At 42.4% G+C, this 1,134,929-nt stretch overlaps 1 protein-coding gene across 12 annotated transcripts; it reads left to right on the top strand.

Annotated features, from left to right (window-relative positions):
* Window positions 1-191,526: 191,526 nt before the first annotated feature.
* Window positions 191,527-1,071,105, top strand: rims1a (regulating synaptic membrane exocytosis 1a). 12 transcript variants are annotated; one of them, XM_072557828.1, is made up of 33 exons: window positions 191,527-191,980; window positions 463,792-463,869; window positions 491,734-491,817; window positions 551,824-552,037; window positions 624,744-625,072; window positions 666,543-667,384; window positions 718,463-718,530; window positions 720,168-720,278; window positions 722,033-722,132; window positions 724,946-725,069; window positions 752,385-752,431; window positions 754,905-755,017; window positions 760,508-760,638; window positions 778,360-778,531; window positions 784,477-784,630; window positions 797,531-797,602; window positions 801,347-801,500; window positions 801,769-801,894; window positions 817,665-817,727; window positions 830,439-830,528; window positions 854,329-854,391; window positions 862,151-862,210; window positions 863,112-863,215; window positions 869,712-869,824; window positions 889,868-890,040; window positions 890,493-890,657; window positions 915,255-915,496; window positions 944,795-944,893; window positions 991,279-991,417; window positions 1,020,880-1,020,989; window positions 1,026,468-1,026,569; window positions 1,055,041-1,055,180; window positions 1,068,819-1,071,105. In XM_072557828.1, exons 1-33 carry the CDS (start codon window positions 191,826-191,828, stop codon window positions 1,069,035-1,069,037), a joined length of 4,956 nt encoding a protein of 1,651 aa, XP_072413929.1. In that variant the 5' UTR covers window positions 191,527-191,825; the 3' UTR covers window positions 1,069,038-1,071,105. The 12 variants fall into 12 exon arrangements, with proteins under 12 accessions (XP_072413929.1, XP_072414004.1, XP_072413938.1 ...); XM_072557837.1 differs by lacking the exon at window positions 463,792-463,869 and having other exon boundaries at window positions 191,528-191,980; XM_072557845.1 differs by lacking the exon at window positions 491,734-491,817 and having other exon boundaries at window positions 191,528-191,980.
* The last annotated feature ends 63,824 nt before the right edge of the window (window positions 1,071,106-1,134,929 follow it).

The raw sequence follows: 1,134,929 nt of genomic DNA, 5'->3' as shown, positions 1-1,134,929 counted from the left end.
GTGCTGTCTTCTGTGTAACTCCTAAAAGAAAAAGAAAAGGCTCTAATTATTACCTCAGGTTTTTCCAGAAGCAATGTTTCATAGATTCAGGTTTAACTCGGGGAGAGTTTGGACCAGCGCTGTAGTGTTGGCTACTCTGGATTTAGTCGAAAGTGAGATCAGAGTCAAGATTAGAGTAGTGCTTGAAAAGCACAGCAGGTCAGGCAGCAACCGAGGAGCAGGAAAATCGACACCATAAGGTCAGCAGATGAAACATCAATATTTTTATTATGTCACAGAACACACAATGACACAACGATTACTGACACAGCTCACGCTCTGATCAAATTTAATAAATATTTGGTAGTATAGAACTTGAGTACTGTTGAGAACTGACACATTCTATTGAAGCTTCGTCTTGAAGATAAAGAACACCAATTCAAGAGGAAATCCAACATTGATGAGTATGAGCAAAGAATGCTGAATGGTTAAAAAGTGGACTTCGATTGACAGAGGCTTTGCCACTTATAATGCACCCGTGAATGACGTTTGACAGGTAATTGCCTGTTTTTTTAAATTTCAAACCAGGCAGGTTGAATCTGATTGGTCAGCAAATGAACCAGTCAATGGCTGTCACCTACTTTGTCACAACAGAATATGTTAAGGAACAGATTTGAAAATCCTAATTCAAAAAATTCAAACTCTGAAATTATTGGCCTCTTTCTGTGCTGAGCTCCATTATATTGTAGTTATAATTAAAGCTGTATTGTGCTATTCACACTGGCCTAAGGCTCCACCAGAAAATAAATCTTTTGAAATACCAAGTCAATTTACAACCTATTTAGATGTTAAGATAAACCAATTATATTACACAAATTGCAAGAGTAATAAAAATTTGTGGCAATTTGTACAAATTAAAATTATCCAACCAATGGTCTTTAGCCATGTGTTGAGTGATTTTGTGGGGACAACGCAGGGATGGACAGGACTGACAGATAATTGTTGCGGGATACAAATGCTAGAGGAAGAATAGAAATGGGGGCAAGGGAAGAGAGGGAGTGACGTTTTTGATAAGGGATAACATTACTGCTGTACTTAGGGAAGATATTCCTGGGAATACATCCAGAGGAGTTATTTGAGTGGAACTGAGAAATAAGAAAGGGATGATTACCTTATTGGGATTGTATTATAGACCTCTGAATAATCAGCAGGAAATTGAGAAACAAATTTAGAAGGAGATCTCCGCTATCTGTAAGAATAATAGGCTGGTTATGGTCGGGGATTTTTACTTTCCAAACATGGATTGTGACTGCCATAGTGTTAAGGGTTGAGACAGAGAGAAATTTGTGTACAAGAAACTTTCTGTGGATGTTCCTACTAGAGAATGTGCAAAACATGACCTACACTTGGGAAGTAAGGCAGGGCAAGTGACTGAGGTGTCAGTGGGGGAGCACTTTGAGGCCAGCACCCATAATTCTACTAGTTTTAAAACAGTGATGGAAAAAGATAGATCAGATCTAAAAGGTGAAGTTCTAAATTGGAGGAAGGCTAATTTTGACGGTATTAGGCAAGAACTTTCAAAAGCTGATTGGGGGCACTTATTTGCTGGTAAAGGGACAGCTGGAAAATGGGAAGCCTTCAGAAATGAGATAATGAGAGTCTAGAGACAGTATACACCTGTTAGGGTGAAAGGAAAGGCTGGTATGTGTAGGGAATGCTGGATGATGAAAGAAATTGAGGTCTTGGTTAAGAAAAAGAAAGAAGCAAATGTCAGGCATAGACAGGAGAGATTGCGTGAATCCTCAGAAGAGTATAAAGGCAGTAGGAGTATATTTAAAAGGGAAATCAGGAGAGCCAAAAGCACTCAAGATAGCTTTGGCAAATAGCGTTAAGGAGAATCCAAGGGGTTTTTATAAATATGTTAAGAACAAAAGGGTAGCTAGGAAGAGAATAGGACCCCTCGAAGATCAGCAAGGCAGCCTATGTGTGAAGCCACAGGAGATGGGGGAGATACTAAATGAGTATTTTGCATCAGTATTTACTGTGGAGAAGGACATGGAAGATATAAATTATGAGGAAATAGATGGCAACATCTTGAAAAACGTCCATACTACAGAGGTGGTGATGCAGGATGTCTTGAAATGCATAAAAGTGGATAAACCCCCAGGACCTGATCAGGTGTACCCTAGAATTCTGAGAGAAGCTAGGGAAGTGATTGCTGGGCCCCTTGCTGAGGTATTTGTATTATCGATAGTCACAGGTGAGGTGCTGGAAGACTGGAGGTTGGCTAACATGGGCCCACTGTTTAAGAAAGGTGGTAAGAACAAGCCAGGGAACCACAAACTGGTGAGCCTGACATTGGTTGTGGCGAAGTTGTGGGAAGGAGTCCTGAGAGACAGGATTTACATGTAAAGGCAAGGACTGATTAGGGATAGTCAGTTTGGCATTGTGTGTGGGATATATGTCTCATTAACTTGACTGAGATTTTTGAAGAAGTAACAAAGAGGATTGGTGAGGGCAGAGCAGTGGATGTGATCTATATAGTCTTCAGTAAGGCATTCGACAAGGTTCCCAATGGGAGACTGGTTTGCAAGGTTAGATTTCATGGAATACAGGGAGAACTAGCCACTTAGATACTGAACTGGCTCAAAAGTAGAATCAGAGGGTGCTGCTGCAGGGTTGCTTTTCAGATTGGAGGCCTGTGGCTAGTGGAGTGCCACAAGGATTGGGTGCTGGGTCCTCTACTTTTTGGATGTGAACGTAGGAGATATAGTTAGTAAGTTTGCAGATGACACCAAAATTGAAGGTGTAGTGGGCAGGTTCTTCAGAGTACAACAGGATCTTGATCAGATGGGCCAATGAGCTAACGAGTGGCAGATGGAGTTTAATTTAGATATATGCGAGGTGCTGCATTTTGGAAAAGCAAATCTTAGCAGGACTCGTACACTTAATGGTAAGGTCCTAGGGAGGGTTGCTGAACAAAGAGACCTTGGAGTGCAGGTTCATAGTTCCTTGAAGGTGGAGTCGCAGGTAGATGAAGGCGTTTAGTATACTTTCCTTTATTAGTCAGAGCATTGAGTATAGGAGTTGGGAGTCATATTGTGGCTGTACAGGACATTGGTTAGGCCACTTTTGGAATATTGCAGGCAATTCTGGTCTCCTTCCATTGGAAGGATGTTGTGAAACTTTAGAAAAAATTTACAAAGATGTTACTAGGGTTGGAGAATTTGAGCTATAGGAAAAGCCTGAATAGGCTGGGGTTGTTTTCTGCGGAGCATCAGAGACTGAGGGGTAACCTTTATACAGGTTTTAAAAATTATGAGGGGCATGGATAGGATAAATAGACAAAATCTTTTGCCTGGGGGTGGGGGAAGTCCAGAACTAGAGGGCATAGATTTAGGGTGAGAGGGGAAAAATATAAAAGGGACCTAAGGGGCAACCTTTTCACGCGGATGGTGGTGTGTATGGATTGAGTTGCCAGAAGAAGTGGTGGAGGCTGGTACAATTGCAGTATTTAAAGGCATCTGGATTGGTATATGAATAGGAAGAGTTTAGAAGGATATGGGCCAAGTGCTGGCAAATGAGACTAGATTAGGTTAAGATACCTAGTCAGCATGGACAAGTTGGACTGAAGGGTCTGTTTCCATGCTGCATTTCTTTATGACTCTAATGTTGATTGAATGTGATCGTTTGTAAATCCAACTTAATAAATGACTTGATTACACAGTGTTAGCTTTCAGTTTAATTGTTTTATTATGAGGAATATGAATGGTAGAATTTGAATGCGGCCTTAGATTTAGGGTGAACAGCTGACTTTCTTTGGTGAGAAGCATAATTTTCTATTGCATCACCTCTGTCCTTCAGAAAGAAAGACTTGCAATTATATAGGAATTTTTGGGCATACCTAAGGGCTTTGCAGTTAATGAATTATTTTTGAAGTGTGTCCTTTGTACACAGCAGGCTCCCATAAGCAGCAATGGTATAATGACTAAGTTATTATTTTAATGGTTTTGTTTGAAGGGTAAACATTACGAAAAACACCAGGGACTACTTTGGGGAAATACTCAGCTGGTCTGAGAGCATCTGTGCAGAGAGAAACAGTTAATATTTCAGGTTGATGACCAGAATAATTAAGAAGGGTCACTGACCTGAAATATTCACACACATTCCCTCTCTCTCACATTCACAGACACACACAAACACACACAGACTCCCCACAGAGGCTTCCAGTCCAACATCTTAAACTTGATTAATTTTCACATTGAATTTGAGGTGCATGTTTTTGTTTGATGCTAAGACTGTCCCATGTGTGTACTGACTGGAATACAGCCTCTACATTTGTAAAGTTCAAGCAATTTATAGATGTGATCCACTACCTCTGTGGCATGTGAGTTCAAAATTTGTCATATCACATTGCTTACTTTATTAATAAAATATTGCTCAATTAAAAGCACTGTGTCTGTCAATAATGTGTTATCTTGTGCTGAAGAGTAGCAAGTACACTAGAGATTAACTGAGTCCCAAAAAGTGTCCACCATTTACAAGGCACAAGTGATGGAATACTCTCCACTTTTCTGGATGTGCGCAACTCCAAAAACACTTGAGAAGCTTGACACCATCCAGCAGAAAGCAACCTGTTTAATTGGCATCATATCCACAAACATCCAGTTCCTCCACCTCCTCAGTAGTAGCAGTGTGTATTATCCACAAAGTTCACCAGAGATCCTTAGACATCACATTCCAAACCCACAACCACTGCCATCTATAAGGAAAAGGACAGTAGATACCGTCTGCAGGTTCCCCTCCAAGTCACGCACCATCCTGACTTGGAGATATATTGCATTCCTTCAGTGTTTTTGAGTCAAAATTCTGGGACTACCTCATCACATTGTGGTCTACCTAAACCCAAATGGACTGCAGCAACGAACTAGGGTAGTTGATGATCACCTTTGCAAGGGCAACGCGGCATGAGCAATAAATGCTGGCCCAGACAGTCCCACATGTGAAAGATAAAAAAGCTACGAAATCAAATGAACCTGCAATAAAATAATATTAAAGCCTTTCTTTTTAAAAAAAAAGTCAAATGTGTTAAAAAAAGAATTAACAGTTTCCCAGCCGCTAAAACTGTGAGAGAGCTAGTCTGAGTCTGGTGAGATATAGCACCAGAGTTGTCATCTGTTGTCTCAAACTTTCATTTTGATCACTCACATGATATTACTCATGGCTATGCTGAAAATAAATCGAGTATCTGCTGCACAAGGTATTTTAGAGTGAAACTTTCAGTGTTAGTCATAATGGAGAAGGCTCTGAGGATGGCAAAGCCTCTGCTTGGACCTTTCCCATTGTGAACTTCCTTTATGTAATGTTTGTTGGGAGAAGTAGTTAGAAAGATCTAGACTAAGCAAAACAATGGAATCAGAAGCTCCTAAGCATTGAAGACTGACTCACACTATCAGATTTGTATATTAGTAATATCGTTCTTTACACTATGCCTAATATTATATGGTTTGTCCCCAAGACTAATTTCTACTCCTTAAGCTTTGCTCCTACTACTCAAATTTGTCAAATGCACAACTCCATTCCGGCAAGGTTTAATTAAGTGCCTGGCTAGTGGATCATTAAGATTCTAAAAACTGAGCCAGTCCTGAGGTTTCTTCGTGGACTATGTGAACTTGCTACTTCAGTTAGTATTTAAATACTTCATGTGCATTTGGAAGGAAGGCTTTAGAGTAGTATTGTAAATGTTAATTATTTCCCAGAAATGATAACATAACACAGGCTGTTCTCACTGCATAATTTTGTAGGATGCTGACAGAAAAAACTATTACAATGACTTACAGATGCTATTTCAATCATGCTTAGCAAACAATTAATGATACTATTACAGTGATGCAATGACTATTTCAATAGCACTGACTATTACTGTAACACCACTGACACTGCAATGGTAATCCATAACTAACAGTCTCAACAATTGCATTAATATTGAGATGACAGCACTTACAAGATTAGTAGTCTCCCAGAAAATGTAGACAATTAACAGCCTACTCTAATCACTAGATAAGTACTAAACTTAGACCTTAACTCAGCATTAACAATTACCAGCACCATCTCTCTCTCTCACACACACACACACACACACAACAGTGACCATCCCAATGAAGTTATAAGACATAGGAGCAGAAGTCAGCCTTTTAATCATTGAATCTGCTCCACCATTCAATGAGCTCATGGTTGGTCTGATAATCCTCAATGCCATTTTCCTACCGCTTCCACATAACCATTAATTTCCTTACTGATTAGAAATCTGTCTGTCTTAGCCTTGAATATACTTAATGATCCAGCCTCAAAGCTCTTTGTGGTGAAGAATTCCAAAATTTATGACCTTCTGAGAAGAAGTTCCTTCTCATCTTTGCCCTAAATGCAAAACTCCCAAGCCTGAGATTGTGCTCTCTGGTCCTAGACACTCCCGTAAGGGGAAACAACCCTTTAATATCTACCCCATTAGGTCCTCTAAGGATCTTGTGTTTCAGTAAGATCACTTCTCATTCTTCTAAACTGCAACGAGGACAGGCATAATCTACTCAATCTATCCTTATACAACTGTGCCTTCATATGTAATATCAGACTAGTGAACCTGCTCTGAACTCAAGAACTCTGAACTCAACATTAACTCTTTTGGTGAACCACTCACTTCTGCAACATGTAGATTTAAGACATCTATATGCAGGGCTACCAGTGACAGCAAAGGGGAATTTACCAGAGTTGAAGGATTGTAACATTCTGGGCTTTGAAGGCTGTGAGGTGGCTTGTGAGAATAGATTCAGTTACAGAGGAGGGAAGGGGTGAGCCAAGATGTTTTTTTCCACTTGGAAGCATTGAAGATGCAGGGGAAAATATCGGTTAGTGGTAAACTTGATAAGAGTGTAGTCCACACACACATAGCTGGGTTCAAATGAAAGAATTGCTTCTTGTCTCAATGATCAATTTTTTCATTCAAATCCCAACTGTACCATGGGCCGTAGCAAAGTAATTGAGAGATAAAGAATGAGAAGTTGAATCTCTGGAGCATTAGCTATAATTGCTGCTGCCATTATTGTTTTTGAGATTATTTTCCAGTCTTATACAAAGACTGAAAATGGAAAATGTTGAAAATCCATTCTGACTGAAGCCTGTTTAGTTTAGATTCTGGTACAGTTTTACATATTTCCTCTTTTCACTTCCTTTTCATTTTCACAGTTTAAAAATAAAAATGTAATAGAAATGCATCTCAATAAGGACAGTGTGAAATTGATAGTAATCCACTGAGTTTTTCTCAGTGTTAGCTGGCTAACAATTCCACTTAAAATAACAACAAACATGATTCCATTATCAGTTTCTTAACAATCTATATTAAGACTCAATAGATTCATAGAACGTTCATCTTGACAAGCTGATGATGTATTTAGTTTTAAATGTGATTAATTTCTAGTCTTTAGTCTCCACAGATTTCCATTGCCCTGCAAAAGAAGGGCCAATTCACACTTTTTAATCTTGCTTGTTCATTAGATGTGGGTGCTACAACAAAATAATAGTACTGCTGGCAGAACTGGAGATGGACGATGTGAATGATTGAGCACTGTTTTTATTGCCATGGTATTGTTCTCACATTGATGTTGTTTAAATGATACATAAAACATTAGAAAAGTGACCAATCTAGTTGAGTGACACGAACAATAAATTGTTATTTCACCCAACATTTGGTGAACAGTGAACTGCACATGTACTGGCCAGATATACATGGCAGATCAGGGAGATTGAGGCTGGAGAGCCAGTGTCTGAAAGTAGAACCTCAGAGATTTAGTTACAATGGGAACAGTGAATGGGAAACAAAGTCAGCTTTTCCATGCTGTGATTGACAGGTTTCCATAGCCCTGGACTTCCTCAAAGCTGTCAAAAAAGGTATGTTTCTCTTCCTCTTGTAGCTATTTCTTCTGCAAAGGTGTAACTTCTACTAAGATTTCTGTTGTCCTGGAGAGCAGAGAGAGCAGGCCAGAAAGTGCAAACCTGGTAAATACTCAAATGCCCAGCAGGACATTATCCTGAAGAAAACTGGCATCACTGGGATGTGCAGGGTGACATTGCTCATTTACAATGGGAAACCCACATGCAGGCTGAGAATCAAGAATGCGATTGGGTAAGGAGAGCTGATTGAGACACAATAAATGTTACAAGTAACCTAGATTTTTTTTTCTTTTGTTGATATAACATAGATTTAGCTTTGTCCAGCCACGCACATCTCCAATAATCTGTATGTCCCATTTCCCAACTTTCAGAGCTACGAGCAAGATACAGCTGAATGTCTACAATCAACAAATACTTCTGTGACCTTTGAGCAATTGTTGTCCTTCAGTGTCTAGGAGCAGCTATGTCCACTCTTCCTGAGAGTTAGGCATATCATGCAGAAGGGACACTGGGAAGGAGCCTTAATCCACCCCGCCCCAGTAAAGGCTGATAATGGTGAAAATATTTACCAGTAAGCAGCCCTACAAATGCACTTAACCATGTATATATGAAAGAAAAGATTATTGCACTCACGTAGTGCCTTTTATGACATTGGAAAGTGCTTTGGATTTTCCCAGTCAGTGGTGTTCTTTTGATGTACAATCATTGTTGTAACATTTTATGCTAGATCTCTACTTGAAAACCACAAAAAAATTTCTTTTTAAACTCGTCTCATCGTTTAATCACATATTAATCACTTTTATTTAATACTCCATTAATTATGTCATCCCCTCAAAAATCACAATTTTGTTCATGTTTTTATTTCTTTGTACAATGCAGTAATCTAGAGTATTGCTTTATAAATGCAGAAACTGCCTCCACTGAACCTTTTCACCTCTCTAACTCACTTTCCTCCTGAAAGTCACTGCAAAATATTAATGTTTTTGACTAAGATTTTGATCATTTTTCCTAAAACCACTTCATATGGCCTAGAGTTAAATCTTCTTTCCTGCCATTTCTTTTGCCACAGCAAGATGTTTCATACATCAACAGCATTATATAATTGTGATTTTATTCAGTCGTGTGATGAAGGTGTCACTGGCTGGGCCAACATTTATGGCCATTCTTAGTTGCCCTGATGGTGCAGTGATGTGTCTTCTTGAACTATTGCAGTGCATGATGGGGAGGTAGACCCACAATGCCATTAGGGAGGGAATTCAGGATATTGATCCAGCAATGGTGAAGGAACAGCAATATATTTCCAAGTAAGCATGGCGAGTGGCTTTCAGGAGCGGTATTCTCATGTATCTGCTGTCCTTGTCCTTCTACATGGGTTTGGAAGGTGCTATCTAAGGAGCTTTGACTAGTTTTTGCAGTGCATCTTGTAGACACTGCTACTACTGAGTGTTGGTGTTGGAAGGAGTAGATGTTTGTGAATGTGATACAAATGAACTGGGCTGCTTTGTCCTGCATAGCATCAGGTTTCTTCAATGTTGTTGGAGCTATACACTTCCAGGCAAGTGGGTAGTACTCTGTACTTTTGTCTTGGTGGGCAGGCTTTGAGAAGACTGGAGATGAGTTTGATGTAGACTTGCTGTTTTAGCTACTTATTTATATAACCTGAGCAGTTAATTATATGGCCAATATTAACTCTTTGGGCGTTGATGCAGCTTCTTGTTGGAATGTGAACTGTGAAGGCTTCTAGTTTTACAATGGAGAGAGCTCAGTACCTTCCTTCTTTGCCTTTTTCTTCACCTTTTATGCTGCCTTTTTGTATTGTGTGTTCACAGTGTTGCCTTTTATCCTCACATTCTACAATCAAGGATAGTAGTGGGAAGTTGTGTGTGGAGTCAGAGGAGATAAGGGAATTAATATTTTTTAACAGTATTCACTCTAGAAAATAACAATGTTGCCGAGGAGATTACTGAGATACAGCCTACTAGACTAGGTGTGATTGAGGTTCACAAGGAGGAGGTATTAGAAATCCTGCAGTGTGAGAAAATAGATAAGTCCTCTGGGCCGGATGGGATTTATCTTAGGATCCTCTGGGAAGCCAGGGAGGAGATTGCTGAGCCTTTGGCATTGATCTTTAAATCGCCATTGTCTATAGGAATAGTGCCAGAAGACTGGAGGATAGCAAATGTGGTTCCCCTGTTCAAGAAGGGGAGTAGAGACAATCCTGGAAATTGTAGACCAGTGAGCCTTACTTCAGTTGCTGGTAAAGTTTTGGAAAAGGTTATAATCATCCAGAAAAGAATAATTTGATTAGGGATAGTCAGCACGGTTTTGTGAAGGGTAGGTCATGCCTCACAAACCTTATTGAGTTCTTTGAGAAGGTGACCAAACAGGTAGATGAGAGTAAACCGGGTGATGTGGTGTAGATGGATTTCAGCAAGGCGTTCGCCAAGGTCCCCCACAGTAGGCTATTGTACAAAATGCGGAGGAATGGGATTGTGGGAGATATAGCAGTTTGGATCAGTAATTGGCTTGCTGAAAGACACAGGGTGGTGGTTGATGGGAAATGTTCATTCTGGAGTCCAGTTACCAATGGTGTACCGCAAGGGTCGGTGTTGGGTCCACTGCTGTTCGTCATTTTTATAAACGACCTAGATGAGGGTGTAGAAGAGTGGGTTAGTAAATTTGCAGAAGACACTAAGGTCGGTGGAGTTGTGGATAGTGACGAAGGGACGTTGTAGGTTACAGAGAGACATAGATAAGCTGTAGAGCTGGGCTGAGAGGTGGCAAATGGAGTTTAATGCGGACAAGTGTGAGGTGATTCACTTTGGTCGGAGTAACCGGAATGCAAAGTACTGGGCTAATGGTAAGATTCTTGGTAATGTAAATGAGCAGAGAGATCTCGGTGTCCAGGTATACAAATCCTTGAAAGTTGCCACCCAGGTTGACAGGGTTGTTAAGAAGACATACAGTGTTTTAGCTTTTATTAATCGAGGGATCGAGTTCCGGAACCATGAGGATATGCTAAAGCTGTACAAAACACTAGTGCGGCCGCACTTGGAGTATTGTGTACAGTTGTGGTCACCGCATTATAAGAAGGGTGGCACGGTGGCACAGTGGTTAGCACTGCTGCCTCACAGCGCCAGAGACCTGGGTTCAATTCCTGCCTCAGGCGACTGACTGTGTGGAGTTTGCACGTTCTCCCCGTGTCTGCGTGGGTTTCCTCCAGGTGCTCCGGTTTCCTCGCACAGTCCAAAGATGTGCAGGTCAGGTGAATTGGCCAGGTTAAATTGCCTGTAGTGTTAGGTAAGGGGTAGATGTAGGGGTATGGGTGGGTTGCGCTTCGGCGGGTCGGTGTGGACTTGTTGGGCCGAAGGGCCTGTTTCCACACTGTAAGTAATCTAATAATCCAATAATATGGGGATGCCAAATTGCTGTATGAGAGATGTGGAAGCTTTGGAAAGGGTGCAGAGGAGAGTTACTAGGATGTTGCCTGGTATGGAGGGAAGATCTTACAAGGAAAGGCTGAGGGACTTGAGGCTCTTTTCGTTAGAGAGAAGAAGGTTGAGAGGTGACTTAATGGAGGCATATAAGATAATCAGAGGGTTAGATTGGGTGGACAGGGAGAGCCTTTTCCCAAGAATGGTGATGGCGAGCACGAGGGGACATAGCTTTAAATTAAGGGGTGATAGATATAGGACAGATGTCAGAGATAGTTTCTTTACTCAGAAAGTAGTAAGGGTATGGAATGCTTTGCCTGCAATGGTAGTAGATTCGCCAACTTTAAGTACATTTAAGTCATCGTTGGACAAGCATATGGACGTACATGGAATACTGTAGGTTAGATGGGCTTCAGATTGGTATGACAGGTCGGCACAACATCGAGGGCCGAAGGGCCTGTACTGCGCTGTAATGTTCTATGTTCTCCCCTTCTTTGTTTTGTTCAAGTTTATTAAACATTTGACATTATCAGCAGCTTCCAGTTCAGACAATGTGCCAGTACACATGCTGTCAGCCTTTCCTTCTCTTACAGATTTTAGCTGATCGGCCTAATTATTTTGGTTTCCTGCTGCATCGTTATTTGTGATCTAGCAGCACTTGTAAAATAATTTGGGCTGCATTGGATTCCAAAGCTCCTCACCAGATAACATTTTGGTTCAGCTATTTCACAAGAGCCATTGTCCAAATGCAGCACACCCTGACCTTTTGACAACAGAGTGAGTAAATCCATTGAGATCAGGGCTGGTGCTATGCTGAGGCAAACTGAGCAGTCCCCTTGAGTGGCAAGATTTGTGAGTCAGTCGGGTGTGGGTTGAGGTGGTCTGTTCCTTGCTAGACATGAATAAAGAATTACACTCTAGTAGTGGGATTGAAAGAACTGGGTCTACTGATTATAGAAACATGTATAAATTGACTGACATAGAATTCCACATTTTTACATTCCAGTCTTTCCCAAAATTTCATACAATGTGTCTCACATTGTTTATGCAATAGAACATAGAATATAGAACATATTCAGCCCATAATGTTGTGCCGAACATTTATCCTAATCCAAGATCAACTAACTTGCACATCTCTCAATTTACTGCTGTCCACATGCTTGTCCAGCAGTTGCTTAAATGTCCCTAATGTCTCTGATTCTACTACCACCGCTGTCAGTGCATTCCATGCATTCACCACTCTCTGTGTAAAGAACCTACCACTGACATCTCCCCTATACCTTCCTCCAATCACTTTAAAATTATGACCCCTCATGACAGTCATTTCTGCCCTGGGAAAAAAGTCTCTGGCTATCTATGTCTCTCATTTCTTTGTACACCTCTCTCTCTTCCTTCTTCTCTCCAGTGCAAAAAGCCCTAGCTCACTCAACCTCTCTTGATAAAACATGCTCTCCAATCCAGGCAGCATCCTGGTAAATCTCCTCTGCACTCTCTCTCTAAACGCACCAGAGACCCGGATTCAATTCCCACCTCAGGCGACTGACTGTGTGGAGTTTGCACATTCTCCCCGTGTCTCCATGGGTTTCCTCCGGGTGCTCCGGTTTCCTCCCACAGTCCAAAACTGTGCAGGTCAGGTGAATTGGCCATGCTAAATTGCCTGTAGTGTTAGGTGAAGGGGTAAATGTAAGGGAATAGGTGTGGCTGTGTTGCACTTCGGCAGGTCACTGTGGACTTGTTGGGCTGGAAGGGTCTGTTTCCACACTAAGTAATCTAATCTAAAGCATCTACATTCTTTCTATAATGAGGCGACCAGAACAGGACACATATTCCAAGTGTAGTCTAATCAGGGTTCTATAGAGCTGCAGAAAAACCTTGCAGCTCTTAAACTCAATCCTCTGTTAATGAAAGCCAAATCACCGTACCTTCTTAACAACTCTATCAACTTGAGTGGCAACTTTAAGGGATCTATGTACATGGACCCCAAGATCCCTCTGTTCCTCCACACTGTCAAGAATCCTGTCTCTAACCCTGTATTCAGCATTCAAATTTAACATTCCAAAATGAATCATTTGCATTTATCCAGATTGAACTTTGTCTGCCATTTGTCAGCCCAGCTCTGTATCTTGTCAATGTCTTGTTGTAGCCTGCAACAGCCTTTGAAACTATCTACAACACCACTGACCTTTGTGTCATCAACAAACTTACTAACCCACCCTTCCACTTCTTCATCTAACTTATTTATAAAAACTACAAAGAGCAGAAGCCCAAGAACAGATCCCTGCGGGACACCACTTATCACCAATCTCCAGGCGAAATACTTTCCATCCACTACCACTCGCTGTCTTTTTTCAAAGAGCCAATTCAGTATCCAGACAGCCAAATTTCCCTGTATCCCATACCTCCTAACTTTCTGAATGAGCCTACTATAGGGAATCATATCAAATGCCTTACTGAAATCCATAATCACCACATCCACTGGTCTACCTTCATCAACTTGTCTCGTCACATCCTCAAAGAACTCTAAGGGTTGTAAGGCATGACTTGCCCCTCACAAAGCCATGCTGGCTATCTTTAATCAAATAGTCAAAAATTCTATCTCTCAGAATCCTTTCCAGTACCTTGCTTACCACCAACTGACTGGTCTGTAATTCCCTGGGATTTCCTTATTCCCTTTCTTGAACAGAGGAACAACGTTTGCTTCCCTCCAATCATCCAGTACTACTACTGCACCTTTGTGCACCTCCTATTCCAACAGCAAAGCAGTAAATAGTATCAAATCATGCAATGTAATGGAACCACTACCAGTCATAGTTTTTGATTGTGTAAATTGTGTAAAGATCATCCAGTAACTGCTGCAGGAATGAAGAATTACATAATGTGAGCCATGGTTCAATTTAGCACTATAGTGTGCATTTCTTCCAATATACACCCTGTGAAAAGTGTAGAATATTGAAAAGATAGAAACAGCATCATATTGTCATTGTTTGATGTCAATACATTGAATTTTAAATGCAGAATTCTTATTTTCACCAATGAACAATATTAATTTTCAAAATGTTAATGAGGCAAAAAAACATTGAGTTATGCTGTGCAGTTATGATCATAGGGAGAAGAACGCAGGACAGTGCTGCAATTTCCCTTTTTTAAAAATTCATTCACATGTATGTGGGCATCACTGATTAGCACTTATTGCTCATCCCTAATTGCCCACAGGGCAGTTAACAGTCAACCACATTTCAGTCCTGAGTCATCTATCCTGTATCCTTAGACTGGGATCGCTGGTTCTGGACTCCCCAGTCATTGGGAACACCCTCCTTGTATCTACCCTGTCTAATCCTGTTAGAATGTTATGGGTTTTAATGGGATTTTCCCTCATTCTTCTCAGCTCAAGAAGATTAGAAGACCGCAGCTCCACTCCCGGCTTCTCAAGTACAATGGGGGTTTGGCAATAAATGTTGGCCAGCCAGTAGTCCCAACAAATCTATGATTTGGAGATGCCAGTGTTGAATTGGGGTGTATAAAGTTAAAAATCACGACACCAGGTTATAGTCCCCCAGGTTTAATTGGAAGCACTAGCTTTCAGAGTGCTGATACTTCATCAGCACTCTTTCTTCAGACTTCATTCCTGCCATCCCTGGTGTCAATGCGTTAAACCTCACTTGGAACATGACCACTGGTACTACAAACAAGTTTAGCAGCATAACCAGCATAACTGGTGCCATAACCAGTATTATTAGTAACATGACCAGCAGAAACTGTCCCACACCTAGTATTATTTAAAGCTTAACATAACTGATGAATATTGAAGAGGGCCTATGGGTGTTTTGTGGTAATTACTCCCATCTTCTCCATCAGGCTATTTTGAGAATAAAGGAATCAGGCTGTACACTGAAGAGACAGATTTACTTATTGATTGCCAGTGTGCCCTAAACACGGTTAGCACTGCTGCTTCACAGCACCAGGGACCTGGGTTCAAGTCCAGGCTCGGGCAACTGTCTGTGTGCAGTTTGCACATTCTCCCCATGTCTGCATGGGTTTCCTCTGGGTGCTCTAGTTTCCTCCCACAATCCGAAGATGTGCAGGTTAGGTGAATTGGTGATGCTAACTTGCCCATTATGTATAGGGATGTGTAGGTTAGGTGCATTAGTGAGGGGTAAATGTAGAGTAATGGGCTTGGGAAATGGTTCTGGGTGGGTTACTCTTTGGAGGGTCAATGTGGACTTGTTGGGCCTAATGGCCTATTTCCACACTGTAGAATTCTATGCTTTACCTGTAGACAGGAGAAAGTGAGGACTGCAGATGCTGGAGATCAGAGCTGAAAATGTGTTGCTGGAAAAACACAGCAGGTCAGGCAGCATCCAAGGAGCAGGAGAATTGACGTTTCGGGCATGAGCCCTTCTTCAGGAAAGAAGGGCTCATGCCTGAAATGTCGATTCTCCTGCTCCTTGGATGCTGCCTGACCTGCTGCGCTTTACCTGTAGACAACCTCATCATCTATTTTCCTACTCTGAGCTGGAACAACAGTAATTTTCACTTGCAGGTGGAAACGTTTCCATTTTCATGAGATGAAATTGGCAGCAAGTTGAAATAAAACAGGACAAGCATAAAGTCATCCTTCTCTCAGTACAGGGTTAATCCTGAGCCACTGCAATTTCTTTTCTATTTGATTTCTGCCAATTTGATCCCTGTATTTTTCTCAGACCACATTCTCCCAGCTCTCCTAGTTCCAAATGTTGACTCACCCTGTCGATCATTCACATTTCTTTTATTATGTGACTGCCTCTGACTGGACTAGCATTTAAACCCATCCCTCATTGCCCTGGAGAAGGCAACAGTAAGCTGTAGATTGATAGAACAAATTTTTAGGACGTTTGGCTCATAGCTTCCATGAGATAGTCATTGCCAGTGTGTAGACAAGAGTTGTGCATGAGGATTGTGTGGAATCCTGATGTACTAACTCTGATGGAATTACTCATCAAGTGGAAATTTCTGACCTACAATCGGAAGGCCTCTGAAAATGTAGCCAACTCTGATTCAGAATTAGAACTTCAGAAGATTCAAGCCACCTGAGTTGTTAGCTAAGAAAAAGAATCAAAACATGCACTAACTCCTGGACTCCAGGACTTAACACTGACCCCACACAGTTATACCTCTCCACTGACACCAGATTCCCACTCCACAACCCAATAATTCCTGACACCACCACTGGTCTCCAAAGACCTGGTATTCCCCCAGACTCTGACTCTGCCCCATTGTCCCATAGATATCAGAAACTTCTCCGAACTCCATTTCTTCCTCCAAAATCCCCCAGGGTGACAACCTCCAAAACCTAAAACATGGGTCCAACAACATCCCCAAAATGTCCAAATCTCTCCGATCCAACACAGAAATCCAGATCATGACTCCCACCCCAGCCTAAACCTGATTGGAGCAGCACTAATAGCCAAATCTTGACTTAGTCTACCCCTTCACCCACAATCTCACCAACCTGTCACCCAATCCCCTCATTGATTGGCTGCCCTAGCCCTCACCCTTGCTTTGCACACTTGCCTTCCCTCAGTAGCTTTTAAAGAGGCTACAAGAAGCTATTCCTATATATAAAGAGGTGTGGTATCAGAGACAATCTTTTCCATATCTGGTCTCATGGATTCTTAGTCTAGAGGTTTGCCTGGGAAACTCCTCCAAATTGAATAGGGCATTTTTTTTTGTCTGACTGGGATAAGAAGTAGATCTTAAACCCCATTTCCTCAACTTTTCACAATTTATCTAAATGATTTGGATCAATGGTACAGTCAGGAATGAAGGGCTTATGCCTGAAACGTTGACTCTCCAGCTCCTCAGGTACTGCCTGACCTGCTGTGCTTTTTTAGTGCTATACTTTTTGATTCTGACTCTCCAGTATTGCAGTCCTCACTTTCTCCTAAAGAAATGGTTATGACTTATCGGCAAAAATATGAGAACTATGTTGCCCTGCACAGGAACAGGTATAACAGGTATGCTTACGAAAGGCACACAAGTAAGAGAATCTTGACAGATATAAAATCATTAACAAATATTCTTGGTAGGATAATATCTGGAATTGGGGCCAGTAGCGTACACTGAGTTCATATCATTTCAGTTTGTTGTAACTCTGTTAAAACATGTTAAGTTTAAAACTGTGAAGCATAATGCATGATTATTACTCTATTTTTGTTTTATGCATTTTTATTTCTTGTGATTTATGTACTGACCATTATTTTGCAATTTAATTATTGAATATTGGTTTGCCTGTATCTGTATTGCATAGTGAAATGGTACATTTTTAAATTGTGCATGGTGTAGCAACTCAGCTTGGATATGAACCAATATGTTGGAATAAAGCTATTGAACATAGAGGAGGGAACTGTGATATTGAAGACTTCAGAATTTTAGTAACTATTCACAGATTGATCAAATCAAGAAAGATAAATTGTTACTTTCAGAAAGAATCAGTAATAACTCTGTCTGGAATAAGCTATTGAAGGACATAGACAAACTTATACAGGAATTGAAAGCAATTAACCATGTCTGGAAAAGGAGGGAGTTGAAATTACATAGATAAAACTGCTTTGACACTTGCCTGATAAACTGAATGCTTCATTACCACAATGGACAACGATAGCCTTTAAGGAGTTAACTACAGGAAAACTATGTCTTTGAATAGAAAGTTAAGGCGAAATGTAACAAGGGATAGAGAAGCTGTGTCTGATAAGAAGGCAAGCTGCAGACTTGTAGTAATTTGGCTGAAAGAATTTTTTTTTAAAAAGCATTAATAATAACCTGAAGGACAATAATCTGTGTAAAAATTAAACACCAGAACTCCACACTGAGTAGAACTTCAAAGAACAACACTGTATAAGGATCAAACCTTGGAAACTTCGAGACACAAACCACCAGTACTTGAAATCCTAACCAGATCCCACCATTAATTTGATAATAGCCAAGTTAGATTGTGAAGCTTAACTTATTTACTTGAGAGGTCACATCTTGTTAGCTGCATGCAATAAAGTTTAAATCATTGGGGATTTAGTACTTGATTGCCTAAGACAGTTAAGTAACCGAATTAAAAGGTGATGTGGTTATTTACTCACAACACGCAATAAATGTTGGCCAGTGAGTGAATAAGAAACTATTTCTGTGACTCTGAGGGTAAGAGAGGAATAGGGGTCCACTTTGTCATGCTTCTGAATCTCCACCTTTGCTTTTCCCACAACTATGGACCAATAAAGGGTTTACCTAAAGCTAAATTGAATGCATATTAAAATCTTCATAAAAAACAGAAAGAGGTTAATCACCTCCTCAAGCCTGTTCAACTGGATCATGGCTGGTCTGAATCTTCATAGCATGAACCTGCCTTTTCTCTATTACCATCCAACCAAAAAATGATTTGTCAAACTCAGCTTTGAAGTTTCCAACTGGTCCACAGATTCAATCGATTTACAGAGTAATACGTTCCAAGTTTCAATTCTTTTGGTTTGCCAAAGTGCATTGCATCGGCTTACACTGTAGCAGATACGTGTAACATCCCAGAAATAGTAAGTTGTGAAAAGGAAGGTAAACACAGAACTCAAGAAAATTGCAATCACCAGGGAAGTTTTCCAGAGTAAGTTAAGATGTGGTTGATAAGCCCCTGAATCCTGACAGACTTCATGTTAAGATAACTGCCAAGTGATGTAGTTGGTGCATTATTTTTTTCAATTTTCCAAAATTTCTGCAATTTGTGTAATTTTGTGTAATAGATTGGAAGAAAGCAAATGTAACTTTTTTTTTTAAATGAGAGAAAGCCTGTAGTTTCCTGCTTTCTGCCTAAACTGTCATTTAGAAAGACCTGGACTCGTCAGAAATAGTCAACATGGCTTTTCTCAGGGAAGGACATGCCTTACAAATTTAATTGAATTCTTTGAGAAATTGATAATGGAGGGTTGCCTAAAGTGGATGTTGACGACAGAAATTTTAATAAGGCATTTGACAAGATGACAGCATTTTGACAGCAGACCGGTCAAAAAAGTAAAAGCCCATGGGATATAGGGTAATGTGTCAAACTGGATTCAGAGTTGGCTTAGTAATGAGAAACAAAGGTTAATGGTTGATGACTATCCTTGCAAATGGAAAACTTTTTAAAGTGGTACTCTGCAGAGCTCAGTTTTGGGACCCCTGCTGTTTGTTTTGTACATTAACAATTTGGACTTGAACATTGGGGCACTTTTGGGTAATTTACAGGCAACATAAAATTGGCAGTGTCGTGGATTGTGTATAGAATAGCTGTAAGCTCCAAAATTATATAGAGATGGGTTGGTGGAGTGGGCAGGAAAGTGGCAGATGCAGTTTAACTCTGATAGAACATAGAACATAGAACATAGAACATAGAAGAATACAGCGCAGTACAGGCCCTTCGGCCCTCGATGTTGCGCCGATCAAAGCCCACCTAACCTACACTAACCCACTATCCTCCATATACCTATCCAATACCCGCTTAAATACCCATAAAGAGGGAGAGTCCACTACTGCTACTGGCAGGGCATTCCATGAATTTACGACTCGCTGAGTGAAGAACCTACCCTAACATCAGTCCTATATCTACCCCCCCTTAATTTAAAGCTATGCCCTCTTGTAATAGCTGACTCCATACGTGGAAAAAGGTTCTCACTGTCAACCCTATCTAACCCCCTAATCATCTTGTACACCTCTATCAAATCACCCCTAAACCTTCTTTTCTCCAATGAAAACAACCCCAAGTGCCTCAGCCTTTCCTCATAGGATCTTCCTACCATACCAGGCAACATCCTGGTAAACTTCCTCTGCACCCGTTCCAGTGCCTCCACATCCTTCCTATAGTATGGCGACCAAAACTGCACACAATATTCCAGATGCGGCCGCACCAGAGTCTTATACAACTGCAGCATGACCTCAGGACTCCGGAACTCAATTCCTCTACCAATAAAAGCCAGTACGCCATATGCCTTCTTCACTGCACTATTTACCTGGGTGGCAACTTTCAGAGATCTGTGTACATGGACACCAAGATCCCTCTGCTCTTCCACACTACCAAGTAGTCTACCATTAGCCCAGTAATCCATCTTTTTATTACTCTTACCAAAGTGAATCACTTCACACTTAGCTACATTGAACTCCATTTGCCACCTTTCTGCCCAGCTCTGCAGCTTCTCTATATCCCGCTGCAACCTGCCACATCCTTCCTCACTGTCTACAACTCCTCCGACTTTCGTATCATCCGCAAACTTGCTCACCCAACCTTCTAACCCTTCCTCCAGGTCATTTATAAAAATGACAAACAGCAATGGTCCCAAAACAGATCCTTGCGGAACACCGCTAGTGACGGCACTCCAAGATGAACCTTTGCCATCAACTACTACCCTCTGTCTTCTTCCAGAGAGCCAATTCCTAATCCAAACCTCCAACTCACCCTCAATGCCATATCTCTGTATTTTCTGCAGTAGCCTACCATGGGGGACCTTATCAAACGCCTTACTAAAATCCATATATACCACATCTACCACTTTCCCCTCATCTACCTCCTTCGTCACCTTCTCAAAGAATTCAATAAGGTTTGTGAGGCACGACCTGCCCTTCACAAAACCATGCTGACTATCCTTGATCACATCATTCTTATCCAGATGTGCATAAATCCTATCCCTTACAATTCTCTCTAAGACTTTGCCCACAACAGAAGTGAGACTCACTGGCCTATAGTTACTAGGATTATCCCTACTCCCCTTCTTGAACAAGGGAACCACGTTTGCTAGCCTCCAGTCCTCTGGCACTACTGATAAGTGTGATAAATGCATGTAGGGAGGTAAAAGAGTAAAAGAAAATACACAATAAATGGGAATACACAGAGAGGCTTAACGTAGTGATAGATCTTGGCGTGCAAGTACACAGATCCTAAAGGTAGATAAGGTTTTAAAGGAAGGCATATAGAATGCTCTCCTTTTTTACCAAAGGTGTAGAAGACAAAAGTAAGGATATAATGATGAAACTGTATAAAATATTGGTGAGGGCACAACTGGAATATTGTGTGTAGTTCTGGTCACCATATTATAGAAAGGACGTAATTGCTCTGGACATAGACACATTTAAATATACACACAATAACATGAACAAGGACACACACACACACAAATATATAGGAACACAGAGACACACACATACATGAAAACACTTACGTATGTTAACAAACATAAGGAGATACATATACACTCCCACTCACATACATACAACCAGTGACTGTGATTATTTTGGCACGAATATTTTGGTGAACTACAAGTGCACTCTCCTTGGCCTGTACCAGCTGGAAGTGATATGGCAGAGGGCAGGTGAAGTTGGAAGGCACCCAAAACACTCAGGTCAAACACCTTGCACCCAACCTAAACCTTCCTATACACCATAGAGGTCAGGCTCGATGTCCTCTTCTCTGCCATTGGGCAAATGTACCCGTCCTGACTGCTTCTAGACAAAAGGCATCTGGAATGCATTCAAGAGGCCTTATTCCACTCATACCTTCCCATTGATTGACCATATCACATAGGCAGCATCCTCAGTAAACACAAATTGGCAAGGGAAGATGTTAAATTGTTCCCTCCCACTTCCATTGTATGCCAGACCAATAACACAATCACCAATCATTCCAATGCCTTTAACAGCCAATGAAGTACTTGTCAAGTTTAGTCACTAATGTGTTGTAAGAAATGCAGCAGCCAACCTGTGCACAGCAAGATCCCACAAATAGCAATGAGAGTATAACCACATCATCTGATTTCAAGGTAGCCGTTGAAGTATAAATATTGGCCAGAAGACTGGGCATGAGTGGCCTGGGATCATTCACATTTACCTCAGAGCAGATGGAACTTTTACTTGATATATTTTCTAAAGACAGCACACCCAACATTGCAGCAATCCCTCAGGGTTGCAGCAGAGAGGCGGTTGGATTTGTGAGAGCAGGCAGCCCAAATCCTTTTTCGCACAGGCTGCGAATTATGAAATTTTAAAAATAACGGAGAAGTGATTGAAGATGTAGGACCTAGATCGATAAATAAAATGTACAGGACGTGTGTAAGGTTACAGGCTTTTAAAAAGTTTACTCACAGAATTTCAAGATGTAAGAGAAAAAAACTAATCAGGCTAAGGATTAGAAGTTTCTCTTCCTTGAACCAACAGCGAAGTAGAACAAAGTCTTGTTTAAAGCTGCTAATTCTACTTCGATTCAGTCTTTTCAAAAAGGAAATGATTAAGGACAAGATATATTGTAATGAGCATAATGCTATAGGTGAGTAATGTTAAGCAACTAAATAACTAGGGTTAGAAATTTGGATTAAGATCCTGTAACTTTGTTGTTTACTTATTCAGAAAAATTGAACAATCTGTATTTAGAATAGAATAGCCTTTATTATTGCGTAAACTCAATGAATATAGTGAGAAGTTTCTGTTGCCAATTACAGTGCCAACTTAGACACAAAAGTACAAAGGCAAGGACTGATTAGGGATAGTCAACTTTTGTTACAAGATTTCTTACAATAATAAAATATCCAGCATTGCAGAAAGGTGTTCAGTACAGCAGACCATGCATCACTTAGCTTCCAGTCAGCACTGGACCCTGGCTCCACAGATTAGCGTCAACACGCTACACTAGGAGGCTGGTGCAGGAGGTTGGAAGGACACCATACCATGCTAGGAAGCCACTGTCTGATGTCGCCACGCCAGAAGGCCACCACATCACGGTGGGAGGCCCTTACAGGAGGAGACCACAGCAGGAGCCTGGAAGGTTGCCATGACATGCCAGGAGGTCCCCATGGGAGGAGGCTGCTGTGCCAGGCCGGAAGGCCACCATACATTGACAGCAGGCCACTTTGGGAGAATGATACTGCAGGAGTCCGGAAGCTCACCATGCTACTGCAGGAGGCCACGAGGATGCCTGGCTAGATGAGAGGCCACTGCACCAGTTGGGAGGTCGCCATGCCAATGCAAGGAAGGCTGCTGTATCAGGCTGAGAGGCTGCTACAGGAGGCTTCTGCACCAAGGCAGGAGTTATCGCTGGCGGCCAGGAATCATTGCTCTCCAAAAACCGGGAATCATCGCTCACCAGAGGCCGCCGGGCACCAGGTCTCAGCATTGAAGGCCAGGAGGCAGAGGAAAGAACAGGAAGAAGAAGAAAAAAGAAACACTACTAGGAATAAAAATAAAGATCAAGAAAAGAAGAGTGGGCAGAATGGATAAGCTCCGCTGCCATCTTGTAACATCTTGCATACTTACCTCTCTCCAATGCTGCAAATAGCTGTTTTGCTATGGATTCAACACAAGTGATACATTTTGGTTGAATTGACTTGCCAAATGCTATTGCCATCATTCCATTTCTTAGCTTTTAGCTCTGATCAAAGCAGCAAATGTAGCTCCCTCTGGAAAATTTAAACTTTTATCAATAAATTTAAAATTTTTAAAAGTCATTTCCCAGAGCTACAGAGTCAGTAAGACCAAATAGCAGAGAGCCACCTCTCCAGAATTTATTATTGCAACTATCACCAATCATTTAATAGGCACCGACTTTGGAACAGGTCAGAAATTGCATACGTGTAAACTGCACACCTTATGTACCAAGTGATTGAGCAATTTACCAGGGAACAAATAGTCTTGCACACTTCAAACATAATAGATCTTCTCAGATAAAAGCTTTTTTACTATTGTAGGATGATTGGAAAATGAGGGAGAAAGACAGTTAATACATGAGTACTACGTAATCATTTTGTTTTTGTGATATAATTTGTCCCCACTGCAATATAATCATGGAGATGATAATCTGAGCTTTCATTTAAATAGCTAAATTTATTATTGCAAAATACTAAACCACAAAATACACCAATGAATAGTTAGTTTCTGAGTAGAAGAGAAATTAGGAGAAGGAGTATCTTTTTTTACAGAAAAGAGCGGCAGGAGCTGGGTGGAAGTGAGGTCAGAGCTGGGAGGCTGTTGGGAAGGCAAGTGATTGCTATTGAAGAATTTACCTATCACTCTGCTCCTCTAATGTAAATAAGAGTCCACAGATTCGCAGCAGGAAGAGCAGGAACATCGACAGAACCCTCCATTTCTGTTCCAGCAGCAGGAAGAGTGGGAGCTCTGACCAAGAAGAATTCTCGTGTGTTGATAAGGTAAGGCTTTGCAGTTTACATTTCTGTGTATCGTGTGGTTGATTAAAAGTTTAATTGGTTGTTTGAATAAGACCATAGCAGAGAAGTACTAGATATGATTTAATGAATAAATTAGGTCACAAAATCATGGAGAGGTACAGCATGGAAACAAACCCTTCGGTCCAACTCGTCCATGCTGACCAGATGTCCCATCCCAATCTAATCCCACCTTCCAGCACCTGGCCTATATCCGTCCAAAACTTCCTATTCATATACCCATCCAGATGCCTTTTAAATGTTGCAATTGTACCACCCTCCACCACTTCCTATGGCAGCTGATTCCATACACGTACTACGCTCTGCGTGAAAAGGTTGCCCCTTAGATCTCTTTGATATCTTTCCCCTCTCACACAAAACCTATGCCCTCTACTTCTGGACTCCCCCACCCCAGGGTAAAGACTATATTTATCAAATCCATGCCCCTCATGATTTCATAAACCTCTATATGGTCACCCCTCAGCCTTCGATACTCCAAGGAAAACAGCCCTAGCCTATTCAACCTCTCCCTATAACTCAAATCCAATTGGCATAGGGATAAGAAAGTTAGGGAAGTAAACACGTGGCAAAAGGGATTCCATTTCACATGGCATTGGCATCAGTTTTGGAACTGGGGAGGGAGGGATCTGTACCATTGGGACAGTCTCCACCTGAACCGACCTGAAACCAGTGTTCTAGCGAAAAGGATAAATAGGGTGGGTCAGTAGGACTTTAAACTTCTAAGTCAGGGAGAAGGGAGAGTGAAAGCCACAGGGAGTATGGAGTTAAATGGAAAGATAAGCAGCAGAATAGCATGTGTGCAGGTGGGTTTAAATTCGAGGCAGACCAGGAATGCAGCAAAAAGGAAGGATATATTAGGACATCTTATGATTCCCAATATCTCCAATAATGATAAGAAAATTAGCATTAAGGCACTTTACCTGAATGCTTGTAGTATTCGTAACAAAGTAGATGAATTAACGGCACAAATCATCGTGAATGATTGCAATGTGGTAGACATCACAGATACATGGTTGCAGGGGTTTCAGGACTGACAGTTAAATATCTAAAGATTTACAACATATAGAAAAGACAGGGAAGTGGGCAGAGGAGGCAGGGTTGCCTTACTAGTTAAGATTGAAATTAAATCTATGGCACTGAATGACATAAGGTCAGATGATGTGGAGTCTGTGTGGATGGAGTTGAGGAACCACAAAGGCAAAAAAACCATAATGGGAGTTATGTACAGGCCTCCTCATGCTTCTCAGGACCAGGGGGCAAGATGTACCAGGAAATAGATAGGGCATGTCAGAAAGGGAAGGTCATGGTGATCATGGGGGATTTCAATATGTTGTCAGTGGATCTAAAGAAACGGAATTCATGGAATGCTTACAAGATGGCTTTTTGGAACAGCTTGTGATGGACCCCATAATGGAGCAGGCTATTCTGGACTTAGTGTTATGTAATGAGCCAGACTTTATAGAAGATCTTAAAATAAGGAAACACTTAGGAGACAGTGATCATAATGTAGTAGAGTTCAGTCTGCAGTTTGAAAAAGAGAAGGCAAAATTGGATTTAACGGTGTTACAGTTAAATAAAAGGTAATTACACGGACATGAGAGAGGAACTGACAAAAATTGACTAGAAGCAGAGCCTAGTGGGGAAGACAGTAGACCAACAATGGCAGGAGTTTCTGGGTATAATTGAGGACACAGTACAGAGGTCCATTCCAAAGAAAAGAAAGATTATCCGGGGGAGTTAGATAGCCATGGCTAATAAAGCAAGTCAGGAAATGTATGAAAGAAAAAGACAGACCCTATAAAGTGGCCAAGAGCACTGGGAAATTAGAAGCTTGGAAAAGCTACAAAAACAAAGAGGATAACAAAGAGAGAAATAAGGAAGGAGAGGATCAAATATAAAGGTAGGCTAGCCAATAATATTAGAAATTATAGTAATAATTTCTTTAAATACATTAGAAACAAATGAGAGACAAAAGTAGACATTGGGCCACTCCAAATTGATGCTGGAAAGCTAGTTATGGAAGATAAGGAAATAGCTGAAGAACTTAATAAGTACTTTGCGTCAATCTTCACAGCAGAAGACATGAGTAATATCCCAATAATTAAGACGAGTCAGGGGGCAGAGTTGAATATGGTAGCCATTACAAAAGAGAAAGTGCTAAAAAAAGCCAAAAAAGGTCTAAAAATTGATAAATGTCCTGGTCCCGATGGGCTACATCATAGAGTTCTGAGGGAGGTGGCTAAGGAAATAGTAGAGGCATTGGTTGTGATCTTTCAAAAGTCACTGGAGTCAGGAAAAGTCCCAGATGATTGGAAAATCACTGTTATAACCCCTTTGTTCAAGAAAGGATCAAGACAAAAAACAGAAAATTATAGGCTTAACCTCAGTTGGTAAAATTGTAGAATCCATCGTTAAGGATGAGATTTCTAAATTCTTGGAAATGCAGGTTCGGATTAGAACAAGACAACATGGATTTAGTAAGGGGAGGTCGTGCCTGACAAACCTGTTAGAATTCTTTAAAGAAGTCACAAGTAGGTTAGCTCAGGGAAACCCAATGGATGTTATCTACCTAGACTTCCAAAAGGCCTTTGATTAAGGTGCTTCATGGGAGGCTGCTGAATAAGGTGAGGGGCCATAGCGTTCGAGGTGAGCTACTGGCATGGATTGAGGATTGGATGTCTGACAGAAGACAGAGTTGGGATAAAAAGGTTCTTTTTCAGAATGGCAGCTGGTGATAAGTGGTGTCCCGCAGGATTCAGTGTTGGCGCCTCAGCTGTTCATTTTATAAATAAATTATCTCGATGAAGAGACTGGGGGCATTCTGGTGAAGTTCGCCGATGATATGAAGTTAGGTGGACATGCAGGAGTTCTGAGGAGGTGGGGAGGCTGCAGAAAGATTTGGACAGTTTAGGAGAGTGTTCCAGGAAATGGCTGTTGAAATTCAATGTGAGCAAATGCAAGGTTTTGCACTTTGGAAAAAATAATACAGGCATAGACTATTTTCTAAATGGTGAGAAAATTCATAAAGCTAAAGTACAAAATGATCTGGGAGTGCTGGTCCAGAATTCTCTAAAGGTTAACTTGCGGGTTGAGTCCATGATTGAAGAAAGGTAATATAATGATGTCATTTATCTCAGTAGGGTTGAAATATAAAAGCAGCAATTGCTTCTGAGACATTATAAAGCTCTGGTTTGGCCCATTGTGAATACCATGTCCAATTTTGAGCCCCACACCTCAGGAAAGACAACTGACACTGGAGTGTTTCCAGCGGAGAGTCAGATGGATAATCCCTGGAATGGTAGGCCCAACATACAATGGATGGCTAAGGATCCTAGGGTTGTATTCATTAGAGTTTAGAAGGTAGAGGGGAGATCTAATACAAATTGACAGGTTAATGCAGGACTTAGAAAGAGTGGACGCTGGGAAGTTGTTTCTATTGGGCAGGGAGACTAGGACCCGTGGGCACAGCGTTATAATTAGAGGGCGTCAATTTAGAATGGAAATGAAGAGACATTTCTTCAGCCAGAGAGTGGTGGGCCTGTGGAATTCATTGCCAAGGTGCGCAGTGGAGGCCGAGACGTTAAATATCTTCAAGGCAAAGATGGATAATTTCTTGATCTCGCAAGGAATTAAGGGCTACAGGGAGAGTGTGGGTAAGTGGAATTGAAACGCCCATCAGTCGTGATTAAGTGGCAGAGTGGACTCGATGGGCCAAATGGTCTTACTTCCACTCCTATGTCTTATGGTCTTAGGGTTTGTTTTCTTCCCCGACACGTTGATGCTTAAAATATAAACATTTATCAATCTCTTTCTTAAACATACTCTATGACCCAATCTCCTCAGTCTTCCATGATCAATAGTATCACCACTCATTCTTCTAAATTTCAATCAGTCCAACTTACTCAACTTTTCCTCATAAGATACTCCCCTCATTCAGAAATAAACCAAACTTTTTTTTCTGATTGCCTGCAATGTCAGTGTATTCTTTCTTAACTAAGAAGACCAAAAGTGCACATTACTCCTGGTGCAATCTCACCCATTTCTTGTTTAGTTATGACACAATTTCCCTACGTGCATAATCTATTCCCTTTGCATAACTCTGTACACCTCCATACTAGTCCAGTACTGCAGTACTGTATATCTCAATACTGGCCCACTATCATAATCACTGCAATACCAAATTCCTTCATGAGTCACACAAATCCTCATCTCTTAAAACAAAATGGCAACATTTAGGTCTAAATCTTTAAAATCCAGGAAGATGTTAACTTTGAAGCTGGATTGTAATCTGGATCTGTCTTAGCTGCACACACACAAAATCAGCCAATGCTGGAGGATTTGTGGCATGACCTTCCCCACAAGCCAGTGCTTCACCCCAGAGAGAAACGACTTCATATAAACCAACACAGGAGATAATGCATTACACAAGAACATTGATGTGTAAGTTATTTAAAATTAAACACCACTAAAAAGCCCCAAAATATTTAGCCCCCTCAGATGTTTCTCCTTAAAGATTAAAATGGGAATTAATAGCATGGAAAGATACTGCTTGTGGCATAAACCATTTCTCAGCTTCATTACAATTCTGACTTGACTGAAAACATCAAGATTTGAAATCTGGTTCTCATGGTTAATTGTTCGAATGTTATCTTCAGGCAGCCACTCATATGGATGGGGTATTTCTCTCCACACACTCATTTTGGATGTGGTATTCATTAATTAATTGAATAGTCAGTACCATAGTACCAAGAAACTGCAGTGATCACCTCGCAATTTATGACACTCATCAATTTGTTATCTTGGAATTGTTCTGATGTTCCATAGAATGCTATTAGAAACAAACAAACAGATATTGAATTTTGGTACTACAAACAAGGGTAGGGCTTACCCAATTAATGGTAGGGCCTTGCTTAGTGTTGTAGAACAAAGGGACCTAGGGGTACATGTACACAATTCTTTGAAGTTTGTGTCAAATATAAACAGTTAAAAAGGCATCTGGCACACTTGCCTTCATTACTCAGTCCTTTGAGTATAGGAGTTGGGAAGTAATGTTGAGGTTGTGTAGGACATTGACAGGGCCTCTTTTTGAGTACAGTGTCCAGTTCTGGTTATCCAGTTATAGGAAGGATATTATCAAGCTGGAGTGTTCAAACAGATTTACCAGGATGTTGCCAGATATGGAAGGTTTTTGGATGTGGATGAATTATAAAGAAAGGCTAGGATGTTTTTCACTGGAGCATAGGAGGTTGAGAGGTCACCCAAAGAGTCATAGAGTTAATGGTAGAGTTAATGTCTTTTCCCTAGGATGGGGAATTTCAAGATTAGAGGGCACATTTTTAGGGTGAGAGGAGAGAGATTTAATAAAGACATGAGAGGCAATTCTTTTTTAACGCAGAGAGTGATTCAAGTATGGAATGAACTTCCTGAGGAAGTGGTGGATGTGTATACAATTACAGTGTTTAAAAGACAATTGAATTGAAAAGGATTGAGGAATATGGGCCAGGTGCAGGCAGGTGGGACTAGTCTAGTTTAGGATTATGTTCAGCATGGACTGGTTAGACCAAAGTGTCTATTTCCATGCTGTATGACTCTATATATCTATGATTCTATAGTTTAAAAAAATGGAGATTTTTAATGTCTTATTTTAATATAAAGCACATGTCAGCCTGCTCTTGAGCTAAGAATCTCCTACAGTGTCTTAAACTAAAACATCATTTGACTGCACATTGGAGTTTGCTAAAGTAATGATTATTCCCTCCCCATTAGCCCTTTTAATCCTCCACTGAAGCTAAGATTGAGCCAAAATGAAGTTAAATGTAAGAGGTAAACTAGTCTCTGCAGCAATAGGAATATACAGGTTGGAGCCTTTAATATGGGTGCAAGCTGGGAAACGGACAGTAGCTGTTGAATTTTCAAAGAAATTACACTGTATTCAGCCATGGAAGAGGAGTAGGGTACAGGACCCAGCAATCTACCATAATTAATGAATTTTAAAATATATAACAACAGTATAGAATAGGAACAGGCACTTTGGTCCAATATATCTTTACTGAATGTAATGTTATTTTAAACTAATCCCATCTGTCTGCATGTGGTCTGTATCCCTCTATTCTCTGCCTGTTCATGTGTCTATGTAAATGCATCTTGAACGTTGCCATCATATCTGCTTCTACCACCTCCTCTGGTAAAACTCTGTTACACAATCTCCAAAGTCTTCAAGTCCTTCTTCTGATGACCAGAACTGCACACAATGCTCCAAATATAGCCTGTCCAAAATCTTATACAGTTGCAACTTGACTTGCCAATTTTTATATTCAATGCCTTCTTTACCATCTTATCCATCTTTGTTGCCATTTTGAGAGCGTTATGGACTTGAATCCAAGATCCCTCTGTACATCAATACTCCTAAGGGCCTGGCTCTTTACATTATACAGCTGACCTCCCAAAATAAATTACCTCACATTTGTCCAGACTAAACTCCATCTGCCATTTCTCTGTGCAGCTTTGCATCCTACTATATCCTTCAAATGCACTTCATTATCCACAACTCCACCTTTTGTATCACTTGCAAGCTTACTAATCAGTTCAAAACTCCATCACCTTCGTGAGAAAGACCTCCCCAGCATAAAGCAATGCTGACTATGCCTAATAAGTCCATTCTTCTCCAAATGCCAGTAAATCCTGTCGCTAAGAATCTTGTCCAATAATTTCCCTACTACCGATGAAAGGCCCATCCACCCATAATTTTATGGATTATGCTCTTGTTGAATAAAGGAACAACACTGCTATTTTCTAGTCTTCTGGGACCTCGCCTGTGGCTAAAGTGGATTTAAAGATCTCTGTCAGGGCCTCAGCAATCTACTCCCTTGTCGTTTTCAGTATCGGGGATAGATCCCATCAGGCCCAGGGACTTAGCTTAAATTTTTCCAAGATACCTATCACCTCTTCTTCTTAAGGTCAACATGCATTAGAGTATCAACTTATCACCTCTAAACTTACCATCTTCCATGTCTTTCTCTTTGGTGAATAACAATGCAAAGTACTCATTAAAGACCTCACCCACTTCCTTGGGCTCCACATATAAAAATTCCCACCTTTGTCCTTGGACTTAATTTTATCTAGTTTCCTAATGTATGTTAAAAATGCCTTGTGATTCTCCTTGATTCTACTCGCCTCGTGCATTTTAGAATCCCATCTAGACCTCCTAATTTCATTTGGAGTTATTTTATGCTTCCTATATATATCTCAAGAACCTTGTTTGATTTCTGTTTTGCAAACCTGACATATGCTCCTCTTTTCTTGTTTACTAAATTTGCAACATCTCTTGTCACCCATGGTTCTCAAATTTTGTTATTCTTGTCTTTTATCTTCACAGGAAGTTGCTGGTCCTGAACTGTGGTCAACTGGCTTTTGAAAGACTCCTAAATATCAGTTGTAGATTTGCCTTCAAACACCTGCCACAAATTTAATCTTTCCAGTTCCTGTCTAATAATGTTGCAATTAGTCTTTCCTCAATTTAGCACTTTCACCTGAAGACCAGTCTTTATCCTTTTCTATAACTATCTTAAAACTTACAGAATTATGACCACTGTTCCCAAAATGCACCCCACTGAAACATCACCTGGCCAGCCTCATTCCCCAATAAAAGGTCTAATATAGCTCCTTCCTTGGTTGTAGTATCTACATATGTTTCAAGAATGCCCTCTAGATGTACCAAACAAATTCTGCCCCATCTAAACTCTATGCACTACAGGATCCCCACTGAATAGTGGATGATTTAAATTTTCCCAATATCACATCACTGTTCTTTTTTCACATATTTTCAAGATCTGCCTACATATATGCCCCTCTAATTCCTGCAGGCTACTACAGAATAACCCCATCATAATGATTGCACCTTTGTTCTTAAGTGCTGCACATACTGCCTCACTGGATGAGCCCTCCAAAATGTACAGCTGTGACATTCTCCCTTATGGGTAATGCAACTTTGTCACCTCTTTTCCATCCCTCTCTATCAGGCCTGGAATATTGAATTTCCAATTCTATCCTTTCAATCAAGTTTCTGCAATGCCTACCATATTACAGTCCCATTTACTAATCTAGGCTCAAAGCTCATCTGCTTCATCTGTAATACTCCTTGTGTGAAAATAAATACACTTCAGACTTCTGTTTCCAGCATGTTCATTAACTTAATCCTGTCTGTTCTTAGAATAGAATAGCCTTTATTGTCAGGTGCACTCAAATGAGTTTTTAATTTCGCCACTTGGCACCACCTTAGATACAGGATATCTAAGCGTTGTTAAAGAATTGAAATAGTGAAAGAAGAGAATGAAAGAAGCATGGGAATACAGAGTGTTTAAAAGTCCAGAATGATAAAGTATCTTTAAATTATTACATTTATCCCAAATAAGTAATTTAACTTGTGTGTTCACAATCATCAGTTCTTCCTACCAGACATATTTGATTTAGCTCCTCTCTTCTCTTCAACACTGCATATGCCAATCTACTCCTCTGATTCTCACCTCCGTGCCATACTTTTTAAAACCCCTTTTAAGCAGCACTAACAAACCTCTCTGCAAAGATATTGGTGCCCTTCCAGTTTAGATACAATCTATCCTTCTTGTATAGGTCTCACATGTCCTGGAAGAGATATCTGAATCTTGCCACCACACGCCCCTCCCACCCCCCCCCCCCCCACCCCCACTCCCACTCCATTGAATTGTACCCCTATTTCTGGCCTTACTTTTGCTTCAAAATTTGAAATGAAAGAAGCTTTGTTTGCAACTCGAAGGAACTCACTATCAGTTGGTGTGTACACAAAAACAACAGGCTTTCTCTAATATTTTAGGCATGATCCAGGTTTTATCTGGTCTCAGTCGTGATGCAGAATGTAGATGAAGAGACACCAATGTATTGACATCTAGAGGAAACTGGATGGGTTGGCAAAGGACATGCCAGCAACCGTTTGAATGAATGGCAGTGGCTAGTTACAAGGGACAGTCACAAAAGTGAGAAACTAGACAGAAACCAATACATCAGATAGAATACATAGAATCCATACAATGTGGGACAGGCCCTTCAGCCCAAGCAAGCCCACACCGATCCTCTGAAGAGTCTCCCATCAGGACCCATTCCCCATTACTCCACATTTAACCTTCACATCCCTGAACATTATGGGCAATTTAGCATGGCCAACTCACCTAACATGGACATCTTTGGATTGTGGGATGACATCAGAGCACCCAGAGAAAACCCACGTAGACACAGGGAGAATGTGCAAACTCGACATAGACAATCGCCTGAGGCTGGAATCGTTCTGGTGCTGTGAGGCAGCAGTGCTAACCACTGAGTCACCATGCCGCCATTTAACACAAATGTGGAGTCAGGGGCCAAATGGCAAGATTTAAAGAAACTGGCAGGAGTAGAAAAAATGTTAAGTGATGTAGGTTGAAGAAAATGTTTTTTCACATAACATGTTGTTAGGGTCTAGAAACATGGAAACATAGAAAATAAGTGCAGAAGTATGCCATTCGGCCCTTGAAGTCTGCACCACCATTCAGTATGATCATGGCTGATCAGGCAAGAAATTACTGGAATTCTATGAAAACATTATGAGCGCAGTGAACAATGGGGACCCAGTAGATGTGGTGTATCTATATTTCCAAAAGGCATTTGACAGGGGGCCGCACAAAAGACTGCTGCATAAGATAAAAGTGCTGCATAAGACTGCTGCATAAGATTGGGGCAATGTATTAGCAGGACTAGAGGATTGGTTAACTAAATAGGAAGTAAAGAGTGGGATAAATGAGTGGTTTTCTGATTGGCGATCAGTGACTAGTTATGTGCCTTAGGGATCAGTGTTGGGACGCAATTGTTTACAATTTACATATATGATTTGGAGTTGGGGACCACGTATTGGATGTCAAAGTTTGCAGATGACTCTAAGATGAGTGGTAGAGCAAAGTGTGCAGAGGACTCTGAAGGTTTGCAGAGGGATATGCAGATAGTTTAAATGAGTGGGCAAAAGTCTGGCAGATAGAGTACAATGTTGATAAAAGTGAAGTCACACACTTTTGTAGGAATAACAGTGAAAAGGACTATTATTTGAATGGTAAAAAATTACAGTATGCTGCTCTGCAGAGGGAGCTGGGTATCCTTCTGCATGAATCACAGAAGGTTGGTTTGCAGGTGCAATAGGTAATTAAGAAGGCAAATGAAACATTGCCTTTCATTGCTAGAGGGGTTGAGTTTAAAAACAGGGAGGTTATGTTGCAGCTGTATAAGGTGTTCGCGAGGCCACACTTGGAGTACTGCATGCAGTTTTGGTTTCCTTCCTTGAGAAAGGATGTACAGGCACTGGAGGGGGTACAAAGGAGATTCACTGTGTTGATTCTGGAGTTGAGAGGGTTAGCTTGTGAAGAGAGACTGAGTGGACTGGGATTACACTCATTGGAATTTAGAAGAATGATGGGGAACCTCATAGAAACATATAAAATTATGAAGGAAATAAACAAGATTAAAGCAGGGAGGATGTTTCCACTGGTGGGTGGAATTACAACAAGAGGGCCTCGCCTCAAAATTCGGGTTAGCAGATTTAGGACTGAATTGAGGAAGAGCTTCTTCACCCAAAGGGTTATGAATTTGTGGAATTCCCTGCCCAGTGAAGTAGTTGAGGCTTCTGCATTGAATGCTTTTAAAGCTAAGATAGATAATGTTTTCAATAGTAAAGGAATTAAGGGTTATGGTGAGAAGGTGGATAAGTTGAGCTGAGGCCATGAAAAGATCAGTCATGATTTTACAAATAATGGACCGAGCTCAAACGGCTATATGGTCTACACCTGCTCCTGGTTCTTGTGTTGCAATGACAAGGCATTGAAACCATTGGCACCTATTGCTGCACACCGATCACCATGGCATCAAATGCTTCACACTAATCACCAATGCATGGAAGTCTTGGGACTGTTTGACACACTGATCACTGTTAAATGGATTAGCTTGGCTCCATTTGCCTCACGCTAATCCCCAAGGAATCCATTGCTGCACCCTGATCATGATGGTAATGAACGCCTTGGTACCAGTTGCGAAACACTGATCATCAATGCACTGGTTGCTTCACATTGATCACCAAAGCATGAATGGCTTCCAGAAAAGGATTAGATTAGATTAGATTACTTACAGTGTGGAAACAGGCCCTTTGGCCCAACAAGTCCACACCGACACGCAACCCACGCATTCCCCTACATTTACCCCTTTACCTAACACTACGGGCAATTTAGGGTGGCCAATTCACCTAACCTGCACATCTTTAGACTGTGGGAGGAAATCAGAGCACCCGGAGGAAACCTACGCAGACAGTGGGAGAATGTGCAAAATCCACACAGCCTGAGTCGGGAATTGAACCTGGGTCTCGGGCGCTGTGAGACAACAGTGCTAACCACTGTGCTACCGTGCTGCCCATCATGCTGATTACAGTGGCACTGATCATTATGACATGTAAAATGTTTCACACTGATTTACAAAGCACTGATCACTGTAGCAATGGCCATTATAGCACTGAAAATATTGAACCAATTGTTTCACACTGATCATGAATGGCACCAATCAACTTAGCACCAATTGTTTCACATTGATCATTGTGGCACTGATCACTATGGCAAAAATTACTTCACGCTGATCACCATGACATTGATAACAGTGGCACTAACTGTTTCACACTGATCATCATGGTAACAATTGCTACTAACAGATCACCGCTGCACTGATGACCATGGCACCAATTGTTTCACACTGATCTCCATATCATTCATTCACCTTGGCACAAAATGCTGCACTGATCACCATGGTAGCAATGATTTTGTACTCATCACAGTAGCACTGATAATTATAATACTGAAAAGAATGACACCAATTGCTTCACACTAATCACCAAAACACTGATCACTGTGGTACTGAAAATCTTCTGAGCAATTGCTTCACATTGATCACTAAGGCACTGATTACTTTGGCACAAAACGCTTCGCACTGATCACCATGGCACCAATGATTTCACACTAACCACCATGCCATCGATCACCTTAGCAACCATTGCCTCACACTCATTACCATGACAATGATCATCATGGCATCAATTACTTCACACTGATCACCAAAGATTTGAAAATCTTGACACCAATTGCTTCACACCGATCACCAAGGCATCAATGGCTTCATACTGATCCCAGTGGCACTCATCATTATGACACTGAAAACATTGGCACTAATTGCTTCACACTGATCGTCAAAGCACTGATCAACATGGCACTAATTATTTCACATTGATCACTGTGACACTATTCACTATGGCAAACATTACTTCATGCTGATTACCATGGCACTGATAACACTGGCACCAATTGCTTCACACCTATTAATAGCAATTGTTGTCATGATCAATCACGGTTGTACTGATCACCATGGCACCAATTTCTTCACACTAATCACCAAAGCACTGACCACTATGGTACTAAAAATGCTTCGTACTGATTACCATGGCACAATGGCTTCACACTGACCACCAGAGTACTGATTATCTTGGCACAAAACTCTTTGTACTGATCACCATGGTACCAATGATTTCATATTGATGGTACTACAATACTGAAAACAATGGCACCGATTGCTTCACACTTATCACCAAAAGCACTGAACACCATGGCATGGAAAACATTGGCACCCCAACTACTTCACACCAATCCCCATGGCACCAATTGCTGCACACTGATCACTTTGGCAGAGAAGGCCTTTGTATCAATGGTTTAACACTGATTGTCAGGGCACTAGTTCTTCACATTAATCACCTGGGCACCAATTGCTTCACACTGATCACAGTAGCACTGATCATTATGACACTGAAAAAAATTGGCATCAATTGGTCACACTGGTCACCATCACACCAGTCAACATGGATTCAATTGTCTCACACCAATCTCATGCCATCAATTGATCACTAACAGCACTGAAATCTTTGGTACCAATACTTCACATTGATCACAATGGCACTGATGGGTTCACATTAATCACCTAGGCACCAATTGCTTCACACTAATGATAATAGCATCAATTGATCCCTATGGCACTGAAAGCCTTGGTACCACTGCTTCACACTGATCATCACAGCACTGATCACAATGTCACCAATGGTTTATACTGATCTCAGTGGCACTGATCATTATGACACTGAATACCTCGACACCAATTGCTTCACATTGATTTCAATGACATCAATTACCTGAGTAGCAATTGCTTCACACTCATTACCATGGCAATGAACAACATGGCACCAAATGTCTCACACGGATTACTGTGGCAACAATTCTTCACACTGATGGCCAAGGCACTGATCATTATTTCAATGAAAACCTGGCACCAATTGTTTCACAGCGAACACATTGGCAACTATTTCTTCACACTGATCATCAAAGTACTGAACATCACAGTGCTGAGAATCTTGGCACCAATTGGTCACACTGAGAAAACTAAGGTTCACTACAGTACTGAAATTCATGGCATCAACTGCTTCACATTGATCACCAGGGCACCAATTGCTTTACACTGATTACCAAGGCACTGATCAGCTTGGCACCAATTGGTTCTCACTGATGTCTATGACACTAATCTGGAATTGAAAGTTTAACGGTGACCATGAAACCTTGCCAATCGTCAGAAAAACCCATCTGGTTCACGAATGTCCTTTAGAGAAGGAAATGGCCTTATCTGGCCTACATGTGACCCTAGACCCATAGCGAGGTGATTGTCCTCTGGGCAATTATGGATAGGCAATAAATGCTGGCCTTGCCAGCAAAGCTTACATCCCTTGTGTGAATTTTAAAAATGTAAGTTAAAAAAATTACCTGAGCACCAAGACACTGAACACTGTGGTAGTAATTGCTTCACATTGATCACCATAGCACTAAATATCATGGCACTAAAAATGTTGGCACCAACTGATTCACACTGATCTCTGACACCAAACACCATGGTACCAACTGTTTCACACCAAACAACATGGCACCAATAATTTCATGCTGATAACCAGAGTACCAATTGCTTCACACTGATTACTAAGGCTCTGGGCACTTTGGCATCAATTAGTTCACACTGATCTCTATGACATCAATCACCTGAGCAGCAATTGCTTCACACTCATTACCAAGGTATTGATCACAATGTCATGGAAAACATTGGTGCCAAATGGTCAAACTGATTGTTGTCACCCTTGTGTTGTGAAGTTAAAGGTGTGTCCTGTAGCCTTAAGAGAGAATGAACACTGTTCTGAACTGAAAGATTTCAAGCACCTGTGTATATGACTAAATAGCAGTGCCAGACTGTACTGGAAAATTGAAAATATGTAACATTTAGCTGTGAAATGGCTACCTGAGTTTTGGTTGTTGTTTTGACAACAGTTCAAATTTACCCAGTTTAAATCATGCCCCAGGATACTAAAACCCAATCGAGTTTGAATTTTCGGTTTTGCCAACATCAAACCAAAGAGTCAATACGATGCTGAGAGTTTAAAAATGCAGACGTTTTGAAAATGGCAGAGAAAGCAACTACCATCATGAGAGAGACCCAAGAAATTAGGAAACACTCTCTATCAAAAAGATACCTTTTCATATGAAATGTATTGACAGTAAAAAGAACAAAAACGACCCAGGGAGATCTTCAACCGGAAGAAGACAGACACCAAAGATGACAGTAGCATTGTGGTTTTGAAATTAATTTGATGTCATTTTAATAAGTGTCTTAATGGAACAGCATTTTGTTATAGAGTTCTAGGTAGATAATAAACAGTTAAGAGAAAGGGAGCTTAGAGTTGTGAATAGTTGTTTAATGTTCACTTTAAAGTGTTAAAAAATAAACTGATATTATTTTCTTTAAATAGTGGAACTTGCCTCAAACCATGACATCAATTGCATTACCTGATCATCACGGCACTGAAAGCTTTAGTACCAATTGTTTCACATTCATCACCAAAGCACAGATCACAATGGTACTGAAAAGCCAGCACCAATTGCTTTACAATGATCACCACTGCAATGATCATCAAGCACCAATTATTTCACACTGATCATTGTGACACTGATCACCAAAGCACTGATCACCACGGCAGTGAAGCCTATGGCATCAAATGATTCACACTGCTAAACATAGAATGTATTACTATGGCACCAATTGATTCGCACTCATCACCATGGCATAAATTGCTTCATTCTGATCAGCCAGGCACTGATCACAGCTGAACTGAAAGGCTTGATGCCAAGTAATTCACACTGATCACCATGGCACAAATTGGCCAAAATGATCATCATAACACTGCTCAGACTGGCAAATGATTTGTACTGATCACCATTCCACCAAATGCTACAGTCACACTGATCGCATTCACACCAATTAGCATAACACCCATTGGCTCATAGCAATCCCTATGGCAACAATTGCATCACACTGATCACTATGGCACTGCAAGTCTTGGTACCAGTGCTTCACAGTGAACATCATGACACAGATTGCTTCACACTCATCACTTGGGCAGCAATTGCTTCACACTGATCACAAAGGCAATGAAGACTTGGCACAAATTGCCTCACACCAACCACCATGACATCAACTGCATCACACTGATCACAATGGCAATGAATTGTTTCATTCTGATGACTGTGGCACTCATCACCATGACAACAAATGCTTCACATTGATCATTGTGGTTCTAATTGGCATGACACCAATTACTTCACATTATCACCATGGCACCATTGGCATCCTGCTGATCACAGAGTCACTAATCACTATGAAACTGAAAACTTTATCACCAACTGTTTCACACTGATCAACATGACATTTATCAGCGGAGCACCAATGAGTCCACACTGATCAACATGGCGCTATTTCTTTCACACTCATTACCATGGCACTGAATATCAGGCATCAACTGTTTCACACTGACCAAAACAGCACTAATTGCTCCACGCTAATCACTGTGATACTGACCACTATGGCAACAATTGCTGCTTCATACTGATAAACAAGATGCTGAAACCATTTCACCTATTGCTGCACACTGATCAACATTGCACCAAATGCTTCATACTGATCATCAAGGTACTGATCACATTAGCACCAATCTCTTCACACTGGTCATACTGGCATGAATTGCTTTACATTGATCACCTGGGCATCAATTGCTACTTGCTGATCACTTTGGCAATGCTTCATACTAGTCACCACGCACTGATCACTTTAGATCCAAATGCTTCACAGTGATCATTGTGGCACTGATCAACAAGGCATGAAATGTTTTACACTGATCACCGTGGCACCAATGGCATCACACTGATCAGCAATGTATCAATTTCTTCAAACAGATTTCCATGGCACCAACTGATCAACACTGACAACCAAGGCACCAAGTGCTTCACATTATCACCATGGCAACAACTGTCTCACATTATCACCATGGCAACAACTGTCTCACATTGTCACCATAGAGTTGATATTAGCAACAATTGAGTCACACTGGTAAAAGCATTGATCACATTAGCATCAATCACATCACCCTGACCACCATTGCACCAATTGCTTCACATTGATCATCTGGGAACCAATTATTTCACACTGATTTCCAACATACTGATCACCTTGCCATCAATTAGTTCACATTGATCCCTATGGTATCAATCACCAGAGCAGCAATTGCTTCACACTGATCACTAAGGCACTGGCCATAATGGCACTGAAAACCTTGGCATAGGTTACTTCACACTGATCACCAAGGCTTAGGACACAAATGGCTCTGTAAACCTTGGTACCAAATCGTCATACTGACCAACATGGATGGCACTGAAAACACTGGCACCAGTTGTTTCAATTTGATCACCATGGCACTTATTACATTGGCACCAAATACTTCACACTGATCACCAAGATGCTGAAAACCGTGGCACCAATTAGTCACACTGACTAATATAGCACTGAAAACATTGGCACCAATTGCTGCACACTGATCACTGTGCCACTGATCACCATGGCACTAAAAACTTAGCACTAATTAGTCACACTGATCACATCAATCAGTTTGGCTCACACTAATCACCATAGCCAAAGTCTGTGGTGCTGGAAAAGCACAGTCGGTCAGGCAGCGTCCGAGGAGCAGGAGAATTGTCGTTTTGAGCATAAGCTGTTCATCAGGAATGAGGCTTGTGACCCAAGGGGGTGGAGAGATACGTGGGAGGGAGTGGGGGGGAGAGATAGCTGGGAATACGATAGGCAGATGAATGTGTGGGTGAAGATGATAGGTCAGAGAAGAGCGTGGAGCAGATAGGTGAGAAGGAAGATGGACAAGTAGGACAGTGCTGAGTTGGATGGTTGGATCTAGGATCTAGGATAAGGTGGGAGGAGGGGAAATGAGGAAACTGTGTGGTTGGAGAATTTAAAGGCAAAAGATGAGGTTTTCTTCCTCCAGGCACTGAGTGATTGGGATTTGGCGGTGGAACAGGCCCAGGACTTGCTTGTCCTTGGCAGAGGGGAAGGGGGGAGTTAAAGTGTTCAGCCATAGAGTGGTGGGGTTGTTTAGTGCATGTATCCCAGATATGTTTTCTGAAACGTTCCACAAGTTGGCATCCTATCTCCTCAATGTAGAAGAGACCACATCGAGAGCAACGGACGTGTGGAAGTACAGGTAAATCTCTGTTGCATGTGGAAGGTTCCTTTGGGGTGTTGGGTGAAGGTGAGTGGGCACAGGCTTTACATGTGTTGTGGTGGCACAGCAAGGTGCATGTACCTAACGACAGAGTCATGGGGGGAATGGTCTCTGCGGAATGCTGATAACAGTTGTTGGGTGGGTGGGTGGGGGCCAGAATATAACTCTGGTGGTGAGGTCTGACTGTAGGTGGCACAAATGATGGAGGATGATCACAAAGGCACTGAAGACTTGGCACTAAATGGTCACACTGATCACAAAAGGTACTGATCAGCTTGGCACCAACTGCATCACACCAATCATGGCATCACTGCCACATGCTGATTACTGTGGCACTGAAAGCCTTGATGCCAATGCTTCATAGTGTCACAAAGCACTGATCACCTTGGCATCAAATACTTCACAGTGATCATTGTGGCACCGATCCTGAAGCGACAAATTGCTTTTGTACTGATCACCATGGCACCAATGGCTTCATAATGATAAGCAATGCATCAGTTACTACAATTCTTCACGTAATCACTACGACATTGATCACAATGGCAAAAATTGCTTTGTATTGATAACCATTGCCCTGAACAACATGGTAAAAAATGCTTCACACTTATCACCTTGGCAAAAACAGATTCATATCGTCGCCATGGCACCAAACACTATGGTACTGAACCCCTTAGCAGCAATTGCTTCACACTGACAATGAAGGACTGATCACAGTGGCACTGAAAACCTTGGCACCAATTGCTTCACACTGTTGTGTGGTATTGCATTTTGGTGAAACAAACAAGGGCAGGACTTATACAATTAAAAGTAGGGCCTTGAGTAGTGTTATACATCAGTAACACCTAGGGGTCCAGGTATATTACTTCTTGAAGTTTGTGTAACATATAGATGGGGTGTTTAGAAGAGTTTAGCACACTTGCATTCATGACACAGACCTCTGAGTAACAGGATTGGGACATTATATTAAGGTTGTACAGGAGGCTTCTTCTGGACTACTGTGTCCAGTTCTGGTTGTTCTGTTATAGAAAGGATATTAAGAGAAGTTTCAGAAGAGACTTACCAGGATGTTGCTGGGAATGGAGGGTTTGAGTTATAAGGAGAGGCTGAATAGGCTTGAACTTTTATTTTCACTGAGAGTGTAGGAGGTTGAGAGGTGACCTTCTAGAAGTTTTAAAATCATGAGGGGTATGGGAGGTGATTTTTCCCGAGGGTGGGGGAAATTTCAAAACTAGGGGACGTATGTTTAAGGTGAAAGAAGAAAGATTCAAAAAGGATACGAAGGACTTTTTTTTAAAACAGAGTGTGGTTCATGTGTGGAATGAACCTCCAGCAAAAATGGTGGATACAGTTACAATGTTTAAAAGACATTTAGATGAGTACATGAATAACAAATGTTCAGAGGGATATGGGCGCCAAGTGCAGGCAAGTAGAACTGGTTTAGTTTGGGATTATGATCAGCTTGGACTAGGGTCTAGTTCCATGCTGTATAACTCTTAAGACTCTTATGACTTATGATCACTGATCACCATGGCACTGAAAAATCTTGGCACTAATTATCTCACTTAGTTGATGATTAAGTTTCTGATCATGAGAGCACTGAAAATCATCTGACATATTGCTTCATGCTGATCACCAAAATATTAATCATTTTGTCACTAACTGCTTCACAATGATTGTTGTGGAAGTTAAAACCTTGGCACCACTTGTTTCACACTGTTCACCAAGGCACTGATCACGATGACACTGTAAATCTTGGCATCAATTGCTTCACACTGATCACCATGATGCTGAAAAACCTTGGCATCAGTTGCTTCATGTTGATGACCAAGATTCTGATCACTAGGGCATTGAAAACCATCTGACATATTGCTTCACACTGATCGCCAAAGCATTGATAAATTTGGCACCGACTGCTTCACAGTGATCACTACTGCACTGAAAATCTTGGGCACCAATTGCTTCATAATCCTCACCAAGATACTGATCACAGTGGCATAGAAACCATTGCACTATTTGTTTCGAACTGATCACAAAGGCATTGAACACTGTGCAAATGAAAACCTTGGCACCAATTGCTTCACAATCCTCACCAAGGTATTGGTCACAATAGCACTGAAAACTTTGGTACTAATTGCTTCACACTGATCACCAAGGCTGATCACAATGACATTAAATCTCATGGCACTGATCACTGTCACTGTGACACCAATTATTTCACACTGATTAAGCAGAGTAAAATCCTTGGTACCAGTGATAACCAGGGAATTGAAAACATTGACACCAACTGGTGCACTGATCACTGTTGCAATGATCACCCTGGTACCAAATGCTTCACACTGATCACCAAGGCATTGAAATCTTTAACATCAATTTATCACACAGATCACTGCCACATTGATCAGTTTGATTCTTATTGATCACCATGGCATCACATGTAACATGCTAATCACTGAAAGCCTTGGTACTAATGCTTCACACTGGTCACCAATCACTGATCCCCTTAGCACCAAATGGTTCACAGTCATTATTGTGACACTGATCACCAAAGCACAAATGGTTCACACTGATCACCCTAAAGCACCAATTGCTTCATACCAATCAGCAATGCACCAATCACTGCAAACTAATCACCATAGCACTGACTTCTGTATACTTATCACCTTGACACCAAAGTTTTGACATCATCACCACGCCATCAATTGATTCAACCTGTCAATAAGGCACCATTGGTTTTATGCTGATCATAATGGCTCTTATCAGTATGACAATGAAAACCTTACTACCAATTGCTTCAAATTGATCGCCAACGCACTGATCACATTAGGACCGATCCCTTCATGCTGATCACCATGACACCAATTGATAGAATCATAGAATCCCGACAGTGTGGAAACAGGCCATTTAGCCCAAAAGTCCATACCAATCCACGAAAGAGTATCGCACCTAGACCCAGTTGGGCAACAGAAGGAAGAGAATACTGGTGGAAGGGACATTCTCAAAATGGAGGTCTATGACCAGTGGTATTCCACAGGGATCTGTGCTGGGACCACTGTTGTTTGTGATATACATATGATTTGGAGGAAGGTGTAGGTTGCCTCTTTAGCAATTTTGCAGACGACACTAAGATTGGTGGAGTAGCAGATAGTGAACGGGACAGTCAGAGAATACAGCAGAATATAGAAAGGTTGGAGAGATAGGCAGAGAACTGGCAGATGGAGTTCAATCCATCTGCCAGTTGAACAAATGTGAGATGATAGAGTCATAGTGATGTACAGCACGGAAACAGACCCTTCAGTCCAATCTGTCCATACCGACCAGATACCCATCCCACTTGCCAGCACCCGGCCCATATCCCTCCAAACCCTTCCTATTCACATACCCATACAAATGCCTCTTAAATGTTGCAATTATACCAGCCTCCACCACTTCCTCTGGCAGCTCATTCCATACACGTACTACCCTCTGTGTGAAAAAGTTGCCCCCATAGATCTCTTTTATATCTTTCCCCTCTCACCCTAAACCTATGCCCTCTTGTTCTAGACTCCCTGACCCCAGGGAAAAGGCTTTGCCTATTTACCCTATCCATGCCCCTCAATTTTGTAAACCTCTATAAAGGTCACCCCTCAGCCTCTGACACACCAGGGAAAACAGCCCCAGCCGATTCAGCCTCTCCCTATCGATCAAATCCTCCAACCCTGGCAACATCCATGTAAATTTTTCCTGAACCCTTTCAAGCTTATTAATATCTTTCCGATAGGAAGGAGACCAGAATTGCATGCAATATTCCAACAGTGGCCTAACCAATGTCCTGTACAGCCACAACAGGACCTCCCAACTCCTGTACTCAATACTCTGACCAATAAAGGAAAGTATACCAAACGCCTTCTTCACTATCCTATCTACCTGCGACTCCACTTTCAAGGAGCTATGAACCTGCACTCCAAGGTCTCTTTGTTCAACAACACTCCCTAGGACCTTACCATTAAGTGTATAAGTCAGATCCAATTCAAGAGTAAGTCCTGGGGAAAATTGATGTACAGAGAGATCTGGATGTTCAGGTCCATTGTTCCCTGAAGGTGGCAACGCAAGTCAGTAGAGTGGTCAAGAAGGCATACAGAATGCTTTCCTTTATCAGATGGGGTATTGGAGTACAAAACTTGGCAGTATAAGACATGGGTTTGGCCACATTTGGAATACTACATACAGTTCCAGTCGCTTCATTACCAAAAGAATGTGGATGCTTTGGAGAGGGTGCAAAAGAGGTTCACCAGGTTGTTGCATGGAATGGATAGCTGTGAGCAGAGTTTAAGTACATTAGGATTACTTTCAACGGAAAGGAGTTTGAGGAGGGACCTGATTGAGGCCTACAAAATCATGAGTGGTGTGCACAGGGTGAATAGCAAGAAGCTCTTTCCCAGAGTGGAGGACTCAATTACTAGGGTTCATGAGTTCAAGATGAAAGGGTGAAAGTTTAGGGGAGATATGCACAGTTCTTTATGCAGAGGGTGGTGGGTGCCTGGAACACATTGCCAGCAGAGATGGTAGGTGCACAAACGATAGTGTCATTTAGGATGTATCTAGACAAATACATGAATGTGCAGGGAACAAAGGGATACAGATCATTTGAAAATATGCAGCAGGTTTGCCTCACCTAATCTGCACATCTTGGATTGAGGGGGGAAACTGGAGCACCTAGTTCACATTGATCACCTGGACACCATTGCTTCACACTAATTACCAATGCACTTTGCACGGTAGCACCGATTGGGTCACACTGATCTCTATGGCATCAATCACCTGAGCAACAATTGCTTAACACTCATTAGCATGGCAATGATCACCATGGCATTCAAAACCTTGATACCAATTGCTTTACACTGATCAGCATGCATGGAACTGACTACCATGGAACAAATTGCTTCACACTTATCACTGAAGAACTGATCAACATGGAATTAATTACGTCATACTGAACATCATAGCACCAATTGTTTCGCATGAACAACATGGCACTAATTGTTTCACACTACCACCATGGCACTGATCAACAGGGCACCAATTCATTACACTAAATACTGTAATACTGATCACTATGCGTTGTATTGATTACTGTGTCACTATGGCATTAGTTGCATCACACTGATCATTAAGGAACTGGAAACCTTGGCACCAAGTAATAACACAATGATCAGCCTGGCACCACTTGCTTCACACTGATTACTATGGCACTGAAAGTTTTGGTCACCAAAGCACTGATTACAATGGCACTGAAATGCTTGGCATCAACTGCTTCATGTTGATCATCATGGTGCCAATTTTTTCACACAGATCACTAAGGCACAGTCACCCTGGCAACAATTCCTTCACACTAATCGGCAATGCACTGATCGTCAGGGCACTGAAAACCACAGCATCAATTGTTTCACAATGATGACCGTGGCACTGATCACCATGGCATCAACTGTTTCACACTGATCACCAAAGCACTGGAAAGCTTGTCACCAATTGGTTACACTGATCACTGTTACACCGATTGACTTGATACTAATTGCCTCACAGTGATCACCATGATATTAAGTGCATCACACTGATCACGATAGCACTGAAAAGCGTCATACTAATCACCATGGCACTGAAAGCATTTGCATCAACTGCTGGTAACTGATCACTATGGCAACAAATGCTTCACACTGATCACCATGACACTAACACACTTGGCACCAAACTGATCATCATCAATCTGCTTGGCAACAATTGCCTCACATCAATCATCAGGGCATACATGCTGCATGGTGATCACTATGGCACTGAAAGCCTTGCTACCAATGCTTCACACTGGTCACCAAGCACTGATCACCTTGACACCAAATATTTCACAGTGATCATTGTGGCACTAATCCCCAAGGCATAATTTTTTTCACACTGATCACTCCAAGGCAGCAATGACTTCATACTGATTGGCAATGCACCAATTACCACAAGCCAATCACCATGGCACCAGTTGTTCACATTGATCACTGTGACCTTGATCACCATGACAACAATTACTGAACGTTAATCACCACAGCACTGATCAACATGGCACCAATTGCTTCATATTTATCACCATGGCATCAAATAGTTCACATTTATGACCAAAACACTGAAACCTTTGCCACCAACTGGTCACTCTGATCAGTGTCACACCGAGAAGCTTGGCACAAATTGCCTCATACTGATCACTAGGGCACTGAAAGCCTTGGGGCCAGACCTTCACACCGATTACCATGGCACTGAAAATATTAGCACCAATTGTTTCATACTGATCACTGAAAGTCTTGGGACCAAAGCTTCACATGATCACCAAGCACTGATCACCCTGGAACCAGATGCTTCACAATGATCTTGTGACACTGATGATCAAGGCACTAATGGCTTCATACCAATCAGCAATGTTAACAATTTCTACAAACCGATCACCATACCACCAGTTGTTTAGACTGATTGCTGTGGCACTGATCACCAAGGCAACAATTGCTTCACACTATCAATATGGCACCCACTGATTTGCATTGCGACCATGGCACAAGCCGATACATGCCGATCCTCATGACACTGATCACTATGACAATGAAAAATCCAAGTAAGAATCTGTAAATCTGTTTTTTAGATTAGAATCAGTCTGACCATTGTGGCACAGACAGCCTCACACAGGGAGAATCACACTTTCAATACATTATCTGGGCCGACATGACACCAATTGTTAAAGTTCACTTGAGAATGTAACTTTTTAAAAAGATTTTGCGATTTATGTATGAAAGAACTGAAACCAAAATGGTAATTCATAAAGATGAGAGAATTAACAAACAATCCAGGTCTTTTTCAATATATAATTTCAGTTACATCACACTATAAACCTTTGCTATAAATTCTATGTCTTACAATCTTATTCTCCACAACCATCTGATGAAGGAGCTGTGCGCCAAAAGCTAGTGCTTCCAAATAAATCTGTTGGACTATAACCTGGTGTTGTGATTTTTAATTTTGTACACCCCAGTCCAACCAAATCACAATCTTAGTATCAACTGCTTCAAACTGGTCACCAAAGCACTGATTGCATTAACACCAATTATTTCACACTGATCACTGTGGCATCAATTTCTTCACATTGATCACCTAGGCACCATTGCTTCACACTGATGTCTATGGCATCAATCAAATGAGTAGCAATTGCTTCACAATTGATCACAATTGCACTGAAAACTTTGGCACCAACTGCTTCACACTGATTAACATAGCACTGATCACCATGTCAGTGATAACCCTTGCCACCAATTACATCACTTTGATGACCAGATTTCTGATCACTAAAAGTGCTAAAAACCAAACGAGAAAATGCTGAAAAATCTCAGTAGGTCTGGCAGCATCTGTGAGGAGAGAAAAGAGCTGACGTTTCGAGTCTAACTGACCCTTTGCCCTTTGAGCTTTGACAAAGGGTCAGTTAGACTCGAAACGTCAGCTCTTTACTCACCTTACAGATGCTGCCAGACCTGCTGAGATTTGCAGCATTTTCTCTTTTGGTTTCAGATTCCAGTATCCGCAATAATTTGCTTTTATAAAGTGGCTAAAAACCATTGGGCAAATTGCTTCATATCAATCACCAAAGAATTGAACACTTTGTCACTAACTGCTTTACACTGATCATTGCGGCACTAGTCACCATACCACCAATTGCTTCTTTTTGATCATCATGGCGTTGAACACCTTGGCACCAATTGCTTAATACTGATCACCAAGGCACCAATGGCTTCATCCTGGTTAGTAATGCACAAATTACTACAAGCTAATCACCATGGTACCAATTGTTCACACTGATCACTGTGGCATGGATCACTATTGCTTAACTAATACCTCCATAGCACTAATCAACATGACACTAATTGATTCACACTTATCACCTTGGCTCCATATGGTTCACATTGATGACCAAGGCACTGCAAAGATTGGTACTAATTGGTCACACTGATCACCATCACACCAGTCAACTTGGCACAAATTGCCACACTGGGAGAAAGTGAGGACTGATTAGATTAGATTAGATTACTTACAGTGTGGAAACAGGCCCTTTGGCCCAACAAGTCCACACCGCCCTGCCAAAGCGCAACCAACCAAACCCCTACATCTACCCCTTACCTAACACTACGGGCAATTTTAGCATGGCCAATTCACCTGACCTGCACATCTTTGGACTGTGGGAGGAAACCGGAGCACCCGGAAGAAACCCATGCAGACACGGGGAGAACGTGCAAACTCCACACAGTCAGTTGCCTGAGGCGAGAATTGAACCCGGGTCTCTGGTGCTGTGAGGCAGCAGTGCTAACCACTGTGCCACCGTGCCGTGGAGATGCTGGAGACCAGAGTTGAAAAGTGTGGCGCTGAAAAAGCGCAGCAGGCCAGGCAGCATCCGAGGATCAGGAGAATCAACGTTTCGGGCATGATTCTCTTGCTCCTCGGATGCTGCCTGGCCTGCTGCACTTTTCCAGCACCACACCTTTCAACAAATTGCCACACGCCAATCACCATGACATTAATTGCACACTATGACATTTAAAGCTTTGGTACTAGTGCTTCACACTGATCACGGAACACCAATTGTTCACACTGATTACTGTGGCACTGATGGCAGGGCACCAACTGCTGTGACCAGTGGAACACCACAAGGATCAGTGCTGGGTCCACTACTTTTCACGATTTATATAAATGATTTGGATGTGAGCATAAGTGGTATAGTTTGTAAATTTGCTGATGACACCAAAATTGGAGGTGTAGTGGACAGCAAAGAAGGTGATCTCAGATTACAGCGGGAACTTGATCAGATGGGGAATTGGGCTGAGAAGTGGCAGATAAATGTGAGGTGCTGCATTTCAGGAAAGCAAATCTTAGCAGGATTTATACACTTAATGATAAGGTCCTAGAGAGAGTTGCTGAACAAAGAGACCTTGGAGCACAGATTCCTGACTCCTTGAAAGTGGAGTCACAGGTAGATAGGATAGTGAAGAAGGCATTCGGTATGCTTTTCTTCATAGGTCAGAGTATTGAGTACAGGAGTTGGGAGGTCATGTTGTGGTTGTACAGGACATGGATTAGGCCACTGTTGGAATATTGCATGCAATTCTGATCTCGGAAAGATGTTGTGAAACTTGAAAGGGTTCAGAAAAGATTTACAAGGATGTTACCAGGGTTGGAGGATTTGAGCTATAGGGAGAGGTTGAAGAGGCTAGGGCAGTTTTCCCTGGAGCATAGGAGGCTGAGGGGTGACCTTACAGAGGTTTATAAAATCATCAGAGGATAAATAGATAAAGTCCTTTTCCCTGGGGTCGGGGAATCCAGAACTAGAGGGCATAGGTTTAGGGTGAGAGGGGAAAGATATAAAAGAGATATAAGGGGCAACTTTTTCACGCTGGAGGGTCGTGCATGAATGAGCTGCCAGAGGAAGTGGTGGAGGCTAGTACAATTGCAACTTTTAAAAGGCATCTGGATGGGTATATGAATAGGAAGGGTTTGGAGGGATATGGGCTAGATGCTGGCAGTTGGGACTAGATTAGGTTGGGATATCTGGTTGGCATGGACGAGTTGGACCGAAGGGTCTGTTTCCATGCTGTACATTTCAATGACTCTATTAATCACAATAGCATTGATTAACAAGGCACAAATTTGCTTCACACATCACCTTGGCACCAATTAATCCATTAATCCACATTGTCACCATGGCACCATTGTTACAAACTAATCACAATGGCACGAATTGCTTTACAATGGTCACAGTCATATTGGTCTCAATTGCCTCACATCAATCATCATGGCAGCAAGTGTAACATGCTGATCACTACAGTACTGAAAGCCTTTGTACCAATGCTTTGCATTGGTCACCAAGCGCTGATCACTGATCGTTACTCAGAGTAGTAAGGGTATGGAATGCTTTGCCTGCAATGGTAGTAGATTTGCCAACTTTAAGTACATTTAAGTCGTCATTGGACGAGCATACGGACGTACATGGAATAGTATGGGTTAGATGGGCTTCGGATTGGTATGACAGGTCGGTGCAACATCGAAGGCCGAAGGGCCTGTACTGCGCTGTAATGTTCTATCACATGGCACCAAATTTTCACAGTGATCATTATGGGACTGATCAAGGCACAAACTGCTTCACACTGATCCCCATGAGACCATTGGCTTCATGCTGATCATAATGGTACTGGATAAGTATAACATTGAAAACTACAGAACAATGTCTTGACACTGATCACCAAAGCACTGATCACCTTAGCAGCAATTTCTTCACGCTAATCACTACAGCACCAAGTGCTTCACATTGATCACCTGGGAAATACTGGTTACACTGATTTCCAAGGTACTGGTCACCTTGCCCCCTATTGTTTCCTACTGATCATTTTGGCATCAATCACCTGAGCAGCAATTGTTTCACACTGATCACCCAGGCACTGTAAACTACAGCACTGAAAATCTTGACACCAATTGCTTCACTCTTACCACTAAAGGCACTGATCACATGGAACGTAAAAGCTGGATTCCAATTGCTTCATACCGATCACCGCAGCACTGATCACGAAGGCACTGAACATCCTTGGCATATTGGTGACCACTTTTATGATCACTTGTGGCACTGTAAACCATCTGATCACCAACATATTGATCACTTTATCACCAATTGCTTCACAGTGATCATTGTGGCACTGGCCAACATGACACCAAATTGTTCACATTGATCACCCACGGCAACAACTGCTTAACATTTGATTATAACACATGCTCCACACTTTACACCTTAGCACCATTTGGCTTCATGCTGATCATAATGGCACTGCTCAGTAAGACACTGAAAGCCTTGGCAACAATCCCTTCACACTAATCATCATATCATGAATTGCTTTACATTGCCAGCTGGCAATCTCAGCACTGATAGCATCACCTTGATCACCATGGCAAAATTCCTCAAGGAAAAAACTCCTTTTCATTGATTGCAAAGGCACTGATCATCTTAGCACCAAGGCACTGAAAATCTTTGCACCAATTACTTCACATTGGTCATGTGGGCATGATTGTTTCACACAATTTATCAAGGCACTGATCACATTGGCAACAATTGGTTCACACTGATCTCTATGGCATCAATCACCTGAGCAGCAATTGCTTCACACTCATCGCCAAGGCACTGAATACCTTGGCATAATTGCTTCACACTGATCACTATGCATTGATCCCAATAGAATGGAAACCCTTGGCACCAATTGCTTTGCACTGATCACCGTGGTACTGATCATAATGACACTGAAAACCATACACCAATTGCTTCACACTGGTCTGCATGGTATCCAACACATCAGCACTGAAAAGCTTCACCCCGATCTCATGTCAATGATCTCCATAGAAAGAATTGCTTCCGTGGTCAGCTTGGCACCAATTGCTTCACACTGAACTCCATGGCATCAAACACCTGAGCAGCAATTGCTTCACACCCATCACCATGGCAATGATCACCACGACCCTGAGAAGCTGGCACCAATTACTTCACATTGATCACCAATTGCTTCACACTGAAACCAAGGCACTGATCCTAATAGTAATGAATACCTTGGCACAAATTGCTTCACAATGATTACAATTGTACCAAGCACAACAACATTGAAAAACATGCACCAATTGCTTCATGGCATCCATCACCTCAGCACTGATCACTTCATACTGATCACCTGCGAAGCAATAATGCTCAGGCGATCAATCTGAAGTTAAATGATGCCAAGCTTTTCAGTGCCATGGTGATGGCTTTGAAGCAACTGCTGCTCAGATGTTCAGATGTTTGATGCCATGGGAGATCAGTGCAAAGCAATTAGTGTTAAGGTGATCAGTGCCTTAGCTATCAGTATGAAACAATTTTTTCCATGGAGATCATTGCCAGGGTGATCAGTGTGGAGCTATCAGTGCGGAGCTATCAGTGCTGGCATGATGGATGCCACTGCAGATCACTATGAATTGCTTCACATTGAACGCTGAAACACTGCTCATTATGACAACAATTACTTCACACTTGTTCACAATGACACAGACAACATTGGCACGCATTTGCTCCACACTGATCACCGAGGCACTAAGCCTTGGTACCAATTATTTAAACTGATCCCCCATCACATTGATCAGCTTGACACCCATTGCATCACACTGATCACCATGTTGTTAATTGCTGCATGCTAAGCACTATGGCACTGAAGGTTTTGATACCATTGGTTGACATTGGGTATCAAGCACTGATCATGTTGGCACTAAATGCTTCACAGTAATCATTATAGAACTATGGCGTAAATAGCTTCACACTGATCACCAGGGCTTCATACTAATCAGCAATGCACCATTTAGGTCACTCTTCGCAGAGTCGGTGTGGACTTGTTGGGCAAAAGGGCCTGTTTCCAAACTATTGGGATTCTATGATTCCCTGAGTCATTCCTTGAGACTTGAAATGTCCCATCGTAGAGAAAAGACAACTACTATTAACTCTACCTATACTTCTCATTATTTTATAAACTTCTTTAAGGTCACTTCTCAACCTCCCATGCTCCAGTGAAAAAAAATTGCCAGCCTATCCAGCCTTTCTTTATAACTCAGCTACATCCTGGTAAATCGCTTCTGAACCCTCTCCACCTTAATAATATCCTTCCTATAACTGGGCAACCAGAACTGGAGATAGTATTCCAGAAGACGCCTCACCAATGTCTTGTACAACCTCAACCTCCTATATTGTACTCAAATAACTGAGCAATGATTGCAAGCATGCCAAACACCTTTCTAATCACCCTGACTACATGTGACGCAAACTTCAAAGAATTATGTACCAGAACCCCTATATCCCTCTGTTCTACAACTCTACCCAAGGTCCTATCATTAATTGTATAAGCACTACTCCTGTATATTGTACCAAAATGCAATATCTCATATCTATCCAGATTGAACTTCATCTACCATTTCTCAGCCCATTAACCCATTGAATCAAGATCAATTTTCAATCTTCTTCACTGTCCACTATGTCACCAATTTTGGTTTTGTCTGCAAACTTATTAACCATGCCTTCTATATTTTCATTCAAATCATTAATATAAATAACAAAAGAGGACCCAGAATGAATCCTTGTGGAACATCCCTGGTGACAGGCTTCCACCACTACGGTTTCGAAGCTACTTGGATGCTGCCTGAACTGCTGTGCTGTTCCAGCACCACTAATCCAGAATCTGGTTTCCAGCATCTGCAGTCATTGTTTTTACCTTGTTGATTTCCACCACTACTGTCTGTCTGTTGCTGTTAAATCAATTATGTATCCAATTGGCAAGCTCACTCTGAATCCCATGTGACCTAACTTTACTAATTAGGCTACCATGCCAAAACTTTGCAAGAACAAATCCATTGACTGGTTTTGTGGAAATCAGTCTGCTTGGCAAAAATGCAAAGGGAGACCTGTGTATTAATGAGCAACATTCCCCAGTAGTCACCAAGGCATCCACTGTCAGTCGCAGCATCTCCAAGCCAATGAGAGTAAACAGCCTTCTCCCAGTTTTTCCAATTGTCATAACTGAGAGTGTAGGATGTTTACACCATCTGCAACTCAGATTTCTGACTGTGTTAGTGGATGAATAACTGAGAATTCAGGAGTACAGTCCTATCAATTCTATCAGAAAGTGATATTTCAAAGAAAATTACTTCAATATCCAATTTATGGTTTTGCTGCACATCTCATTAACAAGTGCTAACCATTCTATTGTTCATCCAGGCCACAACAGTTTACTAGGAGAAAGTGAGGACTGCAGATGCTGGGGATCAGAGTTTAAAAATGTGTTGCTGGAAAAGTGCAGCAGGTCAGGCAGCATCAAAGGAGAAGGAGAATCGACGTTTTGGGCATAAGCCCTTCTTCAGGAATGAGGAGGGACCTTTGCAAGCCTCCCTTTGCATTATTGCCAAGCAGACTGATTTCCACAAAACCAGTCAATGGATTTGTTCTTGCAAAGTTTTGGCATGGTAGCCTAATTAGTAAAGTTAGGTCACATGGGATTCAGAGTGAGCTTGCCAATTGGATACATAATTGATTTAACAGCAAGAGACAGACAGTAGCGGTGGAAGCCTGTCACCAGGGATGTTCCACAAGGATTCATTCTGGGTCCTCAGAAGGGCTTATGCCTGAAACGTCGATTCTCCTTTGCCTTTGATGTTGCCTGACCTGCTGCGCTTTTCCAGCAACACATTTTTAAGCACAACAGTTTACTGCTTGAAGACCCAAATGCACCTCAACGCCCTGACTCTAAGGTCACCTTTCCCTGTCTCTGCTTCGTACTGGCAATGAATCAATGCTGAATTTGGATGCTAGCCTTTAGTGATTCATGGATGAGACATCCCAAATCCTGTTCTCTACCTTTCTGCAGTCTTTCTCCATTCTTCCTATCAAAGTTCACAGCTCACATCCTCCCCTATTACAAAATCTTGGCAGATGGAAGGTAATTAATTTAACCTGTCTATATCCCTCAGCAGATCCTGTGTGCCATTCTCACCATTTGTCTTCCCATTTTTTTTTGTACTATAGCCAAGTTTGCAGGTGACATGTACTTTCCTCATCCATGTCATTAATATTGTAAGAAACTGTGGCCCAGCATTCATCCCTTTGGCACTCCACTGGCTGCCATTCTAAAAATGCCTCCTTTATCCCATTTCACAGATGATGATAATTTCATGTCGACTAACTTTCAAGTCCAGGTTTATTAATGAATTTAAATTCATTAATTTACAGCTGCTGTGGTGGGATTTGAACCCATGTTCACAGTGCATTAGCCTGGGCCTCTGGATTATTAGCCCAGTAGTATTATCATTACGCCACCAACTTCCATTGCCCATTTGTCACTGCATAAACTTCATGAATAGTTATTTTAAATGACAGCATCAGAGTTGTAGGAATTGCTCTTTGGCACTCACCTCCTGACTCCCAAAAGCCTGTCCTCTGTCTACAAGGCACAAGTCAGGAATATGATGGAATACTCCCCAATTACCTGGATGAGCACAACTCAAACAACACTCAAGGAGTTTGACACCATCCAGCAGAAAGCAGTCCACTTGTATGGCATAACATAACATTTGTCTCCCTTCACCAGTGGTGCTCAGTAAATGGCCATGTGTACAGTCTATGCATTGCACTGCAGAAACTCTTTGAGGCTCATAAGATAGTATCTTCCATATTGACACCCATTTCTATATTGAAGGACAAGGGCAGCAGATATATTGGAACACTACCACCTGTAAGAGTCCCCCACACCAGGTGCAATTCTATCTTGGAAATAAATCATTATTCCTTCAGTGTCGCCAGGTCAAAATCCTGGAACCTCCTCGTAATAACATTGTTCGTCTACCTATAGCCCCTGGACTGCCGTAGTTCAAGAAGGCTGCTCACCACCACCTTGTCAAGGTAGGATGGACAATAAATGCTGGCGAAGCCAACAACTCCCAAATCCCATGAATGCATAAAATAATCCTGTCCTTGGTCTCATGCAAAATTCACAAATACTCAGTATCTGGTAGATCAGATCCAATTTCCAGACAGCCCATTTGCATGGATAGCTATGAGCAAAATGGTCATTTAATCTATTGCAGTAATATTCTCTAAAGGATATAGATTGACCAGGACACCAAGGAAATTTCCCATGCTCTTCTCCAAAACAGCGCATTTTGATCTTTAATCTGAAGGGCCAGACTGGGTTTTATTTGACAGTGATGAGGTTGGTACCTGTAACTTTCTGACCCAATTGCAAGAGCTCCAAACTGAGTTAAACGGGTAATTTCCTGACTTTTCAGCTGGACACCTCAATGGGTGCTAACTTTGCCCCAAAGGAGTAGGAAGCCAGGGTTGAACAGCAGTTTATCATTCTTTCCAGAGCCAAGCACTTTTGAGACAGGGAACCCAGCCTGCTTATAGCTAGAGGGGAGATGTGTTGGTGATGATGGGTGTGGGGGCATAATTAAACCTCATAACAAGTAACTTACGTCCCTTGGTAGGTACAACAACTATTTTATACTCTGTACATGATTAATCACACATGTCTACTACCCCATGCCCTACACTAAACATTCTACTCAACTCCAGGTCAAGCTTCTAAGACTTTAAGTTAGAGCTTTGAACTATTCTGTGGGGACACAAACACAAGCTGTAACCATCCCTGTGAAGTGCATGGCCACTTTGTACTGTTCTTATGCTTTGTTTTTCTGACCATCTAGAATTCCATTAAATAAAGCTACATTGTTTTAACCTGAATGAAGAAAAGGTTTAGAATGCAGAACTTGTTTTTTTGTTTCTATCTTGAGACTACAGAGAAAGGGAATCAGAGGAGAGTAACACAACATGAAAATATTAAATAGATTTCCCTTGTGGGATCTCCATTGACTGCAATGTCATTTAAATCAGAAGCAATGACAAAGGTTTCATTGTAAAGACCATAATTTTTATCAAGTTGGCCACTGTAAAGCCTTGCTTATATGTTGTATGGATAAGGTTAGACTTTCAAAACAAAATCTTGACACAAAGTGTAAAGATACCCCGAAGCTATCGCCCACTGACCACCCTCACCATTTTACTGTTGTGATCACCTGCTCTGCAGGATCCTGCTCTTTTTGAATGAATTGTAATAAACTGATATAAAGTAACTTCAATAGACCATTACCCTATTGGAAGGAAATACCCTGCATAATTGCTTGAGCAAACAGAAATTTGGAGAAGATACACATTTTGTGTTTACATAGCAGTCACATTGCTCATGCAATAGTCTTACCTGCTTCTAATACAATGAAAAAATATCTAAGGAGATAGCCCGAATTAAAGGGCAGCACAGTGGCTCAGTGGTTAGCACTGCTGCCTCACAGTGCCAGGGATTTGGATTTGATTCCAGCCTTGGGTGACTGTCTGTGGAGTTTGCACATTCTCCCGGTGTCTGAGTGAGTTTCCTCTGGGTGCTCCGGTTTTCTCCCACATTCCAAAAGATGTGCAGGTTAAGTGAATTGGCCATGCTAAATTGCCCATAGTGTTAAGTGCATTAGTCAGGGTTAACTGTAGTGAAATGAGTTTTGGTGGGTTACTCTTCAGAGGGCCGGTGTGGACTTGCTGGGCTGAAGAGCCTGTTTCCACACTGTAGGGAATCTAATCTAATCTAATGGAGGCATAATTCCCAGCTAATCTCTTGTCAAGCACTTCTTACAGTACAGTTTAATATCAGAGAGTTCTAATATACTAACTAGCTTGTAAAAAGCATTAATACTCGGCATCAAACTAATTTTTTGCAACATTAATTTGAGCTTATTTTGAAAGACAGAACACCATTTTTAAAAATGTACCTGCGATTATTAAATTTGTAGGGCTCCACAGCAGCTGACAACAAGGAAGCTTCTTTCAAGTACAACCTAAGAAATGTGGAAAAAATAAAATGGTAGGAGAATGGCACTGATTCCTAATGCTCATTTGGAGAGCCAGAGCAGATACAATGGGCCAAATGGCCTCCTTATGCACTGTAACAATGCTGTGAATACATGGCTTGTTGGGGAACTTGCAGGTGATGCGGTTTCCATGCATCTGCTATCCTTGCCATTCTAGATGATAGCGATCATGGTTTTGGAAAGTATTGCCTAAGAAACACTGATGAGTTGTTCAGTGCAACTTGTATACCAGTGTTGGGGGGGTTCAGAGTTAGTCAAGATGATGAATGGGATGTCACCAAGCAGGCTGCATTTTTTCTAGATGTCATTGATTTTCTCAAGTTTTGTTGGAGCCACACACATCTAGTAAGTGAAGAGCACTGCATCAACTCAAGTCGAAATAGAATGAGCAAGGTGCTCAATTTCCAGAGGCTTTTTGCAGTCTAACTCTCACCCAACCAACTTACTCTACCACACTCCTAGCCAATTGTCAGAGACTCCAATTTCTTATATTGTCCCAGAAAAACGTGTAGGAGAAACTAAGGACTGCAGATGCTGGAGATCAAAGTCGAAAAGTGTGGCATTGGAAAAGCACAGCAGGTCAAGTAACATCCAAGGAGGAGAGTCAACTTTTCGCACATAAACCCTTCATCAGGAATGTTGGGGGGGGATTGAAAGGAAACTGAACCCTTTTAATGATTGGAAGAAAACATCAAGTTTCATTAAAATCACAATGAGGCAAATTTGGATAACCTGAAACTCCGGATGGGGTGAGGTTGTTAGCCAAAACCCCCTAGCAGAGCAGGAAATCCAACAGAATGACTCCTGTGATAAGCCAAACTTACAACTCAAAATGCAGGTTAGCCCACTTCATGGATCTTGTCATGCAATTATGCCAATCAACCACACTGGAGCACAGAAACACAGTCAAGCCATCCTTTGACAATTGAGATCTCCCTCTCTAACTGGATGTTCTACTCCACAATTCCTGAGGAGGCTGAAAAGTCCTACCAGATGTAGAAATGGCCTTAATAACTCTGTAATTTTGTACTGCAGATTGGAAGCAAGAAAAACCGGTTAAACAATGCTGATGAGATGACAGACTCACCTGAAGACTGCATGAGGAGGTATCTCACACAAACCTATAAAATTCAAACAAGTCTAGACAAAGTAAATGCAGGAAGGATATTCCCAATGGTTAGAACCAGGGGTCACAGTCTAAGGATACAGCATTGGCCATTTAGGTGACATGAGAAGGAATTTCTTCATCCAGAAAGTGGTGAGCCTAAAGAATTCTGTGGAGGTGTCTGTGTTGGATTTGGGTGGACAAAGTTAAAAAAATCATACAAAACAGGTTATAGTCCCCATTTTAAATGATTAAAGACTTAACAGCAATCTAGATTTGTACAAAACATTGCATTAGTTGTATGAACCTTTAACCTTGAACAATAAATTCTGTGTCCTGTGATCCTGCCCCACTAGCTACCTGATAAAGGAGCAATGCTCTGAAAGCTTGTACTTCCAAATAAACCTGTTAGACATAAGAAGTGGTTGAGGCCAAAATATTGATCATGTAGAATGGTAGAACAGGCACAAAGGGCTGAATGGGCTGCTCCTGATCCTATTTGACAAGTTTCTATGAGAAGCAGAAAAAGGTTACAGAGTTGCACCAGATTCTCTGAAAATATTTTTCAATGCTTTTCATTTTACACAATCAGGCTAATATAGGGTGAGAACAGATTGATTTTTAAAAAAAAGACATTTTCACATGCTTACTCCATCATTGTGTTTTCATTTAGAATCATAGAGATGTACAGCACAGAAACAGACCCTTCGGTCCAACTCAGCCATGCCGACCAGATTTCCTAACCTAATCGAGTCCCATTTTTATCATCACTTGGCCCATATCCCTCCAAACCCTTTCTATTCATGTACCCATCCAGATGCCTTTTAAGTGATGCAATTGTACCAGCCTCCACCACTTCCCCTGGCAGTTCATTCCATACACGCACCACCCTCTGCGTGAAAAAGTTGGCCCCTTCGGACCTTTTTTTATACCTTTCCCTTCTCACCCTAAACCTATGTCTTCTATGACTATCACCTGATGAAGGAGCAGCACTCCGAAAGCTAGTGTGCCTCCAATTAAACCTGTTGGTGTGTGATTTTTAACTTTGTACACCCCAGTCCAACACCAGCATCTCCAAATCATGTCTTCTAGTTCTGGACCTCCCCACCCCAGGGAAAAGATTTTGTCTATTTGTCCTATCCATGCCCCTCATGACTTTATAAAACCTCTATAAGGTCACCCCTCATCCTCCATTGCTCCAGGGAAAATAGCCCCATCCTGTTCAGCCTCTCCCTATAGCTCAAATCCTCCAACCCCGGCATCATCCTTGTAAATCTTTTCTGAACCCTTTCAAGTTTCACAACATCTTTCCAATAGGAAGGAGACCAGAATTGCACACAATATTCCAAAAGTGGCCTAATCAATGTCCTATACAGCCGCAACATAACCTCCCAACTCCTGTACTCCTTACTCTGACCAATAAATGAAAGCATACCAAACATCATCTTCACTATCCTATCTACCTGCGACTCCACTTTCAAAGGAACTATGAACCTGCACTCCAAGGTCTCTTTGTTCAGCAGTACTCCCCTGGACCTCAAATTAAGTATATAAGTCCTACTCTGGTTTGCCTTTCCAAAAGACAGCACCTCACATTTATCTAAATTAAATTCCATCTGCCACTCCTCAACCCATTGGCTCATCTGATTAAGATCCCATTGTACTCTGAGGTACCCTCCTTTGCTATCCACTACACTGCCAATTTTGGTGTCATCTGCAAACTTACTAATTATACCTCCCATGTTCACATCCAAGTCATTTATATAAATGACAAAATGTAGTGGACCCTGCACTGATCCTTGTAGCACACCACTGGTCACAGGCCTCCAGTCTGACAGGCAACCCTCCACCACCCCTGCTGTCTCCTATCTTTGAGCCAGTTCTGTTTCCAAATGGCCAATTCTCCCTGTAATCCATAAGATCTAGCCTTCCTAACCAATCTACAATGAGGAACCTGTCGAATGCCTTACTGAAATCACGTCCACCACTCTGCCTTATCAATACTTTTTGTTACGTTTTCAAAAAACTCAATCAAGTTTGAGCAACATGATTTCCCACACACAAAGCCATGTTGACTATCATTAATCAGTTCTGGCCTTTCAAAATACCCGTAAATCCTGTTCCTTAGGATTCCCTCCAACAACTTGCCCACCACCGATGTCTATAGTTCCCTGGCTTTTCTTGCCATCTTTCTTAAACTGGCACCATAGTAGCCAACCTCCAGTCTTCGAGCACCTCACCTGTGACTATCAAGGATTCAAATATCTCAGTAAGGGGCCCAGCAATCACTTCTCCAGCTACCTACAGAGTTCTAGGGTACACCTGATCAGGTCCTGGGGATTTATCCCCCTTTATACATTTTAAGATATCCAGCACCTCCTCCTTTATAATATGGACATTTTTCATGATGTCACCATCTATTTCCCCACATTCTGCATCTTCCTTGTCCTTCTCCATAGTAAACATTGATGCAAAATACTCATTTAGTATCTCCCTCATGTCCTGCGGTCCCACACATTGGCTGCCTTGCTGATCTTTGAGGGGCCTTACTCTCTCCTTAGTCAAGCTTCACTTAGAATACGTTTGTACGTGGCTCCCCTGTAATTTGATGTCTGTCAATTTCACTGCAATTTGAAACACTCACATCATTATGCTTATATTATTTCAAGTGGCTTTAGTCAGCATTTGAACTTCTGATACAGCTGCATTTGAGCTACATAAATGGTTATATGAAATGTGTGAAAATAATTTGAAAATTGTGAATGTGTCTTGTATTGTTATTTAATACTGTATTAATTTGATTAAAGTTAATTTTGAAATTGAACAGAGTACAAATCCCTGCTTTCAAGTGTTTCAGCCTTGGGTCAATCTGCTAGAGAACATCTAAAAACTCATCTAATAACTGTAATGTTTTCAGACTATGCTTTTCTTTTGAAACTGTTTCTCTCTTTTTAACATCACTATATTTAATTCTTCCAAATTTTTGTCTGTGTCTTCTGTGTCCTTTAAATTAATATGACTGATCTTTTTAACCTTAGTATATTATGACAGCAAGGTTGTATCTTTTTTCATACTTTTCAGCATAACATGCTGGGTATTCCACTGGATACGTGATACCATAACTAATAATATTGCTCCAGCCTCCCTTCTTCAGTCAGCAATATCTGCTTCATACTAATCCAACTTTCCTTTAAAATTGTCTCAGTTACAAGTGTGGCAATAACATTCTATGTGCCAAAAGAAGCTCCAGAGAAATATGTTTGACCTAATCTCACTCTCTAACGATTTAACCATAATGGGAAAGTGCAGAATATTTCAACAGTCTTAGACTTGCAAGATGATATAAATGGGCCGAACAGTGGCAAATGGAATTTAATCCTGAAAGGTGTGAGATGATACTTTTTAGGAGGACTAACAAAACAAGGGAGTACTTGTTGAATGGTAGGACCCTCAGAAGTACAGAGGATCAGAGGGTCTTGTGGTGCGTGTCCATAGATCGTTGAAGGCAGCAAGACAGGCAGATAAAGTGATTAAGAAGGTGTATAGGATACTTGCCATAACAGTAAAGGCATTGAATACAAGAGCAAGGAGATTATAATGGAGCTATATACAACATTACCTAGCTCACAGATGGAGTACTGTGTGCAATTCAGGTTGCAACATGATTGAAAAACTGTGATTGTGATGCAGAAGGTGTCAAAGAGATTCACCAGAATGTTGCCTACACTGGAGCAATTCAGCTATGAAGACAGCTTAGAGAGATTGCAGCTGTTTTCCTCAGAGAAGGATGAGAGGAACATGACTGAGTACAAAATTATGAAGGACAGGCAAGGCAGATCAGGAAAATAATATCCCCTTAGTGGAGGGGTCAATAACCAGGGGGCAAAATTTTAAGGTAAAGGGTGGAAAGTTTGGAGGGGATTTGAGTGGGAATGAAGCAGGCACCTTCTTAACATTCAACAACTATTTAGTTTAGCATTTGAAATGCCAAAGGATACAAAGCTACAGACCAAGTGCTGGGAAATGAGCCTACAGTTAATAGGAGCTTGATGACCAGCAGGGCTGCCACAGGCCAAAGGGCCTCTTTCTGTGCTGTAAAACTCAATAAATCTACAGTTCAGTCAGCTCACTGATCCATTAATTGTTTCAACAGCAATATTTGATTTCGATAGCACCTTTCACAATATCTGCAAACCCCAATGAGCTTTACAAGACATAATTCCTGAACTGTACTCGCTGTTGTAATACAGGAAACTAAGGCATATAGTATACAGGAAACAATTAAGGCATATAGTAAGTTCCCACAATTGGCATTAAGATATTGGCAAGATAATCTGTTTTTAAATACTTGATTGAGGAATGAATATTGGCCAGGACGCCTGGGAGGCACCTGCAACACTAACAACAAAATAGGACTGGAACATCAACCTGGATCATATACTTTAAGATGGGTCAGGAACACACAACTTCCTGACACATAGAGGAGAATAAGCTGTTGGATATTGGCAGGGATCTTTTGTTGCAACAGAGGTCACTATTTTCATGGTAAATGCACAAAGAATAGACTAATTTTTAAAAAGTGACCACAGTTAGAAAAACAAACAACACAACACAGGAACAGGCCCTTTGGCCCTCCAAGCCTGCAACCACACATTTTGTCCTTTCATACTAAAACTTTCCACTTACAGGATGCATATCCTTCTATACCCTTTCTATTCATGCATTCATCCAGGTGCTTTTCGAATGTAGATAATGTTAATGATTGCCTGTGTCACAGCCATTTCTCCCTCTGCGAATCTAACTGTGAATGAATTATGATCAGAAACAGCAGCCTGTATATTGTCATCCAGGGTAGATATAGCCTGAGAGTTTATGGGTGTTTGCAGCTGTCTGTGGCTATGTTAACCTCATTGTATTCACCTGTTCACTTCAAATATTGACTCGGAGTGAAAATCAGTATGGGACATCAACAGGCAAAGCAAATATCAGGGTGGTACTTAGATAGGCAGTAGTGAAAATTGGTACATTACCTGGACATGCCGTTGTGAAAAGGAGTGTGCTTTAAACCTGGGATTCGGTGTCGATCTTTCATAAAGAATGGTCCTGTTCATTCAAAATGTCTGGTTAGGAACCATTGGGGTTAATTTTGAAGGCCATTGAACACTTTAATTTTACTGTGTTGTGAATACAGGGATAGGGAGTCTGATTTGATTTGGCTATCCATCTCCATATGGTAACAGAATGCTGAAAATAAAGCTGCCATCTGGTGAGAAGAGTTATATCATCATCATGACCATCTGTGCAGGACAGGTCATGAATAGTGGAAGCAAGCTGGAAGGCTTCAGTTCGGGAGAAGACATCATTACCCTCAACCAGCATTCCCCTAAAGCCACAATGTTGATACCTCCATTCACAACAATATAATGGAGAGCAAGAATTGACAAATGAATGGAGACTCAGGAAGGATATGTGAAGAGGAGTCATTAAGAGCTGAACCACTGGCAGTCTCCACAACAGTCAGCAATGGCAGCACTAAGTTGGACAGGAAGGAAATTTGGAGGGGGATCCCTTAATTGGAATGCTAGAATGGAAGATCAGTCAGTGAGCTTATTCTTGAATCCTCTCCATAACAACTACCTCATGTGGGAACGAGTTCCATGTTCTCACCACTCTCTAGGCAAAGAGAGTTTTGCATTGAAAAACTGTTCTTCAGAGTGAGCTAAAACCATCAAGAAAATTCCTGCTCTTCCTACTGCCAGTCTTGAAAGAGCTATGGACCACTCATGAGTAGAATGCCTGGTCGTCTTCAGCATCAACTTGCAGGTATTCCAGTAGCCTAGCTTGCGGTCTTATCCAGGAATGGTGATCTTGGTCCATCTTCTATGGTGGTCTTCTTTGGCAAAGCCTTGCAACTCAGTATTCCAACAGCCTGGCATGGCAGTCTGGTCCCAACAAGACATTCTCATCTGGAATGATGGTCTCATCCAAGCTGCATCTTCCAAGTATTCCATCATTGCTGAATCAGCTTTCCCCGAACCCAGGAGCTGTGACTGAACTGATGAACTTTGTCTTAATTTTCCTTTTTTTTCCATTATTTATGACTTCTGTCATTAATATAGGCACCACGGTAAGGTGACTTATAAAACTTTTCACAGTATTTTCATGTAACCGTACACATGACAATAAATTTCTATTTCTATTGTCTATTTCTGGCTCTGAAAATGATACACAACCCTGGAGCCATGAGGCAACTCTAACATAGTTTCTTTTATATAATTATACATTTCATTTATAGCTGCAAATCTATTTATTGCTGGCATTACCATTCCTAAAGTGTGGTGGAAACTCTGCCAAGCTTCCAGTTTGGGAGCAGCTCCAGTGATAGTGGTCCAGGATTAATATATGGACTTAAGTGGGAGATTTCAGTCTGCCAGAGATCCTAATGCAACAACCAATTCTCTAAAGCCAAGTTTGCACATTTCAATGCTTAAGGCCAATTCATTTAACATAGAACATAACAGCGCAGTACAGGCCCTTTGGCCCTTAATGTTGCACCGACCTGTGGAAACAATCTGAAGACCATTTATCCTATACTATTCCATTTTCATCCATGTATGCAAAAGTGAGGACTGCAGATGCTGGAAGCCAGAGTTTAGATCAGAATGGTGCTGGAAAAGCACAAGTCAGATAGCATCCAAGGAGCAGGAAAATCAACATTTCAGCCAAAAGCCCTTCATCAGAAATAGAGGTAGGGAGCCTCCAGGGTGGAGAGATAAATTGGGGGGTGGGCGGGGTGGAAGAGAAGGTAGCAAAGAGTACAATAGGTGAGTGAGGGTAGGGATGGAGGTGATAGGTCAGAGGGGAGGGTGGAGCGGATAGGTGGGAAGGAAGATTGGCAGGTAGGACAGGTAATGAGGACAGTGCTGAGCTGGAAGGTTGGAACTGGGGAAAAGTGGGGGGGGGGAGGGGAAATGAGGAATCTGGTGAAGTCCACATTGAAGCCCTGGGGTTGAAGTGTTCAGAGGCAGAAGATGAGGTGTTCTTCCTCCAGGCGTCAGTTGGTGAGGCAGCTGTGGAGGCGGCGGAGGCCCTGGACATGCATGTCCTCAGCAGAGTAGGACGGGGAGTTGAAATGTTGGGCCACGTGGCGGTGGGGTTGATTGGTGCGGGTGTCCCCGAGATGTTCCCTGAGGTGCTCTGCGAGGAGGCGTCCAGTCTCCCCAATGTAGAGGAGACCGCATCAGGAGCAACGGACACAATAAATGACATTGGTGGATGTGCAGGTGAAACTTTGATGGATGTGGACCATATGGGATCAGTTGGTTAAGGAGGCAAGCACTAAGAAAGCAAATGTGGCTGTGGTAGCGAGTCTGTTTCAGTACATGGTTGAAGAGCTTCAAGGCAGAGGAGAGGACCTGGGGGTTGCAATGAGAGAGACAGACTCACTGAGAATCTTGTGGAGAGGGGAGGAGAACTTCTTCAAGGTAGGCATCCTTGCAAGAGGATTTTCAGTAAGGTTAAAATCAACTAGGCAAAAGTGTGGACTGCAGATGCTGGAAATCAGAGTTTAGATCAGAGTGGTGCTGGAAAAGCACAGCAGGTCAGGCAGCATCCAAGGAACAAGAAAATTAACGTTTCGGGCAAAAGCCCTTCATGAGGTATAGAGGCAGGAAGCCTCCAAGGTGGAGAGATAAATGGGGGGTGTGGGGCTGGGAAGAAGGTAGCAAAGAGTACAATAGGTGAATGGGGGTGGGGATGGAGGTGATAGGTCAGAGGGGAGGGCGGAGCGGATGGTGGGAAGGGAGATTGGCAGGTAGGACAGGTCATGAGGACAGTGCTGAGCTGGAAGGTTGGCATTTATCTCTCCACCCTGGAGGCTTCCTGCCTCTATTCCTGATGAAGGACGTTTGCCTGAAACGTCAATTTTCCTGCATTTTCATCCATGTGTCTATCCAATGACCATTTAAATGTCCTGAAAGTTGGTGAGTCTATTACTGTTGCAGGCAGTGTATTCCTTAGCTCTACTACTCTCTGAAAAAAAGAAACTACCTCTGACATCTGTCCAATATTTATCACCCCTCAATGTAAAGCTACGTCCCCTCGTGCTCACCATCACCATCCGAGGAAAAAGGCTCTCACTGTCCACCCGATCTAATCCTCTGATTATCTTATATGTCTCTATTAAGTCACCTCTCAATCTTCTTCTCTCCAACGAAAACAGCCTCAAGTCCCTCAGCCTTTCCTCATAAGACCTTCCCTCCATACCAGGCAACCTCCTAGCAAATCTCCTCTGAACCCTCTCCAAAGATTCAATACGATCATATCTGATTAAAACTTCAAAGCTTTTCACTTACCCCATCCATCACCTGCATACTACTGGTAATCAGAAATTTATCAATCTCTACCTTAAACATACTCAGAAACTATGCTTCTGTAGCATCGGTAGTAGAGATTTCCAAAAGTTCACAACTTCCTGAGTAAAAACATTTGCCCTCATTCCAGCTCTAAGTGGCACCCCCTTATTTTTAAATTGTGCCCCCTGTGCTCTAGATTTCCCAACCAAGGAAAAACATCTTACTTGCATCTATCTTGTCTATCTCTTTAAGTGGTTTGCAAATTTCAATGAGATCACCTTACATTCTTCAAAGCTCAAAAGAATAAAGGTCCAGTTTGCCCAATCTCTTAGGATGGTCCCATTAGACCAAGAACAAGTCTGGTAAATCTCAGTTCCTGAGATAAGGAAATCAAAAATGTACATGGTGTTCAAAGTTCAACAAAGTCCAACATTCCTTTAGCCTTCTGCACCTGCCTTCTGTGGCGATTGACAAGAACGCCTAAGTCCCTTTAAACCTCAACACTTTTCAACCTCTTACCATCAGAACTACTCTGCACATCTGTTCTTCCTGCCAGATTCCTTACATCCTCAACTTTTCCACATTATATTCCGTCTGCCATCTAACTTGCCCATTCACCTGTCCTTTTTCGGACAACACAGCTGACCAGCTCAATTTAAACAAAAAAAAAACAAACTGAACAAAATCGGATATTCTCTATCAGAAAAACAAATTCAATGCTATACTTTCACACGTATTTCAATGTGTTCCTTGCCTGACTGATGAAGAGAGCAGAGAAGAAGATAAGGCAAGGACTGATTAGGGATAGTCAACATGGCTTTGTGCATGGGAAATCATGTCTCACAAATTTGATTGAGTTTTTCGAAGAAATAACTAAGAAGATTGATGAGGGCAGAGCAGTTGATGTGATCTATATGGACTTTAGTAAGGCGTTTGACAAGGTTCCCCATGGGAGACTGATTAGCAAGGTTAGATCTCATGGAATAAAGGGAGAACAAGCCATTTGGATACAGAACTGGCTCAAAGGTAGAAGACAGAGGGTGGTGGTGGAGGGTTGTTTTTCAGGCTGGAGGCCTGTGATCAGTGGAGTGTCACAAGGATCGGTGCTGGACCCTCTAGTTTTTGTCATTTACATAAATGATTTGGATGCGAGCATAAGAGGTACAGTTAGTAAGTTTGCAGATGGCACCAAAATTGGAGGTGTAGTGGACAGCAAAGAGGGTTACCTCAGATTACAACAGGATCTGGATCAGATGGGGCAATGGGCTGAGAAGCAGCAGATGGAGTTTAATTCATATAAATGCAAGGTGCTGCATTTTTGGAAAGCAAATCTTAGCAGGACTTACACACTTAATGGTAAGGTTCTAGGGAGTGCTGCTGAACAGAGACCTTGGAGTGCAGGTTCATAGCTCCTTGAAAGTGGAGTCGCACGTAGATAGGATAGTGAAGAAGGCGTTTGGTATGCTTTCCTTTATTGGTCAAAGTATTGAGTACAGGAGTTGGGAGGTCATGTTGTGGCTGTACAGGACATTGGTTAGGCCACTGTTGGAATATTGCATGCAATTCTGGTCTCCTTCCTATCAGAAAGATGTTAATAAACTTGAAAGGGTTAAGAAAAAATTTACAAGGATGTTGCCAGGGTTGGAGGATTTGAGCTACAGGGAGAGGTTAAACAGGCTGGGGCCTTTTTCCCTGGAGCGTTGGAGGCTGAGGGGTGACCTTATAGAGGTTTACAAAATTATGAGGGACATTGATAGGATAAATAGACAAAGTCTTTTCCATGTGGTTGGGGAGTCCAGAACTAGAAGGCATAGGTTTAGGGTGAGAGGGGAAAGATATAAAAGAGACCTAAGGGGCAACTTCTTCACACAGAGGGTGGGACATGTATGGAATGAGCTGCCAGAGGATGTGGTGGAGGCTGGTACAATTGCAACATTTAAGATGCATTTGGATGTGTATATGAATAGGAAGGGATATGGGCCAGGTGCTGGCAGGTGAGGCTAGATTGGGTTGGGATATCCACTCGGCATGTTAAGGTTGGACCGAAGGGTCTGTTTCCATGCTGTACATTTCTATGACTCTATAAAGGAAAACATGTTTTGTTATTCAGAAATACAACATTAGAAATACAACATTGGAAATGCAGCTACATCGTATACATCAAAAACAACATTAGTTAGAAACCTCACAGTCATAGAATTGCGGAAATGGTGCAAAAGGAGGCCATTTGGGCAGCACAGTGGCTCAGTAGTTAGCACTGTTGCCTCACAGCACCAGGAACCCGGGTTCAATTCCTGCCTTGGGCAACTGTGTGTGGAGTTTGCACATTCTCCCTGTGTCTGCGTGGGTTTCCTATGGGTACTCCGGTTTCCTCCCACAGTCCAAAGATGTGCAGGTCAGGTGAATTGGTCATGCTAAATTGCCCATAGTGTTAGGTGCATTAGTCAGAGGGAAATGGGTCCTAGTGGGTTACATTTCTGAGGGTCGGTGTGGACTTGTTGGGCCGAAGGGCCTGTTTCCACACTGTAGGGAATCTAATCAAAATGCACCAGTTCTACTCCATAATGCCAATCTCCGGCTTTTCCCTTGCGTACCATTTCTATCCAAAAAAACTTATCCAACACCTAGGATGAACCTGCCTCCATTACATTTCCAGAAAGTGCATTCCATACATTAATTGTCCTCTGCATTGAAAAGATTTTCTTCACGGCACACTTGCTTCAAACACATATCCTTTAAATCTACGTTCTCTTATTGTTGTTCCTTTTACGAGCAAGAACAGCTGTTCCCTATTACTCTATCCAGTCGGCTTATGATTTTGTAAACTTCTATCACATGCCCTCTCAGTCACCTTCTTTCCAAGGAAACAGTTCCAACTTCTTCAATCTATCCTCATAGATAAATTTTGGCATTCCTGGAACTATATTTGCAAATTGCTTCTGCACTACCTCCAATGCATTCACATCTTTCGCATAATATGGTGTCCACAATTGTGCACATTACTCCAGCCTTGGTCTAACAAATGTTAAAAATCACCTTTTGTACACTGGTCTTGTACTCCATGCCCCTCATAATGAAGAACATTGTACCTTTTATTAACTGCTCTCTCCACCTGTCCTGCCATCTTTAATACTCTGTTCACATATATACCGGGGTGTGTGTGTGTGTGTATGTATATATGCTCCTGCAGCCCATTTCGACATCTGAGAATGTGATAAACAAACTCATCATAAAATATTGTTATCTGTTCTGAATAAACAACACTGATGGGTAAGCCACAGTACAATGTCAAGTTCTACCAGTTGCTAATTGTTGACTTTAAATTTAAGATGAATTATTTTTGTTAAGCAAAAGCATAAGGGATATGGGTCAAAGGCAGGCATATTCAGTTAGGTCATGGATCAGTCATTGAATTGAATTGAATTGAACTTATTGTCACATGTACCAAGACACAGTGAAAAGCTTTGTCTTGCGAGCAAAACAGGCAGATCATGTATATAAATAAATAATAGGCAAACAGCAGCAAAAACAAAAACACAAGTGCAGGTGAATCAAAGAGTTTGAGAGTCCATTCAGTATTCGAACAACAGTAGGGTAGAAACTGTTACGAAACTAGCTGGTGCATGTTCAGGCTTCTGTACTTCCTCCCTGATGGTAGAGGTTACAGGAAAATATTGCCAGATGGGATGGATCTTTGAGAATGCTGGCGGCCTTTCCTTGACAGTGGGCCTGGTAGACGGATTCTATAGGTGGGAGGTTGGCCTTTGTGATTGTCCAGACTGAGTCCACCACTCTCAGTAACTGTCTCCGATCTTGAATGGTACAATTGCCATACCTGGTAGTAATACATCCAGACAGAATGCTCTCGATGGAGCACCTATAAAAGTTGGCAAGCTGTCATGACAAATTTCCTCAGCTGCCAGAGGAAGAACAGACACTGTTGGGCCTTTGTAACCAGTGCGTGCACATTAAGAGTCTGTGAAAGCTTGTTGTGGATGATCACTCCCACACTCTCCACACGTTCCACCTCTGTGTTGTTAATGTGTAGGGGGCATGAGTAACATCCCACCAACAGTTAATAAGATGTTCCTTGGTTTTGTCGACACTGAGAGCTAGGTTGTTCTCAGTGCACCATTTCACAGGTCTTCCATCTCCTGTCTGTCGCCTGTTTCGTCACCATCTGAGATTTGACTGACTATGGTGGCGTTATCAGTGAACTTTTAAAATGGCATTAGTTGGCAATGCAGTCATGGATATACAATGAGCACAGTAGGGGGCTGAGTACGCACTTCTAGAAGGCTCCAGTGTGGAGTGTTCATGAGGATAAAATATTGTCCCCAATCTTCACTGATCGTAGACTGTGGATCAGGAAACTGAGGATCCAGTTGCAGAGAATGGGGCTTAGTCCGAGATCACTAAGTCATGTCCTACTGAATGGTGGAACAGGCACGCGGGACTGATCAGACTCCATATGTTCCTACGTAACATAAACTTTCTGGGTCAAGATCCAGAAAGTCCCTCCCAAATGACAGAGCAGGTCTATTTAGACCACTAGATATCAGTAGTTCAGAAGGCAATTCACCACCACCTTCTCAAGAGCATCTCTGACAGGCAATAAAGGCTGAACCAACCAGCATTCAGGAGTAAATAAAATCCCAAAGACTGTGCAGGGATAATGGACCTCATTAGAGGTAGATGTGAGTCAATCTTTGAAGGTTCTGAGAAATATTGACAGAACTCAAAATAGAGGAGCCTGAACCAACCAATTCCCATTCCTAGACGTGATGGTACAGAGAACACCGAATGGAGAATTCACCACAAAGGCATACAGGAAAGCCACACACACAGACCAAGTCCTGAACTACAAAAGCAACCACCTCAACACAAACAAAAGAAGTTGCATCAAGACACTGTTCAAAAGGGCCACAACACACTTCAGCACTCCAGAACTGCAAAACGAGGAATAAGAACACCTCTACAATGTATTCACCAAAAACGGATACCCCCACAATTTCATCAACAGATGCCTAAGGGAAAGACAACAGAATGAGGACATGCCACAACCCAAAGGACTAGCCACGTTACCATACATCAAGAACATTTCTGAACTGACAGCCAGACTACTACGACCACTAGGACTCATAAAAGCACACAAACCAACAGCTACTCTCAGACAACATCTCACCAGGACAAAGGACCCCATACCTAGCATGAGCAAAACCAACGTAGTGTACCAAATCCCATGCAAGGACTGCACAAAACACTACATAGGAAAAACAGGAAGACAGCTAACGATCCGTATCCATGAACACTAACTAGCCACGAAACGACATGACCAGCTATCCGTAGTAGCCACACACGCGGAAGACAAGCAACATGAGTTCAACTGGGACAACACTACTATTATAGGACAAGCCAAACAGAGAACAGCCAGGGAATTCCTAGAGGCATGGCACTCATCCACAGATTCTATCAACAAACACATCGACCTGGACCCAATATACCGGCCATGTCAGGGTTCATGAGAGGATGCAGAGATGAATCCAGCGTGAAGTGATATTGGCTACAAGGTCAGGTGGAAGAAGGTCTGAAGAAGAGTTAAATCACCAACAGACCTGCTGTGCTTCTCCGGCACTATCTATTTTTATTTCAGATATCCAGCAGGGGCAGTATATAGCTTCTATTATCCTCCTTGGAGTGAAGCAAGTTAAGGGAAGGTTGGACAGAGGTGTATCAGATTATGGCAGGTTTAGCTATAGTAAACAAAAAAAATTGTACCTGTTAGCAGATGGTGCAGAGCTGAGGAACACAAATTACAGGTTTTGGACAAGAAATGCAGAGGGAATGTGAGGAAGAACTTTTTTTATACAAAGAACGGCAATGATCCAGAACTCTCTGCCCACAAAAGTGCTGAAATCAAAGAAAGTGAATGATTTTAAAAGGAAAGTGGATGGATGCTTGAGAAATGTGAACTTCTGGCAATAGAACAGAGGAAGTGGACTGATTTTGATGATTTTGGTGACCTTGAAAGCATAGGAAATACAGGAGTAGAGGTAGGCCATTTAGCCCCTTAAGCCTGATCATCATCTGCCACAACCTCAATGCTGTATTCCCATATTATTCCCATATTCTTTAAAGTCATTCACATCTAAAAATCTATCGTTCTCTGTGTTGAATGAATTCAATGATTGTGCTCCATAGCTTCTGGGGTAGAGAGTTCTCAAAATTCACCAACCAAAGAAACTCCTCTTCATTTCAACCCTAAATAACTTTCCCCATATTCTGTGGCTACAGCCCCTGGTTCAAGACTCTCATCTAGGGAGACACATCCTTTCTTCATCCACACTGTCTGTCAGGCCCATTAAGAAATATATAAGGTTCTCTGTGATTACCTCTCATTCTTCAAACTCTTCAGTCTTCAAAAGAACACATACCCAGTCTCCTCAATCTCTCTTCAGAAGACAGTATCTCCATTACAATCTGGTGAACCTCCACTGTACTCACGTATATTAGTTTTACAAAAGAAAACCACAATCATAAATAATACACGAACAGCAGGCTTTTGCCAAGGCTCCAAAAACTGGAAACATCTTCATTCCTGCACTCAAATCTTTTTCTAATAGTGACCAACATACCATTCACCTGTTAAGAGGACAAATAGCCTCTTTATGTGCAGTACTGAGATGATAGTTATAACTCAATTCTTACCAGAAATCATTAGGTTTAGTCATAATTGACTGGTTGTGTCTAAACTGTAAATTATTCCATCATCTCCTCTCATGACTGAAGAACCCATTGTGGGATCAGTATGGCATTCATAGAGCTCATGTTTTTGTTCACGCATAGGATGAGCTCCTGCAGCTGTGATTCCTCTGGCCTTCTTCAGAACACAACCCACAATGTACACGGCAGGTACTCATGCGACTCAACCACCTTGTCCATCCGATATGCTGCAGGCAAGAATGCCCCGAGACATGGTACATTGGTGAGACCAAACAGACGCTATGACAACAGATGAATGGACACTGTGCAACGATCACCATACAGAGATGTTCCTTCCCAGTCAAGGAACATTTCAGCAGTCAGGGACATTCAGTCACCAGATCTTCAGGTGATTGTCCTCCAATGCGGACTTCAGGACACACAACAATGCAGATTGGCCGAACAGTGGCTGACAGCCAAGTTCGGTATCCATGAGAATGGCCTCAACCAGGACCTTGGGTTCATGTCAGTGCTGGAAAAGCAGGAGCCATCCTGCTCCTTGGTTGCTGCCTGACCGGCTGTGCTTTTCCAATACCACAGATCTTTGAAAATTGCAGATGTAACACAATTGTTGTTATGAGTGACTTCAACTTCCCCAATATTGATTGGAATCTCCTTAGTACACATAATCTGGATGGAGCCGATTTTGTCAGGTATGCCCAGGAAGGATTCACGACTCAATATGTAGATAGGCCAACTAGAGGGGGAGGCCATACTGGGTTTGGTGCTAGGCAACGAGCCAGACCACGTGTCAGATCTCTCGGTGGAAGAGCATTTCAGTCACAGTGATCTTTGCACATCTTTGGACTGTGGGAGGAAACCGGAGCACCCGGAGAAAACCCACACAGACACGGGGAGAACGTGCAAACTCCACACAGTCAGTCGCCTGAGGCGGGAATTGAACCCGGGTCTCTGGTGCTGTGAGGCAGCAGTGCTAACCACTGTGCCACCGTGCCGCCCAAGAAGGAAGAGAGGTGACTTGATAGAGGTGCACAAGGTAATGAGAGTAGGGCAAAAATGGCTGTCACAAGGGGTCATAATGTTAAGTTGATTGGAGGAAGGTAGAGGGGAGATGTCAGAGATAGGCCCTTTATGCAGAGGGTGGTGAGTGCGTGGAATGCACTGCCAGCAGTAGTAGTAGAGTCAGAGACATTAAGGACATCAAGCACATGGATGGCAGTAAATTGAGGGGTGTGTAGGTTTTGTTGATCTTAGATTAGGCTAAATGCTTGGCACAACGTTGTGGGCCAAAGGGCCTGTACTATGCTATACTGTTCTATGATCTAATTTCTTTTATAATTCATTTGAAATTTTATAAATACCTACTTTGGAAATAGAACCAGTCTAACTCAAGATTGGAATACAGACAGATTCTAACCTCTTACCTTTAATGCACTGAGCTGAGATGTCACTTTGTTTTATAAAACCTTAAGTTATCTCGAGAATATGACTTGAAAGAAGTTCTGGGACTGACATATTAATGAATTGAAACGTGCAACCCATTTTAAAAGGTGAATGACTTAACAGCTCTCTAGGTTTGTTCAATATATTGCATCAGTTGTATGACACTATGATCCTTTGCCATAAAGTATGTATCCTATGATCCTGTTCCACTAGCTGCCTGACGAAGGAACAGCACTCCCGAATAAACCTATTGCACTATGATCTGGTTTATGTGATTGTTTTTTTCCCTTTGTCCATTCCAGTCCAACACCGGCAACTCCACCCCAAAGAAACAGGAATATAACTTAGTCACAATGCTCATTTGGAGAGTAAGGACATGCATGATGGGCTGAATTGCTTTCTGCTGCACTACAGGTGTATAACAATTCCACAAACCAACTCCCTGAATCTGGACAGAAGGTAGAGGCAGACTGTTCACTAACACTATCTTAGGGAGGGAGTCATATAGAAACATAGAATCCCTATAGTGTGGAAGCAGGCCATTCTGCCCATCGAATTTATGCCAACCCTCTGAAGGGCATCCCACTCTTTCCCTGTAACCCAGTTTTTCCCATGGTTAATCCACCTAGCCTGTCCATCCCTGGACTCTTTGGCAACGCGGCATGACCGATCCAACTAACCTGTATATCTTGGGATTGTGGGAGGAAACCCATACAGACACAGGGAGAACTTTCCACTGACAGTCACCAGAGGGTGAAATCGAACTTGGATCCCTGGCACTGTGAGGTAGCAGTGTAACCACTGAACCTCCATGCTATGTTCCTTGCACTGGTCATTAAACCACAATGTGATCAATGAAAGAACATTCCACGTTGAAGAATTAATGGGAAGACAATCATGGGGAAATATGAAAAAGGGATAAAATTGTGTAAAGTACTCAGCAGGTTGACAACATCCAGGTCAGAAGGTCAGAGATCCCTTGGAAGACTTGAGAACTAGGACACAAGGTAGAAAGAAATTGTCAAAAATCTTGTCCAAGAGAAGTTCTAATGAAAAATCATGAATTCAAAACAGTCGCTGTTCCTCTCTCTCTCCACATGCTGCCTGACCTGCTGAGAATTCCCAGCATTTCTTGATTGTATTCCAAATTCCAACAATAACAGTATTTTACTTTTACTGGATCAGTGACTAATCTGAAATGTACAATTGTACAGTGGGGACAACTGTATATACATTCAGAGTCTAAATCCATCTTTTTACTATTTAACAGTTTAGTTTAGTGAGATAATTTTGAGTCAGAAAATATAATCTTGTGCCAAGTATTAGGGCTCAACCGAGTGTAAAAACATAGCAGTTAAAACTTTAAACACCTATTTCAAATCCCTAATTCTGGAATTAAGACTATTGGTGGAAGCCTTTATAGAAAGACTGAAATGTCTATCTTTTTAACTTTATTTCTTACTTGCCCAGCTTGCATCAATTAAATCTGTAGTGAGGTATAACATTTGTTTTCTTCATTTTGTCTAGTTTTGCATCTAAGATTGATACCTTGGTACTTTTACCTAAGATGGCACTGTGTGGTGGTGGAACTGTACATCTGTTCTTTTGTAACTTGAGTAGACATGACAATAAACCTAATTCTAATTCTACACAATGGTACAAAACACAATTAGAACATGAACTTTCACTCCTGGTGGATCAACCAATTTCATAAATGGACAACTCATCAAGTGCTTTACAGCCAGAAAATTGTTAACATTCCACACAAATGAGAAGAGGTAAAACTGCTGTGAGCTCATATTCAAAACATGTTCATTAGAATCATAAGATAGCACTTCAGATTAAAATAAACATCAAATTAGGGAGTGAAAATAGCAACAGCCAGAATTAACAGCTTAGTCAGTGTTTGAACAGTTGTTTTTGGTGGAGATTTTCATTAAAAGATAACAGAAGCAAAAGCCTGTCGTTACAGATACTGACTGGCTGACTGTTGCATGTCTATCACTTGCTGCTTCATGACAATTTGGCAAGATTTTCCACTCAAGGTTTGTGCGTCCAGTCCTGTTGCAATGCTGCTCTGGTACTGGAGGTATGACAGAGGTTGCCTGCCAGCTTTAGACTATTCAGAACACTTGCTTTATTCTCATATGTGACAGATGGTGTTCAACCCCTTTGGAGCACTGTTAGCGGATCTAGACCTTGCGAAGGATATACATATCTTGGAGGGAGTACAACGTAGGTTTATAGGGATAATACCTGGACTTTAGCGGTTCGGTTATGAGGAGAGATTGCACAACTTAGTCTCGTTTCTGCCAAAATTTAGAAGGTTTGGGGGTTATCGGATCAAAATCTTCAAAATATCAACATGAAAACATAGGGTAAGTAAGGATAACTTACTTCCACTGGTTGGAGATTCTAGAAGCAGGGAGCATAGATTAAGAATTAGGACCAGGCAGTTCAGGACAAATGCTAACACTTGCACACACAAATGATGATAAATGTTCAAAATGTTTGCACAGACAGCAGTGGATGCTAGATCAGTTGTTAATTTTAGATCAGAGGTAGACATGTTTTATGAAGCAAAGGGATATGGGCCAAAGGCAGATACATGGAGTTGGTCACAGATCTGTCATGACTTTGTTGACTAGTGAAACAGACTTCAGGAGCTGAATGGCCAATGTTCTTATCCAGGCGAAAGTGAGGATTGCAGATGCTGGAAATCAGAGTCAAGGTTAGAGTGGTGCTGGAAAAGCACAGCAGGTCAGGCAGCATCCGAGGAGGAGGAAAATCAACGTTTCGGGCAAAAGCCCTTCATCAGGAATGTTCTTATCCCCACCTCTGTCCTAGTCCAAAGCTCAGGGTGAGTGATTCACATGGGAAGACAGAAACACAGAGCATGGAATGGTTAATTCCAAAAAATGGAACTAAACTGAACAGATAGTTCACATTCTTAAACTTCATCTAAATTGCACATTTTGATAACTTCACTTTGGAATGTTCATGTAGCATGCCATAATCTTCCTCCAGAAATTAGTCCATAACACCATAATTGGAAAACCAATCATGGGGTGATAGAGTAGAGTAATTGGTTGTAGAAAACAATAGCACTAATAAAACAAAATTGGCAGACAATTTATTTGTCACTACTGGCCCTCTCATTAATGAAACTCCTTTGAGAATGATAATCACTAATGATAAAGTCTTGACAGGATCAATGTTTCCTCTTGTGGAGAATCTAGAACTAGAGGTCACTGTTTCAGAATCAGAAGACACCCAATTGATTCAGAGACAAGGGAGGAAAAAAGAAATCTGCGAGGGTCATTTTTGGAATTGCCTATGGAAAAAAATGTTTGTGGGAGTCAAGATTTTGAATATTTCTCAAACAGAAGTTGACAGATACTCAAAAAACAAGGTGGGGGGTGTGAAAGATTATGGAGGTAAGTGGGATTGTGAAGAAGTCTAAGCAGCTATGATCTTTTGAGTCTTCGAGCAGGCTTGAAGGACCAAGTGGCCTGCTCCTGATCCTTGCAAGGATCCTCTATCGCCAGACCCTGACCACACGATGCCTGGAGGAAGAGTGCCTCATCTTCCGCCTAGGAACCCTCTAACCACACAGGATGAATATAGATTTCTCCAGCTTCCTCATTTCCCCTCCCCCCACCTTATCTCAGTCCCAACCCCCGGATTCAGCACCGCCCTCTTGACCTGCAATCTTCTTCCCGACCTCTCCGCCCCCACCCCTCTCCAGCCTATCACCCTCATCCTCACCTCCTTCCACCTATCGTATTCCCAGCGCCTCTCCCCCAAATTCCGTCCTCCCTACCTTTTATCTCAGCCTGCTTGGCACACCCAGCCTCATTCCTGAAGAAGGGCTTACGCCGGAAACGTCGATTCTCCTGCTCCTCGGATGCTGCCTGGCCTGCTGTGTTTTTCCAGCACCACATTTTCAACTCGGCTCCTGATCCTACCAGGAAACTGAGCATGGAGCTAAAATTTGCAACACTATCAGAAAATCCATGTCTAACTGAAAATGTGCAACTGTCACCATTTTATTTTTAAACTGACAATCTATTCCTAGCTTTGCAATCTCTCAATTTAACAAAATTAAAAAAGGTGAAAATGTTGTAATGGTCATATAAGTTACATATTGAGGTGCCTTTTAAACACATTGAGGGCTTTTACCTTCACCATCAAAAGGGATAAATGCATGGCATAGTCATACAATCATAACATTATACAATACAGAAGAGTCCCTTTGGCCCATCAAGTCTGTAGTGTTTAAAATATACATTCCTACCCATACTAGACCCATAGCCTTAAATGTCATGACATCTCAAGTGTTCATACAATTAATTTTTAAATGTAGTGAGGTTTCCCAACTCAACTACCCCCTCGGAGTGCATTCCATATCCCACCACCTTCTGGGTGAAAAAAAGCTTTTCATCAACTCCCCTCTTCACCTATTGCCTTCTACTTTAAAATTATCACCCATTGTTATTGACCCTTCAACCAAGGGGAACAGTTGTATTCAGTTTACTCTGCCTAAGCCCTTCATAATCTTGTACATGTCTGTCAAGACCCCCATCAACCTACTCTGCTCTAAAGAAAACAGTCTGAACCTCCCAATTCCTATATTAAATTCTCTGACCAATAAAGGAAAGCATACCGAAGACCTTCTTCACTATCCAATCTCTCTGTGACTCGACTCTTTGGAGCTATGAACCGGCACTCCAAGGTCTCTTTGTTCAGCACTACTCCCTAGGACTTTACCATTAAGTGCATAAGTCCTGCTAAGATTTGCTTTCCCAAAATGCAACACCTCACATTTATCTAAATTAACCTCCCATCTGCCACTCCTCAGCCCATTGGCCCATCTGTGTAAAATAAATACTTGTAACATGAGACTCTAATGAAATAATCTGATGTTCTTGTCCATAAGTCTTTCCAGAAATGTCAAAGGACACACAATCGGTATACACAATCTGATGCAGTGTTTACAAAGTAAACAGTAAAATGTTGTAAGGGCAGTACCAAACTCAGTAACTCTTTTGCAACGGTTGAATTTCTTTTTCTGGTCGATATTGAAGTTCTTTTTGAAAAATAACCAATTGGTCTTTCAATTCCACAATCATCCTCCTGTAACAACACAGCTCCAACACCTACATCGCTTGCATTGATGGCGACTTTGAAGGGTTTCAAAAAAATTTGGTGTGACTAAAACTTGGGCAGTGGTTAACACTGCTTTTAAATTCTCAAATACCTCCTGGCACTGTTCTGTTCACTGAAATTTTGTGTTCTTTTTTAACAAATCTGTCAATGGTGCCACTACACTATTAAAATTTGGTACAAATTTCCTGTAGAATCCACTCAATCATAAAAATCGTAGCACTGCCTACCTTGAGGGTGAATTTGGGAATTGCTCCATGGCCTTTATCTTCACGTTCCTCAGTGTCCTATGTCCATATCTGATGTTATGCCCTAAGCATGTCACTTCCACCTTTGCAAAATATGTTTTTGCCAAGTTTATGATCAATTTTGTCTTTTGTAGTCTTTCAAAGCGCTCTGCCAGATGTTCCATGTGATCTTTCCATGAATGGCTAAAGATCAGTAAGTCATCTATGTCGACAGCACAATTAGTCAATCCTGCACTAACTCGGATTAGATTATTTACAGTGTGGAAACAGGCCCTTCGGCCCAATAAGTCCACACCGCCCCACCGAAGCGCAACCCACCCATACCCCTACATCTACCCCTTACCTAACGCTACAGACAATTTACCATGGCCAATTCATCTGCCCTGCACATCTTTGGACTGTGGGAGGAAACCGGAGCACCCGGAGGAAACCCACGCAGACACGGGGAGAATGTGCGAACTCCACACAGTCAGTCACCTGAGGCGGGAATTGAACCCGGGTCTCTGGCGCTGTGAGGCAGCAGTGCCACTGTGCCGCCCGAATCATAAGCCTTTCAAAAGTGGAATATATGTTTTGCATTCCAAAGGGCATTACTTTAAATTAATATAGCCCATTTGGGGTTAGAAAAGTAGAAACGTCCTTTGCTCCCTCTGACAAAGGTATTTGCCAGTGATCACGAAGTCTAAATTTGTGATGGAAGTAGCTTGTCATACATTTTCCACACAATCCTCCAGCCTTGGAATTGGGGATGAGTCAGATTTCATTACAGCATTGACCTTCTGATAATCTATGTGAACTAGCAAGATTCACTCGCTTTGCCTCATCTGTACGACGCCTTTTCGAACATCGCTTCCCTTCTTTCTAAGTTAGCGCTGCTTTGAGAAGATGAAGCTTGTAAGAGTGTTGTTTTATTGGAACAGCATTCCCTACGTCAACTTCATGTACTCTGGCAGTAGTCCTTCCCATTCTATTTCTACACAGGTCATCATAATACTGTAACAAGTTTTTCAATTCAATTCTCTGTTCTGGGACAGATAGCTCACTACCCTTTCCTATTCCATAAGGACTTCCTCATTATTCAATTAATTCTGAGGCGCATCAAAATCCAAATCATCTGGATTTGATTCCTCACTGAGTTGCAGTAACTAGTGCCTGTTTCTCAGGTTCTGGATTAGAGTGGTGCTGGAAAAGCTGGAAAAGCAGTTCAGGCAGCATCCGAGGAGCAGGAAAATCAACTTTTCAGGCAAAAGCCCTTCATCAGGAATACTGTATGCTGCCTGACCTGCTGTGCTTTTCCAGCACCACTCTCATACAGAATCTGATTTCCAGCATCTGCAGGCATTGTTTTTAACCTGTTTCTCAGGTTCCCTTTCTCTGTCATAATAGAGTTTCAGCATGTTCACATGACATACCCAATTTTTTTCCTATCTAGCATTTTTACCAAATAATTCACCTGACTTAACTTCTTCTCATTCTGATAGGGACCACTAAACCTTGTTTTGAAGGGCTCTTGGGCAAACGTACAAACTTTAGATTTCCTATCTGCTTCTTGCTTCATTAAGCACTTTACAGCCTTCAAATGTTATCTAGCCAATTCACCTATGCTGTTTAATCTTTATCTCACCTCAGGTACATAATCCAACTGTGAGATCTCTGATTTTGGAACTTAATTAATTTTAAAAGGCCTTCTTACTTCACATCTGTATATCAATTCAAATGGAATAAACTGCATTGATTCATTTGGAGCATCTCTAAAAGCAAATAATATAAATGGGAATGCCTTTATCCCAATCTTTGGGTAATCCTGGAAAGAAGCCCTCAATATTGCCTTTAGGGTCTGATGCAACTTTTCCAAAGCTCCCTGGGATTCAGGATAGTACATACTTGATTTAAAGTGTGTGATGCTTAAACTATCCATGACCCCCTCAAACAACTTGGCAGTAAAGCTGGACTCTTGGTCTAATTGAATCTCCTTGGGTGATCCATAATGGGTAAATTAAGCAAGTAATTCTTCCACAACCTTTCTTGCCTTAACATTTCATAATGGAATTGCCTCCAGGAACCTGGTAGACATATCCATTACAGTTAGCAATTGCTGGTTCCTGATTTTGGTTTTAGGTAGGGGTCCTACACAATCAATTATAATCCATGTAAAAGGTATGCAGGAATTGGCATCATAGGAAATCCACAGTAGTGATAAAACCTACCATCTGACATGTATGACAGGTATGGCAAAATTCAACCACATCTTTATGCATTCCAGGCCAATAGAGATGCTTCTGTTTCTTAGCCTAAGTCTTCCTCAATCCTAGATGACCTTGTCCAGATAATTTGTGTGCTACCCGCAATACTTCCTGTCTGTATTCTATCAGCAACACAATCTGGTGAACTTCCATCCATTTCTTATCCGCACTAACCTGCCAATATCTCCATTTCCACCTTAAGATTTTATCTTTAAGGTAATGGCATTCTGAAATCCACTCAGATTCATTTTCCAAGTAGGCTTTATGGTATAAATCCTTTATTGCCTCTTCTTTTTGTTTTAACTCTATTAATCATTCATCTTTCAAAACTATACACCTCTGCTTAATGAGATGGTAAAGGAAAAATGATGGAGGTGAAGGATTGGGCAGAGTGTCAGCTAACTGGATCTCAACTCCTTAATTTTTCTCTTTTGTTTTCCCTTCTTGTTTTAACTTACGGTTGTGGGATCTTGTCACCATACAGTCCATAAAAAATTCCAGGGTATCTTTCTTTTAACTCCTGAGTTCGCTGGTTTTCTTTTGGCTTTTCCACTACAATAGCCATCCCTTCCACCTGTGATCCACTATATTGTTTCCAAAAATAAATTGTATTTCTGAAATAGTCAAGTTTTCCATCACTCCCACTATCACTTCCCCAGACTTGATTGGACTTTCTAGCCTTATCTTACTCAGGGAACACTCCTCTACTCTCCATTTCTCCAACAGATTATCACTCTCTCAGGCAATATTTTAGAAGTGGTGCAAATATTTTCATCTCTTACTATTAGAGACAATCTAGCTCCCATATTGCTCAATATGTTAACCTCTTTACCTACTCTCCCTGTTCTACCTGAGTAAATCTTGCCTACACAGGTGAAGGTTTTGAAAAGATCAGGTATTATATTACTTTCCAGCACATGACTAGGTTGTGTACTGTCCTGCAACTCCTAGACTTCTCTTGGGATTTCCTTCACTGCCTTAATTAATCCTACTGGTTTACCCTCTTTTACCACATTGTTTTTCCCAGTGCCTTTCTTAAACCACCAGCACTGTGACTTTGTACGTCCTATCTCATTGCAGTGAAAACACTTGACATCTTTCACCTTTTTCCATCAGCACTGTGACCCCGTATTATTGCACTGAAAACAGTTGAGGTTTTTCACCTCTTTTCCACCCTCATGGGTTTCTTTTTTCACATGTGGCAGACTGTTCCCAGTTTGATCTACTTTTTGTATTTTTTTTCACATGGATGAAATTGCGTCCATTTCAATTTATGCACTAATGCGTACTCATTCATCATCTCTGCCACTCATCTCGCCGTTTTAACTTTCTGTTCCTTATTACTCTGGACGTGAGTTTTTAAACTCCTCCAGCAGAATAATATCTCTAAGGGCCTCATGTCTTTTCTATCTTTAATGCTGTCATCCATCTATTGAAGTTACTCTAATTCTTTCAAACTTGATACAAGTCTGATCTGGTACCTTTCTGACATTTCTGAACTATCGTCTAGTCTATGTAACAATTCACGGACACTCAAAATAACCTTTTTTTACTTCATGTTCTCCTGACACCTCTTCTGACAGTGTTGCAAACACCTCACTAGCCCTGCCTACCAACTTGGTCTGAATTAACATAACGCAATCTCTGGCCAGCTCTTCTATTAAGCCATTTTCTCAAAGGCAATGAAAAAGACTTCTACATTTTTTTCAATTTTTTTTTATCCGAAATCCTGAAATCCGAAAAACTCCAAAGGTTTCTTCATGAAGTTTTTTTTGGCATGCAAACAATTATCTCAGCTCCAGAGCCACTTCATGCATGTCACTCAGATTGGACGAGGGTTGGCATGGCTGACCACCAGCAGGCCTCAATACGGTCTCAGGGCCCATAGTACTGACAGTGAGTCTGCTGTTCCGTACGAGTTTTTAAAAATTTCACTGTCAAACTATCACTTATTTCAAATTCCGCAAACCAGCTGGTCCCAAGTGTTTCGGATAAAGGATTGTGTCCCTGTATTTGGACATATTTGTATATATGGAGAAAAGTGAGGACTGCAGATGCTGGAGACCAGAGTTGAAAAATGTGGTGCTGGAAAAACACATCTGAGGAGCAGGAGAATCGACATTTCGAGCATAAGCCTGAAGAAGGGCTTATGCCCGAAACGTCGATTCTCCTGCTCCTCGGATGCTGCCTGGCCTGCTGTGTTTTTCCAGCAACACATTTTTCAACATATTTGTATATATCCCTACCAGGCTTGGCTACAATGAGTTTGCTCATCATCACTTCCACTGTCATTTAAAGTCATTTTGCGTAAAGTTCCAACCTTATTCTTTCCCTTTCTTTATCTTTTCCTCTGCTTTTACTTATAAAGCAGTTTAAGCAAACTGTTTCATTCCTTTCTTCTCTTCCTTTCCCTTTTAAATTCACTTTCTAACTCCAACCGTCTCATTTGCAATTTAATTTTTTTCTCCACTGCACTGGACTCTTTCTCTGGTATACCTAAATGCATGGCTAACTCCATTACAATTTCAGCTTCCTTAAAGTTAAACCCAATTTTAGCCTGTTTGCTAATTCTGCAAGTGTCACCTTTTTCTGTTTTTGTAAACTTTCTTGGCAAATTTGGGCGGCATCTTCAACACCCAGAATCTCTTTAGCAATGTTAAGAGCCATTTCCCCACTTTTGACTTAACCAACAACAAACAATTGAAATTAAACAGATTTTCTGTTTCTCACTTAAGTTTTATTTAAAGACTGAGGACACTAGCTCCCAAGTCTGTTTGGATCTGCTGGGATCTTTCTTACCTCAAACCTATTCAAACTGATCCAAAACTTGGCAAGAGCCCCCAATCTGTTATAAAGTGGAGGTTGACCCCATTCTGAGAACTAAAACCAACACACCAAAAGAGAAGCATTTCACTCTATAATTTGTAAATGAGTGTGGAAAGTAGTATAACCTGCTTTTCAGCAACTTCTATCGGTTAAAGGAAATACATCCCTGACATTCATTTTAAAATCAACAAGTAGCAATTTATTTATCTAACTCTAACAGTTAAGAAATTAACTAAACTCTTAACGAACTGAATAAATCCCTTCTAGCTACTAACTATCCCTGAATGAAACAAGTTTCTGATGGTAGCTGTTCCAATAAATACGAACCCCATGCATATAACAAATAATAAAATATAGTCTCTTGAAATTATAGCCAGGTTACATGTCTTCTGGAATGTCCTGTGCCTTCTCCATTGACCCTTCTGTCAGGAAAGCCTTCGCTGTTGATTCTTCTGTCAGGAGTATTCACTAATTGTGCAGTTGTGCTGTTGTTATTTAGCTGGTGAGGATATGGGAACCAGCAATTCTCTCATGAGAACTGAGGGCCATTAGCTCGAGTAGATTGCAGATATCTCTGGGGTCATTGTCCAACTGCCCCTTTCTTTTATACCCATGATGATGTATCAATATTTCTTACACTAGGATTGGTCCTATGTTGTCGAAATCATCAGATTTAAATTTAATAGGTTTTTGGTGTTAAGTACCAGGTTGAAATTGGTTGGCTAAGTTCAAAAGCCTGCTGTTTTAGTTAAACTGCTGTTTGGCATGCTAACTATATAGGGCTGAAAATGTGCTGCTGGAAAAGCGCAGCAGGTCAGGCAGCATCCAAGGAACAGGAGAATCGACATTTCGGGCATCAGCCCTTCTTCAGGAATGAGGAAAGTGTGTCCTGCTGGCTAAGATAAAAGGTAGGGAGGAGGGACTTGGGAGAGGGGCGTTGGGAATGCGATAGGTGGAGGGAGGTCAAGGTGAGGGTGATAGGCTGGAGTGGGGTGGGGGCGGAGAGGTCAGGAAGAAGATTGCAGGTTAGGAAGGCGGTGCTGAGTTCGAGGGATTTGACTGAGATAAGGTGGGGGGAGGGGAAATTAGGAAACTGGAGAAATCTGAGTTCATCCCTTGTGGTTGGAGGGTTCCCAGGCGGAAGATGAGGCACTCTTCCTCTAACCATCATGTTGCCATGGTCTGGCGATGGAGGAGTCCAAGGACCTGCATGTCCGTGGTGGAGTGGGAGGGGGAGTTGAAGTATTGGGCTACGGGGTGGTTGGGTTGGTTGGTCCGGGTGTCCCAGAGGTGTTCTCTGAAACATTCCGCAAGTAGGCGGCCTGTCTCCCCAATATAGTGGAGGCCACATCGGGTGCAGCGGATGCAATAGATGATGTGTGTGGAGGTGCAGGTGAATTTGTGACAGATATGGAAGTGTCCCTTGGGGCCTTGGAGGGAAGTAAGGGGGGAGATGTGGGCACAACTATATGGCCTTTTGATACAAATGTTTCAGTTAGGGTACTCTCTGTGCACCTGCAAACTTGATATCCATTTTAAATCTTCAAGTACTGGAAAAATACCACATTTTAAAGAGACCACATAATGCTTTCCCCATTTCACAATTTTACAAATATCAAATTCTAACTTCCTACCTCCCAATCTACAACGAATCTATCCAACTTCACAACAGTTCTTAACAACTCCATCCACCTATGCAGTCACTTTCAAGGATTTGTGGAGAAGCACTTCAAGACCCTCGGTCCCTCAGAGCTTCCTAGTATTTGGCATTGAGTACTTCTTTGACTTGTTTCTTCTTCCAAGTCACATTATCTCATGTTTATCAGGGATTCTAATGCAGGATGTGAGTTGGTCCTCGAGCCCTGAGCCGTGAAGTGGACCAAGTGCATGTTGTCTTAAGTTCTCTTTCTTTTGAATTTTAGGTTTTATTTTATTATATTATGGTGGAAAGACTGTCATTCTGGGCTTTTTGTGTTTTATAACTTTATTTTTCTACTTAATACTATGATTTTGTACTTTTGAAGCTCTGTTATGCTGGTATTCATATTCCCTTATTTTTCTAATCTTTTTCCTTCTGACTTTGTACTCAAGAATCTGTACCTATGTGCCATTGTACCCAAGAAGGCATCATAAGAGGTGATTTATAAACTTTTCATTGTACTCATGTGAATACATGTGACAATATAGCTAATTCAATTCAATAAATTCCATCTGCCATTGATCTGATTATCTGACAAATCCATTTATATCCCCCATAACTTAACACCTTCCACTTCACTGTGACTACCTGGCCAATCTTTGTGTCAACCACTAACTTACGGAATCATTGAATTATAGAATTCCCACAGTGCAGGAAGAGGCCATTCAGCCCATTGAAGGGTTGGTGCTACTCAAAGAGCATATCGCCTAGACCTAATCATCTCACATCCCTCCAACTTAAGTAATAGAACATCTTGGATTTGGCACCGTTAACAGGCTTTTACATCTCATGAGACAGTTAAAGGTTCCTTTTTCAGTCTATACACAATCACTGACCCAATTCCAATAGTACACTTCTCGAAGAACTTCTATTAAAATCACTTCACCTGATGAAGGAGCAGCACTCCAAAAGCTTGCGATTTCAAATAAATCCTTTGGCCCATAACCCAGTGTTGTGTGACATTTCTGTAAGTACTTTCTTCAGAAAGGAGAAATTTTAATTTAAAAATTAAATCTGTAAAGAATGTCTCCCGACATCAGTCAAGAAAAAAGATTGGAAATCCGCTCCCACCCAAAATTATCATCTCAGCCTTCCCAACAACTCTGCTGTAGACGTTCACCTCAAAATTCACTCTGACCTTTGCCCAGTTATCTCCTCCAGCCTCTCATATGATGGGCTGGTCAATCCCCTCCATAGTCTTTGCCAATTCAAGCCTGCCTCTCTCCTTTGGTCTTTCTGGCCAGGTCCCTCATTGGCCCGGCTTGGTCCTGCTCTATACGTTTGCTTTCTTCCATCCAGGTTGAACCTTTGCTCTGTAGTCTCACACTTGCAGCTCCTTCCAGTTATCTTGAGGAACTATCCAAATTGATTATTCCTTACTCCTTTCCCTCTATGGCTAGACAGAGCAGCATTTTGTGTTACAGTGTCAGTCCTGCCTGATGACAGGATAGAGGCAACATGTACCAAATCCTAATTCTTTTCTCATACTGTGAAAGGTGCATAATATAGAACTGTCCAAAATAAGCCGATGATTCATGATAGAGCAAATTTCAGCCAGAACTTTGCTCTTCAGCCACAGCTGAAGTTGATATCATCTAGTCAACCTAATGAGTCAGTTCTTTATCAGAGATCAACAAACCTGACTTCACTGCACAACTACTCACACAGGAATAGGAGTAGGCTATTCAGTCCACCAAGCCAACCCTACCATTCAATAGCTGCATGTATTTCCCCATTTTGTATCTTTTTGTCTTCCAATATAATGCGATGAAAAGTGCTTATATCTGATTATCATTTTTGGACAGTGGATTTACAAATGGAGAGAGAGAAATTTAGTCAGTTCTATGAAATTTTCTTGAGTTAAAAAAATTAGAAAGTTAATCTTGAACAGTGACTAGAATACATAACTGTAACTTTCAGGGAGCTATTGACTTGAACCCCAAGGTCCCTCTGTACAGCAATGCAGTTCAGGGTCCAGCTATTAACTGTATACTTTTCCTTAACATTTGATCTCCCAAAGTACCGGATTAAACTCCACCTGCCATTTTCCCGCCCATATTTGCGACTGATCTATATTCTGCTGTATCCTTTGAAAATTTGTACCCACAGTGAGATTAAAGATCTTGGTCCAGGCCCCAGCTATCTCCTCTCTTGCTTTGTTCGACAACTTGGGGTAGATATAATCGGGCCCGGGGGACTTATTACACACCTTACAGTTCTTCAAGAGACCCAACACAACTTAGAACTTAGAACATAGAACTGTACAATGCAGAAAGTTGTGTCAAATGTGATGCCAAATTAAACTAATCCCATGTGCCAGCTCTTGCTCTATTTCCCCTCATTCCTTGCATAATCATATGCTAATCTAAAAGTCCCTTATTGTATCTGCGTCCACCACCATACCTAACAGTGCGTTCCAGACTCCTGGATTCTCGGTGTCAAAAATCTGCCCGTCACATCTCCTTTGAACTTGCACACCTCACCTTAAATGTATGCCCCCTCATATTAGACATTTCAACTCTGAGAAAAAGATTCTGAACATCAATCCTAGTGACCAGAATTGAACTCAATTGTCTAAGTGTGGCATAACCAAAGAATTATAAAGCTGCAACATAAACTGATAACACAATCAATAAAAACAAGCATGCTATATGCCTTCTTTACCACCCTATCTATTGAATGGCCATTTTCAGAGAGTGATGGACATGGGTGGCATGGTGGCTCAGTGGTTAGCACTGCTGCCTCAAAGCACCAGGGTCCCAGGTTCAATTCTCAGCCTTGGGCGACTGTCTGTGTGGAGTTTGCACATTCTCCCCATGTTTGCGTGAGTTTCCTCCAGGTGCTCCAGTTTCCTTCCACAGTCCAAAGATGTGTAGGTCAAGTGAATTGGCCATGCTAAATTGCCCATAGTGCTGGGTGCATTAGTCAGAGGGAAATGGGTCTGGGTAGGTTACTCTTCGGAGGGTCAGTGTGGACCTGTTGGGCCGAGGGGCCTGTTTCCGCACTGTAAGGAACTTAATCTAAAAAAAATCCCACAATCCTTCTGTATATCTAGGGTGTTCAGGATCCTGCAATTAACTGCATACTTTTCCTTCATATTTGATCTCCCAAAGCTCAGTACCTCACACTTACCTGGAATAAACTCCATCTGCCATTTCTCTACCTGCATCCACTGTTCTATCCTTATCAATCATCTTTGTCATCTTTCAGAAGAATTCAATCAAATTTGCAAGACATGACCTACACTACATAAAGCCACACTGATTGCCCCTAATTACATCACATTTTTCTAAACACCCAAAGAACAGTACAGCACAGGAACAGGTGCTTCAGTCTATTAGTCCATGGACTCAGTCGGACAGGTCATGAGGTCTCCGCGGAGCAGCGGAGTCTGTCGGGATATGAGAGTATACGGTTTAAATTTCTTTTAGTTTCAGTTTTTCTTCAGTTCCTGGATGCAGTCGGAGAGGTCACGAGGTCACATATTTGGGCAGTTGCTTTACCTGAAACACGACTTGGATAGTGTCCCCCACCCATTCTCCTCCTTGAACCAAAAACAATGTTCTGTGTGTCGGTTGGGAAGATGACAAGCATTTTCTTTCGCCTTTCATTGGTTTTTTTCTGTCAGTCTGCTTGGGAATTTAGATTAGTGGGAATGGAGGTTAGGGCAGTTGAATGTTCTTCCTGCAGCATTTGGGAAGTAAGGGTCCCTGCTGACTTTATTTGTGGGAAGTGCACCTAACTCCAGCTCCTCAAGAAGAGTGTTAGGGAACTGGAGCTGGATGAATTTTGGATCATTCAGAAGGTGGAGCAGGTTATTGAGAGGAGTTACAGGGAGATGGTTATTACACAGCTGAGATAATGTTTGAGAACTCATTCGCTGAGGTAGTTTGGGCGGAGGTTAGAAACAGGAAATGAGAGTTCACTCTGTTGGGAGTATTCTATAGGCCTCCAAATTATTCCAGGGATGTAAATGGAAGGATAGCAAAGATGATTCATGATAGGAGCGAGAGTAACAGGATAGTTGGAGGACGTTAACTTCCCCAATATTGACTGGGAATACTATCCTTCAAGTAGTTTAGAGGGGTCAGTTTTTGTTCAATGTATGATGCGAGGGTTTTCTGACATGGTGTGTAGACAGGCCAACAAGGGGCAATGCTATATATTGGATTTAGAACTGGGTAGTGAACCCAGCCAGATGTTAGATTTGGAGTTCGGTGAGCACTTTGGCGACAGTGACCATAGTTCAGTTACGTTCATAATAGCAATGGGCAGGGATAGGTATATACCACAGGGAAAGAGGTAAAACTGGGGGAAAAGGCAACAATGATGCGATTAGGCAAGATTTAGGATGCATAGATTGGGAAGGAAACTGCAGGGGATGGACACTCTTGAAACGTGGAGCTTATTCAAGGAACAGCTACTGCAGGTCCTTGATAAGTATATACCTATCAGGCAGGGAATTGTCAAGAGAGGGAGCCATGATTTACTAAAGAAGTTGAAGCTCTTCTCAAGAGGAAGAGGGAGGCTTATGTGAGAATGAGGCATGAAAGCTCAGTTAGGGGGCTTGAGAATTGTAAGTTAGCCAGAAAAGATGTAAAGAGAGGGCTAAGCAGAGCCAGGAGGGGACATGAGAAGTTGTTGGCAGATAGGATCAAGGAAAACCCTAAGGCCTTCTATAGGTATATCAGGAGTAAAGGAGTGACTAGAGTAAGATTAGGGCCAATCAAAGATAGTAGTGAAAGGTTACGTGTGGAATCTGAGGACATGGGGAGGTGCTTAATGAATATGTTTTGTAAGTATTCACATTGGAAAAGGGCAATGTTATTGAGAATATGGAGATACAGGCTACTAGATTAGATGGGATTGAGGTTGACAAAGAGGAGGTTTTAACAATTTTGGAAAATATGAAAATAGATAAGACCCCAGGATCAGATGGGTTTAATCCTCAGATTCTCTGGGAAGCCAGGTCGGAGAATGCAGAGCTTTTGCATTTGAACTTTATGTCATCATTGTCGACAGGAGTGGTGCCAGAATAGCAAATTTATTCCCTTGTTTAAGAAGGGGAGTCGGGACAACTTTGGTAATTATAGGCCAGTGAGCCTTACTTCAGTTTTGGATAAGGTGTTGGAAAAGGTTATAAGAGATAGGACTTATAATCATCTGGAAAGAAATAATTTGATAAGGGATAGTGAACACTGTTTTGAGAAGGGTAGGGCGTGCCTCACTAACCTTACAGAGTTAATCGAGAAGGTGACAAAGCAGGTGGATAAAGGTAAGGCGGTTGATGTGGACTTCAGTAAGGCAGTTGAAGGCTATTGCACAAAATAAAGAGTTTCAAGATTGAAAGTGATTTAGTGATTTGGATTAGAAATTGGCTAGCTGAAAGAAGACAGAGGGTGGTGGTTGATGGCAAATATTCATCATGGAGCTGAGGAAAAGCTGAGGGACTTGAGGCTGTTTCCATTGGACAGAAGGTTGACAGATGACATAATTGAGATGTATAAGATAATCAGAAGGTTAGATAGGGTGGAGAGTGAGAACCTTTTTCCTCGGATGGTGAAGGCTAACACGAGGGGGCATAGCTTGAGGACAGATATCAAGGGTAGTTTCTTTACTCAGAGTGGTATGGGCACAGAACAGCCTGGCTCCACTAGTAGTAGTAGTAGAAGACTTGCTGATGTTAAGAACGTTTAAGTGGGCATTGGACATACATATGGATAATTTTGGAATGGTGTAGGCTAGATGGGCATCAGATTAATGTTGCAGGTCAGTGCAACGTCGAGGGCAGAAGAGCCTGTACTATGCTGTAATGTTCTATGTTCTATCTTCTACAATGTCTGTAAGAATGTGAGGACTGAAGATGCTGGAGATTAGAGTCGAAAGTTATGGCGTTGGGAAAGCGTAGCAGGTCAGGCAGCATCCAAGGAGCAAGAGAGCTGAGGTTGCGAGTATCAGCCATTCATCAGGAATTTCTACCATTTCTGCCACCTACAGTCAGACCACACCACCTGTGATATATTTCCCTCTCCAGTACTATCAGCATTCTGCAGAGACCATTCCCTCCACGACTCCCTCGTTAGGTCCACACCCCTCACCAATCCACCCTCCACCTTCCCTTGCCATAGCAAGAGGTGTAAAACCTGCACCCACATCTCCCCCTTCACCTTCAACCAAGGCCCCAAAGGATCCTTCCACACACACCAGAGATTTTCCTGCACATCCAAACACCTCATCTACTGTGTCCATTACAATCAATGTGGTCTCCTCTACACTGGGGAGATAGGACTCCAACTTGTGAAATGGTTCAGGGAACATCTATGGGACACACACACTCCACAACCCCATTGCCCTTGTGGCCAACAACTTCAACTCCCCCAAGGACATGCAAGTCCTGGGCCTCCTCCACTGCCAAATTCTAGCCATCTGACACCTGGAGGAAAAACCCATCTTTCAACTTTGGATACTCCAATCACATGGCATCAATGTTGATTTCATCAGTTTCCTCTTCTCCCTCCCCACCTCATCCCTGATCCAACCCTCCAACTCAGCACCACCCTCATGAATTGTCCTAACTGTCCATCTTCCTTCCCACCTCTCTGCTCCACCCTCTGCTCTGATCCACAATCACACCCCCACTTGTAGTCTTCTAAGCTACCTTCCTCCCAGCCTTACCACCTTCATATTTATCTCTCAGCCTCCTTCACCTGCCATAATGTCTGTGCCAACCATGATGCCACTCTAAACGAATCCTATGTGCTTGCACAATATCAGCATCCCTCTTTTCCCTGCCTGTTCATGTGTCTATCTAAGCACATCTTAAACTTTGATATCATCTGTGATTCTACCACCTCCATTGGCAGTGCATTCCAGGCACCTACCCTCTGTAAAATAACTTTCCTCACACATCATCATCTTTTTTACCTCTCAGCTTAAACCTATGCCCCCTAGTACTTCACATTTCTGCCCTGGGAAAAAATAACTACAATTATCCACTCTCCATGCCTCTCTTAATTATATATATTTCTACTAAGTCACTCTTGAGCCTCCAATGCTCTAGCAAAAATGACCGCTTTTCAATTCAGGCAACATCCTGGTAAAATTCTTTTGCACCCTAACAAAAGTTTTCATATCCTCCTGTAGTGTGGTAACCAGAATTGCACACAACACTCCAAATGTGGCATATTTAAAGTTGTATGCAGCTGCAACATGACTTGCCAACTTTTTTACTCAGTGAATCAATCAATAAATTTAAGCATGCAATACGCGATTTGAGACCATCTGAGACAAATCAACACTCAACACCATGAAAGTGAAGAACTTCAGGAGGCAGATTTCCTGGACACTTGAGTTCATTGTCCAGTAGTTCATTATAGATGAGCAAGTCAAAACAGAAATGGATTACTGATTGCCCAGTGTTTCGCAAAAACCCAATCAAAAGAAGTGAACCTCGATGCAGTTCTCCAGCAGCTTGACTTGCTTGGTTTCTCACCATTTCTGTAACTTTTCATGATTCAAGCTGATTGCCAATGTTTACCTTCCCACCAGCTGCCTCACGGTATACATTAATGACCTGGCTGAAGGGACTGGGGGCATTCTGGTTCATCTCTAACCTTGGGAATTCTTCTATGATCCTTTGTCGGACCTCTCAGTCAGCTTTGACAAAGCTTTGGGACATTTAGTGCAAGTGGAGAAGGTCTACTCAGTTAAGGGTGCTACATAAATGTACTGCTTGTTGCTGTTGTTTCTGTTTGTAAGAAACCAACCAACATTCACAAGATCACTTAGCCAACCTTTGGCCATTCAGCAGCTTGCTAACAGGACAAAGGTGTGTTTTCCTTTCCCAAGGCCATAAGGCATAGGAGTGGAAGTAAGGCCCAACGAGTCCACTTTGCCATTCAATCATGACTGATGGGCATGTTAACACCACTAACCCGCACTCTCCCCGTATCCCTTAATTCCTTGCAAATTAAGACTTCATCAATGCCTTGAAGACATTTAACGTCCCGGCCTCTACTGTGCTCAGTGGCAGTGAATTCCACAGGCCCACCATTCAAAAAATATCTCAGCATTTCTGTTCTAAATTGACCCGCTCTAATTCTAAGGCTGTTCCACAGATCCTAGAATGCCCACCTGATGGAAACAAATTCCCAGTGTCCACGTTTTCTAAGCCATGTATTATCTTGTAAGTTTCTATTAGCTCTCCCCTCAACCTTCTAAACTCTAATGAATACAATATCAGGATCCTCAGCTGTTCAAGCTTATTCCTGATGAAGGGCTTTTGCCCGAAACGTCGATTTCGCTGCTCGTTGGATGCTGCCTGAACTGCTGTGCTCTTCCAGCACCACTAATCCAGTATTTGCTTTCCAGCATCTGCAGTCATTGTTTTTACCTCATCATATGTTAGGCCTACCGTTCCAGGAATCATCATGTGAATCTCCGCTGGACACGCTCCAGTGCCAGTAAGTCTTTCCAGAGGTGTGGGGCCCAAAACTGGACACAGTATCCCAAATGGGACCTACCCAGAGCTTTATAAAGTCTCAGTAGCACATCGCTGCTTTTACATATCAACCCTCGAGGTAAATGACATTGCATTTGCTTTCTTAACCATGGACACAACCTGCAAGTCAACCTTTAGAGAATTCTGGACTAGCGCTCCCAGATCCCTTTGTACTTTGGCTTTAGGAATTTTCTCACCCTTTAGAAAATAGTCTGTCCCTGTATTCTTTTTTCGGAAGTGCAAGACCTCGCATTGAATTTCATCAGCCATTTTTTTGGACCACTCTCCTCAACTGTCCAAATAATTCTGCAACCATCCTCCGCCGCTGACCTCCTCCTCCTTCTCAGAACTACCTGCCTGTCCGTCTAACTTTGTATCATCGGCAAACTTCACCAGAATGCCCCCAGTCCCTTCAGCCAGGTCATTAATGTATACCGTGAACAGACGCAACTCCAACATTGAACCCTGCAGGACCCCACAGGTGGGTGCCATTCCCAACTCTCTTGTCTTCTGTCTGACAGCCAATCCTCAATCCATGCCATCGTGGTACTTAGCGGTGGGCAGCTGCAAACATCTGACTGAAAGCTCAAACCGAGTGCCTCACAACTTTCAGTCGAGGATGTTTACAGTAGCACACGCTGTTTCGGGAATCCTATGGACAGTACCATCTCAAAATCCGCTAGCGAGAGCAAAACCGATAATTTGATAAAAGAAATTAAAAATTTGAGTTATCGATTGTATAGAGACTGCGAAAGACTAGGTTTATCAAATAAACAAATGAATTCGCAGCAGATTGAGCAAGGTCACCCAACGCGTGACTCACCAGGGTGCACGATGGGGGGGAAAAAACTCACATCGATGCCTTATTTAGCCGGAATGGGTAAGTCAGCTGTCAAAGGTGGAAAAAACATTCACTTACCACTTCGAATGAAGCCAACAATTGCATACAAACACCCAACTGATAACTCACACCTCCAAAAATAAAATCCAGCTAAGAATGCCTTATGTTCACTCAAAGTCGATTTCCTAGCTTCTCCGAGCTGACGAAATAGAGTTGTGGAAAATCCCCAAAGTGCTCAAGCAATTTATTAAGCAGACCTTGTCCAGGCCGTGGGTTCGAGCGACCACAGACAGTCCAACGGAAGAACAAGTCCAGACCAAGGACAGCTCGCTTATCAGTCACTTTTTGTACATAATCACATAGGATTCAAATGACACAGCTAGGATGCACTGATAACTTCACCTTATAGGTAACGTTCGTGAAATAAATCTTTTGGTCTTTTGTTTTTAAAAGACTTTAGGTGACTTTATTGAATTCAAAAGTAAACTGGGAGAGATTTTCCTTTGTGCTTCTTAAATCTCAAACTGTTCTCTAAAACAAAATGCCCCCAGCCTCAGGAGACCCTACTTTTTTTCGTTGGCACTTTGTAAGACAAGCTGTTGTAAAAGCCCGATATTTGACGAATAAACTTCTGAGTCCTCAAATTAAAAAGAAGATTGAACATCAGCTCCAGCCCCGAGAAAATTAAACTCCCAGACTTTAGCGAGAAAACGTCTACATCTTGCTTGAGTACTGGAGTAAGTCGGTCATTTCCTAGTCAGCAGGTGAAGCCGATGTGGAGTTCTAAAGCAATCAGCTTCATTGCCATTGACTTTGCGCGACTTCAACTTCCTGGCAACCCGCATATTCTCACTGCGTCCAGTTAGTAGCAGAACAAAGCAGAGCTTTATCACAGCAGAGCAATCCAGCATTCCAGGAATTCTTAACATTTGGCACATTAATTCAAGGTTGGGGGGGGAGGGGAAATATACTTCCTCAGATACACACCCATTAAGCTAACAGTCCAGCACCAACATGCTTCTATTCCATGAAGTATACAGCACCAGGTTATAGTAGAACAGATTTATTTGGAAGCATAGCTTTCCGAGCGCTGCTCCTTCATCAGGTAGCTGTGCTCCAAAAGCTGTGCTTTCAAATAAACCTGTTGGACTATAACCTGGTGTTGTGTGATTTTTAACTTTGTCCACCCCAGTCCAACACCGGCTCCTCTCCTCCATAAAGTATGTCTGCTAACTGTGTGGCCGATTAGGGAAAAAAATGATCGATTAACATTTGATTCCCTTAGCAGTCAATGAGATGTAAAAGACTCAAATTCATCAAAAGCTGAAATATCACATAATCTTTTACTTTCACTTCTCAGTCTCCAGTTCATTTTGAAGAACATATCAAACAGATCATGTGTTTCTAAAGTCAAATCAAGGCCATCTCTGATCAGAAAGACAACAGCGTATTATTACTAGAGTCATCAAGTCATACAGCATGGAAACAGTCCTTTTGGCCCAAACTGGTCCATGCTGATCATGGTGCCCACTCAGCTAGTTCCAATTGCCTGCATTTGGTCAATATCCCTCTAAACCCTTCCCATCCATGTACCGATCCAAATGTTTTGTAAAATGTTGCTATCATACCTGTCTCAACCACTTTTTCTGGCAGTCCATCCCATGTACACACCATACTCTGCGTGAAGAAGTTGCCCCTTAGGTCTTCAATCTTTCCCCTCTCACCTTGAACCTATGCGCTCTAGTTTTCAAATCCCCATCCCTGGGAAAAAGACTATATGCATTTACCCTATCTATGCCTCTCATAATTTTATACACCTCAATAAGGTTACCCCTCATTCTCCTATGTTGCAAGGAATAAAGTCCTACCCTGGCCAACCTCTCCCTATAACTCAGGTCTACTAGTCCTAGCAATATTCTCATAAACCTTCTTTGCACTCTTTCCAGTTTAACTATGTATTTCCTATAACAGGGTGGCCAAAACTGTGCACAATGCTCCAAGTGCAGCGTCACCAAACAACTTATGCAACTGTAATGTAACATCCTGAGCTCAATGCCTCAACTGATGAAGGGCAGAATGCTAAATGCCTTCTCCACCACCCTGTCTACCTGGGGGTCTATAATACAGTCCCAGCAAAGTAACCATCCTCTTCTTGTTTCTAAGTTTTAACCATATGGTCTCATTTGATTTTCCTAAAACAGCAACTCCCCTTCTTGCTTATTTGTACTTCTAATGTTTTATATCTAATGTTTTAACTAACAGCAACCCAGAGGAGAGTTAAATGACATCCAGTTCATAAACTCCATCCTTTTTGAAAAAAGAAAGAAGTCATTCAACATTGCCAGCTGAGGCAATTCTACCATTTCACCTCATCATCTCAGAATAAGGGGTCATACAATAAGGAGAAATTTCTTCTCTCTGACAGTGTGTCTATGCAATTCTTCACTGGATTATCAAATATTCTCAAGGCTGAGGTAGACAGATTTTTAATCAGTAAGGGTATCATGGGGAAAAGGCAAGAAAGTGGAGTTGAAAATGGTTCGATCAGCCAGGCTTATCTCACAACATGAAGCTGCTGGTGTTGGATTGGAGTGGATAAGATCAGAAGTCACACAATAAGCTCACAGGCACAAAATTATAGGCAGAATCTTATTGAAGTTGGTGAAGCCAAACTACTGCAACAAACAGTGAAAAATACAGGTCCCAGCTCCCTGCAATAGCTACGTTTTAGTAGGGGTTCTCATAGCAACTCTTTAAACAATCAGCACCTAAATCTATCAAACTTCCTGTCCGAAAGCATTGTGACCACGTGGAGGCATATTGCCTCTGTGACCACATTAACCCAGTTTGGTTTCATAAAACAAAGAGTGGATAATGAAGATCTGAAACAGAACTTGTTGGAGAATCTCAGTGGGGTTGGCAGCAGGTGTGGAAGAGGCCCTTTTGTGTCCAGAGGCCCTTCTGCAGAACTGACAGCAGCTAGGAAAAGGTGATGTAAGTGCTGAAGGCCAAATGTGGGAGGTGTTATTAGGGGGGTTGGGGTCTTGGGTTTGGTGGTGGAAGGGGTCTGTATTGCAGAGATGGAGACCAGAGAGAGAATGGCAATTGGGCAGACAAAGGAATGGATGACATAATGACAGCGAGAAAGAAAGCTGTTAATGGGGACCATAAGTCAGTAAAAATGGATGGACTGCTCATAAAGCCCCACAGCCTCCAACTCACAGCCCCCCAAATCCCCATACTATGTCATTACAGGACCTGCACTGTTGGGGGGTGGATAAAGGACATAGAGTCACACTGTCAGAGAAATGTACAGCATGGAAACAGACCCTTCAGTCGAACTCATCCATGCTGACCAGGTATCCTAAATTTGCCAGAACCTGGCCCATATCCCTCTGAACATTTCCTATCTATGTACCCATCCAGATGCCTATTAAATGTTGTAATTGTATCAGCCTCCACCACTTCCTCTGGCAGATCATTCCATACACGCACCACCGTTTGCATGAAGAAGTTGCCCCTTTTAAATCTTTCCCCTCTCACTCAGCTCTAGACTCCCCAACCCAGGGAAAAGACCTTGAGAGAAAGTAAGGACTGCAGATGCTGTAGAGTCAGAGTCAAAAAGTGTGGCATTGGAAAAGCACAGCAGGTCAGGCAGCATCCAATGAGCAGGAGAGTCGACACTTTGGGCATAAGCCCTTCAGCAGGAATAGAAAAGACCTTGTTATTTACCCTATTCATGCCCTGCAGGATTTTATACATCTCTATAAAGTCACCCCTCAGCCTCTGATGCTCCAGTGAAAACAGCCCTAGCCCATCCAGCCTATTCAGCCTCAGCCTCTCAAGAACGGCTGAGAATCCTGGGATTGTATTCATTGGAGTTTAGAAGATTAAGGGGAGATCTAATAGAAACTTACAAGATAATACATGGCTTGGAAAGGGTGGACGCTAGGAAATTGTTTCTGTTAGGCGAGGAGACTAGGACCCATGGACACAGCCTTAGAATTAGAGGGGGTAAATTCAGAACAGAAATGCAGAGACATTTCTTCAGCCAAAGAGTGGTGGGCCTGTGGAATTCATTGCCGCAGAGTGCAGTGGAGGCTGGGATGCTAAATGTCTTCTAGGCAGAGATTGATAAAGTCTTGATGTCACAAGGAAATAAGGGATACGGGGAGAATGCGGGTAAGTGGAGTTGAAATGCCCATCAGCCATGATTGAATGGCGGAGTGGACTCGATGGGCCAAATGGCTTTAATTCCACTCCTATGTCTTATGGTCTTATGGTCCTTAAAGCTCAAATCCTCCAACCCTACCAACACCATTGTAAAGGTTTAGAAGGGAAGTGTTCCCGCTGTAAAATTATTCAACTTGATATTGAGTGTTGAAGACTGAAGGGAGAGGACGCTTGTTCTAAGAAATTACTCTATTCCCTTTGCCGCTGTGCCTATTTCTTTAGACAAGTTGGTTCCTCGCCGAACCAACAGATTCCTTCACCTGCCTCCAACACTCTCTCTCCACCTGGACACCTCTGTCTAGCCTTTTACCTATATTTAACTGTTCGTAGAGAACTTTTGCCATGACATTATGTGCCTTAATTTCTCTGTCCCTCTCACGCATTCTAAGCTAATACAGTACCCTCTGAATTGAATGCACTTTATGCTCTCTGCACTAACCCCGCTTTATAATCAAGCCTGTTGACAAGACTGGTGTTGTTTTAGGGCATACTGACCTCTACTTTACTGAAGCTGAATGCTAGCTTTCAGACACCTCCTCCTATCTTCCCCTGGTCTATGACCTCTCCTTCGAACATCAGGCTATTGTGTCGATGCTGGTCACTAATCTCATTTCATCTGGGAATCTCTCCCCACAGCTTCCAACACACAGTCCCCCAACTGCCACACCTGAGGCCCAGTTATGACGTGGGCGACTTCAAGCACAGCCAACCCATTCTCACCTATTTATTTTCCCCATTATCAACTTTCATTACTCCCTGGCATTCTATGATCCATACCTTTGTCTGCTTAGCTTTCTCTCTCTCTCTCATTGCTATGTGCTCACTCCATCCAATCCTGCACACCGCTTATACATAGTATAATTTTTTCCAACTTGCTATTAGTTCTGTAAAAGGGTGACTGGACTCAAAATGTTAACTCTGTTTTCTCTCCAGAGATGCTGCCAGATCTTTTGAGTTTCTTCAGCAATTTTGAGTTTGTTTCAATGTTGCGTCTGTTCTTCTAGTGACTAGATTAGATTCCCTACAGTGTGGAAACAGGCCCTTCCGCCCAATTAGTCCACACCGACCCTTCGAAGAGTAACCCACCCAGACCCATTCCCCCTAACTAATGCACCTAACTCTATGGGCAATTTAGCATGACCAATTCACCCAACCTGCACATCTTTGGACTGTGGGAGGAAACCGGAGCACCTGGAGGAAACCCATGCAGACACACGAGAATGTGCAAACTTCACACAGACAGTCCCTGGTGCTGTGAGGCAACATTGCTAACCACTGAGCCACCGTGCCATCCCAACATTCTAAGAATGCAATCTTCATGTCATAGGACAATCAAGTTCACCTCATTGATCAATCTGGATATGTAGTGGTTGCATGACACTAAGCGTTTTGATGTTTTAACCTTCTAGATGATGCAATGCTTCCATGCACCAACACACCAATCACAATGTAATAAAATGAATGCTTGCATATCAATAGTAACTCTTTAATACTCACGCTTCCTCCTACCTTTCCAATCAAAATCCTGGATTATCTCATTCCCATATGACTGCCTAATAATCCCTTAAATCATCAATACTGTCCACTTCAAGCATTCAAGAGATATCAAGTTTCATATTCTCTCTGGGCAAAGTTGTTTGCTTTGGACTCCCTCAAACCATTGCAAGGAACTAGCACAGACTCAAACTTTGCTAGTCGTTTTAAGCAGGTAGACAGCGGATATTCCAGGAGTGATGCAGCTTAGTTTTAAACAAAACAGAATTTATTTGCAAGATGACTAAAGAAATTGAGGGTTTGGTTAAGAAAAAGAAGGAAGCATATGTAAGGTATAGACAGGATAGATCGAGCGAATCCTTAGAAGAGTATAAAGGAAGTAGGAGTATACTTAAGAGGGAAATCAGGAGGGCAGAAAGGGGACATGAGATAGCTTTGGCAAATAGAGTTAAGGAGAGTTCAAAGAGTTTTTACAAATACATTAAGATCACAAGGGGACTCTAGGAAGAGAATAGAGCCCCTGAAAGATCAACAAGGCGGCCTTTGTGTGGAGCCACAGAAAATGGGGGAGATATTAAATGAGTATTTTGCATCAGTATTTACTGTGGAAAAGGGTATGGAAGATATGAACTATAGGGAAATAGATGGTGACATCTTGCAAAATGTCCATATTACAGAGGAGGAGGTACTTTCTTTGAAATGGGTAAAGGTGGATAAATCCCCAGGACCTGATCAGGTGTACCCTAGAACTCTGTGGGAAGCTAGAGAAGTGAGTGCTGGGCCTCTTGCTGAGATATTTGTATCATTGCTAGTCACAGGTGAGGTGCCGGAAGACTGGAAGCTGGCTAATGTGGTGCCACTGTTTAAGAAGGGTGATAAGGACAAGCCAGGGAACTATAGACCAGAGAGCCTGACGTCGGTGGTGGGCAAGTTGTTGGAGGGAATCCTGAGGGACAGGATGTTACATGTATTTGGAAAGGCAAGGACTGATTAGGGAGACTGATTAGCAAGGTTAGCTCTCACGGAATACAGGGAGAACTAGCCATTTGGATACAGAACTGGCTCAAAGGTCGAAGACAGAGGGTGGTGGTGGATGGGTTTTTTTCAGACTGGAGGCCTGTGGCCAGTGGAGTGCCACAAGGATCGGTGCTGGGTGCTCTACTTTTTGTCATTTACATAAATGATTTGGATGTGAACATAAAAGGTACAGTTAGTAAGTTTGCAGATGACACCAAAATTGGAGGTGTAGTGGACAGTGAAGAGGGTTACCTCAGATTACAACAGAATCTTGAACAGATGAGAAATGGGCTGAGAAGTGGCAGATGGAGGTTAATTCAGATAAATGCGAGGTGCTGCATTTTGGGAAAGCAAATCTTAGCAGGACCTATACACTTAATGGTAAGGTCCTGAACAAAGAGACCTGGAGTGCAGGTTCATAGCTCCTTGAAAGTGGAGTTGCAGGTAGATAGGATAGTGAAGAAGGCATTTGGTATGCTTTCCTTTACTGGTCAGAGTATTGAGTACAGGAGTTGGGAGGTCATGTTGCGGCTGTACAGGACATTGATTAGGCCACTGTTGGAATATTGCATGCAATTCTGGTCTCCTTCCTATCAGAAAGATGTTGTGAAACCTGAAAGGATTCAGAAAAGATTTACAAGGATGTTGCCAGGGTTGGAGGATTTGAGCTATAGGGAGAGGCTGAACAGGCTGGGGCTGTTTTCCCTGGAGTGTCAGAGGCTGAGAGGTGACCTTATAGAGGTTTACAAAATTAAGAGGGGCATGGGTAGGGTAAATAGCAAAGTCTTTTCCCTGGGGTCAGGGAGTCCAGAACTAGAGGGCATATGTTTATGGTGAGAGGGGAAAAAAATAAAAGTGACCTACGGGGCAACATTTTTCACATAGAAGGTGGTACGTGAATGGAATGAGCTGCCAGAGGAAGTGGTGGAGGCTGGTACAATTGCAACATTTAAGATGCATTTGTATCAGTACATGAATAGGAAGGTTTGGAGGGATATGGGCCGGGTGCTGGCAGGTGGGACTAGATTGGGTTGGGATATCATGTCGGCATGGACAGGTTGGACCGAAGGGTCTGTTTCTATGCTGTACATCTCTATGACACTATTAACAATGGAAACACAAACAAAGGAGAGCAGCATATAGAATAGCTTAACCTATCCAAAATCCCAACAGATTATCCCAACTTAATGTTGCTGTTCCAAATACTTTCATCAATCCCCATAAACACCCCTTGGCACGAAAGGTAAAAACAAATACAGGGTCTTACAAGACAAAGAGAGATTCAGCATGGAACTGTTTCTTGGACTGGCAGCCTCAAAAATGACAGTTTTCAGTGAACAGCCAGATGGCTAGAACCAAACCAATCTAGAAAAAGGCTGAGCTGGGACAACTGGCCACTCCCCTTTCATTGTACAAGTGTTTTTTTAAAACTTGAAAGCCTTTTGCCTGAGGCAGTATCTGTTTTCTATAACCAAATTGGCCTTAAAACCCATCCAAGCCTCGTCTTTCGGAATTGCTGCTTTTACAACCCTGAAAAAAAAAGCCAAGGGCAGCATAACCTTGTTAAAGGAGCAGCATCGTCACACCTCTCCTGCTTAAAAAAAGGAACGATCAACATCCAAACATGGTTTCATTTTAAAACCCCTTACAACACACATACTCAGGACAACCTCGATTATCCGAAGGCAACGGACAGGGAGTATTTTGTTCGGATAATAGAATGTTTGGATGACTGGTCTGATGGTCGCAGAGAGTGGGTGTGAGACGAGGTTGCAGTTCCCCCTGTGGTTGGTGGTATTGCACATTCCTCTTCCTACAGGTATGCCATGGCCTTGGATCTAGCTCATTCCACTTGGTATGTTCTCTTATTTAAGCTTTTATTTAATACGTATCTATTCTGTTACAACAGAGGATCTTTTTTTCAAATAGATTATCATACTTCAAGTGATACAATGTAAGGTGGAACAGGAGATTTTTACACCCTTAGGTCTAAGGTTTTGACATCGCCACAGTTTATCCAAGCAACGGAACCTTGAAATCTTGTTTGGATAATCCAAAATTTGGATAATCAATGTTCAGATAACTGAGGTTGTGTTGTATATTAGGTTGACAATAATGATGCAAAAAACACGACTACATTCTGTTTCAGTCTTACTCCTGCCACTGAACAACACTGTTTCTCATTCAAGTCTCCACAATGCATCGGCAATCACACTTTCTCATCCTGCCACATGCATAATTTTCAAATTGAATGGCTGTAACCACAAGTGCCATCTAAACAGTCTGGAATTTTGTCCTTAAATTTCTCCACAAATTTCAATGGGTTATGATCAGTGCATATAATGTCACAGATATGTTTCTGTAAAACAATCATTGAAATGTTGCAATGCCAACACCAATCTCAAAGTCTCCTTCTCATTTATCAAATATGTCTGTTGATGAATGTTTAATTTCCTGGAGAAATACCTGATAGGTCTTTCGATCTTCTTGTTGTCTTCCTGCAAGAGCACAGCACCGACACCCACATCACTTGCTTCAATAGTCACCTTGATTGGATTTGCATAATTAGGTCTGGCTTACACTGGGTCAGTAGTTAATACAACCTCTGGGCTGTCAAATGCCTTCTGGCAGTCTGCTGTTCACAGAAACCTCTTGCCTTTCCTTTGCAATTCAGTGAGTGGAGCAGCCACACTGCAAATTTTGATACAAACTTTTGATAAAATCCACTCAATCTCAGGAATCGTAGTACTTCTTTTTTTGTCAATGGTATGGGAAACTCTCCAATTACGTTTGTTTTTACATCCTGTGGGGCCTTTGTCTGTGTCCAATAATATGGCCCAGGAAGGTGACTTGGGCTTTGGTAAATTCACTTTTAGCCAGGTCTGTCTCCTGAAGGAAATTGAAAATTCTAGTAATTTTTGAAAATATTCCTTCTATATGTGACTAAAAATCACCAGATCATCTATATACAAGACACAATTGGGTAATTTGGTTAGTCTCTGAAATGTGCCTGGCACATTTTTCACACCAAATGGCATGACTTTAAATTGATATAATCTATTTGGCATTACAAAAGCTAAAATTGTCTTCACTCTTTCGGACAAAGTACCTGCCAGTATCCTCTGAGCATGTCCAAGTGAAAAAATAAGTTGCTTGTCCTATCTTTTGAACACAGTCTTCTAAACGCGGAATTGGATACGCATCAGTTATTGCAACTGCATTGATTTTGCGATAGTCCACACATAACCATTGGGTACTATCTGATTTTGGCACCATTTCTATGCGTGAGCTCCAGTCACTGTAACTCACTTCAATTATGTTGTCTTGGAGCATGCGTTCAATCTCCTTTTGAACCTTTGGAGGGTTAATCTTTTAAGGATATTGCATCATGCATAATTAGGTTAATACTTCCCAGCTTATTTCCACATATTTGGGGCCAGCAACCATAATTCGATTAGTTTAAAAATAATGATAGAAAAGTATAGTCCAGATCTAAAAGTTGAAGTTCTAAATGGGAGAAAGGCCAATTTTGATGGTATTGGCCATCAAACTTTCAAAAGCTGATTGGAGTCAGGTGTTCACAGGTAAAGGGACGGCTGGAAAATAGGAAGCCTTCAGAAATGAGATGATGAGAGTCCACAGAAAGGGTGAAAGGAAAGGCTGGTAGGGGTAGGGAATGCTGGATGACTAAAGAAATTAAAGAAATTAAGAAAAAGAAGGAAGCAGATGTCAGGTATAGACAGGATAGATTGAGTGAATCCTTAGAAGTCTATAAAGGCAGTAAGAGTACACTTAAGAGAGAAATCAGGAGGGCAAAAAGGGGACATGAGATAGCTTTGGCAAATAGAGTTAAGGAGAATCCAAAGGGATTTTATAAATACATTAAGGACAAAAGGATGACTAGGGAGAGAATAGGGCCCTTCAAAGATCAGCAAGGCGGCCTTTGCGTGGAGCCACAGGAGATGGGGGAGATACAGAATGAGTATTTTGCATCGGTATTTACTGTGGAAAAGGACATGGAAGATATAGAATGTAGGGAAATAGATGGTGACATCTAGAAAAATGTCCATATTACAGAGGAGGAAGTGCTGGATGTCTTGAAATGCATAAAAGCGGATAAATCTGCAGGACGTGATCAGGTGCACCCTAGGACTCTGTGGGAAGCTAGGGAAGTGATTGCTGGGCCTCTTTCTGAGATATTTGTATCATTGATAGTCACAGGTGAGGCACTCGAAGACAGGAGATTGGCTAACATGGTGCCACAGTTTAAGAAGGGTGGTAGAACAAGCCAGGGAACTATAGACCAGTGAACCTGACGTGGGCAAGTTGTTGGATGAATTCTGAGGGATAGGATGTACATGTATTTGGAAAGGCAAGTACTGATTATGGATAGTCAACATGGCTTTGTGCATGGGAAATCATGTCTCACAAACTTGATTGAGTTTTTTGAAGAAGTAACAAAGAGGATTGATGAGGGCAGAGTGGTAGATGCGATCTATATGGACTTCAGTAGGGTATTTGACAATGTTCCCCATGGGAGACTGGTTAGCAAGGTTGGATCTCATGGAATACTGGGAGAACTAGCCATTTTGATAAAGAACTGGCTCAAAGATAGAAGACAGGGGGTGGTGGTGGAGGATTGTTTTTCAGACTGGAGGCCTGTGACCAGTGGAGTGGCACAAGGAATGGTACTGGGTCCTCTACTTTTTGTCATTTATATAAATGATTTGGATGCGAGCATAAGAGGTACAGTTAGTAAGTTTGCTGATGACACCAAAATTGGAGGTGTAGTGGACAGCAAAGAAGGTTACCTCAGATTACAACAGGATCTTGATCAAATGGGCCAATGGGCTGAGGAGTGGCAGATGGCATTTAATTTGGATAAACATGTGGTGCTGCATTTTGGGAAAGCAAATCTTAGCAGGACTTATACACTTAATGGTAAGGTCCTTGGGAGTGTTGCTGAACAAAGAGACCTTGGAGTGCAGGTTCATAGCTTCTTGAAAGTGGAGTCGCAGGTAGATAGGATAGTGAAGGAGGCGTTTGGTATGCTTTCCTCTTTTGGTCAAAGTATTGAGTACAGGAGTTGGGAGGTCATGTTGCGGCTGTACAGGACATTGGTTAGGCCACAGTTGGAATATTGTAAGCAATACTGGTCTCCTTCCTATTGAAATGACGTTTTGAAACTTGAAAGGGTTCAGTAAAGATTTGCAAGGATGTTGCCAAGGTTGTAGCCTAGGGCGACTGAAGGATTACTTTATAGATGTTTATAAAATCATAAGGGGCATAGATAGGATAAATAGACAAAGTATTTTCCCTGGGGTGGGGGAGTCCAGAACTAGAGGGCATAAGTTTAGGGTGAGAGGGGAAAGATATAAGAGATCTAAGGGGCAACATTTTCATGCAAAGGGTGGCCAGAGGAAGCGGGGGAGGCTGGTACAATTGCAACATTTAAAGGGCATCTGGATGGGTATATGAATATGAATTGGAGGGATATGGGTCAAGTGCTGGCAGGTGGGACTAGATTGAGTTGGGATATCTGGTCGGCATAGACAGGTTGGACGGAAGGGTCTTTTCCCCTGCTGTACATCTCTATGACTCTATGATGTACGATACCAATAACTCTTTCAGGTCATTTCGATTTTCCTCTGGAAGGTAACTCAATCATTTATCCCAATTTTTAACAATTTGCTCATTGTACAATTTAACTTGAGGAATGTCCAATTCAGAATCCTCTGAACTTGGTTCTTCATTCTGTGTTGCTTTCCTTCCCTGTCAAAATACCTTTTGAGCTAAAAATGTGTTGCTGGTAAAGCGCAGCAGGTCAGGCAGCATCCAAGGATCAGGAGAATCGACTTATGCCCGAAATGTCGATTCTCCTGTTCCTTGGATGCTGCCTGACCTGCTGCGCTTTTCCAGCAACACATTTTTAGCTCTGATCTCCAGCATCTGCAGTCCTCACTTTCTCCTCGAAGAAAATACCTCTTGAGCATATTCACATGATACAATCTGTGAGATTTCTTTCTGTCTGGAGGCCTTATCAAATAGTTCAGCTCATCAATTTCCTTTCGACTTGATAAGGTCCACCTTGCTTTTAAAGGTTCACACATTACTGAAAGTAACACTAACACCTTGTCCCTGACAGCAGAATTGTGAGTTTGTGATTTCTTGTCCGCTTCAATACACACTGTGATATTTTTAAGTGCTATCTAGCCAATTCCCCTGCACTATTTAATCTTTCCTTAAAACTTGATACATACCCCAAATATAGGGTTTCTGAATTCTGACTTAACAATTTCTCCTTTATCAACTTTAATGGGCCTCTCACTTCATGCCCAAATGTTAGTTCAAATGGACTGAATTTGGTCAATTCATTTGATGCATCTCACAAACAGTACAAACGGAACTCGCAAATCCCAATCATCTGGATTGGTCTTGAATATAAGTCCTCAGCATGGTCTTTAATGTCTGATACCACCTTTCTAGCACTCCCTGTGATTCTGGATGGTACACAGTAGATTTGAATTGTTTTATTTCTAAGCTGTCCATAACTTCCATGAATAATTTTGATGTGAAGTTTGACTCTTGATCTGATTAAATCTCTGTGTAGTCTGTATCTAGTGAAAAATTTGAGTAGTTCCTCTACAATCCTATTAGCTGTGATATTGCATAACGGAATGGCCTCTGCGAATCTAGTGGACACATCCATTATTGTTAACAAATATTGATTCATACTGTTTGTTTTAGGTAGAGGCTCCATACAATTAACAAAGACTCTTGTGAAAGGTTCCTCAATTGCAGGAACAGAAATTAAAAATCCATGTTTTATTACCACCTGTAGTTTTCCAATTACCTGACATGTATGACATGTCTGCAAAAACTCAACTTCATCCCTGTGCAGTGCAGAACAGTAAAATGTTCTTATATTTTAGCTTGGGTTTTCTCATTCTTAATTGACCCCCTAGTGGTAGCTCCTGCAACATCTCCTTTCTGTAACCCACTGACAATATGACTTGATGAACTTCTGACCATTTCTCATCTGAATATATGATGGCCTCCAATTCGTTATTTGGACATCATTTTTAAGTTAGTAACATTCAGGGATACATTTGGATTTCCTTTTCTGTGTATGCCTATTGATACACCTATTTTAGGTTTTCATCTTTCTGCTGTAACTCAAGTTAATTTATCTGAGCTAAATATATCTGCTTTGTCATCTATCTACTCCTGGTTTGTCTCAACCAGGGTCAAACAAGGTCTCTGCTAATTCCACTTCAACTTTCTTATCTGATCAAAGTATCTCTCCCGTTTCAACAGGTGACTTTGTGACCTCGTTACCACACAGTCTGAAAAAATCCTCGGATATGCATCCTATCGTTGTTCAGTTGCCTGAGTTTCCACTGCCTTTTAAACCACAGTAGGCACCATTCCTACCTGTGAACCAGCTGTATCGTTAGCAAGGACAAATTGTATTCCTGGAGCTGAGATTTTGTATTCCTACCATGACTTCTCCACTCTTCACTGGACACTCTAAACTCATTCTAAATAATCGAGTGCTTCTTGTCTCACATGAATTTCCATTACTAGTACCTTTTCTGGGAATAATCTTTCAGAAGTTCGTATCTCCTTATCTTTAAACATCATAGATTGAAAGGATCCTATATCTCTTAATATTGTATCCTGCTGCTCCTGACCTATGTAAGTAAACTCTACCTTTGCAAGTATATGGTTTAAGAAGAACTGGTACTTCCTCCTTAACCGACCTGTGACCAGCTTGTACATTCTGGTGCAGCTTTCTAGCTTCCTCTGTGCTTTCCATTGCCAATCCAACAAAATTCACTGGCTTATCCTGTTTTACTACATTTGGTTTTGCAGTGCTTTTCCTCACCCACCAACAGTGTGATTTTATGTGGCCTACTTTATTACAGTGGGAACACTGGAGCTTTTTAACTTCTCTTTCCCCTCAAAGGATTTCCTTTTTATGCTGTTGTGGGATGCGGGAGAAATACTGTTACTTCTGTAAATCCATTTTACAAAATAAATGAACTCACACCAGTGTGTAATTGTTTTAGCCAAGAGCTGAGTCAACAAGAATGGAAACGATGTGGAGGAAATATATAATTGTTTTTGTATTAGCTAAAATTTTATGCCAGAATGAAACGTGACTGCAAAACAATGGTAGACATTACGGGCAAATAGATAAGATGTTGTGAGGGGATGAAGTTAAGCTAGATACGCCTGAACAAACAGTAGGTATCAAAATCTGTTTCCTACTTTTACAGAAACACAGGAACAAACCCCAATTAAAAGGGTCATAAGGATCAGAACAGCCTCGGGAAAGGCACAGATGAAGGGGGTAGATAATGATGAAGAAAGAATATGCCTAACAATGACCTACAGCGGATGAGGTCAAACAGCCTTGTGAGGCCAGAAATAAGCATTTTGTCACAGACAAGGCTGGATAAGGCAAGAGATAAACAGGGGTCTTGGGGGCCGGTCTTAGGGAAGTGGAAGATGTAAGCAGGGGAGGAGCAATGTAAAACAAAAGAAACCAAATTATATAAATATTGTGTATGAATTGAATTTGGTGTGTGTATGTCCTCTGCCTTATAGGCACTGGACATCTCACCCTCTTACAAGTGTAAAAATAAAGGACACTGCTGATTCAGATTTTGTCTCGGACTGCAATTATTGAAGTGTGTGAGCTTTGTTTCTCACAATTAGGGGCTCGTTCGGGATTTTCTTCCATCGCCAGGGGGAGTGGCTGGCCTTGAACACTGGGAAGACGCGTCCCGTTCCCCGTTGAGGAGCAGTCTCGTGTCCTGGTTTGGTCTGCTCCCTTGGGCGACTGCTACGAATACCACAAGAGAGACATCTGAATCAGACAGGGATAGACGTTCGATAGAATATATGGCGAAAAGGGGCCAGGCAACTCTGTGCATAGACCAAGGTAAGAAACCTGACTTTTAAGTATTGCCTTGGTGGCCGGGACAAGGGGTATTTACTCGCTGAGGGACTAGCAAGGGCCCCGGGAAATGGGGGGTAGGCAGAGTAGCTGTCACGGAACACAGGAAGAAGAAAAAGTCCCTGGTAACATTCCTCCTGAAAGTCCGTACAAGTAATACTTGTACAAGGGCAAAAGATAAAAAGAAAATGATTAAATCTTGTTGTTTAGTATGGACCAAAGACCCGATCCTTCATCTGGCTGTCTTCTGGCCAAAGTATGGTTCGGACGAGGATTGGGTCTGTCAGTATTTAGGTTTGTATGTGAATAAAAAAACAACCTTTTAGTCAAGAGGAGGCGGACTATGCGTCCTGTTGGAAGGGCAGTTTGGGAATGATGGTAGTAAAGACAAAGGATTCCCCCTCTGCCCCACCTAGTCCCTGGGATCCTCTTGGCTGTTTGCCCCCCCTGTACCATAAAATCAGGTTAGGTGAACATGGGGGAGGAGGAGACAGACAGGGACAGGAAACAGATGATTCACAAGAGGAGGATGAAGGGGCGGTGGACGTGGATGTTGTTGTTCCTGACCCTCAATCCTCAGTAAAAGAAAGGAAAGCTACAGTAGATGTAGAGGAGGCCTCCGTAGGATCTAAATCAAAGCCTAAGGGGGGGAAAACAAAAAAAAAGGAAGAACGTAACGACTTATCCCCTTCGGGAGGTACCAATAGGGGACAAAGAGATTGGGTTTGTAAGTGCCCCCCTCAGCAGTGGGGAGGTCAGACATTTAAAAAAGAAATGAAGGTCCTGGTTGAGGATCCGGTGGGGTTGTCTGAACAAATTGATCAATATTTGGGGCCCAGTCTGTATACCTGGGCTGAGTTAATGTCTATTTTGAATATACTATTTACTGGGGAAGAAAGGGGACTTATACGAGGGGCAGCCATTAAAATATGGGACAGGGAACACCCCATTGGAGATGGGGATGCTGGACAGGGAGAGGTGAAGTTTCCCCTCAGAGACCTCAGTGGGAAAATCAAAACCCGGAGCATAGAGAAGAAATGAGGGAATTGAAAGACCTGATTCTAAAACGTATAAGAGAGGCAGTTCCGAAGTCACAGAATTTGACTAAAGCCTTTGAAGTTAGACAGGAGACTCCCCCAGCTTTCTTGCAAAGATTAAGAGACTCAATGCGGAAATATTCTGGAATGAACCCTGAGGACCCAGTGGCACAGGGTCTTTTGAAAGCACATTTTGTGACAAAGGCATGGCCAGACATACAGAGAAAGATACAGAAGATAGAAGGGTGGAGTGAAAAGCCATTAGATGAATTGTTAAGAGAGGCACAGAAAGTGTTTGTAAAGAGAGAGGATGAGAGACAAAAACAGAAGGTGAAAATGATGGTAGCTACGGTTGATGAGGTAGTTAAGAAAAGAATGGAACCAATAGTGAGCAACCAGAGCGGCGGGTGGCAGCATGTCCGACAGAAAGGACAAGGGGGAGCGTTTGATAGAGGGTTCGAGCGACAGGGGCAGAGCTGGAGGTCTCCACAGGCTGGATACTATTATTGTGGAAAGATAGCGCACTTTAAGCGGGAGTGTCCTGCTCTGAAAAGGGAAGAGAGGGCAATTCCGCTTATGAATTTTGATGAAGAATAGGGGTGTCAGGGGTTCCTGCCCTCGGGGGCCCACCAGGAACCCTTGATAAACCTGAAGGTGGGACCCTATAGGGAAGAGGTAGTCTTCCTAGTAGATACAGGGGCAGCACGGTCATCGCTGAATTTTAAACCAAAGAAAGTAGAAATGTTGACACGGTCAATTACTGTTTCGGGGGTAAAAGGGGAAGGATTTACTGTTCCAGTATTTGAACCTATGATGATAGAAGGTCCTAAGGATAGAGTCACAGGGGAACTGCTGTATATCCTTGATATAGGAAGTAACTTACTAGGGAGAGACTTAATTATCCTCTTAGGACCGGAGATTGGAATTCAGGAAAAAGAATTAGTTGTCCAAATGGCAATGTTGACAGAGGATGTGGAGAGAGAGATAGACCCTATTATATGGGCTAGAGAAGGGACTCGTGGAAAACTACAGATCCCTCCCCTTGAAATAAGTTTAAAAAGGAAAGGGGACGTTGTCTGTGAGCGACATATCCCATTTCCATAGAAGGTAAACAAGGACTGCAGCCAGTAATTGAAGGACTGATTAGAGATGGACTGTTGGAGCCATGTATGTCTCCTTATAATACCCCAATACTACCAGTGCGGAAATCCGATGGAACTTATCGATTGGTGCAGGATTTGAGAGCATTAAATCGAATAGTACAGATCAGGCACCCAGTGGTGCCAAACCCCTATATGTTATTAAGTAAGATCCCTCATGACCACAAATGCTTTAGTGTGATAGATTTAAAGGATGCCTTTTGGGCTTGTCCCTTGGTGGAGGAAAGTAGGAATTTGTTCACCTTTGAATGGGAAGACCCTAAGACAGGACGGAAACAGCAATACCGGTGGACTGTGCTCCCCCAGGGGTTTACGGAATCCCCGAATTTATTTGGACAGATGTTAGAACAAATATTGGAGAAATTTAGCAGCCCTAAGGGGACCAGCCTGTTGCAGTATGTAGACGACCTCTTAGTAACAGGAAAAAGAAGAGAAAGAGTAGTAGAAGCCACTAACAAATTATTGAATTTCCTGGGCCAGCAAGGACTGCGGGTATCTAAAAATAAACCACAATATGTGGAGCAAGAAGTGAAATACTTGGGACATTTAGTTAGGGAGGGAAAGCGAAAGATAAGCCCGGAACGGATAGAGGGAATAGTGGGGATGCCGCTGCCCAGCACTAAACGGGAGTTATGTAAAATTTTGGGTCTAACGGGTTATTGCAGATTATGGATTGATTCCTATGCACAGAAGACTAAAATATTATATCTCAAACTATTAGAGGGGGAACCAAAATGTCTAAGTTGGGATGATGAGGAAAAAGAACTAGTTGAGAAACTCAAAAGAGATCTGATCCATGCCCCCGTGTTAGCCTTACCTTCTCTAGATAAACCTTTCCACCTCTTTGCTACCGTGGATAAGGGAGCGGCTTTGGGAGTATTGACCCAGAGGTGGGGAGGAATGAGACAGCCAGTAGCATATCTTTCGAAGCTATTGGATTCAGTATCCCGAGGGTGGCCTGAGTGTGTGCAGGCTGTGGCTGACACTGTTGGTGGAGGAAAGCAGAAAGCTTACATTTGGGGGAGCCCTAATAGTAAGCACTCCATACCAAGTGAGAACGATCCTAAATCAAAAAGCTGGGCGATGGTTGACAGACTCGCGGATTCTGAAGTATGAGGCAATATTAATAGAAAAGGATGATCTAGTGTTGGTCACTGACAATTGTTTAAATCCAGCTGCCTTTCTTTGGAAAGGGGAAGGAGACTCTCCTCAGAATCCAGGGCATGACTGCCTTGACATTATAGAATACCAAACTAAGGTCCGCATGGACCTGAGAGATGTTCCACTTCATGCAGGGGCTAGACTTTTTATAGACGGATCATCCCGGGTGACTGAAGGGAAAAGACATAATGGGTATGCAGTCGTAGACGGGACAAACGGTAGTGTGGTGGAGGCAGGAAGGTTGCCAAATGGGTGGTCAGCTCAGACTTGTGAACTCTATGCATTGGAAAGAGCCCTTAGGGCATTAGAGAATAAAGAGGGAACAGTATACACTGACTCTAAATATGCATTTGGCAAGGTATGGCAGGAACGAGGGCTGATCAATAGCCGGGGGAAGGAATTAGTACATGAAGAATTGATTAAACGGGTCTTGGAATCCCTATTACTCCCCCGAGAAATAGCAGTAGTGCATGTAAATGTTCATCAGAAAGGAAATGAACCAGAGGTTAGGGGAAATAGATTAGCCGATGAAGTGGCTAGGGAAGCCGCCCTGAACCCACAAGAAGTGGTGATTCATTCCCTAATACCTACTGTCCCAGGTCCTAGGGAAGCTCCTATATTTACTGAAAGCAAAGAAAATGAATTGAGAGATTTAGGGGCTGTAAAAACAGCAGACGGGCATTGGATGTTACCTGATGGAAGGAGAATGTTAAACAAAATGATGATGCGAGAGATTATGGCTGTCCTACACCAAGGCAGCCATTGGGGAGTACAAGCAATGTGTGATTTAGTTCTTAGGGAATATGGATGTAAAGGAATATATACAATTGCTAAACAAATATGTGAGGAATGTATCATATGCAGAAAGGTAAATAAGAAAGTCTTGAGAAAACAGACGCCGGGAGGAAGAGACCCAGGATTGAGACCTTTCCAGAGTATACAAGTAGATTAAACTGAACTCCCCAGGGTAGGAAGACTAAAATATATGTTGGTCATAGTAGATCATTTATCTGGTTGGGTTGAGGCATACCCCCTAGCTACTGCCACTGTGAGTGGAGTGTCTAAAACAATATTGGAGCACATAATTCCCTGATATGGGCTCGTGAACCATATTGATTCCAACCAAGGAACTCACTTTACCTCTAAAGTGTTACGGGGGGGTAATGAAAGGGTTGGGAATTTCCTGGGAGTTCCATACTCCATGGCACCCGCCATCATCGGGAAGGGTTGAGAGAATGAACCAAACACTCAAACGACAGCTCTCTAAATTGATAATAGGAACCAGACTCCCTTGGACCAAATGTTTACCTATAGCTCTCTTGCGAGTATGAACAGCCCCAAGGAAAGACTTGGGACTATGCCCCTATGAAACCTTATTTGGGTTACCTTACTTGGGAACAAATGGAGAATTGCCAATTCCTGAAACTAAAGATTTGTTTTAAAGAAGTACATACTTGTCCTCCTCTTTGTCTTTCCTCAGGAAACAGGGTTTATTGGCACAGATTCCACCCCTTGAATTCACCGTTCATTCCATCCGGCCGGGAGATTGAAACTTAGTAAAATCATGGACAGAGACTAAATTGCAGCCGGACTGGGAAGGGCCGTACCAGGCTCTTTTGACTACCGAAACGGCAATAAGGACGGCAGAGAAAGGCTGGACTCATTACACTCGGATCAAAGGACCAGTGGACCCTCCCATGGAGGAAGAAGTCTGGACAGCCGAATCAACGCAAGATCCGCTGAAACTCAGACTAAAGAGACTTTGAGTAACTAATTATACAGTGGTGATGCGAGCGCAGGATTATTTCTGTAAGATTGTATATTAAGTCTTTTTGTGCTTCAGCATGATGTTTAGAATACTGGGAATGCTTACAGTTATGATGCTAGCCCTCTTAGTATTGGGATTTTGTCAAATATCATTTTCATATGTATTATTAACGGTTCCTGAATCTGATAATCCACAAGTAATAGACGCTGATGTGTGCAGCTTAGTAAATTGTGGGGATGTAGATAATCAGAGACAGGACCGCAGCTCTGAGATACATCTTAAGTGCTATGGGGATGGCCTTGGGGACGGTACTTGGCATAATGGTCTTGTCACAGTACACCAGGCCCCCTTCTGACCAGCTCGCGATTGTCCTGATAAAAAGTGTGACACAATATACCTAACAATAAGGAAAACCATATGGCATGAAACAATCCTGGGGGGGGGGCACCTATGAGATACAATTAAATGAAACATTTGGGATAGAAATGAAAGCAAATGGGAAGGATTTCTTGGGCTGTTGTTTCCGAATTAGTGTAGGACGGGGAAAACGGGTAGAACTACTGGGTAATAAGATACAATCTTTCACCCCTCCCAATGAGTAAAATTTAAATTAGTAAAATTTATAGAGGTAAAGGACTTGAAACAGACCATTGAAATAGAAACTGGGTACAGGGATGCAAATGCCTGGGTTGAATGGTAAAGTATACTGTAAAAAGTCTGAACAAAAGCAATTGCTATGCATGTGCCTCCGGTCGGCCAGTGGCCCAGGTGGTTCCCTTTCCGCTCGGGTGGAAGCGAGACAGGAAGGGCATGAAATGTATGATAGCCCTGTATCAGGATGAGACTGCATGGAATGATAGGAATTGTACCTCCCTATCTCTGATGTTCCCTCCCTTGGAGAAGAAAGATGCACACGTTCCCCCCACATTTTCCGCCGCAGTTGGAAATCACACATCGTGTGTGCGTAGACAAGGTACAAGTCGGTCGAAAGATTTGGGGGAGCTGAAATTATGTACAGAGATTAAGAATGTAACCGAAACGGAGAAGGGAGGGAACGACTCAGCACTAAAGGTTCCCCGAGCGGATCTGTGGTGGTACTGTGGAGGCAAAATATTGAGACCCACGCTACCTCCGGATTGGAGAGGGATATGTGCAATTGTACAATTGGCAATTCCATTTACCCTGGCATTTGAGAAGGAAAAGATAGGAGGGAAAAAGGGAAGGGGTAAGAGATTACTGTTAGACACTTCTTTCAATGACAGGATTTATCTCGATTCTGTAGGAGTCCCCAGGGGGAGTACCTGATGAATTCAAGGCTGGTTTTTTTTGGAGTGGGAGCAGCGGCCTGGGAGACTACAGCTAAGGTAAGACAGTTTGTTTCAAAATTACTTACCTTTAGCGGGCAGCGGAAGTGAGGTTGGAGTGCACAGCTGGGCGGGAAGGTAAGTGATTAGTATTTGAGTGGGTGTGTTCTAGACCCCAGGTCCTACTTTCGTAGGGCCTCCTCTAACCTAACTTTAAAGTCCACAGGTTATTGATTCAGTGTTCTTGTTTTTGGAGACAAAGTGTACAGTCATGGCAGCGCAGGCGGTGGAATGTTCCTCCTGCAGGATGTTTGAGGTAGGGGTGACCACCGATACTCCTGCCAACTTCGTCTGCAGGAAATGCAGTCAGATCCTGATCCTCATCGAACGAGTTAGGGAACTGGAACTGGAGCTGGATGAGCTGAGGATTATTCGAGAGGCTGAGACGGTGATCGATAGAAGCTACAGGGACATAGTTACGCCGGAGAACAGAGGTAGCTGGGTAACAGTTAGAGGTGGGAAGGGGAAGAAGCAGGCAGTGCAGGGTTCCCCTGTGGTCGTTCCCCTAAAAAATAAGTATACAGCTTTGGAAACTGTTGGGGGGGACAGCCTTGCAGGTGTAAGCTGCAGTGAAGGGGTCTGTGGCTCTGAGACTCAGAAGGGAAAGGGGGAGAAGAGGAGAGCGCTAGTTATTGGGGACTCTCTAGTTAGAGGGACGGACAGGCGGTTCTGTGGACATGGGCGAGACTCTCGGATGGTTTGTTGCCTCCCGGGTGCTAGGGTCCGAGACGTCTCAGACCGTGTCTTCAGAATCCTTAAGGGGGAGGGTGTGCAGCCAGAAGTCGTGGTACACATTGGCACCAATGACATAGGTAGGAAGAGGGGTGGGGAGGTCATTCAAGAGCTCAAGGAGTTAGGCTGGAAGCTAAAAGCTAGGACAGACGGAGTCGTCATCTCTGGGTTGTTGCCGGTGCCACGTGACAGAGAGGCAAAGAATAGGGAGAGAGTGCAGTTGAACACGTGGCTGCAAGGATGGTGTAGGAGGGAGGGCTTCCAATATTTGGACAATTGGACTGCATTCTGGGGAAGGTGGGACCTGTATAAACAGGACGGGTTGCACCTGAACCAGAAGGGCACCAATATCCTGGGGGGTAGGTTTGCTAGCACTCTTCGGGGGGGTTTAAACTAATTTGGCAGGGGGATGGGATCCGGACTTGTAGTCCAGCAAGTAAGCTAGCTGTGTGTCAGGATGCCCAAGACTGTAGGGAGGCTGTGGAGAAGGTAGCACTGACAGGGACTACTTGCGGACACAGAGATGGGCTCAAGTGCGTATACTTCAACGCAAGGAGTATCAGAAATAAGGTGGGTGAACTTAAGGCGTGGATCGGTACCTGGGACTACGATGTTGTGGCCATCACGGAAACATGGATAGATGAGGGACAGGAATGGCTACTGGAGGTTCCTGGTTACAGATGTTTCAGTAAGATTAGGGAGGGTGGTAAAAAAGGAGGGGGGGTGGCATTGCTAATTAGAAATGGTATAACGGCTGCAGAAAGGAAGTTTGAGGGGGATCTGCCTCTGGAGGTAGTATGGGCTGAAGTCAGAAATAGGAAAGGTGCAGTCACCTTGTTGGGTGTTTATTATAGGCACCCCAATAGCAGCAGAGATGTGGAGAAACAGATTGGGAAACAGATTTTGGAAAGGTGCAGAAGCCACAGGGTCGTAGTCATGGGCGACTTCAACTTCCCAAATATTGATTGGAAGCTCTTTAGATCAAGTAGATTGGATGGGGCGGTGTTTGTGCAGTGTGTCCAGGAAGCTTTTCTAACGCAGTATGTAGAGTGTCCAACCAGAGGGGAGGCCATATTGGATTTGGTACTCGGTAATGAACCGGGACAAGTGGTGGGCTTGTTAGTGGGTGAACATTTTGGTGATGGTGACCACAATTCTGTGACTTTCACCTTGGTTATGGAGAGAGATAGGTGCGCACAACAAGGAAGATTTTACAATTGGGGGAAGGGAAATTACGATGCTGTAAGACAGGATTTGAGGAGCATACGTTGGGAGCATAGGCTGTCAGGGAAGGATGTGGTGGAAATGTGGAACTTTTTCAAGGAGCAGATACGACGTGTCCTTGATATGTATGTACTGATCAGGCAGGAAAGAAATGGTCGTGTGAGGGAGCCTTGGTTGACGAGGGAGGTTGAATGTCTAGTAAAGAGGAAGAAGGAGGCTTACATAAGGTTGAGGAAACAGGGTTCAGACAGAGCAGTGGAGGGATACAGGATAGCCAGAAGGGACCTGAAGAAAGGGATTAGGAGAGCTAAGAGAGGGCATGAAAAATCCTTGGCGGATAGGATCAAGGATAACCCCAAGGCATTCTATGCGTATGTGAGAAACCTGAGAATGACGAGAACGAGGGTAGGTCCGATCAAGGACAGTAGTGGGAGACTGTGTATTGAGTCGGAAGAGATAGGAGAGGTCTTGAACAAGTACTTCTCTTCAGTATTTACGAATGAGAGGGACCGTATTGTTGAAGAGGAGAGTGTGAAACGGACTGATAAGCTAGAAGAGATACCTGTTAGGAAGGAAGATGTGTTGGACATTTTGAACAACTTGAGGATAGACAAGTCCCCCGGGCCTGACGGGATATATCCTAGGATTATGTGGGAAGCAAGAGAGGAAATTGCAGTACCGTTGGCAATGATTTTCTCGTCTTCACTGGCAACGGGGGTGGTACCAGGGGACTGGAGAGTAGCGAATGTTGTGCCCCTGTTCAAAAAAGGGAATAGGGATAACCCCGGGAATTACAGGCCAGTTAGTCTTACTTCTGTGGTAGGCAAAGTAATGGAAAGGGTACTGAGGGCTAGGATTTACGAGTATCTGGAAAGACACTGCTTGATTAGGGACAGCCAGCACGGATTTGTGAAGGGTAGGTCTTGCCTTACAAGTCTTATTGAATTCTTCGAGGAGGTGACCAAGCATGTGGATGAGGGTAGAGCAGTGGATGTAGTGTACATGGATTTTAGTAAGGCATTTGATAAGGTTCCCCATGGTAGGCTTATGCAGAAAGTCAGGAGGCATGGGATAGAGGGAAATTTGGCCAATTGGATAGAAAACTGGCTAACCGGTCGAAGTCAGAGAGTGGTGGTAGATGGTAAATATTCAGCCTGGAGCCCAGTTACAAGTGGAGTTCCGCAGGGATCAGTTCTGGGTCCTCTGCTGTTTGTAATTTTTATTAATGACTTAGATGAGGGAGTCGAAGGGTGGGTCAGTAAATTTGCAGATGATACGAAGATAGGTGGAGTTGTGGACAGTGAGGAGGGCTGTTGTCGGCTGCAGAGGGACTTAGATATGATGCAGAGCTGGGCTGAGGAGTGGCAGATGGAGTTCAACCCTGCCAAGTGTGAGGTTGTCCATTTTGGAAGAACAAATAAGAATGCGGAATACAGGGTTAATGGTAGGGTTCTTAGTCAGGTGGAGGAACAGAGGGATCTTGGGGTCTATGTACATAGATCTTTGAAGGTTGCCACTCAGGTGGATCGAGTTTGTAAGAAGGCCTATGGAGTATTATCGTTCATTAGCAGAGGGATTGAATTCAAGAGTCGTGAAGTGATGTTGCAGCTGTACAGGACTTTGGTTAGGCCACAGTTGGAGTACTGTGTGCAGTTCTGGTCGCCTCACTTTAGGAAAGATGTGGAAGCTTTGGAGAGGGTGCAGAGAAGATTTACCAGGATGTTGCCTGGAATGGAGAGTAGGTCGTACGAGGATAGGTTGAGAGTTCTCGGCCTTTTCTCGTTGGAACGGCAAAGGATGAGGGGTGACTTGATAGAGGTTTATAAGATGATCAGAGGAATAGATAGAGTAGACAGTCAGAAACTTTTTCCCCGGGTACAACAGAGTGTTACAAGGGGACATAAATTTAAGGTGAAGGGTGGAAGGTATAGGGGAGATGTCAGGGGTGGGTTCTTTACCCAGAGAGTGGTGGGGGCATGGAATGCGCTGCCCGTGGGAGTGGTAGAGTCAGAATCATTGGCGACCTTTAAGCGGCATTTGGATAGGTACATGGATGGGTGCTTAATCTAGGTTAGAAGTTCGGCACAACATCGTGGGCCGAAGGGCCTGTTCTGTGCTGTATTGTTCTATGTTCTATGTTCTATGTAACCAGATTGCAGCAGGCTTTGAGTCAGCTCTCTTTTGGTGGGTAACAATAAATAAAAATGTAGATTGGATAAATTACATTTTCTATTATCAACAGTGATTTATAAATTATACAAGAGATGTGGTTAAAGGAATATCAGACCAGCTTGATGCGACAAGTAGGATGGCATGGGAAAACAGAATAGCCCTTGATAGGATTTTAGCAGAAAAAGGGTGTGTGTGTGTGTGTGTGTGTGATGTTAGGAGGAAGCTGTTGTACCTTTATTCCTAATAACACTGCACCTGATGGTTCAATTACTCGGGCCTTAAGGGGATTGACTACCTTAGCAGAGGAACTGGCTGAGAATTCAGGTAGTAGATACATCTCTCACGGGATGGCTTGAATCATGGTTTGGAAAATGGAAGGGGGTGGTGGTTTCTATCTTTACTTCCCTGAGAGTAGTAGTCGGGGTATTGGTGGCCATTGGCTGTTGTATCATACCCTGTATACGAGGGCTCACCCAAAGACTGATTGAAACAGCCTTGATGAAACAGGTGCCCCTAAAAGGGAATCAGGCAGAAGAACTTTATAGACTAAATAATGAGGGGATGAGTGAGACCAAGCTGGATGAAATCTCCGGAATGATGCTTGCGAATTTTGGGGGCGATGCTTAAAAAAAATTGCAGAAGATAACAAATGGTAATTAAAGAAAGAGGGGAAATTGTGGGATGTGGGAGAAATAATGTTACTTCTGCAATTCCATTTTACAAAGTAAATGAATTCACACCGGTGTATAATTGTTTTAGCCAAGAGCTGAGTCAACAAGAATGGAAACGATGTGGAGGAAATATATAATTGTTTTTGTATTAGCTAAAATTGTATGCCAGAATGAAACGTGACTGCAAAACAATGGTAGACATTACGGGCAAATAGATAAGATGTTGTGAGGGGATGAAGTTAAGTTAGATACGCCTGTACAAACAGTAGGTATAAACATCTGTTTCCCACTTTTACAGAAACACAGGAACAAACCCCAATTAAAAGGGTCATAAGGATCAGAACAGCCTCGGGAAAGGCACAGATGAAGGGGTAGATAATGATGAAGAAAGAATATGCCTAACAATGACCTACAGCGGATGAGGTCAAACAGCCTTGTGAGGCCAGAAATAAGCATTTTGTCACAGACAAGGCCGGATAAGGCAAGAGATAAACAGGGGTCTTGGGGCCCGGTCTTAGGGAAGTGGAAGATGTAAGCAGGGGAGGAGCAATGTAAAACAAAAGAAACCAAATTATATAAATATTGTGTATGAATTGAATTTGGTGTGTGTATGTCCTCTGCCTTATAGGCACTGGACATCTCACCCTCTTGCAAGTGTAAAAATAAAGGACACTGCTGATTCAGATTTTGTCCTGGACTGCAATTATTGAAGTGTGTGAGCTTTGTTTCTCACACTGTGCTAAGTTATCTGTATGATCTTTACTGAGATCTATCTTTCCCTTTCCACATGAGAATTTCTCTTTTCCCCAATTTCTGTCCCTCACAAATTGAAATTGATTTTGGAAGCCAAACTTTGATTTATGATCTAACTCATAATCCTCAGCCATTTCAGCTGCTAATCTTGCCGTTTTAACTCTCTGCTCTTCCACATAAGTTTTCATTACTTCAGGAAATGAATTTTTGAACTCCTCCAAAATAATCCTCTCTCCAAGAGAGTTATATGTTTGCTCTATTTTCAATGCCTTTATCCATCTATCAAAATTACTTTTATTGATCCTTTCAAATTCAATGTAAGTTTGACCAGGGTCCCTTCTTAGATTCCTGAAATGTTGTCCGTTCACTGTCTAAACAAAAGAGAACAATGACTTAACCTATCCAAAACCCCAATTTAATGTTGCTGTTCCAAATACTTGCAACAATCCCCATAAACACAAAAGGTAAAATCAAACACAGGGTCTTACAGGAGAGACATGGCAGAGAGATTTTGCATGGAACATCTTCTTCCATGGAAAAGCTTCTTGGACCCACAGTCTCAAAACTGTCTGACTGCTAAACCAAACTAGAGAAAAGCTGAGCTGGGACAACTGGCTACTCCCCTTTCATTGAGCTAGTGCGTTTTTTACTTGAAAGCCATTTGCCTGATCAAATTAGCCTGAAAACCCATCCAAGCCTAAGCCTTTTGGAATCACTGCTTTTACAAAGAACAAAGAAAATTTATAGCCCCGGAACAGGCCCTTCAGCCCTCCAAGCCTGAGCCGATCCAAATGTACTGTCTAACCCTGTCGGTCAATTCCTAAGCATCTGTATCCCTCTACTCTCCATTACTCATGCATTTATCAAGCGCATCTTAAATGAATCTACCATGCCTGCCTCTACCACCCCTGCTGGCAACGCATTCCAAATGCCCACCACCCTCTGTGTGAAGTACTTGCTGCATGTATCCCCCTTAAACTTTCCACCTCTCACCTTGAAAGCATGACCTCTTGTTATTGAATCCTTCACCCTGGGGAAAAAGCTTGTCTCTATCCACCCTGTCTATACCCTTCATGATTTTATAAATCTCAATCAGGTCCCCCCCAATCTCCTTTTTTCTTATGAAAATAAACCTAACCTACTCAACCTCTCTTCATAGCTTGTACCTTCCATACCAGGCAACATCCTCATACACCTTCTCTGCACCCTCTCCAAAGTGTCCATATCCTTTTGGTAATGTGGTGACCAGAACTGTACACAGTATTCTAGGTCCAGCCGAACCAATGTCTTGTACAATTTAACATGACTTGCCAGCTCTTATACTCAATACCCTGTCCAATGAAGGCAAGCATACGATATATGCCTTCTTGACCACTCTATCCACCTGTGCAGCAACCTTCAGGGTACAATGGACCTGTACTCCCATATCTCTCTGCCCATCAACTTTTCCCAAGGCTCTTCCGTTCATTGTATAATTCGCTCCAGAATTAGTCTTGCCTAAACGCATCACCTCACATTTGTCTCGATTGAAATCCATCTGCTACTTTTCTGCCTAACTCTCCAATCTATCTATATCCTCCCATATTCTCTGACAGTCCCTTATGCTTTCTGCTACTCCACCAATCTTTATGTCATCTGCAAACCTGCTGATCATACCAACAGTGCCCTCTTCCAGATCATTTATGTATATTAGAAACAACAATGGCCCCAACACTGACCCCTGTGGAACACCACTGGTCATCTTTCTCCATTTCGAGAAACTCCCTTCAACTACTACTCTCTGTCTCCTGTTGCTCAACCAGTTCTTCATCCACCTAGCTAGAACACCCTGCACACCATATGACTTCACTTTCTCCATTAGTCTACCATGGGGAACCTTATCCAAATGCCTTACTAAAGTCCATGTATATGACATCAACAGTCCTTCCTTAATCTAACAACTTGGTCACTTCCTCAAAGAACTCTATTAAGTTGGTAAGGCACAATCTCCCCTGCATAAAACCATATTGCCTATCACTTATAAGCCCATTCTTTTCAAAATATAAATAAATCCTATCCCTCAGTACCTTCTCCAGCAACTTTCCCACCACCGACATCAGACTCACTGGTTTGTAGTTACCCAGAATATCCCTACTACCCTTCTTGTACAGGGGGACAACATGAGCAATGCTCCAGTCCTCTAGTACCTCACCTGTATCTAAGGATGCCACAAAGATATCTGTCAGGGCCCCAGCTATTTCCTCTTTCACCTCCCTCAGCAACCTGGGATAGATCCCATCCGGTCCTGGATATTTGTCCACCTCAATCCTACCCAACACATGTTCCCTACTTATCTCAACGTGAACCAGACTAATCAAACTTCTATCTCTAATCTCAACATTCATCATGTTCCTCTTCTTAGTGAACACTGATGCAAAGTAATCATTCAGAATCTCACCAATTCTCTCAGGTTTGAAACACAGCCTTCCTTCATCATCCGTTAGTGGACCAATCCTTTCTCTAGTTACCTGCTTGCTTCTTATATAAGAATAAAATGCTTTGGGATTCTCCTTAATTCTGCTCGCTAAAGCTATTTCATGACCCCTTTTAGCCCACAAGATTCCTCGTTTAAGACTTGTCCTACTCTTCCGATATTCTTCCAGGGCCCGTTCTGATCTTAGCTGACTAGACCTTATGTATGCTTCCCATTTCCTCTTGGCTAGTCGTACAACTCTTTGAAAAAAAAAGCCAAGGACAGTGTAATTTTGTTAAAGAAGCAGCATTGTCACATATTTATTCAGAGTTTTCTATTGGGCTATTGGTGACTCTCTTGTATTGATGGCTTCTGATTAAGCTCTTCCCTACAAGAGGAACCAACCTTCTGTTCACAAGAGAAGAGACACAGGACTGTCAATCCTTTCCTGATATCTTCTCTCCAGTATTCTACAGTGATTGAAATATATTTGAACTGTAGCCATGGCTTTAAATTATAGAAGAAAGCCAATATGTACAAAAGTAGCCATATGAGAATGATCAAACCATCTATCTGAGGCCAGGATAGAACTGGGATCCAGCTGGATATGCCTTTGATTGTGAGGTTCAGTGGTGCACATAATAACAAATTATTTCTCTTAGTAAACTTATTAGCCACTTTTGTTCCAGGAGTTGAACAAATTCATTAGACAGGAAGTGTATCAATAATTAACAGTAACAAGCATGCATGCTTTAAACCAGATTTAATTGTGCCAGGAAAATGTGTTAATTGTTTAACATTGATTTCTGTTCCTTCTTGTGACCAGATTTCCATGTGTTTGCAATTGTTGAGAGATATAACAGTGACAGAGTGAGGAGAGAGAGTGAAAGACAAAGAGAGAGATGTTTGGGGGTGGGGAGGTGGAGAAGTGCATAGGCAATAGAGGGAAGAACAAGTGGCAAGAGAGTGTGGTGATGGGAGATGGAGTAAAAGAGACAGGCACATATGGCAGAAAAAAAGTATCCTGATCAGATCTCATCGTCAAGTGGTGGAGTAATTACATTTCCATTTCAGTTTAGAGGCTGGACAGATCCAGATACCTGGTTTAGTGTTGATATTTGTGAAGTTAGCTCAATGTTGCATCTCAATAGCACTGCAGCTGGAATGTCCCTTTACCAGTGAAGTGACAAAGTAGTCAGCCTTAAACTAAAAACAAATAAAAAAGTGACCAGTTAAAACAAGAGTGATTTGCTTGGAGAAAGCAGGGAGATTTAATTCTAACAAATCTTATAAGCCTTCTTAACAACAGTTTCAACTTACCTGACCACCTTCAGAGAATCATGCAAATGAAACGACGAGGTCCCTCTGCTACTGTACTCCCCTCAAAGTTGTACCACTGAGCCTCCATGTTCCTTCTACTTCTCTACATTAAAATTCATCTGCCAGGTGTCTATCCAGTTGGTAAATTTGTCAACATCACTTGAAGTCACTCAGTATTATCCTCACAATTCACTTTTCTCCCTTGCTTAGTATCATCCGCAAATTTAGAGATTTTACCCTCAAAGCCTATCTCTAAATTGTTTATTTAAATCAAAGAAAGCAACCGATCCCTGGGAAACACCACTTTCAACTCATCTCTAATCTGAGAAATGTCCATCAACCTGCTGTTTCCAGCCAATAGTTTCAAGCTGTTTCCAATCAATGCTGCTAAGGAAGCATCAATACCAAACTTTTCTATTTTGCTAATCAACTTGCCACATGGCACCATATCAAATGCTTTCTCAAAGTCAACATATCCAACATTTATGGCAATGTATCATCTCATCAAATAACTCAATTAAATTTGTCAGACAAGACTGCTCTTGACAAAACCATGTTGACTGTGCACTATCAACTTATTTTTCTCTGTATACATTTACCTTAACCCGTATTATGGCCTCCATCATTTATAACATTATAGATGTCAAGCTAACAAGTCTTTATTTCTTGTGTTATCCTTAGTCCCTGTCTTAAATATCGGTGTCATATTTGCCCTACCCCAGTCCCCAGTTCTGTTCACTATACTCATTGCGCTTACATATATGTAATTTAATCCAGCCTTTATCTCTTTCTTGCCAATGGAAATCAATCATTCCGGACTGATATATGTACTGTCTGACCACTTGCATCAGGTTTTAAAAAGTTTGATTAAATCAGATGCTTTGCTATTCAAATGTGCTTATCTCACTGAGATATGCACTTTTGCATGATCCTCATTGGATTTTAAGATGTTTAATTGAAAGGGATGTAATTGGTACTAGACTCCATATCTCATTGAGATAGCAATGTTAGTATGATTTGCATTAGGATTTAAGAAGTTTGATTGAATTGGATGCTTTGCTGTTTAAAGCTGTTAATCTCACTGAGATATGGAGTCTAGTACCAATTACATCAGTTTATGATGGTTGATTGAATTTCACTGAGAAATGCACTTTTGTATGAACGTCATTAAATTTTAAGAAGTTTCATTGAAATGCATGGTTTGCTACTCAAGGTTGCTAATCTCATTGATATAAGCATCACACATTATGAGAAGTTTGATTGATTTTGATATTTTACTGTTCAGATTTGCTCATCTCACTAAGATATGCACTTTTCTATGATCTTTTCAGAAGGTTAGTAGACTTGGAGATTTTAATGAGCCAATTATGCACTTGGGTACCATTACCAACAAGATTAAAGAGGTTTGGTGTAAATAGAGATTTGGATGTACCAAGGTACTTAGCACACTGAGTTATGCACTGTAAGAGCATCTGCAACAGATTTGATAAAGTTTGATTGAATTGAATGTTTTGCTACTCAACGTTGCTTACCTCACTAAGATATGCACGTTAGTATGATCCTCATTGGATTTTATGTCATTTGATTTGAGGTTTTGCTGTTCAAAGTTGCTCATCTCACAGAGATATGCACAATAATATGATTCCCAAAGTGTTTAATCAGCATGGATGTTTTGCTGTTCAAAGTTTCTTCTCGCTGAGAAATACACTTATGTATGATCTAGATCAGCAATTATGAGGTTTGACTGAATTCAATGTTTTGCTGTTGAAAGTTGCTTATTTCACTGAAATATGCCCTTTTGGTATGATCCTGATTAGATTTTAAAGTTTAAGTGTATTGGACATTTTGCAGCTCAAAATTGCTTATCTCACTGAGATATTTACTTCAGTATGATCTACATCAGGCGTTTAGAAGCTTGATAGAATTCAAAATTTTGCTGGTCAGTTTTGCTTATCTCACTGAGATAGAACTCTGATCTACACCTGGCTTAAAGAACTTTGGTGGAAATGGAGATTTTGATGTGCCAAGGTGCTTACCGTACTGAGGTGTGTACTGTAGGAGCATCACAACAGATTTTAACAAGTTTGATTGATTTGGAAATTTTGCTGTTCAAAGTGGTTGATCTCACTGAGACATGCACTTTTGAATAATGTTCAGTAGATTTTAAGTAGTTTGATTGAATTGGATGTTTTGTTGCTCAAAGTTGCTCATCTCACTGAGTTATACAGTTTATTATGATGTATATCAGGTGTTAAGTACTTTGATAGGATTCAATATTTTGCCATTTGAAGTTGCTTATCTCACTGACATATGCACTTTGGAATGATCTACATTAGGTTTTGAGATGTTTGGCAGACTGAGAGTTTTTGATGTGCCAGTGTGCTTATCTCACTGAGGTATGCACAATTAATCATAATGGATATAGAGATTTAGATGTGCTATGTTGATAACTCTACTGAGATATGCATTATATGAGCAACAGATTTTAAGAGGTTTCTGTCAAATTGGATGTTTTGCTGTTCAAAGTTGCTTCTCTCGCTGAGAAATGCACTTTACATCAGATTTTTAGAAATCTGATGGACTGAGAGATTATGCTTTGCCAATGTGTTTATCTCACTGATGGATGCATTTTAGTAACATCAGAATGAAGTTAAAGGAAGTTGGGTGGAAATGGAGATTTTGCTGTGCCAAGATGCTTACCCTACTGAGATATGCCATGTAGGAGCATCTGCATCAGATATTAAAAGGTTTTCATTGAATTTAATGTTTGACAATCAATGCTGAATTGAATCTTTTCCTGTTCAAAGTTGTTTATCTCACTGTGATATGTACTTTAGTATGATACTCATTAGATTTTAAGTAGTTTCATTAGTTTGCATATTTTGCAGCTGACAGTTGCTTATCTTACTGCAATATGCACTTTAGTATGATCTACATCAGATTTTAAGAAGTTTGGCCCACTTAGTGGTTTTAATATGCCACTGTGCTTATCTCACTGAGATATGCACTGCAGTACAATCGCAATCAGGTATAGTGAAATTGGAGATTTTGATATGCCACTGAGATATGCATTATACGAGCATCCGCATCAGATATTAAAGTTCAACATTGATGTTTTGCTGTGCCTGCACATGGACATCACTGTTTTCTGCTCAATCCACTGTCAGTGCACAGAGTCATGTGCATCTGTGACTAATTTGAACGGGCCTGAGGGGCCAAGATAAATCAAGGCAAGCGTGAGGCCATGCTCTTTGGAAATTGGGCTGACGGATCCTCTATTCCCTTCACTTTCAGGACAGACCACCTGATTTGGTTTGGAGGGGCTGCGGCATGTTTCGAGATATGGGAGGAGCATGTCACCAAAGCGAAACCAAAACTGGGCAGATGGGAGCAACGGTCACTCTTCATCACAGGTGAAAACCTGGTATTCCTAGTATTGCTGTATGTGACACAGGTATGGCCTATTCCCAAAATCTGCACTGTTGCAGTTACCCAGGCCATCTTCCACTTCATGTGAATATCCAAGATGGACCATGTCCGAAGAGGCACCAAATATGAAGATCTGGAGAAATGAGGAAAAAACACACCCAACCCTACCCTCACCCTGGTGGGCACTTTTGTGTGTGGCTGCATCAAGCTGTGTCTGGATCCCCAGTATGCAAACACCAAGTGTCTCTACGTACTGAGGTTCTACCTGTCCCTGGTGTTGCGAAGGATGAGCCTGGCCTCGCTGATGCAGAATGCTCCAAGTAGTCAGACTGTTCCATATCACCTGTCCTTTGTGGAGAAATTTGTGAAAAAAAACCTTTGACCACAAGTCCACCAGGAAGTGGTCAGCACGTAGTGTCCTTGAAACCTTTCAGGAAAAGAGAAGGCGGATCCTGTCGAGCGGTTCCCTGAGCAGACTGTCAAAATCATTTGGCAGAATGCCTCATGGCCAGAACTTTCAAACAAGCACCAAGACATGCCTTGGCTGGTGGTGAGAAGGGCTCTCTGCCTGTGAGATCCTTTATGCATGCCTGGACTCTCTGCACCACCTCACGCTACCCTCAAAATGGCTGTGGAGGGGGCGAGACTGTCACACAACTCCTTTTGGAATGTGCCTGTGCAAAGTAAGTCTGGAGAGGAATGCAGTGGTGTTTCTCGAGGTTTGTCCTGAGCAGCTCCATGATGTGGGACACCGTGCTCTACAATCTGTTTCCTGGGACACATGCTGAAATGAACATCAACTCTGCCTGGAGGGTCATCAACTCAGTAAAATACGCTCTTTGGTCTGCCTGAAACTTGCTGGTCTTCCAGTTGAAGGAGTTAACCCCGACTGACTGTTGCAGACTGGCACATTCCAAGGTCGAGGAGTACACACTGAGGGACACGCCAAAGCTCGGGGCAGCTGCCGCCAAGGCACAGTGGAAAAACTGCTGTGTAAGATCCCTCCGCCGAAGAATAAGCAGGGCCCATTCAGCAATTGGGTCCCACTGTCGCCTCAGCTATAGGCCAAGAGGCTGTCTGTAAATATAGAGTATGGTGGACATCAAAGACTTAACTTGTTGTCTGTAAGTAAAAAGAATATAGATCTGATCGAGTTCATTAACTGTCCATGAACCAAAGATTTATTTTCTATGAATAAAGTATATTTTTGAAATAAAAAAAAGTTTTGCTCACTGAGAAATGTACTTTAATATGATCTGCATCAGCTGTTAAAAGGTTTGATTGAATTGGGTGTTTTGCTGTCAAAAGTTGCTTATCTCACTGGGATATGTACTTTAGAACGATACTCAGTAGATTTTAAGCAGTTAGATTAAATTGTACATTTTGCAGTTGGAAGTTGCTTATCTCACTGAAATACATACTTTAGTATGATCTATGTCATATTTTATGAAGTTTGGCGCACTTAGAAGTTTTGATATGCCACTGTGCTTATCTCACTGAGAAATGTACTTGAGTACAATCACAATTAGGTATAGTGGAATTGGGGATTTTAAAGTACCATGTTGATTATTCCACTGAGATATGCATTGTATGAGCATCTGCATCAGATTTTAAAGCATTTGATTGACATGGATGTTTTGCTTTTCAAAGTTGCTTTTCTCTCTGAGAAATGCATTTTAGTACGATCTACATCAGCTACTTAGAGATTTGATTGAATTGGATGTTTTGCTGTTGAAAGTTGCTTATCTCATTGAGAAGTGCACTTTATTATAATTGGCATTAGATTCTAAGAATTTGATTGATTTGGATGTTAAGCTATTCAAGGTTGCTTATCTCACTGAGATGAACACTTTAGCATGATTTACATGAGGCATTAAGAAGTTTGATTGAATTGGATGTTTTGGTATTGAAAGTTGCTTATCCCATGGAGAGAGGCATCATAATCTGATTTACATCAGATTTTAAGAAGTTTGGTGGACTTAGAGATTTTGCTTTGCTAATATGCTTATATCTACTTTAGTATGAGCCACCTTAGATTTTAAGTTGTTGGATTCAATTGATGTCTTCCTGTTCAAAGTTGCTTATCTCACTCTGATATGCACTTTAGTACGATACTCATCAGATTTTAAGCAGTTTGATTAAATTGTATACATTGCAGCTGAAAGTTGCTTATCTCACTGAGATATGCACTTCAGTACAATCACAATCAGGAATTGTGGAAATGGACACTTTGAATAGCAAAACATACATGTTGATCAAGCACTTTAAAATCGGATGCAGATACTCATATAATGCATATCTCAGTGGAGTAATCAACATGGCATATCAAAGTTACTTTTCTCACTGAGAAATGCATTTTAGTATTATCTACTTCAGCTATTAAGAGGTTTGATTGAATTGGATGTTTTAGTGTTGAAAGCTGTTTGTGTCATTGAGTTTAGTTTGATCCTCATAGGACTTCAAGTAGTTTGATTGAGTTGAATGTTTTGCTGTTCATAGTTGTTTATCTCACTGAGAAATGCACTTTAGTATGATCAGCATTAGATTTTAAGAAGTTCGATTGAATTGGATGTTATGCTATTCAAGGTTACTTATTGCGATATGCACTTTAGCATGATCTACATCAGGCATGAGGAAGTTTGATTGAATTGGATGGTTTAGTGTTGAAATTTGCTTATCTCACGGAGAGATGCATTTTCGTATGATTTCTGTCAGATGTTAAAAAGTTTGATGGACTTAGAGATTTTACTTTGCCAATGTGCTTATCTCATTAATAAATACATTAGGAAGCTGGGTGGAAGTAGAGATTTTGCTGTGCTCACCCCGCTGAGATGCACCATGTAGGAGCATTGGCATCAGATTTCAAAAGATTTGATTGAATTTTAGGTTTTGCTATTCAAAGTTGCTCATTTCACTGACATACACACTTTAGTATGATTGACAATAGATTTTCAGATGCTTGAACGAATTGGATGTTTTGCTGTTGAGATATGCATTTTAGTACAAGCCACATTAGATTTGAAGTCGTTGGATTGAATTGAATGTTTTCCTGTTCAAAGTTGCTTATCTCACTGTGAGATGTACTTTAGTGCGATACTCATTAGATTCTAAGCAGTTTGATTAAGTTGCATATTTTGCAATTGAAAGTTGCTTATCTCACTGGGATATGCACTCTAATATGATCTACATCAGATTTTAAGAAGTTTGGCGGACTTAGAAGTTTTAATATGCCACTGTGTCTCACTGAGATATGCACTCTAATGCAATCACAATCAGGTATACTGGGATTGGAGATTTTGATGTGCCATGTTGATTCCTCCTTTGAGATATGCATTGCACAAGCATCAGATTTTAAAGTGTTTGATTGGCATGTATGTTTTGCTAGGCAAAAGTGAGGACTGTAGATGCTGGAAACCAGAGTTTAGATCAGAGTGGTGCTGGAAAAGTACAGCAGGTCAGGCAGCATCTGAGGAGCAGGAAAATCGACGTTTTGGGCAAAAGCCCTTCATTCCATTCCTGATGAAGGGCTCTTGCCCAAAACATTGATTTTCCTGCTCCTCAGATGCTGCCTGACTTGCTGTGCTTTTTCAGCACCACTCTGATCAAAACTAATGTATGTTTTGCTGTTCAAAGTTGCATATCTCACTGACGTATGCACTTTAGTATGATCTACATCTGCTTTTACAGCCGATGGAATTTGGATTAGATTCCCTACAGTGTGGAAACAGGCCCATTTCCCTCTGACAAATGCACCGAACAATGTGGGCAATTTTAGCATGGCCAGTTCACCTGACCTGCACACCTTTGGATTGTGGGAGGAAACCAGAACACCTGGAGGAAATCCACGCAGACAAAGGGAGAATGTGCAAACTCCACACAGACAGGTGCCCGAGCCTCGGTTTGAACCTGGGTCCCTGCCGCTGTGAGGCAGCAGTGCTAACCACTGAGCCACTGCAAGTTAATAACAGAACTTGGAATGGGCACCTCTTCACACCAAGTGTTCCAGGTACTGTATCGTGTCCGCCTTCAAGAGGGTCACCCCATGCCCATGCAATCTGTTGGGAGGCATAACTGACAGCATTTGTTAGATCCTGACAACACTTTAACAGTGAGTCATTCAGTAAATGGCAATCAGCTGTATGGAAATCTATCATACCAGGCAGGGACATAGGTTGCCCAGTTATAACTTCAAAAGGGCTTGGACCAAATGTTTGATTAGGTGTCAGCTGAATACTACACAGGACTAAAGGGAGAGCTTGGGGCCAAGACACTTCTTCCTGCTGGTAATTGGCCAAGCATTGTTTTATCATCGAGTTTATACCCTCAACCTGTCCTGGTAACTGTGGGTGACGTGGACAATGCAAGTCCCATTTAGTGTTCAACAGCCTGCACACCTCTTGACATACCACTCCAGTAAAATGAGTTCCTTAGTCTGAATTAATGCTAGATGGGACCCCTCTTCAGGGAACTTTAGCAGTATCATTGGCTGTAGTCTGGCAGGTGTCTTTTCTGATTCTTGGCACTTGGGAAGAGAGATGTAATCCACTTGCATATGTTAGAAGAATCCAGCAGGTGCCGGAGGTCCAAGTTGTGGCACTACTGTGGTAGGTCCAGGATTGTTCTTCTGGCAGGTTACATAGTGATCCACCCCAAGTTGCACACGTCTCTTAAATCCTCTTCCCCACCAGCTCTTGGAATCAGGCCATCACGTGCCCCCAGCAATGTACTTGCTGCACTAGGAAGGGCATTAACACCAATGGTGCATTGGCTTGTTGAATTTGAGTTTGATTGTCCCATTATCTCCAAATACCATCTTCACAAAATTTTATTCCAGCCTCAATCCATGTCCACTTTGCCTCCTTAGAACACTGATCTTGCATAGTTCTAAGATCTTGTAATTTGCTTGTGAAGATCTGTATCTCAATTTTTTCTGATTCCTTTAGTTGACTTCCCTGTGAGGCTGCTCTTTTTGCCTCATGATCCGCCTTGTGCCTCCGTCGTGTTCTATCGCATATGTGCCTTGCATTTCAGAAATGCAGCTTCTTGTTGGCAATTGAATGGCTTCTAGAGAATTTTGGACCTCAACTCCATTCCTGCCACAGTAAGACCTGGAACCTCCACAGTAGTGCCACAACTCTTATCTTTGGCATCTGCTGGACCCTTCCAACATTTGCAGGTGAATTACATCTCTCTCTCCAAGTGCTACAAAAGCCCAAAAGAGTGAGCCACCCCCAAAGCATATGAGAATCAGTGCAGATGTTAGCTATTTTCCTGTTGGCTTCTGTGAGTGCTTTTAGTACTGCCTGTTGGACTGAAGAGCCTGCTGGCAAAATCCCTCGAGCTATTACTTCAAGCAATAGCTGGTGACAGCCCATCCTGTTTCTTGAACATTGTCTTTGACAAAGGAGGACCCATCCATATAGAGGACAAGGTCAGGGTTTTATAGATGCTCTTCCGCCACCTGAGTCGCTTCATCCAAGTGCTGCAAACTTTCCATGCAGTTATGTACTTCACCACTATCACTGTCCTCTCCTCACTCCCCCCTTTTGATCCCACACAATAAGTAGCAATGTCACATAATTAACTGAGCTTGCATGGACCAGGTGGAGGTTGGGGCTTCTAAAAGGGCTGTCCAGTGGGTCCATTGAGCCGCAGTTATCTGCAAAATATGGTTCATACATAACATAACAGGAACCGTGTGTGGGCATTGGACAATCAGCTTTTGATCTAGCACAATAGGGGCAGTGGCCATGACAGCATGAGATATGCTTTCCATTGCCCTCTAACAACTACTTCAGCTCAGTGCCACAGAAACTATAATTATAACTGAAAGCCATCCTTCCACATGACACCATGCTCCAGTCTGAGGGTGGCTATCATGAAGCCATCTTTCTCACGTATGTAAAGAGTAAATAGCTTACTACTGTCAGGGATTCGCAGGGCTAGAGGGGAACATAAGGCAATTTGTAATTTCAGGAAGACATTGCTGTTCAGGAGTCTTCCTTTAAGTTTTCCTTTAAAGAGATCATTCAATGGCTTGGCTAATAGTGTGAAACTACCAATCCAGTTACAGTTAAAATTGCAAAGCCCCAAAAAGGATCTCAGTTTCCAGATCATAGTGGGTTCTTTAGCAGCCCAACTGGCTGCTGCCCTACTTTGTGTCATCTCTCATTTGCCTGCCAAGGTTGTCTGTCCCAAATACATCATTTCCTCTTGGGCAATCTGTGCTTTCTTAAGATTGTCTTTATGATCACAAGAGGGTGTGGAAATTTTCCCTACGCTGTTTCTCAGTCCACAATGCTATCGTCCATGTACTAAATGACTGTGAGCGCCATTACAGGTAATTCCTGCAATGATTCTGCAGGACTGTATGGAATACTGTAAGGCTACTGTGAAAATCTTGGGGAAGCATGTCCAAGTGTACTGCTTTTGGTGGACCAGGATAGCAAATCATGGTTGCACTGCTGGGGCTAGAGGGACAGATCAGAATCCATCAGCCATGTCTATGATCGAAAAATATCCATGTTCTGGGGAGAGAGAATTAAAAATGGTGGATGGGTCAGCTATCAGAGGCACCTTTTGGTCAATGCACTGATTGGCCTTCCAGTAGTTGATGGTCAAATGCTGGGTACTATCTGGTTTCTTAACTGGCCAGATAGGATTGTTGGACTTGCTGTATACCTTGACCAGTACGCCCTGTTGTTCCAATGTAAACATGTAGAATACTAGCAATGGAGGCAGAGCTAATGGGATATTGCTGAGTACATGGTGGGCAGTTCTGGTGAAAGTGACTGGAACCATTTTGAGCAAATCACAGTCAGTTTTGTCCTTTACCCAAACTGGATGGTTCTACCACTCCTGTTCCTTGAGGTGTTGTATTGAGCAAGTAATGCAACCATCCTCAAAGTGTAAGGATGAATTTATTTGAGTCAAAACATCCATCCCCAAGAGGGCTTGTTGTCCTGGCCCTACCTAAATGGATGCTAGAATCTAGTGTGGCTCCGGCTGTGTGTTCCTAAACCACAATCCTTTCCCCCACTCCCACTGCAGCCCTAAGCTCCTTGTCCATTGGTAGATCCCTTTCTGCAATTCCTCAGCTCCAGTATCCAAAAAACAGTCAATTTCCTTATCACCCATCCCCATTAACACATAACAGCCATTGAGTCATTTTTGTAAAGTGACTAAGAAAGGGGGTAAGAGATAAGATCAAAAAAGACATAGGAGCCGAAATTAGGCCATTCAGCCCATCAAGTCTGCCTTGCCATCCAATCATGGCTAAGTTTCTCAACCCCATTCTTCCGCTTTCCTCCTGTAACCCTTGATCTCCATGATAATCAAGAATATATCTATCTTAGTCTTAAATATACTCAATGACCTGGCCTCCACAGCCTCTGTGGCAGTGAATTCCATGGATTCCCCCCTCCCTTGTCGAAGAAGTTTCTCTTTATCTCCGTTCTAAAAAGTGTTCCCTTTACTCTAAGGCTGTCCTCGGGTCCTGTCTCCTCTACCAATGGAAATACCTTCCCAACATCCACTCTGTCCAGGCCATTCAGTATTCTGTAAGTTTCAATTAGATACCCCCTCATCCTTCTAAACTCCATTGAGTGTAGACTCAGAGTGCTCAAACGTTTCTTATATATATTAAGCTTTTCATTCCTGGGACCATTCTCATGAACCTCCTCTGAACCTGCTCCAGGGCCAATACATCCTTCCTGAGATATGGGTCCCATAACTGCACACATTACTGCAAATGTGGCCTGACCAGAGCATTATAGAGCCTCAGAAGTACGTTCCTGCTTTTATATTCAAGTCTTCTCAAAATAAATGCCAATATTGCATCTGCCTTCCTAACTACTGATTCAACCTGCATGTTTACCTTGAGAGACTCCTGGACCAGAACTCCCAAGTCTCTTTGCAATTCAGACTTCTGAATTTTCTGCCCATATAGAAAATAGTTCATGCTTTTATTCTTCTTAGCAAAATGCATGAACTCACACTTTGCCACATTGCACTCTATCTGCCACTTCTTTGCCCACTCTCCTAACATGTCCAAATCCTTCTGCAGCCTCCCCACCTGCTCAATGCCACCTGTCCCTCTACCTACCTTTGTATCATCTGTAAACAAAATGCCCATCTAGATCATTAACATATAAGGCGAAACGTTGTGGTTCCAACACTAATGCTTGTGGAAACCACTTGTCACCAGCTGCCATTCTGAGAAAGACCCTTTTATCCCCACTCTCCGCTTTCTGCCAGACAGCCAAATTTCTATGCATGCTAGTACCTTGCCTCTAATACCATGGACCCTTATCTTACTCAGCAGTCTCCTGTGTGGCACCTTATCAAAGGCCTTTTTGAAGATGGGGGGTGGGCAGTTCTAGTTTTTTATATCAACTTTAGAAGGCCCCCATGCTTTTCAAGAGATAGGTTTTTAATGCATTCCTCTGCTCTGTTGTTGGGCGATTCAAAGGGGTTAAGTCCTGCCGAGGTGCAGATTTGTCAGAAGTTGACTTCGTCTTAAAGTGGCATGTTTTTGCCCAATGTCCCTCTTGGCCACAGTTGCAGCATCTTCTGGGGCATCTATGAGTGGACCACCAGATGCAGCCATTACCATGTGTATCGTTCTTGAGTTAAAGTCCATGTTTCACTCAAGTTGATTTGCCTTCTATACTATCTCTCCGAACGATTCATGACTCATTTCTCAATCTGGATGTGTGATCTTGAGTATTTTAACTAATTCAATCCTGCAACAAAGGCAGATTTGAAGTGAGTTAAAGTACTTTGGTCTAATTTGTCTTCGTTATTGATGTTATCAGCCAATCCCAAATGTTTAATCCATATACTTCAAAGTGTTTTGCATAGTGCCTCAATTCTTCATTACCTCTCTGCTGACAGGTGGATATTTTACTCCAGTCAGTTTTTGGTGGACTGTGGTCTTTCAACCAATTTTAGGTCACTTTCCATCCCTTGTCCAAATTCTGTTCATCTTCCCCTAATTCTTTAGTCACCTTTCTAGAAAATTTCTAGCCAGCATTACCTCCCACCATAATGGACATTTATACTCCATCCATGGGGTGGAGACTATATATATTTTAGAGTTTTTCCAACTCAGTCCAAGTCTTTACACCACCCTTTTTGGGATCAGGGAGCTCATTAAACCACATTTCTATCGATTTTGGATTGGCCAGTTTGTATCCTACCCATTGGGCATATTCATATTTGACCTTCCCTTCTTCATCAGTTGTTTTTCCTTGTTTTGACTTCAAGTTTGTACAATTGTTTGTTTAGGGATTTTGTGGTTTTTTATCTTCATGGTGCGAATCACTATCCTCACTTTCAGTCTCAAATAACGGCCGAACCTTAGGGGCCAGTTGATCCAAAGATTGTGTAGTCAGAGGGGCACTTGGATATGGAGGGGGTGACTCTGCGTAGGAATGAATTTCCCACTCTTTGTGAAGTTCCAGCTTTGTGGTTTTCAACTTAGCACAGACAGCTTTCAGTTGGCTTTTTAAATTAATAATTTTGTGGTCATGATTAGTTTTTTCAATAATTTGATGTCATTGTCTGATTTTGTTGCATGACACATGAGTACGTTCTGTATTTTTGAGCCAGGTACTTTTGCTCCAAACAGGATTTATATCATCCAGAGACCATTGTCACCTAAGGTTCTATATTTTTGCTGAATTTTAAATTAAAGTGGTGGGTAGATCAAACTGGTATTCAATGTACCCCTTTACATTTTGGAGTAGTTCATCTTCATTGACAGTGGGCAGGGCCTCTCTTCCTCTAACATTGTAGGTTTCGATGGGTCAGAGATGGTTTTTGCTTCAGGATTAGTTTGTACCGATATGAACTCTTCCTAGGAAGCCCGAGAGAGGATTAAGCCTGTTGCTACTGACATCGGTATTCTAACGACAGTAAAAAGTTCAAAGTAGGACCATATTCGGTATAGAATTGTGTCACACAAGAGGATTTTGGGCCATCATTTTCATCCAGGGACTTTGATAAGAGAGGAGTCCTTACCTCTGATCACCGATTCAGGGAGCAGTGATTAGCCGAGTTTTGTATTATTTCCTCTTCAGTCCAGTTGCAATGCTGCTATGCCAAAATTGTTGGGTTCGAGAATTGTTGGGTTCGATGTTTTCACAATGAAGCACACAAGGACCACTGGGAATGGTTAGTTTCAAATTTTAGTTACAGAAGCAGTCCAACTGCCTGAACTTGCCGGAACTGCTCACCTGGGGCTTGCATTGTCACAATTTTGTACTCACTCACATTCCCTCCGTTTGCTTCAATCGATTCACTCACGCACGAGGGTGCTTGCCACTTCAGTGATCAGCCCCTCCTCTTTATTGAAACTTCTGTCTGTTGGTTTTCTATACGTGCTCCCTCATGTCTTCGCCTCCGACACTCGATAGAGACACACACATACACGCCCTCCATTTTCCAAAAAAGTAACATATTTAGTCTCCATTCAGCCGCAGACAATTTGTTTTAAACCTACTTGTTTAAACGTAACCAAGCTTTCTCCCATAGCACTTTAATATGATGTACATCAGATTTTAAGAAGTTTGATGGACTTAGAGATTTTGATGTACCAGTGTTCTTTTATCACTGGGATATGCAATTTAGTACAATCAGAATGAGATTTAAAGATGTTTGGTGGAAATGGAGATTTTGATGTGCCATGTTGCTTACTCTACCCAGATAGGGGCAGTGCTGGGCTCAGTGATTAGCACTGCTGCCTGATAGTGCTAGGAACCCATGGCAACTGCCTGTGTGGAATTTATACATTCTCCCAGTGTCTGTGGGGGTTTCCTCTGTGTGCTCAGGTTTCCTCCCACAATCCAAAGATGTGCAGGTTAGGTGAATTGGCCATGGTAAATTGCCCATAATGTCCAGGGGCATGTAGATTAGGTGCATTAGTTAGGGGTAAGTGTTGAGTAATAGGGTAGGGGAATAGGTCTGGGAGGGTTACTCTTGGGTGGGTTAGTGTGGACTTGTTGGTCCAAATGGCCTGTTTCTGCACTTAGTGATTCTTCTAAGTAATTATGCTAAAGTGCATATCTCAGTCAGAGAAGCAGCTTCGAGCAGCAATATATCCAATTCAATCAACTTTGTAAAATCTGATGCAGATGTTCATATAGTGCACATGGCACCTCACAATCTCCATTGGCACTAAATTTCATTACATCTCATTCTGATGCTGATAATCACATTGGCATATCAAAATCTCTATGTCCACCAAACTTCTTAAAGTCTGATGTAGATCATGCTGGAATGTATATCGCAGTGAGATATGCAACTTTGAACAATAGAATTTCTAGTTCAATCAAACTACTTAAAACCTAATGACAATCATAATGAAGTGCATATCTCAGTGAGAAAAGTGATTTTGAACACCAAAAGGTTTAGCTCAGTGAAAATCTAATGAGGATCAGACTAAAGTGCACATCTCAGTGACATAAGCAGATCGACAATTCAAAATCTCCAAGACCATCAAACACCTTAAAATCTGACAAAGATCATATGAAATTGCATATCTCAGTGAGAAGCAACTTTGAACAGCAGAACATCCAAGTCAATCAAACTTTTTAAAATCTGATGCACATTTTCCTATAGTCCTTATCTTAATAGAGTAAGCACCTAATAGTATCAAATCTCAATTTTCAAGAAACGTCTTTTAACTTGATGTAGATCACATGAAAGTGCATATCTCAGTTAGAAAAGTAACATTGAACAGCAAAACATCCAATTCGATCAAAGTTCTTAAAATTAGTGGCACTCATACTAAAGTGATGATCACATTGGCACATCAAAATCTCTAAGTCCATCAAAATTCTAAAAATCTTGTGTATGTCATGGTCAAGTACATATCTTAGTGGGTGAAGCAAATTTGAACAGGAAAATACCCAATTCTATCATATAAATCATATTAAAATGCATATCTCAATGATCTAAGCAACTTTGAATAGGAAAACATTGTTATGACACAGCAGTAAACTGTTAATTAAACCAAACATCCAGAAAAGCTCATCTCACCTAGTAATCTGTTAAAATATGAGTGACAGAGAACACCCAATATCATCAATTTATTTTTTAACTCTAAATGTGAACATTGGACAACAACTATTCACAACTCTAAGCCCCCCTTTCTCATAACTGTTTATTATCTGCCTCCAACCATGTAACAATATGCTGTTCCAATAAGACACTTAATAAAATTACATCAAATTACTTTCAAAACCACACAGTGGCTGTTGTCTTTGGTGTCTGTCTTCTTCTGGCTGAAGATGTCCCTGAGTCACCTTCTTTCTTTTTACTGCGGGTATGTTTCACATGAAAAGGTACCTTTGATAGAGAATGTTTCCTCAGGTCTTGGGTCTCTCTTGATGGCAGTTGCTCTATTTCCAGTTTTTAAATGCCTGCAATTTTATATCCCCAACATTGGATTGTCTCATTGGTTCAATGTTGGCAAAACAATAAATTCAAATGTGATTGAGTTTTAGTATACTGGGGCATAATTGGTTATATTCGAAATGTTGTCAAAACAGCAACCAACTCAGCTATCCATTTAACAGCCAAATATTACATATTTTCAATTTTCTAGTAGACTCTGGGACTGCCATCTAGTCATATCACAGGTGCTTGTAAGCTCTGAGTTCAGAACAACATTCATTCTCTCTTAAGGTACAGTATATGCCTTCAACTTCATAACATTCCCCCTTAGAAAAAATGAACCATCATAATGAAAAGATGGTTTTGTTTTTTTTCTAATTCTTAATTCCATTACAAAGAAATACATAGGTGATTAACATAAGTTCATATTAATTTCTGCATGCACACACACACACACGTTTTATATATATATATACACACAACATTGGAATTTGTCTAATCTTATCTTCACTTTTTCCTTTAAGTTCGCAATAATGCATCTGCTATCACATTTTTATGATCTGCAACATGTACAATTTGTGAATTAAAAATCTGTAATGTAAGTCTCCAAAGAAATAGACTCATATTTTTGTCTTTATATCTTTCCAAGAATGCAAGAGGATTGTGGTCAGTGTACACAACCGTCTCTGACACATTGTTTGTACCAACCTCAATACTTCTTTTTCAATAGTAGACTATTTTCTCTGGTGGGTGTTGAGTTTCTTTGAAAAGTAGGAAATTGGCCATTCAATTCCATCATTATCCTCTTGTAGCAGTGCAGCTCCAACTCCTGTATCGCTAGCATTGACTGCAACTTTGAAGGGTTTCAAAAAAGGTGGGGTAGCTAAAACTGGTGTGGTGGATAATACTGTATTAAATTCTCAAATGCCTTCTGGCATTGTTCTGTCCTCCAAAATTTTGTGTTCTCCTTTAGTAAATTTTGTATTCTTCTTTAGGGCAGCATGGTGCCTCACAGCACCAGTGTCCCAGGTTCAATTCCAGCCTCAGGCGACTGTCCGTGCGGAGTTTGCACATTCTCCCCGGATCTATGTGGGTTTCCTCTGGGTGCTCCAGTTTCCCCCCACAATCCAAAGATGTGCAGGTCAGATGAATGGTCCATGCTAAATTGCCCATAGGGTTAGTTGCATTAGTCAGAGGGAAGTGGGTCTGGGTGGGTTGCTCTTCGGAGGGTTGGTTGGGCCGAAGGGCCTGTTTCCACACTGTAGGTAATCTAATCTAAATCTGTTAGAGGTGCCATCACACTGCTGAAGTTTGGAACAATCTTTGGGTAGAATTCGCTTAGTCCCAAAAATCGAAGCACCTCTTTCTTTGAGGATGGTCGTGGAAATTCCTCAATAGCCTACATCTTGGCATTCCATGATGAATATTATGTCCCAAGAATGTCACCTCTGCCTTTGCAAATTCTGTTTTCATTAAGTTTATTGCTAGTTTTGAAATTGAATTAGAATCAGAATCCCTACAGTGTGGAAACAGCCCCTCAGCCCAACAAGTCCATGTCGACCCTCCAAAGAGTAACCCACCCAGACCTATTCCCCTACCCTATATTTACCCCTGACTAATACACCTAGCCTACACATCCCTGAAAACTATGGGCAATTTAGCATCGCATCCACTTCCTCTGCTCCAGTGTGGCTTTGAGTGGATTAAGTCTATAGGGGTATTGTTTTATCTGAACATCATTCCCTACGTTCACCTCATGCACAATAGTATTCGTCTTATTCCTGTGTATTTCCTCATAATGCTGCAACAAACCTTTCAGCTCAATTCTTTGCTCCTGAGACTGATAGTTCACTAACCTATCGCACTCCTCAAGAATGTCCTCATTATTTAACATATTTTTAGGCACATCAAACTCCACAACATCTGGATTTGATTGCTCACTCTGCAAGTCAGTAACTAATACCTGTTTCTCCAGTTCCCTGTATTATAGCAAGGTTTCAACATACTCATGTGACATACCCGATATAGTTTTTCTCCATCTTTACCAGATAGTTCACCTGACTCAGCTTTTCTTAATTTGATACGGACCACTAAACCTGACTTTGAAGGGATCTCCTACTACTGGTTACAACAATAATACACCATCCCCATGGGAAAATGTCCAAATTTTAGAAGTTTTATCTGCCACCTGCTTTATTCTATGCTGTACTCTCTTCAGGTGCTGTTTAGCTAACTCACCTACCCAATTTAATCTCTCCTTCACCCAGATACATAATCCAACTGTGAGATCTCCAACTTCGGTCCTGTCAATTTTACATTAATTAATTTCAATGGCCCTCTCACTTTATGTCCAAATATTAACTCAGAGGGAGTAAACTGAGTCGATTCATTTGGAGCATCTCTAATGACAAACAATATGAATGAGATACCTTTATCCGAAACATTCGGGTCATCCTGGCAATACACACTTAACATGGTCTTCAGGATCTGATGCCACCTTTCCAAAGCTCCCTGAGATTCAGGATGATAAGCAATTGATTTAAAGTGCTGTATGCCTAAGCTATCCATGATTTCCTTAAACAGCCCAGAAGTAAAAGGTCTGACTGAATCTCTCTGGGTAGTCCATATTGCGTAAAGAAAGTGACTAACTCCTCCATTGCCATTTTTTGCTTTAATACTCCGTAATGGAGTTGCGTCTGGAAATCTGGTACATACATCCATAATGGCTAGCAAATATTGGTTCCCACTTTTAGATTTAGGGAGGGAACCTACACAATCAATCATAACCCACGTGTAAGGTTCTTTGAATGTGGGAATTGACGACAAATGTGCTGGTTTTATTACTGTCTGTAGCTTACTTACCATTTGGCACTGTTGACATGTGTGGCAAAATTAAATCATATCCTTGTGCAGTCCAGGCCAATAGATGTGCTTTTGTACCTTAGCCTGACTCTTCCATAGATGACCTCCTACTAGTAATTCATGTGCATTAGTCTGGAGAAATGTAAAGCAACAAAATACAGGAATGTGTCTGGGTGCATACCCTTTATAGGGTCGGTGTGGAGTTGCTGTCCAGTTGGTCTATTTCCACGCTGTAGGGATTCTGTGATTCTATGAAATTACCATGCTATCGTGTAACATGTCAGGAAGAGTGGAAATACATTGATCTCTTGCTATTAGAGACTGATTAGACCCTCTGTCTCCCAAAATTATAACTTATTTCCCTTCTCTCCCTTCCCTTGTCTTCATGAGTAAACTTTACCCATAGAGGCAAAGTCTTTGTAGAGATCAGGCACTAACTCAATACCCAACCCCTGCATAGACTGTGCACTCTCCTGCAACTCTTTGGCCTTTCTTGGGGTTTCCTTTACTACTTTCACTAATCCTACCTGCTTAGCCCCTCTTACCACATGTCTTCTCACAATGCCTTTCTTCAACAACCAGCACTGTGACTTTATGTATCCCAGCTTACCACAATGGAAACATCTGAGGCATTTCACCTTCTTTTCACCCTCTTGGCCTTCTTTTTTCATATGTGGTAAACTATTACCAGAGTGCTCTAATGTTTGTTTTTTAGTGAAGGATCTCCCCTTCTCCCAATTTGTACCCCTCACAGGATGAAATTCTTGCCAGAAGCTAAATTTTACCTTATGCACCAGTGCATATTCATCTGCCATCTCTGTCACTCTGAAAGTGAGTTTTTGAACTCCTGCAACAGAATAATCTCTCTTCGAGCCTAATAGGTCTTATTCATTTTTAAGGCCTGCACCCATCTATCAAAATTACTACGTTCACTTCTTTCAAACTCAACATAAGTCTGACCTGGTTCCTCCTTTATGTTTCTGAACCGCTGTCTATATGCTTCTGGTTCTGGTACCATTCATAAGCACTCAAAACAGACTGTTTGACATCCCAACTCAGGCGACTGACTGTGTGGAGTTTGCACATTCTCCCCGTGTTTGTGTGGGTTTCCTCTGGGTGCTCCGGTTTCCTCCCACAGTCCAAGGATGTGCAGGTCAGGTGAATTGGCCATGTTAAATTGCCCATAGTGTTAGGTAATAGGGGTATGGGTGGGTTGCGCTTCGGCGAGTTGGTGTGGACTTGTTGGGCCGAAGGGCCTGTTTCCACACTGTAGGTAATCTAATCTGTAGGTAATCTAATCTAATCTAATCTAATCTAATCTATATCATCTCTTGACCCCTCATCTGACAGCGCTGCTAATGCCTCACTAGCTCAGCATACCAGCTTAGTCTGAACTCATATTACCCACAAGTTCTCTGGCCACTCCATCTGCCCAGCCAATTTTTTAAATGAAATAAAGAAGGCTTCAACATTATTCTCATCAAAATGAGGCAATATTTTAACATATTTATATACATCACTTCCTTCTCTCTTCATTGACATCGTGTTAACTTCACTTTCCTGACCAATTCGCAACTTCTGAAGTTCAAATTCTCTTTCCCTTTCTATTTCTTTTTCTTCTCTCTCTTTCTCTCTCTTTTTCTTATTCTGTTTTTGCTCAGCTAAGAACTTTTTCTCTCATTCTTTTTCCAAACTCTCTCTTTTTCCTCTCTTTCCTTTTCCTCTAACAATGCTCTTCTTTCCTTTTCTGTACCTTCTAACTCCATTTGCCTCAATTGCAATTTTAATTTTTCTATCTCTACTGCACTTGTCTGTTTCTCTGATACACTTGTAGGGGAATGGGTCTGGGTGGGTTATGCTTCGGTGGGTCAGTGTGGACTTGTTGGGCCGAAGGGCCTGTTTCCACACTGTAATCTCATCTAGAAATCTAATCTAAAAAATCTAATTTAAACCCAATTCTAATTTATTTGCTGATTCTAAAAGTATGTCCTTCCTCTGTCTTTCTAAACCTTCTTGGAAAATTTGGGAAGCACCTTCAAACCCGAGAACCTCTTTTGCAATCATAAAAGACATTTCTCTCACTTCTAATTTAACTAATGACAAGTAACCGAAATTAAACAAACATTTTTTTCACCTAGCTTTATTTAAAGATCTAGGACACTAATCGGCAAGTATTTAAATCTGCTGGGATCTTTTGTATCCCAAATGTGTTCAAATCTGTTCTAATCTCAGACCCAAGCCCCCAAACTATGATGACACAGCGATGAAACCCTCTTTTAATTAAACCAAACACCTAGAAAAGCTCACCTCACATCGTAATCTGTTAAAATATGAGTAAAAGAGAACTCCCAAATTCCACTACTTAAAAAAAGCATCAATTTATTTTTAATTCTAAAACTGAACATTAAACTACAACTATTCAAAACTGTAAGCCCCCCTTTCTCTGAACTGTTTATTATCTACCTCGAACTGTATAAGAATATGCTGTTCCAATAAGACACTTACTAAAATTACATCAACTTAATTTCAAAAACACGTAATGACTGTTATGTTCAGTGTCTTTCTTCTTCTGGCTCAAGATCTCCCTGGGTCATCTTCTTGGATAGCTCTCAATGGCAGTTGGTCTGCCTTCCAATTTTCAAAATGCCTGCGTTTTTTATATCCCCACCATTGGATCATCTCATTGGTTCAGTGTTAGAAAACAATAAATTCAAACTCAACTGGGTTTTAGAATCTTGGGGAATAATTTGAACTGTTTGGTTAAATTCGAGTTGTTGTCAAAACAGCAACTAACCCAGGTATCCATTTCACAGCCAAATATTTTCAATTTTCCATTATCCTCTGAGACTGCCATCTCATCATATCACAGTGCTTGGAAGCGATCAGTTCAGAACAGCATTCATTCTCTCTTAAAGGTATAGTATACACCTTCAACTTCATAACAACATGCAATGAAACCAATCTTCTTAAAATCTAATCAGGATCATAGTGAAGTGTTTATCTCAGTGAGGAAAGCAACTTTGAACAGAAAAATATTCAACTCAATCAAACTACTTAAAATCTAATGAGGATAATCAAAAGAGGTATATCTAAGGGTGATAAGCAACTTTGAGCAGCCAAACATCCAATTCATTCAAATTACTTAAAATCTAATGTCAATCATAGTAAAGTGCTGATTTGGAGATGCCGGTGTTGGACTGGGGTGTACAAAGTTAAAAATCACACAACACCAGGTTATAGTCCAACAGGTTTAATTGGAAGCACACTAGCTTTCGGAGCAACGCTCCTTCATCAGGTGATTGCGGAGGGCTCGATCGTGAGACAGAATTTATAGCAAAAATTTGCAGTGTGATGTAACTGAAATTATACATTGAAAAATTGATTGTCTGTTAAGCCTTTCATCTGTTAGAATACAGTGAGAGTTTCACTTCTTTCATGTGTAAATCACAAAACCCTTTTTTTTAAAGTTGCATTCTCGGGTTAGCTGTTAACAATGGTGATAGCTAGACAATATGTTGAAGGTGTTAGCCCCCTGTGTTCTCTGTCTATGACCTGATGTTTAGATTGATTCTAATCTAAAAAGTGAGATAACAGAGTTTTACTTAAATTCATGCAGTTTTTGAGCTCAGAGTTCTACATGAATGTATGCAGTTTTTGAGCAAAGTGCAATGTAACTGCAAGTCCAAATTCACCCCACAAAATATATGTGTGCATGTGGGTCTTTGTCTGTCTGTCTGTCTGGGGTGGGGGTTGTGAGTGTGGGAAAGTGTGTGTGTGTGTGTGTAATGAGTGCAGAGAGTCTTAAGTCTATGAGGGGGTGCATGTGTGAGTGTGGGAGTGTGTGTGTCTATAAGGGTGTGTGTGGGTGTCTGTGTGCGCGTCTGTGTGTACCTGTGTCCATGTGTATGTGAGAGTGTGTGTGTGTAGGAATATCTGTGTGTGTGTGTGTGTGTAATGGTGATCACCTGTAATGTGACATGAACCCAAGGTCCTGGTTGAGGCCCTCCCTATGGGTACCGAACTTAGCTATCAGCCTCTGCACGGCCACTTTCCTCTGCTGTCTGTCCCGAAGTCCACCTTGGAGGATGGTCACCCGAAGGTCCGGAAGGACTTCGGGACAGGAAGCAGAGGAAAGTGGCCGAGCAGAGGCTGATAGCTAAATTCGGTACCCATAGGGAGGGCCTCAACCGGGACCTTGGGTTCATGTCACATTACAGGTGATCACCATTGTACTACAATGGAAACATTGTCTGTAGGTTTCTGGCACAAGCTCATATGCAGTTAAGATGGTTTTCTTCACCTCCTCATATTCAAGAATGGGAAAAGGAGAGAGAAGAAAGGGAAAATGGGAGAGAGGGAAGGAATAAGGAGAGATTTTGAACTTCAGAAGTTGGCACTTTGGAAAATTGATATAAAAGGATGGAGGTGAAGGTAGAAGGTAAACTTTGTGAGAAAAATAGTGATGATGAACAAACCCATCATATCCAAAAGCTTGGTGAGGATCTCTTTAAATATATCCAAATATTGCCTAAATTTGATGAGAAGAATGTAGAAGCCTTTTTCATCTCATTTGAGAAAATGGTTAGACAAATACCAGTGACCATGTGAATTTTATTGATCCAAACAAAGCTGGTAGGTAGAACTAGTGAGGTATTAGCATCACTGTCAGAGGAGTTATCTGAAGAATATGAGGAGGTGAAGAAAATCATCTTAACTGCATATGAGCTTGTGCCAGAAACCTACAGACAATGTTTCCAGAATCAAAAGAGGAACTCTGATCAGACATATATTGGGTTCGATAGGATCAAACAAAGTCATTGTGATCAATGGCTAATGGGATTAAAAATAGATCAAACATAGTGCACTCTTTGAGAGATGATTGTTTTGGAGGAGTTTAAACATTCACTTCCCGAGGTAGTGAGAGCTTATGTGGAAGAGCAGAGAGTTAAAATGGCAAGACTACCAGCTGAAATGGATGATGATTATGAGTTGGTTCATAAATCAAAGTTTGGCTTTGGACATTAATTTCAATTCTTGAGTGATAGAAATTGGGGAAAAGAGAAATCCTTAGGTAGTAAAGGAAAAGAAGACCAGAATTGCACGCAATATTCTAACAGTGGCCTAACCAATGTCCTGTACAGCTGCAACATGACCTCCCAACTCCTGTACTCAATACTCTGACCAATAAAAGAAAGCATATCAAACGCCTTTTTCGCTATCCTATCTACCTGTGACTCTACTTTCAAGGAGCTATGAACCTGCCACTCCAAGGTCTCTTTGTTCAGCAACACTCCCTATGACCTTACCACTAAGTGTATAAGTCCTGATGAGATTTGCTTTTCCAAAGTGCAGCACCTTGCATTTATCTAAATTAAACTCCATCTGCCACTCTTCAGCCCATTGGCCCATCTGATCAAGATCCCGTTGTAATCTGAGGTAACCTTCTTCATCATCCACTACTCCTCCAATTTTAGTGTCATCAGCAAACTTACTAACTATACCTCTAAAGTCCTATAGTCAAGACAATCCAGATGACTGCAATGAAGGAATTCTGTTCATGCCTTTTGCCATTAGGGATGCACCAAATGAATGAACCAAATTCAGTTCAATGGAATTAATTTTGGGGCATGAAGTGAGAGGACCACTGAAATTACTTAAGGACAAATTGGTGAGCCTGAATTCAGAGACCACATATTTGGACTATATGTCAAATACAGAGGAACCTCGATTATCCGAATAAGATGGGCGGGCACTGTTTCATTTGGATAATCGATTATTCAGTTAATCGATGTAATGCCTTTCCTATGGGGTTCTGAGTTTTCTGTGAAGTCCAGTCCTGTTCAGGAGACTAGGGAGCAGCACACCGTGTGTGAGCCCCCGTCCACACCCCAACACCATCCAACAGCTCGCCCCGCCCGCCCCCAAACATGTCCTACACCACCAACCCCCCCACTCCTTGCCCCTCACCCGCCCCTAAAGCTGCCCTCCGCCTGCCCCCACCCCTGAGCAACACTACCTCCATCCAACACCGTCCCCCTGCCCACCCCAACCTTGTCCAGCACCATTCCCCCACTCGCTCCCAACCCCGTCCAACACCACCACCTACCTGCCCCCAATCCTTTCCAACACTGCCCCCCACACACCTGCCCCCATACCCACCCAACACCACCCCCTTCCCCCTGCCTTAACCCACCTAGCATGCCCCCCTCCACCCTACCCCCCCAAACCTGTCCACCACACCCACCTTCCACCCCACCTCCGCCCACCCCCCAACCACATCCAACACTACTCCTCACGTTTGACCCCGGCCCCTCTCTGTGACAGCTGGACTGGATGCCAGCAACAAGAGTGCTGCTGCTGCTGCTCCTTTGCGGGTGGGGGGGTGGGGAGGGGGTGGGGGTGGGGAGGTGGTGGGTGGGTGGGATGAGTCTCTAAATACCACTCACACACACACACAAAATCTTTTACTGCAACTTTTTGACAGGTTCCACCTTTGACCTGTACAGGACAATGTTGGAGAGATTATCTGGGGAAGGGGGTTTTTGGGTACACCCTGTATAGAACTCCAGGACAAATGTGTGGGGAGGGGGAGAGGGCAGGAGGTCAGTCATTTGAAGACGGGGCCTGAGCTCCCATCGATGTCCAGGACTGTTCTCTGCAGCATTTCAATAAGCCGGGTTCATTTTTAATCATTGTAAACAAAAGATGCGAACAGTGTCGAAACACCTCTTTGATGTAATGTTTCTATCGGGACCTTGAGATCTTTGGATAATCTGAAATTCGGTCAATTGATATTCGAATAATCGAGGTTCCTCTGTAGTTGTTATTTTAAATTCTGATTTCTTTTGTTTGTGTTTCACCTGTAGCATTTAAATACATTCTGTTTTACTTAAAGCTGAGTTGCATTACATCTGGAACACCCACTCGACATCTGCATTTAAAATAAGAAAAAGTTAAGATCAAGACTACCTTCTTAGAATGTTTTGAGGGAGTCTCGTCTGCTCAGTAACAATACTAAAGTGCATATCTCAGAGGATAAGCAACTTTGAACAATAAAGTATCAAATTCAATCAAATTACTTAAAATTAATGAAGATCAAATGAAGGCCATGTCTCAATGACATAAGCAACGTTGAACAGGAAAACATTTAATTCAATCAAACAACATAAAAACTATGCCCTTCATACTAATGTGCATATCTCAGTTAGGAAAGCATAGTTGGCACATCTAAATGTCAAAGTCCACCAAACTTCTTAAAATCTGATTTAGATCATATAAAAGTGAACATTTCAGTGAGATAAGCAACTTTGTGTAGTAAAACATCCAATACAATCAAACTTCTTAAATTATAATGTAGATCATACAAAAGTGACAGAAGCAAGATTGAACAGCAAAACATCCAATTCAATCAATCTTAAAATGCGATGCAGATGCTCGTACAGTACATATTTCAATGGGATAAGCAAACCATCAAAATCTCAATTTCTCCTCTTTATGTCTGATTCTGATTGCACTAAATTTGACATCTTGGGAGATAAGCACATCGGCACATCAAAATCTCTAAGTTCATTAAATTTCTTAAAATCTGATGTAGATCACACAAAAGTACATATCTCAGTGAGAGAAGAAACATTGAAAAGCAAGACATCCAATTCAATAAAATTGCTTAATATGCAATGAGGATTACACTAAAGCATGCATTTCAGTGAGATAAGCAACTTTGAAGTGCAAATTTTCCAATTCAATCAAACTACTTGAAATCTAACAAGGATCATACTGAAGTGCATATTTCAGTGAGATAAGCAACTTTGAACAGGGCAACATTCAATTCAATCAAGCTCCTTAAAATTTGATGAGGATGATACTAAAAAGATTATGTCAGTGTCATAAGAACACTAGTATCTCAAAGTCTTTTTAAAGTCTGATGTACATCATACTAAATTGTATATATTGGTTAGATAAGCAACTTTGAAAAACAAAACATCCAATTCAATCAAACATCTTCAAATCCAATTTCGATCATAATAAAGTGTGTGTCTCAGAGAGATAAGCAACTTGGCACAGCAAAACATTCATTTCAATCAAAGTTCTTAAATTCTGATGCAATTGTTTCAGCAATGCATAGCTGGGTTGGGTAAGCAACATGGTATATCAAAGTCTTCATTTCCACCCAACTTGTTTATACCTGATTCTAATTGCACCAATGTGCATATTCCAGTGATGTAAGAACATTGGCATATAAAAATCTCTAAGTCCATCAAGCTTCTTAAAATTTGATGTAGGTCATACAAAAGTGCATTTCTCAGTGAGACAAGCAATCTCTAACAGCAAATTCAATCAAACTACTTAAAATCCAATGATTTACATAATAAATTGCATATCTCAGTGAGATAAGAAAACTTGAACAGCAAAATATCCAATTCAATTAAGCTGTTTAAAATCTAATGAGGATTATACTTAAGTTCAAAGTCAGTGAGGCCAGCAATGTTGAATGACAAAATATCCAATTCACTTAAACATTTTAAAATCAAGCGAGAATAATACTGACATGCATATCTCAGTTAGATAAACAACTTTGAATATTTTGCTTTGCTGTTCAAAGTTGCTAATATCACTGAGGTACACACTTTACTATGATCCTGCTTACATTTACGTATTTTGGTTGAATTCAATATTTTGCTCTTCAAAGTTGCTTATCTCACTTATATGATCTTATATGCTTATCTCTCTAGTATGATGTAAATCACATTTTAAGAAGTTTGATTGAATTGGATGTTTTGCTGTTCAAAGTTGCTTATCTCACTGAGGTATGTACTTTGGTATAGTCCTCAGTAGATTTTAGATAGTTTGATTAAATTAGATATTTTGCTGTTCAAAGTTACTTATCTCACTGAAATATGCACTTTCATATGATCTACATCAGGTTAAAAAAGTTTCTTGGAAATGGAGATTTGATGTGATTTGGTGCCCACTGCACTGAGATATGCACCGTAGGAGCATCTGCATCAGACTTTGAAAAGTTTGATTAACTTGGACGTTTTGCTGCCCAAAGTTGCTTATCTCACCGAGACATGCACTTTAGTATGATACACATTAGATTTTAAGAACTTTGAATGAGTTGAGTGTTTTGCTGTTCAGAATTGCTTTTCTCACTGATATATGCACTTTCACATGATCCTCATTTGATTTGAAGTAGTTTATTGAATTGGATGTTTTGCTGTCCAGAATTGCTTTGGTATAATCCTCATTAGATTTTATAGATAGTTTGATTGAATTGAATATTTTGCTGTTTGAGTTTACTTATCTCACTTATATATGCTCTCTCGTAAGATCTAAATCACATTTTAAAATGTTTGATTGGTTGTTTTGCTGTTCAAAGTTGCTTTTCTCACTGAGATATGCACTACAGCAGGGTTAGCATTAGATTTTAAGGATCAATTGAATTGCATGTTTTGCTGTTCAAAGTTGCTTCTACCATGGAGGTATGCACTTATATCAGGTGTTATGAAGTTTGGTAGGACTGGATGTTTTTCTGTTAAAAGCTGCTTAGCCCACTAAGATGTGTACATTTAGCACGATGTAAATGAAAGTTTAAGAAGTTTTATAGACTTAGAGATGTTGATGTGCCAATGTGAATATCTCACTGAGACTTTGACTTTTGTATGAGAATGTTTTGCTGTTCAATGTTGCTTTTCTGACTGAGATATGCGCTTTCACATGATCTACATCAGGTTAAAAGAAGTTTCTTGGAAATGGAGATTTGATGTGATTCGGTGCATACTGCACTGACATATGCACTATAGGAGCTTCTGCATCAGATTTAAAGAAGTTTGATAGACTTTGACGTTATGCTGTTCAAAGTTGCATGTCTCAGATGGATATGCACTTTAGTGTGATTCTCTGTGCATCTGGTGAGACTGCACCTGGAGTATTGTGTGCAGTTCTGGTCTCCAAATTTGAGGAAAGACATTCTGGCTATTGAGGGATAGGTTCACGAGGTCAATTCCTGGAATGGCGGGACTACCTTATGATGAAAGACTGGAGCGACTGGGCTTGTATACCCTTGAGTTTAGAAGACTGAGAGGGGATCTGATTGAGGCATATAAGACTATTAAAAGATTGGACACTCTGGAGGCAGAAAACATGTTTCCCCTGCTGGGTGAGTGCCGAACCAGAGGACACAGCTTGAAAATACGGGGTAGACCATTTAGGACAGAGATCAGGAGAAACTTCTTCACCCAGAGAGCAGTGGCTGTGTGGAGTGCTCTTCCTCAGAGGGCAGTGGAGGCCCAGTCTCCTGATTCATTTAAGAAAGAGTTGGATCGAGCTCTCAAGGATAGTGGAATCAAGGGTTATGGAGATAAGGCAGGAACAGGATACTGATTAAGGATGATCAGCCATGATCATATTGAATGGTGGTGCAGGCTCGAAGGGCAGAATGGCCTACTCCTGCGCCTATTGCCTATTGTCTATTGTCTACCATAAGTGGTTTGATTGAATCTCACTAAAATTTGCACTTTGGTATGATTGACATCAGATTTTAGAAGAGTTGATGGACTTGGAGATTTTCTTGTACCAATGTGCTTATCCCACTGAGATATGCATCTCAGGACCATAAAAAACAGGAATAAAGAGGTTTGGTGTTGAGGTTGCTATTCAAAGTTTCCTTTATCACTGAGATATGCAGTATGTGTATGATCTACATTATATTTGAAAAGTTTGATTGCATTGGCTGTATTGCTTTTCAAGGTTGTTGTCCAATTGAGATGTGCATTTTAGTATAATCCTCGTTGAACTATAAGTAGTTTGATTGAATTGGATGTTTTGCTGTTCAGAGTTGCTTATCCCACTGAGATATGCACTTTAATATGATGCACATCTGATTCAAAAAGTTGATGGACTTAGAAATTTCAAAGTGCCAATTTGCTTACCTCATTGAGATTTGCACTTTAGTATGATCCTCATTGCATTTTAAATAGTTTGGTTGAATCGGTTGCTTTCCTCTTCAAAGTTACTTATCCCACTCAGATATGCATTTTAGCATGATCTACATGTGGTTTTAAGATGTTTCATGGTCTTATAAATTTTGATATGTCAATATGCATGCCTCACTGAGATATGCATCAGCATCAGGTTAAAAGTGGTTTGATAGAATTGGAGATTGTGATGTGCCATGGTCCACACCCCACTGAGATCTGCCACATAAGAACATTTGCTGCAGATGTTAAAAGGTCTGATTGAATTGGAGGTTTGCTGTTTGAATTTGCTTATTGACTGACATACGCACTTTAGTATGATTGGCATTAGATTTTAAATAATTTGAACAAATTGAATGCTTTGCTGTTCAAAGTTGGTTATCATGCCGAGATATGCCTCTTTGGATGATTCTCATTAGATTTCAAGTGGTTTGATTGAATTGAATGATTTCCTGTTCAAAGTTGCTTATCTCACTGAGCTATGCACTTTATTATGATAGACATTAGATTTTAAGTAGCTTGATTGAATGGGATATTTTGCTCTTCAAAGTTGCTTATCTCACTGAGATATGCACTATACTATGATCTTGATTAGATTTTAAGTAGTTTGATTGAACTGGATATTTTACTGTTCAAGTGTTGCTTTTGTCACTCATACATGCTCTCCAGTATGATCTCAATCATATTTTAAGAATTGAATGTTTTCCTGTTCAAAGGTGCTTTTCTCACCGAGATATGTATCAGCATCAGATTAAAAGTGGTTTGTTGGAATTGGAGATTGTGATGTGCCATGGTCCACACCCCACTGAGAACATCTGCTGCAGATGTTAAAAGATTTGATTCAATTGAAGGTTTGCTGTTTGAATTTGCTTATTGACTGACATATGCACTTTAGTATGATTGGCATTATATTTTAAGTAATTTGAACGAATTGAATGCTTTGCTGTTCAAAGTATAATTTATATCAGTCACAATGAAGTTTGATAGAATTGGATATTTCCCTGATCAAATTTGCTTTGCCCGCTAAGGTATGTACTTTAGCATGATGTCCATGAGATTTTAAGATGTCTGATCACAGAATTCCTACAGTTTGGAAACAGGTCCTTCAGCCTCACAAGTCCACACTGACCCTTCGAAGAGCAACCCACCCTGGCCCATTCCCCTACCTTATCATCCTATATTTACCCCTGACTAATGCACCTAACGTACACATCCCTGAACACTGTGGGCAATTTAGCATGACCAGTTCACCTAATCTGCACATCTTTCGATTATGGGCGGAAACCAGAGCTCTCAGAGGAAACCCATGCAGACACGGGGAGCATGTGCAAATTCCACACTGCCTGAGGTTGGAATCAAACCCAGGCCCCTGGTGCTGTAAAGAACCACTGAGCCACCATACCGTTTTGATGGACTAAGAGATTTTGATGTGCCAATGTGATTATCTCAATGACAGATCCACTTCAGAATGAGTGTCAATAAATTTTAAGAAAATTAATTGAATTGGGTGTTTTGCTGTTCAGTGTGGCTTTTGCAGTTGAGATAACACCTTAGTATGATCTACATCAGTAAAAAGAAGTTTCTTGGAAATGGAGATTTGATGTGATTCGATGCCCACTCTACTGAGACATGCGCTGTAAGAACAACTGTGTCAGATTTTAAAACATTTTATTGATTTGGATGTTTTGCTGTTCAGTGTTGCTTTTCTCATTGAGATATTCACTTTAGAATGATCCACACTATATTTTAAGCAGTTTGATTGAATTGGATATTTTGCTGCCCAAAGTTCCTTATCTCACTGAGATACGCAGTTTAGGTGATCTATATCAGATTTTATGATGTTTGATGGTCTTGGGACATGCACTTTAGTCTGATTTTTGCATTGAATCTTTTTCTTTTCAAAGTCACTTTTATCACTAAGATATGTACTTCAGTATGATCCTGATTAGGTTTTAAATAGTTTGATAGAATTACTGCTGTTCAAAGTTGCTTATCTCACTGAGGTATGCACTCTAGCATGACCTACACCAGCAAGTATGAAGTTTTGTGGACTTAAAGGTTTTAATGTGCCAATATGCTTACCTCAGTGAGATAAGCACTTTAGTACAATCAGAATGAGATGTAATGAGATTTAGTGCCAATGGGGATTTTAAATTGCCATGCCATATGCACTGTGTAAACATCAGCATCAGATTTTGCAAAGTTGATTGAATAGGATGTTTTGCTGCTCAAAGCTGCTTTTCTGTCTGAAATATGCACTTTAGTATGATCTACATCAAATTTAAAAAGTTTGATAGAATTGGATATTTTGCTGTTCAAATGCTTCTTACCCCACTCTGAAATGCACTTTAGCAGGACCAGCATCAGAATTTAAGGGGTTTGGTAGACTTAGAGATTTTGATGTGCCATTGTGATTATTTCACTAAGATCAGGTAAATTGGCTATGCTAAATTGGACGGTCAGTGTGGACTTGTTGGGCCGAAGGGCCTGTTTCCATTCTGGAGGGAATCAGATCTGCACTTCAGGAAATGCACCATTAAATGATAAGAACCTTGAATGAATTGGATGTTTTGCTGTTCAAAGTTGCTTGTCTCGTTGAGATATGCACTTTTGTATGTTCCCCCTGTGTGGGTGTAAAGTAGCTTAACTGTTTTGCTGTCAACAGTTACTTACCTCATGCAGATATGTAATCTGGTATGATTTACATCAGATTTCAAGAAGTTTGATGGACTTAGAGATTTTTATGTTCAAAATTGCCTATCTCACTGAGATATTCACTTTACTATGATCCGTATAGGTTTGAGCACTCTGCTTCACAGAAACTTGGCTCAACCCATCCATTCCCGACTGCACACTTCAGGCTGATGGTTTTTCTATCTATCGTATGGACCGTACAGCATCCTCAGACAAGATAAAGGGTGGAGGAGTTTGCTTTTTAAGCAACAACCTGAGGTGCATGGACATTGCAACCCTGGGTAGCCATTGCTCCCAAACCTTGAATTCCTCATCATCAAATACTGCCCCTTCGATCCACCTTGGGAATTTACCACTGCTATATAACTGCTGTGCAGACACTGCCACAAGCAAAGGTTGAGGAAGCTATGGAAGTGCTGTACTCCACTACTAACACCCTAGAGATGGAACATCCTGAGGCCTTGTTTATTGTAACTGGTGACTTCAATCAAGTCAATCTAAGGAAGATGTTGCCCAGGTACCACCAGAATATTACATGCCCAACAGGGGCCCAAACGTTTTAGACCAATGCTACATCACTGTGAGAGATGCCTACCTCTCCATCCCCAGTTCTCATTTTGGGAACTCTGACCACAATGCCATGTTTCTTCTCCTGGCAAAAGCTCAAGCAGGACACCCCCTCGCAGACACAGGTCCAGTGCTCTTTGGAGGAGGCAGAGGATCAACTCCGGTGCTGTCTGGAATCAGCTGATTGGGCCATGTTCAAACCGTCAGCATATGAGTGGAAGACTGCATACCGAGGAAGTCAATCCGGGTCTTCCCCAACAGGAAACCCTGGATGAATCAGGACATACAGAACCTGCTAAAAACCAGGTGTGAGGCCTTCAGATCAGGAGACCCACTCAAATATAAGGAAGCCAAGTATGACCTTCGCAAAACCATTAGGACAGCCAAGGACCAATACCGATCCAAACTAGAGATCCAAACAGACACCTAGCAACTATGACAAGGACTGAATGGCATTGCAGGTTCTAAAAAGAGACAGTGCAAGATAGCAGACGATGACATATCCCTCGCAGATCGTTTCAACGCCTTCTATGCACACTTTGAGCAGAATTTTGGCGGAAAAGTAACACTTATTCCGACAAGTCCTAACGAACCTATCCCAATACTCACTGCATCAGAGGTCAGATCAGTTTTCCTTCGTATGAATCCAAGGAAAGCAATGGGACCGGACGGAGTATCAGGCCGTGCACTCAGATCATGTGCAGATCAACTGGCAGAGGTCTTCTTGGACATCTTCAACCTCTCCCTGCAGCAGACCACTGTCTCTGCCTGTTTCATGAGGGCCAACACCATCCCTGTGCCTAAGAAGGTTGATGCAGCATGTCTCAATGACTACTGCCCCGTGACCCTAACTATTGTGGTCATGGAGTACTTTGAAATGCTGGTCATGACATTAATCAACTCCAGCCTCCTTACTACTCTTGACCCACTCCAATTTGCCTATTGGACCAAGAGATTCACATCAGATACCATATCACTTGTCCTTCCCTCCTCCCCAGAACTTCTTGACACCAAGAATAGCTGCGTAAGAATCCTACTCATTGAGTACAGTTCAGCCTTCAACACTATTAACCCCTCCAGACTGATTACTAAACTTAGTGATCTCGGACTAAGCCCCACTCTTTGCAACTGGATCCTCAGTTTCCTGACCCACAGGCCACATTTAGTGAAGATGGGGACAATATTTCATCCTCACTAACACCCAACACTAGACCTCCCCAGGGGTGTGTACTGAGCCCCCTACTGTACTCACTGTATACCCATGACTGCATCGCCAAATACCAGACTAATGCCATTTATACGTTCGCTGATGACACCACCATAGTCAGTTGATTCTCAGATGGCAACAAAACAGTCTACAAACGGGACGTGGAAGAAAACAACTTAGTTCTCAGTGTCATCAAAACAGGAAACTCATTATTGACTTTCAGCGGATGTTACCCATGCCCCCCTACAAATTAACAACAGAGAGGTGGAAAGAGTAGAGAGTGCCAAACTCCTGGGAGTGGTCATCCACAATAAGCTTTCATGGACTCTTCATGTGGACGCACTGGTTACAAAAGCCCAACAACCTCTCTTCTTCCTCAGGCAGCTGAGAAAATTTGGCATGATGGCGAATACCCTTGTTAACCTTTATAGGTTGCCATCGAGAGCATGCTGTCTGGATGTATCACTACCTGGCATGGCAACTGTACCATTCAAGATCGGAGATGGTTACAGAGAGTGGTGAACTCGGTCCGGAGAATTGCAAAGGCCAACCTCCCCTCTATAGAATCCATCTACCAGGCTTGCTGTCAAGGAAAGGCCGCGGGCATTCTCAAAGATCTCTCCCACCCTGGCAATGTTTTTCTACAACCTCTACCATCGGGAGAAGTTACAGAAGCCTGAACACATGCACCAGCTAGTTTTGTAACATCTTCTATCCTACTGTTGTTAGAATACTGAATGGTCTCACAAACTCTTCACATTTGCCTGCACCTGTGTTTTTGTTTTTGCCGCTGTTTACCTATTATTTACTTATCTATGCTACTTAACTACGTGATCTGCCTGTATTGCTTGCAAGACAAAGCTCTTCACTATGCCTCAGTACTTGCGATAATAAATTCAATTCAATTAATTCAATTCAATATAACTTCAGTGTAATTGACGTTAGATTTTAAGAAGCTCTATTGAATGTTTTGCTGTTCAATGTTGCTTTTCTCACTGAGATATGCATTTTGTATGGTCTACATCAGGTTACAAGAAGTTCCTTGGAAATGGAGATTTGATGTGAATCAGTGCCTTCTGTACTGAGATATGCACTGTAGCAGCATCTGCATTAGATTTTAAAAAGTTTGATTGACTTGAATGTTTTGCTGTTCAAGTTTGCTTTTCTCACTGACATACATATGTTAAGTAGTTTGATTGAATGTGATGCTTTGCTATTTAAAGCTGCTTATCCAACTGAGATATGTACTTTAGTATGATCGACATTAAATTTTAAGGAGATTAATTGTATAGGATGTTTTGCTGGTTAATGTTTCTTATCACACTGAGATTTGCAATTTAGTATGATCTGAAACTGATTTTAAAGGCTTTGATGGACTGAAAGATATTTATGTGCCAATGAGCTTATCTCACTGAGATATACAAACTTAAAAATCACACAACACAAGGTTATAGTCCAATAGGTTTATTGGAACTATAACCTGGTGTTGTGTGATTTTTAACTTTGTACACCTCAACACTGGCACCTCCAAATCAACACTGAGATATATATTTTAGTATAATCAACTTTAGATTTTAAAAAGTTTGAATGACCTGATATGCTGCTGTTCTAAGCTGTTTATCCCACTGAGATATGCACTTTAGTATGATCCTCATTTGCCCACATTGAGACAGAAATTGATATCATTTCACTATGACTCCTAGCCCTCTTTATCCTTCCTGTATTCTGACTCATTTTTGTTTGGTGTCTGTCCTACCACAATGGTGTCGTCAGCAAACTTGTAGGTGGCATTCATTCAGAGTTTGGCAACACCATCGTGGGTGCAGAGAGAGTGCAGTAGGAGGCTGAGAAGCAAACCTTAGGTGGGGGTCCAATGTTGATGGTTACCATGGAGGAGGTGCAGTTGTTTATCTTCACTGATTGCAGTCTGTGGGTCGGGAGGCTGAGGATCAAGGATCTGGATTAGAGTGGTGCTGGAAAAGCACAGCAGTTCAGGCAGCATCCGAAGAGCAGAAAAATCGATGTTTTGGGTAGGATCAAGTTGAACAGGGTGGAGCAGAGACCTCAGTCTTGGAGTTTTCAGATCAGTCTGGAGGGGATTGTGATGTTGATGGTGGAGCTGTAGTTGCTGAGTAGGAGTTGCAGGTGGATAGAATAGTGAAGAAGGCGTTTGATATGCTTTCCTTTATTGGTCAGAGTATTGAGTACAGAGCTGGGAGGTCATGTTGCGGCTGTACAGGACATTGGTTAGGCCACTGTTGGAATATTGCATGCAATTCTGGTCTCCTTCCAGAATTGATGGAAAGATGTTGTGAAACTTGAAAGGGTTCAGAAAAGATTTACAAGGATATTGCCAGGGTTGGAGGATCTGAGCTACAGGGAGAGGCTGAACAGGCTGAGACTATTTTCCCCGGAGCGTCGGAGGCTGAGGGGTGACCTTATCGAGGTTTACAAAATTATGAGGGGCATAGATAGAATAAATAGGCAAAGTCTTTTCCCTGGGGTCGGGGAGTCCAGAACTAGAGGGCATAGGTTTAGGGTGAGAGGGGAAAGATATAAAAGAGACCTAAGGGGCAACTTTTTCATGCAGAAGGTGGTACGTGTATGGAATGAGCTGCCAGAGGATGTGGTGGAGGCTGGTACAATTGCAACATTTCAGAGGCATTTGAACAGGAAGGGTTTGGAGGGATATGGGCCGGGTGCTGGCAGGTGGGACTAGATTGGGTTGGGATATCTGGTCGGCATGGATTGGTTGGACCGAAGGGTCTGTTTCCATGCTGTACATCTCTATGACTCTACCGTAGGTGTCCTTGTTGTCCAGCTGTTCCAGGTGTGAGACCAGGGTAGGGAGATGCTCTTCGTTGTGGACCTGTTACGTCAGTTGGTAAATTGCTGGGGATCGAGACAGACTGAGAGGCTTGCGTCGATGTGAACCTTGACAAGCCTTTTGCAGCACATCATGATTATGGAGTTCTGAGCCACTCACTGGTAGTCATCCCAGTAAGTTTCATGTGTTTTCTTCAGTACTGTGATGATGGTGGTCTTCTTGAAGCAGGTAAGGAATTCGGCTTGTAAGAAGGAGAGGTTCAAGATATCAGTGAATACCTCTGCCAACTGGTTTGTGCAGGATATAAGTACATGGACGGTACTCCATCTAGGCCTCTCACATTCCTTGGGTTGACTGTCAGGAAGATGGATTTAATGTCTGCAGTGGTGATGATGGAAACAGATGCATCTGGGGCTGTTGAGGCATGTGATGCCGCGCCACTGGCATCCTCCTCAAACTGAGCATAAAAAGCATTGAGCGTATCAGGGAGGGGTGTGTTTTTGTCTGCTATCTTGCTCTACTTCATTATGTATCCTGTTATGTTTTTTAGGCCTTGCCACAGGCAGCCGGTATCTGTATGTTTGGTTTGAGCCTCTAAATTAGTTGGGTACTGCCTGTTAGCATCTCTGATGGCTTTGCAGAGATCATATCTGGACGCTCTGTACAGGTCTGGGTCATCTGACTTGAATGCTGCATGCCTGGCCTTCAGTAGACAGTGAATTTCCCAGTTCATTCAAGATTTCCAGTTGGGGAACATCCAGATCGACTTCTTTGGCACACAGTCCTCCAAGCATTTGCTAATGAAGTCCCTGATGGTGGTGGCAAATTCATCTACGTTTTCTGCTGAGTACTTGAATACAGTCCAGTCCACCCATTCCAAGCAGTTCTGGAGACGCTCTTAGACAATAGACAATAGGTGCAGGAGTAGGCCATTCAGCCCTTCGAGCCTGCACCTCCATTCAATATGATCATGGCTGATCATTCCTAATCAGTATCCTCTTCCTGCCTTATCTCCATAACCCTTGATTCCACTATCTTTGAGAGCTCTATCCAACTCTTTCTTAAATGAATCCAGAGACTGGGCCTCCACTGCCCTCTGGGGCAGAGCATTGCACACAGCCACCACTCTCTGGGTGAAGAAGTTTCTCCTCATTTCTGTCCTAAATGATCTACCCAGTATTTTTAAGCTGTGTCCTCTGGTTCGGCACTCACCTATCAGCGGAAACATGTTTCCTGCTGCCAGAGTGTCCAATCCTTTCATAATCTTATATGTCTCAATCAGATCCCCTCTCAGTCTTCTAAACTCAAAGCTATACAAGCCCAGTCGCTTCAGTCTTTCAGTGTAAGGTAATCCCGCCATTCCAGGAATTGACCTCAAATTTGGAGACCAGAACTGCACACAGTACTCCAGGTGTGGTCTCACCAGGGCCCTGTACAGGTGCAAAAGCACCTCTTTGCTTCTATACTCAATCCCTCTTGTTATGAAGGCCAGCATGCTATTAGCCTTCTTCACTACCTGCTGTACCTGCATGCTTGCCTTCATTGACTGGTGTACAAGGACACCCAGATCTCTCTGTACTGCCCCTTTACCTAAATTGATTCCATTTAGGTAGTAATCTGCCTTCCTGTTCTTGCCACCAAAGTGGATAACCATACTTTTGTCCACATTAAACTGCATCTGCCATGCATCTGCCCACTCACCTAACTTGTCCAGGTCACCCTGTAATCTCCTAACATGCTCATCACATTTCACCCTGCCACCCAGCTTTGTATCATCAGCAAATTTGCTAATGTTATTGCTGATACCATCTTCTATATCATTAACATATATCGTAAAAAGCTGTGGTCCCAGCACAGATCCCTGTGGTACCCCACTGGTCACTGCCTGCCATTCCAAAATGGAGCCGTTTATCACTACTCTTTGTTTCCTATCAGCCAACCAATTTTCAATCCAATCTAGTACTTTGCCCCCAATTCCATGCGCCCTAATTTTACTCACTAACCTCCTGTGTGGGACTTTATCAAAAGCTTTCTGAAAGTCCAGGTATACTACATCTACTGGATCTCCCTCGTCCATCTTCAGAGTTACATCCTCAAAAAATTCAAGAAGATTAGTCAAGCATGATTTCCCCCTCATAAATCCATGCTGACTCTGTCCTATCCTGTTACTACTATCCAGATGTGCCATAATTTCATCCTTTATAATAGACTCCAGCATCTTTCCCACCACTGAGGTCAGACTAACTGGTCTATAATTTCCTGCTTTCTCTCTCCCACCTTTCTTAAAAAGTGGTACAACATTAGCCACCCTCCAATCCTCAGGAACCAACCCCGAATCTATCGAACTCTGGAAAATAATCACCAACGCATCCACAATTTCCCGAGCCACCTCCTTCAGTACCCTGGGATGTAGACCATCAGGTCCCGGAGACTTATCAACCTTCAGACCTAACAGTCTCTCCAACACCAAATCCAGGCAAATATAAATTCCCTTAAGTTCAGGTCCTTCAGCCACTGTTACCTGCTTGTGTCTTCCCCAGTGAACACAGATCTGAAGTACCCATTTAAGTCTTCTGCCACTTCTTTGTTCCCCGTAATATATTCCCCTGTTTCTGTCTTCAAGGGCCCAATTTTAGTCCTAACCATTTTTTTGCCTTGCACATACCTAAAAAAGCTTTTACTATCCTCCTTTATATTATTAGCCAGTTAACCTTCATACCTCATTTTTCCTCTGTGTATTTCCTTCTTAGTAATCCTCTGTTGCTCTTTAAAAGCTTCCCAGTCCTCAGTTTTCCCACTTATCTTTGCTATGTTATACTTTTTCTCTTTTAACTTTACATGTTTCTTAACTTCCCTCGTCAGCCACGGCCGCCCATGCCTTCTCCTGGGATCTTTCTTCCTTTTAGGAATGAACTGATCCTGCAACTTCTGCATTATACACAGAAATATCCGCCATTGTTCCTCCACAGTCATCCCTGCTAAGGTATTGCACCATTGAACTTTAGCCAGCTCCTCCCTCATAGCTCCATAGTTCCCTTTATTCAACAGAAGTACTGTCACTTCCAACTGTACCCTCTCCCTCTCAAATTGCAGATTGAAGCTTAATGTATTATGGTCACTACTTCCCAATGGCTCCTCCACTTCGAGGTCTCTGACCAATTCTGGTTCGTTACACAATACCAGATCCAGAATTGCCTTCTCCCTGGTCGGCTCCAGCACCAGCTGCTCTAAGAATCCATCTCTCCACAAGCACTCCACAAAGTCTCTTTCTTGAGGTCCAATACCATCCTGATTCTCCCAGTCTACTTGCATGTCTGAGGCACCTGCACGCCTCGAACCAGTTTATAATACTTTCTGTGAAGGATTCTCTCATTTCAGCTTTTGTTTTTCGGCTGGATTGAGGAACTCAGTGCTGTGACCTAATTTTCTGAAGAATGGAGCAGTGAGTGTCTTTGATGGTTGTGTGGCAGTGGTCCAGAATGTTCGGTTCCCTTAGCTAAGGGGTCTTAAAATAGCTTTGGCAAATAAGGTTAAGGAGAATCCAAATGGTTTCTACAAATACATTAAGGACAAAAGAATAATGAGGGAGAGAACAGGGCCCCTTAAGATCAGCAAGGCCACCTATACGTGAAACTGCAGGAGAAGGGGGAGATACTAAATGAGTACTTTACATCAGTGCTGACTGTGGAGAAGGATATGGAGGCAGGATATGGAGGCTGGAGAACTAGGGGAAATAAATAGCAACATCTTGAAAAATGTCAATATTATAAAGAAGAAGGTACTAGATGTCTTAAAATGTATAAAGGTGGATATATTCTGGGACTGGATCAGGTATAGCCTAGAACAATGAGGGAAATCATGGAAGTGATAGCTGGGCCCCTTGCTGAGATGGTTGTATTTTCAATAGCCACAGGTGAGGTGCTGGAAGGCTGGCGGTTGGCTAATGTGGTGCCACTATTTAAGAAAGTTGGAGAGGAAAAGCCAGGGAACTACAGACCAGTGAGCTTCATATCAATTTTGGGCAAGTTGTTGAAGGGAATTCTGAGAGACAGGATTCACATATATTTGGAAAGGCAAAGACTGATTAGGAGTAGTCAATGTGGATTTGCATGTGGGACATTATGTCTCACAAATTTATTTGAGTGTTTTGAAGAAGTTGGTGGTGGGGGAGGATCGCAGATGCAGTTGCGTGGATGGGTTGGGTCTGGGGGAGGGGGGAAGAGGTGAGCGGCTGGTACGGGAGGCTTTTGTGGATGTACCCATTTAAGGCGGGTATGCTGTTTTGGGCTGTGTGGGGAGTCGTGGATTGTCAGGGGGGCGTGGCATGGGCGGCCAGCTTTCTGGTTTTGAGACTGGCTCTGGTGCAGCGAGGGGTGCATCGGGTTCCGGGGGACTGGTTGTGTTGGGGGATTCTCTGGTTGGAGGTGCGGGCGGACATTTCTGTGGCCAGCGGCGAGGGAGCGGGGTGGTGTGTTGCTTCCTTGGTGCTGGGATCGGGGATGTCTCAGAGAGGGTGCGGGGTATTCTCACGGAGAATATGTTTGGACAGAGGAGCCAGCAAGAGGTCATTGTCCACATTGGAACCAACGACATAGGAAGGGAAAAGGTTGAGATTCTGAAGGGAGATTACAGGGAGTTAGGCAGAAATTTTAAAAAGAGGTCCTTGAGAGTAGTAATATCTGGATTACTCCCAGTGCTACAAGCTAGTGAGGGCAGGAATAGGAGGATAGAGCAGATGAATGCATGGCTGAGGAGCTGGTGTATGGGAGAAAGATTCACATTTTTGGATCATTGGAATCTCTTTTGGGGTAGAAGTGACCTGTACAAGAAGGACGGATTGCACCTAAGTTGGAAGGGGACTCATTTGCTGGCAGGGAAATTTGCCAGAGCTGCTCAGGAGGATTTAAACTAGTAAGGTGGGGGTGGCGGAGGTGGGACCCAGGTAGATAGTGAGGAAAGAGATCAATCTGAGACTGGTACAGTTGAGAACAGAAGTGAGTCAAACAGTCAGGGCAGTCAGGGATAAGGTACAAATAATATATTAAATTGCATTTATTTCAATGCAAGGGGCCTAACAGGGAAGGCAGATGAACTCAGGGCATGGTTAGGAACATGGGACTTGGATATCATAGCAACTACAGAAACATGGTTCAGGGATGGGCGGGACTGGCAGCTTTATGTTCCAGGGTAGGATACAGGTTACAGGTAGGATAGAAAGGGAGGCAAGAGACGCCGGGGGGGGGGGGGTAGGTGCGGCATTTTTGATGAGGGATAGCATTACAGCTGTGCTGAGGGAGGATATTCCTGGAAATACATCCAGGGAAATTATTTGGGTGGAACTGAGAAATAAGAAAGGGATGATCACCTTATTGGGATTGTATTACAGACCCCCTAATCGTCAGAGGGAAATTGAGAAACAAACTAGTAGGGAGATCTCAGCTATCTGCAAGAATAATAGGGTGGTTATGGTAGGGGATTTTGACTTTCCAAACATAGACTGGCACTGCCATAGTGTTAAGGGTTTAGATGGAATGGCGTTTGTTAAGTGCGTACAAGACAATTTTCTGATTCAGTATGTGGATGTACCTACTAGAGAAGGTGCAAAGCTTGAACTACTCTCGGGAAATAAGGCAGGGCAGGTGACTGAGTGTCAGTGGGAGAGCACTTTGGGGCCAGTGACCATAATGCTATTAGATTTAAAATAATGATGGAAAAGGAGAGACTAGATCTAAAAGTTGAAGTTCTAAATTGGAGAAAGGCCAATTTTGATGGTATTAGGCAAGAATCTTTGAAAGCTGATTGAGGGCAGATGTTCACAGGTAAAGGGATGGCTGGAAAATGGGAAGCCTTCAGAAATGAGATAAAGAGAATCCAGAGAAAGTTTATTCCTGTCAGGGTGAAAGGAAAGGCTGGTAGGTATAGGGAATGCTGAATGACTAAAGAAATTGAGGGTTTGGTTAAGAAAAAGAAGGAAGCATATGTCAGGTATTACAGGATAGATCGAGTGAATCCTTAGAAGAGTATAAAGGAAGTAGGAGTATACTTAAGAGGGAAATCAGCAGGGCAAAAAGGGGACATGAGATAGCTTTGGCAAATAGAATTAAGGAGAATCCAAAGAGTTTTTACAAATACATTAAGGACAAAAGGGTAACGAGGGAGAGAATAGGGCCCCTCAAAGATCAACAAGGCGGCCTCTGTGTGGAGCCACAGGAGATGGGGGAGATACTAAATGAGTATTTTGCATCGGTATTTACTATGGAAAAGGATATGGAAATAGATGGTGACATCTTGCAAAATGCCCATGTTACAGAGGAGGAAGTGCTGGTTGTCTTGATACGGGTAAAGGTGGATAAATCCCCAGGACCTGATCTGGTGTACCCTAGAACTCTGTGGGAAGCTAGAGAAGTGATTGCTGGCTTTCTTGCTGAGGTATTTGTATCATCGATAGTCACAGGTGAGGTGGCGGAAGACTGGAGGTTGGCTAACGTGGTGCCACTGTTTAAGAAGGGTGGTAAGGACAAGCCAGGGAACTATAGACCGTTGAGCCTGACGTCGGTGATGGGCAAGTTGTTGGAGGGAATCCTGAGGGACAGGATGTACATGTATTTGGAAAGGCAAGGACTGATTGGGATAGTCAACATGGCTTTGTGCATGGGAAATCATATCTCACAAACTTGATTGAGTTTTTGAGGAAATAACAAAGAGGATTGATATGGGCAGAGTGGTAGATGTGATCTATATGGACTTCAGTAAAGCGTTCGACAAAGTTCCCCACGGGAGACTGACTAGCAAGGTTAGATCTCACGGAATAAAGGGAGAACTAGCCATTTGGATACAGAACTGGCTCAAAGGTTGAAGACAGAGGGTGGTGGTGGAGGGTTGTTTTTCAGACTGGATGCCTGTGAACAGTGGAATGCCACAAGGATCGGTGCTGGGTCCTCTACTTTTTGTCATTTACAAAAATGATTTGGATGTGAGCATAAGAGATATGGTTAATAAGTTTGCAGATGACACCGAAATTGGACAGCGAAGAGGATTACCTCAGATTACAACCGGATCTTGACCAGATGGGCCAATGAGCTGAGAAGTGGCAGATAGCATTTAATTCAGATAAATGCGAGGTGCTGCATTTTGGGAAAACAAATCTTAGCCAGATGTATACAGGTCCTAAGGAGTGTTGCTGAACAAAGAGTCCTTGGAGTGCAGGTTTATAGCTCCTTGAAAGTGGAGTTGCAGGTAGATAGGATAGTGAAGAAGGCGTTTGGTATGCTTTCCTTTATTGGTCAGAGCATTGAGTACAGGAGTTGGGAGGTCAGGTTGCACGGCTGTACAGAACATGGGTTAGGTCACTGTTGGAATATTGTGTGCAATTCTGGTCTCCTTCCTATCAGAAAGATGTTAATAAACTTGAAAGGGTTCAGAAAAGATTTGCAAGGATATTGCCAGGTTTGGAGGATTTGAGCTATAGGGAGAGGCTGAACAGGCTGGGGCTGTTTTCCTTGGAGCGTCGGAGGCTGAGGGGTGATCTAACAGAAGTTTACAAAATTATGAGGGGCATGGATAGAGTAAGTAGGCAAAGTCTTTTCAGGTTCAGGGAGTCTAGACCTGGTGGGCATAGGTTTAGGGTGAGAGGGGAAAGATATAAAAGAGACCTGAGGGGCAAGTTTATCACACAGAGGGTGATACGTGTATGGGATGAGCTGCCAGAGGAAGTGGTGGAGGCTGGTACAATTGCAACATTTAAGAGGCATTTGTATGGGTATATGAATAGGAAGGATTTGGAGGGATATGGGCTGGGTGTTGGCAGGTGGGACTAGATTGGGTTGGGATATCTGGTCGGCATGGACGGGTTGGATGCTGTACATCTCTATGACTCTAAGTAATGAAGAGGATTGATTAAGGCAGAGCAATGGAAAGATCTATATGGACTTCAGTATGGAGGGCAGTGTATTGGAAGTTTGCACTCTACTGCTGCTGTAATTGGAACTTCAAGGCTGAATTGGCAACACCTGTTGCAACTGAGAACAGCTGGAGCTGGTTACGACCAAGATCCTGAAGCCATTAGTGTTCGTTAGGGCCGATTGCCTGCCCCTCTTCAACAGTTACATTAGAGCCCGAATGTCTCTGGAAAAGGAGCATGCGGTGTCCACCAACATCCTGGAGTTGTTCAGGGAGAGGTGGTCACCGCAGGGAGTGGAGTGCATTAGTTCCCCTTCCAACTCTATTTTGATTTAATCCCTGCCCTTCCCCCACCCCCCCCCACTGTTTGATCACACAGCATTGCCCTTTGATGTGAAGGGCACTGCTTGTCACTGGCCACTTGTGTGTTCCCTTTCTTCCTGGTGGTGGAAATTTGAAGTCTTTCACTGCGCCTCTCACTTGAACACACACATGGGTGCTAGGGAAAAAATAAGCACTACTGCAGTTAGGCAGTAGTGTGGGGGTTAAAAAAAATAAAAATAAAAAAAAGAACAGAAGTGCCAGAGGTTGTATTCACTCTAGAAAAAGGAAGCCATTAGTGTTGCAGCTTGCCTATCTGGAGGCCACTTGAATCTGGGATTCTGAGTTGCTGCTGCCTTTGGAAGCCTGGTGGCCCACATTTCTCATGGGTGAGTTGAAGATTGCTGTAATAACAGTTGATATGCCAGGGAGAAGCTGTTGAGGATTGGGTCTTAGAGCCTGGGATTTGGGTGCTGCAGCTGACCTGCCTGTCTGGAAGGACTCAAGCCTGGGACCTGTTGCAGCTGCTGCCGCCCTGAGAAGCATGGTTCCTTGCACTTTTGTTTGGCTGGTGCCAAGGAGGCTCATTTCTGGAGCCTTTACTACTCCTTCAGTTGGGGATCCAGGCCTGGACATTAATTGTTTGGGGCCTGAGCGCTTGCAGTAAGTGATTATATGTTGCAGTATGAGTCCTGGAACTGTTTGGGCCTGGGCCATCTTCTTCTTATTACACAGTGATTGTGGCGTATTTGCTGCTGGTGACTATTACCTCTCGGCATTGGGGAACTATGATTTTGACCTGTGGATTGGGTGGCTGGTCAGGACACAGCTGCCAGAGGTGACGGTCTGGCAAGTGAGGACTCACAGGACTGAATCAGTTTTCTTTCCCTCCTATTTGTGTGAGGGGATAGTATTGGTCTGCATAGGGAAGAGAGATTGCACCTTAGGGAAGTCTAAGATATCACTGCTATCCCCCCTGAGAGCCCTTTACTTATTTCAACCTGAGCTATTTTGTTAAATGTTAAATCCATCCTGACGTGTCTATTGAGACATGTGCAGCAGCCTTGGTGGGGCTAGTCGTGTCCCCACCATTGTCGCTGCATGGAAGACTGTTTTCTTCCTGAACACTGAGTAGGTGGTGCATCTTGCCCTGGAGAAGGGGCTTACTCTTGAAAGGACACTCTTGCCTGTTGAACCTCTGGAAGTAGTTTCTCAGAAGGTCATTTTATCGAATATCCAGCCCTTTGATCTCCTGATCTGATCTCCTTCATTCCCACCTTGGGGATGTGAGGTCGGTCTTGATGCAGCTACTGCTCGGTCAGAAGGAGGCCTGCCTGAGATGAGTTTACTCCTTCCATCAGCAGATTTTCATCTGCTTGGCCTGGGAGGAGGTCACAGAGTGCACCTTCATGGTTGAGCATGAGAGCACTGTTCGTGATTGTTCTGGTCGGTGGAGGGTGTGCACTATCATGCTTATGAGGAGGTGGGGCACCTTTGGAGGAACTGCCCTGCCTCGAAGGCCACTGCCAACACCTGCGTGGCTGCAAGCTGGCATCATCACCCCTTCCCTCATGATGCCTCCCCCTTGGCCCCCCACAGGAGGGAGCTACCTTGCTTATGGTCACCAGTGGGGTGGGAGAAGAGCATCTGCAGAGGAGGAATACCCCACAGCAAAACTAAGAATTCAGATGCAGCCTCCTAGGAGGATTCCCCAAGTTACCCTGAGGCCTTCTGAGGGATCTGTCACAAAGGATAGCGGTCCCACACTCATTAGGAGGGAATGGAATTTGGAACCTAATCAGAGGCCTGCCGATGATAAAAACGTGAGTGAGCAGGTGGTGCCCCAGTTTCCCTTGGCAACCCCACATGCCCTGAAACCTGTCAGGGAAAAGGATAAAACAGCAAATGTTTGAGGGGGAGGGGGCCTTCAAGACAGTAGAGACATGGGGGTGTCTCTTGTTCCCCCATCCTCCCAAAAAAGATGACACTTCTTGGGGTTGGAGGGATGGGGTCTTGAGTACTATCAACACCTCCCCTGGAGATGAGGGAGTAGCATACCCCGGAAACCCCCCTCCTTTCTCAATAGGAGATGAGAACACAAACCCATCCCTGCTGTCCACCACAACTGGACCAGGCACTTTAGAGGCCAAGGTGGATATGACTGCTGAGGTCTTGCCCACATCACAAGAACTGGAAGGCAGTGAGGTGTAGGCTGGGGACAGTTACCCTGAGGGCATCTTGGATGGCAGCGATGAAAGAGCAGGCCTTTATGTTGGGCACCTCCGCTCTTACTAGAAATGTTTTTCCAGAAACGGAGAGTGATCTGGTGCCAGGAGTGTAGCAGGGTTCCAAACTGCTAGTACCTAGGGAGCCTGACATTTTAGTCAATGTTTTAGTTGAATTTGGCATAATCCGAGATTTGAAGGTCTCTGAAAAGCATTCTACTGGTGGGAGTGGGTTGAGGCAGGGGTGTGTCTGACTGGTGACCCAGAACCAGCCCCTACACTCTGTCGGGGTCAGGGGTCAGAGGTGGAGGACTGGGCTTCAGTCGTGAGCACCGCCGAATTAAACAAGGCAGAGAGGAACATGGAGTTTGTGGATGAAGACCCCCTCGCCCCATCGAAGAACTCCAGGAATTTTTGCAAGCGGTGCTTGGTTGCCGAGACAGAATCCAGTTGGCTATGGAGCAGTGAAATTCTCCACCATTTCTGGTCATGCCAGCCCAGCAACTATTTGCAGCCTCGGGAAAGGACAAGATTGTGAAGCGACAGTGCTAGGGATTTCTTTGCAGCGTCTTCAGGGAGTGGAAGGGTAAAACAGTTCCTCTGCCCACTCAGTAAATTGGATTTCATTGTTTAACTGGCGATATTGGCACATACTACAGCCATAAAGGCATCTATAGCTAGCTTCAACATCACCGGCAGCAGAAAGGACCAGCACAGATCTCATATCAGGGAATGAAAGTACACAGTGAGTGTCCTGCAAAGATCCCATACCATTTCAGGAGATGAAGCTATGTAACTTCTGGATTGGCAGGGAAGGATCTCCATGAGTAACCGTGGTTGAGGGCACAACTATGTGCGTATCCTGGGGGAGTGTCCCTCGGCCAGAGAGCTACCCCTTATTTGGGGCAGAGCAGTCATTGTGCTGCTGCCAATAAAAGGGGACTTTTGTTCTCTGAAGAACTAGTATCCATTCTCCCTCCTCAGCACGGATTATAAAATCTTTGCTGTGGTGTTGGCTTCTCACCTGGCAATTGTGCTGACCACATAATCCATCCTCACTAAGTTGTACATGGTCCCGAGCCAGACAATCTATGCCAGTATCGATCTAGTCCAGGACCTGATTAATTTTTGTCAGAGAACTGGTCTGTTGAGCACCTTCCTGTCTCTTGATCAGGAGAAGGCATTTGACAAGGATGTTCATGAGTACCCATTCAGGACTCTTAAAGAATTCAGGTTCAGAATGCAGTTGGATGCAACTTTTGTATGCTGCTGCAGAGGGTCTGGATAAGGTTAACTGGTCCCTGACAGCACCTCTTTGCTTCGGGAGAAGAGTACTTCAGGGCTCCCCTTGTCCAGTCAGCTGTATTCTTGTGTGTAGAGCCTTTTGTGTAGCTCTTGTGCAGGAGGTTGTCAAGCCTGGCTCTGCATGGCCTGGGCACTGGTGTGGTTCTTTTGGCTTATGGCAACGACGTGCTTCTGATGTTCATCGACCCGGCTGACCTGGGAGGATGTGCAAGTACCAGGTGGTGTACTCGACTGGGTCTTCTGCTAGGATCGATTGGCCTAAAGTTCTGGGCTCCTGGTCGATCCACGGCAGGTGGATTCTCTGCTGGAGGAGTTATGGGGGTTCAGCTGGAGTACCATCCATCTCCTCTATTTGGGGGTGTACCATAGCCTGGCTGAGGAATCCTGGCTGATGACTTTTCAGGAGCTGGCTGCCAAAGTCTCAACTCGCCTAGGCCGCTGGAAAGGACTGCTCTAAAAGTGCTATCTGACAGGAGTGGAGGTCTGGTCATAAACTAGCTGGTGGCCTCCATATTGTGATACTGACTCGTTCCTTTTATCCCTCCTCCTGGCTTTGAAGCTGACATCCAGAGAACGTTGATTCACTTCTTCTAGGACAAAAAAGATGCACTGGGACATGGCACAGGTTCTGAGTCTCCCTATTGAGGAGGGCGGTCAGTCATTGGTGTGCATCCATACCCAGGTGATGACTTTCTGCCTTCAGGCTACCCTTACATTGAGCCTCCTTCTAGATTGTGTGTCATGCCAACGCGTTTTTTTTCTGCTAGGTGACATGCAGCTCCTGTTTATTAACTGCAAGGGTTTGCAGGTCGCCCTCAGGATGTCGCCTATCTTTTACCAGGACCTGATCAATATCTGGGATATAGTTAACTTGAATGAGGCCCACTCTCCATCAGGCATAGCTGCTATAGTCAGAGACCTGTTGCTCAAGAATCCGCACCTCAACAATTGCAGTTTTGAGTGTATGCTGGAGGGGAGTGTTGTGGCCACAGGGGTGACCAGAGTCAGGGACGTGCTGGTGATGGTTGAACACTGCTGCAGGATTTGCCACACAGGATGGCGGTAGACATCCAGCTCACCCCTACTGCCATCCAATGTCTTAAAATGACATTGCTAAGATGTGACATCATGCACCATTTGGGGGATGCTCAGGTTTGTGGTGGAGACCTGTCTGCACGTACTCCTGCCCAGACAGAATTTCACTTTGGCCTCAGGATCTCCCCAGGTTCCCCTGGACGCCTTTTCCTCACAACCTGAGCTGCCTCTGAGATATGTGTAGTATGTCTTTTAGAAATGCAAAACAGTGGATCATGTGCAGACTGCTGCTGCACACCATTCACCTCTTCTCCTTTATCCACCACCCAGACATGCCTTGGTATGCCTATATGGGCTGTCCCTGGACTACGAACACTCGACTTACGAATGCCTGTACTTACGGACCGACCTCACTAAAACCTATTATTTAAAAGATCGAGTTACATACAATGGTCCGTACTAATGAACAGGCGGACTACTTTGCATGATGCTCAAAACATTACTGTTACTGTATTATTATATTTTACCTAAAACATCTGAAATATATACTATATGCTCAGACAAACATTTGACTATTTGACACTAGATGTGAACCATACATTACTGTTGTGTGTTGTGACTTGTATACAAATTCAACTTACGAACAGACTTAAAAATGGAACTCGTTCATAACTTGGGGACTTCCTGTATACTACTGGGTGATGGGGAATACCTGTGGAGGGTTCGCTTCACAGGGGTCCTCCCTTTTTCCTTCAGGGATTAGGTAAATTGGCCATGCTAAATTGCCCATAGTGTTAGGTGAAGGGATAAATGTAGGGGAATGGAGGTCTAGGTGGATTGCTTTTCGGAGGGTTGATATGGACTTGTTGGGCCGAAGGGCCTGTTTCCACACTGTAAGTAATCTGTTATCTGTTATGTTCTAACCTGGGCATACTTGAGAGGGAGCACACGGTGTCCACCAATACTCACAATGCCTTTAGGGAGAGGTAGGGACTGTTGGGGGGTGGAATGCTTTATTTGCCCCTTCCACTTTATTTTGGTTTGAATCCCTACCCTCTCCTCCATCCCCCCTCATCCTCCAACAGCAGATTTGTTTTTATTCTTTCCACAGTACACCAGCTATGGCCAGCTAGCTCGGAGTCAGTCTCCTCAACTAGGGAGTTTCTATTTTCTTTATAAACCTCCACATGCTATTGCTATTGTTGAATAAAATTATTTTGAACATGGTGTTTTTAGATTGCCCACTGTTGCCCAAGCAGGGGAATCTCCATTTTTTGGCGTTAAGTCTCCCTCCTCAGCACAAACTACAAATTCCTTACCAGGGCACTAACGATTTGCTTTGGCACTGTGCTGAACCACATGATCCACCAGACCAGTCCTACATCACCTTGGCCAGAGCATCCACAACCACATCCACCTGGTCCAGGATGTGATCCATTATTCCCAGAGGGCTTGCCTGACGAGCATCTTTCTCTCCCTTGATCAGGACAATGCATTCAACAGAGTGGATCATGAGTAACTGCTTGGGACTCTGTGTCCTTTTAGATTTGGGATGCACTTTGTTGCCTGGATCCAACTTTTGCATGTCGCTGTAGAATGCCGAATGAAGGCTAATGATGACATAACTGTGCTTTAGAAGAGGAGTGCTTCCATGCTGCTCCCTGTCTAGCCATCTTTATTCTGTGTGTTGAGTGATTCCTGTGACTCTTGCATAAACAGCTGTTGGGTTTAGTTCTCCGCGGGACAGATTTGGAGGTGGTTCATTCGGTATGACAATGATGTGCTCCTCATGTTCACAAACCCAGCTGACCTGTGGAGGATGCACGAATGCCAGGAGATCTACTCTGCACCCAGGTAGTGAAGTTTTGCCTTCAGACCCTGCACTGATACCTTTACATTAAGTATCCTCCAAATTGGTGTGCCTTGATGGCGTTTTCTTCCGTCAGGTACATGGCCTACTTTACAGCACTGCAGGTTCTATTCCAACCTTGGGCGGCTGTCTATGTGGAGTTTGCACGTTCTCCCCGTGTCTGCACGGCTTTTCTCTGTGTGCTCCGGTTTCCTCCCACAATCCAAAAGATGTGCAGGTTAGCTGAATTGGCTGTGCTAAATTGCCCATGGTGTTCAAGGATATGTAGGTTAGGTGCATTAGTCAGGGGTAATTATAGGATAATAAGGTAGGGAATGAGTCTGGGCGGGTTGCTCTCCGGAGAGTCAGTGTGGACTTGCTGGGCTGAAGTGTCTGTTTCCACTGTTAGTGCGGATGAAATGATCTCAGTCCGAGCCCAGAGTGCAGTTCGACAATCGGTAATTTTATTGAAGTGTTTAACGCCGGCGGAGACCAACCGAGGTCCGAATCTCGATCGCTCTCCCGTTTCCTGCGCGCTGTTACAAGTTATATACTTCATGAGTCAGGAAGTATGAGATTGGGTATGAATAAGTGTGTGAATGGTGGCAATCATGGCTGGAGTATGTGTGAACGTCAAGCTTCCTGCCGTCCTCGGAGAGTGGGCAGCATACACAAAAGGTGTGCTGTTTATCTTTATGTAAATGGGTCCGGGTGCTTTCTGCTTGTCTCTCCATGAAGGCTGGAGGCTAGCACCCTCCTTTGTTACTTCCAAAGTGTCTGTTAGGTTCATCCTGTTTGTTTGGTGTTTGTCTTTTGTGTAGGACTGTTTGCATGATCAGGTTATGGGTGTGTGTCAGTTGGAACCTTGACGAGATTATAAGGTGGGTTTCGATCTGTGAGTCATGACCATTGTCTGGAGTCATGACTAGTGTCTGGTCTGGTGTGTATTCGGATCTGTCTTTGGGCCCCCTTCTCGCGATCATGTGGTCGGGCTGGCAGCTGTTGTCTTAAAATGAATACTGTTTGCTTTAAAATGGATACTGCTGGTTCTCCCGATGTGGGCCTTGCTCCACGGTAAACACGGGGCGGTTTATCACCCCCCCTTCACCACACTGTAGGGATTCTATGATTCTCTCCACCAAGCAATGTCCTGGTGCTTGTTGGAAAATTCTGGTGAAGAGGCATTCTATCAAATGACTTTGACAGTCTGCTCAGAGAATTACCCGACAGGATCTTCCTTTTTTATCCCTCTCTTTTTCTCAGTGTCTCAGGATCACCACATCCCAACCCCTTCCTGATGCATTTGTGGATAAATGTGTTTTTCTCTCCAAGTTTCTCTACAAAGGGGTGGTACGGAACAGTCCAACTACTTGGAGCATTCCGGTGTGCAGAGGCGTGTCTCATCCTTTGCAATATCGGGGACAGGTAGAAACTCACTTAAGTAGTGACACCTGGTATTTGTGTTCCAAGGGTCTACACACAGCTTGATGCAGCCACACACAATAGTGGCCATCAGGAAGATAGCACCATTGGATATGTTCCTCCACCACCCCCAAAACCACAGCTTTGCACATGGTATCTTTTTGGTTATAGTCCATTTTAGACCTCCAGATGAAGTGAAAAATAGCTCTGCTGATTGCAACAGCACAGGTTCAATTACAAGAGAATACCTCACACCTGATGACCAGGTTTTTACTCACAATGAAGAGGGAGAGTTGCTCCAAAAGCCCAGTTTCTGCCTCACCTTGGCAATACACTCCTCTCATATTTTTATGCATATCCCAACTGTTCTGAGCAATATTACCAGCACCTTCCTGTAATCTGTCCTGATAAAGGATTGGTTGGCCTTGTTCCCAAAGAACATGGCCTCACTTTTGCCTCGATTTAGCTTAGCTCCTGAGGATAGTTTAAACTAGTCGCACAGACCGTGGATCTGAGCAGAAAATGGTGATGTCATTTATGTAAAGGGAGGCTTTGATTTGTCGGCCTCCGTTGCTTGGAATAGTCACCCCTCTTAGGCTCACATCCTTCCTGATGGATTCAGCAAAAAGCTCTGTACAACACATGAACAAGGCAGAAAAAGCCTTACCTGACTCCAGAACTGATCAAGAAGCTTTCTGTTACCCACTCATTGATTGAAGCTTCACTACTGATGCTATAAAGCAGTTGGATTCAATTGCGAATCACTTCTGAAAGTCCATTTTGGAAAGCATGTTGGTGTATGATATCCCTAAAGTCCTCGCCTTTATCCAGGCTGATAAAGCAGGCATTGACACTCCTGTGCTGAAAACGTGTTGCTGGAAAAGCACAGCAGGTCAGGCAGCATCCAGGGAACAGGAAAATCGACGTTTCGGGCATAAGCCCTTCTTCAGGCTGTGCGTGTCCAGCAACACATTTTCAGCTCTGATCTCCAGCATCTGCAGTCCTCACTTTCTCCTCATTGACACTCTTGTCCTGTATATAGGTGAGGAGCATGAGGGTCTCAGAAATTGTCCTGCCCTGTACAGCACAGGTTTGTTCAGGGTGAATCACCAAGCCAGAGCAGATCTGACATGGTTGATGATGATCTTTGAAATTATTTTATAATCCACGTTTAACAATGAAAATGCTCGCCAATTTCTATTTTCCGCCCTCTCCCCCTTCGGCTTGTAGATGAGGATGATGATACCTTTCCTCATGGATTCAGAAATGCTGATTGCTAGAAGCATGCTGTAATACACCTTCAGCAGGTTCTGGCCTTCGAATTCCCAAGAAACTGTGTAAAATGTAGCCGGTAAGTCATTGTGTCTGGGGGATTTATTCTTTTCTAAGGACTCGAGAATCTTGATCAGCTTATGCAGAGATAACGGCTGGTCCAACCTCTACCTCGCGCAGTCCTTTAAGACCTTCTTATTGGAGTACGGGTGTGACTGGAGACCATGCTGTCAATGGGTTTCATGCCATACAGTCTGGCAGAAAAGGATTTCTTGACTGAGTAGATGTTACCGGGTCATCGTCTTCTTTCAGACTGCTAATCACAGAGATTTCTGTGTGTACCTGGGACATTGCAAGGTACCCAGTGAAATCCCACCTTGGGACCAAATGGGTCCCCACAGCACCACAGCTCTGGGCAACTGGGAGCAGCAAAGCTCCAAATAAGGAGCAGAGCACAACAGCCTCTCTGTTGGACTCCAAAGCTGACCTTCCTGTCTTCAGCCTTATCCCAGTTACACTGGATCAGGGCAATGCCCCCAGGGAGGGGCAGGACAGCTGCCTCAGTGCTGAGAGTGTCCAACAGTTCAGACCAGAAAACTTTCTTGGAGGCCCCTGAGGCAAAGAGCAAAGCTTTCATGGTGTTCACCTCCTGGAGATCCATAGTTATATTGACCACCCCCACCACCCCCCACACCCCCTTTTCTGGAGTTTGGACAGTTCGGCTTGCATTCTGAAGAGCTTTGAGGATAAAGATCCTCTTGATGTATCCTATCAATCACTGGAGACGCAAAGAGGGCTTTCATGGTTTTCCAATCTGTATAATCCCTTTTCAGCTCTGCAATCTTTTCTGGGGTCAACAATTTCACAATCAGCTTCCATATTCCCTTGTTGTGCTGTTAGTCACTTTGTAGGTGACAGTTGGTCAATAGGAGGCAATGGTAAGAGAAGAACATGTAGAGCACAAGCAGGAAATCGATTCATGAGCAGGTGGACCATCTGGCCATGACTCAGTGTATCTAAGCTGTGCTCCAACTGCAGAGATGCTGAAGACATCCATTGGTGGTTTGGCAACTTCGACCATTTTCATCAGCAATCTGGATGTGGCATTTGGTTTTGCTGTCAGGCCCATCTAGATTATCCATCTGCATCAATGATGCAATTAAAGTCTCCAGCCAGAATGACTGGACTGGACGCTGTCAGCAGTCATGGGAGCAGCTGCAGGTCAGCCAGCCACTCACTCTTTACTACTGAGACATACACATTAGTTAGTCTCAGGGGAGCATTTCTGTACGTAACATCTGCTTCAAGGAGGCACCCCCCCTCCACCCTCCATAACTTCAGAGTTGGTGAAGTTGGCACCTTGCAGTAGAATACCCAGACTGGAGGAATGGCAATCATTTTTCCTCACACCAAATCAAAGGCCCGTGGGTTCACAAGCTCAACCAGTTCCTATAGCTGTTTAGGTGCAGTAATCCCACACTTACATAAACATGAGGTTGGCTTTGATTTTAGTCAGGAAAGTGTGGAGACACATTGTAGAGTAAATTTAACACTATGCATATTAATACCTTGTTTTTCATTTGAAAAAATATACTTTATTCATGAAATTATGTTTTTTTAACATCCAGTCACTGAAGCAGTTCAGTTTTATACAGTAGCGTGTGGATAAACAAATAAGCATTGGAGTTAGACTCTATCCAACAAACAGACCAAAGGCATTTCTTACTGATACAAGACTATATTTATATACATTTGAAGGACCGAAAGGTACCGATTACTGAATGGGACCCCATTTAAACTCAGCAGAAAGACTTTAGATTGTAGACTTTCCGCACTGTACCTTGGTGGCAGCTGCCTCAGGCTTTAGTGCATCCCTTAGTACATAGTTCTGGACCTTGGAATGTGCCAGTCCGCAAGACTTTGGATCAAATCCTTGTTCTGGAGGACCAACAAGTTTTGGACAGACAAAAGAGTGTCTTTCACTGTGTTGATGGTCCTCCAGGCTCAGCTGATGTTAATTTCAGTGTGTGTCCCAGGAAACAGAGCATGGAGCTGCTCAGGATGAGCCTTGACAAAATCCACTGCATCTTTCTCCAGACTTGGTTTGCAAAGGCAAATTCCAGAAGATGTGTGATAGTCTTATCCTACACTACAGCCACTTTGAGGGCAGCACCCAGTGGCGTAGACAGATTGGGCATACAAAAAGGATCTCACAGGTAGTGCCCTTCTCGCCACCAAGCAAGTGGTGTCTTAGTGCCTGTTGAAAGTTCTGGTAATGAGGTGTTCTGTCAAATGACTTGAACAGTCTGCTAAGGGACTACGCAACAAGATCCAGCCTCTCCTATTTCCTCAGGGTCATAAAGACGCTACATGTTGATCACATCCAGATGGAAAGCATACAATTTAACTCTGCACCTTACCTCAGAGAGACTCAGAAGCAGACCTTTCGGTCCAGTCCATCCATACTGATCAGATATCCTAAATTCATTTAGTCCCAATTCCCTGCATTTGTCCCATATCCATCATAATCATGTACCCACCCAGATGCCTCTTAAATGTTGTAATTGTACCAGCCTTCACTACCCCCTCTGGCAGCTCATTCCATATATGCATCATATTCTGCGTGAAAAATTTGCCCCTTAGGTGCCCTTTAAATTTTCCTCCTCTCTCACCTTAAATCTATGCCCTCTAGTTTAGGACTCCCCTATCCTGGGAAAGAGACCTTGGCCATTCACTCTATCTAAGCCATTCGTGATTTTATAAACCTCTAAGGTCATCCTTCAGCTTCCAATGCCCCAGGGAAAATAGTCCTAGTCCATATAGCCTCACCCAATAGCTCAAACCCTCCAACCCTGGCAACATGATTGTAATTTTTTCTGAACCCTTTCAATTTTCACAACAACTTTCCTCTAACAGAATTCAATGCAGTATTTCAAAAGTGGCCTAACCAATGTCCTGAACAGGCACAATATAATCACCCCAATTCCTGTACTCAATGCATTGATCAATAAAGGCAAGCTTGATTTCAAACATGACAAGTATCTAATCTCAACAATATCATTCAAAAGAAGTGTAATGAAGGGTAAGTTCTTCTTGCTAGCGCGAAACATCTTGAATCCAAGTCATTTGAGATTATTTTTCCAATTCCTTACTTTTAAGATAGAAAATCACTCAATATCCAACACCAGCAGAAATTCTGCAATACAGCTACCACTTTTTTTTCTACTTATTGAATGGTTAGAACTTAAAGGTATGGGTAAAAAGTACTGGAGTGTTCAATCAACTATTTGCACATTTAAAGGCAGGGTAGGCTCAATGGGCTGAAAGGCCTACTCCTGTTTCTATGAAATCTTCTTTGAAACATTCATTAACTTTATGTATTTTTAACATCATAAAAGTAATGTACTCAAAAACCTTTCAACAGTAAGTTGATACAACACTAAATCAGTGATTCTACTCAGTCAGGATATTAGCATTTGAACAATTCCATTGCAGAAGGGAAAATAAGAAGTTATTATTTTCTCCAGGGGTTCTATTGGAGAAATCCAACCACCTCGAAAATAACATCATTGTGCTGGCCATTTTTTGGACTCCATTATTTCACTTTCAAGTCCTTTAGAGATTAATTATTTGTTTCAGTCACTGAGCAAACCTAAGAAATGAGAACTAACAGAAATGTGACTGTAATAAAAAATGCAATTGCTCTTGAGTAAGGAAGTCATAATCAACACACAAATAGAATACCATTCAATTATATATATATATGTATAAATATTCAATATTTAATAATACAAGTTTCAGTTAGTGACAAAACATCATTGTGTGTTGACTGTACTTTATGTAACTGAACAACAAAGTTATCTGAAATCACCATGCAATGCCACTGAGTGAAAAGTATGGGAAATTCATGAAAGTTTATTAAGAAACTTCTTTGTACCCTTAGAGTACAAGACTGAGACTATCAAATTCATATTTTGATTGTACATAATCCCCTTAAAAGTTATTATATCCATTTTACATCATATCAAGGCTCTTGAGGGCCAACTTTTGTTTCGGTGTTTAATGTATGTATTTAGGTTATCAGGACTGTGCTGGATATTCAAGTTTGCTTTGAATTTTAAATAAGAAGCAATGTTTGCACTGGGGAAATGTTAAAGGAATCTGTGATCATAGAATTGGAGCACAAAACTTTGACATTAGTGATCAACTATTAATACATCAATCACAGCGCAAATTGAAATTACCTACCACCTTATCCCAGTTTCAACCTTCCAGCTCGGCACCACCCTCATGATCTGTCCTACCGGTCCACCTTCCTTCCCACTATCCGTTCCATCCTCCCCTCTGACCTGTCACCATTTCCCCCCACATCCATTCACCTAAATGGGGATGGAGCTGGTGGGGAAGGTAGCTGGGAGTATGATAGGTGAATGGATGTGGGGATAATGGTGACAGGTCGGAGGGGAGGATGGAACGGATAGTGGGAAGGAAGGTGGACAGGTAGGACTGGTCATGAGGGTGGTGCCGAGCTGGAAGGTTGAAACTGGGATAAGGTGGGGGGAGGGGAAATGAGGAAACTGGTGAAATCCACATTGATACCCTGGGGTTGGAGGGTCCCAAAGTGGAAGATGAGAAATTCTTCCTCCAGTCGCCGGGTGGTAACAGAGTGGTGATGGAGGAGGCCCAGGACCTGCATGTCCTCAGCGGAGTGGGAGGAGGAGTTGAAGTGTTCAGCCATGGGGTGGTGGGGTTGGTTGGTGTGGGTGTCCCAAAGATGTTCTCTGAAGCGCTCTGTGAGTAGGCGTTCTGTCTTCCCAATGTACAGAAGACTGCATCGAGAGCCATGGATACAGTAAATGATGTGTGGAAGTGCAGGCGAAACTTTGATGGATGTGGAAGGCTCCGTTGGGACCTTGGGCGAAGGTGAGAGGGGAAGTGTGGGCGTAGGTTTAGCAATTCTTGCGGTGGCAGGGGAGGGTGGGTTGTTGGGGGGCCCATGCCTAATGAGGCAGTTGCGGAGAGAACGGCCTGGATGGAAAGTGGATAGGGGTGTGGAGGGAAATATATCTCTGATGGTGGAGTCCGTTTGTAGGTGGTGAAAATGGCGGAGGATGATGCGAGGTATACGGAGGTTGGTGGGTGGAAGGTGAGGGTTGGAGTGGTTCTGTCCTTGTTGCAGTTGGAGGGGTAGGGTTTGAGGGCAGAAGTGCAAGAGATGTGTTGGAGGGTATCATCAACCACGTGGGAGGGGAAATTGTGGTCTTTAAAGAAGGAGGCCATCTGGTGTGTTCTGTGGTGGAACTGGTCCTTCTGGGAGCAGATGCGGCAGAGGTGGAGGAACTGAGAATAAGAGATAGCATTTTACTGGAGGCAGAGTAGGAGGAGGTGTAATACAGGTAGCTGCGGGGGTTGGTGAGTTTGTAGAAAATGTCAGTGTTGAGTCGGTCACCGTTGATGGAGATGGAGAGGTCCAGGAAGGGGAAGGATGTGTCCGAAATGGTTCAGGTGAATTTAACGGTGGAGTGGAAATTGACAAACTGTTCAACCTCCTTGTGGGAGCACAAGGTGGCACTGATGCAGTCATTAATGTAGCAGAGGAAAAGGTGAGGAGTGGTGCCAGTGTAACTGCGGAAGATAGATTGTTCCATATAGCTGACAAAGAGACAGGCATAGTTGAGGCCCATGGCTATCACTTTCATCTGGAGGAAGTGGGAGGATTCAATTACTAAGGGTGAGGACCAGTTCAGCCAAACGAATTAGATTGTCAGTGGAAGTACTGGTGGGGCTTGGAAACAGAGGGCTTGGAGGCTCTGGTCATGGTGGATAGAGGTGTACAGAGACTGGATGCCAGGGGGCCAGGGAAACAGAAGTCTTGGGTGGTGTTCCATACGTATGAGGGGGATTCCTTGACAAGGGGGCATAGGACAGTATCAAGGTACATGGAGTTGAATTCGGTGGGACAGGAGTAGGCTGAGACGACGGGTTGGCCGGGGTAGTCAGGTTTGTGTGTCTTGGATTGGAGGTAGAACAGGGCAGTGCGGGGTTCCCAATCTATGAGGTTGAAAGTTGTTGGTGGAAGATCCCCTGAGGTGATGAGGTTGTGTACTGACTGGGAGATGATGGTTTGGTGATGGTGGGGGGGGGGGTGAGGTCATGGTTGAGGGGGTGGGAGGAGGTGTCTTCAAGTTAGCACCTGGCTTCACTGATTTAGAGGTCAGAGCACCAAACTACCACTGCACAACCCCCCCCTTGCTGGTTTGATGGTGAGGTTGGGGTTGGAGCAGAGGGCTGCGTGTTATGAAGGTGAGAGGTTGGAGTGGAGGACGGGGGTGGACAGGTTGAGGCGGTCAACGTCTCTGCAGCAGTTGGAAATAAAAAGGTTGAGGGCAGGTAACAGACTGGCATGGGGTGTCCAGGTGGATAGGGTATATTGGAGGCAGACAAGGGGGTCCTCGGAAGGTGGGCAGGAGTCTTGATGGGTCCAGTAACTGACGACTTTTCCTCCCGTCGAGGCTAAGTCGATGGAACAATGTACAATCTCGGAATAACGTTGAAATACTGCTTTATTGACAATGTCCAACCGGATCCACCAGAAGACAATTCCCAGGTTGCCGAGTTGCAAATTTCCCAACGTGATAAGGTGGGAGGAAGTGTAAGTGCTGATAATTCCGAGACCCCTTCATGTGCACTCATTCTAGGTCTGAAGGGTGCTCCCAACACTGATCTCGGGCACAAACAGAGAGACTCCACCTCCACTCCCTCCATCCTCTTTCCAGCGTCAGTGGCAGGGCGGAGCAGCTGAAGGCAGCCGAGGCTGGGCTCAGCAGCAGTTAGAGAGGATGGTGGAAAAGTCAGGCTTAGGGAGGTGGTGCTGAGACTGAGGGCGCGGCTGCTCCGCAGACGATGCTGAGCGCCCAGCAACGAGCGGCGAGCTAAGTGGCGCTGCCTGGGCTGACAGCCGCTGTTCATTGACCACAAGCAGCCAGGGTCTGGCTGTACGTGTCCCTCTCCTTGCCTCTGTCCCCAGGGGACGGAGCTGGACTGGCACTCCGGTGAAGATGTCGGCGCCGTTGGGCCCTCGCGGTCCTCGGCCGCCAGGCGCACCGGCCGAGATGCCGGACCTGAGCCATCTGACGGAGGAAGAGCGGAGCATCATCATGGCCGTGCTGCAGAGGCAGCGGGAGGAGGAGCAGAAGGAAGAGGCGATGTTAAAGTAAGGAGAATGTTTACACATTTATCGCCTCCCCTCCCTCAGTGAGAACGCAGAAGATGCTTCACCGAGGCTGAGTCGCCTTCGTTTATTTGCTACTTTTATTTCGTTTTATACTTTATTTTGAAGCAGACCTTTTCTTATTCGAAACGAATTTGATGGATTGAAAAGTATCTTATTTATTCTGTTTTGTTGTGATTACTTGTCAGTCAGACCCCCCCCCCCCCCCCCGTGTGTGTGTGCGTGCATTGCTTTTCAAATGTTCTCACCGGTCTATAGGTCTATGAAAAAATGGACGATGAAAAATATGCCATTATGAGCTCTTTATTCCAGTGATGTAGCTCAGGCCTTGTCTCGCAGGAAGTCGTCTCTATGAGATAATTCTTATGTCTTTATAAAGCAGGAAGCTTATGCATGATTCTAATTAAAATCTTCGAGCTATCAAGGCTGAACGTATGAAGCTTGTTATCCATCTTCCTTTTTTCCCCAATTCGGCTGTTCCCCACCCGCGCGCGCTTACATTTCTTTCCATAATATTGTAGCTGATACAAGTACTTCATTTCCCTGAATAATCACTTGCTAGTGGTGAGCTGGGGTTGTGTCGAAGAAATGATGAAACCCAGCAGGCCAAATACATGGTTAGGTAATTTTCTTTTGTTTAAACCGTGCTTTATCGGGATTTTAATATAAGCATTCAGGTATTCAATATTAGCATTTCAAATAAACGATTTAGATACTCCATCTATATACCAACAGAGATGTAGCACCATCAAGTTTGGTTATTCGCAAAACATAATGAGCATAAATATGAGCAATTTCCTGAACAAAAATGCTGGGAAAGCAGATGCATAAATTGGCTTCTGTATTGTGACTGAAATGTAGCTATCAAAGTAAAAGATATGTTTAGTATTAAGGGCACAAACCAAATCTTGTCACAGATGTTACAGTACTTCATGATTAGTGGTATGCCTAGCATCCTAGTGCAAAATTGTTTGCTGTGCGTTCATTGTGTGCACATATGTTACATGTGTAGCATATGTATGTTACTAGGGTTCTAAGTATTATGTTAATATTTTGGAAGAATGAAAATGTTCAGTTTGTGGTAAAGTTAAGGATACTATAGTCCAAACCAATAGAAACTTGTTGAATTTCAATTTGACTTAAATTGAGCAAAACAAGCAAAAATTGGAATTGTTTTTGTTCTTATGCTTGCCCTATGAATCTTTAATTTCTGAATTTCAGTTGCTATATGAACAGCAATTAATACTTGCACATTTTGTGCATTTTATCCACACACTTCTATTTTACAGACTGTATATGGAAGGATTCTTATTAATTTAAAATGAAATATTGGTATTTGAAACTTGCTCTTTAACTCATTAACTTGAGTTATGGTATGATACTATGAAGGAACTTATTACTTTGCTTTCATATAGAATCTTTTGTTTAACATGTTTTTTTTCATATTTTATAAATTTCTCCTGCTTGGCTTAACAATGCTTTGCAAATGAAAACAACAAATGCTGGAGATCACAACTGGCCAGACAGCATCCATGGAGAGAGAGTTGATCAAGTCATCTAGACTTGAAACTTAATGTTTCATTAAGAGCTGAAGTGAAGAGTGAAGGGGACAGTGTTTATGCTATGGTTGGGGGGGGGGGGGAGGAGGTGAGTGGGGGGTACTAGTAGATATAAAATGTTGATAGTTTAGATAAAGTGATCAGAATGTGAGCATGACAGAACAATGACACGTCCACCTGCCAGATTTGAAAGAGCAATCCCAGCAGCTTCAGGAGGTGTAGAAGTCGACATTTTGGGTGTAACCTGAAAGTCCTGAAGAAGGGTTGCACCCAAAATGTCGACTTCTACACCTCCTGAAGCTGCCTGGCTTGCTGTGTTCTTCCAGTCTCCTGCCTTTTTACTTTGGATTTCAGCATCTGCAGTTTTTTTTCATCTCTATCAAGATTTGAAAGAGCAAACAGTCCCACTGGGGTGGGTGGGGGGTGGGGAGGAAGAGGAGAAGGAGAGAGTGGATATAAGAGGATGTAGCAAGTAAAGTAAAGAAAGGGAAGAAATGGGAAATGTAACAAACCTGACGCTTCATAAGTGTTGCGTGAAGAGAGAAAAACATGCAATTAACAAGTTGCAGTCTAAATAAGTTTGAAATCTGTTTATATTTATGTTCTAAGGTATTTACAGATCTAATTTACAGAATTAGATACTATAATGCTCTAAACATTCGTAAGTTGCTATTTTGAACCTTATGCTTGAATTTAATCATGAAATTTGAGTTCAGGTCTTTAGTTTTTTAGCAGCATGGTCTGGAAGTTTTAGTGCAATAATTTTTAAATTGGACGTTTTAGCAATGTGTGTACAGTAGAAATGCATATTTCAGCCTCATAACTTGCTCCATGTATAAAGCCTCATTGGTAATTTGACTTCCTCTTTCTCAGTTCTTTTGTTCGCTAGTCTTAACATATATATGTTAAGGGTTTGTCTGGTGATGAAGTGATCAAAGTAACCAGATTGGCATTGGCTGTACCAGAACTGTATATGCTTTTTTCGTTTTTACTTTTGAAAGACTTTGAAAAAAAACTGACAGCAGCTGGTAAATTAAGAACATCAAACATTTAGTTTGAACTTACAATAGGAAAGTACTTTTCTGTGATGAAGGTGAAATTTGGCAAATTAGTTATTCATATAACACAGGAATGGCCTACTATGTCTGTGCCTACCATGATGCCATACTAAACTAATCATATCTGCCTTCACGTGGTCTGTTACCCTCCATTCCAAGCCTGTTCATGTGTCTGTCTTGAGTGCCTCTTAAATATTGCTAATGCCTGTACCACCTCCCTGGCCATGCCCCGTTTATAAAAAAAACTATCTTTGTACATCTTCTTTTAACCTTCTCTCTTCTCACCTTTAACCTAATATTTGACATTTCCAGCCTGGAGAAAAGACTCTGACTGTCCACCCTATCCATGCCTCACATAATTTTATAGACTTCTGTCAGATCGCCTTCAGCCTCCAATGCTGTGGTGAAAACAATTCAAGTTTGTCCAAGCTGGAGCAAATGTCCAGTGGTGTACTACAGGATCAGTGTTGGGTCTCTTTATTGTTTAGGGGTATATGCAAATTATGTAGATGAAAGAGTGGAAGCGATGATAATGAAGTTTTAGTTGATGCGGAGATTGACTGAGTTGTTGATAGAAAGGAATGAGGTCTTAGATTACAGAAGGATGTAAACAGATCGGTTAGATGGGCAGATATTAGATTAGATTCCCTACAGTGTGGAAACGGGCCCTTCAGTCCAACAAGTCCACCCGACTTTCCGAAGAGCAACCTATCCAGACCCATTCCCCTACATCTAACACTATTGACAATTCACCTAACCTGCACATCACCCGGAGGAAACCCACACAGACACAGGGAAGAATGTACAAACTCCACTCAGACAGCTGCCCAAGGTGGGAATTGAACCCGGGTCCCTGATGCTGTGAGGCAACAGTGCTAACCACTGAGTCACTGTGCCACCCCTGTGGTAGATGGAATTTAAACCTAAGTGTGAGGTGATGCACTTTGGAAGAAGTAGCAAGACAAGGCATTACTCAATATATGGCAGGACACCAGGAATCTCAGAGGAACAGAGGGATTCCTTAGTCAATAACAAGGGGGCATAATTTTAAAATAAAAGGTAGGAGGTTGAGAGAGGATTTGAGGAAAACATTTTTCACCCAGAGAATGGTGGGTGTCTGGAGTACACTGTCTGGGAAGGTAGTTGAGGTGGATAATCTCACAAATTTTAAAATGTATTGGGATGAGCACTTGAAATGTCACAATGTGGGCCTAATGTAGATTTAGCGTGGTTTTACTGCTACAGACTTGAAAGCCACCTCTATACTGTGATTCTGAGATCCCAAAACTAGGCTAAACAGATTAATTCAGGTACTTGCAAAATGTTAATTGCTTTAAATACATTTAAAGACACTTGCTTGTTGCAACATTTGAACAATGTTTGGTTGATAACCCTCAGAGGTGTTTCTCTAATATGTAATGATGCATAATGGTTTTCTGATACATAATTGCAAAGAATGGTAAGGTAAAAGCCTGTCTCACCCACCACATTACATAGTTTAAATGAGGCAAATGATGACTGCTCTTAAATTTCATAGAGTTACAGAGCCATACAGCATGGAAACAGACCCTTTGGTCTCACTCGTCCATGTTGATGAGATATCCTAAATTAATCTAATCCTGTTTGACAGCATTTGGCCCATATCCCTCTAAACCCTTCTTATTTATGTACCCATCCAGTTTAAATTGTACCAGCCTCTACCACTTCCTCTGGCAGCTCATTCCATACACACACCACCCTCTGCATGGAAAAAGTTGTCCCTGAAGTCTCTTTAAATATTTTCCCCTCTGACCTTCAACTATGCCGCCTTGTTTTGGACTCCTGCACTCTAGGAAAAATACCTTGGATATTCACGTTATCTATGTCATTCATGATTTTACAAACTTCTGTGAGGTCACCCCTCATCCTCTGCTCCAGGGAAAGTAGCCCCAGTTTGTCCCTCTAGGTCAAACCCTCCAATCTTGGCAACATGCTTAAAAATCTTTTCTGAACCCTAACAGGTTTTGCAACATCCTTTGTAATGTAGGGTGACAATAATTAAATGCAGTACTCCAAAAGTGTCCTAACTAATGTGTTTTCACAAAGAATATAGGATGGGTCTTGGTGAGTGACAATGTACTTGTGAGAATACATACAGAGCTTGGTTTGCCCAACTAATATATGTAACACTATGGGCAATTTAGCATGGCCAATTCATCTAACCTGCACATCACCTGGAGGAAACCCACACAGACACGGGGAGAATGTGCAGATAGTTGCCCAAGGTGGGAAGTGAACCAGAGTCCCTGGCACTGTGAGGCAGCTGTGCTAACCACTGAGTAAACTATGTGAACCAGTGTACTTTGGAGCCTGGATTGAAGGTCACCAGATTTGCTTTGTTACCAACTCAAGGATGGGCCTAGACTTGGTATTGTGTGATGAGGAAGGAAGACTTGGCAGACTACCTGTATTCTGTCATATTATGGTCACTCTATCCTTGGGGAAGAGTGACCATAATATGACAGAATTCTTCTTTAAGGTGAAGAGTGACGTTGATTTTGAAACAAGTAACTAAATAAAGGAAAATATGATGGCATGTGGTGTGAGCTGGCTATGATAAATTATGGATTGTTACTTAGACTGATGATGGTGGATAGGCAATGACAAATGTTTAAAACATGCAAACTGCAACAATTGTTCATTCCAATTTGGCACATTAATAAAAGGTGGCCTGTCCATGCTAACAAGAAAAATTAAATCCAAGGAAGGGGCACAAAAAGTAGCATACCTGGGAGAAGTTTAAATTTCAGCAAAGGAGGGCAAAAGGATTGATTAAGAGGAGAGGAAAATACAGTATGAGCACAACCTTGCGGGGGACATAAAAACTGCATTTTACTATCAAGAAGCACAATTCACCCTCAATCCATCAACTTAAAAGCTCCACCCACCTGGTTTCCTGTTCCTGGGTAGAGACAAAAATACTCTAGTTACTGGAATCCAGTGTAGACAAACAAAAGCTTGAAGAACAAAGCAAGCCGGGCAGCATCAAGAGTTGGAGAAGTTGAAGTTTCAGGTATTTACCGTTTCTCAGGAGCATGGTTGAGGGAGGCAGAGAACTTCTTCAAAGTGCACATCCTTCGAGGAGTGGTACAAACTTGGTTAGAGACAAAAGAAAAACTGCAGATGCTGGAATCCAAGGTTGACAAACAGGAGTCTGGAAGAACACAGCAAGCCAGGCAGCATCAGGAGGTGGAGAAGTCAATATTTTGGGAATTAATCCTTCTTCAGGGCCCAAACTACACCTGCCTCTTTGTCAGTTATGTTGAACAGTCACTCTTCAGTATGTATACTGTTGTTTCCCAACTCTTCCACCATTACGTTGATGACTGCATTTATGCTGCATCCTGTACCCAGGCTGAACTGGAGCAGTTGTAGAGTCATAGAGATGTACAGCATGGAAACAGACCCTTCTATCCAATCTGTCCACGCCGACCAGATATCCCAACCCAATTTAGTCCCACCTGCCAGCACCCAGCCCATATCCCTCCAAACCCTTCCTATTCATATACATCCAAATGCCTCTTAAATGTTGCAATTGTACCAGCCTCCACCACATCCTCTGGCAGCTCATTCCATACACATACCACCCTCTGCGTGGAAAAGTTGCCTGTTAGGTCTCTTTTATCTCTTTCCCCTCTCACCCTAAACCTAAGCCCTCTAGTCCTGGACTCCTTGACCCCAGGGAAAAGGCTTTGCCTACTTATCCTATCCATGTCCCTCATAATTTTGTAAACCTCGATAAGGTCACCCCTCAGCCTCCGACGCTCCAGAGAAAATAGTCCCAGCCTGTTCAGCCTCTCCCTATAGCTCAAATCCTCCAACCCTGGCAACATCCTTGTAAATCTTTTCTGAACCCTTTCAAGTTTCACAACATCTTTCCGATAGGAAGGAGACCAGAATTGCACGCAATATTCTAACAGTGGCTTAACCAATGTCCTGTACAGCCGCAACATGACCTCCCAACTCCTCTACTCAATACTCTGACCAATAAAGGAAAGCATACCAAATGCCGCCTTCACTATCCTATCTACCTGCGACTCCACTTTCAAGGAGTTATGAACCTGCACTCCAAGGTCTCTTTGTTCAGCAACACTCCCTAGGACCTTACCATTAAGTGTGTAAGTCCTGCTAAGATTTGCTTTCCCAAAATGCAGCACCTTGCATTTATCTGAATTAAACTCCATCTGCCACTTCTCAGCCCATTGGCCCATCTGGTCCAGATCCTGTTGTAATCTGAGGTAACCCTCTTCGCTGTCCGCTACACCTCCAATTTTGGTGTCATCTGCAAACTTACTAACTGTACCTCTTATGCTCGCATCCAAATCATTTATGTAAATGACAAAAGTAGAGGACCCAGCACTGATCCTTGTGGCACTCCACTGATCACAGGCCTCCAGTCTGAAAAACAACCCTCCACTACCACCCTCTGTCTTCTACCTTTGAGCCAGTTCTGTATCCAAATGGCTAGTTCTTGCTAATCAGTCTCCCATGGGGAACCTTGTCGAACGCCTTACTGAAGTCCATATAGATCACATCTACTGCTCTGCCCTCATCAATCTTCTTTGTTACTTCTTCGAAAAACTCAATCAAGTTTGTGAGACATGATTTCCCACAAAGCCATGTTGACTATCCCTAATTAGTCCTTGCCTTTCCAAACACATGTACATTCTGTCCCTCAGGATTCCATCCAACAACTTGCCCACCACCGAGGTCAGGCTCACTGGTCTATAGTTCCCTGGCTTGTCTTTACCGCCCTTCTTAAACAGTGACACCACATTTGCCAGCCTCCAGTCTTCTGCCACCTCACCTGTGACTATCGATGATACAAGTATCTCAGCAAGAGGCCCAGCAATCACTTGTCTAGCTTCCCACAGAGTTCTCGGGTACAACTGATCCGGTCCTGGGGATTTATCCATCTTTAATCGTTTCAAGACATCCAGCACTTCCTCCTCTGTATTCTGGACATTTTGCAAGACGTCACCATTTATTTCCCTACATTCTATATCTTCCATATCCGTTTCCACAGTAAATATTGATGAAAAATATTAATTTAGTATCTCCCCCATTTTCTGTGGCTCCACACAAAGCCCGCCTTGCTGATCTTTGAGGGGCCCTATTCTCTCCCTAGTTACTCTTTTGTCCTTAATATATTTGTAAAAACCCTTTGGATTCTCCTTTATTTGCCAAAGCTATCTCATGTCCCCTTTTTGCCCTCCTGATTTCCCTCTTAAGTATACTCCTACTTCCTTTATACTCTTCTAAGGATTCACTCGATCTATCCTGTCTATACCTGACATATGTTTCCTTCTTTTTCTTAACCAAACCCTCAATTTCTTTACTCATCCAGCAATCTCTATACCTATCAGCCTTTCCTTTTACCCTGACAGGAATATACTTTCTCTGGATTCTTGTTATCAATTTCTGAAGGCTTCCAATTTCCAGCCGTTCCTTTACCTGCAAACATTTGCCCCCAATCAGCTTTCGAAAGTTCTTGCCTAATACCATCAAAATTGGCCTTTCTCCAATTTAGAACTTCAACTTTTAGATTTGGTCTATCCTTTTCCATCACTATTTTAAAACAAATAGAATTATGGTTGCTGGCCCCAAAATGCTCCCCCACTAACACCTCAGTCACCTGCCCTGCCTTATTTCCCAAGAGTAGGTCAAGTTTTGCACCTTCTCTAGTAGGTACATCCACATACTGAATCAGAAAATTGTCTTGTACGCACTTAAGAAATTCCTCTCCATCTAAACCTTTAACACTATGGCAGTCCCAAACGACGTTTGGAAAGTTAAAATCCCCTACCATAACCACCCTATTATTCTTACAGATGGCTGAGATCTCCTTACAAGTTTGTTTCTCAATTTCCCTCTGACAATTAGGGGGTCTGTAATACAATCCCAATAAGGTGATCATCCCTTTCTTATTTCTCAGTTCCACCCAAATAACTTCCCTGGATGTGTTTCTGGGAATATCCTCCCTCAGTACAGCTGTAATGCTATCCCTTATCAAAAATGCCACTCCCCTTCCTCTCTTGCCTTCCTGTGTCCTGGAACATTAAACTGCCAGTCCTGCCCATCCCTGAGCCATGTTTCTGTAATTGCTGTGATATCCCAGTCCCATGTTCCTAACCATGCCCTGAGTTCATCTGCCTTCCCTGTTAGGCCCCTTGCATTGAAATAAATGCAGTTTAATTTATTAGTCCTACCTTGTCCCTGCCTGCCCTGACTGTTTGATTCACCTCTGTTCTCAACTGTACCAGTCCTAGATTGATCTCTTTCCTCACTATCTACCTGGGTTTCCCCCCCACCACCTTACTAGTTTAAATCCTCCCAAGAAGTTCGAGCAAATTACCCTGCCAGTATGTTAGTCCCCTTCCAATTTAGGTGCAATCTGTTCTTCTTGTACAGGTCACTTCTACTCCAAAAGAGATTCCAATGATCCAAAAATGTGAATCCTTCTCCCATACACCAGCTCCTCAGCCATGCATTCATCTGCTCTATCCTCCTACTCCTGCCCTCACTAGCTTGTAGTACTGGGAGTAATCCAGATATTACTACCCTTGAGGACCTCCTTTTTAAATTTCTGCCTAACTCTCTGTAATCTCCCTTCAGAATCTCAACCTTTTCCCTTCCTATATCGTTGGTTCCAATGTGGACAATGATCTCTTGCTGGCCCCTCTCCCCCGTGAGATCATTCTGCAGCCTCTCTGAGACATCCTTGATCCTGGCACCAGGGAAACAACACACCATTCTGCTTTTTCTCTGCTGGCCACAGAAACATCTGTCTGTACTTTGGACTACAGAATCCCCTAACACAATTGATCTCTTGGAAGCCGACGTACCCCTCGTTGCATTAGAGCCAGTCTCAATATCAGAAGCTTGGCTGCTTGTGCTACATTCCCCTGAGAATCCATCACCCCCTACATTTTCCAAAACAGCATACCTGTTTGAAATGGGTATATCCACAAAATACTCCTGCCCTAGGTACTGACCTCTCTTACCCTTCCTGGAATTAATTCATCTATGTGACTGTATCTGAGACTTTCCCCCCGCCTATAACTGTCATCCATCACATACTGTTGCAAATTCCTCATCGCTTCTATCTGTCTCTCCAACCGATCCACTCGATCTGATAAGATTCGCATCCAACTACATTTATGGCAGATATAATCCGCAGTAACCCTTAAAGTCTCTTTAAACTCCCACATCTAACAAGAAGTACATATCACTGCAGAGGCCATTTTTGCACCTTCACAATCTACAGTCCCAGAAAATAACACCGTCTTATTTCTCTACAAAACACTGCACCAGGTTAAATTAAGAGCTTATATTTTAAATTTAATCAAGAGACTTATCTCCAAAAACACATAATCCAGAAAGAACCTACTGTACTCACCAATACAGCCTTTCTCTTGGACAGACTTAAAACAACAATTAACTTATCTGATTCTATGTTGTGAATTTCACCCAAACTGGTTCCTCCAAGATTAGTTGTGAAATTCACTGTTTGTTAATTTTCCCAGATGCACTCCAATGTCCAGCGACACATGAATTCAAAAACAGCAAAGGCAGTAACTCTGCATGTATATTCTCTTTCGTTTTTTTTCTCTCTCTCTCTGTCTCTCTGTCCTGCACTGTCCTCACCATGTGCTTCCTTTGCCTGCTCTTCTCCCTTTTAAAACTGCTGTTTTGACTTTTTTTTCCCAAAAGTTCCAAAACAATGCAACAGCATTTAAAACATTAATTGCTGCTCCTGGAATTCAAGGAAATCACCTCCAGGCACCTAAAATACCTCAAAAAAAGGAGCAGCTCTTACAGACAGAAATTTTTCCCATCCTCCATCTTGGATTACCCAGAATCCTTCATTAGTCCATAGACTTCGCTAACAACTTCTACCCTGCCCTCAAATTCACTTGGTATATGTTAGACATCTCTCTCTCTCTCTCTCTCTCTCTCTCTCTCTCTCTCTCTCTCTCTCTCTCTCTCTCTCTCTGTCTGTCTGTCCACCCCCTCTATCTCTCTCTCTCTCACTCCAACCCTCCACTCTCTGCACTCTTCCACTCGCACTCCGCAACCCTCCACTCTCTCTCTGCACCACTCATTCTCCACACACCACTGTCTCTCCCTCCCCGCCCCCTTCTCTATATCCGTGTCTCTCGCTACACCTCTCACTCGCGTTCTCCCTCTAGCCCTGTTGTCTCTTGCTCGCTCGCTATCGTTCTCTCGCCCTCTCTCCCTAACACACTCTACCCCTCTCTATCTTTAACTCTACCATGCTCACGGTATCCCCCACACTCCTCTTGCTATATCTCTTTCTATACTTCCCCTCTCCACCTCCCGCCCTATCTCCACTTCACCCCCTCCACACCCCTCCTCCCCCCTCTCTCTGCCCCCCGTCCCACTCTCTCCCCACACCCACCCCACTCTCTCTTCACACCCCTCCACTCTCTCTCCACTCTCTCCCCACAACTCCTCCCTCTCTCCCCACACCACCCCATTCTCTCTCTCCACACCTCTCCACTCTCTCTCCACTCTCTCCACTCTCTCTCCACTCTCTCCATCCCCCCCTCCACTCCCTCTCCATCCCCCCCTCCACTCCCTCTCCATCCCCCCCTCCACTCCCTCTCCATCCCCCCCTCCACTCCCTCTCCATCCCCCCCTCCACTCCCTCTCCATCCCCCCCTCCACTCCCTCTCCATCCCCCCCTCCACTCCCTCTCCATCCCCCCCTCCACTCCCTCTCCATCCCCCCCTCCACTCCCTCTCCATCCCCCCCTCCACTCCCTCTCCATCCCCCCCTCCACTCCCTCTCCATCCCCCCCCTCCACTCCCTCTCCATCCCCCCCTCCACTCCCTCTCCATCCCCCCCTCCACTCCCTCTCCATCCCCCCCTCCACTCCCTCTCCATCCCCCCCTCCACTCCCTCTCCATCCCCCCCTCCACTCCCTCTCCATCCCCCCCTCCACTCCCTCTCCATCCCCCCCTCCACTCCCTCTCCACTCTCTCCCCGCACCCCCCCCCACATTCCCCCCACTCTGTCCTCACCTCCCAACTCTCTCCCCACAGCCCCCCACTCTCTCTCTCCACATCCCTCCCCTCTCTCTCTTTACTCCCCTCTCTCTCCCCACCCTGCCACTCTCTCTCCCTCCCCACCCCCCTCCCTCTCTCTATCTGTGCCTCTCGCTTCACCTCTCCCTCCTGCTCTCCCTGTGGCCCCGCTCTCCCTCTACCCCAGTTCTCCCTCTCTCACTCGCTCTATTGTGCTCTCGCCCTCTCTCCCTAACTCTGTCTCCCCCTCTCTATCTCTAGCTCTACCATGCTCACTGCCTCCCCTGCAGCCCTCTCTCTCTCTCTCTCTCTCTCTCTCTCCATGCACCCTCTGCTCTCCCTCCCTCTTTCCCCCCCCCCCCCCGCCGCCATCACCATGCTCTCTCTGTCAGTCCCCAACCCTGCTGTCTGTCCCACCCATGGTTTCCACTCTCTCTCTCTTCCCCCAGCTCCCTGTCACTGTCCCCATGCCCAGCCAATCTTCCCATCCCTCCCCACTCTCCACAACCCCTCTCCGCCACTCTCACTTCTCTCTGTCTCTATACCTCTCTCTACCCTGCTGTCTCTCCTATGCCATGTCTCTTTCCCGCCCCCCACCTCGCTCTCTCTCCTGCCTCTTAATTATTTTAAACATCTAAAATAGATTGCCTTCTTATCTGAATATAAATCAAATTTAAAAAGTTCATCAACATGACTTTGATTTGATGGATTTGTCTCCTTATGCCTCATATTTTTAATGAATTCTCTCTGGAATCAAAATCCAACGTATATATCCTTCCTAAGTTAAGGTGAGCAAAACTGTGCCCAGAATGAACTTTCTAATGTGTGTTTCATTTCTCATTAGCATTTCTGAGCTAATGTTTCATTGTATATTTATGTAAGACAGCTACATTTCCCAGATAGCTAAAGCCCTTTGCTGGTAGGTTTGTTTCATGCTTCCTCATGCAGCCTGTATTTGAGAACAGAGTAGAATTATTCAAGGGCTACAAGGCAGAAAGACGCCTAAAAGACTTCATGTCACTACCATTTCTGTGCAAGAGCTTTTTGAGTGGTCTTGCCTCTTGGCTGCCTTTTCCTTTAAGCTCTGTAGTTTTATGTATGATCCAATTCCCTTTTGAAAGCCTTAACTACATCTGCCTCTACTATACTGTCAGGCAGTGCAATCCAAATTCTAAAAGACTGCTGTGCTGAAGAAAAACTGCATTTCCTCAATCACTTTTGCTTTTTTTGCAACTTCACCTTAAATCTGTGCCTTTGTGTTTTCCCACCAATGTTTCTGCCTTTATAATTTGTCTAGATTACTCATGACTTTGAACATATGAGCCCTTGAGCCTGCTCTGCCATTCAGCAAGATTTCCATAATAAGATTATAGCTGATCTGATTTTAACCTCAACTCCATGTTCCTGCTTACCCCGGATTATCTTTCACCCTCTTGCTAAATAAGAATCTATTTGCCTATGCTTTAAAAATATTCAAGGATTTCCATCACATTTTCAGGACAAGTGTTTAAAAAGACGATATAACAAGATTATATAACTGGTTCAGCTAAGTTAAGAGGTCCCAGCACTGATCCTTGTGGCGCACCTCTTATTACTATTTGCCTACTCTGTTTCTGTTAGCCAACCAATTTGCTACCCACATATCATGAGCTTTTATTTTCCTCATTGATGTTTGATACACTTATACAATTTTGTTTTTTAAACTCTAAGGCCAATACACCTGAAAAGGATTCCCTTTTCACCTCTATTAAATCTCTCTGAACCTTTCCTAAGGAGAGCAGCCTCAGCTTCTCCAATCTAGTGACAAAATTGAAGTCTTTCCCCGAAACAATTCTCATAAAGAGTCTCACATTTTTGCAATGAATTGTATGTGTATTTGTTACATTCATTCAGGCAGCAAGGGTCATCTGTTTGTGGACCTCACAAGGTCTAAGTGTCTTGTCTCAGAAGCTCTAGCCAAGGGCTTACAGGAAAGGGTAGGGGAGTTAGAATGGAGTGTAATTGCTACATTTATGTTGTACGTTTCCATAATTGATGATAGGTATTGGATTGGTATTGACACAAGAATTGTGTATATATGCAATCTTTAAATAATACTGTTGATATCAAGTTTACTGCATATGATTTCGTGATGCTGTTGCTTTTTTGTCACAGAACTCATTGAAGCTCACTGATCAACAGACATTTTGGTTGAAGGATCCCTTTTCAAATGCAATAGTAATCCGAGACCCCATTTAAATTATGATTATGTAAAATAGTCTTTATTATGAAAGTGCCATAAATTGAAATTGTTTTAATAATACTGTGAGGAAAGCAAGTAGTTACTCATTAACCAGGTGACTGTGCTTGCCTGTTACTGTAGATGCTCATAAATCATTTACATAAAAGATTTTTTAAATGGAAGTAGGTGGAATTGCAGATCATAGCCACAAAAATACTGTATCTTAAAAAAATTGTTGTGCTAAAAAGCACAAATTAGATAAAATGAGATACTTGGCAGATCTGCCTGTACCTTACTGTTAACTCTGTTTCCCTCTGCACAAATGCTTCTGGATCAGCTGACTATGAGTATCACTTTTGTTTTTATTTCAGATTTCGATCATTATTGGTGGTTTGCTTCCAATTTGCAAGGTTTAATAAAACATTAGCTGTGCAGAACACTGACTGAGTCGTCTGACAATCTAGTCTGTTTCATTGAATGACGTACACCGATACAAGAATGAAAGAATCCCTTTGGCCCAATATGTCCACACCAACCCTCCGAAGAGAAACCCACCCAGACCCATTCCCCTCCCTTATTGTCCTATATTTGCCCTGACTAATGCACCTAACCTGTACACTATGGGGCAATTTAGCATGGCCAATTCACCTAACCTGCATATCTTTGGATTGTGGGAGGAAACTAGAGCACCTGGAGGAAACCCACACAGATTTGGGGAGAATGCGTAAACTCTGCACAGACAGTCGCCTGAGGCTGGAATCGGGTGCTGTGAGGCAGCAGTGTTAACCACTGAGCCACCGTAATTCTGAAGAGGCTGCAGCATCTGTTAACAGAACCCTCCTGTGCAAAAAACCTCAGTGATTTGACCAGCTGTTTTCAGTGGCTATGTGATGATGTAAACTGCAAGCCATTCATGCACCCTTGGTAATGGTCCACATGGCCTTACCCAGAAAGCATTTTCTCACAGTATTTCATAGCCTCAGAAAGTCTGTAGTATCCTGCATTGAAAATCCTGTTTCTCAGTGGCATTCTTTTCATTTTATCACTCCATTCAACATGAAGATAATATTATAGGAAAGGTAAATCAAAACTTGCAGATTACATTTGAGGTGGGCTTTGTCCAGTTTTCTTTCCTGTTATCCTTTGCTTTCAGACTGCTTCCTTGATCCATCTTGTCTCCTTCTTCCCCTCCCGAGCCCCACCCCTCACTCAGCACCCTTACTTACAGCATTTCAAATTTTTGTTCACTTATTTGGTACTTGTTACCAGTCAGCTCCCAAAATAACTACCCCACTAGTCCCATTCTCCAGTGTGGCCCTCTAAATTCAACACTTTCAAATATTTATCCAGCTGTCTTTTGAAACCTTCTAGAGAATCAACCTCCAATACTGTCTCCAGTAACGTATTCCAAATCCTGACTACTCTGAGTAAAGAAGTTTTTCCTCATTTCACTCTTGAAATTGTAACACTTAGTTACTGACCTGCCAATAAGTAGAAATATCCTTCTGCACTTTATCAAAAATATTCATGACAGATAGTTCTCCTATAACAAGTGTTTCGTAAATATGATTTGGTTGTAACATGATTTGTGAATTGCGAACCTTTTATATAAAGCACGCGATTCAATCTCCTGTATTACGAGGCAGCTATGATTTATTCTGCTGGCACATCTATTGCAATGTGTGTGTGAATGTGTGTGTGTGTGTGTTGCTTCTATCTGCAACTAAAGTAGGGAAGCAAACATTGGAATATTTTGCTGGAATGCCTACTGGAATCATGCATGGAGTTGGGGTGGTGGGGGCTGAGGAGTGGGTAGAGAGCGAAAGAAGGTGGAAATGCAGCGATGTCCAGCAAGTGTTTGAGTGTAAGTGGGGCCTTTTGTCAAGCAGAAGCTCATTTGCGGGCTATCTGAAGCTTCAACACACTGTGTCCTTACAAGAGAGGGTATATGTGTATAGAAAGGGAAAGGTGTGAAACGAAGGACGGGCCACTGATGACCTTCATCTCTCCCCATCCCACCCATGCCCACATTATGGCTGATCCAAGTTCATCCAGTCTCTGTTTGAAAGGTGGAGGGAAGGATCTGAGAGTCACGCCCTTCATCCTTTCTGAAACTCGAGATCCATCAAAACCCTAGCTGTTCAGAGCACCCCAGCCTTTTAGCCAACCCTTCAAAATATAAGAGATTTTACTTGCGCCAAAAAAAACTTTCTGAAGTTTCACAAAGTTTAATGACAAAGAGCTGGGTTTTAGATAAATTCCACTCCACAAGGACATTGGGAAATTTTGCTGGTAGCAACTTGGCATTTCTGTAACTGACCACAAATGGACAGGTTCGCTAAAATAGAGTGCCTAACACCATTTTTCCCAAAGGCCCATTACTTCTATTGTGAGATTTTCTATGCGACACACAATGTCACGTGGGAACACAACTACTGCGCTGCAGGAGAACTACCTGTATTTTGGTCACCCCTTAATCTTTTCTGCAACATTCTCCCTATGTCTGCATGGGTTTCCTCCGGTTTCCTCTCACAATCCAAAGATGTGCAGGTCAGGTGAATTGGCCATGCTAAATTGTCCATAGTGTTCAGTGCATTAGTCAGAGGGAAATGTGTCTGGGTGGGTTACTCTTCGGAGGGTTGTTGTGGACTGGTTGGGCCAAAGGGCCTGTTTCCACACTGTAGGGAATCTAATCTAATCTAATCTAAATCTCTTTTGCACTCTCTCCAGGACTTTAACATTCTTCCTTAAATAGGGTGCCTAGTCTTGAAGAAAGTAGTTAAAATGTGGTCTGACCAATAATTTGTAGAGGCGTAGCATCACTTCCTTGCTTTTATACTCTATGCATCTCTTAATAAACCCAAGGATCTTCAATATTAAGGATCAATAATCCTTCTTAACAACTGTTTCCACTTGCCTCTCCACCTTCAAAAAATATACACTTGAACCCAGAGATCCCTCTGCTCTTGTACTCTCCTCAACAGTATATCAGAGCCTGTATTGGCTTTTCATGTTTTTTCTATCAAAATGCATTCCCTCCTATTTCTGTATATTGAAATTCATCTGCCAGGTGTCCATCCATTTGGCCAAATGGGCAATGTCCTGAAGAAGGGCTCATGCCCAAAACGTCGATTCTCCTGCTCCTTGGATGCTGCCTGACCTGCTGCGCTTTTCCAGCAACACATTTTCAGCAGTCTGTCTGAAGTCATTCAGCATCATTCTCACAATTTATTATTGACCCTAGCTCAGGATTATCTGCAATTTGAGAAAATTATTTATCTCCATATCATTTATATTTATCATAAAAAGCAAGGGTCCCACACTGATCCCTGGGAAACACCACTTTCAACTTGGTCTCCAGTTTGAGAAATGCATAGGGAGAAGTTGAGGACTGCTCAAGATCAGAGTCGAGAGTGTGGTGCTGTACCTACACTCAATTTCCTATTTTTTAGCAACTTCTAATCCTGGCTGCCAAGCATTGCAGTGGATGTCACTGCTGCCTCATAGCATTATGGACTCCGGTTTGATTCTATCCTTGGGTGACTGTCTGTGTGGAGTTTGCACATTCCCGCAGTATCTGTATGGATTTCCTCTGGGTCCCTTGCTATTGATATCAAGCTGATAGGGCTCTAGTTGCCTGGATTATCCTTTCTTAAATAATGGGCATCACATTTTCAATCCTCCAGTCCCCCAGGACTAATCCTGTGTTCAAGGAGGCCTGGGAAAACTGCTGTCAATGGCTCTATGATTTACTGCCTTACCTCTCTCAGAAATCAAAGATTCATCCCAGCTGGGCCTGGTGACTCCTGTGCCTGATATGCTGCCAGACTTTTAAGAACCTGATCTTTATCTATTGTATGCTGCTCAGTTGCTAAATAGACACATTTTCAATTGGGATAATGTCACCACTTTCTTCTAATTTCGTGAAGACAAAAGCATATTATCCATTTAGAACTTCTGCCATACTCTTTGCTTCAATGAACAGTTTAAAACAAAGAACATAGAACAACACAGTGCAGAACAGGCCCTCGATGTTGCACCGACCTGTGAACTATTCTCAGCTCGTCCCCCTACACTATCCCATCATCATCCATGTGCTTATCCAAGGATTGTTTAAATCTCCCTAATGTGGCTGAGTTGACTACATTGGCAGTTAGGGCATTCCACGTCCTTACCACTCTCTGAAAAAAGAACCTGCCTCTGATGTCTGTCTGTCTTAAATCTATCACCCCTCAATTTGTAGTTATGCCCCCTCATACAAGCTGGTGTAGTCATCCTCGGAAAAAGACTTTCACTGTCTACCCTATCTAATCCTGTGATCATCTTGTATGTCTCTATCAAATCCCCTCTCAGCCTTCTTCTTTCCAATGAGAACAGACCCAAGTCTCTTAGCTTTTCCTCATAAGACCTTCCCTAAAGACCAGGCAACATCCTGGTAAATCGCCTCTGCACCTTTTGCAATGCTTCCACATCCTTCTCGAAATATGGTGATCAGAACTGAATGCAATATTCCAAGTGTGGCTGCACTAGCATTTTATATAGTTGCAGCTTGATATTGCAGCTGCGGAACTCAATCCCTCTACGAATGAAACCGAACACACCGTATGGCGGCTTAACAGCACTATCCACCTGGGTGGCAACTTTCAGGGAATGTATGTACATGGACTGCAAGATCCCTCTGCACATCCACACTACCAAGAATCTTTCCATTGTCCCAGTACTCTGCCTTCCTGTTATTCTTCCCAAAGTACATCACCTCACATTTTGCTGCATTGAACTCCATTTGCCACATCTCCGCCCAATTCTGCAATTTATCTAAATCCCCCTGCAACCTGTAACATTCTTTCACACTGTCCACTACTCCACCGACTTTAGTGTCGTCTGCAAATTTAGAAATCCATCCACCTATGCTTATGTCTAAGTCATTTATGAAAATGACAAATGGTAGCAGTCCCAAAATAGATCCTTGTGGCACACTGCTAGTAACCGGACTCCAGCCTGAATATTTTCCATCAACCACCACATGCTGCCTTCTTTCAGAAAGCCAGTTTCTAATCCAAACTACTAAATCACCCTCAATTCCATGCCTCTGGAATTTACCCTGCTTGTTCCTTATGGCCCCACTCTATCCTTTGCTAGTCTTTTACTATTAATATGTTTAAAGCTCATTTTTGACATTCATTTTAACTCAGTCTGCAATCCTTGCATGCTTCCTGTTGCCTTCCTTCTTTCAGCTTTAGCCTCTCTCCTGTATTTGAGATACGCTTCCTGATTTCAAGTACTATTATTCTTCCTGTAAGCATCATATGCCTCCTTTCTCTACCTCATTTTCTCAGCAATATCCTTAGTCATTCAGAAAACTGCAGCTTTGGAAAACCTGTATTTATTTTTCATGGGTGTGCACTTAGCTTGCACCTTATTCATCTCTCCTTTGAAAGTCTCCATTTTTCATTCATTGTTTTATCGACTAATGTGCATTTTCAAACAACAGTTAAACTTATAGACTCCTAAAAGATTGCCCTTTCCCAGTCTGGGATCTCAATACTTGACTTATTTTAATCCTTTTCCAACTCAGTATTGAAGCTTATTAAATCAAGATTGCTATTTCCCAATGGTCCCCCCACCAAGTCTCTGACATTCTCTTATTGGCCTGCCTCATTTCCTCAGACCAAATCCAACACAGTTCCTTTTCTGGTAGGATTGGAGGTACATTGGTCGAGAAAATTCTCCTGCACACATTGTAGGAACTAGTCTGCCATGTCACGTACTCTACATTTTTCCCAGTGTATCCTCGCGTAATTGAAATCACCAGCAATGATAGCCCTACTTTTCCTGCAGGTTTCCATGCTGTATGTGGTTGATCAGCAGGTTACTGTGACTGATTGGCAATCATATTGTAAGAACGGATACAAATGATGAGAAACTGGGAAGAGTTAGGTGGCAGTGAATTAAACACATTTCAAGTGAGGCAGTCAGGACAGATTGTGTTAGGCTCCGCATCAGAGGCACTGGTTTGATTTCACTCTCGGGCAACTGTTTGTGTGGAGTTTGCACATTCTCCACGTGTCTGTGTGGGTTTCCTCCAGGTATTCCAGTTTCCTCATACTGTCGAAAGATGTGCAGGTCAAGTAGATTGTCAATGCTAAATTGCCCATAGTACCTAGGGAATTGCATACTAGGTGGATTCGCCATGGCAAATTCAGGGTTAGGGATATGGCGGGGAGGGGGTGGGTCTTAGTGGGATGCTCTTTGGTGGTCGGTATGGACTTGATGGGTCAAACGACTTGCTTCCATATTGTAGGGATTCAAGATTTGGAGATACCGGTGTTGGACAGGGGTGTACAAAGTTAAAAATCACACAACACCAGATTATAGTCCAACAGGTTTAATTGGAAGCACACTAGCTTTCAGAGCGACTGAAAGCTGATGAAGGAGCGTCGCTCTGAAAGCTAGTGTGCTTCCAATTAAACCTGTTGGACTATAACCTGGTGTTGTGTGATTTTTAACTTTGTAGGGATTCAATGAATTCAAGAGTGATCTCATTAACTGTGGGATGTGTTATTACCTGAATTCTGGGGAGTTGTTTTATTCTTTGGGTGAAAACATGCACTCAAACAGTATAATAAAACTAAGTTGAAATCACTTAACACCAAGGTATAGTCCAACAGGTTTATTTGCAAGCACGAGCTTTTGGAGCACTGCTCCTTCATAAGGTGGTTATGATTGTAAGACACAGAATTTATAGCAAAACGCACATTCTCCCCGAGTCTGCGTGGGTTTCCTCCGGGTGCTCCGGTTTCCTCCCACAGTCCAAAAATGTGGAGGCTAGGTGAATTGGCCATGCTAAATTGCCCGTGGTGTTAGGTGAAGGGGTAAATGTAGAGGATTAGGTCTGGGTGGTTTGTGCTTTGGCGGGTCGGTGTGGATTTGTTGGGCCGAAGGGCCTGTTTCCACACTGTAACTAATCTAATCTAAAAAACTTTACGGTGTGAGGCAACTGAAATGATACATTGAAAAATACCTGGATTGTTTGTTAAGTCATCTTTTAGAATGACCATTTTGGTTTCAGTTCTTTCATATGTAAATCCCAGAGCTTTTTAAAAGTTACATTCTCAAGTGAATTTTAACAATAGGTGCCATGTCAGCTCAGATAATGCATTGAAGATGTGAGGTTAAAGTCTGTCGGTGCTTCAATGTTCAAACTGATTGTATTTCTAAAAATGGGATTTATAGTCTTACATGGATTCATGCAGTTTTTCAGCAAAATAACATGATATTATGCAAGTACAAATTCATCCCACAAACTTATATGTGTGTATATGGGTGTGGGTGTATGTTGGGGGGTACGTATGAATGTCTGTGAGAGAGTATGTGTGTGAGTGACAAGGGGTATAAGACTGAGAGGGTGTGAATGTGGGGTGTGTGTATGTGTGAGTGTATGAGAGAGAGCTTATATGAGAGAAGGTCTGTGTGAGTGTACTATAGAAATGTTTTGATAGAAATGCAAGTTGTGAGAAGAAAACAAAGACTCCATAAATCCATGTACAGATAGGTTACCTCAGTGGAACAGAAAGTTTGCAGATAGAATACAATGTGAGAAAAGATATGGTTTGTCCACTTTGCCAGGAAGAACAGAAAATTATTTAAATGGGTAGAGCTTGTAAAACATAATGGAGTAGAGAGATATGGGAGTCTTTGTGTTAGTCTGGAGGTATAATAAGTGTTGAGGAACAAAGAGTGGCCTTTTGCAAGGGGAAATTAGTATAAACGTCTGCAACTGTACATGGCATTGGAGAAATTGTATTGTGTACATAATTCTGATCTCCTTAATTAAGGGATATACTGTACGTTAAATGGAAGCAGTTCAGAGAAGCTTGGCCAGACTTATTCCTTTGATGAAAGCTGTGTCTTATGACGAAAGGTAAGAACATATTTAAGCTGATACTTTGAGGTTTAGAAGAATGTGCATGGTCTTATTGAAACATAAATTTCTGAGATGGCATGACTTCTGAATGGACGTTTCTGCTCTTGGGAATCTAGAATGGAGAGCACAGTTTCAAAACATGGGCTCTCCCATTTAAGATTGAAACCACCAAGGTTTGTTAGACTCTCCCCTGGAGACCAATGCAGACTACGTATTGAATAACTTGAAGGCTGATTTTTGATCTACCAGAGCGGTGGGGCTTATGGGGGAACAGACGGGAAAATGTAATTGAGGTGACAAACTGATCAGTCATGATTTTATTGAATAACAGACTGGACTTGACGGTCTGCATGGCCTATACGAATTTCTTCTGATCTTATGGATGTTGTTACTGTTAATCTGTGTTGCAAACAAGAGAGTTCACTATGATGGTAAGAAAGGTTCTTCTTGTGTACAAATGTGTACTTTTCCTTCTCATTGGTTCAAAGTATGGGGCGGCATGGTGGCTCGGTGGTTAGCACTGCTGCCTCTCTGTGCCAGGGATCGGGTTCAATTCCAACCTTCAGGCGACTGTTTGTGTGGAGTCTGCATATTCTCCCAGTGTCTGCATGGGTTTCCTCTGGGTGCTCCGGTTTCCTCCCACAGAGCAAAGATGTGCAGGTCAAGTGAATTGGCCATATTAAATTGCCCATAGTGTTCAGGGATGTGTAGGTCAGGTGCATTAGGCAGGGGTAAATGTAGGGAATTGGGTCTGGGTGGGTTACTCTTTGGAGGGTCATTGTAGACTTGTTGGGCTGAAGGACCTGTTCCCACATAGTAGGGATTCTAATGCTAATTGGAAAGTAAGGAATATAAAAACGAGAAAGATCATTTCGCATCTCAGTCTGTTCTGGCATTCAGTGTGATCGTGGCTGATCTGTGATCTAGTTTCATATGTTCAACTTTACCTAGCGTCTCTTAAGGAGTTTGGAGGGAACATTTGAAATATCCAGTTATGAGTCCAATGATTGTGAGGGCCATCAGTATCATAGGTCCAACAAATGCAATCAGCTGCCTTTTTTTTTGTCTAGCTAAGAATAAGATAAAGTAGAAAAAGTGAAAAAAATGATTGTGAGCTGTCATTTCTGATTGGATGCAGTGATATGAATGATAAATGTGGGATGAACAAAATATGAGTAAGAAGGCTTAAGATTCTATAAAATTAAAAAGAAAATGACTGTACAGTTGCCAGAAATAGCAATAAATCCGAGGATTGGGAGTTTTCTGAGTAAAACTAAAGCAGTCCAAATACTGGTAAGAAAAAGGATAACAGAATATGAAAGCAATCTAGAGAAAAAAAAGCATAAAAATAGATTATAAACGCATCAACGGGAAAAGAAAATATTTGGCCAAAATGTAGATCCATTACAAGCAAACTCAGGAGTATAACAGAGAAATGGCACTGAAAATAAATGATTGCATGTCTATTTTCACTGAAGAAAATATAAGAAATCTCACATACGTAAAGATCAAGAGAAGAATTTAATATTGGTAAATATTCAGCTGATATTATACTTCCCAGAATGTTGGAGGCAGCATCTCTAGAAATAGTCAGTAATACATTGACTGTCTTCCAAAATTCTTTAGATTTTGGAAGTAGTATTGCAGATTGGAAGGTGGAAGTCATCCCACAATTTAAGAAGGGAGAGAGAGAGAGAAAACAGGCTTGTTAGCCTTATGTCAGTGGTAGACTCCAGTATTTTCCCTATCAGAAAGGATGGGATAAATAGTAACAAAAAATACTGCAGATCATTTGGAGTTAATCAAAGTATTAAATACCTGTTTTAGAAGTATGCATTTTGTCTTGGACCACATTCCAATATTTCCTAAGGAGAGTGGAAAAAATGTAGAAGTCATTGTATGCTGTGTTCACATCACTTCAGCAGGATTGGAGGTCTGGCTTCTAAATAGAAATGCATCCCAGAATGGAAGAGCGAAGCTGTCTTGTGTTGTGCGTTATGTGTAGTTCATCAAAGGCTAGAACCCACAGTCAGATGTAGCCCCACATTAGCTATTTGACTTCTCAAATTCCTAATGCTAGTATGTTCAGAACAGCAAGTTTCTTTTACTGGGTACAGCCCACAATGTTTATTCCCCTTTAAAGCTCCTCACCAGGCATCCCCTCAAACTGCAGGTGACACATTAGGCCTGGCTAACTCCAGGGCTGTCTTTTCAAAAAGCTTCTGTGTACTCAAATACTCAGAATCTTCCCTTTTCTGAACCTTTTGAGGGATTGCCTGACATTACCTTTCCTTCATGGTTCACTGGTGTACCATGATGCGGCTGGCATGGTGGCTGAAACCAACACAAGGCCTAACCAGCACGTCACTTCCGCCCCTGCAGTTTCTGCTGCTGCAACTACTTCCACCCACAGTGACATCACTCACCTAAAGACTGCCGACAACATCGCCTATATTACGCATTACGTTACTTCTGCACAGGCGGATCCCAGTTACCACTCCCTGCCCACCCCCACCCAACGCCCAGGGTGAGCGTCACTCCCGTTGATGACGTCACCCTCTATCACACTACCACGCCCACTCCACTGACCGTCTCTTATCCCTACTCCTAGCTCCATTCCTACACCAGGTCCTGGCTGCCAGCCCTGCCATGTTTTCGCCATCTCCCCTGACCTTCCCCTCACTGAAGATGAATGATCAGTTCTCAGTAAATCCCCCTACACTCCCGGATCAATGAATTTGACACATTTCGCTGCCTCCGCCTCCGGGCTCACTTTTTCAATCAGGACTCCCACCCACCCTCTGAGGACACCTTCTCATGCCTTAAACATGTCCCATCCATCTGTACACCCTGTGCTGGTCTGTTATGTGCCCTCGATCTCTTCATTTCTAACTGCAGGCAAAAGCCTCATTCCTGATGAAGGGCTTATGCATGAAATGTCGATTCTCCTGCTCCTTGGATGTTGCCTGAATGGCTTTGCTTTTCCAGCACCACACTTTTTGACTTCCCTTAGTGACCACCATGTGTAGCATCTTAACTATGAAGAGAGGCTGGATATGCTACGCTGGGGATTTTGGAGCAGAGGTTATTGAGGGAGACCTATTTGAGATGATTTGAAGAGGTATGAATGAGTTGAATTAGAAAACAGCTGTTCTTCTTAACAAGGGAAATTTTAAGGGAGGAGGCTTCTAGAGGACTTGAGTAAAATATATTTCAAGGTAAAAACAATGACAGCAGATGCTGAAAACCAAATACTGGATTAGTGGTGCTGGAAGAGCACAGCAGTTCAGGCAGCATCCAACGAGTTCACCCAGGGGTGGTAGGGATCCAGAATGCACGGCCAGGGACTGTAGTTGAGGTCAGTAACCTCTTAGCCTTCCACAAGTACTTGGATGCATTCTGGTTGAAGTGCTGGAACGTGCGACCACTGCAGGTAGTTTGGTGATATAGCCGTATTAGACTGAAAAACCTTGTCTGCTCTGTATGATCCTATTACTGACAGCTTCTTAAAACCTCTTCATAGATTCTGATGAGGTATTGCCTACCCCTAATGTCCTTTGATAAGCTGCTAATAACAGCGTAATCTCACACACCATCTTGAACTGCTACAATTCATAGCTCTATTCTCCAGACTGTTGGAGAAGTAGTTCCAACACTTTGACCCAATGACACTGATTGAATTAGAACATAGAACATAGAACAATACAGCCCAGTACAGGCCCTTTGGCCCTCGATGTTGCGCCGATCCAAGCCCACCTAACCTACACGAGCCCACTATCCTCCATATGCCTATCCAATGCCCGTTTAAATGCCCATAAAGAGGGAGACTCCGCCACTGCTACTGGCAGGGCATTCCATGAACTCACGACTCGCTGAGTAAAGAATCTACCCCTAACATCTGTCCTATACCTACCACCCCTTAATTTAAAGCTCTGCCCCCTCGTAATAGCTGACTCTATACGTGGAAAAAGGTTCTCATGGTCAACTCTATCTAAACCCCTAATCATCTTGTACACCTCTATCAAGTCACCCCTAAACCTTGTTTTCTCCAATGAAAACAGCCCCAAGTGCCTCAGCCTTTCCTCATACGATCTTCCTACCATACCAGGCAACATCCTGGTAAACCTCCTCTGCACCCATTCCAGTGCCTCCACATCCTTCCTATAGAATGGCGACGAAAACTGCACACAATACTCCAGATGCGGCCGCACCAGAGTCTTATACAACTGCAACATGACCTCAGGACTCCGGAACTCAATTCCTCTACCAATAAAAGCCAGTACGCCATATGCCTTCTTCACCGCACTATTTACCTGGGTGACAACTTTCAGAGATCTGTGTACATGGACACCAAGATCCCTCTGCTCATCCACACTACCAAGTATCCGACCATTAGCCCAGTACCCCATCTTTTTGTTACTCATACCAAAGTGAATCACCTCATACTTACCTACATGGAACTCCATTTGCCACCTTTCTGCCCAGCTCTGCAGCTTATCTATATCCCGCTGTAACCTGACACATCCTTCCTCACTGTCAACAACTCCACCGACTTTCATATCATCCACAAACTTGCTCACCCAACCTTCTAGCCCGTCCTCCAGGTCATTTATAAAAATGACAAACAGCAATGGTCCCAAAACAGATCCTTGCGGAACACCACTAGTAACTGCACTCCAAGATGAACCTTTACCATCAACTACTACCCTCTGTCTTCTTCCAGCCAGCCAATTCCTAATCCAAACCTCCAACTCACCCTCAATTTCATACCTCCGTATTTTTTGCAGTAGCCTACCATGGGGAAACTTATCAAATGCCTTACTAAAATCCATATACACCACATCTACCACTTTACCCTTGTCCACCTCCTTAGTCACCTTCTCAAAGAATTCAATAAGGTTTGTGAGGCACGACCTGCCCTCACAAAACCATGCTGATTATCCATGATCACATTATTCCTATCCAGATGTTCTTAAATCCTATCCCTTACAATTCTCTCTAAGACCTTGCCCACAACAGAAGTGAGACTCACTGGCCTATAGTTACGAGGGTTATCCCTACTCCCCTTCTTGAACAAGGGAACCACATTTGCTGTCCTCCAGTCTTCTGGCACTATTCCTGTAGACAACAAGGACATAAAAATCAAGGCCAATGGCTCTGCAATTTCCTCCCTGGCTTCCCAGAGAATCCTAGGATAAATGCCATCAGGCCCAGGGGACTTATCTATTTTCACCCTTTCCAGAATTTCCAACACCTCTTCTCTACATAGCTCAAAGCCGTCCATTCTAATTGTGACTCAGTACTCACATCGGCAACAATGTCCTGTTCCTGAGTGAATACTGACGAAAAGTATTCATTCAGTGTCTCTCCAATCTCTTCAGCCTCCACACGCAACTTCCCACTACTATCCTTGACTGGACCTATTCCTACCGTAGTCATTCTTTTATTCCTGACATACCTATAGAAAGCCTTTGGGTTTTCTCTAATCCTACTAACTAAGGACTTTTCATGTCCACTCCTTGCTGCTCTTAGCTCTCTCTTCAGATCCTTCCTGGCTACCTTATAACTCTCAATCGCCCCAATTGAACCTTCACGCCTCATCTTTACATAGGCCGCCCTCTTCCATTTAACAAGGGATTCCAATTCCTTATTAAACCGCGGCTCCCTCACACGACCCTTTCCTCCCTGCCTGACAGGTACATACTTATCAAGGACACTCAATAGTTGCTCCTTGAACAAGCTCCACATATCAATTGCACCCTTGCCTTGAAGCCTACTTTTCCAAGCCACGCATCCTAAGTCGTGCCTCACCGCATCCTAATTTCCCTGCCCCCAGCTATAACTCTTGCCATGCAGTGCACACTTATCCCTCTCCATCACTAGAGTAAAAGTCACCGAATTGTGGTCACTGTCCCCAAAGTGCTCACCTACCTCCAATTCTAACATCTGGCCTGGTTTGTTACCCAGAACCAAATCCAGTATGGCCTCACCTCTTGTTGGCCTGTCTACATATTGTGTCAGGAAACCCTCCTGCACACATTAGACAAACACCGACCCATCTAACGAACTCGAGCTCTAGCTTTCCCAGTGAATATCAGGAAAGTTAAAGTCCCCCATAACAACCATCCTTTTACTTTCACTCTTCTCCTGAATCATCCTCGCAATCCTTTCTTCATCCTTGTCATGAGTGCAGTTCTAACAACACTCCAGAAGCTCTACAACTTATCATAGCAAAGAAATCTACTTTACTGGCACGCCATTCACCACATACGGTGTGCCTAGTTGTCCTACCAGGTGATAGGTGTTGGAAGATGCTCTTGAGTGAGACTTGAACAGAGTTGCTGCTGTGTATTTGGTACATATTGCTGTCTCTGTGTCAGTGGTGGATAAAATGAATGTTTAAGGAGGTGGATAGGATGTTGATTGGGTTTTTTTTTGTTCTCCATTAATATTGCAGGAAAAGCTGACATGAGCTACTGGGAAGCTAGTTCTTGATTACAGAATGAAAAAAGAATCATAACAATGTGCATACATTTGAAGAGATGGCCTTCTCTGATATCTTTGACACTTCAACTGTGTAACGATGTTCCCAGCTCTTGCTGTGGGCTGCAGCATGTGTGCTTCACTTTTTTTAATGGCATTTACTAATAACAGTGACCTTGCCAGATCTCTTCATCCAGGAGAGTATTAAGGAATGAAAGGAAAATAAGGGCTGGTATACTGTCCTGGAAATCAGAAATAAAAACACAAAATCCTCAAAACCTTGAATGTGCCTGGCAGACTCTGTAGAGAGGGAAGTGGCATTAATGACTGGGCTTTTACACTCAGGTTGAGTGCTCATGGTGGATCCAAATGGGGTTCCCATGTCCACAAGAAGGATGGTAGATGGTACCATAACTGTGATAGGTACTTGAGGGGTCAGGTCCATGCTCGTCATGTTACCAGCCCGACTGAAAATTGTGGGGGATATCAAAGGTATGGTGACTGCCAGTAGGTAAATTACTCACGGACTATGGCTAGTGAGGCCTAAGCAGCTGCAGGTATGAATCCTCCAATTATGGACCTCATTTGAGTGGGGTTTAGATATGGCTGATGATGAGGGACATGCTTACTGGTTACGTGGTAAAATGACTGTCTCCAGACAAATGAATGTGTTTCACAAGTCCCTGTGAATGGTGGGCAATTCAACTATTGCTATTGTTGCTGCTGAGAATATTCATTTTCCAATACCTTCCAGTCCATTTCAATTGTAATTGGGGGTGTGGGTTTGGGGGGAGGGAAAATCCTGTTTAAACTTCAGATCATCAGAATAGAGGTTAGGGAAGCTGCTTTTTGAAGTGTGCCTTTTGGCATGTGGATCAGGGATTTGGCACTTAGCTCAGCAAATGAGAAGTTGTCATTACTACTTTTGAGCTGTGAACAGGGAACCAGGAAGACAGAGGAACATAAACAATTAAAAATGACGTTCCAAAAGTGATTGGTTCCATAATTAGGTTTTGCGTGGGTTTCACAGCTGTGGATTTGTTTGGAAGCTAAGGGCTAAATAAATATAACAAATATAAAATAACTAAACTGTTCTTCCACTTGACCCAAGTATATTGTAAATTATTGTAGCAGCTTAAATAGAACTCACTGACTTGGCATGATTTCATGCTGCAGTTCCTGGTACCTGAAAGATGCCAGACAGTCTGCTTCTAAATAGAGAGCAGATGTAGATTGAGGAAAATAACTGTTTCAGAGTTAGTGAGTCAATCATCAATTTCCTATTTATATCTTTAGCTACTGTTTGAATAAGAAGATTGCTGCAAGTTAGGCCTTTATGTGAAAGAAGTTCATTCAGCATAAATTAGGATATCTTTAGCCGTTTGAGCTAGGTTTCAGTGAGGCAAGACTGGGACCTCAAACAGATGTTCCAACATTTCAGGTGGGTGTACTGACCTGGTGCAATGTGGTACAGAAATAATGCTAGAGCTGCTTTGTGAATGTAGTTTTCGCAAACAAAGTGAATAATTTCAGAGATGCTGAGTAGCAGGCACATAATTCCCCAAAATAAACCTCAGAAATGAACTCCTTTGTGATCCCATCAGTCAATATAGAGCTGATTCCAGCCAGTACGGAGCTGAAAACACTGTCTATGCTGAAGGACAGGGGAATCTGATTCATTAAAGTGACACCAGATCACAGAGGCAGAGAAGAGGGGAGAGGTTATTGAGGTGAAGGCATTAATGAGGGTGGGAGAAGGTGGATTGAAGTGGGAGTTAATGAGGAGCAGAGATCCTAAGGTTAAAATATTCTGACCCATTTCAAAATAAATTGAAAGCTTCAATTTATTCTTCTCACGGGTATCAGCATTTGTCCTCTGCTTGTTAATTCAGAAACTTCGGAACAACAGGCACATTTCACGAGTGATTACAACATAAGCTGGAGATCTGATCCTTTAGTCAGAGGAAGGTAATTATTTAAGCTGTGTACTATCAAATATCACAGCCCAAGTAGGTGTGTGGTAGATGGGGGGGGGGGGGGCAGTTACATTTGGCTGAAGTTGTGAAATACCAGAGGAGCATTGTGGGAGGAGGTAGGTGGACTGAAAGATTGAAAAGGGTTTGGGAGCAGACGACAGAACTTGCAGTGCATGGGGGAAGATTGCCTAGGAGTGGGAATACTAGATGATCAGAATCGTAGGGCAATGTAGCCCCCCTCCCTTTCCCATTTGATGGGTTAATACCCACCATTCCGTTATGTAAAAAACATAGTTTTTCAAGCCTCGTTTTGTACTTTTGTTTCTTCAGAACATGAATGCTTATGAATCTATTATATCTCTCCAACAGTGTAGAATTCAATTCTGTTCATAATAATTCATGAGATGAGAGCATTGTTGCCTCAGCCAATCCTTTGTTGCCCATCCCTAATTACCCAAAGGGCAGTTAAGGATCAAGTACGTTTTTGTGTAAATCAGGTGGGGTGTTCATCCTTTATTGCCCAACCTGCATTTAGGAATCTAGTGCATTTTTGCGGTTTGGACTCAACCTGTAGGCCGAATCTGAGTTGGAAGATTTCCTTCCATAAAGGATATTAGTGAACCAGATAATTTATGACAACAGTGATCACAATTCGACTCTATTTATTCTGAATTTTTAATGGATTTGTTTTTACTTTGTCATGCTTTTACATAACGGAGTGGTGGGTATTAACCTGTCCAGTGGGAGAGGGATAGGGGACTACAATACCCTATGATTCTGACCACCTAGTACTCCCACTCCAAGGCAATCTTCTGCCATGCATTGCAAGTTCTGTCCTCCGCTTCCATATCTTTTCCAATCTTTCTGTCCACCTACCTCCTTCCACAGTGCTCCTCTGGTATTTCTCAACTTCACCCAAATTAACTGCCCCCCCACCCCTGCAACCACCACACATTTTTCTGTCATGTTATACACCACCCAGCCACATCCTTGTAAATAAAAAATAACAGACTGTACAAGGGCTGGTTATCCTACTGGCAGCAAGGTATTGATACCTTAACTGTCAGTCTGAGAAGAGCAATAGCTTATTATACACATGCAATTTTTATGCATATCTGGATAGATGCAAATCATTCTGTTTGGCAGTTGGATCAAGCGATGGGCATATGACACATTAGACCATAAAATATCAGCAGAAATTAAGACATTCAGCCCATAGAGTCTGCTTTGCCATTCAATCATGGCTGATAAGTTTCTCAATCCCATTCTCCTGCGTTCTGTCCTTAATCTCTGATACTCAAGAACCCATGTCAGTTTTGAATATGGCCCCCACAGCCTTCTCAGGAAATGAATTCCGTAGATTCACCACTCTGGCTGAAGAAGATTCTCCTTATCTCCATTCTTAAAAGGTCTTCCCTTTACTCTAAGGCTGTGACCTTGGGTCCTAGTCTTCTACCAATGGAAACATCTTCCCAACATCTACTCTATCCAGGCCATTCAGGATTCTGCAAGTTTCAGTCAAATCCCACCCCCCCCATCTTGTAAACTCTACCAGAGTCCTCAAACGTTCCTCATATATGTTAAGCTTTCCATTCCTAGGACCATTCTCATGAACCTCCTCTGAGCACGCTGCAGGGCTAATGCATCCTACCTGAGATATGGGGCCTAAAACTGCACACGTTCTCCAAATGTGGTCTGATTGGAGCCTTATAGAGCCTCAGAATGTATACCTGTTTTTATATTCAAGTCCTCTCAAAATAAATTGCATTTGCTTTCCTAGCTACTGACTCAACCTGCAAATTTACCTAGTCCAGAATTCTCTCAATTCTGTTTGCACTTCAGACTTTATGGACGATACAGTGGCTCAGTGGTTAGCACTGCTGCTTCACGGCACCCAGGGTCCCAGGTTCGATTCCCGCCTCAGGTGACTGTCTGTGTGGAGCTTGCATATTGTCTGCTTGGGTTTCCTCCGGGTGCTTTGATTTTCTCCCACAGTCCAAAGATGTGCAAGTTAGGTGAATTGGCCATGCTAAATTGCCCGTAGTGTTAGGGCCATTAGTAAGAGGGAAATAGGTCTGGGTGGGTTACTCTTCAGAGGGTTGGTTGGGCCGAAGGGCCTGTTTCCCCCCTGTAGGGAACCTAAACTTCTGAATTTTCTCCCCATTTAGAAAATAGTCCAAGTCTCTATTGTTCCTGCCAAAGTGAATGACCTCATACTTTCCCATGTTGTACTCCATCTACCACTTCTCTACCCACTTTCCTAACCTGTCCAAATCTTTCTGTAGCCTCCCCCCCCCCCCCCCTTTCAGTGCTACCTGTCTCTTAACCCACCTTTGAATCATGTGCAAACCTAGCCAGAATGCCCTCTGTTCCTTCATCCAGATCATTAATGCATAAAGTGAAAAGTTGTGGTCCAAACATTGAGCCTTGCAGAACACTACTTGCCATCTTGCTAAGGACCCATTTATCAGCACTCTCTGCTTTCCACCAGGCTGCCAAGCTTCTATCCATGCTAGCACCTTGCCTCTAACACCATGGACCCTTATCTCACTCTACTGAGCCTTCTGTGTAGCACCTTGTCAAAGGCCTTCTTGAAGTCCAGGGGGGCGGCACAGTGGCTTAGTGGTCAGCACTGCTGCCTCACAGCACCAGGGTCCCAGGTTCAATTCCAGTCTCGGGTGACTGTGTGGAGTTCGCACATTCTCCCCGTGTCTGCGTGAGTTTCCTGAGTGCTCCTGTTTCCCCCCACAGTCCAAAGATGTGCCAGTCAGGTGAATTGGCCATGCTAAATTGCCCATAGTGTTAGGTGCATCATTCAGAGGGAAATGGGTCTGGGTGGGTTACTCGTCAGAAGGTTGGTGTGGACTGGTTGGGCCGAAGGGCCTGTTTCCGCACTGGAAGGAATCTAATCTAATCATAATTTCAATTGGCAATCCTTGGTCTAACCTGCTCATTACTTCCTCAAAAGAATTCCAGTAGATTTGTTGGACATGACATCCCCTTGATGAAACCATGCTGACTTTGCCCTATTTTACCATATACTTCCAAGAATTCAGAAGTCTCATCCTTCACAATGGATTCCAGGATCTTACCCACAACCCAGGTTAGGCTAATCAGTTTGTAATTTTCTGTCTTTTGCCTTACTCCCTTCTTAAACAGAGGTGTCACATTAGTGATTTTTCCAGTCCTCCCTGATTTTAACGATTCCATCTCTTCAGCTATCTTCTTTAGAACTCTGAGGTGTAGTCCATCTGGTCCAGATTGATTTATCCACTTTCAGGCCATTCAGTTTTTCTTGTACCTGTTCCTTGGTGATGACAACCATACTCAGCTCTGCCCCATTCTCTAAAATTTTTGTGATATTACTCGTGTCTTCTACTGTGAAGATTGACGCAAAGTAATTATTCAGTTTCTCAGTCATTTTGTTGTTCCCCACTACTATCTCTCCAGCATAATTTTCCAATGGCCCAATGTCCACTCTTGTGTCTATTTTACCCTTTATATATCTAAGGAAACTCTTACAGTCTTCCTTTCTATTACTGGCTAGCTAACCCTCATACTTAATTTTCTCCCTCCTTTTTTTTGTTGCCCTCTGTTGGTCTTTGTAAGCTTCCCATTCTTTGGTTTCCCACTGCCCTTCACCACTTTACATGCATTCCCTTTTGCTTTTATGCTACCTCTGAATTCCCTAATCAGCCATGGTTACCTCAACGTCCCTGTATCATGCTTTTTCCTCTGGATGAATCTCTGCTTTGTCTCCTGAATTACTGCCAGAAGTTCCTGCCATTGCTGTTCTACTTTCATTCCTGCTAGGCTCCTCTTCTAGTCAGTTCTACCCAGCTCCTCCCTCTTGCCTTTATTCAGTTGTAATACCATTACCTCGGAATTTCTCCTTCTCCTTCGCAAATTGCAGAATAAATCCAATCATATTATGATAAATGCCTCCGAAGGGTTCATAGAGCCTAGAACATAGAAACGTACAGCTCAGAACAGGCCATTTGGCCCACGATGTTGTGCCGAGATTTAATCCTAATATAAAATATAGTAACTTAACCTACTCACCCCTCAACTCACTGCTATCCATGTGCATGTCCAGCAGTCACTTAAATGTCCCCAATTAGTTTGCTTCCACCACCACAGCTGGCAGTGCATTCCATGCATTCACAACTCTCTGCGTAAAGTACCTACCTCTGACGTCGCCTTCCCCCTAATATCGTCCAACTATGACTTCTCGTACCAGTCAATCCTGCCCTGGGGAAAAGTCTCTGGCTATCGACTCTATCTAATCCTCTCATTATTTTGTACACCTCGATCATGTCTCCTCTCTTCCTCCTTCTCTCCAGAGAGAAAAGTCCATGCTTATTCAACCTTTCTTCATAAGGCAAGCCCTCCAGTCCAGGCAGCATCCTGGTAAACCTTCTTTGCACCCTCTCCAAAGCTTCTGTATCTTTCCTATGGAAGGGTAACCAGAACTGGACACAATATTCCAAGTGTGGTCTCACCAGGGACTTGTAGAGCTGCAGCAAAACCTCATGGCTCTTAAACTCGATCCCCCTGTTAATGAAAGCCAAAACACCATATGCTTTCTTAACAACCCTATCCACTTGGGTGGCAACTTTGAGGGATCTATGTACTTGCACACCCAGATCCCTCTGTTCCTCTATACTGCCAAGAATCCTGTCTTTAATCCTATATTCAACATTTGAGTTCGACCTTCCAAAATGTATCACTGCGCATTTATCCAGGTTGAACTCAATTTGCCATTTCTCAGCCCAGCTCTGCATCCTATCTATGTCACGTTGCAGCCTGCAGTAGCCCTCTATACTATCAGCAGCACCTCCAACCTTTGTGAGATCTGCAAATTTACTAACCCGCCCCTCAACATCCTCATTCAAATCATTTATAAAATCTACAAAGAGCAGAAGCCCAAGAACAGAGCCCTGCGGGACTCCACTCAACACTGTCCTCCAGACAGAATACTTTCCATCTACAGCCACTCTCTGCCTTCTGTCAGCCAGCCAATTCTGAATCCAGATAGCCAAATCTCTCTGTATCCCATACTTCCTGACTTTATGAATGGGCCTACCATGGGGAACCCTATCAAATGCCTTGCTGAAGTCCATATATACCACATCCACTGCTTGACACCTCCTCAAAGAACTCAATAAGATCTGTGAGGCATGACCTGACCTTCACAAAGCAATGCTAACTGCCTTTAATCACACTATGCTTTGCCACATAGTCATAAATCCTATCCCTCAGAATTCTTTCCAAATCTTTGCTGACCACAGATGTAAGGCTGATTGGTCTGTAATTGCCAGGGATTTCCCTCTTTCCCTTCTTGAAAAGAGGAACAACATTCGCCTCCTTCCAATCCTCCGGTACGACTCCTGAGGAGAGTGAGGAGGCAAGTATCCTCACCAGCGGCTTAGCAACCTCCTTTCTGGCTTCCTGGAGCTGCCTAGGATAAATCTGGACTGGCCCTGGAGACTTATCAATCTTAACGTTTTCCAAAATTTCTAGCACATCAACTTCTTCAATCTTGATGTGGCCAAGATTGTATCCCAGCTCCTCTAAGTTTTCATTCAAAACAAGTTCCCTTTCGTTGGTGAAAACCGAAGCAAAAAACTCATTTAGGGCTTCCCCTATCCGCTCAGTCTCCACGCCCAAGTTCCCTCCGCTATCCCAGATCAGCCCTACCTTCTCCCTGATCATTCTCTTATTCCTTACATATGAGTAAAATGTCTTTGGGTTCTCCCTAATAGTTCTTGCCAAGCCTTTTTCGTGCCCCCTCCTAGCTCTCCTTAGTCCATTTCTGAGCTCTTTTCTAGCAAGCCTGTAATCCTTTAAAGCTGTGCTCGATCCTTGCTTCCCCCACCTTACGTAAGCTGCCTTCTTCCTTTTGATGAGAAGTTCCTCTGTTCTTGTCATCCAAGGTTTCTTAATCTTACCCCTTCTTACCTGCCTCATAGGAACAAATTTGCACTTCACTCGCAACAACTACTCATTAACTAGTCTCCACATGTCTGCTGCGCCCTTTGAGGAACAATTGCTCCCCAACTCCAACTTTCCAACTCCTGTCTGATAGCGTCATAATTTCCTTTTCCCCAATTAAATATCTTCCCTCAGTAACTGCTCCTTCCACTCTCCAAGGCTATGCTAAATGTGAGGCAGTTGTGATCACTTTCACCAAAATGCTTTCCCACCGTGAGATCTGACACCTCTCCTGGCTCATTGCGGAGCATCAAATACAAAATGGCCTCTCCCCTCGGCGGTCTGTCTACATACGGAGTAAGGAAATCCTCCTGAACACACCTGACAAAAACGGCTCCATCCAAACCATCTGCACTTAGGAGGTTCCAGTCGATATTGGGAAAGTTGAAATCACCCATAACAACAACCCTGCTACCTCTGCATTTTTCCAGAATCTGCCCGCCTATGAGATCTTCAATATCTCTACTGCTATTAGGTGGTCTGTAGAAAAACCCCAATGTTGTGGCTGTTCCCTTACTGTTCCTAACTTCCACCCATACTGACTCAGTAGACAAACCTTTCTCAACAACCTTTATTTCTGTAGCTGTGATGCATTGTCTAATTAACAATGCTACACCCCCTCCTCTTTTTCTACCCTCCCTGTTCTTTTTAAGTGTTCTAAACCCTGGAACATCAAGCAACCATACCTGCCCTGTGAAAACCATGTCTCCGTTATGGCCACAACACCGTAGCCCCAAGCGCTGATCCATGCTCTAAGTTCGTCACTCTTATTTCAGACACTCCTTGCATTAAAGCAGACACACTTTAACCGATCCCTTTGTTTCATCGTGTAAGAAACCTTTCTGATAGATTCAATATATCCTGTCACTGTCCCGGCTGGAACTGACCCCCTCTCAGACATGTGGCTCTGATTCCCATCCCCCTGCCAAACTAGTTTAAACCCTCCTGAATCACACGAGCAAATCTCCCACCCAGGACATTTGTGCGCCTCCAGTTCAGGTGCAACCCGTCATTCATGTACAGGTCCCACCTTACCCAGAAGGTATCCCAATGGTCTAGGTATCTGAAGCCCTCCCTCCTGCATCAGCCTCACAGCCATGTGTTAAGCTGCATTCACTGACTGTTCCTCATGTCTCATCTCATGGCACCGACTCCTGAAGTAAGTCTTTTAAACAGCTAGACTCACCTTCTCAGAAGTCCTTCGCTCCTCCATCGCAACTCTCGGCAAATGGAGGCCCCAACGCCTGACGTAAGTCTTTTAAATAGTGACTCATTTTCAACTCAAGTTCCCTTATGAAGTCTGCCTCAATGCACACTAAATCCAGTATTGCCTGTCCCCTCGAGGGCTCTACCACAATCTGCTCCAAAAAGCTATCTCATAGACATTCCACAAATTCCTTTTCTTGCAATCCATTACCACCCTGACTTTTCCAATTCACCAGCGTCACCAGCCAAGCTCCTGACTACTGTTTGGAGGCCTGTAAGTAATTCCAACTATGGTATTTTTTTTTCCTTTCTGGTTCCTCAATTTACCCACACAGATTCTACATCATCTGACCCTACTTTGTTAGTTACTACTGATTTAATTTCATTTCTTACTAATAAGGCAATCCCACCCCCCCCCCCGCCCATCTTTCGATAGGATGTATGTCCTTGAATATTCAGCCCCCAATTCTGACCCCTTGCAGCCATGTTTCTGTGATGCCCACCACATCATATCTGTCAATTTCAGTGAGCGCCACAAGCTTATCTACATTATTCCTTATACTGTGTGCATTTAGAAACAACACCTTCAGTCCTGTCTTAGCCGTCCCTCTTATTATCATTCGTTTGTCCAATGTGCTTGAAGTTTGATTGCTAACCCTTTCCATTCATTCTGCCCTATTTGCCTATGCTGGAGATTTTAATAACCTCTCCTGAGTTCTGCACTCTTACCTCCTCCTTTAATTCAGGTTTTCCAATCTCCGCTATCTCTCGCACACGCACACGCACATGCACATGCACACAGGTCCACAGCGATTCACTAGGACTCTGGTCCCAGCATGATTGAGACGAAGACTCTCCCATCAGAACTGGTCCCTTGTTTCCCAGTACTGATGCCAATGTCCCATGAATTCAAACACATTTCTTCCACACCAATCTTTGAGCCACTTGTTTACCTGCTTAAATCTTATCGACCCTGTGCCAATTAGCACATTGCTCAGATAGTAATCCAGAGATTTTCACCTTATTGGTTCTGCTTTTTAATTTAGCTCCGAGCTGTTCATATTCCTTAACAGAACCTCTGCTCCAGTTTTATCTATATCATTGGTGCCTATGTAGACTGTGACCACTGGATCTTTACCCTTCCACTGCAAGTTCTTCTGCAGCCCAGATGAGATATCCTGAACCCGAGCACCAGGCAGGCAATACAACCTTTGGGACTCTTGATCCTGGTCACAGAGAACAGTGTCTATGCTTCGAACTATCCTATCCCCAATTATGATAACATTTCTCTTCTCTTCCCCCCCCCACTTGAATGGCTCCCTGTGCTGTGGTCAGTCAGCTCATCCTCTCTCAGACCCCATTCCTGTCTACACAAAGAGCAAAACTCTTGAAACTGTTAGAAAAGGACAGGGTCTGAGGCTCCTGCAACACCTCCTCCTGGATCCCTGTACCTCCCTCCTGTCCATGACCACTGGCTAAATTAGAGTTAGCCAGTCTAAGGAGTGTGACTGTCTCCTGAAACACTGCATCCAACTCTCCCCCTCCCTGATGCGTCACAATGTTTGAAGCTTAGACTCCAGCTCACCTACTCTGAGCCAGAATTCTTCCAGCAACCAACATTTACTGCAGATATGGTCACTGAAAACAACAGTAGTATCCACCAGCTTCCCCCATCATGCAGAAACACCACATCACCTGATCCTACATCCTTATTTTATTTAATTAGGTTTGAAGTTGGTTTTTGAAAATTTTTTAACGTTTTGTATCTCTGTTTATGGAAATTGTAATTAATAATAAGTTGTAACCAATAAAGTTAACAAGATTCAATTTAACAGACTCAAATTTAGCAGACCCCTATTAGCCAATCAAATCACAGTCCTCCTGTGACATCATCTTTCAATTTCCCCTTCAACATCACTCTCTTACTTTTCCAGACTGCTCTCCACTTGCTCCCACTCAGCTCCGGTTCTGAACATAGTCACGAAATAGTAACAAGATGTACAGAGAACTGAACACAACCTGGACCTTCGGAGGCTGATTTGTGTTCTTACAGAGATTTATAAAAAACATGAGGGGCATGGTTAGGATAAACAGACAAGGTCTTTTCCCTGGGTTGTGGGAGTCAAGAATTAGAGGGCTTAGGTTTAGGGTGAGAGGGGAAAGATTTAAAAGGGACCTAAGGGATTTTTGTTTCATGCAGAGGGTGGTGCGTGTATGCAGTGAGCTGCCAGAGGAAGTCTGAGGAAATTCTGGCATGTCTTTGCTTAGCCTGTCACAGGATAGATGTGTTGTCCCAGTCGAAATGGTGTTTTTTTTCATCAGTGTGTAGGGCTACGAGGGAGAGAGGGTCGTGTCGGAGAATTCCTAGAGACCTGGCACTCCAACCACAACGCCATAAACAAACACATAGATCTAGATACCATCTATCAACCCCTCAGAAAACGAACAGGAAATGACATCACCACAAACCCTAGGAACCCCATCCGGGACAAATATATAAATAGAAAGCAGGAGTCAACAGCCTCGCTTCACTTGGAGGTCCCAATATGATGTTACCTAGCCAGGTAATGAAACGGCTGGATATCAAACCTACAGCTCAGCGAGCAAACCTACACCACTTAAAATTGAATAGGAAGGATTCAGTGGGGTATGGGCAAAATGTTCGCAAATGGAACTAAATTAGGTGAGGGTATCTGGTTGGCATGGACAAGTTGGACCAAAGGGTCAGTTTCCATTCTGCACATCTATGACCCTATGTGGTTACTACATCGCATTGCAAAAAAGAATAAAAACAAGAGATCAGGTAAGCTAGAACAATAGTCACTGCTGCCTTGCCTAATGAGGTTTCAATTTCAACCCATTAACCTGTTAAGGGCAGCATGTTAAGCACAGTGGTTAGCACTGTTGCCTCACAGCACCAGAGACCCTGAGTTCAATTCCCGCCTCAGGCAACTGTCTGTGTGGAGTTTGTACATTCTCCCTGTGTCTGTGTGGGTTTCCTCCGGGTGCTCTGGTTTAATTGAAGATACTTTCTTTCCTAATTTAGAGGCACATCCATTGCAACAGGCCACTCCAAATCTAATGGTTACACATTTTCTGAATATGATTCCTATCCATTTTAACATTGTTAGACATGTACCTTGAAGCCAAATACTTAACCAACAAAATGGATCCCAGCCACATCCATGACTGTCAGACACTTCTTTTTCCACATGTTTTCCATCTTGCTCAATCTGCTAAATGATGTTGTCAATTTATTTTTAAAAATCATTAATCCATGAACAACACCCCGGTCCAATAATGGCACAGGCATGAGCATGTAGCACATAGTCCAAGACTATCCAATTTTGTAAGGCCATTGTCCTTATCTCTGATTTTTCCTGGTTCACTAATCCCATTGCAAACACAGTCTTGTTTGCCATCTTGGCAATGCATTTGCAAACTCATTTATTTCATGAAGAGCTGATACCACACTAATCTGGTAGCATAGCAGCAAAGTACTGGCATCTGGCATATTCAAAATTCAGGTTATGCTTGCTCTGCTTCATATAGAGGTACCACTTCCATTCAGATGATGGAGTGGGAGCATTCCTGTAAGTCAGAAGGTAGGGGCATAATAACCAAGGCTCAGCGTCCATTAATGTCAATGGGCAACCAGGAGTAAGCTGTATGGTTATGCACCCACGGAGTCTTTTCCGTAGAGTTCAGACTGTATTTCTTATTATATTGAAACATGTGTAGCAAGGTGTTCTGCCCATGCTGCCAACCTTCGTGGGGTCTCCATCAAAAGCAGTTTTATTTCTAAACCAATCTCTGGCTGGTTCTTTATGCATGTCTTGGTCAATAATTTTGACAAAGGGTATGGATAGGGTAAGACTACCCTACCTCGGGTCCCCTTCCATTTGTCCACTCACTACACCAGTCAACAATTGGGTGTATTGTGATGGATATCCCTTTCGGTGCCTCCTGGTAGCTCATACATTCACGAAGCTTCTGAGTTCTCCCTGTACATCTAAGTTTGCGCATCAGCAGTTTCTCTCTTGTGGCTATAATAGGAAAGATACAGAGGCTTTGGAGAGGGTGCAAAGAAGGTTGACCAGGATGCTGCCTGGACTGGAGGGTTTGTCTTATGAAGGAAGGTTGAATAAGTTCGGATTTTTCTCTCTGGAAAGAAGGGGGAAGAGAGGAGGTGTGATCGAGGTATACAAGACAATGAGTGGAATAGATAGAGTCAATAGCCAGAGACTTTTCCCCAGGGCAGGATTGACTGGTATGAGGAGTCATCGTTTGAAAATATTAGGAGGAATGTATAAAGGAGACGTCAGAGGTAGGTTCTTTACGCAGAGAGTTGTGAATGCATGGAATGCGTTGTCAGCTGTGGTGGTGGAAGCAAAGTCATTAGGGACTTTTAAGTGACTGCTGGACATGTACATGGATAGCAGTGAGTTGAGTGGTGCGTAGGTTAAGCTTTAATATTTTATATTAGGATTAAACCTCGGCACAACATCATGGGCCAAGTGGCCTGTTCTGTGCTGTACTTTTCTATGTTCTATATGGATCATCTCTGTGTAAGTTTAATAGTGCACACAGTGCAGTCTAGAGTTGGAGTCCCCAGATTAGGAAAGCCAGCTCCCAATGACCTGTGGAGTGCACAGAATCTAATATTTCTCAGGTACAGATCCATTATTCTTACTCTTTACTGCTTGATGAGCCTGCTGTAACCATTCACTCTTTAGGTTAGGACTTCAATATTGTGAATTGCGTACTTTGTACCTTCCTCCTTTGGTATGAAGGGATAGTGCAATTAAACTGAAATTCTTTGTATGTGACCTGGCCTTTGAGGAGAGTCGAGGAAATAACCTTATTGGTTTGCTGGGCTGTAAATGTTCCATTTTTGCTTGGTGGGCCATTAATTCTATTAGAGTGTTGTACCAAAATATCACATGCACTATTGTTAGTTGAAGTGGTGCCAGTTAAATTACAAAGACATAATGCTTGTGCCACATTTGTATTTGTCAGGGTATTATTGGTATTCACGCAGAAGGTTGTGGCATCTCCAAGGTCACTTTGATTTAGCACATGTATGCAATAATGCAATTGCTCCTGCAGAATTAGGAGCTGGCAAATTAGTGGAGGACAGGCGGGTAGTAGGTATTGGGGCACTCAGCTGTGTCTGACCTGTATACTGTGCTATTCTCACTCCCAGCCTGAGGACTAATATCCCAATAATATAGAACAGTCTTATGTTCAAGATGGTACCTTTTTACAACAACATCAAATATATCCATTTAAGTTTTCCTTTTATTTTAACTGCATTTGGTATCATTTTGGTCCTTCCCATCTAGGCGTCAACACCTTTCGATTAAATCTTTTAACTAATATTTGATCACTTGGTTGGATGTCAGGATTTAATGATTCTGCAGTTAGTGGTACTTCCTGCACCTCTGCTATCTGTAAATTATACTTAGTAATAACATGAGTTAAATTCACCAAGTAGATCTGCAATCATTCCCTCAGTTGCATGCCAATGGCCAGGCTGCCCTTATCCCTTGGTTGTCCACTATGGCCCAAGTGGTATTGTGGCTTAGCTGCAAAGTACTTCCTTGCACCACCTTATAACATCCTTTCCTTCTAGAGGTCTCTCTCTCAGGCTGCCTGTTTCTCAGACCTCCATATGGCTGTACAAACTATGTCATCCTCTTCATCTGCAGCTGATTCAGAGAGTAATTGGTGATATATCCCTTGCATCACTTGGTTTCCTTGTTTCTGATTGCTTTCCTTTTTCTTGTTTCTGTTTGTCATGACTTTTTATGTCTATTTTTAATTCTTCTAATGTCTTAGGTAATCCATTTGGGTGACATATCACTAATGTTTTCTTAATTGCATCATCCCTGTATGAAGCAAGCAAAGACTCGGTTTTCCTATCTGTAGCTACTTCCTTCTAGTTGCACCATGCCCATATTCTTCTGGCTTAACTCCCCTTTTTCCCACATTTTTCCTTCCACACCAATACATCCTGAACCACATATAAATTTGACTAACTTCTTTTGGAAAAGATGCGAACTGTCCTTTGTTTCCTTGGCCCACTTAGAACAAAGTTTTACTGCTGGCTTTCCATGATTTTCCTCAATTGTGTCCTTTACAGTTCTTACTGCAGTTATGACTTTTCTTTTTGTGTTGAGTGTCTATCCGATACTTATTTTATCGGAAATTAATCTTTCCAAACTGGGTCAAATTACCTGGGACCTAATTGTGTGTCCATATACCTGGGATGCTGTCAACTTATACCACTCCGGAGTGAAGGAGGATAGATAATAGTCAGCAAAGGAACTAATAACTTATCTTCATGGCCACTTTAGTCCATTTGCAACTTTGTCAATCTGCTTCGTTTGCTCGCAGATGTTGTCAGCCTACTGGCAACCCACTCTTGTCACCAAGTTTATGGCAAAGTCTGTATGCCTGGATTCTTTCAGGACCACATAGCCACAGTTTTGTAAATCAACAATAACTTTTACTTGTACAAGGGCTGGTTTTCCTACTGGCAGCTAGGCGTTGATACCCTGTCAGTCTAAGAGCAAAAGGTTATAATACACGCACAGTTTTTATACATATATTTATACATATATGCATATACCTAACAAGATTTACAGAGAATTGAACAAACGAGATGGTTTGCAAATATAGTAACATCACATTGCCAAAAAGAAAAACAAGTGATCAGGTAAGTTAGAACAATGGTCACTGCTGCCTGGCCTAATGACATTACAATTTCAATCCATTAGTCCTCAGTAAATAGAGATGCTCCCACTCATGGTAGGGGTGGCACGGTGGCACAGTGGTTAGCACTGCAGCCTCACAACACCAGAGACCCGGGTTCAATTCCCGCCTCAAGTGACTGACTGTGTGGAGTTTTCACATTCTCCCCGTGTCGGCATGGGTTTTCTCCGGGTACTCCTGTTTCCTCCCACAGTCCAAAAATGTGCAGGTTCGGTGAATTGGTTATGCTTAAATTGCTCGTAGTGTTAGGTGAAGGGGTAAATGTAGGGGAATGGGTCTGGGTGGGTTGCGCTTCGGCCGTTCAGTGTGGACCTGTTGGGCCGAAGGGCCTGTTTCCACACTGTAAGTAATCTAATCTAATCCATTTGAAAAAAAGTAATCTAATCACACCCCTGTCCCAGAACATTCGCCTGGGCCTCTGGGTAACTAATCTAATGATAATGCAGTTGTAATATCATCAACTATAAATAGTGCTCCATGGAGGTTTGATGAAGAATCTATGCAAGTGCACATCATTATTATGATTTAAATGTTGAATCTGTAATCGTTTTGCAGTCTGAGGCGGTACATATTTTATGAATTGAATCCAAGTTACCCTCTGGACTTAACACAAATATCAAAGTTGATATTCCTGTACAAAATGGAGGGTGTGTTGTGAAAGGAATTCCACGAGGGCTGGTATCCTGTCACCAAGTCACTCTTTATTTCTACATGCACAGCTTATAACAGTGACCCAGCTAGCTCAGAGTTGGCTCCTAAAGTGAACAGACCCCTGACACTCCTTTTTTTTTGCAGAAAATAAAGCAGACGTGTTTTATTTGAACAATTTTGTACCATGATTGTCAGTGAACTTAGTAGGCAGGCATGATTTAAGTCTCGAAAGGAAACGAAAACTGAAATGCCTGCTCTGAAATGGAATTCACATCCTGCAGCTGGATGGCATGACTGATGCTACAGCTAAATTCTATTGCAACGTGGAAAGGTATTACAGGAAAGAATTTCAGAAGGTTAAGGAGTGACAAAATCTTTGACAGATGAAACCTCTTACGCAATAAAATTGGATCACAATTTTCAGATATCACACACTTTGAAGTTGCCATGAATCATGATATAATATCGTTTAGGTAACAAATTAAATATATACAGTATTTCAAAGGAAGGGAATAGTGTTTCTTTCATACAAGAAATTTCTTAAATGCATTCAAATGGCACTGATCTCAAAGAAGGAGTACACCCTGTTTATTTTTTTTTCCCTTTCTCTTTTTTAAGCTGGTCTGGCTTCCTCCGAGCCCACTCTCAGATTGAACAGAACTCCTGACGCTCCTGTTTGTTTTTTTTAAAATCCCAAACTACCGCCTAACTGCGATAGTGCTTATTTTTTTCCCCCAGCACCCATGGTGTGTGGGTGTGCGCACACAGGTGTGAGAGACACAAGGTGCACGAATCTTTATTCAATTTCCACCACCAGGAAGATAGGAAAACACCCAAGTGGCCAGTGACAAGCACTGCCCTTCACATCAAAGGGCAATGCTGTGTGATCAAAACAGTGAAGGGGAGGGTAGGGACTAAATCAAAATAGAGTTGGAGGGAGAAATGATGCACTCCACTCCCTACAGCGCCCACCTCTCCCTGAATGACTCCAGGGTGTTGGTGGACACCGCGTGCTCCTTCTCCAAGGACACCCAGGCTCTAACGTAACCCCGGAAGAGGGGCAGGCAGTCGGCCCTAACGACCCCCTCCACGGCCCGCTGCCTGGACCTGTTTATGGCCAGTTTGGCCAGGCCCAGACGCAGACCCATGAGGAGGTCTTCAGACCTGCCCTCCCTCCTCCGTACCGGGTGCCCAAAGATCAGGAGCGTGGGACTGAAGTGCAACCAAAAGCAGAGGAGGAGGTTAAGAAAATCAAAGAGGGAGTGCAAACGCCCACACCCAATATATACATGGTCCACGGACTCCATAGAACAAGCAGTTGGGCTGGGAGTCCGTGAACCACCGCAATCTGTGGTTGCAGGGGACTGCTACGTGCAGCACCCTCCACCCCAGATCCCTGAGAGAAAAGGGGGAGGACTCCTGCGTAGAGAGCCCTCCACTGGGGATCTCCACCGCCCGGTGGCAAATGGGCACGCCAAGGACTGTCCGGACGGTGGATGAAGGAGAAGCGGTGGACGGTGTGCAGCAGTAGTCTATACAGGTACCTCCTTTTAAACATCCTTAAAAAAAGGACAAAATGAAAATTCCAGAGGCGGCTCAGGTTGTGGGGCACAGGCTCCCATGGGAAGTACGGGACCTTGGGGCCAATGTGAAATTCCATCCGGGCTGGGGTGAGCGCAGACAGGATCCCACTGCACACGTGAGCGTCCTCCAACTGGTGTACTAAGTTGGGTCCGAGCACCGCTGTTTTAAGGCGTCAGATGGCGGTGGCCATGTACCAAATGTCTACCGCTGCCCTGCTGGCTATGTCCTGCAGCAGCGTCCAGCCCAGGCCCCCGACCCTGCTCACCCTCACTGCCACGGCCCTCCCCTCCGACAGCCACTCGAACCCGCGAGTATGGAGGTGCGGATTCCTGAGCAACTGCTCCCTGACGCCAGCCGCTACGCCTTCCGGAGGGTAGGCGCGATGCGATTCGACCATGTTCCAGACAGTGATTTGGTCCTGGTAAAAGACAGGCAGCATCTTGAGGGCGACCTCCAAACCGTCACGGTTGACGAACAGGAGCTGCGTGTCGTAGTTGAGGCTACGCACCTGCCGAAGAATATATGTTGCCAGGGCGCACCACCTAGGAGGCGGCTCGACATAAAGGTATCGCTGCAAGGTCTGAAGGCGGAATGTCACGACCTGGGTGCAGACGCACATCAGCGACTGACTGCCCTCCTCAATAGGGAGACTCAGAACCTGCGCGGCGACCCCGTGCATCTTTTTGTCCCAAAAGAAGTCGACCAACATTCTCTGGATGTCAGCGACAAAGCCAGGAGGAGGGACCAAAGTGACCTGCCGGTACTACAGCATGGTGGCCACCAGCTGGTTTATGACCAGCACTCAACTCCGGTAAGATAGCACTCGGAGCAGGCCTAGGCGAGCCGAGACTTTGGCCTCCAGCTCCTGCCGGTTGGCCGGCCAGGATTCCTCAGCGGGGCTGAGGTAGACCCCCAGGTAAAGGAGATGGGTGGTACTCCAGCTGAACCCCCGTAACTCCTCCGGCAGAGAGTCCCCCCGCCACGGACCGACCAGTCATCCAGAACATTTGCCCAGTTGATCCTGGCGGAAGACGCTGCGAGTACATGGCGTGGCACTCGCACATCCTCCCCAGGTCAGCCGGGAGGGTGAAAGTTGAGGAGCACGTAGTTGGTGTAGGCCGAGAGGACCACCCTTGTGTCCGCGCAGAACCAGCCCCGACAACCTGCTCCGCAAGGGGCGCAGGAAAGGCTCCACGCACAGGGAATACAGCTGGCCGGACAGGGGGCAGCCTTGATGCACTCCTCTCCTGAAGCGAAGGGGCGCCGTCAGGGACCCGTTAACTTTAACCAGACACTCTGCGGCAGCGTACAAAAGTCGGATCCAGGCGACGAACTGCATCTCGAACCCGAATGTCTGCAGAGTCCCGAGCAGGTACTCGTGATCGACCCTGTTGAACGCCTTCTCCTGGTCGAGAGACAGGAAGGCGCACGGCAGATCAGCCCGTCGACAGAAATGGATCAGGTCCCGGACTAGGTGGAAGTTGTCATGTAGCCTCTGGCCCAGGACGTGTAGGATTGGTCTGGGTGAATCATGTGGGCCAGCACAGAAGCCAGGCGAGAAGACAATACCCTGGCGAAGATTTTGTAGTCTGTGCGGAGGAGGGAGACTGGACGCCAGTTCTTCAAAGAATGAAGGTCCCCCTTCTTTGGCAGCAGGACGATGACCGCCTTGCGCCAAGAAAGAGGCAGCTCTCCGGCATTTAGACACTCCCAGGACGTCCCAGAACGCCCTGAAGAACTCCACAGTCAGCCCGTCCAGCCCCGGGACTTGCCCCTCGAGAGCGCCGGTCAGCGCCTCTAAAGTGACGGGAGCATTGAACCTTCCAGCATCCTCTGGGCCGAGCTGTGGCAGGTCCTCCCACAGAACTGAGCATCCTTGCTGGACGGATCCGGAGAGAACAGAGCCATGTAATAGTTTCGAACGTGGGCCCTGATACCCTCCGGATCAGAGACGAGGGACCCGTCGTCGGCCAGCAGCACAAGGAGCTGCTGACGGGTGCCACGCCTTTTTTCCAGCGAGTAGAAGAAGGGGGAGCCGCGGTCCAGGTCCTGGAGGAGCTGGATCCGTGACCTCACGTACGCGCCCCGAGCCCCGACGAGCTGCAGGTCCTGGAGCGCGGCCTTCTTCTCTTCGTACATCCCGCGCAGGGCCGGTTCCGCATTGGGCTGACCGAGGCGTGAGCCTTGCCCACGTCCCACCATAGCCTCAGGGAGGGGAAGCTTCCCCGCTTCCTTCTCCAGCCAGCCCAGAAACGACAAAACGAGTCCCGGAACCACTCGTCCTCCAGTAGCAGGTTGTTAAAGTGCCAGTACACGGAGCCGAGCCTGGCGCCGAACGGAAGGAATTCCGCCCACACCAGGTGATGGTCCGTGCACGACACCTGCATGGAGGCCTTCGGAAAACAGGAGGCGTAAGCCCGCGAAACGTACAGGCGGTCGATTCTGGATGGTCCGACCCCAGGCCGCACGAAGGTGAAGGCGATGGAGTCGGGATGGAGATTCCGCCAGATGTCCACCAGCTTGAAGGACTTGACCAAGACCAGGGGAGCGTAGACGGTCACCAAGTGAAGCACCGCACCCCCCAACCGAAGAAACCCACACCGCATACCTCCTGTCCCAAAGGGCTGAGCCCAGCTGGAATCTGCGCTGTGACTCCTTGCTGCCGTTGATGTTGAGGCTGGCTATAGTTGTCTCCATGTCAGAAGCATTGTGCAACCATCACCAGTACAGTTAAAACCCTATAAACACATTTACTGGGAGGACGAGGGATGGGCACAGAAGTCCATCGCCCTCACCAGGAGTGCCTCCAGGAAGTTCCTGACTCGCTGTCACTCGTTCACATTGAGCCCAGGCACCTGGCGCACAGTGTAGGCCAACCAGTAAACTCTTTCGAAGGAGCTCCAGCTGGGCTTTATCCCGGCGACTCAGTTTCCTCGACAAACTCCCAGAGTTCTTTGAGGGGGAGATCAGTGGGGGACACCTGGCACTCAAAAATGTCACTGCAGACAGAGTCCTTGTCGTCCCCGGTGTCCGCCACCGATCCCAAACCCTCCTCCGGGAGGTCACCCTCTGTCACCGACTCCTCCCCCATCAAGAGGATAGGGGCTGGTCCAGCACCACCAACTGGCCTCAAACCCCCAGTGACCCCACCCCCAGGGTCACCTGCGGTACCTTCCCCAGCACACCCCGTCCCAGAACACCCAGAGTTCAGGTCGTAAGGCGGCAGAGGCTCAGGGCCCCGCTCCGCTCCGCTCCCGACACCAGGACACCCAGCTCCTTGGGGAAAAGGTCCTCCCCCAGGGCCAAGGCCCCTGGAAAAACCGTCTGGGAGGGAGTAGCGAGGATAACACCTTCCTCCCCTCCACCGCTCAACAACCCAGCAGAGGGTCCTCCATTGTCACCTGCACTACAGCCTGTGTGGTTATTAAAGTCCTCCCCAGAGGCCAGAGTTGAGGCAGCAGGACGCCCTGCTGTAGCCCCTGGGGGTTTGGGTAGGTCAGGCCACAGTGCAGGACGGTCAAGAGGCACCGTAGGCTCTTCCCCTGGAGAGGGACAGTGCTACTAGAATATCTCTCTCCTCCAAGGGCCAGTGCCTCTTCCCCAGAGCGACGGGGGGAATTTATGGGCTTTCCCCTTGGTGGTCGTGGGGCCCGAGGTCCATCTCTCCCCCAGTCTTTCCCAGAATATGATTGGCTGGGGGAAGATGGGGTGTGGCCAGGGTGAAAGGGTCAGCTGTGTCACTTCCTGCCCCACCCTGGTTTATCAGGTAATGGTGTGGTGTGGTGTGGCCCGGCCCAGTTCCCTCTCTGGGGCCCAGAGACACGGTTGCTGCAGGAGGCGGGGCAGCAGTGGTTTCCCCCAGGTTAGTGCCAGGGTGTGGCTGGACTCGGGCTCAGGGGCCCCCGGGCCAGGTGTTGTAGCCCCAGGGGGTTTCTGTATCGGGGTGGGAGGGGTGGATGTGGGGTCAGTAGCAGTAGGGCCAGGATTAGGTACAGGTTTGGGGGCCAGGGTTCCCGTGCTGGGGCGATGCTGGCACGGCCGCAGGGGCATTGTCGTGCTGGGGCAGGGCAGGTCGTGGGCTAGGTGTTGGGGAAGGGGATAGGGTGGTCTCCCCATGGGTGGGCCTGACGCGTTGCGTCTTCCTGAGCACCTTCTGGCCGGTCGGATGCTCACCACCCCCCCTCGCCGGAGGCTGAGGCATTGGAAGCCTCCGGCTTAGCCCCTTGTGCCGGGGCTTGTGACGTTGTCTTTGGGGGAGCGGGTGTGGCGATGCCACTCTCAGCCATTGGTGTGGGCTGGCCAGCCTTCTGGGTGGGGCAGTTTTTTCTTATGTGCCCCACCTTGTGGCACACGTGGCACCGCACGCCATCTGCCGTCCAGAAGGCACGGTAGGCCGCGCTCTCGTGGAGGAGGGTGTAAGAGCCCTCGGTGACCGTCTCCTGGGCCAGGCAAATGAACACCTGGCGTCGGAAGGCGTATACTTGTCGGAGGGCAGGGTCCTTAACACCGAGCAGGAGCGGTTGGACACCCGACTGGATCTCCCCCCAAGGTGGTGAGGTGGGGGAAAAGGAGCTCACTGGTAATGAAGGGCGGGACATTGGAGATCACGACCCTCTGGGCCGTAACCTCCAGAGGATCGACGGACAGATGTGGGTCCCACCCACAGTGAGCCCCCTCTCCACGGCCAGGTGGACCGCTGCTCGGTCTTCAGGGAAAAGATGGCCTTCCCATACATCCTGGCTGCAGCGACGATGGCCAGTGGGCCGACCGCACTAGCCATGGCCTTACTGCAGGCCTCGATGGACAATTTCGGATGGGGATAGGCCTTGACCCCCAGGCGTTTAGTTAGGTGCCTGAAGGGGGTTGCGGTTGCGGCCGGGGTTGAGACAGCCGAGCCTAAGGCAGCGGCTACCCCGGCGTAGGTGCGGCTGGGCGCTGCGACCTTCGGGCTCGCATTACTCTGCTGCTGGATATTGGTAGGCCCCAGGTGGCAGCGGTGGAGGTGGGCCTCTGGCAGCAGCAGTGGTGGAAGTCCTGGGGAGGTGCCCAAGGTGAGTCCCAGGCAGCAACGGTGGAGACAGGCCTCAGGCAACAGCAGCGGTGGGGGCAGGCCTCGGGCGAGTCCCAGGTAGGCCCTTGGTCGCAGCGGTGGGGGCAGACCTGTTGGGGAGGGTCCCCAAGGCCAATCCCAGGCAGCCCCAAAATTGAGTCCCAGGCAGCAGCAGTGGAGGTGGGCCTCTAACAGCAGCAGCAGTGGTGGAGGTCCTGGGAGGGGCCCCAAGGCAAGTCCTAAGCAGCAGCAGTGAGGCAGGCCCCAAGCAGTAACAACTGAGGCAAGTCCAGGCAGGGTCCCAGAGACTAGCAGTGGGAGTGGGCCCCAGGTCAGCAGCAACACTCTTGACCAGGGTGAGGCCCAGGCTGCAGCTCCAAAAGTAGGCCCAGGATTCAAAGCTCTCACCTCCTTCTGCCGCCTCCTTCTTCCTTCTTCCTTCCTTCAGCTCTCTGAATGTGGGGCAGCTGGTCCAGGGACAGACCCCTTCCCCTCAGTCCCCTTCAAGGAGGAGAGTCCTTGCACGTGCACACACACTCACACTGATTCAACTCTTGAAAGGAAAACACCCGAGTGGCCAGTGACAAGCAGTGCCCTTCACATCAAAGAGACACTCCTGTTTATTTTTTCTTTTTTTTTAACCCCCACACTATCGCCTAACTGCGGTAGTGCTTATTATTTTTTTCCCAGCACCCATGTTGTGTGTGTGCAGGTGTGAGACACAAGGTGCACGAATCTTTATTCAATTTCCACCACCAGGAAGATAGGAAAACACCCGGGTGGCCAGTGACAAGCACTGCCCTTCACATCAAAGGGCTATGCTGTGTGATCAAACAGTGAAGGGGAGGGTAGGGACTAAATCAAAATAGTTGGAGGGGGAAATAATGCACTCCACTCCCTACAGCGCCCACCTCTCCCTGAACACGCCCCTGTTTATTTATTTTTTTTAAACCCCCACACTACCACCTAACTGCGGTAGTGCTTATTTTTCCCCAGCACCATGGTGTGTGTGTGTGTGCAGGTGTGAGACACAGTGAGAGACAAAAAATGCACAAATCTTTATTCAATTTCCACCAGCAGGAAGATAGGAAAACACCCGAGTGGCCAATAACAAGCAGTGCCCTTCAAATAAAAGGGCAATGCTGTGTGATCAAACAGTGAAGGGGAGGGCAGGGACTAAATCAAAATAGAGTTGGAGGGGGAAATAATGCACTCCACTCCCTGCAGCGCCCACCTCTCCCTGAACACACCCCTGTTTATATTTTTTAATTCAAAAAAAAAATTTTTTCTGCCATCTCCTGGTTATATTTTTCTTTTTTTAATTTATTTTCTTTATTTTCTCTCTTTTTTAAAATTAACCCCCACACTACCGCCTAACTGCGCTAGTGCTTATTTTTCCCCAGCACCCATGGTGTGTGTGTGCAGGTGTGAGAAACAGTGAGAGACACAATCAGGGGACTCATTTTAAGAGGTCCACCTAGCTGACTTTGATTACTACATCCCTCCCCCTCTAGGTCCTGGAATGTCGGCCAATTCTTATTCATGTAGCTACTCTTGGGGCATTTTTGCACCAGGTATGGTTCCTCTGATTCTGCCTTGGATACTCGGTGGTGTGTATCAGACCATAGCCTGTTTCTTGCCCTTGGAGCGTCTTGGCTGAAATAGGTTTTCTTCAGGCAGTAACAGCATTGAGGCTACGATATTTGCCATATCCATCTTGTTTTCAGAAGTTTCTTTGGCAATAGGTGGACAGGGAGAACCCAAGGTTGGGGGGCTGGCTCAGTTTTGCTCTTGTTTGGGAGATTGCAACTTTCATGTGGTCCATGTACTTTTTCAGGACTGCTTCTCCTAACTGAACTTTGTACCTCATGGGACCTGCCCTCCTTGGAGCCTATTGTCTGCGGCCTGTCTTACTCAGTCTGCTTTGTTTGCTTTTCTCCCCCCTCTTTGAATCCTTTCAAGGTAGCTGCAGCAGGGGGTGTGGGACCCGGCAGTGTGGTGCAGAGAGGACCCAGTGGCAGCAGGAGAGTGTGGGACCCGGCAGCATGGAGGAGAGAGAGATGATGCAAAGGCAACAGGAGAAAGCAGGACCTGGTAGCGTAGTGTGGAGACTGAGGGCACAGTGGCAGCAGGAGATAGAATGGGACCCAGCAGCATGGAGGGGAGAATGAGCTAACTATTCACACCAGCTTGGTAGGTCCGATCACTTTTGGCCAGCAAGTTCTCTTTTTCCTTCTCATATTTTCTTTTAACTTACCTTCTGGACTTCTGGAGAGAGGGGCAGCAGTGGCAGTGGCAGTGGGTCCCACTTGGTGTTGCCTGGAGGCCCGGCATGTGGAGCTGCTGTGGACCTGAGTCCAACATGCTTGAAGTGTCGGTGAGGGATTTTCCACGCAGCATTGGCAGTGTGTAGAGCAGGCCAAAGCAGAGGAGACATGGCTCCTGCAGGGATTGCACTTAAGACTGCTGAACTTTTACCTTTATTCCTCCACTTAATACTCGGAAGGACTGTAATGCTAACTTAACTTTATTTTTCTACCTGAATAAAGCACTAACGCTTTACTTCTAACTTTATTTCTTTATGTTACTACTTGTATCTAAGTTCCTTTGTACCTAAAATGGCACAGTGTGTGGTGACATTGTACAATTTTTCACTGAACACCTGTACTTCTGTACATGAGTACACATGACAATAAAACTTTAATCAAATCAAAAGTTACCCATTCTGGGCCATTGCCATAGTTGATACCAAACATTGTTCCTGAATTAAACTGCCTCTTTTGCTAAGAGGAGTCTTTTGTCTGGTATTGGCTTTCCTGATGCTGTTTTGCTTACCTCAGCACCCACCAGATCCAGTGAGATCAGGTGTAACCTGGTGCAGAGTTTTCTCCCTATTAGCAACTCTGCTGGAGCTGTTCCTGTAGTTGCATGAGAGGTGGTCCTATAATCAAACAGGAACTGGGACAGTTTAGTATTGGAGCTGTAAGCTATTTCTGTAAAGCTGCCTTCAGTTTGGACCCTTTCTGTCAGACCATTGGATAATGGATGGTATGAAATATCCTTGCATGCCAAATACTGTGAAACTTTAGGAAATACTCAAATTTCCCACTGGCAAATGATGGCATTGTCTGTGATCCACACTTCTGAGAGTCCATGTATTGCAACTTTTCAACTATTGTCCGTGTTTGATGAATGAATTCTATATATGTCCACCCACTTTGAATAGGCTTCCACAATGACTAAAAACATACAGCCTTGAAATTACTGGTGTAGTTGACCATGTAACCGAGTCCAGGGTTTATCCAGCCATTCCCACAAATGGAGGGGGCAGCTGCAGTCCTCCTTGTCTTTGTTGGCACACTGCCCACCAATGCAACTATGTCAGCATCGAGCCCTTGCCACCAGACATAAGTTCTCGCCAACATCTTCATTTTCAAAACCCCTGGATGATACTGGTGGAGTTCAGCCAGTATCTGGCAGTGACCTTTGCTTAGGGCAATCACTCTTGCTTCCTATAATAACATGCCATCTTCTTTGGTGATCTGGTCTTGCAGGATCCATAAAGGTTTCAATTTTGTTTTTTTAAAGATTAGATTCCCTACGGTGTGGAAACTGGCCCTTTGACCCAACTAGTCCACACTGATCCTCCGAAGAGTAACCCAGCCAGACCCATTCCCCCTAACTAATGCACCTAGAGTGGGGAAAGAAACTGCAGGGATGGGCACAATTGAAATGTGGAGCTTATTCAAGAAACAGCTACTGTGTGACTTTGATAAGTATGTACCTATCAGGCAGGGAGGAAATGGTCGAGCGAGGGAACTGTGGTTTACTAAAGAAGTTGAATCTCTTGACAAGAGGAAGAGGAAGGCTTATGTTAGGATGAGACGTGAAGACGTATATTGTGCCCTGCAGTTTCCTTCCTCATCCTATGCATGCTAAATCTTGCCTAATCTCATCATAATTGCCTTTCCCCTAGCAATAACTCTTGCCCTGCAATATATTCCTATCCCTTCCCATCACTGAAGTAAACTTAGTTGAATTGTGGTCACCATCACCAAAGTGCTCACCTACCTCCAAATCTAACAGCTGGCCAGTTTCATTACCCAGTACCAAATCCAATGTGGCCTGGCCCCCCTTTTGGCTTTGATCTTTGTCATCATTGTCTATAGGAATAGTACCAGAAGACTGGAAGATAATAAATGTTATCCCCCTGTTCAAAAAGGGGAGTAGAGACAACCCTGGTAATTATAGACCAGTGAGCCTTACTTCGGTTATGGGTAAAGTGTTGGAAAGGGTTGTAAGAGAGAGGATTTATAATCATCTAGAAAGAGTAAGTTGATTAAGGATAGTCAACATGGTTTTGTGAAGGATAGGTTGTCTCTCACAAACCTTATTGAGTTCTTTGAGACTGTGACCAAATAGGTGGATGAGGGTAAAGCAGTTGATGTAATGTATATGGATTTCAGTAAGGCGTTTGATAAGGTTTCACACAGTAGGCTACTGCACAAAAAACGGAAGCATGAGATTGAGGGTGATTTCACGTTTTGGATCAGAAATTGGCTAGCTGAAAGAAGAGAGGGGGTGGCGGTTGATGGGAAAGGTTTATCCTGGAGTTCAGTTCATGGTGTTGTATCACAAAGATTTGTTTTGGAAACACTGCTGTTTGTCATTTTTACAAATGACCTGGATGAGGGTGTAGAAGGATGGGTTAGTAAATTTGCGGATGACACTAAGATTGGTGGAGTTATGGATTGTCCTGTAGAATGATGCAGGTTACAGAGGGACATAGATAAGTTTCAGAGCTGGGCTGAGAGGTGGCAAATGGAGTTAAATGTGGGAAAGTGTGAGGTAATTCACTTTGGAAGGAGTAACAGGAACAAAGAGTACTGAGCTAATGGTAAGATTCTTGGTAGTGTAGATGAGCAGAGAGATCTTGGTGTCCCTGTATGTAGATCCCTGAAAGTTGCCACCTAGGTTGATAGCGTTGGTAAGAAGGCATATGGTGTGTTAGCATTTATTAGTAGAGGGCTTGAGTTTTGCAGCCACAAGGTCACATTGCAGTTGCACAAAGCTCTGGTGAAGCTGTATTTGGAGTACAGTTCTGGTCACTGAATTATTCGAAGGATGTGGAAGCTTTGGAAAGGGTTCAGAGGAGATTTACTCAGAAGTTGCCTGATATGGAGGGAAAGTCTTCTGAGGAAAGGCTGAGGAACCTGATGCTATTTTCGTTAAAGAGCAGAAGTGACTTAATTGAGACAAGTAAGATAATCAAAGGGTTACACAGGGTGTACAGTGAGAGCCTTTTTCCTCGGATGGAGATGGCGAGCACGAGGGGACATAGCTTTAAATTGAGGGGTGATAGATAAAGGACAGATGTCAGAGGTAGTTTCTTTACTGCCTGCAAAAGTAGTAGACTTGCCAACTTTAAGGGCATTTAAATGGTCATTGGATAAACATATGGATGAAAATGGAATAGTGTCAGATAGATTGGCTTCAGATTGGTTCCACAGGTCAGCACAACATTGAGGGCCACAGGGCCTGTGCTGTTCTGTAATGTTCTATGTTGTATGTAGATCTAAGCTCTGGTGAGCTCAACCAACATAACATCTCTGCTCTTAAGCTCTATGCCTTGGCTAATTAAAGGTAAATATGCCTGCTTAACCACTTTATCCTGACACCTTAAGGTACATGCACACAAAGCTCCATCCTCTGCTTGATGTTTCCCAGGGCACTAATGTTCATCATGTATTCCCTTAACTTGTTTGCTCTGCATAAGGGAATCACCTCTCATTTACTTGGATTGAATTTCATTTGTCACTGATCAGCCCATCTGACCACCCTGTCTATTTCCTCTCGTAGTCCAAGGCCTATTTGCTACTCAATTATGGAAACCACAAACATCAATAGCCCCAACACTGACTCATTGAACCCCACTGTACAAAGGCTTGCAGTTGGAAAAACACTTCTCAATCTCTGCTTCCTGCCACCTAGCTAACTTTGGATCGAATTTGCCGTATTCCCTTGGATCCCAGGGGTTCTTACTTTTGCTACCAGTGTCCCATGGGGGAGCCTTATCGAAAACCTTGCTGATTTCCAAATAGGCAACATCAAAGCATTTCCCTTGTTTACATTTCTGGTCACCTCTTCAGAATATTCGATCAAATTGATCAGACATGACCTTCCCTTAAATTCAGATTGGCTGTTCTTGATTAATCCCTACAACTCCAAATGCTGATTAATTCTATCACTTAGAATCCCTTTCAGTAGTTTCACCATCACCGAGGGTACATTAGCCAGCCTATAATTTCCTGGTTTATCCCTTGCTCCCTTCTTGAATAATGGTACCACATTGCCTGTCCTCCACCTTTCCTGTGGTCAGAGAGGAAGTGACACTTTTGCAAGTGCACCTGCTATTTTCTTTGCCAACAACCTGGTTAAACCTTCAGGGGTTAAAGGGGTTAAATTTTAAGACTGCTAGGCCACTGAGTGTCTTCTCTTTCTGCTAATTCCTCTAATTGTATTGCAGACCTTCTCCTTGATTTCTAACCCACATTGTCCCTCTTGAGTGAACACCAAAATATTCATTTAAAACCTGAACACATCCTCCGGTTCCATACACCAATTACACTATAGTCCTTAATGCTAATCTCGTCATCTAGAAAGACTTGTAAGATGTTCTCCATTGTCTGCTGAAAAATGGCATATGTTGATGATGCCACTGAAGGCAGTTTCATCTATTGGTACAAACCCTTACTGGGTATTAATTGCAGTATACTAGTGGGAATCATTATCTAATGGCAATTGCAGTCATGCATGGCTAATGCCCAGCTTTGTGAAGGATAGCCTTCCTGCCAGTTTTGTGTACAAATGCAAGGGATTGATTATTTATCCAGCTGTGGGAAATGGTTTACCATTTGTTTGATATCCTCACAAAAATGAACTGAGCCATTAAGCTTCACAATCAACATGACTGGTGCTGCCCATTCTGCAAATTGGACTTGTTTAATGATTTCTTTGCTTTGCAGCCTCCTGTTTCTGCCTCCACCTTTGCCCATAAGGCAAATGGCACTTGGCAGGCCTTGCAGAATCATGGAGTTGCTTCCTGGTCAACATGCAAGGTGGCCTTTGATGGTCCCTAGACTTTTCTGAAGATTTCCAGATATAATTAGGGCTTCATGTAACCATTTTCTGATTGAAAAATATTGAGCCAATCAAGTTGAACCTTTTTCAGCCAATCTCGTCTCATCAAGATTGGGCCCGAGTCTTTTACTATAGTTGGTGGTAACTGAACCAGCTGCTTCTCATAAGAGCTTTGGACCGAAGTTGTACCCTTAATAGGTAAGAGTTCCTAGGTGTGGGTTGTCAGCTTACGCAAGCCTGAGGTTCGAAGCATAGAGAGAATTTTTGGTAAAGACTGGTGCTGCAGTCACTGATCCAACACAGCAATATCAATCTTCATTTTAACTCAGTAACCATTTAACCAGATGTTTATTTTGATTGGTTCTGACTTGGATGTTGCTAAGCAAATTACCTGTTCCAAACTAGCTGTAGATGGACTTTCCAGGGTGTGCTTTTTTCCTGAATATCAGTTTGCGTTCTCTTACTCAATTCAGGCCCAATTGGACTCTCTTGCTGTCTCGAGTCCGCATACTGGCAGTAACTACAATGGTCTGCTGGCATGGATCCTCAAGAAAATTTTAACCATTTGGCCGAAGCTTAGCTTTGTTTTGGGGTTTTGCAGTGGCTAGAGTCCCTCTTTTCAGGATTTGACCACTCAGCTGGTGTCCCACAAACTCAGTTGGCCTGGTGATGGTGTCCTCTTCCATCAGCATACTGTGATTCCTATGCTCCACATGCTGCATTTTCTAACGTCAAAGCCAGTTGGATATAAAGGAAGACTGTAAGATTTTCTTTAGACATACAAGGGTGGAAGAGATGCAACGGTAGACATTGGGCCACTGGAAAGTGATGCTGAAGAGATAGTAATAAGAAACAAAGAAATGGCCAAGGAACTGAACAATGATCTCATGTCCTTCTTCATGGTGGAAAACATAAGTAATAGCCCAAACATTCAAGAGAGTGGGGGGTCAGAGCTGAGAATGGTGGTCATCTCCAAGGAGAAGGTGTTAGAAAAACTGAATGGCCTGAAGGTGGATAAATTTCTGGACCAGATGGACTACAGCCCAATGTTCTGAAGGATATAGCTGAAGAGATAGTGGAGTCATTGGTAGTGATCTTTCAAGAATTGCTAGGACCAGGGAGCCTCTCAGAGGACTGGAAAATCGCTAACATGACACCCCTGTTTAAAAAGGGAGTACAGCAAAAGATGGAAAATTACAGACAAATTAGCCTAACTCAGTCATGGGTAAGATCCAGGAATTCATTGTCAGTGATTCTGAATACTTGGAAAGTAAAATCGGGAAATGCCAGTCTAGTTTCATCAAGGGGAGGTCATGCCTGAAAAATCTGCTAGAATTCTTTGATCAGGTTCAGACCAAGGAGTGCCAATGGATGTTATCTACCCGTCTTCAAGAAAGTCTTTGACAAGGTGCCGCTCAGGAGGCTACTAAGTAAGATAAGGGCCCATGCTGTTAGAGGCAAGGTGCTAGCATGGACAGAAGCTTGGCTGTCTGGTGGAAAACAGAGTGAGGATAAAGGGGTCCTTCTCAGATAGCAGCTGGTGACAAGTGGTGTTCCACAGGGTTCAGTGGAGCTACAACATAGAACATAGAACAATACAGCACAGAACAGGCCCTTCGGCCCACGATGTTGTGCCGAACTTCTATCCTAGATTAAGCACCCATCCATGTACCTATCCAAATGCCGCTTAAAGGTCGCCAATGAATCTGACTCTAACGTTTTACTTTATGCATTAATGATCTGGGTGATGGAACTGAAGACATTCTAGCTAGGTTTGCAGACAATATGAAGATAGGTAGAAGGACAGGTAGCACTAGGGAGGCTGCAGAAACATTTGGACAGTTTAGAAGAGTGGGAAAAAAAGTCGCACATGGAGTCCAGAGTGGCAAAGTGTGAAGTCATGCATTTTTGTAGGAAGAGTAAAGGCATGGACTATTTTCTAAATGGGGAGAAAATTCAGAAGTGTGAAGTGCAAAGAGACTTAGTCCAGGATTCTCTCAAGGTAAACTTGCAGGTTGAGTCAGTAATTAAGAAGCCAATTGCAATGATGGCGTTTGTTTTGAGAGGACTTCAATATAAAAGAAGTGATGTACTTGAAAGGCTCTGGTCAGACCACATTAGGAGTATTGTGTGCAGTTTTGGGCCCCATATCTCAGGAAGAATATACTGGCCCTGGAGAGTGTTCAAAGATGTTCACGAGAATGGTTGTAGGAATGAAAAGCTTAATATATGAGGAACATTTGAGGATTCTGGGCCTATACTCGATGGAGTTTAGAAGGATGAGGGGAATCTATTTGAAATGTACAGAATACTGAATTGCCTGGACATAGTAGATGTTGGGAAGGTCTTTCCCTTGGTAGGAGAGACAAAGACTTGAGGGCACAGCATCTATGGAATTCATTGCCACAGGAACACTGTGGAAGCCAGGTCATTGAGTATATTTACAACTGAGATAGATAGGTAGGTTCTTGAGTATTAAGGGGATCAAGGGTTACAGGAAGAAAGCAGGAGAATAGGATTGAGAACCTTATCAGCCTTGAGTGATTGGAAGAGCAGACTCCATGGGCTGAATGCCCTAATTTTTGCTCCTATGCTTCATGGTCTAGTAGTGCATGATGACATCATTAATCCCACATACCAAATGGTCCGTCAGCATCTCACTTAAGGTTAAAATTATGTGCCACTGGCAGTTGTCTCAATTTTATGAAAAATTATGATATGGATTCCCCTGGTTCTCAAATTACCGAGTAAAACCAATAGCCTCTCCAAGTTAGAGCAAGCTTCAGGTCATAATATTCCTTAGCTAAATCCATCAACTCTTGAAAGGTTTTAGTGTCTGGTGCCTCACGGAAAGTTAGGCTTCTAGTTACTGAAAAAATGTGGGTACGCAAGGTATTAGGAGAATAACTCATTGCTTTCATCTATTCCAATGTCATTTGCTGGAAAAAATAATGCATTCTTTCCACATACTGGACTAAGTCTTCAACAGCAGGATCAAAAGAGGTCAAGCCTCCCAAATAGTGGTATGATGCCAGAAATTGCTTACCCAACTTAAAGATGATTATTGTGAGTGAATCTCTTCAGGGGTATGTTTTTCTCTCATTGACATGAAGGCCAGTATCCCATCACTAAGTCACCCTTTATTTACACGAACACAGTACATAATTGTGACCCAGCCAACTCAGAGCTGGCTCCGAGAGTGAACAGAGCCACTGACACTTTTTAAAAATTTTAAACAATACAGTTTACAAAACAATTAACAGTAACAGCTGTATACAGAGAACTGGCAATTTACAAAGGAGAGGAGCAGCAAAGCCAAGCCCCAAATGACACTCCTGTTTACTTTTTCTTTTTTAACATTCTTATTTATTTTTGATACTCCTATTTATTTTATTCTTCTTTTCTTTTTCTTTTTTTATCCCCCCACACTACCATCTAACTGTGGTGGTGCTTACATTTTCCCCAGCACCCATGACATGTATGTGCAGGTGTGAGACGGTGAAAGACACAACGTGTACAAATCCATATTCAATTTCCCACCACCAGGAAGAAAGGAAACACCCAAGAGGCCAGTGACAAGCAGTGCCCTTAGAGGGCAATGCTGTGTGATCAAATAGTGAAGGGGAGGGCAGGGATTAAATCAAAATGGAGTTGGAGGGGGAAATGATACACTCCACCCCCTGCAGTTCCCACCTCTCCCTGAACAGCTTAAGGGTGTTGGTGGACACTGCGTGCTCCTTCTCCACAGAAACCCAGGCTTTAACATAATCGCAGAAGAGGGGCAGGCAATCGGCCCGAAAGACCCTCTGCATGGCCTACTGCCTGGATCTCTTTATGGCCAGTTTGGCCAGGTCCAGGAGCAAACACTCCTGTTAATTTTTTTTTTCAGTATCCCATCACCAAGTCACCCTTTATTTATATGTGGAGAGTTATTGACAATGATCCAGCTCCCTCAGAACCAGCTCTCAGAGAGAACAGGATGTCTGTCTCTCCTGTTCTTTTTCTTTTTCTTTTTTTTTCTTTTCTTCACTCCATACTGAGCCGGCTCCCTCAGAGGCAGCTCTGTGAGAACAGAACCCCTGACACTCCTTTTTTTTTTCAGAACTTCTGACCTTCCTTTTTTTTTTCTTTAAATCCCCCACACTACCGCCTCACTGAGATAGTGCTTATAGTTTCCCAGCACCCATGTTGTGTGCATGCAGGTATGAGACACAGTGAAAGATACAAGGTGTACAAATCTTTATTCAATTTCCACCACCAGGAAGAAAGGAAACATCCAAGTGGCCAGTGACAAGCAGTGCCCTTCACATCAAAGGGCACTGCTGTATAATCAAACAGTGAAGGGGAGGGTAGGTATTAAATCAAAGTAGAGTTGGAGGTGGAAATAATACACTCCACTCCCTGCGGTGCCCCCTCTCCCTGAACAGCTCAACGGTGTTGGCGGACACTGCATGCTCCATCTCCAGAGACACCTGGGCTCTAACATAACCACAGAAGAGGGGCAGACAATCGGCCCTAACGATCCCCTCCACAGCCTGTTGCCTGGACTTGTTTATGGCCAGTTTGGCCAGGCCCAGGGGCAAACACTCCTGTTTACAGAGGAACCTCGATTATCCAAATATCAATTATCCGACAATTGGATTATCCAAAGGAGATTAGATGAGATTAAATTAGATTAGATTCCCTACAGCGTAGAAACAGGCCCTTCGGCCCAACAAGTCCACACTGACCCTCCGAAGAGTAACCCACCCAGATCCATTTCCCTCTGACTAATGCACCTAACACTACGGGACAATTTAGCATGGCTAATTCACCTGATGCACTTCTTTGGACTATGGGAGGAAACCGGAGCACCCGGAGGAAATTCACGCAGCCACTGGGAGAGTGCGCAAACTCCACACAGTCACCCAAGGCTGGAATCAAACCTGGGACCTTGGTGCTATGAGGCAGCAGTGCTAACCACTGAGCCACCATGCTGCCCCTCGAGAGATCTCAAGGTCCCGATGGAAACATTACATCAAAGACGTGTTTCCAACAGTGATCGCGTCCTTTGTTTACAGTGATTAAACAGGCACTGTCTCCAACTGACATCCCACCCTCCATCTCTCTCCCCACACTTTCCCTGGAGTTCTACACAGTGGTGTACCCTAAACCCCCTTTCCCCAGATGATCTGACCAACATTGTCTTGTCCTGGGCAGAAGTAGAACCTGTCGAAAAGTTGCAGTAAAAAGTTGTTTGTATGTGTGTGCGAGTGCGCGTGCTATTTGGAGACTTTCCCCACAAAGGCAGCTGCAGCAACAGTCTTGTTGATGTAGAGTCAGGCTGCCCTGGAGAAGGGGCGGGTGTGTACAGGGATTGGGGGCACGAGCGGGGGGACGATTTTGGATGGAGTTGGGGGCGGGGGGCGGTGTTGGACAGGGTTGGGGGCATGTGGAGTGGTGGTGCACGGGATTCAGGGTGGGGGGGGCAGGGGTGGTGTTGGACGGGTTAGTGGGGGTGGGGGAGATGTTGCATGGGGTTGGAAGGCGGGGGGAGCTGTTGCACAGGATTCGGGGGGGGCGTTGTCAGATGGGTTAGTGGGGTGGGGAGGTGTTGTACGGGGTTGAGGGGGTGCTGTTGGATGGGGTTCAGGGTGGGGGGGTGGTGTTGAACGGGGTTGGGGGCAGTGGGAGGTGTTGCACGGGGTTGAGGTCGGAGGTGTGGTTTCGGACAAGGTTGGGGGGACGGTGGCCGGTGTTGGGGGTGGGGCCTCGTGTGCAGTGTGCTGCTGCAGTCTCCTGAATGAGGAGCAGACTTTAAAAACCCTGAGCCCCAGAGGAAAGGCATTTAATCGATTAACCGAATAATCAATTATCTGAACGAAATAGTGCCTGCCCACCACGTTCAGATAATAGAGGTTCCCCTGTATGTGTGTCAGCCAGGACACTGATTGGACCACCTTAATAGTCCCAATTGGGGAGCTCCTATGAGATCCACTTGGCTGTCCTCATGACAATCACAGAAAGCCAGGCAGCATCAAGAATTCGAATTTCCAAACTAACCACATCGCAAATTGGAGGGAACAACACCTCATCCTCCACCTGGGCAGCGTACAGTCCAGAGGACTCAACATTGAGTTCTCCAATTTCAAATAACCTCCCTTCCCAGCCCCTCCCCATCTCTTCCATTCCTTCCTGCCACCAACCAGATTCATTCCTCCCATTGACCAACCAGGTCATACCCTCTACCTATCTTCACCTATCCCTTCCTCACCACCCTGCCCTTGCCACCCTCTTTATCTGCAGCTCCCCACACCCACCCCCGGTCCTGAAGAAGGGTTACACCTGAAACATCGACTTCTCCACCCCCGATGTTGGCTGGCTTGCTGTGTATTTCCAGCCTTCTGTGTGTCTATTTTGGATTCCAACATCTACAGTTTTTTAAATCTCATTCCAATCATGACATGTTGCACTGTCAGAAGAGCCTTTTTCTGGATAAGAGGTTAAAAAAAATCCCACCTATCCCATAGATAGATATAAAAGATCCCATGGCACTATTTTGATCTAGAACAGGTGAGACTTTTGTAGACAATTCCCTAAGATCTAATTGCCTTTCCCTAAGGGTCTTAAACGAAGTGGCAGCAGCGATCATGGACTCATTGGTTGCAATATTCTAAAGTTCATTTCATGTTCGAAAGGTTCTCGTGGTTGGGAAACGTGCGAATATAACACTGTTCCTTTCAAAAAGGAAGAGAGGCAGAAAGTAGGAAACTTACAGACCAGTTAATGAAATTTGTCATTGGGGAATTGTTAGAATTCACTATTGAGGAAGTAAAAATAGACATAGAGTCATAGAGATGGAAACAGACCTTCGGTCCAACCTGTCCATGCTGACCAGATATCCCAACCTAATCTAGTCCTACCTGCCAGCACCCGGCCCATATCCCTCCAAACCCTTCCTATTCATGTACCCATCCAAATGCCTCTTAAATGTTGCAATTGTACCAGCCTCCACCACATCCTCTGGCAGCTTATTCCATACACGTACCACCCTCTGCGTGAATAAGTTACCCCTTAGGTCTCTTTTATATCTTTCCCCTCTCACCCTAAACCTATGCCCTCTAGTTCTAGACTCCCTGACCCCAGGGAAAAGACTTTGTCTATTTATCCTATCCATGCCCCTCATAATTTTGTAAACATCTGGAAAGTTAAAATGCAATTCATCAGAATCAGCATGGTTTTATGAAGGGTAGATCATAATTGACTAATTTGAGTTTTTTGAAGTTTTGACATACATTATACCTATATGCTATGCATCTGGATTTCCAAGAGGCTTTTGATAAAATGCCACACAAAAGATTAATACACATAAGGTAAAGTCAGATAGCTTATCAGTTTAGACAGAGGATTGACTAACCGATGGGAAGCAGTGAGTCCATGTGTATGGATTGGCAAGATGTAATTAGTTGGGTGCTGTAGAGTCCTGTCTTTGGTCCCCAACTATTCACAATCTATATTAAAGTATTAGATGCAGGAATAGAAGGTACAATACCCAAGTTTGAAGATGACACTAAAATAGGTGGCAAAGTAGGTTGCAATGAAAAAATAAGTTTACAAATGGATATAAACAGAGAGTTTACAGTGGATTTGGATGAGGTTATCCATTTTGGCCCTAGGAATAAGAAGAGTATTTATTCCCTAGAAGGAGAGAAACATCAGGGTGTCACAGAAAAGTGGAATGCAGTTACAGCAGGTAATATGGAAGGTAAGTGGAATTTGGCATTTATTGCTACAGGGGTAGAGTATAAAAATAGGGAAGTGTTGCTGTAACTGTACAAGGCATTAAATGAACCCAGCATATTGTGTTTGGTTTTGGTCTCCTTACTTGAGGAATGTAGTTGCATGAGATTTAGTTCAGAAGAGGCTCAGTAGATTGATTCCAGAATTTGAGGGGCCTGTTTTATAAAGAGAGATTGTGCGGTTTAGGCCCATGATTCTGGTGTTCAGAAGAGATCTAATTGAGGTACATAAGATGCTAAAGGGGATTAACAAAGTAGATGAAGGGAGGATATTTTCTTGTATAGAATTGTAGTTTTAGGAAATTGGATAGCATATTTTAAAGAGTGATGAAGAGAAATTGTTTCTCTCAAAGGGTCATGAGTCTATGGAATTCACTATCCTAGAGTGAGATGGATGCCAGGGCAGTGAGTAAATTTAAAGAGAAGATAGATTTTCATTTAGTAATGGATTGAAAGATTACGGAGAGTGGACAGGAAAGTGGAGTTGAGGCCATGATGAGATCAGTTATAGAAATGTACAGCATGGAAACCGACCGTTCAGTCCAACTCTTCTATGCTGACTAAACTAATCTAGTCCCATTTGCGAGCACTTGGCCCACATTCCTCTGAACCCTTCCGATTCATGTACTATTCTAATGCTTTTTAAGTGGAGGCTGGTACAATTACAACACCACTTCCTCTGACAGCTCATTCCATATATACACCACCTTCTGTGTGAAAAATTTGTAACTTTCAAATGTTTCCCCTGTCACAATAAACCTATGCCGTCTAGTTCTAGACTCCCCCACCCCAGGAAAACTACTTGTCTATTTACCCTATCCATGCCTCTCGTGATCTTATAAACCTCTATAAGGTCACCCCTCAGTCTCCAATGCTCCAGGGACAACAGCCCCAACCTTTTCAGCCTCCCTATAGCTCAAACCCTCCAACCCTGGCAACATTCTTGTAAATCTTTTCTGAACTCTTTCAAGTTTCACAACATCCTTCCAATAGGAGTGAGACCAGAATTGCGCACACAGGTCCAAAAGTGCCTAACCAATGTCCCGTGCTGCTGCAATATGGTCTCCCAATTCTTATACTCGATACTCTGACCAATAAAGGAAAACATGCTAAACGCCTTCTTTACTAACCTATCTACCTGCAACTCCACTTTCAATGAGTTATGAACCTGCACCCCAATGTCTGTTTGTTCAGCAACACTCCCCAGGACCTGACCAGTGGTATAAGTCCTGCCCTGATTTGCCTTTCCAAAATGCTACACCTCACATTTGTCTAAATTAAACTTCATCTCCCAGTCCTCTTATGATGATTTTGAATGGCGGAGCAGGCTTGAAGTGCTGAATTGCCTACTGTTCTGAGATCTTGTGTGCTTAAACACCCCAGGTATATGTCTCGTTAACAATACTGCCTATTAGGACTTTTCTTTACACATGTTGACTCTCCTATTTCGTATATTAGAGTAGTGATTAAAGTTTAAATGTACTTCATTGGCTGTGAATTACTTGGGGATTACTAGTAGACATGTGAAGCACAATACAAATGCAAAAATCCAATGTCTTGGCATACAAATACTTTTTGAAGCACCCAGTGTTGTCTATGGGCAAAGCTAAAATGGATAAAATTCCTTTTGTTTATTGGATGGTGTCACTGGATGATGATGCCTCTGAGATCAGTGTTGGGACCACAATTATTTACAATTTATACAGATTATTTGGAGTTGTGGACCACATATATCGGGTCAAAGTTTGCAGATGACACTAAGATGAGTGGCAGAGTAAAGAATGCGGTGGACTGTGAAACTTTGCAGAGAAACATAGGTACATTGAGTGAATGGGCAAATGTCGGGCAGATGGATAACAGTGTTAATAAATGTGAAGTCATCCATTTTGTTAGGAGTAACAGTAAAAAAAAGCTTATTACTTGAATGGTAAAAAGTTGCAGCATGCTGTTATGCACAGGGACCTGGGTATCCTTGTGCGTGAATCACAGAAGGTTGATCTGCAGGTACAACAACTACAGTAATTAGGAAGGCAACTGGAACTTTGCCCTACATTGCTAAAGGGGTTGAGTTTAAAAGCAGAGAGGTAATATTACAGCTGTACAAGATGCTGGTGAAGTGACACCAGTATTGTGTGCAGTTTTTGTCTCCTCACTTGAGAATGGATGTACTGGCACTGGAGGGTTGCAGAGAAGGTCCACTAGGTTAATTCTGGAGTTGAGGGGGTTGCCTTAAGAGAGACTGAGTAGATTGGGATTATATTCATTGGAATTCAGAAGAACGAGCGGGGATCTTATAGAAACATATAAAGTTATGAAGGGAATCGATAAAATAGAAATAGATAGGATGTTTCTGCTGGCAGGTGAAGTTAGGACAAGAGAGAATAGCCTCAAGATTAGTGGGAGCAGATTTAGGACTGAATTGAGAAGGAACTTCTTCACGCAGAGGGTTATTAATTTATGGAATTCCTTGCACAGGGAAGTAGCTGATGCGACTTAAAGCTAAGGTAGGTTTTTTTGGAAAATTAAAGAAATTAAGGATATGGTGAGAGCGTGAATAAATGGAGCTGAGTCCAAGAAAAGATTTGCCATGATCTTATTGAGTGGCAGAGCAGGCATGAAGTGAAAGATGGCCTATTCCTGCTCCTAGTTCTTATGTTAGAACATAGAACATAGAACATAGAACAATACAGCACAGAACAGGCCCTTCGGCCCACGATGTTGTGCCGAACTTCTATCCTAGATTAAGCACCCATCCATGTACCTATCCAAATGCCGCTTAAAGGTCGCCAATGAATCTGACTCTACCACTCCCACGGGCAGCGCATTCCATGCCCCCACCACTCTCTGGGTGAAGAACCCACCCCTGACATCTCCCCTATACCTTCCACCCTTCACCTTAAATTTATGTCCCCTTGTAACACTCTGTTGTACCCGTGGAAAAAGTTTCTGACTGTCTACTCTATCTATTCCTCTGATCATCTTATAAACCTCTATCAAGTCACCCCTCATCCTTCGCCGTTCCAACGAGAAAAGGCCGAGAACTCTCAACCTATCCTCGTATGACCTACTCTCCATTCCAGGCAACATCCTGGTAAATCTTCTCTGCACCCTCTCCAAAGCTTCCACATCTTTCCTAAAGTGAGGCGACCAGAACTGCACACAGTACTCCAAATGTGGCCTAACCAAAGTCCTGTACAGCTGCAACATCACCTCACGACTCTTGAATTCAATCCCTCTGCTAATGAACGATAATACTCCATAGGCCTTCTTACAAACTCTATCCACCTGAGTGGCAACCTTCAAAGATCTATGTACATAGACCCCAAGATCCCTCTGTTCCTCCACCTGACCAAGAACCCTACCATTAACCCTGTATTCCGCATTCTTATTTGTTCTTCCAAAATGGACAACTTCACACTTGGCAGGGTTGAACTCCATCTGCCACTCCTCAGCCCAGCTCTGCATCATATCTAAGTCCCTCTGCAGCCGACAACAGCCCTCCTCACTGTCCACAACTCCACCTATCTTTGTATCATCTGCAAATTTACTGACCCACCCTTCGACTCCCTCATCTAAGTCATTAATAAAAATTACAAACAGCAGAGGGCCCAGAACTGATCCCTGCGGAACTCCACTTGTAACTGGACTCCATGCTGAATATTTACCATCTACCACCACTCTCTGACTTCGACCGGTTAGCCAGTTTTCTATCCAATTGGCCAAATTTCCCTCTATCCCATGCCTCCTGACTTTCCGCATAAGCCTACCATGGGGAACCTTATCAAATGCCTTACTAAAATCCATGTACACTACATCCACTGCTCTACCCTCATCCACATGCTTGGTCACCTCCTCGAAGAATTCAATAAGACTTGTAAGGCAAGACCTACCCTTCACAAATCCGTGCTGGCTGTCCCTAATCAAGCAGTGCCGTTCCAGATACTCGTAAATCCTATCCCTCAGTACCCTTTCCATTACTTTGCCTACCACAGAAGTAAGACTAACTGGCCTGTAATTCCCGGGGTTATCCCTATTCCCTTTTTTGAACAGGGGCACAACATTCGCTACTCTCCAGTCCCCTGGTACCACCCCCGTTGCCAGTGAAGACGAGAAGATCATTGCCAACGGTACTGCAATTTCCTCTCTTGCTTCCCACATAATCCTAGGATATATCCCGTCAGGCCCGGGGGACTTGTCTATCCTCAAGTTGTTCAAAATGTCCAACACATCTTCCTTCCTAACAGATATCTCTTCTAGCTTATCAGTCCGTTTCACACTCTCCTCTTCAACAATACAGTCCCTCTCGTTCGTAAATACTGAAGAGAAGTACTTGTTCAAGACCTCTCCTATCTCTTCCGACTCAATACACAGTCTCCCACCACTGTCCTTGATCGGACCTACCCTCGTTCTCGTCATTCTCAGATCGGACCTACCCTCGTTCTCGTCATTCTCTTATGCCATCCATCAACATTGGAAAGAATGTTTCCAAAAGCTCCTCAACCATGAATCCAAAGAGACAATGGATATTCTGCAGGCTATTCCCTTGTAATCTTTGTTAGAATAATTGATATTACTCTCCCAGACAAACCTATGTGGTCCTGATGATATTCCTGCTGTTATGTTGCACTTATCCTGTGTATTTGGAAGGAGAAACCCTGAAATATGTTCAGTACTTTATACAACTTGAAAGTCACCATCGATGAGATCAACTGCTCCAGTCCAACCTTCTACAAATTACAGCGAAGACCTCCAAGTCAATAGAGATCCTAGCATACAGCGCAGTTATCATCACCATTTTCCTGCACCATAGTGACATCTGAAATATGCCTCATCATATAAGAATGCCAAAGAAATTCCACCAACAATGCCTCCATCACTACACTGAGATCTGTTGGGAGGACAATAAAATGAGCACTATTGTCTTTGATGAAGCCAGTTCCACAACCCAGCAGGCAAAACCCCTTCAATACCAACTACTGTTGGATGCCCTGAACGCATCTTCCCCAAAACTCAAATGGCTGATGTTCCAGAGGAGAACAAGGGCGATGCTGCAAGTACATTCTAAAAATCTCCTTGAAACATGACAGCATTGATGTTAATCAACTGGGAGGATTTCTCGAATACACATTCAAAGCTTATCCAACAAGCTTTTCACACCGAGACTAAACATCTTATGTTGGGCAAAGCAGCCCCAGAGAATGAAAGAAATGGAAGAATATTCTATATTTGGGTCCCACTATATTGTGGAGAAGGTACAGGATGTTGCCAATTATATAAAGAGATTGGATAAACTGGTAAAATTTTACATAGAATATAGGAGATTGAGAAACGTAATTGAGATCTATAAAATTGAGGGACATACAATAGTGGTAGTCAGGAAAAAAATATTTCCCCCGGTGATGGGTCAATGACAAGAGGTCATAGATTTAAGCTAAGGGGCAGAAAGGTTTAGAGGGGATGTGAGGAAAAACTTTGTCAACCATAGAGTGTTGGGAATCTGGAATTCACTGACTGGAAGGATGGTGGAGCCAGAGACCTTTAGAATGTTGAGGTAGTATTTAATTGTACATGTACAATGTCAAGGTGTACAAGGCTATGGACAAATTGCTAAAAATGGATTAGCACAATGAGATGGTTATTCTTGACAAGTGCGGCACAATGGACTAAAGCACCTTTCTCTGTGCTGTGGATCTCTGTGAATAATGAATTAGTTTGAGTTCATAAAGTACAATTTTATTTTTATTATACCTTTAGTATTTTAGGAATCAAGGTGATCAACTGAAGCCAGATGCGTTCTTCAATACTGGATATAATTGTCTTGGAGTCAACAGAGTTGTGCTGAAAAAGCACAGCAGGTCAGGCAGCATCAGAGAAGCAGGAAAATCGATGTTTCGGGTCAGAGGCTTTTGCTCGAAACATCGATGTTCCTGCTTCTCTGATGCTACCTGACCTGCTGTGCTTTTCCAGCACCACACTGTTGTCTCTGATAGCTCCAGCATCTGTAGTTTTCTCTTTTGCATAATTGTCTTGGATTCAACATGTTATTAAGCTGCATCTCTTTTTGAGTCTGTGAGTTCTGCCTCTCACTCCATGAGCTCTTGAGCTAGCCTTTCATTCAAGTAGATATGATTGAAATATTTCAAGGGTTTTGAGTGTGTTGTGCTGTAAAGTACATAAAATACCTTCATACTGGGGGCCTTAGCTATCTGAACGTTGACTTGGACAGTGATAGCATTAAGGATGGAGAGGGACAAGCATTCAGAGATTGTGTTCAAGAGAATTTAGAACTGTGGTACATGATTGGTCCAGCAAGAAAAGATACCTTGTTAAACTTGGCTCTTGAAATGAGGTGGGCCAATTGGATCAAATATCAGTGGATGATCATTTTGGAGATGGTGATCGTTATATCGTAAGGTTTAGAATGATATTAGAAAAGGACAGTTGGTAATCCATTGTGAGAATAATTAACTGAAAGAAAGCCATCTTCAGTGGGGGAAAGAACTGGCTGGGCCAGATAAACTGAAATAGAAATGGAAAAACTGTAGCTGAACCTTTAGACAAAATCATGGTATGTTCTCTCAGGGAAAAGGAGAGTAAACCAATGCAGGGATTCCTGGGTGACAAACGAGCTAGAAATTATGTTCAAGAAAAGGTACGGTTATGACAGGTGCCTGGTAGGAAACACAAATGAGAGCCAAGAGGAATACAGAAAGCATGAAGTTGAAGACGTGTACTGTACCTTTAAGAGTGAATGCAGGCACCTGTCATGTGACTGACCATTTCAGTCTGTACTGGAAAATTGAAAATATGTAACATTTGGCTGCTATGTTCACAACATTTTGAATTTGACCAATCAATTTAAATTATGCTCCAAGATACTAAAACTGAATTTTGATAACATCGGACCAATGAGACTATCCAATGTTAGGGGTTTAAATGTTGACAGTTAGCCAGATAGAGCACCATCTGCCATTTGAATGACTACTATTCACCGCATTCTCCTGCTTCTCGGATGCTGCCTGACATGCTATGCTTTTCCAGCTCCACTCTAATTTAGATTCACCACACTTTGTCAATGGTACCTTTTTCATATGAAACATCTTTGCAGCACAAGACTGAAGATGATCCAAGGAGATCTACAAACAGAGGAGGATGACAGCAACTGCCTGATTTTGAAAATTGATTTGCTGTAAATTTAGTAAGGATTTTATCAGATCAGTTTATTGTTAGAGTGGGTGGTAGATAACAAATCTTGAACTGAATTGAATTTATTGTCATGTGTACCAAGGCCCAGTGAAAAACTTTGTCTTGCGAGCAATACAGACAGATCGCAGAGTTAAGTAGCATAGTTAAGTAAATAATAGGTGACCAGCAGCAAAAACAAAAACACAAGTACAGGCCGAGATCCGACCGAATGTGGTGGTGTCATCAGCGAACTTGTAAATGGCATTAATCTGGTATTTGCCGACGCAGTCATGGGTATACAGTGATTTGGAGATGCCGGTGTTGGATTGGGGTGTACAAAGTTAAAATCACAGTGAGTACTGTAGGGGGCTGAGTACACCTCTCCCCCACCCCGGGGAGCTCTAGTGTTGAGTGTTGGTGAGTGTGAAATATTGTCCCCAATCTTCACTGATTGTGGCCTGTGGGACAGGAAACTGAGGATCCAGTTGCAGAGTGGGGCTTAGTCCAAGATCACTAAGTTTAGTAATCAGTCTCGAGGGGATAATACTGTTGAAGGCTGAACTGTAGTCAATGAGTAGGATTCTTACGTAGCTGTTCTTGGTGTTAAGATGTTCTCGGGAGGAGTGAAGGGCAAGTGAGATGGTATCTGCCTATTGGACTAACAGATCCACGTCAAATTGGAATAGGTCAAGAATAGATTAGATTAGATTCCTTACAGTGTGGAAACAGGCCCTTCGGCCCAACGCATCCACACCTACCCTCAAGAATAACCCACCCACACCTATTTTCCATTCACTAACGCACGTAATACTATGGGCAATTTTCCATGACCAATTCACCTAACCTGCACATCTTTGGACTGTGGGAGGAAACTGGAGCACCCGGAGGAAATCCACGCAGACACGGGGAGAATGTGCAAACTCCACACACAGTCGCCGAAGGCTGGAATCGAACCTGGGTCCTTGTGCTGTGAGCCACCATGCCACCCATAGTGGGGAGGCTGGAGTTGATTAATGCCATGACGAGCCTTTCAAAGCACTTCATGACCACTATAGTTAGGGCCACTGGGCGGTAGTCATTGAGACATGCTGCATCAGCCGCCTTAGGCACAGGGATGGTGTTGGCCTTCTTGTTACAGACAGGGACAGTGGTCTGCTGCAGGGAGAAGTTGAAGATGTCCGACCTCTGCCAGTTGACCTGCACATGATCTGAGTGCACAGCTTGATACTCTGCCTGATCCCACTGCTTTCCTCGAAGGAAAACTGATCTGACCTCTGATGCAGTGAGTGTTGGGATAGGTTCGTCAGGACTTGGCAGAATAGGTGCTACCTCTTCGCCGAAAGTCTGCTCAAGGCATGCACCGAAGGCATTCAGATGATCTGGAAGGGATGTGTCATCGTCTGCTATCTCGCACTGTCTCTTTTTAAAACCTGTGATGTCTTTCAATCCTTGCCATAGATGCCGGATGTCTGTCTGGGCCTCTAGTTTGGATCGGTATTGGTCTTTGGCTGTCTTAATGGCTCTGCGAAGATCATACTTGGATTTGTTATATTTGAGTGGGTCTCCTGATCTGAAGGCCTTACGCCTGGTGTTTAGCAGGTTCTACACACCCTGATTCATCCAGGATTTCCTGTTGGGAACACCTGGATTGACTTCCTTGGTATGCAGTCCTCCACACACTTGCTGATAAAGTGTGTGACGGTCGTGGTGTACTCGTCCAAGGTACTGTGGACTGTTTGAACGTGGTCTAATCAGCCGATTCCAGACAGCACCGGAGTTGATCCTCTGCGTCCTGTGACCAGCATTGGACCTGTATCCACGAAGGGGTCTCCTGCTTGAGCTTTTGCCTGTAAGCCAGGAGAAGAAACACTGCATTGTGGTTGGAGTTCCCGAAATGAGGACGGGGAATGGAACGGTAGGCATTTTCACAGTGGTATAGCAGTGGTCTAAAATGTTCAGGCCCTTGGTGGGGCAGGTAATGTTCTGGTGGTATTTGGGCAATACCTTCCTTAGATTGGCTTGATTGAAGTCACCAGTTACAATAAACAGGACCTCGGGGTGTCCCGTCTCCAGGGTGTTAGTGGTGGAGTACAGCATTTCCAGAGCTTCCTCAATCTTGGCTTGTGACAGTATATACACAGCAGTTTTTAAGACAAAGGAGGCTTAGAGTTCTAAAGAGTTGTTGTTTAATATGCATTTCAGAGATATAGAATGAAATGTATTTTCTTTCTTTATAGTGGAATTTGGGTAGTTCTGTATCAGTCAAACTTTAACAGATTATGAGACGAGGTGAGCTTTTCTGTGTTTGGTTTAATTAGATTTAGATTAGATTAGATTCCCTACAGTGTGGAAACAGGCCTTTCGGCCCAACAAGTCTACACCGATTCTCCAAAGAGTAACCCACCCAGACCCATTTCCGTCTGACTAATGCACCTAACACTATGGGCAATTTAGCATGATCAATTCATCTAATCTGCACATCTTTGGACTGTGGGAGGAAACCAGAGCACCCAGAGGAAACCCACGCAGACACGGGGAGAATGTGCAAACTCCACACAGTCACCCGAGGCTGGCATTGTGAGGCAGCAGTACTAACCACTGAAGCACCGTGCCACCCCAGAAGTATTAACTGCCGTGTCGTAACATTTTAGTGAAAGAAAGTGCTTTTGATTAATGACTGGACATATAGCAGAATCTCAAAGTCTTTGGAAAGTAGGTTTTGAAAGACTGATCAAGGGATGGGTTCAGTTAATTATAGGCCAAGTGGGAATTGACACCTGGAGGTTGGGGCATAGTAGTGCTAAATAAATATTTTGCACCCTGGCCATAGTGACACAGGAGGGAATTCTCAGGAGTTCAAAATAGAGAAGGAGCAATTGTTGGATTTAATCTGAAGATTGGAAGCTACTTCTTTTAGTATTCTTAGATGCAAGAGTGGACGTTGCTATAATCTTTCAGTCTTGCCAAAATTCAGAGAAGTTTAATTCAGGGAATTGGCGAATTGCAAATATTATTTCATTGTTCAGAAAATATTCTGAGGATAAGCACAGCAATTACGGAGGAGTCAGTTTAATTTCAGTGGTGGGGAATCTTCTAGAGACAATAATTCAGCAAAGTTTGCTGAATTTGCTGGTTTGCATAGGAGGACACCATTCAGAATTCTGAGGGAGAATCATGTTTAACAAACTTGTTGGATTTTTTTGAAGCAGTAACAGCTATTTACAACTCCTTTCTCTTTAACCTGGCTTTTATCTTTTCTTCCATCTTTGGCTGCACAACTTTTCTTTGGCAAGTTGCAGATTTTCATTTTGCAGATGCTGGAGATTAGAGTGTAGTGCTGAACAAACACAGCCGATCAGGCAGCATCAAAGGAGCAGGAAAATCGATGTTTCGGGCATAAGCCCTTTGTCAGGAGAGTGGGGGATAACTTTTCTTATGGATTGATACCTTTAAGAGAGCTATTTGGCTAGCAGTCTGTACTTGGTGCTCTTTATATTTCTGTGCCTAACGTTTCAAAATGTCCGGTTTTATACCGCAAAACATTAGATCACTTCATTTGGTTTGATGTCATCTCAAACAGTAAAATTCAAATTTGATTGGATTTTGGTATCTGGGGCATAATTTAATCTGGCTGAATTTGAATTCGTTTTTGTTCCATGCAACTCCAGCTATTTGTTGCAACCAATTTTTATATTTTAAAATTGTTCAGCACACTTTATGCTTTCGGTCAGTCTTTGCCAGCATATTGATACATATTGAATCAAATGAATCAGAACAGATTTACAAGAATGGTGCTAGGGAGAGAAATTCTAGTTATGAAGATTATGTGGAAAGTTGGCCCTGTATTCCTGAAGAGTAAATGGCTAGGAACCGATCTGGTAGAAGTTTTCATTATCATCAGGTGCTTGGATACAATCGATAGGAGGAAAAGCTGTAACAAGTTATAAAATGATCGAGGAATCAGGGTTAGGATTTGGAATCACCGCCTGCGAGAGTGGTGAAGGTAGATTCAATTTGAGACTTCAGAACAGAACTGAATATATATTTGGAACTGATTAATTCAAAAGGCTATGGCAATGGAACTACTTACTCTTTCGGGGGTGAGTACCAACACAATGGGTCAAATGGCCTCTTTGTACTGGAAAATTGTATAATTCAAAAATGAGTGTGTAGTTTTGAAGTCATTTGTAAATGTAACGTGAATAACGGTTTCTGTCAGAACATTTGGTCAGGTCTGAAATGTACTTCTTGGAGTGTGCTGGAGGCAAAGTCAATTGAGGCAGTCAGAAGATGGCTAAGATGATTCTTTCTATTTAAGTAATAGAGTCATAGAGTCCTACAGCACAGAAACAGGCCCTTTGGCCCAAACTAGTTAATGCTGGCCAAAATGTCCATCTACGCTAACCCCATTTCTTTGCAGTTGGCCCTTATCCTTCTAAACCTTTGGCCCTTATCCTTCTAAACCTTTTCCTATCCATTTATTTGTCGAAATGCCTTTTAAACGTTTTTAATGTACCGACCTCAACAACGTCTGCTGGCAGCTCAATCCATATGCATACCACCCTCTGTGTAAAACGTTGCCCCTCAGGTTCCCTTTTATTCTTTCCCCTCTAACCTTAAACTGATGCACCCAGTCTTTGATTTCCCCAGCCTTGGGAAAAAGACTGAGTGCATTCAGCCTGTCCATGTCTGTCATGATCTTATATACTTCTATAAGATCCCCCCTCAGTCTCCTATACTCTAAATAAAAAAGTCGTAGCATGTCCAACCTCTCCCTATAATTCAGACCCTTGAGTCCTGGCAACATCCTTGTAAATTTCTTCTGCACTTTTTCAAGTTTAATAACATTTTTCCTATAGCAAGTTGACCAAAACTAAGCACAATATTCCAAGTGCAGCCTCAATGTCATGTACAACTGCATCATAATTTCCCAACTTCTGTACTCCATACTCTGACTGATAAAGGTCAATGTGCCAAAAGCCTCCTTCATTGCTCTATCTCCCTGTTAACAAATATGTTAAGGACAAAAGGGTAACTAGGGAGAAAATAGCGCCCCTCAAAGATCAGCAAGGCAGCCTTTGTGTGGAGCTGCAGAAAATGGGGGAGATACTAAACTAGTATTTTGCATCAGTATTTACTGTGGAAAAGGATATGGAAGATATAGATTGTCGGGAAATAGCTGGTGACACCTTGCAAAATGTCCACATTACAGAGGAGGAAGTGCTGGATGTCTTGAAACGCGTAAAGGTGGATAAATTCCCAGGACATGATCAAGTGTATCCTAGAACTCTGTGGGAAGCTAGAGAAGTGATTGCTAGGCCTCTTGCTGAGATATTTGTATCATCGATGGTCACAGGTGAGGTGCCGGAAGACTGGAGGTTGGCAAACGTGGTGCCACTGTTTAAGAAGGGTGGTAAGGACAAGCCAGGGAACTATAGACCAGTGAGCCTGATGTTGGTGGTGGGCAAGTTGTTGGAGGGAATCCTGAGGGACAGGATGTACATGTATTTGGAAAGGCAAGGACTGATTCGGGATAGTCAACATGGCTTTGTGCGTGGAAAATCATGTCTCACAAACTTGATTGAAATGACAAAGAGAATTGATGAGTGCAGAGCAGTAGATGTGATCTAAATGAATTTCAGTAAGGTGTTCGACAAGGTTCCCTATGGGGGATTGATTAGCAAGGTTAGATCTCACGGAATACAGGGAGAGTTAGCTATTTGGATACAGAACTGGCTCAAAGTTAGAAGACAGAGGGTGGTGGTGGAGGGTAGTTTTTCAGACTGGAGGCCTGTGACCAGTGGAGTGCCACAAGGATCGATGCTGGGTCCTCTACATTTTGTTATTTACATAAATGATTTGGATGCGAGCATAAGAGGTACAGTTAGTAAGTTTGCCACTATTGGAATATTGCGTGCAATTCTGGTCTCCTTCCTATCGGAAGGATGTTGTGAAACTTGAAAGGGTTCAGAAAAGATTTACATGGATGTTGTCAGGGTTGGAGGATTTGAGCTATAGAGAGAGGCTGAACAGGCTTGGGGCTGTTTTCCCTGGAGCGTCCCAGGCTGAGGGGTGACCTTATAGAGGTTTACAAAATTGTGAGGGGCATGGATAGGATAAACAGGCAAAGTCTTTTCCCTGTGGTCGGGGAGTGCAGAACTAAAGGGCATAGGTTTAGGGTGAGAGGGGAAAGATATAAAAGAGACCTAAGGGGTAACTTCTTCATGCAGAGGGTGGTACGTGTATGGAATGAGCTGCCAGAGGAAGTGGTGGAGGCTTGGTACAATTGCAACATTTAAGAGGCATTTGGATAGGTATGTGAATGGGAGGGGTTTGGAGGGATATGGGCCGGGTGCTGGCAGGTGGGACTAGATTGGGTTGGGATATCTGGTCGGCATGGACGGATTGGACTGAAGGGTCTGTTTCCATGCTGCACATCTCAATGACTCCATTTTCAGAGAACTGTGCAGCAGAACTCCAAGGTCTTGGCAGAACTCCTTAATGTCTTGCCATTCACTATGAAATTCCTACCTTGATTTCACTTTCTAAAATGTAAAACTTCACACTTATCTATGTTGTACTCCCATTTGCCATTTCTCAGCCCATTTCACCGGCTGATCAAGGCATTGCTGCAATTTCTGATAACCGTCCATAATAACACCTATTTTAGTGTCATCTGCAACCTTAGTAATCATGCCTTGTACATTCTCCTCCAAATCATTCATATTACCAAACAACAATGGGCCCAGCAGTAATCCCAGAGGTACTCCACTAGTCACAGGCCTCTAGTCTGACGACCATTCTTCCACTATTATCCTCTGCTTCGTACCTTCAGGTCAATTGTATATCCAATTTGCCAGCTTCCCCTGGATTGCATGTGATCTAACCTTTCAGAATAGCTTGCCATGTGGAACCTTATCACAGGCCTTGCTGGAATTCATATAAACAACAACTACCGCCCTGCTCTTGTCAACCTTCTCTTCTTCAAAGAGCTGTAACAAATTTGTGAGACATGACTTCCCACACACAAAGCTGTGCTGATTACTCCTAATCAAATATGTCTTTCCCCAATGCATTTATGTCTTATATCTCAGAATATTCTCAGGTAACTTACCAATCACAGAAGTTAGGCTTACTGGTCTATAGTCCCCAGGTTTTCTTTTGCAACCCTCCAGGACTCACCCTTGGCTAACGATGCAAAAATATTAGCCAGGGTCCCCACAATTTCTTCTGTAGCCTGTTGAGGTGTTCTTGGATATATCTGGTCAGGACCAGGAGACTTATCCATCTTCATACATTCTAAGACGTTCAACACCGCCTCTACTGTGATTTGGACTGTCCCCAAGATATGACCATAAATGTCCCCCAAGTTCCCATGTCTTCATGTCTTTATCCATGGCAAACACAGAGGAAAGAAATAATCATTGAGGACCTCCCTCATCTCCTGCAGTTCTACACGTCCATGTCCACTTTGGTCCTTGAGGGGTCCTGTTCTCTCTAGTTTCCTTTAATATGCTTAAAGAACCTCTTTTGATTCACCCTAATCTTCTCATGCAAGCTATCTTGTGCTCCCCTTTAGTCCTCCTGATTTCCTTCAGTAAATTCCTGTATCCCTTATATATCTCCAGCTGCCTGTATCTGAGCCATGCCTCCTTTTTTTTTCTGTACAAAGCCTCAATATCTCTTGTCATCCAGGGTTTCCTATTCCTACCAACTATGGCCTTCACCCTCACAGGAACATATAGACCTTGAACTCTAGCTGTCTCACTTTTAAAGGCTCCCTGCTTGCCGGAGGTCCCTTTTTCCTGTAACCAAACTACTCCAATCAACCCCTGCAAGCTCCTCGCTAATTCCATCAAAATTTGCTTTGCCCCAATTTAGAACCTGAACCTGTGGACTAGTTTTGTCCCTGTCTTAAAATTAATAGAACTATGGTCATTGGTCCCAAAGTACTCCCCCAATGTCACCTCCATAACCTGCCCTGCCCTATTTCCCAAGAGTAGGTCGAATATTGCCCCTTCCCAAATAGGGCCCTCTCTATACTGCTTGAGGAAACCTTCCTGAATACCCTTAACAAATTCCACTCCATCAAAGCCCTTAATGCTATGGCAATCCCAGTCTATGTTAGGAGACTTAAAATCCCCTACAATGACAACCATATTGCTCTTGTAAGTCTCCCTGCACATTTGTTCATGTAATTCCTGTTGACTATTTGGGGGCCAATAGTACAACCCTAACAATGTCATCCACCCTTCTTATTTCCTAGCTTCACCCACTGGATATCCTTCAGTTACTTCATCATTGATTACTGCTGTGATACTCATCTGAGTCAAAAATGCAACTCCCCCCTCCCCTCTTTCAACCACCTCTGTCCCACTTAAAGTACCTGTAACCTGACACATTAAGCTGCCAGTCCTGTCCTCCTTTCGTCATGTTTCTGTAATGGCTATAAAATTCCAGTCCCACATACCTATCCACGCCCTGAGTTCGTCAGCCTTACCTGCCCAGCCCTTTTGCATTGAAATAGATGCAATTTAATACAAAAGGCATTCCTTGTTCCCTGTCATCAGTGCAATGTAGTCCCATAACAAGACTGTATTTCTGTATTCACAGCACAATAACAGTTCAATGTTCAGTGTCTGTGCATTACATTAGCCTTCTTTAGCTTCTTCATCTGATCCTCATAGTCTGTTCTCCCACACGCTTAGCCAGCTTACCATTAGTTAAATCTCTCTCTGCTGTTCATCTTAGCAGTTGCTTGTGGTTGTAAGTTCCATATTGGACCGACTTTGAGTAAAATGCTACTTTCCCAATGTATTTTATTTTGTTATGTATTCATGAGATATGGGTGTACTGTCGTTGAATAAGATTAGTATTCATTGGCCATTCCTAATCAGTAATGAGAAGGTAATCACTTAGAGTCAAAGTTGTACAGCATGGAATCATACCCTTCAGTCCAACTTGTCCATGCCAAACTTCTTGAATCACTGCAGTTCGAGGTTTAAGGATACTCTGTGCTGTTTGGGAGGGAGTTCCAGAATTTTATCTCTCATGATAATGAAGGGCAGCAGATATGAAATAAGCCGTTATAGTCCTTGGGGAGGCAGTGCCAAAGTAGTAACCCTGGTGAAGGGCTTTTGCCCGAAACGTTGATATTCCTGCTCCTTGGATGCTACCTGAACTGCTGTGCTTTTCCAGCACTACTCTAATCTAGAATCTGGTTTCCAGCATCTGCAGTCCTTGTTTTTACCTAGTAACTGTGGGCCAACATCCTGGGGGCAAGGTTCAAGTCTCAGCATGACAGATGGTGAAATCTGAATTCATTAAAATCTGAAATAGGCAAGCTGGTCAGTTTTTTGTAAAAAAAATTATCTAGTTTCCTAATGTCCGATAGGGATATAGGGAATTAAATCTGGCCTGGCCTATATGTATCTCAATCTACACCAATGTGATTGACTCTTCACTGCCTTCTGGGTAATTAGGGATGGATTATAAATGTTGACTTAGCCAGTGACATCCTTATTCTATGGGCAAATAAAAAAAGTACAAGAATGTCAAATTTCAAATGATCGCAGTGGAATCGCAGAAGAGCAGGAGTAGGCTATTCAACTCCTTGAGACACTTCTCCATTCACAATTATTATTGATCATCAAACCCGATATTCTAATCCTGCCCTCCCTCCATATCCCTTGATCCCTTTAGCCACAAGATACAAATCTGCGTCTTTCTTGAAAACGTGCAATGTTCTGGCCTCACTCACTTTGTCTGTGGTAGTGAATTCCACAGGCTTACCACATTCTGGATGAAGAAATTTCTCCTCATTTAAGCCCTAAAAGGTTAATCCCTTATCTTTAAACTATAACCCCTGGTTCTGAACTCCCCACCATCGGGTACATCCTTCCTGCATCTAACCTCTCTAGTCCTGTTAGAATTTTATAATTTTCTGAGATCACTTCTCAGTCTTCTGCTTTTCATAGCATACAATCCTAACCTATTCAATCTCTGCTTGTATGCCAGTCCTGCTATCCCAGGAGTCAATTTCATAAACATTCAATGCACTCCCAATTACAGCAAGAACATCCCTCCACATATAAAGAGGCCAAAACTGTGTACAATATTTCCAAGTGTGGCCTCACTAGTGCTTTCTGCTGCAGCAAGACATCCTTATTCCTGTACTCAAATCCTCTTGCTATGAAGGCTAACATACATTTATTGCATGCTGCACCTGCATGCTTACTGTCAGCGACTGGTACATGAAGACACCTATATCTTGTTAAAGATTCCTCTGTCTTTCTTAATTTACAGCCATTCAAATGCCTTTGTATTTTTGGGAGCAAAGTGGATGAGCTCACATATTATATTGCATCTGCTGTGCATTTGCAACTCACTCAGCCTGCCTGAATCGCATTGCATATAACTCTGCACCCTCCTCACAGCTCACCCTTCCTCCCAGCTTTCTGTCATCTTTCAGTTGAGATATTACATTTAGTTCCCTCATCTAAATCATGAACATATATTGTGAGTAACGGGGATCCTACACTGTGGTACCCCACTAGTCACTGCCTGCCATTCAGAAGGCAAATAATTTATTCCTCCTCCTTATTTGCAGTTTGCTTACCAGTTTTCTATCCATGTAAATATACTACCTTCAATCCTATACGCTCTAATTTTACACATTAATCTCTTATGTGAGACTTTAAACAAAGTCTCTGATGTGTCCAAATAAACCACACCCATTGGGTCCTCCTGATTAACTCTACTTGTTAATTATTCAAAGAATTCCAGTAGATTTGTCAACCACGACACTGCCTGATTCTACCAATGTTTTTCAAAGTGCTCTGCTATAAAATCCTTGATAATGGGCTCTCCCAACATCAGACTCACTGACTTATAATTCTGTTTTCTCTCTACCTCATTTTACCTGTCATGCTTTAGGGATTCATCAGCTTTCGATCCCATCAATTTCTCAGCACAGTTTCTCTACAAATGCAGATTTGCTTCAATTCCTCTCTCTCACATAAGCTGTGTACTCCATTATTTCTGGTATGTTATTTGCGTCCTCATTTGTGAAGACAGAAGCAGAATATGTGAAGCTTGAACATTAAACTATAAGATATAGGAGCAGAATTAGACCATTCAGCCCATCGAGTCTGCTCCTCCATTTGAACATGGCTGCTATGTTTCTCATCTTTGTTCTCCAGCCTTCTCACTGTAACCCTTGATCCCTTATCAAAGAAGTACCTATCTATCTCTGTCTTACATATACTCAACAAAGGAGGCAAGGTGCTGAGAAACTTCCTGGTTGCTCCCAGTCCTCCTCTAACCCAAGGTATGTGTTCCTTTTGAGAAGCTCTAACCTCTTGTAACATTGCCACAGACTAAGCCTGCTGCCTTAGTCTTGGTACAACAAAGGTGGGGCCACTGTGCCTATACATATCATCTCTACCTACCTCGACACTGCCCTATCCCCCCTAGTCCAGGAACTCCCCACATACGTTCGAGACAGCACCCACGCCCTCCACCTCCTCCAAGACTTCCTTTTCCCTGGCCCCCAACGCCTCATCTTCACCATGGATATCCAATCCCTCTACACCTCCATCCGCCATGACCAGGGCCTCCAAGCCCTCCGTTTTTTTCCTCTCCAGACGTCCCCAACAGTATCCTTCCACCGACACTCTCATTCGTTTGGCCGAACTGGTCCTCACCCTTAACAATTTCTCCTTTGAATCCTCCCACTTCCTCCAGACCAAAGGGGTAGCCATGGGCACACGTATGGGCCCCAGCTATGCCTGTTTATTTGTTGGCTACGTAGAGCAGTTGATCTTCCGTAATTACACCGGCACCACTCCCCACCTCTTCCTCCGCTACATTGATGACTGCATTGGCGCCACCTCGTGCTCCCGCGAGGAGGTTGAGCAATTCATCAACTTCACCAACACATTCCATCCTGACCTTAAATTTACCTGGACCATCTCTGACACCTCCCTCCCCTTCCTGGACCTCTCCATCTCCATTAATGACGACCGACTTGACACTGACATTTTTTACAAACCTACCGACTCCCACAGCTACCTGGATTACACCTCTTCCCACCCTACCTCTTGCAAAAATGCCATCCCGTATTCCCAATTCCTCCGCCTCCGCCGTATCTGCTCCCAGGAGGACCAGTTCCACCACAGAACACACCAGATGGCCTCCTCCTTTAGAGACCGCAATTTTCCTTCCCACGTGGTTAAAGATGCCCTCCAACGTATCTCGTCCACATCCCGCACCTCCGCCCTCAGACCCCACCCCTCCATCCGTAACAAGGACAGAACGCCCCTGGTGCTCACCTTCCACCCTACCAACCTTCGCATAAGCCAAATCATCTGCCGACATTTCTGCCACCTCCAAACAGACCCCACTACCAGGGATATATTGCCCTCCCCACCCCTTTCCGCCTTCCGCAAAGACTGTTCCCTCCGCGATTACCTGGTCAGGTCCACGCCCCCAAACAACCCACCCTCCAATCCTAGCACTTTCCCCTGCCACCGCAGGAACTGTAAAACTTGCGCCCACACCTCCTCCCTCACCTCTATCCAAGGCCCTAAAGGAGCCTTCCACATCCATCAAAGTTTTACCTACACATCCACTAATATCATTTATTGTATCCGGTGCTCCCGATGCGGTCTCCTCTACATTGGAGAGACTGGGCGCCTCCTAGCAGAGCGCTTTAGGGAACATCTCCGGGATACCCGCACCAATCAACCACACTGCCCCGTGGCCCAACATTTCAACTCCCCCTCCCACTCTGCAGAGGACATGGAGGTCCTGGGCCTCCTTCACCGCCACTCCCTCACCATCAGATGCCTGGAGGAAGAACGCCTCATCTTCCGCCTCAGAACACTTCAACCCCAGGGCATCAATGTGGACTTCAACAGTTTCCTCATTTCCCCTTCCCCCACCTCACCCTAGTTCTAAACTTCCAGCTCAGTAACTGTCCCCATAACTTGTCTGGACTTGTCCTACCTGCCTATCTTCTTTTCCACCTATCCACTCCACCCTCTCCTCCCTGACCTATCACCTTCATCCCCTCCCCCACTCACCCATTGTACTCTATGCTACTTTCTCCCCACCCCCACCCTCCTCTAGCTTATCTCTCCACGCTTCAGGCTCACTGCCTTTATTCCTGATGAAGGGCTTTTGCCCGAAATGTCGATTTCGAAGCTACTTGGATGCTGCCTGAACTGCTGTGCTCTTCCAGCACCACTAATCCAGAATCTGGTTTCCAGCATCTGCAGTCATTGTTTTTACCTCTGTACATAACAAACCCTATCATTGGTACGTCACATGGTGAAACACCATATTGCGCTGTAGTATTGATGTGCCAAGCCAGTGATGTGTCACACAAATGGGCGACACATCTGGTGACTGTGTACTCCATGTAACTGAAACAAGAAGCAGCAGAGGTGAATTGGGATGTGCCAGCTCCACGCTTTACTAACCATGGCCCAGACACCCTTATCTAGATAGTTAGAGGGATATACACTTCCCAGTAGGTCATAAGACATTCTTCACCTTCACAAAAAGGGGTTGGATCTACGTCACTCAGGTTGTCAGTGCTTCAGGCTGACGATGAAAGTCGAGACAGTACCACTAATCCTTCGTTGATCTGCTGCTTTTGGAAAGGTGAAGGTGAAATTTACTGTCCAGTGCTTGACCTTGAATCCTATAATATGTCTGCTGGACACAAGTCACATGATACTCCTTAACTTAGGAGGACTAGACCAAATACCTCACTGATGCAGTGACAACTGACAAGGCTGCTAACAATGTGATGCTATTTCAAATCAGATGGAAGAGATTTCGATTTCCATGAAGGAAGGAACCCCTTCAATCTGAGTCAAATGTTTAAGAGCAAGGGGCACACTTTTTAAAGTGTAAGGCAGGAGGTTTTGATGAAAATATTTTCACCCAGAGGGTGGTGGGTGTGTGAAATGCTGTGCCTAGAAGGGTAGTCAAAGTGGGAATCACGTCAATCTGTAAACAATACTTGGATGAGTACATGAAGTGTCATAATATTCAAGCTATGGGCCTAGTGTGGGAAAGTGGGACTAATGTATTTATTAATGACTTAGATGAGGGAGTCGAAGGGTGGGTCAGTAAATTTGCAGATGATACAAAGATAGGTGGAGTTGTGGACAGTGAGGAGGGCTGTTGTCGGCTGCAGAGGGACTTAGATATGATGCAGAGCTGGGCTGAGGAGTGGCAGATGGAGTTCAACCCTGCCAAGTGTGAAGTTGTCCATTTTGGAAGAACAAATAAGAATGCGGAATACAGGGTTAATGGTAGGGTTCTTGGTCAGGTGGAGGAACAGAGGGATCTTGGGGTCTATGTACATAGATCTTTGAAGGTTGCCACTCAGGTGGATAGAGTTTGTAAGAAGGCCTATGGAGTATTATCGTTCATTAGCAGAGGGATTGAATTCAAGAGTCGTGAGGTGATGTTGCAGCTGTACAGGACTTTGGTTAGGCCACATTTGGAGTACTGTGTGCAGTTCTGGTCGCCTCACTTTAGGAAAGATGTGGAAGCTTTGGAGAGGGTGCAGAGAAGATTTACCAGGATGTTGCCTGGAATGGAGAGTAGGTCATACGAGGATAGGTTGAGAGTTCTCGGCCTTTTCTCGTTGGAACGGCGAAGGATGAGGGGTGACTTGATAGAGGTTTATAAGATGATCAGAGGAATAGATAGAGTAGACAGTCAGAAACTTTTTCCCCGGGTGCAACAGAGTGTTACAAGGGGACATAAATTTAAGGTGAAGGGTGGAAGGTATAGGGGAGATGTCAGGGGTGGGTTCTTCACCCAGAGAGTGGTGGGGGCATGGAATGCGCTGCCCGTGGGAGTGGTAGAGTCAGATTCATTGGCGACCTTTAAGCGGCATTTGGATAGGTACATGGATGGGTGCTTAATCTAGGATAGAAGTTCGGCACAACATCGTGGGCCGAAGGGCCTGTTCTGTGCTGTATTGTTCTATGTTCTATGTTCTATGTAGGTAGTAGTACATGGTACAGACTTGATGAGCCGAAAGATACTAAGGTCACTATGCACTGTAGAGATAAGGGGCTTTGGTTGCCACCAGAGCCCTATCCAAGCAATTTGGGAGGAACAGTAAATACCCCATTCTAGATACATATGCCAGTGCAGGTATAATTCTTGGGAAATCTGTGGTGATGATTTTCATGGGTCTTGGGGAATAGTAAGCAGTGGTTTTTGATGGTGATGACATTCTGTCTATAAGGAAAATGGAGTCTGTGTGCAGAGATAGCAATGAGGACCTCCAGGTCTTCCTCTGCTAAGCATCTCTTCTTTCTTTTACAACTCTGACATTAAATGTTAAATTGAAAACCTATTTCTGATCTTTGCTACCTGATGAACTACCCTCCCCGGTTCAATTCTTAATAAGATCACCATTTTAATAAGATCACCTATTATTCTTCTAAAATGTGATGCATACAAGCTGCATTTGTTCAATCTTTCTTTGTAAGATATGTCTGCACCCCAAGAATGAGTTCAAGTGAATCTTCTCTATACTGTGTTTTTAGTACAGTTGTATCTTTTTCAGACAAGGATCTCACCAAACCCAAGTATAGCTGCAGTAAAACTTACAATTTTTATACTCCATTTCCCATGTAAGAAACACCAGATCATTGATTCTTCAATAGTGTTCTTTTACCAGTGGAGATGTTTTCCTGTATTGGTCAGAGCATTGAGTATGGGAGTTGGGAGGTCATGTTGCAGCTAAACAGGATGTTGGTAAGGCCACTTTTGGAATATTGTGTGCAATTCTGGTCTCCTTCTTATTGGAAGGATGTTGTAAAACTTGAAAGGGTTCAGAAAAGATTTACAATGATGTTGTCAGGGTTGGAGGATTTGAGATACTGGGAGAGGCTGAATAGGCTGAGGCTGTTTTCCCTGGAGTGTCGGAGGCTGGAAGGTGACCTTATAGAGGTTTACAAATTTATGAGGGGCATGGATAGAGTAAATAGGCAAAGTCATTACTCTGCGGTGGGGGTGTCCAGAACTAGAGGACATAGGTTTACGGTGAGGGGGAAAGATATAAAACAGACCTAAGAGGCAACTTTTTCTCACAGAGGGTGGTGCGTAAATGGAATGATCTGCCAAAGGAAATGGTGGAGGCTGGTACAATTGCAACATTTAAAAAGCAGCTGGATGGGTAAATGTAGGGGAAAGGGTAGGTTGCTCTTCGAAAGGTCGGTGTGGACTTGTTGGGCTGAAGGGCCAGTTTCCACACTGTAGGGAATCTAATCAAATCTGTATGAATAAGAAGGGTTTAGAGGGATATGGGCCAAGTGCTGGCAAATGGGACTGGATTAGGTTGGAATATCTGGTCGGCATGGACGTGTTGGATCGAAGGGTCTGTTTCTGTGCTGTATATCTGTATGATTCTATGTAAAGTTAAAATGCATGGGATTAGGAGCAGTGTGCTGATTTAGGTACAAAAATGTGAAGTGATTCATTTTGGAAGGTTGAATTTGAACGCAGATTACAAGGTTAAAGGCAGGATTCTTGGCAATGTGGAAGAACAGAGAGATCTTGGGGTCCACTCCATAGATCCCTCAAAGTTGCCACCCAAGCTGATAGGGTTGTTAAGAAGGTGGATGATGTGTTGGCTTTCATTGTCAGGGGGATTGAGAGCTGTGAAGTTATGCTGAAGATCTATAAAGCCCTGGTTAAACCACAGTTGGAACATTGTGTTCACTTCTGGTTGCCTCATTATAGGAAGATGTGGAAGCTTTAGAGAAGGTGCAGAGGAGATTTACAGGATGCTGCCTGGACTGGAGGGCATGTCTTATGAAGAAAGATTGGGGGTGCTAGGGCTTTTCTCACAGGGGTGAAGAAGGATGAGAGGTGACTTGGTAGAGATGTGCAGGATGATGAGAGTCATAGATAGTGTGGATAGCCAGAGACTTATTCCTAGGGTGGACATGGCTATCATGAGGAAGCATAATTTTAAGGTGATTGGAGGAAGGTTTAGGGGAGACATCAGAGGGAGGTTCTTTACACAGAGTGGTGGGTGCATGGAATGCATTGCCAGCAGTGGTAGTAGAGTCAGATGTGTTAGGACATTTAAGCGACGCTTGACTAGGCACATGGATGATAGTAAAATGTGAGGTATGTGGATCTTGGAACAGGATAAAAGATTGGCACAACATCGAGGGCCGAAGGGCCTGTACTGTGCTGTACTGTTTTTTGTTCTATGTAGTAATCGGTGGAGTAAAGAACCTACCTCTGATGTCTCCCCTAAACCTCCCTCCAATCACCTTAAAATTATGCTTGCACCAGTGGAGTACCACAGGGATCAGTGCACGAACCCTCGCTTTTCACAATCTGTGTTTATGATTTAGATGAGCAAACTAGGTATAATATATCCAAGTTTGCAGACAACACAAAGGTGGGTTTGAGGATGAACTGTGAGGAGAACACAGATGTTTCAGTGAGATTTGAAGAAGTTGAAAAGTGAGCAAATGCATGGTGGATTAAGTACAATGTGGATAAATATGAGACTGTCCATTTTGGTTGCACAGACATGAACATATATTATTATCTGAAGCACGGCAGATTGGGAAAGGAGGAGGTACAATAATACTTGCATGTCCTTTTATACCAGTCGCTGATATCAAGCAGGTGGTGAAGATGGCAAATGCTATTTTGGCTTTATAGTGAAGGAATTGGGTACAGGAGTAGAGATATCTTGTTGCGGTTTTGCAGGCCATTTGTGAAACACCCTGGAGTGTTGGGTATAGTTTTCATCTCTTTACCTGAGGAAGGATATTCTGGATGTGGAGGAAATGCACTGAAGATTTACCAGACTGAATTCCGGGATGGCAAGACTGGTGTGAAGAGAGAGACAAGATGAGTTAGGACGGTATTCCCTGAAGTTTAGAAGAATGAGTTCATAGAAGCCTATAAAATTCTAACTGGACTAGACAGCGTAAATGCTGAAAGGGTATTTCTGATGATCTGGGGAGTCTGAACCACAGGTCACAGTCTTAAGGATTTAGGTCATTTAGGTCTGAGATGAAAATAAATTTCTACATCCAGAGAATGGTGAGCTTGTGTTATTCTATGCTATAGAAAGTCGTTGAGGCCAAAACATTGACCGTTTAAAGGAGGAGTTAGACATACCTGTCTAATTTGAGGGTATAGGGAGAGAACCCAAGAACGTGGTGCTGAGTTTGATGATCAGCTCATTTATGAGAAATGTGGGGTGAGCTCATGTAGGACTTTTAAGTGGCTTGAAAGGTAAATGCTGAGAGGATACTTTGCCTCATGGGAGAATCTAGGACTAGCGGGCATAGTTTCAGAATTAAGGGGTGCCGATTTAAGACTGAGATGAAGAGGAATTTCTTCTCTCAGGTGGTTGTGAGTCTTTTGAACTCCTTGCCACAGAGAGCTTTGGAGGCAGAGTCCTTTTATATATTTAAGGCCCAGATTCTTGATCAGTCCGGGAATCCAGGGTGATGAGGAAAATGCAAGAAAATGGATGTGAGAAGAGTCAGATCAGCCATGATCCTATTAATTGGTGGAGCAGGCTTAAGAGGCCAAACAGTCTACTCCTGTTCCTATTTCTTATGGTTTTATGATATTATCTGAAAAGGGAAACAAGTGTAGTGTTGTGGCACTTGATGAATTAATCATTCAGAAGGTCAGTACAGGTATAACAAATTGAATGGCCACCTTCTTGCACTTGTAACCATTCTGTGATTCACAATGAAGAGTTCTATACGCTAAGGCCAACAACCATGGCTGTCATTGTCACAGAGCCAAAACCATGGGCAAACTGCATCTACCTCCTACCAGGTAACAGGAGGTGTTGTGTGAGAAAGTAAACATTCAGAGGGCATTGTATCCTGTGGAATGCTGAGTGTGTCACTATGCTTCAGTGTTTCAATATGTACGTGACAAACCATTTGTAATGCTGCAGTGAAGCAGCTGGTTTTGTCAATAGTTTGCATGTTGTTTACATAATGAATAAACACTTAGAAGCAGGAGTAGGTCTTTTGTTTGATTTGAGCCTGCTCTGCTATTTGATAATTTTATCTGATTGTGACCTTCACATAATTCTACTTGCATCACTAGTTACTTAGTGTATACACAGGAATTATGTCAGTGGAGACTGTGGCTAGTAGACAGAGTCGACAATCTTTACACGTTGAATATATTAGGAAGGATGTTGACTTGGTTGCCATCCATATGAGAGCCTTGGCCTCAAAGAGTGCCAGGCGAGCGTTCTCTGTGCCATTGGCTGATTCACTGTTGGTTCAGGAGGGCCTGAATAATATTAACGTCCTGCATGACCTCTGCACCACATATTGGTGCTCCTTCATGCCATTTTTCTATGGTGCACCCTGTAACTCTTTGTCCTCTGAGTCCCCAGGCCTTCCGCTCTTCCTTTGAGAATAATGGACGTTCCTTGCTCTTTGCCTCCTCAAATGCCACATCCCTGTTATGCAATATGCAGCATATGATGACCTTTTAGCAGTTTGTGGTTTTTCACTCACTCGTGAAACTTGGGCATTTGCTGGCTGGCCAACATTTAATTGCTCATCTGTCGTTGCCCTTGAGAAGGTGGCGGTGAGCTGCCCTCTTGAACTACTATAGTCCATATGCTCTAGTTGAACTAAAATGCCCTTCGAGAGAGAATTCCAAGGCTTTGACCTAGTGACAGTGATATGACAGGATAGTGAGTGGCTTGGAGGGAACACAGCCAGAAACCCTAACCACCTTACCGTACATCAAAGAAGTTTCAGAAATGACAGCAAGACTACTAAGACCCCTCTGAATCCTAGTAGCACACAAACCCACCAACACTCTCAAACAAAAACTAACAAACTGAAAAGACCCAGTACAACCCATGGACAAAACCAACGTCATCTCCAAAATTCCATGCAAGGACTGCCACAAACACTATGTAGGACAAACAGGAAGAAAGTTAGCCACCAGGATACATGAACACCAGCTAGCCACAAAAGGGCACGACCTTCTGTCCATCGTAGCCCTACACACGGATGAAATAAAACACCATTTTGACTGGGACAATACATGTATCCTGGGACAGGCTAAGCAAAGACATGCCAGAGAATTCCTAGAGGCCTGGCACTCCAACCACAACGCCATAAACAAACACACAGATCTAGATACCATCTATCAACCCCTCAGAAATCGAACAGGAAATGACATCACCACAAACCCCAGGAACCCCATCCAGGACAAACATATAAATAGAAAGCAGGAGACAACAGCTTCGCTTCACATGGAGGTCACCACTGATGATGTTACCTAGCCAGGTAATGAAATGTCTGGATATCAAACCTACAGCTCAGCGAGCAAACCTACATTCTAAACCCATAAACAATAGAGCTGAATTTTGGAGACAATGGATTTTGACTCAAGTCTTTAAAAAAGAATGAAATTGATCTGAAGCTTTGATTGTTTGACTCTTGCGAGAAACCCTGAGAGTCAAGAGGGTAAATTATGCATTGTGTTGAGCAGAACTCTGAGGAAGTACTGGGGAATTGTATGTATACAGGCTGTGGGTGGAAAATCATCAGCAACCTATGAGTACCTTGGGGACAATGAGAATCCTGAATGAAACCCAACTTCCCCAATGAATAATTGATATGTACCATTGACTTACAGCAAACAGCAAATAATGGTATCTCAACTAATTTCTCTTAGGGCAGAAGGTTATAAGGATAATAACACTCCATGAGGATAATATCGCTGTGAATTAGTGCAGTGTTGCAATTTGTCAGATAAAAAGTAGGTTGCAAGTATGCATGAATATTTTGAGGTTGAGTTGATTGAACTATTGTCACATGTACCAAAGTGCAGAGAAGGCATTATTTATGAGCAGTACAGCAGTAAGCAAGGAAGTACGGATCAAAAATACTTAGAGGCATGCAGCTTACATTGCATAAGGTGAGATCAACGTGAGCAAGATCGGCATTATTTGAGGCTAGAGAGTCCATTTGTCAGTGTAATAATGGCTGGGAAGAAGCTGTTCCTGAACCAGCTGGTGCGTGTGTTTAGGCTTTTGTATCTTCTGCCTGACTGAAGAGGTTGTAGGAGATCATGTTACTGGGGTATGATGGGTCTTTGATGATGTTGGCAATCCTTCTGCAGCAGTGAATTGTGTAAGTGGTGTCTATATATAGAAGCTGAAAATGTGTTGCTGGAAAAGTGCAGCAGGTCAGGCAGCATCCAAGGAACAGGAGAATCAACGTTTCTTCAGGCTGATGCCGAAATGTCGATTCTCCTGTTCCTTGGATGCTGCCTGACCTGCTGCGCTTTTCCAGCAACACATTTTCAGCTCTGATCTCCAGCATCTGCAGTCCTCACTTTCTCCTCTATATATAGAAGGTTGGCTTCCATAATAATCTGGGCTTTGCACACCATCTTCTGTAGTTTCTTATGCACCTGGACAGTACACTTTCAGTGATGCAGCTGTAGAAATTGGTGAGGGTCCTATGGGCGTGCCAAATTTCTGGAGCTGCCTGAGGAAGAAGTTGTGCCTTCATGACTATCACATCTATGTGGAAAGTCCAGGACAGGTTGTTGGTTATTGTCACTCTGAGGAACTTGACGCTTTGCACCATCTCAACTTCGGTTCTGTTGATGTAGATGGGGGCATGTTCTCCTCCTTTCTTCCTGGAGTCAATGATCAGTTCTTTAGTTTTGCTGTGTTGAGAGAGAGAGGTTGTTCTCATTGCACCAGGTCAGCAAGCCCTCTATCTCCCTTCTGTATTTTGACTTGTTAGGTGTTCGTCCTACTACCATGGTGTCGTCAGTGAAGTTATAGAAGGTGTTCGTTTGGATGAGGACTACAGTGTTGAGTGTTATGGAGGAGGTACAGTTACCTGTGTTCACTGATTGTGTTTTATGGGTCAGAAAGTTGAGGATCCAATGGCAGAGGGTGGAGCTGAGACCAAGGTCACCGAGAGGGGATGATAGTGTTGAAGGCAGAGCTGTAGTCGATGAGCAAGAGTCTGACATATGTCTTTTTTTGTTCAGATTTTCCAGGGATGACTGTAGAGTAGAGAGTGGTGGTGTGGGAGACATGTTACTCCATCTTGATCTTGTTACTTTCCAAATTGCTTTTCTTTAATTTACACTCAGTTAAATCTCTGAGATCTAACCCATCAAATTACCACCCTATCACCATACCCTACATTATCAGTAATGATATGATGTATTGATTGGCCTCCTTCTGTATTGTAAATTCTAAGATCCTGTGATGGAGTAGGTCATTGACAACACTATCAATTGACACCTGCTCAGCAATAATCTGCTCACTGACACTTAGCTTAGACTCTGCCAGGGCCACTCAGCTCTTAAAAACTTTATAGCTGATGTCCAATGCCAGACAGTAATGTTGAACAGTAGACAATAGGTGCAGGAGAAGACCATATGGCCCTTTGAACGAGCACCACCATTCATTATGATCATCTGCAATCAGTATCCTGTTCCTGCCATATCCCCATAACCCTTGATTCCACTACCTTTAAGTGCTCTATCCATCTCTTTCTTGAAAGTATCCAGAGACTTGGCCTCCCCTGCCTTCTGGGGCAGAGCATTCCACATTCTGGGCCTCTTGCTGAGATATATGTATCATCGATAGTCACAGGTGAGGTGCTGGTAGACTGGAGGTTGGCTAATGTGGTGCCACTGTTTAAGAAGGGTGGTAAGGACAAGCCAGGGAGCTATAGACCAGTGAGCCTGATGTTGGTGGTGGGCAAGTTGTTGGAGGGAATCCTGAGGGACAGGATGTATATGTATTTGGAAAGGCAAGGACTGATTCGGGATAGTCAACATGGCTTTGTGTGTGGGAAACCATATCTCACAAACTTGATTGAGTTTTTTGAAGAAGTAACAAAGAGGATTGATGAGGGCAGAGTGGTAGATGTGATCTAAATGGACTTCAGTAAGGCATTTGACAAGGTTCCACATGGGAGACTGATTAGCAAGGTTAGATCTCATGCAATACAGGGAGACCTAGCCATTTGGATACAGAACAGAGGGTGGTGGTGGAGGGCTGTTTTTCAGACTGGAGGCCTGTCACCAGTGGAGAGGCGTAAGGATCAGTGCTGGGCCCTCTACTTTTTGTCATTCACATAAATGATTTGGATGCGAACATAAGAGGTACAGTTAGTAAGTTTGCAGATGACACCAAAATTGGATGTGTAGTGGACAGCGAAGAGGGTTACCTCAGATTACAACAGGATCTCGACCAGATGGGCCAATGGGCTGAGAAGTGGCAGATGGAGTTTAATTCAGATAAATGCAAGGTGCTGCATTTTGGGAAAACAAATCTAGCAGGACTTATACACTTAATGGTAAGGTCCTAGGGAGTGTTGCTGAACAAAGAGACCTTGGAGTGCAGGTTGAAAGTGGAGTCGCAGGTAGATAGGATAGTGAAGAAGGCGTTTAGTATGCTTTCCATTATTGGTCAGAGCATTGAGTACAGGAGTTGGGAGTTCATGTTGGGGTTGTACAGGACTTTGGTTAGGCCACTGTTGGAATATTGTGTGCAATTCTGGTCTCCTTCCTATCGGAAAGATGTTGTGAAACTTGAAAGGGTTCAGAAAAGATTTACAAGGATGTTGCCAGGGTTGGAGGCACAGGGAGAGGCTGAACAGGCTGGGGCTGTTTTCTCTGGAGCGTCGGAAGCTGAGGGGTGACCTTATAGAGGTTTACAAAATTATGAGGGGCATGGATAGGATAAATAGGCAAAGTCTTTTCCCTGGGCTCAGGGAGTCCAGGACTAGAGGGCATAGGTTTAGGGTGAGAGAGAAAAGATATAACAGAGACCTACGGGGCAACCTTTTCACACAGAGGGTGGTACGTGTATGGAATGAGCTGTCAGAGGAAGTGATGGAGGCTGGTACAACTGCAATATTTAAGAGGCATTTGAATGGGTGTGTGAACAGGAAGGGTTTGGAGGGATATCGGTTGGGTGCTGGCAGGTGGGACTAGATTGAGTTGGAATATCTGGTCGGCATGGACGGGTTGAACCGAAGGGTCTGTTTCCATGCTCTACATCTTTATGACTCTGACTATGTGATAGTCCCGCCATTCTGGGGATTGATCTCGTGAACCTACGCTGCACTCCCTCAATAGCCACAATTTCCTTCCTCAAATTTGGATACCAAAACTGCACACAATACTCCACGTGCGATCTCACCAGAGCCCTGTACAGCCGCAGAAGGACCTCTTTGCTCCTATACTCAATTCCTCTTGTTATGAAGGCTAGAATGCCATTACATGTCTTCACTTCCTGCTTGCTTTAGTATTCCTGAAGAAGGGCTCTTGTCCAAAACATTGACTCTCCTGCTCCTTGGATGCTGCCAGGACTGCTGTGCTTTTCCAGCACCATTCTAATCTAGAATCTGGTTTCCAGCATCTGCAGTCCTTGTTTTTTCCTGATGTACAAGAACACCCAGATCTTGTTCTACTTCCCCTTTACCTAACTTGCCTCCATTTAGATAGGAATCTGCCTTTATGTTCTTGCCACCAAAGTGGATAACCACACATTTATCCACATTAAACTGCATCTGCCATGCATCTGTCCGCTCACCTAGCCTGTCCAAGTCACCCTGTAATCTCCTAACATCCTTCTCACATTTCACCCTGCCACCCAGCTTTGTGTCATCAGCAAATTTGCTAATATTACTTTTAATGCCTTCATCTATATCGTTAATATATATTGTAAACAGCTGTGGTCCTAGCACCAAATGTTATGGTACCCCACTAGTTACCGCCTGCCATTCTGAAAGTGACCTGTTTATCACTATTCTTTGCTTCCTGTTTGTCAGCCAATTTTCATCCAAGTCAGTATTTTGCCCCCAATACCATGTGCCCTAATTTTGCTCACTGATCTCCTATGTGGGACTTTATCCAAGGCTTTCTGAAAGTCCAGGTACACTACATCTACTGGCTCTCCCTTGTACATCTTCACAGTTACATCCTCAAAAAATTCCAGAAAATTAGTCAAGCACAATTCCCCTTTGTAAATCCATGCTGACTCTGACCTATCCTGTTACTGCTATCCAAATGAGTTGTGATTTAATCTTTTATAATTGACGCCAGCATTGTTCCCACCATTGATGTCAGGCTAACTGGTCGAAAATTCCCAGTTTTCTCTCTCCCTCCCCTCTTGAAAAGTGGGACAACATTAGCCACCCTCCAATTCACACGAACTGATCCTGAATGGATAGAACATGGTACAATGATTACTAATGCATCCACCTCCTTAAGTACCCTGGGATGGAGACTGTCAGGTCCCGGGGAGTTATCAGCCTTCAGACTTAACAGTCTATCCAACACCATTTCCTCCCTGATATAAATTCCCTTCAGTTCATTCATTACCCTTGGACCTTCAGCCACTATTATATCTGGGAGTTTGCTGGTGTCTTCCCCAGTGAAGACCGATCCAAACTACCTATTCAACTCTTCTGCCATTTCCTGTTCTCCATAATAAATTCACCCGTTTCTGTCTTCAAGGGCCCAATTTTAGTCTTAACCTTTTTTTTTCTTTTCACATACCTAAAAAAGCTCTTACTATCCTCCTTTATGTTTTTTGGTTAAGTAGTAATGGCTTCAAGGCTCATTTGACCAAGTATAGTATCAAAGAATAAGGAGGAATAAGAGTGAAGTCATACCTACCATAAAGGAAGATAGTTGTAGTAGTTGGAATTTAATCATCTCTGCTCCAGATCATCTTTCAGGGGTTCCTTGTGGTTATGACTGAGGCCAAACCACCTTCAGCCTTTCAAATGTACAATCTTGGCCACCTGGTAGGGTGGGGACACCACAAAGTAAGTTCACCTTCAAGTCGTACACTATCCTGACTTGGAACGTATTACCATTCCTTCTCTTTGCTGGGTAAAAATGCTGATTTCCTTCTCTGACAGCACTATGTATATAAATACACGGCATGGATTGCATGATTTACCATCTCATTGTCAGTTAAGGAATGAGCAATAAATGCTGCCTATGCAGGAATACTCAGATATGTACAAATTTAAAAATAAAAAATCATTCCTCCAGTAGAAAGTCCAAATTTCTATCTTCACTAATTCAGAGTTTTGACTACAGTATGTCTCTCCACATTTGCTTGGAACTGCACTTTCTAAATGCCACTGTGCGTTGTGCAACATTCACACAACCACAAATTCACCATTGCTGTTTTGTCCTAGCAAAATGTTTGTGTTCTCCTATCCCAGATTGTATGTCTGTCTGGTACAGCACTCCTCTTCAGTCTTTTAAGCCTAAAGGGCACACACTTCAGTGAATGTGGCGCACAACTACCTTAGTTATACGTGGTTTGATTTGACTGGATCTTGCCAAGCAAATTGAGCCACGTTGTCCTCTGACAAGCCAGGCACATCCGAATGAGAACATCTTGGATAACTGGGACAGCGCCTGGTATTTTCTCTCCTTACTAATCTTTATGTTCTGCCATCTTCAGCCTCATCCTTAACAAGCATGAGAATCTCATGAACTACTTTACTACTAAGAATGAAACTGTTGGATGTACCTGTTGTGCTAACCTTTGCTAAAACCCATTTTATCCTCTCCTGCCTAAGTACCTAATAGCACATATTTTGCTTTTGTGTTTGTTCATGTCTATCATAAATGCAACACGTTTTTTCTTTTTTCCATCTGAGTTCACCTTGTCCATGAAAGCCTGGTGTTCTCTCATGACACCCAGCCCCACCCAATTGCTTGTCATCATGTCCCCTTCCCTGTTCTTGGTTGGTTGGCTTTGTAAATAATGTTCGAGGAGAAAGTGAGGACTGCAGATGCTGGAGATCAGAGCTGAAACTGTGTTGCTGGAAAAGCGCAGCAGGTCAGGCAGCATCCAAGGAGCAGGAGAATCGACGTTTCGGGCATGAGCCCTTCTTCAGTAATGAGGAAAGTGTGTCCAGCAGGCTAAGATAAAAGGTAGGGAGAAGGGACTTGGGGGAGGGGCGTTGGAAATGCAATAGGTGGAAGGAGGTCAAGGTGAGGGTGATAGGCCGGAATGGGGGTGGGGGCGGAGAGGTCAGGGAGAAGATTACAGGTTAGGAAGGCGGTGCTGAGTTCGAGGGATTTGACTGAGACAAGGTGGGGGGAGGGGAAATTAGGAAACTGGAGAAATCCATGTTCATCCCTTGTGGTTGGAGGGTTCCTAGGCGGACGATGAGGCACTCTTCCTCCAGCCGTCGCGTTGCTATGGTCTGGTGATGGTGGAGTCCAAGGACCTGCATGTCCTTGGTGGAGTGGGAGGGGGAGTTGAAGTGTTGAGCCATGGAGTGGTTGGGTTGGTTGGTCCGGGTGTCCCAGAGGTGTTCTCTGGAATGTCCCGCAAGTAGGTGGCCTGTCTCCCCAACATAGAGGAGGCCACATCAGGTGCAGCGGATGCAGTAAATGATGTGTGTGGAGGTGCAGGTGAATTCGAGGCGGATATGGAAGGATCCCTTGGGGCCTTCGAGGGAAGTAAGGGGGGGAGGCGTGGGCGCAAGTTTTGCATTTCGTGCTTTTGCAGGGGAAGTGGAGGTTGGGTTGGTGGGGGAGGTGTGGACCTGACGAGGGAGACACGGAGGGAGTGGTCTTTTCGTAACGCTGATGGGGAGGGGAGAGAAATATATCCTGGTGGTGGGGTCCGTTTGGAGGTGGCGGAAATGACAATGGATGATACGATGTACATGGAGGTTGGTGGGGTGGTAGGTGAGGACCAGTGGGGTTCTGTCCTGGTGGCGATTGGAGGGGCGGGGCTCAAGGGTGGAGGAGCAGGAAGTGGAGAAGGGGGGAAATTGCCGTCTTTGAAGAAGGCCATCTGGGTTGTACGGTTTTGGAACTGGTCCTCCTGGGAGCAGATGCGGCGGAGACTAAGGAATTGAGAATATGGGATGGCGTTTTTACAGGGGGCAGGGTGGGGGGAGGTGTAGTCTAGGTAAGTGTGGGAGTCGGTTGGTTGAAGTAATGTCCGTGTTGATTCGGTCGCCCGAGATAGAAATAGAAAGGTCTAGGAAGGGGAGGGAGGAGTCTGAGACGGTCCAGGTAAATTTGAGGTCGGGGTGGAAGGTGTTGGTAAAGTAGATGAACTGTTCAACCTCCTCGTGGGAGCACGAGGCAGCACCGATACAGTCATCGATGTGGTGGGGGGTGGTGCCAGTGTAGCTGCGGAAGATGGACTGTTCCACATATCCTACGAAGAGGCAGGCATAGCTGGCGCCCATGCGGGTGCCCATGGCTACTCCTTTGGTTTGGAGGAAGTGGGAGGATTGGAAAGAGAAGTTGTTCAGGGTGAGGACCAGTTCAGTCAGTCGAAGGAGGGTGTCAGTGGAAGGGTACTGGTTGGTACGGCGGGAAAGGAAGAAGCGGAGGACTTTGAGTGATAGGGGATGGAGGTGTACAGGGACTGGATGTCCATGGTGAAGATAAGGCATTGGGAACCGGGGAAGTGAAAATCATGGAGGAGGTGGAGGGTGTGGGTGGTGTCCCGAACGTAGGTGGGGTGAGTTCTTGGACTAAGGGGGACAGGACCATGTCGAGGTATGCAGAGATGAGTTCGGTGAGGCAGAAGCAGTCTGAGACAATGTGCCGGCCGGGGCAGTCAGGTTTGTGGATTTTGGGCAGGAGGTAGAAACGGGCGGTGCGGGGTTGTGGGACTATGAGGTTGGAGGCGGTGGATGGGAGATCCCCTGAGGTGATGAGGTTATGGATGGTTTGGGAGATGATGATTTGGTGGTGGGAGGTGGGGTCATGGTCAAGGGGGCAGTAGGAGGAGATGTCCGCGAGCTGGCATTTAGCCTCAGCGGTGTAAAGGTCGGTGCGCCAAATTACTACCGCGCCTCCCTTGTCTGCCGGTTTGATAGTGAGGTTGGGGTTGGAACGGAGGGAGTGGAGGGCTGCACGTTCCGAGGGTGAAAGGTTGGAGTGGGTGAGAGGGGTGGAGAGGTTGAGGCGGTCAATGTCACGGCGGCAGTTGGCTATGAAGAGATCGAGGGCAGGTAAGAGGCCAGCACGAGGTGTACAAGTGGATGGGGTGTGTTGGAGGTGGAAGAAGGGGTCGTCAGAATATGTGGAACAGTCCATCTTCCGCAGCTACACTGGCACCACCCCCTACCTTTTTCCTCTACTACATCGATGACTGTATCGGCGCTGCCTCATGCACCCACGAGGAGGTTGAACAGTTCATCCACTTTACCAACACCTTCCACCCCGACCTCAAATTTACCTGGACCGTCTCAGACTCCTCCCTCCCCTTCCTAGACCTTTCCATTTCTATCTCGGGCGAGCAAATCAAGACGGACATTTACTATAAACCGACCGACTCCCACACTTACCTAGACTACACCTCTTCCCACCCTGCCCCCTGTAAAAACGCCATCCCATATTCTCAATTCCTTAGTCTCCGCCGCATCTGCTCCCAGGAGGACCAGTTCCAATGCCATACAACCCAGATGGCCTCCTTCAAAGACCACAATTTCCCCCCAGACGTGATCAACGATGCCCTCCACCACATCTCCTCCACTTCCCGTTCCTCCGCCCTTGAGCCCCGCCCATCCATTCGCCACCAGGAGAGAACCCCACTGGTCTTCACTTACCACCCCACCAACCTCCATATACATCATATCATCCGTCGTCATTTCAGCCACCTCCAAACGGACCCCACCACCAGGGATATATTTCTCTCCCCTCCCCTATCAGCATTCCGAAATGACCACTCCCTCCATGACTCCCTCATCAGGTCCACACCCTCCACCAACCCAACCTCCACTCCCGGCACCTTCCCCTGCAACCGCAAGAAATGCAAAACTTGCGCCCACACTTCTCCCCCTTACTTCCCTCCAAGGCCCCAAGGGATCCTTCCATATCCGCCACAAATTCATCTGCACCTCCACACACATCATGTACTGCATCCACTGCACCTGATGTGGCCTCCTCTATATTGGGGAGACAGGCCGCCTACTTGCGGAACGTTTCAGAGAACACCTCTGGGACACCCGGACCAACCAACCCAACCACCCCGTGGCTCAACACTTCAACTCCCCCTCCCACTCCACCAGGGACATGCAGGTCCTTGGAATCCTCCATCGCCAAAACCATAGCAACGCGACTGCTGGAGGAAGAGCGCCTCATCTTCCGCCTAGGAACTCTCCAACCACAAGGGATGAACATGGATTTCTCCAGTTTCCTAATTTCCCCTCCCCCCACCTTGTCTCAGTCAAATCCCTCGAACTCAGCACCACCTTCGCATTTCCAACGCCCCTCCTCCCTACCTTTTATCTTAGCCTGCTGGACACACTTTCCTCATTCCTGAAGAAGGGCTCATGCCCGAAATGTTGATTCTCCTGCTCCTTGGATGCTGCCTGACCTGCTGCGCTTTTCCAGCAACACAGTTTCCGCTTTGTAAATAATGTCCATTGTTCAGGTACTTCCCTTTCAATTTTTTAATTGCTGTCAGCAATGCCTCTCCAGTCCTCCACAAATTAAAAAACCTTGAACACAGTTGACTGCAAACATCCATCTAATGCTCTGTTCTGCTCAGTGAACTGGTCTTCCTTGAATGCACATTTAACAAATCATCTAAATCTGAAGATCCACCTGTAATGTCTTTTCCTGGCTTTTCATTGTTAGCTCTGTGAACTCTCCAACCATCTCTCATTGAACTTTACAGTGCAGGGCAGGATCTTCGGCCCTCAAGGTTGCGCCAACCTGTGAAACCAATCTGAAGCCTATCTAACCTACACTATTCCATTTTCACCCATATGTTAATCCATGCCCATTTAAATGCCCTTATAGTTTGCGAGTCAACTATTGTTGTAGGCAGTCTGTTCCACGCTCCTCCAACTACTCTGAGTAAAGAAACTACCTCTGATAACTGTCCTATATCTTTTACCCCTCAAATTTAAATTTGTCCCCTCGTGCTAGCCATCACCATCTGAGGAAAAAGGTTCTCACTGTCCACCCTATCCAACCCTATGATTATCTTATTTGTCTCAATTAAGTCACTTCTCAATCATCTTCTTTCTAATGAAAACAGTGTCAAGTCCGTCAGCCTTTCCTCAGAAGACTTTCCCTCCATACCAGACAACATCCTAGAAAACGTCCTCTGAACCCTTTCCAAAGCTTCCACATCCTTCCTATAATGCGGTGACCAGAACTGTACACAATACACCAAGTGCAGCTTTGTCATGCTGCAGCTGTACAAAACTCTGGCAATGTGGCTCTGAAACTCAATCCCTTTCCAATAAAAGCTAACACACCAAATGCCTTCTTACCAACCTGGGTGGCAACTTTCAGGGATGTATGTACATGGACACTGAGATCTCTCTGCTCATCTGCAGTACCAAGAGTCTTACTATTAGCCCAGTTTCTTTGTTCCTGTTGCTCCTTCCAAAGTGAATCACCTCACATTTTTCTGCATTAAACTCCATTTGCTACCTCTTGGCCCAACTCTGAAGGTTATCTATGTCCCTCTGTAACCTGTAGCATCCTTCGGCACTGTTCACAACTCCACCAACCTTAATGTCATCTGCAAATTTACTAACCCATCCTTCTACACCTTTATCCAGGTCATTTATAAAAAGTGACAAATGGCAGTGGTCCCAAAACAGATCCTTATGGTACACCACTAGTAACTGAACTCCAAGATGAACATTTCCCATCAACCACCACACTCTGTCTTCTTTCAGCCACTTTCTGATCCAAACCACTAAATCACCCCTAGTCCCATGCCTCTGTATTTTGTGCAATAGCCTACCATGGGGAATCTTATCAAATGTTTTACTGAAATCCATATGTATCAACTGCTTTACCCTCATCCATCTGTTTGGTCACCTTCTCAAAGACCTCAATAAGGTTTGTTAGGCATGACTTACCCTTCACAAAACAGTGTTGCCTATCCCTAATCAACTTATTCCTCTCTGATGATTACAACTCCTGTCTCCTATAACTTTTTCCAACACTTTACCCACAACGGAAGTAAGGCTTTCTGGTCTATAATTACCAGGGTTTTCTCTACTCCCCTTCTTGAACAAGGAATCCTTCGGTCTTCTGGCACTTTTCCTGTAGGCAATGACGATGTAAAGATCAAAGCCAAAGGCTCTGCAATCTCCTCTCTGGCTTCCCAGAGAATCCGAGGATAAATCCCGTCCAGCCCAGGTGACTTATTTATTTTCACACATTCCAGAATTGTTGACACCACCTCCCTGTGAACCTCAATGATGTTTCATCTAGTACCCTGTATCTCAGTATTCTCCTTGGCAACATTCTTTTTCCTGTGTGAATATTGATGAAAAATATTTATTTAGTGCTTCCCCATCTCCTCAGATTCCACACACAACTTCGAATTACTATCCTTGATTGGCCTTAATCTTTCTCTAGTCATTCTTTTGCTCCTGATATACCTATAGAAAGCTTAAGGGTTTTCCTTGATCCTATCTGCCAACGACTTTTCATGTCCTCTCCTGGCTCTTCTCAGCTGTCTGTTTAGGTCTTTCCTGGCAAACTCTCAAGCACACTAACTGAGCCTTGATGTCTCATCCTCACATAAGCCACCTTCTTCCTTTTTTAACGAGAGATTCAACTCCTTAGCAAACCATGGCTCCCTTGCTTGACCACTTCCTCCCTACCTAAGAGGTATACGCTTACTAAGGACACGCAGTAGCTGTTCATTGAATAAGGTCCACATTTTAATTGTGTCCGTCCCCTGCAGTTTCCTTCCCCATCCTGTGTATCCTAAATCTAGCCTAAGCACATCATAAGTTTTGACCTATCACTTTCCATCGCTGAAGTAAACAAAACCAAATTGTGGTCACTATCATGAAAGTGCTCACCTACTGCCGAATCTAACACCCGGCCAAGTTCATTACCCAGTACCAAATCCAGTGTGGCCTTGGCCCTCTTTGGCTTGTCTATATACTGTGTTAGAAAACCCCCCTGCACACACTGGACAAAAACTAACCCATCTGAAGTACGCGAACTAAGTATTTTCAGTCCATATTTGGACAGTTAAAGCCCCTATAACAACTAGCCTGTTACTCTCGTTCCTATCCAGAATTATTATTGTTATCCTTTCCTATACGTCTCTGGAACTATTCTGAGGCCTATAGAAAACTCCTGCAGAGTGACCTCTCCTTCCCTGTTTCTAACCTCAGCTCATACTACCTCAGTAGACGAGTCCTCAAGCATCCTTTCTGCCACCGTAATACTGTGTTTGACTGACAATGCCGCGCCTCCCCCTCTCCTCAGTCCTTATCTGTGTACTATCCTTTCATCATATTAACATGAATTAAGCTTCCACATTATGAACTAATGATATTTGGGCTTATCTATGGAGTATCTCTCTTGAGCAATCCACTGCATCTCTATTGCCAGGTATATATTCCTTGAAAGAAGCAACATACTCAAATGCAACACTTGAGTTTATCTAAATTAAACTCCATCTGTTATTCCTTGGCCCACTGGCACAGTTGAGCAAGATCCCATTGTACTTTTAGATAATCTTCTTCACTGTCCACAACGCTATCAAGTTTGGTGGCATTCATAAACTTTATTGTGCCTTTTATATTTTCATCCAAATGGCTTATATAAATGATGAACAGTTGTGGACCCAGCACCAATGCTTGTGGCAGATAGTTTGTCACCAGCTTTCAGCCTCATCTGCAATATGGACTCTCTTCAGAACATCACTATTTATTTCCCCATGTTCCCTCGCATCCAAGCAGTTCTCGAAGGTAAATACTGATGAGAAATATTCATTTAGGATCTCACCCAAGTCTTGTGGCTCTGCACATAGCCGACCTTGGTTATCATTAAGAGGCTCTATTCTCTGCCTAGTTACTCTTTACCCCTCAAATACGTGTAGAATTTCTTTGGATTTTCCTTAACCTTACCTTCCAAAGCTATGTCATGTTCTCTTTATGTCCTCCTCATTTCCCTCTTGAGTGAACTGCTATACTCCTAAAGGGATTCACTTGATCCCAACTTGACATATGCCTTTTTTCTCTTGACCAGAACCTCGATATTTCTAGTAATCCAGTGTCTGTACTCCTGTCAGCCTTGCCTTTCATACTATATACTGTTCCTGAACTCTCATCTTGTTTTTGAAAGCCTCCCATTTGGCAGACATCCCCTTGTCTGTGAACAGCGTCCCCCAATCAATATTTGAAACTTCCTGTCTAAAACCATCAAAATTGGCCCTTCCCTAATTTAGAACTTTAACTTGTGGACCATCCCTAGAATATTTTAATAACTATTCTTAAAATAATAGAAATATGGTCCCTGGTCCAAAATGCTCCCCCACTAACACCTCAGTAACTTACCCTGTCTTATTTCCAAAGAAGAGATTGGGTTTTGCCCCTTCCCCAGTAGGGCCATCCACATATTGATTGCAAAAGTTTTATTGAACACACTTAACAAATTTCTCCCCACTCAAGTTGTGGCAGTCCCAGTCCACGTTTGGAGAGTTAAAATCCCCCACTATAAGAACTCTCATTATTCTTACAGCTATCTGTGATGTCCCAACATATTTGCTCCTAATGTTCCCTCTGACCCGGGGGGGAACAGGGAGCCTATAATGCACTACCTTCTTGATCACTCCCTTCTTGTTTCTTAGTTTTACCCATATAGCTTCACTAGATAATCCCCCAGGAATGTCCTCTCTAAGTACAATTGTAATGTTTCCCCTAATTAAAAACCCCACTCCCCCCATCTCTCTTCCCTCCTTCCTATAGTCCTGTGCCTCCCTTAGCCTTGTTTCTATGATACCCCAGTGGACTGAAGGCCCGAGTAGTCTGGACGGTTGTTGGATTGGGGAGAGGTGTAGATGGTCAGCGGTTGTGAGCCCAGGCAGATCATGCTGTGGAAGCCCTCTCTGGAAAGACTGTAATGCTCATCATTTTAAACTTATTCTCACTTTTCTAACGTGTACTATGAGCATTTGTAAGCAATGTATTTCCGTATTTGAATGCACATGGTACCAAAGGATATTTCAATTTTAATTCTATCCCAATCCAATGTTCTCATCCATGACCTAAGTTCATCTGCCTTACCTATCAAGTCTCTTGCATTGAAATAAAATCATTTTAATTGATCAGGGGTAACATTGAGTCTGTCTTGTCTCACCTTGTTTCTTCTACTAATGGGCATTACCTTAATATTTTTTTGATTTGAATTTCATCTGCAAGAAGTCTGTCCATTTGGTCAACTTGTCAACATCATCCTCACAAATCACTATCTTCTGAGCTTAATATCATTTACAATATTTAGAGATTTTGTCCTCAACACTTATCTCGAAGTCATTAATATAAATCAGGAAAAGGCCAAGGTTCCAGCACTGGTCTCTGGGGAACACCACCTTCAGCTTGTCAACCTTTAATTTCTGTTTCCCATCTTTTAGCCAGCTTCTAAACCATGCTGCCAAGGATCTATCAACTTGTTTCAATTTGTTAAGTAACCTACCAGGTCACACTGTATCAAATCCTTTCTGAAGGTCTAAATATACAACCTCCACAGCACCAATCCCATCCACAACCTCTGTCACCTTGTGAAGAGCTCAGTTAAATTTGTCAGACTTGGCTTAATCTCAATAAATCTATGTTGACTGTCTAGAATCATAGAATCCCTACAGTGTGAAAAGAGGCCATTCAGCCCACCAAAGAACATCCCATCCAGATCCAGCCTTCAACCTTATCCCCATAACCCCAGATTTTTATCATGGCAAATCATGCGCATCTATGGACATTTTGGGTAATTTTGCAGGGCCAAACCACCTAACCTGCACATCTTTGGTCTGTGGGAGGAAACTGGAGTAAACTTACTCAGACACTGGGAGAATGTACACACTCCATGCAAATAGTCAGCTAAGGTAGAATCGAACCTGGGTTGCTGGTGCTGAGAGGCAACAGCGCTAACAACTGTACTACCATGCTTGTTGTATCTAGTATGACTGTTCTCTAATTGTATATTTATCTTTTGCTACATTGTGGCCTCCATATTTTCTCAATATTGATGTCAAGCTGACAGGTCTGTAAGTTTCCTGGGTTATCTTTGCTCCTTTCTTAAACAATGGTGTTACATTTGCAATCCTCCAGTGTCCTATATTCAGACAGACCTGGAAATCTTTTGTCACTAGCACTGCAATTTTAAATCCTTTGCTCCTCTCAGTAATCTAGGATGCAACCCAACCTAGCCTAGCAACTTCTGTACCTGGCTTGCTGCCACCCATTTTAATACCTCTTCTTTATCTATCACTATACTGGTCAGTTGCTTACTAACCACATTTTCAGTTGGGACATTGTTACCAACTTCTGATTTTGTAAAGTCAGAAACCATTTTGTACCTGTGCTATCCCCTTTTCTTCAGTGAGCAGTTTACCTTGCTTGATCCCGTAGACCTCACTCCATCGTTTCCTTAATATGTTTGAAGACCATTTTATTATTTGCTTTAGTGGAGCCAGCCATCCTTTCCTCATGCTTCCTTTTAGCTTTTCCCACTCAAGCCTTATCTTTGCTTCTGCATTTTGTTGTTGTTGTTATTCCAATAGGCCTCATATGCCTTCTTTTACTTCCTTTTTTTCTCAATATCCTTAATCATTCAGGATACTCTGGCTTTGGATACTCCATATTTATTTCTCCTCAGTATGTACCTAGCTTCCCCTGTTATACCCTTTTTTGAAAGAACTCTTTTTGTCATCCACTGTTTTGTCCACCAAAATGCATTTCCAATCAATGTGTTTCAGTTCAATGTTTAGACTCCTCTTCACTATTCAAGACTAAACTTTCATGCTTGACTAATTTTTCTCCTCCTCTAAGTTAATATTGAAGCTATGATCAATTGAAGCTATGAAGCTATATTATGTTAAAATACTTATTTCTCAAGTGCCTCCTCACTCAGATGTTCACATCCTTTCTTAAAATCAGATCTAATACAGCTCCCTTTCTGATAGGAATGGTAATGTAATGTTCTGAAAGTTCTCCGACACATACTTCTGGAAATACACCCCTTCAAAGCCTCTCACTCTCCATTTTCCCCAGTCTACCCTCGGGTAATTGGAATCACCAACTATCACAACCCTACCTATTGTGCAGATGCTGGCATCTTTTTCCTTACCATTTAGAGGTGCAGGTAGTTCTCAGACAAAATGCATTCCAGCAGTGCAATTTGCTTATAACATCGTTGAGGAATTAAGCAACTGGAGGTTCAAGAACGCTTACCTTATTTGGCAATGGCGCGATTTCAGTGGTGATCTTGTCACGTGCTTCATTTTGCGCATGGACCAATGTCTGTGCCAAAATCTCTCAGTTGGCCATTTCAGACTGGGAAAAAAAAGTTTCCTCATCTCAGTGTTGAGAGTTTTTGGAATTCTTTTCTTCAAAAAGCAGTAGTTGCAGAATTTTAAAATATTTTAAATGTAGAGGTGGATTACTGAGGGGATAAAAGATTATTGAGGAAATTCAGGAATGTAGAATTGTGGTTAAAATCCAATCAGTTTTGAAGGGGCTGGTGGCCTAATGTTGTACTTTGTTTGTTCATATGTTGATAAATATATTAATTCCTTAAGGATGTAACAGGCAGGGTGGATAAAGGGAAACTAGTTCCTGTAGTGCATTTGGATTTCTGATTGCAGTCAATAATATGTTATTGAAAGTTTATTGCATAAGTTAAAAGCTGAAGATGTTCAATGCAGTATATTAAAATGGATAGAGGGCAGGTTGCATAACAATAAACAGAAAGTTTGGATAACTACCATTATTAGCTTGGCAAGTAGATTGACCACAGAGATCAGTAGAGCCCATGCTTAGCCTGTATTTGCTTAATGATCAAGATGAGCAAGCAATCTAATTTTGAGTGTTTAAGAGGATTAAATTAGTTGATAAGGTAAGTGGATAAATGATTTCTTGTACCGTAAGAAAATAAGATCTGTGGTATTACTCAGCAATGTTGTGGTTCTGTTTGCCTAGCTGGGAATTTGTGTTGCAGACGTTTTGTCCCCTGTCGGGGTGACATCCTCAGTACTTGGGGGCCTCTTGTGAAGCACTTCTGTGATGTTTCCTCCAGCATTTATAGTGGTTTGTCTCTGCCGCTTCCGGTTGTCAGTTCCAGCTGTCCGCTGCAGCGGCCGGTATATTGGGTTCAGGTCGATGTGTTTGTTGATAGAATCTGTGGATGAGTGCCATGCCTCTAGGAATTCCCTGGCTGTTCTCTGTTTGGCTTGTCCTATAATAGTAGTGTTGTCCCAGTCGAACTCATGTTGCTTGTCATCTGCGTGTGTGGCTACCAAGGATAGCTGGTCGTGTCGTTTCGTGGCTAGTTGGTGTTCATGGATACGGATCGTTAGCTGTCTTCCTGTTTGTCCTATGTGGTGTTTTGTGCAGTCCTTGCATGGGCTTTGGTACACTACGTTGGTTTTGCTCATGCTGGGTATGGGGTCCTTTGTCCTGGTGAGATGTTGTCTGAGAGTGGCTGTTGGTTTGTGTGCTGTTATGAGTCCTAGTGGTCGTAGTAGTCTGGCTGTCAGTTCAGAAATGTTCTTGATGTATGGTAACGTGGCTAGTCCTTTGGGTTGTGGCATGTCCTCATTCCATTGTCTTTCCCTGATGCATCTGTTGATGAAATTGCAGGCGAATACATTGTATAGGTGTTCTTCCTCTTTTTGCAGTTCTGATGTGCTGCAGTGTGTTGTGGCCCTTTTGAGCAGTGTCTTGATGCAATATCTTTTGTGTGTGTTGGGATGGTTGCTTTCATAGTTCAGGACTTGGTCTGTGTGTGTGGCTTTCCTGTATACCTTTGTTCGGTGTTCTATGTTCGGTGTTCTCTGTACATTCACGTCTAGGAATGGGAGTTGGTTGTCCTTTTCTTCCTCTCTAGTGAATCTGATTCCTGTGAGTGTGGCATCGATCCGGTGTGTGTTTTCTATTTCTGTTTTTACTGATTACAAAGGTGTCATTCACATATCTGACCGAGTTTGGGTTGAATTTGAGGTAAGACTGTTTGTTCTAATCTTTGCATTACCGCTTCTGCTATGAGTCCAGAGATGGGTGAGCCCATGGGTGTGCCATTGATTTGTTCATATTTTTTGGTTGTTAGATGTCAAGTGTGTTGTGAGGCACAGGTCCAGTAGTTTGAGTATGCAGTCTTTGTTGATAGGTTCCCCGTCTTGTTGTCTGTTCTGTATGTCCAGCAGGTTAGCTATTGTTTCTCTGGCTAGGAACAGACAGTATGGGAGGGTATTTAATTGGGGGAGGGGAAATTATACTGCCGTGGGCGGTACAGTGGCACAGTGGTTAGCACTGCTGCCTCACAGCGCCAGAGACCCAGGTTCACCACCTCAGGTGACTCTCTGTGGAGTTTGCACATTCTCCCCTTGTCTGTGTGGATTTCCTCCAGGTGCTCCGGTTTCCTCCCACAATCCCCAAAAAATGTGAAGGTTAGGTGAATTGGCCATGCTAAATTGCCCGTAGTATTAGGTGAAGGGGTAAATGTAGGGGAATGTGTTTGGGTGGGTTGCGCTTCGGCAGGTCGGTGTGGACTTGTTGGGCCGAAGGGCCTGTTTCCACACTGAGTTAAGTAAGTAAGTAATCTAATCTATTAGACAGGAACTGTGGAGTATAAATTGAGAACAATTGTTCCACGGGAAATGCACAACAGAAATGTGGAGACTGTTTAAGGAGTACTTGTTGTGAGTGTTGGATAACTTTGTCCCACTCGGGTAGGCAAGGAATGGTAAGGAGAAAGAGCTTTGGATGACCAGAGAAGAGCTTCTTGTTAAGAGGAAGAAGGAAGCTTACTTAAGGGTGAGGAAGCAAGGATCTGGCACAGCTTTAGAGGATTACAGGCTAGGTAGGAAAAAACTCAAAAATGGACTGAGGAGAGGTAGGAAGGGGCATGAAAAAGCCTTGGCGAGAAGGATTAGGGAAAACCCAAAGCCATTCTACACTTATGTGAGGAATAAGAGAATGATCAGTGAGAGGGTTGGACCAATCAGGGATAGTGAGGAGAACTTGTGCCTGAAGTCTGAAGAGGTAGGGGAGGCCCGAAATGAGTTTTTTTGCTTCAGTATTTACCTTGTTGATAGTGAGAACACCGTGGACCAGGTTAGTAGGCTTGAACAAATTGATATTAAGTGGATGTGCTGGAAATTCTGGAAAGTATCAAGATAAAAAAAGTCCCCAGGGTCGGACCAGATATGTGCAAGGTAGCTGCACCTCTGGTGATGGTCTTTGCATCCTCACTCTCCATGTGAGTATTACCAGTAGATTGGAGAGAGGTGAATGTTGTTCCTCTGTTCAAGAAGGGGAATAGGGAAATCCCTGGGAATTACAGACCACTCAGTCTTCGTCTGTAGTAAGGAAGGTTCTGGAAAGGATTCTGAGAGATAGGATGTATGGCTATTTGGAAAAACCTAGTTTGATCAAAGATAGCCAGCATGGCTTTGTGAGGGGCAGGTCATGCCTCACAAGCCTTATTGAGTTCTTTAAGGATGTGATGAGACAAGTTGATGAAGGTAGAGCAGTGGATGCGCTGATTTTGGATTTCAGTAAGACAATTGTTACAGTTCGCCATGGTAGGCGCATTTGGAATGTTAGGAGGTATGGGATACAGGGAAATATGGCTGTCTGAATACAGAATTGGCTGGCTGAAAGAAGACAGCTATGATGGAAAGTATTCCACTTGGGGTATTGAATATAAGAACTGGCAAGTTATGTTAAAATTGTACAAGACATTGGTTCGGCCGCATTTAGAATACAGTTCTGGGCGTCACATTACCAAAACGATGTGGATGCTTTGGAGAGGGTGCAGAGAAGGTTTACGAGGATGTTACTTGGTATGGAAGGTATGAGCTATGGAGAGAGGTTAGGTTAGGTTTATTTTCACTAGAAAAAGGAGATTGAGGGGAGACCTGATTGAGGTTTACAAAATCATGAAGGGTATAGGCAGGGTGGATAGAGACAAGCTTTTTCCAAAGGTGAAGGATTCAATAACAAGAGGTTATGTTTTCAAGGTGAGAGGTGGAAAGTTTAATATACTTGTTATTATTAGCTAACAGAAACTTCTGTGGTAGTTGAATGGACTGACAGAGACATGTCCTACCCTTCCTTCTCTCTTCAGCAACATTTAAGTAAAATGGCTCCATCCTATGCCTCAGTTGCGTCTGCTTCCTTGGTTGATGTTCATATCAAGTCCAAACACATGACTCTTCAGTTCTTAGCTGCAAACTCAAACTGAAAATCAAGCTGAATTTTCAGGCCTTGCCCAGAAGCAGGGAGGACAAAGAGACACTGATGCCAGCCAGTGTGACAGTCTTAGGTGTTGTTTATCATGGAACTCATTTAAGGAATGTGGGTTTTGGGCCTAGAAAGGTCATTTACTTCCACTGGGGACAAGCAATTATACTCAATTAGAGACTTGTTAAAAGGGATGTCTGATACCTAGAGCAATATTGACTCGCTGGGCAGGCCTAAGGCTCTTGCATCCTGCTTAGGTGAAAATACTGCCAAAGGCTACCTGTAGAGCTCTCTTCCCCACTGTGATGTCTGGATTTTTATGTTTTCTCGTGAAGGTTTTAATAAATGTTGAAGAAAGCATCTTATTATTGAGATGTCTACCCAGTTACTTGTACCAGAGTTAACTGATCCTCAGAAGATACAAAGCCTCACTTGGTCCTCCTGCTTTAAGAACCCACCCTGTATAGAATAGAACACCCGACTCCATGCTCCAAATTAAATTCTTAATTTTAATTAGTTTCTCTCTGAAGCTTGCTTTGAGCCAAAAATCATTCTGGCTCCTATTTTCTGCCTCTGGCAGAAAGTCAACCCATGATGCCTGTTGCTTGACTGTCGATATACATATGAGAGAGAGTGCCTTACTAGAGAAATGTGACTCAGTAAGAAAGACTGCAGCTAGTTTGTGACCAGCTGTCTATGAGCATACAAGTGATCATATGTTTTATCTGAAGATCAGTAAAGGACCATGTTAGCGGGGACATGATGTACAAAATCACTCAAAGGGACAAAGCTTACCCAACATTGCTTTCATTCTGTTGACCACCATTGTCAAATTGGTGAATCAAATTGTGCACATGCCCTCCGTCGATTCAAGTTCTGAGTGTCACCACATAGAAGGGTTCCCACTGACCCTGGTCAGAAGACTAGGTCTGACCACATCACCTTAAAATACTCCATTCATTTAGACTGTACTGTACCACTTATCCATTGTGGAGAGGTTTGTGCAGAAAACACTGTCCATCAGGCAGTGCTTAGCATGCAACAGACTCGAGGCTCTGCATAAAGGAGATAGTTGATCCTATCTGCTTCCTCAGCAGACTGAAAAAAGTCACTTGGCAGAATGCCTCATTGCTAGAACTTTTAAACAAGCACCTAGACATTGCTTGGCTGGTATTGAGAAGGGCCCTCCCTTGTTAGCTCCTTTCTACACTTGCAAAGTCTCCCACCTTTGACACGCTGCCCTCAAGGTGGCTATTGGGGCAAAGAGCTCGTGTTCGCCATTCTTTTGGAATGTGCCTTTGTAAACTGTGTGCAAAATGTGACGATTTTGTTGAGGTTCATACAGAGCAACTCTGTTACACAGCTTGCTGTTCTCTGCAGGCAGTTCCCAGGGATAACCACTGAGAAGAACAATAACAACTGCTGGAGGACTATCAACTCTGTCAAAGACACTCTATGGTCTGACCAAGATATCTAGTTGTCCTTGACCATGTGTTGCAGACAGTCATATTGCAAGATCCAGAAATACGTGTTGAGGGATGTACTAAAAAGCTCAGGGCAGCAGTCACAAAGGCACAATGGTAACAGTGTGATGGCACTATGACTTTAAGAGGTGTGTTTTGTCTTTTATTTTGAAAACTGGTTTAAAGACAGAGGTACAGAATGTTTTGTTTGAATCCAATAGGATAGACAGCTTGAGACCTTGCTTTTTTAAAAGTTGGAACAATAGAAGCAGCCTGAATGGGTGGACTATCTCCCCCAGATTTTTAGTAGATTTTTAGTTTTTCAATAACAGTTGCTGGGATCTTGAATCTGGGTTTGGAAGCTGCCATAAATGTCTCCCTGCTTTTTTCTCTCTCTGTCCATCCCTGTCTTCCTTTCTATCCCTTTCTCTCCCTTGATCCCTTTCTCCCTCTTTATCTTTCTCTCCCTCCCTCTCTCCCTCTCCAATCCTTGCTCTCCCTCCATCCTTCTTGCTCTCTCCACCTCTCTCTCGCTGTCACTCTCTCACTCTTTGACTCTCAATGCAAGATAGAGAGAGACAGCGAACTGGAAAGAGAGTGAGATTTCTCACAATCATTCTCTCTTGCTCTCCCCATCTCGCTCTGTCTTGCTCTCTCTATCTTGCTCTCTCTCCACCTCTCTGGCTTGGTTTCTCCATCTCTCTCTATATATATGTCACGCTCTCTCTCTTTCTATCTTGCCAACTCCGCCCCCCCGTTTCTTTCTCTCTCCTTCTCTCGATCTCTCTTTTTTTTCTCCATCTCTAGCTCTCTCTCCGCATCTCTGTCTCTCTCCATCTCGTGCGCTCGCTCTCTTTCTACCTTGCGCACTCCCTCTCCATCTCGCATACGCTGTCTCCCCCTCTTGAGCTCTTACACACTCTTTCTCTTTCTTTCTGTCCCCCCAGCTCACATGCTATCTCTCCATCTCATGCTCTTTGTCTTCCTCACTCTCTCCATCTTTCACGCTCTCTCTCCCTCTGTCTCTCTAGTTTGCTCACTCTCTCCATCTTGCACGCTGTCTCTTCATCTCATGTGTTCTCTCACTCCCTCTTGTTCTCCCTCCCTCCATCTTGCACTCACATTCTTTCACTCCATCCCATCCTCCCTCTCTTGTCCTCTCTCTCTATCCAGTGCATGCTCTCTCTCTCGCTCTGTCTCTCTCTCTCTAGTGTAAAGGACTGTCAAAGAATACGACAGAATATATATAGATTGTGGAGGTGGGCAGAGAAATGGCAGATGGAGTTCAATCTGGACAAATGGAAGGTAGTGCATTTTGGAAGATCCAATTCAAGAGTAAACTATACAGTAAATGGAAAAGTCTTGGGGAAAATTGATGCACAGAGAGATCTGTGTATTCAGGTCCATTGTTCCCTGAAGGCAGATCGATAGAGTGGTCAAGAAGGCATATGGCATGCTTTCCTTTACTTTATCGGACAGGGTATTGAGTACAAGATTAAGCAGGTCATGTTACAGTTGTAGAAGACTTTGGTTCAGTCACATTTGGAATACTGCATACAGTTCTGGTTGCCATATTACCAAAAGGATGTGGATGCTTTGGAGAGGGTGCAGCGGAGGTTCACCAGGATGTTGCCTGGTATGGAGGGTGCTAGCTGTGAGGTTGAGTAGATTAGGATTATTTTCATTAGAAAGACAAAGGTTGTATGTCGACCTCATTGAGGTTGACAAAATCATGAGAGGTGTCGACATGGTGGATAGCAAAAAGCTTTTTCACTGAGTGGGGGAGTCACTTACTAGGGGTCACGAGTTCAAGATGAGAGGGTGAAAGTTTAAGGGATTTATGCATGAAAAGTACTTTGCAGAGAGGGTGGTGGGTGCCTGGAATGAATTCCCAGCAGTGTTTAAGAGACTGGCATGATAGTGTTATTTAAGAAGTATCTAGACAGATACATGGATGGACAGGGAGCAGAGGGATACAGACCCTTAAAAATATAGGCGAGACGTTGAAATAGAGGATCTGGATCAGCGCAGGCTTGGAGGGCCGAAGGATCTGTTCCTGTGCTGAAGATTTCTTGGTTCCTTGTATATATGTAAGCATAATAAGGTTGTAATAATGGGGCATTTTAATTTCCAAACATTGACTGGGGCTACCATAGTGTTAAACATTTGGATGATGAAGAATTTGTCAAAAGCGTTCAAGAAAATTTTCCTTATCAAAATGTAGATGCTCCTATTATGGAAGGAGCTATTCTAGACCTTATTTTGGGCAATAAGGCACGGCAGGTGACTAAAGTAAGAAGTGGGGAAAACACTTTGCATCCAGCGATCATAATTCTATTAGTTTCAAAATAGTTAATGGAAAAGGATAAGCCTTCCATAAAAGTTAAAGTTTTTAATCTGAGTAGGGCAAATATAAATGGGATAGAGTCATTTTGTTACATGAGAGAAGAACTTTGAAAAGTTGATTAGACTAGACTGTTCGCAGGTGAAAGGACATCTGACGAGTGTACTGAAGAGAGGTCAGAGGCATTATGTTCCTGTTAGAGTGAAGCTGAAGGCTAGGACTAGTAAGATTAAGGAACAATGGATGAATAAAAATATTGAGATTCTAGTCAAGAATAAAACAGAATCTTGTTTTAGATACAGTCAACTTGGTTCAGTTGAATCTCTTAATCAATGTAAAGAATGTAAGAGCATTCTTAAGAAAGAAATCAGGGAGGCAAAGAGGTGATATGAGATAGCATTGGCAGATAAGGTTAAGAATAATCCAAGAGATTCAACAAGTGCATTAAGAGCAAGAGAGTAACTACAGAGTGTGTAGGGTCTCTTGAAGATCAAGGAAATAATCTTTGTGTTGAACCCCATGAATGGACATGGAGTGATAGTAAATGAATATTTTGCATCAGTTTTTGTTGTGGAGAAAGAAATGGAGTCTAATACAATGACTTGATTTTTAAATGCACACCAAAAGATTTGATCTCATTGCAATAAATGTTGTGCAAGGTTTTGGGAAAACTTATCACTTAATACTTTTTTAAAACAAATGTGCAGGATTTAAGATTCATAATGATTCTTCTGATTGCATCTTTCTATCCTGTACATTTTCCAATTGCTTTTATAGAGTTGCAAATAGCCATGGCTTTGCCTGGAGAAAAGCCACCCCAACTGTGTCTGAAAAACTAATTAATTAAAACACTGTTGGAGATAAAACATCATATTAAAATAAAACTGCAACTCATTATTCTTTTATAAGTAATTACCATCAAATCTGTTGAATTAACAAAGTACCTTCCGGTTGATATTTTTTGCATTTTTAAACCAATTCACTAGGAAACAAATCCTTAAATATTCCCTTTTTTTTGTAATGAAACACATAGCAAAATTAACATGTTTATAAAAGTCTGCAAACTTATAAAGTATTCTGATCAGAAAGCCATCTATCAGCTGGTACCTATGTCTTGCAATCTACTGTAGTGGCCAAAATAGCAAGGAATTTGAAAAGCTGTAAGGAGGAATTGCTGGCTACTTTAGAGTCCATGACCCAAAGGGGGCATTGACAACACAGGTATGAAAACACTAGTAAAAGACATAAAACCAAGTGTGGTTACAGATTGTTTACAGATTGGAGGGAGTATAAAATGTGTTCCACAGAGATAGGCATTAGAAACACTACTATTGTGATGCTTGATGACTTGGACTTGCAGATTCTGGACAGAATTGACTCATAAAATACAATGACTAATGAAGAAGATTATATAATTTTATGTGGGAATAAACAGACTTGTGGAAAGTGTACACACTTAGCAGATGGAATTTTATACAAAGAAGCGTGAAGTGATGGTTTTTTTTGAAGGACAAATAGTAGCAACACAAGTTAGTATCAAAGAAAGAGACCAGTTGACCCATTATACCTATGCCAGGTTTTTCCAATCTCCTGTTAATTATATATTAGTGTTTAATTGTGTGGATTAACTGGTGATTTCTGTGATCTATATAAAGAGAGAATTCCAAGCTAGTGGTCTGGAGTGGTTTTGATTCCTACCAAGACAGATAATGAAATTTGAATTCAATAAAAATCTGAAATAAAAGATAATCTAATCGTGATCATGTAACCATTATTGCTTATTGTAAAAGCCCATTTGGCTCACTAATAACCTGTGTGGTAGCTTTTGTGGCACAGTGGTAGCCTCCCTGCCTCTGGGAGGGAAGACCCATCCTCAAGTCCCACCTGTTCCAGTGATGTATAATACCCGCCTCAGGCGACTGACTGTGTGGAGTTTGCACATTCTCCCCGTGTCCGCGTGGGTTTCCTCTGGGTGCTCTGGTTTCCTTCCACAGTCCAAAGATGTGCAGGTCAGGTGAATTGGCCATGCTAAATTGCCCGTAGTGTTAGGTAAGGGGTAAATGTAGGGGTAGGGTCGGTTGCGCTTCAGCGGGTCGGTGTGGACTTGTTGGGCCGAAGGGCCTGTTTCCACACTGTAATGTAATCTAAATCTAAAAATCATCACTGAACAGGTTAAGTAGAAAATATCTAAGATTGAAGTTGTTGAATGGGGAGACATATGTTTGCAATGTATAGTTCTACAAAGAAATACAGTGTGTCAAGACTGCCTACAGTTCTATTCTTTGCCAGACTTTTTGAAGGCTTTCAATTCCTTTCTTAACTGTGCACCTTATTCTTTCACTTATTTTTCCAATTCCCTTTCGAGAGTCACTAGTGAATCTGCTGCCATTGATCATTAGGACATTGCATTCTGAATTACAACTCATTATGTCAAATAGGAATTTTTATGCCACCTGTATTTCCCTAGCCTATCACCTTAAATTGAGGTTCTCTTGTTGCAGGTAATTGTCATTAAAAACTGTCATAACAACTCAGCATTGTTTTTAGAAGGGCAGTCCTGATTGATGAATCTTATTACAGTTTTATGAGAATTTAACTAATAGAATAAAGGGAACCGGTTGCTCCAGTACACCTGGATTTCCAAAATGCTTTTGATAAGATCCTTGGCTTTGATTTTCAAAAAATTAATGCACAAGATGAGGCTCATGGAATTAGTGTTGATGCAATAATATCCAATTGCTTGATAGACTGGAAGCAATAGTAAAAATAAATGGGGCTTTTTAAAATTGTCAGGCTGTGATGAGTGGAAAACCCTAAAGATCTGTGGTGGGCCTCTGTTACTTAGATTCTACATTTATTGACATGGATAAAGACACTGAGTTGAGTGGGATTGCAAGTTGTGGGAAAGGCATAAAGCGATGTGGTTAGATGGAGTGAGTGTGTGACAGGATGGAAGATGCAGTATAATGTGGATAAGTGTAAGATTATAGCCAAATTGGCAGCGGTGTAGGATGCTTCAGAGACATCTCATCGGCTGTGTCTATTTCCTTTTCTCTTTTTATCTTTTGTGTTTCTTCTTCCTTCTCTCTTCTTTCTTTACACAGCCACAGATTGCTGGTCTCAGACTCAGCGTAGACCCAGCATGGTGATCTCCTGGCCCTGTGTGGTGGACTCCCAGCCTGGTGGTTTTTTTGTGATACTTTGAAGTCTATTGGCCCTGTGTGGGCTTCTGGTTTAGAGTTGATTCCTCAAAGTGCAAACTCTCTATGGCTAAGCACTTAAGAAGGACTATAATGTTTGAACTTTCAGCTTCTGCAATGTGTAACGTTCAATTTTGTTTCATATGTTTTACACTACACTATAATTATTAGTGTTTAACTTTGACATTGTTCTTTCTTTCTACCTTGTTCTTAACATTCTGTGCCTAGGTACCTAAGATGACACCTTTTCACTGTACCCTTGTACTTTTGTACTTGAGTACATGTGACATTAAAGATCAAATCAAACTTGGTTATAAGATTAGAAAAAGAGAATATTTTTGAAATATGTGTGCATTTTAAAAGCAGGTAACACAATTAAAGACCACTCCTGCCCTAGTTATACTCCTTTCCTTCAGGTAGAAAATACAAAAGTTTGAAAACTCTTACCAACAGATTTAAGAACAGCTTCATCCCTGCTGGTCATAGAATCCCCACAGTGTGGAAACAGACCATTTGGCCTAACATATCCACACTGACCCTCTAAAGAGTAACCCACCCAGACCCATTCCCCTACCCTATAACTCTATGTTTACTCCTGACTAATACTTCTAACTTCCATATCCCTGAACATCATTGGCAATGTAGCATGGCCAGTTCAACTAACCTGTGGATTATGGGCGGAAACTGGAGCACCCGGAGGAAGCCCACGCAGATGCGGGGAGAATGTGCAAAGATAGACAGTTAACCAAGGCTGGAATCGAACCTGAGACCATGGTGCTGTGAGGCAGGAGTGCTAACCACTGAACCACCGTGCCACCCCTGTTACCAGACTTATGAACAGACCTCTCATGTGTTAGAATTGATTTTTTTCTGCATCTTCTTTCAATTCTTTTTTCTTACCCTGCTGTACTTGTGTCAGGTATGAGTTTCTGCTTAACATGCAAAATTATGTTTTTCACTGTATCTTCGTACATGTGACAGTAAATAATCAAATTAAATCAAATTTTAAAAACGTTGATTTTTGAGTCAGACTTGGGCATACTCATGAAAGTAATGCTCCAAGTGATCTTGGAAAGCATTCATGACATGCTGGCCTTGATTGCAAGATAATTGGGGTATAAGGATACCTTGATACAAATGTACAGTGGCTTTGGTGAGACCACGTTTGGAATTCTATGTGCAATTTTGTGCTTTATATTGAACAACAGATATACTTACATTGGAAACACTACAGCAAAGGTTTACTATAATTCCTTGGTTTAAGATTTATTCTATCATAAAATGCTGAATACTTTAATCTATAATTTAAAAAATTAACTCAGAGATGTGGTTATTGAAGCCTAAGAACAAAGAATGAAAAAAACCCAAAGAACCTTAGAACACAGGAGCGCAGGCCCTTCAGCCCTCCAAGCCTGCGCAGATCCAAATCCTCTATCTAAACCTGCCACCTGTTTTCTAAGGATCTGTACCCCTTCTCCCTGTCCATTCATGTGTTTGTCTAGATACACTATTGTTCCGCCCCTACCACCCCCGCTGGCAATGCATTCCAGGCACCCACCACCTTCTGCATGAAGAACTTCCCCATATATCTCCCCTGAACTTTTCCCCTCTCACTTTGACCCCCTAGTAATTGAGTCCTCTGCTCTCGGAAAAAGTTTCTTGCTATCAACCCTGATTTGTAGGCCTCAATCAGATCCCCCTCAACCTCCTCCTTTCCAATGAAAATAATCCTAATCTACTCAACCTTTCCTCATAGCTAGCACATTGCATACCAGACGACATCCTGGATGGCACAGTGACTCAGTAGTTAGTACTGCTGCCAAACAGCACCAGGGACCCGGGTTCGATTCCCTCCTCGGGTGACTGTCTGTGTGGAGGTGGCACATTCTCCCTGTGTCTGTGTGGTTTCATCCGGGTGCTCTGGTTTCCTCTCACAATCCAAAGCTGTGCAGGTAAGGTGAATTGGTCATGCTAAATTGCCCATAGTGTTAGGTGCATTAGTCAGGGGTAAATATAGGGTACGAGAATGGGCCTCTTCGGAGGGTCGGTATAGACTTGTTGGGCCAAAGAGCCTGTTTCCATACTGTAGGGAATCTAATCTAACCTCCTCTGCACCCTCCTCAAAGCATCCACATCCTTTTGGTAATGTGGCGACTAGAACTGTATGCAGTGTTCCAAATGTGGCCAAACCAAAGCCTTCTACAACTGCAACATGACCCGCTAGCTCTTGTACTCAAAACCCCGTCATATGCCTCCTTAACCACTCTTCTGACCTGTCTTGCCACCTTAGAACATAGAACATAGAACATAGAACAATACAGCACAGAACAGGCCCTTCGGCCCACGATGTTGTGCCGAACTTCTATCCTAGATTAAGCACCCATCCATGTACCTATCCAAATGCCGCTTAAAGGTCGCCAATGAATCTGACTCTACCACTCCCTCGGGCAGCGCATTCCATGCCCCCACCACTCTCTGGGTAAAGAACCCACCCCTGACATCTCCCCTATACCTTCCACCGTTCACCTTAAATTTATGTCCCCTTGTAACACTCTGTTGTACCCGGGGAAAAAGTTTCTGACTGTCTACTCTATCTATTCCTCTGATCATCTTATAAACCTCTATCAAGTCACCCCTCATCCTTCGCCGTTCCAACGAGAAAAGGCCGAGAACTCTCAACCTATCCTCGTACGACCTACTCTCCATTCCAGGCAACATCCTGGTAAATCTTCTCTGCACCCTCTCCAAAGCTTCCACATCTTTCCTAAAGTGAGGCGACCAGAACTGCACACAGTACTCCAAATGTGGCCTAACCAAAGTCCTGTACAGCTGCAACATCAAACCAAAGTCCTGTACAGCTGCAACATCAACCAAAGTCCTGTACAGCTGCAACACCTTCAGGGAACAATGGACCTGAACACCCAGATGTCTCTGTACATTAACTTTCCCCAGGATTTTTCCATTTACTGTATAGTTCACTCTTGAATTGGATCTTCCAAAATGCATCACATCCCATTTGTCCAGATTGAGCTCCATCTGCTATTTCTCTGCCCAACTCTCCAGTCTCTCTCTATTCTGCTGTATTCTCAGACAGTCCCCTTCATTATCTATGTTCCACCAATCTTAGTGTCATCTGCAAACTGGCAAATGAAACCTGCACCTTCCTACAACTCATTTATGTATATCACAAACAACAGTGGTCCCAGCACGGATCCCTGTGGGACACCACTGGTCACAGGTCTCCATTTTGAGAAGCTCCCTTCCACTATACCCTCTGTCTCCTGTTGCTCAACCAGTTCTCTCTCCATCTAGCTAGAATACCTTGAACCCCATGCGACTTGACCTTCTTCATCAGCTACAATGGGGAACTTTATCAAATGTCTTACTAAAGTCCATGTATATGACATCTACATCCCTTGCCTCATCAATAAACTGTCACCTCTTCAAAGAATTCTATTAGGTTTGTAAAACATTACCGTCCCTTCACAATACCATGCTGCCAATCAGTGATAAGGCCATTTTCTTCCAAATGGATGTAAATCCAATCCCTTTGTATCTCCTCTAGTAGCTTTCCTACCACTGTCTATGATTGCCTGGATTATCCCTGCTATCTTTCTTAATCAAGGGGACAACATTAGCAATTCTCCAGTCTTCTGGGACCTCCCCTGTGTTCAAGGATACTGCAACGATATCTGGTAAAGCCCCAGCTATTTCCCCTCTCGCTTCCCTCAATAGTTTGGGATAGATCCCATTCAGACCTGGTGACTGTTCCACCTTAATGCCTTTTAGAATACACAACACTTCTTCCCTCCTAATTAAAGAACTCCCCTTGGTGAATATCAATGCAATATACTCATTGAGAATCTCACCCATTTTTTTCTGACTCCACACATATCTTTTCTCCTCTGTCCAACCCTTTCCCTTGTTATCCTCCTACTCTTTAATTTTGGATAAAGGGCTTTGGGATTTTCCTTAACCCTGCTCGTTAAGGGTATCTCGTGACCCCATTTAGCCCTCTTAATTCCTAATTTTAGATTGGTTCTACATTCCTGATATTCTTCCAAGGCTTTGTTTGACTTTGGTCACCTAGACCTTATGTACACATCTTTTTTCCTCTTAGCTAGTCTCACAATTTTACCTGTCATCCAGGGCATTGGCTAGGGCACTGTTGGAATATTGCGTGCAATTCTGGTCTCCTTCCTATCAGAAAGATGTTGTGAAACTTGAAAGGGTTCAGAAAAGATTTACAAGGATGTTGCCAGGGTTGGAGGATCTGAGCTGGGGCAGCTTTCCCTGGAGCGTTGGAGGCTGAGGGGTGACCTTGTAGAGGTTTAGAAAATTGAGGGGCATGGATAGGATAAATAGGTAAAGTCTTTTCCCGGGGGTCGGGGAGTCCAGAACTAGAGGGCATAGGTTTAGGGTGAGAGGGGAAAGAGACCTAAGGGGCAACTTTTTCTCGCAGAGGGTGGTACGTGTATGGAATGAGCTGCCAGAGGAAATAGAACATAGAACATAGAAGAATACAGCGCAGTACAGGCCCTTCAGCCCTCGATGTTGCGCCGATCAAAGCCCACCTAACCTACACTAACCCACTATCCTCCATATACCTATCCAATGCCCGCTTAAATACCCATAAAGAGGGAGAGTCCACTACTGCTACTGGCAGGGCATTCCATGAACAAATGGTGGAGGCTGGTACAATTGCAACATTTAGCAGGCATTTGGTATATGAATAGGAAGGGTTTAGAGGGATATGGGCCGTGTGCTGGTAGGTGGGACTAGATTGGGTTCGGATATCTGGTCGGCATGGATGGGTTGGACCGAAGGGTCTGTTTCCATGCTGTACATCTCTATGACTCTATGGCTGCATAAGCGTCTGTGTGTGCCTCTGACTCGAGAGTCCCTAATCACAATCGATTACTTGGAACCAGAGGTACCCCTCATTACAGTAGAGTCATTTTCAATACCAGAAACTTGGCTGTTTGTGCTACATTCCCCTGAGAGTCCATCACGCCCTATATTTTCCAAAACAGCATACTTGTTTGAAATGGGGATAGCCACAGAACACTCCTGCACTACCTGCTTACTTCTCCTACCTTTCCTGGAGTTAACCCATCTATGTGACTGTATCTGTGGCTTTTCTCCCATCCAATAACTATCATCCATTGTACCCCCAAGCTCCTGTAAATTCTTTATTGCCTTTTACTGTTGCTGCAGCCGATACACGTGATTTGATAGTATTCGCAACCAATGATACTTCCTGCAGTCATAATCATCAGTAACATGGAAACTTTCCCTAAACTCCCATATCTGACAAGAGCAAATCACTCTATTGAAGGCTACTGCACTCTACTATATTTTAAAAATTAAATCAAGAAACTGATTTAAATAAAACATGCGATCTAGAAAGAACCGCTCCACTCACTACTGTAGACTTACAGCAAGGTTAGACATTTTAAACTATGCACTTGTCTGTTCCATGGCTCCCTGAAGGTGACCATGCAAGTAGATAGCGTGGTAAAGAAGGTGTATAGCTTGCCATTGTCAGTCAGAGAATTGAATACTAGAGCCAGTATGTTATGTTGCTGTTTTACAAGACTTTGGTAAAGCCACACTTGAGAGTATTGCATTTAATTTTGATCACTACAGAATAGGAAGGATGTGGAGGCTTTGGAGAGGGTATAGATGAGACTTACCAAGATGCTGCCTAGATTAGAGCATATGAGGCCAGAAAAACTCAGATTGTTTCCCCTGGAACAGTAAAGCTGAGGGGACACTTGATGGAAGTCTTATCAACAGCTAGAATTTTTTCCCAGAGTTTAAATGTCTAAAACTAGGGGGCATGCATGTAAGGTGAGAGGGGGAAAATTTCAAAAGAGATGTGAGGGACAAGTTTTTTTTATACAGAGAGTGGTAGGAGTCTTGAACATGCTGTCAGGGTGGCGGTGGAGGCAGATATGATCAATGCATCTAAGAGGCATTTAGATAAACACAGGAATATGGAAGGAGGAATATGGACCAAGGCCAGGCAGAAGGGATTAGTTTAATTTGGCATCATATTTGGCACAGCATCGTGGGCCGAAGTGCCCATTCTTGTGCTGTCCAGTTCTATGTTCTGTAAATGTGTCAAGCTTCTCTGTTTTTGGAGCTGTAGTCATCCAGTCAAGTGAGGAATATTTCAACAAACTCCTGATTTGTGCCTTGTGGACTGGCACTAGGGAGATAGGAGTCAAAATTAGAGTGGTGCTGGAAAATCACAGCAGGTCAGGCAACATCTGAGGAGCAGGAAAATTGACGTTTCAGGCAGGAGCCCTTCATCAGGAATCGTGATGAAGGGCTCCTGCCCAAAATGTCGATTTTCCTGCGCCTTGGATACTGCCTGACCTGCTGTGCTTTTCCAGCACCATTCTAATTTTTTTTTAGATTACTTACAGTGTGGAAACAGGCCCTTCGGCCCAACAAGTCCACACCGCCCCGCCGAAGCGCAACCCACCCATATCCCTACATTTACCCCTTACCTAACACTAGGGGCAATTTAGCATGGCCAATTCACCTAACCTGCACATCTTTGGACTGTGGGAGGAAACCGGAGCACCCGGAGGAAACCCACGCAGACACGGGGAGAATGTGCAAACTCCACACAGTTAGTCACCTGAGGCGGGAATTGAACCCGGATCTCTGGCGCTGTGAGGCAACAGTGCTAACCACTGTGCCACCGTGCCGCCCTTGACTGTAATCTCCAGCATCTTCAGTCCTCACTTTCGACTGGGGAGATAGGAACTGAGTTACACACCATGGAATTCCTAGCCTTTGACAGGACATTGCAGGACAATTTTCCACATGACTGAGTTGGTACTAGTGCTGTAGCCCTACGTGAATAGCTTGACTCGGTGTAATTCTGCAGCGTTAGCCTTCAGTATTACTGTTGGAATGTTGTCAGTGTCCGAAGCTTTTACAATATCTAGTGCCTCTAGTCATGTCTTGATAATCACTGATATCACGTGGAGTGCCACACAACATGAGGAAGGTATTCGCAATGTGAAAGCAGTCATTCGTCTCCACAAAGACTCTGTGCTGGTCATTCTTAACAAAACTGTCATGGACAGGTGTATCTGCAACAGAGAGATTGATTAAGACCAAGTCAACCATTTCTTTCCTTCTGTTAGATTTGCTCACTGCTTGCTGAAGACCCATCCAGCTGCGATGCCCTTTCTCAACTGACAGCTGGTCAGTAGAGTTGATAAGATTATTGGATGTGGTTTCTTGAACCTTAAGAAGGCTTCCCATAAGTTCACACAGCGGGGATCAGCATGTAAAATTAAAACATGATTTGGGGTAGTGTCATGGCATGTGTGGAGAACTATCCAGCAGACAGGAAACAAAACAGGATTAATAAGTCTTTTTCTGAGTGGCTGCCAGTAGCGAGTGCGGTACAGCAGGGATGACTTGCTTGGATATATGTTTTTCGCATTATGTAATAAGGATTTAGGTGGGGGAACTAAATGTTTGGCAGGTGCTGCAAAGAAGTGTGGGAGAGTGAACTGTGAGGATGAAGCAGAGATGCTTTGGAAAAGTTGAGTGAGTGGTCAAATGCATGGTGTACAATGTATTAAACAAGGTAACAGACCTTATTAAAACAGATGGGTATTTGAAATGCAGTTTGTGACTTTTAGCAAAATACTTTTTACTCTAAATAATTAAGTTGCAGGGAGATTCACACTGCTGAAGTGTATTGTGAGGTCATGTTAGATAACCTTTTACTCAGGATTGAGGGTAAAAAGCAGATTTGAACCTGTGCTGTCTGAAGGGGGTCTTCACTGAAGGTTTCATAATATTCGGGGTATTGAATCAGTTCCAACTGTATTGGTTTCCTGGGTGCAACAGATAGAGGGAAATTCGATAGATGTTTGTACCCGTTTTTGTCAGTGTAATACAGGGAAGGAGATGTAGTCAGGCTATGTAGCAAGCTTCCCTGTTTTTGATATTGTGTTGATGTTGCTGCAGTCATTGTTGATTTGAATTTTCTAATTCCTATTCTAAATTTAAAGGGTATTTTCCCCTCCTTTGGGATGGTGAGCTATAAAAATCATTTAGTGGATTGGTCCCAGAAAGGTACTTGCCATCTTCTTGCCACCTCACTAATTAAATGTAGTGTGACTTGCAACCTACCTAACTTGCCAACAATTAAGGTCCTTGCATGGTTGTTAAAGATGGATTTTAAAGAGAAGTCTTGAGTTCCATGTTCAGCAGCACAAAGCAATCTTTATTTGGAGCTCCTTACCAATACCGCATGGGAGAGGTCTCTAGGACACTCTACCTTTCCCAATTAGGTACAAGGTATTTATACACACTGTGTTACAATGGTTACATCCAATATTGACATCAGTGCTTGCCAATCCTCTCTGACCTGTAATCTTGTGAATATATAATCAATGATGGCTGATTTCATGGCCAAACCTAGATCCCCCTATCATCTCGCAATATTTGCCAGACCCCTTACCACTTATCCTCCGACTCTTACAATGCATCTTATTTATGACATTCCAATACTGTAATGTCCCTTCCCAGACATTTACAAGCCACATCATATATTTGTTTTTTACTAATGGATTTTCAAATTCTACTATGCAATTTATAATCCTTGCTAATGTCAGTTTAAAAAAAATTAGAAAGGATGTCATTGTCTACCAATTTGTTGTAAAGTTTTTGTAATATATGCTCTGATATAAAGTTACTTATAAAGTTGTACATAGTTAAACCTAACACTACAGTTCTGTGACAAAGCTGATAATTTCCCGAGAAACTTCCCTTTCACTCGACTTTGAAAGGTAAACCACGCACAATCACTCTGTCTAGCAGCTAACATTCACAGCTTTTTACAAGCAGTAGAATGATTTAAAACAGAAGTTTGATACCATGATGGACCTTCTTGTCATTACTTTAAATACCTTGCGTGCTCCTTCTTGAGTATACAGGTACATCTATTCAAGAGGTCCATACTAGGTAGCGCCTATTCAAATTAAAATGATAAGAATGATATTCAATCACTTTTATACCATTATCAAGTCATTTAAAGAAGCTTATCTGGATTCTTGAAGGTTCTATGGGGCCCTTGTCTTATAAGTTTTCTCCGTCATTATTCCCTTGTTCTTTAGGGTGTTTGTCAGGTTGTGAAGCAATGATTGTCTATTCTCTTGGGATCAAAATGACCCCTGTTTCACAATTGTTTTTGCACCCCCCCAACCTCCCCACCTTGCTATGTTATTTGTCTCTTGATACTATTATGAGGTTATCTTGTTCATAATTATTTTTATTGTTCTAATTTCTCTGCTGACAGGATGAAAGCTTCTCCCTACTACCTATAGCTATTTATTTAAAGGAAATCCAATTGAATCTCTTCATGTGTATTGGGTGCATTTATAATTTTAACAAATCCATGTAAGTTTATTTAATATGGAGTGACATTTACATAAAATTCTTAATTACTGTGGAATCAGACTTTTCTTGTAATCTGTACTAAATAACAAACTTCAAACTAGCAGTTCAAAATAAGAGGGCACAAGTTTAATGTGAGGGGAGGGAAGATTTAAAGAGGGGCAACTTTTTCATGCAGAGGCTGGTGCATGTATGGAACAAACGAAGTGGTGGAGGCTGGTACAATATAACATTTAAAGGGCATTGGGTTGCATATGAATAGGAGGGTTTAAAGTGATATGGGCCAAATGCTACAAATTGGACTAGACTAAATTAGGATATCTGGTTGGCATGGATGAGTTGGACTGAAGGACCTGTTTATATTAGAGTGGTATTGGAAAAGCACAGCTGGTCAGGCAGCATCCGAGGAGCAGGAAAATCTACTTTTTGGGCAAAAGCCCTTCATTAGGAATGAAGGCAGGGAGCCTCCATGGTGAAGAGATAAATGGGGAGGGGGTGTGGGGTGCTGGGGACAGGGTAATAAAGAGTACAAAGGGTGGATGGAGGTGGGGATGAAGGTGATAGGTCAGAGGGGAGGGTGGAACGGATAGGTGGGAAGGAAGACTGGCAGGTAGGACAGGTCATGAGGATGGTGCTAAGCTGGAAGGTTGGAACTGGGGTATGGTGGGGGGAGGGGAAATGAGGAAACTGGTGAAGTTCACATTGATGCCCTATGGTTGAAGTGTTCCGAGGCAGAAGATGAAGCGCTGTTCCTCCAGGTGTCGGGTGGTGAGGGAGTGGCGGTGGAGGAGGCCTAAGGACCTGCATGTCCTTGGCAGAGTGGGAGGGGGAGTTGAAATGTTGGGCCACGGGGTGGTGGGGTTGATTGGTAAGGGTGTCCTGGAGATATTCCCTGAAGCGCTCTGCAAGAAGGCATCCAGTCTCCCCAGTGTAGAGGAGATCGCATCGGGAGCAACGGATACAAGAAATGACATTGGTGGATGTGGAAGGCTCCTTTGGGGCCTTGGATGGAGATGACAGGGGTGGTGTGGGTGCAGGTTTTGCAATTCATGCGGTGGCACTGGAAGGTGGCAGGAGGGGAGGGTGGGTTGTTGGGAGGGCATGAACCTGACCAGGTAGTCATGGAGGGAACAGTCTTTGCAGAAAGCTGATAGGGGTGGGGAGGGAAATATATCCCTGGTGGTGGGGTCCGTTTGAAGGTGGCGGAAACATTGGCAGATGATGCGGTTTATGTGAAGGTTGGTAGGGTGAAAGGTGAAGACCAGGGGTGTTCTGTCCTTATTATGGTTGGAGGGGTGGAGTTTGAGGGTGGAGGTGCAGGATGTGGATGAGATGCGTTGGAGGGCATCTTCAACCATGTGGGAAGGGAAATTGCGCTCTTTAAAGGAGGAGGTTATCTGGTGTGTTCTGTGGTGTAACTGGTCCACCTGGGAGCAGATACGGCAGAGGAATTGGGAATACAGGATAGCATTTTTGCACAAGGTAGAGTGGGAAGAGGTGTAATCCAGGTAGCTATGGGACTCGGTGGGTTTGTCAAAAATGTCAGTGTCAAGTTGGTCGTCATTGATGGAGATGGAGAGGTCCAGGAAGGGGAGGGAGGTGTCCAGCATCACTCTAATGTAGACTCTGATTTCCAGCATCTATAGTCCTCACTTTTGCCTAATTGAAGGATCTGTTTCCATGCTGTATATCCCTATGACTCGATGGCTCCAATTGATACCAGGCTCTTATCAAGATTTTCCAAGGCTGTTTATAGAAACCAGTCTCTGCATCCACGGCTGATTACTTACAAAAGTTGAATTAAATTTCCAAATGTCTCATTAATTAAACCTACAATTATTGTACGAATATGTGTCTACTCTAATATGTAATTATAATTATTTAAAAGGCCTCATCTAAGCTTTCCCTTTCCACTTTATACTAAAATCGGAGACTTCAGATCAGACATTTTCCATATGAGTTACCTTTATCAGAAAGGAGGACTGATACTGTCTACATTCTCACCCCATCTTACGAAGATTCTGTTGTGACTCCCAGAATCATTTTGTTATCTGTCTGTGAAAGCCATGATTTGATCTATATGAAATATTGCATCAGCTACAATTTTCTTCAACCATCTTACGTCAGTCAGAGAAAACCACAGCAACTATTTTGTCACATTTAGCCACGGGCAGTGACAACAGTGGTCAATTAGCAGTGACTAAGGACTTTGTCTTGCTACTGCCATGATTATTTGCCTTCTTGACAGGCAAGAACAGTGTAAGGTAAAAACAAGGACTGCAGATGCTAGAAACCAGATTCTAGATTAGAGTGGTGCTGGAAAAGCACAGCAGTTCGGGCAGTATCCAAGGAGCAGGAAATTTGACATTTCAGGCAAAAGCCCTGATGAAGGGCTTTTGCCGAAACGTCAGTTTTCCTGCTCCTGGGATGCTGCCTGAACTGCTGTGCTGTGTTTTTCCAGCACCACTCTAATCCAGGCAAGAACACTGTTTGGTTTCCCTTCTGGGTAGCCAGACTGATCTGCATTTGGGTTCAAGCTTTTGGGGGAGGTGGCTTCCATACTGAGGAGGCAATGGAGGACAAAGGGCGTGGAGTTTCTCTATGGTGGGGGCAGCAAGTCAGGCAAAACTTTACACATTCGTCCCAACTCTTAGGCTGAGATTTTTCCTTTTTGAAACTGGAGATGCTTCCTCCTTCTACCTTTCATTCTAACTCTGGTGCACTCCAAAAGATGCATTGATTCGCCACTTTTGTTTGTAACTGCATCACTTGTATTATCTGGAATTTACAGGAACTGCAAAAGTGGAATGAAATGGAACTATAGTGAACACATATTCTGTCTTATTTTCTTGGATCCTTATGCACGGGCCCAAGCATAAGGACTCTCTACTGCCCTTGCTCTCGAATTGTGCAGCTCTTGTAATCTGAGGCGAGTCAGGGTACAAAATTGTGTCTCAGTCATAAGGCAAGTTTAATCTTCTTCCACGACCACCATGATGTACTGTGAAGAAGAGGCTGAGTACTGTGGTTGAAGCCATCAGCCATTCCCATTACTGCAGATCATTGCATTTGCAGTGTCTCTTGGTTTTTGTCCTCCACTTTCACACAAGGCCTTTGCTATTAGACCATGACATTTTGGATGCATTTGTCTGACTTATGCTCAAAGAGGAGATAGATGGTGTAACTGTGCAGCTTCTCTCTCTCTCTCTCTCTCTCCTGCACTGTCCTCACCATGTACTTCCTTTATCTGTTCTTCTCCCTTTTAAAACTGCTGTTGTTTTGACTTTTTTTTTCCCCAAAGTTCCAAAACAATGCAACAGCATATAAAACAGTAAATGCTGCTCCTAGAATTCGAGGAAATCACCTCCAGCACCTAATCTCCTGCAATTCTGGTCTCCTTCCTTTCGGAAAGATGTTATGAAACTTGAAAGGGTTCAGAAAAGATTTACAAGGATGTTGCCAGGGTTGGAGGATTTGAGCTATAGGGAGAGGCTGAATAGGCTGGGGCTATTTTCCCTGGAGCATCGGAGGCTGAGGGGTGACCTTATCGAGGTTTACTAAATTATGAGGGGCATGGAGAGGGTAAATAGGCAAAATCTTTTCCCTGGGATCAGGGAGTCCAGAACTAGAGGGCATAGGTTTAGGGTGAGAGGGGAAAGAGATAAAAGAGACCTATGGGGCAGTTTTTTCACGCAGAGGGTGGGACGTGTATGGAATGAGCTGCCAGAGGAATTGGTAGAGGCTGGTACAATTGCAACATTTAACAGGCATTTGTATGAGTATATGAATAGGAAGGGTTTGGAGGGACATGAGCCAGGTGCTGGCAGGTGGGACTAGATTGGTTTGGGATATCTGGTTGGCATGGACAGGTTGAACCAAATGGTCTGTTTCCATGCTATACATCTCTATGAATCTGTGAGCCACTGAAAGATGTATAGCACAGAAGGAGGTATTTTAACCCATTTCATCCACGCTAGTTGAAAGAATTAATGAAACTAATTGCGTTTTGTAGAGTTTTGTCCATAGTCTTGAAGGTTATTGTACTTCAAATGCATTTCCAAGTTCTTACTTAAAAAAACTAGATTGAATGTTTCTGCCTCTACCACTCTTTCAGGTTTGATTTTTAAACCAGAATATCCTTTGGGTGAATGAATTACTTCAGTTCTTCTCCAGTCCATCTACCAATTTGTTCCCATCTCTGCCCTGTTATTTAACCCATCTGACAGAAGTAGATCTTCTTCTCCACTCATAATTCACTAGGCACTTCATAATTTTGCACATCTCAATTAACTTCTTATTTGTTTTCTCTGTTTAAAGAAAGACCCAAGTAATCCAATTTTTGTTCATGACTCAAATTCTCCATTTCTTAAGTCATCCTTGTAAAGTTCCTAAACCCTTTTGAGTGTAATCATTTCCGTAAAGTAATTTGGTGACCAGAATTGCAAACTTTACACTAGCTAGTGTCTTAGTGTAGCATGATCCCTCATTTTTTCCGAAAATATATTTAACTCATAAAATTGATACAATTGATGTTGGCAAGAACTACAAAATAAAGTATTATCATCCAACATGGCCCGTTTCTCACTACGTTTTCTATGAGGGATATGCTCCAACTAAAAAGACATTTTCGTTGCAGTGTAGTTTATTAATCCTTTGTAATTAATAAAGTGTGGCACTTATCATTAGAATTTCATCATGAAGGGTTAAGACCAAAACATCGACTTTCTTGCTCCTCAGATGCTTCTAGACCTGCTGTGCTTTGTCCAGTTTGTCGACTCTGCCTTCTCCAACGTCTGCAGTCCTTACCATCTTCCAGTCTTTTGCAATACCAGGGACTTGCATACTGAGGGCCTGTGAATAATTTGATGCAATGTAACCTCCACACTCTTAAGTTCAGACCTCAGCTAATAAAGGACAGTATTGAAGATGAATTTTGAACCATTATATTGACCTGTTTTGTTGCTATTAGTGATCTGTGAAGATCTACAAAATTCTTAATTGTGACCCCTACATTTCAGTTTAATGTATTGATATGTACCACAAAAGTGAGCTATAGACTCATCAGTTAGCTCAATTAGCTGGACAGTTGGTTTGCAATACAGAGTAACACCAACAGCATTAGTTCAATTCCTGCACCATTTGAAATTAACATGAAAGTCCCTTTCTCTCAATCTCTCCTGCTATATGAGGTGTGTTGACCCTCCAGGTTGAACCATGACTAGTTTTTCTCTTTCTAATAGGGAAGCAGCCCTGTGACCTGGTAGCATGACACAACTTTACCATTTTACTACAAAAACGAGGACATAGTCATTGAGCCTTGTGGAACTGCCCTGGAATCAGCCTTCCCATCGCAAAAATATCGTTAACAACAGAAGCAAAAACAGTAATTGCAGGAAAAGCTTAGCAGGTTTGGCAAGAGAAAGCAAAGTTAACATTTCAGGTCTGGTGACCCTTCCTCAGAACAGATAGTGACTAGTGATTTGTATGCACAAGGTAGGGAGGGGGTAAGGAGTAAATGATAAGTGGGGATAGAGTTCAAAGAGAGAGAAGAACATTTGGACAGGCAAAGAAGTTGATAATGATCTGGCTAGAAGAGTGTCTGGTAGTGGCTATCAATGGGCTCTGTGTAATGATAGACTTAGTGATCACAAGGACAGGTATGTGGGTGTGGGGGCAAGGATGCAGGAGAGGTCAAGCCCTAAAGCTATTGAAACTGATACTGAGTCCAGTGGAAAATGAGGTGTTGTTCTTCCAGCTTATACTGAGCTTCACTGGAGCACTGCAGCAAGCCTGAGACTGAGGTATTGGCCTGGGAACAGGGTAGAGTGTTTAAGTGGTAGGCAACTGGAAGCTCAAGGTCATTTTTGTGGGCCATTTTGTGGGACCTTCTGGCCATTGAGCCAATTTTGAATCTAACATTCTCGTTCGATTCCATGGAATGCCATTTTAAAAAAATTAGTATGTTTTGCTAAAATCTAAGTAAAACATCTAAACAGCACTACCATCATCAATCGTCTTTCTTATCTCTTTTAAAAAAAAAATTAATCTAGTTAGCCAGACAGCATCCATATTTATTCACATGTATTTCTAAACACCCTGTATCTCAAAATTGGGTCTATAGTTTGCCGCTATCATGGTTAGACTGAGTTGCCTTTATTATTCAGTCCATCTGTAGCTCTGTTTTTAAACGAAGGTATACCTCTGCACTCCTCCAGTTCTCAGGCACTCCATCTGCATCCAGTGAGAGTTGGAAAATGACAGAATAATACAATCCCTACAGTGTGGAAACAGGCCATTTGGCTCAACAAGTCCACACTGACTCTCGGAAGAGCATCCCGTCCAGACTCATCCCCCTACTCTATCCATGTAATCCTGCAATTCCCATGGCTAATCCACCAAACCTACACATCCCTGGACTTTAGTGGCCTTTCCACATGGCAAATCCACCTAACCTGCACATCATAACACCGTGGGAAGAAACCAGAACAGACCCTCACAGACATGGAGAGAATGTTCAAACTCCACACCGAGTCACTAAAGGGTAGGATTGAATCAAGGTTGCTGGTGCTGTGATGCAGCAGCGCTAGCCACTGTGTCACTCTGAGTGTAACATGCCAATAGAGTATACACTATTTCTTCCCTGCCTTTTTGAGCAACCAGGAGTACATTTAATCTGGCCCTGGTGATTTATTTAGTTAAAAGAATGATAATTTCCTCATACTTACTGTATCATCATGTTTATGACATATAATAATTCACACAGCTGCTCCTTAACTACAATGCTTACACAGCTCCCTCTTTTGTGAAGACAAATGTAAAATATTCATGAATAACCATACCCACATCATTTGCCACTAACATAGTTTGCCTTTTCAATCTTTTCTGGGCACTATCCTTTCCTTGGGTATCCACTTACTCATAATGTATTGATAAAACATTATAATTCACCTTGATTTTAGCTGCCATAAATCTTTCATGGCCTCTCCTTGCTTTCTGAATTTGTTTTGTGATTTCACAGTCCAATTTATAGACTCTTCTTAGCTTTCTGTAGTGTTTAGTTTTCTGTGTCTGAAACAAATTTCGCTCTTATTGGCGGTTGTTACATTCTGTTTGAAGAGCTGAGTTTCTTTAAGAGCTTGATATACTGATAAGCCAAGGATCAGAATTAAGACCAAATGACCAGTTGCAATGTGCAATCACAACAAAAGCATGGTAGAAGCTAGTCACATATATTTTAACTGTAATTTAAAGTTGTAGTTAAAGATGTTAATAAACCTGTTTGCATTTTCAAGTGAACTGAGCCCATACACTGTGTTAATTATAAATAATAACAAGAGAGCATGAAACCTTTCTTGTGTTCTACATTCTGCATTTGATGTCAAATCCTTTTTCTTTGTGGGAACATGTTTACTCTGAAACCCATGAATCACCCATTTGAATGCCTCCCACTACTCTAATCCTGATTTATGTTCATGTAAATTTCAAGTTTACCTTCAAGATTCACTACTGTTTGCAACTGCTCAGATAGTAAAGCAGTCCATGCCCAAATCCAGAAAGACCTGGACAACATTTAGACTTGGGCTGCTAAGTTGCATGTAAGGATCATGTCACACAAGTACCAGACACCACCATTGCCGATAAGAGAGAATCGAACTACCATCCCTTAATATTCAATGGCATTACTATCAAAATCTATTTTCATTTACCATAGACGAGAAACTGAGCTGGACTAGTCATACAAATACTTTGGCAACAGGAGCAGGCCAGAGGCTAGAAATACTGCAGAAGTTTACTTAACTCCAGAGTTTACTTGGCTTGTCTACCATCTGCAAGGCACAGTTCAGGAATGTGATGAAATATTCCTCACTTGCTCAATTAAGTGCAGTTTCATAAAACACTGAAAGAACTCAATATCACCCAGAACAAAACAGCCCATTTGATTGGCACGACATCCTCAAAGATCCATTTCATCCACCATTGAACTTGGCATCCCTGCTGTTTAGCATCTCATTTTCTTTCACTTTGCCATTAGTCCCTCAGCTATTTTGTCCTGTTGCTCTGGCATTTTTTTAAATTTCTCTACCTCTCTCAGCTCCTCTTCTGGAAGAAGCTTTTATAATGAATTCTTTGATCAAGTTACTGGCCACCTGCCCTCCTAGCCTCTTAAATGTAAACATTGTCTGAGAATACTCCAATGAAAGGCCTTTATACATTTTACAATGTTAAATGTGCGATAAAATGCAAATTATTAATTTTATTACTTTTTCAATTACTAATTAAATTCCTGTCACTATTTGCTCCTGTACATTACATTCAGATATTGCAGTTCAGGCAAACTATTACACCTTTAATTACGGCGGCACGGTGGCACAGTGGTTAGCACTGCTGCCTCACAGCGCCAGAGACCCGGGTTCAATTCCCGCCTCAGACGACTGACTGTGTGGAGTTTGCACGTTCTCCCCGTGTCTGCGTGGGTTTCCTCCGGGTGCTCCGGTTTCCTCCCACACTCCAAAGATGTGCAGGTCAGGTGAATTGGCCATGCTAAATTGCCCGTAGTGTTAGGTAAGGGGTAGATGCAGATGTAGGGGTAAGGGTAGGTTACGCTTCGGCGGGGCGGTGTGGACTTGTTGGGCCGAAGGGCCTGTTTCCACACTGTAAGTAATCTAATCTAATCTAATCTAATCTAATCTAATCTTTAATGCATTGTCTGAGCTGAGATAATAAAACCTTATTATTGTTTAATAAAACCTTAAGTTATCTCAGAAATGTGACTTGAAGGAAGTTCTGGCATTTACGTAGTAATGAATCGAAACCTGCAACCCATTCTAAGCGATTGAAGACTTAACAGCAATCTAGGTTTGTTCAGTGCGTCGCATTAGTTGTATGACACTTTGATCTTTTACTATAAATTCTGTGTCTTATGACCCTGCCTCACTAGCTACCTGACAAAGGAGCAGTGCTCTGAAAGTTTGTACTTCCAAATCAACCTGGTGTACTCTAACCTGATGTTGTGTGATTTTTAACTTTGTCCCTCTTCTGTTTGGACTAAATGGCCCCAAAGTCCTGAGAATGAAAGAGTCGCATGCCAAACTATCACAGCACCCTGTGTCCACTCTTCATTAGGAGATAAATCATTCCTACCACTTTGCTGTGAGTAAGTAACTAATTATGCCTGTTTGCCAGAAATTCAATTTGTCTAAGTGTGATTATACGAATGGGTTTAGACTGGATAGCTTTTTCATGTCTGGTATAAACAGTGGTCCTTCTGTGCCATGAATGTTCGATTGGATTCAGAGAAGTAGAAAGCAATTGATAGTCTATAAATTAAAATACTCATAATGTATATTTGACTGTAATTAATTAAAATGTTTAAAACTTGGTCTTTCATTTTCATTTCACTGAAGAACATAAAATCAAGAGGGAATATGTACTCAAAACTAGTGTGGGTCCTGTGCTTTTCTGCTGTATTGATAAATGTAGAACATGAATAAGTTGATATTGGCAATTCGTGTTATCATTTCATGTTTGTATTATTTCATTGTCGTGGTGGTACTATTAAATTGGTGGTACTATTAAATTTATTTCAAAACAAATCTTTTTAATGCCATTTTTTCACAAGTGGATAACATGGATACAATACCAAAAAAAGTGATTTCAGCTTCTAAATCTTCAATTGCTAAGAAGATATATTTTTCTTTTCCTAGTGGTGGATTTTCTCCTTGAATTTTTATCATTTGGTTCTGAAATATTTCTCACTGTTGACTTAAATGGATAGCAGATTTGTAGCCCTGGGTACATGGCTACACTGATCTTCTCATAGTACTACACCATTATGAATGAAAAGGACAGGTGAATCGTTTATTTGGAGGATTGTATCGGAAAGTATTTACTCCATGGTTGTTAATATCAAATAAGGGTTATGATTATGTAATGGAGGGTCAGTCAGTACATTTGAAGATGTAGAGATGCTGGTGTTGGACTAGTGTGGACAATGTCAGAAATCACAGGATACCTGGTTATAGTCCAACAGGTTTCTTTGAAATCACAAGCTTTCGAAGTGTAGCCCCTTCATCAGGTGACGTAAGAGGGAAACACACAGAATTTATGGGCAGAGAGATCAAAAGATGGTCTGAGTGGAATGTCGAATAATAACTCCCTGCAGGTGACCAAGGGTGTTAGAGGCGTGAGTAAATTGTCAATAGCTGAATAGTAACCAAAATCGGACCTATAATCTGATTGAATGAGGCAGAAAGATTATTACAAAAAATTAAAAGTGCTGGAGGCAAATCAAATTATTGGAATAACATGAAATGCAAATAAGGGATTGGAAAAGTTGAGCAGGTCAGCAGCATCTGTGAAGAAAAACCAGGGTAAGGGTCACTGGACCTGAAATGTTAATTCTGATTATTCTTCACAGATGCTGCCACACCTGCTGAAACTCCCACCCAGCAACCCCTGCCCTTGCTCCTGATTTCCGGCATCCATTATTTCGGATTTTATTTGTCTGGAATAACATGATAGGTATAAGAGTCACATGCTAAGTGATAATAACAATTTATCAAGGTGATGGTGCCAAAACAGGACACTTAGGAAGATTTTGCAGATACAGAACAGTGTGCTGGGGTCACATGTAGCGTGACAAGAACCCAAGATAACGGTTGAGGGTGCCTTCATGGGTACATCCATTTCTGCTCATTGATTATGTGTTGATGTGTATCTTGAAGGCCACCTTGGAGGATGCTTACCTGAAGATTGGAAGCTGAATGTCCTTGACCGCTAAAGTGTTCCCTGACTGGGAGGGAACATTCCTGTCTGGTGGTTGTTACCTAGTGTCCATTCATCCATTGTCATAATATCTGCATGGTCTCGCCAATATACCAAGCTAAAAGTGAATTTGCCAAAGCCCAAGTCACCTTCCTGGTCCATTTTATTGGACATGAACAAATGGCCTCATGGGATGCAAAAATAAAAGTAATGTTCCTGATTGTTCAGTTGTTGCTTTGCTTTTTTGCAGTAGTCTGTTCTGTATGACAATGGTTCTCTCTCCATTGCTAGTTTGATGACAATGTTGTGATTGTTCTTGAGAGCATGGATGAGGTTGGGCTTTTCCAGTGGCTTCTGTTTGTGTTCCATATTATTTCAGTCATTTGCTTTACCTCTAGCAGCACCTTATTTATAATTTTTTGTAATTCTCTCTCTGCCTCATCTAATCAGATTAAAGGTCATACCTTCAGTTGTTGTTCAGCTATTGACACTTTACCGACACTGTTCAACACCCTGGTTCAACTGCAGAGACTTATTTATATATTCACACCATTTATATGATCTTATGATCTATCTGCCCTTGATTTGTCTGCTCATAAGTTCTGTGTTCTCTGTGCTTCCCTCTCACTTCACCTGACAGAGGGGCAATGCTCAAAAAGCTTGTGATTTCAAATTAACCTGTTGGACTATAACTTGGTGTAGTATTTTGGACCAAGCCAGACCCCTCAAAACATTTTTTAGCAAGTAGCCCAGACTGTAACTTTACTATTTGGTTTAGCTCAGTGTATAATGGATATTCCTGGAGTGAATTTAAACAAACAAAATTTATTTACAAAATTACAGAATGAAACACAAAGAACAGAAAACTGAACACTGGATAACTTATCCTATCCAAACCTGACTCAATGATACTGTTCCGAAACTACTTGCAACATTCCCAGTAGACACATCCCTTAGCACAATGAAACAAGCTCGAACTTACCGGCTTGAGGTTAGAGAGACAGGTCAGCAGCCTATTTCACACATCCCCTGTTGCAACTGAACTGAACTGATGAAAGTTCTGAACTGAATCAAAAAAGACTAATATAAATGAAGGTTAGCTTAGCAGCACTCCCCTGAGATTAAACCGTTTTTGTTGAATTGAATTGAATTGAATTTATTGTCTGTCTTGTGAGCAATACAGGCAGATCGCAGAGTTAAAGAGCATAGATAAGTAAATAATAGGTAAACAGCGGCAAAAACAAAAACACAGGTACAGGCAAATGTTAAGAGCTTGTTAGTCCATTCAGTATTCTAACAAAAGAAATTGTTTCAAAACTGGCTGGTGCATGTGTTCGGGTTTCTGTAACCTCTACCATCGGGGAGAAGGTATAGAGAAACATTGCCAGGGTGGGATGGATCTTTGAGAATGCTGATGGCCTTTCCTTTCAGTGGACCTGGTAAGATGATTCTATAGATGGGAGGTTGGCCTGTGATTGTCTGAGCCAAATTCACCACTCTCCAATCTTGAATGGTACAGTTGCCATACCAGGTAGTGACACATCCAGATGGCACACCGATGAAAGTTGACAAGGGTGTTTGGCCATGCCAAACTTCCGCAGTTGCCTGAGGAAGAAGAGACGTTGTTGGGTCTTTGTAACCAGTGAGTCCACATGAGGAGTATAAGAAAGCTTGTCGTGAATGACCACTCCCAGGAGCTTGACACTGTCCACTCATTCTACCTCTGTGCTGTTAATGCGTAGAGGGGCATGAGTAACATCCTACCAAAAAGTCAATAATGAGTTCCTTGGTTTTGCTGGCATTGAGAGCTTGGTTGTTCTCAGTGCACCATTTTTTCAGATCTTCCACCTCCCGTCTGTAGTCTGTTTCATCACCATCTGAGGTTTGACACCACTATGGTCGTGTCATCAGCGAACTTATAAATGGCATTAATCTGGTGTTTGGCGACACAGTCATGGGTATACTGTGAGTACAGTAGGGGGCTGAGTACGCATATCTGGGGGGCTCCAGTGTTGAGTGTTAGTGAGGATGAAAGACAAAAAAGCTTTTGACTTTAAGCAATATCTGGTAGGGGTAAACAAAGGGCCCCAATAAACCTTTCAAACCCAGCCTAGTTGGAGCCTGGCCATCACCCCCAGTACTTAGTACTTTAAGCACATATATACATGCACTGACTATAAACAAGCAAACATGCGCACCTGTATTCGGATTCAGTCTGTGGTTCTCCCGCCACCGAATGCCTCTGTTTCTCATTCGACTTTCAGCAATGCATCAACGATCACGTTTTCTCAGCCTACTGCAGGCACAGTGTTCAAATTGAATGGCTGTAATAACAAGCTCCATCTAAATATTCAAGCATTTTTGTCCTTAAATTTCTCCACAAACTTGAATAGGTTATGATCAGTGTAATCGATTGTCTCAGATATGTTGGTGGTAATGTAAACATTGAAATGTTGTAGTGCCAACACCAAGCTTAAAGTCTGTTTCTCAACCATCAAATATTTCTGCTGATGAACGTTCAATTTCCTGGAGAAATATCCAATATGTCTTTCTGTTTTCATGGAGTGCTCCTGCAGGAGCACAGCACTTGAACCCCCACATCACTGGCATTGATAGCCACCTTGAATGGCTTTGTGTAATCAGGTGTGGCTAATACCGGGGCAGTGGTTAAGACAATTTTCAGGCCGTCCACTGAAACTTCGTGCCTTTCTTTAACAATTCCTTGAGTGGAGCTGCCACACTGCTAAAATTCAGCACAAACCTTTGATAAAAACTACTCAATTCCAGGAGCCATAGTACCTCTCTTTTTTTTATTTCAATGGTGTGGGAAATTCTCCAATTACTTTTGTTTTCGCATCCCATGGGGCCATTTGTCCTTGTCCAATAACATGACCCAGGAAGGTGACTTGGGCTTTGGCAAATTCCATTTAGCTTGGTCTACCACCAAACCTGCCTTCCAAAGTCGATCAAACAAGTCCGATAAATGTTGCAAATGTTCCCTCCGTTAGTGATTAAAAATCACGAGGTCATCAATGTACACAACACAGTTGAGTAATTCAACAATAACCTTATTAGTTAGTCTTTGGAATGTGGCTGGAGCGTTTTTCATACTAAATGACATGACTTTAAACTGGTACAGTCCATTTAGCATTACAAAAGCTGAAATTGCCTTTGCTCTTTCTGACAAGGGTGCCTCCCAGTAGCCTCTGAGCAAGTCCAACTTAGAAATGTAAGATGCTTGTTGCACCTTTTCTACTTAGTCTTCCAACTGGGGAATTGGAAATGCATCAGTCTTTGTAAATGCATTGACTTTTTATTAGTCCACACATAACTGTTGAGTACCATCTGGCTTTGGTGTCATTATGATGGGTGAGCACCAGTCAATGTAACTCACTTCAATTAGGCCATCTTGGAGCATGTATTCTATCTCCTTTTGAACCTGTGACAACTGTAGTGGGTTATGCCTATAAGGATTTTGATTAATTGGAACAACATCTCCTATCTCTACATCATGCACAATTAGGTTAGAACTTCCTAGTTTATTTCTGCATATCTCCTCATGTGATGATAATAACTCTTTCAGGCCATTCTGATTTTCCTCAGGAAGGTAATTCAATGATTTTATCCCAATTTTGGCAACTTCCTTATTGTCCAATTTAATTTAAGGAATGTCCAATTCCGAATCCTCTGAACTTGGTTCTTCCTTCTGTGCTATAATCATTAACACTTCCTCCTCTTGCTTTTCTTCCCTGTCAAAATACCTTTTGAGCATATTCACATGACACATTCTGTGAGATTCCTTCCCATCTGGCGTCCTTATCAAATAGTTCAGCTCACTCAATTCCGTTTCGATTTGATGAGGTCCACTAAACCTTGCTTTTGAAGGTTCACCTATTATTGGAAGTCACCTTATCCCCTTCGCGAATTTTTGATTTCTTATCCGCTTCATGTTTCATTGTATGCTGCAATACTTTTAAATGCTGTCTAGCCAATTGCCCAGCTCTCTTTAAACGTTCTCTAAAATTTGACATATAATCCAACTGTGTGGTCTCTGAATTCTGACTTATTCTCCTTAATCAATTTTAATAGTCCTCTCACTTCATGCCCAAAAACTAATTCAAATGGACTGAATTTGGCCGATTCATTTGGCATATCGCAAAAAGCATAAACAGAATTCCCTTATCCTAGTCATCTGGATAATCCTGACTAAAAGCCCTCAACATGGTCTTTAGTTTTTAGTGCCACCTTTCTAGCACTCCCTGCAATCCTGGATGGTATGCAGTAGATTTGAATTGTTTAATGCTGAAGCTGTCCATAACTTCCTTGAATAGTTTGGATGTGAAACAAAGGCTAGCTACACAGCATTCCCCTGTGATTATACCAGTCTTTTTTAAAGACATGAAAGCTTTTGGCCTGAAGCAGTATCTGGTTGGGGTAAACAAAGGACCCTAATGAAACTTTCAAACCCAGCCTAGTTGGACAAAGTTAAAAATCACACAGGTTTAATTGGAAGCACACTAACTTTCGGAACAACGCTCCTTCATCGGGTGGTAGTGGAGGGCTCAATCCTAACACACAGAATTTATAGCAAAAATTTACAGTGTGTTATAACTGAAATTATACGTTGAAAAATTGATTGTCTGTTAATCCTTTCATCTGTTAGAATACAGTGGTAGTTACACTTCTTTCATGTGTAAATCACAAAAAAAAAAGTTGCATTCTTGGGTTAGCTGTTAACAATGGTGATAGCCAGATAATATGTTGAAGGTGTTGGCCCCCTGTGTTCTCTGTGTATGCCATGATGTTTAGATTGATTCTAATCTATAAAGTGAGATAACGGAGTTTTACATAAATTCATGCAGTTTTTGAGCTCAGAGTTCTACATGAATGTATGCAGTTTTTGTATAATGTAACCCTGCAAGTACAAATTCACCCCACAAAATATATCTGTGCATGTGGTCTTTGTCTGTCTGTCTGTGTGTGTGTCTCTGTCTGGGTTGGGGGTTGTGAGTGTGAGAAAGTGTATGTGTGTAGTGAGTGCAGAGTGTCTTAAGTCTGTGAGGGGGTGCATGTGAGTGTGTGTGTCTGTGTGTATAGGAGTGCCTGTGTGTATGTATGTGTGTGTGTGTATAATGCAATGGTGGTCACCTGTACTGTGACATGAACCCAAGGTCCTGGCTGAGGCCCTCCCTATGGGTACCGAACTTAGCTATCAGTCTCTGCTCAGCCACTTTTCTCTGCTGCCTGTCCCGAAGTCCACCTTGGAGGATGGTCACCCGAAGGTCCGAGGCTGAATATCCTGGACCACTGAAGTGTTCCCTAACTGGGAGGGAACCCTCCTGTCTGTTGATTGTTGTGCGGTGCCCATTCATCCGTTGTCGTAGTCTTTGCTCTGTTTCCCCATGCCTCCGGGCATCCTTGCCTGCAACACATAAGATAGACAACGTTGGCTGAGCCACATGAGTGCCTGCCACATACAAGGTGGGAAGTGTCCCCACGCGTAATGGTGGTATCTATGTCCACACTCTGACATGTCCTGCAGCGCCTACCGTGACAGGATTGTATGGAGCTGTCCTGAGAGCCGTGCAGCTTGCTACGAACAATGATCTGTTTGAGGTTTGGCGGTTGTTTAAAGGCAAGTAGTGGAGGTGTGGGGAAGGTCTTGGCGAGGTGCTCATCCTCACTGATAGGATGAGCACCTCACCAAGACCTTCCCCACACCTCCACTACTTGCCTTTAAACAACCGCCAAACCTCAAACAGATCATTGTTCGTAGCAAGCTGCACGGCTCTCAGGACAGCTCCATACAATCCTGTCACGGTAGGCGCTGCAGGACATGTCAGAGTGTGGACATAGATACCACCATTACGCGTGGGGACACTTCCCACCTTGTATGTGGCAAGTACTCATGTGATTCAGCCAACGTTGTCTATCTTATACATAGCAGGCAAGGGTGCCCGGAGGCATGGGGAAACAGAGCAAAGACTACGACAATCAACAGACAGGAGGGTTCCCTCCCAGTTAGGGAACACTTCAGTGGTCCAGGATATTCAGCCTCGGACCTTCGGGTGACCATCCTCCAAGGTGGACTTCGGGACAGGCAGCAGAGGAAAGTGGCCGAGCAGAGACTGATAGCTAAGTTCGGTACCCATCGGGAGGGCCTCAGCCAGGACCTTGGGTTCATGTCACAGTACAGGTGACCACCATTGCAAGATACGCACACACATACTCCTACACACACACACACACACACACACACACACACACACACACACACACACACACACACACACACACACACACACACACACACACACACACACACACACACACACACACACACACACACACTTTCTCACACACACACACTTTCTCACACTCACAACCCCCAACCCAGACAGACAAAGACCCACATGCACAAATATATTTTGTGGGGTGAATTTGTACTTGCAGGGTTACATTGTACTTTGCTCAAAAACTGCATGAATTTATGTAAAACTCCGTTATCTCACTTTTTAGATTAGAATCAATCTAAACATCATGGCATACACAGAGAACACAGGGGCCATATTGTTTAGCTATCACCATTGTTAACAGCTAACCCGAGAATCCAACTTTTAAAAAAAAATTATGTGATTTACACATGAAAGAATACAGTGATAGTTTCACTTCTAACAGATGAAAGGATTAACAGACAATCAATTTTTCCATGTATAATTTCAGTTACAACACACTGTAAATTTTTGCTATAAATTCTGTGTATTAGGATTGAACCCTTCACTACCACCTGATGAAGGAGTGTTGCTCCGAAAGCTAGTGTGCTTCCAATTAAACCTGTTGGACTATAACCTGGTGTTTGTGATTTTTAACTTTGTACACCCCAGTCCAACACCGGCATCTCCAAATCGAGCCTGGTTGGAGCCTGGCTACTTACCCCTCTCTGGAAAAAAAAAACTCAAGGGCATAATAACCTTGTAAAAAGAACCAGTATTATGACAGTAATACGTTCTAAGACAATATGAATGATGTGAGTAATTACCGTGTGGTGAATCATAGATGTCAAGATAAATCCAAATTTATTCCCTCCCTGAAATATTCTCTGCACTAATGCATAAAGTACATGGCTCTTACAACTGGAAGCATAACTACTGTATTCAGCAAATGTTATATTCCATTCATTGTGTTTGTTGTTAATTTGTTATTGTCTGTTTTTTGAGCAATTTAATGATTTTGACCAAAAGCAACACTTTTTTTGTGGAGCGGGGAGATTTATTTTATTTGCATACATAACACTGCGATGCACTTGTGTTGTCCCAATCCCAACTCAGTTGAAGCAAAACGCTCAGACACAGTATAGTTTTATCTCCTCCATCTTTATTCTGGGCCCTGGAGGGAAAGAGAATGATCGCCCATGTGCACAGAGGCATGAGTCCCCGGTCTTCTCTCGGATAACAGATTGTAGCTGTTCAGTTGGATCCTGCTGACTGCTGAAAATGTGTTGCTGGAAAAGCGCAGCAGGTCAGGCAGCATCCAAGGAGCAGGAGAATCGACGTTTCGGGCATGAGCCCTTCTTCAGGAATGAGGAAAGTGTGTCCAGCAGGCTAAGATAAAAGGTAGGGAGGAGGGACTTGGGGGAGGGGCGTTGGAAATGCAATAGGTGGAAGGAGGTCAAGGTGAGGGTGATAGGCCGGAGTGGGGGTGGGGGCGGAGAGGTCAGGAAGAAGATTGCAGGTTAGGAAAGCGGTGCTGAGTTCGAGGGATTTGACTGAGACAAGGTGGGGGGAGGGGAAATGAGGAAACTGGAGTAATCTGTGTTCATCCCTTGTGGTTGGAGGGTTCCTAGACGGACGATGGGGCGCTCTTCTTCCAGCCGTCGTGTTGCTCTGGTCTGGCGATGGAGGAGTCCAAGGACCTGCATGTCCTTGGTGGAGTGGGAGGGGGAGTTGAAGTGTTGAGCCACGGGATGGTTGGGTTGCTGCGCTTTTCCAGCAACACATTTTCAGCTCTGATCTCCAGCATCTGCAGTCCTCACTTTCTCCTGCTGACTGCGCCAACTTTGTCATCCCGTTCCCACCTCAGTTGAAGCAAAATGCTCAGAGACACACTATCGTTTTACCTCCTTCATCTTTATTCCGGGCCCTGGCAAGAAAGAGAATGATTGCTAATGTATACAGAGACATGAGTTCTCAGTCTTCTCTTGAACAACAGGTTCTCGAGGAATTATATAGTCACTTAGGGGCAGTAGCATCCAAATAAAGCAACATCTATATTGATTGGGTGACCATTACAATCAACGAGCATCAACAGTAAAAATTAAGCCATCTGGCATGATACAATGGATGTTCTTAGCCTTTTCATCTTTTTAACTGGCTTTTTATAATGAATGCTTTTTCACCTCATTAACTCACTATCCTTGCTCCAGCACCTCATTGTTTACTGTAAGTTCTTATTTGATCCAAGTCATGTTAGCTGAGCAACCCTAAACTGATCTCTTTCCCTACCTGCTTATACCATATACACTTTCTCACTTCCAATTGATAATCCAGTTACAAATACCATTAATACAGAATAAGATTCCTGTTTGTAGTCATGCCAAATATTTTATATATGGTATTGACTTTAGCTCTCATTACTTTGTGTCCAAGGTTCATTCACACTCTGTTCATTTTATAGTCTAAATTCATTAAATATATTTGAGGACAGAATCTGCAATTACTTCAAATCATAGCTTTTATAGAATCCAGTAGTGTTGCTCCTGCTGAGAAAGGTCTCCCAAGATGTAATAACATACATTGTTTCAGGCTACAAAACACTGCTGCTGTCTCAGTCGTTTATTTTAACTTTCAAGTTTGAGCTTTTCTTGTTGTATAGGTAACTGATAGTTTACGCAGTGCTGGAGGAAGCCATTGTGGTATATCTGGGCTTTGGAGTGCTCCCCTTGTGCGACATCTGACCTCCTGGTGCCTCATGTGATCTGTACCAGGGGTGTTTTGTATTTTGGCCTTCGCACTCCTGTTATAATTCCTCTTGGCAGAGCTGCCATAAGCCATAGCTTTGGGACTATGGGCATTTTTAAATTTTGACAAAACTTAATGATAAAGGTGTAGTAAACAGACACTGAAGGTGCAAATAAACTTCTTAATTTATGTCACCTGGTTGCTTGTGTCCACATATAAGTTTATTTTTAGGGCACCAATACAGTAAATTATTGCAGTGCTGCATCAAACTCCTACAATTTAGTTTCTTATAGTCCAAAAGTGATCAGGCTTTGTCTTCCATAGTCTTGATCTGTAACTGTCTTGACAGCTTAGCCTGGAAAGTTTGTTTTCTGTCTTCCCTTTTTAATGTGAGTCTTTTTACATGATCTACAGAATGTGTTTTGAAGTGTGGTCCCTTCTGAAACTTGTAGGCCCTGAGATCATGACCACCTTGATGATTGCATAATGATGTACCACCATAATGAAGATGATTATCCAGAAAAACACTTGACCATTGGTCAATCCTCATGGACCTGTGTGAAAAGAAACCAGGTGGTCCTGTCGGATGGTAATGTGAGAATACTGTCTGAGCGTGCCGGCTGTGGCTTTAACAGGTTCTTTTTTGTCCTGGTTTCTTTTAGTGAGAGCAGTTCAGGGGAGAGAGATTCGGGGACAGGTGCCAAGCAGTCCATGAGAAGATAAACAACTTTTGAAGCCTTGGGTATATTTTTTAAAAAGCTGAAACTATAGATACACCCTGAATGCATGTGATCAAGCTCCCATGGACAGAATAAGGGATTTGTAATTTTTAGTTTTCAGCAGGAGCTGCTGTTGGGGTCTTGAAGGAGAGAAAGCTATTTTTGTTTCTCCTCCAAAAGCTGGGGGGTTCTCTTCCTGAGCTGCTGGATTGCATGTGAGACAAATCTGTTTTCTGAATTTGCCTTTTGCCAAGAGTGTTCTTATGCGATGCTACGATATTGAAATAGTTACTGCTTAGTAGTAAAATAATATATTGTTCTGTTAAGTTTTCCAATGGAGTTAAGATGTTTGAAGTTGTTCTTCTTGTATTTTAACTATAGAACAATCTCAACTGTCTGAACAAGATGAGCGAGGAGTATTTTGTTTGGATAACGGATTGTTTGGATAACGGATAGTGTTTTAATGGGACCTTGAGATCTTGTTTGGAGAATCCAAAATTCGGATAATTGATGTTTGGATAATCGTGTTTGTTCTGTATAGTGTTTGAGTAAATTGTGTTTTGCTTAACCCAGAGTAGTTTGACCATTCAAATTGCATCTGGAATACCACCTGACATTTAGGTTTTAAAGGAAGGTAAGGTTAGGGTTTGTAATATATTTTGAGGTGGTCTGGTCTGGTCCATAGCACAAGACATAAGATCACAAGGTAGAGTACATCTGTTATCATTTATTAGATATGGCAGAGATATTGGATCACAAATGGAACAAGGAAACAGGCAATGGTTATGATAATTAAGGGATAATTGGATAAGAAGTGAATGGATGTTTTATGGTGGACCACGTGTTAATAAAATTCTAAACAGATATTTACCTGGACTCTGACCAACCTTTTAACCTAGAGTTATCAAGATGTACAACATGGAAATAGACCCTTTGATCTGACTCATCCATGCCGACCAGATATCCTAAACAAACCTAGTTCCATTTGCCAGCTCTGAACCTTTTCCATTTATGTAACCATCCTTTTAATTGTTATAATTGTACCAGGCTCCACCACTTCCTCTGGCAACTCATTCCGTATATACACCACCCTCTGCATGAAAGCATTGCTCTTTAGGACCATTTTAACTCTTTTTCCCTCTCATCTTAAACCTATGCCTTCTAGTTTTGGACTCCCCCATTCCAGGGAAAAGACCCTGTCTATTTACCCTGTCCATGCCCCCCATGATTTTATAAACTTCTGTAAGGGCATCCCTCAGCGTCTGATCCTCCAGAGAAAACACCCCTAGCTTATTCAGCCTCTCTCCAAAGCTCAAACGCTCCAATCCTGGCATCATCCTTGTAAATATTTTCTGAACCCTTTCAAGTTTCACAATACCCTTCCTATAGGAAGGAGACCAGAATTGTATGTGGGGTGGGGGTCGACTGTCTGTGTGGGGTTTGCACCTTCTTCCCGTGTCTGCGTGGGTTTCCTCCAGGTGCTCCAGTTTCCTCCCACAATCCAAAGTTGTGCAGGTCAGGTGAATTGGCCATTCTAAATTGCCCACAATGATAGGTGCATTAGTCAGGGTGAATATAAAGGCTAGGGGAATAGGTCTGGGTGGGTTACTCTTCAGAGGGTCAGTGTGGACTTGTTGGGCCGAAGAGCCTGTTTCCATACTGCAGAGAATCTAATCTAATCACCAAGGAATGCCCCTTTGCATGGAAAATTTAGAGAAAGTGGTACAAGTGATCTTAGTTGAGCATTATCCTGAAAAGCTCCACAAACAGAATTCTGTGTCTTTTACAGGCTGATCCCAGTGATGCAATACTCGAATGATTATTCAAGGAAGTTTCTCTTGCATTCGGTTTGAGGCATCATAATTTTTCCTGACTCTGTGCTCATTTCTCAGAGCAAACATTTGCATCATTTAGAGTTGCTTGATTGTTAGTCTCTGCAAAGAAGGGCATCACCAATGATGATTCTTCTTCTTGAAGACTCTTGGGATTGTGGATAATGCTGCTCCACTGGCTATGTGATGGCTGTACAGACTCTGCCACTAGCAGTGCAGGTGGTGCTTGGAGATTAGGTAACAACATATGGAACAGGAACTTTGTGCATTTGAATTATTATAATGAGCTGCCAGTGCCAAGCTCTAAAGCTTTGTATGATTAGAAAAGTTTGAGTGGTTTATGAAAACAAACATCTGTATTTAGTTCTAAATCTGATTAAATTGTTTAAAACTAAACTACTCCTCAAGCTGTATAATATCTATGTATTGTATAAGTATTTCAGCCAAATAACATACACTAGAATTAATATTGATCAATGAAACTGTGGTCATAAGTAAAAACTGAAATTTCTGGAGAAACTCAGTACGTCTGGCAGCATATGTGGAAAGAAAGCAGAATTACTGTTTTGAGTACAGTGACTTCTACTGAATTGAGAAATTGTTCAAAGTGATATCAAGCTTGGGCTGGCGTTGTACCATGGGGACAGTTCAGGCCTTATTTCCAGGAAAAAGCGGAGAGCCTGAAAACTATCCTGAGGAGAGATGGATGTGTAAAGGGATTGCATGCTTGTGGTCAAGAAGAGTCACCTAGGGCTTTGAAAATGAAAAACCTAAAACTAACATAAAGCATTAGAATAATTGTGGATTTAAGTGGGAAGGAACTAGACAAGGGAAGAAAAAATGAGTCAAGGCAAGAAGAAATTAATTCTGTGGGGCAGGAGCAAGAATTTATGGGTCCTGTATTTGGACTTTGGGAAGGAGGTCAAAGTGGGCTTTGTGGGCTTGGGGGAATATGAGTTTCAAGGCTGTCGGGTAGACCCGCAGATAAGATGAGGTAAGTGACTGTCGTGGACACATTAACCTGATGGTGAATGGAATGTTTCTGGTCCAAGGGTAGCCAGGAGGAGGTATTTGAGAGCTGGTGCTTTGCCTCCACAGTGTAGAAGTCATTACGCCAGACAACAACAGCACCACCCTTGTCAGCAGGCTTGTCAGCAGGCTTGATGACAAAAGTGAGATTATAGTGTGAAGTTAGTTCAGAAAGAGGGAGAGGTTCGAATGGGTGAAGGGAGCAGAGAAATCATGGTGACCAATGTCAAGTCTTCAGTTCTCAGTGCATAATCAAATACAGATAAAAGGCCAGAGGGAGGAATCCAGATAGCAGGAGAGTGTTAGAGCAAGTGGAAGGGGTCTGTGGAACATGAAGAGAACTCTTGCCCAAATAAATGGGCATAGAGGTGAAGGCAATGGAAGAACAGTTCAAAAATTGTGCCTGAAATTCATTGAGGTGGGGATGATAAAACGAAGATCTTTGTGTACAGAATGATCAATGTCAGAGAGCAGAAAGGATAGTAATGCCTGATGAGGTGAGGTTAGGAGAATAGATAGTGACAGAGGACAGAGGAGGAGAAAGTTGCTCGAGGACATGGTTACCTCTGCCTTGTTGCAGCTTGCATTCCTTAATGTCTGAAAGGAAGAGAAAATGTACCAGGAAATGAAGTGGAATGTGGAGGACAGGACATCTGAGGCAGTGATATAAGAGGGGGAGGTTGAGGGTGTGCATATGGCAGTACAGTATGTGGCACTCAGGATGCAGTGAGAGCAGCTGTCTGAGTAGCATTGTACATCGTGGAGATTCCTGTGCACCTGGGTGGATGTGAAACACAAAGGATAGAATTTTGCTTATAATCCGAGTGGGATGAGTCCGAGTCAGATGTGGAATGGCTGTAGAAGCATTTCTTGCCCATTTCTTTGTAAATACCTCGTCAAACACTAGAAGCAACAATGAAAGTATAGTAATTCTATTGAACAAGAAGAAAGATTAATACAGAAATTTTGTTGGAAAGAAGAGCAGAATTTCATGGTGGGCATACCTAGAAGAGATCTAGCAGTGAGTTAAACACTAAAATAAAACATAGAATTTCAGCTGCTGAAGATTTGAAAGAAAAATAGAAGTTGCTGAAGAAACTCGTAAGCCTGACAGCATCTGTGGAGAAGGTGAAAGTGAGGACTGCAGATACTGGAGATCAGAGTCAAGATTAGAGTGGTGCTGGAAAAGCACAGCAGATCAGACAGCATCGAGAGAATCCAGAGTTAAGATTTTGAGTCTCTTGACTGCCCCCTTCAGAACGGAGTTTAAAAATATTCATTTTTTGCAAGTGGGCAGCTGTGAATTCATCACTGTTTCACCTAGTGAGCCTTATACACTAGATGACTCACCAACAAACTGATTGGAAACAGGCTTATTCTTTTCAGACAGCACCCACAGCGCTCATAAATCTCCTGGAATCATGATTATTAGTGCTGTAATTCTGATATGAATGGTTGGAATTTGACTTTTTGTTTGCCCTTATTCCCATTGTTCCCGCCCTTATGTTTTCTGCAACAATGAGCCATGCTGCAAAGTAAATGCTCTTAATTTCAGCAATGAGCTCTGTGTTAAACCTTGTTATTCTACTGTCAAATGTATCCAGGTCTTTGATCTGTCTGTGTTGTTGCTGTGTGTGAGCTTGGTTAGGTTTTCTTTGTCCTGGTCTGCTGCAGTTTAATGCTGATGACTCATTCCAGTGTAGTTGTCCACTCATGGTCAGTCATATTGGTGTACAGAGTTTTTTGGCACAAACATTCTTGTTCATATTTCTAGGCTTCGTTTATCATTTCTCACAGCATTCTGCAGCCATCCTGTTCTGCTTTTCTGGCTTGTTTAGTGTTTACAGGTGGTTTGTACTCTCCACATTGTGGTAATACTTATTTCCTGAGGCATTCATGTCGGAAATACAGTTGCTGGGAGGTGGCGCCCGATTATATGGCATTGGTTTCCCATCTTCGATCTACTTTGAGTGTGTGCGCCTATATGTGTTTGAGATATTGAAGAAGATTTATAGCTCAGATTGTGGATCAGGTTGTTGGTTTTATTGCTGAGCTAGTGGCTAATTAAAACAGAAATAGGTAAGATTGTGATTGCAAGGGGATCAAAGGTTACGGAGAGAAAGCAGGAAACTGGAGTTCTATCAGATTTTACTTGACCAGTTCCCATGTGGGGCTTTGTCAAAGGCCTTGCTGAACGCCCTCTTCACTATCATATTTACCTGCGACTCCATATTCAAAGAACTCTTAACATGCTAACTATTAGTCTATTAACTACTAACCTGCACTCTAAGATCTCTTTGTTCAGCATCACTCTCCAGGATCTTACCATTAAGTCTTGCCCTGATTTGACTTTCCAAAATGCAACATCGCACATTTATCTAAATTAAACTCCATCTGCTACTCCTCAGCCCATTGGATCAAGATTAGATTACTTACAGTGTGGAAACAGGCCTTCGACCCAACAAGTCCACACTGACCTGCCGAAGTGCAACCCACCCAGACCCATTCCCCTACATCTAACACTACGTGCAATTTTAGCATCGCCAATTCACCTAACCCACACATTTTTGGACTGTGGGAGGAAACCGGAGCACCTAGAGGAAACCCACACAGACACTGGGAGAATGTGCAAACTCCACACAGTCAGTCGCCTGAGGTGGGAATTGAACCCGGGTCTTTGGCACTGTGAGGTAGCAGTGCTAACCACTGTGCCACCATGCCATCCATAAATCATAGGATCAATAAGTACTGAAATGTCTATTCTGCTCTTTATTTAAATAATGCTTGTTTTTACAAAAGATGATTAAGTTGATGTTGCTTTGCACTGTCCCTAACAATGACTTATTCTGAGGCCTCAAGATCCCGTTGTACTTTGTGTTAATATTTTTCATTGTCCACTACATTTCCACTTTTGAATTCATCTGCAAACTTACTAATCAGACCTCCTACGTTCACATCCAAATCGTTTTTGTAAATGACAAAAAGTAGTAGTCTCAGCACCAATCTTTGTGGCGTACCACTAGTCACAGGCCACCAGTCTGAAAAGCAAGCCTCCAAACACCACCCTCTGTCTCTACCTTCGAGCCAGTTCTGTATCCAAATGGCTAGTTCTCCCTGTATTTTGTGTAATCTAACCTTGCTAACCTATCTTGGAGACAGTAAGGACTGCAGATGCTGGAAGTCAGAGTCAATAAAAAGTGGAGTTGGAAAGGGATAGCAAACCAGGCAGGATTCTGTAAAGTTGGATGACAGGGGAAATTATTAGTTTAGCCAAAAAAAAGTTTTTGAAAGTTACAAGCATCATTAATAAGGGAAGGGAAGGTGTTGTCTACATGGACTGTAGTAAAGTACTTGATAAGGTACCCCAAGGTAGGCTGGTACAGAAGGTAGAATCTCATGGGATAGAGTCTCAGAGTCAGCTGACTAGATGGTTACAAAACTGGCGTGGTCGTAAAAGATAGACAGTAGCGGTGAAAGGATGCTTTTACCAAATGGAGATCAGTTACTAGTGGTGTTCCATGGGGTCAGTCCTGGACCTTTGTTTGCAATATATATAAATCATTTGGAGAGAAATGGAGGCGGTCTGATTAGTAAGTTTGCAAATGACATCAAAAGGAGGATTGTCAAAGGATACAGTGGGATATAGATAAATTGCAGATTTGAGCAGGGAATTGACCAATGAAATGTAATCTGAATAAATTCAAGGTCATTTTGGAAGATCAAATTTAGGTGCGAATTATACAACAATTCGCAGAATCCTTAGGAACATTGACATAGAGAGGGATTTAGGCATATGGGTCCACAGATCCCTGAAAGTGGCAACATGGGTGGATAAGGCGGTCAAGAAGGCTGATGACATTACTTAGGTCACATTTGGAATATTCTGAATTCTGGTCACCTCACTACCCAAAGGATATGAGTGCTTTGGAGAGGGTGCAGAGAAGGTTTACAAGATAATGCACAATCTGGAGGGTTTTAGTTATGAGGAGAGATTGATTAAATTTGTTTCACTGGAAAAATGGAGGCTGAGGGGCGACCTGATACAGGTCTATAAAATTATGAGAGGCATAGATAGGGTATGTAGTCAGAGGCTTTTTCCCAGGGTGGAAAGATGAACTACAAGAGGTCACAGGTTCAAGTTAGAGGGAGAAAGGGAAATGTTTCAGGGAGAAGTGCGGGGAAACTTTTTCACCCAAGGAGTAATGGATGTCCGGAGCATAGTGGCAGTGGAGATGTGGAAGCAAGCATGCTAGCAATGTTTAAGATCTATCTTAATTGACACATGAGTGTGAAGTGAACATTATCCTTAATAATAAGTCATCTGCATATGCATCTGTCCATAACAGTTTCAGTAAGAGCGACCACCACACAATCTTTGTGGAGATGAAGTCCCACCTTCACATCGAAAATAAACTGGAATCAATAGATATCGGGAAAAATACTCTGATGGTTCGAGTCAAACCTAACACATGGGAAAATGGGCATGGCTATTGGAAGTCAGTCATCTCAGCTCATCATGTTGTAGAACATAGAACATAGAACATAGAACAATACAGCGCAGTACAGGCCCTTCGGCCCTCGATGTTGCGCCGATCAAAGCCCACCTAACCTACACTAACCCACTATCCTCCATATACCTATCCAATGCCCGCTTAAATACCCATAAAGAGGGAGAGTCCACTACTGCTACTGGCAGGGCATTCCATGATCTTACGACTCGCTGAGTGAAGAACCTACCCCTAACATCAGTCCTATATCTACCCCCCCTTAATTTAAAGCTATGCCCCCTTGTAATAGCTGACTCCATACGCGGAAAAAGGTTCTCACTGTCAACCCTATCTAACCCCCTAATCGTCTTGTGTAAGACTGGGCATCCTTGAGGTGCTGTGGGCCATCAAAAGCAGCAGACCTTTTGGCTAAGATCAAGTGTCTGTTCTTATCAGGACAGGTGTCGAGTTGCGAGTCATCAGAGCTAGTGAAGAGATCATCGCTGGATCGTGATTGGACGTTGGAGGATCGTTTGGTTGTGCTGACCTGTTCTTGGTGGATCTTCATGCTGGCTTCGGCCTAACGCCAATTCAGGGACCAGCCAACCTCAGAGCTATGGCCTCAGCAGCCACTCGCAGCTCTGGCCAGGGCATTCAGAACACAGTCAGGGTGACTGTGAAGAAGATTGAGGATCATACACTGCTCGACCGCACCCTGTTTATTAAGATGGTACTGTTGGGATGCTGTGGGTTCACTGCAGTGGACGTGTACTGCCTGCAGGATTTCCCTGGGGCAGGCTACTTTGATGTGACCTTCAGAAGTGTGAAGCAGTGCGAACAGCTCCTGAAGGTCTTCAAGGAGAAGGAAGGGGAGCCGCTGTTTTCCATTTTGTCGGCGACCCCATTGTGTGTGCTTCCTGCACAGAGGAATCGGGTTGTTACAATCCATATGTACAACCCTTATGTTCCAGCGGCTGATGTCCTGACCTTCCTGGGAAGGTACGTCCAAGTTGAGGGAGAAGCCACTGATGTGATCGACCCCTTTGGGATCTGGACCAGTAAGCGGCAGGTCAGGGTAACTCTGAGGGCCGATGACAGTGGGAACATCCTCCACCCACCCTCGAGCTTTGCAATTGGAGGGAGCAGAGGCTACCTGACATATGCAGGGCAGCCGAAAGTGTGCTGAACCTGCGGAAAGTCGGGACACGTGGCGGCGGAACTGCAAACAGGAGGGTCACCTGACTAAGGACTGTCAGGAAGAAAAGAGCTGCAACCTGTGCGGAGAGGTGGGCCACATGTATAAGACCTGCCCAAGACGGGGGGGGGGGGGCCCACTTATGCACAGATGGCCGGAGGTGGCAATGTGAGCCGTGGATCCCCAAAGACCAGTAAGGTCCACCCAGACAGCAGGGAAACGGAGTCTAGTGGCACCCAGAAAGAAGAACATGCTGGAGTGGAGGAGGCGGCAGCCAGCAGAGAGACACAGCAGCTGATCCTAGCTCTAGCCGGGCAGATGGAAGAAATGGAGGAGGAGATAATCAAGCAGGCAGAGGAGTGGATACCTGTTAAAAACAGGAAGAGGAAATCTTGCCAGGCTCCCAAAGCCTCCCAGCAAAAGGGGAAAAGACAGCTGCACGAGGGAGGGACGGCCAGCTCTTCGGAGGGGGAAGATGGACGCAAAGAAGGCCACCACCACCAGAAGAAGAGACAGAGCGCCGTCGGTAAAGAGGAGGGCATTTCCTCCCAACCAGGAAACAACGGACCCCCCGAAGTCCACCCTCCACCCAGTGAGAACCAGGAGGTACCCACTGCCCTACAACTACAGACAACCGAGAGCTGTGATCCTCTGACAGTCCCATTGTCAGACACAGAACTGGACAGTGAGGACCCTTGCCTTGGCTCAATGACACCAGAGCAGGTAAATGACCCCAGTGAGGAGCTGGATAGCTACCTCAGCCCAGCGAAGGTCCAGCAGTTCGTGCTTACCTTGGGGATGTAGACAAGCTACCCCAGAGACAGGACAGTCAAATGGACAATGGTAACCCCATAAACTGGGGTTAAAGAAGTTCCATTTGCTTTCATATAACAGGGGACCCACTCAGTAGGTGGGTTCCGCTGAAGCCACAGCCAAATACCAAGAGACTGGATAGTTAATAAAGGTAACTGTTAATAGGATAACTGTGAATTCGATTAATTCAATTTGTGCTTTGTAATGTTAAGACATGCAATGTATATAACTATGAACAACATGGAAAAATTGTACAAGTACCAGAGATTTATTTACATGAATAAAGTATATTTTGAAATTTAAAAAAAATCAAAAGCAGCAGAATTGCAGTCCAGCACAATCTGTAACCTCATGGCCAAGGATACCCTCGACTCAACTCTTATCATCAAGCCAGGGGATCATCAAGCCAGTCTGGTTCAATGGAAAGTGCTGGAGGGCATGGCAGGAGCAGCACCAGGTATACTTGAAGATGAGGTGTCAACCTGGTGAAGCAAATAACAGGACTACTTGCATGCCAAACAAGTTAGGTAGCAAGTGATGGTCAGAGCTAAACAATCCCATAACTGACATATCAAATCTAAGCTGCCATATCCAGTTGTGAATGGTCATGGATGATTAAATAACTCATTGGAGGAGATGGCTGCACAAATATCTACATCCTCAATGATGGAAGAGCCCGGCACATCAGTGCAAAAGGTAAGACTGAAGCTTTTGCACCAATCTTCAGCCAGAAGTCCCAAGTGGATGATCCATCTCGGCCTCCTCCCGTGGCAGCATTACAGATACCAGTGTTCAGCCAATTCGATTCACTCCACGTGATATCCAGAAATGGTTGGAGGCACTGGATACTGCAAAGGCTATGAGCCTTGACAACATTTCAGCAATCGAACCAAAGACTTGTACTCTAGAACTTGCTGCTTCCCTCGCCATGCTGTTCCAGTAGAGTTACAACACTACCTGACAATGTGGAAAATAGCCCAAGTGTGTCCTATACTTTAAAAAGTAGGAAAACTCCAGCCCGACCAATTACTGTTGATCTTCAGCGGATGGAATGTATCAAAAGTGCTATTAATCAGCAGCTGTTCAACAATAACCTGCTCAGTGATGCCCAGTTTGGGTTCTGCCAGGGCCTCTCAGCTCCTGACCTCAGTACAGCCTTGGTTCAAACATAGACAAAACAGTTGAATTCCAGAGGTGAGGTTGGGAGTAACAACCCTTGACATCAAAACTGCATTCAACCGAGTGTGGCATCACGGAGCCCCAGCAAAACTGGAAAAAATTGGGTTTTGGGGGAAAACTCTGATGGTTACAGTCAAACCTAACACATAGGAAGATGATCATGGTTGTTGGAGGTCAGTCATCTCCGCTCCAGGCCACCTCTGCAGGAGTTTCTCAGTGTAGTATCCTTGGCGCAACCAACTTCAGCTGCTTGATTAATAACCTTTCCTCCATTATAAGGTCAGAAATAGGGATGTTTGCAGATGATTGCACAATGTTCAGTACCATTCGTGATTCCTTGGGCACTGAATCAGTCCTTGTCCAAATGCAACAAGATATGGACAAGGTTCAGGCTTGGGGCTGACAAGTGCCAAGTGATTTCGAGGCACACAAATGCCAGATTATGACCATCAGTAGCAAGGGACAATCTAACCTCTGTCCTTTGACATTCAATGGGTTACTATCACCAAATCCCCCACTATCAACATCCTGGAAGTTTTTATTGATCAAAAACTCAACTGTGCTCACCACATAAATGCAGTGGCTACAAGAGCAGGTCAGAGGCTAGGAATACTGCAGTGAGTAACTCACTTCTGGACTCCCCAGAGCCTGTCCACCATCTACAAGGCATAAGTCAATAGTGTGAAGTTCACTTGCCTGGATTAGTGCAGCCCCAGCAGCACTCAAGAAGTATCCACAAGTATCCGCACCCTCCACCAGTGATGCTCAGTAGCAGCAGTGTGTGCTATCTACAAGATGCATTTTAGAAATTCACTGAAGATAGTCAGACAGCACCTTCCAAACCTACAACTATTTCCATCTGGAAGGACTAGGGCAGCAGATATGTGGGAATACCACCTTCATTTTCCCCCACAAGCCACTCATTATCCTCATTTAGAAATATATTACTATTCGTTTCACAGTTGTTGGGTCAATATCCTGGATTTCCCTCCCTAAATGGCATTATGGGTCAATCCACATACTGCACTGGCTCAAAAAGGCAGCTGACCACCATCTTCTCAAGGGCAACTAGGGATGGGCAGTAACTGTTGGCTCAGTCAGTAATGCCCACATCCCAGAAAATGAATTAAAAAAGCAAACAGAGGGATAGATAATGAGAATGGGCAAATAAGTATAAATAAGGATTAAGAGTTGGTGCAGGCTTGGTGGGCTGAAGGACCAGTCCTTCTGCAGTATTATATTGCATATCTTAATGGAGGGATAAACTGAAATTTGCCCTGGGTGAGTTGGTAAATGACTTGAATCTTTTTGAGGTTGAGACTAAAACCAAATCTGCAATATGCCTCTGTGAAAGCATTCAGTGAGATTTAAAGGCTCTCTTCCAAGAGAGCAGAGATGACCCTGTCAATCATGTGTTGAAGTTCCACAATTGTTGTCAATGTTTTCTTCTTAGATTCCAACTGGTTAAGAGTGAAAAATGTCTACAAGATAGACAGAAAACGCCGACAACACTGGAAAGCTTATTCTTGACATGATGAAGAATGGAAGTGATGAAAATGGAGAAGAGTCAAAAACCTTGGTTGGAGTAATAAAACCTTTAAGAATGATTGGTGCTGTTCCTAGTTTTCTCTTGGAGTTATTGAGAAGGGAAAACCAAGTTTAGAATTCCATGGTCTGATTGGAAATCACTCTGGCTATCAAGAAGGATTTCTTTAGAGATTGGGAGAATGTATGTAGTGAGATATCGATGAAAAAGGAGTAAGAAAATTTCTTGGTAGTAGTACAATAAATGAAGGGAAACCAATTGATGTAGTTTACAAACTGTAATTTCTAGTATAGAATTTCAGTATTGCTGAAAAAAACATACTTGCCAAAGTTTTGCATCTGGTGCTGATCAGAAAATTCTTTAGAAGGATAATCAAGTAAAGCAAAAACAACATTCGTACTTTGAGAACAAAATGCTGGTTGATTAACAAATGGTCCCTGGTTGAGACATTGTTTTGGACAATGCACCAATCAATGATTTTGTAGGCAATGTTCAAGATGTGTTTACCTAAATTTCCAATGTGGTCGCACAAAAAGTTAATAGATAAGTTGATGGCTCATGTACTGGGGCTATTGTACAATGCAAGATGTGTTCATGGGTAGGAAGAGTGGGCGTACATACATGCTTTCAAATTTAGATTATGACAAGTGGCATGCCACTAGGGTCACAGTGTTTTTGTTTCATATTGATATTTTAGACAAAGAGACAGAGTAATGTATCTAAGTTTACTGACATCACAAAGCTAGGTGGAATTTAAGTTGTGAAGAGGTCATAAGTGCTGCAAAGCTATATAGATAGGTCAGGTGAATGGCTAAAAGATATCACAAAGTATGATTTAAAAATGTGATCTTATTCTGTTTGTTCATACAAATAGAAATGCAAGGTGTTTTTTGAAAGGCAAGAAAAGCAAGAAGTGTTGACTTTCAGAGAAATTCATACAAGAAATAAGGAAAATTAGCAAACAATTAGGAAGGAAAATAGCATGTTAGCCTTTATTACCAAGGGAAATGAAATGCAGGGATAAAGAAATTTCGCTGAAGTTTGGTGAGACTACAGCTACTGTCTGTATATAGTTTTGTTGTCCATATCTAAGGAGATCTACTTACATTGGAGGCAGTACAGTGAAGATTCATTACATTAGTGCCTGGAATAAGATCATTGTCCTGTGATGAAAGGATGACTAAATTGATTTGATTTGATTTGATTTATTGTAATCACATGTACCTAAGTTCAGTGAAGAGTTTTGTTTCCGAGCAGTACGGGCAGATTGCAGTGAGCAAGGACATGCAGAGAATAGGGTCCTTAGACAGAGCGAGGCATACAGGTTACACTGCAAAGGAGGAGTGCAAAGCAAGATCAACGTTAACGAGACCAACATTATTTGAAGTTGAAGAGTCCATTCAGTCTAATAATGTCAGGGAAAAAAAACTGTGCATGTGTTCAAGTTTTTGTACCTTCTGCCTGACAGAATAGTTTGTAAGAGAGGTCTTTGATGATGTTGGCAGCCTTCTTTGCAGCAGCAAGAAGTTTAAATGGAGTCCATGGATAGTAGGTTAGCTTCTGTGAAGGTCTGGGCTATTCACATAACCTTCTGTAGTTTCTTATGGCCCTGGGCAGAGCAGTTGCCATACCAAGCTGGGTAGTATGCTTTCTATGTAGTATCTGTAAAAATTTGTATGGACATGCCAAATTCCCTAAGCTTGAGGAAGAAGAAGCATTGTTGTGCCTTCTTGACTGTTGCATCTACATGGGAAGTCTAGGACAGGTGGTCTGTTATCGTCACTCCTGGGAATGTGACATTCTCAGCCCTCAACCTCTATTCTGTTGATATAGATGGAAGCGAGTTCTCCTCTTTTATTTCTGAAGTCAATTATCAGTTCTTTAGTTTTGCCGATATTGAGAGAGAGGTTGTTTTCACTGCATCATGACACCAAGCCCTCCATCTCCTCTCTGTATTCTGACTCTTCATTGTTTAATATTTGGCCTACCACGGTGGTGTTGTCAGCAAACCTGTAGATGGCATTCATTTGGAATTTGGCCACACAGGGAGTACAGTAGGAGACTGAGAACACATCCTTGTTGGGCGCCAGTGTTGTGTTATCGTGGATGAGGTGCAGTTTTGTAACTTCACTGTGGTCTATGGGTCAGAAAACTGAGCATCCAGTTGAAGAGGGCAGAGTCAAGACCTAGGTTTTGGAGTTCTCAGATCAGTCTGGAGGGGATTATGGTGTTAAATGTGGAGCAGTAGTTGATGAGTAGGAGTCTAATGTAGGTGTCCTTTTTGTTTCGCTGTTCCAGGGGTGAGTGCAGGGCTCGGGAAATGACATCCGCTGTGGACCTGTTATTTTGTAGGCAAACTGCAGGGGTTCAAGGCAGGCTGGGAGCCTCAAGTTTATGTGGGTTACGACTAGCCTTTCAAAGCACTTCATGATTATGGAGGTCAGATCCACTGGACGGTAGTCATTAAGGCTCGTTGCGTGTGCTTTCTTTGGGACTGGGATGATAGTGGTCTTCTGGAAGCAGGTAAGGACTTCGGCTTGTAGGAGGAAAAGGTTGAAGATGTCAGTGAATACTTCTGCCAACTGGACTACACAGGATATAAGTACATGGCAGACACTATCTACACTCTATCGCTTTCCTTGGGTTCACTGTCAGAATCAAAAAGTGTGGCACTGGAAAAGCATAGCAGGTCAGGCAACATCCAAGGAGCAGGAGAGTTGATATTTCAGGTATAAGCCATTCATCAGGAATGTGGCAGGGGGAAGAGGACTGAGAGATAGGAGGGAGGGTGGGGCTGGGGGAAGGTAGTTGGGAAAGCGATAGGTAGATGCAGGTGGGCAGTGATGGTGATATTTCAAAACAGAGGGTGGAGTGGATAGATGGAGTGGTAAGGGCGGTTGGATTGCACTACCTGCTAATGTAGTCAACTCAGCCGCATTAGGGAGATTTAAACATGCCTTAGATAAGCACATGGATGATTTTGGGATAGTGTAGGGGGACGAGCTGAAAATAGTTCACAGGTTGGCGCGACACGAGGGCCGAAGGGCCTGTTCTGCGCTATATTGTTCTATGTTCAATAGTGGGAAGGAGGATTGACAGGTGTCACAGTTGAAGACAGTTGGAGGGTTGGATCTGGGATGACGTGAGGGGAGGGGAGATGAGGAAACTGGTGAGATCGGCGTTGATGCTGTGTGGTTGGAGGGTCCCAAGGCAGAAGATGAAGTGTACTTTCTCCAGTCAGCGGGTGGTTAGGATTTGGTGGTGGTGGCGGCCCAGGTCTTGCATGTCCTTGGCGGAGTGGGAAGGGGAGTTGAAGTGATTGGCCACAGGGTAGTAGGGTCGTAACCAGTTACAATGTCAAAGGCCAACAACTATATTATTGACTCCTGCTTCGCTGAACAGTTGGTTGATGTGCACATTACTGGCAGAAGCCTTCGGAATACTCCTAGGGCAGATGCTGTGTCTTACTGTCCAGTGAAATACTAAAAGTCTGAAGAAATGTATTTTATTTTCCCTTGCCTATCGCGGAAAATTTTGGCTTTTAATAAGTCACTAAGATACTTTGTAATTCATGTATCAATCATCTTGCCTCCTGCAAAGTAATGAAAAGAACCTGAACAAGAAAGATTGAAGAACACACAATCCTAATAAGTAGCAAACTGTGTAGGGTGGAGCCGTTGAACTGCTTCCATAGTTCTTTTTGCCTCAACTCATAATAACATTTTCTTTTGTCTGTATGTTTCTGTTCGTATGTGTGCGGGTCCAGAGTTTTAAGTAGTAGAGTTGTATGTTGATTCCATAGTTGTTTACTTAAACAATTGTTATAAGATTAGATTAGATTCCCTACAGTGTGGAAACAGGCCCTTCAGCCCAACAAGTCCACACTGACCCTCCAAAGAGCAACCCACCCAGACCCATTCTCCTACATTTACCCTTGACTAATGCACCTAACACTACAGGCAATTTAGCATGGCCAATTCACCTTACCTGCACATCTTTGGACTGGAGGAGGAAACCAGAGCATCCGAGGAAACCTGTGCAGAACATGCAGAAATCTGGTCCATGTTTTCTGTTAGCTCAGGTCTATCTGGTAGGTAAATTGGGGTCTTTTGCGTACATTGAGAACATTTTTAACTTTTGTGATGTCTCTGGCATAGTAACTTCATTTCCAGTGTGCTACTCCAGTGAGGTGTGACAAACCAAAAACAAAGTACATGTATTTCAATAGAAATGTTGAATGCAATATCTCTGTTAACTTTTCATAAAAGTAACAAACAGTGTCAGCCATTATAGTATCCTTGTCAGAAGCTGTTTTCCATTTCAAACTTGACTTTACTTTGTGTAAATAAAGATATGGGAATTGAAAATAAATAATTTTATTCCCTTTTATAACATAATAAAAACTTCAATCAAACCGAGCTCTCCTCATTGTAATTGTTTTTAAAATTGTGAGGAGCATGAGCAGATGGTATAGCCAAGGTCTTTTTGCTTTGGTAGGAAAATCCAAAACTAGAGGGCATAGGTTTAAGGTGTGAGGGGAAAGATAATAAAAGGGACCTAAGGGGCAACTTTTTCATGGAGATGTTGATGCATACATAGTTTGAGCTGCCAGAGCAAGTGGTGAAGGTTGGTACAATGACAACATTAGGAAGGGTTGAGGGGGATATGGGCCAAATGCGGAAAATGGGACTAAATTAATTTAGCATATCTGGTGGACATGGACGAGCTGGACCAAAGGGTGTGTTTCCGTGCTATGCTTACCTATGACTCTATGGCTGTATATGCTTTTGAAATCTAAATGTATTAGTCACTTTTTGGAGTTTGGCCAAACATTTGTAATGAGGTGATCTACTTACCTTGTTTCTATTTTATATTTTTGAATAAGCTTGTTCAGAGATGTTGTTATTCACGTCTGGAATAGGTAGTATTTGAACCAGTGCCTCAATAGCCCTCAAACAATAGGCAGAGGACCTGTCTTGCTTCTATTGATACAATTGTCAATTGGCCTTGATATGACTTCCTGGCTGAGCTCTATGAAAGCACAATTTTATATATTTGCAAAAAGAATGGACTGAATTAGGTAGTTGAGGCATTACGTAGTTAAACCGAGAAGCTTAATAGATCCAAGCACAAGACCCCAATGGAGATCAAAGTCAAAGTTGGGCTGCACAACAAGGTAGCAGGCTGACCTACCTGAACCATTTTATGTGCATCCTTCAGCTGAAAACGCACTCACTGGGAATAGAGGGGTGAACGGGAAAATTCTCCACATGAGTGGCTGAGGTTGATTAACAGTTGTAAGCTGAGCTTTTTTCTTATCCAAAAGCTCTTATCCAAAAGCTCTTTCAACCTTTGCTCATTATATCAGTTCAGGATTATTTCAAAGACATGTCAGACTTGCCACTGTTCATTGGCTTTGTTGATAGGGGGAATATGACGGACATCGGTGATGTAGGAGCACAAAGGAGCCACATTTGTCTGGGGAAAGGATGTTACAGATCACTAACTGGGCAATGATATTGCTGTAAATAGATGACATGGTGACTCAGTGGATAGTACTGCTGCCTGTTAATGCCAGGGACATGGGTTTCACTCCAACCTTGGGTGACTATCTCTGGAGAGTTTGCATGTTCTCCTCATGGCTGTGCATTTCAGTTGCATGTTCCAGTTTCCTCCTACAGTCCTGTATGCTGGTTAGGTGGATTGGTCTTGATAAATTGCCTCAATGCCCAGGTTTGTGCAGGTTAAGTGATTTAGCCATGGGATAAAACCCAATGCGGGGTTACATAAATGGGGAGGGAGGGTTGTGTTCAGGTGGGATGCTCTTCGGGGGGGCAATGTGGACATGATGGGCCTAAATGGCTTCAATTTGCAACACAGGAATACTGTGATTCTAAATGTGGGTGGATCATAGAATTATAAAATCACTGCAGTGTGGAAACCGGCCTTTCAGCTCAACAAATCCACACCTGTTCTTTGAAGAACACCCCCCCCCCCCTCCACCCCCCTTCCACCCTGGTACTCTATCCATGTAACCCTGCATTTTCTCATATCTAATCTACCTACACATCTTTGGACTGTTGGAGGGAACTGGAGCACCAGAAGAAATCCATGCAGACAGGAGAAGAATGTGCAAACTCCATATCATCACAGCAGTGCTGTCCTTCCCACTCACCCTGCCTCTATTGCTGCCTCAGATCCCTTCTAAAGGTGGCAGGCTGGCTCCATTCCTTCCCTATTCTCCCAAAAACAAATATATGGGTGGTCGGCCTTTGTAAAGGAGAAGGACTTATTGAATCAAAAGGTTTCCTGATTGACCTTTTCACATTTCCAAGGAAAACAGACCCATTATCTTGGCAGGCATTGCTAATTGGATAGCACTCCCTCGATCAATAACAACAACACCAACTCTGGTTTCTGTAGCAGCGTCAATGTGGTAAACTAAACCAGAGTTCCTTATAGGCGACATTAAGAAAACTCATCAAAGACATAGGTTTTAAGGTGTGTTTTCAAGCAGGAAATTGAGTTGGTAAAATTTATCAATGGAATTACAGAGCTTAGGCTCAGGCAGCTAGTAGCATAGTACCAATGATAGAACAAATAAAATTAGGACTATGTGAAAGATTTTGTGATACAATGGGTGAAATTCCTGCCTCTAAACCAGGAGCATTGGTTTCAAATCTCACTCTCAACTTGACACCCAAAGGAGACACATTCTTAATGCAGCCAAATATGCTGTATGTCACTCTGTAAATCCTTATGACATGCCAAACCTAGGAAAGAAATTAGAGCCTGCATCATCACCTATTCTGATCCAAATTGCAATATGTATGTCAAAGTGAAGGTTACCGTAGCAACCCAGATGTCTTAGAAGGGGCAGTTGGCTTTGTTGTTGGTCTGGATTAACTTGGTTCCAATAGCATAGCGTTCAATTCTCTTTCCAACTGGTGTGGACTGCACTGTGGGTCGGTCCAATCTTTGGGCAGACAACTTGAGAACAGAAGAACACCAGAATTAGAGGATTGCAAGTATCTTAGGAGATTGTGGAACTGAAGAAGATTACCAAACTAGGGAGGGGTGAGGCTGTGGAAGGATTTGAAAAGAAGGATGTGGATTTGAAAATCAAAAGTCTTTAAACGGTAGGTATTTGAGTGCAGGATTGATGGGTGGATTAGGACACAGGCAACAGAATTTCAGATGAGCTTGTGTTTATGGAGCCTGAGAGGAAGCTGTTTAGGAATACTTGAGGATTGTCAAGTCCATAGATAAAGACTGCAGCAGCACTGAGGGAGAAAAAGTGAGTGATATTACTCAGCTGGAAATAGGAAGTCTTGGAGATGACATACGTATGTGGTCCAACATTAATAACTTCCTTGAGCAGCACAGTTAAAAGCATGGCATGCTGTGATTAAAGTGCTTCTGAAAAATCATGTGTTGATTAGCTTTTTATTTACATTATTTTAGTGACACCATCGGGGATGTCTGAGCACAGCTTCCTTTGAAATAGAAACTTTAAGCAGCAGTGTGATAGATTTTAATGCATTTTTACGACTCAATAGTTAAAAGTGTGCTGATAATTGATCCTCACTATTCCACAATCTGTCATAAATGTGTAACTACCTAATTAAATCATCAAAATGATCAGTTTGCCTGACTATTGTAAGCAAGCCTCTTCAAAATGTCAAGACATTACAAATTTACTACGCTGTGACTTAGCCCCTTTAAACCCATCCCCAACACACACACATGTTCATTTATAAGTAAAACAAAATACAATGACACAAGTCATTGTTTGTAATTTTTATTAATGACTTAGATGAGGGAGTCGAAGGGTGGGTCAGTAAATTTGCAGATGATACAAAGATAGGTGGAGTTGTGGACAGTGAGGAGGGCTGTTGTCGGCTGCAGAGGGACTTAGATATGATGCAGAGCTGGGCTGAGGAGTGGCAGATGGAGTTCAACCCTGCCAAGTGTGAGGTTGTCCATTTTGGAAGAACAAATAAGAATGCGGAATACAGGGTTAATGGTAGGGTTCTTGGTCAGGTGGAGGAACAGAGGGATCTTGGGGTCTATGTACATAGATCTTTGAAGGTTGCCACTCAGGTGGATAGAGTTTGTAAGAAGGCCTATGGAGTATTATCGTTCATTAGCAGAGGGATTGAATTCAAGAGTCGTGAGGTGATGTTGCAGCTGTACAGGACTTTGGTTAGGCCACATTTGGAGTACTGTGTGCAGTTCTGGTCGCCTCACTTTAGGAAAGATGTGGAAGCTTTGGAGAGGGTGCAGAGAAGATTTACCAGGATGTTGCCTGGAATGGAGAGTAGGTCATACGAGGATAGGTTGAGAGTTCTCGGCCTTTTCTCGTTGGAACGGCGAAGGATGAGGGGTGACTTGATAGAGGTTTATAAGATGATCAGAGGAATAGATAGAGTAGACAGTCAGAAACTTTTTCCCCGGGTACAACAGAGTGTTACAAGGGGACATAAATTTAAGGTGAAGGGTGGAAGGTATAGGGGAGATGTCAGGGGTGGGTTCTTCACCCAGAGAGTGGTGGGGGCATGGAATGCGCTGCCCGTGGGAGTGGTAGAGTCAGATTCATTGGCGACCTTTAAGCGGCATTTGGATAGGTACATGGATGGGTGCTTAATCTAGGATAGAAGTTCGGCACAACATCGTGGGCCGAAGGGCCTGTTCTGTGCTGTATTGTTCTATGTTCTATGTTCTATGTTCTATTGTGCCTGAAAAGATATAGACAAGCAAAACAACTGTAAATAAAGAGTCCAGTTCACAGGAGTGTACCTTTTGATTTTAGAAATGATGGCATAAATGTTGTCTGCAGAGTTATAGTCAAGCTTTGATTTGCTATCCCATTAGGTGGACCGAGGTCTTCTGTGTATAAAAAAAAACTTTCTTTTGAGTGTCCTTGATCTTTTTGCCTTTTTACTCACACAGAGAGAATGGGTGAGAGGTATTCCCTGTTTGTAAGCTTCTGGATGTCTCTAGCTATATTAAACCCAAAGGTCTATGAAACCAATCTAAAAACTATTGCAGGGCAGTTGTTCTATAAAGATTCATGATACCAATGTCTCATGATATATCCACTTCACTGTTCCAAAAAGTACATTATAGCCAAAATGTACACCATACAATCCCATTTGATACTCAAGCTGTCAAAAATAAAACTTCCTGATTATTATTTATTTATACACCAGTGTCTAATTTCCAGTTTATAGTCTAAAAGGAAAAATATGAACGCTTACAATTCTCACTCAAAAATGTGGTCTTGCCACCAATGTCAAATGTTAACATATTGGTAAAATTTGGTACTGTATCATTAAACTGTTACTGTTTAGGCCATTCTGTCCCAGTTAATTTTAAATAGAATTTGGGAAAACCCAAGATTTCAGTCCATTGTCTACAGAAGATTAATTCATGAAATCATACAATACAAAAGAGGTATTTTGGAACATTGACTCAGGACTCTCAAAATATGGTATTGCCTACACTACCTCCTCTTGATGATAGTTTAGAGGACGAAAGTCTGCAAAGAGATTTGAACAGGTTAAATGAGTGAGCCATAATTTGGCAAAAGGAGTTTAACATGGGTAAATGTGCATTGATGTAAATCTTGCTGTTCTGGTATATCCATTGTGAAATATTAATCTGGAGGTTCATAAGAAATAGGAGCAAGAGTAGGCCATCCTGTTTCTGCCACTCAATATGATCATGGCTGATCATCAACCTCAGTTACATGTTCTTGTTTTCTCCCCATACCCTTGTATCATTTTAGCCCTAATAATTAGATCTAATGCCTTCTTGAAATGGTCAATGTTTTGGCTTCAACCTTTCTCTGTGACAGAGAATAACACAAGCTCACTACTGTCTGGGCGAAGGCAATTCCTGGCAAAACATTGTGCCTTTCTGCTCTTCCTGCATCCAAAGGTATTTATATTGCACCTCGAATGAAGTTAGGGAACAAGAAGGCAATGCTCAGTTTCCTGACTGGTTTGTTCGCTCCCCTATTGGCTCGATGAACAAGGCTAATTGCAAGCTGTGTATTGTCATGCTCCTGCTAAAATATGAAATTCTTCGTAATGTCCAGACTTTTTATTAAGAAAACTGAGTCAACATGAAAGAGACGACTCTTCCAGGATGAGTAAATAAATAGGAGAAATGCACCTCAAGACCCTCAACAGAACCTCACCTTGTCAGCAATCTTCATCATAAATTGGAGTGTTCACCTGTTCAGAGTTAAGTATTTATCAGGCAGATGTAGGTCGATTATTGATTGCTAAGGCAATGAAAGATTATCGGGCATTTGCAGGAATGTAGAAAACAGCCAAGTTGCCTACTGTTGTTCCTTATTTGTATGTTTAGAGTTTTAATTGCACTGTTTTGGGTCATGGTCTAGTATAGTCGTAGTACAGTGATCAGATAATCTTTCTGTTTTAGGTGTCGAACGGTGCTGAAGCCAATTATTCAGTAAGACAGAGTGGACATCGAAGTTGCAAGTTCTGTGATCTGTACAGGTCAGAGTTGGACACTTCCTCAGAAATGTCCTTCTCTGTATTTTTCTTTCCATCCAGTAAATGGAAATGTAGAAATTACAAGTCCTGTCTTTTACCTGTGAACTATTAGGTAATGCTTTTCCTCATTTCATCAGGACAATCAACTTGGCTCATCTGCCTGTCCTAAATGGACCAGCTATTACTAACATTGCTGCTTAATAGCAATATTAAAATGCCACATTTACCAATTGTGATGTATTGTTCCGTTCCCCCCTCTTAGTTGAAGCAAAACGCTCAGAGACACAGTATAGTTTTACCTCCTTCATCTTTACTCTGGGCCCTGGAGGGAGAGAAAATTATTGCCTCTGTGCACAGAGACATGAGTTCACTGTCTTCTCTGGAACAGCAGTTTCTCAATTTCCTATATAATCATTTTACAGGGAGGAGCATCCAGACAAGGCAACATACATATTAATTGGGCGTCCATTACAATCAACGAGTGTCAATAGCAGAGACCAAGCCTTTTACTGTTATACAATGAATGTTCTTAACCTTGTTAACTGGATTGATATAATGGATATTTTCCCCTTGTTAGCTGACCTTGCAGACTGAATGCTTCCAATTTTGTTAAATGGCTCTACAAAATGACTGCTCTTCACCTTGTTAACTCATTACCCGTGCCTCCAGCACCCCATTGTTAATTGTAAGTTCTTACCTAATATGAGTCATGCTCAGCTGAACCTCTTGTTTCACAAAACTCAGAACTTAACTCTTTCCCTGCCTGCTTTTCCCCAATACACATTCTTAGATGGATGCACTAATTTTTTCTTCAGTTTTGCAATCTTATGAAGTTTGGTTTGCCATTTACAATTTACCTTGGTTGCTATGACTTTATTATCTTGGGGAATATTTATACTGTCACGAAGTTGGTGTGTAAACATGGTTAAAAAAATTGTAAAATGGGGGAAAGCATTGCATCGTTCCTTTAAGATAAAGCGCTTGTTATGCTTAGTGATATAAAAATGAATATCTGTGGGCAGCTGCAGGTGCTCGAGTTGACGCAAGGTATCAAAAAATCATTCAGTTAACACGCCCAAGCAGCATTTTTATCCAGACAATAGTTTTAATTCAGCCAATTAATTTAAAAAGGCAGTTGGAGATAAAGGACTGATTAAATTGAAATCAGATGATGTTGACAACCTGAAAACAATCATAAGAATTTAATATGTCAAGGGGAGGTTATATAACAAAGGGGCAATTGGACAGAGAAGGGACAACCAACTGCCATCTGAAGAAGAGAGTACAAACCATTTTAAAAAGAAATACTGGGCTCTCCCAAGAAATCTCCGCCCTCTCTAAAAAGCACTATCTATCTATAAAGGTACATGGCATGTTAAGATAATGTTCTTGATATGAGAAAATGACTGAGAAGGCATTCGGAACAGAAGGATTACAGAGAAAACATCCCCAACAGCAGAATCAGTGGAGAGTAAGAGGAGCATCCCGGAGGATCTATTCTGTGTGAACTTTGAGAGACAAAGTTTTAATTTATTGTTCTTATTAATTAGATTTATAAGTAGCAGCTGTATAATTCAAACAGTATCTTATTTTATATGGGAGTAGGTAGGAGAGGGACTGTTCTGTGTTAGGAATTTTATTAATTTGTTCACTGTTGGAGTGAGGTGAATAAATTGTTTCTTGTTAATTGTAGAGTAAATGAAAGGATTTCATTTAACTACCCCCTTTATAACAGATTGTGGGGGTGAGAAGCAGGTTATACCACTTGTCACATTTCTTTATCACATTATGAGGTGAAGTGCTCCCCTCTGGGTGTTTTGGTTTTAATTCACATAAGGATGTTGACCTCCATTTCGTAACAGTACTATAAATATAAAAAATACAAATACGCTGTTGGCTTTCAGGACAATTACTTGGGGTTCACACCAAGTGCAAATCTTCAGCATTTCGTCAATGGAGGGTTTAAACTTCATTGGCAGGGGGTTGAGATCCTCAACAGCAGAGAGGCAGGTACAGAGCTGGAAGGAGATGCAGTAATCAGAAATCGTAAGTTGAAGAGACACGTCACGCTAGAACATGACAAGCGGCAAGGGATGCCTGTTGGATTAAACTGTATCTATTTCAATGCAAGAGGACTGACAGGTAAGGCCAATGAACTCAGGGCATGGATAGGTATTATGGATAGATTTGGATATTATAGCTATTGCAGAAATGTGGTTAACAGAGGGACAGGACTGGCATGGATGCAGGTGCTTTAGGCGGGACAGAGGTGGTGGAAGGAGGTGAGGGGGAGTTACATTTTTGATTAAGGTGAGTATCACCGCAGTAATCAGAGATGAAGTAACTGAAGGATCATCCAGTCAGGCTCTGTGGGTAGAGCTAAGAAATAAAGGGATGGTGATGTTATTGGGGTTGTACTCTGGGACCCCGAATGGCTAACAGGAATTAGAGGAACAAATATGCAGCAAGATTGGGAAGACTTGTAAGAGCAATAGCATTGTCATTATAGAGGATTTTAATTTTCCTAACATAAAGTTGGACGGTCAAAGCATTAAGGGCATGGATGGGTGGAATTTGTTAAGTGCATTCAGGAAAGTTCCTCAAGCGGTATAAAGAGGGTCCTACTCGAGAAGGGGCAAAACTTGACCTCCTCTTGGGAAATAGGGCCAGGACAGGTGATGGAGGTGTCCAATGGGGGAGCACTTTGGGACCAGTGACCATAGTTTTGCTAATTGTAAGATAGCTATGGAAAAGGACAAAACTGGACCACAGGTTCAGATTCTGAATTGGGGCAAGGCAAGTTTTGATGGAATTAGACAGGAGCTTGCAGGGGTTGATTGGAGTAGTTTGGGTTACAGACGAAGGGACTTCTGGCAAGCGGGAGGCCTTTAAAAGTGAGATAGCTTGAGTTCAAGGTCTATATATTCCTGTGAGGGTGAAGGGCAATGTTGGCAGGTATAGGGAACCCTGGATGACAAGAGATAATTGAGGCATTGAACAGAAAAAAAGAGGAGTCATGCCTCAGGTAGCTGGGATCAAGGGAATCCCTAGAGGATTACAGGGGATGCAGGAGTTTATTGAAGAAGGAAATCACAAAGGTGAAAAGGAGGCATGAGATAGCCTTGGCTGAGAAGATTAGGGTGAATTGAAAGAGGTTCTTCAAGTATGTTAAAGTTGTGGTTCAGTTCCTGACTCAGGCGACTGACTGTGTGGAGTTTGCACATTCTCCCAGTGTCTGCGTGGGTTTTCTCTGGGTGCTCCGGTTTCCTCTCACAGTCCAAAGATGTGCAGGTCAGATGAATTGGCCATGCTAAAATTGCCCGTAGTGTTAGGTCAATGTAGGGGAATGGGTGGGTTGCGCTTTAGCGGGTCGGTATGGACTTGTTGGGCTAAAGGGCCTGTTTCCACACTAAGTAATCTAATCTAATCTAAAAAAAAACTAGAAAAAATAGAGTCCCTCAAGGACCAAAGTGGAAATGTATGAGTAGACCTGAAGAGATGGGCGAGGTCCTCAATGAAGATTTCTCCTCTGTGTTTACCATGGAGAAAGACATGAAGACTTAGGAACTTGGGGAATTAGCAGTGACATCTTGTGGACAGTCCCCAAAATAGAGGAGGTGTTGGATATATTATAGTGAATGAAGATGGATAAATCTCCTGGTCTTGACCAGATATATCCAAGAACACTGGAAGAGGCTAGAGAAGAAATTGCGAAGGTCCTGATATTTTTGTATCATCGTTAGCCATGGATGAGGTGCTAGAAGACTGGAAGGTAGCGAACGTCCTCTTATTCAAGGAGGGCTGCAAAGAAAAAGCTGGGAACTATAGATAAGTGTTGGGTAAGTTACCTGAGAAGATTCTGAGGGATAAAATATACATGCATTTGGAAAGACAGAATTTAATTAAGAGTAGTCAGCATGGCTTTGTGAATGAGAGATCATGCCTCCCAATTTTGTTTGACTTCTTTGAAGTAACCTGGAAGGTTGATGAGGGCTCGGTGGTAGATGTGGTGTACATGGATTTCAGTGAGGCCTTTGATGAGGTTTCACATCATAGGCTGCTCAAGAAGGAGGAGCTGGCAAATTGGATACACAATTGGCTTGATGGTAGGAAGTGGGGTTTAGATCAGAGTGGTGCTGGAAACGCACAGCAGGTCAGGCAGCATCCGAGGAGCAGGAAAATCGATGTTTCAGGCAAAAGCCCTTCATCAGGTAGAAAGCAGAGCGTAATAGTGGAAGGATGCTGGAGGCCTGTGACTTGTGGAATTCCTCAGGGGTCGGTGCTGGGCCCATTACTGTTTGTTTTCCCTACAATGATTTGACTGAGAATTCCCAGGCATGATTAGTAAGCTTGCAGATGACACTAAAATACGTGGCGTTATGGACAGTGAGGAAGTTTATCAGAAATTGTAGCAATGCCTTGATCAGCTGGGGAAGTGGGCCACGAAATGGCAAATGGAGTTCAATATAGATAAGTTTGAGGCTTTACATTTTGGAAAGTCAAATCAAGGTAGAAGTTTCATAGTGAATGGTATGGCCTTAAGGGATTGTAGTGGAACAGAAAGACCTTGCACGCTTCATCCATCAGGGCATTGAGTATAGAAGTTAGGAAATTATGTTACTGTTATTATAGGGCATTGGTGAGGCCGCACTTGGAGTATTGTGTTCAGTTTTAGTCACGTTGCTATAGAAAGGATGTTATTGAACTGGAAAGAGTGCAGAAGAAACTTACAAGGATGTTGTGAGGACTTAATGGTCTGAGTTTTAGGGACAGGTTGGAGCCTGGGCGAGATCTTACAGAGTTGGATAATATCATGAGAGGCATGGATGGAGTTAATGCACTATATCTTTCTTCCCAGGGTTAGGGAATCAAGGACTAGAGGGCATCAGTTTAAGGTTAGAAAGGAAACAATAAAAGGGAACCTGAGAGGCAACTTCTTCACACAGTGGGTAGCATGCATATGGAAAGAGATGCCAGTGGATGTGGTTGAGGTGGGTACATTAACAACATTTAAAAGGCATTTGGATAAATACATGGATAGGAAAGGATTGGAAGGATATGGTCCAAGTGCAGGGAAATGGGGTTAGTGTGGCCATACATTTTGGTTAGCATGGACCAGCTTGGACTATTTTAATAACTTATTTCTTAATTTGATTTTTAAAAGAGTTTGTACTGATCATTTAGTTTATATCTCTAAATATTTCCCCTCTTTACCTTCAAAGGGCCTGCCTCTGTGCTGTAGGACTGTATGACTCTATTTCCTCCATGCATTTTGTTACAACTGAGACTCGAGGCAAGAGCTGTTGAGTAGATTTTAAATGAGGGGTTCAGCTGATGGTTGGAGGAAGCTACTCTTGGGTTGGATGACCTGTGGTAGCCAACTTTGCAATAAGCCACATATCCTACCAGAATATGGAATTCTGCACATCTTGGACTCAAGGATAATTTTAGCATTTTAATGGATTTTGACTTGTTTACAGTAATCTTTACGCAGTCACAAAGGACATCCAGACTGAAACACACACTGAGTGAGAATATAGTTCAAGGAATAAGGAGGCAATATTAAGTTAGTACAGAGCGAAAGACATGCTTTCTGCTTGCTCTTTTTTGGCGCATATGTTTTTTTTAACAGGGTAAGTTGAAATCCAGGATCAGGACCCAGTACAAAGGGTGATATCACAACTAAACCATAAGCTAATTAGTTGCTGACAGCCAATAATTTGGAAAATTATTGCTGGTTACTTTCAAATTAAAGGTAAAGAGGGGAAATATTTAGAGATATAAACTAAATGATCAGTACAAACTCTTTTAAAAATCAAATTAAGAAATAAGTTATTAAAATAGTGATGTTGGACCAAGTCATGTTATGTAACTGCATGCTGTGGGGGCTGATGGATCCCACTGTGGTTCACGGTGAATGCATCTGTAGCAAGCTAAAAACAACAAATGGTGGAGATCATAGCAGGTCAGACAGCTTCCTTGGAAAGAGAGCAAGCTAACGTTTGGGGTCTAGATGACTCTTCATCAGAGTTGAAGTAAAGTGTCAGGGGATTGTGGGGTAGCATTTGTTCGGTAGTTTGCTAGTGTGGGTGCTGTGGGGAGCAAAGGGTCCTGTGGGGAGCAACAGTCTTTCCAGGTGAAGTAGCATTTTACCTGTACTTCCTCCAATATTGTGTAGTGTACTCACTGCACACAATGTGGTCTACTCTACACTGGAGAAACCACATACAGACTGTGTGACTTCTTTGCAGAACACCTCCAGTCTGTGCGCAAGCAGGACCTTCCCATGGTTCGTCATTTTAACACAGTGTCTTGCTCGCATACCCACGGCTGTCTTTGTCAAGGTGCAGTGTTCCAGTGAATGGGGTGACATTTAGCACTGCTGCTTCACAGCGCAGAGATCCGAGTTCGATTCCAGCCTCAGGAGACACTCTGTGTGGAATGTTGCACATTCTGCCATGTCTTGCGAGGTTTTCTTCTGGGTGCTCCAGTCTCCTCCCACAAGCCAAAGATGTGCAGTTTAGGTTGATTGGTTATGTTAAATTGCCCATAGTGTTTAGGGATGTTTGTTTAGGTGCGTTAGTGTGGGGTAAAATGTAAAGTAATACGGAAATGGGTCTGGTTAGGACACTCTTTGGACGGTTGGTGTGGACTTACTGGGCCGAAGGGCCTGTTTCCACATTGTCGGGATTCTATGTCTATACAGAGCACCCTCTTTTATCCGAACATCAATTATCCAAACTTTGGATTATTCGAACAAGATCTCAAGGTCCCGAAGTTTGAGATTGGAAACTGGACTCTGTCACTACTTGCAGAAACTATCTTTCCAAGTTAGACTGCCCACCAGTGAACTCAGCAACTTTACTCTTGCTCTGCCTCTGTCATTTATTTTCTTTCTTTCTTCTAGATTTGATTACATTAAATTTGATTAGATTTGATTAGATTAGATTCTGCTTCTCATTTTAAAATATAACACAAATGCGAGACGTTTAACAGTAGTGGATCTGGTTGTCTAGCTCCTGCAACAGGTTTCCAGAAGGGGGTGGAACTGTTATGCGAGGACCAGGAGGTAAACAGCGTTGCATTGGCTTTGTGCCTTGGGCCTTGGGCCTGGGACCGTTTGTGCAAGGCCGCAGTTTCCAGCTGGCAGCAGTGGAGGAAGCGCAGGGCTGGTGGTTCCTAAGGGGAGAGACCTGAAGGAGAAGAAGTGAAGCACAGCACAGGAGAGGAGAGGAGAAAGGGGCCTCAGAGACCGGTTGAAAAGGCTGGAGGCAGTGGCTCAGTGTACACCCGAGGGAGGTCTTCCCACTGGCTGAAGCGTCTCTGTCTGGTGCAAGTGTTTAAATATTAAATTAATTCAACTTCCTGTTCAAGTTAACTTGATTTAAGGTATTTACCCAATTATGATCAGCTTTCTGAACATTCAATTATCTGAACAAAATACTTCTTGCCCGTGTCACTTGGATAATCCGAGGTTGCCCTGTAGTTATGAATCACAGTGCAAACTGGAGTAACAACATCTTATCCTCAAACTAGGCACCTTATAGTCTTTTGGACTTAATATGGAGTTCAACATCTTTAAATTGTGAACATTTCTTCTTTTAGCTTGTTATCATGTCCTCACCTTGCCCCCATCCCACTTACTGTTCTTTCAGTTCTGTCAGGAGACACCGTCCTCACATTCCAATCACTTAATGTGAGCTATCAACATCATCCCGTACATACTGTGTAACTTACATACACCACACTGTACTTCAGCTCACTCCCCATGAATGCTGTCTGATCCACTGTGATCTCCAGCATTTGTTATTTCAGTATAGATTCCAACATTTGCAGTAATTTGTTCTTACATCTGTAGCAAGTGTTGGTTGCTTAAGGAGCTCTTGTTCAGAGTCGATGCATTGGAGTCTGAGCTTTGCCCACTGCAACACATCTAGGAGGGGAAGAGTTAGCTGGATGTTGCGTTCCAGAAGACAGTCACACTCTTTAGATAAACTACCTCAAATTCAAACAATGGTCAGGGACAGGAGTGTATAATTACAGCAAGACAAGGAGAGGTATCCAGGAGGTAGTGCTGAAGGAGCCTCAGTCTTTGGGCTTGTCTAACAGTTTTGAGATTCTTGCTCCCTATGTGGTTGAGTGTAAGTTCTATAGAGATGATGAACAAACTGTCCACAGAACCATAGGAGGCATTCAAGAGGGGGAGAGAAAAGAGAAATGTAGTTGTTATAAGGGATAGTACAGTCAGGGTAACAGGCGCAATTCTGTGTAGCCAGATTGAGACTCCCAAAGGCTGTGCTTAAGTTCAGGAAGTCTCATCTGGGGTGCAGATAGAAAGAGGAAAGAGATTCTTCTGAGAGAGTATGAGCAGTTAGGGGCTAAATTAGAAAACAGAACTAAAATGAAAATCAACTCTGGATTACTGCCTGTGAGCCATGAGCAAATTGGTGCGGAGTCAACAATACTCAAAGCTCAAAGATTGGTGTGGGAGAAAGTGGTTCGAATTCATGGGAGATTGACACCAGTACTGGGCAAAGAGGGAGCTGTTCCGATTGGACGGGTTCTAACTGAATCAGTCCTGGTGAATCACATAACTAGATCTGTGGATAGAGATTTAAACTAAATGGTGGGGGTGTAGGTTCAGCTGTATGAAAAATTATGGAAAAAGTTAGAGAGGGAGGTTAAAGTTTTGAGAACAAGTAACAGGGTGCAGATAATGGAACGGGTCAGGAATTTAACTTCAGGCACAGCAGATATGGGAAACTATGAGAAGATAGGCAGTCAGTGCAGGACTGTGCAAGCAGTAGGGATCAAGGTTCAATTCCACCCTTGAGCACTGTCTGTGCGGAATTTGCACATTCTCCCCGTATCTGTGTGGGTTTCCTCCAGATGCTCCAGTTTTCTCCTGCAGTCCAAAGACGTTCAGCTTAAGTGGAATAACCATGCTAAATTGCCTATGGTGTTGAAGGATGTGCAGGTTAGATCCATGGTTTAGCCATGGAAAATGTGGAAATAGGGATAGTGTATCGGAGTGGGTCTGAGTGAGATGCTCTTTGGAGGGTCAGTGTAGACTTAATGGGCCAAATGGCCTGCATCCACAATGTAAGGATTCTATGATTCGATATAGGAAACAAGATAAATGAGCTTGTAGTGCAGATTGAAATCAGCGGTTATGATGTTTTAGGTATCAGAGGTATGTGGCATACGAGGGAATAAGGGCTGGGAACTAAATAACTAATATCAAGAGGACAAGCAGAGGTTGGCAGAGGGGTGGGTTACCTTGTTAGTAATAAATGAAATTATATCACTAGAAAGAATGATATTGAGTCAGAAGGCATAGAATCTATGTGTGTAGAGCTGAAACGTTGCAAAGGAAAAACGACCCTGATGGGAGTTGTGTACAGGCCTCCTAGCTGTAGTCAGAATGTAGGGAAGAAAATAAATCAGGAAAGGCATTATTACAACAAATATTTGGAACCTCTGTGTGCAGGTGGACTGGGAAAGTCAGGTAGTTTGTAAATCCCACCAAAGGAATTCATGGAATACCATTATCATAGAAAATTAGAATCCATTCAGTTGTTAAGGTCCAAAAGCACAAAAGACACATGAGAAAAGGGTGAGAGAGACAGAGATCACTATACTGCATTGGGGACTGGTGGGTGGGAGATGGGGCTCACTGTGTTGCACTGGGGACTGGGGGCTGGACAGAGATAGTGTTCATTGTGCTGTGTTGGTGACTGGGACTAGGCAAATAGGGTTCACTGTGTCTCATTGGGGACTGGGGAGGAGAGACAGAGATGGTTCACAGTGCTGCATTGGGGACTGGGACTAGGTAGATAGGTTCACAGTGCTGCATTGGGGACTGGGGAGGAGAGAGAGAGAGAGAGAGAGACAGGGTTCACAGTGCTGCATTGGGGACTGAGGAGGAGAGAGAGAGAGAGACAGGGTTCACAGTGCTGCATTGGGGACTGGGGAGGAGAGACAGAGACAGGATTCACTGCTGCCTTGGGGATTGGGGCGGAGAGAGAGAGGGTTCACAGTGCTACATTGGGGACTGGGGAGGAGAGACACACAGGGTTCACAGTGCTGCATTGAGGACCGGAGAAGAGAGACAGAGACAGGATTCACAATGCTGCATTGGAGACTGGGAAGGAGAGAGGGAGAGAGAGAGACAGGGTTTACAGTGCTGCATTGGGGACCGGGGAGGAGAGAGAGAGAGAGAGAGAGACCAGGTTCACAGTGCTGCATTGGGGACTGGGGAGGGTGGAGAGAGAGAGAGAGAGAGAGAGAGATCACAGTGCTGCATTGAGGATTGGGGAGGGGAGAGAGAGAGAGACAGGGTTCGCAGTGCTGCTTTGGGGATTGAGAAGGAGAAAGAGAGGGTTCACAGTGCTCATTGGGGACTAGGGAAGGAGAGAGAGAGAGGACACAGTGCTACATTGGGGATTGGGTATGTATGTGTGTGTGAGAGAGAAAGAGAGACAGGGTTCACTGTGCTGCATTGGGAACTGGTGGTGGGGGTAGGTTGTAAGATAGGGTTCATTGCTCTGCATTAGTGACTCAGGTTGGAGAGTGGAGGGAGACTGGTTTCACTGTTCTGCAAAGGATGTCAGTGTTCTGGATGTAGGTTTGCTCACTGAGCTGGAAGGTTTGTTTTCAGATGTTTTGTCACCATACTAGGTAACATCATCGGTGAGCCTCCAAATGACGTGCTGTTGGCATGGCCCACTTTCTATTTATGTGTTTAGGTTTCCATGGGTTGGTGTTGCCATTTCCTGTGGTGATGTCATTTCTTATTATTTTCCTCAGTGGTGATAAGTAGGAACTAATGTGTTTGTTGCCGTGCTTCTAGGAATTCTCATGCGTGTCTCTGTTTGGCTTGTCCTAGGATGGATGTGTTGTCCCAGTTGAAGTGGTGTCCTTCCTCATCTGTATGTAAGGATACTAGTGAGAGTGGGTCATATCTTTGTGTGGCTAGTTGATCTTCTTGTATCCTGGTGGCTAATTTTCTGCCTGTTTGTCCAATGTAATGTTTGTTACAGTACTTACAAGGTATTTTGTAAATGACATTAGTTTTGTTTGTTGTCTGTATACAGTTTTTCAAGTTCATTAGCTGCTGTTTTAGTTTGTTGTTGGACTTGTGGACATGATGTCAAGAGGTCTGAGTAGTCTGGCAGTCATTTTCAAGATGTCTTTGATGTAGGGGGAGTGGCTAGGGTTTCTGCACATGTTTTGTTTGCTTGTTGGGGTTTGTTGCTGAGAAATCGGTTACTGTATTCATTAGGTACCTGTTCTTTTTGAATACACTGTAAAAGGTGATTTTCCTCTGTTCTGTGTAGTTCCTCTGTGCTGCAGTGTGTGTTGGCTCGTTGAAATGATATTCAACGATATTCAAATGATATATGTTGGGATGATTGCTTCTGTAGTTCAGTATCTGAGGGGGGCCCATGGATGATAGTAAAATGAAGGGTATGTAGGTAAATTGATCTTAAGAGTAGAATAAAAGGTTGGCACAACATCAAGGGCCAAAGGGCCTGTACTGTGCTGTACTGTTCTGTGTTCTATGTTCTGAGCAATATCTTGTTGAATCCAATGAAGTCACATCCTTCTGATAGTGTGGCATACGGTTCTGCATACAGTATTCCACTATAACCTAACCAATGTTTTGTAAAGAACAGAGGTTTTCCTTACTTCTATATTCTATGCCTTGGCTAATGAAAGCAAGCATCCTGTGTTCCTTCTTCACCAAGGAACAGGAGAAGGGGGAGGAAAAGAGCTTCTTCAAGGAAGGCATCCTTGTAAGAGGATTCGCAGTAGGTTAAAATCTTCGAGGAGAAAGTGAGGACTGCAGATGCTGCCTGACCTGCTGCGCTTTTCCAGCAACACATTTTCAGTTCTGATCTCCAGCATCTGCAGTCCTCACTTTTTCCTTCTTCACCATCCTACCTACCTGTACCTACACCTTCAGGGATCCATGGTCTTGTACACTGAGGTCCCTTTGTTCCTAATTATTATCATGGATCTACCATTCATCTTGTATATCCTTTTCCTCATTAAACATTTCAAAATGCATCATGTCACACTTATAGACTAAGATTGATCTGCCATTGCTCTGCCTGATTTACTAGCTGTTTAACATCAGACTGTAGTCTGTGACCATGCTTCATAATTGTAAACAACACCACTAATTTTTGTTTTATGTGTAAACTTTATAATTTTTACCTTCGCTATGTACATCCAATTTTTAATGTACAGAACACACAGCAAGAGGCACCAGCACTGATCCTATTGATATACCGCTGGTCACAGGCTTCCAGTCTCAAAAACAAGCCTCCACCACTATTCTTTGCCTCCTGTTTGCGAGCCAGTTTTAGATCCACTTTGCCAACTTGCTTGGATCCCCCGGGTTCTTCCTTTTTGATCAGCCTTCAATGTGGGACCTTGTTGAAGGCCATGCTGAAGTCTATTCAAACCATATCAATACACTACCCTCATCTATATACTTAGTCACCTTTCTTAAAAAAAAGTTGTATTAGTCAGACAAGATTTCCTTCCAACAAAACTGTGCTGATGATTCCTGATCAATCCCTGCCTTTCCTATTGTTGATTAATCCTGTCCCTTAGAATTGTAGATGATTTGCTGGTGTATGATTGAAACTTATTGTTCCAGCTTTATTTCTGGAAGATACCCTCAAATGATACACGGGACACTTGGGGATCATCAAGAGCAGAGCAAGAACCTGGTCAACTTTGGGATCTCCAAAGTCATTGGAAATCTTGCAGTCTATTGTGAAACCTGTGACTGTACTGGATTTCCAGGAAGGTATTCTGCTGCTATTAAGACTGGAGACAGTTCAGGCAATAAGAGTCAGCAAGTTTTGTTGCTATGAGCAACCTGATAGCCAATGAGTAGTATCCCCCATTTTGAACTCATTAATGTATCCTCAACTAGCTAAGTCAGAGTACAATACAGCATGGTGAAAAATAGCCTTGATATATTCAAGTCTGATATTAGATCATAAGGTGTTTTGGAAAGGACCAGTTCAAACAGAAAATTTCATTCATTCATTCATTTCTTTTCAGGAAGAATCTTTGGAAACAATGACAGAGATTATGCCAATCAATCCTCCCAAAGCAGAATTGAGGAAAGGTGCATATGGTTCCTTAAATACTGCAGTCAGAGGGTGTCTAAGTTAATGATTATGTTGAATTGTTCAACACAGATTTACCAACAGATTGAAAATGCACAGATCAAAGATGTGGTGCATGCAACTCCATGAAAGCTACCACTGAGAAGGGAAGTTCAATGCCCCGAGAACCAGAATACTACAAAGAAAGCGTTGCATTGTTCAGAGGTCCAGGATACAGTTTTGAAAAAATATTGTTGCAACTGAATGGTTGCCTATGTGAAAGAAACGCATTAGATTAAGTGTTCTGCAGTGTTGCAATATTGCCTGTTTTAGTTGGAAAGCCATCCTCCACAAAGGAAATCTAAGAGACTTAGGCAGGAGTTTAAAGAGACTTCCAGCCCTTTCACTGTTAGGAATAGATTCAAATTCAAGAGTCTTCACTCCAGAGGTGTACACATCTTCCAAATCTGAACACAGTATGTTCTGAGAGAATTGTGAAGCCCTTAGATTTCCTAAATTTGTGAAGTCAGAGTTTTGTGGTAGGGATTGGGCAAGATGGATAGTGATAAATGTAACGGTGTTCTCGTATGTATACATAGAAAAATGAAGAAAATAATCTTAGATGCAATGGATCAGAAAGGGTTAACACGAAGGAGTGCCTGAAGCATCACCTTCTCTGATCCAATTTGTTTTCATTTATCAGCCCATAGATTATACACATCTGCTGTATCTAACATAACAGTATAACTTTTATTTCATTGCAAACGTGCAATAAATTACATTGTTGCAACTAAAAGCCGCTTGTTAGACTAAGAAATTTTCCTAGAATAATCCCAGGAATTGCCAATGGATATTTCTGAGATATCGTATTATTTTCTTCATGTAACATTTAAATGCTATAATGACATTAAACTTGACAGTTTCCTCTGAGACAGTTCTAAATTGATTTTTAATTCTGTTCTGGTCAATGGTTATGTGTGACTTAAAATCTTGCTGTTACTTTGAAAACTAAAAGTGTGAATCCAAGAACAAGGTGAAACAAGGGCCCATAATGTATTTTAATATGTGGAACAGATATTCAATACTTCTGAAACTGCAAATAATTTTTCATGGGCTGTAAAGTGGGTTTAATAGAGTTCATGAAGGATGGGTTAAAAATAATCTGATAGAACATAGACCAGTACAGGCACTTCAGGCAACGATATTGTGCCGAGCATTTAACTTAATCTAAGATTAACCTAACCTACACTTGCCTCAAGTTACTGCTGTTCATATGCTTATCCAGCAGTCGCTTAAATGTCCCTAATGTCTCTGACTCTACTACCACCACTGGCAGTGCATTTCGTGCATCCGCCATTCTCTGTGTAAAGAACCTACCTCTGACATCTCCCTTATACCTTCCTCCAATCACCTTAAAATTATGATCCCTCATGACAACCATTTCTGCCCTGGGGAAAAGTGTCTGGCTATCTATCCATGCCCCTCATTACCTTGTACACCTCTATTAAGTCACATCTGTTCCTTCTTCTGTCCAGTGTGAAAACCCAAGTTCACTCAACCTCTCTTCATAAGCCAAGCCCTCCAATTCTGGGCAGCAGCCTTGTAAATCTCCTCTGCACCCTCTGTAAAGCATCTACATCCTTCCTATAATGAGGCTAACAGAACTGGACACAATATTCCAAGTGTGATCTAACCAAGGTTTTATAGAGCTGTAGCAAAACCTCATGACTCTTAAGCTGAATCCAAGTAAATGAAAACCAAAAAACCCTATCAACCTGGGTGGCAACTTTGAGGGATATGGGCCCCAAGATCCCGTTGCTCCTCCACAAGAATCTTGTCTTTAACCCTGTATTCAGCATTCAAATTCAACCTTCCAAAATGAATCACTTCACATTTATCCAGGTTGAACTTCATCTGCCATTTCTGAGCCTAGCTTTGCATCTTGTCAATGTCTTGTTGTAGCCTGCAGCAGCCATCAACACTATCTACAACACCACCGACCTTTGTGTCATCAGCAAACATACTAACCCACCCTTCTACTTATTCATCCAAGTCATTTATAAAAACTACAAAGAGCAAAGGCCCAAAAACAGATCCCTGCAGGAAACCTCTGGTCACCGACCTCCAGGCGGAATATTTTCCATCCACTACTACTCGCTGTCTTCTTTTGGCCAGCCAACTCTGTATCCAGACAACCAAATCAAATACCTTACAAACATCCATACACGTCACATCCACTGCTCGACCTTTGTCAACTTGTCTCGTCACATCCTCAAAGAACTCAATAAGGCTTGTGAGGCATGACCTGCCCTTCTCAAAGCTATGCAGACAATATTTAATCAAACTATGTTTTTCCAAATAATCATAAATCCTATCTCTCAGAATCCGTTCCAGTATTTTGCTTACCATAGACATAAGACTGGCTGGTCTGTCATTCCCAGGGATTTCCCTATTCCCTTTCTTGAACAGAGGCACAACAACAGAGGAACAACAACTCCCTCCTGTCATCCGGTACAACTCCACAGGATGCAAAGATCATCACCAGGGGTGTAGCAATCTCATTCCTCTCCTGCAGTAACCTAGGATATATCTGGTCTGGCCTTGAGGATTATTTATGTTGATATTTCCCAGAATTTGTAGGGCATCCATTCATGAAACAGCATTTTCTTGTTCAGTATGCTCATTTTCCATTATGTTATCATTTGTATTACAAATGAAATAGTTTTTAATCTAGTGTTTTATATTTCAGTGAAATAATATAATGAACAAACCAGAATTACAGAATTATTTGTTAATAAGGGCTGGGCAGTAGATAATGTTTACATGGACTTCAGCAAGTCCTTTGACAAAGTCTCCCATGGTAAGCAGATACAAAAGGTGATATCACATGGAGTATGTGTAGTGTGCTGGTAAGATGCTTGCTGCTTTTCAATATGACATTAAGTCTTTGCCCTCTCATTCTTGATTCTTTAAGAGTGGAAACATTTAAACCCTATCTGCTTGTACAGCTGCTCATGATTTTTACAAACGTCCGTCAGATTTCCTCTGGACCTTCTCTCCAGGGTGAGCAGTAATGTCTTCTTCAGTCTATCCTCATCACAGAATCATAAAAGTTATAGAAGTGTGCAGCATAGAAATAGAGCTTTCAGTCCAAGTTTTCTATGCCGACCAGATGTTCGAAACTGATCTAGTTCTATTTGCCTGCATTTGCCTCATATCCCCCTAAACCCTTCCTAGTCATATAACCTTTTAAAATGTTGCAATTATACCCACCTCCATCACTTTCTCTGGCATTTCATTCCATACATGCACCACCCATTGCGTGAAAAAGTTACCCCTTCAGTACTTTTTAAATCATTCCCCTCTCACCTTAAACCTGTGCCCTCCGGTTTTGAACTCCACTACCCTGGGCAAAAGACCGTGGCTATTCACCCGATCCATGCCCCTCATGATTTTATAATTTCTTGGCCTCTGATGGTCCAGGGAAAATGGCCCCAGTCTATCTATCCTCTCCCTATAGCGCAAACCCTCCAACACTGGCAGCATCCTTGTAAATCTTTCCTGAACCCTTTCAAGTTTCACATCATCTTTCCTATAGCAGGGAGACCAGAATTGTATACAGTATTCCAAATGACCTAACCAATATCCTGTGCAGCTGCAACATGACCTCCCAATTCCTACACTGAATGCACTAATCAATGCCACCGTCACCATCTTGTTTACCTGCCACTCCACTTTCAAGGATTAACGAACCTGCACCCAAAGTCCTATTAATTTGGCAACATTCTCAAGGACCTTGCCATTTCAGTGTCTCTGTGCTGCCCTACCAAAATGCAGCACCTCACATTTAACTAAATGAAACTCCATCTGCCATCCCTCAGCCCATTTACCTATCTGATCAAGATCCCATTGTACTCTGAAGTACCCTCCTTCGCTGTACATCTCACCACCGATTTTGGTGTCAAATGTAAACTTACTAGCCATACCTCCTAACTTTCAATCCAAATCATTTACATATGACAAAAAGTAGTGGACTTGGTACTGATCCTTGAGGCGCTCTGTTATTCATAAGTTTCCAGTATGAAAAGCAATCCTCCACCACCATCCTCTGTCTCCTATTTTCAAGCCAGTTTTTTTTATCCAAATGGCTAGCATTCCCGTGTTCCATGTGATGTTTGTCATCCATGGAACCTACTAAATTGATTCTGTATCCTTTAGTACATTTGCATTTTTCATATAATGTTACCAAAATAATGTTTCAGCCCATCTTTGCTGGAAGCAAAGTTACAGTCTTTCTGAGAGCATTTGGTGATGTTAATGTAATCTGTGGAAATAGTGAGAGTTGATGCTAAACATTTGGCTCCGATAACCCAGAAAGGAGGTTGGTTTTCCAATTAATTTTGTTGCAATCAGGTGAGGGATGGATCTACACCCCTCTTTTTAATCCTTTCAGTCAACTGTAACAAAGTGTTTTAGTTATTGCTGGTACATAGTTATGGTAAACAGCTCTGTCACACAGCAATTAAAATGTGATTTGCTAGATCAAAAGAAAGGGGCCAATTGTACAGTTTTACTGAGTGAAAGAAAGAGGAATTTTATTTTTTACTAGCTTGAGAAAGGTTATAGAATACAATATCAATCACACACAAACAGATATAAAATTTACAAAAGTACAAACAGGAAGATCAGGAATGTGCAGTTTTTAAAAAGTCATTGGAGTTCACTTACCTTGGAGTCAAAGCTTGTGAGGGAGGAGCAGACAATGGTGAGTATAGAAACATTATTTAAATTCAGAGATTCTGAACTAGGGAAAAAGATTGGAGTGATCATTAACTTTAGCTAGGAAGACTGATGAAGATTAGGAAAGTCTAAAGAAGTTTAAGGAAGTCTAAGGAAGCTTAAACGATGCCAGGCAAGGGCAGCCAAGTAGAATGTGTGTCCTGTCATATATAGGGAGTCATGGACCGTACCAACATCCGAGATGACCGTGTGTGCCGGAGGTGCAGAATTGTATAAATTGAGCTGTGGGTTTGGACCTCAAGTGGCAGCTGGAGAAACTGTGGCACATCTGTGAGGCTGAGAGATACTTGAATAGCACATTTAGGAGATGGTCATATCGTAGTTGAAGGGACTGAAGGCAAGAATGGATTGTGTGAACAATAGGCAGTTAGTGCAGGAGTCCCTTGGAGTTCTGTTCTCAAATTGATTTCTGGTCTGGAAACTGGGGAGGGCATTAGTTACTCAAGAAAGTGCAGTCAGATTCAAGCTTCTGGCACCACAAGCAGCCTGGTTCTATGGGAAGGAAGGAAGAAGCATGCAGGAACAATTTTGGTGGAGGATTCATTAGTTCAGAAATATGACTCCAGGATGGTGTGTTGCCCCAGGTGTTTAGGTCACCGATGTCACTGGCTGCAGGGCATCGTGAAAGGCAAGGGTGGTAAGACAGAGGTCATGGTGCATATTGGTAGGTGTACAATTTAGGTCAAATAGGGAATGAGGTCAAGAGTTCAGGGAACCTCCCAGTAGATTAGGCAGAACCTTAAAGGCTGTAATCTCTGGATTACTATGAGTGCAATGGATTAGCGAGCACAGAAATAAGAGATTGGAGCAGATAAATGTAAGGCTCAGGAGGGTGGATTTTAGATTCCTGGATTACTAGGACTGTTCTGGAGAAGGTGGTTCCTGTGCAAGGTGGCTCAGCCTACTCCCGAACCAGAATGGGACCAAATCCTTGCAGGGGGGGGGTTTGCAATGCTGTTGGGAGGATTTGAAACAACTTCAGCAAGGGGAAAGGGTCACAGTGCATCAGTTGAGTAGCTACACAGCACAGTTTGGAAAAAGAACCAAGGCAGACCAAGTTCAGCCATGTGTAACAAGGGAGCAAGGTGAGGTTGCCAGGAGTATCAGAGACAAAATAGATGAGTAAAGAGTATGAATAGACACATGGAACTGCAATGTTATTGCTGTCACAGAGATGTGGTTGAGGGAGGGTCAAGACTGACTACTTAACATTCCTGGGTATAGTATCCTTGGGGAGTACAGGGAGGGTAAAAAAATCAAGGTGATGTCACCTTATTATCTAGGGAACCAGTTAGTGTAGGAAGGAGGGACTTTATCTTCAAAGGATGAGCCTTTGTGTCCATACATTAGGAATAAAAAGGAGGTAGTTCACTCTTTTTGGATCATATTGGAGACAACAAACAGTCAGTGAGCAATTGAGGAGCAGATAGGTAGTTAATGCACTAAGACATGTAAAGTAATAATAGGGTAATTATATTAAGGGATTTCAACTACTCCAATATTAATTGGGGAAAAAAATCATAGTATTTAGAGGGGGAAGATTTCTTGAAATGGGGAGCTTTTCATCCCAAAGTGTCATGGGCCTAATTCTGGGGATTGAAGTTAGGTAGATGTTCGAGGTGAAAATGGTGTGGGGGGCATTTGAATGATAGTGACTTCAACACAGTATGTTTTAACTTTATTTTGATAAGGCAGAAAGATGGTCGGCAAAAAAAGGGTTTAGGATTGGGGCAAGGTAGAGTTGATTAAAATAAGGCCAAAATAGACTGGGAGGCATTCATAAAGATACTGAAGCAGTACAGCCCCAAGATGTTGCTGTTAGAGTGAAAAATAGGAGAAAAAGCCCAGAGAATGAGGGATGTCTAGAGATATTCAGCTGTCATTCTGTTATGAAAATTTGACATCTGAATTAATCTGTTATGTAACCTTTAGAACCAAATGGGTATTCAGAAATATTCTAAATACATTACAGGTCAATACATTAGTTTACAAAATCAAAGGAAGAAAATTAATTCAAAGTGAAAGAACTACATGTCACAGAAAAGTGCGATCAGAAGTGTACCTGCAGACATCGAAGAAGGGAAACAGATAATTGTGTTCTCTGTCATCAAACATGGCACCTTCTTACTTGCAGTTACTTTTGTAACAGCTTGTGCGTTGGTTTGCTTTCCAGTGAGTTGACTTGAGACAGTTTACACATTGCCTGTTTGATCTCGAGACAGATTTCATGTTTCAATAATCAAGGTGAAAATGTGACTTTGAGAGAACGTACAAGTGTAACTAGCTGATATGTTACAGTAAGAAAAGTGTTTTCTGTCAGATTGTGTTTCTTATTCATCCCCTGGTTTGTGGAAACTCTTACCAGACACTAAAAGCTGATTTGTAATCAAAAGTTACTACTTGAGGCTGTGCTGTGTATTTGCTGAAATAATAGGATGAGATGAGTGAGCAGCTGGCAGTCGTTGATCACTAGTCATTCATAAAACAAGCTGCACAGTGAAGAGCAGGAACCAGAATGAGCAACCTTTGAGGCAATTTAGAAGAGATCTCAATTTGCATAACATTAACAGATCGCAGCAGCTGCACAGCCTCCATAAAATGTGTAATGAGGAAGTATATGATAAATCAGCACATTGTTAAAAACCTGACCCTGGAGTCTGAAGCAAATTTTTTTATGGTTATGAACTAAATGTAGTAATGATATAATGACTATCCTTTCTGTTCCTTCTAATGATGTAGCACATTCAGTTTAACATAAGAAATACTTATAATTAGCAATCAGGCAAAAAAAGGAGCCATTGGTGGGGAAGTTTCTGACTTTGCTAACAGCAGGCTGTTCACAATTTCCCATCCATAGATAATTATAAGCATTTGGGCAGCCCATTCAGTGAACTACTTTAAGATATTCTAAACTGTATTTTGGCACAGTGCAAAAAGAGACTGTTCAACCTATTTAATGACCTTTGAATATCTATCCAGTCAATCCCATTCCCCTTTTCGTTTCCATTGCCTTCTATTTCTTCTCCTGCAATTATTTGTTAAAATTCTTTTAACATTTTCCTTTAACATCTGCTTCTACTAACTGGTCAGACAAGGTGTGCTAGATCAAATAGCTCACTGCATTAAAAATTCTCATGGAACATCTGATTCTTCTGTCTATGAGATTAAATCTATGCTGTCCTCTTATTGAACCTAAAGCTATTAAAAATAACTTAACTTTATTTGCGTTACTTATTAACAATTATTCCATCATGGGATGTGAGCATCACTGAACAGCTTTTGTTGCCCATCCCTAGTTGCCTTAAGAAAGAGATGGTAAGTTGTATTGTGGAATCACTGCAATCTTTTGAGTATAGGTAGGTCCAGAGTGCTATTTAGGTGGGAGGATTTTGACCTAGTCACCGGAAGAAACAGTGATACATTTCAAAGTCAGGATGGTGAGTGGCTTGGAGGGGGACCTGTAGAGAGTGGTGTACCTATGTGTCTACTGCCCTTGTCCTTCTTGATGGTAATGATCATTCGTTTGGAAGATGCTGTCTAAGAAGCCTTGATAAATTTTTGCAGTATATCTTGTTGATGGTACACAATACTGCCATGAGCATTGGTGGTAGAGACAGTAAATGTGGATGGCATGCTTGTGAAACAGGCTGCTTTGTCCTGGATAGTTTCTTGAGCATTGCTGGACCTGTACCCATCAGGCAAATGCAGAGTATTCCATAACACTCCTGTTATGTTGATGTTGGACAGGCTTTGGGGAGTAACATCAGAATTTCTAGCATCTGACCTTACAATCACTTTTTTATGGCGATTCAGTTCAGTTTCTGACCAATGCTAACTCATAGGCTTCTGATGTGAATGATTCAGCAATGCTCTTGACATTGAATGTGAAGGGATGATAGTTAAATTATCTGTTGTTAAGACAGTAATTGTTTGCAATTTATGTGGTGCAGATATTATTTACCAGTTATAATTGTGGTTTGAGGTTTTGCCACATATTAATGTGAGCATCCTCAGAATCTGAAGAGTCATGAATATCTGTTGTTTCTGAACATCTTTGTTAAACTTCCAGCCTGTGTCTCTAGTCTTTTTCATGTACTGAAGTCCTGCATCACTGGCACCATTCCAATAAATCTCTTCAGGTTTTCACAGCTGTTCCGAAGTGCCAAGAATCAAACTTAATACTCCAGCTGAGCCCAAACTAGTGATTTATAATGATTTGGTATAATTTACTTAGTTTTGCACTCTACTACTTGAGAAAGAAAAGTGAAGGTTTATCTTAGGACACCTTCTCAACTTGTTCAAACATCTTCAAACATAGCAAACAGGAACTGCACACAGGATTACATCTGTGGTCTAACCAGTTTTTTATAAAGTTGTAACACATGTCCTTGCTCCTACACCCCAGCTAATGAAGACAAAAATCTGGAAGTTTTCTTCACCATCTTATCTACCTGTGCTGACACCTTCAGAGATCTATGAATTCGTACACCAACTCCCTTTGTTCCTCAGTATTCCCTAAGGATTTCCCATTCATCGTATATGTCCTGCCCTTATTAGACTTCTGAAAGTGCATCATTTCACTCTTTCCAGCGTTAAATTCAATCTGCCATTGCTCTGCCAAATTTACCAGCTGATCAAGATAGCCTGAGACCATCTTCATCACTATTGAGAACCCCAATTTTTGCGTCTTGTGCAAATCTACTAATTAAACTTCTGCATTCACATCCAGATCATTAATATATTTAACAAATAGCAAGTGTCCCAGCACCAATCATGGTGGTACACCGCTGGTCACAGGCTTCCAATTACAAAATCAACTCTTTACCATCATGATTTGCCTCCTATTTTTAAACCAAGTTTGGATCTAGTTTGCCAACTTGCCTTGGCTCTTACCTTTAGGACCAATGTTCTGTATGGGACCTTATAAAAAGGCCTTTCTGTAAGTTCATGTAAACCAGATCAACTGCACTACCCTCATTAATATATTGTCACCTTTTCAAAAATCTCAATTCCATCATGGGGAGGCAGTGATTTGTGGTACTATTGCTAGATTGTTAATTCAGAGACCCAGAAAATGTTCTGGAGTCCCGAGTTCAAATCCCACCATGGCAGATGATGATATTTGAGCTCAGTAAAATCTGGAAGTAAGAGTCTAATGATGACTGTGATTCCATCGTTGATTTTTGGAAATACCCAACCGGTTCACTAATATTCTGTAGAGAAGGAATCTGCCATCCTTACCTGGTATGGCCTACATGTGACTCCAGACCCACAGTAATATAGTTGATTCTTAATTGCCCTCATCCCGTGAATGAATAAGAAAAATTAGCCAGACAGAATCTTCCTCTAACCAATCCATGCTGACTATCTCTGATCAGTCCTTTCCTGTCCAAATGTTGGTAAATCCTATTCTTCAGAATTTTTCCAGTTAAGTTCCATACCACTAACATCAGACTAACTGGTCTGTAATTACCTGGCCTATTACTCTGGCTTTCCTGAACAAAGGAAACACATTAGCTATTGTCCAGTGATTTGGCTTTTTGCCTGTGCCTAGAGAATTATTAAATGTATTTGCCAGGGCTCCAGAAATCTTCTCCTTTGTCTCTTGTAGCAGTCTGTGATATGCCCGCTAAAATATCTAATAAATTCTCCTTTTTAAGCTTAACATATCTAGAAACCCACCATCCCAACTTATATCCCTAGTTACAATGTCTTTCTCCTCTGTCAATATGGATGAGAAGTATTCATTTATTATTGCAAATTTTATAAAAAATACATTTTTAATCAATCTAGTCAAACATGTGTTGACTCATATCAAGAGCAGATAGAACTTGAATCCATCTGGCCTAAAGGTAGGTACACTACCACTGCGCAACAAGGCTCCCATTAAATTATTTTTAATTGGCCTGATCTGACTCATTGCCAGACAACTGGGACTTTAACTTGGATCTTTCTTAAAATTGTAGCTGTAAGAACTGCTCTCTTTTTTTGAGGGGTTTCTCATGTTGGAGCTGATATCCTCAAGTTCCAAGAGCAGTAATTACTGTTCGATAAGATGTTGCATTCTTTTGGAACTTTGGAGAAAAAAAGGTCAAAACAACGACATTTTAAAAAAGAGGAAGAGAGACAAAGGCAGAGATCACATGGTCAGTGTGAGAGAGAGAGACATAGAGATTCGCTGTCTGAACAGGTACTGCTTTTGCTGTTTGAGTACCAGTATTTCTGGTCATTCGAGTGCATCTAAGAAAAATGAAGAAACAGTGAAAATCACAGCTGACCTTGGAAGAATGTGTGGGAGAGAGCTCATAGCATGGGAGCAGATAAGTGCATGGTTTCTAAGTGTAACCCTATTGTTTTTGTTTTGTAAATCTACGTAGTGAGTAGAGTGGGTTCATTTTGATTATATATTTTATTGAGATCTGTCTCTTGATTAAAATTTAAAAATATAAAAAAAGGTGCTAAGTTAGGTTGGAGCTGTATTTGGTAGAGCAGTAAGACTGTGATATTTTCTGGGTCTGTAGATTAAGATGGCAAATATGGCTTTAGTGCTGAGATGTGCTCTTCCTGTCGGATGTGGGAGATTAGAACATAGAACATAGAAAAGGACAGCACAGAACTAGACCCTTTAGTCCACAATATTGTGCCGAGGATTATTCATAATCTAAAATAAAATAACCTAACCTACGCGCCCCTCAATTCACTGCTGTCCATGTGTATGTCCAGCAGTCACTTAAATGTCCCCAATGACTCTACTTCCACCATCACCGCTGGCAACGTATTCCATGCATTCACATCTCTCTGCATAAAGAGCCTACCTCTGACACCTCTTCTATACCTTCCTCCTAATATCTTAAAACTATGACCCCTTGTGCCATTCAATCCTGCCTTGGGGAAAAGTCTCTAGCTATTGACTCTATCCATGCCTCTCATTACCTTGTATACCTTAATCAGGTCACCTCTCTTCCTCCTTCTCTCCAGAGAGAAAAGTCTGAGCTTAGTCAACCTCTCTTCTTAAAACAAGCCCTCCAGTTCAGGCACCATCCTGGTAAACCTTCTTTGCACCCTCTCCAAAGCCTCCGTATCTTTCCTATAATAGGGCGACCAGAAGTGGACACATCATTCCAAGTGCAGTCTCACCAGGATCATGTACAGCTGCAGCAAAACCTCTCAGCTCTTAAAATCGATCTCCCTGTTAATGAAAGCTTTCTTAACAACTCTGTCCACTTGCGTGACAACTTTGAGGGATCTATGCACTTAAATGCCAAGATCCCACTGTTCCTCCACTGCCAAGAATCCTGTCTTTAATCCTATATTCAGCATTCAAGTTCGACCTTCCAAAATGCATTACTTCGCATTTATCCAGGTTGAACTCGATCTGCCATTTCTCAGCCCAGCTCTGCATCCTGTTTATGTCACACTGCAGCCTGCAATAGCCCTTGACACTATCAATGGCACCTCCAACCTTTGTGTCATCGGCAAATTTACTAACCCACCCCTCAATCTCCTCATCCAAGTCATTTATAAAAACTACAAAGAGCAGAGTCCCAAGAACAGAGTCCTGCGGGACCCCACTCAACACTGACCTCCAGGCAGAATACTTTCCATTTATAACCACTCTCTGCCTTCTGTAAGCCAACCAATTCTGAATCCAGACAGCTAAATCTCCCTGTATCCCATACCTCCTGACATTCTGAATGAGTCTACCATGGGGAACCTTGTAAAATGCCTTGTTGAAGTCCATATATACCACATCTACTGCTCGACCTTCATTGACCTGTCTCATCACCTCCTCAAAGTACTCAATAAGATTTGTCAGGCATGACCTGCCCCTCACAAAGCCATGCTGACTGCCTTTAATCACTATGCTTTTTCAAATAGTCATAAATCCTATCCCTCAGAATTATTTCCAAAACCTTGTTGACCACAGACATGAGACTGACTGGTCTGTAATTGCCTGGGATTCCCTATTCCCCTTCTTGAAAAGAGGAACAGCATTCGACTTCCTCCAATACTCCCGTACCACCTGTGGCTATTCCCATCTCAAACGGGTATACTGTTTTGGAAAGTGTAGAGGGTGATGGACTCTCAGGGGAATGTAGAATGAATAGCCAAGTTTCTGGTATGGAGGCAGGCTCTAATGTAACAAGGCATATGTCAGATTCTAGGTGATCGATTGTAATAGGGGACTGTCTAATGAGAGACACAGTCAGACATTTCTGCAGATGCCGCCAAGACATCCGAATGGTGTGTTGCATCCCTAGTGCCAGGGTCAAGGATATCTCTGAGAAAGTGCAGAATATTCTTAAAGGGGAGTGGGATCATGAGGGGCGTGGATAGGGTAAATAGACAACATTTCTTCCCTGGGTTGGAGGAACCCAGAACTAGAGGGCTCAGGTTTAGGTTTAGCAATCTTAAGTACCTCTACCTAAATGCAAAGTTGGAAAATTTACTAAAAATCACCAGAAACTACATATATTAACATAAGTTATTGGGGTTCTCGAAGTGAATATACCCTGGGGATATCATAGCAGAAAGACTTTAGACTGTGGCCTTCAACCATTGTGCCACGGCGGTGCAAGCCCCAAGTTTCAATGTATCCCCAAGCACATAATTATGGACCATGGAATGTGCCTGTCTACAACACTCAGTTGAGGACAACTCTTTGCAATGGAAGAAAAAATGTTTCTTGGCAGACTAAAGAACATCTTTCACACAGTTGGTGGTCCTCCATGTGCAGTCAATGTTTGTCTTGGTGTATGTCTCTAGAAAAGTCCATAGAGCATTGCAGAGGTGCTCAGGATGAACCTTAAAGAAAACACTGCATTTCTCTCATAACATTTGTGAAGGCACATTCCAGTAGAGATACATGACAGCAGTCCCGACTGGTGACTCCACCACAGCAGTCCCGGGGGCAACATAGAATAGCACAGCATAGTACAGGTCCTTTGGCTCTTGATGTTGTGCTGATGTTTTATCTTACTCTAAGATCAAACTCAGCTACATATTCTTCATTTTACTATCATTCAGGTGCCTTTTGAAGATTTGCTTAGATGTCCCTAATGCATCTGACTCTACTAACACCACTGGCAGTGCATTCTATGCATCCACTACTCTCTGTGTAAAGAAACAACTAATGACATCTCCTATAAACCTTTTTCCAATCACCTTAAAATTATGCCCCCTTTTGATAGCCATTTCTGCCCTGGGAAAAAGTCTCTTATCTATGCCTGTCATCGTCTTGTCGACCTCTATTAAGTCACCTCTCATCCATCTTCGCTCCAATGAGAAAAGCCCTAGCTCCGTCAGCCTTTCTTCATAAGACATGCCCGCCAGGCCAGACAGCATTCTGGTAAATCTCCTCTGCACCCTCTTAAAGCTTCCACATCCTTCCTATAATGAGGTGACCAGACCTGAATACAATATTCCAAGTGTGGTCTAACCAGGGCTGGTACTACCTATGGCGGTGGTGGCACAGAGTGTCTGGGCATGAGTGATATACCTGATGGGCAGTTTCCAACACTGCAGTGTTTTACATTCAGGTGACTTTCTGAATGGCGTTATTTACTAATGTCAATCATCCATTCAATCATTGCATTTAACAGTTGGTGTGTTGAATGCAATATCTGTTTATTTTCAGCATAATTAATGTATTTGTGGAAGGATTTGTTCGTGAGCTACACTTGGATAGATTGTGAACTCAATGCACTAGTTATTAATGAACAAAACTGATATGAAAGTTAAAAGAAAACAAAGAAGTTTGCTGAAGATTTGAAACAAAAGCAGAAATTGCTGGAGAAATTCAGTTGTTTTGGCAGCATCTGCCGAGGAAAAGCAGAATGAATGATTTGAATCTAATGTCACTGGATTCAAAACATTAACTTTATTCTATTTCCAAATATGCTGCCAGACTTCCTGAATTTCTCCAGCAAATTCTATATTTTGATATCAAAGTTATTAAGGAGTTCTTTAAGGGACTTCAAGTTTTCTTTAGAGCATAGGAAAATGAGGGGAGATCGAATAGAAGTGCATAAGATTACGAGAGGTATGGATAGGGTGCACTTTGTCCTTTTCCCAGGGTTGGGAATTGAGGACCAGATGGCTTCAGCTTAAAGTCGGAGGGGAAAGAATAAAAGGAAACCGAAGGGGCAACCTTTTTACACAACCTTTTGCACATGGAATGAGCTACCAATGGAAGTGGTTGAGGTGCGTACATCAACACCATTTGAAAGGCTCTTGGAGAGGAAAGATTTAGAAGGATATGGGCCAAGTGCAGGGAAATGGTATAGAAGGACATTTTTGTGGGCATGGACCAGTTTGGGCAGAAGGGTCTCTGTGCTGTAGGACTCTGTGACTTTATGACTAAATGTGGGTTGAAGTGATCTTGCAGCCTGAGGAAATAGATATATTAATGGAGAGACAACAGAGGAAGGAGCGGATCGAGGGAAGGAAAGCAGTAATGTTATGAAGTCAGTTTGAGAGGGACTGGACTCATGAGCGGGGAACCAAGATGTCGAGCATTTGACTCTGATGTGGAAGTGCTGGTGTTGTACTGGGGTGGACAAAGTTAAAAATCACACAACCCCAGCTACCTTACAAAGGACTGCTGGACTATGACCTGATGTTGTGTAGATTTTGAGTATGTGACTGGCAGCCTAGCTTGCAGCATATAGTAAGAGGGAGTTGAACTAGGCAAAAGTGAGGACTGCAGATGCTGGAAACTAGAGTTTTAGATTAGATTACTTTCATGTGGAAACAGGCCCTTCGGCCCAACAAGTCTACACCGACCCGCCGAAGCGTAACCCACCCAGACCCATTCCCCTACATTTAACCCTTCACCTAACACTATGGGCAATTTAGCATGGCCAATTCACCTGACCTGCACATCTTTTGGACTGTGGGAGAAAACAGGAGCACCCGGAGGAAACCCACGCAGTCACGGGGAGAATGTGCAAACTCCACACAGCATGAGGTGGGAATTAAACCCGGGTCTCTGGCGCTGTGAGGCAGCAGTGCTAACCACTGTGCCACCGTGCCGCCACCCTGCTCCTCGGATGAAAAGTATTCAACTTGGAACTTCGGTAACCAGTGCTGTTCTGCAGGGATCTGTTCTGGGATCTCTGCTCTTTGTGACTTTTATAAATTACTTGGAAAAGTAAGTGGAAGCATGGGTTAGTAAGTTTGCCGGTGATACAGAGGTTGATGGAGTGGTGGATAGTTTGGAGGGCTGTTGTTGGTTGCAGTGAGATGTTGATAGGATGTAGAACTGGGCTGAGAAGTGGCAGATGGAGTTCAACATGGAAAAGTGTGGTGTGATTAATTTTGGGAGGTCGAATTTGAACACAGAATACAGATTAGCACCACTCTAATCTAAACAAGAGGGAGTTGAAGCTGAGTCTTTCTAAAACCTTTTTATAGTGAATCCATATGCTGAGTAAACCTGTGACATTTTCAAATATATTAGATGAGTTGTTTACCAGTTCTGGTGCAAGATTGAGAAGTATTTGTTAAGCAAATATAAAGCCACAACATCACCCAAAGTAGAAAGGGAACTGTTGAAGGAGGTACCTTTTATATCTTGCTCCAAGCTTGAGTTTGTGCCCTGCCTGGCTTCCTGTCTGCTGCTGAATGTTTCCCACCATCCACATGGAAAGCTGACCTCTAGTAGTGAATTAAATGCAACTTAAGGAGTTCAGTGAAGCAAAGATAGACAGATTGACTACAACTTGCATCACCAAAAAACGCAGACAGGTGCAAGATAGGCTATGGAGAAATTCTTCTTCACCTGAAAGTCTATAAACCATAACATTGTGTCATACAAGTCTGTACAATTATGGGAAAGTTGCATCCAATTGTAATGAAAATCAAATCAATAAGCCATAGTAAAGTTGATTTAGAAGGACAGGCAAACTTGAATTTGAAATGGGCAATGATACTGACAAGCAAAGACGTAAACCTACAAGAGGAAACCTTCAAAATAATATGCCAGAGTGCAGCGACAAAGCATTTTGCTAAAAGGACAAAGATAAACTAAACTAAACTAACGTATCTCAGCATTATTACAGTGCAGAAGGAAACCATTCGGCTCAGCATGACTGCACTGGTTCTATTTCCTAGGGCTAATCTCCTCCTCTTTTGCTACGTTCCTGCACATCATTTCTACTCAAGTAATCATCCAATACTCTCTTGATTATTTCAATTGAAACTGCCTCCAGCACGTTTCCATTCCCTAAGTACTCACTGTATGAAAACGTTTTTTCTCCCCATCATCCATGCATCATTTATAGAAGATTGGATTCCATAGATTCCATTATCCATTTCATAAACTTACATATCACTTTAAATCCATACCCTCTCATTCTTGATTCTTTTATAAGTGGGAAATGCTTCTCTCTCTGTATTTTGTCAAACCCTCTCAATTTTTATCTTAATGAATAAGGGAGCAATTCTGGTCTAGGAAGGAAATTCTTAGACGGCAGAGGAATTCAGGATAAGAGACATTGTGAAGAGATGAACAGTGAAGTCAAAAAGTTTGGAAAGCAAAGACGAATCATGAAAGTTAACTATCAAGGAATTTAAAGGCAAAAATCAAAATAGCTTACAAGCACATAAACAGTAAAGGAAGGCTTTGATAGGAACATTAAGGACAATACTGTATAGGTAGCAATCAATAGGTGACAGAAACCTGGAATAAATATTTTGCTTTTGTATTTATGAATGAAATAAAACAGGCACATTGACATTGAATAATGAGATCAGCAATGGGATACATGCATTCAAATGAATTTGGAGATATTAAATAAAGTAAATAAACCCAAAGAAGATAAAACCTCTGATCTGGGTTGATCACACCCACATAATTTTCGAAAATCCAGGAAAAAGAAAGCAGGCATTATAGCTCATATTTAATAATTAATTATAAAAGTGTACATTGCCTGAGACTAGCAGATAACCTGAGTAATTCTTATATTTAAGAAGTGGGTGGAGAATGTCCAGAAAATTAAGATTAAAACTTTTACCTTGGTATTTTTTCTGAATTTGGCTTTGGTGTTTTTTCTGTGTTTGACCCTCAACTTTTCCCTCAGCTTACCCATGCTTTGGGTTTTGAATTTCAGCAAATTTGAAATTTCAAGGTAAATCTGATTAAACTTGCTTTTTGCAATTCTCAATGATTGATATTGTATTTAGAAGTATCTATAATTATGGATGTTTTTCAAATTCTTTCCTCAAACAATTCCATAGTTTTATTTTCTATATATAAAACCAATGCTTCACACCTGGGGTGTACCACCTGTTCCACACACTATTCATCTGTTGCATGCAATCTGTGTTCTTTCAACACAGAAATGCTGGGAGTTGCGACATGGTGATTTGGCCTTTGCAAGTTGCTTCCTGCTCTGCGTTCACTTTTCTTTCATGGCAGACATCATACTCTCTATCTTTATTCACAGGTTTGCTGTTTGCTGTTTTTCTATATCAACTTGGTGTGTTTTTTATACAGAGTTGAAAAGTGTGGTGCTGGAAAAGTGCAGCAGGCCAGGCAGCATCTGATGCTGCCTGCTCCTCGGATGCTGCCTGGCCTGCTGCGCTTTTCCAGCACCACACTTTTCAACTCTGGTCTGCAGCATCTGCAGTCCTCACTTTCTCCGTGTTTTTTATACATCCCTGGCAGCTATGTACTTCTTGCAGTTTCAGTGTTCCATCTTCACATTCCTATCAGGACCCCATGTTTGGGTGGCAGAGTATGTTGGAGTGGTTATGGTCTGGGGGTGGGTGCAGAGAGCAGAGTATGTTGGGGCTGGGATGTTGAGGAGGAGGGGGGGGGGGGGGTGAGTTGGGTAGGGACATGGGCGGGCATACTGAGAAGCAGAATGTGCCAGGAGAGGTATGAACTTGAAAATTAGATGTAGGGAGAACCTAGTGTCAATGGGGAGGAAAGAGGAGCTGTTTTTTTTTAAAACTTCCCTTCAGCCCTCAGACTGGTGAGTGTTGATAGCTTTGTTGATGAGCAGGTAGGTAATTTTTTTTGGTGAGGTTAGAACTGTTGGAGATTGGAAGAACCACTGTCTTATGTTTCAACCTATCAGGAGAGAATGGCAGATTTTTCTCTGAAGTTTGTCCATGATATTCTTGACAACTGTACCTTCCCAGGTAACCAGTAACTTTAAGATGTTGAAAATGTTGTTGCAAGTATAACTTCCTTATTTAGAAAAATTGAGAGGAGGAAAAATGCGAACTAAAAGCAGATAGAAATAAATTGTCGGGAAACTACTGAAATCTACTAATGGGAATGTGTCTAAGAACAGTTAGATTAAGAGATCTTGTGGTGCAATGGTTGTGTCCTTAATCTGAGCCAAGAGAGTTGGGTTCATATCTCAACTGCTCTACAAGTATACAATAGCATCTCTGAACATGTTGGCCTACAAAATGTCTCTTAGAGCAATTGGATTAAAGGCTCTTGTCGTGCAGTGGTTGTGCTCCTATCCTTGTACCAGAGGCTTGGGTTCAAGCCCCACCAGTTCCAGAATTACATAATAACATATTTCAACATGATGATTTGAAAATACATGTTAAAGCTGTTGGGGTTCTTGTGGAAGAACATACTCTGCTCTCTGCACCCACCCCCCAGACCATAACCACTCCAACATACTCTGCCACCCAAACATGGGGTCCCGATAGGAATGTGAAGATGGAACACTGAAACTGCAAGAACCTGGGCCTTCCTCTAAGCCAGGACGCCCAGGTTAAAGTTCCACCAGCTCTCAAGGAATGGAATAACATCTCTGAACAGGCTGAATAGAAAATATCTGTTATGGCAATTGGTCAATTGTAATATGATTAGACAGCACCAATATTAATTGACAAAAAGCAAATTGTGTTCAGAGCTTTGTTTTAGGCTCCAACTAGTAAGTTGGAGAAGGAGTCACAGATGAATGTAATTATCTTGATTTTCTTTGGAATAGGTATCATTAGATTAATTGGATTGCCATTAATTGTGACATAGGTAGACAGAGTGGTAAAGAAGGCTTTTAGCACGCTTGCCTTCATTGTTGAGACTGTTGAGTTGGAATGACATGTTGCAGTTGGACAGGACATAATTGAGGCCACTTTTGGAGTACTGTGTACAGTTCTGCTTACCCTACAGTAGCAAAGATATTATTAAATCGGAAAAGGTGCAGAAAAGATTTACCAGGATGTTACTGGGACTGCAGTGTTTGAGTTATAAGGAGAGGCTGGATAGGCTGGAGAGTAGGATGTTGAGGAATGACCTTATAGAAGCTTATAAAATCATGAAGGGCATAGATACGGTGGATAGCAAAGACCTTTTCTCTCGGGTAAGAGAGTTCAAAACTGGAGGTCACAATTAAGGTGAGAGGAGAAAGATTTAAAAGGGATCTTTTCATACAGAGAATGATTTGTATGTGGAATGAACTACCAGAGGAAGTGGTAAATGCAGGTACTGTTACAACATTTAAAAGACATTTGGACAAGTACATGATAGGAAACGTTTAGAGGGATATGGGCCAAATGCAGGGAAATGGCATTAGTTTAGTTTGGGAAACCTGGCTGGCATGCACGGGTTGGATTGAAGGATTTGTTTCAGTGCTGTATGACTCAATTTCAACCTTCTACAAGGGCAGTCATTTACACTGGCTACTGCACAGAGAACAGCAATGCATTAAATTTATTACTTAATTAGTACAATTACAGACAGAAATTGAGTGCTATTTCTAAATTTGAAATCTAATTAGTAAAATGAAATGCAATAAAGATGGCAGGGCAAGTATGTGTTGCAGCTGTAGCTTGTGGGATCTGGTGATATCCCAGCTTCAAGTTGATGAGCTGCAATCCGAGCATTTGCTTGTGCACTTTATCAGGAGAGGTGTTAAACATAGAACTGTACAGCACAAGAACAGGCCCATCAGCCCACTGTGTTGGTACCTACCATGATGCTATTCCAAATTAATCCCATCTGCTTGCACATAGTGTGCATCCCAAAATACTGTACCAGTCCACATTTTGTCTGTTCTTTTGAAGTTAGGTATTTCCCACCTCAAAGTTCACAGTACTTTTATGTTTCATAACATGGGCTGCTGTGAAATTGTGGTCTGTACACAGTAGTAAGACATCATGAACTCCATGAAAAACCTTCCTCCACATAAACAAAGAGCCATGGTGGATAATTGTTCCTGTTAGCTAATTCAATATCCATGTTGCTCCTGTTTCTTTTATTCCATCATCTCTAGTTTACCTCTCACATCTGTTGTGCGGTAGTCAAAAGTTTCAAGTTCCTAGGAGTAAATTTCACTTATGATCTATCCTGATCCATCCATGTCGATGCTACAGTCAAGAAGGTAAACCAATGCCTCTACTTCCTCAGAATGCTAAGGAAATTCAGCACGTCCACAATGACATTTTTTTATGGATGCACCATAGAAACAACACCAAGCAGATGCATCACAGCTTGGTACAGCAACTGCTCTGTCCAAGATTGCAAGAAATTACAGAGTTGTGAACTCAGCTAAGCTCATCATGAAAGCCAGTCTTCCTTCCAACTACTCTGTCTACACTTCCTTCTGTCTCAGGAAAGCATCCAACACAATCAAAGACCCTTCCCATATATTCGAGTTATATTCTCTTCCATCCTCTTCCATCGGGTAGAAGATACAAAAATTTGAAAATGTACCAACAGATTTTGAAAAAACTTTTTCCCCACTGTTATCAGACTTATGAATCAACCTCTCATATATTAATGTTGATCTTTCTCTGCACCTTCTCTGTAGCTGTGACACATTCTGTTCAGTTACCCTGATGTACTTACGTAAGATACGATTTGTCTGGTTAGTACGCAAAACGATACTTTCTTTTACTGTATCTCTGTGCATGTAACAATAACAAATCAAATCAAAAGATGCTGTTACTGTTTATTCGTAGTGGGGGGAGTGCACTGCTTTGTACTGGTTCGTGTCAAGTTTTGTGGAGCTGCACTAATCTGCAAAAGTATTACATTGCCCCTCCAATTTGCATCTTGTAGACAGGCTTTGAGGTGTCAGGAGGTGAATTACTTATTCCAAGTTCCTAGCCTCTGGGCCTGCTCTTGATGCTGCAGTGCTTACATGGTCAGTCCAGTTCAGTTTCTGGTTAGTGGGTAATCAGGATGTTGTTCGTGGGGGAGTTAATGACTGTAATGCCATCGAATATCAATGGATGATGTTAGACTCTTTGGTGAAGATGACCATTGCCTGACACATTGCCTTCACTTCCCGCACCTCCACCCTTGAACACCACCCCTCTAATTGCAACTAGGATAGAATGCCCCTGGTCCTCACCTTCTACCCCAATAACCTTGGGATACAGTACATTGTCCTCTGCCATTTCCGCCACATACAGTCAGACCCCACCACCAAGGAAATATTTCCCTCCCCACCCCTTACTGCTTTCTGCAGAGACCATTCTCTCTGCGACTCCCTTGTTAGAACTATGCCCCCCCACCAACCCATCCCCCCACAATCGACACCTTCCCTTGCTGCTACAGGATGTATAAAGCCTGCACCCACACTTACCCCCTCACTTCCATCAAAGGCCCAAAAGGATCTTTTCACATCCAGCAGAGATCATCTTGTACATCCACCCATCTCATCCAGTGCGTTCACTGCTCTTGATGTGGTCTCCTCTACATCGGGGAGGCAGGATGCCAACTCGTGGAGTGTTTCAGGAAACATGTCTGGGACACATGCAAAAATAACTCAACCCCCTGTGGTCAACCACTTCAACTCCCCCTCCCACTCCCCCAAGGACATGCAAGTACTGAGCCTCCTCCACATCAAATCAAAGCCGCAGGCATACTGGAGGAGGACCACCTCATCTTCCTCCTTGGGACCGTTCAGCCACATGGCATCAACATTGGCTTCACTAGCTTCCAAATCTCCCTTCTCCCCAACCTCATCCCAGATCCTGAGTCAGCACGCCCTTTTGACCTGTCCTACCTGCCCATCTTCCTTCCCATCTATCCACTCCACTGTCCCCAACGATCTATGACAAATACCCCCCACCTGCATCCACCTATCGCCTTGCCACCTACCTTCTCTTCAGGCCCATCACCACTCCTCTATTTATCTTTCATCCCCTTCCCCCTCCACATTCCTGATGAAGCGCTTATGACCAAAATGTCGACTCCTCTGCTCCTCAGATGCTGCCTGGCCTGCTGTAGTTTTCCAGCGCCACCTTTTTTGACTCTGCCTCTCCAGCATCTGCAGTCCTCATTTTCTTCTTTGCCTGTAACTTGTGTGGCCTGAATGTTACTTGCCACTTGGCAGCTGTAGCCTAGATACTGTCCACATCTTGTTCCATTTGGACTGATTCAGTATCAATGGTGAATGATAGTGTATATTATGAGCTTCTTGGTGAATATCACTGTTTCTGAGCTTATGTGGAGGGAAGGGATGAAGCAGCTGAAGACACTGTCCTGAAGAACCTCTGCAGTGATGACTTGGAGCTCAGCTGACTGACCTCAAACAATCATAACCAGCTTTATATGAGCTAGGTATGACTCTAACCAGGAGAGAGTTTCCATCTGGAATCATAGAAACATGGGTCCGTGACAGAATAGATGAGGCCCTTTGGCCCATCGAGTTTACAGAACTTAGGCCATGTTTGTGAATGTTATAACACTTCAAGTGCTCATCTAAATATGAGGTTTCCCACCTCAGCTGCCCTCCCAGATAATACATTCCAGACATGCAGCACATTCTGGTTGCAAATTGTTTTCCTAATACCTTTCACTTTACAGCCTTCCACAAGAAAGTTATACCCCCTTGTTGACCTTTTGAAGGAAACAACTGCTTTCTATCCATGTCGCTCCTGATCTTGTATATGTCCGTCACGTCTCCCTCAACCTCTCTGCTCCAAAGAAAAACAACCTGAGCCTATCCAGCCTATCTTTATACTTAAAATGCTCCGTCCTAGGCAACATCTTAGTGAATCTCTTTTGCATCTCCACCAGTGCAATGGTGCAATCACATCCTTCCTATAGTAGGGTGACCAGAACTGCAGACAGTACTTCAATTTTTGCATGACCAATGTTTTGTACAGCTCTCAATGACCTCCTTGCCCTTATAATTTGTGCTACCATTGATAAAGGCAAGTGTCCCATGTGCTGCCTTAACTTCCCTATTAACCTGTCCTGCTGTCATCAGGGATGTGTGTGTAACCACCCCAAGATGCCTCTGAGCTTCTTACTGCCCTGCATTTCATTGAGTACTCTCTTGTCTTGTTACCTCTTTCAAAATGTAACATCTCACCAGGGTTAAATTCTATTTGTCATGGATTTGCCCATCTGATGAATCTGTTTATATCCTTCTGTAGTCTAAGACGTTCTTCCTTAGTCAATCTTCACATAATTCACAAACTTGCTTTTCACTCCTCACACCTCCCCTCCATCCCATATTCTCATTTGTATTGTTTGTGATAAAAATATAAACAAATAATAGACCCAACATTGATCAATGTGGTACGCCTGTAGACCCCAGCCTCCAATCAAAAGAGCAGCCATTTACCATTATCCTCTATCTGCTGCCATTATGTCAATTTTGAATCCAACTTGTCAGTTATTATTCAATCCCATGTGCTTTTACCTTCGTTTTCAGTCTTCCATGTTGGACTTTGTTAAACGCTGTGCTGAAATCTCTACAAATCAGATTAACTGCACTGTCTTCATCTACACACTGGGTCACCTCATCGAAATATACAATGAGATTTGTGAGGCATGATGTCCATCTGACAAAGACATGCTGACTACTCCCAATTAACTCTTGCCTGTCTAAATAGAACATAGAACATAGAACAATACAGCACAGAACAGGCCCTTCGGCCCACGATGTTGTGCCGAACTTCTATCCTAGATTAAGCACCCATCCATGTACCTATCCAAATGCCGCTTAAAGGTCGCCAATGATTCTGACTCTACCACTCCCACGGGCAGCGCATTCCATGCCCCCACCACTCTCTGGGTAAAGAACCCACCCCTGACATCTCCCCTATACCTTCCACCCTTCACCTTAAATTTATGTCCCCTTGTAACACTCTGTTGTACCCAGGGGAAAAGTTTCTGACTGTCTACTCTATCTATTCCTCTGATCATCTTATAAACCTCTATCAAGTCACCCCTCATCCTTCGCCGTTCAAATGAGAAAAGGCCGAGAACTTTCAAACTATCCTCATATGAGATAAATGGAGATAAATTTCCTGCCTCAGAATTTTCTCCGATGTTTTCCCTAACACTGACGTAAGACCCACTGTTACATGGTTCCCTCATCAATTTCTATCACTCTTCTTCAGAAGTGGAATCACATTAGCTGTCCTCCAGGATGTAACAGACCGTACTGTTTGCCTGGTTATTCTCTTCCTCTTGATTTGAGATGCAATGAAAAGTATTGCTTTGAATGTTTTCCAGACAAATCATATCTTACATGAATACATCAGGGTACATCTTACATGAGAGCATAGTGCAGAATATAGTGTTACATTTACAGAGAAAGGTCAACTCTGAGAGATATATGAGAGGTCTGTTCATAAGCCTGATAATAGTGAGGAAAAAGCTGTTCTTGAATCTGTTCGTACAAAATTTTGTACCTTCTGCTTGGTGGAGTAGTGCTTAACCAGGATGGGAAGAATCTTTGATTATGTTAGCTATGGGCAGCAGGAAGTATAGATGGAGTCCATAGAAGGAGGGCTGGTTTTCGTAATGGATTGGCTGTGTTCACAACTAACTGTAATTTTTTCTAGTCTTGAGAATTTTTTCTAGTCTGTGATGCATGGGGATGGGATACTTTCTCTGGTGCATCTAGAAAAATTGATTAAGAGTCGTTGTGGTCATGCCAAATTTCCTTCTGAGGAAGTAGAAGCATTCGTGTTTTTGACATAAGTGTAAAATATCTTGGCAGTGTCCCTAATCTAGCCACCTTGAGTCCACCCCCTGCACTTCCTATATTCCTCTCGGACCTCTGTTAATTTGCAATGATTCCCATTGACTCTAATTTGCTTGGGCCCTTTGATGCCACACTTGACCAAATGCTGCCTTGATGTCAGAGGCTGTCACTGTCATCTGAACTCTTGAATTCAGCTCTTCATGTTTGAACCAAGGGTCTAACTAGGTGAGAAACTGAGTGAATCTGGTGGTATCTAAACTGAGCATTAGTCAGCAAGTTATTGCTTGAATAGTGATGACAATTTTACTCATGATTTAAAGTCGGTCAGTTCTTGGTCAGAGTTGGATTTTTGCTGATTTATGTGTACCTGACATACATGAGCAGTTTTCCACCTATTGGGTCCATATTGTATTATAGCTCTACTAGAATGGCTTAGTTAGATTGTGGCACGTTCTGGAACCTAATTCTTCAGTACATTTAATGGAATATTGTCAGGATCCACTGGCTTTGCAGTATCCAGTGCCCTTAGCCATTATTTTATTCACATGTGAAAAGTGAATGCCAAGGGCTGCCACTCTCACTTCACCTCTGGAATCCCGCACTTTGTACTTTATTATTTTGTAATATCACAAGAGTATATAGAATTGGCTGAAGATTGGGATCTGTGAAACTAAGTGACATTAGTGCTAGCAGCTTATCTAATGCATCCTTTTCAATTTTAGATTTTTCAAGTCCCTTAAAATCCTTCTTTTTCACAATGATTTTGTTTCTATTGATTATGAATTTGGAGTATTCATTGAGCATCCCAGCCATGCCCCTGCTTGCATGATAAATCTCCTTTTGGGGACAGAGTGACACCTGACAGGCATAACAGGCTTCCTGTGTGCTTTCAATATCAGACACACATCCCCCCCCTTCAACAAGCTCTAAATGAAGGTTGTAATGGCTTAACTGGAGGACAATTTTAGTCATACCTCCTGACTTGACAAGAAATAAAGTAGACTTCTGTTAAAATGTAACCACAGCTTTACATTTCAGTACACACCTGCAGTTACTATTTATATTGAACCCAGGTCCCTGTGAGGCAGCAATGTTAACCACTGAGCTACCATCCCACCTACATAGTGATTTTAATAAAATAAAATAACACTTCATAGAAGTGCTATATACCAAAGTACGATACTAAACCGCAAAAGGGTGTGGTCAAATAACTAAAAGCTTGGTCAAAATGATAGGTTTTAAGAAGTGCCTTGAAGAAGGAAAGTGAGGTGCATGGAGGGAATCCCAGAGTTTCTCAGGCAGCTGATAATCACTCTACCATTGATGGCCATTCTCATAATTGAGAATGAACAAGAGGGCACAATTAAAGGAGTATATCTGAATCGTCAAGTCGAGAGGTAAAAGACATATGAGGCTCAAAGGTAGAAAACAGAGGGTGATGGTGCGGTGGGGGGGGGGGGGGGGGTGGTGGGGGTTGCTTTTCAGACTGGAGGCCTATGACCAGTGGTGTGCAACAAGGATTGGTGCTGGGTCCACTACTTTTTATCATTTATAAAAATGATTTGGATGTGAACATACGAGGTATAGTTAGTAAGTTCACAGATGACATCAAAATTGGAGGTGGAATGGACAGCGAAGATGTATACCTCAGATTACAATCATATAGGCCAATGGGCTGAGAAGTGGCAGATGGAGTTTAATTTAGATAAATGCAAGGTGCTGCACTTTGGAAAAGCAAATCAGGGCAGGACTCATACACTTAATGGTCCTAGGGAGTTTTGCTGAAGAAAGACATTGGAGTGCAGTTTTATAGTTCCTTGAAAGTAGAGTTGCAGGTTGATAGGATAGTGAAGAGGGTGTTTGATATGCTTTCCTTTATTGGTCAGAGCATTGAGTATAGGAGTTGGGAGGTCATGTTGCGGCTGTACAGGGCATTAATTAGGCCACTTCTGAATATTGCATGCAATTCTGGTCTCCTTCCTATCGGAAGGATGTTGTGAAACTTGAAAGGGTTTAGAAAAGATTTACAAGTATGTTGCCAGGGTCGGAGGATTTGAGCTATAGGGATGGGTTGAATAGGCTGGGGCTGTTTTCTTTGGAGTGTTGGAGGCTGAGGGGTGACCTTATTAGAGGTTTATAAAATTGTGAGGGGTGTGGATAGGATAAATAGTCAAAGACTTTTCCCTAGGATGGGGGAGGTTAGAACTAGAGGGCATAAGTTTAGGTGTGAGGTGAAAGATATCAAAGAGACCTAAGGAGCAACCTTTTCACTCAGAGGGTGGTGCATGTATGGAATAAGCTGCCAGAGGAAGTGGTGGAGACTGGTACAATTACAGTATTTAAAAGGGATTTGGATAGGTATATGAATAGGCAAGGTTTAGAGGGATATGGGCCAAGTGCTGGCAAATGGGACTAGGTTAGGTTATGATATCTGGTCATCATGGACGAGTTTGACCGAAGAGTCTGTTTCCGTGCTGTACATCTCTATGACTCTGAGTGACTAGGACCAGTGGGCTCAATACAGTAAAGGAAAGACCTTTTAGATTGGAGATAATGAGAAACTTGTTCAGCCAGAGGGTGGTGAATCTATGGAATTCATTACCACAGAAGGATGTTTAGATCATTGAGTATGTTTAATATTGAGATCAATATTTCTTGAGTAACAAGGGTATCAAAGGTTTTGGGGAGAACGGGGTTGAGAAATTTATTAACCATGATTGAATGGCAGAGTAGACTTGACAGGCTGAATAGCCTAATTTGTGCTGTTCTAACTTATGGTCTTCTGGTCTTACTACCATACATGTACATTCAGTCACTACTACAATCTATTTCAGTCCATTTACTCCTGCCATAGAACATCTCCGTTTTTCTTAGGAACGTCGCAACAACATGTCTGCAATTACATTATCTTGTCCTGCCATGTGAAAATTTTCAAATCGATTGGTTGCATTAATGAGTTCCATCTAAACAGTCTGGAATTTATGTGCTTAAATTTCTCCAAAAACTTTAAACAATTATGATCAGTATTTACAATTGTCTCAGACACATTACTGGCAATATAAATGTTGAAATGTTGTAATGCCAGCACCGAGCTGAGGATTTCCTTCCCAATCATGGAGTAGTTCTGTTGATGAGTATTCAGTTTACTGGTAAAATACCCAATCGGTTTTTATATTTTTTCATCATCCTCTTATAAGAGTGCAGCACTGACACCCACATCACTGACATCAATATCCACCTTGAATGGCTTTGCATAATTAGGTGTGGTTAGCACTGGGACAGTGGCTAACATATCTTTCAGGCTGTCACATACCTTCTGAAAGTCCATTGTGATTTTCTGCCATTCTTCAATAAGTCAGTGAGTGGAGTAACCACAGTGCAAATATTCAGTATGAACCTCTGATAACACCCATTGAACCTCAGGAATCGTAGTACTGCTGTCTTCATCAATGGTATGGGAATCTCCCATTAAAATTTCTTCTCCTATCCCAGTGGGTTCTGTATTCATGTCCAATAACTTGGCTTAGGAATGTGACATTGGCATTTGCAAATTCACTTTTGGCCAGGTTGATCGTTAAGCTTGCCTTTTCAAGTCAATTGAACAATTCCAATAGATGCAAATGTTTATTCCATGAGTGACTAAAAATCATACACCACATTTTTGGTTAATCCAGAAATGACATTATTGATTAATCTTTGAAATGTGACTGGCACATTTCACATACCAAATTGCATGACTTTAAACAGGCATGATCCATTCATGTTATGAAAGCCATAATTATCATTGCTGTTCAGATAAATGTACTTGCCAGTATTCTTTGTGTCAGTCCAACTTCGAAATATAAGTTGCTTGTCCCATCTTCTAAATGCAGTCTTCCAAATGTGGAATTGGATATGAATCAGACTTTGTTAATGCATTGACTTTGTGATATTTGGGTACCATCTCCTTTTTGTACCTCACTGCAATTATGTTGTCTTTGAACATGTGTTCAATTTGTTTTTGAACATGTGCCAACTTTAAGAGTGTTACATTTATAAGGATGTTGCTTAATTGGAATACATTTCCTATATCTACATCATGCATAACTAGATTAATACTTCCCAGCTTATTCCCACATATCTCCCCATGTGATTATAATAACTCTTTCAGGTCATTTTGATTTTCCTCTCTAAGGTAATTGTAATGATTGAGATCCAGTTGACCTCGTCAAACATGATGTCCTTTATTGGGGCCGTTAACCTGGGTCGACAAGGGTAGTGCTGGAAAACCACAGCAGGTTGGGCAGCATCCGAGGAGTAGGAGAGCCAACATTTTGGGCATAAGCATCAGGAATGTGGAGGAGGAAGGGGGATGAGAGATAAATAGGAGGATGGGGTTGGGCCTGGGGGGGGGGGTGGGGTACGTTAGGTGGAAAGGCAATGCAGCTGGGGGGGTAGTTGTCATAGGTCGGTGGGGAGGGTGGAGTGGAGAGATGGTAAAGAAGATGAACAGGTAGGACAGATCACGAGGGCAGTGCTAAGTCGAAGGATTGGATCTGGGATGAAGTGGGGGAGGGGAGATTTGGAAACTAGTGAAGTCAGGGTTAATGCCGTGTGGTTGAAGGGTCCCATGGCAGAAGATAAGGCATTGTTCTGCCAGTAGGCAGGTGGCTTTGATTTGGCAGTGAAGGAGACCCAGGACTTCCATGTCTTTGGAGAAGTGGGAGAGGGAGTTGAAGTGGTCACCCACAGGGCGGTGGCATTGTTTGGTGCATGTGTCCCAGAGATGTTCCCTGAAACGCTCCATGAGTTGGTATCCTGTCTTCCCAATGTAGAGGAGATCACATCAAGAGTAACAGGCGCAGTAGATGAGGTGGGTGGATGTGCAGGAAAATCTCTGCTGGATGTGAAAAAATCCTTTGTCAGAGGTGAAGGGGGAGGAAAGCCTTCGCTAGCCAATGTAATCAAGAGATTCCAAACTCCTTAGTTGAGAATTGACTCTGATTTGGCTGGCCACAACCAGTGCACTTGGCATTAGTGAATAAAGTGTGACTTGGTGACAGGACCCAGCTTCTATTCTGTTGATTTAGGGTTAGGGCTCCGCCTGGGCCTCTGTGTATGGGCCAGCAGCACTATGTGCAGGTTAAAAGTGCCATGTGTAAGCTAACTTGCTCTGTTTGTGTGAGCTAAAGAAGCTCCATGTATGCAAGTCAAAAATGCTCCACATGTGTAAGCCAACAGTGCCCTTTCTTATTTTAAACTCAGATGTGTCGTGGTTGTTCCAAGTGTGATGTAACTGGTCAAACCACTCAACTTTAAGCAAAACAAAAGTTGAAACACTAACAAAAGAAAATGTAGTTTAGAATAAGTTAACTATTGGAAAACTTACCTGACCCAATACAGCAACCATTACTAATTAACTGATCCAATACATTAACATCCCTAAACACAACTGTGTTTCTTGCAAAGTCAGAGTCATAGAGATGTACAGCACGGAAACAGATCCTTCAGTCCAACTTGTCCATGCTGACCTAAATTAATCTCATGCCATTTGCCAGATTCTTGCAGGCAGAAGGGAACAACTTTGAGAGAGTGATGTCAGAGGAATTCCCTACTGAAGCTTGCATCTCCACTGAACTGTCACATCTTGTGAATGCTACAGCTAAAACAAACTTGAAAAAAAACTGAACTAGGAGAACTGGCCAGTCCCCTTCCATTGGTAAACAAGACTCTTTGGTACCTGTGCCTTTGAAGCCTCTTTTTAAAAAAAACTATGGACAAAATAACCTTCTTAAAGTGACAGCATTGTCACATCTCCCTCCTAAAAAAATATACAAAGATGATTCAATTTAAACCCCATACTCCTACTTTGTTATGACAATACAATGCATAGATATTACATTGACTCTAAGCAAGCAAACGTTCATTATTACATTCTATTTCAGTCCATTTACTTCTGCCAATGAATGCCTCCAAGTCTTCATCAAGTCTCTATGATGCCTTGGCAATTATGTTTTCTCATCCTGCCTCATGTATAATTTTCAAATTAACTGGCTGCAGTAATAAGCTCCTTCTAAACAATCTGGAATTTTTCGAGTCATAGAGATGTACAGCACGGAAACAAATCCATCAGTCTAACTTATCCATGCTGACCTAAATTAATCTCATCCCATTTGCCAGCACTTGGCCCATATCCCTCTAAGCCCTTTCTATTCATGTACTCATTCCTTAAATTTCTCCAAAAACCTTAATGGATTATGATTAGTATCTATGATTGTCTCAGATACATTACTGGCAATATAAATGTTGAAATGTTGCAACGCCAACACGGAACTCAAGGTCTCTTTCTCAATTGCAGAATATATACGTTGATGAATCAGGTCATGCCAGATCTTTCAGTGGGAGAGCACTTCGGTCACAGTGATCACAACTCTGACCTTTACTATAGTCATGGAGAGGGATAGGAACAGTTGGAATGGGAAAGTATTTAATTGGGGGAGGGGGAATTACAATGCTCTTAGTCAAGAACTGTGGAGGATAAATTGGGAGCAGATATTCTTAGAGAAATGCACGATAGAAATGTGGAGGTTATTTAGGGAGCACTAGCTGAATAGGTTTGTCCCTCTGAGGCAAGGAAGGGAAGGTAGGGTGACAAGAGTTGTGGAACATTTAGTCATGAGGAAGAAGGAAGCTTACTTAGGGTTGAGGAAGCAAGGATCAGACAGGGCTCGAGAGGGTTACAAGGTAACCAGGAAGAAACTGAAGAATGGACTTATGACAGCTAGAAGGGAGCATGAAAAAGCTTTGGCAGGAAATCCCCAAGACATTCTACAGTTACATGAGGAACAAGAGGATGGCCAGAGTGAGAGTAAGGCCAGTCAGAGATAGTGGAGGGAACTTGTGCCTGGAGTTGGAGGATGTAGGAGAGAGCCTTAATTAATTCATTGCTTCAGTATTCACTCATGAGAAGGTCCTTGTCATTTGTGAGAACAGTGTGAAACAAGCTAATCGGCTCAAACAGGTTGATGTTAAGAAGAGAATGTGCTGGAAATGTTGAAAAACATGATGATAGATAAGCTCCCTGGGCCAGATAGGATATACCCGAAGTTTCTATGGGAATTGCTGAATCTTTGCATTCTCACTGTCCACTGGAGAAGTACGAGATGATTGGAGGGTGGCAAATTCCCTTGTTGAAGAAAGGGAACAGGGATAACCCTGGAAATTATAGACCAGTCAGTTTTACATTGGTGGTGGGCAAATTATTGGAGAGGATTCTGCAAGACAGGATTTGTGATTATTTGGAAAAGCATAGCTTGATTAGAAATAGTCAGCATGCCTTTGTGAGGGGCAAGTCATGCCTCACAAACCTTTTGAATTCTTTGAGGATGTGACAAAACACATTGATGAAGATAGAGCAGTGGATGTGGTGTTTATGGATTTTAGCAAGGCATTTGATAATGTTCCCCTTGGTTGGCTCATTCAGGAAGTAAAGAGGCTTGGGATACATCAAACTTTGGTCAGCTGGATACAGAGTTTGCTGGCGCATAGTAAACAGAGGGCGGTAGTAGATGGAAAGTCATCAGCCAGGAGCTCGGTGGTCAGTGGTATTCCACAGAGATCTGTTCTGTGACCTCTGCTCTTTGGGATTTTTATAAATGACTTGGATGACGAAGTGGAAGGGTGGGTTAGTAAGTTTGCTGATGACATGAAAGTTGGTGGAGTTATGGAGTGTTGGCTTTCATTAGGTAGGGGATTGAGTTTAAGAGCTGTGAGGTTATGTTGTAGCTCTATAAAGCTCTGGTTAGACCACACTTGGAATATTGTGTTCAATTGTCGTCACCTCATTATAGGAAAGACATGAAAGCTTTACAGAGGGTGCAGAGCAGATTTACCAGGATGCTGCCTGGACTGGAGGGCATGTCTTATGAAGAAAGGTTGAGGGAGTTAGGGCTTTACTCATTGGAGTGAAGAAAGATGATAGTTGATTGATAGAGGTGTACAAGATGATGAGGCGTAGATAGATTGACAGCCGAAGAGTTTTTCCCAAGGTGAAAATGGCAATCACAAAGGGACATAATTTTACGGTGTTTGGAGGAAGGTTTAGGGGGATATGCCAGAGATAGGTTCTTTACACAGAGAGTGGAGGGTGTGTGGAATGCCCAGCCAGCAGTGGTAGTAAAGTCAGATTAATTATGGACACTTAAACGACTCTTAGATAGACACATGGATGATAGTAAAATGTAGAGTATGTGGTAGGTTAGTTTGACCTTACAGTAGGATAAAAGGTCAACACAACATTGAGGGCCAAAGTCCTGTACTGTGCTGTACTGTTTTATGTTAAATGAATTATGTTCACAGTCTTGGAGAAGTATCTGATAGGTCTTTCTGTCTTCTTGTCGTCGTCTTGTAAGCGTACAGCACTTATTTCCTCATCACTCACATCAAAAGCCACCTTGAATATCTTCGCGTAATTAGATGTGACTCATTCTGGGGCAGTGATTAACCCAGCTTTCAGGTTGTCAAATATCTTCTTCTGGTCTGCTATCCATTGTAATCTTTTGTACTTCTTCCATCAGTCAGTGAGTGGAGTAACCACTCTGCTAAAATTTGGCACGAATCTTCGATAAAACCCACTCAATCCCAGGAATTGCAGTACTACTCTCTTCATCAATGATATCGGAAACTCAGCCATAACCTTTGTTTTTACATTCCGGGGTGTCATCTGTCCATGTCTGATATCATGGCCCAGGAACGTGACTTGAGTTTAGCAAATTCACCCCAGGATATCACTATGCCTACCTCCCGAAGTCAATCGAATAATTCCGATTTGAATAAAACAATGACAAATCTTCCTTTACGTAACTAAAAATCAGCAGGTCGTCAACCCATAATTGGGTAATCCAGAAATGACTTCATTGGTTAGTCTTTGAAATGTGGCTGCCGCATTTTTCATACCAAATGGCATGATGTTAAATTCGGTGTTACGAAAACTGAAATTGTAATTGTTCTTTCGGATAAAGGTACCTGCCAGTATCCTTTGAGTAAGTCAAACTTAGAAATATAAATTGCTTATCCCATCTTCTCCATACAGTCTTTCAAACGTGGAATCAGATATGAATCAGACTTTGTAACTGCATTGACTTTGCAATAGTCTTCACATAACCATTGGGTCCAACCTGGTTTTAGCACTATTACTACTGGATCTCACTTTGATTGTGTTGTATTGGAGTGTGCATTCAATCGGTTTTAAACCTGTGCCAACTTTTGAGGTTTCAGTGTATAAGGATGTTTCTTAATTGGAACAGCATGTCCTATACCTGCATCATACATAATCAGATTAATACTTCCCAGCTTATTCACACAGATCTCCCTGCATGATAATAATAACTCTTTCAGGTTATTTTGATTTTCCTCTGGAAGGTAACTCAATAATTTATCCCAATTTTTGAGAACTTTCTCATTGTCCAATTTAATTTGAAGAATGTCCAAATCAGAATCATCTGAATTTGATACTTCAGTTTGTGTGCAGCGATACATTCTTGTTTTGCTTTCCTTCCCTATCAAAATATCTTTTGAGCATATTCACATGACACACTCTGTGAGACTTGTTTCTATCTGGAAAACCAAAATTGTACCGTTATCAAAGAGTTCACATCAATCAATCTCCTTTAGATTTGATAAAATCCACTGAAAGTAAATGCACACTTTATCTCTGTTAGCAAAGTTGAGTTTTTGATTTCTTGCCTGCTTCTTGTTAGATCATATGCTGTGGTACTTTTAAATGCTGTCCAGCCAACTTGCATGCTTTGTTTAAACGTTTCCTAAAATTTGGAATATAGTCCAAGCATGTAGTTTCTTAATTCTGACTCACTAAATTCTTGTTAATTAAATTCACCTCCTGACCAAAAACTATTTCAAATGGACTAAATTTGGTCATTAATTTGGTGCATCCCTAATTGTGGGCGGCACGGTGGCGCAGTGGTTAGCACTGCTGCCTCACAGCGCCTGAGACCCGGGTTCAATTCCCGCCTCAGGCGACTGACTGTGTGGAGTTTGCACGTTCTCCCCGTGTCTGCGTGGGTTTACTCCGGGTGCTCCGGTTTCCTCCCACAGCCCAAAGATGTGCAGGCCAGGTGAATTGGCCATGCTAAATTGCCCATAGAGTTAGGTAAGGGGTAAATGTAGATGTAGATGTAGGGGTATGGGTGGGTTACGCTTCGGCGGGGCGGTGTGGACTTGTTGGGCCGAAGGGCCTGTTTCCACACTGTAAGTAATCTAATCTAATCTAATCTAATCTAATCTAATGGCAAAAAGTACGAATGGTATTCCTTTGTCCCAATCATCTGGATAGTCTTGACTGTCAGCCATTAACAAGGTCTTTAAAGTGTGATGCCACCTTTCTAACACTTTGTGCATTGAATTGTTTTATTCCAGGCTATCCATATCTTCCCTGAATAATTTTGATGTAAACTTTGATCATTGATCTGATTGTATCTCTGCAGGTAGTTCGTATCTAGTGAAAAATTTGATTAACACTTTTACAATCCTTTTAGTTGTGACATTGTGTAATGGGATGGCTTTGGAAATCTAGTGGACACATTCATTATTGTCCACAAATACTGATTTCCACTTTTTGTTTTTTCTTGGAGTCCTACACAGCCAATTAAGACCTTTGTAAAAGGTTCCTCAAATGCAGGAATGATATTAAAGGTGCGGGTTTCATTTCTGACTGAGGTTTTCCAATTACCTGACAAATATGGGATTTCTAGCAAAAGTCAACTATGTCCTTATGCAATCCAGGCCAGTTTAAACATTTTTGCATGTTAGCTTGCATTGTTCTTAACCCTAAATTACCTCCTACTCTTAATTCATATGCTACCCGCAACACCTCCTTTTTACAACCCACTGGTAATATAACTTGATGAACTTCAGCCAACTGAATATTTGATGGTCTCTATTTCCTTATCAAGACATCATTTTTAAGGTAATAAAATTCCGGAATACACTCAGATTCTATTTCTGTGTATGCTTTTTGATACAATTGCTTCAGATTTTCATCTTTCAGCTGTAACTCAGTTCATTTTTCTGAGCTAACAATATCAACTTGGTCCTTCAGCTGTTCCTATTTTGGCTCAACCATTTGATTAAACATGGCCTCTGATAATTCTACTTCAACTTCCTTATCTGCATTCTTTGACTCCTCATCCTGTTTCACCTGGTGACTTTGTGACTTGTTATTCACACAGTGAGGACAAGACCCAGGATACCCAGGATTCCCATAGTACCTTAGTGGCCTGATTTTCCACTTTTTTCAGCCACAGTAGGCAGCAGACCTATTTGTGATCCAGATACATTGTTATCAATGACAAATTGTATTCCTGGAGTCAAGAGTTTCTTCAGTACTCCAACCACCACTTTTCCACTTTTCACTAGACACTCCATTCTGATTTTACATAATGGAGTACTTCTTGCTTCACCATGAATTCCATGTACTAACATAGTCCTTCTGAGTTACATATCTCCTCAACTCTCAACATCAAAGATTGACATGATCCCATATTACTTAATATTGTAATTTCTTTACCTACCCCTTCTGCCCTGTGTGAGTAAACCTTACTTTGCAAGCTAATGGTTTAACAATGTCTGGCAGTTCCTTCTCAACCAACCTCCAACCAGATTGTACGTTCTGGTGCAGCTTTTTAGCGTCCACTGTGCTTTTCTTTACCACTTCAACAAAATTCACTAGCTTATCCTATTTTCCTACATCTGTCTTCCCAGTTTTTTTTATAACCACCAACACTGTGATTTCATGTGGCCTACTTTATTGCAGTGAAAACACCTGAGCCTCCTTGCTTCTCTTTCTCCTTCATGGGTTGCCTTTTTACCCCGTGGTAAGCTATCTTTATTATCTTCAAAGACGTCTGATTTTCCCTAACCACCTGAGGATTTCTCGTTTCCCCAGTTTCTACTCCTCATGGTTGAAATTGATGTTGAAAGTCAAACTTTGATTTATGAACCAACTAATAATCATCAGCCATTTCAGCTGGTAGTCTTGCCATTTTAACTCTCTGCTCTTCCACATGAGTTCTCACTAGTTCAGGAAGTGAATTTTGAACTCCTTCAGAATAATTGTCTATCTCAGAACATTATCTATTTGACCTATTTTTATTGCTGTTATCCACCTATCAAAATTAATTTGTTTGATTCTCTCAAACTCAATACACGTTTGACCAGGATTCCTCCTTATATTTGTGAAACATCTGTAGGCTTCTGGCACAAGCTCATCTGCACTTATGATGGTGTTCTTCACCTCCTCATATTCCCCAGATACCTCCTCTGAAGTCATCCAAATACCTGGCTAGCTCTGCCTTCCAGCTTTTTTTGGATCAACAAAACCCACATTGTTAGTGACCACTTAATTTGTTTCGCCACTTTCTCAAATGAAATGAATAAGACTTCTACATCCTTCTTATCAAATTAAAGCAATGCTTGAATATGTTTAAACAGATCCCCACCAGGCCTTTAGTTATGATTGGTTTGCCCATCACTATCTTCTTCACCAAACCTACATTCTACCTTCACCTCCATCCTATTAAGCTGACTTTCCTATTTAATTGCCAACTTATAAAGTTCAAACTCTCCCTCTTCCTCCCTATCTTCTCTCTCCTTTTCCCTTCCTTCTCTCTTATTTGCTTTCTTCTGCTAGGGCCTTTCTCTCCTTTTTATTCCCTCTGCTTTTAACTGTTAAAACTGTTTCAGTTCCTTTTCATGTTCAAGCTGCTTCATCTACAATTGAATGCTTGCTCTGATGGCATTTCCAGCAAAATTGGAATATTGCTGTAATTACTTTTCCTTTTCTCACTGACGAAGGCAACCCCAATTCCAGTTTGTCAGCCAATTCTAACAGCTTTGCTTTGTTCACCTTTTGTAAAACCCCAAAGTCACTTCTTCCATCCCCTAGAAACCCTTAGTGACTGAAAGAGCCACCAAGCACTGTTCAAACCAAACAAATTCAACATCCAGAATAAAAGACACTAACACCTGCCACTTGCTGTCTTTGAGTACAACAACCCTAAACCCAAAGTGGAATTATACAGCACCCTATTTGTTATTGACCAGAGCAGATCCCCTCAAAATATGTTTAGAAGGTAGCCTAGACCCTACCTTTTCTTATTTTAAAGGCAGATGTGAGGGGGTGTTTCAGGTGTGATGCAATTGGTTAAAGCCATTCGGCTTTAAGCAAACAGGATTTGATTAAACAATGCAGTTGAAACATGAACAAAAGCAAACAGAACTTGGAATAAATTAGCTATTGAAAAACTTAACTGATGTGATACTGTAACTATTATGAATTAACTAATCTAATACAGTAACATTCCATAAATACACTACTTGGCAAAAAGGTAAAATCAAACACGAGTTCTTGCACGGAGGGAACAATTCAAGAGAGAGGTTTCAGAAGAAAGTCAAAAATTCTCGACTGAAGCTTGCACCTCCCCTGGACTGTCACCTCTTGTGACTGCTGAGCTAAAACAAACTTGAAAAAAACCTGAACTGAGACAACTGGCCCTTTCCATTTTTAAAGTCTAATCTTTGGCACCTGTGCCATTATGGCCTCTCTTTAAAACAACAAGGACAAAATAACCTTCTGAACGTAATAGCATTGTCACAAGGGTGAAAATGCTTCACATTTGTAGGCTGACAATGCTCCGTGTGTGTAGATCAAAGTGTTCCGTGTGAGTCGACTGAAAAGGCTCTGTGTGAAGAAAAAATTAGAAGATTAGAATCTTCTCAGCCGAACTGAATAGCCCCCGCCAATGTACCGTGTGCTATAAATAAACTGCGACTTGGTATTGTGGCATTGCCTCTGTGCAGTTATTTCAATGTCAATGGGAGAAATTCAGAATCTGCCTGAACAACATTCACATGCAACTGTCATCTTGGAGTTGGGGGAAGCATTTCTGGCATCGTTCCTCTATTTGGGAAACCTGACTTATTTGACCCTGCTGTGGAGATTGGGCCCAGTCTGTCGAAAGAATGGAATTTTTTTTCTGACAAATGACATTGAGGCAGATGAAAAGCCATTGCTTCAGACTGTGTGTGGAATTGCACCATTTTTTCTGATAAGGGGCTGAACTTTTCCAGAGGCAGTAGACACTAAAATCTTCCAGGAGTTGACCGAATTGTTTAAGGAATATTATGACTCCAGTCCTTCTCTAATCAACGAACAAAGAACAAAGAAAATTACAGCACAGGAACAGGTCCATCAGCCCTCCAAGCCTGCGCTGACCCAGATCCTCTATCTAAAGCTGTCACTTATTTTCTAAGGAACTGTATCCCTCTGCTCCCTGCCCATTCAGGTATCTGTCTAGATACATCTTAAATGACGCTATCGTGACCGCCTCTACCACCTCCACTGGTGAGTTCCAATCACCCACCACCCTCTGCATAACGAACTTTGTACATACGTCTCATTTAAACTTTTCCCCTCTCACCTTGAACTCATGACCCCTAATAATTGAGTCCACCAGTCTGGAGAAAAGCTTCTTGCTATCCACCCTGTCTATTCCTCTCATGATTTTGTAAACCTCCATCAGGTCCCCTCTCAACCTGTCTTTCTAATGAAAATAATCATAAACTACTCACCCTCCTCCATACTAGGCAACATCCTGGTGACCTTCCTCTGTACTGAAAATGTGTTGCTGGAAAAGCAGGTCAGGTAGCATCCAAGGAACAGGAGAATCGACGTTTCGGGCATAAGCCCTTCTTCAGGAATGAGGAAAGTGTGTCCAGCAGGCTAAGATAAAAGGTAGGGAGAAGGGACTTGGGGGAGGGGCGTTGGGAATGCGATAGGTGGAGGGAGGTCAAGGTGTGGGTGATAGGCCGGAGTGGGGTGGGGGCGGAGAGGTCAGGAAGAAGATTGCAGGTTAGGAAGGCAGTGCTGAGTTCGAGGGATTTGACTGAGACAAGGTGGGGGGAGGGGAAATGAGGAAACTGGATAAATCTGAGTTCATCCCTTGTGGTTGGAGGGTTCCCAGGCGGAAGATGAGGTGCTCTTCCTCCAACCATCGTGTTGCCATGGTCTGGCGGTGGAGGAGTCCAAGGACCTGCATGTCCTTGGTGGAGTGGGAGGGGGAGTTGAAGTGTTGGGCTGGTTGGGTTGGTTGGTCCGGGTGTCCCAGAGGTGTTCTCTGAAACGTAAGGGGGGAGGTGTGGGCGCAAGTTTTGCATTTCTTGTGGTTGCAGGGGAAGGTGCCGGGAGTGGAGGTTGGGTTGGTAGGGGGTGTGGACCTGACGAGAGAGTCACGGAGGGAGTGGTCTTTTCGGAACGCTGATAGGGGAGGGGAGGGAATTATGTCCCTGGTGGTGGGGTCCGTTTGGAGGTGGCAGAAATGACGGCGGATGATACGCTGGACATGGTGTTTGGTGGGGTGGTAGGTGAGGACCAGTGGGGTTCTGTCCTGGTGATGGTTGGAGGGGCGGGGCTCAAGGGCGGAGGAGCGGGAAGTGGAAGAGATGCGGTGGAGGGCATCGTTGACTACGTCTGGGGGGAAATTGCGGTCCTTGAAGAAGGAGGCCATCTGGGTGGTATTTCCATGGTCTGGCGATGGAGGAGTCCAAGTTTCAGGGAAGAGCGCCTCATCTTCCACCTGGGAACCCTCCAACCACAAGGGATGAACTCAGATTTCTCCAGTTTCCTCATTTCCCCTCCCCCCACCTTGTCTCAGTCAAATCCCTTGAACTCAGCACCGCCTTCCTAACCTGCAATCTTCTTCCTGACCTCTCCGCCCCCACCCCACTCCGGCCTATCACCTTCACCATGACCTCCCTTCACCTATCGCATTCCCAACGCCCCTCCCCCAAGTCCCTCCTCCCTACCTTTTATCTTAGCCTGCTGGACACACTTTCCTCATTCCTGAAGAAGGGCTGATGCTCGAAACGTCGATTCTCCTGCTCCTTGGATGCTGCCTGACCTGCTGCGCTTTTCCAGCAACACTGATCTCCAGCATCTGCAGTCCTCACTTTCTCCTTGAGAACTTCCTCTGTACCCTCTCCAAAGCATCCACATCCTTTTGGTATTGGAATCCTTTTGGAATCGTTAATCCAGTGCAATTTGCAGAGTAGGCAGCACTGGTCAGTCTTGGAAATGGTCATGAAGCCAAGTAACAGCCTTTAGGGAAGTGAAAAAGCCACTCTCATCATCTAAGATGATGGTCCGCTATGATCTCAAGTGAGAAGTAGTGCTGACATGTGATGCCTTCCTGTAAGATATGGGGGAGTGTCGGCTTACTGGTGGCCCAATCAATATCAATGCCCGATAGCATATACTCCCCAGACTTTGGCTGAAACTGAATGCAAGTATGCCCAGATAGCGAAGGAGGTTTTGGTGGTAATCTTTGGTGTGAGGAAGTTCTACCAGTACCTTTACAAGTGGGAATTTGTCATTGTAACAGATCATAAACTTGCTAGGGCTACTGAAGGAAGACAAGGTGGTGCCACCCATAGCTTCTGGTGGAATTCAGTGTTACGTGCTTGTTCTCAGTGTACAAGTTAGAAGACTGTCCAGGAAGCCAAGTGCCTTATGCAATTGCCTCGAGCCACCTCCCACTGGCAGATACACCCCTGGTGGTGCTTCCCCTGGAAGAACATGTTTTGGTTTTAAATCCTCTGGACACCCTTCCAGTCACCCTGAACGATATCTGATTGTGGACACAAAAAGACCCTGCCCTAGCAAAACTGAAACAGCTGGTGGTAATGGGGGAAATAGAAGGTCCATCACAATCAGGATTGAAACCTTCCTGGACCTGGCAAGACCAGATACCTGTAAAGGATGGAATGTCACTGTGGGGAGCGAGGGTGATTGTCCCGAGTAAAGGTCACCACCAGATACTGGCTGAACTCCACCCAGGTCATCCAGGGGTTTCCAAGACTAAGATGCTGGCAAGAGCTATGTCTGGTGGCCAGGATTAGATGCTGACATGGTTGTATTGCTGGGGCAATCCAGAGTGCCAATGAGGACAAAAATTGCCACTAGCAGCACCCTGACATTCATGAGAATGGCTGGGTAAACCATGGACTCAGTGGTATGTCAACTTTGCTGGTCCTTTCATTGGCTCAGTGTTCCTGGTCCATTCGAAGTGTTCGGATGTGCATAAAGTTTATTCAGCAAACTCAGGGATGATGATTGAGAAGATGGTGGAAATCATTCACAATTCATGGATTCCTGGAAATATTAGTTGCTGACAATGGAATATCATTTACCAACAGCAAACTTGAATACCCCTAGTCCAGTGACATTTGGCACATAAGGACAGCTCCAAACCATCAGTCGTCCAATGGTTTAGCAGAAAGAGCAGTCCATATGTTGAAGGCAGGCTTAAAGAAGCAGCCAACAGCATCAACTGTGACCAAACTGTCCTGGTTCCTATTTAATTATAGGACTATCCCACATGCAACAAGGGTAGCTCCAATGAAGTTGCTGGTGGAAAGAAGACTCAACACCAGGTTAAACCTGATATTTCGACCTGGGGCAGAAGGTGAAATGGCAACAGGAATGCCAACGCCAGTCTCTCTTAGTGAGAGAGACAGTAATCTAGAGGATGACGTTTGGTGCCGGGACTATGGAAATGGAGCTGTATACAGTGAGATTGATGTGACGTCAGATCCCATAACTTACAAAGTTCAGGTCAGCGCTACAGTCCAGAACAAACATGTGGATCAACTGAAAAGCCGTAATTTCACAAACGGGCACTAGCAAAACATTTCTGGCCACTTAGAACAGCATGAGGGGCCCGGCAGAAACAGCAAGTACTCCCTCTCCATCTAGTGTTGAGGAATCCTTAGAGACCAAAATGGATGCAACCTCGATACTGTTGCAGCTAGAAGAAAAGGAGTCAACTCTTCCAAGATGTTCCAGATGCAAGAGATGGGTCATGGTTAGGTACATACTGCCTGTGCCTGAGTCTGAGTCAAATGAATTGGGACCTGCCAAGAGAAGCCTCAAGTGATGGACTAGGCCTATATCCCTGGACTTAAGGGAGTGAGGAATGTAGTGATTGGGATCAGGTTAATCTCATCAACTATGAAGTGCTTGATTGGGGTTGTTAACCTGTGCCAACCAGGAAAGTCTTGGATGACGAATACAACCAGGAGATGGGATTTGAGGTTTGTCCTCATTTCCCTGAAAATTGGTTGAATGGTAGGGTTTTTGGGGGGGGGGCCTGGCTTTGCCATTCTGCTCCCTTGTAAAACTGCTGTTTCTTTGTATATAACTGTTAATGTTAATTGTTTTGTAAATTGCATATTGTTTAATAAAAGAAAAAACATATGTAACCAGGAGATTTAGAGTCTCCTTAGTTTAGGGCACGGATTCTATGCTGGCTGGTGTTTCAGCTACTGTTGGCTTCTGCTTTTTTTTTGGGTGGGGTGGGAAACCTGACTACTGAACTGACAAAAGAAGAAGAATAAAAAAACCCAGGAGGTGGGATTTGAGGTTTGTCCCCATTTCCCTGAAAACTGGTTGATGATAGGGTACGGGGCCTGGCTTTGCTGTACCTCTCCCTTGTACATTACTATTTATCTGTATTCAGCTATTTTTTAAAAGAAAAACAGGAAATTAGAATCTGCTCAACTAAGCACTGTGTCTCCAAGTTGGCTGGCTACAGCCAGTGGTACTGTGAATTGGTGAACTGAAGGCTGACTTGATGATGCAACCCGGCCTTTGTGCTGGGTCCCGGACTTGACTTTGCTATATGAGCCCTGGACTGGGCCTCTGTGTGTGTGTGTGTGTGTGTGTGTGTGTGTGTGTGGGACCAGGCCTCTGTGTCTTTGTGGGTACACTGTTTTTGTGTTTGGAATGGTTTTTTTGTGTTTGGACTATCTTCGTATATGCATTATGCCTTTTGTGGGTGTACCGAGCCTTTATGGGTAGGTTGGGTCATGTGAGGGCTGTGAAGGCTGACCAATGCCTGAAAGGTGTGTAGACCGACTGATAGCTGGCCCTGTGGGAGGTATGTTTGTGTCTTATTAATATTGATAATATGATGTGTTCCTATGGAATGTTTTATGTTGTCCTACTTCTTAGTGATGTGCTCTGATGCACAGTGTCTGCTGCTGTTAACTTAGAACATAGAACATAGAACATAGAACATAGAACATAGAACAATACAGCACAGAACAGGCCCTTCGGCCCACGATGTTGTGCCGAACTTCTATCCTAGATTAAGCACCCATCCATGTACCTATCCAAATGCCGCTTAAACTTATGTGGACTTTGACTTGCTGCTCACCCGTTATTTCTATGATGTTGTATTTGCTCTTTTTGTGTAATATCTTTAGCTGTTTACAGTACTCTTGACACAAGAAAATGACCTGTGGAGCCAATTTGTCTGTTCCTATATAGTGTTTGTGTTATTGTTTACAGATTTGGAGTGTTCTCCATTGTCTCTTTTTCTGAGTTTGATGTATAGTGACTGTTGGCATGTGTTGTAACTTCATGGGGACTTTGAATTTAAAAAACAGTATACTTAGGAGAATGGAATGTCCTCAGTTGAGGATTGACTCCAAGTTGGCTGGCCCCTGCCAGCTAGGCACTAATAAATAAAGGGTGACCCAGCCTCTAGTTATTTCAATGACTCCATTTATCCCAATTTTGAGAACTTTTCAATTGTCCAGTTTTAATTTGAGAAATGCCCAATCTGGAATCCTGAAATTGGTTCTTCACTCAGTGTTGTAACCAGTGACACGTTCTTGTTTTGCTTTCCTTATTAAAATATCTTATGAGCATATTCACGTGACAGTGAAATTTCTTTCTATCTAGTGTTCTTTTCAAATAATTCACTTCACTAAATCTTCTGATTTGAAAAGGTTGACTAAACCATGTTTTTTAAAGGTTCACCTAGCACTGGAAGTTACGCTAAAACTTTAACTCCACTCGCAAAATTATGCAATACTGACGACTTGTCTGCTTTCTATTTCATCACATGCTGTGCTACTTCTAAATGCTGTCAAGCCTACTCATCCACTCTATTTAATATTTCTCTAAAATTTGACATGTGGTCTCTGAATTTGGGCTCCTCAATTTCTCCTTACATAATTTCAGTGGTCATTTCATCTCGTGCTTAATTTGGTACATCCCTAAATGCAAAGAGTATAAATGGAATTCCTGTAAGCCCTGTGGTCTTTAAGGTTTGATGCCACCATTCTAATGCTTCCTGTGATTTTATTTTTAAAACGGTTCAGAAAGGATTTGTTTTGTTTTATTCCTAAGCTATCCTTAACTTTCCTGAATAATTTCGATGTAAAACTTGATCTTGATCTGATTGTGTCTCTTTAGGTAGTCTGTTTCAAGTGAAAATCTTGTGTAACTCTTAGGCAATCCTTTTAGCTGTGATATTGTATAATGGAGGAGCCTTTGGAGATCTAGTGGATACATCATAATTATCACCAAACACAGATTCTCCCCTTTTTTGATTTAAATAGGGGTCCAACACAGTCAATTAACACCCTTGTAAAAGGTTCCTTAAATGCAGAAATGGATTTTAAATGTTTGTTTTAACAGTACGTGAGGTTTTCCAATTACCTGACACGCATGATATGTCTGGCCAAATTCAACTATGTCCTGATGCATTCTTGGTCAGTGAAAACATTTTTGCTATTTGGCTTGAATTTTCATTACTCCCAAACAATCTCCCATTGGTAATTGTGTGCTGCAGGTAACACCTTTTTATTATAACCCAATGGTAACACAACTTGAGCTTCTGTCCATTTTTCATCCATCTGATTGTGATGGTCACTATTTTCTGATCAGGATGTCATTTTTTTAAGATTCTGGGATACATTCAGGTTCTTCTGTGTATGCTATTTGACACAGCTGCTTTAGTTTTTCATCTTTGGTCTTGTAAGTCAATTTTTCTGAACTAAAATTATCTACTTTGTCCTCCATGTGTTTTTTTTCACTCAACCATCTGATCAATACATGGTATCCGATATTTGTATTTCAATTTGCTTTATTCTTTGATTATCTCCTCCTGCTTCAACCTGTGGCTTTGTTACCTTATCAGAGTCAGGAAAAATCCCAGGATATAGTACTTGTAATACCACAATTGATTTTGCCACTGGCTTTTCAATCACAGTAGGCAGCACTCCCAAGTGTGATCCAGCTGTATCATTAATAAGGATAAATTGTATTCCTGGAGCCAAGAGTTCCTCCAGTACTCCTACCATCCCCTCTGCACTTTTCAATGGATATTCCAACGTGTTCGGGACTAGGCCAGATCCCTGAAAATGTTTTACAAGCATGTAGCCCAGAATGTAATTATGCTATTTGTTTAGCTAGGTGTATAGTGGATATTCCTGGAGTAAATTAGCTGGGTCGATTGCCAAGTTTTAAACCAACAATTTATTTACAAAATTATGGAATGAAACACAAAGAACAGAATACTGGATTACTTATCCAATCCAAACCTGACTTAATGTTCCAAAAATACTCTCAGCAGTCTCAACACACACTCTTAGCACAAACAGTAAATGGCACAGGCCATTTACAGTTTAAAAATCAGAAGGGCAGGAGGTTCCCCTGTGACTCTTGATCAACTCTTTTCGGAATGACACAGAATGGAATGGATTGGCATGACACACTCTTGACTATACCAGATTTTCAAAAGACTTTTCAAGCTTTTGGCCCGAAGTACTATCTGTTGCTCAACACAAGGCCCCAGTGAACCAGTCAAACTTCAGACACGATGGAGCCTGGCCAATTACCACCTCCCTGAAAAAAATATTAAAGGACAAAAGTAACCTTCTACAAGACTAGCTTTATGACAAACCTCACTTGACATAATGGAGCACGTCTTATCTCATCATCAATTCCACATATTGCCACTTTCTGGCAATACTTCTACTGAATTACATATCTTCTCATCTCTCAACATCAGAGATTGACATGCTCCTGTTGTAATTTCTTTACCTGCTCCTCCTGGCACATGCGCAGAAACTGCCCTCAAGTAAATGATTTAATAAGATCTTCCTTCTCAATCAACTCCTGATCAAATTGTTCAGTCTGCAGCTTCCACTGTTTTCCTTTACTGCTTCAAAAAAAAGTTCACTGGCTTATTCAGTTTTCCCACGTCTGCCTTCCCATTGCTATGTCTAAACCATCAACATTGACTTCATGTGGCCTACTTTATTGCAGTGAAAACACCACCTGAGCTTTTTTTACTTTTTTTCCCTCCTCTTCTTTGTCCTGTGATAATTTATCTTTATTTTCAAAGATCCTTCCTTTCTCCTTACCACAGAAACATGGTTCATGGAGGGGCAGGACTGGCAGCTGAATGTTCCAGGATACAAATGCTACAGGAAGGATGGAGGGGGAGTGGCCTTTTTGAAAAGGGATAGCATTACAGCTGTGCTGAGGGAGGGTATTCCCAGAAATAGTTCCAGGCAAGTTGTTTGGATGCAACTGAGAAATAAGAAAGGGATGATCACCTTATTGGGATTGTATTATAAACCCCCTAATAGTCAGAGGGAAATTGAGAAACAAATTTGTAAGGAGATCTCCATTATCTGTAAAAATAATAGGGTGGTTAGGGTAGGGGGTTTTTACTTTCCAAACATCGACTGGGACTGCCATAGTGTTAAGGGTTTAGATGGAGAGGAATTTAAGTGAGTACAAGACAATTTTCTGATTCAGTATGTGGATATACCTATGAGAGAAGGTGCAAAGCTTGACCTACTCTTGGAAAATAAGGCAGGGCAGGTGACTGAGGTGTCAGTGGGGGAGCACTTTGGGGCTATAATTCCATAATTCCATCAGATTTGAAATAGTGATGGAAAGGGCTAGACCAAATCTAAAAGTTAAATTTCTAAATTGGAGAAAGGCCAATTGTGACGCTATTAGGTGAGAACTTTCAAAAGCTGATTGGGGGCAGATGTTCGCAGGTAAAGGGATGGCTGGAAAATGAGAAGCCTTCAGAAATGAGATAACGAGAATCCAGAGAACGTATGTTCCTGTTTAGGGAAGGCTCATAGGTATAGGGAGTGCTGGATGACTAAAGAACATAGAACATTACAGCGCAGTACAGGCCCTTCAGCCCTTGACCTGTCATACCAATCTGAAGCCCATCTAACCTATAGTATTCCATGTATGTCCATATGCTTGTCCGATGACTTAAATGTACTACCGTTGCAGGCAAAGTATTCCATACCCTTACTACTCTGAGTAAAGAAACTACCTCTGACACCTGTCTGATATCTATCACCCCTCAATTTAAAGCTATGCCCCCTCGTGCTCGCTGTCATGATACTTGGAAAAAGGCTCTCCCTGTCCACCCTATCTAACCCTCTGATTATTGTATATGTCTCTATTAAGTCACCTCTCAACCATCTTCTCTCTAACGAAAACAGCCTCAAGTCCCTCAGCCTCTCCTTGTAAGACCTTCCCTCCATACCAGGCGACAGCCTGGTAAATCTCCTCTGCACCCTTTCCAAAGCTTCCACATCCTCCTTATAATGCAGTGACCAGAACTGTACACCATACTCCAAGTGCGGCCGCACCACAGTTTTGTACAGCTGCAGCATAACCGCATGGTTCTGGAACTCGATCCCTCTATTAATAAAAGCTAAAACATTATGCTTTCTTAACAACCCTGTCAACCTGGGTGGCAACTTTAATGGATCTGTGTACCTGGACACCGAGATCTCTCTGCTCATCTACACTACCAAGAATCTTACCATTAGCTCAGTACTTAGCATTCCAGTTACTCCGACCAAAGTGAATCACCTCATACTTGTCTGCATTAAACTCTGTTTTCCACCTCTCAGCCCAGCTCTGCAGCTTATCTATGTCTCTCTGTAACCTACAACATCCTTCGCCACTATCCACAACTCCACTGACCTTAGTGTCATCTGCAAATTTACTAACACGCCCTTCTACGCCCTCATCCAGGTCATTTATAAAAATTGACGGACAGCAGTGGACCCAACACCGATCCTTGCAGTACACCACTAGTAACGAGACTCTAGGATGAACATTTCTCATCAACCACCTGTCGTCTTTCTTCCTTCTGTCTTCTTTCAGCAAGCCAATTACTGATCCAAACTGCTATATCTCCCACAATCCCATTCCTCCATATTTTGTATGATAGCCGACTGTGGGGAACCTTATCGAACACTTTGCTGAAATCCATATTCACCACATCAACTGGTTTACTCTCATCTACCTGTTTGGTCACCTTCTCAAAGAACTCAATAAGGTTTGTGAGGCACGACCTACCCTTCACAAAACTGTGCTGACTGTCCCTAATCAAATTATTCCTTTCTAGATGAATTTAAATCCTATTTCTTTTAACCTTTTCCAACACTTTACCAACAACTGAAGTAAGGCTCACTGGTCTATAATTACATGTGCTATCCTCCAGTCTTCTGGCGCTATTCCTATAGACAATGATGATTTAAAGATCAATGCCAAAGGCTCAGCAATCTCTTCCCTGGCTTTCTGGAGGATCCTAGGATAAATCCCATCCATCCCAGGGGACTTGTCTATTTTTACACTCTGCAGGATTTCTAATACCTCTTCCTTGTGAACCTCAATCCCACCTAGTCTAGTAGCCTGTATCTCAGTGTTCTCCTTGACAACATTGTCGTTTTCTAGACTGAATACTGTTGAAAAATATTCATTTAGTGCTTCCCCTATTTCCTCTGACTCCACACACAACTTCTCACTGCTATCCTTGATTGGCCCTAATCTTACTCTCATCATTCTTTTATTCCTTAAATACATATAGAAAGCCTTAGGGTTTACCCTGATCCTATCCGCCAACAACTTCTCATGTCTCCTCCTCCTAGATCTTCTGAGCTCTCTCTTTAGGTCTTTCCTGGCTATCTTGTAACCCTCAAGTGCCCTAACTGAGACTTCACATCTCATCCGACCATGAGCCGCCTTCTTCCTCTTGACCAGAGATTCCACTTCCTTCGTAAACCACGGCCACTGCGCTCTACAGCTTCCCACCCCCCGCCTGACCGGTACATACTTATCTAGAACACACAGTAGCTTTTCCATGAATAAGCTCCACATTTCTAATGTGCCCATCCCCTGCAGTTTCCTTCCCCATCCTATGCTTCCTAAATCTTGCCTAATCTCATCGTAATTGCCTTTCCCCAGCTGTAACTCTTGCCAGTGGTTTACACCTATCCATTTCCGTTTCTATCACCAAAGTAAACATCTTATAACAGAATGGTGATCGTTATCACCAAAGTACTCACCTACTTCCAAGCCTAACACCTGGCCGGGCTCATTACCAGTACCTAATGTGGCTTCACCCCTTGTTGGCCTGTCGACATACTGTGTCAGGAAGCCCTCCTGTACACGCTGGACAAAAACTGATCCATCTATAGTACTTGTACTAGAGTGTTCCCAGTCAATATTTGGAAAGTTGACATGTCCCCCCATGACAACTACCCTGTCTCTCTCACTCCTATCAAGAATCATCTTTGCTATCCTTGCCTCTATCTCTGGAACTATTGAGGCATTGGTTAAGAAAAAGAAGGAAACCTATCTAAGCTATAGACAGGATAGATCAAGTGAATCCTTAGAGTATAAAGGAAGTAGGAGTAAACTTCAGAGGGAAATCAGGAGGGCAAAAAGGGGACATGAGGTAGCTTTGGCAAATAGAATTAAGGAGAATCCAGAGTTTTTGCAAATACATTAAGGACAAAAGGGTAACTAGGGAGAGAATAGGATCCCTCAAAGAGTAGCAAGGCAGCCTTTGTGTGGAGCTGCAGAAAATGGGGGCGATACTAAATGAGTATTTTGCATCAATATTTACTGTGGAAAAGGATTTGGAAGATATAGATTGAAGGGAAATAGATGGTGACATCTTGCAAAATGTCCATATTACAGAGAAGGAAGTGCTGGATGTCTTGAAACACAAAGGTGGATAAATTCTCAGGACCTGATCAGGTGTACCCAAGAACTCTGGGAAGCTAGAGAAGTGATTGCTGGGCCTCTTGCTGAGATATTTGTATCATCAAAAGGCATAGGTGAGGTGCCGGAAGACTGGAGGTTAGCTAACGTGCCACTATTTAAGAAGGGTGGTAAGGACAAGCCAGTGAACTATAGTGCAGTGAGCCTGATGTCGGTTGTGGGCAACCTGTTGGAGGGAATCCTGAGGGACAGGATGTACATGTATTTGGAAAGGCAAGGATTGATTAGTGATAGTCAACATGACTTTGTGTGTGGGAAATCATGTCTTACAAACTTGATTGAGTTTTTTGAGGAAGTAACAAAGAGGATTGAGGGCAGAGTGGTAGATGTGATCAATATGGACTTCAGTAAGGCTTTTGACAAGGGTCCCCATGGGAGACTGATTAACAAGGTTAGATCTCATGGAATACAGGGAGAACTAGCCATTCGGATACAGAACTGGCTCAAAGGTAGAAGACAGAGGGTGGTGGTGGAGGGTTGTTTTTCAGACTGGAGGCCTGTGACCAATGGAGTGCCACAAGGATCGGTGCTGGGCTCTCTACGTTTTGTCATCTACATAAATGATTTGGATGTGAGCATAAGAGTTAGTAAGTTTGCAGGTGACACCAAAATTGGAGGTTTAGTGGACAGTGAAGAAGGTTACCTCAGATTACAACAGGATCTTGACCAGATAGGCCAATGGGCTGAGAAGTGGCAGATGGAGTTTAATTCAGATAAATGCAAGGTGCTGCATTTTGGGAAAGCAAATCTTAGCATAATTTATGCACTTAATGGTAAGGTCCTAGGGAGTGTTGCTGAACAAAGAGACCTTGGAGTGTAGGTTCATAGCTCCTTGAAAGTAGAGTCGTAGATAAATAGAATAGTGAAGGAGGTGTTTGGTATGCTTTTCTTTATTGGTCAGAGTATTGAATACAGGAGTTAGGAGGTCATGTTGCGGCTGTACACGGCATTGGTTAGGCTACTGTTGGAATATTGTGTGCAATTCTGGTCTCCTTCCTATCGGAAAGGTGTTGTGAAACTTGAAAGGGTCCAGAAAAGACTTACAAGGATGTTGCCAAGGTTGGAGGATTTGGGCTATAGGGAGAGGCTGAACAGGCTGGGGCTGTTTTCTCTGGAGCATCGGAAGCTGAGGGGTGACCTTATAGAGGTTTACAATATTATGAGGGGCATGGATAGGGCAAATAGGCAAAGTCTTTTCCCTGGGGTGGGGGAGTCTAAAACTAGAGGACATAGGCTTAGGGTGTGAGGGGAAAGATATATAAAAGAGACCTACCGGGCAACTTTTTCACGCAGAGGGTGGTACGTGAATGGAATGAGCTGCCAGAGGAAGTTGTGGAGGCTGGTAGAATTACAACAATGAAAAGGTATTTGGATGGGTATATGAATAGGAAGGGTTTGGAGGGATATGGGCTGGGTGCTGGCAGGTGGGACTAGATTAGGTTGGGATATCTGGTCGGATTGGACCAAAGGGTCTGTTTCCATTGCTGTACATCTCTATGACCTGAGGTTTTCTCTTTTCCCCAATTTCTAATCCTCACCAATTGAAATTGATGTTGGAAGGTAAAATTTGATTCATGAACCAACTCCTAATCATCCATTTCAGCGTTAATTTTGCACTTTTAACTTTCTGCTCTTCCATTTCAGTTCTCACTGAAATTCAGGAGCTGAATTTCTGAACTCCTCCAGAATAATTGTATCTCCAAGAAATGTAGTATGTTTGATTTATTTTCAATGTCCTTTTTTAAGTCAACTGTCCTCTCTAATTGCCAACTTCTGAAGTTCAATTTGTCTTTCTATCCTTCTTGCCTCTTCCTCTGCTTTTAATCATATTCAAACTGTTTCATTTCCTTTTCATGTTCAAATAGCCTTATTTGCAATTTTAGCCATTTACAAAGATTCTGTTGGTATTTCTGGCAATTTTTAAACGTCAAGCTATTGCTGCATTTACTTCCCATTTTTTTTCTGCACAGACAAAGGCAACCCAAACTCCAGCTTGTTTGCTAATTCTGAAAGTTTTGCTTTTACTCACTTATTGTAAAATTCTTGAAGTCACTTTGTCCACCTCCAGAAAACTCTTAGTGACCAAAAGCACCATTACTACCTGAGCACATCCTGTTGAAACCAACCAAATTCAACACCCAAAACAAAAGCCACTTCACACCAACATTTGCCATTTTTGAGTCCAGCAATCCTAAACTCAACTTGGAATTCTAGATTCAAATCCTGACCAGAGCCCCCAATTTGTTATGGACCAGAGCAGACCCCCTCTATCTACTTTGAGAAAGTAGCCTAGACTCTTGATTTATTATGTGCATGAAAGATGTGAAGTGCCATGTTCCAGATGCAATGTGGCTAGTCAAACGACTCAACGTTAAGCAAAGGCAACTTATTTCAATGCCATGTTTAAAATACAAACACAAAAGGAAAGTTAGAATAATTTAACTATTAGAAACCTTAACCAAATGATAAAGCAATTATTATTTGTTAATTATTCCAATATAGTAATATCCCCTGAACACACGTCTTGGCCAAAAGGAAAATTCAGACACCTTGCAGTTCTCCAATCCAGGTGGAAAATACATCAAGAAATTTCAGAAAGTTGAAGCTAGGAGACCCCAAAGGCTTCTGGTCAAAATTAAACCTAAAATCTATAAAAACATAGAATGTCTGGTCGACAAAAGCTGGCCATAACCAGGCTGCTTCCATTGTTCCAACTTTAAAAAGGAGCTCACAAATTGTTTACTTTCTTTAGAGACAGCTCAGACCCTGTGCCTGAGAACCTCTTAAAGTGACAGCATTGTCACGATGTTAGAGTTGGTTGTAGCTGGCTTTCAAGTGATGTGGATATGAAGTTGGAAGCTATCTCTGAATCATCTATGACACTGAGGTTGTCAATGGTCAGATTTAGCTTCAGATTGCTGCCATTTAGAAGATTAGCGTTAGAAGGGTGCTGAGGAAGGGTCACCAGACCTGAATTATTAACTGGTTTCTCATCACAGATGCTGCCAGGCCTGCTGAGTTTTTTCAGCAACTTTAGTTTTTGTTTCTGATTTACAGCATCTGCAGTACTTTGTTTTTTTTTCCAAAGTATTCCTGATTGATCTACATTTTGTCCTCCTAAATATAAGGTAGTGCAAAGCTCTGTTGCCCATGTGTTAACATGCAGCAAGAGTCACTTCACTATCACTTCTGTGCTAGCTGACCTATGTTTTCTCCCAGTTAATCAATCTTTTGATACTAGAATTCTTGTTTTTTAAATCCTTCCATGCACTTATACTTCCATGGCTCTGTAGACAGCTCCACCCTCGATGATTTGTAATCTCAGTGCTGATTGAACTTGGCCTTTTGGGCATAGCCATGGATCCAGTTGCCTTTACCCCTCGTCCTTGAATTCCTAACCTTATCCTATCTGACTTTCAATTGAATCTCATTTAGGATCTTCTTAAAATTAACCTTTTGATCAAGCTTTTGACCACATGCCCTTAAATTATTTTGTCGTTCAGGGTCCTACTTTATTTTCTGCTATCCCTGTCAACCAGCATAGGATGTTTAGCCACTGGATCACTGTCTTTGGTATGTATGTACCTTTCGGGCAGGGAAGAGGCTGTCGAGTGAGGGAGCTATGGTTTAAAGAAGTAGTAGTTGAATCTCTTGTCAAGAGGAAGAAGACTTGTGAGGATGAGACATGAGGCTCAGTTAGGGTGCTTGAGAGTTACAAGTTAGCCAGGAAAGACCTAATGAGAGCCAGGAGGGGACATGAAGTCATTGGGAGGTAGGATCAATGCAAACCCTAAAGCTTTCTAAAGACATGTCAGGAATAAAAGAATGACTAGAGAAAGATTAGGTAAAAGCAATGACTGCAGATGCTGGAAACCAGAGTCTAGATTGGAGTGGTGCTGGAAAAGCACAGCAGGTCAGGCAGCATCCGAGGAGCAGGAAAATCGGCGTTTTGGGCAAAAGCCCTTCATCAGGAATACAGATTAGAGAAAGATTAGGGCCAATCAAGGATTGTAGTGGGAAGTTGTGCGTGGAGTCCGAGAAGATAGGGGAAGCGCTAGATGAATATTTTTTCATCTGTATTCACACTGGAAAAAGACTGTTGTTTGGAGGAGAATACTGAGGTACATGCTACTAGACGAGATTGGATTGATGCCCGCAAGGAGGAGGTGTTAGCAATTCTGGGAAGTGTGAAAATATGTAAGTCCCCTGGGCCGGATGGGATAGAACATAGAACTTTGAACATGACAGCACAGTACAGGTCCTTTGGCCCTTGATGGTTCCACAGGTCAGTGCAACAATCTGAAGCCCATCTATCCTACACTATTCCATTTTCATCCATGTTTTTCCAACACTGTGCACCCTATCTAATCCTCTGATTATTTTATGTCTCAATGAGTCACCTCTCAACCTTCTGCTCTCTAATGAAAACAACCTCCATTCCCTAGACCTTTCCTCATAAGACCTTTTCCTCCATACATAGAACAGCACAGAACAGGCCCTTCGGCCCATGATGTTGTGCCGAACTTCTAACCTAGATTAAGCACCCATCCATGTACCTATCCAAATGCCGCTTAAAGGTCGCCAATGATTCTGACTCTACCACTCCCACGGGCAGCGCATTCCATGCCCCCACCACTCTCTGGGTAAAGAACCCACCCCTGACATCTCCCCTATACCTTCCACCCTTCACCTTAAATTTATGTCCCCTTGTAACACTCTGTTGTACCCGGGGAAAAAGTTTCTGACTGTCTACTCTATCTATTCCTCTGATCATCTTATAAACCTCTATCAAGTCACCCCTCATCCTTCGCCGTTCCAACGAGAAAAGGCCGAGAACTCTCAACCTATCCACGTACGACCTATTCTCCATTCCAGGCAACATCCTGGTAAATCTTCTCTGCACCCTCTCCAAAGCTTCCACATCTTTCCTAAAGTGAGGCGACCAGAACTGCACACAGTACTCCAACTGTGGCCTAACCAAAGTCCTGTACAGCTGCAACATCACTTCACGACTCTTGAATTCAATCCCTCTGCCAATGAACGATAATACTCCATAGGCCTTCTTACAAACTCTATCCACCTGAGTGGCAACCTTCAAAGATCTATGTACATAGACCCCAAGATCCCTCTGTTCCTCCACCTGACTAAGAACCCTACCATTAACCCTGTATTCCGCATTCTTATTTGTTCTTCCAAAATGGACAACCTCACACTTGGCAGGGTTGAACTCCATCTGCCACTCCTCAGCCCAGCTCTGCATCATATCTAAGTCCCTTTGCAAACGACAACAGCCCTCCTCACTGTCCACAACTCCACCTATCTTCGTATCATCTGCAAATTTACTGACCCACCCTTCGACTCCCTCATCTAAGTCATTAATAAAAATTACAAACAGCAGAGGACCCAGAACTGATCCCTGCGGAACTCCACTTGTAACTGGGCTCCAGGCTGAATATTTACCATCTACCACCACTCTCTGACTTCGACCGGTTAGCCAGTTTTCTATCCAATTGGCCAAATTTCCCTCTCTCCCATGCCTCCTGACTTTCCGCATAAGCCTACCATGGGGAACCTTATCAAAAGCCCTCCTCAAATCCATGTACACTACATCCACTGCTCTACCCTCATCCACATGCTTGGTCACCTCCTCGAAGAATTCAATAAGACTTGTAAGGCAAGACCTACCCTTCACAAATCCGTGCTGGCTGTCCCTAATCAAGCAGCGTCTTTCCAGACACTCATAAATCCTATCCCTCAGTACCCTTTCCATTACTTTGCCTACCACAGAAGTAAGACTAACTGGCCTGTAATTCCCAGGGTTATCCCTGTTCCCTTTTTTGAACAGGGGCACAACATTCGTTACTCTCCAGTCCCCTGGTACCAACCCCGTTGCCAGTGAAGACGAGAAGATCATTGCCAACGGTACTGCAATTTCCTTTCTTGCTTCCCACATAATCCTAGCCCGGGGGACTTGTCTATCCTCAAGTTGTTCAAAATGTCCAACACATCTTCCTTCCTAACAAGTATCTCTTCTAGCTTAACAGTCCGTTTCACACTCTCCTCTTCAACAATACGGTCCCTCTCGTTCGTAAATACTGAAGAGAAGTACTTGTTCAAGACCTCTCCTATCTCTTCTGACTCAATACACAGTCTCCCACTACTGTCCTTGATCGGACCTAGCCTCGTTCTCATCATTCTCAGGTTTCTCACATACGCATAAAATGCCTTGGGGTTATCCTTGATCCTATCCGCCAAGGATTTTTCATGCCCTCTCTTAGCTCTCCTAATCCCTTTCTTCAGGTCCCTTCTGGCTATCCTGTATCCCTCCACTGCTCTGTCTGAACCCTGTTTCCTCAACCTTATGTAAGCCTCCTTCTTCCTCTTTACTAGACATTCAACCTCCCTCGTCAACCAAGGCTCCCTCACACGGCCATTTCTTTCCTGCCTGATAGGTACATACATATCAAGGACACGTCGTATCTGCTCCTTGAAAAAGTTCCACATTTCCACCACATCCTTCCCTGACAGCCTATGCTCCCAACTTATGCTCCTCAAATCCTGTCTTACAACATCGTAATTTCCCTTCCCCCAATTGTAAAATCTACCTTGTTGTGTGCACCTATCTCTCTCCATAACCAAGGTGAAATTCACAGAATTGTGGTCACCATCACCAAAATGTTCACCCACTAACAAGCCCACCACTTGTTCCGTTTCATTACCGAGTACCAAATCCAATATGGCCTCCCCTCTGGTTGGACCATCTACATACTGCGTTAGAAAAGCTTCCTGGACACACTGCACAAACACCGCCCCATCCAATCTACTTGATCTAAAGAGCTTCCAATCAATATTTGGGAAGTTGAAGTCGCCCATGACTACTACCCTGTGGCTTCTGCACCTTTCCAAAATCTGTTTCCCAATCTGTTTCTCCACATCTCTGCTGCTATTGGGGGGCCTATAGTAAACACCCAACAAGGTGACTGCACCTTTCCTATTTCTGACTTCAGCCCATACTACCTCCAGAGGCAGATCCCCTTCAAACTTCCTTTCTGCAGCCGTTATACCATTTCTAATTAGCAATGCCACCCCCCCTCCTTTTTTACCACCCTCCCTAATCTTACTGAAACATCTGTAACCAGGAACCTCCAACAGCCATTCCTGTCCCTCATCTATCCACGTTTCCATGATGGCCACAACATCGTAGTCCCAGGTACCGATCCACGCCTTAAGTTCACCCACCTTATTTCTGATACTCCTTGCGTTGAAGTATACGCACTTGAGCCCATCTCTGTGTCCGCAAGTATTCCCTGTCAGTGCTACCTTCTCCACAGCCTCCCTACAGTCTTGGACATCCTGACACACCGCTAGCTTACTTGCTGGACTACAAGTCCAGATCCCATCCCCCTGCCAAATTAGTTTAAACCCCCCCGAAGAGTGCTAGCAAACCTACCCCCCAGGATATTGGTGCCCTTCTGGTTCAGGTGCAACCCGTCCTGTTTGTACAGGTCCCACCTTCCCCAGAATGCAGTCCAATTGTCCAAATATCTGAAGCCCTCCCTCCTACACCATCCTTGCAGCCACGTGTTCAACTGCACTCTCTCCCTATTCTTTGCCTCACTGTCAGGTGGCACCGGCAACAACCCAGAGATGATGACTCTGTCTGTCCTAGCTTTTAGCTTCCAGCCTAACTCCCTGAGCTCTTGAATGACCTCCCCACCCCTCTTCCTACCTATGTCGTTGGTGCCAATGTGTACCACGACTTCTGGCTGCACACCCTCCCCCTTAAGGATTCTGAAGACACGGTCTGAGACGTCTCGGACCCTAGCACCTGGGAGGCAACAAACCATCCGAGAGTCTCGCCCATGTCCACAGAACCGCCTGTCCGTCCCTCTAACTAGAGAGTCTCCTTTAACTAGCGCTCTCCTCCTCTCCCCCTTTCCCTTCTGAGTCTCAGAGCCACAGACCCCTTCACTGCAGCTTACACCTGCAAGGCTGTCTCCCCCAACAGTTTCCAAAGCTGTATACTTATTTTTTAGGGGAACGACCACAGGGGAACCCTAAACTGCCTGCTTCTTCCCCTTCCCACCTCTAACTGTTACCCAGCTTCCTCTGTTCTCTGGTGTAACTATGTCCTTGTAGCTTCTATCAATCACCCTCTCAGCCTCTCGAATAATCCTCAGTTCGTCCAACTCCAGTTCCAGTTTCCTAACTCGTTCGGTCAGGAGCAGGATCTGACTGCATTTCCTGCAGACGAAGTTGGCAGGAGTATCGGTGGTCACCCCTACCTCAAACATCCTGTAGGAGGAACATTCCACCGCCTGCACTGCCATGACTGTACACTTTGTCTCCAAAACAATAACACTGAGTCACTTACCTGTGGACTTTAAAGTTAGGTTAGAGGAGGCCCAACGAAAGTAGGACCTGGGGTCTAGAACACACCCACTCAAATACTAATCACTTACCTTCCCGCCCAGCTATGCGCTCCAACCTCACTTCCGGCCAGCTCACGCCGCTGCTCTCACTCAAATGACCGTTGGTGATTAAAGGGTGAGTATTTATACTCACTGTTCTCCTTCCTGGCTGCCCCTCTGTTTGCCGTCACTTCCTCTGCTGCTCCCGCTCTTTCTGTGAAGAGAGAGAAAAAAAACACCGCTGCCCGCTACAGGTAAGTAATTTTAGGCAGCATGCAAGTAATTCTCCTCTGAACCCTTTCCAAAGCATTCACGTCATTCTTAAATGTCGTGACCAGGACTGTGTGCAATACTTCGTGAGGCTGCACCAGAGTTTTGTATAGCTGTGGCACGGTGGTTAGCATTGCTGCCTCTCTGCGCCAGAGACCCGGGTTCAATTCCTGCCTCAGGCGACTGACTGTCTGACTGTGTGGAGTTTGCACATTCTTCCCGTGCCTGCGTGGGTTTCCTCCCACAGTCCAAAAATATGCAGGTTAGGTGAATTGGCCATGCTAAATTGCCTGTAGTGTTAGGTGAAGGGGTAAATGTAGGCGACTGGATCTGGGTGGGTTGCGCTTCGGCGGGTCGGTGTGGACTTGTTGGGCCGAAGGGCCTGTTTCCACACTAAGTAATCTAATCTAAATGATGTCATGGCTCCAAAACACAATCCATCTACTAATAAAAGTTAATACACTGTATGCCATCTTAACTTTCAGATCCATGTACTTGGACACCAAATCTTTGTTCATCTGCACTACAAGGAATCTTATCATTTGCCCAGTACTCTTTTTTTTGTTTTTCCCTATTTCTCCTTCCAAAGTGAATATTTCTCCTTCCAAAGTGACACTTTTCCACATTTAACTCAAACTCCATTTGCTACTCAGCCATTCTCCATCCCTGAAAAAGGGCTCATGCCCGAAACGTCGATTCTCCTGCTGCTTGGATGCTGCCTGACATGCTGCGCTTTTCCAGCAACACATTTTCAGCTCCATTTGCCACCCCTCAGCACAGCTCTGCAGCTTAACCTGTAACATCCTTCAGCACTATCCTCAATTCCGTCAACCTTAGTGTCATCCGCAAATTGACTAACCCATCCATCCACCCACTCATCTGGGTCACTTGTTAAAACAACAAACAGCAGTGGCCCTAAAGCAGATCCTTGCATTACACAACTACTAACTGAACTCCAGGATGAATATTTCTCATCAACCACCACTCTATTCTGCTTTTTCCCTCTTGTCAAGAGGTTCAACTTCTTTAGTAAACTACGGTTCCCTCACTTGACCACTTCCTGTGTCCCTGACAGGTACGTACTTATCAAGGACCCACAGAAGCTGATCCTTGAATAAGTTCCACGTTTCAATCTTGCCCATCCCCTGCAGTTTTCTTCCCCAGTCTATGCATCCTAAATCTTGCCTAATTGCATCATAATTGCCTTTCCCCCAGCAATAACTCTTGCCCTGTGTTATATCTATGCCTTTCCATCGCTAAAGTAAACATAATCGAATTGTGCTCACCTACCTCAAAATCTAACACTTGGCTAGGTTCATTACTTAGTACCAAATCCAATGTGGCCTTTCCCCTTGTCAATTTGTTTCCATATTGTCAGGAAATCATCCTGGATACATTGGACAAAAACTGACCCATCTAAAGTACTCAAACTATAGTATTTGCAGTCAATATTTGAAAGTTAAATTTTCCCCCATGACAACTATCCTGTTACTGTCCATCCTTTTCAGAATTATCTTTTGCTATCCTTTCCTCTACATCTCTGGAACTATTCAGAGGCTGACAGAAAACACCCAACAGTGTGACCTCTCTGGTTTCTAACCTCAGCCCATGCTACCTCAGTAGACGAGTCCTCAATGTCCTTTATGCTACTGTAATATTGTCATTGACTAACAATGCCTCACCTCCCCTTCTTTTACCATCTTCTCTATTCTTACTGAAACAACTAAATCCTGGAACCTGCAACAACCACTTTTTTACTAGGATTCTCTGGGAAGCCAGCAAGGAGATTGCAGAGCCTTTGACTTTGGTCTTTGTTATTGTTTTCAGGAATAGTACCAGAAAACTGGAGGATAGCAAATGTCCCCTTGTTAAAGAAGGGGAGTAGAGAACACTGGTAATTATAGACTAGTGAGCCTTTCTTTGGTTATGGGTAAAGTGTTGGAAAGGGTTATAAGAGATGATTTATAAATCCTATCTAGAGAGGAATAAGTTGATTTAAGGATAGTCAAAGCGGTTTTGTGAAGTGTCAGTCATGCCTCATGAACCTTATTGCTTTCTTTGGATGAGGGTAAAGCAGATTTCAGCAATGCTTTTGATATGATTTCACACAGTAAGCTATTACAAAAAAAAATGGAGGTATGGTATTAAGGGTGATTTTTAGCGGTTTGGATCAGAAATTGTCGAGCTGAAAGAAGACAGTATGATGGTTGGTGGAATGTATTCATCCTGGAGTTCAGTTACTCGTGGTCTACCACAAGGATCTGCTTTGGGGCAACTGCCTTTTTGCCATTTATAAAAATGACCTAGAGGGCGTTAAAGGATGGGTTAGTAAATTTGCGGATGACACTAAGATCGATGGAGTTGTGAATAGTGCTGAATGATTTTGCAGGTTATAGAGGGACATAGATAAGCTGCATAGCTGGGCTGAGAGGTGGCAAATGGAGTTTAATATGAAAAAGTGAGGTGATTCACTTTGGAAGGAACAACAGGAATAATGAGTACAGGGCTAATGGTAACATTCTTGGTAGTGTAGATGAGTAGAGAGATCGGTGTCTATATCCATAGATCCCTGAAAGTTGCCACCCAGGTTGATAAGGTTGTTAAGAAGGCATACATAGTGTTAGCTGTTATTGGTAGATGCATTGATCTTTGGAGCCACCAGGTCATGCTGCAGTTGTACAATACTGTGGTGCAGCCACACTTTGGAGTATTGCGTACAGTTCTGGTCACTACATTATAGGAAGGTTGTGGAGCTTTGGAAAGGGTTCAGAGGAGAGTCACTAGGATGTTGCCTATAATGGAGAGAAGGTCTTGTGAGGAAAGGCTGTGGGACTTGAGGCTATTTTCGTTAGAGCAGAAAGTTGAGAGGTGACTTAATTGAGACATGTAAGAAGTCAGAGGGTTAGAGGAATTGAGGATAGTGCTGAAGGATGTTACAGGTGGAGCTGCAGAGCTATGCTGAGAGGTGGCAAATGGAGCTGAAAATGTGTTGCTGAAAAAGCGCAGCAGGTCAGGCAGCATCCAAGGAGCAGGAGAATCGACGTTTCGGGCATGAGCCCTTTTTCAGGGATGGAGAATGGCTGAGTAGCAAATGGAGTTTGAGTTAAATGTGGAAAAGTGTCAGGATAGGGTGGACAGTGATGGCTAGCACGAGGGGACATAGCTTTATTTTGAGGGGTGATAGACATTGGACAGCTGTCACAGGAGGTAGTTTCATTACTCAGAAATAGGGGTGTGGAACTCGTCACATTTAAATGGTCATTTAGATAAACATATGGATGAAAATGGAATAGTGTAGGATAGATAGGCTTCAGATTGGTTCCACAGGTCGATGCAATATAGAGGGCCGCAGGGCCTGTTCTGTGCTGTAATGTTCTATAAGCTGAGGGAGGATGGTATGTGAAAATCAGCAGGTGGTTTCCTTGCCCATATTAAACCTGAAGCCACAAGACTTCATGGCCTTGGGAGTCAATGTTGAGGACTCTCAGGGCAATTTCCTCCTCACTGTATACCCCTGTGCTGCCACCCCTGCTGGGTCTGTCCTGAGACAGGACATATCCAGGGATGATGATGCGGTGTCTGGGATGTTATCTGAAAGATATCATTCCGGAAGTATGACTGTCAGGGTGTTGCTTAACTAGTCTGTGAGACAAGTCTCCCAATTTTAAAGTAGCTTCCAGATGTTAGTGAGGACTTTGCAGCATCAATAGGGCTGTTTCTTCCATTGTCTTTTCCTGTGCCTAGGTCGATTGATTGGTAATCTGTCTGGTTTCATTTCTGAGACTTTGTAGCGATTGGTACAACTGACTGGCTTGCTACTCATTTCAGAAGGCAGTTGAGAATCATCCATATAGCTGGGTGTCTGGAGTTGCATGTGGGCTAGACCAGGTGAGGATGACGGGTTTCCTTCCTTGAAGGACAATAGGGAGCTAGGTGGGTTTTTCTGACAATCGACAATGATTTCATGGCTATCAGTAGGTTATGAATTCCAGATTTTTCTTTTCTTTTTATTTATTGAATTAAAATTCCACCATCTGCAGTGGCAGAATTCAAACTCTGATTCTCTGAACATTAGCTGAGTTTCTGGATTTATAATACCACAAGGCTGCCACCTGTCCCACTGTGCTCAATATGGTTAATGCTCATCTTATTCCAGTATGTGCATATATCTGGCATAGAAATCAAATAAGCTCAGTAGCTGGCTGAATATCAGTGAGTGTTACTTAAGGTCTGCTATTTAAAATCCTGGTTTACCACGGCTACCTCTGTAGAAATGCAGGCAGTGCAGCAGCATCAAGATTGAAGTGAGTGGCTCTAGGGGTTAGGGATTCATTTGGGAAGATAGATCATAGAGGTTTGATCTGTTTCTCTTCAGAGCATCAGATCAAGACTGTGGAACAATAGTAGTTTGACTCTGCCTTTCAGTGTGATCGCAGCTGTTATGATTTTGGTATCAACTCCACTTTCCTGTCAATTTTATTCATCTTTGACACGCTTATAATTCAAAATTTTATCTAACTCAGCCTTGAATAAACTCAGTAACCTGCCTCATTTTGTTTTCTGGTGAAGCAACTCTAGAGACTACTAACCACTTGATCCCCCTTTTAAGGAATGGTTTCTCTCAACTGTAATCAAATTAATGTCAATGTTTGAAACCTGTTTGTTCTCTGCCCCCATTCACTCAAAAGACAAACATACAGTTGAGGAATAAATAAAATAACACTGGCCATATTACTTAAATGGCTTTCATAATGCGTTGTTTCACAGGTATAGATGTAGACTCATTGGTTGTTTTTGGTGTCATACAGCATTGAAACAGGTCCTTGGGTGCCATTTTATCAGTGAACTCTGGTATAGGTAACAATTTGTCTAACTCAGCTTTGTGCTCTTGGGTTTCTGGAAGCTGTTGTAGGAGATGAGGCAGACAGCTTTCAAATCTTCACTCTGTGTTGTCAGCAGCCAACCCCATCTCTCTAGAAAACAGCTTCAAACTCTGGTTCCACACAAATAGATTAATCATCTCTTCCCAAGGCCTACTTACCAATGAACAACTGCCATCTGCTTGAATATAGGGTCTGTTCCAGGCTTGCTGGAACCAGTTTCCAAGTACTGACCTCATTAATAGCCAACCTTTCCTATCTGTTACAGCAACACATTACAATGCTCTTTAATGGATCTGTAGACAACTTTTTAATCAAGACTCAGCTGCAAATTGGCCTCCAGGCCTGGGCTCTCAATTGAACAAAATCCCGTTTTAATCCTTTCTATTCATTTTAACACATTTTCAGTTGGTGAAAGAAGTTATTCAGAGGGTGGCTAGCTCGTAGCTGTCCAAGTTAAGAGTAACACGTCACACAAGCCTTGAGTACTGACTAGTTTTATTCATGAGCTCACTGGGAGAGACAAGGTGACCAGTTTGGTCGGATGGCCTCAAGTCACACCAACTAAATAGTTAAAAATCACACAACGCCAGGTTATAGTCCAACAGGTTTAATTGGAAGCACACTAGCTTTCGGAGCATCACTCCTTCATCAGGTGATAGTGGAGGGCTCAATCCTAACACAGAATTTATAGCAAAAATTTACAGTGTGATGTAACTGAAATTATACATTGAAAAATTGATTGTCTGTTGAGTCTTTCATCTGTTTGAATACCATGATAGTTTTACTACTTTCTTTCATGTGTAAATCACAAAACCTTTTTTTTAAAAGTTGCTTTCTCAGGTTAGCTGTTAACAATGGGTGATAGCTAGACAATATAGGCATCTCCAAATCACAACTAAATAGAGTTGCATGGTTATGTAGGTTACAATAGGCTAACAATTGGCAAACTGTAACTAGGGCAACTTGCCTGACATTAGCTCCAGTCATGTAACGTGTGGACAGTGTCGGTTAGTAGTTGATAAGCAGGTGTTAGTATACAATCAGTCTTTGGCTCCATGCAAAGAGAGGAATTTGTTTATCAGCACAGCTGTAAGGCCAACCGTCTCATGCAGGCATGGGAAAACTGGCTTTTAGCAAGGCAGGCACTGAATGTAAAACAAAATGGTTTTCAGGTTTTAATATTTGACAAAAAATGGCTGTCACAATTCTAACAATTCTCCCACATTTTCCAAAATCCAAAGAAAGTCATCTTCAGCTCAATTTCCAGGACACAGCTCCAAGGAAAATATTGAAAAATCAGTGAGGATTCTAGCAAGTAAAGTTAAAGTGCATGGGATGGGAGAAGTGTGCCAACATAGATTGAGATCTAGCTGGTAGGCAGGTAACCAAGTGGGAATAAATGGGTCTCTTTTGGAATCCTAGCCAGTGACAAGGACCAATGTTAGACACCCAGCTTTCCACAATCTATATTTATGATCTAGGTGAGGGAATGAAGTGTAATATATCCAAATTTGCAGACAACATAAAGCTGGGTTGGAGGGTGAATAATGGGGAGGAAGTAGAGATGTTTCTGTAAAATTTGGACAATGTAAGTGAGTGGACGAATAGCGATAGATTGGGAAAGGGGAAGGTGAAATGAGACCCATGTGTCCTTGTACACTAGTTGCTGAAGGAGCAAGTGATGAACAAAGCAAATGGTATGTTGGCCTGAGTAGTGAAAGTACAGGAGCAGGATATCAGGGCCTTGGTGAGACCACACTTTGGAGTATTGTCTGCCATTTTGGGTTCCTTGCTTGAGGCAAGGTATTCTGGCAGTGGACGAAGTACACCAAAGGTTTTACGAGACTAATTCCTGGGTTGGCAAGACTGGTGTATCACGAGAGACTAGATTAGTCAAGATTGTATTCGGAGGTTTAGAAGAATGAAGGGTGATATCATAGAAACCTACAAAATCCTAACTTGACTAGACTGGGTAAATGTAGAAAGGTTGTTCCCAATGACTGGGAGTGTCCAGTCCCACAGGGTACAGTCTAAGGATGCGGGATTGGAAATTTAGGACAAAGATAAAGAAATTTCTTCACCCAGCGAATGGTGAGCTTGTTTTATTCTCTGCCACAGAAGTGATTGAGGCCAAAAAATACTAATGGTTTCAATGGTCAGGAAATTGAGTATAGGTGTTTGGACGTCATGTTGCAGCTACACAGGACGTTGGTTAGGCCACTATTGGAATGCTGCATGCAGTTCTGGTCTCTCTGCTGTTAAACTTGCTGTTTAGAAAAGTGAGGGGAAATGAGCCCTGGTGCAGTGCAAGAGAAATGAGTCCTGGAACAGCACAACTTGCCTTGGTACAGCTGAGCACTGGTATGGGGCAGACTGGAGACTTGGTGTGGAGCTGAACAGTTGTTGGACTGGGTCCTAGCATGGGCGGTCAGACAACATGCGAAGCAGCTGTTATTTGAAATTGTTTACTGGACTGTAATGTCAATCCTTTTAACTATATTATAACTATCTTCTTTTGCTCATTTTTTAGACATTATAAGTAATGTGATTACTTTTCCGTTTATTCCTGTTTTGCAGCCAAGATTTGTACCTGGTTACTTGTGCCATTTGAGAGAGCCATTGTAAAAGCTTTTCACTGTACTTCTGTACTAGATTAGATTACTTACGGTGTGGAAACAGGCCTTTCGGCCCAACAAGTCCACACCGTCCCGCCGAAGCGCAACCCACCCATACCCCTACATTTTCCCCTTACCTAACACTACAGGCAATTTAGCATGGCCAATTTACCTGACCTGCACGTCTTTGGACTGTGGGAGGAAACCAGAGCACTCGGAGGAAACCCATGCCGAGACGGGGAGAACGTGCAAACTCCACACAGTCAGTCGCCTGAGGCGGGAATACTAGAATACACGTGACAAAGGATATTCTGATTTTGATTCTGAAAAGGTTTACAAGCATGTTGTCAGGGTTGTGGGGAGAGCCTGAATAGATTGGGGCTACTTTCTCTGGAGTGTCAGAGACTAAGTTGATTTTATGAAGGTTTATAAAATCATCAAGGGCAGGGATAGATAAATAAGTTATTTTCCCTGGGGTGGGGGAGTCCAAAACTAGAGGGCATAGGTTTAAGGTGAGAGGGGAAAGATTTACAAGGGATCAAAAGGGCAGCTTCTTTCAGCAGAGCATGATTTGTGCATAGATTAAGAGGAAGTGGTGGAGTCTGGAACAAAGCAACATTTAAAGGCATCTGGATGGATATATGAATAGGAAGGGTTTATAGGGATATAGGTAAAATGCTGGCACACAAGACTCGACTTATTTAGGATATTTAGTGGCATGGGTGAGTTGGACCAAAGGGTCTATTTCCATGCTGTACATTTTTATTACTCTGTGATCCTAAGAAGGAGTTAGACAGTTATTAGAGCTCAAAGAATCAAAAGGCATGGGGAGAAAACGAGAACGTGATAGTGAGTTGGATAATCAGCCATGATCATATTGAATGGTGGAGGCTGGATGGCATATTCTTGCTCCTATTTTCTATGTACCTCCAGACTAATGTTTTGCAATTCATTCTTCCCCCCCCCCCCCCACCACCACAATAGAATTGACCTTTATTTAGTTGTTTGTGTATATTGAATGTACTTATTCTAACCAATTTCCTTGGACCTGTCATTTGTATCACTGAAGCGTGCAGGAAGAACAGATGACAGATGCTCAGAAGGAAAAACATCCTATAGTGTGAGACTGGCTTTGTCAAGGATGCGTAGTTTGCCTATGTCTGAAGTTAACAATCTCAACAGCAGGTTATCGTTCAACAGGTTTACTTGGAAGTACCAGCTTTCAGAGCACTGCTCCTTCATCAGGAAACTAGTGGGGCAGGATCGCAAGACACAGAATTTATAGCAAAAGATCAGTGTCATGCAATTAAAATTACATATTGAACAAACCAAGATTGCTTTTAAATCTTTCATCTTTTAGAATGAGTTGCAGGTTTTGGTTCATTGATATGTAAATCATAGAACTTCTTTCAAATCTCATTCTTGATAATTTAATTTTTTTTAAAAAGTGACCTCTCCGCTCAGACAATGTATTAAAGGTGAGGTTAGAGTCTGCTTGTAACCCAATCTTGAGTCAGACTGGTTTTATTTCCAAAGTAGGAATTTATAAAATGTTTGACTGGTTGTGTTCTTTTTGAGCAAAAATAGAATATATCTGAAAATGTAAATTCATCCTATAGATATGTGTGTGCACGTGATGGGGGGGTAGAGTGTGTTTGCGTGTGTGTGCGCATGCACATGCACACAGAGTGCTTGCATGAGTATGACTGAGTATTAGTCTGTGAGAGGTGTGTCTCTGGGAGAGACTGTGTATGAAAAAGGGTTAGCATGAGTGTGTGAATGAGTGAGTATAGTATAATGGGGTCACCCGTAGTGTGACATGAACCAAAGGTCCTGGTTGGGGCCACCCTCATGGGTACCAAACTTGGCTATCAGCATCCGTTTGGCCACTCTGCCTTGTTGCACATCCTGAAGTCCACCTTGGAGGATGGTTACCCGAATATTCGAAGCTGAATGCCCCTGACTGCTGAAGCCTTCTCTAACTGGAAAGGAATTGCCCCTGTCTGGCAATTGTTGCACAGTGTACATTCTTTCATTGTCATAGTCTCTGCTGGGTCTCACCAATGTGCCATGCCTCAGGGCATCCTTGCCTGCAGCGTATGAAATAGACAATGTTGGGTGAGTCACATGAGTACCTGCCGTATTCATGGTGGGTGGTGTCCCTGTATGTAATGGCGATGCCCATGTCAACACTCTGACATATCTAGCAGTGATTGCTATGACCGGGTTGTACAGTATTGTAGTTGATGTCCTGAAGGCTAGGCAGTTTGCTATGAACAATGATCTGTTTGTTTGGCGGTTGTTTTTAAAGGTAAAAAGTGGAGGTGAAGAGAAGGTGTTGGTGAGGTGCTCCTCCTCATCGATAATGTGTTGTAGGCTATGAAGAACATGGCATAGTTTCTCTGCCCCGGAAGAGACCACAAAGGGTCCCCGTGCACCCTGTGTTTGTCTTCTGAGGAGGCCATTATGGTTTCTCGCTGTGGCACGTCAATGAGTTGAGCATCGTACCCTGTTCTTCTAAGCACGTCCTGCAGCACCTTAGTTGTCTATCACATTCTTCCTCATCTGAACAGATCTTGCTTGTTCATAGGGGATGGCTGTTTCAATATGTTTAGGTTGGAAGCTAGAGAAGTGCAGCATAATGAGGTTATCCATGAGTTTGCGATAGTGAGGTACTGAGATGCCTGTCCTTTAGAGATGTGTGCGTCCAAGAATGAGTAGTCCATGTTAAGTCTGGTGGGATGAGACTTGTTGATATCACTATTTGTTGAGTGATCCCTCACCATGGGTCCAGAGGAAGAACATTTTGTCAATATATCTGGCATATAGTACTGGTTCGGTGCACCAAAAAAGTCTTGTACAAAGATTCATTTTCAGTTGCCAGCAGCAGAAAGCTTGGACCGGGGGTCTGTCAGGAAAGGTGAGTCATTGATTGAAAACTTTATGCAGCAGTAACATCTAAGGGAGTAGAGGTTTCTGGGAAAGGAAGGATTTCGCACCCCCCCCCCCCCCCCCCCAACTATATAAGTGATTGTATTCTAAATCCAAGACCCTACCCTCCCATCCATCCTCCACTTCTAACCTTGTACACCAAGGACACACCAGGTAAGCTTTTTTAACCTTCTGATAAGGGGCCTAGCAGGGATGGCAGTGCAAGGAGAGGAATGTTCCTCCTGCACGATGTTTGAGGTGAGGGAAGCTATTAGTGTCCCATCCAAGTACATCTGTAGGAAGTGCACCAAAGTCTCTCTCTTCCAAGACGGCTTTAGGGAACTGGAGCAGGAGCTGGATGAACTTTGGATTGTTCAGGAGGCAGGGTCTGTGATAAGAGTTACAGTGAAGTAGTTACTCTTAGGCATGAAGAAAGCTGGTTAACTGTTAAAAAGGAGCAAAAAACCGTGCAGGGATCCCCTGTGGTCATTCCCCTGAAAAACAAGTATACCACTTTGGATATTGTTTGAGGGGTGTGGGGAGGGAGAGATGACTTACAAGGGATACAGAGTCTGCCCCTATTGCACAGAAGGGAAGAGGGGGAAAGGAGGAGAGTGTTAGCCAGTGGGGATTCAATAGTTAGAGGGTCAGATAGAAGATTTGTTGGGAACGAAAGAGACTCATGGTTGGTGTGTTGCCTCCCAGGTGCCAGGGTCTGTGATGTCTCTGATTGTATTTTTGGGGCCCTGAAGGGAGAGGATGAACAACCTTCAGTCATGGTCCGTGTAGGTACCAATGACATAGGTAGAAAGAGGAATAGGGATGTAAGGCAGGATTTCGGGGAACTAGGGTGGAAACTGAGAGCTAGAATTGTTATGTCTGAGAGTTGTTATCTCTGGATTGTTACCTGAGTCATGTGATAGCGAGACAAAGAACAGTGAGAGATAGCAGCTGAACATGTGGCTGCAGGAATAGTGCAGGAGGGAGGGTTTCAGGTTTATGGATAATTGGGGCTCATGCTGGGGAAAGTGGATCCTCTACAAACAGGACGGCCTTCATTTGAACCAGAGGGGTACTAGGATCCTGGGTGGGAAGTTTGCTCGAGCTATTTAGGTGAGTTTAAACTAGCTCAGCAGGGGGATGAGAACCTGTGTTTGTAGTTTCAGTACACAGGAGGATGAGAGTAGGGAGGACAAAGATAGGATTTTATGGTCACAGGAGTGTACTGGCAGACAGCAAGCTAGTTTGAAGTGTATCTACTTCAGTGCCAGAAGCATCTGGAATAAGGTAGGTGAGCTTGCAGCATGAATAGGTACCTGGGACATTGATGTGGTGGCCATTTCTGAGACACGGATAGAGTAAGGTCAGGGTTTAGATTTTTCTTTAAGATCGGGGAATGTGGTAAAAGTGTGGGGGGGTGGGGATAGGTGTAGCTTTGTTCATCAAGGACAGTGTAATGGTGGCTGAGGTAGTATGGGCTGAGGTTCGAAACAGGAGAGGAGAGGTCACACCGCTGGGAGTTTTTTATAGGCTTCCGCAAAGTTCCAAGGAGAGGATTGGCAAATCGATTCAGGGCAGGAGTGAAAGGAACAGGGGGTGGTCATTTATGGGGGCTTTAACTTCCCCAACTTTGATTGGAAATGCTATAACTCCAGTACGTCGGATGGATCAGTTTTTGTCCAATGTGTTCATGACACAATATATCGAAGTTTAGATTAGAGTGATGCTGGAAAAGCCCAGCAAGTCAGGCAGCATCCGAGGAGCAGGAAAATCAACATTTCGGGCAAAAGCCCTTCATTCCTGATGAAGGGCTTTTGCCCGAAATGTTGATTTTCCTGCTCCTTGGATGCTGCCTGACCTGTTGTGCGTTTCCAGCACCACACTAACTTAAACTCTGGTTTCCAGCAACTGCAGTCCTCACTTTTGCCACAGTATATCGAAAGGCAGATAAAAGGGGAGACCACACTGAATCTGATACTTCGTAATGAACCAGATCAGGTGTTTGATTTAGTGATAGGTGAGCACTTTGGAGAGTGTGACCATAATTTGATTACGTTCAGTTTAGCAATACAAAGGGATAGGTACATGCCACAGGGCAAGAAGAGTAGATCGGGAAAGGGCAATTATAACGCAATTAGGTAAGACTTAGGATGCACAGAATGGGGCAGCAAAATGGGGGTATTTGAAATGTGGTTTAAAGAACAGATAGGGACATGCCTAGCAAAGACACACCAGTCCCTGTCAGGCAGGGAGGACTTGAAAAGGTAAGGGAGCTGTGGTTTACTAAAATTGTATCTTCTGTTGAGTGGAAGAGGAAGGCTTAAGTGATCTTTAAGCAAGATGGTTCAGATGAGGTGACAGAGAGTTAGAGTAGCTAGGAAGGATTTAAAGAGCATTAAGAAGCGCAAGGAGAAGACGGGAGTAGTCTTTAGCAAGTAGAATAAAGGAGAACCCTGAAGATTTCTTTTGATATGTGAGGAATCAAAGGATGACAAGGGTAGGAATAGGGCCAGTCAAAGACAGAAGTGGGAAGTTGTGTGTGGACCCTGTGGAGATTGGACAGTTGCTAAATGAATATTTCTCATCTGTTTTTACTCAGGAAAAGGATAATATTGTAGAGGAGAAGACTGAGATACGGGCTATTGGACTTGAAAGGTTTGAGGTTAGAAAGGAGGAGGTGTTACCAGTTCTAGAAGTTGTGAATGTAACTAAGTCTCCTGGGCTGGATGCCGAATTTTCTGAGAATTCTCTAGGAAGGAGATGTCCGAGCCTTTGATCTTGATCTTTGAATTGTCATTGTGTATAGGTTTAGGACCAATGCACTGGAGGATTGAAAATGTTGTGACCTTGTTCAAGAAGGGCACTAGAGATAACTCAGGTAATTATAGACCAGTGAATCTGTTGTAGGAAAAGTTTTGGAAAGGATTATAAGAAATAGGATTTATAATCATCTAGCAAGCAACAATTTAATTGAAAGTAGTCAGCATGGACTTGTCAAGGGCAGGGTTTTGAGTATTTTTTTGGGAAAGTGACCAAGCATGTGGATGAGGGTAGGGCAGTTGATGTGGTGTACATGAACTTCAGTACAGCATTTTATAAGGTTTCTCCAGTAGCCTACCATGTGGAAATGTGGAGGCATGGGATTGAAGGTGATTTAGCAGTTTGGATTAGAAACTGGCTTTCTGTAAGAATGCAATGAGTGGTGCTTGATGGAAAATATTCAGCCTGGACTCCAGTTACTAGTGGCGTGCCACAAGGATCTGTTTTAGGACCATTGCTATTTGCCATTTTTATGAACAACTTCAACATAGGTGGATGGCTTAGTAAGTTTGCAGATGATACTAAAGTCAGTGGAGTGGTGGACAGTGTGGAAGAATGTTGCAGGGAGACTTGGATAAACTGCAGAATTGGGCTGAAAGGTGGCAAATGGAGTTCAATGCAGATAAATGTGAGGTGATTCACTTTGACCCAGTATTCTCCTTTCCTGTTATTCCTTCCAATGGAAAGATGTTTGGTAATGTGGACATGCAGAGGGATCTTGGAGTCCATGTGCATAGATCCCTGAAAGTTGCCACCTAGGTTGATAGCACCATTAAGAAGGCATACAGTGTGTTAGGTTTTATTGGTAGAGGGATTGAGTTCTGGAACCATGATGTCATGCTGCAACTGTACAAAACGTTAGTGCTGTCTCACCTGGAATATTGTGTGCAGTTCTGGTCGCGCCATTACAGGAAGGATGTGGAAGCATTGGAAAAGGTACAGAGGAAATTTACCAGGATGTTGCCTGGTCTGGAGTGAAGGTCCTAGGAGGTAAGGCTGAGGGACTTGGGTCTGTTCTCATTGGAAAGAAGAAGGCTAAGAGGCAATTTAGTAGAGACATATATGATGATCAGAGGATTAGATAGGATAGACAGTGAAAGTCTTTTTCCTAGGATGATGTCAGCTTGTATGAGGGGGCATAACTGAAAATTGAGGGGTGATTTAAGATAGATGTCAGAGGTAGGTTTTTTACTCAGACAGAGATGAGGGCATGGAATGCTCTGCCACATTAGGGGCATTTAAACAATCCTTGGATGAGCATATGGATGATGGGGTAGTGTAGGGAGATGGGCTTTGATTAGTTTACAGGTTGGCGCAGCATAGAGGGCGGAAGAGCCTGTTCTATGTTCTACATTTTGCATGAAAATGTTGGCATATTGGGGTGCACATATGGTCCCCATGACTGTTGCATGTGTCTGGATGAAGAACTGGTTGTCAAAGATAAGAACATTGCGGTCAAGGATGAAGAGGATGAGTTGCAGGATGTGCTTGGAGATTGGCAGTTGTTGGTACTGATGCTGTCAAAGGAATGCTGTCGTCATGGGGAATGCTACTGTAGAATGCCAAAAAGTCCACTGACTAATGTTCCCGGTTGGACGAGTCCTTGGGTGCTGAGTTTCTGTAGAAATTTGTAGTGTTGTGACAGAATCTGGGGGTCCCATGTATGATGTTTCAGATGCCCTCGACATAGCCAGAGGTTCTCACGCTGAGTCCCATTGCTTGACATGATAGAACGACCAGGTGTTGGCTTTGTGAATGTTTTGCAAGGCAGTGGAGCTCCCCTACAGGAGACGTATGTGGGATGAGAGTACATAGGGTACTCTGAAGGGCTGGATCAAAATTCTTGATCAATCTGTTCAGTTCACAGGTGTGTGAACTTCTCATACACGTGCACTCTCTCCCTCAGACACATGTGGGCGGCACGGTGGCACAGTGGTTAGCACTGCTGCCTCACAGCGCCAGAGACCTGGGTTCAATTCCCGCCTCAGGCGACTGACTGTGTGGAGTTTGCATGTTCTCCCCGTGTCTGCGTGGGTTTCCTCCGGGTGCTCCGGTTTCCTCCCACAGTCCAAAGATGTGCAGGTCAGGTGAATTGGCCATGCTAAATTGCCCGTAGTGTTAGGTAAGGGGTAAATGTAGGGGCATGGGTGGATTGTGCTTCGGCGGGGCGGTGTGGACTTGTTGGGCCGAAGGGCCTGTTTCCACACTGTAATGTAATCTAATCTAAACATACACATACAACCTTCACACTCACCCATGCATACACCCTCTCACAGGCTTATACTCCACCTCACACTCAGTGTCTCGCACCCATTCTTTCTCTCTCGCGCTCTCTCTCACCGCCCCCCTCCCCTTTTTCTCTCCCGCTCTTGCCCACACCCTGTCCCTACCCTTTCCCTCTCACTGCGTATTTGCAGATGCATGCTTTTTTTTGCACAAAACCCATATAACCTGCAGGCAGTAAATCCGTATAATATTTTACAAATTCCTATTTTGGAAATAGAATCAATCTGACTCCAAATTGGGATGGAGACCAGACTCTAAGCTTGCATCTTTAATATATTGTCTGAGCTGAGATGTTACTTTTTTAATATAAATCCTTAAGTTATCTCGAGGATGTGACTTAAAAAAAAAATTCTGGGATTTATGTATTAATGGACCAAAACCTGTAACCCGTTCTAAAAGATGAATGATTTAATAGCAATCTAGGTTTGTTCAATGTATTGTTTTAATTACATGACACTGATCTGTTGCTATACATTCTGTTATGATCCTGCCTAACTAGTTACCTGATGAAGCTCTGAAAGCTAGTACTTCCAAATAAACCTGTTGGACTATAACCTGGTGTGGTGTGGTTTTTTAACTTTGTCAACCCCAGTCCAACACTGGCATCTCCACATTATATTTTTGATGAACATGAGGGGATTTAGGCTATTGAACCATTTCATGATATAGGTGCCAGTTTGCATGACAGCATTGTGTTACCACAGCAACATCATCTCATTGACAATTCACAATTGCTATCATTTGATTTCCACATGGTCTTTCCAGATATCAAAAGCTGATCAGATGGGATTTATCTAAGATTGTGTTCAGGAGGGCTGACAGGGTCATTCATGAAGATGATTGCCTAACTGTTGCAAGTGGTTTTGGTTGTGTAATGTCCTAATGTAGGTAGAGGCTCACATAGTCAGTGACCATTCTTCCTCATTCCTCCTGCGTCTTAACCAAATCTTAAACTTCTTTAGAAAAATACAGCGCAGTACAGGCCCTTTGGCCCTCGATGTTGCGCCGATCCAAGCTCACCTAACCTACACTGGCCCAATATCCTCCATATGCCTATCCAATGCCTGTTTAAATGCCCATAAAGAGGGAGAGTCCACCACTGCTACTGGCAGGGCATTCCATGAACTCCCGACTCGCTGAGTAAAGAATCTACACCTAACATCTGTCCTATACCTACCACCCCTTAATTTAAAGCTATGCCCCCTCGTAATAGCTGATTCCATACATGGAAAAAGGTTCTCATGGTCAACCCTATCTAAACCCCTAATCATCTTGTACACCTCTATCAAGTCACTCCTAAACCTTCTTTTCTCCAATGAAAACAGCCCCAAGTGCCTCAGTCTTTCCTCATATGATCTTCCTACCATACCAGGTAAACATCCTGGTAAACCTCTTCTGCACCCGTTCCAGTGCCTCCACATCCTTCCTATAGTATGGTGACCAAAACTGCACACAATACTCCAGATGCGGCCGCACCAGAGTCTTATACAACTGCAACATGACCTCAGGACTCCGGAACTCAATTCCTCTACCAATAAAAGCCAGTACGCCATATGCCTTCTTCACCGCACTATTTACCTGGGTGGCAACTTTCAGAGATCTGTGTACATGGACACCAAGATCCCTCTGCTCATCCACACTACCAAGTATCCGACCATTAGCCCAATACCCCATCTTTTTGTTACTCATACCAAAGTGAATCACCTCATACTTACCTACATGGAACTCCATTTGCCACCTTTCTGCCCAGCTGTGCAGTTTATCTATATCCCACTGTAACCTGACACATCCTTCTTTCTTTAGTACTTATAAAATCAGTCAGGTGGGAAAAGGTTTCCATTGTCAACCTTAACTAAACATGTTATAATTTTGTACATCCTTGCCAAATCTCCTATTAAACTCCTTTGCAAGCTTCTCCAATACATCCATGTAACTAAAACCCATCAATCATGGAATTATTTTGGTAAATCTCCTCTGTACCCTCACATCCTTAAGTGTAGTGACCAGAACTGTGTCTAACTATTTGTGGCTTAATCAGAGCTTTATAATGTTTAGCATAACTTCACAAATTCCATACTTCGATACCTTTTATTTTTGAAGCCGAAATTTCCATATGCCACTTGCTCAGTAACTGCAAACTTGCAAATACTAATGCACATGAATTCCTCAGGTCATTCTGTTTCTACACGCTGTCACTTGTTTGTTCATTGCTGCTCTTCTGTCTATGACCCATTGGAGACAATGTTACAGAGATCTGCCATGGCCAGTTGTATCTTCTGATTCCTTTAAAAGAATTGTTGTGGTCAGTGAAATATTCAAAATGGAATATATCCGGTGGGGCGAATGATCTACTTTTGCTTCTATGTCCTGTAGTCTAAAAAAGAAAATCTTCTGGTCTACAAAGGACCAGACTGAAACCTGCTGTTACTGTTAGGAATTTGTGACTCCATCTTATCTTGTATACAGAGGAAATGTAGCTTCCATTGAAAAATGTTGTCTATGTTTGAGGGTTGGAGATAATGAGGATTGCTGTTTTTCTCTGAACTTATGAAACTGTGACATTCAGAATGTGCACTTCAGCTGCACAGGCTGAAGCTACAATGCAGGCTCTTTAGTTAAGAAAATGATGATTGTAAGATTCAAAAGATTTCATTTTGTGAATACTTTATGTGGACTTAAGCCATTGGAGATTCTGAGCTGTTAAGAACATAGTGTAATAGATAGGAGGAGGAGACCATTTCAGCCCATCAAGCATGCTTCACATTCAATTGGATCATTTCCTTGAACACCATTTTCCTGCAGTAGCTTTATATCCTTTGATTGTTTTTTTTACTATTTCATTGACTATATTTAAGATAGAGTAATAGACAATGATTGAGCCTTCACTGTCCTTTTAAGTAGAGAATCCCAAAGATTATTCATCCACCGTGTGTTACGAAATTACTCTTGGTCTCCGTTCTAAATATCTTGTCCCTTATCCCAAGACTGCCTCTGTGAAAGCTGAGGCCAAAGCACTGATCCTTTGCAGTGCTAATTTGTTACCAGTTTTTAGTCTGTTAATACTTTTTTCCCTCAGTCCAATCTGTTCACACCTTCTGTATTGAAATCCTTCTGGTGGATTAGGTTTTGTATTTCTGGGACTGAAATTTGTACCAGAGATGAATGTACATAGTAGCAATATTGGGCAGGAGAAGAATCCTTGTTCATATCGACTAGTATTCCCCAGGGCATTTCTCGTAACTTTGAATTTTGTTGTTTAGAACATAGAACATAGCCCTTCAGCCCATGATGTTGTGCTGAGCATTATCTTAATCTAAGATCAACCTAATCTACATATCCCTCAATTTACTGCCGTCCATGTGCTTGTCCAGCAATCGCTTAAATGTCCCTAATGTCTCTGACTCCACCACAACCACACATTCCACACACCCACCACTACCTCTGACATCTCCCCTCCACCTTCCTCCAAAATTACGATCACTCATCACAGTCATTTCTGCCCTGGGGAGAAGTCTCTGGCTATTTATTCTATCTATGCCTCTCATTACCTTGTATACCTCTGTCAAGTCACCTCTCTCTTCCTTCTCTCCAGTGTGAAAGGTTGAGTGAACGAGGGCCTTTCTTCATAAGACAAGCCCTCCGTTACTTCTTTGAAGTCTCCCATTACTTGATTCCCAGCTAATTTTTAATTATAATCCTTGTGGGCCAGATTCCTTTTCATCTCACTGAAATTAGGGCATGTCCTAAGGAGTTTGTTGTTTCTTGTCCTTTTCCTTCCCTACACTAAACCTAAAGTTATTATTAGTGTTTTCTTGAGATTTTCAAGTGTGGTTACAGCTGGAAAAAAAACACTTCAAAGATCTAAGTCTATACAGGTGCAGATTCAGAGTCTAAAGAAGACCATGCAACTGCTGAGCATCAGCGATGGAGGGAATGGATGCTTGTGAGTGCAGTGCAAATCAAGCGGGCTGCTTTGCCCTGGAGGTGTCAAGAGTTTTGACTGTAATTGGGACAGCACTCCTCAGGCAAGTGGGGAGTATTCTGTCACTCCTCACTTGTGCCTTTATAGATAGTGGAAGTGAGTTACTCGCTGTAGTATTCCTAGTCTCTGACCTGTTCTTGTAGCCACTGCGTTTATGTGATGAATCCAGTTGAGTTTGAGTGGGAGAATTTGGTGTTGGTTACACCATTGAATGTCTTGGGATGTGGTTAGATTGTGTTTCTTATTGGTGATGGTCATAGCTGTCATTTGTGTAGCATGAATGTTACTTGCCACTTGTCAGCGCAAGCAAAATCTTGTCCAGGTCTTGTTGCATTTGAACATGGATTGCTTCAATATCTGAGGAGTTGTGAATGGTGCTGAACATTTGTGCAATCACCGGCACACATCATCACTTCTGAACGTATGATGGAGGGAAGGTCACTGATAAAGCAGCTGAAATGGTTGGGCTTAGGACTCTACCATGGGGCGTTCCTGGAACTGAGATGACTAACTTCAAACAACTGCGACCATCATCCTTTGCATCAGGTTTGACTCAACCACTGGAGTCTTTAGATACCTACTGATTCCAATTTTGTGAGGGCTCTATGGAGGACTCAAGCAGTGAGGCTATATGGCCAGAGCTCAAATAGGAAGTGTGCAGCAACAATGTTGGGGGCAGTACTATATGTCAGCAGAGAGCATGAGATCGAGGTGCAAACATGTAAACAGATTATGGAAAGATGTAGGAACAACAGGGTGGTGGTGATAGGAGATTTTAATCTTCTTGGCATTGACTGGGATTTACTTAGTGTTAGAGGTTTAGATGGAGCAGAATTTGTAAGGAGCATCCAGAAGGATTTTATAGAGCAGTATGTAAATAGCCCAACTCAGGAAGGGGCCATACTGGACTTGGTGTTGGGGAATGAGCTAGGCCAGGTAGTTGAGGTTTCAGTGGGGGATGACTTTGAATAGGGATCACAATTGTGTCAGATAGAATAGTCATGGACAATGACAAGGAAGAGTGCTAAATTGGGGGAAGGCCAACTATAGCAAAATTTGCCAGGAGTTGGGGAATGTATGTTCGGAGCAGCTGTTTGAAGTTAAATCCACATTTGATATATGAGAGGCTTTAGTACATGTACTGAGATGGTGTCACCTACAATTCAGAATTGTGGCACAATAAGATATAAAGAGATATTAATCTGTTACTCGGATTTTTGCTTAAATTTGCATTGTGATTCAGCAAGAAACACATCAAAGGCGATGTTTCATTAAAAAAAATATGGATACATAAGGTAACGTGACTATATTTTCCTTTTTTGTTTCATGAAAGATGGTTAACAGATTTGAATAGTGGATGTGCATCATAAGCTGTGGCTGAACAATTGTCAGGTTCTGCCTTCCTCTTCCTCCTACAATGGGAGGATGCTTCTCCACGACACCCTCCACCCTCTCCCCTCTTCACCCCCCCCACTACCTCTGCCGCTGCCCTCTCCTCCCTCGTCCCTCTCCTCCCTCGTCCCTCTCCCTCCTCTCCACCCCGCCACCTCCACCATCTCTCCTCCACCCTACTTCCACCATGTTACTTCCACCTTTCTCTCCATTTCCCACTCTCTTCCCCCACTGCCTCCCCTTCCCAACACTGTTTCCCCGAACTTCCTTCTCTTCTCCCCACCCCCAACCACCTTTCACCATCACTCTCTTTTCCCTCATCTCTATTTGCTGTTGAGAAGGTGGTAATGAATTGCCTGTCATTTTTGTGCAAAAGTGTACCCACAATGCTGTTAGGGAGCGAACTTCAGGATCTTGACCCAGCAACACTGAATAGAAAGTGATAAATTTTCAAGTCAAGATGGTGTGTGGTTTGGTAGCCACACACTTCCCCCATCCCCCACCAGTCCAACTTCTCTTCTAAGAACAACATAGAGAAGCTCATTAATTCCTTGGTCGTGAGGACTGAGACTCTGATCAACTGCCTCCATAGCTTCCCTTCTCTTCCTGAACACATTAAGCTGTACCTTTCTGCATATGTTTAGGACTGTGAGCATTGCTGCATTTTAGAATGGCAAATCAGGGCAGGACATGTACAATTAATGGTAAGGTGCTGCAGAGTGTTGCTGAACAAAGAGATCTTGGAGTGCAGATTCATAAGATAATGAAGGTGGTATTTGGTGTGCTTCCCTTAATTGGCCAGTATTTTGAGTATAAGAGTTGGGAGGTCATATTGCATCTGTACAGGACATTGGTTAGGCCACTCTTGGAATATAATCAGTTCCACTACAATGCGGTAATCCTGTTCTTGTGCAACCCCGTGTTATAAGAAAATCACGTAATTGCACCATTTAAACTAATGGGGCTGGAATCTCGTTGTAAACAATGCATGCTTTAAAAGTCCATGCTTCAGATAGTGTTCCCAATTCGTCAATTGTGTTATAACAAATTTGCATTAATGAACTGCATGCAGTTCTGGCCTCCCTGCTATGGGGAGGATGTTGTGAAAGTTGAATGGGTTCAGAAAAGATTTACAAAGATGTTGCTAGGGTTTGAGCTGTATGAAGAGACTGAATAGATTGGGACTGTTTTCCTTGGAACATCAGAGGCTGAGGAGTGACCTTTATAGATGTTTATAAAAGCATGAGGCATGGATAGAGTAAATAGACAAATCTATTATGTGCATATGAAATGAGCTGCCAGAGGAAGTGATGGAGACTGGTACAATTACAACATTTAAAAGGCATCTGGATGGATATGTGAATCGGAAGGGTTTGGAGGAATATTGGCTAAATATTGGGAAATGGGACTAGATTTATTGAGGATATCTGGTTGGCATGGAGGAGTTGGACTGAAAAGTCTGTTTCCATGCTGCGTATCAGCATGACTCTAATTGTATTTTTTTAAAAAGGTTACCTCAAAAAAAAACTAATTTCTTTACATTTGATCATACATGGATTTAAATGCTTTGCTTTTTCATAGATGTTTTATGAACATTGAACATTAAACCTCTTGGCAGTTAATTGGTTAAGATATCCTTACAGCAGTTTAACAGAATGAGGGTCTCCTAATAGTCTTTGTTGCTAGGATTTCATGAATGTCAGTAGTACCAGCTGCACACCACAGCAACATTTTTTAGGTTTTCCTGTTTTTTCCATGGATTCCAAAACTCTCTTAATTCATTCAAAGGTGACAGCAACGCTTGCATTTTTAGTTGTTATTTACAGGCCTCCAAAATTAGCAGTGTTGAAGATTGCTTGTTATATTCCAACTTGAAATGGCATTTTAAATTTGATAAAATTGGATAAAGCCTGAATTATAAATTGACTCTTTTTATATATAATCACTTTTCAAAAAAACTTTCTTTTTTTTTCCTACTTTTTAGCTCTGACACTTAGTTGTTTGTGTGCAGCAGTCTGTAACTGTCTTGTCTGTATCCCTGTTTTGCTTGTTTGTCTTGTCTACTTTTTAAGATCTGTAGGACACTCCTTGGCAAGAAATGAGCCTTCACCCAGAAATGGGATATCCTGATTTAAAATAAAGTTCAAAGTTTTAGTACTCACATCAGTCCGAAGACCAACTGCAAAGTAATAAGAAACCTGAATCTAAAACACAATTTGTATTTGAATGTAGTATAAATTTTTGATTTATGTGGCATGCAATCTGTTGATGTAGAATTAGGATTCCTACAGTGTGGAAACAGGCCCTTCGGCCCAACAACTCCACATTGATACTCTGAAGAGTAACACATCCAGACCCATTCCCCTACTCCATATTACCCCCGACCAATGCATCTAGCCTCCACATCACTGACCACTATGGGCAATTTAGTGTGGCCAATTCACCTAGTCTGCACATTTTTGTGGCTGTGGAAGGAAACCAGAACATGTGGAGGAAACCCATACAGACAGTTGCCCAAGGCTGGAATCGAACCTGGGTCCCTGTCACTGAGGCATCAGTGCTACCCACTGAGCCGTCCCTAAATAAAAGTGCCAAGCATAGGGCTCGAACCCACGGCCCTGAGATTAAGGAATTTATACTCTGCCGACTAATCTAGCCAGGTGTAAGTGTAACTTTTAAGTGCATTCAGCATCTCTTAATTGTTCTTTGTTATATTTTGAAGTTCATTGGATTCACTCTCTCAAATTAGCTATTAGGTTAGATGACAAACCCATCCTTGTGTAGTGATATGTCACACATTAACTTGCCCTACAAACTACATTTTTGAATTAAAATTAGGAAGCCTAAGGGAAAACTTTCCTTTAGCCCAATGCAACAAATGCAGTTATGTCCTGTATCGATAGATAATCTGGGCTAAAATAATAATACAACGTATGACTTTTATAGCTTGCCCCAGTGGAACGCATTGCCAACAAACCCATCGAAGAAACTCAACAAGATGTATTCCTCTCCAGACCTGGACCAGTATGTTGTGTTTTATCCGTTTTTCATTTTGTAAACTTAAAAATTCATCAATTAATTGTGCAAACAATATATAAGAAATTGAAAATTAACTATTATGTTATTAACCTCGTTGCATAATCAAATTATTTATTTAATTACTTAAACTTTGATTTCTGCTATTTATATAATAGTAAGCCTTCAAAGCATTATTTTTGAGCTGTTTAGTTCTGATAATTAACTGGTGTAAACTATTAATTAATTGGTATTAAAGTTGTTTGCGATTTGTTATTCTAATTACAAGTTCATTTTGTTTTTATGAATTGTACAGTCATCCATTCACTTTCCGTTCAGCAGTACAGCATACATTAGCTACTTTAATGGGACTTGTGGGATTCTGAGAGACCAGGAGTTTTTACGTCTTTGTGCTGTTATGAATTTTAGGATTGAATAGGTTTTCTCAAAATTGTATGGAGTACGATAATGACTATTCAGAGATCTGGAACAATATCCTGCTGAATGTTTGTAAGCTTTGTTGCTGTTCCTCCAGAATTGTCTCAACATTGCTTTAAAATGTAAAAGTGTAACTGGGTTGCTGGACCGAGAGGTCCAGCTAGTTTGTAGCATCTGACTCAAGATTAGTTTGAAGATTGGTATCAGTCTTTAGCACATTGGAAACAAAACCTAGAAATATTTGATGACTCAAGAGTAGAGGCAAAACAATAAATGAATGTTTGAAGTTGGAATTCACAAAGACAAAACTCAAACTGAAATTTTGAAACATCTTATTTAAAAAAATATTTTTTTTAGTTTTATGACTTGCCTGCCATGTAGTAACTTTATAACTGTAATAGCCACAAAAATTAGCAGTTTCAAGACAAATCATTTTTTTACAGGCAGGGGTTGGAATTGTCCCTAGAAATCCGAATTGAAACCATTACCTGACACTGTGATCTCGCCACCATATGGCATGTCTGCGCGCAGTTTTGTTACACTGTAGCATTGGGATTGTCACCAACTGAAGCAGAACAGAACCAAAAATGAAAATAAGTGGCTAGTGAGACAGTCAGGACCCCTTCTGGACACTGGGATATCAGCTTCATTCAATATCTGTGACAGACCCCCAAACCTATGCCTTCTCAATCTTGCCATGCCGACTCCGCATTCTTTACACCTTCAAACACTATGCACATTACGTTTGAAGCCTACGAGGAAAATATATATTCCTAAAATTATGATATTCTGATAAACAATGCCAGCTGAGCTGAATCTGTCAATGAAAGTCTGACCCAAACAAGCAGTTATAATGGGACTGCATTGCAAGAACTAGATCAACAAAACCTTGCTCTGACCAGTCTTGCTCAGAAATATTTTTATCCCTTCATCCAGAAACTGAGGATCATTATCTGATATCAACATCTGTGGTAATCTATAAAACCTCAGCAGTTTTGGCACTTGTGGAATTGGGCATAGACTCTACATTCATCCACTTCCTGTAGCTATTGACCAAAGGAAGGTACTCTTTTCCCCTTCCAGTGCTCTGTAAAATCTTGTTTTTAGCCTTGTCAGAATAATGACTATATCATCTGAAGGAGATGGACTTGATTTAAAATTACTTTATTCCAATGTGTGAAATACTGTTGCAACTTTTCATCATTGTACTCTGTGTGGACTAGCCATTCAAGGGATGATTGAACAGTTTACTAAGCAGAATTGCAAGCTTATTGACTAATTTCTTAATAAGACACTGGATTGTCAGTTTTGTATATAATCAGTGACTAGAAATTAATCATTCTTTACCACTAATTTGGACTGCAACAGTTCACAAAGGCAGCTCACCATCACTTCTTCATGGGCAACTGAGTGGGCAATAAATGCTGGCCCTGACCATGTCACTACTCCTCTAATTATGGCCTCTGAAGCATCATCAACTTTAATCATTGCACCATTTGCGTTGATAATTCTCAAACTCTGAATTACATCCTAAACTACTTCTCTACAGAGGTTTTCTCCTTTCAAGCATACCTTAAACCTCTTTTGACTTTCTCTTAACAATTTGCTCCAATATTACCTTAACATGTCAAGTGTTGCATTCTGCTTTATAACTGTGAAGCACCTTGGGACGTTTTATCAGATTACTGGTGCCATTGAAATGCAAATTGTGATTGGTTAATTTAGTCAATGGCTGAACATTTGCAGTTAATTGCATTTTTAAAAGTCATAAATTTGATATTATTTGTTGTAAAAGTTCAAGGATGTTTACCAATATTTCAGCATGGTTTCAATATTCTAGAAATAAACATTTTGGGAGTAGTTCAGTGTAATTTAGCTGCCTTCCAGATCTGATTACTACATAGATAAAAGTACCCTTGTTCGTCCAGATTGAAAACACATTGTCCAGTAGATTTATCAAGAGGTTTTAAAATTAAATAGCTTGGCATAAGGAAAGGAATGTGTTGATACTTGAGCATGAGAGAGATTTAACATTGTCATGAGATTTGATAGCAATCTCCGTAGCAAGGTGCCATCAGGATTCTTGCATGTTCTCAAAACTTGATTTGTAAAGTAATAAGCATTTATCTTAAAGTATATACAGGGTATTTTAATGTTGGCTTTGACTAACAGCAGTTGGTAGCAGCATGTCTCAGGAATGCTTTTTTTTATAGTTCAAAAAGCCTCCTGCACTGCCTCTGAGAATGTACATTTTCCAGTATCAGAACATTGTATACTAACTAGATTAGCTAGTGACAGAAAATGGATATTAGTGTATGATACCAACATTACCAAAGGCAGAAACAAAAGTAGAATCAAAGGGTGGAGACTTTCTTTTAAATGTCTGCAAACTAACAAACTTGTGAAAAGATCTTATCCAGCTTTCTGTTGATATCAAGCAGGATGGATAGAGGGGAAGCAGACGATGTTTAGATTTTCAGAAGGCGTTTAACAAAGCAACGCACATTCGGCTACTTAGTAAGATAATAGCTCATGGTGTTGGAGGTGGTATATTAGTTTGTAAAGAGGATTGGCCAACTAGTTTCAAACCAGAGTTAGGATTAGGATAAAATTTTCAGGATGTCAACCCGTAACTAATGGAGTGCTACAGAGATCAATGCTGGACCATAATTATTTCCAGGATTTTGACCCAGCAACGTGAAAGGAATGGCAATCTATTTACAAGACAGGATGGTGAGTGGCTTGGAGAGGAACTTGCAGATGGTGGTATTCTGATATATTAGCACGTCTCAGGAATACTTTTAATAATTAATATTAATAAGGAAAGTGAATATACTAGAGCCAAGTTTGCAGATGGCACAACCGGTGAGAAGACATGTGTGCGACTAGTACAAAGAGTCTGCAAAGGTATATAGTTAGATTAAGCAAGTGGGTGAAAGCTTTGCAAGCCTGTGCCGATTATCTCACACCAACTAAAATGAAAAACAAACCTTCTGTCTTTATTTGGTCTGCATCTCTCTTTTCCCTCTCTACTCATGTAAAAACCCAATTGCCTATTAAATGTTGCCAAGATGCCTGCTTCCACCAACTGTTTTGGTAGTGCATTCCAGGATCCAACACTCTTTGCATGAAAAGGTTCCTTCGCACATCTCCCTTAAATTTTCTCCCTCTCTCCTTGAACCTGTGCCTCCTCGTAATTGAAGAAAATCACTGACAATCCACCCCATCTATGCCTCTCATAATTTTGTAGACCTCTATCAGCTCTCCACTAAGCTGCTGTCTTTTACCAGTGAAAACAATCCTAGTCTTTTTAACCTTTCCTCACAGCTAATGCCCTCAAGACCAGGCATATCCTGGTGAACCTTCTTTTCTGCATCGTCTCCAAAGCTTCCATGCCCTTCTGCTGATGTAGAGATCAAGACTGCACACAGTGCTCTAACTGTGGCCTGACATGGGTTTTATATAGATGCAACATGGTTTGCCAACTCTTGTACTCCATGCCATGGACAATGAAGGCGACTATGCCACATGCTGCCTTAATTATCTTGGCTGTCTGTGTTGCCACTTTTAGGAAACTGTGGACTGCATGTCCAGACCATCTGTATGTTAATGTTCCTAAGGGTTCTGCCATTTACTGTATAATTCAAACCTAAGTTTGATCCTCTGAAAGTCATCATCTCGCATTTGTCTGGATTAAGCTCCATCTGCCATTTCTATGCCCAAGTCACCAATCTATCTATGTCCTGTTGATTCCTTTCACAATTGTCGGCACTAACAGCAATTCCACCAGTCTTCATGTCATCTGCAAACTTACTAATCAGACCACCCACATTTTCATTCAGATCATTTCTATATCCTACAAACAACAGGACCTAAGACCTAAGAAGACATATGATTATATTAGCTAAAGCATAGAGTTTAAGGTTATGCTGGACTGTAGAATTTCAGTTATGGACAGATTGGATAGACTAAGGTAGTCTTCCTTCACGTAGAGGAGACTGAAAGGGGAGATGTTTGAAATGTAAACAAGTTGAGGGGCCAAAAACCACCTTCCCTGCTGTGTCTACCTGTGACTCCATTTTCAGAGAACCGCTCACCTGAACTCCAAGATCCCTCTGTTCCATTACATTCCTTAAGGCCTACCATGCACCATGAAACTCCCACCTTGATTTAACTTTCCAAAATGCAAGACCTCACTTCTCTATATTAAACTCTATTTGCCATTTCTCGGCCCATTTCCTTAGCTGCTCAAGGTCCTGTTGCAATTTCTGATAACCTTCCCAACTGTATCTGAAATACAGCCTATTTTAGGGTCATCGGCAAACTTAGTAATCATACCTTGGTCATTCTCATCCAAATGATTGATATGGATAACAAACCGCCTTGGGCCCAAGCACTGACCCCTGAAGCATATCACTAGTCACAGGCCTCCAGTTCAACAAGTATCCTTCAGTTATTTCTCTGTGCTCCCTACCATCAAGCTGATTTTGTATCCAATTTTTGGATTAGTGCTGCTGGAAGAGCACAGCAGTTCAGGCAGCATCTGAGGAGCAGCAAAATCGACGTTTCGGGCAAAAGCCCTTTATCAGGAATAAAGGCAGAGAGCCTGAAGCGTGGAGAGATAAGCTAGAGGAGGGTGGGGGTGGGGAGAAAGTAGCATGGAGTGCAATAAGTGAGTGGGGGAGGGGATGGAGGTGATAGGTCTGCTGCCTCACAGCACCAGAGACCTAGGTTCAATTTCTGCCTCAGGCAAATGTCTGTGTGGAGTTTGCACATTCTCGCCGTGTCTGCGTGGGTTTCCTCCGGGTGCTCCAGTTTCCTCCCACAGTCCAAAAATGTGCAGGTTAGTCGAATTGGCCATGCTAAATTGCCTGTAGTGTAGGGTGAAGGGGTAAATGTAGGGGAATGGGTCAGGGTGAGTTGCTCTTCGGAGGGTCGGTGTGGACTTGTTGGGCTGAAGGGCCTGTTTCCACACTGTAAGTAATCTAATCTAATCAAACAGCTATCAAACAGCTATCAAGTTTGTGAGGCATGATCTGTCATGCACAAAGCCATGAAGACTACTGAAGAAGAAAGCCCTGTCTTTGCAAATGCCTGTATATCTTCTCTCACTGAACTTTCTCCAGTAATATGCCTACTTCAGATGTTAAGCTTACTGGTCTATAGTTCTCATGCTTCTCTTTGCATCCCTTCTTGAATAAGGGCAGAACATTCTCTATCCTCCAGTTATCTGGGACCTCGCCCATGGTGAATGATGATGCATAAATATTAGACAAAGCCCCCGCAATTTATTCTTTAACCTCTTGCAAGGTTTTTGGATATATCTGACCAGGATAAAGAGGTTCATCCACCTCCCATACATTCTAGTACATACACACCTCCTCTACTGTGATCTGAACTGTCCCCAAGGTATCACCACTAACTTCCCAAGTTCCCAAGTCTTCATGTCTTTCACCACGATAAACCTAAAGGAAAAATATTTGTTTAGGACCTCGCCCATCTCCTGTGGTTCAAGCAGAATGCAAATGACTGGCTGGACACTGGCAGATCCACCATTGATAAGATGCTAGCGGCCTGGCTCATCAGAGACTTCATGAATTTAAATTAGCTGCCTAGTCAGTGGGTAGCTGAAAATGTGTTGCTGGAAAAGCGCAGCAGGTCAGGCAGCATCCAAGGAGCAGGAGAATCGATGTTTCAGGCATGAGCCCTTCTTCAGGGCTTATGCCTGAAACGTTGATTCTCCTGCTCCTTGGATGCTGCCTGACCTGCTGCTCTTTTCCAGCAACACATTTTCAGCTCTGATCTCCAGCACCTGCAGTCCTCACTTTCTCCTAGTCAGTGGGTAGGCAGCCTGGTCAGTCCTGTTGCTAAAATTCCCTGATGGCAGTACATGGTGCATCTGACATTGCTCCTCAATATTGCCACTGTTACCATCTCCTAGGAGCTGCTCCATTTCTGATCTCTCTCAATGGGCAGAATTTAATGCTCCAGTTTTAGTGGCTGCAGCTTCAGTTGCCTAGGCCTTAAGCTCTGGAATTCCCTTGCTACATCTCTCTGACTTTCTATGTCATTTTCCTCCAAGACATTCCTTAAAACATGTCATGTCTGATCAAGCTTTTGATCATCTGACCTGAGATCTCCTTCTTTAGCTCGGTGTCATGTTTAGTTTTATAATGCTTCTGTAAAGTACCTAGCATTTAACTATTGTAATTATATTAAAGATGGCTATGGAACTATCAGTTGTTATTGGAGCTCAATAGCATGGTGCTAGATCACGATGTGCTGATAAGGATGGTGTCAATTGGTGGCCTATTCAGCACTGGGTAAACATAAGCAACCATAACAATTCCAAATGTTCTGTTTATTGAATAATGTTAAGCAATTATCAACAGAGGAAGTTTCAACCAACAAAGTAAACCAATTTAGGATGGCACGGTGACTCAGTGGCTAGCACTACTGCCTGACAGTGCCAGGGAGCCAGGTTTGATTCCAGCCTCAGACGATTATCTGTGTGGAGTTTGCATATCCTCCCTATGTCTGTGTGGGTAAGTATGCTCCTCTGAGTGCTATCGCAGTCCAAAGATGTGCAGTTAAGTGGTTTGGCCATGCTAAGTTGCCTGTACTGTCCAGGACTGTGTTGGCTAGGTGGATTAGCTATGGGAAATACAGGGTTACCAGGATAGGGTAGAGGAGTGTGTCCATGTGGCACTTTGGAGAATTGGTGTGGATATGTTGGGCCAAACGGCCTGTTTCCACACTGTAGGAAGTCTTCTTGATTCTTATCATTTATACTTGCCCGGTAGGGGAGGTACCATGATTCCAAAAAGTGGTTCTCCCATGACGAATCTGAGCTAAGAATCTGCATTATCATCAGATATCCACATATGATCTATATGTGAAAGTATGCATAGCTTGAAGGAGGGAGTGCTCACATAATGGACACGCTCAGAAACTGGACCAGCAAGTGGCAGGTCAGGGTGACCCTAAATGTGAATGCCATTGGGAACATCCTCCATCATCCTTCAGCTTGGCAATTGGAGGGAGTATACAGGCCAGCTTAGAGTGTGCCGAACCTCTGGTAGTTCAGGATACATGGCAACAGACTGCAAAGTGACCATCTGCAGGACCTGCAAGCAGTAAGGGCACCTGACTATGGATTGCAAGGAGTCCAAGAGCTGCAAACTGTGTGGGGAAGCAGGCCATCTGCAGGCCAGAGGACAAGATTTCACTCTCCAGAAAGAAAACTGAAACACAGAGCACCCAGAACAAGGGACAGGCCATAGAGGAGGAAAAGGTAACCAGTGAGGAGACACAACAACCAACCCAACCTCCACCTTAACAGACAGAGTGAATGGAGGAGGAGATGGGGGAGTGGATATTGGAAACAACCAGAAAAGGAAAACTTGGGCCCCCACCGGCCCACAGCAGAATGGAAAGAAGCATCTGCATGACAGACACACCAGCAACTCCTTCTCTGATATGTGGAACACTGGCCTCCAGCAAAAAAGGAGGCACTGTACCATGATGGCAGAAGGAACTTAGCAGGAAAGTTGAAGCTTAACTTCTAATTGTTGGGATTGAAGGGGGACCCACTGCACCACAACTCCGAGCAACTGGGAGCAGTGATGATCTGAATAAGGAGCAAAGCATGAAAGACCCACTGGCAGATTCAGAACTGGAACTTCCTGGCTTTGTTGACACCGGATCAGGGGCATTGGGGTGACAATGTCCCCAGGGATGGCTACCTCAGTGTTGAGAATGTCCAAAGTACACCTACACCATGAAGATGCAGGGACTTCCCCTGTGACATAATCATGGGTGAACAGACCTTGGATCCATGGGTAATTGTATGAAGTCTCAAAATGGCTTTTAAACTTGCTAGTATTAATGGGAATAGCATTAAATCTATTGCATAATGTGTTTCCATGTTGGCTTAGCTGGCCAGCATCAAAGTGGATCTCCTGTTTCTGCAGGAGTACATGATACACTCAGCAGCTACAGGAAACTATAGAGCTTGTGGACCCATGGGCTTTCATGTTTAGTTGGGGGGGGAAACGATTGCCATTCTTCTGGCGAGGGTATTCTGCAGTGAGGGGGCAACTTCACCATCTCAATAGGAAGTGGTGGCTGGGTCCCTCATATCAAGCATCATATGCAGAAGGGGTTCCTTGAGACTAATTAACATGTACCCACTGATTGGAAAAGAATGAACAGCTGGCTATCTGGCAGCAGCTCTCACTGCTGCTGGCGATGTCCATGCCAGTCATTAAGGTAAACTGTCATTCACCTGCATCATCGATGTGGATGGATGATCCGGATGGACTGACAACAATCTGGACTCCATGTCCAGATTCCTCATCAAAACTGTTAAAGTTGTCAAGCTGCAATATGTCTTCAGCATCCCTGCAGATGGAGCGCAGCGTAGATACATCTGAGGTAAAAACAATGACTGCAGATGCTGGAAACCAGAATCTGGATTAGTGGTGCTGGAAGATCACAGCAGTTCAGGCAGCATCCAAGGAGCAGCGAAATCGACGTTTCAGGCAAAAGCCCTTCATCAGGCTCTCTGCCTGTATTCCTGAAGTGTGGAGAGATAAGCTAGAAGAGGGTGGGGTGGGGAGAAAGTAGCATAGAGTACAATAGGTGAGTGGGGGAGGGGATGAAGGTGATAGGTCAGGGAGGAGAGGGTGGAGTGGATAGGTGGAAAAGGAGATAGGCAGGTAGGACAAGTCATGGGTACAGTGCTGAGCTGGAAGTTTGGAACTAGGGTGAGGTGGGGGAAGGGGAAATGAGGAAACTGTTGAAGTCCACATTGATGCCCTGGGGTTGAAGAGTTCCGAGGCGGAAGATGAAGCGTTCTTCCTCCAGGCGTCTGGTGAAGGAGCGGAGGTGAAGGAGGCCCAGGACGTCCATGTCCTCAGCAGAGTGGGAGGGGGAGTTGAAATGTTGGGCCACGGGGCGGTGTGGTTGATTGGTGCGGGTGTCCCGGAGATGTTCCCTAAAACGCTCTGCTAGGAGGCGCCTAGTCTCCCCAGTGTAAAGGAGACTGCATCGGGAGCAACGGATACAATAAATGATATTAGTGGATGTGCAGGTGAAACTTTGATGGATGTGGAAGGCTCCTTTCGGGCCTTGGATGGAGGTGAGGGAGGAGGTGTAGGCGCAGGTTTTACAGTTCCTGCGGTGACAGGGGAAGGTGCCAGGATGGGAGGGTGGGTCGTAGGGGGGTGTGGACCTGACCAGGTAGTCACGGAGGGAACGGTCTTTGCGGAAGACGGAAAGGGGTGGGGAGGGAAATATATCCCTGGTGGTGGGGTCTTTTTGGAGGTGGCGGAAATGTCGGTGGATGATTTGGTTTATGCGAAGGTTGGTAGGGTGGAAGGTGAGCACCCAGGGGCGTTCTGTCCTTGTTATGGTTGGAGGGGTGGGGTCTGAGGGCGGTGGTGCGAGATGTGGACGAGATGTGAAGTGTTCCGAGGCGGAAGATGAGGCGTTCTTCCTCCAGGCGTCTGGTGGTGAAGGAGCGGAGGTGAAGGAGGCCCAGGACCTCCATGTCCTCGGCAGAGTGGGCATCTTTAACCACGTGGGAATGGAAATTGCGGTCTCTAAAGAAGGAGGCCATCTGGAGTGTTCTGTGGTGGAACTGGTCCTCCTGGGAGCAGATACGGAGGAGGCGGAGGAATTGGGAATACAGGATGGCATTTTTGCAAGAGGTAGGGTGGGAAGAGGTGTAATCCAGGTAGCTGTGAGAGTCGGTGGGTTTGTAATAAATGTCAGTGTCAAGTCGGTTGTCATTAATGGAGATGGAGAGGTCCAGGAATGGGAGGGAGGTGTCAGAGATGGTCCAGGTAAATTTAAGGTCAGGGTGGAATGTGTTGGTGAAGTTGATGAATTGCTCAACCTCCTCGCGGGAGCACGAGGTGGCGCCAATGCAGCCATCAATGTAGCGGAGGATGAGGTGGGGAGTGGTGCCGGTGTAATTATGGAAGGTGGACTGTTCTACGTAGCCAACAAAGAGACAAGCATAGCTGGGGCCCATACGTGTGCCCATGGCTACCCCTTTGGTCTGAAGGAAGTGGGAGGATTCGAAGGAGAAATTGTTAAGGCTGAGGACCAGTTCGGCCAAACGAATGAGAGTGTCGGTGGAAGGGTACTGTTGGGGACATCTGGAGAGGAAAAATCGGAGGGTTTGGAGGCCCTGGTCATGACGGATGGAGGTGTAGAGGGATTGGATCTCCATGGTGAAGATGAGGCGTTGGGGGCCGGGGAAACGGTACTCTTTGAGGAGGTGGATGGCGTGGGTGGTGTCTTGATGGTCATGGCCAGATGGATCTTTTCACTCAAGGGTAGATTTCATACTTGTGTCCTCAGGATCTCAGTCAGTTACTGCAATGTCCGGCTGGTGTGCTTCTCTGACTATACCTCCTTCTGGCTGAAAGTCACCTATGACACAAGCAGCAGGTTAGCAAGGGAACATGAAATGTGAACATAAAACTGTTGACCCCAGAAAACATTGAGGAGCTCAAAACGATTACACAGGTTGAAGAACAGATGAGGCCCCTCTTTTAGTCTCCAGCAGACTGGTGGGAAACCATCAAGGGGAACATTAGGAGTTTTTTTTATCCTTAAAGGTATTCAGAAGGCAAGAGAGAGATGGAGAAAACTAACCAAACTCCAGAAATGCATTCAGAACCTACTCCTGCTGCAGACAATGGGGGTTGATGTCACGAAGGGTATGCAGGAGGTGAGGAGCTAGCAAGCCTTGCTCTTACCTTTTGGAGGCCTCCAAGATTAACTTCCAGTCCAGGGTCAGCATCATGGAATATGTGAGAGGTGCTCTCATTTCTCCTTCCAAAAGGTGCTCAGGGAATGTTCTGTCCTCAGCAGCCTGAGGAAGAAAATGATTTGGTAACATCATCTCAGTCTTTTTTTCTGAGAATCAAGAAGACCTTTGACAAAATGCTGCACAGGAGGCTACTGAGTAAGATAAGGGCCCATAATATCAGCAGCAAGGTACTAGCATGGATAGAGGCTTGGCTGTCTCACAGAAAGCAGAGAGTGGGGATAAAAGGCTGCTTCTCAGGATAGTAGCTGCTGACAGGTGGTGTTCTGCAAGGCTCAGTTTTGGCACCACAACTTTTCATCTTTATATGTTAATGATCTATATAAAGGAACTGAGGGCATTCTGGCTTAGTTTGCAAATTATACAAAGATAGGAAGAGGGACAAGTAGCATTGAGGAGGCAGGGAGGCTGCAGAAGGATTGGATAGTTTAGGAGAGTGGGCAAAGAAGTAGCAGATGGAGCACAATGTGGGAAGTGTGAGGTCATACACTTTGAGATGAATAGAGGCGTTAACTGTTTTCTAAATAGGGAGAAAATTCAGAAGTCTGAAATACAAAGTCTTAGGAGTTCTCGCCCAGGATTCTCTCAAGGTAAACTTGCAGGTTGAGTCAGTAGTTAGGAAGGCAAATACAATGATGGCATTTATTTCGAGAGGACTTTAAAAGCAGGGATGTACTTCTAAGACTGTATAAGGCTGTGTCTCAGGAAGGATGTACGGGCCCTGGAGGTTTCAGAGAGAGGTCCCTGGAATGAAAAGCTTAACATATGAAAACATTTGAGGACTCTGGGTCTATGTTTGATGGAGTTTAGAAGGATGAGGGGGGATCTAATTGAAACATACAGAATGGCCTGGATATAGAAGATGTTGGGAAGATGTGGCCATTGGTAAGAGAGACTAGGACCCGAGGGAATAGCCTTGGATCAAAGAGAAGACCTTTTAGAATGGAGATAAGGAGAAACTTCTTCAGCCAGAGAATGGTGAATCTATGGTATTCATTGCCACACAAGGCTGTGAAGGCCAGGTCATTGAGTATATATAAGAATGAGAGAGGTTCTTGCGTATCAAGGGGACCAAGGGTTATGGGGAGAAAGCAGGAGAATGGGGTTAAGAAACTTACCAGCCATGATTGAATGGTGGAGCAAACTTGATGGGCTTAATTTCTGCTCCTAGGTCTTATGGTCTTGTGATCAGCAAATCCTCTTCTGCCAGACTTTATGATATGAAGCCCATGGATAGCCTGCCCTCCCAGTCGTTCTCTTCCTCAACAACAACATGGGAGAAGCTTGATGGACCAACCATTACCTCTGGATAAATTGAACAAGGCCATCAGTCCTTAGAAAAGTGTAAAGCTCCCAGAAGCGACAGCTTACCAGCCAAGTTGTATTCAGCTCTGAGGTGTTTGATTGGCCAGGACCTTCTGGAAGTATAGAGCAGTATGCAGTTGGCAGTTAACATGTGCGAATCCATGAGGAAAGTATCATTACCCTCAACTACAAGTGGAAGGGTGAGAGGGAAAATTAGAAATTGGCGACCAATTTTGTTGCTAAATGCAAATGACAAAATCCAGTCTGAGGGCATTGCCACCATCACGTCTACTCTGGGATCATGACTCACCCCGACCACATTTGTTCTTTACTAGGCAGAATGCTTTCTGAGAAACTTGCACTCCTCAGGTATGTGGTTCCCTACATGCAGGACAGGAAGGTGGATGCTTGCCCCTTCAACCTGAACTAGGAAAAGGCCTTTGACAGGATATTGCACACCTGCATGTGCTCTCTGAAATGGGCTCTGGCGAGGGCATCTGCAATTGGATCCAACTGCTCTACACCAACATCAGTAGTACAGTCTGAATCAACAGTTGAGAATTAGAAAGCTGCCCGATCAGATCTGAAGTTAGGCAGGGTTGCCCATTCTCGCCTGCCCTGTTTGAGAGTTGTATGGAGTATTTTTCCGGGTCCATTATGAAGGATGTGAGTCCAAGATTGGTGACTATTCCAGGCAACGGAGGCCTGCAGGTCAAAGCATTTCTGTCCATGGATGATGTCGCCACATGTTGTTCAGATCGGCTGTCAGTGCCATCTGCGACCAGTTCAAACTGTCCTTGGGAGCTAAGGTAAATTGAGCAAGAGTGAGGCCATGTTCTTTGGGAACTGGGCCGACTGATTTTTTTATTCCCCTCACCGTCAGGACTGAGAGGTGCAGAGAGTATGGTTTGGAAGGGCTGGAGTGTGTGCAAAACATTGGGAGGAGAAAATCGCCAAGGAGAGGCACTCCCTCCCTATTGCAGATAAAAATCTGATGAGGTTGAGGCATTCTCTTTGTACGTGGCACAGATGTGGCTCATTTTCAGAAACAGTGTCATAGCAGTCATCTGCGCTATCTTCCACTTTATCTGGAGTCGAAGTATGTGATACTGGAAAAGCATAGCCAGTTCAGGCAGCATTTGAGGAGCAGGAGAATAGCTGTTTCACGCATGTAAGCCCTTCATCAGGAATGACACTTGAGGCCCAAGGGGGCTGAAAGATAAATGGCAGGGGTGTGGGGCTGGGAGGAAGGTAGCCGGGAATGTGATAGGTAGATAAAGATGGGGGTGAAGGTGATAGGTCAGAGAGGACGGTGGAGCAGATGGATGGAAAGGAAGATGGACAGGTAGGACATTTCAAGAGGGCAGTGCCAAGTTGGTGCCTTCAGCCCCACCTTCATATTCCTGTTTCATTCCCAGCTATCTTCCCCCTCACCTCATCCTCCCTTCCATTTGTCTCTCAGCCCCCTTGGGCCACAAGGCTCATTCCTGATGAGGGGCTTATGCTCAACGTTGATTCTTGTGCTCCTCAGATGCTGCCTGACTGGCTGTGCTTTTCCAGAACCACACTCTTCCTCTCTGATTTCCATCATCTGCAGTACTCACTTTCTCCCACTTCATCTCAAGGATGGGCAGTATCCACATGTAGAAAGTTTTGCATAAATTTGGGGGGTGTGGGTGAAAGAACATGTCCAATGCTACCCTCATCTGATTAGTGTGGCTGCATCAAACTGTGCATAGACCATTGACACACAAATACTAAGTGTCACTAACCACTAAGACTCTACCTGTCTGTGTTCAAAGATAAGACTAGCCTTGTCACCATGTTACATTCCAAGTAGTTGAACCATTCTGTAACACTTGCCCTTCTTGGATAAATTTGCAAAGAGAAACAGCTTTGACTATATGTCCATCAGGCAGTGATCCTCGAGACTCTGCAGGAAAAGGAGACGATGGATCTTCCCTGGTTGTTTCTTGAGCAGACTGTCAAAGTCATTTGGCAGAATGCCTTATCACCAGAATGTTTCAACAAGTTCCAAGAAATCTCTGTGATATTCTCACGCACACCTGGACTCACCACACATTTACTACTGGAATGTGCATTTGCAAAAGAATTCTTTGCAGAGGAAAGATGCATTGGTTTTTCGGAGTTCATCTTGAGCAGCTCCGTGACGTATGACTCTGTGGTCTAAGGCCTGCTCCCCAGGATGTTTGAGACAAACATCTACTTGCCTGGAGGATCATCACCTTGATGAAAGGTGCACTTTGATGTTCCCAAAATTTGTTGGTCGTCTTGTGCAAGGAAGTCAGAAGTCACATGACATGAGGTTATAGTCCAACCAGTTGATTTGAAATCACAAGCTTTCGGAGTGCTGCTCCTTCGTCAGGTGAAGTTCATGTGACTTCTGACTTTGGCCACCCCAGTCCAACACCAGCGTCTCTACATCATTCCAAAGCAAGGAGTTGACCTCAATCGAGTATTTCAGACTGGCTCATTTCAAGACACAGGACACTACATTTAAGTTGTTTGTGGTTAGTTAAATTAAAAGTGAGAGAAATGGCTCTTAACATTGCTTAAGAGATTCTGGGGTTTGAAGATGCTTCCCAAATTTGCCAAGAATGTTTAGAAAGACAGGAAAAAGGAAAAACTTCCAGAATTATCAGACAGACTGCAATTTAGTTTAACGAGGGATAATAATAGGAAAGTTGAAATTGTAATTGAGTTGGTCAAGCACTTAGTGCAGTGGAGTTAAAGTGAATTAAATTGAAAATGAGTGGGTGAATTAAATTGAAAGTGGGTGTTGGAATCTCGAGAGGAGCCTGGGCAGAAGAGGGAAAGAATGGAACTGAGACAGATTGAATTATAGTTGCAAGCAGCAGAATAACAAATAAAAAGAGAAAAGAAAGGGAAAGAATGTTTTGAGTTGAAAAAGATCAAGTTGGAACTTGAAGCAAAAAGACTTCAAATGACAGAAGTAAAAGAAAAGGATGATAATGAGCAAACATATCATAACCAACAGTTCAGTAGGGATATGTACAAGTTGGTAGGCAGAGCTAGTGAGGTGGTTACAGCACATTCAGATGAGGTGTCAAGAGATTATGAAGATGTTAAACAGGCTACTTTGAGTGCCTATGAATTGGTACCAGAAACATGTAAAAAGCAGTTCAGAAACATAAAGAAGGAACCAGGTCAGATTTAAGTTGAGTTTCAAAGAATTAAACACATTGGCTTCGATAGATGGGTGACAATACTAAAGATAGAAAAGATATATGAAGCTCTTAGAGAGGTTATTCTGGTGGAGGACTTTAAAACTCACTTCCAGAAATGATAAAAACACAGGTTGAGAAACAAAGTTCAAACAGCGAGAAGAGCTGCAGAGGTGGTGGATGAATATACATTTGTGCACAAATTGAAATTTAGCTTCCAACAGCACTTTCATTCCATAAGTGTTAGAAATTGGGAAAGAGGGAGATCTTTCAATGAAACATAAAAAATAAATCTCACTGGGAATAGTTTGCCACAGGTGAAAAAAGAAAGGCCAAGAGGGTGAAAAGGAGGTGAAAGGCCTCAGGTGTTTTCATTCTAATGGAGTGGGACTCAAAGTCATAGTGCTGGTGGTTTAAGAAAGGCACTGGGGAAAAGGATGTAGAAAAAGAGATAAGCCAGTGGGATTAGTTGATGCAGCGAAGTAAATCCTAAAAAATCAAGGAGATGCAGGAGAGTGCATAGTGTACTTATGGGCTGGATAGTGAGAGAGTGCCTGATGTTTGCATAGACTTTACCTCTTTGTAAGGTTTACTCAGGAAGAACAGGGGAGAAGGCAAAGAAGTAAAAATATTGAGAGATACAGGAGCCAGTCAGTCTCTAAAAGTAAGAGATGAAAGTATTTGTCCTCCTTCTGAAATGTTACCCGAGAGTGTGATGATCTGTGGAATGAACAGAGCGAGATTTAGTGTTCCTGTTTAAGATAAGAAATGAAAGTCCAATCAAGACTGAAAGTAATAGTGGGATTGATTGTCAGATACAGTTTGCTTTTGGAAATGACCCAGCAGGATCAAAATTTGGGGTGATGCCCCTTTTTAATTGAGAAGCTGAAGGAAAACCAAGGAACTGAGGAGTTAGAAGAAAAATACCCTGGAATCCTTTTATACACTGTGGTTAGAAAATCCCACAGGCATAAGTTAACGCAAGAAGGAAAAACTAAAGAGACATGGGGGAGTTGAGATCCAGTTAGCTGACACTCTGTTTGATGAAATGGTAACGGAAGGACTTGAGCAGGTAGAGGATCAGGCAGAGGTGTTTATTTCTGAAATATTACTGGAGTTGCAACAAAAGGATGAGACAATAAAAGATTTATATCATAAACTCTACTCTGAAAGAAGAATCAGAACGTATTCCTGAGTGTTATTATCTTCAGGATAGAATCCTATGGTGAAAATTGAGACCTCGGCAGGTTAGTGCAGAAAAGAAATGGGCGGGCGTATATCAGATTGTGTTGCCGGTAGCATACAGACAGGAACTATTATGGGTAGCACATGAATTACCAGAGGGCCATCATATAGGAGTGAGGAAGACTCAGGCTAAGATACAGGAACACTTTAATTGGCCTGGATTGCAGAAGGATGTGGTTGAATTTTGCCGTGGCAAAAGTGAGGACTGCAGATGCTGGAAATCAAAATCTAGATTAGAATGGTGCTGGAAAAGCACAGCCGGTAAGGCAGCATCTGAGGAATAGGAAAATCAACGTTTCAGGACTGATGAAGGGCTTTTGCCCAAAACATCGATTTTCCTGTTCCTCAGATGCTGCCTGACCAGCTATGCTTTTCCAGCACCACTCTAATCTAGACCTAGAATTTTGCCATACCTGTTATACTTGTCAAATGGTAGGAATGTCATTGGCAGTAATATAACCAGTGCCTTTGGACAGAGGACTCGAGAAACAGGTATTCATTACTGTCCCTCAGAGTGAGGAATCCAGTCCAGATGAATTGCATTTTGATGTGCCTCAATGTAGATTGACTAATAAGAAGGTCCTGAAGGAATAGAATCCTCCCACTTTCTCCAGACCAAAGGCGTAGCCATGGGCACACGTATGGGCCCCAGCTATGCCTGTCTCTTTGTTGGCTATGTAGAACAGTTGATCTTCCGTAATTACAACGGCACCACTCCCCACCTCTTCCTCTGCTACATTGATGACTGCATTGGTGCCACCTCGTGCTCCCGCGAGGAGGTTGAGCAATTCATCAACTTCACCAACACATTCCACCCTGACCTTAAGTTTACCTGGACCATCTCTGACACCTCGCTCCCCTTCCTGGACCTCTCCATCTCCATTAGTGACGACCGACTTGACACTGACATTTTTTACAAACCCACCGACTCCCACAGCTACCTGGATTACACCTCTTCCCACCCTATCTCTTGCAAAAATGCCATCCCGTATTCCCAATTTCTCCGCCTCTGCCATATCTGCTCCCAGGAGGACCAGTTCCACCACAGAACACACCAGATGGCCTCCTTCTTTAGAGACCGCAATTTCCCTTCCCACGTGGTTAAAGATGCCCTCCAACGCATCTCGTCCACATCCCGAACCTCTGCCCTCAAACCCCACCCCTCCAACCATAACAAGGACAGAACGCCCCTGGTGCTCACCTTCCACCCTACCAACCTTCGCATAAACCAAATCATCCGCCGACATTTCTGCCGCTGACATTTCTGCCACCTCCAAAAAGACCCCACCACCAGGGATATATTTGCCTCCCCACCCCTTTCCGCCTTCCGCAAAGACCGTTCCCTCCGCGACTACCTGGTCAGGTCCACACCCCTCTACGACCCACCCTCCCATTCTGGCAATTTCCCCTGTCACCGCAGGAACTGTAAAACCTGCGCCCACACCTCCTCCCTCACCTCTATCCAAGGTCCTAAAGGAGCCTTCCACATCCATCAAAGTTTTACCTGCACATCCACTAATATCATTTATTGTATCCGTTGCTCCCGATGTGGTCTCCTCTACATTGGGGAGACTGGGCGCCTCCTAGCAGAGCGCTTTAGGGAACATCTCCGAGACACCCGCACCAATCAACCAAACCGCCCCGTGGCCCAACATTTCAACTCCCCCTCTCACTCTGCCGAGGACATGGAGGTCCTGGGCCTCCTTCACCGCTGCTCCCTCACCACCAGACGCCTGGAGGAAGAACGCCTCATCTTCCGCCTCGGAACACTTCAACCCCAGGGCATCAATGTGGACTTCAACAGCTTCCTCATTTCCCCTTCCCCCACCTCATCCTAGTTTCAAACTTCCAGCTCAGCACTGTCTCCTTGACTTGTCCGGACTTGTTGAACCTGCCTATCTCCTTTTCCACCTATCCACTCCACCCTCTCCTCCTTGACCTATCACCTTCATCTCCTCCCCCACTCACCCATTATACTCTACGCTACTCTCTCCCCACCCCCACCCTCCTCTAGCTTATCTCTCCATGCTTCAGGCTCACTGCCTTTATTCCTGATGAAGGGCTTTTGCCCGAAACGTCGATTTCACTGCTCGTTGGATGCTGCCTGAATTGCTGTGCTCTTCCAGCACCACTAATCCAGTATTATAGTAAGTAGTCTGATTAAGGACCAGAGAACTTAATTGAAAGGCATGTTGTCGCATTTTGAGGACATATGTAGGAATAGAATGGGGAGGACTAATACTATAGCGCGTGAGGTTGATGTAGGAAATTTTGTTCCGTTTTTTTGTTAAAAAAAACACCCCTCCAGACTTAATCTCCTCAAAGCAGCACAGGTACAGAAATGAATGGAAGCGACGCTCCGAGAGGACATCATCGAACTGAGTCAAAGTGAATGGAGTTCGTTGGTCATGTTGGTTCCGAAGCCAGGTGGTACTCAACGATTCTGCATTATTGAAAGGTCAACACTATCTAAATCAGACTGATACCCAATTTCATAGCTGGTGGACTGTGAAAACATTGGACAAGACACTTAAATCACAAATTTGGACTTACTGCATGGTTACTGGCAAGTATCTTTGTTGGACAGCGCAAAAGAAGTTTCTGCATTTGTAACTGCAAACGGGCTTTCTCAATTTAAAGTAATTCCCTTTAGAATGAAAGCACCAACCGTATTTCAAAGACTTATGAACAGAGATGTGGCAGGATTGACTAATTGTACCATCCATAAACATGACTTATTGATCTTTAGCCATTCATGGAAAGATCACATGGTACATTTGGCAGAATTCTTTGAAACATTATAGAAAGCAAAACTGGTTATAAATTTAGAAATAAAAATTAAATGATGTTCTTGGGACACAGCATCGGACATGGAAGAATGACCCTGAGGACCGTGAAGACAAAGGCCATTGAGGAATTTCCAAGACATCCTACAAAAAAGGGGTGCTTTGATTTTTGGGACTAACCATATTTTACCAGAACTCTGTACCAAACTTTAGATTCCCTACAGAATGGAAGGCCCTTCAGCCCAACAAGTTCACACCGACCCTCTGTAGAGTAACCCACCCAGACCCATTCCCCCAGACTAATGCATCTAACACTACAGGCAATTTTGCATAGCTAATTCACCTGACCTGCACATCTTTGGATTGTGGGAGGAAACCCGAGCACTCGGCAGAAACCCACGCAGCCACTGGGAGAATGTGCAAACTCCACACAGATAGTCACCCGAGGCTGGAATTGAACCCGGGTCCCTGGCACTGTGAGACACTAGTGCTAACCACGGAGTCACCACGCCTCCTTAAATTGAGCTTCAGTGAGCCTGACGTGATCGATATGCTAAAAACGAACATGCAATTTCAGTGGACAGAACAATGCAAGGAGGCATTTGAGAATTTAAAAGCCGTGTTAACCACTGCACCAGTTTTAGTCACACCAAATTTCTTGAAACCTCTTAAAGTTGCTATTGAAGCCAGTGATGTAGGTATTGGAGCTGTGTTGATGCAGGAGGATGATGATGGAATTCAAAGCCCAGTTAGTTATTTTTCAAAGAAACTCAATATTCACCAGAGAAAATACTCCACCATTGAAAGAGTTATTGAGTTTGTTGCTGGCCTTACATTGTTTATAACAAACGTTAAAATGTTGTATCAGAGACTGTTGTGTACATGGGCCACAACCCTCTCACCACTTTGTAAAGATTTAAAGGCAAAAATGGGATTATTTTATTGTCGCCTTATGTTATAGGCCTTTAATTTGCAAATTGTACATGCCGCAGGTCATAAAAATGTGATTCCACATGTGTTTAAAAGAAAGTGTGTAGATAAGACAGAACCAGTATGGTCCAATGTTATAGATTGGCCTACCATTCATGACAGGCCTTTCCATTCCATCTCGCCTTGTGTAACACATCCATGTTTTGTGAGGTCTTAGACTATCATGGAGAGTCGGGGTGCATCCTCCTGGATGGTGGTATCTCCATCACGTTATGTTTCTTGCTCAGTTTAGATAGGATTATGTGACTTTTTATTGACAATATTTGTTAAACTTGTGAAGAATTACTCTGCTAGGATATTCAGAGAGCATTTGAGAAAATCCTTTTCATTCATAGTGTGATAGGGATCTGGAATACACTGCATGGGAAGGTAGTGGATGCAAGAAATGTCAAAACCTTTTAGAAATATTTAGATGAGTACTTGAAATATCATAACATTCAACCTTATGGGACAAGTGCAGGAAACTGGGATGAGCACATCTTTAGTGGTAGTTATTGTCAGTGCAGAGCTGATGGACTGAAAAGCCTTTTCTGTGCATATGACTAACTCTTACGCAATAAGAACATTTGATTTCCACTACCATTCACTAAATTAATTTCAGATGAAAGGCTTTGCTTATAAGCAGAGATTGAAAGTTTTGAACTATATTCACCAAAGTTTAGAAGTGTATATGATGATGTAATTGAGGTATATATGATGTTAAAGCAGATTCATGATACGATAATTAATAAGTTGGCAGCATGGTGGCGCAGTGGTTAGCACTGCTACCTCACAGCGCCAGGGACACTGATTCTCTTCCACCCCCAGGTGACTGGATGGAGTTTGCACATTCTGCTTGTGTCTGCATGGGTTTCCTCAGAGTGCTTTAGTTTCCTCCCACAATCCAAAGGTTAGATGGATCAGCCATGCTAAATTGTCCATAGTATGCTGGGATGTGCAGGCTAGATAGGTTAGCCATGGGAGATGCAGGGTTACAGGGCAAGGTAGAGGTCGTGGGTCTAGGTGGGATGCTAGAGGAGCAGTGTGGACTTGTTGGGCTGAAAGGCCTGTTTCCACACTATAGGGTTTCTATGCTTTAAGTAGACACAGAACAGATACATCCTGTTGTGGGGGTAATCTAGAATGAGAGATCATTGTTTTAAGCTAGGGGATGCCAGATTTAAAACAGATTAGAAATTCCTTCTCTCAAAGGGTTGTGAATTAGTGGAATTCACTACCCAGAGTGCCTTTAGATGTTGGGATACCAAATGAATGTGAGGAGCTAGTTTGTTTTTGTCATAGGTTAAAGGGTTATGGCGCGTGGGCAGACAAGTGTTTTTTAGATTAGATTACTTACAGTGTGGAAACAGGCCCTTCGGCCCAACAAGTCCACACCGCCCCGCCGAAGCGTAACCCACCCATACCCCTACATCTACCCCTTACCTAACACTATGGGCAATTTAGCATGGCCAATTCACCTGGCCTGCACATCTTTGGACTGTGGGAGGAAACCGGAGCACCCGGAGGAAACCCACGCAGACAAGGGGAGAACGTGCAAACTCCACACAGTCAGTCGCCTGAGGCGGGAATTGAACCCGGGTCTCAGGCGCTGTGAGGCAGCAGTGCTAACCACTGTGCCACCGTGCCGCCCACGGTGAGGCTGAGGTGAGATCAGTCATAGTCATATGAAATGGTAGGGCACGCTTGAGCAGCTGAATTACCTGTACCTGTTCCTTACATTCTTATAATTTGTAGAAGCCTCAGAAAGCCAAGCAACTCACAAGCTCTTCCCACCAGACTGTTTTGCATGAACAGTGTTCAGTTTTGTCTTGACCACTGGTTTAAAATACAATTCAACAAAATTATCTTCAAGATAATAGAACCAAAAACCTGCTAGAACATAGGGCAGGGAAGTTTGAAAAAGGCAACAATGACAAAGAAAGGATATAGGAACTTTAAGTGACTGACAGAAAAGAGAAGCCAAAAAATCTTCTACAACCATCTATGGTTGATAAGAGTGATGGGACCAACTGGGGATAAAATAAAGGAAACTTTTTGGAGAAGGAAGAAGTATGAGATACTGAAAGAAAACCTTGCATATCTTCACAAAATAAGAGGACAAATGTAATGGCACAGGAGAGGAGGAGAGTTTAGAGATATTGACTGGAATTGAAAATAAGTTGGTATTATTCGATGATAGCAAGTTCCCTGATCCTAATGTTATGCATTCCAACTTGTTAAGAGAAACAAAATGGAGAAAGCAGAAGCTCTGGTCAAAATCATTCAATCCTCCTCGGATGTGCAAGGAGGATTACAAATATGACCAGTCTGCTTAAAATAAGGGGCGATGATACAATGTTATATTTTGGTAACTGCAGGCCAATCAGTTTATCATCTGTGTTGGTGGTATTGCCAAAGATTATTGACAAGGACAAATGCCTTCCCACTCAAAGAAGCAGGAGAACAGGTTTGTCCATACCCTTGGGCTAGCCAATCTTTGAGATTTGCCATGCTGCTTATCCAACTTCCAATTTTGAATTACACTAACACATAGGCAAGACGCAAGCCATTACATTAGGTCTCCAACACAAACTTTGTTCCTTGCCTGCAGTTTTTATTTTGGTAGCTATCTTGAGAATGCCCATCTCCACTTTCATAAAATCTCGACTCCAAACTTTCCTCAGCTCTGATTTTAATTCTTTCCAGTTTGCCATTCCAAACAGGAAAGGACACAACTGATGAGTTATTAGTAATAAGTTTGCAGATGATGAAAAAACAGATAGTAAGACAAAGTAGTGATGATGACACAAAAAATATGTAGAAGAATATAAGCAAGTTAACTGAGTGGGCACACATTTGGCAGATGGAATATAGTGTTGGAAAATGTGAGGCTGTGCACTTTGGCAGGAAGAATAGAGAAGCTGAATATTATTTACCTAGTGGAAGACTGTAGAAAGAGGAATTTGGGAATTCCATTCCATGAATAAGAAAGATCTAGAATCCATGTTCAGCAGATAATATGGGTGCAAATAAATTGTTGGTCTTTGTTTCAAAGGAAGTAGAGTATAAAAGTTACATAGGCCTTGCTAAAGCTATATAAGGCTCTACTAGAATACTGAACAGTTTTGGTTCTCCTGTCTAAGGAAAGATATGCTGACATTAGAGACAGTACAGAGAAGGTTAATCAGATAGATACTGCGTATGGAGGCACTACCTTCTGAGAGGTTGAGTGGATTGGAATAATCAACAAACTGCCATTCCGAGATGTCACAGAGTGAACGTCCACTGGGGAACTTCAAACCAGCATCTACCAGAAAACAACACATACGGACCAAATGTTGAACTACAGAAGCAATCACTCCAACATCCACAATTGAAGCTGCATCAGAACATTATTCCATGCTGCAGCACAGAAGAACCATGCAGAGCTGAGGAAAATCACCTTTACCATGTATTCAAAAAGAAAGAGTACCCAATGAACACAGTCACAGATTTCTTGGCAACAAACCCAAACAAGCAAACAAAACGTGTCCAGAAATCATAGCCACTGTCCCTACGTCAAAGACATCTCGGAAATGACTGCTGGACTACTCAGACCCCTTGGCATCATGGGGGCCCACAAACCCACCAACACACTAAAACAGCAGCTAATGAACTTGAAAGACCCTGTAAAGACAACAAGCAAAACTAGTGTCATTTTAACTATACCTTGCAAGGACTGTAACAAACACTATGTTGGACAAACAAGCAGAAAACTAGCCACCAGGATACGTGAACATCAACTAGCCACAAACCGACATGACCCTCTCTCACTAGTATCCTTACATACAGATGAGGAAGGACACCACTTCGATTGGGACAACACATCCATCCTCGGACAAGCCAAACAGAGACATGCAGGAGAATTCCTAGAAGCATGGCATTCCAACTGGAACTCTGTCATCAAACACGTTAACTTGGACCCGAATTACCACCCCTTGAGAAAAAGAACAGGAAATGACATCACCAACCCAAAGAAGCCCAAACATACAAATAGAAAGCAGGAATCATCAGCAGTGATTTGTCCAGAGGCTCACTGAAGATATTACGTAGTATGGTGATGAAACCTCTGAAAATGAATCTCCCAGCTCAGCAAGCATACCTACATCCAGAACCTCAACCTGAGCTACAAATCTTCTCAAAACTCGCTATCTTCCCAAAGTCTTTTACCAGTACTGTTTGACAGGGTTCAAGCCTGTTTGATAGAGGGATGGGAACCTGAGATTAATTCAGAAGGGGGAGAAGAAATTTTTAAGCGTAGGTAGAACATTTAGAATATTTGGAAGACAAAAGAAGCAATGTGATGTAAGACGTCTGGGGAATAAGCCAAATTAATTGAGAGCAAGTTGACATATGAGAATATGATTTTGCAGTTAGTCTGGAACATGTTGTGGTTCTGTTCGCCGAGCTGGGAATTTGTGTTGCAGACGTTTCATCCCCTGTCTAGGTGACATCCTCAGTGCTTGGGAGCCTCCTGTGAAGCACTTCTGTGATGTTTCCTCTGGCATTTATAGTGGTTTGTCTCTGCCCCTTCCGATTGTCAGTTCCAGCTATCCGCTGCAGTGGCCAGTATATTGGGTCCAGGTCGATGTGTTTGTTGATAGAATCTGTGGATGAGTGCCATGCCTCTAGGAATTCCCTGGCTGTTCTCTGTTTGGCTTGTCCTATAATAGTAGTGTTGTCCCAGTCGAACTCCTGTTGCTTGTCATCCGCGTGTGTGGCTACTACGGATAGCTGGTCGTGTCGGTTTGTGGCAAGTTGGTGTTCATGGATACGGATCATTAGCTGTCTTCCTGTTTGACCTATGTGGTGTTTTGTGCAGTCCTTGCATGGGATTTGGTACACTACGTTGGTTTTGCTCATGCTGGGTATTGGGTCCTTTGTGAGATGTTTTCTGAGAGTGGCTGTTGGTTTGTGTGCTGTTATGAGTCCTAGTGATCATAGTAGTCTGGCTGTTAGTTCAGAAATGTTCTTGATGTATGGTAATGTGGCTAGTCCTTTGGGTTGTGGCATGTCCTCATTCCGTTGACAACGACCAGCTATCCTTAGTAGCCACACATGCGGATGACAAGCAACACGAGTTCGACTGTGACAACACTACTATTATAGTAAGGGAAGGTGGTTAAGAATGCAAACAGGATACTGACCACTTTATTAGCAGAGGGATTGAATATAAGAGCAGGTAGTTATCACTGGAACTGAATATCACTTGAACTTCAATTTGATGAGACAATAGATTCCCTACAGTGTGGAAACCGGCCATTTGGCCAACAAGTCCAAATTGACCCTCCAAAGAGCAACCCACCCAGACCCATCTCCCACTGACTAATGCACTTTGGGCCGCTTGACCTGCACATCTTTGGATTGTGGGACAACGGGAGCACCTGGAAGAAACCCACGCGCGCACAGGACAAATGTGCAAATTCCACACAGTCAGCTGAGGCTGGAATTGAACCCCGGTCACTGGCGCTGTGAGGCTGCAGTGCTAACCACTGAGCCACCATGCCGCCCTAAACTGGTGTACTGTGTGTAATTTTGGTCATCGTGTTGTAGTAAAGACCTGAGTGCACTTGGGAAAATTTACTAGGATGTTGCCTAGTTTGAAGAATTTTACTTGTGAAGAAGGATTGAATAGGTAGTGGTTGTTTTCTTTGCAACAGAGGAGGCCGAAGGGAGGACTTAATTCAAGTGTATAAAATTACAATGGATTCTGGTACAGTGGATAGGAAGACTGTATTCTCTTTGGTCCTGGGCTCCATAACCTGAGGTCCAGATTTAGTTAAGAAGTTGGAAATTTGAGGGAATTCAAAGGGAAATGTTTCACCCAAAGAGTAGTTAGATCTGGAACTCACTGCCTGAAAGGGTGGCAGAAGAAGAAAGCATTAAAAAAATCTTAAATATGTGCCTGAAATGTCAGAACCTTCAAGATCTGGAACATAGGACCAGGAGTAGGTCACTCAGCCTGTTAAACCTTCACTGTCATTCAATATGATTATGATTGCCCAAAATTAATCTCTACCTTAAAAATAATCAGAGACTGAGCTTCCACAGATCTGTGTGGTGGAGTTTTCCAAACGATTCACCATCCTTTCAGTAAAGAATTCCCTTATCTCAGGTTTCACCCTTTATTTCTAAGTAGATTACCCAGCAAAGTTAATTATCTGAGCTGCATCTACCCTGTCTTTACTATGAAGTATTTTGTAAATTTGAATGATGACTTATTCTTTGAAAAACTAGAGAATACAGGCCCAGCTTGCTCAGTGTCTTATCATAGGACAATTCTGCCATCCCAGGAACAAATTTGGTGAATCTTCATTGTACACTGTCTATAACGTGAATATGTTTCTAGAGATAAGGAGACTAAAATGGGCAGAAATGGCTCAGTGGTTAGTTCTGCTGCCAGGGACCTGGGTTCAATTCCACTCTTGGGCAACTGTACAAATTCTACACAGACATTTTCCCTGTGTCTGAGTTTCCTCTGGGTGCTCCAGTTGCCTCCGACAATCCAGGGATATGTAGGCTACATGGGTTAGCCATGGTAAATGCAGGGTTACAGTTATGGGGGTGTGTCTTGGTGATTGCTGTTTTGAGGGTCGGTGTAGACTTGATGGGCTGAATGGTCCACTTCCATACTGTAGGGATTCTATGTTGAAAACTATATTGATCTCTAGATGTGATCTAACCAAGGCATCAAGGGCGAAAGTGTAGTGAGGGAAAAAGTAGAGCCCATTAGTGACCATTGTGGTCATTTGTGCATGGAGCCGAAGGATGTAGGTAGGTTTCTAAATAAAGACATTGGGTTAGTGTTGACTAGTGCGAAGGACAATATGGGTATGGAAATCTGGAAGAAGCTCTGTGATACGATTCAAGAAATTAGCATACACAGAGACGGGGTGGGGTGGGGAGGCTCTGAGTGGTTTGACAGGCTTAAAATTAGATGAGTCTCCAGAGCTGGATGAAAAGAATGCCAGGGTATTGAGTGAGGCATGGGATGAAATAGGTTGGGCACTTACAAATATTTTCAATTTCTCTGTGGCTGCAGGAAAGGTGCTGGAGGACTGGAAGACAGCCAATGTGGCACCGTTATTCAAGAAGTGAGCAAGGGAAACCAGGAAACTACAGACCGGTCAGTCAAACCTTTGTGATGGGGAAACTATTGAAAGCAATTCTGAAGGATAGAATTAATCTGCAAGGTAGTAATTAATCAAGAACAGAGAGCATTGTTTTCTTGAAGGGCGGTCATATCTGATCAACTTAATTGAATTGTTTGAAATGGTGACTGGGTGCGTAGATGCGGGACAATACTTTTGATATAGACTACTTGGAATTCAGCAATGCTTCTAATTCGATCCCATATGGGACACTTTCAAAGTAGGAGGCCATGGGATCCACAATTGACTGAATGGCAGGAAGCAGAGGGTCATGTTTGTGGGGTATTTTCCAATTGGAAATCTGTGTTTAGTGGGGTCATACGGGTTAGCATTCAGATGGTGGTACATATCAAAATGTAGGAGAATTGATCGATCAATTTGCAGATGAAACAAAAAATGGTGGGATGGTAAATAGAATTATAGAAACATGCAGAGCAGAAGAGGCACTGCAGCTTCTCCAGCACCTTCAGTGTGTACTACGAAAAATATGCTACTACCTATACTAGTCCCATTTTGTCACTCCAGGCCTTGAATGTTATGATAAGCCCGCATTTCACGACTTGTGCATGACATTTCAAGTGCTCATTCAAGTACTTTTTAAAAGTTGAGGTTTCCCACCTCGACCACCCTCCCAGGTCCTGCTTTCAAGACCCAGCCACCCTCAAGGTACATACACTTTTCCTCAAATTCCCTCTAAACATCTTACCTTTCACTTGAAAATTATGCCTTCTTGTTAAGGAGAACAGCTGCTTTCTGTTCACACTGTCCATGCCTCTCCAATCTGATACGCCTCTAAAAGGACTCCATTAAACCTTATCTGCTCCAAAGTGAACAACCTGAACTTATCCAGCCTCTCTGTAAAGCTGCAATGCTCCATCCCAGGCAACATCCTCATGAATCTTCTTCGCAATGCCCTCACCCAACAATCCAAGTGCAATCCAAATCCAAATGCCCTCTAGTGTGATGACCAGGGTATGTACTACTCCATCGGTGGCCTAACCAATGTTTTGTATAGTTGCACACTTTTACTCCTTGCTTTTGCAATCCATGTTGCAATTGATAATTAGAGTCCCATGTACCTTCTTAACTACTCTATTAACTACACTGCCACCTTCAGTGGTAGGTGGACCAACACCCCAAGATTCCTCTGTTCCTCTGACTTTACTAGTGTCTTACCTCCTTGTCTTCCTTCTTCCAAAGTGTATTATTCACATTTGTTTGAGTCAAATTTGATCTACCGTTGATCTGCGCATGTGACAGAAGCATTATATCCTTCTGAAACCTAATAACCTCCTCTCTGTCAATCACACTACTTTGTTAAGCATAAATTTGCTAAGCAGCTCATCCACATCATTTATGAATGTCACAAACAATAAGGGACCCATCACTGATCTCTGTAGCATGCTGGGCTCCAGTCATAAATGATCTTTTACCACTGTTCTCAGTCTTCTGTCATGAAGTCAATTTGTATCTAAATTCCCAAGTTACCCTTTAGCTTTTACCTTCATTATCACTTCACCAATTGCCCTATCCTCATCCAAATAATTGGTTACCTGCTTGCAAAAATGAGGGCAAAAATGGAACATGAGATATCTTTGACAGAGAACGTTGAGGATTCAAAGAAAATCTATGGGCAAAAGAGTAACTTGAGAGAAATTAGAGCCCCTCAGATATCAATAAGATTGTCTATGTGTGGAACCAGGGGAGATGTGTGTGATACTAAAGCACTATGTTGCCTCAGTATTTACTGTAGAGAAAGACATGGAAATGATGCACATTGAGGAAATAAATAATGATGTCTTAAAAAGAGGCCATATTAAATAGAAGGGAAGGTTTTCAAACACATAAAGGTGCATAAATCCCGAAGACCTGATCAGGTGTTTCCCAGAATGTTGTAAGAAGCTAGGGAAGTAATTGTGGGGTACTTTGCAGAGATATCTGCATTACTGGCAGCCATAGATGATGTGCCATAAGTCTGGAGGGTGGCTGATGTGCCATTGTTTAAGTAATGCTGCAAGAAAAATCCAAGAAATGATAAACCGGTCAGCATGATGTCAGTGATGGGGAAGTTGTTGCAGGGGATTCTGAGAGGTAGAATTTATGTGAATTTGGACAGACAAGGACCTATTTGGGATAGTCAGCATGGCAATCATGGATGAGAGATGGTGTCTCACAAATTTGACTGAGCTTTTTAAAGAGGTTGCCAAGAAGATAGATTAAGGCTAAATGGTAGTTGTTGTATACATGGGCTTTAGCGAGGCCTTCGATAAGGTCCCATGTGGCAACCTTGTTATTGAGTTTGGATCACATGCGATCCAGGAAGAGTTAGACAATTGGATACAAAATTAGCTTGATGGTAGAAGAGAGTGGGTGTTTGTGGAGGGTTGTTATTTGGAATGCAGGCCTGTAACCAGCGGTGTGCCGCAAGGTTCTGGGTCCATTGTAGTTTATCATTTATCTCAAGGTTTTGGATGAGAATATAGAAAGTATGGTTGTTAAGTTTGCAGATGACACTAAAGTTGGTGGCGTAATGGACAGTGAAGAAGATAATCTAAAGATTACAATGATGGGCCAATGAGCCGAGAAGTGGTAGGTGGAGTTTAATTTAGAAAAATTCAAGGCATTCCACTTTAGTAAGGCAAACCAAGTCTGGACTTACACAGTTAATGCTAGAGCCCTGGGAAATGTTGTTGAACAGAGGGACCTAGGGTAAGAACATAACAGATGGCATATAATGTGGAGAGCACATACGATAAGAGGAACAGATTTGCAGAGTATTTATTTTTGATTAATGTACTTTTCTAACACTTGGATCTCTAATTCTAGAAGATTTTTGTATTTTCTCAGTGAAAACACACAAAGTAACAATTCCATCTGCACATTTTAGAATTGCACTCAGATATCTAATTCTGGGAGATTTCTTGTGTGTTTTCACTGAGAAGATAACTTCTGTTATTACTGTATTGTAAGTGCCCCTCACTCTACTGTAAAAGATTCGCAATCATTTGGGTCAAATGTTTCTTTTGTCATTCCAATTGTAGTTTTTACAGTCTTTCTCCCCATTTTTTCTTTCCTTATCAGTTTCTTGGTCCTCCTTTGCTGAGTCAGCTTGAGAGACATATGGCCTGAATGGATAATGTTGTATGTTTCAATGATTCTTTATCTCCTTCGTCTGTCAAATCTTCTTCACCTTTGCTGACCATTAGCTTCTCCTTCGATAACACCTAATATAAAATTCTAAAACTTGTTTTAAAATCTCTCCCTTTCTCTGTAATCCTCTTTCTGCTCTACAATCCATCAATCGCTTAGCCCTTTTTAATTCCGGCTCTCTTACATTGCTAATTTTAATTTTAATAACACCACAGAGGCTGGTATCCCGGCACCACGTCATCGTTTATTAACATGTGGAGAAACCTTGACACTCATCCAGCTCCCTCAGAGCCTGCTGTGAATGAAAAGGATGTCCAACACACTTGTTCTGATCTGTCAGCCTGGGATTCCTGATTGGAGCAGATTAACAGCCCCCATCAGGGAACTCATATTCTGAGGTCCACCTGGCTAACCTTAACATACCTCCCTATCTGAGTCTGAAGACATAGGTTGGTTCTTCTTTTTGTAGTTTCTCCTGGAACATCTTAGCACCAGGTCAGGTTCCCTGAACTGTCCACCTCAGATTCTGAGGTATCTGCAATGCTTGATGGAGAGGGAGAGTGCACAGATGCCAGAACAGTTGAAAAGGCAGTTGAAGAGCCAGGCATGTTTTGTTCCTGCACAGTTTGCAAGTTTGCAGTTTTCATATGTTCTGTATGCTTGTTCAGGACCGTCGCGCCGACACAAACTTTATACTTCACCTGACCTGACCTTGTGTCTATCACTCATCTTACTCATGAAGGGCCATTCCTGTACTTCCTGCACTAAATTTCATCCCCTGAAGTAAACTGTCTCTCTCACTTAGCAGAGTCATGTGATTGGCATTGACATTCCTGATGTAATTTTACTCTCCTCCCAGGTCTGGAAAGATCAAATTTAACCTGGTGCAGAGTCTTCTCCCCATTAGCAACTGTGCTGGAGCTATCCCTATAATTGCATGAGTGATGGTCCTATAATCAAATAAAAACCGGGATAGTTTGGTACCAAATAAAGCTGTTGGCTGTGTTTCAGCCTGCCTGCCTTCAACATTTAGACAGCTCTTTCTGCCAAATTATTGGATGATGTGGAGCTGTCCTTGTATGTCGAATACCCTTCGGTTTTAGGAAATACTCAAATTCTCTACTGGTAAACGATGGCCACTATCTGTAACCAACACTTCTGGGAGCCAGTGTTTTGAAAAAGATACACAAGATTTTCTGTTGTGGTCAGTGTATTTGATGAGCGAACTCTATGCATATCCATCCACTTTAAATGGTCACCCATGATGACAAAGTACCCATGAAAAGACATGCATAGATGACATGTAGCCATGTCTGGCATTTACCTTGTCATTCTCATGAATGTGGGGGAGCTGCTGGTGGTAATTTTTGTCCATATTGGCACTCTGGTCACTGTCCCACCAACATGGCTATGTCAGTATCCAATCCTGGCCATCAGATAAACTTGTTGCCAACATCTTCATTTTGAAAACCCCTGGATGACTCCGATCGAGTTCAGATAGTATCTGGCAGTGACCTCTGCTTGTGAAAGTCATTCTTACTTCCCGTAATAGTATGCTATCCTCTACTGTAATCTGGCACCGCATGTCAATACAAGGTCTCACTTGAAATCACAGTGTGCCGACACCTTACAGGATGATAGCTTTTTTTTACTTCCCTACAAGCTATGGATTGGGTACACACCATTTCTAAGGTTGACCATTTTTTTAAGAGTTGATGGAAAGGTGCAGAATGGAGACCAGGTTATGTATCAACTTTCCATAATAATTCACCAACTCAAGGAAAATCCTAAGCTTTGCCAAGGAAGCTTTGCCAGGGCACCTTTGAGCACCCTCACTTTAACTTCCAATGGGTGTAACTCAGTCTTGTCAACTCTGTAGCCTAAGTAGGTTACTTAGGGTGCCTGGATATTTTTCCCTCTAAGGTTTACATCCACCTGGGAGAAACTTATAAGGACAATGTCCAAGTTTTCTAAGTGCTCCTTATTGGTCTTCCTTATTATTTACACATCATTGAAATAAATGATTATCTGGGATAGACTTTGTAAAATGCTTTCCATCATCTACTGAAAATTTGCACAGGTTGACGATACCTTAAATGGCAGTCTAGTAAATTTGGTACAAACTGTTATGGATGTTAATTGTAGCATACATCTGGGAATCCTCATCTAACTGCAGTTGCATGTAAGCATGGCTCATATCCAGCTTTGTGAAGGTCAGCCTTCCTGCCAGCTTTGGGTATAAATTCTCCTGGCAAAGGATTGATTGTTTATCTAGCTGTGAAAAGTGGTTTAGCTTTTGTTTAAAATCCCCCAAAAGGTGAACCGACCATCGGGCTTCACAATTAGTACGACTGGTGCTGACCATTCCACAAACTGGACAGGATTGATGACTCCTTTACTTTTCTGCCTTTTGATTTCTGTCTCTGATTTTGCCCAGCTCTTGGACAGGCCTTGCAGAATAGTGGAATTGTCTCATGGTCATTATGCAAGGTGGGATGGCCTTGGCACCTTTGATAGTCCCTAGACCTTTCTGAAAACTTGGGTATTTAGTTAGGACTTCACTCAGGCAGCCACATTCTAATTGAAAAATATTGATCCATTCTAGGTGAATCTTTCTCAACCAGATTTGCCGCATCAAGCTTGGGCCTGATCCTTTTACTACAATCATTGGTAACTGACCAGCTGCTTCTCATAAGAGAGCTGACCTAAAGTTGTACCCTCAATCTGTAAAGGTTCCCTTGTATAAATTCCCATGTATGTATTGCGTAGCTGAAATCTTGTTTAAACTTAAATATTGGAGTTCAGAGTGAATTTTGTTAATGACTATTTCTGTGATCACTGAAAAGGCCATGCTGGTATTGACCTCCATTAGAATTGAGTCACCATTTAATCAGATGTTTATTTTGATGGGTTCTGATTTGAATATTGCTAATCAGTTTAACTGTTCCAAACCAGATGACTGTCCAGGGTTTGCACTCTCCTGAATACTGTCCTCGAGTTCTCTTACTTAATTTAGGTCTAGTAGGACTTTTTTGCTGCCTTGCCTCTGCATAAGAGTAGCAATTGCCATGGCTTGCTGGCCTGGATCTGGAAGAAAATTTTAACTGTTTGGCTGAGACTTGGTTTTGTTTTGGGGTTTTGCCGTGGGCTGACCTAGAATCCCATTGTTCAGGATATGTCCTGAGTAAGGCTATGCTATTGTTTTCACTCAAGTGGTGTTCCCCAATCTCAGTCAGATTGTCAAGGTGTTCAGTTCCATTATAAGGTGAATATTCTGCAACTCAGATGCACCACTTGCCTCATTTTCCAAAGGTAAAGCCAGTTGTTGCTTAAAGTCTATTTAAAGTCCAGTAGGTCCTTTTGCCTGGCTACATCATTAATCCCACATCCCAAATGGTCTCACAGCAGCTCATTAAAGATTAAAGCAAACTTACATGCCTCTGCCAATCATCTTAACTGAGTGAAAGATCTTGGTATGGATTTCCCAGTTCTTGAATTGCTGAGTAAAACTGATAGGATCTCAGAATTAGAGGGGGCTTGGGGTTGTAAGATTCCTTAATTAAATCCATTAACTTTTGGAAGATTTTAGAATCTAGTGCCTCAGGGAAAGTTTGACTCCCTAATAACCAAAAAAGCTGCTGGTCCACAAGATCTCAGGAGAATTACTCATTGCTTTTCATCTGCCCTAATGGCATTTGCTCAGAAAAAAAAAATGCATTCTTTCCACACACTAGAGCCAGTGAATGAATCAAGCTTCCCAAATAATGGCATGGTGCCAGAAATGCTTACCCCAACTCAAAGGCAACTGTTGTGAGCAGATTTCTTCAGGAGCATGCTAATCTCGTGTTGCCATTAAAATAAATCCACTGTGACCAATATCCTATCGCTAATTCACCCTTTATTTACATGCGGAGAGTCCTTGATACTGACCCAGCTCCCTCAGAGCCAGCTCTCGGAGAAATGGATATTTGACACTGAGGTTTTTTTTCCTTCTTCCTTCTCTCTCACTGGCTGTGGGCCAGCTAGTCCCAGAATCAGTTCCCCCTTCTCCTGAAGCAATCAAGAGAAGAGTCCTTCTCACACACACTGGTCCAGCTCCCTCAGAACCAGCTCTCAGAGTGAACAGAACTTCTAGCATTCCTATTCTTTTTTTTTAAACCCCCATGCTACCACCTAACTGCAGTAGTGCTTATTTTTTCCCCAGCACCCATGTTGTGTGTATGTGCAGGTGTGAGACACAGTGAAAGACACAAGGTGCACGAATCTTTATTCAAATGTCCACCACCAGGAAGAAAGGAAATACCCGAGTGGCCAGTGACAAGCAGTGCCCTTCACATCAAAGGGCAATGCTGTGTGACTGATGTTCTTATCTGTCTGCCAGGGTTCCCTAATTGGACCAGAATAACAGCCCCAATCAGGGAACTCATACTCTGAGGTCCATTTGGCTGACCTCGTTGCAATCACTACACAGGCAACTCCTTCAACTTCCAGCATCCTAATCTTTGGAAATTGCTCTTTAAATCTCCATCTTTCCTCTTTTGCAATGCCCCATAAAATCTATTTCAGTGATGATCTTTTGGTCATCTGACCTGATGCCTCTTCATCTAACTCATTCTAGAGAATGGCAGGAATCGCTTTTGCATTAGAATCCTTATATAAATGTAAGCTATCGATATTCATTGTTGCAGTACTGTTTCATAGCAGTGTGAATGACCATTCAATATGAGCACTTCAGTTATTTGAGCAGACAAAGCTGAGATAATCCAGTGCTGGGATTTATTTTTTTGAGATGCGATCCAGAAATCATTGGAACAAAGCAAAGTGTAAAAAAAACTCAAATAAGAAAAGTACAAGTATTGTAAATGTTAATCAATTCAGAATACAGGGAGGTGATGGCCTAATAGCTATAGGCAAAACCCTGGTAACTATAAACTGATGAGCTTAACATCTGCTATTGGAAGAATATTGAATCAATTATTGAGAAAGGAGGAGCAAATTTGGAAAACCATAATCTAAATAAGCAGAGTCAGCGTGGCTTCAAGAAAGGGAAACTGTGTCTGACTAATTTATTCGAGTTTTTTGAGGAAGTCTCAACCTGACTGGATATTGGGGAAGCAGTGGATATGTTAAATTTTGACTTCCAGAAGATGTTTCGTAAGGTATCTTGTAAAAGGTTAAAGTTTTGGAGGTAGTATATTGGTGTGGATAGAAAATTGGCTAATGGGTAGGAGACAGCAAGTTTTGGTGTTCTTTATCAGATTGGCAACCTGTTCCAGTAGGTTTTCACCGGGACTGTATCTGTTTACAATATATATTAAGGACTTGGAGGAAGGAAGTGAATGGGACCAAATTTGTTCTGTACATTTGAGGCTCAGATTGATAGACTTTTGATCAGTAGAGGATGAAGTTTTGCAGAGAAAATGCAGAAAGTAAACATGAGGAATGGTAGAGCTCAATGACCTACTCTGGTATTTATTTCTTATGGTCTTTTGGCCTAGTAGCATTATAGAACATAGAACATAGAACATAGAACAATACAGCGCAGTACAGGCCCTTCGGCCCTCGATGTTGCGCCGATCAAAGCCCACCTAACCTACACTAAGTTATTGCCAGGCTATTAATCCAGAGACCATTAATGTGCTGTGGACCTAAAATCCTGCCATTGCATGTGATGAAAATTGAATTCAATAAAAATCTGGAATTTAATTGTCTCGTGCTGATCATGATTGGTGTCATAAAGCCCATATGGTTCACAAATGCCTTTTTGGTACATAAATTGCTGTACTTACCTGTTCTGGCCTAAATGCGACTCCAGTTTCTCAGAAATATGATTGACTCTTAACTGCCATCTGGGCAATTAGGGATGGCCAATGAATGCTGGCCTGGTCAGCGATGCCAATATCCCATGAATGAATATAAAAATAATATGTATTACATGCTAAATATATTGACTTAATGACTGATCTGCTGTAAATTCTTAACACTTAATGAGATGGTGAAATTTCAGCACTTTAACTTCTAATACATATTGACAGTTGAGAATCAACAAGAGGAACAAGGAAACCTTTTTCAATGTCCTGGTTGACATTTATTCCTCAAAAACAAATCACAAAACTAGATTATCTACTGATTTATCTCAATGCTGTTTGCCAGACCTTATGTGTAAACTAGCTTCTGCATTTCTTACATCACAACACTTCAAAAGTACTTAACTGGTTGCTAGCTCATGAAAGACATAAATGCAAGTTCTCTCCAAACTTCAATTTTCCATTTTATCATTGAGGCAATTCTTTTTCTTACTTTACCTGCTCTTATTAATACACTGTTATTAGGTAACTGTTTTTAATTGACTAGAGAGAGCTGAAGTTTGATTAGTGTGTGCAAGCCTTGGAGGGACTACAACAGACGATATAAGAATGATACAAGAGATTATAGATAGACTGGAGAGTTGGGCGGAGAAGTGGCAGATGGAATTCAATCCAGATAAATGTGAGGTGATACATTTTGGGAAGTCTAATTCTAGAGTGAACTATATTGTAAATGGAAGAGCCTTGAGGAAAGTTGATGAGCAGAGAGATCTGGGAGTTCAGGTCCATTATTCCCTGAAGGTTGCTGCACAGGTGGATAGAGTAGTCAAGAAGGCATATGGTATACCTGCTTTCATTGGACAGGGTATTGAGTATAAGAGCTGGCAGGTCATGTTAAAATTGTACACGACATTGGTTCGACTACTTTTAGAATACTGTGTACAGTTCTGGTCGCCACATTACAAAAAGGATGTGGATGCTTTGTAGAGGGTGCAGAGAAGCTTTACGAGGATATTGCCTGGTATGGAAGGTGCTAGCTATGAAGAGAGGTTGAGTAGGTTAGGTTTGTTTTCATTAGAAAAAAGGAGATTGAGGGGGGACCTGATTGAGGTTGACAAAATCATGAAGGGTATAGACAGGGTGGATAGAGACAAGCTTTTTGCCAGGGTGAAGGGTTCAATAACGAGAGGTCAAGCTTTCAAGGTGAGAGGTGAAAAATTTAAGGGCAAGTAATTTACACAGAGGGTGGTAGGTGCTGGGAACGCATTGCCAACAGAGGTAGCAGAGACAGGCATGGTAGATTCATTTAAGATGCATCTGGACAGATGCATGAGTAGGTGGGGAGCAGAGGGGTACAGATGCTTAGGAATTGGGCAATAGGTTTCAACAGTGGATTTGGATCGGCACAGGCTTGGAGGGCTGAATGGCCTGTTCCTAGGTTGTAAATTTTCTTTGTACTTTGTTCTTTGATAAGTTACGAGGAAAGATTATAAAATCAGACCTGTTTTCTCTTGAATTTAAAATGGTTAAGGGATGATCTGATCAGATGTTTTCAAGATATTAACAGGAAAAGCTGTAGATAAAGATAAACTATTTCCACCAGTTAGGGATTCATTAACTAGGGGGCATAACCTAAATTTCAGGGCCAAACCATTCAGGAATGATGTTAGGAAGTACTTCCACACACACAGGATGGTAGACATTTGGAACTTTTTTCTATAATGGAGGTTGATGCTAGATCAGTTGTTAGTTTAAATCTGAGAAGTTATTTTTGTTAAGCAAAGGTATTAAGGTGTCAAAGCCAAAAGTAGGTATATGGAGTGATGCCACATTTCAACTATTATCTTATTGAATATCTAAACAGGTTTGAGGGACTAAATGTCTTACTCCTTTTCTTAAGTTTATGTATGTGAAGCTGTGTCATCCTGCTACTATCTTTGAAGGGTGCATAAAATTACTGTTTGTTTGAGCCATGCATATAAACTGTACTCCCCCACAGTTTTGTAAGTACAAGTATAGATTTTCTTTTCAAGAAGTCAAGGTAGAAGGCCAAAGTTTATTGCTGAGATTAGAATGAGTAAAAGAGAAGAAAAGATAAACTGAGAAGTAGTGATTGCATCAAGATGCAAATGACAACATAAAGATGTGAAGAGCTTGCAAACAATTGAGTAAAAATACAAATTCTGGGAAATTGACAAAACACTGCAGCAGCAAAGAAGAATGCTCAATTGCAGGAAGCAAATTGGTTAGGGAAATAGCATGGGGAAAAGGCTATTTCAACCCTCCATCTTGTTGCACCATTCAATGTGCCCATGCACTATCTGTTGTCTAGCTCAGTACCTATCAATGCCCTTTTTTTTCACATTTTGTAATTATGAAAACCTAACCTTAAAGATTATATTTATGTTATGTCAGTTATGGTTTGCAGAAGAGAGGTCTAAGCTTTTACCAATGGTTATTAGAGGAAGTTTTCCAAGTTTCCCTCCTCAGAGATTTAGTTCTATTGTGCAGTTATTTCAATAACAAAAACAGAGGCTGATATACTGTCACTAAGTCACTCTTTATTTACATGTCCACAGTACATTGACTGTGACCAGCCAGCTTGGAGTCCGTCCCTGAAGTGAGATTTTGGCTCCCTTGTTTATATTGGTCAACCAGGGCTCACTGGACCAGGTTAACATTCCCAATCAAGGATCTAATTTTCAATAAAATACACCTGGTTCTAATTACTAAATCCCTCTCCCATCTAAGTCCAGGATATGGGCCTGGTCTTTCTCTGGTAGTCTTTCCTGGGATGTTTTCGCCCAAGGTCCAGTTCCTCTGACTTAGACTCGAGCATGGGTGGCATGTAGCCAGTCTCTTGCATCCAAGTGTCATGCAAGAGTTTCCTCCTTTTCTTCCGTCAGTAATGGCAGGGAGGCTGTATTCCTCTTGGTCTCTGAGGTTTCCCTGTGACTAGATGGAAGGGGTGAATCCAGAGATTCTCACAGGATTTCTGGCTGTTCGAGGGGCCGCATATGTTTTGCTCCTGCCCCATTTGCGAGCTTTCAGGTCATCCACATATTCGTTCAGAACTGCCTCACCAATCCAAACTTTGTATGTCTCAGAACCTGACCTCATGTCAATCTTGTTTCGTATGCATGCAGGGCCACTTCCATGGTTCCAAGACAAAACTGTGTCCCATGAAATAAACTCTCTTTCTTGCTTTGAGGAAGCATTGGCATTCCTGCTGCCATTTCATCCTCTCCCTAGGTCTGAGGATAGCAGGTTTAACTTAGTGCAGAGTCTTCTGCCCATCAGCAACTCTGCTGGAGCTAACCTTATAATTGCGTGAGGTCCTATAATCAGTATTGAGAGGCACTGTAAGCTCTTTCTTTAAGCCTGACTTGGACATTTGGACTACTCTTTCCAATAGTCAAGATTAGAGTAGTGCTGAAAAAGCACAGCAGGTCAGGTGGCATCCGAGGAGCAGGAAAATCGACGCTTCAGGCAAAAGCCCTTCATCAGGAATCAGAGCTTTTGCCTGAAACATCAATTTTCCTGCTCCTCAGATGCCGCCTGACCTACTGTGGTTTTTCCAGCACTAATCTTGACTCTAATCTCCAGCATCTGCAATGTCCACTTTTGCCTATTCTTTCCAATAGAGTATTGGACGATAGATGGTTTAGAGCTGATTTTATGTGTCAAGTGCCATTAAACTTTAAGAAATATATGAATTCCCTGCCGGTAAATGACATCCCATTGTCCATGACCAAAACTTCTAGGAGTCTGTGTGTCACAAATGATGCTCACACCTTTTCAATCATCATCCCTGAGTTTGCCAAATTAAGTCTATGCATGTCCAATCACTTTGGGCATCCACAATGACCAAAAACATTGAGCCTATGAGAAAACTGATGTAGTAGATATGTCAGTAGCTGAGCCCAGGGTTTACCCAGCCAGCCCCACAAACATGCAGGTTCAGTTGGCGGTTGTTTTTGTCCTTGATGGTACCCTGGACACTGTCCCCCAATGCAGCTATGTCAGCAGTCAATCCTAATCACCAGACATAACTTCTTGCCAACATCTTCATCTTGAAATCCCCCAGATGAACCTAGTGGAGTTCAACATGTACCTGGCTCTGGCCTTTACTTGGAACAATCACTCTTGCTCCCCAAAGTAATATGTTGTCCTCTTACAGTGATCTGGTTTCACTGGATCCAGAAAGTTTTCAATTCTGGTTGTGGTGGCCCTTCTGTTTCTCCATTCCCCAAAACTTGTTTTAGTTTTGCTAGGACACAATCTTTACGAATGCACAGTTGGATATTGTCAGTGGTGACTGGAAGGTTATCCAGAAAGTTTAAAACCAGAATGGACTTTTCCAAGGGAGGCAACACCAATGGTGTATCTCCCAGTGGGAGACAGTTCAAGGCATCTATATGAGCCACTTGGCTTCCTGGATGGTTTTCCAACTTGTATTTGTATGCTTTGAAAATAAGGCCCCATTGCTGAATTTGACCAGAGGCTATGGGCGGCAATGCCTTGTCTTCTTTCAATAGCCCTAGCAGGCTTTATCATCCGTTACCCAAAATGAGTGCCAAATCTTCCTTCTCCATGTGGGCGTATTTGCATTCAGCATAAGCCAAAGTCTGAGAAGTAAATGCTATTATGTGTTCTTTTCCATTGGGCCACAAGTAAGCTAACACTACCCCAATACTTAGGGGGACAATGTTTAAAAATCGCACAACACCAGGCTATAGTCCAGCAGATTTATTTGGAAGCACTAGCTTTCTTCTTCAGGTGGTTGATAAAGAAGGAGCACTTCAAAAACTAGTGCTTCCAAATAACCCTGTTTGGACTATAACCTGGTATTGTTTGATTTTTAACTTTGTCCATCCCAGTCCAACACTAGCTCCTCCAAATCATGGTTACCATAGAGGGAGGCGTTGCATGTCAGGACCACTTCTTGCTCCGGACCGTAGTGAACCAATACCTCAGATAATAGCAGCTTTTTCACATCCCTAAAAATTACTACTTGCAACCATTTCCAAGACTGATCTTTTTTCAATAGATGTAAGGGTGCTAAGATGGAGGCCAGGTTATATATGAATTTCCTGTAGTAATTCACCAATGCAAGGCAAGACCTAGACTCTGGTACAGATGTGGGGACTGGGGTATCTTTGATTGCCCTCACTTTTTCTTCCAACAGGTATAACCTGGTTTTGTCGACTCTGCAATCCAAGTAGGTCACTTGGGCACCTGGAACATATATTTTTCCCTTTTTAAGGTGTCCACCAGCCTGGCAGAAATGTTTAGGCGCTGTGTTCAAGTTCTCAAAGTACTTTTTATTGGTCTTCTTAGTTATTAACGCATCATCCAGATGAATGGCAACCTGAGGTAGCCCTTGCAAAATGTTTTCCATAGTCTGCTGGAAAAGGACACATGCTGATGATACTCCAAATGGCAGTCTGCTATATTGGTAGAAAGTCTGACAGGGTATTAAGTATGACATTCTTCTGGGACTCTTCATCTAGTCGCAATTATATGCATGGCTCATGTCCAACTTTGTGAAGGAAAGCCCCCTGTTCCCCGCACATTTTGTGCACAAAACCTCTGTGGAATTGAGTATTTATCTAGCTGCAATAAGTTGTTTTACTTAGAATCCCCATAAAGATGAATTGAGGCATCAAATTTAACAATCATTACAACTGGTGCTGCCCTTTCCGCAAACAGTATTTGTTTCTTCGCTTTACAGCTTCCTGATTTTTGCCTCTGCTTTTGCCCATAAGGCAAGTGGGACTGGGCAGGCCTTGCAAAGTCATGGGATTGTTTCCTGGTCAAAATGTAAAGTGGCTTTGGATCCTTTGATCTCCTCCAGCTCTTCTGGAAAATCCTGGGTATTTCATTAGGACTTCACATGAATCTTTCTGAACCAATTCTGCCTCAATTGGCTTGGGCCTGAGCATCTCACTTCAATCAGTGGTAACTGCACCAACTGCTTTTCACAGGAGCCTGGAAGTTGTACCCATAATCTGCATACAATCTGGCCAAGGTCTCGTGCAAACTTAAGGGTCGGAGTCCCAAGTGAATCTTTTTGAAGACCAGATTATACCACCATAGTTGTGCCAGTATCGACTCCATGAGAACGCAGTGGCCATTTAATCAAACACTAATTTTAATCGCTTTGGCTTTGGATGTTTCTGAGCAAAGTAAGTGTTCCACCTCAGGTATAGGTGAACTTTTCAGGGTGTGCCCTCTACTGGATACTGAGCTACGAATTTTCTTACTCCAGTCAAGCCGTGTAGCACTCCTTTGCCATTTTAAGTCTGCATACCAACAGCAAAAGCAATGGCTTGCCAGTCCAGATCCTGAAGAACTTTTTAGCCATTTGGTCAAGGCTTGACTTTGTTATGGGGTCCTGATGTGTACTGGCTTAGGGAATCTCTGCTCAGGCTATGCACATCATGAGGCTCTGCAATTGCCTACACTCAGCTGGTGTTCCCCAAGCTCGGTCAGACATAGAGGCTGCCAACTTCGATTGGTATGCCTGGTAACTCCCATGCTCCACTTGCCATATTTTGTAATGACAAAGCCAGTAGTAGTGCCTGTTTGAAGTCCAGTTGGCTGCTTTTGCATAGTTACATACAAACAATCTCTCAGCATCTCATTCAGAGTTAACCCAAAATAACTATGTGTTTGCCTGTCGTCTGAACCTTGTCAAAAATCCCGATATGGATTCCCCTGCTTCTCAAACAGCCGAGTGAAACCGATAGTATCTCGGAATTAGCGAAGGTTTGGATTCATAATATTTCTTAAACAAGTTCATCAATGCTTGGAAGGTTTTAGTGGCTGGTGCCTCTAGAAAGTTAAGCCCCTAATAACTGAAAATGCTGCAGGTCTGCAAGCAGTCAGATGATTGCTTGTTGCTTTACATCTGCCCGAATGTCATTTACCTGGAACAAATATTACATTTGTTCTACATAAAGGGCTCAGCCTTCAATAGCAGGATTAAACAAGTGAAGCTTCTGAAGTATAGGCATGATAATAGAAATGCTTACCCCAACTTAAAGATGACAGCTGCGAGTGAAATTTCTTCAGGAACATACTGTTTTCTTTCATGACCACTGAAATATCTAAACAGAAGCAGATACCAGAAGAGAGCAGACAATGAGGAAGGCAGAGAGGAGACAGGTGCAAGAGACCCTGGGGGAAGTACCTGTCAGGAACAAGTTGAATCTTTTGGAAACAGTAGAGACAGATGACACTGCCAGTCCGTGAGGTGGCCAGGTCTGTCAATCAAAAGTTGGTGTGGAGGCAGAACGGAAGAGTTGGACATCGCACAGAGCGGTGGTAATAGGGGACTCCATAGTGAGAGGAACTGACTGGAGTTTTGTGGCAGCAGGCAGGACTTGAGGATGGTGTGTTGCCTTCCTGGTGCCAGGGTTAAAGACATAACAGACAGATTGCAGGAGATCCTCAAGAACGAAGGTGAAGAGCCAGAGGTGGTGGTACATGTAGGCACAAATGATGTCGGAAGAAGAGGAGGGACATACTACAGTGGGACTTCGGAGAACTAGGAAGAAGGCTGAAAAGCAGGACGTCCAGGGTGGTTATCTCTGGTTTGCTTCCAGTTCCTCGGGCTGGTGAGGCCAGAAACAGGGAGATAATGGACTTGAACGTGTGGCTGGGGAAGGATTTAAATTCTTGGATCACTGGGGTATGTTTTGTGGTAAGCATAAATTATACAAGAGAGACGGTTTGCACCTTAATAGGTTAGGGACCAGCATTCTGGCAGGCAGGTTTGCTACTGCAACACAGCTGCGTTTAAACTAAGTAGCAGGGGTGGGGGGGTGGGGAGGGGGCAAACTGGATGTTTAAGAAAGAAATTGAAGGGAAAGTTAGAACAAGGGAAGTCAAGAAAGACAACTGTATCAATGAGGCAGAAAACTCAAAAAGGGATCATGCTGTAAGGTTGAGTGAAATAGGAGTTGATGGGAAGGGTGAGGGCAGTAACAAATTAAAAATACTATACATGAATGCACGAAGCATTAGGAATAAGATGGATGAGCTTGAGGCTCTTTTGGAAATTGGCAGATACGATATTGTGGGGATAACTGAGACGTGGCTTCAAGTGGATAGGGCCTGGGAAATGAATATTCAAGGCTACATGTGCTATCATAAGGACAGACTGACGGGCAGAGGGGGTGGGGTGGCCATGTTGGTAAAGGATGATATTCAGTCCCTTGCGCGGGGAGACCTAGAATCAGGGGATGTAGAGTCAGTGTGGATAGAGCTGAGAAATTCTAAGGATAAAAAGATCCTCTTGGGAGTTATCTACAGGCCCCCAAACAGTAGTCTGGATGTTGTATGTAAGTTGAATCAGGAGCTGAAATTGGCCTGTCACAAAGATGTTACTACAGTTGTTATGGGGAATTTCAACATGCAGGTAGACTGGGAGAATCAGGATGGTATTGGACCTCAAGAAAGAGACTTTATGGAGTGCCTCCGAGATCGATTCTTAGAACAGCTGGTGCTGGAACCTACCAGGGAGAAGGCAATTCTGGATCTGATATTGTGCCATGAACCAGAGTAGATCAGGGACCTCAAAGTGAAGGAACCATTGGGAAGTCGTGACCATAATAAAATAAGCTTCAATCTGCAATTTGAGAGGGAGAGGGTACAATCGGAAGTGACAATATTTCTGTTGAATAAAGGGAACTATGGAGCTATGAGGGAGGAGCTGGCCAAAGTTCAATGGTGCAATACCTTAGCAGGGATGACAGTGGAGGAACAATGATGAATATTTCTGTGTATAATGCAGAAGATGCAGGATCAGTTCATTCCAAAAAAGAAGAAAGATCCTAGGAGGAGGCATGGGTGGCCATGGCTGACGAGGGAAGTTAAGAAACATGTAAAGTTAAAAGAGAAAAAGTATAACATAGCAAAGATGAGTGGGAAAACGGAGGACTGGGAAGCTTTTAAAGAACAACAGAGGTGTTGTTCTAAGAAGGAAATTCCTTCTAAGAAGGAAATACGCAGAGAAAAAATAAGGTACGAAGGTAAACTGGCCAAAAATATAAAGGAGGATAGTAAAAGCTTTTTTAGGAATGTGAAAGGCAAAAAAATGGTTAAGACTAAAATTGGGCCCTTGAAGACAGAAACAGGGGAATATATTACTGGGACCAAAGAAATGGCAGAAGAATTGAATTGGTACTTCAGATCTGTGTTCACTGGGGAAGACACAAGCAATCTCCCTGAGGTAACAGTGGCTGAAGGACCTGAACTTAAGGGAATTTATATTTGCCAGGAATTGGTGTTGAAGAGACTGTTAGGTCAAAAGGTTGATAAGTCCCCGGAGCCTGATGGTCTACATCCCAGGGTACTGAAGGAGGTGGCTCAAGAAATCGTGGATGCATTGATAATTATTTTCCAGAGTTCAATAGATTCGGGATCAAATCCTGCGGATTGGAGGGTGGCTAATGTTGTACCACTTTTTAAAAAACGGTGGGAGAGAGAAAGCAGGAAATTATAGACCAGTTAGTCTGACCTCAGTGGTGGGAAAGATGCTAGAGTCTATTATAAAGGATGAAATTATGGCACATCTGGATAGTAGTAACAGGATAGGTCAGAGTCAGCATGGATTTATGAAGGGGAAATCATGCTTGACTAATCTTCTGGAATTTTCAGCGGATGTAACTCTGAAGATGGACGAGAGAGATCCAGTAGATGTAGTGTACCTGGACTTTCAGAAAGCTTTTGATAAAGTCCCACATAGGAGGTTAGTAAGAAAAATTAGGGTGCATGGTATTGGGGGCAAAGTACTAACTTGGATTGAAAGTTGGTTGGCTGATAGGAAACAGAGTAGTGATAAACAGCTCCATTTTGGAATGGCAGGCAGTGACCAGTGGGGTACTGCAGGGATCAGTGCTGGGACCGCAGCTTTTTACAATAAATGTCAATGATATAGAAGATGGTATGAGTAATAACATTAGCAAATTTGCTGATGATACTAAGCTGGGTGGCAGGGTGAAATGTGAGGAGGATGTTAGGAGATTACAGGCTGACCTGGACAGGTTCGGTGAGTGGTCAGATGCATGGCAGATGCAGTTTAATGTGGATAAATGTATCTTTGGTGGCAAAAACAAGAAAGCAGTTTACTACCTAAATGGAATCAATTTCGGTAAAGGGGCAGTACAAAGAGATCTGGTTGTTCTTGTACACCAGTCAATGAAGGTAAGCATGCAGATACAACAGGTAGTGAAGAAGGCTAATAGTATGCTGGCCTTCATAACAAGAGGGATTGAATATTGAAGCAAATATTCAAAGAGGTTCTTCTGCAGCTGTACAGGTCTCCTGGTGAGACCACACCTGGAGTACTGTGTGCAGTTCTGGTCTCCAAATTTGAGGAAAGACATTCTGGCAATTGATGGAGTGCAGCGTAGGTTCACAAGGTCAATTCCTTACGCTGAAAGACTGGAGCAACTGAGCTTGTATACCCTTGAGTTTCGAAGACTGAGAGCGGATCTGATTGAGACATATAAGATTATTAAAGGATTGGACACTCTGGAGGCAGGAAACATGTTTCCGCTGATGAGTGAGTGCCGAACCAGAGGACACAGCTTAAAAATAGGGGGTAGACCATTTAGGACAGAGATGAGGAGAAACTTCTTCACCCAGAGAGTGGTGGCTGTGTGGAATGCTCTGCCCCAGAGGGTAGTGGAGGCCCAGTCTCTGGATTCATTTAAGAAAGAGTTGGATAGAGCTCTCAAGGATAGTGGAATCAAAGGTTATGCAAATAAGGCAGGAACAGGATACTGATTTAGGATGATCAGCCATGATCATATTGAATGATGGTGCAGGCTCGAAGGCCAGAATGGCCTACTCCTGCACCTATTGTCTATTGTATCCCATCACCAAGTCACCCTTTACTTCCATGTGCACAGTACACTGGCTGTGGCCAGCCAGCTTTGAATCAGTCCCTAAGTGAGGAGACTCTGAATCTGCTGTTTACATATTTTTTCTTTTTGTAAACTATACTGGTGGCAAGCCAGCTCAGAGTCAGTCCCCTGAACTGAGGAGATTCTAAATCTCGTATATGTATATATATATATTCCCGACACTACTGCACAGTAGCAGTGGGTGAAGCTGATGACACTGGTCAGTCATGTGGCTGACTGTATGAAACCAAATAAGGCTTAGGTAGGGTCCCAGATCATGCGAGCCAATGAGAATCTGTACAGCATAGATGTGTTAATCAGATGCAGCATTGAGATGGAAGCAATCTTTGAGGACTTGTTTAAAATTTGCGAAGTGAAAAAAAGTCAACGGCCAAAAGCACAGGCTGGCTTGTGACTGTCTCACTTTGTCACCTGCTTCGGTGTATATTGGTGAAATATGCACGGGAGCATGATCTCATCTAGCCCTCCTCACCTACACTGGTCTGTAATCAGGAGACTGCACCCATTCACAACTGAACACTGACCAATGTAGGGAATCAATTGAACAACTGGAAGCTTCCGGTTGCCCTCAGAGAATTGGCCATAATTAGTCCCTTGATTGCATTATGAGATTATTCTCCATTTTATGAATAGCATTCTTCAAGACAAATGGCTACTACTAATGAGAAAATCAAAGATTTTGCTACTACATGCAGCCATGTTGTAAACAAAGCACTTTTGTTGCATGTATTGCTTGCAATAAATCACTTTCTCATTATAAAGTACTCATTTCAAATTTAAATACTTGCAATGAGTTTTCGTGCTACCTGAAACATGTTTTTTAAAAGTTGCATTTCCGGAACAATCCCTAAATGGCTTGTCTGGGTTTAGTGCTTATGGAAACTGGCATTAATTGACACCAGCTTGCAAACAGCTTTTAACAATTTCCATTGACTGTGATTGAGTCAAGAGACAAGGCACAGAGTTTGAGTCATCATTACATTTAATTGCAAGAAAGTGTTCCTCATACAGTCCTGAATATTGAGGAATCGGTAGAGTTCTGCTAATTACGCCTGAGTATAGTAGTGAGATAGATGTGGACATCATCAAGGGTACTTGTGGAAGTTGATGCTGTGGGTAATTTGCAGATGTGCAATAGAATGATGCCAAGGATATGCCCCCGGTGAGGAAGAGCAAGTGATTCTCCAGCTACAATTAAATAAGAATTTACAGTAGTTCCAGCCAGTTCGATGACAGTGGAGAGATATTGGAGAAGGACAGTGTGATCAACCATGTCGAAGCCTGCAGGCAGGTCAAAATGATGACAGGGAAATTTTACCTTGATCACAGTCATTGAAGAAATTTGTGACTTTTGTAAAAGATGCTCTGGTACAGTGGTCCAGATTTTACTCTAGGGATCTAACTTGTTCAGTATTGCCATCAGCTGAGGCTATCATTATGATGCCATTACTAACTACTTACTCATTATATTTTGAACAAATATTAAATTGAAAATATTGAAGTATCACTTTTGAATATCCTATCCTAAACTGACCAACAGCTCTTACCAGGAATTGGCCATCAGCTTTACTAAGTTGGAAATATTCTGTGCAAAGCAGGAAATTACAGACAGGAGCCAGAACCATGTGAGAACGATCTTTACACCAAAGATATCAAGGCGACTTTTGACTAAGTGTGACATGAAGGAGCCCTAGCAAAACTGGAGTCAATGAGAATTGGAAGGTGTAGTGACTGACTGCAGTTTGGAGTCCAAACCTGGCACAGAGGAAGATAATTTTTAAGATAATATAATTGTCTGAGGTCTGTGATCTTAGCTCCAGGACATCTCAGCAACAATTCTTCAGGGTAGTGCCCTTGATCCAACCGACTTCAGTTTCTCTGTCAATGACCTTTATTTTATCATAAAGTCAGAAGTGGGTGTGTTCACTGATAGTTGCAGAATGTTCAGCACCATTAGTGCCTCCTTAGAGACTGAACCAGTTCCTGTCCAAATGCAGCAAGACAGAATAAGTATCCATGTTTGGAGTTTGCTTACTTCTGGTTTAATTTAGCTTGAACTCCCAAATGTGGAGAATATAACTTGTGTTTCAGCTCAGTAAGCTCAAATGTTTGGTGTGAATTCACTTTGCAAGATATTTAGCCCTGGTGCTGTGAGGCAGCAGTGCTAACCACTGTGCCATCGTGCTGCCCCAAATCTGAATCCTTAGTGAAAATTGAGAGAGTGGACTGGTGGTGGTGGCAGTGAGGGTATTGTTGGAAGAATGGAGGCCTTTTGGAGCAAGAGTACAGATGTACTTAGTCAGAGCTCCCTGATGGAAATTGCTGAGCTCTGGGTTGATATCCCCACTCTGGGAAGCCCTGTTTTAAAGCAACAAAGCCCCAACTTTAAATGGACTGTTGAACCTTAATCCCTTAAAATTTAATTTTAGCTTCTAAAATACATAAACTATGAACTAGATAGTTGCAATACTCTGCAGATGCTGTATCCAACAGAGAGTGTATCCAACTTTATTTTTTCTTATAAACAAGGAACTTTGGATGCTGGAAATCTGAAACAAAGACACAAATTGCCAGTGAATCTCAGCAGGTCTGGCAGCAGTGGAGGGAAAATGAAGGGAATGTAGGTTAGTCTTATCTTGGAATAGAATAATAGGTCAGCACAACATCGAGGGCTGAAGGGCTTTTATTGTGCTGTTCTGTGTTCTGTATTAAAACAGTGTTAGTGTTCTGAGTCCAGTGATTCTTCCTTGGTATGGATCAATGGACTTCAAATGTTAACTCTTCTTCCTGACCGTAGATGCTGCCAGACCTGCAGAACTTCTTCAGCAATTTCTGTTTCTGTTTCGAGTTTTGCATTGATTTGTGCCTTAATTCAAGTATACAGTGCATGAACTGCAGCTATTCAGGAAGGCACTCACGGCTACCTTCTCAAGAGCAACTAAGGATAGGCAATGTTCCTTGAAACAATTAAGAAAATTTTCACGTGCAACTTCCACTTTCTGGCAATTAAATTAGAAGACAGAATTCTGAGCTAAAATCTCTTTCTTGATTACATCTCACTTCATAGAAACTACGAGGCTACTTGCAAAGTTATTGTCATGTTTGAGCTTAAGGTAAGTATCCAACCATATTTCTGAGCCATCATGAAGGCTACCTGTTTCCAGCTATTTTGGGTCTCCACCTCTACCTCAACTCATCTGCTGTTTGATATCCTCATCCATGTTATTGAATATACAAAGCTACACACAACAAATCAGTTCAAAGCAGGACTAGGCCATTTGGCCCTCTGGTTCTGCTCAGCCCCTCCTCAACTTTTCGATAAAATTATGGTTTATCTGATTCTAACCTCAAATCACATTCCTACCTATCTCTGATAACCTTTTCACTCTGTGCTTAACAAGAATCTATCCACCTCTGCTTTAAATATATTCAGGCTCTGCTTCTGCTATCTTTAAGGAAGAGTTCCAAAGACTCACGACACTGAGAAAAAAATTCTCCTCTTTGTCCCTTTATTTTTACAGTGTCCTAGATTTTCCTAAACCTCCTCCATACCTACCCTGTTGAATTCCCCAATTAATGTTTCAATCAGTTACCTATAGAATAACAAGTATTCCAGCACACACCTTGGCTTTCCTCATCTTCTGCATTCACTGTAAACTTGAGGTTATCCAAACCTCTATGCCAACTCACATGAAATGTCATTCACCCTGTGCTCACTGACATAAACTGCTTCCTGTTAAGCAATGGCATGATTTTAAAATTTCTCAACCATGTTTTTAAATCTACCATCTCTTTCCATCGTCTACAAGGCACAAACCAGTGGTTTTATGAAGTACTTCCTACTTGCCTGGATGAATGCAGTTCCAACAACAAGAAGCTTAACACAATCTAGGACAAAGCAGCCTGCTTGATTGGCACCCTATCCATCACCTTCAACACTCACTCTTCTCACCACCAATGCTCAGTAGTAGTACTGTATAATATTTGCAAGATGTACTGTAGTAAATCAGCAAGCTTCCTTCAGCAACATCTTCCAACCCACAACCTTTCACTCTGTGCTTAACAAGAACCTATCCACCTCTGCTTTAAATATATTCAGGCTCTGCTTCTGCTATCTTTAAGGAAGAGTTCATCTTGAAGGACAAGTCCACCCGGTACATGGGAACATCATCACCTGCAAGCTACCCTCCAAACCAGTCATCATCCTGATTTGAAAATATAGAAGTACAGCATGTTAGCCATGTTTACAACTGTGTAAAACTGGAGTTAGGCAACACTTGGAGTATTGTGAGCAATTCTAGTTGCCACACTATAGAAAGGATGTAAAGAATTTGGAGAAGATACAAAAGAGAAGAATGTTGCCCGGATTGGAGTGTATTGGATATGAGGACAAGTTCTGGAGTGGATGTAAGTTTGCTCGCTGAGCTACAAGGTTTGTTTTCTGACATTTCATCACCATATTAAGTAACATATTCGGTGAGCCTCTGCTGAAGCACTGGTGCAATGACCCATTTTCTATTTGTGTTTAGGTTTTTTGGCAATGTCATTTCCTGTGGTGATGTCATTTCCGGTTGTTTTCTGAGGATGGTAAATGGGGTCCAAGTCAAAGTGTTTGTTGATAGAGCTCTGAGTGGAATGCCATGCTTCTAGGAATTCTCTTACATGTCTCAGTTTGGCTTGTCTTAGGATGGATGTGTTGTCCAAAGTTTTGACTGGTACAGACTTGATGGGCTGAAGGGCTTTTTCCTGTATTGTGTCTGCAGTGTAGAAGCAGGTCATTCAGCCCATCAAGTCTACATCAACCTATCATGGGGCATCCCACCCAGACCCACCCCATCCATGTAACACTGCATTTCCCATCACTAATCCACATAGCCTTCACATCCTTGACACTATGGGTAACTAAACTGTGGGAGGAAACCAGGGCACGAGGAGGAAATCCATGCAGACATGAAGAGAACATGCAAACTCCAGACAGTTGCCTGAGGTTAAAATTGAACCCAGAACCCTAGCACAGTGAGGCAGCGGTGCAAACCATTGTGCCACCCTACTTTGTGACTCTGTGACTTTATGGCTGGAGATATTGTGGAGGAGTTTCATCAGGATATTGCCTGGGATAGTGAGCTAAGATGCTCTAAGAGGCTGGATAAGTTGGATTGATTTGAACTGGAGCAGAGAAGGTTGAGGGGAGTAAAGGTAAAATCATAGGCCCAGAAGACCTTTGATTAGAGACAGACAGCTGTTGTTGGTTTAACCCGAGGGTCACCTATGCCTCAGATGAGGGAAGAAGTAGAATCCTTCATGGTAACCTCAGCTGGTGTGGGCATTGAACTAATATTGGCATGAGGTGTACAAGATGAGGGGCATGGACAAGGTGTATAGAAAGCAGCTACTCTACTTAGTTGAAGCGTCAATAACAAGGGAGCACACTTTTAAGGGGAGGAGGTTTAGAAGGGATTTGAAAAACATTTTTTCTCTTGGGGGTGATAGGTGTCTCAGAAGCATTGAGGTGAGGGAGCACTTGAAGTGTCAATGTTCAAGGCCATGAGCCCTGTGCTAGAAAGTGGGACGAGTGTAGATTTAGTTTTTTTTTTATTCATGCACTGGACGAGAGCTTCACTGGTTAGGCCAGAATTTATTGCCCATCCCTTTTTAAGAGTCAACCACATTCCTGCGTTTCTTGAGTCACATACAGTTCAGACCAGGTGAGGATAGCAGTTTCCTTCCCTAAAGGACAAAATGAACCAGATGGATTTTTGCAACAATAAGTAATGATCATTAGATTCTTAATGCCAGATTTTTATTGAATTCAAATTCGACCATTTGGTACGGAGTGATTTTAACCTGGATCCCCAGAGCATTACCTAGATCTCTGGTTAGTCGTCTAGCGATAATACCACTTGGCCATCACCACCTCCCAAACCTCAGTTTATGTCGATAGACTGTAGAAGGTGAAGACTGTTCTCCTGAGAGAGATTTGATAGAGATGAGGAAGTAACATGGATAAGGGGAATCCAGTGAAAGTACTCTACTTAGACTTTGCAAAAAGCATTTTTCAAAGAGCCACATCAAACGTTAATACAAAACAAAAACTGTTGAGTGAGTGGGAAAATGCATGGCAAGTGCAGTACAACGTGGATAAATGTGAGGTCGTCCAGTTTCGTAGCAAAAATAGAAAGGCAGATTGTTAGCTGGTGATAGATAGGGGAAGGAGGCGGGTACAAGAAGACCTGGGTGTCCTTGGACACTGAAATAATTCTACAGAGGCTGGTAACCTGTCACTGCATCACATTTTATTTAGAAATGAACAGTCCTTAACTGTAGTTCTGCTTCATACAGAGTCAGGCACCACTGACACTCAACCTTTTATTTTCTCTAATCCCTCACACTACTGCCAAACAGCAGCAGTACTCATTTCTCCACAACATCCATGTCATGACAGTGTATGGCAAATTGAAGAAATAGAGTGCAGAAAACTTTATTTATATCCCACCATCAGGAAGAAAAAAACAAACACTCAACCTTTTTATGTCAACCAAAGCACCCTGATTGGAACAGATTAACAGCTACAATCAGTGAACTCATAAACTGAGGTTCATCTGGTTGGCCTTATTGTAATCACTGCACATATCATTTACTCCAAGTAACTGTGCAGATGCAGCAGGTGATGAACAAGGCAAGTGACATGTTTCCCTTTATTGTGAAAGGATTGGAGTACAGAAGTAGGGATGTCTTGTAGTAATTGCCCCAGGGACTTGATGAGATCCCATCTGGAGTATTGTGTGCAGTATTAGTCTTGTTATCTGAGGGAAGATACTCTAGCTATGGAGGGACTGCCACAAAAGTTTACTGGACTGATTCCAGCAGGGCCTGATGAAGGGCTTATGCCTGAAATGTCATCTCTCCTGCTTCTAAGGTGCTGCCTGCCCTGCTGTCTTTTTCCAGCACCACACTTTTTGACTGTGATTCCTGGAATGGCAGGATTGACATATGAAAATTTATTCACCCAAAAAGTGGTGAGCCTGTAAAATTATTTGCAACTGAAATTCGTTGAGGCCAACTATAATTCTTGGGATTAAAGGGAATAAGGCAGAAACAGGAATAGAGTAATTTTGTTTTTTACAGTAGATTAGATTGGATTCCCTACAATACGGAAACAGGCCCTTCGGCCCAACTAGTCTACACCAACCCTTCAAAGAGTAACCCAACCAGACCCATTCACACTATTTACCCCTGACTAATGCACCTAACTCTATGGGCAGTTTAGCATGACCAATTCACCTAACCTGCACATCTTTGGACTGTGGGAGGAAATCCACGGAGACACTGGGAGAATGTACAAACTCCACGCATACAGTCCCCTGAGGCTGGAATCGAACCCAGGTTCCTGGCACTGTGAGGCAGCAGTGCTAACCACTGAGCTACCATGCTGTCGTTGGATGATAAGCCATAAATATATTCAAAAGTGGAGCAGGGTCAAAGAGCTAAATGGCCTACCTCGATTTTTTGCAAGATTTGTGAAGGTTTATAGCTCAGGTTGAGGTTTATGGTGTAGGTTTGCTCGCTGAGCTGTAGGTTTGATATCCAGACGTTTCATTACCTGGCTAGGTAATATCAGTGGCGACCTCCAAGTGAAGCGAAGCTGTTGTATCCTGCTTTCTATTTATATGTTTGTTCTGGATGGGGCTCCTGGGATTTGTGGTGACGTCATTTCATGTTTGTTTTCTGAGGGGTTGATAGGTGGTATCTAGATCTATGTGTTACCTAGCCAGGTAATGAAACGTCTGGATATCAAACCTACAGCGCAGCAAGCAAACCTACACCCTAGGCCTACCTCAATTCCTATAGTTTATGTTTCTTGAATAAGGTGTCAGATTCATCACTGTCCAATCCCTGACATTTTCTGCATACTAAGGAAGTTTGGAAAATGATGACAAGCCCTTACACTACCTATACTTGCACTTCTTTCAGCAACCTAGAATACAAGTCGTATAGACTGACTAACTTATCTGTACAAAATGTAGCTTTTCCCATATCTGCCCCCTTTTCTAGTTTCACCCTTTACTTTGCTTCTACTATTTCTGCTTCTAATGATGCATTGTAAGATTTTTGGGAGTCGCTGAGACAGTCTTCCAGCCCTGTTTAGATTCCTGTTTCCCCTTGGACCTCCACAACAATGAGCACCGACGAGAGATGGGGATTAAAGTGGACAAAAATGACATTCTCTCTCACTCTGTACTCAATGAATGTTCCCAATACAGAATTTATTGCTGAATTTTTAGGGTATATCACAATCTTTTATCGCCCTTGATTTTTTTTTCCACTGGGTAGGCATATGGTTCCTGATGCCTCTCCTTCACCACACCCAATTAAACAATAATTGTGTGTAATAGTCCACAAAGCCACCTTTCTGTCAAGATGTAATTTGTAAATGCGATAAGCTTGCAGCTTAAGGCATAAAGTTATAGAAATCTTGCAGCTTTAGTCATAAAGTCATACAAAAAGGCCTTAGGCCCATCCAGTCTGCACTGACCCCATTTTCTAGCACTTGGCTCATAGCCTTGAATGTTACAGTTCAACTATATTTTAAAGCTTGTGAAGTTACCTGCCTGAACTACTCTCCTTGGCAGTGTATTCCAGATTCCCATCACCCTCTGGGTGAAAGTAACTCCACAAATTTTTCATTTGTCCTGCATCATCTTTAGGTTCAGATTATGATAATGTCAAAGATTCTCAGTAGCTGTAGATACTAGGTTTTCCAGCATTTTCTCAAACTGTAAATGTGTTCTTTTGAAATATCTCTTACAAATAATCAAAAGTAAAAATGTAAATGTTTGAAATATACAATATAGGTGATTTGTGAAAATATACAACTTCTCAATTGGCAATTATTATGATCCATTTAGAGACTGATGCCTGACAACTTGTGGTTAACAGCTGAAAGAGTGATTAGAGAAGATTTCACGTTTTAGATTCCCTACAGTGTGGAACCAGGCCCTTCAGCCCAACAAGTCCACACTGACCTTCGGAAAGTAACCCACCCTGACCGATTCACTCTATTTACCCCTGACTAGTGCACCTAACTCTATGGCAATTTAGCATGGCCAATTCACCTGACCTGCACATCTTTGAACGGTGGGAGGAAACAGGAGCACCCGGAGAAAACCCACACAGACACTGGGAGAATGTGCAAACTCCACACAGCCAGTCGCCTGAGGCTGGAATCGAACCTGGCACCCTGGTGCTGTGAGACAGCAGTGCTAACTGCTGAGCCACCATGCCACCCTATTTTAAGATGTTATTCTAACATATTAAAAGCTTTATTATCACAATTGGGTGGAAGGGTAAACTGTAAGGAGGATTCAGTGCTGTTTCAGTGTGATTTAAACAAATTGAGTGAATGAATACAGGGGAACCTTGATTATCCGAATAAAATGGGCGGGCACTATTTCATTCGAAGAATTGATTATTCGGTTAATTGATTCAATGCCTTTCCTCTGGGGCTCAGCGGACTGTTAAGTCCGCTCTCTGTTCAGGAGGTTAGGCAGAAGCACGCTGTGGCTGATCCTCACCACCCCCATCCGCGCCCTGTGCAACACCGCCAGGCCCCCCCCCCTCCCCGCCGCACCGTCTGACCCCAAACCCGTCCAACACCGCCCCCGTCCACTCTAGATCCCGTCCAACACCGCCTCCTGCCTCACATCTGTCCCCATCTCTGCACCCGCCGGCCTCCAACCGTGTCCAACACCATCAACTGTCCGCCCCACTCCTGCTCCCCACGCTCCCCCTGTCCACCCCCGCCCTGTCTAGGCAAGCCAGACTGGACCCCAACAACAAGACTGCTGCTGCTACCGCTGCCTTTTGTGGAGTGAGTCTCCTAATAGCACAAAACGCACACAGCCACATACACAACTTTTTACTGCAACATTTGGACAGGTTCCACCTTTGTCCTGTGCAGGACAATGTTGGAGAGATTATCTGGGGTAGGGGGGGTTTAGGGTACATGCCTGTATAGAACTCCAGGGAGAATGTGGAAGTAGAGGGAGGGCGGGAGGTCAGTCATTTGGAGACAGTGCCTGGGCTCCTATCGATGTCCAGGATTGTTCTCGGCAGCATTTCAGTAAGCTGAGCTCACTTTTAATTGTTGTAAGCAAAAGACATGATCAGTGTTGGAAACACGTCTTTGATGTAATGTTTCTATCGGGACCTCGAATCTCCTTCAGATAATCCGATATTCGGATAATTAAGTACCTCTGTAAATGCTTGGCAGTGTGATGATGCTGTCACTTTAAAAGTTCATTTTGTCCTGTTTTTAGTTGAAGAGCGGTTGTAAGGCAGAGATAGTGAGCTATCTATAAGAAAGTAAACAATTTGAGGTCTTGGGTTTTTTTCAAGTTGAACAATTGGAGCAGCCTGGGCGTGGCCAGCTCTCATAGACCAGCCTTTCAAGTTTCTGCTAGTTTTTAGGTTTAGTTTTAAACAGAAGCCTGTGAGGTTTCAAAAGTTGGAAGTTTCAGTGAATGTCTCCTGCCTACTGCATTCTGAATCTTCTCTTGATATTTTCTTTCCTCTTGTCGAGGAGAACTGCATATTAGAATCTGTGCCTGAATTTTCCCTTTTGCCAAGGGGTGTGTTTATGGGATGTCACTATATTGGAACAGTTAATTAGTAATAGTTACTGTATATTACTCAATTAAGTTCTCCAATTAAGTTATTCTACATTCCTCTTTCTATTGTTTGTATTTTAACTTCATACCAAAGGATTGGAAGGAGGCAAATGTTGTTCCTCTTTTCAAGAAAGGTAAGAGGGAAATCCCTGGTAATTACAGACCAGTCAGTCTTCTGTCTGACCAGCAAAGTTTGAGGAAGAATTCTGAGGGATAGGATCTATGACTATTTGGCAAAGCATTAAAGGCAGTCAGCATGGTTTTGAGAGGGGCAGGTCATGCCTCACGAATCCTATTGAGTTCTTTGAGGAGGTGACAAGACAGGTCAATGAAGGTCGAGCAGTGGATGTGGTGTATACGGACTTCAGCAAGGCATTTGATAAGGTTCCCCATGGTAGGCTCATTCATAAAGTCAGGAAGTATAGGGTACAGCGAGATTTGGCGATCTGGATTCAGAATTGGTTGGCTGACAGAAGGCAGAGTGTGGTTGTGGATGGAAAGTATTCTGCATGGAGGTCAGTGTTGAGTGGGGTCCCGCAGGGCTCTGTTCTTGGGACTCTGCTCTTTGTAGTTTTTATAAATGACTTGGATGAGGAGGTTCAGGGGTGGGTCAGTAAATTTGCAGATGAGACAAAGGTTGGTGGTGTGGTTGATAATTTCAAGGGCTATTGCAGGCTGCAGCGCGACATAAACAGGATGCAGAGTTGGGCTGAGAATTGGCAGATGGAGTTCAACCAAGATAAATATGAAGTGATGCATTTTGGAAGGTCGAACTTGAATGTGGAATATAGGATTAAAGACAGGATTCTTGGCAGTGTGGAGGAACAGAAGGATCTTGGTGTTCAAGTGCATAGATCCCTCAAAGTTGCCACGCAAGTGGGTAAGGTTGTTAGGAAAATGTATGGTGTTTTGGCTTTCATTAACAGGGGGATCAAGAGCCACAAGGTTTTGCTACAGCTCTAAAAGTCCCTGGTGAGACAACACTTGGAATATTGTGTCCAGTTCTGGTTGCCCTACTATAGGAAAGATACAGAGGCTTTGGAGAGAATGCAAAGAAGGTTTACTAGGATGTTGCCTGCACTGGAGGGCTTGCCTTATGAAGAGAGGTTGACTAAGCTCGGACTTTTCTCTCTGGAGAGGAGGAGGAAGAGAGGTGACCCGATCAAGGTATACAAGATAATGACAGGAATGGAGAGAATCAGTAGCCAGAGACTTCTCCCCAGGGCAGGATTGACTGGCAGGAGGGGTTATAGTTTTAAGATATTAGAGAAAGGTATAGAGGAGACATCAGAGGTAGGTTCTTTATGCAGAGAGTTGTGAATGCATGGAATGTGTTGCCAGTGGTGCTGGTGAAAGCAGAGTCATTTGGGACATTTAAGTCACTGCTGGATAGTGAATTGAGGGGTGCATTAAGGTTGTTATTTTATTTTACATTAGGATTAATGCTCGACACAACATTGTGGGCCAAAGGGCCTATTCTGTGCTGTATCTTTCTATGTTCGATGTTCTTAACTATAGTGTTTACATAAATTGTGTTTTGATTAATATTGAGTAGCTTGACCAATTGTATTGCATCTGGAACACGACACTTCACAACTGCCTTTCAATAGAAAATGTTAGGGTGTAGGCTACCTTCTTAAAATATATTGAGGGCTCTGGTCTCATCTGGTCCACAACAAATTGGGGTCTCTTGCTGGGATTGAACTATAATTCCAAATTAGGTTTAGGATTGTCGGAGTCCAAGGTGGTAGATGTCAGTGTCTTTTGTGTCAGGTGTTGAATTCATTTGGTATAAACAGACTGTGGCTTGTGTAAATTTTTCAATCAATCATTAAGTGACTTCAGGAGTTTTACTAAAAGTGAGGAAGACAAAGATTTTGGAATGTGGCAAACAAGCTGGAGTTGGGGTTGCCTGGCTCTGCAAGGAAAGGGGAAATAATTGCAGCAATAGTTCGACACTTAACATTGCTGGAAATGCCCTTAAAATTGTTGGAAATGGAAAAAATTATTTTGCAATTGAAGCAGCTTGAACATGAAAAGGAAATGAAACAAATGGCCAGTCACCATGTAAGGTTTGTTGATCCAAACAAAATTGGTAGGTAGAGTTAGTAAAGCATTTGCATCATGATCAGAGGAAGAATTTGGGAGTACTGTATGAGGTGGTGAAGAAAGCCATCTTAAGTGCAAATCAGCTAGTGCCAGAAACTGACAAACATTTCAAGAAACTAAGGAGGGACCTTGGCCAAACATACATTGAGTTTGAAAGGATCAAACTTTGGGATCGTGCTCAAATAACAACCAAAATCGATGATTGACGAAAATAACCTCACAGCTGAGGTTCAAGGTGGCAATAGAATGCTGAAATACAGTTCTTACATATATTAAGATTTCATTAGTATGGTGCTATATTCTTTTATATATAGTAAACAAAGGTTTGAAAGGTTCCTGTCCTGGGAGACAGGAGATAGTTTAAAATGTGCTAAATGCTGGCTGCTACTTCTGATGGGATTAAGAGTGTTTGTCCAGTCTACTTGCATAATTAGAAGGTGTTAGACCTTTTTGTCTTTTAAGTTAAATATAATAAGTTAGAAATTGTACCTGTGCTTAAAAAGAATAAAGAATATTGAACTGATTTACTGCAGCTGGGTTGTGAGATTTATTTACTATTTGCTGGTATGAGTTTCATGCATTTATGCAATATCATGGAAGCACTGTTTTGTCAGTTAGTTTAAAGGGATAATGACCCAGTTAAAATGTATTTGACAGGCACTTACTAATTGGGGAATCTATTCATATCCAGTTGATGGTTGGTAAGGGCTGATTATTATTATAATGTTTCATGGAGTTTTGATGGGGATGGTATTGTTCCATGTGCTACAATTATTCAGAGATAAACACTGCTTATAGCAAAAGCAAATAATGTGTGAAAATGCAGTAATGGGTTTGAAAGGATTGTTTGTTTTAAAACTTGGATAACAAAATAGAACCGCAGTTTTACGAATGAATGAATGAAACTGTTATAGTAAGTCTGTTGGTTAGTAAAGGGTTATGAATGAATGAATGAACAGGAACCCGATATTAATGAACATAGCGAGCTGTTGAGTGAGTTAATAAACATAGCCTATAAACACAATATCTCATAACACAATATCTCACAAAACCAATGTAATTTTGTTAGGTGGATAAGGGTATTAAGAATGGATCAAACAAATGATTATTTTGGAGAAGAATTCGTGTGGAAGAGCAGAGAGTTAAAACTGCAAGGTTAGCAGCTGAAATGGCCGATGACTGAGTTGGTTCATAAATCAAAGTTTGGCTTCTGACATCAATTTCAATCAGTGATGGATGGAAATTGTGGAAATGAGAAACCCTTAGGTGGTAAGGGAAAAGGAGATCTCATTGAAGATAATAACTAGAGTTTATCATAGGGTGAAAAGGAAACTCATGAGGAAGGCAAGAGAAGTAAAAAAGCTCAGGTATTTTCACTGAAATAAATTGGTCACAGGAAGTTGCAGAATTTGTGTTTTATTTTCAAAAAAGGACTAGAAAGGTGGATATGGGAAACATGATAAGCCAATGAATTTTCTTGAAGTGGTAGAGGAAAGCACAGTGATAGCTAAGAAGCTGCAGCAGAATATACAACCTGGTCAGTGTTTGGGTGAGCTATTCTTAAGCTATTTTCTTGCAAGGGTAAGGTTTCCTCACATATAGCAGGAGGAGCAGGTAAATAAATTACAATTTTAAATGATACAGGATCATGCCTATCTCTGATGTTAAGGAGTTACATAATTCGAAGGACTATTGCCAGAAAAAGTGGTATTATATGGAATTCATAGAGATGGTGAGTGCTCAAAATGAGGTTAGAATGTCTGGTGAAAAATTGTGGTGGTAGGAGTACTAGAGAAATACTCGGTTCCAGTAATACATTTTGTCCTTGATTATAGTAAAGCTGGATCACAGATGGGAGTGCTACCTATTATATTTGAAAAGCCAGTGGAAAATCAAAATATCCTGGGAGTTTTCTTGATTGTGATAATAACATCACAAAGCGACTGGTTGAAGCAGCAGGATAAATCAATGAATAAAAATAAGCAAGTTGAATTACAATTATCAGATACCATGTTTGATCAAAAAGTTGACAAAAACAAAAATGGATAGAGGGCAAAATGGATATTTTTAGTTTAGAAATTAACTGACTTAAAAGAGAAAGATGAAAAATTGAAACAATTGTACCAAAAAGCATTCACAGAAGAAAAATCTGAATGTATCCCATTTAGATACATTAAAATGACACCTTGATGAGGATTTGAAGACCACCACATTCAAGCAGATGAGAAATGGGCAGAAGCTTATCAAGTTATATTACTGATGGGTTGTAGAAAGGAGGTATATTGGTAGCACATGAACTACCAGTAAACGAAAACACAAAAACATTTTTACTGGCCAGGATGGCAGGTGGGTATATTTGAATTTTGCTGGACATAACATCTATATTAGACAATTAGAAAACCTCAGGCAGTGAAAAAGCCAGCACCATTAATACCCATTTCTGCATTTGAGGAACCTTTTACAAGGGTCTTAATTGATTACATAGGCCCCTTACGGAAACTAAAAGTGAGAATCAGTATTTAATGACAATAATGAATGTGTCCACCAGATTTCAGGAAACCATTCCATCACGTAACATTGCAGTTAAAAGGATTGCCAAAAAGAGAGCTTTAGAAGGATGGCATCAACTTTTAAAAATGTTGAGGGCTTATAGTCAGGATTATTCAGAGGATTGGGATAAAGAAATTCCATTTGTACTTTTTGCAGGTAGGGATGCACCAAATGAATCTACCAAATTCTGTCATTTGAATTAGTTTTGGGGCATGATATGAGAGGACCACTGAAATTAATAAAAGAGAAATGGGTAAATCTGAGTTCAGAGACAACATACTTGTACCATGTGTCAAATATTAGGGAAAGATTAAATAGAATGGGTGAGTTGGCAAGACAGCATTTAAAAGTATCACAGCATATGGAAAGATGGTGCTTGATTAATAATAGTCAGCAAATTGTTGTGCATGGTAGATCTTTGAAGTGACCAGGATGGTAGACACAGTCTATATGGGTTTCAGTAAAGCCTTTAATGAGGTTCCACATGATAGCTGCTCCGGAAGGTTAGATCGCATGGAATCTGGGGGAGGTGGAAAATTGGATACACAAATGGCTTGATGGTAGGAAACAGGGTAATAGTGAAAGGATGTTTGTTTGGACTGGAGGCCTGTGACTAGTGGAGTGCCTCAGGGCTCAGTACTGGACCCATTGCTGTCCGTTATCTATATCAATGATATGGATGAGAATGTCCAAGGCATGATTAGTAAGCTTGCAGATGACACTAAAATAAGCAGTATTGTGGACAGTGAGGAAGGTTATCAGAAATTGCAGCAGGACCTTGATCAGCTGGGGATGTGGGCCAGGAAATGGCCAATGGAATTTAATATAGAGAAGTGTGAGGTCTTGCATTTTGGAAAGTCAAATCAAGTAAAAGTTTCATGATGATTGGTAGGACTTTCAGGAATATAGTGGAACCTTGGGAGTTCAGGTGCATGGTTCTCTGAAAGTGGAGTCACAGTTACACAGAGCCATGAAGAAGGTTTTTGGCATTCTGGCCTTTGAAGTAATACTAACACTTTGTCAGAAGGGACATTGAGTATAGAAGTTGGGAAGTTATATTGCAGTTGTACAGAACATTGGCGAGGCTGCCACTTGGAGTATTGTGTTCCATTTGGTCGCCATGCTAAAGGAAGGATATTATTAACTAGAAGAAGTGCAGAATAAATTTACAAGGACATTGCCAGGACACATGGGTGTGAGCTATAGGGAGAGTTGGACTAGCTAGGACTTTTTCTTTTGAGCATAGGAGACTAAGGGAAGGATGTTATAGCAGTATATAAGATCATGAGAGGCATGGATAGGGTGAATGCACTCAATCTTTTTCCCATGGTTGGGAAATCAAGGACTAGAGGACATTAATTTAAGGTTGGGGGAAAGAATAAAAGAGAACCTGAGGGGCAACCTGTTTACACAGATGGTGGTATGCATATGGGATGAACTGCCAGCAGAGGTGGTTGAGGTGCATACATTAACAACATTTAAAAGGCATTTGGGCAAACACATGGAGAGAAAAGATTTAGAAGGCTATGGGACAAGTGCAGGGAAGTGGTGTTAAAGTGGATGGACATTTTACGTCAACAGCCCTGTCTCCTTGCTGTCAGTCTCTGTGACTCTATGATTATGTGATTAAGTATGAAGCAGACAAGAAATCAATATTTCTCAATTTTGCAAGAGGAGATAAAGTGTTAGTGTTACTTCCAGTGGTAAGTGAACCGTATGAAATTGAAAGGTGATTGTGTGAGGTGAATTATTTGATAACCATGCCAGATAGAAAGAAATTTATGTGTCACGTGACTATGTTCAAAATGTATTTTGATAGGAAAAGAAAGCAAAAGGAAAATGCGTTACTGGTTACAACCAGAGTGAAGAACCAAGTTCAGAGGATTCTATCCAACCTAATTTGAAGAATATCCAGTTCAATAAGGAAATTACCAAAAATTAGGATAAATTATTGCATTACATTCCAGAGGAAAATCAAAAGTACCTGAAAGAGTTATTGCAATCACATGGGAACATATGTGGGAATAAGCTCTGAAATACTAATCTAATGTAGTAAATGTGGCATGATGTAAATGTAGGAAATTGATCCAATTAAACAAATTCCCTTTCGACTTAGCCATCTAACATTGGCACAGATTCAAAATGAGATTGAACACATGCTCAAAGACAGCATAATCAAAATGGGTTGCGGAGACTGGAGTTCATACTTGGTGATAGTGGTAAAACCAAATGGTACCCAACAATTATCTGCAGACTATCACAAAGTCAATGCAATTACAAAGTCTGATTTGATATGCTGTTTCACATTTGGAAGACTGTATTGAGAAGGTGGCACAAGCAATTTATATTCCTAAGTTGGACCTACTCAGAGGATACTGGTGGTACATTTATCCAAACGAACAATAACAGTTTCAGTTTTTGTAACACCAAATGGCCTATACCAATTTAAAGTCATGCCATTTGGTGTGAAAAATGCACCAGCCATATTTCAAAGACTAACCAATGAAGTGCTTTAGAGTCATAGATATATATAACATGGAAACAGACCTTTTGGTCCAACTCGTCCATGCAGACCAGAAATCCTAAATTCATACAACATAGAACAATGCAGCGCAGAACAGGGCCTTCAGTGGACTTGTCTCAGCTCGTCCCCCTACACTATCCCAAAATCATCCATGAGTTTATCTAAGGATTGTTTAATCTAATCCCATTTGCCAGCGCTTGGCCCATATCCCTCTAAACCTTCCCAATTCATGTACCCATCCAGGTATCTTTTAAATGTTGTAATTCTACCAGCCTCCACCACTTCCTCTCGCAGCTCATTCCATACCTGCACCACCGTTTGTGTAAAAACATTGCCCCTTCGGTCCTTTTGTAAATCTTTCCACTCTTAGCCTAAACCTATGCCCTCTAGTTGTGGACTCCCCCACTCCAAGGAAGAGACCTTGTCTATTTACCCTATCCATGCCTCTCATGATTTTATAAGCCTCAGTAAAGCTACCCCTCAGCCTCCGATGCTTCAGGGAAAACAGCCCCAGCCTATTCAGCCTTTCCATATAGCTCAAACCCTCCAACTCTGGCAACAACTTTGTAAATGTTTTCTGAACCCTTTCAAGCTTGACAACATCTAGATATGCACACAATGTTCCAAAAGTGGCCCAACCAATGTCCCGTACAGCCTTAACATGAACTCCCAACTCCTATACTCCATGCACTGACCAATAAAGGAAAACATACTATCCTATCTACCTGAGACTCTACTTTCAAGGAACTGTGAATCTGCTCTCCAAGATCTCTTTGTTCAGCAACACTCCCCAGAACCTTACCATTAATTGTACAAGTCCTGCCTTGATTTGCCCTTCCAAAATGCAGCACCTCACATTTATCTAAATTAAACTCCATCTGTCACTCTTCAGCCCACTGGCCCATCCAATCAAGATCCTGTTGTACCCTGAGGTAACCTTTGCTGTCCAATACACCTCCAATTTTGATGTCATCTGCAAACTTACTAATTATACCTCCAATGTTCACATCCAAATCACTTATATAAATAACAAAAAGCAGTCAACCCAGCACCAATCCTTGTGGCACACTATTGGTCACAGACTTCCAGTCTGAAAAGCAACCCTCCACCACCACCCTCTTTTACCTTAAAGCTAGTTTTTTTTTAGATTAGATTAGATTACTTACAGTGTGGAAACAGGCCCTTCAGCCCAACAAGTCCACACCGCCCCGCCGAAGCGCAACCCACCCATACCCCTACATCTACCCCTTACCTAACACTACGGGCAATTTAGCATGGCCAGTTCACCTGACCTGCACATCTTTGGACTGTGGGAGGAAACCGGAGCACCCGGAGGAAACCCACACAGACACGGGGAGAATGTGCAAACTCCACACAGTCAGTCGCCTGAGGCAGGAATTGAACCCAGGTCTCTGGCGCTGTGAGGCAGCAGTGCTAACCACTGTGCCACCGTGCCGCGGATCTAATCTTATTAACCAGATAACCGTGAGGAATCTTACCAAACACCTTACTGAAGTTCATATAGATCATGTCCACCACTCTGCCCTCATCAACTCTTTGTTACTTCTTCAAAAACTCTATCAAGTTTGTGAAACATGGCTTCCCACACACACAGCTATGTTGACTATCCATGATCAGTCTTTGCCTTTCCAAATACATGTATATCCTGTCCCGGGGGATTCCCTCCACAACTTGCTCACCACTGATGTCAGGCTTAATGATCTATAGTTCCCGGCTTTTCCTTACCACCTTTATATAGGTGGCCCCACGTTAGCCAACCTCCAGTCTTCTGGCACCTTGCCTCTGACAATCGATGAGCCAAATATCTCACAAGGGTCCCATCAACCACTTCCCTAGCTTCCCACAGAGTTCGAGGGTACAACTGATCAGGTCCTGGTGATTTATCCACATTTATGCATTTTAGGGTATCCAGTACCACCACCTCTGCAATATGGACATTTTTCAAGATGATATCATTTATTTCCCCACATTCTGTATCTTCGTTCTCCTCAGTAAATACTGATGCAAAATACTTGTTTGATATCTCCCCCATCTCCTGTGGTGCCACACATAGGCTATCTTGCTGATCTTTGAAGGGTGCTGATCGCTCCCTAGTTACTCTTTCATCCTTAATGCATTTATAGAATCCCTTTGGATTTTCCTTAGCCCTATTTCCCATTGCCATCTCATGTCCCCTTTTTGCCCCCCTGATTTCCTCCTTAAGTATATTCCTACTGCCTCTATATTCTTCTAAGGATTCCCTTGATCTCTGCTGTCTTTCCCTTCTTTTTCTTGACCAAAACCTCAGTTTCTCCAGTCATCCAGCATTCCCTACACCTTTCACACTAACAGAAGCACATGATCTCTGGACTCTCATTATCACATTTTTAATGGCTTCCCATTTTCCAGCCTTTACCTGCAAACATCCACACCCAGTCAACATTTGAAAGTTCTTGCCTAATACAGTCAAAATTGCCTTCCTCCAATTTAGAACTTTAACTTTTAAATCCTGTCTATCCTTTTCCACCACTATTTAAAGCTAATAGAATTATGGTTGATGGCCCCAAAGTGCTCCCCCACTGACACCTCAATCACCTGCCCTGCCTTGTTTCCCAAGAGTAGTTCAAGTTTTGCACCTGCTGTAGTTGGTACATCCACATACTGAATCAGAAAATTTTCTTGTACGCACTTAACAAATTCCTCTCCATCTAAACCCTTAACATTATGACAGTCCCAGTCTATGTTTGGAAAGTTAAAATCCCCTACCATTACCATCTTATTATTCTTTCTGGATTACCCAATTGTGTGGTGTATGTTGATGAAAATTATACATCTCAGGAAGAGAAAACAATCAGATATTACCCAATGGAACACTAGTGGAGACATCAAGTCCTGCTTCCTCCTCATTTCTCCTTAACAGATCATAATTGGATGAGGAGCTGGATGGTGAAACAAAGGATCTCCTAGTTACAATTGATGACCTGAAGAAACTTGTCTGCACTGGCGATGTACATTACTGCTAGAGTTAACACAACAACCACCAGAAATAAATTTGATTTATCAGAGTACACACCCCAACTTAGTAACTGGGAGTGTGTAAGAGATGTAACTAGGATTTTGATTGGTTAAGCACTAAACTGGAAAAATCTCGGTTGACTCACCTTACTCAAACTCTTCCAGAAAAGTTTGTCGTGAAAGGGCATACTTTGCAAAGAGACCTGGTGTTCTTATACACCAGTCGCTAAAAATCAGCATGCAGGCTGTGAAGAAGGCAAAAATATGCTGGCCTTCATGGTGAGAGGATTAGAGTACAAGTGTAGACATGCCTTGCTGCAATTATACAATGCCTTGGTGAGATCACACCTGGAGGTGGAGTTTTGGTCTCGTTAGCTAAGTAAGGATGTTGTAAGGAGAGAGTGCACCAAAGGTTTATTAGACTGATTTCTGCTTTGGCAGAACTGCAGGGAGACTGGATTGGTTATGACACTCTCTGAAACTTCAAAGAATGAGTGCTGAGCTCACTGAATCATATAAATCTCTAATAGGACTTTTTGGAGCAAACTAAGAAAGAGGCAATTCTGGATTTAATGATGTGCAATATGGCAGACTTGATAAGGGAGCTTAAGGTGAAGGCATCTTAGGAGGCAGTGACCATAATATGATAGAATTCACTGTGCAATTTGGGAGGGAGAAGCTGGAATCAGATGTAACAGAATTACAGTTCAGTAAAGACAAGTACAGAGGCATGTGGGAGAGGAGCCTAGCAGGAAAGCCAGTGGAACAGTGCAACAGCAATGGCAGGAGTTTCTGGGAATAATTCAGCAGTCAGAGCAAAAATTCGTCTATAGGGGGAGAAAAAGCATACTAAAGGGAGAATGAGGCAACCATGGCTGACAGGGGCAGTCAGCAAAAGCACAAAAGCAAAAGACAAAACATTATGGGCGGCACGGTGGAACAGTGGTTAGTACTGCTGCCTTATAGCGCCAGAGACCTGGGTTCAATTCCCGCCTCAGGCGACTGTCTGTGTGGAGTTTGCACATTCTCCCCGTGTCTGCATGGGTTTCCTTCAGGTGCTCCGGTTTCCTCCCACAGTCCAAAGATGTGCAGGTCAATTAAATTGGCCATGCTAAATTGCCCATAGCGTTAGGTGCATTAGTCAGAGGGAAATGTGTCTGGGTGGGTTACTCCTCGGAAGGTCGGTGTGGACTTGTTGGGCTAAAGGGCCTGTTTCCACACTGTAGGGAATCTAGAAATCTAGAATTATGTGGCAAAAGACAGTGGGAAGCCAGGGCTTTGAAAGCCTGCAAAAACCAATGGATAGATAAAAAAGAAATAAGGAGGGAGACGATTCAAATATGAGGGTAAGCTATCCAGTAATAGAAAAGTAGATTGCAAGACTTTCTTTAGCTATATAAAGGGCAAAAGAGAGGCAAAAGTGGACATTAGGCTACTGGGAAAAATGCTGGAGAAGTAGTAATGGCGATCAAAGAAACAGCAGAGGAACTGAACAAGTACCTTGTGTCAGACTTCACAGTGGAAGACACGAATAATATCCCAAAAATTCAAGAGAGTCGGGGACAGAGGTGAATATGGTGGGCATCACCAAGGAAAAACTGTGAGAAAAACTGAAAGGTCTAAAAGTGGACAAATCACCTGGACTAGATGCATTGCACTCCAGAGTTCTGAAGGAGATAGCTGAAAAGACAGTGGAGTCATTAGTGGTGATTGTTCAGGAATTACAAGTCAGTGAGGATCCCAGACAACTGGAAAGTAGCCACTGTAACCACTACCCCCCCCCCCCCCCCACCAACCCCCACCCCCCGGCTATTTAAGAAGGGAGTAAAGCAAAAGATGGGAATTACAGGCTGATTAGCCTGACCTTGGCAGTTGGTAGGGTTTTGGAGTCCATTGTGAAGGAAGAGATTTCTGAATACTTGGAAGTGCATGGTAAAATGCAGCAAAGTAAGCATGGAGGTCATGTCTGGCAAATCTGTTAGAAACAACAAGTAGGCGAGACCAAGAAAAGCCAATGTCTGGACTTCCAGAAGGCCTTTGACAAGGAGGCTTCTAAGTAAGATTAGGGCCCATGGTGTTAGAGGCAAGATACTAGCATGGATAGAAGATTGGCTGTCTGGCAGAAAACAGAGAATGGGGATAAAGGGGTTCTGCTTAGAATGGCAGCTGATGACTAGTCATGTTCCGTAAGGGTCAGTGTTAGGGTCACAACTTTTCACTTCATACATTAGTGATCTAGATGAAAGAACTGAGGGTATTCTGACTAAGTTGGCAGATGATACAAAGTTAGGTGGAGGGACAGGTGGTATTGAGGAGGTGGAGGGGCTGCAGAAGAATTTAGATAGGTTAGGAGAGTGGGCAAAGAAGTGGTAGATGGAATGCAATGTGGGAAAGTGTTTATATACATTGATAGGAAGAATAAAGACATAGACCATTTTCTAAATGGACAGAAAATTCAGAAATCTGAAGTGCAAAGGGACTTGGGAGTACTAGTCCAGGATTCTCTTAAGGCTAACTTGCAAGTTGAGTCGGTAGTTAGGAAGGTAAATGCAATAATAGCATTTATTTTGAGAGGACTAGAATATAAAAGCAGGAATGTACTTCTGAGACTTTATAAGGCTCTGGTAAGACTTTTGGTTTCCCTGTCTCAGAAGGGATGTACTGGCCCTGGAATGGTTTCAGAGGAGGTTCCTGAGAATGATCCGAGAAATACAAGGCTTAACATATGAGGAACATTTGAGGACTCGATGGAGTTTAGAAGGATGAGGAAAGATCTATTGAAACTTACAGAATACTGAAAGGCCTGGATAGAGTGGACGTTGGGAAGATGTTTCTATTAGCAGGAGAGACTAGGACCTGAGGGCCCAGCCTTGGAGTAAAGGGAAGACCCTTTAGAATGGAGATGAGGAGAAACCTCTTCAGCCAGAGAGTAGTGAATGTATGGAATTCATTGCCACCGAAGGCTGTGGAGGCCAGATCATTGAGTATATTTAAGACAAAAATAAATAGATTGTTGCAAGGTTTGTGAAAGTTAGATAGATTCTTGATTGTTAAGGGGATCAAAGGTTAGAGGGAGAAAATGGGAAAATAAGGTTGAGAAACTTATCAGCTATGGCTGAATTTCAGAAAAATCCGATTGTCCAAATGGCCTAATTTCTGCTGCTACGTATTATGGTCTCGTGGTCATAGAATGAGACAATGTGAATGTAGAATGTTACTATTAACTAGGGATTCCAGAGCCAGACATCGGAGCCCAAGAAATAAGGGGAAGTCCATTTAGGATTGTGATGAGTAATTTCCTCACCCCGAGAGTGGTAAAACTGTGGAATTCTCTGCCACAGAAAGTGGTTGATGCCAAAACATTGACTGTGTTCAAGGAAGAATCAGTTCTTCGGACTAAAGGGATCAAAGGTTATGGGGAGAAAGCAGGAACGAAGGCATTGAGTTGGATGATCAGCCATGACATATTGAATAGGCTTGAATGACCAAACAATGTACTCTTGTTGTCTGCCTGTTTCAGTGTACTCTTTTCACTGCTTTATATTCTTTGCTCCCTTAAGCCCGAAGAACTAAGTCTGACTCCTGGAAAATTTTTAGGAAAGGTTTAGGAGACAAATACCTCAAATTAAAGGCACAGTCCCAAACCACAACAGTCTTATAAATTTCATTATTGTTACACATCCAAAAGAACACGATATGGCTGTAATCTTACATCTGATAAGTCTTGTTCTTCTAAATATCATTAAAATAAAAATGTTATCATTAGCTTTTCATTTCAAATCTGTTGCTTCTTACTGGCATTATCTCACCATTATCACTGAGCATATAAATTCTATGCCTGTGCCCTTCCTCCACTTCATCTGATGAAGAAGCAGTGCCTTGAAAGCTTGTGATTTCAAATAAACCTGGTGTCATTGGACTTTTAATTCTGTTCATCTTACTGTAGTGCTGGCTCTTCCACATCATGGCCACTATCAATACCATAAACTGCTGGCTGAAAGTGGAGAGGCTCTTCAAGAAGATCATGCATATCAACACAGACATCAAGTTTCTCCAGAGATGCAAGAAACCAGAGAAGATCCTGAAAGGACTACAGATCACGAACCCACTCAAGTTGGCCTATAACACAGATCTCACTGAGAGACTCTGCTGTCACACCCCTCGCACACTCCTCAACCATTTCATACACCAGCAAATAATTGAAATCAAGCAGAGTCCATATTCTCAGCTTCAGGACACAGTGGACCTGCTATGAGAACAAGGCCACCTATATTCACATTAGGGAAAGGAAACTTGAGAAACTTGGCATCACAACCAGCAACAATCAAGCCACAGTTGAAACTGGTATCACCACAGGGAAGTCCATCATCAACTTGTCTGACTACACCCTTCAACCAGACAAAATTGAAATTCTCAGCCTAGGGTTCAATTTCTGTCCCACTGCCAAAATGGACCTCATTGATCTTGCAGCAGACATTGAGGAATTTACCAGAAATGAGTCTCTGAGAATTTTTCCACAACCTGCAACATGTCAGCAGTGAACCAACCGCCAATGAATCGGAGCAGTCAACAGAGAGATCTACAGTGCAGCAACCAAACAAAAAATAGTCAAATTGGACTCCTCCAGTATGTTACTGCCGTACACCTACCATGCATGCTCAAGCCATCAGGAGATGTGTCAATGCCACATTCACCAGCCGTGCTCACAAGATAGCCCAGAATGTCACCAAGCATAACACAATGCCATTCATACGTTCAAGACCAACTGGAACATTGTCATCAAATGAGCTGACAAAGGAGGAGCCATCATCACACACAATAGGACGGACTACTGCAAGGAATTGTATGGACCACTGAACAACCAGGAATGCTGCAGACAATTGCCTGCCGATCCAACCAAAGGAGACATCTGTCAACTCAACAGACTAATCAAAATCTTTGATCCAGACCTTCAGAGTATCCTATGCATTCTAATCCCACATACTTCTCACATAGGAGACTTCTACTGCCTTCGAAAGATGTACAAAGCCAACACATCCAGACAACCCATCGTACCAGGTAATGGGAATGTATGTGAGAACCTCTCTGGTTATGTCGAGGACATCTTGAAACCCATTGTACAAGGATCCACCAGCTTCTGTTTCAACATCTTACAGGAACTCAGCAAAATGGACCAGTTGAACCAGGAATATTCCTCATCATATTGGATGCTTCAGTACTGTAGACCAGCATCCCATACAATGACGGCATCACTGCAGCAGCCTCAGTTTTCAACACTGACAACTGACAATTCCCAGATGCCATTCTATAACTCATCCGCTTCATCCTCAACCACAATGTCTTCATCTTTGACAACCAGTTCTTCATCCAGACACACAGAACAGCCACAGGGACCAAATTTGCACCCAAATACGCTAACATTTTCATGCATTAGTTTGAGCAAGACCTCTGCAACAGGACCTCCAACTAATATTGTACACCAGATACGTTGATATTTTCTTCCTTTGGACTTATGGTAAGGAATCACTGAAATGACTACATATATCAACAAGTTTCATCCTATCAGCAGACTTACCATGGACTACTCTTCAGAATCAGTCTCAATCTTGGACACACGCATATCCATCAAGGATGGACACCTCGGAACTTCACTCTACCACTAGCCCACAGATAACTTCATGATGCTTCATGTCTCTAGCTGCTACCCCAAACATGTTAAAGAAGGCATCCTCAACAGACAAGGATATACAAGCTTATACACAGGATCTGCTCAGATGAGGAGGAATCCGATGGACACCTGAAAGACACCCTCATAAGAACGGGATACGATGCTCAATTCATTGATCGCCAGTTCCGATGGGCCACAGCGAACAACCACAATGACATTCTCAGAAGGCAGACAGTGCACATAACTGATACAGTACCTTTGCATCCAGTACTTCCCAGAGAGGAGAAACTGCACCATATTTCTTCACAGCCTTCCACAGGTCATTGATGGCAATGAATAGCTCATGAAGGACATCCCTATGCCTCCAATTCTTGCCTTCAAACAGCTGTCTAGCCTTAAACAGACCATTGTTCACAACAAACTACCTAGCCTTCAGCAAAACAGCGACCACAACACCACACAACCCTGTCTTGGCAACCTCTGCAGGACATGTCAGATCATCAACATGGATACAACATCTTATGTGGGAACACCACCAACCATGTACACAGTACGTACTCATGTGACTTGGCCAATGTTGTCTACCTCATGCACTGCAGGAAAGGATGACCCAAGGCATGGTATATCAGTGAGACCATACTGATGCTAGGATAATGGACGAATGAACACCATTCAAAAATCACCAGGCAGGAGTATTCTGTCCTAGTCAAGGAACACATCAATAGTCAAGGACATGCATCTTCTGATCTTTGTGTAAGTGACCTCCAAGGCAGCCTTGGAGATACACAACAATGCAGAATAGCTGAGCAAAAACTGATAGCCAATTTCTGTACCCATGAGGACAGTGTCAACTGTGATCTTGAGTTCATATCACGCTACATGTATTCCCACCATGCTGTTCTATGTAAATTCTTCTTTACTGTTCTGTTTTGGCATCATCACCTTGATAGCTTGTTATTATCTCCCTATCTCAAGTAATTTGTACAATTTTGAATTAGACCTCGTCATGTGATTCTTGTACCTATCATGTTATTCCAGCCTTTGTTTGTTTATTTGTCCCTTGCACCATCCTATTTTTGAGTTTTTGTAATTGTTAATCAGCCTTCACTTGCTATTCAAGCTGTTGACACTAATTACACAGTTTTGACATTTTTTTCATCACCTACAAAGGCTGGTTATTCTTCCTGTCGCCACACCACTCTCACTATTTGTATTTATCTTTAGGCACTCTTAATTCCCTGAAATTATCTTGCCATTATCTCTCTGTATATAAATTCTGTGCCTCTGTGCTTCCCACCATTTTACCTGATGAAGGAATAGTGCTCTGAAGCCTTCTGATTTCAAATAAAACTGTTGGACTATAGCCTGTTAAAACCAACTAGGAGAAAGCGAGGACTGCAGATGTTGGACATCGGATTTGAGAGTGTGGTGCTGGAAAAGCACAGCAGGTCAGGCAGCATCTGAGGAGCAGGAGAATTGAAGTTTCAGGTAGGGGCCCTTCATCAGCAATGAGCATTCTTCATGATGAAGGGCCCTTGCCCAAAACGTCGATTCTCTTTCTTCTCGGCTGCTGCCCGACCTGCAGTGTTTTTCCAACACCACACTCTTGACTATAACCTGTGTCGTGTGACTTTTGACTTTTTCCATCCCAGTCCAACATTGCCATCTCCACATCATGGCTTCTTATTGCTCAGAGTGTTTTTCACTTGTTCAATTTCAAATCTTGTTTCTTGCCAAAGCCCTGGAACATAACTCCGTTCATGAAATACAATAGAAAAATTTTGTTTACCTTTTAAAATATATTGAAGTGTAAAATTGCAGTTGCCAATATTATTTGTTCTGCTTTTTGTTCTTGTATGATACTTAGTAAAGTAGCATTTGGTCTACATTTTGCATTTCATGGTGTTACAACATGGTGGTGAACCCCTCTTTTAAATAAACCAAACACCCAGAAAAGCTCACCTCACCTCATAATTTGTTAACATATGAGTGACAGGGGAACTCCCAAATTCTTCTATTTAGAGAAAATATCAACTTATTCTTTACCTCTAAAAGTGAACATTAAACAACAGTTATTCATAACTCTAAGCCCCCCATCTCTTAACTGCTTATTACCTGCCTCCAACTCTATAGCAATATACTGTTTCAATAGAACACATTAAAATTACATCAACTTAATTTCAAAACCATACAATGGCTGTCTTTGGTGTCTCTTCTTCCAGCTGAAGATCTTCCTGGGTCGTCTTCTTTCTTTTTACTGCAAATATGTTTCATATGAAAATGTACATTCGATAGAAAATATTTCAATGTCTTGGGTGTCTCTCTCAGTGGTAATTGCTTTGTCTGATTTTCAAAATACCTGCCTTTTTAAAATGCCCAACATCAAATCTTCTCATTGGTTTGATGTTGGCAAAATAATAAATTCAAACACAACTGGGGCATTACTTAAACTGATTAGTTAAATTTGAATTGTTGACAAAACAGCAACCAACTCAGGTATCTATTTCATAGTCAAATGTTACATATTTTCAATTTCATATTTCCAGTACACTCTGAGACTGTTCTTGCAAACTCTCAGTGCAGGACCTCTCTCATAAAGGTACAATACATGCTTTCAACTTCATAAGAATGGTACTTGATGCTAATCATGAAAAAAAGGAGCCCTTGAAGATAATGCTGGCTATAAATGTATTGTTTCCCCAATTCTGGTGAGACTTTGATTCTGGCACCATCTGTGTCCAATATTAGTCAAATTATGAAAATGGTCAACCCACTGTAGAATTTTCACAGTTGGCAAACCAGCAAGTGAGGAAAAAATATAAAATAGATGAGATTAAAGTTAGAGCTGGGATACCTTTTTAGAAAATGGGCGGCACGGTGGCACAGTGGTTAGCACTGTTGCCTCACAGCGCCAGAGATCCGGGTTCAATTCCCGCCTCAGGTGACTAACTGTGTGGAGTTTGCACGTTCTCCCCGTGTCTGCATGGGTTTCCTCCGGGTGCTCCGGTTTCCTCCCACAGTCCAAAGATGTGCAGGTCAGGTGAATTGGCCATGCTAAATTGCCCGTAGAGTGAGGTAAGGGGTAAAGGTAGGGGTATGGGTGGGTTGCGCTTCGGCGGGGCGGTGTGGACCTGTTGGGCCGAAGGGCCTGTTTCCACACTGTAAGTAATCTAATCTAATCTAATCTAAAACAAAAACCTTTACTTCCTGGAAGTTATAAATGCTGTTTTGAGGGAATAGGTTAGTAGAGTAGGCAAAGAACTGGCAGATGGACCACAGTATGGAAAACTGTCAGGTGTGCAGTTTGGGAGGAAGAATAGAGGATTTGACTCTTTTTCTTAATGGGGAAAGTCTTCAGAAGTCTGAAGCACAAAAGGTCCTAGTTCAGGATTCTGCTAAAGTTAACATGCAGTTTCATTTGACAGTTTGGAAGGCATATCAGTGTTAGTACTAATTTCAATAGGCCTTGAATACCAGAGCTGAGATCTGTTGCTGAGGCTGTATAAGACTCTGCTCAGATTGTATTTGGAATATTGTGAGCAGTTTTGGACTTGTACCTAAGGAAGGATGTGCTGGCATTAGAGGGGGTCCAAAGAAGGTTTACAAGAATGATCTCTGGAATGAAGGGCTTGTCGTATGAGGAGTGATTGCAGAATCAGGGTCTATACTCAATGGATTTTAGAAGGATAAAGGGGGGGGGGGGGAATCTGATTGAAACTTCCAGAATACAGACGGACCTGGATCGAGTGAACATGGAGATAACATTTCCACTAGTAGGAGAAATTAAGACCTGAAGGCACAATGAAGAACTGAGAAGAGGAGGAATTTCTTCAGCAAGAGTGTGGAAGTTATTGCCATAGAGGGCTGTGGACACTAAGTAATTGAGTGTAATCAAGGTAGCAATAGATATGTTCTTGAGTTGTAAGTGTTCAAGGGTTGTGGAGAAGTTTGGAGAATAGGGTTGAGAATTATATCTGCCTAATTCTGCTTGTCTATTTTATGGTCTTGAGGAAAGACATTGCACTCTTGTGAGAAAAGCATTTTTACAGTTATTGTCAGGAACACAATGTCTAGTCTCTGGAGAGTTCGAGCTCTGAATAAATTTTGAGTCAATTCCACTGGGAATTATCCAGAAGGTTTGAACTTGCAACAATAGTAAAAGCAAAATCCCAGCATCCTGGCAACCTAAGTAAACCATAGAATCCCTACAGTATAGAGAGAGGCCATTTTGCCCATTGAGTCTCCACTGACCATCCAAAGAGCATCAGTTCCTGCATAATATTCCTGCAATCGCATTCTATGCCTAAGCAAATAAAGGCAAATATCCCATGTGCCTTCCTAACCAACTTACCATCCTGCTGTTCTATCTTAAGAGATCTTTGGATATTCACAATCAGGTACCTCTGATTTTCATTACCTTCAAGGGGCCTTCCATTTATTGTGCAATCTCTTGCCCTGTTAGATATGTCTAAAATCCCCATTACCTCACATTTTCTGGGTTGAATTCCATTTGATAATGCTCAGCTCTGCTGACCAATTTGTCAATATCCTCCTGCAGTTTATAGCTGTCATCCTCACTATTTATCACCCTGCCAAGTTTTCGCATTACCAAACTGTATCAAGTGCACCATTATGATCATAACTCCTGTCTTTAAGTCCAAACCATTAGGTCCTGGCTCCGAGTCCTGTGGAAACCTATTGAGAATAGGCTTCAAGTCACAGAAACATCCCTCTACCATCTCCCTCTACTTCCTGCCTCTGAGCCAATTTTGATTCAATCTACCACTTCATCTTAGATTCTTTGGGCTCTTACTTTCTTCACCAGTCTATCTTGAGGGTGCATGTAGACCACATCAAACGTGGTCACTTTTGTCAACATGCCATCTCAAAGAGTTCGATTAAATTTGTCAAACACATGCTGACACTCTGTGATTAATCTGGGTTTTTTCAAGGCCAGATATCTTCTGTCCCTCAGAATCCTTTATGGAGTAACTTGCATACCATGATGTTAGAGTGACTGGCCTGTATTTTCCTGCTCTATTGCTTCCTCCCACTTTTAATACTGGGGCAACATTAGCAATTCTTCAGCTTTTCACCTGTGGCCAGACACAATTTGAAAATTACTGCCAGGTCCTCCAATATCTCCTCCATTTCCTCCTTTACCTACCTGAAATACATCTCATCTGGACTTCAGATTTATCCACTCTTAAAGCTATTAAAAGCACTAGTACGTTCTCTGTCTCTGTTACTTCCTTCTAATATTTCACAGTCCTCAATCCTAATATCTAAACCTACATTGTCCTTTTGCAAAATAGTAATTGAAAACTGTACCCGTATCTTTCAGGTCCACACACACACAGATTATGTCTTTGGTCTCTCAGTGTCCTGACTCTTCTAGTTATTTCCTTGTTCTTTATATTTTTTAAAAATCCTTTGGGTTTTAGCTTATTCTACCTGCCAGTTTGTTCTGCTCTCATGCACTCTCTCAAGCCTCAATAAGCCCCCTTTCTTTTATTAATCATGACCTTTATGTCCCTTGAAGTCCAGGGTTCTCTTTTCCTGAACATTTTTATGAAAACATATATGCACTGTATACTTGCAATTTTCACCTTGAATGTCTCCCACTTTAAGAGAAACAAAGGTATAGAGATCAAGTAAAGACATATTCAAAGATAAGCGATTGAGATAAGGGGAAGGAGCAGAAAAAGAGAGTGAGAATGGGCAGAGAAAAAGCACAGACGAGAACAGAGCACAAACACGTGTGAAAGAAGATAATTTGAAAGAGAATCTGACACTAACAAAAATGGAAGGAAATGAAAAAGATGGGTCAAGTCCAAACAGGAAAAGAGTAGGTAGAATGAGAGACAGTGGGAAGAGGTACAGGAAGGAAAGGGAGAGAAAGATGAAGAAGAGATAATTTTGGAAAATAAATTACACAGAAAGAGGACAAGAGTGAACTGAAAAACTGTAAGTAGCAGAGAAAAAAGAAATGCAGAATGGAACTGAAGGGAGTCTTGGCAGCACCTGTTTTTTGGCACGAGTCTCTGTGTCTTTGATGTAAGAGATGAGTATTTTGGTTCAGTCAACGTTTTGAACAATACTACTTAAATGTTTATTGTTTAAAGTGTTTAACCATGTGTCTTATTACCACTTCATGAGAGGTTACCTCCTAGAGATTGATAAAGTCTTGAGGGATGTGGATAGGGTGAATAGCCAAGGTCTTTTCCCAAGATAGGGGAAACCAAAACTAGAATGTCGAAGATGTGGATGTGCCAGTGTTGGATTTGGGTGGACAAAGACAGCGCTGAAAATGTGTTGCTGGAAAAGCGCAGCAGGTCAGGCAGCATCCAAGGAACAGCTCTGATCTCCAGCATCTGCAGTCCTCACTTTCTCCTCAAAGTCAGAAGTCACACAGCACTAGGTTATAGTCCAACAGGTTTATTTGAAATCACAAACTTTCGGAGTGTAGCTCCTTTGCCAGGTGAAAGGCTGCATTCTGAAAGTTTATGATTTCAAATAAACCTGTTCAACTAAACCTGGTGTTATGTGACTTCTGACTTGGAAGGTTTAAGTTGAGAGGAGAAAGAGTTAAAAGAAACCTGAGGGGCAAAGTTTTCGCACAGAGGGTGGTGTATGAATGGAACGAAGTGGTGGAGGAAACAGATACATTTAAAAGGCAATTGGATGGGTACATAAACAGGGATGATTTAGAGGGGTGTGGAGCAAATGCTGGCAAGTAGAACTAGATCAGTTTAGGTGGAAGGAAATGAAAAAGATAGATAAAGCCCAGGAAAAGAGAAGATAGAGTGACAGTTGCGAAGAGGTACAGAAAGGAAAGGGAGAGAAAGATGCAGAAGAGGTTTTTTTTATAATTAGATCAGTTTAGGTGGTCATATGGATGAGTTGGACTGAATGGGCTGTTTCTGTGCTGTGTGACTTATGGATAGAAAGCTGCAAACACAATCATATGCAAGCCGGCTGTAAGTATTTCCTAAGCGCACTGAAATTTCCTGTGTGATGCACAAAACATTTCATGCAGCATTACAGCAAGGTGTTGATCATACTTTCACACATACCTTGCATGCACAATTATAGCTGCCACCTTGAATCAAGCTGACATTTTCCTGTATGAAATTTATATGCCAATATAGCTTCTCAATAACAAATTCAGCTCTGCTGGTAATCATATCTCAAATTAACTTTGGCAATTTGTCAATCCCAAAGATAATCTAGCAGACCCCACTGCTCCCTAGAGTCAGCTGTCAGTTTGTCACTGAAAATGAAAAACAAATCATTGAAGTCATTGCCCATTGCAGTTGTTTGATTAGCAAAATAAAGACAGGAGTTTCATGGTGAATGGTAGGACCTTAAGGAGTGTAGTGGGGCGTTGGGAGTTCAGGTGCATGGTTTTCTGAAAATGGAGTTATATATAGGTAGACAGGACAGTGAAGGCGGCTTTTGGCACACTTGCCTTGATCAGTCAGGGAACTGAGTAGGGAAGTTATGTTGCAGTTGTACAGGATGTTGGTGAGGCTACACATTGTTCAGTTTTTTTTTTGGTTTCCCTACAGTATGAAAACAGACCCTTTGGCCCAACCAGTCCATACCGACCCTTCGAAGAGTAACCTACCCAGACCCATTCCCCCTAACTAATGCACCTAACTCTACGGGCGATTTAGCATGACCAATTCACCTAACCTACACACCTTTGGACTGTGGGAGGAAACTGAAGCACCCGGAGGAAACACACGCAGACACTGGAGAATGTGCAAACTCCACACAGACAGATTCTAGCCTGAGGCTAGAATCAAACCTGGGTCCATGGCGCTGTGAGGCAGCAGTGCTAACCACTAAGCCACTGCTTTGGTCACCTTGCTATAGAGTCATAGAGATGTTTAGCATGGAAATAGACCCTTCAGTCCAACCTGTCCATGCCGACCAGATATCCCAACCTAATCTAGTCCCACCTGCCAGCATCCGGCCCATATCCCTCCAAATCCTTCCTATTCATATATCCATCCAAATGCCTCTTAAATGTTGCGATTGTACCAGCCTCCACCACATTCTCTGGCAACTCATTCCATACACGTACCACCCTCTGTGTGAAAACGTTGCCCCATAGCTCTCTTTTATATCTTTCCCCTCTCACCCTAAACCTATGCCCTCTTGTTCTAGACTCCCTGACCCCAGGGAAAAGACTTTGTCTATTTATCCTATCCATGCCCCTCATAATTTTGTAAACCTCTATAAGGTCACCCCTCAGCCTCCGACGGTCCAGGGAAAAAGCCCCAGCCTGTTCAGCCTCTCCCTGTAGCTCAGATCCTCCAACCCAGGCAACATCCTTGTAGATCTTTCCTGAACCCTTTCACATTTCACAACATCTTTCCGATAGGAAGGAGACCAGAATTGCATGCAATATTCCAACAGTGGCCTAACCAATGTCCTGTACAGCCGCAACATGACCTCCCAAGTCCTGTACTCAATACTCTGACCAATAAAGGAAAGCATACCAAACGCCTTCTTCACTATCCTATCTATCTGCGACTCCACTTTCAAGGAGCTATGAGCCTGTACTCCAAGATCTCTTTGTTCAGCAATACTCCCAAGGACCGTACCATTAAGTGTATGAGTCCTGCTAAGGTTTGCTTTCCCAAAACGCAGCACCTCGCATTTTTCTGAATTAAGCTCCATCTGCCACTTCTCAGCCCATTGGCCTATCTGGTCAAGATCCTGTTGTAATCTGAGGTAACCCTCTTTGCTGTCCACTACACCTCCAATTTTGGTGTCATCTGCAAACTTACTAACTCTTATGCTCACATCCAAATCATTTATGTAAATGACAAAAAGTAGAGGGCCCAGCACCGATCCTTGTGGCACTCCACTGGTCGCAGGCCACCAGTCTGAAAAACAATCCTCCACCACCCTCTGTCTTTTACCTTTGAGCCAGTTCTGTATCCAAATGGCTAGTTCTCCCTGTATTCTGTGAGATCAAACCTTGCTATTCAGTCTCCCATGGGGAACCTTGTCGAATGCCTTACTGAAGTCCATATAGATCACATCTACTGCTCTGCCCTCATCAATCTTCTTTGTTACTTCAAAAAACTCAATCACGTTTGTGAGACATGATTTCCCATGCACAAAGCCATGTTGACTATCCCGAATCAATCCTTGCATTTCCAAATACATCTACATCCTGTCCCCCAGGATTCCCTCCAACAACTTGCCCACCACCGAGGTCAGGCTCACCGGTCTACAGTTCCCTGGCTTGTCTTTACTGCCCTTTTTAAACAGTGGCACCACGTTTGCCAACCTCCAGTCTTCCAGCACCTCACCTGTGACTATCAATGATATAGATATATATGTTATAGGATGGATGTGATTAAATTGGAAAGAATGTAGAAGAAATTTACAGGGATGTTACCAGAACTCAAGGTTCTGAGTTATAGGGAGAGGTTGGACAAACTAGGACTTCTTACTTTAGAGCATAGGAGACTGAGGGGGATCTTATAGGAGTGTATAAGACTGAGAGCCATGGATAGGGTGTATGTACTCAAATCTTTTTACCAGGGTTGAGGAATCGAGGACTTGAGGGCATCAGTTTAAGGTTAGAGAGGAATCATAGGCATTAGGGGGCAAATCCTCCACTGGTTAGATTCATACCTGGCACAAAGATGGCTGTGGTTGTGGAGAGTCAGTCACCTCAGCTCCAGGACAGGTCTGCAGGGGTCCCTCAGGTTAATGTCCTCGGCCCAAAAATCTTCAGCTGCTTCATCAATGACCTTCCCTTTGTCATAAGGTCAGAGTGGGGATGTTCACCGATGATTACACACTGTACAGCACCATTCGTGAATCCTCAGATACTGAAGCATTCTGTTCTCACAGGGAACAAGATCTGGACAATATCCAGGCTTGGCTGACAAGTTGCAAATAACATTCACGCCACACAAATTCCATACAATGACCATTACCAATAAGAGACACTCTAAACGCCGCCCCTTGACGTTTAGCGGTATTACCATCACTGAATCCCCCACTATCAATATCCTTGGGTTACTACTAACCAGAAACTCAATTTGACTCACCACATACACACAGTGGCTACAAGAGCAGGTCAGAGACTAGGAATATTGCAGCAACTAACCCCCCTTCTGACACCCCAAAGTCTATTCACCATCTACAAGGCACAAGTCAGGAGTGTGATGGAATGCGCCCCACCTGCCTGAATGGGTGCAGCTCCAGCAACACTCAAGAAGCTTGACAGCATCTAGGACAAAGCAATCCGATTGGTTATCATCACATCTACAAAACATTCAATCCCTCCACCACCAGCGCTCGGTGGCAGCAGTGTGTATTATCTACAAGATGCACTGCAGTAATACACCAAAGACTCTTAGACAGCACCTTGCAAATGCACGACCACTTCCATCTGACTTGGAAATATACCACCGTTTCTTCACAGTTGTTGGGTCAACTGTAGGAATTCCCTCCCTCCTGGCATTTTGGGTCAACCCACATCAATTCGACTGCAGCGAATCAAGAATTCAGCTCATCACCAGCTTCTCAAGGGCAAATAGAGATGAGTTATCAATGCTGGCCAGCCAGCAACGTCAAGTCTCACAAATGAATTTTATAAAAAGGGAGCCTGAGGAGCAACTTTTTTTAACACAGAGAGTGGTACACATCAAGGAATCCCTACAGTGTCCAAACCAGCCCTTTGGCTCAACAAGCCCACGCCAACCCTCCGAGCAGTATCCCACCCAAACCCATTCCTCTATATTTATCCCTGATTCATGCACATGAATTACACATCCCTGAAAACTATGGGCAATTTAGCATGGCCAATTTACCTACCCTGCACTTCTTTGGATTGTAGGAGGAAACTGGAGCACACCAACACTGGGAGAATGTGCAAACTCCATACAGACCGTCACCCAAGGCTGGAATTGAACCTGGGTCTCTGGCACTGTGAGCCACCGTGCTGCCCTACATATGGAATGAGCTGCCAGCAGAAGTGGTTGTGGCAGTTACATTAATGACACTTAAAGTGCAGTTGGACAGATACATGGATAGGAAATGTTTAGAAGAATATGAGCCAAGTGCAGGGAAATAGGGTTAGCATGGAGGGACATTTTGGTCAACATGGACCAGTTTGAGCTTAAGGACCCGCCTCCATGCAGCAGGACTCTGACATTTTATGACTCTTTATGACATAGTAACTGAATAACTTTGTATTTTAGAGCACATCTTCATCTGATCAACACATTCACATGTGACTACTCATCGTAACATCTTGTTGCTTGTGAGTGTGACTCATTCTTTCATACACCTTTCAATGTCACTTGAATAGTGTTCTACCTTCAGGTTAAGTATGCTACAATAAAACCAGTAATTAGACAATTAAAAGTATTAATGATAAGAGTATTATGACTATTCACACTTACAAAACAACATTCTTTGGTGAAAGAGACCCACATCTCTGATAAAGTTCACTGTCGACTGATCAATGGTGATGCTTGCTTGTTACTGAGTAAAGCAGACTGGAAAGAAACTGGCATGAGTTCTGGGATTGTAAGAAGCTGTACAGATGGAATGGATTCAGTTAATCCAGGATGGAACCTTTGTCCTAGTGTGTAGGATAAATTCAAAACCAGTAACTTAGTAGGGGAGGATCCAGAAGAATCCACAAAGCAGCCTAAATATTGAAAAGAGGACAGGTTAACATAGGAAAGAATTAAGTAAGGGATTACATATATTCGAACACACTGTTGTGGTGGACCCAGGGACACTGACTGAGTTTGAGGTAGTTAATCTAAGTGGCGTGACTGCCTCCTTTAACACAACATCCAAGTAACTGTCCTCCTCCCTGATGTATCACAGTGTTCAAAGTTCAAACTCCAGTTCCTCAAGCAACCACAATCCTTTAGCTGTTTGTCGAGAACAGTTTTTAGTGTATGAATGAATGAATTCTTTTTTTTTATTTTTGATTCTGCTCTTATACATAAGTATTCCCTTGCAGATCTTCATATTATTTTAGGTTGGCACAAATTGAAGAAAGCCTTTTTTGGAAATGATTAAGAAACACTGTACTTTGGTGGATGGGTTTGGGTGGGATGCTGTTTGGAGGATCGTTGCAGACTCAATGGGTCAAATGGCCTCTTGCTGCACTGTTGGCATTCTTTGATTCTGTTCTGACTCCTGTCACTGCTGTCCTCCCTCAACAGTGCACCCTGCTGTGAAGGTCCCAGAGGACTGCTCCAGCTGCCCTCACTCACCAGTCTTCTTGGGAATCCCAGCAAGGGTAAAAAAAATACAATTCCAGCCTTATGTTGTGCTTTAAATAAAAACAGAAAGTGCTGAAGAAATTCAGCAGGTATGACAACAAAACAGTTAACATATCAAGTTCAGTATGACTCTGGTTCAGAACTAAATTCCTGGTTATATTGGATTAAAATATTAACTCTTTTTCTCTCTACACAGATGCTGCCAAACCTGTTGAGTTTCTCCATTATCCTCAGTATTTTGCTTTTACTTTATTGTGCCTTGGTGGGCTCGAGTAAATGTAGGAAAGTTTGTCAAACTTTATTGCCCTCATTGGAACATTTTAAGCTGGAAGCAGTGACTGCTGTTGAGCTCTCTGCATTAATTTCAAAAGCCTGCGCTCAGAACCAGTTGGCAATTTCATTCAGTTTTTTTCTCTCATTATGTGTATATTCTTTTCTCTCTCTGTCTTCCTTAATTTGTATGTTAATTTGTCTCCCGAGAGAAGTTTATTCTGCTCTGTGTCCATGCCTAAGTATGGAAGAATCATGACCTTGGTTTAGGAGTTGAAGATCCTCCCTCTATCTTTCCCCTCATAGTTTTACCCCTGGATTCTTCCTGAGCGCCAACACAAAATTTTCTTCCACATTTGCCCCAGTTCACAGGTGCATAGCTAAGGATGATAATACTTCTTATTTTGGACTCCGAAAAAAAGCCCCCACTGCTAGTAAGGTGCTTAACCGTTTGGTACTTTCCATTTCCATGTAAGGAAACATGATTCCTCAATCTTTCATTTATAATAATATGAAAAACGGCAATGCCTATGATGTGTTTTTGTTTAAAGTTTATTGCTGCAATTATAAAGGAGGAAAGATGTTGGTGTGGAGCAGGAATAGTCTAATAATAACAAAAAAGACAAATGAGATGTTAAGCATAAGTCTCAAATGAATGATACGAAGAGGCAGTGTGGGTTTGTGTAGATTAATCTGAGTCTGTGCCAAAAAGTCATGAAAACCACTGGTGCCAAATTTCAGTGCAACAGAATAAATCCAGATCTGATGTGATGAAAACCAATATATGCCAATACATCTTGCTCTGGTTTCATACAGGTTTCATACTGATTCATACAGTTTTCTCCCTCTAGGCCGTGAGACTTGACTAGAAAAACTCTTTCTGGTGAGGATGCAATAGCTTGGTGATGTGACTCTGCTCCACAACACAAACATGACTATCATGCCATGTACACAAGGATCTGAAATCACAAACCTAACTTTATTTCATTCATCCTCCCTCTAGGCGGTTACATCAACAATTCGAGAGCTATAAGGAACAGATCCGAAAAATAGGCGATGAAGCACGCCGTTACCAGGGGGAGCATAAGGATGATACCCCAACCTGTGGGATCTGCCTCAAAACCAAGTTTGCTGATGGCTGCGGCCATATCTGCTCTTACTGCCAGACTAAATTCTGTGCTCGGTGTGGGGGTCGGGTTATGCTTCGCTCAAATAATGTGAGTATACAAGGGAAAACTTTTTCAGCATTTACACTGTTCATCTTATGGAACTGATGTTGCATCCTGATTTTGTAAATTTTTTTTATTAGGGAGCAAGGCACAGACCCTGTCCTTCCATTTAAAACTATCAAAACTTAATAGGATTCATTTTCCTTGTATTGAAACAAATGTGTTCTTTATACTTTCTTAAGCCACTTTCTAATATGAGCGAAGTAATTGCACTCAGACTATGTTCAGAAAGAGGTTGTATTGTCTCCTCCATGCACCAGTAGATAGAATCTATCAGGACAGTGCCAGTGTAAGACAACCTTGAGTACCATACCATGAGTTCTTAGCCTCTGACTTTATTTCCACATCTTCTCAGCCCATCTACTACTTTTGGGTGTTGACGCAAAAAATTCATTATTACACTGGGCATAAATTGAAAGAAGAGTTGATCAGAAGCCGGCCATGTGTCATTTGTGGTAAACTGGGGTTGCTAAAGGTTCTGGTAAAACCTTCCAGGTTTAACCATAACGCTGTGGCAATTTGGTTCTTAGCAAGCAATACAGAAGGATTAACATCTGCATATCCACTGTTCATGCATTAACCTGGAATTTGGGTTCAGGAGACAACAAAATACGCACCTGGCTTGTGTATGCATTTCTTCTGCAAAGAAGGGGCAGGATTAGGCCATTCAGTCCATCACATTTGCTGTGTCGTGATTGATCTGGTATTCGCCTTAACTATACTCTCCTGCCTGCCTCTTTAATCTTTGACTCCTTTGTACATTAAAATCTGTCTAATGTTGTCTCTAGTTTTCTCTGGAGTAAAGAATTCCAACGGGTAACTATCCTCAGAGGGAAGAAATTCCTCCTTATTTCTGTCTGAATTAAGAGAACCCTTTTTTTGAGATTCCACTTTCTAGTTTGAGATACTCTTTGATTGGAAGCACCCTCTCAATATTGACCCTGTCAAATCCTATCAGAACTTTTTATATTTGAACAAGATAGCTCCTTATTCTTCTAAACCCAACTGGTTATAGACTATACGGTGTAGAAGCATAAGTAGTTCATTCAGTCCAACAAGTCTGCTGTGCCTTTCAGTATGATCATGGCTGATCTGATAATCCTCCACACCACCTTCCTGCCTTTCATGCATTTGGAAATGAGCCATTCAGCCCATTGAGTGCACACTGACCTTCCAAAGAGCATCCCACTCAGACCTAAACTCTCTGAGTAAAAAGGTTTCTCCTCATCTCACTCCTAGCTCTCTTGATGACAGTCTTGAAATTGTGACTCTAGTTACTGAATTATGAACTATTCGAAACAGAATACCCTTCTGTACCCTGTCAAAATTGTTCATAAATTTAAATACCTTATTAATGTTTCTTAATCTTCTCTGCTCCAAAGAATACACCAAATTTCTCCAGTCCTTCCTTGCATCTGAAATCCATGTTTTAGTATCATTTCAGCAAACCTCTTTTGAACACTCTCCAGGGCAATAATATCCTTCCTTGAATAAGGTGCCCAGAACTGAATACAATACTGCAAATGAGTATAGCCTCACTTCCTTGCTTTTATACCCTATACCTCTGTTTATAAACTCAAGGATCCTATTAGCCTTCATAACAACTATTTCAACTTGCCTGGCCATTTTCCGAGAATTATGTATGTGAGCCCTGAGGTCCCTCTGCTTTTGTGCTCTCCTCAAAGTTGAACCATTAAATCTATATTGTCTTTATGTACTTTCTATCAAAATGCATTACCTCTCATTTCTCAGCATTGAAATTCATCAGCCAGTTGTCTGCCCAATTGGCCAACTTGTCAATGTCGCTCAGCATCACCCTCAGAATTCAGTATTCTCCTGACTTTAGACTCCTCTGCAAATTTAGAGATTACACCCTCAACACTCATCTCCAAGTCATTTATAGCAATAAGAAAAATCAAGAGTTCCAGGACTGATCCCTGGGGAACACCACTTTCAACTTGTCTCTAATCTGAGAAATGCCCATCTATACCCACCTTCTCTTTCCTATCTTTTACCCAATTTCAAATCTTTGTTTTCAAATATAGATGCAGAATACATAGAATCCCTACAGGGTGGAAACAGATCATTTGGCCCAACAAGTTCACACTATCCCTCTGAAGGGTATCCCATCTAGACGTGTTCCCCTCCCCTATTACTCCCTGACTAATGTACCTAACCTACACATCTCTGAACACTATGGAAATTTAGTAAGCGTTATGAAGCTGTGGGTGTACTGTACCTTTAAGACAGTTAAAAGCTAGCAGAGCTACCTGACACAGCACCAACAAGATATAATGTAACATTAGGTCAAACAACTTGATTCGCTGGTTGTCTGAAGGTGACAAAACAAATTTAAATTAGGCCAACCAGGATAAATTATACCCTGAAAAATACCAAACTCCAATAAAGTTTGAACTTATTATATTGACAATCTTAAAAGCCAGTGACACAATCAGATGCTTTGGGAGTATAAGACCGAGGAAAATTGAATAGTTTGGAGAGAACTGCCAAGCTACCAGCATCCACTGACTGCCCAGAGAACAGCTCGCTTAAAGGTACCTTTATTGATCAGTAACCTGTGAAACAGAAATCCCTAAGAAGAAGAAAAGAAGACCAAGGAAGATCTAAGAGAAGATTTGACATCTAGCTGGTTTTGAACATTTGAATTTTTGTTAAATCTTAATCAGGGCTTTTATCGGACTAGTATTATAGAAAGAAAGGTGAAAGATAGGTTAGAGAAAGCAGTTGTAAATAATTGTTAGTTAATTGTTCTCTGTTAATCTTTAAGAAGTAAAGTTGTTATTTTTACTTTAAATAATTCTTGGCCTCTCTGATTTTCACAGATTACTACATGGGATAAATCTTTTCTGTGCAGCTGTTTTAAATTAGGCAGGAGGGTTTACCTCGTGATAGAACTGTATGGGGACTCATTGCTGGGATTTGAATGGTTTGGGGGCTTTTGTCCATGATTTGAACAGTTTGGGGCTTGGATTTGGCATTTGAACAGATTTGGAGTATGAAAAATCCCAGCAGATTTAAACATTGCCTGTTATGGATGTAGGTTTGCTGACTGAGTTAGAAGGTTCATTTTCAAACGTTTTGTCACCGTAATAGGTAACATCTTCAGTGAGCCTCCGAATGAAGCACTGGTGGTGTAACCCACTTTCTATTTATATGTTTGGATTTCCTTGGGTTTGTGATGTCATTTCGTGTTCCTTTTCTCATGAGTGGAAAATGAGGTCCAAGTCAATGTGTTTGTTGATACAGTTCTGGCTGGAAAGCCATGCTTCTTGGAATTCTTGTGCATTTCTCTGTTTGGCTTGTCCTAGGATGGATGTGTTGACCCAGTAAAAGTGGTGTCCTTCCTCATCTGTATGTAAGGATAATAGTGAGAGAGGGTCATATCGTTCTGTGTCTAGTTGATGTTCATGTATTCTGGTGGTTAGTATTAGATTAGATTACTTACAGTGTGGAAACAGGCCCTTCGGCCCAACAAGTCCACACCGACCCACCGAAGCTCAACCCACCCAGGCCCATTCCCCTACACCTAACACAATGGGCAATTGAGCATGGCCAGTTCACCTGACCGACATATCTTTGGATTGTGGGAGGAAACTGGAGCACCCGGAGGAAACCCATACAGACACAGGGAGAATGTGCAAACTCCACACACAGAGTCACCTGAGGCGGGAACTGAACCCGGGTCTCTGGCGCTGTGAGGCAGCAGTGCTAACCACTGTGCCACCGTGCTGCCTGTTTGTTCAATGTAGTGTTTGTTACAGTTCTTACAAGGTATTTTGTACAGACAACAAGCAAAACAAATGTCATTTACAAAATCGACCGCCTTAACGTTTGTCGTATGTGTCATACTTGCCAAATGGTAGGTGAGCCACAGGCGCTTGTACACCAGCACCTTTGTTGCCAATTCCTGCATTTGAAGAATCGTTCATGCGGGTTATAATTGATTGTGTAAGTCCCCTCCCGAGAACTAAAAGTGGGAACCAGTACTTGTTTACAATAATGGATGTGTCTACAGAATTCCGGAGGCAAGTCCATCACGGAGTATTAAGGCACAAAAGGTGATAGAGGAGTTAGTAGCTTTCTTCACATGGTATGAGCTACCAAGAGAGATTCAGTTAGACCAAGGGTCAAATTTTACTGCTAGGCTGTTTAAGGAGGTTATGGATAACTTAGATCCACTTGAAGTCCAGTACATATCATCCTGAATCCCAGGGAGCTTTAGAAAGGTGGCCTCAGACCTTGAAGACCATGTTGAGAGCATACTGTCAAGACTACTCGAATGATTGGGATAAAGATATTCCATTTGTGTTGTTTGCTAGTAGAGATGCCCAAATTAATCTACTCAGTTTACTCCCTTTGAGTTAATATTGGGTCATGAAGTGAAATTTGAAATTAATTAAAGAAACATTGACCAAAGTGTGAGGTCACACGTTTAGATTATGTATTGGAGGTGAGGAAAAGACTAAACCGAGTAGGTGAGTTAGCTAAACAGCACCTAAAGAGAGCACAATGTAGAATGAAGCAGGTGGCACATAAAAGCTCTGAGACTTGGACGTTTTCCTGAGGGGATAACATGTTCATACTGTTATCAGTGATAGGAGATCCCTTCAAAGCCAAATTTGGTGGTCTGTATCAAATTGAGGAAACGTTGAGTCAGGTGAACTATCTAGTAAAGATGCCAGATAGGAAAAAAAAGTATCAGGTATATCATATGAACATGTTGAAACCGTATTATACTAGAGAGAAAGGACTAGAGAAACAGGTGTTAGTTACTGCCCCACAGATTGTGGAGTCAAATTCAGATGATGTTGATTTTTATGGCTTCAAAATAGATTTAAAAATGAAGAAGTGCTTGAGGAGTGGAATGGGTTAGTAAGCTATCTGTCTCAGGAGCATAGAAAGCAGTTGAAAGATTTGTTGCTGAAGTATAAGGACATATATGAGAGTCAGATGGGGAGGGCTAATGCTATTGTACATGAAGTAGACGTAGGGAATACTGCTCCAATAAAACAACACCCCTGTTCGATTAATCCTTTCAAAGCCAGACAAGTCCAGATAGAGGTGAAGGCCCTTCTCAATGAGGATATCATGGAACTGAGTCAGAGCGAGTGGAGTTTGTTGATCGTCTTAGTTCCCAAACTGGACGGAAGTCAATGATTGTGCGTGGATTATCAGAAGGTCAACGCCGTTCCAAAATCAGACTCATGTCTAATATCAAGATTGGAGAACTGTCCAACCGTGTTGGACTTAATGCGTGGTTACTGGCAGGTACCATTATTAGAGTCGATGAAAGAAGTTTCTGCGTTTCTAACCCCAAATGGGCTATATCAGTTTAAAGTGATGCCCTTTGGAATGAAGAAGGTACCCACCACTTCCCAAAGACTCATGAACAGAGTTGTGGCTGAGTTTAGAAACTGTGCAGTCTATGTGGATGGTGTAGTGATCTTTAGTAAGGCTTGGAAAAATCACAGGGTACAGTTGGCAGATCTCTTTGAAGCAAACTTACGAGAAGCAAAACTGGTGATAAACTGAATTTGTGAAAGCAGAGATAATGTTTTTAGATTAGATTACAGTGTGGAAACAGGCCCTTCGGCCCAACAAGTCCACACCGACCCGCCGAAGCGCAACCCACCCATACCTAACACTACGGGGCACCTTAGCATGGCCAATTCACCTGGCCTGCACATCTTTGGACTGTGGGAGGAAACTGGAGCACCCGAAGGAAACCCACGCAGACACGGGGAGAACGTGCAAACTCCACACAGTCAGTCACCTAAGGCGGGAATTGAACCCGGGTCTCAGGCACTGTGAGGCAGCAGTGCTAACCACTGTGCCACCATGCCGTTCTTGGGACATAACATCGATCATAGAAGGTTGACTCCATGGAACGCAAAGATGAAGGTCATTGAGGAATTTCCGTGACCAACCTCAAAGAAAGAGGTGTTTTGATTCTTTGAACTCAGCAGGTTCTGTCGAAGTTTGTTCCAAATTTCAGCAGTATAATGACTGAAGTGGACTGCTAACCGACTTGCTGCAGAAGAACACAAAGTTTTAGTGGACAGAACCATACCAGGAGGCATTCAACTATTTGAAAGCCATATTAACCACTAAATCAGTTTTAACTACACCAAACATTTCAAAACCTTTTAAAGTCACCATCGATGCCAGTGATATTGGAGTTGGAGCTGTACTCCTGCAGGAAGATGAGGATGGGATTGAACTGCCAGCTGGTTACTTTTCGAAGAAGATCAACATCCACCAGAAGAAATACTCCATTATCGAAAAAGAACTATTGAGTTCGATACTGGCATTACCAAAACATTTTAATGTGTATGTCACGAACAATGTGTCGGAGATGGTTGTGTACATGGATCACAATCCACTTATATACTTAGAATGTTTTAAAAACAAGAATGTGAGACTAAATAAAAGCAAAGAGCTTTGACAAAGGGTCAGTTAGACACAAAACGTCAGCTCTTTTCTCTCCTTACAGATGCTGCCAGACCTGCTGAGATTTTCCAGCATTTTCTGTTTTGGTTTAAGAATATCAGACTATTTCTTTGGAGTCTTATGTTACAGACTTTTAATGTAAAAATTGTACATGTTGCAGGTCATAAGAATGTACTTGCAATATGTATGATTTTTAACTGATAACATTTAGATGAGATTTGTCTTTATTTAATCTTTATATACTATACACAGTTATATGGGAAGTACTTAAGATAAACTTAGATTAAAGTTATCTGAATGTTAGAGTAATGTGTTTAAAGAATGGAAAAAAAAAGCCATCTTTTCTTTATTATAGTCCATTTTTTCTGAAGGGGGGAGACATTATGAAGGTAAGGGTGTACTGTATATTTAAGAGAGTTTAAAGCTAGCAGAACTACCTTGACATCTACCAAGTGTCAAGATATAATGTAACATTTATATGACACAGTACCACAACAAGGTATAATGTAACATTTGGTCAAACAACTCGATTAGCTGGTTGCCTCGAGATGACAAAACAAATTCGAATTAGGCCAATCAGTTTAAATTATAGCCCGAAAAATACTAAACTCCAATAAAATTTAAATTTAGTATATTGACAATCCTAAAAACCAATGACACAATCCGATGCTTTTGGAGTATAAGACCGAGGAAAATTGAACAGTTGGGGGAGAACTGCCAAGCCACCAGCATCTGCAGACTGCCTGGAGAATAGCTCTCTTAAAGGTACCTTTATTGATCAGTAAACTATGAAACAAAAATCCCTAAGAAGAAGAAAAGAAGACCGAGGAAGATATAAGAGAAGATTTGACATCTGGCTAGTTTTAAAAATTTGAATTTTTGTTAAATCTTAATCAGGGGTTTTATTGAACTAATATTATAGAAGAGAAGGTAAAAGATAGGTTAGAGGAAGGAGTTGTAAATAGTTGTTAGTTAATTATTCTCTGTTATACTTTAAGGAATAAAGTTGTTAATTTTTACTTTAAATAGTTCTTGGCCTCTTGAATTTTCACAGACTACTGCACAGGATAAACCTTTTCTGTGTTGCTGGTTTAAATTAAGCAGGAGGGTTTACCCTGTGATGTAACAATAGCCATCTTTGGACTGTGGGTGGAAACCGGAGCACCCGGGGAAAACCCATGCAGACACAGGGAGAATGTGCAAACTCCACACAGTCAGTTCCCCAAGGCTGGAGTTGAACCTGGGTCCCTAGCACTGTGAGCCACTGTGCCTAAATTGCTAACGAACTTGCCATGGGCCATCGTACCAAATGCTTTCTGAAAGTCCTAACATACAATATCCACAGCACTACCCTCAACTACTGCCTGTGTCACCTTGTAAAAGAACTCAGTTACATTTGTAATTGCAAGTGTACATCTAAATACTTCTTTGATGTTTTGAAGTTTTCTGCCTCTACCATTCTTACAGGCAGCGAGTTCCAGATTCCCATCACTCTAGGTAAAAATGTTTTTCCTTGTACCTTCTCTAAACCTTCTGCCCTTTATATTAAATCTGTGTCACTTGCCATTAATCTCTAAATCAAAGGCGAAACGTTCCTTCCTGTCTTAACTATCTATGCCCCCATAATTTCAATTGTGTCCCCTCTCAATCTCTCCTCTAAAGAAAACAACCCCAGTTTATGCTATTTTTGCTCTAACTGGGATTTTCCAATGGAGGCATCATCCTGGTAAACCCACAGTGCATCATCTCCAATTCTCTCTAATCGCTCCTATGATGTGGATTCCAGATCTGCACATAGTACCCTAGCTGTGGCCCAACTAACATTTTATACAGGTGAAAGTGGGTACTGCTGATGCTAGAGATTAGAGTCAAGATTACAGTAGTGCTAGAAAAGCACAGCAGGTCAGGCAGCGTCTGAGGAGCAGGAAAATTAATGTTTCGGAAGAGCTCTTTATCAGAATGTCCTTCCTGAGGTGTGGGGCCCAAAATTGGACACAGTATTCTCACATTTTATACAATTATAGCCTAACTGTTCTTAAATCTATGCCTTGTCTAATAAAGGCAAATAAACCATGTAAGACCTTAAGACCAGAAGGCATAGGAGTGGAAGTAGGGCCATTTGGCCCATCCAGTTCACCCTGCCATTTAATCATGGCTGATGGGCATTTCAACTCCACTTACTCACACTCTACCCATAGCCCTTAATTCCTTGCAAGATCAAGAATTTATCAAGCTCTGCCTTGAAGACATTTATGTCCTGGCCTCCACTGTGCTTTGTGGCAATGAATTCCACAGTCTCACCACTCTCTGGCTGAAGAAATGGCTCCTCATTTCTGTTCTAAATTGACCCCCTGTAATTCTAAGGCTGTGCCCATGGGTCCTAGTCTCCCCGCCTAACAGAAACAACTTCCCAGCGTCCACCCTTTCTAGGCCATGCATTATCTTGTAAGTTTCTATTAGATCTCCCCTAAACTCTAATTAATACAATCCTAGGATCCTCAGCCGTTCATCATATGTTAGGCCACTCATTCCAGGGATCCTCTGTGTGAATCTCTGCTGGACACGCTCCAGTGCCTGTATGTCCTTCCTGAGGTGTGGGGCCCAAAAGTGGACACAGTATTCCAAATGGGGCCTAACTAGAGCTCTATAAAGTCTTAGAAGCACATCACTGCTTTTACATTCTTGAGATAAATGACATCATTACATTAGCTTATTTAATCACAGACTCAACCCACAAGTTAACCTGTAGAGAATTCTTGACTAACACTTCCAGATCCCTTTGTATGTTGGCTTTATGAATTTTCTCACTGTTTAGAAAATAGTCCATGCCGGTATTCTTTTTACCAAAGTGCAAGATCTCGCATTTGCTCACATTAAATTTCATCAGCTATTTCCTGAACCACTCTCCTAAACTGTCTAAATCTTTCTGCAGTCTCCCCAACACCTCGGTACTACCTGCATGTCCACCTAACTTTGTGTCGTTGGCAAACTTCACGAGAATGCCTCTAGTCCCTTCATCTAGATCATTAATATATAAAGTGAACAGCTGCAGCCCCAACACTGAACCCTGCGGGACACCACTTGTTACCAGTTGCCATTCTGAAAAAGAACCTTTTTATCCCAACTCTCTGCCTTCTGTCAGACAGCCAATCCTTAATCCTTTCCAATAGATCATCTTGAACACCATGGGTCCTTACCTTACTCAGCAGCTTCCCATGAGGCACCGTATCAAAGGCCTTTTGGAAGTCTAGATAGATAACATCCACTGAGTTTCCCTGGTCTAATCTACTTGTTACCTCTTCAAAGAGTTCTAACAGGTTTGTCAGGCATGATCTCCCCTTACTGCATGGCTCAGTGGTTAGCACCAGGGACCCGGGTTCAATTCCAACCTTGGGCACCTGTCTGTGTGGAGTTTGCACATTCTCCCCATGTCTGTGTGGGTTTCCTCCAGGCGCTCTAGTCCCACAGTGCAGGTTAGGTGAATTGGCCATGCTAAATTGTCCATAGTGTTAGGTGCATTAGTCAGGGATGAATGTAGGGGAATAGGTCTGGGTGGATTGCTCTTCGGAGGGTCGTTGCAGACTTGTTTCCACACTGTGGGGAATCCAATCTAATCTAATCTAAATCCATGTTGACTTGTTCTAATCCGACTGTGCACTTCCAAGAATTTAGAAATCTCATCCTTTACGATGGATTCTAGAATTTTACCAACAACCGAAGTTAGGCTAATTGGCCTATAATTTCCCATCATTTGTCTTGATCCTTTCTTGAACAAGGGGTTACAACAATCATTTTCCAATCACTTTGGACTTTCCCTGACTCCAATGAGTTTTGAAAGATCACAACGAACACCTCCACTATTTCTCAGCCCGTTCCATCAGAACTCTATGATGTCGCCCATCGGGGTCAGGAGATTTATCAATTTTTAGATCTTTTAGCTTTTCTAGCACTTTTGTAATGGCTGCCATACTCAACTCTGCTTCCTGACTCTCCTTAATTGTTGATGCAAAGTGCTTATTAAGTTCTTCAGCTATTTCCTTATCTTCCATCATTAGTCTTGAAGCATCAATTTGGAGCGGCCCAATGTCTACTTGTGCCTCTTGTTTGTTTCTAATGTATTGAAAGAAACTTTTGCTATCATTTGTAATATTGCTGGCTAGCCTACCTTCGTATTTGATCCTCTCCTTCCTTATTTCTCTCTTTGTTATTCTCTGTTTTTGTAGCCTTCTCAATCTTCTGATTTTCCAGTGCTGTTAGCCACTTTGTAGGGTCTCACTTCTTCTTTGATAAATGTCCTGACTGTCTTTGTCAGGTATGGCTGTCTAACCTCCTCCACCACCCCCGGGATAATCTTTCTTTTCTTTGAGATGAACCTCTGTCCTCAATTACAACCAGAAACTCCTGTCATTGCTGCTCTACCGTCTTCCCCGCTAGTCTCTGCTTCCAGTCGAATTTTGTCAGATCTTCTCTCGTGCCCCTGTAATTACCTTTATTTAACTGTAACATCCAATTCTGCCTTCTCTCTTTCAAACTGCAAACTGAACTCTACATATTGTGATAGCTACCTCCTAAGTGTTCCCTTACTTTAAGATCTTTTATAAAGTCTGGCTCATTACATAGAACTACATCCAGAATAGCCTGCTCCCTTGCGGGTTCCATCACAAGCTGTTCCAAAAGAAATCCTGTAAGCATTCCTTGAATTCTCTTTCTTTGGATCCACCAGCAACATTATTCACCCAGACCACCTGCATATTGAAGTCCCCCATGATCACCGTGACATTGCCTTTCTGACATGCCCTTTCTATTTCCTGGTACATCTTACACCCTGGTCCTGACCACTTTTAGGAACATAACTCCCGTTATAGTTTTTTTTGCCTTTGTGGTTCTTCAACTCCATCCACACAGACTCCACATCATCTGACCCTATGTCATTCAGCGCCATAGATTTAGTTTCATTCTTAACTAGCAAGGCGACCCCGCCCCCTCTGCCCATCTCTCTGTCTTTTCGATAAGTAGTAAATCCTTGAATGTTTAACTGCCAGTCCTGAACCCCTACAACCACATATCTGTGATGCTTACCACATTGTAATCATTCACAATTCATCTACTTTGTTAAGAATACTACAAGCATTCAGGTAAAGTGCCTTAACGCTAACTTTCTTATCATTATTAGAGATATTGGAAATCATAAGATGTCCTAAGTTATCCTGACTTTTTGCTGCATTCCTAGTCTGCCTCAAACTTAAACCAACCTGCACACATGCTGTCCTGCTGCTTATCTATCCATTTAACTCCATACTCACTGTCGTTTTCGCTTTCACTTCTCCCCCGAGTCAGAAGTTTAAAATCCTACTGACCACCCTATTTATCCTTTTCGCTAGAACACTGGTTCCAGATCAGTTCAGGTTAAGACAGTCCCAATGGTTCAGATTCCCCGAGTTCCAAAACTGAAGCCAATGCCATATGAAATGGAATCCCTCTTTCCCACACCAGTCCCTTAGCCACGTGTTTACTTTCTTATCCCTATGCCAATTGGCAGATGGCTTGTGCAGTAATCGGAAATTATGACCCTTGAGGACTTGTACTTCAATTTCCTTCCTGGTAATCGATAATCCCCAAACACGTCCTCCCCCCTCGCTTTGCCTATGTTGTTAGTCCCAACGTCGACCACAAAAACTGGATCCTCCCCCTCCCTCTCGAATGCCCTTTCAAGCTGGTCAGAGATGTTCTGCACCATGGCACCGGGCAGGCAACACACCATACGGGACTCCCGGTCCGGCTTGTATAAGATACTATCTGTTCCCCTGATTACAGAATCCCCTATAACAACTACTTGTGTTTTTGCATCCCCCTCTTGATTATGCCTTCTTAAACCACTTTATCCACCTTTTCTGATACTTTAAGGGACTGGTGGTGTACACGTTCTGAGGTCTTTCTGCTTCTTGGGTCCTAGGGTCCAACCCCTGTTCATCATGTAATTCCTTGCCTTGTTTGTCCTGTCCAAGTGCATCACCTCTCATGAATTGATTTGCTTCTGACCAGCATATCTGACCAGCTCAAGCTTATCCTCATGTAATCTAAGCTATCCTCCTCTAGATTTACTATATGACCAATTTTTTGTATTTTGTTTGAATTTGCTCATCAACCCACCTACGTTCAAACATAAAACATGTATATTAACAATAACCGTTAAGATTTTCAATATTGACTACTGTCTGATCCCATTGGCTGCAGTCTTCCAGTCAGAAAATCGACCCTCAACCCTCTGCCACCATCACTCAGCCAATATCGGAAGGGTGTTGTGAAACTTGAAAGGGTTCAGAAAAAATTTACAAAGGTTGGAGGTTTTGAGCTGTAGGGATAGGCTCAGTAGGCTGGGGCTGTTTTCCCTGACATGTCGGAGGCTGAGGGGGTGACCTTATAGAGGTTTATAAAATCATGAGGGGCATGGTCTTTTCCCTGAATGAGCGAGTCCAGGACTAGAGGTCATAAGTTTATGGTGAGAGGGGAAAGATGTATAAGGGACCTAAGGGCCAACTTTTTCATGCAGAAGGCGGTGCATGTATGGAATCATCTGCCAGAGGAAGTGGTGGATGCTGGAACATTTATAGTATTCTGACAGATCTCTGGCACCTATCCTGTGGCCAGAGAGGAATTGAAAATTTTTACAAGCACCCCGCTATTTCATCTCTTGCTATTACTGAACAACTTGGGATGCCCATCATCCAGCCCTAGAGATTGATCTACTTTTTAGCCTGCTCTCTGTGTATGCTAATTTCTTTAGTTATAATCATACCTTTTCTCACTCTATAACCTCTTGTCCTAGATATTCCCACAAGGGAGAACATCTGCTCGATGTCCCCTTATCAATCCCCTTTGGACTACCCCAGTTAAAGTTGGGGAAGTTGAAATCCCCTATCATCACTACCCGTTTGCATATACACCTCCCTGAAATTTGTCGACATGTCGGCTCTTCTAATTCTATTGGACTGTTAGGGGGATTTTCATGCACTCCCAGCCATGTGATGGCTCCTCTTTTGATTTACAGTATTTAAAAGGCAACTGGATGGGTATATGAACAGGAAGGGTTTTTAGGGATATGAGCCAAATGCTGGCAAATAGGACTCGATTAGGTTAGGATACCTAGTCAGCATGGACAAGTTGGACTGAAGGTTCTCTATGGCTCGAATTGTGGAACCAATTTGCTAAATGTCCTTGGTTCCCATGGATCTTACCTTTGTTATCAGTCTCCCATGCAGACTGTATCAAAAGTCTTGCTGTAGTTGAAGTAGACAACATCAAAACCATTGCCCTTATTTATACACCTGGTGGCCTCATTGAAAAATTCAAATTGGTCAGTTGTGATCTCCCTTTAACAATACTGACTGCTCTTGATTAATCCCCATCTCTTCAAATAGAGTCATAGAGATGTCCTTTACAATTGCTTTTCGTTGTTTCCCCACAATTGAGATTAGACTGACTCGTCTACAGTTTCTTTTTTATTCCTTGCTCACTTCTTGAATAGAAGTTCCACATTGGCTGTTCTCTCGATCTCTGGTACCTGTCCTGTGGTCAGAGAGGAATTGAAAATTTTTACAAGCACCCCTGCTCTTTCCTCTCTTGCTATTACTCAATAACTTGGGATACCTATCAAACAGCCCTGGAGGTTGATCGACTTTTAAGCCTGCTCTTTGTGTATGCTAAGTTATTTAGTTATAATCACAGACATTCTCCCTGCTTTTGATGTCTGTTTTGTTCCTCTCATTATGAATTCTGACAAAAAGTATTCATTTAGAACCTCTTGTCCTAGATTATCCCACAAAGGAGAACATCTGCTCGATGTTCCCTTATCAATCCCCTTTGGACTACCTCAGTTAAAGTTGGGGAAGTTGAAATCCCCTATCATCACTACTCTTTTGCATATACACCTCCCTGAAATTTGCCTACATGTCTGCTCTTCTACTTATATTGGACTGTTAGGGGCTTTTCATGCACTCTCAGCCATGTGATGGCTCCTGTTTTGATTATTAAATTCACCCCAGATGGCTTTATTTATGGAGCTTTCTAAGATGTCATCCCTGCTTACTGCTGTAATTGATTCTGATCTAAATTTCAACACTGCATCCTCTTTTATGCCCTTCCCTGGCTCGCCTGAAGACCACATGTCATAGAATATAGAGCTGTCGGTCTCGCAACAGCAATGACATGTTACACATGTTTTTTTTGTGCCCTCAACTCATCTGGCTTGTTCATCAAACTCCTTGTATTAAAATAAATATTATCCACCCTTGCTAAATTGCCCCTGCTAAACATTCTCTCTGAATTCCACCCATCCCTATGGGAGAAGTCAGGCAACACCAATCCTATACAGTAATGGGTCAACATTTATAGTGTAGAATATTTAAATAATTTGGCAGCTTGACATTTCCAAAGATCATATCCATAATTCACTACTAACATGGAAAGTCACTAAAATGTTCTCATGACAAAACCCATCTGTTGAAGGGTAGGCATTTACGCATTGAGTTATTGTGGCATGAGTGTCCTTGCTTAAAAATCTTTTCAGGACAAACCAGAGGCCCTGTGAAGCTAGAGTCTATGGCTGGGATTTTAGTACAAGCCCCTGATGTGCTTGTGGACAGATGAAAAAAATGCATATGTTACTGATAAGTAATTCTCATTCAGCTCTTCATACTAAATGGCAGACTTAAACTCATAAAAATAAGAGGATGTTGCTTATCTTTGGAGATTTTCATTTGTTAAATAAAATTTTAAAATCTTATGCACATTCATGTCTGCTGCTAACAATTTCAAGGGGGCACCTCACCTGTCCCAGAGACAAACTTGAAACTCAGGTCTAAAACAACATTGAATTTTTTAAAATCTAAAACACCTCATAGATCATAGAATTCCTGCAATGTGGAAACAGGCCATTTCGCCCAACAAGTCCACACCAACACTCCAAAGAGTATCCCACCCAAGTCCATTGCCCTACCATATTACTGTACATTTCCTCTGACTAATGCCCCTAACCTACACATCTCTGAACACTGTGGGTAATTTCGCATGGCCAATTCACCTAACCCGCACATTTTTGGATTGTGGGAGGAAACCACACACCTGGGAGACATAGTAAGAATGTACGAACTCCACACAGACAGTCACCCGAGGCTGGAGTCGAACCTGGATCCCTGCATTGTGAGTTTGCAGTTCTAACCACTGAGCCACCTTGTCACCCATTATTTGTACATTGTTTGGTTTGGAAAAAAATCTTGAATAAATGACATGACTCACCCTAACAGACAGAAATATTATTAAAGGTTAAGCTGGCAGACTTTCAGAAAATTAAAACTAATCTATGATGCTTCTGTTAAATCATGAGCTCTTTCTTTTCAGTTGTGCAGAGATTAGACTGGACATACATTTATCCATTAAGTAGATCATAGGAAATTACGGTTTTAAATATCAAAACTGTTTCTCATACCAACTTAGAATTCATCACTCACAGTAACAAAATACTTTTTGATACTTCCACGATTATAGTAGATTATTCAGAGAATGGCTTATATATCAATCCCTCACTATTTAATGGTGTATGGAGGATGCCTGTTTTAACAATGCTCGTTACAACGTTTGGTTAGAATTCTTTAGTTGCAGTCTGTCCTTTAACTGAAACAGCTCTTGTCGCTCAGACATATTTTATTAATGTCAATTGACACTTGTCAGTTTAGTTTTTTTGTGCTTTGGTGTGTTTGTTAATCCTTTTGACTGTCTGATTAGGATTAAGAACTAGACTTTGAATCCTGCATGGTTCTGTTTAAATTACCAATGAAGAAAGTGTGCTTTGATAAAATTACATGGCTGTTTTCAGTCTTTTTATTAACACTTACCTACCTTTCTTATTCTCTTTTCTTGTTTTCCTTTCCTTTTGCTATGCTTCCTTGGATGCTCTCTCTGAAAGGAGGACAAAGTGGTTAGATTTCATGCTTTTTCTATTTTGGTTCTTTTTTCTATTATTAATACAGGAATGGAAAAGCTAAAGGTGTCTAACTGCAATTTGTGTAAAGGAATTTAAATAGAGCATTACTCAAGTCTAAAGTATGCCCCTGACATGAAGAAATGTTTGCTAATTTGAAATGGGAATTAATTATGCAACTACCTGCATGCTCTAATATCAGCTATAATATGAGCGTGTAGGTTTTAATGTGGGACAGTGCATCACTTTTGTAACTTAGACAACTACCAGGAATTTGTTAGTCAGAATCATTTTCACTTCAGTACAGCAATCAGATATCCACTCTCCCATGTGAAATATGCTTACTTTCATTCAGTTCATTCCAACTATCTTTGAGCTCCATCCTCAGAACTGGAACAATGTTAATACCTAGCACTTCTGGTTATTTCCTTGTGGAATGTGAATGTTGTTGGCAAAACCAATATTGATTGTTCATCTCCAGCTGCTCTTGAGAAAGTAATGGTGAGCCACCTTCTTGAATATCAGATTCTGAAAGGGCTTGACAGGTAGATGCTGAGAGGATGTTTCCCTTCTTAGAGTTGGGGGAGGGAATGTCTCATAATAGGGTTGCACTTTCAGAATAAGCTGACTCTATTTATGATGGTGATGTGGAGGAATATCTTCACCCAAAGGGCAATAAATGTTTGGAATTCTCTCCCCCAGAAAACAATGGAGGCACATTGTGAATATATTGAAGACGGTGAGTTAGACAGATTCTTGATTGAGAAAGAAACCTTAGATTGTGGAGGAGTAGGCAGGAAATTGACTTTAAGGCTACATCAAATCAACCATGATTTTATTGATTGGTCGAGCAGGCTCGATGGGATGAATGGCTCATGTCCTGTTCTTATTTCTTAGAAGAAGTGGCCCGCTCGACCATTTTAGTGCAAAGAGTCAACCACAATGGAATTAACTAGGTAATGACAGGACATTTCCTTTCCTAAAGAATGTCAGTTAAAACAAGATGGCTGTTTACTACAAACAGTGATCATTTCCTGGTTGCTGTCAGTGAGAATAGTGTTATATTCCACATGTACTTAATTAACTACCCTTAAATTCCCCAAGTACAGTGATCCTTTTTGAACTCAAATCCCCAGATCATTATTCTTGGCCTCTGAATTAATTATACAAAAACATTCTCACTATATTTCCAATCATAACACTGATTCTTACACAAATCACTACTCAGGAAACTGGGAGGCAGCCTGATAGTGCTGCATATTGGTGTACTGTGATGCTTTCATTCGTTGATGAGAAATGGATTCGTATTCTTAATTACCTAATTACCTGTTAGCAAATAGCATGGTAGACTGTCAGATGAGTGAGCAATGGTAGTATGCCAGAAGACCTGGATTATGTCTGCCTTGTCCAGAGATATGTAATGACATCTCTGAACAAGTTGACTTCAATGAACGAAATGTGTTTGTAATCCGACATGAAAAGATGAGGAATGGAATGAGCGAAGAAATGTAAAAACCATAAAAATGTGTTATGAAACAAAGGAGAGGAACCTTTTCAAAACCATAAATACTTACCACGTAAAAATGTGTATTTATCTGGTACCTTTAGAGTAACAAAGATCCCAAAAGACTTCATAAATCATTATAAAACAAAATGTGACCCTGAGGAGATGTTAGTCTGGATTTTCCAAGAAACAGCAATTCCTATTATGGATCCCATGCTGCTCTGTGTCTGTTTCCCAAGCAACTTAAAGAGGAAAGAGGCGATGATACCAAAAATTGAATAAAGAAAAAACAACACCTGAGGAATGTTAATATATTAGCTAACAGTGATCAGAAGGGCTCTTATGAAACAGGAAGCCTGGTTAAAATCTCACCTGCTTCAGAGATGAATAAAATGAGGTTAAATAAAAAAAGCAAAAAAAAAGTTGTCAGAGGGGCTCTTGTGATGCAGGCGTATTGTCCATATTGTAGGGACGCAGAGGTGGTGGTTGATGGGAAGTATTCATCCTGGAATTCATTTACTAGTGGTGTACGGCAAGGATTTGTTTTGGGTCCACTGCTATTTGTCATTTTCATAAATGACCTGGATAAGGGCATTTGCGGATGATACTAAGGTCGGCAGAATTGTGGATAGTGACGAAGGATGCTGTAGGTTACAGGGGGACATAGATAAGCTACAGAGCTCGGCTGAGAGGTAACAACTGGAGTTTAATGTGGAAAAGTGTGAGGTGTTTCAATTTGGAAGGAGTAACAGGAATTCAGAGTACTGGGCTAAAGGTAAGTTTCTTGGTAGTGTAGATGAGCAGAGAGATCTCAGTGTCCAGGTACATATATCCTTGAAAGTTGCCACCCAAGTAGATAGGGTTGTTAAGAAGGCATACAGTGTGTTAGCTTTTATTGGTAGAGGAATTGGGTTTTGGAACCATGAGGTCATACTGTAGCTGTACAAAACTCTGATACAGCCACACTTGGAGTATTGTGTACAGTTCTGGTCACTGCATTATTGAAGGATGTGGAAGCTTCAGAAAGGGTTCAGAGGAGATTTACTAGGATGTTGCCTGGTATGTAGGGAAGGTCTTACGAGGAAAGTCTGAGGAACTTGAGGCTGTTTTCATTAGAGAGAAGAAAGTTGAGAGGTGACTTATATGTCTCAGTTAAGATAATCTGAGGGTTCGATAGCGTGGACAGTGAGAGCCTTTTCCTTGGATGGTGATGGCTAGCATGAGGGGACATAACTTTAACTTGAGGGGTGTTAGATGTTGGACAGATGTTAGAGGTAGTTTCTTTACTCAGAGGGTAGTGGGGTGTGGAACGCACTGCCTGCAACAGTCATAGACTTGCCAATTTTAAGCGCATTTAAATGGTCATTGGATAGGCATATGGATGAGAATGAAATAGTGTCAGTAAGATAGGCTTCAAATTGGTTCCACAGGTCAGCACAACATCAAGGCTGAAGGGCCTGTAATGCGCTGTAATGTTCTATGTTCTGTGGTACACCAGCCTCCTGTCATCTACAGCTCTCTACCACTATCCTTTGTGTCCTGTAGCTTATCCAGTTTCTGAACTATTTCGCTAAGTTTCCCTGAATTCTATTTGCTTTAACCTTCTCTATCTGTTTGTGGTATCTTGTCAAAAGCTTTACTAAATTCCGTATGACCTACACAGTGAATTTCCCTCATCCGTGTATTTGAACATATTTTCACAACTATCAAAACTATGCTGACTACTTCTAAATAACTTGGGGAAATAAAACTAATTCCAACTAAATATTCATAAATCTGTTTCAAAAAAGCATCCTCCATTCAAAAACAACTTCAAAGAAATTAAATGATCACAAAGCTGTCAGCTTTTTTAAAGGCAAATATTAATTCACCATATATGGATTTTGCTGGCTGGGCTGGCATTTATAGTAGATCCCTAATTTCCCTGGAGAAAGGGGTACTGTGCTGCCATATTAAATGGCTGCAGTCTTTGGGGAGTATGCTATTAGGAAGAAAGTTCCAGGAATTTGACACAATGACAATGAAAGAACAGCAACATATTTCCATGTCAGGATGTAGACAGGTTTGGAGGGGAACTTTCAGGTGGTGATGTTCCCACATATCTGCTGTCCTTGTCCTTCTGGATGGTATTAGTCATGAGTTAGGAAGGTGTTGTTGAATGAGGCAGGTGAATTACTGCAGGGCATGGAGTGAATGGGATATACTGTGTTAGTGATGAAAGTGATGAATAGGGTGCTAATTAAGCAGCCTACATTGGTACCGAGCTGTTTGGAATATTGTTGGAGCTGCACTCATCCGAGCAATTAAATATTCTATCACATTCTGATTTGTACCTTCTAGCTAATGGACAGGCTTTGGGAAGACAGAAGGTAAGTTAGTCACCACAAAATTCATGACCTCTGACCAGCTCTTGAAACCACAATATTTATATCGCTGGACCACTTTAGTTTCTGGTCAGTAATAAGCCCTAAGAGCAAAGAACAATACAGCACAGGAACAGGCTCTTCAGCCCTCTAGGCCTGTGCCAATACATTTGCCCATCCACACTAAAACTGTCTTCACTTACAGGATCTGTATCCCTCTATTCTTTTCCTATTCATCCATTTGTTCAGCTGCTTCTTGACTGCTGCTATTGTGTTTGCTTCCATTACCTCCTCTGGCAATGTGTTCCAGGCTCTCACCACACTTTGTGTGAAAAACGTGCCTTGCACATATCTTTAAACTTTCCTTCTTGCACCTAGAACCTTTGTCCCTGAGTAACTGACCCCTCCACCCTGGGAAAGTAATCTCATCCTTTCCATGCTATCCATGCCATTCACAGTCTTATAAACTTCTATTAGGTCGCCCCCTTAGCTTCCTACATTTCAGTGAAAACAAACCTAGTCTATCCAACTTTTCTTTCTAGCTAAAATTCCCCATATCAGGCAACATCTCTGTAAACTTTGTCAATACCCTCTCCAAAGTATCCACATCCTTCTGATAGTGTGGTGACCAGAACTGTATGCAGTATTCCAAGTGTGGCCTAACTAAAGTTCTATAAAGCTGAAGGATAACTTTTCCATTCCTATATTCAATGCCCCTTCCAATGCCTTTGGCCTTTTGTATAACCTTTTGTCACCTGCTCTGTCACCTTCAGTGATCTCAGATCTCTCTGCATATGATGTGTCTAAAGGTTCTGCCAATCATTTCCATCCGTACTTTATCTTCCAAAATGCATCCCCTCTCATTTGTCTGGATTAAACTCCATCTGCCATTTTTCTGACCATGCCTTCAACTGATCTATATTCTGCTGAATCTTCTATTCACAACTCCACAAATCTTTCTTTTCTAATTAGTAATTAGAGCTTACTAATTAGACCAGCTACATTTTCCTCCAAATTATTCATGTAGATTATGAACAGCAGAGGTCTCAGCACTGATACCTGACACCATTAGTCACTACCTAAAAGCATCCTTCCACCGCTACCCTCTGCCTCCTGTGACTGTATTCATCTTCTGGATTAGTGGTGCTGGAAGAGCATAGCAGTTCAGGCAGCATCTAAGTAGCATTTTTGCAAGAGGTCGAGTGGGAAGAGGTGTAATCCAGGTAGCTGTGGGAGTCGGTGGGTTTGTAAAAAATGTCAGTGTCAAGTCGGTCGTCATTAATGGAGATGGAGAGGTCCGGGAAGGGGAGGGAGGTTTCAGAGATGGTCCAGGTAAATTTAAGATCAGGGTGGAATGTGTTGGTGAAGTTGATGAATTGCTCAACCTCCTCGCGGGAGCACGAGGTGGCGCCAATGCAGTCATCAATGTAGCGGAGGAAGAGGTGGGGAGTGGTGCCGGTGTAATTACGGAAGATCAACTGCTCTACGTAGCCAACAAAGAGACAGGCATAGCTGGGGCCCATACGTGTGCCCATGGCTACCCCTTTGGTCTGGAGAAAGTGGGAGGATTCAAAGGAGAAATTGTTACGGGTGAGGACCAGTTCGGCCAAACGAATGAGAGTGACGGTGGAAGGGTACTGTTGGAGACGTCTGGAGAGGAAAAAACGGAGGGCTTGGAGGCCTTCGTCATGGCGAATGGAGGTGTAGAGGGATTGGATATCCATGGTGAAGATGAGGCGTTGGGGGCCAGGGAAACGGAAGTCTTGGAGGAGGTGGAGGGCGTGGGTGGTGTCTCGAACGTATGTGAGGAGTTCCTGAACTAAGGGGGATAGGACAGTGTCGAGGTAGGTAGAGATGAGTTCAGTGGGGCAGGAGCATGCTGAGACAATGGGTCGGCCAGGGTGGTCAGGCTTATGGATCTTGGGAAGGAGGTAGAACCTCTTGCAAAAATGCCATCCTGTATTCCCAATTCCTCCGCCTCTGCCGTATCTGCTCCGAGGAGGACTAGTTCCACCACAGAACACACCAGATGGCCTCCTTCTTTAGAGACGGCAATTTCCCTTCCCACGTGGTTAAAGATGGCCTCCAATGCATCTCGTCTACATCCCGCACCTCCGCCCTCAGACCCCACCCCTCCAACCGTAACAAGGACAGAACGCCCCTGGTGCTCACCTTCCACCCTACCAACCTTCGCATAAACCAAATCATCCGTCGACATTTCCACCACCTCCAAACAGACCCCACTACCAGGGATATATTTCCCTCCCCACCCCTTTCCGCCTTCCGCAAAGACTCCATGACTTATCCAGACTTGTCCTACCTGCCTATCTTCTTTTCCACCTATCCACTCCACCCTCTCCTCCTTGACCTATCACCTTCATCCCCTCCCCCACTCACCCATTGTACTCTATGCTACTTTCTCCCCACCCCCACCGTCCTCTAGCTTATCTGTCCATGCTTCAGGCTCACTGCCTTTATTCCTGATGAAGGGCTTTTGCCCGAAACGTCGATTTCGAAGCTACTTAGATGCTTCCTGAACTACTGTGCTCTTCCAGCACCACTAATCCAGAATCCAGCATCTGCAATCATTGTTTTTACCTCTGTATTCATCTTGCCAGCTCACCCTGATACCATGTGACTTCACCTTTAGTACTAATCTGCCATGATTGACCTTGTCAAAGGCTTGACTAAAGCCCATGGAGACAACGTCAGCCACATTGTCCTCAATCAACTTCGTCATCTCCTCAAAAAACTCTATCAAGTTAATGAGGCATGATCTCCTGCGCAGAAAGCCATGCTGTCTATAGCTAATAAATCCATTTGCTTCTAATGTGTATAGATCTTGTCCCTGAGAATGTTTTCCAGTAATTTCCCTATCACTGACATGACACTCACAGGACTGTAATTTCCAGGATTATTCCTGCTGCCATTAAACAGTGGGACATAATTTGCTATTCTCCAGTCCTCTGGCATCTCACCTGTCGTCAAAGAGGATATAAAAATGTCTGTCAATGCTCCAGTCGTTTGTTCTCTTGCCTTCCTCAATGTTCTGGGTTAGATCCCATCAGGATCCAAGGGCTTAACTAAAAAATACTTTCTAAGATGCACAACACCTCTTCCCATTTAAAAGCAAATTCAACACTTCCTTCCCTGAAATCATCCTCCAAAAATTCCTACTCTTTTGTGTATGGAGACAAAGTATTCATTTCGGACCTCCCCTACCTTTTCTGGATCCACACATAGATTGGGTGGGCCAACCCTTTCCCTGTTTACCCTGTTGCTTTTTATCTATGTATAAAAACCCTTGTGATTCTCCTTAATCCTGTTTGCATATGTCTTTTCATGACCTGTTTTTGCCCTTCTAATTCCTTGTTTAAGTTATTTCCTCCTTTCCTTATGTACTTCAAGAACTTCATCAGTTCCCATTCTTCTAGATCTTATGTATGCTTCCTTTTTCTTTCTGGTCAAGATCACAACATCCCTGGTCATCCGAGGTGTACGTAACTTGCCCAAACTATCCTTCATTCTCGCAGGAACATGCCACTCCTGAATTCTCATCAACTGCTGTTTGAAATTCTCTCACATGTTCAATGTAGGTTTACCCTCAAACAGCCACCTCCAATTAAAATTCTCCAGTTCCTGTCTAATCTTCCTCCAATTTCACACCTTCACCTGAGCACTGCTGTTATTCCTATCCAAGAATTTCTTAAAACCCATGGTATTATGGTCCCCCACTGAAACTTCATTCACACAGCCAGGCTAAATTCCCAAAACCAGGTCCACAGTATAACCCTTTGCCTGGTTGGATTATTTATGTATTGTGTCAAGAATCCCTCCTGAATGGCCCTTACAAATTCTACTCCATCCAAGCCTCTAGCTGGTAGTGAGACCTAGTCAATGTAGGGGAAGTTAAAATCACCCACCACAACATCCCTGGTGTTTTTTCATCTTTTCAAAACCTGCGCACATATTCTATCCTCTATCTCCTGCTAGCTGTTGGGAAGCCTATAGTACACCCCCAGCATTGTGATTTCACCTTTTCCATTCCTGAGTTCTAACCATATTGTCTCACTGCATGAGACCGCTGATGTATCTTCCTTCAGTACACCAGTGAGATACTCCTTTACCAATAATGCAACTCTCCCACCCTATTTACCTCCCTTTCTTTCACACCTGAAACATCTAAATCCTGGAATTGCAGTTGCCATTCCTGTTCCTCTTTCAGTCAAGTCTCTGTAAAAACACTATAAATGCCGGACCAAACAACACAGAAGTGCTTCACAGGAGGCTCCCAAGCTCTGAGGATGTCACCTAGACAGGGGACGAAACGTCTGCAACACAGATTCCTAGCTCGGCGAACAGAACCACAACAATGAGCACCCGAGCTACAAATCTTCTCACAAACCTTGAAGCCTCTGTAATCGCAATGATGTCATAGTTCCAAGTACTAATCAAAGCTCTATCTTGCCTGTTATACTTCTCACGTTGTAACACATGCATTTCAGACCACCCCACCTGCTCTTTTCAGCAGCATTTCTCTGCCTGTTCTTGTTCTTACTAATGTTTGCCTTACTAATGTTTACTAACGTTTCTATCTTTCCCTCAATTTCTGCATCCATTACCCTACTCTTCTGGTTCCCACCCTCCTATACCATTCTACCAAGTATCCCCCCAAGAACATGAGTCCTGGCCCTGCCTAGGTGTAACCTATCCTGTTTGTACAAGTCCCACCTCCCCTAGAACCGGTCCCAATGCCACACAAATCTAAAATCCTCCCCTTCACACCATCTTTTCAGTCAAATGTTTAGATTAGATTAGATTCCCTACAGTGTGGAAACAGGCCCTTCGGCCCAACAAGTCCACACTGACCCTCCGAAGAGCAACCCACCTAGACCCATTCTCCTACATTTACCCATGCACCTAGCACTACGGACAATTTAACATGGTCAGTTCACCTAACCTGTACGTCTTTGGACTGTGGGAGGAAATCGGAGCACCCGGACGAAACCCACGCAGACATGGGGAAAATGTGCAAATTCCACACAGGCAGTTGCCTGAGGCCGGAATTGAATCCAGATTCCCTGGTGCTATGAGGCAGCACTGAGCCACCGTGCCGCGCCCCCCCAGCATTTATTGGATGTTCATCTTATATATCCTGTTGTTTCTACTCTGACTAGCTTGTGATGCTGGTAGTAATCCTGAAGTCTGACATTTCAACTTTTTTTCTAGTTCTCTATATTCTGCTTTTAGGAACTCATCCCTTTTTTTACCGATGCATTTGTATCAACGTGCACTACGAGCACTCTCCCTCTCTAGAATGTCCTGCAATCCCTTCAATATGTTGCACCAGGGAGGCAACATATCATTCTGGACTTTAGTTTGAAGCCACAGAAACACCTGTCTATTCCATTAACAATTGAATCCCCTACACTATAGCATTTCTATGCCTCCTGCATCCAACCATGATGCCATGAATTTGGCTGCTGCTGTTATCCCCTAAGAGGCCAACAGTATCCAAAACACCATCTGCTTTGTAGGGGATTTTCCTGCTTTGCCTAGTAGTCACCCTTTCCCTTCCTGTCTCCGGAGTCTGAATCTGCGGTGTGACCACCTGTCTATATGTGCTATCCATGACACTTTATGCCTTGCGAATGCTCCTAAGTGTCCCCAGCCACTGATCCACCTCTGAAACGCAGGTTACCAGGAGCTGCAACTGGAGACACTTCTTACACACATGCAGGTCCCAGGCACTGGACGTGTGCCCAATTTCCCACATTAACCAAGAGGAGCAGACTAAGATTTGGAGCACTCCTGCCATGTCTTAAGTTAATTAACCCTTACAACCCTTAAATACTTTGAATACTAAGTTGAAGTTTCTGATGTTGTCTGCTCTGATTACAATTTCTCAAAACTAACCTGTTACTCACCAACAACAATTTCTAGAAACAATTCTGACTCCTGCTGCCAACCCTGCTCTCACAATGTTCTGTCTCCTCTGAACCTTGCCTCTCCCTGTTTTTTTAAGCTAAAGGACAAAGGAGGAGTGAAAACAGTAAGGTGATGTAATATTTAGGGCTAACCATTCCTTAATAGCATATTCTTCCATGATACCCTTCACACCCATACGGAATACAAAGTCTACTCCTAGATTTTTTTAACAAAAATATACATTATTCATATAAATCTTTGGTACATGTACAGTTGATGATGCCATTCAGATGTATACTGTATTTATTTTCAGAGAACAAATTGAGTCATTGATATTCACAAATCTCTATTTTTACCGTCAACCTTTTGGCATTTAGCTGAGGCATCAGCAGGACCCAATTCCAGAATGGACCCCTGTTATTCTTCAGCAGAAAGACCTGACATGGTCGTCTTTCCCTATTGCACCACAAGTAGCCCTGGACCTTGGAATGTGCCAGTTTGCAACACTCAGTCGGGGTCAACTCCTTCAGCTGGAAGACCAACAAATTTCGAGCAGACCATAGAGCGCCTTTCACCGAGCTGATGATTAGATTAGACTACTTACAGTGTGGAAACAGGCCCTTCAGCCCAACAAGTCCACACCGACCCGCTGAAGCGCAACCCAGCCAGACCCATTCCCCTATATTTACCCCTTCACCTAACGCTATGGGCAATTTAGCATGGCCAATTCACCTAACCTGCACATTTTTGCTCTGTGGGAGGAAACCAGACCACCCAGAGGAAACTCACACAGACACGGGGAGAATGTGCAAACTCCACACAGACAGTCGCCTGAGGCAGCAATTGAACCCGGGTCTCTGGTGCTGTGAGGCAGCAGTGCTAACCACTGTGCCACCAATTCTGCAGGCACAGTTCATGTTTGGCTTGGTGTGCGTTCCAGGGAACAGACCATAGGGCATGGCATCCATATTATGGAGCTGCTCGCGATGAAACTCAACAAACACTGCTGCATTCCTCTCCAGACTTCCTTTGCATCGGCACATCCCAGGAGGAGGTGTGTGACAGTCTTGTCCCCTCCACAGCTGCATCGAGGGCAGCATGCAGTGGCACATAGAGTCTAGGCATGCATGAAGCATCTCACAGGCAGAACCCTTCTCACCACCAGCCAAGCCACGTCTTAGTGCTTGTTTGAAAGTTTGGGTGTTGAGGCATCCTGTCAAATGATTTTGATGGTCTGTTCAGGGAACTGCTCAACAGGATCCACCTTCTCCTTTTCCCAAAGGGTCTCAAGGACTGTAGATGCTGACCACCTTCTGATGGACATGTGGGAAAAGGTGCTTTTCCTCTCAAATTTCTCCACAAAGGACAGGTGACATGGAATGGTCAACTACTTGGACCGTTCCATGGCAGCAAGGCCAGGCCCATCCTTTGCAACACCGGGGACAGGTAGAACGTTAGTATGTAGTGACACTTGGTGTTTGCGTACTGGGGATCCACACACAGCTTGATGCAGCCACACACAAAAGTGGCCACCAGGGTGCGGGTAGCGTTAAGTGTGTTTTCTCCCCCCTTTGTCTAGATCTTTATACATTTTGTCCCTTCAGATACAGTTCTTCTTAGATCTTCACATGAAATGAAAGTTGGCCAGGTGACTGCAGCGGTCCAGGTTCGGGGAATAGGCCAGATCTGCACCACGTACAACAACAGAGAGTGCCTCACACTTGATGACTAGGTTTTTACCCGTGATGGAGAGTGACGGATGTTCCTATCTGCCTCACTTTAGTGACATGCTCCTCCAAAGACTTGGTGCATGCCCCAGCCCCACTGAATCAAATACCCAGCACTTTCAGGTGGTCAGTCCTGACGGTGAAGGGGATAGAGGATTGGTCAGCCCAGTTTCCAAAGACCATGGCCTCCCTCTTGCCTCAATTTACCTTGGCCGCCAAGGCCCATTAAAACTGTGTACTGCTAGGAATAGTCATCCCTCTCAGGCTTGCATCCTTCCTGATGGACTCAGCAAATGGCTTATACAGCACACAAACAAAGCAGGAGAGAGTGGGCCACCCTGCCTGACTCCAGATCTGATTGGAAAGCTTTCTGACTCCCATCCATTAATTGAGACTGCTCTAACAATGTTGGTGTAGAGAAGTTGGATTCAATTGCAGATTCTCTCCCCAATGCCCATTTTGGAGAGAACATCTCTCATGTATGTATGCGATATCCTGTCAAAGGCTTTCTCCTGGTCCAAGTTGATGAGGCAAGTGCCCACCCCTTGTCCTGCACATAGGCAATCATATCCCTGAGGAGCAAGAGCCTTTCAGCTTGCCCAGTACAGCACAGATTTGGTTGGGGTGAATCACTTATCCCAGAGTAGACCTGACCCGGTTGGTAATGATTTGTAATCCACATTTAACAGTGAGGGTTGCCAATTTCTAATTTCCTTCCTCTTCCCCTCCCATTTATAGATGAGGTTGATGATGCCTTTCCTCATGAATTTGATCACGGTTCCTGCCAGAAGCATACTGAGATACAATCCCAGCAAGTCCTGCCCGATCAAGTCCCAAGAGTAGAATATGACTCAACTGGTAAGCCATTGCTTCCCAGAGTTTTATTCTTTTCAAAGGACTCGAGGACCTTGGTCAGCTCATCCAGAGATCATGGCTGGTTTAGCCTTCTGAACACCTTTGAGGATGAAGAACCTCTTGATTATCCCCCACCTGTCCGCTGGAGACAGAAAGAAGGGTTTTCTCCAACCTGTGTAATCCCTTTTGAGGTCTTCAATGTTTTCTGGGGTTAACAATTTCATGTTCAGCTTCCATATTCCCTTGCCAGCCCACTACTCGTCCGAAAGGTGACAGTCACCATCAAGAGGCAGTGGTCAGAGAAGAATATTAGCTTTGACATTGGTGGATCTGACTAAAAACCTGCAGGACACAAACAGGTAATTTTTTTTATTTCAAAAATATACTTTATTCATAAAATTATTTGTATCTGTACACAATTGGTCATACCATTCTTGTGCACACATTACATTGCTTTACGTACAGACATCGAAATTTATTTTTCCTATTTACAAGTCTGTACATTTCTGCTGTGGCATCAGTGGAGCCCAAATGACTAGGTGGGCCCCCTATTCTTCTTAGGCTGGCAGATGTTACATGGTGGTCTTTCCCCACCGTGCCTTGGTGGCAGCTGCCCCAAGCTTCAGCACGCCCCTCTACACGTAGTCCTGGACCTTGGAATGTGCCAGTCTGCAACACTCAGTTGGGGTCAACTCCTTCAGCTGGAAGATTTTGGACTGCCCAGAGAGTGTCCTTCACCGAGTTGATGATCCTCCAGGCACAGTTGATGTTTGTCTCGGTGTACCTCCCGGGGAACAGACCGTAGAGCACGGAGTCCCGCGTCACGGCGCTGCTCAGGACGAACCTCGACAAACACCACTGCATTCCTGTCCAGACTTCTTCTGCATTGCACATTCCAGAAGGAGGTGTGTGACAGTCTCGTCACTCCCCCCTCCTCCCCCCCCCCCCCCCCCCCCCCCCCCCCCCTCCACCAGCCGTACCAAATACCCAGCACCTCCAGGTGGTCAGTCCTGACGGTGAAGGGGATCAAGGATTGGTCGGCCCAGTTCCTGAAGAGCATGGCCTCACTCTTGCCTTGGTTTACCTTGGCCCCCGAGGCCCGTTCAAACTGGTCACATATGCACATGAGTCTGTGCATGGACAGTGGATCTGAGCAGAAAACAGCGATGACATCCATGTTACAGGGAGGCCTTGCATCCTTCCTAATGGACTTGGCAAATGGCTCTATGCAGCACACAAACAAGGCAGGAGAGAGAGGGCAGCCCTGCCTGACTTGGGATCTGACTGATTCCCACCCATTCATTGCGACTGCGCTGACAATGTTGGTGTAGAGCAGTCTGATCCAATTGCAGATTCCCTCCCCAAAGCCCATTTTGGAGAGAACATCTCTCATATATGTGTGTGATATCCTGTCAAAGGCTTTCTCCTAGTGCAGGCTGATGAGACAGGTGTCCAACCCTCTGTCCTGCACGTGGGCGATTGTATCCCTGAGGAGTGCGAGACTCTCAGTGATCTTCCTGCCGGGTACAGCACAGGTTTGGTCAGGGTGAATCACTGACCCCAGAGCAGACCTGACCCGGTTGACGATAGCCTTTAACAAAATTTTGTAATCCGCATTCAATAGTGAGATTGGTCTCCAATTTCTGATTTCCTCCCTCACCCCCTTCCGCTTGTAGATGAGGGTGATGATGCCTTTCCTCATGGATTGACACATGGTACCTGCCAGAAGCATACTGACATACACCTCCAGCAGGACCTGGCCAATCAAGTCTCACAGAGCAGAATAGAGCTCAACCAATAAGCCATCGCTTCCGTGAGTTTTATTCTTTTCGAAGGACTCGAGGGCCTTGGTCAGCTCGTCCAGAGATAGCGGCTGGTCCAGCCTCTCCTGTGTTCTGTTGTCTAAGACCTCCGTGATAGAGGACAGGAACGACTGGGAGGCCGCGCTGTCGGTTGGCTTTGGGTTATACAGACTGGCATAGAAGGATTTGCTGATCCTCATGATGTCAGCCTGAGATGATGTCATCGAGCCATCTTCTTCCTTCAGGCTGCTGAGCACGGAGCTCTCTTTGTGCACCTTCTGGAAGAAGAAATGTGAGCACGTCTCATCTTGCTCCACGGAGTGGACCCTGGACCGGAAGATTATCTTGGAGGCCTCCGAGGCTCGCTGGCCCTTCACCTCCTTGAGGTCTTCCGTGACATCGATCCCCATTGTCTGCAGCAGGAGCAGGAGCAGGTTCTGCATACTTTCCTGGAGCTGGGACAGTTTTCCCTGCCTCTCTCTCGCCTCCTGAACACCTTTGAGGATGAAAAACCTCTTGATGTTCCCTTTTACCGTTTCCCACCAGTCTGCTGGAGACTCAAAGAGGGGCTTCACGGTTCTCCAACCTGCGTAGTCCCTCTTGAGCTCCTCAGTGTTTCGGGGGTCAACAGCTTTGTGTTCAGCTTCCATGTTCCCTTACCAGCCCGCTGCTCGTCCTGTGGGTGACAGTCAGCCAGCAGGAGGCAATGGTCAAAGAAGAACACCGGCTTGACTTCAGTGGATCTGACTGAGAGCATTCAGGACACAAACAGGTAATTTATCCTTGAGCGGATAGACCCCTCTGCCCGTGGCCAGGTGTATCTACGCTGCGCTCCATCTGCAGGGGTGCTGAAGACGTCGTGCAGCTTGGCATCTTTTACCGTTTTCATCAGGACTCTGGACGTGGCATCCAGTTTACTGTCCCCCCCACCGGATCATCCATCTGAATCAATGATACAGTTGAAGTCTCTGGCCAGAATGACCGACCTGGACGTAGCCAGCAAAAGTGGAAGCTGCTGCAGGACGGCCAACCACCAACTCACTGGGGCGTACACATTTATCAGTCTCGGGGGAGCATTCTTGTACATGACGTCGATGACGAGGAGGCGCCCACCAACCACCTCCTTAACCTCGGAGATAGCAAAGTTGCCTCCTCGCAGCAGGATACCCAGGCTGGAGGCGCGGCTATTGTTGCCCCCCGACCAAAGTGACGGCCCATGGGCCCACAAGCTCGACCATCTCCTGTAGCTGATGAGGTGCGGTATCCCACACTCCTGCAGAAACAAAACGTCGGTTTAATGTTGGCCAGGAAGGCCATCGTAGAAACACATCGCATAGCAGATTTGATGCTAAGCACATTGAGGAAGTGAGGACTGCAGATGCTGGAGATCAGAGCTGAAAAATGTGTTGCTGGAAAAGCGCAGCAGGTCAGGCAGCATCCAAGGAGCAGGAGAATCGACGTTTCGGTATAAGCCTGATTCCTGAAGAAGGGCTTATGCCCGAAACGTCGATTCTCCTGCTCCTTGGATGCTGGCTGACCTGCTGCGCTTTTCCAGCAACACATTTTTCAGCCAAGCACATTGATACTGGCAATTTTTATCCCCATTTTAACAGTTTACGAGGTTACTAGTGTCCATTTGCTGCTGGTCTTGCCTTTCTGGGGTAGCTGTGTGCATCCCCCGTGGTGACGGCAAACTGCTGGACAGTCCCAGGGCTGAGGTAGATGTCCGGCTTCACGCTGGGGCCATTTCTCCGCTCTGGTGTCTTCGGATCGGGCCCAGGGTACACACAGTCCAGTTCTCTGTCTGACAGCGGGGGTGTCACAGGACTGCTGTTCCCAGTTACCTGGAGCTGTGGGGCGGTGGGTACCTCTTGGTTCTCACCGAGTGGAGGGGTGGTCTTTACCCATCCCCTCAGAGGGATCGTCTTTTCCTGTTTGGGCGGTGCTGCCCTCCTTTTTCCCCACGACACTCTGTCTCTTCCTCTGGTGTTGACCCTCCTCGCCATTGGAAAAGCTGCCTGTATCCTCATTGTGTCGGTGTTGTTTACCCCTTTGCTTGGTGGCTTTGGGAGCCTGGCGAGGGTTCCTCTTCCTGCTTTTGACAGTAATCTAACCCTCTGCCTCCTTTGTTCTCTCCTCTTCCATTTCCTCCTTCTGTCTTGAAGGAGCTTGGAACAGCTGCTGCACCTCCTTGCTGTCTGTAGTCTGCTGCACTGCAGCCTGCCCTTCCTTCTGGGTGCCATCAGACACTATTCCCATTCTGTTTTGTAGTACCTTGCTGGTCTTATGTGGTCCACGGCTCGTGTTGCCACCTCGGGCCATCTGTATATAGGCTCCTCATCTTGGGCAGGTCTGGTAATCTATCCTCGAGTGGATCAACAACCCAGTATCCTCTGGTTGGATGTTCTTTCTGCTGCTTGTCACCGGCAACAATCCTCCACGATACCATCATACTCGCACTGACTGCAAAGTTCACTCCCAAAATGCAAACAAGCGATGACTCAGCACCTTCTGGTTGGATGTCTCTTGTTGATATTAGAGAATATGGCAATGGTGATGCTATTGAACATAAAAGGTGATAGTTAGTTTCTCTCCTGTTACAGACGTCATTGCCTGTTGCATGTGTGATGCAAAATTTATTCCTTCCCAAATGTAAGTCACTGTCAATAATTGTTTTGTCCTGCTTGTGGCTAAGGGCATATTTATGGATGGTGATGGCACAATCTGGGACACTCTCTGTAAGGTACAGTTCTGTGTGTGTCAATTCATTTGGTCATGGGACAATTCTTCTAATTTTGGCACTTGCCCCCGGTTGTTGGTAAAGAGATTTATCAAGATCAACAGGTTTGTGTTTTCCATTGTCGTTTCTGTTGTCTCAGTTGACGTCTGATTCCTCATAGTTTTAGACAGCCATTAAGAGTCTGAAGCCAGATGTAGACTAAACCAGGCGAATGTGGCAGTTTTCTTTCCCGAAAGGAATGGAGCAAATGAGATGGATGTGTGCAACAATCAACAATAGATTACTACTGTGCCAGTTTTTAATTCTAGGTTTCATTGAATTAAAATGTTGCCATCTGCCACACCGTGATTCAAAAGCATGTTCTCAGAATATTAATCAGGGACTCTGTACCACTAATCCATTAATAAGTCACATCACATCACATTGCATGTCTCTCCCTCTCTTTCTCTTGCTCTCCCTTTCTCTTTCTCTCTCACCTCTGTAAACTACCATATTGAGCTCAACCTTTAATGAGTTTGGAACTCAGTCAAATATTCAATTCATTTTAGATGCAAAGCTGTGAAAGCAGAGCATTTTATGTAGTTGTGAAGCTAGTTACCTGGTTAGTTTTTCAAAGGCTATTTAATAGTAGACTCTAAGCACATGTTTAGTTTTTTCAAAGTTAAAACACATACCTAGATTGTCGAAGTCAAGGCTAAGGTCCACATGACACACCGCAGTTTGATCTTCAATGTTAATGTGCAAGAATCCTTTTTCCACTGGAGAAAATAGTTGATCACATTTGAACACTGTTATAATTTGATGAGAATTTACCTTTTAACAATAGAACTCTATGATGAATCACTGTTAAAATGTTTTTGGGTTATTACACTACATGTAATTATGACCTTTGAATTTAGCAAGACCTGGATTAGTGGTGTTGGAAGAGCACAGCAGTTCAGGCAGCATCCGAGGAGCAGTAAAATCGACATTTTGGGCAAAAGCCCTTCATCAGCAGGGAGCCTGAACGGTGGAGAGATAAGTGAGAGGAGGGTGGGGGTGGGGAGAAAGTAGCATAGAGTACAGTTGGTGAATGGGGGTGGGGATGAAGGTGATAGGTCGGCGGGGGGGAGGGTGGAGTGGATAGGTGGAAAAGAAGATAGGCATGTAGGACAAGTCATGGGGACAGTGCTGAGCTGGAAGTTTGGAACTGGGGTGAGGTGGGACAAGGGGAAATGAGGAAACAGTTGAAGTCCACATTGATGTCCTGGGGTTGAAGTGTTCCGAGGTGGAAGATGAGATGTTCTTCCTCCAGGTGAGGGAGCAGCGGTGAAGGAGGCCCAGGACCTCCATGTCCTCAGCAGATTGGGAGGGGGAGTTGAAATGTTGGGCCATGGGGCGGTGTGGTTGATTGGTGCGGTTATCCCAGAGATGTTCCCTGACGTGCTCTGCTAGGAGGCGTCCAGTCTCCCCAATGTAGAGGAGACCGCATCGGGAGCAAAGGATACAATATATGATATTAGTGGATATGCAGGTAAAACTTTGATGGAGGTGGAAGGCTCCTTTCGGGCCTTGGATGGAGGTGAGGGAGGAGGTGTGGGCTCAGGTTTTGCAATTCCTGCGGTGGCAGGGGAAGGTGCCAGGATGGGAGGGTGGGTTGAAGGGGGGTGCGTGGACCTGACCAGGTAGTCACGGAGGGAACGGTCTTTGCGGAAGGCGGAAAGGGGTGGGGAGGGAAATATATCCCTGGTGGTGGGATCTGTTTGGAGGTGGCGGAAATGTCGTCGGATGATTTGGTTTATGCGACGGTTGGTAGGATGGAAGGTGAGCACCGGGGCGTTCTGTCCTTGTTACAGTTGAAGAGGTGGGGTCTGAGGGCGGAGGTGTGGGATGTGGACGAGATGCGTTGGAGGGCATCTTTAACCATGTGGGAATGGAAATTACGGTCTCTAAAGAAGGAGGCCATCTGGTGTGTTCTGTGGTGGAACTGGTCCTCCTGGGAGCAGATATGGCGGAGGTGGAGGAATTGGGAATATGGGATGACATTTTTGCAGGAGGTAGTGTGGGAAGAGGTGTAATCCAGGTAGCTGTGGGAGTCAGTGGGTTTGTAAAAAATGTCGGTGTCAAGTCGGTTGCCATTAATGGAGATGGAGAGGTCCAGGAATGGGAGGGAGGTGTCAGAGATGGTCCAGGTAAATTTAAGGTCAGGGTGGAATGTTTTGGAGAAGTTGATGAATTGCTCAACCTCCTCGCGGGAGCTCGAGGTGGCGCCAATGCAGTCATCAATGTAGCAGAGGAAGAGGTGGGGAGTGGTGTTGGTGTAATTACGGAAGATCAACTGGTCTATGTAGCCAACAAAGAGACAGGCATAGCTGGGGCATGGCTACGCCTTTGGTCTGGAAGAAGTGGGAGGATTCGAAGGAGAAATTGTTAAAGGTAAGGAGCAGTTCGGCCAAATGAATGTGAGTGTTGGTGGAAGGGTACTATTGGGGACGTCGGGAGAGGAAGAAACAGAGGGCTTGGAGACCCTGGTCAGGGTGGATGGAGGTGAGAGGGATTGGATATCCATGGTGAAGATGAGGCGTTGGGGGCCAGGGAAACGGAAGTCTTGGAGGAGGTGGAGGGCATGGGTGGTGTCTTGAACGTACGTGGGGGGTTCCTGGACTAGGGGAGATAGGACAGTGTCGAGGTAGGTAGAAATGAGTTCAGTGGGGCAGGAGCATGCTGAGACAATGGGTCGTCCAGGGTGGTCAGGCTTATGGATCTTGGGAAGGAGGTAGAACCGGGCAGTGCGGGCTTCCCAGACTATGATGTTGGAAGCTGTGGCTGGGAGATCTCCTGAGGTGATGAGATTCTGTATGGTCTGGGAGATGATGGTTTGGTGATGGGGGGTGGCATCATGGTCGATGGGGCGGTAGGAAGAGGTGTTCTCGAGTTGGCGTTTGGCTTCAGCGGTGTGGAGGTCAGTGCGCCAGACTACATTGCGCACCCTTTATCTACTGGCTTGATGGTGAGGTCGGGATTGGAGCAGATGGATTGGAGGACTGCGCGTTGTGAGGGTGAGAGGTTGGAGTGGAGGAGGGAGGTAAACAGGTTGAGGCAGTTAATGTCCCGGCAGCAGTTGGAAATGAAGAGGACGAGAGCGGATAATAGGCTAGCGCGGGGTGTCCAGGTTGATGCAGTGCGTTGGATGTGGGCGAAGGGGTCCTCGGAAGGTGGGCAATAGTCCTGATTGTGAAAGTAAGCTCGGAGACAGAGGCGGCGGAAGAATTGTTCGACGTCACGGCGTGTATTAAATTCATTGATGCATGGATGGAGGGGGATCAAGGTGAGCCATTTGCTGAGGACTGATCATTCGTCCTCAGTGAGGGGGAGGTCTGGAGGGATGGTGAAATCTTGACAGAGCTGGGTGCTGGGACCCGGTGTGGGTGTGGAGCTGGGAGTGGGGGCGGAGCCTGTAACAGGAGTGGGTGTGGTGGTGGGGGGAATGGGCGTGTAGTCATGAGCAGGGGTGGTGTTCCCCTCAGGGTTCTGGGGGGTGGGGATGGTGACAGTGGGATCTGTGGGGGTCATGTCAGCAGAATGCAGGTGAGTGGTGGTGGGGGTGGAAGTCGTGGCAAACAGGCAGTGGGGGGGTGGAAGTACTGAGCACGTGACATCAGCGATGATGTGAGGGGCAGAAGTGATGTCATGTGTGGTGCATGAGGAATTGTGAGGGGCGGAAGTGGCTGTGCGAGTAGCCATGATGGGGGCGGAAGTGAAATCATCAATCAGCATGGTGGTGGCAGCTGCACCAGCCGCATGGCTAATGGCGTCCGAGCAGTTCCAGAGGCTGGGGGAATCTACTGGAATGTTTGAGGAGCGCTGGTTATGGAGATGGGTAGATAAAAGTTTGTTGTACTTACAGTTTTTGATGTTTGAGGTGGAGTTTAAATACTGTTTGTTGAGAGTATGAATTCTCCTGAGGATATAGTACTGAGTGGGTCCTTTGCAATTCTGAGAGAGTGTGGCCCTCAGCTGAAGCAGGGCTGACTGTAGAGCAGTTAGGTGCCGGCGCATTGTTGCGAGCGTGGAACGGAGGATCTTGAAGGAGAACCGTTGCTGGTGTTTTTGAATCTGTAGTCTGTACTGTTTGTCCTGTTTGGGTCCGAACTCTGCTGGTTTAAAGGTGGTCCGGAGTCCGTGTGGGATGAGTTGGTTACAGAGGCAGGCACTGAGGAAGCAAATGTGGCTGTGGTAGCAAGTTTGTTTCAGGACATGGTTGAAGAGCTTCAGGGCAGAGGAAATGACTTGCAAGTTGCAGTGGGAGAGGGACTCCCTGAGATTCTTGTAGAGAGAGGAGGAAAATGTCTTCAAGGCAGGCATCCCTGCAAGAGGATTCATAGTAGGGTTAAAATCAACTAGGTAAAAACAATGATTGCAGATGCTGGAAACCAGATTCTGGATTAGTGGTGCTGGAAGACCACAGCAGTTCAGGCAGCATCTGAGCAGTAAAATCGATGTTTCGGGCAAATGCCCTTCATCAGGAATACAGGCAGAGAGCCTGAACAGTGGAGAGATAAGTGAGAGGAGGGTGGGGGTGGGGAGAAAGTAGCATAGAGTACAGTAGGTAAGTGGGGGAGGGGATGAAGGTGATAGATCAGGAAGGGGGGGCCTTAAGCTTGCCTGCCTGGAGGCTGACTCCATAATGGACTTTCCCCAAAGTTCACAACCTGACATGTTCACATAGCCTTCAGAAACCCAATCCTGTGAGAAATCAAAAATTCAGGCAGGCAATTCGAAGTTTGAAATCAATGTTATTTTGTGTCCATGTTGGTTTGCTGCCTGCCATATTTTATGTGCTACATCAAAGTATTGGCTGGCCAGAATTGTCTTTGACATTTAAGTCTGTCTACTCCCTGCCTTCTTTCTGGCTGCCTGACAAGGAGATGTTTATATCGAAGTGGGAAAATGTTGCAATTCAAAGGACAAAAACAAAGTATTGTGGAAAATTTAAAGTTGAAACACCCAGCAGATAAGGCTCCAACTGAGACAGTGAATCAGAGTTTACATTTTTTTTGCCAACCAGTGAATTGCAGCATTTTTCCACTCTATACTTTCACCTTTACTGTTCCCAGAGTGCCTACGTGTGATTGGGAACATCATGTATTTATCCTGAGAGAGAAAATTCTGGAAAATCTCAGCAGGACTGGTAGCGTCTGTAAGGAGAGAAAAGAGCTGACGTTTTGAGTCTAACTGACCCTTTGTCAAAGCTAAAAAAAAGGGAGAAATAGGGAGGTATTTATACTAGGCTGAGAGAAGGTGAGTCATGGCTCCAGAAGCAAAGGTAGCAATAAAGAGATGATAATGACAGTGCATAGAGACATTATAGGGAGATTAGGAGCTGTGAATGACCAAGGTTGAAGCCAGTGCTATGTGACAAAATATGGGGGGGATGAATGAAGCAGAGGCAAAATGCAAAACAAGGGAGAAGGTAGCAAAGGGGGAAGAAGAGAGGGAAAAGGTGATGAGAGAGTAGGGAGCAAGCGAAAGAGAGACAATAAAGAAATAAGAGGTACAGAACGGTGAAAAAAAATTAAATAAATGAAATAAAATAAAACCCTCGCCAGGACAATTTCCTGCCCTTGATCTTTTCATTGACAATTGTCAACGGGACATTGCCCGCCTTAATTTCTCTGCCCCTCTTACTCAATCCAACCTCACTCCATCTGAACTTTCTGCCCTTCACTCCCTTAAGTCCAACCCCAACTTTGTCATCAAACCTGCTGACAAAGGGGGTGCTGCTGTCATCTGGCATACTGACCTCTACCTCGCAGAGGCTGAGCGCCAACTCTCAAGATTCCTCCTCCTACCTCCCCTTGGAGCATGACCACACTTCTGAGCATCAAGCCATTGTCTCCAACACCATGACTGACCTCATTTTCTCCAGATGTCTCCCCCCCACAGCTTCCAACCTCATAGTCTCCCAACCCCAGACAGCCCGTTTCTACCTACTCCCCAAAATCCACAAGAAGGACTGTCCTGGCAGGCCCATTGTGTCAGCATGCTCCTGTCCCACTGAACGTATTTCCTTGACTCCATCCTTACTCCTCTGGTTCATGCCCTCCCCACCTACATCCTGGATTCCTTTGATGCCCTGCGACACATTGAGAGCTTTCAGTTCGCAGGCCCTAACCACCTTCTATTCACCTTGGATGTGCAATCTCTTTACACCTCCATCTCACACTAAGACGACTTCTTTCTCGAAAAGTGGCCCGAATAATCTCCATCCACCACCTGGCTGAACTTGTTCTCTCTCTCAACAACTTCTCCTTCAACTCATCCCATTTTCTTCAAATCAAAGGTGTAGCAATGTGGGTACCCGCATGGGTCCTAGCTATGCCAGCTTTTTCATGGAGTATGTGGAACATTTCTTGTTCCAGGCGTACCCGGGTCCCCTCCCACAACTGCTTTATCGGTACATCGATGACTATTTCGGTGCGGCTTCATGCTCTCGTCCTGACCTGGAAAAATTCATAAACTTCGCTTCAGTTTCCATTCCTCCATCACCTTCACCTGGTCCATCTCCGACACTTGCCTTCCTTTCCTTGATCTTTCTGTCTCCATTTCCTACAATAGTCTATCCATTAATATCCATTACAAGCCCACTGACTCCCAAGCTATCTGGACTACGGCTCTTCTCACCATACATCCTGCATGCAATCAGGTCCCGGACCTTCCCATGGCTTGCCACTTCAACACACAGTCCTGTTCCCATACCCACATGTCTGTCCTTGGCCTGCTGCAATGTTCCAATGAAGCTCAACGCAAACTGGAGGAACAGCATCTCATCTTCGACTAGGCACGTTACAGCCTGCCGGCCTCAACATTGAATTCAACAACTTCAGATGATTATCCTATCTCGACCCTCTGTTTCCATTCTGCTCCATATTATTTTTCATTTATTTTATATATTTTTAAATACTTTTTTCACTGTTCACCTCTTATTTCTTGATTGTCTCTCACTCGCTCCCCACTCTCTCATCATCTTTTCCCTCTCCTCTTCCCCCTTTGTCACCCTTCTCCCTTGTTTTCCATTTTGCCTCTGCTTCATCCATCCCCCTCATCCCCCACATATTTTGTCACAGAGCACTGGCTTCAGCCTTGGTCATTCACAGCTCCTAATCTCCCTATAATCTCTCTATGCATGTCATTATCACCTCTTTATTGCTACCTTTGATTCTGGAGCCATGACTCACCTTCTCTCAGCCTAGTATAAATACCTCCCTATTTATCCCTTTTTTTTTAGCTTTGACACAGGGTCAGTTAGACTCGAAATGTCAGCTTGTTTCTCTCCTTACAGATGCTACTAAGCCTGCTGAGATTTTCCAGCATTTTCTCTTTTGGTTTCAGATTCCAGCATCCGCAGTAATTTGCTTTTATCCTGTATTTACCCTGTTTAGTCCTATTAGATTTTTTTGTGTTTCTATGAGATGCCACCCCCTCTTCTAAACCCAAATCAATATTGTCCAACCTGATCCAGTCTCTCTTCATATGCTAGTCCTCCCAGGAATCGGTCTAGTAAACCTTTGTTGTGATCCCTTGACAGCCAGAATGTTATTTCTCAGATAAGGAGACTAAAAGTGCACAGAATACCCTAGTTGTGATCTCACCAAGGCCCTGTTCAATTGCAGCAAGGCATTCCAACTTCTGTACTCTAACCCTGTCACTGTGAATGCCAGGATTTGCTTGTTGCACCTGCATGCTTACTTACAGTGACTAATGTGCAGGGCATCCATGTCTCGTTGGCACCTCCCCCATCTCAATCCTTCACCATTCAGAAAATCTGCCTTCCTGTTTAACTACGAAGGTGGATAACTTCACATTTATCTGCATTATACTATTTGTCATACATTTGTTCAGCTGCTCAACTTGTCCAAAACACACTGAAACACCTTATGATAATCTTGAAGAAATTACGTTTAATATGGATTATGAATTATATTTGTGGATATTATGAATGGTGGCTGAAGGAGATTAGACACAGAGAATTACGCTAATATGAATAAGATTAAATTAGAGCTGAAAAATGTGTTGCTGGAAAGTGCAGCAGTCAGGCAGCATCCAAGGAGCAGGAGAAAAGATTCCTGAAGAAGGGCTTATGCCCGAAACGTCGATTCTCCTGCTCCTTGGATGCTGCCTGACCTGCTGCGCTTTTCCAGCAACACATTTTTCAGCTCTGATCTCCAGCATCTGCAGTCCTCACTTTCTCCTTTAACATTAAATTAGACTAGAATGTGCATATTTCACCGGTTCTATCTGAGTTGTTCAGGTTTTGTTGAACTTGGACTTATGTGTTCACTTCAGTAAATTAAGCTGTTGGAAGTTTTATCTAACTCTGCCCTACCAGTTTGGCATTGCTCATTTGTGCAACACATACTGTTATTATCATGGCACTTATGGCCTCTTTAGTTGCAAAATTTATGAATTAACCCAATCGCCTGCCATTACTAGTTCTCTTGCTCCTTTGTTACCTGTTCCAGGTACTTAACAGAATGCATTCATATTTACGCAGATTATGCTGATGCTAGTCCAAAGCTAACAACATTGAAGGCAGCTTCAGAAAGATCCAGTCGAGATTTAGGACAGCAAGAGGTAATTTTGGAAACTGGTTGAAGAAGAGAAATGCAGCTGACACCAAAATTGATGTTATAGTGGACCGTGAAGAAGGTTATGCAAGCTTACAGAGAGATAGTGATCAATTGAGACAATGTACAAAAGAGTGACAGATGGAGTTTTATTTGGATAAATGTAAAATATTGCATTTTGGTAAAACAGACAAGAGCAGGACTTATGCAACTAAAAGTAAGGCCTTAGGTAGTATTAGGAGAATGGATACAGTAGATGACATTGCTGGGGGTACAGGTAAATTTCTTCTTCCAATCCTCGCGCTTCCTCCAAACCAAAGGGGTAGCCATGGGCACCTGCTAGGGACCCAGCCATGCCTGCCTCTTCGTTGGGTATGTGGAATAGTCCATCTTCTGCAGCTGCACCGGCAACAGCCCCTACTTGTTCCTCTGCCACATCAACGACTGTATCAACGCTACCTCGTGCTCCCATGAGGATTTTGAACAACTTCACTATCCCCTTTTATCCCAACCTCAAATTGACCTGTACCATCTCTGACATCTCCCTCCCCTTCCTGGACCTCTCCATCTCCACCTCCAGTGGCCGATGAACCACGGACATCTACTACAAGCCCACCAACTCCCACAGCTACCTAGACTCCCACCTCCTCCCACCCTACTCTTATAAAAACACCATCTTTTATTCCCAATTCCTCTGCCTCCATTGCATGTGTTCCCAGAATGACCTATTCCACCTTGGAAAATCCCAGATGGCCTCCTTCTTCAAAGATTGCAATTGCCTTTCCCACATGGTCGACAATGCCCTCTAGCGCATCTCCTCCACTTCCCGCACCTCCGCGCTTGAACGCCAACCCTCCCAACACAATAAGAACAGAAGCCCCTGGTCCTCAACTTCATATACCTCGCATCATCCTTCGCCACTTGCGCCACCTATATATTTCCCTCCCCACCAAAATCAGCGTTCTGGAGAGACCACTCCCCTAGTGACTCTCTCCTCAGATCCACGCCATGCACCAGCCCACATTCCACTCCCGCCCACCTACCCCTGCCGCCGCAAGAAGTGCAAAACCTGTGCTGCCACCTTTCCCCTTACCTCCGTCCAAGACCACAAAGGATCCTTCCACATCCGACAGAAATTGCTCTGTACCTCCACCAATGTCATCTACAGTATCCGATGCACCCAATGTGGTCTCCTCTACATCGGGAGGCAGAGTACTAACTTGCAGATCATTTCAGACAACATCTCTGGGACACCTGCACCAACCACCCCCACTGCCCCATGGCTGACCACTTCAACTCCGCCTGCCCGTCCAACTCCACCAAGGACGTACAGGTCCTGAGCCTCCTCTATTGCCAAACCCTTACCACCCAACACCTGGAGGAAGAACGCCTCATCTTCCGCCTTGGGACCCTGCAACCACGTGGAATCAATGTGGATTTCACTAGTTTCCTCATTTCCCCTGCCCCGACATTATCCCAGTCCCAGGCTTCCAACTTGGCACCACCCTCTTGACCTGTCCATCACCTTTCCCATCTATATGCTCCACCCTCCTCTCCAACCTATCACCTTTTCCCCCACCTTCATCTACCTATTGCATTTTCAGCTACCTTCCCCCCAATCCCACCCCCCCTTTTATCTCTCAGCCCTCCGGCCCACAAGCCCCATTCCTGATGGAGGGCTTTTGCCTGAAACATTGATTCTCCTGCCCCTCAAATGCTGCCTGACCAGCTGTGCTTTTCCAACCCCAAACTCTTGACCCTTAGGTAGTATTGTAGACCAGAAAAGAATGCAGGTACATAATTTTTTGAAGTTTACAGCACACATTGATGGGGTGTTTAAGAGGGCATTTAGCACGCTTGTCTTTATTTTTCAGTACAAGTGTTGGGACATAATGTTGAGACTGTACAGGATGTTGGTGAGGCTCTTCAGGAGTTCTGTGTCCAGATCTGATCGCCTTTTTATAGGAAGGATATTATTTTCACTGGTCAGGGTAAGAAAAGATCTACCAGTATGTTGCCCAGAATGAAGGGTTTGAGTTATAAAGAGAGGCTGCATAGACCGGGACTTTTTTGCAATGGAGTGTAGGATTTCAAGGGGTAACCTTATAGAGGTTTATTAAATTGTCTGGGTATTGATAAGGTTTTTTTTCCTTAGGAAGGGGGATTTCAAGACTCAGGAGCATATTTTTAAGATGAGAGAAGAAAAATTTTAAAAAGACATGAGGGGCAATTTATTTTTACACAGGCAGTGGCTCTTGTTTGGAATGAACCTCCAGAGGAAGTGGTGAGTGCAGGTGCAGTTACAATACTTAAAAACATTTGGGTAAGTACACGTATAAGAAATGTTTGGATGGATATGGACCAAGCACAGGCAGTTGGGACCAGTTTATTTTGGGATTATGGTCGGCATGGGCTGGTTGGACAGAGGGTCTGTTTCCATGCTGTATGACTTTATGACTCTTAGCAAGGCAGATTGCACTTATTCTTGTTCTACTGTCACTGACATTTCAGAACCATGACCAAATGTAATCAAATAGTAATTAAGTCAAATGTTTATTTGGAAGATTGACAAATAGCTGGTTCAAAAAGATGGATTTTAAGGAGGATCCTAAGGTGGAGCAATTTATGGAATGAAGTCTATAGGGTATTGCCTGGGTGGCTGTAGGTGCACCTACAACTGGTGAGGCAGCATTTGCGGAGAGAGAAGCTGCGTTTGTGGTTGGTACTATTCCAACAAAACTGGAAAAAGCTGAAGATGTGAAAGTTTTATTCAAACACAGTGTCAGGAAAAGAGAGAGGTGTGGAAATGAAGAAGAGATTGAAAGAAAGATGGGTCTGGAGGAGGTATAACTGAATAATGAACACTCATTCCATCTAAATATTTGGGGAGTAGAGATTATGATCTGTAGTGAGAGAAGTTCTTTAATATGATGGGCTCAAACAAGTGAAGGCAGGATGCTTGTTAGTGACAACTGATTTTCCTTCCAATCAAGGAAGCAGTAGAAAGCCCTCATGCCTCCTGATTGGGCCTTAAGATGTTCAAGATTAGATGCCTGTGATGAGGCAGAGATGGCTAGGGCCAGGATATTGAAAACTATTAAAGTGGCAAGAGTATTGGAAGAGTCATGCGTAGGCAAGAAGAGACAGGAAAATTGTTGAACTCAAAGTTGAATCTGGAAGACAACAAAATGCCTAAAAATAAATTATGTACTGGCCCTCCAAGGTCAGCTAAAATCAACAAAACCCTTCCGTGGGCACTAGAATGACCAATTAAATAGGATGGACCCCTCGTGCTAGCCATTACCACCCAAGGAAAAAGGCTTTCATTGTCCATCCTATTTAATCCTTTGATCATCTTGTACATCTCTATTACGTCACCTCTAAACCTTCATCTCTCTAATAAAAACAGCCTCAAGTCCCTCAACCTTTCCTGATAAGACCTTCCTTTCATACCAGGCAACATCCTAATAAATTTCCTCCGTACCCTTTCTAATGCTTCCACATCCTTCCTATAATGCGGCGACCAGAGCTGTAAGCAATACTCCAAGTGTGTCTGCACCACTGTTTTGGACAGCTGCAACATGACCTAATGGCTCTGAAACTCAAAACCTCTACCAATAAAAGCTAACTTAACCACCTACTTAACCACCCTATCAACTTGGCGACTTTCAGGAATCTATGCACATGGACGTTGAGCTCTCTCTGCTCATCAACACTGTTAAGAATCTTGCCATTAGCCCAGTACTCTGCATACATGTTACTCCTTACAAAGTGAATCACCTCACACATGTCTGCATTAAACCCTATTTGCCACCTCTCAGCCCATTCTGTAGTATATCTATGTCCCTGTGGAACCTGCAACATTGTTCCGCACTGTCCAAAATTCCACCAACCTTAGTGTATTCTGCAAATTTACTGACCTATCCTTCTTTGCCCTCACCCAGATCATTTATAAAAATGACAAACAGCAGTGGCCCCAAAACAGATCCTTGCAGTATACCACTAGTAACTGAACTCCAGAATGAACATTTCCCACCAACCACCACTTTCTGTCTTCTTTTGGCTAACTGATTTCTGATCCAAACTGCTAAAATACCCTCAACCCCATGCCTCTGTATTTTCTACAATAGCCTACCATAGGCAACCTTATCAAATGCTTTACTGAAATCCATATACAGAGGAACCTCAATTATCCGGCAAGATCACAAGGTCCTGATGCTTGGCTAAACTGTGTTATGTAGCATTTGATTATCCGAACAAAATACTCCTAACTTGTGTCATTCGGATAATTGAGGTTCCTCTGTATACCACGATTTATCCTCATCCATCTGTTTGCTCACCTTCTCAAAGAACTCAATAAGGTTTGTGAGACACGACCTGTCCTTCACAAAACTGTGTTGACTATCCCTAAACAAATTATTCCTTTCTAGATGATTATAAATCCTATCTCTTATGATCCTTTCCAACACTTTACCAGAAGTAAGGCTCACTGGTCTATAATTACCAGGGTTGCCTGTGCAAGGGGATAACATTTGCTATCCTCCAGTCTTCTGGCACTATTCCTGCACACAATGATGACATAAAGACCAAAGCCAAAGGCTCTGCAATTTCCTCCTTAGCTTCCCAGAGAGTCCTAGGATAAATCCAATCCAGCCCAAGGGACGTATCTATTATTACACTTTCCAGAATTGCTGACACCTACTCCTTATGAACCTCAATCCCATCTAGTCTAATAGCCTGTATCTAGTATTCTCCTTGACAACATTGTCTTTTTCCTGTGTGAATACTGACAAAAAATATTCACTTAGTGCCTCTCCTATCTCTTCGGACTCCATGCACAATTTCCCATTCTTGTCCTTGATTGGCACTAATCATACTTTAATTGTTCTTTTATTCCTGATATACCTATAGAAAGCTTTAGGGTTTTCCTTGATCTTACCTATCAAGGACTTCTCATGTCCCCTCCCAACTCTTCTTAGCTCTCTCTTTCGGTCTTTCCTAGCGCCCTAACTGAGCTTTCACATCCCATCTTTACATAAGCTCCTTCTTCCTCTTGACAAGACATTCAACTTCTTTAGTAAACCACGGTTCCCTCACTTGACCACTTCCTCCCTGCCTGACAGTTACATACTTATCAAGGAAATGCAGTAGCTGTTCCTTGAACGAGCTCCACATTTCAATTGTGCTGATCCCCTGCTGCTTCCTTTCTCAACCTATGCAGTCTAAATCTTGCCTAATCTCATCATAATTGTCTTTCCCCCATTGAACACCTCTTGCCCTGTGGTGTATGCCATCACTGGCATAAAATAAACATAACTGAATTGCGGTCACTATCACCAAAGTGCTCACCTACATTCAAATCTAATACCTTGCCAGGTTCATTACCCTGTACCAATTTCAATGCGACCTCACCTCTTGTTGGCCAATCTACATATTGTGCCAGGAATCCCTCCTGCTCACATTCAACAAAAACTGAACCGTCTAAGGTATTCGAACTATAGTGTTTCCAGTCAATATTTGGAAAGTTAAAGTCCCCCATAACAACTACCCTGTTACTTCCGCTCCTATCCAGGATCAATCCTTTCCTCTATATCTCTTGAACTTTTCAGAAGCCTACATAAAACCCCCATACTGGATTAGTGGTGCTGGAAGAGCACAGCAGTTCAGGCAGCATCCAACGAGCAGCGAAATCGACGTTTCGCTGCTCGTTGGATGCTGCCTGAACTGCTGTGCTCTTCCAGCACCACTAATCCAGTATTTGGTTTTCAGCATCTGCAGTCATTGTTTTTACCTACATAAAACCCCCAGCAGAGTGACATCTCTCCTGTTTCTAACCTCAGCCCATACTACTTCAGTAGACGAGTCCTCATCAAACATTCTTTCTGCCACCATAATGCTGTCCTTTAGTAACACTTCCCCCTTTTTTACCACCTTCCCTGTTCTTATTGAAACATCTAAACCCCTGGAACCTGCAACAACCATTTCTGTCCCTGCTCTATCCATTTTTTCAAAATGGCCAAAACATCGAAATCCAGATATCAACCCATGCTGCAAGTTCACCCACCTTGTTCCGGATGCTCCTGGTGTTGAAGTAGACTCACTTCAAACCACTTTCCTGTCTGTCGGTAACTTCTATGACCTTGAAACCTTATTCATTACCTCATTACTCTCAACCTCCTGTACACTGGAGCTACAATTCAGATTCACATCTCCCTGCTGAATTAGTATTAACCCTCCCAAAGAGCATTCGTAAATTTCCCCTCCAGGATATTGGTACTCCTCTGGTTCAGGTGTAGAGGTCCCACCTACCCCAGATTGAGCCCCAATTACCCAGGTATCTGAATCCCTTCATCCTGCACCATCCCTGTAACCACGTGTTCAACTTCTCTCTCACCCTGCTCCTCGCATACAAGCACGTGGCTTGAGTTACAAACCTGTTTGTAACAACTCTGTTTGTTTTAGCTCTAAGCCTCCACCCTAGGTCCTTGAATTTCTGCATTACATCTCCATCCCTTTCCACACCTACTTCATTGGAGCCTATGTGGACAATGACTTGGGGCTACTCTCCCTTCTCTTTAAGGATCCTAAAAACATGAACTGAGACATCCCGGACCCTGGCACCTGGAAGACAACATATCAACCACGAGTCTGTCTTGTTCCCACAGAATTTCCTATCTGACCCCTAACTATGGACTCCCCAATGACCAATACTCTATTCCTTTCCCCCTTCCCTTCTGAGCAACTGGGACAGACTCAGTGCCAGAGGCCTGTACCCCATGTCTTACCTCTGGTAAGTTCTCCACTCCCCTGCCCCCCCCTCCCCCCCCCACAAACAGTATCCAAAACTGTAAAACTGTATACTTGTTATTGAGGGGAATGGCCACAGAGGATCCCTGCACTGTCAGCCCGTTCCCCTTCCATCCCCTGACTGTAACGTATCTATCTTTGTACCTGAAATGTGACTACCTCCCTGTGACTCCTCTCAATTACCCCTCAAACTCACTTAACTTAGAAAGTAAGTTAAGAATTGTATAAGATTTAATGAAACATCTCATAAAATGACTAGAAATAGTCACCCCTCACCTGGAAAGGTGTGTACTTGAAGTGAGCTGACAAGGTCAGAGATTATACTATGAGTAATCCGACCATAGAAAGCACTGAAGATCTGAGTGACCTTAGTTTATAAATCCACAGATCCCTGAAGGTAGCAGCATGGGCAGATAAGGTTGTTCAGAAGCCAAATTGCGTACTTGCCTTTCTTAGATGAAGCATAAAATGCTCGAGCAGAGAGGTCACACTGTATAAAACACCCTGGAGTACCTTGTGCATTTCCATTTATCACATTGTAAGAAGAATATGATTGTGCAAGAAAGGGTGCAGAGGAAATTTACAGGATGCTTCCAGGGCTGGATGATCTGAGCTGTCAAGAAAGATTGGATAGATTAGGGTTGTTTTTCTTGGAGCATGCAAGTTGAGAGGAGTTTTGCTAGAGGTGTAGAGGATTATGAGGGGCATAGATTGGTGGGTAGGAAGGTACAGCTTCCACTTGTAGAGGGGCCAATAACAGGGGGATGTAGATTTGTAGCAAGAGATATGTTCTTACCCAGTTGATGGTGGGTGTCTGAAGTCCACTTCCTGAAAGGGTAGATGAGTCAGAAACACTTGTAATACCTAAGCAGTATTTCAACAGCAACATGCATTCTATAACCTCCAGAGCTACAGGGTTAGTGTAGTCAGATTGATACAACACAGTGCACTCAGTGGCCTCCTTTTGTACTGTAAATGGCAATGAATAATAAATCTGAGGATTAGGAGGCTTTCATATTACAGTGAACTGATGAGGCACTGATGAGGAAAGGGAGAATAGAATGTCAAAGAAATCAAACAAAAATAAAGAGTTGTAGAAGTTTCTATAGTTAGGTAAAATGCAGTTTTTTGGCTTAGATATTTGTAGGTCCATTACAAGCAAAGTCAGGAGAATTTATTATGTGGAATAGAGAAATGGCAGAGAAGTTAAATTTTCACTGAAGAACATGTAAGAAATCTCCCAGAACTGAAGAACCAAGTGGCTAAGTAGAATAGGAGTTGCAGAAAATTAGTAAGAAGATATTAATAGAGAATTTAATGGGACTGAAAGTTAAGTCCCTGGGATTTGATGTGCTTCATCCCAGAGTGTTGAAGGAAATGGAAAATTGCTAGTGTTCATTATTAAGGAAGACATAGCAGGATGGGTTGAAAGGCTTAAGCAATCAAAACAGAATCAATGTAGTTTTGTGAAAAGGGTGTCGTATTTGGTAAATTTACTAGAGTTCTTTAAGGATATAATAAACAAAGTTAATAAAGAGGAGCAGATAGATATCATGTGTTTGGGTTTCCAGAAGGCATTGAGTTATGTGGCTTAGAAAAGATCATTGCGTAAGGTAAGACTTCATGGTATTGTTGAAACACAGAAGACAACATTAGAGTGTATGGACCTCATTCAATTGGAAAGACATATCTGGTGGAGTGCAACAAAGATTAGTCTTACTTATTGTCTGTATTCATGAATTTCAGGAGGGGGGTTTCAGAGTGTAATATGTCCATTTGTTGATGATACAAGTTAGGTAGGAGGGCAAGTTGTGATGAGGACACAAGGAATCTGCAAGATGATAAAAAATAGTTTGAGTGAGTAAGCAGTCATTTGGCAGATAGCATTTAATATAGGAAAGTGTTAGGTCATGTACTCTGGGGACACCAAATGCAAACTAAGGGAATGGTTAGCCAAGCATTTCAGCTGGGCCCCCAGCAACTAGTCACCGCCCATTTTAATTCTCCTTCCCACTCACTTTCCGACATGACCATCCTTGGCCATCTCAACACTCTGCAAATTGGAGGAACAACACCTCATCTTCTGCCTGAGCAGCTTACAGCCCAGAGGACTCAATATTGAGTTCTCCAATTTCAAATAACCTCCCTTCCCATCCCCCACTCCATTCCCAGCCCCTCCCCCTCCCTTCCACTCCTTCCTTCGACCAGCTGGATTCATTCCTCCCATTGACCAACCAGGTCTCCTATTTACCTATCTCCACCTTTCCCCACTTCACCACCTTTCCCCACTTCACCACCCTGCAGCTGTACCCACCCCCAGTTCTGAAGAAAGGTTACACTTGCAACATCGACTTCTTCACCTGCTGATGCTGCCTGGCTTGCTGTGTTCTTCACTGTCCTGCCTGTCTACTTAGGAAGAACCAAAAGGCAGGCTATCATTTAAATGGAGAGAGAATCCAAAAACATGCAGCAGAGAGGGATGAAGGTGTTCTTGTACATGAAACACAAAAATTTAACATTCAGTTGGAGCAAGTAATTAAAGCAAATTAAACTCTGATCTTCATTGCTAGATGGTTAGAGTTTAAAAATAAGGGAGTTTCTTTGCAACTGCATGATGTTGTGAGGCTGCATCTGGAGTACTGTGTATAATTCTCATTCTATTAAGAAGTTATGTACCAGCAGATGAAGAGAGATTCACAATGCTTATTCCTGGGATGAAAAGCCAACATCTCTGATGAAGGGCCTATGTCTGAAACATCAACTCTCCTACTCCTCAGGTGCTGCCCGACCTGCTGTGCTTTTTCCAGTGCCACATTTTTCGATTCTGACTCTCCAGCATCTGCAGTCTTCATTTTCCCCTGGAATGAAAAGATTGCATATTGTGAACAGCTAAATGCGTTACATCTTATTCATTGGAATATATAAGAATTGAGGGTGACCTTCTTGAAACATGCAAGTTTACGAGGGGCCTTGACTGAACAGTCGTTGAGAACATTTTTCCACTTTGTGGGAAAGCCTTGAATTAGAGGTCACAGTTAGAATGAGGGGACACTCACTAAAAACAGATGCAAAGAAATTTCTTCTCCAAGAGGGTAGTGAATGTTTGGAATTGTCTACCACCAGACCTGTTAAGGCTAGGTCGCAGAAAGGAATTAAAGCTAAGGTAGGTAAATTTTTGAAATATCAAGCGGTTGAGGGCCATGTGGAGTTGGCATGAAAGAGGAATTAAGGCCTGGCGCAATTCAGCCTTTATCCAGCTACAGATACACCTGTCCATATATAGTATTGATAAGAGTAACCACCGCATAGTCCTTGTGGAGACAAAGTCCTGCCTTCACATTGAGAATAACCTCCATCGTGTTGTTTGGCACTATCACTGAGCCAAATAGGACAGACTTTGAACGATCTAGCAACTCAAGACTGGCATCCATGAGGCACTGTGAGCCAGCAACAGTGAAAAATTTTACTCCAGCACAATCTGTAACCTCATGGCCTGGCATATACCCCACTCGACCATTACTATCAAGCTAGGGGATCAACCTTGGATCAATGGAGAGTGCAGGAGGGCAAGCCAGAAACAACACCATGCATACCTTTAGATGAGGTATTAACCTGGTGAAGCCACCAAACAGGAGTACTTGCATGCCAAACAATATTAGCAGCATGTGATAGACAGAGCAAAGCGATCCCACAACCAATGTATCAGTCCTGCCACATTCAGTTATGAATGGTGGTAATGATTAAACAATCACTGGCTTTACAAATATCCCTATCCTCAATGATGGAAGAGCCTGAACATTAGTGCAAAAGATAAGGCTGAAGCTTTTGCACCAGCCTCCAGCCTTCAGCCACAAGTGCCGAGTGGATGAACCATCTTGGCCTCCTCCAGTGGTCCCAAACATTACAGACACCAGTCTTCAGCCAATTTGATTCACTCCACATGGTACCAAGAAACAGTAGGAGGCATGAGATACTGCATTGGCTACGGGCCCTGACAATATTCCGGCAATTGAACTGAAGACTTGTGCACCAGAACTTGCTGCTCCCGTAGCTAATCTGTTCCAGTAGAGTTAAAACAGTGGCATCTGAAGTGGCATTGAAAAAGGCCCAAACATGTCCTGTATAACAAGCAGGACAAATCCAATCTGGCTAATTACTGCCTCATCAGTCTGCTGTTGATCATCAGTAACATGATGGAAGGTGTCATCAACAGTGCAAACAAGTAGCACCTGCTCAGCAATAACCTGCTCAGTGACACCCAGTTTGGGTTCTGCCAGACCACTCAGCTCCAGGCCTCATTACAGTCTTGGTCCAAACCTGGATAAAAGAGCTGATTGCCAGAGGTGAGGTGAGAGTGACAACCCTTGACATCAAAGCTGCATTCAACCAAGTGTGACATCATGGAGCCCAAGCAAAACTGGAATCAATGGGTATTGGGGGATAACTCTCTAGTGGTTAGAGTCATACCTGACACAAAGGATGATTGTCATGGTTGTTGGAGGTCAGTCATCTCAGCTCCAGGAAATCTCTGCAGGAGTTCCTCAGGATAGTATCTTAGGCCCAACCATCTTCAGCTGCTTTATCAATTACCTTCTCTCCATCATAAAGTCAGCACTGGGGATGTTTGCTGATGATTTTGCAAATGTTCAGTCCTATTTTCAACTCCTCAGACACTGGAGCAATCCATGTCGAAATGCAACAAGATCTGGATAATATCCAGGCTTGGGCTGAAAAGTGGCAAGTAATATTCGCAGCACACAAATGCCAGGTTATGACAATCACCAACAAGAAACAATCTAAACACTGCCCCTTGATACTATTGTACCATTGTTACTATCAATGAATCCTCCACTATCAACATCCTGGGAGATACCATTAGTCAGAAAATTGACTGGATTCACCACAGTGTGATACCAGAGCAGGTCAGAGGCTAGGACTACTGTGGCGATTAACTCACCTCCTGAATCTTCAAATCCTGTCCACCATCTACATGGCACAAGTCAGGAGTGTGATGGAATACTCCCCACTTGCCTGGATGAGTGCAGTCCCAACAATACTCAAGAAGCTTGACACCACCCAGGACAAAGCAGCCTGCTTGATTAGCATTGGAACGACACACATCCACTCCCTCCATCACTGATGCTCAGTAGCAGCAGTGTGTACTACGTACAAGATGCACTGCAGAAACTCAACAAAAATTCTCACACAGCACCTTCCAAACCCAAGACCACTTCATTTTAAAAGGACAAGGGGCGCAAAAAAACTGGTGGCCTGAAATCCATCTACTTTAATGCAAGGAGTATAGTGTGTAAGGCAGATAAAATTAGGGCTTGGATTATTGCAATCACAGAGACTTGGTTGAAGGAAGGCATGATGATTGGCAATTAAATATTCCAGGATATGGACGCTTCAGACAGGACAGGGAGGGAAGTAAAAGGAGGGGTGGAGTTGCATTGCTGGTCAAGGACAATATCACAGCTGTGCTAAAGGAGCACACTATGGAGGTCTTTGGTAGTGAGGCATTATGGGTGGAGCTGAGAAATAAGAAGGGTGCAGTTACACTGTTGGGGCTGTATTACAGGCCTCCCAACAGTGAGCGCAAGGTAGAAGAACAAATAGGTAAACAGATTATATAGAGGCAATAGGGTAGAGGTGATGGAGATTTTAATTTTCCCAACATTGACTGAGATACACTTAACGTCACAAGTCTGGATGGGGTAGAATTTGTACGAAGCGTCCAGGAGAGTTTTCTAGAGCACTATGTCAATAGTCCAACGAGGGATGGGGTCATATTGGACCTGGTACTGGGGAACGAGCCAGGACAAGTAGTAGAAGTGGCGGTGGGGGATTTTGGTGGGAACAGTGACCACAATTCTGTAAGTTTTGGAATACTCGTAGATAAAGAAGAGAGTGGTCGTAAGGGAAGAGTACTAAACTGGGCCAAGGTCAATTATATCAAAATTAGGCAGGAGTTGGGAAATGTCAATTGGACACAGCTATTTGAAGGGAAGTCCACATTTGAGATGTGGGAGGCTTTCAAATATTGGCTAAAGATAGTGCAGAATAGGCATGTCCCGTTGAAGGCAAAGAATAGGAAGGGCAAGATACATGAACCGTGGATGACAGGAGAAATTGTACGACTAGCCAAGAGGAAAAGGGAAGCATACATAAGGTCTAGTCAGCTAAGAACAGAACTGGCCCTGGAAGAATATCAGAAAAGTAGGACAAGTCTTAAATGAGGAATCAAGTGGGCTTAAAGATGTCATGAAATAGCTTTAGCGAGCAGAATTAAGGAAAATCCCGAAAGCATTTTATTCTTATATAAGAAGCAAACGGGTAACTAGAGAAAGGATTGGTCCACTGAAGGATAACAAAGGAAGGCTGTGTATCGAACCTGAGAGAATGGGTGAGATTCTGAATGATTATTTTGTATCAGTACTCACTAAGGAGAGGAACATGATGAATGTTGAGATTAGAGATAGAAGTTTGATTAGTCTGGATCACGTTGACATAAATAGGGAAGATGTGTTGGGTATGCTATAGGTTATTAAGGTGGACAAATCCCCAGGATCAGATGGGATCTATCACAGGTTGCTGAAGGAGGTGAGAGAGGAAATAGCTGGGGCTCTGACAGATATCTTTGTGGCATCCTTAAATACAGGTGAGGTGCCGGAGGACTGGAGGGTTGCTGATGTTGTCCACCTGTACAAGAGGGATATTCCGGGTAACTACAGACCAGTGAGCCTGACGCCAGTGGTGGGAAAGTTGCTGGAGAAGGTACTGAGGGAAAGGATCTATTTATATTTAGAAAAGAATGGGCTTATCAGTGATAGGCAACATGGTTTTGTTTGGGGGAGATCGTGTCTTACCAACTTAATAGAGTTTTTTGAGGAAGTGACCAAGTTGATAGATGAAGGAAGGTCTATTGATGTCATATACATGGACTTTAGTAAGGTGTTTGATAAGGTTCCCCATTGTAGATTAATGGAGAAAGTGAAGTCACAAGATGTGCAGGGTGTTTTAGCTAGGTGGACAAAGAACTGGTTGAGCAACAGGAGACAGAGAGTAGTAGTTGAAGGGAGTTTCTCAAAATGGTGAAAGGTGACCAGTGGTGTTCCACAGGGGTCAGTGTTGGGGCCACTGTTGTTTGTAATATACATAAATGATCTGGAAGAGGGCACTGTTGGTATGATCAGCAAGTTTGCAGATGACACAAAGATTGGTGGAGTAGCAGAAAGCATAAGAGACTGTCAGAGAATACAGAAGTATATAGATAGACTTGGAGAGTTGGGCAGAAAAGTGGCAGGTGGTTTTCAATCCAGAAAAATGTGAGGTGATGCATTTAGACAAGTCTAATTCTAGAGCGAATGGAAGAGCCTTGGGAAATGTTGATGGGCAGAGAGATGTGGGAGTGCAGGTCCATTGTACCCTGAAGGTTGCTGCACAGGTGGATAGAGTGGTCAAGAAGGCATATAGTATGCTTTCCTTCATTGGACGGGATATTGAGTATAAGAGCTGGCAAGTCATGTTAAAGTTAGATTAGATTCCCTACAGTGTGGAAACAGGCCCTTCAGCCCAACTAATCCACACGGACTGTCCGAAAAGGAACCCACCCAGACCCATTTCCCTCTGACTAATGCATCTAACAGTATGGGCAATTTAGCATGGCCAATTCACCTGATCTGCACCTCTTTGGACTGTGGGAGGAAACTGGAATACCTGCAGAAAACCCACACAGACACGGAGAGAATATGCGAACTCCACACAGTTGCCCAAAGTTGGCATCGAACCTGGAACCCTGGTGCTGTGAGACAGCAATGCAAACCACTGAGCCACTGTGCCATGTACGAGACATTGGTTCAGCCGCATTTAGGATTCTGTGTATATTTCTGGTCGCCACATTACCAAAAGGATGTGGAAGCTTTGGAAAGGGTGCAGAGAAGGTTTACGAGGATGTTGCCTGGTATGGAAGGTGCTAGTTAGGTTTATTTTCATTAGAAAAAAGGAGATTGAGGGGGGAACTGATTGAAGTTTACAAAATCGTGAAGAGTATAGACAGGGTGGATAGAGACAAGCTTATTCCCAGGGTGAAGGATTCAATAACGAGAGGTCGTGCTTTCAAGGTGAGAGTTGGAAAGTTTAAGGGTGATACACGTGGTAAGTAACTCACACAGAGGGTGGTGGGCATTTGGAATGTGTTGCCAGCAGAGATGGTAGAGGCAGGCACTGTGGGTTAATTTAAGATGCGTGTGGACAAATGCATGAGTAGGTGGGGAGCAGAGAGATATAGATACTTAGGAATTGACTGACAGGTTTAGACAGTACATTTGGATCAGCTCAGGCTTGGAGGGCTGAAGGGCCTGTTCTTGGGCTGTAAATTTTCTTTGTTTCTTTGGGAGCAGACATTTGGGAACACTGGTTCCCCTCCAAACCACTCACCATCCTGACTTGGAAATATATTGCCTTTCTTCACTCTCGCTGGGTCAAAATCCTGGAATTACCTCCTTAATGGCATTGTGGGCCAAGCCACATCAGTTCAAGAAGGCAGCTGACCATCACCTTCTCAAGGACAACTAAGGATGAGAAATAAATGCTGGCCAGCCAGCTACACCAACATTCCACAAATGAAAATAAAACTCTTACAGAGTGGTAGAACGGGCTTGAAGGGCTGAAGAGTTTACACCTACTATTTGTTTTATTCTTTTGTTCTTACCTGAGAAGTGATATTGCCATAGAGTGATGATGTGGGGGTGCTAGTGTTGGACTGAAGTGGACAGAGTTAAAAATCACACAACATCAGGTTATAGTGCAACACGTTTATGTGGATGATCTGAAAGTTTGTACTTCAAAGTAAACCTGTAAAACTATAACCAGGTTATAACTTTAGCCACAGAGTGAGTGCAATAAAGATTTACCAGACTTGTTCCCAGAATGTGGGACTGTGAAAAGAGATTAGGCAAATTGGACCTAAACTCTGGAGTTTTGAAGAATTAGAGATGATCTAATTGAAACCTACAAATGACTGAATAGAGAGGTAGGATAGCTGGAGCCAAGATGTTTTTGCTGTTGAGAGTTTAGAAGCACAATTTAGCACCTAGTTGAGGACAAAGACTTTTCACTTGGAGCATAGTGAATCTTTGGAGTTCTGTGTTGCAGCAGGCTGTGGAACTCAATCTTTGAGTATGGTTCAGGTAGAGATTGATAATTTTTGATTTTCAATAAAGTCAGAAGTCGCATGACACTAGTGTCACCTGATGAAGGAGCAATGCTCCGAAAGCTTGTGATTTTAAATAAGCCCGTTGGACTATAACCTGATGTTGTGTGACTTCTGAATTTTTCCACCCCAGTCCAACACAGCATCTGCACATCATGACTTCCAATAGCATACAGGATTCTGGGGAGAGTCAGGATAAAAATCACATCTTCAATTATCCATGATTTTTGGAATACACTTGATGGGCTGAATGCCATATTTCTGTTTCCGCGTTCTATTACTGATACTAGTTTTCAATTTTACAGTTATTAATAGAATTTAAATTTCATCAGCTGCCACAATGGTATTGAACCCTGGTCTCTGAGCATGAGCCGGGGCCTTTGGATTAGCAGCACAGCCAAAGTACCACTATAACAACATCTACCCTTCTCCACAGTTTCTCCACTACACTGCATCCCTCCCTTCATTTATGCTCTCCCCTCCCAACTCCCCCCACCCTGCACCCCCTGTGTCCCATGCCACTTCCCCTTTGCACATCTCTTTTCTCTGCATCTCCTTCCCCTAGTGTACGTGCCACATCTAAGAACAAAGAACAATGTCGCGTAGGAATTGGCCCTGTAGCTCTCCAAGCCTGCACCAACACATTTTGCCCTTCCATACTAAAACTGTCCTCACCAACAGGATCTGTATCTCTTCATTCCCTTCCTTATCCAATGTATTTCTCTAGGTAATTCTTCATTGCTACTATTGTGTCTGCTTCCACCACCTCCTTTGGCAGTGTGTTTCAGGCATTCAGCACCCTTTGTGTGACAAACTTGTGTCACACATCTCTTTTAAACTCCTCCTAACCTGCCCACACCATGAACCTGTGACTCCTAGTAATTGACGCCTCCACCCTAGGAAAAAGCCTCATGCTTTCCAAATAATCCATGCCATTCATAATCTTATAAACTTCTATCAGGTCGTGCTCAACCTCCTGCATTCTGCTGAAAAACAAACCCAGTCTATCCAACCTCTTTTCATACTCAAAGTTCCCCATACCAGGCAATATCCTGGTAAACCTTTTCTGTACCCTCTCCAAACCATCCACATCCTTCTGATAGTGTGGTGACCAGAACTGTATGCAATATTCCAAGTGTGGCCTTACTAAAGTTCTATAAAGCTGCAGCATCACTTGCTATCCTTATACTCAATTCCCCTTCCAAAGAAGGCAAGCATGCCATAGACCTTTTTTTTTTACTACTGTTGGGTTCATAATGGGGGGGCACGGTGGCTCAGTTGTTAGCACTGCTGCCTCTCAGCGCCAGGGACCCGGGTTTGATTCCAGCCTCAGGTGACTGTGTGCATATTCTCCCTGTGTCTGTGTGGATTTCCTCCGGGTGCTATGGTTTCCTCCCACAATCCAATCCAAAGATGTGCAGGTTAGGTGAATTGGTCATGCTAAGTTGCCCATAGTGTTAGGTGCAGTGTAGTAAGGGGTAAATATGGGGAATGGGTCTGGGTGGGTTACTCTTCAGAGGTCGGTGTGGACTAGTTGGGCCGAAAGGCCTGTTTCCGCACTGTAGGGAATCTTTTTAAATATACTTTATTTCTTTATTTCTTCTTGTATGTAGATTACATGGTTGCCAGTTGAGAACTCTACAGTAACAGCTTTTGTCATGCCTCTCATACCTTTTTTTTTATCCTCCCTGAAACTGCAAATAATGGTCAGTCAGTACCTTCTGTTAATCTATTCCACAATAACCTCCAGTTACATATTCCATTAATTTCATGCATGCTATTCTCAATACCCTAACCCCAAGATCTAGGCAACAGTTTGTTTGTCACAACTCTCATATCTGCTTCAAACCGATCTCCCTAGTCTCGACTGCATCAGCAAGCCAGCTGTTTGCAATAGCATTTGTCAATCTAACTCATGTTATGATGTAGCTTAATCTCACAATTTTCGATATACTCCACAATTCTCCCTTTTGATTCTTCCCAAACAGAATCACTTAAGCAAAGCAAGCTAATAATAATGTATAGGTTGCCTAGAGTGTTGAAGAGCAGTAAAATACTGAACTTCGGTATTTGCTGAATACAACATTCAAGTTACATAAACAAGAAGAACAGAATACGTGTAAGACGTGTAAGACAGATATAAAAAGATAGAAACGTTGAGTTCATGTTTATGATAAGTCCTCCCCTTTTGGTGCAGGGGATTGGAAAGTCACTAGTAAGCAGGAGAGGAGGGGGAGTGGTGTTTTAAAAATTGTGGGCGGCACGGTGGCACAGTGGTTAACACTGTTGCCTCACAGCGCCTTAGGCAACTGTGCACATTCTCCCCGTGTCTGCGTGGGTTTCCTCCGGGTGCTCCGGTTTCCTCCCACAGTCCAAAAATGTGCAGGTTAGGTGAATTGGCCATGCTAAATTGCCTGTAGTGTTAGGTGAAGGGGTAAATGTAGGGGAATGGGCCTGGGTGGGTGGCTCTTCGGATGGTCGGTGTGGACTTGTTGGGCCGAAGAGCCTGTTTCCACACTGTAAGTAATCTCATCAAACACTCAAAATACACAGTAATACAATCAACTTCACTGTATTGGGCAATTATAATGATTCTTATTAAGCTTCACGTTCAGTCACTGGTTGCTTGTTAACATCATACAAGAACTTGAAATTCCCCAGTTCCCTTCATTTGAATCCATCTTGAGAATACTACTTCAATATTTTTCCTTCTTTGTCAATTTTATGAATGCTCTGTCACTGAGTGGTAACTACCTTCATATGTAATAACCCCCTCTGAGCTACAATGTATATGGTATCAAATAATACAGGCTCTAACAAATTATAATGCATTCGTCAGGCTTTACTTTCAGCTTATGCTTCCCCTCCTTTTTTTCAAGGTATCTGGATGCTATCATTTCTGGACCCTTTTACTTCAGCTCACTATCACTGTTTCAGTCAGTTTTTCTCTGGATTATGTGTCAGTGTCTTATCGTGTAAACTATGCTTTTCTGCTCTTCCAAGTTACACTAATCTGTTTGTCAAGTAGGTGTACATGTCTGAGACCTATTCTTCAGTCCAACTTTTTACCAAGCATTCCCTCGAGGTAACAATAATTTTTGTACACTTATATTGGTAGTCCAAGACCATGTCAAGCATTCTTGACTCTCATATGACCTCATCAAAAGATCCATGAGATTTTACTTATCTCTTCACCTATAGTCCCAATACCTCGGGTCATCAGATGCAATTCTCTTAAAAGGCAAGACAAGGAGACAAACATCACCAAGAGAAAGCTATCAGTTTAGTACTCTCACCTAAACTTGCTTTTTGCTAAAATGCATGTTAACTTCAATTACTGTTTCAACCCATTATACTAATCTTTTTTCTTCTGCCACTTCTCTCCATCCATATTTATTTAATCTCATCCAATTTTGCAATTTAAGTATTATCTATCTAATTCCAGAGATATGGAGAGATTTGTAATGCATGGTAAATCACTTTATCATATTTTAAAACAGAAGTCAAACATTTCTGTTTGATTCAGGCAAAACATACTTTGTTCATTCTTTCTCGAAGATGACCCACATTTTTCAAGTAACCTTATAACTCCTTCTAGATATTTGATATATCTCTATGCAAATTTGTCCAAATTCAAAATTCTGTTTACTCCCTCAACCAGAGTAAATTCCTGATACCCAATGCATTTAATGTTTTTCACAATAGTTCTCCAGATGTGTTACTAATGAATTGCCTGATGGGTTGAAGATGCCTCATCCATCACTGTATTGCCTCACTCAAAGTCTGCAGACAGGTTCAATAATAAAGCCTTCAATGTCTTTCTGTCACTGAAAAACCAAACACAACACCCATCCATTCCACTTCAAATAGAATGGGTTGATTATTAGTCATTCAAGGGGTGGGGAGAAAATGTCTGGACATAATTATGTCAACTATTTCTCTTCTTCCTATACAGAAATAAGTGTGTTATAAATGACAATGGAAAAATCCACCTCCATTGTTAGATTGTACCTCCCTGTTTTAAAAAAAAATCCTTGATATCAGTTTCATCAAAATTTTGTTCAAAGTGGATTGTATTGCCAAAATTACAATTTTCGTATTATGCGAACACTTTTGCACTAAAGTGCATTTTGCAAGGAGCAAATTTTACTGTCCAGAAATAAAGAATCACTCGTGTTAAACAGTATTTAAGTTGTCTCTGGTCAGAAAATGAAATTCTAAAAATGACAGTTTCCAATTTCAAGAGGTAAATTTTTACCAAGCTTTACGACCCAATTTTTAAATCAACATTTCGTCGCAGATTTTTGCTTTACACAATTGCTTAAAAGGACATCACATTAATCACACTTTCAAACATCATAGATTCCCAAAATGCAACCTTATTTGAAAGCATTTCCAGATCCCCAACTCCAGGGAACAAAAACACAAATGTCACACAACGTTTAACAACCAGCAGACAAAGATGCATTCAAACCAGACCACAAAGAGTTAACACTTAGTTCAGGAAAAGCAGCACTGAAAGCTTGTCTCTCTCTCTTTTTCTATCTGTCTCTGTGTTTCTTTTTCCTTTGCAGCTTTTCTAGTTGCACCAGGTATTTTTAATCCTCTTGGACCATTTGTCGATCATTTTTGGTAGCGCAAGGTCATAACTGTGCCAGTTGGCCCATTTGTATGTATGTTCAATCACTTTTGCAGTTTTTGCTGGGACTGTTTTTCATTGCTTGATCTGCAAAGGGCCTAAATAGGGCTCCTTGTCATTGTTGGGGTCAGGAGTGGATTCAGCTCTGTTTTTCTTTCTTGCTTTGCTTTTCAATTGGCTTCTGCTGGCCTCCAGGATAGTAGAGTTGGGAGGAGTTCATTGAGTGATTGGATTCTTTTGTTGGGAAGTTTCCTCCCATTCTTCCTGGCACTTCTTGGTGCACTTAATTGGCTTTTCTTTTTTTTTCCTGTCATCATTTAACTTCTGTATTATCTTATTCCATTGTGAGATCTGTCTCATTGTGATGAGAGACCACCTTACTCATTCTAATTGCTTAATAACAAGCAAGACACTAACAATAGAACATAGAAAAGTACAGCACAGAACAGGCTCTTTGGCCCACGATGTTGTGCCTAGGTTTAATCCTAATGTAAAATATAATAACTTAATCTACGCACCCCTCAACTCACTGCTCTCCATGTGCCTGTCCAGTAGTTGCTTAAATGACTCTGCTTCTACCACCACTGCTGGCAACGCATTCCATGCATTCACAACTCTCTGCATAAAGAACCTACCTCTGACATCTCCTCTATACCTTTCCCTTAATATCTTAAAACTATGACCCCTCATACCGTGAATCCTGCCCTGGGCAAGAGTCTCTGGCTATTGACTCTATCTATTCCTCTCATTATCTTGTATACCTTGAGCAGGTCTTCTCTTCCTCCTTCTCTCCAGAGAGAAAAGTCCAAGCTTTTTCAACTTTTCTTCATAAGGCAAGTCCTCCAGTCCAGGCAGCATCTTGGTAAACCTTTTTTACACCCTCTCCAAAGCGCCTCTATCTTTCCTATAGTAGGGTGACCAGAACTGGGCACAATATTCTAAGTGTGGTCTCACCAGGGACTTTTAGAGCTGTAGGAAAACCTCGTGGCTGTTAAACTCGATCCCCCTGCTAATGAAACCCAAAACACCATATGCTTTCTTAACAATCCTATCCACTTGGGTGGCAACTTTGAGGGATCTATATACTTGCACACCCAGATCCTTCTGTTCCTCCACACTACCAAGAATTCTGTCTTTAATCCTATATTCAGCATTTGAGTTCAACCTTCCAAAATTCAACACTTCACATTTATCCAGGTTGAACTCCATTTGCCAATTCTCAGCCCAGCTCTGCATCCTGTCTATGTCGCGCTGCAGCCCTTTGATACTATCAACCACACCTCCAACCTTACTGTCATCTGCAAATTTACTAACCCACCCCTCAACCTCCTCATCCAAGTCATTTATATAAAAACTAAAAAGAGCAGAGTCCCAAGAACAGAGCCCTGCGGGACCCCACTCAACAATGACCTCCAGGCAGAATACTTTCCATCCACAACCACTCTCTGCGCTCTTTCAGCCAACCAATTCTGAATCCAGATCGCCAAATCTCGCTGTAACCCATACTTCCTGACTTTATGAATGAGCCTACCATGGGGAATCATGCCTTGTTGAAGTCCATATACACCGCATCCACTGCTTGACCTTTGTTGACCTGTCTTGTAACGTCCCCGAAGAATTCAATAAGATTTGTGAGGCATGACCTGCCCCTCTCAAAGCCATGCTGACTGCCTTTAATCATGGTATACTTTGCCAAATAGTCAAAGATCGTATACCTCAGAATTCTTACCAAAACTTTGCTGACCACAGACGTAAGACTGACTGGTCTGTAATTGCCAGGGATTTCTCTATTACCCCTTCTTGAAAAGAGGAACAACATTCACCTCCTTCCAATCCTCTGATATGACTCCCGTGGAGAGTGAGGAGGCAAAAATCTTCGCCAACAGCACCTGGAGCAGCCTATTATAAATTTGGTCTGGCCCTGGGGACTTATCAATCTTAATGTTTTCCAAAATTTCTAGCACATCAACTTCTTCAATCTTGATCTGGTCAAGCCTGTATCCCAGCTCATCAAAGTTCTCATTCACAACAACGTCCCTTTCCTTTGAGAAAACTGAAGCAAAATACTCATTCAAGGTTTGCCCTATCTGCTCAGACTCCACGCACAAGTTCCCTATGCTATCCCTGATCAGCCCTGCCTTCTCCCCTGATCATTCTCTTATTCCACACGTATGAGTAAAATGCCTTTGGGTTCTCCCTAATCCTATTTGGCAAGCCTTTTTCGTGCCCCCTCCAGGCTCTCCTCGGTCCATTTCTGAGCTCCTTTCTAGCAAGCCTGTAATCCTCTAAAGCTGTGCTAGATCCTTGCTTCCTCCACCTTATGTAAGCTGCCTTCTTCCTTTTGATGAGAAGGTCCTCTGTTCTTATCATCCAAGGTTCTTTAATCTTACCTGTCTCAGAAGAATAAATGCGTGCATCACTTGCAACAACTGCTCCTTAAACAGTCTCCACATGTCTGCTGTGCCCTTTCTGTGGAACAATTGCTCCCTAACTCCAACTTCCCAACTCCTGTCTGATAGCGTCATAATTTCCTTTTCCTCAATTAAATATCTTCCCTCGGTAACTGTTCCTTTCCCAGTCTAAGGCTATGTTAAATGTTAGGCAGTTGTGATCACTGTCACCAAAGTGTTCTTCCACCATGAGATCTGACACCTGTCCTGGCTCATTGCCAAATCCAAAATGGCCTCTTCCCTCGTCGGTCTGTCTACATACTGAATAAGGAAACCCTCCTGAACACACCTGGCAAAAATGGCTCCATCCAAACCATCTGCACTTAGGAGGTTCCAGTCAATATTGGGAAAGTTGAAATCACCCATAACTACAACCCTGCTACCTCTGCATTTTTCCAGAATCTGCCCGCCTATGAGATCTTCAATATCTCTACTGCTATTAGGTGGTCTGTAGAAAACCCGCAATGAGGTGACGGCTCCCTTGTTGTTCCTAACTTCCATCCATACTGACTCAGCAACTGACTTTCCTCAACAACCTTCATTTCTGTAGCTGTGATGCACTCTCTGATTAGCAATTCTTCACCCCTTCCTCATTTTCCACCCTCCCTGTTCTTTTTAAATGTTCTAAACCCTGGAACATCAAGCAACCATTCCTGCCCCTGTGAAACCCACGTCTCCGTTATGGCCACAACATCGTGGCCCCAAGTACTGATCCATGCTCTAAGTTCGTCACTCTTATTTCTGACACTCCTTGCATTGAAGCAGACACACTTTAACCAATCCCTTTATTTCATCACATGAAATAGATTCACAATAGATTCACTACATCCTGCCACTGCCCCATCTGCACTTTCTCCCTCTCAGATATGTGGCTCTGATTCCCACACCACTGCCAATCTAGTTTAAACCCTCCTGAATCACACGAGCAAATCTCCCAACCAGGACATTTGTGCCCCTCCAGTTCAGGTGCAACCCGTCCTTCATGTACAGGTCCCACCTTACCCAGAAGGTATCCCAATGGTCTAGGTATCTGAAGCCCTCCTTCCTGCACCAGCCTTGCAGCCATGTGTTAAACTCTGACTGTTCCTCACCTCACTCTCTCATGACACCAGTAGCAAACCTGAGATCACTACTCTACTCGGAGGAGAAAGTGAGGACTGCAGATGCTGAGATCAGAGCTGAAAATGTGTTGCTGGAAAAGCGCAGCAGGTCAGGCAGCATCCAAGGAACAGGAGAATTGACGTTTCGGGCATATGCGCTTTTCCAGAAACACATTTTCATCACTACTCTACTCGTCCTGCTCTTCAGCTTCCAACCTAATTCTCTGTAGCCACTTTTCAGATCCACTGGCTTTATCATTGGTGCCAATATGTACCATGATTTCTGGCTGCTCACCCTCCCCCTTCAGAATCCTGTAAACTCGATCGGTGACATCCCAGACCCTGGCACCAGGGAGGCAACATACCTTCCGGGAGTCCTGTTTGTGACCTCAAAATCTCCTGTCAATCCGTCTAACTATTGAGTCACCTACCACTAGCGCTTTTCTATTCTCCCCCCTCCCCTTCCCTTCTGAGCCACAGTGCCAGGTTCAGTGTGCCAGAGACCCGACAACTATGGCTTTCCCCTGGTAGGCTGACCCACCAGCAGTATCCAAAACGGTATACTTATTGCTGAGGGAACGGCCACAGGGGTAACCCAGCTGTCCTTATCCTGTGTCTGGGAAGCGACCACCTCCCTGTACATCCTGTCAATTTCTCCCTCAGCCTCCCGGATGATCCGAAGTTCATCCAACTCCAGCTCCAGTTCCCTAATTTGGTTTTCAAGGAGCTGGAGTTGGGTGCACTTCCCGCAAATGCAATTGGCAGAGACATGTGAAGTGTCTCTCACCTGCCACATTCTGCAGGAGGAACATGCAACTGCCTTAACATCCATATCCCGCTACTCTGAAAGCCTGCACAGAACTAAACAAAGGAAGAGAAGAAAAAAAAAACCTGAAAACTTACCAAGTTTACAGACTCTTAGTAAGGTTAGAGGAGGTGGGTGGGACGGAGGCCCTACAGTGTAGGGTCCTGGGGTTAGATTTCACCCACTTAAAAACTTCCCAGAAGTCCTTCACTACTCCCTTGCACCTCTCGGCAAATGTAGGCCCCGATGCCTGAGGTAAGTGTTTTAAACAGTCAGACTCACCTTCCCAGAAGTCCTTTGCTCCTCCCTCACACCTCTCGGCAAATGGAGAGCAGGAGTGCCTTCTGCTGTTCAGGGTAAATAACCTTAATGTGTTCCAGTAATACATGTTCAGTCACATAGTCCCCAGATGGGTAAGATTCCTGTCTCGGAGCAGGCTTAGGACCTAATCCTATGGGTCTTTGCCCAATGTCCTTCTCACCCACATTTGTGGCATTTACCAGCATTTATCTACTGAGACTCTGATGTTGTTATTATCATCTGCATAGTTATAAGTTTAGATTCCATATTCCATTCCAAGCATTTAGCCTAGCTTTAGATTTCACTGTATATTTTGCGACTGGTCCCCCAATTCGGGCATGTAACTTTGAACATTTTTACTAGTTTGGGTTTTAATGCTGTGACAAAGACAGATTTCAGGGGGGCTAGTTTATTACTGTCAATTTCTTCCACGTTTGAGCCCTCTGCCAAGCAGGAATTTTCCATCCAGATTGCCACAAGCTTTTCTGCATAGTTCAGAAATTCCTCATTGCCTTTTTGCTGACATGCCGTAATCTTGCTCTAATCTGTTTTAGTAGGACCATAGTCCTTCGGCCAATTTCTGATTGCAGCCCAACCTTCATCAATAAGTTGGCCATTATCGCCTAATTCTTTCTTAACCTTCATAGTCAGTTTCCCTCCTGCATTACCTTACACCATGACAGACAAAACGTGCACTCTATCCATAGGGTTCAGGCTGTTTCTATTTTAAGCTTTTCCAATTCATCCTATGTTCTCACACCTCCCTTTTTTAGTTGAGGTTGTTCTTTGGACCATCTTTCCACCAGTTTGGGATTGACAGGCATGTGGGCTGCCTATATGTGAATACTTTCTTCTCATCCTTTGGATTTTCCTCCTTCTGGCTCCAGGCTGTAAATTAAATGGCTGGTCCTTTCCTTCAGACCCAGTAGAGCCGGAACCATATTGTTTGTCTCGCTTTCCTGGAAGCCGCTCTGTACCTGAGTCTTGGGATATATCTTAGTTGATATATTGGGGAGCGCTCAGAGAAAGTGGGGATGGAAAAGTTTTCATTGCAGCAGCTTACATTTTCTCAGCCAATTCTTGTTTTGTTGTTTAAGTTCTTCACAAACAGCTTTCAATTGTTCCTTTAGATTACTGACTTCCCGGTTATGGTTAGTTCTTTCATTGGTCTCTTATCGCTGTCTAGTTTGTTGCATTCCACATAGAGACCAGTGAATCAATATTTTGTCTTTTAATCGGGTGGTTTTACTCCAAACACATTTAGTATCTTCCAGGGCCATCGTCCCATGGAGTTTCCGTACTTCTGACAAATTTCTGTCAAAGTTTTCGAGAAGTTAAATTGTTGCTTAATACATTTCATCCTCAAATGTTTCTGGATATTTTGTATGGACTTAGAGCTGATGGGACCTAATGAGCCATAGGCCAGAGATCACACTCTCTCTTTGCTGAGTACAGACGCCTGTAAATAACATGGGCTCAAGTCAGAGATCTCAGACAAGTTATGCATCACATTAGACAAAGTGGGTCTGAGTTTTCATTATCACCTGAGGACTTTTAGAATGGAAGAGTCCTTGCCGTGCTGATAGAGTGAAGAGAGTCTTTGGTATTCCAACATTTGTCTTTGTGATCCTGCCATTGGGTTCCAAAGAAATAAGGAATGAGTCCATGATCTTTTCAAATATCCAACTTTATTTCTTCTTGTATGTAGATTACGTGGTTGCCAGTAACAGCTTTTTCATGCCTCTTATACATTTCTTTCTATCCTCCCCGAAATTGCAAATAACGGTCAGTACCTTCTGTTAATCTATTCCATGATATCTTCCCAATACACACTCTAATAATTTAATGCAAACTATTCCCCACATCTTAATCACAAGGTTTAGGCAACAGTTCATTTGTCACTACTCTCATATCTCCTTTGAACCACTCTCCTTAGTCTCGACCGCACCCGCAATAGCATTTGTAAATCTCAACCTTGTTAGGCTGTAGCTTAATCACAAAAGTTTCAATATACTCCACAACAACCGTATCTACCGGCAATGCCAGATTCAGTGATCTATGGACCTGCACACCCAGGCCACTCTGCATTGCAGGATTCTTAAGGATTCTGCCATTCACTATATAATTTCCACCTGTGCTTGATCTTCCAAAACACATGACCTTCTGCCACTTTGCACTTCCATCTCCTGTACACATTTGCCACACTGCACTCCCCTCCACTGCCTTCTCTCTTTATCGTCACCCTCTGTCTTCTGCACTGAATTGTCAGTTATTCAAACTCCCTCATGTATGACCATGGTCTCCAGCTGGCTCACAGGTTATTGCCACTCATGAGCAGTTTCTAGTATTGTAGTTGAACTAATCACTCCAATTCCCATATACAAATTGGCATTCTGTAACAAATGCATTGCTATGTTCTAATGCTATCAATGCTTAGCCAGTCAAGTTGTAGGTATGAGCACCTTCCAAGCATGATTGATAGCAAGCTGATTTTGAATGGGGCACTTATTTAAGAATGTGGTTTCACTGAGATGTTGTCTTCATTTATTCTGGACTGTCGACAGATTAAAGTAGAAGATCAATTAGCCCCTATAGCCTCCTTCATTCAATTAAATATTTATTACATTAACATTAGGTTTCTCACGTCAACTATTGATAATCAGTTCCAACCATCCAGGGCCGAATGAGCAGAAATTTCCTCCAATTACATCTTGGGAAGACAATAAACATTGTCTTCAGTCCCGCACTGTAAACTCTGCTCCCTAGCTATCAACTCTCTCTTTCCCTGGCCATTGTTTGAGATTGAACCAGACCATTTGCAACCTTGGTTCATAGTCTGATACTGGAATCACTGTTAAACAGACAGCAAGCAGAGTGAATCAGATCAGAATCATTGAGAGGTTCATTATGATCACTGTTGAGAAGAATGGGAGCAGAGCTTAGTAGATTGGAGACTACAGTGGACCATGTGGGATGCCTTTGATACAGATCATGATTTTCCTCAGACTGTCACTGTCTAGAGTCATGAACATCTGTGACCCGGTCAAGTCGGCACCAATATCCAAAGGAAAGAATGGAAAGATCATTAAGATAGTTTAGATATGTTTTGGCATCTTTGTGAATTTCCTTGTGCACCTCTTCTCCTCACTCTTCTGCAGCCTTCAGCTGCTTATTCCTCTGGAATTCCGTTCATCTCTCCTTCATCATTTAAAATGCCACTTAAAACCTACTCCTCTGACCAAGCCTGTGGACATTCAACTTAATATTTCCTCATGCAGCTCAGTATCAAATTTTGTTTGATAACATTCATAAGAAGTGTTTTGGGAGTAGAAATGCTGTTGGTTCTTACAGAGCTAGCACAATTGCAGTCAAGTGTTTTTGTTTTCTTTCGATCATTTCTGACCCAATTTGTTTTACTGTTATCTTAAAGTGATACAGTTATGGATTCAAGTCCTACTCTGAATACAAATGTCAAGGCTGACAGTCTAATGCAGTACTGAGAAAGAGTTATACTGTCAAAGGTTCTATGTTTCAAATGTGTCATTAAACAAGGGTGCTTTGCTTCCCAAATGAGCCCTGATGCTACCTTGTCAGATATGATTTGGAGTTGCTGGTGTTGGATTGAGGTGGACAAAATCAAAATCACACAACACTTTGTTATAGTGCATCAGGTTTGTTTGAAACCGCACGCTTTTAAAGCCCTGCCCCTTCTTCATTCACTAGCTACCTGAGGAAGAAGCAGGGACCTGAAAGCTTGTGGTTTCAAATAAACCTGTTGGACTATAACCTGGTGTTGTGTGATTTTTAACTTTATATTGATAGAGAGCATGGAAGTTGCATCCAGTATCCCAGTCAGTGTTTATGACCCAGTCAACAACATGATCATCTGCTCATCATCACATTTGCAGGAACCTGCTATGTATAATTTGGTTGCTGTGTTTATTATATTCCAACAGTCTGTAAACTTCAGAAACTAATTGCTGAGCTTTAAAATATTTTGACACAATATTCATTTAAAAGTGTAAGATTTCCTACACTGAGTATATCCAATTTGCTACCACAAGACTTGGGAGACTAATTTAAATCACTGATGATTTGTTATGAGTTATGTACTGTGTAGAGTTTATTTTATGTTGTACAAGCAATACTGTGTGACATGTTACTAACTGACAGAGTGAGGTAGATAAGTGACAGGCAAACTCAACGCTAATCTTAGTGAAATCACACAGCCAAATACATTAACCATAGTACACATTGGAGGATGTTACTGAATTCTAATCAGTTGAACATTGATTATTTTCAGTTTTCAGGAAATCTGAATTAGTCAAGTCAACAGCCATATAATCATCAGAAAAATATATTTGAGAGAGGTGTTTCTTTTTGGGTAAAAGGGTCATATTGCCCAAACCTCAGAACAGAGAATGAAATCCTAAATTACTAAGTTGTTGTTCTCTGCTTAGATTCCCTACAGTGTTGAAACAGGCCCTTCGGCCCAACAAGCCCACGCTGACCCTCTGAAGAGTAACCCACCCAAACCCCCTTTTCCTCCGACTAATGCACCTAACACTATAGGCAATTTAGCATGGCCAATTCACCTAACCTGTACATCTTTGGAGTGTGGGAGGAAACTGGAGCACCCGGAGGAAACCCACGCAGACACCCCTGAGATTGGAATCAAACCTGGGACCCTGGTGCTATGAGGCAGCAGTGCTAACCACTGAGCCACTGTGCTTCATGTGGTTTATCATTTTATTGCCCTTGTTGAGAATGTTCCTTTTCTGTGTTTGTAGGTATCTGGTGTTTAACCAAGCACCAGATCCTTGTGCTTCTGCACAGGCAGTGTTCCTGAACTATACAAATGAATCGTGTATAATAGATGAACACAGTCCTGTCCTCATGTGATATTCAGATGTATGCGCTTTGTGACAAATCTTGTTTGAAAGCAATTAAACTTTGTTTCCCTGCTCCCTAGGTCAGAGTGTTGGATAAACTGCTGATCCTTAATTGATTTTGCATTGGAGCCCAACAAACAGTGCAGATGAATATGTTCAGCTATTTATTCAGATTTCACATCGAGCCAGTAGCTCTTTTGTAATCAAAAACCGAAAGAATTGTATCTGCGTTAAATCAGAAACAAAAATAGAAATAGCTGGAAAGCTCAGCAGGTCTGGCAGCATCTGTGGAGAGAAATCAGAGTTAGCATTTTGGGCCGAGTGACCCTTCATCAGAACTTCTGTAGTTTTTTAAAAAATATATCTTTAAAGTAAGAACGGCTAATGGAAACTGGAATGGACTCTAGTGTTCAGATTTAGAGTTAAGATCCGTTATGCAAATCGAACAACATGCATACTTTGATTGGCAGGATCTGAGGTCAGGTAAATTAATTATTTTTCTTGTCTTTAACCAGGTAATGTGGGTTTGCAATTTATGCCGTAAACAGCAGGAAATTCTTACAAAATCTGGAGCATGGTTCTTTGGAAGTGGAACACAACAGCCCGTCAATCAGGATGGGACCTTGAGTGACACAGCTACAGGGATAGGTTCAGGCGCACCAAAGGAAAAAAAGGCAAGACTGCAAGAACGTTCACGATCCCAGACTCCTTTAAGTGCAGCAGGAGCAACACAGGAGGTTATGCCTCCTGACAAGTCTAGGGTCTCTGAGCTTACTCGACAAGAAATGGGTTTTGAACAGAAACAGCCTTCAGCAAGATCGAGGAGTGAACCCCCAAGAGACAGGTAATCAAAATCACCCTGAAACCCAAATCTTTTTTTGTGCTGAATGACATAAATCAGTGTTAACTGATGAGCTGTTTTAAAATGGCATGTTTCTCTATATTAATTGCTTAATCCTTGAGATGTGATTTTGATTTCTACTTTCTGACCTTCCATGTGGCCTTTCATTGTTGTTAAATCTCCTGACCTTACAATTGCCAAGTTGTGCATGAGATTTGATGAGAGGGGAAAGTTACCGCAGTCTGAGAGGCTGCTCTGTTGTTAAGAATGGTGGCTTTATGATAAGAGTCATCATGCTTAAGGCAAGGTTTGAGGAACAGAAGGTGGGTCTCCCTAATTTTCTTGCCAGTACAGGATTTGAGCTCACTCTGTAGGTGGCACTCGGTGTCATTGTTCAACTGACTGAGCTATCCAACCACCCAAATCACTTGGGAATCAAAAAGACTGGGCAGTGATTAGCTTATCTTACAGACACTGTCATGGACAGATGCATCTGCTGCTGGCAGATTGTTAAGTATGTTTTTCCCACTTGTGGTTCCTTTACCACATGCTGCATAGAACATGGAACTGTACGGCACAGGGATTGGGCCCTTGGCCTACAATGTTGTACCAAACAGGATGCCAGATTTTTAAAAATTCCTTCTGCCTACTCTTGGTCCATATCCCTCCATTTGGTTGATTTGTCACATCTACCAAAGTATAGTGAAAAGTTTAGTTTTTCATGTACTACAGGCAGATCATAACATACAAGTTCATAAAGATCATAGGGTATTTAGACAGAGCAAAGCATACATGGTTACGACTGAACAAGAGGTGCTCAAAATCAAGATCAACATTAGTATTAAAATTAGAAAGGTTCATTCAGCAGTCCAGTAACAGCAGGGAATAAGCTGTTGGAACTTGTACTTAAGCTTCTGTATCTTCTGTCTGATGAAAGACGGTATTACTGGGATGGAAGGGGCCTTTCGTGATGTTAGCAGCCTTTCCACGGCAATGAGAAATGTAAGTGGAGTCCATGGATAGGAGGTTAGCTTGCATAATGGTCTGGGCTATATAGACAACTTTCTGTAGTTTTTTATGGTCCTGGGCAGAGCAGTATCAAGCTGTTTATGCACCCAGATAGAATGCTTCCTGTGGTGCATCTGTGAAAGTTGATGAGGGTTCTTATGGATATGCCAAATTTCTTAAGCTTCTCAGGATGAAGAGGCATTGTTGTGCCTTCTTGACTGTCACTTCTGTGTTGGAGATCCAGGACAGATTGATGGTTATCATCACTCCTAGGATCTTGATGCTCTCAACCCTCTCTATCTCTGCTTCATTGATGTAGATAGGGGTGCTGGATGTAGGTTTGCTCACAGAGCAGGAAGGTTCATTTTCAGACATTTTCATCACCATACTAGGTAACATCTTCAGTGACCCTCCGGACGAAGCACTGCTGATGATTCCTGCTTTCTATTTATATGTTTGGGTTTCTTTGGGTTGGTGATGCCATTTCCTGTGGTGATATCATTTTCTATGGTGATTCTTTTTCTCAGGGGTGGTAAATGGGGTCCAAGTCAATGTGTTTGTTGATAGAGTTCTGGTTGGAATGCCATGCTTCTAGGAATTCTTGTGCATGTCTATGTTTGGCTTGTCATAGGATGGGTGTGTTGTCCCAGTTGAAGTGGTGTCCTTTCTTGTCTGTATGTAAGGATACTAGTGAAAGAGGGTCATGTCGTTTTGTGGCTAGTTGATGTTCATGTATCCTGGTGGCTAATTTTCTTCCTGTTTGTCCAATGTAGTGTTTATTACAGTTCATGCACAGTATTTTGTAAATGATTTTGGATGCAGGCTTGCTCGCTGAGCTGCAAGGTTCATTTCCAGACATTTCATTACCCTACTCAGTGGGCCTCAGACGAAACAATGTTGAAAATTTATATGTTTGGGTTTCTTTGGGTTGGTGATGTTATTTCTTGTGGTGAAGTCACTTCCTGTTCCTTTTCTCAGGGGACAGTAGATGGGGTCTAACTCGATATGTTTGTTGATAGAGTTCCAGTTGGAATGCTATGCTTCTAGGAATTCTTGTACGGATGAGGAAGGACACTGCTTTGACTGGGACAACACATCCATCCTAGGACAAGCCAAACAAAGGCATACATGAGAATTCCTAAAAGCATGGCATTCCAACTGGAACTCTATCAAAAAACACCCCCCTGAGAAAAGGAACAGGAAGTTATTTCACAGGAAATAACCACCACAGGAAATGACATCACGGACCCAAAGAAGCCCAAATGTATAAATAGAAAGCAGGAATTTTTAGCATTGCCTGAGGCCCACTAATGATGTTACCTTGTGGGGTAACAAAATGTCTGGAAATGAACCTTGCAGCTCAGCGAGCAAACCTTAACCTGAGCTACAAATATTCTCAAAGCTTACTATTTTGTAAATAACTTTAGTTTTGCTTATTGTCTGTTATAGGGTCTTTCAAGTTCATTAGCTACTGTTTTAGTGTGTTGGTGTGTTTGTGGGCTACCATGATGCCAAGGGGTCTGAGTAATCTGGCAGTCATTTCCGAAGTGCCTTTGATGTAGGGGAGAGTGGTTAGGGTTTCTGGGTGGTTTTGTCTGCTTGTTTGGGTTTGTTGCTGAGAAATCAGCTGGGAAAGCAGGAATCATCAGCAGTGCTTCATCCGGAGGCTTACTGAAGATGTTACCATAATATGGTAATGAAATGTCTGAAAATGAACCTTCCAGCTCAATGAGCAGGCGTCCATCCAGAATCTCAACCTGATCTACAAATCTTCTCAAAAGGTAGAGGTGTGTCCAGATTAGATTCCCTACAGTATGGAAACAGGCCCTTCAGCCCAACAAGTCCACACCGACTCTCTGAAGAGTAACCCACCCAGACCCATTCCCCTATCCTATATTTACCCCTGACTGACACATCTAACACTATGGGCAATTTAGCATGGCCAATTCACTTGACCTGCATATCTTTATGGGAGGAAACCTAAGCATATACACAGAGAATGTGCAAATTCCACATAGATCCTCACCCGAGCCAGGAATTGAACCCGGGTCCCTGGTGCTGTGAGGCAGCAGTGCTAACCACTGAGCCACTGTGCCGCCCTTATCTAATTTCTTTTTTTTCTGAAGTCAATGATCAGTTCTTCACTTTTGCTGACATTGGGGGAGATTCTGATGTTTGCACCACAATACCAAGCATTCTTTGCATATTCATGTACTTGTATAAATGTCCCCGTCACCCCATCATATATGTCTCCTCTACCACCCTGACAACACATTATAGATTCCTACTCCTCTCTGTGTAAAACAAAACCTGCCCTTCGCATCTCTGAACTTTTCCCTTCTCACCTTAAATGCATGACCACTAGTATTAAACATTTCAATTCTGGGAAAAAGGTTCTGATTGTCAATCCTAGCTCACAATTTGATAGACTTTTATCAAGTCTCCCTTTAGCCTCCACCACTCCAGAGGAAAAAAAAACTTTTTTTATAGACTTGCCTTATAGTTCATATCCCTTAATCCTTGCAGCAGTTTGTTAAACTTCTACTGCACCCTCTCAAAAATCTCAACATCCTTCCTGTAATTTGGCCACCAGAATTAAACTCAATATATGCGTGAGTTTCCTCCGGGTGCTCCGGTTTCCTCCCACAATCCAAAGATGTGTAGGCCAGGTGAATTGGCCATGCTAAATTTCCCATAGTGTTGGGTGCATTAGTCAGGGGTAAATATAGGGAATGGGTCTGGGTGTGTTGCTCTTCAGAGGGTCGGTGTGGACTTGTTTGGCTGAAGGGTCTGTTTCCACACTGTAGGGCTAAAAAAAAATCGCTCGCTTGGACTTGGCTCAACCTTGCCATGTAGCAGTACCAATTGTAGTGACACAAGCCCGGTTGCTGTTGTATCAGTATCCAACTTATTACTTATTACTTATTAAAGAGGGGAGTAGCCACAGGAGACTGGCGCCTCTGCTGGCGATCACCCGTCTACCTGACTGAACCTGCAGTGTGACCACTCACCCATATCTCATGTCTATCGCATTCTCTGCCCCTGTATGTTCCTCAATGTGTCCACCTGGTGCTTCAACTGAACCACATGGTCTGTGAGAAGCTGCAGCCAGTCACACATAATCCTCTGCGCTGGGTATATCCTGCTTGTTAAACAGGACATATCCAGAGATAGTGATGGTGGTATCTGGGATCTTGTCTGTGAGGTGTGATTCTGTGAGTATGACATTGTTACTTGACTATTCTGTGAGACAGCCCTCCCAGTTTTGCTACAAATCCCCAGATTTAATAAGGAAGACTTTGCAAGTTCTTTTTCCAATACCGAGGTTGATGCCAACTGATCTGCCCGGTTTCATTTTTTTGAGATCTTGAATTCCAGAGTCTCTTCTTTTCATTAATTCAAATTCCGTCATCTGTCACGGGATTCAGACCGAGGTCCCCAGAAGATTAGCTGAGTTTTTGCATTAGTAGTCTAGAACATAGAACATAGAACTCTACAGTAGTGGAAGGGGCCCTTTGGCCCACAATTTTGCGCCAGACAGGATGCCAAATTAAACCAATCCCTTCTGTCTGCCTTTGGTCCATGCCCCTCCATTCCTGGAATATTCACGCGCTTATCTGAAATTGCCTTCAAAGCCGTGATCATATTGGCCTCCCCCAACCCAGGCAGCACATTCCAAACTCCTACCACTCTTTGTGTACAAAACTTGCCTCACATCTCCTTTGAACTTGCTTCCTTGCAGCTTAACGTGCATGCCCCTCTCGTTTTAGACATTTCAACTCTGGAAAAGATTCTGACTGTCAACCTTACCGATGCATCTCATAATTTTGTAGCATTCTATCAAGTCTCTCCTCAGCCTCTGCCACTCCAGAGAAAACAATCTATGTTTTTCTATCCTCTCCTTGTAGTTCATACCCTCTAATCTAGCCAGCATCCTGCTAAATCTGCTGCACCCTCTCCAAAGCCTCCACGTCATTCCTTTAATGCGGTGACCAAAATTGAATGCAAAACTCTGAGTGTGGTCAAACCAAAATCTTATAAAGCTGCAACATGGCATCCTCACTCTTGTACTCAATTCCCCAACCAATAAAAGCAAACATGCCACACACCTTCTTTACTACCCTATTTACTTGAGTGGCGACTTTCAGGGAACTATGGACTTGAACCTCAAGATCAGTCCTGTTCAGGGTCCATTGACTGTATACTTTTCCTTAAGATTTAATCTTCCAAAGTGCAGCACCTCACACTTTCCCAGGTTAAATTCCATCTGCTATTTCTCAGTCCATATCTGCAATTGATCTATCTCCCACTAGTCCTTTGACAACCTTTTACACCACCCACAACTCCACTAATCTTTGTACCATCTGCAAGCTTACTACCCACCCAACTATATTTTCATCCAAGTTATTTATATATCTCACAAACACCAGAGGTCCCAGTTTGGATCCCTGCATGGATCTAATCATGGACCTCCAAGTAGAAAAACATCCTTCCACTACTCCCCTTAGCTTTCAAATGGGCAAGCCAATTCTGAATCCATGCGGCCAAGTCACCATGGATTCCATGTTCTGGATGAGCCTACCATGAGCCTACCTTGATGAAAGCTTAAGTAAAATATAAGTACACAACATCCACTGCTTTACCCTCAACAATTGCCTTTTATCACTGCCTCAAAAAATTCAATCATATTAGCAAGGCCTGACCTGTCCTGCACAAAGTCATGTTGACTATCCCTAAGTAGGCCGTGCTTTTCCAAATGCATGTAAATCCCATCCCTCAGAATTCTCTCCAGTAGCTTCCCAACCACAGATGTGAGACTTCCCGGTCTATAGTTTCCTGGATTATCCTTATTTCCCTTCTTGAACAGAGGAACAACATTAGCCAGTCCCCTGGGACCTCTCCCATGGCTAGCAAGAGTGCAAAGACCTTGGTCAAGGCCCCAGCATTCCCCTTTCTTGCCTCTCTCAATAACCTGGGGTAGATCCCAGTGGACCCTGAGGACTTTATCCACCTTAATGCTCTTCAACAGACCCAACACCATTTCTTTCTTGATCTTGAAATGCCCTGGCATGCTCCACACAAATCTCACTATTCTCCATATCCTTCTCCTGGATGAATACTGATGCAAAATACTCAGGTTCTCACCCACATCCTTTGCCCCAAGCACAAATTCCCTTCTTTATCCTTGAATGGTCCAACCTTCTCCCTAGTTATCATCTTGTTTTAATGTCATATATAATGCCTTAGGATTTCTTTAAACCTACCTGCCAAGGACATTTCATGGCCCCTGCTTCCTATCCTAATTCCTTGTTTGAATTCTTTCCTGCTTTCTTTATATTCCTTGTGGGCCCTTCCGATTTTCGCTTCCTAAACTTTACATATTTTTCTTGTTCCCTTTTTTCTAAATTAGAAACCTCCATCATTTTCAAAGGGTTCCTAATTTTGCCATTCTTGTCGTTCCTCCTTACTGGATCATGCAGACCTGAACTGTCATCAGCAGATCTTTAAAGAATTCCCATATGTCAAATCTGGACTTGCCTGATAACATCTCCTCTCAATTAACACTCGCTAGCTCCTACCCAATGCTAACATAATTTCCCCTTCCCCAATTTAGTACCATGCCACAAAGTCTAGTCTTAACCTTATTCATAGCTATCTTAAAAGTCCACTACCACTTTTACAATCTATCTACTGTATATACTTATGTATATGTTGATCTCATGTATAAGTAAACCCCTTATTTTTGGCCAAAAAATCTTGTATTTTCCATATATTTGTGTATAAGTCAACCCTACCATATCACATTAAATTGCATCCATTCATTCAGACCGGTAATTCTACACAACACTCTTTGCTTACTATATCACATTTCTATTCATTCATTCATAACTCTACTTACCACAATTGCTTTACTGCAGCACGTTTTGATTGATTGATTCATTCATTCAGACTGGTACTGAGTCTATCGGTACTTATCGCACTTTTTTCACTATACATCCAAAAGTTAATATCATTAAAAGTTAATCATTTTAATAGTGCCATTGTATCTGAATAAAAGTGAGATATGTTAGCTACATACTGGTATATCTTTGATTCTTTGACAAATTTATTAATGTTGCTGAGGTTCATAACATATGAGAGTAAATGTGAGGGAAACTGAAGAATTTGGCAGGAAAGTTCATATGGTTACACATTCAGAATTTAATAAATGTTTCATTTTAAGTGTGCCATTATACCAGGCCATGACGATATTGAACAGAGCGATTATACAGGATTTCAATGAATCTTTGACATGTTAAATTTTCAAACTGGTCTCTTGCTTTTAACCAATAATTATTTAACCATTATTCATTGTGTTTTTCTTCTTTATTCGGGATTAGTTGTGTGATCAAATCAACTTTTTCTAAGAATATAGTATTTCAAATTGCAGCATAAATTTCAGCCCCTTAAAACTTGTACCTGTATTATTAGAAAAAGTCAACCCCCAAATTTCTGCTTTAAAAAAAACTTTAAAATTCGACCTAAACACGAGTATGTACAGTATATCTTATTTATTTTCACACAACTAAGAATGTGAAGTATATTATCCCTACTTTGAAAATACTTTTGAAATATTTTGCATGTGATTATACAGGAAAACTGGAGAAAAATTGTTATTTTTGCATTCTGGCATTTGTTTTGATTCGGACGATGTTCAGAATACATTAGGTGGGGAAGAATTATACTGTGTATGATAATCATACTCAACAATTTCTACATGCGTAAATGTATTCACTTGAACGTTCGATCACACCAAAGTATTTGTAAAATGTTTATTAGGTTTATCGAAAATAAGTCATTCTTGGGTTCTTAATGCTCAATTGGCTTTCTCTGTATTCAGTGCAAAAACAATGAGCATCAAGTTTCAAATATTATATATTTTTGCTTTATGTATTGTAAATTGAGTTAATACAGAATAGATCATGCTTTTCTTTTAATTAAGGACAGGGACAAAGTCTGCACTGTAGGATACCAGAAGACTCAAGAGTTAGAGGTGAGAGTTCAGGAAGTAATGTTGAAATGATAAAGTCTTTGAATTTCAAAGTTTCAGGTCGTAGATTGAAAATGGGATTTCAGGTGGGGTGAGAAGAGAGACAAGGAGACACTTTGAGAAGTTGCTTCAAAGCAGATGGTGTGGAGGTCAGACCACAGAGCGAGCCATGTTTTCTGTGAGCAGAAGCATGATGATTAAAAGAATGACCATAAATATTGACATTGATGAGATGGAAAGCCAGAAGGGAAGAAAATCACAGCTGAAGACTGTAATATGGGCAAACACTAGGAACATTAGGAAAAGAGAATTGAGGGCACTAAATGGGTGTGCTATCACCAGTACATCTATGATAATTGCACCCTAAACTGGGAGAATTGGCCACTCCTCTCCCATTGGTAAACTGTTTTGAAAAAACACCCAAAGGCCTCTTAAATGTAGACACTTCGGTACCTCTACCTTTACAACCTTTCTTCCAAAAAATACCCAGGGCAAAATAAAGAGATAGAATTGTCACATCTCACCCATTAAAAAACTCAAAATACAAAGATGGCTTCATTTTAAAACCCTTAGTCTTACATGATTTCTGCAACACAGTATATTACACTGATTCAAAGCATTCAAACATGCACTCCTACATCCTATTTCAGTCCATTTGGTCCTGCCACCGAATGCCTTCAACTTTCTTCACTCAAGTCGTGACAATGTATTGGAAATTATGCTTTGCTGTCTTGCCACGTATATGATTTTCAAATTGAATGGCTGCAATAATAAATTCCATCCAAACAATCTGGAACTTTTGTCCTTAAAATTTCTCCAAATATTTTAATGGGCTATGATCAGTATATGCAATTGTCTCAGGCACACGACTGGCAATGTAAATGTTGAAATGTAACACCAACACGAATCTCAAGGTCTCTTTCTCAATCATGGAATATTTCTATTGATGATTATTCAATTTTCTGGAAAAATACCAAATAGGTCTTTCTATCTTCTTGTTGTCCTCTTGTAAGATATCCACATCATTCGCATTGATAGCCAACTTGAATGGTGGCTAATTAGGTTTTGCTATTATTGGACCTTGGTTTTCAGGCTATCAAATGTCTTCTGACAGTCTGCTGTATACTGAAATTTTCAGCACTTCTTTAATAAGTCAGTCAGTGCCAAAATTTGGTACAAACTTTCGATAAAACCCATTCAATCCCAGGAATCATAGTACTGCTCTCTTTGTTGATGGTATGGGAAAATCCCCAATAACCTTTTGTTTTCACAGTCTGTGGGGCAATCTGTCCATGTCCGATAACATGGCCCAGGAATGTAACTTGGGCTTTGGTGAATTCACTTTTAGCCAGGTTTAATCACTAAACCTGCCTGCCTCAATCAAATAATTCCAATAAATGTTGCAAATATTCCTTCCATGTATGACCAAAAATCACTAGGTCATCGATGTCGACCAGACAATTGGGCAATCCAGAAATGATTTAAAAGCTTAGTCTTTGAAATGTGGCAATTTTCATATCAAATGGCCTGACATTAATTTGTTATAGTCCATTTGGTATTACAAAAGCTGAAATTGTCTTTTCTCTTTTGGATAAAGATGCCTGCCCGTATCCTCTGAGTAAGTCCAACTTAGAAATATTAGTTGCTTGCTCAAGTCTGCCAAACATGGAATAGGATATGAATCAGACTTGGTAACACCATTGACTTTGCAATATTCTACACATGATCATTGTGTACCATCTGATTTTGGCACTATTACTATGGGTGAGCTCCTGTCACTGCAACGGTGTTGTCTTTGAGCAATCGTTCAGTCTGTTCTCGAACCTGTACCAATATTAGCGGGTTAGGTCTCTCAGAATATTACTAAATTGGAACAGCCCTTCCTATATCTACATCATGCATAAATAAATTACTGTTTATCATGGGTGGAGCTGAGAAATAAGAAGGGTGCAGTTACATTTTTGGGGCTGTATTACAGACCTCTCAACAGTGAGTGTGAGGTAGAAGAACAAATACGTAAACAGATTATGAATAGATGTAGAGGCAATAGGGGGATTTTAATTTTCACAACATTGACTGGGATACACTTAACGTCAGAGGTCTGGATGGAGTAGAATTTGTACGAAGCATCCAGGAGAGTTTTCTAGAGCAGTATGTCAAAAGTCTGACGAGGGAAGGGGCCACATTGGACCTGGTACTGGGGAACGAGCCAGGACAAGTGTTAGAAGTTGCGATGGGGGATTTTGTTCGGAACATTGACCACAATTCTGTAAGTTTTTTAGAATAGATAAAGAAGTGGTCCTAAGGGAAGAGTACTAAACTGGGCCAAGGCCAATTATATCAAAATTAGGCAGGAGCTGGGAAATGTCAATTGGACACAGCTATTTGAAGGGAAATCCACATTTGAGATGTGGGAGGCTTTCGGTAGGTTAACGGTAGTGCAGGATAAGAAGGGCAGGATTTGTGAACCGTGGATGACAGGAGAAATTGTACGATCAGCCAAGAGGAAAAGGAAAGCTTACATAAGGTCTAGGCAGCTAAGAACAGAACAGGCCCTGGAGGAATATCAGAAGAGTAGGACAGGTCTTAAACAAGGAATCAAGTGGGCTAATAGGGGTCATGAAATAGCTTTAGCAAGCAGAATTAAGGAAAATTCTGAAAACATTTTATAAGAAGCAAGCGGGTAACTAGAGAAAGGATTGGTCCACTAAAAGATAATGACGGAAGGCTGTTTGCTGAATCTGAGAGAATAGGTGAGATTCTGAATGATTACTTTGCATCACTGAGGAGAGGAACGTGATGAATCTTGAGATGAGAGATAGAAGTTTGATTAGTCTGGATCATGTTGGCATAAGTAGGGAAGATGTGTTGGGTATGCTAGAGGTTATTAAGGTAGACAAATCCCCAGTACCGGATGGGATCTATCACAGGTTGCTGAGGGAGGTGAAAGAGGAAATAGCTGGGGCCCTGACAGTTATCTTAAGAACATAGAACATAACAGCGCAGTACAGGCCCTTCGGCCCTCAATGTTGCGCCGACCTGTCATACCAGTCTGAAGCTCATCTAACCTACACTATTCTATGTACGTCCATACGCTTGTTCAATGACGATTTAAATGTACTTAAAGTTGGCAAATCTACTACCGTTGCAGGCAAAGCATTCCATGCCCTTCCTACTCTCTGAGTAAAGAAGCTATCTCTGACATCTGTCCTATATCTATCACCCCTCAATTTAAAGTTATGCCCCTTGTGCTTGCCGTCACCATTCTTGGGAAAAGGCTCTCCCTGTCCACCCGATCTAACTCGCTGATTATCTTATATGTCTCTATTAAGTCACCTCTAAATCACCTTTCTAATGAAAACAGCTTCAAGTCCCTCAGCCTTTCCTCATAAGACCTTCCCTCCATACCAGGCAACATCCCAGTAAATCTCCTCTGCACCCTTTCCAAAGCTTCCACAACCTTCTTACAATGCGGTGACCAGAACTGTACACAATACCCCAAGTGCGGCCACACCAGAGTTTTGTACAGCTGTAGCATAATCTCATGGTTCTGGAACTCAATCCCTCTAATAATAAAAGCTAAAACCTTCTTAACAACCCTGTCAACCTGGGTGGCAACTTTCAAGGATCTGTGTACCTGGACACCGAGATCTCTCTGCTCATCTACAGTACCAATAATCTTACCATTAGTCCAGTACTTTGCATTCTGGTTACTCTGACCAAAGTGAATCACCTCACACTTGTCCGCATTAAACTCCATTTGCCACCTCTCAGCCCAGCTCTGCAGCTTATCTATGTCTCTCTGTAGGTAAAAACAATGACTGCAGATGCTGAAAATCAAATACTGGATTAGTGGTGCTGGAAGAGCACAGCAGTTCAGGCAGCATCCAACGAGCAGTGAAATCAACGTTTCGGGCAAAAGCCCTTCATCTCTCTGTAACCTACTCTGTAACCTTCGCCACTATCCACAACTCCACCGACCTTAGTGTCGTCTGCAAATTTACTAACACACCCTTCTATGCCCTCATCCAGGTCGTTTATAAAAATGACAAACAGCAGTGGACCCAACACCGACCCTTGCAGTACACCACTGGTAACTGGACTCCAGGATGAATATATCCCATCAACCACCACCCTGTGTCTTCTTTCAGCAAGCCAATTACTGATCCAAACTGCTATATCTCCCACAATCCCATTCCTCCGCATTTTGTACAATAGCCTACTCTGGGGAACCTTATCGAATGCCTTGCTGAAATCCATATACACCACATCAACCGGTTTACTCTCATCTACCTGTTTGGTCACCTTCTCAAAGAACTCAATAAGGTTTGTGAGGCACGACCTATCCTTCACAAAACTGTGCTGACTATCCCTAATCAAATTATTCTTTTCTAGATGATTATAAATCCAATCTCTTATAATCTTTTCCAACACTTTACCAACAACTGAATAAGGCTCACTGGTCTATAATTACCAGGATTGTCTCTACTCCCCGTCTTGAACAGGGGAACCACATTTGCTTTCCTTCAGTCTTCTGGCACTATTCCTGTAGACAATGACGATTTAAAGATCAATGCCAAAGGCTTGGCAATCTCCTCCCTGGCTTCCCAGAGGATCCTAGGATAAATCCCATACGGCCCAGGGAATCTATCTATTTTCACACTCTGCAGGATTTCTAATACTTCTTCCTTGTGAACCTCAATCACACCTAGTCTGTATCTCAGTAATCTCCTCGACAACATTGTCGTTTTCTAGAGTGAATACTGTTGAAAAATATTCATTTAGTATTTCCCCTATCTCTGCTGACTCCACACACAACTTCCCACTACTATCCTGGATTGGCCATAACCTTACTCTCATCATTCTTTTATTCCTTAAATACCTATAGAAAGCCTTAGGGTTTACCCTGATCCTATCCGCCAACAACTTCCCATGTCACCTCCTGGCTCTTCTGAGGTCTCTCTTTAGGTCTTTCATTGCTACCTTGTAACCTTCAAACCTTCACATCTCATCCTAACATAAGCCTCTTGACCAGAGATTCCACTTCCTTTGTGAGAAGATTTGTAGCTCGGGTGCTTGTTGTTGTGGTTCTGTTCGCCGAGCTGGGTATTTGTGTTGCAGACATTTCGTCCCCTGTCTAGGTGACATCCTCAGTGCTTGGGAGCCTCCTGTGAAGCGCTTCTGTGATGTTTCCTCTGGCATTTGTAGTGGTTTGTCTCTGCCGCTTCTGGTTGTCAGTTCCAGCCGTCCGCTGCAGTGGCCAGTATATTGGGTCCAGGTCGATGTGTTTGTTGATAGAATCTGTGGATGAGTGCCATGCCTCTAGGAATTCCCTGGCTGTTCTCTCTTTGGCTTGTCCTATAATAGTAGTGTTGTCCCAGTTGAACTCATGTTGCTTGTCATCCGTGTGTGTGGCTACTAAGGATAGCTGGTCGTGTCGTTTCGTGTTCATGGATACGGATCGTTAGCTGTCTTCCTGTTTGTCCTATGTAGTGTTTTGTGCAGTCCTTGTATGGGATTTTGTACACTATGTCGGTTTTCCTCATGCTGGGTATGGGGTCCTTTGTCCTGGTGAGATGTTGTCTGAGAGTGGCTGTTGGTTTGTGTGCTGTTATGAGTCCTAGTGGTCGTAGTAGTCTGGCTGTCAGTTCAGAAATGTTCTTGATGTTTGGTAACGTGGCTAGTCCTTTGGGTTGTGGCATGTCCTTTTTCCATTGTCTTACCCTTAGGCATCTGTTGGCAAATACATTGTAGAGGTGTTCTTCTTCCTCTTTTTGCAGTTCTGGTGTGCTGCATGTGTGTTGTGGCCCTTTTGAACAGTGTCTTGATGCAACTTCTTTTGTGTATGTTGGGGTGGTTGCTTTCGTAGTTCAGGACTTGATCTGTGTGTGTGGCTTTCCTGTATACCTTTGTGGTGAATTCTCCGTTCGGTGTTCTCTGTACCATCACGTCTAGGAATGGGAGTTGGTTACCCTTTTCCACTTTCTCGCGCTCTACAGTTTCCTCCCTGCCTGACAGGTCCATACTTATCTAGAACACACAGTAGCTTTTCCTTGAATAAGCTTCACATTTCTAATGTGCCTATCCCCTGCAGTTTCCTTCCCCATCCTATGCTTCCTAAATCTTGCCTAATCGCATCGTAATTGCCTTTCCCCCAGCTGTAACTCTTGCCCAGTGGTATACACCTATCCCTTTCTATCAATAAAGTAAACATAACAGAATTGTGATCGCTATCACCAATGTGCTCACCTACTTCCAAACCTAACACCTAGCCGGGCTCATTACCCAGTACCAAATCTAATGTGGCTTCGCCCCTTGTTGGCCTGTCTCCATACAGTGTCAGAAGCCCTCCTGCACACACTGGACAAAAACTGACCCATCTATAGTACTCGTAGTATTGTGTTCCCAGTCAATATTTGGAAAGTTGAAGTCCCCTATGACAACTACCCTGTCTCTCTCACTCCTATTGAGAATCATCTTTGCTATCCTTTCCTCTACATCTCTGGAACTTTTTGGAAACCTATAGAAAACTCCCAACAGGGTGAACTCTCCTTTCCCGTTTCTAACTTCAGCCCATGCTACCTCACTTGACGAGTCCCCAAACATCCTTTCTGCAACTGTAATACTGTCCTTGACCAACAATGCCACACCTCCCCCTCTTTTACCATCTTCTCTGTTCGTACTGAAACATCTAAAGCTTAAAAATGTTTTGCTGGAAACTGTGTTGCTTGAAAAACAGCATCAAAGGAACAGGAGAATCGATGGGCTTATGTTTCCTTTGATGCTGCCTGACCTGTACTTTTCCAGCAACACATTTTTAAGCTCTGATCTCCAGCATCTGCAGTCCTCCCTTTCTCCTAGCTGAAACATCTAAATCCTGGAACCTGCAACAACCATTCCTGTCCCTGCTCTAACCATGTCTCTGGAATGGCCACAACATTGAAGTCCCAGGTACAACCCAGGCTGCAAATTCACCCACCTTATTCCGGATGCTCCTGGCATTGAAGTAGACACACTTCAAACCAACTTCTTGCTTGCCGGTGCTATCTTGTGTCCCTGAACCTTGATTTTGGACCTTCCTACTCTCAACCTTTTCTATACTCGATCTACAATTTTGGTTCCTATCCCCCTGCTGGATTAGTTTAAACCCACCCCAATAGCGAATTTCCCCCCCCAGGATTTTGGTACCCCTCTCTGATGTTCTGATGACCATCCTGCTTATATAGATCCCACCTACCCCAGAAAGACCCCCAATTATCCAAGAATCCAAAACCCTCCCTCCTGCACCATCCCTGTGGCCATGTGTTCAACTCCTCTCTCTCCCTATTCCTTGCCTCACGAGCACGTGGCACGAGCAACAAACCAGAGACAACAACTCTGTTCGTCCTAGCTCTATGCTTTCATCCTAGCTCCCTGAATTTCTGCCTTAAATCCCCATCTCTATTCCTACCTATGTCATTGGTGCCTATGTGGACCACGACTTGGGGCTGCTCCCCCTCCCCCTTAAGGATCCCAACAACACGATCAGAGACATCACGAACCCTGGCACCTGGGGGGCAACACACCAACAGTGAGTCTCTCTCGTCCCCACAGAACCTCCTATCTGTCCCCCAAATATGGAGTCCCCAATGACTACTGCTCTGCACCTCTTTCCCTTTCCCTTCTGAGCAGCAGGGACAGACTCTGTGCCAGAGCCCTGTACCCCACTGCTTTCCCCTGGTAAGTTACCCCCCCCCCCCGCTCCCCGCCAACAGTATCCAAAACGGTATACTTATTGTTGAGGGGAATGACCACAGGGGATCCCTGCACTGCCTGCCGGTTTCCTTTCCGTCCTGTGACTGTAACCCATTTGCCTTTTTCTTGTACCTTCGGAGTGACTACCTCTCTGTAACTCCTCTCAATAACCCCCTCTGCCTCCGGAATGATCCAAAGTTTATCCAGCTCCAGCTCCCGTTCCCTAACGCGGTTTTTGAGGAGCTGGACTTGGGTACTCTTCCTGCAGACGTAGACAGCAGGGGCACTCGTGGTGACCCTTACCTCCCACATTCTGCAGGAGGAACATTCAACTGCCCTAACCTCCATTCCCACTATTCTAAATTCCCAAAGAGACTGTTGAAAAATAAGGAATAAAAAAAACTCGTTACCTTACCAATCTGGTGCACAGGTCCTTTTTCTTTTGATTAGAGGAGGAGGATGGTTGGGAGACACTACCTGAATAATGTTTCGGATAACGCAACAACAAAAATATGACTTTCCGTAAGTCATAGAGATGTACAGCATGGAAACAGACCCTTCGGTCCAACCCGTCCATGCCAACCAGATATCCCAACCCAATCTAGTCCCACCTGCCAGCACCCGGCCCATATCTCTCCAAGCCCTTCCTATTCATATACCCATCCAAATGCCTCTTAAATGTTGCAATTGTACCAGCCTCCACCACATCCTCTGGCAGCTCATTCCATACACGTACCACCTTCTGCATGAAAAAGTTGCCCCTTAGGTCTCTTTTATATCTTTCCCCTCTCACCATAAACCTATGCCCTCTCGTTCTGGACTCCCCGACCCCAGGGAAAAGACTTTGCCTATTTATCCTATCCAAGCCCCTCATAATTTTGTAAACCTCTATAAGGTCACCCCTTAGCCTCCGACGCTCCAGGGAAAACAACCCTATCCTGTTCAGCCTCTCCCTGTAGCTCAGATCCTTCAACCCTGGCAACATCCTTGTTAATCTTTTCTGAACCCTTTCAAGTTTCACAACATCTTTCCAATAGGAAGGATACCAGAATTGTATGCAATATTCCAACAGTGGCCTAACCAATGTCCTGTACAGCTGCAACATGACCTCCCAACTCCTGTACTCAATACTTTGACCAATAAAGGAAAGCATACCAAACGCCTTCTTCGCGATCCTATCTACCTGTGACTCCACTTTCAAGGAACTGTGAACCTGCACTCCAAGGTCTCTTTGTTCAGCAACATTCCCTAGGACTTTACCATTAAGTGTGTAAGTCCTGCTAAGATTTGCTTTCCCAAAATGCAGCACCTCGCATTTATCTGAATTAAACTCCATCTGTCACTTCTCAACTCATTGGCCCATCTGGTCAAGATCCTGTTGTAATCTGAGGTCACCCTCTTCGCTGTCCATACACCTCCAATTTTGGTGTCATCTGCAAACTTACTAACTGTACCTCTTCTGCTCGCATCCAAATCATTTATGTAAATGACAAAAAGTAGAGGGCCCAGCACTGATCCTTGTGGCACTCCACTCGTCACAGGCCTCCAGTCTGAAATACGACCCTCCACCACCACCCTCTGAGCCAGGTCTATATCCAAATGGCTGGTTCTCCCTGTATTCCATGAGATCTAACCTTGCTAATCAACCTCCCATGGGGAACTTTGTCGAACGCCTTACTGAAGTCCATATAGATTGCATCTACTGCTCTGCCCTCATCAATCTTCTTTGTTACTTCATCAAAAAACTCAATCAAGTTTGTGAGACATGATTTCCCACACACAAAGCCATGTTGACTATCCCTAATCAGTCCTTGCCTTTCCAAATACATGTAAATCCCCTCAGGATTCCCTCCAACAACTTGCCCACCACCGACGTCAGGTTCACTGGTCTATAGTTCCTTGGCTTGTCCTTACCACCCTTCTTAAACAGTGGCACCACGTTTGCCAACCTCCAGTCTTCCGGCACCTCACCTGTGACTATCAATGATAATAATATCTTAGCAAGAGGCCCAGCAATCACTTCTCTAGCTTTCCACAGAGTTCTCGGGTACACCTGATCAGGTCCTGGGGATTTATCCACCTTCAACTGTTTTAAGACATCCAGCACTTCCTCCTCTGTAATCTGGACATTTTGCAAGATGTTACCATCTATTTCCCTAAAGTCTATATCTTCTATATTCTTTTCCACAGTAAATAGTGATGCAAAATATTCATTTAGTATCTTCCCCATTTTCCGTGGCTCCACACAAAGGCCGCCTTGCTGATCTTTCAGGGGTCCTATTCTCTCCCTAGTTGCCCTTTTGTCCTTAATATATTCGTAAAACCCCTTTGGATTCTCCTTAATTCTATTTGCCAAAGCTATCTCATGTCCCCTTTTTGCCCTCCTGATTTCCCTCTTAAGTGTACTCCTACTTTCTTTATAGTCTTCTAAGGATTCACTCGATCTATTCTGTCTGTACCTGACATATGCTTCCTTATTTTTCTTAACCAAACCCTCAATTTCTTTAGTCATCCAGCATTCTCTATAGTTACCAGCCTTCCCTTTCACCCTGACAGGAATATACTTTCTCTGGATTCTTGTTATCTCATTTCTGAAGGCTTCCAATTTTCCAGCCGTCCCTTTACCTGCGAACATCTGCCTCCAATTGGCTTTTGAAAGTTCTTGCTTAATACCGTCAAAATTGGCCTTTCTCCAATTTAGAACTTCAACTTTTAGATCTGGTCTATCCTTTTCCATCACTATTTTAAAGTCCTTCGCTCCTCCCTCACACCTCTCGGCAAATGGAGGCCCGACTCCTGAAGTAAGTCCCTTTTAAAGGGGGAAAACTCACCCTTCCTGGCAGCCCTTGCTTCACCTCCTTCCCTCCTCGCCGCTTTGTGGCATCCTTAAACACAGGTGAGATACCGGAGGACTGGAAGGTTGCTCATGTTGTTCTCCTGTTCAAGAAGGGTAGTAGGGATATTCTGGGTAACGACAGACCAGTGAGCCTGATGTCGGTGGTGAGGAAGTTGCTGGAGAGGGTACTTAGAAAAGGATGAGCTTATCAGTGATAGGCATCATGGTTTTGTGCAGGAGAGATTGTGCCTTACCAACGTAATAGAATTCTCTGAGGAAGTGACCAAATTGATAGATGAAGGAAGGGCTGTTGATGTCATATACATGGACTTTAGTAAGGCGTTTGATAAGGTTCCCCATTGTAGACTAATAGAGAAAGTGAAGTCACATGGTGTGCAGGATGTTCTAGCTAGGTGGATAAAGAACTGGTTGAACAACAGGAGACAGAGAGTAGTAGTTGAAGGGAGTTTCTCGAAACGGAGAAAGATGACCAGTGGTGTTCCACAGGGGTCAGTGCTGGGCCACTGTTGTTTGTAATATACATAAATGATCTAGAAGAGGGCACTGTTGGTATGATCAGCAAATTTGCAGACGACACACAGACTGGTGGAGTAGCAGAAAGCATAAGGGACTGTCAGAGAATATGGGAGGATATAGATAGATTGGAGAGTTGGGTGGAAAAGTGGCAGATGGTTTTCATTCTAGACAAATGTGAGGTGATGCATTTAGGCAAGTCTAATTCTAGAACGAATTACAGAATGAATGGAAGAGCCTTGGGAAAAGTTGATGGGCAGAGAGATGTGGGAGTGCAGGTCCATTGTACCCTGAAGGTTGCTGCACAGGTGGATAGAGTGGTCAAGAAGGCATATAGTATGCTTGCCTTCATTGGATGGGGTATTGAGTATAAGAGCTGGCAATTCATGTTAAATTGTACAAGCCATTGGTTCGGCTGCATTTAGAATACTGTGTACATTTCTTGTTGCCACATTACCAAAAGGATGTGGACGCTTTGGAGAGGGTGCAGAGAAGGTTTACGAGGATGTTGTTTGATATGGAAGGTGCTAGCTATGAAGAGAGGTTGAGTAGGTTAGATTTATTTACACTAGAAAAAAGGAGATTGTGGGGCGACCTGATTGACGTTTACAAAATCATGAAGGGTGGATAGAGACAAGCTTTTTCCCAGGGTGAAGGATTCAATAATGAGAGGTCAAGCTTTCAAGGTGAGAGGTGGAAAGTTTAAGGGGGATACACACAGCAAGTAATTTACACAGAGGGTGATGGGCTTTTGGAACGCGTTGCCAGCAGAGGTGGTAGAGGCAGGCAAGGTAGATTCATTTAAGATGCGTCTGGACAGATGCATGAGTAGGTGGGGAGCAGAGGTATACAGATGCTCAGGAATTGACTAACAGGTTTAGACAGTACATTTGGATCAGCTCAGGCTTAGAGGTCCGAAGGGCTTGTTCCTGGGCTGTAAATTTTCTTTGTTCTTTGTATTTCTCAGCTCATTCTCGCATACCTCCCCATGCGATAGTAAAAATTCTTCCAGGTCATTTCAATTTTACCCTGGAAGGTAATTCAATAACTTATCCCAATATTTGAGAGCTTCCTCATTGTCCAATCCAATTTGAGGATTGTCCAATTCAGAATCCTCAGAACTTGGTTTTTCATTATGTGTTGTTACCAGTAACACATTCTCCTTTTGCTTTCCTTCCCTATCAAAATACCCTTTCAGCATATTCACATGACACACTCTGAGATTTATTTCTCTCTGGAATCTTTGTCAAATAATTTACTTCATTCAATCCCCTCTTGATTTGATAAGGTCCACTAAACATTGGTATTATTGGAATTAACACTAACATTTTATCTCCTTTTGCAAAATTGCAAATTTTTGATTTCTTGTCTGCTTCCTGTTTCACTATATACTGTGATACTTTTAAATGCTGTAAAGCCAATTTCCCCGCACTATTTAATCGTTCCCTAAAATTTGAAGTATAGTCCAAATATGTGGTCTCTGAACTCTGATTCACCAACTTCTCCTTAATTAATTTCAGTAGTCCTCTCACCTCATACCCAAAAACTAATTCAAATGGACTGAATTTAGTAGATTCATTTGGTGCATTCCTAATTGCAAAAAGTACAAATTTTTTTTAGATTAGATTGCTTACAGTGTGGAAACAGGCCCTTCAGCCCAACAAGTCCACACTGACCCACTGAAGCACAAACCACCCAGACCCATTCCCCTACATTTACCCTTTCGCCTAACACTACGGGCAATTTAGCCTCGCAAATTCACCTAACCTGCACATTTTTGGATTGTGGGAAGAAACTGGAGCACCCTGAGGAAACCCATGCAGACACAGGGAGAATGTGCAAACTCCACACAGAGTTGCCTGAGGCGGGAATTGAACCCAGGTCTCTGGCGCTGTGAGGCAGCAGGGCTAACCACTGTGCCACCATGCCGCCAATGGAATTCCCTTATCCCAATCATCTGGATAGTCTTGACTATAAACCTCACAATTTTCTTTAAAGTTTGATGCCACCATTCTAACTGGATGGTAAGCAATGGATTTGAATGTTTTTATTCCTAAACTATCTATAACTCCCCTAATTTTGTTGTAAATTTTGACCCTTGATCTGATTGTATGTCTGTGGGTAGTCTGACTCCAGTGAAAAGTTTGAGCATCTCTCCTACAATACTTTTAGCTGTGATTTGGACATATCCATTATTGTCAACAAATACTGATTCCCACTTTTTGTTTCAGATAGGGGTCCCATGCAAGCAATTAAGACTTGTGAAAGGTTTTTCAAATGCAGGAATGGGTGTTAGATTAGATTAGATTCCCTACATTGTGGAAACAGGCCCTTCGGCTCAACTAGTCCACACCAACCCTCCTAAGAGTAACCCACCAAGACCCATTTTTTCTCTGACTAATGCACCTAACGCTAAGGGCAATTTAATCTGGCCAATTCACCTGAACTGTACATCTTTGGACTGTGGGAGGAAACCCAAGCAGACACTGGGACAATGTGCAAACTCCAGACAGTCCCCCGAGTCTGGAATTGAACCCGGGTCCCTGGTGCTGTGAGGCAGCAGTGCTAACCACTGAGCCGCCATGCTGGTATTAAAGATGCTGGTTTTATCATTGCCTGAGGTTTTCCAATTACCTGACATGTATGATACATGTGGCAAAAGTCAACTACATTCTTAGTCCAGGCCAGTAAAATCTTTCTGTATTTTGGCTTGAGCCTTTTTTACTCCTAAATGACCTCTTAATAATCCATGTGCTACCCCAACACGTCCTTTCTCTAACCCACTGGCAATACAACTTGATGAACTCTGTATATTTCTCATCCACCTGAATGTGTGATCATCTCCATTTCCTCATCAAGACTTCGTTTTTATGATAGTAACATTCTGAATGCTTTTCATGTTTCTGTTGTAACTCAGTTAATTTCTCAGAACTAAAAATATTCACTTTGTCAACAATTCAATCAAACATGGTCTCTGATAATTCTCCTTCAACTTTGTTATCTTTACTCTTTGATTTCTCCTCCTGCTTCAACTGGTGGCTCTGTGATGTTGTTATCACACAGTCAGGAAAAATCCCAGGATATACGACCTGTGATACTTTAGTGACCTGATTTTCCACTGGCTTTTCAATCACAGTAGGCAGTATTCCTACCTTTGATCCAGCTGTATCATTACCACGGACAAATTGGCTCCAGGAATACTAGATTTTCCCCAATACTCTTATTACCACTTCTCCATTTTTCATTGGACACTCCATCCTCTCATTACATAATGGAGCAATTATTGTTTCAGCATCAGTTCCACATACCAGCACATTTTCTAGCAATAGTCCTCCTGAATTACTTATCTCTTCATCTTTCAATATCAAAGACTGACATGATCCCAGAAGGGCTGATGCCCAAAATGTCGATTCTCCTTTTCCTTGGATGCTGCCTGACCTGCTGCGCTTTTCCAGCAACACATTTTCAGCTATGATCCCATACAGGGTCATTCTGCATTAACACACATTTCATCAATGCATATTGGCTGCAATGTGACTGACAAAAAGGGGAAGTTGCTTCTAAAGCATGAACTTTTAAAAAGTGTGTTGACTACAATATGATTGCATCACCAACACTTTAAAAGCTATTTTTATTGCACAACTTTTACGTTATGCAGGGACGCACAAGAACACAACCATCACTTTAAAGAAGAACGACTTGTAGCTCTTAAAACTGTAACTTCTTTGCTTACTCCTTCTGGCCTATGCATGTAAACCTTACCTTCACAAGTAAGTGGTTTAAGATGGTCTGGTATTTCCTTCTCAACCAAACTCTGACCAGGTTGTACATTCCGGTGCAACTTTTTAGCCTCCACAGTGCTTTCCTTACCACTTCACCAAAATTCATTGGCTTATCCTGTTTTCCCACATCCATCTTTCCACTGCTTTTTCTGAACCACCAACACTGTGTGAATTCATGTGGTCTACTGTATTGCAGTGAAAACACCTGAGCTTTTTAATTTCTCTTTCCCCTTCATGTGTTTACCTTTTATCCTGTGGTAAGTTATCTTTATTATCTTCACTGAGATCTACTTTTCCCTTACCACCTGAGGATATCCCTTTTACCCAATTTCTATCCCTCACTGATTGAAATTGATGTCAGAAGACAAATTTTGATTTATGAACCAACTCATAATCATAACCATTTCAGCTGCTTATCTTGCTATTTTAAATCTCTGCTCTTCCACATGACTTCTCACTACCTCAGGAAGTGTATTTTTGAACTCTTACAAAATAATCATCTCTCTAAGCACATCATATATTTGATCTATTTTTGATGCTGTTATCCATGTATAAAATTACTATTATTGATCCTTTCAAACTCAATGTATGTTTGACAAGGAGCCCTCCATCGATTCAGTGAAACATTGTCTACAGGCCTCTGTCCCCAGCTCTTATGCACGTAAGATGTCTTTCTTCACCTCCTCATACTCCTAAGATACCTCCCCTGATAATGATGAAATAACTCACTAACAGGAGTTGGTCATGTGATGATGTTGTCACTTTAAAAAGTTTAACTTGTCTTGAGTTTTTTTTGAAGACAGGATGTAAAGGCATAGGTGCCAAAGTATCTAGGTTTAAGAGGCCTTTGGTTTTTTTTAAAGAACAGTTTGACAATATGAGGGAAGTGGCCAGTTCTCCCAGTTCGTGTGTTCTAGCAGTCAAAAGATGTTTGAATCCTAGAAGGGTTTCAAGCTTCAGTAAAGGATACCAAAGTGATTTTCTCTTAAATCTTTCTTGTTCTCTTTTGCAAACCAAATGCAAGGAGCATCATGAACACTTCCAGCAGTAGAAAACTGGTGAGTGACCCCAACTGGCCTGTTGGGCAATTATCGTAGATGCACTGGTGTTAGCACACCCATTTAGTGCCCTCAATGTTTTGTGTTGATAAACACATTGAGTCTACCACCCCCTGAGAAAAAGAACTGGAAATGACATCACCACAGGAAATTACATCACCAAATAACGTCAATTTTCCTGCTCCTTGGATGCTGCCTGACCTGCTGTGCCTTTCCAGCACCACAGTCTCGATTCTGATCTCCAGCATCTGCAGTCCTCAATTTCTCCTAGTTAATTTCAGCACCACTGTGAAGCTTCTTCCAAGGAATACCTGCCTTGAAGTCTTTTTCCTCCTCTCTCTATAAGCATCTGAGTGAGTCTCTCTCTTACTGCACCCCCTAGGTTATCTCTTCTTCCCTGAAGCTCTTCAGCCACATTCTGAAACCGATTCACTACCACAGCCACATCACCTTCCTCAGTGCCTGCCTTTGGGACTGACTGATCCTGCATTGACTCAGGACTACATTCAGACCAATCCAATTTGGACCTAAACAGGACAATCAGTATGGACTACAAATCTGAAATCTTCAGAACACTGTCTCCAAAAATGCCGTCCCTTAGTCACAATTCCTCTGTTCCATGACGATCAATTCCACTAGAGAAAATCCCAGGTGGCCTCCTTCTTCAAAGACAACAATTTCCCCTTCCAAGTGGTCAACAATGCTCTCCAGCGCATCTCCTCCATTTCTTGCACCTCCGTCCTTGAACCCCATCCCTCCCAACACAACAAGGACAGAATCCCCCCGGTCCTCACCTTCCACCCCACCAACCTCTGTATACATCACATCATCCTCCACCACTTCCATCACCTACAAATAGACCCCACCACGAGGGATAAAGTTCCCTCCCTACCCCTATCAGCATTCCCCCTGCAACTCCCTTGTCAGATCCACGCCCCCCGCCACCCGCCCACTCCCCACTTCCGGCACCTTCCCCTGCCACCACAGAGAGTGCAATACCTGCGCCCACACCTCCCTCCTCACCTCCATCCAAGGCCTTAAAGGATCCTTCCACATTCAATAGAAATTTACCTGTACCTCCACCAATGTCACCTACTGTATCCATTGCACCCGATGTGGTTTCTCTACATTGGGAAGACATGACACTAACTTGCGGATTGTTTCAGAGAACGCCCCTGGGACACCCACACCAATCAACCCCACCGCCTCGTGGCTGAACACTTAAAATCCCCTCCCACTCCACCAAGCATTTGCAGGTACTGGGCCTCATCCATCGCCAAACCCTAACCACCCAATGTCTGGATTAAGAACACCTTATCTTCCGTCTTAGGACCTGCAACCACATGGGATTAATGTGGATTTCACCAGTTTCCTCATTTCCCCTCCCTCAACCTTATCCCAGTCCCAAACCTCCAACTCAGCACTAGCCTCTTGGCCTGTCCATCATCTTTCCCATCTATCCGCTCCACCCTCCTCTCCACCCTATCACCTTCTCCACCACCTTCATTTATCAATTACATTCTCAGCTACCTTCCCCCCAGCCCTATCCTCCTCCCATTTATCTCTCAGCTCCCCCCGGCCCACAGGCCTCATTCCTGATGAAGACCTTATGCCTGAAACATCAATTATCCTGATCCTCAGATTCCGCTTGACCTGCTGTGCTTTTCCAGCACCACATTCTTGACTCTGCGCCAAACATAAGTCAGGGTGGCATGCTCTGAGAGAAAGAAGTTCCTCATCTCTGTCTTGAATGAGCTACCCCTTATTTTTTGATTATGACACCCAATTCTGGCCTCTACAACTAGAGGAAGCATTTTTTTACACCTGCACCTGGTCAGGTCCTGTCAGGATCTTATCTGCTATAATTAAGTCATCTCTGACTGTTTTAAGCTCTGCAGGATGCAGGACTAGCCTGCCTAGTCTTTCCTTTTTCGGCAATCTGCTCATTCCGATTGTTAGTCTAGTAAGGGGGCAGCTCGGTGGCTCAGTGGTTAGCACTGCTGCCTCACAACTCCAGGAACCCAAGTTCGATTCCGGCCTTGTGGAGTCTGTGTGGAGTTTGCACATTCTTCCTGTGTCTGCATGGATTTCCTTCGGGTGCTCTGGTTTCCTCCCATAGTCCAAAGATGGGCAGGTCAGGTGAATTAGCCATTCTAAATTGCCCATAGTGTTAGGTGCATTAGTCAGAGGGAAATGAGTCTGGGTGGGTTACTCTTCGGAGGGTCGGTGTGGACTTGTTGGGCCAAAGGCCTGTTCCCACATTGTAGGGAACCTAATCTAGGCTTCCAAATATTAATGCAAGTATGGTGGTCAGTACTGTACATAGCACTCGAGATATAGTCTTACAAAAATACTGTATAACTGAAGCATTACCTCCCTACTCTTACCTTCAATTCCCCTCAGAGTAAAACATAGCACTCTATTAGCCTTCCTGATTACTTGCTACACCTTCTGCGATTTGTACCTTCTGGGATTCCCAGATTTCTTTGCATGTCAGAGCTCTACAGTCTCACTATTTAGATAATATGTTTCTTTATAATTCATATGTACCAAAGTGCTGAGGAACAGCAGACTGAATTTAATTTAGATAAATGTGAGAAATTGCATTTTGGTAAGGCAAAATACGGCAGGACTTTTCCAATTCATGGTAGGGCTTTGGTGACGGTTACCGAACTAAGAAACCTATGTGCTTTTCCACCACCACACTCTCGGCTGGGGGTGCACGTGCAAGATTCCTTGAAATTGGAGTTGCAGGTATATTGGAGTGGTGAAGGTGTGTGGCCTCCTTATCGTCATTGGTCGAAATATCGAGTTTAGAAGTTGGGACAAAAGGTTGCAACTGTACAGAACATCGGTGAACCCACTTTTAGGGTACTGTGTGCACTTCTGGTCACCCTTGTATAAGGCAAATGTTGTTGAACTCAAGAAGATGCAGAAAATATTTATAAGGAGGTTGCTTCAAATGGAGGGTTTGAGTTATCGGCTGAGGCCGAATAGGTTGGGGTTATTTTCCTTGGACCATCAGAGGCTGTGAGGTGACCTTATAATGGTCTATGGAATCAGAAGTGTCATGGATAAGTTGAATAGCCAAAGTTTCTTTTTCTGAGAGTAGATGAGTTCAAAACCAGAAGACATAAGTTTAATGTGAGATGGAAAAGATGTAAAAAGGACCTGAGGTGTAACATTCTCACACAGAGGATAGTGCACGTATAGAATGAGCTGCAAGAAGAAGTGGTGGAGGCGAGTACAATTACAACATTTAAAAGGCATCTGGATGGGTATATGGATAGGGGGATAGGGGCCAAATGCTGGCAAATGAGATTAGGTCTAATTGGGACATCTGGTCTGTACGGGCAAGTTGGACCGAAGGGTCTATTTCCATGCTGTATGACTCTATTTAAATTTTAATGTGATTTTCATTTGGTTAACAAATGTACAGTATAGTTTTCCAGTTCTTGGAGGGCTCCTATAGCCTTACAGTTAGAATTTACAGCAATCTTCCTCAATTGAAAAGCACACTATTATTATGATGTTAAAGGTGTGTACTGCAAATGGCAGGAGGCTATTCAGTCCCAAACCCATATATCTCAGCACTGTCACTTTTCTTTTCACTGAGCTTGATAGTGCTTTTGGAGGTGATGCCACCAGACTTCACTTGCCTTTGTATGGTGATGTATCATAACTCCTAAATGCCTTTAATCTAATTTTAAGAATTTATCCCCTTGTTTTGAACTCTCCAAAAAGAAGTAATAGTTTCCCTTTACATACTTGGTCAATTCCATTAACCAGTTTAAACCTCTCAATCCCTTAATGGTCTACATTCAAGGGTATAAAAGTTTGGAGCGTACATATTGTCCTCTGTCATGTAGGGATCATATGTTTCTGCTGAACATTTTTCAAGGCCTATATTCTTTTACTGAGGTGTGATGCCTGGATCTAAACATGTGATTGAAAAAAGGCTTGAAGCAGAGCTCAGTACAGCTGTAACATTGTTGCCAATCCTTTCCATTCCAGTCACCATTCTATTAGCCTTCTCAATTTTTGTTTTTGCATCTATTGTAGCTCGGTACAAGATATACTTCAGCTATTTCCGACCCAGGCACTTGAATCTTCCTTTTGAATCAATTGTTCATAGTTCCTCACTATTTAGGAAATAAATTTCGAGAATGCAGGAGAGACCCCTCAACCCATCAGGTCTGTGCTGCCAAATACATACCTGCACTAGTTCCACTTCCCCACATGAGACCCATTGCTTTGAATGTAAAACTTCCTGCAACAAGTCTGAATGACACCGCCGGTGGCACTGATCTCCATAATCATGAAGTGATTTGACAGGCAGGTCATGCCCCACATGAACTCCAGCATCCCAGCCTGCCTTGATCCCCTGCAATATGTCTACTGGAGAAACAGGTCCACAGCAGATGACATTTCCCTAGCCCTACACTCATCTCTGGGACAGTTGAATAACAAAGACACCTACGTTAGCCTCCTATTCATCAACTACAGCTGCATCTTCAATACCATAATCCTTTCTAGACTAATCTCAAAACTCCGAGACCTAGGTCTCAGCTCCACCCACTTCAACTGGATCCTCATCTTCCTGACCCACGGACCGCAATGAGTGAAGGTTGAGAACAGCACCTCCTCCACAACAATCCTCAACACTGGCGGCCTGCAAGGATGCATTGTCAGGCCCCTACTGTACCTCCTGTACACCTATGACTGTGTAGCTAGATTTCAAATGAACGCCACCTAAGGATTTCCTAACAACATCCCCATAAATAGGATGGATATCAAACAATGATGAGTCAGAATACTGGAAAGAGATAGAGAGCTTGGTGTCATGGTGCAATGACAACAACCTCTCTCTCAATGCCAATCATTAACTTCAGGATAAAAGAAAGAGAACATGCCCTATCTACATCAGTGAAGCTGAGTTGGAGAGGTTCAGGATTGTCAAGTTCCTCAGAGTGACAACAACCAATAATCTGCCCTGGATCTCCCACGCAGATGTGACAGTCAAGAAAGCACAATAACAGCTTTTCTTCTTCAGGCAGCTTTGGAAATTTGGCATGTTCGTAAGAACCCTCACTAACTTCTACAAATGCACCACTGAAAGCATTCTACCAGATGCATAATGGTCTGGTATGGCAACTGCCCTGCACAGGACTGTAAAGAATTACAGAAGGTTGTGTGCACTGCCCAGACCAATACAGAAGCCAACCTCCCATTCATGGACTTTATTTACACTTCTCACTACTGCAGAAAGGCTGCCAATATCATTAAAGACCCCTGCCATCCCAGTAATGCTCTCCTACAACCTCTTTCATCAGGCAGAAGATGCAGAAGGTTGAACACACACATCAACAAGTTCAAGAACAACTTCTCTACCATTATTAGACTGCTGAATGGATGTCTGTAACCTCAAACAATGTGAATTTTGCTAATGGCGGTCTTGTTTTGTGCACCTCCTGTATATTTCTTGTATTTCTCTGTCTAAGCACCCTTTGATCTGTATGTCCTTGTTGGCTATGATCTGCCTGTTGTGTCAACAATAAATAAATAATAAACTTATAGTGCTCATCTAAGTACTTTTTAAACATTGTGAGGTTTTGCACTTTAAGTGTTCTCTTAGACAGTGCATTTCAAGCCCCATCACTCTCTAGATTCCTTCTAAACTTCCTACACTTTAAATGTGTACCCCCTTGTTCTTGATCATTCAATAAAGATTGAAGGGGTTCTATGCTGCATGAATGAAATCTCCTCCATCTGATTTGAAACAGCATCAGCTTGTTAACAGCTTTCCTGTTATCACTGTGTTGGTGACCTTAGCCCAGTCTTCCAAGGTTGAAGAGTTTCAAGTGGCTTGTGCCCAGTAGATGCATTACATGTTACAGGTTGCAAGATGAAACATCAGGAATTAGAATTCACAAATACTGTGATCTATTTTCCTGAACTTAATTAACATCATAAAAAATGTGATCATAGTTTTGCAACTTTTGTACACATCAGTTCTGCATACTATGCCATCTTAAATTATGTTGTTGGCAAACCCAGCTCCCTATTTCTGCATTGAGACCTTTACGAAGGTAAGAGCGAAGATTATGTTCAAAAAGGAGAGCAAGGCAGAGAGATGGAGATGGAGGTGAATAGGATGAGTTTTGGCCCTTGGTCACTGAAAACAGTGGAAATGAGTGTGCACTAGAGATTAGAATTAGAATATTGCAGTGATGTCAAGCAGGGGGAAGTCACGGAGGGATTCAATTCCATTGAGGTGGAAGGAAGGAGACTTCAATCTCCCTTTGATCAGTATAGTGAGGGAGTTGAATTGTTAAAATTTGGCAGCACAGCCAAACCTGTTAAGAGCATATCTAGTTCTGGGTTGGACTGATGTGAACTAGGGGAATTACCTACTGTTGGGAAGTAGTTTCCTCCCACAGTCCAAAGGTGTGCAGGTTAATTGGACTGGCCAAGCTAAATTGCCCATACTGTCCAGGGATGTGCAATCTAATTAGGGTAGCCATGGAAAATGTAGGGTTACAGAAATAGATGGGGGTTTTGGGTGGGATGCTGTTCACAGGCTCAGTGTGGACTGAATGGCCTGCTTCAGAACTGTTTGGATTCTATGATTCTTATCAGTCATGGTTCAGTCCTTGCAGAAGGGGTTTCCTTAAACTGAATTATTTGTGACTCGTGACCTACTCTTAACTACCCTTTGAAATGGCCCAGAAAAGCTCCGCTTTATCAATTTTTTTCAGTTAAATTAAAGTTTCCCACATGTATAAGGTTATGAGGAGTATGAACAGAGTGAATGGAAAGCAGTTGTTCCTCTTAATTGAAGGGTTTTACAAGGGGACATAAATATAAGGTAAAAGATAGGCGGTTTAGCAACACATTACCTGGGAGGGTAGTTGAGGTAGGAAATCTCTCCATCTTTATAGAGTACTTGGATGTGCACTTGAAATGTCGTGATACTCAAGGCTGTGGGCTTAGTACAGGAAACTGGGACTGGTGTAGTTTTGGTGGTACAGACTCTATGGGCCTGTTCTGTCCTGTATGATTCTATGGCTGCAATCACAACTAATAATTGCAAAGTATAGGCATTCTGGTGCATGATGAAGAATGGGAGACCTGAGCTAACCAAAGGAAAACATTTTAGATAGCACCTCAATTTTAAACAGGAACATTGTGACAATGCCAGGACTGTCTACTGCAATGTGAGGCCATGATCACTTAAAATTAAAGTGAGTTGTGGATAGGATATAGGAACATCTAAAAGAATATAGGCAGGATAAGTTAGTTGGCAAAGTGCGATGTGGGAAACTGAAATTGTTCCTTTTGTAAAACATGATGAAAAAAAGCATCTAAACTGTGAGCAGCTACAGAGCTATGAAATGAAGAAAGTTGAATGAATCACAGTAGGTCAGCATGATGGTATAACAAGTAATTGGGAAAGCAAATAAAATATTATGTTTTATTCTGAGAGGAATTACATGCAAGAGGAAGGAGATTATGCTTCAATTATGCAGGGCATTTGTGAAACTGCATCTGGAGTACTATGTACAGTACTGATCACAATACCTACGGAAGCATGAATATGCACTGGAAGCACTTCAGAGGTTTATGAGTAATTCCTGGAATAACAAGAAGCCAGACAGGCTAGACCTGTATCCTCTGGAGCTTAGAGGTGTCAGAGGTGATTTAACTGGAGCGTATAAGATCCGGAGGGGACTGGACCAAGTGGATGTAGACAGAATGTTTTATTTTCGGGTACAATTTAGAAATAAAGAACCATAGTTTAAAAAGAAGGAAAACAGATGATAATTTTTTTCTGAGGGTTGGATCTTTGAAATTCCCTTCTTCAAAAGATAGTGGATGCAGAAACTTTGAATATTTTTAAGGCCGTGGATGAAAGATGATTAGGATATACAGGAATGTAGACTTGAGCTTAAAAATCAGATCTGCTATGACCTTATTGAATGGTAGAACAGATTCAAAGGACTGAGTGAAGATTAGAGTGGTGCTGGAAAAGCACAGCAGGTCAGATAGTGTCCGAGGAGCAGGAAAATTGACATTTTGGGCAAAAGCTCTTCATCACGCTTTTGCCCGAAACGTCGATTTTCCTGCTCCTTGGTTGCTGCCTGACCTGCTGTGCTTTTCTAGCGCCACTCTAATCTTGATTGTAATCTCCAGCATCTGCAGTACCCACTTTTGCCTAGTCAAAGACTGAGTGGCCTACTGTTAGTCCATCATATATTCATAATTCTTTGGTCACATTTTAATTTCTATGTTCTGACTCTGAACTGAAGCCCACATTTTGCTCTCCAAAAACAATTTATTTATTTATTTGTGAGATGTGGGTATAGCTGGCTGGCCAGTGTTGATTGCCTATCCCAAGTTGCCCTTGGGAAGGTGGTGGTGAGCTGCCCTTCTTGAAGCTCTGCAGTCCATCTGATGTGAGTTGACACATAATGGGGTTAGGAAGGGAATACCAGGATTTTGACCTGTGAAGAAGATAGTGAAATTGAACAAGCAACAATTGTTACCAAGTCGGATGGTGAGTAGCTTGGAGGAGAACTTGAAGATGGTGTGTTCCCATATATCTGCTGCCCTTGTCCTTCTGGATGGAAGTGATATTGAGTTTGGAACATGCTGTCTGAGGATCTTTGGTGAATTTCTGCATACGTCTTGTAGAGACTACACACACTACTGCTACTTAGTGTTTGTGGTGGAGGGAACGGATGCTTGTGGATGGAGTGCCAAACAAATGGGCTGCTTTGACCTGGATGCTGTTAACCTTGAGTGTTGTTGGGGCACACTCATCCAGACCTGTGGGAGGATTGCATCACATTTCTATTTTGTGCCTTGTAGATGGTAGAAATGGCTTTAGCAAATTAGGATGTGAGTTACTCACCATAGTATTCCTAGCCTCTTACCTGCTCTTGTAGCTATTGTGTTTATATGATTTGATTTGATTATGTACAGTGTGGAAACAGGCCCTTCTGGCCAACCAGTCCACACCAACCCTCTTTGAAGAGTAACCCACTCAGACCCATTTCCCTCTGACTAATGCACCTAACCCTATGGGCAATTTACCATGGCCAATTCACCTGACCTGCACATCTTTGGACTGTGGGAGGAAACCAGAGCACCAAGAGGAAACCCATGCAGACACTGGGAGAACGTGCAAACTCCACACAGTCACCCAAGGCAGAAATCAAACCTGGGCCCCTGATGCTGTGAAGCAGCAGTGCTAACCACTGAGCCACCGTGCCACCCCCGTAAGTCTGTTGAGTTTCTGGTCCATGATGACCATTAGAATGTTGATAGTGGGACATTCATTGATGGTAACATAATTGAATGTCAATAGGCGGTAGTTAAAATATCTATTATTGATGATTGTCTCAGTCTGACATTTGTGTGGTGCAAATTTTACTTGCCACTTGTCAGCCCAAGCCTGGATGTTGTTCAGATCCTGCTGCATTTGGACATGGACTGCTTCAGTGTCTGAGGAATCATGAATAGTGCTGAACATTGTGCAATCATCAGTGCACAAATCCCACTTCTGACCTTATGATGGAGGGCAAGTCATTGATGAAGCAGCTGAGTATGGTTGGGCCTCAGACACGACCCTGAGGATCTCCTGCAAAGGTCTCTTGGAGCTGAGATGACTGACCTCCAACAACCACAACCATCTTCCACAGAGTCATATGTGTCACATATGACTCTAATCATTGTACAGTTCCTTAATGCCACTCTTAATCAAATGCAGCCTTGGTGTTAAGAGAGTGATGTTAAGTCACTCTCACCTTACTTCTGGAATTTATCTCTTTTGTCCATGTTTGAACCAAGGCTGTAATAAGGTCCGGAGCAGAGTTGTCCTGGCGGAACCCAAACTGGGCATCACTGAGCAGATTATTGCTGAGCAGATACTGCTTAATAGCATTATTGATGACACCTTCCATCAGTTTACTGATCATTGAGAGTAGTCTGATGGGCGGTAATTGCCTGGGTTGGATTTATCCTACTTTTTACGTCCAGGATGCACTTGGACAATTTTCCACATTGTCAGGCAGGTGCCAGTGTTGTATCTGTATGGACCAGCCTGACTAGGTGAGCACAAGTCTTTCAAATTATTGCTGGAATGTTGTCAGAGCCAGTAGCATCTACAGTATCCAGTACCTCCAGTTGTTTCTTGATTTCACATGGAATGAATCGATTTGGCTGAAGACTAGTATTTGTAATGCTGGGGACCACTGGAGGAGGCTGAGATGGATCATCCACTCGGTACTTTTGGCTGAAGGTTGCTGTGATATGCTAGACTTTGGCATCATTGAGAATGGAGATATTTGTAGAGCCTCCTCTTCCTCTAGTGAGTTGTTTAATCGTCCACCTCCATTCACGACTATATATTACATGACTGCAATGCTTAGATATGATCTGTTGGTTGTGGATCACATAGCTCTATATATCAATTGCTGCTTATGCTGTTTGGCATGCAAGTAGTCCTCTTTGGTGGCTTCACCAGACTGACAACTCATCTTCAGGTATGTCTGGTGCTTCTCCTGGCATGTCCTCCTGCACTCTCCATTCAACCCTGGCTTGATGATAATGGTTGAGTGGGGGATATGCTGGGCCATGAGGTTACAGATTGTACTGGAGTACAATTCTGCTGCTGTTGACGGCCCACAATGCCTCATTGATGCCCAGTCTTGAGTTGCTATGTCTGTTCGAAGTCTGTCCCATTTAGCAATGATGTTTCCACACAACACTATGGAGGTAATTTTCAATGTGAAGGTGGGCCTTCTTCTCCCCAAGGACTGTACAATGGTCACTCTTACTGATACTGTCATGGACAGATGCATCTGCAGCTGGTAGATTGCTAAGGATGAAGTCAAATATATTTTCCCTTCCTGTCAATTCCCTCACCATCTGCCACTGACCGAATCTACCAGCTATGTCCTTTAAGACCTGACTTGCTTGATTAGTAATATTGCTGATGATCCACTCTTGGTGGTGGACATTGAGTATATTTTATGCCCTTGCCATCCTCAGTGCTTCCTCTAAATGTTGAACATAGAGGAGTACCGATTCAGATGGAGAAAAGTCACAAAGATGTGCAGGTTAGGCGGATTGGCCATGCTAAATTGCCCGTAGTGGTAGGTGAAGGGGTAAATGTAGGGGAATGGATCTGGGTGGGTTGCTCTTCAGAGGGTCGATGTGGACTTGTTTGGCCAGGGGGCCTGCTTCCACACTGTAAGTAATCTAATCTGAAAAAAAAGTCAGCAGAAGATTCCCTTACCCGAGTTTAACATATATAGCCATGAGACTTCACGGGGTTGGAAGTCAATGATGAGGACTGTGGGACAGGACATATCCAGGGATGGTGATAGTGGTATCTGCGCCATTGTAAGGTATGATTCCATGAGCATGACTATGTCAGGCTGTTACTTGACTCGTCTGTCAAGACAGCTCTCCAAATTTTCGCATTTGCCTCCAAATATTAGTAAGGAGGACTTTGCAGGGCCGATGGGCTGTTTCTATTGTCGCCTTTTCCAGTGCCGAAGGTCATCCATTTCATGTCAGTTCTTTGAGACTTTATAGCAACTGGTATAACTTGCTAGAGGGAAATTGAGAGTCAACCACATTCTTGTGGGTGTAGTGTCACATGTCAGCCAGACCAGGTGCGAATGGCAAATTTCATTTCATTTAAGGACATTACTGAACCAGATGGGTTTTTCCGGCAATGGACAATGGTTATCATTAGATTCTTAATTCCAGGTTTTTAAAATGGATTTCAAATTCCTCTCGGCCTTGGTGGGATTTGCACCTGGGTACCCAGAGCATTACCTGGGTGTGAGGTTTAATAGTCGAGCGATAATATCTCCAGGCCATCGCCTTCTCCTTTATTCAGATTATTTATAAAAATAAATTACATGACTGTTCAAAGTTGATTTAGCATAAAGTACAGACCATTTCTTCAAATGCTGTTTCTAACTCACTACATTTGCAATTACAGTTAATATTTGTAGTGTTCATTGGATGACAAACATACAGGCCAATGGGTTTTTCTCTGTTATTAGCTTCTGGGTGTATAGTGTGTCCCTAGAAAAGCCCACAGAACACAGAACATTATACCATGGAACTGCTCAGGATGAACCTTGACAAAATCCATTGCATCCCTCTCCAGATTTCTTTCTGAGGCACAATCACAGAGCCTCAGAAACAGACTCTTTCGTCCAACCAGTCCACGCTGACATTGTTCCCAAAGCAAACTATTCGCACTTGCCTGCTTTTGGCCCATACAGAACATAGAACATTACAGCACAGTACAGGCTTTTTGACCCTCTATGTTGGACTGACCTGTGTAACCAATCTGAAGCTCATCTAACCTACACTATTCCATTCTCATCTACATGCCTATCCAATGATCGTTTAAATGCCCTTAAACTTTGGCAAGTCTACTGCAGTTGCAGGTAGTGTGTTCCATGCCCCTACGACTCTGATCTATCCTATATCTATCACCCTTCAACTATAAAGCTATGTCCCCTCGTGCTAGCCATCACCATCCGAGGAAAAAAGCTCTCACAGTCCAATCTATCGAACCCTCTGATTATCTTATGTGTCTCAATTAAGTCACCTCTCAACCTTTTTCTCTCTAACAAAAACAACCTCAGGTTTGTCAGCCTTTCCTCGTAAGACCTTCCCTCCATACCAGGCAACGTCCCAGTAAATCTCCTCTGAACCCTTCCCAAAAGCTTCCAGAGCCTTCCTATAATGCGGTGACCAGAACAGTACACAATACTCCAAATGTGGCCGCATCAGAATTTTGGACAGCTGCAACATGATCACAAGATTTCAAAATTAATCCCTCGACCAATTAAAGCTAACACACCGTATGCTTTCTTAGCGTCCGTATCTACCTGGTTGGCAACTTTCAAGGATCTCTGTACCTGGAAACCGATATCTTTCTGCTCATCTACACTACCAGGAATTTTACCATTAGCCCAGTACTCTGCATTCCGGTTACTTCTTTCAAAGTGAATTGCCTCACACTTTTTTGCATTAATCTCCATTTGCCACCTCTCAGCCCAGCTCTGCAGCTTATCTATGTCTCTCTGTAACCTACAACATCCTTCATTACTGCTCACAATTCTACTGACCTTAGTGTCATCTGCAAATATACTCACCCATCCTTCTATACCCTCATCCAGATCATTTATACAAATGACAAACAACAGTGGACCGAAAACAGATCCTTGAGGTACCCCACTAGTAACAACTTCAGGATAATTATTTCCCATCAACCACTACCTTCTGTCTTCTTTCAGCTAGCCAATTTCTGATCCAAACCGCGAAATCACCCTCAATCCCATGCCTCCATATTTTATCCCTCCAACCTTTTATTCATTCAAATGTCTTTCAAATGTTCTAACTGTACCTGCATCTACCGGTTCCACTAGCAATTCATTCTACATATGAACCACCAAAATCTCACATTTATCCCAATTAAACTCCATCTGCCATTCGTCAGGCCATTGATCCAATTGAATCTGATCTGTTTGTAATCGTAGATAGCCTTCTTCACTGTCCATGATACCACTAATTTACAAACCATGTCTCCTAAATTTTCATCCAAATCATTTATATAAATGTCAAAGAAAAGTGGACCCTTGTGGAACACTGCTGGTCACAGGTCTCCAGTCCAAATAACAACCATCCACTACCACCTTCCCATCTTTAGTGCATAAGTTGACAGTCTGTTTATCTCTGCAGCCATTTTGAAGGGAATGGGCGGAGAGGGGTGTCTCCAGTGCTGTTGAAGAAGCTGACAGGAAGGGCTGAGCTATGTGTTGGCGATTGTTGAAAAATTCTGGCAGTGAGACATTCAGCCATTTGATTTACAGTCTATCTGTGCCAGTTTCAGATATCCTGTCAGACTGTTGCCTAAGCCAATTTGCCAATCAGCATAAGGGCAAATTTGGCTAGTGTATGTTTATTTCCCATTTGTCTAGAATTTGTACATTGTTTCCCTTGGAACATAGTTCATTTGTGATCGTCAAAGAAAGCCATAACTCAAGTTTAGGGAATGGACCAGACCTACAAATACCTTGCCCAGAGAGGCATTCCTTTATGCTTGGCTTTTGTTTCATCTTAGTGCACACTATAACCCTTTTGAAACCACATCACAAGTACTTTTGGATTGTCTGACTTGATAGTTAAAGGGCAAAGGATCGGTCAGCTCAGATGTATAGGCTCCCTCTCACCACAATTATTTCGGCTTCTCAGGCCAATCTGGTCACAGATGCTCACCAACCTGTCCACTAACAGCAATTACAAGCATACATAGTCGTAGTGGGGGCTTGAGATCAGCACGCAGCAAGATTACGGTGAGCTGGTGGGAGCAAGTCTACTGGGTTTCATTGTGTACAAATCTATATGACCATTGGTCTAATCATCTGTCTTTGGGATTAATAGGAATGGAGAATTGTAGTTAGTCCTTCAAGACTGCACTATTAGATCACAACTGGATTCTGAATTAGTTCTAGCTTCCCACCAATACAACGACAGTATTTATGGAGGATTTAATGCAGGATTTTGGGGTTTGCCTGTCACCTGGAGAGTCATAGCATGGCTCACATTGCCTCTTGCATGAAGGCCCTCTGGAATCAGGCCCTTCTCATGTGATCAGTTGAGAATCAAGGATCCCATGGTGGATGTGTCTGCACACCCCCACCAAGATCAGCAACCAATCACAGCTTCATTAGAGCTTCAATCCAGTTGCATCAAAAATGCTACTTTCTAAACATGAAACTATTTACATTCACATTAATGCTATGAGGGTATCTTGAAACTTACAGACCATTGTTATAAGTTCGTCTGAAAGATTTTAGATGATGGTCTTTCCCCACTGCACCTTTGGTGGCAGCTGCCACAAGCTTTAGTGCATCCCTCAGTATATAGTCCTGCACCTTCGAATGTGACAATCTGCACTATCAGTCAAGGTCAGCTCTTTGCACAGAAAGACCAAGACGTTTTGCACAGACTTTCACAGAATTGATGGTACTCCGCGCACAGTTGATGTTTGTCTCAGTGTGCATCCCAAAGGGCAGCCTGTGGAATACAGACTCGTGCATCAAAAAGCCATTTAGTTTCAATTTGCATCTCTCTCCAGACCTTCTTTGCAAAGGCACATTCCAGAAGGAGATGTGAGAGTTGCTACACCACAAAAGCCACTTTGAGGGCAGCATGTGGTGGCAAAAAGAGTCTGCGCATACATGAGAGATCTGATGGGTAGTGTACTTCTCACCAACCGCCAAGGTATGCCTTGGTTGCTTGTTGGAAAGTTATGCCAAACAACTTTCATAGTCTACTCAGGGAACCATTGACAGGATCAACTCTCTCCTTTTCCTACATAGTCTTGACGATGTTATGTGTTGACCACTGCCTGATGAAATTGTGGTCAAAGGCGTTTTCTTTTCTAAATTGTTTCACAAGGAATAGATGATAACTGGAGCATTATGTTTCTTGGCCAGCCCATCCTCCACAATGCCAAGGTAGTCATAATGTGGAACTGTAGGTGTTGGACTGGAATGGACAGTCAGAAGTCACGCAACACCAGGATTATTTGAAATCACAAGCTTTCGGAGTGCTGCTCCTTTGTTAGGTGAAGCCTCACACATGTATACACCCAGATCTTTGTATGGGGTGACCCTGTGGACGCAGTCCATCTTTGACCTCCAGACAAAGTGGAAGATGGCTTGGATGACTCCTGCAGTGCCGTGTACTGCAACACAGAGACTGCCTCACACTTGATGACCAGGATTTTAACTTCCAATAAAGAGGGAGCAGTGCTCCCATATGCCTAGTTTCTGTCTTACGCTGATGATATGCTCTTTCCAAGCTTTGGCACACGGTCTCCTCTGAACAGTATTCCCAACACCCTCTGGTAATCTAGACTGGCCGTGAAGGAGATTGGTCATCCCAGTTCCTTGTTCTTCCCTCAATTCAACTTGACTCACAAAGCCAGATCGAACTGGTTACAGGTGCTCATGACAATGCATCAGAGTTCAAAATGGCAGTGACCTTCATGTGCAGAGAGGCTTGGATGCACAGGTCCCCTCTGCCTGAGATAGTCATCCTTTTCTGGCTGGTATCCTTCCAGATGATGGACTCAAAAGGTTCCGCACAAATTACAAACAAGGCTGGAGAGGGGGTGTAGCCCTACTTCACTCCTGATCTGATTAGGAGACCTTCTCCTTCCACCTGTTGATTGAGACTCACCTGCTCCCTACACTCACCTGTTTGTGTACAGATGTCTGGTCCACTTGCATGTTCCCTCCCCAAAGCCCAGCAAGATGGCTCAGTGGTTAGCACTGTTGCCTCACAACACCAGGGACCCAGGTTCAATTCCAGCCTTGGGCGACTTTCTGTATGGAGTTTGTACATTCTCCCCATATCTGTGCAGGTTTCCTCCAGTTTCCTCCCACAATCCAAAGAAGTGCAGGTTAGGTGAGTAGGGTAGGGCCCAACAAGTCCATACTGACCCTCCAAAGGGTGAGCCATTCCCCTACCCTGCTATTCTCCATTTACCCCTGACTAATGCACCTCACTTCACACCCCTGAAAACTGCAGGCAATTTAGCATAGCAAATTCACCCAACCTGCGCATCTTTTCACTATAGGAGGAAACCGGGGCACCCAGAGGAGACCCACACAGACACAGGGAGAATGTTCAAACTCCATACATACAGTCACCTGAGACTGGAATCGAACCTGTGTCCCTGGTTCTGTGAGGCAGCAGTGATAACCACAATGCCGTCCAAACGGGGTGACATCAGGGATAATTATAGGAGAGTGGGTTTGGGTGGGTTACTTTTCAGAGGGTCAGTGTGGACTTGTTGGGCTGAAAGGCCTGTTTCCACACTCTAGAGATTCTATTCTATAATTCTTTCCATTTTGGAGAATGCACCCCACAGAGACCCAGGTTAATACTCTGGCGACATGGGTTTGAATCTCACCATGGCAGTTGGTCGAATTTAAATTCAGTTCAAGAATCTGAAATTGAATGTTCGTCTCACTGATGGTAACCATGAAATGATAAAAGCATATCTGGTTCTCTGAAGTCCTTCACAAATATAAATCTATTATCCTTACCTGGTCGAGCCTACATATGACTACAGACCAACGACACTTAACTGCCCTCTGCAATAGCCACTAGGCAATTTGGGAAGGACAATAAATGTTGGTCTTTACTTCCATGGCTTTGTGGGAATTATTGGTTTTGCTTCAAAAAATTGAATTGATTGATATTTTAATATTAACTTGATTTCCCATAGTTTCTCACATTGGCATTATTATCAAAAGTACCCACATCACTAGCGTGTTTTGCTTGTTATTGACTTTATTTCGCCTTTTACAGTCCCAACTTTACTATAAAAGCGAACACTTGGTGCAAAATAATGACACATTGTTAATGATTTTCTTCACAGGAAGAAGAGTTCATTGGTTTCAGAACAGAATGGAAAAGGACTCAAGGGTGAACGGAAACACGGACCAAAGCCATCCTCTCAGCAAGGTGACAGGCCAGCTGATAAACGAGAGCATCATAGGGAGCAGCAAGAAAGTCGGCGCTTAGAGAAAGGTCGTTCGCAAGACTATCAGGACATGGATGTGAAAATAGAGGGGGAAACAATAGCAGATGAGGTAAAACAAAAGATTGAGGAGGAGTATCAGAATCAATATAAGAGTGACCCTAACCTGGCAAGGTGTCCTGTTAAACCTCAACTGGAGGAACAACAGATGCGTATGCATGCTAAAGTGTCAAGAGCACGGCATGAAAGAAGGCACAGCGATGTATCTGTACTTCAAACTGATGCAGAGGAAGGTCAGGGAGTGGAGGACCTCTTGCCAAGAAGGACTCAACTGGGGACTCAAGAACGGAAACACCCTATCGAGAAGGCTGCAGATGTACAAACAACGGTTTCAAGACAGCTGCATTTGTCCAGTCAGAGCCCGCCAATATCGAAGAGGAGCTCAGTTCCTGCAGAACACTTGGAGGTGAAGGATTATGATGCCCACAAGCACCTGGATCCCAGCTCTGCTGTGGTTCGAACAAAGCGAGAGAGGAATGAAACCATGCTGAGGAATGATTCACTCAGTTCAGACCAGTCAGAATCCATTCGACCACCTCCACCAAAACCACATCGAATGAAAAAGGTCGGAAAAAAAAGACAAATGTCAGTCAGTAGCTCTGAGGAAGAAGGAGCATCTACCCCAGAATACACTAGCTGTGAAGATGTGGAAATTGAAAGTGAAAGTGTTAGTGAGAAAGGTAAGGGTTGACACTTTCTATCAGCTTTAATATTACCTCTGTGAATATATATGTAGTCATGAAATCAAACCTGGATGCCAGGAAAAATCTCATTCCATCAATGGTAGCAAATATACTGTGACAAATACTGAGGTTGATAAATCAGGATAAACATTTGGAGTTAAACAGTTGGATAACTAAACTAGGTGAGATGAAGCCAAGGTAAATACTGGGACAGATAAATGGAAATCAACACTGGCACAAAAACTGGGATGAACAGTGACATAGATAAACCAACATAAATAATTGCAATGGCATAATGGTAATATAACTGGTGATCCAGAGCCACGTGCTGCTGATTAAACTTGGAATCCCACCATATCAGATGGTGAAATTTGAATTTAATAAAAAAGTGAAAGAAAATAAGAAAAATGGTAGATATATAATCACTGTCAATTGTTGTAAAAACCCATCTGGTTCACTAATGTTCTTTAGGTAAATAATCTACCATTTTTTCCCAGTCTAGTCTACACGTAATTCAGAACCACAGCAATGCATTTAACTCTCAACAATTAGGAATGGGCACTAAAGGCAATGCTCACAACCTAGGAACAAATTAAAATGTAATACTTAGGACAGAGACATCAGGATAAACACAGGGATAGATAGACAGGCATGAGTACTGGGATTAACACTGGGGAACAAACATCAGGATGATGTGGTATTATCACAAGATAATTAATCCAGATTTGTTCTGGGGAATCACAGCAGTTGGTGGAACTTGAATTCATTTTTTGTTTTAAAAATCTGGAATCCACTGATGACCACGTCGATTGTCAGAAATATCTGTATGGTTCACTCATGCCCTTCAGGGAAGGAAATCTGCCATTCTCACCTGGTCTGGCTGACACATGACACCAGACCCACAAGAATATGGTTGATGCTCAGTTGCCCTCTGAAATGGCCTAGCAAGCCATTCAGTTGTACCAATCACAACAAAGTCTCGAAGAAATGAAATAAGATGGATCACCTGACAACGATCAAGGCAGCAGAAAATATGACCGCAGAAACAACCCTGTCAACCTGCAACGTCCTCCTTACTAGCATCTGTGGGCAAGTGCCAACATTTGGAGAGCTGTCGAACAGACTAGACAAGTAATAGCCTAACATTGTCTGTCAGACATGATTCTGTGAGACACCACCATTACCATCCCTGAATATGTCCTCTCCCACCCGAAGGACAGACCCAGCAGATGTGGCCACACACTCCTATACAATCAGAAGGGAGTTGCCCTGGGAGACCTCATGGCTCCTGACCCCATGAAGTGTCATGGTTTCAGGTTAAATGTGATTAAGAAAACCCCCTGTTGGTAATGGCATACTGTTCTCTCTCAGCTGCTGAATTGGTACTCCTCCATGTTGAACAACACTTAGAGAGGATGGCAAGGACACAAAATATACTCTGGAGGGGGATTTCAGTGTCCACCACCAGAAATGGCTCATCAGCAGGACTAATGATCAAGTTGCTCAGGTCGTAAAAGACATAGCTGCTAGACTGGGTCTGCAACCCAGTGGCGACCTGGGTTTGAATCAAACCACGGTAGTTGGTGGAACTTGAATTCAATTTTTCAAACAACCTAGAACTAAGAATCTACTGGTGACCATGTCAGTTGTCAGAAAACCCATCTGGTTCTTCAGGGAAAGAAAGCTGCCATCCTCACCTGGTCTGGCCTACATGTGACTCCAGACTGACAACAATGTGGTTGACTCTCAATTGCCCTCTGAAATGGCCCAACCAGCCATTCAGTTGCACTAATTGCTACAAGGTCACAAAGAAATGAAACTGGACGGATAACCAAGCATCGATCTTGGCACAGGAAATGGTAAACATCCCTGTTGATCCTGCAAAGTCCTCCTCATTAACATCTGCAGGCTAGTACCACAATTGGGAGAGCTGTCACTCACTATTCAAGCCAACACCCTGACAGTCATACTTCTGGAATCATACCTTACAGACAATGTTACAGACACCACCATCACCCTCCCTGGATATGTCCTGTCTCACCAGCAGGACAGATGCAGTAGAGATGGTGTCGCCCTGAGAGTCGTCAACATTGACGCCCAACTCCATGACATCTCGTGGCTTCAAGTTAAACCCTGGCAAGGAAACCTCCTGTTGATTATCATGTACCATCCTCCCTCAGCTGATGAATTGGTACTCTTCCATGTTGAACAACACTTAAATGGAAGCACTGAGCATGGCAAGGGAACAAAGTGTACGCTGGATGGGGATTTCAATGTCCACCACCAAGCATGGCTCAGCAGTAGTACTATTGATCAAGCTGCTCTGGTGCTAAAGGACATAACTGCTAGACTGGGTCTGAGGCAGGTGGTGAGGGAACCAGTAAGAGGGAAAAACATGCTTAACCTCACCCTGAAGAATTTGCAGATGCATCTGTCCATGACATCATCAGTAAGAGCATCTACAGCACAGTCCTTGCGCAGATGAACTCCCACCTTCACATTGAGAATAACCTTCATCATGTTTAAACTAAATTCTCTACAATGTGGAAACTGGCCCTTTGGCCCAACCAGTCCACACTGACCCTCCGAAGAGTAGCCCACTCAGACCTATTTCCCGCTGACTAATGCGCCTAAAACTTTGGGCAGTTTAGTGTGGCCAATTCACCTGGCCTGCACATCTTTGGACTGTGGGAGGAAACCGGAGCACCCGGTGGAAACCCACGCAGACACGAGGAGAATGTGCAAACTCCACACAGTCACCCAAGGCTGGAATCGAATCTGGGACCCTGGCGCTGTGAGGCAGCAGTGCTAACCACTGAGCCACCGTGTCACACCATATTGTGGGGCATTATTACTGTGCTAAATGGAACAGACTTTGAACAGATCTAGCAACTCAAGATCGGGCATCCATGAGGTGCTGTTGGCCATCAACAGCAGCAGAATTGTACTATAACACAATGTGTAACCTCACAGACTGGCATATCCCCCACTCCGCTATTCCCATCAAGCAAGGAGATCAACCTTGATTCAATGAAGAATGCAGGAAGGCATGCAAGGAGCAGCACTAGGCATATCTGAAGATGAGGTGCCAACTTGGTGAAACAGGGCTACGTGCATATCGAAGCAGAAGCAGAAGTGACAGACAGAGGTAAGCAATGCCACAACCAAAGGATCAGATCTCAGCTCTGCAGTCCTGCCATATCCAGTCATGAATGGTGGTGGATAATTAAATAAGATACTGGAGGAGAAGGCTCCACAAACATCCCCATCCTCAATGATGAAAGAGCCCCAGTACATCAGTGCAAAATATAAGGCTGAAGCTTTTGCAGCAATCTTCAGCCAGATGTGCCAAGTGGATGAGCCATTTCGGCCTCCTCCATTGATCCCCCAGCATTACAGATGTCATTCTTCAGCCAATTTGATTCACTGTACATGATATCAAGAAATGATTGTAGGCACTGGATACTGCAAAGGCTGATGGCCCTGACAATATTCTGGCAATAGCATTGAAGACCATGCCCCTCCCCTAGCCAATTTGTTCCAGTACAGTTACAACACTGACTTCCACAAACAGTTACTTCCACAATGTGAAAAATTGCCCACGTATGTCCTGTACATAAAAGACAGAACAAATCCAACCCAGCCATTTACCTTTCCATCAGTCTACTGTTGATCATCAGTAAAGGTGATGAAAGATGTCATCAACAGGGCTATCAAGCAGCTCCTGTTCAGCAATAACCTGCTCAGTGAGGCACAGTTTGGGTTCTGCAGGACACTCAGATCTAGACATCATTACAACATTAGTTCAAACATTGACAGAAGACCTGAATTCCAGAAGTGAGGTGAGAGTGACAGCCCTTGATAGCAAGACTGCATTTGACTAAGTTTGGCATTATGGAGCTCTAGCAAAACTAAAATCAATGGGTTTCATGGAGAAAACTCGCTACTGGTTAGATTCATACCTGACACAAAAGGAAAATGGTTGTGGATGTTGGAGGTCAGTCATCTCAGCTCCAAGACATCTCTGCAAGAGTTCCTCAGGGTGGTGTCCTAGGCTCAACCATCTTCAGCTGCTTTATCAATGACCTTCCCTCAGTCATAAGGTTAGATGTAGAGATGTTTGCACAATGTTCAGCACCGTTTGCACAATGTTCAGCACCATTTGCACTCCACAGACACTGAAGCAGTCTGTGTCCAAATGCAACAACATCTGGACAATATCCAGGCTGAAAAGTGGCAAGTAACATTTGTGCCACACAAATGCAAGGCTATGACCATCTCCAACAAGAGTCAACCTAACCACTGCCCCTTCATATTCAATAGTGATTACTAAATTACCATAAGTGAATCCCCCACTATCAACATCTTGAGAGTTATCATTGATCAGAAACTCAACGGGAATCACCACATAAATGCAGTGGCTAAAAGAGCAGATCAGAGACTAGGAATACTGTGGCAAGAAACTCACCTCTTGACGCTGCAAAACCTGTGCAAAACCAGGCACAAGTTAGGTGTGATGGCTTACTCCCCACTTACTTGGATGAGTGCAGCTTTAGCAATTTTCAAGAAGCTTGACACCATCCAGGACAAAGCAGCCCACTTGATTAGCACTACAAGCACAAGCATCCACTTTTTCCACCACCAATTCTCAGTAGCAGCAGTGTACACTATCCACAAGATGCACTGCGGATATTCACCAAAGATCCTGAGACAGCACCTTCCAAACTCATGACCACTTCCAACTAGAAAGACAAGAGCAGCAGATATATGGAAACATGTCATGTTCAAGTTCCCCTACAATCTACTGACCATCCTCACTTGGAAATATATCCTCATTCTTTCACTGTCGCTGGGTCAACATCCTGGAATTACTAATAGCATTATGGAGCAATCCACAGCAGGTGGATTGCAGCAGTTCAAGAAGGCAGCTCTCCCCGGGATTTGGTAACAAAATTCCTAAGATGAAATTTTCAAACCACAAGATTGAAAGTTATTTTTCTTTCCATTTTCAATATATTACTCTTTCAGTAAAGATGAAATCTGGCAAATAGTTCTAACCCCTGCATTGTTGGTAGATCATAAGAACAGTAATAACAGAGCACCACATCTTTTGACACATGGCCAATCCATCTAATCTGCACATCTTTGTACTGTAGGAGGAAAAGGTTAACCTGGACAAAACCCACACATACACATGGAGGACTTGCAAATTCAGTTCCTGGAGCCTGATTAGAACAGATCTGCATTTTAACTCCATTTATACAGCTTGGTTTTGTAACTATTAATATCATTTCTTGACAAAAGGTTTTCAATTTCAATTTTTCGTAATTCTTTTTACGTTTGTAATGATGAGATGTTATTGTCCATGACATGGCAGTCATCCTTCAAATCAGTGGTTGATCAAGTGAACTTTGGTCTTTTGATCAATCCTTTCTTTTAAGCTTTAATGGATTTTCTGCCATTTCTGCATACAGAGAGAGAGAGAGAGAGAGAGAGAGAGAAAGAAATGGTTGCTATTGTCTGCAGGCTCTATTGCAGTTGGCACTGATAGCATTTAGGTAAAAACAATGACTGCAGATGCTGGAAACCAGATTCTGGATTAATGGTGCTGGAAAAGCACAGCTGTTCGGGAAGGGCTTTTGCCCGAAAAGTCGATCTTATTGCTCCTCGGATGCTGCCTGAACTGCTGCGCTTTTCCAGCACCACTGATAGCATTTAATACTGTGCATCTCAAATAATCAAAGGCTGTTGCCAAGCACAATTTTCTTCACTTAGTGCTCTCCAGTCTCAAATTCTCCCTTTCTCTGCCTCCAAAAAGCAATATTCTATTGTACAGCTCAACGATATGCTATACAATTTTCAAGTTGCAAAACCCTTCTGTTTTTTCATTAATCACTGTTCCAAAAAATGAAAAAAATGCGGCTTTTCATATTGCAGTTTTGAAAGAAGCAGAGTTGTATTGCAATTACTTGGGCATGTTGAATTCAAGAAACACTAATTGAGTAACTAAGTGAAACGGATTCTAGTGGCAGAAAGCCATGAGATGCTGATTAAGATGATTAGCAAAAAAAAGTTGGCAATTTGACAACTTGGGGGAAAATGCAGTGTATTTCTCTGATCTAACATGTACCATGTGAGTGTGTGTGACAGCAAGTTCAATTATAACTTTCAAAATGGGAATTTGACAAATATTTAAAGTGAAGAAATGTACAGGCCATGTGGAAAGGAATTAGATAATTATTTCACACAGTCAGCAAGGGCATAAAGAACTAAATGTTTTCCTTTTGTGCTTCCTCATTCTGTAAAAGTGCAACTAGGCTTTGAACGGTCAAGTCAGAAGTTACATGTATCAGTATTGGCTTAATTGTAGCATGTACATTGCATTATTGAGGGAGTTCTTTATTATTAAAGAAGGCCATCTTTCAGGAGATGGATTAAATGGAGGCTGTATCTACCTGTAGGAGTGGGTCTGAAAGATGCCAGGACACTATGGAATTCTTCTGTGTTGTGCTGTCTAGATTGACTTTGCGATGATATTTCAAAAGGAGCAGGGTAGTTCTGATGGGATGCTCGTCAACATTTTCCCTTGACAATACCACCTGAAACAGATCAATTTGTTGATTGTCTTATTGCTACTTTTTAGAACCTCACAACAGCAGGTTCACAGATACATTTTCCTACAGATCCAAATTAACTATACTTCAAAATCATCAATTGGCTCAGAAGGTTTTCCTTTTCACATTATTAATGTAAACATGAATTTTACCTTTTTATGAGAATCTTCTCATCATTCAAAAAATAATTAATATAATAAGCTCTATTTAAGACGTATACACTTTATGCTCTGATGATCATTTATGTTCAGTGCAAAGCTAATATGCATCTTTATATATGAGAAAACATTTTGAAGGGGTGTACATTCTTTCCAAGAAGCATTATTGCTTCTTTTTATCAATAATTGGTGATGTAACTGGTGAAATTAACCTGTGGGTTATCACTCATTCAAAGATTAGGAGTAAGGAATATGGATTAATTTTTATTTTTTTAAACTACTACAACATTCATCATTTCCAACTTTCGGTCTTCAACAACAGGTAACAAGCAAGTGGCTTCTGTGCTAGGGTAATAGCCCATATATTGGTTTTCTTGACCTGTACTCACCCAAAATACAGTCTAACACTGCTGAAATGTCTTGATATGGTCTCGTATTTTTTTGTCTCAAGGTTATCAGCTCTTATTATTGGTCTGTCTATCTCAGATTCAGGGTCGAGTGTGTGTTGCTGGAAAAGCACAGCAGGTGAGGCAGCACCCGAGGAACAGGAGAATTGACATTTCAAGTATAAGCCCTTCATCAGGAAATAACTTTCTCCTAGTTGGTCCAGCATCTGCTGTCCACACTTTCTCCGATCTCAGATCCACAAAGATATATTGTATTTACTTCAAAATAACTTGTGTTTTTTTCAGTAATAAGCTTGAAAATGCTGATGATTCTCCAAATCGAAATCATAGAATAGAATTAAAGAATCCTTACAGTGCAGATAGAGGCCATTTGATTCAAGGAGTCTGCACTGACCCTCCAAAGAGAATCCCACCTAGATTCATCCTTCCCACTCCCCAACCCCAACCCCAACCCCACAACACTGTATTTACCATGGTAAATCCACCTAGCCTACACATCCCTGGACATTAGGGTTAATACAGCATGGATAAAGTGAGGACTGCAGATGCTGGAGTTCTGATGAAGAGCTTATGCTCAAAATCTCAACTCGCCTGCTCCTTGCGTGCTTCCTGACTGGCTGTGCTCTTCCAGCACCACATCTTTTGACGCATGGCCAATCCATCTAATCTGCACATCTTTGTACTGTGGGAGGAAAAGGTTAACCTAGACAAAACCCACACATACACATGGAGGACTTGCAAATTCCACACAGACAGTCACCCAAAGGTAGAATCAAATCTGGGACCCTAGTGCAGTGAGGCAGCAGTATTCCAATGTGCCATCCTCGGTTGTGAGTGATAACAGGAGATTGTGAGCCCCAAGATCTCTCTATGAATTTTGTAATCATTGCTGTCTGTGAGTACCCAACTGGGGCATCAGTCTTGTACAGTGTATGAGACACTGGAGTTGAACAGTATATAACTCATAGTCCTTTTACTTGAAAACTTTAATTTCTTTGGAGGGATGGCTGGCTGTAAAGTAACATAAATAGGTTTGCAGCAGAGCCAATAATCAAACCAAGTCAAAAACCATTTTTATGTCTTTTTGTTTCTAACTTTGTGTCTGGAGTTATTTTTAGAATTAAAAACATGGAGCTCAGCATCTCCATTTAGATATTTTTATGGTCCAATACACAGCAACTCTTTGCAATCTTTCTACACGTTTACCCTGTCTATGCCTGTCACTTTAATGTACCACAATCACATATCTTTTCAACCTCCTCTGCTCCAAGAAAAACTAACTTAGCCTATCCAGTCCCCCATCTTCCTTCACTACATCGATGACTGTATTGGTGCTATGAGGAGTTGAACAGTTCATCAACTTCACAAGCACTTTTCATCCTGACCTCAAATTGACCTGGACCATCTCAGATACCTCCCTCCACTTCCTGGACCTCTCTTTCTCCATCACTGGTGACTGACTCAACATCTAGTTCAAACCTACCGATTCCCACAAGAACCTGGACTATACCTCTTCCCACCACCACTCCTGTAAGAATGCTATCCCTTACTCCCAATTCCTCCACCTCTGCTGTATCTGCTCCCAGGAGGAGCAATTACACTCTAGGATGTCCCAGGTGGCCTCCAATATCAAGGAGCACAATTTCCCCTCCCATGTAAGCATCAATGCCCTCCAGTGCATCTCCTTCTCTTCCTGCACTTCCACCATTGAACCCCATCTCTCTAAAAAAAACAAGGATAGAACCCCTCAATCCTCATCTTACACCCAACTAATCTCTGGATACAGTGCATTATCTTTCACCATTTCTGCCACTTACAATCAGACCCGACTACTAGAGATATATTTCACTCCCCCACCCCTGTCAGCATTCCACAGAGACCATTCCCTCGTGACTCCCTTGTTTAGGTCCACCCGCCCACCCCAGCAACCCACCCTCCACTCTCGGCACCTTTCCTTGCTGCCACAAAGGTGTAAAGCTCCCCTTTCACCTCTGTCCAAAGCTCCAAAGGATCCTTCTACATCCGGCAGAGATTTTCCTGCACATCCAAGCATCTCATCTACAATGTCTGTTGCTCTCTATGTGGTCTCCTGTATATTGGGGAGACAGGACGCCAACTCACGGAACGTTTCAGGGAACATCTCTGGGATGCATGCCCCAAACAACCCCACCGCTCTGTGGTTGACACTTCAACTCTCCCTCCCACTCCAAGGACATGCAACTCCTGGGTCTCCGACCCCACCCAATCCATTACCACCTGAAGCCTGGATGAAGAATGCATCATCTTCTGCCTTAGTGACCCTCCAACCACATTGCATCAATGTCAACTGCACCTGTTTCCTCATCTCCCCTTCCCCCATCTCATCCCAGATCCTAACCTCCAACTCAGCACCACTCTCTTGAACTGTCCGACCTGTCCATCTTTCTTCCCACCTATTTGTTCCAACCTCCTCTCTGACCGATCACTATCATTCCCCTCACCTACATCTACTTATTGCCTTCCCAGCTACCTGACCCCACCCTCTAATTTATCTCTCATCACCCCTCCCCACCCACACACACATTGCTGATGAAGGACTTATGCCCAAAACGTCAATTCTCCTGCTCTGTGGATGCTGCCTGAGCTGCTATGCTTTTCCAGTGCCACACTTTCTGACTCTGATCTCCAACATCTGCCGTCCTCACTTTCTACTATCTAGTCTCTCCTCATAACTGAGACTTTTAATCCCAGGCAACAGCCTGATGAGTCTCCTCTGGACCCTGTCCAGTGGAAACACTTCCTTCCAATAGTGTGGTGATCAGAACAATACTTAGTGTTCTATCAGTGGCCTAACCAATGTTTTATAAAGTTATAACAAGACTTCCTTACTCCAATGTTATATGCTCCACTAATGAAGGCAAGTATCCAGCATGCCTCCTCATCACACTGTTTGCCTGAGCTGACATCTTCAAGGATCTGTGGACTTGTACACTAAGGTCCCTTTGTTCCTTATTACTCCCTAGGGACCTATGTTTGTCCTCCCCTTATTAGACTTCCCAAAATGCATCAGTTCATACTTATCAGGATTAAAGTTGCATGTGCCATTGCTCTGCCTGCGTTAGCAACTGATAAATTCCAACCTCCTCACTATTAAGAAAACCACCAATTTTCATGTCATCTTCAAACTTACTAGTTGTACCTTCTACATTTGCATCAAAGTCATTAAGTATATAGCAAATAGCAAGGGGTTCAGCACCACCAGTCACAGATTTCCAATCATAAAAACATTCCTCGACCATCACCCGTTTCCTCCCATATTTAAGTCAATTTTGGATCCAGTTCATAAACTCCCCTTGGTTCCAATGCACTCATACCTTTTGGACAGACCTTCCATGTCAGATATTGCCAAAGGCCTTAGTGAAGTCCAATTCCGACTGATAATCTCTCAAGCCAAATGATCTTATGCAGGACGCACCTTAACCACAGTATTCCATGCTCTCCTCCATTTAAAAGGCATGCTGTATTAATTTCCACAAAGAGCAAGAATTCAAAAGACAAAAGAAAACCAAAGAAATATGAGTGAACTGAAGAAGGGTCATAGAGCAAAGATCAGTACATTACAGGAACGGGCCCTTTGGTCCACAGTGTTGTGCTGAACATGATTCCAAATTAAACTAATCCCTTCTGCCTGCCTTTGGTCCATATCCCTGCATTCCTTGCATATTCATGTGTTTATTATATAAAAGTCCCTTAAAAGACCCTGTCATCTACCACCACCCCTGTTCCAGACTCCTACACCTCTCTGTTGAAAAAAGCTTGGCCTTTTCACCTCCTTTGAACTTTCCTTCTCTCATCTTAAATGCATGCCCCCTAGTATTAGGCATTTCAGCTCTGGGAAAAATATTCTGATCAAGAACCCTATCAGTACATCTCATAATTTTATAGACTTCTATTGTGTCTCACCTCAGCCTCCGCAATTCCAGAGAAAATAACCCAAGTTTTTTTCTGGCCTGAGAGTGCATACCCTCTACTCCATGCAAGTTTCTGGTAAACCTCTTCTGAACCCTCTCAAAAGCCTCCACATCCTTCCTGTAATGTGGTGACCAGAGTTTGGCCTAACCAAACTCTTATGAAGCTGCAACATGACATCCTGACACTTGTACTCAATTCCCGAACAATAAAGGCAAGTATGCCATATGCCTTCTTTACGAACCTGTCTACTTATGGACCACTTTCAGGGAGCTCTGCACTTGAATCCCAAAATCCCTGTGTACATCAATGTTGTTCAGAGTCCTACTATTAACTGTACATCTTTCCTTAACATTTGATCTCCCAAAGTGGAACACCTCACATTTAGGCAGATTAAACTCCATCTGCCATTTCTCTGTCCATATCTGCACAATGATCTGTATCCCACTGTATCTTTTGACAACCTTCTAGATTATCCACAACTCCTTTGTGTCATCTGTAAGTTTAGTAATCCACCTATCTACATTTTCATCTGTGTCAATTATATATATCACAAACAACAAAGGTCTCAGTATGGAATCCTGCAGAAACCACTAGTTGCAGACCTCCAGCTAGAAAAACACTGTTCCTCCACTACCCTCTGCCTTCTATGGGCAAGCCAATTTTGCATTCAAGCAGCCAAGTCATCATGGATGCCATGCATCTTAATCTTCTGTATGAGCCTACCATGAGGGATTTTGTCAAAAGCATTACTAACGTCCATGGAGACAATGTCTACAGCTCTACCTTCATTGATTACCTTTATCACCTCCTCGAAAAATGTTAACAAATTGGGAAGAATGACTTGCCCCTCACAAAGTGATACTGACAGTTCCTAATTAGGCCATGCTTTTCAAAATGCGTGCAAATCTTATCCCTATCATTGGACCGGAGAAGTTAACTGTTTCCTCTGTTTTCTCTCCATAGATGCTGTTAGACCTGCTGGGTTTTCTAGCAATTTCCAGCAAATATGAACAACAATTTATTGAAAGCTTTTTGCTTGCCTGTCTTTTCTTGCCACCTGTTTCAACAGTAGATATTCCATGATGGTGTTTAGTGTCGTAGAACATAGAACAGCACAGCACAAGAATGGGCCCTTTGGCCCACCATGTCTGTGCCAATCATAATGCAATTCTAAATTAATCCGACCTGCCTCGTGTGTATCCCTGTATTCCCTGCCTGTTCATTTGTCTGTCTAAATGCATGTTAAACATCGTTATTATATCTGCTTCTACCACCTCCCCTGGCAGCTACCACCCTCTGTGTAAGTCGACTTTTCCCATAGACTTTCCACATAGAGCCACAGAGTCATAGAGTCTTACACAGAAACAGACCCTTTGGTCCAACCAGTCCATGTCAAACATAATCCCAAATGAATCTAGTCCTACCTTGCCTACTGCTAGCCCATATTCCTCCAAATCTTTCCCATTCATGTACTTATCCAAATGTCTTTTAAACATTGTAATTGTACCCACTTTCACAAGTTTATCAGGAAGGTCATTCTACATGTGAACCACACTGTAAAAAAAAACTCCCCCTCATGTCTTTTTTAAATCTCTCTTCTCTCACCTAAAAAATGTGCTCCCTAGACTTGAAATTCCCCATTCTAGGGAAAAGATAACTACCAATAACTTTATCGATACCCCTCATTATTTTGTAAACTTCTATAAGGTCACCTCTCAATCTCCTACGTTTCTGTGAAAAAAGTCCCAGCTTTTGATTATAACTCAAATCTTCCATAACCGGCAACATCCTGGTAAATTACTTATAAACCCTTTCTAGCTTAATAATATCCTTCCTACAACTGGCGACCAGTACTTCATCTCATAGAATCACTACAGTGTGGAAACAGGCCATTTGGCCCAAGAAGTCCAACTCCCCAAAGAGCATCCCATCCTCCCCCCCCCAAACACCCTATCACTGGAACCCTGCATTTCCCATGGCTAATTTACCTAACCTATACCTCCCTAGACTCTACAGGCAATTTAGGGTTGCCAATTCACCTAACGTGCATATATTTGGAGTGTGCAAGGAAATCCAAGCACCCAGAAACCAACGAAGACACAGAATGTGCAAACTTCACACAGTCACCCAAGGCTGGAATCAAACCCAGGTACCTAGCACTGAGGCAACAGAGCTAACCACTGAGCAACTGTGCCACTCCTTTAAACTTTTCCCCACTAGCCTTAAACCATTGACTCGTAATTGACATTTCCATCCTGGGAAAAAGACTCAACTATCCATCCTATTTATGCCTCCCATAATTTTATATACTTCTATCAGGTCAGCCCTCAACCTGGATTCAGGCCAGTCTGAAAGACAGAAACCTTTCTTTGAGAATATAGTTTACTTATTAAATTGTGTTACTTTCTTTTCTATATCTAGAAGTGCTGTAACACAGGCCATTCACAGCCTTTGAGCCTGCTGCATGATTCAGTAAAGTCATTGTTGATCTGATTGTGGTTTTAATTCCACTTTTCTTTGCCTCCTTTAATCCTTGAATTGTCTTCTTTGTACATCAACAATCTGCCTAATTCAGCCATAAACTGGTCAATGTTACTTTTACAGTAAAAATGAACACAAAATCAAGTCTGAGCAACTGGTGTTTGGATAAATAACTCAGACTATATTGAAACATATACTGAAGACAATAAATGCTGGAGATCACAGTGGGTTGGAGCTCTGATAAAGAGTCATCTAGACTCAATACATTACCTTGCTCTCCGTGGATACGTTCTGCCATGTGATCTCCTGCATTTGTCATCTTCTGTACAGATTCCAGCATCTGCATTAATTTGTTCCTACATGGTGTATTGAAACATGTGCTCAAAATGGAAGATAGTACAAAGCATAGTTGCCATGAATTTCAAAGAGGTCTTTTTGGACCAAGCGTCTTGAATACTTTGAATAAATTACCAGTAAATCCAAGAGGGAACTCGGGAGAAATTGTTTTACCCAAACAGTGGGCAGGAGATGGATTCTAAAGCAAATGGAACAGGGTAGACAAACTTAAAAGAGAGGTTGATGGGCATAAGGTCAGAGAGGAATTGAAGGCTCATGAATATTACGTAGTGTCGGCATTCCCTCAAAGTAGTATCAGCCTTCCAGTGCTGAAACAGAAGTCTGTCTTTTGTCACTAACCTCAATGATCTTCTTCTACCGGGGTCACTCGATCATGGTCAAAAATGCAGTTCAATTTCCATTCAGTACCAGCCTAGGAAGTCTGTATCCATTTAGAATGGAGCTCTCACTGTTTCAGTTCAGAGCATCATGAAGTGAAACTTAGATCTGAGATCTGCCATGTTTAATGCATGGAAGCACTGAGTTAATATAACCATATTCCTGATAGGGTCCTTTTTCCATTGAGAATGAACATCAGCAAAGTTGGACATTATTTTCAGCCAGTTAAAATGTGTGGGAAATTCTGAGGAATGTGCTTGTTGCTTTTCTAATATTAACCACAGGCAGGCCATGGTTCCTGCAGGCTAGACCCTTTAGTACAATTCAAACTTCTGTATTAAGCCATTCAGAGTTGAAAGGGCTGCTTGTATGAACTGACACTTCAAGATCTATGACTGAATCATGTTTGAATTCATTATTCATTGAACATGCAATTAGAAACTTATAACATATAAAATGAGGATATTCAATACTCTGTAAATGCCCAGCAAGTAAAGATCCCATGTAGTCAAACCTGGGAGTCTGTGCAATTAATGTGAAATCCATGAAGCATTGTCGTGTAGTATAGCAGTTAGATCCCAGTGGTGGATGCACAAATCTAACAGGGAATCATTGATTTGTTTCTGGCTTTTCATGATTCCTTGAGGTCTGAGTCAGCAAACTTTGAAGGTGAATTGGCCATGCTAAATTGCACATAGTGCTAGGTGCATTAGTCAGGGGTAAATATAAGGTAGGGGAATGGGTCTGGGTGAGTTACTGTCCGCAGGGTCGGTGTGGATTTGTTGGGCTGATGGGCCTATTTCCAAACTGTAGGGAATCTAATCTAATCTGCTCCTTTTGCTGCCAGGGTGCCTGCCCTGGGTGTGATAGCTTCAGGGAACAGGAGCCATTAGAACAGTTTCATCCCTAGTTTGCTTTCCTGTACATGCTTTGCAAGAAATCAAACAGAATGTGGATATAAAGACATAAGTAAAATTAGTTTGCGCCTTCATTGCTCATTTGGTAAGAGGTCATTGAACCTGATTGAGGAAAAGAGCAGATTCAGTGAAAGTGATATTTACTTGTTTGTATGTCAAAGTTCATAATTAACCATGTTGGTGATTGCACAAGATTGTGTGGTTTGGTTATATAATGAGATATGGATGAAATATAGCCAGGAATATTTAATATTTAATGACATTTCTGATACAAATATGCTGGAATGTTAAGAAGGAAACTTGTGGCATTGATTCACTTTGACTTAGAAAATATTCACTGGATGGTTTTAATGTGAATTTATTTGGCTTCAGTTGAGGAATAGAGAGGGAGTTGTTACATGGTAGGTAGTTTTATTAAGTTTCAAACTGTAAGTTGCAGAACAAATACAAAACAGATGTGCCTTGCTGCAGTTGTAGAGGACCTTGGTGAGACTACACTTGGTGTACTCTGTGCAGTTTTCATTTCCTTTTCGGAGGAAGTATGTTATAGGTTACGGTTGTGGAGGGAGTGTAGCAAAGGTTTATCAGACTGATTCCTGGGATGACAGGATTACATGAGGAGAATCTGGATCAGTTAGGACGATGTTCACTGAGTTTTAGAAAAATGAGGGGATTGGGGGAAATCTCACCTTATGGAAATCTATAAAATTTTAACATGGCAAGACATTGTAAATGCAGAAAGGATGTTCCCAATGATCTGGGAATCAGAACCAAGGACCACAGTTTTAGAATGTGGAGTAAGCCATTTAGGATTGAGATGAGAAGAAATTTCTTCACTCAGAGTGATGAGTGTATGGAATTTTCTGAAAAGTGTTTGAGATCAAAACATTAAATGTTTTCACGAAGGAATTAGATATGGAGATCTGATAGTTTCTCACTATCTTGTTCACAGTCCCAAGCTGGTCAACAACCATAAATACAGAAAATAAACAGACACATTCTTTAAACTCCCCATATTGAATGTAGGGAAATATTACTATTAATTACTATGTTTCTGCTTAACCCCAATATACATGTATGATATGTGCTAATAGTAAACCTTTCTCCACACATTTCTATGGAAGACTATTTGTGTTCTACATAAACAAGGACTTCTTTGTCATCTACATAACAGTATAATAATCGGTTAGTCTTCTCTAAATACTAGGATAAATCAATTAAACAGCATACTGTTATGGAAGATTATCTTCCATAAGTATAACATGACAATTTTTTTATCATTGCATAAAAGAGAACATTTTTCTCTTAGAAATTAATTAGATATCTTTTGCTAGTATATAAAAGGCTTCAGGTCAAGGGTGTGCGTGGGCCCCAGTTATACCTGACTCTTTGTGGAGTATGTTCTAGTCCATGTTCGAGACCTAATCCATTCCCCCACTCACAACTCTTGCTCTGTTATATCAATGCCATTATCTGTGCTATTTATCCCTCTCTTCCAGGATTGGAAAAGTGTGTCTAATTTGCTTTCAACTTCCACCCCTCTCTCACCTTTACCTGGTACATCTCTGGCTCCTTTCTATTCCTTGATATCTGTTTCCATTTCAGTGGATAGGCTGACCACCAATATGCACTATAAGCTCACCAACTCCCACAGTTACCTAAACTATATAGCCCTCACACCCTGCTTCCTGTAAAGACTCTTCCATTTTCCCATTTCCTCCACATCCATTGCATCTGTTCTGATGACGACAACTTCAACAAGGGGGCCTCAAAAATGTTCACCTTCTTTCTCAACTTAGTTAAAAATCACACAACACCAGGTTATAGTCCAACAGTTTTAATTAGAAGCACTACCTTTTGGAGCACTGCTCCTTCATCAGGCAAACAACCACTTGATGAAAGAGCAGCGCTCCAAAAGCTAATGCTTCCAATTAAACCTGTTGGACTATAACCTGGTGAAGTGTGATTTTTAATGCTGTACACCCCAGTCCAACACTGGCATCTCCAAATCATGACTTCGTCAACTTAAAATTTCCCAGCATCATAGTTGACAGGATTCACAGATGTGTCTGACAAATATTCCGCACTTTTGGCTCTCACACCATCTCTTCCCTCCCACAATGATAGGGCACCCCTTGTTCTTGCCTACCATCCAATATGCATCCACATCCAGAGGATCATTAGCTGCAAATTCTTCCACTTCCAGTGAGATGCAACCACCAGACACTTATCCCGTCCCCACCCTGTCAACCTTGTGCAGGGACCATTCTCTCTGGGACATCCAGGTTCACTCTTCATTAGTTCTCACTTCAACCCACAGCCCCACAATACCTTCCCCTCTAATCGCAGAAATTGTAAAACCTGCCCATTTACTTCCTCCCTCAAGCACACTTTCCAGGAGAAGCAGTGCTTTACCTGCACTTCACTCAACCTATTCTACTGTATTTGCTACTTATAAGATGGTCTCCTCTATATTGGAGAAATGAAGCACCGACTAGGTGATTACTTTGCAGAACATTTACAATTTGTCCACTAAAACGACCCTAAGCTTCCAATTGCCTGCCACTTCAACATACCAGTGTCCTGCAGTCAAAATCTCTGTCTCAGACTTGCTGCAGTGCTCCATTAAAGCTCAGAACAAGCTGAAAGAACAACAACTCATTTTCAGCTTGGAAATTCTGCAGCATTTTGGACTTAATATCGAGTTCAACAATTTTAAGGCTTGAGGCTCTTTTTCTCATGTTCTTACTGCAACCTCCCATGCCTGGTCTTGTCATCACATGGGCTGCTACCATACACAACCCATTGCCAGCAACTATTCATTCCCATGACTGACCTTTACCCACTCTTTTGTCTGTACAACTAGTTTTCATTCATTTTGGGCTCTATCTCCTCCTATCTTTTCCTCTTTCCCCTCCTCTCACCCCATCGTCTGCTCAAATACCAAAATTTCCTGGCTACCATTAGTTCTGAAGAAGGGTCACTGGACCCGAAGCATTGAGTCTGATTTCTCTCCATAGATGCTGCCTGACCTGAGATTTTCCAGCAATTTCTGTTTTTGTATATAAAAGGGTTATTTTTCATTCATCATGGGTTAAAAATGTAATGTTAAAAAAAACCCTCCTCCTTTTTGCAGAAAGGATGTATAAGATTTTTATGTGCTACATGTATACATTTATACCTTACATAAGGCAAGTAAATACAAAGTAGATACAACTCAGAAACAAGTCAATTATTCCTTTTTGATTTGAGCCTGTACAACTGGAATCTAAGAATGGATGGGTTTTACACAGTTTCCCAGGTGTGACCATATGGGATTTTTACTTTTTCTCCACATCTTTACCAGGCCCTCAGAAAATGTTGGTTATCTTCATCTTTCATATTATTATTTATTGCTAATAGCGTGTTAATGTGCATCCAGCCTCACATTACCTTTTTACTTCATCTTTGTGCCCACACCTTTGAACAGTAATTCTTTTCTCACTGCGCTGACATTTTCAACTGTCTCCAAAACTCCCTCGCCAGATGGACTCCTCCCTCTTCCTATTACCTGTTCTTGATCTTTTGTTGAGAACTGTTGACATGACATGTCTTAATTTCTCTGCTGCCCTCACCCACTCTAACTTGTCTTTTGTTTTTATTTGTTCATGGGATGATAGCTTTGCTGGCAAGAACAGCATTTAATACCCATCCCTAATTACTCAGAGGACAGTTAAGTGTCAACCACATTGCAGTGAATTTGGACTGACATGTAGGCCAGACCAGGTAAAGATTGGAGCTTCCTTCCCTAAAGGACATTAGTGAATCAGATGTCTTTTTTTCAACAATTGTTAATGGGTTCATGGCTATCATTAAGCTCTTAATTCCAGATTTTTATTTTTTTGTTTTCAAATTTACTGTAGTAGGATTCAAACCAAGGTCCCTAGAACATTACCTCAGTCTCTGGATTAATACTCCAGCAATAGTGTCACCAGGCCATCACCTCCCCTCATCTGAACTTCGTCTCCATTTCCTCAGATACTAACCTGACTTTCTTATCACAGCTGCCAACAAATTTGGTGCCTTTGTCATCTAGCATGCTGACCTCTCCCTGTTTAGAGACTGAGTGCCAACCGTGACATTTTCTTTTTTCTCCTCACTGGATCATGGCCTCACGACTGAACATCAGGCTGTAGTTTACATAGCTGTCATTAACTTCATCTTCTCTGGAGATCTCTATTCCTTAGCTTTCCATCTCATCACCTCAACTTCGATTCTACATCTAACCAGCAGACCCATTGTTTCAAACTGTTCCTGTCCTACTGAACTTATAGCTTCCTGTTGACTCTATTTTACCTCCTATTGTTCAGTCTCTTCCCACTTGCATTCATGATTCTTCTGATAGTTTATGTCAATTCCAAAATTATCAGTTTTCTGGTGCTTGCTACTTTCTGTTCACCATGGCTGTGCATATATCTATCCTGGATCTGGTGGTCTGAAGGCTCTCTGCATCTTCCTTGAAAAGAGGTCTGCGCAGCGTCCATCCACCATTACTTCCTTTGTCTGGCTGGATTATTAAGCTTCACATGATCAGGAAGCAGAGGTCACATCTAGAGTGACACATAGCCTGAGTGAGGAGATAGTTTGGAGAATTTGGAGGCAACGTGGGAAGTTGGTACAGAAGGGAAGAGATACTGTTTGCTTGTTTTTTTATGGTAAATAGTTTGTAAGGACATTTTTTAAAAATGGATAAATTGAAGACCAGGGTCAGGGACTCGGCACAAAAGAGTCACATCACAGGTAAATCATAAGTTTGTTGATTAGATGATGACTACAAATTTGACTAAGTTAGGCTTAAGATTAAAAATGACAGGAAATCTCAGACCTGTATTATACTACTCTTGCTCAATGTGGGAGTCCAGGGACATGGCTAATGTCCCTGACACCTTCATGTGCAGGAAGTGTGTCCAGCTGCAGCTCTCGTTAGATTGCATGATGGCTCTGGAGCTGCAGATGGACTCACTTTGGAGCATACATAATGCTGATGGCACGTTTAGTAAATTGGTCACACTGCAGATTAGAATTGCTGAGGGAGAACGAGAATAAGTGACCAAAAGGCGGAGAAAGCAGGAAGGCAGTTCAGATATCCCCTGCAGTCATCCCCCTCCAAACAGGTAAACTGTTATGAATACTGTTGGGGGAGACAGCGGTAACCAGGTGCAGGGCACTGTGGCTGGTTTTGCTGTACAGAACAGCGGGAAAAAGAGTGGAAGGGCTATAGTCATAAGGGATTCATTTGTAAGGGGAGTAGATAGGCAGTTCTGTGATCGAAAACAATACTTCTCAATGGTATGTTGCCTCCCAGGTGCACGGGTCAGAGCATTCTGAAGCGGGAAGGTAAACAGCCAGTTGTCGTGGTGCATATAGGCACCAGTGATATAGGTAAAAAATAGGATGAGGTCCTACAAGCAGAGTTTGGGAAGTTAGGAGCCAAGTTAAAAAATAGGACCGCAGAGGTAGTAATCTCAGCATAGCTCCCGGTGCCACGTGCTAGTCAGAGTAGAAATGAACGAATAGGCAGAATGAATGTGTGGCATGGTGCAGAAGGGAGGGGTTCAGATTTTTGGGAAATTGGGACCAGTTCTGTGGGAGGTGGGAGTATTACAAATTGGATGGTCTACACCTGAGCTGGACTGGCCCCAATGTCCTTGGGGGTGCTTTTGCTAAAGCTGTTGGTGAGGATGGCAACTAAATGAGGAATGGATTAGTGGTGCTGGAAGAGCACAGCAGTTCAAGCAGCATCAAAGGAGCTTCGAAATCGACATTTCGGGCAAAAGCCCTTCATCAGGAATAAAGGCAGTGAGCCTGAAGCGTGGAGAGATAAGTTAGAGGAGGGTGGGGGTGGGGAGAAAGGTCAGGTCCACGCCACCGTTCCCTCCGTGACTACCTGGTCAGGTCCATGCCCCCCTACAACCCACCCTCCCATCCTGGCACTTTCCCCTGCCACCGCAGAAACTATAAAACCTGCGCCCACACCACCTCCCTCACCTCTATCCAAGGCCCTAAAGGAGCCTTCCACATCCATCAAAGTTTTACTTGCTCATCCACTAATATCATTTATTATATCCGTTCCTCCCGATGCGGTCTCCTCTACATTGGAGAGACTGGGCGCCTCCTAGCAGAGCACTTTAGGGAACATCTTTGGGACACCTGCACCAATCTACCACACCGCCCCATGGCCCAACATTTCAATTCCCCCTCCCACTCTGCTGAGGACATGGAGGTCCTGGGCCTCCTTCACCGCCGCTCCCTCACCACCAGACGCCTAGAGGAAGAACGCCTCATCTTCCGCCTCAGAACTCTTCAACCCCAGGGCATCAATGTGGACTTCAACAGTTTCCTCATTTCCCCTTCCCCCACCTAACCCTAGTTCTAAACTTCCAGCTCAGTAACTGTCCCCATGACTTGTTCGGACTTGTCCTACTGCCTATCTCCTTTTCCACCTATCCACTCCACCCTCTCCTCCCTGACCTATCACCTTCATCCCCTCCCCCACTCACCCATTGTACTCTATGTTACTCTCTCCCCACCCCCACCCTCCTCTAACGTATGTCTCCATGCTTCAGGCTCACTGCCTTTATTCCTGATGAAGGGCTTTTGCCCGAAACGTCGATTTCGAAGCTCCTTGGATGTTGGCTGAACTGCTGTGCTCTTCCAGCACCACTAATCCAGAATCTGGTTTCCAGCATCTGCAGTCATTGTTTTTACCAACTAAATGAGGAAATTAGTGGACAGTAAGGAGGTAGTAACTAAAGTAAGGAACTAGCTAATGAGGTCAGTGTGACTAAGAGTAAGAGTAGATAGGGAGCAGATGATGGGAGCAAAGGGACTGGTGGTCTGAGATGCATTTGTTTTAATGCAAGAAGTGTAGTAGATAAGGCAATGAAATTAGGGCTTGGATTAGTACCTGGGAGTATGATGTTATTGTTATTACTGAGACTTGGTTGAGGGAATGGCATGACTGGCAACTAAATATCCCAAGAAATCGATGCTTCAGGCAGGATAGAGAGGGAGGTAAAAGGGTTAGAGGAGTTGCATTACTGGTCAGAGAGGGTACTACAGGCTTCCTAAAAGCAAGCGTAAGATCGAGGTACAAATATGGAAACAGATTATGGAAAGATGTAGGAGCAACAGGGTGGTGGTGATAGGAGATTTTAGTTTTCCCAACATTGACTGGGATTCACTTAGTGTTAGAGGTCTAGATAGAGCAGAATTTGTAAGGAGCATCCAGCTGGGTGTTCTAAAGCAATATGTAAATTGTCCAATTGAGAAGGGGCCATAGTGGACCTGGTGTTGGGGCATGAGCCTAGCCGGGTGGTTGAAGATTCAGTAGGGGATTATTTTGGGAATAGTTTTAGAATACTCATGGGCAAAGAAGAGAGTAGTCCTAAAGGAAAAGTGCTAAATTGGGGGAAGGCCAACTATAACAAAATTAGGCAGGAATGAGGATTGGGAGCAGCTGTTTGAAGGTAAATCCACATTTGATACATGGGAGGCTTTTAAAGAAAGCTTAATTCGAGTGCAGGAGAGACATGTTCCTATGAAAATGAGGGATAGAAATGGCAAGATTAGGGAACCATGGATGACAGGTGAAATTGTGAGACTGGCTAAGAAGAAAAAGGAAGCATACATAAGGTCTTAAGTGGCTGAAGACAGACAAAGCTTTGGAAGATTATCAGGAATGTAGGACCAATCTGAAACAAATTAAGAGGACTAAAAGGAGTCATGATATCCATTTAGTAAAGAGGGTTAAGGAAAATCCCAAAGCCTTTCATTCATATTCAAGGAGCAAGAGGGTAATTAGAAAAAGAGTTGGCCCACTCAAGGAAAGATATGTACGGTGTCAGAGAAAATGGGTGATATTCTTAACAAGTACTTTGCATCAGTATTCACTGAGGAGAGGGACATGACAGATGTTGAGGTTATGGATAGATGTTTTATTACTCTAGGTCAAGTCAGCATAAGGAGAGAGGAAATGTTGAGTATTCTAAAAAGCATTAAGGTGGACATGTCCCCAGGTCCAGATGGGATCTATCCTAGGTTACTGAGGGAAACGAGGAAGGAAATAGCTGGGACCTTAACAGATATCTTTGCAGCATCCTTGAACATGGGTAAGGTCCCAGAGGACTGGAGAATTGCTAATGTTGTCCCCTTGTTTAAGAAGGGTAGCAGATAATCCAGGTAATTATAGACCCCTGATATTGACATCAGTGGTAGGCAAGCTGCTGGAGAAGAATCTCATGGAGAGGATCTATTATCATTTGGATGAAAATGAGCTTATCAGTGATAGGCAGCATGGTTTTGTGTAGGGAAGGTCACGTCTTACCAGCTTAATAGAATTCTTTGAAGAAGTGACAAAGTTGATTAATGAAGGAAGGGCTGTCGATGTCATGTACATGGACTTCATTAAGGCATTTGATAAGGTTCCAATGGTAGACTGATAGAGAAAATGAAGTTGTGTGGGGTTCAGGGTGTTAACAGCTAGAAGGATGAAGAACTGGCTGGGCAACAGGAGACAGAGAGTAGTAATGGAAGGGAGTTTTTCAAAATGGATAACTATGACCATTGGTTCCATGACCACAAGGATCCATGTTAGGACCACTATTATTTGTGATAAACATAAATGATCTGGAGGAAGGTATAGGTGGAGGTGTAATCAAGCAAGCTTGCAGATGACACTAAGATTGGTGGAGTAGCACATAGTGAAGGGGACTGTCAGAGAATGCAGCAGAATGGAGAGTTGGGCAGAGTAATGGCAGATGGAGTCCAATCCAGGCAAATGCGAGATGATGCATTTTGGAAGATCCAATTCAAGAGCAAATTATACAGTAAATGGAGAAGGCCTGAGGAAAATTGATGTACAGGGTATTCAGGTCCATTGTACCCTGAAGGTGGCAACACAGGTCAATAAAATGGTCAAGAAGGCACATAGTATCCTTTCCTTCATCAGACAGGGTATTGAGTTCAAGAGCTGTCAGGTCATGTTACAGTTGTATAAGACTTTGGTTCGGCCACATTTGGAATATTGCATACAGTTCTGGTCACCACATTACCAAAAGGATGTGGATGTTTTGGAGAGGCTGCAGAGGAGCTCCACCAGGATATGCCTGGTATGGAGGGCACTAGCAATGAGGAGAGGTTGAGTAGGTTAGGATTATTTTCATTAGAAAGACAGAGGTTAAGGGTGGGGGGGAGCTAACCTGGTTGAGTCTACAAAATATGAGAGGGATAGACAGGGTGAATAGCAAGAAACTTTTTCCCAGAGTTGGGGGCTCAATTACTGGAGTCACGAGTTCAAAGTGAGAGGGGAAAAATTTAAGGGACGTATGTGTGGGAAGTTCTTTACATAGAGGGTGGTGGGTGCCTGGAATGTGTTGCCAGCGGAGGCGGTAGAGGCGGGCATAATGGCGTCATTTAAAATGTGTCTAGACAGATACATAAATGGGTAGGGAGCAGAGGGACGCAGATCCTTAGAAAATAGGTGACAGATTTAGATAGAAGAACTGCATCAGCACAGGCTTGGAGGGCCAAAGGGCCTGTTCCTGTTCTGTAGTTTTCTTTGTTCTATCTATTAGAGGTTATCTTCAGATTGAAGGTAAATAGGGAAAAATTTACAGGCTACAAACTAAAAGACCAGAATGAAATTATTAAAAATCAAATTAAGAATTACGTAATTAAAATAGAATTGACAGGCTAGGCTTTGCATTGTAAGTGCATGATGTGAGAGCTGATGGACCCCATTGTGTTTCATAATGACCACATCTAAAGCAAGTTTTGGATGCTTGAGAAACTCCATCTCAGAATTTTTGAGCTTGAGTCTGAACACTCCCTCACTGATGTGGTGCAGAGAGTTACCTGAACACTGTTTTTCAGGAGGCAGCTACACCCCTCGACTGCCTCGAGTTTGGTCAGTGGTCAGGGACAGGAGTGTGAGACTAACGATGAGGCAGGTAGAGGAATCCAGGAGTTCTGAGGGAGCCTCAGCCCTTGCGTTTGTTGATCAGATTTAAGATTTTTGGTCCCTTTGTGGATGAGAGCAAAACTGTAGGAATGATGAGCAAATTGAACATTGCACCATAGTTGGAATTATGTATAGGCCTCCAAACAGTAGTCAGGAGCTCGGGTGCAAGTTACACCAGGAGATACAAAAGTTGTGTAGGAAAGATAAAGTTACAGTAATCATGGGGATTTCAATATGCAGACTGAGAAAGTTAGGTTGGTAATGGACCTCAAGAAAAGGAGTTTGTGGAATGTCTATGAGGTGGCTTTTTGGAGGAGCTTGTGGTGGAACCCACTAGGGAAGAGGCAATACTGGATTAAGTGTTGTGCAATGAGGCAAATCTGATAAGGGAGTTTCAGGTGAAGGAATCCTTAGGAGATAGTAATCATAACATGATTGAATTTACTCTATAATTTGAGAGGGAGAAGATAGAAATCAGTGGTAACTGTATTACAGCTGAATAAAGGCAACTGCAGAGGCATTTTGGAGGAGCTGGGTAGATTGACTGAGAGAGAAGCCTAGCAGGAAACACTGTGGAAAAGCAACAGCCAGAATTTCTGGGAGTAATTCAGGGGACACAGCAGAGATTCATACCAGGGAAAAAGAAGCATGGTACAGGGAGGATGAATCAACCATGGATGACTAGGGAAGTCAGGGATAGCATAAAAGCCAAAGTGAAAGCATATAATGTGGTGAAGAGCAATGGGGAACCAATGGATTGGGAAACTTACAAAGACCAACAAAGGGCAACAAAAAAAAAGGAAGAAGATTAAATATGAGGGCAAGCTAGCCACTTTTATGAAGGAAGACTGTAAGAGTTTCTTTAGATATATAAAGGGCAAAAGAAAGGCAAAAGTGGACATTGGGCTATTGGAAAATGACACTGGGAAGAAGAAAATGACTGAGGAACTATATCATTACTTTGTGTTAGTCTTCACAGTGGAAGATCTGTAATTTCCCAAACATTCAAGAGAGTGAGGGGCAGAGCTAGTACGATGGCCATCACTAAGGAGAATGGGGCCTGAAGGTCACCAGAACACCCCAGAGTTCTAAGGGAGGAAACTGAAGAGATAATGGAGGCATTACTGGTGATCTTTGAGGAATAACTAGAATCAGGGAGGGTCCCAGAGGACTGGAAAGTAACTAAAATGCCACCCCCCTTTAAAAAATGATTAGGGCAAAACATGGAAAATTACAGACCAATTAGCCTGAACTCGGTTGTGGGTAAGATCCTGGAATCCATTGTGAAGAATGAGATTTCTGAATACTTGGAGATATATGTAAAATAGAATCAAGTCAGTATGGATTCATCAAGGTGAGATCATGCCTGACAAATCTACTCAAATTCTTTGAGGAAGTAATGAGCATTTTAGACCAAGGAGAGCCAATGGATGTTATCTACCTGAACTTCAAGAAGGCCTTTGACAAGGTGCCGCATAGGAGACAACTGAGTAAGATAAGGCCTATGGTGTTAGAGGCAAGATGCGAGCATGGATAGAAGCTTGGTTATCTGGCAGGAAGCAGAGAGATGAAACGGTCCTTCTCAGGATCATAGCTGGTGACAAGTGATGCTCCACAAGGCTCATTGTTGCGACCATAACTTTTCACTTTATACATTAATAATCTAGAAGAAGGAACTGAGGGCATTCTAGCTAAGCTTGCAGATGATACAAAGATAGGTAGAGGGACAGGTAGCGTTGGACAGAGAGTGGGCAAAGAAATGGTAGATGGAGTACAACGTGGGATAGTATGCGATCATGCACTTTGGTAGAAAGAGTAGAGGCATGGACTGTTTTCTTAATTGGGGAGAAAATTCAGATGTCTGAAGTGCAAAGGGACTTAGGAGTTCTAGTCCAGGTTTCTCTCAAGCTAAACTTGCAGGTTGAGCCAATAGTTAGGAAGACAAATGCAATGATGGCATTTATTTTGGAAGGAAGAACTTGGATTGGGAGGGGAAAGATCCAGTTGTTGTGGCCCATGTGGGTACCAATGATATAGATAGAAAGAGGAAGGAGGCTTGGTCAGAATTTAAGAGCTGCTACAGGCTAAGTTAAAAAGTAGAAGCAAAAAGGTAATAGCCTCTGAATCACTACCTGAGCCGCAAGCAAATTGGCATAGGGTGAACAAGATTAAAAAGAGGCAAAAGCGTGACTCAAAGATTGGTGTGGGTGACAGTGATTCAAATTCATGTGATGTTGGCACCTGTACTGGGAGAGGAGGAAGCTGTTTTGATGGAATGGCTTCATCCAAATCATTTCTCTAAATGACAAAAAGCAGTGGACCCACAACGAGACTTACGGTACACTGCTGTTTACAGGGCTCCAGGTCTTCACCACCACTCTCTGCCTCGTACCCTCAAGCTACTTTTGTATTTAGATGGATTACATGTGTCTAACCCAGCTAACCAATCTACCATGTGGAACTTGGCAAATGCCTTGCTGAATTCCATCACTCTGCCTTCATCAATCTTCTTTGTCACTCTTCAAAAGACTCAGTCAAGTTAGTGAACCACAATTCCCCACATGCAAAACCATGTTGACTATCCTTAATCAGTCCTTGCCTTTCCAAATACATGTAACTCCTTTCCGTCAGAATCCTCTCCAATAATTTACCTACCAGTGACGTCAGGCTCACGGTCTATAATTCCCTGGCTTTTCCTTGTCACTTTTCTTAAATATTAAGATCACATTAGCCACCCTCCTGTCTTCCAGTACCTCAACCATGACAAAACTATCTCAACAAGAGGCCAAGTAATCCCTTCTCTAGCTTCTCACAATGTTCTGGGATACACCTGATTCCAGGGATTTTTCCATCTTTATGCATTTTAAGACATCCAGCACCATCACCTCTGCATTATAGACATTTTTCAAGATATTCAAGTTTGTTTCTCGAAGTGTTCTAGCTTCCATATCCTTGTCCATGATAAATATTGACACAAAATACTTATTTAGTCTCTCACCAATTTCCTACGATCTTTAAGGGGACTTATTCTCTTCCTCGTTACTCTTCTGCAGTCAATGTATTTGTAGAATCTCTTTGGATTCTCTTTAACCCTAGTTGCCAAAGCTAGCTCCTGTCCTCTTTTTGCACTCCGGATTTCTTTCTTCAGTGTACGCCTACTGCTCTTATACACCTCAAGGCATTCACTCGATCCCAGCTGTCTAAGATCAGTATGGATCTCCAGTCATCCAGCGTTCCCAATACCAACTCGCCTTGCCCTTCACACAAATAGAAACATACTGCCTCTAGACTCTCGTTGTATCATTTTTGAGGGTCTCTCACTTTCAAACCTCCCCTTTACTTGCAAATAGCCTCTCCCCATCAACTTTTGAAAGTTCTTGCTAATGCTGTCAAAATTGGCCTTTGTCCAATTTAGAACTTAAACTTTTAGATTAGGTCTATCTTCTTCCATCATTACTTTAAGCTGATAGAATTATGGTTGCTGGGTCCAAAGTACTCCCCCACTGACACCTCAGTCATTTGCCTGACTTATTTTCCAAAAGAAGATCTAGTTTAGCTCCTTCTCTGGTAGGTTTAACCATATACCAAATAAGAAAATTCTCTTGTGCATACTTAACAAATACCTCTTCGTCAAAGCCCTTAGCACTATGGCAGTCCTTGTCTATGTATGGAAAGTTAAAATCACCTATCATTACAACCCTATCATTCTTACAGATATTAGATATCTCCTTTCAAATGTGTTTCTCAATTTCTCAGTAACTATTGAGGGGCCTATAGTACAATCCCAATAAAGTGTTCATCCCTTTCTTATTTTTCAGTTCCACTCAAATAACCTCACTGGATATAACCCTTGGAATATTCTCCCTAAGTACAGCCGTAATGTTATTGCTAATCAAAAATGGCCCTCCCCTCCTCTGTTGCTTCCCCCTACCTTTCTATGTTTCCTATAGCATCTATACCTTGGAACATGAAGCTGTCAGTCTTGAGCCAGTTTCTGTAATAGCTATGATATCCCAGTCCCACGTTCCCAACCATGCTCTGAGTTCAAGTGCTTTAATCAACAGGCTTCTTGCAATGAAGTAAATGCAGTTTAACTCATTAGTCTTTTCTGTCTTGCTCTTGCCTGTACCTGACTTGCTCCTCTTTTCAATTATCCCTGACTCTGAGATTTCTCTTTTCTCCCTATTTCTTCAGCTCTCAATGCCCGCCATCCCCAAGCCCGCCTCCCATTTCCCCCCCACCCCCCACCAAATGCACACACAGACACACCAGCACCACCTCAGTAGTTTGAAACCTCTCAAATAGCACTAGCAAATCTCCCCACTAGGATATTGGTCTGCTTACAATTCAGGTGCAAATCGTCCTTCTTTTACAGGTTATTGCTACACCAGAAGAAGGTCCAATGATCCAAAAATGCTAATTCCTGCTGCCTGCACCAATTCCTCAAACACACATTCATCTGCTCCATCCTCCTAGTTCTAGACTCATTAGCACTTGGCACTGGTAGTGATCCGGATATTAGTACCCTAGAAGACCTGCTTTTTAAACTCCTGACTAATTTGCTGTATTCTTTCTTCAGAACTTCATCCCTTTTTTCTACCCATGTCCTTGGTACCAACGTGTACAATGACCTCCTGCTGGTCACTCTCCCCTTTGAGAATATTCTGCACCTCCAAGACATCCTTGACACTGGCACCAGGGAGGCAACACACCATTCTGATGTTTCTATTGGGATTTTGTACACTACATTGGTTTTGAGGAAAGAGGAAGAAGAACACCTCGACAATGTATTCACCAAAAACGGATACCCCCGCAATTTCATCAACAGATGCCTAAGGGAAAGACAACAGAATGAGGACATGGCACAACCCAAAGGACTAGCCACATTACCATACCTCAAGAACATTTATGAACTGACAGCCAGACTACTACGACCACTAGGACTCATAACAGCACACAAACCAACAGCTACTCTCAGACAACATCTCACCAGGACAAAGGACCCGATACCCAGCATGAGCAAAACCAACGTAGTGTACAAAATCCCATGCAAGTACTGCACAAAATACTACATAGGACAAACAGGAAGACAGCTAACGATCCATATCCATGAACACAAACTAGCCACAAAACGACACGAACAGCTACCCTTAGTAGCCACACACGCAGATGACAAGCAACATGAGTTCGACTGGGACAACACTACTATTATAGGACAAGCCAAACAGAGAACAGCCAGGGAATTCCTAGAGGCATGGCACTCATCCACAGATTCTATCAACAAACACCTGGACCCAATATACCGGCCACTGCAGTAGACAGCTGAAACTGACAACCGGGAGCAGCAGAGACAAACCACTATAAATGCCGGAGGAAACATCACAGAAGCGCTTCACAGGAGGCCCCCAAGTACTGAGGATGTCACCTAGACAGGGGACGAAACGTCTGCAACACAAATTCCCAGCTCAGCAAATAGAACCACAACAATGATTTCCTTTTGTTGAATCCATGTTGACTAGGACAAATTCTGTCACCACTTTCCAAATGCTGAGTTATTACATCTTTAATGATTAACTCCAGCATTTTCCTCACCACCGATGTCAGGCTAAATGGCCTGTAATTCCCTGTCTTCTCTCTCCCTCCTTTTTTACAGAGTAGAGTTATATTAGTTATGCTCAAGTCCATTGGAACTTTTTCGCAGTCAAAAGAATGTTGGAAAATGGTCACTAGTGTGTCTGCTATTTCTAGGGCCACTTCCTTAAATACTCTGGGATGCACAGCATCAGGCCCTGGAGAGTTACTGAGTTTTAATCCCATCAATTTCCCCAAAACCATTTCCTGACTAATAAGGATTTCTTTTAGTTCCTTCTTCATGCTTGACCCTCTGTCCCCTACAAGAAAATGAGGACTGCAGATGCTTGGAGATCAGAGTCGAGAGTGTGGTGCTGGAAAAGCATAGCAGGTCAGGCAGCATATGAGGAGCAGGAGAATCAATGTTTTGGGCATAAGCCCTTCATCAAGAATTATGTCCCCTATCATTTCCAGAAGGCTAGTTGTGCCCTCATCAGTCCAGACAGATCCAAGGTTTTCATTCAACTGGTCTACCATCTCTTTGTTGTCCATTATGAATTCACCTGATTCTAATTGCAAGGGACCTACATTAATCTTCATCAGTCTTTTTCTCATCACATATCAAAAGAAGCTTTTGCAGTCAGTTATCATATTTTCTGCATATTTTTCTCTTCTGAATTAAACCTTTTGACCACTTCAGCTGAATTTAAAATTTCTCCCAGTCCTCAGGTTTGCTGCTTTTTCTGGCCAATTTATATGGCTCCTGTTTGGCTTAACACTACCCCGATTTCTCTTGTTACCCAAAGCCGAGCCACATATGATGTAATTGGGATCACAGAGACCTGGCTCCACAGTGACCAAGGATGGGAACTCAATGTCCAGAGTTATTTAATTTTCAGGAAAGATAGGTGGAAAGGAAAGGGAGGTGGGGTAGCTTTGCTGATTAAAGATGGAGATTAACATAATAGTTGTTTTTCAGACTGGAGGCCTGTGACCAGTGAAGTGCTACAAGCTGGGTCCACTACTTTTCGTCACTTATATAAATGATTTGAATGTAAACATGGGAGGTGTAATTAGTAATTTTGCAGCTGACACCAAAATTGGAGGTGTTGTGCATAACGAAGAAGGTTACCTCAGGTTACAATGGGATCTTGATCCGAAGGGCCAATGGAGTTTAATTTAGATAAATGTGAGGTGCTGCATTTTGGGAAAGCAAATCTTAACAGGACTCATACACTGAATGGTAAGGTCCTAGGGAATGTTGCTAAATGAAGATACCTTTGAGTGCAGGTTCATAGCTCCTTGAAAGTAGAGTCACAGGTAGATAGGATAGTGAAGAAGGCATTTGGTATGTTTTCCTGTATTGGTCAGAGTACTGAGTTGGGAGGTTATGTTGTAACTGTACAGGACGTTGGTTCAGTCACTTTTGGAATATTGTGTGTAATTTTGGTCTCCTTCCTATCAGAAGAATGTTGTGAAATGTGAAAGGGTTCAGAAGAGATTTCCAAGGATGTTGCCAGTGTTGGAGGATTTGAGCTATCGGGAGAGACTGAATAGGCTGGGTCTGTTTTCTCAGGAGAGTCGGAGGCTTATGGGGACCTTATGGAGATTTATAAAATCATGAGGGGCATGGATTCGATAAATAGACAAAGTCTTTTCCCTGGGGTGAAAGAGTCCAGAACTAGGGGGCATAGGTTTAGGGTGAGAGGGGAAGGATAGAAAAGGGAACTAAGAGTCAACTTTTTCACGCAGAAGGTGGTGCGTATATGGAATGAGCTGTCAGAGGAAGTGGTGGAGGCTGGTATGTTTGCAACATTTAAAAGGCACTTGGATTGTATATGAATAGAAAGGGTTCAGAGGCATATGGGCCAAGTGCTGGCAAATGGGACCAGATTAGGTTGGGAGATCTTCTTCTTGGACTGAAGGGCCTGTTTCCATGCTGTACATCTCTATGACTCTATAACTCCTGGTATATTAATTTGTAAGATTCTTTGTTACCTTGGGATAACTGCTTCTCAAAGCTACCATTGTGCTAACTTATGACCTCACTTTAATGCTGAATCAGGCAAGTTAATCCTGTTATTGCATCCATATTTATGCTGAGGGTGACAATATTATGCCACCTCTGACCAGGGGTTGCCCGAGCAGTCTGTCCAAAACTTATTTATCTTCCAGAGTAGAGAATTGTCCTCAACTGAGTGTTGCAGATCACTGCATTCCAAGCTGCAGGATTTTGTGCTGAGGGACATATTAAATTTGGGTCAGCAGCTACAGAAGTACAATAGGAAAATTAATTGAAAGTGGAAACTAAGTGAAGCCCCTCATAACACATGCTTGATGTGTGGTGAACATTGTAACTATTAACAGTAATTATAAATACAGTGAAATTATTAGAATAAACTGATATGTTTTTCTCATTGTGCACTATCGACATTGAATGGAATGAAATAAGTTTTTTTTTATAAGTGACTGAAACATATTTTTGGTGAAAATTTCTCCATTGTTTGATGATGTAGTGAACTTGATCCAAATTTATTTTAAGTTAATGTATGTACAATATACAAGAATTCTATTGGAGATTGAAGATTAAATTGTGATAATAAGCCATGACAATGCTGTTGTTTGGTTTGATTCTTGATGCTGTGCAGGCTATATATTATGTCTTATTGCAACAGATTCAGAACTATGAATCACCAGTCTTCTGTAGGGTGCAAAACCTTCTCTTCCTCTGGCTGTTAACAGTAGGACTCATTAAACCATTAGCAGTTTTGTGCAGTTGAGATTTTATTTCATACATGCAGAGCCAATATAGATTACTGTGATAATCAATAACTAATGTTCTGCAACATTCTAACCTGATGACAACAGCATTTCTAACCATGTCATGCGATGTCAATACTGTAGCATTCTGATGAGTGTCGCTGGTGAATACAAACAGTGTCTTTGACAAAAGAAAACTGGTGAAGAAATTTCTGTTGCCATAATTAGAATAGCAGTAGAATTAAACCCTAACCGAGCATCCATGTTGCGTAATGACCACTGTCAATGGGGCTCAGTGCTATGTGAATGGCGATGTTTGCTGATTTTTTACAGATTCTCCAAAACTCTTGAGGACAGATTAACAAAAAAGTTTGTAATGCATTTCCAACTGTTTAGATCATTTGTGCTGTTAAAGTCTCTTTTTAAACTTTTTTACTTATATATTAAATAAACAAGTTTCAGATGTAAGAAGAATTTGTAGTGACTGGCATTGTTTATGAATTTTTCAAAACATGTGTTGTTTGAGATAGAGGGGGTGGCTTCACTGTTAATCTGAGATGCAAAGTACAGTACTTTGTTTCCATTAAAAAATTGGCAAGGGGTGCTGTCTCTGGGTTACTTAGAGACTGTTTTGAAGAAGACTGTTGATGTGTCCTGTTCTCCCTGTGCAGTACTGTGGTTAGTAACTCAGAATCTATAGTGCACCTTTTTGTATATTTTCAGGTTAGAATGTTTTGAATCAGCTGACTTTCTTATCCTTCGTACAAGAATCTGGTTTCATTTCAAAGGCTGCTGCTCAGCTGTAGGTTTATTCTGACTTCATAAATATTGCTGATTTGTGCCTTATGTATTGTATTTCATTTTGATCAGAGAAACCAAACTGAAATTTTAGCTCACCACAGTGTAAATCTTCTTACAGTTAACAGTTAGCAGCACAAGTTAGACTAAAAACAAGATGGTGGTTTTTGATTTTTGATTTTTAATAAAAGTAAAGTATGCACCTGTGGTGGGAAGTGTGTTTAATCAGTTAGCATGATCAAGATAAGACAAATCCTTTTTTTGATTATTGTCTGCTTTCTATTTGTTGTTTCTGTCTGTTTGGGCCTGTCAGTCTTGTGCACACTTTTATAGCCAATTTACAGGGAAATCACTGTGACGGATTTGGCTGGCTGATAGGAGGGGAATAATTTGTGATTATTCTGATTTCGCTCTGTGGGCTGTCAGTTGCCAGCTTAAAGTCCACATTGAATCACATGGGGAAGTCCAGAATTCTGTTCATTTAGGAACAATTCCTGTTCTTTTCGAGTGCTTTCTAAATCCATCTGGAATAATGCAGCTTAAAATTAAGTCTCACTGCACCATAAGGTTTACTCTATATTTTTGCAATGTAATAGAGTCATAGAGATGTACAGCATGGAAACAGACCCTTCAGTGCAGCCTGTCCATGCCAACCAGATATCCCAACTCAATCTAGTCCCACCTGCCAGCACCTGGCCCATATCCCTCCAAACCCTTCCTATTCATGTACCCATCCAAATGCCTCTTAAATGTGGCAATTGTACCAGCCTCCACCACATCCTCTGGCAGCTCATTCCATACTCATACCACCCTCAGCATGAAAACGTTACCCCTTAGGTCTCTTATATCTTTCCCCTCTCAACCTAAGCATATGCCCTCTAGTTCTGGACTCCCCAACCCCAGGGAAAAGACTTTGTCTATTTATCCTATCCATGCCCCTCAATTTTGTAAACCTCTAAGGTCACCCCTCAGCCTCCGACATTCCAGGGAAAACAGTCCCAGCTTGTTCAGCCTCTCCCTATAGATCAAATCCTTCAACCCTGGCAACATCCTTGTTAATCTTTTCTGAACCCTTTCAAGTTTCACAACATCTTTCCAATAGAAAGGAGACCAGAATTGCATGCAATATTCCAACAGTGGCCTAACCAATGTTCTGTACAACCCCAACATGAACTCCCAACTCCTGTACTCAATACTCTGACCAATAAAGGAAAGCATACCAAACGCCTTCTTCACTATCCTATCTACCTGCGACGCCACTTTCAAGGAGCTATGAACCTGCACTCCAAGGTCTCTTTGTTCAGCAACACTCCCTAGGACCTTAACCATTAAGTGTATAAGTCCCACTAAGATTTGCTTTCCCAAAATGCAGCACCTTGCATTTATCTGAATTAAACTCCATCTGCCACTTCTCAGCCCATTGGCCCATCTGGTCCAGATCCTGTTGTAATCTGAGGTAACCCTCTTCGCTGTCCACTACACCTCCAGTTTTGGTATCATCTGCAAACTTACGAACTGTACCTCTTCTGCTCGCATCCAAATCATTTATGTAAATGACAAAAAGTAGAGGGCCCAGCACCAATCCTTGTGGCACTCCACTGTCACAGGCCTCAAATCTGAAAAATAATTGTCCACCACCACCCTCTGTCTTCTACCTTTGAGCTAGTTCTGTATACAAATGGCTAATTCTCCCTGTATCCCAGAAGATCTAACCTTGCTAATCAGTCCCCCGTGGGGAACCTTGTCAAGCCCCTTACTGAAGTCCATATAGATCACATCTACTGCTCTGCCCTCAATCTTCTTTGTTACTTCTTCAAAAAACTCAAATCAAGTTTGAGAGACATGATTTCCCACGCACAAAGCCATGTTGACTATCCCTAATCAGAACTTGCAGCGTGGGTTAGTACCTGGGACTTCGATGTTGTGGCTATTACGGAGACATGGGTAAAGCAGGGACAGGATTGGCTGTTGCAGGTTCCAGGATTTAAATGTTTTAGTAGGGTCAGAAGTGGGGGTAAAAGAGGGGGAGGTGTGGCATTGCTTGTCAAAGATAGTATTACAGCGGTGGAAAGGAAGATGGACGAAGATTTGCCATCTGAGGTAGTTTGGGTTGAGGTTAGGAATAGGAGAGGTGAGGTCACCCTGTTAGGAGTCTTTTACAGGCCTCCTAATAGTCCTAGAATCGTTGAAGAAAGGATTGTGAAGATGATTCAGGAGAAGAGTGACAGTAATAGGGTGATTGTTATGGGAGACTTTAACTTTCCTGATATTGATTGGGAAAGCTATAGCTCCAGTTCGTTAGATGGGTCAGTGTTTGTGCAATGTGTGCAGGAGAGTTTCCTGACACAATATGTAGATAAGCCAACAAGAGGTGAGGCCATACTGGATTTGGTTCTGGGTAACGAACCAGGCCAGGTATTAGAACTAGAGGTAGGTGAGCACTTTGGGGACAGTGACCACAATTCGGTGATTTTTACTCTAGTGATGGAGAGGGATAAGTGTGTACTACAGGGCAAGAGTTATAGCTGGGGCAGGGAAAGTATGATGCGTTGAGGCATGACATAGGATGTGTGGATTGGAAAAGTAGATTCCAAGGCAAGAGCGTAATTGATATGTGGAACCTGTTCAAGGAGCAACTATTGAGTGTCCTTGATAAGTACGTACCTATCAGGCAGGGAGGAAAGGGTCGTGTGAGGGAGCCGTGGTTTAATAAGGAATTGGAATCCCTTGTTAAATGGAAGAGGGCGGCCTTTGTAAAGATGAGGCGTGAAGGTTCAATAGGGGCGATTGAGAGTTATAAGGTAGCCCGGAAGGACCTGAAGAGAGAGCTAAGAGCAGCAAGGAGGGGACATGAGAGGTCCTTAGTTGGTAGGATTAGGGAAAACCCTAAGGCTTTCTATAGGTATGTTAGGAATAAAAGAATGACTAGGGTAGGAATAGGTCCAATCAAGGATAGTAATGGGAAGCTGCGTGTGGAGGCTGAAGAGATTGGGGAGGCACTGAATGAATACTTTTCGTCAGTATTCACTCAGGAACAGGACATTGTTGTCGATATGAATACTGAGGCACGAATAAGTAGAATGGATGGCTTTGAGATATGTAGAGAAGAGGTGTTGGAAATTCTGGCAAGGGTGAAAATAGATAAGTCCCCTGGGCCTGATGGCATTTATCCTAGGATTCTCTGGGAAGCAAGGGAGGAGATTGCAGAGCCATTGGCCTTGATTTTTGTGTCCTCTTTGTCTACAGGAGTAGTGCCAGAGGACTGGAGGCTAGCAAACGTGGTTCCCTTGTTCAAGAAGGGGAGTAGGGATAATCCTAGTAACTATAGGCCAGTGAGTCTCACTTCTGTTGTGGGCAAAGTCTTAGAGAGAATTGTAAGGGATAGGATTTATGCACATCTGGATAAGAATAATGTGATCAAGGATAGTCAGCATGGTTTTGTGAAGGGCAGGTCGTGCCTCACAAACCTTATTGAATTCTTTGAGAAGGTGACTAAGGAGGTAGATGAGGGGAAAGCGGTAGATGTGGTATATATGGATTTTAGTAAGGCGTTTGATAAGGTCCCCCATGGTAGGCTACTGCAGAAAATACAGAGATATGGCATTGAGGGTGAGTTGGAGGTTTGGATTAGGAATTGGCTGGCTGGAAGAAGACAGAGGGTAGTAGTTGATGGCAAAGGTTCATCTTGGAGTGCCGTCACTAGCGGTGTTCCGCAAGGATCTGTTTTGGGACCATTGCTGTTTGTCATTTTTATAAATGACCTGGAGGAAGGGTTAGAAGGTTGGGTGAGCAAGTTTGCAGATGATACGAAAATCGGAGGAGTTGTAGACAGTGAGGAAGGATGTGGCAGGTTACAGCGGGATATAGAGAAGCTGCAGAGCTGGGCAGAAAGGTGGCAAATGGAGTTCAATGTAGCTAATTGTGAGGTGATTCACTTTGGTAAGAGTAACAAAAAGATGGGGTACTGGGCTAATGGTCGGATACTTGGTAGTGTGGAAGAGCAGAGGGATCTTGGTGTCCATGTACACAGATCTCTGTAAGTTGCCACCCAGGTAAATAGTGCAGTGAAGAAGGCATATGGCGTACTGGCTTTTATTGGTAGAGGAATTGAGTTCCGGAGTCCTGAGGTCATGCTGCAGTTGTATAAGACTCTGGTGCGGCCGCATCTGGAATATTGTGTGCAGTTTTGGTCGCCATACTATAGGAAGGATGTGGAGGCACTGGAACGGGTGCAGAGGAAGTTTACCAGGATGTTGCCTGGTATGGTAGGAAGATCCTATGAGGAAAGGCTGAGGCACTTGGGGTTGTTTTCATTGGAGAAAAGAAGGTTTAGGGGTGACTTGATAGAGGTGTACAAGATGATTAGGGGGTTAGATAGGGTTGACAGTGAGAACCTTTTTCCACGTATGGAGTCAGCTATTACAAGGGGGCATAGCTTTAAATTAAGGGGGGGGTAGATATAGGACTGATGTTAGGGGTAGGTTCTTCACTCAGCGAGTTGTAAGTTCATGGAATGCCCTGCCAGTAGCAGTAGTGGACTCTCCCTCTTTATGGGTATTTAAGCGGGCATTGGATAGGTATATGGAGGATAGTGGCTTAGTGTAGGTTAGGTGTGCTTTGATCGGCGCAACATCGAGGGCCGAAGGGCCTGTACTGCGCTGTAATGTTCTATGTTCTATGTTCTATGTGACTGTATCTGAAACATCCCCCCCTTCCTATAATTGCCATCCTTCACATACTGTTGCTGTTGCAAATTCCTCATCGCTTCTATCGGTCTCTCCAACCGATCTCTCCAACCGATCCACTCGATCTGATAAGATTCGCATCCAACTGCATTTATGGCAGATATAATCCGCAGTAACCCTTAAACTCTCTTTAAACTCACACATCTGACAAGAAGTACATATTACTGCAAAGGCCATTTTTGCTCTTTCACAATCTAAAGACCCAGTCTTATTCCTCTACAAAACACTGCACCAGGTTAAATTATTAGCTATGGCTTACATTTTAAGTTTAATCAAGAGACATACTTCCAAAAACATATAATCAAGAAAGAACCCACTGTACTCACTTATACAGCCTTTCTCTTGGACAGACTTAAAACAACAATTAACATACCTGATTCTGTGTTGTGAACTTCACCCAAACTGGTTCCTCCAAGATTAGTTGTGAAATTCACTATTTGTTAACTTTCCTAGATGTCCAGCGACACATGAATTCAAAAGCAGCAAAGGCAGTAAATGTGCAGGCGCGCGCGCGTGCTCTCTCTCTCTCTGTCCTCCACTGTCCTCACCATGTGCTTCCTTTGTCTGTTCTTCTCCCTTTTAAAACTGCTGTTGTTTTAACTTTTTTTTCCAAAGTTCCAAAATAATGCAACAGCATATAAAACAGTAATTGCTACTCCTGGAATTAGAGGAAATCACCTCCTGTACGTAAAATATCTCAAAAAAGAGCAGCTCTTACAGCCAGAAATTTTTCCCATCCTCCATCTTGGATTACCCAGAATCATTTTCTATTTATATTGCCATGATGGTCAATAAAAACTACAAATCAGAGCTTGAAAATAATATATTTTGAAACTTCCAAAGAAAAAGCAGATGTGATATGCATCATCATTCCTTTGTAAGTTAGAATTTTAACTTCCATTTGTTTTTTTATACAGCTTATTAAGTCTGAGTTCTATTTCCTTAGGCAACATTCTAAGCTGCCAGTTTAGTGTGAAAGGTAGAGATGACCAGAATTTTTAATTCATTTTGCCTTATGAACAGAAACTAAAAATATTTCTGAGTTCAAACAGCTGTAGCATCGCACTGCTCTGCAAATCATTCCTCTATTTTTTATTGCCAATGATACAAGCAGTTATTTCCATTTATGTTTAAGGATTTCAATTCTATGTGAACAGCCCCCCAGAATTTCTCTAGTTTTGTTTGCAGCTAAGGCAAATGGCAGCACTGTCTGAATTGCATGTTATGTTTTCTGTGCTCTGTTGAGTTCTCTTATACGGTTTAGGGTTTGAAAGTAAACTCTAACTGAGGCAATCATTCAGCTCAAATTGTTTGAGTGGGTGAATTAGAGTTTCAGAATGATTGAGAACCTGCTTCATTTCCACAAAAGTGGAATGCTTTGAATGCAAACTATTCTGAATTGTTAATGACTTATTAAGCACATCCAATTTAATGTCTCATTAATATGAATGGCATTAATAGCTAACTAAAAGAAAGTGAGGGCTGCAGATGCTGGAGATCAGAGTCAAAAGGTGTCGTGCTGGAAAATCACAGCCAGTCAGGCAACATTGGAGGAGCAGGGAATCAGCGTTCAAAGTTTGTGAGAAGATTTGTAGCTCAGGTGCTCGTTGTTGTGGTTCTGTTCGCTGAGCTGGGAATTTGTATTGCAGACATTTTGTCCCCTGTCTAGGTGATATCCTCAGTGCTTGGGAGCCTCCTGTGAAGCGCTTCTGTGATCTTTCCTCCGGCATTTGTAGTGGTTTGAATCTGCCGCTTCTGGTTGTCAGTTCCAGCTGTCCACTGCAGTGCTCGGTATATTGGGTCCTGGTCGATGTGCTTATTGATTGAATCTGTGGATGAGTGCCATGCCTCTAGGAATTCTCTGACTGTTCTCTGTTTGGCTTGTCCTATAATAGTAATGTTGTCCCAGTCAAATTCATGTTGCTTGTCATCTGCGTGTGTGGCTACTAAGGATAGCTGGTCGTGTCGTTTCGTAGCTAGTTGGTGTTCGTGTATACGGATCGTTAGCTGTCTTCCTGTTTGTCCTATGTGGTGTTTTGTGCAGTCCTTGCATGGGATTTTGTACACTACATTGGTTTTGCTCATGCTGGGTATTGGGTCCTTCGTTCTAGTGAGTGGCTGAACACTACCAGCATGGCACTCAGGAATCGAAACTTTAATAGCTGACAGTCTAACACTGCGTTTTCCCTGAAATTGTACTTCTTTTGAATCAATAGCACAATGAGTAAATAGTGAAAATAAGAATTGCAGTTTGCTTTTGGAGATGCTATGTCATTGCTCGTGGATTCTTTAAAAATTCAATTTTAGCATGTTCTGATAGCTGAATACCGATGCTAGTTGCCTTGTTTTACAAAAAAAGGAGTAAAACCTGTGCTGACACCTCTGTCCAACGTTCCAAAGGATCTTTTCACACCAACCAGAGATTTATCTATCCACCTTACCTACTGTGTCCATTGCTCTCGATGTGGTCTCCTCTACATCAGAGAGACAGGATGTCAACTTGCTGAGCATTTCAGAGAACATCTCCGGGACACATGCACCAAACAAACCCACCACCCTGTGGCTGACCACTTCAACTCCCCCTTCCACTCCGCCAAGGACATTCAAGTGCAGGGCTGCCTCGACCACCAGATCCAAGCCACCTGAGGAAGAACGCCTCATCTTCCGTGGGACCCTTCAACCACAGGGTATCAACATCAACTTCACTAGTTTACAAATCTCCCCTCCCCCACCTCATTCAAGATCCAACCCTCCTGGACAGCACGGTGGCTCAGTGGTTAGCACTGCTGCCTCACAGCACCAGGGTTCTGGGTTCGATTCCCGCCTGTCTATGTGGTGTTTACACATTCTCCCTGTGTCTGCTCCGGGTTTTCTCCGGGTTCTCCGCTTTCCTCCCACAATCCAAAGATGTGCAGGTCAGGTGAATTGGCCATGCTAAATTGCCCACAGTGTTAGGTGTGTTAGTCAGGGGTAAATATAGGGTAGGGGAATGGGTTTGGGTGGAATTCTCTTTGGAGGGGCGGTGTGGACTTGTTGAGCTGAAGGGCCTGTTTCTACACTGTAGACAATCTAAAAAAAATTGGCACCGCCCTCTTGACCTGTCCTACCTGCCAATCTTCCTTCCCATCTATTTGCTCCATCCTTCCCACCGACCTATCACAATTACCCCCTACCTGCATCCACTTATCACCTTCCCAGCTACCTTCGCCCCAGCCCCACCCCCACCCTCACCCTCCGATTTATCTCTTAGCCCCCTTCCTCCTCTACATTCCTGATGAAGAGCTTATATCTGAAACGTCGACTCTCCTGCTGCTTTTCCAGTGCCACACTTTTTGACTCTACTTAAAACTCTAACCTCATTCTAATCCCTATGCACACCTACAAACAAACAAGAAACATTAGTTTTATAGGTGTAAGGGGAACAAATGCTGGGAACTGCTATTCAATATCTCTAGTCCATAGAATTTGCTTTTTTCAGACTTCTGAAAGTGAGACATCATCTGCCCTTCCAGCAAGCTGAAGGCTTCGCATTCTATTACTCACATAAGCTGTTCAGCTATTCAGAAACCAATCCTAGAGTTATCATCAAACTGATGACTTTTGGCATACAAGGTAAAAATTGCGCAAAACTTCAGCTACTTGTTGCTGGCCAGTATTCACTTTGCATACACCCACTAGTGCTAGGTCATGTACAAATAGCTTCCCCCACTGCTTGAAGAAAACTGCAGTGCAAGCACCACACTTCATCAAACTCTGTTTTAGAAGTACAGCAATTCCTTCCACAATCTTTGCTTTTAAAATAGAGCTATTTTGCCATGCCAGTCCACAATGAAAAATACAGAAAACCAACGATATAGTCTTTACATAGTGCTATCACTGTGTAAACACTATTTCAGTGTAAATCATCTATAGCTGGTGTTGACCTGTCAGATTCAGGTTAATAAGGGTGTTCCTGAAAGATATGCAGAGACTACAGTGCTAAGGTATACTATAAACTTCACAGTGCTTTCTAGTCAGTCAATGAGGGTTCTTGTCAGCCAAAGAGAGTTCTGGTCAGTCAAGGAAAGCTCTAGTTATTACAAAGAAGGCTCTGGGTCAGTCATGGAGAGCTCTGATCAAACAGGGATTGCTCTGTTTATTTCAAGGAAGGCAGTGGGCCTGTCAGGAAGGGCACTTGGCCAGTCAGGGAGAGTATTTCATTGGTCAAGGAGAGCTGAGTCAGTTGTGAAAATATTTAGGCCAGTGACGGAGAGGTTTAGGCGAAGGAGAGCCCTGGTTCATTCAGTAAGAGGGTTAATTCACTTAGTCAGAGCTCTCAAAAATGTCCAGAATTTCAAATGCCAGTTCAATTTTCAGTGTTGTCAATGTTATCACTGAATCACTGAAACAGTGGATCACTGAATTACAGTCGACTGCAAGTGAATCACTGAATCACCGTGTACTGCAAGGAATCAATGAATTTCTGTGAACCACAATGATTCACCGAATTACAGATTAGCAATGAATTTTGGTGAATCGCTGAACCATACTGAAATAGGACGTTGAATCATTAATGTGAGTGAAAACCTTTTAAACATTTGCAGTTATAATACAACCAATGTGAGATTGTGGACTTTAATGCTATAATATACTATAATATTGTGTTGACATATGAGGTGCAATATAAGCTCTGAAACAGAAGTTTGTAGGATCAAATTCCATTTCAAAATTTGACATATAGTCCAAATGAATAATAGTGACATACTTGTGGACATACCAAGTTGTTAGATGTAGATTGATGTCTGTCATAGCTTGTGTCATGGAATTCTAGACCAATGCATTTGATTTATGGTGCTCTAACAAAGCTAATTGTGGTGTTGCTTACTGCTGGGGTGAGTTTACTTTATGTTGTAACAGTAGAGTATTTCTGTGTAGCATCAGAATTGCATTGTACTGGAGTGAATTGTTGAATTGCTGTGAACTGCAGTGAATCATTGAATCATGGTGAATCACTGAATCACAGTGAAGTGCAGTGAATCATTGAATTGCAGTAGCTGAAAAAGTCACAACAAATTGCAGTAAATCACAGAATCATAATGGATCACTGAATCACAGTGAAAAGCAATGGATCAATGAATCAGTAGACCTACTGAATCTCTGTGAACTGTACTGGATCACAGTGAAATCAGTGAATCATTGAATTTCAGTAGCTGAAAATGTCAATTTCCATTTTTATTGCAAGACAGCATCCTGGAATGTTTCTTTGTTGGGGAAGTAACTGAACAACATCTAAATTTAGATTTCTATAACACTTTCAACAAAGTATCAGAGTCTTGTAAAACAAAAAAAGACTTAGGTGAAGTGTCCAAAAGGTATTCAATGATATAGGTTTTAAGAAGGTTCTTAATGGCAGAGAGTGAGATGGAAAGATTTTTATGGAGGGGGATGCCAGAGTTTGGATGCAGGCAGCTGAAGACACAGCCATCAATGATAAAATGATTATCATTAGAGATGCACATGAGGCCAGATTTAGAGTGTGATTGCATGGCTGGAGGAGGTCACAGAGATAGGGAGGACCAAGCCCATGGAGAGACTTGTTAACAAAAATTAGAATGATAAAGTCAAGAGGTTGACTGTGAAGATTGAATGTGAAGAATACTGCCATATGAAACAAACTGGCACACAGCATTTTTTGGCAGCATGGGCTCAGTAGTTAGCACTGCTGCCTCACAGCACCAGGGACTCGGGATTGATTCCAGCCTTGGGCGACGGTCTGTGTAGAGTTTACACATTTTCCCCGTGTCTGCATGGCTTTTCTCTGGGTGCTCTGGCTTCCTCCCACAATCCAAAAGATGTGCAGGTTAGGTGAAGTGTCCACACTAAATTGCCCATAGTTTCATGGATGTGTAGGTTAGGTGCGTTAGTGCAGGATGAATATACAGTAATAGGGTAGGGAAATAGGTTTGGGTGGGATACCCTTCAGAGATTCAGTGTGGACTTGTTGGGCCAAAGGGGCTTTTCCACACCTTAGGGATTCTATGAAGCTGAATATTCAAGGCCTGATATTCCCAGTCTCTGCTCCACCATCAGGAGTACATTGAAATGAGACATTGATCCTCCTTCAAACTGCTTGGATGAGGATATAGTCATCGGACTGTGAGATGTCTGCATGGAAATGAAAAGCCCACCTTGTTTTTCCAATGAAAGGGAACCCGACTTTTTCAGCAATCCTAAGCTATGGGTTGGCAGAGTTAAACTTATCAAGCCATTGACACTGGCGGCGTGGTGGCTCAATGGTTCGATTCCAGCCTCGGACGACTGTCTGTGCGAAGTTTGCACATTCTCCCCGTGTCTGCATGGGTTTCCTCCAGGTGCTCCAGTTTTCTCCCACAATCCAAAGATGTGCAGGTGAGGTGAATTAGTCACCTAATTCCCGTAGAGTTGGGTGCATTAATTAGGGAAAATGGGTCTGTGTGGGTTACTCTTCGGAGGGTCGGTGTGGACTAGTTGGGCCAAAGGGCCTATTTCTACACTGTAGGGAAGCTAAAATTCTGCCTCATTCCCGTCTTAAATGACACAGCACAGATGGAGATCATTTTGCCCGTCATGCTTGCTCCAGCTGCCCTATCATTGCTACCCTTCTCATTTGCCATGTTTCTGTAATGTAGTTTCTGTGCAATGTTTATCCAGTTGATATTTGAAGATATTTGAATCTGCTTCAGTAGGCCATCGTTTAGTGCATCCCCTGTCAGAGCAACATACTGAATAAGATCTCTTTTCCTCATCTACCCATTGATTCTTTGTCAATGACCTTAGATCTTTGTCCTGTAGTTAGTAACTCTTCTGCTGTTGAAGGTAGTTATGCCTTTAAACTTCTCTGCTTCTCAAATCTGTTCACATTACTGCTGTGCTTTATGAAACTAGAGGGAAGTTAGTGACATGCTTGTGGAAGATCGAGCTTTCTGCTGGTCTGTGGTGTGTTCCTATTTATTAAAAAAGCTTGCCAGTCAAACATGAAGTGCATTTAAGTATGATTCTATTTTCAAGATAGTCAGTGGCACATAAGAAAATAAGAGGCCTACCTGGCAGTATCAGTACTATCCTCTTGTGTATCTATCTCAGGGTGTTGGCTGACAGACCATATTACGTGCTTATTTATGACCTTGAACAGTTTCCTTCATAATTCAGAGCAGAGAAGTACAACTGAGCCTGTAGCCACAGCTATGTCTCAGAGTGACAAGTGACACTGGACAGCAACACAAATGTAGAGTGAAGAGTGAATACAATGTTTCTTCCTTAATGAAGGAAATATTGCTAGCCCCTTGTAACTATCAAAGTGTGCCAATCCTAGGATGTGCCAGGGCAGATAGCTCTCTGGCTAAGTTAATCTCAACAATTAAGAATGATGCTGACATGATCACATGATTAAAATGACTGACTGGATTGCTGTGCAGAGAACTAGTATTGGACACAATGAGCCAAATGGCCATCTGCTGTCCCATAGGCGAAAGAGAGGACTGCAGATGCTGGAGATCAGAGTCAAGATTAGAGTGGTGCTGGAAAAGCACAGCAGGTGTGGCAGCATCCGTTGAGCAAGAAAATCGACGTTTTGGCAGGTTCCTGATGAAGGGCTCCTGCCCGAAATGTCGATTTTCCTGCTCCTCGGATTCTGCATCTGCTGTACCACAATGATTCTATGACTTTAAAGGTCTTTACTGCTCCAGACATCTTGTAAGAGACACCCGTATCGAGTGAAAGCTCTGGTTCAAGCTTAGAACATAGAACAATACAGCACAGAACAGGCCCTTCGGCCCTCGATGTTGCACTGACCTGTGGACTATTCTCAGCTTGTCCCCTTACACTATCCCAAAATCATCCATGAGTTTATCTAAGGATTGTTTAAATCTCCCTAATGTGGCTAAGTTGACTACCTTAGCAGGTAGGGCATTCCATGCCCTAACCACTCTCTGCCTTTGGCATCAGTCTTAAATCTATCACCCCTCAATTTGTAGTTATGCCATCTCATACAAGCTGACGTCATCATCCTAGGAAAAAGACTTTCACTGTCTACCTTATCTAATCATCTTGTATGTCTCTATCAAATCCCTCCTTAGCCTTCTTCTTTCCAATAAGAAAAGACCCAAGTCTCTCAGCCTTTCGTCATAAGACCTTCCCTCCAGACCAGGCAACGTCCTGGTAAATCTCCTCTGCACCTTTTCCAATGCTTCCACATCCTTTCTGTAATGGGGCGACCAGAACTGTACACAATATTCCAAGTGTGGCCGCACCAGCGTTTCGTATAGTTGCAGCATGATATTGCAGTTCCAGAACTCAAGCCCTCTACCAATGAAACCTAACATACTGTATGTCGTCTTAACAGCACTATCCACCTGGGTGGCAACTTTCAGGGATCTATGCACATGGACTCCAAGATCCCTCTGCACATCCACACTACCAAGAATCTTTCCTTTGACCAAGTTCTCTGCCATCCTGTTTATCTTCCCAAAGTGCATCACCTCACATTTAGCTGCATTGAACTCTATTTGCCACCTCTCAGCCCAATTTTTCAATTCATCCAAATCCCCCTGCAACCTGTAACATTCTTCCAAACTGTCCACTACTCCACCGACTTTAGTGTCGTCTGCAAATTTACTAATCCATCCACCTATGCCTGCATCTAAGTCATTTATAAAAATGACAAACAGCAGTGATACCAAAACAGATCCTTGTGTCACATCACTAGTAACCAGACTCCAAGCTGAATATTTTCCATCAACCACCACTCGCTGCCTTCTTCCAGAAAGCCAGTTTCTAATCCAAACTGCTAAATCTCCCTCAATTCGATGTCTCCACATTTTCTTCATCAGCCTACCATGTGGAACCACGTCAACTGCCCTACCCTCATCTACATGCTTGGTCACCTTCTCAAAAAACTGAATAAGGTTTGTGAGACATGACCTGCCCTTGACGAAACCATGTTGACTATCTGAAATCAAATTGTTGCTTGCTAGATGATTATAAATCTTGTCACTTATAATCCTTTCCAAAACCTTTTCTACAACAGATGTAAGGCTCACTGGTCTATAGTTACCTGGGTCATCCGTGCTGCCCTTCTTGAACAAGGGCACAACATTTGCAATCCTCCAGTCCTCAGGTACTAAACCCGTAGACAATGACAACTCAAATATCTCCTTCCTAGCTTTCCAGAGAATCCTCGAATAAATCCCATCTGGCCCAGGGGACTTGTCTACTTTCATTCCTTCTAGAATTGATGGCACCTGTGTGTAACTAACCTCAATCCTTTCCAGTCATCTCGTACCTCATTTTTCTCCTCTACAATATTCTCCTTTTCCTGAGTGAACACCGATGAGAAATGTTCATTTAGCACCTCTCCAATCTCTACAGGGTCCACACCCAACTTCCCACTTCTGTCTTTGACTGGCCCTATTCCTATCCTAACCATCCTTTTATTCCTCACATACCTATAGAAAGCGTTAGGGTTCTTTTTTATTCTATTTGCTAAAGACTGCTCGTGTCCTCTCTTTGCTCTTCTTAACTCTCTCTTCAAATCCTTCCTAACTGATCTGTAGCTCTCCATTACCTCATCTGTACCATCTTGCCTCATCAACACATAAGCCTCTTTCAACTTCTTAACAAGAGTTGCAATTTCTGTTGTAAACCATGGTTCCCTTACCTTATCACTTCCTCCCTGCCTGACAGGGATGTACCTATCACGAACATGCAATATCTGTTCCTTAAACCAGCTCCACATTTTGATTGTCTGCATCCCCTGCATTTTGCTACCCCATTCTATGCATCCTAATTCTTGCCTAATTGCATTATAATTGCCCTTGCCCCATCGATAACTGTTGACCTGTGGCATGTACCGATCCCTTTCCATCGCTAAACTGAATGTAACTGAATTATGGTCACTCTCTCCAAAGTTCTCACCTACAACTCAATCAAACACCTGGCCTGGTTCATTACCAAGCATGAGATCTAGTGTGGCCTCCCCTCTTGTCAGCCCTTCGACATACTGTGTCAGGAAACCCTCCTGCACACATTGGACACAAACTGATCCATCCGACGTACTAGAGCTGTAACATTTCCAATCAATGTTGGGGAAGTTAAAGTCTCCCATAATGACCATCCTGTTCCTTTCACTCCTACCCAGGATAATGTTGCTAATCCTAATGTTGCTAAGCTAGCACAGCTTTCATTTTTACTTTCCACAGCAATCCAGGATTTAGCTCACCTAGAAATGGGTTTTAATAACAGAATAGCAGAAGATTTTAGTATCCATGTTTGAACTTATGCCTGGAAACCTGTGGGGTCCAGGATCAACATCAAGGAATTGTAGGGCCAATCTGTTCTGACTCTATATCTACATGTCACAAGCTCTAGTGAATATGCCCTGCTGGTGGGATAGGATATTCTTAAGGAGAGTGACTTGGGAGTCTGGGACATTGGCTGCAAGCTATGATCTGGTGAGATAATGTTCAATGATGTCAGTCTGTTGTGTGACACCTGAGTTTTGGCACAGCTTTGCAGTTGTTAGGGAGCACTTTGCAACATCAATTGTGCAGGATATGCCATTGTCATGCCTGTTGTTGAGGTCAATGCTGCGTGATCCGTCTCCCTTTGTTTATTACTTAGCTATTTAGTAGTGTCTGATTTGACTGAGTAGCTTACTGCACAATTTCAGAGGGCAATAACAATTTCTGGATTGGTTCTTGAGCTGTTTCCAAATTGGTGTAAGGGATAAGCAGATTATGGAGGTGGATGTGTGGTTGAAGGATTGGTATAGGAATGAGATGTTCACTGTAATATTATGGTGGGTGCCACCAGAACCAGGCAGGGACAAGTTGAAAGGATAAATAAAGTGATCATGAGAACTTTGTTCTAGTGAATGATAGAGAGATCACAAGTGGAAAAGGCAGTCAAATGAATTTATACAGAAACAGCTGAAAGTGGGCTATACCAGTGGATTGAAAGTGTACTCGACGCATTACAGGTTAAAGGAAGCTATAAGATAATTAATCCAGGAGAAAGAAATCAGCAGGGTCTGAATAAGATATGAGGGGTGAAGGGCAGGTTAGTGTATCTGGCACCAGAAGTATAAGGCAAGTTTTTCTATCATATAATGAGTGGTAAGTGCCTGACGAGGTGGTGGAGGTGGAAACAATAACAACATATCAGAGGCATCTTAAATAAGCAGGGAATAGAGGGATATATGACAGCACAGAGGCAAAAGATTTTTAAATTAGAAAGGTATTGTGTGTCGGCGCAGTCATGGTGGGCCAAAGAGTCTGTTCTTATTTTGTACTTTTCTTTATTCTTTCTAAATTTGAATAAATTGTAGATTAATATTCGACTAGGAGGGTTTAACATGTTAGCTATTGCTGAGAAAGTGTCTGTTCTTCTGAGTACGATGTGAAGTAAATCATTTATAATATTTTGCATTTTCTCCAAAGTAACACAGGACACCACTAAACAGGCATCTATCATTCGACAATTATAGGAAACTTTAAAACAAGTTGCAAGTATACAATGGCATTGTAGACTTATAGCATTCATTGCTATAAGTTGTGGCACAACTTTAGAATGTCTCAAGCAGTGAGGAAGAAGATGGCAAGAATTGTTTCCTTAGAGTTTCAGAGAATTGGAGAACAAAAAATAGTCGGAAAGGAGCAAAATTGAGTTGGGTAAAAGAGGCCTTGAAAACTGTGCTTCCAAAATAATTAAGGGTAATAAAAACAGAACATTCTGGAGAAGCCCAGCAGGTTTGGCAGCATTCGTGGAAAGAGAAACAAAGTTAACATTTCAAGTAACTCTCCTTCAGAACGGATTAGAGTATGTCGATTTATTAAAGAATTACAGACATTTTGAGATGTTTTTGTTTATTAATAAATGATAATGTTTTGACTATACCTTACAGCTGTGCTATTTCCTTTCCAAGGTGATTTAGATTACTATTGGTTGGATCCAGTTACGTGGCATAGCAGTGAGACTTTACCCATCAGCTCGGTAAGAAAAAAATAGTTTTTAATAATCACTAAAGTTGGAATGTGCTTACTGACAATGAGGGCTAACATTAAATAATACAATAATTTCAACAGAGACTAATTCTGATCAATCATTGTTATCAGAATTCTTTTATACATTCAAAAATTCAGGAATGCACAAAACACTGTCAGCAATGCAATGCAATCCGAAAATATTCAGTGTCAATACTGTCAGGAATGTACTAAGATTGTTCAGTGTTCTTGTGTGTGTATATGTGTGAGGGCCATTGGCCAGAGCTGATGAGAGTACTGAGATTGAGCAGAGTTCTTTGCGTGTGTATGAGTTTCCTTTGGTCTGGGGACGCATGGCTGCTGAGTTTATGGATATTGAGATTGAAAGATGCTTATTCGCAGAAAAGATTTGTGTTACTGGTGAAGCCAGCAATAACTGTCATGCCTTATTACGCTTGAGAAATTGATGGTGAGCTACCTTCTTGAACTGCTGTCATCTTTGGGATAAAGGGGCACATATAAAGGGAATGGAGTTCCAGGGTTTTAACCAGGCAACACTGAAGGGGATGCAAAGGAGATTCACCAGGATGTTGTCTGGGATGGAGCAGTTTAGTGATGAATGGAGTGGCTGACTAAGCTTGGGTTGTTTTCTTTGGAGGAGGGAAGGTTGAGAGGGTACTTAATTGATGTGTATAAAATTATAAATGGCATTGACAGGGTCCTTAAAGGGTCAATATAAAGGGGCCTAATTTTAAGGTGAAAAGTAGGCAGTTTAGAGAGAATTTGAAGAAGGTTTATTTTTCACCCAGAGATTGTGGGACTCTGGAATGCATACCCAGTTGGGTATTTGAGGCAGGTAATTCACAAATTTAAAAAAAGTAATTGGATGAGCACTTGAAATTTCATAGCATCAACTAATTGCTGTAAAATGCAACCTTCAAGATTGGAGCAGATTTTTGTTCATGTAGATGTGATGGGCCGAGGGCCTGTCTTTACTGTATAATTTTATGATTCTATAATTTACAAGTCAGGATAATGAGCAGGTTGGTGAGGAACTTGTGGATGGTGCTGTGTTCAATGTATATGCTGCCATTGTCCTTGAATTTGTAGAGATCGTAGATTCCAGCACAGTGCAATTTATGGACAGTTCACCACTGCTGTAACTGTGGTAAGGAGAGTGAATAATGAAAGTGACAAGTCGTGGCTCCAATCAGTGATGGTTTGTGTTGACCTTGTTAAGAGTTGTTGGAATCGCACTCGCCCAGGCAAGTGGAGACAATTCCATCACACTCCTGACTTCAGCTTTGTAAGTGTTGTGCAGAGGTTGGAGAGTCAGGGGGTGCAATACTTGCTCCAGTCTCCAACCTGTTCTTGTAGCCTCAACTGAATCAATTAAGTTTCTGGTTAGTGATGATCCTTTTGATGGTAGGGGATATTGCTGTTGGAAGTTACAAGGAATTAGCTTCACTTTGTTGGAGACGATCATTGCCTGGAATGAATGTTAGTTGCTAACCAGGACATTAACCAGGTTTTACTACATTAGGGCATGGACTGCCTCAGGATCTGGAGACAAGATGATTTGTGCCAGTGTATCTCTGTTTTTGCTTTCTGATTAATATGATTGAATCAATTTCTTTTAATTGACAGCATCCTGTTACATGGCAACCATCCAAAGAAGGTGATCGTCTAATCGGGCGTATTATTTTAAACAAGAGAACAAGTATGCCAAAAGAATCGGGAGCACTGCTTGGGTTGAAAGTGAGTTGTTTAACATGATATATGTGCACAACCCATCAGTAAAATGAATAGATTCGAAATGATGAATAGTTATTGGTGTCAATGTATATTCAAGTCTGTGCAGAGTGTTTGCTATGAACTATTGTGTCACTTGTATGCAAGAAACACTGCATTATTAATAAATTGTAGAAGACAGAATATAGACTTGATAGATGAGTAATGAACGTGGTCTGAAAAGATTTTGGTAGATTGTGCAAAATTTTAGATATTAATTACTCCTGGAAGTCTATTACTTCTAACAGACATTTAATTTGAATCATTGGATAATTCAATTCAGATTATTTTGAGAAAAATTACAGACCTGTTTTAATCATGTAAATTCAATCAAATTACTCAATAGTTTTTGTATCTTTTGAATTATTTCAGGAGTGTGAACTAGGTGTTCTCTGAGGTAACATGTGGTGGCCAGGTTGTGACTATAACAAAATTTTCAATGTTAAAAATCACACAATACTAGATTATAGTCCACCAGGTTTATTTGAAAACACTAGCTTTCAGAGCTCTGCTGCTTCTTCAGGTAGTGATTAGATTACTTACAGTGTGGAAACAGGCCCTTCGGCCCAACAAGTCCACACCGACCCCCCCCGAAGCGGAACCCACCCAGACCCATTCCCCTACGTTTAACCATTCACCTAACACTACGGGCAATTTAGCATGGTCAATTCACCTAACCTGCACATTTTTGGACTGTGGGAGGAAACCGGAGCACCTGGAGGAAGGCGGGAGCCTGAGCCTGAGCCTGAGGCAGGAATTGAACCCGGGTCTCTGGCGCTGTGAGGCAGCAGTGCTAACCACTGTGCCACCGTGCTGCCCAAAAGTAGTATAGGTCCAATACTATTACCTCGACAACGTAATCTCATTGTAATGCAGTATTTCTCCCAGCAGTAATAATAGTATTTTGAGTTGGAGAAAGTTAGCATTAGTCATCTCAAAATGGGAATGTCACTGCTCAGAGATCCAAAGTGGAAAACTTGCCCATAGAAGTGGAAGATCTGCCTCACTTCCTTTTCCTTCCAAACTTCAAAAATAGGGATTTTCAAAATCATGAGTGGGATGGACTGAGTAGATAAGGAGAAGTTCAAGCTCATGAAAAAAAACAAAATGAGAAGACATACATGTGCGATGAAGCAAGGGTGATGTGAGAAAACATTTTTCACATAGTGGGTGGTTAATGAATGGTATGTACTGCATAGAAATATCATGGAGGCAGGTTCAAATCAGGCATTCAAGAAGGCATTTGACAGTTCTTTGAATAATAATTGTTAGCAGGGATGTTGGGAAAAGGCAGAAGATTGGAACTCGGAACAAAACCGGCACAGGAATGATAGGCCAAATGGCCTCTTCCTGCATTGTAACAATCCCATGATTCGGTGTGATTTCACTTACTATGATCAATCAGCTCAATACAGATTGGGAATCCATCCTGCAGCTCCACTAATTTGGCTGTCTGAATGCCACATTGGCACTCAGACAGCCTAATAAACTAATAAATAAATCATGAACTAATAAACTAAATCATAAGGAAATCTCTTCACATTGCTGTTTTTACTTCACAGGGCAGTGATCAAAATATGATTTTGTTATTGTTTACACATGCAGCTCTCATACTGTACACAGTAACATGACGATTGTAGAACAGCTGTTGTGTGTTGTAAACCACCTTTAAGCAGTGACAGTTTCTAGCTGAGAGTTACCTTGGCATTCTTGGCATCCAGGTGGTTGGCGGCAAGATAACAGAAACTGGACAGCTCGGAGCCTTTATCACCAAAGTGAAAAAAGGCAGCTTAGCTGATGTTGTTGGCCATTTAAGAGCTGGTAAGTAAATATTCTGTATGCATATCTGCATGTCGAATGCTGTAGGATTAATTTATCCATGTATGACATGCCTTGAGCCATGACCTTAACTTTTTTTCCAGTATGTTCCTGGTTGATTGGAAGGGAGTGAATATAAAACTGCTACTCAATAAAGGAGCAAAAACTCTCAGGCCAGTTAGCCCGATATTAGGGAAATGATGGGAAAGTAGTAACTGTACACACAGAAAATTATGACATGCTTCAGTAGGGTCAGCATGGTTTTATAAAAGTGAAATTGTCTTTGACAAATCTATTAGAGTTTTTATGAGAATGTATCTAGAAATTTACACAAAGGAGGACCAATAGATGAAGCATATTTGAAATTGCAAAATCCATTTTGGAATTCCTATGTAATAATCCACAATATAAGGGCAGGTAACATTAACATAGTTTAAAAATTGGTCATCGGAGTACAAGCAAATGGGGCATTTTAGGTTTGAGTGGATTTACGTTTGCAGATGACACTAAAATTGGAGGTGTCATGGACAGCAGGATCTTGATCAGATGGGCCAATGGGCTGAGGAGTGCATATGGAGATTTAGATAAACTTTATTTAGATAAATATGAGGTGCTGCATTTTGGAAAGGCAGATCAAGGCAGAACTTATACACTTAATGGTAATGTCCTGGGACGTGTTGCTGAACAAAGACCTTAGAGTTCAGGTACATAGTTCCTTGAAAGTGGAGTAGCAGATAAATAGGCTAGTGAAGAAGGCATTTGGTATGCTTTCCGTTATTGGTCACAAAATTGAGTATAGGAGTTCGGAGGTCGTGTTGCAGCTGTACAGGACATTGGTTAGGCCACTTTTAGAGTATTGTGTGCAATTCTGGCTTCCCTGCTGTGGGAAGGATGTTGTGAAGCTTGTAAGGTTTCAGAAAGGATCTACGAGGACATTGCCAGGTTTGGATGGTTTCAGCTATAGAAAGAGGTTGAATAGGTTAGGGCTATTTTCCCTGGCGTGTCAGAGGCTGAATGGTGACCGTATAAAGTTTTATAAAATCATGAGGGGCATGGATAGGGTAAATATGCAAGGTCTTTTCCCTGGGTTGGGGAAGTTCTAAACGAGATGGCATAGGTTTAAGGTGAAAGGGAAAGATACAAAAGGGACCTAAGGGGCAACATTTTCATGCAGAGGGTGGTGCGTAAATGAAATGAGCTGCCAGAGGAAGTGGTGGAGGCTGGTATGATTACTACATTTATCAGGCATCTGAATGAGTATATGAATGGGAAGGTTTAGAGGAATATTGGCCAAATGCTGGCAAATGGGACTAGATTAATTTAGGATATCTGGCCAGCATGGACGAGTTGGACTGAAGGGTCTGTTTTCATTTTGTATATGTCAATGACTCTATGACTGCTAGAGAGGCTGAGAGATCAGAGAAGAATTTCAGTGCATGGGGTTCTGATAGCAGATGGCTGAGGAGGGGTGTGCAATAGAGCATGGGGGAATTACAGAGCTTGTGAAGGAATAAAGACAAAGAGAAGAATGAGAATTTAAATTGGTGTTAGCGGACAGGTAAGAAGCTGAGTGAAAATTGACGTGGAATAGGATGCAAATAGCTGAGGTTTAGATGAACTGAGACATATGTTGACTAGAAAATTAGAAGCTAGCCAGGAATGTAATAGAATAGTTGAGTCCAGAGGTGACAAATACATGGCTGACATTTCCATCATTAGAGCAACTAAGGTAATGGTATAGGACAAATTACTGCAGATGCTGGAATCTGAACTGAGCTCTGTTGAAGAGACATCCAGACTCAAAATGTTAGTTTGCTTTCATTCCATGGATGCTGCCTGATCCACGGTGATCTCCAACAGTTTTTGTTTTCAGTGGAGGCAGTGGTGTAGGCAGGCAATGTTACAGAATAAGAGTGGGGAAATGAATAACCCTAATTTTTAAGGGAACTAAATAAGTATTTCAGTAGGTAATAAATATGTGACAATGAAGAGAAGTGGTATCAGAAAGGATTACTCTGGCCAAATCACAATGAAAGTAAATCGATCCTTCTGGGTGGTGGATTGGAAGCGGAGAAAATCACAGAGTTAGGGAGGTCACAAAGCCATGGAGGGATTTGAAAATAAGGATTAGAATTTTACATGAGATGCTTCATGGCCAGAAGCCATTGCCAGTTAATGAGTCCTGGTGTGGTTCAGGATTTGGGTTGGTGAGTACTGGATGACTCCACATTGATAGATGGTAAAAGTGGGAGGCCACAAGGAGTGTGATGGAATAGTCAAATCCAAAATGGGTACTTTGGGTTTATTTGCCAATTCGTTCCAATGGTCATATTAGAGAGATACATCAAGAGATGGAAGTGACTCATCAGTTTTGATGTTGGACTGAATGGCTGGGATGTTTGTCAGCATGGATGAGTTGGACCAAGGGGTCTGTTTCAGTGCTGTACGACAAAAACTCTGACTTTAAGTGAGTACACTTAGCAACATTTCTATATGTTACAGCAACAAAACGACTCTACTGTGTTTTATTCTACATTGGGCTGTTCCAAGTACTGAATGTTCTGCCCTTTGAATTTAGCTTTTTTCTCAATGACAATAATTATATCAGGTTATCACACACTTCCATAGTTCTTGTACACACAGATAATAAAACTCACACATGGTGCACGCTATAAGATATCAATTGTAAAATGCATTGATTATTGTATTTCTGTGTAAAATGTGAAACATCAGAATTTGTCATTTTATCATGAAATATTTTAGTGACAAGTTAATTTTTCAGAAAAATTGTTACAAATATGAAACTTTTTTTCTAGGTGATGAGGTTCTTGAGTGGAACGGTAAACCCTTACCGGGAGCTACAAATGAAGAAGTTTACAATATAATTTTAGAGTCAAAATCAGAACCTCAGGTTGAAATAGTTGTTTCAAGGCCAATAGGGTAAGGTTTACAATCTTGTCCAATGCTATTTCTGAAGGAAGGCTGAGATTATATGGTGATTACCAGGAAAGTAAAACCAACCGCATGCATCTCCCAGTTCCAGGAGAATTCCATCTCAACATTGTGTGAACTGTAGGAAAGGAATGCAGAATGAGAAGTTTGAGACTGTCATAAGGCAATTCTATACCTTTCCCAAGAAGAGTTCAGGGAAAATGTCATGCAGCAGTATTCATTTAAGTTCTCTGATGTAGCTATCATGCCACTTACCATCCAGCAGTTATCCTCAGACAGTTATGGTAGTGCCTCCATATGCAAATGATGAATTTATACCAGTATTTGCTGGAGGATGATTAGAAGCTGCCATTTCTTAGAGTGACAGCAACCAATCTTTATGAGGTTTAACTGACTACGGCGGCTGTTATTCTAAAGGCCATTTCTTTTCTTCTTCACATTAAAATTATGCTCCTAATTAACATGTATATTGAAGTTGTGGTTCAAGAAAGCACTCAGTTTAGAGAAGAAACCTATCAATTAATGCTTATTCTTAATATATTATTGAGAAAAAAAATCACTGAAAGCAGAAAATATGTTCTGTTAGTATCTAGACCGATCTGTGACCATTCGTTATAGCCTTCCAGGAAGTTGAGGGCATCTCTGGGGACGACAGCTGCAAGCACATATTAATCACTGAGAGGCTATTTTCAAAATGGAAGACACAATAAAATATGAAAATGAAGTGTTTCTAGAATTTATAGTGAATATTATTCAAACAGGTGTTTATATAACCTCCATTTTAGTGTGTTTTCTCACTAGTACCAGGGTAAAGAATATTATTAAACAAGTACAGACCAATCTGATGAGGGTAAGGTGTGGTCCATGACTGTTGCAGACAGAGTTTCAGAAACTAGGGGGGAAGACTTACAGACAAGACCTCAAAAGTAATCACTCTGTATTGTTCTCAACCTTGAAACTTCCCAAAGTGTGGGGCTGGGACCCCAACCAGGGTCGTATGCTGAAAGTTTGGTGTTGAATGCTGTGAGGCAGCAATGGCCACTGTGAAGCTCTGACCAAATTCTGACTGCTGTCCAGCTGTGGTCCCACTCTAATAGTTCTCAATCAGGGGTCAAGTCTCAAAATGCAATCACAGGGTCAAGTCTCAAAATGAGGAATAGGCACCAATTCTGTGGCTAGGCAGGCTGGACAGATTGCACCTCAACAGTGCTGGGCCCAATGTTATCATTAACAAATTACATAGGGGATGGTTGAAAGTCAGTTGGTGGAAGAAGGGCACTAGGATGAAACATTTGAAAGGAGAAACAAGGTGCACACAGGATTATGTGAGATAAACAGCATTTGAGTGAAGACTTCTTCACAAAAAAAAATCTGATTGGCAATAGGGAAATAAAACACAACTGAGGGTTGATTTGGATTGCAAGTGTATGTCAGATGATTGAGAAGGTTGGTGGACTGCAGACAAAGATAACAACCTAGACACCTCTTGATGACTATGGATAACGAAGTTTTAAAGGAAATATTAAAAGGAAGTTGCTGATAATTGTAACACAGAATACTGCAGATATTCAAAATCTAAATTGCAGAAAATATTCAGCTGGTCTAGCAGCATCTGAGAGAATTAAGTTTCAGGTTAATGACTGTCTATCAATACTTGGTAAAGTTCGATGTGGACTACGTTTTGAGGAAGGACTGTCTGGAACAAAGATAAGAAGAAAGTCTGCGATAAGGTAGAAGACAGATTCAATGACAGGGTCAAAGAAATTGGATATGGGACTAGAAAAGTAACAAAAGCCGAGAGCAGGCACTGCTATTAGAAAACAAAAAGAAAATCTGAAACAGCCAAAGAAGAAGCGACAGAATGGGGGATAGAGTTTATCGTCTGAAATTGTTGAACTCTGTGTTGATCCAGAAAGTTGAAAAGTATCTATAATCAAAAAATGAGGTATGTTCCACAAATTTCATCTATCATTTTGTTTCTGTCCCATTGTCTGATAAATGTAAAGTATGTCTAGGTGGAAGACAAAGCTGAATACAAAAAAAACATGCAAACGTACCATTAATCAAATAACAGGTACAACAAATATAGCTACTTCTATCAAGGCGATAAGAAGAGGAGTTCATTATTAAGCCTTTCAAACTTGTTACACCATTCAATGCAATTATGCAACTGCTCTGTGATGTAACTCCAAATCGACCTTTGCCCCATTTCTGATAATAGCTTTGGTTAATAAAAATCTGTCAAACTGAAAATTTAGATAGACAATTGAGCAAGTGTCAGTTGGCATTTGCACAGAAGAGATTTCTAAACTTAGTTATGGGGATGTTTCTTAATTTCGCTCCTGAGAAGTCCAGCTCTTATATTTAGAATATGTTCCTGAGCCTTTGACTCCCAAACTAGAGGAAATAATTTATTTTTATCTGTTTCCCGTAATAGCCTGAAAGCTTTAATGAAATTGCATCTCAGCCTTTTGATTCCAGGAATTTCAAACTACGTTTACATAATTTTTCCTTGGAAGTTAACCCTTGCAATCCAGATATCATTCTGGTAAAATAATTGCTCCACTCTCCCCAAGAAAACCAATTATTTATTTATCCATAGGCCAGCATATGTTGCCTATTCCTAGCTGCCCTTGAGAAGATTGTGAGCTGCCTTTTTGAATTGCTGTAGTCTATGTATTGTGGATGCACCTGCAGAATTTGACCAACGACACTAAAGGAACAGTGATATACTTTCAGGTCAGGATGGTGAGTGGCTTGGAGGGGAACTTGAAGGTATCTGCTGCCCTTGGCCTTTTAGGTAGTAGCTGTTGCAGATTTGGAAGGTGCTGTTAAACAAGGTTTGGTTTGTTGTTATAGTGTATTTTATCGAATGTATTGCTGCAATGTTAGTGGAGGTGGTGGCAGTGAATGTTTGTGAACAGGGTGTCAAAAAGTGGACTGCTTTGTCTTGGATCATGTCAGACTTGTTGAGTATTGTTGGAGCTGTACCTATCTAGGAAATTGGCATCATTCCATCACATTCCTGACTACTGACTTGTACATGTAGGAAAGGTTTTAGGGAATCAGGAGATGAGTTACTTGCTACAGGATTCTGAGCATCATACCTGCATTGTAGCCACTGTATTTGAATGGTTAGTCCAGTTGGTCATTGGTAACTCAAATATAAAGATGGCAGGGGATTTAGTAATGATAATGCTATTAAGTGTAAAAGCATGTTGGGTTTTTTATTCATTTGTGGGATCTGGGCATCACTGGCTAGCCAGCGTTCATTACCATCCCTGGTTGCTCTTGAGAAGATGGTGGTGAGCTGATACTCTCTTTTTGAGACAGTCACTCACTTGCACTTGTGTGGCATGAATATTGCCTGCCACTTGTCAACCTAATCCTAGATGTTATCCAGATCTTACTGCATTTGGACATGGACAGCTTCAGTATCTGAGAATTTGCCAATGGCATTGAATATTCTGCAGTCATCAGCAAACTTTATGCTGAAGGAAAGGTCATTGATGAAGCAACTAAAAATTGTTGGGCCCAGGACACCATTCTGAGGAACTCCAGTAGAGATGTCCTGGAGCTCAGAAAACTGACCTTCATCAACCACAACCATCTTCCTTTGAACCAGGTATGAGTGCAACCAGCAGAAGGCTCTCTCTATGATTCCCTTTTATTCCAGTTTTGCCAGGGTTCCTTGATGCCACGTTCAGTCAAATGCAACCTTGATGTGAAGGACATCACTTTCCCCTTAACCTTGGAATTCTATTTTTTGCCGAAGTTTGAATCAAGGCTGTGATGAGATCGAGAGCTGATTAGATTTGACAGAACCCAATTGAGCCTCAGTGGAGCAGATTGTTGCTCAACAGGTGCTGTTTAAAAGCACTGTTGGTGATTCCTTTGAACACTTACTGATCATTGAGAGTAGTCTGATTGGGCAGGATTGGATTTGGACAGAACATAACCAGCAGTTTTCCACATTGTTGTGTAGGTGTCATTATTGTTGCTGGACTGCAAAGGTTTTTTGGGGGTGTGGCAAGTTCTGGAACAGAAATCTTCAGTTATTTTGCTGGAAGTTTGTCAAGGCTCATAGCTTTCCAGTGCCTCAAACTGTTTCTTAATATCATGTGCAGTGAAATAAGTTGGCTGATGACTGTCATGCAATGGGCGGGACCTCTAGAAAGGGCTGAATTGGACCTCACACTTGGCATTTCTGGTTGATGGATGTTATAAATACAGAGTCAAAAAGTGTGGTACTGGAAAAGCACAGCAGGTCAGGCAGCATCCGACGAGCAGGAGAATTGATGTTTCAGGCTTCATCAGATCGTGTTTGCTTCAGCCTAATCTTTTGCATGAATTTGCTGGGATCCTCTAGTGAATTGTTTAATTGCCCACTAGCAATTTGAAAGTCAATAAATATCAGAGCAGAGGGAGGAACTCAAGAAAGACATTAAAAATGTTCACAACTAATTCCCTTAGAGAACAACAGCAAGGGGGTGACTAAATCCAGAGATCTCGAGATGCTTAGATTTAAAGGAGCGAATAATTTGAAAAAGAAAGCTTGCATGTAACAAATACAGGGTGACCCCCATATCCGGAGGTCCATTTTCCGCAGTTTTCCGCTGCCCAAACATATTACAAGGAAAATTCCAGAACCAGCAACCAGGGGGCCGCCGGGGAAGTACGTTTCCCATTTAATGAATGGGTTCGCTCCTATCCGTGGTTTCACGCTTCCACGGTAGGTCTTAGAATGTATCCTCAACAGTTATGGGGAGACTACTGTAATACAGAAACCATTCAGCATGTTAGTTAAAGGTAATCAGGGTTTTATTTATGGGAATCCATATATAAGAAGAGGATAGCTATTGGAAAGAGTGGGATCTTTAAAAAGTACTTTCAGTGTCATAATTTTCAAGACTGTGGACCTAGTTCAAGGTTGTGCAGGTTAGATTAGATTAGATTACTTACATTAGATTAGATTACTTAGCTGTTATCCTGTTCGCAGGATAATTTAGCTGGATTAGCCATGCTAAATTGTCTCGCAGTGGCCAAGGCCGTGCAGGTTAGGTGGTTTATCCATAGTAATTGGGGGTTATGGAGTTAGGGGGTGGTATTAGTCTGGTGGGATGCTCTTCAAGAGTGTTTATGCAGTATCAATGGGCTGAATGGCCGCTTTCTATGCTGTAGGGATTCTGTGATTCTAGTGTGGAATGTGGGAACATTGGTAATGTACTTTTGGTGGTACAGACTTGATGGGCCAAAGGGCATACTCTGTATTATATGATTCTACGATCTCTGGAAGACCATGATCTTTGTATGGAAGCAGAGGCTGTGTAGAGCTTATAATGAATAATTTGTGCCTGTTTCCACAAAAAACTAGGGACAATATGGTATAGGATGATATTAACAATGAGACAAGAGGTATTGGAGAATTTAACATCTTTGAATATACCCCATTCCTGGAAGAAATGTATTTTAGGATTTTAAAGGAGGTGGAAGAAGGAACTGTGGAGGCTCCCTTTGGCTCTTCGTGAGGTGCGAGCAGAGTGGACAACAGCTGATGTACCATTGCTTTAAAAAAGAGAAGGGGGTAGGTTGAGTATTTACAGAACAGGAACCCTAACTTTGGTAGGAAATTATTGGAAAGAGTTCTGAGGAAAAGGATAAACCTTAATGCAGAAAGACAGATCAATCACAGTCAGTAAGGATTAGGAATGTTTGTAGCAGACTGAGGAAGATATTTGGATGAATTCGTGAATGGGAAAGGTTTAGAGGGATATGGGCCAAGTGTAGGCAGGTGGGACTAGTTTAGTTTGGGAACATGCCCGACATGGACTGGTTGGAGCGAAGGGTATGACTCTGAGGTAAGAAGGAGCCTTAATGGGGATGCATTTGATGCAGTATGGATTTTTAGAAAAGCTTTTAACAAGGTTCCATGTGGAAGGCTAGTCAGGAAAACAAAAACTCTCAAAATCAAGGCAAGGTGACAAACTGCATCCAAACATTGATTCAAAGGCATGAAGCACAGGGTAAGTTTTATGTAACCAGAAAAGTTCTACACGGCTCAGTACTAGATCCCTTGCTAGATTTCATGGAACGGTCATGTGGTAAACATTTATTAATGCTTCATCGACATGAGTTAAATCTTACAACAACAGCTAGGTAGGTTAAAATTAAATTAAACCATAAATATGGAAATAAAATGATAGTCTTATTCGTAATAATTCTGAAACTATTGTAAGACACATCTAGTTCACTAATGGCCTTAAGGGAAGGAAATCTGCTGCCCTTGCCTGGTCCAACCTGCATATGATTCAACACCCACAGCAATGCGGTTATCTCTTAACTAACCTCTAGAAAACTCGAACATGCCTTTGTCATCCGGAGATCCAGGCTATTGCTCTGGGGCACGTATTCAAATTCCATCAAGGCAGCTGATGGAATTTCATCAAAAATAATTTGGAATATAAAGCTAGTCTCAGTTCTTTGTATGCCCTTTAGAGAAAGAAATCTGCCAACCTTACCAGTCTCACCTACAAGTGATTTCAGATCCACAGAATGTGGTTGACTGTTCTCTTTCCTGATGAAGAGCTTTTGCCGAAACGTCGATTTCGCTGCTCCTTGGATGCTGCCTGAACTGCTGTGCTCTTCCAGCACCACTAATCCAGAATCTGGTTTCCAGCATCTGCAGTCATTGTTTTTACCTCTGTTCTCTTAACTGTTCTCCAGGGTAATTAGGGATGGGCAACAAATGTTGCAGTGACCAGCACTACCTACATCCCATGAGTGGAATCATCAAGAAGGCATATGAATATTTGTGCCAACCAGCTGAAGCATGCAATATAGGAGCTGAGTGGTTATGCTGCTACTCTACAATGACATCGAGGTGCCAGTGTTGGACTGGGGTGGACAAAGTACAAAGTCACATGACAACAGGTTATAGAACAAGAAAACAGAACAAAGAAAATTTACAGCCCAGGAACACGCCCTTTGGACCTCCTAAGCCTGAGCCGATCCAAATGTACTGTCTAAACCTGCCGGTCAGTTCCTAAACATTTGTATCCCTCTGCATCCCACCTACTCATGCATCTGTCCAGACGCATCTTAAATGAATCTCCCTGCCTGTCTCTACCACCTCTGCTAGCAACGCGTTTCAAACACCCACCACCCTCTGTGTGAAGTAGCTGCTGTGTGTATCCCCCTTAAACTTTCCACCTCTCACCTTGAAAGCATGACCTCTCGTTATTGAATCCTCTATCACCCTGTCTTTACCCTTTATGATTTTGTAAACCTCAATCAGGTCGCCCCTCAATCTCCTTTTTTCTAATGAAAATAAACCTAACCTACTCAACCTCTCTTCATAGCTATCATCTTCCATACCAGGCAACATCCTCGTAAACCTTCTCTGCACCCTCTCCAAAGCGTCCACATCCTTTTGATAACGTGTCGACCAGAACTGTACACAGTATTCTAGATGCGGCCGAACCAATGTCTTGTACAATTTAACATGACTTGCCAGCTCTTATACTAAATACCCCGTCCAATGAGGGCAAGCATACTATATGTCTTCTTGACCACTCTATCCACCTGTGCAGCAACCTTCAGGGTACAATGGACCTGCACTCCCACATCTCTCTGCCCATTAACTTTTCCCAAGGCTCTTCCACCCATTGTATAATTCGCTCTAGAATTAGACTTGTCTAAATGCATCACCTCACATTTGAGTGGATTGAAAGCTATCTGCCACTTTTCCGCCCAACTCTCCAGTCTATCTATATTCTCCTGTATTCTCTGTCAGTCCCTTATGCTTTCTGCTACTCCACCAATCTTTGTGTCATCTGCAAACTTGCTGATCATACCAACAGATCATTTATGTATATTACAAACAACAGTGGACCCTTAGCAATTTCTCCTTCGAATCCTTCCACTTCCTCCAGACCAAAGGGGTAGCCATGGGCACCTGTATGGGCCCCAGCTATGTCTGTCTCTTTGTTAGTTACGTAGATCTTCCATAGTTACACTGGCACCATTCCTCACCTCTTCCTCTGCTACATTGATGACTGCATTGGTGCCACCTCGTGCTCCCAGAAGGAGGTTGAGCAATTCATCAACTTCACCAACACATTCCACCCTGACCTTAAATTTACCTGGACCATCTCTGACACCTCCCTCCCCTTCCTGGACCTCTCCATCTCCATTAATGATGACCGACTTGACACCGACATTTTTTACAAACCCACCGACTCGCACAGCTACCTGAATTACACCTGTTCCCACCCTACCTCCTGTAAAAATGCCATCCCGTATTCCCAATTCCTCCGCCTCCTCCGTATCTGCTCCCAGGAGGACCAGTTCCACCACAGAACACATTAGATGGCCTCCTCCTTTAGAGACCGCAATTTCCCTTCCTACTTGGTCAAACATGCCCTCCAATGCATCTCGTCCATATCCCGCACCTCCGCCCTCAGACTCCGCCCCTCCAACCGTAACAAGGACAGAACCCCCCGGTGCTCACTTTCCACCCTACCAACCGTCGCATAAACCAAATCATCCGACGACATTTCCACCACCTCCAAACGGACCCCCACCACCAGGGATATATTTCCCTCCCCACCCCTTTCCACCTTCCGCAAAGACCGTTCCCTCCGTGACTACCTGGTCAGGTCCCCCCCACAACCCACCCTCCCATCCTGGCACCTTCCCCTGTCACCGCAGGAACTGTAAAACCTGCACCCACACCTCCTCCCTCACCTCCATCCAAGGCCTGAAAGGAGCCTTCCACATCCATCAAAGTTTTACCTGCTCATCCACCAATAGCATTTATTGTATCCGTTGTTCCCGATGCAATCTCCTTTACATTGTGGAGACTGGATGCCTCCTAGCAGAGCACTTTATGGAACATCTCTGGGACACCTGCACCAATCAACCACACTGCCCTGTGGCCCAACATTTCAACTCCCGCTCCCACTCAGCTGAGGACATGGAGGTTCTGGGCCTCCTTCACCGCCGCTCCCTCACCATCCGACGCCTGGAGGAAGAACACCTCATCTTCCGCCTCAGAACACTTCAACGCCAGGGCATCAATGTAGACTTCACCAGTTTCCTCATTTCCCCTTCCCCCACCTCACCCCAGTTCCAAACTTCCAGCTCAGCACTGTCCCCATAACTTGTCCTAACTTCCTTTCCATCTATCCACTCCACCCTCCTCTCTGACCTATCACCTTCATCCCCACCCCAATTCACCCATTGTACTCTTTGCTACTTTCCCACACCCTCCTCCCTGACCTATCACCTTCATCCCCACCCCCATTCACCTATTGTACTCTATGCTACTTTCTCCCCACCCCCACCCTCCTCTCCTTTATCTCCACCCTGCAGGCACTCTGCCTTTATTCCTGATGAAGGGTTTTTGCCCGAAACATCGATTCTCCTGCTCCTCGGATGCTGCCTGAACTGCTGTGATTTTCCAGCACCACTCTAATCCAATACCGGCCCCTGTGGAACACCACTGGTCACCTTTCTCCATTTCCAGAAACTCCCTTCAATTACAACTCTCTGTCTCCTGTTGCTCAACCAGTTCTTTATCCACCTAGCTCGAACACCCTGCTCACCTTGTGACTTCACTTTCTCCATTAGTCTGCAATGGGGAACCTTATCAAACACCTTACTAAAGTCCATGTATATGACATCAACAGCCCTTCCTTCATCTTTCAACATGGTCACTTCCTCGAGAAACTCTATTAAGTTGGTAAGGCACAAGCTCCCCTGCACAAAATCATGATGCCTATCACTGATAAGCTCATTCTTTTCTAAATATAAATAGATCCTATCTCTCAGTACCCTCTCCAGCAACTTCCCCCCCCCCCCCCCCCCCCCACCAACATCAGGCCTGTAGTTACCCGGAATATCCCTACTACCCTTCTTGAACAGGGGGACAACATGAGCAACCTTCCAGTCCTCCGGCACCTCACCTGTGTTTAAGGATGCTACAAAGATATCTGTCAGGGTCCCAGCTATTTCTTCTCTTGTCTCCCTCAGCAACCTGGGATAGATCCCATCCGGTCTTGGGGATTTGTCCACCTTAATAACCTCTAGCCTACCCAACACATCTTCCCTACTTATGCCAACATGATCCAGACTAATCAAACTTCTACCTCTAATCTCAAGATTCATCATGTTCCTCTCCTCAGTGAACACTAATGCAAAGTAATCATTCAGAATCTCACCCATTCTCTCAGGTTCGGCACATAGCCTTCCTTCATTATCTTTTAGTGGACCAATCCTTTCTCTAGTTATCCGCTTGCTTCTTATATAAGAATAAGATGCTTTGGGATTTTCCTTAATTCTGCTTGCTAAAGCTATTTCATGACCCCTATTAGCCCACTTGATTCCTTGTTTAAGACTTGTCCTACTCTTCCGATATTCCTCCAGGGCCCGTTCTGTTCTTAGCTGCCTCGACCTTATGTACCCTTCCCTTTTCCTCTTGGCTAGTCGTACAATTTCTCCTGTCATCCATGGTTCACGAATCTTGCTTATCCTGCACTACCGTTAACCTATCTTTGAAAGCCTCCCACATCTCAAATGTGGACTTCCCTTCAAATAGCTGTGTCCAATTGACATTTCCCAGCTCCTGCCTAATTTTGATATAATTGGCCTTGGCCTAGTTTAGTACTATTTCCTTAGGACCACTCTCTTCTTTATCTACGAGTATTTTAAAACCTACAGAATTGTGGTCACCGTTCCCAACAAAATCCCCCACCGCAACTTCGACCACTTGTCCTGGCTCGTTCCCCAGTACCAGGTCCAATATGACCCCTTCCCTCATTGGACTATTGACATACTGCTCTCGAAAACTCTCCTGGATGCTTCGTACAAATTCTACTCCATCTAAGCCTCTGACGCTAAGTGTATCCCAGTCAATGTTGGGAAATTTAAAATTTCCAATCACCACTACCCTATTGCCTCTACATCTATTCATAATCTATTTACTTATTTGTTGTTCTACCTCACACTCACTGTTGGGAGGTCTGTAATACAGCCAACAAGTTTATTTGAAATCACAAGCTTTCAGAGCATAGCTCTGAAGTCACCTGATGAAGGGGCTACACTCTAAAAGCTTGTGATTTCAACTAACCTGGACTATACCCTGGTATCAAGTGGTAACTGTATAAAATATAGGTTGGATTCCAGCTGGACCACTGAATCACACCATTTGTAAAGATGTGATTGGAGAAGATACAGAGAAGATATAGGAAGATGTGGCCCAGTCATAGAACTTTAGGCTATTAGACTGAAACAATAAACTAGGATGGAAAGGGCTGAAGAATGACCTAATTGAAGTGTGTACAATTATAAGGGGTCTAAATAGAGTGAAGAGGAAAGTCCTATTTCCTGGCATATTTTGTCTGAAGTGTCAATAACTTTCATAGATATTCATTATATTTGGGCGTGACAAAGAAAATAATGTTTGTGTTTTAACTTTCATTAATCCAGAATGGATGTTTAATTCATTTATTTTGCGATTTTGGCACTTGTCAGATGAGCTGTGAATGGAAATGCAATCCATAATTGTTCTTGTTCGCATTTTTCATATTTCATTTGCACCGTCAAAGATTTTATTTAAAGATTATTTTGTCAGTTGCACCACCAAAATTCTGTCAAATCAAATCCACAAGATTTAACAGTAGTAACACCATTTAATGTTAACCTGAATGGTTCACCTTAGACCATAAGATATAGGAGTGGATGGAAGGCCATTCAGATCATCGGGTCCACTCTGCCTTTCAATCGTGGCTAATGGGCATTACAACTCCACTTACCCACACTCTCCCCGTAGACCTTAATTCCTTGCAAGATCAAGGATTTATCAATCTCTGCCTTGAAGATATTTAATGTCCCAGCCTCCACTGCGCTCCGTGGCAATGAGTTCCACAGGCCCATCTGAGGAGAAGAACTATCTCCTCATTTCTCTTCTAAATTGACCCCCTCCAATTCTAAGTCTGTGCACACGGGTCCTAGTCTCCCGCCTGAAAGAAACAAATTCCAGCGTCCACTCTTTCTGTGCAATGCATTATATTGTAAGTTCCTATTAGATCTCCCCTCAACTTTCCAAACGCTAATGAACACAATCCCAGGATTCTCAGCTGTTCATCGTATGTTAGAAATTCCAGGGATCATTCATGTAAATCTCTGCTGGACATGCTCCAGTGCTGGTATCTCCTTTCTGAGGTATGGGGCCTAAAATTGGATACAGTATTCTAAATGGGGCCTAACCAGAGCTTTATTAAGTCTTAGTAGCACATCGCTGCTTTTACATTCCAACCCTCTTGAGATAAATGACAACATTACGTTTGCTTTCTTAACCACGAACTCAACCTGCAAGTCAACCTTTAGAGAAACGTGGACTAGCACTTCCAGATCCCTTTGTACTTGACTTTATGAATTTTCTCACCGTTTAGAAAATAGTCCATGCCTGTATGCTTTTTTCCAAAGTGCAAGATCTCGCATTTGCTCATGTTGAATTTCATCAGCCATTTCTTGGACCACTCTCCTAAACTATCTAAATCTTTCTGCAGCCTCCCCACCTCCTCAGAACTATTGCCTGTCCGCCTAACTTCGTATCATCAGCAAACTTCACCAGAATGCCCCCAGTCCCCTCATCCAGATCATTCATATATAAAGTGCAACGTGCACAGCTGCGGCCCCATCATTAGCTGTCATTTCAAAAAAGAACCTTTTATCCCAACTCTCTGCCTTCTGTCAGACAGCCAATCCCCAATCCATACTAGTAGCTCACCTCGAACACCATGGGCCCTCACCTTACACAGCAGCCTCCCTGAGGCATCTTATCAAAAGCCTTTTGCAAATTTAGGTAGATAGCATCCACTGGATTTCCCTGGTCTAACCCACTTGTTACCCCTTAAAAGAATTCTAACAGATTTGTCAGGCACAACCTCCCCTTACTAAATCCATGCTGACTCGTTTTAATCCCACCCTGCATTTCCAGATATTTAAAAATCTCATCCTTAATGGAATCTAGAATTTTACCTACAACCGAGATTAGCCTAATCAGCCTATAATTTTCCATCTTTTGTCTTGATCCTTACTTGAACAAGGGAGTTACAGCTGTCATTTTCCAATCATCTGGGACTTTCCCTGACTCCGGTTACTTTTGAAAGATTACAACCAACGTCTGTGCTATTTCTTCAGCTACCTTCCTCAGAACTCTATGATGTAGCCCTTCGGGGACAGGAGATTTATCAATTTTTTTTACCTTTTCACTTTTGTCATGGCAACATACTCCATTCTGCCCCTTGACTCTTCTTAATTGTTGGAATATTGCTCATGTCTTCCACTATGAAGACTGACACAAAATATTTATTAAGTTCTTCAGCTATTTCCTTATCTCCCATCACAAGCCTTCCTGCATCAATTTGGAATGGCCCAATTTCTACTTATGCCTCACATTTGTTTCTTTTGTATTGAAGAAACTTTTTCTATCATTTCTAATATTACTGGCTAGCTTACCTTCATATTTATCTGCTTCATTGTGTTTGCAGCTTTCTAAATATCATGAGAAATTAGAAATTTCAGGTTGCAGCTGAAAAAGCTTTGCATTTAATGCATGCAAACTTCATCATGACAAACTCTCAAATGTTTGTCATCATAATAGTGCCTTTTTCTCATCCTATGTTTCCATGCTTGGTTTGTGTCACAACCTTCCTTGCATTATTTTACCCATATAGTTGATCGTGTGTGCCTTTTCTAACCTGCTCCTGAATGCCCTTTCTTATTTGAGCAGCCTTTATCTGCTGCAGCAATCTTCTTTTCTTAATTTATTTATTCACAGGATGCTGGCATTATTGGCTAGGCCAGCATAGGTGCCCATCCCTAATTGCCCAGAGGGCAGTTATGAGTCCCAGGTACCAACCCACGCTGCAAGTTCACCTACCTTATTTCGTATACTTCCTGCATTGAAGTATACACACTTCAAGCCACTTTCCTGTTTACAGCCACCCTCCTTTGAGATTGATGCCATGTTGCCACGGAGCCTGTCCCCATTGCTCAGAAGGAAAGGGTGGAGAAGAGCAGAGCAATAGTAATTGGGGACTCGATAGTTCGGGGCACAGATAGGCGATTTTGTGGGGGCGATAGAGACTCACGTTTGGTATGTTGTCTCCCAGGTGCAAGGGTACGTGATGTCTCTGATTGTGTTTTCCGGGTCCTTAAGGGGGAGGGGGAGCAGCCCGAAGTCGTGGTCCACATTGGCACCAATGACATAGGTAGGAGGAGGGCTGAGGATGTTAGGCAGGCTTTCAGGGAGCTAGGTTGGAAGCTCAGAGTTAGAACAAACAGAGTTGTTGTCTCTGGTTTGTTACCCGTGCCACGTGATAGAGAGTTGAGGAACAGGGAGAGAGAACAGTTAAATGCGTGGCTACAGGGATGGTGCAAGAGGGAGGGATTCCAGTACTTGGATAACTGGGGTTCTTTCTGGGGAAGGTGGGACCTCTATAAACAGGGTGGTCCACACCTGAACCTGAGGGGCACCAGTATCCTTGGCGGGAGGTTTGCTGGTGCTCTTGGGGGGGGGGGGGCGGTTTAAACTAACTCTTCAGGGGCATGGGAACCTGGAGTGTAGCTTTAGGGTGCAGGACCTGGAGTGTAGGAAGGTTAGGAATATGGCATCAATCTCAAAGGAGGGTGCCTGTAAACAGGAAAGTGGCTTGAAGTGTGTATACTTCAATGCAAGAAGTATACGAAGTAAGGTAGGTGAACTTGCAGCGTGGATTGGTACCTAGGACTTCGATGTTGTGGCTATTACGGAGACATGGGTAAAGCAGGGACAGGATTGGCTGTTGCAGGTTCCAGGGTTTAAATGTTTTAGTAGAGTCAGAAGTGGGAGTAAAAGAGGGGGAGGTGTGGCATTGCTTGTCAAAGATAGTATTACAACGGTGGAAAGGACGATGGATGAAGACTCGCCATCTGAGGTAGTTTGGGCTGAGGTTAGGAATAGGAGAGGTGAGGTCACCCTGTTAGGAGTCTTTTACAGGCCTCCTAATAGTCCTAGAAACGTAGATGAAAGGATTGCGAGGATGATTCAGGAGAAGAGTGAAAGTAATAGGGTAGTTGTTATGGGGGGACTTTAACTTTCCTGATATTGATTTGGGAAAGCTATAGCTCAAGTTCGTTAGATGGGTCGGTGTTTGTCCAATGTGTGCAGGAGGTTTCCTGACACAATATGTAGATAGGCCAACAAGAGGTGAGGCCATACTGGATTTGGTTCTGGGTAACGAACCAGGCCAGGTGTTAGAATTGGAGGTAGGTGAGCACTTTGGGGACAGTGACCACAATTCGGTGACTTTTACTCTAGTGATAGAGAGGGATCAGTGTGCACTGCAGGGTAAGAGTTATAGCTGGGGGCAGGGAAATTATGATGCGGTGAGGCACGACTTAGGATGCGTGGCTTGGAAAAGTAGGCTTCAAGGCAAGGGCGTAGTTGATATGTGGAGCTTGTTCAAGGAGCAACTATTGAGTGTCCTTGATAAGTATGTACCTATCAGGCAGGGAGGAAAGGGTCGTGTGAGGGAGCCGTGGTTTAATAAGGAATTGGAATCCCTTGTTAAATGGAAGAGGGCGGCCTATGTAAAGATGAGGCGTGAAGGTTCAATTGGGGCGATTGAGAGTTATAAGGTAGCCAGGAAGGATCTGAAGAGAGAGCTAAGAGCAGCAAGGAGTGGACATGAAAGGTCCTTAGTTGGTAGGATTAGGGAAAACCCTAAGGCTTTCTATAGGTATGTCAGGAATAAAAGAATGACTAGGGTAGGAATAGGTCCAGTCAAGGATAGTAGTGGGAAGTTGCGTGCGGAGGCTGAAGAGATTGGGGAGACACTGAATGAATACTTTTCGTCAGTATTCACTCAGGAACAGGACGTTGTTGCCGATGTGAATACTGAGTTACAATTAAGTAGGCTTTGAGGTACGTAGAGAAGAGGTGTTGGAAATTCTGGAAAGGGTGAAAATAGATAAGTCCCCTGGGCCTGATGGCATTTATCCTAGGATTCTCTGGGAAGGGAGGAGATTGCAGAGCCATTGGTCTTTTATGTCCTCGTTGTCTACAGGAATAGTGCCAGAAGACTGGAGGCTTGCAAATGTGGTTCCCTTGTTCAAGAAGGGGAGTAGGGATAACCCTAGTAACTATAGGCCGGTGAGTCTCACTTCTGTTGTGGGCAAGGTCTTAGAGACAATTGTAAGGGATAGGATTTATGAACATCTGGATAGGAATAATGTGATCAAGGATAGTCAGCATGGTTTTGTGAAGGGCAGGTCGTGCCTCGCAAACCTTATTGAATTCCTTGAGAAGGTGACTAAGGAGGTGGACGAGGGGAAAGCGGTAGATGTGGTGTATATGGATTTTAGCAAGGCGTTTGATAAGGTTCCCCATGGTAGGCTACTGCAAAGAATACAGAGGTATGGCATTGAGGATGAGTTGGAAGTTTGGATTAGGAATTGGCTGGCTGGAAGAAGACAGCGGGTAGTAGTTGATGGTATAGGTTCATCTTGGAGTGCCGTTACTAGCGGTGTTCCGCAAGGATCTGTTTTGGGACCATTGCTGTTTGTCATTTTTATAAATGACCTGGAGGACGGGTTAGAAGGTTGGGTGAGCAAGTTTGCGGATGATACAAAAGTCGGAGGAGTTGTTGACAGTGAGGAAGGATGTGGCAGGTTACAGCGGGATATAGATAAGCTGCAGATCTGGGCAGAAAGGTGGCAAATGGAGTTCAATGTAGTTAAGTGTGAGGTGATTCACTTTGGTCAGAGTAACAAAAAGATGGGGTACTGGGCTAATGGTCGGATACTTGGTAGTGTGGATGAGCAGAGGGATCTTGGTGTCCATGTACACAGATCTTTGAAAGTTGCCACCCAGGTAAATAGTGCGGTGAAGAAGGCATATGGCGTACTGGCTTTTATTGGTAGAGGAATTGAGTTCCGAAGTCCTGAGGTCATGTTGCAGTTGTATAAGACTCTGGTGCGGCTGCATCTGGAGTATTGTGTGCAGTTTTGGTCGCCATACTATAGGAAGGATGTGGAGGCACTGGAACGGGTGCAGAGGAGGTTTACCAGGATGTTGCCTGGTATGGTAGGAAGATCGTATGAGGAAAGGCTGAGGCATTTGGGGTTGTTTTCATTGGAGAAAACAAGGTTTAGGGGTGACTTGATAGAGGTGTACAAGATGATTAGGGGTTTAGATAGGGTTGACCGTGAGAACCTTTTTCCACGTATGGAGTCAGCTATTATGAGGGGGCATAGCTTTAAATTAAGGGGTGGTAGGTATAGGACAGATGTTAGGGGTAGATTCTTTACTCAGCGAGTCACGAGTTCATGGAATGCCCTGCCAGTAGCAGTGGTGGACTCTCCCTCTTTACAGACATTTAAGCGGGCATTGGATAAGCATATGGAGGATAGTGGGCTTGGATCGCCGCAACATCGAGGGCCAAAGGGCCTGTACTGCGCTGTATTCTTCTATGTTCTATGTTCTATGTTCTAAATTGCTGTGTGTCTGGAATCACCTTATTTGACCTACATGTAAGGATGACAGATTTCCTTCCCTAAAGAACATTAGTGATCTAGGCAGTTTTTCCCAACAATTGACAATGGATTTATGGGCATCTTTAGATGTTATTTGCAGAATCTTATTGAATTCAAATTCCACCATCTGCCATGGTGAGATTTAAACCCATGTCTCCAGAACATTCACCAGGTTTCTAGATTGAAAGTCTAGCAATTATACAACAAGGCCTACCCCTCTACAGAGCTAATTTTTGCATTGAATTCTCATCCTGGACTAATTCAAAACTTGGATTCCCATATCCTATCCTCACCAAGATCTGGTCAACTATTACCTCATTCCAGTTTAATCATTTGATTCTTGTTTTGAAATCCATTCAGAATTAGAATCTCTACTGTGTGGTAATAGGTCCTTCGGCCCAACAAGTCCACACCGACCCTCCGAAGAGTATCCCACACAGACCCATTCCTCTACATTTACCCCTGAGGAAACCCACACAGACGTAGAGAATGTGAAAATACCACACAGACAGTTGCCTGAGGCTGGAATCGAACCCAGGTCCCTCGCGCTGTGAGGCAGCAGTGCTAACCACTGTGCCTTCATGCCACCCCTTTTTAGAAATAGAATTAGAATCCCTGCAGTATAGAAACAGATCATTTGGCCCAAAAGGTCCACACTGACACTCTGAAGAGAAACCCACCCAGACCCATTCCCCTACACTGATTATTCTATCCTACCCTTAACTAGCCTATCTATTCCCGAAAACTATGGGTAATTTAACATGGTCAATTCACCTAACTTCCACATGCTTGGATCGTGAGAGGAAACCCATGCAGACATGGGGAGAACGTGCAAACTCCACTCAGCCAGTCCCCAATGTTGGAATTGAACCCAAGTCCCTGGCGCTGTGAGGTGGTAGTGCTAACCGCTGAGCCACTGTGCAGCCCCTGAGCCACTGTGCAGCCCCTAAGCCACTGTTACGCTCCTGTCATCTCTTCACAACTCTAAATCCCTTCTAGAATTTGGCATTGCTTCAACTAGGTTTCTTGGGTATCTCCTATTTTCTTTGATTTGCATTTTCAGTAGCTATGTCTTCATTTATATTTGCCATAATCTAAGAGCAGTATTTCAGACTCACTGAACTCAAAACTTTAACTGTATATTGATGCTACTAGACCTGCTGGGTTTCTCCAGCAATTTCTTTTTTCTTTCATTTTTGTGCTCGTTGCCCAGACTCCTCATTTTATCTCCTTCTCCAAAGGTGTTTCTTTGTCTGGTGAAGTGACTTCACCTGACGAATGGGGCTACGGTCTGAAAGCTTGTGATTTGAAACAAATCTGTAGGATTATAACCTGATGTCATGTGACATATAACTTTGTTCACCCCAGTCCAACACTGGCACTTCCACATCATTATACAGTTGCAGCATAACTTCTCGGCTCCTATATTCCATGCTTCAGCTGATTGGCACAAATATTGGCAACTGCACCTGTTGCATGCAGTGTGGTCTCCTCGACATCGGGGAGACAGGACGCCTTCTTGCAAATTGTTTTAGAGAACATCTCTGGGACACCCGCCCCCACCAAACCCCACCACCTGAACACTTCAACTCCTCCTCCCACTCTACATGTAGTCCTGGGCCTCCTCCACTGCCAAACTGTTACCACCCGACACCTGGAGGAGAAAAGCCTCATATTCAGCCTTGGAACCATGCAACCACGTGGGATAAATGTGGATTTCAATAGCTTCCTCATTTCCCCTTCCTCCAAATTATTCCAGTCCCAAGCCTTTAACTCTGTACTGCCATCCGGACCTGTCCATCACTCCCCCCTCTGACTTATCACCTTCTCCCTCACCTTCATCCACCTAATGCATTCTCAGCTACCTTCCCCCAAACCCCAACCCCTCCCATTTGTCTCTCAGCCTCATTCCTGATGAAGGGCTAATGCCCAAAACATTGATTTTCCTGCTTCTCAGATGCCACCTGACCTGCTGTGCTTTTCTAGCACTACGCTCTCGACACAAATATTCAAATGCCTTCTTTATGATTCCATTCATGGCATGTAGCCAGTGCTGATTGCTGCATCATAGCTCATAACTCCAGTATGAGAGCTAGCTGATAAGTTGTCCACTGCCATTTTTAATTTTCTTCCTGTATAGGCTGGTTGTCACATATAAAAGGCTTAATTTGAGCTTAAAACATGGTTAATTACAGTTATAATTCTACACTCTGTTCCTTTTCCAACACATTGTATTGAACATGTCATCAACACATGACCAGCTGTCTAAAATATTCTGCAGTTTCAACTTTACTGAATTCCAATTTTTTTTTAGTAAATCTTTGGCTGAATTTTGCCAGAAGTCAGCTCAGTTTCAATTTGGTAAGTTTCTCTCTTTTTGAGCCTTTGTAAGTTTTCTCAGCCTTCATTCTTCAATTATGACACCCCAATCATCCTATTCTTCCACTCACCACAAGTGGCAAATTGGTTGTTGCCAGGATCTCTTTGGATTCTTGGCACCAGCACCATCTTTGAAGCCCAGTCATATGCCTGATTAAGAGTTGGCTGCACAGTTCTCAGTTGGCCCAGATATGTTAGACAGGCAACTCAGTATGGGAGATGGGAGGTATGTGTGGAAGCTGCTCATGGAACATGCCCTGGGGTGTTTCTGTCCAAAATCAAGTCACTGGAGAAGTAAACAGCAAGCTGGAGTCATTTGATTACCTCTCTGACCTTTAAGCCGGGACTTACTGATGTCTAGTTTCTTTCCGTTTGGTTGAAGAATGGAATTTGCATATCAGTGAGGCAAAGTAGTATCAGAATGAGGCTGTTAATGTATGCTAATCTTGTCTCACCATTCAACACGAACATAGTAATATCTAGATTACTCCTGGTGCCATTAACTAGTGAGGGTAGAAATAGGAAGATCGAGCAGATGAATGCATGGCTGAGGAGCTCGTGCAGGGGAGAAGGATTCAAATTTTTGGATCATTGGACTCTCTTCTAAGATAGAAGTGACCTGTATTGCATCTGAATTGGATGGGAACTAATACACTAGCAGGAAATCTGCTCAAACTGTTTGGGAGGATTTAAACTATTGGAAGGGAGTACTCTGGGAGATAGTGAGGAAAGAGATCAGTCTGAGACTAGTACAATTTGGAAAAGGAGTAAGTCAAATAGTCAGAGCAGGCAGAAACAAAACAGAGAATGAGGTAAGACTGATAAATTAAAGTGCATTTATTTCAATACAAGATGCCTAACAGGTAAGGCAGATGAACTCAGGGCATGGTCAGGAACATGGAAGTAGGATATCATAGCAATTACAGAGACGTAGCTCAGGGATGGACGAGACTGACAGGTTAATATTCTGGGATATAGATACTATAGGATGGATAGAAAGTGGGGCAAGAGAGAAGGGGAGCGGCGTTTTTGATTCGGGATAACATTACGGCTGTACTTAAGGAGGAAAGTCCTAGAACTATGTCCAGGGAAGTTATTTGAGTGGAACTGAGAAATAAGAAAAGGATGATCACCTTACTGAGATTGCACTATAGATGCTCCCCGATAGTCAGTGGAAAATTGAGAAAAATAATTGGCAAGGAGATCTCAGTTATCTGTAAGAATAATAGGATGGTTATGGTAGGGGATTTTAACTTTCCAAATGTGGTATTAAGGATTTGGTTGTAGAGAAATTTGTTAAGTGTGTACACGAAAATTTTCTTAAGCAGTATGTGGATGTACCTAGTAGAAAAGTTGTAAAATTTGACATACTCTTGAGAATTAAGGCCGAGCAGGTGACTGAGGGGCACTTTGGGGCCAGCGACCATAATTCTAGTTTTAGAGTAGTGATGGAAAATAACAGACTGATTGGAGGAAGGACAGTTTGGATGATATTCTGCAAAAACTTTGAAAAGTTGATTATTAGCAGATTTTCACACATAAATGGATGGCTGTAAGATGGCAAGACTTGAATAATGAAAGTCTAGAGACAATAGTTCCTGTTAGATTAGATTTCCTGCAGTGTGGAAACAGGCCCTTCGGGCCAACCAGTCCACACCGACCCTCCGAAGAGTAACCCACCCAGACCCATTTCACTCTGACTAATGCACCTAACACTATGGGCAGTTTACCATGGCCAATTCACCTGAACTGCACATCTTTGGACTGTGGGAGGAAACCAGAGCACCCGGAGGAAACCCACGCAGATAATGGGAAGAATGTGCAATCTCCACACAGACAGTCACCCGAGGCTGGAATCGAACCTGGGACCTGTTGCTGTGAGGCAGCAGTGCTAACCACTGAGCCACCATGCCGCCCAAGGGTGAAGTTGGAAGGCTGGTAGGTTTAGGGAATGCTGGATGATGAGAGAAATTGAGATTCTGGTTAAAATAAGAAGGAAGTTTATGTCAGGTATAGATAGGAGAAATCGAGTGAATTCTTAGAAGATTTTAAAGGTAGTAGGAGTATAATTAAGAGGGAAATCAAGAGGGCAGAAAGGATAACTTTCGCAAATAGAGTTAAGAAAACTCCAAAAGGAATTTACAAATACACTTGGACAAAAGGTAATGAGGGAGAGAATTAAAGATCGGTAAGGCCACTTATGTATGGTATCACAAGAGATGAGGGAGACACTAAATGAGCATTTTGAATGTTTACTGTGGAGAAGGATATGGAAGATAGAGAATGTGGGAAAATAAAAAGCAATATCTTGAAAAATGTCCATATTGCAGAAGAGGAGCTACTGAACATCTTAAAACACATGATGGTAGATAAATCCCTGGACCTGATCAGGTGTACCCTAGATCTCTGAGGGAAGCTAGAGAAGTGATGGCTGGGCCCCTTACTGAAATACTTTATCATTGATAGTGACAGGTAAGGTGCTGGAAGACTAGAGGTTGGCTAACATGGTGTGCCTATTTATGAAAGGTGGTAAGGAAAATCCTGGAAACTATAGACTAGCAACCCTGACATCAGTGGTGGGAAATTTGGAGCAGGATTTGCATGTATTTAGAAAGGCAAGGACTAATTATGGATAGTCAATATGGCTTTGTGCGTGATTAAATTGTGTCTCACTAACTTGATTGCATTTTCGATGGATGTAACAAAGAGGAGCAACATGATCTGTATGGACTTTAGTAAGGCATTCAATAAGGTTCTTCATGGCAAACTGGCTGACAAGATCAGTTCACATGGAATAGAGGGAGAACCAGCAGTTTGGATACAAAACTGGCTCAAAGATAGAAGACAGTGGGTGGTGGTGGAGGGATGCTTTTCAAACTGAAAGGTAGACAAGCAGGATGCTGGAAGAACACAGCAAGCTGGGCAGCATGAGAAGGTGGAGAAGTCAACGTTTCAGGTGTAACCCTTCTTCAGGACAGGGGCTGGGTGTAGGGGGAGCTACACCAGCTACACCAGAGTTGGTGAAGTGGGGATAGGTGAAAACCAGTAGAGGGTACGATCTGGTTGGTCAGTGGGAGGAATGAATCTGATAGGTGGCTGGGAGGAGTGGAAGGGAGAGGAAGGAGCTGCGGGAAAAGAAGAGAGGTTATTTGAAATCGGAGAACTCAACGTTTAGTCTTCTGGGCTTTAGATGAGGTGTTGTTCCTCCAATCTTTCAGACCGGAAGCCCATGACCAGCGATGTGCCACAAGGATCAATGCTGGGCCCACCTCTTTTCATCATTTATATAAATGATTTGGATATGAACGTAGGAGGTATAGTTAGTAAGTTTGCAGATGACGCTAAAGTTGGAGGTGTAGTGGATAGCGAAGAAGGTTAGCTCAGAGTACAATTGGATCTTGATCATATGGGCCAATGGACTGAGGATGGCAGATGGAACTTAATTTAGATAAATCTAAGGTGCTGCATTTTGGAAAGGCAAAACAGGGTAGAACCTATACAATTGATGGTATGTTACTGAACAAAGAAACTTTGGAGTACATGTTCATAATTCCTTGAAAGTGAAGTTACAGGTCAATAAGATAGTAAAGAAGACATTTGGTATGCTTGCCTTTATTGGTCAGTGCATCGAGTATAGCAGTTGAGAGGTCATGTTGCAGCAGTATAGGTTAGGCCACTGTTGAAATACTGCATTCAATTCTGGTTTCCCTGCTACAGGAAGGATCTTGTGAAACTTGAAAGGGTTCAGAAAAGATTTGCAAGGAGCGGCTGAATAGGGTAGGGCTACTTTCTCTGGACCATTGGAGATTCAGGGATTATGTTATGCAGGTTTATAAAATAATGAGGGGTATGGATAGGGTAAATAGACAATGTCTTTTCCTTGGGGTGGAAGAGTCTCGAACTTGAGGGTATAGGTTTAAGCTGAGAGGGGAAAGATTTAAAAGGAATCTGAGGGGCAACTTTTTCATGCAGAAGGTGGTGCGGGTATGGAATGAGCTGCCAGAGAGAGGGTGGAGGACGGTACGACTGCAACATTTAAAAGGCAACTGGATGGGTATATGAAGAGGAAGGTTATAGCAGCATATGGGCCAAATGTTAACAAATAGGACTAGATTTATTTGGGATATCTGATTGGCATGGACGAGTTAAACCAAAAGGTTTGTTTCTGTGCTGTATGTCTCAATAAATCCATGGCCTAGAGAATCAGGCTTTTTGCCCTCAACATCAAGATGCTCCTCACTGGCCATCTGATACCATTGTCTCACACTTCTCACCAAATTACACATTGTTCCGTGGATGAGAAAGTTCACCTTTGCCTGTGTCATACATTGATATAATCTGTCGGTTGTAGGATTGGATTCTGCAACATTAAAGTTTATTTCAACCAGTTTACGAGGAAAATTAGTGACAGGGACAGGTCACAATAGGTATCATCTAAGCCTCATAGATAACAATTAAGCAACAGTTTTGATCAGACACACTTCATTATTTTAATCAGTCTTACTTTCCTTTAGCACAAAAGAATGATTATATTGCACTTGCCCACATAAGTCTTTCTTGACTTATTCAACTCAGCTTCCAACCTGCTGTATTCTTCTAAGCATGCTGGCCAAATCTTGTTCTGGAGATTTTTGGTTAAAAACTGCCTGTGGCTGTCTGTCTCTTTCTGACACCTTTTAAGGTTTCAGACTGCCACCACAAGAGAATTTGGTATAATCTATTCTTCTAAATGCTGTTTATTTATTCTTTAATTTTTTCTTAACAAAACATTTTAACTGTAATGCACAAGTCCCCTGTAATATAGCCTAACTAACCAAAAGTAGTCTCACTTGCATTAAGTAGAGTTCAGATTAATGATGTTCTGACAGTTTAACAATTATTGAAATGACAAATTATCTTTCATGATTTTGTGACTTGGGTCAACTTTTCTGTTTGAAATATCCAATGCATCTGCCAACTTCGCTGTCCTGTATATTTAACCAATTCAGAGTTAGATATAGCCTGCTAGTTACATTTTTAACACACATTACACTGAGGTCTCAGCTTCTAAAGCTTAAAGTGTGACGACACACACAGTGGAGAGCTAGGGTTGGACTTTTGCTATCGAGGTGGAGAATGCGAGTTGAAACAGTTCCTACCTCCATAGACCAGGCTCAGTTTAAAGCAACCATTCATGCATGTTTGCTCCAGGAATCACATGTACAATAGTGTTGGACTATCCAATCTCAGCAGCAGGTCTTATTAGATTAGACTACGGGCAATTTAGCATGGCCAATTCACCTGACCTGCACATCTTTGGACTGTGGGAGGAAACCGGAGCACCCGGAGATGGGTGAGTGCAAAGCAACTGGTTAGAAGGGCAGCCTTAGTTTTCTGGAGCTGCATTCCAGTTCTAAAACAAAATTGCAGCTTGGCCCTCTAACCCTCAGCTCTGCCATCTCTTTACACCTCACCCAACATATCTTAGTAGTCTAGGTGCTGACTCAAGTCCTCCACAATGGCATGTCCAAGGCCACTCACTCAGTATCCACTAACGGTAGATATTGGAAACTATGTAAAGCTGAAATAAAACGGCCTTTTAACAATATAAGAGACGACTGTGATTGTGTAAACATTACCTCTAGGTAGCAGAAAGAACATACATGTACATAAGTAGTCAACTGATTATTGTGCATTCTTTTCATAAGACTTGAAAAATCTGACGGTGATTTTACTGCAGTTTCTCTCGTGGTTTCCTTTGGTTGTTCCGGTTTCCTCCCATACTCCAAAGATGTTCAAGTTAGGCAGATTGGCCATACTAAATGCTCTGTAGTATCCAGGAACTTGTAGGCTAGGTGGGTTATCCATGATAAATGCAGACTTATGGAGATAGGGTGACGGTTTGACTGGGATGCAGTTCAAAGGGTTGATGCAGATTTATTGGTCTAAATGGCCTCTTCCTGCAAGGTAGGGATTCTGTGCATATTTTATCAGCACCTCCTTGGGTACAAGAACAGTGAAATTTTTAATTGAGCTCTATTCCTGATTACCAGTTTGTTGATTTTTTAAACCTCACAAATCAGAGACTCAAATCTCTGAATAAATTTGATTCATTGAAGTAGCGAATTGTACAGAAAATGTATTAAGTTGTGATTCAAATTCCAATTAGTGAGCTCTCACTTAATTTTGGAAAACAAAGTCTCCCATTCATGAAGCCTATTCAAACTTTTTGAATTATAACGCATAATCTCTTACAAAAATATAGATACCCATTCTTAATTCACATAAAAAAGCACAAACATAGAGCCTCCTGCCAAGATAATTATAGGTTTTGAAACTCAGCCAAGTGAACAAATACTGCATGAGCAGCTGACTTGTCAAGGCAGTTCCAACAGAGAAACCATGTTGGTTAGTGGATCTTCTCTGTGGTTCAGGAATGTCACATTAACTTACACTGCAGGTCAAGGCCCTTGCAAAAGTAAAACTAGGGAACTGAGCACTGATTTCAAAAGATTTTGCAGAATTCGAGGTTCTTTCCTTCAGAAATTACTTTCAACTTCCCCCATTCACTTAACAATCACATTTGGAATCTGTCTGAAATGGGAGCAGGATTCCATGGAGGTTCTGTGAAAATCAAGCCCTTGGCAATAAACCTCAGCTTGAATCTGTAACTTGTGATTTCAATTCAGCAGCTGCACAGATGTTTTCAATTATAGGACAGGCTAATGAATCGCACATTGCTTGCAATGTTTTTGGCAATTCTCTAGATTCAGCTTCATTTATGTCATTTGGACAGATTCAGTGAGTAGGAGGCTTGTTGAAGAGTACAAGTAGTTGCAGTTAACAGTGGAACTGCTTCCAGAGCAAAACAAAATGAAGTGATATTTACTTTTTTTTAAATTGTAAATTTGTAAAGCAGGAATTTAGTGTCCCTCCTCTCATAGACCTGGACTGACCTACAAGCCAAATTATTCTTGCAAAGTATGAGGACAAGTTTAACAGATGTCACTGCATCATATGAAAGTGAATCTTGATGGTTCTTAAGTGCCTGAATCTATTGAAAGTCAGATAGCTACATTGAACAAGTGCTTTCTAGTAGATATTTTGAGCAATTTCTTGCAAATGTTTTAACACCATGCGGATGTGAGAACTTTGAGATATTGAATTTCCATTCCATTGACCTTCTTTCTATATCGTACTGAAATGCCAACAGAGAATATATGTCAAAATAAATATGAATCACAATAATTTGCTTTTGTTTAATAACTTTAGTATTAAATGTCTGGTGTATCTTAACTGAATAGTATTTGCTGAAAACATGACATTGCCTGCTGACACCAGATTGCAACTTTTTTTTATCCATAGTGATATACCTAGAATTCCGGAGAGTTCCCATCCTCCTTTGGAGTCTAGTAAGTACTTTCCAAAAAGATAGGATTTGGATTTATAATCCCTAAATTTCTACACTTGATTGCTCCTGTCATTTATTGTTTGCACAGTTCATTTGCCATCCAGTAACAGACAGAAATAATCCAATATAATACTATTCTGCAAAGATAAATTGCCTTCCTGCAACTTGTAGTCAAGGAATGAACAAAATAAAAAGGTCAACGTTTAGACTTTAACTGTTCTTAATAACTTACATCAGCCATACGTTCTTTGCAGGATAAGAATAATTGTTAGTAACAAAGCAAATTTATGGCTGTACAGTTTGAATAATACAAAGATCCTGCTTGATTAAGAAGAGTTCTCCCTATTGTGTACACCACACTATGAGAAGGATGTGGATGCTTTGGAGAGGGCAGAATAAAGGTTTCCCAGGATGGGGATTTTAGCTATGAAGAAAGGGTGGATAGACTGGGTTTGTTTTCACTGGAATGCAGGAGGTTCAGGAGCAATCTGATAGAAGTATACAACATTGTTAAAGGCATGGATAGGGTGGAAAGTATGAGACTTATTTCAAGGGTGGAGGTGTCAGTTACTAGGGAACACAGGTTCAAAGGGTGGTGAGTGCCTGGAGAGGGCTGCCAGAGGAGGTAGTGGAAGCAGGCACAGTAGCAACATTCAAGAAACACTTGGCTGAATGCATCAATATGAAGAAAATAGAAGGATACAGGTCCTGTAAGTAAAGATAGTTTTAGTACGGAAGTGCAAAATGTGTCAGCTCAGGCTTGGAAGGCTGAAGGGCCTTTTACTATGCTTTATTGTTGTTCTTCTTTGTTCTATTATTTAGTGATGAATATTAGTTGATGAAAAAAGCAATTAAGTTGGTGAAAATCCTCAGCTAGGAACAAAAGTTATGTCCTGAACATGGCTTCCATGAAATGGCTCATCTCTGCCCATACATCATATTCCCCTCAAAATCTACTTATTAACACTTAGATTATACATTCCTGATACTCCTTTTCACTTGAGCCTTAGAAAAGGTTTGGTAACCTAAAAATATAGGTTTGACCAACTGCATTGGTTATTAACTTAGAGATCCTTCTACTCATACATAATCAAGTCTTTGTAATTGTTATTAAATTACACAATTGCTCTACATTACAGTGTTAGACAGTAGATCAGCTACAGCAGCAATAGAGACAAACAGAAGAGACAGAATCAGAAGACAGTGGATGAAGTGCAAATGATTTGAATAGAGAGTGCAGCAAGGATGGCTGTTGATGAACAGTCCAGTGATGTCTTGTTCAGAAAACTCCAATCCATAGTTTGTGAAGCTAAAAAGGTTCTGGGATATTTTCTTCATGATTTCACAGGTGACCATCTACTTACCTGTTCCCTGTTCCACAAGCTATTCTAACCCTGCCCATTTGCACCTCCTAACCCCCTGCTCCACATCCTCACTCCACATTCGAACCCAATCCCTAACTTCTCACTGCATCCCCAACTCAACCGTGTCCCAACCATAGGCAAAAATCTTTACGACAGTCACATCCACGTTCCTACCACCTAACCACAAGCACATGCCCACCTGCAACCCCACCTCCACTCCCTGGGTTCACCAACCCCCAAACCATATGTTTGGTTTATGCCAGAGTCTGTTCTCAAAATAAAAAGAGTTCAGTCAAGGACTTCTAATGATGTAGGAGAAACAAAAATAGGGTAGATTTGGGATAATGTTTGATTTAAACACATCAGTGAGAATCTCCAATTTAAACAACTGGGAAATGAGTAAGTGAGCAAGGACCAATGCCCCAGATAATGTGACAGGGTGTGCAGGGGGATGGTAGAGCTCAGGTCTGATCTGAGAGTCAAATAAAATCTAGTATTTTGCTGATCTCTTTTTCTAAATGGACTTCTAAAATTATTTTTGCATAATATTCAATTTAGTGTTTTGTAAAAATTATCAGATTAGCAGATATTGAGAAACAATTTTCTAATTCCACTAAATCAGGTCTATCTTTTTGCTACGAACCTTGGGGATTGTATTGATGCTCCTCCAGATTAATCTTTCATTTATAGGAACCTTGCTGCAAAAGTATGAAAGAGACTTGCATGGTTTTACTTTGAGCTGAATAGAGCTCCGAATCCTAGTCATAAAAGAAATCTGCACAACAGACTGTCTCGTCAGGTTTCCAAGATTTACTTTATCTCGTTTGTACAAAGATCTGCATGTTATGTCTCACTTGTAAATGATATTTTGAGAGGTGAATTAGAACTTAGTTGTGAAATAAAAGTTTCATTTATTTTGCTTTATTTCCTGGCTTTGAGTTATTTTGAAGACTTTATTCTTGAGAAGATTCTTCTTAATAAGATTTGAAATACAGAATTCAACAAATATTATAAATGCACATTTATATGTATGTTGGTAATGCAATACTGCTTCGTATGACAAACAGCCACATGTAAAAGCAGACATAAATGATGTTTCACCTTTTACAGGTTCAAGTTCCTTTGAGTCACAGAAGATGGAACGACCGTGCATTTCAGTCATTTCTCCAACCAGTCCTGGAGCTCTGAAAGATGCCCCCCAGGTTCTACCTGGACAACTTTCAGTGAGTGAATTCATAAAGCATGCAGGAGTAGACAGATATTGAGGAAGATAGCTTGCTTTTTGTCATTTTTAAAAAATGAACTTTATGTACTTCAGTAATATGTTTTCCAAAATAAAACAAAAATGTTTGACAAGGTAGCACTTCCACTTTTGCATTTGGATATTTGATAATCATTTTCTGATCATTTGCAACTATCCAATCTTCTATGGCTGTTTATTCTTATTCACACAGTAGCTATGCACAAAGAAGAAAATCTAATCCATGATTGTTTATATATGACAAGAATAATTTATTTGATTTACTTAATATATTGTTATCTATTGGTGAACATGCATTTTCAAGTGGATGATTCAGGAATTATTGGGAGATTGTATTGTTAAGAAGAGGGAGGTCAACACTTCTCTGATAATTAAAACCAAAACACCCAGAAAGGTGTTCTCCTAATAATCTGATAAAGAAGTGTGACAAGTAGTAAGACCTACCTCTCACCCACTACTCTGTTATAAAGAAGTGGTTAAATGAACTGAAATCCTTTCACTCACTCTGCAGTTCTGGTCTTCCTTCTATAGCAAGGATTTTGTTAAACCTTAGAAGGTGTAGGAAAGATTCTCAAGGTGTTGCTGGGTCTGGAGGATTTTAATTTGGGAGAGGCTGAATAGGCTGAGACTTTTTTTGCACGAAGCGCCAGAGGCTGATATGAACATTTATAAAATCATGAGGGGCATGGATAGGGTGAGTAGCCAAGGTCTTTTTCCCAGAGTGATGTGTCCAAAATTAGGACATAGGTTTGAGACAAGAGGAGAAAGATTTCAAAAGGAAGAAGAAGGGTAACTTTTTCATGCAGAGGGTGGTGCATATATGGAATGAGTTGCCATAGAAAGTGGTTGTGGCAGGTACAATTACAACATTTAAAAGGCATCCGGTTGGGAAGGGTTTAGATGGATATGGGCCAAATGCTAGCAAGTGGGACTAGATTAGATTGGGATGTCTGGTCGATGCAGACAAATTGGACCTAAGGATCTGTTTCGATGCTGCAGGACTCTATATACATAGTGCATACTGGTTGAATATACTTGGAATAGTTATAAGTTGATATTGCGCGATGAGAATATGAAGGACCAGAGGAAGCAGCTAGAAGACCTTCAGAAATTACCTTTCATAAGGTTACTAATCTAGATAATGATTCATGACCCATCTGAAAGTCTGAGTCATGGAAAAGCTGGCCTCAGAGTATGAACATTTCAGCAGACAAGGAAATGCTTATCTCTCACCCCTCCCAAGCAAGTAGAAGTAGCCAGGTGAGGAGATGCAGTGTACACTCTCTTCGTGCACTGACTAAAGTTGTTGGTGGGGAGCAGGAATCCCAGAATTAGGACCTGTCTGGAATTTTTAAATGGCCCCAGTGTTGTCCTAACCTTATAAAAATCCAGCCTTCAGTATTAAGATTTTAGATGCTGATAAATTATAGATACAGCTAATATAAAGGAAGTATACATCATATTATAAAAAGACATTGCAATGCTGGCAAACAGAGAGGCAGTTAGATTTAATAGATAAGTATGAAGTGAAACAGTTTTGCAGGTAAAATAGAGCATGCAAACATATGGTTGGGAGCAGAAGTTTGCCATTTGGCCCCTTAAACCCATTTTACCATTCAATAAGATCACAGCTGACATGTTTACGTTTCCAGTTCCCATTTCCTTCTACTCCTGAGAATCTTTGATTCTTCTGCCTAACACAAATCTATTTACCTCAGACTGAGAGTTTCAAAGTGACACAATTAGATTAGATTACATCAGTGTTGAAACAGGCCCTTCGGCCCAACAAGTCCACACTGACCTGCCAAAGCTCAACCCACCCATACCCCTTGCCTAACACTACAGGCAATTTAGCATGGCCAATTCACCTGACCTGCACATCTTTGGACTGTGGGAGAAAACCGGAGCACCTGGAGGAAACCCACGCAGACACGGGGAGAACATGCAAACTCCATACAGTCAGTTGCCTGAGGCGGGAATTGAACCTGGGTCTCCGGCACTGTGAGGCAGCAGTGCTAACCACTGTGCCACCGTGCCACCGTGCTGCCCACAATCTTTGAAAGAAAAAAGATTCTTCTGATGTCTTTCCTTAAAGAGTGACCTCTGATTTTTAAAACAGAATCCCCTAGTTCTGGACTTACCCACAAGAGGAAACATCCTTTCCATATCGATCTTGTCAAAGCCATTCAGAATTTTTGTAACATCAGTCAAGTTACCCCTCACTCTTCTAAACTCCACAGGGAAGAGGCCCAGCCTCTCCAACCTATCCTCAAAAGATAGCCCACTCATTTCAGCCATCAATCCATAAAACATCCTTTGAACCAACTGTAATGCATTTACATCCCTTCTTTAAGGATAGCATCCCATTAACCTTCTTAATTGCTTGCTGTACCTGCAAACTAACAGTGTGTGACTCATGCTCTAAAAAACATGGGTCACTCTGCATCGCAGGATTCTGCAACTTTGAATAAAACTTTGTTTTTTATTCTTCCTGGAAACTTCTAACTATCCCTATTGATATGAAACACTGGTAAACTCTTCTGCTAATTAAACTAAACACACAGAAAAGCTTACCTCCCTTTGTAACCTGTTAAAGTGTGAGTGACAGAGAACTAAACAAATTCCACTAATTAACAAAAAAATGTTATTCTTTAATTCTAAAAGTGAACATTAAACTAGAAGTATTTACAACTGTAAGCCTCCTTTCTGTTAAAGGTTTGTTATGTACCTCCCACTCTATAGCAATATATTGATCCAATAAAGCCCCTATTAAAGTTACAGCAATGCAACTTTCAAAACCAGCCAGTAGCTGACATCTCCGGTGTCGATCTTTCTGTTTGTAGATCTCCCTGGGTTGTCTTCAGTCTTCTGCTGCAAAGATGTTTCATACTTGAAAGGTACCTTTGACAGAGAGTGTGGTAAATAGCAGTCTTTCAAATTGTAGATGGTGCTCTTTCTTGCTAACTGTCCTAAATGCCTCCTATTTATACCTCAAAAATCAGATCTTCTCATTGGTTCGATATCAAAGCAGTAAAATTCAAATTCAATTAGGTTTTAGTATCTTGGGACATAATTTAAACTGATTGGTTAAATTCAAACTGCTGTGAAAACCACCGGTATCTAGGTTACCACCAAAATGTTACATCTTTCAATTTTTCAGCACACTCTATGACATGACAGGTGCTTGTCAGCTTTCACTCTCTCTTAAAGGTACAGTACATGCTTTCAATTTCATAACACTATTTGCCTGCAACTTTATGTCCTCATCACAACTTATTTTCCTACATATCTTGGTGTCATCTGCAAATTTAGCCACCATGCCTTCCTTCCCCCATCTAAGTTAATATTGAAAATTCTAAAAAGCTAAGGCCCTAGAACTGACCGTTACATAACCATATTCATCATTTCCTGCCAAACAAACAAAAAGACCAATGTCAGCATGATCTGTATTTCCTGCCAGCAAGCTAATCTTCTGTCAATGATAATATGTTGCTGTATATACCATGAATTCCTTTGCATTAATAATCTTTTATGTGAAGCTTTGTCAAATTCCTTCTGAAAATTTCCTCCGTAATGGCATTGTGGGTCAACTCACAGCAGGTGAACGGCAGCAGATCAAGAAGATAGCTCATGACCACCTTCTCACAGTCAATTAGGTACTGGCAATAAATGTTGGCCAGCCAGCGAGACTCAGATCCGATAAAATGAATAAATAAAAATAAGTATATTAGGTTTCCCTTTATCTAGAACATATGTTACTCCTTCAAAGACTCCAACAAATAGATTGAACTCATTTCCTTTTCAACTCATTTCCAATCTGAGAAATGTCCATCTATACCTATGATCTGTTTCCTATCTTTTAGTCAGCTTCTAGTCCATGCTGTCAAGGACCCATCAATTCCAAACATTTCTAATTTGCTAACTGACCTGCCATGAGGAACCAATTCAAATACTTTCTCAAAGTCCAAAAATACAACATTCACAGCATTGCCTTCATCCATTGCTTATGTTACCTAACTGAAGAACTCAGTTAAAATTGTCTGACATGACTTGTCCTTGACAAAGCTATGTTGACTGTCTAGAATTAACTAATATTTCTCAAAGTGTATATTTATCTTAGCCTGTATTATGACCTCCATCAGTTTTCCCACTGATGTCAAGATGTAGGGTCTGTAGTTTGCCGGGTTATCCTTTGCCCCTCTCTTAAACAATGGTGTCATATTTATAATCCTCTAGCTCCCCAGATTTACTCCTGTGTTCAGAGAAGCTTGGAAAGCTACTGTCAACAGTAGTTTTGTTGTAGTGGTTTGCTATTGCCTCCTTCTTTCAGAGTTATGACCACAAGCCAAATCTCCCTTGGCTAGATTGAGAATTGAACCTACACTTACGGTATTAATCTGAACAACATAATAGCTAGCTAGCTAACTGGCCCCCATTATGCAACTTCTAGAAGCTTATAGTGCTGATTGGTTACAATGGCTTTGGCTTGTGTGTGAGAAGACTTATTGTTCAGAGTACAGCATGAATCAGTGCATGAAACAAAGGAAGAAATGCCCAGTATGTAATACATCGGGCACTGAACTAATTTTAAGTACTTTGTTTTAAAAAATATCTGCACAGCTCCCTAGCTGACTGAAAGAGTAAAGGTCCTCATCAGCTCCTAAACTATTTCAACAGAGAGGTTTCTGTCCTTGTGAATGGGAAGGCCCAGGTTTGTGTGAGTTCACTCATTATCTTTGCCTCCTCCAAAATTCTGCAGTTCTTTTGCCAGGACGTGGAGGTGAAAACTCAACTGCAACTCCTGGTTTCTAACTATGTCAGAAAGTCTTTCCATGAGGGATTCAGGTACAATCTGGATTGGGCACAAACAGAAAATATATCTGCTAAGACAGATGACCAGAGGACTGTTGCACCTTTGTAAAAGGCAACACCTCTGAAGGGAGATATTGGAAAAAGTATGATAGGTGTAAAATTATTGATGTAGGACTTCAGTGTGCAAGTTGCTGTATTTGCTATTGAAGTCTTTGACCAATTTTAAAGAACTATGTTCATATGCCAACCAAGGCAGGAAATATGAGTTGCATGCACCAAGCTCAGGAGTGTTCCTTCAGCAGCAGACTCATTTACCTGTTTTCAGATCTGCATAACAGAAGATTCTGAAATTAGTATTGACTCGCATTAGTCAAGTGAATTTAGAGAAATGGCCTCAAATAGTCTGGGAAACAAGTATTGAAGACTTCCTAAAGACCATGTTCTAGTTAGGTATCTGATCTGAATCAAGGTCTATACAGTAGTAAAAGACATTTTCCATCAGTTGAGAACTCATTAAGAACAGAGAACCTTTGCCACTGAGGTTTCTGAAGATCACCAAAGATTCGACTCTTCATTTGCTCTATGATGTTATTTAAGCACTATGATTTTCAAATTGTTTATGAGGTTCATATTTTCACAGGTGAAACTTTGGTACGATAAAGTTGGCCATCAGCTGATAGTTAATGTTTTACAAGCCACGGAGCTTCCTTCCCGAGGGGATGGTCGTCCCAGGAATCCCTATGTAAAAATGTACTTCCTTCCAGATCGAAGGTGAAGATCAAAAATCACTTTGTAACAGTTCTGTCTGATTTTGTTTTACTTTTCTTTGTTTCGCTGGGCAGTTAGGATATGAGCATCTACATACTTTTAGAGAAGTTGAAGTTCACTTCTTATTTGGTTTCAAATGCAGAATGATGCGACATTGAGGATGTATATGTTTTAAATCATGAGGCAGTTAGACCTATGCCTGGATTGTCACTCCATCGCTGAGTAACACTAATTGCGGCTAGGCCACCAAGTACTCTGTATAAAATGGTAGATCTACAATTACATGTCAGAGTCATTAATGGCACAAAAGGAGGCTGTTTAGGCTTTCGAGTGTCCTGGCTGTCTATAAATTTCTGTTACTCCTCTCTGTAAAATTTACTTCTCTCATGTACCTATCCAATTTCCTTTTGAAATCATTGGTTGTCAGCCCTTCCACCTCTGCCATGAGAAACAAGTTCCATGTCAATGCTCATTGAAAACGTTCTTCCATTTGTCCCCCAAAGCTTTTTAAATTCAGCATAAGTCCCCCATGTTTACATTTAATGCCTCTATATATGATGCCTATATGCTTTAGCTATGCAAACAAGGAATTCATTGGTAGTAATAAATTGATACTGCTTTCTCTCCTCATAAAAAGCCAAGGACTTTGGTTGTTTTACTCCTCTTAGAACCAGCATTGTAAATTAGGCACTGTCAGCGTATGAACACTATTTCCTTTAAACCCTTTCACTGAAAGGAATGTAAGCAACATTAAATCATGACCTGGATGTTACTTTCACCCATTAGATCATTAGAAATCACTATCTTGTACTAAAAATAGTAGTTTATGTTGAGAGAGGAGATTCTGTGTATTCCTTTAGCGCCCAATGTCATGCATTCTTGAGACCTGCATGCCTCCTTTATCTTCTAATACATCTCTCATACCTCCATGCATCTTCCATATCTGTTCACCCAGTTCCCACTGTGGCAAGAACTCATCAGCCCCACAACAACCTCAGGAGGAGTTAGAAATGCTTGTGAAATAAATAATCATCTACTCAAGTGACAAGACTTTTAAAACGTACCTGTCAAAAAAGGCTCTTGTTTCCACAGCAATGACCCCAGAACATGCATAAACTCTCATTTAGATACCTCAGTCTGAGGCTTCATATGCAGAGTCTTGTTCTCTGCAAACAAAGGGGCATGTTCAAATCTTATACCTTTCAAATTATTTTGGATTTTGAATTCCATGGCATTACCTCAGCTAATTAACAGCTATTTGATGCATAAGTAGATGTGATGGTATTGTTGCATTTGTCTTGATGAATGGAAGATTAAATGCTTTGATATCATATTCCTTTTCAGCAAAATTAATCACTTTTGCTAGTGTGAAACAGAATGTGTACTTGGAAGTGATCCAGTGGTCTTCCCTGTATAATGGAAACTTGCTATATATCACATAATTACTTTTCCCCAAATCAGTTCTTCCAGAACAACATTTAGTCTCTGTTAATATGCAACTGTGACATTGCAATTATCAAACATAAGTTTGATCACATGGCCTGAGAAATTTGAGTTTGGCATGCAGTGGATAATTTTATGAATCATAGAATTGTATAGCAAAGAAGGAGGCCATTTGGTCCATTAACTTGCACTTGTCATTTTGAAGATCAATCCAATTAGTTTCAGATTTTTTCTCTATATCCTTGAAAAGTATCATATTTATCCAGTTCCATTTTGCAAACTGAGTGATTATGTACACCTTGCAATCAGGCAGTACACTCAAAACTTGAACATTAAAAATTCCATCTCATGTCTCCATCGATTCTTTAGCGAATTGCCTTCAATCTTTGATTGTCCACCATCCAACCATTAAAAACCATTTCTCATTATTTATTCTATCAGAACCCTTTATTATTTTAGACATCCATATCAAATCAACTCATAGCTTCTCTTCTAATGAGAACAACCCCAATGAACATATTCTATTCCAGAATGAAGCCGTGTACTTGAATCCTTTAAAGATTTTTTTAGTTCAGCCTGTAAGATCAAGAAGATCCTTCAGTATGGGAGGGAAGAACCTTTGAGTCCAATTATGGGACCGAGATGACCCTTGAGCCTTGCTGTCGAGCTGAGAGAACCCTTGAGTCTGACTTTTGATAATCAAGACATTTTTTTCTCCACTGTTTTGCTTCATATTTCTAAATGGTGCAGACAAGAAGCTGTTGTTCCAAATGGACTGGTGTTTTGTATGTGATGGAATACTCCCCACTTAGCTGGAAGAGTGCAGCTCCAGCTACATTCAAGAAGTTCAACAGAGTCAGGACAAAGTAGTCATTTGGTAGGCACTACATCCACAAACATCTACTCAGTTGCAGCAGTGTGTACCTTCGACAAGATACATCGCAAAAATTAACCAAAGGTTCTTAGAACCTTTCAAACCGATGAACGCAACCATAAAGAAGGAAAGGCAAAGAAACACATGTGAATACCACCACTTGCAAGTTCTCTTCCAAACCACTCACCATCCTAACATGGAAATATGTTGTCATTATTCCTTCCTGAATGACATTGAGTCATAGAGTAATTCAGCATTGGAATAGACCCTTTGGTCCAATTCGTCCAGGTCAAGCAGGCATCCTATGCAGAACTAGTCTTATTTACCTGCATTTTGTCTCTATCTTCTAATCCTCTCCTATGCATTTACCTGTCTAAATGTATTTTAATTTAAGAAAAGGTCTTGTAATTGTACTCGCCCCTATCAGGTCCTCTGGCAACTCATTACATAGCCACACCAACATCTTTGTGAAACATTTGCCCCTCAGGTCCCTTTGAAGTCTTTCCCCTCTCACTTTATATCTGTGCCATCTAGATTTGGACTCCTCTGCCCTTGGAAAAAGCCCTTAGCTATTCACCTTATCTATGGCCCTCAGTTTTATAATCCTCTAGAAGGCCTACCATCAGCCTTCAATGTCCAGGGGAAAATACCCCATCCTGTCCAGCCTGTACTTATTACTGAAAACCGTCTCTCCTGGCAAGATCCTTGTAATTTTTTACTGTACTATTTCTAGTTTAACAATAACCTTCTATAGCAAAGTGACCAGAATTGTACTCAATATTCCAATATTGGCCTCACAGAAGTGTCTTGTACAGCCGTAACATGTCGTCCCAATTCCTATGCTCAATGCTGTGACCAATGAAGGCAAGCATGCCAAACAGTTCTTCACCACCCTGTACACCTGCGACTCTACTTTCAAGGAGCTATGAAACTTCACCCCTGGGCCCCTCTATTCAACAATACTGCTCAGACCCCAAAGATTAACTGTTTAAGTCCTGCCTGTTTTGCCAAACCAAAATGCAACAACTTGCATTTATACAAATTAAACTCCATTTAAAGACTAAAATCATTCATATCATTAACCAGGTAACATTTGAAAACATAACTGTATTGAGCATTGATAAGTCTGACAGACCAAATGTACTTCATACCAGAATTTCAGAGGTAGCAGTAATGGACATAATAATTGCATTGTGAATCACTCTATTTAAAAAAAAAATGGGCAGCACGGTGGCACAGTGGTTAGCACTGTTGCCTCACAGTGCCAGAGACCTGGGTTCAATTCCCACCTCAGACAATTGTCTGTGTGGAGTTTGCACATTCTCCCCATGTCTGCGTGGGTTTCCTCCAGATGCTCCAGTTTCCTCCCACAGTCCAAAAATGTGCAGGTTAGGTGAATTGACCATGCTAAATTGCCTGTACTGTTAGGTGTAGGGGAATGGGTCTGGGTGGGTTGTTCTTCGGAGGGTCGGTGTGGACTTGTTGGGCCGAAGGGCCTGTTTCCACACTGTAAGTAATCTAATCTAATCTAATATGTTACTTCTTGGTCCATTTGCTTATCTGGTAAAGGTCCTGTTATACACTGAGAAAACCTTGTTTCACTAGCACGGTGGCTCAGTGGTTAGCACTGCTGCCTCACAGCACCAGGGTCCCAGGTTCGATTCCAGCCTCGGGCGACTGTGTGTGGAGTTTGCACATTCTCCCTGTGTCTGTGTGGGTTTCTTCCCACAGTCCAAAGATGTGCAGCTCAGGTGAATTGGCCATGGTAAATTGCCCATAGTGTTAGGTGCATTAGTCAGAGAGAAATGGGTCTGGATGGGTTACTCTTTGGAGGGTCGGTGTGGACTGGTTGGACTGAAGGGCCTGTTTCCACACTGTAGGGAATCTAATCTAATCTAATATTGCCACGGTGGCATCTGCAAACGTACAAACCAGACCTCCTAAATTCTCACCAAGTGATTCAAATAGGCACCTTACAACCACCACCTCTGCAAAATTAATGTTGAGTAACAAATGCTGGCCCAGCTAGCGATGCCCACATCCTTGATCTGAATATGAAAATAATTGATTTCTTTTGAACAAACCTGGCTGCACCTGTTTACAGGATGTGGGATAATTCTGTCTTTTAATCTCAGGCAGAGAAAGACTTCAACTAGTTGCAACATTCTGTAACTTTCCCAGTTTTTGTGGATTTTAATGAAATAAAATAATGTGTTGGCTTGTCCCTGAGAGAGAGATTCGGATTCCATGCTTGTGACATGATTAAGACCTCCAGTTTCTATCTTTAGCATCACCCAGCTTCTCTCCTTCTGCTCTGTGTCTTTGTTGTCTCTGGACTAGACTAGAGATACAGATAACAAACTGGTCTTTAACATCCTATCTTCCACAAAGTTGAGGCTATCCAAAACTCTGCCTGTGTTTTAACATCTCAGTAAACTCCACTCCCCTCACACTCGTGATCTTTAAACTGCATTGGCAATGGCTTGATTTTACAATTTTCATCTTTGATTTCAAATTATTTTGTGACCTTGCCCAGCATGATCTCTGTAGTCTCCCTTAACCTCCAAGATGTCCGCACTCATCCCATTATTTCCTCTTCTGGGATTGGGATAAAAGTACCAGTATTCTCGGTAATTAAGGCACATAAAGAGACCATTCAGCCCAACCAGTCCATGATGGTGTTCGTGAAACTTTCTCCCAACTTTTCTTATCTTAATATGATACCTTCTCCCTCATATGTTTACCTAGCTTTCCTATATATTTCACTGCTATTCCCATCAACACTGCCTGCAGTACTGAGTTACACATTTTCTTTCAATAAAGGGGTTCCTCAGAAATCCCTAGTGAAGTTTTTGCAGACTATCTTATATCTGTGATCACTCGCTATGCTCTTCCACTTAAAGAGGAAGTATTCTCACTGTATCCACTATGCAAAAGCCTTTCAAAGATTTAAATTTTTATTTTTTTTTCTCAGCCTGTCAATTCTTTCCTGGTCTCTAAACCCACAAATTTATGGACTCAAACTTGTAAATATTCTCCATATTCTCTCCAGAGCCTCAGTATCCTTTTTTTTACAAGTTGGTGACCAGAATTACAGGCAGTGTTGTGAATGTGGTCTAAACCAGGTTTGATGCAAGTTTATTATAATGTCACTACTTTTCAATTCTATTCCTCCAGAAATAAAACCTGGTGCTTGGTTACCTTATTTATAAGCACGCTCATCTATGCTGCAACTTTTAATTATTGGTGTTTTTATCCAAGATCTCTTTATTCTTCTACCCCACCAAGGCTCAGACTTCCTATAATAAATGATCTTCCTGTTCCTCTTACTGAAATGGGTGAACTCATGTATATCATGTATTCATAAATATGTTGTGCTTCATTTGCTAATTCTGCAAGTTTATTGATGTCCTTCTGTAATTTGTTGTAGTAATAACTGTGCCTCTAATCTACTGTCATCAACAAGTTTGGAAAGTGTGCTTTGTATTCCATATTCTGAATCATTGATATTAATAATGACAACAGAGTTCCCAGTCATAATGCTTGAGGATCACCAGCTCCCACTTTTTGCCACTCCAGTTAATTCCCCTCTACTCCCATGTTTTGCTTTCTGTCCTGAAACCAACGAGCAATCTATTCTGTCACTTATCCCTGACCCCATGCTTCATTAGTGCCACAATTCATTTATGTAATGTGGTACACCTAATCAAAAGCTTTTTGTAAAATCTGGATGATGTATATCTACTGCATTATCATTATCCAATATCTCTGTTACTTCTTCAAAAAAATCAATATGATTGGTTTTATTTTGAAATCTATGCTGATTATTTATTGTCATCTTTCTCATTTTTTAGCTGGTGTTCTAGTCTCTACTCTAGTACAGATTCCATTATTTGTCTTACTTCTGATGCTTTATGGACTGGTACATAACATCTTGGACATGTTCTGTTCCCTCTCAAATATAGAATTGACATTGGCTGTCAATCAGTATTTAAACACAACATGTTGTTTTCCTGATGAATTATTGCATTATCTAAGTGAAAGAGTATGTCTGTTATCTCTTCCCTAGATTGTTTCCACATACTTAGTCATAGAGTCATAGAGATGTACAGCATGGAAACAGACCCTTCGGTCCAACCTGTCCATGCCGACCAGATATCCCAACCCAATCTAGTCCCACCTGCCAGCACCCAGCCCATATCCCTCCAAACCCTTCCTATTCATATACCCATCCAAATGCCTCTTAAATGTTGCAATTATACCAGCCTCCACCACATCCTCTGGCAGCTCATTCCATACACACCACCCTCTGCATGAAAACATTGCCCCTTAGGTCTCTTTTATATCTTTCCCCTCTCACCCTAAGCCTATGCCCTGTAGTTCTGGACTCCCTGACCCCAGGGAAAAGACTTTGTCTATTTATCCTATCCATGCCCCTCATAATTTTGTAAACCTTTATAAGGTCACCCCTCAGCCTCCGAAGCTCCAGGGAAAACAGCCCCAGCCTATTCAGCCTCTCCCTGTAGCTCAAATCCTCCAACCCTGGCAACATCCTTGTAAGTCTTTTCTGAACTCTTTCAAGTTCATTGCATCCATTTTTTATTTAAATGTACTTATCTCTTCGCTCATCTTGTTTACAAGATGTTTGTCTGCTGTTCTATCTTACTGATATATTCCAAGACATTTATTTTAATATTTCTGCCCCATTTCTACTATTCCATCAAGTACCAAAAGCATATTTGCCTGGTTTTGCATGTACTGGAAGCTACAAATATTAACATACATTACAGTTCTTTGCAAACAAAGAGAACATTTATATTTAGATTTTATTGTCCTGTGTACATAAGTACAGGAGTACAATAAAAAGTATATGAGGTCACCATTCTCTGGAGCAATCTTAGTTTAGAAAAGACAGGATTAAAAACAGAAACAAAAATAAAAGGAACAATCAAAAGTAAAGCAATTGTCCAAATTGCATTTTTCTCCCATCCCTCCCTTGTCATTTGTCCTTGCCACAAGAAAAGCAAAGCCACAAAGTCCATCCCATACTGTGCCCATGTAAACACTGCAAAGTAGATCATAGCATTTCATAGGATCACTTTCCCTAACCAATCCAAATCAACCTGTCAGGTTTAAATCTGAACTAAAGCCTGGCAGTTAACTGTCAATCATCATTAATTGTTATACTGTTCTAGCAAAGTCCAGTTACAAACCAATAAACATTTGCATCCAGTATAAATTTTGTTCTGTTCTTACATTGGTATTCTTGCCCTCTTTGTCTTTATTCTTCCTGATGAATATAAAACACAAAGCTCAACCAACTTTTTTTTTCAGCCATACTCAAGTTCTGTATCCTTAATGACTATTTTTACATCTCCCATCTGCTCAGGTTCATTTCCCATTACTAATCCAATAGTGAATCTTCAACTGGGTTTTTCACATACCAAATTGTAGATATTGTAGGACCTCCATTCCCTTAAACCTTTCCCTACTCCTTCTGTCCTGTTCATGTCAGTTAAAAATCCCGTGATAGTTTCCTCATATCGAGTCATAGAGATCTTGATCTTAATACTGCAGTCTGTCTTATGGTCTTATATCACACAAAAATGTCCTTTGGCCCATTGAATCTACACCAGTCAAAAACAAACACCTAACTATTGGAGAAAGGCCAATTTTGACAGTATTAGGCAAGAACTTTCAAAAGCTGTTTGGAAGCAGATGTTCGCAGGTAAAGGGACGGCTGGAAAATGGGAAGCCTTCAGAAATGAGATAGCAAGAATCCAGAGAAAGTATATTCCTGTCAGGGTGAAAGGGAAGGCTGGTAACTATAGGGAATGCTGGATGACTAAAGAAATTGAGGGTTTAGTTAAGAAAAAGAAGGAAGCATATGTCAGGTACAGACAGGATAGATCAAGTGAATCCTCAGAAGAGTATAAAGAAAGTAGGAGTATACTTAAGAGAGAAATCAGGAGGGCAAAATGGGGACATGAGATAGCTTTAGCAAATAGAATTAAGGAGAATCCAAAGGGGTTTTACAAATATATTAAGGACAAAAGGGTAATTAGGGAGAGAATGGGACCCCTGAAAGATCAGCAAGGTGGCCTTTGTGTGGAGCCACAGAAAATGGGGGAGATACTAAATGAATATTTTGCATCAGTATTTACTGTGGAAAAGAATATGGAAGATATAGACTGTAGGAAAATAGATGGTGACATCTTGCAAAATGTCCAAATTACAGAGGAGGAAATGCTAGATGTCTTGAAACGGTTAAAGGTGGATAAATCCCCAGGACCTGATCAGGTATACCCGAGAACTCTGTGGGAAGCTAGAGAAGTGATTGCTGGGCCTCTTGCTGAGACATTTGTATCATCAATAGTCACAGGTGAGGTGCCGGAAGACTGGAGGTTGGCAAAAGTGGTGCCACTGTTTAAGAAGGGTGGTAAGGACAAGCCAGGGAACTATAGACCAGTGAGCCTGACCTCGGTGGTGGGCAAGTTGTTGGAGGGAATTCTGAGGGACGGGATGTACATGTATTTGGAAAGGCAAGGACTGATTCGGGATAGTCAACATGGCTTTGTGCGTGGGAAAGATTGATGAGGGCAGAGCAGTAGATGTGATCTATGTGGGCTTCAGTAAGGCGTTTGACAAGATTCCCCATGGGAGACTGATTAGCAAGGTTAGATCTCATGGAATACAGGGAGAACTAGCCATTTGGATACAGAACTGGCTCAAAGGTAGGGGGTTGTTTTTCAGACTGGAGGCCTGTGACAAATGGCGTGCCACAAGGATTGGTGCTAGGCGCTCTACTTTTTGTCATTTACATAAATGATTTGGATGCGAGCATAAGAGGTACAGTTAGTAAGTTTGCAGATGACACTAAAATTGGAGGTGTAGTAGACAGCGAAGAGGGTTACCTTAGATTACAACAGATCTGGACCAGATGGGCTGAGAAGTGGCAGATAAATGCGAGGTGCTGCATTTTGGAAAAGCAAATCTTCGCATGACTTATACACTTAATGGTAAGGTGCTAGGGAGTGTTGCTGAACAAAGGTTCCTTGGAGTGCAGGTTCATAGCTCCTTGACAGTGGAGTCGCAGGTAGATAGGATGGGTATGCTTTCCTTTATTGGTCAGAGTATTGAGTACAGGAGTTGGGAGGTCATGTTGTGGCTGTACAGGACATTGGTTAGGCTACTGTTGGAATATTGTGTGCAATTCTGGTCTCCTTCCTATCAGAAAGATGTTGTGAAACTTGAAAGGGTTCAGAAAAGATTTACAAGGATGTTGCCAGGGTTGGAGGATTTGAGCTACAGGGAGAGGCTTAACAGGCTGGGGCTGTTTTCCCTGGAGCATCGGAGGCTGAGGGGTGACCTTATAAAGGTTTACAAAATTATGAGGGGCATGGATAGGATAAATAGGCAAAGTCTTTTCCCTGGCGTCGGGGAGTCCAGAACTACAGGGCATAGGTTTAGGGTGAGACGGGAAAGATATAAAAGGGACCTAAGGGGCAATGTTTTCACGCAGAGGGTGATAGGTGTATGAAATGAGCTGCCAGAGGATGTGGTGGAGGCTAGTACAATTGCAACATTTGAGAGGCATTTGGATGGGTATATGAATAGGAAGGGTTTGGAGGGATATGGGCTGGGTGCTGGCAGGTGGGACTAGATTGGGTTGGGATATCTGGTCGGCATGGACAAGTTGGACCGAAGGGTCTGTTTCCATGCTGTACATCTCTCTGACTCTATCTGATTTTCCAGCAGATTATTGATGGGGTTGCATGCTTTGGCATTACAAGTGCATATCTAAGTATTTCTTAAATGTTATTAGGGTTTTTGTGTCTGCCACCATTACAAGCAGTGTGCTCCAAATTGCCACCACCCTCTGGGTGATAAAACATTTCTTTACATCCCCGTAAGCCTCTGCTCCTTATCTGAATTTGACCACATATCTCTACATCCAACTCCCTTCCATTATAAGGAAGTCTGTAGTCTACTTTATCAGCGTGATGGATCCTATGTTATCTTTTTATCTGTATTCATATGGATTCTATTTTTATCTTAATGATTTTTACGTTCATTTTCATGACTGCTATTTGTTATTCTGAATAAGTACATCTACTTCACTGTCTGCTTTCTCTCTTTATCTTTTCTTATATATTTTCTTATGTGTTATATGTTGAATGTTTAATATCCAGCCTTGAATATTTTGTGCTTGTGTCGACTATTTCTCATCTCTATCACAGATGCCCACCTTCTACATTCAGTGCCTAACTCCTGATACTCTGAGTCAGAATGATTTGTGGTGGAGACATTTACTTGGAGCAGTTTCTCTTTTCACAAATTCCTATATTCTGTAGTCCAGGCTCCCAATCTGCTATGCCACTTCTTGCCCAAGCAGTATGTTAGTTAATTAATTAGTCATTTTTTTTGTAGACTAGTCTAATTTCATCACACAGTAAGTACCGCATACTGTGTCTTGCTTGCCTTTATTTCCACCTTTGAATACTAGTAGTAGTATTAGTGGACGAATAGGTGAAAATTATAAAAAACAGTTGAAATAAAGCTTTCTGTTTAAAGAGTGTATGCAGGAAATGTAATGTATGTGGACTTTAGAAGAGCCTTTGTCACGCTTGGTGTATGAATTTACTAGAGGAGGTTGAAGTGTCGAATCCAAAAAAAAAATGCCATGGAGGGAATTGAAAATTTTGCAAAGTGGTTTGGAAGTTAGGTTCAATTCTAGGCTCACTTTTGTTTCATATGTATGTCAATGGTTTGGAATAGCCAGCAATGGAAATTGTTGAAATTGGAAGTTTGTAGGAAATGTATATGATTAAAGGAAATGAAAAGAGAATAGATATAAGGAAACAAATGAAAGTGATGACAGAAAGTCCATGACACCCAGTTAGTTCTATATCATTGACTAAGAAAGACAATAAGCTGGGTGCCGTGCTATGGAACAGGAGAAAAGTTTTATACAAAGAACAAAGAAAATTTAAAGCCCAGGAACAGGCCCTTTGGCCCTCCAAGCCTGTGCCAATCCAAATCAAATGTCTAAACCTATCTCCCAATTCCTAAGAATCTGTATCCCTCTGCTCCCCACCAACTCATGCATCTGTCCAGACGCACCTTAAATGAATCTACCGTGCTTGCCTCTACTACCTCTGCTGGTAATGTGTTCCAGGCACCTACCATCGTCTGTGTAAAGTATTTTCCACACGTATCTCCCTTAAACTTTTCATCTCTCACCTTGAATCCCTTGTTATTGAATCCCTCACCCTAGGAAAAAGCTTTTGGGCAACACGATGGTTCAGTGCCTCACTGCGCCAGGTTTAATTCCCACCTCGGGCAACTGTCTTTGTGGAGTTTGCACATTCTCCCTGTGTCTGCATGAGTTTCCTCTGGGTGCTCCGGTTTCCTCCCACAATCCGAAGATGAGCAGGTCAGGTGAATTGGCCATGCTAAATTGCCAGAGTCGGGGTAAATATAGGGTTGGCGGAATGGGTCTGAGTGGGTTACTCATCAGTTGGTTGGTGTGGACTTGTTGGGCCTGTTTCTATAGGGAATCTAATCTAACCTATCCACCTGTCTATACCCTTCATGATTTTGTACACCTCAATCAGGTCCCTCCTCAATCTCTTTTTTTTAATGAAAACAATCCTAACCTACTCAACCTCTCTTCATAACCAGCACCTTCCATACCAGGCAACATCCTTGTAAACCTTCTCTGTACCCGCTCCTAAGCGCCCACATCCCTTTGGTAATGCGGCGACCAGAAATATACACAGTTAAAAATCACACACCAGGTTATAGTCCAACAGGTTTATTTGGAAGCACTAGCTTTCAGAGTGCTGCTCTTTCATCAGGTGGTTATGGAGAATAAGATTGTATGATACAGAATTTATACCAAAAGTTTACAGTGTGACGTAACTGAAATTATATATTGATTGTTAAGTCTTTCATCTTTTAGAATGACCATGTTGGTTTCAGTTCTTTCATATGTAAATCGCAAAGCTTTTTTAAAAAAGTTACATTCTCAAATGAACCCAGATTGAAGGTGTTTGCTTCCCTGCGTGAGGCTGTCTGTGCCAAAATGGTCAGACTAATTCTAATCTAAAAAATGGATTTACAGAATCTTACATGAATTTATGCAGTTTTTGAACAAAGTAAAATGTAATTCTGCAAGTACAAATTCACCCCACAAACTTGTATGTGTATGTGTGTGTGGGGTGGGGAGGGAGCATGGTGTGTGTGGGGGGGGCTTATGAGTGTCTGTGACAGTGCATGTATGTGTGAGACTGTGAGTGTAAAGGGGTATAAATCTGTGAGAGTGTATGTGTGGGAGTGTATGTGAGTAGATGAGAGAGGGTCTGCGTGAGAGTATGTGTGTTGGGGGGGAGTGTCTGTGTGCGTCCGTCTGTCTGTGTGTGCATAGTTCAATGACAAACACACACACACACACACACACTCTCTTATCCACATGCACACATTCACATAAAAGTTGTGGGGTGAATTTGTATTTGCAGAATTACATTTTGCTTTGTTCAAAAACAGCATGAATTCATGTAAGATTCTGTAAATCTGTTTTTTAGATTAGAATTAGTCTGACCATTGCAGCACAGACAGCCTCACACAGGGAAGCTAACACCTTCAATACATTATCTGAGCCGACATGACACCAATTGTTAAAATTCACTTGAGAATGTAACTTTTTTTAAAAAAGCTTTGCAATTTAAAAGAACTAAAACCAACTAAAAGATGAGAGACTTAACAAATAACCCAGGTATTTTTCAATATATAATTTCAGTTACATCACACTGTAAACATTTCCTATAAAGTTTGTCTCTTACAATCTTACTCTGCACAACCACCTGATGAAGGAGCAGCACGCCAAAAGCTAGTGCTTCCAAATAAACCTGTTGGACTATAACCTGGTCTTGTGTGATTTTTAACTTTGTACACCTCAGTCCAACACTGGCGTCTCCAAATCAGAACTGTACACAGTATTCTAAATGCAGTCGAACCAAAGCCTTGTACAATTTTAACATTATTTGCCAGCTCTTATACTCAATATCCTGTCCAATCAAGGCAAGCATACCATTTGCCTTCTTGACCCCTCTATCCATCTGCGCAGCCACCTTCAAGGTACAATGGAGCTGAACTCCCAGATCTCTTTGCTCATCAACTTTTCTCAAGGCTCTTCCATTTACAGTATAGTTCACTCTAGAATTAGACCGTCCAAAATGCATCGCCTCACATTTGTTTGGATTGAACTCCAATTGCCACTCCGCCCACCTCTCCAGTTTATCTATATTCTCCTGCATTCTTTGACAACCCCCTATGCTTTCTGCTACTCCACCAATCTTCATGTCATCTGCAAACTTACTGATCAGACCACAAATGCCCTCTTCCAGATAATTTTTGTATATCACAAACAACAGTGGCCCCAGCACTGATCCCTGTGGAACACATGGGTCACCTTTCTCCATTTAAAGAAACTTCCTTCAACTGCTACTCTCTATTTCCTGTTGCACAACCAGTTCTTTATCCACCTAACTAGAACAACCCTGCACACCATGTGACTTCACTTTCTCCATTAGTTTACCATGGGGAACCTTATAAAATGCCTTATTAAAGTTCATGTATATTACATCTATAGTCCTTCCTTCATCTATCACTTCCTCAAAGAACTTTATTTAGTTGGTATGGCATGATCCTCTCGTGCCACCTCAGCAACCTGGGATAGATCCCATCCGGTCCTGGGGATTTGTCCACTTAATATCCTCTAGCCTACCCAACACATCCTCCCTCCTTATGTCAACGTGATCCAGAGTAAACAAACTTCTATCTCTAATCTCAACATTTATCATGTCCATCTCCTCAATGAACATTGATGCAAAGTAATCATTGAGAATCTCACCCATTTTCTCAAGCTTGACACACAACCTTCTTTCCTTATCCTTTAGTCCCTTTCTCTAGTCACCCTCTTGCTTCTACTATATGAATAAACGGCTTTGAGATTCTCCTTAATTATGCTCGCTAAAGCTATTTCATGACTCCTTTTAGCCCGCTTGATTCCTCGATTAAGATTGGTCCTACTGTCCCGGTATTCTCCAAGGACCCTTCTGTTCTTAGCTGCTTGGACCTTATGTTCACTTCCATTTTCATTTTGGCTAGTAGCACGATTTCTCCTGTTATCCATGGTTCACGAATCTTGCCTTTCCTATCCCTTGTTTTCAAAGGGACACTACCTTCAACCTATCTTTGAAAGCCTCCCACATATCAAATGTGGACTTCCCTTGAAATAGTTGCCCCCCCATCCACATTTCCGAGCTCCTGCTGCATTTTGATATAATTGGCCTTAGCCCAGTTTCATATCCATAGGTTCAAGGTTATACATTTTAAAAAATAGGAAACTAAACAGTGGAAATATTGTTTTATAATAAAAGGTATATAAAATACAATTCAAAATGTTTTGATGAGGCAATATCAAATCTCAGAGACCTCAGGCAGAATGTCGTAGCCAGGACAGGGTATAATATTGATTCACCCAGATAAAGTCTGTTGTGAGGACATGTTGATATAAAGTAGGATTTGTCAGGTAAAATGTTTATTTAGAAGAGACAGGGTTATTAGGCAACACAATGAAGGAATGGAACATGTTGGATAGAAGTGCTTCAATAATGAAACAGGCCCTTCGGCCCAACAAGTCCACACCGACCCTCCGAAGAGCAACCCACTCCCTACATTTACCCCTTCACCTAACAGTACAGGCAATTTAGCATGGCCGATTCACCTAACCTGCACATTTTAGGACTGTGGGAGGAAACTCATGCAGACACAGGGAGAATGTGCAAATTCCACACAGACAGTTGCCTGAGGCGGAAATTGAACCTGGGTCTCTAGCACTGTGAGGCAGCAGTGCTAACCACTGTTCCACCGTGCCACTCACAATGGAGGACTCCAGAATGGGATCACACAACACCAGGTAACAGTCCAACAGGTTTATTTGGAAGTACTAGCTTTCAGACCACCACTCCTTCATCGGGTATCTAATGTGGCAGGATCATAAGACCCAGAATTTATAGCAAAAGATCATAGTGTCATGCAACTAATGTAATATATTGAACACACGTAGATTGCTGTTAAGTCTTTCATCTTTTAGATTGGGTTGCAGGTATTGATTCATTAATATGTAAATCCCACAGCTTTTTCAATTTGCATTGCCATGATAACTTAAGGTTTTATAAAGGAAAGGTGACATCTCAGCTCAGACAATGCATTAAAGGTATGAAGTATTCCAGTGTTGAGTGTGCATGTCTCTCAGATTTGGAGATGCCGGTGTTGGACTGGGGTGTACAAAGTTAAAAATCACACAACACCAGGTTATAGTCCATCAGGTTTATTTAGAAGCACTAGCTTTCAGAGCGCTCCGAAAACTAGTGCTTCCAAATAAACCTGGTGAACTATAACCTGGTGTTGTGTGATTTTTAACTATGTCTCTCAAACACATTTTCATCCATGTGCACACCCTCTCACAGGCTTATACTCCATTACACTCATGCACACATTCTATCAAGCAAATGCACATGCACACTCTCGCATACACATTGTCACGTATATACTCTCACGTACACACTCTCACATACACATTCACATGCACACACTGTCTCTCACAAATACATTCTCTCCCTCACATGCATGCACGTGCACATCTAAGTCTATATGGTGAAGTTGTATTTGCAGAATTGGATTTGCAGGTACATTCTATTTTGTACAAAAAAGTGCACAATCAAATTCCTCCTTTGGAAATAGAACCAGTGTGACTCAAGTTTGGAATACAGACTGACTGTAACCTATTACCTTTAATGCATTGTCTGAGCTGAGATGTCACTTTCTTAAGATAAAACTTTAAGTTATCTCAGGAATGTGAATTGAAAGAAGTTCTGGGATTTACGTATTAATGAATTGATACCTACAACCCATTCTGAAAGATGACAGACTTAATAGCAATCTACATGTGTTCAATATATCACATAAGTTGCATGATACTATGATCTTTTGCTATAAATTATGTGCCTTATGATCCTGCCCCACTAGTTAACTGTTGGAGGAGTCATGCTCGGAAAGCTAGTGCTTCCAAATAAACCTCTTTGACTATAACCTGGTGTTGTGAGATTTTTAACTTTACAGAGTTATGATGTTATAAAATTTCTTTCCAGGATTAGTCATCAAGTAATTGTTTCTTATCAGCTGTGTACATGTATGACCACCAAGAAATTCAGAAGGTATGGTGCAGGCTGCTCATAAGTTTTTCATTTCAGGGTATCTCTCAGAAAAAATCAAAGGTGTGACCTTATTGAATCATGAGGCTGCATAAGTGAATGTAATTTAAAGGTTATTGCAAATAGGACAAAAACATTTGAGGTTCCAGATTAGGCTGGATTGGTGGAACAAAACAAAAACACTGAAGGGCTGTGAAGACATAGTGAATGTGTGGTTCGTGGTTTTTGCTCATGTGAAAGGGAATGCTATGAGCTATTGATTAGCCAAACAGAGTAGAGGTCAGTTGTGATATTTTCCTATATGTGAGCCACTTTAAACCCACTTTTCTGCTCCTCATATATTGCAGACAGTTCCACATCCAGTATGTGCTTTATGCATATGATTTTTTTCCAAACTTCTGACGGTACCTGTTGTAATTGGAAATCCTTCATGTGCTGTTACAAAGTCTTACATAGCAGTAAGGCATTAAAAAGGTTCAGTGGTAAACATCTGGGGCAAAGGTATTTATAAAATCTATTGTCACATTTCTTAAATTATTGATAATTGATAAACCTTGGTACATTGGTCAGTGTTTACTCCATAATGAGGCACAGTACTGAAACAGACCTCTTTGTTAATCTCCAGTAGGCCCAAAGAAGGAAACAGAGTGAAGGAGCAAATAAAATTAATGACAGCTAGGTTACCAGTTTATGACGATGTAGAGAGACTAGGCAATTGATATGTATTAATCAACCTATTATGTTAAAATTCAGGGGCTGATGAGACTTGATCCGGCCTCCTCGCTCAGAGATAGAGGTATTACACTGGGGTTCACTCAGGCTGTGTAATTGAATGTCTTCAATGAGCAATTATGGTTTCAATCTTCTATCCCAAATACAGAAAAACATGTTATTTTTGGAAATCTTCAGGACGACTTAATTGTAGACCAGTTAAGTTGTTTTCACAACATGTTTAACACACAATTGGTTATTTACTGACTATAAAAATTAGAATTATAAAATGATCTGTAGTTTTGTCTTGTTTTGTATTTTAAATGTTGATTACTCAACTGAGATCTAAACTGAGACTGTTCTAAAAAGAAGTCATCAGAAATGTAAAGTAATTGAACTGTATATTTTAATGGTCAGTGACAAGAGTAAACGGAGGACCAAAACCGTGAAGAGAAGCTTAGAACCAAAATGGAATCAAACATTTGTCTATTCTCATGTACATCGGAGAGACTTTCGAGAACGCATGTTGGAAATCACACTATGGGATCAGCCTCGAATACAAGAGGAAGAAAGTGAATTTCTCGGAGAGGTAAAAGATGTGCTTTAATTCCTACTATGTCTTTATGCTATAAACAGTCCAGGTAATGATCAGACATTCAGAAGCTGTGTGACTGGAGAATTTTATACACGCAGCAGTATCCAGCTTCAGCTTATCTGCATGGTCTGGTCATCAATCAGGCAAAAATGCCACTTCAGAAACAGGTTATTGGATCTTACTGTTTCCCAAAGGTCTTTGTTTGATCTTGCAGCAAGAATAAATCAGTGATTCTCCATTGCATTTATAATCATAGAATCCCTACAGTGTGGAAACAGACCACTTTGGCCCAACAATTCCACACCGATTCTTTGAAAAGTAACCTACCCAGACCCATTCCCCCCACTCTTTTACTCTACATTTAATCCCTGACGAATGCATCTATTTTATGCATGCCTGAACACGACGGGTAATTTAACATGGCCAATTCACCTAACCTGCACATCTTTGGATTGCAGGAGGAAACTGGTGCACCTGGAGGTAACCCACATAGACATGGGGAATATGCGCAAACTCATACAAACTGTCACCCGATGCTGGAATTGAACTGGGGTCCCTGGGTCTGTGAGGCAGCAGTGCTAACCACTGAGCCAACATGTGCTGCCCTGTTTGTAGACAAAGAAATTTGAGGAAAAATTGGTGTTTATATTAGCACCCTGCAGGATTTCTGAGCATCATTGCAGCCAGTTTGAAATGTAACTGTTGTTATAATGCTGAAATCACAGGAGGCAATTTATGAACAGCAGTTTCCCAACAGATCTGATAATCTTTGTTTTGTAATCTTCATTGAAGGATAAATATCATTCAGAATATGGGGATAAACTCCTTGTTCTTTTTCAATTTGTTAATGCAATGTGGGTATTATTGGCTGGGCCACCCTGAATTGTCCCTCCTTCATTGCCATGGAAAAGGTACATAGAACATAGCACAGGGAAGATGTGTTGGGTAGGCTAGAGGTTATTAACACCGGACGGAATCTATCCCAGGTTGCTGAGGGAGGCAAGAGAGGAAATAGCTGGGGCCCTGACAGATATCTTTGCGGCATCCTTAAATATAGGTGAGCTGCCGGAGGACTGGAAGGTTGCTCATGTTGTCCCCCGTACAAGAAGGGTAATTGGGATATTCCGGGTAACTACAGACCAGTGAGCCTGACATCGGTGGTGGGAAAGTTGCTGGAGAGAGTACTGAGGGATAGGATCTATTTATATTTAGAAAAGAATGGGCTTATCAGTGATAGACAACATAGTTTTGTGCGGGGGAGATCATGCCTTACTAACTTAATAGAGTTCTTCGAGGAAGTGACCAAGTTGATAGATAAAGGAAGGGCTGTTATATACATGGAATTTAGTAAGGCATTTAATAAGGTTCCCCATGATAGACTAATGGAGAAAGTGAAGTCACATGGTGTGCAGGATGTTCTAGCTAGGTGGATAAAGAACTGGTTGAACAACAGGAGACAGAGAGTAGTAGTTGAAGGGAGTTTCTTGAAATGGAGAAAGGTGACCAGTTGTGTTCCACAGGGATCAGTGCTGGGACCACTGTTGTTTGTGATATACAAAAATGATCTGGAAGAGGGCGTTTGTGGTCTGAACAGTAAGTTTGCAGATGACTCGAAGATTGGTAGAGTAGCAGAAATATAAAGGACTGTCAAAGAATACAGGAGGATATAGATAGACTGGAGAGTTGGGCAGAAAAGTGGCAGATGGATTTCAATCCAGACAAATGTGAGGTGATGCATTTAGACAAGATTAATTTGAGAACGAATTATACAATGAACGGAAAAGTTGATGGGCAGAAAGATGTGGGAGTGCAGGTCCATTGTACCCTGAAGGTTGCTGCACAGGTGGATAGAGTGGTCAAGAAGGCATATAGTATGCTTGCCTTCATTGGACGGGGTATTCAGTATAAGAGCTGGCAAGTCATGTTAACATTGTACAAGACATTGGTTCAGCCGCATTTAGAATACTGTGTACAGTTCTGGTTGCCACATTACCAAAAGGATGTGGACGCTTTGGAGAGGGTGCAGAGAAGGTTTACGAGGATGTTGTCTGGTATGGAAAGTGCTAGCTATGAAGAGGGGTTGAGTAGGTTAGGTTTATTTTCATTAGAGAAAAGGAGATTGAGGGGCGACCTGATTGAGGTTTGCAAAATCGTGAAGGGTATAGACAGGGTGATAGAGACAAGCTTTTTCCCAGGGTGAAGAATTCGGTAACGAGAGGTCATGCTTTCAAGGTGAGAGGTGAAAAGTTTAAGGGGGATACATGCAGCAAGTACTTCACACAGAGGGTGGTGGGCACCTGAGATGCGTTGCCAGGAGAGGTGGTAGAGGCAGGCATGGTAGATTCATTTAAGATCTAGACAGATGCATGAGTAGGTGGGGAGCAGAGGGATACAGATGTTTAGGAATTGACCAACAGGTTTAGATAGTACATTTGGATCGGTTCAGGCTTGGAGGGCCGAAAAGCCTGTTCCTAGGCTGTAAATCTTCTTTGATCTTTGTTCTAGTTTAGGCCCTTCGGCACACGATGTTCTGCTGAGCGCTTACCTTAAGCTAAGATCAACCAAACCTATACACCCCTTAAATTACTGCTGTCCATGTACTTGTCCATGAGTCACCTAAATGTCCCTAATGTTTCTGAATCTACTACCAGTACTGGCAGTGCATTCCACGCACCCACCTATACCTTCCTCCAACCACCTTAAAATTATGACCCATGATGACAGCCATTTCTGCCCTGGGGAAAAGTCTCTGGCTATCTACTCTACGTACACCTCTTATTACATTGTACGTCTCTGTCAAGTCACCTCTTTTCATTCTTCTCTCCAGTGTGAAAAGCCCTAGCTCACTCAACCTTTCTTTATAAGACATGACCTCCAATCCAGGCAGCATCCCGGTAAATGTCCTCTGCACCCTCTCTAAAGCATCTATAATCCTTCATAGAATGAGGCGACCAGAACTGGACATAATATTCCAAGTGATTTAACCAGGGTTTTACAGAGCTGCAGCTAAACCTCACAGCTCTTAAACTCAATCCCCCGTTAATGAAAGCCAAAACATCATAGGCCTTCTTAACAACCCCATCAACATGGATAGCAACTTTGAGGGATCTATGTACATGGACACCAAGATCCCGCTGTTCCTCCACTTTATTTTATTAATGACTTGGAAGAGGGAGTCGAAGGGTGGGTCAGTTTGCAGACGATATGAAGATTAGTGGAGTTGTGGATGGTGAGGAGGGTTGTTGTCAGCTGCAAAGGGACTCAGATAATATGCAGAGCTGGGCTGAGGAATGGCAGATGGAGTTCAACCCTGTCAAGTGTGAGGTTGTCCATTTTGGAAGGACAAATAATAATGCAGAATACAGGGTTAAAGGTAGGGTTCCTAGTAAGGTGGAGGAGCAGAGGGTTCTTGGGGTCTATGTTCATAGCTCTTTGAAAGTTGCCACTCAGGTGGATAGAGCTTGTAAGAAGGCCGATGGTGTATTAGCGTTCATTAGCAGAGGGATTGAATTCAAGAGTCGTGAGGTGATGTTGCAGCTGTACAGGACCTTGGTAAGGCCATATTTAGAGTACTGTGTGCAGTTCTGGTCACCTCACTTTAGGAAAGATGTGGAAGCTTTGGAGAGGGTGCAGAGGAGATTTACCAGGATATTGCCTGGAATGGAGAATAGGTCGTATGAGGATAGGTTGAGAGTGCTAGGCCTTTTCTCATTGGAATGGCGAAGGATGAGGTTTATAAGATGATCAGAGGAATAGATAGAGTAGACAGTCAGAGACTTTTTTTCCCTGGGTACAACAGAGTGTTAAAAGGGGACATAAATTTAAGGTGAAAGGTGGAAGGTATAGGGGGGATGTCAGGGGTAGGTGAGAGAGTGGTGGGGGCATGGAATACGCTGCCTGTGGGAGTGGCAGAGTCAGAATCATTGGTGACCTTTAAGCGGCAATTGGATAGGTACATAGGTGCTTAAGCTAGGACAAATGTTCGGCACAACATCGTGGGCCGAAGGGCCTATTCTGTGCTGTATTGTTCTATGTTCTATGTTCTATGTTCCACAATGCCAAGAACCCTGTCTTTAACCCTGTACTCAGCACTCAAATTCAACCTTCCAAAATGAATCACTTCACATTTGTCCAGTTTGAACTCCATCTGTCACTTCTTAGCTCAGCTCTTCATCCTGTCAAGGTCTTGTAGCCTGCAACACCCTTGACACTATCTACGACACCACCGATTTTTGTGTCATCGGCAGACTTACTAACCCATCCTTCCACTTCTTCATCCAAGTCATTTATAAAAACTACAAAGAGCAGAGCTCAAGAACAGATCCCTGCGAGACAGCACTGGTCACCAACCTCCAAGTGGAATATTTTCCATCCGCTTCTCTCTGGTCTTCTTTCGACCAGGAGAAAGTGAGGACTGCAGATGCTGGAGATCAGAGCTGAAAATGTGTTGCTGGAAAAGCGCAGCAGGTCAGGCAGCATCCAAGGAACAGGAGAATCGACGTTTCGGGCATAAGCCCTTCTTCAGCCCATTCCTGAAGAAGGGCTTATGCCCAAAACGTCGATTCTCCTGTTCCTTGGATGCTGCCTGACCTGCTGCGCTTTTACAGCAACACATTTTCAGCTTCTTTCGACCAGCCAATTCTGTATCCAGACAGCCAACTTTCCCTGTATCCAGTACCTCCTCTGAATGAGCCTACCATGGGGAACTTTATCAAATTCCTTACTGAAGTCCACATACACCTCATCCACTGCTCGACTTTCGTCAACTTGTCTTGTCGTATCCTCAAAGAACTCAATAAAACTTGTGAGGCATGATCTGCCCTTCACAAAGCAATGCAGACTATCTTTAATCAAATTATATTTTTCCAAATAGTCATAAACCCTATCTCTCAGAATCCTTTCCAATATCTTGCTTACGACAGGCGTAAGACTGACTAGCCTGTAATTCATGGGATTTCCTTATTCCCTTTCTTGGACAGAAGAACAACATTCACCTCCCTCCAATCATCCAGTCCTACTCCCATGCAGAGTGAGGATGTAACAATTATTGCCAGAGATGCAGCATTTCCATTCCTCGCTTCCCATAGTAACCTTGGATACATCTGGTCTGGCCCTGGCGACTTATCTATTTTGATACTTCCTAGAATTTCCAACACATCCACCTTCTTAATATCAGCCTGTTCAAGCCTATTAACCTGGTCCACAGTGTTCTCACTATCAACAAAATGAATACTGAAGCAAAAAACTCATTTAGAGCCTCCCCTTCCTCTCAAGATTCCAGACGCAAGTTCTTACCACTATCCCTGATCGCCCCTGTCTTTCTGATCATTCTCTTATTCTTTACATAGTGTGTTACCTTCTTGAATTACTGCACTCTTTGGGGTGTAGGAATACACACAATGCTGTTAGGAAGGGAGTTCCAGGAATTTGACCCATTGACACTGAATAAACAGTGATATATTTCCAAGTCAAGGTGAATAGCTTGGAGGGGAGCTTGCAGTTGATGGGGTGTTGAATACATCTGCCACCCTTGTCCTTCTAGATAAAAGTGGTCAACAGTTTTGGAAGAAGAAGCATTGGTGCATTTTCCTTCAAAATACTGCCATGGCCTCTTTTACATCCACAGCGAAGACAACAGAGTCTCTGTTTAGCATCTTTTTCAACAGTAAAGGGTCAATTTTTTCAAGGGATTCTCCTTAGTGGTGTGCTGATTAGTTCAACTATTGCCCAACAATAATGTTGATAATCTACATTTAGTTTAATTAAATTGTTTTCATTGATTTGTTTTATTTCTATAAAACCCCTTCTATAAATGTATCCTCCTTATCACATAACCTTCTAATCCTACATTCTACTCTGAATTAGTTAGTTATCCACCTCTTTCATAGAGTTTGTCTGCAACATTTCAGAGTGGTGTAGACATTGTTGCATTTTTGCAGATCCTTATAGAGTTGGAGACGGCCTTGCTGGATGATGAACCGCACTGGTACAAACTTCAGACGCATGATGTATCTTCACTACCTTTGCCTCAGCCATCGCCATATATGCCACGGCGCCATGTCCATGGAGAAAGCCCTAGTAAAAGGCTACAAAGTAGGTTGTTTATAAATATAGTTTTATCAGTCTTGAGGCTATTTTCTTAAGTAAGCTCACAGCATAGAATACAGCGACTCTTCTATTGATTATGAACTACATTGACTATGACATTTGCTTGAAGTCACTCCGGTAAAATAAAATGACATTTATATTTTCCTAGGCAGGAGACTTTTTCTTTCCTAATCAAAAATGTAATTGTGTTACTGAAAAAAGACCCATTTTGAAGAAGGTTTTTAACTTTCACCAGAATTAAGACAAAAAAACTGATGAAATTTGTCTTTATCAGCAATAGTCAAGCTTTGTACTACCGAATGACTATTAATATTATTATAATTCATTTCTTACAATATTTTAAGAACTGTTAAACAAAGGGATCCAGAAGAAGATACTTGGGTAACAGCACTTAATGTTCACTTGAGATTCCTATCTTGGTTCTTTTAACAATAGATCTAAATTATTTAAATTAATTGTTTTCCAGTTCTGTGGAATTTTAGATAAACACATTGAATACACTTGTGTAATTCAGTTTTGCATTACTACTACATTATTTCAGAAAGCAATTAAATATTAGTTTCTCATTAAGTAAATAATATTGATCTAACTAATAAGTATATTTGTCAGTCTTATATGAGGCTTCTTTTAAACATTCCATGTCAGAGATTTTTTCCATTAATCATCCATGTAGAATCTAGTTAAGGTTTTCTAAAATTCCAAACATATATCAACTTCATTGCTTCAAAATTAGAAATCATGGGACACCAGGTTACACTAAACAGGCTTGTTTAATCACAAGCCTTTGGAGCACTGCTGCTTTATAAGGTGAAATGGAGGGAAGCCGAGAGGCACAGAATTTATATGGAGAGAGATTCCAGGTAACTAAGAATGTCAAATGGTAAATACAAATGCTGTGAGTGGAGTGTCGACAGGCTGAATAATAAGTATTTGCAAGTGACATTGTCAAACAGTGTGAATGAAGTGTCAACAGCTGAATAGCAAGTAAAGGAATGACTGATGATCTAATTAATAATTAGAAAAAGCAAAATGGAATGGTGTTAGAAATAAACCAAATGGCTGGAATAACATGATAGATATAAGAGTTACATGACAAGGGTCTAATCAAACTAACAAATAATTCAAAACTCTATGCAGTGTTTGGATCCAGGTGGATTTTGTTGACTATGAGATCCTTGATTGGAGTTGTTAAGCTGGTTCAATCAGGAAAGCCCTGTCTGACCAATATAACCAGGAGATTTAGAATATCCTCAGTTTAGGGGACTGACTCTGTGCTGGCTGGGCCACAGTCAGTATATTACTGTTACTGTTGGTGTTGATTTCTGCTTCTTTTTTCTGAGTCGGAAACCTGATTTCTGAACTGGCTGAATTATTTAGCCAGTTTGTTAACTGGTATTCCTTTAATGAGGACTGATTTTTAAACTGCCTAATGCACACGATGTGTTTCAGGTGTAACTTAGTTCTCATTATGGGATTGTTGTTTCACTGGCTGGTTATAGCCCGTGTGTTGCTCTTTTCCTTTTTTCACCTTTGAGAAAAGGACAATGCTGACATTGAGGCAGGCCTTGGTTTACTTTGTTTTTTGTATGTATTTTCACTGTTTTTTGGTGTTTGGACTGAGCCCTTGTGGAAAAAAATACATCTTACCAGAAGAGCTATTCCTGTGGGGAGGCCCAGCCCTGGGACTAGGCCTCTGAACATTGAACACCCGTGTGTGTGCTAGGAGGTGAGTACTTGCTGTATCCTGGAGTTTGGGAGAAGACCTTGCCTTTAGGAGTGGACCAAAGCCCTGTGAGTTAACTGCACCTGTACTATGTTCCTGTGAGTGGGCCTGGTTCTCCAGGATGGGCCAGGACACCATGGAGACTGAACAGCTGTGTGCTGTGCATTTGCTGCCTCGAAGAGTGAACTCTGGTTTTTAGCAGTGGACTCTGCAGTTTGGAGTGGAATCCATTTCTGACAATGCACCTTGTAAACTGGAGTGTACTCCGTGTTCCTGGGAATGGACTCTATTTTGAAGACTCTATATTTGGACTCTGTGTACCAGAAAGAACTGTTTTTTTTTGATAATTAACTCTATCATGTTGTTTGTTGGGTCTATCACCTGCACTGTCTTATGTATCCCTGGGTCTGGCAAGCCCTACTGTGAGCTGGGAGGCTCATGGGTCGTCCTGAAAGCTGTCACCCCGAGAGCCATCCTGTGAACCTGAAGGTTGGTAGCCTGTTCCGAAAGCCGGAGGGTAGGCAGGCCACTCTGATGTAGGCCGCCCTGAGAGCCAGAGGTGGGTGAGTGCTGTATCCCGAGAAGGGGTAATCAGGACGGGCTGTCCTAGAGGTGGTCGGAGGTTTATGTGTCAGAGCGGCCGAGAGCCAGAAGGTGCGTAAGGGTCCAGAAGGCTTGTGGGCTGCCCTGCACACTGTCATCCCAGAGGAAAGGGACGGGCTGTCCTAGAGGTGGCCAGAAGGTGTGTCAGGGCAGTCCACAGGCCAGTCGGCACATCGGGGTGGGTAAGATCCCAATGGTACATGGGGCAGACTGAGAGCCGGAAGGCAGGTAGCCGTTCTCAGCGCTGTCACCCGGGCGGGCACCGGGGCGGGCTGTCCTAGAGGTGGTTGGAAGGTGCTGCGGGTGGTTAGTGAAGCCGGAAGGTGGGTCGGCCTTCCTGACGGCTGTCACCCCGAGCGGGCTGTCCTAGAGGCGTCGAAAGGTGTGTCAGGGCAGACCAAGAACTGGAAGGGACATGGGGTGGACCCAGAGCCGGAAGGTGCATAGGGGCAGGCTGCCTTAGAGTGGCCACAAGGTGGGAGGGAACGGGGCTTGCTGGGTCTGTATTGTATGCACTGTTTTTTATGTAATTGGATTGTCTTTTTATGTACAAATGTCATTGTTCCTGTCTTGTAATGTTTGAAACTGGGATTTGAGGTTTGTTCTCATTTCCCTGTAAACTGGTTGAAATGTAGGGTTTGAGGGCCTGGCTTTGCTGCTCCTTTTCCCATGTAAAATTGCTGTTTCTTTGTATACAGCTGTTAATGTTAACTGTTTTTTTTTGTAAACTGTTTTGTAATTGTTTAGTAAAAAATTATAACCAGGGGATTTAGAATATCCTCAGTTTAGGGGACTGGTTGGGTGATATTCTGTGTGTTCCTGCTGCTGTTGGTTTCTGCTTCTTTTGGGGGAACCCGATTCCTAAACTGGCTGAATTATATAACCAGTTTGTTAACCGGTATTCCTTTTATATTGAGGACTGATTTTTTTTTCAAACTGCCTGATCTTCATAGTCAATGTGTTTCAGTGTAACTCCATTCTTATTAGGGGATTGTTCTTTCACTGGCTGTTTTACAGTCTGTATGTTACTCTTTTCTCTTTTACTTTGTTCATTTCTCAATGTTGATTTTGTGTTAGGGCTGAAGCCCTTGCATTCTGGTTTTCTTTTTTTTAATGTGTTTTCACTTTGGTGTTTAGACTCTGCCTCTGTGAGAAAATGCATCTTTCTAGATGTACTGTTCCTCTGGGTAATCCTGGCCCTTTGTTGGTGGACTAGGCCTCTGTAAAGACTGAACGTATGAGTTGTGCTGTGAGGTGAGCACTTGATGTATCCTAGAGTTTGGGAGTTGACCCTGCATTTGGGAGTGGATCAAACCCCTGTGAGTTAACTGTACTTTTAACAATGTACTGTGGGCCCGGTTCATCAAGGATGGGCCAGGACTCTATGGAGACTGAACACCTGTGTGCTGTGGAGGTGTGCATTTGCTGCCTTCAGGAGTAGACTCTGCCCTCTGTTGTGGACTCTGTTTTTAGTAGTGGACTCGATTTCTGACAACGTACTTTGTCCACTGAAGTGGACTCTGATCCTGGGAATGGAACCTACATTTTGAAGAGAACAGTTTATGGTAATGGACTCTGTACGCTGATAATTGACTCTGTCATGTTACTTGTTGGGGTTATCACCTACACTGCATTGTGTGTCTCTGGATCTAGCATGCCTCAATGTGAGCTGGGAGGCTCAAGAGGTTGTCCTGAGAGCCAGAGGGTGAGTAGGCTGTCCTGTGAACCTGAAGGTTGGTAGGCTGTCCTGAAAGCTGGAGGGTGGGTAGGCCAACCTGATGCTGGTTACCCCGAGAGCTGGAAGGTGGGTAGGCTATTCTGGGTGCTGTTGTCCTGAGAAGGGGTGATCGAGACAGGCTGTCTTAGAGTTGTTCGGAAGGTGTGTCAAAGCAGCTGAGAGCCAGAAGGTGCATAGGGGCAGGCTGAGGTTCGGAAGGTTTGTGGGCTGCCCTGTGTGCCGTCGTCCCAGGGAAAGGGACGGGCTGTCCTAGAGGTGACTGGAATGTGTGTCAGGGTAGGCCACAGGCCCGATGGTACATAGAGGCAGACTGAGAGCTGGAAGGCGAGTAGGCTGTCCTCAGCACTGTTACCCTAGGCAGCTACTAGGGCAGGCTATCCCTGAGGTGGCTGGAACATGCGAAGGGCTGTTGGGGTAACTGGAATGTAGGTACACCATGCTGACTGACGTCGTCCTGGGGTGGGGGTGGGGGTTGGGGGAGTTGGGGAAGCAGGACTGGTGTCCTATAGGTGGTGGGAAGGTATGTCAGAGTGGACCGAGAACTGGAAGGGGCATGGGGTGGACTGAGAGCTGGTAGGGGTGGGCTGCCATAGATTGGCTGGAAAGTGGTGTTGATGGGGATCTGTATTTTATGCACTTTTTAATGTAATTGGACTGTCTTGTATATACTAACTATATTTTTGTAATGGAGGAAAGTGGGATTTGAGGTGTGTCCTGATTTGCCTGAAAACTGATTGAATGGTTGGGTTTGGGGCCCCCCCCCTCGCTCACCCTGTCTTGTGCCCTTGGGTCTGGCAGGCCCTTACTGTGAGCTGGAAGGCTTGTAGGATGTCCTGAAAGCTGTCACCCTGAGAGTCAGAGGGTGGGTATGCCATCCTGTGAACCTGAAGGTTGATAGGCTGTTCTGAAAAAAGATGGTGGGTAAGCCACCCTGATGCTGACCGCCCTGAGAGCAGAAGGTGGTCAGACCATTCTCAGTGCTGCCCACCTGAGAAGGGGTGATCAGGACGGGCTGTCCTAGAGGTAGTCAGAAGGTGTCAGAGGAGCCAAGAGCTGGAAGGTGCGAAGGGACAGGCCACGATCCAGATAGTGCACCGAGCTGTCCTAGAGGTGGCTAGAAGGTGTTCATGCAATCCACAGGCTGGATGGTGCATCAGGGTGGGTGGGAGCCCAATGGTACGTAGGGGCAGACTGAGAGCTGGAAAGTGGGTAGGCTGTCCTCAGCGTTGTCACCCCGGGCAGGGACGGTGGAGAGGGGGAGTGGCTGTCCTAGTGGTGGTCGGAAGGTGCGAAGGGTAGTGAGGGAAGCCAGAAGGTGGATAGGCTGTCCCGACCGCTGTCGTCCTGGGGGGTTTGGGGAAGTAGGATAGGCTGTCCTAGAGGTCATCAGAAGAGTCTGAAGGAGCAGGATGTGGACAGAGAGCCCGGAGGGGCGTGCTGCCTTAGAGTGGCCAGAATGTGAGAGGGACAACTCATTAGGGAACTGTTGTTTCACTGGTTGGTTACAGCCTGTGTTACTCCTTTCTCTTTCTCTTTGAGAGGACAACTATGCTGATTTCAAAGCAGGGCTCAGCCCTTACACTCTGGCTTTCTTTCTTTTGAATGTGTTTTCAATTGTTTGGTGTTTGAAGAACTCTTGTGAGAAAATACATCTTTCCAGATGAGCTGGCCTCGTATGTGTAGACCTGGCCCTTTGTGGGTGACTAGTCGTCAGTAAAGACTGAATACTTGAGGTGAGCAATTGCTGCATCCTGGAGTGGACCAAACCCCTATGCATTAACTGCAGCTTCACAGTGTACTGTGAACCTGAGTGGGCCTGGTTCTCCCTGGAAGAGCCGGGCCTATATGGAGACTGAACACCTGTGTGTGCGTGCTGGGAGGTTAACATTTGCTACATCCAGGAGTTTGTGCGTGGACTCTTTGTGCTGGAAACTGTATTGAGGATTTTGAAATGTTACTGTATGTGGGTTTGTAATTGAGTGAGTGGGCTAGTCAGGATGTGGGGTGGCTGGGAGCTAGAGGGTCAATGATCACCTTGGGGGAAAGCAGGCTGGGGTGGGGGTGTGATCTGTTAGTATGCAGGGTGGCCATAGGAAAGCTGGTCAGGAGAGGGGCAAACAGTATGCATGCTGGCTGGAGTGTTGATGACAGGCCTGAAGGAAAGTGGGCTGGGAGGAGCCTGTCAGTACGCAGGGTGGGCAGGGCCAGGCAACTGATAGCATCCTCGCAGGAAAGCAGTATAGGGCTGTCTGGTCAGTACGTGGGGAAGCTGAGCCAGGTGGCTGATGGTAGTCCGTAGGAAGGCTGACTGGGGGCAGGACTGGTCAGTACGCAGGGAGGCTGGGAACCGGATAGGCGATGGCCGGTCTGTAGGAATGCTGACCAGGAGAAAGGGTCAGTCAGTATGCAGGGCTGGGTGCTGGAAGGCCAACAGCCTGACTGTAGGAAAGCAGGTTTGGTTAGTACATGGGGTGACTGGGAGCTGGTGGCTGACCACTGTTCCAGAGGAAAGTGGGCTGGGGAGGGTCAGTCAGAAACTGGAAGGCCAGCAACCAGTTCATAGGAAAGTGGCCTGGGGTAGTTTGGTCAGTACGCAGGGCGACTGGGAGCTGGGTGGTCTATGACCAGCTTGGAGGAAAGCAGGCATGGGGAAGGTCAGTCAGTACGTAGGGCAGCTGGAGATGAGAAGGCCGAATGTCCTGCAGGAAGGCTACCCAAGGACGGTCTGATCAGTATGTGGTGTAGATGAGTGTCGGGTGTCTTTTGTTTTTACAGCTATATTGTGTCTGTGTTCTATGCACTTTCTGATTTGATTGTTCTGTCTTGTCTGTGTTTGTTACTGTTATCTTTGTGATAAATGGAAGTGGGATTTGAGGTTTGTCCTCATCTCCTTGAAAACTGGTTGAATGATGGGGTTTGGGGTTAGCTTTAGCTTTGCCCCTTCCCCTATAAATGTTTTTTTGTTAACTGCTGCTTTGTTTATTAACTGTCTTGTATTTTGTATTGATTCATGAAATAAAAAAATAGGAGAAGGTGTGTCGGGGTGGGCCGGAAGGGATGGAGAGATGGCCAGAGCTGGAAGGAGCATAGGGGCAGGCTGCCTTATGGTTGGAGGTGGGAGGAGTGGGTTTGCCAGGGGTGTCTGAGTTCTATTCACTTGTTTTTGATTGGACTAACTTGTAGGAGTTTGTTACAGTTTCCTTTCTGACTGAAGGTGGGATTTGAGGTTTGTCCTCATTTCCCTGTTAACTGCACGGTGGGTTTTGGATTTGACCTTGCTGCCCCTTCCCCTGTAAGTAGCGGTCTTTTGTGAAACGATACTTATTATTAATTAACTGTTTGCATTTTGTACCCTTTCTGTAAAATAAAGTAAAAGAAAGCTATAACCAAGAGATTTGCATTCTCGTCAGTCCAGGGGACTGACTCTGAGCTGACTGGCCACAGCCAGTGTACTGCTGTTTTTTTTTGATAACTGATTCCTGAACTGGCTGATCTAAACAGCCAGTTTGTTACTGGTGTCCTTTTTTTTTATGTTTGGGACTGACTTTTGAACTGGCAGATCTTCATAGTCAGTGTTACTGGTTTTCAGTTCTCAACAGGGAACAGGTTTCCTGGCTGGTTGTAGCCTGTGTTTTGAGCAAGGACAATGCTGATTTTTGTGGCAGGGCTTATCTCTGAACTCTGGTTTTTAGCATCTTCACTTTTTTTTTGCATGTGTTTTCACTGTTTGGTGTTTGGAGGCCCTGTGAGTCAACCACATTTTCACAAATGAACTCTCACTCTGAGTAGGCCTTGACCTCTGTGGATGGACCGTAGAGACTGAGCACCTGAGTGTGTGCTGTGAGGTGAGCATTTGCTGCCTTTGGGAGTGGATTGGGCCCCTGTGTTTTACTGCACCTTTTACAATGAACTATCAGTGTGTGTGTGAGTGGGCCTGAGCCTCTTTGGATGATATCGGCCTCTGTAGAAGCTGAATGCCTGTGTGCGCAATGGGGTGTGCCTTAGGGAGTAGGCTCTGCATAGTGGAGTGGACTCTGCCTTTGGGTGTGGACTTTGTTTATGGTAATGGACTTTGTATATTGGAGTAAACTTGGTTTTGGTAATGGATTCTGCTTTTTTTGCAGGTGATAAAACCAACCAGCATTGTGTGTTGTATATCCCTGGGTCTGGCAGGCCTTACTGGAGAACCAGAAGGTCCATAGGTCATCTAGAGGGTGGGTAGGCCATCCTGTGAACCAGACAGTGAGTAGGCAGCCCTAAGAGCTGGAAGGTGGGTAGGCCATCCCAATGCTGATTGCCCCAAGAGCCAGAAGGTGGCTAAGTATTCCTGAGGACCACTATACTGAGGAGGACTGGACCAGTTGTCCTAGAGGTGGCCGTAAGATGTGTCAGGGCAGACTAAGCGCCAGAAGGCGTGTGGGTCATCCTGAGTGCCGTTGCTCTGAGAAGGTACCAGGACAGGTTGGCCTAGTGGTGGCTGGAAGGCACGTAGGGCAGACCAAGAACCTAATTTGTAGTGGTAGACCAGGAAGCTGGAAGGTGGGTAGGCTGCCCTGATCGCTGTCATCCTGGGGCAGTAACGGGACGAGCTCTCCTAGAGGTGGCTGGAAGGTGCAATTGAGCAGTTAGGATAGACTGAGCCAGAAGGGGTATAAAAGCGGGATGCCTTTTAAGTGGTCAAAAGATTGGAGGTGTGGGCTATTTGCTGTTTTACCACAGGCATGTGGGTGATATGCACTATTTTGTTGTTCGGTTGATCAGATTGTTTTGTAAGTGACTGTGTCTGTTTCCTCTTCCAAGAGTTATGCTGGGATTTGGGGTTAGTCCGCATTTATTGTGAATTCTGTACTTTGCTATCTTAACAGGGGAAAGGATGGCAAAACAGTAAATTGTTTATTGTAAACTGCTGTTTATTCACTGACGCTTTTTACTAAACATATAAAAATACGAAAATAACCAGGAGACTTGATCTCCTCAGATCACCATGTTATTTTGTACTGTTACAACAGCCATGGTAGCCATTGAGTACAAAATCATAGGCTGTCGTGTGATCTTATGAGACACAGACCATCCACTGTTTGAGTTCAGGAGGCCTTGCAGGACTTATACACTTAACAGTAAGGTCCTTGGGAGTGTTGCTGAACAAAGATGCCTTTTGAGTGCAGGTTCATAGCTCCTTGAAAGTGGAGTCGCAGGTAGATAGGATAGTAAAGAAGGCATTTGGTATACTGTTTTTTATTGGTCAGAGTATTGAGTGCAGGAGTTGGGAGCTCCTGTTGCGGCTGTACAGGATATTCGTTAGGCCACTGTTGGAATATTGTGTGCAATTCTGGTCTCCTTCCTATCGAAAAGATGTTCTGAACCCTTTCAAGTTTCACAAAAGATTTACAAGGATGTTGCCAGGGTTGGAGGATGTGAGCTGAACAGGCTGGGTTTTCCTCCCTGGAGTGTCGGAGGCTGAGAGGTGACTTTTTAGAGGTTTACAAAATTGTGAGGGGTGTGGATAGGATAAATAGGCAAAGTCTTTTCCCTGGGGTCGAGGAGTCCAGAACTAGAGGGCATAGGTTTAGGGTGAGAGGGGAAAGATATAAAAGAGACCTACAGGGCAACTTTTTCACACCAGGGTGGTAAGTGTATGGAATGAGCTGTTAGAGGAAGTGGTGGAGGCTGGTACAATTGCAACATTTAAAAAGGCATCTGGATGGGTATATGAATAGGAAGGGCTTGGAGGGATATGGGCCAGGTGCTGGACGTGGGACTAAATTTGGTTGGGATATCTGGCCGGCATGGACAGGCTGCACCGAAGGGTCTGTTTCCATGCTGTACATCTCTATGACTCTGACTTTGAATGATCTGTGCTCTCATCCTGGTAAAAACAATAACTGCAGATGCTGAAAACCAAATACTGGATTAGCGGTGCTGGAAGAGCACAGCAGTTCAGGCAGCATCCAAGGAGCAGCGAAAGCGACGTTTCGGGCAAAAGCCCTTCATCTTTATTCCTGATGAAGGGCTTTTGCCCGAAACGTCGATTTTGCTGCTCCTTGGATGCTGCCTGAACTGCTGTACTCTTCCAGCACCACTAATCCAGTATGTGCTCTCATCCTGCCTATTCCTTGCACGGGAGACTTCTGATGAAGATACATAAAGCTAACGTACCTGGCTATCTCAACATATCAGGCAGTGGGACCCTGTGTGAGAACCTCTCTGACTATGTCAAGTATCTTGAAACCCATTTGCACTTGCTGCCACTGTGACAGAATCACTGCAATAGCCTCAGTACTCAACACCAACAAAGACTTTGTTATTTAGACTGTTGACACTGCATGCTCACTAATGTGTATTTGTCTTTTTAATGCTCTTAATTACCTGGGATTATCTTGCCACTTTCTCACTTCACAAATTCTATGCCTATGCACCTCCTTCCACTTCACCTGATGAAGGAGCAGTATTCTGAAAGGTTGTGACTTCTGACTTTATACACCCCAGTCCAACACCAGCATCTCCACAACTTGATTACTGGAGTTGTCAAAGAAATGCAGCCTCTTATTTTGCCCCTTTCCTTGCCCTTGCTAATGAACCACAATGGTTCATTTTGCCTTCGCACAATTTACAATTGTGTTCCAACCTTACACTATTAACACTATTTTGATCACTTTCCATTTCTTGGGAGTCTTGCCAGTTTATTTTTTAAAATCTGTTTATTTTGATTTTTGCATTTACTTTTTTTTATCCGTAGTCCTGTTTGTTTAGTCCCTCCACTTGGTAGTTCTGAGTTGTTGACTTTGTCTCTCAAAATTGAGTTATATCATTGGCTTAAGTTAGTCTAAACTAATACTTTGAATTTAAGCTAGTTCCAGTATTCAGATCATAAATAAACATCTTTGAAAAGAAGAGAGCATGTTACAGAGCAGGCTAGATTTCTGGATGGACCACACAATTTGAACTGATTGACTGATTTACGCAAATTTAACCATATCTGGAAATCCTGAAATTTATTTGCCCAATGTTACTGAAGACCTGTATTTTTATGCTGATTGTGTGTGAGAATGCTAAGTGATCATTAAGCTGCTGCTATTATCAGCATTCAAGGTTCTGGGTTATGAATTAGTCTAATTTAATGAAATACACTGGGGAGAAGTGTCTATTTTCATCAAAAAAGTAACTATGAATACGAAGAATCCATTCACGCTTCACTTTTTTGAGAAACTCGCCAAATAATAATCAAGGAAAAAGTGCTAATAATGAGGAAATACAAACAGAAGTAGATAAACTGCACAGTGGGTCAATGACTGAGAAAAAAGCCAAATTGTCAAAGGTCACAGTGGCTCAGTGGTTAGCACTTCTGCCTCACAGTGCCAAAGACCTGGGTTCAATTCCTACCTTGGGTTTCTTCCACATGCTCCAATTTCTTCCCATAATCCAAAAGATATGTGGGTCAGATGAATTGGCCATCCTAAATTGCCCATACCTGTTTCCATACTGCAGGGAATCTAATCTAATCACTTTTTTTCTCTCTTTTGGTCACAGTTTGATTAGCTGTGTGCTTTTTGCTGTTTGTTTCCATAGCTAAAATATAGAACTATAAAAGTTGTAAGAAGTGATGATCTTAAACAAAGTCAATAGAAAATCCAACTCAACACATTGATCTGAAAACATGAATCATGTTTTCATCTGAAAAATGAAAACATGTCATCAAACTAATTCAATACTAGTATCAACCTGCTGAATTCTATCATCACCTACCATTGGTCGTTTGGAGCCAGCAGAAATCAAAGGATATTCTGAATGCTGTAGTGAATTTTGTACCCGTACTCCTTCCTCAGAGCCTGCTCCACCTATCATTTTGTTGTGTATGTCCTACATAATTTCTGGTTGTTAAATGGATGACCGATCAAGTGTGAAAGTTCACGTGCACAATTTTCCAGTATGTACTCCCAGAGGATCTGACCCCATTCACCATGATTTAGCTTTGCTATAGTTAGTCTGTCATTTTTCAATGTCCAAACTGAGAAGAAGACATCCTGATTGGTTACGGGCATGTGTCTTATTTTCGTTATGTATAACAATCTGACCTTGTGGAGAGAGAATAATAAACTGTTTTGTTAACAATATAGATTTACTCATTCCAATGGCCAGGTCATCTTTTGGAGCAGGGTAAATTGGAGCTGCATGTCGGACTGTGCAGAATCCCTGATTCTATGGAATGCTCCAAAAGTTTCTTTATTCAGAGTATTTGGAGTGTTCTGATACACTTAAATCTGAACCCGGAAGAAAATGGGAGTATTAAAAACCTACCTGACAACCTGGGAGATAATAATCAAACTGAACATCAGGTCACCACTGACCTCCCCAACTACATCCCTCAACCCTTTACGACCTTGACAGTGCCCTCCCCTATTCTGAGACAACTGCTTAAATACCCGGGCCATTAGTTCAGATTTCTTTTTTTGTTGCAAAGAGAATAAAACATGTTTTTATTAAAAATATAGATGAATTCACTATTGTTTAATTTTCCAGATTGCTTGTTTTCTGACTCACTATCTATTCTACCACTTAAAACATTTTTTTTACTTTACGACAGCTCATTGATCGTAACTTAGTTGAATAAACCCTAGAATCGTAACATTTGACTCCAATTCCAGAATTACGTTTGCTATCAAGTAGTTTACAGGATGGAAGATTTACATAAATATGTTATATTCAGCTGTTTTTTTGCTTTGTTTCTATTATCATGAATTCCAATATTAAGAATTATGGATTTTACCATGAGTGTTAATGAGCCCACATGCATAGCTGTTTTGTTTGTTCCATCATTACCCAGGATCTCATCGAATCAGTGATAGTGACATCTCAGATTATGATGTTGATGATGGTATTGGAGTGGTCTTGTCAGGTGGGTGGGTGGCAGAACATCGCCTAATATATTTGCATTTAGAAATTGCTTTTGATGTGGGGCTCTAGCAGGAGGTCAGTACCATTCCCAGGAGCAGATACAATGAATCTGCTAGCTGTCACAAATAGATTTAGCTGTCTAAAGGCACAAACTCGTTGGTTGAGGTTTAACCAATAGTTCTTAGCAGCAACACTTATTCTGCAAATTACACTTATTCAGAAATAGTTTTTTTCCTAGTTCATTCAAGATGAAATGTATGTCACTTTTAAAACAAAATGGTGCACAGCTAGTTCTGAGTATCTGGCATGAGACACACTTTGTTAGTGCAATTGCAGTTTGCATTTTCAGTTACTTTTGCATCAAAACAAAATGCAGCATAAGTCCTTCTGTCTAAGATTTTCTGATTAGCTTGGACTGCTTGGGATGGCAATGTGGCTCAATGGTTAGCATTGCTGCCCTACAGCCCCAGGGACTGTGGTTCGATTCCACCCTCAAGTGCCTGCCTTTGTGGAGTTTGCACATTCTCCACCTGTCTATATGGGTTTCTTTCCATTGCTCTGGTTTCCTCCCATAGTGCAAAGATGTGTAGGATTGACCATGCTAAATTGCCCATAGCCTACACATCACTGGGCACTATGTGAATTAGCCTTGGGTTACACCTGAAATGCTGACTTCTCCACATCCTTATACTGCCTGGCTTTCTGTATTCTTCCGGCTTCCTGTTTGTCTCCCTTGGGTTATAGCGCCTGTAGTTTTTTTTTGTCTTTAGCCTTGGAAAGTGCAGGGTTACATGAATAGGGTGGGGTGTGCCTCTGCTTGGGATGCTGTAAGGCTTAGTGTGGACTCAATGGGCTGAATGACTTGCTTTCACACTAAGGATTTTACGAAAGATTTAGATCCAATTGTTTTAGCTTGATACCATAGGGCTGAAAAAGTAATCGGCTGAAGTGTCTCAAAGATGTTCAACGAGCCTCAAGCATGAATTCACTTGTGATACACAAAAGTAATCTGTTGCTTTATGCAAATTTCAGTATGTATCTTTGATTAGGATTCATAATTTTCAGGTTATGTCATATTTTGAATTTGAAGCAGCTCTGAACAAAATCCTCAAGCCAAAATGCTTGCATCAAACATTCTGCCTGATTTGCGTTTACCAGAGACAGTATTTTGTGGAGAAATTGGAGAAAAAAAATGTTTAATCTATGTTATCTATGTCTCCATCCTCCTTTCAGTTCAAGATTAATGCAGTCATTTGTGCATGACACAGAAATTGGGATTAAGAGGGAAAGAAAAGTGGCTGCATGCCTAAAACCAAATTAAACTGTAGAAGATTCTGGTAACTTTAGGTTTATCAACTGGATCCATGTTATTTGATTAAATCCTAAAATTAGAATTATAATTTAACTCTGTTTCAAGTACTTTTTTGGGTTAAATAGCATCAAAGTTACCACTTTTCTTTACTGTCGTCTTTTTCTTTTGTTTCTTCATTAATTTCTATTGGAAGGGTTTTATTTCGTTTCACCCCACTTCAAAACCTCCTGCATAAGTAGTCATAGAAGGTTTACAGGAGCAGTCCCTGTTTTTCTATCACTTCATGGCAAACAGCTTGGATTGTAATTGATACCTCTGTATAGCAGGGATGGAGATTAATGATTAATCAGGTTAAAGCCTGCATGCTATATTGAGACACTATGACATTTAAGGATAAGAACCTGCAAGTAAGGCCCAACAAGTTTGTCTGTAAAATTGACACCAAGCTTCCAATTGCCTGTCATTTCAAAACATCACTGTCTTCCCATGCCAACACTTGTTGCAGTCATGCTGCAATGTTCCAGGAAGCTTCAGCACCTAATCTCCAAAGACCATTTAATTTTCTGCTTGGGGACCCTGAAGTCTCTAAAATGCAACATCAAGTCCAATAACTTAAGAAACTGATTTTGTCCTTCCTTGCTTTTTACCTGCCACTATACCTGTTTCCTGTCATACATGGGTTGCTTTCAACACAGCCAACTCTCCTGCTCTCAACTCTCCTTATCACTTAATTTAGCTTTTCTTCAGTCCTGGCTTACTATCTGCAATACATTCATCCCCTTTCTTTTATCTTTCCCTCTGTCTGGGCTCTGTTTCTATCTATCTGCTCATTACTTCTTGCTTCACCTCATCTTCAGCATCACTACATTTTTCCTAGCTGCTAATCAGTTCTAATTAAGCATCACTGGACTCGCTAATTTTGATTTCTCCCCACAGATACTGCCAGACCTGCTGAGTTTTACCAGCAATTTCTGATTTTGTCCTATGTCTGTGTTTGTGAGAGACAGCACCCATATTTATTTGTCATCTTACCATATCAATTGTTGTTTCAATGCCAATGTACTCAACAATCTGTTTCTGGAAAAACTTACACAGTCTGGCTCAGCAACCTTTCTTGATAACTTTTTCTGCAATTCTCTTGCACTTTGTGTAAATATTAATTCTGCTCTGCTAATTCCCAATATTATAATGCTAATGGCAGTTGATTTACTTAGGATAAACCAATTAGAAAATCTGACTATTGAGTTCAACTTCAGTTTGTACGTCACACCAAGTTGTGATTCTTGTCGTACCAGTCCTTCAGATTACTCAGCAAATTCCTTGAGTGAACTTTGTTAATTCCTTGCTGTAATTTCAATTCATTTGAAAACCTCAAAGCGTTTCATTGCAAAGGAAGCAAACTTTGAACTCATTGCTACACACTTCGTAAGACTTTTGTTTCATTTTTATTAAGTTTTCATGAAATTATAACCTGAGGACTAGGGACAATTAAGTGAAGTATTAAACATTCAGAATTGCTTAAATATCCATGACTCTAAATTTACAGTAATTTAGAATACAGGAAACAATCATGTTTTGCAGTAAGCCATGCATGTCCTCTCATTGACAGTCAGAGGGAGACTGAGAGACCGAGAGTGCTTTGATTGGACAAAGGAAGCTTTGTGTTTTCATTAACATTTCCAATTTGAGAGATCCATGATAGTCTTTTTACTTCCTAATTAAATCAATACTTGCTCCATGTAAAATAAAAAATACTTCTCGAAATAAATTTCATTGTATAACAATCTGGGACTCTAGCCAGATAGATTAGTTTGTGATGAAATCTGTGGCCATGAGTGTCAGTCTTATATTATGCAGGGTAATAATCCTATATTTGTAGCTAACTTGCAGAATACAGGATCACTTGCACAAATAAATTGCTGTGCAATAAGAGTGATTATTTATAGGCAAGATGATGACTAAATTTTAATCCACTAATTCCCTAACTGCCTTCCTGCTTGAGCTCCACAGATGAACTGCTGTAAAGCAGCATATGCCCTTTAGATATGAGATTTCTGAGTGACTGCAACTCGCATGGCTTTGCTTTACCAATGTAGATGTTTGCATGGCCTCTGGGCTTGTTCATGTTTGAAACAAAAACTGGTTGCATTAGTCATAATAGTACATATTGAACATATGTCATACCACTACAGTACTTTGTTTTGGTTACAGGCTGTTTTAATGCTTATGGTTTGCATGTATTTCAAGTAGTGTCTCATAACTTAAAAGACAAAAGTGATGACCAGAAAGGAAGGTTGAATGAATCACACTTTTAAGTCCTTGTTTCATTGCAGTTTGGCTTTATATTTGCAACAATGCTAGTGTTGACCAATGTTTTGCTAACAAACATTAATACTTCCATTTTTTTTTTGTTTTTGGCATCTTAACCAACAGATTATAGGGCTAACAGTAGAGAAAGTAGATCAAGCACATTAACCGTCCCAGATCAGCAGAGAACCCCCCACCATCGTTCACGTTCTGTCTCTCCTCACCGTGGTGATGACCAGGGCAGGACCCGGTCACGTTTACCCAGTGTCCCACTGCAGAGGTGTGTTTTTGTTCTTCACAAATGCTGGTTTAATTTGATAAAATGTTGGGCTGAAAGTGGTTAATTTTTAACCTTCACTTCTCCTGTTTGTCAGTGCAATAGTTTTGTCTGATTGAAAGCGGGAGGTAGCTTGCATGGAATTTCAGGAGCATTGGATAAAGGCAAATATTGTTTTGGGTTTTGTGCTTAAAATTGATTTCCAGGTCTTGATGGTTTTCCAGAGAAAATGTTGATGCTTGATTATTATGATAATCTTCTTCATACTTAGGAGTTTAGATGAAATCCATCAAAGTCGTCGTTCTCGTTCCCCTACACGATACCAAGATGCCTCTCGCAGTCCAGTCGAATGCAGGCCCAGGGACATGGACAGTTATTACACCTATGAAAGAGACAGGTACAATTTTCAACATAATTACTCCATTCCCTTTTTCTTTTACATGGAATTGAAATTTAAAGGTTAACATCTTGCTGGTATTTTCATTTTGATGTTTGAAAATAATCCCAGTGATCTGAACTTCCACTTCTGCGACAATATTTTTAAAAGGGATTGAGTTATAAAGTCTGTGAATCTTTGAGTAGCAGAAGGCTATTTTAAATTTGACCTTTTTTGATTTTAGTTTGTGATAAACTCCAGTACACTATTTGACTGATTTTACAGTTCTCTACTTTCCTTTGTTCTCCTCTTGTAAAATGAAGATTAAACACACTTCTGGAAAATTAATGGTGAGTGAATGCAACTGTCAATATCTGTCCAGATGCATTACATTCTGTGCCATACCATGGGTGCTGTGCTCTGCTTCTCTTCCCTGCACATGCCCCAACCGCAAATCCATGCCACAAGCATCCCAACTTGCTGTCCCCACTAAAATTTTAATGGTAGCAGGTAAGACATTAGAAAGCCAACCTCCCTCTGATCAGCCATGATGTGGAGGTGCCAGTGTTGTCCCTCTGAGTAAATTCTGGTCCTTAAATTGATGGTCACATCAGGACCTTGACCTTTTACCTGCAGTGGGAGACCCAGGACCAGCTTGGTATATACCTCACTGTGATGGCTGAGGAGGACACTGATCAGGGCAGCCTCTATGATGTGTCCCCTGGGTCCATCAGTGGCTTCCAACCCCAAGGGATGTGCCTGCTCCTCTTATGTGCTATGACAAGCAAGCTGCACCATTAGATTTTTTTCTGGCTATTCTCAGGTGATGGCTATCCCATCTTAAACCAGTTAATGGCATTAAATGGAACAGGGAAAGCTAGACTCATTCTCAACCTATTTATTGAAAAGCCATGATGTGGAGGTAATAGTGTTGGACTGGGTTGGACAAGGTCAAAAATCACATGACATTAGGTTACAGTCCAATGGGTTCAGTTGAAAACACTAGCTTTTGGAATACTGCTCCATCAAGTGCTAGTGCTGAGAAGGTATTCCCATGGCACTAGGGTGATTAAAAGCCCAGTAATGTGTAGTGATAAAGAGATATACCAAGTTTGGGATTTGGCTCAAATTGCTCGGCAAGTAACAATCTGAGATTCATTTGGACCTGTCTGGGTGCTGAATTGAATTGAATTTGTCGCTTGTACCGAGGCACAGTGAAAAGCTTTGTCTTGCAAGCAATATTGGCAGATCACATAGTTAAACAGTGGCAAAAGCCAAAGCACAGGTACAGGCAAATACTAAGTGTTTTTGAGATCATTCAGTATTCTAACAACAGTAGGGTAGAAACTGTTCAAAACTGGCTGGTGCATGTGTTCAAGCTTCTGTACCTTCTCCCCGATGGTAGAGATTATAGAATAGCATTGCCAGGATCGGATAGTTCTTTGAGAATGCTGGTGGCCTTTCCTTGATAGCGGACCTGGTAGGTGGATTCTATAGATGGGAGATTGGTCTTTGTGATTGCCTGGGCTGAGTTCACCACTCTCTGTTATCATCTCCGATTTTGAATGGTACAGTTGCCATACCAGTTAGTGACACATCCAGACAGAATTCTCTCGATGGCGGACCTATACAAGTTGGCAAGGGTATTCACCATCATGCCAAATTACCTCAGCTTCCTGAGAAAGAAGAGACATTGGGCACTGTTACCAGTATGTCCACTTGAACAGTCCAACAAAACTTGATGACACCCCTTGTTTTACTCATGGTCTCACTTTATCATCTATCCAATTGTATTCAACTCATTGTATATACTTCTCCATAATGTCTGTTTCTTTAGTCACAGATTATTCTGCAAGGGATTATGATAGATTAATTACTACATTATTCATAGATCTCTCTGTTCTGTGTGGACCTTACATTTCAAGAACAATACAGTGCAGACAGTGTCATACCTATGAACTTTAAGTATAAGTTCTTGCCAGTGTTAAACAGAAAATCATGAAAGAATCCAGCTCCACACACTGATTTGACTCACTGTCACTGCAGTAATTACTGACCCAGTTCCACACACTGATTTGATCCACTGCCACTCCTTTAAATATCCTTGTGTGTTTTTCCACATTATTGATAGTATTGTAGCAGCAGTGTATTGTGAGACACTGGCTTGTTCTGGAGCATGCTGTGCAGTTCTATTGGAATGTTGTCAGGGCCTACGACCTTTGAAACCTCCAGTGTCTCTCAATGTTGATATCATGTGGAGTAAATTCAGTTTGGATGGGGGGGGGTGGTGGTGCTGAAATTTGGCGTCTGTGTTGCTGGTGTCCTCCAGAGATTGCTACATGATTTTATATAGTCGAAGGAACATAAATGTAATAAGTGGTCTGTTATCAATAAGAATTTTGTTTATCTCAATATAGCTAAGTCTACAGTAGGCCTTTAGAATATCATTGGATTAGAGTGGTGCTGGAAAAGCACAGTAGTTCATGCAGCATCCGAGGAGCAGGAAAACCAACGTTTCGGGCAAAAGCCCTTCATCAGGAATACTGCATACTGTCCGAAATGTCGATTTTCCTGCTCCTCAGATGCTGCATGAACTGCTGTGCTTTTCCAGCACCATTCTAATCCAGAATCTGATTTCCAGCATCTGCAGTCATCGTTTTTACTTCTTTAGAACATCATTTCATAGTTCTATCTCATCTCATCTCTTCATATGTCCTGCAGACTGCCTACAGTGGATACTGGGTGAATTAACATGATAGGTGGAAGGATGGTGATTGGCACATGGGATGGCATAAGTTGGCACTGAATTTACATGTGGTATGAAAGGACTGTAGGATGGATAGATGACCATGGTATGAGTATCGGAGTGCCCTTGATAGGTGGACATAGGATTCATATACACTAAACATTTAAAATAATAGAGACACAGCAAGTAGTTTGGAAGATGAATTGTATGTTAACATTTTTTGCAAGGGGTCAGATGGCAAGAGTAGTTAACTCCAACTGAAGTTCTACAGTTCTTTTGGAATACTGTGCCTGGACTACTGTGTAACTCTTTTTTTTTCTTCAGACCCAAGGAAGCCTCTTACCTAGCTAAGGGGTTGATACAACAAAGGTTGATTCCTGAGATGATGCTCTTTTCCCCCCCCCCCCCCCCCCCCGACTACCGAGTTTAGAACTAAGGGATAGAGACCTAGGTTAAGCATTTTGGCTTGAGATGAGAAATCTCTTCACTCTGAAGGTTGAAATCATTGGAATTCCCTTCTCTCAAGAGTTGTGGATGCTGAATTGTTGAGCATATTGTTTTGAAGGTGTGAAGTAAAAGTGAATGCTGTTCTAAACTAAGAGCTGATGAGTCCCCGTGATATAACTAGATAGCGGTCTGAGTGTACTGGAAAATTGGAAATATGTACTGTTTGGTTGTGAAATGGATACTGAGTTGGTTGCGGTTTTGACGACAATTTGAATTTAACCAATTATGCCCCACGATACTAAAACCCAATCGAGTTTGGTTCGGTTCGATTGGATGCTAGCAAAACAATTAATTCAATGAGATGATCTGATGTTGGGGATATAAAAAATGCAGGCTGCCTTGAAAATTGAAGGCAGAGCATCTGCCGTCAACGCAGATCCAAGAAATTAGGAAACACTCTCTAAGGTACCTTTTTTTCATATGGAACATAATTGCAGTAAAAGAAATAAGAGGACCCAGGGAGGTCTTCAGTCAGAAGAAAAAAGACACCAAAGACGACAGCCGCTGTATGGTTTTGAAATTTATCTTGATGTCTTGCGGAACAGCATATTGTTATAGAATTGGGGAGAGGTAATAAGTTAAGAGAAAGGGGGTTTAGAATTGTAAATAGTTGTTTAATGTTCACTTTTAGAGTTAAAGAATAAATTAATGTCATTTTCTTTAAATAGTGGAATTCAGGAGTTCTCTGTCGCTCATATTTTAACAACAGATTGAGGCAGGGTGAGTTTTTCTTGGTGTTTAGTTTAATTAACAGAAGGGTTCTCTGCCGTGCCATAACAATATTTAAGATTGAGCTCAACAGATTAGTTGACTGTTACATAATCGAGGGACGTGGGCACAGACAAAAAGGTAGTAAGTAAATCAGTTATGACCATATTGGATGGTGGAGTATAGTGAAAAAAATAGAAGGCTGACTGTTTTTTTATTTTATGTTCTTTCCTGGGACATGGGCACTGCTGGTTGTGCTAGCATTTGTCTGTTCCTAATTGCCTTTGAGAAGGTGCTGGTGAGCTGCTTTCTTGAACTGCTGCCGTCATTGTGTTGTAGGTATGCCCACAATGCTATTAGGGAGGGAGTTCCAAGATTTTGACCCATCAACACTATATTTCGAAGTCAGAATGGTGAGTAGGTTAGAGGGGAACTTGCAGGTGATAGTGTTCCCATGTCCTTGTCCTTCTAGGTGGTTATGCTCATGTCTTTTGAAGGATACTTTTACACTTGTATTAGTCTGTGCACTATTATCTCTGAGGTTGGTATACCTTTCTTCATTTACAGTGTCCAAAACTGAATGTAGTGTTCTAGATAGAGTAATTACTGTTTTGGTTCAAACATGACAAAATTAAAGAAGTTAAGGTGTGAATGACTGTCCTTGATATTAAGGCAACATTTGATTAAGTGTGGTATCAAGGAGCCCTATACAAACTGGTGTCACTGGGAATTGAGGGAAACTATACATTGGTTGGAGTTGTAGTTGTTAGAGGTGTATCATCTCAGTTCCAGGTTATCACTGTCCGAATTCCTCAAGGTAGTGGTGTAGGTCTAACCACCTTCATTTGCTTCATCAATAACCTTCTTTCCAAGCGTATCAGAAATAAGAGCAAATCATTCACCACCTCCAGCCTGCCCCACCACACAATAAGATCATGGCTTAACTGCTTGACTGCTCTTTTGTGCCAGCTCCTCAGAGTTCTCCATTTTCTGATATTTCAAAAATCCATCCAAAGTCAGAAGTGAGGATATTCACTGATGTCGACATTAGCTTTCATCACCATTCATGACTCCTCAGGTATGCAGCAAGACCTGCTCATCAAACAAGCTTGGGCTGATAAGTGTGAGGTATGGCCTAGTGGTGATGTCACTGTGATCCAGAGTTCAAATTCTACAATGGCAAAATTTTGAAATATCTGGACTACAGTGACCATATAACTGCTGCCAATTGTTATAAAAACCACCTGGTTCATTAATGCCCTCTCGGGAAGGAAATCTACTATCCTTAGATTCGTAGGAATCCTATAATGCAGATAGAGGCTATTAGGCCCATAAAGTCAGCAATGACTCACCTCAACAATACAAGGAGCATTCCAACCAGACCCACCTGCCCAATCCTATTCTCTAAACTCCACATTTCCCATGGCTAATCCACATAGCCTACACATCCCTGAACACTACAGGACAATTTAACATGACAAATCCACCTACCTGCACATGTTTGGTTTGTGGGAGGAAACTAGGTCATCCAGCAAAAACCCAAACAGGTACCAGAGAATGTGCAAACTCCACACAGAATTACCTAAGGCTAGAATCAAACCTGGGTCTCTGGTGATGTGAGACAATACTGTTAACCACTGTACTGTGCTTGCTTAGTCTGGCTGACATATGACTCCACACCCACAGCAATGACTGAATCTAAACTGTATTCAAATAGGCATGGCAATAAATTCTGGCCTGGCCAGTGATGCCTTCATTCTTTGAATTTTTTTTAAAGTGACATGTAATATTTGTCCCACAGAAATGCTAGACAATGATAATTTCCAATAAGAGAGAAATCTAATAATTTTCCTTCAACATTAATGGCATTGAAACTTTTGCTACCTGTTTTACTGGAGCTTACTATTGACCAGAAACTGAACTGTGGCTACAAAGGAAGATCCGAGGCTAGGAATGTTGCAATGATAAACTCATTTCCTGCCTCCCAGCAGCTTTCCATCACCTCCGAAGCACAAGTCAGGTGTGTATTTGGGATACTCCCCACTTGCCTGGATAAATGTAGTTTCAACAACACTCAAGAAACTTGACATCATCCAGGACAAAGCAGCCTACTTAACTGGCACCACATCCACAAACATTTACTCCCTCCATCACGAATGCACACTGGCATCAGTTGCACCATCCACAAGATTCACTGCAAAATCTCACCAAACCTAATTCAGTTACATTACCATTAGGCCTTTCAAACCAATTCCTCCTCCAACAGCACCTTCCAAACAAATAACCTCTAACATCCAGAAGGAGGAGGGAAGTGGATACAAGATACATAGGCAAACAACCTTAAAGTTCCCCTCCAAGTCCGACACCAGTAAATGCAAAGTACTGTGGATGCTGGAAATTGGAAACAAACACAGAACTCGCAGTTGTTCATGTCATTGAGGTGGTTCAGTTCTGAAGAAAAGATGCATGGGACTCGAAATGCTAACTTTGTTTCTTTCTCCACAGAAGCTGGCAGACCTGCTGAGTTTCTCCAGCATGCTCTATGCTTGTTTCAAGTTACACACCAACTTGTATTGCCATTACTTCACTGTTGTTGGATCAAAGTCCTGGAATTTCCTCCTTAACAGCATTGAGTGTCCCTACAACATATATACTGCAGTGGTTCTAGAAATCTCTAACAAGTAGTGTGAAGTTTCCCTCAATTTCCAGTGACACCAATTTGTGTAGGGCTCCTTGATGCCACACACGGTCAAATGTTGCTTTATTTTCAAGGATAGTCATTCACACCTTAACTTTTCTAATTTCAATCTTTTGTCATGTTTGAACCAAAACAGTAATTACTTGATCTAGAGCACTACATTAAAGTTTTGGGCACTGTAAGTGAAGAAAGGTATACCAATCTCAGAGACAAGTCTGTAGAGCATAGTAAAAGCATCTTTCAAAAGCCATGAGCACAACCACATAGTATTTCCATATCCTTGTCCTTCTATCACCTGCAAGTTCCCCTCCAACCTACTCACCATTCTGACTTCGAAACACAGTGCTGGCCACCTTAGACCCTGTGGCCCATCATACCAATGCTGACCAACAAACACCAAACTGTGCTATACTAAACGCTACCTTCTGCAGGGCAACTAGAGAACACCCATATCCCCGAATGAATCTCTCTATTCCTCCACAGTTTCCAGCTTCGCATCCTTTTAGAAAATACACTAAAACATTCCCTTATATTGTCACCCACCCAGCATACTGTCAACAACAACTTAAGGTATGTTGAATTTTGGTTCCTTCAAGATATTTTGAAATACTTTCTGAACCAGGAGGACTGGTTCAAGTCCCATTTGCTCTCGAGGTATGGCATCTCTCAACAGATTGATTCGGAAATATTTTCTGGTGCTATTGTGGTGCAGTGATTTATTGTCTCTACCTCTGAGTGAAGAAACTTGGGTTGAAGTCGATAGAACCATAGAAGGGGGGCATTCCACCCATCTTGTCTCTGTCGACCCAGATCCCTTTCTAATTCCATCTCCCTTCGCACAGCCCATTGCCTGGCAGCTTACAGCAGTTAAAGGGCTAATGAATTTAGGGTCTCTGCCTCCCCCATCAGCTCAGGTGGCATAAAAAGAGTTTTTCCTCATGCCCCCTCTAATCCTTCTCCAACTTAGCTTGAATCTGATTTTTGAACTCTGTGCCAAGAGGAACAGGTTCTTCTTGTCTACGCTATTTCTATCCCTCACATTTTTGAAACCCTAATCATGTTACCCCTCGGCTTTCTCTCTTCCAACTAAAACAGCACCAATCTCTCCTTGTAGCTACAATTCTCCAGCCCTATCAACATTCTAGCAAATCCTCTCTGCACTTTTGACAGAGTAATTATATCCTTCTTGTGTGCAGTTCTGGTCACCATATCACAATACTCCAGATGTGGCCTTAATGGTGTGTTATATAATGTCATCATTACATCCCTACTTTTGCATTTTATATATTTCTGCCACTGAAGGAGAGGATTTATGTGCCTTCTTTACAATCTTACCTGTGCACTTCCACGCCAAGATCTTTAACTTTATCTACCCCTCTCAATATATTTCCCTTTAGTGTGTATTCCCTAAAGGCATAACCTAAAACTTACTAGGGTTGAACTTCATCTGCCACTTGCCCATGCACTCCACCAACCCATCTATATCATTTTGGAGCTCACAGCTATCCTCTATACTGATCCTGCCTGTTTTAGATGGTTGAAGACCTCTCCAAACAGATTAATTTTAAAAAATCTATTTATGATTAACCTTTAAAGGACTTGAATTTCTAAATTTGGCATTTCTGTATAGTCCAAATATTTTGCTACCTATCTGCAGACATCCTCCTCAATTGCAACTGTAAACTGCTAAATAATAGAGGTCAAATTATGTTGTAGTTCACATCACTCCCACATATGCCTAAAAAAACACATCACCAATCAAATGTTCGTAAGGCAATCCTTTTTGAATTTAAGCATTTGCTATGTTCAACAATATTGATGGCACTGCGGCTTCATAGCACCAAGGACCTGGGTTCAATTCCAGCCTCTGGCGACTGTGGAGTTTGAGCATTCTCCATGTCTGCATGGGTTTTCTTCGGGTGCTCCGGTTTCCTCCCACAATCCAAAGATGTGCAGGTTAGGTGAATTGACCGTGCAAAATTGCCCATAGTGTTCAGGCATATGTAGGTTAGGTGCATTAGTCAGAGGTAATGGGGAATGAGTTTGGGTGGGATACTCCAGAAGATTGGTATGGATTTGTTGGGCCCAAGGGCCTGTTTCCACACTGTAGGAATTTTAACTGTGCTCCCACAGCTCCAACCTTGTCAAAGTTATTATTAACAGTAAAGACCTTTTGCTGTTTAGTTTATTGGCATTTAATCCCTTGAAACAATGTTTAATCCCAAGAATGTTAAAGATAAAGTAAGAAAAGCTATATTTATAGCACCTAAATAGACAAGGCCAATTTGCAATCCAATCTCAATCCTTCATACATCATGCAGGAGTGAACATGGTTCTTTTTGGTTCTATATGCTTCCTTCAGCTATGTATGGCTATCTTAAAAAAAAAATCAAAGATACAGAATCAATAAATTTTGAATCTTAGATTAAGAACTATTTGTGAAACGTTATTTGTTTGAAAGTCACGAAAATGCACATGACCAAAAAATTACTGAAGGCCAAAAATTGTCAATGCAGGATTAATCTTGACATACTATGGAATTTATTTTACCATTGGTTCAGTCTTCCACAAGTACAATTGAGGTGAACATGTTAAGTGTGAGCATTTTCCACTTGCTTGCCTCAATATTTACAGGAAATATCATGTCCTTTTTGGACAATCTGTATAATGATGATCTGACAATTACAGACAAGTCAGTTTATCCTCAGTGGTAGGGAATTCTAGAAATGATAATTTGGGGCATTATTAATAGTCATTGAAGTAAATGCAGGTTAATTAAGAAAATCCAACATGATTTTCTATTAGGAAAATTTGTTATCTGGCTTGCTGGAGTTTTTTTGATGAGATAGCACAGGGTTGATGATGGTAATGTTGCTGGTTTGGGGTGCATAGACTTCCAATCATAGAATCTGTACAGTATGGAAGCAGGCCATTCAGCCCACCAAATCCACTCTGACACTCCAAAGAGCATCCCTCCCGAAGCCATGATCCACCTAGCCAGTACATCACTGGAAACTATAGGCAAGTTAGAATGGCCAATCTGCGTAACGTGGCAAAAGTGAGGACTACAGATGCTGGAAACCAGAGTTTAGATCAGAGTGGTGCTGGAAAAGCACAGCAGGTCAGGCAGCATCCGAGGAGCAGGAAAATAGATGTTTCGGGCAATAGCCCTTCATCAGAAACCTGAGGAAGGGCTTTTGCCCGAAACGTTGATTTTCCTACTCCTCGGATGCTACCTGAATCTGCCTAACGTACCCATCTTTGAGCTGTGGGAGGAAAGCAGACCATGTGGTAGAAACCCACACAGACACAGGGAGCACTTGCAAACTCCAAGTAGACAGCTGCCCAAGCCTGGAATTGCAGCCTGGATCCATGGTGTTGAGAGGCAGTAGTGCTAACCACTGTGCCACCCTCCAATACAATTGAGGTGAGCATGTTTAGTGTGAGTCTCTTCCATTTCCAAAGTTCATGAAATAAAAGGGACAATAGCAACATGACTATTGCTAGAGTATCGTGTGCAGTTGTATAATCCACATTGTAAGAGAGATGTAACAGCACTACAGATGGTGCAAAGGAGATCTACAAAGATGTTGCCTGACTTGAAGAGTTTCAGTTGTGAAGAGAGATTGGTCAGACTGGAGTTGTTTTCCTTTTAAAGCAGAGTAGATTGAGATGAGACATGATTGAGAGATTTTAAAAATTGTGAGGTGCATAGACCGGAAGAAACTTTCCACCTGTTTGGAGGGATCATTGACCAGGGACATAAATTTCAAGCAAGGGAAAGAATGTTTGGAAGAGGTATGAGGAAAATCTTTTATACGTTGAGGTTAGTGGGAATCTGGAACTTGCTGCTTATAATGGTGTTAGAGGGAGAAACCCTCATTACATTTGAGAAGTATATAGATATGTAGTTGTAATACCAAGGCACTGAGCCAAGTGCTGGAAAATTTGTATTACAGCAGTTAGGTTGTTTTTGACCAGCCCAGTGGGTCATTTTCTGTGCTGTGTTACTCTGTTTTCTGTGACTTTTTTTCTGTCACAGTTCCAAATTTTATGCACTAGATAAAACTTGGAAGCATTGCGAACTGTGAGGAAGATATTAGAGTTTCAGAAAGATGTAGACAGGTTGGAACATGAGAGGATGAAGTTTAATGCATAGACATATAAAGTGGTTTATTTTGGTAGAAAGAGCACCTGGAGAAAAGATTAGATTAGATTACTTACAGCGTGGAAACAGGCCCTTCAGCCCAACAAGTCCACACTGCCCCACCAAAGCGCAACCCACCCATACCCCTACATTTACCCCTTACCTAACACTACGGGCAATTTAGCATGGCCAATTCACCTGACCTGCACATCTCTGGACTGTGGGAGGAAACCGGAGCACCCGGAGGAAACCCACGCAGACACTGGGAGAACGTGCAACTCCACACAGTCAGTCGCCTGAGGCAGGAATTGAACTGGCGCTGTGAGGCAGCAAACTTAAAACAAAAGGGCATATTTCTAATGGATTGCAGGAGTAAAGGGTCCTGTTGTGTGTATATATGCAGAACTCATTGAAAATGGCAGAGTGTAGTTAATAAAGCATAAATATCCTTGGCATTATCAGTGGGGGTTTAGAGTACAAGAACAAGGAGGTTATGGTAAATTTTATAAGATCCTCAGCTGGAATAATATATCCACTTCTGGGCATCACACGTGAGGAAAGATGTGAAGACATTGGAGACCCAGCAGAAAAGATTGGCTGGTTGGTGAAATTGACACCTTTTCTCCTTGGAGAAAAGAAGGTTAAGAGAAGATTTGATAAAGGTATTCAAAATCCTGAGGGATCTGGACATGGGAGACCAGGACAAACGTCTCAAGAAAGGATCAAGAACAGAGTGCAGACTTAAGTTTTCTTCTTTTTATCAAGTACTTTATGAGAAAAAGCATTTTCATACAGTATGTGGTGAACACACTGCCTGAGAGTGTGGTGGAGACTTAGACTGTTACCTAAAAAGAGAAGGTTTTGGGGATAAGATGGGAGCAAGGCATCAGGTGAAATTTTCTTTCAAGGGGTTGATGTGGATACATTGGGATGAATGGTCTTCTGCCTTGTTACAATTCTGTTGCTGTATACTATTTAAATAAAAAAGGGGTTCCTTGTAATAAAAGCAAAATATGCTTGAAACCAAAATAAAATCTAAACATGCTGAAAAAAACTCAGCAACATCTGTGGTCAGAGAAACAAACTTAATGTTTCATGTGTGTGATCTTTCATCAGAACTGGGAAAAGTGAGAAACAAGGATGGAGAGAGGCTGGACATAAGAATAAGAGGGAAGGTCTGTGACATGGTAAAGGTGCAAGTGTTATGCTGCAAAACCAGACGGATCTCTAATAGAGTAAACACCAGATCCTTCCAGAGGGTGTGTCAAGATAGCTGCCATCCCAATGGGAAAAAAATGAATTGATAGAAATGAGAGAAGAAAGAAACAAATCAACAGAGAAACATAAAACAAAATGGTTGTGATTTAAAGTAGCTGAAGTCTGTGATGAGCCTGGAAGTCTAAAGCATGTCCAGTTCACAAGATGAACTGCTGTTAGTTAAGCTTGCATCGACCTGCACAAGAACTCTGCAGTAGATGGCAGATAGGATGATTAGAATGGGAGCATTCACTGGAGAATTAGAACAACAACAGGTCATGGTAAGCTTGGGGTGATGTTTGCTGTCTGAACAGAAATGATCATCTAGAAGATGGGCTTGAAATGCAAAATCAAAAAGCTCAGGCTAAACTTCTACAAATCACTAATTTGGTCTGAGCACACTTTTTAAGAAGGAAATATTTAGAAAAGGCAGACCGGAGGTTTGCAGGGATGACGCTTGGTTTGCTTGCAACTTTAGTTACTTAGAGAGACTGGGAAGCTGGAATTTCTCCTGATGTTGAAAATGATGAGGGTTTTTCAATGACAAAAGCAGAAATTGCTTGGAAAAAACTCAGCAAGTCTGGCAGCATCTATGGAGAGAAAGCATTTTGGATCCAGTGACCCTTCAGAACACTGTGTTCCCACATCTGAAGTTTTCTTTTTGGTCTCGGGATTTTCAGTGATTTGGCTGTTTTCCCCATGTCAGTGGCTTAGTCAGCAGAGGTCACATATGTAAATAAATTGCTAAAAGAACAGTGGAGGAAATTTGGAAAAATTGCATTACCTAAAGCCTTATTAAGGTTTGGAATGCATGATCTGCAAGCACGGAAACAAATCCAGCAGACACTTTCTAAAAACCATTGGACTGGCACTCTAAGAGTATCAATTTCTGGGATAATGGAATGAATTGGACTCTTTCAAAGAGCTGGCATAGGCTAGATGATTGAAGTTGTATAAACCTATTGTTCAGAACATCGAAAAATATCCCCAAATTATGTCAATGGGGAAAAAATCCCCCCTTTAGAGAGTTGCTGCAGAACTGAATAGTTACTATTGACTCCTCCAAACCATATATAAATACAGGTCTCCGAGATTCACCCAGGTCAACTGTTATGTTTCATACACAGAAATGAAGATTATACTACAGCATTTCATTGATATATACAATCCTAGTGGACAATTTTGAGAAACCTATGATTGTCAAACTCAAAGGACAGATTTAGAAATTAAAGGAAAGTTTCAGAACATATGGTTCATATCAGTGAAAGTTATGAAATAGAGCTACTGATTCATGTTCATCTTGTTTGTTAAAATTCCAGAAGTAGAAATTTGAACAGGACCTGACAGGAGGTGAGCGAGTAAAACTAAAATAAACTTGCCATAATCCTAGAGTTCTATAGGACTGTAAATTCATTAGAGATGGCATGGTGGTTTAACCTGAGAGTCACCAAGCCTCCGGTGAGGGGCGATTTTGAGAAGACAAGTAATCTCAGTGGGTATGGGAATTGAAACTGCACAGTTGGTGTAACTCTGTCTGTTTGCTCACTGAGCCGATGGGTTTGTTCTCAGACGTTTCATCTCCACTCACATTGTTAGTGAGCCTTTGGTGTAATTCTGTGTTGCAGAATAATTATGCAGCTAACTGACTCCCAATATGAGAGGTTAGGGGAGGGACTAAAATCATTATTAAACAGGGCTAAAGCAACATGAATAACAGAAACTCCATTAAAGTTGATACTGCTGTTCAGTAGATCAAATTGGAATCTCAATGTATAATGTATAGGCTATTGAAGGTCTATTTGGATTTCATTGCCTTTTGTACACTTCTGATCATTTATTATCAATTGATTACATTATGAAGGTGTGTGTATCAGGAAAATTCATTTGATTGTTATTTTGTAGAATAGACTGCCTGAAACAAATTTAATGCAAACTTTCAAAAAGCAATTGGGTTATAGTTGACATGATAAGTAATTCAATGGAAATCGAGAAAGGAATAAGCGAATGATACAAACTGAATAACTCTTTCAAAGAGTCAGCACAGCCACAATGGGCTAAATGGCTTCCTCGGGCTGTGTATGTATCTATTCTGGTAAGTATTACAATGCAACAGTATTGGAGTCAGTAGACTACAGTTTATGCCAATGTGAAAGTGTTGTGTAAAAACATTGGCACCTCCCATTTAGATTGTATGGGCATTGGTGAAGACTAGTGTTTAAATTTGTTACATGCTGAGTTTTTCTGCTCGTAACCATATTAATATAAAATTAACAAGTCGCCATCCGTTTCACGCATCCTCTCTATCAAACTTAGTCTGTTTTATCTTGAATATTTTTGTTCTTAACAAGTATCATACATACAGCAGAAACACAGAAATTTCCCTTGCTTTTAGCCTTGCTCGCTAGGTTTGATCAACAAGGAGAAAGTAAGGACTGCAGATGCTGGACATTAGAGTCGAAGAGTGTGGTGCTGGAAAAGCGCAGCCGGTCAGGCAGCGTCCAAGGAGCAGGACAGGCGATGTTTTGAGCATAAGGAATTCCTGATGAAGAGCTTATGTTCAAAACGTCAATGTAAATATGATAGATTTATGAAAATATAATTTTCTTGTTACCAGGTTTTGTTTCAAACAAAACTGAGTTACTATTTATAGTTAAACTTTTATAACTGATAATTTGTGTGATCAATTAAATATTGTCACTTCAAGTGTACTTTAAATACTTAGAATCATACAGCATGGAAACAGACCCTTTAGTCCAACTTGTCCATGCCAACTGTGTTTCCAAACGAAACTAATCTCACTTGACTACATTTGGCCAATATCCATTCAAGTGTTTCCTATTAATGTACTTATCCAAATGTCTTTTAAATATTGTAACTGTACCTGCATCCATCATTTCCTCTGGCAATTCATTTCACACACACACCACTTTTAAAACATTCTCCTCTCACTTTTTTAAAAAAAAATTATCCCTAGTTTTGAAATCCCCCACCCTAGGGAAAAGACCCATGCTATTTATCTTATCTATGATCCTCATGATTTTATAAACTTTTTTAATGAATAGAAAGTCTAAGAGCCAAGTTTATTAATAGTTTTTTTATGTTTGGTATCTTTATTATGTATTATTGCATGTAATTTATACATATGATAGAGTCCACCATCTCAACGGAATAGTACAATCGCTGATCTGTTGTCTCAGTGGGATATCTCTACATTGCAGAGAGGATATCATCCTGTGAGTGAAGTTCCATCAGTGCAGATAGCTTGCTTGCATTGGTTTACTGAGCCAGTGATTTTTGTTTAATCTTTTAAATAAAAACTCTTGTTAACAAAAAAGTTAACTGGAACAATTCTGAACTGCATGGATATGTTTTATGGATCAGAATATCCTTTTAGTTTGCTGTTTCCTATTTGATGGGATGACGAGTTCTGATGTCAGGCTATTTGATTCTTCTCCATGGAGAATGGAATGGCTGCAGGTGAGCAGTTAAAATGTATTATGGGACTAAGTGAAAAATAACCATGATGATTCTATGATTCTCCTATGAATTAATGCATTTTCTCTACAGCTGTATTAAATATTGTTTGCAGATTTTAAGTGCTTATATCATTGAAACATAAAATGATTTGTTCACTATCAGTGGCATCTTCATTAGATCTCACTTTCTTTTTCATTGCTCCATTTTTTTTCTCCTCACTGCATTGCTCCCCATTCATCATGTCTGTGCAGTGAGTTCCTTATGCTGCCCAGGGCAAAACGAGGAAGGAGTGCAGAGTGCCTGCGTACTGCCAGGTAAATAGTAAGTGAATGTATTCTGAGAATGAGCTTTCTTTTAAATATTTTTGGTTTAGCGTTCTTGTTGTAATAATGGTTTTCAGGTGTAAATTTGTACAGTTCATTGATAGATATCTAGTTGTGTTGTTTTAAAAAACAGTTACACTTTACATTTGTGTTATTTTGCCTTTCATCTTCATGGTGAATAATATTGAGCAACATTCATTTTCATGGTCTGTATGCTCCACAGCTATTGTTCATGATACCAAGATATAAGTTTGAATCCACTAAAGTGTGTGAGCTTTATGATCCATTGCTAATCATAACATGCTAATGATCACAATTCTGACATCTGTTCATGTCTAAGTCCTTGTAAGATTAGATTTATTCATGTGACCATGGTTTAAAATTTTGCTTTGTTAAAAACACATTATGGCAAACTATATCCTCTTACAATTAGCTCATTACTGGTGGTAATTGTAGTAATACAAAGCTAATACTGAAAACTGCATTTATGTCCAACTTTAAATATTGTATTTGCCTTCAACTACTTTTATTGAGCAGTAGTCTCTTTCTTTTTCTTTGATCTGTTTCCCTTTAAAAGTATCTGACAAGAGTGATTTCCATTCAAGCAAACAATTTGCAGGAAGGAAACACATTTCTAGACCCTGCCATGGACCGAAACTGCTAAAGGCCTCTCTGAGTACTGACCTTTGACTGTCATTCTCCCTTTTGGATCTGACCTGTCAGAATAGAGTTTGTGACCTCTCTTAATAATGCATCGACACTTGGAGCAAGAGTATGCAATTTAGCCCCTCAAGCCTGCTCGGCCATTTGATATGATCATGGCTGTTCTCATCTCAGCCTCAATTCCACTTTCCTGCCTGTGCTCCATAATGTTTCAATAATAACTTCAAAATTATCTTCAGTGTGAAATTCTGTATCCATATAGAAAGGACCTCTAACCTGCTTGGCCACATTAGTGGTCTGTGAATGGCCTTTCCTGAATATCAAGGAAAATCCTGGACAATCCACAAAGCAACAAATGTGACGACTTGGAGCATTGTGCTGTGTGTCATTAAGGGATTGTTTATTATTTGTTTCAGAATGCATTTTCTTTTAATGCGTGTTTTGATATGATGTCTGGAGATTTGTTTTTAATCTCCAATTATTGCTGAAACAAACAGTCTTGGAAACAGGTGCTAATACCCACAAAAAACAGCCCATAATAGCGTCTATGCCACTTGCGTCATACAGATTGCTCTCTTATACCTTTAACACTTGATGTTCAGACAACATTTCTGGTAAAACTTACATTGTGCAGCCTCCAGCTTTCTGAGGTGCTTCCAAACCTTGTGATGCCCATCAAACTGAATTTTGCCTCCATTGTAACGAGGCAGTGAATAAGTCAAGAATGAGCTGGAGCTGAACATTCTTCAACAGTCCCATCAAAGGCAGGCTACATATTTTAAGTGATAAATGGGGAACAAGAGCACAAAAGGTGACTAGGGGACTTTGAATGAATATGTATGCAAAGATTTCAGAAGAGAAGCAGTTTGAAGAATTTTTTGGGAAATGGTTGTTTGATTGGTAATAGTGGATGTGGCTGTTGAGCTGGAAAGTTGTGGGAAAGATTGTGAGCAGAATAGTGTAGTCAACCATGATAAATGCTGGACAGAAATGACAAAGGCAGAGAACTGTGTATTGTTAATAACAATAACTTATGGATGTAGGTTGCTCACTGAGCTGCAAGGTTCACTTCCAGATGTTTCGTTACCCTACTAGGTAACATCTTCAGTGGGCCTCAGGCATCACCAACCCAAAGATTATAAGTAGAAAGCGGGAATTTTCAGCATTGCTTCACCTGAGGCCCACTGAAGATGTTACCTAGTAGGGTAATGAAATGTCTGGAAATGAACCTTGCAGCTCAGTGAGCAAACTTACATCCAAAACCTCAACCTGAGCTACAAATCTTCTCAAAACTCGCTAACAACAACTTGTGTTTATGTAGCACCTATTTTTAAGGAAGTAAAGTGTGCCTAGATTCTTCACAGGAGCATTATACACAGTTTAACATAACTAGTCATGTAAGGATTTGTTCAAAGAGGTAGATTTAAAGGTACATGCAAAAGAGGAAGGCAGAAACTGGAGAGTTGAAGGAAGGAATTTCAGAGATTGAGACAGCTGAATGTTTACATGATTGATGGAGCACAAATATCTTGGAGTATGCTTGGAGAAAATTACTGAAACGGAGATGGGCAAGTACATTGAAGGAATTGGAAATTCTGAAAATGGACCTGTTATTTAACAAAAAGCCAATGTGTGGCAGTGAAAAGTGAACAAGATTGGCTGTGTTAGGTTCTATGCAATATGATTTTGGGTGATTGCAAATAGAACATGGGAAATCAGTTAGAAGTGTGTTAGAATAGTCAGCTGGCATCACGAAGGGTGGTCAACAATGGAATCCAAAGAGGCGATGCTGAAATGAGCTTTTAGTGAGCATGGTTCTTTAAGTTAAAGAGACAAGAGAGTGAGATTTACAATATTCAGTTTACATAAAGTACTTTTCTTGTTCTTGTACCTCAAATTGACTGGAAATGTAGGTTCCTGATCATAAGTGACTCTGAGTCCAAATAATTGGTGAGACTAGTGATGAGGGCATAACGTGAAGTCTCATGCTGTTCCAAACTTAGTAAAGCTGGATAAAAAAATCATTGAGGCACACTAAAGCTTTGGAAAGCTTTAACTGATGAGACATGGCAATATCTTTTCATACTACTTCTGTCTCTAGTCTCTATCTTCCAGAATTTTCTCAATAAATCATTTTAGATCCACTACATTTTGAGTGAGTTCCTCCATGGCAGAGAGCCCTCCAGTGCTGTGATCTTGAATGTGTAAAACATAATAGCAGTCTGCATGTTGATTTGAATCATGGAGGTGTAATCTCTCTCTCGCTACCTTGTGAAGCTACAATGTAAATTTGATTATTTGTTGGTTTTAAATTTTAACATGTTCTCTTCCTGTATCCTTGCTTATGTTATTCTGTCTTGCTGCAGTATTTTTAGAGAAATGAGAAAACTGCAACCATACTCATGTTCACACATTTCCTGTAGTTTTCCTATGTTCTCAGTCAACTTCTGTCAGATGAATTCCTTTATAAGATGTGTTTGCTTGCTCCATGATTAGAGTTACCAGCAAGTGGGATGCCTTGCCATAAATGTCCATTTGTTGTTTTCTCCTGTTCATTCAGCCATCAAATTATACTCACCAAATTTAAATAGTTAAATTTTTCAAATTAAGTATAATTTGCATTGAAGTATGTTGCTTGAAATGTGTTAAAAGTCTCATCACAATTATGTTTTTTTGGTTACTAGTTTTATTGTTACCAAAGCAATTGTCTTAAGAGAAACTCACTCCATCCAACATGTGTGCTGTATCAATAAAAGTCACTTTGTGTGATCTCTGCTAACATGTATGTAGAATTTCAAGTCTTTGAACTTACTTATTTGTTTGCACCTTTTTAATTGGCAAAAAGGATAAATGTTTTCATCAGTCATTATCATTTTCAATCTGAGAGACAAAAGCCAAGGCAAATATTCCATCGAGCAATTGTATTTTCTTCTACAGCTCTAAGTAAGCTGTAGCAATCAAATGTTGCCAACATTGCCCCATTGCAGTTTTGGTTTAAGTTACAAATTCTCTTCCTGCTTACTTATGTGAAGATTTTAATCTGTCATGAGCCAGAAGTTTATTCATTTTACCTTGTGCACTGTCACATGTCTCCAAATCCTTTAGCAAGGCTGCATGTGTTTAGATTAGATTCCCTATAGTGTGGAAACCGGTCATTTGGCCCAACAAGTCCACATCAACCCTCCATTTCCTTCTGACTAATGCACCTACACTATGGGCAATTCACTTGACCTACACATTTTTGGGCTATGGGAGAAAATCCACTCAGACATGGGGAGAATGTGCAAACTCTACACTGACAGTCACCCAAGGCTCATCCCTAGTGCTGTGAGGCAGCAGTGCTAACCACTGAGCCACCGTGCCATCCCATTTAAAATGGGGTAAGAAATTACTTAACTAAGTGGAGAATTTCTATTATTAATTTTGATACTTTTAAATTGAATTATCTTTTAATTAAAGTCAAACTAAGATACAGAATAAATTAGGTTGATGCAATTTACATCTTGTTTTATAACGGGGATTTGATTCTGACAGTCTAACCTGGCAAAGGTTAATGTCCAGATTCCATTGTCATTTTATCAGTCGGGCGCATAGCTAACATTAAACCTGAGAAGGATTAAAGGGCTGAATGTGTATTAACTACACAGAGACTGCTTTGGAGACTGGAGGGAATGGGTGTTGTGAAACATGAGTATTCTTGCTGCCTCCAGCAAGAATAGCATTAGTGATCAGCCAATTATTGGAAATCAAGTCATGGACTTCCCTGTGTGTTAAACAGTTCCCTTCAGGAGCCTGAAGTCTGAATATGGTCTACAGGATGGGGGAGAAGTTGAGGGAATGCAGGGAGTCTTCTTTTAATTACTGAATTCACCACCCCACCAAGCACTCCTCCTCCCCCTCCAGGAGCAAATGATGTCATAGAGCATATTGCTGAGATGCACTCACTGTGTCCTCAATGCATTGACTGTGCCAACTCTCCCAAGGGTCGTTCCTGATACCCATAGCTGCAGTTGGTCCACATTTGCTCCCCCCACCCCCACTCCCGTTGGAGATTTTCAACCGGGAACAATGTTTCCATTCAGATCCAGATATTTATCACAGAGCAATATTTCTATCCCAATCCAGATATTTTTACAAAACAGTTTTCCCACGCCGATGCAGACATTTTACACAAAACAATGCAATCTGGATATTTTATCAAGGGGTGCATTTCCATGCTAATCTGGATATTTCACCAGGAACATTATTCCCATTCTAATGCAGACATTTCACTAGACACAACAACACTGTTGGAATTTAATTATGACATGACTATCTTTATTACATTTTCCCTTCCACAATCCCACAATTCTTGATGGTCAGTATTGAATTGATTACAGTAGTAACTGATTCAGATCATGTTATATTCTCTACTTTGGTTACCTGATTAAAGGGGTCTTTGTTTCTATTGACGTTTTCTGTTTATTTGTCTATTGCTGTATTATGTCCACACCAGAATATCATTTAACACCAATAGAATTTTGCCTCCCAAAATCCCATTAATGGTAAATGGTTTTCGCCAAGAAAGAAGTTTTGCTTACAATATAACATTGCTCTGGAGTTAGGAAAGGATTAGATAATATTGTGAACCATGTAGTTTCAGTTGGTGCTCAGCCTAAAGTATGAATTAATATGATATACTTTGTTAATTCCAGATATACTAATAGTGCTGAATATATGCTTATGGAAGAATATGAAGGCTACTCAACATTAAAGCTCCGTAAATGACTAAAGAGAAAGAGATTAAGCTGAAGCAGCAAAGGGAGTCATCTCAGAAATTGGATTTATCATATACTTGTGAATCAAAGATAATAAAGAGGCAGAGGAGAACTGAAACAGCAATAAAAGGAACAAAGTATATGGCAAAAAATATAGGTAAAATAAAAGGGAATGCCAAGGGCAGCACAGTGGCTCAGTGGTTAGCACTGCTGTCACAGCAGTGGGGACATGGGTTCAATTCCACACATGTGCAAACTCCACACAGTTGCCAATTTTCCCCATGTCTGCTCTGGCTTCCTCTCGGTGCTCCAGTTTCCTCACAGTCCAAAGATATGTGGGTTAGGTGGATTGGCCACACTAAATTGTCCATAGTATCAGGGATGTGTACGCTAGGTGGATTAGCCACAGGAAATGCAGGTGTGGACTTGAATGTCTTTTTCCACACTCAAAGGATTCTGTCATTCTAACTCTTACAAATATATCTTGAGTACAAGGATAATTTAGTGAAAGATGGAGCCAGTTATGGCCCAAAGTTGAGAAAATATTAGAGAGGCTTGGACGTAACTTAGAAAATGAGCACTTAGCTTTACAGCAAGCAAAATGAATTTAGCCACTGTCAAATCACAGGAAGAGGTAGTTCAGAAACTTGAATTATAGTATCATACTATGCAGAAGATGTCCTTCAGCCTATCAAGTTTGCACTGACTCATGAGAAACACCTGACCTTCAACCAAATCCCATTTACTACTACTTGGCTCATAGCCTTGAATGTTATGACATGACAAGTGCATTTTAAGGGATGTGAAGCAATTTGCCACTACCACCTTCCTATACAGTGCTTTCCAGACTGTAACCACCCTCTGGGTAAAATGTTTTTCCTTACATTGCCCACCTGTGTCCCTTCATGACTGACCCTTCAAATAAGGGAATCAGCTGCTCCTTATTCACTCTGTCCATGACCTGTACACTCAGAGCGCTGCTCAGTCTTCTCTGTTCCAACAAAAACAACCCAAGCCTATCCAAGCTTTCTTCAACTTAAAGTTTCCATGCCAGGCGATATCCTGGTGAATGTCCTGTACGCCTCCTTCAATGTACTCATACCATTCTTGTAATGTGGTGTCCAGAATTGCACACAGTACTCCAGTTTTGGTCTAACCAAAACTCTCTATGACTCCAACATAACTTCTCTGCTTTGTAATCTGTGCCTTGACTGATAAAGGCAGATGTGCCATATGCCTTTTTCACCACACTGCTAATGTGCTGTTCTACCTTTTTAGAGATCTATGGCCAAACTCTCCAAGATCCCTTTGTTCCATTTCTTAGAGGGGAGGGTTGTCTCTGGGACTGGAGGCCTATAATGAGCAGTGTTCCAGAGGGATCAGTACTGGGCCCACTTTTTTGTTTGTCATTTTTATAAGTGATTTGTATGGGAATAAAGGAGACATGTTTGGTGAGTTTGCAGATAACACCAAAGTTGGTGGCATAGTGAACAGTGAAGAAGGGTATCTGAAATGACAAAGAGATCTTGATCAATTGGGTCAATGGGGACAGGAGTGGCAGATGGCGTTTAATTTGGATAAATATGAGGTATTGCATTTTGGTAATCTAATCAAGGACAGGACTTGTACAAGTAATGGTAGGGCCCTGGGTAGTATTGTAAATCAGAGGATCTCGGAATTCAGATACATAATCCTTTGACATTTGCATCAGAAGTGAACAGTGGTTGAAGAGGCATTTAACAGGTTTGCCTTCATTGCTTAGACCTTCAAGTATAAGAGTTGGAATGTCCTGTTGAGGTTGCACAGGATTTGGTGAGGCCTCTTGTGAGGTATTGTGTGTAGTTCTGATCACCTTGAAAAAAGACAGATGATATTAAATGAAAGAGGTTCAGAAAAAAAGTTATCAGGATGTTGCTGGGAATGGATGCTTTGAGATATAAAAATACACTGGGACTTTTTTTTAAAACTGGAATCTAAAAGTTTGAAGGTGACTTTATAGAGGTTTGTAAAGTCAGGAGGGGCAGAGATAAAACAATTGACGAGGATCTTTTCCCTAGGGTGGGGGAGTTCAAAACAAGGGAGCATAATTTTAAGGTGAGAGGAGAAAGATTTTAAAAAAGACATGAGGGGCAACTTTATTTTACATGTAGAGCAGTTTGTGTGCAGAATAAACTGCTAGAGAAGGTGGTGGATGATTACAGTTGCAACATTTACAGTACATTTTGAATGGGTAAGATGTGTGGAGATCCAGGCCAAGCACAGACACATGAGACCAGTTGTTAGACTAGAATAGAATCCCTACAGCATGGAAACAGGCCTTCTGACCCAACAAGTCCATACCAACTCTCCAAAGAGCATTCCACCAAGACTCCCCTCCATCCCCGTGACTGCATTTCCCACAGCTAACCTGTTCATCCCTGGACAGTATGACCAATCCACCTAACCTGCACATCTTTGAACTGCAGAAGGAAATTGGAGTATCCAGAGGGGAGAATGTACAAACTCCACACACAGTCACCCAAGGCTGGAATTGAACGCAGATCCCTAGTACTGTGAGTAACAGTGCTAGCCACTGTGCCACCCATGGCAATATGGTCAACTAGTTGGACTGAAGGGTCTATTTCCATGCTATATAGTTCTATACCATTTGTTAAGTACTTCCTTGTCAAATTAATCCTTCCAGAGTGTATCACATGCCATTTCTCAGGGTTAAATTTTATCTGCCACTATCTGCTAATTTGACCATTCCATTTTTATCATCTTGTAGTCCAAGACGCTCAACCTCGCTATTAATCACCTAACCAATGTGATAGGATAATAGTAAATAAAGAGGCAGAAGGTAAAATGTTGTCAGTGTTCAAAGTGGGAAATTAATGGTGTCTGCTTGGGATGTATCCTGAGTTGTATTGTTCCAGGATGAGATAAGAGTAGAAATAGCAGTGCTCTGGCCATAATCTTCCAATTCTCATTTTATTTTCATTTGGCAGAACTCATTGAAGATCAGAATTCTACACTGTATCCAAAACAAAGGAAAAGGAATATTCCTAGGAGTGCTGACAGGCATAATCCAGGAGGAAAAAAAAATCTCCCAAAAAAAGTGGCATAATAAATTAAATCCAGCATGGATTTGTTGTAACCAAATCCTGTCTTGAAACTTATCACTAAATTATTTCATAACGTCATCAAGAAAGGTAGGGAGCATGCTATCGTAAATACTGTATATAGAGCCATTCAAAGTGCATTTGATACAACGCCACAAAATGGACTACTTTGATAAAGTTGAAGCACATGTAATTGAAGAGATAATGATAGCATGTTACAAGTCTGGCCAAGGAACAGACTGTTATCACTCAATGCATGTTTTCACACTGGTGTTTCCCAGAAGTCCTCCATTGATGGGCAGCACAGTGGTTCAGTAGTTAGTGTTGCTGCCTCACAGTGCCAACAACCAGGATTCAAATCTATCTACATGTCCTGGACAATATTCATCCTGACTTCAGTCCAACTGACAGTCTTGTTCTTTGTTCAGAACAAGAGGGTTTGATTTTAAATCTATAGATTTAGTTTTTCAAGCATACTTTAAAAAAAAAATCCTTCACTTAGTTTCTTCCCTTTTGTGGCTTGTGATCTCTTTAATGCTGCAACCATGTTCCCCTCAGAGCATTGCCCTCTTGCTCTCTCTTCCTTCTGATTGCTGGGAAAGATACCCAAAAGGATCAGAGTGCAATCTCCTGCCATTTCCCACCTGTCTGAGAATTTGCCAGCAACTTGGCAGGAAACATAGATATACCACACCAAAGGTGGCCATTTGGTCCATTGCCTCTCTCCTGATGAAGGGCTTTTGCCCGAAACGTCGATTTTGAAGCTCCTTGGATGCTGCCTGAACTGCTGTGCTCTTCCAGCACCACTAATCCAGAATCTCTGACTAGTCCCACTTTCCATAACTTTGTAGGGTCATATCCTTGTTTCTTTATTAGATGCAGTAAACTTCAGTACAGTTATGATTTATCAAAATCTTGCACTTAAGACAGATTTGATTATGTGATAGATTAGAGAAAATAGAATTTGCTCTGGTTTGATCTTTCCACACACAGTTTCTTCCAAAGAACAGTTTGTCGACCCCTTGTGGTCAATTCTTCTCTCGACTTTCTCCTGGAATTTTCTCTTTAGGAAACAGAAAGTGGAAAGATCAAACCCGGAGAAAGCTCTTTTAAGCTAACTGGCAAAAGAAGCAATGCTACCATGAGGAAGAACATTTTAGCAAGTGGTTAGGATCTGAGCACATTGGACAAATGTATGGTGGAGGCAGTTTCAATCAGGGCTCTCAAAAGAGAATCGGATGATTATTTAAAGCTGACATCAGGATAGGCAATAAATGAGTTGGTCTTGTAAATGGAATAGAGAGTGGAGTAGAGAAAGAAGGAAAGTGAAGGTGAGGATTATCAGTGATGATCTCATTGAATGGCAGAGCATGGGCTGAATAGCCACAATTATTCATATTATTTATTACCGACATGACCGACTGGCCTCCAGTGCTGTAGCCACTCTGGATGTATAAGCAGTTTATTACTACAAAGGTTGAGAATTTCGCAATGTGCCAGATCTGGCTCCCAACAAAAAGGCCACACCTCCACCTCACAATACTCCCCCGCGCCCTGCACACACCTCTCCTCGAATGTAACAGTCTTGTGGGGCTGGAGATAGATGCATTTTTTTTAAAGCAAAGATATTAAGAGATATAATCAAAAGGCAGATATGTAGAGATGGGTCACAGATCAGCCATGATGTCATTGGAATGAATCTGAAGAAGGATTACTGGACCAAAATGTTAATTCTGCTTTCTCACCAGAAATGCTGTCGGACCTGCTGAGATTTTCCTGCAATTTGTTTTTTTGTTTCCACTCCTTTGTTGTGAATTAATTATTCCTGATGTTTTCCTTGAACAATGAAGTTCTAACTTTATATCCATTGTCTGATCCCTTACCAAAGGGAGTAGTTTCTCAATCTGTCCTCACAGTTCCTCAATCACTTTGGGGAGTTAATTATATTGACTCCCCAATCATCTCTGCTCAAGGAAATGCAGCTTTAGTTTTTGCGAAGTGTAATGATTACTTAGCTCATTTGGTATCTATATCATTCTGGTGAACCTGTGGTATGCTGTGTCAAAGACCAGAATCCTCCTGAGAGGGAGTACCCAGTCGCGAACGTAGTGTTCTAGTTCAATCGGAGCTTTATACTGACATTGCATATGCTCCAAACGTTTCTTAATTCTAGTCCCTATAAAAGAAAACTAAACCATCGACTGAAGTTTTAAATTATTTTCTGCACCAGTCTGCTAATTTCACCTCATCCCTGGCCAATTATAGCCTCTAATCAACTTAAAGTGAGCCCATCTTCCTCTGCAATGCACTTAGATCCTTCAGGCCAGTTCACCAACTATTCACAGCAGATAGACCTTAGGAGCAATGCTGAGCTCAAATAACGGCTTCCACTTTTTTTACAGCCTTTACCGTAATAAAGGAAAGCATTTATGAAATCCCATTTAAAATATTAAAATCCTCTCCAGTACTCAATCACAAACAAAAAGCACAAAAAACTTGATATTAATGACACCTATCACAGACAGCTTATCCTGTAATAATTTATTCCAGTTGTCAATCAAATGGTAACTTGGAACCCTAATGCTGGGATATGTGTAGGTTGTGAAAAGCGCCCAAGGCAAACAGAGTTAAATAATTCCATAGCTTGAGTTTTTTTCAAAACTCTTACTGAAACAGTTTTTTTTTTCAGCCTTTCAGGCTGGGGATTCATTGTGTGCTCAGTAGTTTGTTAAATTAATACTGTGAGGAACAGACTGGATTTAACTTTCCCAAGCATTCTGTGCCATAGGAAAGCTTTCAAATTTCATACGGTTCAGAAAAGATTTGTAAGGATGTTGCCAGGATTAGAGGGTTTGAAATAAAGGGAGGGGCTGAATAGGGTGGGGCATTTTTTCCCTGGAGTGTTGGAGGCTGAGGGATGACCTTATAGAGGTTTTATAAGATCATGAGGGGCATGGATTGGGTGAATAGCCAAGATCTTGGGCGGCACGGTGGCACAGTAGTTAGCACTGCTGCCACACAGCGTCAGAGACCTGGGTTGAATTCTGGCCTCGGGCAACTGTCTGTGTGGAGTTTGCACATTCTCCCAGTGTCTACGTGGGTTTCCTCTGGGTGCTCAGGTTTCCTCCCACAGTCTAAAAATGTGCAGGTTAGGTGAATTGGCCATGCTAAATTGCCCATAGTGTTAGGTGAAGAGGTAAATGTAGGGGAATGGGTCTGGGTGGGTTGCTCTTCGGAGGGTCGGTGTGGACTTATTGGGCCGAAGGGCCTGTTTCCACACTGTAAGTAATCTAATCTTTTTCCTAGATTGGGGGAATCTAGAACTAGAGGGCATTGGTTTAAGATAAGAGGGGAAACATTTAAAAGGACATGAAGGACAACGTTTTCGTGCAGAGGGTGGTGCACGTATGGAATGAGCTGCCCAAGGAAGTGGTGGAGGTGAGAACAATTACAATGTTTAAAAGGCGCCTGGATTGGTATGTGATTGGAAGGGGTTTAGAGGGATATGAGCCAAATGCTGGCAAATGTGACTAGGTCAATTTAGACTTTGTGGTCAGCATGAACCAGTTCAATCGTAGGTTCTATTTCCATGCAGTATAACTCCTACTCTGAACATTCTCAGGAATGTTTTTTGCCCTTTAGCAGACATTGTGTAACACCCAAGAAATTCTGCAGCCTAATAACAGCCCTCAAAATAGGGACAGAAGTTTGGGGTGTAACAACAATTCTGCCTTTTTCAATGTTAAACTCCTCCAAATCAAACTGTCACTATTGATGTGTTTGGGCTGCATTTTACAAAGTCACAAACACAACCCATCGGCTTGTTGATCATTCACCACGTCAACGTGCCAACACTTACACTCCACCAAACACATGTTGACTTGTTAAATTGTGTTTTTGCAAATGAGAATTTATCTTCCTGGTGTATCGTATTTGTAAAGAATTCTCAAATATTTGACATTTAACTGTATCATAATTTTGTTCTTGATTGGATTTGTTTTATGATTCATCATGCCAACTTTCCAGCATCTTTGAATGTTTGAAATCATTAACTGTTCTTTGTATCATGTTTTTGAAAGTGCATTGCCTTCATGATTTACGATCTAATATTATATTCCTTCTTTGTTTTCCTTTCCTGTCCTCTTTCTCTTCCACCATGGGATGCCTTGTACTGGCATTAGTGAAATACAGCACTCTCTTGACAGGGCTAGGAGTGCTAGCACCAACTGTTTGAGACCAGATACTAGTTTACAGTCATCAGAACGAGACAGGTATATCCAACCCTTTATTATCCTTGTCATCTGTGCTGATGATTCCATGTTTCTTTCATTATGAACCTGTAGGATTCTTGGATTTATGTTCACACTATAAGTGTTTTCTGCTCTTCTGCTTAGACCAGTCCTCAGACGTGAACCATTTAACATCTCACCTTTCTTTTGCATTAAGTGTTTGGCATTTCATTAGTTTTTGATCTTCCTTGCTCACCCTTTCTTCTTCCAATTCAATAGTTGTGCCTGTGGAGAGCCTTTCATATGTTGACAGTGATAATACTTGCATTGACTAAAGTTTAAAAATCAAAATAGGAATTGGGAAATTAAAACTTCTTTTTAAAAATTCTCTCTTATGGTCCTGAGAGTTCTCTTAACAGAGAAATGAAATTCCTCCTGTTTCTGTCCAACATATTTACCAGACTTTCAGAGCTATACCATGATTTTTAGGCTCGCTGAGTTAACTGTGCTATTGATCCCACTCTCCATTCTTTGCCTGGATCATCCAAGATCAGACCATGTGTTTTGGTGGGTGAGTTATTCATCAGATTTTCTGCTATGTATTATCAGTTCATCTCCTTCTGGAATGGATTGGTGTGCCTGGGCATCAGCTCAAGACAGAATGGAGGTGTCACATTTAGAGGTTTAGTAGCTCACAAATAATTTTGGTTATTGCCTCAAACCCCCAACTTCAGAAATGTAATTTAGTCATCAGGCCAGAAACTGGAACAGTGAGTAGGCCTCAGTGAGATTCAATGGTCGCCACATGCCATACCATGTTCATCGTCATCCATTGTAACTTCAGCAGAAATACTGCTTGACATAATGGATTACACAACCAGTTGGCTCTGATATCCGCTATGGGTAGAGTTGCCAACTCTAGTTGGATGTATTTCAGGAGATTTAAACACATGACTGTGCTGCCCCTCACCATCCCTTCACAGCCAGTGATAGGTTAACACATCATAGCTGTTTGCCTGTGCATGCCAAATGGAAAGCAAATAAACTTCTTCTCTAGTAGGATGATCCAGGAGTTTCCCATCTATAACACAATTACATAAACAAAAATCTCAACATGTTACTGCCCCACTTAATTTTGTTGTTCAGGAGATTGATCCTGGGAGTGGGAAGGATTGATAATGTTACTGATTTCGCCTGACCTACTTGATAGAAAGTAATTATCCTGAATAGTAATTTGAACATTGCTACTTTATGGCCTTCAGTGGAAACTGTGAACTTTTGTGAACTATCCCAAATTTAAACATTACAGGTATCCCCTCAACAACCATCCATGATTCTGAAATACAGAGGGTCGCTGAATAAAAGCAGTGCTGTTTACCTTACAAATCTTACCTAATAATGAAGATAAAGCACAAAGTTTAATTTGTTTCACTTGTCACATCTCTTCTAGCATGTTCATAGTTGTAGAGGGAATACATGGTTCAAGAGGGTTTTATTGGATTTCATTCTTTTTGGGAATTGGATTTTGCATGCTGACCTTTTAACTTGTTTTTAATTCCTTTATTTAATGATGCATCAATCCCTGGTCCTTGATTCCTGAGAACAATTCATGTGAAGTAAGTCTGGTCAATGTGAAATTGGGAAAGGGGTTTTCCATGCTGACCAAAGGCAGGAACAGAGGCACATAGAGGCTGGAAAATGCCAACATTACCTCCAGCCGCTGGGTTTGCTGTTTCCAAAACAAGGCTCTGAGGCCATCTGGCATTCTCCTAATGAGGCAAGGGGCAGTTCCTCCTGGAAAGCATAAACCACAAGAACTAGGTGCAAAAGGAGGTAATTCAGCCTCTCTAGCTTATTCCATCATTTAATAGGATGCCATCTCAGCCTCAACTCCATTTGCCTCCCTGCTGTCCATTTCTTCAGGAGAAAGTCAACCAACAGGAGGCCAAGCTGGTGAGGGGATCTATGGTTCCTGGCAGACCTAAGGTCCCTGTCCACCTACTTAAGAACAGATGATGCCAAAAACCTGTTAGGGGTGCCACCCTCATCACCTCTGCAGTGATGGTCTGTCTGGTTTTTATATTTCTTATTTTTGAAACATTGCTGAGAGGACAGCTCTCTGTTGAAGCATCCTGTCATTGCTTTAGTATTTGCTGCTGCTCTGAAACTGGAGTATTTCTGATGGACCTTTTAGATTTTAGAGACATCAAAGGAATGAAAGAGAATGTGGGAATATGGCATTAAGATTGAGGATCGACCATGATCATATAGAATGGTAGAGCATCCTTGAAGGGGCAAGTGGCCTACTACTATTTCTGCTCCTAGTTTAGATGCTTCGAATGCACTTCATTGGACAGGGAACCTGTCTTCATGCCAATTAATTTTTTCATTCCAGACGGCATTTTACCTCATTGATTTCCATGAAGGATGGGCTCAAGGTCTAGGAACAGGTTTTGACTGCTGTTTTCCACTCTCCCTTCCCCAAAGACACTGTTTCAACCCAAAGGCCTGATTTGTCAGTATTCTGAAACAGTTTTGTAGAGGCATTGCCCTTGGAAATGGTGTTCCAAACTTCAGGTGGTGATAAGTCTGTTGTGCTGCATCAAGCTATATTGGCCGAGGGGTGTTTCATACTTGTAATGACCCCACATAGAAAATGTTTTCCAGCTCCCAACACCAAAAGCTTAACAATTGCCTATTTGTTTTTCCTAATATCTCAATCAATCTGGTCACAAACTTGGAAACGATCCAGTGCGATTCAACAATTCAGCTTAGTTTGAAATCCCAAAGCCTTCGTTCTCTACGACATCCCAGAAAGTCTCAAGTGAGGTATTGGTCAAGAAAAAGAAGGAAGCACATGTCAGGTATAGTCAAGGAGATGGAGTGTATCCCTAGGGGGCAGTAGGATAAAGGCAGAGTACACTTCAAGGGAAACCACAAGGGCAAAAAGGGGACATGAGATAGCTTTGGCAAATAGGATTAAGGAAAATCCAAGGGGATTCTACAATAAATTATGAACAAAAGGATAACTAAGAGAGAGAATAAAGATCAGCAAGGCCACCGATATGTAGAACCCTAGTAGATGAGAGAGATACTAATTGAGTATTTTGCATCTGTAATATACTGTGGAGAAGGATATGGAAGTATAGAATGTAGGGAAATAAATAGCGACATCCGGAAAAATGTCTATTACAGGGGAGGGGGTGCTGAATGTCATAAAATGCCTAAAGCTGGATAAATCCCCAGGATCTGATCAGGCACTCCCTAGAACTCTGGGAAGCTAGGGAAGTGATTGCTGGGCCCCTTGCTGAGATATTAGTATCCATGATAGCCACAAGTTATCAAAGACGAGAGGTTGGCTAACATGGTGCCACTATTTAAGAAAGGTGGTAAGGAAAAGTCAGGAACTATAGACCAGTGAGCCTGACATCAGTGGTGGACAGGTTGTTGGTGGGAATCCTGAGGGACAGGACTTACATACATTTGGAAAGGCAAAGACAGACTAGGAATAGTCAACTTGGCTGTGTGTGAGAGAAATCATGCCTCACTAACTTGATCGAGTGTTTTGAAGCGGTAACAGAGGATTGATGAGGGCAGAGCAGTAGACTTGATCTATATGGACTTCAGTAAGTGTTTGGACAAGATTCCTCATGGTAGACCAGTTAGGTCACCTAGAATACAGGGAGAACTAGCCATTTGGTAGAAGACAGAGGGTGGTGATGGAGGGTTTTCATTTTGAACTGTGACTAGCAGTGTGCCACAAGGATTGGTGCTGGTACCACAGCTTTTCATTCATTTATATAAATGATCTGGCTATGAGATTAGAAGATATGGTAAGTTTGCAGATGATGCTAAATTTGGAAAAGTAGTGGACAACAAAGAAGGTTACCTCAAGAGTACAAAAGGATCTTGATCAGATAGTCGAATGGGTGGAGGATTGGCAGAAGGAGTTAAATTTAGATAAATGCGAGGTACAGCATTTTGGAAAGGCAAATCAGGGCAGGACTTATTCAATTAATGGTAAAGTCCTCTGGAGTGATGCTGAACACAGAGAACCTGGTGTGCAGATTCATAGTTCCTTGAAAGTGAAGAAGGCTTTGGTATGCTTGCCTTTATTGGTCGGTGCATTGAGTATGGAGTTGAGAGGTGAGGTTATGGCTGTACAGGACATTGGTTAGGCCTCTTTTGGAATTCTGCATGCAATTCTGGTCTCCCTGCTGTAGGAAGGACTTCATGCAACTTGAAAGGATTCAAGGGCAGCATGGTGGCTCAGTGATTAGCTGCCAGGGCCCCAGTTTCAATTAAAGCCTTGGTGACTATCTGTGTGGAGTTTGCACTTTCTCCCCATGTCTGTGTCTGTTTCTTTCAGGAGATCTGGTTTTCTGTGCAGTCCAAGGATGAGCAGATTAGATGGATTGGCCATGCTAAATTGTCCATAGTGTCTAGGGATGTGTGGGTTAGGTGGGCTAGCCATGGGAAATGCAGGGTTATAGGGTAGGGGTGGATCTGGGTCAGATGCTCTTCGGAGAGTAGGTGTGGACTTGTTTGGCCAAATGGCCTGTTTCCACACAATAGGGATTCTATGAAAAGATTTGTAAGGAAGTTGCCAGGGTTTGGGGCAGCACAGTGGCTCAATGGTTAGTACTGCTGCCTCACAGCGCCAGGGACCCTGTTCGATGCTGGCTTCTCGTGACTGTGTGGAGTTTGCTCATTCTCCGTGTCCTTGTGGGTTTCCTCCGGGTGTTCCGCATTCCTCCCACAGTCCAAAATGTGCAGGTTAGGTGAATTGGCCATGTTAAATTGCCCATAGTTCAGGAATGTATAGGTCACTGGCATTAGTTTGGGGTAAATGTAGAGTATGGGTCTGGTGTGGGGTAGGGTGTGGGTCTTGGTGGATTACTCTTTGGAAGGCCAGTGTGGATTTTGCTGAATGGCCTGTTTCCATACTGGGGATTCTATGGTTGGAAGGTTTGAGTGGCTGAATAAGAACTAGGAGCAGGAGTAGGCTAACTGGCCTTTCATGCCTCCTCCACCATTTAATAAGTTCTTGGCTGATCATTTTGTGGCCTCAGCTCCACTTAATTCCTTTACTGTTCAAAAGCTTATCTATCTTAGCTTTAAAAACATTTACTGAGGAAGCCTTAACCACTTCACTGGGCAAGGAATTCCATAGATTCACAACCCTCTGGGTTCCTTCTCAATTCAGTTCAAAGTCTGCTTCCCTAATTTTGAGACTACGCCAGTGGAAACATTCTCTCTATTTCTATTTTATCTATTCCGTTCGTAATTTTATATGACTCCCCCTTCAGTCTTCTCAATTCCAATAAATATAAGCCCAGTCTACTCAGTCTGTCCTCATTAGCCAACCCCCTCAATTCTGGAATCTCCTTTGCGTCCCTACCAGTGCAAGTACATCCTTTCTCAAGTTAGAAACCAAAACTGCAAGCAGTACTCCAGGTGTGGCCTCACCAACACCCTATACAGCTGCAACATAACTTCCCTGCTTTTAAACTCCATTGGCAATGAAGGACAAAATTCCATTTGCTGCCTTAATTACCTATTGCACCTGCAGACCAACCTTCTGTGATTCATGCACAATATCACCCAAGTCCCTCTGTGCAGCAGCATGTTGCAATTTCTTATCATTCAAATAATAATCCTTTTTTACTGGTATTCCTATGAAAATGGATGACTTAACACTTATCAACATTGTATTCCATCTGCCTGACCTTTGCCCACTCACTTCAGCAATCTCTGTCCCTTTACAAAGTTTCACAAACCTCAGCACACTTGCTCATCTTCCTGTCATTTGCAAATGTTGACTCACGACACGTGGTCTCCAACTCCAAATCATCTATGTAAATTATGCATAATTGTGGTCCCAGCATTGATCTCTCAGGCACACCACTAGGCACTGATTTGCTAACCAGAATAACACTCATTTATTCCCACTCCTTGATTCTTTTTTGAATAACTAATAGTTGCCTGTAACACGTTATATCTTATGCAGCAGCCTTTTGTGTGTCACCTTGTCAAATGCCTTTTGGAAATCTAGATACACCACATCTCCATTGTTGTAATGTCTTCATAGCATTACAAAAGATTAGTTAAGCATGACCTGCCCTTCGTGAACTCATGCTGCATCTGCCTAATGGGACAATTTCTATCCAGATGCCTATTATTTCTTCCTTGACAATAGCCTCAAGCTAATTGGTTTATAATTCTCCATCTTTTGACTGCATCGTTTTATAAACAGTGGCATCACATTTGATGTTTTCCAATCTGCTAGAACCGCTTCAGAGTCTAGTGAATTTTGGAAAATTACCACAAGTGCACTTGCTATTTTTCCTGCATCTCTTTTAGTACCCTGGATGCATTACATCAAGCCCAGAAGACTTGTCTACCCTTAGCTCCCCTAGCTTGCCCAACACTTCCTCCTTCATGATAACAGTTGTTTCCAGGTCCTCACCTACCTTCGTCTCTTTGTCAGTTACTGTCATGTTATTTGTGACCTCCACTGTGAAGACATACAAAATGCCTATTCGTTGCCTCGGCCATTTCCTCGTATCCCATTTTTAAAATCCCCCTTCTCCTCCTCTAAAGGATCAATGTTTACTTTAGCCACTCTTTTTAGTTTTAAGTTAAAGATCACACATCACCAGGTTATAGTCCAACAGGGTTATTTGGAAGCACTAACATTCAGAGTGCTGCTCCTTCATTAGGTGATTGCTACCTGTCTTTGCATTCTGAGCTAATTTTTTTCTCATAAGCTATCTTATTTTTCTTTTATTGCTCTTTTTGTGGCTTTCTGTTGACTTTTTGAAGCTTTCCTGAACTTCTGGTATCCCACTGATATTGGCCACTTTGTATGTCTTCTCTTTAAATCTGATAGCCTCCTTTATTTCAGACACCAATGGCAGATTACCCCTTTTCCTACAGTCCTTCCTTTTCACTGGTATATACTTTTGCTGACCACTTTGAATAATTGCTTTGAAAATCCTCCATTGTTTGTCAACTGTCCCATCATAAAGTCTTTGCTTCCGGTCTACTTTAGCCAACTCCTCCCTCATCCTATTGTAGTTTCCTTTTATTTAAGCACATAGTCATAGATGTACAGCATGGAAACAGACCCTTCAGTCCAACCCGTCCATGTCGACCAGATATCGCAACCCACTCTAGTCTCACCTGCCAGCACCCGGCCCATATCCCTCCAATCCCTTCCTAATCATATACCCATCCAAATACCTCTTAAATGTTGCAATTGTACCAGTCTCCACCACTTCCTCTGTCAGCTCATTCCATAATGGATTTTGTTTTTGCACTTTCCACCTGTATTCTAAATTCAGCAATTCTGTGATCGCTCCTTCCAAGAGGATCCCTAACTATCACGTCATTAATTATTCCTGTCTCATTACACAGAACCAGATCAAGGATAGCTTGCTCTCTCGGCTGTTCCATTATATACTGTTCAAGAAAACTATTGAGGATATATTCAATGAACTCCTCCTCAAGGCTACCTTGACCGACCTGGTTTGACCAATTGATATGTAGATTAAAATCCCCCATGATAATTGCTGTACCATTTTTACAGGTATTAGTTATCTCTTTGTTTATTGCCCAAACCATTGTGATGGTATTATTTGGTGCGCATTTAGACTATACCTGTCATTTATGTTTTCTTCTTAGAATTTCTAATTTCAACTCAAATGGATTCAACATTCTCTTTAGAATCTACATCATCTCTATCCACCACCACCTCAAATATCATAGCTACACTATCTCCCTCACCTCCCTGTCTATCCTTCCAAATAGTCTGATACCCCTGGATCTTTAATCCCTAGTCATGACCAACCTGCAACCATGTTTCTGCAATGGCTACTAAATCATAATTACGTTGATTTGTGTTATTAACTCATCTACAAGCATTTGTGTAAAATGCCATTATGCTAATTTTTGTACCTGGTTTATGAATTCCAACATCTCCTCCAATATTATTTCCAGAGAATCCTTCCTTTTCTTTTTACTTAGTCTGCCACATAGTTAAACCGTCCTGCACACTGGTAATCTGCTGCTTTCCTTTTTTAGTTACCACCATACTTCCTGTTGTTTTCCCCTTCCCTTGCCCCCAACTCACTAGTTTTAAAGTCCTAGTGACCACCCGATTTATTATTTTCGCTAGAACACTGGTTCCAGATCAGCTAGGGCTATTTTCCCTGGAGTGTCAGACTGAGGGGTGACCTTAGAGATTTATAAATATTGAGGAGCATGGATATGGTAAATAAATAAGGTCTTTTACACGGAATGAGGGAGTCCAGAACCAAAGAGCGTAGTTTTAAGGTGAGAGGGAAAAGATTTAAAAGCGACCTAGGGGGCAAGAATGAGCTGCCAGAGGGCGTGGTGGAGGTTGGTACAATTACACCATTTAAAAGGCATTCAGATGGTATGTGACTAGGAAAGGCTTAGAGGGATGTGGGCCAAATGGGACTAGATTAATTTAGGATATGTGGGCAGCATGGATAAGTTGGACTGAAAGGCCTGTTTCCATGCTGTACTTCTCTATGATATTCCATGATTTTATGCTGCTACCTCAGATTGCTTCATTTGGCTGAGATTTCAACTGTGAAGGCCAGTAGTGTTTGAATAGCTGGATGTTGATTTGCTCACTGAGCTGGAAGTTTCATTTTCAGACTTTTCGCCACCATACTAGGTAACCTCTTCATTGAGCCTCCAGGCGAGGCACGACTGGTGTTTCCTTCTTTCTGTTTTTTTGTTTGGGGTTCCTTGGGTTGGTGATGTCATTTCCTGTAGTTTTTCTCAGGGGGTGGTAAATGGGGTCCAAATCAATGTGTTTGTTGATAGAGTTCCAGTTGGAATGCTATGCTTCTAAGAATTTGTGAGCATGTCTCTGTTTGGCTTGTCCTAGGATGGATGTGCTGTCACAGTCGAAGTGGTGTTCTTCCTTATCAGTACGTAAGGATACCAGTGAGAGAGGGTCATGTTGTTTTGGGGCTAGTTGATGGTCACGTATCCTGGTGGTTAGTTTTCTGTTTGTTTGTCCAATGTAGTGTTTGTTACAGTCATTGCACAGTATTTTGTAAGTGACATTAGTTTTGCTTGTCTGTAATACGGTCTTTCAATCCATTAGCTGCTGTTTTAGTGTGTTGGTGGGGTTGTAGGCTACCATGATGCCAAGGGGTCTAAGTAGTCTGGCAGTCATTTCCGAGATGCCTTTTATGTAGGGGAGAGTGGCTTCTGGACCTGTTTTGTCTGCTTGTTGGGGTTTGTTGCTGAGAAATCGACGTACTGTGTTCATTGGGGTACCCATTCTTTTTGAATACACTGTACAGGTGATTTTCGTCTGTTTTGCGTAGTTCCTCTGTGCTGCAGTGTGTGGTGGCTTGTTGAAATAATGTTCTGATGCTGTGGATGTTGGAATGATTGCTTCTGTAGTTCAATACTTGGTCCTTATGTGGTGTTTTCCTGTAGATGCTGGTTTGAAGTTCCCCATTGGCTGTTCGTTCGACTGTGACAACTAGTAATCACAGTCTGTTGTTGCTTTCCTACTCTAGTGAATTTTATGCCAGTAAGGGTATTATTGATGGTCTTTGAAGGTTTCCTCTAATTTGTTTTGTTTAGTGATGATAAAGGTATCGATCACATAGTTGACCTAGAGTTTAGGTTGGATAGTTGGCAGAGCTATTTGTTTGAGTCTCTGCATTACTGCCTCTGCTAAGAATCCTGATATCTGAGATCCCATGGGTGTTCTGTTGGTTTGTCTCTAGGTTTTGTTGTTAAAGATGAAGTTGAGGTGGACCCCATTTACTGCCCCTGAGAAAAAGAACAGTAAATGACATCACAGGAAATGACATCATTAACCCAAGGAACCCCAAACATCTAAATAGAAAGCAGAAGACACCAGCAGTGCTTCATCTGAAGAGGCTCACTGAAGATGTGGTGATGGTGACGAAATGTCTGAAAATGAACCTTCCAGCTTAGCGACCAAACCTACATCCAGAGCCTCAAACTGAGCTACAAGTCTTCTCAAAACTTGCTGTCTGAATATCTGTGCTCTTGTTGCGGGGACATTGCACAGTATAGTCGAAAGACCAGGATATGGATTAATCAGGATAAAAACAATGGATTTATCAGGAATTGTTTGTCATTTGCACTGCACTAACCAACTGATTTCTCTGCACACAAAATTACAAGAGGCACAGACAGGTTAGGCCTTGGAAATCTATTCCCCATGGCAAGCATGTCCAACATAAGTTGGCACAAGTATAAGGTGAGGAGTAAGTAGTTTAGACGAGATCTGAGGGAAATAAAATTTCACCCAGACGTTGGTAGAAATATGGAATGCACTGCCTTGAAAGTGGGTGTAGGCAGGTATTATCACAAGTTTAACAAGTATCTGGATGTGTACTTAAAATGGGTAAAAACAATGACTGCAGATGCTGGAAACCAGAGTCTAGATTAGAGTAGTGTTGCAAAAGCACAACAGTTCAGGCAGCATCCAAGGAGCAGTAAAATTGACATTTCGGGCAAAAGCCCTTAAAATGCCAGGGCATAATAGGCTGTGGACCAAGTGCAAGTGATTAGAATTAGTTCCACTTGGGGTCTGTTGGTAGGGATAGAAGGTGGGCTGAAGGGCTTGTTTCTACAGTGTATGACAGACAAAAGGGTAGTATGATAATACAGGTCACCAAAAATGAACCAGTGACTCTGTTCCATGTGTGTACAGCAATTTGGATTTCTTAAAGGCACAATAGCACTTAATGATGTGCATTGAAATTATATAAACAGATATGTTAAAAGAACATTCCCAGCTGAGCAGCACTAAGATTAATAGTGATATAATTTCTATTGTCTGCCATTGTTATCCATGTGTCTTCATTGCTACCAAACTCAGAGAATCTGGGGCTTTCCTAACAATTCCCATGTTAGACTTTTCAACATGTATAGTGCCAAGTGTAATTTTCAAATTATGGGTCAGGTTCATTCATCCAAATAATGTACAATGGTAGAAAGGTGGAAGTATATTTAAGATCAAATAGGTTGCAAGCAAAATAATATATTTTAATAACCCTATATACAATTATTTCATGTGTTGGAATTGGTGGATTGGATTCTCCTGAGTTCAACATAAGGGATTCCAGTTGGGTACATTGAATGGGTTAGGGGAAAGACGAAAAAGTGTCCTGAGTACTGGCAGATTTCATCTTACTATCTAACACTCATTGCTAATCCTTTTAAGGTTTCATTTAAGCAATTGCCATCACAGGAACAATGTCCCATGTCCAGCAACCCAGAAGAGGTGGGGAAGTAATTATTGAAAGAAATTCAGGTCGATATTTTACTTTGTACCAAATACAAAGGTGCAGTAATATGCACTAAAAACAATTATTTCTTATCTACCGGAACCTTGAATTATTTCACAAGAGGAAAACTAGTTTGGTATTGAAAACAGAAATATAAAATTATATAATAATGCGATCTGTCACCATATTAAAGGCTTCTCTTCCTCCAAGTCTTGTGAAGATTTTATTCTACTTTTGGCTGTGCTTAATCCTTGAACTGAGCAACTCAGAAGACAGTGAACATTTAAGAGATGTGTGATTTCTTTGAAAATATTAAGTTTGAACCCGAACAGGCAAAATCCATTTGAAGCTACCAGCACTTTCTGAGCACTGCACAAGGTACAGGCACCATGACAGTTTCCTCCTCCCTCACTCTCAACTGTTTGAACCTGATCACTATTCTGCTTTACCGGTGAGCAGTACAAGAAACCATCAAATTTGTGTCAACCTTGCAAACAGCCAACTGGAACAATGCCCCAGCGAGAGAGTGGTTTTGAAACATGTGATGTGTTTGGACATAACACAGTAGTCTGCTGAAGACTAGATATCAAACAATGTCAAGCTAGAAATTTCCTTCTTGAGCTCATGTTTTTCTTGCTATTTGATTCATTTGCTGGCATTTGTCCCTTTGAGTCAGCTAGGGTCATAGAATATAGAACTGTACAGCACAGAGGCATGTTACTGCTACTAGCATGACCTCATTTGACCAATCCAGGATTACAATTCTCATAGGAGAAAGTGAGGACTGCAGATGCTGGAGACCAGAGTTGGAAAAATGTGGTGCTGAAAAAACACAGCAGGCCAGGCAGCATCCTGCTCCTTGGATGCTGCCTGGCCTGCTGTGTTTTTCCAGCACCGCATTTTTCAACTTGCAACTCTCATAGATTGGTTACCAGTAGAACCAGGCTCACTGAGATTCATCTGCTGCAGAATCTATAGTGTCCCCTCGCTTAATCCTTATATTCCTGCCCAATAAACTTTGAACATCGATCTAAATTGTCAGTAAGTCATTTATCCATCAAACAGCCACACGTATTCTTTCAATACAGACAGATAAGTACCTACACACCATTAACATACATTAGGTATAGTTTATATGAAGAAATTACAATAACATTTGCATTACAAGAAGTAAAACAGTAGCTGGTTTTTGGGGAAGGGAAATTCACATTTTCACAAAGTGAAAGACCACTGTGACTACTTTAAAACTGAGTCTAGTCAGCTTACATTGAAAGGAGCTTTGCACCAGAACTGAACCTCTTAAAGTTCATGGGAGAGTTTTCTGGGTGATGTGCTGTCAATGTGGCAGAGATAAAAAGTACTCCATCCCTTAGAACAGAATCCTTTCAAAATTTAAATATAAACAGATAAAGAATACAATGTCCTTTCCTGAAATACCAGACCTTTCACGAGAGTAATGACATTGGAATCCAAATTCTAAGCAGGGATGTGATTAAAGCCTCTTTAAAGTAAATTTGGCTTTTCGTATGTCTAAGATGTATGAAAGGAGTGAACAACCTGGAAGCATATATGGGTCATTTTCCCACTTGGTATTGAGAACACTGATTTCTGTTGGGTTGACAGAAACATTCTGCAATGAGCTTTAGGATTCCTCAGTACAAGTTAGGAGATCATTAGGAGACCTACTCCTAATCTCCTTTAGGCAATCCTGTTGGATTTGCCTGTGTATGAATTGTAGGCGAGATACTGGATCAAGTTCAACTGTGATGTCGTATATGTTAAAATAACTGCTGACAACCATAGCCAAAGTACCACCATGGACCATGATTGGCATAAGGTGCTGAACAAAGATGGACACCAAAGGAATTTTACCTCAGCAAGGAAACAATGGCTGTGAATTTCCTTGTGATTCAAGAGGTTGTTAAAGCAAGGAGGAAGTATCCACAGAGGCAAATGCTGTTTCTCTTTAACTCGGAATAGGTGTCGTGGGAGGGCAGGGCATTTGATTTACCCACTAGGATTCAAACTCCACCACAGGAGAGTAGGGAACCAGAGGAAGGTGTAGACTAAGTTGGAGGAACCTGATTTTAAAGTCAGCATATCCTAATAATTTATTTAGCTTTGATTTCTAAACACAACATTTTTTAGTGGGAAACCACAGTTCTGCAGAGATTTTGCATTTCCCAAAGACATACAGCATTAGTTAATCTGCATAGTGTTTGCTAACTATATTTGTGCATCATAAAAACACAGGAAGACAGATTCAAGAACTTCAACTCAACAGTATAAATACCACATTTCAAACTCAGTTTATTTCTGTTGAATCATCATTGTTTGTGCTGGCATCACATTGCTACTTCCCAATGACAACAGCAATGGCAATTGCACTAATCATTTGTCTAAATCCTGAGCTTAATCCTGAGAATGTCGTGGCAAATTGTTTAAATAGATTGGAACTTCTCAGGTTTACATCTATGCCACTTAGCAGGAGTGAAAACTGGCAACACAAATGTCCTGCTGAGATTGTCTAACAAGTCATAGAGCAATGGGAGAGTCCCTACCTTTGGGAAAGTGTAGGTTCAAGTCCTTCAGAGCTATGTCAGAATATGTTCAAATAGGTTGTCAGTTTCAAAAAAAATTAAAATAAAACACTTGGGAAATAGAATGCAGGTCTTCTTAATTACTCATATGATTCTGTGTTTAGTAAGCCAGGAAGCTCACATGTAGCCACACCATATATCATACTCCACATCATAAAGTGCAATGGGTAATACAGAGGGATGGATCTGGCAGCCACATCATACATGTCAAGGCAATAATGTAGATGTACTGGATATTAGACATGTGCAGCCTTTTCCCTACTGTGGGCTGAACCTTTTGACCTTTGAATCTAAAACAATATTAATTCAAACAAAACATGTTCAGGGTTTCCTATGAAAAATGTTCAAAATCACAAGTGGATTTTTTGTCACCATTCTCACGTGAATCATTCTCAAATCTGCAGCATTACTATTCTAAAGATAGAGGTAAAGTTAGACTCCCTGTTAGTGTCTGGACACCTGGGGTATACTCGTAGTCAGCCATCTACCGCTAAGCCTGTTCTAGCAGTTCTGGCTCACAGTCTCTAACAAACGTGTCTATATATCTTCCTGTTTCATTGGTGGAACAAATGGTTTCACTCTCTAGATAGGAAACGATCTGCTAGTCCCAGGATTCACATCCAACATGCCTCTCCAGAGGATGACGGGTACAGACTCATTCAAAGAATGTGTGCAATGTTATGTAAAACAGTATGTGCAGACTAAATTAGGACAGTTAAATGTATTTGGTTCAATTTGTGCTTTCAATAAGAAATGTTTTGTAATATTTTCAGCCTGACCAAAGTAAATACTGTTTCCAGATTTCTTTCACATTCATATTTTAATATCATTCAGGGATGAGTGTGTTGCTGGATGGGCCAGCATTCATTGCCATCCCTGATTACCTGGAGGAAGTCAGCCACATTGCTATGGGTCTGGAGGTCAGACCAGTTAAGGATGACAGCTTCCTCCCCTCGAGGACATGAGTCTGACAATCAACAATGGTTTCACAGTTATTGTTAAGACTCTTAATTCCAGATTTTTGTTGAATTCAAATTTCTCCATCTGCTATGGCAGGCTTTGAACCTGGGTCCCCAGAATATTAACTGGAACCTCTGGATTACCAATCCAATGTTAATACCACTAGGCCAATACTTCACCCCCACCAATATCATTTAGATGTTGTATTCAGTTTTCATTTACGGCACCAAAAATAGGGAATTTCATCATCAGAACCCAGTTCTGAGTCCAATATGACTTCTCCAGAATGGGACCTGGATCTGAGGTGGAACTGTTCTGATCTAAGAACAAAATTAAGTCAGTGCATCCAGTGATTTCATTGCATATGGGAACTAAACTACTTTAAAAAGTATCAAATCGGATCAAACAGCAGACAAAGCAATTTTGCTACTTGTAGCAAAATTTGACCATTTGCTTTTTTTTGAAACATGGATTACAGTCTCAAAGGTAAAATAAGTTCTACCCATTTTCATTTTCATTTTGTTCTACACAAGTACATTCCAAATATTGATGCAAAATATTAAATCCTTTTGTGTTTCATCCGTGGAGCATTAACACAGCACAGATTCCTCTTACCTTCAAAGCAAATTTCCAAATGGCGTCTATGAATCTTCACAGAAGGTTGTCTCATGAGATTTGCCCTTTAGTCCCAGACTCCTACAAAGGCTACTTTGTACTCACCTGATCTAATCTTCCTGTGTTTTTATTTTTATAATATCTAACAAATAATTATAAATAACATGGTTCAATTGTCAAGTCAATCATGGATTTTAGTGACTAAATAGAAAAATGCTGTGTTACATGCTTCAGAAGTATCTTTAAAAATCATTAAAGCTGTTGTTCAGACATATTGTAAAACCATGTAGGAAATTAAATTAGATTGAAGTATGTTATAATTGTGGAGAAAATAATTCTTATAGTATTGGTTATTGGTTCGAAGGTGGGAGAAGGTGGGAACTGATACATCTTGCACACACAAATAGAAATTACTGGAGAAACTCAGCAGGTCTGGCGACATCTATGGAGAAAAAGCAGAGTTAACATTGAGCTCAGTGACCTTTCTTCAGAACAGTTTGAAATTGTGTCCCAGGACTTAGGCTTCATTTTTTGATGCTTGCATTACAACTGTGTTTGCTGCTAACGAGACACTTACTCCATTGTCTGTTTCACTTGTGAGTTTCCTATAGTACATAATTATAGATATGCTTCTCTTAGTTTTCTATATCATTCCAATCCTGTTCCTCTGCAAATTTTATATAATATCTCCTTTTCGTGGAAGTCAGATGTCAGATAGATTGAACTGGCTATTTCAGGTTTAATTTTCAAAAACTGTTGGGTTTTATTTGTTAAAGTATTCAGGAACTGCTCATATTGGATTTTTAATTCCTATATTGGCTGAATAAATATTTTTAAATGAACATTAATTTGATGAGTTTAATGACAATACACATACATTAAAAGTGTTTCTGCCTATCCTAGAGCAATTGTTGATCACACACATCTTTCACTTCTGGGCCTGTTGGAATAGATCCAAAATCAAATGCTTGATGTTCCACCATGAAGGATACCCTGTGGGCAGCCTCAGCCAGTCCTTTGTGTATGGACAACTAAGCTAGGAGTTGTATTAATGGGGATAAAACCATTGTTAATCTCAAATGTTGAAATTAATGCACCAGTGCTCCCCAAATACTTGCTCACCTTAACCTTATTTCAAGACTTGAAAATTGTCACAACTCTCCCAATGTTAACACTCCCTGTTACTGCAGGAGCTGGATTTGTATGACTTGGTCAAAACTCAATATCTCAGATTTCACGACTTCAAAGTTAGATCCCAACCCTACTTTTTGTGCTGCACAGTTACAATTGCAATGTAATAAGACTGGGCCAAGACTCCTTATTGGAGTGAGCAAAGGAGCTCTACTGTACTTCAAACCATTTTTGTAATTGGACAGTAACAAATTTACTACACATTTTTACATCAGCCTGAATTGCATTTCCATCAATTTCACCAGAAAAAAAACGGGCAAGGTATAAAATGGGTTGCTCAGAACAGTTAAAAGTACCCTAATCCCCAAGGTGGTGTTGTTTTCTGGCTAGCTGTAGCCACAATTCAGAGTAATATCTTGTTTCTACTGCTTGCTTTCTTACTTTGTCAAGCTCTAATCTTCCCTTCACTGCATGTGACTATATTTCTTTCTCATTTATTGTTATTGTGAGGAACCAGCTTCTTTCATACATAAGCAGGACAACAAAAACCATCTGAGTGCTAAAGCCAAAGTAGCACAAAGGTATTTCAACAAAAGACTGTTGAATATAACCCAATAACAGTGGAAATACAGCATAAAGTAAATTGCTGTTAAAATCTCAGTCACCAACAGATTGATAGCAGTAAAGCAATTTTGTCTTTCTTGTCTACAGTTTAAATCTCTCGAGGCAAAAGTGAAGACTGCAGATGCTGGAGATTAAAGTCAAGATTAGAGTAGTGCTGGAAAAGCACAGAAGGTCAGGCAGCTTCCGAGAAGCAGAGAAATCAATGTTTCTGGAAAAGCCCTTCATCAGGAAAGCACTACTCTAATCTTGACTTTCTCACCCTATTTCATGTCTTGAAAATTGTCACAACTCTCCCAGTGCGAACAGGGGGCAAGGACCTATTACTGCAGGAGCTGAATTTGTATGACTTGGTCAAAACTCCAGGGTGGCCTTTAATCTCTCAGATTTCACAACTTCAAAATTATTTCAAACTTATTTCACACCATATCTTTTCATAATAGTGCTTACATTTAGGAAACTATGCGATTATCACCTTAACCAGTTTTGTACTTTGCTAAATGAAAAGCTGCTGATTGGCTTAGTGCTCACATTTATGTACAGTATGAATTGTCGCTGGTTCAATTCCTGATCTCTGAACATTAGAACATGGATGGCATGGATGATCTCTGTACAGGAACAGGCTCTTCAGCGCACAATGTTATATTGAATATGATGTCAAGTTAAAATAATCCCTTTGGTCTGCCAATAGTCCATATCCTTCCATTCCTTGCTTATGCATGTATTTACGTAAAAGCCTCAAACATTCCTATTATATCTTCCTCCACCACTCTCCCTTTCAGCAAATTCCAGGCACCTACCACTCTGTGTTTTTAAAAAAAAACCTTGTCCCTCACATCTCTTTGAACTTTCCCCCTCTTAACTTAAATGTGTGCCCTATAGTGTTAAGACATTTCAACTCTAAGGGGGGGAGAAAAGATTCTGACTGTCAGCCCTATCCATGCCTCTCATAATTTTATAAACTCTATTAGGTTTCCCCTCAATTCCGCTGCTCCAGAGAAAACAACCCTTCTTGGTTGGCCTGTCCTTATAGCTCATACCTTCTAATCCAGGCAGTATGCTGGTAAACTTTTCCACACCCTCTTCAATACCTCTGTATCCTTCCTGTAGTGTGGCAACTAGAATTGAATGTAATACTCTAAGTACAACCTAACCAAAGTTTTATAAAGCTGCAATGTAACTTGCTGATTCTTGTAGTTGGTGCCCCAACTGGTAAAGATAAGAATGCCATATGCCATCTTTGCAACCCTATCCACTTCTGTGACCACTTTCAAGGAGCTGTGGACTTGGACCTCCAAGATCTCACTGCATGTTAATGGTCATACCATTTAACTGTTTATTTTCCCTTTAAGATTTGATCCCCTAAAGTGCAATACCTCACATTTACCTCGATTAAACTCTATGTGCCATTTCTCCATCCATATCTGCAACTGATCCATATCCCACTGTATCTTTTGCTAGCCTTCTGCACCATCCAAAGCTCCCCCAATCTTTGTGTCATATGCAAACTCACTAACCAATCCATTTACTTTTTCATCCATGCCATTTATATAAATCACAACCAGCAGAGGTCACAGTACTTCAGTCAAAAAAAACGCTGTTCTGCCACTGTCTTCTATGGGCAAGCCAATTCTGAATCCAAATTGCCAAGTCACTTTGGATTCCATGCATCTTAATCTTATTGATGAGTCCTACCATGATGGACCTTTTTGAAAGTCATACAGTTAGAGAATCATATGCCATGGAAACAGATCTTCCGGTCCATGCTGAACATAATCCCAAACTAAACTAGTCCCACTTGCCTGCTCCTGGCCCATATCCTTCCAAACCTTTCCTATTCATGAACCTATCCAAATGTTATTGTAATTGTAATTGTACCTATGCAAATGTCTTTTAAACATTGTAATTGTACCCTCGTCCACCACTTTCTCAGGAAGTTCATTCCAAACGTGAACCAACCATTTGCCTCCAGTCTTTTTTAAATCTTTTTCCTCTCACCTTAAAAATGTGCCACCTAGTCTTGAAATTCCTCATCCAGGAAAAAGACAACTACCAGTAACTCTATCTCTACTTCTCATTATTTTAAATTCACATTGACGATATCCCCTGCTGTACCCTCGTCAACTCCCTCCAAAAAAGCAAGCAAGTAGATGCCTGGCAGACAAGCAACACCAATAAGATGAGCACTAACACACTGGCTACTCTCCCATGCATTAAAAACATTTTGGAACTAACAATTTGACTGCTTCAACCACTAGGGATCTTCACAGCACGCACACTGACAGCCAGACTCAGACAACAGTTCACCAAAGTAAAGAACCCGTTACCCACTATCAGGACGAATGTAATTTACAGAATCCTATGCAGTGACTGCACCAAGCAGTCATGTACGCAATGAACAACTAAGCAATACAACCAACTCTCCTGGTATCCATACATACTGACAACAAGAGCCATGAGTTTGACGGGCACAACACAACTGAACTAGTCCCACCTGCCTGGTGGGACTGGCAGGCTAAACAAAGAACAGCAAGGGAATTCAGGGAAGCATGGTATTCATCCTCAAACTCCATAAACAACCACATTGATCTAGACCTGATATACAAACTGCTGCAGTGGAAACCTGGAACCAACACCAACTAGAAATGGCTCAAACAAAACCACATAAATTCAAAGCGGAACAGTACAGCTGCGCTCACAGGAGGCAATAGAGCACTGATGATGTCACCTAAGAAGGTGATAAAAGGTCTGCCAACAAACCTACCAAATCCAGGAAAAGACCCACAATTAATCCAAAGGTAAGCAAGTTAGTAAGACATGACTGCACTGCACAAAACCATGCTGACTGTCTCTAATTAGGCCAAATGCATGTAATTCCTATCTCTAAGAATCCTTCCCAACTGCCAGTGTAAGACTCATTGATCGATAATGTCTGAATTATGCATATTTCCCTTTGTGAACAGAGGAACAGAGCTACTTGCCAGTCATCCAAAACCTCTCAAGTGGCTAGGCCCAGCAATCTCCTGTTTTGCCTCTCTCAGTAGTCTGTGATAGATAACATCAGGGCCTGGGGAATTACCTGCTGAAGTAACTGTTAGCAAAAGGACATTGTAATTGCCCTGCGTTCCTGTGCTCTTGAATTAGAAAAGGATATAACCAGACAGGGATCCTATTTCTGGTCATTGTCTAGTGGCTACTGTTGTAAAGAGTGCACATATGGATATTGCCTAAATGTAGCTTTGAACTTGACTGTGATTTTCTTTGAGTGAGTTTGGTTTTAGTGAAAAGGCACCAAGAAAACCAGTTGTCCTGAACAGAGCTGCAGCACTGATTACAGCCTTCAGTCAAGTGAGGCAGAAAGTAATGAGGCAAATTTCAAAAATCATAAACCACCTTATTCCAGACTTAAATACCATGGAATAAAGGCAATTATTCAAATAATAAAGGCATTCTGAATTGCAGATCATAAATTGCTATCCCAAGTGCCACATCTTAATTGAATAAGCATTGTTTAAAAATCTTCTGCTATCCCTTTCAGAAAATGTGCTTTTTAAAAAAAATTACTGAATATGTAAGAAGTTAATGATTGTCAGACAGTGATGCATTACTATTAATCAGTTACGACAAGGACCTCCTAGTTCAGTGATGTCTGGGAGGGATGTAGGATTAAGATTTTCACGTTGAAGTATGCGTGGCAAACATCTCACTATCAATGTACCCATAAATTTATTCAATTTCCTTACTAAATCTAACGCAACGGTTTGAATTTCCTTCTGTCAAGGCTTGTTCATGAGGATGTAGAATGTGAATAGTGTCCAAATATATAATTCCACTTCTATTAATTATCATTACTCAGCATTATTAAGATGCCTTTGTTATTTCTTTTTAAACACTCTTGTCCTATCTTTTTCCTGCTTCTCTCGAATAAGATTTATTTCTCATGGCAACTTTATCTGCTAAGACATTAAAAGTTGTAAATTGAACAACAACAGTATACTTCCAGAGAAATTGACTGTCTCCAATGGATCACAACCTTTTCCACATCTCGAGCTGTGATGAAGGAATGGTGGAAACTGGAGTCAAATAGCCACTCATCTGGTTTTGCCTGTAATTACTGTGGGGTGATCTGTAGCTAATTTTATTGTTAATCTGCACAGGAAAACAGCATTGCCTTTTCCAGCAACTATTAGAATGTTCCATTTTCTAAGCTTCAGAAAAAGTTTGTTGGAAAATTTAAGAAAACCTAAGAACAAGACTTTTAGAATATCATTTGCACAATTGGAGAGACATATGATTTCTTTTTTTAACCAAAAGTATCAAAGAACTAGAAATCCATATTTGAAAGTTCCTGTAACAGAGGACAGAGGGATCTTTCTGGTTCACATGGACAGAACTGATTTTCTTTGATTAGAAAATATAAATCAGTTAGGATAGGGATCCACTTCACAAGATTAAGTCCTGCCTGGTGATGGTAGATGTCTGGACCATTTTGAAAGAATACAAGGGAAGTGGTTTGCATCAGTACTTCACATTTCCATCCTTCATTTAGCACCTTTAATGGCTATTTTTCTAATTTAGAAAGCCCAATGTAAATACATGTATTACTTATCTTGGAAGGTAGTTTGGAGACATTTCTACAAGCAGTGATTGCTCTCTCTCACTCACAAAAACAGGAATTTAATCTTGCCTCTTGTCGAAGTCAAGTTACTGCAGTTAAAATGCTAAACTTGACCTAGTTTTAAAGCAGGTTTTGAGGCCACTTGCTGAAAATTAACAAAAGCTTCTTTACACCTTTAGATTCAGTTTCAGTTATATCTTGAGGGTCAAATTGTCATTTTAGTCAGATGCTTTGGTGCATTTGGACCAATCTAACAGGCAGGGACTTGAAATCAGATGCAACTCCAGTCTGTAACTTTGCTTGTGGGTTCAGACAGAGCACTCTGGTAGGCCCCAAATGTAATGTCTAAGCCTCCACTGCCTTGAGGAACCACTCATCCACCACATCAATTGTTAGCTGAGGAGCAGAGAGTGCTCCATTGGTTCCTGATAGGAGCCTGCTGTTCCCTGACATTCAGAACTTACATACGAGCCACTACCATTTGATAAATAAGGCTGAATATTTTAAATCCCTTTTGCTTTACATTGTAGATATTAAAAAGCATCTGGTTTTCATTTCTGAGACCAAATGAACTCTGATGTCAACTCGTTGTTTCTGGTGGTATTCACCTGAGATTAACTATCTCTGTATAGGCCAAAAATCAAGCATAGGATTCCATTCAGCATGGCTCAGGAATACAATCATAACACATTTATATTACAGGTCTATATCGTACATTTTATTTCAGATTCTATCCCCTCTCACCTTTTGTCCATTAGATGGACACTCACCATTTCCGCAAAACAGATCTCAATATTGATTTAGAATTGGTTTTAAAGTGACTAGGATTGTGCACATGAATGATTTGACTAATTTTCCATTTGTTGCAATTTTTAAAACTATATATGGACCTCATTTTTTGAAACAATTTAAGGCAGTTTTGCTCTTTCTCCTAATAATTCTGCTAACAGATTGATGTGCCAGAATAGCGCACATACCAGGTCAAAACAGTAACTAACTTTTGTGCTTTTGCTGGAAGTGGTGAATTGCAAAGTAGTGCAAGCCTGACTCCGTTCCCCAACACCGTGAGCTTCCAATTTCACCTACAGCTGTGGGTTTCCATCAGGTGAAAACCAGACACTCAGCAACTGAAATGTACTGGGCAGCCAATAATTCTGTTTAACTTGACTTAAATGAAAGGGTCTTATTAATATACGAAGGAAGCCAATGATTATAAAGTTATTTCAGTGGAAGGAATTCTAAAATTCTGCATCAATACAACATTTCAAACTGAGACTAATTATTCTTCACACAAAAGATTCCAAAGTGAGTCTGCAGAATTCTCTATACAACACGCTATATTAATCAGTAAAACTGCTCCTTTCATACTTGCCTTCTTTCCATCTACACCTGTCCTAAATTTGAGCGATAATTTTATGAAGTTTTGTTTTCATTGTCAACGATGGAGAGTTTTGGCACGTGCTTTATGAAAGTGACCTTTGAATGTACAATTGGACGATTTCAATTTACTGTATTCCTAATGGTAAATTAGAGATTATACAAGGGAAGGTTCAAAGATTGAGTCTCTCTTGCCACAGAGCTTTATGCAGTAAAGGAGTTCACTGATAACTTCAGGTGTAGATTTGTGACATGAATAACTAGAAGGTTGTATTGATTGTAATGTGCAGAACTGGAGCCCAGATTTGTGATGTATCCTTCCATTGCAAGAAGCTGTGGGTTGTGAGTGTTCAGTCTTAACTTACCTTCCTTATAAAGACATATTTACTTTTCCATGTTATGTATGGGTTTATGACAGATGTCATTGTAAACAAAAAGTTAAAATATTCGGCTGATATTGTATCCAACACGTTGCTTCTTTATTATGCTGCCAGTTGAAACATTTTAGTTCCAACAGATTTGGTTCTTTTTATTTCATGGTTCATTCATTTTGTTTTCTCCCTGTATCTCTGTTCTTTCCTTGCTTTCTGGATCACATTCAGGACCTTCGAGAGGTTTGGTAACCACAAGCAGGGTAGAAAAAGCACTGCATCAGGAACTGAAAGGTAGGACAGAGTCTGATTAATCTGATACAGATAACTATTGGAATGCATTCTCCCACTGAAAACAAAGAAAAGCTTTGAAGAGCAGCTAGTCTCCATCATAGATCCTCTCCAACACTGCAGTGCCACTCCCTCACCATCTCCTATCCTTTACTGTCATCTCCCAAGGTGGTTAAATTCTCATGCCCCTGATAATGCTCCTAGAAACTCAGTCTTTGAGTTTGGTTAAGGCACAGTTTCTGATTACTGTGGCATAGAGGTTTATAGAGGTGGGTGATGGCACTGGAATGTAGTCACTTCTTTGGTAGGTCTGGCACAGATAGTGGCAAGGCATAGGACTCAAAAGTGATGTCATTGGCAGTGGCGAAGTTGCACGTGCCGCAGAAGCAGCACCACAGCAATTGTGAGTTCACTGTACTCTTGTACTCTAGTATCATAGAATCATAGAATCATAAAATCCCTACAGTGTGGAAACAGGCCATTTGGCCCAACAAGTCCACACTAGTGCTCTGAAGAGTAATCCTCTGAAGAGTAACCCACCGAAACCCATTCCCCTACCTGATTACTCTACATTTACCCCTAACCTACGCATCCCTGAATACCATGGGCAATTTAGCGTAGCAAATTCACTTAACCTGCACAACTTTGGACTGTGGGAGGAAACCGTAGCACCTGGAGGAAACACACACAGACACAGGGAGAATGTGCAACCTCCACACAGACAGTCGCCTGAGGCTGGAATCGAACCTGAGTCCCTGGCACTGTGGGGCAGCAGTGCTAACCCTCCAATTGGACTCCTTTCCCTTGCCTCTTACCTGTCCTTGATCTTTCATCGAAAACTGTCAGTGTGACATCGTCGTCTCAATTTCTCTGCTCCTCTCACCCAATCTGACCTGTCCCCTTCTTAAATTGCTGCACTTTGCTTTCTTAGAACATAGAACATAGAACATAGAAGAATACAGCGCAGTACAGGCCCTTTGGCCCTCGATGTTGCGCCGATCCAAGCCCACCTAACTTACACTAGCCCACTATCCTCCATATGCCTATCCAATGCCCGTTTAAATGCCCATAAAGAGGGAGAGTCCACCACTGCTACTGGCAGGGCATTCCATGAACTCACGACTCGCTGAGTAAAGAATCTACCCCTAACATCTGTCCTATACCTACCACCCCTTAATTTAAAGCTATGCCCCCTCGTAATAGCTGACTCCATACATGGAAAAAGGTTCTCATGGTCAACCCTATCTAAACCCCTAATCATCTTGTACACCTCTATCAAGTCACCACTAAACCCTCTTTTCTCCAATGAGAAAAGCCCCAAGTGCCTCAGCCTTTCCTCATATGATCTTCCTACCAAACCAGGCAACATCCTGGTAAACCTCCTCTGCACCTGTTCCAGTGCCTCCACATCCTTCCTATAGTATGGCGACCAAAACTGCACACAATACTCCAGATGCGGCCGCACCAGAATCTTATACAACTGCAACATGACCTCAGGATTCCTCTACCAATAAAAGCCAGTAAGCCATATGCCTTCTTCACCGCACTATTTACCTGGGTGGCAACTTTCAAAGATCTGTGTACATGGACACCAAGATCCCTCTGCTCATCCACACTACCAAGTATCCGACCATTAGCCCAGTACCTCATCTTTTTGTTACTCTTACCAAAGTGAATCACCTCACACTTAGCTACATTGAACTCCATATCTTCTTCCTACTTCCCCCTGGACCATGACCCAACATTTGAATATCAAGCCACTGTTGCCAGGACTGTCACCAACCTGATTACCTCTGGAGATTTTAGCCCCAGTTCCTCCAACATTATAGTCTCCCAACTCCATACAGCCCACTTCTATTTCTTTCCTAATAAACTTGAATCATTGTCAGGGATGTGTAGATTACATACATTAGTCAGGGGTAAATGTAGATAATAGGGTTGGGAGATTGATCTGGATAGATTAATCTTTGGCGGGTTGGTGGGGATTTGTTGAGCTGAATGGCCTATTTCCACACTGTGGTGATTCTATGATTAATGTGAATAATTAAGGCCCTAACACAGATGCTTGTAGGACACCGTTGGTTGTATCCTACCAATTTGAGCACCAACCCATTATCCATATTTTCCACATCCCTACTCATCTGCACTCAACCAGTTTCCCAGCCATGTCAGTAGTTTGTCCTCGATTCCATGGACATCCACCTACCAAGTATATTGAAGTAATAGTCAGATTTTTTTGACTACTTTTTAAGATTACCTTTATGGGGTTGACTATTACATAGGTACTACTTTTGAGGGGCTGAATTTTATAACCGTCAAAATTCATAGTGTATCATTAGCAGAAGCTCAATTGATCTCGAAACGAATAAAGGAAAACAAAATGAATTATGGTAATTCTGAAAACCCAGAGTGGAACACAACAGCCAGTGGACTGGAAGACCGGAAGCGGAGCGGAACAACCGGTAGACTGGAAAGCTGAAGTGGAATGTGACGGCCAAAACACTAACTCCTAAAGAACTAGAGTCAACTTTTATGTGAGATATATTGAAAATTCCAGGTTATTTGGCCAAAAATAGGGGGTCAACTTTTACATGAGATCGATTATTACTCAAATATATACATTAACAATCTGTATTGCTGGGGCATTATCAAATGCCTCTGGAAGTCCGTATAAACAATACCTACAGATGTTCCCTTGTCTACTATCTAAGTCACCTCTTCAAAAAAATTCAATGAGGTTTGCTAGGCATGGCCTACTTGTCATGAATCCATGATGGCTCTCTCTGATTATTTGAAAAATTTCTGCATTCAGTTATCCTATCCTTGATTATAAACTCCCAACAATTTTCCCACTACAGATGTTGTTACATAGTTCCTTGGTTTTCCTCTCACTCTTCTTAAAAAATAGCAGTGTGACACATGCAATTTTCCCAAACTGAAAGTGTGACTCCTGTATCTAGAGAACTTTGAAAGATTAAAGTTGTGGAGTCTACAATATGCTCTGCTACTTCCTTTAGCACTCTTGGAAGAAAGCCATCAGGTGCCAGGTCATTCTTTAATTCCATTCATTTCCTCGTTACCAATGTTTTACTTATGTTAATTTTACTTAGCCCTTGTTCCTGATCCACTATTAATTTCCTTGGCACTTCCGCTGAGCTGTCCTCCTTTCTACTGTAACTACTGAGGCAAAGTAATTATTCAGTATGCCTGCCATTTCCCATAGTCATTGACAACATCCCCACTTTCAGTCTCTAGTGGGCCAACATTGCTTCTGATCACCCACTTTCCCTTCATGTAACTATAAGATTTCTTCTTATTGGTTTGATTTCCCAAGTAGGTTTCCTTTCGTAATCCCTTTTAGTAGCTCTTGCAAGCGGCTCTGTGGCCCTTTGCTGATCTTTGCTTTCCCATTCAGTGGGATCTGTGTTTTCTTTTGCACTTTTGTAAGCCCTTCCTTCCAATTTTATGCTGTCCCTTGTTTCTTTAGTTATCCATGACTGTTCTTTTCTGTAAAGTGCAGCTTTTCCCTTTCAGGTGTAAATTGTTTTTATATCATATTAAATGTTTGTTTAAACATCTTTCACTGTTCTTCAGTTGTTGTACCCATTAGCAGATTTTCCCAGTTTACTGTGGACACTCTTTGTCTCTTCTTGTTAACCCAACTTTCCCAAACTAAACTAGTCACATTTTCCTGCGTTTGACCCACAGCCCTCTAAATATTTTCTATTCATGTACCTGTCCAAATGTTTTTTAAATACTATAACTGTACCTGCATCTGCCCTGCTTATTAAGAATGGTATCTGTAGCCCTAATTATTGAATCTCCTACCAGCACCATTTTTCTTCTTCCTCCCCCTCACTTGAATAGCCTCTTCTATAATTGTTGTGGCCAGTTTGCACATCCTCCCTATAGTCCTTTTCCTCATCTACACAGGCAGCAAGTATCTCATACCTGTTGACAAGGTCAAGAGATGAGGCTCCTCCAATACGAAATTCAGGTTTCCTCTACCTACCTCACTTGCAGTCATACCCATCTGTCCATGATCACTGGCCAAAGTTAAAGTATCTAACCTACAGGATATGATTGCTTCCTGAAACTCAACATCCAGCTAATTCTTTTTATTTCAAAAATATATTTGATGCATAAAAAATAGCTTTAAATATTCTTGTCACAAACTCAGCTCTATTCTGTAAGGTGGCATATCAAGTGAACAAACAAACATTTGAGTTTGACTCTATCCCAACAAATCAAAGGCATCTCAAAGACATACAAAACTGTATTTACTTGCATTGAGGCACTAGAAAGGTCCAATAACTGAACAGACCATAATTTACCTTCAGCTGGAAGACCATAGACAGTGGTCATTCCCCATTGCACTTGGCAGCAGCTGCCCCAAGCTTTCATGTGTCCCTCAGCACGTCGTCCTGGACCTTGGAATGTGCCAGTCTGCAATACTGTCCCAACCCCTTTGTTTCCTCCTCCTTAGTTGAATCCATCTGACCAGGTGAGGTTGAATCAGTTTTTGTGGCTCTGCATTAGCCACCTTTTCCTCCTCTCCATCCTGTCACTCCTTCTGGATGTCCCTCGTTTCAGTGTTCTTGCTGGGGGTGACACCTTACTGACCTTTGGGTGTCCAGAGTTTGCATTGCCACTCCTGGACATCTAAGCATATGTGACATCCCCATTCTTGGTCAGGCCTTGTATAGGTGGCCTGTTTCCACACATAATTTGCAGCTCTTGGACTCCTTAGTCAGGTGGCCCTCCTGATTGCAGTTCTTACAAACGGTCACTTTGTAGTCTGCTGCCATTTCACAGGTTTGGCACACTCTAGGTGGGGGGAGGACATTCCCAACGGGATCCACCTTCAGAGTCACCTTGACCTGCTACTGCTGCTCCACCTTCCAAAGGGATCCACTGCATCAGTGTTGAGGCCTTCTTGCTGTTTGCTGTCAGCATAAGCAAAACTAATGTAGTGTACAAAATCCCATGCAAGGACTGCACAAAACACTACATCGGACAAACAGGAAGACAGCTAACAATCCGTATACACGAACACCAACCAGCCACGAAACGACACACACACAGACGACAAGCAACATGAATTCGACTGGGACAACACTACCATTATAGGGCAAGCCAAACAGAGAACAGCCAGGGAATTCCTAGAGGCATGGCACTCATCCACAGACTCTATCAACAAACACATCGACCTGGACCCAATATACCGGCCACTACAGCGGACAGCTCGAACTGACAATCGGAAGGGGCAGAGACAGGCCACTATAAATGCCGGAGGAAACAGCACAGAAGCGCTTCACAGGAGGCTCCCAAGCACTGAGGATGTCACCTAGACAGGGGACGAAACGTTTGCAAGACAAATTCCCAGCTCGGCGAACAGAACCACAACAACAAGACTCTATTAAAAAAAACCTCTACTTTAGATACAATACTATTATTTACATCTATTTGAGGCGCTAAGAGGGTCTGATAGCTGAATAGACCTCCATTTATTAGATTAGATTAGATTAGATTACTTACAGTGTGGAAACAGGCCCTTCGGCCCAACAAGTCCACACCGCCCCGCCGAAGCGTAACCCACCCATACCCCTGCATCTACATCTACCCCTTACCTAACACTACGGGCAATTTAGCATGGCCAATTCACCTGACCTGCACATCTTTGGACTGTGGGAGGAAACCGGAGCACCCGGAGGAAACCCACGCAGACACGGGGAGAACGTGCAAACTCCACACAGTCAGTCGCCTGAGGCGGGAATTGAACCCAGGTCGCTGTGAGGCAGCAGTGCTAACCACTGTGCCACCGTGCTGCCCAGTCGGAAGATCTCCAGAAGTGGTCTTTCCCCACTGCGTGTTGGCAGCAACTGCCCCAACCCTTAGTGTCATTCAACACATAATCCTAGTCCTTGGAATGTGCCAGTCTGCAACATTTGGTCAAGGTCAACCTCTTGTTCTGGAATACCAACAAGTTTTGGGCAGACCAAAGAGCGTCTTTCACCAAGTTGATGGTCCTCCAGGTGCAGTCAATGTTTATCTCTGTGTGCATCCCAGGGAGAAGACCATGGAGCACAGAGTCCCACATCATGGAGCTGCTCAGGAAGAGCCTCAACAAAAACCACTGCATCTTTCTCTAGACTTCATTTGCAAAAGCACATTCCAGCAGGAGATGTGTGACAGTTTCAAATCCCATGCATCCGCTTCAAGGGCAGCATGCAGTGGTGCAGGTGTTCACAAAGGATCTCCTATGTGGTGCCCTTCTCACCACCACCCAAACAATGTCTTGTTGCTTGTTGGAAAGTTCTGGTGATGAGGACTTCTGTCAAATTATTTTGACAGTCTGATCTGGGAACCACACTCCAGTTACACAACAAAGGAGCAGTCCAATGCGGCAAGCTAGCACTGAAGGCACCATCCTTTCCTGGTCCCTAATTCAAGGGCTTCTGGAACTGGATCAAACAGGTTGTCTAACTAACTAGCTTCAGCTGAGTACCTATAAGTTCCAGTTTTAAATCTGCAAAGAAACTACACCCAATCAAAAGAGTAAATTTTATTTAAATGCTAAATTAAAGAACAGACTAGACTTAGAATGAAATTAGCCCTTAAGTTAAATAATTTCTTAAAAATTACCTCTTGAGACTTCCCATTTCAAGAATCTGATTTGGAGGGATGGGTACCTCATAGTGTTGTGGGGTTTGACAAGACTTCAGAAAGGCAACGAATTTGCAAACAAGAATGAAAATATTTCTGTCAAGATGTTGTTTAGCTTTAACAAACACTATGAACTTAACTGTGCAAATGAAGAATGATAATGTTGTTAGGCTAACTGGTTTGTGGATTTCACAAAACTAACCATGCAAAGTAGTTGAGGCAAAAACATTCAAAGTTTTTCAAGAATGATTTTAAGGTAGTTCTTCGGGACAAATGAATTAAAGGGTATGTGGAGAAAGTGGAACTGAGCTGGATGATCAGCCAAGACCTTATTGGCAGAGCAGATTCGAAGGACTAAATAGCTGACTCATACAGCATACAAACAGGCCCTTCATTCCACCAAGCCTATCCTGATCAACACACACAAAACTATACTAATCCCGTTTAACTGCACTTGATCCATAGCCTATGCCCTTGTCCAGATGCTTTTTAAATTTTGCAAGTGTACTTGCCTCCACCACCCTGTCTTTCCTATCTCTACTATCCTCTGGATGAAATATTTTTTTCCTCAGGTCACTGCACTGGTAATGCAGATATCCAGGTTTTTTGGCATTTTCTTAATAAATCTGGATTATATAATGGTGATCGTGACAGTTAGCATTATAAAAACCCATCTGAGCATGGGAGAATTGAATCATGTTTGTCAAGAGCATCTTGGTTCACTTGGATTTTTGATAGGATCTACCTTATTAATCGGTAAGAAATAGAATGAATAGAACTGTTTTCATTCAGTTGAACTCCACCAGTATCAAATAATCATTTTGTGGCTGTACCAGGTGACGTAATGAATAGAGATGTGCAGAGGGAGTGCAATACAGGAAGTGGCACTAGGTAGAATTGTGTAGAAATAATCATTTACATTTTTATAGTAGCTGGAACAATTAGATCATTTTGGAATCTTTTTCATTTCTCAATGCAGCTTTCAGGCTTATTTTAGTTAATGACCCCTTACTCCTCATACCCTCTCCCACTTGTGGCCCAACCAGAAGTATCTGATGGTGATCCTGATTCTGTGTTCCTGTGTTGTTTATCACAGTATGCCAGAACTAAGCCGCACTGGAGTCCGGGACAGGAAAGCTGGGCAGCAAACATCAAGGTAATGCAAAGGAAGTCGCCGCCTTGCCAGCTTGAAGAAGAAATTGCTTTACTCAGTCTGTACTGAATTATAGCATCATAGGAACTGAAAGAGGCCATCCATCCTTTTGTTTCAGAATTCAGTAAAATCATGGCTGATCTTTATCTTAAGTCCACAGAGCTGCTATAGTTCTGGAGTTGTTAATCTCTTTCTGAGCAATTGCAGTTTGGAGATTTTCAATTCAGCCTCAGTATGGGAGAAAGTTCCAGGATCCAACTGCTTTTTGAATGAGGAAGTGCTTTGTGAGATCACTTCTGAGTGGGAGTGGGAGTGGGGAGGGATGATTGTAGGAACGGGGGTGGGGGTGGGGGGGTGGTGGGGAAGGAGTGGGGTTGTGTATGAAAACCGGGAGAGAAAAGGCTAGGGGGAAGTGCAGGGAGAGGAAGGGGGGGGGGGGGGGGGGGGGGGCTTATGTTTGATGCTGTGGACCAACTGCTGACAGCATTGTTGAAGAATTTGCAGTCCTTCTGAAAATGTCTGGGAAGTCAGTAAATTAAGAATTACTTGCAGCAAAACTTCATGATTGTGCAGAGAAAGAAGGTCCTACCATGCCTTACAACAACATGCATTGTCTTGATGTCTCCTGAAAATCACCTGAAAAGCCATCTGTGTAAAGGGTGGTATCAGTCAGTGGTAGAAGGTAATTGTGTCATATTCCGAAGTTTTCTTTCAGCTAAGCTATTTTATCAAAGAAGGTGACCAAAGGGACCAAAGAAGTTTAGTACATCTTGAAAAATAATTGGTGGGAGAGATGGGGTATCCTTTTGGAAGATGGGAATGTTTTGTGGATCTAGAAAACCTAAAGGAAGAGCTATGGGTGCACTGAGTGGGGTGTTTAGTAATGCTTGTTCTATGTTCATAGATCCCACCAACAAGGAAGTCCAGTCCAGACTGGAATGCCACTGTCTGGTCGGAGGAGTAGACAGCTTCCACAGGTCCCAGTTAAAAGCTACGGTCTAGAACAAGGTAGTAACACTGTCTGTGCCATTGCTGTATATTTGTGGTCTAGTAATGGAGGTCATCTTTAGCACCATCAGATGGAACATTTGGATTCTGTTTCTTTTTTTCGAAACTCTAGGAGTTATCACCTGTTTACTCAGTCCCTCATCACAGCATAGCTCTCTTTATCCCAGCACCAATCCAGGGAAACATCTCTGTGTTGCCTTTATCACGTTTCCTATGCACCTGATCTTCTGTGTGCTGTTACCAAAGTGTGGTGCAATTGTATTAAGGTTTATTTGTCCTTGTACTTCAGTCTTCTTGCACATGCCATTTGCAGCCATTGTCCGATAAACTTCCTGAGTTCATCAAATGAACAGACACCGGTCATGCTGAACATCAATAAGTTTCACACCTTTTAAAAAAATTCTTCTATTCTATTTGCTACAAAAAAATTGATTGGCCGCACACGTCTCCAGACTATACTCCATCTGCCACCTTGTTGCCCATTCACTTGTCAATATTTCTTTATATTCTTTCTTTGGCCTTCAAAGCTTACATTTCTATCTAACTTCTGTATCATTGAAAAATTACTCTTTTGTATTTTGACTAAGCTACTCCATTAACTGGTTTCCATTCATCAATAATAGTAATTACAGCATCAAGAAAAATCTACCTGTCTTAAATTACAGCATTAAATTTGCTAGCTTACAATTCCCTAGGACCATTTAGAAACAAAGGAATTTTGGAAAGTCATAACCAGTGTACCTTGTATATCTGAAAATGAAGCAAATGGCGATTGCTGCCATTTTTAATCTAGGATAGAGGCTATCAAGGGCCAAGGCATTTGATAGTTCCTTCAGTTGCTATAGTATTTTTCACTGACAGTTCTCTCAGCTTATCTGAAGCAGACCATAATCAAATGCAGCAAGACCTGGACAACATCCACGCTTGGGATAACAGGTAACAAGTAACACAAATAACATTTGTGCCACATAAATGCCTAGCAATGCCCATCTGGAGAAGCCATATATATATATATATATATATATATATATACCGTGGTTGCAAGAGCAAATCAGGAGCCAGGAATCCTGTGGCAAGTAACTCTCATCCAGATTTCTCAAAGATTGTTCACCATCTATAATAAGACACAAGTCAGGAGTGTAATGGAATACTCCACACTTGCCAAGATGAGTGCAAGTCTAACAACATTCAAGAAGCTTGACACCATCCAGGTCAAAGCAGTCCACTGCAGAAACCCATGAATTCTCCTTAAACAACAACTTCTAAACCTGCTAGAAGGACAAGATTGATAAGGTCTTGAAAAGTTTGTTTTGTTACCAGGGGTTATAAATGAAAGAATTAATTTTAAAAGCAGCAATCCTATTGGAAGTTTATAATTTGTCATTAAAGAATAAATGAGCAAACCTAGTCCCACACGTCAAGATAAAATTCTTTAGAAGGGAAATGGTACAGATTTAGCAGAACGTGGGGGTAAAGGAGGAAGCAGAAGGATAGGCAGAAAAATTTGCATTGTTCTCTTCAGAACAGAATAGATTAAGAGGTTTTCAAGATGATGATTGAGCAGAATAGATCAGTTTTGATTTAGTACAGAAACATTTTTTAATTTATTCATTTTGTGGGATGTGGGCATTGCTAGTTGGCGAGCATTTATTGCCCATCCCTACTTGCCCTTGAGAAGCTGCCTTCTTCAATTGCTTCGGTCCACCTGCTGACAGTTTATTCACAATGCCATTATAGAGTCACAGAGTCCTACACCATGGAGACAGGCCCTTCAGCCCAAACTAGTCCATACAACTAAAATGCCCATCCACATTAACCCTATTTCCCTGCACTTGGCCTATGTCCATCTAAACCTTTCCTATCCATGTATTTTTCCAAATGCCTTTAAGTGTTGTTAATGTACATGCCTCAACCACTTCTGCTGGCAGCTCATTCCATTCCTGATTAAGGGCTTATGCCTGAAACGGTGACTCCTGCTTCTCGGATGCTGCCTGACCTGCTGTGCTGAGTGCATTTACCCTATCGATGTCTCTCCTGATCATACACACTTTTATAAGATGCCCCCTCAGTGTCCTACACTTTAAAGAAAATATTCCTAACTTGTCCAACCTCTCGCTATAACTCAGACCCACGAGTCCTGGCAACATCCTTGTAAATTTCTTCTGCACTCTTTCCTTCCTATAGCAAGGTGACCAAAACTGAGCACAAAACTCCAAGTGTGGCCTCACCAGCATCCTGCAAAACTACAACATAATATTCCAACTTTTGAATTTCATGCCCTGACAGATGAAGGCCAGTATGCCAAAAGTCTTCTTCACTGCCCTGTCTACCTGTGACTCCATTTTCAGAGACCCATGCACCTGAACTCAAAGATCCATCTGCTCCACTATACTCCTGAAAGGCCCTACCATTCACCATGGAACTCCTACCTTGATTTGAACAGACCTCACACTTACCCATATTAAACTCCATTTGCCATTTCCCGGCCCAGTTTCCCAGCTGACCAAGGTCTTCCTGCAATTTTTGATAACTTTCTTCACTGTCCACGACACTGCCTATTTTAGTGTTGTCTGCAAATTATGCTTGCACATTCTCGTCCAAATCATTGATATAGATAACCAACAGCAGCAATCCCTGAGGTACACCACTAGTCACAGTCCTCCAGTCTGACAGTATCCTTCCAATACTACCCTCTGCTTCTTACCATCAAGCCAATTGTGTATCCAATTTGCCAACTCCCCCTGGATTCCATGTGATCCAACCTTCCGGAGCAGCCTACCATGTGGAACCTTATTAAAGGTCTTACTTAAATCCATATAGACTATGCCCTTCCCTCATCAACCTTCCTGATCACTTCATTAAAGAACTCTAACAAATTTGTGAGGCATGATATCCCACACACAAAGCCATGCTAAATACCCTGAATCAAACCCTGTCTTTCCAAATGCATGTGTATCTTTTCCCTCAGTATCTTCTCAAGTAACTTACCGACCACAGATGTTAAGTTTACTTATAGTTCCCAGGTTTTTGTTTACAGCCCTTCTTGAACAAGGGCACAACATTTGCTACCCTTAGTCTTGCACGACTTCACCCATGGCTAACAATTATGCCAATATATCAGCCAGGGTCCCCACAATTTCTTCTCTAGCCTCTTGCACTATTCTTGGACATATCTGGTCAGGACCAGGAGATTTATCCATCTTACATACATTCTAAAATGTCCAACACCTTTTGTTTACTGTACATGAACTTTCCCAAGATATCACCACTAATTTCCCCAAGTTCCCAAGTCTTCACGTCTTTCTCCACGGTAAACACAAAAGAGAAATATTCATTGAGGACCTCGCTCTTCTCCTGCGATTCCACACATACATGTACGCATTGGTCCTTCAGGGATTCTATCCTCTCTCAAGTTATTCTTTTTCCTTACTAAATAACCTCTTTGGATTCACGCTAATCTTCTCATTCCAAGGCTATATCATGCCCCTTTTTCACCCTCCTGATTTCCTCCTTCAATAAACTTCATTGATTCCCTTGATCCCAACTGCCTATACCTGAGCCTTCACTCTTTTTTTTTCTTTTCAAAGCCACAATATTTCATAACATCCTGGGTTCCCTATTCCTGCCAACCATGCCCTTCACCCTCACAGGAACATATAGATCTTGAACTCTAGCCATCTTACTTTTAAAGGCCTCTCTCTTGCCAGAGATCCCTTTATCTGCAAACAAACTATTCCAATCAACCCCTGCAAACTCCTAATTCCATCAAAATTTGCATCGCCACAATTTAGATCAGTATTGTCACTCTCCATAACTATTTTAAAATTAATAGAACTGTGGTCACTGGTCTCAAAGTATTCCCCCACTGTCACCTCCATCACCTGTCATGCCCTCTTTACCAGGAGTAGGCCAGGTCTTGCCCCTTTATATATTGCTTGTCGAAATATTCCTGAGTACACTTAACAAATTCTACCTCATCTCAGCCTTTAACACTCTGGAAATCCCAGTTTATGTTAGGAAAATTAAAATCCCCTATTGTGGCAACCGGATTGCTCCTGCAAGTTATTCCAATCTCCCAACATTTGTTCCTCTAATTTCTGTTGATTAATTAGGGCCCTAAGGACAACCCCAGCATTGTCACCATCCCCTACAGGGACACTAGGGAGGGAATTCCAGGATTTTGATCCAGCAACAGTGAAGGAATTGCAACATATTTCCAAGTCAGGATGATGAGTGGTTTGGAAGGGAGCTTTAAGGTGGTGCTGTTTCCATATATGGCTAATCATGTTCTTCCAAATGACTTTGGAAGGTGCTGTCTGAGAATCTTTGGTGAATTTCTGCAGTGCATCTTGTAGATAGCACACACTGCTGCTACTGAACGTCAGTGGCGGAGGGAGTAGAGGCTTGTGGTATAGTGCCAATGAAATGTTGCTTTGTCCTGGATGGTGTTAAACTTCTTGAGTGTTGTTAGGGCTGCACTCATCCAGGCAAGTGAGGAGTATTCTCTTACACTCCTGACTTGTGCTTTATAGATGGTGGGCAGGCTTTGGGGAGTCAGGATTTGACTTACCCATTGTATTATTCCTAGCCTCTGACTTGTTTTTGTAGCCACTGTGTTTATGTGGTGAGTCCAGTTGAGTTTCTGATCAATGATAACCCCAGGATGTTGGTAGTGAAGTTGGTAATACTGTCAAGGGGTGGTAGCTAGGTTGTCTCTCATTAGTGATAGTCATGGCCTGGCATTTGTATGACACAAATGTTACTTGCCACTTGTCAGCCCAACACTGGATATTGTCTGTAATTTGTTGTATTTGAACATGGACTGCTTCAATGTCTGAAGATCTGTGAATTGTGCTGAATATTATACAATCATCAATGAACATCCCCAATTCTGACCTTATGACTGAAGGAAGGTCATTGATTAAACAGCTGAAGATGGTTGGGCCAAAGACATTATCCTGAGGAACTTTTTCAGAGATGTGCTGGAGCTGAGATGACTGACCTATACCAATCACATCCATCTTCCTGTGTGTCAGATATGACTCCAACCACCAGAGAGTTTTTACCTGATACCCATTGATTCCAGTTTTGCTAAAGCTCCATGAACTCAGTCAAATGCATCCTTGATGTCAAGGACTGTCACTCTCACCTCACCTCTGGAATTCAGCTCTTTTGTCAATGTTTAAACCAAAGCTGTATTTAAGTCAAAAGCTCTGGTGGAATGAAAGCTGGATGTCACTGAGCAGGTTGTTGCAGAGCAAGTGCTGCTTGATAACCCTATTGATGATACCTTCCATCAATTTACTGATGATCGATAGTAGACTGATGCAGCGATGGGTGGATGGGTTTGTCATTTTTTAATAACTACGACGTACTTGGGTATTTTTTGATTATTGTGGGTAGATGCCAGTGTTGTAACTGTCTTTGGTTAGAGGAGCAACAAGTTCTGGAGATATATTTCTGAAATGTTGTCAGGGCCCATAGCCTTTGTAGTATCCAGTCCCCCCCAACCATTTCTTGGCATCACATGGAGTGAATTGAATTGGCTGAAGACTGCTTTCCATAATGCTGGGGACCACTGGAGGAGACCGAGGTGGATTAGCCACTCTGCACTTATGCTGAGGATTTCTGCAAAAGCAGGGCTCTTCCATCATTGAAGATAGGGATATTTGTGGACCCTCGTCCTCCAGTGAGTTGTTAATTGTCTACCACTATTTATAACTGGATGTTGCAAGACTGCAGGGCTTAGATCTGATCCATTGTTTACTTCTGTCTATCAGTTCCTGCTTTCTGCTATTTAGCATGCAACTAATCCAGTTTTCTGGCTTCATCAGATTGACTTTTTCTCTTCAGGTATGCCTGGTGCTGCTCCTGGCATGCCCTCTTGCACTCTCCATTGAACGAGGGATGATCCCCTAGCATGATGGTGATGGTTGGGCCGAGGATATGCTGGGCCATAAGGTTACACATTGCTCTGGAATACAGTTCTGCTCCTATTAATGGTCCTCGGTGATTCGTGGATGCCCGGTCTTGAATTGCTAGATCTGTTTGAAGTCTGTCCCATTTAGCACAGTGATTGTGCCACACAACATAATGGAGGTTATTCTCGATGTGAGGAAATCTTGGAAATAGATAGATTTAACAGGATTAGTATATCACCAATGGGGCAGGTGGGGAGAATGTTTTTCTGACTCTGAGAATTGTCAGGATCTAGGAATATTTGATTTGAAAAGGTGGTGGAAACTGGTTCCAGAAATAAATTTAAGAAAGTCGGAGAGGTCATTGAGGAGAAGCAACTTACAGATTTCAAGTGGAGATGTGCAACTCAGCATGTCTGCTGTTTCAAAGTACAAATGGCTAAGTTATGTCCTCTGTACTTCAACTTTTAATAATCCAACAGTAAAATAACTGAGGAAATTATGATTTTTAGGTAGACAAAATTTTGTTCAACATAAAATTTCCTTTTGATCACCATGCATGTCTGTATTGCTTACAGGATGCCAAATAATAGAAGAGCGAACAAAGCAGGTGAAGGGGAAAATGCATCCCAGCAAACAGTCTGTAGAATCAGTAACCAGTTTCGAACAGGAACGTGAACAATGTACAAAGGTAAGAATGAGATATCCCATAGGTTATGTAACAATCTCCATCCTCTCTCCTTCAGCCACTGATTGCCCTTCAATGTTTCTATAATATTCACCTCAATGCCCCTGAAGACACATCCTTACCACTGTCTGAATAAAAATGTTTCTCCAGATTCATCATTGGATATTTTTGTGCCAGATTTCCACTGATGGTCTTAGTTTTTGTGATTTCCATCAGTGAAAACACTTTATTTAACAATATCTTGATCAGTTTGTCACCACCTTCACAAAGGACATTAAAAATGGAATAACCAGTGATTCTCATAGCTCAGCTACATGTCTAATAAGACACTACATAGTTTTCTGTTTTGAGAGAGACAAGCCTCAGCTTATTCTACCTTGAGAGTTTATATCATCTTTCATTTTTAGTATTTACCCTGTTGATTTTTTCTGCATTTTCTTCCAGTCACGCGGTGTCTTTTTTGTTTTATGGGGACCAACTGTTAACACATTTCCAAATAAGGTATGATCAAGTCTGTACAAGTTCCATACAACTTCTCTGCTTTTTCACTATCCGTTATACAGCACAGAAACAGACCTCTCGTCCATGCCAACCAGCTGTCCTAAGCAGAACTAGCCCTAATTCCCTGTGTTTGGCCCATATCTCTCTCAACCTTTCTAATCCGTGAATCTGTCCAAATGTCTTTTAATTGTTGTACTTGCTACTACCACTATCTCTGCACCATCCTCTGTGTGAGAACATTGCCCCTCACGTCCCTTTTAAATATTTTCCCCCTTACCTTAAAAATGTGCAGGTCAGGTGAATTGGCCATGCTAAATTGCCCACAGTATTAGATGCATTAGTCATAGGCTAGGGAAATGGGTCTGGGTGGATTACTCTTTGGAAGGTTGGGGTAGACTTATTGGGCAAAAGGGCCTGTTTCCATACTGTAGGGAGTCTGATCCAAAAAGAAAGCAATGCACCCAGTGCAAATCCTTTTGACACACCACTGGTTACAGGCCTTCATTCCAAAAATAAAAACCCTCCTCCACCACCCTCTGTCTCTTACCTTCCAATCAATTTTGTATCCAAATGGCTTACTCTCCCTGGATTCTACATGAAGAGAAAGTGAGGACTGGAGCTGCTGGAGATCAGAGTCGAGGGTGTGGTGATGGAAAGCACAGCAGGTCAGGTGGCATCCGAGGAGTAGGAGAATCAGTGTTTCGGGCATCAGCCATTCATCAGAAATCAGATTCCTGATGAAGGGCTTATGCCCGAAATGTCAATTCTCCTGCTCCTTAGTTGCTGCCCGACCTGCTGTGCTTTTCCAACACCACGCTCTCGACCATGGATTCTACATGATCTTAGGTTGCTAAACAGTCTACCATACAGAATCTTGTCGAACTCCATGCTGAAGTCATTATAGACAACATTTGCAACTCTTCCTTCAACCTTCTTTGTCACTTCTTCAAAAAACAAATTCACATTAGTGAGACACAATTTCCCATTGCAAAGCCAGGGCTGACTCTCCCTAATCAATTCTTGCCTTTCCAAATGTTAAGTATAGCCTGTCCCTCAGAATCTCCTCCAACACCTTATCCACCACAGACATTAGACTCACTGGTCTATACATCCCTGGCTTTTCCTTCCCAACTTTCTTAAGTAATGGCACAACATTAGCCAACATCTCACCCGTGGCTATCAATGATGCAAAATATCTCAGCTAGGGGCCCAGCAATCTTTTCTTCAGCTTCCCACAAAGTTTAGGGTACACCTGATCAGGTCCCAGGGATTTATCCACTTATACTTTTTAAGATGACTAGCACCACCTCTTCACTAATATGGACATTTTTCAAGATAATCATTATTATTTCCCCACATTCTATAGCTTCCATCTCCTTCTCCACAGTAAGTACTGATGTAAAATACTCATTTACTGTCTCGCCCATTTTCTATGGTTTCACACACAGATGTCTTTGTTGATCTTTATGGGACTCTATTCTCTCCCCAGTTACTCTTTCTCCTTTAATGTATTTGTAGAAACACTTTTGATTCTCTTTAAACGCTATTGCTAAAGAGATCTCATGTCCCCTTTTACTCTTCTGATTTCCCTCTTAAGTGTACTCCTATTGCCTTTATATTCTTCTTGGGATTCACTCAATCCCAACAGCGTATACCTGTGTTGTCTGGATCAGGCTGAATCTAAGACCCTACAGACTCCTCGACCAGTGTAGACAATATTAATTTACTCAGGCACCTTAACATGTATCAGGAGAGGACTACACAGCAAGAGTCTGCAGTCAATGAACCGTGGGCGGCACGGTGGCACAGTGGTTAGCACTGTTGCCTCACAGCGCCAGAGATCCGGGTTCAATTCCCGCCTCAGGCGACTAACTGTGTGGAGTTTGCACGTTCTCCCCGTGTCTGCGTGGGTTTCCTCCGGGTGCTCCGGTTTCCTCCCACAGTCCAAAGATGTGCAGGTCAGGTGAATTGGCCATGCTAAATTGCCCGTAGTGTTAGGTAAGGGGTAAAGGTAGGGGTATGGGTGGGTTGCGCTTCGGCGGGGCGGTGTGGACTTGTTGGGCCGAAGGGCCTGTTTCCACACTGTAAGTAATCTAAAAAAAAGTCACAATTTTATTTGAAGACAACAAAGGTTCAGAGTTAAATGCTACAATTCTAACAATTCTATTTCTAGCTAGCTGATTCTTTAGAAACTTGTAACTTTTGTTCTGAAGCTGTCGCAGTGTTTTTTGATTTATGTATCTGTACCTCTAGCTCTTTCCAGCGCAATTAGACAAACAATTGTTCATCTACTAAAATCTTGCAGTTAGCATAACTGAAATTTGTTTAGCAATTACACAAAGTGAATTTTATTAATAATTCTTTTATGGAAAAACTACCAATTTCTTATCAAATATAAAACTAGATTAAGGAATGAGCAAACAGGAGTCATGGGTGAACAACAGATAGTCATCTCAATGAAGAGGGATGTAGCTGAGACAATACCATAACAATCATTGGTCCACATTGGGTGTGATACTTACTGAGCTAAAAGAAAATAGTTGTCTGGGTTACCGAGTCATGTTAGGAGTGCTGTTTGCTACTGCAAATGATTTAACTGAAATAAGATACCATGGTGAGTAACAGGAAGATTGATGCAATAAGCAGGAATTATTGTTTTAAATATTGTATGTTGCATTTAACAGACAGGACATTGTGCTGCTTAACAGGGAGCTGTAGCTCTGTTTAATAGAGAGCACATTACTTTGTTATTGTGTTTAACAGATGGTGTCTGGTTATGTTAGTGGAGAGCTTCTGACTGTGTTTAATGGAGTGCCTTTAGCTGTCTTTAACAGGAATTGTGGTATGTTCAAAGGGGTAGCATGGTGCAGTGTCTAATGGGAAGCTTATCGCTGTATATGACCTCCTCCAGATGTCCCCAGTGTCACAGATGCCTGTCTTAATCAAATTTGATTCACTCCACATGATGTCAAGACACTGGATAATGCAAAAGATATGACAATGTTCTAGCAATGGTACTCATCTTCCAGAAATTGTTGAACTCCTGCTACAACACTGGCATCTACTAAGTGGAAACTTGCCCAAGCATGTTCTGTGCACAAAAAGCAGAACAAATCCAACCCAGCAAATAACCATCCCATCAGCTAATTCTCTGCTGGGATTAAGAAGTGACTGAGGACGACTCTGGGATAATTCAGCTCAGTCACCATGACTGAGAACGGGATCTTGAAGGACTTGGTGTCAAAGAACTTCTGTGGAATCGACTTCCACCACTCTCACAGGCAGTGCATTCCAAGTCCTAACAACTGTCTGAATAAAAAAGTTTCCCTTCAGCACGTTCATACTTCTGCTGACAGTTTTGAAATTTTGACCCCTGGTTACTGACATACCCACTAGTGGAAACAGAATTGTTCAGAATATCTAATCATCCTCCATTTATATCAATTAATTCTCTATAAGTATACTCTATTTATATCAATTAGTCTTTTGTTTATATTCATTTTTAAGAAAGCCAGAAATATTTATGGTAGAGGGGCTACCCAGAGTTGTTAAGTGGCAGTATTCAGTTCTGTCCAGCAATAGAAAAGGGGCTTATTGCACAGCTTTGAATCCGTCAGTTAGGACAGATTGGGGTCGCTGAGATGAAGTTTAAAGGTTTCAGTTGGTTGTAAAAGGAGGCGGCCTAGAACAGATACAGACTTCACGTGCAATACTGTTGGTAACTGCTGCCAAAAATAACTGAATTCTATACCTTTCTGGGTGAGTTTGAAGGAAAGTCCTAGGAGCCATGGGGGCTCAGAAAAAGTTAATGGCATTGATGATTCTGAGAACACTGAGGGAGCTATGAATGGACATTGAAAGGCACATGAGTATTTGCAAGTTGCAACTGAGCAACTTCCTAGCGCAGAAAATAAAAGGACAGATTTAGGTTTTTGAAGCTAGCTGTCCGTGAAGAACTGGAATTATGCTTGTGAGTGGGTACTGAGTCCAAGGAGCATGTGGCAGGAAAGGAGGGTGATCAAACAGATCAAGAGCAATTGCTGATACATTGTAAGATGGTACAGCTCTTGAGAGAGTGTGTCAGGACCATATCAGCAAAAGTGAAGAATTGTAACCCATTTTATTTGTAATGAGCTTGATGACCTATTGTGTCATTTAATGCCTCTGGGGGAGTTGTTGAGAAATTGTGGAATCAGTTTTGCTGAACTCTGCTACTTTTTGATTTTCTTCATTTACACATTAGATGAAGGAACAGGAAAATGAACTAAATGTTTATAGCAATGACATCATGTCTTCCAATACTGGTTACCACACAGTATGCTCTGCAGAGTCAGTGGCATCATTGCCAGTACTTAGTTTGCTATTTGCCCCTACATTTGAACCAAAGCTTTCCATGTCTGTGGCGGTGGCTGTGGTTCTAACCAAGACAGCCCAGCATTCAAGCATATTTTTTCTTAGCAGAATCATTGCTAAGGAAGTAAGAAATTAATAATACACTTGAGTGCATAATTATCATGCCAGGTCCATACTATTGATGAATGCTTGCTGTGAATTGAGGGAATTACAACTGAATAGCAAAGCAGCTCAATACATCAGTCCTGACTCATGGTGCCCTGTGAATGCAAGGCTTGCACTAGAACTCAGTCCAGAATTCAGTCTGACATTGTGCATCAATCTTTGAGGGTGCAGGGCATGCTGAGAGTGCAGTTGAAGAATGTAGTGCTGGAAAAGCACAGCCGGTATAGGAAGCTTCCGAGGTGCAGGAGATTTGACGTTCTGAGCATAAGCTCTTCATCAGGAAGTTAGCTGAAGCTTATGGAATCTCAGGTTTCATAAAGAGCGGTATCTAATAAAAAAGCAAGAAGATTAAGTTGAACCAGTGTATAGTTCTGGTTTTGTTGTAACCAGTGGGATCATGCAAAGATGGGGCCCTAGCAGTTCATTATCAATTTTTTGGGGGTAGGGATCAAATGTATAATGCAAATTTGAGATGATACAAAGCTAAGTGGCAATATGAGTTAAGAGGAAGATCATCGTAGTGTGGGGAAACAGGCCATTTGGCCCAACAAGTCCACTCCGACCCTTCAAAGAGTGACCAACCAGATGCATTCCCCTACCCAGTGTAGTAATCTCTCCATGCAGAGTAGCAATTTTCAGGATTGCTACCAGTGGCATGGGCTAGTGAGGCTAAAGATAGAAAGTGAGTTCAGGTGAACACAAGGCTACAGGGCTAGTGTAGAAGGAATATCTTCAGATATGTGGATCATTGGGATACCTTTTGGGGAAGGTGAGACCTGTACAAGAAGTTTGCTAGAGCTGTTTGGAAGGGTTTAAACTAGGTTGGCAAGGGGGTGGGAACCTGAGCTATGGATCAGATGATGGCGTAGTTAGTGAACAGCCAGATACAGCATTAAAGAGTCTGTGAGGAGGGATGGACAAAGGGCAAAGTTGCAGTCGGAGTGATGGGTAGAAGTGTGTCTATGTTAATGCAATAAGTATCAGGAATAAGGGTGACGAACTCCGAACATAGATCATTAGTTAGAACTATGATGTTGTGGCAGTTAAGGAGACTTGGATATCACAGGTGCAGAAGTGGTTATTGAATGTTCCAGGATTTAGATGCTTCAAAAGGAATAGCAGGGGAGGAAAAAGAGTTCGGGGGGTGGGATCGCTAACCAGGGATAGATCATAGCTGCAGAAAGGGAGATTATCTTGGAGGATTTGTCTACAGAGTCCATATGGGTGGAAGTCAGAAACAGGAAAGGAGCAGTCACTTTATTGGAAGTTTTCTAAAGACACCCCTCTCCCCAAATAACAACAGAAACATGGAGGCAGATTTTGGAAAGATACAGAAGTAATAGGGTTGTTGTCATGGGTGACTTTAACTTCCCTAATATTGATTGGAACCTCCTTAGTTCAAATAGTTTTGATGGAGTGTTTTTTTCTGCCAGGTGTGTCCAGGAAAGGTTCCTGACTCAATATGTAGATTGGCCGACTAGAGGGGAGGCCATATTGGATTTGGTGCTTGGCAACGAACCATGCCAGGTCTGTTTCTGTGCTCTACGTTTCTATGACTCTATGAAGTGTCAGATCTCTCAGTGAGGGAGCATCTCGGTGATAGTGACACAACTCCCTGACCTTTACCATACTCGTGGAGAGGGACAGGAGCAGACAGTATGGGAAAGTATTTAATTGGAGTGGGAGGGAATTACAATACTATAAGGCAGAAACTGGGGCGTCTTAGTTGCAAACAGATGTTCTCCGGGAAATGCATGGAAGAAATGTAAAGTTTGTTCAGGAAGCACTCCCTGATAGTGCTGGACAGGTTTGACCCACTGAGGCAAGGAAGGTAGATTGAAAGGATCTTGAGTGACAAGGGATGTGGAACAGCTAGGCAAGAGGAGGAAGAAAGCTTACTGAAGGTTGAAGAGGCAAGGATCAGGCAGGGCTTTTTAGAGGGTTACAAGGTAGCCATAAAGGGACTGAAAAATGGACATAGGAGAATTAGAAGGGGGCATGAAAAAGCTTTAGCGGGTAGGATTAAAGAAAACCTCATTTGAGGAACAAGAGGATAGCCAGAGTGAGGGTAGGGCTGATCAGGGATAGTGGAGGGAACTTGTGCCTGGAGTCAGTGGAGGTCAAGGAGATCATTCATGAATATTTTGCTTCAGTATTCACTACTGAGAGGTAACTTGATGTTTCTGAGGACAGCATGAAACAGACTGCTATGCCAGAACAGGTTGATATTAGGAAGAGGATGTACTGAAGATTTTGAAAACTATTAGGATAGATAAATCCACTGGGCCAGATGGATTATACCCTAGATTACTATAGGAAGCAAGGGAAGAGATTGCTGCACCTTTGACAATGATCTTTGCATCCTCACTTGTCCTCTGGGTTTAGTGCCAGATGATTGGAGGGTGGGAAATGTTATTTCCTTGTTCAAGAAAGGGAATAGGGATAATCCTGCCAATTACAGACCAGTCAGTCTTACATCTGTGGTGGGCAAAGTAGTAGAGAGAATTCTGACAGACAGGATTTATAATAATTTGGAAAACCATAGTTTGATTAGAGATAGCTAGCATAGCTTGGTGAGGGGCAGTTCATGCCTCACAAACCTTTTGAATTATTTGAGGATGTGACAAGGCACATTGATGAAGGTAGAGCAGTGGATGTGGTGTAGATGGATTTTAGCAAGGCGTTTGGTAAGGTTTCTCATTCAGAAAGTAAGGAGGCACAGGATACAGGGAAATCTGGCTGTCTAGATACAGAATTGGCTGGCATAAAAAAGACACAGGGTGGTAGTAGATGGAAAGTATTCAGCCTGGAGGTTGGTGACCAGTGGTGTTCTGCAAGGATTGGTTCTGGGACCTCTGCTCTTTGCTGTTTGTGATTTTTTTATAAATGATTTGGATCAGGAAGTGGAAGAGTTGGTCAGTAAGTGTACCGATGACATAAAGGTTGGTGAAGTTATGGATAGTGTGGAGGGCTGTTGTAGGTTGCAGTGGGGCAATGACAGGATGCAGAACTGGGCTGAGAAATGGCAGGTGGAGTTCAACCTGGAAAAGTATGAAGTGATTCACTTTGGAATGTTGAATTTGAATGCAGAATACAGGACTAAAGGCAGGATTCTTGACAGTGTGGAGGAACAGAGCGATCTTTGGGTCAATGTCCATAGACCCCTCAAAGCTGCCACCCAAGTTGATAGGGTTGTTAAGAAGACATATCGTATGTTCGTTTTCATTAGCAGGGCAATTGAGTTTGAGCGACGAGGTTATGCTGTAGATCTATAAAGCACTGCTTAGACCAAACTTGGAATATTGTGTTCACTTCTGGTCGCCTCATTATAGAAATGATGTGGAAGCTTTAGAGAGGTTCCAGAGGAGATTTACCAGGTTACTGCAGGGCATGCCTTACGAAGGTTGAGGGAACTAGGGCTTTTCTCATTAGAGCGAAGAAGAATGAGAGAAGACTTGATAGAGGTGTACAAGATGTTGAGAGGCATAGATAGAGTGGATAGCTGGAGACTTTTTCTCATTGCAGAAATGTCTATCACAAGGGGGCATAATTTTAAGGTAATTGGAGGAAGGTTTAGGGAAAGATGTCAGGGGTAGGTTCTTTACACAGAGCGGCGGAATGTACTGCCAGCAGCAGTAGTCGAGTCAGATTCATTAGGGGCATTTAAGCGATTCTTGAATAGGCACATGGAAGATAGTACATAGAACATAGAACATAGAACATAGAACAATACAGCACAGAACAGGCCCTTCGGCCCACGATGTTGTGCCGAACTTCTAACCTAGATTAAGCACCTATCCATGTACCTATCCAAATGCCGCTTAAAGGTCGCCAATGATTCTGACTCTACCACTCCCACGGGTAGCGCATTCCATGCCCCCACCACTCTCTGGGTAAAGAACCCACCCCTGACATCTCCCCTATACCTTCCACCCTTCACCTTAAATTTATGTCCCCTTGTAACACTCTGTTGTACCCGGGGAAAAAGTTTCTGACTGTCTACTCTATCTATTCCTCTGATCATCTTATAAACCTCTATCAAGTCACCCCTCATCCTTCGCCGTTCCAACGAGAAAAGGCCGAGAACTCTCAACCTATCCTCGTACGACCTACTCTCCATTCCAGGCAACATCCTGGTAAATCTTCTCTGCACCCTCTCCAAAGCTTCCACATCTTTCCTAAAGTGAGGCGACCAGAACTGCACACAGTACTCCAACTGTGGCCTAACTAAATGAAGGGTATGTAATTTAGTCTGATCTGGGAGTAGGATAAAAGGCCGACATAACATCAAGGGCTGAAGGCCTGTATTGTAATGTTCTATGTACCCTATTACTCTGCATTTACCCCTGACTAATGCACATTCCTGAACACTACAGGGAATTTAGCATGGCCAATTCACCTAACCTGCACATTTTTGGATTGTGGGAGGAAACTGGAGAACCCAGAGGAAATCCATACAGTCACGGGGAGAATATGCAAACTCCACACAGTCAGTCGCCCAAAGCTGGAATCGAACCCGGTCCTGGTGCTGTGATGCAGCAGTGCTAACCACTGAATCACTGATGTAAAGCGGCTTCAGGAAGATTTGGATAGAGATCATAAATGGGCAAAAAAACGAGGAAAAGTGTGATGCTGCCCACTTTGACTGAAAGAACAGATATGCCGAATAAACCTTAAATGGTAAGAGGTTGCAGAGTATAGATGTACAAAGGCACCTAAATGCTCTTGTCAGTAACTCACTGAAAACTGATATGCAGTGCAGCATGTTATTAGGAAAAGTAGCAGAATAGCCTTTATTTGACCTTTTTCAAGAAGATTTGAGTACATGTCGTTTCAATTCTATGACAGCTTGGTTTGACCTAACTTGGAGTACTGTGTATAACTTCAGTCTTGTTACCTCTGTAAAGTTATAATTGTCATAGAGGGAGTGCAGCAAAGAACAAAGAATATTACAGTGCAGGAACAGGCCCTTCGGCCCTCCAAGCCTGTGCCGATCCATATGCTCTGTCTAAATCTGCCGTCTATTTTTCAAGGATCTGTATGCCTTTGCTCCCTGCCCATTCATATATCTGTCTAGATGCATCTTAAATGATGCTATCATTCCCGTCCCTACCACCTCCGCTGGCAATACATTACATTTTGCATAAAGAACTTCCCATGTGTATCTCCCCTAGACTTTTCCCCTCTCACTGAGTAGTCGTGACCACTAGTAATTGAGTCCTCTACTCTAGGGGGAAAAAGTTTCTTGCTATCTACCCTATCTATGCTGTTAATGATTTTGTACCCCTCAATCAGGTCCCCCCTCACTGCCTTCTTTTCAATGAAAATAATCCTAATCTACTCAACCTGTTCTCAAAATTAACACCCTCCATACCAGGCAACATCCTGGTGAACCTTCTTGAAAGCATCCGCATCCTATTGGTAATGTGGCAACCAGAACTGTATGCAGTATGCCAAATGTGGCCAAACCAAAAGTCTGATACAACAGTAACATGACCTATTGTACTCAGTACCCCATCTGATGAAGGAAAGCTTGTCGTACGCTGCCTTGACCACTTTACTGACCTGCATTGCCACCTTCATGAACAATGGACCTGAACATCCAGATCTCTCTACACATTAATTTTTCCCAGGACTTTTCCATTTGCTGTATAGCTTGCTCTGGAATTGCATCTTCCAAAATGCATCACCTTGCCTTTGTCTGGATTGAACTCCATTTGCCATTTCTCTGCCCAACTCTCCAATCTACCTATATTCTGCTGTACTCTCTGACAGTTCCCTTCACTATCTCCTGCTCCACCATTCTTAGTGTCACCTGCAAACATGCTAATGAGGCAATCTACACCTTCCTCCAAATCATTTATGTATATCACAAGCAACAGTGGTCCCAGCACACATGCCCCAAACCCCATCCAACACTGCCCCCCACCCCCTCTCTGGGGCTGCTGGACTGAACACCAACAACAAGTCTTAAAATAACTAACACACACACACACACACACACACACACACACACAATATTGCGCAGCCACAGCCACTCAACTTTTTGCTGCAAACTTTTGACAGATTCCACCTTTACCCTGTACAGGACAATGTTGGAGAGATTATCTGGGGAATGGGGGTTTAGGGTACACCCCTGTGTAGAACTCCAGGGAAAGTGTGGGGAGAGAGAGAGAACAGGCAGTCCGTCATTTGGAGACGTGTCTGTTTAATCACTGTAAACAAAAGACGTGATCACTGTTGGACACATCTTTGTAATGTTTCCATTTGGATTTCGAGATCTCCTTCAGATAATCTGATTTTTGAATAACCAAGTTTCCTCTGTACACAGAAATACACACCAGTTTCTTGCTCAACAACAAAATTATCCATATAAACCCCACAATTCACATCACACAGGAAATCAAGTAGCAATCAAAGTAATGTTACAGAGCAAAAAGGGAGAGTTTAGCTCATCATGTCTGCTTTAGCTTGTTAAAAATTAGCTTGTGCCAATCTCCTGTTTTTGCCCCTTGCACATTATTACCCTGGGGACTGTTGCTGAACAAAGGGACCAAGGGGTGCAGGTGAATAGTTCATTGAAAGTGGAATTGCAGGTGGACAGGGTAATGCAGTTTGGCATGCTTGTCTTCATTGGTCTCTGCACTGAGTGTAGGAGTAGGGATGCCATGTTCCAGGATGTTGGTTAGGCCACTTTTAGAATACTTCACTCAATTCTGGTCTCCCTGCTATAGGAAAGACATTGTTTAACTTGAAAGGGTTCAGAGAAGATTTACAAAGGTGTTGCTGAGATTGGAGGGTTTGAGCTATACTGAGAGGCTGAATAAGCTGGGACTAATTTCTCTGGAGCATCGGAGGCTGCAGGGTGACCTTATAGAGGTTCATAAAATCATAAGGGGTATAGATAAGGTGAATATCCTAGATATTTTTCCCACAGTGGAGGAGTCCAAAACTAGAGGATGTAGGTTTATGGTGAGAGGAGAAAGATTTAGTAGGGACCTGAGGTACGTGTATGGAATGAGTGCCAGAGGAAGTAATGGAAGCAGGTATGCTTACAACACTTAAAAGGCATCTGAATGGGTACATGAATAGGAAGGGTTCAAAGGAATATGGACCAAAAGTAGGCAAATGGGACTAAATCAGTTTAGGATATCTGGTTGGCATCGACAAGTTGGACCAAAGGGTCAGTTTCCATGCTGTCTAACCCTATGGTTCCAAATGCCCTGTTGAATGACTCAGTTGTATCTGTTTCTATCACATTCCAGGAAATGCATTCCATATCCTAATTGCTCATTAAGTGAAAAAGCTTTTCTTCCTGTCACCCTTGCTTCATTTACCAAATGCTTTAAAGCAATGCCCTATTTTTGTTGTTCCTTTTATAAGCTGGAATAGTTTATTTTTATCTACTCTATCCACCCTGCTCATGATTTTGTAAACCTCTCTATCAGATCTATTCTCAGACTACTTGTCTCCAAGGAGAACAATCCCCTTTCTTCAATCAGTCCTCATAACTAAAGTTTCTCATTCCTGGAACCATCCTTCTAAACTATTTCTGCACTCTCCCCAGTGTGTTCACAGCTTTAAAGTGGCTTTGACAACTGTACACAATTCTCCAGCAGAGGTCCAGTAAGTGTCTTTTCCAGTTCAACATCATCTCCTTGCTGATGTACTCCAGGGATCCACTAGTAAAGCTCAGCACACTGTATGCTTTATTTACATCACTATCCATCAGTCCATCGTATACATTCAATACCCTTTGCTCCTGCATATTCTTCAAGATGGTAACCTTTTTTTATGCTGTTTATCTACATGTGCCTTCCGTCTCACATTTCGTTGCATTAAACTTTATCTGCAACCTATCTGTGCACTTCACCTACTTGTCAATGTCCTTTTGGAATTGTACACTGTCCTTTTCACAGTTTACAATACTTTCAAGTTTTGGATCATCTGTAAAGATTGAAATCTTTTCCTGCACACTAATGTCTAGATAATCAATTTATATAAGATAAAGTAAGAGTCCCAATACCAACCCCTCAGATAGTGGTTGTGTGAAAGAGAGGGGCAAACATTCCTCTAGCCATTGCACTGTTCTTCCTAACCATCACTGTTCCTTATCTAAACAACTTCTATCCAGGAATAGTCAACACATAGTCCTACATTTTCTTGAACCAGGTCTCTTATTGCCGGAGCACCATAATCCCACATGGAAATCTATGCATGTAACTCACCAAAATTATTTGTTATTCTCCATGCATTCACAGAAATGCACATTAACTGTGATTTTAAAAACTTAAATTTCTCCAACTCCACCTCCTAACTTGGGTAAGTAAATTATTTAATTGACACTCATTAACTAAGAAAGTATTTGGTGCACTTGCTTTCATTGGTGAGTGCATTGAGTATGGGAGTTGTGATGTCCATGTTGCAGCTATATAGACACTCCTAGAATACTGTGTTTAATTCTGCTCTCCTTGCATGTTGGTAAACTTGAAAGGGTTCAGACAAGATTTGCAAGGATGTTGCTTGGATTGGTGAGTTTGAGCTATGGGGAGAGGCTGAAAATTGGGGCACTTTCCCCTGGAGCATTGGAGGCTGAAGGCTGATCTTATTGAGATTTATAAAACCATGAGGGGCATGGTTAGGGTGAATAACTAAATTCTTTTACCCAAGGTAGGGGAGTCTAAAACTTGAGGACATAGGTTTACTTTGAGAGGGGAAAGATTTAAAAGGGACTTGAGAGACAACGTTTCTCGCAGAGGATGGTGTTTGGATGATATGGGTGTGTTCAAAGGAGGTTGTGGAAGCGGCGACAATTACAACATTAAAAGGCTTCTGGAAGTTTATATGAATAGGAAGGGTTTAGAGCATTATGGGCCAAATGCTGGAAAATGGGACTAGATCAATTCAGCATATCTGTTCTGCATAGACAAGTTGGACTGAAGAGTCTGTTTCTATGCTGTATAACTCTATTCTAATGCTAGCTATCCTGGGCTCTCCTAGTATTTTTTTGCACTCTGCTACTCCTCTCTAATGTTAATTCCTGAATCCCATACCCTTGCTGATTTACTTTAGTGCATCACAGTGACTGAGGAATCAGGAAGGAGGTGGGTGCTGTGTCTGGGGGAGGAGGTGGGGTGGAATTCACACCAGTGGGGGAAATCTGTGGGGGAGGGGGTGTATTAGAAATGCCATTTCATGTCAGGGGCTTGTCGAGTCTGATGATGTGAGACGGTCAACAGATCATAGCAGAAAAGCGAGATAGGGACTAGAAGGGGTGTAATCGAGTCAGGTTGGTAGGGTGGAAGATGGTGTGGAAGTTAGACTTAAGCTAGTCTAACTTGTTAACCCGAGCCCTCAGAAATTTTTGAAACTTCAAGATGCAGGAGATTTATCAATTGGAAATTTCAGAATCCCAGAAAATTCCCATGGAATTAGATTTCTGCACAGTCGCAATGCACAATTCCAATCTATCCTGCTCCAACACATTTCTGGCCAGTGGACTATCTGAGCCTCTTTACAGGGGAAGCAATGCAGAGAGGATTACCTGGAGACATTAAGTAGAGTTTAAAAGAATTAGAGGTGATCCTATTGAAACTGATATAACTGGTACAAATGACTGAACCGGCTCCCATTTTGCCAACCTTCTCAGGTAGTCACAGAATCATTATGGTGCAGAAGGAGATTATTAAGTCTTTTGTGCCTGCTAAATGAGCAAGCTGTTCAAATGAATGTCATGACTTAGAGCCATTTTCCTGCCTTTTTCCCCATATCCTTGTAGACTATTTATCTCTAAATATTCATCCAATGCCCTCTTGAACATCTCATTTGAACCTGCCTCCATCACATTTCCAGGCAGTGCATTCCATACCTTAGGGTGGACTGTGTGGACCATTACACTGTGTAAAAAAATGTTTTTTCACTTTGCATCTATTACTGTTGCAAATCACTTTCAAACAGAATTGTCTCATTCTTGATCCTTTTATGGGTGGTAATAGCTTCACCCTCTTGACTTTATCCAGTCCCTGCATGATTTTGAAAAATTCTATCAGATCTTCTCTTTGGCATTTTCTCTTCAAGGAGATCAGTTCCAGTGTCTTCAATTTGTCCTCGAAACTGAAGTTCCTCATCCCTGAATTATTCTTATAAATTGTTTCAACATTATTTCCAATATATTCACGTCCTTCTGATAGTGTGGTCATGCCCCAGAACTTTACTCAATATTGTAGCTAAGCTTTAACTATACCTTCTTCGAGTTCAACATCACTTCCTTGTTTTTGTAAACTATATGCCCCTATTAATAAAGAAGAGGGCACTTTATTTACTAGTCTCTCCACCTGTCCTTCCACTTACAAAGATTTGTACACATAGACACCTGAACTCCTGCTCCCCTGTTAGAATTGTGCTTTATTTTGGAACATTATTTATTGTTGCTTTTCAATGTTCTTCCAACCAAAGTGTCACTTTTGTTGGAAGAACTTGTCACTTCTCTGCTTTGAACCACATCTGCCATCTGTCTGGTCACTCCATTAACGTGTCAATGTCCTTTTAGAGTTCCATAGTTCTCTTCACAGTTTACACTTCTTCCATGTCCACATCATCTGCAAATTTTGAAATTGTCCCCCATACAACAAAATATAGATCATTAATATTTATTAGGAAAAGCAAGGGTTCCAATACCTGGGGACTTCCATTAAAAGACTTCCTCCAGCCCAAGAACTAACCAGTGACTATTACTTTCTGTTTCCTGTTACTCATCCAATTTTGTATCATGTTGCTAGTGACTTTTTTTATTCCAACATCACAGGAATCGTAAATGGCAGAGACAGTTTATTACTGATATTACTGACGGTAGTCTGAGAGAGAGTTTATTTTTGACAGTAGTCTGAGAGATGGTTTATTACTGACAGCAATCTGAGATAGAGTTTTTATTGACGGTAATCTAAAAATTTATTATTATTATTACTGACTGTAGTCTGAGGGTGGTTTATACTGATATTACTGATGTAATATGAGAGACAGTTTATGACTGGTATTACTGACTGTAATCTGAAAAATGGTTTATTACTGATAGTATTCTGAGAGACAGTTTATCACCGATATTACTGATAGTAATCTGAGAGTTTATTGCTGATAGTAATCTAAGGGATAGTTTATTACTGATGGCAATCTGAGAGATGGTTTATTACTGATATTATTGACAGTAATCTGAGAGACGGTTTATTACTGATGGTAATCTGAGAGATGGTTTATTGCTGACAGTAATCTGAGAGACAGTTTATACTACTGATGGTAGTATAAACTGAGAGATGTTTTATTATTAATATTACCTGCAGTAATTTGAAAGACTGTTTATTTCTGATGGAAATCTAACATACGGTTTATTATTGTTAATATTTTTATTTTCAAAGACATACTTTATTTATAAATTATTGACAAGTAAATACAATAAATGCAAAGTAATAAAATAAAGTGGTACAATTACAACATTTAAAAGACATCTGGATGGGTATATGAATAGGAAGGGTTTAGAGAGATATGGGCCAAGTACTGGCAAATGGGACTAGGATATCTGGTAAGCGTGGACAAGTTGGCCCGAAGGATCTGTTTCCATGCTGTACATCTCTATAACTCTATAACCTTCCCCACAAGTCTATTGTAGCAAATGCCTTCCAACACATACAAACAAATGGATTCACTTTAAAGTGCACTTAAAAGGAGATAGTGTCCAGTAGAAATAAATATTTAAAAGTAGATCTTTGGATGTTCTTAAGGCATTAAGTTTTAATCTGAGACCATGATTAGTTAGTTGATTTCATCACCTGTCAACATTAGGTAATATTGCAGTTATTTTGAACTCCTCAGTTTCCTGCTATTTTCTTAAAGTCAGTGTTGTCACCGGGTTTTCTTCTTAAGAGACAGAGAATCTTCTGTATGTTGTGTTCATTCCACAGTCTAAAATCTATTACCCTTGCTCTGACCTGTAAACTTCTGACCTATATATGTTAGGTATATCTTTCATGTATGCAGAAATTGTTTTCAGGCATTATTCTATTCCAACATGTGAAGATTCTCCTGAAGGTGTAAATCAAATGGGAGATAATGGTCTTTTAACACCTCATATTGGGTGGGGTGTGGGATTGTTGATTGGTCTCAATTCCCTTAGGTAAAAGCTCAGACTGGCTTTTGCATAATGTTAGTTTTATTAAACTTGGCCAATTTATGAGGGGGAAATGCAACATGCCATTTTAAGTCAGTGTTTTATGTTCCATCTGCTCCGTGAAAGTCATTAGTATTAAATTGGCTAATCGATTTCAAACATCAGTTGGCCATTTTCTATATCATCATCACAAAGCAAAAAATTCTGAAGAGGCTTGACTAGTTAAATGTTGACAAGATATTCCCTCTTAGAGGGAATCTCGAACTAAGGAGCATTTTTAATAATAAAGTGTTTCACATTTAAGACAGAGATGGAAATAATTTTCTTCTTTTTAAGAGAGTCTTTGGTGTTCTGTGCTATAAAGAGCACAGCAAGTGGGCCATTGAATGAATTCAAGGTTATTTTAAACAAATTTTTGATTAACATGGAGATTGAGATTAGGGGGCAGGTGGTCACAGAAGTAGAATTAATGTCACAGTCACATCTGCTATTATCTCATTGAATGGCAAAAAAGGTTTGATGAGTCACATGACTGCTCCAATTCAATATATTCTTGCATAAAAATAACTTGCTAGAGAAACTCAGCGGGTTTGGCAGTTTCTATGCCAAGAAAGCAGGGTTAACATTATGGATCCAGTGACCTTTCTTTGGAACTGGGATTAGCGAGCAAAAGTTGGTATATGCTGAAGACAGGGAATGTGTTTGGAGGAAGAGAGTGGTGGGGTGCAAAGGAGTAAGTAATAAATTGAGACCGAGTCTAGGAGGAAAGAAATACAGTTAGACAGACAAAGGGATGGATAATGGTAAGCCAGGGAGAAAGAAAAGCTGATAATGGGGACCATAAGTTGATGAAAATTGGTTGGTTGTGCTTAAAGCAACTTGTGTGATGACAGCATCTAGGGTGTGGGGATGTTTAAAGTACATAGAAGAACGTGTTCTGGCCTTAAAGTTATTAAACTCTATCCAGTCTTTAAGGCTGCAGCATCCCTACATGAAAATAAGATGCATCTCCCTCTTCTCTCCCTCTGGGGTCTGACTCCACATCTCGCTTACTCCTTCCACCCCACTCCCCTCTACATGTCTAACCTTTTCCTAGCTATTATCAGTTCTGAAGAAGGGTCACTTGATGCAAAATGGTAACTCTGCTTCCTCTTGACCAATGCTATCAGACCTGCTGAGTTTCTCCAGCAATTTGTTTTTGTTTCAGATTTTTAGTGATTGGGATCATGTTGATCTTGTTAACTGAGGTTCTTGATTTGGGGTTTTTGACCTGGGCCAATTGGGAAAACCTTTAGCTGACCAATGTAACCAGGAAATTAGAATTTCCTCAGTTGAACACTGACAGAGCTGACTGGCCACAGCCAGTGTACTATGCACTAGTAAATAAAAGGGTGACTCTGTGATGGGACCTGGCTGAGTTTCTGCTGAAACTCATTTTCATAGCACCAGTTGCAAGATTGCCCATGAACCAGTTCAATTAGACACTAGAATCAGCACCAGAAACAAATTTTTGCTTTGAAAGTATTTCCAAATTTAGTAAACTATGATAATTTGGTGCATGTGAAATAATTTAGCTCAAAATAGGTTATCAAAAAAAACTAATCAGTGTCAATTTAGTTCCATATGTAATCCGATTTCAAAGTGTCACAACCATCTATGCTAGGATGTAGGAGTCATTTTGCTTAAAAGCTTTTAAAATTGGTGTCCTTGGAACAAAAAAGATTACCTTCATGTTTCGAGCCTCAATAAAGTCTACATATAAGAGCAATTTGTGGAATTCCTCCCAAAACTCAAATATCTTATTGCTTGCATAAATGTTTTTTGAATTTTTTGAAGAGATCATCCAAAGTGTTATTGCCAAAAATGTATCCACAAATCCTGCTGTAGTTCAGCAATAGTAGATACAATGGAACCACAAAATGAGCCTTTTTGAAGATTCTCATTTGTTTGTAATGTGAAATACTGACCATTGGTCACAAAAATTAAGCACTCCATTTGAGGAATAAATAATTATAGATAACAAGCGTAGAACAATTCTTCAAATTGTCTAAAATATAGGGGGAAGAGAAAACAATGTTAAATGCTGCTGAAAAGAGAGACATGACATTAACACTTTTCATGTTACACTCATCGGGACAAATGCAAGAACGCCATTTTAAACCATCACAGCAATTTATAATCAAAGAAGATAACTCAGCTTTTTGGTTGGTAATTGCCCAAGGTATTGTCACGGAATTAGTACAAGAAACTAGGACAGATTCCCTAAGTTCCTGGGTAACTTAAAATGACATAAGGCTCGAGCACATTCCTTTAGTTTGCAGAAAACCTGGGTGTGACTGTGTGTCACTTGAGCATATTATCGTATTTATTAGCAACTCTGGATTCTTCAGTGACTGGAAATGCACAGCAGGTCAGGCAGCATCCGAGGAGCAGGAAAATCAATGTTTCGGAAACCTGATGAAGGGCTCCTGCCCGAGACGTCGATTTTCCTGCTCATTGAATGCTGCCTGACCTGCTGTGCATTTGCAGCACCACTCTAATCTTGACTCTAATCTCCAGCATCTGCAGTCCTCATTTTCACCTATTCTTCAGTGACTGTTCTTCAAAACCAAATCTAACAATAGAGGTTTTGTTTGCAGTTTTGCAAGTATGAGTTGGTTGAATATGGTCTGTACACTGCCTGTTACAAACAAGTGGAAGTACACATGGATTTCAGCAGCAAATCATTCGAATGCATGGCCTATGTACACATCACACAACTACTGAAGTCTTAAATTTCTTTTTTGTTAGTGCAGTGGGTATGACGTTTGTATATTTTGCCAGAACAGATATTAAGATTTATAAGGATTTACTACTTTCCTCTCTGCTAGCATCTACTGTACAAGGATCAGAACAGAAGCATTGATAATATTTCAATCAAATCATCGGACAGTGATGCCAGTGACGTCTCAGCCATTTCCCGAACCAGCAGTGCCTCACGCCTCAGCAGCACAAGCTACATGTCAGTACAGTCAGAGCGGCCAAGGGGCAGTCGGAAAATCAGGTGAGTTTCACCTTTAGATAATGTATAATATAGTTTCTGCAGCTTTATATTTCATACACAATGATATTACGTCTCACTTATTTGATATTGCTGCTGGGTTTGCTAGAAGTTGTTGATCTGAACAATATTACACTCCATTGTTCAGCAGCAGTTCAATATTGTGCCAATGGTTGAAAGTTTTCATTTAATTACATGTTGATGTATAGGAGTCCAATTCAAACATAGTCCTTGATTTTGCATTATGAGTCATGGGCATTAAGCTGTGTTTAAACTTATTGGCTTTTCTCTGAATTTTGCGGATAAAGTTAGAGCAATGTACAATTTATAATGGGTAAGTAGAAGAAGTTGTTTTACAATCAACCAGTGAAGTGAGTTGTTTGTCACATTTTGCTTAATTAGTTAGGTTCCATTTAAGTTGTTTTGATTTTATTTTGCATGCTGTGATTGTGAAGAAGGTCGAAATCCTTAGAAAACAGCAGGGATGTGGCAAATAAAAAAAAGAGGAGGATATCGTGGGTGTTAGTAGAAGAGGGAAAGAGAGAGACGGGGCATACTGAAAGGAAGCCAGGAACAGAAGATCTGAGAAGGGGACGACATTCAGCTTCTGGTGACTTGAGGTAAAGCTCAGCTGCCTCTTTCCTGATACCTCCCATAGTTCCTTAAAAGCAATGCCCTCTGTTTAGTCATTCCCAGTCTCTCTAGATGCTTTATGTCGTAATGCAGCAGACTTGTCCATTTTATCTCACTCAGCAGGTTACAGAAAAATAAGGTTTGGCACAATAATAATTGTGAGCTTAAATAAATTCAAAGCAGTAAATTGATAATTTAGGTACAAGACTAATTAATATAAATGGTTATGAAAAATTACCAAGGAATGTTTGACCCAAATAGATCTTTTGATATTTTCATTACAAGGCAGAGCCAGGGAAAGATAGGCTTGTTCAAGTTCTGGTCACAAGAGGAAGGCTTAGGATCGGGGTATTTCGCAAAGTTAGGTTTAATTAACACAAATGATATATTCCTGTCATCTGTCACAGACTCAAATTGACTTTCACACACTTCATAGCAAAATCAGAACCAGTTGCCTTTCAGCCTGTTTTTTTTTGTCCTCTCCCAACCTGCTCTTTGGATTGTTGTTTTTGGAGGAGGGAGAGGAAAGCTGAGAGTGCATCTAGCTCATACCCTCCCTCCCCCCTACACACTCTCTCCCCATCACCACCCCCACCAAACTCTCCCCCTCAATCCCTGTCCCACCCATTCCCTCCAACCTCACACCTACTTCCCCCTCACTCACTCAGCCTCACACAAACTCTCCAAGTCACTCCCATTTTCTCTCAATACTCACTCATTCTGTCTCCATCTCTATCATTCTAATTTTCTATCACACACGAGCATGAAGTAGTATCTGTACATATGAAATTAGGGAATAGCAAAGTCAGAAAACACTGGTGGTAACATTTTATAGATCCCCTCTACAGTTGGCCAGGGTATTAAAATTGGAGCTTTGTAACAAGGCAGTTTTGCAAGGTATTTCAATTTTCCTACAGAGAGAACAAATAAATTTGGAAATGCAGTCTAGAAGGTAACTTGTTGAATGCTTGTGTGACAATCTCCCAAAAATTATTTTGGATTTAGTGTACAATAGGTAAGCAATGCTTTCACTAAGAATCCTCTGGGATAAAGCATACTATAACACAATCAATTCCATATTAAGTTTAAAAGTGATTTATTCCAGTGCCAGATAATATACTTGAGGTTTTAATATCAAGGCATTGCTTAATGAGTTGCCAGCACAGGACTGTTCAGTGAACGGAATTTGTCAGAGCTTGGACACTGATGTATTTGAAAAAAATATGGATATTGAGATAAAAAGAGAGTTTGGTGCCAAAAAGAAATCAGCTTTATTGAATGGAATTCCAAAACCATTTGGGAGGCAGTGACAAATAAAACAGGTACAAAGATCTTAAGAAGTATAATGTACCTGACAGAGAAGACTAAATAGTCATTTGTACAGAAATATATCAACAGCATCTGTGTGCGTGTACAATATGTCAAAAATGGCATTCAGAAAGGTTTATCACATTTTTCAATAATGTATTTGTTGTTTGAGATAGTTACTCCAAATATCTGTCCGTTGTTACACTCTCAGTCCTGAGTCACAATCAAAGTCATAAGGTACAGCAACAAACCATTTGGTCCAACCAGCCCATACTAAACACAATCCCAAACTAAACTAGTTACACCTACTTACTCCTGGTCCATATCTGTCCAAGCCTTTCCTATTCATGTACTTATCCAATGTCTTTTAAATATTGTAATTGTACCCACATCCATCACTTTCTCAGGACATTCATTCCACAGACGAGCCACCCTCTGTGTAAAACATTTGTTCCTCATGTCTTTTTTAAAATCTTTTTCATCTCTCCTTAAACATGCCCCCTAGTCTTGAAGTACCCCATTCGAGGGAAAAGCCAACTACCGTTACCTCTACCTATATCCTGCATGATTTTATAAACTTCTATAAAGTGTCCTCTCAACCTCCTATGCTCTAGTGAATAATGTCCCAGCCCATCCAGCCTTGCTTTATAACAAACCTTCCATACCTGGCAACATCCTGGTAAATCTTTTCTGGACTCTCTCCAGCTTAATAATATCCTTCCTATAACTGGGCAACCAGAACTGAACACTGTATTCCAGAAGAGGCCTCACCAGTGTCCCATACAACCTCAACATGACTTCCGAACTCCTATACCCAAAGGACTGAGCAAGGGTACCAAATAGCTTTTTAAGCACCCTGCGCATATGTGATGCGAACTGCAAAGAATTATGTACCTGCACTCTAGATTTCAAGGCCCTACCATTAACTGTATAAGCCTTATCCTTTTTTATTGATCACTCACAACTCTATCTGTCATTTTTCAACCCATTTGATTCAGATTCCTTGGTATTCTTAGAAAACCTTTTTCACTGTCTATTATGCCATTAATTTTGGTGTCATATGCAAACTTATTAACCAGGCCTTATATATTCTCAACCAAATCATTTATATAAATGACAAACAAAAGTGTTGTTTCCGCAAAGCTTCCAAAAGTAAAATGTTTTGGAAAACTTTTATTTTTTTCTTCTTACCAGTGCTCCTACTGGAGGTCTCCCAGTTGCCAAATCTGAAGTAATGTTGGTTTTGCATACTGGTCCATCAGTTTATACCTATCATCCATTCTTTTTTTGCAATAAATAGCTGCATATTGACAAGCAACTGAACCCTCTGGGGTTGGACACCACTCCACACACCATACAGGACCACCTACAAAGAACTTTACATCCCAGCGATCTTTATGAACAAGTAGTGACTGGAACTGTCGCAGTCTCTGAATGTTCTGGCTTTAGAGAGTCTCAATCCAGGAATTGAATGCAAAAGTCAAGGTGAAGTGCGAGGGAGTAATGCACTATTGCTGGAGTGTTGGATGCAACATTATACTCATGCCCCATCTGTCCATTGGGTTGGCAAAACGAATATGATGCTGCTTTAAAGAGAATCAGGGAAGTTATCCCTGGTTAATTATTGATTTATTCTTACATTAACATCACAAAAATAAATTAGCTGCTCATTTTCACCTTTCTGTTTGTGGGACCTGGCTGTGTGTAAATTGGCGAGTGCATATCCTACATTGCATCAGTGACTAAACTCCAAAAGTACTTTCTTCACTATAAAGCACTTCCAAACATCCAGTGAAAGGTGCTGTATTAATGCTAGTGTTATTTTTCTTGTGTTTACTTTTTGTGAATGACAGTGTTCATCATGAAGGTTTACACTAAAAACATGGTATTAGATTAGATTAGATTACTTACAGTGTGGAAACAGGCCCTTCGGCCCAGCAAGTCCACAACGCCCCGCCGAAGCACAACCCACCCATACCCCTACATCTACCCCTTACCTAACACTACGGGCAATTTAGCATGGCCAATTCACCTGACCTGCACATCTTTGGACTGTGGGAGGAAACCGGAGCACCCGGAGGAAACCCACGCAGACACGGGGAGAACGTGCAAACTCCACACAGTCAGTCGCCTGAGGCGGGAATTGAACCCGGGTCTCTGGCGCTGTGAGGCAGCAGTGCTAACCATTGTGCCACCGTGCCGCCCAAAGTGACAGCCTCAACAAGGAACACTACATTGGTTATTAATGTGTATGTGTATTAATGTGTATTAATGTATGATGAGGCTGTCACTTTAACAAGGTTATTTTGTCCTTGTTTTTGCTAAAGACACGTCGTAAAGGCAGGGGTGACAAAATGACTGGAAAACCTCCAGTTTAACAATGGCAGGGGAATGGCCAGTTCTCCCAGTTCAGGTTTTCTCTAGTTTAGTTTAGTTGTAGTAGTCACAGAAACTGCTGCATGCAAAAAAGGGTTCCATGCTTCAGCAAATGATTTCTGCCTGACATTTCTCTCTGAAATCTCTCCTGCCTGTAAAAACCTGTGCTTGAATTTACCTTTTGCCAGAGGGTGTCTTTATGGGATGTTGTGGGAATTGGAGCAGCTCCTTAGTTAAGTTGCAGTATTGAGTCATTGAGTTTTCATATAGTTGTTATTCTAAATTCTGTTTTCTTTTGTTCATGTTTCAGCTGTAGTGTTTAAATAAATTCTGTTTTTGTGTAAAGCCAGCTGCATCACATCTGGAATATCCACCTCATGTCTGCCTTTAAAATAAGAAAAAGTTAGGGTATAGGCTGCCTTCTTTAAATATTTTGAGGGGGTGTGATCTGGTCCATAACAATGAATGGAGGTGGATTTTCCCTGACAACAGGGGTGACTGTGAGACCGAAGCTGTCACTTTTAGTGGCTGCAATGGCCTCAGTCCTCCAACTTGTTCGTGCAGAGCTGGATATATATGTTGTTGATACATTCCTCATCATTGCGGAGACACTTAGAGTCATGGCACACAGTATGGGGGCTGTTGTTTCTGTATTCCCCTGGGAGCATTCTGTTGTATCACTTACGAGAGTGGTTCTGCAGTCACTATAGCCTCAGATACTGTGCTGCATTCCATGTTGCCATGTGTTCAGATGTAACAAAGAATGAATGATGATCATGGCTCCAAGTCTGCTTGCCTACTGGTGGATTTTATTGCTACATTGGTTATTAATGTAGTGTTCCTTGTTTACTTCCATTGCTAAAAAATACAGAGTATTCTTGTTTTATTTGTTCATATGAGGCCATACATAATTACCCAGAGATCAATTAAGAGTCAACCACATTGTGGGGGGTCTGGAGTCATATGTAACGTAGACATATAGAAACCTGGAGCATAAGTAGGCCATTCAGCCCTTTGAGCCTGCACTGCCTTTCAATATGGTCATAGCTAATGCCTTTAATTTTAGAAAACCATTATGTATCCCTTTCTTGAATATACTCAGTATCCCAGTCTCCACAGATTGACTATCCCCTGAATGAAGAAAGTTTTCCTCATCTCAATCTGCCTATATCCTGAGGTTGAAACCCTTGGTTCTAGACTCCCCAGACAGTGCAAACATCTTTCCTGCATCCAGTCTGACCCCTGTTAGAATTTTGTATATTTCAAACAGATCCCCCTTCAGCTTTTTAAGCTCTAGTGAATACAGGCACAGTCAAACTAATCCCTCGTAATGGGATTCTCCTGTCACTTCTAGCATCAGCTTAGCGAACCTTCATTGTACTCCATCTTTGGCAGGTATATCCTTCCTTAGATAGGGAGAACAATACCATTCATAATACTCCAGGTATGACTTAACAAGGCCCTGTACAACTGCAGTAAGACATTCCTAATTCTAAACTCAAATCCTCTTGCAATGAAGGCAGTGAATTGCTGTGGCTCTGGAGTTATATGTACACTCAACAATGTAAGGATGGCAGATTTCCTTCCCTGAACGACATTAGTGAAGCATGAGGGTGTTTATGACAATTAACAATGATTTCATGGTCATCAGTAAATACTTAAATCCAGAGTTTTTTAATTGATTTCAAATTCTACCTATCTGCTATGGCATCATTAGCAGAGTTTCCTGACTAGTAGTCCAGCAAAATACAATTGGGCCATTGCCTCCCCTTCAATTAATCTATTTTTTTATTGCACAGTACTCAGTCTACAATAGACTGTTCTCTAGTTAGCTCCTCAACATACTGTTCTAAAAGTCCAAGTCATATAAACTGCAAGAAATCTTACTCCTTTATTACTGCTGATTTGATTGTCCAGTATATATGTGGATTAAAGTTACTCATGATCACCTTTGTTGCATGAGTCTGTAATTTCCCATTTAAGGCCTTCTCTTGCATCTGTTTGGGGGCCTTTGGACAACTTCCCACACCAACATTTTCTGTACCTTGCTGTTTCTTATCCTCATGCTTACAGATTCTACAGCAGATTCCATAGTTATTGAGCCTTCCTTTCTATTGTATTAATTCTTCCTTTGCTGATAAAACGCCCCACATTCCTTTCATATTTGTATGTCATTCCTAAATATTGAATATCCCTAAATGTTCGGTCCCCATCCTTGTTCACTCTTCAGCCATGTCCCTATAACTGCAACAATTACATAATTATTTGTGTCTGTTTGCATTGTTAGTTCATTTACTTATTGTGAATGCTCCATGCAGTACAAGGCATACCTTTAGGCTGGTACTTTTAATCTTATTTATCATCTTATTTTGCACTATGGCCCTAATTGTTTATTGCCCTTGCTTTTTCTGTTTTTACTTTTGCTTCTTAATTTTCTGTATTTCATTCCTATCCTTGATCCCACCCACTCCCCACTCCCCACTCCCCACTCCCCACTCCCCACTGTGCCCCTGCTCAGCTTCCTGTTTCCCTGCCATTCTAGCTTAAAAACCCCTGACAGCATTGGCAAACAGCCACACTGTTATCCCCCTCCCAAATGTGATCCAATACAGGGGTGTAATTTTAAAGACCTGATATACAAACATTTCCAGTACTGACAAACTATTGCCTTACATTGTCGTGCATTATATTTAAACTTGCATAGCAATCAACTTATAAATTGACTCCAGAGCAAAACCCATTCGCAACCAGGGACTGCTCATGCTAATTAAGCTAGAGAACTTTCACATTCCAATAACACCCACTACAATCCAATATTGAACTCCCTACCTTATTTTGTTTATCCTATTGGGCTGCAGCAATTTGATTAGTTGAGCAAGTAGAAGTACTCACCTGACCCTACTCCAAAAGCTTTCTAATCAGAGCTGTTTGAAGACACACCCTACAAAGCACTATCCTACCGCCAACAATACAACTGCCTGAATTAACCACTTTCCACTTATGCTGCTTCATATCAAGTTCCTTCCAGTTTACTTCACAACTGACTGCCATACTCTCTTTTCAGTCCAGACTTGGTCGTGATGGTACATTTTCTTCCCTAAAGGACATTAATAACCACTAATGTTTCATGGCATCAACAATGGTCACTACGTTGACTGAAACAGTTCCTAGAACACACAAATCTTTCACTAACCTCTTTATTTTAGCTTAGCTGGTGAGAGGTCCAGAATCAACACCAAAGTAACAGTCAAGCTCTCACTCGATGGACTCTTCATGGACCTCTGTGTACGGTATATCATAAAAGCAGTACTGTTTATACCCCTCATATCTCTCAACCCATACTTTTAACGAGTCATAAATAGATAAACAGTGCAGTTACCAATGCTCCATTGAATAGACGAAGCAGCCCAAGGCACAGCTGCAGCTTCAGCATATGCACTCAGGCACACATTTTAAAATTGATGATACATCATTGTTTCAGCAAAATTTTTAACAATTGCTTCCCCAACACTCTATCAGTTATTAGACCAGCTTTAGATCCCAGATTTTTATTGAATTCAAATTTTACCATCTGCCATTGTGGGATTCAAATCCACATCATAGGAACATAGAAACATTATCAGATGATTATAGATTAGTAATCCAATGACGCTACCACTTTGCCACTGCCTTCCACCTTGAGAGCATCAAAAGATGTAGTGGCCAGATTTCCATCTAACCTTCTAGTATGGAAACACCCCTAACATGTCCTTTTGCAGCTCAGTGTCCATTTTTGTTTAAGAATAATCTTGTGAAAAGTTTGGGACATGTTAGTCTGTAAAAGGTGCTATTGAAATGCAAGTGGTTGTTGCAATTGGCAACAGAGAGACATTTCACAACCTAAAACCTGTTAATCATTAGTGTTGGATTGCTGTGAGGTAAGAACATTCTTCCCTCCCCATGCCTTCAGATAAGTACCCCCAGTGTTCTTTTTCCAAACAAGTTGTATGATTTTTTTCAGCCTGGGCTCAAATATTTCCTATGTTGCAATATATTTCTCACTTTGGGGTTGAACAAAACCTGCTAATATGAGCAGCATTTTGTTGGAAGTTATCTAGATTTCTGTTCATTTATCTTTTCAAATTAGGGTGGCACAGTGGCTCAGTGGTTAGCTGGGCTGCCTCATAGAACAAGGGACCTGTGTTCAATTACACCTTTGGGCGACCGCCTGTGTGGAGTTTACACATTCTCACTGTGTCTGCTTGGATTTCCTTGGGGTTCACTGGTTTCCTTCTACAGTGCAAGAATGTGCAGGTTAGGTGGATTAGCCATGCTAAATTGATTATAGCATCCAGAGATATGCAGGTTAGTTAGATTAGCTCTGAAAAATGTGGGGTTATGGGGATAGGTCTAGGTGGAATGATTGTCGGAGGGTTGGTATGGACTTGATGGGCCAAATGTTTCCACACTGTAGGGATTCTACAAAGGCCTCATTAATCCATTTAAAATGATGTTCAACTGCCATCATTCAGCCAGTTTATGTCAGTTTTGTTACATTAATTTTATTTGCATTTAAGCTTTGTTTTTATTCATTTTGTTAAGCTTCATTTCCCTTCCCCCACTTGAACCCTTTTGTGTTGCTCACATGTGTGTTAATTTTCCTGTTTGTATTGCTTTTATTTTCTTTTACCTTTGCCCTTCTCCGTTGTTTTGTATTTTAGTTCATCATGCATTCGTGAGTTTCTGTGTCTCAGCTGTGTGAATGGGGAGGATGAGGACGAACAGAAACCTAAACCTAAGCCTGTGAAACCCAAATACCTGCCAAACTAACAAACAATTGTTGCAGACCCAGGGCCACTGCCTAAAACCATTGGGAAGGAGGCACATGATCTCTCCACATGGAAGAGTTGGTTCCTGGTATACTCTTTAGAGAGAGTTGGAACTATAGTCAGCATGACAATACATGCAGTGATGCATTTTCACAAAAGAGTAAACAAGAATTAATTAAAAGACAACATAAAGTACCAAAGCTATTTTGAAAAAAGTCATTGTATCTACAGTTTTGTATTGAAATTTAAATTGTGTAATAAAGAATAATTTTCTTCAAAAAAATTCTGAATGTTTGTTCATGTGACAAATTTGAGGCTAATGAGGCACTGTCATCTGCTAAGGATCTCTAACAATGCCGTGTGTACAACTAAATGATTTTTGGGATAATGATATTATCATGATATCACCTCCATCTCTTGCTAGAAAATTGTGCCTATTCATTAACAATCCAGTTGAGCAAATCACACTGCAAATGCAGAAATGAGAGAGTGCAGAACAGAGCTAAAAGCTGAGTTTTTGAAAAGCTATTCACAATTTTTGACCCATTCGTTAGGGAACACTAATCCTAAAAAAAACTAAATCTCCCAAATGCAGAAAGTATCCTTTCAAACAGTGTTTATGTTTTCCTTCAAGCAAACATGTTTTAGATATCTTTCCAGAAATCTTCCCAAAGTATATTAATGTGACTTTTTTTAAAGACTCACTTTTAGGTAGCAAATGGCTCAATGGATAGCACTGCTGCATCACAGTGCTAGGGACTGGGGTTTGATTCCAACCTTTGGTGACTGTCTTCGTGAAGTTGCACCTTCTTGGTTCTGCCAGGTGCTGTGGTTTCCTCCTAATTCCAGAGATGTGTAGATGAAGTGGATTGGCCATGTTGAATTGCCCACTAACATCCAGGGATTAGATTAGATTCCCTACAGTGTGGAAACAGGGCCTTCGGGCCAACCAGTCCACACCAACTCCCCGAAGAGTAAATCACCCCGACCCATTTCCCTCTGACTAACACTATGGACAATTTAACATGGCCAATTCACCTGACCTGATGTGCAAGCTAGATGGATTAATCATGATAAATTCGGAGTTACAGGAATAAATGGGGGTGAGATGCTCTTTCGACCCAATGAACCAATTGGACTCTTTCTGCAATGTAGGGATTCTATGATTCCATGTTTTAAAGAAGATTGTAATGGCTTGTTTTTCACTGTTACTTGGAAATTCACTTTTCCACATCTAATATTGTAGAGAAATTTCATGTTTAAATGTAATTTACATTGCAATTTTGCCTTTGCAACGGAATGCACAATCCATAGCCAAGTAAAATAGTTTTGCAATGCATTGCCATTGCAGTCTGAGGGCCTTTTAATTCACAGTTCACATCAATCATTTGAAATTCAACTCATTTAAGAGATCCTCCAGATGAGTTGTCAGCATCAAAATCAGAATTTATTTAGGTTAACTTTTAGCTTTCCTCAGCTACACAGACTAACATTTTGAGCTTTCTCCCATTATACATCATGAAAATGTCTCAAGTGAATTAAAGGCACTTTATTTAATCTTTATTTTGGTCAGTTTTTCTGTTCTGTTAAGAAAGAAGCTTTTAGCATTGAAAAGTTGATCATGTTCTATTTCAGGTACTTGTGTCAGCACTAAGTTTAGCAATGTTAGAGGCAGAGTAAAGTTAGATTCAAACATCATGCCTCTTAATTCAGCTATGTGACGTTGGTGACCCACTCCTGTGTTCCAATCCGGTAGCCTTTTTACTCCACTCAAATTTTTTCTTGTACAAAATCTTCCATTTTACATTTACACTGATTAAAATGAAGGATTAAAAAAAAAACAAATCTAATAGATTAGATTAGGTTACTTACAACGTGGAAACAGATCCTTCAGCCCAACAAATCCACACCGACCTGCCAAAGCGCAACCCACCCAGACCCATTCCCCCACATTTACCCCTTCACCTAACATTATGGGCAATTTAGCATGGCCAATTCACCTAACCCGCACACTTTTGGATTGTGGGAGGAAACCGGTGCAAACTCCACGCAGAGAGTCACCTGAGGTGAGAATTGAACCCGGGTGTCTGGCGCTGTGAGGCAGCAGTGCTAACCACTGTGCCAATAATAATAATAGGAAGTTCTAAGTTATGTTTTCGTATTATTTCACCAACTCTGTTGAAGCAGTGAGGGAGAAAATCTTGTGCAGTAGTTCCAATGAATGCAATGGGACCATGATTTCAGACTTGCTGATCTGGATCCACCCAGCCTAAGCAAAGAATTCACCCATTTTCTACCAAAAAGATGTGAATATATTAATTATATTTTCAATGTAAATTTTATTTTAAGCAGAAGTGCAGTTTGACAAAAAATAAATGCTGCAGATCCTGGAAATCTAAAATAAAAACAGAAGCACTGGAAATACTCAGCAAGTCAAGCAGTATCTGTCAAGATAAATTACTAACTGATGAAACACAAGCATTAACTTTCTTTCCTTCCACAAATGCTGGCTGAACTGCAAAGAATATCCAGCATTCGTGATGTCTGACAATCTTTTGTTAAAAGCATCTGATGTGGTGTATCAAACACCTGGAATTCCTTGCTCTCTCCTTCTGAAACACCACTCATATTGTCCCTACACCCCAGGGACTGCAGCACTTGAAGAAGGTGGCTCAATATTGCCACCTTAGTGGTAATTAAGGATGGTAATTAATGTTAGTCCAGCGGTCAGCATCTGCATTCCATGAATGAATTGAAGAAATGCTAATTAGAACTTGTTTTCAACAGGTGCCATCAGATAAGCAATTTTTTAGCCTTTCTGGAAACATAACAAATACACCTTGCACTCGCTAAATTAGAAAGTCCTAATCTTTTTTTTTGTTTAGGGATTGAAACAATGAGGAGAGATTGCTGATTAATTAATAGGGTCATGGAACAGACTGGTAGGCAATAAAGGATTTGAAACAGAAATTCAAGTAAGAGGATGGAAAAATTAATTTGAAACTGAGAAAATATTCAACTGAACTAGGTTTGTTAATTTTAGGAGATGTAGATGTCAAGGCATTTATTACCTATCCCTAATTGTCCTTGATTTGAGTATCTACTTAGGCCATTTCAGAGGACAGTAAAAGGTTAATCACATTTCTGTGGTCTGGAATTGATTGTGGGTCAGACCAGATTTCTTTCCCTAAAAGGTATTGTAAACCAGATGGGTTTTTAGCAATAATTCATTGTAGTTTCATAGTCACCATTGCTGAGACTAGATTACCATTCCCTATTTTCTTCAGTGTAATTGAGTTTAAATTTCACTGGCTGCTATGGGAATTTTTGAACATATGTTCTCAGTGTGTTAGTCTGATTGTCTGAATTACTCATTGTGTCTAACGCCACTGTGCCACCACCTCACCCTTGTTTTCAGTGTTTATCAATTATTTTGATGTGAGTATGTGAACACATTATTAATTGAAGTAAACGAATCTAATCCTATGTGTTGCAGGCAACACTAGGCTGGATAGCAATGTGTGCTGTGAGGAGGAGCAGCATAACTTGGACAAGCTGGCTGAGTGCACAGACACTTGCAAATACAATTTAATGTGGATAAGTGTGAGGTTATCTGTTTTGGTGTCAAAAACAGGAAGGCAGATTTTTTTTTTCCTTTCTTTTCTTTTTATTTGATGTCTGACCCTTCTTTTTTTTCTCTCTTTCTTTTGCCCCTGCACTACCGCTTAACTGCAGTAGTGCTTATTTTTTCCCCAGCACCCATGTTGTGTGTGTGTGTGTAGGTGTGAGACACAGTAAAAGACATATGGTGTACAAATCTTTATTCAGTTTCCACTACCAGGAAGAAAGGAAACAGGAAGGCAGATTATTATCTGAATTGTGGGAATTTAGGAAAAGGTGATGTGCAATGAGACCTGGGTGCCATGATAGAATAGTCAGAGGGTGAGCATGCGGGTGCAGCAGGCAGTGAGAAAAGCTAATGGCTTGCTGTTTTTCACAGCGAGAGGATTTGAGTACAAAATAGGGATGTCTTGCTGCAGTTACACTGGGCCTTGATAAGGCCACACCTTGTGTAAGTGTGCAGTTTTGCTGTCCCAGTCTGAGGAAGGACATTCTTCTCGTTGAGGAAGTCCAGGGACGTTTTCACCAGGTGGATTGCCTGGATGGCAGTACTGATAAAATAAAGAAAGACTGAATCGATTGTATTCACTGGAATTTAGAAGAATGAGGGGGGACATCATAGAAATATATGATCTTAGAGTTCAGGTGCATGGTTTCATTCACACATTCCAGTTTGTTTACATTCTTCCTAAATTGTTAAAAATCACACAACACCAGGTTATAGTCCAACAGGTTTAATTATAGTCCAACAGGTCCAATCAGGTGAGCGTCACTCCGAAAGCTAGTGTGCTTCCAATTAAACCTGTTGGACTATAACCTGGTGTTGTGTGATTTTTAACTTTGTACACCCCAGTCCAACACTGGCATCTCCAAATCATTCCCAAATTGTGGTACTCAGAACTGTGTGCAATAGTACAGATGTGGGCCTAACCAGCGTACTATACCAATTCATTATAAGTTTGAATTGCCTAACCTAAGGGATTTGCCTGCCTCTTGGAACAAAGTGCCCAGGTAATCTTTCCTCTGACTAATGCAATACAATGTCTACAGCTCAGACTCAAGCTCCTCAACTCCAATCTAAAGTCACTAAGTTGATCACTGTGGGTGACTTTGGTCTCTAGCAGCACTGACATACTGCGACTGTTACCTCTTGTCCATCTGTGTCATAGGGCATTGAAAACTCACTAGGGTTTATAAAGAGAAACCCTCCATGAAATCTGCCAAAAATGACACACTTTCAATTTCTGGTAGGAGCCTAGGGCTTCCTATTATCTTGCACTGTAATATTGATATCCAGTGTGGAGAACTCCAGAGAAAGGTGCTGCTGCTTGTATTGTCCCAAATTGTGTGGAATGAAAGACCTCAATTCAATTCTTGCTCAAAGCTGAGAAAGCAGCTCCTACTTTTATTAGAAAAAAAGACAACGCATGTCAACTGGAGGAAAGAAAACTCAGCCAGGATTCTCAGTCCTTATTACTATTTGGTTATCAGTGTTTCCAAGGAAAGTTAAAACCTAGGGGCTGGATAATTGGATCATTCAAAAGCTCCTTTTGTTATAACCTGAGATGGATATGCTGAGAGGAAGATGCTAAAAGGCTGCAGAATGACTTGGACAAGCTGGCTGAGTGCACAGATGCTTGCAAGTGCAATTTAATTCAGATAAATGAGATTTTATCCACTTTGGTGTCAAAAACAGGAAGGCAGATTATTATCTGAATTGTCATGATTTTGAGATGCCAGTGTTGGACATAAGTTAAAAATCACACGACACCAGGTTATAGTCCAACAGGTTTATTTAGAAGCACTAGCATTTGTTAATGACAATGACCTCTGATGGAGACTGTATTTCTGTGGACATTGTAAAAGCGTGGGCGTTGTCCTGTTGCTTACAGCTTTCATTGTTGAACAGCTTACTGAAGAAATGGTCTGGGCTTACACATTGAGAATTAGTAAATTGTCAGTACCTTGTCAATATTAATGACATTTATTGTAGCAGATGCCAAAGCTGTAGAAAAAGGAGATGCAAATCACCAATTTTAGAAGACAAAAGTTGTGATTCATTTTGTAACTGGTCCAAGTACCATGCCATGAAATTCTATAGATGGTCGTTACTCATCTGCAGCATGAGTCTATTGAATTTGTCGCAATGAATGAAATTCCTGTTATAAAGAAAGTGAATGTCATTTTTTCAGTGTCATGTTTCTATCATTCTTTCTAAGCAAAAGGTCAATATTTAATATTTGTGCTCACTTTGATTATTTTAATGGTAATTACAAATCCTGTTTTAATGTATTTAGTAATGTGATTATTAACCCTGATTGGGTTAGATGACTTGAAAAAGCTTCACATTTTAAGCAATTCTCCATCTCTCATCTAAATACATTGGTCATTTTATTTTTATTCGTTCAGGGTATATGAGCATCACTGGCTAGGTCAACATTTATTGCCCATCATTAACTGGAGGTTAGTTAAAAGTCAATCACATTGTTAGACCTGGAGTCACATAAAGGTCAGACTAGATAAGGATGGCAGTTTCCTTCCCTAAAGGGCATTAGTGAGCCAGATGGATTTTTTTGGCACTTGGCAATGGTTTCACGGTCATCATTAGACTCTGAGTTGCACATTTTTTTTATTCAATTCAAATTCCACCATCTGCAATGGTGGAATTCAGGCATGCGTCCCCACAACATTACTGGCTGTTTGGGATAATAGCCTTGCAATAATGCCATAGGCCATTTCTTCCCCTGAGTAAGTACCAATTTAAGTAGCACGCAACCACCATATTGCTTGAATGTTCACAGCAGTCGCTGTGCTATTGAGTAGCTGTTCCCTTGGAGAGGGTTCACAAAATCCTGGGAATATAGAACTACTTAAAGCTGATCTGCAGTGCAGTCTGGCTGAAGCAGGTTATCAAAGTGGTAGGTAAGTGAATTTAGTTTGAAGAACAATCTGCAGTAGATGCTGCACTAGATGCCTTACTAAAGGAGATGTGGTGGAGAAGAGATGTAATCCATGTAAGTGGCCATAGAAATAGCAGATGTATTGGTGATCATTTTCTCAGCATTCTGTAGACTATGGAAAAGTTCCAATGGGCTGGAGGGAAGCTAAGGAAACCTGACTCCTTAAAAAAGGCGGGAGAGAGAGTATGGGGAATTATTGACCAGTTAACCTGGCATCTGTGGTGGGAAAAATGCTGGAGTCAATTATTAAGGATGTAATAAGCACTTAGAAAATGGTGACACAATCCTGATGATCACTGATGATGGGCTTATGCCTGAAACATTGATTCTCCTGCTCGTCGGATGCTGCCTGACCTATTGTGCTTTTCCAGCACCACACTCACAGTATTGGAGGTAATGTGTTGATGGGGATACTGAACTGGTTCGCAGACAAGAAGCAGAGAGTTGGAAGAAACAGGTCCTTTTCAGGGTGACAGGCAGTGATGAATGGGGTGTTGTAGGGTTCACATTGGACGAAGGAATTGAATTTGCAGATGACACTAAGCTGGGTGGCAGTGTGTGCTGTGAGGAGACTGCTAAGAGGCTGCAGGGTGACATGGACAAATTGGCTGAGTGGACAAATACTTGGCAAATTCAATATAATGTGGATGAATCGACTTTAGTGCCAAAAACTTGAAGGCAGATTATTATCTGAATTGTGGCAGTTTAGGAAAAGGTGAGGTGCAACAAGACCTGGGTGTCATGGTGGAACAATTACTGAAGGTTGGCATGCAAGTACAGCAGGCAGTGAGGAAATCTTATGACATGCTGGCCTTCATAGTGAGAGAGTTTGAGTATCAGAGTAAGGATATCTTGCTGCAGATATGCAGGACCTTAGTGAGGCCCCAGCTTGAGTGTTGTGTGCAATTTTGCTCTCCTATTCTACGGGAGGACATTCTTGCCATTGAGAGAGTCAAGCAAAGGTTCATTAGACTGATTCCAGGATGGCAGGACTGATAATATGAAGAAAACTGGATCAACTGGACTTGTTTTCACTGGACTTGGAATTTAGAAGAATGAGGGGGATCTCGTCAAAACATATAAACTCCTGATGGGACTGGATGCTGGAAGAATATTCCTGATGTTGGGAAAGTCCAGCACTGAAATCACAGTCGAAGAATTCAGACTAAGCCATTCAGTATTGAGATGAGGAAGAATTTCTTCACTCAGAGTTGTGAACCTGTGAAATTCTCTTCTACAGGAAGCTGTTGGGGCCATTCTGTTGGATATATTCAAGTGGGAGTTGGATGTGACCCTTGTAGCTAAAGGGATCAAGTAATATGGAGAGGACATGGGAATGGGATCCTGTGATTGCATGATCAGCCATAATCATATTGAATGGTGTGATAGGATCGAAGGGTCAAATGACCTACTGCTGCACCATGTTTCTATGTCCACCACACTGAAAATGTTGGTGTCATCAGCAAACTTACTAACCATAACTCCTACATTCACTTCCAAATCATTTTTATAAATGACAAAAAAATGTGTACCCAGCACTGATCCTTGTGGCACACCATTGGTCACAGACCTCCAGTCCAAAAAGTCATTGACTAGCATTTAAGGGGTGGAAATGTTACTTGCCATTTGTCCACCCATATCTAGATGTTGTCCAAGTCTTACTGTATTTGGACATGGATAGCTCTAGGTGCAATCATCAATAATATCTGACCTTACGATAATCGTTAATCAGCAGAAGGCTTCCTTGCTCATGTTTGTTCTGATGCGCTGGGACCTTACAAGATCTGAAGACAATGTTGACGACTCCCACAGCATTTTCCTTCCAACTGTATACTCTGTCGTGCTGGTTAGATAAGACATATCCAGCATGGTGTTGGTGATGCGGAGACGTTATGTGTAAGATATTATTCTATGAGAATGACTATGTCAGACTGCTGCTTGACTGGTCTATGAAACAGCTTTCCCAATTTTGTCAATTCTCTCTGGATGTTAGTGAGGAGGAGCTGTTTTTATCATTGTTATTTCAAATGCCTTGATCGATAGTAGGTGATTCATCCAGTTTCCATTCTTTTTTTCATTTCAAGTGATTGTTACAACTGAGTGTCTTGCCCACCCAGTTCAGAGGACAGCCACATTACCGGGTCTGGATTGCATATAGGCCAGACCAAATAAGGACAGAAGATTTCCTTCCTTGAAGCAGATGGGTTTTAATGATAAATGACAATCATGTTAAGGTCAACTGTATACTAGCTTTTAATTCCAGATTTATTCATTGAATTAAAATTGCATGATTGGTTGTGGAGGTATTTGAATCCATGGTCCCTCAAGACCTTTTGAAAATTATCTGTCCAGTAACATTGCTGCAAAGCCGCTGCCTTTTCCAAATATGTTGATAATGCTCTGTAACTGGTTTAAAATATTTCTTGATGAGTATATTGATGAGTATATACCTGTCAGGCAAGTTGAGAGAGGGAGCCATGGTTTACTGAAGAGGGTGAAGCTCTTGTCAAGAGGAAGAAGAAGGCCTATGTGAGAATGAGGCATGAAGGCTCAGTTCGGGCGCTTGACAGTTATAAGATAGCCAGAAAAGATCTAAAGAGAGGACTAAGTAGAGCTAGGAGGGGACATGAAATTATGTTGGCAGATAGGATCAAGGAAAACCCTAAGGCCTTCTGTAAATATATCAGGAATAAAAGAATGACTAGAGTAAGATTAGGGCCAATTCAAGATAGTAGTGGGAAGTTGTGTGTGGAATCTGAGGGCATAGGGGAAGCCCTTAATGAACACTTTTTGTCAGTATCCACATTGAAAAAGGGCAATATTAGTGAGAATGCGGAAATACAAGATTAGATGGGATTGCAGTTGAAAAGAGGAGGTTTTAGCAATTTTGGAAGATCTGAAAATAGATAAGAGCACTGGTCCGGATGGGATGTGTCCTCAGATTCTCTGGGAAGCCAGGGAGGAGATTGTGGAGCCTCTGGCTTTGACCTTTATGTCATTATTGTCGAAAGGAATCGTGTCAGAAGACAGGAGGATAGCAAATGTTGTTCCCTTGTTTATGAAGGGGAGTCAGAACAACCCTGGTAATTAGAGGCCAGTGAGCCTTACTTGTGGGTAAGATGTTGGAAAAGGTTATAAGAGATAGGGTTTATAATCATCTGGAAAGGAGTACGTTGATTAGAGATAGTCAACATGGTTTTGTGAAGGGTAGGTCATGCCTCACTAATCTTATTGAGTTCTTCAAGAAGGTGACAAAGCAGGTGGATGAAGGTAAAGTGGTTGATGTGGCATATGTGGATTTCAGTAAGGTGTTTGATAAGGTTCCACATGGTAGGCTATTGCACAAAAGACGGAGTTTCGGGATTGAAGGTGATTTAGCGGTTTGGATCAGAAATTGGCCAGCTGAAAGAGGACAGAGTGTGGTAGTTGATTAAAACGTTCATCCTGGGGCTCAGTTACCAGTGGTGTACTGCAAGGGTCTGTTTTGGGCCACTGCTATTTACCATTTTTATGCATGATCTGGATATGGGCATAGAAGGATGGGATAGTAAATTTCCGAATGACACTAAAGTCAGTAGAATTGCGGATAGTGCCGAAGGATGTTGTGGGTTACAGAGGACATAGATAAGATGCAGAGCTGGGCTGAGAAGTGGCAAATGGAGTTTAATGTGGAAAAGTGTGAGGTAGTTCACTTCAGAAGAAGTAGCAATATTGCAGAGTAATGGGTGAATGGTAAACCTTTTGGCAGTGTAGATGAACAGAGAAATCTCTGTGTCCAGGTGCATAAATCCCTGAAAGTTGCCACCCAGGTTGAGAGGGTTGTTCATAAAGCGTACAATGTGTTGGCGCTTATTGGTAGGGGGATTGAGTTTCGGAGGCTCGAGGTCATGCTTCAGCTGTACAAGACACTAGTACGTCCGCACCTGGAATATTGCGTACAGTTCTGGTCAACACATTTAGGGCAGCATGGTGGCTCAGTGGTTAGCACTGCTGCCTCACAGCGCCAGTGTCCCAGGTTCGATTCCAGCCTTGGGCACCTGTCTGTGTGTAGTTTGCACATTCTCCGTGTATCTGCGTGGGTTTCCTCCAGGTGCTCCGGTTTCCTCCCACAGTCTAAAGATGTGCACGTCAGGTGAATTGGCTATCCTAAATTACCCATAGTGTTAGGTGCATTAGTCAGAGGGAAATGGGTCTGGGTGAGTTACTTTTTGGAGGGTCGGTGTAGACTGGTTGGGCTGAAGGGCCTGTTTCCACACTGTAAGGAATCTAATCTAATCTAACTTAATTACAGGAAGGATGTGGAAGCTTTGGAAAGGGCTCAGAGGAGATTTTCTAGGACATTGCCTGGTATGGAAGGAAGGTCTTACAAGGAAAGGCTGAGGGAACTGAAGCTGTTTTCATCGGAGAGAAGAAGTTTGAGACTTGTCTTAATCGAGACATATAAGATAACCAGAGGGTTAGATAGGGAGGACAGTAAAAGCCTTTCTCCTCAGATAGTGAAGGCTAACACAAGGGGACATAGCTTTAAATTGAGAGGTGATAGATTTAGGACAGATATCGGGAGTAGTTTCTTTAGTAGGGGCGTGGAATGGCCTGCCTGCAACAGTAGTAGACTTGCCGAAGTTAAGGACATTTAAATGGGCTTTGGACATATATATGGATAATAGTGGCACGGTGTAGGTTAGATGGGCATCAGATTAATTTCACAAGTTGGCGCAACATCAAGAGCCGAACGGCCTGTAGCATTCTATGTTCTTATGTAAAAATATCTATGAAGGTTCGAAGCAGCGGTTGAAGGTTTTGCTGAACTAGCGTCACATTGTGTCAACCTCAAAATCAAATGAAGGCTCCAGGAATTCCAGAGAATGTAGGAAATGTCAAGGAGAATCAGTATGATTGATGCCATCTGGAATAGTGAGAAAGCACTAATGGAGAAAACCTGACAGTGGAAATTTTTTTAAAAAATTTGTTTGATACAAGAGTTTTTAAAGCAGTTTGCCATGATAGGTGAATAGCTCATGATATACTTGTAAATAATGATGATTACAATCAATAAGTCATTATTCAAAGCTGATCATGCATGATTTTGCAGTAAAGAGGGCATACAAGATTGCAAGTCATCACAAATTATTGGATGATTTAAGATGTTAGTCCCCCGGGCCTGACAGGATATATCCTAGGATTATGTGGGAAGCAAGAGAGGAAATTGCAGTACCGTTGGCATTGATCTTCTCGTCTTCACTGGCAACGGGGGTGGTACCAGGGGACTGGAGAGTAGCGAATGTTGTGCCCCTGTTCAAAAAAGGGAATAGGGATAACCCCGGGAATTACAGGCCAGTTAGTCTTACTTCTGTGGTAGGCAAAGTAATGGAAAGGGTACTGAGGGATAGGATTTACGAGTATCTGGAAAGACACTGCTTGATTAGGGACAGCCAGCACGGATTTGTGAAGGGTAGGTCTTGCCTTACAAGTCTTATTGAATTCTTCGAGGAGGTGACCAAGCATGTGGATGAGGGTAAAGCAGTGGATGTAGTGTACATGTATTTTAGTAAGGCATTTGATAAGGTTCCCCATGGTAGGCTTATGCGGAAAGTCAGGAGGCATGGGATAGAGGGAAATTTGGCCAATTAGATAGAAAACTGGCTAACCGGTCGAAGGCAGAGAGTGGTGGTAGATGGTAAATATTCAGCCTGGAGCCCAGTTACAATAAGAGTTCCGCAGGGTTCAGTTCTGGGTCCTCTGCTGTTTGTAATTTTTATTAATGACTTAGATGAGGGAGTCGAAGGGTGGGTCAGTAAATTTGCAGATGATACGAAGATAGGTGGAGTTGTGGACAGTGAGGAGGGCTGTTGTCGGATGCAGAGGGACTTAGATATGATGCAGAGCTGGGCTGAGGAGTAGCAGATGGAGTTCAACCCTGCCAAGTGTGAGGTTGTCCATTTCGGAAGAACAAATAAGAATGCGGAATACAGGGTTAATGGTAGGGTTCTTAGTCAGGTGGAGGAACAGAGGGATCTTGGGGTCTATGTACATAGATCTTTGAAGGTTGCCACTCAGGTGGATAGAGTTTGTAAGAAGGCCTATGGAGTATTATCGTTCATTAGCAGAGGGATTGAATTCAAGAGTCGTGAAGTGATGTTGCAGCTGTACAGGACTTTGGTTAGGCCACAGTTGGAGTGCTGTGTGCAGTTCTGGTCATCTCACTTTAGGAAAGATGTGGAAGCTTTGGAGAGGGTGCAGAGAAGATTTACCAGGATGTTGCCTGGAATGGAGAATAGGTCGTACGAGGATAGGTTGAGAGTTCTCGGCCTTTTCTCGTTGGAACGGCGAAGGATGAGGGGTGACTTGATAGAGGTTTATAAGATAATCAGGGGAATAGATAGAGTAGACAGTCAGAAACTTTTTCCCCGGGTACAACAGAGTGTTACAAGGGGACATAAATTTAAGGTGAAGGGTGGAAGGTATAGGGGAGATGTCAGGGGTGGGTTCTTTACCCAGAGAGTGGTGGGGGCATGGAATGCGCTGCCCGTGGGAGTGGCAGAGTCAGAATCATTGGCGACCTTTAAGCGGCATTTGGATAGGTACATGGATGGGTGCTTAATCTAGGTTAGAAGTTCGGCACAACATCGTGGGCCGAAGGGCCTGTTCTGTGCTGTATTGTTCTATGTTCTATGTTCTATGTTGGTTTCAGGGAAAATCAGTACAGTGCAGTCAATACCCCATGAGTTTCAGTGAAAATCTGTATTCACAATGGATTAAACTCAGTCCAGCAGGTATTTAATAGTCTACCATTAGTTTTAATAATGAGCCTTCTTCCTGTAATACCTTATTTGTCTCAGCAGGGAAAGAAATGAAAGTCTGGTGTCCCACTCCTGCAGACAAATACATGTTCTCAGAGATTTTTAACGTTTAAAATTGCTTCCTTACATTTTCTTTCAGTGTCAATCTACCTTTCTCCCTTTAATTCTTTTCTAGATCAAATTTGACTTGTATTCCTTCTGTTTCCTTTTCTGTCATGTTTGATTCTCAGTCTGGATGTTTAAGGACATGGACTGCTGGTCCCAGTTAGATCCATTCCCATTTGCAAAGTTAAGCTTGCACTTTCAGCTTTTTGTGGTGTAAGTGTTTTTGGAGCAAAACATTCAGGAAATATCTCATCAGAAGCTCTTTCTTTTTCATTTAACTTCACAGTTATGCATCAAAACAGCATTTCAGGGCTCAGATTTCTTGCATTTAATTGTAGGGGACCATCATTTTCAAATAATTGCTAATGTGTTAGTCTCACCTTTCTATAAATCTGAAATTCTGTTTAGTCTAGTGGCTGCAGACATGAGAGACTTCAGGTATGCCAGGAGACTGGAGAAACTGGCACTGTTCTCCTTAGCACAAAGATATTATTGAAAAACTTGAAGAAAGATGTTAAAAATCATGAGTTGTTGTGATTGGACGAAGAATGTGAAACTGTCCAGAGTGACACAACAAAGAGATTTGTGTTAATTAATTAATGAAGAGACACAATGTGAGAAAGGACAGTAGTACACATTGAGGTCTGATCTAGAATCAATTGCCTGAAAGTGTGATAGAAAGAAATTCAATAATAATTTTCAAAAGAGAGTTTGATATTGCTTTTAAAGGAAAAAAAGGGAAAGAATAGAGAGTGCTCTGAGTTGGTTTTGTGAACCAGCAGAGACATGATGGTCTGATTAGCATCATTCTATGTTTAATTATTCTGCAACTACTCTGTCGTTCTCTTTAAATCAAAGCTACGGAGTGGGATATCCTATTCTGGCACCAGACTGTGCCAGTTAGAGAAACTCAGGGAATATGTTTAACAAAACCTATACCTGCATTGCAAGATATACAAGAGTTACCCAACTCTATGATGTTCCTTATTTTTGATTCTTTGCCTTGCCTGGATAGGGAATAAACATTATGATTCAATGTAAGATTTCCCCTCTTGTGAATTTAAGGAGTTAAATCACTGATACGATTCCAAGTGGATTCCAAGATTGGCATGAGTTTCTTTTTTTTTAATCATGATAAATTACATCATACTGTGGATCCAATGAAACACATGATATTCAGCAATTGTCTTTCTGTTACAAGTAATAATCATAATGCTCCATCAATTCAGCTTTGCATCCTTATTTCTAGTTTCAATGCTTATGGAGAACATTGCCTAGTCTGATGAATCTTAAAAGGAATCAATGAGAAATTGAACTAATTTTTGGTCAAATGGTTGGTGGGGGCGTAGACCAAACAAGGGAGTCGCCGAGGGAATGTTCTCTCTGGAATGCATTCCCTCCACATTCCTCGTTGGGTCCATGTCCCCCCAACCAACCCACCCTCCATTCCTGGCACCTTTCCCTGCCACTGCAAGAAATGTAAAACTGGCACTCACACTTCCCCCCCTTACCTCCATCCAAGGCCCCAAATGGTTTTTACACATCCAACAGAGATTTACCTATACTTCCACACAAGTCACCTATTGTGTCTATTGCTCCCAATGTGGTCTCCTCTATTTGTGGAGAGAGGACGTCGACTTGAAGAACGTTTAAGAGAACATCTCTGGGACAATACAGTAAACAATCCCACTGCGCAGTGGCAGAACACTTTAACTCTCCCTCCCACTCCGCCAAGGATATGCAAGTTCTGGGCCTCCTCCACTGCCAAACCCTAACCACATAGTGCCTGGAGAAAGAACTCCTGCCGATTTGGGACCCTCCAACCACATGGGATCAATGTGCAATTCACCAATTTCCTTCCCCCCCCCCCCCCTCCCATCTTATCCCAGATCTAACCTTCCACCTTGGCACCACCCTCTTGAACTGTCCCACCTGCCTGCCTTCCTTCCCACCTATCCGCTCCATCCTACTCTCTGATCTATCACCTTCACCCCCATCTTCATCTACCTATTGCAATCCCAGCTACCTTCTCCCCTGCCCCACTGACTCCCATTTATCTCTCAGCCCCCTTCGGCCACAAGCCTCATTCCTGATGAAGGGCTGATACTCGAAACGCCGATTCTCCTGCTCCTCGGATGCTGCCTGACTGGCTGTGCTTTTCCAGCACCACACTCTTCAGCTCTGATCTCCAGCATCTGCCCTCCTCTCTTTCACCTAACAAACTGAGAGTAACTAACTCACTCAGTATAACCTGGGATCAAACCTAGATGCAACCGCATCTGTGTGGCTTCAGGTCAGAATGAGCAGCATTCCTTTCATTTGTCAACTAGGTGTACTGCAGATTTAATGACACTCTGAATCAAGAATCAAGACTTTAGTTCAGTTAGAACTCTGTCCCATCGCTCTCTGTTTGTAAGAAATCTCAACAAATCTGACACAGAAGAAATCAAGATTCATAGATCTATGAGGTAATTTTTTTCATTGGCAATTTCTTTTTATTCTCAAACAGCAGGATTATCGTTTAAAGTAAACTATACCAATTTATTTTCAATCTGTTTTCTTCCCTTTCCATGTTTTTCCGTGATGCATTGGTTGTGAAAATAAAGTGCGTTTACCTCTAAAATGCAAAGCAGACAAATGGGAACATCCAGGCGAAATATTATGAAGAGCACAAGTGTCAGTGAGGAGATGTATTGTCTGGAAAATAATGATGGCAGTCAGTCGGATACTGCTGTGGGAACAATAGGATCAGGGGGCAAGAAGCGAAGATCAAGTTTGGGTGCCAAAATGGTGGCCATTGTCGGATTGACAAGGAGAAGTAGGAGCACATCTCAGCTCAGCCAGACCGGTGAGTTTTAAGTTTGTGGTTACATTGTTTCCAGCTTGTAAGTGTTGTTACAAATTGTAGTGTTTTATTCGCCTATATACACATTTTGATAACACAATGAATGCCTGCTTTCAGTTGAGTTTATATGAAATATTGAGTAAGGCCCCTTCTGAATACTGAGCTATATGTGTAGAGTGACTATTAACTTTACAACGGAACCACTCCACTTGTAAAATGGAAATAGGGTAGTCAAATGTCATCTTCGGGGCATGGCAAGGTGAAAACCACTGTGTAAATTCTCATTTGATTACCTGATGCAATTAGAACTAAGAACAATACAGTACAAGAACAGGCCATTTGGTCCTCCAAGCCTGCATCGACACATTTTGCCCTTCGATACTAAAACTGTCATCACTTGCAGGATCTGTTCCTTCCTATCCATGTGTTCATCCAGGTGCTTTTTGAAAACTGTTATTGTGTCTGCTTCCACCTCTGGCACCGCATTCCAGGTAATTACCACCTTTTGTGTGAAAAACGAGCCTAGCACATCTCTTTTAAACTTTCTTCTCCTCACTTTGAACCTGAGTTCACCTAGTAATTGACCCTTCCACCCTGGGAAAAAAACTCATAATTTCCACTCTATCCATGCCATTTCACAACTTTATACGCTTTTATCAGATTGTGATTAGATTCCCTACAGTGTGGAAACAGGCCCTTCAGCCTAAGAAGTCCACACCGACCCTCCGAAGAGCAACCCACCCAGACCCATTCCCCTACATTTACCCCTGACTAATGCACCTCACACTACAGGCAATTTAGCATGGCCAATTCACCTAACCTGCACATCTTTGGACTGTGGGAGGAAACGGGGAGAATGTGCAAACTCCACACAGTCACCCCAGGCAGGAATTGAACCCGAGTCCCTGGCGCTGTGAGACAACAGTGCTAACTACTGAGCCACCGTGCCACCTCAACTGCAACTTCCTGTGTTCCAGTGAAAACAAACCCAAGCTATTCAAACTTACATTATAGCTAAAATCCTCCATATCAGACAATGTCTTGGTAAACCTTTTCTATACCCTCTCCAAAGCATTCACATCCTTCTGATTGTGATGACCAGAACAGTATGCAATATTCCAAGTATGGTCCAACTAAAGTTCTATAAAGTTGCAGCATATTTTGCCTATCCTTCTACTGAATGCCCCTTCCAATGAAGCTAAACATGCCATGGCCCTTTTTTTAACTACCTTATCTACCTGCGCTGCCACCTTCAGCGATCTGCACACCCAGATCCCTCTGCATACATATGTCCTGAAGGGTTTTGCCAATCAATTTATAATTTCCATCTGTACTTGATCTTCCAAAATGCATCACCTCACATTTGTATGGATTATACTCCATCTGTCATTTTTCTGCAACTGATCTATATCCTGCTGTATCCTCTGACAATTTTCATCATTATCTGCAACTCCACCAATCTTCTTATTGTCCATAAACTTACTGATTAGATCATCTGTGTTTTCCTCCAAAGCATTTATGTAGACCACGAACAACAGAGGTCCCAGCATTGATTGTGGAACACTACTAGTCACAACCCTATACTCCGAAGCATCCTTCTAATGCTTACCATCTGCCTCCTATGACCTAGCTAGCTCTGTATCCATCTTGCGAGCTCATTCCTGATACTATGTGACTTCACCTTTTGTACTGTAACTCAAAAAGTGCAGGGATCTACCCTAGGGCACACACCTTGGTCTGTGTTATTCAGTTTCAATTAAATTCTTACCTTTATACACAAAAGCTCTCTGACAATGTGAGCCTATCTGGTTCTAATAAATGCTTCTTTGGTTTGACCTTGAACTGTTCTTTTTACTTACATATTTAATACTAAAATGGATTTGTTTCAAAATAAATGTTGTATCTCAACATTTATGATTTGAAAACTGAAAAGTCATGAAGGAGTCATTTTGTGGTACAACTTCACTGCCATTGAAGTGTAGTTATGGTGAAAACTATGTAGAATGTTTGCCAGGAATGAGCACAACAAAACATTCCTGTAATTTGAACAAGATCTAGTTATTGTTTCTCTTATGTAAGTTAATGGTAGCATTTATGCAACCAGAGACCCACTTATCATTTACTCAATAAGTATGCTTTGAAAGAATCTCCATTTTGGTCTCCTCAATATCCTCTTCAAGCAAGTGTTTCTGCTTTGGATGCTGTAAAGCAACAATCACACTGAGAAAATTGGCATCTATTGTATTTCACTCAACAATCTGTGAAATTGTGAGAAGCAAGAAACAGAAGAGATCAAAAAGTCTTGGGGGCTTCAGTTTACTGATCCTTAAAGTATCATGAAAAGAGATAGAATCTAATCAAAAGCTAGTGGAATGCTGTCTTTATTGCTAGCAAATTAGAACATGAGGAGATACGTTTTGTGGTACAGCTGTGCAAAGTCCTCATTGGGCCACACATGCAATACTGTGAGGTTTTAAATGCTTTGGTCTAATTTTTAGACACACCCTCCAACTGCACACCCCCACCTCTGGGTCTAGACTTACCCACCTGGAGTACTTTTTCTTAGGAAAGATGTATTGGATGAGGAGCCAATCAGGCTTTGATTTACCAGAAAGCCATCTAATTCCATTACATAAGCTTATATTTATCATTGCAGTGTTTATTCATTCATACATAGTTGAGAGTGTAACATTGATCATTAAGAAGGCCATCAATTACATCCTGCTAGTTACATAATCTGCCCATTATCCCCACTCTGTACTTCCTGGCCCTTAGCCAATTTCCAAATCAGGTCAGTAATTTCCCTTTAATTCCATGAGCTACACCTTTAGCCAAGGGTCTTTTATGAAGGGTATTATCAAATGCCTTTTGGAAACCTATTATAAATAACACCTGGAAATATTCCCCAACTCTAACTTTCATCACCTCTTCAAAACTCAAACCAGCCTCATTGACGGTAGTATATTTTACAGATACTAGCTCTCCCTGTCAATTAAAAATATTCAAGGTGTTCTATTACTCTACCCTTAATTCTTGAGTCCAGTAATTTTTGGACAACAGACGTCAGGAGAACTGATCTATAATTCTCTTGTTGCCACCTCTTATTATTCTGAAATAGTGGAGTGACATGGCACTGATTTAAATCTAACCACTGAAGAAACAGCACTTTGAAAGACCACAGTTAGAACATCTGCAGTGCTTTCCTTTATTTCCTTCAACATCTGGTCCTGGGCATTAGTCAATTTTTATTGTGTTTATTTTGTTTCATTTCTGTCATGAGAGGTTGAATACTCAAGTTCTGGCAGCATTTTTGAAGATTTCGAGAGGCAGGGCACATTTTGCTCCCATGCCACTTGTCGCACGGGTCCTAACTTCGCATTGACCAAGCCTCTTACCCACGCCTGGCCATTTCTGTGACCTTTATACTAAACTTCATCTCCAGTTTCAAATTGTTTCTCTTGCTTGGTGGAGTCTTAGGTCCAGCATTGGAGTTCCTGATGTCATTTTACTCTCCCTATTGATCCGGGATGATCAGACTTAACCTGGTCTGGAATCTTGCATGTGGTGCAGACCTAGAATCAAACAAGCACCATGACAGCTTGGTATCTAGCAGAGCTGAGGGCTACTTCTTCAATCTAGCCTTCAAAGTTTGGAATGCTATTTCTGCCAGGCTATTAGGTATGGAGCTATCCTTATATGTCAAATCCACAAGCGTGGCTCATGTCCAACTCTATGAAGGACAGACCTTCAGCCTTGTGTATAAATCCTCTATCTGAGGAATTGCATTTCTTACCAGCTGTAAGAAATGGTTCACTTTTTTTTAAACTTCTGACAGAGGCAAACTGACACATTGGGCTTCAAAATTGGTACAACTGGTGCTGCCCATTCAGCAAGTTGGATTGGGTTGATGGTTCCTTCACTTTCCAAACTTCTGACTTCTGCTTTTACTTTTGTCCATAAGGCAAATGACACTGGGCAGGCCTTGTAGAATCACTGAATTGCTTTTTGGTCAATGTGTAAGATGGCCTTAGCTCCTCTGATAGTTCCTAGAACTTCTTGGAAAACTTCTGGGTATTTAATTAGGACTTGAATTAGATTAGATTACTTACAGTGTGGAAACAGGCCCTTCGGCCCAACAAGTCCACACCAGCCCGCCGAAGCGTAACCCACCCATACCCCTACATGTACATCTAACCTAACACTACGGGCAATTTAGCATGGCCAATTCACCTGACCTGCACATCTTTGGACTGTGGGAGGAAACCCACGCAGACACGGGGAGAATGTGCAAACTCCACACAGTCAGTCGCCTGAGGCGGGAATTGAACCTGGGTCTCTGGCGCTGTGAAGCAGCAGTGCTAACCACTGTGCCACCCACAAAGTGACTTCACCCTGAGTGTCCTGAGTGAGCCTATGCAGTAGGAGTTAGGAGGTCACTTTGTGGCTGTACAGGACATTGGTTAGGCTAATTTTGGAACACTGAGTGCAATTCTGGTCTCTCTCCTATAGAAATGATGTTGTGAAACTTGAAAGCATTCAGAAAAGGTTTACAAGTATGTTGCTAGGGTTGGAGAGTTTGAGATATAGGGAGAAGCTGATTTTCCTGGAGCATCGGAGGCTGAGGGGTGATCCTATTAAGGTTTAAAACATCACAAAGGCATGGATAGGGTAAATAGGCAAGGTTTTTTGCCTGGGGTGGGGGAGTCCAAAACTAGAGGGCATAAGTTTATGGTGAGAGGGGAAAGGTTTAAAAGGGACCTAAGGGGCAACGTAGAGAGTGGTGACTGTCTGGAATGAACTGGCAGAGGATGTGGTGGAGACTGGTACAATTGCAACATTTTAAAAGGCATCTGGATGGGTACATGAATAGGAAGGATTTGGAGGTATATGGGCCAAATGCTTGCAAATGGGACTAGACTCATTTGCGGTATTTTCCAATGACAAAGCCAGTTTTACTTCCTGTTTGAAGTCCAGCTGAGCTTCAGCTTGCAGGCATTGTTATATAGTTACACCATTAATCTCACATAAAGATGGTCGTGAAGCATTTCATGAACTGTGAAACAAAACACACAGCCTTCTGTCAGCCATCTTAACCTACTCAAAAACTCCTATACAGATTCCTCTGGTTCTCAAATTACTGGGGAAAAGTAATAGTATCTCACAATTAGAGGAGGCTTGAGGTCATAATATTCCTTAACTATGTCTGTCAATTTTTGAAAAATATTAGTATCTGATGCCTCAGGGAACATTAGGCCTTTAATGACAAAGAAAGCTGCAGCTCCACAGGTTGTCAGGAAATTACTCATTTTCCATCTGCCACAATGTTGTTTGCCCTTTCACATGTGGGCCCAGTTCTTAATGGCTGGGTCAAACAAGTGAAGCTTCCAACTCAAAGACAAATTGTTGCGAGAGAGTTTCTTCAGGATCATGCCACTGAAATAACTTTACAGAAGCCAGTATCATAGAACATAGAACAGTACAGCACAGAACAGGCACTTCAGCCCATGATGTTGTGCTGACCATTGATTCTTATGTATGCACCCTCAAATTTCTGTGACCATATGCATGTCCAGCAGTCTCTTAAATGTCCCCAGTGACCTTGCTTCCACAACTGCTGCTGGCAACGCATTCCCTGCTCTCACAACTCGCTGTATAAAGAACCCATCTCTGACATCCCCTCTATACTTTCCTCCAACCAGCTTAAAACTATGACCCCTCGTGTTAGCCATTTCTGCCCTGGGAAATAGTCTCTGGCTATCGACTCTATCTATGCTTCTCATTATCTTGTATACCTCAATTAGGTCCCTCTCCTCTTCCTTTTCTCCAATGAAAAAAGTCCGAGCTCAGTTAAACTCTCTTCATAAGATAAGCCCTCCAGTTCAGGCAGCATCCTGGTAAACTTTCTCTGAACCCTCTCCAAAGCTTCCACATCTTTCCTATAATAGGGCAACCAGAACTTGACACAGTAATCCAAGTGCGGTCTAACCAAAGTTTTATAGAGCTGCAACAAGATCTCACGACTCTTAAACTCAAACCCCCTGTTAATGAAAGCCAAAACACCATATGCTTTCTTAACAACCCTGTCCACTTGGGTGGCCATTTTAAGGGATCTATGTACCTGCACACCAAGATCCCTCTGTTCCTCCACACTGCCAAGAATCCTATCCTTAATCTTGTACTCAACTTTCAAATTCGACCTTCCAAAATGCATCACCTTACATTTATCCAGGTTGAGCTCCATCTGCCACCTCTCAGCCCATCTCTGCATCCTGTCAATGTCCCGCTGCAGCCTACAACAGTCCTCTATACTGTCAATGACGCCTCCAACCTTTGTGTCATCTGCAAACTTGCTGACCCATTCTTCAATCCCCTCATCCAAGTCGTTAATAAAAATTACAAACAGTAGAGGCCCAAGAACAGAGCCCTGTGGAACACCACTCACCACTGACCTCCAGGCAGAATATTTTCCTTCTACTACCACTTCTGTCTTCTGTTGGCCAGCCAATTCTGTATCCAGACAACTAAATTTCCTTGTATCCCGTTCCTCCTGACCTGCTGAATGAGCCTACCATGGGGAACCTTATCAAATGCCTTGCTAAAGTCCTTATACACCACATCCACAGCTTGACCCTCATCAATGTTTCTAGTCACATCCTCAAAGAACTCGATAAGGTTTGTGTGGCATGACCTGCCCCTCACAAAGCAGTGTTGACTGTATTTAATCAAGCCATGGTCTTTCAGATGGTCATAAATCCTATCCTTCAGAATCCTTTCGAACATCTTGCAGACAACAGACGTGAGACTTACTGGTCTGTAATTGCCAGGGATTTCCCTATTTCCTTTCTTGAAGAGAGGAATTACATTTGCCTCAGGTACGACTCCAATGGAGAGCGAGGATGCAAAGATCTTCGCAAGTGGCGAAGCAATCGCATTTCTCGTTTCCCAAAGCAGCCGAGGACAAATCTTGTCTGGGCCTGGTGACTTGTCAATCTTAATGTTTGACAAAATTTTCCGCACATCAGCTTCCTCTATCTCTATCCGTTCCAGCATGCACACCTGCTCTTCAAAGGTTTCATTCATGACAAAGTTAGTTTCTTTCATAAAGACAGAAGCAAAAAAACTCATTTAGGGCTTCCCCTACCTCCTCAGACTCCACACACAAGTTCCCTAGGTTATCCCTGATCGGCCCTACTCTTTCTTTGACCATTCTCTTATTCCTCACATAAGTGTAAAATGCCTTTGTGTTCTCCCTAATCCGTTCTGCCAAGCCTTTCTCATGCCCATTCCTGGCTCTCCTCAGACCATTTTTGAGCTCCTTCCTCACCTGCTTGTAATCCTCTAGAGCTGAGCTTGACCCTAGCTTCCTCCACCTTATGTAAACTACCTTCTTCCTTTTGACGAGATGCTCCACCGCTCTCGTCATCCAAGGTTCCTTTATCTTACCCTGTCTTGCCTGTCTCAGAGGGACATATTTATTCATCACTCGCAACAACTGTTCCTTTAACAGTCTCCACATGTCTACAGTGCCTTTACCATGGAACAATTGCTCCCAGTCCATGCTTCCTAACCCATGTCTAATCACATCATAGTCTCCTCTTCCCCAATTAAATATCCTCCCATTTTGCCTAATCCTCTCCTTCTCCATAGCTATGTAGAATGTGAGGCAGTTGTGGTCACTATCACCAAAATGCTGTCCCACCACAAGATCTGATACCTGCCCCAGCTCGTTTCCGAGCACAAAGTCTAGAATGGCCTCTCCCCTCGTTGTATCCTGTCACCAAGTTACCTTTTATTAACATATGAACAGTTCTTGACTTCAGTACTGCCTCATACAGTATCAGACACAAGAGTGCCAATATCCCTGACACTCAAACTTTTTATGTCAGCCAGGGATCCCTGATGGGACCAGATTAACAGACCCAATCAGGGAACTCGCATTCTCTATAGTGCAGCTGGCAGACCTCGTTACTATCACTACACTGTTCAGCCTTTCTTCAAAACAGAAGCCCTTCATCCCAGGAATGAGTTGAGTGAAGTTTATTTCAACTGCCACTAATTAAATTACATAATTTTTCAAATAAGGAAACCAAAACTGTACATATCATTCCCAATGCAGCATCACCAATGCCCTGCACAATTGTAAAAAATGTTTAATTGAACTTTTATATTCTATTACCCTTGTAACAAGCGGCAACATTCCATTAGACCTAATCACTTGCTATTCCTACAAAATACTGTTTTGCGATTTGTGTACCAGGACATTCAGGGCCTTCTATATCTCAGAATTTTTCAATCTCTTTCCATTTAAATAATATACTGCTTTCTTATTTTTGCTGCCAAAACGGATAAGCTTACAATTACCTGCATTGTATTCCAACTACCATTATAATCTATTTATAACCCTTTGCAGACCTCTTTAACTTTTCTCCTGTCTTGGTGTCACTGATGAACTTAGTTACCATACATTCAGTTCCTTAATTCAGGTCATTGATACAGACAGTAAATAGCTGAAGCACCCGGACTGATTCCTGTGGCACTTCATGAGCTACAGCTTATCTATCTGAAAAAAGACTCATTTATCCCTACTCACTGCTTCCTATTAGTTAACCAATCCTGTATGCTACTAAAATAAGACAAGAAACTGTGGATGCTGAACAGCTGAAATAAAAAAAGAAATTGTTGGAGAAACTCAGCATGGCTGGCATCATCTGTGGGAAGAAAGCAATTAGCTCTGATGAGTCACCAGACTTAAAATGCTAATCTGCTTTCTTCCCCCAGATGCTGTCAGACCTGCTGAGTTTCTCCAGCAATTTCTCTTTCTGTATTGTACTGTTACCTCCTACAATATGTGCTCTTATATTTTGTAGTAACTTTTGGTGTGCTACTATTTCAAATGTCTCTTGGAAATCCAACTGCAATTCCCTTTTTCCTCATGCAATGAACCTGACTAAACCCCTTCAAAATTTATTAAGAAGTTAGCCCAGACCCTAACTTTGTCTTATTTTCAAGGTAAGTGCAAGGTACTGCATTCCAGATGCAATTTGATTGCTAAAACTACTCTAAACAAAAGACCCTTTATTTTTACACTATGGTTAAAATACAGATGAAATAAAAATTAAAAAAAGCTTAAGTATAGCTATCAAAATGCTTAACAAAATAATATATGTTAACTACTACTGTTCCATATACAGAGGAATCTCGATTATCCTAACGAGATGGGTGGGCACTGTTTCATTCGGATGATTAATTATTCAGTTAATTGATTCAATGCCCCTCCTCTGGGGCTTGGAGTTTTCTGAAGTTGCATTCTTCCTTGCTCTGCCTGCCTTGCTCCCTTTCTCTGTCTCAGGATTTGTTTCTGAGCAGACACACTTGAATGTAAGGGACCTGCAGCATTGCTGAATCCCCACCCAATCAGTCAAATGGATTGACACAACGAGCACTTGCTAAGTCCACTCCCCATTCAGGAGACTAGGCAGCATCACACCAAAGCCCAATTCTCTCCCCCCGACCCGTGCACCCCCAAACCCGCCCCCTCGTCCATCCCATCCTCGCCAACCTTGTCCAACACCACTCCCCATCTACCCCATGGGACACCAACAGTAAGACTGCTGCTGCCTTTATGGTGTGAGTCTCAAAATAGCACACACAGACGCAACCACACACACTACGTTTTACTACACCTTTTTGACAAGCTCCACCATTGTACAGGTCAATGTTGGAGAGGTTATCTGGGGAAGAGGGGTTGAGTGTACACCACTGTGTAGAACTCCATGGAAAGTGTGGAGACAGAGAGAGAGGGAGAGGGTGAGCGGCCAGTCATTTAGAGATGGTGCCTGGGCTCCCATCGACGTCCAGGACTATTCTCAGCAGCATTTTGAGTAAACCGAATTCACGTTTAATCACTGTAAACAAAAAATGCTATCAGTGTTGAAACACCTCTTTGATGTAATGTTTCTATTGGGACCTTGAGATCTTCTTCAGATAATCCAGAAGATGGAAAATTGATACTCTGATAAATGAGGCTCCTCTGTAGTAATATCCCATAAACACACCCTTGGCAGATATGAATTCAGTAAAATGGATTGTCTCACAGCAGGAAGAGAATGCCAGCTCTCAGTTGTAACAGAAAGAGGAATAAGAGTTTCCACATCCAGCTTCAAGATCTCAGTAACTGCTGAAAGCTAAAACTAAAACTTCAGGTTCTGTGTGAGTTTGGATCCATTCAGGCTGCTTTTATTGTTCCAACTTCTAATAAAGCCAAGGCCTGACAAACTGTTTACTTTATTGACTTTAAGCAGACCACTTCATGACTCTATCTCAACCTTTCTTCATAAACTAAAAGCAAGACAAAATGCATCTTTTAAAGCCACAGTATCATCTCACCACCATCTTTAAAAAAAGCCCATCAATATACAAAGATGCCTTTTTTTTAATAAAAAAGCCTTTAGCCATACGCTATTAGTACACTACAATAAATATTGTTACATTGACTTAAGCAAATGTTTACTACCAGAATTCATTTTGGTCTGTTTTCTTCTCTACCACCAAATGCTCTGTCTTCCTTTATCAAAATCATGGCAATGCATTGGCAATTGTGATCTCATGTCTTGCCATGTATACAATTTTTCAAATTGACTGGCTGCAATAATAAGATTCATTTAAACAGCCTGGTTTATCAACACCATTATCTTTAAATTTTCTCAAAAAACTTTAATGGGTTATGATTGGAATATACATTTGTCTCAGACACATTACCTGCAATATAAATGTTGAAATATTACAGCGCCAAGACCAAATTCAAGGTGTCCTACTCAATTGTGGAATATTTCTGCCGATGATTGTTCAATTTTCTGGAAAAATACCCATAGCTCTTTGTATCTTCTCATCATCCTCTTGCAAAAGGACAGCATCAACAACTATATCACTTGCATTAATAGCCACTGTGAATGGCTTTACACAATAAGATGTGGCCAATACTGGGGCAGTAGTTAACACAGTTTTCAGCCTATCAAATGCCGTCTGACAGACTGCAATCCACTGAAATTTTCTGCACTTTTTCAACATGTCAGTTCGTGGAGCAACCACACTGCTAAAATTTGGTCCAAACTTCTGATAAATTCACTCGGTCCCGGGAATCATGGTACCTCCCTCTTTATTGCTGTTATGGGAAACTTCCCAATGACCTTAACATCCTTTGGGGCTAGTAGTCCATATCCAATAACATGGCCAAAGGACATGACTTGGGTTTCTGCGAACTCTGTCTTAGTCAGGTTAATCGCCAAGCCCACCCAAAATCAATCGAACAATTCCAGTAGACTGTTTCAGATGTTCCTTCCATGCGTATTAAAAATCACCTGACTGGCGATGTGCAACACATAATTGTGTAATTCCAAAATGGCTTTATTGGTTAGTCTTTGAAATGTGGCTGGTGCATTTTTCATACCAAAAGGCAATGTAAATGTAGAAATATTATGATACCAACACCAAACTCAAGGTCTCCTTCTCAATTGTGGAATGTTTCTGTTGATGACTATTAATTTGGTAAACTGCAAAAGATGAAATTTCCCTCATTCTTCAGAAAAATGGTACCTGCCAGTATCATCTGAATAAGTCCAACTTTGAAATATAAGTTGTTTGTCTTATCTTCTCAGTAAGCCCTTCAAATGTGGAAGAGGATATGAATCAGATTTTTTAACTCCATTGACTTGACGATTGTCCTCACATAATCACTGGATACCTATAGATTTTGACACCATTACCAAGGATGAGCTTCATTCACTGCAACTCGTTTCAATTATATTGTCTTTGAGCTTGTGTTCATCTCTTTTTGAAACTGTGCCAACTTTAGAGGGTTAAGATTTCAGGTAATTTCAATTTTCCTCTGGAAGGTATTTCAATAATTTATCCCAATATTTGAGAACTTCCTCATTGTCCAATTTGATGAGAGGGATGTCCAATTCAGAATCATTTCAATTTGATTCTTTACTCTGTGTTTTAACCAATAACACATTCTCCTTTTCTCTTCCTTCCCTAACAAAATTTCCTTTGAGCATATTCACATAATACATTCTTGGAGATTTCTTTTTATCTGGCATTCATATCAAATAGTTCATCATACTCAATTTCTTTCAAATTCATAATGTCTACTAAACCTTGTGTTTAAAGGTTCATTTCCAAATGGCAGTAACACTAACACTTCATCTCCAAAAACTAAATTATAATTTTTTGCTCTCTTGCTTGCTTCATGTTTCATCACATTTCAAATGTTGTCTAGCCAACTCACTAGCTCTATTTAATCTTTCCCTAAAATTTGACACACAGTCCCATTGTGTGGTCTCTTAATACTGATTTACCAATTTCTCCTCAATAAATTTCAGTGGTCCTCTCATCTCATGCCCAAACATTAATTCAAATGGACTGAATTTAGTTGATTCATTCGGCACATTCTTAACTGCAAAAATTACAAATAGAACATAGAACATAGAACAATACAGCACAGAACAGGCCCTTCGGCCCACGATGTTGTGCCGAGCATTTGTCCTAGCTTAAGCATGTACCTATCCAATTGCCGCTTAAAGATCACCAATGATTCTGACTCTGCCACTCCCACAGGCAGTGCATTCCATGCCCCCACCACTCTCTGGGTAAAGAACCTACCCCTGACATCCCCCCTATACCCTCCACCTTTCACCTTAACTTTATGTCCCCTTGTAACACTCTGTTGTACCCGGGGAAAAAGTCTCTGACTGTCTACTCTATCTATTCCTCTGATCATCTTATAAACCTCTATAAACCTCATCCTTCGCCGTTCCAATGAGAAAAGGCCTAGCACTCTCAGCCTATCCTCATATGACCTATTCTCCATTCCAGGCAACATCCTGGTAAATCTCCTCTGCACTATCTCCAAAGCTTCCACATCTTTCCTAAAGTGAGACGACCAGAACTGCACACAGTACTCCAAATGTGGCCTTACCAAGGTCCTGTACAGCTGCAACATCACCTCACGAATCTTGAATTCAATCCCTCTGCTAATGAACGCTAATACACCATAGGCCTTCTTACAAGCGCTATCCACCTGAGTGGCAACTTTCAAAGATCTATGAACATAGACCCCAAGATCCCTCTGCTCCTCCACCTTACTAAGAACACTACCGTTAACCCTGTATTCCGCATTCTTATTTGTCCTTCCAAAATGGACAACCTCACACTTGACAGGGTTGAACTCCATCTGCCACTCCTCAGCCCAGCTCTGCATCATATCTAAGTCCCTTTGCAGCCGACAACAACCCTCCTCACTATTCACAATTTCACCAATCTTCGTGTCATCTGCAAATTTACTGACCCACCCTTCGACTCCCTCTTCCAAGTCATTAATAAAAATTACAAACAGCAGAGGACCCAGAACGGATCCCTGCGGAACTCTACTTGTAACTGGGCTCCACACTGAATATTTACCATCTACCACCACTCTCTGACTTGGACCAGTTAGCCAGTTCTCTATCCAACTGGCCAAATTTCCCACTATCCCATGTCTCCTGACTTTCCGCATAAGCCTACCATGAGGAACCTTATCAAATGCCTTACTAAAGTCCACTGCTCTACCCTCATCCACATGCTTGGTCACCTCCTCAAAGAATTCAATAAGACTTGTAAGGCAAGACCTACCCCTCACAAGTCCGTGCTGGTTGTCCCTAATCAAGCAGTGTCTTTCCAGATACTCATAAATCCTATCCCTCAGTACTCTTTCCATTATTTTGCCTACCACCAAAGTAAGACTAACTGGCCTGTAATTCCCGGGGTTATCCCTATTCCCTTTTTTGAACAGGGGCACAACATTCACCACTCTCCAGTCCCCTGATACCACCCCCGTTGACAGTGAAGACGAAAAGATCATTGCCAACATATCTGCAATTTCCTCTCTTGCTTCCCACATAATCCTAGGATATATCCAGTCAGGTCCGGGGGACTTGCCTATCCTCAAGTTTTTCAAAATGCCCTCGCCTATTTCTTCCAACTCAATACACAGTCTGCCACTATTTCCTTGATTGGACCTACCCTCGTTCTCATCATTATTATGTTTCTCACATACACATAAAAGGCCTTGGGGTTATCCTTGATCCTACCCGCCAAAGATCTTTCATGCCCTCTCTTAGCTCCCCTAATCCCTTTCTTCAGCTCCCTCCTGACTATCCTGTATCCCTCCAACGCTCTGCCTGAACTTTGTTTCCTCAACCTTAAGTAAGCCTCCTTCTTCCTCTTTACTAGACATTCAACCTCCCTCGTCAACCAAGGTTCCCTCACATGACTATCTCTTTCCTGCCTGGCAGGTACATACATATCAAGGACACATCGTATCTGTTCCTTGAAAAAGTTCCACATTTCAATGACATCCTTCCCTGACAGCTTATGCTCCTCAGATCCTGTCTTGCAGCATCGTATTTACCCTTCCCCCAACTGTAAAACCTACCCTGTTGCACGCACCTATCTCTCTCCATAACCAAGGTGAAAGTCACAGAATTGTTGTCACCATCACCAAAATGCTCACCTACTAATAAGCCCATCACTTGTCCCGGTTCGTTACCGAGTACCAAATCCAATATGGCCTCCCCTATGGTTGGACAATCTACATACTGAGTTAGAAAAGCTTCCTGGACACACTGCACAAACACTGCCCCGTCCAATCTACTTGATCCAAACAGCTTCCAATCAATATTTGACTACTATCCTGTGGCTTCTGCACCTTTCCAAAATCTGTTTCTCCACATCTCTGCTGCTATTGGGGGGCCTGTAGTAAACACCCAACAAGGTGACTGCTCCTTTCCTATTTCTGACTTTAGCCCATACTACCTCCAAAGACAGATCCCCCTCAAACTGCCTTTCTGCAGCGATTATACCATTTCTAATTAGCAACGCCACATCCCCTCCTTTTTTACCACCCTCCCTAATCTTACTGAATCATCTGTAACCAGGAACCTCCAACAACCATTCCTGTCCCTCTTCTATTCACATTTCCGTGATGGCCACAACATCGTAGTCCCAAGTACTGATCCACGCCTTAAGTTCACCCACCTTATTTCTGATACTCCTTGCATTGAAGTATACACACTTGAACCCATCTCTGTGTCCTCAAGTATTCCCTGACAGTGCTACCTTTTCCACAGCCTCCCTACATTCTTGGACATCCTGAAAAACAGCTAACCTACTTGCTGGACGACAAGTCCAGATCCCATCCCCCTGCCAAATTAGTTTAAACCCCCCCGAAGAGTGCTCGCAAACCTACCCCCCAGGATATTGGTGCCCTTCTGATTCAGGTGCAACCCGTCCTGCTTATACAGGTCCCACCTTCCCCAGAATGCAGTCCAATTGCCCAAATACCTGAAGCCCTCCCTCCGACACCATCCTTGCAGCCATGTGTTCAACTGCACTCTCTCCCTATTCCTTGCCTCACTGTCACATAGCACCGGCAACAACCCAGAGATGACGACTCTGTCCATCCTAGCTTTTAGCTTCCAGCCTAACTCCCTGAGCTCCTGAATGACCTCCCCACCCCTCTTCCTACCTATGTCGTTGGTGCCAATGTGCACCACGACTTCTGGCTGCACACCCTCCCCCATAAGGATTCTGAAGACACGGTCCGAGATGTCTGGGACCCTGGCATTCGGGAGGCAACAAACCAACCAAGAGTCTCTCCCATGTCCACAGAACCGCCTGTCTGTCCCTCTAACTATAGAGTCACCTATTACTAACGCTCTCCTCCTCTCCCCCTTTCCCTTCTGAGCCTCAGAGTCAGACCTTGTGCCAGAGACCCGGTCACTGCAGCTTACCCCTGCTAGGCCGTCCCCCCCCAACAGTATCCAAAGCGGTATACTTATTGTTGAGGGGAACGACCACAGGGGATCCCTGCACTGCCTGCTTCCTCCCCTTCCCATCTCTAACTATTACCCTGCTACCTCTGTTCTCTGGCGTAACTATGTCCCTGTAGCTTCCATCTATCACCCTCTCAGCCTCTCGAATAATTCTCAGTTAATCCAACTCCAGCTCCAGTTCCCTAACGCGGTCTGTGAGAAGCTGGAGCTGGCGCTGCACTTCCTGCAGATGAAGTCAGCAGGAGCATCGGTGGTCACCCCTACCTCAAACATCCTGCAGGAAGAACATTCCACTGCCTGCGCTGCCATAACTCAACACTTAGTTTCCAAAACAAGAACACCAAGTAGCTTACCTTTTTTCTTAGGTTAGAGGAGGAGGGAGGGTGGGAGACACTACACATGTTGTGTCTCGGGTTCCTTCTCCACTCAAATAACAATTACTTACCTTCCTGACCGGCTTTGCGCTCTGACTTCACTTCCGCCCAGCTCCCACCGCTCTCTGCTGCAAAATGGAAATCAGTTCTCCCAATCTTCTGGATAATCTTGAGTATAATCCCTCACATGATCTTTCAATTTTGATGCCACTCTTTTAATGCTCTTTGTGATTCTGGACGGTACACAATGTGTTTGAATTGTTGTATTCCTAAGCTATCCATAACGTCCTTGAATAACCTTGATGTAAAAATTGACCATTGATCCGATTTTATTTCTGTAGGTAGTCCATATCTTGTTGGAAAAAATTAACTCTTCTGCAGTCCATTTGTCCATGATACTGCATGTTGGAATAGCCTCTGGAAATCGAGTAGACACACCATTTATAGAATCATCAAATCATAGAATCCCTATAGTGTGGAAGCAGGCCATTCAGCACATCAACTAGGAGAAAATTAGGACTGCAGATGCTGGAGATCAGAGTCGAGAGTGGGATGCTGGAAAAGTACAACAGGTCAGGCAGCACCTGAGGAGCAGGAGAATCGACATTTCGGGCAAGAGCCCTTCATCAGGAATGTGCCTCAGATGCTCGGATGCTGCCTGACCTGCTGTGCTTTTCCAGCACCCCACTCTCAACCCACATTCAGCCCATCAAATCTACACTGACCCTCCAAAGTGCATCACATCCAGTCCCATTCCCCCTACCTTATCTCTGGAACTTTGCCCTTCCTGTGGCTAATCCACTTAACCTACACATCACATTAAAGGCAATACACCTAACCTGCATATCTTTGGACTATGATAGGAGACAAGAGCAACAGAAGGAAACCCACGCAGCCATGCTGAGAATATGCAAACTTCACATAAAGTGTCACCCAGGACTGGAATCTCATCCCGGTCCCTGGCATTGTCAGGCAGCAGTGCAAACCACTATGTCCACCCTATTGTGGTCAACAGATACTCATTTCACTTTTTGGTTGAGGTAAAAGTCCTACCCAATCAATTAAGACCCTTGTGAAATGTTCCTCCAATATGGGAATGGGTATTAAGGTTGCTGGTTTTATCACTGCCTGAGATTTTCCAATTATCTGACATGTATGACAATTTTGGCAAAATTCAAACACACCCTGAAGCAGTCCAGGCCAATAAAAATGTTTTTGTATTTTGGCATGAGTTTTCCTTACCCCCAAATGATCTCCTACTGGTAATTCATGTGTTACCCACAAAGCTATCTTTCTATAATCCACCAATAATACAACTTGATGAATTTCTGCCCATTTCTTATCCACATGAATATGTGGTAATCTCTAATTCCTCATTCAGACTTTTTAAAGATAGTAATGTTGTAGGATATACTGTGTGTTCATTTTGATACAACTGCTTTAGTTGTTTTGCCTCTTTCTGTTGTAATTTAGCTAATTTCTTTGAACTAAAAATTTCCAAAATTAAAAATTGCACAACACCGAGTTATAGTCCAACAGGTTTATTTGGAAGCCCTAGTTTTTGAAGTGCTGCTTCTTCATCAGGTGGTTGATGAAGTCCAACATCGGCTCATTCTCATCATTAAAAATATAAACTTTGTCCTCGATCTGTTCTTGATTTTTCTCAACTATTTAATCAAGCACAGTTTCAACTTCTTTACATTTATCCTTTGATTTCTCCTTCTTCCACCTGTGACTTTGTGACTTAGTCACGACACAGTCATGAAAATCGCAGGATATACTTCCTGTAGCACCCCAATTGCCGGATTTTCCACTGACTTTTCAACCACAGTAGGCATCTCTCCCACTTGAAAGCAACTATGTAATTCCCGGATAAAGTACATCCCTGGAACTATTACTCCTACTATTACTCCTACTCCATCTCACCACTTTTCACCAGACTGCCCTACTCACTTATATCATGGAACACTGCCCTTCTCACCATGAATTCCACATATTACTACTTTTTTCTGGCAATGCTCCTTCCAAATTATATATCTCATTAGTTATGGGTGAGGTCCGATGCCCTCAAAAACATTTCAAGATGGTAGCCCAGACCCTAACCTTTATAATTTTTTTTTAAGCAGGTGTAGAACATAGAACATAGAACAATACAGCACAGAACAGGCCCTTCAGCCCACGATGTTGTGCCAACCATTGATCCTCATGTAAGGTAAACCTAATGTACAAACCCTCAAATTTCTGTGACCATATGCATGCCCAGCAGTCTCTTAAATATCACCAATGACCTTGTTTCCACAACTACTGCTGGCAACGCATTCCATGCTCTCACAACTCTCTGCGTAAAGAACCCACCTCTGACATTCCTCTATATGTTCCGCCAAACAGTTTAAAACTATGACCCCTTGTATTAACAATTTCAGCCCTGGGAAAAAGTCTCTGGCTATCAACTCTATCTATGCCTCTCATTATCTTGTACACCTCAATTAGGTCCCCTTTCTTCCTTCGTTTCTCCAATGAAAAAGGCCCGAGCTCAGTCAACCTCTCTTTGTAAGATAAGCCCTCCAGTCCAGGCAGCATCCTGGTAAACCTCCTCTGAACCCTCTCCGAAGCATCCACATCTTTCCTATGCGACCAGAACTGGACACAGTATTCCAAGTGCGATCTAACCAAAGTTTTATAGAGCTGCAACAAGATCTCACAGCTCTTAAACTCAACCCCCCTGTTAATGAAAGCCAAAACACCATATGCTTTCTCAACAACCCTGTCCACTTGGGTGGCAATTTTAAGGGATCTATGTACCTGCACACCAAGATCCCACTGTTCCTCCACACTGCCAAGAATCCTGTCTTTAATCCTGTACTCAACTTTCAAATTCGACCTTTCAAAATGCATCACTTCACATTTATCCAGGTTGAACTCCATCTGCCACCTATCAGCCCATCTCTGCATCCTGTCAATGTCCCGCTGCAGCCTACAACAGTCCTCTATACTGTCAATGACACCTCCAACCTTTGTGTCGTCTGCAAACTTTCTAACCCATCCTTCAATCCCCTCATCCAAGTCATTAATAAAAATTACAAACAATAGAGGCCCAAGAACAGAGCCCTGTGGAACACCACTCACCACTGACTTCCAGGCAGAATACTTTCCTTCCACTACCACTCGCTGTCTTCTGTCAACCAGTCAATTCTGTATCCAGACAGCTAAATTTCCCTGTATCCCATTCCTCCTGACCTTCTGAACGAGCCTACCATGGGGAACCTTATCAAATGCCTTGCTGAAGTCCATGTACACCATATCCACCGCTTGACCATATCCACCGCTCAACTTGTCTAGTAACATCCTCAAAGAACTCAATAAGATTTGTGAGGCATAACCTGCCCCTCACAAAGCCGTGCTGACTGCATTTAATCAAGCCATGTTCTTCCAGATGGTCATAAATCTGTCCCTCAGAATCCTTTCTAACACCTTGCTGATGACAGGCATGAGACTGACTGGTCTGTAATTGCCGAGGATTTCCCTATTTCCTTTCTTGAAGAGAGGAATTACATTTGCCTCCCTCCAGTCCTCAGTTATGACTCCGGTGGAGAGCGAGAATGCAAAGATCTTCGCAAGCGGTGAAGCAATCACATTTCTTGCTTCCCACAGCAACCAAGGGCAAATCTGGTCTGGCCCTGGCAACTTGTCAATCTTAATGTTTGTCAAAATTTTCAGCACATTAGCTTCCTCAATCTCTATCCGTTCCAGCATGCTTACCTGCTCCTCAATGGTTTCATTCACTACAAGATCCTTTTCTTTAGTAAAGACAGAAGCAAAAAACTCATTTGGGGCTTCCCCTACCTCCTCAGACTCTATACACAGGTTCCCTATGCTATCCCTGATCGGCCCTACTCTTTCTTTGATCATTCTCTTATTCCTCACAAATATGTAAATGTGTAGAATGGGTATTCCCGGAGTGTTGCAGCCAGCCCAACTGCTCAGTTTCATGCAAAACAGGATTTATTTACAAATGAACAAAAGGAAATTGAATTTAGAATAACATTATTTGAAAACCCAACTGACACAAAAACGCAATTTAACAAAAAGCTGTTCTGATTTCCTGCAACATTCCATAAACACTCCTTTGCAAAAAAGTTAAATTCAAACACAGGTTTTTACAGGGGAGAGATTGCAGAGAGACAGGATCAGCATGGAGCTCTTCCTTTAGGTTTCCAGCAGCTTATCTGGGTTCCCAACTAAAACTTGACCAGCAGCGTGCTAAGACCAAGCCAAACCATGAAATGTGAGAAATGGCCATTCCCCTTTCATTGTACAGGTATTTTTTTAAAAAAACTTAAAAGCTGCTTCAAGTAAATAAACCCTGACATATTGGAACCTCTGCCTTTATGATCCCTCTGGAAAAAAACCAAGGACAATATAACCTTGTTAAAGGAGTAGTATCATCACACCTCCCCCCTTAAAAAAATGAACCATTAATATCCAAAGATAGCTTCATTTTAAAATCCCTTAATCATAAATTGTGAGTACATTACAACGCACATATACATTTCATTCACTATAAATATGAAAACATGCATTACTACATTCTCTTTCATTCATTTACACCTTCCACCGAATGCCTCCATTCCTCATCCAAGTCTTGACAATGTATTAGCAATCACATTTTCTTTTCCTGCCACATGCACGATTTTCAAATTGAATGGCTGTAACAACAAGCTCCATCTAAACAATTCAGCATTTTTGTCCTTAAATTTCTCCACAATCTTCAATGGATTATGAACAGTGTATATGATTGTCACAGATACATGACTGGCAACATAAACATTGACATGCTGTAACACCAACACGAAGTTCAAAGTCTCTTTCTCAACTGTCAAATATTTCTGCTGATGAATGTTCAGTTTCCTGGAGAAATATCCGATAGGGCTTTTTATCTTCTTGTCATTTTCTTGTAAGAGCACAGCACCAACACACCCTTCACTCACATCGATAGCCATCTTGAATAGCTTTGCATAGTTAGGCGTGGCTAACATGCTGTGGCTAACAGTTAGCAGTGGTTAACACAGCTTTCAGGCTGTCAAATGACTTCTGACAGACTGCTGTCCACTGAAACTTCTTGCCTTTCTTCAGTAATTCAGTGAGTGAAGCAGCCACATTGCTAAAATTTGGTATGTATTTCCGATAAAATCCACTCAATCCGACGAATTGTAGTACTGCTTTTTTTGCTGATGGTATAGGAAACTCCCCAATTACCTTTGTTTCTGCATTCCATAGAGCCATTTGTCCATTTCCAATAACATGGCTTAAGAAGATGATTTGCACTTTGGCAAATTCAGCCTTAGCCAGGTTTATCACCAAGCCTGCATCCTGAAGTTGATGGAACGATTCTGATAAATGTTACAAATGTTCCTTCCATGTGTGACTAAAACTCACCAAGTCATCAACATAAACCACACAATTGGGTAATACAGAAAGGTTAGTCTTTAAAATATGGCTGACACATTTTTTATACCAAATGGCATGAATTTAAATTGATACAGTCCATTTGGCATTTTGAAAGCCAAAATTGTCTTTGCTCTTTTGACAAAGGTACCTGCCAGCATCCTTTGAGCAAGTCAAACTTAGAAATATATGTTGCTTGTCCCACCTGTTCAATAGTCTTCCAAACATGGAATCGGATATGCATCAGTCTTTGTAACTGCATTGACTTTGTGATAGTCCATAAATAACTGTTGGGTACCATCTGGTTTTGGCACCATTACTATGTGTGAGATCCAATCACAGTAACTCCCTTTGGTTATGTCATCTTGGAACATGCATTCAATCTCTTTTTGAATCTGTGTCAAATTTAGAAGGTTATGCCTATGAGGATGTTGTTTAATCAGAATAGCATTTCCTATATCTACCTCATGCATAATTAGGTTAGTACTTCCCAGCTTATTTTCACATATAGCAATAGCAATACATTTTTCAGGTCATTTTGAATTTCCTCTCAATCATATATCCCAACTTTTGACAATTTCCTCATTCTCCAACTTAATTAAAGGAATGTCCAAATCAGAATCCTCTGAACTTGGTTCTTCACTCTGCATTGTAACCAGTCACATAGTCTCCTTTTGTTTTCTTTCCTTGTCAAAATACCTTTCGGGCATATTCACATGACATGCTGTGAGATTTCTTTCTGTTTGAAGTCCTTATCAAATAGTTCACCTCACTCAATCTCCTTTCAACTTGATAAGATCCATTAAACGTTGCTATTAAAGGATCACCTATCACTGGAAGTAATGCAGTAATTCTCCAATAGCAAAATTCCAAGTCTTTGATTGCTTGTCTGTTTCCAGTTTTATCGAGTGCTGTGATACTCTGAAATGCTGTCTAGCCAACTCCCCTGCTCTATTTAACCATTGTCTAAAATTTGACACACAGTCCAAATAAGTGTTCTCTGAATTCTGACTTACCAATATCTCCTTAATCAATTTTCACGGTCCTCTCACTTCATGCCCAAAATCTAATTCAAATGGACTGAATTTGGTCGATTCATTTGGTGCATCCCTGATAGTAAAAAACAGTACAATGGAATTCCTTCATCATATCATCTGGACTATAAGCCTTCAACATGGTCTTTAATGTCTGATGCCACCTTTCTTGTGCTCCCTGCAATTCTGAATGGTATGCAGTAGATTTGAATTGTTCTATTCCTAAACCGTCTATAACTTCCTTGGATAATTTTGATGTGAATGTTGACCTTTAATCTGATTGTGTCACTGTAGGTAGTCCATATCTACTTGCATAACTCCTCTACAATTCTTTTAGCTGTGATATTGCAAAATGGAACTGCCTCTGGAAATCTAGTGGACACATTCATTGTTGTTAACAAATACTGATTCCCAGTTTTTGTTTTAGATAGGGGTTCTATGTAATTAATTAAGAATTTTGTAAAAGGTTCCTCAAATACAGAAATAGGTATGAAAAGTGTGGGTTTTATTACTATCTGTAGTTTCCAGTTAACTAACGTGTATGACATGTCTGGCAAAATTCAACTACATCTTTGTGCAGTCCAGGTCAGTAAAAATATTTGTGAATTTTAACTTGAGATTTTCTTAACCCCTAAGTAACCTCCTACTGGTAGATTTATGTACTACCCGCAATACCTCCTTTCTATAACCTACTGGCAATATGACTTGATGAACTTCTGCCCATTTCTTATCTGCCTGAATATATGATGGTCTCCATTTCCTCATTAAGACATCATTTTTAAGATAGTAGGACACCAGGATACATTTGGATTCTTTCTCCATGGATACCTTTTGATAGAATTGCTTTAGTTTCTCATATTGCTGCTGTAAAGATGTCTGCTTTGTCATCTATCTGCTCCTGTTTTGTCTCAAACATTTTCTGAAATAGGGTCTCTGATAGTTCCACTTCAACCAGTGAGTTTGTGACCTCATTTCCACACAGTCAGGTAAAATCCAAGGATATGCTTCCTGTAATAGTTCAGTTGCCTGAGTTTTCACTGGCTTTGCAACCACAGTAGGCAGCAACCTGTGAACCAGCTACAGCATTAGCAAGGACAAATTGTATTCCTGGCACTGAGAGTTTGTCCAGTACTCCTCCCATGACATCTCTACTTTTCACTGACTCTCTAACCTCACTCTACATAATTGAGCACTTTTCGTTTCACATCAATAGCACTTTTTCTACCAGTAGTCCTTCACAGGTACATAGCTCCTCATCTTCCTACATTAAAGATTGAGAGAATCCTGTATCTCTTAATGTTGTAATCTCTTTACCAACTGCTCCTGGCCTTTGCAGGTATATGGTTTAAAGGGACCTAAGAGGCAACATTTTCACACAGAACATATGCAATGAACTGCCAGAGGAAGTGTTGCTGGCTGCTACAATTACAGCATTTAGAAGATGGTATATGAAGAGGAAGGGTTTATAGGGATGTGAGCCACAGGTTGCTAAATGGGACTTGATTAGATTAGTATATGTGGTTGACATGGACGAGTTGGACCAAAGGGTCTCTTTTCGTGCAGTACATGTCTATGGCTCTATGACTCTTTAACCAAACTCCGACCAAGTTGTACATCCTGGTGCAGCCTTTTAGCCTACACTTTGCTTTCTGTTACCACTCCAACAAAATTCACTGGCTTATCCTGTTTTCCTACATCTGGCTTCCCAGTGCTTTTTCTAACCCACAAACACTTCATGCAGTGAAAACACCGGAGCTGCTTAACCTCTCTTTCCCCTTCAAGGGTTTCCTTTTTAACCTGTGGTAAGTTATCCTTATGATCTTCACCGCAACCTACCACATTAGGATTTTTCTCATCCCAATTTTCTATCCCTCACAGAATGAAATTGATTTATGAACCAACTCATAATCATCAGCCATCTTGGCTGCCCATGAAGCCATTTTAATTCTCTGCTCTTCCACATGACTTCTCACGACTTCAGCAAGTGAATTTTCAAACTCCTCCAAAATAATCACCTCTCTTTGTTTTTGTATTTCCTCTGCTTTTAATTGTAATTCAAACAGTTTCATTTCTTTTTCTCTTTCCTTTTCTTTTCCATCTAACTCAGGTTGTTTCATTCTCAAATGAATTTTAGTATTCTCCAAAGATTCTGATGACATTTCCAGCAAATTTGAATACTGAGCTATTGCTGTATTTATCTCTCCTTTCCTCATGGAAGGAGGCAGCTCCAACTCCAGCTTGATTGCCAATTCCCTGAAGTAATTACTTTTGTAAGGAATTATCTCTACCCCAACCAGAAACAGATCTAAGCTCTTGCTCAAAGGGACTCAATGAATCCGCAGCTACTGAATGAACCAGCCTGTTACATAGAATCATAGAATCCCTACAATGTGGAAACAAGCCATTTGGCCCAACAAGTCCACACCAACCCTCACAGTATCCCAACCAAACCCATTCCCCTACCTCATTACTCTACATTTTTCCTGACTAATGCACTGAGCCTACATATTCCAAACCATTATGGACAATTTAAGATGGCCAGTTCATCTAACCTACACCGTGGCGGCACGGTGGCACAGTGGTTAGCACTGCTGCCTCACAGCGCCAGAGACCCGGGTTCATTTCCCCGCCTCAGGCGACTGACTGTGTGGAGTTTGCACATTCTCCCCGTGTCTGCATGGGTTTCCTCCGGGTGCTCCGGTTTCCTCCCACAGTCCAAAGATGTGCAGGTCAGGTGAATTGGCCATGCTAAATTGCCCGTAGTGTTAGGTAAGGGGTAAATGTAGGGGTATGGGTGGATGGCGGGTCGGTGTGGACTTGTTGGGCCGAAGGGCCTGTTTCCACACTGTAATGTAATCTAATTTAATCTAATCTTTGGAATGTGGGAGGAAACCAGAACACCCGGAGGAAACCTACAGGGTTGCACAGAGCCTGATCATTATTGTGGGGAATGGAACCACCACCTCACATCCAAACTAGTTCTAAAATTTTAAACTGATGGATTCCATTGGAGGAAACTGTCAATTGGAATGTGGTCTATCCCTTTCATGACCTAAGAAAGCTCAGTCAGATTATCTGAATTCTGCACTTCTTGAAAGACTGGAGTGCAATTTCTTTAGTCTTCCTTGAGAAATAAAATATTTCAAACTGGGAATTAGTCTGGTAACAACCTCCTCTGAATCCTTTCTAAAGTTCAATATCACTCACCATGGAGACCAAAACTGAACACATTATTCCAAGCGAAGCCTGGATAATAAATCAGTATGATTGGATAATATTTTTATCTCAAACTAAGATGTCATTTGTTTGTACCCAACACTCTATTTGGTACAAATATAATTTCACCACATAAATCATGTACCATTATCCACAAGAATGACTCGTCCTTTCTTCACTGTTTTAAATAGTTTTCCCTGAAGAGTGTATGAATCTTCTCTATTTAATTACTTCATTAAGCAAATTAAACATCATATACCAATCATGAGTCCATTAAGGATCTGCCTGAGTTAGATGAGCATTATCTATGATTCCAACCATCACCTTAATTGAATTAGCAAATTCGTATTTCAATGGAGTTGATTGTATTGTGGTGTAAAAGTGAATTTTGAATAATGCAAAGATGTCAGCAGAAACGGGGGTCTGGATTATTATGTAAAATTTGTTCACTTTTTAAATTGGACAAATGGTTTGACATGGTATTCCTCAATAACCTCATTAAATGTTGCCCAAGTAGTTCAGATGTGTGAAATACCCTGAGGCCATGTACATACCAGTGTTTGGTCAAGATTTTTTTACCCAGAAGGTGGTAGAAATATGGAATGCACTGCTTGAGTGGGTGGTGGATGCAGACACTCTTGCAACATTTTAGGAAGCATCTGGACAAACAGAGCTTAGTAGGCTATTGACGGACTGCACATCAATGGGATTAGTGTAGTCTGATGTTTTTGCCAACATAGGAATGGTGGGCTTGATGGCCAGTTTCTATGTTGTATGACTCTAGGAGTCCACTGATTAATGTAGTTATGACTGAAGTTGCAAGAGGCACACATCGAAGAACTATGAGATTTTGTGAGTGTTTTCTGCACTGATCCTTCATACAGAGTCAAGAGAGAGCAAAATTAAAGACTAACATGAATTGTGCATGGGCAGATTAAGGAACCACAACTGTCCGCCTGAGAGAGGTTTGACATTTATTTTGCAATACGTTAGACATGATTAAAGAAAATAACATTTTATTGAAGAATTAGTTTTACAGTTTATTGCTGCTGTTTAATAAATGTATTTGTCACAGGAGGCAGCGGTTAACAGAGAGGGACTGGTGAATGATGAATTACAGCCTCTGATAATAGGAGAAAAGTGCCTTATTCACAGAACATATGAGTGGGATGCTCTTTGGAGCATCAGTGTGGTGTCAATGGGCAAAATGGCCTGTCTCCACACTGTTGGGATTCAATGAAAGCAGTAAAACATTTTAGTGATGTTGTCCATATTAGCAGCCAGCAGTCGGTTCTGATGGAACTTCTGGAGATAACAATCCAGGACAAAATCCATTCGTACTTCCCAAAGTTTGGGACTGTAAATGAAAGTTAGGATATGTCTATTAGAGGAAAATCATGTCAGACTAAATTAATTGAGTCCTCTAATGTCATAGCATAAAGGGCTGATGAGGCTTGATAAATGAACTTTCAAAGATTTTAAATAATTTATTAAGAAAATGGAAGCTATGAGATTAAAGGGTTGGAGCAACACAGATATTTAATTAGCTACTATGACAACAACAATAATGCATTATTTTTATATAAACTCTTTAACATAGTAAAACATCCCAAGGTACTGCATAGGAGTAATAATAAAACAAAATACGATACCGAATCCCACGCGACCTCAGAGAGCTAAAAGCTTGCGCTAAGAAATAAACAACGAGTATTTTGAAAAAAACCAAAATGAGGTAAAAGTGCAGAGATTTGGGAAGGATATTGCAGAATTTTGGCCTGAGTGCATGAAGGCATGGTCACCAATGAGTGCCATTAAAGAAGAGAATATTTAATTAGGGTTGTTTATCAGACTACAGAGTTGAGTGCTACTTAGAGATCAGTATTAGGATGACTGGTGTTTTTAATATATGCTGATGATCCGGACTTGAGGGTATACAATGCACCACATCAAAGTTTACAAATGATACAAATTTAGATCTGTTGTATGCAATCAGGAGGACAGAATCAAACTTTTGTCCTCCGTGCCCCTATAGAGAAGCCCAGTCTCCCATATGCTTTGCAACTTCTCAATGATTTATGCACATATACCCTCAAGTTCCTCCACTCCTGAACTCTCTCTAGATTAGTACCCTTTACTTATTATACTGCCTTTCCCAATTCATGCTACCAAAACATGCCCCTTCACAGCCCTCTGCATTATATTTTACCCGTCATGTCTATTCCTCTTGAAGTGTGATGCTTTGCTCATCATAGTTCATGATTTTTCCAAGATTTGTGTTAGTTGCAGATTTGGAACTGTGCCCTGTACACCCAACTTGAAATCATTAGTATAGATTAAGGAAACCCACAGGTTCACACACTGACCCAGGGAATTCCACGATAAACCATCTTCCCAGTCCGAACATCAACTCTCCACAACACTTAGCCAATTTCATATTCATCCATGAACTTCATATTTATTGAAAACTCTGTTTTATTTCACTTTAATAAATTAACACAAGTTCATGGACATGACATTAACTGCATAATGCTCATCAACGCTCTTTGTTACTCATGAAAAAAGAACCAACTATTAGTTAAGCAATGAGCCAGAAGGCTTCTTTCAATGATTTCCTGGATAAATGATATGACTGATTGCCTGTATTAGTCATCTGATACCAAGACTATCGCTATTTTATGCTGAATGTTCCCAAGCTTCAAGAGAGAAGAGATCAGACAGGTGTCCCAATATTCAACACTATTCAGTGATCTTTGCTGGAAGGTCTACGTAAGTAGACTCAAAAGAGAAGAGGATAGTAACTGGGTTATAGGAAGGATATTATTAAATTAGAGAGCATTCAGAAAAGATTTGCCAAAATGTTGCCAGGAATGTGGGGTTTGAAATGTAAAAATAGACTGGAAAGACTGAGACATTTTTCACTGGACTGTAGGAGATTGGGAGGAGACCTTATTGATGTTTATAAATTCATGAGGGGCATAGATAAGGTGAATGACAAGGGTTTTTTTCTCCTCGGGTGGGTGAGTTCAAAACTAGGGGGCATACTTTTAAGATGAGAGGAGAAAGATTTAAAAAGGACATGAGGGGAAACCTTTCTACACATAGTCATACACGTGTGGAATGAACTGCCAGCGAAAGTGATGGATGCAGGTACAGTTGCAACATTTAAAAGACATTTGGATAATTTCGTGAATAGGAAATGTTTGGAGGGATATGGGCCAAATGTAGGCAGTTTAGTTTGGGAACATGGTTGGCATAGACTGGTTGGATCGAAGGGTGTGTTTCCATGCTATATGACTCTATGACCATGGTACCTTCCACAATTGATTGGTTTGCCGACACTGATTATCTGTGCTCACTGCCTAGGGTCACATATGAAGAATAGCCATTTGGGCATGGTACTGGAGGGTGTCCAGTACCCTTGGACCTGTACCGAAACAGGAGTCAGCATCTTAAGGAGAGAAGGTGAGAAAATAAGAAGCAGGAATAAAATGGGCTGTCCTTTGTGAATAAAAACCAAAAGAACTGTGAATGCTGTAAATCAGAATCAAAAACAGAAATTGCTAGAAAAACTCAGCAGGCATTATCTGTGGAGATAAATCAGAGTAAACATTTCAGGTCAAGTGACCCTTGCTCAGAAAGGATGGTAGCTAAGAAGATATTGGTTTATATGCAGAAGATAGGGTAGGGGAGGGGATAAGGAGTAAACAATAGGTAGAGATGGAGCCCAAAGGCAGAGAGGGTCATTCATTTTTCCCCCTCTTCCTCTCTTTCTCTTCAATTTTATTTACTTAACATTCATTGATGTTCCAATTACAGTATCACTTACTCATTGAGCTAAATCCTGGAAATGACTGTATCTCATTATCACCATGACAAACGTTTACTAGATTGATTCCTTAAATGGTAGGATTGAAGAGAGATTTGATCAGTTAGACCGGTATTCACTGGTGTTTAAAAGAATAAAGGAGGATCTAACAGAAGCCTTCTAAATTATAAACAGAAAAAGTATAACACAGCTATATAAGGTAAACACATGATTTTAACGAGTGGGGAGTCCTGAACTATGGGTTAGAGTGTAAGGATATGAAGTAGGTCATTTAGGAATGAGATGAAGAGAAATTTCTTCACCCAAATAGTGGTGTGTCTCTGCCACAGAAAACGATTGAGGCCGAAACATTGAATGTTTTCAAGAAGTTATATATAGTTAATTGGATTAAAGGGATCAAAATGTAAGGGGAGGAAGAAGGGTGCTATGATGGAAGATCAGCCATGATCGGATGGAGTTGGCTCAGAGGTTTGGATGGCCTAGACTTGCTCCTATTTTCTCTATTTCTATTATCTCAGAATATCCAATAGTGCTTCCATTCTAATCTACATCCACTAGCTATTTTCTTGTTGTACCCCAGCACTTTTACTGCTTGGAGAGATTAATCTGATCTTTTGTGATACTCAGAGCGTGTAGCACCTTTATTTCAATCTGACCGTTACTGTTCGTCTTGTAGATGCCTGCTGGTGAGGAGGCATTGCGTGTATTTCCAGAAAGATGTTTGTCAATTCCAGACAGAATTCCTCACATTACCTTCTCAATGGTGTACATTCCACCAGTATTTAGTCAACTTGTCAATTCCAGACAGAATTCCACACATTACCTTCTCAATGGTGTCCATTCCACCAGTATTTAGTCAACTTGTCAATTCCAGACAGAGTTCCACACATTACCTTCTCAATGGTGTACATTCCACCAGTACTTAATCAACACAGCGCTGCTGGAGTATGTGTGGTTTTGAGGAGCTTCTGTCTTACCCCCTCACCCAACCACCCTGTCGTACAATTAGCCTCTCACCGATCTAACTCCTCACACACCAACCTTTTTGCCCACTTACCCAATCACCTACTTATAACCCCTAACCTCTTCACCCATCAACACCTATTTATCCCTCACTCCGTTTTCCTTGTTCAACTATCCTTTCACCCATCTACCCCTCCATCACTAGCCATTCACCCACCTCCTCCCTCGCTCACCGGCTATTTACCCATCAAGCCCCTTACCCACCAAACCCCTCAGCCATCTACCCCCTTGCTCAGTAATCTTCACCCACTGCTACTGTTGATTGTCCTTTCGGCTGTCTGGAACCAAAGCTCTGGAATTCTCCCTCAAACCTCTCCACCTCACTTTGATCTTTTGGAAAAAAAACTTACTAAACCTGCTCTTGACCAAGCTTTTGGCCACCACCCTTCATTGTGTCTTTTGAGGCTGGATATTAAGTATTGTGCATCATGTAGCTCTGTAAAGCTATGGGAGCTTTTACTATCTAAAATTTCCTATACTACTGCAAATTATTATGTTGTGTTGATGATGCTCTCCTCATAGTAGAAAATATTTTTAAATTGTAGCCTCCACCTCTGGAAAACATTACAATTTTAATATCTTTTCCTATTAAAATAGAGCTTTTCTGTAATCCATTTTCTCCATTGAAACAACAGCTTTCTTTAAATAAGAGAACCAAAACTGCTCACAATACTCCAGATGCAGTCTCACCAGCACCTTATACAGTTGCAGATTTCGCTACCATTATACTCCAACCCCTTAAAATAAGAGCCCCATTCTATTAGCTTTCCTGATAATCAGCTATAACTGTGTACTAGCTTTCTGTTTCATGCACTAGTACCCCAAGAGCCTGAATGTTGTGATATTTTGCAGTTTTTCTCCATTTAAATCGTACACTGTTCTTTTGTTTTCCTTTCCAAAATGAACATCTTCACATTATCCCCCATTATACTCCCATTTGCCAACTTTTTGTCTGCTTACTTAACCCATCTACACCTCACTGTAAGTAATTTGTTTCACTCTCACAACTTGCCTTTCCACATATTTTTGTATTATCTGCAAATTTGGCTGTGATACATTTGCTTCCTTCCTTCAAGTCATTAGTATATGCTGTAAACATTTGCAGTCCCAGTACATATCCCTGTAGACCACTGGTTATGTCGCCAACTTGAGTAAGAATCCCTTATCCGCACTTATTATTTCCTGCCCATTGGCCAATTCTCTATCCATGTTAGAATGCTATCACTAACACATGAAATAGCGTTACCTTGTTGAATGAATGCATTTTGGAAGTTCGAATACAACTCATCTACTGGTTCCCCTCTATCCAGTCTGTTTGAGACTTCGCCAAAAAATTCTAATAAATTAGTCAGACATGATGTTTCTTTAATGAAACAATCCTTATTCTGCTTCATTAGATTATGATTTTCCAAATATGTAGCTATTACTTCCTTAATAAGTGAGTCCGATATTTTGCCAATAATAGGTGGCCCAAGAGTTATCTCTATTTTACCTCTCTTTTTGAATGGCTGTGTCACTTGGTGGTTTTACAATCCTCAGGTATTTTTCTAGAATCCAAGGATTTATTTTTGGTAAATTACAACCAATGAGTTAATTTTCTCTGTAGCTACTCCATTTATAATACTAGTGAGCAAGCCATCAGGGCCAAAGGACTGACTTGTCTTTAACCCTCTTAGTTTGTCTAATACCCCTTCTCTAGTGATGGTGATAGTACTAATCCTCCGTAGTATTTTTTGTGTTAATGAATGTTCGAAGTATGCAAAATATCTGTTTTACTCCTCTGCTATTTCATTGTTCCCCATAACTATCTCCTGAGATTCATTTCCTAAGAGGCCTATGTTCATTTTCTCACTCTCTTACTTTTTATATCTTTAAAGAAGCTCTTCTTGTCAATTTTTATATTACTCATTAGTGTACCCGTTTGGATTATTTCTGCCATGAATATGTGCAATGAATGAGCTTCCACAGAGCTGCAGAGTAGAGAAGGCCAAAGATTCAACACCCTCTGGCGAAGGAATACCTCTTCAAGTCAGTTATAAAACGGGGCAGCATGGTGGTTCAGTGGTTAGCACTGCTGTATCACAGTGCCAGGGACCCCTTGTTGGAGTCCCACCTCAGGCGACTGTCTGTGTGGAGTTTGCATATTCTACACTGAGGATGTCTGCATGGGTTTCCTCCGGGTGCTTTGGTTTTCTCCCACAATCCAAAGATGTACAGGTTAGATGAATTGGCCATGCTAAATTGTCCATAGTGTTAGGTGCGTTAGTCAGGGTAGGGGAATGAGTCTGGGTGGGTTACTCTTCAGAAGGTTGGTGTGGACTTGGTGGGCCAAATGGCCTGTTCCCATACTGTAGGGAATCTAATATAATCCAAAAGGCCTACCAGTTATCCTGAGGTGATGCAATCTGGTTATAGTTTTACCAGCTAGGGGAAATTTCCTCACTACATTGTTACCTTGTCACACTGTGTAAGAATCTTAGGAGTTTCAATTTGATCAACTGTATTTTTCAAATCTCTCGAGAATGTAGGCCCAATCTCCCCAATTTCTTTGGGGTTAGGACATTTGAATATGCAAATCAGAGCCCTAACATCAGTTTCAGGTCCACTCTTCATGTATTTGATTGGCTCATCAGAATCGAGAGTGTGGTATTGGAAAAGCATCTGAGGAGCAGGAGAATCAATGTTTTGGGCATAAGCCCTTCATCAGGATCAATTCTTCTGCTCCTTGGATGCTGCCTGACTAGCTGTGCTTTTCCAGCACCACACTCTTGACTCTGATCTCCAGCATCTGCCGTCCTCACTTTCTCCTGGCTTATCAGAATGTTAAAAAGGCGGGTCGAAGTATTCAGGGCATAAGGGAATGGATACCTATGGATTTAATCTGGAACCAGAGAAAGAACTGATGAGGCCGCATGTTTACTAGGACAGTCTGACTGAGCACAGAGCTCCTTGGATAGGATAATGTAGTGATAATGTCAATGGATGAGTAATCCAGAATTCCAGGTTGATGTTCTGGGGACATGTGATCAGGGAAGATGGTAAAATTTGAATTCAATAAAATAAGTCACGAGCCCTTCAGCCGCTATGCCTATGTTCACCATGATGCTATATTAAACTAATCTCAGCTGCCTGCACATGGTCTATATACTTCTGTTCTCTGTCTGTTCATTTAATGCATCTTAACAGCTCTTAAACATTGCCATTGTGTCTGCTCCTACCATTTCCCCTGGCAGCGCGTTCCAGGCACCTACCATCTTGGAAAACATTTGCCTCGCATATCTCTTTTTAAACTTCGCCTCTCTCACCTTAAACCTAAGCGCCCTGGTATTTGATATTTCCACCCTGGGAAAAATACTCCAATTATCCACCCTATGCATGTCATAGAGATAAACAGCATGGAAACTAACCTTTTGGTCCAACTCATCCATGCCAACCAGGTATCCCAAATAAATCTAGTGCCCTTTGCTAGCATTTGGCCCATATTCTTTTAAACCCTTCCTATTTATCGACCCAATCAGATTCCTTTTAAATGTTGTAATTGTACCAGTCTTCACCACTTCCTCTGGCAGTTCATTTCATAAACGCACCACACTCTGTGTGAAAACAAAAATGCCACTTAGGTCCCTTTTAAATCTTTCCACTTTCAACTTTAAACTATGACTTCTAGTTTTGTACTCCCTACCCCAGGGAAAATACCTTGTCTATTTACCCTATCTGTGCAACTCATGATTTTATAAACCTCTACAAGGTCACTGCTCAGCATCCAAAGCTCCAGGGAAAATAGCCCCAGCATATTCAGCCTCTCACCATAGCTCAAACCCTCAAACCCAGGCAACATCCTTGTAAATCTTTTTTGAACCCTTCCAAGTTTCACAACATCCTCCCTATAGCAGGGAGACCAGAATTGCACACAGTAATCTCCTGTACAGCCACAACATGACCTCCCAACTCCTGTACTTCTATTTAAGTCACTCCTCAGCCTTCAATGATCAAGCAAAAACAATCCCATCTCTCATTATGGCCGCACTTCAATCAAGACAGCATTCTGATAAGTCCTTTTCGCACCGTCTCCAAAGCCTAATCATTCTTGGTTGGCAATCAGAGCTACATATAATAGTATAAATGTGGGCTAATTAAAGTTTTTTACAGCTGCAATGTGACTTTTCAACTTCTATGCTCAATGCCCCCAACGATAAAGGAAAGACTTCTTTATGTCTTCTTTACCATCTTACCCACTTGTGTTTGGAGTTTGGACTTGCACCCTAAGATCCCTCTACTTATCAATGCTGCTAAGGGTCCTGACATTTCATGCATACTTTCACTTTTGTATTCAACCTCAAATAATGCATGACCTCATACTTGGCTGGATTAAATTTCATCTGCCATTTCTCCACCAATCCTGCTGTATCCTTTGACAGCCTTCCTCGCTACCCACAGTTCAACCATTGTTTAGATTGTCTGTAAATTGCTAATTAGACTACTTCAGGGGAAATGTCAGGTGTTGTACCTCCAGGTGTACATTTGGCTGCATGCTAACAGTGAAGAAGGCCAAGGATGGCCATGTTGCCAGGGGAGTGGGAGGGCGGATTAAAATGGATGGCAACCAGAAGGTCAGGCTGGTTGATGCATGCAGAGTGCAGGTGCTCTGCAAACCAGTCTGTTAGTCTGCACTTGGTGTCCCAAGTATAAAGGAGCCACATCAGGACAATGGATCAGGTTTGAATGAAGTGCAGGTGTAACTGCTGGATCTGAAAAGATTGTTTGGGGTCTTGGATGACCATGAGAGGGAAGATGTAGGGTCAGGTGTTGCACGTCTTGTGGTTGCAGGGAAAGTTATCGGATGTGGTGGAGAGTTGCCGAGGGAGTTACAGAATGAATGACCCCTGCAGAAAGCGGGTAGAGTGAGGAAGGAAATAGCCTTTTGATGGTGAGATCTGATTGTAGTTGGTTGAAATGTCAGAGGATGACTTGTTAGATTCAGAGATTGGTGGGATGGTAAAAAAAAGGCTCAGAGAAATGATTTATTTGTCCAAACTCAATCTTTTACTAATTATGCATAGGAAAGGGTCCTATAAACAGGAAGTATCTCCCAAGAATTATTCAAATTATAACAAAAGTATGAGTAAGTCTATTATATGACTTATTCACTTTAGTAATAAGTGTAGTTATGATAAAATGCCATGCTGATAGGAAATGAATGGTTACAGCTTGTTCAGGTCATAAAACTGTTTGTTCTTTCCCAGGGATTCTTGCCAAAAAGGTCTCTACTCACTAAGGCCTATGGATTTTGACCACAAGGTACATGCTTTGTAACGGTTCCTGGTTCATGCTTTTACATAAAACTATAACCAACTTATTCTTCCACATTTCCCACTTTTTATCCTAAAAGGACAATCAAATTCTAAATTTGAATGGAACCCATTTCTCTCAGGACAACCTGTTGAACCAGCATAGGGGCAGTCATAATTTGTTTGACAAGCAGGTGCAAAGAGTTATACAGATCCCAAGCATCCATTGTTTAAAGGACCTCCGCTAGCCACCTAACAAAGAACAAAGCTATCTAAATGGTCCCACATTGCCCTCTGGGGTTCCCTACCTTCATAATCTTATCTGCTTCCTTATCTGGTCAACAAGGTCAGTGACATTCTCAGAGAAATCAGGGATGTAGGTGCAATATTCTGACCCTATGAGTGCCTTCCTTTTCAGCTACAAGGTAGTCAATCGCCACCCTATTTTGGAATGCTACTGTCCTAATGGCCACAATTTCAGCAGTTATATCCTTTCTCGCCTGGCTGGTATCTTGGAGCACCTGAGCAATTTCATTAGCCAGTTTTTCCAAGTCAGAGACCCCATTTATAGACTCCTTAGTTAATTTAGCTATTCCGTACAAAGGGAACAGGATAGCAAATAACAGCTCTATTTCTGTGAAGGCCCATTTCTAGTGAGATTCAAAGTCCGATGGTGGGACAGGGATTGAATATGACACGTGGGGCACACAACATAAGCCTAGTAACAAGAGTCAGTCCATGTGGGGGCAGTCAGGCAGAGGTCCTGTGTCCACAAAGAAAATACGTGCAAATGAATGGGATGAATTGAGTTACACAGACATGGTTATAAGTTAAAAGTTTCTGCAAATGTAAGGTTGAGGAAATAAAGTTTAGATGGACACCAAGTGTCAGGCAGACCAACCTATAGGTCCAAATCTGGTGAGGCAAATAAAGTCCACTAATTTTCCTACACTTGATGTATCAGTGATGGAGCCAAATGGGAGAGTGTGGGAGGTATTAAACTGAGGATGATACCAACCTTCAAAGGCCAAAAGGCTGTACCTAGCTGATTCCCACATATCACGGGAGCCCATGATGTCTATCCAATACAACCCTTTCTCTGCAGAAGATGTGGCAGCCATGTGAACCCCAGTCAGCAGGGACTTATTTTGCTGAGTGATGCTTTCCACTACTTTAGATATGTTAAAGGGAATGGGTATGGGGGGATTCCTCTACTCATGTGCGTTGGGCCCATACTACACATCAAGCAGCTAGATTGATCCAACTGCAAACTTAAACACAACAATGTATTGAGTTGTAAGCTAGTCCATACTGGTCCAATATAAGTCATTAGAAAACATAGTCTTACTGTCCATTTTCAGTTGCCAATGCGTTTGGGGCTTCCCATCAGGAGCACTCTTGCAGTGTGAGATATGGATCCATGCGGGACATTCTTTTATTTTTACAGCAGTGCGGGGGGTCAGCAGGATCTGGAATGGCTCCTCAAACCTTGGCTGGAAGCTGTTCTTTCTCTTGAACACTTTCACATACACAAATTCTCCTAGTTCCAAATTCTCTTCCAGCTGGGTCAACTTGAGATTTCTTTACCTGTGAACGGAAGCTAGAGATACATTTGGTTAGTGACATACAATAACTTAAAATATTTTGTACATGCCCATTTCTTTAACAGTGAGAGTTTCAGAAAAAAGGTAACTGTAGGGGGCCTCCTCTGACGGTCTTGTGTGGTGACTGTCTTGTTGTCCTGTTGGTAGCAGATTGCACAGTCATTAGAGCTAAAGGTAGAATTTTGATCCATTTAAGGCCAGTTTCCTCTCACAGTTTTGCAAGCTTATTTTTCAACATCCCATTATATATTTCCAGTAGTCCAGCCAACTGTGGATAGTAGCCGCAGTGAAAATGCTGGTTGATCTGCAATGCTTTACACGTTTCTTTCTCAACAATTCCAGTAAAATATGACCCATTGTCACTTGATGGCTACACAGGTATATCAGACAGTGGTACAATTTCTTTCAACAAATGCTTAGCAATAGTAGTTGCATCGTTTCTCCTATAGGAAAAGGCATCAATACTTTTAAGTGCATACTTAAATCTCACACATGGGGGTAGTTTGATAGAATCCATTTGCAAATGTTAAAAAGGCCCTGTAGGACTTGGGTGGGAGGCAGCCTGTACTTTTTCTGATTTTCCGGATTCATAGTTTGTCCAGTGATGCACCGTTCACTAATTTATTTTGAAATTGCTGAAATTCATGATGCATTCTATGTTTTCAAAATGTAGTCTGCCATTCCCCTTTGCCACGGGAACAAAGATCTAGGCACCACTACGTGGCCATCGTGATGAACCCAGACCCCCTTCGGTATCTTATTTCACTGATCTTGTGCCCAGGCTAGCGCCTCCTCAGCACTGGCCTGAGACTGAAAGGCCAACATATCATCAATTCGGGTAGTAAATCAGTGGTTTTAGAATGTCTCAAAATAAAGGTTGAGACCTACAAGCTACTATCAGACAAGGCAGCCTTGTGAGATGCGCTGTCAGCCCTGTCATTGCCCAGCGCAAACTCATTCTGCTTGCCTGTATGTGCCTGATACTTATTAATCAAAACCTGCTGAGGACATTGAATAGCATGCAAAAGCTTGTCAACATGTTCAGCATTTTTTGATTGATGAGCCTCAAAAGGTTAAATGACTCCTGGGTTTGCGGATCTTTCCATAGTCATGAGCAATGCCTTGAGGTAGACTATGTTCAGTTTCCTCAGGGGCTTTCGCTTATATCAACCCGAGGTTTTGAGGTTAGCTGGGTAACTGTCCCACAGCAGTGAGGGGTGCCATATTCAGGGTTGGCAGTAGAGTTGCTAGATTTAAAGTTGATCAGTGTTTGATGGCCAATTTCAGGTTAGAGAGTAATTCCACTTCATATGAAATGGTGCAAGCCGAGCTCAGATGGTGAGTGACACATTTGGTTAATAGAATCTCAACAGAGTAGGGAACATGCAATGCAGTAAAATGGTTCAGAGTGATAGCTTGAGCTTATTGGATGGCATTGGAGGATGCTGTGATGGCAGGCAGGCAGCTGGGTAAGCCCCGAGCAACTGGATCCAATCAAGTACTAAAAGATGCCACTGGGCGTTGATTGTCTACATGAGCCTACCATTGGTGGACAAATAAGTTAAAGGGCTTTGCATAGTCAGGAAGCCCTAATGCTGGAGACAAAACCTAATGCTGCTTGAGGGATTTAAAAGCATCTTTTGGATTTCTCATTCCATATCAGGGTATCGGGCTGCAAGGGCATAGAAACATCCAGAAGTGGGCAGACATGCCAAAGAAATGTTTCATCTCCCTCTTATTGATAGGTAGTGGGGCTGAGCAGACAGTCTTGATTGTATCCATTGGTAACTTCTGGGTAGCTCGATATAGTTCATGTCCCAAAAAATGGACCCTTTTGGACACAAATTGAAGCCTAGCTTTAGTAATTTTATAGGTCTTCTTAGCTAGGGATCATAGCAATGTCAAGGAGTCAGTCTCACAAACCTGCTTACCAGGGGATGCCCAAAGCAAGTATTCTGCATTCTATATCAAAGTAGAGTCTGCTTGAAAAATTACATCTTTCAAATTTTTCTTCAAACACTGGGAGAAAATGGTAAGGTTTATCCCCCCATGGAGGAGTCCAAGGACCTGCATCCTCCTCCATCGCCAGACCATGGCAACACGACAGTTGGAGGAAGAGCACCTCATCTTCCGCCTGGGAACGCTCCAACCACAAGGGATGAACTCAGATTTCTCCAGTTTCCTCATTTCCCCTTCCCCCACCTTGTCTCAGTCAAATCCCTCAAACTCAGCACCGCCTTCCTAACCTGCAATCTTCTTCCTGACCTCTCCGCCCCCACCCCATTCCGGCCTTTCACCCTCACCTTGACCTCCCTCCACCTATCGCATTCCCAACGCCCCTCCCCCAAGTCCCTCCTCCCTACCTTTTATCTTAGCCTGCTGGACACACTTTCCTCATTCCTGAAGAAGGGTTGATGCCCGAAATGTCGATTCTCCTGTTCCTTAGATGCTGCCTGACCTGCTGCGCTTTTCCAGCAACATATTTTCAGCTCTGATCTCCAGCATCTGCAGTCCTCACTTTCTCCCCAAGTATAGTGGGTTCTTTGGTAGGTGAAAGCAACAAAGAATTATAAACCTGGCTGTATCAGGATGAGAAAAATCTGAATACAAATTGATGACTGTGTAATAGAGTAAGCCCCCCGGAATGCTAGGGAAAATGACAGCTGGATTTGGGACCACTGGATAGATAGTAAAGATCAATTCATTAACTGCCCGAAGGTCCTGAACAAAGTGTCATTTGTCACCACCTGGCTTCTGAACTAGCAGGATAGGTAACAGCACTGTTCACCTCCATCAACATCGACCTGGCAAAGGAAACACTTACCACACTTTTAGAAGAGACCATCACACACACCCCACCCACCATTGCAAACGAAAACATCATGAAACTAGTGGACCTGTGCCTCACCACCCACTTCACCTTCAACAACAATCTACAAACAAACCAACAGCACACCCATGGGATCTCCACTATCAGGATTCATAGCAGAAGCGATAATGCAAGGACTAGAACAAACAACCCTACCAACCATCGAACCAAAAATCTGGGTCCGCTACGTAGATGACATCTTTGTCATCACAAAGCGAAACAAGAAAGAAGAGACATTTAACATAATCAACAACACCCTCACAGGCATAAAGTTCACCAAATAGGAAGAAACCGACAACAAACTCGCATTCCTAATGTTACAGTCGAAAGAACGGACAACAGAGAACTGCGTTTCCAGAAAACCAACAAACACTGACCAAATACCTAACTGCAGCAGCAACCATCCCAACACACACAAACAAAGCTGTATCAGAACACTATCCCAATGAGCCACATCACATTGCAGCACAGACGAACTTTGGAAAACAGAGGAGAACTACCTATACAACGTATTCAAGAAGAAGAGATACTCAAAAAATACAGTCCGCAGATTCCTCAAGAACAAACCATGACAAGCAGACCAAACACAGCCAGAAACCCTAATCACTTTACCATATATCAAAGAAGTTTCAGAAATGACAGCCAGACTACTAAGACCCCTCGGAATCCTAGTAGCACAGAAACCCACCAACACTCTCAAACAAAAAACAAACAAACTTAAAAGACCCAGTACATCCCATGGACAAAACAAACATCGTCTACAAAATTCCATGCAAGGACTGCCAGAAACACTACGTAGGACAAACAGGAAGAAAGTTACCCACCAGGATACACGAACACCAGCTACCCACAAAAAGACACGACCCTCTCTCCCTCGTAGCCCTACACATGGAGGAAAAAAAACACCATTTCGACTGGGACAATACATCTATCCTGGGACAGGCTAAGCAAAGACATGCCAGAGAATTCCTAGAGGCCTGGCACTCCAACCACAACGCCATAAACAAACACATAGATCTAGATACCATCTATCAACCCCTCAGAAAATGAACAGGAAATGACATCACCACAAACCCCAGGAGCCCCATCCAGGACAAACACATAAATAGAAAGCAGGAGACAACAGCTTCGCTTCACTTGGAGGTCACCACTGATGATGTTACCTAGCCAGGTAATGAAACGTCTGGATATCAAACCTACAGCTCAGCGAGCAAACCTACATCCTAAACCTCAACCTGAGCTACAAACCTTCACAAACCTTGCAAAAAAGTAGCAGGGTAGGTGTACTGCAGGAGCTTCTTGTAGGTACAATAACACCCTGATCGCGGAGAGACTTTTTGATGGGAGCAGTTCCTTGTTCTGCAGCATGCGGAAGAGGCTACTGTGACTTTTGTGGAAGGGGCACCATTTGATTAAGGGTGGGTGGTCAACATTTTCCCGACTTCATTGGAGTGACTAGACCAAAGATGAGGCAGGACTTGGCTCAAGAATGTTTTCATCTCTTGATGGACTGCATCCAGTAGTTACTTCTGAAATTCACCATCAAAGCTAACTGGAGTATTCAAGGAAAGGCCATATCCCTGCTCACCTTCATAGCAGACCAAATTGCCTTCCTGCATTTGTTGTTCACTTTCTGCTTCCAAATCCTTCATGCATTTTACCATGGTTCCCAAATCACAAGGCTCATGTGCCTGCAAGACCACTAATGTACACTGGGGCTCACTATCCTGCAGCTGGAAGAACTTGTGTGCTTGAGCAGGGAGTAAGACAGTAGCAGCTATACCTTTGGGTCCAACAGTGATCTTTGTAATTTTTAACAAGTACTTAACAAGTATAAAATTGCCTTGTAAAAGACTTGTTTCTCCTAGTTCTTGCCATCTTTGTCATAGAAGGTAGCACAATGGAACTTAAAGCATCAGGGTCCCAAATATGAAGAGCCACAACAATAGGAACCACTTCCAGGATGGACTCAGTAGTATTCACAAGGGTACTGCCTAGTTCAAGGGAATAACTGAACCATGCATAAAGGACTGGATTGGGTTTGTTTGCAGTGGAAATATACTATATTTCTCCTCCGGGATATGGGCCTCAGTTTCATTTTCTGAGCATATGATGACAGTGTACCAGCTGATTTTGCATTTAAATCCATGCCACTATTATGCTGTGTACTTTAATTGTGCTAACCAGCCTCTGTTTGGAATCTTACCAAAAGCCTTCTGAAATATACTACATCCATCAACTGTACTTCATCAATTTTGTTAGTGACCTCCTCAAAAAAAAACTCCAGGTTTGTCAATCATGATTTTCCATCCACAAATCTATGTTGTCTATACCCAGTTACATCATTTTAGTCCAAGTGCCTATTTATCATGATTTTTGTAATGAATTCTAACATTTTCCCTCCTACTTAAGTAAAACTGATGCGTCTGGGGTACCTTGTTTTTTCTGTCTTGCTCCTTTCTTAATGATATGATGAAATTTGCTACCTACCAATGTACAGGAATCATTCCAGAATTTATAGAACTTAGAAGAATATCGCCAATGCATTGATTGTCTTTATAGCCAGCTTCTTCAACTTTGTGAAGACCTTGGGGATTTATCGACTTTCGACCCATTACTTTCTCAATACAATCTTCTCACTCATACTAATTGCCTTCAACACCTTATTGTCACCATTATTTGGATCTCTAGTTATGGGAGACTTCTTATAGTTTCCTCTTAAAAAGAGACACAATGTAATAATTTAACTTTTCTTCTCTTTCTTTATTCCCAATTCTCCTAATTCTAGTTCGAATGAATCCACGTTTGCCTTAGCAAAATTTTTCTTTTTGAATAGACCAATGAATGATCCTCTGAACTTTGAGCAATTAAAATGTAGCAGGAAAGTGAGTGGGAAATTGGCTCTCCCAAATTCCAACATCTGAGCAGATTCTGCCCATTGCCAGGTTGTCCTTGTATGGCATTAAAACTGAGATTGCCACCCCGTTCCTCTCTCCCTAAAAATCAATCAGCACTCTTTTCTCTCACAAAATAAATAATAGAATCTTTTGGAAATTTGGTATTCTTGCATTGAACCTGATTAGTGGTCTCTTTTCATCAACATACAATTTCTGCTGAAGAACTGTTTGACAGTCTCTTACTATCTACATCCACGTACAGCTCAATTACAGGTTCTAGATCAATTTGTGTTATAATTTATTTGCTCATTTAATGAGTGCAATTGGACAATACAAGTGAATGTAATTGCCTGTTCATTTCTTTAAATTAAAATGTATTCTAATATCTTGGTAGCCAGATTTACTAGTGCTACAAGCAAGGGTTTAAACTAGATTGACGGGGGTTGGGGGGTGGGATCCTCAACAACATGGACGCAAGTTCGAGGTTGGAGATATAGTAATCAGAAATAGTAAGTTGAAGAGACAGGTCAGGCTGGAACATGACAGGGAGTGAGGAATGCCTGCTGGATTAAATTGTATCTATTTCAATGCAAGAAGACTGACAGGAAAGACCAATGAACACAGGGCATAGATAGGCATGTGGAATTGTGATATGATAGCCAATGCAGCTATCATATCACTGGTCTGGCAGCTTAATGTGCCAGGGTCCAAGTTCTTTAGCTGGAACGGAGATGGCAGAAAGAGGGAAGGGGGAGTTTTGATTAAAGTGAGTAATCAGACATGAAATAACTGAACAATCATTAGCAGTTGTATAGCAGGCCCCAAATTGTCAATGGTAATTAGAGGAACAAATATGCGGGGAGATTAAAGAGACTTGCAAGAGCAATAGGGTAGTCATATTAGGGGATTTTAATATTCCTAATATAGACTGAGACTGCCATAGCATTAAGAGCTTAGATGAAGTAAAATTTGGTAAGTATGTTCAGGAAAGTTTCCTCAAACAGTACTTCCTGAGGTCCTACTCAGGAAGGGGCAAAATTCGACCTCTTCTTGGGAATTAGGCAGGATAGGTGACTGAGGTGACAGTAGGGGAGCAATTTAGGATGAGTAATAGAATAGAGTAGAGTAGCTTTTTATTTCTCATTTTTACCATATACAATAGATACAGCAAAAATGAGACAGCATTCCTCCAGGGCCAAGGGTGCTACATGGAGAGCACAGACTACACTCTCGTATACGGCATAAAGTACATAAGAAGTGCCAACACGCAAGTAACAGCATAATAAAAGAATTATAAATAACAGACATTTTTCTGGCAGCAATTCAAAGTGGTGCAAATTTCAGATAGGAAAGAGTCCAATCATACTGTGTTATGGGGAAGAAATCGTTGCAGTCTCTGGTATCTTCTCCAGATGGCAAGAGGGCAAAGTGTTTGAGTGAGGGGTGTGTGGGGTCTTCCACAATGCTCTTAGCTTTTGGATGCAGCGTGAGTTGCAAATATCTGTAATGGAGGGAAGAGAGACCCCAATAATCTTCTCAGCTGTTCTCACTATCCGTTGTAGGTCTTACAATCCAAGACGGTGCAATTCCCGACCAGGCAGTGATTCAGCAGCTCAAGGTAGTCTCAATGAACCCTTTGTAGAATGTGGTGAGGATGGGGGCTGGGAGGTGGGATTTCTTCAGCCTGCACAGAAAGTAGAGGTGCTGCTGGACTTTCTTGCCTATGGAGCTGGTGTTGAGGGACCAGGTGAGATTCTCCACCAGGTGTATGCCAAATAATTTGGTGCTGTTCATGATCTCCATGGTGGAGCCATCGATGTCCAGTGGAGAATGGTCACTCCGTGCCCTCCTGAAGTCAACAACCACCTCTTCCATCTTGTCCACATTCTGAGACAGATTGTTGGCTGTGCATCAGTCCATTAGCCACTGCACTCCTCTCTGTACGCTGACTTGTTGTTCCTGCTGATGAGATCCACTATGGTCATATCATCAGCAAACTTGATGATGTGATTCAATTTGTGTGTCGCTTCCCAGTCGTGTCAGCAAGCTGAAAAGCAGTGGACTGAGTACACTGCCCTTGGGGGCCCCTGTGCTCAGTGTGATGGTGTTGGAGATGCTGTTCCCAATCCGGACTGACTGAGGTCTCCTAGTCAACAAGTCCAGGGTCCAGTTACAAAGGGAAGTATTTAGGCCCAGCAAACTCAGCTTTCCAATCAGGTGCTGAGGAATGATAGAACTGAAGGCTAGTTTGATGTAGGTGTCCTTCTTTTCCAGATGGATGAGGGCCAGCTGGAGGCTGGTGGAAATGGCATCATCTGTTGAGTGGTTTGATTGATACAGGAACTGCAGGGTGTTCAGTGAGGGGGTCAGCAGGGTCTTAATATGCCTTATCACGAGCATCTCAAAGCATTTCATGATGATGGGTGCAAGTGCAATAAGATAGTAGTCGTTGAGGCAGGATCTTGAAGACTTCTTTGGCACAGGAACAATGGTAGCGGCCTTGAAGCACGTTGGAACTATGGTGCAGCTCAGGGAGATGTCCATGCGAACATCCGCCAGAACGTCAGAGCATCCTCTGAGAACTCTGGCAGGGATGTTATCTGGTCCAGCAGTCTTACGTGACTCTGCATAGAGGTTTCCTCATACTTGCCTGCCAGAAGGCACAGCATCTGGACATTGGTGGAGGTGGGGTGGGAAGGTGGACTTCCTCGCTGCCACGTCATTTTGTGTCTCAAGCAATGCATAAAAATTGTTAAACTCATCTGGGAGGGAGGCATCACCAGCACAAGCAGGCAATGCTGTTCTGTGTTTGATGATTTGGTGATGGTTTGGATGCCCTTCCTCATGCTCCTCATATCACCGCTGTCCTATTCTGTGGGTGTAAGCACGCTTCGCCTCTTTGATGGCCCTGGTCAGATTGGCCTTCACTGTTGTTAGGGCTGCCTTCTTAAATGACCATAGTTAATTTAAATTTAAAACTAGTTAAGATTGCTTAGACTGTGATATTCTTGTGATCAAACAGTTTCAATCAGATCTGAGTCGGTGCCATGCTGTTTGAGTGCTAATACTACCCCTTGGTTGCTTCACACCCTCATCAGCTGATAATCAACCAGGTGATGATCAGAATGCCTCCATATGCAAGCAAGATGCACTGAATGACTTCCTTCACAATTCTGTGACCGTGGTTTCCTCAATGGTTAGATGTGAACATTGATCACATGTTTCAAAACAATAACAAAACTGAGACTGGTAACTTAGTAACAATCAAACACAATAGCTGAACATGTTGCATAGTTTTAATTCACTGCCTTCTGTGGCATTGCCAATTTTCCAACATCCTCTCGAGCTCACTCCACAGTCATTCATAAGACCCATCTATTTTTCACTACCTTTGGCTACTCAACTTGAAAAAGAATGATATACACTTACAGAATATCTGACACAATGATAGGACACCTGAGTCAACAAATACTTCCATAGAAAATGTGACATCTGGCTTTTACAAACACAATGTGGTAATAACCAAATCACCTGTGTCTGTGTTAATACCTAAGGGGTAAATATTGACCAGAACTCCTGGGAAAACTGCTCCACTCTTCATCCCAGGCTTCAAAAGGAATAGGATGTGGAGATAGGAGATTGCTCACAGTGAACTTCCAGTCTTCTCTTGATTCAGGGAGGATGCAAAAGAATTGAACATTACCAATTCTTGTTCAAAAAGATCTGAACTTAGTCGAGTAACTATAGGCCGTCAGTTTAATGTCAGTGATGAGGCAGGTGTTATAAATAATAGTCGGGGTAAAGAAATTAGACACTTGGAGATGTTTGAGTTAATTATAGACCAGCAAAACACATTGTAAAAGGCAGATTGTGCTTCACTAATCCAATATACTTTTTTGATGAACAGTTTTACCTGACAAAGGAACAGTAGTCCAAAACCTTGAGATTTCAAATAAACCTGTTGGACTATAACTTGAGATCTGACCAAGTCAGGATAGTCAGTGATCTAGAGGGAAATGTGCAGGTAGTGGTGCTCCAATATGATCGTTGCTCTTGTCATTCTTGTATTAGAGGTTGTGAGTTTAGAAGCTGCTGTCTTGGTAAATTTCTGCAGTACATCTTATTGAAAGTTGACACAGCTGCTATTGTATGTCAGTGGTGGACGGAGTCAATGTTTAATTTTGATGGTATACCTATCAAGCAGACTGCTTTGTCATGCACCACGTTCTTGTGTGTTGTTGGAGATGCAGTGAATATAACGAGGTCAACCAGGTGGAGCTCATAGAATATGAGCTCCCTGATTGGGACTAGTAGTTTGGCCCAATCAAGGAGCCCTGACTGATAGATTAGAACAGGAATGTCTCCTTGTTTCCTGTGAACTGATTGTGCGGTGGTGTTTGGGGCCTGGCTTTGCTGCTCCTCTCCCTTGTAAAATTGGTTATATACAGCTGTAAATGTTAACTGTAATTGTTTAACAAAATAAATTTAAAAAAAAGAAGAACAGGAATGTCTCCTTGTTTCCTGTGAACTGATTGTGCGGTAGGGTTTGGGGTCTGGCTTTGCTGCCCCTTTCCCCTATAGATTGCTGTTTTTTGAATATAGCTGTTAATGTTAACTTTTTTTTTATAATTTGAACTGGTTAATAAAATATAATTAAAAAAGAACAGGAGTGCCAGACATCCTTTTCACTCAGAGCTGGATCAATGTGAAGGACTTTCCATTTTGTGTCAGAGAGGGGACTGACTCTGAGCTGACTGGGCCACAGTCAGTGTGTTACTTCTGCTGTTGGTTTCTGTGTTTTTTTTTGGAGGAAACCTGATTCCTAAACTGACTGGATTATATAGCCAGTTTGCTAACTGGTATTCTTTTTTTAATTGAGGACTGACTTGTAAACTGGCTGATTTAAACAGTCAATGTGTTACAGGTGTAACTCAGTTCTCATTAGGGAACTGTTGTTTCACTGGCTGGTTACAGCCTGTGTGCTACTTTCTTCTCTTACTTTGAGAAAAGGACAATATTGATTTTGTGGCAGGGCTTAGCCTTTGCATTCTGGTTTTTCTGAGCCCTTGTGTTCCAGATGAGCTGTTAGGCCTGCCCTTTGTGGCTGACTAGGCCTCTATAAAGACTGAACACCTGTGTGTATGCTGGGAGGTAAGCAATTGAACAATCCTGGAGTGAACTCTGCATTCGGGAGTGGACTCTTCCCTCTGGAGTGGACCAAACCAACTGCATTTAGTTAACTGCAGCTTCACAATGTACTGTATTCCAGTGAGTGGAAAGTGAGGACTGCAGATGCTGGAGACCAGAGTTGAAAAGTGTGGTGCTGGAAAAACACAGCAGGCCAGGCAGCATCCGAGGAGTAGGAGAATCGATGTTTCGGGCATAAGCCCTTCTTCAGGAATGGGCCAGTGAGTGGGCTTAGTTCTCTATGGATGGGCCAGGCCTCTATGGAGACTGAACACCTGTGTGTGCTGCCGGATATGCTTTTGCTGCCTGTTGGAGTGGACTCTGTCTTGGTGTTGGAAACTATATTGTGAGGATTTTGTGAATTCTGTTAATGTATATGGTTTTTGTAATTAATTGTGTTTTGAGTGTAATCCAGAGTGGGCTAGTCAATACGTGGGGCAGCCGGGAGCTGGAGGGTCAATGACTGGCCTGGGGGAAAGTGGGCTGGGTTGGGATAGGGTGGTTTGTTAGTACACAGGGTGGTTGGGGGCTCGACAGCCGAAAGCATGCCCATAGGAAAACTGGTCAGGGGAGGGGCAGCCAGTATACGAACTGGCTGGGGGCCGGAGGGTTGACGACCGGCCTGGAGGAAAGCAAGCCGAAAGGAGCCTGTTAGTACGTGGGATGAGCAGGGCCAGGCAACTGATAGTGTCCTCACAGGACAGCCTGTATGGGGCAGGCTGGTTAGTACACAGGGAGGTTGAGCCAGTGGCCGACGGCAGCCTATAGGAAGGCAGACCGGAGGAGGACCAATCAGTACGCAGGGAGGCTAGAAGCCGGACACCCAATGGCTGGTCTGTAGGAATGCTAGCTAAGGACAGGGTCAGTCAATACACAGGATGGCCGGGCGCTGTAAGACCAACAGCCCAACTGTAGAAAAGCAGGTCGGGGTTGGTTTGGTTAGTACGTGGGTTTTCCAGAAGCCAGTGGCTGATGACCGTGCCGAAGTAAAGTGGGCTGTGGAGGGTCGGTCAGAATGCAGGGCAGCCGGAGTGGAGAAGACCAATGACCAGCTTGTAGTAAAGTGACCCGGGGTAGTCCAGTCAGTCTGGGGCGACTGGAAGCTGGGTGGTCGACGACAGCCTGGAGGAATGCAGGCCTGGGAGTGTCGGTTTGTACACAAGGCAGCCGGAGACAGGAATGTCAATGTCCTGCAGGAAAGCTCACTAAGGACAGTCCAATCAGTATGTGGTGTGAACTGGTGTTGGGTGCCTTTTTTTTAGCCATATTAGACCTGTGTTCTATGCACTGATTCTCATTTGATTGCATTGTCTTGTCTGTGTTTGTTACTGGTACCTTTGACTAAAAGTGGGACTTGAGTTTTGTCCTCATCTCCCAGGAAGCTGGTTTGAGCTGGCATTTGAGGATTGGCTTTGCTGCCCTTTCCCCTGTATATAGTGGTTTTTTATGTGAACTACTGCTTTCTGTATATTGTCAACAGAATTTTGTACTGTTTAATCAAAACAAGAACAGGAGTGTCAGACATCCTGTTCTCTCTGACAGCTGGGTCTGAAGGAACTGGATCACTGTGTGTGAATAAAGAGTGACTTTGAGATGGAGTACTGGCCTCTGTGAATTATTTAATGGGAAAAGAGGTGTTTTTGCTTGTTTTTCTGGTTCATAGTTTGTGAGGTTGTTTTAACAGGATAAATTGAAGCCAGAATAAGGGGCCAAGCACAAAAATGAAGAGTGACATCACAGAAAACCTGTAAGTTCATTCAGAGTCATTGAGTCATACAGCATGGAAACTGATCCTTTGGTCCAACTAATCCACACTGGTTTGTTCCCAAGCTAGACTAGTCCCACTTGGCTGCCTTTGGCCCATAACTTTCCAAATCTTTTCTATTTGTGTACTTATCCATGCTTGTTTTTAATGTTGTAACTGTACCTGCATCCATTACTTCCTCTGGCAGTGAATTCCACACATGAACTACTTTCTGTGCAAAAAGTTTACCCCCTCATGTCCTTTTTAAAGCTTTCTCTCTTGCCTTAAAAAACATGCCCCAAGTTTCAAACTCCCCCACCCAAGAGAAAAGATCTTTGCTTTTTACCTTACATATGCCCCTCATGATTTTATAAAGCTCTATAAGACCATGCCTCAACCTTTTCTGCTCGAGTGGAAGAAAATCTAGCTTATCCAGCCTAATTTTACAACTGAAACCTCCATTTCCAGTAACATTCTAGTAAATCTCTTCTGAACCCACTCCAATTTAATAATAGCCTTCCAATAGCAGGGTGACCAGAACTGCACGTAGTACCCCAGAAGGGGCGGTTTTAATTTTTCCTAACTGGGACTGTCAGAGCATTAAAGACTAAGATGGTGTAGAATTTGTAAAGTGTGTTCGGAAACATTTCCTCAAGCATGACATAGAGGGTCCTACTAGGGAAGGGGTAAAACCTGACCTACTCTTGGGAAATAGGGCACAGTGTGGAGCACTCTGGGATCATTCACCATCGTTCTATTAATTTTAAAATAGTTATAGAGATGGACAAAACCAGTCCACAGGTTCAATTTCTAAATTGGGGCAAGGCAATTTTGATGGAATGAGACAGAAGCTTGTAGGGGTTGATTGGAGTAGTTCCTCAAGAGGAAAAGGGACCTCCGGCAAGTGAGAGGCCTTTAAAAGTGAGATAGCTAGAGTTCAAGGTCTATATGTTCCTGTGAGCGTGAAGGGCAAGTTAGCAAGAATAGGGAACCCTGGATGATGAGCAATATTGAGACTTCAACCAGGAAGAAGGAGGCATAGCTCAGGTACAGGCAGGTGGAATCTGGGGAATTCAGGGAGGTAAACAGGGGATACAGGAATTTACTGAAGAAGGAAATCAGGAGTGCGAAAGAGGCTTGAGCATGAGATAGCCTGTAGGTGAGAAGATTAGGGTGAATCCAAAGTGGTTCTTTAAATATATTAAAGGAAAAAGTATAACTAGAGAGAGAATAGAATCCTTGAAGGACCAAAGTGATCAGGTCTGTGTGGAACCGCAAGAGATAGGCGAGATCCTCAATGGATATTTCTCCTCCGCATTTACCATGAAGAAAGACAGAAGGCAGAAGTTAGTGGTGATAACTTGACAACAGTCCAGAAAATGGAGGGACCTGAGAGACCTGTCCCAGGAAGAAGAACCGACACAAAACGCTCCCGACCCCATAGGGCTTGCCTAACATGAAATCTATCAGAACTTACCTGGAGAGCAGCCCAAACACCTCTGCAAAAAATATGGCTGGACCTGGAGCAGCAAATTGGCGGCAACTGAAGCCAGGAACTTCTCCTAAGCAAACTCCCTCCAGTAAAAAAAAGTAAATTACCTGCTACACTGGGTCCTAGGCAGACCCTCTGCAAAAATACACTAAATTGCAACCTACCTGCTCCACAGTGGCTGAGGAAGGATCACTTAACTGAAAGTAGTCACAAGATGGGGTGGCACGGTGGCTCAGTGGTTAGCACTGCTGCCTCACAGCGCCAGGGACCCGGGTTCAATTCCCGCCTCAGGCAACGGTCTGTGTGGAGTTTGCACATTCTCCCCGTTTCTGCAGGGTTTCCTCCGGTTTCCTCCCACAGTCCAAAGATGTACAGGTCAGGTGAATTGCCCATAGCGTTAGGTGTAGGGGAATGGGTCTGGATGGGTTGCTCTTTGGAGGGTCGGTGTGGACTTGTTGGGCCGAAGGGCCTGTTTCTAATCTAATCCACTCCATCAACCAAATGTAAGAAACTTACAAGGAAGCGGGAGTAAACTTGCTGGCCTAATAAAATGATTGAAACTGCGTGGTTAAACTCTTCCTAGTTTAATCCTCACAAGTATACAAACTCTGGAGAACACGATGGACAAATGTAGATCAAGGCTTAGCTTCCAGCTTGAACTGCGGGACTGCTTGCGCACTCTGTTTCACAGAAATTTGGCTCAACCCATTCGTTCCCGACTGTGCACTTCAGGCTCATGGTTTTTCTATTCGTTGTATGGATAGTACAGCATCCTCGGGTAAGACAAAGAGTGGAGAGTTTGCTTTTTAATCAACAACCTATGGTGCATGAACATTGCAACGCTGGGCAGCCATTGCTTCCCAAACTTGAATTCCTCACCATCAAATGCCACTCCTTCTACCTACCACGGGAATATACCACTGCTACTCTAACTGCTGTGTACATACCACCACAAGCAAAGGTTGAGGGAGCTCTAGATGTGCTATACTCCATTACTAACACCCTGGAGATGGAACATCCCAAAGCTCTGTCTATTGTAACTGGCAACTTCAATCAAGCCATGCTCAGGAAGGTGTTGTCCAAGTACCACCAGAACATTGCCTGCCCCACCAGGGGCCCGAACATTTTAGACCACTGCTACACCACTGTGAAAGATGCCTACCTCTCCATCCACCGCCCTCATTTTGGGAACTCTGACCACAATGCATTGTTTCTTCTCCCAGTTTACAAACAAAACCTCAAGCAGGAGACCACCCCCTCATGGATACAGGTCCAGTGCTGGTCAGAAGAGGTAGAGGATCAACTCCAGTGCTGGATTCGGGATTCAGCTGATTAGACCATGTTCAAACAGTCCGTGGGTAGCTTGGATGAGTATGCCACCACTGTCACAGACTTTATCAGCAAGTGTGTGGAGGACTGCATACCGAGGAAGTCAATCCAGGTGTTCCCCAACAGGAAACCCTGGATGAATCAGGGTTTACAGAATCTGTTTAAAAACCAGGCATGATGCCTTCAGATCAGGAGACCCACTCAAATATAAGGAATCCAAGTATGACTTTCACAAAGCCATTCAGACAACCAAGGACCAATACCAATTCCAACTAGAGACCCAGAAAGATACCTGGCGACTATGGCAAGGACTGAATGGTTCTATTCAGGTTCTAAAAAGAGACAGTGCAAGATAGCAGATGATGACACATCCCTCCCAGATCGTCTCAACGCCTTCTATGCTCGTTTTGAGCAGACTCTCAGCATAGAGGTAACCCCTATTCTGACAAACTTGACCCAAGAGTTACTGTATCAGAGGTCAGATCAGTGGAAAGTGAGGGGACCAGGCAGAGTACCAGGCCGTGCATTCAGAGCATGCGCAGATCAACTGAGAGGTCTTCTTGGACATCTTCAACCACTGTCCCTGCCTGTTTCAAGAGGGCCAAAATCATGCCTGTGCCTGAGAAGGCTCATGCAACATGTCTCAATTACTACCGCCCAGTGGCCCTAACTTCAGTGGTCATGAAGTGCTTTGAAAGGCTGGTCATGGCATTAATCAACTCCGCCTCCCCACTACTCTTGATCCACTCCAATTTGCCTATCGGACCAGGAGATCCACGTCAGATACCATCTCACTTGCCCTTCACTCCTCCCTAGAACATCTTGACACCAAGAACAGCTATGTAAGAATCCTACTCATTGACTACAGTTCAGCCTTCAACACTATTATCTCTTCGAGACTGATTATGAAACTTAGTGCTCTCGGGCTAAGCCCCACTCTCTGAAACTGGATCCTCGGTTTCCTGACCACAGGCCACAATCACTTAAGATTGGTGACAATATTTCATCCTCACTAACATTCAATACTTGAGCCCCTGGGATGTGTACTCAGCCCCCTACTGTACTCATTGTACACCTATGACTGCATCGCCAAATACTAATGCCATTTACAAGTTCGCTGATGACACCACCATAGCCGGTCACATCTTAGATTGCAATGAAACAGACTACAGACGGGAGATGGAAGACCTGGAAAAATGGTGCACTGAGAACAATCTCGCTCTCAATGCCGGCAAACCAAGGAACTCATTATTGACTTTCGGTAGGATGTTACTCATGCCCCCCTACACAGAGATGGAACAAGTAGAGAGCGTCAAGCTCCTATGAGTGGTTATCAACAACAAGCTTTCTTGGACTCTTCATGGTTGCAAGGGCCCAACAATGTCCCTTTTTTCTCAGGCAGCTGAGGAAATTTGGCATGATGGCGAGTACCCTTGTCAACCTTTATAGGTGCACCATTGAGAGCATTGTCTGGATGTATCACTACCTGGTATGGCAAATTTACCATTCAAGATCAGAGACATTTATAGAGAGGGGTGAACTCAGCCCAGACAATCACAAAGACCAACTTCTCATCTATAGAATCCATCTACTGGGCCCTCTGTCAAAGAAAGGCTGCCAGCATTCTCAATGATCCATCCCACCCTGGCAATGTTTTTTTACAGCCTCTGCTATTGCAGAGAAGGTACAGAAGCCTGCACACATGCAATAGCTGGTTTTGAAACAGTTTTTACCCTACTGTTGTTAGAATACTGAATGCACTCACAAACTGTTAACATTTGCCTGTACCTGTGTTTTTGTTTTTGCTGCTAGTTACCTATTATTTACTTATCTATACTACTTAATAGGGTGGCACGGTGGCACAGTGGTTAGCACTGCTGCCTCACAGCGCCAGGCGACTCCCTATGTGGAGTTTGCACATTCTCCCCGTGTCTGCGTGGGTTTCCTCTGGGTGCTCCTGTTTTCTCCCACAGTCCAAAAGATGTGCAGGTCAGGTGAATTGGCCATGCTAAATTGCCCATAGTGTTAGGTGTAGGGGAATGGGTGGATTGCGCTTCGGCAGGTCGGTGTGAACTTGTTGAGCCGAAGGGCCAGTTTCCACACTATAAGTAATCTAAAAAAAACTCTGTAATCTGCCTGTATTGCTCACAAGACAAAGCTTTTCAAAATGCCTCGGTACACATGACAATAAATTCAATTTAATTCATATCACAGTAGAGGAGATGTTAGAGGTATTAGAATGTTTGAAGGTGGATAAATCTCCTGACCAGATATATCCAAGAGGCTAGAGAACAAATTGTGGGGGCCCTGGCTGATATATTTGCATTATCATTAGCCACGGATGAGGTCCCTGAACACTGGAGGGTAGCAAATGTTGTGACCTTATTGAAAAAGGGCTGCACAGAGAAACCTTGGAACTATGGACCAGTAAGATTAACATTTGTAGTAGGTAAGTTACTTGAGAAGTTTCTGAGGGGTAAGATATACATACATTTGAAAATACAGGGTTGATCATGAGTTGTCAGCAAGGCTTTGTGTGTGAGAGTTCTTTGATGAAGTTACCAGGAAGATTGATGAGGGCAGGATGATAGACATAGTCTGTATTGATTTCAGTAAGGCCTTTGATAAGGTTTCACATGATAGGTTGCTCTGGAAGGTTAGATCGCATGGAACCCTGGGGGAGCGAGCAAATTGGATACACAACTTGCTTGATGGTAGGAAGCAGAGGGGTAATAGTGGAAGGATGCTTGTCAGACTGGAGACTTGTGACTAGTTGTGTACCTCAGGGGTGGGTGCTGAGCCCATCTATATCAATGATTTGGATCAGAATGTATAATGCATGATTAGTAAGTGTGGCGCTGGAAAAGCACAGCATGTCAGGCAGAATCCGAGGAGCAAGAGAGTCGATGTTTCAGGCATAAGCCCTTTTTCAGGAAAGATTCTGACTAGTAAATTTGCAGATGACACTACAATAGGCAGTGTCTTGGACATCGAGGAAGACTATCAGAAATTGCAGCGTGATTTTGAACAGCTGGAGAAGTGGGATGAGAAATGGCAAACAGAGTTTAATACAGATAAATGTGAGGTCATTTTGGAAAGTTAAGTAACGGTAGGAGTTTCATAGTGATTGGTAAGGCCTTAAGGAGTATAGTGGAACAGAGGAACCTTGGACTTCAGGTGTACGGTTCTCTGAAAGTGGAGTCACAGGTAGACAGGACAGGGAAGAAGGCTTTTGGCACACTTTCCTTCATCAGTCAGGGCATTGAATACAGAAGTTTAAGAAGTTATGATGCAGTTGTGCAAGACGTTGGTGTGACCCCACTGGAGTATTGTGTTCAGTTTTGGTCACCTTGCTATCAGAAGGATGTCATTAAACTGGAAAGAGTGCAAAAGAAATTTACAAGGATTTTACCAGGACTCAAGGGTCTGAGTTAGAGGGAGAGGTTAGTCAAACTGGGACCTTTTTCTTTATAACGTTGGAGACTCGGGGTTGGGGGGAGGCAAGAGGAGTCTTATAAAAGTGTATAAGGTCATGAGAGTCATGGATAGGATGAATGCACTTAGTCTTTTTTCCCAGGGTTCGGGAATCGAGGACTGGAGGGCACCAGTTTATGGTTAGAGGGGAAAGAATAAAACGGAACCCGAGGGGCAAGTATTTTATACAGAGCGTGGTATGCATATGGAATGATCTAGGTAAGAACAAGGACTGCAGATGCTGGAAACCAGAGTCTAGATTAGATGGTACTGGAAAAGCACAGCAGGTCAGGCAGCATCCAAAGAGCAGGAAAATCAACATTTCGGGCAAAAGTCCTTCATCAGGAATAGAGGAATATGCTGCCAGAGGATGTGGTTGAGGCAGGTACATCAACAACATTTAAAAGGCTTTTGGACAAAATCATAGCGAGGAAAAGTTTAGAAGGATTTGGGCCAAGTGCAGGGAAATGAGGTAACGTGAATGGACATTTTGGTCAGGCATGGGCCAGTTTGGGTCAACTGGCCTGTCTCCGTGCTGTAGGACTCTATAACTGTATGTATTCCTTTATTTATTTAAGAGTGGTAACTGTTATGAAATCATGGAAAGTAGCTTCAATAACAAGTGAACTAATGAATTGTTTAATTGGTGTAAACGGCTCTTTTGGTTTGATAATTATCATTTGATACCATAACATGCTTACATATAAGATGCTTACTTTTGTGGCCTTTCAGTCTAAGAGAATGTTTGTCCCAACATAAGCATAGATGCAGGAAGTACCACCAGGTGTTTGAGCTCAATTGCTGAGTTTTGGAGCTTGAGGCCTCAGTCACTGCAATATATCTAGGACATTCCAGGGGCTGGTCACCCCACACCTCCACATGGGAAAGGACTGAGAAAGTAGAACAAAGAACAAAAACAGTGCAGCACAGGAACAGGCCCATTCGGCCCATCAAGACTGTGCTGACAGACGATACCTTTATAAACTAAAAACATTTAGCCTCTATATGGTCCATAACCCTCTATTCCCTGCCTATTCATTTATCTGTCAAGATGCTTCTTAACAAGTTGCTCCTGTATCCTGCTCCACCATCTCCTCTGGCAGCATATTCCAGGCACTTAACCCCCGCTGTGTAAAAAAAACAAACTTGCTTCTCACACTTTCTTTAAACTCACCCTCGTTTACCTTAAACCTATGTACACTAGTAATTTACATTTGCATGCTGGGAAACCGGGTCCAACTATCCATTCTTATCATGCCTGTTATAATTTTGTAATCTGTCGGATTCCCTTTCATCCTTCGATATTCAAGTGAAAATAAACCAAGTTTGTCAATCTTCCTGCTTAGCTAATACCCTTCAAACTGGGCACCATCCTGGTAAACTGTTTCTATACCCTCTCCAAAGCCTTCACATCCTTTTCATAGTGTGGTGACCAGAACATAGAACATAGAACATAGAAAAATACAGCGCAGTACAGGCCCTTCAGCCCTCGATGTTGCGCCGACCGAAGCCTACCTAACCTACACTAGCCCAATAACCTCCATATGCTTGTCCAATGCCCGCTTAAATGACCCTAAAGAGGGAGAGTCCACCACTGCTACTGGCAGGGCATTCCATGAACTCACAACCCGCTGAGTAAAAAATCTACCCCTAACATCTGTCCTATACCTACCACCCCTTAATTTAAAGCTGTGTCCCCGAGTAACAGCTGACTCCATACGCGGAAAAAGGTTCTCACTGTCAACCCTATCTAAACCCCTAATCATCTTGTACACCTCTATCAAATTAGATTAGATTAGATTAGATTAGATTACTTACAGTGTGGAAACAGGCCCTTCGGCCCAACAAGTCCACACCGCCCCGCCGAAGCGCAACCCACCCAGACCCCTACATTTACCCCTTACCTAACACTATGGGCAATTTAGCATGGCCAATTCACCTGACTTGCACATCTTTGGACTGTGGGAGGAAACCGGAGCACCCGGAGGAAACCCACGCAGACACGGGGAGAACATGCAAACTCCACACAGACAGTCGCCTGAGGTGGGAATTGAACCCAGGTCTCTGGTGCTGTAAGGCAGCAGTGCTAACCACTGTGCCACCGTGCCATCTCTCCTAAACCTTCTTTTCTCCAATGAGAAAAGTCCCAAGTGCCTCAGCCTTTCCTCATACGATCTTCCTACCATGCCAGGCAACATCCTGGTAAACCTCCTCTGCAATCGTTCCAATGCCTCCACATCCTTCCTGTAGTATGGCGACCAAAACTGCACACAATACTCCAGATGAGGCCGCACCAGAATCTTATACAACTGCAACATGACCTCAGGACTCCGGAACTCAATTCCTCTACCAATAAAACCCAGTACACCACATGCCTTCTTCACAGCACTATTTACCTGGCAACTTTCAAAGATCTGTGTAATAGACAATAGACAATAGACAATAGATGCAGGAGTAGGCCATTCTGCCCTTCGAGCCTGCACTGCCATTCAATATGATCATGGCTGATCATTCCTAATCAGTATCCTGTTCCAGCCTTATCTCCATACCCCTTGACTCCACTATCTTTAAGAGCTCTATCCAATTCTTTCTTAAATGAATCCAGAGACTGGGCCTCCACTGCCCTCTGGGGCAGAGCATTCCACACAGCCACCACTCTCTGGGTGAAGTAGTTTCTCCTCATCTCTGTCCTAAATGGTCTACCCCGTATTTTTAAGTTGTGTCCTCTGGTTCGGCACTCCCCCATCAACGGAAATATGTTCCCTCCTGCCAGAGTGTCCAGTCCTTTCATAATCCTATACGTTTCAATCAGATCCCCTCTCAGTCTTCTAAACTCAAGGGTATACAAGCCCAGTCGCTTCAGTCTTTCCGTGTAAGGCAATCCTGCCATTCCAGGAATTGACCTCGTGAACCTACGCTGCACTCCCTCAATAGCCAGAATGTCTTTCCTCAAATTTGGAGACCAGAACTGTACACAGTATTCCAGGTGTGGTCTCACCAGGGCCCTGTACAGCTGCAGAAGCACCTCTTTGCTTCTATACTCAATCCCTCTTGTTATGAAGGCCAGCATGCTATTAGCCTTCTTCACGACCTGCTGTACCTGCATGCTTGCCTTCATTGACTGGTGGACAAGAACACCCAGATCTCTCTGAACAGCCCCTTTACCTAATTTGATACCATTGAGGTAGTAATCTGCCTTCCTGTTCTTGCCACCAAAGTGGATAACCAGACATTTATCCACATTAAACTGCATCTGCCATGCATCTGCCCACTCACCTAACTTGTCCAGGTCACCCTGTAATCCTCTAACATCCTCATCACATTTCACCCTACCACCTAGCTTTGTGTCATCAGCAAATTTGCTAATGTTATTGCTGATACCATCTTCTATATCATTTACATATATTGTAAAAAGCTGCGGTCCCAGCACGGATCCCTGCGGTACCCCACTGGTCACTGCCTGCCATTCCGAAATGGAGCCGTTAATCACTACCCTTTGTTTCCTATTAGCCAACCAATTCTCTATCCAATCTAGTACTTTGCCCCCAATCCCGTGCGCCCTAATTTTACTCACTAACCTCTTGTGTGGGACTTTATCAAAAGCTTTCTGAAAGTCCAGGTACACTATATGGACACCAAGACCCCTCTGCTCATCCACACGACCAAGTAGTCTACTATTAGCCCAGTAATCCATCCTCTTGTTACTCCTACCAAAGTGAATGACTTCACACTTAGCTACATTCAATTCCATTTGCCACCTTACTGCCCAGCTCTGCAACTTATCTATATCGCGCTGTAACCTGCCACATCCTTCTTCGCTGTCCACAACTCCACCGACTTTCGTGTCATCCGCAAACTTGCTCACCCAGCCTTCAAGCCCCTCCTCCAGGTCATTTATAAAAATGACAAACAGCAATGGTCCCAAAACAGATCCTTGTGGAACACCGCTAGTAACTGCACTCCAAGATGAACCTATACCATCAACTACTACCCTCTGTCTCCTTCCAGCCAGCCAATTCCTAATCCAAACCTCTAATGCACCCTCAATGCCATACCTCCGTAGTTTTTGCATTAGCCTGCCATGGGGTACCTTATCGAAAGCCTTGCTAAAATCCATACACACTACATCTACTGCTTTACCCTCGTCCACTTCCTTGGTCACCTTCTCAAAGAATTCAATAAGGTTTGTGAGGCACGACCTGCCCTTCACAAAACCATGCTGACTATCCTTGATCACATTATTCCTATCCAGATGTTCATAAATCCTATCCCTTACAATTCTCTCGAAGACTTTGCCCACAACAGAAGCGAGACTCACTGGCCTATAGTTACTCGGGCTATCCCTGCTCCCCTTCTTGAACAAGGGGACCACATTCGCTATCCTCCAGTCTTCTGGCACTGTCCCCGAAGACAACGACGACCTAAAAATCAAGGCCAATGGCTCCTCTATCTCCTCCCTAGCTTCCCAGAGGATCCTAGGATAAATGCCATCAGGCCCAGGGGACTTATCTATTTTCATCCTTTCCAGTATTCCCCGGACCTCTTCCCTACGTACCTCAAGGCCATCCATTCTAATCGCTTGTGACTCAATATTCACATCAGCAACAGTGTCCTGTTCCTGAGTGAATACTGACGAAAAGTATTGATTTAGTGTCTCACCAATCTCCTCCGCCTCCACACACAACCTCCCACAGCTATCCTTGACTGGACCGATTACTGGATTAGTGGTGCTGGAAGAGCACAGCAGTTCAGGCAGCATCCAACGAGCAGCGAAATCAACGTTTCGGGCAAAAGCCCTTCATCAGGAATAAAGGCAGTGAGCCTGAAGCATGGAGAGATAAGCTAGGGGAGGGTGGGGGTGGGGAGAGAGTAGCATAGAGTACAATGGAAGAGTGGGGGAGGGGATGAAGGTGATAGGTCAAGGAGGAGAGGGTGGAGTGGATAGGTGGAAAAGAAGATAGGCAGGTCGGACAAGTCAAGGAGACAGTAACTGAGCTGGAAGTTTGAAACTAGGATGAAGTGGGGGAAGGGGAAATGAGGAAGCTGTTGAAGTCCACATTGATGCCCTGGGGTTGAAGTGTTCCGAGGCGGAAGATGAGGCGTTCTTCCTCCAGGCGTCTGGTGGTGAGGGAGCGGCGGTGAAGGAGGCCCAGGACCTCCATGTCCTCGGCAGAGTGGGAGGGGGAGTTGAAATGTTGGGCTACGGGGCGGTTTGGTTGATTGGTGCGGGTGTCTCGGAGATGTTCCCTAAAGCGCTCTGCTAGGAGACGCCCAGTCTCCCCAATGTAGAGGAGACCACATCGGGAGCAACGGATACAATAAATGATATTGGTGGATGTGCAGGTAAAACTTTGATGGATGTGGAAGGCTCCTTTAGGGCCTTGGATAGAGGTGAGGGAGGAGGTGTGGGCACAGGTTTTACAGTTCCTGCGGTGGCAGGGGAAAGTGCCAGAATGGAAGGGTGGGTCGTAGGGGGGTGTGGACCTGACCAGGTAGTCACGGAGGGAACGGTCTTTGCGGAAGGCGGAAAGGGGTGGGGAGGGAAATATATCCCTGGTGGTGGGGTCTTTTTGGAGGTGGTGGAAATGTCGGTGGATGATTTGGTTGATGCGAAGGTTTGTAGGGTGGAAGGTGAGCACCAGGGGCGTTCTGTCCTTGTTACGGATGGAGGGGTGGGGTCTGAGGGCGGAGGTGCGGGATGTGGACGAGATGCGTTGGAGGGCATCTTTAACCACGTGGGAAGGGAAATTGCAGTCTCTAAAGAAGGAGGCCATCTGGTGTGTCCTATGGTGGAACTGGTCCTCCTGGGAGCAGATACGACGGAGGCGGAGAAATTGGGAATACGGGATGGCATTTTTGCAAGAGATAGGGTGGGAAGAGGTGTAATCCAGGTAGCTGTGGGAGTCAGTGGGTTTGTAAAAAATGTCAGTGTCAAGTCGGTCGTCACTAATGGAGATGGAGAGGTCCAGGAAGGGGAGCGAGGTGTCAGAGATAGTCCAGGTCAATTTAAGGTCAGGGTGGAATGTGTTGGTGAAGTTGATGAATTGCTCAACCTCCTCGCGGGAGCACGAGGTGGCGCCAATGCAGTCATCAATGTAGCGGAGGAAGAGGTGGGGAGTGGTGCCGGTGTAATTACGGAAGATCAACTGTTCTACATAGCCAACAAAGAGACAGGCATAGCTGGGGCCCATACGTGTGCCCATGGCTACGCCTTTGGTCTGGAGGAAGTGGGAGGATTCAAAGGAGAAATTGTTAAAGGTGAGGACCAGTTCAGCCAAACGAATGAGAGTGTCAGTGGAAGTGTACTGTTGGGGACGTCTGGAGAGGAAAAAACGGAGGGCTTGGAGGCCCTGGTCATGGCGAATGGAGGTGTAGAGGGATTGGATATCCATGGTGAAGATAAGGCGTTGGGGGCCAGGGAAACGGAAGTCTTGGAGGAGGTGGAGGGCGTGGGTGGTGTCTCGAACGTATGTGGGGAGTTCCTGGACTAGGGGGGATAGGACAGTGTCAAGGTAGGTAGAGATGAGTTCAGTGGGGCAGGAGCATGCTGAGACAATGGGTCAGCCAGGGTGGTCAGGCTTCTGGATCTTGGGAAGGAGGTAGAACCGGGCAGTGCGGGGTTCCTGGACTACGAGGTTGGAAGCTGTGGGTGGGAGATCTCCTGAGGTGATGAGGTTCTGTATGGTCTGGGAGATGATGGTTTGGTGATGGGGGATGGGGTCATGGTCGAGGGAGCAGTAGGAAGAGGTGTCCTCGAGTTGGCGTTTGGCTTCAGCGGTGTAGAGGTCAGTGCGCCAGACTACCACTGCGCCCCCTTTATCCGCTGGCTTGATGGTGAGGTTGGGATTGGAGCAGAGGGATTGGAGGGCTGCGCGTTGTGAGGGTGAGAGGTTGGAGTGGGGGAGGGGTGACGACAGGTTGAGGCGGTTAATGTCCCGGCGGCAGTTGGAAATGAAGAGGTTGAGGGCAGGTAATAGGCCAGCGCGGGGTGTCCAGGTGGATGTAGTGTGTTGGAGGTGGGCGAAGGGGTACTCGGAAGGTGGGCGGGAGTCCTGATTGTGAAAGTAAGCTCGGAGGCGGAGGCGACGGAAGAATTGTTTGATGTCACATCGTGTATTAAATTCATTGATGCGTGGACGGAGGGGGATGAAGGTGAGTCCTTTGCTGAGGACTGATCGTTCGTCCTCAGTGAGTGGGAGGTCTGGAGGGATGGTGAAAACTCGGCAGGGCCAGGAGCTGGGATCTGGTGTGGGTGTGGAGCTGGGAGTGGGGTCAGAGCCAGTACCTGGAGTGGGTGTGATGGTGGGGCGAATGGGGGTGGAGGCATGAGCAGGGGTAATGTTGCCCTTGGGGTTCTGGGGTGTGGGTATAGTGACAGTGGGGTCTGTGGGGGCCGTGTCAGCAGAATGCAGGTGAGTGGCGCTGGTGGGGGTGGAAGTGGTGGTGATCATGGCAGTAGGGGTGGCGGGAGTCACTGAGCATGTGGCATCAGCGATGATATGAGGGCTGGAAGTGGCTGTGGGAGTGGCCATGATGTGGGCGGAAGTGACATCATCACTCAGCGTGGGGGTGGTAGCTGCATCAGCCGCATGGCTAATGGCGTTTCCGAGGCCAGGGGAATCTTCTGGAATGTTTGAGGAACGCTGGTTATGGAGGTGGGTGGATAAAAGTTTGTTGTACTTTTACCTTGACTGGACCGATACCTACCCTAGTCATCCTTTTATTCCTGACATACCTATAGAAGGCCTTTGGGTTTTCCCTAATCCTACCAACTTAGGACTTTTCATGTCCCCTTCTCGCTGCTCTTAGCTCCGTCTTTAGATCCTTCCTGGCTACCTTATAACTCTCAATCGCCCCAACTGAACCTTCACGCCTCATCTTTACATAGGCCGCCCTCTTCCCTTTCACAAGGGATTCCAATTCCTTATTAAACCATGGCTCCCTCACAAGACCCTTTACTCCCTGCCTGACTGGTACATACTTATCAAGGACACCCATTAGCTGTTCCTTGAACAATCTCCACATATCATTTGTGTTCTTCCCTTGAAGCCTATTTTTCCAATCCACGCATCCTAAGTCATGCCTCACCGCATCATAATTTCCCTGCCCCCAGCTATAACTGTTGCCCTGCAGTGCACACTTATCCCTCTCCATCACTAGAGTAAAAGTCACTGAGTTGTGGTCACTGCCCCCGAAGTGTTCACCTACCTCCAAGTCTAACACCTGGCCTGGTTCATTACCTAGAACCAAATCCAGTATAGCCTCACCTCTTGTTGACCTGTCTACATATTGTGTCAGGAAACCCTCCTGCACACACTGGACAAACACCGACCCATCTAACGAACTCGAGCTATAGCTTTCCCAGTCAATATCTGGGAAGTTAAAGTCCCCCATAACAACCACCCTTCTACTTCCACTCTTCTCCTGAATCATCCTCGCAATACTTTCCTCTACTTCTCTCAGCCTGTAGAAAACTCCTAACAGGGTGACCTCACATTTCCTATTTCTAACCTCTGCCCACACTACCTCAGATGGCAAGTCTTCCTCCATCACCCTTTCTACTGCTGTAATGCTATCCTTGACAAGCAATGCCACACCTCCCCCTCTTTTACCCCCACCTCTGACCCTACTAAAACATTTAAACCCTGGAACCTGCAACAGCCATTCCTGTCCCTGTTCTACCCACGTCTCTGTAATGGCCACAACATCGAAGTCCCAGGTACCAACCCATGCTGCAAGCTCACCTACCTTATTTCTTATACTTCTGGCATTGAAGTATACACACTTCAAGCCACCTTCCTGTTTACAGGCACCCTCCTTCGAGATCGATGCCATGTTCCTAACCTCCCTACACTCAAGGTCCTGTACCCTAAAGCTACAGTCCAGGTTCCCATGCCCCTGCAGAGTTAGTTTAAACCCTCCCAAAGAGCACTAGCAAACCTCCCCCCAAGGATACTGGTGCCCCTCAGGTTCAGGTGTAGACCATCCTGTTTATAGAGGTCCCACCTTTCCCAGAAAGAACCCCAGTTGTCCAGAAACCAGAATCCCTCCTTCCTGCACCATCCCTGTAGCCACGCATTTAACTCTTCTCTCTCCCTATTCCTCGACTCTCTATCATGTGGCACGGGTAACAAACCAGAGACAACGACTCTTTTCGTTCTAGCTCTGAGCTTCCAACCTAGCTCCCTGAAAGCCTGTCTAACATCCTCACCCCTCTTCCTACCTATGTCATTGGTGCCAACGTGGACCACGATCTGGGGCTGCTCCCCCTCCCCCTTGAGGACCCGGAAAACACGATCAGAGACATCACGTACCCTTGCACCTGGGAGGCAACATACCAATCGTGAGTCTCTGTCGCCCCCGCAAAACCGCCTATCTGTGCCCCGAACTATTGAGTCCCCAATAACTATCGCTCTGCCTTTCTCCGCCCTTCCCTTCTAAGCAACGGGGACAGGCTCCGTGCCAGAGGGCGGCACGGTGGCACAGTGGTTAGCACTGCTGCCTCACAGCGCCAGAGATCCGGGTTCAATTCCCGCCTCAGGCGACTCTCTGTGTGGAGTTTGCACGTTCTCCCCGTGTCTGCGTGGGTTTCCTCCGGGTGCTCCGGTTTCCTCCCACAGTCCAAAGATGTGCAGGTTAGGTGAATTGGCCATGCTAAATTGCCCGTAGTGTTAGGTAAGGGGTAGATGTAGGGGTATGGGTGGGTTGCGCTTCGGCGGGTGCGGTGTGGACTTAGAACATAGAACATAGAACATAGAAGAATACAGCGCAGTACAGGCCCTTCAGCCCTCGATGTTGCGCCGATCAAAGCCCACCTAACCTACACTAACCCACTATCCTCCATATACCTATCCAATGCCCGCTTAAATACCCATAAAGAGGGAGAGTCCACTACTGCTACTGGCAGGGCATTCCATGAACTTACGACTCGCTGAGTGAAGAACCTACCCCTAACATCAGTCCTATATCTACCCCCCCTTAATTTAAAGCTATGCCCCCTTGTAATAGCTGACTCCATACGTGGAAAAAGGTTCTCACTGTCAACCCTATCTAACCCCCTAATCATCTTGTACACCTCTATCAAATCACCCCTAAACCTTCTTTTCTCCAATGAAAACAACCCCAAGTGCCTCAGCCTTTCCTCATAGGATCTTCCTACCATACCAGGCAACATCCTGGTAAACTTCCTCTGCACCCGTTCCAGTGCCTCCACATCCTTCCTATAGTATGGCGACCAAAACTGCACACAATATTCCAGATGCGGCCGCACCAGAGTCTTATACAACTGCAGCATGACCTCAGGACTCCGGAACTCAATTCCTCTACCAATAAAAGCCAGTACGCCATATGCCTTCTTCACTGCACTATTTACCTGGGTGGCAACTTTCAGAGATCTGTGTACATGGACACCAAGATCCCTCTGCTCTTCCACACTACCAAGTAGTCTACCATTAGCCCAGTAATCCATCTTTTTATTACTCTTACGAAAGTGAATCACTTCACACTTAGCTACATTGAACTCCATTTGCCACCTTTCTGCCCAGCTCTGCAGCTTCTCTATATCCCGCTGTAACCTGCCATATCCTTCCTCACTGTCTACAACTCCTCCGACTTTCGTATCATCCGCAAACTTGCTCACCCAACCTTCTAACCCTTCCTCCAGGTCATTTATAAAAATGACAAACAGCAATGGTCCCAAAACAGATCCTTGCGGAACACCGCTAGTGACGGCACTCCAAGATGAACCTTTGCCATCAACTACTACCCTCTGTCTTCTTCCAGAGAGCCAATTCCTAATCCAAACCTCCAACTCACCCTCAATGCCATATCTCTGTATTTTCTGCAGTAGCCTACCATGGGGGACCTTATCAAACGCCTCACTAAAATCCATATATACCACATCTACCGCTTTCCCCTCATCTACCTCCTTAGTCACCTTCTCAAAGAATTCAATAAGGTTTGTGAGGCACGACCTGCCCTTCACAAAACCATGCTGACTATCCTTGATCACATCATTCTTATCCAGATGTGCATAAATCCTATCCCTTACAATTCTCTCTAAGACTTTGCCCACAACAGAAGTGAGACTCACTGGCCTATAGTTACTAGGATTATCCCTACTCCCCTTCTTGAACAAGGGAACCACGTTTGCTAGCCTCCAGTCCTCTGGCACTACTCCTGTCGACAAAGAGGACACAAAAATCAAGGCCAATGGCCTTGCTTCCCAGAGAATCCTAGGATAAATGCCATCAGGCCCAGGGGACTTATCTATTTTCACCCTTGCCAGAATTTCCAACACCTCTTCTCTACATATCTCAAAGCCATCCATTCTACTTATTCGTGCCTCAGTATTCATATCGACAACAATGTCCTGTTCCTGAGTGAATACAGACGAAAAGTATTCATTCAGCGCCTCCCCAATCTCTTCAGCCTCCACACGCAACTTCCCATTACTATCCTTGATTGGACCTATTCCTTCCCTAGTCATTCTTTTATTCCTAACATACCTATAGAAAGCCTTAGGGTTTTCCCTAATCCTACCAACTAAGGACCTTTCATGTCCCCTCCTTGCTGCTCTTAGCTCTCTCTTCAGGTCCTTCCGGGCTACCTTATAACTCTCAATTGCCCCTATTGAACCTTCACGCCTCATCTTTACAAAGGCCGCCCTCTTCCATTTAACAAGGGATTCCAACTCCTTATTAAACCACGGCTCCCTCACACGACCCTTTCCTCCCTGCCTAATAGGTACGTACTTATCAAGGACATTCAATAGTTGCTCCTTGAACAAGTTCCACATATCAATTACGCTCTTGCCTTGGAATCTACTTTTCCAATCCACACATCCTAAGTCATGCCTCAACGCATCATAATTTCCCTGCCCCCAGCTATAACTCTTGCCCTGTAGTACACACTTATCCCTCTCCATCACTAGAGTAAAAATCACCGAATTGTGGTCACTGTCCCCAAAGTGCTCACCTACCTCTAGTTCTAATACCTGGCCTGGTTCGTTACCCAGAACCAAATCCAGTATGGCCTCACCTCTTGTTGGCTTATCTACATATTGTGTCAGGAAACTCTCCTGCACACATTGCACAAACACTGACCCATCTAACGAACTTGAGCTATAGCTTTCCCAATCAATATCAGGAAAGTTAAAGTCTCCCATAACAATCACCCTATTACTGTCACTCTTCTCCTGAATCATCTTCGCAATCCTTTCTTCAACGATTCTAGGACTATTAGGAGGCCTGTAAAAGACTCCTAACAGGGTGACCTCACCTCTCCTATTCCTAACCTCAACCCAAACTACCTCAGATGGCAAATCTTCGTCCATCTTCCTTTCCACCGCTGTAATACTATCTTTGACAAGCAAAGCCACACCCCCCCCTCTTTTGCCCCCACCTCTGACCCTACTAAAACATTTAAACCCTGGAACCTGCAACAGCCAATCCTGTCCCTGATCTAGCCATGTCTCCGTAATAGCCACAACATCGAAGTCCCAGGTACCAACCCACGCTGCGAGTTCACCTACCTTATTTCGTATACTTCTGGCATTAAAGTATACACACTTCAAGCCACTCTTCTGTTTACAGGCACCCTCCTTTAAGATTGATGCTATATTCCTAACCTCCCTACACTCCAGGTCCTGCACCCTAAAGCTACAGTCTGGGTTCCCATGCCCCTGCAGAGTTAGTTTAAACCCCCCCCAAGAGCACTAGCAAACCTCCCCCCAAGGATACTGGTGCCCCTCAGGTTCAGGTGCAGACCATCCTGTTTATAGAGGTCCCACCTTCCCCAGAAAGAACCCCAGTTATCCAAGTACCGAAATCCCTCCCTCCTGCACCATCCCTGTAGCCACGCATTTAACTCTTCTCTCTCCCTATTCCTCGACTCTCTATCACGTGGCACGGGTAACAAACCAGAGACAACAACTCTGTTCGTTCTAACTCTGAGCTTCCAACCTAGCTCCCTAAAAGCATGTCTAACATCCTCAGCACTCCTCCTACCTATGTCATTGGTGCCAATATGGACCACGACTTCAGGCTGCTCCCCCTCCCCCTTAAGGACCCGGAAAACACGATCAGAGACATCACGTACCCTTGCACCTGGGAGGCAACATACCAAACGTGAGTCTCTCTCGTTCCCACAAAACCGCCTATCTGTGCCCCGAACTATCGAGTCCCCAATTATTATTGCTCTGCTCTTCTCCACCCTTCCCTTCTGAGTAGCGGGGACAGGCTCCGTGCCAGAGGCCTGAGCCCCGTTACTTACCCCTGGTAAGTCGTCCCCCCCACAAGTATCCAAAACGGTATACTTGTTCTTGAGGGGAATGACCACAGGGGGTCCCTGCACTGGCTGCTTCCTCCCAGTCCCCCTCACTGTCACCCATCTATCTGCCATCTTTGGAGTTACTACTTCCCTATAGCTCCGATCTATGACCCCCTCTGCCTCCCGAATGATCCGAAGTTCATCCAACTCCAGCTCCAGTTCCCTAACACGGTCTTGGAGGAGCTGGAGATGGGTGCACTTCCTGCAAGTGTAATCAGCAGGGACGTCCATGGCATCCCTCACCTCATACATGTTACAGGAGGAACATTGCACTGCCTTCGCTGCCATCCCTCTAAAAGAGAAACTTGAAAAACTAGATCTAAAGAAACAAACAAGCAAAATGCAGCACTTACCTGCTTATCACAACGGGTCTTATTATTAGGTTAGAGGAGGAGGGCGGGTGGGAGGCTCTACCCCTGTAGTGCCTCGGGTTCCTCGTTTGCACGCTTTTATAAGAAAAAAAACCTTCCCAGGTAAGCTAGCGCGACACCAGCTTCCGGGTCCGCTAGGCGCTTAAAAAAACTTTAAATTTTAGCCGTTAGAAAAACAATAACTGGACTATACCGTGACTTACAAAAACACCACCCAGACAGCCGTTACCTGCTCCGCTGAGAGAGTGAGAATTGTACACAATATTCCAAATGTGTTCAAACTAAACTTCTATACAGCTGCAACGTGATTTGCCAATTTGTATACTCTCTGCCCGAACTGATGAAAGCAAGCATAACAAGTGACTATCTGTGTGGAGTTTGCACATTCTCATTGTGACTGCACAGGTTTCCTCCAGATGCTGTGGTTTCATCCCACTGTCCAAAGATGTACAATTTAAATTACCCATTGTGTCCAGGGATGTGTAGGCTAAGTGAATTAGCCATGAGAAATGCTTGGTTACAGGATAAGCTAGGGGGTTGGCTTTGGATGGGATGCTCTTCAGAGGATCAGTGTGAATAGGCTGAATGGCCTATTTCCACTTTGGGGATTTTATGATTCTACGATATGCCTTCTTGACTACCTTCTCCACAGCTGTCCCTCAGACAAGAGGAAGAGGAAGATATGGATGATGCTGGAAATCCTAAGCCCTTGACACTCAATAAACAGGTCACACTGGGGGAGGTAATTTCCCCTCAAAGGGATGCAGCACGACAAGAGGTCTAACTGTACATGAGGGAGAAAGAAAGAGTAGAAATGCAGCATCAGTATGACAAGAAGCAGGAATAGACCAGTCAGCTCCTTCAGCTTGCTCCACTGATTCCTCCAATTTCCCACCTAACCCCAACTTCATCTCCTTTCTTACCAAGAATATACCCACCTCTGCCTTAAAAATAGTCAAGGACTCTGTTTCTACCACCTTTTTCAGGAAGGTCTAATCTTCTGTGAGAAAGTATTATCCCTCATCTCTGTACCAATTGGTGATCCCTAATGTTTAAATAGTAATCTCCCCCTATCCACTCCGTCAATTTGCAATCTATTTTGGAAATGTGTTTCGGTCAGTTTATCAGAAACATGAAGAGTTACAAACAGGACCTGTACTGCAGTAATCATGAGTTTACTCCCTGTGCTCTCTCACACATGAGAATGGAACAGGAAGAAGGGGGCACGTTTGGCTGGAGAAATGAAAGAGGAGGGGCTCCAGATTCTTGTGGTACTGGCACTAGATATTGGGGAGGGGGCATGTTCAAAATGACAGGTTGTTTAAAAGTTTGACGAGAGGAAAGGTAAAGCAGGTGGGACATTGACTCATTATGTTTTGAAGAATGAAGATGATTCATAGAAGCATAGAAAATAAAAGCTATTCAACCCTTCATGCCTGCTCAACTATTTAATGATCATGGCTGATCATCCAACACAGTACCCTATTCCTGCTTTCTCCGCATACTCTGATCTCTTACCCCTAAAACTTATATCTAACTCTTGCAAACATTCAATGTTTTGGCTCCAACCATTTTTGTCAAAGAGAATTCCACAGGCTCAGTAATTTCTGGATGAAGATATTTTTCCTCATCTCAGTCCTGAATGGCTTATCCCATATCCTTAGACTGGGGCCCCTGGTTCTTTACTCCCCTTCTGGACTCAGAAATATCCTTCCTGCATTCTGTTGAAACACATAAAATTCAAACGGGACTTGATAAAATGGGTGCTAAGATGAAGAGAATATTCTTCTTGAGGCATGAGGGATCCCTTCAGCCTCTGGAAAATTTCCAAAAGAGCTGCCCTACCTGTTTTTGCAATGAGCTATTGAACTACATGTCAATTAGACAGTGGGTATGACATGGCCTTACCATGGATTCAGTTTCCTAGGGCTGGGAATCTCCCCTGGGTATGACTGCTGCCTAGTCAGATACTAACAGCTCTTGTACTCAGCAGAGCCACTGGCAGAGCTGTAACATGGCATACTCCCCCACCCCAATCCTTAGTCCCTACGTCTCGGAGATAACTGTGTCTGGGATGGTTAGAAGAGTTGAAGGGAGTTGGTTCTCCCTCTCCTTGATTCTACCGATTTTTCCCTATTGTAATGGAGTCTGGATGTAGCGGACAGATTTCAAGAGGAGGGGATCTTCCAGTGTAGGGAAAAATGATGAGGAGATGAATAGTCTTGTTAGTCTGTGGGACAGCAGTGCAGGCTAGATCATTGACTATATTGTAGGCAAAGTTTGACAAATATTTTGACTGAAAATAGAGTTGAGCATTATGGAACATTAAGTGACGTTCGGGCCTCCGTGAGATCATCCATGATCATATTGAATCACTAGAGCAAGGTGGGTAGTCTGAATGGCTTCCTACTCCCACTTGTAATGGGATTCTGAACAGAGCAGTGTTCTAACTTGGAAGTTCATTGGTGTTGTCAGGGTTGGAGGTGGTTTAAGCAAACTGGGTTAAGCTGGAGGAGCTGCGAAACAGAAAGGTATCAATCTCAAAGGTATAGATCTCAAAAAAGCAAGGGAGAAGTTTGAAGAACTAGCAAAAGATTACTGAAGAGCAAAAAGTAAAAATGGCAGACATTTGTTCACAATGAGGTGTTATTTAATGCCAGTCTCATGACAGATTTCAGAGAGGAGCATTTCATCAAGTGCAAGGATGGCAGCTGGGAACTTTGACCTAATTGAGTTTATGATGGGATGGTCCAAGGATAGCCTTTCCATCCTATCACAAATGGGTACACTCAAGTGGGCTATTAATGTCCATTGAAAGGAATCATCTCACTGTCATTGGACTTCATCCTGCAGTATGAAGCTGGCCACTGGCAGGAAACAGAGGTGGGCTTTTTTTGAAATGGTCTTGCAGTGTTAATTAAGAGTCAGTTTTAGGACTTGTCCATGTATATGATGACTCTGGAGTCAGATGCAGGGGTCAGCATAATGGCTTTGTAGATTACGTTTTGTAAAGTAGTTGCAGGCTTCACATAGTGAAATGATGATGAAATGGGTGGAGGGAATTCAATGAGGTGAAGTTTGAGCTGATAATTTTTGGGAACATAAATATGGAGAGACAGGAGACTATTAAGCATATGATTTTGGTCTGCATCTCAATGAACAGAGATATTTTGATGCCAGCATACACAAAACCTGAAAGGTTGTAGGACAGCTTGATAAGTTGGTTAATTAAACCACACATTAAGTTTATAAATAGAGCAGAATAGAAGCAAGACTGTTTCAATCTCAGACCATTGTGGACCATTCTGGATCCCATATTTCAGGAAGGATAAAAAGCCCTTGGAAAGGGAGATTTACCAGGAATAGGGGAATCACTCTTGAGTAGAGATTGGCAGGGTTTTTGATTGTTCTTGGAACAGAAAAGGTTAAGAAGTCACTTAATATACGTCGTCAAGATGATGCAAAGTTAGAGGTGATAGAATGGATAATAAAGATTGATTTCTTCCAGGAGATGTGTCAATAGCCAGAGATCATTGACAATAGATATCAAATGCAGTTTAGAATATTTTTCAACCAGTGATCTGCAACACTGGGCCTAAAGAGGTGCTTGAAGATGATTCCATCAATCACTTTAAAAGGATGTTGCACAGCTTCTTGAGGATGAGGAACTTATGGAAAAAAAATAGAAGGGTGTGATTCTCAATACAAGTCCTGTCTCAGAACTAACACTTCAAGAGAGGAAATTCCTCCTTATCCCTGTCTTAAATTGAAGTTTTCCAGGAAAACATCCACTGAAAACCCCTTTTAGAAGCTTAGAATTTTAAAAAAGATCATCTCTTATTGCTCTAAACTCCAATTAGTCTTTCCAACTCAACCTTTTCTCATAAGACAAAACCTTCAGCAATCAACTGAGTGGATCTTCAAGGAGGTGATGTTGAACTTGGACAAGACACTTATTGGACTTCATTTAGAGTGCAGTGTACATTTATGGGGAACACGTTATAGGAAAGATGTGAACGCATTGGAGTAATTTACAATCATAGTTCCAGGAATTAGAAACTTCAGCTATGAGGATAGATTGAAGAAGTTAGGACTGTTCATCTTGGAGAGAAGAAAGCTGAAAGGAAATTTGGTAGAGGCTTTGAAGATCGTGAACAGGGTAGATAAAGTAGACAGGGAAAAGCTGTTTCTGCACTTAAAAGGAAAAATAAAAAGTGGGAATAGATTTAAAGTGATGTGTAAACAAAGTAAGGGCGATGTGAGAAGAAAACCTTTTCACGCAGCAAGTAGAGTATGGAGTGTGCTACCTGAAAATGTGGTGGAAGCAGGTTCAATTGAGGCATTGAAGAGGGCATTTGATGTTTTCTTTTAATAGTAATAGCATACAGAGATATTGGGAAAAAGCAGGAGATTTATTTTAGATAACTGAGCCTGTGTAATGATCTCCTCCCAATTTTGTGATTGTCTCAATTAATCCTAAAGTAAGTATGTTCCTTTTTAAGTAAGGCAATCAAAATTGCAACCATAGTTGTTGTTTATGTTTAGATTCCCTACAGTGTGGAAACAGGCCCTTCGGCCCAACTAGTCCACACCAACTCTCCGAAGAGTAACCTACCCAGATCTATTTCCCCTCTGACTAATGCACCGAACACTATGGGTAATTTAGCATGGCCAATTCACCTGGCCTGCACAGCTTTGGACTATGGGAGGAAACCCACGCAGATACAGGGAGAATGTGCAAACTCCACACAGACAGTTGCCAGAGGCTGGAATTGAACCTGGGACCCTGGTGCTGTGAGGCAGCAGTGCTGACCACTGAGCCACCATGCCACCCTGAATTATCTATGAATGCAAAGAACTCCAGTACCAGCAGAATGCCTCAGTTTTAGTCTTGTATTATAGTCAGTTTTATGGACAAGGTTTGAAAACTTCAGCATGAATACTTTGAGCCATAAGTCACCTTTGTTGAAAAGGTTCCAATCTTTTGTATTTTTTTTCTCTGCATCTTTACTGATTATACAGAGGTTACTCAAGTTAACGAGTGGAAAATCCAGTCACAAGTTTCAGTTGGAAGTAAGGAATGTGACCTTTAGTGTCTTGGCATTAGCACTTGGCCAAAATATCAGCCGAATGTGAACATCTCTCAACATTACTGCAGCACCTGAAAATATTAATATTGTAATGACAACAATGCAGTTGAAGAGAGTGGAAAATGCAAGATGGCTGTGTTTTCACTGGGTCTTAGGTTGTTTGGCTAAACCAGCCTTCAAATACTCCAATATTGTAACTTTAAAATAATAAATATAAGAAGTTGGCTTATCAAAGACTTTTCAAGTCCTTATTTCAATTTCTGTGTTGTTGTGAGTGAGTCTGAAACTGAATATTGATAACTTTAAAGCTGTGCTTTTCCACAGAAGCTGGAGGGAGGAAATCCAAAAATACTATCCAGAGAAGCACAGAGACAGGCATGGCAGTGGAAATGCGGCGTATGACTCGACAAGCCAGCCGGGAATCTACTGACGGCAGCATGAACAGCTACAGTTCAGAGGGAAAGTAAGTATTCTCCTGTGCTGGCTGCTGTGGATATATCCAATGATAGGCAAGCTTCAATGTGTCAGATTCTGAGTTAAAGGCTATGATTGTCACCAAAATTTGCAGTCTCCAGTTATTCAAGGGCAAAGATTTAGCAAAAGGCGGAGAATAAACCTGGGAACCACAGGTTGGTCAGTCCAATGTCAGAGCAAACCTTTAACGACAATAACCTGGGTCAAACTTCATTAATACTTGGAAAACTTTAAGATGACAAAATGGATGTCAGTATAGATTTGATAATAAAAAAAAGTGTTGACTAATTTGATCCAGTTCTTGTTGGTGTTTGGTAAAAAAGCAATGATGACGTGCCAGCGAGTTTGGAAATAGGAAAATAGGACATAAATGTGTGACTCAAGAGTTGGTGCAAGAACAAAGGTTTTAGATTACTCAATCACTGGGACCATTTTCACGCCAGGTGGGACATATACAAATGGTACGGTCTGCACCTGAACCACACTGGGTAGGTTTGCTCATGTTTTTGGGAGGAATTTAGTCTAGTCTGGTCTAATCTAGTCTGGTGAGGGAAGGAACACAGAATATTGGTAAAATAGAGACATATCAAGTTATAACAAAGAAAGCAAGTCAGAGTGAGTTCTGCTATCTTGCGTGTCAAGAGAGTAAGGTAAGGCTAGATGGTCTTTACTTCATGCCAGGAGTATAACAGGTAAGACTGATGACTTAAAGGTGTGAATTGACACGTGGAAGTATGATGTTGTTGCTCTCACAAAAATATGGTTGAGGGAAATGTTAGTCTCACAAATTAACAGTCCAGGCTATAGGATTTTTAGGCAACAGAGAAGGTGTAAGAAGGGTAGTGATGTAGCACTCTTAATTAAGGAGTTAATTACTGGAATATGGAGCTATGGTAACTTGGATAAGTTCTTAAGTGAGGCTTTGTGGGTAGAACTTAGCAATGATTAGGAGGAAGCCATTTCACTGGGAGTGTATTATACGCCTCTAAAGAGTCAGTGGGAAATAGAGAAGCAAGTATGTAGGCAGTTCCCAGAGGTGTGGCAGAGTAATAAGTGGGTAATTAAATTATGGGATTTCAACTTTCCTAACACAAACTGCAATAGTCATAGTGTTAAGGATTTAGAGGAGACGGATTTTGTGAAATGTATCCAGGGGAGTTTTTTGTATCAATATGCAAAAGGTCCAACAAGAGATGGTGCAGTATTGAACCTAGAGTATTGTAGTGATAGTACAGGCCCAACATATACCCAATGGGGGGAAACGTATCAGCTATAAGTTCAAACAACTCTGAATGTCTAGGAAATTCAGGATTGGATGAGGAAGAAGAGAGAGGCTTTTAGCAAGTCTAAAGAAAGCAATTCAGTTGCCATCCTAGAGGAATATAGAAAGTGCAAGTGCAAACTTAAGAAAGCAATTAGATAAACAAAATTGGTGCATGAAAAAGGACTTGCGAACAGGATAAGGAGACTCCCATTTACAAAATACATTAAAAGGAGGAGGTTAACCAGCGAAAGAGTAGGATCCATTATGGACCACAGCAGCAACCTGTGTGTGAATTTGCAGGAGAGTACGGTGGTACTGAATTAATATGTCTCTTTGGTCTTCACTCTGGTAAAGGAGAGTATTGGTATGGAATTCAGGAAAAGCGACTGATAAGAGCTTGCATAGTTTTATATGGGAAATTAGATGTACTGCTGGGCTTACATGTACAAACCCCTAGCCCAGATGAATTGTATCCCAGACACTATGAGAGGCGAGGCAGGAAATCACAAATTTTTAATTCCTCTTTGGCCACAGGGGAAGCGCTAGAGGATTGAAGGGTATTTTATGTGGTTCTACTTTTCAAAAAATGGAGTAGAGGTGCTATTGGAAGCTTTTGGAAAAAGTTCTGAAGTAGAGAATTAATATCCAGTTGAAAAGGCATGGGTTAATTAAGGATTGTCAGCATGGCCTTGTCAGAAGAAGATCATGCCTAACAAATTTGTTCAAATTTTTGAAAATGTGATTAAATATGTGGACAAAGGAAGTTCAGTTGATGTAGTTGACATAGGTTTTCAACAAAACTTTTGACAATGTCTCGCATGGCAGACATATTGAGAAGGTTAAGGTACACATGGAATTGAGTGAAATATGGCAACAGCTATAACTAGCTTGGACACAAAGAGCTGTGGTAGAAGGTTTTCTAGTGACTGGAGGCCAGTGGGGAACCAGTTCTGAGGAAGGGTTCTGAAAACACTAACTTTGATTTCATGTCACAGATATTACTGGACCTGCAGAGCTTTTCCAGCAACTTCTGCTTTTATTTCTGATTTACAGCATCCGCAGTTCTTTGAATTTTTGTTTCCAAATTGTACAGACTACCTCTCCCAATTGACTCTGATTTGTATATTCCATCAGTTTCTGTTTGGTTCTCATTTCCACTGGTTATTTCATCATAGATGATTTTTATTTCCTGAGAATTTAACAGAATAATGCATTGGAAGACAAGATGAACTTGGAGGGAAATAGGAAAACTAAAGGTACTATATCTCAATATGTGAAACATTTGATATGTTAATAATATAGAAGAATGAATTAGATTAGATTCCCTACAGTATGGAAACAGCTCTTCGGCCCAATAAGTCCACACCGACCCTCCGGAGAGTAACCCACCCAGACCCATTCCCCTACCCTATACTTAACCCCGACGAATGCACCTAACACTGTTGTCAGTTTAGCACAGCTAATTCACCTGACCTGCACATTGTGAGATTGTAGGAGGAAACCAGAGCAACCAAAGGAAACCCACGCAGACACAAGGAGAATGTGCAAACTCCACACAGTCGCCTGAGGCGGGAATCAAAACCGAGTCCCTGGCACTGTGCTAACCACTGAGCTACCGTGCTGCCCCGAATTAGTTTGTTCTAAGAAATTTTACATAAATATAAGAGAGACAAAGGATCTCACATTAGAAATCTCTTGGATGGAGCTTAGAAAGGCAAGGGCCAGAAAATATTTTTAGGAGTAGACTCTCAAACTATAGTTGTCATGTAGAATGGAATATAAATCAGGAGATTAGGGGTGCATGTGATACAGTAATCATGGAGTGGGGGTGCCAGTGTTGGACTGGGGTGGACAAAGTTAAAAACCAGGTTATTGTCCAACAGGTTTATTTGAAAGTACAAGCTTTCAGAGTGCTGCTCCTTCATCAGGTAGCTAGTAGGGCAGGATTATAGGATACAGACTTTATAGTAAAAGATCAAAGTATCGTATAACTGCAATGTAGTGAACAAACCTAGATTGCTGTTAAGTGTTTAATCAGTTAGAGTGAGGATGCGGGTTTCAATTGATTAACATGTGAATCCCAGAACTCCTTTCAAGTCACAGTCCCAAGAAAACTCAAGGTTTTATCAGTATAAAAAATAGTGACAACTCAGCTGAGACAATGCATTAAAGGTGTGAGGTTAGAATCTGTCCATATCCCAACCTTGAGTTAGGCTGGTTCTATTTACAGATAAATGAGTGTGTGTGTGTGTGTGTGTGTGTGTGTGTGTGTGTGTGTGTGTGTGTGTGTGTGTGTGTGTGTGTGTGTGTGTGTGTGTGTGTGCGCAAGAGGAAGAGCAAGTGTGTGTTTGTGAGAGAGAGCGAGAGAGAGAATATGTGTGTGTTTGTGAGAGAGAGCGAGAGAGAGAATATGTGTGTGTTTGTGCATGAGTGAGTGTGATATCTTCTTCCAATGGGCTTGGCAGTGTCTTCTCTTTTGGTGGCTATTCTCGAGTTACCACCTTGACTGGGGTTTTGCAGCAATTCTTATTCTTCTGAGTCTTCGTGCACTTTTGGGAGGTTCTTGAGGATCTGCCAATGGATTGATCAGGTTCAATTAACCTGTTCAATTAGACTTAACCAGGTGTTGGCACATTGATGGCAGGGTGGCCTTTAGGTGTCCATTATGGTACATGTAGCTTCCTCCAGCTAAGGGTGCTAGATGTCTCCATGTTTAATGAATGATTCACTGCTCCTGATTGTTCCAAGAACAACAGTCTATTGTCCTATTCAAGTCCAACTTCAGGTATGTATTGGAGCATCTGCAGCTGCCAAATTTGTTTGCAAACTGTCTGTAAGCAACTGCAGCCTGTCTGGATTCTGCAGCATGTGAAGTAGCACAGTGTCAAGGCTGGGTTCTATTTCCCAGCATGCTTTAATAATTATCCAACTTCTGTAATTCCATGATGAGTTTTTTATTGTTATCGTAAGTTCATTATTTTGGGTGGCCCATCCAGGCACAGCCCCTCCTCGTCATCCTGAATGCGAAGCATGATAGATCACATAATAAAAGACCAATATCTTTTCAGTGGGCATATGACCATTCAAGCTCAAGTAAAACACAGATCATACTTAAACATCTGAACTGTTACAGATGGCATGAGAAAGCTACATTTAACTAATCTCAGAAACTAACATAAATAAGGTATAGCAGAAATGGGCAAATACAAAACAAATTAATATTGAAAATACAATGGCCACATGTGTTACAAAGTCACAAAAAAGTCATTAATAATACAAAAAAACAGTATTCATGTACGAGGTTGGTTAGGACTCACTACTGTGATCTAATGAGGAGAATAAAATGGCAAAGCCAAAGAACATTATAAAATCAAAGAAAAAATTTACAACAAAATTCATAATGGGAATCTTGAAATTGAATGTACATTATACAGCCAGAAAATATTTTACCCATTAGAGAAATTGCCAAATAAACTGCAGTTCTGGAGAATGTCTTAACTGCACAACGTAGGCCAAATCAAAACAATCCACCTGTGGTCAGAAGAAATTCACAGCATAAGAAAAAAATCAAAGGAGTGAATTCATTAGATCAGGAAAAATTTAGTTAGGTCAAAGTTAAAGTTTTTAGTGTTGAAAAGTATGGCACTGGAAAAGCACAGCGGGTCAGGCAGCATCTGAGGAGCATGAGAATCGACTTTTCAGGCATAGACCCTTCACCAGGAATGTGAGTGGTGAGGGGAAGAGAGATAAATAGGGGGCTGGGTAAGGTAGCCTGGGAGGTGATAGGTAAATGCAGATGGATGGGTTATAGTGATAGATTGGAAGGGAGGGTGGAGCGGATAGGTGAGTAGAACAGTTTAAGAGGGTGGTGTCGAGTTGGAAGGTTGGATCTGGGATAAGGTAGGGGGAGGGGAGATAAGGAAACTGATGAAGTTGACATTGATGGCATGTGGTTGAAGAGTCCCAAGGTGGAAGATGAGGTGTTCTTCCTCCAGGGTGGCTTGGATTTGGCAGTGAAGGAGGCCCAGGATTTGCATATCCTTAGCAGAGTGGGATGGGAAAAACAAGGACTGCAGATGCTGGAAACCAGATTCTAGATTACAGTGGTGCTGGAAAAGCGTAGCAGTTCAAGTAGCATCTGAAGAGCAAGAAAATAGACATTTCGGGCAAAAGCTCTTCATCAGGATTCCTGATGAATGGCTTTTGCCCAAAACATCGATTTTCCTGCTCCTCGATGCTGCCTGAGCTGCTGTGCTTTTCCAGCACCACTGTAATCTAGAGTGGGAGGGGAAGTTGAAGTAGTTGGTCACAGGGCAGTTGGGTTGTTTGGTGTGTGTGTGTCCCAGACATGTTCCCTGAATCGTTCCATAAGTTGGCCTATCTGCTCCATCCTCCCCTCCAACCTATTATTATCATCCCTGACCTGCATCTACCTATTGCCTTCCCAGCTACCTTCCCCCCAAACCCAACCCTCCTATTTACCTCTCTCTCCCCTCCCCCCTGCAGATTCCTGATGAAAGGCTTATGCCCGAAACATCAATTCTTCTGCTGCTCCGATGCTGCCTAACCTGCTGTGCTTTTCCAGTGCAACACCTTTCAACTCTGATCTCCAGCTACTGCAGTCTTCACTTTCTTGAAGAATTTAGTGGCAACAAGTAGTGACAAAACTAAAGAGAACAGATAAGCGTGACTGTCTAATGGATAAAAAGCCCCAGGGCACTCGGCAGGAGCTGACCACAGAGCATCTACGTGTGGTCTAAAAGCATTTAATCGAACAAACAATTCTCAAGCAATTGCCTTAATGGGTCAGTTTCAGGTAGTCTAGGCACAGAGTGCATAGCAGGGGGTAACCACAGAGTGTCTACAAATGATCTAAACCTCTTAATTGAACAAATAATTCTCAAGAGCTTGTCTTAATGGGTCAGTTTATGTATGTTACAGATAAAAACAAACAAACCGTGCAAACCATGGCAAGAGGCAATGAATTGACAACTGCATCCTGGTTAGTTTGATGTCTTGTGGGTGTTGTTCCCGATGATGACGATGATCCTGATGAAATAGCTCTTACTTGTGGACCGCGGTAACATAGATATCCTGGGGAGAGATCAAGGTTGTTTTTGCTGTTATTCTTGTTTAATAGCTGAACAGGTTTGACACAATACAATATATATGCCCTAACCTTCCCTCACTTTTAACAAAAGAAATGGTGATGCGAATCCCAGGTGGAATGTTAGGTTGGGTTTAGAGGCCTGTTAGGCTCCAGCCTTGGTTTCTAGTGGTAGGGGGTTAGGGCTGTTTAAATGACCTGACCATGATGTGCTTAGGCAAAAACAAGACTCTGAGATGAGGTGGTCATGAAGACCAATGTTTCAAAGACATGTGAATTTGCAATGGACTGCAAGAGATCAATCATTTAAATATAAGTGAAAATGAAGCTGGCCTGACTGATCAAGAGACCAGTTTACATGTATGTAATAGAAATGAAGATGAAAGCTAAAGAAACGTGAAGAATCTAATTTGGAGATTATATCCAATGAGTAGAGAATTGAAAAATTGTCAATTGGTTTAAATCCTATCAGCTTGCACAGGAATAAAACTGGAAGAAGTGTGAGATGCATGTGAGTTTTGATCATCAGAAATAGTTGCATCTTGCCTTGGGTGGCTGTCAGGAGCTGTTTCATCACTTGGATCACTGAATCAGTGCATTTGTTAAATAGGCACCAAACAGAGAATCTGAATAATCTGTCTCTGGGGCATCTGTATTAAATCCTCCCATTTCTCCGATTAGTGTGCTATTAGTCCCCCTAATGGAGAAGGGTAGAATTGTCATCTGGGAGTTTTGAGTACGCCTGCTTCATCCATAATTCACTCGGTTCCCATGTTTATGCTCTGTCATGACGCCTATTGGATATATCTGGAATTACCATCTGGGAATCTGAGCTAGTCTGCTTAGTCTGTCATTTTCTCATTTGGTTTCCTTTCTCTCCCCCTATTGGAGTCATCAGGAATTGCTGTCTGGCAGTCTGAGTGAGTTTGCGTAGTCTGTAATTCTCTCGGTTTCCCTGTTTGTTTCTTTTCACTGCATCCTAGGGGAGACTGGATGCCTACTTGCAGAGCACTTCAGAGAACATTTCCGGGACATCCGCACCAATCAACCCCACCGCCCCCCATGGCTGAATATTTCAAATCCCCATTTCACTCTGCCAAGGTCTTGTATGTCCTGGGGCCGCCTCCATCGCTACTCCCTTACCACCCGATGCCTGGAGGAAAAATGCCTCACCTTCCGCCTCAGGACCCTTCAACCCCATGGTATCAATGTGAAGTTCACCAATTTCCTCATTTCTCCTCCCCCCACCTTACTCCAGTTCCAACCTTCCAGCTCAGCACTGTCCTCATGACCTGTCCCATCTGTCAATCTTCATTCCCATCTATCCGCTCCACCTTCCTCTCCAACCTATCATCTTCACCTCACTTCCATCCACCTATTGCACTCTCAGCAGCCCTCTTCCCCCCCACCAAGCCCCACTCCCTCCCATTTTTCTCTCCACCCCCGAGGTTCCCAGCCTCTTCCCTGATGAAGGGCTTTTGCCCAAAATGTCAATTTCTTGATCCTTGGATGCTGTCTGACCTGCTGTGTTTTTCCAGCACCACTCTAATCTTGACTGTGATCTCCAGCATCTGCAGTACTCATTTGGAATTGTTGTCTGGCAGTCTGAGTGAGTCTTCTCAGTCTGCACTAGCCTTTTTGCATTGTCTCATGTCCATGGTGTGGGGATGCCATTGGGTGCCCAAGTTACAGCAAGTTGGGAATGCTTGATTTGTATGTCTGTTGGGGGTTCTTGGGAATCTGTGAAATGTCCGTGTTGTTATTGAGTAGTGAGTGATTCCAATCTGTCAGACAGTGTTGTATTGGGTCACTTAAAATGGTCAGGGGTCCCTTGGACATGGAAGCTGCTGCCGGTGACTGTGATGGAAATGTAACGTTTTGTTGGGGGCAGCTCTGAGGATGTGTCATGGGGTGTCGTTGGTCTTGTTACTTGTACTAATGTCATATCATCTGCCATACATATACTAAGGTGGTGAGAGTGGCTGTATTGTGTACCATAGGCTGGCTTGCGTAATACCAGCTGGTTTTACCTATGGCTAGTAGAATATTATGTCCTGAGGGGCTAGTTTTATCCATCACAGTGGGCGGATTCAATTATTTAAGGGCAAGGAAGGAACTTGGGTTATGCCCCTGTAGCATTACTTGCTGTCCTTTGGGGTACTCAACAACATTAATTTTGCTATCGAAATAAGTCTTGCTTACTTTCTTTTTTGTCCCTAGCTTGACGGCTGCTGCCAGCTAAGAGGCTTTGATATTCTGGGTGAGTTGCTGCATGGCTTTTTCATGGGTGAGGGCAGCGAGGACAAGTTCTGTTAGGTGGAAGCCGAACAAGTAGTTGGCCTCTTTCATGGGTCAACCTATCATTAGGGTATGGGGGGTATATTCTGTAGAGCAGGTGATGGTGTTGCAGATCATCATGGACAAACAGAAGTACCGTGTCCCAGGTCTTGTTATTCTGTTGCATTGTTTTCCTAATCATTCCTTTCAGTGTGTGGTTCATTCTCTGTGCGATTCCATTGGGAGTGGTATGCAATGTAGAATTTCCGTTTGATACCAAGCATTGTCATCATATTTTGCATTACTCGGCTGGTAAAATGATCTAATTCGATACTGCGGGATAAACCCCATCTCATGAACATCTGTTGCGTGAGGATCTGTACTGTTCCTCTAGCTGTGTTCCCAAACGGGAAATGCTTTGACACATTTTGTAAAAGTGCCTACAATGACAAGGATGTCGGTGTATCTGTTTTTACATGGTGGCAGGGGAGCTGAGAGTCAATTTGGAGGTTTGCCCGCGGCCTTTCCACTGGATGCATGTGCCATAGATCTCCCTTCTAGGCCTACCTATCTGGATTGTTCTTAGTGCACATCAGACAGTTCTCTATGTAGTGCGCTATATCTTTGTATATTTTGGGCCACCAATGCAGTTCTTTCAAGCCTTCTGTAGCGGCCTGTATTCCCTAATGCCCATAACCATCATGAAATTGATAAATAATGCGGGTCCTGTCCTGAGTCAGGACTACATAGACTCCTATCTTTAAGACTAGTATGGCCCATACTTCCACCTAGCATATCCTGTATTTTGTGGTGGCTTCTAACTTTAATTCTACCATATTCCCTTCCACTGGTGGCCTGCAGTACTTACCATAATGAGAGAGCTGATGGTTGTGGTTTCCCATCAGCAGAAATAAAACTTCTAGCCACATTCGGTTTTAATGAGTCATGATGGTACTACGTTTGCCTAAGGTCTTCTACATGTGTCTGACTTATATTGACTGCATTGGCTTGCTCACTTTTGGGTGGCTGCCGGAATTTTCGTACATGAGCAACTTTTTTGACTGTTGTGGTTCTGTTCGCCGAGCTGGGAATTTGTGTTGCAGACGTTTCGTCCCCTGTCTAGGTGACATCCTGAGTGCTTGGGAGCCTCCTGTGAAGTGCTTCTGTGCTGTTTCCTCCGGCATTTATAGTGGCCTGTCTCTGCCGCTTCCGGTTGACAGTTCCAGCTGTCCACTGCTGCGGCCGGTATACTGGGTCCAGGTCGATGTGATTGTTGATAGAATCTGTGGATGAGTGCCATGCCTCTAGGAATTCCCTGGCTGTTATCTGTTTGGCTTGTCCTATAATAGTAGTGTTGTCCCAGTCGAACTCATGTTGCTTGTCATCTGCGTGTGTGGCTACTTAGGATAGTTGGTCGTGTCGGTTCGTGGCAAGTTGGTGTTCATGGATACGGATCATTTGCTGTCTTCCTGTTTGTGCTATGTAGTGTTTTGTGCAGTCCTTGCATGGGATTTTGTACACTATGTTGGTTTTGCTCATGCTGAGTATCGGGTCCTTTGTCCTGTTGAGTTGTTGTCTGAGAGCGGCTGTTGGTTTGTGTGCTGTTATGAGTCCTAGTGGTCGTAGTAGTCTAGCTGTCAGTTCAGAAATGTTCTTGATGTATGGTAACGTGGCTAGTCCTTTGGATTGTGGCATGTTCTCATTCCGTTGTCTTTCCCTTAGGCATCTGTTGATGAAATTGCGAGGGTATCCGTTTTTGGCGAATACATTGTAGAGGTGTTCTTCTTCCTCTTTTTACAGTTCTGGTGTGCTGCAGTGTGTTGTGGCCCTTTTGAACAGTGTCTTGATGCAACTTCTTTTGTGTGTATTGGGGTGGTTGCTTTCGTAGTTCAGGACTTGGTCTGTGTGTGTGTGGCTTTCCTGTAAACCTTTGTGGTGAATTCTCCGTTCGGTGTTCTCTGTACCATCACGTCTAGGAATGGGAGTTGGTTGTCCTTTTCTTCCTCTCTAGTGACTCTGACCCAGAGTTTAGGTTGAATTTGCGGTAGGATTGTTTGTTCTAATCTTTGTATTACAACTATGAGTCCAGAGTGAGCCCATGGGTGTGCCGTTGATTTGACACCTTTGTAATCATTAAAAACACAGAAATAGAAAACACACACCGGATCATCAATGCCACACTCACAGGAATCAGATTCATCCATTAGTAGCATCCATTGTGCAGCATGAATCTGGCTCACTGAGCCATCTTTGATTCAGTCGTCCAGCAGCAGCTGGATTTGGGTGTGCTCAGTTAGTATCATTTGTGGGTTTAAATCAATGATGTAGTGGAAGTACTGGACTGACTAAAAGACTGCAAGGAGGTGTCATTCACACATGGAAAATCCTTGCTCCACAGGCTGTAGGACCCTGGAGGCATAGACCAATGGGCCCTGCCTACCTTGCACCTCTTGCAGTAGAACAGCAGCTATTGTCTGGTCTGTGGCAGCAACTTTGAGGGCTTATGGTAAGTCAGGGTTGGGAACTAGCAAGGTTGATGTGTTGCGACGATGTGTTTTAACTCAGTTACTGCCTCTGTGTGTTGAGATGTCCAATTCCAAACAGCGTTCTTTTCCAGCAACTCTGAGATTTGGGCTGCTTTGATGGTGAACCCATCAATGTGTTTCCGGTGTTATCCCATTAAACCAAGGAAAGATCGACATGCATTGACACCTCGGGAGTGGGAGTCATTCAATGATCACTATTTGCTTTTGGTGTACATCCCTTTCCCCCTGGGTTACTATGGTTCCCAAGTATGTGACACCAGGCTGTAGAATTTGTGCCTTTTTCAGAATTATTTTGCATCCTAGCCTGTATAACAGATGGAGTAACTCATCTAGGAGCTGAATGTGCTCCTCCTCTGTTTCTGTTTATAGAAGTAAGTCGTCTGCATATTGTATTAGGCAGTCAGACAGGGAAAACCGTTCACGTTTCTTGGCTAAGTGTCTGTGAAAAATGAGGATGAGTTATGAAACCCTTGGAGTAGGCAAGTTCAGGTGTACTGCTGTAGGCGAATTTGTACTGGCAGGTCCTATGTAAAGGTATGGATCAGGAACCATTATTGATATCAAGTAGTATAAAGTACTTTACTAGCTACTGTTGTGGTGAGAGAGGTGACTTTATTAAGCTCCCTATAATCAATGTTTAAACACCATGACCCACCTGGTGTCCCTACCTGCCAAATTGGAGCATTACTAGTGGAGGCTAGTGGTCTCAGCACTCCTTGCTGTCACAGATTGTCAATCACCTTGGCCACCTCCCCCTCTGCTTGTTTGGGGAAACCGTATTGTCATTGTGGTTTCAGGTTGGGCCCCTCAATTATCATTTCTCCCAGATACACCCACCATCATGCTTATGCTGGGCGAATCCCTTTGTCGTTTACAATTACCTCTCTTATCGCCAGATCCTTTGTCGTTGTTAGGTGATTGACCCAACATGCCCCTATTGAGCTGACTTGATTAGCATAATAGTCCATTGAGACGATGGATGGGGCATTAATACAGGCATTCACTGGGTCGAAACTAAAATGGCACCTAGTCATATAATCAATGCTAAGTATTAAAATAGCAGGGTGTTGGCATGCAATGTCACCCAGTGTAAGTCTATTAGTGCTGTAATGTACCCTTCCTGTACATGGCCAGTAAACCCACATTAAAGCAATAGTCCCTGCTGTCTGCCGGGTTATATTGTTAAATCTAGAGGTGTTCAGGGTGGTGCGGGAAACTTCTGGTATCCCAAAGGAATTTGACAGGGTAGCCTCCTCCCTCATCATTGACCAGTGGTCTATCTGCAGTATCCCAGTTCGTATTGCAGATCTATACTGAGAAGGCAGAAGCCTGACACCGTCCTGCGGATGCCATAGGGGATGTTGGGGGGATGTATACACGTATTGGCTTATGTTCATGACATAGGCTGGAGCCTGCCGAGTGGGGTCTTCTCATGGTAGTTGGTAATTCCCTCTATAATCTCCGAGTCCCGCTGTAGTTGTTGGTCCCTGTGGCTGCAGGGGCTCTACATTCCCACACACAGTGTCCTGTGTGCCTGCAGAGGTAGCACCGTGCTGGCTGCCAAGTGTTCCCCTGTTGTGTCCCTCTATCTCTCCCTATGGCTGTGTAAGGTGGTACTGGGTGTCTCTGGTAAGAACTCCCCGTTCTTTTCTCATTCCTCCACACTGGACCCTGGTTGGACGTTCAGAAGGAAACATTTTTCCTCCTTTCTCTATCTTGCCTTTATTCCATTCATGGGTTTCTTTCTCCCGTACCTGGAACATTCTCCTCATAACCCGTGCCTCACTGTGGCTTTTCCTATACAGAATCGAAATTCACACATGCCTTCCTGCTCTCCTTGATGTCATGTGAAACTAGAGTCCTAGCCTCAGATAACTGACCACTAAGTCTCCAAAGTCCCCTGTAAAGTGCACTCATAAGTGACTGGCAAATGCAGTCAGGTGTTCCCTTTTGCCTGCACTTATTCAAGCCGTCTATGGAGTTCCTTTTATTATAACTGATCCCTATTAGGATTGCCTTTTCCATGTTGGCAAGGGCCCCATCTCCTGCATTTAGTGGGGCTGGGATCACAGACTGACTGGCTCAAACACATTACAATGAGTTTTACTTCCTCTCTCTCATCCAGTCCAACCTTCTGTTGTCTGACCTTCTCAAAGAATGTAAACAGATTAACTGTTGTTCAAATTCAGGAAATTCTGCTAACTGTGCTGCAGGTAATGACATAGTGTATGTGACTGGGGGGAGGGGGGTTTCAGTGTCCCTGACCCACCTGTCAGTTGTTGTCAGGTGCATTGCGACCAGGGGTGTTCACAGGGGCTCTGAAGGAGTTGACTCCTCTGGGAAGGGTGGGGCAGGTCTCCAATCCCCTCTGCTCCTGGCGTACTGCTGAATGTCTTCCCTGACTGAAATTGTCCCAGGTGGAGCAGCTTTACCTGATTTCTCTGATCTTGAATTGCATTTTTCAAATTTAATTCTGTGATCTCCTTTCTCGTGTCCTCTAGTTCCTTATGTTTTTAACTCCTGCTCTGTTCCTAATAATTGTGCTAAACAGCACATTATTGCTTAAACTTTTCAAGTTTGGAAGCCCGCTTCCCTTGAGTTTTTTTTATCAGATCACCCAATACTTCTGCCCTAGGGAGCCTGGTCCCGTTCTATCATTACAAAGAAATTTACCCACATAGGCCACTTTTTCTTATTGATATACTATCTCAATTTTGTTTCCCACTATTCCACTATTTCGGTACCTTTCTCTGCCATTTCAATTAATCAAAAAGCATATGGGAGTGGACTGGACTGGGTATCGCTTTTGCTGTTTTCCTGGCCCTAATTCCATTGGGTCTCTAACAACTTTTCGGTGTTTTACCTGCCCTATCCCAAACACGTGTGAAACCAGTCATTTGCTGGACTAAAAGTAAACACCCGTAGGCTTTATCTTTTAAAGAACATTTCAGTTTTGACCTTTCTATTCTGATCGATTTACTTGGAACTCCCGGCCTTTGTGTGGGACAGCTGTTCTCTTAACAACTGGCTCAGGATATATCTTACAGAATATCAGTTTCAACAAGATTCAATCTCAAAGCAACAAAGTCACTTCTTATTGAGGTCCCATCTGGGATGCCAATTCGTTTTACCTGCCACACAGTGTTTAGATTAGATTAGATTCCTTACAGAATGGAAACAGGCCCTTCGGCCCAACCAGTCCACACCGACCCTCCAAAGAGTAACCCACCCAGACCTATTTCCCTCTGACAAATGCAACTAACACTATGGGCAATTTAGCATGGCCAATTCACCTGACCTGCACATCTTTGAACTGTGGCAGGAAACCTGAGCACCCAGATGAAACCCACGCAGACACGGGGAGAACATGCAAACTCCACACAGACAGTCGCCCGAGGTTGGAATTGAACCTGGGACCCTAATGCTGTGAGGGACCACTGAGCCACTGTGCCGCTGATAAATTAATCAGGCACTCTTGCACACGTCCAGAAATGCGGGCTCGTCCGGGATGTCCATGTGTTTAAGTTTGTTTATTCAGCAAAAGATCTGTGATCAACTCTTAGGAGCAATAATATTCATCTATTGCACACAATTAATATTAGATAAACACGACAAATATTTTATGCTTTAACTTAGCTTTGTATGATAGTATATTACCACACGAGAACTTGTTCAGGCACCACATGGTGATGTCTTCTTCTTCCAATGGTGTTGATGGAGTCTTCTGTTTCAGTGGTTATTCTCGAGTTACTGTCCTGAGTGGGGATTTGCAGTAATTCTTGTTCTTCCAAGTCTTCACACCCTTTTGGGAAGGTCTTGAGGATCTGCCAATTGACTGATCAGATTTGATTACCCTGATCAATCAGACAACCAGGTGTTGGCACATCGATTAGAGACAAAAAAAACTGCAGATGCTGGAATACAAAATACACTGGCAGGAGGCTGGAAGAACACAGCAGTCAGGCAGCATCAGGAGGTGGAGATGTCAGGACTGGGGCTGGGTGTAGAGGGGGAGCTGCAGATAAAGCAGGTGGCGGGAGCAGGGTGGCGAAGTGGGCATAGGTGAAGACAGGTAGAAGGTATGACCTATTTGGTCAATGGGAGGTATGAATCTAGTTGGCGGCAGGAAGGTGTGGAAGGGAGGGTTGGTGGCTGGGAAGGGAAAGGGTTGGTAAAGGGTTTAGGGTATTTAGAACATAGAACAATACAGCGCAGAACAGGCCCTTTGGTCCTCGATGTTGTGCCGGCCTGTGAATTAATCTAAGCTCACCTCCCTGCACTATGCGAACGTCATCCATGTGCTTATCCAAGGATTGTCAAATCTCCCTAATGTGGTTGAAGTAACTACATTGGCAGGCAGGGCATTCCACGCCCTTACCACTCTTGAGTAAAGAACATCTGTGTTAAATCTATCACCCCTCAGTTTGTAGCTATGCCCCCTCGTACAAACTGACATCAGCATCCTAGGAAAAAGACTTTCACTGTCTACCCTATCTAATTCTCTGATCATCTTGTATGTCTCTATCAAATCTCCTCTTAGCCTTCTTTCCAATGAGAATAGACCAAAGTCTCTCAGCCTTTCCTCATAAGACCTTCCCTTAAACCAGGCAAAATCCTGGTAAATCTCCTCTGCATCTTTTCCAATGCTTCCACATCTTTCCTGTAATGGGGTGACCAGAACTGTACACAATATTCCAAGTGCAGCCGCACGTGCGTTTTGTATAGTTGTAGCATGTCATTACAGCTCCGGAACTCAGTCTCTCTACCAATAAAACCTAACACACCATATGCCTACTTAACAGCACTATCAACCTGGGTGGCAACTTTCAGGGATCCACGTACATGGATGCCAAGATCCCTCTGCACATCCACACTACCAAAAATCTTTCCATTGACCCAATATTCTGTCTTGCTGTTATTCTTACCAAAGTGCATCACCTCACATTTATCTGCATTGAACTCCATTTCCATCTCTCAGTCCAATTCTGCAGTTTTTCCAAGTTCCCCTGTAACCTGCAACATTCTTCCACACTGTCCATTACTCCACTGACTTTATTGTTATCTGCAAACTTACTAACCCATCCACCTATGCCTGCATCTAAATTATTTATGAAAATGACAAACAGCAGTGGTCCCAAAATAGACCCTTGTGGTACACCATTAGTAACCAGACTCCAGGCTGAATATTTTCCATCAAACACCACTCACTTCCTTCTTACAAAAAAGGCAGTTTCTAAACCGAACTGCTAAATCGCCCTCAATCCCATGCCTCTGCATTTTCTCCAACAGCCTATCATGTGGAATCATATCAAAGGCTTTACTGAAGTCCATGTACACCATGTCAACTGCCCTACCCTCATCCACATGCTTGGTCAAAAAAACCCAATGAGGTTTGTGAGACACGCCCTGCCCTTGTTGTTTGCTAGATGATTATAAATCCTATCTCTTATAATTATTTCCAAAACATTTCCTACAACAGACGTAAGGCTCACTGGTCTATAATTACCTGGATCCTCTTTACTGCCCTTCTTGAACAAGGGCACAACATTTGCAATCCTTCAGTCCTCTGGTACTAAACCTATAGACAATGATGACTCAAAAATCAACACCAAAGGCTCCAACACCTCCTCCCTAGCTTCCCAGAGAGTCCTCGGATAAATTCCATTCAGCCCAGAGGACTTGTCTACTTTCACACCTTCTAGAATTGATAGCATCTCTTCCTTTTGCCTCGATCCTTTCCACTCTAATATCTCATATCTCATCCTTCTCCTCTACAATATTCTCCTTTTCCTGAGTGAAAACAGACGAGAAATATTCGTTTAGCACTTCTCTGATCTCCACAGGATCCGCACACAACTTCCCACTCTGTCTTTGACTGGCCTATTCCTACCCTAGTCATCCTTTTATTCCTCACATACTTATAGAAAGCTTTAGGGTTCTCCTTTACTCTACCTGCTAAAGACTGCTCTTGTCCTCTTTTTGCTCTTCTTAACTCTCTCTTTAAATCCTTCCTAGCTACTCTGTAACTCTCATCTGAACCATCTCATCTCATTGTCACATAAGCCTCCTTCTTCCACTTAACAAGAAGTGCAATTTCTGTAGTAAACCCTGTTCCCTTACCTTATCGCTTCCTCCCTGCCTGACAGGGACATAACTATCAAGGACACGCAATATCTTTTTCCTTAAACCAGCTCCACATTTCAATTGTCCCCATCTTCTGCATTTTGCTACCCCATTCTGTGCATCCTAAGTCTTACCTAATCGCATTATAATTGCCCTTGCCCCATCGATAACTCTTGCCCTGTGGCATGTACCTATCCCTTTCCATCACTAAACTATATGTAACTGAATTATGGTTACTCTCTCCAAAGTGCTCAGCTACCACTAAATCACCTGGCCTGATTCATTACCAAGCACCAGATCCAATGTGGCCTCCCCTCTGGATGGCCCTTCGACATACTGTGTCAGGAAACCCTCCTGCACACATTGGACAAAAACTGATCCATCCGACGTACTAGAGTTATAGCATTTCCAGTCAATGTTGGGAAGTTAAAGTCCCCCATAATGACCACCCTGTTTCTCTCACTCCTACCCAGAATCGTTTTGCTGATCCTCTCCTGCACATCACTGGAATTCTGTGGAGGCCTATAAAAGAACTTCCAGCAGTGTGACCTTTCTTCTCCTGTTTCTAACCTCAGTAGACAAGTCCTCCCCAAAGTCCTTTCAGCCACCGTTATACTGTCCTTGATTAACAAGGCCTCACCTTTTATCTTTTATCGCCTTCCCTGTTCTTAATGAACAATCTAAACCCTGGAACCTGCAACATCCATTTCTGACCCTGCTCTACCTATGTCTCTGAAATGACCACAACATCGACATCCAGGGTACCTATCCAAGCTGCCAGCTCACTTTTCTTATTTCATTTGCTTCTGGCGTTGAAGTAGACACACTTAAAACCATCTTTCTGTCTGCCAGTACTTTCCTGTGACTGTGAAATCCTGTCCATGCCCTCCCGATTCTCATCCTCTTGTGCAGTGGAACTACACATCTGGTTCCCATCCCCCTGCTGAGCTAGTTTAAACGCACCCAAATAGCACCAGCAAATTTCACACCCTGTGGTTCAAGTGAAGACCATCCTGTTTGTGGAGGTCCCACCATCCTCAGAATGAGTCCCAATTATCCATGTACCTGAAACCCTCCCTCCTGCATCATCCCTGCAGCCACCTGTTCAGCTGATACCTCTCCCTCGCTATCACCTAGCATGGGTAACAAATGAGAGCTAACAACTCTGTTTGTTTTAGCTCTCAGCTTCTACTCTATATTCCTGAAATCTGCCTTACACTCTCCATCCTTCTTTCTACCTACGTTGTTGGTACCTACATGGACCACGACTTTGGGCTGGTCACCCTCTCCCTTCAAGACTCCAAAGACACGATCCGAGACATCATGGACCTGGGAGGCAATATACCAACCGTGAATCTCATTCGTTCCCAACAAACCTTCTATCTAACCCTCTAACCAGTGAGTGCCCAGTGGCTTCTCCTTCCCTTCTTTCCATTCTGTGCAACAGGGGCAGACTCTGTGCCAGGGTGCCAGAGAACTGCACCCCACTGCATACCTCTGGTAAGTTGTACCCCCCCCCCCCCAACAGTATCCAAAATGGTATATTTGTTTTCCAGGGGAATGACCACATGGATCCCTGCACTGACTGTTTTTTCCCCCCTTTGAAATGTTACCCAGCTTTCTTCGTGCCTAGGAGTAACTGCTTCCCTGTAACTCTTATCTATCACAGCCTCTGTCTCCTGAATGATCGGCAGTTCATGCAGCTCCTGCTCCAGTTCCCTAATGCGATCTTGGAGGAGTGAGAGTTTAGATTAGATTAGATTACTTACAGTATGGAAATAGGCCCTTCGGCCCAACAAGTCCACACCGCCCCGCCGAAGCGCAACCCACCCATACCCCTACACCTTACCTATCACTACGGACAATTTAGCATGGCCAATTCACCTGCCCTGCACATCTTTGGACTGTGGGAGGAAACCGGAGCACCCGGAGGAAACCCACGCAGACACGGGGAGAATGTGCAAACTCCACACAGTCAGTCGCCTGAGGCGGGAATTGAACCCGGGTCTCTGGCGCTGTGAGGCAGCAGTGCTAACCACTGTGCCACCGTGCTGCACTTCCTGAGATATACTTGGATGGGACACTAATAGCTTCCCTCACCTCAAACATCATGCAGGAGGAACATTCCTCTCTTTGCATTGCCATCCCTTATCAGAATGTTAAAAAAAGAGAAGCTTACCTGATGTGTCCCTGGTGTTTAAGGTTAGAGGAGGTAGTTGGGTGGAAGGCCCTACAAAGATAGAAAATACTTTCATATATAGCTGGAGCTGGATAGTGACTCACCGCTCCCGACAGGCCCCTGGACCAAGTTCCTGCACTTCGAGCTGCTGCTGCTGCTGAAAAACAGAAAAAATAATTTTTTGATAATGTTGAGTCCTCCAGGGTATAGGCTGCCCAGGTGGAGGATGAGATGTTCCTCCAATTTGTGATGTTGTTCATTATGGCCTTGGGCGCCTTGTTCTTACTTACCACCCCACTAGTCTCCGCATCCAACACATCATCCTTAAACACTTCCACCAATTCCAACTAAACCCCACCACCAAGAACATCTTCCCCTCCCCACCTCTCTCTGCCTTCCGCAAGCACCGTTTCCTTCAACAGTCCTTGGTTTGCGTCACTCTCCCCTCCAATCCTCCCAAGCCCCCAGGTACCTTCCCCTGCAGCCGAAAAAGTTGCAAAACCTGTCGGTACACCAACTGCCTCACCTCCATCCAGGGTCCTAAATAAACACCTGCCTCTCTTCTAATCTAGTTTACTGCATCAGGTGCTCCCAATGTGGTCTTCTCTACATTGGTGAGACCGAAATTAAACTTAGGGAATGGTTCACCAAGCATCGCAGCTGGGCCCGCAGGGACCGACTGGACTTCCTGGTCACCGCCCATTTTAATTCCTTTTCCCACTCCCATTCCAACATGACCATTCTTAGCCTCTCCATTGCCACAATGAACCCCACCATAATTGGAGGAATAACACCTCATCTTCCGCCTGGGCAGTCCACAGCCTGGAGTTCCCCAATTTCAAATAACCTCCCTTCCCATCCCGTACTCCATTCCCAGCCTGACCTCTCCCTTCAACTCCTCCCTGCCATCAACTGATTCATTCCTCCAAACAGATCCCACCCTCTGCCTGTCTTCACCTATCCCCACTTCACCACACTTCCCCTGCCACACCCTTTGTCTGCAGCTGTCCCTATACCCACCGCCAGTCCTGAAGAAGGGTTACAGCTGAATCGTCAACTTCTCCACGTCCTGATGCTGCCTGGCTTGCTGTGTTCTTCTAGCCTCCTGCCTGTCTATTTTGGATTCTAGCATTCATAGTTTTTTTTTGTCAAAACCAAGGACCTAACCATTCTAATCTCATTTTCCATTACTTGGCCCAAAGCCTTCTATGCATATCTAAATTCTTATATTTGTGCCTCTACCACCATAATAGGCAATGTGTTCTAGATTGTCATCACCCTTTGGATGAAGAAGATTTGCACGGTGGCACAGTGGTTAGCACTGCTGCCTCACAGTGCCAGAGACCTGGGTTCAATCTCCGCCTCAAGCGACTGACTGTGTGGAGTTTGCACATTCTCCCCGTGTCTGCGTGGGGCTGCTCCAGTTTCCTCCCACAGTCCAAAAATGTGCAGGTTAGGTGAATTGGCCTTGTTAAATTGTCCATAGTGTTAGGGGAATGGGTCTGGGTGGGTTGCGCTTCGGTGGGTCGGTGTGGACTTGTTGGGCTGAAGGGCCTGTTTCCACACTGTAAGTAATCTAATCTATTTTCATCATATCTCCTCTAAACCTTCTGACTCTAACATTAAATTTATGCCCCTGGTCATTGAACCATCCATCAAAGAAACATTTTCTTCTTGTCTAACCTATCTATACCCCTCATATTTTGTTTACATTTCAAATAACTCCCCTTTCAGTCTCCTCTACCTGAAGAAAAAACAACCTCAGTCTATCCAGTCTGTCTTCATAACTGAAATTCTACAGTCCAGCATAACCTTAAACTCTGTGCCTTAGCTAATAAAAGCATATGTCCTCTTAGGTCTTAGATCTTCTGTTGTTTGTAGTACATATAAACGATTTGGAGGAAAATATGGGTGGTTTGATTAGTAAGTTTGCAGATGACATGAAGATTGGTGGAATTGCTGTTAGTGCCGATGATTATGAAATGATACAACAGGATATAGATAGATATGGCAATGTAGTTTACCTCTAGACAAATGCAAGGTGATGCATTTTGGAGGATCATGTTCAGGTGTGAATTATATTGTAAATGGCAGAACCCTTAGGAACATTAACATACAGGCGGGTCTAAGCATGCAAGTCCACAGTTCTCAAAAAGTGGCAACGTAGGTGGCCAAGGTGATTAAAAAGGCATGTGGCATGCTTGACTTAATTGTGGGGCATGGAGTACAAGAGTCAGCAAACCATGTTGCAGCTATATAAAAGCCTTGTTAGGATTTTGGAGTATTGTGTGCAGTTTTGGTCACCACACTGCCGAAAGGATGTGGAAGCTTTGGAAAGGGTGCAGAGAAGGTTCACCAGGATGTTGCTTAGTCTTGAGGGCATTGACTGAGGAAAGGTTAAAAATGCTAGGATTGTTTTATTGAAAAGATGATGGCTGAGAGGAGTCTTGATGGAGGTCTATAAAATTGTGAGAGGCACAGGTAGGTTGGATAGTCAGAAACTTTAGTCAGAAAGCTTCAATTACAAGAGGAAACAGGTTCAAGGTGAGGGAGGAAATGTTTAATCGACACGTTTTCATGCAGAAGGTTGAAGGAGCATGGAACGCACTACCAGAAGAGATGGCGGAAGCAGGCACATTGGCAGCATTTAAGAGGCATCCGCATGGGTACATGTATGGGGAGGGAATAGAGGGATATGGACCGAATAACGGAAAAAGGTTTGTTTTTAGTTTAGTTAGGGCATGATGATCGGCACAGGCTTGGAAGACCAAGGGCCCTGTTCCTGTCCTGTACTTCTCTTCTATTATTTGTTCTTAACCACTTTATACCTTAATGGACTGGGGGGTGTATATGCATACCAAGGTCCCTCTGATCCTCGGTGCTTTGAAATGTCCTAGCATTCATCATGTTTTCTCTTGCCTTCTTTGTACTGCCCAACTGTGACATCTCACACTTATTTGGATTGAATTCCATTTGTCACTGATCATCCCCTCTGAATAGCCCACCTATAATAACTTGTAATCCAAGGCCACCCTCCTCATTTGCTGTTGCCCTACCAATTTTTGTACTATCAGTTCCCTGAGGCTCTGCCAATGTTAATTTGATTTCAAGGCTGTGCACATTTCCAATGGATAGCCTTGATTTTCAAATTTAGTTGATCTCAATTTGTTGATCCAGTGCTGTTTGCCAACCATTGACAAAATTGCCGTTTCTTCCAGCCAGTCTTGTCTCCATTTATATTCTCCAGGTATGTCTTGGTAAGATGACCTGTCTTGCATCTGTAGCTGTCTGCATTCACAAATGGATAATTGTGTACCTTGATGACTCAGCTTTGGTTCCAGGACTTTGTAGCACCAATGTAGTGACAGAAGCCTTCTGCTTACTCATTTTTGTTTCAGCAGATTACTGGCGATTGTTAACTCTGGCTTCTCTCATGCCATGTTCTGCCATGTCCATGGCAAACCTTTGGCAATGTCAGCAACATATTGCCATTGTCTTCACCTTTTAAACTAAACACAAACTTGTCTTGTAATGGTCTCTCTTGACACTCTCTAAAATACAGTGAATGAACAACTTTTCAAAAGTCACAATTAAGTCTCCAAAGTACACTTGGATAATCTATCCCTTGCCCAAAAAATAGCTTTCTGCATTCCCCATTGCTTTGGACTGGAGTGCAACTTAAACAGTGTCCTTCAGCTTATCAGAACTGAGCAACTAAATTTCTAAATTCTAATTGTGGAGGAAGGCCAATTTTGACAGTATTCAGCAAGAATTTTCATATGTTGATTGAGGGTGGATATTCACAGGTAAGGGGATGGCTGGAAAATGGGAAGTCTATAAACGGGCAAGTCTCCACCTGCTTCAAGAAGACCACCATCATCCCAGTATTGAAGAAAGCATGTGCAACATGCCTTAGTGACTACCGCCCAGTGGCTCTGACCTCCACAATCAAAAAATGCTTCAAGAGGCTGGTCATCGCACACATCAATTCTAGTCACCCACCCTGTCTTGATCCCCTACAATTTGTCTACTGATATAACAGATCAACAGTGAATGCCATTTCCCGAACCCTGCACTCATCTCTGGAACATCTGTACAACAACGACAGTTACATCAGACTCCTGCTCATTGACTACAGCTCCGCCTTCAATACCATTATCCTCTCCAGACTGATCTCAAAACTCTGAGGCCCCACCCTCTGCAACTAGATCCTCAGCTTTCTGACCCGCAGACCGTAATCAGTGAAGATAGACAGTTGCACCTTTTCCATAAAAACACTCAACACTGGAGCCCTCCAAGGATGTGTTCTCAGCCCCCTACTGTACTTCCTGTATACCCACAACTGTGTTGCCAATTTCTGAATGAGTGGCACCTGCAAGTCTGCTCTCGACATCGCAATGGTGGGATGGGTATCAAATGATGATGAGTTAGAATACAGAATGGAGATAGAGCCCTTGGTGATGAGAACAACCTCTCTCTCAATGTTGGCAAAACTGAAGTACTGATCATTGATTTCAGAAAGAAAGAAGGAGAACACACTGCCATCTACATCAATGGAGTGGAGGTTGAGAAATTTGAGAGCATCAGGTCCCGAGGAGTGATGATAACCAAAACTTATCCTGGACTTCCCAAGTAGATGCAACATTCAAGAAGGCACAACAATGCCTTTTCTTCCTCAGGCAACTCAGGAAATTTGGCATGGCTATAAGGACCCTCACTAGCTTCTACAGATGCAACATAGAAAGTATACTGTCCTGCGTGCATATTAGCCTGGTATGGCAACAGCTCAGACCAGCACTGTAAGAAACTATAGAAGGTAATATGCATGGCCTAGACCATCACAGAAGCCGAACTTTCATCCATGGACTTTATTTACATGGTTCATTGTCACAGAAAGACTGCCAGCATCATCAAAGACACATCCCACCCCAATAATGCTCTCCTACAATCTCTTCCATCTGGCAGAAAGTTTAGAAGTTTGAACACATGCACCAGCAGGTTCAAGAACAGCTTCTTCCCGGCTGTTATCAGACTGATGAATGCATTTTCTAACTTCAACTAAAGTTGATCTTGCCCTGTGCAGTTTAACCTATATGCCTCTCTCCAAGTGTGTTTTTCACCCTATGATGTGTATGTCCTTGCTTACATTGATCTACCTGTATTGCTTGTAGACAAAGCTTTTCACTGTACTTAGGTACACATGACAATAAATCAAATCCAATGAGATAACAAAAATCCAGAGACAGTATGTTGTTGTCAGGGTGAAGGGCAAGGCCAATGGTTGTAGGGAATGCTGGATGACTAGAGAAATTGAGGTTTTAGTCAAGAAAAGAAAGGATGCATTTGTCAGGCAGAGATAGCAGTGATTGAGTGAATCCCTAGAAAGGTGTAAAAGCAGTAGAAATATACATAAGAGGCAAATCAGAAGGGCAAAAATGGGATATGAGAGAGTTTTGGCAAATAAGGCAAGAAGAATCCAAAGGGATTCTACAAATACATTAAGGACAAAAGTGTAACTGGAGCCATAGAGTCATAGAGATGTGCAGCAAGGAAACAGACCCTTCTGTCCAACTGGTCCATGCCACGCAGATATTCTAAATTAATCTAGTCTCACTTGCCAACATTTGGCCCTTCCTATTTGGCCCTTCCTAAACCCTTCCTATTCATAAACACATCCAGATGCTTTTTAAAAGTTGTAATTGCATCAACCTCCACTACCTCCGCTCGCAGTTCAATCCATACATGCATCACCCTCTGAATGAAAAGGTTACTTCTTAGATTCCTTTTAAATCTTTCCTCTCTCTCACCTTAAATGTATGCACTCTAGTTTTGGACTCCATCCCCATGGGGAAAATAGATCTTATCTGGTTACCCTATCCATGTTCCTCATGATTTTATAAATCTCTACAAGGTCACCCTTCAGCCTCCGATGCTCCAGGGAAAATAGCTGACCAGGTATCCTAAGTAAATTTAGTTTCATTTGCCAGCACTTGGCTCATATCCCTCCGAATTCTTCCTGCTCATGAACCCATCGAAATGCCTTTTAAATGTTGAAATTGTCTCAACCTCCACCACTTCCTCTGGCTCATTCCATTCATGTACCACTATCTACATGAAAATGTTGCCCCTTAGTCCCCTTTTAAACCTTTCCCATGTCACCTGAAACTAATGGCCTCTAGTTTTGGACTCCCCCACCCCAAAGAAAAGACCTTGGCCATATACCTTATCTATGCCCTTCATGATTTTATAAACCACCATACGGTCATCCTTCAGCCTCATTGCAGTAAATCAGTGCAGGGACTTCCACATGCAGTCTGACCAGTCCCAAAGCTGCTGACTGCCCATACCAGATCCCAGCCTAATAACTGTCTCCACTCTGCTTCAAGCCTCCAGCCTGCTCCACTCCAGCTCTCAGCTGCACCACTCCCAGGCTTCCTGCCTGTTCTGCTGCATGCCTCCAGTCCACTCTGTTCTGGCTCTCAGAGGCTCCAAGGTAAGCTTTCTTATCAGAAAAAAAACTGTATAAACTTAGAAAAAAAATGAGAGATTAGATTAGATTCCCTACAGTGTGGAAGAAGGCCCTTTGGCCCAACAAGTCCACACCAATCCTCTGAAGAATAACCCACCCAGACCCATTCCCCTCCCCTATATTTACCCCTGACTAACGCACCTAATACTGTGAGCAATTCAGCATGGCCAATTTGCCTGACCTGCACGTCTTTAGATTGTGGAAGGAAACCAGACTACTTGGAGAAAACCCATGCAGATACGGAGAGAATGTGCAAACTCCACACAGACAATCGCCCGAGGCTGGAATCAAAGCCCTGACGCTGTGAGGCAGCACTGCTAACCACTAAACACCAGTGTTTAAGAAAAAGGGGGCGAAAAGCAGACGGAATGATGAACCTTGGGCTGAGGAGCCCAAATGTTGCCTACTCCAGTACCACTATCTTGTTGCACCTTAGTGAAAAAATGGGTCAGAGGTCAATGGTAATCACTAACAGTGGGATCAATAGGTATCAGCGGTCAATGGAATTATTGAGTATCAGTGGGCGATGTGGTCAGTGGATATCAATAGGCAATAGGGTCAGTGATATTGGACTGTATATTATCCATATATATGTATGCCAAAGAAAAGTTCTAAAGAAAGGATCACAATTTGGGATTAACCAAAAAACTTAGAGGAAAGCTTCAAACTTCAGGAAAAAGCATTATGAAAAATTGATGTTTCAGGCAGGAGCCCTTCATCAGGAATGAGGGGCTCATTCCTGATGAAGGGCTCCTGCCCAAAACGTCGATTTTTCTGCTCCTCAGATGCTGCCCGATCTGCTGTGGCTTTTCCAGCACCACTCTAATCTTAACTCTAATCTCCAGGATCTGCAGTCTCCTCACTTTCGCCTAGTTGATTTTAACCTTACTGCGAATTCTTTTGCAAGGATGCCTACCTTGAAGAAGTTCTCCTCCACTCTCTACAAAGTTCTCAGTGAGTCTCTCTCTCACTGCAACCCCCAAGTCTCTAAGTCCAGATTAATTTCATCCTAGGGTCATAAAAGACAAGGCTAATGAGATGGTAGATGGTTTAGCACTAATTTTGCAAAATTTCCTATATTCAGAAAATGTTTCAAATTGAAAATTAATAAATATAACCTCTCTATTCAAGAACAGAGGGAGGCAGAAAACAGGGAACTGTAAGCCAGTTAGATTGATGTCTTTCGGGGGAAGGTGTTAGGATCGATCATTAAAGAAGTTGTAACTGGACACTTGGAAAAACTCAGAGTAATCAGGAAGAGTCAACATTGTTTTTGTGGCAGAAAATCCTCTTTAACAAATGTAGTAGACTTTTTTTTTAGAAAAGGACTGAGAATTCAGGGGAGCCTATACTGTGATTGAATTTCTAGAAGGCTTTTTTGTTCCAGAAAACAGAAGTTCATAATGCAGGGGGTAATATATTTGCATGGATATAAGATTGGCTATCTGGCAGGAAACACAGCAGAAATAAATGAATACTGTGCATAGTTGTGCTGTCCTTATTTAAAAAAGGATGTAAAGGAGATACAGAGGGGATTTATAAGAATACCTGGAATCAACAGGTTGTCTTTGGAGGAAAGATTCGGCAGACTAGGCTTGTCTTCACTGGAGTTTAGAAGAGTGAGGGATCACTCAATTGAAGTAAATGAGTGGATATGGAATGGATGTTTCCTCTTGTCGTCCAACGAGAAGACACTGCATTTTTTAAAAAATACCTTTATGACAGAAATGAGAGGAGGATTTTTTACTCTCAAAAAGTTAGGTAATTTTGAAACTCTGCCTCAGAAGGCAATAGAGACAAGGTAATTGAATACTTCTGAGGCAGAGATATTTAGATAATTGTTAGGCAGGAGAATCACAGGTTTTCTGGGGTAAATGGAAATACAGATTTTAAAACAGAAGGAGATCAGCCATGATTTTATTGAATGGCAGAACAAACTCGAAGGACCGAATGATCCATTTCTGTTTTTAATTTGTAAACTTGTAACAGTTGAGTTGAGATCAGTGGGTATCAGTGATGATAGGGAGGCAAAGTACTGACGTCCTCATTCTGGTTGGGTATTGGCAGTCTTCAAATAAAGAGTGGTTGGTAGCTGCTTTGTGTTCTTCCATGCAAAATCAATCTTGGTGTAACTACGTATTATGTTTTTAATTTATGCATGCCAAGGTCTGAACATCTATTTGAAGTATATAAAATACATGCCACTTTTCTGACATGAGCAATGTTTTGGACAGTTAAGTTCCAGGCTTAGAAAGGCCATTTAGTGTTTGTAAACAGGCACTGCACAGTGTCTCTGCCATAAACTGTAGCTCAAATGTATACTCCATACACGGGCAATTCTCCCTGTCTCAGACCAAGTCACACTGTTTCAAATCCAGTTGTATCATTCACAAAGACGGCAAATATTAGATTCAATAAGTAGAGGCTTGAGACGTACCTGAAGGAAGAGGAAGTAGAAAGCAGGTGAGGTGAATTAACCAGAGAGGGCTGAAACTTGCGAGAAATATAGTGATACATTGTAATTATTATTATGCAATTGAAATCCTGTTTGCCATTTCCAGCCTTGATAAACCTTCAGGCTAATCTCCAACTCTCCATCAGTTCCAGTTGAATCTGTTCTAAGGGCTTTTGTCCTACTCCAGTCCACATCACCAGCCATTGATTCTAATAACTCTGATCTCTCAGTATTAGGCTTCATCATCTTACATTTCCCTAACTCTATGTGTTCACTCAAGCTAATTTATTACTTAATTATCCAACCAGATGAGCTATCCTCTGACTCATGGCTCTTGTCCCAAACTTCTGCCTCTCTAATACATAGCATTTGTGGAGAGAACACCCCAATTAAGATTCTAGGTATAAAGCTTATATTCAGAATAGGAGAAAGAATTAAATCAGATATTTAATTTCAACAATACAAAGAGACGCTAAATAAACTAAGGATATTAGAATGACAAAGAACTGGAGAAAATTTGAGCTAATTTGAGTCAACATAGAGTAGAATCTAGAAAATTTGAAATATTGAAATGCCCTCTCAAACCAAGATTTTATCACCCAGTATGATGATTTCCTTTGTCTATTTTCCATTGTGCCTAGAGTAAAGTGTTTTGAGTCATTTTTCAGCATTAAAGATATGGTCAAATGGAAGCTGTAGCTCCTGGGTGATGACTGGTGACTCCAGTGAGTATTTCCATGGGAGAGATGGGAAGGAAAATTATATTAGAAGAAAAGCTAGTCATTGAAATGGTTTACTATGAACTAACAGCTGACATGAGAGGACTGATTTTCATCAGGAGAACTGCAGTTTCCCAACCCATACTTCATGTGAGTGCCATCCTTTCTTGAAGCAGTGAATCACCAGGTTAAGTTGAAGCAATCATTCAGCAGAATAGTTCCAGCTGCAATAAGTGCTATTGTCTGTTTCAGTTTATTCCCTGGGATGAGACTGGGAGCTGACAGTCAGTTCAGTGAATTCCTCGATGGACTGGGACCTGCACAACTTGTTGGGAGACAGACATTAGCAACACCTGCCATGGGTAAGTGATGATGGTCACCAGAATTGCATTGAATATTATTTGTAAACTTTTTAACCAAAATAGACCATGGGCGTTTATTTAAGAAGCATGAGAGAGCCAGGTTATTTTAAATTTAATTTAGTAAATATTTCTGTACATATGGATCAAAATTCTTTGTGTTTTGCCTCGTCTTTCTCAGTGATACATTTTGAAAGTTATTTTGAGAAAGTGTTTTTTGTTGGACCTTTTCAACCTTGTTGTATTTAAGGTTGAATGTCCTGATAATTAATAATTACGCAAAAACGAATAAGTGGTGCATTGTGGACAAATGAGGCATTAGTGTAGAGTAAATGGAATTTCTTCTTGAAGTGCTGTCCTGTCACTCAGCAATGCTATGCACATATTTTCCCCATGTTAGACAATCCCAGATTTTGGATGTAGGTTTGCTCTTTGAGCTGGAAGGTTCATTTCCAGACGTTTTGTTACCTTACTAGGTAACATCTTCAGTGGATCTCATGTGAAGCAATGCTGAAAATTCCTGCTCTCTATTTATATGTATATATTTATATTTATATTTATATTTACATATAAATAGGAAGTAGGAATTTTCAGCATTGCTTCGCGTGAAGTCCGCTGAAGATGTTACCTAGTAAGGTAACAAAACGTCTGGAAATGAACCTTCCAGCTCAGAGAGCAAACCTACATTCAAAACTTCAACCTGAGCTACAAATCTTCTCAAAACTCACTAATCCCAGATTTTATCTGTATCAAATGACAATTGGCTTAGAGTTTGGAGAGGAATTCTGTTAGACAATATGGGTTAAGTGCTCCAAGTCCATGAAAAAATTTTATTTTTTTGCACACTGACAATCCAGAGATGTGAGAGGGGCAGTCGGGTGAGCTTGATGAACATCTACTATGGTAAGGTACAACAAGGTTAAGGGACCAAATAATCTATTCCTGCTCCTATTTCTTAACTTCTTTCTCTTAAACTGGTTTATGAAAAATGCAAATGCAAAGAAACTGAGACAGACAAGTAAATTGCTGGAAACACACAGTATCTGTGCAAAGAACACTGAGTTATGCAAGACGGCCAGAAGCTAGAGTAGATTAGTGTAGATTCTAGTATAGATTCCCTACAGTATGGAAACGGCCCTCCGGCCCAACAAGTCCACACTGACCCTCCGAAGAGTAACCCACCCAGACCCATTCCCCAACCCTATATTTACCCCTGACTAATGCACCTAACGCTATGGGCAATTTAGCATGGCCAATTCACCTAACCTGCACAACTTTGGATTGTGGGAGGAAACCGGAGCACCCGGAGGAAACCCATACAGACACGGGGTTTCCACAGAGACAGTCACCCAAGGCCAAAATTATACCTGGGTTCCTGGTGCTGTGAGGCAGCAGTGCTAACCACTGAGCCACCGTGCCACCCCAGATTGCTGCAGGAGGAAGGAGAGGGTGGAGTGATGTGCGGTCTGGGCGGAGGGGGAGAATGCAAACTTACGTCAGCCTTTACAGGTTTACGGTGGTCAAGGTCGCTTTGTGTGCTGAGGAGTTTAAATGTGAGGCGGTTCGCGGGGGTGGGGGAAGGGTGGCGGTTGTTTATTTGGCGGCAGTGAAGCCATTGAGGGAGAGTGGGATCAACCATTGTTGGGACAGAGTGGGTCGTGATAGATTCAACACCGCCCAATTCCAGGAATCCTGCAATGAGTAACTCCTCTTCCAACTCCTCAAAGCTTGTCCACCATTTGCCAGATATGTGCAGCTCCAGAACTCTTGAATGGCATCCTGAAGTAACTGCACAGAGACTGGTATCCCATCATCAGGTCACCCTTATGCAGTGCATTGGCTATGACCAATGAGCTCAAAGTTAGTCTGTGAACTTGGGAGATTCTAAATCCCCTGTTTACATTTTTAATTTTTTTTAGGCAGTTTAAATCTCCTAGTTATATTTATTTTTCATTTTCTAATTTTTTTTCTCATTTCAGCAGTAATGCTCATATTCCTCAGCACCCATGTGTGTGTGTACGTGCAAGATCCAGTGAAAAACACCAAGTGAAAATTCCACCACCAGAAACATCACCCATGCGCCCAATGAACCAGTGATAAGCAAAGCCCAGCGTGAGCAATGCTTACATGAAAAAGGTGAAGGGGTGGGTAGGGACTAAATCAAAACAGAATTGGAGGAGGAAACAAAGCACTACATTCCCCGCAGTGCTCACCTGTCCCGAAAGAGTCACGTGCTTATTTTTTTTTGTCTTTACCAGGAAGAAAAAACACCCAAATGGCCAGTGACAAGCAGTGCCCTTCTCTTTAGGGGCAATGCCTATGTGAACGCAAAAGTGAAGGAGAGGCGATGGAATAAATCAAAATAGAATCAGAGAGGGGAATAAGACACTCCATGGCTCACAAGGCCCACCTTTCCCTGAAAACCTTCAGTGTTCTGGTAGACACTGTGTTTCTTCTCCAGAAACACCCAGGCCTGAAAGTGGAGCAGACAATTGGCTATAACACCCCCCTCCACAGCCTGCTGCCTGGGCCTGTTTATGGCCAACCTGACCAGGCCCAGCAGCAAACTCACTTGGAGATTCTCTGAGCTGGCCTCCCCAGCTGCACCGGATGCCTACAGTTTTTTTCCTTTTCTTTTAAGAAAGCTAATTGAATGCTATCCTTTATTGTGAAAGGATAAGCCTATTACAGGATGTATTGCTTCAACAATATAAGGCATTGTTGAGACCACTTCTCAAACACTGTGTGCACCTTTGATCTCCTTATGTAGGGAAAGATATAAAAGTATGCTGGATTCAGCTCAGAGAAGGTTTACTAGATTGACACCTAGAATGGGAGAATTATCTTATGAGGGAAGGCTGGACAGGCTGGTCTTGTTTTCTTGGCATTTAGAAGGATGAGGGGGTGACCAGATTGAAGTTGTTACAATCTTGAACAGTATTGATAAGGTAGATGTAGAAATCATTTGAGGGAGTCTAGAACTGCAGGGCATTGTTTTAACATTAGCAGTCACCCTCTCAAAACAAAGTTGAGGGGATTTTTTTTCTCTTGGACAGTAATTAATCTGGAATTCTTTATCACTGTCGAAGCTGTGTTGTTAAATCTACTCAAGGCTAAACTGGATAGTTAGCACTGCTGTCTCACAGCACCAGGAACCCAGGTTTGATTCCAGCCTTGGGCAACTGTCTGTTTGGCTTTTGCGCATTCTACCCATGTCTGGGTGCATTGGTTTCCTCCCACAATCCAAAAATGTGCAGGTTAGGTGAATTGGCTATGCTAAATTGCCGATAGTGTTCAGGGATGTGTAAGTTAGGTGCATTAGTGTGGGGTAAATGTAGAGTAATGGGAATTGGTTTGGGTGGGATACTCTTTGAAGGGTTGGTGTGAACTTGTTAGGCTGAAGGGCCTGCTTCCACACTGTAGGGATTCTATGATTTTTAATCAGAAAGGTGATCAAGGATTATGAAGAAAAGACAAAAAAGTGTTATTGAGGATTATCAGATCAGCCACGATATCTTTGAAAGATAGAGTGGGTTTAATGGACTGAATTACCTATTTCTGCTCCGATGTCTTCTGATCTTACACAGTATTGTTGATAAAAAGATTCATGCCAGCAAAGCTTTTTGTCTTGCACACATCAGAACAGACACACACAAAAAAAAACAAATTTCAAAGGGAATGACAGTTTACACTCCGTGAGAAAAGGCTATCTATACAATTGGTAGGCAGACTGAAATTACCGCACAGTAGCGATTATCCCAACACCAAGTCACTCTTGATTTACACGTGTACAATATAGTTCAGCCAGTTCAGAGTCAATCTCCAGAACTGAGAAGATTCGAAGTCCCCTGGTTTTATATTTTTCTCCTTTTTGTATTTATGTTGAAGTGCTTATTCCTCCCCAGCACCCATGTTGTGTGTGCGTAGGTGTAGAACACAATGAAGAACAACGTGTGCAGAAAACCTTAATGGCATTCCACGACCAACATGAAAAGAAACACCCAAGTGACCAGTGACAAGCAGTGCCCTTCTCATTGAGGGCAATGCCTACATACACGAAAAAGGGAGGGCAGGGATTAAATCAAAATAGAATCAGAGGGGGAAATAAAACACTCTGTGTCCTGCGGTGCCCATCACTCCTTGAAAACCTGGAGGGTATTTGTAGACACTGGGTGCTTCTTCTCCAGGGACACATGGGCCTGAACATAATCATGGAACAGAAGCAGGCCCTAATGAACCCCTTCACAGCCCACTGCCTGGATATATTTATGGCCAGTCCGGCCATCCCCAGAAGCAGATCCACAATGAGATCCTCTGACCTGCCCTCTTCCCTCCGCACTGGGTGCCCAAAGATCATGAGCGTGGTTGAAGTGCAACCAAAAACACAAAAGAACATCTTTAAGAAAACTAAAAAGGGAGTGAAGATGCCCGTATATACCCCCTTATTTATTTATTAGCCAACTCAAGAGCCACTTCCCCACAAACAAGAAAAACCAAAAAAATCCCCACAGTAACACTGGCTATGGCTGGCCAGCTCAGATTCCGTCCTCACCTAAGGAGATTCTAATCTCCTTACTTTTATAATATATGTATTCTTTTTTTGTCCCGTGTTTATTTTTTTTTCTGTGATCAAACAGTGACACTCTAGTTTATTTTTTTTCTCCCTTTTTTCTTTTTTCTCTTCTTTTTATTTTGGTATTTTGTTTTCTTTTTTCTTAACCCCCCACACTACCGCCTAACTGCAGTAGTGCTTATTTTTTTCCCCAGCACCCATGTTGTGTGTGTGCAGGTGTGAGACACAGTGAGAGACACAAGGTGTACAAATCTTTATTCAATTTCCACCACCAGGAAGATAGGAAAACACACGAGTGGCCAGTGACAAACAGTGCCTTTGTCCCGTATTTATATTGGTCAGTTAGTGTTTCCTGATTGGCCCTGATTAACACAACCTGAGTCAAGAATATCATAGTCAATGAGTTACATCTCTTTCAATCAATATACATCCCATCTGCTAGTTTTAGCATGAACCCCTTTCACCATCAGTACACAGTGACTGCAATGTGAACCAGTGTGACAGAATGCACTGCAATGCTTTTATTTTCTGTTTTCATTTTAAGTTTTGAACATTTGTAATAGTTTATTTTTGTCCATGTTCTGTTAATGTTTAATTTGATGAGGACCTCTGATGGTGAGACTTGCACTAATATTCAGATTTAACTACTTTGCCTCTAATGTAAACCTCATTATCTTGGTGTCATTATGAGAAAGTATTCTTCCATTGTTGAGAAATCCCTCAGATCTCCTGTGACACATTCTTTCCTACATCAATCTGGGTTAAGAAAGGTATGAATTTTAGTTGAGATGAGTCCTATTGCCTGTTCAATTTTTGGTGTCTGTGAGGATATATTAAAGATGCATTCTTGAATTTTGGACCTGGGAATTTATGTATCTTCAAAGTTTAAATATCTTTTGTTTTCTTAGGTGACATTCAGATTGGGATGATGGATCGGAAGGGACAGTTGGAAGTTGAAGTGATTCGAGCCCGAGGCCTCAGTCAGAAAACAGGCTCAAAATCTCTCCCTGGTAAATAGACTGAACATCATTTTATGTCTTCCCATCTTCTGGATGCACTGGACCTGGAAAGGCTGAACAGTGACAGTGTGAAGCAAGAGCGAAATTCACCTTAATGTGGGAGGCACTTTGAGAAAAGAAACTGCAGAAAGATGGCTTAGCAAGGGCTAAGATGGTGCACACATTAGGTACAGTCTTAAGACTGGAACAGTTGGATGGAAGTTTTATGTCAGTTAGTTATATTCCAAACAAGCAGTTAGGGAGGTCTAAAGGATAATTCTTGGTTGATAGCCAGAAACTTTACATCTGATTACCATTTAAGACCTCTGAATACCAGCTAGAGAGTAAATTGCATGAGTATGAGGTGAAACCATAGACCATAATAAATAGGAACAGGAGTAGGTTGTTTAGTCCTTCAAACCAATTTCATGCTTGATCCAGCACTTCTCATATCCACTTTCCTGCCCTTTCCCCGGAACCCTTAATTCCCCTACTGATCAATAATCTAACTATTTCAACCTTACCGCAGCTTTCTTTGGTAAGGAGTTCCAAAGACATCATCCCTCTGAGAGAAGAAATTCATCCTCATCATGTTTTAAACGGGCATCCTTTAATTCTGAGACTAGATTCTCCCATGACGAGAAATATCCTCTCAGCATGTCCTTGCCCTGAGGATATGTTATGTTTAAATGAGATCACCTCTCATCCTTCTAAATTCTCATGAGGCCAAATCTATTTAAATTTTGCTTCTAAGACAATCCGCCCATACCAGGGATCATCCTAGTGAACCTTCCTCGAACTTCTTCCAGTAAAATAATATATTTTCTTAAATAAGGGACCAATACTCCAGTGGTGGTATCACCACCACCTAGTACAGTTGCAGTCAGACTTCTCCACACTTACACTGCAACAAGGATGAAAGAAAGGAAGACAAGATTCAGGAACCTTGGATGGCAAGAGATATTGAAAGGTTAGTCGAAAAGAAAAAAAATGTATATTTGAGGTTTAGGAAACTGAAATTAAACAAAGCTTGAGGAGTATAAAGAAAGCAGAAAAGAAACATGAAATTAGGAGGTCTAGAAGGGGGCAGGAAGTGTTCTTGGCAATTAGAATGAAAGAAAATTCCGAAGTATACTATACATACATTAGGAACAAGAAGGTAGCTAGGGAAGGAAAAGAATTTATGTGTGAAGCCATAGAAAGTGGATGAAGTCCTTAATAATTACCTTGCATTGATATTCACCAAAGAGAAAAGCATGGATGATGGTATGGTTGGTAAGATATTTGTTGATACTATAAGGCATGCTGATATTAAGGAGGTGGTAGTGTTAAAACATAGAACAATACAGCGCAGAACAGGCCCTTCGGCCCTCAATGTTGCACCAACCTCTGAACTATTCTCAGCTCGTACCCTTACACTATCCCAAAATCATCCACATGCTTATCTAAGGATTGTTTAAATCTCCCTAATGTGGCTGAGTTGACTACATTAGCAGGTAGGGCATTCCACGCCGTTATCACTCTCTGCGTAAAGAACCTGCCTCTGATATCTGTCTTAAATCTATCACCCCTCAATTAGTAGTTATGCCCCTGTGCACACACGCTGACGCCATCATCCTGTCTACCCTATCTAATTCTCTGATCATCTTGTATGTCTCTTAGCCTTATTCTTGCCAATGAGAACAGTTTCAAGTCTCTCAGCCTTTCCTCAAAGACCTTCCCTCCAGACCAGACAAAATCCTGGTAAATCTCTTCTACACCTTTTCCAATACTTCCACATCCTTCCCGAAATATGGGGACCAGAACTGTACACCATATTCCAAGGGTGGCTGCACCAGCATTTTATATAGTTGCAGCATGATATTGCTGCTCCGGAACTCAATCCCTTTACGAATGAAACCTAACACACCGTATGCCTACTTAACAGCACTATCCACCTGGATGGCAACTTTCAGGGATCTATGTACATGGACTCTGCACATCCACACTACCAAGAATCTTTCCATTGACCTAGTACTCTGCCTTCCTGTTATTCTTCCCAAAGTGCATCACCTCACATTTAGCTGCATTGAACTCGATTTGCCACCTCTCAGGCCAATTCTGCAGTTTATCCAAGTCCCCCTGCAACCTGTAACATTCTTCCACACTGTCCACTACTCCATTGGCTTTATTGTCATCTGCAAATTTACTAACCCAACTATCTATGCCTATGTCTAAGTATTTTATAAAAATGACAAACAGCAGTGGCACACCACGAGTAACCGGACTCCAGGCTGAATATTTTCCATCAACTACCACTCACTGCCTTCTTTCAGAGAGCCAGTTTCTAATCCAAACTGCTAAATCACCCTCAATCCCAAGACTCTGCATTTTCTCCAACGGCCTACCATGTGGAACCTTATCAAAGGCTTTACTGAAGTCCATGTATACCACGTCAATTGCCCTACTCTCATCTACATGCTTGGTCACCTTCTCAAAAAACTTAAAGAGGTTTGTGAGATACGACCTGCCCTTGACGAAACCATGTTGACTATCTGAAATCAAATTGTTGCTTGCTAGATGATTATAAATCTTATCTCTTATAAACCTTTCCTACAACATAAATTGTGTTTTGCTTAACACCAAGTGGTTTGACCAGTTCTATCACATCTAGAACACCCACTTCAAATCTACTGGTCTATAATTATCTGGGTCATCTCTGCTGCCCTTCTTGCAATCCTCCAGTCCTCTGGTACCAAACATGTAGAAAATGATGATTCAAATATCAAAGCCAAAGTGTCTTGAAAAATGTTAAGGTCGATAAGTCTGAATGGCTTGACGGAATCTATCCAGGATACTGAAGGAGGCTAAAGAGGAGATTTCTGTATCCTGTTTCACCACAGGCAAGACCCAGAAGACTGCCGATTGGCCAAAGTTGTTCAAGGATAACATGGATAACACAGGAAATTACTAACTAGTCAGCCTTATATCTGTGATACGGAAATTATTGGAGAAGATTCTTAGAGACAGGATTTCCTCACATTTGGAGAAGAATAGACTTATTAGTGATAGTCAGTATGGCTTTATGCACTGAAGGTCTTGTCTTACAAACTCAATTGAGTTTTTTAAAAGCAGTAACAAAGATGATTAAGTCACATGGCACCACGTAGACAGAAAAATGACTAATCATTGAGGTCAGAGGGTAGTTGTGGAGGTGTATTTGACTGACTGGTATTCTGTGACCAATGGTATTCCACAAGAATCAGTTCTGAGACTTCAGTTGTCTGCTTAGTCAGTCCAAGCAGTGACAGCAGCAACAACAGAGTGAACCTAGGAGTAAACAGTGGCTGGAGTAGCAAGATAAAAACCTGAGGAATGGAGACTGGACCAAAGTCAGTCCAAGCAGCAACAGTGGCGGCATCAGAGTGAAGGAGAGCGAACCTGGAGTGTTTGTAATCTTGTTAACCTTGTGCCAATTATTTCATGGGTTAGGTCGTAATCAGAGGTTATTATCTCATTGGTTCTGCTTTCTAATTTAGGCCTTAGCTGTTTAAATTCCACCAGCACAGCATCTTTCCTTATGCTTCCAATAAATTTGGTACCTGCATGGACCACAATAACTAGATCTTTCTCCTCCCACCCCATGTTACTCTGCAGCCCAGATAAGATATCCTGAACCCGAGCACAAGGAAGGCAACGCTGCCTCTGGGACTGTCAATCCTGGCCACAGAGCATAGCGTCTATTGCCCTGACCATACTATCCATGATTACAATTTCATTTCTCTAGTCTCCCCTTACCTCTTGAATAGCTCTCTGTTCCATAGTGCTATGATCAGTTTATCACATCCTGCCTACAACCCCCACTCTCAGGTAGCAGGAACCTGAAATTTGTTAGGCAGGCTCAAGGGCTGAGGCTCCTGCAGCATTTCCTCCTGGATCACTCGACACACCTCGCTCATAGTTCCAACATCCTATCCCTGACTAATAACCAAATTCAAGGTAGTAAATCAAAGGATGTCCCTGCCGCCTGAAACACAGCATTCAGGTAACTCTCTCCCTCCCTGATGTGTCATTGTCAAAGCTCAGACTCCAGTTTATCAACCCTGAGCCGGGATTCCTGTATCAAAACTTGATACAGGCATGATCACTGTGGACCACAATGGAGTTTCCCAGCTTCCACATCATACAGATGTTATGGACCAGATCAGACCATCTCAAAATATTTTAATAAAGTAGCCTAGACCCTAACATTTTCTTATCTTAAAGGTAGATTTGAAGTGGGTGTTCTAGATGTGATAGAACTGGTCAAACCACTTGGCGTTAAGCAAAACACAATTTATTTAAACACTATAGCTAAGACACAAGCAAAAGAAAGAGGAGTTTAAAATAACTAGTGGAAAATTTAATCAAATACTTGGTTCAGTATTTATTATCAATTAACTGTTCTCATATAGTACCATCCCATAAGTACACCCTTTGACAAAAAAGTAAATTCAAACACAGATTCTCTCCTCCAATTGGGGAAGGGGCAATATCGAAAGAGATTTCAGAGAAAGTCACAGTTAGAAATCATTTATTGAAGCTTGCAACCCTTCTGTGACCCAAATATCTTGCAACTGTTGTTATAATTTAAAAAAAAACGAGCAAGCCTGATCTTGGAGAACTGGCCACTCTCCTTCCATTGTCACAAAAAAACCTAAAGGCCACTTACATTATTGACTTAGGCTGGCTGACTAGCCACTTCGGCACCTCTGCCTTTACAGCATCTCTTCAAAAAAACCCAGGACAAAATAGCATTTTTAAAGTGACGGCATCATCACACCTCCCTACTTAAAAGAAATAAAGGATCAACATATAAAGATAGCTTCATTTTAAAGTCTTAGTCTTCCTCTATTTGTACATTTCACTAACTCTATGAATTTCCAATAACATTTCCAGGAATCGTAGGACTGCTGTATTCATCAATGGTATGGGAATAACTTTTGTTTGCACAATTTGTGTAGCCATCTGTCCATGGCTCTTAACATGGCCCAGAAATGTGACTTGGGCATTAGTTAATTCACTCTCAGCCAGGTTTATCACCAAGCCTGCCTCCCAAATTCAATGGAATAATTTTGATAAATGCTGCAAATGTTCCTTCCATGTATGACTAAAAATGACCAGGTCATAGATGTACACCAGACAATTGGATAATCCAGAAATGACTTTATTGGTTAGTCTTTGAGATGTGCTGGCACATTTTTTTTACAACAAATGCACTCTAAATTAGTATTGTCCATTCAGTGTCACAAAAGCCAAGATGGTCTTTTGCTCTTTCATATAAAGGTGCCTGCAAGTATCATCTAAGGAGTCCAACTTAGAAATAAGTTGCTTATCCCACCTGATAGTCATGGAGATGTACAGCATGAAAACAGACCCTCCGGTCCAACTTGTCCATGTCGAGCAGATATCCTAAATTAATTTACTCACATTTCCCAGCATTAGGCTCATATCCCTCTAAACCTTTCCTATTCATCCAGATGACTTTTATGTGTTGTAATTGTACCAGCCGCTATCACTTCCTCTGGCAGGTCATTCCATACACACACCACATGCAGTGTGAAAAAGTTTTCCCCCTTCACCTTAAACTTATGCCCTCAAACTTTGGACTCCCCCACCCCAGAGAAAAAAGACCCTGTTGATTTACCTTATTATTTGATAAACCTCTGCATGCTCACCCCTCAGCCTCCAATGCTCCAGGGAATACAGCCTCAGCCTATTCAGCCTGTCCCTATAGCTCAAACCCTCCAACCTGGCAACATCCTTTTTAATCTTTTCTGAATCCTTTTGAGTTTCACAACATCCTTCCTTTAGCAAGGAAACCAGAATTGCACTTAATATTCCAAAAGCGGCCTAACCAGTGTCCTGTACAGCTGCAACATGATCTCCCAACTCAATGCACTCACCAATTTAAGCAATCATATGTGGGAACTGGTGTGGACTGGGATAGACAAAGTTAAAAAAATCAATCAGGTTTATTTGGAAGCACAAGCTTTCAGAGCACTGCTCCTTCAGAAGGTAGTTGTGGAGCAGGACCATTAGACACAAAATTTAAAGCAGAAGACTAGTGTCATGCAACTGAAATGATATAATGAACAAACCAAGATTGTTGTTAAGTTTTTCATCTTTTATAATAAATTGCAGGTTTCGGTTCATTAATATGTAAATCCCAGAACTTCTTTTAAGTCACATTCTCAAGATAACTTAAGATTTATAAGCAAAATGTGACATCTCAGCTCAGGCAATGCATTAAGGGTGTGAAATTAGTCTGTGTGTATCCCCATCTTGAGCCAGACTGTTTCTATTCCCAAAGTGGAATTTACAAAATATTACATGGATCGGCTGCCTGCATATTTGTTCATAAACTGCACAAATCGAATGTATCTGCAAATATAATTCTGTGAATTACCTTTTACAATTATATTTGCAGATACATTTAACTTTGCTCAAAAAATGCATAATCTTCAGGCAATCAATCCATGTAATATTTTGTAAATTCTACTTTGGCAATAGAACCAGTCTCACTCAAAATGGGGATACAGGCAGAGTCTAACCTCACATCTTTAATGCATTCTCTGAGCTAAGATGTCACATTTTGTTATAAAACCTTAAGTTATCTTGAAAATGTGACTTAAAAGAAGTTCTGTGATTTACATATTAATGAACTGAAACCTGCAACCCATTATAAAAGATGAAAGACTTAACAACAATCTAGGTTTGTTCATTATACAATTTCAGTTGCATGCAACTAAAATCTTTTGATGTTGTCTTTTGCTCCTGCTCCACAATGCTCTGAAAGCTAGTGCTTCCAAATAAACCTGTTGGACTATAACCTGGTGTTGAGATTTTTAACAATTAAAGCAAGCATACCAAATGCCTTCTTCACTATCCTATCTACTTACGACTCCCAAGGAACAATGAACCTGCACTCCAAGGTATCTTTGTTCAGTAACACTCCCCTGGATCTTACCATTAACTGTATAAATCCTGCCCTGATTTGCCTTTCTAAATGCAGCACCTCACTTTAATCCTTGGCACATTAGTCCATCTGATCAAGGTCCTAATACACCATCTGCCATTGCAGGATTCAAACCCAGGTCCCCAGAACATTACCTGGGTCTCTGGATTAACAGTCTGGTGGTAGTGCCATGAGGCCATTTCCTCCTCATCTGCTCAAGATCCTATTGTACGCGGAGGTAAACTTCTGAGCCTCCAATTTTAGTATCAGCTGAAATTTACTAACCCATACCTCCTGTGTTCACATCCAAATCCATTTATATGAGTGATGAAAAGCAGTGGACCCAGCATCAATCCTTGAGGCACACCACTGATTACCAGCTTCTAGTTTGACAAGCATCTCCACCACCGCCAGTTCTGATTCCAAGTGGATAGTTCTCCCTGCATTCCATATGAGCTAACCTGTCTACAATGAGGAACCTGTCGAATGCCTTACTGAAGTCCATACTGATCACATCCATCGTTCTGCCCACATCAATCCTCATTGTAACTTGTTCAATGAGAAAAATCAAGTTAGTGAGGGCACAATTTCCCATGCACAAAGCCGTGTTGACTATCCATAATCAGTCCTTGCCTTTCCAAATACATTGAATCCTGTCCCTCAGAGCTCCAACTTGCCCACCACCAATGTCAGGCTGACCAGTCTATAGTTCCCTGGCTTTTCCTTACCACCTTTACATAGTGGAGCCATGTTAGCCAAACTCCAATCTTCTGGCTATTGATGGTACAAATATCTCAGCAAGGGGCCCAGCAGTCACGTCTCTAACTTCACACAGAGTTCTTGGGTACTCCTAGTGATGTGCGGGGGACTTATCCACTTTAATGCATTTTAAGCCGTCCAGCACCACCACCTCTATAATATGGATACTTTTCAAGATGTCACTATTTATTTCTCCACATTCTATATCTTCCATATCCTTCTCCACAGTAATACATGCAAAATTCTCATTTAGTATCTTCCCCATCTCCTGAGGTCCATTCATAAGCATTCTTTCTGATCTTTAAGGAGCCCTATTTTCTCCCTTAGTTACCCTTTGTCCTTAATGTATTTATTAAATCCCTTTGGATTCTCCTTAACCCTATTTACCAAAGCTATCTCATATTCCTTTATTTGTCCTAATTATTTCCCTGTTTAATACCCTTACTGCCTTTATTCTGTTCCGGGGATTCACTCAATTTCTGTTGTCTTTCCTTTTTCTTCAACTAAACCTGAATTTCTCTAGACATTCAGCATTCCCTATACCTGACAATATTGCCCTTCTCCCTAACAGGGACATACTGTTCCTGGTCTCTCATTATCTCATTTTGAAGGCTTCCCATTTTCCAATCATCCCTTTACCTAGAAACATTGCCCAAAGTCAACTTTTGAATGTTCTTGCCTAATAATGTAAAAACTAGCCTTCCTCCAATTTAGATCTTTATCTTTAATATCTGGTGTGTCTGTTCCCATCACTATTTTAAAGCTAACAGAATTATTGTCGCTGGCCCCACAATGCTCCTCCACTGACACCTTAGTCACCTGCCCTGCCTTATTTCCCAAATTTTGTACCTTCTCTAATAGGTACGTCCACATACTAAATCAGAACATTTTCTTATACATACCACATTCCTCTCCATCCAAACACTACATCAGTCCCAGTCTATGTTTTGAAAGTTAAAATCCTTACCATAACCACCCCATTATTCTTTCAGATATCTGAGATCTTACAAATGTGTTACTCAATTTCCGGCTGACTATTGGCAGAGGTCAACAGTAGCTTTCAAATAGCTTTCCTGGATGTATTCCCAGGAATATCCTCTCTAAGTACAGTCGAAATGTTATCCCTAATCAAAAATGCCATTCCCTCCTCTCTTGCCCCCCCTTTCTGTCCTCCCTATTGCATTCATACCCTAAGCTGCTAGTCCTGTCCATCCCTGAACCATGTATGCATAATTGCTATTATGCCCCTGACCCATGTTCCTACCTATGCCCTAAGTTCATCTGCCTTACCTGTCAGGTCTCTCACGTTGAAATAAATGTATTTTAATTAGTCAGTCCTACCTTGTTCTCTGCTTTGTTCCTACATGCTCTGACTGTTTGACTTGCTTCTTTTCCCAACTGTCCAGTCTCAGACTGATCTCTTTCTTCACTATCTCCCTGGTTCCCCCCTGCCCCAACCTTATTTGTTTAAATCCTCTGGAGCAGTGCTAGCAAATCTCCCTTCCAATTTAGATGCAATCACTCCTTCTTATACAGAAGACACCAGAAAAGATTCCAATGATCCAAAAATGTGAATCCTTCCGCCGCGCACCGATTCCTCAGCCATCTGCTCTATCCTCCTACTTCTACACACACAAGCTCGTAGCGCTGGGAATAAGCCAGATATTACTACCTCAAGGATGTCAGTTTTAAACTTCTGCCAACTTCCTATATTCTCTCATCAGAATCTCATCCTTTTATCTTCCTATGTTGTTACTTCCAGTGTGTACAATGACCTCCTGCTAGTCCCTCTGCCCATAATATTCTGTACCCTCATCGAGACACCCTTGATCCTGGCACCAGGGCAGCAACATACCATTCTGATTTCTCATTGTCAGCTGCAGAAAAGTCTGTCTGTGCCTCTGCCTAGAGGGTCTCCTATCACAGTTGAACACTTGGAACCTGGCATACCCCTCATTACATTACAGCCATTCGCAATACCAGAAACCTGGCTGTCCATGCTTCATTCCTCTGAAAGTCCATCACTCCCGACATTTTCCAAAACTGCATACTTGTTTGAGATGGGGATCACCACAGGAGACCCCTGCATGACTTGCCTCCTTCTCCTACTTTTTCTGGAGGTAATCCATCTGCCTGACTGTATCTGCAATTTTTCTGCCTTCCCACAACTGTCATCCATCTGTTCCTTGCTCCTGTAAATCCCTCATGGTACTCAACTGTCACTCCAACCAATCCATGCAATCCAATAGGATTCACAACCAAATACACTTCCTGCAGAAATAATCATGAGTAACATAGAAACTCACCCTAATCTTCCACATCCAAAGGAAGAACACACCATTTTACCAAAGGTTATCTTTGCACTTTAACAATCAACAGATCCAGAAAATAGTGCAGACTTATTACTCTAAAAGACACTGCTGTAGGCTACCTTAATACATACATTTATATTTTTCAAGTTTATTCAAGAGACCGATTCAATAAAACGTATAATAAAAAAAAACTAACTCTACTCGCTATTATAGTTTTACAGAATGAACAGTGAGGTTACACTTGAAAAAGCCACTTAACTGCTGTGTGCTCTCCCACACAGGTTTCTCCAAGGTCAGCGGTGAATTTCGCTGTTTATTAATTTTTCTTAAACAAACTCTGATGTCCGAGGATACTTGAAAATCAAACAGCAGACGCAGTAGCTGTGCAGATTTGCTGCTGGGCCAGACAGCAGTGTAGGTTTCTTTCCACATTTGAATCACTTGCTGTAGTAAGAGTGTTTTCCCCTGACAGGGAGTGAAAACTCAGGAGACAGGCAAGTGGAAATCTATTCCTGCAGAAACCAATTAAAGCAGGGAGAGGGCCAACACATCTTCCCTGAATCTGGCTTCAACGTGTGAATGCAGTTATTCGCTTTACCTTTGGCTGAGATCAAAAGATAGATCAATGATACACTCTAATTTGTACAGTAAAAAGCAGTATTTTGATATATTTCTGTATTACAATGATCACATACAACGTGGTTACAGACCTTCCCTCCTAATTCATACACATCCAGTCAAACACAGAATCAATGATAAGCATCCTCATGGCCAGCCTCAGGTTTCCATGACCCTATGGTGTTCAGCAGGGACTATAATCTCTAGCCCTTGGAATCATCCTATTAATTTATATTCTAAAGTCACTGGCTATACTCCATCAGATCTGTTTCAGGTTGGCTTATCTCTTACAGATATCTTGAATTCTATTATTCACTGCATTCCATTCAATTACTCCCCTTATATTTCCCAATGTCCAAATTACAAATATAAAAGTACACAAGACAGTTAATTACTATAAGATTTGTAATATTGATTTCTGTTCTGAAGTTAGTTAAGATTAGGTACAGCTATTTCTACTCAGTACTTTGTGATTAGTGGCTGTGAAAATCTATTTTATTCACAGTAAATGAGGGTATGTCCTAAAACTTTCACCCACAGGCATAAATGTTTTGGTTATATCTATCTATATTTATGTTGAAGAATCTCTAACTAGAAACTATTGCTTAATGTTGCAGAATAATTAAGAAACAACCATTTACTGTCAAATAGCTAACTGTTGTTCTTTTAGCTATTTAGGGAGTTAGTATGTTATATCTTGCATCTGGTGTTTATCCATTTAGTGGCATAATAAGTCTTTCATTAGTGAGCTGAGAATATTCACTTGTTTGTCTCGTAGGCATGTTCTTATCATAACTGTCTAGGATGGTTGCTGCTGAAGGCCCCCTTTACTGGCTTTGGTGTAGTTTTGTTCAAAGGGATAAAAGCTGGGACAGACAGTTAGTCTTATTTATCTCCTGTCAGCCATCTTGTGTTTTAATGTTATGCCAGCCTGTTCTTTTTGTTGACCATTTTGTGTGAGCAGACATGGGCCATTTTGTTATAAGCAGGTATGGGTCACCCTTACATTTGCCATATGGTTATTACCTTTGTCTGTCTTCCTCTTTTTATAAAGTGCAGCTGTTTTGATCATTTTCCCCCCCAAAGTTTCAAAACTGTGCAGCAGTTTTCAAACAGTAATTACTGTTCGTAGATTTTAAGGAATCAGTTCCAACACTGAAAATACCTCAAAAAAGACAGCTCTTACAGCCACAATTGTTTTCTGTCCTCCATCTTGGATAATACAGAATCCTTTCTTAATACGTTCTTCCAAATGTGGAATAGGATATGATTCGGACTTTGTAACTGCATTGATTTTGCGGCTGTGCACACAATCATTGGGTACAATTTGGCTTTGGCACCATGACTATGGGGTGAGCTCCAGTCACTGCAACTCTTGTTATATTGGAGCATGCATTCAATCTGTTTTTGGACTTGTACCAGCGTTAGAGGGTTAAGTCTAGAAGGATGTTGCTTAATTTGAACAGCATTTCTTATATCTATATCATGCAGAATTAGATTCCCTACAGTATGAAAACAGACCCTTTAGCCCAACAAGTCCACACCAATCCTCCGAAGATGCACTCTTCAACCCTATATTTACTCCTGACAAATGCACCTGTCAGTATGGGCAATTTAGCCTGACCTGCATATCTTTGGATTGTGGGAGGAAACCAGAGCACCCAGAGGAAACCCACGCAGACACAGGGAGAATGTGCAAACTCCACACAGACAGTCGACTGAGGTGGGAATCGAACCTGGGTCCCTGGCACTGTGAGGCAGCAGTGCTAAATTAATACTTCCCAGCTAATTCCCATACCTTTCCCCATGTGATAGTAATAACTCTTTCAGGTAACTCTTTTGGTGGGCGGCACAGTGGCACAGTGGTTAGCACTGCTGCCTCACAGCGCCAGAGACCCGGGTTCAATTCCCGCCTCAGGCGACTGACTGTGTGGAGTTTGCACGTTCTCCCCGTGTCTGCGTGGGTTTCCTCCGGGTGCTCCGGTTTCCTCCCACAGTCCAAAGATGTGCAGGTCAGGTGAATTGATCATGCTAAATTGCCCTGTAGTGTTAGGTAAGCAGTAGATGTAGATGTAGGGGTATGGGTGGGTTACGCTTCGGCGGGGCGGTGTGGACTTGTTGGGCCGAAGGGCCTGTTTCCACACTGTAAGTAATCTAATCTAAAAAGTAATCTAATCTAATCTAATTTCAATTTGTCTCTGAAAGGTAACTCAATAATTTATCCCAATCTTTGAGAGCATCCTCATTGTCCAATCCATTTTGAGGAATCCTCTGAAATTGGTTCTTCCCTTTGTGTTGTAACCAGTAATGCATTTTACTTTTGCTTTCCTTCCCAATCAAAATACCTTTTGAGCATATTCATGTGAAATCTGAGAGACTTCTTTCAATTGGAGTTCTTATCAAATAATTCACCTTACAATCTCCTTTCAATTTAATAAGGTCCACCTTGCTTTTAATGGTTCACATCACTGGAAGTAACAAACACCTCATCTCCATTAGCAAAATTGTGAATCTTTGATTTGTTGTCTGCTTCCTGTTACATCATATGCTATGATACTTTTAAATGCTATCTAGCCAACTCCCTCATTCCATTTAGACTTTCCCTAAAATTTGATGCAGTCAAAGTATGTGGTCTCTGAACTCTGACTCACTAATTTCTCCTTAATTAATTTTAGTGGTCCTCCCATCGCATGCCAAAACCTAATTCAAATGGACTGGATTTAGTCAATTCATTTGGTGCGTCCCGATTGCCAAAAAGGACAAGTGGAATTCCTTTATCCCAATTGTCTGGATAGTCTTGAATATAAGCCCTCAACATGGTCTTTAAAGTATGATGTCATTGTTTTTGATGCTCCCTGTGATTCTGGATGGTACACAATTGATTGGAATTGCTTTATTCCTAAGCTATCCATAACCTCCTTGAAGAACTTTGATGTAAACTTTGACCTGATTGTATCTCTATGAGTAGTCCATATCTAGTGAAAAAATTGAGTAACTCTTCTACACAATCTTTTTAGCTGTGATATTGCATAATGGAATGGCCTCAGGAAATCTAGTGGACACATCTATTGTCAACAAATAATGATTCCCACTTTTTGTTTTAGACATGAATTCTATACAATCAATTAAAACCCTTATAAAAGGAATGGTATTAAAATGCTGGTTTTATCACTGCCTGAAGTTTTCCAATTACATGACATGTAAGACATGTCTGGCAAAATTCAAATACATCGTTATGCACTCCAGGCCAGTAAAAAATGTTTTTGTATTTTGGCTTGAGTTTTTCTTACTCCTAAATCACCTCCTACTGATAATTCATATGCTACCTGCAACATCTGTAACCCACTTGATGAACCTCTGCCCATTTCTCATACATCTGAATATGTGATGGTTTCCATTTCCTCATCAAGACATCATTTTTAAGGTAATAGTGTTCAAAAATACAGTCAAATTCTTCTGTATGTACTCTTTATTAGAATTGCTTCAGTTTTTCATTGTTTTATTGTAACCAGGTTAATTTCTTAGCACTACAAATGTCCACTTTGTTCTCCAACTATTCTTGTTTTTTTTCTCTCAACCACTCTGATAATTATACTTCAATTTCCTTATCATTATTCTTTGCTTTCTATTCCATTCTCGCCCATATGTCTATCAAAATAAACATTTCAATGCCCTTAAAGTTGGCGAGTCTACTACTGTTGCAGGCAGTGTGTTCCATGCCCCTACTTCTGAGTAAAGAATCTATCTCTGACATCTGTCCAATATCTATTACTCCTCCATTTAAAGCTATGCCCACATGTGCTAATCATCGCCATCTGAGGAAAAAGGGTCTCACTGTCCACCCTATTTAACCCTTTGATTATCTTCTGTGTCTCAATTAAGTCACTTCTCAACCTTCTTCCCTCCAACGAAAACAACCTCAAGTCCCTCAGCCTTTCCTCGTAAAACTTTCCATCCATACCAGGAAACACCCTAGTAAATCTCCCCTGAGCCCTTTCCAAAGCTTCCACAGCCTTCCTATAATGTGGTGACCAGAAATGTATGCAATACTCTAAGCACGCTGTACCAGAGTTTTGTGCAGCTGCAGCATGACTTCATGGTTTTAAAACTCAATCCCTCTACTAATAAAAGCTAACAAATCATATCCCTTCTTATCAACCCTATCAACCTGGGTGGCAACTTTCAGGGATCTATGTACATGGATAACGAGATCCCTATGCTCATCCACACTACCAAGAATCTTACCATTAGTCCAATACTGTGCATTCCCGTTGTTCCTTCCAAAGTGAATCACCTCACACTTTTCTGCTTTAAACTCCATTTGTCGCCTATCAGATTAGCTCTACAGCTTATCAATATCCCTCTGTGACCTACAACATCTATTTGTTTATAAAAATGACAAACAGCAGTAGACCCAAAACAGATCCTTGCAGTACACCACTAATAACTGAACTCCAGGATGAACATTTCCCATCAAACACCACCCTATCTTTTTCAGCTAGAAAATTTCTGATCCAAACCACTAAACCACCCTCAATCCCATATTTTATGCAATAGTCTACAATGGGGAACCTTATCAAACACCTTGCAGAAATCCATATACAGCACATCAACCACTTTACCCTCATCCACCTGTTTGGTCACCTTCTCAAAGAACTCAATAAGGTTTGTGAGGCACAACCTACCCTTCACAAAGCCGTGTTGACTATCCCTAATCAACTTATTCCTTTCTACATGATTATAAATCCTATATTTTACAACCTTTTCCAACACTTTACCCACAACCGAAGAAAGACTCACTGGCCTATAATTACTAGGGGTGTCTCTAATCCCCTTCTTGAACAAGGGGACATTTGATAACCTCCAGCGATTTTGACACTATTCCTGCAGACAATGATGACATAAAGATCAAAGCCAAACGATCTGCAATCTCCTCCCTGGCTTCCCAGGATATCAGAGGATAAATCTCATCCAGCCCAGGGGACTTATCTATTTTTATAGTTTCCAGAATTGCTAACACCTCCTCCTTGTGAACCTCAATTCCATCTAGTCTAGTAGCCTGTATCTCAGTATTCCCCTTGCCAACATTGACTTTTTCTGATGTGAATACTGACGAAAAATATTCATTTAACGCTTCCCCATTTCCTTTGACTCCACGCACAACTTCCCACTACTATCCTTAATTAGCCCTAATTTTACTCTAGTCATTCTTTTATTCCTGATATAACTATAGAACACCTTAGGGTTTTTGTTGATGCTATCTACCAACAACTTTCTTCCTGGCTCATCTTAACTCTTTCTTTAGGTCTTTCCTGCCTAACTAGTCACTCCCAAGTGCTCTAACTGAGCCTTCACATCTATCCTAACATAAGCTTCCTTCCTCTTGACAAGAGATTCAACTTCTTTAGTAAACCACGGCTCCAGCGCTCGACAACTTCCTCCCTGCCTGACACATACATATTTATCAAGGACTGAATAAGCTCCATATTTCATTGTGCCCATCCCCTGCAGTTTCCTTCCCCAACCTTTGCATCCTAAATCTTGTCTAACTGCATTGTAATTGCCTTTCCCCCAGCAGTATATACCTACTCTTGTCCTGCAGTATATACCTACCCCTGTCCATCGCTAAAGTAAACATAACGGAATTAAGGTCATTGTCACCAAAATGCTCACCTACCTCCAAAACTAAAACCTGGCAGGGTTCATTATCTAGTACATGAATGACTTTGGCCATAACCCTAACCACGCGGGACTTCTGCCTTTACAACCTCTCTTCAAACAAACCCAGGGTAAAATAACCATTTTAAAACGACAGCGTCATCACACACATTCCTTGGTCCTCCATCTCTACTCACCCAATTATTTCTTAATTTGTTTCTGCTTTTAATTTCCTACTGCTCTTTCAGTTTTTAGTCTGTAAAAAATATTTTCTATTTTCCTTTAATCAGAACATAGTTTATTATAAATAGTAACATTAGTAGCGATGAGCAACAAATAATGGTGTAGTCGTAGTGTGTAGGGTAATTTTAGGTAGTAATGTGTAATGTTTTAGAACAGAGAGACCTAGGGGTTCAGGTACATAATTATTTGAAAGTTGCATCACAGGTAAATAGTGCAGTTAAGAAGGCTTGCCATCATTGTTTAGACCATTGAGTATGGTCAAGTTGAGGTTGTCCAGACATTGGTGAAGCCTCTTAGAACAAAACAGCTACAGAACAGAGACAGGGTGTTTGGTCCAAACTGGTATGCACTCATGAAAATGTCCATCCACACAAACCCTATTTCCCTGCATTTGACCATATCCTTCTAAACCTTTCCTATCGATGTATTTGCCCAAATGCTTTTTAAATGTTCTTAATGTACCCACTCCAACCACATCTGCTGACAGCTCATTCCATTTGCATATGGATCCTATGCTATCAATTAAAACCCTTATAAATAGTACTCTTTATTTCTCCTCTAACCTTAAACCTATGGCCTCCAGTCCTCGATTCCCCAACCCTGGTAAAAGATTGATTGCATTCACTCCATCGATGCCTCTCATGATTTTATACACTTCTTTTTAAGATCCTCTCTCAGTCTCTTCCACTGCAAAGAAAAAGTCCCAGCTTGTCCAAACTCTCCCTATAACTCAGACTGTTGAGTCTGGGCAATATCCTTGTAAATTTCTTCTGTACTCTTTCCAGTTTAATAATATCCTTCCTATAGCATGATGACCAAAACTAGACATAAACCTCTAATCGTGGCCTCACCAACATCCTGTACAACTGTAACGTAACATCCCAATTTCTGTAACCAATGCCCTGACTGATGAAGGCCAGAGTTCTATAAGCCTTCTTCACTGCCCTGTCTACCTGTGACTCCACTTTCAGAGAACCTTGCACCTGAACTCCAAGGTCCCTCTGTTCCACTACAGTTCTTGATGCCCTACCATTCAACTCCTACCTTAATTTGACTTTGGAAACCTCACACTTATCTATATTAAACTCCATTTGTCATTTCTCGGTCCAGTTCCTTAGCTGATCAAGATCCCGCTATAATTTCTGATAACCTTCCTCACTGTCCACGGCGCCACCTATTTTAATGTAATCTGCAAACTTACTCATAGCTTGTACATTCTCATCTAAATCATTGATATAGATAACCAAAAGCAATGGGCTCAGCACCAACCTCTGACGTACACCGCTAATCACAGATCTCCAGTCTGACAAGCATCCTTCCACTATTACCCTCTGCTTCTGAACATCAAGCCAATTGTGTATCCAATTTGGTAGCTCCTCCTGGATTCCATGCAATCTCACCTTCTGGAGCAGCCAATCATGTGGAACCTAATTCTTATGTTTTCCTGTGATGTAACTTAAAGGGCTCCCCGTTGTCCTTTACACATGGGTGTGCTGTCGACTTAATTTGATATTGTAATTAAATCAACAGGGCTTGTAAGTTATATGTGTATCTTCCTTTGCAATCCTGATCAGGGCCAATTCCAAAGTTTATAAGTTTCTGTTGTGGTGTGTGCAGTTCTGAGGGAGTTGTCCACTGTTGGGGGTCCTGTCTTTCCAATGAAACCTCTTAGGTTATTGATGTCGACCCCATTCAAAGACAAGTAGAAAAGTTCTCCCCAGTGTCCTAACCAATGATTATACATTCAAGTTAATATTACTCATACAAACTGTGCTGATGAAACTCAGCAGATCTGACAGCATCTGTGGAGAGCGAAACAGGGTTGATGTTTCATCAGTTCTGAAGAAGAGTCAGAGTGGACTAAAAAGACACTCTTTCTCTCCTGAGGTTCTCCACATTCTGGTTTTATTTCCAGCATCTGCAGTATTGGGCGGCACGGTGGCACAGTGGTTAGCACTGCTGCCTCACAGCGCCAGAGACCCGGGTTCAATTTCCGCCTCAGGCGACTCTGTGTGGAGTTTGCACATTCTCCCCATGTCTGCGTGGGTTTCCTCCCACAGTCCAAAAATGTGCAGGTTAGGTGAATTGGCCATGCTAAATTGCCCGTAGTGTTAGGTGAAGGGGTGGATATGGGGGGTGGGTATGGGTGGGTTGTGCTTCGGCGGGTCGGTGTGGGCTTGTTAGGCCGAAGGGCCTGTTTCCACACTGTAAGTTTCCACACTGTAAGTAATCTAATCTAATCTAATCTAAACCTTATCAAAAGCCTTACTGAAATCTATATAGACTACGTCTACTACCCTGCCCTCATCAATTTTTTCCTTGTAACTTCATCAAAGAACTCAAACAAATTTGTGAGGCGTGATCTCCCACGCACAAAGTCTTATTGACTACTCCTAATCAAACCCTGTCTTTTCAAGTCCATGTATATCTTATCCCTCAGAATCTTCTCAAGTAACTTACCTACTACAGATGTTAATCTTATTGGTCTCTAGTTCCCAGGTTTTACTTTGTAGCTCTTCTTCTATACTTTGTAGCCCTTCTTCTGTATTCTGTATTCTTTCCAGTTTAATAATATCCTTCCTATAGCATGATGACCAAAACTAGACATAAACCTCTAATCGTGGCCTCACCAACATTCTGTACAACATTCGCTACCCGCTACTGTTCAGGGACCTCATCCTTGGCTAAGGATGATGCAAATATATCAGCCAGGGCTGATTTCTTCTCCAGCCTCATGGAGGTTTTTGGATATATCTGGTCAGGACCAGGAGATTTATCCACCTTATATTCTAATGCCTCCAATACCTCCTCTACTGTGATATGGACTGTTCCCAAGATATCACCACCAACTTCCCCATGTTCCCAGGTCTTCGTGTCTTTCTCCACAGTAAATGAAGAGAAGAAATAATCATTGAGGACCTTGCCCATCTCCTGCAGTTCCACACATCCCTGTCCACTTTGGTCCTTCAAGGGTCCTATTCTTTCTCCAGTTCTACTTTTTCCTTTAGTATATTTAAAGAATCTCTTTGGATTCACTCTATCTTCTCAGCTAAGGCGACCTCATGCCCCCTTTTCACCCTCCCAATTTCCTTCTTCAGTAAATACCTGTATCCACTATATACCCCTATATACCCCTATAGCTTAGGTACAGGCAGGTGGGATCAAGGGAATCCATGCAAGTATTACATACATAGAACAGTACATAGAACATTACAGCGCAGTACAGGCCCTTCGGCCCTCGATGTTGCGCCGACCTGTCATACCAATCTGAAGCCCATCTAATCTACACTATTCCATGTATGCTTGTCCAATGACGACTTAAATGTACTTAAAGTTGGCGAATCTACTACCGTTGCAGGCAAAGCATTCCATACCCTTACTACTTTCTGAGTAAAGAAATTACGTCTGACATCTGTCCTATATCTATCACCCCTCAATTTAAAGCTATGCCCCCTCGTTCTTGGAAAAAGGCTCTCCCTGTCCACCCTATCTAACCCTCTGATTATATGTCAGCCTATATGCCACCCAGGTTTACAGGGTTATTAAGAAGGCATACAGTGTTTTAGCTTTCATTAATAGAGGGATCAAGTTCTGGAACTTGATCATGAGGTTATGGTGCAGATGTACAAAACTCTAGTGCAGCCACACTTGGAGTATTGTGTACTGTTCTGGCATTATAAGAAGGATGTGGAAGCTTTGGAAAGGGTGCAGAGGAGATTTACCAGGATGTTGCCTGGTATGGAGGGAAGGTCTTACGAGGAAAGGCTGAGGGACTTGAGGCTGTTTTCATAGAGAGAAGAAGGTTGAGAGGTTACATAATCGAGACATATAATCAGAGGGTTAGATAGGGTGGACAGGGAGAGCCTTTTTCCAAGAATGAGGGGGCATAGCTTTAAATTGAGGGGTGATAGATATAGGACAGATGTCAGACGTAATTTCTTTACTCAGAAAGTAGTAAGGGTATGGAATGCTTTGCCTGCAACGGTAGTAGATTCGCCAACTTTAAGTACATTTAAGTCGTCATTGGACAAGCATATGGACGTACATGGAATAGTGTAGATTAGATGGGCTTCAGATTGGTATGACAGGTTGGCGCAACATCGAGGGCCGAAGGGCCTGTACTGCGCTGTAATGTTTTATGTACTGTTCTATGTATGTAATACTTGCATGGATTCCCTTGATCCCACTTGCCTGTACCTAAGCTATGCCTCCTTTTTTCTGGTCAAAGTCACAATATTGCTCATCATCCGGGGTTCCTTATTCCTGCCAACTTGCCCTTCACGCTCACAGGAACATATAGACCTTGAACTCTAGCTATCTTACTTTTAAATACCTCTTACTTGTTGGAGGTGCCTTTGCTCGCAGACAAACTACTCCATCAACCCCTGCAAGCACCTGTCTAATTCCATCAAAATTTGTCTTGCCCCATTTTAGAACTTGAACCCATGGATCAGTTTTGTCCCTCTCCATAACTATTTTAAAATTAATAGAGCTATTGTCCCTGATCCCAGAGTGCTCCCCCCTACTGCCACCTCAAACACCGGTTCTGCCCTATTTTCCAAGAGGAGGTTGCGTTTTGCCCCTTCTTTAGTAGGGCCCTCTATCTAATGCTTAAGGAAGCTTTCCTGAACACACTTTACAAATTCCACCCCATCTCAGCCTTTAATGCACTGACAGTCCCAGTCTGTGTTAGGAAAATTAACATCTCCTCTTCTGGGGTGCCATAGCAGTTCTGTAGTTCTGGTCACCCTGCCATTGGAAGGATATTATTAAATTGGAGTGGGTTTAGTGGGTTAGGGGTGGCACGGTGGCTCAGTGATTAGCACTGCTGCCTCACAACACCAGGGTTCGATTCCTGCCTTGAGCGACTGTCTGCGTGAGTTTCCTCCGGGTGCTCTGGTTCCCTCCCACAGTCCAAAGATGTGCAGGTCAGGTGAATTGGCCATGCTAAATTGCCCATAGCGTTAGGTGCATTAGTCAGATGGAAATGGATCTGGATGGGTTACTCTTCGGTGGGTCGGTGTTATCTTGTTGGGCCGAAGGGCCTGTTTCCATACTGTATGGAATCTAATCTAAAAGATTTACCAGGATGTTGCTGGAAATGAAGGGTTTGAGTTATAAAAATAGGCTGGAAATTTTTTCACTGGAGCATAAAGTTTGAGGCATGATCTTTTAGAAGTTTATGAAATCATGAGTATCATAGGTAACATGAAAAGTCTTTTCCCTAGGATGGTGGAGTTTGAAATTTGGGGCATGTTTGTGAGAAAGTTTTAAAACAAATACTGGCATAAGGACACAAATAGAAAAGATTTGGAAGGATATGGGCCAAAGGCAGGCAAGTGGGACTAGTCTAGTTTGGAAACATGATCAGAGTGGACTAGTTTTTGTGCTGTATGACTCAATGACTCAGTGACTCTGAATGAACTTACAGGTTTTCTGTGATGTCACCCTTCATTTTTGTGCTCGGCCCCTTATCCTGGCTTCAATTTATCCTGTTAAACCACCCTCACAAGATGTGAGCCAGAGCAAGCACCTGTGAAATAATTCACAGAGGCCAGTATCCCATCTCCAATTCACCCTTTATTCACACTTCAGATTTCTTGACAGTGATCCAGTTCCTTCAGATCCAGCTGTCAAAATACAGTTGACAATAATCAGAAACAGTAGTTCGCAAAAAAAAAAGAAATACAGGGAATGGGGCAGAAAAGCCAAACCCCAAATTAGTTCAACTGGTTTTCAGGGAAATGAAGACAAACCTCAAATCCCGCTTTCTGTCAAAGTGATAACAGTAACAACACAGATAGTCCAATTAAATGGAAAAAATAGTGCATGGAACACAGACCCCATATAGCTATAAAAAAAGACACCTGACACCCGACACCCAACACCACATACTGATCAGACCGCCCTTGGCTTGCCCTTCTGCAGGACAGTCATTGATCTTTCAGTCTCCAGCCACCCTGTGTATTGACTCACCCTCCCCAGCCCGCTTTCCTCTGGTCTGATCGTTGGCCACCGCCTCCTAGAAACACTGGGTACTAACATCACTCCCGAACTGCTTTCCTATTTGGGCTGTCAGTCTTCTGGGCCACTCCAGGAAATTGACCGTTTCCCCTGGCCAGCGTTCCTATGGACCGGCCATCGGCTGTCAGGTTCTAAGCCTCCCCGTGTACTGAGTGGCTTGCCCTGTACCAGCTTTCCTGTGAGGACACTATCCTGTTCCCTCCCCCCCCCCCCTCAAGATCTGACAGGCACACTTTCCTCCAGGCCAGTCATCAACCCTCTGGACCCAAACCTACTCGCATACTGGCTGAGCGTTCCCTCACCAGCTCTCCCACAGGCACACTTTCAGCTGCCTATCCCCCAGCCACACTGCATGCTGATAGATACCCCCAGCCCACTTTCCCCCAGGCTGGTCATCAACCCTCCAGCTTCACGCTGTCCCACGTACTGACTAGCCCGTTCTGGCCCGCATTCAAACACAATTAATTACAAAACCCACATAAAGTGACAGAATTCACAGTATCCTCACAATTCAGTTTCCAGGACCCAGGCAGAGTGCACACCACACACACAGGTGTTCAGTCTCCCCAGAGGCTGGTCCATCCAAAGGACCAGGCCCACTCACAGCTACACAGTACATTGTAAGGGCACAGATAAGTCACAGGGGTTTGGTCCACTCCCGAAGGCAGCAATCCCTTACCTCCTTGTGCACACACACAGTTGTTCAGTCTTTACAGAGGCCTCGTCACCCACAAAATACCAGGCCTACTCATACAGGAGCAGCTCATCTGGAAAGATGTATTTTCTCACAGGGGCTCAATCTAAACACCAAAAAAGTGAAAACACTTTCAAAAAAAAACAAAGAAAACCAGAATGCAAGGGCTAAACTCTGCCACAAGATCAACATTTTCCTTTTGTCAAAATAAAAGTGAAATGAATAACACACCGGCTGTAACTAGCCAGTGAAACAACTGTTCCCTAAAGAGAACTGAATTACATCTGAACCACATTGACTGTGTAGATCAGGCAGTTTAGAAATCAGTCCTCAATTTAAAAAAAACTGGCTTTGTAAACCAGCCAGTTTAGGAATCAGGTTCTCCCCCAAAAAAACAGAAACTGACGGCAGCAGTAACACACTGACTGTGGCCCAGTCAGCTCAGCCCTTTCCTGGCACAAATGGAGAGCCCTTCACACTGATCCAGCTCCCTCCTAGCCACCCCTCAGAGTAAGTAGGATGTCTGACACTCCTGTTCTTTTTAAATATATTTTATTAGCCAGTACAAATTACAAAAATGTTAATATTAACAGCTATATTTAAAAAACCAGTAACTTATAAGTGAATGGGGCAGCAAAGCCAGACCCTATACCCCACTGTACAATCAGTTCATAAGAAAACAAGGAGACACTCCTGTTCATTTTTTTTATTTTTTTATTTTTTTAAAAGTTTTAATTTTTTTTCTCCCACACTACCGCCTAACTGCGGTAGTGCTTATTCTTTCCCCAGCACCCATGTTGTGTGTGTGTGGGTGTGAGACACAGTGAAAGACACAAGTTGCACAAGTCTTTATTCAGTTTCCATCACCAGGAAGAAAGGAAACACCCAAGTGGCCAATGACAAGCAGTGCCCTTCACACCAAAGGGCAATGCTGCGTGAAGGGAGGGCAGGGATTAAATCAAAATAGAATTGGACGGGGAAATAATGCACTCCACTCCCTGCGGTGCCCACCTCTCCCTGAACAGACACTCTTGTTCTTATCTGTCAGCCAGGGCTCCTTGATTGGCCCAAATTATTGTTCCACTCAGGGAGCTTATATGCTATAAACACCATCTGGCTGACCTCGTTACAAACACTGAAGAGTGCAGCTGTAACAACACTCAAAATCATTGTGCATAAAAAAGCAGTCTGCTTGATAGGTATACTATCAAAATTAAACATTGACTCCCTACAATAACAGCTGTGTGTACTTTCTATAAGATGTACAGCAGAAATTCACCAAGACAGCAGCTTCCAAACTCACAACATCCAAGACTGGAAGGACAAGAGCAACTGATATATGGGAATACTACTACCTGTAAGTTTCCCATCAGATCACTGACTATCCTGACTTGGTCAGATATCACACAGTACCAGGTTCTAGTCCAACAGGTTTATTTGAAATCACAAGATTTTGGAGTGTTGCTTCTTCGTCAGGCGAAATTCTTCAACAAAAATTTCCATTAGATTCATGAAGCACAATCTGCCTTTTACAACGTGTTTGCGTTATCTGTGATTAACTCAAACATCTCCAAGTGTCTTGTCAACCTTTTCCCTGATTATTATTTATAAAACCTGACATTAAACTGACTAGTCTATAGTTACTAGGACTAAGTTCACATCTTTTTGAGCAATAATTGATAATGTTCAATTCTCTTGCATCCTCCCTGAATCAAGTGAAGACTGAAAGTTCACTGTGAGCAATCTCCTATCTCCACATCCTTGTTCCTTTTGCAGCCTGGGATGAAGAGTGGGGCAGTTATCTCTGAAGTTCTGGTCAATATTTACCCCTCAGATTTGGTTACTATCACATTTTCTACAGCAACTATGCTTTGGAAGTATTTGTTGACTCAGATGTTCTATCATTGTGTCAGATATCCTATACAGCTTTATTTTTCAAATTGAGTCGCCAGAGGAAGTGAAACATTGATGCATCTTATGAGTGAATGTGGAGTGAGATTGCAGCACAGAACACAGTGAATTAAAACTATGCAACATGTTCAGACATTGTGTTTGATTGTAATTAAATTTCCAATCTCAGTTTTGTTATTGTGTTGAAACATGTGATCAAAGTTCACATCCAACCAGTGAGGAAGACACAATCACAGAATTGATATAATGCAGAAGGAAGGCATTCTGACCATCATCTGGTGATCATCAGCTGATGAGTGTGTGAAGCAACAACCAACCACGGGGCAATATTAGCACTCAAACAGCATGCGTCTGATTGAAACTGTTTGATCACAAGATTATCACAGTGTACACAATCTTAAATTAAGATACTTTAACCTCAAAAAATATTAACAGTTCTTAAGATCATGGCAAAATCTTCATTTTTGTTTATCAAGTCAATCCTAATTTATTGAAGCCAAGCCATATCAGTACGTCTACAATATTAACCCTAACACTGAAAGTGAAGTATATACCCAATCTGACCAAATCTGCCTCAGTGACCAACCAGAATGTTAACCAACTAAGCAAAAGAAAATTAATCCTATAATCCATCAAGCCAGGTTTGATTCTGGGATCTGACTTGTCCAGTAGTACCATCAGCTGGGATCATAACAAGTTTCATTGTCAATATGGCAAAGTAAATGTCCGCCCGATCTTTCAAGTGAATGGAACACAAATCAGATGGGTTCTATTATAAGTAGCCAATTTGCAGCCCAGATAGTAAATATGAAAATCACATACATTTGATAAATTGCAGATTAAGGACTTGGATGGAGAGGAATTTGTTAAGTGTGTACAGGAAAATGTTCTGATTCAGTACCTGCTAGAGAAGAGCAAAATTAGTCCTACTTTTGGGAAATAAGGCAGGGCAGATGACTGAGGTGTCAGTGGGGGAGCATTTTGGGGTCAGTGATCATAACTTTATTTATTTTAAAATAGTGATGGAAAAGGATAGACTGGATATAAAGTTGTAGGAAGGCCAATTTTGTTGATGATACTAGGTAAGAACTTCCAAAAGTTGATTGGGGAAGGATGTTTGCAGGTAATGTGACAGCTAGAAAATGGGGAGCCTTCAAAAATGAGAATACAGAAGTCCAGAGACAGTATGTTCCTGTTAATGTGTAGGTGTAGGGAATGCTAGATGACTAGAGAAATTGAGGTGTTCGTTAAGAAAATGAAGGAAGCATAGGTCAGGTATAGAATACAGCGATAGAGTGAATCCCCAGAAGGATATAAAGGCAGTAGGAATATACTTAAGTGGGAAGTTGGGAAGGCAAAAGGAGACATAAATTGGCTTTGGAAAAAAGGATTAAGGAGAATCCAAAGATATTTTACAATACATATAGGAACAAAAGGATAATTAAGGGAGAAAATCGAGCCCCTTAAAGATAGCAAGGATGCCTGTGTATGCAACCACAGGAGATGGGGGATATCCTCAATGAGTATTTTGCATCAGTTTTTTTTGTGGAGAAGAATATGGAAGAATTAAATTAGATTACTTACAGATTAGATTAGATTACTTATAGCATGAAAACAGGCCCTTCGGCCCAACAAGTCCACATCGACCTTCCGAAGACCAACCCACCCAGACCCATTCCCCTACATTTACCCCTTTTACCTAACACTATGGGCAATTTAGCATAGCCAATTCACCTAACCTGCATATTTTTGGACTGTGGGAGGAAACAGGAGCACCCGGAGGAAACCCACGCAGACATGGGGAGAATGTGCAAACTCCACACAAACAGTTGCCTTAGGCAGGAATTGAACCCGGGTCTCTGGCGCTGTGAGGCAGCGGTGCTAACCACTGTGCCGCCCAAAAGTGTGGAGAAATAAATAATAACATCTTGAAAAATGGCCATATTATAGAGGAGGAGGTGCTAGACAATTTAAAATGTATAAAGGTGGATAAGTCCCCGGGACCTTATTTGGAGTAGTCTCGAACTCTCTGGAAAGCTAGTAAAGTGATTGAAGAGCCTATAGCTGAGATATTTGTATCATTGATAGCCACAGGTGAGGTGCCTGAATACTGGAGGTTGTCTAACACGATGCCACTATTTAAGAAAAGTAGTGAGGAAAAGCCCCGGAACTATAAACTGGTCAGTCTATCATGATGGGGAATTTATTGGAGAGAGTCCTGAGGGACAGGATTTACATGTATTTGGAAAAACAAGGACTAATTACGGGATAATCAACATGAATTTACGCATGAGAAATTGTGTCTCACTAACTTGATTGAGTTTTTTGAAGAAGTAATGAAGAGGATTTATGAAGGCAGAGCATTGGATGTGATCTATGTGGACTTCAGTAAAGCGTTCGACAAGTTTCCTCATGATAGACTGGTTAGCAAGGTTAAATCACATGGAATACAGGGAGAACTAGCCATTTCAATGCAGAACTGGCTCGAACCTGGAAGACAGAGGGTGGTGGTGGAAGGTTGTTTTTCAAACTGGAGGTGTGTGACGAGTGGTGTGCCACAGGAGTTGGTGCTGGGTCCACTGCTTTTCATTATTTATATAAATGATTTGCATTTGAACATAAGAGGTGTGGTTAGTAATTTTGCAAATAACAACAAATTTGATATTTAGTGAACACCAAGAAAATTACCTCAGATTACAACAGGAATTTGATCAAATGGGCCAATGGGCCGAGGAGTAGCAGATGGAGTTTAATTTAAATATATGTGAGGTGGTGCATTTTGAATAGGCAAATCAGAGCAGGATTTATGCATTCAATGGTGAGGGATATTGCTGAACAAAGAAACCTTGTAGTGCAGATTAATAGTTACTTAAAAGTGGAGTCCCAGGTAGACAGATCATGAAGACAGCGTCTGGTGTGTTTGCCTTTATTGGATAGTGTAGGAGTATAGGAGTTGGGAGGTCGTGTTGCGGCTATATGGGACATTGGTTGAACCACTTTTGGAAAGCTGCATGGAATTTTAGCAATCCCTGCTATAGAAAGTACAATTTCAATATTTAAAAGGCATCTGGATGGGTCGATGAATGGGATGTCTTCTGAGGGCTATGGGCCCTCAGAAATGCTTGAAAATGGGATGAAATTAATTTAGAAGATCTGTTCAGCATGGATGAGTTGGTCTGAAGGAACTGTTTCTGTGCTATACACGTCTATGACTCTAAACACCCAATCGAATGAAGCGAGGAATATGATTTTTAAAGGCACATCTATTTTAATTTCATCTTTTTGCAGCTCCTTATGTCAAGGTCTACCTGTTGGAGAATGGTGTGTGCATAGCCAAAAAGAAGACAAAAATTGCACGAAAAACACTCGATCCACTCTATCAACAATCATTACTATTTGAAGAAAGCCCACAGGGTAAAGTCTTACAGGTCAGTATTATTCAGTATGATGGATTTGGGTGGTGGCAATTCCTTCATTCCTGCCAACAATGGAATGTTTATTTGAAATGCTTTCTCCAAAACTATAGTGATGTAACCATGCAAACGTGCTTACAAGCTAAAGCCCAGTTGCTCTTCAAACAGGGACCATAACTGGCCTTATAATTGGAAGATGTGGCAAGAGTAATATATGAGTTGCAGGGTATTCAGGTGGAAGTGTACACCTTTGTCAGTCCAACTGACAAAGGTGAAGAACACCACTTTTGTTACAACATGGCAGTGAACCCTTCTGTTAATTAACCAAATACCCACAAAATCTCACCTCACTTTGTAATTTGTTAAAATATGAATGACAGAGAACTCCCAAATTCCAATATTTAAAGAATATCAAATTATTCTTTTACTCTAAAAGTGAACATTAAACAACAACTATTGTTGTCTAAACCCCCTTTCTCTTAACTGCTTACTACCTGCCTCCAACTCTGTAACAATATGCTGTTTCAATATGACACTTATTAAAATTTCATCAACTTAATTTCAAATGCACACAGCGGCTGTCGTTTTTGGTAAGATTCTTCTTCTGGCTGAAGATCTCCCTGGGTTGTCTTTTTTTTATTGCAAATATGTTTCCTAATTTCCTAATTTCTTGGACCTGTGTTGATGGCAGTTACATTGTCTAGTTTTCAAAATGCCTGTATTTTTACATTCCCAATATCAGATCATCTCATTGGTTCAATGTTGGCAAAACAATAAATTGGAACTCAATTGAGTTTTAGTATCCTGGGGCATAATTTAAACTGATTGTTTAAATTTGAATTGTCAAAACAGCAACCAACTCAGGTATCCATTTCACAGCCAAATGTTCCATATTTTCAATTTTCCAGTACATTCTGAGAGTGCCATCTAGTCATATCACACAGATGCTTGTAAGCTCACAGTTCCAAACAGCATTCACCTGCTCTTAAAGGTACAGTACATGGCTTCAACTTCATAATATGTGAGTGTAGGCAATTGCATAGCCTCACTCAGGACATATCCTGAACACAGAGAATCTTGGTCAGCTCTCAGAAAACCCCAAAACAAAACCAAGCCTCAACTAAACAGTTAAAATTTTATTTGAGTTCCGAGCCAGCAAGCCATTGTAGTTGCTGCTGGTATGGGGACTCAAGACAGTGGTAGAGTTCCACTGGACCTAAATGGAGTAAGACAACTCATAGATCAGTATCAAGGAGAGTGTATACACTGGCAAGGCCACCAGCATCTGGTTTGCAACAGTTAAATTGCTTAGTAACATCCAAATCAGAACCAATCAAAATAAACATCTGATTAACTGGTCACCTGCTGGAGGTGGCCTTTTCAATGATCATAGAACCAAGTCTGACGGAATTTGCTCTGGATTCCAACTCTTAGGATTGCACAAGACTTAGATGGAGGATGTATAGCGGGGAGTCTTTACAGATTACAGATTAAGGGTTCAGCTTCAGTCCCAGTCTCTTATGGGAAGCAGCTGGTTCAGTTACCACTGATTGTAGAAAAAGGCTTGGGCCCAGACTTGTTAGGGTGGAATTATTTGAGAAAAGTTCACCTAAATTGGCTCAACATTTGTGGATTATAAACTGGCTGCTAATTAAGTACTAATTAAGTGTCCAGACATTTTTCAAAAAGGTCTATGGACTATTAAAGAAGCCAAGGCCACCTTGCACGCTGACCAGGAAGCAATTCCATGACTCTGCAAGATCCACCCAGTTCTATTTGTCTTACAGGTAAAAGTATCAACAGAAATCAGAAGTGGCATGGTGGCTCACAGTCACCTCACAGCACCAGGGACCCAGGTTCAATTCCTCCCTCGGACGACTGTTGGTGTGGAGTTTGCACGTTCTCCCTGTGTCTGCATGGATTTCCTCCGGGTGCTCTGGCTTCCTCCCACAATCCAAAGAGTGTGCAGTTCAGGTGAATTGGCCATGATAAATTGCCACATGGTGTTATGTGCGTTAGTCAAGGGTAAATATAGAATAGGGGAATGGATCTGGATGGATTAATGTTAGGGAGGGATGGGGGGGGGGGGTGCAGTGTGGATTTGTTGGGCTGAAAGGCCTGTCCCCACACTGTAGGGAATCTAATCTAATCTAGAAAGTGAAAGAAACATTCAAACCAGTCTGGGATTTGTCACTGATTGTGAAGCCCAATGTGTTGATTAGATTAGATTTTTTAATGATTCGATTAGAGTGTGGAAACAGGCCATTTGGCCCAACACCAACCCTCCGAAGAGTAACCCACCCAGACCCATTTCCCCTCTGACTAATGCACATAACACTATGGACAATTTAGCATGGCCAATTCACCTGACCTGCCATCTTTGGACAGTGGGAGGAAACTGGAGCACCTGGAGGAAACTCACGTAGACACGGGGAGAATGTGCAAACTCCACACAGACAGTCACCCGTGACTGGAATTGAACCTGAGACCCTGATGCTATGAGGCAGCAGTGCTAACCACTGTGCCGCCCACAAGGTGGGCACCTTTGTGGGAATGTTAAATGAATTGCAACTAGATAAACACCCAATCCCTAGCAAAGAGAATTTGTACATAGAGTTGGCAAGGGATACTGTCCTTCACAAAGCTGCATACTTGCAAATGCAGTTAGTTGAGGATTCCCAGATATATGCTACAATTAATATCCATTTGAGGTACCATCGCTCCCCCCACCCTCCCAGCCTGTGTAGTTTTTCAGCCGACAATGGAGAACAGTTTCCAAGGTCGACCTCAGGTTGACATTTGTTTGGATGATGTGTTAATAACAAGGAAGATCAATTAGAAGCACTTAGAGAACTTGGACATAGTCCTAAAACATCTCTCCCAGGCAGCCTGAGAAAAATAATGTGTTTTCCAGGCACCTTAACTCACCTACTTGTTCTACAGAGTTGACAAAACTGGGTTACATCTATTGAAAGATAAAGTGAGTGTAATCAAAGGTGCCCTACTCCCACACCTATACTGTGGACCTTAGGACTTCCCTTGGGCTTGTGAATTATTGTGGAAATTTCATTCATAACTTGGCCTCCATTGGGATCTTTGCATCAAGTCTTAAAAATGGGTCACCCTTGGAAATGTTGTGTAGCCAACCATCAGCTTTCAGAGAAGTGAAGAAACAACTATCATCCGCTAAGGTACTTGCACGCTATGATCCTAAGCGAACTCTGGTATTTATATGCGATGCCTCCCCATATAGTATCTGAGTAATCTTAGCTCATAGGTGACCCAATGGAAAGGACCACTCAATAGTGTATGCATCCAAGACTTTGACTAATTCAAAGTATAGATGCCTCAGATAGAGAAGGAAGGTTTAGCAGTCATATTTGGAGTCAGGAAGTTCCACCAGTAATTTTTTCAGATGTAAATTTATGATAATAACAGACCACAAGCCCCGGCAAAGTCTACTGAAAGAGGAGAGGGCACTGCTGAATTCAGGCTGAATTCAGTGGTGAGCTCTGATTATAAGTGATTATAATTACAAGCTGGAATACCATCCAGGAGACCAAGTAGCAAATGCGGATACATTGAGTCGCCTTCTGCTGGCAGATACACCACCGGTGATACTGCCATTGGAAGAGTCCATTGTGGTTGTAAACTTTCTGGACATACTTCCAGTCATAGCTGATGATGTCAGATTTTGGACTCAGACTGAAACTGAAACATCTAATGATTATACTGGAAACCAAAGATCCATCATAACCAAAATTCAAACCCTTTTTGACCTGGAGAGACCAGATTGCAGTAGAAGATGGCAAGAATGATTGTGCCAAATAAAGATTGCCACCAGATTATGGCTGAGCTCGAGGGTCATCAGGGGTTTTCAAAATGAAGATGTTGGCAAGAGGTTATGAATGGTGGCCAGGACTGGACTCAGACATAGCCATGTGAGTGGGGCAGTGGACAGAGTTCCAACAAAGACAGAAATTACTGACAGCAGCTGCCCCACATTTGTGGAAATGGGCAGTAAACTCTGGATTCAGTTCAGATAGAATAGAATCCGTACAGTGTGGAAACCGGCAATTTGCCCCAGCAAGTCCACACCGATACTCGGAAGAGTAACTCACACAGTAAGAGTAACTTATGCATTCTCCTCCTCTATGACTCTACATTTCCCCGACTCATGCACCTAACCTATGCTTCTGAACCCCTGAACACTGTGGGCAATTTAGCATGGGCAATTCACCTAACCTATGCTTCTTTGGACAAGACATAAAACATTTAGTCATGAACACAGAACTTATTACACTGAGCTTGTTTGCACTGCAGGAAAGAAACCAGAAGAGTAAATGATCTAAAACTTGGAAATTTTGAAGCACAGTTTTTGATTTTTAACTGCACAGAGCTAAAGGATTCAGGAGAAGTGACCAAGAAGACAAATGAAGGCAGAGCAGAGTTCCAACAAGGACAAATGTAGACATTGTGTGCATGGACCTTAGTAAGGTTAGATCACAGGGATCCAAGGAAAGCTTGGATACAAAATTGGCTTGATGGTAGGAGACAGAGTGTGGTGGGACAGTGTTGTTGTTTAGACTGGAAGCCTGTGACCGGCAGGATGCCCCAACGATTGGTGCTGGATCCATTGCTGTTTATGAATTATTTAAACAATTGGGATGAGAGTAGAGGAGGCATGGTTAGTAAGTTTGCAGATGACACCAAAATTGGTGGCATGGTGAAGATGTATAATCTAAGAATACAACATGATCTTGATCCATTGGGCTAAGGAAGGATAATTCAGATAAATGTGAAGTGTTCCATTTTGGCAAGACAAACCAGAGCTGAACCTATACTGTTAATGGTAGTGCTCTGGGGAGTGTTATTGAACAAAAACCTGTATGAGTGCACAGTACCTCAAAAGTAGCATCACAGGTAGCAGAGTAGTAAATGAAGCACCCGGCATGCTTGTCTTCACTGGTCATAGCATCGAATAAGGAGTTGGGGCATCACATTCCAGCTGTACAAAACATCCGTAACACCATATCTGGAACACTGCATATAATTCTGGGCACCCTGCCATAGCAAAGATGTTACTAAACTGGAAAGTGTGCAAGAAGATCCACAAGCATGTGACTCCAGGTTTTTGAGCTAGGTGAGGGTGGCTAGGCTGGGACCCTCTGCCCTAGAACACAGGAGGCTGAGGGGCGACCCCACAGAGGTTCGCAAAGCCATGAGGCAAAAACACATTGAATAGAAGGTCTCTTTCCCAGGATATGGGAGTCCAAAACTAGAGAGAATAGATTTAAAGTGAGAAGGGCAAGATTTAAAAGGGACCTGGAGCCCAGAGCCCATGAATTTGGAACAAGCTGCCAGTGAAAGTGGCAGAGACAGGCAAATTCACAACATAGAAAAGACATCTGGGCTGGAACATGGACAGGAAGGGTATATAGGGACAATGGTGAAATATAGGCATGTAAGACTAGTTCCGCCTAATCAGCATGGATGAGTCTGTCTGCGGAAGGATCTAACTCTGCGCTCATGATTCTTTAATCCTAAACTGGGATAAGAAATGTTTGTCTGGAGTAGCAGACATTAGTTACGTACTGCAAAGACAATGAAGGCAAAATTCATAATTACTTTAAAAGGGAGCCTGTAAATGTTTAGTTGACATCCACTTTTTTTGGTGAACATAGATTTTAAATTTGTGATCATTGTTTTTGAGTGGCAACACATGCATTAACTTGAAGGGAATTCGGTGTTTGGCCTGCATTGTGATCAGAACATGGTGTACAGGCATGCACTTGCAATTTAATATAGTCACTGACTGAAAAGCTATAGATAGACATGCATTGAAATTGTGAAATAATTACACAGAATAATTACACATACGCACACAAAAGAAATACACCCATCCTGAGTGCTCATACTCAGAGCAGGATTTTGCCTAGTATACTCATTTCTCATTATTATCCTTTTAATCATCCACATCCCTCATGTTTGTTCCAAATTTCCCTCAAACATGTTAATACTTATCCATTTAAAAATCCCGTGTAGCATTATACCAGGAAAATTTCACATCAAAGCTGGGCTCAATGTCCTTAATCAAAGTGGCTACAAATGCATAGAGTTCATTCATCAATCAAGGGGACGATGATAGAAAAACTGTGTGCATCTTTTGGTCCTTTGGACCATTGGTTACCAGTAGAGAATTTGAGTATTTCCTAAAATTAAGCAGTGTCTTATGGTTTGGCAGAAAACAATTCAAACTTTGAAGGAAGGTTTAAAGAAACAGCCTACAGCTACACTAGGTACCAAACTAGCCCGGTTTTTATTTAATCATAGGACCACCCTTCACACAATTGCAGGGATAACTTCAGCAGTGTTGCTAATGGGGAGGAGACTATGCAGCAGGGTAAACCTGGTCTTCCTGGATCTGGGGGGTGAGGAGTTCTGAAAGGGTATCAGGAATGCCAATGACAGACACAAGTGAGAGACAGTTTACTTCAGGGATTAAAGTTGGTGTAGGAACCAAGGGATAGCCCTGCATGGGTAACAGGCATAGTCAATGTGAGGTAAGATCCAGTGACATATAAAGTTTGGCTAGGCACAAAACTCCTGTGGTTAGCACTGCTGCCTCACAGCGCCAGAGACCTGGGTTCAATTCCCGCCTCAGGCAACTGACTGTGTGGAGTTTGCACATTCTCCCCCGTGTCTGCGTGGGTTTCCTCCGGGTGCTCCGGTTTCCTCCCACACTCCAAAGATGTGCAGGTCAGGTGAATTGGCCATGCTAAATTGCCCATAGTATTAGGTAAGGGGTAGATGTAGGGGTATGGGTGGGTTGCGCTTCGGTGGGGCGGTGTGGACTTGTTGGGCCGAAGGGCCTGTTTCCACACTGTAAGTAATCTAATCTAATCCTGAACAAGTACCATATGAAGATTACAAACCCTCAACTGGTGCAGGACCAAAACATCCCTGGCTCTTCAACAACATTTCCAACTATTCCAGAATTCATGGATTCTCCTTTCCATCAAGCACTGAAGATCCCTTGCAATCTGAGATGGACACAGCAGATGACTTTGCTGCCTGAAGAAGAGAATGAATTTCTTCAGAGTTTCACCAGATACAAGAGTCAAGCTACTGTGTGTTACACGTTGCTTGTATCAGAGGCAGATTTGGAGGAACCTGACTCAGTACTAAAACTCTACAGCAGGAAGCTACAAAAAAAAAGAATCAGCCTATGTCCTCAGACTCAGGGTGGGATTGATATAGTGACAGGAATTAAGTCAACCAGTGGACCTGTTAATCAATGGGTTCCCTGATTGGGACTGTTAATCTGGTCCAATCAGGGATACGCAGAAGATATCCTGTTCACTCTGAGAGATGACTCAGAGGAAGCTAAATCAGTGTCAAAGACTCTCCACATATAAATAAGTCATGAAATGGTGATGCAATGTTATTGGTGGAGTTATTTCAAGAACCACATTGAGAATTTTGGATTAGTCTTTGCCTCTGGTCTTTGAATTTAAGACTGTGTCTTTCACTTTTTATTTAACTGATTTTTCTAATCAACCTGTCCAAAGATGCTGTTGCACACTTTGGGAGCAGGTGAGGCCTGAACTTGGGCTTTCCAATCCAGGGACAGGGGTGCTAAGACTGCACTACAAGAGGGCTACAGACTGGATTGAATTTTTTCTTCAAACTGGAGTTTTTTCTCTTTTTTTCTTTTAATCTGTTCAGAGATGTTATTACACACGTTTGGAGCAGATGAGGCCTGAACTTGGGCATCCTGGTCCAGGGATAGGAACTCTTCCATTGAATGACAAGAGGGCCCCCGCTTCTCAAATAATGGAATGATCACAGACTAGATTTTTTTTCTTCAGATTGGGCCTATATATAAAAAAAAACTATTTTTCTAATCAACGTGTTCACAGATAAATAAGTCATGATTACACACTTCTGGAGTAGGTGGGACTTAAACCAGGGACTCTCAGGGATAGAGACACTACCATTGAGCTACAAGATGGCCCCTTTTTCCTAACTAGCAAAGACAACTGGGTAATGAGGAACCGGTGCAAAGTTGGGGGGAGAAGATGTAAACAGTGATGCTGCAATACCTCGGGGAAGACTGGACCTATTAGTTGTCTAAGTTACACCAGTTAAGATGTAGGCCATTCAACCCACTAAAACTAATCCACCATTAAATTAGACCATGGACGATCATTTAATTCTGCCACTTTCCCCAACTATCTCCATATGCCTTGGAATCAATAGCCTTCCACAATCTATCAATCTCTTGTCTTTATCACAGTCATTAAATGAGCTATCACAGTCTTCTGTACCGGAGAATTTCAAAGATTCACCGCCCTCTGAGTGAAGAAATTCCTCATCATCTGAATTTTAAATGGCCTGCCCTTATCCTGAGGTAATGTCCCCAGTTCTAATTTAACCAGCTGGTGGAAGCTACCCTGAAAAGGCCCATTAGGAGTTGTAAATTCCAATTAGATCTGCCACACACATCAAATTGTACAATCCCTTCAGTACAGATAAAGGTCATTTGGTCCTTTGTGTCTGCATTGACTCTCCAAACTGCAGGATGAAATTGAGGACTGCAGATGCTGGAGATCAGAGTCAAGGTTAGAGTAGTGCTGGAAAAGCACAGCAGGTCAGGCAGCATCTGAGAAGCAGAAAAATCAATGTTTTGGGCAAAAGCCCTTCATCAGGTAGTCTCCATGGGTAGAGAGATAAATGGGAGGGGGTTGGAGCTGGGGACAAGGTAGCCAAGAGTACAATAGGTGGATGGAGGTGAGGATGAAGATGATAGGTCGGAAAGGAGGTTAGAGTTGATAGGTGGGAAGGAAGATTGGCAGGTAGGACTGGTCATGAAGATGGTGCTAAGCTAGGGAAATGAGGAAACTGGTGAAGTCCCTGGGGTTGAAGAGTTCCGAGGCGGAAGATGAGGTGTTCTTCCTCCAGGTGGTGAGGGAGTGGCAGTGGAGGAGGCCCATGTCCTCGGCACAGTGGGAGGGGGAGTTGAAATGGATGGCCATGGGGTGGTGGGGTTGATTGGTGCAGGTGTCCTGGAGATGTTCCCTAAAGCACTCTGTGAGAAGGCGTCCAGTCTCCCCAATGTAGAGGAGTCTGCATCGAGAGCAACAGATACAATAAATTACATTGGTGGATGTTCAGGTGAAACTTTGATGGATATGGAAGGCTCCTTTAGGGCCTTGGATGGAGTTGAGGGGGGAGATGTGGGTGCAGGTTTTGCAATTCTGGCAGGGGAAGGTGCCAGGAGGGGAAGGTGGGTTGTTGGTTGGGGGGGTGGGGGGGGTGGGGGGAGGCGAGGACCTGACCAGGTAGTCATGGAGGGAATGGTCTTTGCGGAAAGCAGAAAGGGGTGGGGAGGGAAATATACCTCTGATGGTGAGGTTCGTTTGGACATGGTGGAAATGGCGGCGGATGATGCCATTTATGTGGAGGTTGGTAGGGTGGAAGGTGAGGACCGGGGGAGTTCAATCTTTGTTGCAGTTGGAGGGGTGGGGTTTGAGGACGGAGGTGCGGGACGTGGATGAGATGCATTGGAGGGCATCTTCAATAATGTGGGAAGGGAAATTATGGTCTTTAAAGAAGGAGGCCATCTGGTGTGTTCTGTGGTGGAACTGGTCTTCCTGAGACCCAATAGTGAATCCCACCCTATCCTGCATTTTATCATGTCTAATACACTTACATATCACTGGGCATTATAGGGCAATTTAGCGTGGCAATTCATCTAAACTGCACATCTTTGGACTGTGGGAAGAAAATGGAGCACCCAACGCAGAAACGGAGTGCAGTGAGGCAGCAGTGTTAACCACTGAGTTACCATATCATTCTAGGGAATCCAGTCCCGCAGTCCTCAATCCTTCCTCAGGCAATTCTACCATTGCAGGCACTCCCTCTATAGCAAGTATATCCTTCCTTAGAAGAGGTGACCAAGACTGTACACCTCATTAGGCTCCCTACTACTGCAGGAGAAAGTGAGGACTGCAGATGCTGGAGATTTGAGCTGAAAATGTGTTGCTGGAAAAGCGCAGCATGTCAGGCTGCTTCAGGAGAAGGGCTGATGCCCGAAACATCGATTCTCCTGTTCCTTTGATGCTGCCTGATCTGCTGCGCTTTTCCAGCAACACATTTTCAGCTCCCTACTACTGCAGCAAGACTCCTGAACATGGACCCCTTGAAATAAGAGCTCTCACGGACCGGGACACCAGCTCTCTTTGTACACCAACTCTCCACTTTTCAGAAATATTCTGTCTTCTCTGCCCAAGAGGATCACTTATTCACATTGTATTCCATCTGCCACCCTCTGACCCAATCATTAACCTAGTCTTCTTGAAGCCTCCTTAGATTCCCACCATTTGGGTCATCAGCAAATTTATCCATAATACATGTCCCCACATCCAAGTCATTTACAATAATTGTGAATAATGATTTTATTCTACTATCTGCGTTCTGTCTATTAAACACTTCTCAATCCATACCAGTATGGATTATCTCCAATCCTATCAAAAATGATTTGATAATTAAATATCTCACATACATCTTTCCATGGTCTATAAGTAAACACCTCAAAAAAGTCCTAAAAGACCTGTCAGACAGGATTTCCCTTTCATAATTTATGTTGACTCTACCCAATTTTGACGTTATTTTCTAAATTTCCAGTTACCACATCCTTTATAAAATAATTTAACATTTTCCCAGCTATAAATGCCGGAGGAAACATCACAGAAAAACACTACTATTATAGAGCAAGCCTAACACAGAACAGCCAGGGAATTCCTAGAGGCATGGCACTCATCCACAGATTCAGTCAACAAACACATCGACCTGGACCTGGCCACTGCAGCGGACAGCTGGAACTGACAACCGGAAGCGGCAGAGACAAGCCACTATAAATGCCGGAGGAAACATCACAGAAGCGCTTCACAGGAGGCTCCCAAGCACTGAGGATGTCACCTAGACAGGGGACGAAACGTTTGCAACACAAATTTCCAGCTCGGCGAACAGAACCACAACATTTTCCCAGCTTTTCAAACAGGCATCATAAACTAATGCATTTCTTTGCACCCTTTTTCTGTCCAAATTATCATAGTGGCTCAGTGGTTAGCACTGTTGCCTCACAGCACCAGGGACCCAGATTCAATTCCAACGTATGGAGTGGATTCGAATGTGTGGAGTGTGCACATTCTCCCCGTGTATGCGTGGGTTTCCTCCCACGGTCCAAAGATGTGCAGGTCAGGTGAATTGGCCATGCTAAATTGCCCGTAGTGATAGGTACATTGCACAAAGTTATCAAAGTCAGAAGTTTAACTGAAATATCACAGAGTAATAGAGTCAATAGAGAAGACCTTCCGAGCTTTCCGTACACACTGATCAAAAGCAAGCACCAAGCTATTCTAATCCCATTTGCCATGGCATTGTGGCTGCACATCTTGTTACTTCTCTTTTTTTTTGTGAGACAAGGTGCACGAATCTTTATTCAAATTTCTGCCACCGGGAAGAAAGGAAACCCGAGTGGCCAGTGACAAGCCCTCCCCTTCACATCAAAGGGCAATACTGCGTGAAGGGGAGGGCAGGGATTACATCAAAATAGAGTTGGAGGGGGAAATAATGCACCCTGCGGCGCCCACCTCTCCCTGAACAACTTGCATGCTTAATTACTTTTCATATGTTGTTGAAGATTTCTGCATCCACCACCCCTATAGGCAATGAGTTCCAATCTCTGATCATTGAAATCTCCGTCAAGGGAAACACTTACTTCCTGTCTACACTGTCATAATTTCATGCATCTCAGTTATGTCCCTTTTGAATGCCCTCTGATCTAAGGAAGAGAACCCCAGTTTGTTACTCTCCAGCGCTCAAGTAATATTCCTGGTAAATCTCCTCTGCACCCTCTCCAGTGCTATTGCATCCTCCTATATTGTGGATTTCAGAACTGCACACAGTACTCTAGTTGTTGCCTAACTAAGATTTTATATGGTTTCAACATAATCTCCCTGTTCCTAAACTCTATGTCATGGCGAATGAAAGCAATTATCCCCATATGTCATTTTATCCACTGAAGGGACATGCACTCCAAAGTCTCCTTGATTCTCAGTACTTCTCAGGGTCCTACTGTTCATTATGTTTTCTTTTGTTTTGTTTGTCCAACTGTTTCACCTGAAATTTATCTGGATTGAATTCCATTTGCCACTGATCAGCCCATATGATGAGCCCATCTTATATTCTCTTGTAAGCTAAGGCTATTCTCCTCACTACTTACCACCAGCTTCTATATCATCTGCAAAATTACAGATTAACCATTCAAGTCTAAATCATTTATATAGCAGTAGGATTATATAGCATTTATATACCATCTTCCAATCAGAAAAGCACCCCTCAACTATCACCCTCAGCTTTCTGCCAATCAAGCCAAATGAGGATCCAATTTGCCAAATTTCCTTGGATCCTTCTATTATCAGTCATTATCAAGGGTCATCAAAGGTCTTGTTTAAATCAAAGTAGTCTGCAACAAAAAAGCATTGCCCTCGTTAATACCTGATCACTGCTTTTAAAAATTGGTTGCAACCTCCCCTTAAGAAAACATTGCCTCTCGAAATGCAGATTAATTCTGTCAATCAGAATTGTTCACAGTAATTTCTCCACTACTGATGTTAGACAGACTACCCTGTAGTTTTCTATTTTATCATTTGCTCCCTCCTTTTGTTTTCCATTCTTGTTTTCTCTTCCATGAAATATCATAGAATCTCTACTGTGGAAGCAGGCCTTTCCACCCTCTCCTCTAAACAGCATTCCCCCATTGTATCCCTGTAATCCAGCATTTCCCATGGCTAATCCATAACCCTGCACATTCCTGGACACAATGAGCAATTTACATTTCCAATCCACCTAACCTGCACATCTTTGAATTGTGGAAGGAGACTGGAGCATGCAGAGGAAACCATACGGACAATGTGCAACTTCACACAGAAAGTCACCAAGGCTGGAATCACAGATCTCTGATACTGTGAGACATCATGCTAACCACTGAACCCCTACTATAAATGAGGTTAAACTCTTTGTAATTAACTCCTGCCAGAAGCATTACATTCCGAAATCCTGCATTCCTCCTACCAGCAGACTCATATCAAAATGTAGCTGAGAAGAACATGCCCTGTTATTTTTCTTTAAAATGAGCAATATTGCATCATACTTCTGCTCCCTTCTCCCACCTTCCCTCCCAAACCTCTATTTCACCCTTTCTGGTTTCTTTATAACCCAGTTGTGGCACATTACAAGCAATTTAAAGCCATCCACTCCAACAAATAACTTTTGAAATTATCAATATTTAGCTGTAGTCCCATTTTAGTGCATACTTGGAATGGGTTATGTAAGGCAAAGACTCCTTTAAAAAATGCTTCTGGACCATGCTTTATCATCATTTGCATTGGTGGTAACTATTCAAGGCTCACTAACAGTAAATTAAACTGTTTAAATTCCATCTTGTTACTCGAATCACAGACACACTTGAAGTTGTTTTAATGGCAGTCATGCACACCAAACCTCTTGACTACAAGATCATAAGTTTGTTATATCACAATTATTCAAGTACATATTAGAATCTGACTTGTCTCTCCTGTTTTATAGGTGATAGTGTGGGGAGATTATGGCAGAATGGACCACAAATGTTTTATGGGAGTGGTACAGATTCTCCTGGAAGAGCTTGATCTATCCAGCATGGTGATTGGTTGGTACAAACTGTTCCCAACATCTTCATTGGTGGAGCCCACCTTGACTCCCCTTACTCGCAGAGCTTCCCAATCATCTCTTGAGAGTTCAACTGGACCTCCCTGTATAAGGTCATAATGAACTACGAGGTCACCAACAGGACAAAAAAGCAGAAGCTGACCACAAATATCACTGCTGGAGCCAGACAATCACACTTGTTTTGCCAATAGTACTGTTTCAAAAAAAAATAGGGCTTCATAAATCCTAAAACAAAGTACATATGTGTATGTATTTATATATGTATGCTGGCATGAATTGGCAAAAACACACTACATTAAATGCTAAGTGGAAACTTATATATTAGTGACACTGAGTTTGTGTTAGAGACTAAATGAATGAGACCAGAGATGTGAATTTTAACAAGTTCAATATTTTGAGTATATAACAACAGAATGGAGAAACATCAGTCTGAAAAAAAAGGATGGAGTTGTTTATTCATGGTTCTGTAGAAACTATAAACAGTGCTACCTTACAGGTATTACATTTTGATTCTTTGCTCATATTTCTTCAACCCACTGTCTATTGTAATGGACTCTAGCTAACCACCTCCCTGCCCCACCCCACCCTGATGCTGACAGAGACCTTCTATTAAAGGTTACTGCATATCTTTGCGAGCCTCACCAGAGGGTGTTCAACAGCCACAGGCTTTGGTGAAGTGTTTTGACATTACTGGTTCCCAGTTAACTTCATCAAATTTATTGTGAGTTAGATATAGAAGAGAAAAACTCAAAAATATTGAGGTTCAGATTTGAGCAATGCCTATCATATTTCTTAGCAAAGGCTCTCAAGTGTTGTTTCCCATTTGCCACACATTTTGCCATTTTTTTCTTTTTGTAAGACAAGCTCATGTTTGCATTATGGATTTTTCATGTTTTCTGATGTTTTGCATGAAAAAAATTTTGAAACTGCAATCAGGCCTGGGGACTGTTCAAAGCATCTTCAGTCTTGATACTCCGCAGAGATTGTGGCACTAATTCCTTGTAATGCAGTTCTCTTCCTACAATTACAAACCATTGAGATAACTTCTGTATAGATTTGTATATTTGACTTCCCAAAGTGTTGTCCAGTAATGGAGTTAGCATAAGCTGTTTGAGCTGTACCTGGGATATTTCCTAATCATGTGTCACATGGCACTGATTTGCCCCAGTTAGAGCATGATGCAAGTTGTTTGATGATCGCTGGAAATTACAGTTGATGTTTCCTGTACACTTGGTGTTTTTTAATCTGACTTTAGTTTACATTATTTTGAAATTACTGCAAGCATAGTGCTTGAATTTTTTTTACAGTGAGATGTATTTTTTTTCTGAAAGAAAAGCAAACTTTCAATTTGCTTTTTTTAAAAAAAACATTTTTTTCCTTAAATTCCATTGACCTGAAAACCCATGTGTATTTATGTCCATGAGGCAGTGATTCTAATTCCTCTGTCCTCCTCTTCTTTGTCCTCCTCTGCCTCCTGCTCTGACAGGCCATTTTGATTTTTAGATCACTGATGTGAAGCAGCATGATTCTGGAACTGTTCAATTGCTGCATGCACGTTTTGTAGGGGGGGGGAGAACAATGCAGATGTTAATTAATGTGTGTTAACTCCACTAGGCCAGCTTGTATGTTGCATGTACTTGTACAGTTTGCTTGTTATTGATACAAAGGAATAACTAAGAAATCAGAGCCATTAATTTATGTTAACAACATTTTTGCTGATTTGAACTAGACTCAGGTCTGGTGATGAATGTGTATTGAAAACATTTTTGTACCCTCTGGAAATTAACTGCTGATGTAGAACAGGAAAAGAACCCTGTTGATTTTCGTGTAACTTCTTACTTGTGGGGCTTTAACAGGCATTGTGTACACACAGAAAATTGACTTCTAGCTATTCTGCCTGCGCAGAGTGAATTGTCTTCTTTAAATTGGCCAGCTCTTGAATTAATCTGTTGTCCTACAGGATCTAAAAGGTTGATTACTACCTGACCTGCTGAGCAGGAAGAATTACGGTTTCACAAGGTTCTAATCCCTTTATTATGGCCAAAAGCAGCTGATTGGAAAGTACCTTTCTAACTGCAGCAGTTGTCTGAACATTCCCCTGTGCTTTTAAATGAACTTCAGACTCATGTTATGTAAACATGTTTAATAAAATTTACTTTTCATGTCAGCTTTACATTTTTTTTCTTTTCTTCTTTAACCTTGAACTGTAGATGGAAAGCAATAAGGAGGTCTAGAACAGGAGTAAAGAGAGCATGTGAAATTAGATTAGTAGGTAACCTAATGGGGCGGCATGGTGGCACAGTGGTTAGCACTGCTGCCTCACAGCGCCAGAGATCTGGGTTCAATTCCCGCCTCAGGGGACTCTCTGTGTGGAGTTTGCATGTTCTCCCTGTGTCTGCGTGGGTTTCCTCCGGGTGCTCCGGTTTCCTCCCACACTCCAAAGATGTGCAGGTCAGGTGAATTGGCCATGCTAAATTGCCCATAGTGTTAGGTAAGGGGTAAATGTAGATGTAGGGGTATGGGTGGGTTACGCTTCGGCGGGGCGGTGTGGACTTGTTGGGCCGAAGGGCCTGTTTCCACACTGTAAGTAATCTAATCTAATCTAACTAAGTAGTTATTTGTGAGTGTATAAATAGTAAAAGAAGGAGCCTTGTGGCACAGTTATATTGTGTGAGCCAGAAGGCACAGCTACAAGTTCCGCTATTCAATAGATGTGTAATAACATCTTCGAAAAGGTTACTTAGAAAATATTTATAAATAGAAAAAAGACAATCATGAGAAAGGGTGTCCACAAGATAGAGTGTTGTGTGGAGGCTGAGATACTAAATGAGAGCAATTCACTTGAGAAGAGAATAATTCTGATGTATCAGCAGAGGAAGAGGCAGCAGTGATGTAAAATAGAATGAAATTAGAGAGGGCTTGTACTTAAAAAGTTAGCAATCTTCAAAGTAGAAAGGCCAGCTGAAAGAAGAGAGTGCAATAGGTGGTGCTTTTATTAAAAGGAGAGGAGGAAGGAGCAGATAGGTAGGAAGGAAGATGGACAGGGAGTACAGGTGGTGCTGAGCTGGAAGGTTGGAAGTGGGGTAAGATTGGGGGAGGGTAAATGAGAAAGCTGGTGGAAGATGAGGCTTCGGGTGGTAAGGGAGAGGCAATGGAGGAGGCCTAGGACCTGCATGTTCTCAGCAGAGTTGGAGGGGGAGTTGAAGTGTTCAGCCTCGGGGTTGTGGGGTTGATTGGTGTGGGTTCAGAGAGATGTTCTCTGAAGTGCTCTGCGAGTAGGCATCCTGCCTCCCCAGTGAAGAGGAGACCACATTGGGAGCAATGGATACAGTAAAATGATGTATGGAAGCGCAGTTGAAACTTTGATGGATGTGGAAGGCTTCTTTGGGGCCTTGGATGGAGGTGAAGGGTGTTGGGGGGAGGGGGGGGGGGGTTGGTGTGGGCACAGGTTTTGCAATTCCTGCGGTGGCAGGGGAAGATGTCAGGAGGGGAAAGTAGTTTGTTGGGGGAGGGGTGGGTATGAACCTAACGAGGTAGTCATGGAAGGAATGGTCTTCATGGAAAGCATATAGGGGTGGGGAGGGAAATATATCTCAGGTGGTGGGGTCCATTTGCAGAAATGGCAGAGGATGATGTGATGCATGCGAAGGTTGATGGGAAGTTGAGGACTGGGGGGGGTGGGGTTCTGTCCTTGTTGTGGTTGGAGGGGTGGGGTTCAAGGGCAGAGGTGTGGAATGTTGATGAGGTCCACTGCAGGGCATCATTAGTCATGTGGGAGGACAAATTGTAGTCTTTAAAGCAGGGGGCCATCTGGTGTCTTCTGCCTCAGGACCCTCCAACTCCATGGCATCAATGTGGATTTCACCAGTTACCTCATTTCCCCTCCCCCCACCTTACCCCAGTTCCAGCACAACACCACCCTCATGACTGTACATCTTCCTTCCCACCTATCCGCTCCATCCTCCTCTCTGATCCCCACCCCCACCTCCACCCTTTACCCCCACCTCCACTCACCTATCGCACTCTCAGCTACCTTCCTCCAGCCCCACCCCCCCACCCCCATTCATGTCTCCACTCCCGAGGTTCTGAGTCACATTCCTGATGAAGGGCTTTTACCCGAACCGTCGATTTCTCCTGCTCCTCAATTCTGCTTTGCTAGCACCATTCTTTTAATGAATGAGTTAAATTCGAGATATTCAATGACTGAGAGAAGCTGTATTCATTGAAGCACGTGCAGTTTGTTTCTTTGAATGAAAGAATGCACTTTGATTCATTGAACCTAAAGAATGCGGTTTGATTCATAAAACTTAAAGAATGCGTTTTGGTACAATGAATGACTGAATGAAGTTGGATTCATGAAATGAATTAGTTCAGTTTGTTCCATTGAATTAATGAATAATGTTTGATTTATTGATTAACGAAATAAACCGCACCTGCTAATTACAGCTTCTCTCAATAGATCGAGCTTAACTCATTCATTCAATGAATTACACTGCATTCATTCATTCATTGAATCCAACGTCATGCGTTCTTTCAATGAATCAAACGTTATTCATTGATTCATTGAAACAAACATAACTGATTCATCAAATGAATACAAATCCATTATTCGTTGATTCAAACTGCGTTCATTCGTTCATTGAATGAATCAAACAGCACGCATTCAATCAATGACACAAACTAAACGTAGTCGTTCAATGAGTAGAGCTTTCAACGAGTATCATTCAAAGTCTCAAGCTTAACTTGAATTAATGAGTTTAGCTTGTTCCTTTGAATGAATGAATAACGCTTGATTCATTGAATGAATGATTAAACTTTCAATACAATGAATGAATGAACGCAGTTTGTTTCATTGAATGAATGCGTGCAGCTCGAGATATTTAATGAATGAGTTGAACTCTAATCAATGTACACGTGCAGTTTGCCTCATTGAATGAGTGTAGTTTGATTCATTAAATGAATGAGCTAAGTTTGTTTCAGTGAATCGATTAAAAACATTTGTTCATTAAATGTATGATTGAAGTTTATTTAAGTTAGAGTTTAAGTTATTTAAATGGATTAATTTAATTTATTTAATGTAGGCGCTCAGCTCGAGATATTGAGTGAATGACATTCTCATTGAATTAACACCTCCAGTTTGTATCATTGAAAGAATGAATGCAGTTTGAATGTGAGCTTATCTCATTCATTCAATGTTCCATTCTTTCAATGGAACAAACTGCAGTCTTTCAATGAATGAATAAAACTGAATGTGTTAGTGCAATGAGCAGAGTTCATTCAATGTCTCGAGCTTAACTTACACTACATTCATTCATTCATTGAACCTAAGTTCGACTATTCATTCAATAAATCAAATGTTATTCGTTGATTATTTGAAACAAACTTAAATGATTCATTTAATGAATCCAAATGCATTCCATTGCTCAATGAATCAAACTGCATTCATTCATTCTTTGTATCTGACATTAAGCTTTCATTCAATGAATCAAACGTTGATTCTTTGAATATTGGAATAAACATAACTGGATACAAATGCATTGCATTATTCAATGATTCAAACTGCATTCATTCATTCTTTCAATGAATCAGTCTGTACACATTCAATCAATGAAACAAACGAAACGTTTATATTCACTGATTTGAGACATTCATTCAATGAAATTCATTATCCTTCAATTTAATGAAATAAGGTTAACACATGCATTCAATGAATCTGCATTCACTCGTTCAATGAATCAAACTGCACTCAATCATTCAATGAAACAAACTGGATGTGTTAATTCAATGAGGAGAGCTGATCTCATTCATTCAATATTTCAAGCTTGACACCTTCATTCAATGAAACAATCCAATTTCATTTAATGAATAAAACTGCACTTATTCATTTCCTGAAATAAACTTAACTAATTCATTCAGTGAAGCAAACTGCACGTGCAAATTCACTGAATTGAGCTTATCTCATTCAGTCAATGCCTCAAGCTGAATGCTTTCATTCAATGTACCAAACAGTATTCAATAATTTCTTGTTTCAATAATGGAACAAGTTTTACTCATTCATTCAATGAATCAAACTTCACTAATTCATTCAATAAAACAAATGTAACTCACATATTTCTGCACACATTCATTTACTGACACAAACTGCACTCAATCATTCAATGAAACAAGCTGCATGTGTAAATTCAAGTAGTAGAGCTTATCGCTGTCTCGAGCTTAACACCTTAATTCAATGACTCATGCCACACTTATCAATTTAATGAAGCAAAATACACGTGTTAATTCAACGAGAGGAGCTTCTGTCATTTATTTAAATGCTTAAATCATTCATGCATTCAAACTTCAATCCTTTATTCAATTAAACAAACTTAACTCATACATTTAATGAATCAAACTACACGCAGTCGTTTACACGTGTAGCTTGTTTTTTCAATCAGTGAATTTACTCACGGGGTTTGTTTTATTGAATGAGTGCAGTTTGATTCATTAAATGAACGAGTTATGTTGGTTTCATTGAATCAATGAAAACCGACTGATTCATTAAATTAATAATTGAAGTTATCGAATGAATGAGGGAAGCTCTACTTGTTGAATGAACATGTTTAGTGTGTTTCATTGATTGAATGTTTGCAGTTTGATTCATTGAATGAATCATTGAATAAAGGAATGCATTTGGATTAATTAAATGAATGAGTTCAGGTTGTTTCATTGAATGAATGGATGCAGTGTAATTCTTTCAATGAATGAGTTAAGTTCGAGATATTCAATGACTGAGAGATATTCATTGAAATAACGTGCAGTTTGTTTCATTGAATGAATGAATGCAATTTGATTCATTGAACTGAAAGAATGCGTTTTGGTACAATGAATGACTGAATGTAGTTGGATTCATGAAATGAATTAGTTCAGTTCATTCATGAAATGAATGAGTTTTGCTTGTTCCATTGAATTAATGAATGGAATTTGATTCATTGATTAACGTTAGATACAATGAGTAGAACTTCTCTCATTCACTCAACGTCTCAAACATAAAACTCATTCGTTCAATGAATCATTCGGCATTTATTCAATGAGCAGAGCTTCACTCATTAATTCCAATGAGTTGAGTTTAACTTTAGTTCATTTAATTAATCAAACTTTAATCATTCATTAAATGAATCAATTGTTATTCATCGATTCATTGATTCAATGCAGTTTGATTCATTCAATGAACGAATGAATGCAGTTTGAATCAATGAATAATGGAATGCATTTGGATTCATTTAATGAATCGGTTATGTTTGTTTCAATTATTAACTCATTCATTCAATATCTCGAGCTTAATACAATGTTTCAATAAAACATTCTTTCATTCAATGAATCAAAGTGAACGTGTTAATTCAATGAGTAAAGCTTATCTCATTCATTCAATGTCCCGAGCTGAATTCAGCGAAGCAAACTGTATTCATTCATCCATTGAAACTAACTTCAACCGAATCACACGTTATTCATGATTCAATGAAACAAACTTAAATCATTCATTTAATGAATCCAACTGCATTCATTCATTCAATGAATCAAAGTGCACATTTTAATTCAATGAGCAGAGCTTCACTCATTCATTCATTTAAACAATCAAAGTACATTCATTCATACATTGAATCAAACTTCAATCTTTCATTCAATGAATCAAACGTTGTTCATTGATTAAATGAAGCAAACTTAACTCTAACAATTAATGAATCAAACCGCAGTCGTTCATTCAGTGAATCAAACGTTATGCATTGCTTCAACGAAGTAAACTTAACTCATACATGAATGATCTGACTGCATTCAATGTACCAAACCGCATTCTTTAAGTCTCATTCATTCAATAGCTCGAGCTATTCTTTCATTCAAAGAATCACACTGCATTCATTAATTCATTGAATCTAACTTCAACCATTCGCTCAATGAACCAAACGTTATTCGTCAATTCATTGAAACAAGCTTAACACATTCTTTCAATGGAACAAACTGCATTCTTTCAATCAATGAATAAAACGGAACGAGTCCAATGAGTAGAGCTCATCTTATTCGTTCAATGTCTCGAGTTTAACTCGACTTACACTACATTCATTCATTGTATCTAAGTTCAACCATTCAATGAATCAAACGTTATTCGTTTATACATTGAGACAAACTTAAATGATTCATTTAATGAATCCAAATGCATTCCATTACTCAATGATTCAAACTGCATTCATTCATTCTTTGCATCTGATGTTAATCATTCATTCAATGAATCAAACGTTATTTTTTGATATATTGAAACAAACATAACTGGATACAAACATATTCAATGATTCAAACTGCATTCATTCATTCATTCATTCAATGAATCAATCTGTACACATTCAATCAAAGAAACAAACGAAATGTTTAAATTCACTTATTTGAGCTTATATCATCATTGTCATCTTCATTCAATGAATCAAACATTGAATGAATGAGATACGCTCTACTAATTGAATTTAAACGTAATTCAATGAAACGCTTGTTTCATTGAATGGTAGAGTGCAGTTTGTGTCAGTAAATGAATGTGTGCAGTTTGATCCATTAAATGTATGAGTTAAATTTGTTTGATTGAATGAATTAGTGAAGTTTGATTCATTAAATGAATGAGTAAACCTTGTTTGATTCAATGGATTATTGAATACCATTTGATACTTTGAATTAACGTTAGGTACAATGCAGTTTGATTCATTGAACGAATCAATGTTAACTTTATTTCATTAAATTGAAGGAGATCAGCTCTACTCATTGAATTAACACATCCATATTGTTTAATTGAATGATTGAGTGCAGTTTGATTCATTAAATTTAGCAGTTAGACATGTTTCATTGAGTCAATGAAAATGACCTTAATGCCTTCATTCAATGGAACAAACTGCATTCATTCATTCAAAGACACAATGTATAAGTTTCAATTCAAAGAGTAGACCTTGTCTCATTCATTCAATGTCTCGAGCTTAACCGATTCATTGAAAGAATCAAACTGCGTTCATTTATTCAATGAATCAAACTGCGCTCAATCATTCAATTGAACAAGCGGTATTCATTCATTCATTGAGTCCAGCTTTTCGCATTCATTCACTTCTCGACCTTAATGCCTTCATTCAATGAAACAAACAGCATTCATTGATTCAAGGAAACAAAGTAGATTTTTCAGTTCAACGAGTAGAGCTTGTCTCATTCATTCAATGTCCCGAGCTTAACTGATTCATTCAATGAATCAAACGACGCTCAGTCATTCAATTGAACAAGCGGTATTCATTCATTATCCCATTCATTCACTGTCTCGACCTTTACACCTTCATTCAATGAAACAAACTGCATTCATTCATTCAAAGAAACAAAATATACGTTTTAATTCAGAGTAGAGCTTGTCTCATTCATTCAATCTCTCGAGTTTAACTGAATCATTCGAAGAATCAGACAGCGTTCATTCATTCAATGAATCAAACTGCACTCAATCATTCAGTGAAACAAGCAGTATTCATTCATTCATTGAATCCAACGTTATCGCATTCATTAAATGTCTCGACTTAACGCCTTCACTCAATGGAACAAACTGCATTCATTTATTGAAAGAAACAAAGTATACGTTTCAATTCAAAGAGTAGACATTGATTCATTCATTCATTCAATGTCTCGAGGTTAACAAATCCATTGAAAGAATCAAACTGCGTTTAGTCAGATAATGAACCAAACTGTACTCATTCAGTGAAAGAAGCGGTATTCATTCATTCATTGAATCCAGCTTATCCCATTCATTCAATGTCTCCACCTTAACGCCTTCATTCAATGAAACAAGCTGCATTCATTCATTCGAAGAACCAAATTCGACGTTTTAATTCAAAGATTAGACCTTCATTCATTCATGAAGGCGAAAGAAGCGGTAGACGTTCATTCATTGAATCCAGCTTTTCGCATTCATTCACTGTCTCGACCTTAATGCCTTCATTCAATGAAACAAACAGCATTCATTGATTCAAGGAAACAAAGTAGATTTTTCAGTTCAACGAGTAGAGCTTGTCTCATTCATTCAATGTCCCGAGCTTAACTGATTCATTCAATGAATCAAACGACGCTCAGTCATTCAATGAATCAAACTGCACTCAATCAGTCAATGAAACGAGTGGCAATCATTTAAGCTTGAGACATTGAATGAATGAGACAAGCTCCTCTCTTTGAATTGAAACGTATACTTCGTTTCTTTGAATGAATGAATGCAGTTTGTTTCCTGGCCGAGACATTGAATGACTGGTATAAGCTGGATTCAATGAATGAATGCTGTTTGCATCATTGAATGATCGAGGGCAGTTTGATTCATTGAATGGATGAACGCAGTTTGATTCTTTGAATGAATCAGTTAAGCTCGAGACATTGAATTAATGAGACAAGTTGTACTCTTTGAATTGAAATGTATTATTTGTTTCTTTGAATAAATGAATGCTGTTTGTTTCCTGGAATGAAGGGATTAAGGTAGAGACAGTGAATGAATGCGATAAGCTGGATCCAATGAATGAATGAATACCGCTTGTTTCATGGAATGAATGAGACAAGGTCTACTCTTTGATTTGAAACGTGTACTTTGTTTCTTTGAATGAATGACTGCACTTTCTTTCATTGAATGAAGGCGCTAAGATCGAGACAGGGAACGAATGGGATAAGCTCGATTCAATGCATGAACGAACGCCACTCGTTTCATTGAATGATTGAGTGCAGTTTGATTCATTGACTGAATGAACATAGTTTGATTCTTGGAATGAATCAGTTCAGCTCTATACAATGAATGAATGAGACAAGGTCTAATCTTTGAATTAAAACGTCGAATTTGGTTCTTCGAATGAATGAATAAATGAGACAAGCTCCATTCTGAATTAAAAGATATACTTTGTTTCTTTGAAGGAATAAATGCAGTTTGATTCATTGAATGAAGGCGTTAACGTCGAGACAGTGCATGAATGGAATAAGCTGGATTCAATGAAAGAATAAATACCACTCGTTCAATTGCAGTTTGATTCATTGAATGAATGAACGCAGTTTGAATCTTTGAATGAATCAGTTAAGCTCGAGACACTTGAATGAATGAGACAACGTCTACTCTTTAAATTGAAATGTATACTTTGTTTCGTTGAATGAATGAATGCTGCATGTTTCAATGAATGAAGGCATTAAGGTCGAGACAGTGAATGAATGGCATAAGCTGGATTCAATGAATGAATGAATACCACTCGTTCAATTAAATGATTAAGTGCAGTTTGATTCATTGAATGAATGAACGCAGTTTGATTCTTTGAATGAATCCGTTAAGCTCGAGACATTAAATGAATGAGACAGGCTCCACTCTGAATTAAAAGATATACTTTGTTTCTTTGAATGAATGAACGCAGTTTGTTTCATTGAGTGAAGGTATTAAGGTCGAGACATTGAATGAAAGGCATAAGCTGGATTCAATGAATGAATGAATACCACTCGTTCAATTAAATGATTAAGTGCAGTTTGATTCATAGAACATAGAACATAGAAGAATACAGCGCAGTACAGGCCCTTCGGCCCTCGATGTTGCGCCGATCAAAGCCCACCTAACCTACACTAAACCACTATCCTCCATATACCTATCCAATGTCCGCTTAAATACCCATAAAGAGGGAGAGTCCACTACTGCTACTGGCAGTAGTTAAGCTCGAGACATTGAATGAATGAGACAGGCTCCACTCTGAATTAAAAGATATACATTGTTTCTTTGAATGAATAAATGCAGCTTGTTTCATTAAGTGAAGGCGTTAAGTTCGAGACATTGAATGAGTGGGATAAGCCAGATTCAACGAATAAACGACTAACGCTTCTTTCACTGAATAATTGAGTGCAGTTTGATTCATTAAATGAATGATCGCAGTTTAATTCTGTGAATGAATCAGTAAAGTTCGCAAAGAATCAAATTGCGTTCATTCATTCAATGAAACTAGTCGCATTAGTTCATTCATTGAATCGAGCTTATCCCTGTCTCGACCTTAATGCCGTCATTCCAGGAAACAAACTGCATTCATTCATTCAAAGAAACAAAGTATACGTTTCAATTCAAAGAGAAGACCTTGTCTCATTCATTCAATGTCTCAAGCTTAAATGATTCATTCATAAAATCCTACTGTGTTCATTCATTCAATTCATCAAACTGCACTCAATTATTCAGTTTCAATTCAAAGAGAAGACCTTGTCTCATTCATCCAATGTCTCAAGCTTAAATGATTCATTCATAAAATCAAACTGTGTTCATTCATTCAATGAATCAAACTGCACTCAATTATCCAGTGAAAGAAGGATTAGTCGTCTATTCAAGGAATCCCACTCATTCAATGTCTCGAACTTAACGCCTTCATTCAATGAAACAAACTGCACTTATTCATTCAAAGAAACAACGTATATCTTTCAATTAGAGTGGTGCTTGTCTCATTCATTCAATGTCTCGGGCTTAACTGATTCATTCAAAGAATCAAACTGCGTTCATTCATTCAATGAATCAAAGTAGACGTTTCAATTCAAAGAGTAGACAATGTTTCATTCATTCAATGTCTCGAGCTTAACTGATTCATTCAGAGAAGCAAAGTGCGTTTATTCATTCAGTGTATCAAACTGCACTCAATCATTCAGTGAAACAAGCATTAGTCGTTTATTCATTGAACCCTGCTTATCCCATTCATTCACTGTCTCGACCTTAACACCTTCATTCTATGAAACAAACTGCATTCATTCATTCATTCAAAGAACCAAATTAGACCTTTCAAATTAGTGGTTAGCACTGCTGCCTCACAGCACCAGAGACCCGCGTTCAATTCCTGCCTCAGGCGACTGACTGTGTGGAGTTTGCACGTTCTCCCCGTGTCTGCGTGGGTTTCCTCCGGGTGCTCCGGTTTCCTCCCACAGTCACAAAGATGTGCAGGCCAGGTGAATTGGTCATGCTAAATTGTCCATAGTGTTAGGTAAGGGGTAAATAAATGCAGGGGTATGGGTGGGTTACGCTTCGTCGGGTCGGTGTGGACTTGTTGGGCTGAAAGGCCTGTTTCTACACCGTAATCTAATCTAATTTCTCTCCCTTTATGCCTTCATTCAATGAAACAAACTGCATTCATTCATTCAAAGAAACAAAGTATACGTTTTAATTCAGAGTAGACCTTGTCTCATTCATTCAGACTCTCGAGTTTACTGAATCATTCAAAGAATCAGACAGCGTTCATTCATTCAATGAATCAAACTGCATTCATTCATTGAAAGAAACAAAGTATGCGTTTCAATTCAAAGAGTAGAATCATTCAATGTCTCGAGGTTAACCAATCCATTGAAAGAATCAAACTGCGTTCAGTCAGATAATGAACCAAATTAATGCGGTATTCATTCATTGAATCCAGCATATCCCATTCATTCAAAGTCTCGAACTTAACGCCTTCACTCAATGAAACAAAGTGTATTCATGCATTCAAATAAACAGAGCATACGTTTCAATTCAAAGAGTAGACCTTTCATTCAATGTCTCGAGTTTAACTAGTTCATTCAATGAATCAAAGTGCACTCAATCATTCAGTGAAACAAGCGTTAGTAATTTATTAATTCAATCCAGCTCGTCCCATTCATTCTGAAGGGGGGTGATAAACCGCCCCGTGTTTACCGTGGAGCAAGGCCCACACCGGGAAAACCAGCAGTATCCATTTTAAGCCAGCAGTATCCATTTTAAATCAAACAGTATTTATTTTAAGACAGCAGCTGCCAGCCCGACCATGTGATCGGGAGAGGGGGGCCCAAAGACAGATCCGAATACACACCAGACCAGACACTAGTCATGACTCCAGACAATGGTCATGACTCACAGATCGATACCCACCTTATAATCTCATCAATGTTCCAACTGACACACACCCATAACCTGATCATGCAAACAGTCCTACACAAAAGGCAAACACCAAACAAACAGGATGAACCTAACAGACACTTTGAAAGTAACAAAGGAGGGTGCTAGCCTCCAGCCTTCACGGAGAGACAAGCAGATAGCACCCGGACCCATTTACATAAAGATAAACAGCACACCTTTTGTGTATGCTGCCGACTCTCCGAGGACGGCAGGAAGCTTGACATTCACACATACTCCAGCCATGATTGCCACCATTCACACACTTATTTATACCCAATCTCATACTTCCTGACTCATGAAGTATATAACTTGTAACAGCGCGCAGGAAACGGGAGAGCGATCGAGATTCGGACCTCGGTTGGTCTCCGCCGGCGTTAAACACTTCAATAAAATTACCGATTGTCGAACCGCACTCTGGGCTCGGACTGAGATCATTTCGTCCGTGCTAACAATTACACATTGCTTCACGGTAAACACGGGGCGGTTTATCCCCTTCAGTCCCCCCTTTCGGCAAGGGGTTGGCCACGTCCACACCCCTGAAGCCGACATCCTAAAAGCTGTTACCCTGCCCGGTACATTCCGCCGGCCATCATGCCTTTGGATAGTCCTGGGAGATGGTTACATTAGTTCGAGCCCCGTGAGCTCGTGGTGTCTGATTACTCGCCAGGAGTCCATGGTGTGGAGCATGGCCTTTCTGGCCCTTGGTTTCTTATGTTGGAGGCATGAGTGACATGCCACCAGGCCAGAGCTAGCATTAACTGTATCCCCACGATGGCATGGGAGATGATTCTGACCCAGGGGTGTATGTTGACATTCAGGCCCCAGTTCCAAACCCTCTGGGCCCAGCCCTGGATCTGCAGAGCTGTCTCTGCATCCGCCTCTAGGTCTTTGATATGGGCTTGTAATTGATGGTATAGTTTTACTGAGTGTCCCACCCGGGTCCTAAGTTCCCGCAAGACCTCAGCCAAATGTGGGATGGGGGCTTGTTTGGGCTCCTGGTACTCCCTGAGGGTTGTGTCTGAATTTGTCGGCGGCCTGTATAGACTCGGGGTCCCGACGTCGGACCTCCAAGATACGGGCTTGTCCAATCGTCACTGGGCGCCTAGGGGTGAAGCAGAACTCGTGCTGGGGAATCGGGCATTGCAGTCCATTGAACCAGAAGGACGTTTCAAGGGTAGAGACACAATATTGTCGCCTGCCACCACACCCCGCCCTAGTGAAGTGGGGGCGCCCTAGTGAAGTGGGGGCCTGTGGGTTCGATCTCAAGGGTGCAGCCCTGTGTACGGTTGAACCCGCATTCCACTGCTTCACTCCGCCATAAGGGGTGGGGGCAGATTGTGATTGCCCCTCGCCATTTGCAGCCTGCAAGTGGCACCCCGTACACAGCGCCGTCTCGGGAGATGGCTGTGTCGTGTGCCAAAATATATTTGAGGGAGGCATTTTCCTGTATTACTCCAATGTTTTCGATATGGAACAGGGGAAATGGCCCAGACCCCGGGGTAACCACTGGGATCAGGAGGACCATCCCAACTCCCGTTGCCTCACTGACCTCACAGTCGGGAATCACCGGGTACACCCTTCAGGGTATGGCTATCAAGCGGCCCGGAGCGTCCTGTGAGTGAAGCCAGTTTGGCGCTATCGATCCAGTCGGGCACCTCCCCCCTTTGTATCTGAGCTAGGTTGTGTCGGATCTGGGCTACCATCCACAGGCCATACACATGGCACAGCTGCCCCTCCTGAATGTGAGCCGTATTCTCCCTTTCCTGATCAATAAGGCGGTTGATGGTGTGGGCATGTGTCTCCAGGACTGCAATGCCATCGAGCTGAAGGTGTGTTCCCTCTTCCCCCAGAAATGCCTGTTCTGCCTGGTGTGTGAGGGATCTCGCTAACAGGTCTCTCACCGCAAGACACCGCAGCCAGTGAGTTCGGCCACAATGATCTCTGTGGCGCGCAGCGCCTCGGGTTTGATCGGATACTGTCGGTGCGGGGGGTGTACAGGGCTGAGTATCCGCTTGGGAGGGGAACAGACAAGGCCGTAGTCCTGCTTGCTTGTGGCCCAGACCTCTGGGACCAACTGGCAGATTGTTCCAAAGGCGCCTTGTCCGGTCCAGTCCCGGGTGATAGGGATGCAGGGCGCAAGTGCAGCGACCGATCTAGTGGGGACCCATCTACCCTCAAGGGCGCTTTTATGGGATTTGTGGAATATCCATAGGAGGCGCATTCACCACCTCTCCCAGTTCGCCCAGCAGGGTCATCCCTTCCGAGTTCGGGCAAACCCAGAAGTGGACGGGGTCACGAATGTCATCGATCTCCAGAAGGGTGGCCTCGCTACGGTGGGCCACAACCGAGCTTCCCCCCACCCCCGTGATGGAAATGGAGTGATGGGTGGAGGGGAGGTCAAGGTCGGTGAGGGAGACTGACGCCCCCGTATCTATTAAAATGTTGCATCGGCGGCCCCCAAGCGATGCAGGAACCCAGAACCGAGGGGGTCGACTCCCTCGGCGGGGGCCGACGCTACTCAGTCCTTACGCCGGGCGAGTAGCTGTAAGAGCTCGAGCAGCTGTCCACGACTGAGCTGATCCCAGTCGGGGGGGAAGGCTTCGGGCTAGGGTTGTGGGGTTTGTGGAGGTTTTCCGGCTGTGAGTCATGGTTGGTTCCCTGCTTGGGGTTCCTTGTTCGCTGGGGTGCGAGGGGCGCCGACGGTGGGCATGCCGCGGTGCTGACCCGGGTTGTCCCTGCCCTGGGCGGGGCTGCCCCCTCCCAAGTCGGGGTCTCCGGGGCGTCGGAAGGAGAGCGGGCAGTTAAACTTGTCTGTATGCAGCAAACGAGCGGCCCGGGTGTCGAAAGTGCCGCAACAGTGGCCCGGGCTTGGTTATCGAGGGACATGGCCCAATTCTCGAGCTCCGTGAAAGAGACGTAGGGTGCCAGGCCTGTCCGGAGGACAGCCTGGTGTGTGGGGCCTAACCCGTCCTTATATAGCTGGATAAATGCGGGGTTCTGCCTTTCAGCATCGGGGATCCCGCTATGCGCCTGGAAGGCCTCGAACGTACGGGCCCGATATTCCCGAGCACCCTCGCTGGGTTTCTGGGTGATGGCCATAATGGCCTTCCAGTTGATCGGCGTGTGGCTGAGAGCCTCACTGACATTGGCCTTAATGTCCGCAAGGGCGGCCTCCTGCTCACGATGGCTGTCGCTGAGGTCGGCGCACCAGGACCCATTCTGGTGCGTGGGTCAGAGCCTGGACCACAGGTTCTCCGGGAGTTTGGTCCGGACCAGACCGGCCAACCTCCCTATTGTGGAGGTTGTGGCAGATCTGCATCTCCCTAAGCCGCTGCCAAAATTCAGCGTTATTGTGGTGGGGCTTGAGGGTGGGGAGCCTGTCCAGGAGTTTCATGGTATCACGGGTTAAGGAGACGTATGTCATTTTAAGGCGGGGGTTGTGGGTTTGGGATGCTGGTCTCCCCTTCTCCCCACCTCCAGGGGTATATTCAACTTTAACCGGGGCGGCGCAAGCTAGGCTAGCGTGTGATTCCCGGGGGCCTGTGATGTCCACGAGCCCCTCCCAGTCCCAGGTGGGGGATGGCGGGGCACTTGGAGGCTCAGATAATTTTGGTAGGATCGTACGGTTGGCAAGCGCCTGGGCTTCGAGGTGTTCTGAGGCCTGTTTCTGCTTATCTTGCACGTACAGTTGGACCTTGCTAGCGAGCCTAACATGTGCCTGAAGCACAAGGATGCAGACTTTCTCGTATCTATCCCTTTTCTGGCGGACCCACCACTCCCGCTGGGCATCCAGCGGGTCGGCGGGCCGCCAGCCCGATCGGAGCATAGCCTTGATGACCTTTTTATTCTCGTCAGCTATGAAACGAGTAAGGGAGCCTTCTGGCCCTCATTCTAAATAACCGGCAGTGCAGCCAGCCATGGTGGGGCGTGGGGGGGAGCTCAGCGGGCTTAATGGACTTAGAAATAACAAAACTACCAACTGGCGCTAACTTATTCACCTCCCAGTTGGGGAGCCCACTCCCTGAAATCGGACCCTAGCCCCCTGGGTCGACGAAGGCAGTTGTGGGTTATGTACAAATGGGGCGCGTGTCTATACCCGATTGTGCGACCCTGGGTTACTGTGAGTCTCACTCTCACTGCCTAACACCCAACGACCATGCGTGCCCCACGAACACCGGGCGTGAACCGGGGGCCCGTGTGCAAGGTGGGGGTGGGGGGGGGAATGGCGTGAGCGCAGACCACTAAAAAACAAAAATGAAATAAGAAGGGCGAAGCGCGGGCCTGTACCAGGGCGCGCAACCTAAAAAAAACCCGTGAGTCTTTCTCTCACCATCTGAAGTTCAGCGGCAGTGTGTACCCGCCGGCACCAGGCGTGAACCAGGGGCCCGTGAGCGGGGGGGGGGGGGGGGGGGCGTGAACTCCAACCTCTCCACGCTAATCCAATAGAGGCCACCACCCGGGACTGCGGAGGCAATGGGCGAAAGCTTGGCCCAGAGGCTCCACTCGTCGGGCTGGTTTGGAGGACTTCCCGTCTTGTCGCACGCGTAGGCCTTCCAGACCCGACCGCGGACTCAAGGAATGGCGCCAAAATAAAAAAAAAACGGGCTCAACGTACAATGGGATCCCCTAAACTCCCACCGCAGAGGTTATCCAGGAAGGCTTTGTTTGTCGGTGTTTTACACAGGGGGTCAATCTGTCGGGGTCTCGTACCTAAAGTCGTCGGTCCAGGGAAATTCAGTCCATCAGTCACTAGAAAATGTCAACAATAAATGACAGTAAACAAAAATCAAAACGGTCTCATACACACCTTTACCAGTGCTCCACGATCCCAATTGCCCACCCGTGGAGGATCACTCACACAGGCACACACACACACACTCTTACAGAGCACTCTATCATTACTTGACTGCCGGACCCACTCTGTTCAGATAACGGCCGGCAGTGGAGTCCCTTGCGGTGCTCTGGGGAGCTTTTACGGGAGAGGTAAAAGAGTATCTCACCCAGAGCCTTCACAGAGATCCAGTAGCCGTCGTCATCCCGGACCAGCCCCCAATTGTTAGCGCAGATGAAATGATCTCAGTCCGAGCCCAGAGTGCGGTTCGACAATCGGTAATTTTATTGAAGTGTTTAACACCAGCGGAGACCAACCGAGGTCCGAATCTCGATCGCTCTCCCGTTTCCCGCGCGCTGTTGCAAGTTATATACTTCATGAGTCAGGATGTAGGAGATTGGGTATGAATGAGTGTGAATGGTGGCAATCATGGCTGGAGTATGTGTGAATGTCAAGCTTCCTGCCGTCCTCGGAGAGTTGCCAGCATACACAAAAGGTGTGCTGTTTATCTTTATATAAATGGGTCCGGGTGCTGTCTGCTTGTCTCTCCGTGAAGGCTGGAGGCTAGCACCCTCCTTTGTTACTTCCAAAGTGTCTGTTAGGTTCATCCTGTTTGTTTGGTGTTTGCCTTTTGTGTAGGACTGTTTGCATGATCAGGTTATGGGTGTGTGTCAGTTGGAACCTTGATGAGATTATAAAGTGGGTTTCGATCTGTGAGTCATGACTAGTGTCTGGTCTGGTGTGTATTCGGATCTGTCTTTGGGCCCCCCTCTCCCGATCACGTGGTCAGCCTGGCAGCTGTCTTAAAATGAATACTGTTTGCTTAAAATGGATACTGCTGGTTCTCCCGATGTGGGCCTTGCTCCACGGTAAACACGGTATCACCCCTCTTCAATTCAATGTCGCGATCTTAACGCCTTCATTCAAAGAAACAAACTGCCTTCATTCATTCAAAGAAACAAAGTAAATGTTGTAATTCAATGTTTCATGCCTAACTCATCAATTGAATGAATCAACTGCAGTCATTCAATGTTTGAATCCAATTCAAATCATTCATTCAATGCAACTATCTTAACTCATACATTTAATTAATGAAACTGCACTCATTCGTTTACTGAAATAAACTGCACTTGTTCAATGAACAAACTCCACGTCTAAATTCAATGAGAAGAGCGTTTCTCGTTCTGTTAATGTCTCGATCTTAATACATTCTTTTGCAGAAACAAACTGTATTCTTTTAACAATGAATCAAACAGCACTCAATGATTCAATGAAATAAATAGAACAGCTTAACTCATTCATTCAAAGAATCAAACTGCGTCCATTGAATCCATGAATCAAACGGCACTCAATCATTCAAGGAAATAAACTGTATTCATTCATTCATTCATTGAATCCAGCTTAATTCTTTGATTTAATGTCTCGAGGATAACGTCTTCATTCAACGAATCAAACTGCACTCATTTGTTCTATGAAACAAAGTGTACTCATTCATTCATTGAATGGAGCTTATATCTTTCATTTAATGTGTCGAGCTTTACGACATCATTCAAGGAATCAAACTGCTCTCATTCATTGAATGAAAAAAAATGCATTCATTCATTCAAAGAAACAAAGTATACGTTTTAATTCAAAGAGTAGAGCTTGTCTCATTCATTCAATGTCTCCAGCTTAACTGATTCATTCAAAGAATCAAATTGCGTTCATTAATTCAATGAATCAAACTGCATTCAATTGAACAAGCGGTATTCATTCAATGAATATTATCCCATTCATTGAAAGTCTCGATCTTAACGCCTTCACTCAATGAAACAAACTGCATTCATTGATTCAAGTAAACAAAATATACGTTTCAATTCAAAGAGTAGACCTTGTGTCATTCATTCAATATCTCCAGCTTAACTAATTCATTCAAAGAATCAAACTGCACCCAATCATTCAATTGAACAAGCGGTATTCATTCATTCATTGAATCCAGCTTATCGCTTTCATTCAATGTGTCGACCTTAACGCCTTCAGTCAATGAAACAAACTGCATTCATTCATTCAAAGGGACTAAGTTCAATTCAAGAGTAGACCTTGTCTCATTCATTCAATGTCTCGAATCTAACTCATTCATACAAAGACTTAAACTGCGTTCATTCATTCATTGAATCAAACTGCACTCATTCGTTCTATGAAACAAACAGTACTTTATTCATCCATTGAATCCAGCTTATATATTTTCATTCAATGTCTTGAGCTCATTCAGTGAAACAAGCGTTAGTCATTTATTCATAGAATCCAGCTTATCCCATTCATTCAATTTTTGATTGCGAGCAGCAGCTAAGGTAAGACTGTTTGTTTTAAAAGTACTTACCGGTAGCGGGCAGCGGTGTTTTTTTTCACTCTCTTCACAGAAAGAGCGGGAGCAGCAGGGGGAAGTGACGACGACCAGAGAGGCAGCCGAGACCCGGAAGCAGGTAGAGCGTAAGCTTACCTGGGTAGGTTTGTTTCCCCTTTAAAAGCGCGCATCCGTTGTGGTAAGGAGGTAAGTGCCGAATTTTGCTTGTTGTATTCTTTAGACCCAGTTTTTTGTTTAAAATAAAGGTTAGCTTTAGAGGGATGGCAGTGAAGGCAGTGCAATGTTCCTCCTGCAACATGTATGAGGTGAGGGATGCCATGGACGTCCCTGCTGATTACACTTGCAGGAAGTGCACCCATCTCCAGCTCCTCCAAGACCGTGTTAGGGAACTGGAGCTGGAGTTGGATGAACTTCGGATCATTCGGGAGGCAGAGGGGGTCATAGATCGGAGCTATAGGGAAGTAGTAACTCCAAAGATGGCAGATAGATGGGTGACAGTGAGGGGGACTGGGAGGAAGCAGCCAGTGCAGGGACCCCCTGTGGTCGTTCCCCTCAAGAACAAGTATACCGTTTTGGATACTTGTGGGGGGGACGACTTACCAGGGGTAAGTAACGGGGCTCAGGCCTCTGGCACGGAGCCTGTCCCCGCTACTCAGAAGGGAAGGGTGGAGAAGAGCAGAGCAATAATAATTGGGGACTCGATAGTTCGGGGCACAGATAGGCGGTTTTGTGGGAACGAGAGAGACTCACGTTTGGTATGTTGCCTCCCAGGTGCAAGGGTACGTGATGTCTCTGATCGTGTTTTCTGGGTCCTTAAGGGGGAGGGGGAGCAGCCTGAAGTCGTGGTCCATATTGGCACCAATGACATAGGTAGGAGGAGTGCTGAGGATGTTAGACATGCTTTTAGGGAGCTAGGTTGGAAGCTCAGAGTTAGAACGAACAGAGTTGTTGTCTCTGGTTTGTTACCCGTGCCACGTGATAGAGAGTCGAGGAATAGGGAGAGAGAAGAGTTAAATGCGTGGCTACAGGGATGGTGCAGGAGGGAGGGATTTCGGTACTTGGATAACTGGGGTTCTTTCTGGGGAAGGTGGGACCTCTATAAACAGGATGGTCTGCACCTGAACCTGAGGGGCACCAGTACCCTTGGGGGGAGGTTTGCTAGTGCTCTTGGGGGGGGTTTAAACTAACTCTGCAGGGGCATGGGAACCCAGACTGTAGCTTTAGGGTGCAGGACCTGGAGTGTAGGGAGGTTAGGAATATGGCATCAATCTTAAAGGAGGGTGCCTGTAAACAGAAGAGTGGCTTGAAGTGTGTATACTTTAATGCCAGAAGTATACGAAATAAGGTAGGTGAACTCGCAGCGTGGGTTGGTACCTGGGACTTCGATGTTGTGGCTATTATGGAGACGTGGCTAGATCAGGGACAGGATTGGCTGTTGCAGGTTCCAGGGTTTAAATGTTTTAGTAGGGTCAGAGGTGGGGGCAAAAGGGGGGGGGGGTGTGGCTTTGCTTGTCAAAGATAGTATTACAGCGGTGGAAAGGAAGATGGACGAAGATTTGCCATCTGAGGTAGTTTGGGTTGAGGTTAGGAATAGGAGAGGTGAGGTCACCCTGTTAGGAGTCTTTTACAGGCCTCCTAATAGTCCTAGAATCGTTGAAGAAAGGATTGCGAAGATGATTCAGGAGAAGAGTGACAGTAATAGGGTGATTGTTATGGGAGACTTTAACTTTCCTGATATTGATTGGGAAAGCTATAGCTCAAGTTCGTTAGATGGGTCAGTGTTTGTGCAATGTGTGCAGGAGAGTTTCCTGACACAATATGTAGATAAGCCAACAAGAGGTGAGGCCATACTGGATTTGGTTCTGGGTAACGAACTTGGCCAGTTATTAGAACTAGAGGTAGGTGAGCACTTTGGGGACAGTGACCACAATTCGGTGATTTTTACTCTAGTGATGGAGAGGGATAAGTGTGTACTACAGGGCAAGAGTTATAGCTGGGGGCAGGGAAATTATGATGCGTTGAGGCATGACTTAGGAGGTGTGGATTGGAAAAGTAGATTCCAAGGCAAGAGCGTAATTGATATGTGGAACTTGTTCAAGGAGCAACTATTGAGTGTCCTTGATAAGTACGTACCTATCAGGCAGGGAGGAAAGGGTCGTGTGAGGGAGCCGTGGTTTAATAAGGAGTTGGAATCCCTTGTTAAATGGAAGAGGGCGGCCTTTGTAAAGATGAGGCGTGAAGGTTCAATAGGGGCAATTGAGAGTTATAAGGTAGCCCGGAAGGACCTGAAGAGAGAGCTAAGAGCAGCAAGGAGGGGACATGAAAGGTCCTTAGTTGGTAGGATTAGGGAAAACCCTAAGGCTTTCTATAGGTATGTTAGGAATAAAAGAATGACTAGGGAAGGAATAGGTCCAATCAAGGATAGTAATGGGAAGTTGCGTGTGGAGGCTGAAGAGATTGGGGAGGCGCTGAATGAATACTTTTCGTCTGTATTCACTCAGGAACAGGACATTGTTGTCGATATGAATACTGAGGCATGAATAAGTAGAATGGATGTCTTTGAGATATGTAGAGAAGAGGTGTTGGAAATTCTGGCAAGGGTGAAAATAGATAAGTCCCCTGGGCCTGATGGCATTTATCCTAGGATTCTCTGGGAAGCAAGGGAGGAGATTGCAGAGCCATTGGCCTTGATTTTTGTGTCCTCTTTGTCGACAGGAGTAGTGCCAGAGGACTGGAGGCTAGCAAACGTGGTTCCCTTGTTCAAGAAGGGGAGTAGGGATAATCCTAGTAACTATAGGCCAGTGAGTCTCACTTCTGTTGTGGGCAAAGTCTTAGAGAGAATTGTAAGGGATAGGATTTATGCACATCTGGATAAGAATGATGTGATCAAGGATAGTCAGCATGGTTTTGTGAAGGGCAGGTCGTGCCTCACAAACCTTATTGAATTCTTTGAGAAGGTGACTAAGGAGGTAGATGAGGGGAAAGCGGTAGATGTGGTATATATGGATTTTAGTGAGGCGTTTGATAAGGTCCCCCATGGTAGGCTACTGCAGAAAATACAGAGATATGGCATTGAGGGTGAGTTGGAGGTTTGGATTAGGAATTGGCTCTCTGGAAGAAGACAGAGGGTAGTAGTTGATGGCAAAGGTTTATCTTGGAGTGCCGTCACTAGCGGTGTTCCGCAAGGATCTGTTTTGGGACCATTGCTGTTTGTCATTTTTATAAATGACCTGGAGGAAGGGTTAGAAGGTTGGGTGAGCAAGTTTGCGGATGATACGAAAGTCGGAGGAGTTGTAGACAGTGAGGAAGGATATGGCAGGTTACAGCGGGATATAGAGAAGCTGCAGAGCTGGGCAGAAAGGTGGCAAATGGAGTTCAATGTAGCTAAGTGTGAAGTGATTCACTTTGGTAAGAGTAATAAAAAGATGGGGTACTGGGCTAATGGTAGACTACTTGGTAGTGTGGAAGAGCAGAGGGATCTTGGTATCCATGTACACAGATCTCTGAAAGTTGCCACCCAGGTAAATAGTGCAGTGAAGAAGGCATATGGCGTACTGGCTTTTATTGGTAGAGGAATTGAGTTCCGGAGTCCTGAGGTCATGCTGCAGTTGTATAAGACTCTGGTGCGGCCGCATCTGGAATATTGTGTGCAGTTTTGGTCGCCATACTATAGGAAGGATGTGGAGGCACTGGAACGGGTGCAGAGGAAGTTTACCAGGATGTTGCCTGGTATGGTAGGAAAATCCTATGAGGAAAGGCTGAGGCACTTGGGGTTGTTTTCATTGGAGAAAAGAAGGTTTAGGGGTGATTTGATAGAGGTGTACAAGATGATTAGGGGGTTAGATAGGGTTGACAGTGAGAACCTTTTTCCACGTATGGAGTCAGCTATTACAAGGGGGCATAGCTTTAAATTAAGGGGGGGGAAGATATAGGACTGATGTTAGGGGTAGGTTCTTCACTCAGCGAGTCGTAAGTTCATGGAATGCCCTGCCAGTAGCAGTAGTGGACTCTCCCTCTTTATGGGTATTTAAGCGGGCATTGGATAGGTATATGGAGGATAGTGGGTTAGTGTAGGTTAGGTGGGCTTTGATCGGCGCAACATCGAGGGCTGAAGGGCCTGTACTGCGCTGTATTCTTCTATGTTCTATGTTCTATGTTCTATGTCTCGACCTTATCGCCTTCATTCAATGAAACAAACTGCATTCATTCAAAGAAACAAAGTAAACGTTGTAATTTAAAGAGTAGAGCTTGTATCATTCATTCAATGTTTCATCCTTGACTCATTCATTAAACGAATCAACTGCAGTCATTCAATCGTTGAATTCAAATTAAATCATTCATTCAATGGAACTATCTTAACGCATATATTTAATTAATGAAACTGCATGCATTCGTTTACTGAAATAAACTGCACTCAATGGTTCAATGAACAAACTCCACGCCTGAAGTCAATGAGAAGAGTGTTTCTCGTTCTGTTAATGTCTCGATCTTAATACATTCTTTCGCGGAAACAAACTGTATTCTTTTAACAATAAATGAAATGGCACTCAATCATTCAAGGAAACAAACTGTATTCATTCATTCATTGAATCCAGCTTATCTCTTTCATTCAATGTCTCAAGCTTAACGCCTTCATTCAAGGAATAAAACTGCACTCATTCATTCAATGAAACAAACTGTATTCATTCATTCATTGAATTTGCTTAATTCTTTCATTCAACGAATCAATCTGCACTCATTCGTTCTATCAAACAAACATCCATTGAATCCAGTTTATATATTTTCATTCAAGGTCTCGAGCTTCACGCCTTCATTCAAGGAATCAAGCTGCAATTATTCATTGAATGAAACAAACTGCATTCATTCATTCAAAGAAACAAAGGATACGTTTCAATTCAAAGAGTAGACCTTCTCTCATTCATACAATGTCCCGAGCTTAACTGATTCATTCAAAGAATCAAACTGCGTTCATTCATTCAATGAGAAAAACTGCACTCAATCATTCAATTGAACAAGCGGTATTTATTCATTTATTGAATCCAGCTTATCGCGTTCATTCAATGTTAACGCCTTCACTCAATGAAGCAAACTGCATTCATTTACTCAAAGAAACAGAATATACGTTTCAATTCAAAGAATAGAGCTTGTATCATTCATTCAGTGTCAAGATCTTAACTGACCATTCAAAGAATCAAACTGCGTAGACCTTGTATCATTCATTGTGTTGAGTGCAGTTTGATTGATTGAATGAATGTGACAGGGGCTACTCTTTGATTTGAAACGTGTACTTTGTTTCTTTGAATGAATGACTGCATTTTCTTTCATTGAATGAAGGCGTTAAGGTTGAGAAAGGGAATGAGTGGGACAAGCTGGATTCAATGAATGAATGAATACCGCTTCTCCAATTCAATGATTGAGTGTAGTTTGATTCATTGAATGAAACTTTGAATCAATCAGTTAAGCTCGAGGTCTACTCAGAATTGAAACGTATACATTGTGCCTTTGAATGAATGAATGCAATTTGTTTCCTGGAATGAAGCCATTAAGGTCGAGATATTGAATGAATGGGATAAGCTAGATTCCATGAATCAGCGAGAAACGCTTCTTTCACTGAATAATTAAGTGCAGTTTGATTCATTGAATGAATGATTGCAGTTTGGTTCTTGAATGAATCAATTAAGTTCGAGGCAATGAATGAATGAGACAAGCTCTTCTCTTTGAATTGAGAAATATACTTTGTTTCTTTGAATGAATGAATGAATGCAGTTTGTTTCCTGGAATGAAGGTGTTAAGACCGAGTTATTGAATTCTAGCAGAAGCTAGAATCCATGAATAAATGACTAACGCTTCTTTCACTGAATGATTAAGTGCAGTTTAATTCATTGAATGGATGAACGCAGTTTGACTCTTTGAATGAATCAGTTCTGCCCGAGACATTGAATGTTTGAGACAAGGTCCACTCTTTGAATTGAAACATATACTTTGTTTCTTTGAATGACTGAATGCAGTTTGTTCCATTGAAAGAACGCGTGAATGTCAAGACATTGAATGAATGGGATAAGCTGGATTCAATGAATGAATTAATACCGCTTGTTCAATTGAATGATTGAGTGCAGTTTGATTGATTGAATGAATGAACGCAGTTGATTCTTTGAATGAATCAGTTAAGCTCGAGACACTGAATGAATAAGACAATGTCTACATTTAAATTGAAATGTATACATTGTTTCTTTGAATCAATGAATGCTGTTTGTTTCATTGAATGAAGGCGTTAAGGTCCAGACAGTGAATAAATGGGATAAGCTGTATTCAAAGAATGACTGAATACTGCTTGTTCAATTGAATGATTGAGTGCAGTTAGATTGAGTGAATGAATGATCGCAGTTTGATTCTTGGAATGGATCAGCTAAGCTCGAGACATTGAATGAATGATAAAAGCTCTACTGTTTGAATTGAAACGTCTACATTGGTTCTTTGAATGAATGCAGTGTTTTTCATTGAATGAAGGCGTTAAGGTCGAGACATGGATTAATGGGATAAGCTGGATTCTATGAATAAACGACTTAAGCTTATTTCACTGAATGATTGAGTACAGTTTGATTGATTGATTGAATGAATGAACGCAGTTTGATTCTTTGAATGAATCAGTTAAGCTCGAAATATTGAAAGAATGAAACAAGTACACTCTTTCAATTGAAACGTACGCTTCATTTCATTGATTAAATCAATGCAGTTTGTTTCCTGGAATGAATGCGATAAGCTGGACTCAATGAATGAATGAATACCCGTTGTTTCTTTGATTGATTGATTGCAGTTTGCTACATTGAATGAATGAACATAGACTGATTCTTTGAATGAATCAGTTAAGTTCGAGACATTGAATGAATTAGACAAGGTCTACTCTTTGAATTGAAACCTATACTTTGTTTCTTTTAATGAATGAATGCAGTCTGTTTCATTGAATGAAGGCGTTAAGGTCGAGACAGTGAATGAATGGGATAAGCTGGATTCAATGAATGAATGAATACCGCTTATTTCACTGAATGATTGACGGCACTTTGATTCATTGAGTGCATGAACACATTTTGATTCTTTGAATGAATCGGTTAAGCTTGAGACATTGAATGAATGTGACAAGGTCTACTCTTTGATTTAAAACGTATACTTTGTTTCTTTGAATGAATGAATGCAGTTTGTTTCATTGAGTGAGGGCTTTAAGGTCGAGACATTGAATTAATGGATTCTATGAATAACTGAATAACACTTGTTTCACTGAATGCAGTTTGATTAATTGAATGAATGAACACAGTTTGATTCTTTGAATGAATCAGTTAAGCTTGAGACATTGAATGAATGAGACAAGGTCTACTCTTTGAATTGAAACGTATACTTTGTTTCATTGAATGAATGAATGCTGTTTGTTTCATTGAATGAAGGAGTTAATTTCGAGACAGTGAATGAATGGGATAAGCTGGATTCAATGAATGAATGAATACTGCTTGTTTCATTGAATGATTGAGTGCAGTTTGATTCTTTGAATGAACGAACACAGTTTGATTCTTTGAATGAATCATATAAGCTCGAGAATAAGACACAGTCAGTCGCCTGAGGCGGGAATTGAACCCAGGTCTCTGGCGCTGTGAAGCAGCAGTGCTAACCACTGTGCCACCGTGCCACTCACTAATGAGATAAGGTCTACTCTTTGAATTGAAATGTATACTGTGTGTCTTTGAATGAATGAATGCAATTTGTTTCAGTCAGTGAAGGCGTTAAGGTCGAGACATTGAATGAATGGGCTAAGCTGGATTCAATGTATGAATGAATATAGCTTGTTTCATTGAATGATTGAGTGCAGTTTGATTCAAAGAATGAATGAACCCAGTTTGATTCTTTCAATATGTCAGTTAAGCTCGGTACATTGAATGAATGAGACAAGGTCTACTTTTTGAATTGAAACGTATACTTCGCTTCTTTAAATGAATGAACGAAGTTTGTTTCATTGAATGAAGGCGTTAAGGTCGAGACATTGAATTAATGGGATAAGCTGGATTCAATGACTGAATGAATAGCGCTCGTTTATTCATAGAATCCCCCTTGTCTCTTTCATTCAATGTCTTCAGTTTAACTAATTTATTCAATGAATCAAACTGCCCTTAATCATTCAATTGACAAGCGGTATTCATTCATTCTTTGAATCCAGCTGATCCCATTCATTCGCTGTCTCGACATTAACGCCGTCATCCAAAGAACAACGTAGACGTTTCAATTCAAAGAGTAGACCTTGTCTCATGCATTCAATGTCTCGAGCTTAACTGATTCATTGAAAGAATCAAACTGCGTTCATTCATTCAATGAATCAAACAGCACTCAATCATTCAGTGAAACAAGCATTAGTCGTTTATTGGTAGAATCCAGCATATCCCATTCATTCAGTGTCTCGACCCTAACGCCTTCATTCAATGAAACAAACTGCATTCATTCATTCGAAGAAACAAAGTATACGTTTCAATTCTAAGACTAGAGCTCGTATGATTCATTCAATGTCTCGAGCTTAACTGATTCATTCAAAGAATCAAATTACGTTCGTTTATTCAATGAATCAAACTGCACTCAATCATTCAATGAAACAAGCAGTATTCAATCATTCATTGAATCCAGCTTATCCCATTCATTCACTGTCTCGACCATAACGCCTTCATTCAATGAAACAAACTGCATGCATTCATTCAAAGAAACATAGTATACGTTTCAATTCAAAGAGTAGATCTTGTCTCATTCATTCAATGTATCGAACTTAACTGGTTCATTCAAAGAATCAAACTGCGTTCATTCATTCAATGAATCAAACTGCACTCAATCATTCAATGAAACAAGCGGTATTCATTCACTCATTGAATCCAGCTAATCCCATTCATTCAATCTCTCGATCTTAGCGCCTTCACACAATGAAACAAACTGCATTCATTAATTCAAATAAACAAACAATGGTTTTCAATTCAAAGAGTAGACCTTGTATCATTTAATGTCTCGAGCTTAACTGATTCATTCAAAGAATCAAACTGCGTTCATTAATTCAATCAAACTGCACTCAATCATTCAGTGAAATAAGCTTTAGTCGTTTATTCATAGAAATCCCCCTTATCTCATTCATTCACTGTCTCGACCTTAACACCTTCATTCAATGAAACAAACTGCATTCATTCGAAGAACCAAAGTCAATGTTTCAATTCAAATAGAAGAGCTTGTCTCATTCATTCAATCTATCGAAGTTAACTGGCTCATTCAAAGAATCAAACTGCATTCTTTCATTCAATGAATCAAACTGCACTCAATCATTCAATGAAACAAGCGGTATTCATTCATTCATTGAATCCAGCTAATCCATTCATTCAATCTCTCGATCTTAGCACCTTCACACAATGAAACCAACTGCATTCATTAATTCAAATAAACAAACAATGGTTTTCAATTCAAAGAGTAGACCTTGTATCATTCAATGTGTCGAGCTTAACTGATTCATTCAAAGAATCAAACTGCGTTCATCCATTCAATGAATCAAACTGCACTGAATCATTCAATGAAACAAGCGTTAGTCATTTATTCATAGAGTGCAGAGGTAAAAACAATGACTGCAGATGCTGGAAACCAGATTCTGGATTAGTGGTGCTGGAAGAGCGCAGCAGTTCAGGCAGCATCCAAGGAGCTTTGAAATCGATGTTTCGGGCAAAAGCCCTTCATCAGGAATAAAGGCAGTGAGCCTGAAGCGTAGAGAGATAAGCGAGAGGAGGCTGGGGGTGAGAAGAAAGTAGCATAGAGTACAATGGGTGAGTGGGTGAGGGGATGAAGGTGATAGGTCAGGGAGGAGAGGGTGGAGTGGATAGGTGGAAAAGGAGATAGGCAGGTAGGACAAGTCCGGAAGCGTCATGGGGACAGTGCTGAGATGGAAGTTTAGAACTAGGGTGAGGTGGGGGAAGGGGAAATGAGGAAACTGTTGAAGTCCACATTGATGCCCTGGTGTTGAAGTGTTCGAAGGCAGAAGATGAGGTGTTCTTCCTCCAGGCGTCTGGTGGTGCGGGATCAGTGGTGAAGGAGGCCCAGGACCTCCGTGTCCTCCGCAGAGTGGGAGGGGGAGTTGAAATGTTGGGCCACGGGGCGGTGTGGTTGATTAGTGCGGGTGTCCCGGAGATGTTCCCTAAAGCTCTCTGCTAGGAGGAGCCCAATCTCCCCAATGTAGAGGAGACCGCATCGGGAGCAACGGATACAATAAATGATATTAATGGATGTGCAAGTAAAACTTTGATGGATGTGGAAGGCTCCTTTAGGGCCTTGGATAGAGGTGAGGGAGGAGGTGTGGGCGCAGGTTTTACAGTTCCTGCGGTGGCAGGGGAAAGTGCCAGGATGGGAGGGTGGGTTGTAGGGGGGCGTGGACCTGACCAGGTAGTCACGGAGGGAACGGTCTTTGTGGAACGCGGAAAGGGGTGGGGAGGGATACATATCGCTGGTGGTGGGATCTGTTTGGAGGTGGCGGAAATGTCAGCGGATGATTTGGTTTATGCAAAGGTTGGTAGGGTGGAAGGTGAGCACCGGGGGGGTTCTGTCCTTGTTACGGTTGGAGGGGTGGGGTCTGAGGGCAGAGGTGCAGGATGTAGACAAGATGCATTGGAGGGCATCTTTAACCACGTGGGAAGGGGAATTGCGGTCTCTAAAGAAGGAGGCCATCTGGTGTGTTCTGTGGTGGAACTGGTCCTCCTGGGAGCAGATCCGGCAGAGGCGGAGGAATTGGGAATACGGGATGGCATTTTTGCAAGAGGTAGGGTGGGAAGAGGTGTAATCCAAGTAGCTGTGGGAATCAGTGGGTTTGTAAAAAATGTCAGTGTCAAGTCAGTCGTCATTAATGGAGATGAAGAGGTCCAGGAAGGGGAGGGAGGTGTCAGAGATGGTCCAGGTAAATTTAAGGTCAGGGTGGAATGTGTTGGTGAAGTTGATGAATTTCTCAACCTCCTTGCGGGAGCATGAGGTGGCGCCAATGCAGTCATCAATGTAGCGGAGGAAGACATGGGGAGTGGTGCCGGAGTAATTACGGAAGATCAACTGTGATACTGGTCTGGAGGAAGTGGGAGGATTCAAAGGAGAAATTGTTAAGGGTGAGGACCAGTTCGGCCAAACGAATGAGAGTGTCAGTGGAAGGGAACTGTTGGGTACGTCTAGAGAGGAAAAAATGGAGGGCTTGGAGGCCCTAGTCATGGTGGATGGAGGTGTAGAAGGATTGGATATCCATGGTGAAGATGAGGCATTGGGGCCTGGGGAAACGGAAGTCTTGGAGGAGGTGGAGGGCGTGGGTGGTGTCTCGAACATATGTGGGGAGTTCCTGGACTAGGGGGGATAGGACAGTGACGAGGTGGGTAGAGATGAATTCAGTGGGGCAGGAGCATGCTGAGACAATGGGTTCGCCAGGGTGGTCAGGCTTGTGGATCTTTGCAAGGAGGTAGAACTGGGCAGTGCATGGTTCCTGGACTATGAGGTTGGAAGCTGTGGGTAGGACATCTCCTGAGGTGATGAGGTTCTGTACGGTCTGGGATATGATGGTTTGGTGATGGGGGTGGGGTCATGGTCAAGGGGGCAGTAGGAAGAGGTGTCCTCGAGTTGGCGTTTGGCTTCAGCGGTGTAGAGGTCAGTGCACCAGACTACCACTGCACCCCCTTTACTCGCTGGTTGGGATTGAAGCAGAGGGATTGGAGGGCTGCGCGTTGTTAGGGTGAGAGGTTGAAGTTGGGGAGGGAGGTAGACAGGTTGAGGCGGTTAATGTCCCAGCAGCAGTTGGAAATGAAGAGGTCGAGGGCAGGTGATAGGCCTGTGCAGGGTGTCCAGGTGGCTGCAGTGTGTTGGAGGTGGGCAAAGGGCTCCTCAGAAGGTGGGCAGGAGTCCTGATTGTGAAAGTAAGCTCGGAGGTGGAGGGGACGGAAGAATTGTTCGACATCACAGAGTGTATTAAATTCATTGATACATGGACAGAGAGGGATGAAGGTGAGTCCTTTGCTGAGGACTGATCGTTCGTCCTCAGTGAGGGGGAGGTCTGGGGGGATGGTGAAAACTCAGCAGGGCTGGGAGCTGGGATCTGGTGTGGGTGTAGAGCTGGGACTGGGGGCAGAACCTGTGACTGGAGTGGGTGTGATGGTGTGGGGAATGGGGGTGGCGTCATGAGCAGGGGTAGTATTCCCCTCGGGGTTCTGGGGTGTAGGGATAGTGACAGTGGGGTCTGTGGGGGGCATGTTAGCAGAATGCAGGTGAGTGGCGCTGGTGGGGGTGGAAGTGGTGGTGACCACAGTAGTGGGGGGGTGGAAGTCACTGACCATGAGGAATTGTGAGGGGTGGAAGTGGTTGTGGGCGTGGCCAAGATGGGTGCGGAAGTGACATAATCAATCAGTGTGGGGGTGGCAGCTGCATCAGCCGCATGGCTAATGGCAGAATAGATTCCGAGACCGGGGAATCTTCTGGAATGTTTGATGAGCGCTGGTTATGGAGGTGGGTGGATAAAAGTTTGTTGTACTTACAGTTTTTGATGTTTGAGATGGAATTGAAATACTGTTTGTTGAGAGTGTGAATTCTCCTGAGGATATAGTACAGAGTGGGTCGTTTGCAATTCTGAGAGAGTGTGGCCCTCAGCTGAAGCAGGGCTGACTGTGGAGAGGTTAGGTGCTGGTGCATTGCTGCAAGCGTGGAGCAGAGGATCTTGAAGGAGAACTGTTGCTGGTGTTTTTGAATCTGTAGTCTATACTGTTTGTCCTGTTTGGGTCCAAACTCTGCTGGTTTAAAGGTGGGATGAGTGGGTTACGGAGGCAGGCACTGAGGAAGCAAATGTGGCTGTGGTAGCGAGTTTGTTTCACGACATGGTTGAAGAGCTTCAGGGCAGAGGAAATGACCTGGGAGTTGCAGTGGGAGAGGGACTCCCTGAGATTCTTGTAGAGAGAGGAGGAAATCTTCTTCAAGACAGGCATCCTTGCAAGAGGATTCGCAGTAGGGTTAAAGTCAACGAGGTAAAAACAATGACTGCAGATGCTGGAAACCAGATTCTGGATTAGTGGTGCTGGAAGAGCACAGCAGTTCAGGCAGCATCCAAGGAGCTTCGAAATTGACATTTCGGGCAAAAGCCCTTCATCAGGAATAAAGGCAGTGAGCCTGAAGCATGGTGAGATAAGCTAGAGGAGGGTGGGGGTGGGGAGAAAGTAGCATAGAGTACGATGGGTGAGTGGGTGAGGGGATGAAGGTGATAGGTCGGGGAGGAGAGGGTGGAGTGGATAGGTGGAAAAGGAGATAGGCAGGTAGAACAAGTCCCGACAAGTCATGGGGATAGTGCTGAGCTAGAACTTTAGAACTAGGGTGAGGTGGGGGAAGGGGAAATGAGGAAACTGTTGAAGTCCACATTGATGCCCTGGGGTTGAAGTGTTCCGAGGCGGAAGATGAGGTGTTCTTCCTCCAGCCGTCTGGTGGTGAGGGATCGGTGGTGAAGGAGGCCCAGGACCTCCTTGTCCTCGGCAGAGTGGGAGGGGGAGTTGAAATGTTGGGCCACGGGGCAGTGTGGGTGATTAGTGCGGGTGTCCTGGAGATGTTCCCTAGGCTCTGCTAGAAGGCGCCCAATCTCCCCAATGTAGAGGAGACAATGTAGAGGGGGGATAGGACAGTGTCGAGGTTGATAGAGACGAGTTCAGCAGGGCAGGAGCATGCTGAGACAATGGGTCAGCCAGTGTGGTCAGGCTTGTGGATCTTTGGAAGGAGGTAGAACCGGGCAGTGCGTGGTTCCCAGACTATGAGGTTGGAAGCTGTGCGTGGGAGATTTTTTGAGGTGATGAGGTTCTGTAACGTCTGGGAGATGATGGTTTGGTGATGGGGGTGGGGTCATGGTCGAGGGGGCAGTAAGAAGAAAGTGCAGCTCATCCCATTCATTCAATCTCTTGACCTTAACACCTTCATTCAATGAAACAAACAGCATTCACTCATTCAAAGAAACAAAGTATATGTTTCAATTCAAAGAGTAGACCTGGTTCGTTCAAAGAATCAAACTGCGTTCATGCATTCAATGAATCAAACTGCACTCAATCATTCAATGAAACAAGCGGTATTCATTCATTCATTGAATCCAGCTAATCCCATTAATTCACTCTCTCGACCTTAACGCCTTCATTCAATGAAACAAGCGTTAGTCATTTATTCATAGAATGCAGCTTATCCCATTCATTCAATGTCTCTACCTTAACGCCTTCATTCAATGAAACAAACTGCATTCATTCATTCAAAGAAACGAAGTGTGCTTTTCAATTCAAAGAGTAGAGCTTGTCTCATTCATTCAATATCTCGAGCATAACTGATTCATTCAAAGAATCAAACTGCATTCGTTCATTCAATGAATCAAACTGCACTCAATCATTCAATGAAACAAGCGGTATTCATTCATTCATTGAATCCCATTCATTGAATGTCTCGAGGATAACGTCTTCATTCAACGAATTAAACTGCACTCAGACATTCTATGAAACAAACTGTACTTCACTCATTCATTGAATCCAGTTTATATTTTTCATTCAATGTCTCAAGCTTAACGCCTTCATTCAAGGAATGAAACTGTACTCATTCATTGAATGAAACAAACAGAATTCATTCCTTGAAAGAAACAAAGTACACGTTTTAATTCAAAGAGTAGAGCTTGTCTCGAGCTTAACTGATTCATTCAAAGAATCAAACTGTATTCATTCATTCAATGAAACAAGTGGTATTCATTCATTCATTGAATCCAGCTAATCCTATTCATTCGATCTCTCGATCTTAACGCCTTCATTCAATGAATACTGCTTGTTTCTGTGAATGATTGAGTGCAGTTTGATTCATTGAATTAATGAACGCTGTTTGTTTCTTTGAATGAATCCGTTAAGCTCGAGACATTGAATGAATGAGACAACGCCTACTCTTTGCATTGAAATGTATACTTTGTCCCTTTGAATCAATGAATGCAATTTGTTTCATTGAATGAAGGCGTTAAGGTCGAGACAGTGAAGGAATGGAATAAGCTGGATTCTATGAATAAATCACTAACACTTGTTTCACTGAATGTTTGAGTGCAGTTTGATTCATTGAATTAAAGTACGCAGTTTGTTTCTTTGAATGAATATGTTAAGCTCGAGACATTGAATGAATACGTCAAGGTCCACTCTTTGAATTTGAAACATATGCTTTGTTTCATTGAATGAATGAATGCAGTTTGCTTCATTAAGTGAAGGCGATAAGGTCGAGACATTCAAGGAATGGGATGAGCGGGATTCAATGAATGAATGAATACTGCTTGTTTACACTTTGAAGATTTACACTTTGAATTGAAACGTCTGCTTTGGTTCTTTGAATGAATGAATGCAGTTTGTTTCATTTAATGTCGAGACATTGAATGAATGGGATACGCTGGATTCAATGAATGAATGAATACTGCATGTTTCATTGAATGATTGAGTGCAGTTTGATTCATTGAATGAATGAACGCAGTTTGATTCTTTCAATGAATCAGTTAAGCTCGATATATTGAATGAATGACACAAGCTCTACTCTTTGAATTGAAACGTCTACGTTGGTTCTTCGTATGAATGCAGTGTGTTTCATTGATTGAAGGCATTAAGGTCGAGACAGTGAATGAATGGGGATTCGCTTAAAAAAAAGCGACTAACGCTTGTTTCACTGAATGATTGAGTGTAGTTTGATTCATTGAATGAATGAATGCAGTTTTCTTCTTTGAATGAATCAGTTAAGCTCAAGACATTGAATGAATGAGACATTGTCTTTTCTTTGAATGAATGAAGGTGTTAAGGCTGAGATATTGAATGAATGCGATAAACTGGATTAAATGAATGAATGAATGCATCTTGTTTCACTGAATGATTGAGTGCAGCTTGCTTCATTTAATGAATGTACGCAGTTTGATTCTTTGAATGAATCAGTTAAGCTCAGGACATTGAATGAATGATACAAGGTGTACACCTTTGAATTGAAACATATACTTTGTTTCTTTGAATGAATGAATGCAGTTTGCTTCATTAAGTGAAGGCGATAAGGTCGAGACATTCAAGGAATGGGATGAGCGGGATTCAATGAATGAATGAATACTGCTTGTTTAATTGAATTATTGAGTGCAGTTTGCTTCATTGAATGAATGAAGTGAAACGTATACTTGGTTTCTTTGAATGTAGGAATGCAGTTTGTTTCATTGAGTGAAGGCGATAAGCTCGAGACATTGAATGAATGAACGCAGTTTGATTCTTTGAATGAATCAGTAAAGCTCGAGACATTGAATGAATAAGACAAGGTCTACTCTTTGAATTGAAAGGTTTAGTTTGTTTCTTTAAATGAATGAATGCAGTTTGTTTCATTGAATGATGGTGTTAAAGGACATTGAATGAATGGGATAAGCTGGAAGCAATGAATAAATTACTAACACTTGATTCACTGAATCAGTTAAGCTCGAGACACAGAGTGAATGTGACAAGATGTACACTTTGAATTGAAACGTCTGCTTTGGTTCTTTGAATGAATGAATGCAGTTTGTTTCATTGAATGAAGGCATTAATGTCGAGACATTGAATGAATGGGATACACTGGATTCAATGAATGAATGAATACTGCATGTTTCATTAAATGATTGAGTGCAGTTTGATTCATTGAATGAATGAACGCAGTTTGATTCTTTCAATGAATCGGTTCAGCTCGAGATATTGAATGAATGAGACAAGATCTACTCTTTTAATTGAAACGCATACTTTGGTTCTTTGAATGAATGAATGCAGTTTGTTTCATTGAGTGAAGGCGTTGAAGTCGAGACTTTGAATGAACGCGATAAGCTGGATTCAATGAATGAATGAATACGTTTGTTCAATTGAATGATTGAGTGCAGTTTGATTCATTGAATGAATGAACGCAGTTTGATTCTTTCAATGAATCAGTTAAGCTCGAGACATTGAATGAATGAGACAAGGTCTACGTTTTGAATTGAGACATATACTTTGTTTCTTTGAATGAATGAACGCAGTTTGTTTCATTGAGTGAAGGTGTTAAGGTCGAGACATTGAATGAAAGGGATAAGCTGGATTCAATGAATGAATGAATACCGCTTGTTTCATGTAACGATTGAGTGCAGTTTGAGTCTTTGAATGAGTCAGTTAAGCTCGAGACATTTAATGAATGAGACAAGATCTACTCTTTTAGTTGAAATGTATACTTTCTTTCTTTGAATGAATGCAGTTTGTTACATTGGGTGAAGGCATTAAGGGCGAGACATTGAATGAAAGGGATCAGCTAGATTCAATAAATGAATGAATACCCTTTGTTTCATTGAATGATTGATTAGATTAGATTACTTACAGTGTGGAAACAGGCCCTTCGGCCCAACAAGTCCACACCGCCCCGCCGAAGCACAACCCACCCATACCCCTACATCTACCTGACACTACAGGCAATTTAGCATGGCCAATTCACCTGACCTGCACATCTTTGGACTGTGGGAGGAAATCGGGGCACCCGGAGGAAACCCACGCAGACACGGGGAGAATGAGCAAACTCCACACAGTCCGTCGCCTGAGGTGGGAATTGAACCCGCGCCTATGGCGCTGTGAGGCAGCAGTGCTAACCACTGTGCCACCGTGCTGCCCCAGTTTGATTCATGGAATGAATGAACGCAGTTCATTGAATGAATCGAATGGTATTCATTGATTCAGTGAAACAAACGTAACTGATTCATCCAATGAATCCAAATGCATCCATTTTCAATGATCCGAACTGCATTCGCTCATTCATTCGTTCAATGCATCACACTACACTCATTCATTCAATGAAACACCCTGCATATGTTCATTCAACGACCAGAGATTCTCTCATTCATTCAATATCTCAAGCTCAAATCATTCATTCAATGAATCAAACAGTGTGCATCCATTTACTCAAACAGACTGCACTCATTCATTCACTGAAACAAACTGCACTCATTCATTCAAGAAACAAACTGCACATGTATTTTCACTGATTATAGCTCATCTCAATCATTCACCAGCTCTATCTGAACGCATCATTCATTCAATGAAAAAATTGCATTTATTCATTTATTGCATCGAACATTAATCATTCATTCAATGAATCAAACGTTATTCACTATTTCAATGAAGCAAGCTTAACTCATTCATTAAATTAATCAAACTGCATCCATTCATTTGAAGAAGCAAAGTGCACTCAATCATTCAATGAAACAAATTGTATTCATTCATTCATTGAATCTAGCTTATATCATTCATTCAATGTCTCGAGTTTAACGCCTTCATTCAATGAAACAATCTGCATCCATTCAAAGAATCAAAGTACACGTGTTAATTCAATGAGAAGAGCTTCTCTCATTCATTCGATGTCTCATGCTTAACCCATTCATTAAACGAATCAACTGCAGGCATTCATTCATTGAACCAAACTTCAATCATTTTTTTATTGAATCAAACTACACATGTTAATTGAATGAATCGAGCTTGTCTTATTCATTCAGTGTCTCAACACACCAACGAATAACGTTTGATTCATTGAATGAATGATTGAAGCTTATTAAGTGAATGATTGAATGTAGTTTGATTGTTTAAATGAATGAGATAAGCTCGATTCATTGGAATTAATGACTGAAGCTCTGCTCATTGGATTAACACGTCCAGTTTATTTCATTGAATCATTGAATCTTTTTTGATTCATTGAGTGATAGAGTGCAGTTTGTTTCATTAATTGAATGAGTTAAGTTTGTTTCATTGAATGAATGATTGACCTGAGATTCAATAAATGAATGAATACAGTTTGTTACATTGAATGAAGAATGTTAAACTGGAGACGTTGAATTAATGATATAAACTCTACACATTGAATTAACACGTGGAGTTTGCTTCATTGAATGAATGAGGGCAGTTTGTTTCAGGAAATCAATCAGGGCAGGTTGATTCATCAAATGTATGAGTTAAGTTTGTTTGATTGAATGATTGAGTGCAGTTTGATTCATTGATGATTGAACGCAGTCTGACTCTTTCAATGAATGAGTTAAGCTCGAGACATTCAATGAATGAGACAAGCTCTATTCATAGAATTAACACGTGCAGTTTGATTCATTGAATGAATGAGAACATTTGATTTCATTAAATGAATGAGTTCAGTGCGTTCCATTGAATTAATGAATAACATTTTATCCACTGATTGAACGATGGAAGTTTATTTAATCAAATGATTCAATGCAGTTTGATTCATCAAGTGTGTGAGTAAAGTTTGTTTCATTGCATTACTGAATAACATTGGATTCATTGAATGAATGATTGAAGTTAGATTCAACAAATGAAAAAATACAGTTGGTTTCATTGAATGAAGGCTTTAAGATCATTGAATGAATGAGATATGCTCTACTCATTGAATTAACATGTTCAGTTTGTTTCATTGAATCATTGATGATTGAACGCAGTCTGACTCTTTCAATGAATGAGTTAAGCTCGAGACATTGAATGAATGAGACAAGCTCTATTCATAGAATTAACACGTGCAGTTTAATTCATGGAATGAAAGAATGTAGTTTGTTTTGTAGAATGAATGAGAACAGTTAGATTGAATGACTTCAGTTTCTTTTATTGAATTGATAAATAACACTGAATGAACGATTGTAGTTTGTTTAATCAAATGATTGAATGCAGTTTTATTCATTTAAGTTTATGAGTTTAATTTGTTTCTTTGAATCAATGAATAACGCTTGATTGGGGGATTCTATGAATAAGCGACTAAAGCTTGTTTCTCTGAAAGATTGAGTGCAGCTTGATTCATGGATTGAATGAACGCGGTTTGAGTCTTTGAATGAATCAGTTAAGCTTGAGACATTGAATGAATGAGACAAAGTCGACTCTTTGAATTGAAACGTATACTTTGTTTCTTTGACAGAATTAATGCTGTTTGTGACGTTGAATGAAGGCGTTCAGGTGGAGACAGTGAATGAATGGATTCAATGAATGAATGAATACCGCTTGTCTAATTGAATGATTGAGTGCAGTTTGCTTCATTTAATGAATGCACTCAGTTTGATTCTTTGAATGAATCAGTTAAGCTGGAGACATTGAATGAATGAGACAAGGTGCACTCTTTGAATTGAAACGTATCCTTTGTCTCGTTGAATGAATGAATGCAATCTGTTCCCTGCAATGAAGGCGTTAAGGTCGAGACATTGAATGACTGCGATATGCTGGATTCAATGAATAAACGACTAACGCTTGTTTCATGATTGTGAGCAGTTTGATTCATTGAATGAATGAATGCAGCTTGATTCTTTGAATGAATCAGATAAGCTCGGGTCATTGAATGAATGAGACAAGCTCTGCTATTTGAATTGAATCATTTACTTTGGTTCTTCGAATGAATGCAGTTTGTTTCATTGAATGAAGGCGCTAAGGTCGAGACAGTGAATGAATGGGACAATGAATGTATACCGATAGTTTCACTGAATGATTGAGTGTAATATAATTCATATAATAAACGCAGTTTGATTCTTTTGTTTCTTTGACTGAATGAATGCAGTTTCGTTGAGAGAAGGCGTTCAGGTGGAGACAGTGAATGAATGGGACAAGCTGGATTCAATGAATGAGTGTATACAGCTTGTTCAATTGAATGATTGAGTGCAGTTTGCTTCATTGAACGAATGAACTCAGTTTGATTCTTAGAATGATTCACTTAATCTGGAGACATTGAATGAATGAGACAAGGTCTACTCTTTGAATTGAAATGTATACTTTGTTTCTTTGAATGAATGAATGCAATCTGTTTCCAGCAATGGAGGCATTAAGGTTGAGTCATTGAATGAATGCGATAAGCTGGATTCAATGAATAAACGACTAACAAATGTTTCACTGAATGATTGAGTGCAGTTTGATTGATTGAATGAATGAATGCAGTTTGCCTCAGTTAAAGAATCAGTGACGCTCGAACATTGAATGAATGAGACAAGGTTTACTCTTTGAATTGAAACGTCTACTTTGGTTCATTGAAAGAATGAATGCAGTTTGTTTCATTGAATAAAGGCGTTAAGGTCGAGACATTGAATGAATGGGACAAGCTGGATTCAATGAATGAATGTATACCGATAGTTTCGCTGAATGATTGAGTGTAATTTAATTCATTGAATGAAAGAACGCAGTTTGGTTCTTTAAATGAATCAGTTTAGCTCCGGTCCTTGAATGAATGAGACAAGCTCTTCGATTTGAATTGAAATGTTTACTTTGGTTTATCGAATGAATGCCGTTTGTTTCATTTGAATGAAGGCGTTAAGGTCGAGACATTGAATGAATGGGATAACCTGGATTCAATGAATAAACGACTAACAAATGTTTCGCTGAATGATTGAGTGCAGTTTGATTCATTGAATGAATGAACGCAGTTTGATTCTTTGAATGAATCAGATAAGCTCGGGTCATTGAATGAATGAGACAAACTCTTCTTTTTGAATTGAATCGTTTACTTTGGTTCTTCGAATGAATGCAGTTTATTTCATTTAATGAAGGTGTTAAGGTCGTGTCAGTGAATGAATGAGAGAAGGGGGATTCTATGAATAAACGACTAAAGCTTGTTTCTCTGAAAGATTGAGTGCAGCTTGATTCATGTAATGAATGAACGCAGTTTGATTCTTTGAATGAAACACTTAAGGTCGATACATTGAAAGAATGAGAAAAGCTCTACACTTTGAATTAAAACGTCTCATTTGGTTATTTGAATGAATGAATGAATTCAGATTGTTTCATTGAATGAAACCGTTAAGGTCAAGACCTTGAATGAATGGGATAAGCTGGATTCAATGAATGAATGAATACCGCTTGTTTCACTGAATGATTGAGGGCAGTTTGATTGATTGAATGAATGAACGCAATTGACTTCTCTGAATGAATCAGTTAAGCTTGAGAATGGATGAGATAAGGTCTACTCTTTGAATTGAAACGTCTACTTTGGTTCATTGAAAGAATGAATGCAGTTTGTTTCATTGGATGAAGGCATTAAGGTCGAGACATTGAATGGATGGGATAAGCTGGATTCAATGAGTGAATGAATACCACTTGTTTCACTGAATTGTTGAGTGCAGCTTGATTCATTGAATTAATGAACACAGTTTGATTCTTTGAATGAATCAGTTGAGCTCCATACATTGAATGAATGAGACAAGCTCTACACGTTGAATTAAACCGTCTAATTTACTTCTTTGAATGAATGAAACAATGCAGTTTGTTTCATTGAATGAAGGCGTTGATTTGCAGACACTGAATGACTGAGGTAGGCTGGATTCAATGAATAAACGACTAACACATGTTTCACTGAATGTATGAGTGCAGTTTGATTGATTGAATGAATGAACGCAGTTTGTTTCTCTGAATGAATCAGTTAAGCTCGAGACATTGAATGAATGAGACGAGGTCTACTCTTTGAATTGAAACGTATACTTTGGTTCATTGAAAGAATGAAACAATTTGTTCCATTGAATGAAGGCATTAAGGTCGAGACATTGATCGAATGGGACAAGCTGGATTCAAGGAATGAATGAACACCGCTTGGTGCACTGTCGTTTGAGTCATTGGATGAAAGAACGCAGTTCGATTCTTTGAATGAATCAGATAAGCTCGGGTCATTGAATGAATGAGACAAGCTCTTCTATTTGAATTGAATCGTTTACTTTGGTTCTTCGAATGAATGCAGTTTGTTTCATTGAATGAGGGCGTTAAGGTTGAGACAGTGAATGAATGAGATAAGGGGATTCTATGAATAAACGGCTAAAGCTTGTTTCACTGAATGATTGAGTGCAGTTTGATTCATTGAATGAAAGAACGCAGTTTGCTTCTCTGAATGAATCAGAAAACCTCGAGACATTGAATGAATGAGACATGGTCTACTCTTTGAACAGAATTGTCTATTTTGCTTCTTTAAATGAATGCAGTTTGTTTCATTGAATGAAGGAGTTAAGGTGCAGACACTGAATGAATGGGATAAGCTGGATTCAATCAATGAATTTATACCGATTGTTTCACTGAATGATTGAGTGTAAATTAATTCATTGAATGAATGAACGCAGTTTGATTCTTTGAATGAATCAGATAAGCTCCCGTCATTGAATGAACGAGACAAGCTGTTCTATTTGAATTGAAATGTTTACTTTGGTTCTTCGAATGAATGCAGTTTGTTTCATTTGAATGAAGGCGTTAAGGTCGAGACCTTGAATGAATGGGATATGCAGGATTCAATGAATGAATAAATACCGCTTGTTTCACTGAGTGATTGAGTGTAGTTTGATTCATTGAATGAATGAACTCAGTTTGATTCTATGAATGAATCAGTTAAGCTTGAGACATTGAATGAATGAGACAAGGTCGACTCTTTGATTTGAAACGTATACTTTGTTTCTTTGAAAGAATTAATGCCGTTTGCGACGTTGAATGAAGGCATTCAGGTGGAGACACTGAATGAATGGATTCAATGAATGAATGAATACCGCTTTTCCAATTGAATGATTGAGTGCAGTTTAATGAATGCACTCAGTTTAATTCTTTGAATGAATCAGTTAAGCTGGAGACATTGAATGAATGACACAAGGTGCACTCTTTGAATTGAAATGTATCCCTTGTTTCTTTGAATGAATGAATGCAATCTGTTCCCTGCAATTAAGGCATTAAGGTGGAGACATTGAAAGAATGGGATATGCTGGATTCAATTAATAAACGACTAACGCTTGTTTCACTGAATGATTGTGAGCATATTGATTCATTGAATCCATGTATGCAGTTTGATTCTTTGAATGAATCCGTTAAGCTCGATACATTGAATGAATGAGACAAGCTCTTCTATTTGAATTGAATCGGTTACTTTGGTTCTTCGAATGAATGCAGTTTGTTTCATTGAATGAAGGTGGTAAGGTTGAGGCAGTGAATGACTGAGATAAGGGGGATTCAATGAATAAACGACTAAAAGTTTGAGTGCAGCTTGATTCATGGAATGAATGAACGCAGTTTGATTCTTGGAATGAATGACTTAAGCTCGATATATTTTGGGCGGCACGGTGGCACAGTGGTTCGCACTGCTGCCTCACAGCGCCAGAGACCCGGGTTCAATTCCCGCCTCAGGCGACTGACTGTGTGGAGTTTGCACATTCTCCCCGTGTCTGCGTGGGTTTCCTCCGGGTGCTCCGGTTTCCTCCCACAGTCCAAAGATGTGCAGGGCAGGTGAATTGGCCATACTAAATTGCCCATAACGTTAGGTAAGGGGTAGATGTAGGGGTATGGGTGGGTTGCGCTTCGGCGGGGCGGTGTGGACTTGTTGGGCCGAAGGGCCTGCTTCCACACTGTAAGTAATCTAATCTAATCTAATATTGAAAGAATGAGACAAGCTCTACACTTTGAATTAAAACGTCTAATTTGGTTCTTCGAATGAATGAATGAATGCAGTTTGTTTCACTGAATGAAGGCATTAAGGTTCAGAACTTGAATGAATGGGATAAGCTTGATTCAATGAATGAATGAATCAACACAGTTTGTTTTAATGAATGAATGAGCACCACTTTTTCAATTCAATGATTGAGTACAGTTTGCTTCATTCAATGAATGAACTCAGTCTGTTCTTTGAAAGATTCAGTTAAGCTTGAGACATTGAATGAATTAGACAAGGACTACTCTTTGAATTGTAACGTATACTTTGTTTCTTTGAATGAATGAATGTAATCTGCTTCCTGCAATGAAGGCGTTAAGGTCGAGACATTGAATGAATGAGATAAGGGGGATTCTATGAATAAACGACTAAAGCTTGTTTCACTGAATGGTTGAGTGCAGTTTGATTCATTGAATGAATGAACACAGTTTGATTCTTTGAATGAATCAGTTAAGCTCCATACATTGAATGAATGCCATAAGCTGGATTCAATGAATAAACAACTTATGCTTGTTTCACTGAATGATTGATGCAGTTTGATCGATTGAATGAATGACCGCAGTTGCTTCTCTGAATGAATCAGTTAAGCTCGAGACATTGAATGAATGAGGCAAGGTCTACTCTTTGAATTGAAACGTTGACTTCGGTTCAATGAATGAATTAATGCAGTTAGTTTCATTGAATGAAGGCGTTAAGGTGAAGACATTGAATGAATGGGATATGCTGGATTCAATGAATGAATGTATACCACTTGTTGTACTGAATGATTGAGTGTAGTTTGATTCATTGAATGAATGAACACAGATCGATTCTTTGAATTAATCAGTTAAGCTGGAGACATTGAATGAAGGAGACAAGGTCTACTCTTTGAATTGAAACGTATATTTTTTTCTTTGAATGGATGAATGCAATGTGTTTCCTGCAATGACGGCATGAAGGTTGCGACATTGAATGAATGGGATAAGCTGAATTCAATGAATGAACGAATACCGCTTGTTTCACTGAATGATTGAGGGCAGTTTGATTCATTGAAGGAATGAACACAGTTGGCTTCTCTGAATGAATCAGTTAAGCTTGAGAATGGATGAGATAAGGTCTACTCTTTGAATTGAAACGTCTGCTTTGGTTCATTGAAAGAATGAATGCAGTTTGTTTAATTGAATGAAGGCATTAAGGTCGAGACTCTGAATGAATGGGACAAGCTGGATTGAATGAATGAATGAATATTGCTTGTTTCAATGAATGATTGAAGGCAGTTTGATTGAGTGAATGAATGAACGCAGTTGGCTTCTCTGAATGAATCAGTTAAGCTTGAGAATGGATGAGATAAGATCTACTCTTTGAATTGAAACGTCTACTTTGTTTCGTTGAATGAATGAATGCAATCTGTTTCCTGCAATGAAGGTGTTAAGGTCGAGACATTGAATGAGATAAGGGTGATTCTATGAATAAACGACTAAAGCTTGTTTCACTGAATGGTTGAGTGCAGTTTGATTCATTGAATGAATGAACGCAGTTTGATTCATTGAATGAATGAACGCAGTTTGATGCTATGAATGAATCAGTAAGCTCGTTACATTGAATGAATGCCATTAGCTGGATTCACTGAATAAACGACTTATGCTTGTTTCACTGAATGATTGATGCAGTTTGATCAATTGAATGAATGACCGCAGTTTGCTTCTCTGAATGAATCAGTTAAGCTTGAGACATTGAATGAATGAGAGAAGGTCAACTTTTTGAATTGAAACGTCGACTTTGGTTCACTGATTGAAGGAACGCAGTTAGTTTCATTGAATAAAGGCGTAAGGTGCAGACATTGAATGAATGGGATAAGCTGGATTCAATGAATGAATGTATACTGCTTGTTGCACTGAATGATTGAGTGTAGTTTGATTCATTGAATGAATGAACGCAGTTTGATTCTTTGAATTAATCAGTTAAGCTGGAGACATTGAATGAATGAAACAAGGTCTACTCTTTGAATTGAAACATATATTTTTTTCTTTGAATGGATGAATGCAATGTGTTTCCTGCAATGACGGCATGAAGGTTGCGACATTGAATGAATGGGATAAGCTGAATTCAATGAATGAACGAATACCGCTTGTTTCACTGAATGATTGAGGACAGTTTGATTGAATGAATGAATGAAGTTTGACTCTTTGAATGAATCCGTTAAGCTCGATACATTGAATGAATGAGACAAGCTCTTCAATTTAAATTCAATCGTTTACTTTGGTTCTTCGAATGAATGCAGTTTATTTCATTGAATGACGGCGTTAAGGTCGAATCAGTGAATGAATGAGATAAGGGGGATTCTATGAATAAACGACTAAAGCTTGTTTCTCTGAAAGATTGAGTGCAGCTTGATTCATGGAATGAATGAATGCAGTTTGATTCTTTGAATGAATCAGTTAAGCTCGATACACTGAATGAATGAGACAAGCTCTACACTTTGAATTAAAACGCCTAATTTTGTTCTTTGAATGAATGAATGAATGCAGTTTGTTTCATTGAATGAAGGCATTAAGGTCGAGACCTTAAATGAATGGGATAAGCTGGATTCAATGAATGAATGAATACTGCTTGTTTCACTGAATGATTGAGTGTAGTTTGAGTCATTGAATGATTGAACTCAGTCTGATTCTAAGAATGTATCAGTTAAGCTTGAGACATTGAATGAATGAGAAAAGGTCGACTCTTTGAATTGAAACGTATACTTTGTTTCTTTGACAGAATTAATGCCGTTTGCGACGTTGAATGAAGGCGTTCAGGTGGAGACAGTGAATGAATGGATTCAAAGAATGAATGAATACATGCTTGTCCAATTGAATGATTGAGTGCAGTTTGCTTCATTTAATGAATGCACTCAGTTTGATTCTTTGAATGAATCAGTTCAGCTGGAGACATTGAATGAATGAGACAAGGTGCACTCTTTGAATTGAAACGTATACTTTGTTTCTTTGAATGAATGAATGCAATCTGTTCCCTGTAATGAAGGTGTTAAGGTCGAGACATTGAATGAATGGGATATGCTGGATTCAATGAATAAACGACTAACGCTTGTTTCACTGAATGATTGTGAGCAGTTTGATTCATTGAATGCATGAATGCAGTTTGATTCTTTGAATGAATCCGTTAAGCTCGATACATTGAATGAATGAGACAAGCTCTTCTATTTGAATTGAATCGTTTACTTTAGTTCTTCGAATGAATGCAGTTTGTTTCATTGAATGAAGGCGTTAAGGTTGAGACAGTGAATGAATGAGATAAGGGGAATGCAATGAATAAACGCCTAAAGCTTGTTTCTCTGACAGTTTGAGTGCAGCTTGATTCATGGAACGAATGAACGCAGTTTGATTCTTTGAATGAATCAGTTAAGCTCGATAGATTGAATGAATGAGACAAGCTCTACACTTTGAATTAAAATGCCTAATTTTGTATCTTTTTCTGAATGAATGCAGTTTGCTTCGTTGAGAGAAGGCGTTCAGGTGCTGAATGAATGGGATAAGCTGGATTCAATGAATTAATGAATACCGCTTGTTTCACTGAATGCAGTTTGCTTCATTGAGTGAATGGACTCAGTTTGCTTTTCTGAATGAATCAGTTAAGCTCGAGACATTGAATGAATGAGACAAGGTCTACACTTTGAATTGAAACGTCTACTTTGGTTCATTGAAATAATGAAAGCAGTTTGTTTCATTGAATGAAGACGTTAAGGTCGAGACAGTTAATGAATGATATAAGGGGGATTCTATGAATAAACGACTAAAGCTTGTTTCACTGAATGATTGAGTGCACTTTGCTTCATTGAATGAATGAACACAGTTTGATTCTATGAATGAATCAGTTAAGCTTGAGACATTGAATGAATGAGACAAGCTCTACACTTTGAATTAAAAGGTCTAATTTGGTTCTTTAAATGAATGAATGACTGCAGCTTGTTTCCAGCAGTGAAGGTGTTAGGGTCAAGACCTTGAATGAATAGGATAAGCTGTATTCAATGAATGAATGGATGTTTGACTGAATGATTGAGTGTAGTTTGATTCATTGAATGAATGAACACAATTTGATTCTATGTGATTCATTCATTGAAATAATGAAAGCAGTTTGTTTCATTGAATGAAGACGTTAAAGTCGAGACAGTTAATGAATGAGATAAGGGGGATTCTATGAACAAACGAATAAAGCTTGTTTCACTGAATGATTGAGTGCAGTTTGATTCATTGAACGAATGAACTCAGTTTGATTCTTAGAATGATTCAGTTAATCTGGAGACATTGAATGAATGAGACAAGGTCTATTCTTTGAATTGAAACGTATACTTTGTTTCTTTGAATGAATGAATGCAATCTGTTTCCAGCAATGGAGGCGTTAAGGTCGAGACATTGAATGAATGGGATAAGCTGGATTCAATGCATAAACGATGAACACTTGTTTCACTGAATGATTGAGTGAAGTTTGATTGATTGTATGAATGAACGCAGTTTGCTTCTCTTAAAGAATCAGTGAAGCTCGAGACATTGAATGAATGAGACAAGGTCTACTCTTTGAATTGAAACGTCTACTTTGGTTCATTGAAAGAATGAATGCAGTTTGTTTCATTGAATGAAGGTGTTAAGGTCGAGACATTGAATGAATGGGACAAGCTGGCTTCAATGAATGAATGTACACCGCTGGTTTCACTGAATGATTAAGTGTTGTTCGATTCATTGAATGAATGAACGCAGTTTGATTCTTTGAATGAATCAGATAAACTCGGGTCATTGAATGAATGAGACAGGCTCTTATATTTGAATTGAATCGTTTACTTTGGTTCTTCGAATGAATGCAGTTTATTTCATTGAATGAAGGCGTTAAGGGCGAGTCAGTGAATGATGAGATAAGGAGGATTCTATGAATAAACTACTAAACCTTGTTTCTCTGAAAGATTGATTGCAGCGTGATTCATGGAATGAATAAACGCAATTTGATTCTTTGAATGAAACACCTAAGGTCGATACATTGAAAGAATGAGACAAGCTCTACACTTTGAATTGAAACGTCTAATTTAGTTATTTCATTCAATGAAGGCATTAAGGTCAAGACATTGAATGAATGGAACAAGCTGGAATCAATGAATGAATGAATACCGCTTGTTTCACTGAATGGTTGAGTGCAGTTTGATTCATTGAATGAATGAAAGCAGTTTGATTCTATGAATAAATCAGTTAAGCTCGATACATTGAATGAATGAGACAAGCTCTTCTATTTGATTTAAAACGTCTATTTTGGTTCTTTGAATGAATGCAGTTTGTTTTATTGAATGAAGGCGTTAAGGTCAAGACATTGAATGAATGGAACAAGCTGGAATCAATGAATGAATGTATACCGCTTGTTTCACTGAATGATTGAGTGTAGTTTGATTCATTGAATGAATGAACGCAGTTTGCTTCTCTGAATGAATCAGTTAAGCTCGAGACGTTGAATGAATGAGACAAGGTCTACACTTTGAATTGAAACGTATACTTTGGTTCATTGAAAGAATGAAACAGTTTGTTCCATTGAATGAAGGCGTTAAGGTCGAGACATTGAATGAATGGGACAAGCTGGATTCAATGAATGAATGCATACCGCTTGTTTCACTGAATGATTAAGTGTCGTTTGATTCATTGAATGAAAGAACGCAGTTTGATTCTTTGAATGAATCAGATAAGCTCCGGACATTGAATGAATGAGACAAGCTCTTCTATTTGAATTGAATCGTTTGCTTTGGTTCTTTGAATGAATGCAGTTTGTTTCATTGAATGAAGGCGTTCAGGTCGAGTCAGTGAATGAATGAGATATGGGGGATTCTATGAATAAACGACTAAAGCTTGTTTCTCTGAAAGATTGTGTGCAGCTTGATTCATGGATTGAATGAACGCAGTTTGATTCTTTGAATGAATCAGTTAAGCTCGAGATATTGAATGAATAGGACAATCTCTACACTTTGAATTAAAACGCCTAATCTTGTTCTTTGAATGAATGAATGCAGTTTGTTTCATTGAATGAAGGCATTAAGGTCGAGACCTTGAATGAATGGGATAAGCTGGATTCAATGAATGAATGAATACTGCTTGTTTCACTGAATGATTGAGTGCATTATGAATCAATGAATGAATGAACGCAGTTTGCTTCTCTGAATGAATCAGTGAAGGTCGAGATATTGAATGAATCAGTTAAGCTCAATACATTGAATGAATGAGACAAGCACTGCATTTTGTATTAAAACGCCTATATTGGTTCTTTGAATGAATGCAGTTTCATTGAATGAAGGCGTTAAGGTCGAGACAGTGAATGAATGAGATAAGGGTGATTCTATGATTAAACGACTAACGCTTGTTTCACGGAATGACCAGGTGAAGTTTGATTCTATGAATGAATCAGTTAACGTGAGACATCGAATGAATGAGACATGCTCGACACTTTGAATTAAATGGTCTAATTTGGTTCTTTAAATGAATGAATGAATGCGGTTTGTTTCCTGCAATGAAGGCGTTAAGGTGTAGACATTGAATGTTTGGGATAAGCTGGATTCAATAAATGAATGAATACCGCTTGTTTTACTGAATTGTTGAGTGCAGTTTGATTCCATGAATGAATCAGGTAAGCTTGATACATTGAATGAATTAAACAAGTTCTACACGTTGAATTCAAACGTCTAATTTTGTTCTTTGAATGAATGAATGCAGTTTGTTTCATTGAATGAAAGGTGTAGACATTGAATGAATGAGACAAGCTGGATTCAATTGAATGAATATATACCGCTTGTTTCACTGAATGATTGAGTGTATTTTAATTCATTAAATGAATGAACGCAGTTTGATTCTTTGAATGAATCAGATAAGCTCGGATCATTGAATGAATGAGACAAGCTCTTACATTTGAATGGAAACGTTCACTTTGGTTCTTCGAATGAACGCAGTTTGTTTCATTCAATGAAGGCGTTAAGGTCGAGACAGTGAATGAGTCAAATAAGGGGGAATCTATGAATAAACGACTAAAGCTTGTTTGCATGAATGATTGAGTGCAGTTTGATTCATTGAATGAATTAATGCAGTTTGATTCTTTGAATGAATCAGTTAAGCTCGATACATAGAATGAATGAGAAAAGCTCGTCTATTTGAATTAAAACGTCTATTTTGGTTCTTTGAATGAATGCAGTAAATTTCATTGAATGAAGGCGTTAAGGCCTAGACAGTGAATGAGATAAGAGCGATTCTATGAATGATTGACTATGAATGACAAAAGCTTGTTTCACTGAATAGTTGAGTGCAGTTTGATTCAATGAATGAATGAACGCAATTTGAGTCTTTGAATTAACCAGTTAAGCTCAATACATGGAATGAAGGAGCCAAGCTTTGCACGTTGAATTGAAATGTCTAATTTGCTTCTTTGAAAGATTGAATGAATGCAGTTTGTTTCCTGCAATGAAGGCGTTAAGGTCGAGAGTGAATGGGATAAAGTTGCATTCAATGAATGAATGTATCCCGCTTGTTTCACTGAATAGTTGAGCGCAGTTGGACTCATTGAATGAATGAGACTCATTGAATGACTGATTCTTTGAATGAATCAGTTAAGCTCGATACATTTAATAAATGAGACAAGCTCTGCACGTTGAATTAAAACGTCTCATTTTGTCCTTTGAACGAATGAATGAATGCAGTTTGTTTCATTAAATGAATGGGATAAGCTGGATTCAATGAATAAACGACTAACGCTTGTTTCATCGATCGATAGAATGCAGTTTGATTGATTGAATGAATGAATGCAGTTTGCTTCTCTGAATGAATCAGTTAAGCTTGAGACATTGAATGAATGAGACAAGCTCTACACTTTGAATTAAACGTCTAATTTGAATTGAATCGTTTACTTTGGTTCTTCGAAGGGATGCAGTTTGTTTCCTGCAATGAAAGCGTTAACGTCGTATTAAAACGTCTATTTTGGTCTCGACCTTAACGCCTTCACTGAATTGAATACAGCTTATTCCATTCATTCAATGTATCGACCTTTGAATCAAACTGCGTTCATGCATTCAATCAATCAAACTACACTCAATCATTTTGTGCAAAAAGCAGTATACATTCAGTCATTTTAATCCAGCTTGTCCCATTCATTCAATCTCTACACCTTAATGCCTTCGTTCAATGAAACAAACTGCATTCATTCATTCATTCAAAGAACAAAATTAGACGTTTTAATTCAACATGTAGAGCTTGTCTCATTCATTCAATGTCTCGAGCTTAACTGATTCATTCAGGGAAGCAAACGGCGTTCATTCATTCAATGAGTCAAACTGCGTTCAACTATTCAGTGAAACAAGCGGGATACATTCATTCATTGAATGCAGCTTATTCCATTCATTCAATGTCTCGACCTTAACGCCTTCATTGCAGGAAACAAACTGCATTCATTCAATATTTCAAAGAAACAAATTAGACGTTTAAATTCAACGTGTAGAGCTTGTCTCCTTAATTCCATGTATCGAGCTTAACTGATTCATTCAAAAAATCAAACTGCGTTCATTCATTCAACGAATCAAACTGCACTCAAGCATTCAGTGAAACAAGCTTTTGTCATTCATAGTCAATCATTCATAGAATCTCCCTTATGTCATTCACTGTCTAGGCCTTAACGCCTTCGTTCAATGAAACAAACTGCATTCATTCAATGAACCAAAATAGACGTTTTAATTCAAATACAAGAGCTTTTCTCATTCATTCTATGTATTGAGCTTAACTGATTCATTCAAAGAATCAAACCGCGTTCATTCATTCAATGAATCAAACTGCACTCAATCATTCATGGAAACAAGCTTTAGTCATTTATTCATAGAATCCCGCTTATCTGTTTCATTAACTGTCTCGACCTTAACGCCTTCATTGAATGAAATAAACTGCGTTCATTCGAAGAACCAAAGTAAACATTTCAATTCAAATGGAAGAGCTAGTCTCATTCATTCAATGACTCGACCTTATCTGATTAATTCCGAGAAGCAAACTGCGTTCATTCATTCTGTCAATCAAACTGAACTCAATCTTTCAGTGAAACAAGTGTTAGTCGTTTGTTCATTGAATCCAGCTTATCCCATTCATTCAATATCTACACATGAACGCCTTCATTCAATGAAACTAACAGCATTCATTCAAAGAACCAAAATACACGTTTCAATTCAAGTAGGAGAGCTTGTCTCATTCATTCAATGACCAGAGATTAACTGCGTTCATTCATTCAATGAATTAAACTACACTCAATAATTCAGTGAAACAAGCAGTATACATTCATTCATTGAATCCAGCTTGTCCCATTCATTCAATGTCTCGACCTTAACGCCTTCATTCAATGAAACAATCTGCATTCATTCTTTCAATGAACCAAAGTAGACGTTTCAATTCAAAGAGTAGAAATTGTCACATTCATTCAATGTCTCGAGCTTAACTGATTCATTCAGAGAATCCCAAACTGCGTTCATTCATTCAATCAATCAAACTGCACTCAATCATTCAGTGAATCAAACGTTCATCGTTTATTCATAGAATCCAGCTTATCCCATTCATTCAAAGTCTACACCTTAACGCCTTCATTCAATGAAACAAACTGCATTCATTCATTCATTCAAAGAACAAAATTAGACGTTTTAATTCAGCATGTAGAGCTTGTCTCATTGATACAATGTATCGAGCTTAACTGATTCATTCAAAGGATGAAACTGCGTTCATTCATTCAATGAATCAACCTACACTCATTTAGCGGTATTCACTCATTCATTGAATCCAGAATATCCCATTCATTCAATGTCTACACCTTAACGCCTTCATTCAATGAAACAAACTGCACTCATTCATTCATTCACAGTACAAAATTAGAAGTTTTAATTCAACATTTTGAGCTTGTTTCATTCATTCAATGTAACGAGCTTAACTGATTCATTCAAAGGATGAAATTGCGTTCATTCATTCAATGAATCAACAACACTCACTCATTCAGTGAAACAGGTGGTATTCATTAATTCATTGAATCAAGCTTATCCCATTCATTCAATGTATACACCTTAACGCCTTCATTCAATGAAACAAACTGCATTCATTCATTCATTCAAAGAACAACATTAGTCGTTTTGATTCAAAGTTGTGAGCTTGTCTCATTCATTCAATGTAACGAGCTGAACTGATTCATTCAAAGGATAAAATTGCGTTCATTCATTCAATGAATCAACCTACGCTCATTCTTTCTGTGAAACAAGCGGTATTCATTCATTCATTGAATCCAGCTTATCCCATTCATTCAATGTCTATACCTTAACGCCTTCATTCAATGAAACACATGCATTCTTTCATTCATTCAAAGGACAAAATTATACGTTTTTATTCAGCATGCAGAGCTTGTCTCATTGATTCAATGTATCGAGCGTAACTGATTCATTCAAAGCATGAAACTGCGTTCGTTCATTCAATGAATCAAATTACACTCACTCATTCAGGGAAACAAGCAGTATTCATTCCTTCATTGAATCCAGCTTATGTCATTCATTCAATGTCTAAACCTTAACGCCTTCATTCAATGAAACAAACTGCATGCATTCATTCATTCAAAGGACAAAATGAGGCGTTTTAATTCAGCAAGTAGAGCTTGTCTCATTGATTCAATGTATCAAGCTTAACTGATTCATTCAAAGGATGAAACTGTGTTCATTCATTCAATGAATCAACCTACACTCACTCATTCAGCGGTATTCATTCATTCATGGAATCCAGCTGATCCCATTCATTCAATGTCTGCACCATAACGCCTTCATTCAATGAAACAAACTGCATTCATTCATTCATTCAAAGGACAAAATGAGACGTTTTAATTCAGCATGTAGAGCTTGTCGCAACGATTCCATGTATCGAGCTTAACTGATTCATTCATAGCAAGAAACTGCGTTCATTCATTCAATGAATCAACCTACACTCACTCATTCAGCGGTATTCATTTAATGAATCAACCTACGCTCACACATTCTGTAAAACAAGCGGTATTCATTCATTCATTGAATCCAGCTTATGTCACTCATTTAATGTCTACACCTTAACGCCTTCATTCAATGAAACAAACTGCATTCATTCATTCATTCAAAGAACAAAATTAGACGTTTTAATTCAGCATGTAGAGCTTGTCTCATTGATTCAATGTATCGAGCTTAACTGATTCATTCAAAGGATGAAACTGCGTTCATTCATTCAATGAATCAAACTACACACTCATTCAGTGAAACAAGCGGTATTCGTTAATTCATTGAATCCAGCGTATCCCATTCATTCAATGTCAACACCTTCACGCCTTCATTCAATGAAACAAACTGCATTCGTTCATTCAAAGAACAAATTAGATATTTTAATTCAGCATGTAGAGCTTGTCTCATTGATTGAATGTATTGAGCTTAACTGATTCATTCAAAGGATGAAACTGCGTTCATTCATTCAATCAATCAAACGACACTCACTCATTCAGTGAAACAAGCGGTATTCGTTAATTCATTGAATCCAGCTTATCCCATTCATTCAAAGTCAACACATTAACACCTTCGTTCAATGAAACAAACTGCATTCATTCATTCATTCAAAGAACGAAATAAGACGTTTTGATTCAACGTTTTCAGCTTGTCTCATTCATTCAATGTAACGACATTAACGGATTCATTCAAAGGATGAAACTGCATTCATTCATTCAATGAATCAACCTACACTCACTCATTCAGTGAAACAAGCGCTATTCATTCATTCATTGAATCCAGCTTATCCCATTCATTCAATGTCTACACCTTAATGCCTTCGTTCAATGAAACAAACAGCATTCATTCATTCATTCAACGAACAAAATAAGATGTTTTGATTCAACTTTTTGAGCTTGTCTCATTGATTCAATGTATCCAGATTAACTGATTCATTCAAAGGAAGAAACTGCATTCATTCATTCAATGAATCAACCTACGCTCACTCATTCAGTGAAACGAGTGGTATTCATTCATTCATTGAATCCAGCTGATGCCATTCATTCAAAGTCAACACGTTAACGCCTTCGTTCAATAAAACAAACTGCATTCATTCATTCATTCAAAGAGCAAAATAAGACGTTTTGATTCAACGTTATGAGCTTGTCTCATTCATTCAATGTATCGAGCTTAACTGATTCATTCAAAGGATGAAACTGCATTCATTCATGCAATGAATCAAACTACACTAACTCATTCAGTGAAACAAGTGGTATTCATTCATTCATTGAATCCAGCTTATCCCATTCATTCAATGTCAACACCTTAACGCCTTCATTCAATGAAACAAACTGCATTCATTCATTCATTCAAAGAGCAAAATAAGACGTTTTGATTCAACGTTATGAGCTTGTCTCATTCATTCAATGTATCGAGCTTAACTGATTCATTCAAAGGATGAAACTGCATTCATTCATGCAATGAATCAAACTACACTAACTCATTCAGTGAAACAAGTGGTATTCATTCATTCATTGAATCCAGCTTATCCCATTCATTCAATGTCAACACCTTAACGCCTTCATTCAATGAAACAAACTGCATTCATTCTTTCATTCAAAGGACAAAATGAGACGTTTTAATTCAGCATGTAGAGCTTGTTTCATTCATTCAATGTATCGAGGTTAACTGATTCATTCAAAGGATGAAACTGCATTCATTCATTCAATGAATCAAACTACACTAACTCATTCAGTGAAACAAGTGGTATTCATTCATTCATAGAATCCAGCTTATCCCATTGATTCAATGTCTACACCTTAACGCCTTCATTCAATTAAACAAACTGCATTCATTCTTTCATTCAAAGGACAAAATGTGACGTTTTAATTCAGCATGTAGAGCTTGTCTCATTGATTCAATGTATCGAGCTTAACTGATTCATTCAAAGGATTAAACTGCATTTATTCATTCAATGAATCAAACTGCACTCACTCATTCAGTGAAACAAGCGGTATACACTCATTCATTGAATCCAGCTTATCCCATTCATTCAATGTCAACACATTAACGCCTTCATTCAATGAAACAAACTGCATTCATTCATTCATTCAAAGAACAACATTAGTCGTTTTGATTCAAAGTTGTGAGCTTGTCTCATTCATTCAATGTAACGAGCTGAACTGATTCATTCAAAGGATAAAATTGCATTCATTCATTCAATGAATCAACCTACGCTCATTCTTTCTGTGAAACAAGCGGTATTCATTCATTCATTGAATCCAGCTTATCCCATTCATTCAATGTCTATACCTTAACGCCTTCATTCAATGAAACACACTGCATTCATTCATTCATTCAAAGGACAAAATTAGACGTTTTTATTCAGCATGCAGAGCTTGTCTCATTGATTCAATGTATCGAGCTTAACTGATTCATTCAAAGCATGAAACTGCGTTCGTTCATTCAATGAATCAAATTACACTCATTCATTCAGGGAAACAAGCAGTATTCATTCCTTCATTGAATCCAGCTTATGTCATTCATTCAATGTCTAAACCTTAACGCCTTCATTCAATGAAACAAAGTGCATGCATTCATTCATTCAAAGGACAAAATGAGGCGTTTTAATTCAGCAAGTAGAGCTTGTCTCATTGATTCAATGTATCAAGCTTAACTGATTCATTCAAAGGATGAAACTGTGTTCATTCATTCAATGAATCAACCTACACTCACTCATTCAGCGGTATTCATACATTCATGGAATCCAGCTGATCCCATTCATTCAATGTCAACACCTTAACGCCTTCAGTCAATGCAACAACCTGCATTCATTCATTCATTCAAAGAACAAAATTAGACGTTATTGATTCAACGTTTTGAGCTTGTCTCATTGATTCAATGTAACGAGCTTAACTGATTCATTCAAAGGATGAAGCTGCATTCCTTCATTCAGTGAATCAACCTACGCTCACCTATTCAGTGAAACAAGCGGTATTCATTCATTCATTGAATCCAGCTTCTCCCATTCATTCAATTTCAACACCTTAACGCTTTCATTCAATGAAACAAACTGCATTCATTCATTCATTCAAAGAACAAAATTAGACGTTTTCATTCAGCATGTAGAGCTTGTCTCATTGATTCAATGTATCGAGCTGAACTGATTCATTCAAAGGATGAAACTGCATTCATTCATTCAATGAATCAAACTACCCTCACTTATTCAGTGAATCAAGCGGTAGTCATTCATTCATTGAATCCAGCTTCTCCCATTCATTCAATTTCAACACCTTAACGCTTTCATTCAATGAAACAAACTGCATTCATTCATTCATTCAAAGAACAAAATTAGACGTTTTCATTCAGCATGTAGAGCTTGTCTCATTGATTCAATGTATCGAGCTGAACTGATTCATTCAAAGGATGAAACTGCATTCATTCATTCAATGAATCCAACTACACTCACTTATTCAGTGAATCAAGCGGTAGTCATTCATTCATTGAATCCAGCTTCTCCTATTCATTCAATGTCAACACCTTAACGCCTTCTTTCAATGCAAAAACCTGCATTCATTAATTCATTCAAACAACAAAATTAGACGTTTTGATTCAACGTTTTGAGCTTGTCTCATTGATTCAATGTAACGAGCTTAACTGATTCATTCAAAGGATGAAACTGCATTCATTCATTCAATGAATCAAACTACACTCACTCATTCATTGAAACATGCGGTATTCATTCATTCATTGAATCCAGCTTATACCATTCATTCAAAGTCAACACGTTAACGCCTTCGTTCAATGAAACAAACTGCATTCATTCATTCATTCAAAGAACAAAATAAGACGTTTTAATTCAACGTTTTGAGCTTGTCTCATTCATTGAATGTATCGAGCTTAATTGATTCATTCAAAGGATGAAACTGCATTCATGCATTCAATGAATCATACTACACTCACTCATTCAGTGAAACAAGCGGTATACACTCATTCATTGAATCCAGCTTATCCCATTCATTCAATGTCAACACATTCAATGGATCCAGCTTATGTCATTCATTCAATGTCTAAACCTTAACGCCTTCATTCAATGAAACAAACTGCATGCATTCATTCATTCAAAGGACAAAATGAGGCGTTTTAATTCAGCAAGTAGAGCTTGTCTCATTGATTCAATGTATCAAGCTTAACTGATTCATTCAAAGGATGAAACTGTGTTCATTCATTCAATGAATCAACCTACACTCACTCATTCAGCGGTATTCATTCATTCATGGAATCCAGCTGATCCCATTCATTCAATGTCTGCACCATAACGCCTTCATTCAATGAAACAAACTGCATTCATTCATTCATTCAAAGGACAAAATGAGACGTTTTAATTCAGCATGTAGAGCTTGTCGCAACGATTCCATGTATCAAGCTTAACTGATTCATTCATAGCAAGAAACTGCGTTCATTCATTCAATGAATCAACCTACACTCACTCAATCAGCGGTATTCATTTAATGAATCAACCTGCGCTCACACATTCTGTAAAACAAGCGGTATTCATTCATTCATTGAATCCAGCTTATGTCACTCATTTAATGTCTACACCTTAACGCCTTCATTCAATGAAACAAACTGCATTCATTCATTCATTCAAAGAACAAAATTAGACGTTTTAATTCAGCATGTAGAGCTTGTCTCATTGATTCAATGTATCGAGCTTAACTGATTCATTCAAAGGATGAAACTGCGTTCATTCATTCAATGAATCAAACTACACACTCATTCAGTGAAACAAGCGGTATTCGTTAATTCATTGAATCCAGCTTATCCCATTCATTCAATGTCAACACATTAACGCCTTCATTCAATGAACCAAACTGCATTCATTCATTCATTCAAAGAACAACATTAGTCATTTTGATTCAAAGTTGTGAGCTTGTCTCATTCATTCAATGTAACGAGCTGAACTGATTCATTCAAAGGATAAAATTGCGTTCATTCATTCAATGAATCAACCTACGCTCATTCTTTCTGTGAAACAAGCGGTATTCATTCATTCATTGAATCCAGCTTATCCCATTCATTCAATGTCTATACCTTAACGCCTTCATTCAATGAAACACACTGCATTCATTCATTCATTCAAAGGACAAAATTAGACGTTTTTATTCAGCATGCAGAGCTTGTCTTATTGATTCAATGTATCGAGCTTAACTGATTCATTCAAAGCATGAAACTGCGTTCGTTCATTCAATGAATCAAATTACACTCACTCATTCAGGGAAACAAGCAGTATTCATTCCTTCATTGAATCCAGCTTATGTCATTCATTCAATGTCTAAACCTTAACGCCTTCATTCAATGAAACAAACTGCATGCATTCATTCATTCAAAGGACAAAATGAGGCGTTTTAATTCAGCAAGTAGAGCTTGTCTCATTGATTCAATGTATCAAGCTTAACTGATTCATTCAAAGGATGAAACTGTGTTCATTCATTCAATGAATCAACCTACACTCACTCATTCAGCGGTATTCATTCATTCATGGAATCCAGCTGATCCCATTCATTCAATGTCTGCACCATAACGCCTTCATTCAATGAAACAAACTGCATTCATTCATTCATTCAAAGGACAAAATGAGACGTTTTAATTCAGAATGAAGAGCTTGTCGCAACGATTCCATGTATCGAGCTTAACTGATTCATTCATAGCAAGAAACTGCGTTCATTCATTCAATGAATCAACCTACACTCACTCATTCAGCGGTATTCATTTAATGAATCAACCTACGCTCACACATTCTGTAAAACAAGCGGTATTCATTCATTCATTGAATCCAGCTTATGTCACTCATTTAATGTCTACACCTTAACGCCTTCATTCAATGAAACAAACTGCATTCATTCATTCATTCAAAGAACAAAATAAGACGTTTTGATTCAACGTTTTCAGCTATTCTCATTCATTCAACGTAACGAACTGAACTGATTTATTCAGAGGCTGAAACTGCATTCATTCATTCAATGAATCAAACTACACTCACTCATTCAGTGAAACAAGACGGTATTCATTCATTCATTGAATCCAGCTTATCCCATTCATTCAATGAAACAAACTGCATTCATTCTTTCATTTAAAGGACAAAATGAGACGTTTTAATTCAGCATGTAGAGCTTGTCTCATTGATTCAATGTATCGAGCTTAACTGATTCATTCAAAGGATTAAACTGCATTTATTCATTCAATGAATCAAACTACACTCACCCATTCAGTGAAACAAGCGGTATACACTCATTCATTGAATCCAGCTTATCCCATTCATTCAATGTCAACACATTAACGCCTTCATTCAATGAAACAAACTGCATTCATTCATTCATTCAAAGAACAAAATAAGACGTTTTGATTCAACGTTTTGAGCTTTTCTCATTGATTCAATGTATCGAGGTTAACTGATTCATTCAAAGGATGAAACTGCATTCATTCATTCAATGAATCCAACTACATTCACTCATTCTGGGAATCAAGTGGTATTCATTCATTCATTGAATCCAGCTTCTCCCATTCATTCAATGTCAACACCTTAACGCCTTCAGTCAATGCAACAACCTGCATTCATTCATTCATTCAAAGAACAAAATTAGACGTTTTGATTCAACGTTTTGAGCTTGTCTCATTGATTCAATGTAACGAGCTTAACTGATTCATTCAAAGGATGAAGCTGCATTCCTTCATTCAGTGAATCAACCTACGCTCACCTATTCAGTGAAACAAGCGGTATTCATTCATTCATTGAATCCAGCTTCTCCCATTCATTCAATTTCAACACCTTAACGCTTTCATTCAATGAAACAAACTGCATTCATTCATTCATTCAAAGAACAAAATTAGACGTTTTCATTCAGCATGTAGAGCTTGTCTCTTTGATTCAATGTATCGAGCTGAACTGATTCATTCAAAGGATGAAACTGCATTCATTCATTCAATGAATCCAACTACACTCACTTATTCAGTGAATCAAGCGGTAGTCATTCATTCATTGAATCCAGCTTCTCCTATTCATTCAATGTCAACACCTTAACGCCTTCTTTCAATGCAAAAACCTGCATTCATTCATTCATTCAAACAACAAAATTAGACGTTTTGATTCAACGTTTTGAGCTTGTCTCATTGATTCAATGTAACGAGCTTAACTGATTCATTCAAAGGATGAAACTGCATTCATTCATTCAATGAATCAAACTACACTCACTCATTCATTGAAACATGCGGTATTAATTCATTCATTGAATCCAGCTTATACCATTCATTCAAAGTCAACACATTAACTCCTTCGTTCAATGAAACAAACTGCATTCATTCATTCATTCAAAGAACAAAATGAGACGTTTTGATTCAACGTTTTGAGCTTGTCTCATTCATTCAATGTAACGAGCTTAACTGATTCGTTCAAAGGATGAAACTGCATTCATGCATTCAATGAATCATACTACACACATTCATTCAGTGAAACAAGACGGTATTCATTCATTCATTCATTGAATCCAGCTTATCCCATTCATTCAATGTCTACACCTTAACGTCTTCATTCAATGAAACAAATTGCATTCATTCATTCAATCAAAGAACAAAATTAGACATTTTAATTCAGGATGTAGAGCTTGTCTCATTGATTCAATGTATCGGGCTTAACTGATTCATTCAAAGGATGAAAGTGCATTCATTCATTCAATCAATCAAACTACACTCACTCATTCATTGAAACAAGCGGTATTCATTCATTCATTGAATCCAGCTTCTCCCATTCTTTCAATGTCTACACATTAACGACTTCATTCGATGAAACAAACAGCATTCATTCATTCATTCAAAGAACTAAATACGACGTTCTGATTCATCGTTTTGAGCTTGTCTCATTCTTTCAATGTAATGAGCTTAACTGATAAATTCCAAGGATGAAACTGCATTAATTCATTCAATTAATCAAACTACACTCACTCATTCAGTGAAACAAGTGGTATTCATTCATTAATTGAATCCAGCTTCTCCCATTCATTCAATGTCAACACCTTAACGCCTTCATTCAATGAAACAAAGTGCATTCATTCATTCATTCAAAGAATAAAATAAGGCGTTTTGATTCAACGTTTTGAGATTGTCTCATTCATTAATTCATTGAATCCAGCTTATCCCATTCATTCAATGTCAACACCATAACGCCTTCATTCGATGAAACAAACTGCATTCATTCATTCATTCATTCAATGAACTAAATAAGACATGTTGATTCAACGTTTTCAGCTTGTCTCATTCTTTCAATGTAATGAGCTTAACTGATATATTCAAAGGATGAAACTGCATTCATTCATTCAATGAATCAAACTACACACAGTCATTCAGTGAAACAAGCGGTATTCATTCATTCATTGAATCCAGCTTGTCCCATTCAATCGATGCCAACACCTTAACGCCTTTATTGAATGAAACAAATTGCATTCATTCATTCAATCAAAGAACAAAATTAGACATTTTAATTCAGGATGTAGAGCTTGTCTCATTGATTTAATGTATCGGACTTAACTGATTCATTCAAAGGATGAAAGTGCATTAATTCATTCAATTAATCAAACTACACTCACTCATTCAGTGAAACAAGCGGTATTCATTCATTAATTGAATCCAGCTTCTCCCATTCATTCAATGTCAACACCTTAACGCCTTCATTCAATGAAACAAAGTGCTTTCATTCATTAATTCAAAGAACAAAATAATGCGTTTTGATTCAACGTTTTGAGATTGTCTCATTCATTCAATGTAACGAGCTTAACTGATTCATTCAAAGGATGAAACTGCATTAATTCATTCAATGAATCAAACTACACTCACTCATTCAGTGAAACAAGCGGTATTCGTTCATTCATTGAATCCAGCTTATCCCATTCATTCAAAGTCAACACATTAACACCTTCGTTCAATGAAACAAACTGCATTCATTCATTCATTCAAAGAGCAAAATAAGACGTTTTGATTCAACGTTATGAGCTTGTCTCATTCATTCAATGTCATGAGCTTAACTGATTCATTCAAAGGATGAAACTGCATTCATTCATGCAATGAATTAAACTGCTCTCACTCATTCAGTGAAACAAGCGGTATTCATTCATTCATTGAATCCATCTTATCCCATTGAGTCAATGTCAACTCCTTCATTTAATGAAACAAACTCAATGCATTCATTCATTTAAAGAACAAAATGAGACGTTTGTATTCAACGTTTTGAGCTTTTCTCATTCATTCAATATAACAAGCGAAACTGATTCATTCAAAGGATGAAACTGTATTCATTCATTCAATGAGTCAAACTACACTCACTCATTAGGTTAAACAAGCGGTATTCATTCATTCATTGAATCCATCTT

The sequence above is a fragment of the Chiloscyllium punctatum genome, chromosome 3, assembly GCF_047496795.1.
Source record: "Chiloscyllium punctatum isolate Juve2018m chromosome 3, sChiPun1.3, whole genome shotgun sequence".
Lineage (NCBI taxonomy): Eukaryota > Metazoa > Chordata > Chondrichthyes > Orectolobiformes > Hemiscylliidae > Chiloscyllium > Chiloscyllium punctatum.
This window is presented reverse-complemented; position numbering and strand designations above follow the sequence as displayed.

Bases quoted from the DNA above. Each gene is read 5' to 3' on its own strand.
- rims1a (XM_072557828.1), top strand. From the start codon at position 191,826: ATGTCGGCGCCGTTGGGCCCTCGCGGTCCTCGGCCGCCAGGCGCACCG. The intron at 1,020,990-1,026,467 runs GTAAGTGATGAT...TTGTTTTCTTAG, and splicing joins ATTAGCAACACCTGCCATGG to GTGACATTCAGATTGGGATG. The intron at 1,055,181-1,068,818 runs GTCAGTATTATT...CCTGTTTTATAG, and splicing joins CACAGGGTAAAGTCTTACAG to GTGATAGTGTGGGGAGATTA.